At 38.4% G+C, this 1,089,193-nt stretch overlaps 9 protein-coding genes, 1 long non-coding RNA gene, 1 other non-coding gene and 1 pseudogene across 43 annotated transcripts in view; 6 read left to right on the forward strand and 6 right to left on the reverse strand.

Moving 5' to 3' along the window:
* Window positions 1-119,880: 119,880 nt before the first annotated feature.
* Window positions 119,881-186,992, forward strand: DARS1 (aspartyl-tRNA synthetase 1). The gene is made up of 16 exons (XM_059927567.1): window positions 119,881-120,119; window positions 122,124-122,181; window positions 125,966-126,058; window positions 137,666-137,768; window positions 156,489-156,591; window positions 159,511-159,591; window positions 160,604-160,663; window positions 163,471-163,582; window positions 164,445-164,579; window positions 166,831-166,978; window positions 179,660-179,806; window positions 181,138-181,180; window positions 182,559-182,639; window positions 184,037-184,148; window positions 184,336-184,407; window positions 186,316-186,992. Exons 1-16 carry the CDS (start codon window positions 120,054-120,056, stop codon window positions 186,405-186,407), a joined length of 1,506 nt encoding a protein of 501 aa, XP_059783550.1. The 5' UTR covers window positions 119,881-120,053; the 3' UTR covers window positions 186,408-186,992.
* A 22,220-nt stretch (window positions 186,993-209,212) lies between these two features.
* On the reverse strand, window positions 209,213-218,943 carry LOC132368854 (uncharacterized). Its single transcript, XR_009504166.1, has 4 exons — window positions 218,770-218,943; window positions 217,023-217,852; window positions 215,173-215,285; window positions 209,213-209,809 (listed from the first exon to the last, which is right to left on the reverse strand). It is a non-coding gene; the product is annotated as an uncharacterized LOC132368854 (long non-coding RNA).
* Window positions 218,944-219,159: 216 nt separating this feature from the next.
* MCM6 (minichromosome maintenance complex component 6) lies at window positions 219,160-262,187 on the forward strand. The gene is made up of 17 exons (XM_059927568.1): window positions 219,160-219,361; window positions 229,699-229,845; window positions 231,182-231,292; window positions 232,169-232,418; window positions 233,758-233,923; window positions 234,210-234,355; window positions 235,103-235,253; window positions 238,836-238,977; window positions 241,292-241,433; window positions 242,145-242,252; window positions 243,087-243,242; window positions 245,612-245,740; window positions 247,507-247,668; window positions 255,367-255,502; window positions 255,987-256,142; window positions 258,377-258,516; window positions 261,657-262,187. The coding sequence occupies exons 1-17, from the start codon at window positions 219,255-219,257 to the stop codon at window positions 261,771-261,773; spliced, it is 2,466 nt and encodes an 821-aa protein (XP_059783551.1). The 5' UTR covers window positions 219,160-219,254; the 3' UTR covers window positions 261,774-262,187.
* Window positions 262,188-271,572: 9,385 nt separating this feature from the next.
* On the forward strand, window positions 271,573-323,282 carry LCT (lactase). The gene is made up of 17 exons (XM_059927571.1): window positions 271,573-272,212; window positions 281,416-281,495; window positions 284,485-284,568; window positions 286,275-286,377; window positions 287,799-287,877; window positions 290,489-291,215; window positions 301,279-301,924; window positions 304,193-305,743; window positions 306,390-306,658; window positions 309,393-309,683; window positions 311,967-312,165; window positions 313,598-313,800; window positions 315,668-315,777; window positions 318,350-318,484; window positions 320,015-320,238; window positions 321,124-321,348; window positions 321,981-323,282. Exons 1-17 carry the CDS (start codon window positions 271,573-271,575, stop codon window positions 322,199-322,201), a joined length of 5,787 nt encoding a protein of 1,928 aa, XP_059783554.1. The 3' UTR covers window positions 322,202-323,282.
* A 1,174-nt stretch (window positions 323,283-324,456) lies between these two features.
* On the reverse strand, window positions 324,457-358,142 carry UBXN4 (UBX domain protein 4). 2 transcript variants are annotated; one of them, XM_059927570.1, is made up of 13 exons: window positions 357,799-358,142; window positions 350,361-350,463; window positions 347,749-347,777; window positions 346,960-347,078; window positions 346,137-346,311; window positions 341,457-341,550; window positions 338,292-338,346; window positions 337,366-337,530; window positions 336,185-336,312; window positions 331,883-331,982; window positions 330,049-330,180; window positions 328,392-328,594; window positions 324,457-326,707 (listed from the first exon to the last, which is right to left on the reverse strand). In XM_059927570.1, the coding sequence occupies exons 1-13, from the start codon at window positions 357,878-357,880 to the stop codon at window positions 326,569-326,571; spliced, it is 1,524 nt and encodes a 507-aa protein (XP_059783553.1). In that variant the 5' UTR covers window positions 357,881-358,142; the 3' UTR covers window positions 324,457-326,568. The 2 variants fall into 2 exon arrangements, with proteins under 2 accessions (XP_059783553.1, XP_059783552.1); XM_059927569.1 differs by having other exon boundaries at window positions 331,883-331,985; window positions 357,799-358,140.
* Window positions 358,143-375,625: 17,483 nt separating this feature from the next.
* Window positions 375,626-567,211, reverse strand: R3HDM1 (R3H domain containing 1). Of its 16 annotated transcripts, none has more exons than XM_059927575.1 (27): window positions 567,051-567,211; window positions 494,723-494,931; window positions 493,067-493,270; window positions 466,404-466,445; window positions 465,844-465,933; window positions 461,918-462,032; window positions 460,780-460,858; window positions 453,938-453,997; window positions 453,714-453,854; window positions 449,678-449,786; window positions 449,493-449,588; window positions 447,149-447,186; window positions 447,015-447,065; window positions 446,675-446,901; window positions 442,853-443,107; window positions 439,959-440,110; window positions 436,273-436,374; window positions 433,723-434,025; window positions 428,087-428,210; window positions 415,850-416,004; window positions 411,453-411,604; window positions 390,218-390,321; window positions 387,988-388,160; window positions 382,097-382,241; window positions 378,246-378,328; window positions 377,699-377,783; window positions 375,626-376,962 (listed from the first exon to the last, which is right to left on the reverse strand). In XM_059927575.1, the coding sequence occupies exons 3-27, from the start codon at window positions 493,235-493,237 to the stop codon at window positions 376,601-376,603; spliced, it is 3,414 nt and encodes a 1,137-aa protein (XP_059783558.1). In that variant the 5' UTR covers window positions 493,238-493,270; window positions 494,723-494,931; window positions 567,051-567,211; the 3' UTR covers window positions 375,626-376,600. The 16 variants fall into 16 exon arrangements, with proteins under 16 accessions (XP_059783558.1, XP_059783564.1, XP_059783556.1 ...); XM_059927581.1 differs by having other exon boundaries at window positions 443,039-443,107; window positions 493,067-493,277; XM_059927573.1 differs by having other exon boundaries at window positions 493,067-493,277.
* Window positions 567,212-567,494: 283 nt separating this feature from the next.
* On the forward strand, window positions 567,495-822,090 carry ZRANB3 (zinc finger RANBP2-type containing 3). Of its 7 annotated transcripts, none has more exons than XM_059927591.1 (22): window positions 567,495-567,568; window positions 568,084-568,170; window positions 593,065-593,232; window positions 673,307-673,325; window positions 701,443-701,621; window positions 704,249-704,480; window positions 709,384-709,469; window positions 743,102-743,273; window positions 744,625-744,741; window positions 769,163-769,282; window positions 771,929-772,048; window positions 775,254-775,433; window positions 776,265-776,417; window positions 795,956-796,361; window positions 800,012-800,209; window positions 803,838-803,929; window positions 806,663-806,764; window positions 807,962-808,104; window positions 814,725-814,835; window positions 815,897-816,299; window positions 819,193-819,324; window positions 821,387-822,090. In XM_059927591.1, exons 3-22 carry the CDS (start codon window positions 593,072-593,074, stop codon window positions 821,483-821,485), a joined length of 3,225 nt encoding a protein of 1,074 aa, XP_059783574.1. In that variant the 5' UTR covers window positions 567,495-567,568; window positions 568,084-568,170; window positions 593,065-593,071; the 3' UTR covers window positions 821,486-822,090. The 7 variants fall into 7 exon arrangements, with proteins under 7 accessions (XP_059783574.1, XP_059783576.1, XP_059783575.1 ...); XM_059927592.1 differs by lacking the exon at window positions 567,495-567,568 and adding an exon at window positions 567,968-568,009; XM_059927590.1 differs by lacking the exon at window positions 567,495-567,568 and adding an exon at window positions 570,282-570,380 and having other exon boundaries at window positions 567,974-568,170.
* Window positions 586,706-586,808, reverse strand: LOC132369448 (U6 spliceosomal RNA). The gene has a single exon (XR_009504422.1). It is a non-coding gene; the product is annotated as a U6 spliceosomal RNA (small nuclear RNA).
* Window positions 684,270-685,791, forward strand: LOC132368852 (cytochrome c oxidase subunit 7C, mitochondrial-like; annotated as a pseudogene).
* RAB3GAP1 (RAB3 GTPase activating protein catalytic subunit 1) lies at window positions 816,393-974,352 on the reverse strand. 4 transcript variants are annotated; one of them, XR_009504167.1, is made up of 27 exons: window positions 974,326-974,352; window positions 974,168-974,223; window positions 962,514-962,589; window positions 938,171-938,303; window positions 935,387-935,465; window positions 917,614-917,733; window positions 916,545-916,710; window positions 911,949-912,048; window positions 909,309-909,390; window positions 905,462-905,530; window positions 904,097-904,170; window positions 901,497-901,589; window positions 900,913-901,082; window positions 898,935-899,024; window positions 897,227-897,399; window positions 895,924-895,978; window positions 894,729-895,100; window positions 885,212-885,349; window positions 880,893-881,120; window positions 867,265-867,361; window positions 867,064-867,167; window positions 866,816-866,931; window positions 865,200-865,302; window positions 862,662-862,682; window positions 827,110-827,356; window positions 820,750-820,848; window positions 816,393-819,563 (listed from the first exon to the last, which is right to left on the reverse strand). XR_009504167.1 is itself a non-coding variant. In XM_059927599.1 (26 exons), exons 1-25 carry the CDS (start codon window positions 974,341-974,343, stop codon window positions 827,126-827,128), a joined length of 2,964 nt encoding a protein of 987 aa, XP_059783582.1. In that variant the 5' UTR covers window positions 974,344-974,352; the 3' UTR covers window positions 822,998-823,400; window positions 827,095-827,125. The 4 variants fall into 4 exon arrangements, 3 of the variants coding, with proteins under 3 accessions (XP_059783582.1, XP_059783580.1, XP_059783583.1); XM_059927599.1 differs by lacking the exons at window positions 816,393-819,563; window positions 820,750-820,848 and adding an exon at window positions 822,998-823,400 and having other exon boundaries at window positions 827,095-827,356; XM_059927597.1 differs by lacking the exons at window positions 816,393-819,563; window positions 820,750-820,848; window positions 827,110-827,356 and adding an exon at window positions 860,061-861,834.
* Window positions 974,353-996,373: 22,021 nt separating this feature from the next.
* On the forward strand, window positions 996,374-1,042,327 carry MAP3K19 (mitogen-activated protein kinase kinase kinase 19). Its single transcript, XM_059927097.1, is given in 16 exon segments — window positions 996,374-996,503; window positions 999,278-999,466; window positions 1,002,282-1,002,436; window positions 1,004,665-1,004,780; window positions 1,007,360-1,007,475; window positions 1,016,114-1,016,210; window positions 1,029,628-1,029,671; window positions 1,031,123-1,031,291; window positions 1,031,294-1,032,070; window positions 1,032,073-1,032,317; window positions 1,032,662-1,033,031; window positions 1,033,034-1,033,898; window positions 1,033,900-1,033,924; window positions 1,036,265-1,036,414; window positions 1,037,141-1,037,838; window positions 1,042,261-1,042,327. Coding segments are annotated over 16 exon segments (4,173 nt in total). The 5' UTR covers window positions 996,374-996,413.
* A 6,307-nt stretch (window positions 1,042,328-1,048,634) lies between these two features.
* CCNT2 (cyclin T2) overlaps window positions 1,048,635-1,089,193 on the reverse strand; it is a 51,124-nt gene continuing 10,565 nt past the window's right edge. For 2 of the 8 annotated variants that reach the window (XM_059927604.1, XM_059927603.1), the window contains 8 exons: window positions 1,067,228-1,067,356; window positions 1,065,348-1,065,408; window positions 1,063,048-1,063,110; window positions 1,059,777-1,059,822; window positions 1,057,955-1,058,118; window positions 1,052,965-1,053,035; window positions 1,051,303-1,052,461; window positions 1,051,038-1,051,201 (listed from right to left, as the gene is read on the reverse strand). In XM_059927604.1, the coding sequence (XP_059783587.1) occupies window positions 1,051,134-1,051,201; window positions 1,051,303-1,052,461; window positions 1,052,965-1,053,035; window positions 1,057,955-1,058,118; window positions 1,059,777-1,059,822; window positions 1,063,048-1,063,110; window positions 1,065,348-1,065,408; window positions 1,067,228-1,067,356 (1,761 nt within the window). In that variant the 3' untranslated portion in view covers window positions 1,051,038-1,051,133. Of the gene's footprint in view, window positions 1,052,462-1,052,964; window positions 1,053,036-1,057,954; window positions 1,058,119-1,059,457; window positions 1,059,823-1,059,942; window positions 1,060,135-1,063,047; window positions 1,063,111-1,065,347; window positions 1,065,409-1,065,853; window positions 1,065,967-1,067,227; window positions 1,067,357-1,089,193 lie in introns of those variants that run through there. The other 6 variants (XM_059927602.1, XM_059927601.1, XM_059927605.1 and 3 more) reach the window with 5 other exon arrangements.

Consider the following 1,089,193-nt stretch of genomic DNA (forward strand, 5'->3'; position numbering starts at 1 on the left):
TCAGAAATAGGCCTTATAAATTGAGCTACTAAACATCTTCAGAGAGAATGAACCGGGAAAGGAACATGGAAAATCAAAATAAATAAAATCCTAACATTTTAATTGCATATCATTATATTACTGGAAGCCCTCTGCATTGGTTGGATTTTTTGAGAAGCAGATGCTGAGACAGAGTTAGGAGTGCTAGAGGTTTATTGGAGGGTAGAGCCCATGAAAGAGCAAAGAGTAAGGAAGGGGATTTGAAAGAGAAAGCTCTTAAGACTGTGATTTTGGGGAGAAAGCAGGATTGAGAGAGCCTCAGACCACCGTGCAGATCCAACAAAGTCTTGGCCAACCCAACGGGGAGCTCCAGAGGAAGGGGTGCCTTTTACAGAAGTCCTGCATGAGGCAGAAATGGCCAGGTGCTGGTGCTCCAACGGTGCTCATCATTGGCTGGCAGCTGCCTGGGAGGCCTCTGCTAGAAAGCTGGGGTGGGGTCCTGAAGGCGCCCACAGCTGGAGACTGTCAGCTTAGGGGAATCAAGGCAGGTTTTCTCCTGAAGGGAGTTCTGAGTAGCACCTTCATGACTATTGCAGCCTTCAAAGGGTAAACTAGGAAGCTGCTTTTGTAGAGATTTTTTTAAATTCCATACAAACAATTTCTCTCCTTTTAAAACATAGGAATGTGTCTCAGCAAGCGCTTTAATAGCCAAAATCTAGGTCTTTAAGGAAATGCATTTTTAACACGTGATATAACTTTAACTTGTCAAATATTTATATAGTGGAAAGAAGACTTAAATTTTAAATTTTTGTTAAAGTGCGATATGCCACTATAGGGAAAAGCAGGTTTGGGGGAAAAACGGGGAGGGGGGAGGGGGGTGTACTTTTGAATGCAACATTAGGATTTGGAATCAAACATTTGGAGTTATAACTTTCATTCATTCATTCATTCCAGGTTCTGTGCTAGGTGCTGCACACAGCAAAACATACATAGTCCCTACTCATATGGAACCTAGAGTAAGAGCATTAAAGTTAAACAACTAACCACGGCAACAAATGCATATTTATGAATTGGGCTTAGTGCTCTGCAAGAAACCAAGGAACCTGACCTAAAATGACTTAGTCCTAGGCAGGGAAGAAACCCCAAAGAAGTGTTGACCGTGCTGGCATCTGAAGGATGAATTTGTGTTTGGACAGAGTAAGGGGTACAGGAAATGACAGCATGGAGGACATGCGCAAAGGCCCTGGGCAGGAAGAAGTCAGCAAATCTAAGACCATGTGGCCAGATCTCCAAGGCCAGGGGGAGAAGTCATACCAGGTGAGGCTTGGGACTCAAGGCAGGGTTAGATCTAGCCAAATCTCATAAGGCACACCACTTTGATCTCTGCCTAGGAGCAATGGAAAGTATTTTAAAGCAGGACTGGGTAACATGATCAGGTTTATGTTTTGAAATGATAACTCTGACTGTAGTGTGGGGAAAAAAAAAAATTAGAATGGGCCTGAGTAGATCTGGGAAGACAACTTAATCAGAAAGTATGTGGTCCAGGTGAGAGATGAGGGTCCCAGTCACTGGTCACCATTTCTTCAAACTCCACAATGTGCCTTTCAAATTGGGCACACTGGGGAGAACACCGTGGAAGAGGAGACACTACCCTGTCCATCATTAAAATGAAAAGGGGGTCTCAAAACAGACACATAAAATGACTTATTTCTTCCAGGTTTATTCACCGAAGTTTTAGCTTTCCACTGTCACTTCAAACCCAATATACCCAAAACAAAAAGGTGTCCTCTAGAAACTAGATCTGCATCTAATCCATTTTCTCCCACTTGCCACACCACCAGTGTCTCCTGTCTTTTACTTGTGAAACCCGGATGCTACCGGAGGCACTTCCCTCTCCTTTGTCCATATGTCCAGTCTGTTGCCCAGTGACCTGGGCAGGAGAGAATTATACCCAGATCTCCTGGCTCCTTCCACCATGTCCTTTGTCCCCCATCCAAGGACAGGGCCACACAGGGGTTCTCTGTCCAGAAGAACTTTGGTTTATCGCAACAAAGACAACTGAACTTTGTTTTTCTCATCATATTTCACAAGTGTGGTCACTAAGTTTAAACCTCTTCTCTTTCATGAAATTTTCCTATACTACTCTGGTTGCCTTCTCCCCACATTCTTAAATCCAACAGTCCACACTATGCAATTTGCTTCTGAAACACTGTCTTGTTCTTTGACTGACTGCAATTTCCTGATCAGCAAAATGAGAGATTTAGACAAGACGTATAATAAAAACCAATTTTCAACAAAATCTTATGTGGACACCCAGCCTGTGAAACATAAAATTATAAATGTTCCGATTAAACAAACGGTAATAGACCAGGAAAAGCTTCCCTATGCCCCCCACTTTCCAGCCACCTCTGAGGTCCCTTATTTGACGGGTATAAGAAGCTTAATTTGAAAAGCTTTTTTTTTTTTTTTTAAATTAGAGGCTTTGAATGCCTCTAAGGTCTCTTCCAGCCCTAAAATTCTATGGTCTGTTATTTCATAAATGTCATTTGGTCTTATCCTTTCCTCTTGATTCTCACTGCAACATTGTTCAGACCTCTTTCACCTCCTGCCTGGAATATTGCAAATTGGTTGAATGGCTTCCTCCCCAAAATACTCATGTTCACCTGGAACTTCGGAATCTGAGCTTATTTGGAAACAGGGTCTTTGTAGATGTAACCAGTTAAGAGGAGGTTATATTGGAATAGGGTAGGTCATAAAGCCCATGTGACTGCTGTCTTTCTAAGAAGGGAAGAGATATAGAGAAAGAAGGGGCACACAGGGAGAGGGCCATGGGACAACAGAGGCAAGATCGGAGCAACGCTGCCCCAAGCCAAGGAATTCCAAGGATTGCTGGTAACCACCAGAATCTAGAAGAGGCAAGGAGGGATCCTCTCCTAGAGATCTGGCCCTGCTGACACCTTGGTTTCAGCCTTCCAACATCCATAACTGTGAAAGAATGAATTTCTGTTGTTTTAAGGCCCCCAGTTTGTGGTAATTTGTTACAGTAATGCTAGGAAACAAATACATCCAGTCTCTCTCCAGCTACAATCCCCTTTACGTATTTCTTCCAGATAAAGTTTCCCTAATCTCTGCTCTCATCAGATTCCTCTCCTACTTATTTCCTTTGAGGAAGTCTCTCATCAGATTCCTCTCCTACTTACTTCCTTTGAGGAAGTATTAGATTTATTGAGCAACTACTATGTGAAAGTCACCATGATAATACTGAGTGTATGGAGGTGAACAACACCAACATGGCCCCTGCCACCATGGAGCTTCAATTATAGCAGGGAACAGAGCTGCCATCTAATGTATAGTCATAAATTGTGATGCACTATACATGAAAAGATTAGGTTGTTATGAAATACAGTTGGAGAGCTGGGGAAGAGGGGGTTAAGCTGATGCCTGCAGGATGACTAGGCACCAACCTGACAAAGAATGAAGGAAAGAACTTTCCTAGTAGAGACAACACATGATCGAGAGGCCCGGAGTGGGAAAGGGCTTGGGGTGTTTAAGGAACTGAAATGGAAAGATGGCTACTGTGGCTAAAGACTGGTGAGCGAGGAGAAAGTGACACAGGATGAGGTCAGGGAAGAAAGCAGAAACCTAATCATAGTGGATCAAGTTCAGGACTTAGGACTGTATCTTAATAAAAATGAGACGGCACTGAGAGGTTTCAAACAGGAACATGACATAAAGCATTTAAGTTCTTAAAGCTGTCTCTGGCTGCAGTCAGGAGAGGGGTATACGGGGTCAAAACCAAAATGAGGTGATTAGTTAGGAGGTAATGCAGTAGCCATACATGAATTTGGGTTGTAGATGAATTTGAAATATATTTTTTAGGTTCAACCAGTAGGACTTACTGATAATTTGTATTTGAAGAAGAAGGATGGAGGATCAACAGATTTCTGGCTTGAGAAATTAGGTGGATAAAGATACCATTTACTGAGATGGGGAAGACTAGGTGGATGAGTTAGGGGTACAGTCGAAGCTGCTATACAGAATGGTCTCAAAGCACAGTGGCCCACAGAATATGGAACCATTTCTCTCTCACGTAATAACCCATAGGTAGAGAGTCCAAGGCTGGTAGGACAGCTTTGCCATCCTAAATGCAAGGTTCCTATCTTTGGATCTAACTTAGCTGTTCTGGCTTCAGCCCTCACTATAGCATCCCAGCCAGTATAATTCGGGGACCACCAGCTGGAAGTGGCACACGTTACTTCTGTTGACCTCTCATTGGTCAAAGCTAGCTACACGACCCCACCTAACTGAAATGGAGACGATGAAATGCAGTCTTTGGCTGGACAGCTATATGCCAAGCAAAAATTGGAAAGTTCTTTTACAAAAGGAAGAAGAGTATAAAGGTTGTTGATGGATAACCGGCAGTCTTAGCCACACAGAAGGGTGATTAATATTAAGTAGGAATCATAAATGTGTAAGTGGAAGCTTCCTGTAGGACACCTAAGTGGAGATGTCAGGTAGGTAGATGGGTATGCGGTTCTGAGAAGTTCAAAAGGTAGCATGAGGCCAGAGATATATATTTGAGAGTTATTTCCATGCAGATGGTACTTAAAGTTATGAATCTAGATTAAATCAAGTACAGTACCTAGAGAAAAGGGCCAAGGACTGAACCCTGGGGGCCTCTAACACTTAGAGGTTGGGTAAAGGAGGATAGGCTTGTGAAGGAGACTGGGAAGACCAGTGAGGTAGGAGGAAGACCAAAAAAATGTGTGGTCTTATGGGAGCTAAGAGCAAAGAGCATTTCCAGAAGAATGGTGCACTGTGTAACATGCCAATGAGAGGCTTAGTAGAATGAAGATATAGACACTAATAATGTATCTCTGTTGCCTTTTCTACTTTCTGTTTTCCTTCAGAGTAGTTAGAATCTGTTTTTAGCCTATCTATTCAAACATATTTCTACTTCCCATTCTAAAATCATGTCCATATTCTCAGAGTCCCCAAACATATCAGCTGGTTCCCACTTTAACCATACTCTTCCTTCAACCTGAACTGATATTTCTCCCCATTCTCTAGTTACCCAAGTTATCCTCATTCTTCAAGGTTCCCCATTCATGAAGCCATCTTTGACTCTCAGAGCCCACACTAGGTGAACATTAAACTGTTTTCTCATTACATTTTATGTGCTATTTTTTTGATTCTTAAGGATGGAGACCACATTACATTTATTCCATATCCCAAACAAGCTAATAGGGTTAGTGGAGTATGGGTACCCAGTATTTATTGACTAAGGCACAAATATAATACTTTCTGGAATAATTGGGAACACAGTCTTAGCATTTTAGATGTAGAAGGACCTTTGGAATTATATGATTCAAAGCTACAACTTACACATGAAAAATCTAAAGTCAAAGAAACATGAAAATGTTTTCTCTGTATTTAAAACAGAATCCAAGTTCATAGTCACCATCCTCATCGATGAGCATCATTGAACCACTGTGCCTCACTAATTGCAATTTTCACCAACTATCCCCTTGCTTCAGTTCCTTCTATAGCTCCCCATAAAGCATCTATTAGACACCTGGTAAGTGTCAGGCTCTGTGATTATGAGCAAGATGAAGTCTTGCCTTTGGGGACTCTGTAGATATAGAAGCTGGAGACTGCATCAATTTCTCCCTTCCTGATTTCCAGCCATGCGCAGTTTCCCAAGGAACATTGAAGCATATGCACAGGCATAAAAGAAAGCCCCATCTTGACTGATTCTGTTGATGAAAACAACAAGCTCCCCTGCAGGAGCTGACTTTTACCTCCTCATTGCAACCCTTCCATTCATATGCTGTAAGTTATACCAAATTTAGTGTAAACTATTGATAAATTGAGTAAATAAACACATTTAACATTTGGAGGCATTTAGTTCTTTTCTAATTCAAGTAGCCCTGTATGAATCTTACTATGATGTGTCAATCACCCATATGATGACTTATAAATGTTTGTGGTGGAACAGAGAGATTCTTAACCGGCGTTTAACCACCTTGGTGTTTGTTTTCAGTACTGTGGGAGGGCCATTGGAGGGTAGGTGTAGCTCAGAGGTGAGAGAAAACTTATTAACCACTGGAAAGGTGCCAAGGAAGGGCCAAGGAATCCTTCCAGGGAAATCTTTATGAACACGTTAAGAAGCTACTCAAAAACTATGTAGTGCCATTTTACACTAACCCAGCTGTGCAGTTCACAGAAAATAGACAAGAGGATAACAGAGTGGTAGGTCTGAAGTCCAGCATCGCCCTTACACCTGGGCTACTGGAACCCCCTTCCCTGTAGAGGGCCTCACTGGCGAGGAGCCCGTGAGGGGAACAAAAGGAAATGTCCATCAGAACCTGTGCCTCAGGTGCTCTCAGGATCCAGGTGTTGGTAAGTCCATGGCCTAATAGTCTTAGGTCTACTGCCAGGGTCGTGAGGGCCTATTCTCTGGGTCACCCTCCTAGGGGCAGAACATATCACCAATATGCACATTCTTGTCCCAAGGGACAGCTTTTTGTGGGGAAGGGGATGGAACTTGGATATGCCAGCTGGGTGTCCCCCGCTCCAAGCAAGAAGAAGCCCTTGAGGTGTAGGATGGAGCTAGAAGTGGAAAGAAAAGGGTGGCTCAAAGCCTCCATTTGCATTTTGCTCAGACCCCTAAAGGTCAGGGGTAGGCCAGCTCAAACTCTTGTAAAAGGAGCTGCATTATAAAAACTCCTCTTGCTCCACACCATAAGACTCTCTGCAACTAATTCCCTGTGGTGATGGTCCAACAGGTGACAACAATGGCAGAGAGTCTGCTGAGAAAAGGCTTCCTGAGATTCACCTGCTTTGGTACCTCATCACTGGTGAGGGTGGAAAGGAGACTATCTGGCATGGAAACATCTGGGATGTGGGTTTTTGTTCAGGGCTCAAAGTCACACATTGATCTTCACATCCACTCAGCCCTGCCCAACGAGCACAAATCCAACAAACTGGAATGGATCTTCATGTGGTAGAATGTTATTTGTATGTTTAAGTGTTTTCTTTAAAAGTTTTAAAATTCAAAGTTTAGAATTTGAATTAGATGTTTAAACCCTTACTTTCAAAATGAATAAAAACTTAGGCCAAGGTGCTTATCCTGCTATACTTGGAGGTAGCACAAGATCGTTAGCCCTTAAAAGCAGCCTTTTAATTGTTCCAGAAAAAATATATATACTTAACACATATATTATATATTTGTTATTACTATTATCTGAAAATTGCTACTTTTTTTTCTTTGTTCTTCCCCCAGCCTTCTCCTTCATTTCTTTTCCTCTACTGACTCCATACAAGTGGCTAGAGTACACATGCTAATGAGTTGCCTCGGCACTTCAGGATCCTAATCCCAAATCATAAAGACCCTAAGAAGGACCTCGGCTGCCATCCATAAATTTTTATTTAAAAGCAAGATAAAAGTGGAATTAATTCAGCACAGAGCCAGCGCAGCAAGGGAGAAAAAAAATTGTGTTGTTTCAAAATACTTATGTGTGTCCCTACCCTTCCTGAGCTCATAACTTGTGCACATGCTTAATAGGTCACGTCATAGTTAATGCTTCTTCCTTCTAGGAACGGCTTCATAAACCCCCCTTCAATCCAGTCATCGCAGATGATTGGGGAATCGAAACACAGAGGCAACTCCCTACTTTCTCTAATTGGAATGACTAATTCAGCCATAACAGCAGTTCCATCCAGATGCTCAGATTGGTTCAGAGTATGGAAGTCTGTAGTGAGGGGATTTACTCAAGATGCTGAACAAAGAAAGCCATCATTATCTGTGGTCAGGAAAAAGTATTCTAATTAGTGTTAATATCCTCCTGCTGAGCTCCTGTCATCCACATTTTGATCCCTGTCCTTGGGCTTTCCAGGATCTGATGTCCTGGCTACATGCAAGCAAGGGTCAGGGCGCTGATATAGGCAGATGGGAAGCAGAGGCTGGGTGTGCTGTCCAGAGCAAAAGAGTTACCTTAAAAATTCACTTGCATTGATTTTCTGGGATGAGATCTTTATAAAAATTTGCTCAGCAAGTGTCAGTCTAATGCACTCAGTTTACAAACTCATAATAACAGCTAGTAGTTCAATAAAAGCATGAGAAGAATTTGTGGAACACTGTCTTCAAACATTTGAATTACCCTTAAGGCTCATCTGCAAATCAGTCTGAAACAACTGGATATCCATTAAGGTCTGAGATTTCTCAGCAATAAATTTAGACTCTAGGGGAGATTAGGCACAAGTCAGTGCTTAATAAATCCCTTCTGAAGATGGCAGTGACAGGAAGAGGTGCAGGTGGGCCTTCCTCCGGATTCCTTTCTTTTCACTCACCCCCTGAAGTCAGTGCCCTGATGGGCTGATTTGAAAGCCAAATAAATGGCCCAGAAACAGACTAAGGAAAAGAATCTTGATGTGCTTAGCCCCATGTGGAAAAGAGGAATGTAAAGAAAGAGCCTAGCAAACCCAAACCATTAATTTCCAAGGGAGACTTTTAAATAGTGAGAGATTTAACTGACCCAGTTGAAACCCTCCATACAAGGTTTTCTGAGCACTGGGCACTCCGCCAGCCACATATCTTATGTCACATATGACATGCGTGGCTCACGGTCAGAGACAGAATTGAAGAGAAGCCAGGACGGCAGTTATCCACCACCAGTAATCCGAGAAGTGAAAAGGAAGTTTCTCCGCCCCTCTACCCCCTTCCCAACCCCCCGCCCCGGCCCTGCTTCTTTTCCCTCCTCCTAAAGTAAAAATGACTATAATCTGTGACAATGCCAAAAGTGTGTGAAATGTCTAATGACGGGGTTCAGCCCATGCTACCCCAAAATACAGCACATTGGCATATTAAATATTTTAAGTAGAAGGACTTTGGGTGTGTGTGTGTGTGTATGTGTCAAACATTCCAAGTTTAATATAAATATTTTAAAATATTTGCTCAGTGCATACATTCAAACATATCCAGAAAACTCATACAGTAAAAATGATTTATTATCCCTCAGTGAGCTTTCCAGTCTGAGTCATGAACCTCATAAGAGGGACACCTTACCTAAGTGAAAGGACTTTTGAAATCAGCAGAAGCAGGAAGGTCACTCTGATCTCCACCTCCCATTCTCCCCGGAACAGGTCATAAAACCGTCGTGTCAGAGGTGCCCTCCGGTACCCAGAAGAAAGGAGCAACCCTGTCTCCAAAGCCAAATGGACATGAAGAAGAATCTGAACAATCAGGCCTTGCTAAGTTTCCCCCAATTTACTGTATTTACATCATACTGTTTGACCTATCATGTTCCTCCACAACTGTCCATTCTTCATCAAATCTAACATAAAAATACTCAGGTTTAATTATTGCTTCGGGTCTTCATTTCTTTATGAAGGCTCCTGTGTCATGTAAAACCTACATTAAATAAACCTGTACGCTTTTCTCCTGTTAATCTGTCTTGGTCAGTATAATTTTCAGACCCACCCAGGGATCCTAAAAAGATCAAGGAAAATTTTCCTCCCTTGCACTACACTAGAAAGTAATCCATTCACTGACTCCTATTTTTTTTCAACCCTAGAGGTGGAAGATGACAGATTTAAAAGCTTTCTGTGAAAATCGAGATTCACCTCGTAATTCCAACTGCTGGAGTCCCTGACCATAAAGGCAAAAGGAAACCTACCAGATGTTTGGCTATTTTACACTAAGATTCCAACCCAAGTCCAAATCTGCTCATTTATTGTGGTATACTTTTTTTATAATGAAGTTCCACAATAAAATATCAATTATACATTTTGATCCTTACAAAACATAAACGTTAGCTCACTAACAATAGTTGGTGAGAAATAAGAGGAAGACTTCACTTCGTGTACATCACATTATAACCGGGTTTTTTTGGTCTTATTATTGATTCAGAAGTGAATAAATATAATTCTGATTTTAAAGTGCAAATCTTGTCTCTGTTATCTTCCATGTAATTTTTCTGTCCATTGAGATCTAAAGTAGAAGACAAATATAAGTAAATAAAGGAAACGTTTAAGGTAAATACCAAGAGACCAAGACAAATAGCTGAGGTAAGAGCAGGGGAAGGAAGAGAAAGGAAATCTCAGAAACAGAGCTTTGTTTTTGTTGCTGTTGTTGCTGATGATGCCACAGATGGTGGTTTTGTTGCTGCTGCTCCTTTTTTTTTTTTAATTCTTTTCATTTTTTAATTGCTAAGGATGTAATTGTTAGCACCATGAGGGTGGTCTCCACTGTCAGACTCTGATCATCTCCAAAGAACCAGTCTTTAGAATAAGAAAAACTACCACTATATTCTCTTTTTAATATCATTCTGTAGTGGATGAAAAATTCTTTTTCCTACTGTCCTCCTAGGTTCTCTGGCTGGGGCCCTGAAAATTGGACTGACAAGACATATTAACAAGAGAAAAGCATACAAATTTATTTAATGTAAATTTTACTGGACACGGGAGGCTTTGTAAGGAAATGAAGACCCAAAGACACAGTTCAACTTGAGCATTTTTTATACTAGGTTTGATGAAGAATGGAAAGTAGTGGGAAAATGGGATAGGATGAAAGGGTGTGAGGTAAGTGTAGTAAACTGGGGGAAACTTAGCAAGGCCTGTTTGTTCAGCTTCCTCTGGGTGTACTCTTGTCTTCAGGGTTAAGGATGCTCCTTTCCTCTGGGTGTAGGGAGCGCACCTCTCACATGAGGGTTTGATGCCCTGCTTCAGGTGAAAAGGGGGAAGTCAGAGAGTTCTTCCTGCACCTGCTGTTTCTCAAATTCCTTCAGCTTAAAATATTCAATATGCCAAGGTGCCATATTTTGAGGTCATATGTTCTGAACACTGTCAATCCCAGTAAATCTCAGCCATATTATATTTCTTTTTTTTTTTTATTGTGGTAAGAACACTTAACATGAGATCTACCCTCAACAAAATTTTCAAGTGTACAATACAGTATCACTAACTATAGGCACAGTATTGTATGGCAGATCTCTAGAACTTATTCATCTTGCTTAACTGAAACTCTATACCCTTTGAATAGCAACTCCCCATTGGTGGTGTTTTTTAATGGAGAAAATCCAAGCAAACCAAAGGCTTTCCTCATCTAAATGCAGATAATTAAAAATAACTGGGGAAGGGCCTCCCTGGTGGTACAGTGGTTAAGAATCCACCTGCCAATGCAGGGGACACGGGTTCGAGCCCTGGGCCAGGAAGATCCCACATTCTGCGGAGCAACTAAGCCCGTGAGCCACAACTACTGAGCCTGCGCTCTAGAACCCACAAGCCACAACTACTGAGCCTGCGCACCACAACTACTGAAGCCCGCATGCCTACAGCCCATGCTCCATAACAAGAGAAGCGACTGCAATGAGAAGCCTGCACACCGCAGCAAAGAGTAGCCCCCGCTCGCCGCAACTAGAGAAAAGCCCGTGTGCAGCAACGAAGACCCAAAACAGCCAAAAATAAATAAATAAATTTATTTTTTTAAAAAATTACTGGGGAAGGGAAATAGGGGTCTAAGAACTGAGGTAGAAGAAAGGAAATATAACAATATCTCCACAAATGGAAGTTTCTTTATTTTCATCTGCCAGGCTTCAATTAGTGCTAATTTACAAAGAATTAAGGATAAAAGGGTTCAGCATACACTACCCCAAAACATGGCACCTTGGTTTATTGAATATTTTAAGCTGAAGAAATTTGAGAAAACAGCAGAAGCAGAAAGGTCACTCTGACCTTTTCCCCTCCTGTTTCTCCCCTGAAACAAGTCATAGAAACCCTCCTGTAAGAGGTGCCCTCCTATACCCAGAAGAAAGGAGCATCCTTATCTCCAAAGACAAAGGGATGCCACAAAGCGATGCCAAGAAGAATCTGAACAAACAGGCCTTGCTAAGTTTCCCTGAATTTACTGCATTTACTTCATACTCTTTGACCTTTCACATTTCTACATGACTGTCCACTCTTCATCAAACCTAGCAAAAAAAATACTCAGGTTTAACCATGTCTTCAGATCTTCATTTCCTTATGAAGGCTCCCGTGTCATGTAAAATTTATATTAAATAAATTTATATGCTTTTCTCTTTTTAATCTGTCTTTGTCAGCTTAATTTTCAGACCCAGCCAGGAACCTTAAGAGTGTCAAGGAGGGACTTCCCTGGTGGTCCAGTGGTTAAGACTCCAAGCTCCCAATGCAGGGGGCCCAGGTTCCATCCCCGGTCCGGGAACTAGATCCCACATGCATGCCGCAACTAAGAGTTCGCATGCCACAACTAAGGAGCCAGTGAGCCGCAACTAAGGATCCCACACGTCGCAACTAAGAAGCCAGCGAGCCGCAAATAAGAAGCCAGCAAGCCGCAACTAAGGAGCCCGCAAGCTGCAACTAAGGAGCCCGCCTGCCGCAACTAAGACCCGACGCAACCAAATAAATAAATAAGTAAATATTTTAAAAAAACAAAAAAAGTGTCAAGGAAAACTTTTTTTCTCCCCTACAAGGAAAACACACAAAGAGCAAAGGACATCTCAGCCAATACATGTGATATCCACTTCCCAAGCTCTTTTCTCTCCTCACCTCACTATGAGTGATATTAATGAAATCCATTTATTCTTTTATTCAACAAATATTTACTGAGAGCCACTGTGTGCCTCATCTTTCATTCAATATATATTTACTGAGAGCCCATTCTGTGCCAAGAACTGTTCTAGGTCATAGGAATTCAACCGTCAGTAAGATAGGCAAGATCTCTTATCCTCATGGTGCTCACATGATAGTAAAGAAATAAATCAATAAGAGAACAAGATAATTTCTCTTTGTGGTAAGTGTTAGAAAGAAAGTAAAACAATAGTATAAAAGAGGGTGACTGAGCAAGCTATTTAAGATAGGGTAACATCTAATCAATAATCCACCCATCTCTCAAAAATGCACATTGGGTGCTTAATCAATTAGCTTTTACAGCATAACAAACCACCCAAACTTAGTGACTTAAAACAACCACCATTTTTTAAATTCACACTTCTTTGGGTGATCATTTGGGTTGGGCCCAGCTAGACAATTCTTCTGGTCTCAGCTAGACTCACTCATGCATCCGTGACCAGCTACTGGCCATGTAGGCAGCTGTACATGGGGGGATGGCTGGTTGTCAGTTGGAGTGATAAGAGTGACCAAGCCCTGTCTCTCTAACTCTCTAGTAAGCCATCCTAAGCTTGTTCAGGTGGAGGTCCTGTGGGGTCCAAGAAGGAGAGAAGTGTGGAAGGCCTCTTGAAGTCCAGGCCCAGAACTGACACCATATAGCTTCCGCCACATTTTATGGCCAAAGCAAAGTCTCAAAGCCAGAAACTACAGAATCATATTGCAAAAGGCAAGGTTAGAGGGAAGGGAAGAATTATTGGGTTGTTTTTTTGTTTTTTTTTTTTTGGCAATCTAATACAGGTGCTTGGAGTAAGCCAGGCAACTGAGAATGTAGTGGTAAACAGCACGGGCATGACCCCTGTCTTCTTGGAGCCTACAGTCTATCCATCTATGACCTGTGCTACAGGGAAAAATGCCTGCCCACAGCTCTAAGAGAACAGACACAGAATGGTTGTTAACCTGTGGGACCTGAATGTTGGTTTCATTAATTGGCACTTGGCACCTGAGACAGGGGATTCTGCCTGCTCGCCATGGGACCTATTAACACGTCTTATTGTGAAGAGAACTAATTACTAAAATTGGATTCTAACCAAGCCATTCTCAGTCACTTCTCTACAGAGTGCCAATCCTATTGAGCAAAGGACAGACACAGCTCTGTTGAAATCTTATTTTCTTTTAAGACAAAGTCATTTGCTCAGTTGTTCATTGTATCAGACTCCCTATTGCATCTGGTACCCCTGGACAAGAATTATTTGTCCAGAAGGTGACCTTCACTGCCGTGGCTTTCTCCTAGAAAACGGCTTCCAATAAACATGTGGTGAGCTTGAGGGCCAGGAGGACCAGCCAAGTCCTGTTGGTTGTCCACCTTCCAGATGTCAAAGCCCAGAGACAGAAGGTGATTGTCTCCAAATGGCCTCATCCTTTGGCACTGCAGGGGGTCAGCCATGTGGTAGACACGACAGGGTCTGTGCTGCCAAGGCCATGCAGAGCTCGCCATGGGCCGAAATGGAAGAGAAGACTTGTCAAATTCTGGCAGAAAGGCTAAGCAAAGCTCTTCGTGTGCTTTGTCTAATTTTTCTTGCTGGAGAATGGGGCTGCAACCACTTTATTCTTATTCCCAAACTTTTTCAGAATACGTGCCCTGATGTATCTGTTCACATTTGTTGGTCAACGAACTTTTATGACGCACCATATTAGGGTTACAAAAATAAATAAGACCCAGTCCCTGTTCTCAAGGCGCTTGTTGGCTTAGAGAAGTGTACAAGGAAGCTTCTTAATGTCTGAGACTGCTACTATAAGATGGTTGTATTTAGTGTCACACAGGGCAGACTCGTACAAAACATGGGTGTTGCTAATTGATGTTAACACTTGCTGTAACTTAAAAGGAAAGACCTCCTTTGAACTGCAGGTTTTAATGTTGCCATGGCTATCTTGTTGTGTCAAAATTCTTCAGCCAGTGGGTTAAACGTTTTGGAAGAAACCGGCTATACAGAGATTACCCCTCCAGAACTGGAGGAGGGGAACGTTTCGTGCAAAGCAATGGAATTCTCATGGCTGAGTGAGATTTTATCCATCCCCTAAGAGATGGGGGAAACGAAGACTGGCCAGCCTCTGTCGGCTCTGACACCTTGACCTCCACCCCACTGGGGATACATACCATGGTCCCCACTTTCATGTCCTTGTTTGGGCTATGTCCTTCACTTCCTTTCTGCATATGCAGATTCCAGCTCTACTGTTAAACTCAGCAGAGAAGACCCCCTCTTCCATGAAGTCTTACCTGATCAACGTGCCTGGTCGTCATAGCTCTCCAAAAGTTCCATAGTGTTTATCTAAAACCCTTGGTGGCATTTTCAATTTGTTTTCCCCACAGTGCCTAGCACATTGCCCCTGAGGCATAATAGATTCTCAATAAATATTTGCTGGAAATGAAAGGGAGGGAAGAGGAGGGGGAGTGAAAAGGGGAAGTATCAGCGGGATAGAGAGAAACCGAGAGAGAATGGACTGACTACACAAAGATTCCTAGGAAAGAGCCAGCACCACCCCAAAAGGAAAGCAGAAGAAGCAGACTCCCTGACTATTTAGGGAACTACCAAATCCCATCTCTGGTGGCACTGCCTTCCTGAGTGAGCAGATTTGAGATCTGGTCATCCAAGGAGGAACTTCATTCTTTCCCTTTTGTTCTGAAATGTGTGATGACCCAGGGACCAGAGATGCCACTGACACAAAACAATCCAGCTCAAACAGCTGAAAACTGAACATGACCACTACCAGCCCCACAAGTCCCCCAGTCTAATTCCAGACAGTCCCCTGGCTTGCGGATTTCAAAGTAATAGGGACTCGGGTCCTCAACTGCAGCATGATTTCCTCTGGGTCACAAAACATGATGATTTCAGAAGGTCACCCCTAGAGCTGAAGCCAGGAAGAGGAGGGAGGGGACACTACAGTATAGAAGCTGAGACTCTCCCACAGAGTCCCATTTTATCCCCAATCAGCTTTTTTGCTCTTCTGTTGAGCAGTAACACACCACAAAATTGCTGCTAGGCTCAAGGAAGGGAGAAGCGGCAAGATCACCCAAGACACAAGAGAATTGTCATCCAGCAGGCCCCAGGTCTTGCTGCCCTGTTAGTCACTAAATCAAGGCTTCTACTTCCTACTGTCTTAAGGTCAAGTCCGTAAGCTCCTGACAACACTTCTCAAGTGCCAAAAGCATGTCTATACTCGGTCTCGATACGATCTGCAAAAATCACAACCTGTTTAGTAGAGAGAACTGGTAGCAATATTTCCATCATACAGATGGGGAACTGAGAGGCTGAGAGGTTAAATGACTGATCCAAGGTTACAAGCAAGTAAGTGGGACCAGAACCAGGACCCAGTACCTGCAGGACACTCATCCCTTTCTCCCAAACACCCTCTTCTTCTTCCTTGAGCTCCCACAGTACCCTGTGATTACCTCCACAGCAGATTTCCAGTTTTCAGTCGGTCTCTCAGCCAGACTCTGCCTTACCCATGTTTCATCCCCAGCTCACAGAAAATATTCAGTGACTATTTGCTGAGCTAAACTGTACTAAAGCCCGAGACTTCTGACTCGAAACTCATAGCTCTAGAATCTATTCCTCCCTAAAAGTGTAATTCACTGGCTGCAAAAAGAATTATGTATTCATTGAAGACTGCTTGGAAAATAATGACAAATATTTAAAAAATAGACTAGTTTCATGATCTAGAGGTAATTACAAGTTACATTTTTATTTCCTCCAACTTTTCTTCCCATGAACATACGTATTCTATAGATTGAGTTTATAAACAATTTAACACTGGATTGTGAAACTTTTTCCTCATTATATTTTGGGGGAAATCTTTATTTCCAATGGTTCTTGACATTTTTATTCCAATATTCAAATACATTCTAATATTATAATATTCAAACATATAAGTATATGAATTTATTTAGTTTTACTTACTGCTTTTTATTTGTTTCTGACTTTTAAATTATTATTAACAAACCTAAGATAAATGTAGTTGTGAATAAATCTGTTTAAATTTTTGACTATTTCTTTAGGACAAAGTTCTAAAAGTGAAACTATTTTTAAAGTCTTTTATTGATTATTGTTAAATTGCTTTTCAGAAAGAGTATAGCCTGAGGTTCTTTTGTGACATCAGACAATTAGAAATATAATGCTGAAAGTTTAGGCATTCTCGCCCAAAAATCAAGTCACTTTATGGATAGGGAAACCAAGGCCCATGCATGCTTTGTCCAAAGTCATACTGATGATAGCTTAACAGCTTTGAGAAGAAATCAGCAGAAAGGTTAAGGGAAATTGACATTCTTAATGACTGGTACAGTCACAAAATATGAAGGAAATTGGTTTAAATCTTGCCCAGCTGGCCAGGGGGCAAAGAGCTCATTCAACAAAGCTCTCCATTGCTAGCTGTACATTTCACTATTATAACTGATTCTTCCTCTGCCTCTGACTGACTCTCAAGGGAGTCCCTTATAGTTTTAATACCCCCACTCTGACTCCTGGCCAATTGTTAGTCAGCAAACATTTCAAGTCAAGAAGACTTAATTGAGCACCTACTATGTGCCAAACATTGTAATAGGTACTGAGGACACAGTGACGAGTAAGAGAAACAGAGTCCCTGCCCCCAAGGAGCTTACATGCAGAAAACAGACCATAACACATAAATAAATGATGAAAGTTTAACTACCAATACATGCCATGAATAAAATCAAAAAGATATACGAGTGTGTGAAGGAGAGAGCTGCTGTATCCAGAGTGGTCAAGGATCACTTTTCTGAGAAAGTGATACTTGAGTTAAGACCCAGATGATGACAAGGAACAGCCAATGAAAGATCTGGAAGAAAGCAGTCTGATCCAATAGCTCCAAGCCAGGAGCAAACAGCCTAACAAATGGACAGAAAGAAAACCAACACAGACAGAACAGAGGGAGAGGTAGGCAGTGGCTATCTCACGTAGGGACTTGAAAGCCACAATAGGAGGGACCTTGGATTTTATTCTGCGATGGAAAGCCGTCAGAGCGCTTTAAGCCCGGAGCTGTGTGCTGGGCTTTCTGCTTTCTGGCCACTGAGATGACCTGTAGAGAGTGCAGATACCTAAGACAGGAGGTCTGAGGACCAAGCCCGAGGGACCCACCCCGCCATGAGAGGTCTTATTGGAGAGAAAGGAGTAAAGGAGACTGCCGTGTGTGTCATTTAGGTAGGAGGAGAACCAAGACAGTGTGGTCTTCCAGAAGCTCGGAGAAGAAAGTGTTGGAAGGAGAGTGTGACCAGCGGCATCCAATGCAGCTGAGAGGCTGGACAAGGTGAGGACATTGACCACTGGCTTTGGCAAAATGCTGGATCATTAACAACTCTGTAAAGAGTGAGTTCCGTGAAGTGGTTGATGTGAAAACCTGAATGGTGCGGACTCAGGAGAGAAAGCGGGGTGGGGAAGTGGAGATAACAAGTAAAGAGCTGACTCTTTCAAGGAGTTCTGCAGGGAAGAACAGCAGAGAAATGGGGCCATCACTAGCATGGAGTGTGAGTCAAGGGAGGTTTTGTAGCAGTGCTGCCGAATAGAATTTTCCGAGATGATGGGACTGTTCTGTATCTGCCATCGGGCAGTTGAGAATTGATGGAACTGAGGAAGTGAATGTTAAATTTTATTTAATTTTAGTTAATTTAAATTTAAATGGCTACATGTAACTCTTGGCTACTGTCTGGGGTAATGCAGTTTGTAGTTGTTCCTTTGAGAAGTGATATTAAGACACATGCGTATGCTGATAGGAATCATTACATAGATTAATCAGTTGGGTACCTGGGTAACTCTGGATTCTGGGTCGCCTTTCTACCACCACCTCCCCCATGTCCTTAAATCTATTGGTGTTTGACTCATAGTTTGTCTTTTACAGTAAGAAAAAAAAAAAAAAAAATCCAGGACTTCCCTGGTGGTCCAGTGGGTAAGACTCCACGCTCCCAGTGCAGGGGGCCCAGGTTCCATCCCTGGTCGGGGAACTAGATCCTGCATGTCGCAACTAAGAGTTCGCATGCCACAAGTAAGAGTCCGCATGTTGCAACGAAGATCCGGTGTAGCCAAAATAAATTAAAAAATAAAATAAATATTTTTTTTTAAAAAAGGAAAGAAAAAAATCCACCTCTCATGGTCAATTCTGTGAACCATTATAGTTCTATGTGAGTTACTTTAACCTCTATGTCCCTTAGTCCCTCCATCTAGGACTGAGGTTTAAAATGAAAATAGCTCAGTTCCCATTTTCTAAGGAAAAGGGAAATGAAGTCAATGCTGGGTCTAGTTAGAATGGCAGCATGATAAGCGATTAAGAACAGAGGCTTTGGATATGGCGAGCCGTAGAGGTCCAGCTCTCGGCTCTATGACATATTAGCTGTGAAACTTTAAGTGAATTACATTAACTTCTCAGGGCCTCAGTTCCTACATCTGGAAAATGGGATAATAAGAGTCTAGGGTGAGGATCAAATGAGATCATTTGGGCACAGTGCCTGCCTGGCATATAGTAGGTATTCAATAAATGTTAACTATTATCATTAACAGCAGGCGTGAGAGAGACCAGCCTTGGAAGCACCATTATGCCCCGTATGGTAGTGGTTTGAGGAACGTAATGTCTCTGTGGATTCGTTTCTTATCTAAAAAGTAGATACAAGGTTTATATGACACCAGGATAGCTTCATTTCCTAAACCAGGGATCCAGGATTAGGAAAGAGCTTCTCTAACTTACAACAGGTGGCTCCTTCCTGGAAGTGGGTGCAAGGACAGGAGGGTTTGGAGGACTTCTCCAATAAGCATCACCCACTGCGTGACTTGTTATTTTTCCCAGACCCTTATCTACCAGTGCTGCCCACTTAAACCAAGAGACTCACTGATAGTTCCGAGCTCAGCTGCCAGGCCAGCAGCCATCTGTTTAAAACTTCAGATGAATGCCCCCCACACCCACCTACTTTCTCCACACAGCACTACAAGATGCCTCCCCTGGCTCCTGATAACGGCTTTGAAGAACATCTTGCCTGTTAACAAACAGCTTTTGATTATGCCTGGGTTTGATCTTTATTTTGTCCTTATTCATCAGACCTCTTTAAATGGATTCTTTCACACTCTTCAGATTAGCCTAAAGGAAACCCCATGAAACAATGAGTCCAATTCTCCCTGGTGCAGCGAGTGGGCTGTCAAAAGACCACATAGGGCCCTGCAGGGCTGTGAGAGGAAAGAGGGGTTGGTGATGTAGCCGGCGCCAGTGAAGAGTGAATTAGGCTAGCTTCAAAAGCGGTTAGATAGGATGGGAGAGCAGAAACACAGCACACAGCCCTCTGGCCCAGGACAATCTTCACTCACTTTCAAAGAAAACTTGTTTCCTTTACACACAGGCAGCTTCTTCCTCAGAAAGCCCCGGATCATCACTAGTGTCCAGAACACCAGAGCTGACCTCCCACTGGCAGAACAGGAAAATAGCCAGTGTGATTTGGAGGGGTGGAGGATATACCGCCCCAGCAAAGCTGGTGTGTTTCTAAAAGCATTCCATTGAAACACTTTTTTCTTTTGGAGAATTGGCATTCCCTGACCTAGAAGGACTGTGGCCACCTTTCCCACCTTAGTAGCTGGTGCACAGCCCTGACTGGCTCATTAGAATCCCATCCATCTAGACATTGATTGGTCCAGTGAAGAACACATGATTCATGCAGGACCGATCAGAGTTCTGGAGAAACAGAGAGAGAGAGAGAAAGGGAAACTCTCCATTTCTTTCTCCTTCAAAGGTCAAGTAGCCAGGGTCTAATCTTTGCTGACACACAGAGGGAGTTGGGACTGAAGAAGGACACAGCACTAAGGACATAACTTCAGCCCCTGAATGAAGCTGTGCCTGAATGCCTGAAGTATTATTTACCCCTTTAAACTTCATAGCTATTTCAGCCAATCAATCATCTTTTTTGTTTATGCTAGTTGGAATTCCTGTTCTGCCACTTGCAACTGACAGGACAAAAAGCTAAGATCATTACATCCAAGTCTTGCTAAGAATTTGTAGACAGAGATAGATAAACATGATAAGCAGTGTTTTAGGAATATGTGTTTGACAATGGTTTTTAAGATAAATTGGTGTGTAGGCACCATGTTGGGAGCCTGTTGCCGTAATATAGGCATCAGGATTTTTAATTTCAAGCAGTGGAAGTCACTCCAAGTGGTTAAAAGAAAGGGAGTTTATGTAAAGGGTATGGAAGACCCAGGCTCTACAACTTCGTCAAGCCGTTTCTATTATGTAGATGACCTCAACTACAAAGATGTTTTCTTATTCTTGAAAGTATCCAAATCACTATAATTTCAATGAGAATAAAAAATATTTGAACAAAAAACCTTCTACAGACATGTTCATGACGTAAAAGCCATACTGAATAACTAATTAGTTATACCAAATAAGCTACAAGAGGACTTCCCTGGCGGTCCAGTGGTTAGGACTCAGCATTTCCACTGCAGGGGGCATGGGTTTGATTCCTGGTCAGGGAACTAAGATCCCACATGCATGCAGTGAGGAGGGAAAAATTTTTAAAAAGCTACAAGAACCACGTTACTTTACTTATGTACCATAAACATCATAAACATCAGGCAAAGCGAATTGTTAGAAAGACCAGAGAATCACCCATGAAGTTCAACTTCTAGAAATAATGCCCAACTCACTGCAGAAATGGTCTAAGGTGATAATCACAACTGCTACCACTAAGCACCGGGCATTTGTTTGCACTGCCATTTTTGTGCCACTTCTGAGTAACTTTGGAGCCTAGAACTCAAATTAGACCAATCTCTACTGCTTCCAGCCCCACTGTGACTTCTGAACCAAGAGCTCATATGGCCGTGGCTTCTGCCACTGCTGCTGGCATGGGATCCTTCCCTCACTAGGCCCCAATATGGGTGATTGGTAGACTTTTATGGGTTAAGTTGTATCCTTTCAATTTCCTATTTTTACCCCCCAGGGAACTGTATTTGGAAATAGAATCTTTAAAGAGATAATTTAGGTTAAATGAGGTCATAATGGTGGCGCCTACTCCAATAGGACTGGTGTCCTTCTAAGAAGAAGGAGAGACACCGGGGAGGTTCACACACAGAGAAACGACCATGCGAGGACAGAGGTGAGAAGGCAGCTGTCGGCAAGCCAAGGAGAGAGGCCTCAGGAGAAACCAGAACTGACAACACCTTGATTTTGGACCCCCAAAATCAGCCTCCAGAACTGTGAAAAAATTAATGTCTATTGTTTAGGGTACTTCATCTGTAGTATTTTTCTAGGCAGCCCTAGCAATTAAATACAGTGGATTTATTCTTATGTCTTTCCCTAGCTGCTAGGGAGGATGGGAAGTGGAAGGTGGTAGCACTAAGGATAAACACAAGAGACTTCACACATGAAGATAAAAGAGGATTTGGTGACTAATAAGAAGTGGGGATGAAGGTAGAGAATGAGTCAAAGAGGTCTCTCAGATTTAGAACTCAGTGGCTAGATAATTGATGATGACCTGGTAGAGACAGAGAAGTTGCACGAAAAATTAACTTGGGAGGAATTCAATTCCACACACATTGAAAAGGTGGAGGTAGCTAGTGGAAACTGTAAGTGGGAATCTGAGGCAGGGCATACAGCTGCCCTCTAACTCTACTGTGTGCAGGCAAAAGTTGAAGCTCTAATAAGGATAGACTGAGGGAGAGACAGCAGGAGATCTGGGATCTTGAGGAAAGCTCAGCCAGGGGTGGTGAGAGGGAATATATCAGCTAGATCTGTTAGGGTGATCTAAGTTATGCTCCAGTAACAAACAACCCTAAAATCTTAATGGCAATAAAGGTATATTTCTTGCCCTGATTCACATCCATTGGGTTGGCCGGTGGCTTCAGTCACCATAATCCCTCAGGGACCCAGGCTGACAGAGGTTCCATCTGGACATGTGCTTCAGTGATCACCAACCACATGAGGGAGAAGTGAGTATGGCAAATCAGGCATAGAATCTTGAAGCTTCCACACAGAAGCCACGTCCATTCTCTTTTTATTCGCCAAAATGAAACACATGTCCGCACTCGACCTCAGGAGGATGAGAGAGTATAATCCAATCCTGTACCCAAAAGGGACAGAAATGAAATTATTTGGTGAACAGCATTAATGACAACCACAGAGGACAAGAGGATGAACAGGAACCAGTAGAAGAGACAGCGACAAAGCATTTAGAGATGGATTGTGAAACAGGGCAATGTAGAATCAAAGAGGCCCATGCAGAATACAAACAGGACCACACACTGCTTTGACTGCTGGAAGAGTAGTCATGGATGTGTGTGTGTGTATGTGTCTTCTGCTATTTTGTTTGTTTTGGGCCCTTTCTGTGTGGGGGGATTTCCCCTTAATGTATAATTTTAGAGAAAAGGAGAGCCTGAGACCAGATTTCCCCTCAGGAATCAAGGCACAGGCAAAGTGGCCTGGCAGGCTCATGACCTTTAAATCTTCACTAAGAAGAGGTGGTAGTGGAATCCACAAGAGTCCAGCAGCCCCAGGGGTGATGTCGGGGCCTGACCATTACTGCTGAAACATCAGCTTCTCAGCACTCATGGATGCTTTGTTTGTTGCTCACTCCCAAATCTGCACTTTTGGTCCCCTGTTGGTTCTGTAAGCCCTGCTGTACCCCCAATTAATTAAGATAGCTAGAATTGGTCTCAGATTCTTGGATCTGAGAGCATCTTCATCCAAGTCCACACCAGGATGAGGCCTGTAGGTACAGTGGGAATTTAGGCAGTTTTTCTTCTTCTTAGCCAGAGCCCTGATGATGGTTTCATAGTTATTAGGACATAAGAAAATAGAATATAAAGATTGTAAAAATCATTGTTTCTAAAACAGCAAGATAGGACTTCCCTGGTGGCGCAGTGGTTAAGAATTCGCCTGCCAATGCAGGGGACACGGGTCCGATCCCTGGTCCAGGAAGATCCCACATGCCACGGAGCAACTAAGCCCATGCACCACAACTACTGAGCCTGTGCTCTAGAGCCCGCAAGCCACAACTACTGAGCCCATGTGCCACAAATACTGAAGCCCGTGCGCCTAGAAACCGTGCACCGCAACGAAGAGAGTAGCCCCCGCTCGCCGCAACTACAGAAAGCCCGTGTGCAGCAACGAAGACCCAACGCAGCCAAAAATTTTTAAAAATAAAAAATAAAAAAACCCCAGCAAGATATACAACAATGGGAGTGGTGGTGGAGGGAAAGTGACTTGGAATCACCCGGGAAAGAATTCTGCCTACCTACCCTTACATTCCCTTGGGTTGGGAGTGGAAATATATGTAGTATTATTTCTTTGACCAGCCAATATCTGAGTCCCCTTCCTCTGCTTGGGAAATTCCCCATCATGTGTGTTGGTGGAAAGTAGGGCCTGCATTCCACCACAAAGCTGAATATGCCAGGTGCTCATTATCTGGTCCCCTGGTAACCGTGGCACATGAACTAGGCTCAGTCCATGGGGTGCTCCTACCTAGGATGTTGAATCTGAAACAAGCGGCAGAGAGCCAGAAACAGTACAGCGGGTTGGGTGTTCAGTGTCCTGGAGCAGTGACAGAGGCAGTGGCAGCTGCATAGTTAGGCATGAGTTGGGAATGCTGACTCCCTAGACTACGTCAGTTCCTGCCCAATTTCCAACCGGGTTCTTCGGTCTTCCCAGGGATCAGGGGAGGTCCGTGATACGCATTCAGGAAGTATCTTTTCTGCTTAAGCTAATGTGATAGTTAATTTTATGTCAACTTGGCTGGGCCACAGCACCCAGATATTTGGTCAAATATTGTTCTGGATGTTTCTGTTAGGGTGTTTTTGGATGAGATTTACATTGAAATCAGTAGACCCTGAGTAAAGAAGATTGCTCTTCCCAGTGTGGGTGGGCCTTATCTAATCAGTTGAAGGCCTGGCTAGCATAGAGACCGCTCCCACCACCCACATGCCGGCAACATGAAGGAGTTCTGCCAGCAAACAGCCACCGGACTTGGGCCTCAGCCTTGGCTTTTCTTTGGGTCTCCATCCTGCTAGCACCACCCTGCAGATTTTGGACTTGCCACCCTCTATAAGGGCATGAACCAATTCCTTAAAATAAATCTCTTTCTACATATATACCGGCCCTATTGGTTCTGGTTCTCTGGAGAATCCTAACTGATACAGCTAACCAGAGTGACTTCTATTATTTGCAGTCAGGAATCCTGATCTGCGTATTTTGAAAAATATGCATCCTTAGGGAATTCTAGTATATTATCTGCTTTAAGAATTACTTTTTAAATTTAATTCTCTACCCACTTTACTCCTTATGTATTCCTCTACAGAACATTCTGGAGGAATCCAGGGGCAGTGGATCCACTCACAGAACTTAACCGACTTGGGAAATAAGTAAGTCCTCCAACCTCTGTGTTATGGTTGGTAACAATACTTTCTGTTTTTATCATGACTTTTTAAAATTGTGGTATAAAACATAAAATTTACCATCTCAACCATTTTTTTTAAAATTTATTTGTTTATTTATTTTTGGCTGTGTTGGGTCTTCTTCGTTGCTGTGCGCGGGCTTTTCTCTAGTTGCGGTGAGCGGGGGCTACTCTTCGTTGCGCTGCGCGGGCTTCTCATTGTCGTGGCTTCTCTTGTTGCAGAGCACGGGCTCTAAGCACGCAGGCTTCAGTAGTTGTGGCACGTGGGCTCAGTAGTTGTGGCTCGCGGGCTCTAGAGCTCAGGCTCAGTAGTTGTGGCGCACGGGCTTAGTTGCTCTGTGGCATGTGGGATCTTCCCGGGTCAGGGCTCGAACCCGTGTCCCCTGCACTGGCAGGCAATTCTTAAACACTGTGCCACCAGGGAAGCCCCTCAACCATTTTTAAGTGTACAGTTCAATAGTGTTAAGTATATTCACATTGTGAAACAGATCTCCAGAACTTTTTCATCTCGTAAATCTGAAACTCTATACCCACTGAACAATAACGCCCTTTTTTCTCCCTCTCCCCAGACCCTAGAAACCACCATTCTACTTTCTGTTTCTATGAATTTGACTATTTCAGCTACCTCATATATAAGTGGAATCATATAATATTTATCTTTTTGTGGTTTATTTCACTTAGCATAATGTCCTCAAGGTTCACCCATATTGTAGCACGGGAGTGCCTTCCTTTTAAAGGCCTAATAATATTCCATTGTATATGTATACACCACATTTTGTTTATCTATTCATCCACTGATGGGCATTTGGGTTACTTCCACCTCTTGGCTATTGTGAATAGTGCTGCTATGAACATGAGTGTGCAAATACCTCTTCAAGACTCTTCTTTGCATCCTTGTGAAGAAATACCCGGAAATGGTACTACTGGATCATACGGTAGTTCTATTTTTAATTTTTTGAGAAACCTCTATCCTGTCTTTTATAGCAGTCGTACAATTTTACCTACTATGCTTTAAACTCCTCAAAGTGCTTTTATATTTACAGTTTTGTTCTGACAATCCTATGAAGTCCATAGAATATAGATTATTATCTCCATCTTGTAGATGAGGTAGTTGAGGCATACAGAGGTTCAGTGGCTTGCATAATATAACAGCTATTTCATAACAAATTGGCTTCCTAGCCCAATGCACTTGTGACTGACCAGGGACACTCAATCAGAGGTAGGGGGTAGGAATGGCCTATGTGCTAAATCTAAGGAAAGATTTTTTTCAGATTTAACCCCTGACCCTTTCCTAAATAAATGGGGAAAAAAAATCCTTTTAATGAGAGCTGTTACTGATGGGCATGGATTGTGTATATGAGTGGTACAGAAGTGGGGAAAAAAACGCAGAACCACTGTTGCAGATAACACTGTCTCTCTGGGACTCTGCCTTGTTTATGCATGTGTTTATTCGGCTTTCACCCAAATCCTCCTCTAAAGAAAGAGTACCTGCCTGAGGACTGAAATAGACCTAATACTTCTCAACACGGGTATTTGGAAATGTGGGAATGACTGGTTTGGTTTTCGCAATGGTTGCCCCTTCTTCCCTGACACTTAGTGAGCAGGGCAGGGAACACTGCAAGTCCTGCAGCACAGGGTGGTCCCCACATAAACAAAACGGTCCATTCCAGAATGCCAGTGGTGCCCACTTTGAGAAACACAGACTCAGGACAAGGTCAGCTGTGATGTCAGGGGGAGGTTTAGGGGCTTTTGCTTCAATGGTTCTTCAAGCCATTGTACAATCTAAGTGGCAACAGCGTGCCTGCTACACAAACACAGCCTCAAGCCAGGTCCCCCTGCCACCCCTATTCTTAACAGCTCTCTGCCCCTACACCCTCCTGTAAAGAAATTCTAGAGATGCTACTGAGCATGCTCAGAACTCAATCCCCAGAAGTTCTGGAATGTCATTTTGACCGCCAAGTGGTGATTTCCCTTTAAACAGCAACAAAAAGACGATTTTTAAAGGAGCAGTTAGAAACAAAACCCACTTAACTTAAACCCACTTGCCGTTCCAATGGAAACGTGAGATTCCCAGTTTCAGTTTAGTCATCTTTTAGACTAAACGAAAGGAATCCCATCTCCTGCCTGCCTTCTCCTTGGTAAAGACGCTTTTATAAAGAGAAGGCCTCTCCCTGGTTGATGGGCATTTTGCAAATAACAAAATCTTTGAAAAGGTAACACAGCCCTTTTCTGAAATGTGCGTTCCCAGGCTTGGAGCTGGTATTTGTCCCACGCTTCCTGTGGCGTTCACTCTGCATCCACTGTGTACAGAGCCTCTAACCTGCATGGTGCTGGCTCTGGGCATCCCGGAGCTTCTCAGCTTGAACAGATCTAACTCCAAGAGGAAAGAAAGGAAAGAGGGGCAAGGTGCTTTCATGCTCATTAGCATTTCCAATTTCCTCTTTCACTGCTCCTCCTCCTCCCTCAAATCCTGCGTGGCACAATGAACTAATTCTTTGTGATTCATCAGGGCCTGTAGATAACAGCGTATACTTTCCTGCTTTCATATTCCCTTGTCTGTCACACAAAGCAACCTATATTGCTGTCTACAAGGAAAGCTGGCATAAATCTGAAAAATTTAAATATTCATGTAGAGAGTGTTTGCAGAGCTCAATTTCAAGTTACTTTTTTGTCTCCTGTTTTCATAAAAGGGGGGGCGGGCAGGGGGGTAGGAGTGGCAGAATCTGACTACTTCAGCCTAACTCTTTCAGAATCGCAGTCAGAAAAGATTGTGAGTTGTTTGGAAATGAGTGCTTAGCCCGTTCCTATCACACTCTGGAAGCTATGAACATTTTCATTGCACGTACACTGGTGATCAATTTCTAAGCACATCTTTGTTTTTCCTAAATAGCCGCATTATTTGTCTGATGTTGTAAATAGCATCTGTACTGTATGTAATTTCCATACTCACTTGGCACCATCAACTGCCTTTGATGACACTCAGGACTGTTTCTTTTTTGTCTCCTTCTTCCCTCCAGCTGCAAGACCCAGATGTCAGGTTCAGGAATGCATTTTCTCTGGCAGAGATATCTGGCTTCTCTCGGCAGTCCCTAAGCTAGCTAAGTTGGTAGCTATTGTGGAACTGCCGGCCAAAGAGGACAAGATCGTACTAAAGAAGGGATTCAGATGTTTTTGTGAAAAAGAAAAAGAGTTCGAAACTGGGAGGGAAAAACACATTTCTTCTGCCTCTAATTATAAGCCAGGCAAGTGGCAGACCGTGCCTGAGCAAATTGCCGTTCCCCCCATTTATCTGCTGCTCATCCATTTTCCCCTCTTGACAGTTTTTTATCTCCCCAGCCTGCATCTGAAATCAGCAGCTGGGTACGATGAAGGGTTTGCCTAAGTTAATCAAACCTGGGGTAGTGACAGGGTCAGGCCCTATGTAAAATATGTGGATTAGAAAAAAAGAAAAAAAATAGAAAGTAAGGAAAGAAGGAAAGGAGGGAGGAAGGAAGTCAGCCTAAAGGAATTGGTAACTGAAGCAAAGGCAAAGGACAGAAGACCACCCAGAACTGCTGTGCCCAAGGAGGCCATTTGTAGCAGCCCTCACGTCACCTGGGTATTGGGATGCCACAATTAGCTTTTCTTTTTTAAGCAGCCTTTGTAAAAAATGAATGGAGCTCAAGCTACTACCTGCCCTCTATCCCAGCCTGGCTTCTGCTGAGTCTCATTTCAAAGACTTCTTGAATGAGGCAGAAACTCAAAGAACCACAGCCCAAAGCACCACATACCGGTGGAGGTGCCAGGAGGTGAAGAGAAACTTAAGCCATAAGGGAGACCTGTGGTGTCTAATTATTTTTTTCTTTTCTGAGCTGCTGCTCTAGGCCAAGCAGTTGAGTGCAGGGCAGACTTTGGAAGCTTCCCACGGCCGAGTCAGTCTGCCGGATGCCCACCAGCTGCCCCTTGTTTGCTGCCTTGAACACTCCCAACAGTTCAAAGAAGTTTGCTGAAACTCCGTCAGTGAGAGTCTCTCTCTCAGGCCAAAATTCAGGTTATCCAGTACTTTTAGAAGTATAAAGCAGTGTTGCATCTTAATGGAATTTAGTTTCCATGAATTCACTCATCTACAGTATGTGCCACGCCATAGCTCTGCCATTTCACTGTGTGGCCCCCATGTGGATCTGGATTATGTCTCTGTTTAAGGGCGGTCCACTCAACTGCAGGCTGACTCTTCTGCTGCCCTCCACAGGCTAGGTTCCTGAGACATCCCAGCTCCTGGAGCTCAAGGCCATCTAAGTGCAGATGTGAGTCTTTCTCCATCCTCCATCCTTGAATCTGGAGATTAGAGTCAATGCTCAGGAATGTCAGCCAATCAGAGTAAACCAACACCAGCAGTTTGCCCTGAGAGTTCACACCCAACCACGGCTCTTCCTGCACCTCACCCTCACTGATGGAACTCGAGGGTTATTTTGATTCAGTGTGAACCCAAATGGCAAGCCATTTATAAGGGTTTTGAAGGCAGGTCATATACTCCAGAGCACAAAATATTGCAGCACATCCACATTAACTCTGCAGGGGAAAGTGGACACGGTGAATTTGTTGAAAGAAGGTACATTCCTGTCACAGGGCATAAATAAGAGCATGGGGACTTCCCTGGTGGTCCAGTGGTAAGGAATCCACCTTCCAATGCAGGGGACGCGGCTTTGATCCCTGGTTGGGAAGCTAAAACCCCACATGCTGTGGGGCAACTAAGCCCACATGCCACAACGCCTGAGCCCAGGCGTCTCAACTAGAGAGCCTGCGGGCCGCAAACTACAGAACCCATGCACTCTGGAGCCCACGCACCACAACTAGAGAGAGGAAACCCACACGCCACAACTAAAGAGAAGCCCGCGCGCTGCAACAAAGAGCCCTCGAGGAGATCCTGCACGCCACAACGAAAATCCCGAGTGCCGCAACTAAGACCCAACACAGCCAATAAATAAATAAATAAATAAGAGCGTGAACTCTACACTAAAGTCTTTTCTTAAAAATCTCAAAACTTGAAAATGATTGGATTTTTAAGGGCATTTTCACAGAAAGTATGACTCTACCCCAACTGGTGTTAATGCTGTCCCTCTGGATCACTGCCCTCAGGTCAGATGAAGCACTACTGTCAAGGCCACACAAAGGCAGGGCAGGATGACGATGTCCTTTCTGGCCAGTGTGCTTCCCTAGCTCCCTCATCATCCGCCTTCTCCCTACCGTCTGGTCCTCGACTAGACTCCCCTGCTCACTGCTTCAGCCAGACTGGCCTCCCAGCTGCCCTGCTACTGGCTTATGCTGAGTTAGCTTCAGAGACATCTTGAATCCTTCTCTCTGTTCTGTGAACACAAGCTCTTCAGTAACCCAGAGGCTTCAGGTGTCTTCCCAACTGGAAAATGCACACAGCCTCTCACGTAAACTGCACCTTGTGCCCCTAGGTACCCACATACTCCAGAAGACTTTTCCAACCCGATCCTTCTTATTCGCGTGCTGTCTCCCTTCCCCATCAGTACCAGTTTTGTCTCCATCGTGCATTTTGACACAATCTCATGCTTCCACGCTGGTATTGAAGAGAGTGAAGGTTCTTACAGGGCAGTGCCTCTTGCTGTTGTATTTCTCCCAGCTGGTTCCAGGGTAACACAGCTGGCGCCAGAGCCGTACCTGACATCTGTGGAACAGGTAGCCTAGCAGCCTCCAATGAGGCTGTCCTGCCTCAGCACATACATCAGTGCTGGGTGGTGAGTTGAGTCTACCCAGCTTGGGATGTCTGGTTCACAGTACCTGAGGGGCTTCTTTAACTTAAGATTTAAGAAGCAACAAAATGAATGATGTGAGAAGGAAGAGGATGAATGACCTACACATGGGCTGTTTAACAACTTACTGTCCTAGATAAATTTTTCATATGTGTAATAAGGTAGAGAAAATTCCATTTATGGTCCTCTTGTCAGGAAGACTATGTGGGTGCTTGGGAGAAATATTTTATTTGCTCCTTTGAGTTGGGGGCGGAACCCCTAAGGGCCTTCTCTGGCAGCAATAGATGTTCCCTAAACTGCCATTCGAAGAGGGTCTTTGCTTTGCAGACTGAGTAAGTAGACAAGTTGGGGACTGAACTGAGCTGTCTGGTGGAGAAGGTAGAAGAGGTGGAGAAGGAGAAAGGGATTTGGACAAACTTGTCTGGTAACCACATTTGCAGTTGTTTACTACGTAGTGTGCAATAGAAATTGCTTCTTCTGTTTTCCCTATAGAATCTTCCATAGGGTCCTTTTAAAAATCGTAAGATACAAATATGACTAAATTTTTTGGTGTGGAAATGGTTAAGGCACCAGGTCTGCCTACCAGAAGCTATAGTGACAAGCCTATATAGATGAAGGGGACCCTGTACACCCCAATCATGGGTGTGCCACAAAAGGGATCCAGTTTGTCTGCTTCTGGCTTTTTATGCTAATCTTCCTGATGACTATGGGGCTCTTGGGGTCTCTCTGTGTGTTTTGATTTCTAGTGATTATAATGCAAGAACTTTCTCCTTCTACGAGCAAATTTTCTCTGCTATAACTACTGTTGCTGTTGCAGCTGGCTGCTTTTTACACTCTCAGCACATTTGTATGTCCTACATAATGCCATAGTTGGCTGAGTTTGGGGGGACTGCCTTGCCTACTCTGGGCTGAGCTTTGTGTCCAGTTTTGCCCACTTGCTCCTGAAGGTGGCTATCAGATTTGCTGGTTCTCCTAGTGGCTCCTCACCCTTAAGCACATGGTCCCAGGGTCATGACCTCACAGATCACACCTTGCTGCCCATCTAACTACATGCCCACATGTCATCCACTCATTCACTTTAAAATGTTTACTGAGCACCTTCTTTGTGCCTGGCACTGTTTTAGTTCCTGCTTCCACAAGGCTTACAATCTAATGGGATAAAAAGACCATCAACGAATATACAGATAGCTAACGTGTGCTGGACAGTCTCTCTTTTCTACTCCAGCTCCAGTCTCCACCCTTTTCCACCTTGCTCTGTGCCCCAGGAGGCTGACCTCTATCTCTTGCTTCACTTGGGCTTCCTTGACCACTGACTTCCAGATGGGTTTGGCCAATGTGGGGCACCAGCAGGAGATAGGAGGTCAGAACAAAAAGCAAGGCATTTCTCCCCTGGCCCTTCCTCTCTCAGGTAGTCATTTGGCAGTGGCTATGTTCCTCTACCTAAGGCCACAGCTCCATGGAAGGCCTCTCCACCATGGCAACAGCTCTCTCTGGGTTCCAGTATCAGCTTCCTTCCTTGTCCTATCAGGGCCACCAAGCTTTCCTTAAAATAGCTTCCCACTTTGCCAAACCCTGATGCTTAACCATCTCTGGTTGGTTCTCTTAACTCTGCCCACATCCTTGAAAATAGTTCTTTCATTAAATTACCCCAACGAATGTGTCATCTATTTCCTACCAGGATCCTGTTCCATACAAATGTCAAATGATAAGAGCTATTAAAAAAAAAATATATATATATATATATATATAAAGCAGGGTAAGGGATAGAGAGTGAGAGAAAATGAGGGGAGGAGAGCTAATTAGTATAAAGTAGACAGTAGTCAGGGGAGGCATCTCTAAAAAAACATTTGAGCAGATGCACAAAGGAAGTAGGGATTTCAGGGGAAGAGCAGTCTTGGCAGAAGGAACAGCAAATGCAAACGCTTGAGGAGGAGGTTTTCTTAAGAGTGTTTAAAGAGCTATAAGAGGTCCAGGGTGCCTGGAGTAGAGTGAGGACAGGGACAGGGACAGAAAATGAGATCAGAGAGGTGACATCGGCCAGATTAGATAGGGTATTTGTTATTGACTAAACGTTCGTGTCCCCCCCAAAGGCATGTTTTGAAATCCTAACTCCTAATGTGATGGTATTAGGAAGTGAAGCCTTTAGAAGGTGATTAGGTCATGAGGGTGGAACCCTCATGAATGCGATTAGTACCCTTATGAAAGATTCCGAAGGGCTCCCTCACCCATTCCCCTATGTGAGAAGTCGGCAGTCTGCAACCTGGAAGAGAGTCCTCACCAGGACTCAACCATACTGTCACCCTGATCTCGAACTTGCAGCCTCAAGAGCTGTGAGAAATAAATTTCTGTTCTTCATAAGCCACCTAATCTATGGTACTTTGTTACAGCAGCCTGAATGGACTAAGACAGCCATGGTAATGAATTCAGAGTTTATTCTGAAAGAAATGGGAAGCCATTGGAGGGTTTGAGCAGAGTGTTAAAAAACAAAGTTCAACTGAGTAAATTTGAAGATCTAAATTGTCTTTATTAGGCAATTCATTAATCAGGCAGTAACCCATTAGCAACTAGAAGGGTGCTCTGAGAGGTTGTACAAAATGGAAGGTTTTTAAAGAAAAAAAGGTGGGGCAAGGGGGCTGTGAGCAAAAGAAAAGGAAGGACTGTTTTTAGGTCAGGACATCTTCTTTTGTGGGGCAAGGAACCTGCAAGGGTTTTAACATGCACCTGCCTCTTATTCCTCTGAGGGATGGAGAGGACCTGCTTGACAGATTACCTCATTGCTGCTGATCAGAAAATTCCAGACTGGTTGATTAAGATTACATTTCTGGGGAAGTAGAAACTGAAATTAAGTCAGGTAATAAGTCTAGGTTTGGTATCATCAGCTTTAGCACCAGTGATGCCATTCTGGGGCCTGTGGTTTTCTCTTTAACAAGAAAGATAACAAGATCTGACTTCATTTTAAAAAGCAAATCTCTGATTGCTACGTGGAGAATACACTGCAGAGGGGTAAAAGCGAAAGCAGGGAAGACCATTAATGGGCAATTCCAATTGTTTAGGCAAGAAATGACAGCAGCTTGGACTGAAATAGGAAGGCAGTGAGATGTCAGAAGCTTGTTTTTGTAAATGTTAATTTGAGATGCTTATTCCGTAACCAAGTGGAGATGACAAGTAGGCAACGGATTTTCCACACTGTAGTCTGGAGGAGTGGTCAAGACTTACAGATTATGGAGTCATAGATGGAGGAGAAGGAGTTATCGATTAGGGAGTTATCAGCCTATACATGGCATTTAAAGTCATGCACCTGGATGAGGTCATCTTGTGAGTGAGTGTCAATGCAGATAAAGAGGTCCAAGGGCTGAGCACAGGGCCTACCATCAGAGAGTTCAGAGGATCCAGCAAAAGTGACTGAATGAGGTAGGAAGGGATTCAGAGAGTGTCCCCAGTGGCTAAGTAAAGAAAGTGTTTCAAAAAAGAGGGAGTAATCAACCATGTTGACATCAGATAGGTCTGAGAGTTGATCTCTGGATTCAGCAACATGGAGCTCATTGGTGACGCTGAAGGGAGCTGTTTGGTAGGGTGGTATAGATAAAGCCTTGTTTAAATTGGTTTAAGAGAGAGAATGGGAGGAAAGGAAGTGGATTCAAGGATGAAATATAACTCTTTTGAACATTTTCCTATAAAAAGAAGCTGAAAACTGAGGAGGTAGCTGGAAGGGAACATAGGGTCAAGGAAAGCTTTCTTTTGTTTTGATTTTCAGGCTAATGGGAAAGTTCCAGGAGAAAGGAAAAACAACAAAAAACAAAAAACTAATAATGTGGGAAAGAGAAAGAGGCCAAATCATGCAGAAGAGAGGGGTTGGCCTTCCTTAGATAGGAGCAGAGTCAGTTCATTCCGGATCACAAGAGGGAAGACAGGGAAAATGAATGCAGATAGAGATGGGTGGGGAGTTCAGGTGGTGGAGGCTTATGGAAGTTCTCTTCGGATCACATCTATTTTCTTAGTAAGAAATAAGAAGCAAGGTCATCAGCTGAGAGTAAGGAAGGGGGAGGTGTTGATGGTTTAGGAGAGAGAAAGTGTAGAATGGACATCTAAGAGAATAGTGAGTTGACTGGAAATTTATCACCAGGCAACACTAAGTATCCCTTGAGCTTTGTGGTCACACTGACCAGTGAACTTTAACTGACCATACATCTTTATGACCAACCCTCACATATGGCTCTGTGTTCCATCTTTTGTATAACCTGACACTTGGAAAGCACCCTTCTCTCTGCTTTCATCTCTTGGCTTACTGAGAGGCCATTTTCCCAGCACCATGACTTTGGAAAGGATGACTGTCCCCCTGAAAACAACAGAGCCTTCTCTATTCTTCCTATTTCTCTCATTCAGACTGTCTTATCTGGAAGAGATAATGCTGCGACTGTGCTTTCACTCCCCTAGGCATTGTGTTAGGTGCTTCAGGAATACAAAGCCTAATAAGGATCCTGCCTGTACTCAATGAATGTATAACTGGGTTGGGGAGCAGAGATTTGTACACAAGCACCTATGTACAATAGCTAAGCCCACTTGATCATGAGCACTTCCAGGCCTGGAGCTGTGAATAACTGAGTAGGGGTGTGTGATTCAGATCAGATGCTAGAGGGGATCAGAAATACCAGAGATCAGGAAGGGCTTGGAAATGTATGGGGAAGCTCTACGGAGGCAATTGGACTTAAGTACAGTCATTAGGCATGCAAATCGTCTTGTGGGCTTTCCAGTGTGTGCACTGGAATACTTAATGAGCTCAATTTCCCCTGTGCTGAAACTCTGCTCTATGCCTTTAACTGACATACCCTGTCAAAATATGTGGAAATTAAGTACCTTGAGTCCAAACCTCCCATGGAGAATCTAAAGGGAAGAAAGAAGTACTCACAAATTGGCTGCCACTACCTCACTCCCTCCCAGGCAGCTGGATGTAGGATCCTTTTCCCATACTTCTCAGCTCATTCCCTTTTCAAGATGATTTTACCGTCAATGTTTGTTTTAACCAGCGTTTACCCATATTTGGGGGTGGGAGAGGCATCAATGGAGAGATAGAGTCCCACCCTCCCAGGACGGCCTCCTTCCAGTTCCTAAGAGTCTGGGATGTGTCCATCATCTGTTTAAAAAAAACATAATTCAACTGAGTAATTTTAAATATCTAACTGGCTTTATTTAATGATTCATGAATCAGGCAGCATCCCATCTAGCAGATAGAAAGGAGCTCTGGGGAGCTGTACAAAATGGAAGGCTTTTATAGGCAGAAGAGTTTGGAAAAAAGGAAATTTCTGGCAAAGAGTGGATTATTTCAGGCAAGGTCACCTTCCTTTGGGGGAAGACAGGGGTCTAGCCGGCAGCAGGTCTACCAGGGCTGACCAGGTAATTCCAGATTGATTGATTAAAGGCCACATTCCTGGAAGAAGCTGAAACTACAGTTAGGTTAGGTGTTAAGTCTTGGTGGGGCTTAGCACAGGTGACTCCATTTTGGGCCTCTTGTTTCTTTTTTAACACATCCCTATTCTGGATGGCTACGGTTGGGGCAGGAATTAGCTCATTTTGCTTATTTAAACTAATAAGCTGGAAGAGTGCTGTTTGTCTCAGAGCGACCATGTGGTTTGAGTGACAGATCTGTGCCTTTGCCTGATGCTGAGACTCCATGAGAAACAGCATGTATTCTTGCTGAACTCTGATGGAAAGATAAGAGCCACAAACCATTTAATTTTAGATTGTACCTGTCATTCACTATACCTTCTCAGTGCTTCTCAGTGATAAGAAATTCACCTAACATTTGTCATTCCAAAGACCCTAAAACAAAGTTAGTTCATTTTGTAACCTTAAAGAGGTGGCAGGAACTGCATTATAGTGAGTAATAAAAATATTGGTGCAGAGTACCCTGGGGTAAGCATTAGAGATTAGTGAGAATATGTTTAGGAATATCATGAAAATTAAAATGACTAGCTAATAAAAGAAAAGTGCATAAAATTGATGTGGTTTGGGCTTAAAGGGCAAACGAGAAATACCTGAAATCAGCAACTTCAAAGACAAAGAGCAAAAGAAAAGACAAAAATAAATTTAGCTTAAACACATTTAGACCATAGAGGGACTTATTTCCTGACTAATGTCAAAAGCTGATTGTCCTCTGCCACAAGTGGGACAAATAACACCCCCTTCATCCAGTACCCCGCTTTCTTTTTGTTGCCTTTATAGTGTTTATATGTTCAAAATATATAAAGAACTCATACAAATCAGTAAGAAAAACAGACAACCCAATAAGAATAATGGGCAAAAACACCTGAAGAAGAACCCCATGAAAGAGGATCTCTAAACAGCCAATAAACATATGAAAAAGCACTGAATCAGTCTTTGAGCATGAGGAAAATTCAAATAAAAATTGTAACGGGAAACCCCAATACACCTACCAAGATGACTGAAGTTAAGACTAACAGTACCAGGTGTTGGAAAGAATGTCAAACAAGTGGAAGTCTTATACCCTGTTGCATTTCATCCAATGTGATATCTCTGATTTTCCACTTCATTTATGGAGGAACTACAAATGGTTTAAAACATATATTTTTTTCTTTTTTTTAATTTGATTCAACTGTAGTGGGTGAAACAAAAACACCCCCTACACAAAAAATAGATTTTCTATTGCATGACACTGTCCTGGCAAAAACCAGTCAGCCCACCACATCCAGCACCCTGCTTTCTAACTGGTGTTCTCAGGCCGACGTCTATTCATGGCTAGAGCTGGTTACAAGTTTTTAGTAAAGAACAAAAAAGAATTTTGCTTCTGGCAACCCAGGGAGCAACTTTCTCATTGGAGAAGCATATGTCAGAGCAGGTGGAAGAGGTTACTTGTCTTAGAAAAGGAGAGATTTGTGCGGTTGAGAGGGCAGTGGACACCCCAGCCTTGAGGCTCAAGGCTTGGCCAGGAGTGCTACTTGCTTAGACAGAGCTGGGAGGCAGAACTGGGAGCAGATGGGGTCTTTGGATGAGCTGGGAGTTCAGCCAGTGAGAACTCTGCAGGAGACTCTGATTGGTCTGGGAGTAGAACAAAAACAGGACTGAACAGAGAAAATCATTACTAAACGAGAGAGAAGGCCTAACTGCTCCAGAGTGTGTGTCATCCGTACACTCACCTGGCAACTCAGTTCTGTGCTGTTATTTAACATTATTTAGAGTCAATGTTGCCCAACTAGACCGTCATATTCTTGAAGGCGAGTTTTTTATTTTGAGCATTTCATCTCTATGGCAATTTATGCAATAAATACTATTACTGGCTCTATCTCGCATAGGAAGAAACTGAGGCAGCTAGAGATGGGTAAGCAACTAATCCAGGATGACGCAGTCAGGGAGTGGCTTCTTACATTTTTGTTGACTACAACAGTGAATCAATGAAGAGCAATGTATACATTTTCAAAAATATCCTTTTCAACTTCCTTAAGCAAGTTTAAGATGCCATTTGTAATTCATAATTAAAGTACTGGAAGCAAACTGTTTGAAGGGAGCAATCAAAGTGAGTGCACTGAGATAGCAAAACAGTCAAAGGGTGATCTTTAACTAGTTTACTTGACTGTAAAATACAAAACAGTGAAGACTGTTATCTAAAGCAAGAGATAAAAGACAATGCAAAGATAACAAATCTCAGCAGTTACAGATTTCTCTCTCTGGAAATCACAGCTGTTTTTTGTATCTGCCAACCAACTGGAACTCATCAGATGACATTTTTTTAAAGTAAATTTATTTATTTTATTTATTTATTTTTGGCTGCGTTGGGTCTTCACTGCTGTGCGCGGGCTTTCTCTAGTTGTAGAGAGCGGGGCTACTCTTCGTTGTGGTGCATGTGCTTCTCACTGCGGTGGCTTCTCTTGTTGTGGAGCACAAGCTCTAGGCACGTGCACGCTTCAGTAGTTGTGGCACGTGGGTTCAGTAGTTGTGGCTCGCGGGCTCTAGAGTGCAGGATCATTAGTTGTGGCGCATGGGCTCAGATGCTCCACGGCATGTGGAATCCTCCCAGACCAGGGATCGAACCCGTGTTGATCCCTGCATTGGCAGGCGGAGTCTCAACCACTGCACCACCAGGGAAGTCCCCAGATGACTTGTTGAAAGCCCACAAGGTCCTGGCAGGGCACATAAGAGCTTGCAGAAGACATGGGCTGTCTCTCTCAGGGCCTTACATTTAAAAAGCTATTCAGGGACTTCCCTGGTGGCGCAGTGGATAAGAATCCGCCTGCCAATGCAGGGGACATGGGTTCTATCCCTGGTCCGGGAAGATCCCACATGCCGTGGAGCAACTAAGCCCGTGCGCCACAACTACTGAGCCTGCACTCTACAGCCCACGTGCCACAACTACTGAGCCCGCGTGCCTAGAGCCCGTGCTCCACAACAAAAGAAGCCACCGCAAGGAGAAGCCCGAGCACCGCAACAAAGAGCAGCCCCCGCTCAGCACAACTAGAGAAAGCCCACGCACAGCAACGAAGACCCAATGCAGCCAAAAATAAAATAAATAAATAAAAATTTTTTAAAAAGCTATTCAGGGGGAATCAGAGAATTCAAGGGGAAACTGACCAGGTGATGGTCAAAGGACAAGCTTCAGAGCATGTTTTCACACACCCTAACATTTCTGCCAAGGAGCGCAGCCCCTGGCTACTCTGTACAACAAGGAGGATACAAAGACACCAGAAAGTCTGTATGTACTAAAAGGCTACTATTGATTTTAATATTTATAATTAAGGGTACATTCATGTTGACAGTCATCATTCAGTCAGTCAACAAGCATTTGGGAGGACCTACTTTGTACTGGGCTCAATGCTAGTGACAGGTTTGCCAGCATAGAGAGTGGTCTCTAGAGTCTGTGCAACCCAAGGGACCTCATTCCTCTATAGAAACCAACAAACTCAAGTTGCATGTTGACTCAAGTCAGCATCAGAGGGCCAGCTGGCTAGCAAGTCATCAGACCAGCTCTTATCCAACCAACAAGTTGCCTCCTTACTCACTTTGCTGTCACCAAGGCTACAGAGGTAGTCCTGGAACTGTTTGCCAAGTGTCCCCACTCCCAGCCCTCTGTCCCTTTGGTGACATTTCCCTCATCTCCACCACCTTAACAGCTTGTGTCCCTCACAACATTTCTACCCACTGCTCTCCCTAGTGAGAGAGATCATCCTGATCAAGGCTGCCTCAGAAGTTTCGTTTTTACTAGGTTTCATATGTCTGCTGCGTCACTGGGGAGTGGATGCAGCCATCTTATTCTCAGAATGAAGCCCTGCAAATAGTTGCTACGAAGTGTGCTAGCTGAGATGAAAGGAAAAATTGGGTTAGTATTTACCGAAACTGGGCAGGCTGAAGTGGAAATCCCCAAAGAGAAAGATGCAAAACACTCTGTTTCTAGTAGTGATAGAGAGATTTGTGGAAGAAAGCAGGAGTGGGGGTGGGAATACGGTGCAAAGTTGCTTATATGGATGGCAAGAGAAAATAAACTGGGGGCAATGTCTCTCTGGGTAAAAGATAAAAAATTTTCAAAAATGCAGAATAGTAGAGACAAGAATCTAATAGTGCAGATTAAACAAGAGTTAACATTATGCCTTTTTGCTTCAACTCCTTTGCTTTAAGAAATAAGATGTTATAGTCTAATTGAAGCCCCCTTTGTAATCCTCTGATCTCATTTTACCCCCTCCACAAACTGCAGATAATTTTCAAGAATGAGAGCTACTGAGGCATCATATTGGGGTCATTTTTTCTAGCCTATCGTTGGTTTTTGCTTCATATGAAATATAATAAAGCTTTGTTCAACAACTACCAGTTTGTTTAAAATGTGTGAAAAGTAAGGCAAATTCTATTCCTTACATACCCCACTGTTCTCAAATGAACCAGACCTGGTTCATGGGACATTTCTTAGAGAAGGTCACTCCTTACAGGTTACAGCCTTAAAGAAATAGAGATCAGCATGTCTTCTCCTAAATATCCCCTATTAGGCCCTGGAAAAGGATCTGTCCCTCTGAGCCCCATTTCCAAAATTCACCTCTTTCAACATACATTTTTTACACGTGGCCTGTATCACTTCTGCTAGCTAGCTAGCTGGCACCTCCTTCGAAGAACATTTCTCCATGCGTGACATATGAACCAACAGGGATTTGTCTAAGCACTTTACGTACATAAACTCATTTAATCTTCACAACAAGCCACGGAGGTAGATATAGTTATTGTCTCCATTTTACAGATGAGAAAACACATCTGCAGCAGGTACAGGACTTTGTGTACTTCGGCAAAGGAATGATGTGGCAGTCATGAGCTCTTGTGTGCAGAGTAAACTGTAGCCCTTGTCAAATTTGATGTTGTTGTGCTATGTAATTACTGGGGCTTTAATAGCCTAAGGCTTAAATCCATCCAGTCACTATGTCAATGCCTACTGGTATTGTAGCTACTCAGTTAAGTTTCTTCAAATACAGAGTTTTCATTGTTTCCTAGAGAACTCACTAGAAGACAGATGTCTCATTGGACCCAGATCACCCATTTTGCACACAAAAATATGTTAGCCATCCATCTTCTTGGGCCTAAGGAAAGGCTGGGACTTAGAGAGGGCAAATCAGAGGCACTTGGCAGCAGCAGCAGGACACAAGCCATAAACAGATGCAGGGGTAGTAGAAAGATGGTGCCCCTTTAGCCACAATGCCTCTCTGCCCTCTCTTCCTTTCATTCTACTTCTGACCATCCTGCTGGCCTAGCCAAAACACAATCATTCTTCAAGGTCCAGCTTAGTCCTATATCTCCAGGGAAGCCCTCCTGGACAAGGGCAGCCCACACTGGTTCCTCATTACATTGACCCTTACCATTGTATAATTGGTTCACGTTCTTCTCTGTCTCTCTCTCTCCTTCTCTCTTTGGCCAATAAACTTCCAAAAGACAGGAATATTTTATACTTATGTATACCTAATAACAATTATTATAAAACTCTTTGGGGTGCCAGTTGTTTCCTGGCTTAAGAATATGGAGGGAAACATATGGAGGAGACCGGATGGAGAAAGAGAGGTTATTATCATGGCAACCCTACCATGATAGGAGGCAGATGGTGTTGCTTGGGGACTGTATGACTACAAGCAATCTTCCAGCCATAGAAGGGGCAATACTCCTTCCTTCTATTCCAAGCACAAAATAATGGGGACATCTAAGAGATCTTCACATGCCTTCATACCCTGGTTTACAGGAAGTTCAGCAAGACCCATTATTAGATTGTATCTGATAAGAGGAATTTAACAAAGGTAGTAGACTGAGAGGATTAAGAACATGGACTCTGGAGCCAGATTGCCTGGAATCAAAGCCCAGCTCTGCCACTTACTAGCTGAGATACCTTCAGTGAGCTATTTAATCTCTCCATGCCTCTGTTTCTTAAGCTGGAAAATCAGGGTGATAATAATATCATGTGTCCCTAAGGTTGCTATGAGCTTTAAATATACTTCTATTCATAAAGCACTTAGAACAGTGCCTCATACAAAGTGGCACCATACAAGTGTTTGCTACTATTTTTCATGTCCCTACCCTCTCTTCTAATGTTTTTTTTTTTTTTTTCCTAAAAAAATAGGGCTTTCATTCAGACTGTTTAGTTTTTCATACCATGGTTTGGGTCCAACAGGCTTCCTTAATGTATATGAATCATTTTTGCAAAAATGGTCAGCAGAAATGCCTTTCAGCCTGGCATAATGGAAGGAGTCTGGCAGACCTGAGTTCATATGACTGTGCTACTCCCTAGCATTTCTGAGTGTCAATTTTCCTATCTGTAAAAGGGAACTAATAATACTTTCTTCATATCATTGTTATAAAAATTAGAAATAATGCTGGATAGTAATCAATTGACACACAGTAGGCACTCAATGATAGCAATTTTTATCGTCATTGTCATTATCATGAATTGTGTTTCTCTCATGTTTCATAGAGTACTAAGCAAACTGCTAGAACTTATTTTTAAAAGACAGTTATTACTTATATTCTTGAGGTTTTAAAATTTTCTACAAAAGAACTCACAGCTTCTCTTATGAAAGCTAACAGGGGCTCTATAAACATGTTATCATGTAATTCTAACGCTTCCTACCAATTAACAATGATATGATAGAGAAATCTAAAAATAATTTTTAAACCACTTTACTGAGGTATTATTGACACATTAAAAGCTGTACGTATTTAATGTATACAACTTGATGAGTTTAGGGATAAGTATACACCCATGGAACCATCACAATAATGTACGTCATAAACATATACATCACTTCCCACAGTTTCCTCCTGCCCCCTCTAAAAACAATTTTTGCATCCTGTTTATATTTTAAACAAATCTCTAGGTTTCATTATAATATATGCATTGGAACATGACTGTAAAACCATTTTCAAAAAAGAAAGTCTTGATTTCAGTACTATCCTTCAAATGGTTAGGCAGTGGCAGGTATCACTATTTTAAATGAGAAACCAAGTACCAAAGGAATATAGTGGGAGCTTGTTCAGGATGTACATTGCCTACAGAAAACATTGTGGTGAAAAAGCAATTACTCAAAAGCCTTTTGAAGTTACAAGGGATTTGTTCCCTGGAAATCATTTTCAGAGTTTAAAAGAAAATTTTTTTTCCTAATGAATAGCCTTACCTTTATTTGGAAGACTCAGTAGAATCATGGCATGTTAGAGCTGTAAGGAATCATTCTAAAGATAATTTTAGGACAGTTGTCCCACTCTAGATTAGCCACTCAGGCCCAGAGAGGTGATAAAAGTAGCTCAGGATCAGTCTTTTATTATCTTTCCTACAACTGGCCAACCCTGGGCCAGAATTCTTACATTTGCACTAAACTCAAGAGCTACCGCATCTCTTCTCTGACTGCAAATTTAGATAAATGTGGGAACTGACATACACGCACCCAAGGGGAGAGAATTTATACCTCTGTGGGTACATGAGATTAGCGAGAAAAAAGGTAAAAGGGCAGCATGATTGAGAAATATTCCTTTAACGTAATTTTGTTTTATCAATGACTCGGACTATCCATCATTTTTTAGACATTATTATCTAAAAATTGTCTAGCCAAAAACTCATTTTTTGGTGAAGCCTAAGAGGCTTTGACTAATCAAACATACAAACTCACCAGAAGGCATACACTGAGACCTCACATCAGGTCAGGCAGATTACAGGAAGAACCCCTGAGAAGAGTTGTATTAGTCAATCTGATATATATGGTTATAACGCACGTTTATGGAAAGCCCCGTTATTCACAGGGACTCAAATAGAGCAAATCCTTCACAGATGCTGGGGTACAAATCCTGTTCTCAAGTGGACTTACACTGTCCCTCTCGAAGCTACTGAGCGTTCTGCCTCCCAGAGGGAGCCAGCAAGTAACCAATGTGGGCGCCTTGAAAGTGGCTTTGAACAGGTGCTTCCACAGTCTCTTTTCAATTCCATTTTCTTGGACTTTGTAAAGGGCTATCAGACACCAGGATTAGAGACACGATGCAAATACAAAACCAGATTTATTCTCCCATTGTTCTGATGTGACCTTCTTCACTGAATACTCCATCTTGTGTATGGAAGCTACCCTCCTCCACAGATTATGTAAAAGTTATTTGGGGAAGGGTGTTGTCGTCAAGGCTGAAGTTGCTTTATAGGTTGGAGAGAGTGACTCACTAAAATTCTTGTTATAGTCCTGCTCAGTAGCCTCCTCAGTCTCCTGGGAATAGGGAAGGGAAATGGAAACGATCATCTCAAGGTACCCCAGTTTCCTTGGTGCATTTTCCTCATCATTATTTTCTAGTTATGTTAACTGCAGGGGTTTTTTTTTTGAATTTTATTATTTTTTTTATATACAGCAGGTTCTTATTAGTTATCTATTTTATACATATTAGTGTATATATGTCAATCCCAATCTCCCAATTCATCCCACAAACAAACACCACCACCCCTCCCCAACTGTGGGTTACTTTGAAATCTTCATCTCCTACTTTTTTGTCTCCTATTAATTAGCTCTATTGTTATTTCACTGTTCATTAGCACCTCCACAAGAGAAGACAGGAAAGGAAATGAAACTCCCTGTAATTAGACAATACCAAGAAGATATTTGATTTGGTCAATACTGGAGGAAAAAGAACCACAGAACAAAGTGACTTTAGAAATCATCCCTTTGTAGTGGTTAAGATGGCTTAAGATGGACTTTGGCTGCAAGGAAGAGAAAACCTGACTTTGCTGAAGAGTTAAATTTGACTTTAAGAACTAAAGACATGTGATTTACTTCATATGCACTAAGTCCCCTACATACGAACCTTCAAGTTCCAAACTTTCAAAAATTCAAACGTGGAGCCTACTAATGAAGACCTGATGGAATTGGAGGTCCCGAGAAAGGACAAAGAGAGACAAGAGGAAGAAGTAATTGAAGAACTGAAGAGATTCATGATGCAGGAAATGGCAAGGGGATTTCTTTATTTGAGGAGGCACTGTTAGTTTTTGAGGCACAGGACCCGAATGTAGAACAGTAGCAGATTGTATTAGTTGGGTACCTAGGCTAACTTTGTTGGACTTACGAACAAATTGGACTTACAAACGGGCTCTCAGAACGGAACTCGTTTGTATGTAGGAGACTTACTGTAATAAGAAGTCCATCGGTGAACAGTTCCAAGGTTGATGCAACAGGCCAAGGGCCAGCCTCTTCCCATCTCCAGGCCCCGCCATCCTCAGAGGGTTGGCTTTTCATCCTCATGCTTGTTTACACATGGAGGCAAAACAGTTGTCACAATTCCAGGCATCTCTTTCCCCCACAACTGCTTTCAAGGCAGGAAGCAGAAGGCAGGGAACAGGCTTTCTCCCCATGTCTCTGCCACTTCCTCTAGGAAAAGAACCCTTCTCAGAAATGCTCCAGGGCTTCCCCAGTGGCACAGTGGTTAAGAATCCTCCTGCCGATGCAGGGGACATGGGTTCGATCCCTGGTCCAGGAAGATCCCACATGCCGCGGAGCAACTAAGCCCGTGCACCACAACTACTGAGCCCGTGTCCACAACTACTGAAGCTCTTGTGCCTAGAGCCCGTGCTCCACAACAAGAGAAGCCACTGCAATGAGAAACACACACACCGCAACAAAGAGTAGCCCCCGCTCGCCCAACTAGAGAAAGCCCACGCGCAGCAATGAAGACCCAACGCAACCAAAAATTAATTAATTAATAAATTAAGAAAAAAAAAAGGAAACAGGTCACATGAGCCAGGCCTAGCTGCAAGGGAGGCTAAGCGAAGTCATATTTCATCTTCCAGTCTCCATTCCATACTGAGAAGTAGGCAAGGAAAGGGGGGTTTGAAATGATTACAGGGTTAGCCAATCAATAGTATCTGCCATAGGAGAAAACCATCTGATTTGTCAAATAAGAAAATTGAGATCAAGAGAATTTAAGAAACTTACATTTAACAGTTTTTGAGCATCTAGTGGATGCTGGATCCAAAGCATTTTTTTGCCAAAGCAAAAAGCTGGGTCAGCCTGACCCGCAGTTCTATGCATGTGTATTAGGTCACACCACAGAGGAGAGGACAGTGCACACTGGTGAGAGAAGCAAGCAAGTTTTCTGCATTAGGTAGATGAAATTACTTTTTTAAAAATGGTGAGGTGTTACTTGATTCTTCTTGAAGAGTATAGACACAAACACCTCTAGGGAATCCCCTGGCAGCCCAGTGGTTAGGACTCCACACTTTCACTGCTGAGGGCCTGGGATCTATCCCTGGTTGGGGAACTAAGATCCCACAAGCCATGGATGGCATGGCAAAAAATAAATAAATAAAAGATATATTGGGGGAAATTTTGAAACTACTGGCTAGTAGTAATACATTGGGATCTATGATCCCTGTGTATTAATGACCATTGTCAACACTGATGCACCTTTAAGATTTGGGGGAATTAAATGTGAATTTCTTCTGTAACAGGTATCCACAAAAAATTGAGACTCTACCATTCAAAAGACTAAAAAATAAAAATATGAAAACACTCCACTGTTTTGGAAACATTTTTATCAACCCTGATTTCATGAATGAAGAAGCTAAAGCTAAACAAATTTCAATGACTCGTGTTAAGTTTCAAGGAGACTCAATGACACAGTGCAGATCAGTGATCAATGTAATTTTTGTATGATCTCAAGCAGTAGAGCTTAAGTCATACATTTAAATAAAAATACATATTTTATTTTTCTGGAGCATGTCAGCTCTGTCTAACTTCCCAGACAACTCAGGCAAAGGCGGGGACATTCACCTGAATCATCTTTGGAATTCATCACAAAGTTGAGACTATTTCCTGAATGACCTGGATAACTATAGCTATTGTCCTATTCACTATGGAACTACAAATAGCTTTACATGGAGACTTCTCATGACAACTGTAAATTGTCTAATTTGTAGCTTACATATGGAAATGAGAGTTTCAAAATCATACTCTGGTAAGAATATTAACAACCCCAAATTACCAACACAAGCTTTGGCCTAAATAAATGGTCACAATAACCCTACACATCAAGGGCACTGACACAGGTCCCATGAGCTAGAAGTGTCCTTAGATCCTCCAAGGGAAGAGGGGGGATGGTGTCACAAGGCTGAGGATCTGGGAGCCAAAAAAGACCAAGTCCAGGCCAGAGCAGGAGCAAATGGGTGGGTCTCTACCTCTGCTCAGACTACAGGCAGTTCCCAAGAGATGCTGTGTGACTACAAGCAACTACAGTAGCAAAAGCACTGGCCTTCTACTCCATGGAAATTTTCTCCCACCTTGGGCAGGGCTTGGAGGGAAGGGGGATTTCACTCTCTTCACCCTATTCCCCAACTAAGACATTGTCTGGTCTAACCAAGCCCAGTTTTTGGAGAAAGACAGAGACCTCTCTGTTATATCCAGGGGAAATCCACATTAGATTTAGCATGGAGGTCCATTTTTTTACTAATTATGTCACTGTGTAATTCTATGCATATGAAGAAGCCCCAGAAAAATATGAATTTATAATCATGGTCTTGTTCTATTGCATACAAATGTTTTTTGTTCCCTAATTCAAACTATTTACTGTAGAGAGATAGTCCATGTTAGGGACAGGAGGGGCTCTAGAGATGATCTGCTTAGACTCCATCCTTCAACAGAACAAAAACAGATGCCCTAACGGTGCTAAGAAACAGCCATGCCAGAACTATAATTCAGAGCTCCTAACTCTTTGATTTTCTTATGTAAGAGATAAAATGCCACCTTCTCTTCTGTGGCTCTGTTCCAGATCACCCATCGTGGGAGACATGTCCTTTCCTAGAATCCAGAATGTATCTTACTGTGAAAAAACAGTTTTATAAATAGCAGTTGGTAAAGGTGAAATCATACTACTACTTCAGATATGTTGTGGTATTTTGTGGGCTTACTAGTCAACCTAATTATTACTATTTCCATGGGGAAAAAATGTATTTAAGGTTCTAAATAACCAACTTGCACATGCTATTTTGGAATAAAGATAGTTCGTAAATAGCCTAAGGCTAAAAGCCCTGTAGTATATAGTTCTTGGAAATTCTTGCGTGTCGCAGACACCCCGTGACTCTGAGGTGGCAGCAATGATTGGTAGGGAGTTCCCCAGGCATCTTCATTGGGGTCTCTTCTACTTGTGCCCTTCCAAGTGTCAGAATGGCTGCACCTCCTGCAGCAGCTGCGGCACGTCTCCATACCCATCACGGAGGTTCCCTGAGGTACACAGTGCTGGTGCGGCGGACATGGAGATGCACCACCCAGATCCCCATCGAGGAGGGACTTGCCACCCAGCTGCAAGGAGCGTGGCTGGTAGATGGTCTCCTGCTGTCAGCTTCTCCAAGGCCAGCTTCAGCTAGAGAGCCACTCTGCCCGAGACTGTGCCTTCCTGGCATAGTCTGAGTCTAGTGACTGAGCGAGGCAGCAGGATAAAGGCCAGACATGCAGATGGGCAATACTGTCTCCAGAGCCCCCACAGTGGGCTGGCCAAGGTTCTGTTGGGCCTGCACTGCAGTTCAACATTTTCTTCTGTCCAGTGCTCTTACCCACCCCCTGCCCCTTCTTTTGATGGGTGTTTGTTCGTTTTATAAAATACTTTTTTAGAATAGTTTTTAATGTACGGAAAAATTGATAAGATAGTAGAGAGTTCCTATATTCCCCACACCCAGTTTTCTCTATCACTAACATCTTATATTAGTATGATATAGTTGTCACAATTAATGGACCAATACTGATACATTACTATTAACAAAAGTCCATAGTTTTAGATTTCCTTAGTTTGTACCTAATATCCTTTTTCTGTTCCAGGATTACATCCAGGATACCATTTTAATCCTAATAAATAACTTGCATCCCAAATTCTATTTTATATGTTTCCAGAAAATCTAATCTGTGATAGTTGGTTGCCTAGTCAACAGTCATTCTCCCTTTTTCTTTCCAATATCATTCCAATTTCTTACAGGCAACAGTGGGCCCAGCCTCAGGACATGAATCACAATGGTTCTAATCCAGTAGGGTATTCCCAATCTAATTTGCTGGTGATTGACCCAGGGGTGGCCATGTGACCCAATCATGACCAATGAAACACAAGGAGACTTCTGCCAGGGGCTTTCTGGGAAGATTTTCCACCCTGATAGAAATTATCATAAAAGTTCAAAGAGAAGGGTTTGTTGTTTTGTTTTGTTTTATTTACTCCACTTCTCTCCCTATCTACTGAAGGTTCTGTCCTGTGAGGCAACAAGGCAATGCAGAGGGCAAAGGCTCCTGGATCTTTCTTGACATCATGAAGCTGCAGAACCAACACTGGAACTGGAATTCTTGTTACATAAATAATACACGTCCTTACATTTAAGACACTGCTGGTTGAGTTTTCTGTTCCTTGCAGCTGAAAGCATTTCTAACATGCACTCACTCAGGGTGGCCCAAGAAAAGGCCTTATTATAAGGATTCACATGGCTAACAAGGAGATAGAATCTCATAAAACTTTAATAACAGGTCCAGGCCTCACAGAGCCTGAATTAAACAGTAGTTCTGATAGGAATCCTCCCTTGCAATTTTAAAGGTCTTTATGCCAGCACTTGACTCTATGTATCTTTTCTCTTCCTCATATCTTCTGCTTCCTCACAAATACAGCTCACTTAGGGCATCTTAAGTCTCTCTTAATTTAATGATCTTTCGGCTTCAACTCCCACTCGAAATTCTCAATATATCTCTGTTGAAAATCTTCATGGAGAGAATATAATTGACCCAGCACATCTTTTTCTGCCAGGTCATACTACAGATCATGGGCCAGTCTACAGACTGTCTTTGGCATGTCCGATCAACTATGCTTGGAGGAGCAAGGTCACATGGTATAAAATCAAGCCATAGAGAGCTGCCCCTTCAAGAGGACTGTGCATGGGACAGTGGGTTGGTCAGGCACAGTGACACATGGGGTCTGGCAGAGCAGCAGCTGGGAGCAGAAAGGTAGAGATATCAATGCCCTGCACTCTTATCCCTCATCTCTGTCCCTCCCCACCAAATTAGTCCAGTTCTAAGACTTTTTGTTTGTAAATTACTGGAAACCTTCCTATCTTACACAAATAAAAGACAAGATGTCTCCAAATAAACTTTGGTTACTACTACTAGGAAAGCCAGCAAGCAAGCAAGAGGGAGAAGGGAGGGAGGGAGGGAGGGAAGTCAGAAAGAAAAAAGAAAGAACAGAGCAAGGGGCTATTGTCTTTGACAGGCACACACAAGTGTCGATGACAAAGACTTGGCACATTAGCAAGAGAGGGAGACAGAAAGCAAAGCCATGGACGAATGAGGTCCAAGTCAGCTTCCAGCTCAGCCCAGAACCAATGGGAAACAGAGACGGTTTCATGGAAGAGAGAAGTTTTAATGGGTGACATAAACTAGACTAATCCAACAGGCTCCTGCGGTACAATTCTGCCCCATGGAAAGCATTCCATGGATTCAGTCATACCATGGGTCATACCATTCTTCCCACAAGAGTGTCATCTCCTTTCCCTGGCATCAGCATTGTGATACATTTTTACTGCACATCTCATCAGAGAGGCCCAAATTAATTCCATTTACAGAAAGGCAAAAGTACCCAATTTACCCCTGAGAATAAGACATACAACAGGAAACACCAGCCCAATGTATCTAAAAGCAGAGAGTGAACTATGAAAATGGGATTTTACTCCATGACTACCAGAGGTTTCTTGCAAGCATTTGCTTTGCAGAAACCTTGGCTTTCATTCTTCTCTTGATTTTTTTAAGCTGGTCTTTGAACACGACTCAGTAGGTAGTTGGCCCTTTTGATGTTTGGCACTGGCATAAAAAGGATGAGTTATTTAATTTTCTGCAAAGGCGACCAAGCCTGTTCCGTATGTAAAGAGGCAAGCCATTCAGGCATATGTGATTGCAGGAGTGAAAGCTTTTCTTCTTTGAAGGTTCAAAGTTAACATGTCAACTGAATTCCAAGGAATTGTGCACCAGACCCTGAAATGTAGAAACTAAGTCAGGCAATTTGAAGTACAGCGTTAAAGCAATAATCAGGAACATTAAGAGGAACTGAAGGACTGCTCGTGGTAGAAAAATGTTTTTTCTTTTTTGTCCTCAATTATCTAGGTTGGCTGTCTTCTTACCAAAGAGAATACTGGCAATCCAAAGGAAAATCCAAAAGGAACTGGAGTTTGCTATACCCACAAAAGCAAGACAAATTAGAACTCTGGCTTATTTATAGGATAGAACACAGACTAGTGGGAAGGGTTCCTTTAGCCTGAATGGCCCAGATTGTTCACTTGCATGCAATTGAGTTGATGTGTTGTGATACACAAATTTTTATTTGTGTATAAACAAGGCTTGAGGGGAAGCGAACAACACTCAACAAACTTTTTTTTTTTTAAGGATCTTTTTGAGGTGGACCATTTTTTAAGTCTTTATTGAATGTGTTACAATATTGCTTCTGTTTTATGTTTTGGTTTTTTGGCCGCAAGGTATGTGGGATCTTAGCTCCCCGACCAAGGATCGAACCCGCACCCCCTGCATTAGATGGCGAAGTCCTAACCACTGGACCGCCAGGGAAGCCCCTCAACAAACTTATTGAATGCCTATATGAGCTAGGTTGTGTGGTAAGTGCCGGGAATACAGAAACGAAAAAGACAAACATCCACCAAAAAACTTATTCCATGAAAGAAGTGTAAAAAGGATAAAGTGGAAATAAAATAGATGTCCATAGACTTTATGGGTTTGGAGGATGGTTAGGCACCTTGAGTTTTATGAGCTTTCCAAAGCCTCCAGACTACTTGAATCCAATCCAATCACCTCAACATGAAACTGAAGACCTTCTACAATTTGGTCTCAAATACTTTTCTATTCTTCTCCCCTACCAAACGTCTTCAGCCCCCATCATGCACTTTGGGGTCAACACAACTGTTTTCAAATGCACTGTAACTCTATAGTTTCAGTCAAGCCATTCTCTCAACCTGGAATATTCTCCCTGCCTGCATTCCTCATGTCTCCCTTTCTCCCTGCCACCGTTCCTTCTGCCTTACCACTCCTGCCAGACTGCTGAAGCCCACTGTTTTTAGCCTAATTAAATGCTAAAGCCGCCATGAAGAATATCACTGATTCCTCTTGATCCGATTTCCATGCACCCTTCTGGGCTCCTATTACACTTTGTTTATGCCTCTAGATTGGTGGATACTGTTTATACCTAGCATTACTGTCATAAACATAGCTACATCCCTCACTAGATTGTTGTTTTTCTGCAGGGAGTCATGGTCTTATTCATTTCTATAATCCTGCTAGACTACAGAAATAAGTCTCAAACACCACGTCTGAGTACTTAACACCAACTAAGTACTCAAACATGTTCTTTAATGTACTGAACTGAGTTGAAGAAGGACAAACAAGATGCATGAATGGTTTCTTCTTAAATAAGCAGAGCCAGTTTGTAAAGTCCAAATGGCCTATGAAAATTCATGTACGCCTTTTTTTAGTATCTTTTGTTATTTCCCATATCAGCAGGTTGCTTTTTCCATGGGTTTCCCCCTGAGACTTCTGCATTTCTTGATATTTCTCATTTTTAAAACTTATTTTTGTTCTTAACCAGTCTTCCTTTGTGTCTCTATCTGTACCAGGAAGTCAGGCCACTTCAGGAAAGCATGGACCACTACACACTGACAGAACTTCCTTATCATCAGAGCATGCCCCTGCCCCAGACATGTCAGGGAAATGTACATTCTGAAGGAATATTCACAAGATCGTCAGCTGGACGGGGTTTCTTTATTCCAGAGCATGTCCGTCAGGTACACGAGGCAAGGCATGCGGACAGACAAACCTCAAATAAGGAGCTTCCCATTTGCAACCAAAACTGATTAGATCTGTGCGCTAATTTTAGTTAATTCTTCCACAGACTAAAAGAGGAAAACAAGGTCTAGAGAGAGGACTGTTTTATGTCAAGAACTATAAGAGTTCAGGATAGACAGAGGAGAAGGGACAACAGGGAAGGTGTCCCTTAAATGAATCAAGTTGCTTCTGGCTTCATGGACTTTTGAGGTTCCAAGGAGAAGGTGGTCAACATTACTATTGGCAGCTCAGAGACAGGGTCACTCATTCAATCAACCGTTCAATAAATATTTGCTGAGTGTCTACTAGGTGGCAGGACTGTTTATAGAACTGAGGAGAGCAGACATGGTCTCTGCTCGCAATGAGCTTTCAGTCTAGTGAGGAGGCCGGATCTTAAATAAGCAATTGCACAATTAATTGTGAGAAGTAGTACTATAGGAAGTGTAGGGTGCTATGAGAATGTATAATGGGGGTGTGTAATCTAGTCTGTGAGGTCAAGGAACGTGGCTCTGTGGAAATGACACTGAAGGGCTCAGGAAGACAAGTGGATATTTGCCAGGTAAAAAAGTAAAGAGAATGTGTTTCAAGCAGAGAGAATGTGAACATAGATGCAATCAGGCCTGGAAGTCAAAATAGGAAGGGTAGACTTGAGGGATGAGAAAAATGGGGTGTGGACTTATATATTGGTAGAACCCTTCTCTGACTGCACCCACTAACCAGCCTCCCTATGGTGTGTTCTTATAGCACCCTGTCTCTGTCCTCCAGAGTTCATAATTGTGTGTAAGATTTGTGTGTGAGAGTGTGTTTGTGTGTGTGTGTAAGATCAATGAGGGTGAGAATCATTTTAAGCTTTATTCACTATTGTAAGCTTGGTGCCACCACAGAACCTAGAACATCGTATGCACTCAATAAGTGTTTCTGGAGTGAATGAATGACCAAGTGAATAAATGATTGGTATAGTAGTAAAAACACCTCAGAGTGTTGAGTTCCAATTCTGGTTCCAGCATTAACTCTCTATCGATCTTGGATATTTCATTTAACCTCTTTAGAATCCTTTTTTTTTTCCTATGAGCAAAATTAAAATGTTGAATGAGATCACCTACAAACTCTTTTCCAATTCAAAATTCAAAAGTGCCCTGTTCCCACAGGTTTTATTTTTTTGTTCCTTTTCTTGTTTTCATATTTTCCACTAAATAGTGTTATGTTTTTCCCCGTACTTATTATCTGCCTGTTCACAGGCAAAGCCCAGCATTCCAGGTGCTGCCACATAAAGTTAGAATTTGAAAGTTTATCAGACCCTGGTCAATGGAAGCAAATTCTGAAGAGCTGGCCTTTCCTCTACCCCAAATTATTTGGGTTAACAAAAGACTAACATCAAAGCTGATTACTAAGAGGTTCCCAGCCAAGTAGGCCTTTGATTTTCTTTTCCTACTTACACACTAAGATAACGTTAGTTAAAAAACAAAATTCAAAAGCTCTTTTCACTTATATTTTTGGCTCTTCCAGTAAAACAGACTATCTAAAACTAATTAACCATCAGAGGGGTACCATTACCCCTACTATATCCTATGCTGAAACACACACTCACACACACATACATAGGCAGGATAGATTCCCAGCAAGGCATTTTTTCCCTAGAATTAACACGATTCAATTTCAGGGGTTTATTAACATGTGGTTTTTAAAATGCTTGTCTTAAAAATAAATGTGTATAAGATAGCATATTTATTTCTATATCTGAAAAATATCCCAATTAATAACCTAAAGTATCCCTAGTGGCAACAGTTGAAATAGCTTATGCTTTCACTCTACTGATTATAACAGAAGGAGAGAATATGTTAAGTGCCTAGTTATTTACACTAATCGTGGTCATAATAATATCAAAAAGTTGAATTATGATATTTTAAATACCTAATCAACTCTACCATTCTTTGGGTATATAAAGCTCTTTTCAGCAGAGAACAAGATTATTTTTTAAATTGGTTTGTAATCCTCTGAAACACTGTTCCTATTTCTCTTGAGTGTTTCCACCCATGAAACTCAAGACATAAATCTACTGCAATTTTCACAAAGAACATCTAACATATAACCGTGCATCAGAAGGAGGAGAGCCTATTCGGGAGAATATGTCTCTTTCCTCTCAGGAAAGAGAGGGGTATATCAGATCTAGTCTTCAAGCCTGCCTCTTAATTATTCTGCCTCAAGTATTTGTTCCTTATGCAAGTAAAGACTGCCTTATTTAACTCAGGATGATCATATTATGAACGCAGAAAGTAATGGCTATTCTGGTTACTTGAAAAGACCAAAGACAAGCCTTGGGTGCATAATCTAATAATAGAATAAAAAATATAGTAAAGGGGAGTGCTCAGGTGGAACTTTTATCAATTTTGTGAGAAGTGGTAACATGCCGAAGCTTAATAACAATGTGCTGAAAAGGACAACATCTTAGGAAAATAAAGTGGCATCCATCCTAGTAGAATTCATCTGTTTAGTCCACAGGAAGATTTGTGAGAGCTTAAGCAATTTTCTTCTTGCCAAGAAAACTGGCTTTGCTGTCCAGCTGTTTTCCCACAGAAAAGGACTTTTATTTTTTATCAAGATAATTTATATATATTGATATTTCATATATTACAAATTTCAAAATTATTTATTTCTCTTTTGAATCTTAATTACAGAAATACACTTCTAAAATAGTTTGAGATATAATTCACATACCATACAATTCACCCATTTAAAGTGTGCAGTTCAATGGCTTTTAGCATACTGAGTCATGCATCAATCACCGCTGTCAATTTCAGAACACATTCATTACCCCCAAAAGAAACCCCCCATCCCTTAGCCATCACCTCACAATCTTCCCATTCCCTCAAGCTCTAGGCAACCACCAGTATACTTTCTGTCTCTATAGATTTGCCTATTCTGGACATTTCATATAAATGGAATCATACAATCTGTGGTCTTTTGTGACTGGCTTCTCACACTTAGTATATATTTTTAAGGATCATCCACATTGCAGCAAGTATCAGTACTTTATTTTTTTATATATATAAATTTATTTATTTATTTTATTTTTGGCTGCGTTGGGTCTTTGTTGCTGCATGCGGGCTTTCTCTAGTTGTGGCGAGCGGGGGCTACTCTTCGTTGCAGTGCGCTTCTCATTGCGGTGGCTTCTCTTGTTGTGGAGCACGGGCTCTAGGCGCGCGGGCTTCAGTGGTTGTGGCACACGGGCTCAGTAGTTCTGGTTCACAGGCTCTAGAGTGCAGGCTCGGTAGTTGTGGCGCACGGGCTTAGTTGCTCTGCGGCATGTGGGATCTTCCCAGACCAGGGCTCAAACCTGTGTCCCCTGAATTGGCAAGCAGATTCTCAACCACTGTGCCACCAGGGAAGCCCAGTAATTTATTTTTATTGGAGAATAATGTTCCATTGTATGGATATACCACATTTTATTTATCCACTCATCAGTTGATGGGCATTTGAGTTCTTTTCACTTTTGGAATATAATGACTAACGCTGCTATAAACATTCATATACAAGTTTTTATGAGGACATATGTTTCATTTCTCTTGGGTTTGTCTATAGCCAGAAGTGGAATTACTAGATCATATGGTAACTCTAGGTTTAGCCATTTGAGAAACCGCCAGACTGTTCACCAAAGAAGTTGCATCATTTTATATTCCCACTAGAAGTGTATGAGAGTTCCAATTTCTCTACATCTTTGTCAATACTTTTTATTATCTTTTTTAATACAGCCATCCTAGTGGGTATGAAGTGGTATCTCATGATGGTTTTGATTTGCATTTCCCTAATGACTAATTATGTCAAACATCTTTTCATGTGTTTATTGACCATTTGTATATCTTCTTTAGAGAACTATCTATTCAGATCCTTTGCCCATTTTTTTTTTTTTTTTTTTTTGGTTGCACTGGGTCTTCGTTGCTGCGCGCGGACTTTCTCTAGTTGCATTGAGCAGGGGGGCTACTCTTCGTTGCAGTGCGTGGGCTTTTCATTGTGGTGGCTTCTCTTGTTGCGGAGCATGGGTACTAGGTATGCAGGCTTCAGTAGTTGTGGCAGGCGAGCTCAGTAGTTGTGGCGCACGGACTTAGCTGCTCCATGGCATGTGGGATCCTCCCGGACCAGGGCTCGAACCCATGTCCCCTGCACTGGCAGGCGGATTCCCAACCACTGCCCCACCAGGGAGGTCCCCCTTTGCCCATTTTTAAATTGCGTTATTTGTCTTTCTGAGTTGTAATAGATATATAATTTTAAAGGAAACTCAATATGTAAAAACACAAATTAACAACTCAATACACATATCTTGATCACCTGCTATGTGCAGCTTAGGGCAATGTCACATGTGCAGAAAGCAAGGAAAAGATGCATCAAGAAGCTTACAATTATTAAGTCGGGGGAGTGAGAAAAATCCACTAGTAAAGGAAAATCATATCAAGTTAGAAAATCAGAAAGGGCTTCATGGAAAAGTTGGTGGTTATAATGGAACTTCTAAAGTGAGAATTTTGAAAGACAGAGAAATGGGGAGGGCATTTCAGGCAGAGGGAACAGCACAAGAAGGGGCATGGGGTACTGGTGTTCAAGTCATGATAGGAGAACAGCAATCAGTTGTTTGGCTAGAGAATAGAATGAGGAAAAGGCTAGATGATGAGGCTGGGAGAGGTTAGACAGGACCACATCTTAGAGGCTTAAATACCAGGTTGAGGGGTCTGTGTTCAAATCCTTAAATCAGTGGTTCTCAACTGAGAGCAATTTTGATCCCTAGGGAATATTGACAATATGCGGAGACTTTTTTTTTTAATTTATTTATTTTAATTAATTTATTTTGGGCTGTGTTGGGTCTTCGTTGCTGCGCATGGGCTTTCTCTAGTTGCAGCGAGTGGAGGCTACTCTTCTTGTTGCAGTGGCTTCTCTTGTTGCGGAGCATGGGGCTCTAGGCACACGGGCTTCAGTAGTTGTGGCATGTGGGTTCAGTAGTTGTGGCTTGCGGGCTCTAGAGGGCAGGCTCAGTAGCTGTGGTTCACGGGCTTAGTTGCTCCGCGGCATGTGGGATCTTCCTGGACCAGGGCTTGAACCCGTGTCCCCTGCATTGGCAGGCAAATTCTTAACCACCGTGCCACCAGGGAAGCCCCAGGGAGACATTTTTGATTGTCCCAACTAGTGGCACTATTATTAGTGGGTAGAGGCCAGGAATGGTGGTAAACATCCTCCAATGCACTCCAGCCCCCTCCAACAAATAATTACTGGCCATAAATGTCAATAGTGCTGAGGAAAGCCCTATGATTACCTCAACTTACCACTTTGAGAGAGTTTTCATGTTGCAGCACACAGAGAATGATCCCAGCAGAGACCAGTGACTCCCCCACCCCATCAAGTTGAGAAGATGGAGCTGAAACTATGGGGGGATCAAGATAGCCAGAGTTCCTAATACAGAAGAGTGGAGAACTACACAGAGAGAGAACTCTAGAGATAGGCAGAGGGTTCCCCTTGAGAATTCAGCTAAGTACTGCTAAGCACATGCATATGAGGAAGACCCATATGTTCAAGCCAGGGGAAAGAGCCACCTGAAAGGATTAAAGGGAACAATGCCTAGTGTTCACATAGGGTAGAGAATAGTGCCTGTTATCACCACCAAAATGCAAGACCTCATGATTCACACTACTCCCACCCAACAAGGTAAAATTCACAATGTGTGGCATCCAGTCAAAAATTACCACCCATTTAAAGAAGCAGGAAAATACAACCCATGATGAGGAGGAAAAAAAACCAATCAGTTGAAACACAGATCTTAAAATTATCAGACAATGATATTAAAACAAACATTATAACTGTATTCCATATTGCAGAAAGTTAGGTAGAGTCATGGAAGATATACATAAAAAATAAATAAAACGTCTAGAAATGAAAATTGCAATGTCAGAAATGAAAATTGCAATGTCTGAAATGAAAATATACTGGATGGGATTAAGAGCTGAGGAATGGCAGAAGAAAAGAGTAGTCAACTTGAAGACATAGTGATAGAAGCTATAGAAAATGAAATGCAGAGAGAAAAAAATTTAAAAAGAAAGAAAGGAATGAAGGAAAGGGAACCAGTGAGCTGTAGGACAATTTCAAGGGGCATAATATACATGTAATTGGAGTCCCTCAAATGGTTTAGATATAGAAAAAATTTTTGAATAATTTACAGACAAAATTTTTCCAAATTTGATGAAAAACTATAAAATCACAGATCCAAGACTCTCAACAAACCCCAAGCATAAGAAACAAAGAAAACTATACCAAGACACATGATAATCAATTGCTCAAAACCAGTGATGAAGGAACAAATCATTTTAAAAATCAGAGAAAAAAACCACATTACACACAGAGGAACAAAGATAAGGGTGGCAGCAGATTCTTCATTAGAAGCAATGCAAATGAGAAGACAGTGAAGCAACATCTTTAATGAACTGGGAAGAAAAAAACAAAAACAAAAACCTGTCAACCTAGCATTCTATACCCAGGGAAAATATCTTTCTAAACAAAGGCAAACTTTTTAAAAAGTTAAACCTAAAAAAACTGAAAGAATTAATTACCAGTTACCCATGAAGTGGTATAGCATTATTTGAAAGTGGACTTAGATAAGTTTTAAAGAAATATTGCAAACCCTAGGGCAACCACTTAAAAAGTTATTTAAGGAAGTATAATTGATATGCTTAGAGAGGAGAAGAAATGGAATCACATTAAATGCTCAATTAAAGCAGAGAAGGCAGAAAAAGAGAAAGATAAATGGGATGGAAAAAGATATACCATGCTAATGCTAATCAAAAGAAAGTTGTAGTAACTATATTAATTTCAGACAATGCAGAATTCAGAACAAGGAAAATTTTCAGGACTAAAGAGGGGCATGACATAATGATAAATCAGTCAATTCTCCAAGAAGATATAACAATCCTTAACATGGATACCCCTAACAACAGAGCATTGTAACACATGAGGCAAAAACTGGTAGAATTGCAAGGAGAAATAGACAAATGTTTTAGTTGGAGACTTCAACACCCATCTTTCAGTAATGGACACATCCAGCAGGTAGAAAATCAGTGAGAATATAGTTGAAATAAATAGTACCATCGATCAACTGGATCTAATTAACATTTATAGAATATTTCATCTAACAGTTACCAAATACATATTCTTCTCAAGTTCACATGGAATATTCACCAAGATAGACCATATTCTGGGCCATAAAACACACCTAAATAAATTTTAAAAAGTAGAAATCATGTAAAGTGTGTTCTCAGACCACAGTGGAATTAAATTAGAACTCAGTAACAGAGAGAGATAGCTGGAAAATCTGAAAATATTTGGAAATTAAACAAGACACTTCTAAAAAGACTAATCATACCAAGTGTTTGTGATGTGTACAACTAGAACTCTTATACACTGCTAATGGGAAGGTAAAATAGTACAAGCACCTTGGGAAATAGTTTCAGTTTCTTAAAAAGTTAGACATAGACCTGCCACATGACCTACCCATTCCACTCCTAAATATTTACCCAATAAAAATGAAAGCATATATTTATATAAAGACTTATACATGAATATTTATAGCAGCTTTATTTGTAATTGTCAAAAACTGGAAACAATTCAAATATCCTTCAACAGGTGTATGCATAAATGACTGTGGTATATCCATACAATAGAATGCTCCTCAGCAATAAAGAAGAATGAACTATTGATGAATGGTACAATCTGGGTAAATCTCAAAATAATTCCTGAGTAAAAGAAGCTAGACAAAACAAGACTGCATATTGTACGGTAACTTGATGTAAAATACTAGAAAAATGCAAACTAATCTATAGCGACAGAAAGCAAATCAGTAGTTATCAGGTGATGTTGGGTAGGAGGGTGCAGGCAGAAACTTTTGGGAGTAATAAATATGGAATATGTTCATTATCTTGACTGTGGCAGTGGTTACATGGGTGTATACCTAAGTCAAAATTTATTAAATTTTACATTTAAATATGTGCAGTTTATTATATGTCAATTATACCTCAAGAAAGCTGTTTTTAAAATGTATATAATGCAAAGGTTCGGGAAAAACTGAATTCATATAATGTAATTATTTCTTTTGCCCTGAACCAGATTAAGGCATTTTCTAATCTAAGTGTCTTTTTTTTGGCTGCACTGCGCAGCACGTAGGATCTTAGATCTCCCATCAGGGATCGAACCCGCAGCCCCTGCATTGGAAGCATGGAGTTTTCTAAGTGTCTTTTACTGGTTAGTTCACCTGGCTATCACAAATCACTGAAATCTAAGAGCATAAATGATAAACCAACTTCATTGCAGCCCATCTCATTCTGTTTTGTTCCATGAATTATTCTTTCAGCAAGCAAATATGTGCTTGGCTGTGAGGGTAGCAAGGTGAGAGTATGTGGAAAGAAGAGTCTCAAAATAAATGATGATAGGTCAGGAACATTATCTTCTTACACAAAAGACAGCACACTATATTTCTACAAGAAGGTATTTTATATCTACACTTTTCCTGAGTATCTTCTTGCAAATGTCAACTGCTAGATACAGAAATCACATTATTTATGAGTGTTTCATACAGCATGTGTGGCTTAAACATACTATTTGATGAGAACAAGGATGTTCCTATCAAACCTTAATTTTGCTCTAAAAATCTGTTTATTTTGCAGCTGCTTAAAACAAGTGAGGCCTTCTAGGGCTCTAAAAAAAGCAAATGAGCAAATATTACCCATTCTCTAAGACACTATCTGAATATCATGAGGTTCACTTTGTGTAACTATGTTTTAGATTCTGGACATGTGGACCTTTACTTGCTTTCATGGCAGACCTAAGTTCCTTTGCAGGTTTTCCCTGGATATCTGTTGATGACCTCTTTCATTATGGGATTCTCGACCAAAGGGCAGTTTACCAAGCATTTAACTTGCTTCAGCCTGTCCCCTGTACATAACATTGACTTAATCATATTTAAGTCTACACTACTACATTGAGAAGGAAGAGAGGAAGATTAATATATTTTTATAAATACTTAGTAAATAAGGTGATGATATTAAATAAAGCTATGCTTATAAAAGTTTCTGTTCTTACAGGTAACATGAACAGCATCTCTCCAAAGAACCAGCTTCTTCGTTTCTCTCTTCCATGAGTTGGCTTTTCTTTCTTGGCACCTCTGAAATGAGTGTCCACTGAGAGGTACAATTACAGCCTTGTAGATTCTGTCTATGACAGTGAACATTCTTCACTCTGAACTTGGATTTAACGTGTTGTCGGAACCTCTCACATGGACCGTATCAGAGTGTACTCAGCATCATTAGTTCTAATTTTTCGTGCATAGATCCTTTCTCCCCAACAAAAATTATGAGTTAACTGAAGAGACTGTATCTGCCTCTTTGAGTCTCGAGATTGAACGTATCTAACACTTAGTATTGTTACTTTAAAAAAATCTTCTTCAGAGGTTACATATAAAAGGGACAATAGAATTTGAGCAGCAGATTATATCATCTTACACCAACATGTATGGAGCACTGCCCTTGATGCCTAGTACTGTGTTAGATCTGTGGGAAATACAAGGATATGTCAGGTCATCACAGAAGTTGAATGAGGTTAGATTCAAGAGGGCTTCCCGGTGCAAGGCCAAGGGGCTTGGACAGGATAAGGAACCATTAAAGGTCTTTAAGCAGGAGTAAGACAAAATGAAAGACTGTTTTCAGGAAGAATGACCTGATAGAATGATATAGGATGAATAAATTCAGGACAAACTAGAGGCAAAAAGACTAATTTGCCTCTAGTTAAGGCAAATAGTAGGTAAGGATTGAAGTTGTTCAGCTGTGGGGTTAAGATGGACCGGAATGGAAGCAGTTCAGGGAGAAAGGACAACCATGGGCAGAAGGCTTGATAATGGAAACACAACATCCATTAGTTGAGTCTTAAGTATTTTTTCTCTGTTATTTTTATTTTTTACTTATATATCTCTCTTCTTCCAAAATAGAATTTCAGGGAGTTTACAAAACTTCATGCAGGATGACATAAAATTTAAAATAAGTTGGTCACAAAATTGGAACAAAGGAATGATTATAGTTAGAAAAAAAGATAAAGCTAAGGGTAAATTTGTTATACAAAATGCATGCTGTGAGGAGGACACAGTTTGATACTTGAATCATTGCACAAATAAAGGTAAAAAATAAAGATAGAAAAAAACACAATTTCTCAGGATAAGCCCAATAGATTCTGATACCAAGAACAGAGAAAAATTTCTCTTCGAGGTCTGTAGACAGAAGATACTATTCTTGCTCTTTGGTGAGCAATAACTGTCCTCAACAATATTCTTAGAGTAAAACCATCTAGTAATATAAGCACTGGTATAACACCATTGGAAAAAAGTCAAAATTAGTGAAAATAATGGCAGTGAGAAGCTCCAAAGCAACAGGATGTGTTTTTGGCTATTCTGTCTTAATTTGGGGGTGGATTTTTTTAAATCTCTAAATGTCATGTTCCCCAAAATATGACCTATATACCATCAATATAAACTGGGGTACTTCATAAAAATGTAGACTCCTGGACCTCCCCTAAGATGTAATGAATCACAATCTTCTGGGAAGGGGCCTCAGGAATTTAATTTTTTAAAAAACTTCCCAAGTAATTCTTTTTTTTTTTTTTTTTGATAGGTAAGAAGTGGATTTATTTAGAGAGACGCACATTCCATAGACAGAATGTGGTCTGTCTCAAAAGACAAGAACAGCCTTAGAAGAAACACACTCTACAGAGCTTCCCAAGTAATTCTGATGCACACTGATGTTTGAGAACCTCTGACTAGAGCCAAGGTTTTCAATCTATGGGTAGACACGTTACAGGGTATGAATTCAGCAAGCCATGATAAATGTTTTTTAAAATGAAATACAAAGTAGAACAGACCAGAATATATCAGAGTGCCCCAAGTTGTAAGTATATGGAATTAGAGTAAGTATTCTTCAGGGTAAATTTTTGAATATACACATATTATTATATGAAATAAATATAACTTAATGTAATAAATAAGATATATGTATATAAATATATGTTACATATATATAGCACAGTGACTATACATCTATGGCATCATGATATATATAATTGTCTTAGGGTCACTATGTGTTTTTTCATAAAAATACTAGTTAGAGGAATTCTTCAGACAACATTCCCTCTGGATTGTTTTCTCCACTCAGTTTTCATTAAGCTCTGAGCAGCAGTGAGTCTGAACTCATACCCGAGAGAAGGACCCTGTAGCCAGGTAGGTGTCATGTGTCCTAAACTGTTAGCCCAGCTGGGCAGAAGTGAGTTACATCCGTGAGGAGTTGAGAAGTTAGACAAGAACTAGAAACTAAATAGAAGGCCAGAGACCTCAAGCATCTCCCTGAAGGCCAGACCAAGAGTCTCCTCAAGATATAATTGGGGTCCATCTAAAACAGAGGTAGAACGAGCAGGTCTGGGCTCCTCTCTGCAGCTGAACAGTTCTTCTCGTATCTGACCTCCTTCTCTTTCTCTTCCTAAGTACAACCTCCCCTCCTACTCAGGAGAGATCTCATCTCTGTGAATCCAGGGCCTTAAAGTTGAGGCATCGATTCCCTGCCATATTTCAAGGCCAAGCTGAAGTTCCACCTTCTCGATGAAAACGTCCCAAACCACAGTCAGGGTTCCTTTCTCTGAATTTCTACACTCATTTATTCATTATCACAATTTGTCTTTTGTGAATTCATGCATTCACTCAAAACAAATGTTTATTAACGACCTATTATGTGTCGGGTTCTGTGAGGGTAGAAAATTTGCATGGCTTTGAACTCTCCACAGCCTTCAGGACAATGACTTGCATATAGTAAGTACTCAACATACATTGTTGACTAAAATGCATTTTTGCTTCCTACTTACTTTTTTCTTTTTCTTTTTCTTTCTAATAGTAAGAATAGATGCACAGAAAGAACATGAAAATTTGTAGCAAATTGAGCGGCAGGTATGCTCACTTTTTCATACCTTTACAATACAAGGCTGCTCTTGTGTGTGCAGATATGACCTTCTTAAATCATATTTAACCAAATTAAAAACATTTATCAGGAATGTATCTGAATACATTCTAAGCATCATTTATCCTAAAAAAGCAAGTCAACTGAATTCATAATGAAATCTTTCATTTGTTTCAATTTGATCTACCTGAGATGCTTAAATGAATACATAATATACTCACTTCTCCCTAGGAATATCCTAAACCAAAAACTAAGAATGTCTTGCTCCACAGAAAGAGAAAAACAAATATCGTATATTAACACATATATGTGGAATCTAGAAAAATGGTACAGATGAACCTGTTTGCAAGGCACAGACGTAGAGAACAAACATACGGACACCAAGTGGGGAAAGCAGGGGGTGGGGGGTGGAGGGTGGGATGAACTGGGAGATTGGGATTGACATATATACACTAACATGTATAAAATAGATAACTAATAAGAACCTGCTGTATAGCACAGGGAACTCCACTTCACTGTACAGTAGAAACTAACACAACATTGTAAAACAACTATACTCCAATTTAAAAAAATAAATAAATAAAAATTAAAAAAAAAAAAGTGGAGCTGGAAGAACTGGATAATCTCACGGAAAAAAAAAAAGAATGACTTGCTCCTTTCTTTGTTAAACAAGCTTTAGGAGTGAAAGTATTGCCTTTATGCATTTTTAAGCAATCAAAATATCTTCATGGGATGAAAAAAATTTTTACATAATTTCTATGGTTGAATAATTTGAAACAGCTAGGAAACTGGATCCATTAAACCCACTTACAATAAAGCTTTTAAAATACACAATAATATATGATAATTGTAATTTTTGAAAATGTAGCTTTTATTATTTATTAAAAAATCTAACAAATCACCTGTAACCCTGTCACCTATGAATTAGTACTTGGAAAATATCCTGCTAGGTCTGTTTTAAGAAGTCTTTAGCTTATCAGTTATCTAAGAGAAATCTTTGAATTTACTAGCCTTAAGGATGGGACTTTGTCACCCAGCCTTAGATACAGTAGTAGAATCGAATAGAAGAAAACAATGTGGAACAGGCAGTCTTTCCAAAGAAAATTCACCATACATCTTTCTTAATGAACCTATTAAAATGGGGGAGAGAAACTGTTAACAAAAGGTAACTTTATCACCGACGCAAGATATGCTATTATTGCCTTAATAACCAAATTACTCTCTGATATTACTTTCACTCGAGAATGTTATATGCTTAATAAGAAGTGCCAGGATGGGATGTGCTCAGCATTTTCACACTCATTTACTACAGTACCTCAGAGCATTATAGAATGTTCACTTGAAATGTAATTTTCCAGCTAAGTTACAGCTTTGCAAAGAGTTAGGGAAACTCAAACTCTAGATTTTGTCCTAGAGATCTTGAAGTTTTATGTTATTATGACTATCTCACATGCCAAGGTAAAGCCAACAGTGTTAACTTACACCCAAGAGAATAGTGAAACTACAATCACTGACTGACAACTGACTTAACAACAAAAAATCTCCACAGACTTAAACGGCTGCTTTAAAGGAGACATAACTAATGTCAGTACTGGAGAGATGAAAGCAACTCGATCCCTGCGTATTCATGTCAGTATGTCAATGCATATCTATCTGACTATGATGACAATATAAAAATGGAAGAAGGTCAGGATATCTAAGCATGGCATTAAAGTCTAGACCAAATTTGATCGAAGATCAAAGATATTGTAACTACCAGTCTTAACCGCATTCTGTTAAGTTTAATTACAGTTGAACTCATAATTTATTTCTAAGATCTCCAAGACATCCTGGCTAGTACTCTGGAATTTTTTACGTAACCATACAGGGATTGAGATATTTTAAGGTTCTAAGCCTATAACAGTGTATTTGTAGATAATTATATGCTGTGGGATGTATAATATGATTCCCTGTTCTTTTGATAACACAGGCACCCGTTGAATGAGAGCCTGAGTGAAAGCAGTAATTCAAAGTTTCCTTCCTTTGTGATTTTTTGGTCTAAATCTCACCATTACTTTTTCATTGTTTGGACCTTATTGTATTAAAAGGCAGGGCAAGCCTGATAAGAGCAAAGGAAAGGCTTAACACAGTTTGGAGAAGGCAGCATGGATTTCCTCCAGAACAGGGACCCACCCTAGGGGCCTGGAACCATGGGAATTTCCTACTGAAGGATGTAGCAGTCTGTAGCTTAATTTTCACCCTAAGATTAATGGGACCTGGGATATGGAACATTCTCCAGCTCTGGGTAAAATCAAATACCACAAGTTAGAAGTTCAGGTGGCATTTCTCTTTTTTATGGATACCAGTATATTGTCAAAGAGACTCACAGACTACATGAAGGGAGAAAAAAAAATGTTTTTCCTGCAATTCCTATGAACTGTGAAGAATTGAAATTATATGCTTGAGGACAGCAGCAGCACAAAGCCTCAGAAGAAGAAAAAAAAAAAACTTTTAAGCTACTTCTGAAAACTGATGAATGTCACATATTATGCTCACAGGATATCCTATCCAAAAGGATTTGCTTCTTTCAACTGTCCTGCAACTCACAGCTGTGACTGTCACATTCTTGAGGTGAAGCTATGCTCCATGTCCGCTTAAGCTTGATCTGCCTATGAAAGCTGCCAACCACAAATATGCAGGCACTAGGGCATTCTGTCCTCCCATCACTACCACAAACACTTGGGATAGTGCTTGATTTATTAAAGTGATAAGTGATTCTACTACAGCAGTGGTTCTCAATCGGGGCTGGTTTTACCTCCTCGGGGACGTTAGGCGATGTCTGGAAACATTTTTAAGGGTCACAACCTGGGGGGTTGGGGGGGGTGTTGCTATTGGCAACCAGTGAGTAGAGACCAGAGATGCTGCTAAACATCCTACAAGGCACAGAACAGCCCTTCCACACCAAAGAATTATCGTGCCCAAAACGTCAATGGTACCTAAGTCGAGATACTCTGAACTAGAGTTTTCTTTTTCTCACAACTGCTCCATGGAGATGGACATGGATGTGGGTACATAAGGATGGTAGAGGAATGTATTTGCTCCCTTATTTCTCCATCCCTCAAAACCCTCTTTTCTACCCTTGTGTAACTGGTCACCATTCAGCTTTCACCAAAATCTACGGCTTCTAACTGAAAGACACCAAGGGTCACTTTTAGCACAAAACAAATGTTTCTCTCTTCCAGGAGCCAAATGGTCTGTGCTAACTTTTCAAGTGTCTTCAACTCTTTTGATGAATTGAGGTTCTTCTCTAGCTGGTGAAGAAAAACAACATGGATAATGGTCTCTGCAGCTGTTGGGAGGTTTGTGTGTTGTGTTTTTTGTTTGTTTGGTTTTTTTTGTCTAGATTAGCTGCCCCAGCTACATTAATTCATGCACTTGACCAAGCAAAATGCCTCATTCCTAAAATAGGGTAGTCAAAGAAACCAGATCAACCTGGAAGGAAACACGAAACTGTGGGAAAGAAGATAAGGCTGACCACCCAATCACCTCATTTTCAGAAGAATCAAAGTCTTGCACTGCCAAGGCCACCTGCTAAAGTCCAGAAAAAGAAACACTGGAAGAAGAAAGAAATGCTGATGAGGATGCAATGATATAGGCCAAACTAGAAATAGAGGTTGGGGGGGCCAAGGGAGAGCACATTCTTTTCCCATAACTATTGATACTTCATAACCATGCTCCCAAATAGAGGCATTTGCATGCTTTCTGTTAAAAGCATTAAAGGATAACCCATGTCATCCCTTGGTTACAGAGCTCATAGCCCTATTCTAATGAAAAGGAAGATAACTCTACTTCCAGGAATGTTTGAGTCTGGAAGCAGAGTGGTCTAAATGACCAGTAAGCCCCTATCTGTTATCTATCACCCTTGATGTAGAACACATTTTCATTCTATGTGCCTGTGTTGCAGAGAATATAGTGTGAGGGGAAAAGCCAAGCCTTTACCAAAAACCATATACTCTTTTTGGAGGAATGGACTTGAACTTATATTTAGGCCGAGTGACATAAAGGTGGGTCCTGTGCTCCAATAGGTTTTCCAGTGCCTATCACAAAGCCCACCATTAGCCATCCATACTCCTTGCTAATTACACTCCAGCTACCTAAGGAAGTGTGGTTTTTCACACTTCGGGATTCTGTTTCCTGGCCTCTTTCCTTTTATCACGCTCTTCCTCACCATCATCCCCACTTTTGTCTTCCTTTCTTTAAGATTAGGCTCAGGTCCCATTTTTAGGGAACTTCCCTATAACCCTACTCTCACCCTTTTTCTGTGCTTCTATAATAACCAGTTAATATCAGCATCATTCTATATAGGCCATTTTCCCGTCTATTCACATTTCCAGTGGATATCAAATGTTTAGTGCGCAAATTATTCACTTGAGGAATTTGCTAAAAATACAGATTCCCTTGCTCTACGCAGAGATTTTTGAATCAGTAAGTGTGGGGTAGGCCCAGGAGACTGCATCTGTAAATAAAAACCTTCCCTAGTGATCCTGATGCTGGTGTCTACCAACAACACTGGAGAACTCAGCCATGTCTGCACTCCAAGCCCCTTGACAATGAAGCTAGAAGCCATCTTTAATTCTTCTTCATATCCCCAGCACCAATCCAGGGCCAATCCATGGCACAGGGAAAATCCATGTTTCAAAAAGTTGTTGAGAGACTTCCCTGGTGGTCCAGTGGTAAAGAATTGCCTTACAATGCTGGGGACGCGGGTTCAATCCCTGGTCAGGCAACTAAGATCCCACATACCGCGGGGCAACTAAGCCCACACACCACAACTACTGAGCTCATGCACCTCAACTAGAGAGACTGTGTGCCACAAACTACAGAGCCCATGCACCCTGGAACGCACGGGCCACAACTACAGAGCCCACGCACCCTGGAGCCTGCAAGCCACAACTAGAGAGAAGCCTGCGCACCTCAAGGAAGAGCCCGCGCACCACAAGGAAAGATCCCACGTGCTTCAACTAAGACCCAATGCAGCCAAAAATAAATTAAATAAATAAATAAATCCTTAAAAAAAAAAAAAACAAGTTGTTGAATAGATAAGTCCTGAAACATCTCTGGTTAAGAAAAACAAACATCAAATAAATTCTTTATATGGAGTAGTTGTGAGTGTGAGGCCAGGAAAAGAAATCAGATGAAAGGAGTAATGGAAAATCCCTGAAGTCAAATTTCCAGTTGCTCCATATTTTGCCAAGAAACATTACTGCAAGTCTCTTCTTCACTTTTAGCATCAATTCCCATTACTGAGCTTCCCTCTGCCCACAATGCCTGGTGTTATACCAGTCAGCTACCTGTGGACTTTTATATCATCTTTATACTGCATCCCACACCCTTCTAGTACTGCAGTCAGGAAGAATGTGTGCTTTATGTTAAATGCCCTCCTGTACTTTCTGATCATCCAATCTTAATCGGTAGTGCCCAACCTGAGATAGAAAGTTTTAAATCTCAATTCGAAAGAAGACAAGGAAAGGGTCTCATAATATCATACCACTTTTAGACAAAGACAAAGAATAGTCTATATTCGAATAACTAGTAAAATCAGGACAGAAATACAGATCTGGTTTGTAAAGCAAAGTTTTGTGTGTGCTCTATTTGGTATAGATGTTAGTCATACTAGGAAAGAAAAAAAAAGAAGTGTGTGTGTACATACGTGGGTGTGCAGTTAAAAATGTTTGCCAAGAATTTTCTAGTTTCATATTAGAGCAAAATGGATTTCATTCTTTGTCCTGGTGTCTCCCATCTTGGTTCAATGGGAGTCGAAAATATTCTTCACCCAACCCTCAGGGTCAGAGTTCTCTGTTACTGGAATGCTATTTTGTTTTCAGGCTGTTTTATGTTAATGGCTTGATTGCCAATATGGTGGTGTAGCAAGGATTTTCATTTTAGGAAATCTTAGTACCATATGTCAATAAATACTAAGAAAAATATTCCTTTATGTCTCCTATACACACATGCACACACACACACACACACACACACACACTACCAACTCTGGTATACTCCCCCCCATAACAAATCCCTTTCCAAACATTCCATCTAAAAAGCTTGCCATTTAAATACATCTAAATAAACTTTTTATTTTGGAATAATCTAAGATTTATAGAAAAGTTTCAAAGAAATTCCAGAGAATTCTCATATACCCTTCATCAATTTTTCCTAACGTTAACATCTTTCATAACCTTGGTCCATTTGTCTAAACCAGGGGATGACAAACTGTAGCAGCCTGCCAACCAAATCCAGCCTGCTGCCTGTTTTTGTAGGGCCTGCAAGCAAAGAAGAGTTTTTATATTTTTAAACGGTTGAAAAAATCAAAAGAAGAATAACATTCCGTGACACATGAAATTCAAAATTTAGTGTCCATAAATAAAACGTTATTGGAACACAGCCACGCCCATTCTTGTACATATTGTTTATAGACCTTTACCACTATTATGGCAGAGTTGAGTGGTTGCAACAGGAGACCAGAGAACCCTCAAAGCTCAAAGTTTTACTTTCTGATCTTTTACAGAAAAGTTTGCTGACTCCTGGTCAAATCTAAGAAATTAACATTGTTACATTACTATTAAATAAACCACAGACTTTTAATCACTAGTTCTTCCATTAATGTTTCACAATGCAATCCAGGATACCACACTGCATTTAGCAAACACTTTTTAATAATGAGCGTCTATTTACCCACCAGGTGCATGATCCTACTTTGGAAAATATTCCGGCCTAACAAATGGATTTCAGCTGGCCACTGTTTGTTTTTTTTTGTTTGTTTGGGATTGTCTACATGCTTTACACAATAGGCAGACAATTTAATGCAACATCTGGGCTAGGAAAGCTGTGAACTCCAAGGTGGAGGAAGAGCTATATTTGTTCACGCGGTCCATGTGCTGGGCCAAGGCAGGGTACCGACTCCGGCCCCTCAAAAAGCAGGCTCCCAGTGTTCCCCCTCGTATGGTGTGAGGCCTTCTCCCACGCAATCCCTGCCCCAGCTCCCTGTCCTTTGTTTCCTCTGCCACAAGCCTGGCCTGTGAACAGCGCGTCTCTCCCTTTCACCCGGCTGCCGCTGCCGGGTCTTTCAATGGGCTCCGCAGGCACCGGCGGGCGGCGTCCAGTTGCCGGGCAACCGCCAGAACGGCAGCACACGTTGCCGCCAGGGCCGAGACACATCCGCACTAGCCCGTCTGCGCCGCGAGCCTGTGGCCTGATTTCTCCTCCATTGTGGTAGCGAACACAAAAGACTACAACTCCAGTACAGTCACGGGGCCTGCATTAAATTACGCGCCAGGCCATTCTTTGGACCACAGCCTTTGTGGGCTGGGATGCGCCCCCTCCCGATGCCAGAACTCCAGGCCTGTCACTCGCAGGCTGAAGCGCTTCGCGAGCGTGGGCGAGTTTTCGCCCTCCCTCCCCTCGCCATATCCGCCCACCGACCGCCTTTGTTCCTTTCAGCTGGCGGCCAGGCTCTCGTTTGCCTTTTGGCTGGCATGACATCACTCCAGCGGCGGTCTTGGGCATTCCTCACCACTCGCTTCCTTCTCTCAAGTTAAGCGTCGCATATAAAAATCCCAGGCCTATTTGGTCCTCTTTTCTTATCTCTTTCTCAACCATCTCCCCCCGCCCCCACCCCTCTCTCTCAAGTTTTTGAGGCTGCTGTTGCCATGGCACTCAATTTAAGAGATGAAGGGAGCTTTTCTCTGCTGTCTGCCAAACTCTCCAAACTTCAGAGGCTGAGGTCAGTGCTGAGTCCTTGGGATTTGCCAACGCTCCCCTGTGCTACAGTCTGAAGAGAGTTACGTTTAGTTCACCACCTCTATTCCCCGATCCAAAATTCGGTGGTGAATGGGGAAGAGAAATTTTAAGTCACGCTTAGGAGCAATTGCATGTAAAAGCTGGAAGGGGTCTCCTCCAAAGGAAGAACATTCCAAGATATGAATTTATTTTTCTTCAACAGTATAAGATGGACAAAGTGCATCCCATTAGCTATTTAATACCAACTCTTACTTGCTGAGGGAGAAGTGCATGAAGGTAACGCTAACCTTTCCGGCTTTTTTTTATACTACTGTGTGAAATGCCTGTTGTTCAGCTAGGGTTCCCAAGTGTGGGTCCCTCCCACAGCACCTTCCCAGGCCAGGAGTGGACGCAGGCACTTGTCCTAAATCTCAGCACACTGGTTAATGACAGTGTGGGGATCCAGATGTACCTTGCACCTGCACCCTCCTGCCATCTTTGTGTTTCTCTCATTATTCCCACTCCCTTCCCCATAATATTTTGCTAAGACCCAGGCACAATGAAATAAGGTAAGTCATGAGAGGGATTCAACCTATACAGTTACAACTTACTTTTAATACAGAATTCATATTATGGGGGTGGAAGGGAGAGAGCAAAAGCCTGTATGTCTTTAATTTATTTTAACTTTTTCAGTTGGATCATGTCAAACTTAAGCTACCATAATTTAATCAAGCAGGGATGATGTGCAACTATTTGTCAACTGATGTGGCACAAGCACTGACCCATCAGAACAGACGCCCTAGCAATGAGCATGGACCCCGGCCAGTAGCCTGCATGGGTATGAAGCCACTGAATGCTACTGCTGACACCCACGAGGATCACAAATCCATGCCAAGCAACTGAGTGGGGGGTGAGGGGAGTTCCAAAAGGCAAAGCATTGTCTTTCCCTCCAGTTATTTATTATTTGGTTTGAAAAAAATGAAACTAGCATACATGAAATGATACCAATTGATAGAAGACAATAAAATTAACTATTCATAGCTTGGAATTTTTCTTAGTAATAATAATAGCTAAATTTTTACAACAGCCCTATGAAGTTATTGGTACTATTATTCTCCCCATTTTACATACATGGAAATATAAAGAATTATGAGGTACTTCTTTCTCCAGAAAAAGAAGAGGGAGACACTTATTAATTGCCTGCAGTGTTTCAGGTATGGTTCCAGGCAATATAGTCATTCATACAGATGACCACACTTTAGAAACCTGGATTTAGCAGCTATGTGCAGGACAAATAGGAGGAAGAAAATGAGGCAATCAAGGTCACTGGGTAGGAGAAGTTTGGAAGAATCTAAGTCAAAGACTGTAAGAAGGAAACCAGGGTGATGGAGTAAAGTCGCTTCAATCACCTAGCAAATTCAGGAGAACAAATATAGATAGGGTAAGCATGTTTTGAAGAAAAAAAGAATAGGGATGTCAGGGGTATGGAGGAGCTCTGGGAGGAGGGGCCTCAGGCCCAAGCCTCAACCACAGGCTAGAGGTGGCAGTTGTGTAACAGGGCCTTCAAGACAAGTAGATGAAGAAAAGAAAGAAGTGATGTAAGAGGCGCTTGGGAAAGAATCTTAGCCACTGATTTATGTGGGGGATATGAGATGAAGGAGTAAAAAGTGATGGAGGTTTCAAATTTGCTGAAGTTTGTTATAATCAACAGCTCTTGAGTGGGTTCCAAGAGTTAACTCAGCAACTCACAGTGCTGAACTCACCTCAGAGCAGTTTATTGACAGAAAATCTGAGCGAATAAAGAAATATTAAATTGCTTTACATTGTGCAAAGCAGTCCTGGGCACAGAGTAGAAGCTAATTGAATATTTATTGATTGACTGCTTAAATAAATTGAGGAACCAGGGTATGTGCAAATCCTAAACTTTTCTTCAAATCAGTGTGCCCTTGGGACTATTTTCTTCAAATCAGTGTGCCTAGGGCCTTGGGCCCTAGAGTTTCTGCCCTTGGGACTATCTGAAGACACCAAGGCAGGGAGGTGCAAAGGAAAGGACCAGGAGACTTGGGCTCTGCCTCTAGCTTGGATGTAACACCTTAGAAAGGTCATTTAGTTCCTCTGTACTTGGTGTCCTTGCCTGTTCAACACTGAGGCTGGACTAAATAATCTAAGGTATAAACATCCAAATTTTACAAATGTATATCCACCCAAAGCATCTGAAGAAAAACAAACGAAGCATTTGGCACTGAGCAGATCTTGACCGTTTTCTCCAAAGGTAACAGAAATGCATCTCACCAAATAGTAAAGGAGATAATCATGGTATTTCTAGGCTCTTTTCCTATAAGAATCCTGGCAATTTTCACAAGTTTGGAGGGACTTTCCCATTAATTTTGATTCCCATGATTTCACACCCATGGAAATTTCCTCAGAGAAGCAGTTTCTTTGGCAGTCCCATGCTCACGATCATCTTAGTATCAATGGGAATTCTGAGATGTCAGCAGGGGAATAGGCCTCTTCTGGGCAGTGGGAAAAAGGAGCTGTCTCCTTTTATTACCAAAAATAAATACAGAAGACACAAAAGATTTTTACTACACTTGTCACATACGGTGGAGTAAGTTGAAGACGGAACTAAAATCTCCTCCATAAAATAAAAGGCTTTGTGTGTGTTTCAAAGGCATTTTATGTTGCATAACATGGAATTAGCCCCAGCTCCAGCCCTTTGAGGTTTGCATATTTACATAAATATATTGTCTAAAACGAAGAATTTTGAATTCTTTCTTATATTTAACCCCGCCCCCCGCCCCAGGAAATTAGAACACACTGGGGAAAAAAAAAGCTGAAAGGAAACATTGTTTGGGGAGAACTTATCTGTAAACAATGAAGTGCCTTCAACAGTAAACAGTTCCAACAAATTGTACCAGTGGTCAAGCTCACTATGTTTAGTATTTGCTGTACTTTTACAATCTAGACTTAGCTTTGATTCATGCCTCTTTAGCCCCATGCTCTTCGCAGTGTGGTCCACGGATCAGCAGCAACAGCATCACCTACGAGCTTGACAGAAATGCAGAATCTCAAGTGCCACCCAGACCGACTGCACCAGAATCTGCGTTTTATCAATAACCCAGGTGATTCTTATGACCAGTGGAGAAGCACTGCTCTAGTCTACAGCACCCATCCAGTAGAAGTGATGTTTAAAAGTGGTTTGCTTATTTTGAAAGGGCAGTTTTCTGGGAAAAAAAGTGGTAGAAATTATTGGCTACATCTGTCAATAATGGCACTAGACCCTCGCTAGTGTCAGAGAACAATAAAATACAGCATGCTATCGGTAGTATAAGAAAATGACGAGAGACCTACTATCGGTGAGGCTTGCGTTTGAGGCAGTTTTAGGACTCCTCTACCCACATTCTCTTGACACAGCCTTCCTGTGACCAAATACACACTTTTGAAAGATGACTAAGGTTAAGAGTGCAATCTGACCACAGAAAGGAGAAAAGCTCACTGACCCATGCTGGCCTCTGACCTTGACCTCATTAGCTAACCAAATGAGCTAACCAGGCATGGACATCAGAGAGCATTATGTGTTGATTAAGACAAAGCATAAGAAGAACCAGCAAAAGGTCAGTTACACAGATGTCTCTACCTTGATCACCCATACTTATTAATACTATATACACATATTTTTCCATCTTCTGGTATTTTTCCCACTGTACTGCAGATCAGGGACTTGAAGACAACAAAAGGTTCTTCTCTTTCATAGCTCTCTAGTCTTTTCCTTCAAAGCACTTAAGACAAATTTATAAATTTATTTTTGTGTTTATTCTTTTATGATAGTTTCCACCACTAAACTCCCCAAGGGCAGAGACCTTCCCTCTCTGGTTCACCCAACACTTAGCAAGATCCCTGGCACCTAGTAGAAGTTCAAGAAACATTTGTTGAGTGACTAAGTGAATGAATAGTAAATATGGATCATATCTCTAAAACCAAATCTACCTAAGCTACCCTGTAACATTCAATAAACAGTGAATATTCTATTATGCTAGGGGTTGGATATACAAATTTGCTCTGCCTTTTAGGACCTTATATTCTAGTAGAAAAAAATAGATTTATAATAACATTAATGGCTAGTCAGTGTTCTAAATTTTAGTCAGTGTTCTAAAAAATGTTATACTACTAATGTTATACTAAATGTTATACTACTAATTTATTGATTCCAACAATTCTAGAAGGTAGATATTATGACTGTCTCCATTCTGTATACGTGTAAACTGAGGCTCAGAGTGGTTAAGTAACTTGCGCAAGGTCACACATCTAGTACAGGGTAGACCTGTATGTGAACACCGGTGGTCTATCTCCAGAAGCCATACTCTTAATTAAGTACTTGGGTAACCACCTTCTAATAAGCCATGAGAAGTGATCAGAGAGGTATGCACAGGATCTAAGGAAGAAGAGGAGGGACAACTAGTTCTAAACCCAGCCTGTGCTCTTCAAACTAATAACCAAAAGCAAGCACTTGCTGCTGATGAAGAATTTCCTGGGAAGGTCTATGTGGCAGATGCAGCCCAGTGCTCTCCAGGGGTTGGAGTCAGCCTGAAGTCAGTCTCACCTTCCCTCAGCTTGCTCTTTTCAGCCTTGGTAGCCACAGAGATCCCAATCCAATAAAAACACATATTAACCTATACTGTGAGCTTGGTACAGGAACTGAGCAGAGGCTTCAACGGTTTAATGGATTCAGAGGAAGCCTGAACAGGATATCAATGACAACCAGATTCAGAATTTAGGACACAACAGGATAATCACTTCCCCAGGCACAATGCATGTAACTGTTTTCCCTCTTGGTCATCTCTCCATCTTTATTCTCCCTTTCTCCCCCCTCCAGAGAGGGACCTATCTCCTCCAGTCTTGACATGCATTAGGGTCTTTCAAGTGGAATCACTTCCTCTAATTCCTGATAGGTTATGAGTGTGACCTCAGGTTCCGCTTCGTGTGTTTCAAGCTGAGATACCATCAGAACTCACATTTCCCTTCCAGGGCTCCACAAATTGCTCTGGTGTGTGGATTACATAAAAATATAACTCTCAGTTCCTCGAAGTAGTTTAACAGAATTTGGAATTTAGGGGAATTTATGCACTCTGGAGCAATCTTTAAATAACGTGATTACACCAGTTAAGTTCTAAAAGGGAAGATGCCCTTTACTTCAAGTCTTCTCTGAGGTAGCTATCTATAATTAGCTCCTTGGTCACTGAACTGATAAAGCAGGTATCTTTTTTAAGGGATAAGTCATAAGAAATAAAATAAACCTTCTACTACATTAAAAGTTACTCGCTACAGTCTTTACACACTTTGCCTCTTTCTACCTTCCGCCTCTGTTTTTGGATAACTGCACCTCTCAATATGTTTTTGTTTGTTTGTTTCTCTTTTCTAATTTCTTTTATACTTAGAAGGTACCTCAGTGTTTTATTCAAAGGAAAATCTCTTCTGACAGCGATTCCACTTACTCTTTGGTGTTTGGTTGTGCTTCCCTCTTCTGCTCTTTTTTACTGGCACCTCCCAAATTCTTTTCTTTCTCTACTTCTCTCTGTCTGCATGTTTTCCCACCACCACAGTTTATCTTCTTTCTCCCCCTTACATGCCTGGATGGTACAAGATCGACAGGACAAGCTGAGGGTGTTTTTCTACGTATTGTTACATCTATCCATATTCTTTCCTCTCTGTGGATATGTTATCACAGAACTTTGTCATTCCTTGGAAAACACAGCCAACGGCTTGCAACTCAGCACGAACCATCTCCATAATCCCCATTGTTTTCAAAAATATAGCCATATCCATTTACAGCCATATCAAATGGAACTGATGGCCAGCGTGAAGGCCAGAGAGTGGTGAGTGTGCTCTCCTCACTGTTCGGCACCCCTCCCTGCAGTGGCCTGGATGAAGGGGGCCTAGCAAATGAGGGCACACTGAGTGGGAATGGCTGCAGGGTGGCGCAGCAGTGGTAAATGTTCGTATTAGAAACTTCTCTTTCTCTCATTTGCTCTGCATGGCCTGTCAGCAGAACCTGACAGCTTTAAACCCGGCGTGAATAAGTAACCACTTATCTGTGATTTTCCAGCCTTGTCTACTTTCTGTGTACCTGAAACATTTTTCCTCTCCCTGATTTCAAACAAGCAGTATTTTCAAGGCACAAAGATTGAATATGTAAACCCAATGAAATTTGGTAGAAATATTAGTGTAGTCATACAGTGTTTCACTTTTTTTTTTTTTTTTAAATTTATTTTTATTTACTTATTTTTGGCTGCGTTGGGTCTTTGTTGCTGTGCGCGGGCTTTCCCTACTTGCGGCGAGCAGGGGCTACTCTTCGTTGCGGTGCGTGGGCTTCTCATTGCGGTGGCTTCTCTTGTTGCAGAGCACGGGCTCCAGTAGTTGTGGCACGTGAGCTCTAGAGCGCAGGCGCAGTAGCTGTGGCGCACGGGCTTAGCTGCTCCGCGGCATGTGGGATCTTCCCGGACCAGGGCTCGAACCCATGTCGCCTGCATTGGCAGGCGGATTCTTAACCACTGCGCCACCAGGGAAGCCCGTGTTTCACTATTAACCTTCTGAGGCATGACATGGTTCGAATATTTTTAATACTTGGATAGGTATTCAATTTAACTTCCTAATTTTAACATTCTTAAAATAATTTCTTCCTAAATCTAGCTTTTAGCTAATGCTTGCTAATAAGAGTAATCCTAAACTGCCTGGAGTTTTCATTACCTTCCTAACCAACAGCGCTATCACCGTGGTTTAACTCTTCAGCCCACCAAAGGCATAAACAAGAATATCCAGCAATTCTACTTTCATTGTGAAACACCAATTTCATTTACATCCAAAGAAAGTATGGATGAAATAAGTCCAGTTGAGTGGCTGGCCGGAGGTGGTGTAGTTCTGACTAATACATTAAGTTTTCTGCTAGTAATATTTCTAAATCTATTACCTTATTAATATAAAATATAATTGATAATCTCCTATGTGTGCTGTAACAATAGAATTCAAGTTGGAAGCATGTTTCTATCGTAGGTCTTCTGCACTGTCACTGTCTCTTTCAACAAAATGCCCACATCCGACGTGTGATGTTGAAATGCTAAGTGATTTGTAATTCCTAATAATAACTTTCATTTTGTTAATTCCTTTCTGCCCTTTAGCATCCTTCAAAGCTTTAATGATCCATATAATTAAATTATAACTCAGAATAAGAACTTTCTAGAAATATAATATATAATACTAGAAATACAGGTTTTCTTTAAAATCAGAGCAATGTAATTGGAAGACAAAAGGTTAGATTTGATTGAAATCAGGGGAGCCTGGGCCTGAAACAAGAAGTGCTTCTGATAAAGAAGTGAGTTGAAGATGTGTGAGAGGACAGAGAACCACACCCCAGGGGCCAAGGTCAAGATTAATTCACTTTCTAACCAAGACAGATGAGAATCATTGCACAGGAGCCCACGGAGATGAGGGCCATGCATCAAACCCTGATACCTATGGATCTCAAATGCTACAAATGGCCACTGAAAACTCATCAATTTCGTTTCAGAGGGGGCGGTCTTAATGAACAGGGAGCGGGGCTCACACAATCTCATAGTTCAGACTTGGGGGACTTTCTGTCCAAAGAGTAAATGGTGTCAGACAGACCTACAAGGGACCTACAAGGGAAAAGACCTACAAGGGAAAAGAAAAAATAAAACTGGGTTTCATCATCATAATATGTGTGGCTATTCTGTCATCTGGAAAGAAATAACAGCACAACTGCACAACTAACGCATTTGGATGAGGTTCTGCTGTCCTGGGAGGAAAGGGAATGTCTGACTGAAAAGCGTGGCGAGTTTCAATCTGGATTCACCACTTTCATATTTTAGAAAAGGTAAAAAAGGTGAACGTACGAAGTGAATGTGAGCGGGCGTGTGTGTGTGTGCATGTGCATGCACCCAACCTCACAGTTGAATATGTTGTGAGGCTTCTTATTTGCTAGACAAAGCAAATCAGCCATGCTGTTCCAGGTGGTCAGAGGACAAAGAGCTCACCCCCCCCACCCCCCTACAGGCGAGGAGAAAATGTCTCCTAGCCATTACAGTGCAGGAGGCACTTGAGAGGATGATTAGCCTGGTCAGGTCCATTCTAGCATAGCATTTTAGTAGAGCACAGCTGTTAGAATTTCTGGACTAGTGCCTCAATGTCTTCTCCCCAGACACTTAATTTAAGAACCCTACCAGAGATCAGGATCTCTAGATATTTAGTGCTATCCACAGATCAAAGTATTTGGCCACGTAACAGCTCTAGCTCCATCTAGCAGTTTCCACAACAACTCAGCTCTGACCCATTATCTGCAATGCCAAGAACTCATCTGATCTTGGAATTGTGAAGAAGTAGTCAAAGTTCAGATTAGACAGAGACTGCCCTTTGGGTTTCTCTTTCTACCCCTTAGAGACTTTTACTGTATCTTTCTTATATCCCGTTAATCACACTCTTTTGAAATTATAACAGTTCATAGCTCTACGGCACTTTCAAAATATGAGGGAGGAGGTTTTCCTGGACAACTTTGCCAAATGTGGAGAGTCCACACAGAGGGGTAAGTAGCAATTTACAAAGTACCAGCTCGCTTTGGGTTGCTTCATGGTCCCTTTGACCAGCTGCATTTAAGCCATGTGAGGCTCCCTCTCTTAGACTCGAAGCCCAGTCTGAATCATTCTGTTCTGTTCTGATAATGGCAGTGCTGCCCACATAATTGGTCTTCCAAGATGACATATATTGGACTATCTAAAAATTACTGAAAGCCAGTTCACTGAAATTCCAGTCCTGTCTGGAACCCAACCAGGGTTGGAAGCCTCCGGCATCCCAACCTTGTTAGGGCCTTTGCCATACCTCCTAGATTTTCTCCCCTCCCCTCAGGAGGCAGACATTCAAAAAGAAGTGCTGGGAAACAGCCGAGACAGAGGTATGCATGTGCCTGAAGGAGCTTGGAAAAGAAGAAAAATTTCTCTGTGAAGCAGGATGCCGGTAAAGAGCTTGCACTGTGTTTGGAATGCCAACTGAACAGGGTCCTCGGGAGAGAGATTTTTAAAATAACGTTCGTATTTATGCAACCACCATGTGATACTTAAAGTTAGTAGGGAAATGCCAAATGAAAGGCAAATATGCCATACATTCCATATACTCCAATTAAATATTCCCACTGTAACTTGTTTGTCCTATATTTTATACACAGGAATTTAGGACAATATAACCCCTTCCGTTAAAAACAAGCAGTTTTCCCTTCTGGCCACCACACCGTGTAATACAATTGTAACCCTGGCGTGTGGGATGGGCCCCATGCAGCCTGCAGCCTCCCCTTCCTCACGGCTCTGGGAGCTTCCTCCGCACACCGTGCGTGCTCTAAGAGTTTGCTTCGACTTTGCCTGTTTATAGCACTGCGGGAGGAAGAAACAAAGCAATTGTGAAGCTTGTTAAGAGGCAGTTCATAGGATATTAAAGGTGACCTTGCCACTTCCAGTTCTATTTATTCCACTTCCTTCCAAACCGGGCAAATCCTTCCTTTCAGGGCAAGAGCACTGCTCTGTGGATGCAGTCTGTGGGAACTGAAAAAAGTTCAAGCCCTCAGAGGTTATTCATTACCCAAGTCTGGAAATATAGTATTTCCCATTGCTCACATGTTAGGTCTGTAAATCACTGTTACTTGGCAGAGGGAGAGGACCTCTGTTTGGTGAAAGGTAGTTTTTGTTGTTGTTTACTGATAAAAATAATTCAGTGAGGCTTAATTTTGCCACACTAGGAAGTTAAAAAAAAAGAGTAATGGTCCCCCCCAAAACTATAAATACATACATATACACATGCATGGATTCATACATACCTATACGGTAGAATCCATACTACATGGATTCTCCATATTTATAAGAATTTTTTGGGACTTCCCTGGTGGCGCAGTGGTTAAGACTCTGTGCTCCCACTGCAGGGGGCCAGGGTTTGATCCCTGGTCAGGGAGCTAGATCCCACACGCATGCCGCAACTAAGAGTTTGCATGCCACAACTAAGAAGCCGGTGAGCCACAACTAAGGAGCCCGCCTGCTGCAACTAAGGAGCCCACCTGCCGCAACTAAGACCTGGTGCAACCAAATAAATAAAATAATTTTTTTAAATAGATCTTTTTTATAAAAGAATTTCTTTTGTGACCTTGGCTGTAGCATAACCTGCTATCACCCAAATACTAATCACCCAAGTACCTAACCCTTGACACAAAGGGAACCACAGTTCACAGTTTGGTGTCAGCTGACTGCAGTGGTGTTTTGGGTTGTAGTTTGTTGCATTCTTCAGGAAGTAAAGGCATTTCCTGAAGGCCCACAAAAGCCAGCAGGTGTATTGGTAAGTATTAATACAATATAACATGTAGGTATGGGTTGTACCAGGAGGGGACAGAAAATGCCTTAGCAAGACTTAATTTTGACTATTTTGAACAGTAGTTCAGCTGCTCAGCTTATTAACTTCCTCACTGACAGTGTCAAGGCATTTTCACCATCAACATGAATGGCATTTATGCTATCTATTGAGTCTGGGAATGTATAAATAAATGTGCATCACTATAACTCAAATTCCTTTTTCTCCCACTGAAAATATTTTATTTTTGTTTTGTCCCTCAATTATCTGGATAATCCTCATCGCTTCATTTTGTTGCAAATGTGCTGTCTTTAAGACCTGCTGATTAAAACAGATGTTATTGGGGATGGTAAAGGAACTGATAACTGATCAGAAGTGCTTACTTTCCTTTGCAAAGGTCTTCATCGATTCCCCTTCCTCCACTAAATGGGGGGCAGGGGGGGTATGTGTGAGGATGGGTGGGAGATTGCAGTTTGCTTCATCATCCTTGACTCCCCTCTCAGACCTCTCCTTTCAGTCCTGGTCTTTACTATTCTCATCGATGTGGCTCAGATGGAAGACATCAGCCCCCTGCCACACAAAAGGGAGGCACCAAAGAGCATCTTTTGCACTTGCCAAGTTCATCCCATGCCTGTGGAGATCATTAGAATCAGCTCCAAGTGCACTTCTGCATTCACTCACTCACTCAGTCATTCATTCAACAACCATACCCACCATGCTTTATAACTATGGGGGATATAAATCTGAAGAAGATTGGCCGCTGTCCTTAAGCTGTTCGAAATCTAATGGGGAAAATAAAATTTATATTCAGATCATTCTAATACAGGACAGAGGGTAAGAAGGGCCGCCTATAGCAAGATAACCAAATTGCCATGAGGGTACAGAGAAGGGAATAAATCCTCCGTCTGAGTGATGTAGGAGAACATCATTGTAACATCACGTAAGGCGGCTTACAAAACTGAGTCTTCAACATGTGAGACCTCAGAGATTAAGGAAAGGTCCTCAGACAGCGTGAAAGGCATGAGTAATGGCAGGGAGGCAAGAAAGTATACAGGGTAAGTTTGGGGCACAAAAAGCAAGTGGCCCTGTTTGGCAGGTGTACAGAGTATCGGAAGACGAGGAAATGAAGGGAAAGGGATTGACCTTGGGGAGACCAACTTACACTCAGGAAGATTTTTTCCATACCATGGTTTCTAGGTTTCCAGGTGAGTGGACCACCACTATTTCCTTCCTAATATAGTGCAATATCGTTTATATATATTACCCTGTTTAGGGGCATTTATTTCTTTACTGGTTCTTTCCAATAGTAAACAAAGCACTGAGGAATACTGTGGTACATGAGTATTCACACATATCTGTACTGTTTCCTTAGAATATATTCCTAGAAGTACTGATGAGCTGTAGCACATGGACTGTCCTCCAGCTATGATGAACCAAGAAGTACTTCACAGGCAGAAGGAAGAAGCCTGTTATTGCCATCCTCCCCAACACTTGGGAGCCATTTAAAATCTTTATCGATTTGATAAGCCAAAAACAGTTATTGTATTACTGTTCAAATTTTCATCTTTTTAATCACTAATGAGGCTAAATATTTTTACCAAATATTAGTGGCCACATAGCCAACATATAAAATCCTTTAAATTGGATTTTATTAGTAAGAAGTGAACTAAAAAGAATGCATCAGATTCATTTTCATTTTGCTTCCTAAAATGAGATTGTAAAACTTATTGATCTCGAAACTACACTGCCTGGAAAATAAGGGAGGGCGCCCTGATTTTCACATTGATTGCATCTACCCTCATCTTCTGTCTTCATCTGACTGTGAACAGCTGGCCTTTGAAAATTGGCCATGAAATAATGCATTGCACCACGGCCCCAGTTGTACGCCTTATCTTAGGCTCTTTGAACCTTGACCTCCTTTGCTTCCAGCTCTTTGAAGCCTCATTCAAATTTATTCTCCTCTAAAGGCATGTATCATATTTTGCTTCAAATAGGTACTTATCTTTCCCTTCTACTAGGTTATAAGCTTCCTTGAGAGCAAGTTACTTTGTCATATTCAGGTTCTCCCACAATGCCTAAAATCTGCCTCCACTATTTTCAAATGGAAATAAATGTAACAGCTTAAAAAGTATTTCCTTTTCTTGAAAACAATTTTCTTTTGTCGTCATTGGGATCTCTTATTCTTGGAAAAACTCCTCCACACACACAAAAAATCTCAAAAAAGATATAACCAAATTAAATAGCACAATGAATTAAACAATGCCTTTAATACGTAAGTAACACCTGAGGAGGGTATTTTCTCCTTTCTAGAAACTTTCCCCTTTGTGGGTCAGCTGTAACTGAATCACTGAATTATTTTATATTCCAGTGGATGTAAGCACATAAATATTTTTAAGGTACTTATCTTTTGATTCACAAATAAATTTGGATTATTTTACATATTTAAGGAATATTGAATTAGTTTCTAAACAATGTATGTTTTATTTTTCCACTGAAAAGATTCCCCTCTGTTGAGCACAGGGTTTCTGAAAGGGAATCTTAATAGCATACTTAGCAAAGGAATAGTTGCCAGCTGACCAGCTATTGATTTAATGTTCCATCATTTCCATGGTTCAATCACGCCTACCATGGTGAATCAGATGGAGCATCCTCAATGAACCAGTAAATGAGCAATTTCCCCCACCAAAGGGGTATGTTTCCTGGGTGGCAAAGGCATACATAACTTATCACAAACAATGTGAGGCTCCACTGCAGCACTGATTTACCTTGGATCATCCAGCCTTCTGTTTTCGGTAATGGTTTATTCTTCTAATTGGCACTCGCCACACACCAGTTTTTTGTTTAAATGTTTGGGTATGTGATCTATCTCTGCTTGAGGTCAGGGACCATTTCTCTGACACTTTATCATTTTCTATGGTATATACAGGGTGGTCAATAAATATATGTCAAAAGAGAATCACATGTGAACACAGAATGGAGACAGAGTTTGCTACATGCCTGTGGTTCTCAACCCTGGATTTCCATCACGGTAACCTCAGGATCTTTTTCAAAAACACCCAGGCCCCATGCCAGAGCTGTGGATTCATTTGGTCTGAGGTAGGCTCTGATCATCCTACCCAGACCCTATGTTTTAAAGTTTTCACAGGTAATTGTAATGGACAGCTAGGGCTGAGAATCACTGCTATAAGCCATTGTGATACAAGAAGGCAGGCAGGCAGATCGGCAAGAGGTCTAATCCGTAGGACCATTTTGTTTTCTCTCAGAGCAGTGCTTCTCAAAGCCTGGTCTCAGGATGGCAGCATCAGCATCATCCTGCAACCTGTTAGAAATGCAAATTCTCAGTTCCTCCCCAGACCTAGAGAATCAGAAACTCTGTGAGTGAGGTCCAGCCCTCCAGGTGAATCTGATGCCTGTTTGGGAACCACCACAATAGAGAAATATGTTGAACTAAAAATGACAATGTTGTGAATGTCTTAGGGAAATTGACTTCAAGAATATTCAACTCAAAGCTTCAGGTTATGCTTTATGAAACAACTCTCTGGTCGATAGTTCATCTTAGTATTATTTTCGACACATGTGAAAAACACTCTGTAAGACCTGACAGTGGAAATGACTGCAGATGACATTCCTTACAGAGAAACACTTGGCCTGAAGGAGGGAAGCAACCACATCTCAACCAGCTCCTGTCCCACTGCTCTATGCTTTGTGGTGGCCCTCAATGCTTGGGCAAGAGATCTGTTACTCAACTTCAGTTTCCACTCATTGTAAAATCAAAGGCAGAAGGAAATTCAAACCACGGGCCCAACTTTCTAACCAGGTTTGCAGAGCTCCTCAAGAAGCCAGGGTCAGAAGTAGGTGTTCATTTGCTCCCAGACTTGGGATGCGAATGTAGAATGAGAACGTCCTCAACCTGTCTTCCGAAATGTGCTTCCCCATGTGCTTCCTCAAGGGCTCCACAATGGATCTGACTCAGCCTCGGAGGGGGAGCGGCCCGAGGGGTAGTGGCAGTTGGTGATGGCTAAGGGAAGTGACAAAGGGAAACTTGGGGGTGAGTGGCAACAGCAGAAGTGGTGACTGGCAGCACATGATGTGGTGAGGGGTGATGCCTTGACTGTCACACCCCACCGTGGCAGGCACCATCTTTGCCACACCTTTATCTGGGATCCATTAAAGGGATAGGCAGATTTGGTTTACTGGTTTCAAAATGATTACAGGCCTGACATAAAATAAGATTGGTAATTTGGACCTGTGAGCAGATTTCTCCAAGTACAATCCTTGTGCTGCCCACACTGAAATCACTGGGAGGCACTTGCTGAAGTTGTAGCTTCCTGGACCCCACCCCGAACCTACTGAGTCAGCATTTCTGAGGGTAGGAGGTCCAGAAACCTTCACATTAAACAAGTCTCTCAGGTGGCTCTGATACAGGAGGTCCTCAAGAGCTGACTTTCACAAAGCTGCCCGAACATAATTTTGTTGACTTGAAATTTGAAGTTACTTAACATTCAATGATGACTCTATGCAAGGAACTACAGAAGATACAGAAATGTCTTAAGGTACAGTCCCTTACAAAGAGGAATTAACCACAAGAGTAGTAGTGGTAATAGTGGTAGCAGTAGCAGTGGCAGTAGTAGTGATAGATAAACAAATACACATTAAATTGTAACAGGGTAGAATGAGGTAGGGAAAGTGCCAAGGAAGGCCTGTGAGCATTCAAATTAGAAAGATTAAAACTCAGAGTTCAGGAAAGGCTTTCGGAAGGAGGTGGCATTTCAGATTTGAATAACTTTTTTTCCTAAAATAGGAATACATGTCTAACGGTAGGTTGTGTTAACTTGTAGACATCTGAGATCATTCTCGGGAAAATGGGGAGGATTTCAACAGGAAGGGGAAAGATAGGGATTCCAGGAAAGGGAACAGCATAAGCAGTGCTGTGCATTGACCAATATTTTTGCCTTCTCTGAATTTGCTCCTAATAAGAATCCTCAAGGGCCTTAGAGTTAAGAAGCTGTGTTCCCTTTCAGGCTAGCTGATGCTAATTTACATTTATTGTGTCCAGTGATTTTTTTGGTAATTTTTTCTGGTTCCATAATGTGTATAAAATTGGGGTATCAAATAATTAGACAAATAATGATAAAGCATAATGCTGATTTAAGGGAAGAGTATAGCTGTCTGCAGTTCACTTTAAAATGCATCAAAAAAATAAGGTAGGATGATAGAGGGATGGATAGATGAAGAGATACATGATAAACAAGCTTAATAAAATGGTAACGGTAGAATCTAGGTAACGGGTATACGGGTATTCCCTGTAAAAATTCTTCCAACTTGGCTGTGTGTTTGAAATTTTTCATAACAAAACTTGGGGCGGAGGGGTTGGGGTGGGGATGTTCTGCTTCCACAGGTCGTGTGACCTTGAGCAAGTTTCTACTTCACTGTCTTGGCTTCACTTTGCTCAGCTATCAAGGGGGTCAAACTACTTAATCTCCAAGTTCTCTTCTGGTTCCCAAATTCTCTCATTCCCTCTGCCTTTCTGGCAGGGAATAGAAGAGTTACTACCACAGAGGGGCAGTCATCTAACCTACCATAACTCGGCTCAACTGATAAAGGTAGTTAATCTTCCTCCTAGCATGGCAGGGCTGACCTAACTCAGACCCAGACAGAGTTACACCGCCGTCTGTGGTTCTAGAGCAGGTGCCGAGAGAGTCGGACCTTGAAATGTGTTTTGAAACCGACCACCTGTTACTGTGATTGTGTGGCTGTTTTCCTGGCTTATGGGATTTTACTTCAGCTGTTGTTCTCAGGCGAGAGTTTATTTCCTCTAGGAATCACCTCGTTCACTGGCCCTAAACTTAGCATTTGTGCGCAGGCATCTTCCGGAGGCTGATTCAACTCTGCAACACTGAGTATTCTGGCAAAAGTCCTGAAGTCACTCGCAGACTTGAGTAACAGATTTCTCAGCTGGAGATGGGGGGTGGGGGGGGCGCGGAGGTGTTGAAAGAATTCTCTTTCAAGTCTTTTGTCACAGATAATCATATTTTTGAATTTTGCTTCGGGGAGAAGGATTGAAAGGATCAGATTTATAGTAGCTCCTGACTTTATTTTTCCCTGCTAACAGACGACATTGTGCTGAGTCAGCACTTCCCTGGCCTTCACTGCTTCGCCGAAAATTCTTATGCCTATAAAATTTTACTGCAAGTTAAAAACTTGTCAGATGAAGATTCGATTGTTCTCTGACAGACTGAAAGGAATGATACAGTTTTGGAACTAGAATGGACTTTAGTGATTAACTAGTCCAACCCTTCATTTTAGAACTGAGGCAGGTGAAGCTCCATGACATTATTATAAAGAGACTTGCTCAAGGTCATAAACCTTGTTAAGGACTGAGCTAGAAATCTACTTATATTACAGAGTGTAGTCTATAAAGGAAAAATAACAATAACAACAAAAAAGCTTAAAAAGCCGTGCTTATAAATATTAAGTTATTTTCTTTAAAAAAAAAAAAAAAGGTCATGGTGTTCTAGTTTCCTATCGCTGCCTAACAAACCACCACAAAACTGAGTGGCTTCAAAGAACAATGTACTATTATCTGTCATGGTTCCGTGAGACAGAACAACGCTTGGCTCCTCTAGGCAGTTCCCACTTGGGGTGTTCGGTGCTGTTGCCATCAGATGGTGGCCGGGGCCGGATACCTAAGAAGCCTTCTTTACTCACACGTCTGGTACCTGAACTGAGATGGCAGGGAAAGCTGGGGCTGGTCAAACATCTCTTTCTCTCCATGAGGATAGGCTGGGCTTCTCACAACCTGGTGGTTCCAGGGAGTCAGATCTCTTACATGGCAGCTGGCTTCCCCCCCTGAACAAATATTTCAGGTGGACATTGTGAGGCTTCTTATGAACCAACTTCTGCTACATGTTATTGGCTACATAGGACCAGCCTAGATACATGGGAGGTGGATTATAAAAGGGCATGAATACCAGGAGGCAGGGCTCACTGGGGACCATCTTTGGCGACTACCTACCACACATGATATCACCACTACTCTTCAGAGATAAATGTTTTAATATTTTGCAAACAAAGAGTGAGAAGTCATTCTAAAACCTATGGCTTATGCTAGGGTAACTCTAGGGACCACATAGGATAGGTAGAAGAACACAGAGTTTGGAGTTAGAAAAGCCTGAATTCAACGCCAAGCACTACCATTTACTAACTGAGACCTCAAGCAAGTTATTTAATTGCTTAGAGACTTGAGTTTCAACATGTACATAATTAGAATAACATTTACTTCAAAGTATTATCTTTAAAAACTAGATAAATAATGGGTGTTAAAAGCTCTTTACACATAATAGTTGCTCAATACATTTTAGTTCCTCTTACCCTCAGCCATGTTTGGAATCCAGAAATCTAGCCAGGTATTCATTGAACGTATGTTTGTTTGTCTGACTGACCAGGTTCTGTGCCACAAGGTGGTGATTCAAATGTTAATAAGACATGTTCCCTTCCTTCAAGGAGCTCATGCTTTGATGAGGGAGAAGAAAGTATAAACATGCACACAACCTAGTGAGAGGGGTACTACAATGAAGGCAGACTACATGCTAGTTTGGGAGCACAAAGGAGGGAACAGTCCACACCAAAGAGGAGTCCTCAGGGAAGTCTTCACAGAGAAGAGAATAATGAGCAGTATCTTTTTTTTTTTTTCTTAACTTTAGATTTATTTAGGGCCATTTGCACATGTTCACAGAAAAGTTAGTTTACCCTAACAAATGACAAGACAGCTCCCCCTCAGTGAGTCCCTGGCCTAAACATCCCACTCACCACCCCCACATGCAGGGGGTGGAAAGAGAAAATCAGTAGAGCAGAGTAGCATGTGCAAAGGCACAGAAGCACAAGACATGATGAAGAGTGAAAGCAGTTGGGTTACACTGAAGCAAGGAACAGTGGGAAATGAAGTAGAAGTATAGATAAGGGGGCCACCTTGGAAGCCATCATGGTGGCCTAAGCAAGAGATGATGAAGGCCCGAGGTAGAGCTGCAGTGGAGATGAAGAGGAGGAGAGGGATTACAGAGATGTAAGGCTGAAATGAAAAGACTGCTTGACTATCCACAGGGAGGAAGAAAGGAATCCAGAGGCAATGCTTAGATTTTTGGCTGGGACATAGACTGTGTCCAGGAGGAAGAATGGGTGACGTGGTAATGAATTTGGTTTTGGACACTCCAAGTTTGAGGAGTCTGCAGGATATTCAGAACAGAATTATTCCACATGTAGTTGAATTTAGGAGTCTGGAGTTTGTGGAGTTGGTTGGGCAGGAGAGAAAGATTTGGGAGTTACCTGACAATTTGGAGAAGTTCATCTTTTCTAGGCTAGCCAGGTAAGTAAATGATGTCTGAGGTTGAAAAAGACAGCTTAAACAGCTGTAGCTTTGGGCTTGAAAATTTTTGTTCTTTTTCTAAAATTTTCTTCTTAATTAGAAGATATAAGTAAAGGAAAGGAAGCAGAGCAGTTGGTAAAGGACTGCAGGAGTACACCAAATAGGTCATATATCTTACAACACCCTCAGCAGAAAAGAATTATTTTTTAATTCCTGCATCTCAAACTAAAAAACCCCACCAAACCTTAATTGATGGTCCATTTAGCTAATTCCATAATAATCACAACTAAATCATATACCAAAAACAGCCCATTGTCATTGGATTTGATTCTCCCTAGCTTATAAGGGTAGCAAATAGAGTTAGGGTCTAATAAAAGTGACATAATTATTGAGACTTTGGTTTAACTATTTTCACTAAAGACTAACCATTTGTAATTACTCTTCTCAAGACTCTATAACAGCAGCACATTAGAAATGAGGGGCTATGTATTCTAACTCCCATTCCTCTATTCTCTAGCATAATTGGTTATCAAACTATTCGGAGTTTCAGATTCTCCTAGGAAGTTTCTTTCTTTTTTTAAATCGGGATTTCAGAGACTCAGCCCCAGTGATTCTCATTCAGTAGGTCTGGGGTAGAGCCCAGGTATCTGCAATTTTAACAAGTTCCCCAGATGATTCTGATGAAACCATAGGCAAACGGAATCATTTCTTAGGGCTCAGTTTCCTCATCTATAAAATCTATAAAATGGCAATGACACCTGCCTTGTCTACTTCTCAGGGCTTTACTGAAGTCCAGAAATATGGTGATATATGTGAAAGGGCTTTGAACATTGCAGGTTCTCTATACAGGTAAGATGTTGGTATTTTCTGGGGCGGTGCATCAGAATCACCTGGAGGCCTTGTTAAGCCAGATTGCTGGATTTAACAATTTAATTGTAAGTGCTGAATCAGGGTTTCTGATTCAGTATGTCTGGGGTGGGGCCTTAGAATCTGTCCTTCTATCAAGTTCCCAGGGGGATGCTGATGCTGCTGGTCCGGGGACCAGGTTTGAGAACCAGTGATCTGGAACTCAAAAACATAGCTGTTGAGTTGGTTTGGAGGTTTCCTCCTCTTACCTTAGAATTGTCTGGGCATAGGTGCTTACTGTTCATGATCCCCAAAACTTTATTCATTAATAAATATTTAGGGGAATTCCCTGGCAGTCCAGTGGTTAGGACTCGACACTTTCACTGCCAGGGCCCGGGTTCAATCCCTGGTCGGGAAGGTAAGATCCCGCAAGCCACGTGGCACAGCCAAAAAATACGATTTAAAAAAAATAAATTAAAATAAAATAAGTAAATATTTACTGAACACCTTTGATGTGCCAGGCGTTGTTCTGGGCACTGAAAATACAACCCTCAACAAAACAGACCCAAACATGAATTAATAAAATGATTCCAGATAACAATAAGTGCCAATAAAAATATACAACAGGGTAATGGGATAGAGAGTGGCTGGGTTGAGGGTGGTTCTTCATACAGAGTAGCTGGGGAAGCTTCCTCTAAGGAAGTAACATTTAAGCTGACACGGCAATGAAATAAAGGAGCTAACCACATACTAAGAGGGGGCAAGAGCAATCCAGGCAGAGGGAACAGTGAGTGCCAAAGCTCAGAGGCCAGAACTAGTGAATGATCAGTAATGTGGGAGGAGACTGGAGAAGCAGGCGGGCTAGAGATTGTAGGATCCTGCAGGCCTTGGTGGCATGAATTATGAGTCAGGTCTGTAGTGTGATACAGACCAGCCCTTCCCAAATTTTAATTTGCATGCAAATCACTGAAGATCCCCTTAAATGCAGACTCTGACTCAGTAGTCATAGGGTAGGGCCTAAGAGTCTGCATTTCTACCAAGCTAGCTGCTGCTGCTACTGCTGCTGGAATCCAGACCACACTTTGCATAGCAAGAGCACAGAAGAAAATGTTAGGAAGTAAATAGGTTCTGTCATCCTTCATTGAGGGAGAAGTGGTATTTTCCCTGGGAGTATGGATGAAAGTTAAAGGGAATGGTAGAAGATGGGGAACTGAGGAAAAAATCATGATGTTGGGGAATTCCAGACACTAAAAATTATTCAGAAGTATCTACTGTGTACAGATATCTGTACTGTGTACAGATAAAAAGTTTAAAAGACTGTCACCAAAATAAAGAATCTAGATAAAATACGAATTCTCTTGGTAGTTTATTTAGAAGCAGCTAGAATAGATTTCCAGGATGAGTTTGCCCAAGTTGAGTGCTGCTCCTCCATCCTAGGCCCCCAATAGCCCTGCTATCCCCCGCTTGCAAAAGCAGTGATGGTTTCCACTACCTCTGCAACGTTCTGCGGCTCCCCGTGACTACTGCCCACAGCCAGAGCTCACAGCTGCCTGCCACATTCTCTCCAACCCTGTTAACCAATGTTGCCAGCCTTTCTCCCTCCATCCACTTGGAAAGGACCCAGGACTTGGCTGGGGTGAGAGGGGAAGCAGAGGACCAAGGACAGCAGGGAGAAGAGGGTACTGAAGATGCCTGTTGCCTCTACAGGACTGCCTGCTGTGTAGCCTTGGAAATAACAGTCAGAATCTGCTTCCCCTCTTCCCCACCACTCCCGCTCTCCCGCAGGGGCGGGAACTGAGTAGTTTTATGTTATAAACCATATGGCTTTTTCTTTTAAGGAATAATCTTCCTCGAATGCATACAGAAGTACAGCACAGTGAAAAAAAAAAAAAATCTTAAATAAAATCGGATGCCTCTTTGCGTAAACTTCTATACCATACGATAGATCTCTTGTTATCATAAGCACGTGTTTCCCCCAAATTTCCTGTTTTTTAGATGATTTGTGAATTGAAAATTTTGTCCATGGAAGGAAAGCCACATTATTGAAGCTGTAAACAATAGAATGACTATGGCTTTAATCCTTTGAATAAGGCTTTGTTTCCCATTGACCGAAAACTTCCTAAAGGAAGGAAAGCTAGGAACATTCAGGAAGGATTTGTATTTTATTCTACAACAGCTTTGTGAAAGGGGAAAATCATGTGGAAACCTTAGATTCCCTTTCCTGGTTGATGGGCATCAGAACACACAGCCGTACTGGGCTCCGGTTGCAGACGGTAGCTCCCTGCCCACCAAAGACTTCCTGACCCCAGTGCCAGCTTTGTTTTGTTGTTGTCACACTGACACCAACAGACATTCATCCTGTGCCAGAGTTTCATACATTCCCCGGACACACTAGGAACAGGTGCACCCACCATTTATCTCAACTTATTTACACAGATCAAAAAATTTTTCCCTAACATAGTCTATTGCATACTCCATAATTCATGGATTATCTGTTAATTAAAGAGATGTAATAATAACAATTGCAAAATTAGTCATCATCCATTGAACTCTTAAATTACTTTAAATCCCCTCCCCCAGGACTGTATTTTCATTTACTTTATACACCAACAATCATTTTCTTTAAAAACTAAATTAGAATCAGGGAACTATACTCAATATCTTGTAATAACCTATAATAGAAAAGAATCTGAAAGAGAATATATATATACATATACATATATATATATAACTGAATCACTTTGCTGTACACCTGAAACTAACACAACATTGTAAGTCAACTCCAATAAATTTTTTTTTGAAAATTAGGACATATTACAAGAAACAAGCAAACATTAAACTTAATAGTAAAATGTTGACACTTTCTGTATTAAAAAAAAAAGTGTTATCAATTAGCAGAATCATCCTTACAGTTTAGGGGAGAGGGTCTGCAGATAAGGGAAGCTGGCCTTAAATCCCAAAATGCTGATGTGGCCATGTCTGCTTTGTGTGGATTCTGTGCTGGAGGCATAAATTACAGAGCCCAGTGCACGGGCTGTCAGGCCCCATTGCAGAAGCCAAAAGGGCCTCTCAGACACCTGCCCCTTCTGAGATTCTGAGTGATATCGGGGATTTATTAATCCCCACTGAATGAAGAATACCACACACCCCCCTTGTGGGCATCAGCCCTTAGGGCTTTGCGTCAGGTGTCTGGGGATGTAATTTAGATATTCGTCATCCTGAGAATTACGTTTCAGGGAGCAAATCCTCATTATAGGTCTGCTCCATAAGTGACTTCCCAGAGACAGAAGGTGCAGCTGAGGTTAGCCTTTGGTCTTTGTCAGCTGTAATTAGAGAAGGCAACACCTCTTCATCCACATGGTCCTCCTGTCTTTACGGCATTACCTGTGGCAGCGGGAATAGCCAGCCTCCCACTCTGTTAGGGACACACTGGGGAAAAGAGACTGGCTGAAAGATGGGATCCATTTCTAGTGCTTTCCAGAGCTGTGCCTGCTTTGTCTTAAGTCAGGGAAGTCCTCCAAGTTACTTTCAGTAGAAGAAAAGATTTAAAAGGCTGTTTCTATATTAGAGTTTTTTAGTCTTTTGTCTAAGCACGGACCCTTCTGAGAGTCTGTTGATAATTATGAATCATTTCCCCCCCAAAAGTGCACATAAGTGTAGACACACAAAACATTGCATACTATTTCAAGGGGGTCACGGACTCTTGGAGACCAGGAAACCTTAGATTAAGAACATGTGATCGAGACTGAGATACTTTTTAAACTTATAGAAGTTAGTTTCATAACCATATATTTCATAACCACTTTTCTAAAATAAATTGTGGCAGTTGTCTTTTTCCTGAGTGAACACTGTATAGCAGAGCATGAAACACCAGCTCCAACCTTTGCAGCTTATACTCCATTCTAAGGCCGCATGGTAGTTCATGGTTATCTACATGTCCGTACATACGGTGTATGGAAATAATAGGTACCCTGATGGTTGCTTGGTATACATGATGCCAAGAACTTTGCCTATAGGACTTATTTATTCCTCATAACAACCACACAAGGTAAATATCACTAATCCATTCTACAGCTAAGGACACTGATGCTCAGAGAAGAAAGCAACTTTCCCAAAGCCACACAGCAGTAAGCAGCAGAGATGAGGCTCTGGCTCCAGAAACTGTTTGTCTCCAAAGGCCTTCCTCTGAATATGGCACGAGATCACAGACCTACCCAATTTTATAATTAGCTTTTTTATTTCCCTCAGAGTTCTTGAGGCAGTTATCAGGCAGACAGGGAGGAGAAGGACTTTAAGGCTATTTGAAGCAAAACCACACCCCTTCCTCGCAGTGCCATCTCTAGAACGGCTGCCTAGGAGGAACCTGAAGGCGGTCGTCCAGTTGGAAAGTGGCACTGGGAGCTCATCCTAAGGCTGCAGTCACATAAGAAACTCAGAAGCTTCTTCCCACTTTAAGGCTGGCTGGCACGGCTTTGGCTGCCCCTGGCCTCTGTTATAAGAAGAAGTAGCTGTTCCCTCCTTCACTCTGAAGGGTGCTGAAGGACTCTGTGCTGCACTCCCATGTGGCTCTCCCCATCCGAGTGTAAAGAGCTCCGCCCCACGCCGGCACCGCCTAGGTCCTCCCCGCCAGCTCTGCTTCTCTGCCATCTCCCCAGGGTCGCTGCCTGCCTGTCACTCTGCTGCCCTCTCTGGTGGCCACATGGGGACAAGGAACCTGTGAAAACTGAGCAAATAGGCTATCCTACCCTGAATTGTGAATGTAGAAATAGTCAAGCATTTAGACTTTTCTAACATTACGCTTTTCCAAGTGTAAGTGGCAGCATGGGGCACAGCCCAGAGTCTAGTATAAGTGAGTGAGGGATTCAAAGCCTGAAAGGATTTTCTTAATTAAAGTACAAGGATCAAGTAACATAAGTGAAAGAAACTCCACTCACCTAAGTCACTTTAGGGATAACCTGATGAGCTTGAGGCACCATTTGTGGGAGGCAGTATATCAGTGGCTAAGTATGTGGCTCTGGAATCTGATGCTTGGGTTCTGCTGGTGATTCCATCACTTGCTGTTGGACTTTGTACAACTTACTTCACCTCTCTGTGTCTTGCTTTTCCCATCTGTAAAATGGAGACAGTAATAGCACCCAGATCAAAAAGTTTTCTGGAGGTCAAATATATTAATAAATATATTATACTTAAGACAGTTCCTGGCACATGATAAGTATTCAAAAAGTGTTATGACTATTATGATTATCATTTGGCCATTTTCATAATCAATGAGGATGAACTATTTTGTCCATAGAGCCAAAAGGAGATTGTGAAGACCCAGAAAGTAAGTTATACTTCTTGCAGAGGTCTGGAGGTGGTGAGGTAAGCAAATGAACTTGGTGCAAGGCCTCAAAACAAGGTGATTAGAGCCCCAGTGGTCCAGTTAGGTACTGCTGCATTACAAACCACCAAAAATACAGTGGTTTAAAAAAGCAACAATTTATTATTTCTCATGTTTCTATGGGCTCATCAGGCAGTTCTAGTTCAGAGCGTTGGCTAGGGTCCTGAGATGGCTGGAATGTCCAAAATGGCCTCATTCACATCCCAACTGGGAACTCAGCAAGGGTTGTTGGTAAATGTCTTTGGTTTTCCTCCAGGAAGCCTCTTCTCATGGTTTCTTGGGCTTCCTCACAGCATGGCAGCTGGTTCTAAGAAAGAACATTCCAAGACATGAAGGCAGAACCTGCAGATTTCTTAAGGCCCAGCCTTGGAGGTTGCGCAGCATCATTTCTGCTGTATCCTATTGGTCGGAATAAATCACTGGCCAGTCTAGATTCACAGGGAGTGAGAATAACCTCTACTTCTTCATAAGGGAGTAAGTAGCACAGTCACACTGCAAAAGAACATATGGGATGAGAGATACTGTCGCTGCCATCTTCAGAAACATGATCTACCACAGCTCAGGGAATAGGAACTAGATTTCCTTAACAACGTTTGGATTGAGTGACTCAATTAGGAAGACCAGTCTGAGTTTGGATCAGAGCTACCCATTGAAAGGAGAAGTAAATGGAATTAAGTGTTTTAATTTAGCGTAACTTGTTTATAAGCTACTTAAAGTTCCTTTGGGTCTAAAGTCATATTCAGAAACATTAATGAGAATAGATAAAGGACATTAGACTAGAGAACATAATTATCAGTGAAGAACATTTTTAAAAGAAAAAATATTTTCCTTAAAGAAGAGGTAGATGATAAAACCACATGCTCCCTGAATAGTGACAACAGTGAACTTATAGTGAAAAACTGTATTATGTTAAAGTGAACAAAGCAGAAAACAACAAAAGGGCACCTGAATAATGAACAGGAACAAAGAGCAAGAGGCCCATGAGAATTCTGTAATTGCCATTACTGAGAATTTGATTGTTTCCCCACCTCCTACCTCATGTACAGTTCTTTTAAAAGTGCAATATACTTTATAATTGTTTTGTATTTTACATTTCACTTTATTGCAGGGAGGGAGTTTAAGGCCTTTATAGAATTTCTGGATATTGCTACAGTCAAACATGGAATTACAAAATAAGATTGGAGATAATCTAGCCAAATGAATTATTATTTACCCTGAACTCTCCAGTTCCCCACAATTGTACAGAGTCTGGTCTTTGAGATAATGTGATAATGGATAATGTGGAAAAGGCAACAGCAGAAAGATTTTGGTAGATTTTTCAATGTTGGGGAGAAGAGAAAGCAATAAGGAATGGCACCAAGATTTGGGGCCCAGACGATAAATGAATGGCTATGTTTCCTAGAGTGATTAAGAAGGAAAACAGAAGGGAAAGTGAATTGTGTACTGCAGGGGAAGATTACAAAAATAAGTTTGTGACTGAAAGAATATTTTAAGGCAAAGTAGCAGCTAGCCAGCATTTTCAGAACATACTGATATCCCTGGCTTACTTCTATTTGGGAAAGGGCTCCCACTCATTCTCTTTATATGGGACTATAACTTTTTATTATTCATTTTACTGTTTGTCATTTATTGAGTTGTGTCTACCCAGTGTATTTACAGCTCACGTAAAATACAGAAGACAATCAAATATACAGAAACAAGATGGGGAAATGCAACTCACCCAGTGAAAATATCATTAGTATCTAGTGGCAGCTGCACACCGTAAAACAATTGGAATCATCTCAGAAGACAAATGAAAAACAAGGGAAATGTGTATCTAGATGCCTCAATGGAAAACTTTTTTTTTTTTAATAGAAGCTAGTTTTAAATGGGCCATCAGGGAAAGAGGATAAGTTGTCTAAGTGAGAAACTAGACAATCCATCAAGAACAGAATGCAAAGAAGAGAAAAAGGTAAAGTTCTCATGGGAACAGGATATAAAATTGATGACAGTGGGCCTTCATAGAGGATGAAGAGCAACATAACAATGTGTGCTATGTATTATTTGCATAAACTCCAAAGAACTTGGCACCATCTATGTTTTTCACATCATAATCATAAACCAGTAAGTAAGAAAAAAAGGGTTCAAGCAGCCAAACTAGGGGTGGGAGTATTCAACTTTACTCAAGGGAGTCCTCAGGTCCTCACTCTACAAATAATTCCAATAAGCTTGGCTACTATCTTTTTCCAAACCCAACCATTTAAAATGAGATTCAGATTCAACATCTACATGTTTTCCACTATAATAATAGTTCATACTTCTTGAGCATTAACTATGTACCAGGCACTGTTCTAAATTCTATCTGGATGGACTTATTTATCACTATAGCAACCTCAGAGATAAGGACTAGGATTATGCCCATTTTACAGATGAGGCGATTAAAACACAGACAGGTTTTTTAAAGTACCCAAAATCACACAACTAGTAAGTGGTAGAGTTGGGATATGCACCCAGGCTAGTCAGGTTCCTACATCCTGAACAACTAGGCCAGCCCCTCTCAAAGCTGAGTGCACATCAGAATCATCCAAAAGGCTTTTAAAACACAGAGTGCTGACCTCCACCCTCAAAGTTTCTGATGTTAGAAGGTCTGAGATAGGGCTGGAGACTTTACATGTCTAACAAGTTCCCAGGTATATTAGTTAGCTTGGGCTGCCAAAACAAAGTACCACAAACTAGGTGGCTTAAAAAACAAAACTTTCGAAGACGGCGGACTAAGAGGACATGGAATTTGTGTCTCTGCACAACTAGGGCACCTACCAGGCACCGGTGGGGGACCACGGACACCTAAGAGGACGGGAGGAACCCCCGGCGACCGGCTTGCTGGATCTTGGTTCCCAGGCAAGAGGTTGGGCCTGAGCTCCTGTGGTGGGAGCTCTGAGTCCCAACCACTGGACTAGCAGAGAACCTCAGACCCCAGGGAATATTAATCGGACTGAGGCCTCCCAGAGGTCCTAATCTCAGCACCAAGACCTGGCTCTATCCAACTGCCTGCAAACTCCAGTGCTGGACACCTCAGGCCAAACAACCAGTAAGACAGGAATACAGCCCCATCCATAAAAAAAAACAAACAAACAATGAAACGACAAAAAAATAAGTTACAGAGGAAGGAGCAAGGTAAAAACCTTCAAGACCAAATAAATGAAGATGAAATAGGCAAACTACCTGAAAAAGAATTCAGAGTAATGATAGTAAAGATGATCCAAAATCTCAGAAACAGAATGGAGAAAATACAAGAAACATTTAACAAGGATCTAAAAGAACTAAAGAGCAAACAAACAGTGATGAACAACACAATAACTGAAATTAAAAATACTCTAGAAGGAATCAATAGCAAAATAACTGAGGTAGAAGAAAGGATAAGTGAGCTGGAAGATAAAATGGTGGAAATAACTGCCAGGGAGCAGAATGAAGAAAAAAGAATGAAAAGAATTGAGGACAGTCTCAGTGACCTCTGGGACAACATTAAACGCACCAACATTCAAATTATAGGGGTCCCAGAAGAAGAAGAGAACAAGAAAGGGCCTGAGAAAATATGTGAAGAGATTATAGTCAAAAACTCCCCTAACATGGGAACAGAAATAGTCAATCAAGTCCAGGAAGCACAGAGAGTCCCATACAGGATAAACCCAAAGAGAAACATGCTGAGACACATATTAATCAAACTATCAAAAATTAAATACAAAGAAAATATATTAAAAGCAGCAAGGGAAAAGCAACAAATAACATAAAGGGAATCCCCATAAGGTTAACAGCTGATCTTTCAGCAGAAACTCTGCAAGCCAGAAGGGAGTGGCAGGACATATTTAAAGTGATAAAAGGGAAAAACCTACAACCAAGATTACTCTACCCAGCAAGGATCTCATTCAGATTTGACAGAGAAATTAAAACCTTTACAGACAAGCAAAAGTTCAGAGAATTCAGTACCACCAAACCAGCTTTACAACAAACGCTAAAGGAACTTCTCTAGGCAGGAAACACAAGAGAAGGAAAAGACCTACAAAAACACACCCAAAACATTTAAGAAAATGGGAATAGGAACACACATATCAATAATTACCTTAATGTAAATGGATTAAATGCTCCCACCAAAAGACAGAGACTGGCTGAATGGATACAAAAACAAGACCCGTATATATGCTGTCTACAAGAGACCCACTTCAGACCTAGGGACACATACACACTGAAAGTGAGGGGATGGAAAAAGATATTCCATGCAAATGGAAATCAAAAGAAAGCTAGAGTAGCAATTCTCATATCAGACAAAATAGACTTCAAAACAAAGACTATTACAAGAGACAAAGAAGAACACTACATAATGATCAAGGGATCAATCCAAGAAGAAGATATAACAACTGTAAATATTTATGCACCCAACATAGGAGCACCACAATGCATAAGGCAAATGCTAACAGCCATAAAAGGGGAAATCGACAGCAACACAATAATAGTAGGGAACTTTAACACCCCACTTTCACCAATGGACAGATCATCCAAAATGAAAATAAATAAGGAAACACAAGCTTTAAATGATACATTAAACAAGATGGACTTAATTGATATTTATAGGACATTCCATCCAAAAACAACAGAATACACTTTCTTCTCAAGTGCTCAAGGAACATTCTCCAGGATAGACCATATCTTGGGTCACAAATCAAGGCTTGGTAAATTTAAGAAAATTGAAATCGTGTTAAGTATCTTTTCCAAAAACAACGCTATGAAACTAGATATCAATTACAGGAAAAAAAAACTGTAAAAAATACAAACACATGGAGGCTAAATAATACGTTACTAAATAACCAAGAGATCACTGAAGAAATCAAAGAGGAAATCAAAAAATACCTAAAAACAAATGACAATGAAAACATGATGACACAAAACCAATAGGATGCAGCAAAAGCAGTTCTAAGAGGGAAGTTTATAGCAATACAATCCTACCTCAAGAAACAAGAAACATCTCAAATAAACAATCTAACCTTATACCTAAAGCAATTAAAGAAAGAAGAACAAAAATATACAAAGTCAGTAAAAGGAAAGAAATCATAAAAAGCAGATCAGAATTAAATGAAAAAGAAATGAAGGAAACAATAGCAAAGATCAATAAAACTAAAAGCTGGTTCTTTGAGAAGATAAACAAAATTGATAAACCATTAGCCAGACTCATCAAGAGAAAAAGGGAGAAGACTCAAATCAATAGAATTAGAAATGAAAAAGAAGTAACAACTGACACTGCAGAAATACTAAGGATCATGAGAGATTACTACAGGCAAATATATGCCAATAAAATGGACAACCTGGAAGAAATGGACAAATTCTTAGAAAAGCACAACCTTCCAAGACTGAATCATGAAGAAATAGAAAATATGAACAGACCAATCACAAGCACTGAAATTGAAACTGTGATTAAAAATATTCCAACAAACGAAAGCCGAGGACCAGATGGCTTCACAGGTGAATTCTAACAAACATTTAGAGAAGAGCTAACACCTATCCTTCTCAAACTCTTCCAAAATATAGCAGGGGGTGGAACACTCCCAAACTCATTCTACAAGGCCACCATCACCCTGATACCAAAACCAGACAAAGATGTCACAAAGAAAGAAAACTACAGGCCAATATCACTGATGAACATAGAGGCAAGAATCCTCAACAAAATACTAGCAAACAGAATCCAACAGCACATTAAAAGGATCATACACCATGATCAAGTGGGGTTTACCCCAGGAATGCAAGGATTCTTCAATATACGCAAATCAATCAATGTGATACACCATATTAACAAATTGAAGGATAAAAACCATATGATCACCTCAATAGATGCAGAAAACGCTTTTGACAAAATTCAACACCCATTTATGATAAAAGCTCTCCAGAAAGTAGGCATAGAGGGAACCTACCTCAACATAATAAAGGCCATATAAGACAAACCCACAGGCAACATTGTTCTCAATGGTGAAAAACTGAAACCATTTCCTCTCAGATCAGGAACAAGACAAGGATGTCCACTCTCACCACTATTATTCAACATAGTTTTGGAAGTCCTAGCCACGGCAATCAGAGAAGAAAAATAAATAAAAGGAATACAAATTGGAAAAGAAGAAGTAAAACCTCATGTGAGGGAAATACTATTATCCTCATTTTCTCGAGAAAACTGAGAATTAGAGATGTTAAATGACTTTCCTCAAATCACACAGCTGGTGTAGTGGACACTATTGGCTGTACTATTACTACTATGATCTGTTTCTACTCACAACACTTCTGACACCAAATGTATGGGTTTGCCATACCAAGCAACTTCCTGCAGACACCAGTTGGGTGTCCTGCAATTCAATTCAATTCTGACACTATCTGGAGTTAGCACAAGTTAAGGGCTCAGTTCCACAAGGCTGCTCCCCACTTCAGATACCAGTTGTAAGTAGTGGGTTCCCAGGTTACCCACACTTCTGTCTCATGGCTACAAATCAGTGGTTCCTATGACCCTCTCCTCAGTTTTTGTTTTTGTTTTTTAAATTACCCTTCACATTTTATATATTTTTAAATTTATTATTATTTTTTTTTTGGCTGCATTGGTCTTCGTTGCTGCATGCAGGCTTTTTTTTTACCTCTAGTTGCGGCAAGCAGGGGCTACTCTTCGTTGCGGTGCGTGGGCTTCTCACTGCGGTGGCTTCTCTTGTTGCGGAGCATGGGCTCTAGGCATGTGGGCTTCAGCAGTTGTGGCACACTGGCTCAGTAGTTGTGGCTCACGGGCTCTAGAGCACAGGCTCAGTAGTTGTGGTGCACAGGCTTAGCTGCTCCGCAGCATGTGGAATCTTCCCGGACCAGGGATTGAACCCGTGTCCCCTGCATTGGCAGGCGGATTCCTAACCACTGTGTCACCAGGGAAGCTCCCCCCTCCTCAGTTCTGATAATTTGCTATAATGGCTCACAGAGCTCAGGGAAGCATTTTACTTACTATTACTGTTTTATTACAAAGGATATTATAAAGGATCCAATTGAACAGAACCGGATGAAGCAGTACATAGGGCAAGGTCCAGAAGGATCCTGAGAACAGGCGCTTCTGTCCCCATGGAGTTGGGTTGCACCACCCTCCTGGCACATGGATGTGTTCACCAAGCCTGAAGCTATCCAGACCCCTTCATTTAGGGTTTTTATGGAGGTTCCATTAGTAGGCATGATTGATTAAATCACCGGCCGTTGGTGATTAACTCAATCCCCAGACCCTCTCCCCTCACCAGAGGTCGGGATGGGGGTGAAAGTGAGGCTGGAAGTTCCAACCCTCTAATCACCTGGTTGGTTCCCCTGGCAACCAGCCCCCATCCTGGAACTACCTAGGGGCTTTCAGCCACCTATCACCTCATTAACATACACTCAGGTGTGGTTGAAAGGGGCTTGCTATGAATAACAAAAGACACTCCTATCACCTCTATCACTCAGGAAATTCCAAGGATATTAGTAGTTCTGTGCCAGGAACCAAAGATGAAGATCAAATATATATTTCTTACTCTGTCACAATATGACAACTGTCTACTCAGCATGCATTCTCCCCTTCCTCCTTTCTAACAGAATCTGATTTTGTTTAGTATCTATCTCTCTCCCATCTATCCATGTGCTTCCACGGAGGCAACACTCCCAATCCATCCCAGTAACTGGTTCAGGCATGTAATCTAATTTTGGTCAATTAGATGTGAAGGAAAGTTTCATGCAGGGATTTTGAGGAAAGGTTTCTGTGTTTAAGAGAGAACAAAATCCGATGCTGTCATGACTGGATGTGATGCCTGAATTAGCTGCAGCCATCCTGCCACCAGGCTAAGGATGAGACCTGCAGAACTGAGAAAAAGAAAGAACTGCTCAGTCCTTGATGACATTGCTGAATGGCTGGGTCAACCAAACCTGAGCTCTCCCTTCCTCTAAACTCTGTACTATGTGAGCAATATGTTCCTTACCGTTGGAAACAGCCTGAGTCAGGTTTCTCTTCCTTGCAGCTAAAGGCATCCTATCTGATTCACGTGGGAAAGAAGGGTGCTAAGATTTGAATTACACGTAGTCATGAGAGAAGTAATAGCAGAAAGCAGGACAGCAAGGCTAGAGCCAGAATAAATTTGCAATACAAGAACTCAAAAAGCTTGGCAATTCACAAAAGGACAAATATTGCATGATTCCACTCATATGAAATACCTAAAATATTAATAGTTAAAATCATGAAAACAGAGACTAGCATGATGGTTTCCAGGGAATTGGGGAGGGGGAAATGGTGAGTTGTTTTTTGATGAGCACAGAGTTTCAGTTTTACAAGATGAAAAAGTTCTATAGATCCATTATGCAACAATGTGAGGTAGGGGCAAGATGGCGGAAGAGTAAGACGCGGAGATCACCTTCCTTCCCACAGGTACAGTAGAAATACATCTACACGTGGAACTGCTCCTACAGAACACCCACTGAACGCTGGCAGAAGACGTCAGACCTCCCAAAAGGCAAGAAAATCCCCACGTACTTGGCTGTGTGGATGAAAGGCTCTTGGTGCTCCAGCCAGGCATCAGGGCTGTGCCTCTGAGGTGGGAGAGCCAACTTCAGGACACTGGTCCACAAGAGACCTCCCAGCTCCACGTAATACCAAACGGCGAAAATCTCTCAGAGATCTCCATCTCAACATCAAGACCCAGCTTCACTCAACAACCAGCAAGCTGCAGTGCTGGACGCCCTATGCCAAACAACTAGCAAGACAGGAACACAGCCCCATCCATTAGCAGAGAGGCTGCCTAAAATCATAATAAGGCCACAGACACCCCAAAACACACCACCAGACGTGGACGTGCCCACCAGAAAGACAAGATCCAACCTCATCCACCAGAACACAGGCACTAGTCCCCTCCACCAGGAAGCCTACACAACCCACTGAACCAACCTTAGCCACTGGGGACAGATACCAAAAACAACGGGAACTACGAACCTGCAGCCTGTGAAAAGGAGACCCCAAACACAGTAAGATAAGCAAAATGAGAAGACAAAAAAACACACAGCAGGTGAAGGAGCAGGGTCAAAACACACCAGACCTAACAAATGAAGAGGAAATAGACAGTCTACCTGAAAAAGAATTCAGAATAATGATAGTAAAGATGATCCAAAATCTTGGAAACAGAATAGACAAATTGCAAGAAACATTTAACAAGGATGTAGAAGAACTAAAGAGGAACCAAGCAACGATGAAAAACACAATAAATGAAATTAAAAATACTCTAGACGGGATCAATAGCAGAATAACTGAGGCAGAAGAAAGGATAAGTGACCTGGAAGATAAAATAGTGGAAATAACTACTGCAGAGCAGAATAAAGAAAAAAGAATGAAAAGAACTGAGGACAGTCTCAGAGACCTCTGGGACAACATTAAACGCACCAACATTCGAATTATAGGGGTCCCAGAAGAAGAAGAGAAAAAGGAAGGGACTGAGAAAATATTTGAAGAGATTATAGTTGAAAACTTCCCTAATATGGGAAAGGAAATAGTTAATCAAGTCCAGGAAGCACAGAGAGTCCCATACAGGATAAATCCAAGGAGAAACACGCCAAGACACATATTAATCAAACTATCAAAAATTAAATGTAAAGAAAACATATTAAAAGCAGCAAGGGAAAAAAAACAAATAACACACAAGGGAATCCCCATAAGGTTAACAGCTGATCTTTCAGCAGAAACTCTGCAAGCCAGAAGGGAGTGGCAGGACATATTTAAAGTGATAAAAAGGAAAAACCTACAACCAAGATTACTCTACCCAGCAAGGATCTCATTCAGATTTGATGGAGAAATTAAAACCTTTACAGACAAGCAAAAGCTGAGAGAGTTCAGCACCACCAAACCAGCTTTACAACAAATGCTAAAGGAACTTCTCTAGGCAAGAAACACAAGAGAAGGAAAACACCTACAATAACAAACCCAAAACATTTAAGAAAATGGGAATAGGAACATACATATCAATAATTACCTTAAATGTAAATGGATTAAATGCTCCCACCAAAAGACAGAGACTGGCTGAATGGATACAAAAACAAGACCCATATATATGCTGTCTACAAGAGACCCACTTCAGACCTAGAGACACATACAGACTGAAAGTGAGGGGATGGAAAAAGATATTCCATGCAAATGGAAATCAAAAGAAAGCTGGAGTAGCAATTCTCATATCAGACAAAATAGACTTTAAAATAAAGATTATTACAAGAGACAAAGAAGGACACTATATAATGATCAAGGGATCGATCCAAGAGGAAGGTATAACAATTGTAAATATTTATGCACCCAACACAGGAGCACCTCAATACATAAGGCAAATACTAACAGCCATAAAAGGGGAAATCGACAGTAACACAATCATAGTAGGGGACTTTAACACCCCACTTTCACCAATGGACAGATCATCCAAAATGAAAATAAATAAGGAAACACAAGCTTTAAATGATACATTAAACAAGATGGACTTAATGGATATTTATAGGACGTTCCACCCAAAAACAACAGAATACACATTTTTCTCAAGTGCTCAAGGAACATTCTCCAGGATAGATCATATCTTGGGTCACAAATCAAGCCTTGGTAAATTTAAGAAAATTGAAATCATATCAAGTATCTTTTCCGACCACAACGCTATGAGACTAGATATCAATTACAGGAAAAGATCTGTAAAAAATACAAACACATGGAGGCTACACAATACACTACTTAATAATGAAGTGATCACTGAAGAAATCAAAGGGGAAATCAAGAAATACCTAGCAACAAATGACAATGGAGACACGACGACCCAAAACCTATGGGATGCAGCAAAAGCAGTGCTAAGAGGGAAGTTTATAGCAATACAAGCCTACATCAAGAAACAGGAAACATCTCGAATAAACAACCTAACCTTGCACCTAAAGCAATTAGAGAAAGAAGAGCAAAAAAAAACCCCAAAGCTAGCAGAAGGAAAGAAATCATAAAGATCAGATCAGAAATAAATGAAAAAGAAATGAAGGAAACAATAGCAAACATCAATGAAACTAAAAGCTGGTTCTTCGAGAAGATAAAATTGATAAACCATTAGCCAGACTCATCAAGAGAAAAAGGGAGAAGACTCAAATCAATAGAATTAGAAATGAAAAAGGAGAAGTAACCACTGACACTGCAGAAATACAAACGATCATGAGAGATTACTACAAGCAACTCTATGCCAATAAAATGGACAACTTGGAAGAAATGGACAGATTCTTAGAAATGCACAACCTACCGAGACTGAACCAGGAAGAAATAGAAAATATGAACAGACCAATCACAAGCACTGAAATTGAAACTGTGATTAAAAATCTTCCAACAAACAAAAGCCCAGGACCAGACGGCTTCACTGGCGAATTCTATCAAACATTTAGAGAAGAGCTAACACCTATCCTTCTCAAACTCTTCCAAAATATTGCAGAGGGAGGAACACTCCCCAACTCATTCTACGAGGCCACCATCACCCTGATACCAAAACCAGACAAAGATGTCACAAAGAAAGAAAACTACAGGCCATTATCACTGATGAACATAGAGGCAAAAATCCTCAACAAAATACTAGCAAACGGAATCCAACAGCACATTAAAAGGATTATACACCATGATCAAGTGGGGTTTATTCCAGGAATGCAAGGATTCTTCAATATACGCAAATCAATCAACGTGATACATCATATTAACAAATTGAAGGAGAAAAACCATATGATCATCTCAATAGATGCAGAGAAAGCTTTCGACAAAATTCAACACCCATTTATGATAAAAGCCCTGCAGAAAGGAGGCACAGAGGGAACTTTCCTCAACATAATAAAGGCCATATATGACAAACCCACAGCCAACATTGTCCTCAATGGTGAAAAACTGAAACCATTTCCACTAAGATCAGGAACAAGACAAGGTTGCCCACTCTCACCACTATTATTTAACATAGTTTTGGCAGTGTTAGCCACAGCAATCAGAGAAGAAAAAGAAATAAAAGGAATCCAAATCAGAAAAGAAGAAGTAAAGCTGTCACTGTTTGCAGATGACATGATACTATACACAGAGAATCCTAAAACTGCCACCAGTAAACTACTAGAGCTAATCAATGAATTTGGTAAAGTAGCAGGATACAAAATTAATGCACAGAAATCTCTTGCATTCCTATATACTAATGATGAAAAAGCTGAAAGTGAAATTAAGAAAACACTCCTGTTTACCATTGCAACAAATAGAATAAAATATCTAGGAATAAACCTACCTAAGGATACAAAAGACCTGTATGCAGAAAATTATAGGACACTGATGAAAGAAATTAAAGATGATACAAATAGATGGAGAGATATACCATGTTCTTGGATTGGAAGAATCAACATTGTGAAAATGACTTTACTACCCAAAGCAATCTACAGATTCAATGCAATCCCTATCAAACTACCACAGGCATTTTTCACAGAACTAGAACAAAAAATTTCACAATTTGTATGGAGACACAAAAGACCCCAAATAGCCAAAGCAATCTACAGTTTCAATGCAATCCCTATCAAACTACCACAGGCATTTTTCACAGAACTAGAACAAAAAATTTCACAATTTGTATGGAGACACAAAAGACCCCAAATAGCCAAAGCAATCTTGAGAATGAAAAATGGAGCTGGAGGAATCAGGCTCCCTGACTTCAGACTATACTACAAAGCTACAGTAATCAAGACAGTTTGGTACTGGCATAAAAACAGAAATATAGATCAATGGAACAGGATAGAAAGCCCAGAGATAAACCCACGCACATATGGTCACCTTATCTTTGATAAAGGAGGCAAGCATATACAGTGGAGAAAAGACAGCCTCTTCAATAAGTGGTGCTAGGAAAATTGGACAGGTACCTGTAAAAGTATGAAATTAGAACACTCCCTGACACCATACACAAAAATAAACTCAAAATGGATTAAAGACCTAAGTGTAAAGCCAGACACTATCAAACTCTTAGAGGAAAACATAGGCAGAACACTCTATGACATAAATCACAGCAAGATCCTTTTTGACCCAGCCCCTAGAGAAATGGAAATAAAAACACAAATAAACAAATGGGACCTAATGAAACTTAAAAGCTTTTGCACAGCAAAGGAAACCATAAACAAGACCAAAAGACAACCCTCAGAATGGGAGAAAATATTTGCAAATGAAGCAACTGACAAAGGATTAATCTCCAAGATTTACAAGCAGCTCATGCAGCTCAATAACAAAAAAACAAACAACCCAATCCAAAAATGGGCAGAAGACCTAAATAGACATTTCTCCAAAGAAGATATACAGATGGCCAACAGACACATGAAAGAATGCTCAACATCCTTAATCATTAGAGAAATGAAAATCAAAACTACAATGAGGTATCATCTCACACCGGTCAGAATGGCCATCATCAAAAAATCTACAAACAATAAATGCTGGAGAGGGTGTGGAGAAAAGGGAACACTCTTGCACTGTTGGTAGGAATGTAAATTGATACAGCCACTATGGAGAACAGTATGGAGGTTCCTTAAAAAACTTAAAATAGAACTACCATACGACCCAGCAATCCCACTACTGGGCATATACCCTGAGAAAACCATAATTCAAAAAGAGTCATGTACCACAATGTTCATTGCAGCACTATTTACAATAGCCAGGACATGGAAGCAACCTAAGTGTCCATCGACAGATGAATGGATAAAGAAGATGTGGCACATATATACAATGGAATATTACTCAGCCATAAAAAGAAATGAAATGGAGGTATTTGTAATGAAGTGGATGGAGTTAGAGTCTGTCATACAGAGTGAAGTAAGTCAGAAAGAGAAAAACAAATACAGTATGCTAACACATATATATGGAATCTAAGGGGAAAAAAAAAAAAAGGTCATGAAGAACCTAGTGGCAAGATGGGAATAAAGACACAGAATGGATTTGAGGATATGGGGAGGGGGAGGGGTGAGATGTGACAGGGTGAGAGAGTGTCATGGACATATATACACTACCAAATGTAAAACAGATAGCTAGTGGGAAGCAGCCGCATAGCACAGGGAGATCAGCTCGGTGCTTTGTGACCACCTAGAGGGGTGGGATAGGGAGGGTGGGAGGGAGGGAGATGCAAGAGGGAAGAGATATGGGAACATATGTATATGTATAACTGATTCACTTTGTTTTAAAGCAGAAACTAATACACCATTGTAAAGCAATTATATTTCAATAAAGTTGTTAAAAAAACAATGTGAATACAGTTAACACTACTGAACAGTACACTTTCAAAAGGTTAAGAGGGTAAATTTTACATTATGTGGTTTTTTAATCACAATTTTTAAAAACCACTTAGCAAACTGGAGTCACTTAGGCCACACTTCAGAGGTCCTGAAGACATTACTCTGTTGTATAGAACATTGGCATTGTTCCTCTTACCTTAAATCCCACTGGCTGTTCCCCTGCTTAGAATGCTCTTTCCCCAGATATGTTCATGGCCACATCTCTCATTGCCTTGAAGGCAAGATTTGAATCTTCAAATGTCACTTTCTCAATGAAGCCTACCCTGACCACCATATTTAATATTGCAACCCACCCCATCCTCCCACCCCTCAGCACTCCCATTTCCCTTACCTTCTCTACTTTTTCTTTCTTTTTTTTTAATTTATTTTTTATTTATTTATTTTTGGCTGTGTTAGGTCTTCGTTACTGCGCACAGGCTTTCTCTAGTTGTGGTGAGCTGGGGCTGCTCTTCGTTGCAGTGCGCAGGCTTCTCATTGTGGTGGCTTCTCTTGTTGCAGAGCATGGGCTCTAGGCGCGTGGGCTTCAGTAGTTGTGGCACATGGGCTCAGTAGTTGTGGCTCGCGGGCTCTAGAGCACAGGCTCAGTAGTTGTGGCGCACGGGCTTAGTTGCTCCACAGCATGTGGTATCTTCCCGGGTCAGGGCTCATGTCCCCTGCATTGGCAGGCAGATTCTTAACCACTGTGCCACCAGGGAAACCCCTCTTTCTTTCTTATTATCACTTTCTAACATGTTATAGAACTTACTTTTTATAATTATTTTTTATTGTCTGCTTCTCCCCTCTTAAAGGTAAGATCTACAAGACCTGGGATCTTTATATTACTTTGTTCCCTGATGGATCCCAAATGCCTAGACTAATGCCTAGCACATAGCTGGCACTCAATAACTATCTGTTGAGAGAACGAATGAACATTATCATCGGCTAAAAGTCTTATATGCATTGAGTTTATAAAATAAAATGTGAAAAATGACTTCTGTGCTAAGATGGCAGATCCAGTTTTGTTCCTGCCCCTAGTCCTACAGAAACTAGAATCAAAAGGATGGGGGGGCTTCCCTGGTGGTGCAGTGGTTGAGAATCCGCCTGCCAATGCAGGGGACATGGGTTCAAGCCCTGGCCTGCGAAGATCCCACATGCCGCGTAGCGGCTATACCCGTGAGCCACAATTACTGAGCCTGCGCATCTGGAGCCTGTGCTCCGCAGCGAGAGAGGCCGTGATAGTGAGAGGCCTGCGCACAGCGATGAAGAGTGGCCCCCGCTTGCCGCAACTATAGAAAGCCCTCGCACAGAAACGAAGGCCCAACACAGCCAAAACTAAATAAATTAATTAATTAATTTAAAAAAAAAAAAAAAAAAAAAGGATGGGAAAACAGAAGGGGAAACCATGCCCCCAAAATTCAGGAAGCTGGAGAGCAGACAGAGCAGTGGTAACCAACTTTGTAGATGTGAAAAGCTGAATCCTAAGGTAGTAGTCAGGATAGCTGAGAATCAACCTAATTTATATCAAAGAAACCTCAGAAGACTCAGGACAAGCAGCACGAAGTACCTCTGCAAATGGAGATGGGGAGGAGAAGTTACAATAAGGAAAACTACATGAGAAGTATGATTCCTATATCCCTCCCTACTCCACTCTTTTGGCAACAGTTCTCTTCCACTCTGACATGATGTATTCTCTAGAGAGGGTGAAAGAGTAGGTCCTTGGACTTTAGGAACTGGGTGCTGCACCAAAACTAGGAGGATTCAGTGACCACATGCATGTTGAATGCTGAATATTCCCAAAACACCGGCAGACCTTTACTCTTCAGGCAGGAGATTAGAAGAGTTTTATCCTGAACAATCTGACCAGCGAGGGGGAAAGATCTAAAAATACTGACACCTAGGGTCTCCGATCAAATGGTCCAACCAGATCATTACACAGTAAAACCTGAAATTGGGAAACCCCAGTCAAATGCTCAGAGCTTCTAATTAGCTTTTTAGTCCCCCCTTTTAACATGAGCTGACAATCAAAGATTCACCCATAAACAAATGAGTGAATGAATGGATGGATGTTAAAACATCACAATATACAGGACATACAAATTAAAATAAATAAGGATTCACCAGACAGCTAACGTGGGTCTCTAACATGGAAGATAGAGACGAAAAACAAAAAGCAATTTGTAAGAAATGGGCTATGCAGAGAGAATACTTTAAAACTTACCTCCCAAAATCACCTTATTAATATGCTCAGAAAGATGAGATATTGCATTCATGTAAAAAGATCAGGATTCTATTCTTTTAAAACAATTTCAGAGAACAAAATGGTACTTTGGGAAATTATATACATGGAGGCAGAAATGAGAAAATCTCAACTGAAAGATTAGAAGATGATAAAGCTGAAGAAAGCTCCCCAAAAGCAGTTCAAAAAGGCAAGGAGATGGAAAATGGAGAGAAATGATAAGAAAATAAGATGACCAGCTCAAAAAGGTCAATATTTGAATAATAAGAAGTCAAGAAAGAGAGCAGAGAGGAAATGAAAGGGAGAGAATCATCAAAGAAAATATTCAAGAAAATGCCCCAAAACTAAGTGACTTTTCAGATTGAAAAGCCCACTGAGTGTCCAGCACAATGTCGAATTTAGACCCACAGGATGGTATACATTGTGAAATTCCAGAGAATTAGGAACAAAGCAAAGGACCAGTGGTAATTTACATAGCAGATATCCTGCAAACTTCTTTTTCCCAGGGGAAAAAGAATCACATACAAAGGATTACGAATCACAGTGGTGCTTGAAACCTTTTAACAGCAACACCTAGAATGGGTCCACGGGTCCCATAGTCATTTTCCTGGTCCCTAAGTGCATAGTTCGGAATGGACACATTTGGTAGTTGGCAGAAGCCCACACTGGTTCCTGACAACACAGGAACACACAAGACAAGCAAGGCCAAGTTCAAACCCTGACTGATTTGCTCAGTAAAGGTATGACGACCACTTTTAGATTTAAACAGTTTGCTACTTACTTACAGTTAAAAGAATAGCCAAAGGTGCCACCCCAACTTGATCCTTGTCCTACACACCAAAAAAGGACAACACTGAAACAAAAGGGACCAGATGATTGCAACGTGACTCATGGGACACCCTGTTGCTGAGGAGGCTGGACTTCAGCTATGAAGTTTTACATTGTGTAGCTCCACTGGTGAGAGGCGGGTGGCTGAAACTCCCACATTTGATCAGACAGCCTCCCAGAGGAGACAGGGAAGCCAGTGGGAGACGGCTTCTCATCCCCTTCTGTTATAGGAGGATCACAAGGTGTTTTTCCAAGACAGATTAGCTGCACTTCAAGTCAGCCCTTGCCTATGTGGCTTATTTGGATACCTGCAAGGAGGTCAGGTGACAAGGCAGAACTGTTCCCTTACACCTCCTTGGCCTGTGGGTTAAGTAAGGCTATCATATTGCAGAAAGCTAATAGGAAAACTCTTCAGTCTGCTTCCCCTGTCCCCAGCTAGGACAGTAAATCATAAAGGGTATCACATCCCCAGGGGGAATGGCGGTCTCTGAGTGCAACCCTTGAAGACCTGATAGCTGACAGTCCCCATCATATTCCTGTTTTCACCAGTCTGGCTCTGGCAAAAAGCAGACCAATCCAGGAGGTTGACAGTTGACTACTGCAAATTCAACCAAGTCGTAGCTTTAGTTGCAGTTGTATCTTCACTAGAGCAGAGTCACAAGACCTCAAGCACATGGTGTGTGGCCACTAATCTGGCAAATTTTTCTCTCCCATCACTGTCAGGAAAGAGAGCCAGAAGCAAGAGTATTGCCCCAGGGCTATGTCCTAAATAAGAATAATCTATCAAGGTAAGGGGACCAAAGTAAGGAAGAAGTTCACGTAGAGGCTTCACGGGCAATGGAAAGATGGAAAGTTAAGATTCCTACCCTAGCTAAGGGACACTATATGGGATTTTTACTCAGATTTCTGACCATCAGTTCATATATTAGGACTATACCTAATTGAGGGAATAAAAGCTTTAAAAAAAATCCAAGACGGAACAGCTTCATAGACCTCCTTCTATGTTGGAATCTCATGAGTATGATAGAATGTTTCCTTGATCACAAAGATTCAGCGCTGCTCCCTGAGGAATGAGTAAATTATCCTGCCCTGTTGAACTCAAGAATGGCCATGTGACTTGCGTGGCCAATGAAATAGGAGTAGAATGTGAAATATGTCACCTTCAGGCAGCCACTTTAAGAAACAGGTTCTCTTTTACCTGCCTCTGTGATCACGGAAGCATGTGTCAAGACGGAGCATCTATCAACCTAGACCCCTAAGTGACTACAGGAGCACAGCCCCTTTGCTAACCTACTACAGCCATAACATGAGCAATAAATAGGTTTTGTTTTAAGTTGCTGAGATTTGGGCATCAGTCTGTTAGTAACTAACACAGCATGTCCAAGCAATCCTGACCAGATAAGAGGAGGCTCTCCCTTAGAGTCCGCTTATCTGCCCAAAGCCCAGATCTTCTTGGCCTTTGCAGTGGACATTTGTAGTTGCCTTTCCAGGATCCATTTCCCTGTCCCATAGCTTCTGACAGTGGTTTCCACATGATTCCAGTAAAGCTAACTCTTTCCCAAGCTCCAGGGGAAATTCTACCTAGGCTAAACCAAACAGAACATTCCATTTCCCTGACCATAAGGATTGGGTCAGTAGTGGACATGTGCCCTTAATTGACCCACTCAAAGTGGCTCTTAGGGCTCTTTCTGGGAATGCACATACTTACCAATATTACAACGATTTTCACATTTCTTTATCATTAGTTACACACTGTCTTACTAAGTGGACTATGTATTATTATTGAGAACCAGGATCCTAATTTATCTTTTTATTGCCAGAACCTGGCATAATGGTTGGCACAAAGTAGATGCTTATAAATAATCATTGATCAATTAAAAGGGGAATAAAATTTACTCCTTTTCTTTAAACTTCACTCCTCAAATTTCAGGGTCACCTATCTGTCTGCATAGCCACATTCAACTATTTGCATCTCTGTCCTTTCCTCCATCCTGATTTAAGAATAAATGATATGCCCAATGTTGGTCTTTCAAGAAACTACAGGTAAAAATTTCCTTCTCATTTGCCTGGGATATGTGTGGCATTTGTATGGCTACTCGGGGCAGATCTCTTCTGGCTCCCTTCTGCTGAGCAGTGTCAGCACCAAAATCCCCACACTGACTGAAGTGACTATCTGCCTCTCTGTGACTGTACCATACCAGCCACGTGCTACTGCAGAAGTCTCAGTTCCATTACCAGTTCATGGGTTCTTCCTAAATGGGTCCTTACAATGCCCAGAAATAATACCAAATACCAAACAACCTCCAGGACAATTCTAACCTTTCCCGTTCTCCTCAAATCACCAATCTCCCTTTTCTCCCTCCCCTCGAACCCCTAACCCCAACATTCATAACTTAGCCTCCTCCAGGGAAAACAGAAGTCATCACATGGGAGTTCTCTCATTTTCCTAAAAACAAGTATCTACAATAGCCTAGCCTCCTCACCTCCAGTTGTGATAGAGCAAGTGTCCCTCCTCCCCTTGTCCCACCTCCTATGTTTTGAATCCTATCTCTCCCTTATAAAAAAAAACTTACACCATCTCTCAATCCTTCTCTCTCACATATTCATCTACTTTTTCATGAATCCTTCCCATTAGTTTTTTTTTTTTAAGCTTTTTTTGATGTGGACCATTTTTAAAGTCTTTATTGAATTTGTTACGATATTGCTTCTGTTTTATGTTTTGTGGGGTTTTTTTGGCCCCGAGGCATGTGGGATCCTAGCTCCCTGACCAGGGATCAAACCCGCACCCCCTGCATTGGAAGGCAAGGTCTTAACCACTAGACCTCCATCCAGGGCAGTGTCCCCATTAGTTTTTAAATGCACTCAAGTCTTCTCTTTCAAAAAGCTTCACTTGACTTATTCCCCATTAGCTACCACCTATATTTTTCCTTCCCCTCTCATCCAATCTTCTCATTATCTCCTGAAGACAGGAAAGCAGTGAGGTATAGTGGTTAAGAACATGGATCCTGGTACCACACTACTTGATCTGAAACACATCGTTTAATGGCTCTGCGACCATGGGCAAGTTACTTCACCTCTCTCTGCCTCAATTTCCCCATATGCAAAAAGATTATAATATCATCTCTCTGGTGTAAGCATTAAATGAGTTAGTATTGATATATGTGAAACACCGACAACAGTGCTTGGCACACAGTAAGCACTATATAAAGGTTTGCTATAATCCTTTTACTTTTATTTCTTCACTTTCACTCACTTTTCAGCCCATTCTGACCCCATCACTTCACCATGAAGTGTTTACTAAGAACACCAATGACCTCTATGTTGCTAAATCCAACAACTATTTTTCAGTCATCATCTTACTTGAGGTCTAGGCAGCAGTTGACAATGTTAACAGTCTCTTCTTAGAACATTCTCTTTCCTAGTCCAGGGCTTCAACTACCACCTACCCGCCAGTGTCTTGCCCATCTTTATCTGGAACCCAGACCTCTCTTCTATGCTCCAGATCCCACAAAGCCAGAGGTTACCTGGACATTCTCCCCTTGAAGGTCTCAAGGGCATCTCATATGCACTACATCCAAAACTGAGCCATGGTCTTTCTCTCCCTAACTCCCTCTGGCTTAAATATTCTTTAGGCCCCTCTTCATTTGGCTGACCCCTACTCCTACTTTAGAGTTTAGATGAAGTATCACTTCTTCAGAGAAGCCTGAGGTGAATGCCCTAAAAGAAACTTTCATAGCACTTGGTACCTCTACTTCATACCTGCAATTAGATGATAAGCTACACGAGTGCAGAGACCATGCCTGTCTTCTCACTATTGTATCCCAGGACCTGAATGCAGTAGCCTCCAGAGCCCTTTCATTTGCACTAGGGTCTATCTGCACTCCTGAACAAGTATAAACTGTGCCACTTTGTGCCAGGCTAAGACTACTAGTATAGTTAAAACGTGACAAAGTGCAAAGAAGTATAGCAGAGGAAATAGTATTTAACCAAGCCCCCAAATTACTTTCAGTTGCAGTAAGAGGCTCATGGATGGCAATTTTTTTTTAAAGCCTAACTTGGGGAGATTCATCCATTGGCCAACCAACATTTTGCATCGCCTCTAACAGTGCAACAGGTCCAGGCAATCAGAGCAATTATGTGTGGGTTTCTGCCATTGTGTTTACACCTCACTATCACTTGGGTACCAGTACCCAAACCTACCTTAGCAAGCCAACTGCCTATAACTCAGCACTCCTGTGTCCCGGTACATAGCAACTTTTTGCAACGAGGTCTGCCATGAGTCCAGGCAGCTACACTGTCACTGGAGAGTCTTGAAGGCGGAGAAGTTCAAGGGAGGAAAAGTCGAGTTCTGAGCATGGGTTTATGTTTTAGTGAACAGGCCGCTCTTAAAGCGGGGAAGAGTAAATTATAGGGTTGAAAGACAACACAGTAGACTTCGCAGGTGTGACAGGGCTGAAAAGTGAAGGCGTGCAAGGGCGCGCCTACTGGTACCCTGGGACCCGTTCCCTCAGAGTCAATCCCGCGAGACTATAATTCCCGGGGATTCCCTCTAACTCCAGGCAAACACCCGTAGGGGCGGGGAAAAAAGAGGAGACGTCGGCGCGCAGCCGTCCGCTTTACAGCACTCCGGGATCTCGAGAGAACTGCGGTTCTCGCGATCTTTCCGGAGCCGATCCTCCACGCGGAGTCCGAGTGCGTGTGCTGTAACAGGAAGGCAGGAAGGGTTCCGACTCTACGGGAGGGAGAATCCCCTTTGGCCTGCCCTACGGAAGCCTGCGAGGGAGGGCGGCGTTCGCTGCGTAGTCCAGTTGCCCAGATGCCCAGCGCCAGCGCCTGCCGCAAGAGTCAGGAGAAGCCGCGGGAGATCATGGACGCGGCGGAAGTGGGTTTCCTCCTTCCCTGGGCCTGGGAGGACAGACCCCTGGGCCGGACCGCGCTGAGGGAGGGAGTATGGTGAGCGGGGCCCTAGCCTCTGGATCCCTGTCGGCACTTTGCGTGCAGGCCGCGAGCCTGGGATCCGGGCGCCCAGAGCCCTCACCGGGCCTCCAGGGTCCTTGTCCGAGCAGCGTGGCCAGACCCACTCCGGATCGCATTTCTCACTGGGGCGTCTGGGAGACCTGGCCTACAGGAAGCGTGTCCCGGGACCGGGGGGTCGGGGGGCGCCGTGAAGTACCAACTGTCCCGGAAGTAGGAGCGGCGGGGTGACACTTAACCTCCCTGGGTTAGGCACGTCCTTCACGTAATCCATCTCTTCCCCGGAAATTTTTAATGTCCACTAGTAATCGATTTTTGCTCAGCCCTCGTGTTCCTAATGTTTTTCAAGTAATGACAGTACTTCGTAAAACGATCTGCCAGCATGTTTAATGACCATTTTCCATGTGACAGCTTTAAAGAACACTTGTCATTTTTATTTTCTTTCTTCCCCTAAGTAACCCAAGTGAGGTAGGTAGGGAAGTTTGCAGAGAATGCGTTTGAAGTCTTTGAGATGATGTGACCCAAAATCATCTATGTAATTCATAATACCCTGTGGTCCTTCAGTGCTTTTCGGAAATGAAAGTTTGAAACCATTCTACAAGTTATGTGTGCTCTTAGTGAAATTGGGATCCTTACCTGGCTCCTAATTTTTCTTTTGAGGAAATATGAATTTGTGATAAACGGTGTAAGGTCATTTTAAGAACATTAGATGGAATAAGGGGTGCTGAAATATGAACAGTACTAATAAGCGACCCCCTTTTTTGTGTTCACGTGCTGTAACCTATTTATGCTGCCCTCCTGCTACATTGTGTGACTGTATCTTTCTGTTAGGACTGGAGTTATCTTCGTCTTTAAGGTGTATTTTTTTTAATTCGCAAAAAAAAAGAAAAAACTGTTCATTAAACACCTTAACATGTTGTCTGGTTTGTTTTGGTGTAAACACAAAATCTAATATCCTCCAAATCTAAAGGAGAGGATTCCAACGAATAGCTGTAGTGACAGAAACTAATTGTTTCATCCACATCCTAAGTTACCTTGTAAATTTTAAGGAAACCATTTTTGTGTATTCTTGATCTGATTAGTTATATAAACCACCTTTGCAGATAGTGTAGGTCTATGTATAAGGTAGACATTGTGGCAGAGTTATGTCACTTTATAGCTAGAAGGATCTTAAGAGATCGTTTTCTAGATAAAGTGAGATTAAAATAAAAGGCCACTTACCAATTTAATAAGTATAGTTTGTTAATAATAGTCTGGACTCTAGGTCTCCTTTTTCCTGTTCCTGACTTAAAATCTGTAACAAGAATTTTGGTGTCATACTGTCAGTGTTGAACCACTTACAACCTGATATCATGAAGATGGTTTTTAGAAACAGGAAGCTGGTGAATTTTTTTGATGATGTTTTACAAAAGGAAAGTTGTAGTTAGCTTATATCCAGCATCTCTGATTTCTAAAAACTGGACATCTGGTACTCAGAAAGCTTACCCCTAAATGTTGGTTCTCTTTGAACATCTCTTCCTGTAATAGGAAGTTAATAAAACTGTGGTACCTCATCCGTCTCCCTTCACAGAGGAAATTTATAACTCTGCTTTGAAGTAGTTTAATCTCCTTTTTGAAGAAAGTAGTTAAGATGTGTTGTACATGTGTGTAAATTTTATTTGAGAGTACTATTTTGTATGGTATATCGATCCAGGAGTGGTGATCTCCAAAACAAATTAACCAGAAGCTGGGTCTGTGGAGTGCATATGTAAATGATATGACAGATTTCCACACTTTAAAACTACTACTCTGAATTGATAAAATGGTCCTGAAAGTTTAAATGAATTCATCTTTTTCTGTTATTTGTATTTCTGTGTTTACGATGCTATTAGTGTTTAAATAAAAAGTCATAATGTAAAAATTTTTTTTGTAGGATTATGCAAAAGAAAGATATGGAGTATCTTCAATGATACAATCACAAGAAAAACCAGGTTAGTAGTTATGTGATAAAAAAAAGTTTTCTTTTCTTTCTAATTCCAGGAAAGTTCTTTTTGAAGTTTTAAGTAAGGTTGACGTAACTGAAGGCATAGTTCTGAAAAGCTTAAATGGCAAGCATATGCCATAACCCTGCACAGACATTGTCAATTTAGGGTCCCTAATCTCGATAAGGAAGAAAATACGTTAAATTAGTATATTTTAAATGGTAAATTATATTACAAAGATATTCCTAGGTGGTCATGTAAAAGATTTGACTCTGGCCTAGGAGATAAAAGATAGTTAATAGTAGCTGCCTTCATCATATGCAACCTTTTTTGCATGCTTTGTGAAGCTACCTCCTTTACTTTCCTCCTTGACTTTATTATATTTCTTTGAAATTGACTTGTTAATTGTTTCTCTCAGACCTGTAGGTTTTCTATTTGTAAACATTTGTCTTCCTTTTGTTTCTATTTTATATATGCAATTTCAACAAAGTTATCCTACTCAACTATTTAACAATCATTTTTCTTTTGTTAGACACCCCAAATTATGTCTTTCAAACTTTGGTACAACTGCAGACCTTTAAGCTCTGGCCCATTGGAAGCACTAAGTACTTCTAATTTAGATGCCTGCCTGTGAATTTTATGCTTTGAAAATAATATACCTCAGGTCAAATTTAATTGTTATTTTTGGATTTAATTTATTGCATGATCACAAAATCACTTTTCCTTCCCAACTTTGTTGGAAAAGTGTGCAGTGAAAGGGCAAAGTACGTTGCTAAGAATAAACCATTTCGAAAGATAAAGATAGTGAAGTAAAGTAATTGAGTATAAAATGGGATACAAGCAATATAGTATAGGAGAGGACTACCCCTGCCAGAACAAGCAGGAGGGGTCATATGAGACTCTTTTTTGGCTTAACTGTCTTCCTGAACTGGACTTCCTTGATCTCTAACGCAAAAAAATCTTATTGGAATTTGTCTCTTACATAAGCCCCAGTCAACCTTTGCCATGATTACTATTCCTATTTAGCTAGCAAATCCAGACTACTTAGTGTCTTCCAGTTACAAGCTCTCCCCACCGAAAGGAGGATAAACTACCTATGTAATCTGATTACATTAAATAACAGTAAAATTCTACCCATTGTTTTACCTCTGTTAAAATCATAATACATTGTTCAACATAAAGTTTTCTTTCCTGTCTGCTTCCATTTCTCCAAATTCTTTCATTCTAATACCAGTGACTTAACCGTGGAGGAGGTAGTAGTTTTTCAAACTGAAACCCTACTGCCACTGATCTTTGCCTCGGCCAGTCATACTGGTGGGAGTGTGACATGCGCCTCAGGTATGTGTGGATATGTTAAAGGTTGAGAACCGCTATGCTAATTAATTGGAATGCCACATGAAAGAAGGGCCATTACTCTTTCTTTTCCAAAGTACTATTCAAATTACCATAATCGTGACGCTTATTTATAAGTCTATTATTTTAGACTTATGTTACTCTGTTTTGTTTGGTTTTGAGTTTTGATTGCCTAGTAAGTCGTTTGCTTTTTCAATCTTGGCATTTTCAGATCTGTCTTTTAAAATTGCTTTGTCTGTCTTTTCTCTTTCACATTTTGTTTTGTCTGAGTTTACACAGCAGACTTGGAAGTTGGCTTAACTCATAAGGTCCATGGACAGAGTTTTGCAGAAATCCTCTTGTGATGCCTAATGCTTCAAAATTTCTCCTTCATTCTCTTTGCTTTTGGTGATGAGATCTATGGTATTCTCCTGTAAATCAGGTTCTCTCTAAGCTATATCTTTACTTCAAGAGACAAATTATAAATACATTTAGACAAAGTAGGTAAAATATATTTATAATTTGATTTCATTATAATATCCCCTGCAAAGGTATTTTTAGTGTTATAGTAACTAGGATTTACTACATGTGATACTGACAAATTTGGTTACAATTAGGCAACATACCCTTGAGAATAGAGATCTTTTATCATTCATGATGTTGTAGTATCATTTCTATTAAAATATTTTAAATTAATACTTAGATCTTTTTCTTTAATATTCAAATTGTTGCGTATTTAGAACAATAATAGAATCATTTCTGGATCATTTCTGGATCATGATTGCCTTGTATCACTATCCTCACATCATAGTTTTTTCACAGTTTTCCTGTTTGGGGGATGCTAGATAGATGTAGTACTTTGTTATTAGCATTGGGGGGCATAATTGTTGGGGTTCACCGATAGCCAGAAGGGGAATTTATTGGTTCACATACCTGTAGGAAACAAAGTGTGAGATGGCATAAGGAATGATAGGATTTAGAGGTTTGAGCATTATCTATGGGGCTTTCTGTCTCTACTTCTTGGCTTTGCATCCATTAGGCTGTTGACCTCATTCTCTCATCCTGCAAATTCAGGTAGTAGGAAAGATGGTGGCTGCAGCCCTGGGCCTACACCATTTCAGCTCAGCGACCCCAGGGAAGACAGATTCATTCCCATTATCTGTATATTAAGTACCAGAGAAAGACTTTGATTAGCTCAGTTTGAGTAACATGCCCTTCTCTGGATGAGTCAGTGTGTCCTGGGGAACGGGGTACTATGACTGTCCAGGCCTGGCAGAGAATTCCCCCATGTGGCTAGCTGACTTACACACTATGGCAGGCAAGCAAAAATACCATGTCCACTTAGGCACAGGCAGTTCAGCACAGGCTGTATTTGGCTTTATAAGTCATTGAAATGTTCAGGAGATTTGCATTTTGAAATTATCTCTTTGACTCCAATGTAGACTGAATTAGGGGGTCAGGGGATTGCCAGTTAGAAGGCTTTTGCTATAGTTCAGGCAAGATATAACAGTACTTTGCTTTGGAATGGTGGCAGTGAAGATGAAAGAGAATTGGATAGATTTTAGAGATATATTTAAGATATACAATTCATAAAACTTGAGGCAGACTACATATGGAAGGTGAGAGAAGGTGTTAACCCTCATACAATGTGGGTAGGAATGTAAATTGGTGCAGCCACTATGGAAAATAGTATGGAGGTTCCTCAGAAAATTAAGAATTGAACTACCATATGATCCAGCAGTTCCACTTCTGGGTATTCATCTGAAGAATATGAAAACACTGATTTGAAAATACATGTGCACCCTTATGTTCACTGCAGCATTATTTACAATAACCAAAATATGAAAACAACCTAGGTGCCTGTCAACAGATTAATAGATACAGAAGATGATGTGGTCTATATATGTAATGGAATACTACTCAGCCATAAAAAAAAAAGATGAAATCTTGCCATTTGCAACAACATGGATGGACCTTAAGGGTATAATGCTAAGTGAAATAAGTCAGACAGAGAAAGACAAATACTGTATGATTTCACTCATATTTGGAATGTAAAAGTAAATAAGTAAATAAATAAATGAACAAACCAAACCAAACAACAAACACATTGATAAAGAGAGCAGAGTAGTGGTTACCAGAGGGGAAGGAGCATGGGGGGAGGGTGAAATGGGTAACAGGGTCAACTGTATTGTAATGGATGGAAAGTAAACTTTTGGTGGTGAGCATGCTGTAGTGTGTATAGATGTTGAAGTACAATGTTATAAACATGAAACTTACGTGATGTTATAAACCAATGTTATAAACCAACTAAAAAGAAAAGAAAAAGAAAAAAGTGTTGCTAGATATTGAGGCTCATTTAAGATAATACCAAGTACTATGCTAGCTATCAAATCAAAATAATTTTGATCTTGATCTCTTTGTAAATTCTGAATTACAAGATTGTTTCATTTATTTGCTGCAGATCGAGTTTTGGTTCGAATTAGTGACTTGACAGTACAAAAAGCCGATGAAGTTGTTTGGGTGCGTGCAAGGGTTCATACAAGCAGAGCTAAAGGTAAGATTGATTAAATGATTACAGCTTTTTTGGTAATCATTGAATTTTTTGTTTTGCAAATTTCTCACAGATCAAAGTAAATCTTTAAAAACAAAACAAAAACACCTGTTTTCCCTCTTAAATCACTATAAAGTATTAGTCCATGGTTAGTTAATTTTAGGTTCTTATAAGACATTCTTAAAAACAATTTAGCCTTAAAACTCAGATGAAATCTAAGACTCTAAGGTAGTTTTCTAGCACCTCTCAAAAGTTTAATTTTTTGAAGTAAAGAGTGTTTTTGAGAAGTTTTTCATTTGTTAATATTCTTACATTTGTAATATTTAGATAGGGAGAGAGGTAGAAGAAAGATAAGGCTAAGACTGGGTTGTCTAGTACTCACTGGCTACATTTATCTATTTAAATTAAAATTAAAATTCTGTAACTCAGTCACCAGCTGTATTTTGAGTGCTAGTGGCTCCCATATTGGACAGACAGGACAAATACAAAATATTTTTATCATTGTAGAAAGTTCTCTTGGACAGTACTAAGAATTTAGCATTAACAACAAAGAAGAAATATTAGGGGAGTTTAGACAAACCTCAGTTCCTTATGGAAAATTGTCCTAGCCTAGTGTTCCAAATTGTCTGAAAGTATTAGTGACACTTACATTGGTTTATAACTTTATACTTTTCACACAGTTTTTCACACTTGATCATCCCCACAAATTTGTGAAGTAGGCAGAATAGGCACTGTTTTTCCACTTTATAAATGAGGAGACTAAGGCTCAGAATGATAAAGCTCCTTGCCCAAATTCTCATTGTAATTGGTGGAATATGAAAAGAATTCAGAAGCTTTTTAGGACACCTTCTGTCTCCCTAACAGAGTTAATTACTTCTGTACTATTTAATACATTCTGTGGTACAGCATTTACTTTGTGTTTTAAAATATTTATTATAGAATTAATACAGGCCCATTATTTTTTAAATTCCAACATTTTATACATATATATCTTAATCTTTCAGGATCACTACTGTTAAGAGTTTATTGGGAATTCCCTGGCAGTCCAGTGGTTAGGACTCTGCACTTTCCTTTTTCTTCTTTCTTTTCTTTCTTTCCTTTTTCTTTCTTTCTTTCTTTCTTTTTTCTTTCTCTTTCTTTCTTTCTTTCTTTCCTTCCTTCCTTCCTTTTTTTCTTTTCTTTCTTTCTTTCTTTTTTCATGCATGCACACATGCTGTGCCAGTTCTTAATTGCAGCACATGGGATCTTTGTTGCCGTGTGGGATCTTTTAGTTGGGGCATGTGGGATCTAGTTCCCTGACCAGGGATTGAACCTGGGCCCCCTGCATTGGGAGCACAGTCTTAACCACTGGACCACTGGGGGAGTCCCAGGACTCTGCACTTTCACTGCCAAGGGCCCTGGTCAGGGAACTAAGATCCCACAAGCCACATGGCGTGGCAAAAAAAAAAAAAAGAGTTTCTCTCTTCTTCCAGTATCCTCCCCCAAATAGATGAGTACTGTTGGACTTTGAGAAGAATGCTAGTAGAATTTTAACTTTTTAAAAACTGTTGATTTGCCTTCCTGAAAGGTTGGACCATTTATTCAACCAATAGATAATCACATTGTACTGTAATCCTTCATTTACTTGTCTTTCTCCCATTGGATTAGGAACCTTTGTTCTCTCCAAACTGGCACCTTGTTTCCTAAACATAGTTATTTAGCAAATTAAAAGATAGAATGCATGCTACATGTAAGCCTGAACCAAAAATACTTCCCTTCACACTCATCCAAAAAATGGAACAGTTTGAACATGAGTAAGGACAACTGAAGTGAGTTGAAACACATCAGGTATGTTTAAATCCATAAGTTTATAATAATGCTAAGGCAAACAAACAGAAAACCTAGTTGGTCATCAATGGAACAAGCTCATTATTTTCAAATCTGGTAAATACTAAAGTGGCAGTATCATTTCTGTATGACTTGTATATCACTGGCTAACCAAATGGTAGATACAGGGAAGTATCTCTTTAGAGAAGTGTCCAGCTAATAAAATGAAGAATATTGGAACATCATCATTTTGCCCCCAGTGAATTATCTAGACATTGATCATCAGTGATTGCTAACGACATAAAAGAGAGACAACCATAAATATTTTATGTCTATTTATGAAAGAACACAACACCACCCAATGAAGTAGTCTTGCCCAAAAAATTGTTCCTGAATCTCATTAAGCCTTTAGCAATAACCAGCAACTTACAGGACAAAGGGACATGTTAAATGACAATGGAGGTGCAGTCAGCACAATCTAGTAGTAAACTACTGGGCAAAAATGACCTGGTCTCTTCAATAAATAAATTGAAAGGGAAGGGGGTACCTATGGATTAAAACAGATTTAAAATGTCTCTCAACCAGTCACTTATTTGGATCCTAATTTAAATCTACAGTAAAAAAAAAAAAAAAAAAAGACACTGAGACTTGAATATTTGAACATTGACTGGATATTTGGTGTTAAAAAATTGTGGTTTTTTTTCAGTTGAAATAATAGTACTGTTGTAACATTATTTTTAAAAAGATCTTCTGTCTTAGGGATCCTTACTGAATTATGTATGGATGAAATAATAGAGGGTTTGCAGGGGTTTGCTTCAAAATAGTACAGGAATTGAGGGATAAGTGGATTGGGGCAGAAGTTGAGGAGTGAGTGGATTGGAGCAAAGCTGAAACAAGAATGGCCATGAATTGATAACTGTTGAGGTACGTGAGGATTGTAGGTAGGTGTTGATATCATTTACAAATAACGATCATTTTGTCCTTTTCTTTCAAATGTTTATCTTATTTCTTGTTTCTCTGCAATAATCAGTAGATTCTCCAGTATTGCAGGGATTCTCACAATGAAGAATTTTTTAAACAGTGGAGATATAAATTCCTGCTGAGTTATTTCATGACTTTAGGTGTTCTGCATAAAATGTCATTACAAAACAATGCCAAAGTTTAAAAAGTAGGTCAAAAGAAGTTTTCTTCTAGTCCAAGTTTTCTGTTACCAGGAGTAGGTATTAAATTTTATCAGACCTTTTCCAGAAATTATTTCCCTCAAAATATCATGCTGAACATATTTATACAGAGATTGATTATACTATTCTCTTTGCTTTTGTGTTTGTTTGAAATTTTCCACATAATAAAAAATTTAAAATACAGTTGATCTTCATTATTCACGGATTGTATATTTGCAAATTCACCTACTTGCTAACATATATTTGTAACCCCAAAATCAATACTTGCAGTGATTTCACTGTCATTCACAGACATGCCAGACATTTCGCATGAGCAGAGTGGTAAGAACTTTGAGTCTCCCAGTGCGCACATTTTCAGCTGAGGTTAAAAACAGTGAAACTCTGCCTTGTATCAGCTCTCGTAAACAAGTGTCCTTTTCACAGTCGTTTTAATGTCACGTTCTTCACAGCCTTGTGCTTTTTGTTGGTGATTTGACTTTAAAATGGCCCCCAAGCATAGTGCTGAAGTGTTTTCTAGTGTTCCTAAATGCAAGAGAGTCATAAGATGCATTATGGAGAAAATACTAGTTGTTAGCTAAGCTTTGTCCAAGCATGAGTTATAGTGCTGTTGGCCATGAGTTCTATGTTAATGAATCAACTATATATACTTTAAATAAGGTGTCTTTAAACAGAAATACACACAGAACAAATTTGTGTATTGACGGACTGATGAAAATATTGTAACCAGACATTCACAGAAACCTCACCCTATATTTCCCCTAGGAGCAATGGCTCAATATTTGCTAATGTATTGTTCTGGTGACTTTATAAAACATAACTACCACAAATAGCAAGAATCAGCTGTATGTAATTCTAGTGATTTACAATAATGGATTTCTTAACGTTGAACCATTTTTGGATTCTTGGAATAAACTGAATTTGGTAAAGGTGTGGGTAGTATTCTTTTAGCTAAGTTTCAATAATATGTTTTTTTAGAATTTTGCATTAATCTGGTTTTCATAATTTTTACTTGGAAAATCCTACTTTGTTTTTAAGTTTGTATATATGTGTATGTGTGTTTAAGTTGTAAGTTACCCAAGTAATACAAAGTATTTTCACATGAATTTTTCAAAGAGTACAGAAATTATATTCCTTTTTCTTCTCTACTGCCTATCTTTTGCCCCAGCCTTTTCTATTAATTCTTTTTTTTTTAATTTATTTATTAATTTTATTTTTGGCTGTGTTGGGTGACTTCGTTTCTGTGTGAGGGCTTTCTCTAGTTGCGGCAAGCGGGGGCCACTCTTCATCGCGATGCGCGGGCCTCTCACTATCGCGGCCTCTCGTTGCAGAGCACAGGCTGCAGACGCGCAGGCTCAGTAGTTGTGGCTCACGGGCCCAGTTGCTCCGCCGCACGTGGGATCTTCCCAGACCAGGGCTCGAACCCGTGTCCCCTGCATTGGCAGGCAGATTCTCAACCACTGCGCCACCAGAGAAGCCCTATTAATTCTTAATAATTTGTTCATTGTCTTTCCAAAAATCTTTCTTTTTAATGCACATATGTGCACACACACACATAAATACATACAGGTTTTTTGTTTTGTGTGTGTTTTGTCTTATTTTATGTAGATGATACCATATTTTTACATGTTATTCTGCAACTTTTTTTATTTTCAATTAACAGTGCTTCTTGGAGATACTTCTATGATATTAGTTATAGATCAACATAAGGCAGTATTCCTCTAGGATAGATATCTAGAAGTGAAATTGCTGGGTTGAAGGGTGGGCATACGCATACTAAAATTTTCCAATATCAGATTACCCTCCAAAAAAGCTATACTCAGTGATACTCCCACAAGTATGTGACAGTACCACTTTCTCCACATTCTTGCCAGTAATGATTGTCAATGTTTTTTATTTCTGCCAAAGAAGATTATCTGAAAAAATGAATAAAATCTTTGAATTTGCAGAACCCTGATTGCTGCTACTCCCTTCTTCCTTACATGGAAAAAATTATACCAATAAATATGACTTATTTGGAATCATTCATGTGTTCTAACTCCAGAAGTAGTATCATATTAAAATTGGACTTGGACAGACAACCTATGCTGGCAATTTCCAGTAAAGCAAAGTTCTGAAAAAACCATGAATAAGGAAATGAAACTGTCAAAATCATAGTGTCAAAAGTATGACAACTAGAATCCTGTTAAGCAAAAAAACCAAAACCTAGTCTGTTTATATAACAAATATCTGTATATTTCTCCTCAAATTAAGGGCAGTGTTTTACACATTTTTAAAGATTAAAAATCAGATTTCTTACAATAGGTTTATGCTTCACACCCCTGAAATCAAGAGTTTTATATAGGAGCAAGGAGAAATTTTTAACTCTTAATGATACACTTAACATTAGTTTCTTTCGATTGTGAAAGCTTATGAGCATATTGAAAAAGTGATTGAAATATCTATGGTTCCTTTCAAATTTTATACATACTACATGGAAGTCATTGACACAAGATAATTCTATTTCAATATTATTCTTCCTAAAAACTTAACATATACTTCCAAAATAGCTACTTTATTTAGGTAGTCAGATAGTTTAGGATTTTTAATACCAAAGGTCAGAACATCAACTTATAGCCGTACAAGAATATTTCAGGGAAAATAACAAATGGAAACTACTTTAAAACATTTAGATCTTTGCTATTTATTCCGTAACTGATTAACATAAGCGATGAAGGAAAATGTTAATCTTGGTTATTAGGAAGTGAAGGTACATTATCTAAATAATAAATTCAGGAGCTTGACAAGCTAAAAGACAGTAGGAAGAGATGAAAACATAAGATTGCCTCACATCTTTCATAACTAGTTCTCCCACCAAGGCTTACTTCCTTACTGAGCCATCACCAAAATGGAGATGAGAGTAAACTTTTTTGTCCTGGCAACCTACCATGTTTGTTCTTCAGCTTAGAAATAAAGATTGCACCTGGTGCTGTAAAGGAAGGTTTCCAACTTTACATTTTTCTAAAACAGACCTCTTGCGTAAATTTAAGAAATAAACTGCCTCTTCTAAAAACTTGACTCAAAATGCAACACAAATTTTTAACTGTTAAGGATTTAAATTTAAAATACCTAAAAGCAGTGAATTCATTCAGCTGTTTTGAACATTGAGTTTCATTTCTTTTCTATAAACTCTCTCCTGATTGGGGAGTTCCATGAAGAAAGATGAATAATATGTAGCAGTTGATTAATGTGTCTTATAAAGTTCCTTTACTAACTTAAGCAGTGAGAACTCTTTGCTAAACTGAGAAATTACATAATTGCTTCTTAGAATAAAAAATAATATATGACTATAGTAAAAATTAACTTCCTGTAGTATAGAAAGATATAAAATGAAAAATATAGCTACAGTATGATCCAGCAGTCCCACTCCTGGGCATATATCCAGAAAAGACGAAAACTAATTCATAAAGATACATGCACCCCAATGTTCATAGCAGCACTGTTTACAGTAGCCAAGACATGGAAGCAACGTAAGTGTCCATCAACAGATGAATGGATAAAGAAGATGTGCCATACATATATATATATCAATACATACACACAATGCACACAATGAAATAGTACTCAGCCATAAAAAAGAATAAAGTAGTGCCACTTGGCAGCAACATGGATGGGCCTAGAGGTTATCATACTAAGTGAAGTCAGACAGAGAAAGACAAATATATCACTTATATGTGGAATCTAAAAAATAATACAAATGAATTTATTTACATAACAGAAACAGACTCACAGACATAGAAAACAAACTTAACAGTTACCAAAGGGGAAATGAGAGGAGGGATAAATTAGGAGCATGGGATTAACAAATATACACTATTATATATAAAATAGATAAACAACAAGAATTTATAGCACAGGAAACAATAGTCAATATCTTGTACATAACCTATAATGGAAAATAATCTGAAAATATATACGTATAACTGAATCAGTTTGCTGTACACCTGAAATTAATACAGTGTTGTAAATCAACTATGCTTCAATTTAAAAAAAAAGAGGACAAATAGAAGTCTCACAAATCTAGCTCCTCTGTCAGATCACAATCTGTTTCCCCCCAAAATAGCCACTGTTGTTTCTTGTGTATTCTTTCAGGAAAAAAGTGCATTTACAAATATGAGCATATCCTTTGTTTTTTAAATTTACATAAAAGGGATCTCTCTCACACACACACACACACACACACACACACACACACACACACACACACACATTGCCCCTTGTTATCACTCACCAATGTCTGTAAGAAAATGCCTTGCAAGACATTGAACCAAGCAGATCATGCATTGCAGTGTATCACCGACCAGAGACAAAGAAAGAACAATTTTGTTTACTAACACCTTTCAAGAACTTGATGTCAAAAATACTTGATAGAGGTAGTCTGAGTGGACAGCTCTGTTTACCAGGGAACCAGTACTGATTTTTTAAGTCTTTTAAAAATCTTTCTGAGTGTACCATTGAGGTTCTAGTATTTACTTATTTATTTATTTTTGGCTGCGTTGGATCTTCGTTGCTGCACACAGGCTTTTTCTAGTTGTGGTGAGCGGGGGCTACTCACTGCGGTGGCTTCTCTTGCTGCAGAGCACCGGCTCTAGGTGCATGGGCTCTAGAGCACAGGCTCAGTAGTTGTGGCATACGGGCTTAGTTGCTCCACGGCGTTTTCCCGGACCAGGGCTCAAACCCGTGTCCCCTGCATTGGCAGGCGGATTCTTAATCACTATGCCACCAGGGAAATCTCAAGGTTCTAGTATTTAGAAGTGCTTTGAACACGGAAAACTTGGGACCATAGCATTAGAGTCACATGTAGATCTGTTGCAGTAGTGAAGACTACATAAATAGGGAGTGATAATAGAACCTCAGTTCTTTTATTTAAATAGTGCTTTTATGAACATCTTTGTCACTAAGACTTTCCATACTTAATTTCCTTAACATATATTCTAAGAAATGTATTTCTTGAATCAGAGAACATTTTAGGCCCATTTTTAATGCCCACTGCCAAATTGATCTCTGAAAGCATTGTACAAGTTTACCTTTTTATCAACAAGTTATGAAGGAACGGTTTTCACTTAATTCTCCCAAGCATTGTATGATATTGTATATTTTTAAATTTTTACTAGTATGAGTGGTATAATGTGTCATCATCATTGTTTGCTTCAACTTGCATTATTTTCATTTCCAGTAATATTTTTCTCCTTATGTTTACTTACTAGGTTTTTTTCTTTTTCTTTCAGAGTATTTGTTCTAGTCCATTACCCATTTATCTATTGGGATCTCAGTGTTCTTTACTCATACATCTTTAAGATCTTTATGTATTAAAGATATTAACTCATATAGGTTATGTGTCATTCAGCAATTATTTTTCCCAGAGTGGTTTTTTTGCTATATAGACGTTCTATAATTTTGAAACTTAGAAAGTCCTCCCCTTTTCTATTGTACAGTTTGATATTCAGTTCCAGTTTTTACTCAGTTTTTTAGTTTATCTCCTGAATTCCATCTAGAATTAGAATCTCTTTGCTCTAATAAGGTGTGTTCTCACTTCTTTCTTATGCTGCATTAATGTGGCTGTTTCTGTACATTTTTACTTACTGTAGGTTTATAATATAATATGCTGATGGTATTGGTCTCACCTCTCCACCCTTTTCCTCCCATCTATTGGCTTTTTTAAAAAATAAGGTTTAATTTTTAGAATTACATACAATAAACACATTAAACATTAAAAGAGAACAGTGAACATTCTTTACTTTACCCATAACCATTGATTTCATGATTTCTTTTCCCTAGCAGGCATGTCAGATCTTAGGAGTGCATTTGCTTCTATGTTTAGCCTCTTGAACTTCCCAGGTTCTACTTACTGCTTGTGTTGAATCTGGAACATGGTCACGATTTTCTTTCAACCCTTACGTTTCTTTTGTACCTACCTCTTTGATTGTATTGTTCTCTTAAAAAATATTTTTTTCTGATTAGGAAAGTAGTACATGGTTATTGTAGAATGTTCAGAAAATATGAAGAACAGAATAATTCCCTGTGATTTCCCCATCCATTAGTAGCCACATTTTGGTGTTTTTCTTCCTATACCATCAACTTCACATTTTGATGGTTTTTTCTTACACAAAGTTATGATTGTACTCTTTGTATGGCTTTATCACTATTTTCACATAATAGTCTATCATGAGTGTCTAACAAATATTTACTTTGTGTTCCCAGCACCCACCATAGCTTTTGGACATAGTAATCCAGCTGTGAAACAGAAATGGTCATCAGTCTTCACATAAATAGGTGGCAGTGGCAGTGGCAGTGGTGCTATTAGTAATAGTAATAACGATTAATATTAATTAATAACATTAATTCATAGTTAACATTAATTGGGTATCTGTCACAAGTCTAAACTTATTACTTATATAATCTTCAAGATTATAAATGAAAACTCAAGAAAACTCCATGAGTAATATACTGTTATTTTCTCCCATTTTGCAGATGAAGAACTGAGACATAATTAGTTTAATATTTTCCAATAGGCCCCTTCATAGGAGATGATAGGATATGATCCTATGTCATTTGATTAAAAAGATTTTACTCTTTACCAAACACTTACACTAAATGTCACCCCTTAGTGCTGACCTAAAGGTATTTTCCTGTGCTCACCCTTTATAAGTACTATAGAGCCCTCCATTCTCTCTCAAAGTCTTTGTGTAGCACTGGCGTTCATCACAAGATTGCTTTGTAGTGCAGCCAGGTCAGTGCTTCCTCTGTCTGCACTATTAGAGCAGCTAAAGTACTTAACTAAATCATGAACATTACCTTCCATTTCATGCTAACATTCTGTTCTAAGTGGGCTAATATCTGGCTTTGGTTTCAGTAGTTCTTGGTAGTTCAAATAATGTCATTTGATTCATTTGCAGATTTCTCTATCCATACAGCATCTTAAAATCCCTTTGAACTTGTTCAGTTCATGTAACTTTCTTTTTTAAGATTTTACTTAGCGACTGGATCATACTCCAAAGGAAAGGGAAAATAAAATCTATTTAGTGGTAAAAATATGTCAATCATATATGACTTGGAAGTCCATAGATTGTGTCTATCTTGGCACTCTGTTTGCAACCTTTTTTTTAACCTCACAATTGCTGTCAGATTTGTATTTCAAAACTGTATGTTGAAAGTATTAACTATAAGTTTGCTTGCGTTTTTGCTTTTTTTTGGTGGAACCAGGGGAGGCAAAGCTAATTCTCAGTGTAAAAATAATTCTCAGTTTAAACAACAAAACCTTTTGACGTTTTGAAAGACAATCTGATGAAAAAAGTGGTCTGGAAAAGATTTAACTTGTTTTATGAGGAAGTAGTTTCCTAAAACTTGATCAGAGACTTTTAAAAAGGATCTAGTTTGGAGAAAAGACCTGTCACAAAGATGGTGAGTGACTGGATCTGTTATGAATATTATTTTTCAAAAGGTTAAGAATGATGAATGACAGTTGCTTATGAAAGGAGGAGGAGTCAAGAGGCCCAGTATTATGTAGAAATAAAACTGGTTATAGGGCATAAAGAGAATGATCTTTTATAGAAAAAGTAAACTACTTGGAGTAGGGCTTCCCTGGTGGTGCAGTAGTTAAGAATCCGCCTGCCAGTGCAGGGGACACGGGTTTGAGCCCTGGTCTGGGAAGATCCCACATGCTGCAGAGCAACTAAGCCTGTGTGCCACAACTACTGAGCCTGCGCTCTAGAGCCCACGAGCCACAACTACTGAGCCCACGTGCCACAACTACCGAAGCCCACGTGCTACAACTACCGAAGCCCACGTGCCACAACTACCGAAGCCCACGTGCCTAGAGCCCATGCTGCGCAACAAGAGAAGCCACCACAATGAGAAGCCCACACACCACAATGAAGAGTAGCCCCTGCTTGCTGCAACTAGAGAAAGCCCGTGCGCAGCAACGAAGACCCAACACAGCCAAAAACAAAAATTTTTTTTTAATTAAAAAAAAAAACTCCTTGGAGTAAAAAAAAAAGTGGAACTATTATAAAGGATGAAGAATTAGGAAGACAATAAAGGAAAAATGAGAAAAATAGAACAGGAAATAAGCTAACCTGTTATTCTAAATGCTCTTTGAAATGTACTTTGGTAGGAAATAAAATGAACCACCCCCGTAGAATGTTTATGTTCTTGTGACTAAGCACTTTATTAGTACTTTTATGGTTGCATCATTGAGGCTCTTATGATGGTTAACATAGTACCTTTGCCTGTAGAATATACTAGCTATTGAATGAATGTTGAAAGTGATCTGAAGTTACTTGAAATTTGTTTAATAAGTCCATACAATGACAAAATAATTTTCTTGGTTGATAATATTTTTTGAAATTGGTGCTTTGCCTACGTCCTCATAACAAGCATTTTAAAAGCGTAGGAGAAACTTGGGTTTCTTTAAAGCTTGTCAACTGGGTATGGGAATTTTGGCTGTCAAAGCCAGATACCTATGTGTATGTTCCTGTTGGGGATAGTAAATTTGGGCCCAATTATAAAGTAGAGAAGCATTTTTCTTCTTTGTAAAACCTGAAGTAGCATGTCCTTAATACACTTACGTACTTTCTGTCTTCTTCAGGGAAGCAGTGCTTCTTAGTCCTACGTCAGCAGCAGTTTAATGTCCAGGCTCTTGCAGCCGTGGGAGACCACGCAAGCAAGCAGATGGTAAAATTTGCTGCCAAGTAAGTAAGCAATTATATCCTGTTGTCAGAATAAACAGTGGTGGGAACCGGGGCTCCCAGGGCTTTGGACCATTTTCATGCATTAACATCAACGCTTCCTTTGTTTAAAAATGTAGTTATTTAAATTGTCAGTTCAGTGTTGCTGAATACATTAAACTTATAAAAGAGAAAATATGGAGCACAGACTTGAAATTCATTTGGAACTGCTGAAGCAGCACTCTCTACAGACAAGTCACATTTACTTTCAAGTAGAGTTACAAAAAGCCTGGCAGCGTCAACACTGCAAAGCAACTTTATTTTGTTGTGTTTGTTGAGCTTCATTTCCTCCCTCCCTCCCCTAGTTTGAGATTTGCATATTAAGCAACAAGTTTTCTAACTAAATAATAGAAGTGTTTAAAATAAAAGAATGTGATTTTGCAAATGATTCTGTCCTGAAGAAGTAAAACAAATGCTCTAACATGTTACAGCTTTTAACTTTGACACCAAAAAGGTTTAAAAAAAAAAAAAAAGTCAAGTTTGCTTTTTTTCCCCCATAAAAGTTCTGGCTCAGGGTTTCTATAGAAGCTCATTGTTTTGTTCAATTTACAAGGGGCAGGATACAGAGATAGTGTAGTGGTTGGGCCTGCTGGAGCTGTAAGGTAATAAGAGTTGGTGATGTGGCTAGTTTTGTTTGCATGTTTTTCTCAATTTAATTGAAATTTTATTTCCATGATAATGGTCAAAGAAGACTCAGAAAAATGGACAATTTTAAGTAGTAGAGTACTTCATAGGCATAAATATTTTTTAAAAGAAATTCAGTTGAGTAAATGTTACATGTTTTCTATTGATTTTTTTTTAACATCTTTATTGGAGTACAATTGCTTTAGAATGGTGTGTTAGTTTCTGCTGTATCACAAAGTGAATCAGCTATATGTATACATATATCCCTATATCTCCTCCCTCTTGCATCTCCCTCCCACCCTCCCTATTTTCTATTGATTTTTATCTCTGTTCTTTAAATATATATATGCTTTCAAAGATGAGTTAATATAGATAGAATTATCAATTTTAGAACTAGAAGGAGACTAAAAACTGATCTAATTTAATATCTTAATTTATGTTTGGGCCTTCCCTGACTCCTTCAGCACAGTGGTTTACATATAATGGATGCTTAGCAACTGGTTTTGGTTAACAGATTTATTTATCCAATTTAGTTTTATTGTATCGTAGCAATACCTGCCCTCTTGTTTAAAGACTCCAGTGCCATTAATTACATCAATTTACTGATGTGCTCAGAGGTCTCAGTACCACTAGCCCTACCTCTCCCTATCTCCCAGTCCTGCTGCCCAGAGACTGTCACTCTCATCTCTTCTACCTGTATCATTTGGTGATTAGGTTTGCTGTTTTAATACCTAGTCCTTAAGGGTATATGCTTGTGGGGTGCATTTGTCACCTAGCCTTTTCAGGTCAATCTGTATCCTATGAAGTGGGACATAGTAAATGTGGTCCCTAGAAATAAACTTTGTCTACACAGAGAGCCCCTGAAAACCACAGACATATATGCTAAATTATATTTAATATACTGGAGAATACTGGGGAAAAGTCAACTTCGAGTCAACAAACTTTATGGCTTCTGTCTTTTATATATTAAATTGGTTCTGAAAACTAATATATTAAGCTGATAGTTTCATATAGAATATATTTGTTTGTTAAACTGCATTATAACCTCAGTATTACATTCTTAAAGGATTATAGTCTGAAAGTCTTTTGGAAATCCCATTTACCCTTAATCACTAAGAGGCATTCTACTATCAAGAGAACAGTCAATTCATTTGATATCTCTAGAGGTAGACACGTTAAAGTAGTCCACAAATAGTCATTTCTTATTTTGGATCTTCTCAGAAACTCCTGGGACTTGACTGACAGCAGTTGACCATATCAGATGTCAACCAAAGCTTACCAGCTGGAAAAGATACTTGCACACAGAACTTAGTTCACTAATGCCCTTATAATATATGTTAAAGAAAGGCTTTCATCTAAAAGGGATAGTGTATGGGTGATCTTTTTTTTTAGAATAAGGGAAGAATTTAGATAATTTAACCTGGATTTCATAATCCTGAAGTGGATGGAACTCAATCAAGATCTAGATCTGATTTTAATCTTTTTGTTTTGTTTTTGGCTGCGCCACTTGGCTTGCGGGATCTTAGCTCCCCAACGAGGGATTGAACCCAGGCCCCGGCAGTGAAAGAGCCGAGTCCTAACCACTGGACGGCCAGGGGATACCTGAGATCTGATTTTAATCTTAATTCAGGTTTAACAATTAAGTTGTGACTTTGATTTCTTTTTTAAAGCAAAGAACATGTAGCTCTTTTTAGTCCATTTAAAAAACTGGACTTTATATAATTAGTAATGTGTGGGAAAGGTGGTTTCATAATAGAGCTGTTGCATATTATAAAGCCTTTGGCTGGTTATATACAGGCGAATGGACCCAATTTTATACAATAGGTTTAACATGTGGAACTTAAGTTACAATTATTTAACTTTTGGCACTACTCATATGTTAAGGTATCTATCCTGAGTAATAAACAATAAATGTGTTAATAGTTTTTGCTACCTTGTGAAAAAGGAAAATTCTCATGACTCCCTATGGTGAAAAATGATGAGTTTTTAATTTTTGTGGCTGGTTGATAAGATAATTTTCTTGGGAACATGATTTATTGCTCCTGGTATGTCAGTCAACTTGTCTTTATGTGATTTTGCTATACTTCTAAGGTAGTTCAGAAATCCTGATCTTCCTTGGTAACAAGTCTAAAGCACATGTCCTTTCTGATAGAAAGGCAGTAGTATGATCTTATATTCAAAGTACCAATTTTTAAAGAAGAAAATCAAGAACAGAAAAATTTTACTTTGAAAATTACCTGCTCTATTTATAAATATAATAAATCAAGTGAAATTGTAATATAAATTCTTTAGAACTTTCAGAACTTTTAGGAAAAAGATGTGTTGGTTATTTTCTTCATCCTTCAAAATCCTTTTCTTAAAAAGTCCATACTTGCCAGAAGTTTCTTTTTAAGTGCTATTTTTATCTAAAATCTTTAATGGCTTCCTATTTCCAACCATGTTCAATATTAATTCTACCTGCTGGTTCCCCCTGTTATTTCCCACTATTTCTCAATATACATGCTTCAGATTGGGCAGTCTCTCCATGTCTACAATGACCTCTTTTCTAATTTTACTTGTTATTTTAAAGGCTTTAGTTTTATTCATTAAATCCTCATTCTTTGTCACTTAGCTTATTAAGCCCATGTTCTTCATGATCCTCACTGATTGGTTTCTCTTTTCATTTCTCTGGGGTCCACAAATGTGTTCTTGGGAGATTGGAAGTTTTCTATATTTTTTTAAATTTTAGTGTACATTTTGGTGATTATCTTAAAGTTACATAAGGATACTATGCCATATCATTTTATAGGCTAACTTACAGCAGAGAACTGCTGTATAAATTGTGTTCATGCCAACTGAAGCCGATGATATCCATGTTCTGTACAAATGAAGATTTCACTGTAGTTTGAATAGTGACATGCTGACAAGTTGGGTTACTAGGTGGTACTTGGTAGTTAAGAAGTACTATGAACTTTAAAAGCCTGTGCCACTCAAGCATATTTATTGAATCCTGTTTTCATCTGTATAGGGGCAGCATATAACTAATAGTACAATAGTTTCCATACAAGGAAAAATGTTTCTATTTCCAGTTCTAGTATTTATCAGATTAGATACCCATTTGATTCAAATTTCAGTTAACAATACTACATTATTAACTTTCACTGGAATAAGATAGTTTTATAAAATTATCAACTGATATTTTATTTAAATTGTAATTCTTGGTTGCTCTTTGCAGAACTTTGGTTAATTATGAGGCCTAATTATCCTGAGTCAACTTCAAAGTTAATGTTTTATGGAATTATGAACAAGCATTCTTCATATTACTAGTATTAAAATAAAAATACAGAAAATTAAATCTAGAACTGGATATGAGGCTACAGCTTTATACAGTAAACCAAATGTCAGCAATTTAGTTTTAACAAACCTTAAATTAATATTGTTAATTTGAATTTTGTTGTTTTTAATATTTGTTTCAATTTTCTTTAAAAATTCGCTTTGAGGAGAGTTCCCTGGCTATCCATTGGTTAGGACTCCACACTTTCACTGCCATGGGCCCGGGTTCAATCCCTGGTCTGGGAACTAAGATCCCGCAAGCTGAGCAGCATGGCCCAGAAAAAAAAAAAGACTGTAAAAATTCGCTTTGATTTCAAGTTAAGGGCTATAACCATAAGGCATTTATTTCTACTAGTTTTATACTTGTAGGTATTTAAGTAACATGATAAAACTAATTTAAGTGTTTACTGAGGGTCCCTGATACTGCCAAGAGAGGCCACTGATCTATGCCATATTTAGTTGTGCTTAATTCTTACCAAGCTTATTTTGAACTTAAAATTCTTGGGGTTTCGGTGAAGAAAACTGAGTTCACAAAATAAGTCATCGTAGAACTACTAGGATGATTTAAAACTTTAATTTCTACAAAGTGCCAATGGGCAATGGAGTGTAATAGTGGGCCAGAGAGCCCAGAGACTTGGCTCCTCACTAACTAGGCACATGACTTCATAAATTGTTTACTGTATGTTAGTCTTACTTCATTCTTTACAGCTAAGACCCTTCTTTGACCATTTTTATTTCTACTTGCCTGGGAAATATTAAAGTCTGAGATTGGGTGTGGCACTAATTCACTGTAATTGAAAGAAGTTACTTGACATATAAACCAAACTTGTGCCTGTCTTGGAATTGGGATACAGATTTTTATTGTGAAAAGGTGGTTTATTATTTCAAAAAATATTTACACAATTGATGTTTTTTGGGTGCTGTTTTTTTTTTTTTTTTAATTTTATTTATTTATTTATTTATTTATTTATTTACTGCTGTGTTGGGTCTTCGTTTCTGTGCGAGGGCTTTCTCTAGTTGCGGCAAGTGGGGGCCGCTCTTCGTCGCGGTGCACGGGCCTCTCACTGTCGCGGCCTCTCTTGTTGCGGAGCACGGGCTCCAGACGCGCAGGCTCAGCAATTGTGGCTCACGGGCCCAGTCGCTCCGCGGCATGTGGGATCTTCCCAGACCAGGGCTCGAACCTGTGTCCCCTGCATTAGCAGGTAGATTCTCAACCACTGCGCCACCAGGGAAGCCCTTGGGTGCTGTTTTGATTTAACTGGCAAATATATGGTTTCTCATGTTTGGGCATTTTGAGTTCTTTGCCTCAATGAATTGTTAGTTTATATCATCAAAGCATTTTATGTTGGTACATTACTTGAAAAACTAGTATGTAGCAACTTTATAGCTTGTCCTCTTTTCAACTAATCTTTTATTTTACCTTGCCCAGGATTTTAAAATTATTAATTTGAATATGAGTAGCTATGTAGATCTGTGGAGCACATTTCTCATTGAGTACAGTAAGATTCAACAAATTATTTCTGACAACCAGAAAGCTAAAAAATTTGTTGCCAGTTTTGCTGAAAACCTTTAATACTCAAGTTTCTGTAAGTGTTTAAATTTTAATAGTTTTTGTTGCTATTAGAATATGTAAATATGAGAAAGAAAAGCTTAGAATATGTCTTTTTCACCGTTATTCATTTTTGAGGGGGAGAGGAGAAGGGGGTAAATAAGAATCAAATGGAAATCATTTTGAAATATATGAGCTATTGACTGCCTAAAATTATAATTTTATAATTATAAAATAAATTCTTATTTTATAAGAATTTATAATTTATAATTTTGGTCATCACCTAGCTTTCACCAACTCTCAAGTTTATCTGTACTATTAACAATAACAGTCAGCATATATCAATATAGTATAGGATTTCTTACATATTTTAGACATTTATTGTGACAATCTAGTATAAAAAAGCACTTTGAGGGGCTTAAAACTGTGGTGCCTGAAACAATGTAAAATAAAAGGTAAAAACCACTATTCATACAAAGCTGATGCTGCTAACCTTCCATCATTATCTTGTGTATATTGAGTAGATGATATAAATTATGATGGGGTACTCTTCAGTGACCCCTGTAGAAGGTGCCTTATATTTTTTAAATGAAAGGCCATGGAAAAAAGCTCCCACACACACACCTACACTTGGACTTTTATTGCATGTGAAATATTATTTTAATATTTAAGAAACTTAATCTACAATTAAAATTTAGTATGATGATTGCCCTTACTTTATCTTGCCAAGCTTTCCAGTATCTACCATGAATTTTTATATTTATGGGGTGCACCCCAGTAAAGGTTCAGTGCAGTGGTCACCAGTAGCTTCCCTATCTCATGTACAGGGGAAATAACAGATTTGACTGTAACAGTAGCAGCAGTAATAGCTAACTATTACTGTATACTAAGTATGGAGCTGCAGAGTGCCGTACTTGCATGTTCCCCCTTGGTCCTCATAGCAGTACTGTGAGGTGTGGATACCATTTTGTCTTTTTTTTTTTTTTTTTTTCTTGTCTATTCATTTTTTACAGATAAGAACATTGATACTTAAAATACTAAGGTCTCTGACTCTAGGCTCATGCTTCTGTGTCATCCTGCCTCTCTAAGATTACATAAGGATATTCGTTCAAAGCCCTCCACATTATATGTAGCTCACTTAGAATACAACCTTAATGTCATTGAAATACGTTGGTTACTGGGAAAGGGAAACCCTGTTGCTTTTTGCCTCAAAAGTATCTTTTCTAGAGTGTGCAGTTTATTCTGGTATATATCCTCAAGGAGTAGATAGATATTTTTTTTCTTGAGGGTGATAATGACTTTTAAATACTGTCCCCAAGTTATTGAGAACGAAAACTGGTGAAAAATAATAATTTTGGTTTTAAAAAGTATAGCTGATTATAAAGTAATAAAAAAAGACTTTTGTGTTGTCATAAATTGATGCTAAAAATGGTTCCAAAGAAGGAATGAAATGTTTTTCTAACCATCAGTAATGCTAATGAGCTTGTCTCCTCTAGCATAAAGCAGTGTTTGCCTTCCTAAGGAATCACCCTGTTGTTAAAAAGCATGCAATAAAAACAGTGGGGTTGGGGGAAGGTAGTTAGAAAGTAGAGAGTTTCATGTTTGCAAAGACAGTTATTTTTCTTGAATAATTTTAATATAAAAATATTTGATAGCTATAATTATAAATATGAAACCTAAAACTCACTAGGCAAATTTACATCTTCTTTTGCTTAATCTGTTGCCTTTTCCTTATCATCATCAGCACTGCCACACAGGTCATCTTATACATATTCTTATCACTCTTGCTGTGAGAAGTAAAACACAAATTCACTCACCAAAGCAGCTGTGTGGTGTATGCAAGTGATGTGGAAATAAGACCACACTCAGAATTTAAAATAAGAATTTGTCCTTTACCAAGATTCTGGACTCAGGAAGGAAATGAAAGAGTTTGGCTGGGTAACTGATGCTGTTCCTTAACATATCATGCTCTTTGTAACACACTTGTACAAACTAAACTTCTGTCTGCTAGAATTGCTCTATTGTCAGCAAAGGAGGAGATCTTAGACATTGAGGTATGGGTGTCCTTTTGGGTTAACTTTTTGTAGAGTGGTGCTAATATTCAGTCATTTCTGTTACTGTAATAAATGCATTCCTAAAAAAATACTGTGCTATGCAAAAGTATGAAATAAAAACCTGAAGGTTTATGCAGAAAATAGGTAAATAGCACAACAGTCAAAAACTTCAGGGACTTACCTGGCGGTCCAGTGGTTAAGACTCTGCGCTCCCAATTCAGGTGACGTGGGTTTGATCCCTGGTCGGGGAACTAAGATCCCGCGTGCCACACGGTGCAGCCAAAAACAAAAACAACCTTCATCAGTGACATAGTTTTATAAAAAGAACCTAATTTTATTAAAAACATAGAATAGTTTTATACATATTGAATGGTTGAGAAATACATGAATACAATAAATCTTTCACTTTATCTTTACAAAGACATACTGTTTCTGAGTGGAAGTGGGTATCAGAAGAGTTGCAGCTTGGAAATTATTATCAGGTGGTACAAGGAAAGCTGTCTGAAATTGGAAGGGAAGTTGGACCACCAGATGGGGATGGGTGTGGCTTGTAACGCAGGTCCATGTCTGAGGTGTGTGTGTTTTATATATTCCTGGGTGGCTAAGTTCACTTGAGTACAGTTGTCTGCATTGACCTAGTGTTTCTCACAGGTGAAATCTGGTATAGGCAAACACAGAATTCTCATTATGCTCAGATTGATACCTGATATGTCAATTGTGTTGGAATTAATTCACATTTTCAAAACAAGTGTTAAAGCAAAACTCTACTCTTAAAAGAGATAATGATGCTTGCGCAGTGAGTGGGTCCAAATGTAAGAGTCTTATCTGTTTGCTGACTGCTTATGTGTGGAGGTGAGGAAAAGAAAGAAGTGGAAAATGACTTCAGAGTTTCTAGTTTGAGAAACTCTGTGGAAAAGACACCATCAATCTGGAGTAAATTCCCAGGACGGGCTGGGACTAAGCACAACTCACTCTCTGGAGCTGGATGGGCTCACCTTCCATTAGAGCACTTGGCCAGGGAAAGTGTGGATACTGAACAGGGGTGGGGTTCTGTTAGCAATGAAGAAGGGGAGAGGGATTTGGATAGACAGCTGTAGTATCTCCTAAACTTGCTTACTATGTTGAGTAAATTGGAGAGAAGTTCCAACCTTTTGAGTTCATGAAAAGCCCAAAGATTGAAATAGGTTGTTTTACTGAAACCATTTTATTTTTCTGGCTGATAGGATTCTGCTCCTCCTATTCCAAGTCATCCTCTCATTCTAAATGTTTTCAAGTGACTATATGGAACAAGATGGCCTTAAAATTCCTTACTTTTCCTCCCCTATCTTCACCATTGCTTCACTTTAACAGCTCACTCCTGTGGCCACAGCTTGGATTTTGCCCCTTAGAATTTCGTTTTAAACTCCAGTAGCCATTCTCTCTAACCATAATTTCCACCTTTCTACCTCTAATGCCTCCTAATCTTCTGTTGGACCTCATCAATACTTGTAGTTTTTTTATCAATCTCCCCATTTTCTCCTAGTTTTTTCTGTCCCCTTTTGACCTCACACAACGCCAGTTCCATTCCTACAACTACTCTCACTGCATCCTTATCCACTGTTCTCTGTCTCTGTTTCTTTTGCCCTGCAGATGCCCTACTAACTCCCTGCCCCATATACTCTTGATCCCATAATCTAACACCAAGCTTAAAGAGTGTATTGTGTATTTGTGGCAGAACAGTTGATTTTTATTCCTCAGCTGGGCCCAGTAGAATATATTCCACTTTTGTAATGAAAATAGAGGTTTATAGGCCGCCTCTTTTCATTGTTTCACTGAACTCTTCAGGATCTCATTCCTCTTTATCCCGTAGTTTCTGAGTATAATTATAATAAGAAAATAAAAATTTGGAAAATTCTGTGAGTTTCATTGCTTAATATATTATCAGCCTTCTATTATGATTAAAAACAGCATATGAACAGCAACATATAAATGCTAGTGGCTTCTATTACTTATTAAATAAAGCAAAAATTCTTACTTATAGATGTTTTTAGCTTACTTTAGAAATTTGAGGATCAGTGAAACATGAGATAATTCAAATGAATATTTAGTAACACATTCACTTTGGGAGGCTAGCAGTTTAGTTAGTAAGCCAACTAACCATTCTGCTAGAATCTTTGGTTTGGAAAACAGCATAGCTAGAAATACGTTCGTGAGGAAAAGGCCATTTCTAATCCTCATTTAATTTTCATTCTGTCTTAGATCTTTTTTTATATTAAATGCTTGTAATTATCTTTAGTGCTAGGGGAGTGCCCAAGGACTGTTTATTTATTCTCAAGGTATTTCCGTCTTGAAGGGCAACCCAAAGAGACTGGACATTTAAAACATGTGAACTCCTACACAAAAAAGTGGGAGAAATAATGGTATTTATATGTTAATTCCATGAGGCCCTACATTTAACTCTATTCCCTCTGGCCATATACCAGGTGGAAAAAAGCAAGGACTCCACTATTAAAAATATCAAATCAGATAGTTCCAGCTGGGGTTTCCTAATCATTTAAGAGGCAAACTATGAGGTCACTTTTAATATCTTAAATAGATAACTATCTTAGCATTTACTTTAGATATTAAATCTGAGGTATTTATCTTTCCCTTACTGACTACATTGTACCCCTAGCAGTTTCTAGCTTTTTAGTATTTTCCTTAAGAGTGACACTAAAGCTTAATATGGGGTCAATTTTCCCCAAATTATCTTTCCTAGGAATATCCAATTCATCAAAATACTAATCCGAAAAGTTGACTCACTAATTGGATTTAAGTGCCACAGGACTCTTCAACACATTATTTTAATCAATTTGTTGGAAAGATCAATTTTCTCATGGTTAAATGCATACAGAAATGAAACAACTAAATGAGTTACATGGGAAGGTTCGCACATCTCATTCCCTAGAGATCTTTAAGAACGGATTCTTAATTGTGTATCTGAAATGGTTTGAGGTCTTTAAATGAAATTTGTCTGGAAGCAGGAAGATGGGATACCTATCCAGGCCAGTGTTTCTGGATCCCCATCTTATGTTGACATTAATGTTCTAATGTTTAGTAGCTGGTGTTTGAGCTGAGGCAAGAAGTCATCCCTTTTTTCCTTTTAAAATTATTGTTTATTTAGTGCCATTTAAAAATAATGAGCAGAGTAGTTTGTGTTAGTTATAGTTGAGCCTTGAAAAGACAAGTTTTTTTAAAGGTGGCCCTGTAGGCCTTTTTGTATTGACTGTTATTAAGGACTGTAGTGAATGTAAACTGTATTCACTATAGTGAATGTAAACGCAGGTTTTTAAGTTTAAAATTAAAGCGTTGTAAAAGGCTACAGTTCATTTGAAGAGCAGGTGTTAAAAACTGAATTTTGCTATTCATGCTTATGTAACACCTCCCACCCCTAGCATAGTGATGTTCGGATTCTGAATAAAAGGCTTATTCAGGCTTTAATATTTGTATATGTATGTTTTTTTTTCTTCATATTAGTCATTGTGGTTAGGTTATTTATTGGTAGCTTGTGAGTCACAAGTATGTTTCTCATTCTCTAATGAGTCACCTAGCTACATACAAGTTTATTTTCTTTCCTTTCTAGATCTTTCACCTGAAAATAACTATTTTACTTACTTGGTAGGTTAAATTTTCAGTTTGCACGTTAATTTTTAGAACTGTAAACATCAAAATAATACTCAGAAGAAGGTTCATTGATTTAGAAAACTTTTATTAGCACCTGCTCCAGTCTAGACACTCTGCTAGGCTCGGGTATTCAGTGACTTTGTATATCACATAAGGAACTTAATTTGGGGACAGGACAAAAAATAAACAACTGCATGCAGAGGCATGTTACAGGTCCTATGATGAAGTATATGTATATATCATCCACAATTGAGGCCCAGAGGGTGGTGGGCACTTGGGTACCCCTTGAGCATCATGTGGATAAGTTGGTGAACATAGGCGAGGTTATTATAGTGTTCTGGATTGCAGCTCTTTGAACAACTGTACCTAGATAGTTTATACCTCTTTGTTGGAATGAGGTACTTATCTATTGGATCAGAAACAGAACTCCTATATTGGCCCTGTCCAGTTCAACATTTGTATTGAAAACTTTGATTAATATGTGCTTTAAAAGTAGGTCTAAAATCTGGTGTCAAAAGTTCCTAGTTTAAAAAAAAAAAAAAAGTTCCTAGTTTATGGGATTAATTCTTCTAAGTTAAATATAACTTTAAGTAATAACTTTATTCTCTTTTATACAAAGATTCTTATGTATATATGTTGAGGCTGGCAACAACAGAACATCAAGATACATCAGCGTTACCAGAGAAAGCAGTATGATTCTTGGGCATTTTGAAAACTATTTGTGAAGGGCCTGTTGTTTTCAGTTTCTTTAACATAAGCTATAAAGGAATCTGGCAGCTCATGAGCTTCTAAAAATGAGAATGCATTATTTCAAAGTGTGCTGATGTTGCATTCTGGAGTATTTAAAATTTGGTGCTAATTTGTGAGTCTGTAACAGAACTGTCGAGTGCAGTAATCAGTACATGATCTTACTAGCTGTGTGATCTTGGCCTAATTACTTGACCTTTCAGAGTCTCAGTTTTTCAACTATAAATTGTTAGTAGCACCTACCTTGTAGGCCTTTGTGAGGTTTAAGTGAGATGATATATGCATAAAGCACTTCACACAGGAACTGGAACATAAAAGGAAATTGCCAGAGTGACATGGGAGTAATAATACTTTAGGTATTTGTATATATTAGGATCAATTTCATTTGAGCTGTAAAAATAAAACTGCTTCTTCAACCTTAAATACTGAGAACATGAACAAAACTAATGTAGAAGAATGACACAAAATTTATGATGCATTCCATATTTTTTGCAAATGAGAAAAAATGTGGAGGAGTGTAGTAAACAGTGATTATAGGGAGATGGGGTTGGGTATATGATGGGGAACTTAAAATTTTAAATTTACACGTTATTTAACATTGGAATTGTTAACAATAAAGTATACTCTTTTACAATAAAAAAATAAGTTTTTGAAATAATGTTTAGAAAACACTGTTTAAAAAATAACTTAAAAATATAAGAGCAAACCTTGCCATTTTCCGTCCGTCACTGGTGAGGGGTAGTGTGAATTGGGGGTGATTATTCTTTGTTCTCCAAGAGGACTTGTCAGAGTCAGAACCTCACACTGGGACCCAGTGACAAAAAAATAGATGAAGTACTTCTTTCCCAGATCTATTTCTCCACCATTTATATGCAAGATGGTGACCTCTTTGACTAGAGTCCCATACTGTTAAATTCCTTTTCACCTATAGCTACCCACACCAACAGCCTTTTCTCAGTCATTGTGATTCTTATGCCCTATCCCAGTGTTCTCCAAAGTGTGATTTGCTCAAGATTACCCACTGAAGGAAAGAAAATAATCAAACTTCTATTTCTTTCCTTTCCTTCCTTTCTTTTTGATCTAAAAGTGTAAGAAAAAATTTGAGTTTTTCTAATAGTTAATTTATAGATAAACACTGGGCCTATCACTTGGATTGCATCTCAGAAGGTCACATGTCACCTATAGCATGTGAGGCCTCTGAAGGAAGACTGCAGGATTCCAGTAACACAAAGGAGCTAACATTGGTACCCCAACCCTCTGGTTCACTTTCAGCATATTGTAGCCAATTGAAGTTTACTGTGCCTGGCTAACTGGTTTGGGGGGATTATATTTATTTATATTTATTAAAATAACAGACTGACCCTCAGAAAATGGACAAAGGATTTCTATCAAGAGACTATAGAATGAAGATAAAACTTAAAACATACACGCAACAAGAAAACGTTAACACTGACACTTACAGTGTGGGATCTTTGTATCAGCCATGTTATGAAGTGGTGGTGGTGGTGGTGGTGGTGGTGTTTCAACGATAATCCAATTAGATCTGACAAGATTTCAGTACTCCCCTAGCTAGATAGAAATTATCAGGAAAACTGTGTGAAGTATGGATTTGCTATTGCTAATCATGGATCATTATTGCTCATTATGAATCTCTCCCCAAGTTTATATTTGCCTAAAGGTAATATTTACGTTTAGTATTACATGTATATAATTTTAAAATAAATAAAATATATACATATTGAGGTGCATACTCCCCATTTTGGTAAAGTAAATCAAATTATCAAAAATGTTTGTAGATAGCTGCTCAGCCCTATAGTTGATATATTAACTGTCTATAGCTATCATTATTAAGCCTATATATGAGGTTAATGTCTATCTATTAACCCTATAGTTTATATATTTAAATATTCTCTCCTTTTTGAAACATGTTACTTTCTTGGACCTCTAATGCCATTCATTTAGTTTTTTGGGTTTGTTTTTTTTTTCTCTTCTTCTCTCCCACCTAGAGTTCTGTCATGATCTTCAGCATTTCTGAAGGATAGTAAACAATAGGTATAAGTGAGATTTGCCCCCCAAAAACTGATTTGTGTGACAAAACCAAGAAGTAATTCCAGATAAGTTGTTTTAAGATTGTTTTAGGAAGTGCTGATTTTGAAATGTGTTTATAACCCCTTCGTCCTTACCTTGAGTAGTCAATTTGAAGAGGCCAGTATTGGATAAATTCTGCTGTATTTTTAGGAACAGATAAATTCTGCTGTATTTGATAAGAAATCAACCCTAATGTTTCATAGTCAAATTTTGTGTATCTGTTTTTTTTAAATCTCTTTACAGTGCATAATACCCGCTGTAGGTTTGCAGTGTGTATGTGATGATATACGACATTAAAGAATAAGGCAGTACTCAGTAGTGCATTATTTTAGACTATGAAGTCTTCAAGTACTGAAACTATTTTGACAACTTTAAAAGAATCTTTGAAGCCTGTTTTTTTACATTCTTCCTTTTTCTTAATGACACAAGGCCACTATTGTGAACGTCTATTACTGTGCTAGATTATAATGGGTTGTTTGCCACTGTCATGTTTTTGTTTGTTTTGCTTTGTTTTTTAATATATATCCTTCAGCAGTCAACTGTTAACTTAATATAACAGTTGTGCCTACTTCTAATAGTTCCAACAAACTATTTTTTAGTTTGTTGCTTCTTATGTAATATAGACATGAAAACTTACAATCAAGATTGATAGAACTACAGGTAACAGAAGTATCCCTGTGGTTATTAGGGAGGCCCTAAATAGTAAACCGTATGGCACTCGTGTTGGAAAGATGGTATTTTATTCCTTCAGATAACTGAGTACTGTTTGTTTTTTTCCCCAAGTTGCGTGTTTTATAATTGCTTCAGTAATTCATACATTATATCATTTCTTTAAAAATTGAAAAAGCCCACAAACTTGATAGCCCACTCAAAATATTTTTATAATATACTTTATATAAAGAATGGTGATTTTTACAATTTTTTTTCCCTAAAGGCAGTTTACGTTCAAAGTAAACAAATGAAATTGAACGGTTGACAGTTCCTAATAGATGACATAAAATCTTTTGTGCTTATTAAGGCATTTTTAATATCAAGGCTCTACTAATTTTATTTGTAGAGTGATTCCTTATATGCAGGGGGTAAAAGGGTGGTTGGAGAATGAAAGAGGTGTAAAAAAACGCTGTGACAGTGTGTTTTGGGAGGTGTTGGTAGTAATAAAAATAGCTGACTCAGCTCTTGAAAAGATATGTTTAATTTATTACTTCATGCATTTCTCCTACTATAAAGTAGTTCCCAGGAAGCTCCCAGGAGCTTCCACCATGGATTTTTTTTTTTTCCTGCCATATCGTCTGTAAAAACTGAAGGCTTTTAGTTGCCTGTTAGACATAACAAGACATAGTGACATATTAGTTTCAAAATGTAAAGCAGACTTTAATAGGATCTTTTTATGGCAGCAGTCAAGCTGTAGTCTATACACAATATAGTATTAAGCCATCTTAACACACAGTGTCAGTTAAAATCATGTTAGACTTTTTCTACAAAGTGGAATTTTATCCTTCTATTGGCAGTTAGCTTATTCAAGTATTCCATTACCTCTTGTATTGAGTCTAATTATACACACACACATATACACATAAAGCCCGCATAATCTTTTACTAGTTTTAACTAACAAGTTCTAGTCTGACCCTTTTTCATAAATTTGACTCTTTTTAATTTTGTTTTAATTTTTTTTTTTCGAATTCATTCACATCAACAACAGGGATAGATAGATATAGATGAGGATATAGAGAGAGAGATATTAGAACTAAATTATTTTACCAAGATCTAAGTCTGCTATTCTATTAATAGTATATAGCTGCTAGAAATAATACGGAGAAATACTGAGATTGGAAGGGCAAAAAAATTAATTATAGGAATCTTCTATATCTAGTTAATCCTACCTTCTTTCTGATTTATCCAGTAGAGCAATTTGTGATAGCAGAAGTTTAGCTTTGGCCCTAGCTTAGAAATATGTCAGGTTTTCAGAAGTTCTTTTGTGAGTTGTTTAGTACGGGAAACAATGTTTAAACTAGTGGTAGTTTTTTAGTCTAGCTGATCAAGTATTTTGGCACATAATATTGAATTAATGAACTAAAGGTAGTCTTAGCTTCAGGTTTCAGGTTCTGGATAAAAGGCGTCATCTGGTTACTTTTGAGAGAGGAAGAAAAGAAAATTTTTTCTTTGATTGGACTGTTAGCTAGCCTTGGGCAGTGTATTTGACCACATTCCAGCTTTTTGGAAGAACACTTGCTTAGTGCTCAATCCTTAAGAGTAGATGTGTTTAACGTGAAGTTGGCTTGAAGAAAACTTCCTGATAATGGAAGGCCTCTTAATAGGGAGTCCAAGGGGGTGAGGTAAGAGAACCAAGTGGGTCAGGGACATAGCCAGACTGTCTCAGGGTGGGGCTCTAGTAGGGGCAGGTCAGGTTACTCCATGAAGCAATACACTGATCAGTAAGGAAGAGAAAACCTTCCTCATAGAAACATGTGAGATAAGCAACAGAATTCTCACAAGGTCTGAATTATATACTCAGGTATCAAGCTTACCCATGCAAACAGATGAAGCAATGGTAGGTGGCAGTCATATTGAAGAAAGATTCAACGACCCCAGATTCCCAGTATTAGAAGGCCCTTTTATCAATAAACTGAAGCCTCTTGATCCCCTCATGTCTCAGAGGAGTCTTATTTTAGTTCACCAACCACCTCTTTTACCATAATAAATTTTGAGTTTCTTCAGTACACAAGATATTTAGCTAGATATTAGGTGATAGGTCTAGTGCAGAAGATTTATGAGAGTGCAAGAGATATGTGTACTGTTGATTTTTATTTTTTAAGGTAGTTGGTAACAGACATAGAACTCCAGGCAGTGTAGCCAAGTGAAAATTTTTCTGTCTTAATTCACCATTTTTCACCTATTATCTTCATTATGATCCTTTAACAACCCAAATGTTTGTTGAAATGGATTGTAGTGTTCTCCTGTGTAAAGTAAGTATTGTTAGATTTCTGGAATCTTGTCAAATCGCACCACAACTACTAAGGACCCAGTTCCTTATCAGAATGAATAGACTTTTTCTTAGGAAAGTTATATCTTGTTGCTTTGCTTTGTTTAGATTCTGGTCATCCATCTTGCAGGATTTTAAGTAGGGACTTGAGCCATGAGACCATAACACAAAAGTTAACTGGGGCTTATGACAGCAGATAAACAGGGCGTCCAGGACAGATTTTCCTAATCCATTTTTGCCCTTTCTGTTATGCCAGCTGCCACAGGAAATCCACTCTCTCCCAGTTGTCACTTCGGCATTTTTCTTCCTTCCTTGTCTTTTCAACTCACTTCTACAGCTCCAGTTACCACCTGAGAGTTTTTTTTTTTTAATAAATTTATTTATTTGTTTGTTTGTTTATTTATGGCTGCATTGGGTCTTCGTTGCAGTGCGCAGGCTTCTCATTGCAGTGGCTTCTCTTGTTGCAGAGCCCAGGCTCTAGGTGCATGAGCTTCATTAGTCATGGCACACAGGCTCAGTATTTGTGGCACACGGGCTTAGTTGCTCCGTGGCATGTGGGATCTTCCCTGACCAGGGCTCGAACCCGTGTCCCCTGCATTGGCAGGCGGATTCTTAACCACTGTGCCACCAGGGAAGTCCCTGCGAGTTTTAATTAATAGTTTTACATGGGGTTAGGCCAACTGAGCTGCCATCATACCGACATCACTCTCCAAGATCTGAAAGTTAAATCTTATCCTTTTCCACAAATGTACTATGACACAAGTAATGAATTATCTCAGAATTTGAGTGTCTGATGTTCAAAATTCAAGTTTGTTGTAGAAAAACTGGTCAGGAGATGCATTTATTTTATTCTTAGTATATATTAAGCTTCATATAGATATTCTTAAATAGAATTACACAATCCAATAGGCTATCTGTCACAAATCCAATGACAGTGTGTACTCAGAAACTATAGGCAATGAGGATTTAATTGCAGCACCCTAATGTCCTCTTATTACCTTGAAATCTTTTCAGTTGACCTTCTTCTATTATTTAATTCCATTACATACCAGTAATTGCATTTACTGAAGCCAGTGTTTCTCCTTATAGGAAATGCTGATCTTAGTAAATTTCAACTATAGGCAGGGAAATGTTCTTTAATAAATAATTGAGGACTTCCCTGGTGGTCCAGCAGTTAAGACTCCAAGCTCCCAATGCAGGGGGCCTGGGTTCGCTCCCCGGTCAGGGAACTAGATCCCGCATGCATGCCGCAACTAAGAGTCTGCATGCCGCAACTAAGAGTCTACATGCCGCAACTAAGACCCCACACATGGCAACGAAGATCCTGCGTGCTGCAACTAAGACCTGGCGCAGCCAAATAAAATAAATAAATATTAAAATAAAAATAAAATAAAAAAATAATTGAAAGACCTTTTTCACAGTTCAGTGTTGGTCCTGTTACCTCTGATGTCTAGAGTATTTTATACATGGTAACTAAATTATGGAATCTGGAAAATCATCTCAGGAAATCTCACAAGGTGTGCTACGTAGTAGCTTATTGTAAATAGGTTAAAGAGACTGGCTTTATCTCAAGTGGCTTACTATGTTAAAGAAGAGTTTAATATATTCAGCTTTACTGTTGCAACACCAAATGAATTCTGACACCTCTGATGAGATGATTAAAGTTGGACATTTTTTTCTTTCCACAGCATTAACAAAGAGAGCATCATAGATGTGGAAGGTGTTGTGAGAAAAGTGAATCAGAAAATTGGAAGCTGTACGCAGCAAGATGTAGAGTTACATGTTCAAAAGGTAATTTTTTTCAAAATATAAAATTGTATACAGAAATAGATGAACTAGTTCTTATCACTAGTCACATCAAGTCTATATGTTCTTTTTTTTTTAAATTAATTTTTGGCTGCATTGGGTCTTCGTTGCTGTGCGCAGGCTTTCTCTAGTTGTGGTGAGCGGGGGCTATTCTTCGTTGCGGTACACGGGCTTCTCATTGCGGGGGCTTCTCTTGTTGTGGAGCATGGGCTCTAGTCTAGGCGTGCAGGCTTCAGTAGTTTTGGCACGCGGGCTCAGTGGTTGTGGCTTGCGGGCTCTAGAGCGCAGGCTCAGTAGTTGTGGCACACGGGCTTAGTTGCTCCGCGGCCTGTGGGATCTTCCCGGACCAGGACTTGAACCCGTGTCCCCTGCATTGGCAGGAGGATTCTTAATCACTGCACCACCAGGGAAATCCCTATATGTTCTTAATAATTAGAGTTGATATAAAATATTGAGATTTATAAATTGATTACTGACTCAATTAGCTTTTGTTAGATAACAAACCACCTCAATACTTAGTGACTTAAAACAATAAAAACATTTATTTGCTCATGATTCTGTGCAGTTTGGGAATGAGGGTCAGCCTATCTGGGATGGCTCATCTGTGCCACATGACATTGCCTGGGGTCACTGATATTTCTGGGACATCTCCCCGTGGCCTCTCCTCATCCAGCAGGCTTGCCCAGGCTTGTTGACATGGTACATCTACCATAGTCACATACGGAAAAGTATAAAACACATCTGAAAAGCTTTATTCACTATTATGAACCTATTTTGCTGTGAACTTTCTTTTAATGATGTACTTCTGAAGGTTGGTTAGTTATACTAACTCTTAATCATTATATTCCCTTATAATCATTGTATTTCTAATATTTTACAGTATAAAGAAGTCAAGAGACAATACTATATTGGACTTACATTCCAGCAATAACTTTTTCATACAAGATTTATCCCACATAATTTTCTTAGACATAAAAACTAAAAATGCTCACCATCATTGACTTTTAAAATCTTATAAGTGAACTCACATGTATTTAATACTATTGAAATAATCCTGCAATTTTGAACCTGCAGTCTCAGATCCAGGTCTAGTTTATATCTACAATATTCATCATTGAATTTCTCTTACGCAGTAGTCCTTTCCCATCCTTACCCCTGTGTGTGTGTGTGTGTGTGTGTGTGTAGGCACGCACGTGAGTGCGCACACATATATGGGATAGAACAGACAGACAGATGCAGAAAGACAGATTCATCCATACACAGTAATTTGGGAGTAAGGTTGTATTTAATTGAAATTGACTGTCATGGAACTCTTCAAGACTTAGAAAATCTTGTATTTTTTACTGACCTAACTTGCCAAATTACTTTGTTCTCTTTGTGTAAGTCTTATTTCAAACTAACCCTACCAGGAAGTCTGCAACCTAGTAAAGGCAAACTGACCTAAAGGTGTGCTGACCAAAAAAAAAAGACCCTATCTTCGAATAACATGTTTTTCAACACTTGAATAAATAAGATTTTAGTGAGTAGAGCAAGTAAATGTATTTTTTAAATATTCTAATTATCTAGTATTTGGTTCAACCTTAATAAATGTTAAATATAAAGCCTAAAGAGCTTACCCACAAATTTTGCCTGAATGAAAATAAAGTATCTCACAAAGCATAAAATATTGTATACTAAATAGAATTTTATAATAAGCAGTGACTCTTTTTTATCATTTATTTATTCAGCCAGTAGTTACTGAGTGTATACTTTGTGCCAAGCACTATGTGAAGTTCTGGGGATGAAAGCGTTCACGACCTAATGAAGGAGATGATGAATTTCTAGTAGTTAGAAAAATGAAAGAGGTAGCTGTCCAGTTCTCCAGCTTTGCATTGGAGATCAAGTTTCTGTTAACTCCTCAAAGGGAAGCGTGACAACTTGGGTATAGGGGGGTGGTGACAAATAATTCTATTTTAATGCTATGAAGAGGACTGGAGTATCATTCTGATACTTTTTCTTGAAGTGTCTGAGCTGAATGCTAAATGTGATTTACCAACTGGAAGAATAATTTCCTTTCTGGAATTAACTAAATAAGGTCTGTTTCCCTCTTGCGCTTTAGCAGGTTTTCCAGGCATAGTTGGGAATAGCTAATAGGGTAACATGTTTTTTTAAGAGTGGCTAAAAAAACCCAAGCTCATTCTTTATGACCTAACTGCTTTTTAGCACTAAAATGTGCAGTTAGTGTGAGTGAATATTGAGAGATTTTAACACCATAAAGGAACACCTTCTACAGCAGCTCCCAACCAGGAGAGCAGCAGGAAATGAGCTATAACATACTTGATGAAAGAAAGCAGTGAGGGATATTTAGAAAACGAATGAGGAAAGGAAAGAGAGGTACAGCAGAATTGAGCTGACTTTGGTCCTAGTGGTAGAAATGGCCAGATGCTGTTAACAATTATAATAACTTATTTGTTAATGGCTCCTCAGACGTGCAAAGTGTTTTCTTATTCATTATTCCATTTGATTCTTACCGCAGACCTTATTTTACAGAAGACTGTTGAAGCGCTAGATAAAGTGATTTGCCTAACAACAGCTTTTATGTGACAAAGAGAGGCCTTAAGCCAGACCCCTCGACTCCAGTTATTACTTATTTAAGACATTGGTATGCACCTTAGAGTTTACAAAATATTTGTACCTATGTTATCTCATTTGACTTCCAGCAACCCAGGGATGTACACAAGAAATATTATTATCCCCATTTTATAGATGAGAAAACATGTACCATCTTTGATTTTAGCAAGTAGTTTCAGTTAAAGATGTATGCAAACATTGTTTCTCATGTTAAGTCAACTGTAGATTTTTTTTAAACAAAAGATAACAGGTTTTGTGTGTTTCTTGATATTTTTGGTAATCTCTCACTTTCAGATTTATGTGATCAGTTCAGCTGAACCCCGCCTGCCCCTGCAGCTGGACGATGCCGTTCGTCCTGAGGTGGAAGGAGAAGAGGTGAAAATTACACTTTTGAAATAATGTGTTTCCTCTGTATGTTTAGTTTGCAAAACGTTGAAAACTTGATGTGCTACTTTTGTAGGAAGGGTACCTATGAATTGATTTGAGCTTCATTTTTATTTAAACGTACTCTTACATTAACAATTCTCAAACTTTTTGGTCTCAGGATTCCTTTACATTCTTAAAAATAATTGACCCCACAAGCTTTTGTTTTTGTAGGTATACCTATCAATATTTACAGTATTAGAAGTTAAAACAAAATGTTTAATATTTATGACATTATTAAAAATAATATAATTAGATTATGTGTCTGTGTATTCCTATATAAATAATAAAAACAGTAACATTTTATGAAAAGTATTTTCAAAAACAAAAAATAATTTAGTGTCAAGAGTGACATTGTGTCACATGTCTACATTGTTGGTAATATCTGGTTCAATACACCACAATTAGATTTTCATATCTGCCTCTACATTCATTCTGTTGTGATAGCACACATCATGAAGCCTTTGGAAAATTTCTCAGTATAGTCAGGAAAAAATGAGAGTGAAAAGGTATTATTATGAAAAATAGGTTTGACTTAACAGACTCCCTAAAAGTGTATCGGGTACCTTCACTGGTGCCCTGAACATACTTTGAGAACCACTGTTCTATGCCAGCTTTTATCTGTTCCTTCACTCTTCAACCAGCAGGTAAAATCCAGGGATCAGTGAAGGTGCCGGTTGTTAATTATTCTGATATCCCAGTAATGAGTCAAGGGGTTTTGGGGCAGGAGGTGGAAAAAAAGCATTAACCTCACTTCATTCTCATTTCTCTTCTTTCCAGCTCTTTCTTTTAACAATAACTTCTCTCTGGCTCCACTTTTGTATCTTGGATCTTTGATTTGGGGGTATAACATGAACACACATGAACACACCTATTCTTACTTAAAAATTAACATGGCTTCTGCAAGTGTTGTTTGTGTCCTTAAAAAAATTAGTAAAATCTGTTTTTTCATCTTTTTTTTTAGGAAGGAAGAGCTACTGTTAACCAAGATACAAGATTAGACAACAGAGTCATTGATCTTAGGGTATGCCTCATTTGTTTATTTAGTGACATGCCTGTGCTAAATCAAGGTGGGCAAGGATACCATACCTGACTCAGGTTTATAGAAAAAGTCGTCATTTGCCTGTATGCAATATGATAATGCAAGAAGTAATTTACCTTTCTGACTGACCCTTCCCCTAAAAAGAATTGTAGGCAACAAGGACAGTTGAGTAATAGTTCACAATATACTGACTTGCTTCATGTTAAAATGACAAAGGAACATGAAGCTAATAAATGGTCTTGCTTCCAGGTAGTACCTGTTTCAAACAAGGTAGTCAGCAAGTGGAAACATAACCATTAATATCACTACAAAATTGTGAAAGAAGTTATGTGTACATTTTAGAACGACCAGGTGGAGATTAGTAGTTAATTCCTCAACCCTTTGAATTTGATCTGAGCACAGAGTTAATAATAATAACAAAGAAGTAGTTGTCCCTGGTGGTTTATATAGTAATCTCATAGGTCTTCTGTTTCCCTTTCTGGTTTGGTTGCAAGTGAAAGAGTTCAGTGGTTTCATCATTGTAGTAAAACCAATGTCATCTCGCTTTCTTTTATTTTTTTTTTTTAAACATCTTTATTGGAGTATAATTGCTTTACAATGGTGTGTTAGTTTCTGCTTTAAAACAAAGTGAATCAGTTATACATATACATATGTTCCCATATCTCTTCCTCTTGCGTCTCCCTCCCTCCCACCCTCCCTATCCCACCCCTCTAGGTGGTCACAAAGCACCGAGCTGATCTCCCTGTGCTATGCGGCTGCTTCCCACTAGCTATCTATTTTACATTTGGTAGTGTATATATGTCCATGCCACTCTCTCACCCTGTCACATCTTACCCCTCCCCCTCCCCATATCCTCAAGTCCATTCTCTAGTAGGTCTGTGTCTTTATTCCCATCTTGCCACTAGGTTCTTCATGACCTTTTTTTTTTTTTTCCCTTAGATTCCATATATATGTGTTAGCATACTGTATTTGTTTTTCTCTTTCTGACTTACTTCACTCTGTATGACAGACTCTAGGTCCATCCACCTCACTACAAATACCTCCATTTCATTTCTTTTTATGGCCGAGTAATATTCCATTGTATATATGTGCCACATCTTCTTTATCCATTCATCCGATGATGGACACTTAGGTTGCTTCCATGTCCTGGCTATTGTAAATAGAGCTGCAATGAACATTTTGGTACATGGCTCTTTTTGAATTATGGTTTTCTCAGGGTATATGCCCAGTAGTGGGATTACTGGGTCGTATGGTAGTTCGATTTTTAGTTTTTTAAGGAACCTCCATACTGTTCTCCATAGTGGCTGTATCAATTTACATTCCCACCAACAGTGCAAGAGTGTTCCCTTTTCTCCACACCCTCTCCAGCATTTATTGTTTCTAGATTTTTTGATGATGGCCATTCTGACTGGTGTGAGATGATACCTCATTGTAGTTTTGATTTTCATTTCTCTAATGATTAAGGATGTTGAGCATTCTTTCATGTGTCTGTTGGCCATCTGTATATCTTCTTTGGAGAAATGTCTATTTAGGTCTTCTGCCTATTTTTGGATTGGGTTGTTTGTTTTTTTGTTATTGAGCTGCATGAGCTGCTTGTAAATCTTGGAGATTAATCCTTTGTCAGTTGCTTCATTTGCAAATATTTTCTCCCATTCTGAGGATTGTCTTTTCGTCTTGTTTATGGTTTCCTTTGCTGTGCAAAAGCTTTTAAGTTTCATTAGGTCCCAGTTGTTTATTTGTGTTTTTATTTCCATTTCTCTAGGAACTGGGTCAAAAAGGATCTTGCTGTGATTTATGTCATAGAGTGTTCTGCCTATGTTTTCCTCTATCATCTCTCTTTCTTAATGTTTGACCATATCATCCTCCTTTACTTAAATAATCTACCTAAAACTTAAATGCTTTGTCACGTTGAGTTCTTTCCCACCTTTTTGCCCTTATTGTACACTCATGTTTCCCCTGATTATTTGCTTTTTGTCTGCTTTTACCTTTTCCATTTTAATTTATAGTATATAGAAAAGGCTAGCAATAATCAAGTCCTTTTGGTACTGCCTAGAAACCTCAGGTTTTTCATAATTTTGGCCACAGTACTTAGACATCCTACTGTATTTGCTGTTTGCTCACACAAGTTATTGGTTGTGCCTCTAGAATTTGGCCTGAAGAGTATTTTTCTTTGACCCACATTTTTTTTTTAATTTAAATTCATTGCCATCATTGAAAAACAGAGGGTTTTCGCATTAAATCTAGATGGCTTTTCTTAAAAAGTTGGAGGTGAACCCATCAATACTGAGCCCATGTAGCAAAATTAGCTAGTACTCTATATTGAGCATTCTGTTCTCTACCGTGCCCTGCACCACCCAGGAAGTACCATTCATTCATTCCATTTGTTATTTGTCTGGCCCTTGTAAGCATTCACCTTTTTAACCCCTACTTTGACTTTACATTTTGGGAAGCATTCTATATATAAGTAACTTGAAAGCTTTTACACACCTTAGATTATGTCTAAACTACTATCTAATTTAACCCCAAACCAGTTTTTTTAATAGACTCTCAGTTTAGCAAAGTCAAGAGTTGGAGAGGTTGGAAATAAAGGGCAAAATTTGCATTCTCCTTCTATAATATGAAAAATTCCAAGATATATCCTTATATTGATTGTCATGTAACCTAACTTTTCTCTCATATAATGAATTGTTTTCTCTATGAACTTTCCAGGCAGGTGGCCTGATTAGAAAATACTCCATCTCAGTTAATGTGTCAAATTGATTTAATTAGGTTTTATTATTGTCTTATAGACATCAACTAGTCAGGCAGTCTTCCGTTTCCAGTCTGGCATCTGCCATCTTTTCCGAGAAACTTTAATTAACAAGGGTTTTGTGGAGATCCAAACTCCTAAAATCATCTCAGGTATGCTTTAAGATATTTCTCTTAGTTTTTTAAAATAAATTGCTTTCCCCCAAGTTGATTCATATTAGGTTTTCGTTTTGGTTTTGGTTTTTTAATTTGAGAATCCCAAGTGTCCCTTGAGGTTTATTGCCATGAGACTATTTTGAAGACTATGCTATATAGCATCACACATCACTAACACCAATAATACCAAATCCCCTTATTTCAGGAGTCATTATGTGATAATGATTATAAAATGAGGCAATAACACATGAAGCAGTATTTTTATTAATGTAAGGTACACCAGAAACTACTTTCCTTATGTAGGTTTCTTTCTAATTGGTATTGCAGTCATTTTTAGTATAAACTACATTGTAAAATTACTAAATACTACAGATGGGAAAATCTCATTAATTCTCATTCTTACATGAGAAACTTATATTAATCATTCTTAACCATTTAACCTTTTTAGAGTTACTTAAATAACAAGAAAAAGTATGTTATAATTTAATTATAAATTAAAAATTGAACATTGCATTATTGATAATTAGAAAATTATTAAAAATCTCATATCTTTTTTCCTTTAAAAAAATTTTTTTACAACTCCAAAGTAGCTGTAATAGATTTGAAATTGATGCAGAAAGAGAGCATATATATCCAAAGAAGTAAAATGGAGATATAGCCAAAGAAGTAAGTCTGTCCTAAATATAAACTTTTTAGAATCAGGTATAAGACATATATAGATTATGGTTTCTCTGCAATTCTTGATTTTCCAGTTTTTTTTGTTTTGTTTTAGTGAAATACTTGAATCAGAAGTATAAACGTTTTACTGGAAGTTTGCATTGATAAGCTTACAGTTAATTATAACGTGTTTGCATTTCAGCTGCCAGTGAAGGAGGAGCCAATGTATTTACTGTGTCATATTTTAAAAATAATGCATACCTGGCTCAGTCTCCACAGCTGTACAAGCAAATGTGTATTTGTGCTGATTTTGAGAAGGTTTTCTGTATTGGACCAGGTAAGGTTTTTGGCAGTTACGGTTTTCTGAAAATTCATTAATTGTACCATAGTAATGGTTTTAGAAACACATTTTACATAAAAACATTTTGAAAGCTTAAATCCTTTTATATGCTGACTACATAAACACCAGACTTTGAGGTAAAAATGACAAGGTACTTAGGTAGACATTGTAAATAATATATTTTGTTGTCCTTGATAGCTCCTTTACTACTGTTGTAAGTTTACAAATGTGCCACTGTTTACTTCACTACCAATTTTATTGCAAAGCTGTTCTGTTTTACTATTACTGTTTATACTGTTCTTAGTATTGATAATATGCTAAAGCCCATTAGAAATTACTACAAATGTCTGATATTTAATAGATTATATTAACATGTTTTTTAAGATATAGTTGTTACAAGTCAAACATGGACACATAATCATGTGGCAAATTCTTTTTTTTAATTAATTTATTAATTTATTTATTTATTAGCTGCATTGGGTCTTTGTTGCTACGCGCGGCTTTCTCTAGTTGCGGCAAACGGGGGCTACTCTTCATTGCAGTGCGTGGGCTTCTCATTGCGGTGGCTTCTTTTGTTGTAGAGCACAGGCTGTAGGTGCATGGGCTTCAGTAGTTGTGGCTTACGGGCTCTAGAGCGCAGGCTCCGTAGTTGTGGCGCACGGGCTTAGTCGCTCTGCGGCATGTGGGATCTTCCCAGACTAGGGCTTGAACCCGTGTCCCCTGTATTGGCAGGCGGATTCTTAACCACTGCGCCACCAGGGAAGTCCGGCAAACTCTTTCATGAAGCTAATTATAAGCAAAAACTAGCTTTACTTCATTCTTTAAAACTTACCAAATTACTTTATATATGTAAGTTTTTTGATAGCTTAATAAAAATTAAATACCTGCTAATAGAGAAACTGAGAAGATCATTAAGTTTCTTAATTTTCTGAATTCATTAAACAATTATATGTTGAACACCTGCTGCATATACAGCCTTGCTCTAGGTTCCATGTACATAAAAGAAGAATCAACCAGCACTTCTCAAATGTTAATGTGCACATGAATCACCTGGGGACCTTGTTAAAATGCAGATTCTGACCAGTAGGTCTGGGGTGAGGCTTGAGATTCTGCAGTTCTCACAAGCTTCCAGGTACTGCTGATGCTGCTGATTTGCAGACAGACCATGCTTTGAGTGACAAGGGAATAAACATTGTCCCTGCTTCCAAGACAGAATAAGACATGCATACATATAGCAGTCACAGGGAGTAATCAAGTGATTTTCACAGCAAAAAATCAGATTGTGCTGTACAATCAGCAGATTGGCGTTAATTATATAGTGTAAATAGTGTAAAAAAAGGGAGAAGATGGAATTTGCTAGAGTCACCATAAAAGAGAATTCAGCAAGAGGGAAGAGATATGGGAACATATGTATATGTATAACTGATTCACTTTGATATAAAGCAGAAACTAACACACCATTGTAAAGCAATTATACTTCAATAAAGATGTTTTAAAAAAAAAGAGAATTCATACTGAAGTAGGTTCTAAGGACAAGAGTGGGAGATAGACAATGGAGATGACATTCTAGTCAGAGGAAGCAGGATGAGTAAAGTGCATGGGAGAAAATAAAAATAAGACTAGTTAATATTAAGAAATGGGAAATACAGGGTAGGACTAAATTATGAAAGCATAAAGGTTTTAGATATTTTGTCATTTTATGTCTCGTTACAGTAGTCATTTGGGAACCATTGTAAGTTACTGAGCAAGGATGTGTTATAGGAATATCAGTCTTGCAGTGATATGAAAAATGGAGCAGAGCTAGAGTCAGGAAGACTGGAAAGGAGGAAGGTCCAGTGAGGATAATAAGAACTGGACTGAGGTAATGGCTGGAGTGTGTATAATGTTACTTCATTTGCACAGATTTCATTTAGCTTGAGTCCAGTTTTAATAAAATTGAGAACTCACTATATTGAATCTATTTTAATTATTGAGAAGGCACTTCAGGATCTTGCATTCCCTTGGGATTTTCACGAGCCTCATTTATTAATTTACATTTGTTACAGCTTTTACGTGACTGTAGGAATTTGTAATGATCTTGCCATCCATGAGAATGCTGAAACAGATGTCTTATCATAGATTTTTCCAACCCTATAATGATAATGAAAATAGTGCCATTGGAGTACTAGTAAATAGGATTTGATATTTGAATCCCAATTTCTCCAAAATTTAAAACATGTACTATGCATTTCTTTTATTAATGTTACAGTATTCAGAGCTGAAGACTCTAATACCCACAGACATCTAACTGAATTTGTTGGTTTGGATATTGAAATGGCTTTTAATTACCATTACCATGAAGTTGTGGAAGAAATTGCTGACACTTTAGTACAAATATTCAAAGGACTTCAAGAAAGGTAAAAAATATATATTTTATAGCCTTAGATGGATATAATTTTCAAATCAGTTTAAGTTCTTCAAAGTAAAGCAATTCTGAAATATGTAAACTAAGTTTTTATTGGGAAGAGGTAAAAAAAGACTTGCCAGTTAGTTGATCAGTTAATTAGTGGAAAAATCCACACTCGAAATAGTAACTTCTGAATCCTAGTCAGTTGGGACTACAGCTAGTTAACCTAATCTTCGTGGAGGAGTTTACCAGATCGTGAATTCCCTAACTATATTTGTTTTTTCCTCTATATTGACATCCTGAATTTCTCAGAAATAGAGCATACGTTACTTCTATAGCATTTTATTATTTGGGAGGTAGTATGGGGTTCAGAGCTTGGATTCAGCTAGATCCAGGCTGTGGGATCAAATCCCAACTCTGCTATTATCTGTGTGGGCGTTGTGCAAGTTAACTCTGTGCCTCAGTTTCCTCTGCTGTTTGAAGTGACGATAATATTACTACTTAACTCAGAGGTCAAGAGTCCCTTTAGTCTTTTAGTTTCTAATCTTTACTGAATCTGTGTAAATTAAGCCTGTGTCAGGAATGTTAATTCTTAGATCAATTTATAATTACAATGAGTGCTCAGTAGAGATTAGAAACTAGTATACTGAAGGGACTTTCAGCTTATTTGGGCCTGGTGAATTGACACATTTATAGAAAATTATTAGGCATGTTCTGGGTGTTCAGAAAATTGAATTGTGTAAAATGTTCACTTCAGGTACACCCTCTAAACTGGCAGATAGTTTCTCACTCAAAAGGACATTCAAAGTTGTTTACTTGTGATAATGTTTACAATAGAGAAAATAAGAAAAGATGGAAAGCAAGTTAACTAGGATCAAGAGAGTCTTTTCTTTTTTTTTTCTTTTTGCCATACTTGTGACAGTACTGCAAGTATTAAGTTGGATATAACAGATTTATCTAGCACTTTGATAGCTGACAAAGGACTATTTGAAATTTCTATTTGAAGACCACTGATTTAACTGTTAGTTGATGTATTTGGATATGCTTCATTAATACTTAAAGAGTTCAAAAATATTTTGAAACTTTTTACGCCATTGCAAGTCTAATAATGAATAATTTCAAGAACATAGAAATTAATCATTGATCTTATAAAAATACTGTAGCATAGCACCAGTATTTTCCAATTTTAATTGTAGACAGCCTTTTTTTTCCCCTAATGACATTTATTGTTTTCTTTCTGATTTTATTAATACAAGCAATACATATTTATTGCAGACAGCTAGGAAGAAAAGCATAAAGTAAAGATTAACAGTCACCCATAATCCCACCCCCCAGAGATAACCATCATTAACATTTTGATGCATTTTTTAAAATTGAGGTGTAATTGACCTACATCACTATGTTAGTTCCAGTGCACAACACAGTGATTCCATATTTCTGTACATTACAAAATGATCGCCATGATATGTCTAGTTACCATCTGTCACCATACAAAGCTTTTACAATATAATTGACTATATTCCTCATGCTGTAGATTTTATCCCCATGACTTTTTTTTTTAGAACTGGAAATTTATTCTTCTTAATCCCCCTTACCTATTTCAGTCATCCCCCAAACCCCCTTCTTCCACTGTGGTCTGCTAGTTCTCTGTGGCGTCTGTTTCTGTTTTGTTATGTTTCTTAATTTCTTTTGTTTTTTAGATTCCCCATATAAGTGAAATCATATGGTATTTGTCTTTCTCTGTCTGACTTACTTCGCTTAGCATAATACCCTCTAGATTCATCCATGTTGTCGCAGATGACAAGGTTTCATTCCTTTTATGGCTAAGTAATATTCCACTGTGTATATATACACTACATCTTCTTTATTCATCTGTCAATGGACACTTAGGTTGCTTCCATATCTTGTCTATTGTAATCATAATGCTGGAGTAAACATAGGGGTGTATATATATTTTTGAATTGGTGTTTTTATTTCGTCAGAAAAATATCCAGAAGTGGAACTGCTGGATCGTATCTATTTCTAATTTTTTGAGGAACCTCTGTACTGTTCTCTATAGTGGCTGTATCAATTTACATTCTTACCAACAGTACACAAGGGTTCCCTTTCCTCCACATTCTCACCAAAACTTATTATTTGTTGTCTTTTTGATAATAGTCATTCTGACAGGTGTGAAGTGATAATATCTCATTGCGGTTTTAATTTGTATTTCCCTGATGTTTAGCAACATTGAGCATCTTTCCATGTGTCTGTTGCCCATCTGTGTGTCTTCTTTGGAAAAATGTCTACTCAGATGCTCTGCCCATGTTTAAATTGGGTTTTTTGGTTTTTTGATGTTGAGTTGTATGAGTAATTTGTATATTTTGGATATCAACCCCTTATCAGATATATAATTTGCAAATATCTTCTCCCATTCAGTAGGCAGCATTTCCATTTTGTTAATAGTTTCCTTCACTGTGCAAAAGCTTTTTAGCTTAATGTAGTCCCATTTGTTTATTTTTGCTTTTGTTTCCCTTGCCTGAGGAGACAGATCCAAAAAAATATTGCTAAGGCCAATGTCATTGAACATACTGCCTATGTTTTCTTCTAGGACTTTTATGGCTTCAGGTCTTACATTTAGGTCTTCAGTGCATTTTGAGTTTATTTTTGTATATGGTGTGAGAAAGTCCAGTTTGATTCTTTGACAAGTAGCTATCCAGTTTTCCCACCACCATCTATTGAAGATGCTGTCTTTTCCCCATTGTATATGCTTGCCTCCTTTGTTGTACATTAATTGACCATATAAGTGTGGGTTAATTTCTGAGCTCTCTGTTGTCTTCCATTGATCTGTGTGTCTGTACCAGTACCATACTGTTTTGATGATGGTAGCTTTGTAGTATAGTTTGAGTCAGGAAGCATGATACCTCCAGCTTTGTTCTTCTTTCAAGGTTGTTTTGGCTGTTCAGGTCTTTTCTGTTTCCATGCAACTTTTAGAATTATTTGTTCTAGTTCTGTGGAAAAAATGCCACTTTTATTTTGCTAGGGATTGCATTGAATCTGTAGATTGCCTAGAGTAGTATGGTCATTTTAACCATATTAATTCCTCCAATCCATGAACATGGTATATCTTTCCATTTGTTTGTATCATCTTCACTTTCTCTCATCAGTGTCTTATGGTGTTCTGACTACAGGTCTTTTACCTCCTTGGTTAGATTTATTCCTAGATATTTTAATCTTTGTAATGCAATTGTAAATGGGATTGTTTTCTTAATTCCTCTTTCTGATAGTTAAATATTATTGTATAGAAACACAACAGATTTCTGTATATTAATTTTGTACCCTGCAACTTTACTGAATTCATTGGTGAGTTCTAATAGTTTTCTGGAGGCATCTTTAGGATTTTATATGTATAGTATCATGTCATCTGAACCGGTGACAGTTTTAATTCTGTCTTTCCAATTTGGATTCCTTTTATATCTTTTTCTTGTCTGATTGCTGTGGCTAGGACTTGCAATTCTGTGTTGAATTAAAGTGGCAAGAGTGGGCACCTTTATCTTGTTCCTGATCTTGGAGAAAATACTTTTAGCTTTTCACCATTAAATATAACATTAGCTTTGGGCTTGTCATTATGGCCTTATGTTGAGGTATGTTCCCTCTGTATGCACTTTGTTGAGAGTTTTTATCATAAATGGATATTGAATTTTGTCAGAAGGTTTTCTGTATCTATTGAGATGATAATATGATTTTTATTACTCAATTTGTTGATGTGGTGTATCACATTGATTGATTTGTGGATGTTGAACCATCTTTGCATTCCTGGGATAAACCACTTGATCGTGATGTATGATCCTTTTCATGTATTGTTTCATGTGTTGTTTCATGTATTGTTGGCTTCAGTTTGCTAGTTTTTAAGGATTTTTGCATCTATGTTTATCAAGGACATGGGCATATGATTTTCTTTTTTTGTCTGGTTTTGGTGTCAGTGTGATGCTGGCCTTATACAATGAGTTCGGAAGTGTTTCTTCCTCTGGAATTTTTTTTGAATAGGTTGAGAAATATATGTGTTAATTCTTCTTTAAATGTTTGATAGAATTCACCTGTGAAGCCATCTGGTCTTGGACTTTTGTTTGTTGGGAGTTTTTTTTTATTACTGATTCAATATCATCATAGTTAGTTGGTCCATTCATGTTTTCTGTTTCTTCCTGATTCAGTCTTGGGAGATTTTATATCTCTAGGAGTTTGTCCATTTCTTCTAGGTTGATCATTTTATTGGCATATAGCTATTCATAGTAATCTCTTAACGATCCTTTGTATTTCTGTGGTGTCGATTGTAACTTCTTTTTCATTTCTGATGATATTGATTTGGGTTCTCTGTTTTTCTGGATGAGTCTGGCTAAAGTTTTATCAATTTTATCTTTTCAAAGAACCATCTCTTAATTTCATTGATCTTTCCTTTTTTTTTTTTTTAAGTCTCTAATTCATTTATTTTTCACTCTGATCATTATTACTTTTTTCCATATAGTAACCTTGGGTTTTGCTTGTTTCTAATTTCTTCATGTGTAAGTTTAGCTTGTTTGAGATTTTTCTTATTTCCTGAGGTAGGCTTGCATCGCTATAAACTTCCCTCTTAGAACTACTTTGGCTGCATTCTGTAGATTTTGGATTGATGTGTTTTCATTTTCATTTGTCTCCAGGTATTTTTTTATTTCCTCTTTCGTATCTTCGTTAACCCATTGGTTGTTGAGAACCATATTGTTTAGCCTCTATGTATTAGTGGTTTTTGCAGGGTTTTTTCTTGAAGTTGATTTCTAGTCTCATTGCATGTGGTCGGGAAAAATGCTTGATAGGAATTTAATCTTCTTAAATTTACTGAGACTTGTTTTGTGGCCCACCATGTGATCTATCCTGGAGAATGTTCCATGTGTACTTGAAAATAATGTGCATTCTGCTACTTTTGGATGGAATGTTCTATATATATATACATCTATTATTAAGTCCATTTGGTCTAATGTGTCATTTAAGGCCAGTGTTTCCTTACTGATTTTCTGTCTGGGTGATCTGTCTAGTGATGCAAGTGGGGTATTAAAGTCCCCTACTGTTTTGTGTTATTGTCAATTTCTCCCTTATGTTTGTTAATACTTGCTTTATGTATTTAGGTGCTCCTATGTTGGATGCATATATATTTATAATTGTTAGATCTTCTTGTTGGATTGATCCCTTTATCATTATGTAATGTCCTTCTCATTTCCATTTGCATAGAATACTTTTTTCCATCCCCTCACTTTCAATCTGAGTGTGTCTTTAGATGTGAAGTGAGTCTTGGAAGCAGCATATTTGTGGGTCTTGTTTTTTTATCCATTCAGCCACTCTGTGTCTTTTGACTGGAGCATTTAGTCCATTTACATTCAAAGTAATTATTGATAGGTATGTTCTTACTGCCATTTTGTGACTTCCTTTCGGGTTGTTTTTGTATTTCTATTTTGTTCTTTCTTCTCTTTGCTTTCTTCTTCCCTGTGATTTGATGACTATCTTTAGTGTTAATATGAATTCCTTTCTCTTTTGTGTGTGTGTGTATCTGTTATAGATTTTTGGCTTATGGTTACCATGAGGTTTATATACAGCAACCTATGTACATACATTATTATTTTAAGTTGATGATCTCTCAAGTTCAAATGCATTTCAACAGCCCTGCGTTTTTACTCTCCTCCCCCACATTTAATGTTTTTGACATCATATTTTATATCTTTTTATTTTGTGTATTTCTTAACTACTTATTATGGATATAGATGATTTTACTACTTTTGTCTTTTAACCTTTCTGCTAGCCTTATAAGTGGTTGAGCTACTACCTTTACCATATATTTGCCTTTACCAATGAGATTTTTTCTTTGTAATTTTCCTCTTTCTAGTTGTGGCCTTTTGATTGTTTGTTTTTGGCCGCTCTGCGCAGCTTGCGGGACCTTACTTCCCTGACCAGGGATTGAACCCAGGCCCCCACAGTGGAAGTGTGGAGTCTTAACCACTGGACTGCCAGAAAATTCCCTAGTTATGGCCTTTCTTTCCCCACTTAGAGAAGTCCCTTTAACATTTCTTACAAAGCCAGTTTAGTGGTGCTGAACTCTTAGCTTTTGCTTGTCTGTAAAACACTTTATCATTCCTTTAAATTTGAATGATAGCCTCCCTTGCCAGATAGAGTATTCTTGATTGTAGGTTTATTAACTTCAATTACTTTAAATATATGGTTCCATTCCCTTCTGGCCTACAAAGTTTCTGCTGAAAAGTCAGCTGACAGTTTTATAGGAGTTCCTTTGTATGTATCTAGTTACTTTTCCCTTGCTGCTTTTAATATTCTCTATCTTTAATTTTTGCCTAATTACACTGTGACTTGGTGTAGACCTCTTTTGGGTTGATCTTATTTGGGACTCTATGTACTTCATGGACCTGTATATCTGTTTCCTTTCCAAGGTTAGGGAAGTTTTCTGCTATTGTGTCTTCAAATGCATTCTCTGCCACTTTTTTCTCCTTCTGGGACCCCTATAATGTGAATGTTAGTGTGCTTGATTTTGTCCCAGAGGTCACTTAAACTGTCCTTATTTTTTTTAATTCTTCTTTCTTTTTTTCTGTTCAACTTGAGTGGTTTAGACTACTTTGTCTTCCAGTTCACTAATTTGTTCCTCTGTATCATCTAATCTACTGTTGATTCCTTCTAGTGTATTTATTTGTTACTATATTCTTCATCTCTGTTTGGTTCTTCTTTATATTTAATAACTCTGTTAAACTTCTCATTGTGTTTATCCATTCTTCTCTCAAGTGAATTGAGCATCTTTATGACCATTACCTTGATTTTTTTTTTTTTTTTTTTTTGTCACACTGCATGGCTTATGAGATCTTAACTCCCCAACCAGGGATTGAACCTAGGCCCCCATAGTCAAAGCACCAAGTCCTAACCATTGGACCACCACCAGGGAATTCCCTACCTTGAACTCTTTATTGGGTAAATTGCTTATTTCCACTTCACTTAGCTCTTCTTCTGGGGTTTTATCTTTTTCCTTTGTTTTGAAAATATTCCATTGTCACCTTATTTTGCCTGATTCTCTGTTTTTATTTCTATGTATTAGGTAGGTCGATTATGTTTCCTGATCTTGGAGAAGTGGCCCTATGTAGGAGACATCGTATAGGGCCCAGCAGCACACTCACCTCTGTTCACCAGAGTGATATGCTCTAGGGGGTGCCTGCTTTATGAGCTGTGTAGGCCCTTCTGTTATGGCAGGGCTGACTTCTGTGGGCATGCTGGTAGGCTTGGTTGGCCCCCAGCCCAGTTGGTTGCCAAGCGCTGCCTAGTGCAGAGCCTGCTGGTTACTGGTGGGCAGGACAGGCCCCAGGACTGGTGCTGGCCCACTATTTGGCAGGGCCCAATCCTGGGCCCTCTTGTGGGCAGGGCCAGATCCTAGGGTGGCTGGGGGCTTGGGAGGAAAGGGGTCTACAGCTACTACTGGCCTGCTGGTAGATAGGGCTTTATCCTTGTGTGGTTGGCTGCTTGGCCTGGGGCTTCCCAGGACTAGTGCTGACTGGCTGGTGGGCCGGGCCTGGTCCCTGCGCTAATAGGCTAGAGGGAGGATTCCAAAATGGCGCTTGCCAGCACCAGTGTCCTCACGATAGAATGAGCTCCCAAAAAAGTCTGCTGTTAACACCTGTGTCCCCAGGGTGAGTCCCAGTTGCCTTCTGCTTGTTTAGGAGGCTCTCCAAGATCAGCAAGTGGGTCTGACCCTGTCTCCTTTCAGGTTACCACTTCTGCCCCAGGTCTCAGAGCATGTGAGATTTTACATGCACCCTTTAAGTGGATTTTCTGTTTCCTATGGGGCTTCAGTTCTCCCAAATGCAAGCCGCACTGGCCTTCAAAGCCAGACATTCTAGCAGGCTTGTCTTCCTGGTGCAGGATCCCCAGCCTGGGGAACCCAATATACGACTCAGACCTCTCACTCCTTGGGGGGAATTTCTGCAGTTGTGATTATCCTCCCATTTGTTGGTTGCCTACGTTGGGAGTATGGTTGTTGACTATGCCACATCTCTGCCCTTCCTACCTGTCTCTTTGTGGTTCCTTCTTTATATCATTGGTTGTAGAAGATCTCTTCTGCTAGTCTTCTGGTTGTTCTCATCGATAGTTGCTCTGTAAATAGTTATTTTGGTGTGCCCATGGGTGGAGGTGAATTCAAGGTCTTCCTACTCTACGATCTTGGCCACTCCTCCCAGCCTTTTCTTTTAACCTTTGTTCTCTGAAACATTTCAATGGAGTTTATTTTAAGCAACTTTCATTCAGATAGTCAACAGAATGACAGATGTTTCCCTATAAAACAAAATATCTTTTGAAACTATAATGAAGGAATAGAGCTTTTCTCGTTTTCTTTTTACATTTATAATTCAAGGAGGTTTGTGAAACTCATTTATTTTAGGTATTGACATCTTCACTACTGAATATTGGAATATGAAATTTCCACTTTGGTTTTTGTAACAACAGACCAAGCATGAATTGGGCCCTTGGGATTAAAATCAAATCTCTACTTAGAAATTAGAGATTCAGACACCATTATCACTGGGCTTTATCAGTAGACTTAACATGGCAACTTGGAAATAAAAGCCTTCTTTCTATCTTCTGTATAGCATTTAGGAATTTTAAGTTTCTATGTCAGTTGTAAACTGGGTTATCTGGCTTTTGTCCTATCCCTCCCCTGTTTATCTTTAGTACTTATCTCTCACAGAAGAATATACAAATGTATTTTAACACATTATTGACTCAGGGATTTTTGCAGAAACGAACGCCTGTGGCCAGCGATTTGTTATGTAAGTGAATATTGAAACACCCACGTTTGAGTAAATATCAAATTTTTTTGCACTTAATGTATTTTTTTAAATAAATTTATTTGTTTATTTTTGGCTGAGTTGGGTCTTTGTTGCTGCGCGTGGGTTTCCTCTAGTTGCAGCAAGTGGGGGCTACTCTTCGTTGTGGTGCACGGGCTTCTCACTGCGGTGGCTTCTCTTGTTGCGGAGCATGGGCTCTAGGCGTGCAGGCTTCAGTAGCTGTGGCTCGCAGGCTCAGAGTGCAGGCTCAGTAGTTGTGGCGCACAGGCTTAGTTGCTCCACAGCATGTGGGATCTTCCCGGACCAGGGCTCAAACCCGTGTCCCCTGCATTGGCAGGCGGATTCTTAACCACTCTGCCACCAGGGAAGCCCTGCACTTAATGTATTTATTTGAAACTTTGTACATGTCTTCCTAAAGCATTCTAGTATTTCATTAGAGTGTGATAGGCGTATAGCAGTGAACTCTGTGCAGGGGAACAGAACATCTATTACAAATATACTGTGTTTCACTGCACTTTCCCCTAGAAGAGCAGACTCTACACTTTCTGGCGGCATTTTTTTTTTTTAGTCCTGTGGGTATTATTTCCTCTAGAATATGTGCTTTTACCTGATAGTCAACAAGGTGGATCTTTGTGGGGAGCTCTTTTAGAAATGCCACAAGAAAGACCAGGTGCAGGACTACCACTACATTCACCAGAATGGTCACTTACCCATTCTCTAGCTACTGCTAACAAAAATTGCTTGTAAGTCATTTTATTCTGTGCATTAATGCTACAATTAATTTTAAATGCATTGAGTAAACCACAATTACTCAAATAGAAACCCACTTTCTTATACCATTTTTGAGTTTTTCAGAGGCTATTGAAGTTTGCCAGATACTGACCGGATTGATCAACTCCTTTAATATATTTATTATACTCTAATATTCAGGTGGGCTTAGTTATCTGATGGCCAGTCCTCCTGTCTTCCTTTCCTGTAGATGCTGTGGAGGCATCATGAATAGTTGTCACCGTGTGGACTAGCCTCTTGTCTTTCCATAAGAAGAATCACTTCTCCCGTCCATAAGAATGTCATTTCTCCCCCTGTAGATTTTTAGATTTCTCCTTTAATTGGTTTGGTAGACCACGATTCTCTCTTATAATCCCACAAACTCTGGTTTTATTTTTCAACAATATTTTAGATGGGCCACACTGTTTTAATAATTGTCTTGGTAAATATGATGCCACGAACCAAGGTGATTGTAGGACCGATAATAGTTTCTTGCACTTTCTTTCCTTCACCCATGTAAATCGCAAGGTTGCATATATATCCAGTTTCACTTTTGCTAACCATCCTGACCAAAGTTCCATATTTTGTAAGTTTTCCATGATTATAGGTTTTGAATCTGAGTCATTCTATCCATTTTATCATTGCCTCCTCAAGTGATAGCTCTTGTTTGGGTATATAGATCAATTGAAATTTTGGTAGAAAATAATCCAAAAAAGTTTTAACTTTTGAAATTCTGTCTGCAGGAAGTAGAGTTTCCGAGTTATCGTTAAAGTGAAGAAATATCATTATTTGTTCGAACCTTCTTCTTGTCATAATCTTTGGAAAGATAGGTGTTTCAAGTAAGGGATCAGTCGACCAATATTCTTTCCAGTGTGACTTTCTTATTTGTCCCATCAAAATTATTAATCCAAGAAACTTCATCATGTCACTATTGGTTACATCTGTCCATTTTAAAGCCTTATACTTTTTATAGGATTTTTCATTCTGTGTACGATACAAGTTTGTTTGAGAAGCAACCAGCTTCAAAAAGTTGTTACCAAAAGTTAATTCTGTTATTTCACTAACACTTTGTGGGTTGTTACATTAAGAGTTACATCTAACACATCTGTAAAACCTTCTAATTTTCGTGCAATGTTGTCTTCAATCCACTCTTCTGTAGAAGCAAAGGAGCATTCTCTAGCACCTTGAGTTTCATTTTCACTTTCCTTATCAGAATCAGTCACTAAGGTTTTTTGTCTTTTTGTTGGTCTGATATTCACATCATCTAAATCAGAACTACATTCTGAAGAACTGTCGTCTTCTGAGACACTAGTATATATGTCGCTCGGACAATCAGAAAAAGTATCTGCATAAAATTCACTGAAAAATTCTTCTTCACTCAAAATTTCACGATGCATCATTTTTTAAAATTTTATGGTAATAAACTTGCATTTATAATATACACAAGGTTGGAACAAAAACCTAATGGAGCAAAATGTGAATGATAATGACAATCGTAAGCTGTCCTTGATCAATTTTAAGCTCTAACAACTTCGCATGGTGATGTTAATTGTATCACTCTCTAAAAACGTATTGATACGTCTCTGGTCAATGACATTCGGGTAACAAAAGACGTATTAATACATATCCAGTCAATAATCTGTTAAAATATTGATATTCATATTTTTGTATTACCATTGATTAACATGAAAATGGGTTAATATCCAAAGCAAAGCAATTTAAAAATTAATTATTGGGGTCATCTTAACCCTACTTATATCAAGATTTGAATGAATCAATGGCTAAAGTTTATTACTTCCATTAAAACTTTAAGACTAATCAGGAAGTAGTAGTGTTTTTATTTCTACTGTTTTCATAGAATGTAAACATACATTTTTCAATTCTGTTAATCATGGAAAATTCTAAATCTCTTACAAAAGTAGATAGACTAGCCTAATGAAACCCCATATACTCATCACCCAATTTCAACCATTGTCAACCCATGGCCAATTTTGTTTTACCCATTTCCCCCCTGCCCTCTTATTTTGAAGCAAACCTCAGCTATCATTTCATCCATAAATACTTTAGTAAAATATACCTTTTTAATCTTACCATCTTCCACAGCAGCAGTTTAGTGCAGTAAACATTTGTCTTGTGCCTCTTGTTTAGAAGGTAGACAATAAACATACTATAGTGATTATTAAAATGAGAAAGAAATAGGCACTCTCCTAAACAAACTTACGGTATAATGGGAATGGGGGAAGATAAGTGTTCATTAATTTGGTCTTCCTTGATGATAACAAGTGTTATTAAAGTATTAAAAAGTCAGATTTTTTTTAATGCCCATAAAATGGGTATTTTATGTTTCTAACAATGTGAGCTGATATGAATTATAAAGAAAGTTTTTTATCCTTTAATGCCACTGTGATGACAAATGAGATTGAGAAATGGTGTTAAATATTTTTTTAAGTATTTAAATTTCCTTATTTAACTTAATTTCTTGATAACAGTTTTTTTCTGGTGCATACACTGTTTCAAAGAATGATTTTATGTGACATAAACAGATATTCAATACCTACCAGATATTTTTTCTTAGCTGCTGTTTCTACTACTGAAGAGCCTAAAAGTCCCTGAGGCAATTTCTATACTGAGGCTGATTTTACATGAAAGAGCTTTGCTCTAAAAGCATTTCCTTTTGAGTTATCTCTGAATTCACAATTGTTATCAGTGGAACCATGGAACTAATAGTATATAGGCTCTTGGGTCCATGTCAACTGGCCGCTTGAGTACAGGCTCCCCGGACAGCTAGGAGATCTGTGGCAATGAGCAGGTTCAGCTGGAAAGGGCATGTTTCTACCCCAGAACCTGTTCAAGTTGCCCTTTCCTCATCACTGCACATATAATAACTCCAATGAAATGTTAAAAATGTTGCTGCTTTGTTTAAGAAAAAAATGTGTATGGAGTGTGTGGAAGAAAAAAAGCTGTATGTTCCTTATTTCACCAGTATTGGTTAAAAATTTTTTTTATATTTATGTATTGCCACAGTGACCTCATGTGGGGAAAACATTTATTCATACATTTTTATTAACTCTTAATCATTGTACAAATAGGTTTCAAACTGAAATTCAGACGGTGAATAAACAGTTCCCATGTGAGCCATTCAAATTTTTGGAGCCAACTTTAAGACTAGAGTATTGTGAAGCATTAGCTATGCTTAGGGAAGCCGGAATTGAAATGGGAGATGAAGAAGATCTAAGGTTTGTTTCTCTTTGTGATTTTTAAAACTTTAGTAATTAGATTTAAGATACAAAAGAATAAATGTATTGATGAATGATGTTTTTTTCACCCAGTTGATAAACTTCAATTTTATTAATTTTGGTATATAGTATGATGTTTGTTTTGTTCAATGTGTGATCTGAAATAAAATGTTACGTTTAATGTGGTTTGCCTAAGCTTCAGTATTTTTGTTTATAAACACCATTTTTGTGCATTTTCCCCCCGGCTTCATATTTGTAATGCTTTAAAGAAAATATAGGGCCTTTTGCCTGTGATTTTATCATCTAATATGTGAACTCTCTTTCTAAATCAGTGGTGTTAGAGGGGATAGACAACAGCCTAAATCTGTCCCCATACAGGATTAGGGTATGAAACTTTTAAAGATCTCTAAAAGTTATACAAGTCACTGATCTTTGATATAACTGTATTATATTATCTAAATTCAGGTCAAACAATTTATAATTTTGAAATTAATTATACAGTTTAATAAAGATTGGAGATTTCTGTCTACTTATGTTTTATTCAAGGGTTCTTAAGTTAAAATATTTAAGCCAACACAATAATTCATATCAATATAGTAAGGAAGAGAGGGTTATTATTTTTTTTTAGGGTTTTTTTAAAAACATATTTCACCCAAAACCCTTCATTTACTTTTATTTGTTTAACAAATATATGTGTGTGTGTGTACACATATGTATATATATTGTTTTAATCATCCTGTACATTGCTAGATGACATTTTAAGGAAAACCATAAATTCTATAATTACTTGAAGTTGGATAATATTTTTGTAAGTATTTTGGAAATTTTTCTTAAATAGGATAGAACTTAAAGTAGCAAAGTCCTGGCTATAGAAATGTAATTGGTTTCTATATACACTGTTACATTTTACTTGGAAATACTGATTTATGTTTTATAAATCTTTGATAAAGAGTAAAAAAGGAGAGACCGTTTTGAAGTAGAACCATTTAATGGCAAGAGAAGCCTATGTTGGTATAGTAAACTTTCATTATCTGTAATTGCAGGACACTACTTCATCCATGCTATTTATGAATCAGTGAATTGCTAAATTCTATTTATACTTTTATTTAAATATTATTGAGCAGCACCTACTAACTGTACCAGGTGCACTCATAAGTGGTTTCCAGTAGTAGTAGTTGCCTTTTTAAAAAGGAGCAGAATAGACAACTATGTATTTTGGCTAAATTTTTTATCCTTTGAGAACTTCAAATAGAAGAGGTTCCTTATTAACTTAAAACTCTTTTAAGTTGCTGTTTGATCTTCAAACATCTGATTTCCTGTTTCTTTTTCAGTACACCAAATGAAAAACTGTTGGGTCGTTTGGTAAAGGAAAAGGTAAGGACTCTTGTACATGCTGGATTTCTTTTTATAAATTTGAAACATACCCTGGAACTAGAGAACAGTTGCAAGGGGGGCTAATCTTCCTAGAATGGTAATACTCCAGAATAAATAAAAACCAAGGGGGATAATATATTTTTTTTAATTCTTAGAAAAATAAAAAGTATTCAGACAGGCTTTGCCCAAATGGTATGATTAGCTCAGTATTTGATTTTTGTATGAGTTGTACTGAGGTACCTCTAAAAGTGATGTCTAGGTCTGATTGTCAGATTAGTTAGAGAGGACCTGAAGATGATTTTAAATTATTTAGAAATGGTCTTCCCTGACTACCCTTGCTAATTCATGGGACTAGAGGGTGAATGAATTTCCTTTATGCCTCTTACATGAAAGCTACTTTCCTATCTCATTTTCTAAAATTCCAAAGAAGAGAAAAGCTAAACTTAGTGTGATCTTTAAAGAAATTAAGAAAATTGTGTAATTGAATAAAAACAGTCCTTGAGCTCCTCCTGCTGGTTGCACTCAAATCTGTTCAACTGACTGGGGAACTAGCCTGTTTGTGAAACTGCATAGTACTGAGTTTATACCTTTAAAATGATGTTTCAGTGGGGCCATTTCTAATTTGTCAGCTCTGTTGACATTCTCTCTATGCTCCAGTTTTAGGAAAAATGTTTAACATCAAAAGAGTTGAAACGTGAATGGTTTAACTAAATGTAGGTCACATATTCTTTCTAACAAAAGTGTCATAATTTCATGTTAATGTTATTTCAATTGTAGTTTTCATCTGAGAAAAACTACCAAATTAGTATCTAAAATATTAGATATCTAAGTGAAAAATTAAATTATTGGGGGGAATAATCAAGGTTTTTTTAGATGAATATAGTAAAAGACGTTATTTTCCCAAAATAATTTATAGATTTAATGTAGTTTTTGTAAAACCCAATGAGATTTGGGATAATTTAACAAAAATAGTTATAAAATGCATCTGAAAAACTAAATGAGCTAGAATTGCAATGCAAAAAAATGAAAATCAAAGAAGTTTATCACAGCATAATTTTCAATGGAGGAGAAATTGGAAAGAGATTACATGTCCAAAAAAAGAAAACGAAAAATGCATATTTGAACTATGATCGAATAGTCAACAGCTCCTAAAAATTAAGTATATTGGAAGAATTTATAACATCATGGCAAAATACTGTAGGATACAGGTGTTACTTGAAAGAAGCAGAATAGTTATTGTATATAGAGTGTAATTACAGTAATTTTGAAGAACAAAACTTATGTATAGAAAAAGACAGTTAATTGAAATGGTAGCCTTCTTTTTACTTTCATTAAACTTCTTAAAAATCTGTTTTAATCATATTTATTCTTTTTATAGTATGATACAGATTTTTATATTCTTGATAAATATCCATTGGCTGTAAGACCTTTCTATACCATGCCTGACCCAAGAAATCCTGTAAGTAATTTGATTTTAAATAACCTGTTTGGGGGAAGAGGGAAAACTTTATTGTCACTGTGTCAAGTTATACAATGGGAATAATGGTTTTCATTAGTAACTTGCAGTTTTGATGGACACGTTTTTATATGTATTGCTACTAGTTTCTGTCAGGTCAAAATGATACTGTGAAATTTGAATATTCTAGCAAATTAGTCCCCAGAACTTGTATTAAAAATAATTTTCATGTGTTTTTTAAAAAACTTTATTATTATTATTATTTTTGTGGGGGGCTGTGTTGGGTCTTCTTTTCTGTGTGCGGGCTTTTCTCTAGTTGCAGCGAGCGGGGGCTACTCTTTGTTGCAGTGCGTGGGCTTCTCAATGTGGTGGCTTCTCTTGTTGCGGAACACGGGCTCTAGGCACGCGGGCTTCAGTAGTTGTGGCACAGGTGCTCAGTAGTTGTGGCACACAGGCTTAGTTGCTCCGCAGCATGTGGGATCTTCCCAGACCAGGGCTCGAACCCATGTCCCCTGCATTGGCAGGCGGATTCTTAACCACTGCGCCACCAGGGAAGTTCCTCGTGTCATTTTTAAAGATATATGAGGAAATAACACTATATAAACAACAAATAGTATTAATAGATTTGAAGACTTTACCAAATCATTTTATTATTGACCTTGAACTAAGAATTCACATTCTATCCTGGTAGTTAATCTAAATAATGTCTTGTGGCTTTTCATTGTTTTTCCTCTGCACTGGTTCCCCAACTTCAGTGGGCATCAGAATCACTTGGAGGGCTTTTAAACCACAGATTGGTGGGCCCCATCACCAGACTTTCTGATTAGTTGGTCTGGGGTGGGGCTTGATAATTGGTATTTCTGATAAGGTAATACTGAAGCTACCAGTCCAGCAATCACACTTTGAGAACCATTGGTTTATTGAAAGACAAGGAAAGTAAGTTAAAACCTGATAAGGAATAGTTTGAGCTATGGTAAATTGATGTTCAATTTACTTTCCTTAAAATAATGGCGTTTTAAAAGTTAAAAAGACTAACACTTGTTGATAATTTGAAGTTCCAAAGGTGATCTCAAAATCATATCACACTTAAAAAATTCAGATGATAAAGTGAAATAGGAATCAGCACTACTTCTTAAAAGAAGATATAATGTTCTGATTTGTTGTTGGAAGGTGTGGGAGAAGGGGAGCATAAAATCTGATAGAGGCAAGGAAGAACTTATTTTTCATCCCTCACTAGTTTAATCCTGTTTTAGAGAAACAAATGTTTATTGGAGCAGGTTCCATCATTAATTGTAGGAAAAAATGGACTTGCTCTTCATGCAACAAAGGGTGTTTTTCCACATATGTGTGATAGGGTGATAGCCACTTGAGTGGTATTTTTTTGTTTGTTTTTCCTGCAGAAACAGTCCAACTCTTACGATATGTTCATGAGAGGAGAAGAAATACTGTCAGGAGCTCAAAGAATACATGATCCTCAGCTGCTAACAGAGAGAGCCTTACATCATGGAATTGGTAAACAACTTAAATATATTGAGGAGGGCCATGTATATTCTGAAAACAATAAATTTTAAAACCCTTTAAAGACTTTTCAGAAACAGTCATTTGTTTTAATCTTCATTGTACAGTAATTGCTTTTGCAATTTTTTTAAGCTAAATAAGATGATAAATTATGTGGGGGTTTTTTATGTTTGTTTTGTAGATTTGGAGAAAATTAAGGCATACATTGATTCCTTCCGCTTTGGAGCCCCTCCTCATGCTGGTGGAGGCATTGGTAATATTTCTTTATATTATGACAGTATTTCCAACCCAGATTTCATTTGTCAAAGTGTTCATTCAGTTCTAACAAAATTTCTTCAGCATTAGACTCCAAAAAGTAAATTCTGTATATTGTTATTGCTTACAAATAAGTTCATAAGTGCTAAGTGTAATACAAATATGTATTATAAGAATTTTTTAAGTGAGTTACGACTAAATGAAAATTTGATTTTGAGTATCCTCTTTTCTTTCTGTATCCGTGAGTTCATTCAGATTAGCCCAGATTAAAGCTCTCCCTCCGGTTAGTTCAGATTGCTGCTAAATGTTTTTGTTGAAATGTAACATTTCATTGGCTTTTAGAACCACTTCTAGAGTATATGTAAGATGCTGCTCTGTGATTGAAAATGAGTAAATATTTAACTTACTCAACTTTTGGATGTCGGTATCAAAAACTCTTAAGTTTTCTGTTGTTTGTTTTGGAGTTTTTGGTAAACAGGTAATATACTTACAAAAATTTCAAATTCAAAGCATATAGAAGAGTGTACATTCACCTCCCTACAGAAAACTATTGTTTCTAGTTTCTTCTTTGCCTTTGCAAAGATAATCTTTGCATATGCAAAGCTACATGCACTTTTTAAAATACATTTTTTTATACTATATAAACCATTCAATAGCTTGCATTTTTCACTTACTATATTTTGTAAGTTGTTCCTTATCAATACTTAAGGAGCTTTTTCATTCATTTTTAATCACTACATAGAATCCATTGAAAGGGTGCATGGTAATCTTGTTAACCAGCTTCCTATTGATAGACATGTAGGGTATTACCAGCCTTTTGTTATAACAAACAATGCTACATTGAATATATACATAGTTTAAATTTCAATGGGAAATTTATGACTATTTTCTCTTAGAATATTGAATGATGTGCATTTTGCATGATATTTTACAAACTTTTGTAACTGACAATGTAAATTTTCATCGTGCTTGTGAAGAAAGACACTTGAATGGTTATCAAAATACCTATTTTTGTTAATTAATATTTGAGTGGAAGATGGGATATGGTGATTTTTTTTTTTTTGATTAGTGTTAGGTTACTATAATACAAGGTTCAAATTTACGTCTGCAGATGTTTTTTAGTAAGGAATAGAAATAAAAATATTAATTCTTTTATTTATATTACTTTTAGATGTTAAATGTATTAAACTTAAAAGTTGTTGATATATAAAAGTATTCTTTGACCTTGCCTTCTTTGTGGGATGTATTAGCCTGCTACAATTCAGTGAACGAGATATATCATATTGCACACAAAAAGTTTCATTTGCTAGTTTTGCTGTGTTTCTTAGGTGATACTTGTTCTTAATTCTTGTCAGTAATATAGTATTTAAGTCACATGTCAAAATCAGACTCTTCTACATTCAAAACATTTAGTACAATAATGTATTATAGAGTCTTTTATGCTAGGAACCACCATGTTTCATGTGTATTGAATTATAATAAATTTCTGGTAACTTCCGTTAAATCAGATTTCCGTGAACAAGTTTATGACTTTCATCTTACACTGATGGCCTGGACTACATAAGTAAAATCTAGTCTCATTTGAAAACATAATAATAGGCTTATAAAATATTTTTTGTTTGTTTATATCATAAATTTTGGGTATTTACATAATTTTTGTAGTTCACATTTCACAGAATCCATACAGCTTAAGAATATCTAATTTAGTCCTTCCCACATACAGCATCGTCTGTTTTCTGAATCAGACCCAAAATATTCCATTTTAAACTCAAAATAATAGAAGTCATTTTTTTCCTAACAAGGAAAAGCATTTTGTTGATCAGTGATATTATTTTGGTAGTTTTCAGTAGGTAAGACCCTGGGAGATTTTCAGAAAAAGAATTAATGATTATTTTGTTTTCTCCAGGGTTGGAACGAGTGACTATGCTCTTTTTGGGCTTGCACAATGTTCGTCAGACCTCAATGTTTCCCCGTGATCCCAAACGACTTACTCCTTAAGGAAACTGTTGCTTTTTATTCTTTCCAGTACCTGCTATTAATCAGGCTGTACCTTAGGTACTTAAAATATGCAATAAAATAAATGTCTTATCCAAAGTGCCACAATTACTTTTGGACTAATTCAGTATAGGTTACTTTAAAAGAGAAGATTTTTATAACTTTGGACATGCTTCAGTAGGAAATGGTTGAACATTTTAATGAAAAATTCATATTGTTATGTTAAACGTTCATATATTGCATTACTACAATAAATGTTAACAGCAATTTTAAACAGATAATATTGTGTAAATTTTCTTTTCTATATTGCAGTGGCTACAATATTAATGTCTTACATTTTCAATATTTGGTCTTATTTTTTTAAATTCTGACGTTGAGGTAAGAACAATTTTAGGGGAGTATCTGAGATTTTAATGAATGTATAATTGGCATATCATGGAAAATTAGGCAGAAAATATCAATTCTTAAAAATTGTGCTCAGAAATCATGTAAAGCAGGTGAGAATACTGGTTAGAAAATATACAATATAATATTATATTAAATTGTTAAATAATCTAAACCTGAATTTCAATAAAATTTTAAAGCTAATTATAGTTGTTTCTGTGTAACTTCATGGCAATGTGATTTTATAACTGGTTCTTGGCATTTATAATTTGGGAGAAGAAAAAAAATAGACATCCAGTTTATGTAAATGCTTGAAAGCAAATGAAAACTGATATATGCATAACATGTATTAATCAAGAGGTAAATTCAGATGGGTGTAAGGATACAGTTCTTAAAGCTGAAAGCTTGAGTTGCTTTAATAGTTTATTTCACATAGATTAAAAAATATTGCAGAATTTTCTGTTTTTGTTTTTAACTGGTACTGGCATTTAGTGAATATCACTAAAATGCACTCCCACTTCCCTCCCAAAATGAAATTTCTGTTTAAGAATTAGTTAGAAACACTTTTCCTCTAGATTTTTAAATATGTTGATGCTAATGTTAATTTTATGGTGAACCACACATAATGGTGAGGAACAAAATAATGTAATGCAGATATTTCCTACAGGAAAAGGAAAAATAATACAGAAAAAAGTAAGGGGGTCAGAAAGGTAGAACATTACCCTTGGATCATATATATCTGCCCATTATTTTTTAAAGTTAATTTATTTCACCATCTAGATTATGAGCTCTTTGAGAGTAGAGACTCAATTTTTATATCTTTCTTTCATAACCTACCAAAGTATCTTGAGTTTGGTAGGCACCCCAGAAGTGTTAAATACATTTAAGCTACACCAAGAATAAAATGAACTATACCTGTTTTTTCTGTATTGCATAATCCCCAAGCCCCAAAATAGTATAATAATAACAGCCCTAGATCTATTCTTCTCAAGTTCATAGAATTATAGCTTCTTTCAAAATAAATGGTTTATAACATCTTAGAATGATGTAATCTTTGTATGTAATTTTTTTTATAAAGTATTTCAAACATGTCAACCAGATTAGAGCATGATAAAAAGGACACCCCTATACTTGCCACCAGGCTTTATCAAATCTTAACATTGTCATATTTGCTTCAGATATTTTATTTTCTTTTTTAGAGGAAAAGTAGTGGATACAGTTAAGTTTTCCCATTTACCCACCCTGATCCTGTTCCTTCCTACCTAGTGATAACTACTATATCAATTCAGTGGGTTTTTTAAAATTCTTTTCCATGTTTTTATATTTTAACTAAGTACTTGTTTCTATAAACATTGTCTAGTATTATTTTGCAGATTTATTTGATATGTGTATTCTGGGATTTTGATGGAGTTATCTTGAATTTATAAATAATTTGAAAAGACTTGGAATTTTCATCTATTCAGTCTACCAATGAGTGAACATGGTATATCCCTTCCTTTTTTGGTATTTTTTCTTTAATTGTGATGTTCTTTAATATCTTTCAAAATTACTTTTTAATTGGGAATTCCCTGGCGGTCCAGTGGTTAGGACTCCATGCTCTCACTGCCCAGGGCCCGGATTCAATCCCTGGTCAGGGAACTAAAATCCCACAAGCTGCACGGCACAGCCAAAAATAAATTACTTAATTAAATTAAATAAATTACTTTTTAATTTTTCGTTTATGCTAGGAAACCTTACCATTTTTTTTCTATTGGAAATGGGACCTTTTTTTTCTCTTTCATTTTTAAATTGTTAGGCATAAGAACACTATCGGTTATCAGTTTTTATTTGTTGCTTTTTTTATGCAGCAACATTCCTGAACTCTTATTAGTTCTATAGTTTCTATTGAGTGTCTTGTATGTTCAAAGGAGACAACCAGATGCAAGGAAGGATAGCATAGTAGTACAAAGTATGGATTCTGTGGCTGTACTACTTGGATTAGGGTTAGGGTTAAGATCCTGATTTTGCTGTTTACTAGCTATGTAACCTTGGGTAACTTGCTTATCCTCAACTTTCCTTATTTTCATAATCCTATCTCATGGGACTACTGTGGGAATTAAAAAGCATGAAACTCTTAGAACAACACCTGGCGCATAGAATAGTGTCTGGCAAATAAAGAGAGTTTTAACCCTTCCTGTCTAATTCTTGTGTCGTATTTACTTATTGTATTAGTTAAGCCCTTCAGTAGAATGTTGAATAAAAGCAGTGCTGTGGGTGTGCTTTTCTTGTTTCTGAATTAATTTTTTTTTTTTAAGTTGAAGCTGGGATCCATGTTCTTTTATTTATTTATTTTTTTCTTTGGCTGTGTTGGGTCTTCGTTGCTGCACGTGGGCTTTCTCTAGTTGCAGCGAGCAGGGGCTACTCTTCATTGCAGTGCATGGTGCCCTTTATCAGGTTAATGAGTTTCTGTTAAGAATGAGTCTTGAATTTGTCAAATACTTTTTCTGTATTTGCTGCAACTTTTTTTCCTTTAGTTTTGAATATGACAGATGATAGTAATACAAATTCCTGATATTTTTCTGGAATAAATACTACTTGATTATGATGTCTTATTTTGTGTATGTACTACTGAATTCGACTTGCTAATATATACAACAAAATTCATTCATCTTAAGTGTGTAGTTTGATGTATTTTGGTAATTTTATATAGTCAGGTAACCTCCACCTTAATCAAACTACAGAATATTTCCATTGCCCTAGAAAGCTCCACAGTGCATCTTTATAGTTGCCACCTCTGGCAACAAAGATCTTTTCTAGAGTTTCATATAAATGGAACAATATATAGTCTTGTGTTTGACTTCATTCTTTAAGCATGATGTTTTTGAGATTCATCCATGTTGTTGCATATATTAATAGTGTACTTCTCTTTATTGATCAGTAGTATTCCATAGGATGGATATGCCATAATTTGCTTATCTGTTTACCAGTTGATATACATATAAGTAGCATCCAGTTTTTAATCTGTAGTGAATAATGGTGCTATGAACATTTGCTTGCAAGTCTTTGTGCAGGCCTGTTTTCATTTCTATTAAGTACATACCTAGGAGTGAAATTTCTGCGAACTATAAGAAGGTATATTTAGCTTTATAAGATACTGCCATACGTTTTCCAAAGTAGCTGTAGCATCTTGCATTTCTGCCAGCAGTGAATGAGAGTTTAAGTCCACCAGCCTTGTTTCTCTTTTTCAGGATTATTTTAACTATTCTAAGTCCTGTGCCTTTCCATTTAAATTTTTAAAGGAAGTCTTTTTTTTTTTTTTAAACTTTGGGTTTATTTAATTTATTTATGGCTGTGTTGGGTCTTCGTTTCTGTGCAAGGGCTTTCTCTAGTTGTGGCAAGTGGGGGCCACTCTTCATCGCGGTGCACGGGCCTCTCATCATCGCGGCCTCTCTTGTTGCGGAGCACAGGCTCCAGACGCGCAGGCTCAGTAATTGTGGCTCACGGGCCTAGTTGCTCCGCGGCATGTGGGATCTTCCCAGACCAGGGCACGAACCCGTGTCCCCTGCATTGGCAGGCAGATTCTCAACCACTGCGCCACCAAGGAAGCCCTAAATTTTTATATCATCAATTTCTTCAGAAAAGCCTGCTGAGGTTTTGATTTGGATGGCACTGACTCTATAGATCAGTTTGGGGAAAATTGCCATCTTAACAGTATTGACTCTTCCAATCCATGAATATAAAACATCCTATTTTTTTTTTTAGGTCTTCTTTAATTTCCTTTTGTAATATTTTTTTTTTAGTTTCCAGTGTACTAGTTCTGTGTACTAGTTCATCATACCTCTTTGTAAATCTAACCATGTGCTTTTAGAAAGAATGTGTATTCTGTCCTTGTTGAGTGTAGTGATAGAGTGTTTATAAAAAGTATTACTGGGTTTTTTGTCTAGTTCTTTCAATTGCTGAAATCAGACATGATTTTGGAATTGTCTTATTTCTCCCTGTAACTCTGTAAATGTTTGATTCATGTATTTTGAAGCTTTGTTATTAGGAATATACACTTATATGATTGTTGTGTCTTCCTGATTAAGTGGCCCTTTTATCTAATGAAATGCCACTTTATAACTCCAGTAATGCTCTCTCCTGAAATCTGTGTTATCTGATATTAATATAGCCATTCTCATCTTCCTGTGGTTATTGTTTACATGGTACATCTTTTTCCATAATTTACCTTCAGCCCACCTCTGTCTTTAATGAGTTTCTTATAGACAGCATATAGTTGGATCTTGTTTATCCATTCTAACAATCTACATTTTAATTGGAGAGTTTATCCCAAAAGTTTTAATGTAGTTATTTATATGGTTAGATTTGTATCTACCATTTTTTGTTTCCTCCTTGCCTCTTCTGTTTTTTTTAATCTATTTTTCCTTTCCTGTCTTTTTTTTAATGACTATTTCAGTAGTTTTTAGAATTTCACTTTAGTTTTCCTGTTGGCATTTTAAGTAAACATTTCTTTTTTTTTTTTTTTAGTGACTGCTCTAATAATTATAATATACATTCTTAACATTTACAGTCCACTTAATAGTTGCTAATTTTATATTTAAAGATTTTATATCTATGTTTATATCTGTGTTCTTTTTCATGTTCTCTTTCAGTTTGGATATCTATGGCGTATCAGTCTCTGATTTTTGAAATTGTTTAAGAGAGAGTTGTTTTTGTTTTGTTTTGTTTTTTGGCCAGGCCACACGGCTTGCGGGATCTTAGTTCCCCCAACCAGGAATCGAACCCAGGCCCCCTGCAGTGGAAGCACGGAGCCCTAACCACTTGACTGCCAGGGAATTCCCAAGAGAGAGTTTTATATTTAATGGGATAATGTTCATAGTATTCTCAAGGTTTTTAAAAAAATTAATCTCATCTTTTTGTGCCTTTTCTAACTTTTTAAAATTATTATTAGACATTTATCTATTTTTAAAATCTCTTCAGCTGACATTTTGAACTTTTGATTCTATTGATCCTCTCTATTTTTTGTATTTTAGTTCATTAATTTCTGCTCTTGTATCATTTTTCTTCTTTCTGCTTTAAGTTTTTTTTTTTCACACCATTAAATCCTCTTGTTGCCTGCAAACAGTTTGCTGTCAGTACCGTATAGTTGTTTTTCCTTTGTAGATAATCTGGCCTCTTTCCTTGGTAGCATCTAAATTGCCTCTTTATCTTTGATATTCTACTAATTCCTTATGATCTGTTTGACAGTTATTCATCTTGTTCAGTATTCAGTGTGCCTTTTGTCTAGGACCCATATCTGTTTTCAATTATGGAAAATTCTCAGCAAGTCTCTCTTCAAATACTGCTTCTTTACCATTTTCTCCATTTTTTTTTTTTTTTTTTGAAACTCTAAATAGCTAAATTTGGGCCTCTAACCATTCTATTGTCTCATATTTTTCATCTTTGTCTCTAATCTGTGTATGGATGAATTCCTTGGTCCTGTCTTCTGATGTATTTAATTATTCTTCAAATATGCCTTGTCTAAAATTAACCTCATTTGTTGTATTTTTTTATTTCAGTGACTATATTTTTCACGTCTAAAGTTTCTAATTAGTTTTTATCTCATTTATGTCTATTTTTGTTCATACATTCTTTGGTGACAATTATGCCACCATTTGTGTCTTTCAGTTTTTTATTACATTGTACTACAAAATATTTTTGCCTATGTCTAATTTTGTTTTTGTCTCTTCTTGACATGTGTTCACATAGAAGGGGTTATCACATGTAAACTCATTGGACCATCTTGAGGAAGATGACTATAATATGAAAGAAGAAAATAATGCTTAAACAATGAGTAGATGCTATCTCCTAGCACAGTAGTTTTTGTACTAAGTTGTTACCAGTTGATATTTGCAGTGGCTGAGTATAGCAGGTTCCACAGGAAGTTCTGTCTAGCTGTTGCATGGAGCACAAAGGGTTCTGCTAGAGTAGAGTCAACTTTGTAATGAGGCTTTGTCATAGACCCATCTCTTGTATTGCATGACTTCCTGCATTTCAGATTTTTTTCTTTTTCTCTTTAACTTATTTATAGTAACAGTACTTTCTGAAGTCAAACTTTGTTAACTCAAGCTGAAACATGTTTAAGACTTTTAAAAAATATTTTTCCTTTAAGTGACTGTTATATACAGTACGTTACTGTATAGATGGATCAGATAGGAATATATTTTTCAGCACAGAAGCTCCTGTAAGCTCTGGAAGGTTTGGGGTTTTTTGTTTGTTTTCATTTTTTACCAGCTTTATTGAGATATAATTGATATATCTGGAAGTATTTAGACCATTACAGTTGTCTTGCCCAAGGGTCAGCCTTCTTTTATAATTAAAATTTTAATTTTAAACTTTTTAATTAATAATTGACTTATAATACTAGATTCAGATGTACAGTATACTGACTTGATATTTTTATACATTACAAAATGATCACCAAGATAAGTCTAGTTACCGTCTGTCACCATAAAAAGTTATTATAATATTATTGACTATACCCCAATGCTGTACATTTCATCCCCATGACTTACTTTACAACTGGAAGTTTGTACCTCTTAATCTCCCTCACCTGTTTCACTCATCTCCCCACCCTCTCCCCTCTGGCAACCACCAGTTTGTTCTATCTGAGTCTGTTTCTGTTTGTTCATTTGTTTTGCTTTTTAGATTCCACATATAAGTGAAATCATATGGTATTTGTCTTTCTCTCTTTCACTTATTTCACTTAGCGTAATATCTTCTAGGCACTCATCACAAAGGGCAAGATTTTATTCCTTTTTCTGGCTGAGTAATATTCCATTTTGTATATATACCAAATCCTCTTTATCCATTCATCTATTGATGGATGCAGGTTGCTTCCGTATCTTCCTTATAAATAATGCTGCAGTGAACAAAGAGGTGCATATATCTCTTCAAATTGGTGTTTTTATTTTCTTTGGAAAAATACTCAAGAGTAGAATTGCTGGATCATGTGGTAGTTCTATTTTTAATTTTTTGAGGAACCTCCATACTTTCCATAGTGGCTATAGTAGTTTACATTCCTACCAACAGTACACAAGGGTGCCCTTTCCTCCACATCCTCGCCAACACTTGTTATTTGTTGTCTTTTTAATAGTAGTCATCTGACAGGGATGAGGTGATATCTCATTGTGGTTTTGATTTGTATTTCCCTGATGATTAGCGATGTTGAGCATCTTTCCATGTGTCTGTTGGCCATCTGTATATCTTTCTTAGAAAAATGTCCATTCAGATCCTCTGCCTATTTTTTAATTGAGTTTGTTTTTTTGATATTGAGTTGTATGAGTTCTTTGTATATTTTGGACATTAACCCCTTATCAGATAAATTGTTTGCAAATATCTTCTCCCATTCAGTAGATGGCATTTCCATTTTGTTAATAGTTTCCTATTCTGTGCAACGCTTTTTAGTTTGATGTAGTCCCATTTGTTTTTCTTTCCCTTGCCTGAGGAGACATATCAAAAAAATATTGCTAAGGTCAATGTAAAAGAGCAGACTGCCTCTGTTTTCTTCTAGGAGTTATGAATTCAGGTCTTGCATTTAAGTCTTTAATCCATTTTGAGTTTATTTTTGCATATGGTGTGAGAAAGCTTGAAATCTCATCAAGCATCTTTTCCGACCACAATGCTATGAGATTAGAAATCAGTTACAGGAAAAAAAACTAAAAAACACAAATACATGGAGGCTAAGCAGTGCACTGCTAAATAACCAAGAGATCACTGAAGAAATCAAAGAGGAAATAAAAAAATACATAGAAACAAGTGACAATGAAATTATGATCACCCAAAATCTATGGTACACAGCAAAAGCAGTTCTAAGAGGGAAGTTTATAGCAATTCACTCTCACCTCAAGAAACAAGAAAAATCTCAAATAAACAATCTAACCTTACACCTAAAGCAACTAGAGAAAGAAGAATAAAGAAAACCCAAAGTTAGTAGAAGGAAAGAAATCATAAAGATCAGAGCAGAAATAAATGAAAAAGAAATGAAAGAAACAATAGCAAAGATCAATAAAACTAAAAGTTGGTTCTTTGAGAACATAAACAAAATTGATAAACCTTTAGCCAGACTCATCAAGAAAAAAAGGGAAAGAACTCAAATCAATACAATTAGAAATGAAAGAGGGGAAATTACAACTGACACCACAGAATTACAGAGGATGATAAGAGACTACTACAAGCAACTATATGCCAATAAAATGGACACCTGGAAGAAATGAACAAATTCTTGGAAAGGTACAACCTTCCAAGACTGAAGCAGGAAGGAAATAGAAAATGTAAACAAATCAATCACAAGTAATGAAATTGAAACTGTAATTAAAAACCTTCCAACAAACAAAAGTCCAGGACCAGATGGCTTCACAGGTGAATTCTATCAAACATTTAGCGAAGAGCAAACACCTATCCTTCTCAAACTCGTCCAAAAAATTGCAGAGGAAGGAACACTCCCAAACTCGCTCTACAAGACCACCATCACCCTGATACCAAAACCTGGCAAAGATATCACACAAAAAAGAAAATTACAGCCCAATATCACTGATGAACATAGATGCAAAAATCCTCAATAAAATACTAGCAAACAGTACCCAACAGCACATTAAAAGGATCACACACCATGATCAAGTGGGATTTACCCCAGGGATGCAAGGATTCTTCAATATATGCAAATCAATCAATGTGATACACCATATTAACAAGATGAAGAATAAACCACATGATCACCTCAATAGAGGCAGAAAAGGCTTTTGACAAAATTCAACACCCATTTATGGTTTAAAAAGTCTCCAGACAGTGGGCATAGAGGGAAACTACCTCAACATAATAAAGGCCATATACGACAGACCCACAGCAAATATCATTCTCAGTAGTGAAAAACTGAAAGCATTTCCTCTAAGATCAGGAACAAGACAAGGATGTCCACTCTCACCACTATTATTCAACATAGTTTTGGAAGTCCTAGCCACGGCAATCAGAGAAGAAAAAGAAATAAAAGGAATACAAATTGGAAAAGAAGAAGTAAAACTGTCACTGTTTGCAGATGACATGATACTATACATAGAAAATCCTAAAGATGCCACCAGAAAACTACTGGAGCTAATCAATGAATTTGGTAAATTTGCAGGATACAAAATTAATGCACAGAAATCTCTTGTATTTCTATACACTAACAACGAAAGATCAGAAAGAGAAATTAAGGAAACAATCCCAATTACCATTCCAACAAAATGAATAAAATACCTAGGAATAAACCTACCTAAGGAGGCAAAAGACCTGTACTCAGAAAACTATAAGATACTGATGAAAGAAATCAAAGATGACACAAACAGATGGAGAGATATACCATATTTTTGGATTGGAAGAATCAATATTGTGAAAATGACTATACTACCCAAAGCAATCTACAAATTCAATGCAATCCCTATCAAACTACCAATGGCATTTTTCACAGAATTAGAACAAAAAATTTCACAATTTGTATGGAAACACAAAAGACCCCGAATAGCCAAAGCAATCTTGCGAAAGAAAAATGGAGCTGGAGGAATCAGGCTCCCTGACTTCAGATTATACTACAAAGCTACAGTAATCAAGACGGTATGGTACTGGCACAAAGACAGAAATATAGATCAATGGTACAGGATAGAAAGCCCAGAGATAAACCCATTCACCTATGGTCACCTAATCTATGACAAAGGAGGCAAGAATATACAATGGAGAAAAGACAGCTTCTTCGCTAAATGGTACTGGAAAAACTGGACAGCTACATGTAAAAGAATGAAATTAGAACACTCCCTAACCTCATACACAGAAATAAACTCAAAATGGATGAAAGACCTAAATGTAAGACCAGACACTATAAAACTCTTAGAGGAAAACATAGGAAGAACACTCTTTGGAATAAATCACAGCAAGTTCTTTTTTGATCCACCTCCTAGAGTAATGAAAATAAAAACAAAAATAAACAAATGGGACCTAATTAAACTTAAAAGCTTCTGCACAGCAAAGGAAACCATGAACAAGAGGAAAAGACAACCCTCAGAATGAAAGAAAATATTTGCAAATGAAGCAACTGACAAAGGATTAATCTCCAAAATATACAAATATCTCATGTAGCTCGATATCAAAAAGCCAACCACCCAATCAAAAAATGGGCAGAAGACCTAAGTAGACATTTTTCCAAAGAAGACATACAGATGGCCAAGAGGCACATGAAAAGATGCTCAACATCACTAATTATTAGCAAATGCAAATCAAAACTACAATGAGGTATCACCTCACACTGGTCAGAGTGACCATCAACAAAAAATCTACAAACAATAAATGGTGGAGATGGTGTGGAGAAAAGGGAATCCTCTTGCACTGTTGGTGGGATTGATACAGCCACTATGGAGAACAGTATGGAGGTTCCTTAAAAAACTAAAAATAGAACTACCATATGACCCAGCAATCTCACTACTGGGCAAAGACCCTGAGAAAACCATGATTCAAAAAGACACATGTATCCCAATTTTCGTTGCAGCACTATTTGCCATAGCCAGGTAATGGAAACAACCTAAATGTCCATCAACAGATGAATGGATAAAGAAGGTGTGGTACATATATACAATGGAATATTACTCAGCCGTAAAAAGGAACGAAATTGGGTCATTTGTAGAGATGTGGATGGACCTAGAGACTGTCATACAGAGTGAAGTAAGTCAGAAAGAGAAAAACAAATATCGTATATTAACACATATATGTGGAATGTAGAAAAATGGTAGAGATGAACCTATTTGCAAAGCAGAAATAGAGACAGACATAGAGAACAAACATATGGACACCAAGGGGGGAAAGGGGGGTGGGATGAATTGGGAGATTGGGATTGACATATATACACTACTATGTATAAAATAGATAACTAATGAGAATCTGCTGTATAGCACAGGGAACTCTACTCAGTGCTCTGTGGTGACCTAAATAGGAAGGAAATCCAAAAAAGAAGGGATATATGTATACATATAGCTGATTCACTACATTGTACAGCAGAAACTAATACAACATTGTAAAGCAACTATACCCCAATAAAAAATAATAATAATAATAAACATTGATCTGTCAGGAATTCCCTGGTGGTCCAGTGGTTAGGACTCTACTCTTCCACTGCAGGGGTCACGGGTTCAATCCCTGGTCAGGGAACTAAGATCCAGCATGCTGTGTGGTTTGGCCAATAAATAAATAGATAGATAGATAGATGTTTCGGCCAATAAATAAATAAATAAATAGGTAGATACATAAATAAATAAATATCTAAATAAATATCTAAATAAATACATAAATATTGATCTAGCCAATTGACTATACTGCAGGGTATTCAACCCAAAGAAAACTATATTTTCTTACTATCAAGACCACATGGATTTGCACTTAATTTTTCTCTAAAATTCCTGTTACTCTTCATTCCTGCTGTTTCTTCAACTGGATTTTTTAAACAATTTGGTGTAGCAATGTGGAGTCAAAAAATGGCCGGACAATCATTCTGAGTCTCAGATCTCCTCATCTGAACAGTGGAGTTAATGCCTACCTTGCAGAATTGTGAGGATTAAATGAGACACATAGGTAAAAGGTCTTCTACAGGTCCAAGATATAAACTGTATTCACTAAACAGGTATTGTTGTTAATGCTAAGGGCAGGCACCTGGTCTTAAGCTTTTTGTAGCCCCATATTCAGAGCTTGGTTCTTTGGGACACTAGTCCACCATCTTCTCCGTCTGCTGGCTTTCCAAATAAAATCGCTATTCCTTGCTAGAACAACTTGTCTCTCGATTTATTGGCCTGTCATGCAGTGAGCAGTGCAAGCTTGGACTCAGCTCCCAGGTCAGCCAGGAGGCTTGCTGCTCGTAGCCAGCCAGCCCTGGTTGGGGAACTTTGGGGGTAAGGTGCTAGCAGCTGCCAGGACCACTTGTCCTGAGGATCTTTCCTTCAAAATCCCCCAAAGTGACACCAGTTGCCCCAGTGTTTAGCAGTTGGAGCAAGGAATAGACCAACAGGCTCATTACAGTATGGTCTGCCTATCCAATTGAAGTAGCCTTACATCCTTTCCAACCCAGAGACCAAGTCCTCCTTAAAACCAGGAGAGAACAAGGGCCTGAACTTCAGCTGACTGCAAGAGGGACACATAATGTTACTTACCATGCACTCATCTGTCACGTTAGCTGGGCTCACAGGAAACGTCCTGACCAGGCTCGCCTGTGAATGGCTGCAGGAAGGAAGAAATTAGCACATCCCCTCCAGGACTTTACCACCTCCCCTTTTAGTATAAAAGAAGCCTGAATTCTAACTCAGGGGAGATGGTTCTCTGGGACACTAGTCCACCATCTTCTTAGTCTGCTGAGAAGACTTTCCAAATAAAGTCACTATTCCTTGCCCTACCCCTGCCCCCCAAAATGACATGTGCCTGATATTAGTTATAAATTGGCTGGTTAATTTCGACAGTTCAGGGAAGAAGATGTTAATAATTAACCCAGGATAAAGAGGAGTTTTACACAGGAGTTTTACTTTTATATTCACCTCTGACAGTGTATTTTGTTCATTTAAATGTGAAAATGTATATATATATATATTTAGTTAAAACACCAAAGTGTGACCCAAAGGCCTTCTTTAAAAATAAGCCATCTATGACAGGGAGCAAGAAAATGGGGACCTTACTCCTATAACCACAAGGAAGTGATTTCTTCCAAAAACCTGGGGAAGCTTCAAGGTAGATGCCTCTCCAAGGGTTTTCAGAGAAGAGGCCAGCTTGGTTGGTATCTTGATTTCAGCCTTATGAGACCCTAAGCAGAGCATCCATCCATTCTGTAGATTTATGATCTACAGAATGGTGAGCTAACAAGTGGATGCTGTTTTAAGTCCCTGAATTTGTCATAATTTGTTATGTAATAGAAGAAAACTAATACACTAGCTGACTTGGATTCAGATCTTAGCTTTGTCCTTTCTTCAACTTGTGATTGTGGACAAGTTACTTTATCTCTTTGTTTTCCCATCTGTAAATGGAGATAATAATGCACAGCCCAGAAAGTTGGTGGGAGGACTGGATTAGCTGCACTCGTGCTGGCACCTAGAAGCTGACATCTGCTGCTCGTGAGGAAAAATCAGAATAGCCGAAAGAGTCCCCCAAACTGGCCACCAGGTGGTGCCACCAAACAGGAGCAGCTGAGTTTTCATTCTGAACCCCAAGCTGGACTAGGAAAGGGAAGCAGTGGAGGGGACAATGGGAGTGAGGCTGGCTCTTTATACCTATGACTGTTTACAACTCAGGTGTACAGAATCAAGAGAATTACAAAGGTAAACTGCAGAGAGAAGCTATGCAATATGTGCAGTTGTAAAATGTAATGAATTACTTAAAACCTATGTCATTCCAAATGTATTTGAGGTAGTTTACACAATAAAACCATATATCAAAATAATAATAAGTGAGAAAACTGGTGAAAAGAAAAGAAAGGAAAACCGGGGATATACAAACTGTGTGGTATTAAGATCTTTTACCCATGCTAAGGATGGTTTTTGACCTTCCCAGTAATCACTGAAAACAAGGACACAAGGACAGTATACAATTCACAGAGAAATTTGCTCAGAAAAAGCAGAGACCTGGGAGAGAGTCCTCATGTGGATCCTTACAAACCAGGCACCACATCATATTGGGAAAGATTTCTTGGAAAATACACCACAGACATTTATAGTTCCTTCTTGATGTTTTTTTGTGTGTGTGTCTTTTGCATATTTTAAATTCAAATTTTAGTATTTTTCTTCATGATTTTTATGGGTTTCTTATGCGATAAGAATAGCATTTTGTCATACTTGCTGTCTATCATATTGCAACAAAAACACTGAAGAGTTAATATCACAAATGTATTTATTTAATTTTGTTTATATTTTGACAGTTTTAAATTTTTATGTAGTCTAATATATAGATATATATTTTCTTATATATATATGTGTGTAAGGAATATGTATACATATGTACATATATATTATACAATCTCCTATTACTTTATAGCTAGAATGCATTTTTCCATCTAGAGACCAGTTACATTGCCTTTATTTTCTTCCAGTTTGTAATGGCTTAATTTTTAAAATTTCTGTTGCCTAAAGACTACTGAATTTCAAAACGCATCTGAGGTTCAGGCCAGCGTTCATAAGAACTGGAATGGGTAGTATTCCTTAAGCAAATAAAAGGAAACCTTTTCTAAGAAAAAAAATTTTAATAAAAAATAAATTTAAAAAAATTAAAACAAGCCATCTAGCTAAGAGTGGTAGCCACCAGTTTGCGAAGTCTTGCCATTTTTTTTATATACTCTCTCTTCAAATCATTGTTTGTACCTTGCTTAATTAAAATGAGCCAGACTCTTAATTGCTGCCTGGAAAGTTGGACTAGTGGCTGCCGCTGTTTTTCATGGATTAAGATGTCATTATGTCCCTAGAGCAAGTAAATGCTCTGTCTACTTTCAATGTAGTCTTTAGGGAACTCTTTTTCCAGATAACTTTTTAAAACCTTATCTCTTAAAAATGTTCAACTTCCCTGGCAATCAAATTGAAACACCAGTGAGATATCAAACTGGCAGTGATGATAAGACACGCTTATTGTTTGCACCAGGATGGAGAATTGGGAACTTTGAGGCATTGTTGGTGGAGTGTAAACTGGCCCTCAGCCTCCCTTTCCGGAAGGCAGTTCAGCCGTATGTATCAAAATGTGAATGTGCACTGCCTTTGACCCTGTAAACCTTCACTCTTAGAATTTATCCTAAGAGTACAGGTACTCAAAAAAGATGTTATAAGAATATTTACTGCAGCATTGTTTATACCAGTGGGAAGAAAATTGTTATCAACCTAAATTTCCATTAATAGGTCATTAAATAATGTTTTATCCATATTATAGAATGTTAATCAGTCATTGAAAAGCACAATACAGGCAGTCCTTGCTTTGCATAGTTGTGCAGGACCCTAAAAATGACCATACAAACGCAAACTGTGCAAAGCAATGTCAAAAATCAAAGGGGGAGAATATGATTGTTCTGTGACCTTAAAAATTTGTCAAGTGTTAAAAATTCTTTTAGTGTTAGTTACAAGTGTATACGGAAATTAAAAAATAGTAAAATTAATATTTACTTAATTGTACATTATAATTTAAAATATTAGAAACATTAAGAATTAAAATTTTAGTCCTTTGTAAAAAAAATTTATTAAGAGTAATTTGGACAGTGTTTCCCTTCTTCTTGTTTAGTATGGAGTGGCCATCTCTCCTATGTTTTGGTGAATTGTCATACTACTTCTTAAATTCAGATAAGCTTCTGACACTTTACCCTTTGTACTTTCAATGTCATGAAATATCTCCAAGAGTTGATTTACTGTGAAGTTTTTTGCTGTTGTCACTTCATCTGAAATATCTTCATCCTCGCCATCATAGCCACTTTCTTTGTTTATGTCAAGAAGTTCTTCTAGCTGCATATCCGGAGTTTCTCAAATGGTGGCAGTGTCAACACTCCCATGTTCTTATTTCCTCTATAAAGCCATTTATGTTTGATTCAAATTTTACTCTGTTTCTTTGCTACACTTTTATTTTTGTTGGACAATTCCCACTTTCAATTATCTATTTTTGTGAAATATTGCATGGGTTCATCAGTAGGAGACAACATAACTACCGTGCTTTGCTCTCTGTATGAACGGAATAACATGTGCAGTGATCAGTCACTGACAAACTTTGAAAGAAGTGACATGATTGGTCACAGATCATGACAAACATCTGTTATTTATGGAGTGATATGTGGACTAAAGAGCTAGTAATCATGTTTGTATTTTAAGGTAACTGAAATTTGAACCATGTTGTTAGGGGACTGGTGTGACTTAACAAGACAGCTGAAACTGAAAATCGTACTTATCAGAACCATGCAAAGCTAGGACTACATATATATGTGTATTCATTGTCATTGAAAACTCTTCTTGTGAGCTGGACATTATTTGCCCCTTCTCCTCTCTGCTGTGTGCCCAGGGAAGCCAACTTCTATGGACTACATCAACCAGGTAACCTTCTCAATGTCTTCTAATTGGGTTTGGTCATTGGAAGGCACCAACAGGAGATTAGGTGGAGGGAGAAGAGAAAGATCAGGATATTTATTTTCCTTCTCTGCTGGGCCACATTTTGGCCTTGGCTGTTCTCCTCTCCTGAAGGCTACAGCTTCCATGGAGCAGAAGGTCACAGCTTCCTCCCTTCAACCACAGCTTCTTCTCAGGTCCTACTGCTGCTCCCTCTCTTTGCCCCTTCAGGCCTAAAGGGGGTAATAGCTTCCTACGGTTGCTGGCTCTTGGGTGCTTCACTATCCCTTCCTGGTTTCCTTTAAAGCTTCCCAAACTTTTGGTTATGGCCTCTTCACAAAACTCTCTTCAAGCATACTCCTGCTGAGTGTGCCATGTTTCCCACCAGGACCCTAACCTAGACACCACGTCACACTGTTTATGGAAAACTGTATGTACATATCCAAATATATATATGCACTCCGAGAGAGGTCTGAAAGGATATAAACATAACATTGTTTTTAGCCCTTTGCCTTTTTCCTATCTGCGTTTAAAAATAAGTGGATTACATGTATTAATGGATTATTTGAGCTTCAAAATAGTTATTCATTTCTCTAATTTAGTCAAATCTTTATACAAGTTTCCAAATTAACCACTCTACTTTTTTAACATACTCAGCCAGACATATCTTTGTATGAGTGTTCTTTAAAGCTGTTCTAACAAAGAAGAGCTGATCATGCAGCAATTCATATTAAGAAATTGCCGAACAGAGACAAGTTTTAGGAATTAAATGAGATTAGTTGTTGGTTTTCTTAAATACCATAACTCAGAACATGCTTTATGCCCTTACAGACTCCTGCACCTGGGCTGTGACTGGATCTAATTTGGGATAGTTAACATGTTCCAATTTGCAGGAAAACCGTAGACATGCACACATAGCTTTATTGCTGCTCTGACTGGTTATTAGCCACAGCCTCCATATATCCAACTTAATATTTCCTTCAGAACCAGACGTAATTGAATTTTCCACCTGTGAGAAGCATTAAAGTGCTAATTCCAAAGTTCTTTTGTTTTCTTATTACTGTCACTCGAATATTTATTTATTTATTTATTTTTTATTTTTTTATTTATGGCTGTGTTGGGTCTTCGTTTCTGTGCGAGGGCTTTCTCTAGTTGTGGCAAGCGGGGGCCACTCTTCATCACGGTGTGCGGGCCTCTCACTATCGCAGCCTCTCTTGTTGCGGAGCACAGGCTCCAGTCGCGCAGGATCAGTAGTTGTGGCTCACGGGCTTAGTTGCTCTGCGGCATGTGGGATCTTCCCAGACCAGGGCTCGAACCCGTGTCCCCTGCATTGGCAGGCAGATTCTCAACCACTGCGCCACCAGGGAAGCCCCCACTCGAATATTTAAAAAGGCAAAGCAGGGGCTTCCCTGGTGGCGCAGTGGTTGAGAGTCTGCCTGCTAATGCAGGGAACATGGGTTCGAGCCCTGGTCTGGGAAGATCCCACATGCCGCGGAGCGGCTACGCCCGTGAGCCACAATTACTGAGCCTGCGCGTCTGGAGCCTGTGCTCCGCAGCAAGAGGGGCCGCGATAGTGAGAGGCCCGCGCACCGCGATGAAGAGTGGCCCCCGGTTGCCGCAACTGGAGAGAGCCCTCGCGCAGAAACGAGGACCCAACGCAGCCAAAAATTAATTAATTAATTAATTAATTAATTAAAAAGGCAAAGCAGACATGCTGGGGTTAAACATATACACAAAATGGATTTTGAAAATGCTTGTGTGACTTTATCATTCGAAATGCTGAAGGTTCTGTGTGTTTGGGTCTTTTTTTAATTTTTATTTCAGGTGATGAGAAAGTAAAACATTTCTTGAATGTTTTTAAAGAAACCTATCATAGGGACTTCCCTGGTGGTCCAGTGGTTAAGAATCTGCCTGCCAGTGCAGGGGACAGAGGTTCGATCCCTGATCCGGGAAGATCCCACATGCCATGCAGCAACTAAGCCCGTGAGCCACAACTACTGAGCCCACGTGCCACAACTACTGAAGCCCACGCGCCTAGAGCCCACGCTCCACAACAAGAGAAGCCACCACAATGAGAAGCCCGTGCACCGCAACGGAGAGTAGCCTCTGCTCACCACAACTAGAGAAAAGTCCACGCGCAGCAATGAAGACCCAGTGCAGCAAAAAAAAAAAAAAAAAAAAAAGAGAAAGAAAGAAACCTACCATAGAAGAGCATCCTAAAAGATGATCTGTTCCCTGGAATTCCTTCCCTTTGCCCTGACAGTTTACACAGCAGTACTTGCAGAATGCACCGTGCTGGTTTTATGATTGTGGATTAAAGAGATATTTCCTCCATAACATTTTTATGTTTGCCCCACTTTTTATAAGACATTCAAAAAGTGTAATAATAACAATAATATCCTAATTTATTTTTACTTTCTAAGTCTAGTATACATGGAACTAATAACTGTTGAACAGAATACTTCACACTTCGCTCTGACCTATCTATATGGAATGCTATCAGGTTTGAGTGGTGCCTAGAACAGGAGAGGGCTCTTAAGCAGGTCCAGGCTGTGGTTCAAGTAGAACCTGCGGTTGTAAGAGTATCAGTGGTGAGAAAAGGTACCATGTGGAGTTTATAGGAGGCCTGAATAGGAGAATCACAACATAGACCCGTTAGCTTTTGAAGCAAGGCTATGCCACCTTCAGCAGAGAACTATACACCATTCAGTAAAGAGCCCCTGGCTTGCTACAGGGCCCTGGTGGAGATAGAGCATGTGACTCTAGGACATCAAGTGATCATGCAGCCAGACCTTCCCATTATGTGTTCTATCAGATCCACCAAATTATAAGGGTCAAGGCAATCCATCATAAGATAGTGGTTGGTATGTCTGAGACTGGGCATGAATAGAAAAGGGCCCAAGTAAGCCAGATAGGCAGGACTCCCAGAGTCCCTTGTCATCACCACTGTTGCTTCAGTGCTTCTCCTTGCTGAAACTTATGGCCGTGTATGGGGGACAAGGAGACTTCCTTAAGACCCGCTGGCAGAGGAGGAAAGGGGCCATGTTTGGCTCATGGCTGGGCTGACTCGGCAAGTAGCTGCTGCTGCTGCACTACTACCACTCAAGGTGGCCTTGAAAGGCTTGAAACCCGCCCAATACACTGCCTCTGGCTGTCTATTTTGTATGGAAAGAGAAGTGGTCCAATGTAAGACCATATATAACCTTTGTGGGCATCAGCGAATGGCTAGGCTGATTAGTCAGAGGCCAGGAAAAAGATTGGAAATTTGACAATAAGGAGGCTTATAGAAAAAGCATATGGATAGATCTATGGGCATAGGCACAAAATGTAAAGATCTTAGTAACACATGTTAATGCCCACCAGAGAATATCCACCACACAAGAGGCACTAGTAGACAGAATGTCTTGGCCAGTTGATTTCAGCCAGCCTCTGTTGTCAGCCATTGCAAGCCTGGCACAATAGCCTCGTGAAAGAGTAGCCAGGTGGCAGAGAGAGGCTTTGAGCCCAGCATTAATTTCCACTCACCAAGGCTGATCTAATTACTCCCACTGCTAAATGTCCTTTAGGCCAGCACAGAAATCAATGGTGTGCTACAGCATGGCACCATATCTTGAGGAAACCAACCTTTTACTTTTAGCAAGTTGAATACATTTGGACCTTTCCACCCTGGAAAGAACAGCAATTCACCTTAAGTTGACTCAATGCATACATCAGGTTATGGGTTTTCCTTTCCTGCCCACATGGCATCTAGTAGCAGCCCAGGAGCTTACCAAGTTTGATCCACCAACATGGAATCCCACACTAAAACTCAGACTAAGAGTCCCACTTTATAACAAAGCATTAGGCACTACACCATGGGATCTACTGACTGAGGAGTCTGGCTTCTGGTTAAAAATCTATGGGTGATTTTTCAGACCCAGTTACAAAAGCTTTACCTGACAGAGAAAGCTGCCCTCCCCGCACCAGAGTTGGTGCATGGTGAATGCATTGCCGTCTCTGAAGCGAGATGCAGTCAAGGACGCGGACCCCTTTGGCTGGTCATACTCCACATATTTACATCCCTAGCCCAGGCACCTTCATTCCTAAGTCTCTTTATCTGAGGCCTTGGGCAGAAGTCTTCTTTAGGCGGCTTTGCTGAGACCTCCTAATAGAAGATGGGTTGGGGAGGAAGTGGCAGGCTGGGGGGAAGGAGGGTGGACCTTGAAGATGCCTTTTCCCATTCCAACTCAGTACCCAGGACTTTTTCCCTCCGAGCCCTTCCCTCTGACCCCACCCTCCACCTCAGGATCCTAAAACTATCATAGCCTTTTGTTCAAGCCTCCCTCAACAATGAGATGACCCCCACATCTGCACGGATCCACCACTCATCATTCCATGGGGGAAAAGGAACAGAGGAGTTTGCTTTCTCTGGGTTTAGCCTCTTGCTTACACCATTGCAATAAGCACTTAAAAGTTTAGCTCTTTCATTTTTGGCTTATTTCATTAATCAGCTACTCAGACACTTGACAGTTTAGCTCTTTCCCAACTCAGCTGAGCTCCTGACACTGATCTATTACATACTGCATGCCCCCAGAAGCGTCAAGTCTTACAGAAGGATAGAGGGACCTTTTGAATGCTCGACCAAGGTGCCAGTGTGGAGATATTGTACAAGGAAGGGGTACCACTTCCAGCACATGTTATACACCTTAAATCAACAACCACTGCAAGATGCACGGTGCCCATTAGGTAGAATACAAGGGTCCGGGATACAAGAGGTGTAAGCAGTGGCCCTGCTCACCATCTCTTCCAGTGGTCCACCTGGGAAATTCATGCTCTCTTCCCCACAGAATGAGACTGTGTGGATCTAGAGGTCCTGGATTCCAGAGAGTTAGCACTTCCACCAGGAGACACAATAGAGCCCCATAAACTAGAAACTGTAACTGCTGTTTTGCCATTTCAGGTTCCTCATGCCAGAAAGCAGGAGACAAGGAAGAGACACAATAGTGGCAGGATTATTTGATCTGATTGGCAGGAAGAAGAAGGGCAGCTGGGACAGAAGAAAATGTTTGACATCAGATAATCCAGTAGGGCTTCTCCTCATACATATGCTAACCAGTTTTAGCCATGACCTGAGAAAGGTATGGTGACCAAAAGCTTAGGCCCCTCAAGTACAAAGTTCTCTGTCACCGCACCAGGTAAGCCACCTACAGCAAAGGCGCTGGCTGAGAGAGAGGGGAATCAAGAATGAGTGGTAGAGGAGGAGTCATAATGAGTATCAGTTGTAGCCTCAAGATCAGCTTCAGCTGCAAGGGCTGTCTTTCATCCTACTAACCTTCCTCTTGTAAGTTTCTCCAGGAAAAGAGCCAACCAGGATCCTGGAGATGCTGTTCCCAGATGCAGAGTTACTTACCATACGAAGCAAGTGGATCTGAGAGGTGCGAGCGTGGGCTGTAGGGGATGCTGTGATGTGCCACCCAGACACCCTCTTCAGGACCTCATTCACCACCAGCCACAGGAGTGCTGGCTGTTGAAAACTCACAGCCATATCCCTTTCTAGGAATTGCCCTTGACCGAAGGAAGGTGCTCCACCTAAAGTTACACTTTGTCCCCAAGGGCAGCCTGCATCCAATGACTGCTTGATGCTGGGGTCAAAGGCCCAGTCCCCTGCCTCGATATGGGACAACTCTGAGGGGCCATCTGACCTCCAGGGCTATCTGTGGGATCAGCTGAGGTCTCTGTTGCAACTGCATCGTAGTTCAATTTCTCCCTCTACCCGGTTGTGCTTTCCCTAACTCCACTAGGTATTGATCCCAAGAGCACTCCCCCATAAATCTCCTGCACAGAAATCTCTGTCTCAGAATCCATTTCTGAGGACTAAGACAACGAGGAAGATGTAGTCTCAGAGTTTCACCCTCTGTGTGAAATGCAACAGGAGAGCATACCCTTGTATAAGCCACAATGGAACAATCAAAGAAATCCAGATTTAGTGCAATCCATTGAACTGTATTTATTGAAAGCTGGTGAGGTGCCCCAGGAAATCGTTAGAATACATGTAAAAACTAAATGTGGTCTCATTTTTTCTTTTTAAATTGGCAAGGAGGGAAAAAATGGCAATAGTACTACCACTATGCTGGAGAGAGTGTATCATTTTTCTGGAGGACAGCTTGAAAACACATATCAAGAGTATTAAAATGCTTTCCCCTTTGACTCATTAATTCCTCAAAAACATTATCTAAAGATTTAAATTAAATTTGTAAAAATATACTACATGGGTGGACTTTATAGTAATCTAGATAGCCATTAAAATAATACTGAAATATATTGGGTTGGCCAAAAAGTGCCTTCGGTTTTTAAGTAAAAATAAAAGACACATTTTTCATTTTCACCAAGAACTTTATTGAACAGCGTATTCACCCTTTTGTTCCACTACCTTCTGCCATTTTTCAGGCAACTTCATAATTCCATCTTCCCAAAACTTTTTATCTTTTTGAGCAAAGAACTGTTCCAGGTGCCTTTTACAGTCTTCTACAGAATTGAAATTTTTTCCATTAATAGAGTTTTGTAAAGACCTAAATAAATGGAAATCTGAAGGTGCAATGTCTGGTGAATACGGTGGATGAATCAGAATTTCCCAGCTAAGCTGTAACAGTTTTTGCCTGGTCATCAAAGAAACGTGCGGTCTTGCATTATCCTGATGGAAGATTATGCGTCTTCTGTTAACTAATTCTGGATGTTTTTAGTCGAGTGCTGCTTTCAGTTGGTCTAACTGGGAGCAGAACTTGTTGGAATTAATCGTTTGGTTTTCCAGAAGGAGCTCATAATAGAGGACTCCCTTCCAATCCCATCATATACACAACATCACCTTCTTTGGATGAAGACCGGCCTTTGGTGTGGTTGGTGGTGGTTCATTTCACTTGCCCCACGATCTCTTCCGTTCCACATTGTTGTACAGTATCCACTTTTCATAGCCTGTCACAATTTATTTTAAAAACGGAACATTTTCATTACATTTAAGTAGAGAATCGCATGCAGAAATACAGTCAAGAAGGTTTTTTTCGCTTAACTTGAATGGAACCCAAACATCAAAGCGATTCACATAACCAAGCTGGTGCAAATGATTTTCAACACTTGATTTGCATATTCTGAGTATGTCAGCTATCTTCCGAGTGGTATAACATTGATTGTTCTCAATTAATGTCTCGATTTGAGTGCTATCAACTTCAACCGGTCTACCCGACCGTGGCACATCGTCCAGCGAGAAATCTCCAGCAAGAAACTTCGCAAACCACTTTTGACATGTTCGATCAGTCACAACACCTTCTCCATATACTGTACAAACCTTTTTTTTGTGTTTCAGTTGCGTATTTACCTTTCTTGAAATAATAAAGCATAATATGCCAAAAATGTTGCTTTTTTTCTTCCATCTTCAATATTAAAATGGCTACACAAAAATTCACCAATTGTGAGGACTTCTCTGGTAGTGCAGTGGTTAAGAATCCGCCTGCCAATGCAGGGGACACGGGTTTGAGCCCTGGTCCAGGAAGATCCCACATGCCGCGGAGCAACTAAGCCCATGCACCACAACTACTGAGCCTGTGCTCTAGAGCCCGTGCTCCGCAACAAGAGAAGCCACCACAATGAGAAGCCCGCGTACTGAAATGAAGAGTAGCCCCCGCTCGCTGCAACTAGAGAAAGCCCGTGCGTAGCAACGAAGACCCAGCGTAGCCAAAAAAAAAAAAAAATTCACCAATTCTGATAAGTCTTTTTTTAAATGCACGCTGATATGACAGCTGTCACATACAATCTAACAAAATTGTTTCGAATGACGTTAAAGACACCTAAGTGCTACTAGAGCCATCTCACGGAAAAAAATGAACGAAACTTTTGGCCCACCCAATATTTATCAAAATATTAACCAATAATATTTCTGTGTGATACAATTTGGGGTGGTTTTTATTATCTTTTCATTTATCTGTATCCCTCTGCCTTTATGTATCTGTATCCTTCTGAATATGTATTACTTGCAATTGTTAAAATTATAATTTACTATAAAATAAGGAATGAAAGATTTTTTTTGCCTCCCCATAGGTTATCTCAATTTACAGAAAATATCCTAATTAGAATCCTCCATTTCAACTTTCTACTTTCATATCACTTTATATTTTATGTATTTTGGTATACTTGCGTTTTTCTGCAATTTGTAGTTGTATTCATATCCTGCTTCCATCATTAGGTAAGTTTCTAAGAGTCCTATCTACAGAAATGTCTGCCCATTGAAGGATACCCCAACACACTGATGACTGAAGGACAGGATTCATACACTGAGCTGTAGCACAGAAAGAACCAGTAGCAGCACGAAGCACTACAGCCCTTTGTTCCTGTTAATTAATAATATAACAACAACAAAACCCACACATGCCACACACTCTCAGATATTCTAGTTGAAGCCATGCTAGGAATCACACTAGCTGTCCTTATTGCCTCCCACATAACTGTGCAATGCAATGCTTTCTAAACATCGCTATCAGTCATACAGTCCTCTATAACCGCTGAAAGGAGCACGGGCTCTTTTTGGTTTTGTGTTTCTTTTTTGTTTTGTTTCATTTAATTATTCACAATAACCTGGTGGACTTGCATTCAGATCAGAAAAATGTTTCATTTGGTTGCATCTGAGCTGCTTTTAAGTGCCTCTTTTTCTGAGCTGCCTGTCAACCCACCAGTCTTATAGGCCCAGGATGAGTCTCTGGGGCTGATAAAAGATGGATGATTAGCCCCTGATGCCGGCACAGCCTGCCACAACTGCACGTGAAAAGTGCGAATCTCTTTTTGTCTTGAAGAATGGGTTGTAAAATTTCCTTTTTTCAATTTCAAGCCAAGAAGATGGGTTTTATCTCTTTATAAAACACTGGGTAATTATTGGGCTAACTGTAACAGAAACAGTTTACCTGTTTGAGGCTCAATAGCAAGAAGGAATGAATTCTATTCAAGTCTTCAGTGTGCTCCACTTCAGCCTGGCCCCCTAGAATGTAAGCTACACAACAGACAGGCACTGCAGTATCAGTAGTACCTTAGTATTGATGCATAGTAGGTACTCATTAAATATTTGTTGCATGATTGAATAAATGAATGAATGGAGCAAAGTTCTGGATTGCTGAGACTTTGGGGTACCAGGTAGCTTCTATTACCCAAATAATCATTTCTCACTGACAGACCGCAACCCGTAATTCTAAGCTCAGAATTTAACCATTTGGCTTAAGGTTCTTATTTCACTTAAAATGAAAATGCCCTGTGCATTGGTAAGAGAATAAATTGGTACAACCTTATTGAAAACCAATTTCGCAGTTTAGGCAAATCGAAAATATTCATTCACTTTCACCTAGGACCAGCCCTTCCAGAAATTTATCCTCCAGAAATACACACATACAAAGAGGTTTATTGCACTGTTGTTTCTAATGGTGGGCAAGGGGAAGAAGGGAGGGGGAAAAACCCTATCCTAACCTACATACCCATATGTAGGGGATTGGTTAGGGGAAAGCAATTTAACCACTGATTCTCCTCTCCCATTGATCAAAGATTCTCTGTGACCTTGCCTCCCTCTCTCCTCCAGGGTGCTTCTAAGACACATGAGCCAGTTCCTCTGTGGTGACAATAGGGAAACCTGAGAGACACAGAGGGCAGCAGATACCATCAAGTGGCTCAGAGCCCTCATGGAACTGGAACAAGAGACAGGTGAGGACCTGAAGGGGTACATAAGAGCATCTGATATAGTGGCTGTATGTTTTTTTACAGGAATGCTTGTCTTTTAGAGATTCATACTGGACTATTTACAAAAGAAATTATACAACGTCAGAAATTTCCCAAATTACTTAGTGTCAGGAGAAGATGGTGGGGTTATAGATCCAATAAGATTGAACTAGGTGATGGATACATAGGGGTGCATAATTCTATTCTACTTTTTAATATATTTGAAATTTTCTATAATAAAAATTTCTCTTAAGAAAATGTGCCCTTTGGTTTCTTAGAGATGTTAACTCTTCCCAAGTTCCCAGTTTTAATCAGTAAATAAAAATGTTTGATATCAAGCTAAAAGATAACAGCCTGAAAAGAAAACCAACCTAATCACGCAGAAAACTACATGTGCCAACTGGGAGATGGAATGTTTCCAGAGTTCAGAGAAAGGAGAGAGAACTGTAGGCTGGGAGGCCAGAAAGTCTCACGGCGGAGATGGGACAGTAAGGAGACAGGTCTAATCATAATGGACACATATCCCATGTTGCCAAGGGGTCTCTGGGTCCCTGCAAATGGGAATGCCAGCCACATCAGCCCTACTTGGGTCCTCATAGCACAGTCCTTAGGGAAATGCATTCCTGGAACACTGGCATTTGCTCTTGGATCTCCTCAATAACTCTGAAGTTAAGACATGCCTTGGGCCAAAGTTTCTCCCAGGCACATGTCATACCATTCTTGGTCTTTCCTCCCAAGTGGCAGTGATGTTTACGAAGCCCTTCATAACATCCATCTTCCACCCATCTCCAGCTGGTAGTCCTAATACGGTGAGTTGCAGAGCACACTCACTTCGGCAGATGGCGATGTGCAGTTCTGCGGTGTGGTGGGCTAACCAACCTTTACTGGTACAGAGTACACAGTACAGTGGGCTACAGTGGTTCTCTTTGGCTGAGCACTCATAAGAGCACTCAAAGGAAGGATACACACACCACTCACGCACACACACACCCACACACACAAGCACACACATATGTTATACCGTAGTGTATTTATGTCATCCTGTATATATATATATATATATATTTTTTTTTTTTTTGGTCTGGCCACACCACGTGGCACGCAGGATCTTAGTTCCCCAACTAGGGATCGAACCCGTGCCCCCTGCAGTGCAAGCACGGAATCTTAACCACTGGACCACCAGGGAATTCCCCTACAAATATATTTTCATGGAAAATATTTCAGAGATAAATAGCGTTATAATGAATCAGTACTGAGGAGGGCTAAATAGAATATGAGTATGATATCTAATATGTGCCAGGCATATTTGCACATATTATGAAGCACTTTATACATGTTATCTCTTTTAATCCTTACAATGACAGCCCTATTAGCAGGTTCTATTATTACCCCTCAGCTAAAAACTCATTATACATATTAACTTATTTACTCTTTATAACGATAGTGCTGTTAACAGGTTCTATTATTGTCCCACAGATAAAAAACCTATTGCACAGAGAGGTTAAGTAACTTACCCAAGATCACTTAAGTAGTGGAGCCAGGACTCAAATCCAGAGCCCATGTGCTTAACTGTGGAAGCTATGCCAATTACTCGGCGTACAAAACGTCCTTCCAGGTACAACTGGATTCTGGTGCAAGGTTCTGAGTGAGTACTCCTTTATTGTACACACTTTTGTAGAGCAAAAGACTTCCCCGTATTTGCCTTTTGGGGAGGACAAGTAGGATTAGCTAAGGCCAATTTTCTCGGAGAAGGGCTATATGCAGGAAAACTGCTAGCCCATCTAGTAACTGTGTAATCTGGAACAAAGCTCTCTACCAGGGCCATTGGCTGGGCTGGTTGAGTTTGACTGGGTTTCTGCAGCCTTGCTACCATAGGTGGTAACCCTGGCCGTACAAGCGCAAGAGGGTGTAACAGGAGGCCTCTGTGGAGTGAGATAACCCCTTCCATCGCAAATGTTGGGGGCCACGTAGTCTCCCCTCTTCTCCTCACTTGCCAGAGGGAGAGAGTAACTGCTGACTGGCTCTCTCTCCCTGCACGTTTGCTCCAACAGCCAACTGTTTCAAAAGCACCAAAGCTTGTGTCAAGGGCCTCTCAACCCAGACAGAGCAGAGCACATCCCTTACAATCCACTCTGTCTTTGTAGCCCAACTTAGTAAGGAGTGGTCGCCACTCACTCTGCTTCCTCTGCTCTCTTCACTCCCCTGCAATCTAACTTCCACCCCTCCACATCACTGAAACTCCTTCCGCCATGTTTAGTCTCTGTCCTTGACCACTCTGCAGCCTTCACCACTGACAATGACTAGTTCCAGAGTCTTCTCTTTTGGCTTTTCAGATTCTCCTCCTATTTCTTTGGCTGTTCTTTCCCAGTCTCTCCCATGGCATTTTCCTCTTCAACCTCCTTTTTTTTTTTTTTTTTGGCCATGGCCTGCGGTATGTGGGATCCTAGTTCCCTGACCACGGATTGAACCCAGGCCACCTGCATTGGAAGTGCGAAGTCTTAACCACTGGACCACCAGGGAAGTCCTAGGATGCCCCTCAGCCTCCTTTTAAATGCTGATATTCCCCAGGGTCTCATGCTTGGACCTACCTTCTTCTCTTTCTTCAGATGCTCTCTGGGTGATCACATCTATTCCTAAGGCTTCCCTACCATCTCTTCTGAGGATTCCTCACTCTGTTTCTGCTGTCCAAATCTTTCCTAAACTTGAGAAGAAAAAAAAAGTTAATTTCAACAAACCTTTGCTTATACAATTTTTTAAAATAAACTGCTTTCATTTTATAATGTTCTTTAGATACATGTTGGCCAAAACCTCAGAGCTCAAGATTTAGGTCATTCAATGTCCAGAAATATCCACCCCATAACACTTAGCGAAGCCTGTCCTCATTGTAAATGAATCAGCTAAATCACACTTACTGTTCTGTTAGAAAAAATCCAACTTCGTTTTTCAATTCAAACAAAAATGTTAATATTGTTTCAAGAAATAGTCTTAAAAACCACTGGGAGAGAAAATCCGGAAGACATTTTGTAAAATTAATGATTAAAAGCAGTCAAATTGATATTAAAATAATACCACTATAATTAAATTACCCATTTTCATAATAGCTATAAAAACAAGAATAAATTTATATGCCGTTCCTCTTTTCTTGAAGTATAATCATGTAATGTAAGTATAGTCAAAATGATGTTATAATAAATTGAGAAATATAATGAAAGTTTTAAATATTTTTGCAGTAACTCTGTGTGTGTGTGTAATTATGGCATTCACCTTTGGAAAAAATTAAATAAGTATTATATAAAAACAGGTAAAAACTGCCATCATTACCACTGCCCTCTCCACTACTTTTGCTACACATCATGACCAAACTTCTCATATGTAAATAATTAAAGTGGAAGGCAAATGACTAAAAAGGCATTTAATCATGTACTGCTAAAAATGAATTGATCAGCAGCTAACATCTAATTCTCTTGTTTTGTTAATAAGAGGTAATATATATTACATATTTTATAAGAAGAGGATTGACTTTATTTGGAAGAAAATATTTCATAATCTGATGTGATAAATATATTATTGAATATTGTACACCACCTAAACCATGTAAAAATTTAATCTGCTGGTTTTATTCAAAATATATTGAAGTGTTGGTAATCCAGGAAAATATTACAATTAGCTTTAAAAGAATCAGCATCATCAACCTGTACTGCTACAGCCCAGCCAAAGATATGTCTCAGGAAAAAGAGCCCTTATCTTTTAGAGATGCCTTCTGACATATCTACAGATGAAATGATATGATATCTAGGATGTGCTTCAAAATCATAAGGGAGTGAAGAGAACTGTACTTTACCTCTATGGTCTTCCTCCCAAACCCCCTAACTACAGTCTAAACATGAGAAAAAATATCAGACAAATCCCAACTGAGCAATATTTTGCAAAATACCTGAGCTGTATACCTGAAAACTATCAATGTCATCAAAACCAATAAAATTCTGAGAAACCGCAGACCAGAGGAGACTAAAGAGATAGGACAACTCAATGTAACATGGTATCCTGGGTGGGATCCTGGAAGAGAAAAGGGACATTAGGGGAAAACTACTGAAATCGAAATAAAGTATGGAGTTTAGTTAATAATACTGTACTGAAGTTCCTTCTTTAATTGTGACAAATGTACTGTGGTAACGTAAGATGTTAACAATAGGGAAAAATGGGCATAGAGTATATGACAACTCTATCCTACCTTTTGCAAGACATTTTAAAAGACGATTCTAAAATAAAAAGTTTAAGATAATCATTATGGAGAGGGAAAAGCAGATGGGGTGTGTGGTTGGGACAGGACTGGCCACATTTTAGTGCTTATCGGGGTTACATAATGAAAGTTCATTATACTATTCTGTCTACATTTACGTGTTTGAAATTCTCTATTATAAGGTTAAAAAATACATACATTGTGTTGGGGGTTCCTCAAAGCCATCCTCAGGTTCAATGATTTGCTAGGAGGACTCCAGGACTCAGCATATAATCATACTCATGGTTATGATTTATTACAGTGAAAGGATAGAAAGTAAAATCAGCAAAGGGAAAAGGCACAGGAGGCAAAATCCAGAGGAGACCAAGCACAAGCTTCCTAGAGTCCTTCCCCTCTGGAGTCATACAGAATGCACTTAATTCCTGCCCAGCATTAAACTGTAATAACACACACGTGTCTACCAGGGAAGCTCATTAGAGAAGCCTGTGTTGTCACTGGGGGCTGGTCACATAAGCACTGTCTACTGAGCACATGTCAAGATTCCAGACTCTCAGAAGATATTCAGTATCAACCACGTTGTTTGTAAAAACATTTCAGGCACAGTGAGCCATCCTTACCATTTAGGGAAAGTGTAATATCAGTGTAGGGAACTGTTTACCAGTCAAGTTCCCAAATGCCAGCCAAAGGCCAACCTTGCAAGCAGGCTTTTCTAAGGATAGCAGTCTCAGGCTTACACACACACAGAGGCATACTACTCTCTGGGATACAGCTCAGATATGTTTCATACCTCACATCCTCCTCTTCTATGGAAGGTACCTCCACTACCCTCACTAGGAGACCTCATCTCCTATTCTGGTCCAGAGGTGCATGTCTGAAGGGGGAAGGGAGGGCCTGTGAGGTGTAGACAGCCGAGAAGAGCAAGTTCCAAGTTTCTCAGTGGGCACAGCCGTAAATTAGCCTGGAACTCTGCACTCCTGTTCTTTGCTTTCTTCCTTCTGTACACGGTGCTTTAGTTCTGGGAAATCTACCTTGAGGATAGAAGAGAAAGAGAAGGGGGAAAAAGAAAAATGGGAAAGAAAAGAAGGAGGCCTTTTGAGAGAATGAGACAGAATCTGGTCAGCAAACTGCTCCTAGATAGCTCCTGGATCCATTCTTGTGCCAGTGCAGAAGGGCTGTGAATATCATCAAACAGGTGAGTTTGAGGTTCCTAAAGTATATACAAGTGGTGATGTCCTGTAGGCAGGCAGATCTGGAGCTGGTGAAGGACTGAGGGGTACAGGCCTGCAAGGGTTCCCATCCCCTTCAAATGAGGCAATACACACACTAATACACTACAGCACACAAGCAATGAGTTTTTGGTTAAACCTTGTAAATATTTTGTGAATAGTGTCTTTCTCTATGTGTGTGTGTTAAAAGAATTACTGTAGCTTCTGTCATCCTGTTCGGCATTTAAAAAAAAAATTTTTTTTTTTAATGTGCTTGGAAGCCTCAAAAAATGGAACTGATCCAGGCTTCTTGTAATTTCTTGGAGCCCCAGGAAACAGACCTGGTTGGTGATACAGATTCAGAAGTCATCAGCACCAAGGCCTTGGTGAATTGAAAACAAGTGAGTGAAGGGGATCGCCCAAGAGAGCTCCTTTATGGGAAAAGAGGGCTCTGGGACCAGAACATTTAAGGGACTCCCTAAAGAGGCGCCTACAAAGGAGGCTAACCAGGAATGACCAAAGAGATAGGAGAAAAATCAAGTGAAACGAAGCCGGGAAAATATGGCCAAAGAGAGGGGAAGTCAAGAGGACGCAAGCCAAGAGTGCGTTTGAGAGAGGAAGTAATCAACAGCGTCAAATATTCGCTGATTTTTCCCGGTCAGCACCAACCATAATAATTCTGCCAACTCCCCTCTCTCCCTTCCCCCTAGTACTGTTACTACGTCACTTTTGACTCTTACAGGGTTTCAGCCGGTGGTTTACAGTTTATGTCCTCCAATTACATGGTTCAAGCAGGAGGTCGGAATCTTACTCACTTTCCTCTTCCATAAGGCATTACGCCTCTTGCTCAATTAATATAAGTGAAACGATTTGAAGAATATTAGAAAAACCACCCCCGGGCAAAGATCTTATCTTTTAACTCGCTCCAGCAGCAAAATTCCCCCGGACACGACCAACTGCGCAGGCGCAGAGGCCGATTACCCGGCTTTCTCGGGTCTTTGCATTTGGCGCGAAATCTCCGCTCCGTGGGCGGGGCTGAGGGAGAGGCCGCGCTCATTAGACAGGTTTGGCGCGAAATCCCCGAGCTCCTGCGCCACGATTGGCTCCGGCCTTCCGGCGAAGGGGCGGGGCAGAGGAGGTGCGCGCCGAGCGGCAGCGTCCGGGGAGAAGCAACGCTCTGCTTGCTTCCAGCGTGGCGCCGGCGGCCACTCAGCATTAGGCAGCGATGGACCTCGCGGCGGCAGCGGAGCCGGGCGCCGGCAGCCAGCACCTGGAAGTCCGCGACGAGGTGGCCGAGAAGTGCCAGAAACTGTTCCTGGACTTCTTGGAGGAGTGAGTCAGAGGGCGCCCCTTACCCGCGGAACTTCCCCTCCCGCCCCTCGCGGCTTCCGGAGCCCGGGGGCGCCGTGGGCCCCGCGCGTGTTCGGGAACTGAGGGGTCGCGCGCCTCGGAGAGCGGGCCGCGGGGAGGAGGCTGGGCCGGGCTGGGCTGGTTTCCGGGGGTGAAATCCATCTGGAGCCCTTCCGCAAACTCCTGCCGTGCGCAGTGCCCTGGGCCGAGCGCTTTAGGCCCGCCGTTCAGTTCTCACAGCCTGGAAGGCTGGTGGTCGCGTAGCCCCCGGTTCCCTGTTCGGACCCTGAGGCTGGGTGGGGATGAGTAACTCGTCCAGTTAGGCCGCGCGTCTGCGGGGTCGCGGGGGAGGCCGAACTGGCGTATGAGTCCTGGCGGGGGTCTGACTGGGGTCCACCGAGGGCCTGGCAGCCCTGGAGCCCGTGGAGTTGAAAGGGCCGGAGTGAACCCCGTGGTTGACAGATGCTCGGGCGAGGGGCCGACCTGCTTATGGCGCTGAACGCACTCCCTCCGTCTCTTCCTATCCTTCCAACCCTCCAAACCCCACTTTTCTTTTTTTCTGTTGCCTTTTTTAGGCTGCAGCCATCTCAAACCCCCTCTCCCTGGCTTTCAGCCACTGCCACCAGTTACTTTTCTTAGATCGTGCAGATATAGCTCTGCTTTCCCTGAGTATGGACTCTACCGCCTCCAGGAAGAAGTGGAAGCACTGCGGAATGTCTTAGGAAATTCTTTTTTTTTTTTTAAGAGCTCAGTTTTTAAATTTGATCATTTCTTGCATTTGAAGTTCTCCTCGATGACATCTTGGCCTGAGACTCTTTGCCATAGTCCTAAAAAAAAAAAAAAATCTTATGCGGTTTTACTAATATTTAGAAACTCCACTAAGTTGTTAGCACTAGTTATAATGAAGCTTTAAAAAATTAGCACATGTCTTACGAAAATGCTTCCCATCCTTAAAATTCCTTTTAGCTATTCTCAGGGGCCTTAATGACTTCCACGTCTTTAAGGCTCATAACATGGCAGGAAATTTTTTTTTTCTATTGTGGTAAAACCTTTACCATTTTAACCTTTTTTTTTTCTTGGTCGTGCCCTGTGGCACGCGGGATCTTAGTTCCCCAACCAGGGATCGAACCCATGCCCCCTGTATTGGGAAGAGAGTCTCAACCACAGGACCACCAGGGAAGTCCCCATTTTAACTTTTTAAACGCAGAGTTCACTGGCGTTAAGTACATTTACCTTGTTATACAGCCATCACCAACATCCATCTCCAGACCACTTTTTTTCTTCCCAAACTGAAACTCTGCACCCACTAAACAATGATAAACCATTCCCCCGACCCTCCTGCCCCTGACAACCACCATTCTATTTTCTGTCTATGAACTTGACTACTGTAGGTACCTCAGACTTGGAGTCATATAATATTTGTCCTTTTGTGACCAGCTTACTTCACTTAGCATAGTGTCTTTGAGGTTTTCCATGCTGTAGCATGTGCCGGAATTTCCTTTTTAAGGGTGAATAGTATTTCATTGTATGTCTATACCACATTTCGTTTGTCTCTTCATCCATCCGTGGATATGTAGGTTGTTTTCACGCTTTTACTACTGTGAATAATTCTGCTGTCTTACGAAATTCTGATAGAGTTAAAACCATAGTTTACTTTATATTTCCCTACTTTTGGCAATGTTACTCTCTGCCTGACAGCTCTTCATCCTTCAAAGCCTAGCTAAAGATTCATACCTCATTTGTTAAACCTTATAAACCTTTCAGGCAGCACCAATCCTTTCTTCCCGTATGTTCCCAACCTGCCATTTTCTGTCATGTCTGTTAATATATCTACCTGTCAGCCATTTCATCTGAATGTAAATCCCATCCTTAATCCCACCTAGCCACCACACCACATTACACAGGTCCTCAATTATGTTTGATTTTAACAAATAATGTAATTGCCTTTGCTTCCTTGCAGTTTGCCATGCAGCTAACTCCTGGGCACAATGATGAACAAGGCAAATAATCCCTGTATTTGTTGGGAAAAAATGTTAACTCCCTCTCAAAATATCAACTTTGATTTGCCATTGCTTATGGAATAAGATCCAAATTCTTCACAGCTGCTCTTTCCAGTTTGATCTTCCACAGCCATTCTGTCATTATCCACACTCCTCCCATACCTTCCTGACTTTGCCACATACTTTCGAACATCTGTAGCCAATCTATCCACCACTCATTTTTTTTCTTTCAAATTTTAAAACTCTTTCAATGCCGAATTCCAGTACTACCTTTTATATGCATGAAGCCTTTCTAGATGTTCCTGTTAGGCAAAATTAGTTTATATTCCCCTGTCACATTTCTTTTACCTCCTTTTTTTTCTTTTTCATTTTATTGTGGAAAGAACACAACATGAAATCTACCTTCTTAACAAAATTTTAACAGTACCGTGTTATTGTTATACAGTAGATCTGTTAGAGCTTATTCATCTTGCTTGACTGAAACTTTATGCCTGTAGTACCTCCACATTCTCCTCTTCCTCCAACCACCATTCCACTCTTTGATTCTATGAATTTGACTTTTGGGGGGTTTTTTTTGGCCGCTCCCAGTGGCTTGTGAGATCTTAGTTCCCTGACCAGGGATCGAACCCCGGGCCCATGGCAGTGAAAGCGTGGAGTCCTAACCACTGGACCACCAGGGAATTCCTGAATTTGACTATTTTAGATACCTCATATAAGTAGAATCATGCAATATTTGTCTTTCTGTAATTGGCTTATTTCACTTAGCACCATGTCCTCAAGATTCATCCATATTGAGACATTGCAGAATATCCTGTTTTAAGGTTGAATAATATTCTGTTGTATGTGTATACTACATTTTGTTCGTTCATTTGTCATGGACATTTAGATGTCTTGTCCCTCTCTTTAGTAGAAATGTCTCCTATGAGAGTGTCAACCCTAGCAGAGGAACAATGCTGTCATTTCCAGCCTGTGGTACCTCTGGCATAGTGCTTTGCAGATAGATATTGTTCGTTAGGTATTTAACAGTTAGAACATGCTGTATTTGAAGGAGAAATTGATTTTTTCTCAAAACTAATCTGCATGGTTATGTTAGAAGAACAAAAATCAAATATTGTTCATATGATACACTTTTGGAAAAAACACACCAGCTTTACTTTGTGTGTGTGTATGTTTCCATTTTCCTGAGGTCTTAGGCGCTGAAGCACCTCATTTCTGTGTATTTATTTGTATTCTGGTTCTTAAATCAACAGCTAATCTGTCAGTTTTCCCTTTAGAAATTAAATCTTTGGATTTTAACCTGAATTTCTTTCTTTTTTTTTTTTATATCATTAATAGAGTTGGGTTTTTTGAGTTTTTTTTTTTTTTACTTATCACTTTTTTTAATATACAGCAGGTTCTTATTAGTTATCTATTTTACACATATTAGTGTATATATGTCAATCCCAATCTCCCAATTCATCCCACCACCACCACCACCAACAACAACCCCCTGCTTTCCCCCCTTGGTGTCCATACGTTTGTTCTCTACATCTGTGTCTCTATTTCTGCCTTGCAAATGGTTCATCTGTACCATTTTTCTAGATTCCACATATATATGTTAATATACAATATTTGTTTTTCTCTTTCTGACTTACTTCACTCTGTATGACAGTCTCTAGGTCCATCCACATCTCTACAAATGACCCAGTTTCATTCCTTTTTATGGCTGAGTAATATTGCATTGTATATATGTACCACATCTTCTTTATCTGTTCGTCTGTCGATGGGCATTTAGTTTGCTTCCATGACCTGGCTGTCACAAACAGTGCTGCAGTGAACATTGCGATGCATGTGTCCTTTTGAATTATGGTTTTCTCTGGGTATATGCCCAGTGGTGGGATTGTTGGGTCATATAGTAATTCTATTTTTAGTTTTTTAAGGAACCTCCATACTGTTCTCCATAGTGGCTGTATCAGTTTACATTCCCACCAACAGTGCAAGAGGGTTCCTTTATGTCCACACCCTCTCCAGTATTTGTTATTTGTAGATTTTCTGATGATGCCCATTCTGACCAGTGTGAGGTGAAACCTCGTTATAATTTTGATTTGCATTTCTCTAATAATTAGTGATGTTGAGCATCTTTTCATGTGCCTCTTGGCCATCTGTATGTCTTCTTTGGAGAAATGTCTATTTAGGTCTTCTGCCCATTTCTTGATTGGCTTGTTTGTTTTTTTAATATTGAGCTGCATGAGCTGTTTATATATTTTGGAGATTAATCCTTTGTTGATTCATTTGCAAATATTTTCTCCCATTTTGAGGGTTGTCTTGTTTATGGTTTCCTTTGCTGTGCAGAAGCTTTTAAGTTTCATTAGGTCCCATTTGTTTATTTTTGTTTTTATTTCCATTACTTCAGGAGGTGGGTCAAAAAGGATCTTGCTGTGATGTATGTCATAGAGTGTTCTGCCTATGTTTTCCTGTAAGAGTTTTATAGTGTCTGGCCTTACATTTAAGTCTTTAATCCATTTTGAGTTTATTTTTGTGTATGGTGTTAGGGAATGTTCTAATTTAATTCTTTTACGTGTAGCTGTCCAGTTTTCCCAGCACCATTTATTGAAGAGATTGTCTTTTCTCCACTGTATATCCTTGCCTCCTTTGTCATAGATTAGTTGACCATAGGTGTGTGGGTTTATCTTTGTCATAGATTAGTTGACCATAGGTGCGTGGGTTTATCTCTGGGCTTTCTATCCTGTTCCATTGATCTATATTTCTGTTTTTATGCCAGTACCATGTTGCCTTTATTACTGTAGCTTTGTAGTATAGTCTGAAGTCAGGGAGTATGGTTCCTTCAGCGCTGGTTTTTTTTTTATTTATTTTTTTTTATTTATTTATTTTTGGCTGTGTTGGGTCTTAGTTTCTGTGCGAGGGCTTCCTCTAGCTGCGGCAAGTGGGGGCCACTCTTCATCGCGGTGCGCGGGCCTCACTATCGTGGCCTTTCGTTACGGGGCACAGGCTCCAGACGCGCAGGCTCAGTAGTTGTGGCTCACGGGCCTAGTTGCTCTGCGGCATGTGGGATCTTCCCAGACCAGGGCTCGAACCCGTGTCCCCTGCATTAGCAGGCATATTCTCAACCACTGCGCCACCAGGGAAGCCCCTCCAGCTCTGTTTTTCCCCTCAAGATTGCTTTGGCTATTCGGGGTCTTTTGTGTCTCCATACAAATTTTAAGATTTTTTGTTTTAGTTCTGGAAAAAATGCCATTGGTAATTTGATAGGGATTGCATTGAATCTATAGGTTGCTTTGGGTGGTATAGTCATTTTCACAATGTTGATTCTTCCAATCCAAGAACATGGTATATCTCTCCATCTGTTGGTATAATCTTTAATTTCTTTCATCAGTGTCTTATAGTTTTCTGCATACAGGTCTTTTGTCTCCCTAGGTAGGTTTATTCCTAGGTATTTTATTCTTTTTGTTGCAGTGGTAAATGGGAGTGTTTCCTTAATTTCTCTTTCAGATTTTTCATCATTACTGTGTAGGAATGCAAGCGATTTCTGTGCATTAATTTTGTATCCTGCAAGTTTACCAAATTCATTGATTAGCTCTAGTAGTTTTCTGCTGGCATCTTTAGGATTATATATGTATAGTATCATGTCATCTGCAAATGGTGACAGTTTTACTTCTTCTTTTCCAATTTGGATTCCTTTTATTTTTCTTCTGTAATTGCCATGGCTAGGACTTCCAATACTGTTGAATAAGAGTGGCAAGAGTGGACATCCTTGTCTTGTTCCTGATCTTAGAGGAAATGGTTTCAGTTTTTCACCATTGAGAATGATGTTTGCTGTGGGTTTGTCATATATGGCCTTTATTATGTTGAGGTAGTTTCCCTCTATGCCCAGTTTCTGGAGATTTTTTATCATAAGTGGGTGTTGAATTTTTGTCAAAAGCTTTTTATGCATCTTTTGAGGTTATCATATGGTTTTTATCCTTCAGTTTGTTAATATGGTGTATCACATTGGTTGATTTGCATATATTGAAGAATCCTTGCATCCCTGGGATAAATCCTACTTGATCATGGTGTATAATCCTTTTAATGTGTTGTTGGATTCTGTTTGCTAGTATTTTGCTGACGATTTTTGCATCTATATTCATCAGTGATATTGGTCTGTAATTTTCTTCTTTTGTAGTATCTTTGTCTCGTTTTGATATCAGGGTGATGTCCTCATAGAAAGAGTTTGGGAGTGTTCCTTCCTCTGCAATTTTTTGGAAGAGTTTGAGAAGGGTGGGTGTTAGCTCTTCTCTAAATCTTTGATAGAATTCACCTGTGAAGCTATCTGGTCCTGGACTTCTGTTTGTTGGAAGATTTTTAAGTACAGTTTCAATTTCATTACTTGTGATTGGTCTGTTCATATTTTCTGCCTCTTCCCGGTTCAGTCTTGGAAGGTTATACCTTTCTAAGAATTTGTCCATTTCTTCCAGGTTGTCCATTTTACTGGCATAGAGTTGTTTCTAGTAGTCTCTTATGATGCTTTGTATTTCTGCAGTGTCCATTGTAACATCTCCTTTTTTTTTTTTTTAAGGAATTTCTTTATTTTTATTATTTATTTATTTATTTATGGCTGTGTTGGGTCTTCGTTACTGTGCGAGGGCTTTCTCCAGTTGCGGCAAGCGGGGGCCACTCCTCATCGTGGTGCGCCAGCCTCTCATTATCGCGGCCTCTCTTGTTGCGGAGCACAGGCTCCAGACGCGCAGGCTCAGTAGCCGTGGCTCACGGGCCTAGTTGCTCCGCAGCATGCGGGATCCTCCCAGACCAGGGCTCAAACCCGTGTCCCCTGCATTGGCAAGCAGACTCTCAACCACTGCGCCACCAGGGAAGCCCACGTCTCCTTTTTCATTTCTAATTTTATTGATTTGAGTCCTCTCCCTCTTTTTCTTGATGAGTCTGGCTAAAGGTTTATCGGTTTTGTTTATCTTCTCAAAGAACCAGCTTTTAGTTTTATTGATCTTTGCTATTGTTTTCTTTGTTTTTATTTCATTTATTTTTGCTCTGAGCCTTATGATTTCTTTCCTTCTACTAACTTTGGGTTTTGTTTGTTCTTCTTTCTCTAGTTCCTTTAGGTGTAAGGTTAGATTGTTTATTTGAGATTTTTCTTGTTTCTTGAGGTAGGATTGTATTGCTATAAACTTCCCTCTTAGAACTGCTTTTGCTGCATCCCATAGGTTTTGGATTGTCATGTTTTCATTGTCATTTGTCTCTAGATATTTTTTGATTTCCTCTTTGATTTTTTCAGTGATCTCTTGGTTATTTAGTAACGTATTGTTTAGCCTCCATGTGTTTGTGTTTTTTACGGTTTTTTCCCTGTAATTGATTTCTAATCTCATAGCATTGTGGTTGGAAGAGATGCTTGATATGATTTCAGTTTTCTTAAATTTACCAAGATTTGTTTTGTGACCCAAGATGTGATCTATCCTGGAGAATGTTCCGTGTGCACTTGAGAAGAAAGTGTAATCTGCTGTTTTTGGATGGAATGTCCTATAAATATCAATTAAATCTATCTGGTCTACTGTGTCATTTAAAGCTTGTGTTTCCTTATTAATTTTCTGTCTGGATGATCTGTCTATTGGTGTAAGTGAGGCGTTATAAAGTCCCCCACTATTATTGTGTTACTATCGATATCCTCTTTTATAGCTGTTAGCATTTGCCTTGTGTATTGAGATGTTCCTATTTTGGGTGCTTATAAGTTTATAATTGTTATATCTTCTTCTTGGATTGATCCCTTGATCATTATGTAGTGTCCTTGTCTCTTGTAATATTCTTTATTTTAAAGTCTATTTTATCTGATAGAAGTATTGCTACTCCAGCTTTCTTTTGATGTCCATTTGCATGGAATAACTTTTTCCATCCCCTCACTTTCAGTCTGTATGTATGCCTAGGTCTTAAATGGGTTTCTTATAGACAGCATATATATGGGTCTTGTTTTTGTATCCATCCAGCAAGCCTGTGTCTTTTGGTTGGAGCATTTAATTCAATCACATTCAAGGTAATTATCGATATGTATTTTCCTATTACCATTTTCTTAATTGTTTTGGGTTTGTTTTTGTAGGTTCTTTTCTTCTCTTGTGTTTCCCACTTAGCGAAGTTCCTTTAGCATTTGTTGTAGACGTGGTTTGGTGGTGCTGAATTCTCTTCGCTTTTGTTTGTAAAGCTTTTGATTTCGCCTTCTAATCTGAATGAGATCCTTGCTGGGTAGAGTAATCTTGGTTGTAGGTTCTTGCCTTTCATCACTTTAAATATATCGTGCCACTCCCTTCTGGCTTGTAGAGTTTCTGCTGCGAAATCAGCTGTTAACCTTATGGGAGTTCCCTTGTGTGTTATTTGTCGTTTTTCCCTTGTTGCCCTTAATAATTTTTCTTTGTCTTTAATTTTTGTCAATTTGATTACTGTGTGTCTTGGCATGTTTCTTTTGGGTTTATCCTGTATGGGACTCTCTGCGCTTCCTGGACTTGGGTGACTATTTCCTTTCCCATGTTAGGGAAGTTTTTGACTATAATCTCTTCAAATATTTTCTCTGGTCCTTTCTCTCTCTCTCTCTTCTCCTTCTGGGACCCCTATAATGCAAATGTTGGTGCGTTTAATGTTGTCCCAGAGGTCTCTTAGGCTGTCTTCATTTCTTTTCTTTTTTTTTCTTTATTCTGTTCTGTGGCAGTGAATTCCACCATTCTGTTTTCCAGGTCACTTATCCATTCTTCTGTCTCAGTTATTCTGCTGATTCCTTCTAGTGTATTTTTCATTTCAATTATTGTATTATTCATCTTTGTTTGTTTTTTACTTCTTCTAGGTCTTTGTTAAACATTTCTTACATTTTCTCGATCTTTGCCTCTATTCTTTTTCTGAGGTCCTGGATCATCTTCGCTATCATTATTCTGAATTCTTTTTCTGGAAGGTTACCTATCTCCACTTCATTTAATTGTTTATCTGGGGTCTTATCTTGTTCCTTCACCTGGTACATAGTCCTCTGCCTTTTTATTTTGTCTGTCTCTCTGTGAATGTGGTTTTCGTTCCACAGGCTGCAGGATTGTAGCTCTTCTTGCTTCTGCTGTCTGTCCTCTGGTGGATGAGGCTATCTAAGAGGCTTGTGCAAGCTTCCTGATGGGAGGGACTGGTGGTGGGTAGAGCTGGGTGTTGCTCTGGTGGGCAGAGCTCAGTAAAACTTTAATCCACTTGTCTGCTGATGGGTGGAGCTGAGTTCCCTCCCTGTTGGTTGTTTGGCCTGAGGCGACCCAGCATTGGAGCCTACAGGCTCTTTGGTGGGCAACACCAGGAGGGCTCACGCCAAGGAATACTTCCCAGAACTTCTGCTGCCAGTGTCCTTGTCCCCACGGTGTGCCACAGCCACCCCCCGCCTCTGCAGGAGACCCTCCAACACTAGCAGGTAGGTCTGGTTCAGTCTCCCCCGGGGTCACTGCTCCTTCCCCTGGGTCCCGATGCACACACTACTTTGTGTGTGCCCTCCAAGAGTGGAGTCTCTGTTTCCCCGAGTCCTGTGGAAGTCCTGCAATCAAATCCCCGTAGCCTTTAAAGTCTGATTCTCTGGAAATTCCTCCTCCCATTGCCAGACCCCCAGGTTGGGAAGCCTGACGTGGGGCTCAGAACCTTCACTCCAGTGGGTGGATTTCCATGGTAAAATTGTTCTCCAGTTTGTGAGTCACCCACCCAGCGGTTATGGGATTTGATTTTATTGTGATTGCACCCCTCCTACCGTCTCATTGCAGCTTCTCCTTTGTGTTTGGATGTGGGGTATATTTTTTGGTGAGTTCCAGCGTCTTCCTGTCGATGGTTGTTCAGCAGTTGTGATTCCGGTGCTCTCGCAAGAGGGAGTGAGCACACATCCTTCTACGCCGCCATCTTGAAACAATCTCCTAACCTGGATTTCTTGATTTAATATTTTCTAATCAACAAATACTAACTATTCTTTTATTGTTGGTATGTACAGTTCAGATTGGAAAGTGTTAAATCAAGAAATTCAGATTTAAATCTTAAGACGTGGTTTTCCTATGTTCCCAGCTTTGTACAAAACATTTTAAAGGCATTCTCTCATTTAATCTTCACAGTTATCTTAGGAGATAAGATGATGTTCTAATCTTTTTTATTATTATTATTTTCAAACAGAAGAGGGACAGGTTTAGAATAGGTAAGTAACTTGCCCCAAGTTTTACAACTACTAAAATGGACCTGTCTGACCCTAAAGCTGATGGTCTTTAACCAATATGCTGAATTATCAGGCATTCACATTCTTCTTTTTGCCGCCTAATGCTTCGGTTTAATCTGACTTGCATGTATCTACAGGTTCCAGAACAGCGATGGAGAAATTAAGTACTTGCAGTTAGCTGAGGAGTTAATTCGTCCCGAGAGAAACACATTGGTTGTGAGTTTTTTGGACCTGGAGCAATTTAACCAGCAACTTTCCACCACCATTCAAGAGGAGTTCTATAGGTTTGGTGTATTAATCTTTACTTTAAATAGACATGGACCCCGGGAAGCCAGCTCTTCTTAGAACGGAAGTGTTCATTTGTGAGGCAAAAAGGCAGCTGTCACAGAGGCCCTTTGATATAGCCAGTGGTCATTTTATTGCTGCTCTGAACTAATTTAGGCCTTTGTGGAGTTGACTATTTTTCTCATGCGAATGTTGAAAACTTTTGTTTTCTATGTAGTTTTTCCAGGTGTTAAGAGGATTGCTTACTTTGTGTCAGGCTTCAGTGCTATTGCTATGTCATTCATTTAATCCACTCCCCCTCCCCATATCATATAAAATCCCTTGAAACATTTTAAAAGCTGAATGGTATTTTTTTGGCAGAAATTAGACATTAGGCTTTTATTTTGCTTTCAATTGCTATATAAAGCCAGAAATATCTTTCTACACAAAACTTAGTTTAAATAAAATCAGGTTAAAATAAATACTGTGGACTGTTATGAAAGAGAAATGAAGACCCAGGAGTAAGCAGTCACAGTCTTGTTCTTTTACCTGGTATACTGGGAGATGGAGGATTTGTCTCGGTGTTTCTAGTCATATATGGCTATCAAGCTATCAAGAATGGTTGGAGGGATAAGCAGCAGAGTTTATTGTGATAGTATGTAGCAGGAAAAGTTGTACTGACAAGTGAGAGGGAGGTAGAAAGTCAGGGCTGTTGGTGGAAACACCTATGCCTGTACCTCATGCACAGACCGTGCCACAGTTCTGTGTCCTGAAAGTAGCTGATTTTTCAGAGGACTTCCAGATCCTACCACTTAAACCAAGCTGCCTCAGCTATTTAAAACTTAAGAGAACGTGCACACTTCCATCTAACCAGTCAAGTGAAACGTTTCTGCCAACTTGCTCTCAAATCAGTACACAAATTCCTTCCCTGCCCTTATCTACTTCCTATCAATCAAGAATTAAACCTGGAAGAAAATAGTAGGCCTTGACACCAAATGGGAGGCTGCCTTGCTAGGTAGTATACTGCCCAGGTGGTTCAGGCAGAGTCATCTTGGACAGAGGAGTGACCTGCCGTGTGCATGCTAAATGATTATTTAAAAATAATAGGTATTCAGGAACAGCATTTTATCTTTGGTGTTTCTGTTGTCTTAGATGTATTTATGGTGGAATAGGAGAGGATTGAAGATGCTCTAAACCTAGACCAGATGATAGAAGTGTCCTGCAAAGTTAAATTCTAAAGCTTGGTTGTAACCAGATGAAATTCCTTAGTTTCAGCTTTTGGGAAGCATAAGGGGAAGGAGCCCTTGGTAAGCCTCTTGAAGTTGTCAGTTGATTTACTTTTTGTTTGTTTTTCAGAGTTTACCCTTACCTATGTCGGGCCTTGAAAACCTTTGTCAAAGACCGTAAAGAGATCCCTCTTGCCAAGGATTTTTATGTTGCATTCCAAGATCTTCCTACCAGACACAAGTAAGAAACCCTTCTTGGAAAAAAAAAAATTCCCCAAATAGTATAGGCATCACTTAATTGGCAGAAAGCTCAGAAGGTTGTAGTCTTAGGTCTATAAAGAGTTATATCCAGTTATCCAGAAGATTTAGTTTTGGAAAATATGTATTTCCAGGAAAACGGGATGGGAAGTGTGTTAAGTGAAGCAATTTCTGGGGATTATAGTATTTTAGGACACCTTTTAAGGGATGTTGAGGTGAAAAATTAGTTCAGTGAGAAAATATGAAAACTGAGAACAGTCACAAAAATTAATGAATTGTCAAGAGATTAAATAGCATAGCTTTTAAACTGTTTTCCTCTTTAGCAGTTATTTAAAGAATAAATTTGTTGGAGGAAATTGAAGTGATATTTTGAAAACTTAAACTACTAAAATTACTTATAAAATTACAAGTTATTTAATATAAAATGGGTTTGTGAAATACAGTGTTTTCTAAACCTTCAAGTTCAGAAAAAAATTTGTCCCGATAATTTTTCCCAAGGATAACTTTACTGTGAAAATGCTTATTTAGAAATGTAGGTAAGAAAAAAATATATTTGCATATAAAACAAAAATGGGATCATTCTGTTTTATAATTGTAGTTGCATTTCTTTCATGTCCTTTACTTAGTTTTTCTTATTTATTCATTTATGTATTTTGTTGTGGATGCATGTACATTATACTTCAGGAATGGGCATGTTGATTAAATTATTCTTGTAGGAGAGTCCAAAGAATACCTTGTCTCTTATTTTGTTGTTGTTGTTATTTTAAGCATAAATTATCATTGAATATCCTCTCATTAAAAGTGAAAATTTTTAGTTTGAAAATGAATACTTACTAATGCAATATCTGTCTTTAAACAGAATTCGAGAACTCAACTCATCCAGAATTGGTTTGCTCACTCGCATCAGTGGGCAGGTGGTACGGACTCACCCAGTTCATCCAGAGCTTGTGAGCGGAACTTTCCTGTGCTTGGACTGTCAGACAGTGATCAAGGATGTAGAACAGCAATTCAGATACACCCAGCCAAACATCTGCCGGAATCCAGTTTGTGCCAACAGAAGGAGATTCCTGCTGGATACAAATAAATCGAGATTCGTTGATTTTCAAAAGGTGCTTATTAATTTCTCTTTAGGTCAGATTCAGCCTATGCTAATAATTCACTTCTAGGCACTTGTAATTATTATTATAAGCTTACTTAGGCAATGTTAAACTCAGTTTTTATGTAAGTCAAGGTTCGTCAAGTGTGACTACAGATTTAAGCTAAAAATTTGTAATGCAAATTTCAATTATCAGTATATAAATGTGTTCTAACCTTTAATAACTTGGATTGGAAGCTCCTTCAGGCAAATAAAATGTATTTGTCAAAGAATAAACAGTAACCATTATTATTATTACTGTTATTATTATTATTATTATTAACAAGCTAGAGTTAGGAAGATTTTTGAAGAAGTAGAGACTTGTTGGTGTAAGACTTGGAGTTGGTGGTTAGGAGGGAGGAAGGCATAAATAAAAGAACAGATGAAAATGAACATGCTTGTCAATAGCAGTGAGGATTATCATGATTAAAGTAGAGTAACCAAATTGGAGATCATCTGAGAGATGATTTGGTATGAGGCATGGAAGTACTTGGAGCCTTAAATCTCAGATTGAGAAGCTTGGACCTATCTTGATAAGCAAGGGGAATACGTTTTCAGATGATGTGAATTTTTCTTTGTTAAAGGAAGATTGATGAGACAACTGTGCGTGGTATTTAACAAGAGACTAATAGGTAGTTGTAGTTAACTGGGCAAGAGTTGCATGGTAGCAGTAAGAATGAAGGGGCTAAAGCTCTTCAGGGCTTAGTAACTCTGGTATATGCAAAGAGAAAAGTTGCAGCAGCTCAAGCACTGGAGAATGAGTACCGGACTAAAATAAATAATTTATATTAGATTCAGTTTTTAGTCCTTACTTAGTTTTCTTGTTTTATTCTGATACTTGGTTTATAGGAAACATGTGTTCTTAGCAACAACTTTGGGTAAAAGATGCTTTATATTTGATAAAGAACATGATATAACAACCAAATACAAAATATGAATTCAGGTTGGGTCTTGGTTTGGGGGAAAAAAAAACAGCTGTAATAAAGGACATTCTTGACAACTGGGGAAATTTGAAGACGGACTAGATAAAGAAGTCATTATGGAATTAAATATTTAAATCTCTTGGTGTGATTGATGGTATTGTGGTTACATAGGAGATTGTCTTTATTCTTAGGAGGTGAGTGCTAAAATATTTGGGGGTGAAGTATCTTGATTTTTGTAACTTCTTTCAAATAATACAGTAAAAATATGTGTGTCTTAAGTAATGTTAACAGTTGTGTTGAGGTGGAGGGTATAAGAGATGTGAAATTTTTCATAAAATTTCCCTGACAATTTAGAGGAAGATGGAACACATTTATTTGTCTTTGTTATAGGTTCGTATTCAAGAGACTCAAGCTGAGCTTCCTCGAGGGAGTATCCCCCGCAGTTTAGAAGTGATCTTGAGGGCTGAAGCTGTGGAGTCAGCTCAAGCTGGTGACAAGTGTGACTTTACAGGGACGCTGATTGTTGTGCCTGACGTGTCTAAGCTTAGCATACCAGGTCGGTAATCTGTGGCTCAAATTTAACAAATTCTCAGTTACCTGAACTGCAGAGTATCTAGCTTCTTGCATCTTCCTTGTCTTATTTTTGGCTACCAATCAGAGGGTGAGCGAGGAACTATGATGAGAATAAAAACAAATTGGTTTGCTATAAAAGCTACTGTTCTGAAAAATTTCAAAGCCTAAATGAAATTTTTGCATTTATAGGTTTCATTTATCTGAGCAGTTTTGATTCTCAGCACCTTCAGTATTTGAGCTGTGAAACAATCTATCATTCAATGTTTCAGGAGCACGTGCAGAAACTAATTACCGTGTCAGTGGTGTTGATGGATATGAGACAGAAGGCATTCGAGGGCTCCGGGCACTTGGTGTTAGGGATCTTTCGTACAGGCTGGTCTTTCTTGCCTGCTGTGTTGCACCAACCAACCCGAGGGTGAGTCTACTTAGTAGAATGGCAAAGCTTAAGAAAGGCATCCCCTGAGGCTGCCGCAAACTCAGTGTTAAAGATGGGGTTGGGTTGAGATTTGTTCTTTAGTTTTAAAACCAGATTTTTTCACATCTGTCTTCCCGATCTTAAGGAAAAGTCTTATTTTTGTACATAAGAGCTCAATGCTTTAAAAGCATTGGTACTATTATTATTCACGGTGGTTTTTCTGTTTTTAATTGTTAAAGTTCCTCTGTCACGCTCCTCGAGATAGTACAAGTAGAAAAATTTAGTAATCTGGGAAGTACAGTATATTGCTCTTTCTGAGAGTGATTGACCCCTGGTATTCTAGTTGTTCAGAGCTTGATTTTGTTCCAGGTGGGGAAAGCAGTGAGGAACAGTTTGGAAAATGAGTGGTGAACATAATATTCTGTTTCTTCATTTTCATCTTCATATCAGTGATTAACATTTTATTATGGCTCATCTCATGAGCATCTAGATTCATTTAGATAGCAATACAAAACAATGGTGGTAGCTTTTTTTGTTATTTTTAAATCACTGAACAAATGACAGGCTCTTCAGTGTCTTAACTTAGGCCGTACTGGTTAGGAGATTTTTTTTAAAAACCTTTACAGTCAGCAGATTCTGAAGTTGACCTCCCAGGCTATATTTCGTTTGTGGTGATGTTTCTTCTCTTTCACATTATTTTGACTATTTCTATACTACTATTTTTTTCCTTTCTTCTCCACCCCTCAGTTCGGAGGAAAAGAGCTCCGAGATGAGGAACAGACAGCTGAGAGCATTAAGAACCAAATGACTGTGAAGGAATGGGAGAAAGTGTTTGAAATGAGTCAAGATAAAAATCTATACCACAATCTTTGTACAAGCCTGTTCCCTACTATACATGGTAAGAGTTCTATCCATTTGTGGCATAAACTTGAAATCAAAATAATGATTATAAAACAGCAACATGTGACTTCTTAAAACACACAAATCAGATTATGAAAGTTTTTTAGTGGGTTTAGAAGGGGTTTTAAAAAGTCATTTGTAAAAGGACAGATATTATACAATTCCACTTAAAATGAGGTACTTAGAACAGGTAAATTCACAGAGACAAAGTAGAAAGAGGTTACCTGGTGGGGAGGGAAATAGGGAATTGTTGTTTAATGGATAGAGTTTCTGTTTGGGATGATGAAAAGTTCTAGAAATGGATAGGGGTGATGGTTATAAAAGATGGTGAATGTACTTAATTCCACTGAACCACTTAAAAGTTGTGTATATTTTACCACAATTTTTTTTTTTTTCTGAAGGTTACTATTTTATTTACACAGATAGTTAAGGACTGGAAGAGAATAATGTTTGTTTTTTTTTAATTGAAGTATAGTTGATTTACAATGTTGTGTTAGTTTCAGGTATACAGCACAGTGATTCAGTTATATACATATATATATTCTTGTTCAGATTCTTTTCCTTTATAGGTTATTACAAAATATTGAGTATAGTTTCCTGTGCCATCCACTAGGTCATTGTTGGTTATCTATTTTATATATAGTACTGTGTATATATTAATCCCAACTTCCTAATTTATCCTCCCCACCTTCCCCCTTTGGTAACCATAAATTTGTTAGAGAATAATGTTAACTTAAACATCATTGGAAATAGATTATTCTTGACATGACTCTTACTAGGAAATGAACCTAGCAGAATTCTTAAATTATATTAAATTTACAAAAAAGTTCGGACTGCCCACAGCAAATTCTATACATGAAAACATTTTTATAAGTGTCTAACAACTGTAATCTACTTTTAACAAGTATCACTACCACAGGCAGGTAGTCAAATAAGTGCTCACTTACATTTTCTTTGGCTTGTTGATGCCCCTCTCCCATATTTCTTAAACTTGCCAAATGCAGTTTTTCCAAGTTCTTTATTTTCTGAGTTGGTGATTCCTCCCATTCTGTCCTTAGTTCTTCTGCCAAACGAGTGAGTTGCTGATTTCTCCTGTTTTATATCTTCTCTTATTTGTAAAGCAATATCTCTTTCTTGTTCTCGAACCTGTAGCAATCTTAGTTTTCGTCTTCTTTCAAAATCTTCCTTTAAAATGAAGGCTTCCTCATTAGGACTCAATTTCAGCTTGCCGGCGGCATTCATCACCTTTCTTTTCGTTTTCATGTAGTACTTTAAATATGAAGGTTCCAGGAAACGGGACCCCGGACTCAGGAACCGCGGCTCAGACAGAGAAGGTCTGGGCAGCCGCCACACAGCAGCCTCCCAACAGCCGTTTGTGCGCCTGCAGGGCGGCCATCACCGAGCCCCCGTCACTCTACCACAATGTTTTTTAAAAAGAAAAAAAAAAGGTCATTTAGTCTTCTTTTTTTCTGGCTTTAGGGTAGAACTGCACTTAAGTATATTCTAATATGCCAGATTAATATCCTGATCTTGTTTTTCTTTTTAGTTTTCATGGTGGAGAGAGATTTCTTGATGTTTTTTGGTTATATGTACTATGCCTATACCTTGTGGTTTCTTTCATATTTTCTTAGCTCTTGGTTACTAGCTGCTCACTGTCATTAAATCCCCTTGTGTGTTGAGGATTTGACTAAATTTTCAGATCTCATGCTTTACCCTTGTTTTTTCCATCCTTATCTTCCATTTTCAGTTGGAGTTATGGCAAGAATTCATAAGATTATGAGTATTTCTCTTAGGTATATACATATATTTTTAAGCTCTTGGGATTTTTACAAGTATTTATTTATTTATTTATTTATTTATTTGCCTGTATCGGGTCTTCGTTGCGGCACGTGGGATCTTTCATTGTGGTGTGTGGGCTCTTCATTGCAGTGCACGGGCTTCTCTCTAGTTGTGGCACACGGGCTCTAGAGCATGTGGGCTCAGTAGTTGTGGTATGCAGGCTCTCTAGTTGTGGTACATGGGCTTAGTTGCACCGCGGCACGTGGGATCTTAGTTTCCTGACCAGGGATTGAACCTGCGTGCCCTGCATTGGATGGCAGACTCTTAAGCACTGGACTACCAGGGAAGTCCCTAGGTATATACTTTTAATCATTGAAAGTTAACCTTTTTTTCTACTTAAAATATTTGGTCAATGAAATTGAACTGAAATTCTTTATGTTAATAATCCTTTGTGGATTTTAGAGTGTCCTCCCTTATAATGAGTAGGTGTCAAATTTTATGTTGCTCCATTCCCCCATAAATTAATCTGTTGCTACATAACAAATTATCCCAAAACTTCATGGCTTGAAGCAACAAACATTATCTCATACAGAATATAGGTCAGAAATTTGAGAGAGACTTAGCTAGGTGGTTCTGGCTCAGTCTCTAATGAGTTTGTAGCCAAGACGTCATCTGGGGCTGCAATCATCTGAAGGCTTGACTTGGGCTGGAGAATCCACTGACAAGGGAGCTCACTCACTGCTTATGTTAGTGCTAGTTGTCAGCTGGAAGCCTCAGTTCCTTGCCACATGAGTCTCTTCCATTGGGCTGGTTCAGTGTCCTCACAACACAGCAGCTGGCTTCCCCCAGAGCCTGCAATCCAAGAGAGCAGAGCAAGGAGGAAGCAAAGTGCTTCTCAGGACCTAGTGTCAGAAGTTACACACCTTCACTTCTACCATAGGCTATTTGTGGGAAGCAAGTTGCTAAGCCCAGCCACACTTAAGGAGAGGAGAATTAAGCCCCATCTAGAAAAGAGGATTATCAAATAATTAGTGGACCATTTTAAAACTACCACACCTCCAACACATTTGTTTCATATAGGTTATGAGTCAGAGAAATTTTGTTTATGGAATGGATTTTTAATTTTTTGCTTTTAAGGAGTGTTTTGTATAAATGTACCTAGCACTTTGTTGATGGAATTCACAGAAAGTCATAATAATTAAAACGGAAAAATGTTTCTTCCCGTATCACATTTCTAAAAATCTGGTGTTGTCTTTTTTTTAAATTGTGCATTTCCTTCTTATATTGCATTTATAAACAGTTCTTAGAAGCAGCTGTAAATCACATTCAGCATCTTATCTAATCCATATCAGTTCAATTAGCTTGTATTTATATTCAGCACGGGTCACTGTACCTGATACAAAAGAAGTAAGTCATGGACCATTTCCTCAAACTCTTGGTAGAGCTGTAAGACTTGCCTTTAGAAAGAACTAGTAAATGTGGTAGGCTGTCGTGGACATAGTTTATTTATGGGGAGAGATATTTGAGGACTGTGACATAGGGAAAGGCTTTGTTTAGGAAGTAGGACTTACGGACAAGGAGAGGCTCTTAGAATGGTGAGCACTGGCATCTGTGATAAGGTGAAGACATTAGGACAGTGACTGGGTGACTTTACGTTCACAGGACAAGAACCAGGTATTTTTACTCTAGTCTTAGCTTTGCTTCAGCTGTCTCTGCTCTTTTGGTTGGTAAATATGCCTTTGTAGTTTCCTGTGAAATTGTTTAACCTCATGTTGAAAAATACCTTGGGTTTTCATTTCAGGCAATGACGAAGTAAAACGGGGTATCTTGCTGATGCTCTTTGGTGGTGTTCCAAAGACAACAGGGGAAGGAACCTCTCTTCGAGGGGACATAAATGTTTGCATTGTTGGTGACCCAAGTACAGCTAAGAGCCAGTTTCTCAAGTAAGTGTTTGCCTGAGATAGTACAGCAGAGAAAACAATATGTGTAGTTCCAGGCTTTCTGTGCTACCAAGAATGCAGTCAGTGTGCCCTTATCAGAGCAGGAGTATAAATTATGACTGTTGAATATATAACTCTCTTAGGTTAAGTACAGCTTAATTTGTTAAGTAGAATGTAACAACATTTTACAATTTTTTGGATTAGGGAAAAATTGTAATTCCAATCCCACATAGAATTCTTTTAATCTTTGTGTAAAAGTCTTTGAATATATGAATATATATTTTCATGGTTATAAGTCACAGCATGCATATTTTTAATTTTAATTTACCCTAAATATTTTTCCATGTTTCTTTATTTTCACGATTGTTGTTTTTTGTTGGTATAACTTACAAAATCATTCCCCTAGCCTGATATTAGACAATTTAACAGTAATTTATTTTAATGGTCAAATACAGTGAACATCATAATGTGTATAAGTTTTTATTTTATTATTTTCCTTTGGGTAAATTCCTAGGCATAGGATTGCTGAGATTAAGAATACAAACATCCTTAAGGTTCTTAAATAGGACACTCTTTCCAAAAACAGTGTGATAAAGATGAGACATTTTATGCTAAACTTATCAGTATGAGTACTACTTTAGCAATTTTTGCTTATTTTTAAAAGCTATAATAAAATACTTGCTTACTTTCAAACTTTTAAGAAACTTAGAGGTCAAGATAATAGCAACCAGTTTTTGAGCACTTGCTGTGTTCTTGGTGCTGTGTGTGTGTGTGTTATGTCTTATCCTACCAGCATCCAGACAGGCATGTAATATTATTCTCTTTTTTTAGGGAGGCAATCAAAACTTCTCTGAGCCTCAGTAATTTCCCTAACTTCATAGAGCTGACAAGTGACTCTTAAGCCATGAATATTAGAACTCAGCATTTTGACTGCAAAGCATGTGCTCTTCGTATTATATCAAGCTGCCTTTCCTTTATTTGGGAAATTTTTAACATGGCAATGTTCTAGAACCTGAAACATTTTTAGCTGAAGTTTTGTAACTAAATACTATTTCCTTCAAGTATATCAGGGACTGAGTTCTAGATTTGAAGGTAACAGTCCTGTGTTAAGAGAATTCTCTTTTTTTTCTCCTCATTTCCTCTGCCCCTGCCTCCCATCTCTCCCACCACCACCACAGAAAGATGTACTGCATTGTTGCCTCTGAGCGGTATTATACACGATTATGTTTGCTTTTTAACAATATTAAGTCTTTTGATCCATGAACATGGGATATCTTTCCATTTATTTAGGTCTTCTTTAATTTCTTTCAATAATGTTTTGTAGTTTTCAGGGTATAAGCTTGCTCTTCTTTTATTAAATTTATTCCTAAGCATTTTATTCTTTTTGATGCTATTGTAAATGGAACAGTTTTTGTAGTTTCATTTTTGGGTTGTTTATTACAAGTGTGTAGAAATACAATTATTGATCTTTTATCTTGCAGCATTGCAAGAACTGACTTATTAGTTCTAACTGTTTTAGTGGATTCCATAGGATTTTCTGTTGACAAGATCATGTTAACTGCAAATGGTGATAGTTGTTGTTTCTTTCAAATCTGGGTGACTTTTTCTTGCCTAGTTGCCCTGGCTGAACCTTTCAGTATAATGTTGAATAGAAGTGGCAAGAGCAGACCCCTAAGTCTTGTTCCTGCTCTTAGGGGGAAATCATTCAGCCTTTTACCTTAAGTATGATGTTAGCTGTGGGTTTTCATAGATGCCCTTTACCAGATTGAGGGGAAGTCTCTTCTAGTTAGTTGAGTTTTTATCATGATGGGTGTTAGATTTTTTGACATGCTTTTTCTGCATCTGTTAGGTGGTTCTTATCATTTTTTAATATGGCACGTTATTGATTCTTAGATGTTAAACCAACCTTGCCTTTTTGGAATAAATCTCCCATCTAGTTTTGTTTTGTTTTCATTTTTTTGTTGTAGTTGTTGTTGTTTGTTTGCTTTGTTTTGTTTTTGTTTGTTTTCATTTTAAGTGCAAGGCCTTCTAATAGATCATTTTTGCTGAACTCTTTATTATCGATTGTTTTTGCCATGTATGGACTTCACCTTCCTTTAACAGGAATGGATTTGACCTATTTAAAAGACCAAAGGAGAAAAGGCTTTCTGTTTGGTCTATGGCATGTGTCTTTATGAATTGCTTTTTTTTCTTAATGCCTCTTTCAAATGTTCTTTTAGAAATTTAAATTCTTACCTGACATAAGCCATAACCAGCTGATAATCCTGAAAAGGATGCTTTGTAGTCATATGTTAATGAATATGATAACCTTGAACAGGCACGTGGAGGAATTCAGTCCCAGAGCTGTCTACACCAGTGGCAAAGCATCCAGTGCTGCTGGCTTAACAGCAGCTGTTGTGAGAGATGAAGAATCTCATGAGTTTGTCATTGAGGCTGGAGCTTTGATGCTGGCTGATAATGTAAGAACATTTTACCCTCTTGGGTATAAAGAAATCAGAATATCCCCTACCCTATCAGTAAAGGCCTATAAGTTCCCATTAAGGAGATGTCCTCTTTTTAATAAGTACTTTTAGTAAATAATTCATGGTTTTATTAATTTAGAAATTGGGATTGTCATCATTAATCAGCACTTTCTGAACTTCTCTAGAGCGTATTACGTGCCCTGAGCTTGTGTTTGCTGTGACTAGTACTTCTGAGCAGTTTTCCTTTCTAGACTGTGACACATCTATGAGTATATCTATTGCATTTCGCATGTATTTGTCACAGATCAATTAGCTCTGTGAATGCGTGTAAATTGTAGCTATATATACTTATAAACATTATGTTCCAACTCCATCCTTCACTTTACTTTCCCAGTCTAAAGTCAACACTGAGGTAACCCAGAATATTTTGACCCTGAGATTTACACTAGGTTTTTATGTTGAATAAAAATGCAGTAAGTAACTGCATGTTTTTAGTTTCACTCTTGGTTTAAAATGAGTCAAAAGAGTATGGTCCCCTCGAGCTCTGGGAATTATTGTACTATCTTTAGTAGAGGGAGTTAGGATTGCTTACTTACCTATCTTAGTTGTTTAAAAGAACTGAAAGGTCTCTGTGGTAGCAAACTTTGAGTTTCCTTGCCGTTTGACATCTGAAAGGCAGTTTCTTATGCTAGGTTTGTTTGGTTACAGGGTGTATGTTGTATTGATGAATTTGATAAGATGGAGGTGCGGGATCAAGTTGCTATTCACGAAGCTATGGAACAGCAGACCATCTCCATCACTAAAGCAGGAGTGAAGGTATGTGTGTCCACATAATGTAGCTCTAGATGATCACTTGGATAAAATGCATTACTTCAACATGAAATGCAGTTTACTGAAACGGAAAACACAGCCTTGAGGATTATTAATCAAGTTGATGGATTATTTAAATGAAAATAATAAGTACAATGTTGTAACTAGCATTAGAGAGAAATCAAACTTTAAAAATAAAAGTAATACATTCAAATAGTTAAGAAAAATGTAAGCAATACATTAAAACATAAGTTAAAAAGAGAAATCTTCCCCTCCAACTCCTAGCACCAATAGATACTCAGAAGTATCTGCTGAGTTTATGTCCCTTTTAGGAATATTTTATCATAAATAAGCATAATACACATACAGTTTTGTTCCTTGTTCATTTAACTTCATAATTTTATTTTGGTAATCTTTCTATACCAGTATATATTAGATCCACTTGTCTTTTTATTACTCCATGATTTTCAATTGTACATACCCCCGTTTGGCTCATTAGACTCTTATAAGGAAGAGTGACATTCAGGTCATTTCCAGCCTTTAGTATTAAAAACAATATTGTAAACATCCTTGTACACATCTTCCTGTACCTAGCTGCAAGGTAAATTCTTAGTAAGAAATTGCTGGCTTAAAGGGTGTGCACATCATACCATCAACATCATATGGGAGTACCTGTTGCTATATATTATCAGACTTTAATTTTGATGATTCACTGGGTGAAAGATGATATCTTACTCTTTTGGTTTGCATTTAGTTAATTATGAATGAGGTTGAGCATTTTGTCATATGCCATTACAGTTGTCTTTTTAAACCTGTCACAATTTTTCCCTTTGTGGTCAGGCTACTCTAAACGCCAGGACATCCATTTTGGCAGCAGCAAACCCAATCGGTGGACACTATGACAGATCAAAATCATTGAAACAGAATATAAACTTGTCAGCTCCTATCATGTCCCGATTTGATCTCTTCTTTATACTTGTGGATGAATGTAATGAGGTAACTACATGAGCTATCGCTCTGAGCTTCCTTTATTATTTCCAGTTTGGGTAATTGAGTGAGACAAGCCTGGAGGATGTACTCCTGAAGAACTGGTGCATGTGTTGGCACTGACCTTTCATTTCTGTCAGAGTGGCACAGGATTGGACAGAGGTTTATTAAGCAACTGAAAATCACTTGAATTGCTGGTTCTGCTTAATTGTTTTGAGGAATATCAAGTTTTTTGGTTTTGTTGCTGTTTTTGTTTTGTTTTTGGTTTTTTTGTGTGTTTTTTTTAAAGATTTATTACTTACTTATTTACTTATTTATTTATGGCTGCACTGGGTCTTAGTTGCAGCGTGCGGGATCTTTTGTTGTGTTGCGCAGGCTTCTCTCTAGTTGTGGCATGCAGGTTTTCTCTTCCCTAGTTTTGGTGCACAGGCTCCAGGGCACGTGGGCTCTGTAGTTTGTGGCACTCAGGATCTCTAATTGAGGTGCACAAGCTCAGTAGTTGTGGCGTGCGAGCTCAATAGTTGTGGTGCGCGGGCTTAGTTGCTCCATGGCATGTGGGATCTTAGTTCCCTAACCAGGGATCGAACCTGTGTCTCCTGCATTGGAAGGCAGATTCTTAACCACTGGACCACCAGGGAAGTCCCCTTGTTACTGTTTTTTAATTCTCAAATAAAAAGTATTTCAGTTAATTCCCAACCATACTCTTTAAGATTTTTATTAGATTTTTGTTTTTGTTTTTGTTCTTTCATTAAGGTTGAAAAGAACTGGGGTACCAAACAAATTTCTTTTTTTTTTTTCTTTCAAATTGAGTCATTTGTCTTCCTCTGTCTTCCTATCAAATTATTGCATGTGTCACATTTTTTTTTCCTAATTATGTAAGAGTGTTAAGATTGAATATAAAATTGCAGATTTAGGGACTTCCTTGGTGGCGCAGTTGTTAAGAATCTGCCTGCTAACTCAGGGAACACAAGTTCGAGCCCTGGTCCGGGAAGATCCCACATCCCGCGGAGCAACTAAGCCCGTGCGCCGTAACTACTGAGCCTGTGCTCTAGAGCCCGTGAGCCACAACTAGTGAGCCCGTGTGCCACAACTTCTGAGGCCCGCACACCTAGAGCCCATGCTCCACAACAAGAGAAGCCACCACAATGAGAAGCCCGTGCACCACAATGAAGAGTAGCCCCCTCTCGCTGCAACTAGAGAAAGCCTGCGCGCAGCAAAAAAGACCCAATGCAGCCATAAATAAAAAAGTAAATAAAAGAAAAAAATTTTTTTAAACTGCAGATTTACTTACATTCTAACATGTTAGTATTAGAGTTATTTATACTTAGACTTAAATATTTAACAACATTGCACATCTCAGATGTGCACAGAAGTACAAAATGACCTTCTGTAGAAGGTCATGTTGTACTGTACTTTTAACTGCTGAGCATGGAGGTCCTACGTTACATTAGGTACAATGCATACCTCTTGCTTACAGCAAAATTTTAAATTTATCTAGATAAAATTTGCCTTCCGTTAATGTGAATGTTTAAAGGGTTTTCGTTTTTTATGTTTGGGTTTTGTTCTTTTCCTTCACAAATCTATATAAATGTTTAACCCAGTCCCCTCCCCCCCCATTGTTGGGCATTGTCTGATTTTCATATATTTCTGTCTATACATAATTTACTAAATTAGTTTTTTAGCTTTTTAATTAGAAATAATTTCAAACTTACAGAAAAGTTGCAGGAAACACAATAGTGCATATAATACTCATATACCCTTTATTCAGTTCACATATTAACTTTTTGCCCCGTTTGCTTTACCATTTGCTCTGTATCTCTATTTTTCTGTACTATTTGAGAGTAAATTGCATATTTTTAGTATGATTTTATTTTTTTCAATGTTAATGGTTCTATGATGATCATCATTCGTATGTTCATAAGCGGCAATGTAATGTAGTGGCTAGGAGGATGGACTCTGAAACTAGACTCTTCAAATCCTTGCTCTATTACTAACTGTGTGGACAAGTTACTTAATCTTTCCAGGCCTCAATTTATTCATCTGTAAAATGGGGGTAATATTATCTACCTAATAAATTTTTTTGTGAGGGTTGCATGAATTAATGCTTCTAGACACACTTAGGGCCCTAGAAATCTTATTTCTGCCATATTAAAGTCAGTAAATTCCTTCAGGAATAGTCTTAGAATAGGGCAAAGGTATATATTTAAACTTTTGATTTTGGATGTGGTACTAAATTTTCGTCAGAAACTTGAACCCATTAATACATCTTAGAGTGGCATATTAGAGCTTGTTAGCTATAAAAAATTTCTTAATGCCTGGGATAGTCTGGAGTGGATATTACTATAACTGATTAAAATGATTTTCTTATTTTGAATTAGGTTACAGATTATGCTATTGCCAGGCGAATAGTAGACTTGCATTCAAGAATTGAAGATTCAATTGATCGTGTGTATTCCGTTGATGATATCAGGAGGTATCTTCTTTTTGCAAGACAGTTTAAACCCAAGGTAACCTGCCCTTTTGTACTGTAATTGGGCATAATGAGTATATGAAAGTGGCATTTAAACAAAAGCGTTGTATGGAAATTAACTGAACCTGACTTGTTTGGGTGTTTCTTTAAGGTCGTTTGGTTGGTTGGTTGGTTGGTTTGATTTCGGTTTGGGGTTTTTGGTTTCTTTTTGGTTTTTTTGAGAACAGTTTGTTTCCTCAGAGAGACTTGAGAAAAGGGAATTTTTTAAAAGTCTGAAAAATTCCATTTCTTTTACTTTTTAGGTACTAATAAAAAGATTTTTATGGGTGAACAGTTTTGAATAACCAAGTAAAGTAGGATACCCTTTTATTTCAACCATTATTCCTAAGAATCTTAAAACTGCATGTGCTTAAATCAGTAGTCTACTGAATGCTCTCGAATCTGTCTCTGAGGAAAGCTTGGATTCCTCTAGGTTATTGTAATGAACATGAGTAACTCTTTAACAGTACAAGATCCAGGGTGCTCACTTGGACGTTTATTTTTAAGATAAACCTCCAAAATGCATATTTTTTTTGACATTTTCCTAAAGTAGAGTACAAAAAAAAAATTTGTTTGATTCTGGTTGAGGTTTTTACACTCTTTCTGGCTTGACTTTTGGGAGTTATGCTTAGATTTTAATTATCTATCACCTTCACTTGATTATCCATAATATTGGGATTGACTCACTGTCCCAAGGGAAGGGTAAAGCGCTTTTGTTTGCAGAGGCATTTGTTCTCCATGACTGCGCTGGTCCCTCTTGACCTTGGCATGCTTAATATGCTTAGTTCCTTGTTCCGAAAAACAGTATTCTTTAGTATGCCTCATTTTGTTGTTATTATTTAACTAATAATAAGGTTGTTATTATTTAACTAATAATAAGGTATATATACAGTAGGGGATATGTTCCAAGACCCCCAGTGGATGCCAGAAACCACAGATAGTACCAAGCCCTATATGTACGATGTTTTTTCCTATACGTACATACCTGTGATAAAGTTCAGTTTATAAGTTAGGCACAATAAGAGAATATCTGAATTGCCAGCATTACTACTATTGCACTTTGAGGCCATTATTAAGTAAAATAAGGGTTACTTGAACACAAGCACTATGTTACCCTAACAATTGATCTGATAACCAAAATGGCTACTAAGTGACTAATAAGCAGGTAACATATACAGTGTGGATACACTGGATAAAGGGATGATTCTCATCCCAGGTGGGACATTGGACAGCATAAAATTTCATCACACTTCTCAGAATGGTGCACAATTTAAAACTTATGAAATTGTTTATCTCTGAGATTTCCTATTTAATATTTTCAGACTTCAGGTGACCGCAGGTAACTGAAACCACAGAACGTGAAGCCACTGATAGGGGGCAGTATTATATATATTGACTTCTCTTTTTCCCAAAGACTGCGTAAGTTAATTAACTGAGCCTCAAGAATAGCCTGAGTAGTAATTTGTTTAATGAGCTTTGGCATCTTGGGTATAAAAGTATACATTGTTTAGAAATGGTCATTTGCTTAAATACTAACTCTACTGTCTTCCTATTCATAAAATTAGTACATGGAATTCATAGTCCTCCTTTGTATTAGTTTCTTTTGAAAGGCATTTCAGTATTAATTTCTTGTCATTGGTTTCAAAGTTTGGATCTTCTCAGTTCCCCCAGAGTATCTTCACCTGGGAGGCTCTTAAACTTAATGTTTAAAGCCACTCCCATTAAGTAGAGAAATGCTCTGACTTCACTGATATTCTGAAACAGATTTCTAAAGAGTCAGAGGACTTCATTGTGGAACAGTATAAACGCCTCCGCCAGAGGGATGGTTCTGGAGTAACCAAGTCTTCATGGAGGATTACAGTGCGACAGCTTGAGAGCATGATCCGTCTCTCTGAAGCAATGGCTCGGATGCACTGCTGTGATGAGGTATCAAAGTCACTCTAACATAATGGGAAAGAGAAATTGATTTGTTGGCTTACAAGCTGTTTTTATGTTTGGTATAGGACATACTAGCATTCGCTGCAGATTTATTTTTATATAACTGTTGAGTGCTAATAGGATACATGACCCCTGACCCTGGGGTTTTTCCCTTGAAGAATGTTGCTGTCAACCATTTATTGAATGTACTAGTTAGATTAATGATAATGAGATAATCATGACATAGATTATAGAGTACATACATATAGAAGTGAGTTCAAGATTAATGCCATTCATTCAAGGAAAATTTGTTTAAACCCTACAATGTGCTAGGCCTGTGGGCAGGGGATACAGATATGATAATGTAGCCTCCAGTCCTAAGAAGGGAATTCTCCTCCTTTGTATAACATGTGGATATTAAATTGTTCTTTGAGCCTTGGGTTCTACAGGTACATGTCAGTGGGTATTTAGGGAGTAAATGGGGAGCAGAATGGAAGGACGCCCTCATCTCTGCTTCAGGCAAATAAGCCCTGCTTTTATCTAGCTTTATATTTTAGACGGTGTAAGATTTTGTTTGAGGAAGGAGTTTGGCTATTTTTCTTAATAGTATGATTGAGGTATAATTCACATAGAGGAAAATGTACAGCTTTGACTTTTTACATACACCCTTGTGGCCACTCAGCTCATAACATAGAAGGTTTACATCATCCTAGAAAGTTCCCTTGCACCCTTCCTTCCCCAGAAGTAACCACTGTTCTTACTTCATTCACCATTTCTATCCCATAGGTTTCATTTTTTGGCTTTTTTCCTTTTGTCTAATTTTTCAAATTCTCTGATGTGGTGCTTTACTGTTTACAAAATACTTTCACACTGTCTTACTTGTTATTCTTTGATTCTCCTGACATTTAATGGACATCTTTGTAAGTTAGGAGATGAATAAAAGAGCCCCTGTCTTCCATTGCTGATAGTTTGGTGGGAGCAAAACATATGTTTAATTAAGCATGTGAAATATGAGAGAGGATATTATGATAGAGTGTCATCAGCAAAGAGTACAGAGATCAATGAATTCTTTCATAACAAAGGTGGAGGGTTTGGGGAGATGCCAACATTTAAACTGAATCACTGAAGGGTGTATAGAATTTTGGTAGGCATTTTTAGAGTGAAGGTGGAAAGTTTAGCAAGAGTGTAGGGTATTGGGAGGAATGTAGTGGAATCTGTAGAGAAAGAATAGGCCATGATGGAGGGGAATTCTTAAAAACCATGCTAACATTTGTACCTTTTTTTTTTCTTCATTGTAATGTTTCTTAAAATGAGTTTCACAGAACTGACGTGTCTTGGAGAATTTCTAACAGATTTTTCTTTCCTTTTTTTGGTTTTTCAGTAGGTAGCAAATTCACATGATATGAAATAAATATACATATATATGCATATATATATACACAGATACAGTTCCTGAATAAAATCGAGTGTTTTTGCATATGTTTAAGAGCCATTTCTACTTCCTTTTATGATCATATTCTTTGTTCATTTTTTACTTATTGTTTTATTAGAAAGGCCTCCCCCACTCTAAGATTATAAAAGAATTTTCTCAGGATTTCCTCAGGCATTTAGATGGTTTCATTGTTTTTATTTAAATCATTCAAACATTTGGTATTTATCCTGCTGTAAGATGTGAGGTGTAAATCAGTTGATTCTTTTTCAGCTAGTTTCCTAGTTGTTCCAACACCACTTACTGAACAATCCATCTTTTCCATACTGGTTTGGTACACTTTTATTATATATTAAATTCTTGTGCTTGTTAGGATCTTTTTCTGAATTCTGTTCCTGTGCTGTCTCAGCCTCCTCTTGCATTAGTACCACAATATTTTAAATGTTCTCTTTTGTTCCACTGCATTGTTCTCTTTTGGCTATTGTGAACTTAATAGCCAGCTGGCTTTATTTTGTTTTGGTTTTTATTGATTATTGATATTCACTGTTTGAGGAAAGCATCCTAGGAACTTGTTTGGAAAACCCAGGAATTTTTGAACAAAGCACTAACCATTCTGTCTCTAGACTGCTGTTCTAATCTACAGATTCTGAACTTGAGCTACAACATTTCCAGCCTCCAGCCACCTCTGCTCACTTCAGACTGGCCCACATAATCCTGATTGGCAAGAACCAATTCCTTAATACCTATCCTATTGCTCCTGAATTCAGTGGTTTTTGTATACTGACAGACTCCTTGTTTTGTCTGAAGTCAAGGGCAGATTCTGTTGATATTCAAGGACCTCTCTGTTCAGCCCTGAAATGGGTTTTTCCTCCAATTGCATGGCTTGTCCCTATACTTGTGCTACTAAATGTATAAAGGTATATAATTATACCACCCCCTAGATTTTCCCTGATTGTTGAATATATTGTGAAATGTGAAATACATTCACCCTTAAAGCTATCTGTCCATTTATCTTTATTTCAAAAATCTGAACATAGAGCCAGCATATACTTGAGCTCAGTATTTGAGGTGAAATTAAATATGAATAAAATAAAAATAGTACACCCCCAAAAAAATTATTGATATTGAGAGTATGTTAAATTTATATGTTAATATGGAGAATTGACTTCTTTATGATGATTTTTCCTGTCTAAGAAAACATAATAGTGGTTAGAATCTAGATTATGCCACTATAAAAATCTCAGCTGTTTAAAACAGAAACAATTATATTTTTTTGCTCGTGCTTCATGTTCATTTATGTTAGCCAGAGGCTCTCCGCTTCACATCGCTCAGAAATTCAGGCTGATGTAAAGGCTTTCTTGACATACACTTCTATGATCACAGAAGATAGAGAAAAGACAAGGTGAATCATATGCCATTTCTTAACCTTCTGTCTAGAAATGACGTGACACTGCTGGTCACATTTCATTGGTCAGAGGAATTAACATGGCCATACCTAGAGGTTAAAGCAGTGCCTTCCTTTCAGGTGTCTAGAATGAGAAAAGCAAACATTCGTTAACAGTTCTGAGTACCAGAGACCTCATTATCTTTCCACTTATGTCTTTTGTTTCACTCAATAGGTTTTAAAGTTCGTATGATTTTTGCATGTTTCTTGTTGAATTTGTTTCTTGATATTTTGTTATTTTTGTGGGTATTGAAGGTAGACTTTTTTTCATTTTATATTTTAACTGGTTGTTGCTTGTATATATGAACTATTGATTTCTGTATGCTAGTTTTGTACCATACTGATATCTTTTGTTTGTAGTAGTGTTTCAGTTGAGTCTGTTGATTTTCCAGATTTTTGTTCTTATTTGCAAATGATAAATGGTGTATGTTTTTCTTTTTATTCTTATTGAAAAGTAAACTTAATCTTTTCCCATATTCTCCACTAATTTACTTTTGCTGTTGCAATACAATGTCTAATAATTATGACATTGGACATTTTTTTCTTGTTCCTAATTGGCTCTGTGGCTGAGATACGATGTGTTTTTATCAATAGGAACTATACATTTATTATTATGTCTTGAATATTTTTATCAAGAAGGTTTTTTTTTTTTTTTTTTTGGCCAGTTGTCTTTTTAGTGTGTATAGAGTTAGTCATGATTTTTTTTTTCTCCTGGATCTATTAAAATGAAAAATAATTTAATAGACTTTCTAATGTCAAGCCTTCCTGTAATAAATCCCACTTTTTTAATGCATTTGGCTTCTGTTTGCTGTTATTTAGAATTTTTAAAGCAGTACTCATAAAAAACATTGATTTCCGTTTGTTTTTGCAGTCTTGTTTTATTATCGTGGTTATTTCATTTAAATTTTTGAAAGTTTTCCCCTTTTTTCTCTATTCTAGAATGGTTTTCTATTGCATTAAAATTATCTGCTGTTTTACTGATATGAATTCTCAAGTAAAACTCTCCGGGTCTAGTGTATACAATTTGGATGCATGGTTCTTAATTTCTGCCATGGAAGTCAGTCTTGTTTAGATTTTCTATCTCTTCTTGGGTCAGTTTTGGTAAGCTACATTTTCCTAGAAAAGTATCCACTACCAAGAGTTGTTTCAGAGTTTAATAATATCCAGTTAGAATGTGTTTTTTTTGGTTGCTTGTTTTAATTTTACTGCATTGTGATTAGAAAATGATGTCTATGTTTTTCATTTAGTTTTTTGGTTTTTTGGAATTTGGTTTTTTGGATGCTTTGTAGCCCAGAGCCCATTTCCATAAGTGTTCCATGAGCACTTCAATGGAAGGCCTAGTCTCTGTTTACAGTGTATATAATTTTATATATATCTGTGAAGGGGGAGGTTACCTTATTATGTTACATAGGTTTTCTATTTTTTTGTGGGGTTTTTTGGTCTACTGTATCTTCTCTAGATTGAAAGTTAAAAGTCTCCTATGGGGACTTCACTGGTGGTGCAGTGGTTGAGAATCTGCCTGCCAATGCGCAGGGGACACGGGTTCGAGCCCTGGTCTGGGAAGATCCCACATGCTGCGGAACAACTAAGCCCGTGAGCTACAGCTACTGAGCCTGCGCTCTGGAGCCCGCGAGCCACAACTACTGAAGCCCGCGTGCCTAGAGACTGTGCTCCGCAACAAGAGAAGCCACCACAAGGAGAAGCCCGGGCACCGCAATGAAGAGTAGCCCCCACTCGCTGCAACTAGAGCCTGCGCACAGCAACAAAGACCCAATGCAGCCAAAAATTAATTAATTAATTAATTAATTAATTAAAAGAAAAGTCTCCTATGAATAGTTTTTATTTCTCTACCAACATAGTTATTGTCTCTTTGTATTTATCCTTTTTTCTCCTGTAATTTCTATTTTACTGATATTGTTGTTCTCTTAACTGATACATATATTTTCATTGAGATTTGTACCTTCTAACTTTGTCTCATTTATGCTTTTTGGCCTGAACTCCACCTTGCTTTCTTTCTTTGGTATCCCTTTGCCTAGCTTTTTACTATTTTTCGGCATTTCTGAGTAAGTTTAAGTGTGTCTTATATACATATACAGCATAGAGTCGGATTTTGTTTTGTGATGCAAACAAAATTTTTTTTAGTATGTAAGTTAAACCCATTTACATTTATTGGTATGAGAGATAGGTTTATTTGGGTTTTTGTTTTTGTTTTTGTTTCTTTTTATAGTTGACATGATTTTTCATTTTGTGGTCACTTTGCTTTTGCTTGTGTGTGTAGTTCTGAGACTCAGAAAGTTATTTTATTTTAGTGGTTACTTTTATTATTATAACTTTATATTGTACCCTTAGTTCTCTGTTGGTTCTTTACTATGAAGTGATAAAATTAGCATGTTTCATCTTCTTTCTTCTTCCCTTCCCTCCCAACCACCTGATTTTAGTAAATAATATTTTACTGTTTACCTTTGCACAGTCAGATATGCTTATCCATGGCTTGATTTATCATCTGTTACAGATGAGAGGCAATCAGCAAAATTTTTTTTTTTAATTGGGATATAGTTGTTTTACAGTGTTGTGTTAGTTTCTACTGTACAGCAAAGTGGAGTTCCCTGTGCTATACAGCAGGTTCTCATTAGTTATCTATTTTATACCTATTAGTTAGTGTATATATTTGTCAATCCCAATCTCCCAATTCATCCCACCCCCCCTTTCCCTCCTTGGTGTCCATACGTTTGTTCTCTATGTCTTTCTGCCTTGCAAAAAGATTGATCTGTGCCATTTTTCTAGATTCCACATATATGTGTTGATATATGATATTTGTTTTTCTCTTTCTGACTTACTTCATTTTGTATGACAGTCTCTAGGTCCATCCACGCCTCTACAAATGACCCAATTTCGGTCCTTTTTATGGCTGAGTAATAGTCCATTGTATATATGTACTGCATCTTCTTTAACCATTCATCTGTCGATAGGCGTTTAGGTTGCTTCCATGACCTGGCTATTGTAAATAGTGCTGCCATGAATATTAGGGTGCATATGTCTTTTTGAATTAATGGTTTTCTCTGGGTATATGCCCAGTAGTGGAATTGGTGGGTCATATGGTAATTCTATTTTTAGCTTTTTAAGGAACCTCCATACTGTTCTCCACAGTGGCTGTATCAATTTACATTCCCACCAACAGTGCAAGAGGGTTCCCTTTTCTCCATGTCCTATCCAGCATTAATTGTTTGTAGATTTTTTGATGATGGCCATTCTGACTGGTGTGAAGTGATACCTCATTGTAGCTTTGATTTGCATTTCTCTAGTAGTTAGTGATGTTGAGCATCTTTTCATATGCGTCTTGGCCATCTGTATGTCTTTGGAGAAATGTTTATTTACATCTTCCTCTCATTTTTTGGGCTGTCGGCAAATTTACTCCCCTCGGGTCTCCCTGTACCCCTCTATCTTCAGGACATATACCATTTACATTTTGCTCTGTCACTCTTAATTCCCACGTTTGTTTAAGTCTTAGTTTTGTAGCTAAATATGTGCAAGGCATGATCATTGGAGATAAATTTGTTATGATTTCTAACTTATCACTTTGCTGATTGAAATTTGGCCTTTTTTCAAGGGTTTGATGAAAAAGATGAGTTCATGGGAATAATATTCCCTGAGTGTTATGTTCAACAGGGTTATTTGTAGTCTTTACCTGAATGACATCCAACCTCTGGCTCATATTTTCTTTTCTTATAAATTTTTCTACTGTATCCTGACATCACTTGTTCTTTGGGAAAATCTGAGGCCAGCCCTTGATTATTAATTTTTCCTCCATAAGTAGTTTGATATTTTTCTCTTTCCAAAGTATTCTTTCTTATTTTTATAGACCAGTAAGCTTACTAGGATATGTCTTGATATTGACTGTTCTCAAATGGCTTAAAGTTTCATTGCAGGTGGTAATGTATTTAAAGAAAAAAAAAAAAAAAGCCTGCTCTGCTAGGTTTATCTGTTGTTAGGGGCTCAGCTCATTAGGAAGGGAGTAGATTTAGAGAGACTGTTGGTTATTTATACAAGGACTTAAAGCAATCTCCCCCCGCCCCCAAATAGACTTGTAATTTTTCTTCTAAGTAAGCTTTTTTTTGAGGCAAAACAAACGTACAGAGAGTGCACAAATCACAAGTGTACAGTTCGGTTAACTTTCAGTGAACATATCTATGTAATCTATACCCAGATCAGGAAGCTCTCTAAGAGCTACCCTTTCAGTTTGTTTACAGTCACTGCTACCATTCTCTGAGGATAACCTTTTTTTTTTTTCTTTATGGTTATATAGTAGTCTAACCATACTTTTCCTGATGGTTAGTTAGGTTGTTTTCAACCTTTTTTCCCCTCCCAGTTGTGGTTAAATACACATAACTATCAGTGAATGTATCACAGTGATTGGCTCATTCTTCTATTAATGGACATTTGGATAGTTTCCAATTTGGGTTCTTATGGGATGTGCAGGTCTTTTAGTTCATCTGGTGTATTTATATGTACATTTCTGTTTGGTGTTTACCTAGGAGTGGAATCATTGGGTCATAGATTGTAGGTGTGTGCAGTTTAGTAAAGCCTGAAAATCAGTTTTCCATAATGGTTGTAACAATTTATATTCCCAACAGCAGTGAATGAAAGTTGTCTACATTCTCAATATTGTCGGTCCTTTTAACCATTCTGGTGAATTTATGGTGTTCTCTCATATTTTATGTTGTGTAGAGGGAGAGTGTGAGAAAACCAAAATACCACTGTAATTTCATATGGAGAAAGTCTGTTTGGTATGTCAAAAAGACTGGCTTACTGATTTACTTAATCTTGATTGGCTTAGGTCCAGCCTAAACATGTGAAGGAAGCTTTCAGGTTACTGAATAAATCAATCATCCGTGTAGAAACACCTGATGTCAATCTAGATCAAGACGAAGATGCCCAGATGGAGGTAGATGAGGGCCCAGATGGCATCCATGGTGAGGTGTCTGTTCATGACTGTTCTAGAGTTAGGGACCAAAATGTTCTCTGAGATGTCATGGTAAAAGTGCACTTACTGATGGTTGTGAAGTCTATGTAGCAAAAGGGGAAAAAATGGATATTGAATTTTATTAACTGTTTCTAAGTTAAAATATAATTAAATAGTTGATATAAAATATATATGCTTGAAAGACAGAGAAAAAACACCAAAATGGAGATAGTGGACTTAATATTGCAAATGCACTTTCAGATCATGAAATCCTTTTATCTCCCAATCTTCCCATCCCTTCCAAATGGGTTTTTGTCTTCACTGGTAGCATTTATAAAGTTTCTAATTTATTTGTACAATTACTAAATACTGAGTATAACTATATGGTTGTTTTAAAATTAGTATTAAAGTATAAGTAGTATATTTATAAACATTTAATAGGGGAGTATTGGAGGCACAAAAAACAAGATTCAAACAGTTAATATTTCACTTAGGTCGTGCTGATAGCCCTGCTCCTGTGAATGGAATTAACGGCCACAGTGAAGACATGAACCAAGATTCTGTTCCGAAAGCCTCCTTAAGGCTGGGCTTCTCCGAATACTGCCGAATCTCTAACCTTATTGTGCTTCACCTCAGAAAGATGGAAGAAGGTGAGGCCATACTTAGTGCTGCTCACATGCTGAGTCATTTACATAAGCTGTATTCACATAAACAACTTTTTTTTTTTTTGTCTAACAAATCTTTTTTTTTTTTTAACATCTTTATTGGAGTATAATTGCTTTACAATGGTGTGTTAGTTTCTGCTTTATAACAAAATGAATCAGCTAACAACTTCTGATTCCTAAAGATTGTGTTATTTTGTCAGAAGAGATGAGAAACTGTTAGACAAGCTCACTTTGGCAAACAAAATCTACTAGGGAATGTCAGCATATCTACCAGCCTAGACATTTCCCCACAAGTTCATTGTCAAAGGTTTATGACTCATTCTTATTAATGTCCTTGGCCTATTTTAATATTTGTGAAGCCGAATTTGGGATCTGATAATATATAAAGATGCACTTAACAAATGTTTTTACAGATGCAAAGTCACTTTTCCTTACAGTGGGTTTGTTTAAAATGGATGGACTCCTAGGGTATTTATATTTCATAGACAAGTAATTGAACTCAAAAGACTATTAGCACAAGTACATTCCAGACTAGAAATGAAGTAAAATCCTCTTTTCTCTGTAGGTAAAGTGTGATATCTGAACATTAGTACCCTTCCTGTTCTTAACTGCTTTACCATGCTATCCAAGTTTTCTCAACCTATAATTAGCCACAAGGCAGAGGAAAAGTGATTAAATCAAGGGGTTGAACTTAAACTTCAATTTGGTGATTAACCATCAGAAAATTCTTATTTGACTGTCAGTATGCTGGCTTCCGGACATATTCTCATCACAGTGTCCTAACTGCGATGGAGGAAGAGAACACCAGAGATTTTCTTAGCTTACTAAAAGATTTAAGCCCTTTAGTTTCTGCCCTCATTCCCCTGGGAACTGTGGACCAGTGGGAAGGAGGAAAGAAGGCAGTAAAGAGGCCACTAGGACAGACAGGTTTTAGTTCCAGTCCCTTCTCACATAAAAAGATTTGGGAGCAAACATTCCTGTGTTCACATTGTACTTCATTATTCTTTCTCTCTCTCATGCAACTAAGTTTTAAACATGGCCAGCCATCAGTGGAGCAAAGATATGATTAGCACCCACACAGTGCATTCCACAGATAAATTCTAGGTCTTCCTCCTTTCCCTAGAAAAAGAAAAAAGACACTATTCACCCAGCCCGGTAAGTTATTAATTCGCAGTCTTCAGATAGACAGCTGTTTTCTAGCAAAACTTTTTTCTTTTTTTAATTCATTTATTTATTTAGGCTGCTCTGGGTCTTTGTTGCCACACACAGGCTTCTCTGGTTGCCGCATGTGGGCTCTAGGGCATGTGGGTTCGTTGCGGTATGTGGGATCTTTGTTCCCCAACCAGGGATCGAACCCAGGCCCCCTGCATTGGGAGTGCAGAGTCTTAACCACTGGACCACCAGGGAAGTCCCCTAGCAAAACTTTAAACTGTAAACCAAGGAGGTTACTTACTCAAAAGCATTTGGACAAACCACTGAAATTTGAGTACAACCATAATAAAACTTTTCAGAGGCATCATCAGTAAAGCTAAAATTTTCCTATTTTGATTTTGTATTTTATTAGCAATTTCTAAAATCAAGACAAATGAAGTTTTCTTTTATTATGCTTTATATCTGTGATAGTTTAAAATATTGCCAGGTTCCAACTTTTCTTGTGAATTTAGAGTTCTGGGCTCTAAAGGGCAGGTAGTTCAGTCGATAAAGGTAGACCTTGCTGGAATAAATTGGTAATTTTTTATTTTTGAGTGAACGTCTATGGATTTCACTCCTTGGTTGACCTCAATTCCCTAAAGTGTTCCCCTTTCCAAAGAGGAATAGTTGTATTTAAGCAGTTTTGCTTGCTGTGACTTCATTCCTAATTTATGCTTTCAACTGCTGTTGAAAGATTGTCATAGGTGGTGAAGCATGAGAAGGTGAAGGAAACACCTTCATACTTTGAAATCGTTGTAGCTTTAAGAAACTTGTTTCTTATAATCTCTATTTTTTTAGGTTTTTCTTTTCAGGATAAAGTAAGGCATACTTTAATTCAAGTAATGTAACACGTTATTTCAGGCTTATGCTGGAAGATTGCAAATCTTATTTCAGCAGATATGTTTTCTGACAGATTGAAGGTTATCTATTCTATACATTATCTTGTGCATGCAGACTCCAAGAATTGGCAATACAGTTTGCTACAAGGATAATTTAATCCTTTTTAAATATATTTTTTGTTGTTGCAGAAGAGGATGAGTCGGCATTAAAGAGGAGTGAGCTTGTTAATTGGTACTTGAAGGAAATCGAATCAGAAATAGATTCTGAAGAGGAGCTGATAAATAAAAAGAGAATCATAGAGAAAGTCATTTATCGACTCACCCACTATGTACGTATAGAATTAAGCTTGCTGAGGTATTACGGAGGGAGTTCATGCCTCATATCTGTGTAGGTTCATTGGATGTTCATTTATTTTGAATCATTAGGATCTAGTCAGAATTAGGAGTTGTATAAAACAAGAGAGAATTATTAACAATTAATTGACTTATTTCTTCTGCTAAAATAAGCAGAACTTAAAGCTGGTAAAGTGAATTTAGGGTCTTATTATTTGTGTGTTTTTAACCTTTGTTTTCCACTCTCTTTACCATAAACCTTCGAGCGTCCTGCCCACTGTCACCTATTTTCTGCATTTTATCCTTCCTCATGTTCTTATCTCCCCCATTACCCAGCTTAAAATCTATCCCATGATCACTTTTTTCTTATACTTTCAACTTCATTCTCTTTTTATATTACTTGCTTGGCAAAACTCCAGATTTGGTTCAGTCTAATTCGTTTTCTATACCTATATCTAAGCAGTTAAAAGTATCTGGAGAAAAGCATACAACCATGTGCCAACTCTTATTTTAAATTCATGACCACAAATCTCAAATGGACAATTCTTGACTTCTGTCTTATCGACGTCACAGTAGCACTGACCTCACAGTAGCACTGACCTCACAGTAGCACTGCCTGATGCTATTACTTTTCCCTAGGCAGTTCATTCTCCCACTCTCTTAAAGGACCATTATGCATACCTTCTCACTACTCCAATCAGTTGATTATTTTCAGTATTCAACTTGTCAGCAGCATCTGTCAAAGTTGATCACTCCTTCTAGAAATACTTTGTTCACTTGGCTTCTGGGTCACCATGTTCTCCTGGGTCTTCTCCTTCTCACTGGTTATTTCCTCTTATTCTCTTTTCCTGAGTCTTTCTCTTGTCACTTTTTAAATGAAGTATTATGCTTAGTCCTCAGACCTCTTTTCTGTTTATATTCCTTGCCTCAGTGATCTCATTTGGTTCTATGAATTGAAAACCATTTGTGATGACTCCCATATTTATATCTCCAGCTCTCACCTGTCCTCTAAATTGCTAATGTATGTAGCTAGCTGCCTACTTGCAAATTAATAGGCATCTCACACTTAATATGTTCAAAACAGTTTTTCCTTGCAGTGTTTCACTTACTCAATTGCTTTAAGCCAGGCACCTTAGAATTATCCTTGATTCCTTGATTTCTCTTTCCCCTCACAACTTCTCCTTTTATAAGCAAATCCTGTGTGCCCTGCCTTCAGTATCAGTATTCTCTGTTTTCTTCTCACCACTGTCACATCTACCCAAGCCACCATGCCTGGACCTCCATGGGTGCCTCCTAACTGTCCTCCCTTGCAGTGGCTCTCTGCCCAGCAGCCAGACAGATCTTTTAACAAATCAAATTGTTTTAGTGCCCTTCCTTCTAGTCCTTCCCTCACATTTAGAATAAAATCCAGTCTCCATACCACGGCCTGCAGAACCCTGCACAAGCAAGCCCCTGCCCACCTCATTCACCTCATTTCATAGCCTCTTCCCCTTGCCCATTCTGCTCAGTGACACTGGCCTTGTCACTGTTCCTTAGACACACCAAGCATGAAGGCCTTTGTACAAGCCCTTTGTTTCTTTGCCCATATTCCGTCCTCCATTCTGATGTCTGCTCAGATGTTACCTTCTCAGAGAAGTTCTTCTTGCCTGGCCAGTCAAAATAGCCTCCTCCTTGCTGTCACCCCCTTACCCTGCTTTGTTTCTTCATAGTGCTTATCATTGCCTGGCAGTATAGTCTTTATTTGGGTGTTTATTTTGTCTCTCTTATTAACATGCAAGCACCATGAGGACAGGGACTTTGTTTCTTTAGCCACTGTGTCCCCAGAATCTACAGTGGTGCCTAAGTCATAGAGGGCTCAAATACTTGTTAAATGATTGAATTTTTCTGTTCAAATGGCAGAGATTGCAGTTGACTTCACAGTGCTCATTATATAAATATTATAGTTGTCACATATCAGGGTTTGTCATCTGAAAAACTATTTCCCTATAGAACTAGATGAGTCTATGGTTACAGGTGTGGGGGTGTGGGAAGAACTATTCCATTCAAAATTTAATGAAAAATATGTACAAAAATAAAGCTGAACTGGGCTGGCGTTGTGCTCAGAGTTATCTATCTAGTTAGTGGTGGGCAATGTGTTTGCATCAGGCCAGCCCTTCCCTCCCTTGTGGCCCTGAGATCAGTGTAAGATAAAATGGTCCACACAAGAAATCCACATTCGGACACATTGTGAAATTAACTGATCTAAATTGGACTTACCTTTTTAAGTTTGACTCACCGCCTGAGCCAACTCAATACAGAAGACTAAGGAACTTATACTGTGCTAATCAAATGTGCTTCCTATGAAGGTGTGTTAGTACATAGAGTGAGTGCTTGAAAGTGTCCAGTCCCTCTTAGTGGAATTAGTTCTTATACTGTGGGACTTTTCCACCTTCTTAGGATCAAATCACTGTTTCCTGAGTTCCTCTGTATGGGCCTTCGGTAGGAGTCCTTCTCACTTGTGGACATGTTAGACTGACTTATAGTTACATCATGGCTTCAAATCTGTCATCAAGTTTATTAAGCAACATGGCATGTTCTGCTTTTTTTCAATTAGTTAATAGGTCAGAGTGAAAATTTTTTCATGTTAATTATCTTTAGATTCTACTTCTAACTGAATTATGAATGGATGGTATATAAAAGAGTTCAGTGGCCAATAATTAAAAATTAACATAATATTAAGCAAAATTAAACACTTTTATCAGAGTGATAAACAGAATCATAAACATACTTATCAGAGGATTTTATATAATTGCATGATTGTAAAATTCATATGTTCTTTTTTGAAGTTATATTTATAAGTAGTTGATGTAATATGCTAGGGAACCTGATTAAAATCACAATGTCAATCTTACTGATATATTTCTTAATTTTTCAAAAGAAGTTTATGGTATGAAAAAGTCTATATCCTAATGGGAAGGTGACTTAGCAGAAACTTGATATTGACTTTAAGATATAGTCCTTTTTCTGAGAGAGTTTCTGGGGGGAAATGAAAGAAAATGTTAGTCACAAACATTCAGAAGAAGGGTCAAGTCCTGTGTATCTTAGCATTCTTAATAATACTGCTGGAGAACTGAGGACAAACATTTGTGTTTCATAGGATCATGTTCTAATTGAGCTCACCCAAGCTGGATTGAAAGGCTCCACAGAAGGAAGTGAGAGCTATGAAGAAGATCCCTACTTAGTAGTTAACCCTAACTACTTGCTTGAAGATTGAGCTATTGAAAGTAACCAGAGAAACTGTGGCCCTCCACCTCTGGCGTGGAGTCTGGGTGGAGCTCTACTAGCCAGAGAAGTGCTTCTGGGAGTGATGATTCAGGAAGATTTACTCTGAGGAAGAAGAATCAAGTTGATTGTCTTATATGTCACATTCCTTTTATACCAACACAGGTTTTATCCCTTTGTTTAGTGTGCTTCTTGCCTAAAAAAAGTTGGATTGCAATAGTGTGTCATTTCTATAACTAAGACCTTTGTTTTCATGTGTAGGAAAAGGTCTGTTGTTTTTATGTTATGTGGTGTCTTACTGGAGAAATAACTTTTTTCAATTGCCAACTACTTTTTTTCACCAAAATAACTTTTTCTGCACTTGTCTATTGGATTTATTTCTATTATAAATTATTGCTTCCATTTATTCATGAATATGAGTCTTTCCCTTTTTGCTTGATTCCTGGGGAAAGGGGTGGAAATACGGCATTATGGTAAACATTTAGGTGTAGGTTCCTGTGAGGAGAGTCCTTATAAGAATTTGTTAGTGTGAAAGCTAAGAGGCCTTGGAGATGACTTTCCAAGGTTAATTCCAGTTCTCTTTGGTTTTTTTTAAAGAGTTTATGAAAATAAAAAGTTTATTATACTTTTTTCATTACTCTTTAATAACTTTTTAAACTTATATATCCTAAGAGTAAGGTCTCAGAATTATTTTCTAACTGCTTTTTTAAGGGAAATACATCATTTTGTTTTGTTTTGTTTTTTTAAGATTTCTTTTGATGTGGACAATTTTTAAAGTCTTTATTGAATTTGTTACAGTATTACTTCTGTTTTTTCCTTTGGTTTTTTGGCCACGAGGCATGTGGGGTCCTAGCTCCCCAACCAGGGATCAAACCCACACCCCCCGCATTGGAAGGCGAAGTCTTAACCACTGGGCCGCCAGGGAAGTCCCCAATATGTCATTTTCTATATTACAGACCACCCTTAAATTTTATGGCATTTTTCCAGGAAAAGACTTATTGCTGTTTATGACATTAATAGTCCCTGAGGCTTAGCTTTGATCAGTATGTTCATCATGTAGCAGTTCCTTTTGCTGCAGCTTTTGTCAACAGATGGCATTCTGGGGCCTGTAGGGCCAGTTGGGGAATGTTTATATGTGGTATTTGAGTTCACTAATAGAAACCTCTCTCCACTGGTTTGCGTACAGTAGGGTAAGGGAGACTGGAAATGGATAGAGAAGTTGCACAGTTAGCAGATGCAGGGTATAAGCTCCTGTGAAAACTATGTTCCTAATTAATGGAGGTAGGAGAGCTTGTTGGGACAAGGAAACTTCAGTGTACAGGATCTCAGACTACCTGTTGAGACAGGAGAGTCTAGGATAAGGCATGGACTAAGGCAGGACGTTCAGTAACAGGTGATAGGAAGAACAATGAGTAAAAACTCAGAAGACAGCAAGAAAGAGTTCCTTCCGTGCACTGATTCCCAACTTGATAAAGAAAATGGGGTGAGGACATTCTGAAAAGAGAAACAGCCTGACAGAAATTTGAACTTCAATTTGATCAAATACTGAACCAAAGCAAAGTGTGAAGCCCAGGGAAGATGAGTTCCTTTATGGTGAATCTGTCTTCTCCTCCCCAATTGTGTCATTAGTGAAAGTAGGAGCTCTAAAGCAAAGTGAGGCCATTAATACAACTAAAATCAGTTTTTACCCATCTGAATAAGTGTGTTTACATTTTCACACACCCCCTTTCTCTACATGTTACTTGTCAGGGAAATGAAGTGGCTAATGGATGATGGAGCATGTACAAGATCTTTATGAAGAAAATTAGACGAGTATTTAGTAAGCAGATGTAACTTCTTTCTGAATAGGACATCTTGAATACTGTAAGTTGTCAACTGATCCATAAATTTAATGTATTTTCAACCAAATGCCAACAGATGTCCATCAATAAGGAAATGACTACATAAATTGTGATATAGCAATGCTCTGAGTTATGCAAACTAAAATGAGGGAAATGAAGATGTTTGAAATGGAAATATCTCTAGGACACATGGATAAGAAAATGCAAATAAAGCAGTGGAGCACCTAAATATATAAAGCAAGTATTAACAGACAGACAGCAAATATTAACAGGATAGACAGCAAAACAATAATAGCAGGGGACTTTAGTACCCCACTTTGATCAAAAGGATAGATCATCCATTCAGATTATCAATAAGGAAGCATTGACCTTAAATAACATGTTTAGACCAGATGGATGTAACAGACATGCAGAACATTCCATCCAAAAGCAACAGAATACAGATTCTTTTCAAGCACACATGGAAGATTCTTCAGGATAGATCATATGTTAGGACACAAAACAAGTCTTAAGAAGACTGAAATCAATATCAGGCATCTTTTCTGACCATAATGGTATAAAACTAGAAATCAACTACAAGAAGCCTGAAAATTTCACAAATATGTGGAAATTAAGCAACCTACTGAACAACCAGTGGGTCAAAGAAGAAATCAAAAGAGAAATTTAAAAATAATGAGAAATGAAAATGGAAACAACATACCAAAACTTACAGGATACAGCAAAAACAGTCTAAGAGGGAAGTATATAGGGATAAAAGCCTACATCAAGAAACAAAGATTGCAACCTAACTTGATATCTCAGGGGGGAAAAAAAATGAAGCCCAAAGTTAGTAGAAGAAAGGAAAGAGCAATGAAACTAAGAGCTGGGTTTTTTCTTTTTAAGATAAAATTGATAAAACTTTAGCTAGACTCACAAAAGAAGCCCTCAAAATCAGAAAGGAAAGAGGAGGTGTTACAAGTTGTACCATGGAAATACAAAGAATCAGATGTTACTGTGAATGATTGTTGGCCAACAAATGGGATAGCCTAGAAGTGGACTGCTAGAAACACACCTACCAAGATTGAATCATGATGAAATGTGAAATCTGAGTAGTCTGGTTAGTAGTGAGGAGATTGAATCAATAATCAAAAACCTCCCAACAAACAAAAGTCCAGGACCATATGGCTTCACTGATGACTTCTACCAAACATTTAAAGAAGAATTAATACCAGTCCTTCTCAAACACTTCCAAAAAATCAAAGAGGAGGTACCACTTCCAAACTCATTTTATGAAACCAGCATTACCCTGATAGCAAAGCCAGACAAGGACACCTAAAGAAAAGAAAATTATAGGCCAATATCCCTGATGTACAAAATAGATGCAAAAATCCTTAACAAAACTTTAGCAAAGTTAATTCAACAGTATGTTAAAACGATCATACAACATGATCAAGTGGGATTATTCCAGGATGCAAGGAAGATTCAACATCCGAAAATCAATTAATGTATTACACCAGGTTAACAAAAAAGGATGAAAATCATGGTCATCTCCGTAGATGGGGAAAAAAGCATGTGGTAAAATTCAACATCCATTTATGATTTTTAAAAACTGTCAACAAATTGAATATAGAGGGAAAGTACCTCAACACAATAAAGGCCATAGAGACTACCCTGGTGGTCCCCTGGTTAAGGCTCTGTGCTCTCAATGCAGGGGGCCCGGGTTTGATCCCTGGTCGGGGAACTAGATCCCAAATGCTGCAACTAAAAAATGATCCTGCATGCCGCAACTAAGGATCCTGCACACGGCAACAAAGATCCCATGTGCCACAACTAAGACCCGGCACGGCCAAATATTAAAAATAAAAATAAAGACCATAAATGGCAAGCCCACAGCTAATCATACTCTTGGGAATGAGACAAGGGTGCCCACTCTCACCTCTTACTCAATATAGTATTGGAATCCTAGCCAGAGCTAGGAAAGAAAGGCATCCAAATTAAGGAGAAGTAAAATTGTCACTATTTGCAGATGACATGATGTTGCATATAGAAAACCCTAAAGACTCCAGCAAAAAACTGTTAGAATTGATCAACGAAATCAGCAAAATTGCAGCATACTAAATCAATATGCAAAAATCTTCATTTCTATACACTAATAAAAACTACCAGAAAAGGAAATTAAGGAAATAATCCCATTTACAGTTGCATAGTAAGAAAAAAAATACCTAGGGATAAATTTAACCAAGGAGGTAAAAGACCTGTACACTGAAAACTATAAGAGTGGTGAAAGAAATTGAAGAAGACACAGATAAATGGAAAGATATTCCATGCTTACAGATTGGAAGAATTAATATTGTTAAAATGCCCATACTATGCAGAGGAATCTACACATTCAATGCAATCTCTATCAAAATTCCCACGGCATTTTCCACAGAAATAGAACAGACAATCCTAAGATTTGTATGGAGCCACAAAAGACCCTGAATAGCCAAAGCAGTGTTGAGAAAGAATAAAGCTAGAGGTATCATGCTTCCTGATTTCAAGCTGTATTACAAAGGTATAGTAATTAAAACATTATGGTATTGGCATAAAAACATACATATAGATCAGTAGGACAGAATAGAGAACCTAGAAATAAACCCATGTATATATAGTCAATTAATTTACAACAAAGGAGCCAAAAATATACAATAGGGAAAGACAGTCTCTTAAATAAATGGTGTTGGGAAAACTAGATCACTACCTTACACCATACGCAAAAGTTAATATGGATTAAAGAGTTGAAGATTAAACCTGAAATCATAAACTTCCTAGAAGAAAACACAGGTGCTGGCTTCCTTGACATCAATCTTGGCAATGATTTTTTGGATTTGACACTAAAGCAAAGGCAGCAAAAGCAAAAATAAATAGGACTACATCAAACTAAAAAGCTTCTGCACAGCAAAGAAAACCATCAGTCAAATGAAAAAGAATGGGAGAAGATATTTGCAAATAATGTATCTGATAAGGGCTTAATATCCAAAATATGTAAAGAACTTATACAAGATAACAATCTAAAATGGGCAGATGATCTGAATAAGCATTTTTCCAAAGAAGATATTCAGATTGCCAACATATACATGAAAAGGTGCTCAACATAACTAATCATCAGGGAAATGAAAGTCAAAACCACAATGAGCTATATCACATTACACCCATGAGAAAGGCTATTAAGAAAAAGACAAAAAATAACAAGTGTTGGCAAGGATGTGGAGAAAAGAGAACGCTTGTGTAATATTAGTGAGAACCTCTATGGAAAACATATAGAGGTTTCCCAAAAAACTAAAAATAAAACTACCATATAATCCAGCAATTCCACTTCTAGGTATTTATCTGAAGAAAATGAAAAAACTAACTCAAAAAGATATATGCACCCTCATGTTCATTGCCACATTATTTACAATAGCCAAGACATGGAAGCAACCTAAGTGTTCACTGATGGAAGAATGGATAAAGAAAGTGTATATATATGTACAATCAAATATTATTCAGCCCTAAAAAGAAGGAAATCTTGTCATTTGTGACAACATGGATGAAACTGGAGGGCATTATGCTAAATGAAATAAGAGAAAGACAAATAGTGTATAATCTATGTGGAATCTAAAACAAATATTTTTAGAGTAATTTTTAAAATTTTTAATTTATTCGTTTTGTTTTTTTGGCTACGTCGGGTCTTAGTTGCAGCATGCGGGATCTTTTCATTGTGGCACATGGGCTTCTCTAGTTGTAGTGCACAGGCTTCTCTCTAGTTGTGGTGTGCGGGTTTTCTCTGTCTAATTGTGGCACGAAGGCTCCAGGGTGCATGGGCTGTGTAGTTTGTGGCATGCAGGCTCTCTTGTTGAGGTGCGTGAGCTCAGTAGTTGTGGCATGTGGACTTAGTTCCCCTGCAGCATGTGAGATCTTAGTTCCCCGACCAGGGATCGAACCCGCATCCCCTTCATTGGAAGGTGTATTCTTTACCACTGGACTACCAGGGAAGTCCCTAAAAAAATATTTTTAATAAAATAAAAAATGAACTCATAGGTACAAAGGATAGATTGGTGGTTGCCAGAGGTGGAGGTGGTAGGTGGGTGAAATGGGTGAAGGTGGTCAAAAGGTACAAACTTCCAGTTACAAAATAAATGTTATGGGGATGTAATGTACACCATGGTGACTATAGTTAATAACACTCTATTTGAAAGTTGGTAAGAGAGTAGATCTTAAACGTTCTCACCACACACAAGAAAAAAATTTGTATCTATGTGTGGTGATGGATATGTTAACTAGATTTATTGTGGTGATCTTTGTGCAATGTATACAATCATGTTGTACATCTGGAACAAATATAATGTTATATGTCAATTGTATCAATTTTTAAAAATTAATTTTAAAAAGGAAAAATATGTGCTTTTCTTACAACTTTGTAGAAGAGGCTTTTTAAAACTATGTATAAGCAGAGATGCCATAAGGAAAAAAAATTAATAAATTTGACTACACCAAAATTTAAAAATTTAAAAATTAAAAACCAAAGCTACAGATTGGGAAAATGCTTTCTCAACCTATATACGAGAGAAAGGATTAATGTCCAGGATAAATAAGCTGCAGATGAGAAGAATATACTATATATATGTTTCAATAGCTATATATTTTCTCAGTTTATAATGGGAGAAAGATTATTTCCCAAAATGGATACAGAGCTGATACAAATCAATTTTAAAAATCATTCAAAATTATAAACACTAATAATTTGATAATATTATAATAGCATTGGTGGGTTTGTCTGGAATTTGATGTTGTAATGCACTACTAGTAGGAGTGTAAATCAGGACACTCCTTTTAGGGAAAAATTTGTCAGTGCCATTAGAAGTTAAAATATAACTGACTACCCTATTACCCAGCAATTGTACTCTTCAATATTTTCCCTGAAGAAATAACCTATATATGTATAGAAAAAGGCATATACAATGACATTCATTGTGACATTGTGACACTGAAAATGGAAAATAACCTAAAACCCAATCAACAAAATAATGATTATGCAAGGTCACACAATGCAGCTCTCAAAAAGAATAAGATATATCAATATTTGCACAATGTGAAGATATCCAGGTTGTGCTATATGGTAAAAATACCAGTTGTAGATCAATACTCACATTATAGTACCTCTTATTTTGTAAACTTGTTAGGTAAAAGTATATTCTTTATGTACATACACATGTAATAAATGGTGAATACTTTTTAGGAAGTAGCTGGGATTAGGTATAAGGCAAATGGAACTATTATCTAAATTTGGGGGATATTTATGAGAATGCATTTATTTAATATTTCTATAATTTATATATATATATACTTTTAGAGAGATAACAATGATTATAAACACAAGAATCTGAAAAATGATACATTTATATGAAGCTGTCAGGGCCACCTTGAAAATTCCACTAAGCGAAATAAAACTGTTTCTATTAAAATAAATATATATATACAACATTTCTAAGACAATTCTAGGAAAAAGAATGATAGGAGAGGCCATGTCCTATCATAAAGTGAAAAGTACTACACAGGTATAAAAATTAAAATACTGTGGTACTGGCACAGGAATAGATAGACAAGGAGTAGAAAGTCTAGAAACATATGTCTAGATAGATATTTCATTTCTGATAGTTGTCATTTCAAATAGTGGGGAGAGAATGGCCTATTCAGTAACCCATTAGAAATTGATAAACCCTACCACACAGCACAAACAAAGTTAAAATTCAAGATGGGCTAAAGATCTAAAGATTAGAAACAAGAATATTAAATAATACATTTGACACGAGCTTTCAAAAATATGGTACCAAGTAATGTATTTTGAAGGACACTATAAAACAAATTTTAAAACTAACACTAGGGGGAAATGTTTTTTCTATCACATTTTAATACATGATATCCAAACTCTATTAAGAGTTCTTATATCAATAATAAGTTAAATAATAAAAATGTACAAAGGATATAAACATAAATCTCAGAAGAAAAACAAGTAGCCAATTAACATGAAAAGCTACCCCTCTAAACAGAAACAAGTGTCCAAAATATGAAGTTTTATAACAGGTGTGAGCAAACCAGAGAGATTTAGACACACTTCTAACTGTAGGTAGGATTTAAATTTGAAGAAGCCTGTTTTGGAAGACTTTGGATTACAATAAAAATTCCAAATGGGCATGCCATTGAGTCAGCAACTTAATTTCTAAGAATCTATCTTAAAGAAAAGAAATGTGGACAAAGATGTATAACTAAAGATACAGATATTAATTTGCAACATATTAAAATTAAGAACCAACCAGTGTTCAATATGCAAGAGGTTAAACTGTGGTACAACCTTACTGTGGAATGCTATGCATCTGTTAAAAAGAAGTGGGTCTACATATTCTGGTATAAACAGAGCTCCAAGCACTATTAAGTGAAGGAAAAAAAAAACTGAGGAACGCTACATAAGACATAATTCCATATAGGTTAAATTATATTATATATTTTAAATGTTATACACATGTATGTTTGCATTGTATATATGTAATAATAGCTATCATTGAGTTGCATTTTTCTAAATATGCTAATGAATGACCTCATTTAATTCTCACAACCTATCTATCACCATTATACAGATGAGGAAACTGAGGCACAGAGAAATTTAGTAACTTTCGCCAGATGAGATTTAAACACTGGCATTCCGACTCCTGAACAGCCATTAATATGTACAGAGAAAGGAAACTGGAAGGAAGCACAGTGTTGAAAGTGATTACCCTACAAAGGGAAAGGAAGAGGAGAATTAGTAAGTTTTCATACATATTTCTGTATTGTTTGAATCTTTTACAAAATGTGTTCATCATTTACTTACATATTTTTATTTTTAAATTTTATTTATTTATTTTTAAGATTTATTTATTTATTTTTGGCTGCGTGGGGTCTTAGTTGCAGCACTTGGGATCTTCACTGAGGCATGCGGGATCTTCCGTTGTGGCACGTGGTGTCTTCATTGCGGCTCCCAGGCTTCTCTCTAGTTGTGGCATGCAGGTTTTTTCTCTTCTCTAGTTGTGGTGTGCAGGCTCCACGGCACGTGGGCTCTGTAGTTTGTGGCACACGGGCTCTAGACGAGGCACAAGAGCTCAGTAGTTGTGGCAGGCGGGCTTAGTTGCTCCGTGGCATGTGGGATCATAGTTCCCTGACCAGGGATCGAACCCGTGTCCCCTGCCTTGTAAAATGGATTCTTTACCACTGGACCACCAGGAAGTCCCTCCTTTTTTTTTTTTTTTTTATTGGCTGCGTTGGGTCTTTGTTGCTGTGCGCAGGCTTTATCTACTTGCAGTGAGTGGGGGGTACTGTTAATTGCGGTGTGCGGGCTTCTCATTGCGGTGGCTTCTCTTTTGCGGAGCAAGGGCTCCAGGCGCGGACTCCAGTAGTTGTGTCACGCAGGCTCAGTAGTTGTGGCTCGCGGGCTCTAGAGCGCAGGCTCAGTAGTTGTGGCGCACAGGCTCAGTTGCTCCGCTGCGTGTGGGATCTTCCCGGACCAGGGCTCGCACCCATGTCCCCTGCATTGGCAGGCGGATTCTTAACAACTGCACCACCAGGGAAGTCCCCCTACATGTTTTTAAAGGAGAAAAAAAGTTTGGCGAGGAACTCACTTTTGTTCTGCTATGTAAATAAGTTTTAAAATAATTTGTAAGTAAGAAAAAATGTGGAGAACTTTTTTTCTTCAGACACTTCCCAGGTTCCTTGGCATAAATTGTGTGAGAAGTTTAAGGTTTTTGTGTTGTCTCTTACGGTTTTAAAATTTTTTGATATTACATAGGTGAATCACATACTGATTTTATTATCATAGATAACCCAGTTACATATTAAGTGTTTACAGTCACTTAGTATTTTACAACCTCAACTGCAGTTATAAAGTAAGTATTCCACATACTTCCTAACAGTTCCTTGAAGATGGAGCTAGTCTGGCATTTAGTCCTTATTGTCCTCCTAAGTTTTTCTTGTTGGGGGTTAGACTGGAAATCTGATAGAAACTTCATTTCAGCTGCTGGTCCTCTAACCACCGACTTGCTACACAACCTGAGGGGTCCACTGGGAAACCAGGATTCTCCCTTTGTAACAGGAGACAAAGAAATTTATGTTTGTCACCAGCCACTGCCCTCTTTCCTGCCAGAGTACTTTAGCAGTGTTCGTGCCGTTATGATCACTCATTACAAAGTATTTCTGCCGTGGGCACAACTACTCCCAGAAGGAAGCTCCGAGAACCCAGACAAGGAAACAGTGCAGTGCTACCGGCAACTCCTTGAGGCCCTCAAGACTGCTCAGCTTCAGCCCCTGGTGGTCCTGCACCACCAGACCCTCCCTGCCAGCACCGTCCAGAGAACTGAGGCCTTTGCTGATCTCTTTGCTGACTATGCCTCCTTCATCTTCCACTCCTTTGGGGACCTAGTTGAGATCTGGTTCACTTTTAGTGACTTGGAGGAAGTGATAATGGAGCTTCCGCACCAGGAATCAAGATCTTCACGTCTCCAGATCCTCACTGATGCCCACAGAAAAGCCTATGAGATTTACCATGAAAAACATGCTTCTCAAGGTGAGTACACATGACCCAGGTGGCTGACCCACCGGCAGCCTTCATTACCCACCTTCCTCCACTCTCCTTAAAGCAGGACTCAGCATTTCTTTCCACTTACCTCCAATAGTCCCCTTGGGACTTCCCTGGCAGTCCAGTGGTTAAGACTCCGAGCTTCCACTGCAGGGGGTATGGGTTCGATCATCCCTGGTCGGGGAAGTAAGATTCCGCATGCCACAAAGCACAGCCAAAAAAAAAAAAAGTCCCCTCATATCTATTTATTAGTGAGAAATTAATACCGTACTGAAGATTTCCTGGTGGAGGTAGGTAGGGGTGGTTTACATTGTACGGTGCCCAGCATTCCCTTTGAAAAATATCTTTTAAGCCCCCTTGCCCAATCTTGAGTCTGCACTTTCACCGATTATCTTTCTGTCCTTCTTTCTCCAGTCCTGCCTCCCTGACTCTTCCTAAGATTTCAAGATTGCCCATCCTCTCATCCACCCCGTTTTCTTTTATTTATTTATTTATTTTTATTTTATATATATATATGTGTGTGTGTGTGTGTGTGTGTGTGTGTGTTTCGGTCATGCCCCTCAGCTTGGGGGGCCTCAGTTCCCCGACCAGGAATCAAACCCATGCCCCCTGCAGTGGAAGCCCAGAGTCCTAACCACTGGGCCTCCAGGGAATTCCTGAGCCTCCCCTTTTTCTTATGCAAAGCAAGTTACATGTTCTAGTTGAAGCCTACATTCCAGCAGGGGAGACAAATACAAAGATAAAATAATAATATGCTGACAGATAGTGAGAAGAGCATGCTTACAATTGTCCGTATTCCTGCTTCATGGCTAGTTTAAGGTTCCAATTCAGTAGGCCTGGACAGAATCAAGACATTGATTTTAATAAATTCCCTAGGTGAATCTAGGCTAGGTACACCAAAAAATTGGTACACCAATTTTGAGAACCAATTTTGGGTTATATATGCTTTCTGGTTTTTATTGTATACTGTATGTATATTTTTATACATAGTATATAATACATCTGCATACTTGTATACTCTACCTTTGAAACTTAACATATTTAATGAATATATTCTCATTTTATTAAAAACTCTTTGAAAGCATGATTTTCAGTGGTGTTACAGGTTCCCATTATATTAATGGATCGTAGAGTTTAAAATATTCTTTCATTTTTGTATATAAGTTTATTTAATTTTCACTATTAAAAATTATGTTGCATTGAACATTCATATAAATAAATGCTTGCCTTCAGATAAATTCTTTCTGATAGATTCTTAAAACTGAAATGACTGGGTCAAAAGATGTGCATTCTTTAAGACTTTAAAGGATGTTGCTAAATTATTTTCCAGAGAAGTTGTAACTTTAACTAACAGTTATAAAATTGTTCTTCTGACCCCACTCAGCCTGTTTTCAATTACGTTAATTATTTTTATCATTGGTATAGACAGAAATAGTCAATAACCGATCTATTGTAAGAGTAGAAGAGACTTTTATTCAAGCCAAGCTGAGGACTCTATCCTCAGAGACAGCCTCTCAGATAGCTCTGAGGAACTCCGCCAGGGAAGCATGGTTTTCAGCAGTTTTATATTTTGTCAGAACAAAGAACATCAACCATGACTGGGGTATATTCCTTCAAAGTTTTGAAAAAAGACAGATTAGCATGTACACAGCGAGTCTGTATGGCTTGGCACCTGGGAAGGGAGCCTTATTATCAAAGGAGTACTAGCATTGATGTCCCAGGAAAAGAGGCATTTATGTCTATCTTTGAAACAGACATTCTTTACTTCTGAACAATGCATCCTCTTCTTTAATGGTTAAAGCAGATGTACAATGTATGTTTAATAGGCTACAAAACAGGATGTTCTAGTTAGCATAAAGTTTATGTTAAATCATGTATAAGTCAGAATGACTTCCCAGTATGTGAAAATTTTCTTCCGTCATTGGTAATTTGACAGCTGAAAACTACTATCTTCTTATATTCTTTATTTGCATGTATGTGCTCATAGAGAGATTAAACATTTTCTCCACGTTTAAAATAAAAGCAGGACAAGGGCAGAAAGAGTGTGAGTGTGGATGGAGCTATTTTATATATGATTGTCAAAAAAGCTGTCCTCAGACCACCTTTTGAGCCAGCTGGAATGAGGGAGGGAGCGAGCAACCATGGGATCTGGAGGATTACTGGCCATGGGGTGAGTGCAAAGCCCCTGGCGAGGGAACAGCAAGAAGCCCAGCTATCCATTTCATGAACTGTAGAGGGAGGGAGAAGAAGGAGATGCCAGATTTGAAACTGGATTCTTTGGAAAGCCTATCATGGGGTGAGTGAGAAAATAAATAAATAAATGTTTGTTGGCTGTGATTCTACTGAAGAAGCTTTGAGTAAAATGAACTTTGAAAGAAGGCAAGGCTGAACTGGATCATCTGAAATTAAGGAAAATCTGTCTCGTTTTTAGAAAATTCTAAATAATAGAGTAATTTAAATTATAAAACTAGACACGTTTATTAAAATGCTTTATATATTTCATTTTTAATCTCCGTCAGGTTACTAAAGACTATTTCTTTCTTAAATTCATATTTTCCTTCTTTTCTTCTTCTGCTCATTCCTCCCAGCCTTCATTTCATGTTTCATCAACATCACTACATTATCTGCCCCTGATAAAATGCAGGACACAAAATAAATTCTCTTCTCAGTCTCTTTACTATTCCAAAAGGTGGTTTTCCTTCTTCCTTTCTCTCTCTCATTCTCCCCTCCCTTTTTAGTCCAATTAAATAGCTTTTTTGTTCTTTGTAAAATATATTTTTAATATACACAAAAAAAGTTATATAACATATGTTGGTTCAAAGCAAAATAACTTTTCGAAGGTGGGGATATTGAATAATATCCCCCAAATTGAAGAGGAACTTTGAGACCAAAAAGTGAAGCAGGCAACTCCATAAAATGCAATTATGGAGTTTATTGTGGGTAACTTACATATGGGTAGGATCGGGTGAACAGCGATCTGGAAGCATTTGCAGCTGCATTCCTCACTGCCAAAAGGGGCACAAGGGAATTTAAAGGGGCCAAAGCTAAAAATGCAATCTGACTATTAAGGGAGAAGCACATCTGCACCAGTGGGACTGGGAGTTTTTCCGTCCCCTCGGGGGTCTCATGACCATTATTCCTTGTGGACCATTAACCATCTGTGTCAGCTAAAGAGCATTCTTCCAGTTCTTATATCAGATGAAGACAAGGGTAAAAGTTGATAGGAAACTTATCTGGCTTGGGTGCATTACTTGTGAGTAGGCTAAAGCTCAGTCACACAGGAAGGGGAGGGGGTAGGACTGTGGGCCTAAGATGGAGCTGACAAAATAGAGTCAGTGTGGTTCAGCCACACAACAACTAATACCCATGGAGTGACCACTCAGTCCAACAATTAAAATATAACAGAATACTGTGGTGATTTTGTAACACAGAAATATTGAATCACTATGTTGTGCACATGGAACTAACACAGTATTGTAGATCAATTATGCTTCAATTTTTTAAAGAGCAAGAAAACAGCAAAAAATTATATATAATATATAATACATATATATAATATATATATATTATACCACTTCACATCAACTAGGATGGCTGTAGTAAAATGGACAGACAGGGACTTCCCTGGTGGCGCAGTTGTTCAGAATCCACCTGCCAATGCAGGGGACACGAGTTCGAGCCCTGGCCCGGGAAGATTCCACATGCTGGAGAGCAACTAAGCCTGTGTGCCACAACTACTGAGCCTGTGCTCTAGAGCTCAAGAGCCACAAGTACTGAGCCTACGTGCCACAACTACTGAAACCCACGTGCCTAGAGCCTGTGCTCCGCAACAAGAGAAGCCACCACAATGAGAAGCCCACGCACCACAACGAAGAGTAGCCCCCACTTGCTACAACTAGAGAAAGCCCGTGCGCAGCAACAAAGACCCAACGCAGCCAAAAATAAATAAGTAAATAAATTTATTTTTTTAAAAAAGACACAATAACAAGTGTTGGCAATGATGCTGAGAAATTGGAACACTCATACTTTGCTGGTGGGAATGAATTATGGTGCAGCCACTTTGGAAATCAGTTTGGCAGTTCCTCAAGTTAAATTTTAGAGTTACCATATGACTCAACAATTCTTCTCCTAGTTATATATCCAAGAGAAATTAAAGCAAATGTCCAGACAAAAACGCATCACAAATATTCATAGCAGTATTATTCATAATAACCAAAAGTGGAAACAACCCTAATGTCCATCAATTGACTAATAAACAAAAAGTGGCATATCAGTACAATGGAGTATTACTCAGCCCTTGAAAGGAATGATGTACTGATTCGTGCTACAACATGATAATCCTTGAAGACAGTATGCTAAGTGAAAGCAGCCAGTCTCAAAAGACCACATATTATATGATTTCATTTATATTAAATATCCAGAGTAGACAAATCTATAGACACTAAAGTAGAGCAGCTATATCTGGGGCTAGAAGAGAGAATGGGAAGTGACTGCTAATGGTTATGTAATTTCTTCTTGGGTTACTAAAATGTTCTGGAATTAGTGGAGATGGTTGCACAGCTTTGTAAATGTAATAAAGACCACTGAATTTTATACTTTAAAGTGATGAATTTTATGGTATATGAATTATATCTCAATTTTTTAATGTTAAAAAATTAATTGGAAGGTTGAAGATTTATAAAACAAAACAAAACAAACCATACCACAATTTATGTCTACTTGTATATTCTTCCCTATCTCATCTCCCATTCTCCCCCACCCCATCCCAGGTTACCACTGTGCTAAATATTCCATCCATCTTTTATTAGTCTATGACTTTCCCCTCTTCCCCATTTGGTGTCCATAATGGAGGTACAAGGTCAAACATTTTAAATAAAAATATTTAATTACAGAAAAAGTGGGATTTTACTAAATATATTATAGCCCCCCAAAATTCACCATGTTTAAAAAATATGTTCAAAAATTAAATTCCCATTTACTGCTGATTAGAAAATAAACAATGTGAAATGCAGTTCTGATTTTTTCCTGAGACTTTTTTTATCAGGGTATTATTTACATACAGTGAAGTGCATAGATCTTAATTTTACAGTTTGATTAGTTTTGACAAACACATACGTCCATGTAACCCATACCTTTATCAAGATATAAGACATGAACCAACACCTCCAAAAATCCCATTCCTGATCAATTTTATCCCTTCCTAATCAATCCCTACCCAAGGAACAACCACTGATCTGACTTCTATCAGCATAGTTATGAATGGAATCATACAGTGTGTACTTTTTTGTTTCTGTCTTTTTTCATTCAGCATGTTTGTGAGATTCATTCATTTTGTTGCTGTATTAGTAATTTGCTCCTTGTTTCTTCTAAGTGGTGTTCTATCATGGATGTATCACAATTGATGGGCATTTGGGCAATTTCCAGTTTTTATCTCCTATAAATAAGTTGCTATCAACCTTCTTGTACAAGTTTTTGCATGGACATATGTTTTCATTTCTCTTGGATAAATACCTAGGAGTGGAATTGCTGGATTACAGGGGAGAGATGTATTTGACTTTCTAAGAAACTGCCAGTTTCCCAAAGCAATTGTTCCATTTTATACTCCCACTAGCCGTGTGTGAGAATTTCAGTGGCCTCACATCCTCACCGTTTGGCATTTTCATCCTTTCTATTTTAACCATTCTGATGGTATCTCATTGAGATTCCATTACTTTTTTAAAAATATAGTTTCTATCCCAACTGCATGCGTGCTTAAACAATACAGTATTCAATTTTGCTTGGTTTGGTTTTGAGCATCATGAAAGAATATTATACTTTTTGTAGTCCTTAGGACTTCTTTTTTCTCAAACAAAACTGTTTCAAAAGCTTATTCATATTGTTGAATATAGCTATAGTATCTTCTTTTCACTGCTATCTGATATTCCATTGTGGGACTAAGCCACATTTTATTAATTAATTCTCCTGCTTATGTGCATCAGCCACCAGAATGGCTACTATTTTTAAAAAGCAGAAGATCCCAAGTGTTGGTGAGGATAGAGAGAAATTATAACCCTGTGCATTGCTGGGCAGGATGTAAATGGTGTAGCCACTATGGAAAAGTGTGTGGCACTTCCTCAAGAAATTAAACATAAAATTACCATATGATCTAGCACTTGTGGGTATATACCCAAAAGAATTGAAAGCAGGGACTTGAACAGATATTTGCACACCCATTTTCATAGCAACATTATTCACAATAGCCAAAAGATGGAAATAATCCAAATGCCCAGACAAGGATGAATGGATAAAGAAAATATGCTAGATACATACAATTGAGTATTATTCAGCGTTAAAAAGAAATGAAATTCTGACACATGCTACAACATGGATGAACCTTGAAGACATTATGCTGAGTGAAATAAGCCAGACACAAAAGGACAAATATCGTATGATTCCACCTATATGAGGGACCTAGAATGATCAAATTCACAGAGACAGAAAGTAGAATAATGATTACCAGAGGCTGGGAGGTGGGGGAAATGGGGAGATACTGATCATGAACGCAGAGTTTCAGCTTGAGATGATGGAGAAGTTTGGGAGGTAGTTGGTGGTGACAGTTGCACAACAATGTGGATGTACTTAAAGCCACTTAAAAAATTTTTTAATGGTAAATTTTATGTTACGTATTTTTACCACAATTCTGAAAAGTTCTTTTCTAATCTTTCTATATGTGTTATTATAAACCTCCTATTGATGTTTTCAATGTGCTACCATGGGAAGGATACAAAAGAAGATTCTTAGCAGAGAGTCAGAGGGAGGGCAGGAGAGTGAACATCCCTCTCACATAAGAGTAGAGTTGCACACAGCACCCTCCTCTTGTACAACACTGGGACACAATCTACAGCAACACTTGTAGTCCCCACCCACCTCTTGAAGCACTGATACTGGCAGTCCAATACTGGCCGTATTACTTTTATTGAAGCATTTGGGGCAAAAGGGAAAGGAGCAAACGGAAAGGGACTTTTTTTTTTTTTTTTTTAATAGTTTTTTTTTGTTTTTGTTTTTTTTAATTTATTTATTTATGGTTGTGTTGGGTCTTCGTTTCTGTGCGAGGGCTTTCTCTAGTTGTGGCAAGCGGGGGCCACTCTTCATTGCGGTGCGCGGGCCTCTCACTGTCGCGGCCTCTCTTGTTGCGGAGCACAGGCTCCAGACGCGCAGGCTCAGTAGTCGTGGCTCACGGGCCCAGCCGCTCCGCGGCATGTGGAATCCTCCCAGACCAGGGCTCGAACCCGTGTCCCCTGCATTGGCAGGCAGACTCTCAACCACTGCGCCACCAGGGAAGCCCAAGGGACTATTTTTTAATGGACAACGGCAATGGTTTTTGGAGGAACGACTTCCCTTTGTGGGGGAAACAGAATTGAGCTTATCCTTAGTGAAATCTAGTAATGCCTGTGAGGGACATGAACTTACACAGTGCCATGCAGTGATTTTCTACATGGCCTTGAAACAGTTAATTCTCAACCCACAGCAAATACTGATTTTGAGTTCTGTAGACAAGAATACTGACTTTTAACCATATCCAGCAAAAATTACAAGATAAATTATCCTAAGCCAGAGCAATTACCCCCCATTTCATTCCCAAGAAAACATGAAACTGCAAGCTTAGAATGAGAATCTAGTTTTGAGTAATCTGCATTTTACATTATTTTAAGAAGTAGTTTGTGCTTGCACTGGAAACAGGTTGGGAACCATATCGGAAAGTTTATTTTGTATGATATGAGAATTTCTGGGACTTCAGGTACATTTGTTCACTCATGCTAAAAACAGCTTGTAAAGTCAAATAGAAGTGATTTGTGGGTCAATTGTGCTTAGGGATTAACTGTACTCTTGTGTCATGTCCTTGATCCAGAGATAATACTAAATTGTACATTTTAAAGTGTTGAGCACAGTCTGAGAACACGTGTTCTATGTGAGCTGATGTGATGATAGACTGAAGCATGGAAATCTGTGGAAGATGAAATGGCTCCATCGGGCACAATCACTGAATAACTGGAAAATATCGTTATCTTATCAGAATGAGGACTAAATGTCTCTGAGTGATATTCCCTGCTCAGGGGATTTCAAAGTTCCATTATGTTTATCAAAATAAGCACTTTGGTAGTTGGCAGCGGTTGTTAATGGTGGTTTCATTGACTGGGGAGATCTTTCTCCTGTATAGAATTTGGATGCAGGAGAGAAGTCAGGCATATAGTCTTATAGTTTAAGTCTCAAACTCTGGTTTCATTCAATTTTTGTTCACTGTTTCCAAAGCACAGGTCTGAGCACTTGCCTATGCACCCAGTCCTAAGCTTGCTGTTTGGAGGGCCTAGAGAAATGTTTAAGTTTGCTCCTCAAGGAGCACACAATCCAGCAGGAGATAAAGACTTATGCACATCAAAGAGTTAGATGACACTGCTAACAACTGAGGAATCCCAAGTCCACAGCAACGTGTCTCGAGTTGTGGTCTGAGCATCACTGCCTCAGAAACACCCAGGAAGCTTGTTAAAAGGCACTCGCTCCTGGGCCCACCCCAGTTGGCTGACGAGAAGGACAGGTGATTCTGATGCACATAAGCTTAAGCACCACTGTTAGGTGAGCAAATGTCAAAGCAAGTGGGTACAAGCTGCACAGGTTTATATTTCCTTCATGTGCAGTAAGTGTCGAATGGACATTTGCACAACAAAAAAGGACAGGTAACAGCAGTCCCCTGAGAACGACCTGTCTTTCAAAAGTCTCTCCCCACTTGGAACCCTTAGCTGTTTGGGATCAATGGTTCCCAAGCTTAGTGTGTATCAAAATCACCTGTAGAGCTTGTAAAGCACGCAGAGGCCAAGGCTTATTAGGAATGTAGGACGCAGTTCTCGCCTTTCCGCCTTTTACATTGCTCAGAGTTGGGGGAAGGAACTGCTTTTATTCTTACAAAAGACTTTACAAGGGTCCTGCACTTCACCATCCTGTGAAACACTCTTTAAAGGGACATTTTTTAAAAAGCTACCTTGTTTTCTAAAATCTTTCAGCTAGGGTAAAATCATGTGAGTGATTTCTTAAGAAATCCTTTTTAAAGTCAGTGAACATGGAATAGAAAGGTCGATAGGAAATGAGTTCGCCAGGGGCTTCTGGGGTCACAGGCTCCTTCCTCTCTCACCTTCAGCCCTTCCTCTGGTTGGTTTCAGGCGGAAAGCTCTCTGTGGTCCTGCGAGCTGAGGCGGTCTCCGAGCTCCTGCTAGAGCCATCTACGTCTGCACTTGCCAAGGTAATGACAGCCCAAAGAAATAGCATCTGTAACTTCTCAGGAAAGTTGCTATTTTAATTTTAAAAAACCAAGAGAAATTTTTGTCTGTTGGCTTGACATTCTTTTTTTAAAATCTATTTTATTGAAGTATAGTTGATTTACAATGTTGTGTTAATTTCTGCAGTACAGCAAAGTTATTCAGTTATATATATATATTCTTTTTCATATTCTTTTCCATTATGGTTTATCACAGGATATTGAATATAGCTCCCTGTGCTATACAGTAGGACCTTGTTGTTTATCCATCCTCTGTATAATAGTTTGCTTGACATTCTTACAAATGCCTCTTATGAGTGTTATGCATTCTCTAGATTCATAATTACTTTAAAACAAAATCTTTATTTGTTGTAGCCCCAGCTCTCACTTGGTCAAGTGTCAGCTTTTGCCTGCACAAAGAAGTCAAATGCCTCTGCTCTTGCTCTGACTTTTTATTAAAAGAGCTTCTTAGAAGAGAGGTCAGTTTTTTTAGCAAAACAGATACTAGGGTAAAGGTTTTTTGGGGTTTTTTTAAAATAATGTGCTCCTAGAGTGCCCATCCTGGTTTTTACCTCCTCTAAATACAACTTTTTTTTTTTTTTTTTTTTTTTTTTTAAATTAATTTATTTATTATTTTTGGCTGTGCTGGGTCTTCGTTTCTGTGCGAGGGCTTTCTCTAGTTGCGGCGAGCGGGGGCCACTCTTCATCGCGGTGCGCGGGCCTCTCACTATCGTGGCCTCTCTTGTTGCGGAGCACAGGCTCCAGACGCGCAGGCTCAGTAGTTGTGGCTCACGGGCCTAGTTGCTCCGTGGCATGTGGGATCTTCCCAGACCAGGGCTCGAACCCGTGTCCCCTGCATTGGCAGGCAGATTCTCAACCACTGTGCCACCAGGGAAGCCCCTAAATACAACTTTTAAATATAATTTTAATAGGAAAAGTTAAAACATCTGAGAATTTAACAGCTTTGGCCCTTGTAATGTTGGCTGCTGGGCGGTTATGGAATGCCCTCAGAGAAAACAACTGATTTCTGTAGTTGTGCAGCACTGGTGTCTGTGCTATGATGGAGGCCCCATATGCCAAGGTCCAATTTCAGATTTACCAGCTCAGGGATTTAAAAACCAGACATGATAAGGTTCTGAAATGACCAGGTCCAAGACTGATTGTATGGCCAGATAACCATAAATTCTTTTACAAGGGGCGATAATTGCTATCAGTTATGAGCTCAGGAGACCAAAGTGCTGATTGGAAAGTGTTTGTCAAGCAGCAGTCTTTGAACTGGTCTCTCTGCCCCCACTCCTGCCACGTGTCTGGGCCACCTTCCGAAAGCACAATTTTGTTCATTCCCTACTGAGAAGCTACACTCCCCTGAACTGGTGAAATTCCTCAGGGCCTTCCAGAATATGGCTCACTCAGGCCCTCTTGCTCTCTCTCTGGCCTCACCTTTTTGTCCCAGCGTGTATGCTATGCTTCCTGGCGGCTCTCCTGCATTCCCTACCTCAAGTCCTATCCTCCTGGCCTTCCTCAAATCTCTTCCAACAAAATTCTATCTATTTTTAACATCTGTGTGAATGTGCCCTCCATCAGGAGGCCTCTGTTAATAATACTCCCTCACTCAACCTGCTGTTGTCTCTCCCCGCTTGGAACTCTTAGCCATTTGTTTAGATCAGCGGCTCCCAAGCTTTGGTGTGTACCAGAATCACCTGGAGAGCTAGTAAAGAACACAGAGGCCAAGGCTTAATGTGGAGGGATGCCCTGGGCCTTCATAGGCTTCCCAAGTTCCCAGGTGAGTCTAATCCCCACCAAGATTTGAGGAGCACTGATGTGGATTTTTCATATAGCACTTAGAACTTTCTGCCTGTTCTTCATGTAGTCAGTGCATCTATTACCACTCTGTATCAAGTTGTAAGCTTCTGTGGATCTTACTCTTCTTTAAACCCAGCACAGTGACTTTCAAGAGTATGAACTCAATGATCATGTGCTGTATGGAATTGACAAACAAAGCAAGCGCTGATAGGGCAGAGGGGAAGGTTCGAGTGGAGCTCACCAGCGGGGAGCAGGCCTGTGGAATGTTGAGTAAACACCGATGATAACTTGACTGGGAAAGCCATAGGGAGCCAGAGGAGAGTCAGTTATCAAATGTCACAGTGCACTGGGTGGTCAGCAGATGCCATTAGTGACGGTCTTTGTCCCAAGAGAAGAGAAGGGGAGAAGACAGGCAATGATCTGGTCATGGCCAGGATAGAAATGGCTCGCTGAAGAGGGTAGGGAGGGAATCACCGTGGTATCTGCATGTGTTTAGACTCTGAATCTGTAGTTCTTAAAGTATATGCAGGCCAGAGACAGGGCAGAGGGGTATGTCCTTAATTGGAGCACAGACAGGGGTGTCCATGGACCATGAGAGTTCTGTTCTCCAATAATAATGTGGACCAGGCTAGGGCCAACTGGGGTGGACTTTAAACTGTGGCCTGAACGTAGCCAGTGACTATAGCCTACAATTAAAACAAAACCCCAAACCCCAGTAGGGTCTGCTGAAGTTACTAAGGGGCCTGTGGGTGGGTGAGGGCCCCACTGCCTCCGTCCTGCAAAGTGGAAGGCCGTGAGGAGGTGCTGCTCAGGGCAGCTCTGGCCTCTGACTCCCTTCCTTCGTGCTCATCCACTTGGTGGAAACCCACCCCTTCTGGCATATGGTGCTTCTTTCATTCACTCATTCAATTGTGTGCATTTATTGAGAGCTTCCTGTGTGCCAGGCACTTTGCTGAGGGCACACGTGATGTATTCCCCACAACACGTAGGCACACCCCACACACATTCTCACTTTGTCCCCAGCTTTTCCTTATCCTGCTTCTCCCTTGGAAAATCCCATTTTGGAGTATTCCTTTTAGTAATAAGGGGAGAAACAAAAAAAGAATACTTCTGAGCAGTTCTTTGTCTTGAAATTCCTTGTGCTCTGATGATCCTATTTACTTATTTCCAGGATGCAGTTGACTTCCTCTCTCTTGATTTATCTTATGAATGCCAAAGTGAGGCAGATTTCCGGCAGAAGCTGAGTAAATTGCAGGTAATTTGAGCTATTTTCCATATTGATGATGAATGGCAAAGTTTCCTGAGAGCATATTAGACATTTAATGCTTCAGCTGATGTGTAAACTGAACTTCCTCCAAGAGTCCATATACTTGCAGGGAATTCCCCAGTGGTCCAGTGGTTGGGACTCTGTGCTTTCATCACTGCCAAGGGCCCGAGTTCAATCCCTGGTCAGGGAACTAAGATCCCACAAGCTTCTCGGTGTGGCCAAAAATAAGTGAACAAATAAAAGAGTCCACATACTTGCAGAGTTGCATCTGGGGAGATTCCTATAGAGAACATCTGGAGGTTAGATAGTCTTCCCTGGAAAGGATAATGAGGGTTGGCTTGTTAAGGTAAATATTTACATGGATCCTCTGCTCTCTTGTGTAGAAAGCTACTGAGAATCCAAATTCCAGTGTTCATTCTGAGATTAAAACAGACATTTCATGGATGTGGTCATGTAAATATTTACCCTGACAAGCCAGCCCTCACTATCCCTCCACTCTCCTCAGAGCACCTGCACCCCCTCTCCGAGCCTCAGCTGCTGCTCCCCACTGGCACGCAGGTGTCTTAGGGCCTGAGGACCCACAGCACATCCACAGGTTCTGAATTCTGCAGGAGGTACATGTAGGGGTCCCACGTTCCCTTCTCAGAAGAGACTTTGCTCACCAGAGGCTTCCCCACTCAGCAGAGGGCTCCTCCAGCTCTCCAGTCCTGTGATACCACAGGCTGCCTCACTGCATATGGATCTTTCAGGAAGGGGAAAACCCTCAGTTCCCTTAGGAGTTTGGCTTTACTGCATTGACCTGGCCCAGGGAAAGAACAAGGCTACGTGGGTCACAGCTCCAATTGGTTCTGAGCGACTTACTTGGTTTCTCAGAGATTAAGGCTTGAGGCTCATTGTTACTGGCTGCTCTGAGAAATTAAAGAACCCGCCTGGCTTCTTTTTAAGTAGTTGCTATTGGTATTTCTCAGTGGCTGTTAACTACTCAGAGGAGGAAAACTTAGTGTGGGAAAAATGACCAAACCCAACCTCCCTCAAAAAAGGTAACCTAAAGTGAGGTCAAACGACATGTCAGCCTAAAGATGTTTCTTTTGACACTGAAATGGCTAGAAATGGGAGAAAAATTACACCTGCTCCAATTTTAATGAAGATAGCTTCATTTAAATTTCTTTATGGAATATGTCAGATATATCCAAAGGTAGAAAGAAAAGTAAAATGAAGCCATCCCCAGCTTCAAAATCTCTCAACTCGTGGCTGATCTTGTTTCATCTATACCCTACCTTCCCCCTCTCAAACCAGATTGTTTTGAAGCAAGCCCTAGACATCCATAAACATCGTGACGGTGGCACCTGATTGAGCTTCTTGTAGCAGCACAGGCCCCTGACATGAGCAGACTGCCTTGTTCCTGGTCCTAACACAGTGACTGGTTCTAGGAGGTACCTTGTAGCCTGAGGTGATGGCAGAAATTAACCTGTCTCTTTGGTGGGGGTCAGTGTAGAGAATGGTCTATGTTATTGAAAAGTGTAGATTTTTCTCCCTCAAGTCTAGAGTCGGCTCTCTTTATTAACTGAGATGGCTAGTGGTCATTTCCAAAACCAAATTGAGTGTCGTGACTTCTCATCTTTAAAATCTGTCCCTGTTAACAAAAAACTTACTCTAGGCAGCTTCAGTTCACTTGCTGGCCTATATCATTTCAGACTATTGAGCCAAAAGTGAAAGTTTTCATCTTCAATCTGAAACTCCAGGACTGCCTCTCCACCAAGAAGAACCCATCTGATCTGTTCTTCAGCCTTCTCACAGGTGAGTGGACCATCACTGGAGAGGTTTGGAGTGATATTTGGTGCACTGGCTTGTGGGGTAGCTATTTTAAAAGTCTGGGGTTCCAATGGGAGGAGCGACCAGAGGAGGGGTGGTCTCAGAGCCCACCCCAGATGGGTTTAGTGTCCCTTGTCTTTTTGTTGTTGGTCTTGATCCCTTAGCTCCCACTGACCCAAGAAAGAAGAGAGGTTCTGTACGAGGATGGTAAGGATGCCTTGGTCTCTTGGAAATAAAGACCATCAGGCCTCAGATGTCAGGTGTAAGCATGGCAACTGCCCTGTGCCCATCTGTCCACTTCCATTACCCCTCCCTCTAACGTCTCTCATCTCTGCCCCCCTTGGCAAGGCTGCCTCAGCCACCTTACTTTTGTTCATTTCCCCATTACCTAATCAAAATCTTCAGATATAGGACCCACAGCTCATGGAGCATCTCCTTGGTGTCTCTTAGTTCAAATTCTTGAGAGTGAATCTGATGGGTAGGCCATGCATCAGAAGATTGCTCCTGGGACTTCCCTGGTGGTCAAGTGGTTAAGTCTCTGTGCTACCACTGCAGGGGGCACGGGTTCCATCCCTGGCTGGGGAACTAAGATCCCACATGCCACATGGTGCGACTAAAAAAAGAAGAAGAAGAAGAAGATTGCTCCTGGTCCAATCCGGCCAAGGGAAAGTAGGAGGTCCACTAAGGCCTCAGGGGCTGAGGACCACTAGACACTCTGCAGGAAGGGCCAAGGGGCACGCTCCTGCATGCCTGGATATCCAGTTCAGTCTCCGTGTAAGGTCAGAATATGGGAGAAGTTGGTAGTGCCCTTTCTACCACCTGTAACCAGTGCTGAGCTGGCTTCACAGACCTCTTGAACTGCATCCATGGATACCACCTAATAACTCTTGCCCTAACTCATCTTTGATGGTATAATGATTTCCGTTCCTAAATCCCATCACTTTCTAAATGGTTAAAATGGTCAATTTTATGTTTATGTATAGTTTCTTACAAAAAAAAAAATTCTGCCCCCTTCTGATATTTGAGTTTTGAGTCAGTTGTTCTCCGTGTTTGGTCTCCAGACAAGCAGCATTAGCATCACTTGGGAACTTGTTAGACATTCACATTCTAGAGCCCACCTCAGATCAGAAACTGTGATCAGAAACAGATCAGAAACTTTGGAGTGGGCCCAGCAATCTGTGTTGAACAAGCTCTGCAGGTGATGCTGATGCACATGGAAGTTTGAGAACTACTGTGCTATCACTTTTGACTTCTATAAATCTTTAGCCTGTGGAATTTTCCAGAGGGGCTTGGAGCCATTGCTTGGGGCCTGGGTGTGGTGTATAAATGAGGAAAACTGTTGATAGTAGTCATGCATATTGTTGGTTGGGCTTCAGGTGGAGTGAATTAAACGTCTTCTCTTACAGCCTTAAGTGAAGAACAGATGCTCACCATTGGGTTTGATCTTAGTACATTCCTGAGCTGTTCATCAAGTTCCAAGAAAAGGTAATGTTAGATTTCCCGTTGGACTATCAATAACTGATATTTTCAGAATACTCTGTTGTTCTTTCACATGTGTAAACTCAGGGGACTGTTGTCATCTGCCTCTTGGACCAGTGAGTCCTTCGTGGCCATTCTAGAGACAAGAGATGAAGGCTCAGAGGGGAAAGCAGGGAGCAGTGTCTCTGGCCACCACACGGTTCTCCTCTAGTTCACCCAGGTGCACACAACTAGCAGAGCTGGTGTTTAAACCCCTGCCTTCTAGTTTAGATCTTGTTGGAGGCATTGTGAGGTTGTGGACGAGCAGGCTGGGTTAATGATAGATCTGCCCATCCCTGAAGTTATGTGATCTGAATAAGTAAGGTGAGTTCTCTGCACCAATTCCTCACACAAAATGTGAAACATCTTACCCGTGAGGAGATGGCATAGATAGGAAAGCCAGCTGTGCAGTGGGACAGAAGCCTAACTCAGCAGTTTCTCAGGACAAAAGTTATAAATTATTGTGGGGTTGCAAATAATTTCTTAGCACATGACTAAAGTACCAAAATTTGTAAGTGACATACTGAAAAAAAAATTAGAGTAGATTTGAGGTTATCTCCGTAATTATATCATTCTCATGAACTTATATTCCAATGCGCTTCTCGAGAAAAGTTTGATGTGGAAGCCAGTGCAGGGAGTTTCCCAGAACCCTCAGCTCTCCATGGGGGTATGTTACACACCTGAACATCATGTACCATGCGTCAAGGAAGGACCAAGGCCCGGAGGCAATCATTGGCTTCCCAGACCTTCAGCTAGAGCTCACCTCAGACATTTCTAGCACAGCTCTGTCCAAGATCATAAACTTCAGTTGCCACCACCTCTTTGTACTTTTTCTCTCCCAACATTTGGCTGTCCTCAGCTGTGTCTCCTTCCATTGTTCAATCCTCTCAACTCACTTCAAATCAGCAGTTCAGATCACCAGACCCTAAGCAGCTGCGCATGTCAGGCTTTGTGCTGGGAGTATGAACAGTATGATGAGCAAGTAGATCAGAACTGCTCTCTGTTCACACTTGGAGTCAGCTGAGGAGTGCTGGGCTATCTTTTCAGAAAAATAAAACTCAAGAGGTCATAATAAACATGGTACCCTGGGGACCTCCCTGGCGGACCCGTGGTTAGGACTCTGTGCTTCCACTGCAGGGGGCATGGGTTCCATCTCGGCTTGGGGAACTAAGATCCCACATGTCATGCATGACATGGCCAAAGAAAAAGAAAGGGGGCACCCTGAGATCACAATGATTGCAAAAGCACAAGATGACATGAGACACCGGCTCCAGGATTCTCTAACACCTTGATCTCTCAGTATCTTGCCTGCAGGGAAGATCCAACATTGGCTAACGTTAAACCAAGAGTGGGGGCGGGGGGTTCTCACTCAGGTGGATGTTGATGGAGAACCTGCAGGGGCAGGTGGAAGGGAGTTCTGAGAGGATGGACATCATTTTCTCGTCGGAGTGTTTTAGACCTCAGAAGTGAGACAGAGAGGCCCGCCAGTGATTCTAGCACAGAGTATGGCAGGAGATATAGCACTGCTTCCCGGAGGAGGGAAAAAGAGCATTACCTGGGATGCTCTGAGGAGGCTTAGAGTGGGGGGTGAGGGGTGGCTGAAGGAGGGGCACCTGGAGGGCTGGGCATAGAGACTTTCTGTGCTAAATCTCTTCCCAAGTTAGGCAAACCCAGGACTCCCAGCTCCAAGGCCTGTATGGCAAGTTCTGTGTTATCCAGGGGCAGTTTGTTTCTTCAAGACCTCTTCTCACCCAAGCCAGAAGGATGGTCATAGTCAGAAGGGTTGGGTCAGAACAGCTGAGTGGGCACCCCTCCATGTCCCTGGTGTGCTCCAGAGTCATTCATCTGTTCTGGGTAATCCACAACTATAGGCTATCATTTCCCCTCACCACTTTTCTACCAAATGCAGATGAGTTGATGCTTCACGAAATAGGAGGAGCTTAAGTTTGGAATGTCCAGGCTCCACTCCACGGGAGGAGGTCTTTCTGCAGTGTCCCCGTCACTTCTAACGGTTCTGTGCTCTGGGCCAACCTTGTATAAGTGTCAGCCCCTCGATGGCCCAAGGACAGGGAGGTGCTCTTGTACTCCACTCCCTCTCCTCATGTGTGTTCTCTTCTCCAGGTCAAACACACCCACCTCCACCAACCCTTCCTCAAGGTTGCCCTCTGTTGTTGTAACTGCTGCATGTTATCACGCACTGCTTTCCAGCCTGCAGGACAGGACTCAGATAGAGAAAACAATAAAGAAAGAAGGGACGGAGGGAAGGAGGAAGGAAGGAAGGAAGGAGAGAGAAGGAAAACAGATTAGAAGTAAATAGAATATATCAGACTTCATTGCATATGAGAATCGCATTTTTATGTTATGCTTTATTTCAGCTATGTTTATTTCTGATGTTTATTTCAGATACATTAATTTCTGAAATAAAATATAACATGCACATAAATGTCTACACATCTACACACATACATAGTGTTATGTGGTTAAAAGCACAGACTCTGTGCTGTACCTTACATTTGTGCATTTGTAACTTACAGAGTCATTACTTACTATGTCCCTTCATGTCACTTCACTCCTGCAGCAGGTCTTGTTCTCTGACTGACAACCTGACCCTCCAGACTGCCCTGCAGCTGGACCCGGAGACAGCAGTAGACTCCTCGCTGCCCCACTCGGCCTATCAGAGAGTCTGGGAAATGTTTGCCAACCAGTCCAGGGCAGAAAGGGATGCTTTCCTGCAGGATGTTTTTCCTGAGGGTTTCCTCTGGGGCGTCTCCACAGGGGCTTTTAATGTGGAAGGAGGCTGGGCCGAGGACGGAAGAGGGGCGAGCATCTGGGACAGAGTTGGACACCAGAACACCGCCAAGGGCCAAGCAACGCCAGAGGTGGCCAGTGACAGTTACCACAAGGTGGACACTGACGTTGCCCTGCTTCGTGGCCTCCGGGCCCAGGTCTACAAGTTCTCCATCTCCTGGTCCCGCATCTTCCCCACTGGACAGGGGCAGAGCCCCAACCTCCGGGGCGTCGCCTACTACAACATGCTGATCGACAGGCTGCTGGACTCACACATCGAGCCCATGGCCACGCTGTCCCACTGGGACCTGCCTCAGGCCCTGCAGGATCGCGGCGGGTGGCAGAATGAGAGCATGGTGGATGCCTTCCTGGACTATGCGGCCTTCTGTTTCTCCACATTTGGGGACCGTGTGAAGCTGTGGGTGACCTTCCACGAGCCGTGGGTGATGAGCTACGCGGGCTATGGCACCGGCCAGCACGCACCGGGCATCTCCAGCCCAGGGGTGGCCTCTTTTAAGGTACTTCCCATCCTTGCAATCTCTACTTGTTGGAAGAGAAAGGACATTGGGTTGGAAAAATGTTATTTTACCTTCCCATCAGCAAGTCTTCCCTTTTTTTTTCCTTTAAAGGAAATCAGAGGGAGGGAAGGAACCATAAATTGTTAATCACCTTATTTGTCCAAACACTATTCTGGCACTTTAAAAATTGTTGCCACCTCCTCAGAACGACTCTGATGGATGAGGGAATCGGGGCTTAGGAGGAGAAGCAATTGGTGGTGATGACATTGCTAGTGGGTTAGCAGTGTGAAGCCAACATTTGAGCCCAAGTCCCTTGACTGCAGAGCAAGTTTTCCATGTCAGCCAGGACTCTTAATTGCAAGTGACAGAAAACCCAACCCAAACTGACTTAAACAAGGAGGGAGTTTCTGAGTTCTGGAAACTGAAAAGTCTTCATTTTAGCTGATCAGAGTGGAGCTTGATTAGACCACAGATGATGTTACCAGGACTCGATTTTTCTTCTTCTCTTGCTCCCCTCACTGGCTTTATTCTTGGGCTGCCTGGTAGCCAGATGGCCGCAATCCTTCTCTCATATTTCAAGATCAGCAGAAAACAGAAAAGACAGCTTGCCTCTGTTCTGGCGTTCCCAGGAAAGTTCTCCCCATGCTCATGGTCTCTGCACGGGTCGCGTGCCCATCCCTGAACCAGTCACTGGGTCTAGGCTAGGGGACTGTGTGGCACTGATTGGTTTTGACCCAGGTCCCAGCTCTACCCCTCAACACACTGGTTGAGAGACAGGGAGGTGGGGAGGGGAGAGGGTGGTCTTTCCAGAGGGCAATCAGGATATCATTTCAACAAGAAGGGGATGTATATCCTGGAGACAAAATTTAAAATGGCTTAACATGGGTCCCATCCATCATTTCCCTTTTTCTTCAAAATCTCCCAGGAAACCTACCAGCTTCCCTGGCTGCATTCTTCAGGACAGACAATTAGTCTAGCTTTCCCCCAGCACCTTCTGGGTTCTGTTCTCTTCTGAAAGAGGAGCATTCACTGGGCCCCAAGCTAGATGTTAAGTGCCATCAAGACACTTAACTGCCCATTAGAAAATTAGAGAACAATTCAAAATACCCACAATGAGAGTGAGCTGGAATACTGTGAGTAAATGACTCAATGAAATGCCAAAATATAGCACTTAAGTCAAGGCTTCCATTCTGCTTTTGTTCAGCAAGTGACCGTACCCACGGAGAGAGAGAACACTTCTGAAAGGGGAAAGCTTGAACCTTTCTGTTTGTCTCTTTGTTGTAAAACTCATACCAGCCTTTTCACCTTAGGCTTCTTATCCCTACAGCCGTGGCTCCTGAGACTTTTCTACAGAGACTTTTATAAGAAAGTCCACCTCACCTTTTTTTTTTTTTTGTGGCTGCGTTGGGTCTTCATTGCTGTGCGCGGGCTTTCTCTACTTGCAGCGAGCGGGGGCTACTCCTCGTTGCAGTGCGTGGGCTTCTCATTGCGGTGGCTTCTCTTGTTGCAGAGCACAGGCTCTAGGCGCACGGGCTTCAGTAGTTGTGGCACGCAGGCTCAGTAGTTGTGGCTCGCGGGCTGTAGAGCGCAGGCTCAGTAGTTGTGGCGCACGGGCTTAGTTGCTCTGCGGCATGTGGGATCTTTCCGGGCCAGGGCACTAACCCGTGTCCCTTGCACTGGCAGGCGGATTCTTAACTACTGCGCCACCAGGGAAGCCCCACCTCACTTTTCTCTTTCAATTCTTCCTTTTATTTACAAAACATTATGACACCATTAAGGAAAGATTTCCAAGAAAAGATCTTTCTCATAGTTCTACCAGTATTTCCTTCCAGTCATGGCTTCCTTACATTCATAGTGTAGTCACAGTGTGCACTCAGCTTAGTGCCCTTGTTTTGTTGTTTTTATTGAAGTATAGTTGATTTACAATGTTGTGTCAATCTCTGCTGTACAGCAAAGTGACTCAGTTATACACATATAGACATTTTTTTTTAGGTATTTAGTCTTTATTCTGAAGCTGATAGACAAGTTTTTTTTTAATTTTTAAATTTTATTTATTTTTTTATACAGCAGGTTCTTATTAGTCATCCATTTTATACACATCAGTGTATACATGTCAATCCCAATCTCCCAATTCATCACACCACCACCACCACCACCCCGTGGCTTTCCCCCCTTGGTGTCCATACGTTTGTTCTCTACATCTGTGTCTCAACTTCTGCCCTGCAAACCGGTTCATCTGTACCATTTTTCTAGGTTCCACGTATATGCGTTAATATACGATATTTGTTTTTCCCATTCTGACTTACTTCAGTCTGTGTGACTGTCTCTAGATCCATCCACGTCTCAACAAATGACCCAATTTCGTTCCTTTTTATGGCTGAGTAATATTCCATTGTATATGTGTACTACATCTTGTTTATCCATTTGTCTGTCAATGGGCATTTAGGTTGCTTCCATGACCTGGCTATTGTAAATAGTGCTGCAATGAACATTGGGGTGCATGTGTCTTTTTGAATTATGGTTTTCTCTGGGTATATGCCCAGTAGTGGGATTGCTGGATCATATGGTAATTCTATTTTTAGTTTTTTAAGGAACCTCCATACTGTTCTCCATAGTGGCTGTAACAATTTACATTCCCACCAACAGTGCTAGAGGGTTCCCTTTTCTCCACACCCTCTCCAGCATTTGTTGTTTGTAGATTTTCTGATGATGCCCATTCTAACTGGTGTGAAATGATACCTCATTGTAATTTTGATTTGCATTTCTCTAATAATTAGTGATATTGAGCAGCTTTTCATGTGCTTCTTGGCCATCTGTATGTCTTCTTTGGAGAAATGTCTATTTAGGTCTTCTACCCATTTTTGGATTGGGTTGTTTGTTTTCTTAATATTGAGCTGCATGAGCTGTTTATATATTTTGGAGATTAATCTTTTGTCCATTGATTCATTTGCAAATATTTTCTCCCATTCTGAGGGTTATCTTTTCGTCTTGTTTATGGTCTCCTTTGCTGTGCAAAAGCTTTGAAGTTTCATTAGGTCCCATTTGTTTATTTTAATTTTTATTTCCATTACTCTAGGAGGTGAATCAAAAAAGATCTTGCTGTGATTTATGTCAAAGAGTGTTCTTCCTATGTTTTCCTCTAAGAGTTTTATAGTGTCTGGTCTTACATTTAGGTCTCTAATCCATTTTGAGTTTATTTTTGTGTATGGTGTTAGGGAGGGTTCTAATTTCATTCTTTTACATGTAGCTGTCCAGTTTTCGCAGCACCATTTATTGAAGAGACTGTCTTTTCTCCATTGTATATCCTTGCCTCCTTTGTCATAGATTAGTTGACCATAGGTGCGTGGGTTTATCTCTGGGCTTTCTATCTTGTTCCATTGATCTATGTTTCTGTTTTCCTGCCAGTACCATATTGCCTTGATTACTGTAGCTTTGTAGTATAGTCAGGGAGTCTGATTCCTCCAGCTCTGTTTTTTTCCCTCAAGACTGCTTTGGCTATTCGGGGTCTTTTGTGTCTCCATACAAATTTTAAGATTTTTTGTTCTAGTTCCGTAAAAAATGCCATTGGTAATTTGATAGGGATTGCACTGAATCTGTAGATTGCTTTGGGTAGTATAGTCATTTTCACAATATTGATTCTTCCAATCCAAAACATGGTATATCTCTCCATCTGTTGGTATCATCTTTAATTTCTTTCATCAGTGTATTATAGTTTTCTGCATACAGGTCTTTTGTCTCTCTAGGTAGGTTTATTCCTGGGTATTTTATTCTTTTTGTTGCAGTGGCAAATGGGAGTGTTTCCATAATTTCTCTTTCAGATTTTTCATCATTAGTGTATAGGAATGCAAGAGATTTCTGTGCATTAATTTTGTATCCTGAAACTTCACCAAATTCATTGATTAGCTCTAGTAGTCTTCTGGTGGCATCTTTAGGGTTCTCTATGTATAGTATCATGTCATCTGCAAACAGTGACAGTTTTACTTCTTCTTTTCCAATTTGTATGCCTTTAATTTCTTTTTCTTCTCTGATTGCTGTGGCTAGGACTTCCAAAACTATGTTGAATCATAGTGGTGAGAGTGGACATCCTTGTCTCGTTCCTGATCTTGGAGGAAATGCTTTCAGTTTTTCACCATTGAGAATGCTGTTTGCTGTGGGTTTGTCGTATATGGCCTTTATTATGTTGAGGCAGGTTCCCTCTATGCCCACTGTCTGGAGAGTTTTTATCAGAAATGGGTGTTGAATTTCATCAAAAGCTTTTTCTGCATCTATGGAGATGATCATATGGTTTTTATTCTTCAGTTTGGTAGTATGGTGTACCACATTGATTGGTTTGCATATATTGAAGAATCCTTGCATTCCTAGGATAAACCCCACTTGATCATGGTGTATGATCCTTTTAATGTGTTGTTGGATTCTGTTTGCTAGTATTTTGTTGAGGATTTTTGCCTGTATATTCATCAGTGATATTAGTCTGTAATTTTCTTTTTTTGTAGTGTCTTTGTCTGTTTTTGGTATCAGGGTGATGGTGGCCTTATAGAATGAGTTTGGGAGTGTTCCTTCCTCCCCAATTTTTTGGAAGAGTTTAAGAAGGATGGGTGTTAGCTCTTCTCTAAATGTTTGATAGAATTCACCTGTGAAGCCATCTGGTCCTGGACTTTTGTTTGTTGGAAGATTTTTAATCACAGTTTCAATTTCATTACTTGTGATTGCTCTGTTCATATTTTCTATTTCTTCCTGGTTCAGTCTTGGAAGGTTATACCTTTCTAAGAATTTGTCCATTTCTTCCAGGTTGTCCATTTTGTTGGCACAGAGTTCCTTGTAGTAGTCTCTTAGGATGCTTTGTATTTCTGTGGTGTCTGTTGTAACTTCTCCTTTTTCATTTCTAATTTTATTGATTTGAGTCCTCTCCCTCTTTTTCTTGATGAGTCTGGCTAATGGTTTATCAATTTTGTTTATATTCTCAAAGAGCCAGCTTTTAGTTTTATTGATCTTTGCTATTGTTTTCTTTGTTTCTATTTCATTTATTTCTGCTCTGATCTTTATGATTTCTTTCCTTCTGCTAACTTTGGGTTTTGTTTGTTCTTTTTTCTCTAGTTCCTTTAGATGTAAGGTTAGATTGTTTATTTGAGATTTTTCTTGTTTCTTGGGGTAGGCTTGTATAGCTATAAACTTCCCTCTTAGAACTGCTTTTGCTGCATCCCATAGGTTTTGGATCGTCATGTTTTCATTGTCATTTGTCTCTAGGTATTTTTTGCTTTCCTCTTTGATTTCTTTAGTGATCTCTTAGTTATTTAGTAACGTATTGTTTAGCCTCCATGTGTTTGTGGTTTTTATGTTTTTTTCCCTGTAATTCATTTCTAATCTCATAGTGTTGTGGTCAGAAAAGATGCTTGATATGATTTCAATTTTCTTAAATTTACTGAGGCTTGATGTGTGACCCAAGATGTGATCTATTCTGGAGAATATTCCATGTGCACTTGAGAAGAAAGTGTAATCTGCTGTTTTTGGATGGAATGTCCTATAAATATCAGTTAAATCTATCTGGTCTATTGTGTCATTTAAAGCTTCTGTTTCCTTATTTATTTTCATTTTGGATGATCTGTCCATTGGTGTAAGTGAGGTGTTGAAGTCCCCCACTATTATCGTGTTACTGTCGATTTCCTCTTTTATAGCTGTTAGCAGTTGCCTTGTGTATTGAGGTGCTCCTATGTTGGGTGCATATATATTTATAATTGTTATAACTTCTTCTTGGATTGGTCCCTTGATCATTATGTAGTGTCCTTCCTTGCCTCTTGTATTCTTTATTTTAAAGTCTATTTTATCTGATATGAGTATAGCTACTCCAGCTTTCTTTTGATTTCCATTTGCATGGAATATCTTTTTCCATCCCCTCACTTTCAGTCTGTATGTGTCCCTAGGTCTGAAGTGGGTCTCTTGTAGACAGCATATAGATGGGTCTTGTTTTTGTATCCATTCAGCAAGCCTGTGTCTTTTTGGTTGGAGCATTTAATCCATTCACGTTTAAGGTAATTATCAATATGTATGTTCCTATGACCATTTTCTTAATTATTTTGGGTTTGTTTTTGTCGATCCTTTTCTTCTCTTGTGTTTCCCACTTAGAGAAGTTCCTTTAGCATTTGTTGTAGAGCTGGTTTGGTGGTGCTGAATTCTCTTAGCTTTTGCTTGTCTGTAAAGCTTTTGATTTCTTCATCGAATCTGAATGAGATCCTTGCCGGGTAGAGTAATCTTGGTTGTAGGTTCTTCCCTTTCATCACTTTAAGTATATCATGCCACTCCCTTCTGGCTTGTAGAGTTTCTGCTGAGAAATCAGCTGTTAACCTTATGGGAGTTCCCTTGTATGTTATTTGTCGTTTTTCCCTTGCTGCTTTCAATAGTTTTTCTTTGTCTTTAATTTTTGCCAATTTGATTACTATGTGTCTTGGTGTGTTTCTCCTTGGGTTTATCCTGTATGGGACTCTCTGTGCTTCCTGGACTTGGGTGGCTATTTCCTTTCCCATGTTAGGGAAGTTTTCGACTATAATCTCTTCAAATATTTTCTCGGGTCCTTTCTCTCTCTCTTCTCCTTCTGGGACCTCTGTAATGTGAATGTTGTTGCGTTTAATGTTGTCCCAGATGTCTCTTAGGCTGTCTTCATTTCTTTTCATTCTTTTTGCTTTAGTCTGTTCCGCAGCAGTGAATTCCACCATTCTGTCTTCGGTCACTTATCCGTTCTTCTGCCTCAGTTATTCTGCTATTGATTCCTTCTAGTGTAGTTTTCATTTCAGTTATCGTATTGTTCATCTCTGTTTGTTTGTTCTTTAATTCTTCTAGGTCTTTATTAAACATTTCTTGCATCTTCTCGATCTTTGCCTCCATTCTTTTTCCGAGGTTCTGGATCATCTTCACTATCATTATTCTGAATTCTTTTTCTGGAAGGTTGCCTATCTCCACTTCATTTAGCTGCTGTTTTTCTGGGGTTTTATCTTGTTCCTTCATCTGGTACATAGCCCTCTGCCTTTTCATCTTGTCTATCTTTCTGTGAATGTGGTTCTTGTTCCCCAGGCTGCAGGATTGTAGTTCTTCTTGTTTCTGCTGTCTGCCCTCTGGTGGATGAGTCTGTCTAAGAGGGTTGTGCACGTTTCCTGATGGGAGAGACTGGTGGTGGGTAGAGCTGACTGTTGCTCTGGTGGGCAGAGCTTAGTAAAACTTTATTCCGATTGAATGCTGATGGGTGGGGCTGGGTTCCCTCCCTGTTGGTGTTTGGCCTGAGGCAACCCAACACTGGAGCCTACCTGGGCTCTTTGGTGGGGCTAATGGCAGACTCTGGGAAGGCTTACGCCAAGGAGTACTTCCCAGAACTTCTGCTGCCAGTGTCCTTTTCCTCATGGTGAGCCACAGTCACCCCCCACCTCTGCAGGAGACCCTCCAACACTAGCAGGCAGGTCTGGTTCAGTCTCCCTTGGGGTCAGTGCTCCTTCCCCTGGGTCCCGATGCACACACTACTTTGTGTGTGCCCTCCAAGAGTGGAGTCTCTGTTTCCCCCAGTCCTGTCGAAGTCCTGCAATCAAATCCCACTAGGCTTCAAAGTCTGATTCTCTAGGAATTCCTCCTCCTGTTGCCGGACGCCCAGGTTGGGAAGCCTGACGTGGGGCTCAGAACCTTCATTCCAGTGGGTGGACTTCTGCGGTATAAGTGTTCTCCAGTCTGTGAGTCACTCACCCAGCAGTTATGGGATTTGATTTTACTGTGATTGCGCCCTTCCTACCGTCTCATTGTGGCTTCTCCTTTGTCTTTGGATGTGGGGTATCTTTTTTGGTGAGTTCCAGTGTCTTCCTGTCAATGACTGTCCAGCAGCTAGTTGTGATTCTGGTGTTCTCGCAAGAGGGAGTGAGAGCACGTCCTTCTACTCCGCCATCTTGGTTCAGGCTCCCTGGACATTCTTTTTTAAGTATTCTTTTTCATTATGATTTATCCCAAGAGATTGGATATAGTTCCCTGTGCTATACAGTAGGACCTTGTTGTTTATCCATTCTAAATGTAATAATTTGCATCTACCAACCCCAAACTCCCTGTCCATCCCTCTCCCTCCCCACTTCCCGCTTGGCAACCACAAGTCTGATCTCTATGTCTGTGGGTCTGTTTCTGTTTTGTAGATAGGTTCATTTGTGCCATATTTTAGATTCCACATATAATATCATATGGTATTTGTCTTTCTCTTTCTGACTTATTTCACTTAGTATGATCATCTCTAGTTGCATCCATGCTGCTGCAAATGGCATTATTTTGTTATTTTTTATGGCTGAGTAGTATTCCATGGTATATAGGTACCACATCTTCTTTATCCATTCATCTGTTGATGGGCATTTAGGTTGCTTCCATGTCTTGGCTATTGTGAATTGTGCTGCTGTGAACATAGGGGTGCATGTGTTTTTTTATTTTTTAGAGTAGTTTCAGGTTCACAGCAAAACTGAGTGGAAGACACAGAGATTTCCCATTTACTCCCTGCCCCCACACATGCATAGCCTCCCCTGTTATCGACATCCCCCACATGCGTGGCAGATTTGTTACAATCAAGGACATATACAATGACCTATACACTGACACATTATCACGCTAGTGCCCATTTTTTACTTGAAATGTCATTAAACCTTTTCCATGTCATTACATGATCACAGTGATTGTTTCTGATGGTTGCCTAGTATTCCACTGAGCACCCTGCCCCGACACCAGCAAGCTTAGAAGGGAAGCCTTCCTGCCTTTTGGAAAGGAGCACAGTTTGCTGTTGGAGATTAGGACCCACCCAGTTAAGAATTAACATTTGGGACGTTAGAAGCAGTCAGGATCTTTTCTTCCTAGAGCATGTTTTGGGTGTAAAATTCTTCAAACATAGGTGTCATCATCTTCACATGATAAAAAGGAAAAGAAAAAGGCGCTAAGCGGTAGCAAACCTCCTCCTGCACTCCAAGTTTCTGCTCTGTGCTCTGTGTACACAGTTGCATTGAATCCTCCTGGATGAATCCATAATTACCCACTTCCTGCAGACAAGGAAGCTGAAGTCAAGAGAGAAGATGGTCTGAGTTTACTGAGCGTGTTAGTGATAGAGTCAATATTTAAATGTAGGCTTTTTATACTCCAGATACCCCACCTTTGCCGTTTCTCCTGGTGCTCCACCAAGGAAATATGTTGACATTTGTAAGACCGTGAGTTAAGTCTACAGCAGATCCTGGTTGTGGTTTCTCTTCCTAGATTTCATTAAGTAGAAAGGAGAACAGGAAGGCTAGAAATAATTTTCCCCTCTTTTGTATGTTAACTAAAATGATCGCCCCTGCCAATTAGTTGTGGACTAGTCAATAAGCACTTACTGGGACTTCCCTGGTGGTACAGTGGTTAAGAGTCCGCCTGCCAATGCAGGGGACACGGGTTCGAGCCCTGGTCCAGGAAGATCCCACATGCCACGGAGCAATTAAGCCCGCGTGCCACAACTACTGAAGCCTGCACGCCTAGAGCCCGTGCTTTGCAACAAGAGAAGCCACCACAATGAGAAGCCCGCGTACTGCAACGAAGAGTAGCCCCTGCTAGACGCAACTAGAGAAAATCCACATGCAGCAATGAAGACCCAATGCAACCAAAAATTTTAAAAATTAAAAAAAAAAAAAAGCACTTACTGAGGACAGAGGCAGAGGAACTGTGGGTGATGATCCAGGCCTGAGGTCAGACTGCCTGTGCTCTCCCCTTCTCTGGATCCTGTGTTCCTTACCTCTATCACAGTAATAGTATTTGTACTTGCCACATAAGTGAGGATCACACAAGAGAAGTCATTGACACCTGTTATTGTTAATGTGGTTGTGGTGCTGTCGCTATCGACCTGGTGATGGTGGTAATGGTGGTATTGACGTGTTGACACAGTTGTGGATGTTGTTGACATTGTTGCTGTTGACTTTATTAACTTGCTACCATTACTGACTTTGGTGTCGACTTGCTGACGTTGTTGTTGACTTGTTATTGGCTTGTGGGTGCTGTTGTTGTCACTAAGACCTGTATTTCCTTCTTTCTTCCTCACAAGGTGGCTCATGTGGTCCTCAAGGCTCATGCCAGGGCTTGGCACCACTACAACAGCCAACATCGCCCACAGCAGCAGGGGCGGGTGGGCATTGTGCTGAACTCAGACTGGGCAGAGCCCCTGTCCCCAGAGAGGCCTGAGGACCAGAGAGCCTCTGAACGCTTCCTGCACTTCATGCTGGGCTGGTTTGCACACCCCATCTTTGTGGATGGAGACTACCCGGCTGCCCTGAGAGCCCAGATCCAACAGATGAACAAACAGTGCCCCACTCCTGTGGCCCAGCTCCCTAAGTTCACCGAGGCAGAGAAGCAGCTCCTGAAGGGCTCCGCTGACTTTCTGGGTCTGTCCCATTACACTTCCCGCCTCATCAGCAAGGCCCAAGGAGATACCTGCATCCCCAGCTATGATACCATTGGAGGCTTCTCCCAACACGTGGACCCTGCATGGCCCCAGACCGAATCCCCTTGGATTCGTGTGGTACCCTGGGGTATAAGGAGGCTGTTGCAGTTTGTATCCTTGGAATACACAAGAGGCAAAGTTCCAATCTACCTGGCTGGGAATGGCATGCCCATAGGGGAAAGTGAAGATCTCATCAATGATTCCTTGAGAATTGACTACTTCAATCAATATATCAATGAGGTGCTCAAGGGTAAGAACGTGGATATGCTGGTGATTGGAACGTGGGTGGTATTTCAGCAAGTCTTCAGAGTTTTGTTTTAAGGGACAAAGACATTCTCCCAAGGAAATGAAGCCAAAAAGTAGTATTTGTAGTAATAGTGTGAGTGGTTCATATCAGCCTCCTAACTCTCTCCCTCAAAGGCCTCAAGCCTTTACTTTCATATTCCTAGTCCCTACAGTGCTCCCTTCTACCCTCTGCCTGTCTGAGTCCTATCCATCCATCAAGCCTCATCATCTTTTAACGCATTTAGGTAACAAATATTTATTGAGTGCCCATTACATGTCAGACATTGTGCAAGACAGTAGGGGTACAATACTGAACCAACGCCATCTTTTCCCAGAGGCGACTCAGAGTCTACAGAGGGGCGCAGACAGAAAAGTGCAATATATGGTGATGATGGCATTACAGGGTGGCATGAGGACACTCAGGGTGGAACTCCAGCCCATTAAATCTTCCCTCATCGCTCCAGCCTTGCCTGATCTTCATTTCCTTTAATGGGGTATAAAATCTACATTCCACATCATTCACTTTGGTCCACTTAACCTATATCTACAGTCTCATTTTTACCTTATATGTCTTTTTATTTCAAGTAAAAAGGAGCGGCAAATAGGTTTCATCTTGTACGTCAGTCCTAATCAACTGATAGTGGCTAGTTGTCTGCCTAGAGGGCTGTGTTGAGAAGATTTTGAGGCCTTGTCTAGAATTAAAGAGAAAGAGTTAAAAAGTGATCCCTGCCCTGGGCACTGCAGTAAGGAATGGAGACCTACATCCCACTGTTGGTGAGGTCAGACACCCTCACTTCACCTGTACTCTCCTCAGTATCAAGGAATCCCTTTAAGACATTATCTCAAGTGATCCTTGAAACAGCCTTGTTCAGTAAATAGGGGCAGATATTATCTTCATGGGACAACTGTGAAAACCGATGCTCTGAGAGATTAAATGATATGCCCAGACATCCAGTGTGTGGAGCCATAGGCCGTTCTGTTTCTGGCTCAGCTCTTCCTTCTTCCCACTAACCGATGAGGCTTTTATTAATCTTTATGTTCCCAGAGCCTAGCACAGCCTGGGATAAAGTAGGTGCTTACTAAATTATTGAGTGAATGAGCAATGTTACCTACCTCTTACACAATCATCCACAGCTATTGCTCTGATTCCTGGTTGACTCACTAGAACATTTTTAATTCTTTCACAGTTATGGAGGCCAGAAGTCCAAAATCAAGACGTCACTAGGAACACTTTCCATCCAAAGGCTCCAAGGGAGAATCCTTCCTTGCCTCTTCCAGCTTCTGGTGGCTCTAGGCCTTCCTTGGCTGTGGCTGCATGACTCCAATCTCTGCCTTCATCTTCACATGGCCTTCTCCCCTACGTCACTTATGATGATGCTTGTCATTGAATTTAGGACCCACCTTGATTAATCCAGGATGGTCTCATTTTGAGATCCTTAACTTAGTGAATTATATTTGCAAAACCCCTTTTGCCAAATAAGGTTACATCAGTAGTACCAGGAGTCAGCACTTGGATATACCTTTTTGGGGACCACCATTCAAGCCACTGAATCAGAGAATACATTTTTTTAGGCTTTATTTCTCCTTTTAAAAACTGAATGCGTGATTATTTCATGTCAATATTACTAAACATAAAGAAGAAAAAACAAAAGCACATTTTTAAAAGATTAAATGATTTATGTATTCTGTATTAAACCAAGGAGTCCTGACACTAGCAGATGGGGCACTTTTTCTTTATTATTCATTTTAAGGTAGGGACACACCTTTGGATTGAGACTTATGGCCATAGATGTGGCCTGATGTTTTGTGTGGGTCTTATGGATTTTCCTTTTACTTGTTATGAGGAGGAAAAAGGGTTAAAATTTTGGGGGTAACCCAGGTCACCTCCCGAACTTTCACGTTGAAAGGAAAACCTTTAAAAAGTAACATCAGCCCTTTGCAACTCTGTCATCATTTCAGACCCCAACCGATCCTTGCTTAACAAACACCCTTACTTCTTGCCAGCTCCAATCCTAATTCTCGACAAACAATTTATGTAACCTTGCAGTTTTTGTCTTTATAAGCCTCCCCCATTTTATAGCGGAACACAATTCAAGTGCTTCTTGACTCTGTGTCTCCCGGGCTGCAGTGCTAACAAACCCCAAATAGACACCTCTATTTTAAAAATAATAAAAATAAAAAGCAACATCAGTAACAGACTTTAAAACAATCCCAATTTTGGTTTTCTCCACAGCTGTCAAGGAGGACTCAGTGGACGTTCAATCTTACATTGCTCGTTCCCTCATCGACGGCTTCGAAGGCCCCTCTGGGTACAGGCAGAGGTTTGGGCTGTACCATGTCAACTTCAACGACAGCAGCAGGCCAAGGACTCCCAGGAAATCTGCCTACTTTTTCACCAGCATGATTGAAAAGAACGGTTTCCTCACCAAGGTAGTAAAAAGACTGCCACCAGCCAGTAAAGCAAACGTCCCCCGGAAAATCAGAGCCTTCACATTTCCATCCGAGGTGCCCTCCAAGGCTAAAGTAGTCTGGGAAAAGTTCTCCAACCAACCCAAGTTTGAAAGAGATTTGTTCTACCACGGCACATTCCGGGATGACTTCCTGTGGGGCGTGTCCTCGTCAGCCTATCAGATTGAAGGAGCTTGGGATGCTGATGGCAAAGGCCCCAGCATCTGGGATAATTTTACCCACACACCAGGGAGCAACGTGAAAGACAGTGCCACTGGAGACATAGCCTGTGACAGCTATAACCATCTGGATGCTGATCTGAATATGCTTCGAGCTTTGAAGGTGAAGGCCTATCGCTTCTCCATCTCCTGGTCTCGGATTTTCCCGACTGGAAGAAACACTTCTGTCAACACACGTGGTGTTGATTATTACAACAGGCTGATTGATGGCTTGGTGGCAAGCAGCATCTCTCCCATGGTGACACTGTTCCACTGGGACCTGCCCCAGGCCCTCCAGGATATTGGAGGCTGGGAGAATCCTTCCTTGATTGAGTTGTTTAACAGCTATGCAGACTTTTGTTTCCAGACCTTTGGTGACAGAGTCAAGTTCTGGATGACTTTTAACGACCCCACATACCAGGCATGGTTGGGGTATGGCTCAGGGGAATTTCCCCCAAACGTGAACGACCCAGGCTGGGGACCTTACAGGATTGGCCATGCAATCATCAAAGCTCATGCCAGAGTCTATCACACTTACGATGAGAAGTACAGGCAAGAGCAGAAGGGGGTCATCTCTTTGAGCCTTGGTGCACACTGGGCAGAGCCCCAGTCGCCTGGGGTCCCCAGGGATGTGGAGGCAGCTGACCGAATGCTGCAGTTCTCACTGGGCTGGTTCGCCCACCCCATCTTCCGAAACGGAGACTATCCCGATGCCATGAAGTGGAAAGTGGGGAACAGGAGTGAACTGCAGCACTTAGCCACCTCCCGCCTGCCCAGCTTCACTGAGGAAGAGAAGAGGTACATCTCAGCTACAGCCGACGTGTTCTGCCTCAACACCTACTCCTCCAGAATCGTGCGGCATGCAACACCGAGGTTAAACCCACCCTCCTATGAAGATGACCGGGAGCTGACCGAGAGGGAGGACTCTTCCTGGCCCTCCACAGCAACGAACAGAGCTGCGTCCTGGGGGATGCGAAGACTGCTCAACTGGATCAAGGAGGAGTATGGGGGCATCCCCATTTACGTCACTGAAAACGGAGCAGGGCTGAAAGATCCAAAAGTGGAAGATACCAATAGGATATTTTACCACAAAACCTATATCAATGAAGCTTTGAAAGGTACGTGAGTGTTCATGTCCCCCTTACAAAATCTCCCAACATCCACATGTCATGTGCCTGAAATGGTTTGGCAGAGTGGATTACACACCATCAACAGGTCTCTCTGTTATACCCTAATTCCATAATTCTTTCCCGGTCTGGGGTTACATATCCCTTTGGGAATCTGAAAAAAGCAATGGTCTTCTCCCCAAATGTACACACAGGGTCCCACAGGAGTATTGTCATGGGTCCATTCATTCATTATTGAGCAACTACTATGTGACAAGTTCTATTCTAAGTGCTGGGGACACAGCAGTGAACAAAATAAACAACTTTCTGCTGACATGGAGCTTATATTCTGGTGGGTTCCATGCACCCTAGAGCAATCAACTCTTCTCTAATTCACATTTCTGTATTTAACTTCTAAAGTAGGCTGAGACTCTTGAATTTCAGACATGTCCCTTTACCCCAACAAAAGAATTTGATTTTGCAAAGGTCAGTCATTAATACTTGCTATGGGGGCATCAGTGTTGACAAAAAGAAAGAGACAAGATGATCTATCAGGGCACACATTACTTGTGTGCACAAGTTAGTGGTTTAGGACTGCCTGCAGTGAGGAGTCCTCCTGGTGTAAAGCTCTCCTCTGCTGTCTGTGGAACGTTCCCAGCTTACAGGCTCGATGGTGTGGACCTTCGAGGATATGCTGCATGGTCCCTGATGGACAGCTTTGAGTGGCTAAATGGCTATACGGTCAAGTTCGGACTGTACCGTGTTGATTTCAGTAACGTGAACAGGCCTCGCACAGCAAGAGCCTCTGCCAGGTACTACACGGAGGTCATCATCAGTAACGGCATGCCACTGCCCAAGGAAGACGAGTTTCTATATGGACAGTTTCCCAAGGGCTTCAGCTGGAGTGTGGCTACCGCTTCATATCAGGTGAGGAGTTCAGGGCAATTCACCATCTACAGCAAACCTACTATGTGCCAGCCTCTGGGGTCAGGGCTGGAGAGGGCAGGTGGGAGCAGTGGATTTTTATAGACCTGTGGGAGGGAAGTACGGGTACCTTGTGGGGGAGTCTGGGAGGCCCTTTTCCCAGACAGCTTGGCTTCTTCACATCCCCAAATTCAGGCGGGCCATCACAGTTACAAGGGCTGTGCTGAGATGGGTGTTAGCAGGCCAGATGGAGCAGGTGGAGCCTGGAAGAAATACTTAGGCAAAGAACTGCAAATATGAAGATTCTCAGCTGGACGCCTTTATTTCTCACCTAGTTTCTTCCCAGCAGACAGTTTGATCAAAATGGCTATCACATGGGCCTGGGCGTTTTCTGATGTCCTAATAACATCATACCTCTACCTTATTCATGCTAAATGGAGCTCACTAATACAGAAAATATGAGGATTTACTTTTCCTCAGAAAAAAAAGAAAGATAAAAAACAAAGAGTGACTTGCCCGGGCATTTAGGGGTGTGACCCTGCTTTACATCTTCTGCCTCCATTTATTTTCTTTGATACAGGAGTAGGGGTTTGTATTCTCAGTGTGGAACCTGGGTGGGGTGAGTGGTCTGAGCTGACTTGACTCTGGGTTGCTCAGCCCTTGGATTTTTTCTAGGTGACCATAGCTGCTGAAAATGTTTCTGAGGAAGGTGAGGGTAGCTACCCCCAGACTACCAGACTACCAAGGTATAATGAAGTCTCAGACCAAATTCTGCCATATCCAGACATATGTTAACTAAGCACACAAACACAGAAACTATTCATGTATCCTATTCCATGGCCTGGAGAAAACCTCAGCTCTTGGTCCTCTTCGGTGCTCTGGTCAACACTGTACATGAAAGGTTCACTTGAGGAAATGCCAAGATTTCAGAGACAGGATCCTGTTGCTCCAGGGAGACAGAATCTTCTGTAGCAGGGTTTCTCCAGCTGGGTCTGATTGACATTTGGGGCTGGATAGTTCTTTGTTGTGGGCCTGTCCTGTGCACATGTAGGATGTTTAGCAGCAAACCTGGCCTTTACCCACCAGATGCCAGTAGACTCCTCCCCCAGCTGTAACAACTAAAAATGTCTCCAGACATTGCTAAGTGTCTCCTCAGAGACAAAATATTCCCTGGGTGAGAACCACTGCCCCACAGGTTTATAGCTGGACTTATTTATTCTAGGGCTAGGGTTAGGGACTTATTCTAGGGCACAGGTTGCAGGCCTGAATCAGTTATTACTATGATAGTTGACAAATGGTGATTTTCTGAGTTCATCATTGCTTTTAAATTTATTAGGTGGCATTCAAAAGAAAGGTCAAGCTTTGTCTTTTCTCCTACTTATTTACATTTTACTTATATGTAAATATATGTTGATATACATCATCAGTATGGCCTCGTGAAGTCCTGTTTTTTTCCTGGTGGGTTATACTTTTGCTGCTATTATGTATGCAGATGCGTAAATCGTCCATTTTTTGCCTGGTGGGTTGTCCTTTAGCTGGATCCTGTGTCCTTTTGACATGGCCCATCACTCTTTGAGCACTCTCTTAATTCTTTCTGGTGCAGCAAGATGTTCCAGGCTCATCTTGTATCTTTTCTGCCCCAGCCCTGTAATCAGCCATTTCTCTAATGAGGCCTGGTTCCTTTTATGGGATAAGGGCATTTAGAAACCAAGATCTGGGTGCTAGGTGTGCTCACTGCTACTGGGGTGTCATTACTTCTAGGCCCTCTCAGTGGACAGAGCTAGGAAATGCATGTGTGTGTACACACACACATATGTGCATATATATCTAGTTCTACATCCACCAAAATCTTTAAGTATGTTAAAAAACACACTGATACCTCCAATTGCAATCCAACTCTACAGGGTTAATGCTGGCCTTCCCACTTTTCATATTTGTATCTCTTTTCTCCAATGATGAGAAATCTAGTTCCTAATATCTTCAACATAGTCACTAATTTTCTTAGTCCCCCTGCATTAACTAGTCTCCCATCCACCAAGCCATCTCCTCTACCCAGATGGACCACACAGGGTGCATTCCCGCTGACTTAGGGCCTGCCACTCTCAGAGGGGCTGTGCAGGCCAAGCCTGGACATGTATTCTTGCTGAGAATGCCAGCACTACCTTAGCTGCAGCCAATCACAGAGTATCACACTATATATGCTGAAGTGTTTTAAAGTAAATTATAGAAATTACACCTTTCAGACTACCTAAGCCCATAGGTAGGCGTTTGCCCAGTGGCTTGTGGTCAGTTTATAGGTTAGGTGGGAGGAGGAAAAGGAGGCACAGAAACAGTGATACACATCCTGATTAGAAACTCTGCCTCTACATCTGGCATCACTGGGATTTGTTTGGCTGTGATTGGGGTTGAGGCATGTGGAATTGTTCATTCAAACTTTTAGTGAGCACCCACCATACTCCAGACGCTGCTGCATTGACTGCTGGGCCACCAAGATGAAAGATGCAGTGCCTAGACCTCAGTCTTGTAGGAAGAAAGCCAGTTAGCAAGCGCATAGTTGTGCAGTGCAGCATGACAGCGCCGTGACGTTCAGAAAGTATGTACAGGAAGCTGTAGGAGTTCAGAAATCGGGGGGTGGCAGAGAAGGTGATGCCAACTTATGTCCTGACTCAGGACTCACCCACTGACTGGGAAGGGCTTGACTACATGACTTGCTTAGACCATGTCTTGTCATCTTGAGATTGAAGGTGCGTGGAGAGCGGATGGCAAAGGGCTCAGTATTTGGGACACGTTTTCTCACACACCACTGAGGGTTGGGAATGATGACACTGGAGACGTGGCCTGTGACAGTTATCACAAGATTGCCGAGGATGTGGTCGCCCTGCAGAACCTGGGTGTGACCCACTATCGCTTTTCCATCTCTTGGACTCGCATCCTCCCTGACGGAACTACCAAATACATCAATGAAGCGGGCCTGAACTACTACATGCGGCTCATCGAGACGCTGCAGGCTGCCAGCATCCAGCCCCAGGTGAGATGGGGCCCTGACTGGGCCTTGGCCAAGTCCCCTGGGAGCCAGCTGGGCTGGAGAGCACATTTCTTGTGTGAAAAAAATGCTGTTTTCAAATTTAATTTTTGAATGATCAGTAAAGATTTTCCTTCTGCCCCTGACCTCTAGCCATCTGTTTCCCTCCTTACAGGTGACCAAGTTTGCTGGGTTCTCATGTCCTTTTGTGTATGTGACCAGTAGGCATGTGTATATGTGTATGTATATGCCTTTTCCCCTCTTTTTTCCTAATGGTATGATACATACAGTTTGATACTTGCTTTTTTTTAAATTTTTTTATTTATTTGGTTGTGCCAGGTCTTAGTTGTGGCAGGCAGGCTCCTTAGTTGTGGCAGTGGGCTTCTTAGTTGCAGCTCACAGTCTCTTTAGTTGTGGCCGGTGGGCTCCTTAGTTGTGGCACGCATGTGGGATCTAGTTCCCTGACCAGGGATCGAACCCTGGCCCCCTGCATTGGGAGCGCGAAGTCTTAACCGCTGCACCACCAGGGAAGTCCCAGTACTTGCTTTTGTTTAACAATAGTTCTTACAATACAGATATTTCCATATCCGTACATAGTTTCCTCATTTGTTGTTTTTTTGTTTTTTGTTTTAGTTATGTGGTAATTGTACCTTACTTCTCTAATCACTTCCCTATTAATGGACACTCTTCCCTGTGATGTTTCCCCTCTTTTGCCATTATAACCAACACTACAATGAGTAACCATAGATACATAATTACACTAGGGTGGAAGTTTATCTGTAGGATATGGTTCTAGGAGCAGAACTGCTAAGGCAAAAGTGCACATGTTTTTAAGCCATGAGTTGTTATGAATAATAATACAGAAGCTCATTTGTGGGCTTCTTTGCTGTCACCAAATCTTTTACATTTTACTTGGGAGCCTAAGAATACTCCTTTTCCCCTGGGCCATTTACGATAAAGGGCTGGAGGGCACTAGTTCTATGATACTGTGTGTTTCCTCTGCTGTATTGACTGGAGATTATGAACTGCAGCCAGAGCATATTCTCCGCACTAAAACACCCCCACTCCCCGCCCCCAAAGCAGAGATTTTTACAAATAGAAGTGCTACCTGGACTTCTCACACTGCTAACACTGCAGAAACAAATCATCCATGCAGCGTTTATTACAGTGCGTGTGAGCACTAGCTGTGATGGAGAGGGGAGGACCAGTGGCTGCCCTGCACGAGCCCAAGATCTGGGGGGAAACGAGCTCCATTACACATAACAATTCAGAACATCAGAAAGAACACAACTCAGGGCTAAATGATTTTGTAGTTCTTATTTTTTTAAATAGATTTAAAATTATTTATTTATTTATTTATTTTTGGCCATGCCACGTGTCATGCAGGATCTTAGTTTCCTGACCAGGGATCGAACCCAGCGTCTTGGCAGCAAGAACATGGAGTCCTAACCACTGGACCTCCAGGGAATTCCCTGTAGTTCTTAAGGGCATTGAGACACCGCAGAAAAGAAAAGTGCTGTGGCCAGAAAAAGCTTCAAGGAGGTGTGGGTCTTGAAGAAAGAGGACAGTCTGGGTGGGTGGGTGGGCAGGGGAAGGGCATTTCAGGCAAAGGGAGAGACTGGGTCTGAGCTGAAGATGGTTGGCAGCCCAGTGGAGACTGCGGACAGTGGAGACCCCTGGCGTGGCCAAGATGGGGTGTGTCAGGAGCATCAAGGGAAGACCTGGAGAGAGGAAAGGCTACCACATGGACATGGCCATAGGGGCCCCTCTCCAGCAAAGGGTTCCCAGGTCCTTAGAAAGAACCTCCAGACATATTAGATGTCCACGGGGATGCCCCTTTACAAGCAAAATGCCTCAAAGAGCCTCAGACTCTCAGTGCAATCTATCCCAGAGGTTCTGAAGCTCTAGCATTTCTGATCCTTGACTACAACCATAGCTAACATTTGCTGAAGAGCTGGCAGGATGTCAGCCACTTTTCATGTCCTCTGCCATGTGATTTAGGCCTCACAATGATTCCGGGACATGGAGGTCTCAGTGCCTGAGCCCGGGGTCATGCAGCTGGTAGGTGGCAGAGCTGAGACTCAAACCCAGGCTTCTCTGATCCAGATGTTTGAATTTCTCATGCTTCAGCACTGCTGTGCTACCCTTCCTGCCAGAGAACCTTTGAGGCTTATTTGTCTCATCATTCATCCTCAGCTTTAGCAGTAGACATTTACGCTGATGCACACAGCATCACTGGCTTCCCATGAAAAGCAGGTTGATGGAAATGCTGATCTTGCTTTTTCACAGGTGACCATTTACCACTGGGACTTGCCGCAGGCACTCCAGGATGTCGGAGGCTGGGAGAATGAGACGGTTGTACAGCGGTTTAAGGAGTATGCAGATGTGCTCTTCCAGAGGCTGGGGGACAAGGTGAAGTTTTGGATCACACTGAACGAGCCCTATGTCATTGCTAACCTGGGCTATGGCTATGGGACAGCAGCTCCAGGTAAAGGTCCCAGACCCCCCTTCTCAGCTCTTTGGAGTGTGGCATTCTCAGCACCACAAAGACATGAAATCCAGGTGGCCCTGGAGGAGGAGGCTACGAAAGCCCGAAGGCAGTGCTTCAGAATCCCCGCCTTCTGCTCAGGGCTGCCTGGCAGGCAGCAGAGCTTCCCTCTTCTGACACCACTTTTGCTGAACATGAACTTCACGTCTCAATACCTCCAAATGGCTTCATTGCTCTCTCTGTACGTCTGATCTGCCTCAGATAGGAAGCTGCCTGAGATCAAGGGTGTGGACTAATCGATATAGGAAAGGACAATACATCAGACTGTACAGATCCACAGTGTTTTTTGCAACTCCCAAAATGCAAAAGTTTCCAATATATGATTTGGCTGACCTGGGCTTAACCTGACTTGAACCAATGTGAGGTGACATCCCACTTAGAGTGAATATTCAAAAGTTCTGCACAAGTAGTGCTCGTTTCGGCAGCACATATACTAAAATTGGAAAAGTTCAGGAGCAGACGTATTAATGCCCTTAATCATGGAGAGCTGTCCTGGGCCCCGCTGGGGTCATATGTAACTATGTTATATGCAGCTTATTACTTTTCCAAGACACAGAAACCTTTTAATTCCAAAATACATCAAACCCTGGGTTTTTTGTTTTTTTTTAATTGAAGTATATAGTTGATTTACAGTGCTGTGTTCCTAAGAGTTTTTAATAAGGAATTGTGGACCTGTCCTTGTCCCTTGAGAACCCTCCAATTTTCCTTTTCTTGAGTTCTGAGCCTTAGAGAGTAAATTTGTGTTCATTTATGTGATTCCTTGGGATTACACGTAAAAGCTGGAAAGAGCCACGGGGAGATCTGCTTCGACCCATTACCAGATGTATCTCCCATTGGTCCTTGGTTGACGCTTTGGTTTATCGTTCCTTCAGCATATAAGGCAGCCTCTCTCATAGCATTTGCTCTCAAGGAATCTCTGTGTCAGCTGCTTCCATCAGCTATACTCTCCAACTCTTACTTTCACTGTGGGTCCCCACAGAGTGCCAGGATGTCACCTCCTGAGGCACACACTCTTCTGGGTACTTTGCCTGTGACACATGAGCCACTCTTTGGGCGAGGGGTACAGAAACCAACACCTATCAAGTGCCTTCTCTTTGCCAGACACAGTACTTCTGGGTGCTCTGCACACACAGTTTCATTTCCTTCTCCTAAGAACTATTGCTCATTTTGCAGAGGAAGGAACCGAAAGACTGAATCACTCACCCAAAGTTACCTGGCCAGCTTTAAGAAGTGGAGCCAGGATTTGAATTCCATTCTTCCTCAAGCCAAAATCTTCAGCCTTTCTCCCAAACACGAAGAGGCCATCTATAGGCAGAAAGTGATATTCTTGGCCACATTTATTCTTCACTGACATCTATGTGTATATTTCCAGGAATCTCCTCCAGGCCTGGCACTGGTCCCTACATTGTTGGCCACAACCTAATAAAGGCTCATGCTGAGGCCTGGCATCTGTACAACGATGTGTACCGCGCCCGTCAAGGTGGCATGATTTCCATCACCATCAGCAGTGACTGGGCTGAGCCTAGAGACCCCTCCAACCAGGCGGAGGTGGAGGCCGCCAGGAGATACGTTCAGGTCTGTTCTTCCTCTGGGCATTGTTCTTACTCTTGCTCTTTTCCCCTTCTGTCATGATCTAATGGAAACAGAATTAGATTGCGAAACAAAGATTTAGGATCTAGGCCCTGCGTTGCTATTACCTTATTTTGTGCCCTTGGGAAAATCATCTAAATTTTTTGTACTGTAGTCTTCTCATCTTTGAAATGGAGGTGACCTAACTACCTCATAGGTTTGCTGTGATGAAAGTTCTTTGGGGTTGAGTTTTCTTTCAAGTCTTAAAAAAGTCATTTATACATATAGCTCTTACTGGATGCAACACTGGCTTGAAGCTAAATAACAAAGAAATTCTGCCTCTTCCATCTGTGGTTTGACTATAGGAGCTACTAGAACTGGGCTGCAATGTCACATTTCGCCTCTAGGTGTCACCATCTGATTTTACCTACTCTGCCTAAGAATTACCTTAAGTTGGGGGCTTTAGATTATGTGAAACTCATTAGCGCCCCTAATTTTCCATGAGCTTCACATAAGGACATGCATCTTTTGGTCATGGAATTTTGCTCCTGGGAAGTGGAGGCACAAGTAAGCAGGTCCCAACAACATGGCCCACCCTTATTTCAGCCTGGGCCCCTGAAAGACGAGAGAGAGAGAGAATGGTGCTCTTCATGCCATAGCTTTTCCCTGGCTCCGGCTACTGTCTCTGAAGAGGTCTGAAGGCACCCTCTCCCATGTTTCAGCATCAGGAAAGAAAAGCAAGCTTCTCTCTCTCTCCAGATTGCTCCCTGCTTTTAAAGGCTCTGAGGAGGAGTCCGCAGACTGTGGCATTTCTGAAAGGACACCAACGGCCTTGGTTTGCCAAATTCTTCACAAACAAACTTGACAAAGGTGGTCAAATTAAAAAGTGCAAACAAGAACTTAATGTCCCATTTGTTAGCCAGCTGGGGGAAAGCCTTGGAACAAAATTCATTCATTCCCTCATTCAGACTCACAGAACTAACTGGTGAATTAGAGCAATAATTTGTTTTCTGAAATCAAGACAAACCTCAGGAAATGTTAGGCTGTAGTCTCATTATCACAGCTCGCCCGTGAACTGTGATCCTGCAGTTCAGGACTATGATACGCACGTCCCCTAATAAAATCAGCTTCCACGGAAACAATTTCTCACCTCAGAGTGAACTGAAGCTTCTTTTACCAGAGCGAGTGTGTTCCAAGCCTCATCTCTGACCGGGAATGGAAGGCTGTCCTCACCCCCCGTTTCAGGGAGTAGCCAGCAGGTGAGGGGAGCATGTCAAGATAGAAGAAGCCTCTCAGGACCCACAGTGTCATAGCACTTGGTTGCCATGTACACCCCCTAAGGGTAAGGATGGCCTGGACCTCATTCAAGAAAACAGACTGAAAAGTTCCTCACTTTGCGAGTCCAAAGCCCATGAAGAATCATCCTTAGCCTGGGCAACCAGCCTTGCACCTGGTTCCTCCCAGAAGGTTCTGGTGGGTCCTTAGGCATGAGGTCAGGGAAGGACCTGCTCTGTGGTGAGAGAGGGAATCAGGGCCTGGAGGCTTGGGGTCTCTCCTCCTCTTCTGCAGGACCCTCCTTAGGGCAGCCAGCCGCATCTGTCAAGTCCAGGGCCCATGCTCAAATCGGTTCACATCCCTCAAGCTACAGTGGGTGAGAACATCGCTCTGCCCACAGTGAGCTCCCAGTGGGGTGACAAGACCTGTGGGCATTTGAGCTGCAATATGGGAACAGCCGCAGAAGAGAGGCACGCTTCAGACTGGGTCGGGGAGAAAGGGCCCTGGGGTCAGCGACACCTGAGCAGGGAGCTGCGGTCTCCTGTGGGCCCGCCTGCTAATGCCGACACTGACTGTCTCCCCCTAACCCCACCCGCAGTTCATGGGAGGCTGGTTCGCACATCCGATTTTCAAGAATGGGGATTACCCCGAGGTGATGAAGACACGGGTTCGTGACAGGAGCTTGGCAGCAGGCCTCAACAAGTCTCGGTAGGTCCTGGCGCCACGCTCTCAGCCATGAGAGCTGGGAGGAAGTCTGCTCTGTGGTGCCCAACTGAGGCTCCGGGGGGGACGGCACAGGGATGAGAGCATGGCTGTTGGGGTCAGAGAGGCGTGTCTTAGGCGTGTCTATCTGCGCTTCCTTGCTTGCCGGGAAGATTACACATGAGTGTGTTAGGTGAAGCGCTTAGCCCAGGACCTGACATGGCTGTGACAGGCAGTTGAGACAAAAGGCAGTTGCCCTTATTATTCTTCTTCAGAATAGCCAGGTAATCCGTCGCCAGGGCACCTACTTCTTAGCGACCCACCACCTCACTCCAAGGACAAATTCCCCAGCTCATCCTATCCTAAGCACATCACCTTAGGAGTGAATGTGAGTAGCAATGGGTGACTCTTAGCAGAGTGCTTTTTGTCCTTTGGCCAGTGGGTGGCAGTGGTTTGCACCGAGGCAGTCCTACTTCCGTCAAGGAAGTAACAGCAACATCAGCAACAGCTAACACGTATCCATCTTCTGTCGGCACTTTCACTCCTATTTGAAGATGAGTAAGCTGAAGCACAAAGATTATGGCAAGATCGCCCAGCTGTTCAGTGATGGAGCTGGGATTTGAAAGCAGGCTGTCTGACTGCAGGGCCCATGCTCAGTTTAAGAGTCGTCCAGCTGGGGATTAGAGGTGTGGTGTGGGGAAGGGGACACAGTGCCCTGGCCTTCTGGAAACACACCCACAAGCTCCAAGGTAGCTCATGTGACCATAAGAAGAGGGGGAGAGGGTAAAAGAATTCAAAAGTCAGGCATTCCTAACACAGCCTTTGAGTCTTATGCAGCCCACCTGTGAGGATGAAATAATCCATCCCGGCCCTTACAACGCATGCCTGTGCTGGCGTGGTTAGGGCAAGTCCTGCTGAGCCAAAAGGTCTGATCTGTCAACCCTGGTCTCCAACAAATAAGCGAGTGCTCCAGTCCATTAACACAACCTTGCTGAGCACCTACTGTGTACCCAGGCCAGGGCCAGGCCCGGCAGGGTCCACACACAGAGGGGGTTCCAAATATGGTTCCTCAAGTGCTGACACACTGGCTGGGAAGATCAATCCAAGGAATTCTATTCCCCAATTTCTTCATGCAAGGAAAACTCAGATGAGATCAGGGCAGGCTGGGTAGACCCAGGAGACTTCACGGACAAGACAGGACATCAGCTGAGCCTGGGCCTTAACAAGGAACAGCGTTTGGGAGAGCAGAGGCCCTTCCATCCAATGGGGAGGGCTGTGAGCACCGGCCTAGAGGTCGGAATGAGTGGGACACCTGCAGCTGGAATTCGGGAGACTTGGCCCAGGAGCGGTGGGAGGGCCGAGACCACATGGTGGCGGGCCTGGAGGCCAAGCACAGGGGCTCAGCCTTGATGCCACGGGACTTGAGGAGCCCCTGCTGGCTCCTGAGCGGGGAAGTAAAAGCGTGGGCGCGGGGGCTTAGTTTTGCCCCAGTATTTCAGAAACCCCAGGGAGGGAAGGTTCTTCCTCAGGTTAATGGTAGCAGAAAGGTCAAGGTGAGGCGTCAGGCACCTAAGCAGGGCATTCTCTAGGCAACCCTAAACCTGCAGCAGGTAGTCAGGATTTGGCTGAGACGAACCTCTAAGTGTTGCACACAAGTGCATGTTGATCGAATAGTATAGAAAAGTCTCACTAAGAATACATGGAAAGAATGTCTACATGTGTATAACTGAGTCACTTTGCTGTACGGCAGAAATTGGCACTACACTGTACATCAACTATACTTCAATTAAAAAAAAAAGAATACAAGGAAAATGTTCCATCAGATGTTTAAAAAGAAAAGTGCAGGCTTCCCTGGTGGTGCAGTTGTGAAGAATCCACCTGCCAATGCAGGGGACACGAGTTCGAGCCCTGGTCCGGGAAGATCCCACATGCTGCGGAGCAACTAAGCCTGTGTGCCACAACTACCAAAGCCCGCGCTCTAGAGCCCGTGAGCCACAACTACTGAGCCCACGAGCCACAACTACTGAGCCCGTGAACCACAACTACTGAAGCCCGCGTGCCCAGAGCCCGTGCTCCGCAACAAGAGAAGCCACTGCAATGAGAAGCCCACACACCACAACGAAGAGTAGCCCCCGCTGACCGCAACCAGAGAAAGCCCGCTTGCATTAACGAAGACCCAACGCAGTCAAAAATAAACTAATTAATAACGTTTTAAAAAGTGCAGTGAAATTATGTGAGCAGAAAAGTCCAAATCTCAAAAGTTCAATCAATTCAATTTGTAAAAGTATTTCCCCCACTAATGAGGATAAACTTTGGAGAAAAGTAGCACGCCTAAATAAACCACAGTAAAAACTTCCAACAGGAAGAGAGAGGGTCTTGCAATGACAGAGGGAGGCGAGGTCTGTGGTCTGGTAGAAGGAGGCTCAGGCGCTTTCAGCAGCAGCTGGGAGGGTCTCCCCTCGCTCCCGGCCAGCTGCCCATAGTCACCTCCAGGTACCTGAGTTTAGAGCCCTCCACCAACACCCCACAGCACATTCTCTTCCCAAACCCCACGTCCTTAACGGCCCTTTCCGTCCAGGCTCCCTGAGTTCACAGAGAGTGAGAAGAGGAGGATCAACGGCACCTATGACTTTTTTGGGTTCAATCACTACACCACTGTCCTGGCCTACGATTTCAACTATGCCTCTTGGATCTCTTCCTTCGATGCAGACAGGTAAGGAAGGGTGCCTGGAACAATCTTTGGAAAAGACAGCAAAGTGCCCCTCTTCTCTCACTTAGAGGCCTGTACAGCCTCTGAAACTGCCTCCTGATGCTGTGTATTCTGGGGTTTTTGCAAGATGAGCCCCATCTCCTGAGATACCTAAAAGAACCTCTATCAGTCGGATAGTAATTCAGGCTAGGGTTTCCAAGATGCTTTCCATTTAAAGCAGACAGGCTTAGAGTTTTTAAAAACATTAAAAAAAAATTTTTTTTCTTTCTGTTTTCTTTTTTCATCAGATTTGTTTCACTTACCAGATGTTATTTCAGTCAAAATAACAAGCTTCTTTTTTCCTTTTGAGGGTAAAGGTTAAACTATTATTTCTGTATTACAAATAATATATGTTCACAGTAGAAACACTGGAAAGCAAGAATAGGAAATTCTTGAGTGTCATTTCAGAAGTATATGTGTGTGTGTATGGGTGTACTACCTCTCTCTATATATATTTATATTATATAGTTTATATAGTATATAGTTATACAGAAACGTTTATTACAAGAAAACCAGGATTATTATGTGTGCACACTGTTTTGTCCCTTTTCTGACAAGCATCTTTCCTCATCAGTAGCTGTGACTCTGTCCGGGTTCTTTCTTTGGAAACAGGCACTGACATCCCCACTGCATCCTGCAACCACCAGAGTCAGGCTTGCTGAGCAGGGCTGAGAGGCCTCCCTGCTGGTCCCCATTCACGCACCCACTCAACTCTTGCTGCCTCATGGGTCCTGGGACTGTCTCCCCAGGCACCTGTGCTCAAGCTTATGAAATGCCCCACCTGCAGTTCAGGTGAACAATAAATCCAGCTCCTGATAAAACTCAACAGTTTTTTTTCCTGAAGGATTTGGACGTTAAGAAATATCTAAATGGCTGTTCCTCATAATGAAATGCATGAGCTTCTGTGCACCCCCCCCCGCCCCCGCAGAGCTCCCTCTGGCACAACCTGACGCCCTCTCCTTGCCCAATGCTGGAGAGAGAGGAAGGGTCTTGGGCACTTGAGGCAGGTCCCAGCATATCTACCCCATCATCACACGAATGGGGGCCCAAATACTGGTGCCTGTGGCCTGCGGGTGGCGTCAACCAGACGTAGGTGACTCAAGGGAGCCTCTTCTCTGAAGACATAGCACTCGCATCCCATGGGAGATTACGGTATGGGAAACTCAGAGCCCTTTCACATCTAGTGTGAGGTGTGGCCTGTTAACAGAGCCGTGGAGGGTTAGATCCATGAGTAAGACCATTCCTCTGTACAGGCAGAAAGCAGAACAGAGAGCTTAGGTGGCCTGTCCAAAGTTACACCAGCACTGACTGATGCCACTACAACTAGTGAAAAGAGAATCTGAGGCCATTTGACTCTTCTAGGTGTAGCTAAGACTCTCAAGTCTAGACAAAAATCTAGGTTTTTTTCTAGTGTAAGTCCTGTTTTACGTTTTGTGCAGAGGGCCTCTTGGGATTTACAAATCGAGACCTAATCCTTAGCGTTTGAACTCGTAGGGGAGTTGCCTCCATCACAGATCGCTCTTGGCCAGACTCTGGCTCCTTCTGGCTGAAGATGACACCTTTCGGCTTCAGGAGGATCCTGAACTGGTTAAAGGAGGAGTACAACAACCCCCCGATCTACGTAACAGAAAATGGAGTGTCCCAGCGGGAAGAATCAGACCTCAACGACACTGCTAGGATCTACTACCTCCGCAGTTACATCAACGAGGCGCTCAAAGGTATGCCAGGCCCCCGCCCTTCTTCCACGTGCACCTTTCACTGCTGGAAACATATGCTAACGTCTGCAGTCAGGGCAGTACTGCATCCACAAGCCCCAGATGAGAAAGACGAGGCTTCTAGCTCCCTTTGGGTTTAAGCCTTTGGGGCTGCACACTAAGATTCTTCCTTCCTAGATTTAAGCTCAGCAAGCAAACCCCGCTGCCTGATACGGCTAGACCCGAGTTCTTGGCCTGTCGTTCGCTCTGCTTGATCCTCTGGTGTCAATGTCCCTGAACAGCAGTGCCCTCCTGAGGACAGTCTGGGCAGGGGCCAGGTGGAATGGGCTGGAGGGGTTGTCTGTATGATCTTTCGTTTCCCAAGCAAAAGTCTGAGGCCCTTAGCTCAGCAGAACAACTTGGGATGGGACTATGACACGGAAACGGTAAGTAATGCTGAGTAAAAGAAAATGAGCGATGCAGCAGCAAAAAGAAACGATCAGAAAATCTTATTCCAGATAAAATCTTTTCCAAGGGCCACTTTTCTATAGGGAAGAGCATTAACACTCTAAGGCCCTGTCCAAGACCAATAACCCACCATGTGAAGACAAGGAGGATTATAGATGACCCAGCAGGATTAATTTAGTCTACCCATGTTCCTGACTCCCATTCAGGGCTAAGCCTTTCTAGAAAATGCAGATGGCTCTGCAGTAGCGCCCACGGAGGACCAGCTAACGATTCCTGCACGCAAAGGGTGGGCAGCTCTCTTAAAGAGCTGAAAAAAGCTCACCTTGACCTGCACACAGGGAGTGCAGGAGAGCGGCGGGCAGGCACGGCCTCGGTAGGCCTGGTGGAAAGGTATCTTGGAAGACCAGGGAAGCTCAGGCCGGGGCCTCTGTCTTTGGGCAGCTGTGCAGGATAAGGTGGACCTTCGAGGATACACAGTTTGGACCCTGATGGACAACTTTGAGTGGGCCACAGGCTTCGCAGAGAAGTTCGGTGTGCATTTCGTGAACTATACTGACACTTCTCTGCCAAGGATCCCCAAAGCGTCGGCCAAGTTCTACGCCTCCATAGTCCGGTGCAACGGCTTCCCTGACCCCGCTGCAGGGCCACACCCTTGTCTGCAGCAAGGTGAGACGTGACTCTGGGAGGGACAAAAGCCAGAGGGTGAGGGGCAAGGGGGCCTGTTTCTATTTTCTTCTAGTTTACTACCCTCCTCTCTGCCTCTCCATCCCCTTCATTCATTCAACCAACATTTCTGTACTTTGAATGCTCCGGACATTCTTAGGATGGAACAAAGGAATTAGGGTTAAAGTTACATTGAGAAACTAGGCCCTGGTCTGGGAACAGCAGGTCTAGATTCTTGTCCCAGCCCTACCACTAACTTGCCGTGCAACCTTAGGCAAGAAACTAGGCGAACGCTGGGCCGATGCAAGGATCAAACACAGTGCCTGGCACAATGTTAAGGTGGCCAATGTTTGCTGAATGACTGAAAAAGTATAAATTACTATACAAATTAAGAGATAATTATCCAGTAGAGATTATACTCTAATCACTGAGAGGGATGCTTAAAAACTAAAACTACGTGACTTCCTTCAGAGGCTCATAACTCAGTGAAAAGGATTCGTACAGTCACCTCCGCAACGCGCTCACCCTGCAGCTTCTCTATTGCAAGGATCTGGCTCGGGCTTAATCTAGGTTAACATACATCTGATAACTCTGTCTGTACCGGTGCACACACTACCTTTGCTGTCTTCTCCTAGATGCTGAGCCCACCACCAGCCCCATGAGAGAAGAGGACGTTCAGTTCCTGGGGCTCAGGCTGGGTACAGCAGAGGCCCAGACAGCACTGTATGTACTCTTTGCTCTAATGCTGCTTGGAGTCTGTGGTGTGGCGTTTCTGTCCTACAAGTACTGTAAGCGCTCCAAGCAAAAGCAAACACAACCAGGCGAACAGGAATTGAGCCATAGTTCTTCATTCTGACCTACAAGTTACCACCTCCTCCAGTTCTGCAAAATAGTCCTAGTTTCTTTGAAGCCTTTGCCACCTCCAGGACCACTGAGGATCTTATACTTTACCCATAACAGAGTTTGTAAAAGTCTCTGCACTATTAGATACTAGTTAAACTTGAAGGATTTCAAGTCCCTGATTAAAATGGAAATATCTCCACCTTGCCCCAGGATCAGGAATTCACTTGGGCATTAGATGACCCTGCGAGTGGCTCTTGTGGAAATAAGTAGATACTGAACGCGTCTACTGGTTCTGTGAGCCACTGAACTGGGCTGTTTGTTTTAATTTTCAGAGATTTTAAAGGTGAAAACATTAGTAAGAACCACAGCAATCCTTTTCATAAAAAATCAACTGCAATGTCATCTCCTGCCCTCTCTCTTCAAGCTCCCTCCGACTCTTACCTTGTGTTTCTCAGAAACTAAAAAAGGTGTTATTAACTAACTGTGTCCTATCTATCTTCTATGGGTGCTTCTCCTTGAGAAGGCAGGTTCCACAGAAGTTATGACTGTCCCCTTGTATAGCTTCACCACAGTAATCCTCTGCTGTTAGCTTCTTCTGGAGGCTAGAGGGCCATATCTCAGTGTCTCTGGCAGGCACATTTTGGAGACAGGGCAGAGGAGACACACCTGCTGCATTTGTGTGCTCATTCACAAAACATATGCTGAGTAGCCCCTCGGATGTGCTGCTAATCAGACAGTCAGTCACAGTATGGAACACTCAAACTTGTTTAGTCTATATATTCTTTCTAGATATCTGGGAGAATGTTTTTTAAAAAATAGAGCAGTTTTCAACTGGTTTTAAAAGCCCAATCACACTCGAAATTTTGCTTCTTGTAAGCGTTCCTTACCTGAATTGTATCTATAGAAAATTCCTATCAAAATGTTCCACTGCCGTGGGCCCCAACCTGACAGTCAGAATTGCGGGGCACAAGCATTTTTCTCCTACCAATAGACAGAAAAAGTTTATCAGATGAGGTGAAGATGGTTCTAAAAGTGATATCAGAGACATTCGTATAAGCTGTCAATTATACCTAAAGTCAATATAACTTTTTTTTGGGGGGGGGCGGGACATGAAAAAGAATAATATAAAGTTTCACATGAAACAAACTTGAGAAAAGAGCCAGGATAAATATCTGGGGGGAAAAAGAATATAAAATATATTATAAAGCTAGTTATAAAAAGTAGTTTTGAAACAGAGAGAATAGAAAGAGCAACAAAGGAAAAGAGAGCCGAGACGGACCAGCCACGTGTGGGAACAGGGTGCGTGACAGAGGCGGCCTGCCAAATCGGGGGCAGGGGACAGGTGGATGATGGACCACTCCCTTAATGGAGGCGGCTCACAGGTTAGCTCTTGAGGATGTTAGCCACAGGCGTGGGGAAGGGAGCCGCATCCCTTACTCGGATACAAGATGTAAATGTAAAAAAATGAAACCACGAGAATGCTAGAATAGATGGGGGAATTTTTTTTTAAATTACTTTCTGAAATGGGAAAAGTTATTTTATAATCAAGATTTAAGACCCAGAGGCCATAAAGAAAAACGCTGATACAGGACCACATAAAAACTGTGCCAAGAAATTACCATCAACATACTCACCAAAAGATGAACAGGGAGAAGATATTTATAGCATATGCTAGACAAAGGGCTAACTTGCTTAATATACGTGAAATTGTTATAAATCAATAAGAAAAAGATGATAAACACAAAATGAAAGAAAACACAGGCAGTTCTCAGAAAATAAATCAAAATAACCAATAATATTAAAAGATGCTCACCTTCATTCATAATCAACACAATGCATATAAAATGCATACAATTTTTCATTTATCATGTTGACAAAGATGAAAAAGTATAATACAGTGCTGCCAAGGATGTGGGGAAATCAATATCCTCCTACCTGTTAGCTGCTGTAAATTCACAGAGCCTTTACAGGAGGCAATTCCCCAGCATTTTTTATAATCCAAACTGCAAACACCCTTTGACTCAGTGACGTTCAAGTATATTTCCACAGCTAAGAAGACACCTTCCCAAAGATGTTCACTGTAGCAATGTTTGTAACAGAAAAACAGACACAAGCACAAAAACTGTAATAACCAATGAACGCAACCAGAGAATGGGTAAGTTTATCAAGTGAAATGCTTTGCAGCCGTTAATAAGAATGAGGTAGCTATGTGTTGAATGGGGAAAGATCTTCAAGACTGTGTACGTAAAAAAGCAAGATGCAGAGTAGTATATATATAATATGATCCCATTTATTTAAAAAATAAAGATTACATATTTGCTTATGTATGCATAAAATTTTTCTGAAAACTACAAAAGAAACTGTTAATAGAGGTATAACTTCTGGGGACTAGAACTGGGGATAGGATACAAAGAGGAGGATGTCATTTTATAGCGTTCCATATGGTTTTGAATTTACCACGTACACTTTTTAAAATATAAAATTGAGGAAGGATCCTCTTACTCAAAGACTGTGAATCATTCTTTTATGTACGTTTCTCTAAGAATCTCTATTTGATTTTTTTTCAAGGCAAACTTGGTTTTTTATTCACATACTGCTATGGTTTTAAAGATGACAAACCTTTACTTAAATGGGATGCTTGCTGGAGATGTTTCTTTTTCAAGCTCACTTTTTAAATTATGGAAGTAATTTCATTACAGAAAATTGAGAAAACATATAAGGATGCAAAAAAGAACTAAAATTATATATAACCACTCTTACCACCATTAACGTTTGGTGCGTTTTCTTTTTTCTTTACATTATGTTAATACATAGTACTACCTCTATATAAAATGTGTTTATAAAGCTGAGATCATACTGTACTTACAGCTCTGTATCCTGCTTTTTTCCCCCGAACGCGTAACAGGTACTCAATAAATATGTTAAACTGAATTGTTGAATTAGTATTGTGCCATTTCTCCTCAGCAAAAGTTAATTCTGCAGAAGGCATTTAGTTGGTTTCTAATTCTGGAGTAAAATAAATAAAACTTAACACGTTTATACCTAAATTTTGCCTGCATTTATGGTCATTCCTTCGAAAAACTTATTAGATCAAAGAGCATGAAATATTTAAGGTTTCTGACAATGTTTTTCAGAAAGATTATCCCAGTTTTCATTCCTACCAACAACGTACCTGGTCTCACTGTTTCCTTGCCAACACTATTACCATTTTTTAAAGTCACTGTTACTTCATAGGTGAAAAACGAAGTTTGCTCTGGGAAAATTTCTTCCTCCCATTACAAAATAAAGTCAGAGTCCTTCTATTCCAATCTAAACACAAAAGGTTAGAAGAGGAACAGTCAAACTTACTCCCTTTTTCAAACATTCTTAGTGTCTCCACCACCATAAACATACAGTAGCATGTTAGTCAGATTAAGAACCTAAAATTCTTAAGAATAACCAAATGAGCAAAAGGCAGATCTTAATTCCCTACTTCTTGTCCTACAATACAGGCACTTCAGTTCTTTGAAGAGTGATTATCATTACTGAGAGCAAAACTTCAGTATAAAGGTGACAGAGAACTAGTTGTAGACCAGCAGTTGTTTTGTCCGATGGGAACAAAGACCATAACATTATGCAAACAAAGCGATGCCTCCCTGACTTAGGAGAGACAGTAACATAGCATCGGTGTGTGTCAGAAAATTTCTTCCTGCAGTGATATTTAAGATAAGGTGGTCACCTCCTTTCCTGGGATAGTTCCAGGGCAGTACAGGGGGGTGGGGGGGGGTATCAGAGACACATGACCTCCACAGAGCCCTGTGCAACAAAAAAATGCTAGGATAACAAAACTTAAAGCAAAGATAAGATCATTCTGATTTTTGGAAAAGATTTTTTTATTCAGTGTTTAAGTAAGATTAAAAACTACAAGATTTTGCTTGCAGCTGATGAGCAAGAAGAGAAAAGTTAAACCCAAATTATCATCTGATTGGCTAGTTAAAACGCTCTGACTCAAAATCAAATTATTCAGTGACATACCAGTTACTCTGTGTGGGCTGAGGAGTTTTGGAGCAAAACAGCCCTAAACAAAACATATCATCTGAGAGCACAGGGCTAATGGGCATATGAAACACTAAACAAGAAAGCTGATAAAGGGAGGCTGTCGCAGACCTTTTGTTATTTTAGGCTTCTAGCAGCTGGTTACCATATACAAGGACCTAGCAGCCAGTTATTTTATCTCTTGACTTGTCTGAGGTTAAACAACTTTAACCCACTAAGCAGGAATAAAGAGACACTTTGTAGATGAGTTGGAAAACATAAAGCAGTCCCACTTCTCCAGTAGAATTTTAGTTGAATTAAATCATAAGAGAAACAATGATTACTGCACATATTGTACTTGTCACACTACATCTGTTGAGTAGAATTTCCATTCCAAGTGTTGTTTTCATCTTCACCATCGTCTTGAGTCCTCAATCTGTATATCTTGCCCTCCTTTTTAAAGTCTTCCCCCCGTTTCTCCAGCACTCTTTTTCTGACTGGTTCCCTGATATAACAAAAGAGGGAGGAAAGAAGATGATGATATAAAATGAAAACAGCAGCAATACAAAGCCATTTCCTTTAAACTGCCATTAGTATAGTTTAAGGAAAGTCCATGGAGATCATTATATCTACTAACGCAGTACTAGACTTTACACATTTTTGGCGGTGTAACTTCATCTGTTCTCTAAGCCAAACTAGTCACATCATGTTGTCCATGTATTTCTTGGTGACTCACTAAGTTTTAGAAGACTGGGACCACTTGCCAACTAAATCTTTCCTTTATTATTTATGCAAGCTGATGTATCTACTAAAATATTTATTTATAACTTACACAACACCCTAGAGGCTATCCCAAACTCCATTCATAGCTTAATATACAGAAATAGTCAGTTAGCAATTTTCAACTCTTTCAGAATCTTTAAGAGTGATTTATTTCTGCATGGACAATTTAGAACAAACAGTTCTTCATCTGAAAATGGAAAGGAAACAGGTGAAATTTACGCTAATACATTCTCCAACACTAGAGGGGAAGGGAGAGAGAAAAACAAAAGCCAGTGGTGGAACACGAAGCTTCACCTGCTCAGATATACATTCATCCCTTCCTTTGCCCCAACCCAAGACCTTTTTCCTTACCTGAAATAAATTTTTGAAACCCACACAGCAAGCTCTTCTATATGACAGTAATTCAGGATGAAATGCTTCTATTCATTGCTCAGTAAGAGCTCTGAAATTCAGACCTGACAAGACCTAGTTTGAATGCTGTTCTAAAACTAGAGAACAATTTCTGTCCCCACTTGAGTAATGTACTTGTCTTCCTGCTTAATAGTTAAGAAAGAAATAAAGATAACAGCTGCATCAGCCCAGTCACAATATTAACACAAATTGTCATCTAGAGAGTCAACAGGACACAAGATTAGGGATCCCCTTTCAGCAGACAAATGCAAGGATTTTCATTACTTACCACATATGATTGGTGTGAGGATTTGCTATTAATGACCCAATAAAGTATTGAACAGTACTAGGTATATATTGTAATAAATTGTGCTATTAATTATTAGAAGGGGGTATAATCTCGAATTCTAAGAAAATACTTCCTGTAAACCTCTTTCAAATATGTAGAATTTTAACAGAGGTATGAGCTAAGATCATTAGTGTTGTCTATCAGTATTACCATTCAAACCCTGGCCATCTCCAACAAAAGTAAGGCCTCTTGGTTAAGGAACTAGTCCAAAATAACTCTCTGAAGAGTTATTTCATTTTCAAGTGAACATCCAGTTTGGTCCTTCTCTGACTGACCCAGAGGAGGCAGTTAAATTATCTACAGCACAATGATCCCTCTAAAGTAATCATGCAAGATGACTGTGAGAAATTAATTATCTTGTCAGACAAAACATGGGTAACAAGAAAAGATATTACTGTTTAGACCTGAAAAAAATATGCCTTTTGTTATGGGATAAAGAGAATTCAATAAATGAAATAATAAAATCAGTAGCAGTGAAGTTGCTTTCCATGGAATAGGTTTTAGAAAGATGGCTGAGAAAACGCAGGTATTGAGCTTCCCAGAACGTGTTGGGTTTTCCCCCTTACACAGAGAAAAGGCAAAGTATCCATAACAAAATTTTTCATTTTGAATAAGGCATTGGGCATTACGAACATATTTTGCAAATGGGGAAAATACAAACAAATACCTTTTTTCTGAGTTGCTGGACGATGCAAGGTTTGAGGATTCCAGTGACGCTGCTCTCACCGAGGTCTGTGCAGGAGGAGGGTGACTAAATAAGAAGTTGCTGATCAATCTCCAGATGGCAAGGAATGGGTAAAGTACTGTCCCCAAGAATGTCCAAAAGTCGCCACTGGAAGAATGTACCATGGATGTAGTTGGTCTTCCTGCCTAAAAATTAAGAAAGAAACCTAGATAAAGACTACATCAGCCCAACCACATCACACTCAAGGTTCTAGATAAACTTTTTTACCTGGAAAAGTCCTGTGGATTTTAGTTTACTGCAAGAAGGTAAAACTGCCATCTTTTGCTGTTTTTCAAGTGTATAAACTTCTAGGAACTCCTGGAGCTCTTTTTCTTTAAAGGAGTAATCACAACACAGAAACTAGAAAGTAGTTTCTCAGTGACATGAACCAATTATTTTGAAGAGAACTAAACTTTTGTAATGAAATTAACAATTTTGATTTTAAAAGTCTTTCTTAATGATTTTTAAAAAGGGAAAGGTTTCAGATCTCAATGAATACAATTAATCCTGATTACTGGAGGACTGTTTTAGGTGTGGGGCTATAGTTCAGATCTGGGTAAACTACAGTAGTCCCCCCGCTTACCTGCAGGGGATACTTTCCAAGACCCCCAGTGGATGCCTGAAACCATGGATAGTACCAAACCCTACATATACTATGTTTTTCCCTATACATGCATACCTGTGATAAAGTTTAATTTATAAATTAGGCACACTAAGGGACTAGCAAAATTGCCAGCATCATCAGTCTTGAGCTTTGGAGCCATTATTAAGTAAAATTAGGGTTCCTTCAACACAAGCACTGCAATATTTCGACAGCCTATCCCGATAACCAAGAGGGCCAGAAAGCGACTAATGAGCAGGTAACGTATAGAGCATGGATACACTGGACAAAGGGATGATTCATGTTCCAGATGGGACAACACACCATTTCATCACACTACTCACAACGGCCCGCAATTTAAAACTTATAAATTGTTTATTTCTGGAATTTTCCATGTAATGTTTTGAAAGTGCAGTTGGCCACGAGTAACTGAAAGCATGGAAGGAGAAACTGTGGGTTAGGGGGCACTACCATATACTAACCAAGATATGGAAGACCCAAGCTCTCATCCCAGCTCTGGCACTTAAGGTGGCACCTTGGCAAAATTATTTAAGATTCTGAGCCTTTTTTTTAATCAGAGATTAAAATATTGTTACGATCAGATGGGATTAATATGTTTAAAAATGAATGTTATTTTTAGATTAAAATGTTTTTTAAAAAATTGGTAAACAGTACTCATATACTCATACATAAATAAATGACACCAAGTCAGTAGATTAGGCAGATATTCTACATTTCTTTTCCTCTCCTACTGGTCGTTTTTTGTACATGAAAATAGGTGAGGGGAAAAAGTTGAAAATTTATATTGTGTCTCACTAGCAATACAAATATAAAGCCCAGGATAATAGAACAATAAATTGATCTAACATTTTTTGATAATTTGGATTTTAATTACCCACCGTACACTTTTCACCTTCCCTTCCTCTAATCGTAAGAAGAGATCAAGAGCAGAACAAACAGGACTATAGAAAGAGAAAGAATACATATGCGTATACATACTGGCAACAGGACCACTGAAGCACTTGGGGCAAGTTCCAAATCCAGTAATTTCTTTTTATAATCTTCTTTGGTAAATTCCCTCCTGGGAAACATTGTTGCTAATGAAAAATTACCGTAAGTGTTGCCAACAGTCTGTAACATAACAATAAGTTTTAAAACCTTACAGTGGAGCCTTTTTAAAGTAAGATATTACAAACTCATATGCATCCAAAATGACTGCTTTAATTTTAAAAGTTCACTTAAATGTAAAATCAAAAAACATTTATAAAAACTTTGTGCTTCAAAAATTAGCTGAAGGCTATCAAATCCAAATAGTACTTAAAAGCTTTTAAAGCTCAAAAAATGACCATTAAATAGCAAGAATATGTTTCCTAAGACTATATAAATACACTGAATAAAAATGAACAATTATATATCTTAAGTATGACTGCAGTTTGCAATTAGAGTTTTCGCTGTCCTTTGGCAAACTTACATTAATATCTCACAAATACCCATTTGGATTGTAGGTATTTTGTATTAAAAATCTGGAATAGACCAGAATTTCCCTCATATTATACATATGATAGGAGTTTTTGCCTCCTCCTTGTCTCAGAGAGTAAATGGTCCATAATCAACCCATACTACACACATAATCCCAGGTCCAGGAATTTACAGTGGGCAAGCATCACAGTCACTTTCACAATGTTAAATCACCTATACTTATATAATCTTCCAAAGGAAGAGTCTAATTTCTGTTTTTTGTAATTTTTTATTCTAGGTCATACTACCTCTCACTGTTCTCACTCAACATAAGGTCACAAAATTAGGTCACTGTACTGAGATGAAGTTCTAATAGGACTGATGCAATTAAAGATCTTCCTTTTTAACTCATGTGATTCACTCTTCACTTACCTGTGGCAGAAGCACCCCATTTGGGGAGGCCCCAGGTGGGGCTCCAAGGCAAAAGAAGGATGAAAGAGGCTATCTGGAGTTGATTCTACTATAAAGCTTGGGGAAAAGGGTTATTAAAATAACTTTTTATACTGTCTAGCCAAGCTCACCAGTGGAAGAAGGCATATAACTTTTTAGGCATCCTTTTCTTGGGACCTATAAGTGAGATGGCAGACTAAATGCAGAAGAGGTCTAGCAGAAAAGTCTGAATCCTAATTTTAATCTTGAAGTGATACATAAAACAAATACCGGTACGTATAACAAGCCTAGATCCTAAAGGACATCTGATGCCTCATTTTGAAAAAGTAATCAATCAGAGTACAAAAACTAACTAAAAGTACTAAAAGTACTCATATCTTCTCTTCTAAGATGTCAATTTCACAACCATTCAGATCTTGAATAAGGCCATGTTCTGGAAGTAAATTCCTGAAGAAGATACTTGTTGCCAAATAAAGATTATTGATCTTTAGGTTTGACCAACTGGCAGATGGTGGGAAAACTGCCAGCCCCAAAGCATTCTAAGCAACTTGCAGAAAATTCAGAGAGAGGACTAAGAAAAACTGCATCTTTTACAGAGGACAACTCCTTCAGATTAGACTTTTGGAAAATCACTTGCTTTTCATTCCTCCAACTGAATGTACTAATAAGCACTGAGAAAAGTTTCCAGAGTCTATTTTACAATAGCAGCAAATTCGTCTTTTTACAGAACAAGCAGATGTGCTGTTCCCATATGGCACTCATACATGACGGAAGCTCCACAACATCCCACAGGCATCTTGTGCCTCCCTCCTGGGGATAAGTCATGACTTATGCATACTCTTCAAATCCTGCCTGGAAAACTTCCCCTCCTACATTCTAATAACCCATTCACCTACCTTCATTACAACTCAAGACATAAATTTACCTGTGCAGCAAACTGCCTTGCTTCTTCTAGAGGAGCATCAGAAGGGAACTGATTTGTAAAGGAAGAACCATCAGGAAGACGGAATTGAATTCTCGCAACACTGCTATGAGAAAATGAAAATTTAAGTCAGCATCTTTACTTATACACCTTCTCAAACGATATCATTAAAACTAAGAGAAAATGGAAGTGGAAATGTGTAATGAAAACAGGTTTTTATGGAGAGTTGGGAAGGGAGGATTGGAGGAAGGTGGTCAAAAGGTATAAAATTCCAATTTAAGGTAAGTAAGTAACTAGGAATGTAACGTACAACAAGACGACTATAGCTAACACTGCTGTTATGGTATATAGGAAAGCTGTTGAGAGTAAATCCTAAGAATTCTCATCGTAAGGACAGAGGTTTTTAAATTGTATCTCCATTTAGCCCATGAACAACAGGGGTCTGAGCTGCACGGGTCCATGTAGAGGTGGATTTTTTGCAATAAACACATACTACAGCACTGCACTATCCACGGCTGATTGAATCCATGGATGCAGAACCGTGGACATGGAGGGCCAACTTTAAAGTCATACACGGAATTTTGACTACACGGGGGTGGCACGCCAACTGCAACCCCACACTGTCCAAGGGCCAACTGTGTATGAGAAGATGGATGTTAGCTGAACGCACCGTGGTAATCGTTTCAAAATATATGTAAATCAAACCATCAGGCTGTATTCCTTAAACTTACAGAGAAATGTATGTCCAATATTTCTCCAATTAGAGAAAATAAAAAGAAAATTGGTTCTTTTCACAGTCAAACCTCATTTATTACTTTTAACAACAGCCTTTTTGAGATAAAATTCACCCTTTAAAATGTACAATTCAGTGGCTTTTAATACAGTCAGAGCTGTGCAACCATCACTGCTATCCAATTCCAGAACATCCCATCACCCCAAAAAGAAACCAAGCCCTTTAGCAGTCAGTCCCTGCTCCGCCCTCTCCCTTTCCCTGGCAACCACTCATCTACTTTCTGTCTTTGTGGATTTGTCTGTTTCTGGCACTTCCTATAACGGAATCATAAGATGTGTGACTTCTTGGTAAATGGCTTTTTTCATGTAGCATTATGTTTTCCAGGTTCATCCAAGTTGTAGCAAGTGTCAGTACTTCCTTCCTTTTTATTGCTGAAAAATATTCCATCGTATGCTATATACTATATTTTGTTTATCCCCTCTTCAGTTGATGGACATTTTGGTTCTTAGCACATTTTGGCTATTATGAAGAACGCTGCTATGAATATTCATGTACAGGTTTCTGTGTGGACATTGTTTTCAACTCTCTTGGATATATACTTAAGAGTAGAATTGCTTAGCATTTTGAGGAACTGCCAAGTTGTTTTTCCAAAGCGGTTGTACCATTTTATAATCCCATCAGCAATGTAGGAAGGTTCCAAATTCTCCACATCCTTGCCAAGACTTGGCGATTACTTACGTTACTTTTTTTTTTTCGGCCATGAGGCATTCAGGGTCTTAGTTCCCTGACCAGGGATGGAACCTGTGCCCCCTACATTGGGAGCGTGGAGTCCCAATCACTGAACCGCCGGGGAAGTCCTGGTGGTCACTTTAAATTCAGGCTTCCTAGAAGGTGTGGTTTTGATTTGATTTTCCTAATGACTAATAATGTGGAGCATCTTTTCATGTGCTTATTAATCATTTGTATATCTTCTCCGAAAAAATATCTATTCAAATTCTTTCCCCATATTTAAATTGGGTTGTTTGCTTCTTTGTTGTTGACTTCTTTTTATATTCCAGTTACAAGTCCGTTATCAGATATATGGTTTGCAAATATTTTCTCCAATTTTTTTTTTTTTTTGGCCGCACTGTGTGGCATGCAGGATCTTAGTTCCCTGACCAGGGATCAAACCCGTGCCCCCTGCAGTGGAAGTGCGGAGTCTTAACCACTGGACCGCCAGGGAAGTCCCTCCAATTTTGTGGGTTGTCTTTTCACTATCCTGATGATATCCTTTGAAGCATAAAAGTTTTTAATTTCGATGAAGTCCAGCTTATCTGTTGCTTTCTTTTGTCACTTGTGCTTTTGGTGTCCTGTCTAAGAATCCATTGCCTATTCCAAGATCACAAGATTTCCTCATTTCTTTTCCTCCCAAGAGTTTATACTTTTAGCTTTCACACTTAGGTAGATGATCCATATGGTGTGAGATAATGGTCCAAATTTATTATTTTGCACATGGATATCCACTTGTCCAAGCAGCGTTTGTTGAAGAGACCATTTTCTCCCCATTGAATGGTCTTAGTAAACTTTTCAAAAATCAGTTGATCATAAACGCATAGGTTTATTTCTAGAGACTCAATTCCTATCACAGGCATACCTCAGAGATATTGTGGGTTTGGTTCCACACCACAGTTATCACAATAAAGCGAGTCACATGAAATTTTTCGTTTCCCAGTGCATATAAGTTATATTTATACTATACTCCAGTCTAATAAATGTGCAGTAGCATATGTCTAGAAAAACCATGTACATGCCTTAATTAAAAAATATTTTTTGCTAAAAATGCTAACTATCAACTGACGACAAAGAGTTGCCACAAAACTTCAATTTGTAAAAAACTGCAATAAAGTATTATCGCAATAAACGAGGTATGCCTATACATCAACCCATATGTCCATCCTTATGCCAATACCACACTGTCTTGGTTACCGTAGTTTCATAGTTAAGTTTTAAAACCAGAAAGTATGAGTCCTCCAACTTTGTTCTGTTTCCAGATTGTTTGTTTTGACTATTCTGGGTCCCTTGCATTTCCATATAAATTTTAGAATCAGATTCCTGCATAAATTTTGGCAAAAAAAACAGCTGGAATTTTGAGAGGGATTGTGTTGCATGTGTAAACCAGCTTGGGGATTACTGCCATCTAAACAATATAGTCTTCTGATCTATGAAAACAAAATATCTTTCCACATATTTAATTAGGTCTTTAATTATTTCGACAATGTTTTCTAGTTTTCAGTGTACAAGTTTTACACTTCTGTTAAATATATTCTTAAGTATTTTATTACTTTCGGAAAATAGTTTCTATTTATTTTATTTATTTGTTTTTGGCTGCGTTGGGTCTTCATTGCTGTGCGCGGGCTTTCTCTAGTTGCAGTGAGCGGGGGCTACTCTTCACTGCAGTTCACGTGCTTCTCATTGCGGTGGCTTCTCTTGTTGCAGAGCATGGGCTCTAGGCGCACAGGCTTCAGTAGTTGTGGCATGCAGGCTCAGTAGGTGTGGCTCGCAGGCTCTAGAGCACAGGCTCAGTAGTTGTGGCGCACGGGCTTAGCTGCTCCGCAGCATGTGGGATCTTCCCAGGCCAGGGCTTGAACCCATGTCCCCTGCATTGGCAGGCGGATTCTTAACCACTGCACCACCAGGGAAGTCCCACCTGTTAATCTTCTAATATAGAAAATACAGAAAAGTACAAAGAACAAAACAAATATTAACCGTAATCCTACTAGCAGTATGTACTGGAAATCTAAATTTTTGTCTTTGCACCACATTTTTGTTTTGGGAACTGCCTTATCCCTCCAATTCATTCATTCATTCGGGTATGATTATCAGTAATATTTCCTTATCTCCTTCAGCACAGGGGTGGGCATGTCTACTACCCCAACCAGCTGGCCTACACAAGTGGACATAGTGATTGGTATTAAGATGGCCACATGACCCAAACGGGGCCAATCAGAATTCTCAGTGAATGAGAAAAAGGATTAGTCTTTCCTCTCTAGGATCAGAAGCTCACGATCCTGAAAGGTGCCAGGAAGCCCTAGGATCTCCTGACACTATCTAAAGAGTTTCTCTGAGAATAAAGCTAAGACAGAAACCAAGAGATTAAAAGGAGAGAGAAAAAGTCCTAATAATATCCTTTAGATCCCTGGATCTGGTGATGCCTAACCAATTCCATCACTGTAACTCCCAGCTGCAGAGCCAACGGATTCCCTCTTTTGCTTAATCCTGTTTGACTTGATATTCTAACAAGTAAAGTATTCCAGTACACATGAGATAATCACTATAATCATTTTGATGTATGTGCTTTCTGTCTTTTGAAAAGGATTTCTTCAGCCTTCTTTTAAACATCATGTATTTAGTACCGTTATGTGGTACATTGACATTCAATGACAAATACCACTGGCAGCTGCCAAACTGATCAATATGTTCTTGTAGAACTATTTACTAATCCACAGAACACATCAGTGTTAAAAAGCAGCCCACAACTGCTTTTCTCCTCAGCTGCCATGTATACACATACATTTTAGCAGGAAATAAAGTACCTTCTTTCTTTTATGGAAGAGTCTCTCTTGATTTCCATTTCTGCCTGTTTGGCCAGCAGGGCAGCAGCTTTAGCAGCTTCTACTTCTTCCTTTGTCTTTGCAAAACGAGCGGCTCTCTCTGCACGGTCCTTTAAAACAGTTGTTAGATACTAATTATATTTCACTGCCATAAAGATCTAGTTACACATTTCCAAACATAAGGAACATAAATATGCATGAAATTCCTTAAGGCCATACATGAACTTCATCACTCTGATTCTGGTATTTTTTAGTTTTATCAACTTTCAGGGACCAGAGTTATTAGTAAACAAACAAGGACTTGATTTTGGTCACTATTCTCTCTCTAAAGCCTGGAACAAGGTCTGGCACATAACAGATAATCAATAAATATTTACTAAATGAATAAATGAACAAACAATATTAAGAAGGGTGTAATATGTATTACAACTGCTTAATTCTAAAAGCAATTGTTGGGACTTCCCTGGTGGCGCAGTGGTTAAGAATCCGCCTGCCAATTCAGGGGACATGGGTTCGATCCCTGGTCCGGGAAGATCCCACATGCCACGGAGCAACTGAGACTGTGTGCACAACTACTGAAGCCTGTGCACCTAGAGCCTGTGCTGCACAACAAGAGAAGCCGCTGCAACGAGAAGCACGCACGTCGCAACAAAGAGTAGCTCCCGCTCTCCGCAACTAGAGAAAGCCCGTGCACAGCAACAAAGACCCAATGCAGCCAAAAATAAATTAATTAATTAATTTAAAAAAAATAAAAAATAAAAAATAAAAGCAATTGTTGCAAAACCATCCTAAAGCTTGATGTGTCTAAATCCTTTGAATGTCCTAAAAAAGAATGCTTATGACTAGCAGAGCCTGTGACGTTGCAAATTCTTAGCTTCTTTCCTAGGGAATCTTTGAAAACTACCTTTTGACTACTGATAAAATTCGTAATACAACACTGAGAAAAATTACTTCCAAAAAATCATCTCAATTTTAATCTTAACTGTATTTTAATTCAATACACAATTTCTAGGAAAAGAAAACTGAGAATTGGTATGCTCTGAGTCCCTAAAATCTACTATTTTCGTGGGCCCTGTCTGGTAGTAAACCAAAACCATTGTGCATGAAAAAACAATTTCATTAATGTTCTAGAGTCAAGCATTAAAAATAAACTTAATACTCACCAGTGCAATCTGCTGTTTTATACGCTCTCGAGCTGCCCTATCTTCTGCCTTTTCTCTGTTTCTTTCCTCTAACATTCTTTTTGTTAATTCTTCTTCTTGCTTTCTTTTATAATCCAACATTTCTTTTCCAGTTTTCCTCCTCTCAATTTCCTTCTTAATCTCTCTCTGAATTAAAGAAGAAGTAAGTTTTATGAGCCAAAAACAAAGTTTAATAATCTTCCCTTAATATTATTTTGTATGCAGGGAAAGCCGGTTGTAGGGTACAGCTAAAGGAAAAGAACAACTTCACAAAATCTAGGGGTCTAGTAGAATGTATTAACAGCATGGGTTAATGGTCAAATGTCTATCAATTTATAAGTCTTTGCCAGTGGTTCTGTTAAGATTATGATGCGGTCAGTGTCATTTGAAAAAAAGACATTACCGGTCTTTGGTTTCTGAGGTGCCCTCTAAGGACAACATGGTAGTCATTTATTTAGCTTGAAGACCTGATAACCTTCGTATATTAGAACCCCAAAGAAATGATGCAGTTCAGGTGCACAAGGTGAGAAAAACGAATGGTGCACTAGAATGCAGCAACACCAAAGGAAAAATTCAGCAAAATATCTACTCATTTCTTTTTCACAAAAAGGAACTAAAACTTTGAACTGCATCAAACCAATTTTAGTTCAAGTCCCTTTATTCTTAGCGTAAAGGAGTCATTGCAGAGGAAGAAAAGATGGTCCAACCTATTCCTAGCAATTTATAAAAAGAACAGAAAAAACTGTACACTATGACCTTACTACAGAAGACAGATAATTCCCCTCACCGTGCTGCAACACTGAACTATATAACCAGGAAGCCCTTCCAGGTTTGCCAAACTGAATAGGGAATCAAATGCTCCCTCACTTAAGGGAAGAGGAAAACAATGCCAGGCACATGAACTTTACCTGTTCTTCCTCTTTCCTTTTCTCTTCTCTCCTTTCTTCAAGTTTTTTGGTTAGTCTGTATTTTAAAAGTTTAAAAAATACATTAACTGAGATACTTCATATTAATATAAATTACATTTAGAAGATTTCTTTAGCTAAAACCTGGGGAAATGTGGAAACAGACAAAAAAGCTCCTGAAGGCAAAGCCACAACTTACCTACCTGGTCCCTGCCCCTAGGGAAATCCATGAGGAGTCAGTGGGACCATCAGAAGCCTCACTCCAGCTCTAAGTGCCTTACCTCCTACTTAAGATTAGTTCCCATTCCTCCCAATTTATCAGATCTTGATTTTTTTTTTTTTTTGGCTGCGCCATGTGGCTTGTGGGATCTTAGGTCCCCGACCAGGGACTGAACCTGGGGCCTTGGCAGTGAGAGCTCGGAGTCCCAACCACTGGACTGCCAGGGAATTCCCTGAATATTTATTTGAAAATATGCATCTTCAAATACATATGTATAAATCAATGACTTACAAATGCTTTACTTCTTACAAAGACGTAAACAGGAATATGGCACAAAACTGTTAAAAAATAAAAGCAAAAAGCTGAAGGCTAACATTTATAAAAACCAGTAATTCCAAAATTGATTCTCAACTGTGAGAAACTCAGCAATTAAAAACTAATGATTCTGAAAGCAGACAGGGGTAATGGTTGCACAACCTTGTGAATATATAAAAACCCACTGAATTGCATACACTTTGAATTTTATGGTATGTGAATTATATCCCAATTTTTAAAAACTAATGGCACTTTCTCTCAGAGGGATTTGGGTTACACAGGTATATGCATTTGTTAAAACTCAGTTGAACAACTTGTGCCAGAAGTCAAGGGATGCTCAAAGAATGATGGTTTAGAACCCGAAAGAGATGATGAAGTTTAGGTGCACACGGTGAGAAAAATGAATGATGCACTAGAACGCAGCAACACCAGAGGAAAAATTTAGCAAAATGTCTACAGATTTCTTTTTCACAAAAAGGATGTCAAAAGTACATAAGGCCCAGGATGAAGAGGTTCCGCTAACCAAATCTGAAGCAATCTGTGCATCAAAAAAAATTGTAAGAGAAATTAATTGTAACACATTAGGGTTAAAAAAAAGGACCCATGAAATATCTTACTGCTGACGGAAGTTATGAATTGGTATAACCACTCTGGAAAACTGTTCAGCCAGTATCTATGACCCAGAAATTCAGACTCCTGAAAATACACCCAAAAAATATGTTCACCAAGACATGTAATAAAAGAATGTTCATAGCAATTCTATTCTTAACTGACCCAAACTGAAAATAATTCAAATATCCATCAACAGTAGAATGGATAAATAAATTGTGGTATAGTCAATACACAGTCAATATAGCTATACAGTAACAAGCAACAATTTGAAGTGCTTACACGATTTTAATTATATGATCATATGACCCGGATGTTTGAAATGCTGTCTAAGCAGCTAATAGTTACTTCCCAATGAAAACTGTTTCATTATTAAGAGCTTGTCAACATTTTATCTAATCTCAACATTAGTATCGCTTTTTAAAAGCTTAACAAATTTTGTGTATATATATCTTCTAAGAGTGCTTTATAGTTTTTTTCAATTTAAGAAATCTCAAACAGCTGTAGACCCATTCTGTCCTGACAGGCTAACTATAAAAGTAATAATGCTCAATGAAGAAAACTTGGCAACCCCAGAACAAAGCAAAGAAAAAAATCTCGAATTCCAATTTCATAGATACTAGTATAAACACTTTGGTGCATGCCTTAAAATATCTTTTTTGGACTCATTATACTATATAACACATATACACCAATATGTGTACATATAATTATTTTTTAATTAAAAATGGCATATTATATTCTATTTGCAGAACCGTCAGGCAGACACAAGCAGACACCCCTTTACATAAGAATGGAAACTATTGGGGGGAATTCCCTGGCTGTCCAGTGGTTAGGACTCTGAGGTCTCATTGCCAAGGGCCCAGGTTCGATCCCTGGTTGGGGAACTAAGATCCCACAAGCCATGCGGTGCGGCCAAAAAAAAAAAAAGAATGGAAACTATTAAGAAATAACAGAAACTCCCCTTTCCCACAGGAATTAAATAGCACTTGATCTCACCCCACAATAAAGGGCTACCTGCCATGTTTCTTCACACTCCCCCCAAGTCTCGAAATCTTCTCCTGATTTTTCATTTTCACTTCACCCCAGGATCCCAGGGTGATGCAAGTAAGGGTGCACAGTGGTGGGCTTGTTGTTAGTAAAGCAGGAAGAAACAGAAGAGGATGAGCCCCTGGAACTCTGGTTTCCTGCTGCTCTTCTTCCAGACACACACCATTTCTCATTGCTGTGAGAGATCTACCCTGCTTTGCACCTCCAGATTCTGGCCCTGCCCCAACTCCCATAAAGAACAATCAGAATCTAGGTTTTGCTAAAATGAAGCACATTTTTACTGAATCATGAACTAACAAAAATACCCAATGTCAGCAATCATTTTGAACTCTGGTACTCCATGACATCTATGTGAACAAGAAAATATCAAGTCTAAGTAATTTTTCTTAACTTCCATATAACACTGAATGATTTTTAAGTCAAGATTTTAAAATATTCCTGCTTATCCATTCACCATTAACTCAGTTATCTTTTAAGAATCATAGTATAAGACTATGATTTGATAATCACTACAACATTAAAAATACTAAACCAGAAGCCACAAGAAGTCAGAAATTTGATTATGAGACCAACTAATAACACATGACACTTAATAGACACCCACTTATGCAGAACCCAGGCTCAGTACATAGTCATAAAATTAGCTGAAGTTCTTGCCCATCTGGAACTTATCCTATGACACAGAGAGATAAAAGCAGAAGTAATAGATGGAAACACATATACCAAAATACTAGTGAAAAAGGGATTCTTAAAATTATCAGACCTAAAGCTGACCAATGACTTCAGAGATACAGAAGTTTTTACTTCCAGAATGTAGTTTTTATGGATACAAATAAGTTGGTCAGGTAATAAAAAACTTCAACCTAGAATTCTGAAATTTCATTTGTGTAATTTTAGCTCTTATTCAAATCAATGAAATAACTGAAAACCACTGTTTTTCTAACAAAATATTATTTCTAAAAACAAGACCAAACCTTTCCACTCTGACGGTGAGCTCCTCTGTAGGTCTCTGATTTGAACATCCACCAGGCTCTTGAGACACAGTGGCCTGGCCTGAAATTTCTCCTCCTTAATTATTTAAAAAAAAAAAAAAAAAAAAGAAAGAAAAGAAATAAGAAGAATATTGCATTCAATGCGAATTTTTAAAAAGGTATATATCTTTTCGGTTACAACGTCTGTTAACAATCTTGTTTCTTAAACAATACATTTTTTCCCTAAGAATGGAGTAGGAGATAAAAAATGAGCTATTACTAGTGATAATTCTTACGTTTGGATCTGGATACAAAAGTATATAAATGGGAAATAAGGCAGCTACCCAGCTGAAAGCCACTGAGATAAAACATGAAATATTAATCTGGCAGTGAGAGATATAACAAAAGTAGACTAAGCATGCCTGGCCAGGGGTAGGCTCTACTCTAAAGAAGCATGGTCCAATATTTTTGGTATCCCATAGGGTAGCCACTAGTCAGGGACAAGTGGCTACTGAGCACTGGTAATAAGGCCAGTGCAGGTGACAGACTAAACTTTTAATTGTATTTAATTTTAATTAAAATTGCCACGTGTGGCTGCGGTTATGGTATTCAATAGTGAAGCTCTAGGGACTTCCCTGGCCGTCCAGTGGTTAGGACTCTGCGCTTCCACTGCAGGCGGCACAGGTTTGATACCTGGTCGACGAACTAAGATCCCGCCTGCTGTGCATCACAGTCAAAGAAAAAAAAAAGGGCGGGGGGAATTCTAGAGGCCAAGTTTGATACTGGGTATCACTCTAGACTTATGATGACCCAAGGGATCTGCTTCTGCACACCACAATGATTCCTTAGAAAAGCTTTTTATATCTACACTAGTATTCTTTTAAGGATCTCCTGAAGGCCAGAATTTTGTCCTGGCCTGCTGTAGAGGATAGCTATGGTCTGGTACTCCCTTTCAGAACCTCTGCTATTTCCTTCCTTACCACTCACCATCAACTTAATTCTTCTTTACATTTTCGATGAAGAAGAGCCTTGGAAGAGCATGGACTGCGGAGCAACAGAGTCTGGGTTGAATCCTGTTCTGTCACTTTAGTAAGCTACTTACTCTCAGTGTACCTCTTCCGTAAAATGGGGATAGTAACCTCATAGAAATGTCATGAGAAGTATGTGTTAATAGAAGTAAAACGCTGAGACTTTTACTAGGACTAGCACATAGTAAGTGCTTCAGTTATTACAGCAGTAGTAGAAATATTAGAATTATTAAGCAGAACCAAAGGTACACATCTCTTCTTACTTCTGCATTCAGTGCATCACCTATGTAACTTGAAATCAGCCATAGTAGGAATATTTACACTTCGGAAATTAGCAAACACTACAAATAAGGGCTTTTTTTCTCCCCCCAAAAAACAACCTTTTGTTAAATATTTACCAGCATACCACTGAATGAAACCCTTGGATAAGAAGTGGTAACCTCTAGCAGCCAGTGTGTGTTCAGTAGGAAATTAATCACTTTTCTTTAGTAAATAAAATGAATGCCAAGGACATTTGTATCTTGATATCAGAAAAAAAATTTAAGAAAACTTCTGAAGATAATTTGTGGACAAGCTGAAAAAAAGTGCTGTGTGTAACTTAGGTGGATCTATGACTCATAAACAAAGAAAAATGGATGGCAATAAGCTAAAACAACTGATAAAAATCCAAACACAGGGACTTCCCTGGTGGCACAATAGTTAGGAATCTGCCTGCCAATGCAGGGGACACAGGTTCGATACCTGGGCCAAGAAGATCCCACATGCTACGGAGCAACTAAGCCCATGCGCCACAACTACTAAGCCTGTGCTCTAGAGCCCGCAAGCCACACCTACTGAAAGCCCGCGTGCCTAGAGCCTGTGCTCTGCAACAAGAGAGGCCACCGCAATGCAATGAGAAGCCCACGCACCACAATGAAGAGTGGCCCCCGCTCACCGCAACTAGAGAAAGTCTGCGCGCAGCCACGAAGACCCAACACAGCCAGCAATAAATAAATAAATAAATAAATAAATAAACAAACAAACAAACCAAATCCAAACACAGTAACAATTTACTAGAGGACGTTCTGTCTTTAGGTTTAAGAAGACAGCTGGAGGGCTTTCCTGGTGGTGCAGTGGTTAAGAATCTGCCTGCCAATGCAGGGGATACAGGTTCGAGCCCTGCTCTGGGAAGATCCCACATGCCACAGAGCAACTAAGCCCATGCGCCACAACTACTGAGCCTGCGCTCTAGAGTCCGCGAGCCACAACTACTGAGTCTGCGTGCCACAACTACTGAAGCCCAGTGCCTAGAGCTCATGCTCCACAACAAGAGAAGCCAGTGCAATGAGAAGCCTGCGCACCGCAACGAAGAGTAGCCCCCGCTCACCGCAACTAGAGAAAGCCCGCGCGCAGCAACGAAGACCCAACTCAGCCAAAAATAAATAAATAAATAGATTAAAAAAAAAAAAAAAAAGACAACTGGATTATCAGGCTTAACATATCTCCTGATAAAAGTACACAGCAACAGCTGTAAAGTAGTCTTGCCAGAAAAGAATAAAGAATAAACCTGACTCTGACAAGTAAAACAAGCCTATAGTTTTACTACCAATTTAGAGGAATATTTACAAATTATCATAAGGATGCACCAAACCCAAACTATGGGGAACTACAGAAAAAAAACACTGGTGACAGTGGGAATCTATGAAAACCATCAACCAATAATGGTATTCTGGGGACTTCCCTGGTGACTCAGTGGTTAAGAATCCGCCTGCCAATGCAGGGGACGCGGGTTCAAGCCCTGGTCCGGGAAGATCCCACATGCCGTGGAGCAACTAAGCCCGTGTGACACAACTACTGAGCCTGCGCTCTAGAACCTGGAAGCCACACCTACTGAGCCCGCGCACCACAACTACTGAAGCCCTAGAGCCCGTGCTCTGCAACAAGAGAAGCCACCGCAATGAGAAGCCCGCGCACCGCAATGAAGAGTAGCCCCCGCTTGCCGCAACTAGAGAAAGCACGCGCGCAGCAATGAAGATCCAACGCAGCCAAAATTAACAAGATAAATTAATTTTAAAAAAATGATATATTGGACTCCAACTCAAACAAACTGAAAAACTTAGTGTAAGGTAAATATTGCCTAGATAATTAATGATAAAAAGGAATTACTGTTAAACTTTCTAGGTTTCATAAGGGATAATGGTATTGTGGTTATTTTTTTAAAGTGCTTAACTTTTAGATACCAACATTTTTTGTTTTGTTTTGTTTTTGCTGTGCTGTGTGGCTTACGGGAATTTTAGTTCCCTGACCAGGGACTGAACCCGTGCCCTAGGCAGTGACAGTGCGGACTCCTAACCACTGGACCACCAGGAAATTCCTGGTACCAACATTTTTAAAGATGAAATGATATAATGCCTAAGTGTGTTATAAATAATAAGTGGCAAGGAGACGAGGAAAGGGGGCATAGATGAAACAATATCGGCCATGAATCAAACATAGTTGGGGGACTTGTCTGGCGGTCCAGTGGTTAAGACTCCGCACTTCCACTGTAGGGGGCGCGGTCTGATCCCTGGTCAGGGAACTAAGATCCTGCAAGGCACGGGATGCAGCCCCCCCAAAAAAAAAAAAAGTTGGAAGATAGGCAATGGGTTCATGGGATGGAATTTCTTATACTATTTTCTCTACTTCTGTATATGTTTGAAATTTTCCATAATGAAGCTAAAAAAAAAAAAAGCTACAAAGAACTAAGATTAGAGTTGCTACTCACCTCAGATAAGACAGAGTCTAACAGTTTGAGTCTAACCAAACTAATTGCCTACTAAAACAAAAACATCAACAAACACTCTTCGTGGGAATATAACAGAATCCAGAGTGTTATGTATAACTCTGTAAGCAGCACTAAAGCACTCAAGCTAATGGGAAATTACAGAGCATCAAATTTCAGTTCAATATAAGGAAGAACTTTTCTAAAAACTAGGGCTTTGACAATAGAATAGGCTTCCTAGCAAGGTAATGAGCTTCCTGTCATTAAATGTATTCAAATAGAGGCTTGATGATTATCTATCCAGGATGCTGGAGCAGGATCACCTTTTAGGATACTAATATTCTAACTTCTTAACTTATCTAACCCTACATTGCCTAATACAAAGCTATATTACACAAAACAACTCTGACTGTGCATGATCCCTAATATACAGTATAAAATTTCTCCTCTGCCTTTTCTATCAACCCCTCTGCAGTAACACCTCCTATTGCTACAAACTCTATTTTACAATTAACTTTTAATTCTAATTTTAAAAGTGCAAATACAATTCTCTTAAAAGTGTATAGTATTTTATGTTATAAAAACAATTTCAAACACATAAGTTCACTTGGTCCTTTCGATATCCTCTGGCTGAGAAGAGATTTACAAAACTCATGAGTATCATAATGACAGTCCCTGAACCATAGCACAGTAGCAGAAATTACTACTATCAGCTGTTCTGGACTGTTGCCTATTTGGGTTTGAAGGACAGAGTCACTGACTTTATCCCCTCTGCCACTAAATGACAAACATATTAAATTTTAAGTTAAATGAACGTGAAGGGGGAAAATACAGTATTCTTATTTTTAAGGATATTAATCCACAGCCTTTATAGTGGAGTGTTTAGTGTACCCAAAAGGGTACATTAAAAATTACCTGTTGCAGAATCTGACTTTGTATCAGAAGTGGGTGGTGTCTCACAGAGCTCTACATTTCTGGACTGACAGTTTTCAGAAGTGTTGTTATGATCAAATGAGGTGGATGGAGTAGAGACTGAACTTTCTGACTGGCAACTATTTGCCACTGATATTTCACCTTTTAACGAGTGCATCTAGGGAGAAAAAACATTGGAATTTAATTACAGATAAGAATCTAAGTTTACCATGGTATATGAGAACAAAATATGAGCAAGTCAATTTGTACTCCATAGAAGGGAGAAGTACTAAACTTTCCAAGTAAATCCATCTAAAATGTATAATCCTATATACGACAATAATCACATTACGGAATTTCAACTGCAAGGTGACAAGAGCATAAAAAGATATTTAAAGCACACTGTTGATTTTTCTTACAATTAGAATTCAAGGAAAAAAGTTACAAGCTATATTAGCCATTTGTCCAAAGTGGATGCAAGTGAGAAATTGAGTAAGGTCCTTAAAACAAGTCAAGCAATATACCGTTAGGGACCTTAATGTGACAGCAACTCCCTTTTGCAACAAAATAATAGTGACTGCATTATGTGGCTGGCTGAGGGAGAAAAAGGGAAGGGAGAATAAGAAGTCACTCATGTATTAGGTATAGGCACCTCGAACTTCATCATGTTATTTTCAAAACCAGTCCAGAAAGACAGTATTTACTACCTTTTAATAGCATGGTTAGTTCCTGAATATTCAGAGTGACTCCAAAAATATTCCAACGTCAAGTTCCTGACATACCATTTTCCCATGTTTATACAAAGAACAATTCTGTTCCTTCTCACCTGCCGGACTTTGTGGATTCTGGTAACAAGTTCATCTGCAGGAACACTTCCTGCTATTACTTCCAAGGGAATTCCACTGTCTCCAATAAAGAAACTTGATGGAACACACACTACAGGATCTGTACAGTTTAATTAAGTCTAACAATTCGTGGGAAACAAGGGAATAATTTTATGAAACACTATTGATAACAAAGCAAAAGAAATCATCTTTGTGAATTTCACAATATAATCGGCTAACATGTTCACAAAATAATTTCAACTACCCTATCACTATGCCTGTAGTGCATGTGATATGTAAATTATGATTTATCTATATCACATATATAAGTGGAAAACATCCACTACATTCCCCTCTATCATAACTTTTACATCTATCTTACCTCTTGCTAGTTACTTCTAACATTCCAACCAAACTGCATCATATTGCTTTCCAGCTATTCACAATTTATAAAAACTCCCCAAGGGGACTTCCCTGGCGGGCCACCGGTTAAGACTCTGCACTCCCACTGCAGGAAGCAGGGGTTCGATCCCTGGTCGTGGAACTAAGATCCTGCATGCTGCACGGTACAGCGAAAAAAAAAAAAAAAAACCAACAAACTCCCCATGATTCCATTTGCTACAAGGTACTTACTGTCTCAAAGGACACTTAGTAATATAAAGTTTCCATAAACAAGAATGCATGAGTTCCTAAATAAAAATGAATAATTTCTAATTGTCATGAATCAACCAAAAGAAAGGTAAATCCTCAAGCAAAATATATATAAAACCAATTCTTCATGGAAAGGATACAGATCTGTGAAAATTGTAGGCAGGCTTCACTGTAAAACAAAATCAAACAGAAAATCACTAGATGAATACAAGTATTTCCCAAATATTGAGTTGTTTTTATAAAAATTTACTGTAGCAATTACAAGTATTTTTCTGAAACTATTAGTTCCTTTCATAGCCATCAACTGAAAGGGGAAAAACGTAATCCTTATCTCACAGACCTTTTTTGGTTTGTTTTATAATTTTCAGATTAAAGAGCACTTGTTATGGCAACCCACAAACTGGTGGCTGGATCTGGCACCTAAAAATCAACTTAGCATCTGCCCCATGTGGCTTCCTCAGCAGCAAGTATTTCTGAATACAGTATCTTAACTTGTAATAAGAAGATATTAATACCTGTGACTTACTTGTGCAAGTGATAATACAATACTTTATAATAACAAAGGATTCAAAACAACCTAAATATCCACCAATAAAAACTGATGAACCATGCAATTACAAAAAGGAAAAAGGTATAAAAAAGTATGTCAAACTACTACCATTTTTGTAAAAAAGGGGAGGAGAACAAATATATTTTCTTGATTTGGTTGCCTCCAGAGAAGAGAACTGGGTGGTCAGGGACAGGGATGGGAGAGAGACTTTACACTATAATATGAATAAAAGACATTGATCAATGTAGATGAGTAATTCCAAGAATCAAATTAATGCTTCCAAGAACCAGAAATCTGCTTCATTTTCTCTGAATATAAGGCATGATTATCATAAAAACATCTGAAAATACAAAAGTATAAAGAATAAAATTACCAAGAATCCTACCTTTTCAGAAATTACCACTGTAAACTTTTGATGCATTTCCTACCAATCTATTTTCAATGCAGGACATAACATAAACTAACACGTTCCTAGAACATTAGGTAGCTTTGTTATTATTATATAATAAATAAAATTTACTTTTCATAATTTAAAAGACACACTAGATTCTATTAGTAGACTGTCCATAATGAAACAAACATCAACCATCACTATACACAGGTAACCCTGCAGCTGCTAATAGAAATTTGTTTTTAAAAATACTGGATATATCAGTCTGTATATAAATCTCAACAATTCTGAAATTCTCATTTCTTCCACATTCCCAATAAACCTCTACATTCCTTCTGCCATTACTGACTCTAAAAGGTGCTTCTGGAAGATAATGAACAATATCAATGACACAGCAGACTCTTTTTAAAAAACTATTACAGCTCAATAAATATATAGTTCAGTAACTGCTGCTGTTGTGAGGCAGACTACACTATGATTTGCTTTGTGATGTTTTGTTAATAAAGAAAATTTTTAAATAAAAAGTTTACAAACTTATAGGTAAATTTCTGAATATTTTAATCTTGACAGTAATTTTCATTTTGACATTACCAATATCAAAAGGACAGAACTACCACTTTAAAACTGCTAGTGAATTAATGTTTACAGGCATTTATCATTGATGGCTGCTGCTAACACCATAAAGAGAGACAACAGAGCATTATGTACCCTCTAATGGAAGAATGGAAGACTTACAACCATCTACGAAGTAGTCTTAAGGGGGAAAAAACCTAACCTGAATCCAACTGTCAATTTACAGAAAATAGAGGACAGAGTAATAAACTAAATGACACTAACAGAGCTGCAATGAACAAAACCCGTACTGTAGGAAACTACATAACGAATGACCTGGTTTCCCAAAAAAATAAACTGCAAAGAAAAAGACAGAGAGACATAGAGGCGAAGCCTACAGAGTAAAAGAGACTTGAGAGAGATCAATGCATCACAATGTGTGGACCTTGATGGATCCTGAACCAAACTGTAATAAATTAAATTAATAATAAAACCATGACTGATGAGAGAACTGAAAATTTGAACACTGAGTAGATATTTCAAGTTAAGAAATTAGATTCATTTTTGACGTATTACAGTTATGTTAAAAAAAGTAAGAATCCTTATCGTTCAGAGACATACCAAAATATTTATAGATGAAGTGACATGATGACTGAGATTTATTTCAAAATTATATGGGATGAGTTGAAGTGGGTGAGGGAATAGATGAACAAGACTGACCATGAGCTGATAACTGTCGAAGTAGCTGACAGTACAAGGGGGTTCATTACACTACTCAAGCACTTTTGTGTGTGTCTGAAATTCTCTATCCCCCCACAAAAAAAAAAAATTAACGGGGGGAAGAGGGATGTATTAATAAAACAGACTTGTGGTTATCAGGTCCTACGATGGACCTATAAATGTCCTTATTCTTATTGAACAAAATGGTTCCATTTTCAAAAATAGGATCCAAAAGAGTGGTCAACCTTTCAGAGATATTTAATATATGGTTTACAGTCACCTCCAAGTTTTTAGAATCTGAGGATCACAGTTCCTTTGCATTACTGGTGCATGTCACATAGCTGCTTGGCAGATCAAGAATTCATAAGTTTTTCAGTATGATATAATGATGAACTTGAAAAATGGCAATCAGAATTTAAGTCCCTAAAATGTCTTAGACAAAAATGAACATTCTTATAGTCTAAGAGTATCACCATAAATCACAACCAAAGACAATGGTTAAAAAAAATTTTAATTACAAGATTAAAACATAAGCAAACCTTTTGGTATCGATTTTAATAGCAACAAAACTGTTTGAAGACGCTTCTGTCACTTTCTCATCTTCCCAACTTGCAGCCATCTGTGTAGACTGCTCATCATCACCTGTAAAACATTTCAAGCATTCTTAAAACATAAGGCCAGTATCTGCTGATTCTTTTCCCTGGAAATCTGGAACTTCAAATAAAATGTAATCTCACAAATAATACTTTCTATGAAATTTGAAAACTGAATTTTCCATAAATGAAAAGTGTGACTTATATGCATTGTTAACATTAATAAAAAGTAATGAAAAACAAAATACTGCTATTTAGATTATACAAAGTGTTTTCTAAATGAAGACATCCGAATTATGATGCAAATATTATCACAATAATTAGAAGTCATGGGCAGAAATGTGACTACTTTGGCTTTTCTACATATGATTTTATAAAATAAACATACAATACTTTTCCTTTATGCAGCATCTTTCTGTTGAGTTCAATGCCCTCCACACACACCCCACTTATTTTCCAGAATTCCTCCAAGGTAGACAGAAGCAGGTGCAATCCTGTCTGCAGTTCTGGACCTGTCTTTTGTTATAGGCATACTAATTATAAAAGTTACACTGATCCAAAACTAATCTATGGTGACAGAGTTCAGCACGGTGGCTACTTTGGTAGAGCTACTATTGATTGGGAAGGAGGATGAAGGAGGCTCTGGGGTCTTGGAAATGTTTATATCTTTTTTTTTTTTTAATTTTTATTTTATATTAGAGCATAGTTGATTAACAATGTTGTGTTAGTTTCAGGTCTACAGCAAAGTGACTCAGTTATACATATACCTGGATCTATTCTTTTTCAAATTCTTTTCCCATTTAGGTTACTACAGAATATTGAGCAGAGTTCCCTGCACTATTCCATAGGTCCTTGTTGGTTATCCATTTTAAATACAGTAGTGTGTACATGTCAATCCCAAACTCCCAATCTATCCCTACCCCCCAGGTTCCCCCCTGGTAACCATAAATTCATTCTCTGTGAATCTGTTTCTATTTTGTAAATAAGTTCATTTGCATCATTTTTTTTTTCAGATTCCACATGTAAGTAATATCATATGATAGGAAATGTTTATATCTTATCTGAATGATAGTTACACAAGTGTATTCATCTATAAAAATTCATCTAGTTGTTCACTGAATATATTTAATATACTGTATGCCATACCTCAGGGACAAAATGTTTTAAAAGTTATACCTATCAAGAGATTATTTCCATTTTAGACTTGTAATATCTAGATTTTGGCATAACCACTTACTGGTGGGCAAAGGGAAACTTACCTGAGTTAAGTCACTGAAAAATATTTCTGAGGTTAGCAGAGCTAAGTGCTTTTTCAAAGGTGAGCAACCTTTGCCAATTTATGCTTAAAAAGGCTTCAGGTCACATTTCTTGCTTTACAAAAATGAGATCTTTCTATACCTACTCTTTTGTAAGCCGCTTTCTTCCCATGTGTGTTCCCGCCTTCCCCAATTTAATCCACCCTTAGCCTTCCCCATTTCAGTTATCTGTTAATGGGTAACACCATCCTTTCAGTTCTCAGGCCAAAAAGTTTAGTTATTCTTGCCTTCAACTGACGCTATCTCCAAAATATATCCAGGGACTTCCCCGGCAGTCCAGAGGTTAAGACTCCGCGCTTCCACTGCAGCGGGTGCGGATTCGATCCCTGGTAGGGGAACTAATATCCCACATGCTGTGTGGCATGGCCAAAAAATTAAAATAATAATAATAATAATTTTATATATATATATATATATATATATATATATATATATATATATATTTTAAAGCACCTTTCTTTAAAAAGTCAGATCAGGGACTTCCCTGGCGGTCCAGTGGTTAGGACTCCACACTCTCACTGCCGAGGGCCAGGGTTCAATTTCAATCCCTGGTGGGGGAGCTAAGATCCCATAAACTGTGCGGCGCAGCCAAAAATAAAATAAAATAAAACAAAAAGTCAGATTACATCAACGCTCTGATCAAAATTCTACAATAGCTCCCTATTTCCCTCAGAGTAAAAGCAAAAGTCCTTACATATGACCTCAGGCCTTCAGTTACCTCTCTGACCTCATTTCCTTTTACTTTTTTGCTGTCCCTTTCCTTCCTATCCCTTTCCTTTCTATTCCTCAAATATTAAAGATATTCTTGCTATAGGTCTGTGTACTAGTTGTTTCCTCTGCCTGGAATATTCTTCCCCCAGATACCTACACGGTTAACTCTCAACTCCCTGAAGTCCTTGCTCAAATATTATCTTCTCAATACAAACTTTCCCTAATCACTACTTTAAAATTAAACACTTCAGGGAGTTCCCTGGTGGTCCAGTGGTTAGGACTTGGTGCTTTCACTGAGGGGACCCAGGCTCAATCCCTGGTCGGGGAACTAAGATCCCACAAGCCGCGCAGCATGGCAAAAAAGTAAAATAAAATTACACACTTCAAATATTCCCAAAGCTCCCTCATTTCCTGATTTTTTTTTTCTGTAATACTTATCACTTTCTAATAGACTATGCGTTTTACTTATTATGTTTACTGTTTATTGTCTGTCTCCCTCCACTAGAATGCATGTTTTGTGAGAGCAAGGATTGTTTTCCTTTTTATTTACTGATATAACTCAAATGCCTACAACAGAACCTGGCCTACAGTAAAATACCTGGAATATAGCAGGCTCTCAATAAGTATTTTGTGGAATGAATAGCTAAATTTCTGGTATAGTATCTTGGCATGCCTACAAAAACTTGACTAATGCTGCACAGTTGAAAACATTTTTTGTGAAATGAGATCCAGGAATATTCAGTAATAAGGGGATTGAGAAATCTGGCCACGGAAAAGTAGACAGGGACTAGAATGCATCCACAGACCAAGACCAAAAGAACGCCCATTAGCAGACCCCTAGATGTTGAAGCAGCAAATGGGAAAACTATCATTTGCAGTGAGATCATTCTGAGCACATCTTCAGACACTATGCGGTGAGGAGAGATGTAAAATTCCAAGTAAATGACAGGATTATCAACCTAGAAAATAGCTATATAGGAACATTTTTACTAAACTTAGAGAAGGCTGTGCGGTGATAGGGATTTTTTTCATTCATTCTTTCTTTCATACATTCACTATTTTATTCCACATTTACGTTGTGCTAGGCACTGAGCTACAAACTAAATATAAAACAAATGAGATACTATATGCCCTCAGTGGAGCTTAAAATCAAAAGATACAAAAAAAAGTACTTGTTTGGTAACTCTAAGTAGCTATAGTGTTTACCGTGCTGAAGAAAAAAAAAAAGACCTCTTTAGATTGGTCAGGGAAGCCCTCTCTGAGGTGATATTTAAGGTAAGACCTAAAGGATGAAAGAGCTGAGCCATGCCACAAGCCAGAAGAGTTCACTACACAGAAGGAACTTCCGTGTAGGGAAAGGGCTGTGTGATTACGGTTGTTGTGAACAACAGGGAGCAGGAGACAAGATGAGACTGAAGAGTTAAGGGTCCAGAGATGACGCCCACACTTCGGTTTATCCAACTGGATGTAAGGTGGTGCCATTTACTTAGAAGTAGAACACTGGGGGGAAAAAAAACAGGTTCAAGCAGTAATACTTTTAGGCTTGAGAATCCTGTGAGGCATCCAAGTGGGGATGTCAAGTTGGTACCTGGAAGGATAGATCTGCCACTTCTTAGGCCGATGTCCCTCACTCCCTCACCTATGCTGTATGACGTGGACAGGGTCTCAAATGTTCCATCCCCACTAGCAATGTCTGTCCATGAGTCAGGCTAGTGCAGCAGCAGCTGCTTGACCAACAGAGATGGAAGACTGAATGGAATTACATTAACTCAGCAAGAGTTATCTTAACACTGCTGGGTGGGATTATTAATCGCCAACTTCAGTATCTTTAGTTTCTTATTTTTAATCAAATTATGAACTGTGCTGTGGACTTAGGTGGGCCAAAGATTTTAGGAGAAAACATTACATCCTTGGTGGTATGAGCAGTATCCAAAAGTAAAGCCACTTAAAAGAATAGTACAAACTCTGAAGCAAAGAGCTGCAGACGCTACAATCAGTAACTCCAACCTAGAAAAACTCAACTGGTCAAAACCTAGAGGGTTTCTTAGTCTATTTTAACCAAAAAAAGAGGTATGAAATAGTGTCTGTCAGTCACAGAGATTTTAGCCAACTAACAACACTAGTCAGTGAACCCACACCTCTACTTCAGAATCCTTGTCAGATTATTCTGTCTTCCCAAGAATAGAATCAAAATCTTCTTCAGTTTTATATCTTTCAATTTACACAGCTATAATACTTTGAAAATCCTTGTTAACTCGTTGACTTAACTAGTAGTAATCTCTCTAGTCTCTTAACATCAATCCTACATATTCTTTAATTCATCCATGAAAATTTCAGTAAAATATAAACAATCTACCTAAAATGCTTCCCACTTGAGTGGTTATATGAAGCAATGATTACCCTTAAGACCACTCCTTCCAACTACAGAGACTCCCTCCAACTATTATATCTTTTTAAAATTTCAGTGAGTTGGTATATTACTATCGAGGTCTCAGACGTAAGAAAATCATGAGTTCTGGCTGTATTCTTCAAAGTCAAGAACAGAGGTCTAAGCAACCTATAAGTGTTGCAGTTTCATGACTCCACTGTCTACATACTTCTGGAGTGACACTAATCCTACCTAATCTTGGAGATTAACTTCCTAAAACTCTAGAAAAACCAACAGTATTTTCAATGAGTCAAGGGACTGACTCCTTTGGCAGATTGCTAACAGTCCTCCTGCAAACATTCAACAGTCACTGATATTCTAAAAGCATACGACAAGGCTTCCCTGGTGGCGCAGTGGTTAAGCCAATGCAGGGGACACGGGTTCAAGCCCTGGTCGGGGAAGATCCCACATGCCACGGAGCAACTAAGCCTGTGTGCCACAACTACTAAGCCTGCGCTCTAGAGCCCAAGAGCCACAACTAGTGAGCCTGCGCTCTAGAGCCCAAGAGCCACAACTACTGAGCCCATGTGCCACAACTACTGAAGCTCCTGTGCCTAGAGCCCGTGCTCCACAACAAGAGAAGCCACCACAATGAGAAGCCCGTGCACTGCAACGAAGAGTAGCCCCGGCTCACCACAACTAGAGAAAGCCTGCACACAGCAACGAAGACCCAACGCAGCCAAAGATAAATAAATAAATGTATAAAAGAAAAAAAAATAAAAGCGTAAGATACATGCTCATCAGTAAAGTTAATTGAAGAATGTATGTATTATATATACACACAAAGCCCCAAAGATCTATAACTTTATTTTTCTATTGTAATAATTAGCACTACTGTTTCCAAATGGGTTTCCAAATATTTAATGAAATCTAGCATTTCTTCTAAATTAACTGGTTAGCCCAGGAGTGCCTTCTAGGAACCTTTGGACACCATCAAATGTGTTTTCTGTTTAAAAATATGACTACCATAATCCTAGATTTCCTGATTTCTACACCAATTTCAATAACTACCTAAATTCTACAACTGTTCAGTTTTTTTGAGAAACAAAAAAGACACTCTTTTTTTTTGAAGCTGCTAAAAAAAAAAATCTGTCAAGACAAGATATAAATCCTTTTTGTGACAATGGTGTATGTCATTTTACCACTGTGGACGTAAGTTTCCTCATCTATAAAATGGGCATAATAAGCCCTGTTCTACCAACTGCCAGGATCAATTGAGATTATATATGAAAAACACAACTTAAAATATCATTAAAACTATTACTGTACTCTTAATAAGCATACTAAGTATCATTATCATTCCTTTCCCTTTTTTTTTTAATAAAACAGGACTACTTTTTTTAAATAAATGTATTTATTTTATTTATTTATTTTTGGCTGCGTTGCATCTTCATTGCTGCGCGCGGGCTTTCTCCAGTTACAACGAGCAGGGACTACTCTTCTTTGCAGTACAAGGGCTTCTCATTGCGGTGGCTTCTCTTGTTGCAGAGCATAGGCTCTAGGCGTGTGGGCTTCAGTAGTTGTGGCACATGGGCTCAGTAGTTGTGGTTTGCGGGCTCTAGAGTGCAGGCTCAGTAGTTGTGGCACACGGACTTAGCTGCTCCGCGGCATGTGACATCTTCCCAGACCAGGGATCGAGCCCGTGTCCACTGCACCGGCAGGCAGATTCCTAACGACTGCGCCACCAGGGAAGTCCTCCTTTCCCTTTTAATCCACTTATTTCCTTACAGGTTTACCGCAGTTATTTATTTATGTGAAATATAACTCTAAAAAAGCGTTAAGAGAATGTAAACTACTCCAGCTCTTCTAATTAACAGCACTGGGCTAACATTTTAGCATAATTTAAAACAATTCAAAATTCCAAATTTAATGTTAAATGAAACTCATATTCCAGCAACTTGCTCTTCACCGCAGTGCATAAAGTTATAGGGCTATTACCTAGCCTTCCAAGTCATGAGTTAATGATGAATAAGCCGTTACTAAACACAAATAGTTGAAATAATACACCTCAAATTAACGGTAGTCACAAACACTGATTTGGTTCATGTAATGAGGACCAGCAAAACCTCACAGAGGCAAAGCCTTACGGTAAATCTAGAAGATTTCAGTAATAAAATACGGAGCAAAATAACCCAGAGCAACACGGCGTAAATGAGTTAGTACACCTTCTGAAACTGTAGCTATGAGACCAGGAAAACAACAAAAAGAACCAAGGCTGGTGTGTCTACTTCTTCTAAACAAATGGTTAAAAAAAAAAAAAATCAACTTGCAAGAAAGCAATTATTCCACATTAGATTCACCACTCCCATATCACTATAAAAAAAAAAAATCAAACCTATATAGACCTCAAAAGTTTGCGTTTCAGGAACATACGAAAGCCAGTAACCCTGAACATCAGGTGCTTTCTCTTTGTTGATTACCGATGACACAGCTTTCTTCCTGACAGTCCACAACTAATTACAAGTAAAACCGCCTGCCTAATGGCCCGTCTCTCTTCCCACCTACACACTAACTACACGGGCGTTAAAGCCTCCCGAAGTGGATCCTCGGGGACAGAGCGCCCTACCCGGGGGGCCCGGGAGGCGGCGGTGGCGTCAGTGTACGCGCGGGGTCAGGCTCGGCGGGGCGCTGCGGGCTGAGCGGCGAGGGCCTGCTCCACCCGTCCCCTCGCCCCGCGCAGGGAGGTGACCGCGGGGCTTGGCGCGCTTTGGGGGCGAGGCCGGGGCCGTGCCTCCCGCCGGGGGCCGGGAGAAGCGGGCGGTGGGGGCCAGGCCCGGTGCGCTCCAAACGGACGGGGGAGGAGCTGAGACGCCAGGGAGACGGGCAGCCCGGGCCTCTTGGCGCCCGGAGGAAAGGCTAGGGGCCCCTGGGGTTAGAAGTAGGCCGGAGGGGGTGCCCCGGCCACGTCTCGGGCCCTCGCCTCCTTCACCTGACACGAACACCACGAAGACCGCGCCGCTCCTCTTGGCCGACGCGATGGCGGCTGGAATGGCGCCCTGGAACCACAGCATCGCTGCCCTCGGGCACAGGCACTCGCTCGCTGTGTTGTCGCCTCGGTCCCGGAGCTGGCCCCGCCCTCTCCGTCGTTGGGCCCCGCGGCCCGCCTCCGGCTCCGCACCGGTGCGCAAGCCCGTCAGCGGCCCCCAGGACGCGCGCAAGCGCGCAGGCCGAGGCGCGCCCCGCGACACATGACGCCACGCGTCGCCGTCAGCACCGCGCTCCCGTGCCTTGTCTCGTTGGCAAGTCGGTGCGTGTAGACGCCCGCGAGACCGCAGGCCCTGCAGTCCCGGAAGTGGAAGGAGGCAGCGGAAAGGATGACTAATCGCTAAGTGGTGTCGGCGGCGCCTTCCTGAGGCATGACGGGAATTGTAGTCTTCTTAGGCTTGGTTCCTTTAATGTGGGAAATGTCACTGTGGTTTCCCGGGCACGGCTAAGGGGGCAGCAGTGAGAACCACTTCACAATCTATAAAGAGGAGGAGAAGTGGCGCTAGTCACCGGGAGATGCCACTCTCGGCATTACTGAGACCTTAAATGTGGAGGAAATCATCCCCGCCCCGGGTGGAACCCTGCGTAGTGGGACCATGTAATTGTGTATTATGATTAGTGGCCATTGTGCGATAGGGTGGATGTCTCTCGGTACAGAACTAAACGGGCTTTGTAGGGATTTACTGCAAGGCTTTGATTTCTATTGGACTTAATTTATCAGCTCAACCTTGAAGAAAAGAACCACAGCAGTCACCTTCTGTAATACTGTACAGCCCATGTACCTGAGGGGAGGTATTGGTTGAACGCAGACCTTGAGTAATTTCCTTGTAGTTGGTTAGAGATCATTCCAAACCTCAAAGCGCTTAGCTACGCTGTTGCCACAGCTGTTTTCGAAAGTAAGTCAAAAGCAGAGAATAGATAATGATGTATTTTCCAGCTACTTTTCAAGGTAATACAAAAGAGAAGAATAGATAATTTTGTTTACGATATCAAAGTACTGTGATCAAGATAGGGCACTTTGTGGTTGGTTGCCATTAAAATGAAAACTGATTCATACTTAATACTTTCTTGAAATTACATGGTCTCTATTAACTATTGGCTAAAGGCTTGTATGGTTTATTTAAAGTTGCATACGCTATTATATTAGACATCCTACATCATTTAAATTTCTCTTCCAGCAGTACAGTCATTTAACAATCCTTGCAGGATTAAGAAGGAGCTACATCTGAAAATATACCTTTCCTACAAATATTTAACCTAAAAATAGCTAACATTCTTTCCGATTTTTTTTTTTTTTTTTTTTTTTTTTTGGCTGCGTTGGGTCTTCGTTTCTCCGCACGGGCTTTCTCTAGTTGCGGTGAGCGGGGGCTACTCTTCGTTGCGCTGCGCGGGCTTCTCACTGTAGTGGTTTCTCTCGTTGCGGAGCACGGGCCCTAGGCGCACCGGGCTTCAGTAGTTGCAGCACATGGGTTCAGTAGTTGCAGCACTCAGGCTCCAGGTGCACAGGCTTCAGTAGTTGCGGCACGCAGGCTCAGTAGTTGTGGCTCGCGGGCTCTAGAGCGCAGGCTCAGTAGTTGTGGCGCATGGGCTTAGTTGCTCCAAGGCCTGTGGGATCTTCCCGGACCAGGGATCGAACCCGTGTTCCCTGCATTGGCAGGCGGATTCTTAACCACTGCGCCACCAGAGAAGTCCCTCTTTCTGATTTTTATTTACATTTTTCCAACCAGGCCTCTCATACAGTGTTATTATAAACCGAAATATAATGCTGATTACAGACAGTTGCTGCATACATAGGACACCATGCCTCAGGAGGAATTAGAGTTCATCTTCAACGTCCACTTTAAATGGATTCCTTGTGATTCCATCAACATATATATCCTTTTGGTAGAGCGATGTCTTTATTTCTAATGTTAGAATTAATATTAGAAGAATCATTCATAGCCTTTCACTCTTTCATCAACTATTTATTTCTCATCTGCTATGAACTAGGCATTGTACCTGGCATTGATAAGAAGGTGAGGCAGTCAGACAAAGGCCCTGCCTTTGTGACTGCACAGTCTAAAGAGGAAGACAAGTGATGATGAATGCCACAAGAGGGGAAATTCTGAGTGCTTCAGAAATGTGATTATGTGACCCGACGTGGATAGCAGGGTTAGAAAAGACCTTTCTGAGGAGATGGCATGTGAGGGGAAATCTAGCTAGGTGAAGGAGAAGACTATTCCAGATAGAGGAAACAGCAGTGTGAAGGCTCCGAAGCAAATGAGAATAGTACCCTTGAAGAACTGAAAAATGTCCAGTGTGACTAGAACATACAAAGAGTTGTATGGTGTAAATGAGGCTGGAAAGATAGCAAGCTTAGCTCATCCAGGGCCTTGGAAGTCATGTTAAGGATTGCAGACATTTTTCTAAGAATTGTAGAAAACCATTGAAGAATTTTAAACTGAGGAGTTACACATAAGATGTGTGTTTTTAATATGCAGCTATGCTGCAGTTTTAGTGGATTGCATTGGAAGTGGAAAGGGTGAAAGTGAAGAAACTGGTTAAGAACCCAGAAGTGGGTGCTTTCAAGAATTTTGGAAGCAGACCCAATAGGTTTTGTTGATCAATTAGCTATGGAATTTGAGGGAGGAGGAGTCAAGAAGAGATCTTGGGTTTCTGTTTTGAGAAATTGTATAGAAGATGGTAGTGTGATGGGGACCACTGAAGGAAGAGCAGGTAGGTGGGGACGTGGGCTTGAAGATGTGAGTTCAATATTATTAGCCATGTGTTTGGAGTGCTGGAGAGACAGCAAGAGGAGATGTTAAGTAGGCAGATAGATGTCAGGTTGGGAGCTCAGAAAACAGTTCTTACCTAGAGATAGGAATGTGAGATTTCTCTACATACAGGGGATAATTGAAGCTCTGGAGGATGTTCTCACTTACAGTGTGTGCAAAATGAGGTAAGATAAGAGTTATGACGGAGGCCTGAAGACCTCCGACATCTATAGCGTTGTGTAGGAAAGTACAAACCAGTAACAGAGACTTAGAAAAGGTATGGGGGTATGTTGAGGGGGGAGGGGGAGAATGGGAGCTTGTGATACCAGAGAAGCCAAGGGTAGAGAGATTTTTGAGAAGGGAGTGGGAAGCCGCTGTGTTGAATGCTGCTCTTGGGTCAAGTTAAATAAGATTTTTGAATGTCCATTGTTTTTAGCAATATGAAGGTGATTATCAACTTAGCAAGAGTGGTTTTGATGGGTTCTTCTGTGTGGAAGCCAGATGGCAATGGGTTGAAGAGTGAAGGGAGATAGGGAGGGGGTGTCAGTAATTGTGAAGAGAAGGAGGAAGAAAGGACATTAGCGGGACAGGGATTTAGACTGAGAAAAACAGCTTCTTTAAAGATTGGAGGGCTTCCCTGGTGGCGCAGTGGTTGAGAATCTGCCTGCCAACGCAGGGGACATGGGCTCGAGCCCTGGTCTGGGAAGACCCCACATGCCGTGGAGCAACTGGGCCCGTGAGCCACAACTACTGAGGCTGCGCGTCTGGAGCCTGTGCTCCGCAACAAGAGAGGCCGTGATAGTGAGAGGCCCGCGCACCGCGATGAAGAGTGGCCACCCCTCGCCACAACTAGAGAAAGCCCTTGCACAGAAACGAAGACCCAACACAGATAAAAATAAATAAATAAATTTATTTAAAAAAAAAAAAGATTGGAGAAACTTGTACCCTATCAAGTATTGACGGAAAGGAGCTAGTCTTGGAGAGATTGAATACACAGGAAACAGGGAGCCCCCTAGGAAGATGGGAGGGAATATGAGATATATGGCAAATTCTGCTAATAGCCCACCCAACAATCATGCTTCTACCATGCCCCCCCATTTTTCTTTGCTGGCAGAGTTTCCCCACTAAGAGGGAAACTGCTAGATACCTGTTTTATTCAACCTTCCCTTAGAGCCAGTAGGACCTCGTGGGAAGTGGGGATTGCGGTGGAGGCAGTTCTAGGAGAAGTTTTCCTTAAAAAAGAGACACATGGAAGAAAGCACAACCCTTCTCCGTGTGCATATTCTGCCTGGTACTGCTATGGCCAGAGGAACGACATTGCCAGCTCTCTGAGAATGGCAGAATGGAATATGGAAAGCGCCTGTGTCTGTGATGACTCAAGTCCTGTCTTGTGGGAGAACAACTGTCCTCATAGGTTAGGCTATTCTGTAAGTTGGATATTGCTTCTTGTAATCACCACCATTCTGAACAAACTGGGATGGGATCCAGAGCACAGGCAGACAGAAGAGATACCCCTTCCATATTAACAGGAAGAAGAGCGGAAAAATAACTGTGGACATAAAGAAGGTTATAAGTTTCAGGACAGTAAGTTGAGGAAGTTTTCATCTGAATGCTGGACCCTATGAAGGAGAGGTCATTTGCTGAGAGTGATGGGGGAGGTAAGGAAATTGGCACCTTGAAGTTCGGAGCAAGGTCTGAAATAATACTGAGGAGTGTTGAAAGGCAAGGGCTGTGGGAAACAGTGTGCCAGGCAGTGCTGAGGGCCCAGTGAGATTGGTGGCCCCGATTTTTCCCAGTTGTGTGATTTTCTTCAGTGATCACTCAGTTCTTGGGGTACAGGCGCTGAGGATGTGGAGACTTGAATTTACAATAGGGCCTAGACAGCACAAGAAAGGACAAAGGAACAAGGGAATTGAGGAGATTAGCAAGAGTGAGCGATGTGATGGACCAGGGAATCTAAGCTGAGTGGGGAGGAAAGTGAATGCAGAAAGGAGACCATGGATACCAAAAATAAATAAGTCAGGTTGGGGGCAGGCAATGGCCTGGAGGGCAAGGGGTAGGCAAGAGACTGGTCAGCAATATGGGATTTTATTTTGTTTTATTTTAATTTTATTTATTTAATTATGTTTTGGCCACGCCGCGCGACTTGCGGGATCTTAGATCCCCGACCAGCGCTCCCAGCAGTGGAAGCGCGGAGTCCTAACCACTGGACCGCCAGGGAAGTCCCCAGCAATATGGGATTTTAAAATGGTCAATCTTCTGGGTGCGGGGGAAAAACAAACCTAGTCAGGAATTATAGAAATTCCTGATTTCTTTGCCATTCTTGAGTTTAGAAGTCCAATATTGTCGAATTCAATGAGAAGTATCCCTTACTGAATCAACAGTAAGGGATACTTCTCATTGAATCTTTCTTCGTCACATAGAGTGAAAACAGAGTCTCCTCCCTTTACTCTGTGTGCAACCAGCCACAGCAATCTGTCAGTTCCTTTGTGTTACCTGAAATCCTTTCCATTTCAGTGCAGTGGATGCTATGTTGCCCCGCCCGGAGCCCCACTTCACAGCCACGGTGCTCGCTCCCCCAGCTGCTGGGATGTCGGCTGCTGAAGGCCCTAAACTGCGTCCTTCTCTGAGAGTTGTGCTCAGCTGAGGGCACAAAGGCCTGGGACGCTTGCCTCATTAGGCTTCTGGCGAGCCTCCAGTCTCCAGCCGTCCCCCTGGGATCACCCTAAGCCTCTGTTACCTCTGCATTTTACCAGTGTTGTTACGGATGTAATTTACTCCCTGATAAACTCCCCGCGAGCAGATCTTCTCTCAGTCACGGAACCCAAATGAGGCAAAACCCCAGTCGCCTGAAAGACTCATACAGCTTTCCTCACTGCTCTTCTGCTTTCTTTCCAGTGCATCCCACACAAGGATGTCATAGCCAACTTCCCTGCCCCCCCCCCAAATTATTTTCAGCATTTTTGTTCAGCTTAAAACTCCTTACTGGCTCTGTAGTACCTCTAAAAATAAAGTACAAATTCTGTAGCTCAACATTCAAAATCCTCTACAACTTGGCTCCAACACTGCTTTTCCAACATTTGTTCTTCTACTTCCCCACCTGACCTCTCTGGGCCAACCGGACTATTCTATCCACTGTCTATCCAGGCCATGTTCCTTGCCATCTCTGCTTTTGTTCATTGGTTCCTCTTGCATGGAATTCTCTCCTTTCTCTCAGTCAACACATATTTGAGTGCCCACATGGGACAGGCTGTAGGCCAGGTGCTTGGAAGAGAAATACTGGTTGACTGAAAGATACTATTTTTGCCCTTAAAAAGCTTACAGTCTAGCCACTGGGAGAAACCGATACGTAAATAGGTGACCATAATACGTCGGTTTGGGTGAAATGAGAGAACCATGTATAGGGTATTATAGAGAGGAAGGGAGGGACAGGGATGGCCTTTTGGAGGAAGTGGCATCAGACCTGTTTTTCAAATGGACCTGAGTCACTGATGAAAATTATAGCTCAATTTTACAGTCAGACCTGTTGAGCAGAAGCTTGTTTATTGGTGTGCAGCTGGCAACCTATGAAATGAGTTATGTCCCGTTCTTTCCCCGTTCTTTTCCAAGCCCACCACTCCACCTCGCTCTAGAGATAAAAGACTTCCCATGAGCTGGGTTCCAAGGATTTATGGGCTTCTTCGGTACAGAAACATGGGCCTCACTGCCATGAGCTCTTCTCTGAGGGACGGTAGACACCGGGCCTGTTCCCAGGTCCAGAGGCAGTGAAGACGAAGACCAGGTTTCGGTTGGTGTGTCTCTGACCATTGGGAGAACCCCAGCCCAACAGCCTAACCCACCTGCTTGGCTCCAGTGTGAGTTCTCAAAGTCCAGCTTCTTGTCATCACAGACAGACAGGTGGTTCACAGTTGTTCTGGGCTGAGATGGGGAAACCTCCCCGTTGGCTGACCATGAATTCTCTGGCTTTCTACTTCTCCAATCTGTCATTTCTCCTCTGTGACCCATTGCTATGTGCTGCTTCAGGTTTGCCGACGGAGTTCCTGTGGCCCTTTACCCAGCACGGGGGCAAACCACGGTGGCCGCTGTGTCACCAAGCTGCTCAGTGCCAGCTTCCATCTAAGAGACTGGAAGACAGCTGGTCAGGGAAAGTGGCACATCTGGAGTGCAGTTTCTCATGGCCATTCTATCCTGTGAATATTTTATTTTATATATATTTAAATTCCTGGGTTTATGTTTTCTTTCCTCCGAAAGATGAGAAGCAGCAGCTCTACTTAGTTTTCTTCTTTCCCCCACAATGCCTTGTGTCCTTTGCAGATTGAATGAGTTTTTAGTGTCATGAGGTTAAAGATTCCCCACTACAAAGGTTTTATTTCAATTTGCACAGATAAAAACCCATCACAAACTGAATTCTTAACTCTGGCCACTCAAATATATTCCAATATTCATAAGAAGGTGGAAGGTTCAGTGCCAGCCCTTTACCATTGCTTGAAAAAGAAAGCAAACTGTATTTCTTACTGAAGCTTGACGTGTAAATCCCACACTATGCTTTAAAAAAAAAAAAAGACATTTTTTTGTTCCATAGAAACTTGCACCTGTTTACCACCAGAGGAGGCTGTATGACTTACATATTGCAAAGCTACTTATATAAAAAATATGTAAAGGAAAAAAATAGTCTCTGTTCTTGCTTTTTCATGAGTGAAAAAGGGAAAGTGTAAAAAAAGTAAGTTGCTTATGGAAAGCATACTCACTCACCTATAGACCAAGAAGAAGATAATTTAGTTACTGTACTAGGCTTATGGATGCACATAAAATTTAAAAAGGAAAGAAGAGGGACTTCCCTGGTGGCCCAGTGGTTAAGAATCCGCCTTCCAATGCAGGGGACGCGGGTTTGATCCCTGGTCGGGGAACTAAGATCCCACGTGCCGCGGGGCAACTCAGCCCTCAACTAGAGAGCCCGTGTGCTGCACACTACAGAACCCCACAACTAGAGAGAAGCCTGCGTGCCACAACGAAGAGCCCGTGTGCCGCAGTGAACGATCCTGTGATCCCACGTGCTGCAACTAAGACCCGACGCAGCCAAAACTTAAAAAATAAATAAATAAATATAAAAAAAAGGGAAGAAGAAATATTTGAATATGTTGTAAGCTTCACTCACAACAATCAAATTTTCATAAGTAAAGACAGGGTGGCACTCCTCTCTGGCTTCTCCTATAGATCCAGGTGAATAAGACAAATAAAAAATGGCAGTCAAGGGACTTCCCAGGTGGTCCAGCACTTAAGACTCTGCGCTTCCACTGCGGGGGGGAGTGGGTTCGATCCCTGGTCGGGGAACTAAGATCCCACACGCCACATGGTGCGGCCAAAAAAAAAAAAAAAATGGCCATCAACACAGACATAGAGAGTAGACTTGTGGTTTCTAAGGGGGAGGGGGGGGAGGGGGGGGAGGGGGGGACTGGGAGTTTGGGATCAGCAGATGCAAACTATTATATAGAGAAAGGATAAACAACAAGGTCCTACTGTATAGCACAGGGAGCCATCCTGTGGTAAACCATAATGGAAAAGAATACGAAAAAGAATGTATATATATATATATATATATATATATATATATATATGTATAACTGAATCATTTTGCTGCACAGCAGAAATTCACACACTGTAAATCAACTATACTTCAATAAAATAATTTTTTTTTAAAATGGCAGTCATTACATTGGCAAGGCTTAAGGCGGTAACTTAAGCAGTTAGGCCCATGAACCCTGGAGTCAGCTGCCTGTTTCAGGTATACAGTCAACACTCACTAGCTGTGTGACCCTGGGCAAATTTCCTGACCTCTCTGATACTTCAGTTGCCTCATGGTAAACTGAGATAATCATAGAATTTACCTTTCAGGGCTACTGTGATGATTAAATAGGAACCCTTGTAAGTGTTTAGCAAGTGCTTGGCCCATGATAATTAACTGCTTTACAAATGTTAGCTATTATTTCTCCCTGCCTGCCAAAACTGTACTTGAGAAAAATATACATGTGCCTTTCAGGATTCAAAGCTTTTGCCTCAGCCAGATAATTTCTTCATTTAATCACGGGACAGATATTTACTGAGAAAGGCACTGGTGAGAGCTGGGGATGTATTAGTAAACAAAAGCCATAGATGTTTTTCCCGCCCTGAAGATTACATACTGATGGATAGAAAAATATTAAGGAACTAATTGGCCAATTACTCCTATAATTACCATTGCGATTAATGCTTTGAAGAGAAAGTACAGGATATTATTAGAGTTATTACTGGCGGAAATGACTTAGTCTGGAGGACTGAATTAAGGAGCTCTGGAGGAAGAGCAGGCTATCTGAAGAAATATTTGAGGTGGGATGTGAGGTGTGAGTACAAATGAACAGAAACTGGAGGGTAGGGGGGGAAGAATAAATGTTCCAGGCAGAGGGTAAATTACATGTGGGAAAAAAACAATCCTCAAATTTCAGTGGCTAAACGCAAGAAAGGTTTATTTCTCATTCACTTCACGGGCGAATGTCAGTTAGAGGCGTAAGGGGGTGGTTGTGCGAGGGGTTTTGCTCCATCCACTCGTTAAGAACTCTTGAACCCTCCCGTTAGTGGCTCTTCCTTTTCCTGGCATCCCGGAGGTCTCCCTGACATCCTATACGTGCAGCCAACAAGCAAATTTCAATGTCTACAGATCACCTGGAGATCAGGTTAAAAACACAGATTCTGATTCAAGCTGGTGTGGGGGTGGATATGAGATTCTGCATTTGTATCTGATTCTGATTCAAGTTGGTCTGGGGGTGGATATGAGATTCTGCATTTGTATCAAGCTGTCTGGTGATACTGATCCCTGCCTGGTTTCTAGCCCCCCACTCTGATTAGCAAGAGCAGGGAGAATCTCTTAGAAGGTCTAGTTAGGGGCCAAGCACAGAGGGGCATGCATCATTTCTACTTAAATTTCACTGGCCAAAACTCAGACACATGGCACATCTAGGTGCAGGGGCTGGAAAACCTAGTCTGACAACGTGCCAAGGAAGAGAGACATCCACCTCCTACCACAGTTTGCTGAAACACTAACCAACCTCTGCCACAGATGGGGAGAATCCCAGTGTCTGGCAGAAGATCACCACTTTACAGAACCCAGAGACAAGAGGGCATGGCATGTTCGAGGAACTTAGGGAAGTCCAGTGTGACTAGAACCTAGGAAGGGAGAAGGCAAGTGCCAAGTAAGCCTGGAGACGTAGGTAGGCAAGGGTCAGAGCATGCAAGACCCGGGAAGTGATAAAGATTTTGGACAGTGAAAAGTCATGTGGCTATCGAACATCTGAAATGTGGCTAGTGCAACCGAGGAACTGAATTGCTATTTTATTTAATTTTGATTAATACATTTAATAAATTTACTAGCTACATGTGGCTTGTAGCTACCATTTTGGATAGCACAGCTTCAGGAACTGGAATAAAATGTTTACATGGGAAGATAACCAACAGCACTTCACTTGACAGTATAGGATCAAAACCAAGTAAGTCACATAGTACAGTATACACTATGTTATACTGCAGGATAGAAGAGACTGCAGATGAAGACAGTTTATCCTAATGATATTGAGAGTCCCTGCATCCAGCCATACCCGAAGCATCTATCCCTCATCTTTTCAATTACAGTGAGCCAATAAATTCCCTTGGTTACTTGAACCCCTTTGAGTTGGGTTTTTATAACTTTAAGCACTATAAACAGTATAGTGTCTACATGTAAGTGTTCAAGAGCATCAGATGTTATTTTTATCTCAGTAGACTTGAGTAACCAGGTAAAATCCCAGATGGAGTCCTGACAGGTACAAGATAATAGTGCAAACAGCAGAATCCACTCCAGCCAGTTTAAACAGAAAAGTAATTAATTCAAGGTTACCTGCTCACAGACCCTCAGGAAGATGAGACTGAGCAGTTTTGAAATCTCCTGGGATTGCACACAGAAACAATCCAACTACGGATACAACGAGGAATTCTGTGTAGAGCCTGCTTCCTCCCCTGTTCTCTTCCTGATCAGATTCTCCCGGATGTGAGTGTGCCTGGTGGAGCCCCAGATCGCACGTCCGGATCACAGCTTTTCTGAGCAAAAGTGAACTTGAGAATTGAGTCATCCCAGCTGCTCTTTTGGGGTAGAAAGAATTGTAATGTGGGATTTGCCCAAATATAGGAAGGGTATTTAAAAGGTCTAAATTTGACAGATGACCACAAAGGATGATGATGTCTTGGTGAAAGTGGAATGCAGGATGATGTAGACAACAATTGAAGAGGAATAGCTCAAGGATATATTGTATTGATGTGACATTGCAGGGGCCCAAATATGAGTGTTTTGTTGGCTTTTGTCCTTGAGTTATTTGAATAGGCTTTTTCCTTTTTTTCATGTGGGGTTAATAAAGCTAGTGATATGCCACAGATGTATGTATGATTCCCAACTACTTGTGAGTTTTCTCATAACCAAGATTAATAATAACCTCTTTCTCCCAGGAGATCAATGCAAGTCCCAGCTCTAGCCATGTGGTTTGAGTTATTTATCTGAAAATAGGAATGCCTTAGTGCTTTGCTACTTAAAGTGTGGTCAGAGTACCAGCAGCATCTTCGACTTTTGCAATCTCAAGCCCCGCCCCAGACCTACTGAATCAACATCTGCACTTTGACCAGATTTCCCAGGGCACTCATATGCACATTTTATTCCACTTCCTCTTGTGACCAACCAGCCCATCTCTGAAGACCAGCCCCTACCTCGCCCCAGCCCCAGCCATTAAGGAACGAAGCTAAGTGCCAAGATAGCCAGAGCAGGGCATGTGAATCATGCTTCTGTTCCAGTTCCCTCCCATCTCCTGACAGCGCTTAGGGGGAGAGGTCCAGACCAGAATAATAACCAGGATTCTCCTGATCCTCTCTCTCAAACAGTCAACAAATATTTGTTGAACAATTAATGGGTGCTTGGGAATACAGCCACAAGCAAGGTATGAGATCTTTGATCTCATGGAATTCGTATTCTAGTGGTAGAGACAAAATAAACAAACAAAAGATCTGATAGTGATGATAAGCAGAAAACTGAGATAAAGTGATTGTGTTTGGGTGGCTACATTAGACTGGGTGGCTCATAAAGGCTTTTCTGCTGAAGTGACATTTATATGAAAGATAAAGGTGCTGGTCAGGAGCAGAGCATTCCAAAAAAGAGGGAAAGAACAAGTACAAATGTCCTGGGGTGACATCAGATCAGAGATGCAGGCAGGGCTATATTGAGTTTTGTAAACCAAGATATTTTAATAATAGGAAGTCACTGAGGGATTTGGGGCATAGGAAATGACATAAGTTGATTATCTTTTAGATCATTCTGGCTCTGTGAAGATATAGGAACAAGAGTGGAAGCTGCGAGACCAGTTAGGAAGGCCATTTCAGTTCAACACAGGATGATGACAGCTTGGACCAGGGTGGTGGTAATGAAGATGAAGAGAATCCTCAGTATCCTGAGGGAAACTTCAGGATTTGGTTTGGAGGCAAAGTCAGTGGGGATTTTTTTTAACTTTTTTTTTTGTCTGCACTGTGTGGCTTGCGGGATCTTAGTTCCCCGACGATGGATGGAAGCCGTGCCCCGTGCAGTGGAAGCGTGAAACCTTAACCACTGGACGGCCAGGGAAGTCCCTCAATGGGGATTTTTATTGGGTATTTGTGCTTGTGGTAAATTGTTTCCAAAGATGACTGCAACCATTATCTTCCATCCTACATGCCTTTTTGTTGCTTCTCTCATCAAGAGGTAGGGTTTATTTCCTCCGCTGTGAGTTGACCCTATGACTTTATTTGGTTGTGTCAGGTCTTAGTTGCGGCTCGCTGGCTCCTTAGTTGTGGCATGCAAACTCTTAGTTGCGGCATGCACGTGGGATCTAGTTCTCTGACCAGGGATCGAACCCAGGCCCCCTGCGTTGGGAGCACAGAGTCTTAACCACTGCACCACCAGGGAAGTCCCAACCCTATGACTTTTTAAAACGACATCTGGGACTCCAAGACTGTTACCCCAAAACTGGGTTTGCCTCTTGGTGGGTGTCCAGCCAAAAGACACAACCAAGCCAAAGACTGGGAGAAGGAAGGATTTATTATTGCAGCAAGTAAAGAGAACACCAGGGATCTTTCCCAAAACAGTGTCTCCCCAAACAGCAAAATTGGGTACGTTTTAAGCTAAGGGTACATACATATTCATGAAAGGGCTTGTGCAGAGAAGAATTCAGCACACACAGAACTGGGGCAAAGGTTGACTGAGTCCACGCTTTAGTTGACTGAAGTCATGAAGGTCAGGAAAGGTCAACATCATCATTCCATCCTCCACCTGGGTGGGAGCCTTACCTCCTGCAGAACTCAAAGATATGTTTCGGATTGCTATGTACATCCCTTGAAGAGGAAATAGGACTCTGTTTTATCACTGAACTGTTCTTTCTTTTTCTCTTTTTTTTTTAAAGATTTAATTTTATTTTTGGCTACGTTGGGTCTTTCTTGCTGTGAGCAGACGCGAGTGGGCTTTCTCTAGTTGTGGCGAGGGGGGGCTACTCTTCGTTGCGGTGCACAGGCTTCTGCTTGCTGTGGCTTCTCTTGTTGCGCAGCACGGGCTCTAGGCGTGTGGGCTTCAGTAGTTGTGGCTTGCGGGCTCAGTAGCTGTGGCTCGCGGGCTGTAGAGTGCAGGCTCAGTAGTTGTGGTGCACGGGCTTAGTTGCTCCGTGGCATGTGGGATCTTCCTGGACCAGGGATCGAACCTGTGTCCCCTGCACTGGTAGGTGGATTCTCATCCACTGCACCACCAGGGAAGTCCCTGAACTATTGTTTCTTGACTGCTTTTCCTTTGTTTATGCATCATCTCTTAGGTTCCAGTTGATCTAGTGGTTGAGGGCTGGACAGGGGGGTTGAAATTCTGCAAGACAGCTCAGTAAAGTGCTCAGGCTTACCTTTACCATTGAAATAGAACTGGGAGTCTTTACTGATTTATTATCTTTGCTATTGTTACTTCTCTTGCCTGATAACAGTTTGTTCTTTTGTTCCCTTAAGATCGTTATCACTGAGACCTGTTCAAGGGCAAGCATTGTGGCCAGGCTTACATCAAAAATGGCTTAGGCCAAAATGGCTTCTCTTATGTCAAGAAAGCCATGCTGGTTGTCTTTCTCCAGGGACCCCGTACCCTGTCTGCTTACAAGACCAGGTTTTAAGAGCCCTTTAATTATTCCGTCATAGAAAAAGAAAGAAATCCTGCTGTCTGCAACAACATGAATGAACCTTAAGGGCGTTATGCTAAGTGTGGTAGGTCAGAGAAAGACAAATACTGTCTGATCTCACTTACATGTAGAGATGTAGAATCTGAAAAAAACCCCTGAATTTACAGAAACGGAGAATAGATTGGTGGTTGCCAGGAGTGGGGTTGGGAGGAATGGGGGAAAGGAGGTCACAGGGTGCAAACTTCCAGCTGTAAGATGAGTAAGTTCTGGGGATTCAATGTACAGCATGGTGACTTATTTATCAAGTCCAGGCCACGACGCTGGAGAAAGCTACGTGGACAGAGATGCCTTGGGGGATGAGATACGTCGAGAAGAGAGCGTCCACCTGGGGAACTGAGGCATGGAGCCCAGACATGTGAGTCCAGTTTGGAACTTCCAGCCTTGCTCAGCTGACAGCAGGTGGAGAAGAGTCAAGCTGTCCTCGCTGAGCCTGACCCATAGGACTGGTGCTTTAAACCACTAAATTTGGGTGATTTGTTAAGCAGCAAGAGAGAACTGAAACAGTGCTGTGTTTTGTTTTGTTTATTTTTTTGGGGGGGGGTGGGTAATGTAGCTGATGATTTATCTATTTCAATGCTTCCCCCTGCAAAGAATCAACATCTTCAGTTTTCTGATTAGAAGGTCCTACAGTCTTTTCCTTACACTCCTCCAATACTTTTATGCTGGTGAAATCAAACCAAAATGAATCCAAGTGTAGACACTAAAGGGGAAAATGACTTACACATATGCAAAATGCAGCCCGAGCACATGTGGTCATGGGGGTAGATTAAAAAGGGCTGCTGGGCTTCCCTGATGGCACAGTGGTTGGGAGTCTGCCTGCCAATGCAGGGGACACGGGTTCGTGCCCCGGTCCGGGAGGATCCCACATGCCGTGGAGCAGCTAGGCCCGTGAGCCACAACTACTGAGCCTGCGCGTCTGGAGCCTGTGCTCCGCAACAAGAGAGGCCGCGATAGTGATAGGCCCGCGCACCGCGATGAAGAGTGGCCCCCGCTTGCCGCAACTGGAGAAAGCCCTCGTGCAGAAACGAAGACCCAACACAGACATAAATAAATAAAATTAAATTAAATTAAAAAAAAAATAATAAATAAGATTAAAAAAAAAAAACCACTGCTGTAAGTCCTTGACGTGTGTACTGTATTGTCACAAATCTCTATCTAAAAAAAAAAAAAAAAAAGGGGCTGCTGTATCTGCCTGTTTCTCTACAGGCTGAATGCGTGCACCTAAGTCTCTGGTTCTCTTTTAGCATCAGCTCAGCTCATAAAGGCTGTGAGAATTCCAAGCAACACAGGGCCAGCTTTGAACCCTGCCACCTTCACGCTAGCGCAACACTGGTCACTAGTAGAAGATAGAATCTGTGCTCATTGCCTTTAAAGACAATACATACCACATGTCATTATCTGCTGGGCAGGCAGGAGGCTGGGAATGCGGGGATCTGGCCACCTTCACACAGGCCCTGTGGCTGGCCACTGCTGGTCTTACACTCGCATTTTTTCTGCTGCTGATGACGTGGAGAACCCAACTCTCTGCTTCCCGAGGTAGCTGTGGATGTGCTGGCTTGACTCTTCCCAAGCCACTCTGGCACTGTGGGCTCTACTGAGACCTGTAGGTTTCCACACTATTCACAGGTCACAGGTCCCTCCCTGGTGGAATAAAAAAAAAAAATAACCAATTTCTTAACTTGGGGGAGGGTTCAGATCCCTACTTTGTTGTCAGCTCAGATGACAAGCTAATTCTTTTTAATTACTGTTGGCAAACACACTTTGTACTCCAGATTCACAAAAACATACCCAATATATCCATGTTCTTTGTGGACCAAAGGCTTAAAAACCCGTAAGCCAGGACTTCCCCCGGTTCGAGCCCTGGGCCGGGAGGATCCCACATGCCGCAGAGCAACTGAGCCCGTGCGCCACAACTACAGAGCCCACACTCTAGAGCCCGCGAGCCACAACTGCTGTGCCCACGTGCTGCACCTACTGAAGCCTGTGCACCTAGAGCCTGTGCTCCACAAGAGAAGCCACCGCAATGAGAAGCCCGAGCACCACAACAAAGAGTAGCCCCCGTTCGCCGCAACTAGAGAAAGCCCGCGTGCAGCAACGAAGACCCAGCACGGCCAAAAAAACCAAAAAAAACCCCGTAAGTCATATTTTCAGTTTTCTAATACATAAGGTAGCAGAAATGCCCACAAAATTATTAAATACCCTCTATCATCCCCCAAGGGGCTGCTGGAGCTGCTAATATTGGCACAGGTAAGAAGAACTCATCTTACTGGTAGAAGTACTACCTGCCCCTAAATATGGTCAGTGCTCTGGGAAAACCCACAGCCAGGACTGTGGGACATCTGAAGCTGCCTTTAGGAAGGTTGAGAGTATGGGCCAAATCACACCTTTAAATGCCTCCTGTGTGTGCTTCCTCCTCCCATCGTTTTTCTATAGGTGAGATCAGAGTTTAGAAGATCAAAACAGGAGAATATAGTGTAGGGAATGCGTGCATATTTTTGTAACGTGTGTGGTGGTGGGGCGATTTCGACAGTATTCCCATGTGACTGTCAGGGGACAGGGGTGGAGGGCAAGGGCTGACTGCACAGTAGCGTTGCTCTGCTTTCCTCTGGACAGTCTTCAACTCCTCCAGGGTAAACCAAGGGTCTAGAGCAAAACTTTAGGTTTAATGTACAGCATGATGACTCGTCATTAATACTGTGTTGTATATTTGAACGTTGCTAAGAGAATAGATCTTAAAAAAGTCCAAAAAAAAACCTTACGTAGGTTTACCAGGCTTACTACTGCAAAAGTTAAAGAGAATATTCAGAGAATTGAAATAGACCATAGGATTGTAGTTTTCTTTCCACCCCCATGATGAAATGTGATTAAATAATAATTCTTGCTGCAATGTTGACCCTAATTACATGTCCTCTCCATCTCTGACTCTCTACAGTCAAAAATTAAATTCACCAGTCCTCAAAAGTGAGCAATTTTCACAGTCCTCACTCTGCTTTCTCTGTATATGGCTCCTTAATCTGACATGGTTTAAAGGCAGCTCCCACTTCTCCCAGGAGCACAATATTCATGATTGGAATGCGCCAGCTTGCGGGGAGGTCCAGGATTCCTTGGGACAAAGTAGGGCTTTGCAAATGCTCTAGAAGGAGTGAACATCTGCACCAGAGCCTGGTTAACACCTACTGCTCTTGAGTTGCAAAGTAAACCCCTAGTCTGGGCTGGAAGCCAGTCAGGCTCCAGGCAAGTTGCTGATGGCAGATCACCCCGCCTCCGACCCCTACTTTGGGTTTCTCAGTGGTTCGACTTTGCTGGGCTAACAAATGGTGAAAGCTTTCTATAAAGTATTTGAGCTAAACAGGACAACTGGGTGCTCAAAATACCAGCTAAAAACACAAATTCTTTACCTAACCGAACATAATGTTCTATTTTCATTGTAGATGAAATGTTCTATTTCATTTGTTCCTATCTTCATGTTCTATTTTCTGACTATAAGTTTGTTCATACTCAAAATTGTCTACAATTGACTGGAATTAACTTATGAGAGAACGAAATGACATGAGTCATACCCACAAGAAACACTCCCACAGAGAAAGTGATGCTTTGTAGAATATTTGTAAAACGAGGCGGTTTAAGTCTGAAATCTTCCTTAAGTCTGAAATTGAAATCTTCAAGACAGGTTAAGTCTTCAACACTGACTCTCACTGAAAAACATGATTTTAATTTACAAAAGACAAAGTGGGTATACATTTGTAAACATTTATTCTCTTGAACTGAAAAAGGCTTGCATCAGCACACATTGTACAGCCTTGCGAATTGAAAAAAAGGTTCCTTGTTCATAAGTGCAATGAATCTTTGACGTCCAGTGATCCGCTGCCAACAATGAAAACACATTCTAAACCACTTGAAGAAGTTTCCAGCACTCATCAAATGCATTTCCTCAGGTGACAAAAAAATCCACAAGGAAGGGAATGAAAATAAGTGGCATTTAATTATTGGAGGGAGATGTAGAAAAAAAGTGGACGTATTTTCCTGCCTAGAATGATTCCTATTCCCCTTTGAACCTAAGTGGTTTGATTAAGAGGCATTAAGAACATAATTTACTTTACCCTTAATATTCATACGACCTAAGTGAATAAGGAAAGGACCCTACGAGGGAGTTCTGTATTTTCTGGAAATTGTGTCTGTGTTCAGAGATACAGGGGAAGAGTAATTTTCTATTTGTGGGGTCTCCTTAGTCACCCTCCAGCCCCCCAAAGACAGTGCATGGTTGTGACTTGGTTATTACACTCCTGCATTCTTTTTCCCCCAAATTCTATGTTGGGTCACACTGTGCTGGCTGCAAAAAAAGAAATACAGGTTGCAACTGTTTGTAATCATTTTGAAGAATAATTTGCTGTACAATAGAGCTTTGGATCTGATACAAGAATTCAGAAATAGAAAACAAAATAACTATAAAAGTTAGGAGGCAGTTGAACAGCACTTCCTCAGAAAAAGCTGCTAACTCTGTATCATTCCGATGTGGATTCCTACAGTCATTTGGGGTGAAATGTGTATCTTCCCCCCTTTGCTGGATCACCGGCCTGTCTTCAGAAGTTGTTAACGCCACGACCACACATCCTAGGAGTCTCTATCATGTTAACAGAAGCTCCAAATACCAAGCCAGTTAAAGATGGGCGAGGACGGGGGAATCACAAAGGCCGTGGGTCCAAGGGGGCTGTTACTGAGAACTTGCCCTTTCCAAAATGTGAAAGTCATAGTGCTTCTTGCTCGTTCTCAGCTTAAACTTGTTAACCGAGTTAATCTGTTTCTTCAGAGCATTCTGCGCGGCGGAGATGGAGGGGAATGTGGCTAAGACAGTGTACGTGGAGGCCAAGTCACTGGGTTTAGAGCGTTCGGGGTTGACAGTGCCGTCCCCGCTGCCACAGCAGAGGGGGTGACGACGCGGCTGGGGCTGGGACTGGGGGTCCCGGAGCCACCGGATCTTGGCGCCAATTTTAAAAAGTTCCCCAAAAAGCTTCTCGGCTTCCACGCGAGTTATTCCATCTGGTAGTTCAGTAATTTCCAAGACCTTCCCAACAACTAGAATGGAAAAGGTGTACAATTAATAACCCCTGTTACCCACAGGTGGGCAAAAAGTATCACAGACCCAATTATGACACAGGAAAATGAACACAGTTTTCTGAAACCATTCAAATCCACAGAGTTATACTTGTTACGGCCGTCTTCTAAACACTTCCTACCTACTCCTCAGGCGGCCACACTGGCAGCCTCACGTGCAAAACGCAGCCTGTGCAGCGGCGTCTCCAAACTAGGTGTGTGATCCTGGGCACACAGTTTCCTGAACTTTGAATTCCCATTGTAAAACTGCACAGGATCTTGAAAAGAGCACCTGCCCTAACGCCCCCAAGGCTGTTGAAAAGCGAGTTAAGGTACCGACTTGAAAACACCCTGCCATAGAAAGGCAATGTATTTGTTCGTTCAGCCTATCGCCTAAAGGGTGTAAGGACTATTTCCTTTCTCAAAGAATACAGAGGCAACGCGTTTCATTCTACCTGCTCCTCCCTCACATCTCTTTTGAATCCCTTTGGTTCCTTCACCCCTCCTAAACCCACCTGTACCTCAGTACTCTCAAATTCTGAAATGAGACAGAATCAAAAGAACACGTTCAAGAACCCTACATTATAGATGGCATAATTTTCTAAGGCTTTGTTCAGGACTCTAGAAGAGGAAAACCCGTTTCTGTGGGGTGGCAGTTTTACAGACTGTCAGGCCAGCAGTATGTAGAACCACATCCGGATGCCGCTTGGGGACACACCTGCTTCTCCTGCACCAAGGTCGGTGGATGCAGCTTTTTTAGCTTGTTTCCTTCCTCGGTTTCCATGCCTGTTGCCAGACTGACCCTGAAAATCCACAAACATGAATAATAAGGTTAACGATGCTGCAAAATGTGACTGCAATTGTTCGACCGCTTAACGCATAACCATACTCGGTCTGGGTTTTCTACTTCAGCAGAAAAAAACCCAGTTCCAGGCCCTCTGAATTCTGCCTCGGCGGCAGTGGCACTTCGGCCTGTCACTATCACCAGTCACAGTCTTTTGTAAGTGAGAGCGCCCAATGGCCTCCACCGCCCCCCGATATCTGGACTGCGCTCAGGGACCCCCGCTCCGCCAAGCAGCCCACCACCTTCTCCCTCACTCTGCTCTCGGACAGGCCAGGGCAACACCGAGACATCCACTGGCCCAGGCACACAGTTCTCCTTAGTGCGGTGCCAACTCGGGGGCCAGGGCACTCCACACGCCCAGCAACAGAAGCATCATGCTCTGCCAACAAAGCCCAGGAGGTCAGACAGCTGGATCTCACACCTGTTGGGCTGGAATGTGTCCGTGCAGAACAGCAGGAGGGTTGTACTGCAGGGGCTGGCCAAGTAACGGGTATCTGGCATCTCCTGAAAGTTGATAAAAAACGATTTTTACGTTTTCCTCGGGTATGAAGTACTTCTCAGTTTTCTCAACTGTCTCAGGATGAGACGGGGAAACATGTTTAGTAGAATACAATAGTGTAGGTATTGACATATTTTTGTAAAAGAATTAAAAGCCTCCATCTAGCCTTTAAAGAGCTGGGGTAAACTTCTGAAAGGACTAAGGACTAAAAACAATGGTTATGAAGGAGGTTAAGTGGTAGGAGCTGGGTAGACAGGTTAGCATGGAGAGAACAGCTCTGTAAACCTTAACATTCTATGCGAAATCCACCAAAGTAACTATAATAACTCATTACGCCCACTTGAGATGCTAAAATCCACACTTTTCTCTGATGATTAAAAATTAACAGAAGTTACATTTCAGGGGATGGAAAAAACCTTGGGAAAACATGAAGCTCTCTATCTCTCCAAATTCATTATTAATTACTATAAACATATGCATTTATACATATACATATCCTCATACAAACATTTTTCTAGGCTTAATCAATGGGTATATTTACATTCTAGGTCTTGGGTCTGTTCTTAAGCTCTCTTTAAATGAAAGTCTTTAACAATATTTATAATGTAACCTTGCTTAGAAAGACTGGCATAGTTCCTCAGTGTTACTCATGAGCAAGCAACCCCCTCCTAAATCAACAAGTGCGGGATAGTCAGGATGGAGATACTCCAATTATTTTCTTTCACGCATGAGTGCCTAAAAGTCATCCCATGGAAAGGGCTTCATAAATGCTGACTGCAAAAGCCTTGTCCTGGAGAATAATGTTCTCATTTGTTATATCCTCATTTTATTTTAACCGTAAGTCCCCAAATGTAGCACATTCAGTGTCTGGAGAAGGGTTATGGGTAGCTGCTAGGACAGCATCTTCAGGAAATCATACAGTGCTTCTCCTGACAGTTTCCTAACAGAGAGAAGCAAGGCGTGAACCTCCTGCCACTCTGTGGGGCTCTTTTCTGATGAACGCTTTTGGGGTGCTTGGGCAGCTCCCTGGCAGAATACACCCACGACATACTTGCCCTATCCCAAACAATAGCTGAAGGGAAGATATGACATGGAGGTTTAGCACTGAGATTAGAGATGCAATTTTAAGCATGAAGATGTATGAAAAACAGTTGCAAAGAAGTCAGAGTTAAGTTCAGGCCTAGGGAGCAGCATTCTTTGCACATACAGAGATGAGACTGTAGTCAGCAACAGCCAGAGACCCCTCCTGGTAGGCTACATTGCCACATACTGTTTCAATCCACACACTGTTTCAGTTTATTTTTTTATAACGTGCTTTATTTTTCTAGTTTATTAAAGTTATTGGCTTTGTAAAAAATGTGGAAATAGAGAATTATAAAGGAGAAGTTAGAGACCACCCTGGTAATTCCATTACTTCTAACATTTTGGTGTGTATCTTTTCAGTCTTGGTTTTATGTATGTGTGCTTACACATGTATATATGTGTGCATTTTATAATTCTTTTAAAAACCTGAGATATAATTAACGTAAAATAAAATACACATCTTTAGTGTTGGGTTTGATGAAATCTAACAATTGTAAAAGTTCATGTAACCATGACCCAAAGAGATGAGTATTTCCATCTCCTTGGAAGTTCCCTCAAGCTCCTTTTCAGTCAATTGCATATCTCATTCACACCACAATCTGAGTGCTAACATTGTAGCTTAGTGGCCTACAGTTGGATTTCATAAAATTAGAATCGTGTCTTCTTTTTGTGTCGGGTTTGCTTTTCGCTTAACACGGCTTGGAGATGCCTCCATGTTGCTGCATGCCAGTGGTTTGCTCTGTTCATTTTTATTGCTGAGTTGTCAGGAATACTACAATTTTTTTATCCAACCTCCTGATGGTGGACATTTGGGTCATTGTCCAGCTTGGGCTGTTGTAAGAAAATAAGGTTGTTATAAATGTACTTGTACAAGTCTACACAGACATGTTTTCATGTCTCTTGGGCAAATACCTAGGAGTGGAACTGCTGCACTGTAGGGTAAGTGATTAACTTTGTACGGAACTGCCGAATCCTTTTCCAAAGTGGTTATATCATTTGACACTCCCACACCATGTGTGGAAATTTTGGCTGCTCTGTATCTTCACCAACATTTGGTTTTGTTAGTCTCTTTGATTATAGCCATTCTAGTGGGGGTGAGTGGTATTTCACTGAGATTTTAATGTTCCTTTCCCTAATGAATGATGTTGAGCACCTTTTCAAGGGCTTATTAGACATCTGTTTATCTTCTTTTTTGAAATGTCCATGGAAGTTGTTCTTTTTTTTTTTTTAAACATCTTTATCGGAGTACAATTGCTTTACATTGTTGTGTTAGTTTTTGCTGTATAACAAAGTGAATCAGCTATACATATGCATATATCCCCATCTCTCCTCCCTCTTGCGTCTCCCTCCCTCCCACCCTCCCTATCCCACCTCTCTAAGTGGTCACAAAGCATGGAGCTGATCTCTCTGTGCTATGCGGCTGCTTCCCACTAGCTATCTATTTTACACTTGGTAGTGTATATATGTCAATGCCACTCTCTCACTTCATCCCAGCTTACCCTTCCCCCTCCCTGTGTCCTCAAGTCCATTCTCTATGTCTGTGTCTTTATTCATGTCCTGCCCCTAGGTTCTTTCAGAACCATTTTTTTTAGATTCCATATATATGTGTTAGCGTATGGTATTTGTTTTTCTCTTTCTGACTTACTTCACTCTGTATGACAGACTCTAGGTCCATCCACCTCACTACAAATAACTCAATTTCATTTCTTTTCATGGCCGAGTAATATTCCATTGTATATATGTGCCACATCTTCCTTATCCATTCATCTGTCAATGGACACTTAGGTTGCTTCCATGTCCTGGCCATTGTAAATTAACTTGTTCTTTAAAAATCACTCACTGTACTATGACTACTTCCCCTCTTAATGATTCTTTAAGACATTATTTTTAGATTACTGTACAGGATTACTTATATGGAGATATATATATATCCATAATCTAATTAATCCTTACTAATAGACATTTAGATTGTTTTTGAACTTTTCTGGCATAGAATAAACTCTTCTGTGCATAAACCATTGTGTACATTATCCTTAGGATAAATTCCAGGAAATAAAATTAATGCTTTCCATGTGATTTTATAATCATCTGCTTGAGTTTCTGTTCCTCCAACTAGACTGAGGGTTGATGACGATGAGGCCTTGGCCTTATTCATCTTTGTACATCTGGGGCACAGTAAGTCCTCAACATTTGTTGAATAAATTTTTGAATAAACTCTTGATATATTAGTCTAATATAGAAATTAGAAATACAAAACAGATATCACATTGCCTATTACTACTACAGAGGAATGGAGCTGAAGAATAAGTCAGTCATTTTAATTCATCATGTAATTATTACAAGTAATTAATAAATTAGTAATTAATTAATTAATTTGTTGGGGTGGGGGGCCACGCTGTGTGGCATGCCGGATCTTATTTCCCTGACCAGGGATTGAACCCGTGCCCCATGCAGTGGAAGCATGGAGTCTTAACCACTGGACTGCCAGGGAAGTCCCAGTAATTAATTATTAATTGTGATGAAACCTTAAGGTTAGGAGAGTGAATGGTAATAAATAAAAATGCCTGAGTGAGGTAAAAATGCAGTCCTGTGGAATAATGAAAGGTAGTGGTACCAAGTAAATCACAAAGTGACTGGGAATGGATGTCCTAAAATTCTCTGTGGCTGTGACTAGCTTTGTGCACACTTACCTTGCCCAGGGACAAAGGGTCTAGAAAACTGGGGTATGATGGAAAGTGGCGGTCCAGAGGGACGGATAGTTTTCAGGGCGGACAGCTGAGCTGGTGCTGGCGACTGAGCTGGTGAAATAATGGGACTACTGAGTTGAGGACTGTGCTGCAATTATATCAAGAAAACAGGTCAGCATTTTAGGCTTTTTGCAAATTTCCTTTTGGACAGAAATTTTTACTCTTTCAGATTACAGATATGTACTTGTTACACCACTGCAATAGGTACTTTGTTATTAAAAAAATTATAATAGTATAGAAATTTATAATTTCCGATTCCTAAGGATAAACACTGGTAAACTGTTTCCATGCACATGCATCCATACATCTGTTTTACAAAAATGGAAACAGACTATACATCCAATTTTTGAATCTTGCTTTTGGACCTTTACAATAATATTGTAGATACTTTTCCATCAGAGAACATACACATCTACTTCATTCTTTTTTTCATATTAACTGTTTATTTTAAACTTCATCCTTAAAACAGTTGCAAAAATAGTGCAAAAAATTTTCAGATTTCCCAATGTTAATATTTTATTATATTTGCTTTCTCTCTCTATATATAGTTACTTTTTTTCTGAACTATTAGAGAATGAGTTGCTCACAATACCACTCTATTCCAAAATAACTAGTGTCTATTTCCTAAAAACAAGGACTTTTTCTTATATAAATAACCACAGTGAATTATCAAAATCAGATGACTAACGACATATCACATAATTTATATAATTTATTCAGATTCTGCCAACTGTCCCACTAAGGTACTTTATAGCAGAAAAAAAAAAGAAAGAAAAACTTCCTCCTTCTAGTACAGAATCCACTGTAAAATCAACCGCTGCATTTAGTTGTCTTATCTCTTTAACCTTCTTCACCTAGAATAGTCTGTCTTTCTTCTCTCTCATGATTTTGACATTTTGAAGATCAGTTTCTGAAGGTCACTCTGAAGACCAGTTATTTTGTAGAATGGCTCTCAACTTGGGTTTGCCTACTGTTTCCTCATCAAAAAGCTTATGATATACATTCGGGGAAGGGAATTCCAGAGAAGTGATGTTGTGTCCTTCTCAATGCATCCTGTGAGAAGGTACATGCCATCCATTTGTCACCACAGTACTGGTGATGTTTCTTTTGACTGCTTGGTTAAGATGGTGTCTGCCAGGTTTCTCCGTTGTCAAGTTACTATTTTTTCCTTTCTAGTTATAAATGTCTTGTGGGAAGATCATAATATCTGTGAACAGAGTCAATTTTACTTCTTCATTTCCAATTGGGACACATTTTATTTCTTTTTCTTACCTAATTGCATTGCCTAGAACCTCCAGTACAATCTTGGTTGGTGAAGATACTTCGTATGATATTTACCTTTTAAAATCTGTTAAGGCTTGGGGACTACCCTGGTGGCACAGTGGTTAAGAATCTGCCTGCCAATGTGGGGGACACGGGTTCCAGCCCTGGTCCAGGAAGATCCCACATGCCGCAAAGCAACTAAGCCCGTGCGCCACAACTACGGAGCCTGTGCTCTAGAGCCCACAAGCCATACTACTGAGCCCGTGTGCCACAACTACTGAAGCCTGCATGCCTAGAGCCCATGCTCTGCAACAAGAGACGCCATAGCAATGAGAAGCCTGCATACTGCAATGAAGAGTAGCCACCGCTCACTGAAACTAGAGAAAGCCCACACACAGCAACAAAGACCCAATGCAGCCATAAATGAATAAATAAATTAATTAAAATAAATAAATAAAATCTGTTAAGGCTTTACATGTGGCCTAACAATAACATCTATCCAAGAGGATGTGCAGTGTGCACCTAAGGGGAATGTGTATGCTGTTGTTGTCAAGTAGTCTGTGTATGTTTACTAGATCTAGTTGGTTCATTGTGTTTAAGCTAATTTTTTTACTTATCTTGTCTGGTTGTTCCATCCATTATTGAGAGTAGGGTATTACGTCTCCAACTATTAATGTAGAACTGTCTATTTCTCCCTTCAATTGTGTCAGTTTTTGCTTCATATATTTTGATGGTCTGTAATTAGGTGTGTAAGAGTTTAGAATTGTTATATCTTCTTGCTGTATTGAACCTTTTATTAATATATAACGTTCTTTGTATCTTGTAAAGTTTTTGGATCTGATATTAGCATAACCACCTCTGCTCTCTTGGTTATGATTTGCATGAAGTATCTTTTTTCATCCTTTCACTTTCAATCTATTTGTTTCTTTGGATCTAAAGTGAGTCTCTTGTAGACAGCATATAGTTAGATCATGTGTTTTTATCCATTCAGCCAATCTGTCTTTTGATTGAAGATTTTAATCCATCTCCATTTAAAGCGATTACCAATCAAAGGGGATTTAATTTTATCATTTTGCTATTTGTTTTCTGTATGTCTTATAGCTTTTCTGTCCCTCATTTCCTGCACTACTGTCTTCTTTTGTGTTTGCTTGATTTTTTTGGTACTGAAATGTTTAAATTCCTTTCTCATTTCCTTTTGTATACATTCCATAGCTTTTTTCCTTCATGGTTACCTTGGGGATTACACCTAACATCCAAAAGTTAAATATAATGCTCAAATTTGAATTTATACTAGCTTAACTTCAATAACATACAAAAACTGTGCTCCTCTGTCTCTACCCCCTTTGGTTGTCACAAAATTACATCTTTATACTCTATGTGCCCCAAAAAAACTTATAATTCATTTTTTTTTTTGGCCGCACCACATGGCACGCAGGATCTTAGTTCTCTGACCAGGGATCGAACCTGTGTCCCTTGAAGTGGAGGCACAGAGTCTTAACCACTGAACTGCCAGCGAAGTCCCAAACTTATAATTCTTTTAAGTGCATTAGTCTCTTAAATTATGTAGAAAACAAAATGGGGAGTTAGAAATCAAAGTTATAATAACACTGTCTTTGAGATAATAATTGTTTAAAAAATATTAATCTCTTAATTCATGTAGAAAGCAAAAAGTGGAATTATAAACCACTGGAACAATATTACCAGCTTTTATAATTGCCCATGTACTTAATTGAGAGCTTTTTTCCCCATATGGCTTCATGTTATTGTTTAGCATATTTTCATTTCACTCTGTGGGACTCCTTTGACAACTTCTGGCAGGGCAGATCTCAAATTTTGTTATCTAGGAATTCTTAATTTCTCCCTCACTTTTCAAGGACAGTGTTTTTTTTTTTTTTTTAATTATTTATTTATTTTTGGCTGCATTGGGTCTTCATTGCTGCACATGAGCTTTCCCTAATGCCGGTGAGTGGGGGCTACTCTTTGTTGCGGTGCGCAGGGTGCGTGGGCTTCAGTAGTTGTGGCTCGCGGGCTTCAGTAGTTGTGGCTCGCGGGCTCAGTAGTTGTGGCTCGCGGGCTCAGTAGTTGTGGCGCACGGGCTTAGTTGCTCTGCGGCATGTGGGATCTTCCTGGACCAGGGATTGAACCCATGTCCTCTGCACTGGCAGGCGGATTCTTAACCACTGCGCCACCAGGGAAGGCCTTGAAGGACAGTTTTGCTAGATATAGTATTCTTGGTTGACGGTTTTTCTTCTTGTAGCACTCTGAAGATATCAGCCTGTTGCCTCCAGTCTCCAAAGTTTCTGATGAGAGATCTGCTGATAATCTTTTTGAAGATCCCTTATATGTGATGAGTTGTTTATTTCTTGCTGCTTTTAATATTCTGTCTGTCTTTGTCTTTCTAAAAATCGATTACAGTGTGTCTCAGCGTGCATCTCTGAGTTCACCTTACTTGGAGTTTGTTGAGCTGCTTGATGTTTATATTCATGTCTTTTATCAAATTTGAGAAGTTTTCAGCCATTATTTCTTCAAATATTGTCTCTGCCCCCTTCTCTCTTCTCCTTCTGAGACACCCACAGTGTTTATGTTGGTCCACTTGATGGTGTTCCATAGGTTCCTTATGCTCTGTTCACTTTTCTTCATTCTTTTTTGTCTGTTCCTCAGACTCGAATCATTTACATTGTCCTATCTTCAAGTTCTCTGATTCCTTCTTTTGCCTGCTCAAATTTACCAATGAATTCCTTTAGTGTATTTTTTCATTTTAGTCGTTGTATTTTCAGCTCTAGAATTTTTCCTAAATGGCACAGAAATTTATTTAATAAGTTACCCACTACTGAATATCAAGACTATTTTCAGATTTTCAGTGCTATGACAGAGAAGAAAGAAATATCCTTGCAAACATATTCTTGTATGTTTGTTCCACAATTTTTACTAGACAAAGTTCTAGAAGTGAATTTGTGAATCAGAGGCCTTCCACATTTTGAAAAATGTCACTAAACTGCACTCCAAAAAGAGCTGCATCAATCAATTTACCAAGAGTCACAAGACAGTTTACAACTGGATATATTTGCCAACACTGCAAATTAATAGTCTTCCTAAATATCCCAATTATACAGATAAAAAACTATTTTTATATTTTTATCTGTTTAATGGCCATTAGCCATTTATAGTTTGTGAGCTAGCCTATAAGTGACCTTTGCCTTTTTTATTTTGATATGATTTTGTCATGTACATTGACAAATTTTTTTAGTTTGTCTTTAAAAAAAAATTAAAAACCTTTCAATGTTGTAAACAAACTTTGAAGTATATAAAAACTTTCAAGTATATAAAAGTATATACTATCATGGATAGATGAGTATAACAAATTTCCATATACTCATCATCCAGCTTTGATTCTGATATCCCCTGCTTTTTCTCTCACTAGACAATTTAAAGGAAATCTCAGATTATCACAGCATTTCACTTGTAAATATTTCAGTATATAAATACTTCTATCTAACAGATAAGAACTATTACAAAAAACCCACCTTTATCATACTAACAAAATTAACATATTTAACTGTCCACTTTTTGCACCAAAATGTCTTTTGGCTGTTCAGTATCCAAGGAAGATCCCCATATATTGCATCTGATTGTTATAACTCTTGAGTCTCTTTTAATCTACAACAGATTCATCCTTCATTTAAAAATGCCATTTATTTGTTAAAGAAATAGGCCAATTTATCCAATAAAATATTCCACTGTACATATAAATTGCTTTATATTTTCTTCCTTTATTTTCTGTAAATTAATAGCTAGACTTAGAGAGGCTTGATTAGATTCAGGTTCAATTTTTTTTTTTTTTTTCCTGCACTGCACGGCTTATGGGATCTTAGTTCCCCGATCAGGGATCAAACCTGTGCCCCCAGCAATGGAGGCTCAGAGTCCTAACCACTAGACCTGCCAGGGAATTTCCAGGTTCAATATTTTTGACAAGAGTATATCATAGGTGATGCTTCTAAACCACATTAGGAAGCAAATAATGTTTGGTTGGCCCAATTTAATTGATGCTACAATTGAACAGTTGCTTCAAGTGCTGTCTGCCTAATCTACCCATTTTAAAGTTCCCCATATATCTCTTCCTAATGTTTCTGGCATTTGCTGACGATGTTTCCCTGTTCATTACTTTAACAGGATTCCAAAATAGTGATTTTTAAATTCTATCATTGCTTTTAAATTTATTAATTGTTAATTGTATTTCTTCTATGATGAAGAGCATTCCCTCATCAACTTTCTGGCTACAGTAGAATACAGTTCATATGGGAAAGGTAGGATAACAGCTTAATTCATTTTCTTTACCAAATTTCAGATCTAGTTTATCTTCTGAATTTTTAAATAAAAAAAAATTAAATTATGCAAATGCTGGGAAACATATTTAAATATTGAAAAAAATTGTCTGGATATAGAGAATGTTCAAACTTCTTTACTAATTTGTTTGAGAAGATTTCAAACTCGGCATCAAGCCTAATAGGTTGGTCAATCTTATGTAACTAAATATTGAAAGTTTTAAAATTATAATAAAAGAAGCATCTTACCTGAACAATATTGTCTATACTGCTAAATTCCACACACTTCTGTCCTCTCTGGTGATCACAGTAATATTTGCTTTGTTTCCACAGTGGGGGTGAATGGGCACGAGATTGTGGATTGTTTGGTACACTGAGCTGCATCATCACCATTCCGCCACCAGCTGGTGGAGGTGGCACAGCTGAAAATCAGAATCAGGACACTGCAATTAGCAAACTTTAGCAAATAGCTGGTATCTTTAAACACCAAGATAATGGCAATAATTTTACATCTCTGAACAAAATTTTACTGCTATTTATGCAAGCCAGATTTAAACTCTAATGCTTATACTACAAGTGCTGTGTTTAAAAAGACATTGAAATTGACTCTGTAGACCTAAACATCTCACTTATCCTAAACATAGTAAGTCAGGAAAGTCCAATTATCTACAACAAGACCTAGTATAGGGTAGGACAATTGCGATATGATCTATAAAAGTGCTTAATTTTTAAAATAAATTCATTTTCAAACGAGCATTATTCTAAATACATAAAGGAACACTCTGGGAAAAATTAGTATCCTACAGAAATTTTGACATACAGAGAAAAGTCGTCTTTTGAGTGAATCAGTTTCATGCGGTGGGAAAAAGTTTGGGATATAGGAATCAGAAAGCACAATTTCAGTGCCCTGAAATGTCCTATAACTCTGGGGAAATTATGTTTCCTTTTATTGTATTTTCTCGTCTGAAAAAGGCTAGGAAGACCTCCTTGGCTGACTTTAAAGAGTTATAATAATCATATGCATGTACAAACACTGCTAGCTCTACAGTACATGTGGACTACAGTAGCTACCTTCTTATCTGATTTATTCCTGCCATGGCACTGGTACTGCAGCACTACTAGTATTAGGAATGTAACTCTGCCACTCGCCACTTCAGTGTAAGGTAAGGTGCCCTGTGCCCCACCCCCAGGGCCACTGTTTGCATTGCAGTAATCGTAATGGTAGTTTCCAATTCCCCAGAAATAGCACCACCCTGACCTGGCTAGGCACACCACAGAAGGGCTGACTGCTTAGGAACATCTCAGGTTCTCCTTGGCCACAGCAGCCCATGCTGATGCAGCCACTGTTACTCATGTATTTGATAATCATTTATTGTTTCTCTGCTTCTTTGAGATTACATATGTCAACAGATCATTACAATAAAATATGATAAAGGATTGTTTAAGACACTATGGAAGCAGAGAAAATGAAGAAACAAACTCTGTTTTAAGGACTGAGGAAGCCTTTGCAGAAGAGGTGATTTCTGAGTCAAACTTCAAGGATAAGCAGGATTTTGGCAAACTGGATGGCGGAGAGGCATTCCAGGCGGAGGGAAGAACAGGTACAAAAGTATCCTTGGCATGAAAGAGCATGGTATATTCTACAAACAGAGTTCTGTATGACTTGAGCATATATGTATAAATAGAAGGCTTAATTGCTAGGGAGTGTAGATGGAGAATCTATGCAAATTTTTAATTCAGAGGAATGACACGAAGAGACATCTGTTTCAGGACAGTGATTCTTGAATTGTGTATATATGTGTGCATGTGTTGTGGGGGAGGAAAGCTGGGCGTGGGGGCAACATGAAATAAGCAAAACACATGAGAAATTACTGTGAAGAAGACATGAAAAGAACTGACCAAAAGTAGAGGCAGTGAGGAAGGAAAGAAGGTACCAGCTTTGAGGAAATGGTGAAGGCTGAGTGGGAAAGGGGAGAACGGAAGAGAGTTATAATTTTGCCATTTGTATTGGTCTCTAGACAGGTGAGGAAAGGGAGGCAGGAAGAGGGAGAAATACTAAATCTAGTGCCTCTGACACATCCCTGAGTAGGAATGTCCAGCAGGCAGTTGGCTATGTGGTCTTGTCTTGGCAGAAATAAAATTTGGGAGACACTGGCAAAAAAAACCCGAGGAAGTGGTTGGCCTTCCGAGGAAGAAGCTGAAGAGTAATGAGAGGAAGTATCCCAGAGAACATCAGTACTTATGAGGCAGGCAGGAAGGAGAGCCTGAGGAGGAGAATCGGAGAGCAGCGGCAGTGGTAGCAGGGGAGAAGGAGGAAGTGGATGGAACCTGTTAGCTCTGATTGCTCATGGCGCCCTGCATACTCTGGGTACATCTCAGCATCTAACAAGTTGAAAACCTTTTTCTAGAAATGTCCAAGGAACTGATTTCTCAAATGGACAGACCATTGCCTTCTTTTTTTCCAATTGTCTATTCATACCTGCACACTGGTGGCCTTGAAGCTGCTGGGAATTGCATGGTGAAGTAGTTCGAGGCAACTGTACTTGCTCTGATCCTGGAGGTTGCAAGTAACTTACTGAGGAGCTATGGGGGAAAAAAATCAAGCAAACACAAAAACACAGCACAATGAGATGGAGATGACTGTAAAGATTCTTTGAATGAACAGTCCTATAAATTTATTTAAATAAAATTATTTTTCAAGTAGGTCAGCTTAGTAAAAGTCAAAACTAACTCTTTTCTAAACTGAGAGTTATAAATAATTACTTTTTGGATAAAAATCACTTTGTTTTTGACAATAACACAGACTTTTAAAAATAACTCCTGATTTCATTGCTCTTATTCTTTTACAACGTACTCTAAATAGGATTTTTGTACTGTTCAAATAATTATTTTAAAAAGAAGAAAAATAACTCACTAATTTTACAAGATAAAAAGGTACTTTATTTGGAGCTCACTAAGCTATATTTTAGAAGAGAGAATATGCAGTTAGACAATGATGAGACTCAGAAAAAAATACTTTATTCCCTAAAAAATGTGCTAAGGACATAAGGTACTATTTAAGGAATAAACAACAGACCATGATTCTGACATATTCTACCGGAAATACTGACAAAAATAGAAGGCTGTTATTGTAAAACCATTAAGCTATTACTGTATTTTTCAATGGTTAGTCTTTGAGAATCAAACTAATATGGGATTTGTCATAATATGTCTTTAAAGTTTTCTCCATTTAGCAATTTCTTTCAAGAAAATAGTGAAAATCATACAGCAATACTGTGAATTCTTTCTGAGAATTCTCAAGGAATCAGGAATCTTAATTTATTATAAAACCCTGTTACCACCCTTTTTTATCATTTAAATTAACTTTCTTTACATGGTATTTTATTTCTTAATCTAGCTTTAACAACTTTTTGCATTTACATCTCACATAACTGCATCAAAAATACTACATTAGATCCAAGTACTGAATTACAGAAAATATAGGGAGACATGTTAAACAACACCATGATGACACAATCAGTCAAATCCAGACTCTGGGACACTCTACAAGACAAATGTGTGAAAACATAAGCAGTATTTGTGAGGTAGCTGGTAATACAAAGACCAATTGGTTATTAGATATAATTAAGAAATTAACTGTTAAATTTTTTAGAATGTGAAATAGTACTATTAAGTTAAGTAGGTTTAAAAAAACCTTTTAGGGATACCTATACTGAAATACTCGTGAATGAAATAATATGATACCTGGGTTTATTTCAAAATAATATGGGAGGAGGATGAAACAGAAGTTTAAATGAAAACAGATTATTCATTAGTTGATAAATGTAGAAGCTAAGTGATAGGTACATGGGGGTTCAGTACACTTCTGTTTACAATTACGTGTATTTAAAAATGTCTGTAGGGACTTCCCTGGTGGTCCAGTGGTAGAGAATCCGCCTTCCAATGTAGGGGACGTAGGTTTGATCCCTGGTCCGGGAGCTAAGATCCCACATGCTGTGGGGCAACTTAAGCCCGCGCGCCTCAATGAGAGAGCCCAAGTGCTGTAAACTACAGAACCCATGTGTTCTGGAGCCCTTGTGCCACAACTACAGAGCCTATGTGCCCTGGAGTCTGCATGCCACAACTAGAGAGAGAAAACCCGCATACCACAACTGGAAAGAAGCCCACATGCCACAGCTAGAGAGAAGTCCACACGCTGCAAAAATGAGCCTGCGCACTGCAACCAAAAAAAAAAAAAAAAAAAAAAAAGAAAGAAAAAAAAAAGATCCTGCACACCACAACAAAGACCAGAGGCAGCCAAAAAAAAAAATAGGGTGTTCCCTGGTAGCGCAGTGGTGAAGAATCTGCCTGCCAATGCAGGGGACATGGGTTCGATCCCTGGTCTGGGAGGATCCCACATGCCTCAGAGCAACTAAGCCCAAGCGCCACAACTACTGAGCCTACACTCTGGAGCCCGTGAGCCACAACTACTGAGCCTGAGTGCCACAACTACTGAAGTCCGCGTGCCTAGACCCCGTGCTCCACAACAAGAGAAGCCACTGCAATGAGAAGCCTGCGCACCGCGACGAAGAGTAGCCTTCTCTCGCTGCAACTAGAGAAAACCCGCACACAGCAACAAAGACCCAATGCAGCCAAAAATAAATTTATTAAAAACAAACAAACAAAAACATTAAAAAAATGTACCAAGGACCTTAAAAACAGTCACATCTTTTGATCTATTAATCCCGCTCTAAAGACCCTATAAAAATAAAGAATTCAAGTTGCTCACCAGGGTAAATAAATTATTGTATATTCATAAAATCAAACATTAAAAATTATATTTACAAAGAAATTTTTAATGATGTGAAAAACCCTACACCACATGAACAAAAAATATCCAATAGGATCACAACTATGTTGAAACTACATACGAAGACTTCCCTGGTGGCGCAGTGGTTAAGAATCCGCCTGCCAATGCAGGGGACGTGGGTTTGAGCCCTGGTCCGGGAAGATCCCTCATGCCATGCAGCAACTGAGCCTGCGTGCCACAACTACTGAAGCCCATGTGCCTAGAGCCCGTGCTCTGCAACAACAGAAGCTACCGCAATGAGAAGCCCGTGCACTGCAACAAAGAGTAGACCCGCTCGCCGCAACTAGAGAAAGCCTGCACGCAGCAACAAACACCCAACACAGCCAAAAATAAATAAATACATAAATAAACTTATTTTAAAAAACCAAAAAAACTACATACGAAAAGAAGAAAGATTGATAGAATAATATGAACATGACAGTAGCAGTCAACTTAGGGTTGTGGGTATATTGCTGATTCTTGATACTTCATACTTTTTGCATTTTCCAAAAATGCACGTGTGCATTTAATAATTATAATCACTAAACATACTCTATGAAAACTGCCTGAAAAGTTCAACTTTTAAATGCTGTATCAGGGATTTAATATCAACTAATAATCTGAATCTCCTTCAGAAGTCTTCAGAAGTCACAGTATGCCCTGTGAAGACAATTACACTGATCTTCTGAAATATAAATCACCTTCAATTCATTTGAGGGGTAGACTTCAGTCAGGTTTGCTGTCTCCGGAAGAAAATATTAGCTTTCTGCCTTATAAGCTTTTTGTAATTCAAGGTGACTTCTACCTTATGTATTTTTGTGATGAGGATATCTAGCTAGGACAATATAAACAAACCCTCAACCAATTAGAATTTGACCAAACTATATGCTCAATTAATGAAAATAAATGTCAAATAAAACTTTTATTGTACAATATTTGGAGTTTTCCCTTACATGCAAATGGCCAATTTTTCTAGGCTTTCTGGTTAAATGTTTATATTCCTAGAAGTATTCATTTATAGCTCACCTATTTCCAATGTGAAAGATTAAAAAAAAACTGAGTGTACTAAAAAACAGAGAAAAGAAAACACTTAAAAGCAAAACAGAAATGGTGTAGGGACATTTGGGATAAGACTGTTGTGTTCACTGAGAACCAAATCTACTTTGTGTTTCCTGGCAGCTAAGACAAATCGGTGAACCCAGAGGATTATAAGACTCTGCCAGGATGATAAAGGAAGCAAACATTTAAGCCTCTGGCAGATGCTGGGTTACAGGCACATCATAATTGTATTCTATGATGAATTTAAAGCATGTAGTTAATTATAGAGGAATTTAGTCCTTTGATAGAAGACATGAAACGCAGTTCATAATTTTACCAGGAAACTGAGAAGCTGAGGGGGAAATCTTGCCTAAAGAGAGGATTACTTCCTGTTAGAAAATAGGTAGGATGTAGAATTACTTGCAGTAAGGGCTAACATTTTCCTTAAAACGAACTTTGTATTTTTCAAGCACTTGAATGAGACCCAAGGGTCTGCGCTGCACATTTCACATAAAAGATGCCTTTGGCTTGAGAAATATAAGGGTAGCTATTATCAAACACAATCAACCACAAAGATATCTGTGGTGCTCCTGGGAGAATGACTGAGTTTGAGAAGGGCCATATTCTAACCACCCCACTAGTGTAAACGGTTATCATCAAGCAGCTCTGTTAGTGCAGAGCTAACGGATATATCACGTCAGTAGCTCACTGAAGTGGTAGAAAACATTCACCAAACAGTAATTTTAGCTTTAGCACAGCTGATCCTAAGGTGCTCTTCTCAGCAATAACTTAGCTGCTTATTAAGTCTGTGAGACCATAAAATTGTCACTGGCACTGAGGACAATGCTTGTACGCCTGTGTGATACAGCTGAAGAACAGGTATCCCATTCCTCAAACAGCTTCATAAAATCTTTCAAATTTAATTTCAAAAGACAGGATGCCAGAATAGTATAACTTCTTATTTTTTGAATCAAATTTCACCAATTAGAGACTGACTTCTGGCACAACAGCATGAGTTTACCGATCTGCTCTCCCCACTGAAAGTGGTGAAAGCTATAAAAAAGCAACCACTGAAACCCTATGGAAATGATCCTAAGGATGAAGAGCAAACTAGAAACATCTATTCAAGAACATGTATGAAAACTCAGTAAGAAAAGTGAGTTTGGTATTTGAACCAATACTACTCCTTCCTGCCCCTCCCAGTTTAGTGAGGTACAGACTCTACTCCAGACAGCTGTAGCCAAGAACACAGAGCTCCCTCTCCCCACAGCACCAGAGGGAGGGTTTCTTCCTAGGAGGAGTGGCATGTCAGCTTTCTCATCCTGCCCTTAGGTACCTGTTGCTGAAGCTAAATCTGGGGTGAATGAGGGTGAGAGGTGGGAACTCCTTTCTGCCCAACCTCCACTTGTACAACAGAGGATCTACTGTGGGTGTGATATGCAGAGAATACTGGGGCCCTGGCCTGATCACCCTTGCCCCAGCTCCTGAAGTGGTGATTTTTCACACTAGGAGAGGTAAGCCAGTGATCCTAGGCTGTGGTCTCCCCACCCTCTACCAAGTGCTCAGCTCATAGGATAGGGTGTCACTTTTAGAGAAGCTAATCACTGTCCAAATCCCCAGCTTCTGAGCCCTGGCTCAGAGATTTTTCCGGGGAGAAAAGAGGCTATAAAACAGCACCTAATGTATTCTCCAAAGAACTGTCTTTTTTTTTTTTAAATAAATTTTATTTATTTATTTATTTATTTATTTATTTATTATTTTTGGCTGCGTTGGGTCTTCACTGCTGTGCGGGGGCTTTCTCTACTTGCGGTGAGCGGGGGCTACTCTTCGTTGTGGTGCGTGGGCTTCTCATTGAGGTGGCTTCTCTTGTTGTGGAGCACAGGCTCTAGGCACGCGGGTTTCAGTAGTTGTGGCTTGTGGGCTCTAGAGTGCAGGCTCAGTAGTTGTGGCGCACGGGCTTAGCTGCTCCGCAGCATGTGGGATCTTCCCGGACCAGGGCTAGAACCCGTGTCCCCTGCATTGGCAGGCGGATTCTTAACCACTGCGCCACCAGGGAAGCCCTCCAGCTTTTATTAATTACAAATAATACTGCAGTAAACACCTTTAGCATTATCTTTGCACCTTTGTGCTGGTATTTCAACCAGATAGATTTCCAGAAATAGAACTGCTGGATTAAAGGCAGATTCTTAACCACTGCACCACCACGGAAGCCCCAAAAGAACTGTCTTTAATTGCAACAGAGTGGGACGAAGTTCAAGCCTACAGGTGCTTTCAGGAACAGTAATGATTGTGGTAAAGACAACTGGGAGGAGATTCAAGATTCAGGCTAAACTGTAGGCTTGCTAGTTTGCAAGAGGGAAACAGGTAAAAAGACAGCAGGAATGAGCCTTCCTTATGTCAGAATAAAAATCAAATATTGACTACAGAAACTTTTTCTTCAAAGGAGACAGATTTTGATTGAATTACTTTGTAGAGCAATTTATGAGTCAGTGCATTATTGAAAACAACAGAGTAATCAGCTAGCAGTTAGTGGATGTTGTCAAGGAAAAAGAGAAACAGAGTCCAACCGAAACCACTGTGATTCCAGGATGACTATGAGAATACCCAAAAATAGGTTTCCCTGCTTGAGGAAAAAAATCAGAGGCTGAACATTTGCTGGTGGTGGGAGGTTTAAACAGACTTCATTAAAATAATCAGTCAGTCACTAAACAAATTAACAAGTGAACAACAATAACCAGACCTGCTACAATACATTATCTAAGATGTCTAATTAAAAAAAAAAATTACAAGGCATGAAAATAAACAGCAAAGTGTAACCCATACTTTGGATACAAGCAGGGAGCAGAAACTGCCTGTGAGAAAGAACAGATTTTTCACATTTATCAGAAAGGCCATAAAGTAGCCATTATAGACATGTTCACAAAACCAAAGGAAACCATGCATAAGGAAGTAAAGAAGCAATGGTGACAAGGTTGCATTAACAAATAGAGAATACTGGGACTTCCCTGGTGGTTAGGAATCCGCCTGCCAATGCAGGGTACACGGGTTTGAGCCCTGGTCCAGGAAGACAGATTAAAAGAGATTATATAAGTTAAAGAACAGAGAGAAAAAGGAACACAGAAAAAGGAGCTTCAGAGAAATGTGGGGTGTTGTTAAACAAACCAACACACGTATAATGGGATTATCAGAGAGGAGAGAAAGCAGCAGAAAAGACATTCCAAGAAATAATGGCTGAAAACATCCCAAATTTATTGAAAAACAATAATCTACTCATCCAGAAACCGCAACAAACTCTAAGCAGAATAAATGCAGAGATCCAAAGAGATACCATCATAAAAATGCTGAAAGTCAAAGACACACAGCAAGAGAAAAATGACTAGTTACTTATAATGTAACCCCAGTAAGATTAACAGCTAACTTCCCAGCAGACAAGATGAAGGTCAGAAGGCAGTGGGAAAACATATTCAAAATGGTCAAGGGAAAAACCTGTTAACAAAGATTCCTATATCCAGCAAAGCTATTTTTCAAAATGAAGGCAAAACTAAGACCTTCCTTAGTAAATAAAAACTGTGAATTTGTTGACGGCAGACACACTTTACAATAGGCACTAATTAGAACAAACACAAAAAGATAAAGAGTACAGTATTATGGACTGAATGCTTGCATCCCTCCCAAATTCATATGTTGAAACCCTAACCTCAATGTAATGGTATTTGAAGATGGGATCATGAAGAGGTAACTAGGTTAGATGATGTCATGTGGGTGGAGCCCTGGTCCAATGAGATTAGTGCTCTTCTAAGAAAAGACATCAGAGAACTTGCTCTCCCTCTGCTTGCACAGGCTGAAGAAAGGCCAAATGAGCCCACAATGAGAAGGTGGCCATCTGCAAACCAAGGGGAGAGCCCTCACCAGATACCAACCCTGCTGGTACCTTGATCTTGGATTTCCAGTCTCCAGAACAGTGAGAAAATAAATTTCTGTTGTTTATGCCACCCAGTCTATGACATTTGGTTATGGCAGCCTGAGGAGACTAATACAACCAAGAACGGTAATTATGTAATTGGAAAGACTGTAGAAATGCATATTTTCCCTCTTTTCTTCTGATTTTAGAGGCAAGTGTATAAAATAATATGTATATAATGTAATGTTGGGCCTATAACATATAGAAATGTAACATATTTGCCAATAATAGCACGAAGGATGCGGGTGGGAACAAAGCTGTATGGGCTAAGGAAATGCCTACTGATGGTAAGGTAATAGTTATAACAATGTATTGTGTTTGTAATATTAATATAATATGCATAACAAGAATACCAGAAAAAGGGGGGAAAGAGAATAGAGCTACGTAGGAGTAACTTTTCTTTATATCACTAGAATTAAGCTAGTGTAAATCAGAAGCTGACTTGGATAAGTTAAGATATATATGGTAAATCCTAGAAAAACACTAACAAAAAACCCTCTAGAAAAGTAAAAAAGAAAGAAAGAAATTAAAATGCTACATTAGGAAATATTCATTTAATGCAAGAGAAAGCAGGAAAAGGAAGAATAAAAAAACAAACACAGGAGATAGAAAACAAAAAGCAAAATGGCAGACATAAGCCAAGTACATTAATAATAACATTAAATGTGAATGGATTAAATGATTCCATCAAAAGACAGAGATTGTCAGGATAAAAACTGATCCAACTATATGCTGTCTACAGGAGACACAAAGGCTGAAAATAACAGGATGGTAAAAGATATATCACACAAACAGTAACCACAAGAAAGCTGGTATGTCTATATTAATATCCGACAAAACAGATTTTAAAACAAAAACTGTATGAGATAAAGAAAGCATTTCATAATGAAAAAGGGTCAGGGAAATATAATAGTTGTAAACATATGAGCTCCTAGTAAAGGAGCACCAAAATACACGAAACACACACTGAAAAGAATGTAAGGAGAAATATACAATTCAATGATAGTAGTTGGAGATTTCAACACTCCACTTTCTTTTTTTTGGCCGCACCGTGTGGCTTGTGGGATCTTAGTTCCCAGACCAGGGATTGAACCCAGGCCCACGGCAGTGAAAGCAGGGAGTCCTAACCACTGGACTGCCAGCGAATTCCCAACACTCCACTTTCAATAATGAATAGAACAACAATACAGCAGATCAACAAGGAACAGAAAACCTGGACAACACTATAAACTAATTAGACCTAAGAGACATCTACAGAACACTCCATCCAACAATAACAGAATATACAATCTTTTCAAGTGTACATGGAATATTCTCCCGGATAGACCATATGCTGGGCCATAAAATGAAACTCAGTAAATTTAAAAGGATAGAAATAATACAAAGTATGTTCTCCAACCACAATGGAATTAGAAATAAACAGCAGGAAAAAACTTGGGACACACACAAGTAGGTAGAAATTAAACACCACAATACTATGTTACCAATAGGTCAAAGAAGAAATCAAAATAGAAACCAGAAAATACTTTGGGATGAACGAAAATGAAGATACAACATGCCAAATCTTATGGAATGCCACTAAAGCAGTGCTTAGAGGGAAACTTATAGCTGTAAATGCCAGTATTAAAAAAGAAGAAAGATCTCAGATCAATAACCTACACTTCCATCTTAAGACATTGGGTGGAGGGCTGGGGGACAGATCACCAAGCCAAAAGCAAGCCAAAGGAAGTAAATAGGAAAGATTACAATGGGAATAAACAAAATAGAGAACAGAAAAACAAGAGGAAAATCAATAAAAACCAAAAGCTGGTTCACTGAAAAGATCAACAAAATTGACAACTTTTTGTTAACTTGACCAAGAAAAAAAGAGAGAAAACTCAAATTACCAGAATCAGAAATGAAGAGGGGAGATTACTAGACTACAGAAATAAAAAGGATAATAAAATAGTATGAAAAATTGTATACCAAGAAAATAGATCAAATTCCCAGAAATATACCAACTGCCGAAACAAACTCAAGTAGAAACAGATAATCAGAATGGATCTATAACAAATGAAGAGATTGAAGAAGTAATCATAAAACAACTTACACACACACACACGCCCCTGCATAGAAGGTTTCATCACTGAATTCTATTGAACATTTAAAGAACTAACAGTAATTCTTCGTAAACTCTTCCAAAACAGAAAAGAACACTTCCCAACTCATTCTATATTACCCTAATACTAAAACCAGACAAAGACACCACAAGACAACAACAGACCAGTATCTCTTATGAATATAAATGCTAAAATCTGACCAAGTGTGATTTATCCCAGGAATGCCAGGGTCATTTAATATCTGAAAACCAATTAATGTAATACATTATCTTTTTTCAACATGATACAGAGTACCTATGAAAAACCCACAACTAACATCTTTATTAAGGTGGAAGACTGAATGCTGTCTGGTCATGAAGAAGACAAGGATGTCAGCTCTCACTACTTGTATGGAACAGTGTACTAAGGGTTCTAGCCAGGGCAATGAGGCAAGAAAATGAAATAAAAGGTACCTAAATTGAAAAGGAAGAAATAAAACAATTTCTTCACAGAAGACAAGATCATGTATATGGAAAATCCCAAGAAATGTATTTAAAAAGTATTATAACTAGTAAATGAGTTCAACAAAGTTGTAGGATACAGGATCAATACACAAAAAATAATCTGCATTTCTATACACTTCCAATGAACAATCAAAATGAAATTAAAGTAATTCCATTCATAGTATCATCATAAAGAAGAAAACACTTAGGAATAAGTTTAATAAAACAAGTAAAAAGTTAACTCTAAAATCTATAGAAACATTGTTGAAAGAAATTAAAGATCTAAATAATTGAAAAACATCCCATGTTCATGGAATGGAAGAATTAACGTAGTCAAGATGCCAATTCTCCAAATTAATCTACAGATTCGACACAATCTCCATCAGAATCCCAGTTGACTTCTTTGCAGAAATGGATAAAATGATTACAAAATTCATATGGAACTGCAATGGACCCAGAATAGCCAAAACAATCTTGATAAGAGAACCAAACTGGAGGACTCACACATCCTGATTTCAAAACTTCATCAATACAGTGTGGCACTGGCAAAGGATAAACAGATTAGTAGAAGAGCACTGACAGTCCAGAAATAAACCCAGACATCTATGATCATCTGATTTTCAATAAGGGTGCCAAGACCATTCAATGGGGAAAGAACAGTCTTTTCAACAAATAGCACTGGAAAAACTAAATAGTTACATGCAAAACAATGAAGTTGGATGCTTGTCTCATACCATATAAAAAATTAACTAAAAATGGATCAAAGATTTAAATGTCAGACCTAAAACTATAACATTCTTAGAAGATATAGACATAAATCTTTGTGATCACAGACGTGGTAACAAATTCCTTGATATGATACCAAAAGCATGAGCAACAAAAGAAAAAATGATAAAATGGACTTCATCAAAGTGAAAAACTTTTGTACTTGAAAGGACTGCATCAAGAAAGTGAAAAGACAACCCACAGAAAGAGAGAAAATATTTACACATTATATATCTGTTAAGGGACCTGTACCAGAATATATGAAGAACTCTTACAATTCAACAATAAAAAGACACACAACCCAATTAAATTGAGCAAAGGATCTGAATATACATTTCTCCAAGGAAAATATACAAATGGCTTAATAAGCACATGAAAAGATATTCAGTATTATTAGTCATCAGGAAAATCAAAATCAAAATCACAAGATATTACTTCACACCTACTAGAACGGTTATAATTAAAAAGTCAGATAATTAACAAGTATTAAAGGATGTGGAGAGGACTTCCCTGGTGGCGCAGTGGTTAAGAATCCACCTGCCAATGCAGGGGACACGGGTTTGATCCCTGGCCCGGGAAGATCCCACATTCCGCGGAGCAACTAAGCCCACGCACCACAACTACTGAGCCTGCGCTTTAGAACCTGAGCGCCACAACTACTGAGCCTGCACACCACAACTACTGGAGCCCGCACACCACAACTACCAAAGCCGGCACACCTAGAGCCCGTGCTCTGCAACAAGAGAAGCCACTGCAATGAGAAGCACGTGCACCGCGACGAAGAGTAGCCCTCGCTTGACGCAACTAGAGAAAGCCCGCGTGCAGCAACAAAGACCCAACGCAGCCAAAAATAAACAAAATAAATAATTTATAAAAAAAAAAGAAGCATGTGGAGAAATTAGATCACTCATGCATTGCTTATGGAAATGTAAAACGTTGCAGTTGCTTTGGAAAACAGTGTGGCAGTTCCTCAAATGATTAAACATAGTTACCACATGACCCAGTGATTCCACTCCTAGGTATATACCTAACAGAAATGAAAACAGATGTCTACACAAAAATGTACAAACTAACAATTACAGCAGTACTATTCATAGTAGTCAAAGGTGGAAACAACCCAAATGTCCATCAACCAACAAATGGATAAACACAATGTGATATATCCCTACCACAGAGTATTATTCAGCTATAAAAAGGAATAACCTACTGGTAATATGATACAACATGGATGAACCTTAAAAACATTATGCTGAGTGAAAGCAGCCAGTCACAAAAGACTACACATAATTCCATTGATATGAAATGTCCGTAACAGGGAACACTACAGAGACAGAAAGTAGATTAGTGGCTAGGAGATGATGGTGGTGGTGGAGGGGTTGAAGGGTGATAGCTAAAGAGTACGGAGTTTCCTTTTTTTTCCCCTTCATCAGTATATTCACATTAAAATTTTAAAAACTGTGATGAAGTACACATAGCATACAATTTGCCAACTTAATTGTTTTAAGCATATAGCTCACTGCCATTAAACACATTCACATCGTTTGACAATCATTACCACCATCCATCTCCAGAACTCTTCATCTTGCATAACTGAAAGTGTACCCATTAAATGGCAACTCCCCATTCCTCCTTTCCTCAGCCCCTGGCAACCACCATTCTACTTTCTGATTCTATTCATTTGATGACTCTAGGTAACTCAAATAAGTAGAATTACACAGTATTGGTCCTTTTCTGACTGGCTTACTTCACACAACATAATGTCTTCAAGATTCATCCATGTTGTAGCATGTGACAGAATTTCCTTCCTTTTAAAGACTGAATAACATTCCACTGTATGTGTACACCACATTTAATTTATCCATTTATCTGCTGATGGACACTTGGTTTGCTTCTACTTCAGGGTTTTTGTTTGTTTTTCTGGAGAGAAAAATGTTCTAAAATTGACTGTGGTGATGGTCGCTGCACATCTGTGAATATATGAAAAACTATTAAGCAGTACACTTAAGTGGGTGAATTGTATGGTATATGAATTTTATCTCAATAATGCTGTTTACAAAGAAGATAAATAAGGAAATAGTAGAATGGATAAAAATGGTGCATATATAAAAGGTACACACAAAGAAGTCATATTATATGAAGTCACCCACAAAAAGGTTGACGATTTAGGAAAAGTAATAGTATTCAAAACCCTACATAAAAATGTCATTGCTATCATTCACCTCTTCTCTTTATGGTTTTGCAAATATTATGACTGTTATTTAAAATTATTTTTTTGATGGGAGAATAGGACCCAGTGTATTCTTCTTAAGCAATAATTAGTTCACTTGAAAAGCAAGTCTCACACGTGCTACAGTTTTTAGTGACTGCTAAAGATGATGTCATTGAAAATTTATGAATATTTGGCAAGGTGTGCTTTGGTTTTCTGCCTTTTTAAACCATCTGACATCTTACTGCCAGTGATAGTCAAACAAACTTCCTGAACTTAATAACATTACTTAGTAGACATGTGCTGTGTTCCCTGAAGATGCTGTAAGTAATCGATATAATCCATTTGGGGACTATAGTAGTCTGGGTATCACACATTTAATTCTTTAATAATGAATTAAAGAGACTGAAGCAGGTAACAAAAAACAAGCACTCTGAATCTCATTAGTCCCAATGACTGATTCACCATCTGTGACAACCTGAGCAAGTTTCACTAGAATTTAAACCAAATTTAATCAGCCTAGCAGAAAAAAAAAAAATTAAAAATGAAAGTAAACTATTCAAAGGTTTACTCCATATTTCTCTTGGATCATTTCTGTTGGATTTTCCTATGAATAACAACATGTTTTACAACTTGTTTTTGGAACAATTTTAATTTTGGGGGTGGATTATATTTGTGGTAAACCTTTTAGAGGTAGAATTACAGAATAAAAAAGTACAGCAGTTTCATGTTTTGTTAAATATCATCAGACTGATTTATAGAATCAGTTTTCATATGCCTAGCACCCAGCAATGTTTGTCTCTCTGCTTAGTGTTAACTGTTTTGTCCTCCTTTTTTGGTTAAGGTTGCCTTAATTCTCATTTCTTAAGATTGTTGGGGAGAGTGAATGTTTTCTCATGTGATAATTTATTATTAGTTCTTGTCAAGTGGGTAAACTACTTATTTCCATGAATTATTTGTAGAGTTCATTCTAGAACTCTACAAATAATTATCATTAATATTATCATTCTAGAACATACAGAAGTGATAAAAATGTTTACAAGCTTTTATCAGACATCTGTCACATTTCCCCACATCTTGATGCTTTCTTTTTGAAATCTGTCTTAATGTAACTGTGCTGAATCTTTATATCAAAACAAACTTTAAAACATTCATCTACTCTTTGATAATGCATTTCATATCTTGAATCCTAAATCAGTGAGAAAAATAAAGCAATCAGAAAAGTATATTTGAGGCTTCCCTGGTGGCGCAGTGGTTGAGAATCTGCCTGCCAATGCAGGGGACACGGGTTCGAGCCCTGGTCTGGGAAGATCCCACATGCTGCGGAGCAACTAGGCCCGTGAGCCACAACTACTGAGCCTGCGCGTCTGGAGCCTGTGCGTCTGGAGCCTGTGCTCCGCAACAAGAGAGGCTGTGACAGTGAGAGGCCCGCGCACCGTGATGAAGAGTGGCCCCCGCTCGCCGCAACTAGAGAAAGCCCTCGCACAGAAACGAAGACCCAACACAGCCAAAAATAAATAAATAAATAAAGTGTAAAATTAAAAAAAAAAAAGTATATTCATAAACGCTTCACCACACCTATCTACATACTAATATCTGAGCCCATGCACTCTGCTTTTCCTCCATTTACCATACGCGAATCCTCTGAATCTTATTTATGGGTAACCGACTTCCATTTGAGTGTTTACTCTCATCCTCCCTGAGGACCTTACAACTCTACCCCCTCTCTCCTATAGCAACACACCTCTTTCTGCTGTCTTTCATTTCAGCATACAAACACTTCTTTTTTCAATTAAGAGCAGGACACACTCTCTCTTAACCTCACTTTCCCCTCCCATATACTATTGAAAGTCAATGCTCCCCTTTAGGGATGCAATTCTCAAAAGTTGTCTCTATTTAGTGTCTCCAGTTCCTCTCCTCCCATTCTCTTGCCCCTTACCTCTTAAAGTCTTCCCCCATAGTTAACGATTTTATTACCTATTTAGGGGTTTGAAATATATATACAACAAGAGTACCCAGAAATATTTTATACATTTTAAAGAATTGTAAGATGAAGAACTATGTAACCTCCATCTGGATTAAGAAAAGAACATCATTAAGTTTCCACACCTTTCCTCACCATGTACCTCTAACTGTTGTATAGCAGTGCTCCACCCGTAGGTTTAACTTTTTAAACAAATTGTTTCTGAAGGTTTTTTTTTTTTTTTAATTACTGAGGTTTGAGAATTCTTCATATCCTCTCTACATAAGTACTTTTTCAGATATTTGATTTCCCAGTCAGTATATTGTTTGACTTTTCATTTTTATTCTGTTGTGTAGCCAGTTTCCATCTGGTATAATTTTCTTACTCTCTGAAAGACTTCCTTTAACATTTCTTGCAGTGCAGGTAAGCTAGTGATTAATTGTTTCAGTTTTTGCATGTTTGAAATAGTCTTTATTTCATATTTGTTTCTGAAAAATATTTCTACTGGTATAGAATTCTGTTTTTTCTTTCATAACTCCAAATAGAGATGTTGTGCCACTGTCTTCTGGCTTGTATTGTTTCTAACAAGAAGTCTATCGAATTCTTATCTTTGTTCCTCTATATGTAACGTGTCTTTTTTTCTCTGGCTACTTTTACAATTTTCCCTTTATAACGTTTTGAAAAGTTTCCTCCATATTTCTTTTGCCTGAGTTTGTTGAACTTTTTGGATCTGCAGGTCTATAATTTTCATAAATTTTGAAACATTTCAGCCATTATTGTTCAAATATTTTTTTGTCCACCGTTTTCCTCTCTTTGGAGGATGCCAATTGCACATGCATTAGGCCCCCTGAAAAGCACTGATGCTCTGTTCAGTATTTCCTAGTCCTTTTTCCTCTGTCTGAATTTTATACTGGCATTGTTTCAGTCAGTTTCAATTGACTGATTTTTCCTCATTATTGGCCTTATTAGTTTCTCACTTCCTTGCATACTTGATAATTTTTGATTGGATGCCAGGCATTATGAATTTAACCTTGTTGACTGTTGGAGATCCTTGGTTTTTTTTTTGTTTTTTTTTTGGCTGTGTTGGGTCCTCATTGCTGCGTGCAGGCTTTCTCTAGTTGCGGTGAGCGGGGACTACTCTTTGTTGCAGTGCACGGGCTTCTCACTGCGGTGGCTTCTCTTGTTGCAGAGCACAAGCTCTAGGTGCACAGGCTTCAGTAGTCGTGGTGTGCGGGCTCAGTAGTTGTGGCTCACGGGCTCTAGAGCACAGGCTCAGTAGTTGTGGCGCACGGGCTTAGTTGTTCTGTGGCATGTGGGCTCTTCCGGGACCAGGGATTGGACCTGTGTTCCCTGCATTGGCAGGAGGGTTCTTAACCACTGCGCCAGCAGGGAAGCCCCTCCCCTTGTATTTTTTAATAATATTTCTGAGCTTTGTTCTGAGCCACAGTTATCTGGAGACAATTTAATCCTTTTGGGTCCTGCTTGTTTAAGGCAGGACCAGAGCAGCTTTTAATCTAAGGCTAATTGTCCTCCACTACTGAGACAGTATTCTTTTAAGTCCTCTACTCAATGCCTCATGTGTTATGAGGTTTTGACATACTGGCTGGTAGGAATTTAAACTGTTCCTGTCCTTGTGTGAGCTCCAGGGATTGTTCTGCCTGTTCCTTTTGAGTGGTTCTTTTCCTGGCCTTGGGGAGTTTTTGCACATAAATGCACCAGTCAGCAATCAACTAAGACTCAAAAGGGTCCCACTTAGATCTCCAGAGCAACCTCTTTGTAACCCTCTTCTCTTCAGTATTCTGCCCTGCAAACTCTAAGCCACCTTGGCTTCCTTGGACCCCTAATTCCATCTCCTTAACTTAGACAGAGGGTCTTGCTTGGGTTCCTCCTCCCTGAGATGTGGCTAGGAAACTCTCCCCAGGTAGGAAGCTGGGGCAATCGTAAGACTCACTTGTTTGTTTTCCCTCTCTCAGGGTTTACTGTCCCTCACTGCCTAATGAAAACTGTTGTTTCATGTATTTGTCTCTAGTTTTAAAGTTAAGGTAGGAAGATAAATTTGGTTTCTATTACTCTATCATGGCTGGAAATGGAAATCAAGAGGATGTAGGTTTTTAAGATCCTTTCATCAACATGTCTGATATTGTCCCCAACACTGATAAGTAAAACACAGGAGTTGTTTTACACAGCAGTGTAAAACACACTCTGAAGGAACAGAAATTATTCACAAAATAAAATAAATAGAATATGCCAGAGGGGCACTTCCAACACAAACCTTTTCTGCTTCCTAAACTTGGAGTATCTCAGGGGATCGCTTGTTATCTAGGTTACCTATGGCCTGAAGAAATAACAAATAAAATGGCAAGCCATTCAAATTCCTGGGCTGTGAAGAAAGTCAGGATGGATTTTGAGAAACAATTTGGAAAAGCTTAAAATTTACTTGAGGAAGAAAGCTGTAAAAATGAATGATTCAAAAGTGGGTGGGAAGATTAAGAGATGTACTCCTTTTTCCTTATGTTAAAAAAAAACTAACTGAATTTCTCCTTACATAAGTTCTTTCCCTTCTGTCTTTCAAAAAAGTACTACCTATTTTTGAATAAATACTCTTCTTGACCTTTTATCTGTAAGACTTCATGAACTGCAAAACTTGTAATTTCCTTCTTAGAATTCTTTATTTGTTATTTTGGCCACATTGTGGGGCTGGCTTATTTATTTATTCATTACAAATTATTTATTTATTTATTTTTGGCTGCGTTGGGTCTTCGCTGCTGCGCGTGGACTTTCTCTAGTTGTGGTGAGCGGGTGCTACACTTTTTTGCGGTGCATGGGCTTCTCATTGCGGTGGCTTCTCTTGTTGCGGAACACGGGCTCTAGGCACGCGGGCTTCAGTAGTTGTGGCGCACGGGCTCAGATGCTCCGCAGCATGTGGGATCTTCCCCGACCAGGGCTTGAACCCGTGTCCCCTGCCTTGGCAGGTGGATTCTTAACCACTGCGCCACCAGGGAAGTCCCTGGTTTAACTTTTAAACCAGAGCTTATGAACAATGTAATTAAAAATATAGAAATATAATGTTTAGAATATATGATTCCTAACAAAGTTCACATATTATGTGTACACTGAAAAATGACTTGAATGAAGACACCAAAATTTAACAGTGATTATCTCTGAGTGGTGAGGTTGTAGCTGATTTGCTTTTTCACCCTTTTTTACATTTTGGAATTTTTTATATTTTCAAATTTTCTACAATGACTATGTATTGTATGTATAATCAGGAAGACCCAAACAAGTTAAATAGAGAAAACACTCTTTTAACAGACAGAATGTAGATGTAGGAGAATTACTTTTCCCAATAGAAACTCACTGAGAGAGACTGAAAAATGAAAAGATTTTTGCATGAAATATCACCTCTCCTCCTTATTCTTTAAAGGTATCTACTTAAAAATTATTAGTCGAAAATAGGCACTTCCCTGGTGGTGCAGTGGTTAAGAATCCGCCTGCCAATGCAGGGGACACGGGTTCGAGCCCTCATCTGGGAAGATCTCACATGCCGTGGAGCAACTAAGCCCGTGTGCCACAACTACTGAGCCCGCATGCCACAACTACTGAAGCCCGTGCGCCTAGAGCCCGTGCTCTGCAACAAGAGAAGCCACCGCAATGAGAAGCTTGCGCACCTCCACAAAGAGTAGCCCCTGCTCACTGCAACTGGAGAAAGCCCACGCGCAGCAAGAAAGACCCAATGCAGCCAAAAAAATAATAATAATAATTTTATATTAAAAAAATTACTAGTATCACTCATTTTTGGTGAGTTAAGAAATGTAATAGCTATAAGCATCCTCTTCCCTTCCTATTTAACATTATTTTTGTCCATATAACTTAATTTACTAATTAATTTTGCTGATAAATAAAAGCTGTTATATCCAATGAAGAGAAAATAAACATTCTGAAAAGGCAATGTTTTAGCACCAGAAGTAACTTTATTACATTTTATTTCTCTAGGCTAAGTGTTAACAACTCCCCTTTTAATAACAACAGAAGTATAATTTCACTAAAAGATGTGGTTCAGATTGAGACTTTGTCATTGACAATTATTTCAAAGGATGGCTGAGGCAAACAAAAAACCAAAATGCAAAACTAGAAGTTTAGGAGAAATTAAATGAATCCAAGACAGTTCCAGAAGTAGGACAAAGGGGACACTAGAGGAATACGAGTTTACAAAATGAGGAAAAACCAACTACGCAGATGGAAAAGGGAAAAAGACTTAAAAGTAGGTTTTCTTTTTCATTATTTCATAAAGATTCTGTGAAGCCTTTTTTTTGGAGTTCTGAAAAATAAAGGTTACAGTCTCTTCAAGTTCCCCTCTCTGTATGCTAGCCCTTTGAGATTGCACATCAAAGACAAAAGTATATTCTCCTTTTGAGTTTCAAGATAAAAATGGGAAAATAAATGGTAATACAGGAGGAAAAAAAACCCCAAATGGGAGCATTTTGAAAGTATTATCCAAGTAGCCTGCCCATTTTTGCAGACTGTAGGAATGAAATTAGTTTTTTCTCCACATAATAGACTGACAGAAATACCATGATTTGTTGTAAAACTAGTTTCTCTGACCGGTACATGGCTTGCTGAAAGTGACAAGACACATGATTTATATCAGGCTATGCTAAATCCTCATAGTACACATAACAACACAATCCAATCCAAACACAAAACTGCCTCAGTGATAACTGATTGGTTGAGCTGAAAGTAAAGGTAATTCAAATTCCACTTTTCTGCATAAGGAGCCGCCACAAGAAAATGGATTGCTAAGCAACTCAAGCTAAGGAAGACATTTTTCAGAACAAAGGCTCACTTAGTGTTCTTATAGAAATCTTATAATCTGGTAATGTTTTAGTAAAATCATGAGTGTTTGGATCAGGACCCTATAGCTTAGAGTTTAAGATATACTTTCCTCCTTTGAACAAACTGAGATTTATTATACTTATTGGTATGGAGTAATCGACACAGTTTTACCTTAGGACACTGGGTCTTGGATGAAATTTTACAATGACAGATATTATGACTTTCTTGCAAATGTGTAAAATATTACTGGGTTATGGCGACCTGTGCATAGCTGAAGTGTACAGATGAAAAAAAGGGCTAGTTAGCATAGGTCAGTGAGTCTCAACTCTCATTGCCAGAAGAATCACCTGGAAGGCTTTAAAAAATAATGGGAAATTTTAACACAGTATAAATTTCTATTTTCAGGACTTCCCTAGCAGTCCAGTGGTTAAGACTCCGTGCTTCCCTTGCAGGGGACGCAGGTTCAATCCCTGGTCAGGGAACTAAGATCCTGCGTGCTGCGCAGTGAGGCCAAAAAATTTTTTTTTTAAATTTTCACTGTGCAGCAGCTCTACCACAAAAGAGCTGTGGCTCATCATTGTATAAAACTCCAAAGTTGCCTGTGAGATTTCAACCAACTTGTTTATAAAGCCTGGGCCTTTTCAATTTGTGGCATCCACAGAGAGGAGGAAATATGTGAGTTCCTCACGTGTGTATGTATGTGTGTTTATGACAACAAATAAAATGAGAGTCAAGTCCCCATTTTCCCAAGCAGATTCAATGAAGCAAGTACTGCAATCCCTTCTTCACCCCTAAATACCATCTGTAACCATAACCGGGTGACAACCTCTTATCAGCAATTCTACCCTCAGACCCCTTATTAAAAAGAGCACCAAGGCTACTCTGGCAACCTTACAGAAATGTCATGAGAATAAATGAAAGGCTGTAATCCACTCTGAACAGCAGACTAAAAGTACCCAACTCAAAGGAAGACTATTTTTTTTTTTTTAACACATTAGGCTTATCAGAGAAGTTTCTGTTCTTTCAAGTTAAGTAGCTAATGGAATACTTCACGACTTGCTTTAATATAGACCTACTGTCATTTGCTTCTCATATGCCTCTCTCCTCTTACTGATGAAAAAGGAGCTCCCCAGAGCCTGAAAGATTCCAGCAAGATATTTTGCTCTTGAAGTTATATACAGGAAATACATTCTCCCCAGACTCTTACAAAAACCTTAAATATTAACATGTAAACGCTCTTAACTCTAAGATCTATGGCCAACTATTGATTCCACTTGGGTGAGTAAAAGGAGACTGGCCTACTACTTTCAGGCACATGAGAGAAAACTTGATTCTCCATTGGTTTACATATGGAATGCCTTGCTTATACTGATTTTGTTAAAAGATATGCTAGATAAATAGATTGTATCGTAGTTTTTCTATTCTAGATTAGAGAATGATCTCAGGTAATGCCCCTTAGACTACTTTAAAATTAGCAACAGACCACAATCCTGATAAACAATGAAGAGTTATAAGATTAGGCTTTTTATTTATACTCACCTTAAATTATTTTGTTGGCCAGGTGGAATGATGCTATAGTAAACTGGCATTCCTGCTGTAGGCATAGATCCTTGATTAGACTGATTAGGGAACATAACAGGCTGTTGATAAGTCTGATGGGCAATTCCTTGAGAACCTTGAGGCAGTGAAACCTAAAATTTGAAAGGCAATTTAAAGGCAAAAACATTCTTTAAAACCTTGCAAATGTTAATGTCTCGAGACTCCATAAACTTTCAAGTGTGAGCAGTTAGGAATAAGCTAAAACTGCCAATAGGCTGTCCTCATAAGTTAGTTACAGCATTACCACTTTATTTCAATGTTCTTTTTAGCTGGTTATTGTTTTTGGCTAGCATTTATCAATAGTACAGCAGGCTAGGAGTTATGACTCATATCCCAAAGTAGAAGTTATTTTATTATTTTTATTTTAAATATTTATTTATATATTTATTTAATTTTTGGCTGCGTTGGGTCTTTGTTGCTGCACACGGGCTTTCTCTAGTTGCAGCGAGCCAGGGCTACTCTTCGTTGTGGTGTGCGGGCTTCAGTAGTTGTGGCAGGCAGGTTCAGTAGTTGTGGCTCGCGGGCTCTAGAACACAGGCTCAGCAGTTGTGGTGCACGGGCTTAGCTGCTCCACGGCATGTGGGATCTTCCCGGACCAGGGATCGAACCCATGTCCCCTGCATTGGCAGGCGGATTCTGAACCACTGCGCCACCAGGGAAGTCCCAGAAGTTATTTTAAAAAAGAAACAGTTTCCAAATGAGGATGACCCTTTCACATGGAAAGAGTAATGCAATTTACCTCAGGTAGAGCTAAGTAAAACTCAGATAGGGTACTAGTGAGATACACTGGATCAGAAAGTGTGAGCTCTGAAGCTTAAGATATTTAGATGTGATACCGACTCCGTCAACTTTACTATATATGTGACACCGGGCAAATGACTTAACTCAGATTCTGAGGCCCCAGAGTTCATTATCTGCAAAAACGGGATGCCACCTCCACCTCAGGAGGGGTATTATCTCCAATATAATCTCCATTTACAGGATCTAGCACAGCAGGCATCTGATCACCAGTGGATCTTTCAATTCTCTGTTTTCCACATTCATCTACACAGAAACCACATGAACATAATCGGGACTTCCCTGGTGGCGCAGTGGTTAAGAATCCGCCTGCCAATGCAGGGGACACGGGTTCGATCCCTGGTCTGGGAAGATCCCACATGCTGTGGAGCAACTAAGCCCGCGAGCCACAACTACTGAGCCCTCACGCCACAACTACTGAAGCCCACACGCCTCGAGCCCGTGCTCCGCAACAATAGAAGACACCACAATGAGAAGCCCGTGCACCACAACAAAGAGTAGCCCCTGCTCACCACAACTAGAGAAAGCCTGCACGCAGCAATGAAGACCCAACGTGGCCAAAAATAAATAAATAAAAACAAAACAAAACACATGAACATAATGGATTCATTTCTCTAGTTTCTACAGTTTCTAAAATAGAAACCACAACGTCATAATGGTTTTGTAATTTACAAGTGCACCACATCAGTTGCATTACAATGATTTTGGTAAATAAAGCCTGTGTAAAAGCTTCTGATGATGATGTCAGCAACAGTAGTAGCAATGACAGTAACAGCAGTAACAGTGATGACATGCAAAGTTAACATTACCGAGTACTTACTACCATGTTCAGGTTCTGTCCCAAGAACTTTATGTATATTATTACATCAAGTCTTCCTAACAACCCTAAGAAGTTACTTTTATCATCCTTGTTTTATAGAAGGGGTTAAAAATTGAGGTTAATAACTTGCCCAAGGTTGTATAGCTAGTGAGGAGAAAAGTCGGGGTTTGAACACATGCCCACTGGCTCCAGGGCCTTAGTTCTTTAACCACTTCATGATTCTCTATACCTGGGCTCTATGATTTATAAGCTGATGATTAACTTCTAAGTCTTGCCTATATAACATGTTTCTAAAATGTAACTAGTCCTTTCAAAATACACAGTAATCTCTTAAACTACTTTCAATTTGGCTCAGCTGCAAAGATAAAGTTGTTGGTTTGATTTATCCAGTTTTTTATGACAAAATATATTTCAGTCTTTTTGTCTACTGAGGCAGTGTAACATCCTAATATTATGTCTGATTGTATCTAAGTTAGTGTATATGCAAGGCAGACCTAGGAAAAATGACAACTCAATCTAGATGATTTAAGCTACAGAATAAATTTGTAACTAGTGGTAAAGAAAAAAACTGAAGTACCAAAAGAGAGGAAACTGTACTTGAGAATGTACAGCCGCAGAATATACTCTACTGAGTAGACGACTTTTCAGGCTTATTATTTATTTGTTAATTTAAAATTTTATTTTTATTTTTATTTTTTCAGCCGTGATGCATGACTTGTGGGATCTTAGTTCTCCCACCAGGGGTCGATCCCAGGCCCTCGGCAGTGAAAGCGACGAGTCCTAACCACTGGACTGCCAGGGAATTCCCTCGGGCTTATTTTTTAGATGACAGTTTATTACCACCTAGCTTATCTAGCCAAATGTAGTAGGAAGCATGAGGCAGCCTGTCATTCATTGCTTATCAGAGCAATACTTCTCACAATCATTCACTCAGTGGAAGGATTACATGAAATACCATGAGAAAATAATTTATAACTTGTAAAAAAGTATGCTATAGAAATGATAATAACTGTCTTAGCTCTGAAACATTTTCAGTACCTAGCTCCATTTTTAAAAACTACACTAACAAGGATGTAATTTATTTTAAACTTATATTTCTTTTTTTTAATAGTTAATCCACCAGTTAATTTTCCAGTGTTAAACTAATCTTTCTTTTATTTGTTTGTTTGTTTATTTATTTATTTAGTCTGCACCCGGTCTTAGTTTCGGCACGCAGGATCTTTAGTTGCGGCATGCAGACTCTTAGTTGCAGCATGCATGCGGGATCTAGTTCCCCGACCACGGATTGAACCTGGGCCCCCTGCACTGGGTGCACAGAGTCTTACTCACTGGACCACCAGGGAAGTCCCTGAACTTATATTTCAAGGGAGATCTTATTTACACAGTGCCTGGGCATCTAATAGATGCTCAACAGACTAGATTAGGTAGCGTGACCAGGGTCCTTGAGAAGGGAGAGTTCCTGGCTCGGTAGTGATCCTGTCTAATGTCTAGCTACAGAGGAAGTAGGGGATGGGCAGTCTCATGGGCCTCGGCTTAAGCAGGGTGGACCGGAGTAAAAAGCGTGGAGGATTTGAGAGAAAAGAAAAGATATAAAATCTAGTTTCATGATGTATCTTCTTTTTTCCTTAGTTGCTTTCTATTATCAAGGGGCTTCAAAAGTAGACATATTCCTAGTGCTCAAAAGTCCTCAACAATTCCACATTTTACATTTTAATTACAATTTTCATTTTCTGGAATTACAAGAATATGCTACCTCCTTTGCTCACATCCTTCCCCATCCTCAGGATGCCTTAACTAATTTATGCCCATAATTTTCTTTTAAGAGCTAATTAAAGGTTTATACCTTTCTAGAAGACTTCTGTATTAAGTCCCTAACCTATTCATGGCCATATTTCATAATTCCTTCAGTTAGTGGTCTGTATATTATCACCAATTTGTTGACCTGTGTTTAGATGTACATTTATCTTCCCAACTAGATTATTTTTACCTTGTTGAGATGAATGACAATGGCCTTTGGATTTCTTAACATTCGAGTCAGCTATGGGAAACCATGAGGCTAATAAAACAAACTCACTTGCAGGTTATTCCAGAAAGGTAAAGGAAGGTAAAATACATTTCTGGAAATGTGCCATAGATGGGCTAAAGAAATCTGACTTATTCATGAAACAGTAGGTATTTCTACTTTAGAACTATAAATTAAAATCCATGACATTTTCAATACATGACATACTATTCCTTTTTTGGATTTAGTGAGGGGGAAAAAGCTCAGTTCCAGCATGGGAAATTGCACATCCTTCTCTATTCTATAAACACTGACTTATAATCTGTACTCTATTTCATATACCTACCTCCACCTTTACTTTTCCCTCCCATTCCATTCTCCTCAAGAGATTTTCTAAGGAGCTGAAGAATAGAATAAGACACTTGCTCATATATTGATACTTACGTATTGAACAGCTGGAAACACAGACAATGCCTGAAAAATTTACTTCTCAAAATAAATAGGGTTCAGATATTTTTTTTCTAAAAGTTAATGAAGTGAATGAATAATGCAATAAGTGAGGACAGAACAAAGCTGCAATGACTAATAAAACTCTTAAGACTATAAAGTTATGTATTACAGACGCATTTTCCCCATATTAAAAGGAGAAGAATGTAGCTACACATTTTAGTTATTCAAAATCCCCTCTACCCAATGCGGGTAAGAGCGACCACGTACCTGATATGATGGCACTGAAGGATAGGGGATGACCACTCCTTGAATCTGATTTCCAATGCTGTTGGGCTGACCACCAACTAGGCTCTGACTCTGGGGCTGCTGAACTCCAACTATCCCCTGGTAGTTTTGCTGCTGGTTGGGCATAACTTGATAACCTGTAATGGCACAGTGAGTTAAATCCTGCTTTGAATTTAATTTATTTCACTAGCAGTATGTTTTTGTATTTTAAGCAAGTACTTTGTGTTCTAAGATGACAGAGTTTTGTTTAAACAGCAAGTCTCAAAAAATCTTCTGTTATCAGAGCTAACATTTAAAAGGTTTACTATGTAGGTAACCCAAGTCAGCTACACTCCCCACCCTCCCAAAATAACACTCAAATAAAATTTGGGTACAAAGATTTCCTTTGCAGTTGAGGAAATTTATAGGGCCACAGACTTGGTTTATATTCACAATTACTAGTTAGTGTGTAGTACAGTCTGTTATTAAAAATAGTTTCTGTGGACCAGGACTGGCTACATAATTTGTGGGACCCAGTGCAAAAGCAAAATGCAGGGCCTCTTGTTAAAAAATGGAGAGTTCTGAGTTGGTAGTGATAGAACTAGTCCTTCTGGAGACTGAAAACAATGGAAGGGGGAAACCACTTTTATAGAATAGTTGTATGTTTGAAAAACCACACTAAGATACGAATCCTTATATTAGGAATGTGTCAAGGGCACAAGGAAAAATTGAGTTACCTAGCAATTTTTAAGGTTATTTCCTTATTATATTATTAAGGTCACTTAACAGAGAAACCGATCATTAGAGGGGTTAAGCAATCTGCCCAAAGTTCACAAATCAAAAACCTAAGGGACAGTTCTTCCTAAACTGAAGGCACTGTTGGTAATTTAACTAGTAAGTTAAGAGTATAAACATATTTTTATTAAGTGAATTTATCAGTTATTTAATAAGAATCCACAATGATAAGCTTTGAGTAGTGAATATGAATTGTACAATATGTGTCTTCTGATCCTAAGAGGATTCCTTTAAGTAAACCATTTAGCTCAAGACTTATGTACATTACTAAAAACGACCACAAATCCTTTTTTTGTTTTTTTTAAAAAAGAAACCAGATAAAAATAAATAACTGACCTTCTAATCAGGGTATCTAAAAAGCTTCTACAAAGATAAACCAAACTATGGCACTGCCTATACAAACTTCCACAACTAAAGGTCAGCGAAATGATTTCTCTGATAGCACCATAAATCTATTTTGCTATCTTATAAATATCAGTTTTCATTTCCATCCTTATTAATCCCTAAAGCAACAGGAATGGCAAAGATCCCATCTCAGGTATTGATTGTAGACAAGGGTATCACTGCAGTTGCCTAGAAGCCTCAATGATTCCACTCAATGGCTAAATAATTGAATAAATTCTAGCGTCAACCTTTTCTAAAGATATGAATACAAAACACATCCAGTAACTAAGCAACATATTAACAACAAAGTAAAAATCAAGTACAAATCCAGTTATAGTGAATACTTTAATAGTGAAGGGTTTTATAAAATGATGCTATTTCTATGGCAACAGTGTTTTATTGCCATGTTTCAAATAACTTCTCGCCAATCTAGCTTTCCCCAAAAATGTATATTACGGTCCTTATATGTAATAAAGTGATTGTTAATATGCTGTTTCTGAAACATTTCTCCCTGTGTAATTCCTATAGTCCTCAAATCTGGTGGTAAAGAAGCTTCTTTCTTGCTCCTTAGCCTAATAATTAACAACCAACCCTATTTTCAGTTTACCAAATAACAAGTATTTCAAATTCATACTCTAAAGTCCAAGTATCATCGAAACATACACTGACACATTTCCACACCTAGGAAAAGAAAGGGCAGGAATGGAAATGGGATGTGAAGACCCTTTTTTGTGTTGGAAACACCATCTCTGAACACCCGCACACCCACACATACATCTATTGCAGGGTCAGAATTGGGGCTCAGCTCTTTATAGACTGGGAAAGTAACTTCTTACAATGGACTTGTCAGAATTACAGTCCACTAAAATTAAAAAGAAAAATGTGACCACCTAGCAGAATTCACTGTAACATAATGTGACTTAAATACCTTGACTTAAATAGTCACATCCCCCTAAGAAACTCAAGTGTTTTTCATACTATTTTTGTATTTTATTCATTGCCAGTATTTGGAGGTTCACCTTGTTTGCCTCCTGCCTGCAACTCCCTCTTATGAAAAGAAATCTGACACAGAAAGCTTCAATAAATAGCTATAGATTTCATGACACAGTGGTCTAATGTAGCATCACCTGGACACTACATCATGGAATTTGCACCGATAAATTTCCAATGGTATTTTAGATTCTTTAATGCAACCTTAACTCCACTAATATCCATTCCTACTAATGTATATGTATATCTCCACACAAACATCACATTTTGAAAATGTGCAATATAATATAAAATCTAAAACATCTGATTCTAGCACCTCATTTGTTATAGACGGTTATGTAAAGATGCTGTGAGCTCAAGATGTGCCTGGAGGGTGATAAAAGGTGAGTGAAACACGGTCCCTATCTTTGAAATTAGGCATTCTTAGCCATGACACCATAACAGAATAGCAGAATAAATAGGGCATTATGAAATTAAGAGGGAGAAGTTAATCCTGGCTGATAGTCACAGAGGAAGTAACAATATGAGCCTGGACTTAAAGAAAAGGTCTGGAAAAAGTAAAAAATGAGTAACACATTTGAGGAACAGGGAAGAAAAGTGGAAGATGAAGGTAGAATATTGGTGGAGAACCAGAGATTTTACAAGTAGAAGAGCAGTGAGAACTACTAAGAGGTTCCAGATTTTAAAGATTGTGAAAGTAGAAAAAATAACTAATATTAGTACTTCATTCAGAAGTAGCACAAATAAACTGGGAACATGTTTTTAAATAACAGTGGAGCTAATAAAAATAAGAATGTCAAACACTTTAAAGGAAAATATCTTCCTAAGAAGCTCTCTTATTAATCTTCTCATAATTTTGTTCATTGCCTTATTCCATATTTCTTAAAACTCGACAGGTAATATAAAATTGCTCTTGTTAACTGTTCTCTCATGGCTTGTGTACACGTTTAAAAAACCCCAAAAATAGAAAAGGTGTGCTTTTTAAGGGCAGGGTTAGAAGCTTTTAACACCCTACCCACCCCGTTAAAGGAAAAAAACCCCCAAAATACCCATATCGGATATCAAGCAAATAAGCCAAAAAAGTGGGCACTTAATATTTATACTTACTAAATAAACAGCGAGGAAGAACATATTCTTAACAGAATGGAATCAAAATACTACATGCTTCTACACAAAACCAGGCTGACTGAGAATGGATGGCCCGTTTCTCACTGTCCACGTTTAGTGAATGGCTTTTGATGGCAAAAGCAGTAGTTTTAAGATAACATGTTTATATAATAAGGTTAAACATATTTGCCTTTTCATTAAGATGAAACTTAATCCCATGAATACAAATCACCTCAGTCTAGAATCATGGATCACTCATTATGCCTCTCCTTAAAAAATGCATAGCAGCTGAATCACAGATTTCATGTAATTAACCTCAAAGTGTTTACTCGATAGGGAAGAACAGAACTGTTTTAGTTTCTATCTAATATGTAAAGCTTGAAATGAAGGCTTAATTTGAACATTGCTGGGGAAAAAGGGACATTAAAAACACCTTTGAAAAAGCTTTATTTGATTATAAAATAGGTTTTCATGGAAGAAAATTTGGAAAATACAAAAATGGGAAAAAGTCAGGGTGGAAAAAACCATTTTTGCATAACAGTCACTTGTAGATAATCACTATTTACATGTTGTGTATATGGTTAGCCTTATTTTCCTTATGGTTTCCTTATTTTCCTTATGTTGCATAGATAGCAACATACATACCCACTTACATTGTTTATAGAAATGGACCATATGACACATTCTGTTTCAAAACCTTTCTCCATGCAATGTTTCCATAGCTAATCAATAGGGATTTTACAAAGCTATGGGAAGGAAGCATTTAAGTAAATTTTCTTAGAACATATTTAGACCTCAAGTTAACAATCAAAGGATGAGAAAAAAACTCAGCTGATCTGAACTCTCTACTGCCTTTTAGGAAGAAGGCATGTGTCAAGAAGATTACAAGACAAAAAGACTAAGTATTTTAGGACAAATTATGTCAGCTTCTGGTTTCCATTCTGCAACCCAGCCCAAACACAAATTTAGCCCAAATCCCTAAGCATTTTCATTTAGAATACTACATAATTATCATTTCTTTGATAGCACGACAAGGCAATAATAGTAGCTAACATTTACATGACATTCACTAGGTTTTGGGTACTGTTCTAAGCACTTTCATATGCTAACTCTTTTAGTGCTCCCAATCTTATGAAGTCTTACTATCTCCATTTTTCAGATGAAAAAAACCAAAAGCACAGAGAGGTTCACATTTTGTCCAAGGTTACCAGCTGTTAAGTGTTGTAGCTGGGATTTGCACATAGTAGTCTGATTCTAAACCTTACTTTTCTCAAGGACAAATGCTGAAGTAGAAAGAGTACTACAGTAATACTGCTCAAATAAGCAGAACACTTAAACACCTGACCCTCCTTCCATTTTCTGAGAATTTTGGTTAATGAAGACTTTTACTGTAGTTTAACAGAAGCAAAGTTAAACACAGTCTAAGTCTTAACAGAAATTTAATTATAGGAAAACAAAGAATTATTGTAAATAGTCAATCAACCAGGAAAGTTTTTTTTTTCATTTGAAGATTATTTGTGAGTATTAAGTGTTGTTACCCAAAACAGAATCAGAGTGAAAGGTTGTTGAGCAGTTAGTCCAGACTGTAGCTATACAAACTTCCGGGCTGAAAACAAGACCAGGTGTCACAGAGTTTCCACTACTCCCAAGATGCATGGTTTGTAACCTCTTCATTTCAAGGTTACATCTCTTTGTCTCATTATAATAAGATTTCACATGTATATAAAACAACTGGGAAGGGGAAGAAGAGGCTCAAATGGTGACATATTTCAGGTTCCATGTTCCCTGGTCTGGGTCTCTCACTCAGCCTGAGCATTTCCATGTCAATCTCCAATGTTCCTCTTTGGGTTTTAGCTTTGCTATTTTGCCTCAAAGGCTGCCTTTACTCAAAACGTATACTCTCCTGCCATATTCCAGATGAGTATACAGAAGATTTCTCCAGCAGAATTTTCATAAATGTGGCTCTCCTCTCCATAAAGTTGAATTGCTTTGCCAAGAAGTGAGCTTTTACCAATGGGGCAATGCCAGCTTTAACCTGGACACTGTGTATATAAAGGGGCATGTCCTGTAACAGGGGTGAACCCTTCAAGTTCTTGTGAAGCAATGGCTCTTTTCTACATACTGAATAAGCTTTACATTCATTTTTACATTCCAGGCAGGAAAACCCACCAGGTTTGAGGTTTGAACCACAGTGAACAGGAAGCTGTCAGGGGCTGAGGAATCTTTCTAACTTAAAAAAAAAAAAAAAAAAAAGCATCATTTAACATTTGATACATTGTATGGCTGGTATCCCAGGAAGGAAATTCTACTGGCATTAGGACAGGTACCTGAACTGTTTTTCAATAAGTCATGATGTTTGATCATTCATTCCAATACTTAAAACAAACAAGAGTCCAGTAACTAGTTACAAAGTACATAATTTTAGAGTATACTCTCTAAAGAACATGATATTAAACGCTGCAAAAAGATTATTGGAATTTTTTTGAATGACATAAGACCATGGGATCTATGTTGGTTATTAAAGTTACTATAATCACAAGCAAAACTAGAAATATTCACTTGGAAAGCACTAAAAAAGATAAGAAATGCACAAGATCATTCTACTAATCCAACTAAAGATAAGCCCCTTACTATTGTTTATGCAAGACAAAATCATTAATAGTTTATTAGCAACATAAAGGACCATGTAATTACAGACATGCCTCACTTTATGCACACTTGCTTAATAAAATTTACATCTTAAAGAACTGTTCAAGTTGCTTTAAACCTGTGTTTAAACATTCAGGCTGCAGAGCATCAACTGTTAACAGTGGCACTTATTAGAGAAGTGGCACTGTGCTTCAGGTTCATTATCTAAGTATTCAGACCAAAGGAAGGGAGGGACATAGCTCTGATAGTTTCAAAAGTATAGTTTGAAGACTGCCAAGTATGAGAAAAAAATCCAATGATCTGGAAAAGAGGGAGAAGGTTGAAGATTAGGAAGGCTAAAGTAGATTTCTAGAGAATGAAAAGTACCACTCTGTTTTGAAAAATGCTACAAAAAGAGTATTTCCAGTATTCTGACACCCAATACACCCCCAACTTGGCTACTATCTAAATTATATTCTTTCCTCAATAAAGTGTGTTTCAGTACATCATAATTAAAAAAAAAAAATCCTTCCTGTGATATATCTGGATTTATTAACCTGGGTGTAAGAGGAAAACAGAATATCTTTTACAGAAATTTGTGAGTATTGTGGGAGAGCATCTATTTTGTAAAGCAAGCAATGCCTATATTAAGTGATACCAAACAACAGAATAAACACCCAGATCTCAATGTAAGGTATTATTTAACACCGACATTCTCCTTTGTTAAAGGACTGCACTGTTGCAATATTATCTCGTTTCTTCCAGCACTTTCAGAGGAAACCACAATCAATTCTGCAAGCTGAGAGAACTAGGACAATATAAATTGATGGCTCAGGCTCTTCCCCGGAGGGCTCCAAAGAATATTCTATTTTTAACTCTCTTTCACTTCAACAGAGAAGAGAGCAAGAAGGAAACACAGTGCTCAGCAGAAAAGGACTGCACCGGCTTTAACAGGCTAGTTTTATTTTATACAGGTGATCTGAAACAGCATTTGTGTTAAAGGAAAGCATTCTTAATAATACGGATTAGACATAATCAGAAAGATAATAAAAGAAACTGAAGAAGTGCTTAGTCAGAACAGCCATTTAATAAATCTAAGGTTATTTCATTTAACAGTACTATTAAATTTTTTCAGGACTGAATTTGTACAGCAGAAGCACTGTCAGGGCAGATTTTTTCTTTTTTGGATGAGCCATTTTGCCAACTTTAAATTTAACTGTAACTAGGTATCTACAAGACAGTTTGTGAGAACTGTTTCCAAATCACCAAAATCTCAAGTTTGTAATCTGGTTTGTCTTATGTTTGCGGCACTATTCTAGTGAGCAGGCAAGTTCAACTAAGGATAGTCTGTTAGGTGAATTTGGAAGAACACACAGCTGCCAGCACATCTTTGCTATTCTTCTCCTCTATCACCCTCTGCTCTCCTACTTCTGTGCCTGAAATAAACATAAATACAAACATAAAAAACAAATCTAATAAAAACGGCCACACAGAGGTTATAGCTCACAGCTATTTAAAGGACAGTCCTGTGGAAGAGGGCATACGACTCAAGGAAATCTATGGGTACTTACCAGATACATTTGGCTCCAGTGGCGGCAGGTTAATGGAGAAGGGAAAAGGGAAGTAGGTGGATTTGTAGGTAACATACAATGTTTAAGTCTGCGCTGGTCAGGCAATGCTAAGAAATGTTTACAGAATCAATGAAAAAACAAGGATAGTCAGGGCTACCACCCGGCAACATAAATACAAAATTCCTATTACTCAAGTCAGAAGTTGTCAGTAAAGAAATTGACTGTGTAGATAGAGTCCCTATTTGACATAAGTAAAATCTCTTATCAATATCACCCCTCTTCCACTTATCCAATAGGGCCCTTTCTTCCTTCCTTGCCTTTTACACCCTGGTTACTTTTAAATTTGTGCCCTGCAATGCTGCCAGTATTCTGTGCACCTTACAGACTGTTTAACCTGAAATGTTCCTCCTGTGGTTGTGGTTCATCAGGACCCTACTGTAGTCTGCTGGTTAAAGGTATAAATGCATTGATAACCTTTGAATTTAACAGAGGTTGCAAAACTAAAATGATATTTAGTTCTATGGAGTCATTTTGCTTCCCACATGCATACAATATCACAGTTTGGAAAAAAATTAAATTATATCCCTTCAAATAGCTTCAAATGCGTTTACATGTCTTAGGTCCATTTAATGGCATGCATAATAATATTCCTAAAAAGTTATTTAGCAACAGGGAAAGAGATGTATTTGACTTTTGCTAATGAGTCTGGCATGCTTAAGACATTAAACTTTTAAGAAAAGCTCCAATCAAAATTAATCTGCCATTCAAATCTGCTTTGGAAAAGAAATTAAAGCAATAGCTTTCATGAATTTTTAAAAGGTAAATTATATTAAGCCAAGGTTGTCATTTAAATTCAAATCCCTATTTCTGAGTCTGATGCATGATTAAAAGGCATTACAATTAATGGAAAATATAAGCAAATGTTAATACTTTAATACAGCATTAAAAAGAAAAAAAAAAAAAAAAAAAAAAAAAAAGGGCAGTGGAAACCTGAGTAAAAAGAAGCCAGGAAGCAGCTGAAAAAGAGACCGGTTCACTGTGAGAAATGTAAACCTCTCAGACAGTGCTACGGCCCCGAATCCAACAGCTCAGGAACAAGGCCAATTATTGCAAAATATTCAACATATATGGTGAAGCTGCAAACTTTTCAAAAGAGTCATAAGAATGAAAGCAGCTGCATAGAAAACAGCCAGGCCTCATAAACCTAAAATCTTTGCTACAATTACTACCTGCAGGAAGAGTTTCTTTATAGTATACCACGCTTCTTATATGTAGTATACTTCATAGTATTCAAGCTGTAAATTTTATGATAAAGGGTTAAGATAACAAATCCATATTACTGCAGCTGGCAAGTAACCAGATCTTTTGAAATCTTTGCTGGTATGGCTCCAGTTTTGACAGTAGGTCATTAAGCTACTGCAAACCAATTCTCCAATGTTCCACCTTTCTAAACTAGAAATGACTCACATAAGACAGACACACAGAATCATGGAATTTTAGAGTACACAGAGGCTTCAACAGATGATACAGTAAAACTCCCTTACTTTGCAAGTGAGTAAATGGAAACCCGGAGGCTTTAAGTGATACACCTAATACCACTTAAATACAAGTAAGGGTTGTCAGGATTTGACTCCTATTTTGTTTTCTTTCATGTTATATAATACATTGTCCAAAAGGCCTTAAGTAGCCAGAATTTCTTCTGCTTCTGTTGACAGGGGCTGACTCAACCTTGTTTTAATGACCTAGTAGTTTCACATTCATAACAAAGGATTTGTACATTCATTCCCCAGCAGTAATGTTAGTACTGATTTCAATTCAGTCCCCATAATAGGTGGGTTTATTGTCAAGGAGATCAATAACTACTGCAGTTCTCTGGTACACACTTGCATGGAAGACCGAAGGCATTTTATCCTTGAGGTATTTCCCCAACCTCCTTCCTGCCCCCAAAAGGGAAAATAACAGAAAATCTTGTATTTCTACTGCCCATACCCAACCTGATCTAAGAATATTTGATTCAATTGGGTTTGTTAATTTAGGGCGAAATTTCTTTAGATTCATATGCAAACATTTAAAAATTATTTTTTTGTATGTAACTCAGTGAAAAAAAATTGTTCCAAGTCTATCAATGCTTTCATCATTTGGCTGAATTATTAGTTTCACCCTTTTATGTAACAAAACAATATGCTTCTTGACTAAATGTTATTTGACAAGAAAAAGAAAAGTAAGGGATGTAACAAATTATTTCTAATTTTAATCAGATGGGGATGGTAGAATGTAGAGAAATATTACAAGGAAAAAAAATAAAAAATGAAATCCAAAAAGTATGATGTTTGCATATAAAAATGTAAATTACCGTGAAAGAAATTGCTATAAATCTGTACAGAAAATCAGAACAAAAAGTTCCTGTGTCCACTTCCCAGTGCATTTTACTTTTCTGTTAGGAGACACACAAACATAAATGCACATTTTTTTGATGAAGTTTGACATAAAAAATAACCATTGGCTAACAATAAAAAAGTCTTTAGATTATATAATCATCCAACTCCTACTAATTCTACAAAAAGGTTCAGTATAATTACCAACACAGTACGTGGCACTGGCACAACTGAACTTTTCTTTAAAGGGAAATTTTCTCTTCTACTTATTAGCATAACAGCATTTCTTTCGCTTTCATATAAGGGTGCTTTGAGGATTTATTTCTCTTCTCTTCTTCAAACTGAATGACATGAAACCAACTCTAGTTATAAAGTGTTATATTATCACTGACTCTTAAGAGTCAAACACAACGTCAAAAGTCATTCAGACACACGCACTTTTCTGTGCCTGTACTGTCTAGATGCAATCTGACTTATTGTTGCCTTCCTTCTCACCATAACCAGCATTAGGAAAAACCCCACAACTGAAACATCACTGACGATAAACACATGCCATCTGTCGTGTAGATATTTTGGCCCTGAATTAGGAGGCGTGGCATTTACAGTTGTCCATTTTTGGCAGAGAGGAATATATTTGGCAGAGGCATTTGCATGAGCACACTGGTCCTACCTGTGATTAAAAGTTTTAATTTTGTAGGCAGTTTGACAATGGAGAGGAATAAAAATTTTGCCATGAAAAAGAACAGAACTAAGAAGCTCACACAAATACAGAACAAAGTTTCTTTGCCTGCCTCATTAATAGGGCATACTAATGAACTAATAAGTTAATTAGTCACACGCAAGGTATTTGAATGGGGAAAGTTAAGACAAATTTTTTTTTTATTATCATAACATTAGCTGTAATCTGTATTGTAATTTTGGAAGAAAAAAATCATGACAATTATGATATGAAAAGTCAGTCACGGAGGCCCAGGAAAACTTAGGAAATAATTTCTATTAGAATAAAACAACTATGTATTTAAAGTTAGTGAGCAGTGTCATCACCAATGTGTCCAGGTATAAAGGACAGCTTCTGATGCCTTTCAAAATTAGAGAATATACTAGTTTAGGTTATTTGAAGTGGAATGTATTATTAAAATTCAGGAACAGAGGACAAGTTCTAAGTTGGCCAAAATGACCATTGTATATACTCAACATCCTTTGGAAGAACATTCGTCACACATACAATACAAGGCCAGTAACATGAAAAAGGGAAAAACCTACACATGAAGTACAAGACAACTCCTGAGAGCAAGACTGAGGACGTGGAGGTTCCCCTGCTGGGGAGATAAGTAAGAGTAACATCTGGTAAAGGAAGCTGATGAGTCACAACGATGAGTGCAGACTGCACAAGTGAGGAGAGGCAAGAACACTTCTCATCAGACCGCCCAGTGCAGATGTCTTTCTCCTGAAACTGTGGAACCCCTCAAGAGTTCCACACATTATCAAGAGCAAGAAACTGCGTAAGTAGAGGTGGAGGGTTATGTGGCCTCAGCTAATCATGCTGACATAGTCTGAGCACATTCAAACGGCGACAAGCAGCTAAAAAGGCTTCAAAGAAACCAATAAAAATTCTCCTTGAACACCTAGAGTTATAAAAGGCTGAAAAGAATACCTTATTAAACATCTGGGGCAGAAGTACACATGTAGGTGGGAAGCATAGAGAGAAATGAGTTCAGTCAAATTAGTAAGGTAGCTTTTATACTGAGATCACAGTTGTTTCCATTGAATGCTTAAAGAAAATTTAAAAGGGGCAAAAGAAAAACTATCTTTTCAGTTTTAATATGTTTGATATGCTTAGGATTAGACTGTATTTGGTTTAAAAATACCTTTCACTATACAACCACAAAACCAAAACACTAAAAAGATGTGTAAGAACTTCATTCCTTTTAAGGCACTCCTGCGGAGACTAAGACATCAAAATATCTTCACTAGGCTAGAGTTCTCAACCCAAGTTAGGTCATTTTGGTCCTTGTTTTTGGTTAGCTGTTCAGCAGACATCTTAACTTGCCTTGTCTGCCTTTTGCTGTTTACCACAGGTGCATTATCAGGCTGTAGAGGAGGCTTCGGCTACAATGGCAGGGAGGACCTGGAAGCTGCTCACCTGGTACAATCTTCTCCTTAAGGCTCCCAACTCTATAGTACAGAAACCTGACACTGTGGCATTCCCTGGAGGGGGCTAAGATCCGCCCACTCTTTTCATCTCACTGGTTTGCATATTCATAGGTATGCACCTATCTGAAACCTTTGACAGACTGAGTGTGGCAGTATCTTAAGAGTAAGACTGAAATAAAGCAGGATGAAAAAGCAGCAATACCAAAAGCTGAGAATTCCTAACCTCACATACTCACCTGCCTGCTGTGCAGGCTGTGGCAGTGGTTGGTTCAGATGTGAACTGTAATGGACAGAAGGGATGGGGCGATACTGAGGTTGACTGGAGTGGTAGTGGCCTGGAGCACAGTAACAGGCTGGCATCTAGGATAAGCATTAAGGAAAAAAGAAAAAATCAATTTTACTTGCAGCAGAATTATTTTTTTTCCTGCCAGGAACATTGGAGTGTAATGAGTAATAATTCTCCCAAATAGTAATCATCTGAAAACTGATTTTCTTAGCTTTAAATTTACCTGAAAAAAATTTTTTTTAATTTCAAACATACAGTATACATAACAAAACACACCTACCAATTTGCCCACTGATCAGATTTAGTATATTTAAATTTTTGGGCCACATTTGTTTCAGATTTTTCTCTCTTTTACCAAGTACTACTGAAATAGCTTAAGGCTCACTCCAACATTCCTTTGCTCTATATTCCATAGAAAAACCATTATCCTGAAGTTGGTATATATCATTCCCATAAATGTTTTTAAGCTTCTAGTGTGTGTGTAATCTGTTATCCATACATACAATTGTTGAGAATTTTAAAAATGTACATTTATGGTACTCTATATAACTTCATGCAACTTATTTTGCAATTAACATTGTTTTTGAGACTCATTTGTTGAAGCACAAATCGCTAGCTCATTCAATTTAACTGCTGAACAGCAATCACCACATAAATAAGCCAGTTTATCCATTCCTACACTAATGCACACTTGCACTGGTTCCATTCTTTAATTCTCCTCATATTTCTAATGCAAATTAAAATGCCAATACAAATTTTATTTGTCAATTATACTTAATAAAGCTGGAAAAAATGCCAATAAGACTATCTTGATTTAGTTTTCCCTCCAGAGCTATCTGTATCAGCTGTGAATTTCTCTAAAAGTAATCTGATCTGGTTTGGGGTGAAGAATAAACAATTAATCCAGTGATATGGAAGTATGTGTTAAGTTAACTTTATTAGGTTCACGGGTTCTCTTAGGTTCTGCTTATCTGACTGGGTTACTTCTAAAAGCCCAGAGATCTGTGGAAATCTTAAAGAGTGCCCATTTCATCTGGAAACCAGCCAAGCACAGAATTCCTGGATCAGTTATAAGCCAAGAGTCGCCTAAATTTTCTGTAATACTCTTCTGTTTTTGAAACATTAGACACAATATACATGTGATCCCTTAATTTTTCCTGGAGGTATCAACAAGCGATATATCCTGATTTCGGATCTAATCCATTATTATACTTTTCAGTATGTGTGATGTGTATAAATAATACATTCTTCCTTTCCTCCTAATTAAAAAAAACAAAAAAGATACTACTAAGGCAAAAATTATAACACCAAATTTTTCTTTATAATGTATATACATGCAATATATATGACAACAATAGCACAAACAATGGAGAGAGGGTAAATGGAATTATACTTTTAACATGACTAGTATATTTTTCTTGGAGTTTTGTATGAACTCAAAGTAGATTTTGATAAGCTAAAGATACCTATCATAGTCCCTAAGGAAACCACATAAGCACAAGATTCAAAGGGCTGTAGACAAAAAGGCAATAGAAGAAATAAAACAGAACCCTGAAATAATTCAAATAATATAAAGGAAGGAAAGCAAGAAGACAGGAATAAAATATAGATACGACAAATGGAAAACAAATAGCAACGTGGCATACCTACATCTAACCATGTCAGTTGATATATAAAAGATAAAAGGACTAAACACTTCAATCAGACTGCATAAATCAGCAAATACCAACTATATACTGTATGTGAACAACATACTTTAAAGGCTGCAAATAAGAGGATGGAAAAAGACATATCATTTAAGTGCTAATCAAAAGAAGGCTGAAGCCACTAATATTAAAGTCAGATAAAATAGGTTTCAAGGACTTCAAGATAGAAGTTGGAGGACTCAAACTTTCTGATTTTAGACCTTACTAGAAAGGTACAGTAATAAAACAGTGTAGTACTGGCTAAAGATAGAAATAGTGTAAAAATGAGTTGAGAAATAAACTCTTACATTTATGGTCAACTGATATTCGACAAGGGTACCAAGATTATTCAGTGGGAAAAGAAAAGTATCTTCAACAAAGGATGCTGAAATAAGTAGATATACACATGCAAAAGAATGAAGTTGGACCCTTACCTCATACTATATATAAAAATTAACTCAAAAGAGATAAATGCCCTAAATATAGGAGCTAAAACCATAAAACTCTTAGCAGAAAACAGGGATACATTTTTATGACCTTGGGTTTGGAAATGGATTCTTACATATGACACCAAAAGCATGAGCAACAAAATGAAAAGATGGATAAAGTGAACGTCACCAAATAAAAACTTTTGTACATTAAAGACATTATCAAAAAAGTGAAAAGATAACCTACAGAATGGGTGAACATATTTGTAAAACACACATCTGATAAGGGTCTAGAATCCAGAATATACAAGGAATTCTTACAGCTCAACAACTAAATGACAATCTGATTTAAAGACAGGCAAAGGACTTAACACATTTCTCCCAAGAAGATCGACAATGGCCAACAAGCACATGAAAAGATGATCAACATCACTAATAATTATGGACATGCAAGTCAAAACCATGAGATAGCCACTTCATGCCCACAGGATGGCAATAATAATAATAATAATAATAATGGTAAATAACAAATGTTGGCAAGGATGTGGAGAAACTGGAACCTTTATACACTGCAGGTAGGAATATAAAATGGTTCAGACACCATAGAAAACAACCTGGCAGTTCCTCAAAAAGTTAAACATAGAATTATCATATCATCCAGTAATTTTTTCCTAGGTATATACCCAAAGAAATGAAAACAGATACTCAAACAAATCCATGCACCTACAATGCTCATAGAGCACTATTTACAATAGGCAAAAGGTGGAAACATCCCAAATCCAATAATGGTTGAAGATGGACAAATTGTGGTATATATATAAAATGGCATATTATTCAGCCATAAAAAGGAATGAAGTACTCATACATGCTACAACATGGATTAACCCTGAAACGTTATGTTAAGTTAAAGAAGCCAGACACAGAATATAACATATTGCATGACTCTATTAATATCAAGTATCCAGAATGGTAAATCCATAGAGAATAAAGACTGATGGTTGCCAGGGGCTGGGGGGTGAGGGGAATGGTTATGAACTTTTCTTTTGGGGTGATAAAAATATTTTGGAACTAGACATAGGTGATGGTTGCAAAGCATTGTGAATGTACTAAATGCCACTGAATTGTTCACTTTAAACTGGTTAATTTTACGTTATGTGAACTTGATCTAAAAAAACAAAAAAACAAAACCACAAAACACTGAAATGATAGAGTACAAATTCTCTTCAAGTACAGACAAATCATTCCACGAGAGACTACATGCTGGGACATGAAATAAGACTCAACAGGTTCCAAAACACTGAAATCTTAGAGTAGATTACCTGACCACATGCGACTAAAATAGAAATCAATAACTGTAAGCCCCAAACGTTTGGAAATTAACATGCTTCTAATGTAAATCATGGGTCAAAAAAGTCATACAGGGACTTCCTTGGTGGCGCAGTGGTTAAGAATCCACCTGCCAGTGCTGGGGACACGGGTTTGAGCCCTGGTCCAAGAAGATCCCACATGCCGCAGAGCAACTAAGCCCGTGCGCCACAACTACTGAGCCTGCACTCTACAGCCCACGAGCCACAACAACTGAAGCCCGTGCACCTAGAGCCCATGCTCCGCAACAAGAGAAGCCACCGCAATGAGAAGCCCGCACACCACAACAAAGAGCAGCCCCCGCTCGCCGCAACTAAAGAAAGCCCGTGTGCAGCAACGAAGACCCAATGCAGCCAAAAATAAATAAATACATAAATAAATTTATAAAAATACAAAACAGAAAAAAACCTTATATTAGTAATAGTTCAAATAGAAAATGAATAAACAAAACTAATGAAACCCTAAGTTGTTTTTCTTTTAACATCATCAAGAGAATTGATAAACCTCTAGTTAAACTAATAAAGGAAAAAGAAAAAAGAAGACTGAAATTACTAATATCTTTAGATCCTGAAGATACTAAAAGTATAATAAGGGGATATTACATATGAGCAACTTTATGCCAAAAAGTTTGACAACATAAATGGAATTGATACAAACTACCAAATCTGATCCAAAATGAAAAGGAAATTGTAACAGCCCTATATCTATTTAATACTAAAAAATAAGAAGTCATAATTTAAAAACCTTCCCTGCAAAAGAAATCCAGGTCCGGATGGATTCATTAGTGCAATTCTAGCAAATATTCAAGAAGAGATAACACCAATCCTCCATAAACTCCTTTAGAAAATAAAGGAGGAAACACTATCCAACTCATTTTGAGGTCAGTACCACCCTGGGTACTACAACCTGAAAAAGACATTACAAACAAACTACAGACCGATATCCTTCATGAACATGCATGCAAAAATCCGTAAGAAAATACTGGCAAATTGAATGCAGTGATATATAAAAAAGAAAACTATATCATGATATATATATCACTATATATCGTGAGGTATATTCCAGAAACAAAAGGTTAGTTTAACATTCAAAAGTCAAAGTAATTTACTGTATTACTAGACTAAAGGGGAAAAAACCCCACATGATCACCTCAATAGATGCCAAAAATTTTTTTTTACAAGATTAATGTCCATTCACGGTAAAGACTCTTAGCAAACTAGGAATATTAGATAATTATACAAAAACCCCACATATAGTATCACAGTTAATGATGAAAGACTGAACGCCTACCCTTATGGCTGGAAACAAGGAAAGCATATGTACTTTCAAAACTTATATTTAAGTTAATACATGGATTCTAGAGATTTTTACTTCCCTCTGTTGTGTTGAAAGTATTCAACATTAGGGCTCCTAGCTAATGTAATAAGGCAAGAAAAAGAAACAAAAGGTATATAGATTGGAAAGGATAATATATGTAGAATAATCAAATTTAGAAAGTCCACAGGGTAAAAGATCAGTATATAAAAAACAATTATATTTCTACATACTAGCGATGAACAAATAGAAAATAAAATTTAAAAATAATCTCCTTTAGAATATCACCTTAAAACATTCAATATTTAGGGATATATTAAAAAAACACGTGTAACACTTGTGTGATGAAAACTACAAAATACTGTTGACAAAAAATTAAGGAAGATCTAAATAAATGGAGAGAGATAACATGTTCGTGCAATGGACGATTCAACGGTGTTAAGATGTTAATTCTCCCCAGAGTGATCTACCTCTTCTTAAAATGTATCATTTTATTTTTACAGTGCATTTACTTTACTGTGTTTCTCTTAAGCTAATCAGAACAAAAGAAACCTCTCAGAGTCAGAAGGAAACTCAAAGATCACATAGTGTAACCCTCCAACTGAAGTGTCTACAGGTCATGTGGTTGTCTAGCATGCACTTGAAAATCTCCAAAAGGGAAGGTGACTACAAGCTTTGCTTACACGTTCTCACAAATTCTATCCATGCGAAATTAAAAATGAGCTCTCTAAAGTTAAAACTGATCTTAAATGAGAGGCTTCCACAGGAGAGAAAAGATGAAAAAAGCAACGTACCTGTGGAGAGGGCTGTTGAATATATCCTTGCTGCTGGAGCACAGGCTGGCTGACAGGATGACCAGAGGCAGAATAGGCAGCAGTAGCGACTGGCTGTCCAGGTGGTAGGGGAGGAGGAGGAGGAGGAGGAGGAGGAGGAGGAGGTGGTGGTGGTGGAGGGGCTGCTGTCATGATATAACCAGACTGCTGTGGGGACTGAAGAACAACAGTGGACTGGAACATGGTGGCGTGAGGGTCAGAGCCATCTGCAGATGGCTGGCGGGCAAGACTCATGTGGCTAAACTGAGACCCAAGGTTGTCCTGCTGAAAAAGGGAGAAGTCAGAAATCAGTAAGCTTTCCATACATAGACCAAACTTATCAAAGAAAAATACTTCATATATTTTAAGAAGAGTTGCAGTAGTATATCTTACGGAAATCATGTATCTACCACAGACATGACTTAATAGAAGAACAGCTTCAAGAAAATTAGAACTCTAAGGCAGCAAGGTAGGACTATTACAATGCTATCATTGCAAATTACTCGCAAAATATATCTAACGGAAATGTATAGCATGCAGAAAAGAGTAGGGTATAACATTACACAATCAAAAAATGAAAAGACACTAAATGAGGACTAAAGGCACACTTTTATATTATACAATTAACATTTTCTGAAAGGACTTCGAAGACCAGGAGTCTAGCAACGCATGGTACTAATTACTCTTTACTTTAAATCGTTGCCCTTCTTCCCAGAAGGCAAGATTCAGGTTCTATGCATTTCTGTATCTCCTCCCATACCTAACAATCAAATATACTAGCAGAAATGAAATAAAATATATAAAATCTACCCTCCCTGATGTACACTCTAATCTCTCAACAATAATTTAGTCATAAACTCTTCCATAGTGTTTATCCTTAAGTCAGATGTTAGACAAATATAATCCAAATGACAGTGTCCTACTGCTTTTGCTACTTAAGAGAGCCGGCAATGGTGCCCAGCCAAGAAAGGGTTACGATTTATATGCCATCTGACAAATGTTTCTCTGACTCAGTAGCATAAGGATCAGTTCTGACTAGTCTACATAATATCACTGATATGACGATAATGGGGTTAAAAAGGCATTCCCTTGCTCCCAAGGAGCCACAGATCGGCGACAATATGTACCATATTCTGTTAAGAGGAAAAATTTGAAAAAAAGTTACTTAAAATATTGTGGTAATTGAGTTGTCAGATCAAAGTTGTTGACATGTCTGCAATTTCTATAATCTGCTGGTTTTTGCAAAGTAAATTAAGGCTATGGAGATGATAAAGGGACTGAAAAAAAAGGGAACCTGACTTAGTGACTGAAAATCTATGGCTTTACTCTTCCCAAGTGGTTGTTCTGACAGAGTCTAGCACTATTCATATAATTCAATGAATAGTTTCAGAAGAGGAAAATATACTTAAAAATACCTACTAGCTATAATTACAATGTAATATGGCCAAATATTTAAAAAAGAGATACCATAACTATATACCACCATCAGAGTCATCTTGGTAAAAAAAGTCATTTTCTTAATCCAATGATTTGCCATTTTTCCAAAACATTTTTGAGGCTTTTATGGTATTTCCAAAAATGTTGTCAACCTTCTCAATGCTGGCAAAATTTCATTTTTTCAGACTGAAAGTGATTTTTGAAAATCATTCAGAGCCAAGGCTGGTAAATAAGGTTGCCTCAAGCTCAAAACAAAAACACCCCCAACAAAACAAAACATTTCTAAAAAGTGGCAAGTGATTTTAAGATATAGCTTATAATTTAACCTGGATGCGATTTCAAAATGTGATGGCCATATAGTCTGAAAAATAAGAGCATCACTGGGAAAAGTATATCGGTGGTTAGGCAGATTCATTTAAAGGGAAGGAAATTAACACTTATTGAATATCTATTTCATGTTAGGCACTATGCAGGAGGTACTTTATATGGTGGCCTCATATGCTCAGTAACTAGAGAAGGGCACACAGAGAAAACATGGCAACGGTGTATCTGAGTTCTTACTGAGACGTATAACTTGGGGCATACTTTGGATTAAGTGAAGTACCATTACTTTATAGTCACAGATTAAATATCTAGAGATCTTCTTTGGAAATATACTAAGGAGGATGTCTTACGTAATTGGAAGCTCCAATTCACCCTAATGACTGATACTAAGTCTACTGGACCTGGGGCACTGGGGAAAGAACAGAAAGCCTAAACCCAGATGAAAGCTGCCACCCCAGGACCGCACAGACCTGCACTGGCCTCAATGAGAAAAATAGCTAAAACATCTTAGGACTTGAAAATTATTTCATTATGAAAAGGGAGGAAAAGATTAGGCTTTATTTATACAATCACTGTGATAAGCCAATATAACAAATATTTTATGGAAGAGCATAAATTATTTCTAATACAGGTTAGAAATGCTTTTTCAAAATGTATGTAACCCTGACTTTAGAAAATCACAAAAGAACATATCACATTAATCACATTCACAAGGATTCATCACACATCCACCCACAGAAACAACGCAGGAGGTGAATAGAGATATAGTACCACGGAGTATTGCTGGGTGGGTGAGACTGGCAGGAACGGGGATGGGTAAGGGGCTGTAGAGTACTGAACAGGCTGTGAAGAGGGCTGCAGAGGACGAATAGGCTAAGGAATAACAGGTTGGCAAACAATGTTAATGTCAGAATAAAATGTCAGAAGAATTGCATAAAATGGAAAGTTACACTTTTTTTGGCAATAACTTAAAACTACAAAGTCACCTAAAATACATTATAGGAAACAACAAAAACAATACTAGGCGAAGAAACTCTACATAGAAAAATTCTGAGAACATACATTTAAATTTAAAACATAATTAGAAAGATAATTTTTTTCATAAAAGTATTTATTAGATTCACTGCAACAGGTAATTTAGACATTTCAAATCCTATTATCTAACAAGACCCCTGGGTTAAGTCAGTAAAATCAAAACCATTTATCCTTACTTCCTGGTTTGATGACGGGGCTGCTCTACTTAGCTATATAACACTAAGTAATAGAAGAAAAACTTCACTCACTCTTATTATCAGACAGCATATCTTACATAATACCTATGCCAAGTATCCTCTCTATTTGATAAGGCATGATTAGATAACTCTTTTGGGACCAAACTGCCTAAATTTTAGCAATTTTTAAACAAAAATGTACTGTGAGTACCATTAATAGCCTAAAGAAAACACACACATACATATAAGCACATGCACACACACACAAACAGATCTCTTTTACATAAGGAAGGTAGACACAGTTTTCTTCTAACTAAAAATTTTTATTGAGAGAATATTAGGAGCTGAGAAACTACACTTGGTCTTTGAACAACTCAGGGATTAGGGGCACTGACCTTCTGCATGGTCAAAAATCTGTGTATAACTTATGGTCGGCCCTGTACCTGCAGATTCTACTCCACGGATTCAACCAACCACAGATCATGTATACTGTAGTTATGTATTTAGTGAAAAAAATCTATGTATAAGTGGACCCTCGCAGTTCAAACCCATGTGGTTTGACGATCCACTGTAATTATTTGAAATTCTTTTTACTAATGAAATACTCCTGCATTTCAGAGAAAAAAAATTTTAAGTTTTGTGTTTCCCAAGGGCACTCATAACACAGGTGTTTAAAAACATGAAAGAGGTTTCAATCCTTTCTAAATTTTAGGGAATACAGCTGGCCAGCTATAGACTAATAATGGCATTTAGTTTCCCAGTCTTACATTTATACAGTTTATTATAAAGGACAATATATATATTGGTTTAATGACTATCATAATCTACCCTACAGGTGGCAATCAGGTTAAGGGAAATTAAGTGACCTGTATACAACCATTTAAGCAAGCAGTGGAGGAACCCAAGTCATTTTATCTAATGAAAACTCTTAGTTTTGGTTAAAATATACATACATGAATCTCCCTGGACAATATCTCCAAAGAGTATACTTTAGAAATGCAAAATTAACTAAATAAGATTACTCAGGGAATAATCTAGATAAGGAGAAATTCTTATGACTAAGACGTATAATGATGAGTTTGCTCTTCTACCACAAAATCAACACAACACAGTTTCTGGAAAAAATGAAAGGCTTAGATTAGTTTAGAATTCCACAAAAAATTCTAGAGCTAACATACTAAAAAAAGTATAAGCTGAAAATCTACAGAGTGGCCACTGGTTCCTCACTAACTTCTTGACTAGAAATTAGCAAGCTTCCTAATGGATGACAGCACGTATCACACTAAATGAGGTGTTGTGGCTTTAAAACTACCAAGTACAAGCTATTTAATGTGTTATTAAGTCAGACAACCATTAAGACACAACTTTCTTCCAGAAAACATGACCTACTAGGTCAGTGTCAGATGAAACAAAAGCCTTAGTCTGCTGGGGAGTAAAAGAAAGAAGAGTACTGTGACCACCAAGGGTAGGAATTAATGTCTGCCAGAGTGTCAAGTGGTAATGAGAAAAATGTGGGCTAGAAGACTGGCTGATCAAAGTGAAAATCTTACACTACGTAGAAAAGAAAAAGCGTTAGCACTTCCTTTTTCCTACTTAAATTGCAACTGGCTGTAAAACAACATCCACTTAAAGTGACTGGTTTCAAGAACGCAGCCCATTTGAAGGCTTTGGAAATCAGCACTACTGTGTTTGGTTATTTGAAATTTCATGGATGGATTATCTCAGTGTGCAAGAGATCGTTACTGAGTATCATTTGTTCATCAATTCTCTAATCTTGTATTTGACGAAGAATTACCAGAAACACCTGAAGCAATGCCTGGAAAAACAGCCATGGAGTTTGAGGCATACCCCAATATTTCAAGTTATAGTCTATAAAGACATCATTTCTAAACTAAGCTGCCTACATCTTCACTTAGGACTGTCTTTTAAAACTAAATCAGGCAAAGCTATTTCTAAGAGATAATAATCTGAAACATATAACCACAGATAAACCCATAGGATTTTTTGAAGGTGCCAGATTAACATTATTTCCATTGAATTAAATCAAATGAAAATCAGCCCTATAAAGCTCCCGGTGAAATTCACAGCACTGCAAAGATGACCACACAATAGCAAATGAAAGGGAAACACTTCAAGACCAAGTTGAATGAAACCAAGGCAGAGAAGGCCAGGGAGGGAGTTTTATGTAGTTTAATATGTACCTGAGTGTATGTAATCAAACGGGGTTGGGAAGTAGGTATGGGAGTCTTTGGAAATAGTTTTAGACAGTTTCCTCTACATATATGAATTCATTTGTATGGTCTTGGAAGTGCATCAAACACCTTGAAGTCCTACTGCAGAGAAATTGCCTTGCCCAGTATTACGAGTCTTAATTGCCAGAGCAATAATTATTTTCATTAGTTTAAAAATATTTGATAACTTTATCAAACTGCTCATACATTTTTCAACCCTGCAATACAAATATAACTTGTGAATAAAACTAATGAAATTTCTCCAGTTCAAGTTTATCACTATACTTCTTTCACAAAACATTACTCTGCATGTTCTCACCAGTGGAATATTTAGATCATCTTCCAGGGAAAAAGAGGTGCAAATAACTGTACAAACTGCCTTTGATATGCTACACAACCTTTAAAAGATAGAATGAAAGTAAGAGTTTACACTAGTATAATCAAGTTCAGCAAGAATGAGTAACACATCTACAGGGGAAAAGCCTGAATGTGAAAATGTACGTGTAAACTCTAAACATTTATACAAATTCAAGATATTATTAAGAGTACTTCTGAGAATTCTAAATCAATGTTTCTGTCTTTATCTTTCATAGAGTAGGTGGGGTGGAGAGTACCTTGTAGCGAGGCGAGTCAACTCAGTTTCTTCTAAGTGCTTGATCTGTTGAATCTTAGAACAACTCACTTTGCTCACTGGGGTAATGAACTATCTTAGCTTTGCTTTTTATTCCTCTGGTCCCTTGCTTGCTGTTGTAAAATGCAAGGTATAAAATACTCACCATACAGGCTCATGAGATAAAAATTTCCCTTCCTTCCAATATATATTCTGTTTTCATTAGCAGAAAAGCCCTTGAAGTTAACCTCTCTTCCTACGAGCGGTGAGTAGGACATCACTGGTGGAGAATACTAAAGTTCTAAGAGACACTTACTTGGGCTCTCTCGATTATAATTAGTGACTTTAGTCCTACATATGCAAAGGCAGGTGAACTTAGCATTGTGTAATCGTGGACATGTGCACCTGTGAGAAGATGTGATGGGCTGCTTGCTGTTGAGGTGGCAGTGCTGGCAGAGGTGGCTGTGGAGGTCCAGGCACTTGGGCTCTAACTGGCTGTTGAGTCACAGGAGGGCTACACACAACTGGACTCCCATCTGGGTTTAGGAAGGGCTGACCTGAAAATTTTAAAAGGGAAGAACAAAAAATCATTTACGATGGAGACCGAATATAGGTCGCTCTATAGACAACTTACAGCACATGTCTGCAGTCCTGATTCACAATTCCAAAAGCGTCAAGCTTCTGGAAACCAAAAGCTTTTCTTACCTTGGAAAGCAAAGCCTGACCTTACACGAGCCCTATAATAGTCTTTATATTTCCCACTTAGGGTAAATATTCAAAATTTTTGCTGCAGTGTTTTACTATGGGGGTGCCACGCCAGAATCCACTTGAGTTGTTTCATACCACACAGTATTTTCCAAGAAACTCAATTCTGAAACACATCTTGCTCAAAGGATTGAGTTATAGGATTGTGTAACATTTCAGTTTCAAGGGGAAAAAAAAAAAATACTTGACTTTGGGATATTGGAAATTTATTAATTAGCCTGTTAGATGGTAAGAAATATCTAATTTACAGGTCACATTGTATATATTTAACTAGTAAGATTAAAAGCTGATGAAAATTAAAATGGTTGATAACTTCAGATTTCAAATTGTGGAGTTGATGGCAGTGTCCTTAGTTTATAACTTCTAACTTGCTAAAAGTAGAAAATAATTTAAAAATTCTAAATAATTTTCTAAAAAAATTTCCTTTCACTTCCAATGAGCTTTACTCATAGGTAAGAAATAAAACGAGAGAGAACTTTAGTACTGATTTTGAGGCTTACTCTTATTGGTTACCAATTACGGGAGGAATACTTTAAGTAACTCTCTACACATACATTCTAAACAACTTTTTCTTATTATACAAAGTAATATTCTTACTGTGGGAAAATAACCAACAAATACAGATCAAAAAGTAAATAAATTCCCCATAATCTTATCATCAACAATTTGGATACCTTCTTCCAGACTTTTTTTTTCAATGTACACATAAACAGATTCAAAGAGTAGTATTTTTCCTTACTATACACTGAATGATTTAAAAAAACACACTGGATTATTAAAAAAGAAAGAAAGAAAAATGAAAGGACTATGTGAAATAAAGAGATCATTGACTACATACCCTTTTAGGATGGGAAGAATACCTATGTGTCTTAAACTGTCTTCAAAACATCCTCTCTTTTTTTAAAATAAACTTGTGACATATAATAAAATAATATTTGGGAAAGCAGAATACACTGTTCCATTGCTATCAAGTGGGAAAAGTTCTCCAAAGTCAAATTATTTTCATCAGTTAATTTCCTGATAATTTATGTGATGGTTATAGACAACTAAAAGCAAGCCATGCTGGGTATTTGTTGATTGTTATAAATAATTTTGGGAAAAAAAATGGTAGAGAAGACTTGAGTGAAAGCATGTTTAAAAGTAACTTAAGGATTGTCTGAAAAAAGCTGGATGTGTTGTAATGCTGTTCTCAAAAACAAAGAGATCACTTTTGGGCTAATTTAAAATTAAGTATACAATTTAATTTCAGGTTGCTTAGTTTCTCATCATCTCCTACTCAAATGAAGCTTCCACGTTACCAAAACCATGTTAACGAACATTCTGAATGAAAAATAATAGAAAATAGTAAAATATTAAATCATCTTATATTCTGCCCCAGGAAAACAGGAAGTTTAGTAATATAATAGACTTGAAGGATCAGAAGATAACTGTTATAAAGCAAAAACTGAGTTTCTGAAGAGTCAGTTATTTACACTAATTCCATTCTTACAACAGAAACAAAAGTTTGAATACTTTATCTTAAAAAAGAGATGCAAATGAAATCTGAAGGTAACAAGTTCCGAGCCATGGTTTTTTCTACAACAAACAAAAGGCAAGTTTCACAACACTCAGAGACTCTGACACTCTCGCCTGTATCTACCTTGCCCAACTACTACCATGCTGATGTGACCACATCAGCTGAATCTGAGAGTCTTTAAGGAAGGTTATTGAATGACTTAAGGTTATTTTCATTATCTTACCATATGACTGGGCTATGTTATTTTGATTAGAAACCAAAACTTGTCATTTAAAAAAAAATTTTATTTTCTCAATATAAGTCATTTTTGCCAATATACATAATGAAATGTATTATGACTGCAGTTTCTTAATCTCTCTGAAGTTCAGTTTCCTTATCTGTAAATGTAGATTTCACCTACCTAACAGGGTCGCTATAAATAATGTATTTAAAGCACATAACACAGTACATGACACATGATAAACACTCAATAAATACAAAGTACTATCTAATTGCAAAGAATGTGTTGTCAATATTAATTCATAACGACTATCTATTTTCTTTCACTACTAATAAGATGTTCTTTAGCTTTTCCTAAGTAGAAAACAGTTACAGTATTCAGAAGAGCAATTACTCATGGGTTCTTTCCACCACATTACATAAGAAGTCAGAGCTGCTGCTAACGTCCTCCTTCTTCATGAAATGCATACTATTTTCCCCACGATAAAACTGTTCTATCAAATAAAGTTCTTTCAAAGGTGGTTGTCCCATTTCTAGGAAATGAATTGTTTCTTAATTATTTGGCCTAAAAGATGATGTCATGGATGTGACAAGGAGAAAAATACTTTCTGATATAAATGTCTTTTAACATTCTCTAGCATAAAGTGTTTTTTATTAAAGTTCTAGGGAAAATGCTAATCACACATGAAAAATAAAAAGCTGACAATGCATATACAGATAATACACTTAACACATATTCTTTAGTTTTCAGATAACTCCTGATATCTCAACTGAAATAAACCTTTTTCTGGATACCAACCTGTTTGTGGGTTGATCAGAATACTGCCAGGTGGTATGCCTGTCGCTTCCAAGGGAAGCAAAAAGAAGCTAGTGCTAGGAGATGCGACTTGCCCACTTAGGCCACCATCAAAGGAAAGAGAACTATGAGTGCTGACAGTTGGATAGACGACAGGTGCGCCATGAGAAGACTGGCTGAGAGCTGTACCTGGAAGAGGCTGCTGGATGTGAGAGAGAGAGCCCGTAGATGACCCTACACTACCAGAAGACTCAGAACCTAGGGGAGGAGTAATGAAAAAGAGGGAATTTTTTAAACCTCATATAAAAACGCAGGTTTTAAATATGTAACAATAAAATTCACATTGCATAACATGCAGTTACCACATAAAAGCATGAACTATTTTTGACTTACTGTACAATTTTGCTTCCCCTCCCCACCAAGAACAAGTCTAATACAGCAAAACTGATCACATACGTTGTCAGAGAAGTCATAGCCAAAGCATGCAACTAAAGCAAGTCTATAATACTGGGTTGGCCAAAAGATTCGTTCGGTTTTTTCCGTAAGATGGCTCTAGTAGCACTTAGTTGTCTTTAACTTCATTCGAAACAAGTTTGTTAGACTGTATGTGACAGCTGCAGTTAAAAAAAAGACTCACCAAAATTGGTGAATTTTTGTATAGCCATTTTAATATTGAAGATGGAAGGAAATAACAACATTTTCGGCATATTATGCTTTATTATTTCAAGAAAGGTAAAAACGCAACTGAAACGCAAAAAGAGATCTGTGCCGTGTATGGAGAAGGTGCTGAGACTGATCAAACATGTCAAAAGTGGTTTGCGAAGTTTCGTGCTGGATATTTCCTGCTGGACGATGCTCCACAGTCGAGTAGACTAGTTGAAGTTGACAGCGATCAAACTGAGACGTTAACTGAGAACAATCAACGTTATACTACACGGGAGATAGGTGACATACACAAAATATCCAAATCAAGCACTGAAAATCATTTGCACCAGCTTGGTTATGTGAATCGCTTTGATGTTTGGGTTCCACGTTAAGTTAAGCGAAAAAAACCTTCTCAACTGTATTTCTACATGAAATTCTCTACTGAAACGTAATGAAATCGTTCCGTTTTTAAAACACATTGTGACGGGCGATGAAAAGTGGATACTGTAAGGTAATGTGGAATGGAAGAGATCACGGGGCAAGCGAAATGAACCACCAATCACACCAAAGGCCGCTCTTCATCCAAAGAAGGTGATGTTGTGTAAATGGTGCGATTGGAAGGGGGTCCTCTATTATGAGCTCCTTCCGGAAAACCAAACGATTCACTCCAAGAAGTATTGCTCCCAGTTAGACCAACTGAAAGCAGCACTCGACGAAAAGCGTCTGGAATTAGTCAACAGAAAACACATAATCTTCCATCAAGGTAACGCAAGATGGCATGTTTCTTTGATGACCAGGCAAAAACTGTTACAACTTGGCTGGGAAGTTCTGATTCATCTGCCGTATTCACCAGACATTGCACCTTTGGATTTCCACTTATTTCGGTCTTTACAAAATTCTCCTAATGGAAAAAAATTTCAATTCTCTGGAAGACTGTAAAAGGCACCTGGAACAGTTCTTTGCTCAGAAAGATAAAAAGTTTTGGGAAGATGGAATTATGAAGTTGCCTGAAAAATGACAGAAGGCAATGGAACAAAACGGTGAATATGTTGTTCAATAGCGTTCTTGGTGAAAATGAAAAATGTGTCTTTTATTTTTACTTAAAAACCGAAGGCACTATTTGGCCAACCCAATAACACCAGCCACAGACAGCCACAAAAAAACGCATTACCCACATTCCCCAAAGGACAAAATTATGTACATTTTTACCTTTTAGATTAACACCTAGGAATATACAGATTATAATTTTTCCCCCAGGACAAAGAACTTAGCACAGCCAAATGCCCAAAACCTCTTATATCAGAAACCCCTTATCTATAAGAACACAGAAAGATTAAGAGTAGTGTAGGAAATAACAAAAATGATAATTCTCTATCAAGAGAAACAACTGTCAGGTTTCACTGCAGACTTTCATTTTCAGCTCATAATCATAGCATCTTCCTGTAACGTAAAGTCAACTTTCAATTTTTTATCAGAGCAAGGGACAAAGGTAGAATAAAAATATTCCAAGTACTTATATTAGCATCAGCTTAAAATTTATTTCTCACTGTACTTAATAAGCTAATTTGATAATTTATTTTTAACTGCTTTCACGCCTCCAATCTACTTAATTTTCTATTATACAGAGACTGAAGAAGTCACTGACTTTCAGTATAATGGCTTAAGGTAGACAATGAGACAATGAAATAAAGGAAAAGATTTTGATGATGTAAATAGTTAATTAGGTTTTGAATAACAGAATTGACTCTGGGACGGAGAATTAATTTTAATGAATGACGTAAACAGATATGATACACTATAGAGATTGCCTCAGAAGGATAACTTCTATTTTAAGTTGTGCCAAAAATGACTATCTCCAAGAACTATATGAAAAAAAATTTTTTCCTAATAAAAGAATTAAATATTTATTTTCATCTCTGAAGATAATATGGATTATAAATAGTACATGTTCTAAAAATGTTTTAGGGACTTCCCTGGTGGTCTAGTGGTTGAGAATATGTCTTGCAATGCAGGGTCACTGGTTTGATCCCTAGTCAGGGAACTAAGATCCCACATGTCGCTGGACAACTGGGCCCGTGTGCTGCAACTACTGAGCCTGCGCACTCTGGAGCCTGTGCTCCGCAACGAACGATCCCACGTGCCATAACTAAGACTCGATGCAGCAAAGAAATATAAATACAAAAAAAAAAAAAAAAAAAGTTTTTTAATTTGGCTGTGTGTCTAAATGACTTTCTCACGACACGAGTAGTTTTTTTTTTCCTGTTATGATGACACGATGACTAAGTGACTGTTTATCAAATAAATGCATATTTGGTACATATGCATATTTCTTATATTCATAAAATTTACCTATCTTTAGCAAGAGTCTATCATATACACTAAGACATTTTAAATATCCACATTATAAGTTAAAAAGATGACAAGTGCAATTCACAAACCTTAAGAATTTAAAGTACTGAATTATAGTCAGAGATGAGAAAAATTTACTCTGTCACCTTCAAATTTACACCTCTTCCTTCAATTGTTATCTGTGTAAAACCATATATCTAGGCTTTACCTAAAAGGATAAAGAGAGAGAGCCATTTCTGCTGATTTTCATGCTTATTTTGGGATACAAATAAAGATCCGTGAGGATCCTAAAAGAGATGTGAACTTTAGTATCAAAGCCAGTGAAAGTGAAAAGAGAAAAATGCTAGGAGCCTAAAAGTTATGTAATCTAAAAGCAAAGAAGCTAGTAGAATGAGAACGCTATTGAAATTTCTACTTATCCATAATAATTACATTGTATTATATTTCTTTAGTTTTTAAATTCCTCGAAAACTTCTCAGCAATTTTACACTTTTTTTGGAATGGCAAATGAACTTTATCATGAAATGTACTCAATAATATGATAGTATTAGCTGAATTTCAGCTAATGATAGTATTAGCTGAAAATGCAATCAATGTTGACTAATCCTAGGTAAGGAAAGGTGCCTTCTGTAAATCTCTCTCACACAGAGAATAAATCCTAATGTCAATAAACATGTTACCTCTTAAGTACTTTGGAGGTGCTCAATGTACTGCTGGTAGGAATCCTATATTTTAGGATAATTACAGAAGCCACATGATGAATAAAGAGAGCTAAGACAACATTAGGGAAACTAATGTTTTGACTGCACAGTTCTAGACAGATATGTATACCTGTTTTTGAAAGCCTGCCTATGCTTTTGCTGCTTCCAGAACTATCACCTCTTGTCAGAACTGAAATTCCACTGAAGCTGCTGGCTTTGGTTACAGCAGGCTTGAAGTTTCGGAGAGAGCTGTCTGAATCTGTGCTGCTCCAGGGTCGTGGTTCAGAGTACTTCAACTCGTTCTCAGTGCTGCTTTGATGGCTATTTGTTGATCTCCCTGAAGAATCTTTATTAACTCTGTAATTTAGAAATAAAACTTTGAAAAGCTAATAGAGACAAAAAGGAAAATTATTAAAAAAATGCTTTAAATATTCAATACTGTGTACTGCACGAAAACATGTTTCCAATACCTAAATATCTGGCGCCTCTGCTGGGTGCTACTAGCATCCTCGTCTTGGATTCTGTTGGCATTTTCATAAAACATTTTTATTTTTATTAGCATCAGTGAGACACTTAGCAAAACAAATGTTAAAAAGCCCCTCACCTTTTGTCAATAATATAATTCTCTTGGGAACACAGGGACTAGAAAGAAAGAACAGATATAAAAAGTTGAGCATTTGTCAGATAATGCCATCTGGAAACTAATGATGACAACAAAAATCATGTAATAATTTTAAAAAAGTAGTTACCCTCACCCCTCAAATCAAACATGGTGATAAGTTACAAAAATAAATGACAATAAAAAATTATTTTGGCTTGGCGATACTATGCTTATTTTTAACAGATATACATTTTTGAAGCCATTCATTTTTGTTGTACAAAGTAACTTGAAATTCAAATATCTAACAAGTGAACCGATTTTCACTATTACATATTCGAAGTATACACCTGTCTGTAGATTCCACCTCCTTCACTCAACAAATATTTTGATCACCTGTGCTTTGGCAGTAGCTGTAGCAGTGAACAAGCAGCTACGCCTCAATGTAGCTTACAGCCAAAATCCTCCAGTGCTATTAACCTAACTCAGGCAACCATCTGTTTTGCATCTTGTATTATTACAACAGTCTTCTAGTTTTCCAGCTACCAGTTTTGCTCTTTTCATCCAATTTAAACAGCAGAAGCCATAGCTATCTCTCTAAAATATCAATCTGATCACGCCTGTTCCCTCCTTAATAGCCCCCTTCGTTCTAGCACAGGGGTCTGCAAACTATACAGTCAGCTACCTGCTTTTGTAAATACAGATTCATTGGAACACAGCCATGTCCATTCATTCGTGTATTGTCTATGGATGCTTTCATATTAAAATGGCAGATTTGAGTTGTTGCAATAAAGACTATATAGCTTGAAAAGCCTAAAATACTCATTATCTGTCCCATTATAGAAAAAGTTTGCTGACCCCTGCTCTAGCTAAAAGCCCCAACCTCCTTAACTAGCTTTCAGGAGCAAGTCACCTGCTTCCTGCTTATTTCTCCAATTGAAACGTCCCTCAATTCTTGTCACCTAGGCTACAATCCAGGTACTCTGAATCTCTCAATTCCTCATGTGTCAAAGTTCTCCTTTATCTCTGGCTCCCTGCAGATGTTGACCCTGGACACGGAATACTTCACTCCTTCAGTTCTTCTCTTGGAAGCTAACTCTCCCTCTCACTCCTCAATTCTGGTTTGTGGTGCTTCTCTGCTGTGTTCCCTATTTTACCTTCACGTTTCTATACAAATCACACACCATATTGTCATTATCTGAATACTCATCATGGGTAAAGACCTCATCCATCTTACAAACTAGAGAGAGAAATAGATCTAGGTTAGGCTCTGAGTTCAGAAGACATGGGCTGAAATCCCAACTCTGTCATTTTCTAGCTGGATGATCCTTGTCTATTTTACTTAGTTTCCTGGAGCCTCAGTTTACTTACCTATAAAATAAAAACAGTGACAGTATCTACCATATATAGGGTTGTTTGGGAGATAAATTATTGTAAATGTCCATGGATATGTTCTCCAGTGCCCAGCACAGCACCTACTATACATGATCAATAAGATCTGTTGAATATTATAAACTTTTAACTGACAGTCTAGATTTTAATGTCATTTACTTTTTTTTTTTTTTTTACACAGAGCTAACGTCTATCTCTGGCGGTATTAACACAAATTACATATATTCTTATACCCTTGACTAGTACCCAGTACTGCACAGAGCAGGTGCTTAACAGATATTGGTAAAACCAAACTGATTCTCCCTTGAATATATGCATAAAATAATCAGCCACTTAAAAGATCTCTTCCAGGACTTCCCTGGTGGTCCAATGGTTAAGACTCTAAGCTCCCAAAGCAGGGGGTGTGGGTTGGATCCTGGGTCAGGGAACTAAGATCCCACACGCCACATGGAGCAGCCAAAAAACAACAACAACAACAACAAAGATCTCTTCCATATAATCACTTATAAAGTGGAAAACAAGTATTAATCTGAAAAATCAATTAGCTGTATTTTAAAAGAAGAAACAAGTTATTTATCAAGAAAAGTCCACTAACAAGTAGGATTTAGAGTACATGATTTTGTAGACAGTGACCAATGTTCTAAAAATCTCAACTCTGTGAGAAGTCTGGAAGAAAAAAATATTACATAAACTATATACTCAGTCTAATATACTACTCCTTAGTCGATCTGCTTTCAACTTTTGAAAAGTTTATACAACTGGTGCAAAGCAGTATTTTATAAACTACTAAATCATTAACATGAACAAGACAGACTGCAATATTTCTAAAGGGGTCACTTTATATGTAACAAACGCAGTTAGAAGTATATGTGATCAATAGATTGAGGGAGGAGTGAACCCCTATAATGCAATTAGCATATATTTACACATGAAGACCTAAATATAAGTTAGAACATACATCTTGGGAAAATATTCGGTCTCTAGCTCTCTGGTACTCTTCTTCTCTTTCTTCTATAGATTTGCTTCTTCTGTCATCTTTCAAACGTATTCTCATCTGAAGAAAAGAGAACAATTAATCTTGGGAAAATGGTCTGCTGGTATAAGTCCAGCACCCATAAAAATGCTCTAATCATGCCAGGTTACCTGGTTATCATCTTTGTCAAAGCTAGAGTTATCTCTCTTGAGGATATATCGTTTCTGAAAGTCTTCACCTTTATCATCCTTAATATGTTCATTAAATTTCTGATCAGGTCTAAAAAAAAAAAAAAGCAAAAACCAAGGGAACAAAAAAGATAATACAAAATATTTACAGAAAAGTTAAATGTAACATTTTTTGGAAGGTGATAAATATAAGTTACCACTCACTAGTACCATTAATAGATACTTTGTTATCTCAATTACTCCTCTAAACAATCTTATGAGAAAATATTAACTACCCCATGTCATGACTGAAAGGCTGTATGAAATACATTGTGGGCTCTGGAATTTGACTGCTAAGGTTCAAATACTCAGCTTTAACACTTAGTTGCTTTAGGACTTACACAAGTTAATTATTAACCTTTATTTCCCCTAGTTTCCTCATTTGTAAATAGGAATTACAGTGTACCTACTTCATAAGGCTGTTGTGAAGATGAAATGAATTAATAGATGACCAGAACTTAAAACAGTAAACACTCAGTAGAAGTTTGTTATTATATAAATATTACTGAGAAAACTGAGGTTCAAATGGCTAAAGCAAGGGTCCAAGGTCAAAGGGCAAGTACATGACTGAGCCATACTTGGAGCCCTGGTATGTAAGACTCAAAGCCTGTATATCGTCTTTGCACTGCCTCCTCTAAATCTAAGAAATAATTCTGGACAAAGAAAAAAGTATAGCACAGTATTTTATGTTACACTTCTATAGTACCTGGTTTGGTGTTAATCAAATATTTTGTGGCTGAATTTAATAAAGCTTAAGAGACTACTTCAAAATGCAACCAAGTTACCAAGAATTCATAATTACAGCAGGGTACATCTTTGTTTTTTATTAATAGAAATAGGTTAAAAAGAGAAGTTCTTTTTTGAAGGTTAATGTTACGACCTAAAGTAATGATTATGAACTCTTAACAACATATTTTATGGCTGATTGGCCGGTCTTTCCTCTATGGAAATGTTGCAAGTTCTGCTGAGATCCAGAAGACAGACATAAGGTTGTTGCCCTTGGAAAATTACAATTATATAAAACTTCACTTTCTGAAATGTATTCTCAGCTTCAACAAATTAATCCATTCAACACTCTTGAGACGTAATACTATAAAACTGAAATATGTGATATATAAAAAATATATTTAGAGGAAATAAAGGCTAATTGAACCCCTAAGCAATTTTTTTACATATACTTTAAATATATATTATGTAGTCACATATTATGAATGCCCTAAATAAATTTCTAAACCAAATAAACCTGAGTAATGACATTTTCAGCAAACTTGACCAGATATTTCATTATATGTAGTAATCAAGTAACACTTCTGAATATGTGTTTTACCCTAGTGAATTTTTAATAAAGTACTGTATCTACCTCCTGTCAAATGATGAAAAAGATTTTTTTTAAAATAAATTTATTTATTTTGTTTATTTATTTTTGGCTGCATTGGGTCTTCGTTGCTGCGTGTGGGCTTTCTCTGGTTGCGGCAAATGGGGCCTACTCTTAGTTGTGGTGCGGTGGCTTCTCTTGTTGCGGAGCACGGGCTCTAGGCGCACGGGCTTCAGTAGTTGCGGCTCGCGGGCTCTAGAGCGCAGGTTCACTAGTTGTGGCGCACGGACTTAGTTGCTCCGCAGTATGTGGGATCTTCCCGGACCAGGCCTCGAACCCGTGTCCCCTGCATTGGCAGGTGGATTCTTAACCACCGCGTCACCAGGGAAGCCCGATGCAAAAGATTTTAAAATGAGAATTATCTAAGTAAGCTGAAGAGATCTCTATTCTAAAATATACTTAGATAAGTGAAACAGAGCACATCTCCACATAAAGCGATACAGAGAACTAAAGAGAAAAATAAAAAGAGTAAGAAGATTTCATGACCAAACTGATAAGAAAAAGATTGCTTTCTTTAGGAATTTGAAGGATTATCTATTTAGTTCTGACAATGGCAGTATGTTGTTATTTATTTGTCCATGATTGCCCCATTTACTTATATCAACTATTTCTGTAGCTGTTCAAAATCACATTTTCTTATTCAAGGAATTTGTACTTGGGTGAAAAAAGAGATGGTTATACCAATATGAACTATAAGATTTAACCAAGAGCCTGGCAACTTTTCTAAGAGCAGCTGGATCCCCACACCAAACAGCATTAGCAGGCATTTCAGCTAACCTTAAGACTGTCTTACCTCTGTCTTTTATAGATGCCTGAATTTACTGCCCTGCAATCGCCAACTTCCCGCTCCAATGAGACACCCCAGTGGACACCGGGTTGTTGACTTCCACAACACCACTGGTTCAAGGCTGGAGCGGGTAATCTGCCTATGAGGAAAAGGCAAGTTTGTTTTTATTCATTGTGGAGCAGATCTCTAAGGTTTTCTGATTTACATCCTTCTTCATATTCCAGAAGAAATAAAATAAGAATACAGTGTAACTTCAATGATCTGAAATGTCTAGTAATAATTACGCTATTGATCCATTCTTCTTTAAGTACATCATAAACATCTGCGTTTAGCTAAACTTCTCAATATCTGGATAAAGAGAACCTTGACATCACTTGCAGCATTCAAATAACTGAGGTTACACTGTACTGAAAACCTTAGAGAGTCACCAGTCGAAATGTTAGTCAAAATGCCTGCTAATGTACACATGCTTGGGCATCCAGCAGCTCTGAGTAATGTTGAAAGGTACTGGTTAAATGAAGTAGAGTTCTGTTCACCTTAAGTCCAGCTCATATCTTATGGTTACTATCCCACTTAAGCCATGATATAAGTAACTAGGAAAAAGCTAAAAGATGAGGATATTTTCAAAAGACTGAAAGACAGACATAGGAAAATTAAATCAGATTCCCATTTGCAGGTAAAATTTAATCCCCCCGAAAATATGGGATCCTTTTCAAAGACATACGTCTTCATTAACTTAATTTTAGTTGTAGTAACAATCATTTAAAAATACTAGCTTCCACCAATATGTCTATTTAGTTGACAAAATACTATTTGAAATGGAAGAAAACCAACTTAGTCAAGCAAACAATATGACAGCTACAAAGGTAAAGGCCATTATAACAAAAAGGAAATAAATGAATTTACTTATTCATTTATTTATAAACCATGCAAACTGAAGGGTTCATAATAGACAGAACCCTGAGAAGTCTAGCTTCAAGGAAGGAAGAAAAACAATGAACTGAAAAGCTTTATGGCATCTGAAGCTGTCTGCTGCTCATTATCACAGATCCACTGCCACCACACATGAAATTAATATAGAAAATTCTTTTGATAGGAAACCACCGCAAAGTATGATGTTAGCTGAACTCAACTGCATTAGCTTCACAGATAGGCAAAAGAGGTACTGTGAACATATTATAATTTTAGGTGCCTCTGCATTGGGCCTTTTGCTCCCAAGTATCAGCACTGATTATCTATTTCACCATACTATACAGGTATCACTTCTTAAAGCAAATGATTCCTCTTAACTCCTTAAAATTTCTTCCTCAGTCAATTACACATAGCCCAGAAGGGTATAAAACATTATGGATGATACTGGATTAACCAATAAGTCTCACCATCCTGAGATTTGTGGAAGAAAAGGAGCAAAAACAAAGGTGGAAAAGACAGTAAACTGATAGAAAATTAATTAAATATAAGGGTGTTAAAGTTTGCTCTCTTTTTTTTTTCTTTTAAATTTGCCTGAGGTTGGCCACAGGTATCTAAATTATATTAATTTAAAAATCGATAAGAGAATGGTTATTAAACATTACTGATATTATGACCTTTGAGGGTTTTTTTAAACCCATCCTCATTCATCTGTCTTATTTCAGTCCAGACTGGTGCATTTTACATCTTGTGAGTTAAATCTACTTTTTGGTCCTGTCACATAAGGTTGTCATGAAGCTGAATTAGGCTGCTAAAACATGTGGAAAACCTGAGATAAAAGGTGCTGCAGAAAGATAAAGTAGTATCACACACATAGATAATATATAACTACATTTCTTGATACTTACATTCTTGTATTGCTAGTTTTGTTTACTATGACAGACTTCCCACTCTGATCAACATTGTGGTCTAATCCAAAGTAAGCAGCGACTCTGTGTAATAGCATCCTATGGTAAGATGTCATTGGGGGGAATTTTTTACGTGGAGACCTAAAAGTAGAAGAAAAACTAACTTAGTAAATCTTGAAGAACTGTGATGACAATTTATTTTCTTGTTAAAGGTTAGGACTTACTCATTATTACCAATGAAATCTAAAATTTCTTGTTCCAATTTCAACAGCATCATTCTGTCCCTGAAACAAAATATGAAAACTCTTATATGTAAAATTTAACACTGACCTAATCATATCATAAATGTTGAATTTACAGGGCTACTTTTTTTTTTGGGGGGGGGGGGTAAAACCTGTATATTGACGAACATCACAAGCTTGATGCTAGAATGTTTACATGCTTTCCAAAAAAAAGTAATATTTTAAAAGAAAGATGACTTTAAAATTTTATGGAAAATTTCACACATACACAAATGTAGAGAGAATATCATCCAATTTCAACAATTTTCATCATGTGGCCATTCTTAAAACAGATATATCTTGATCTGCTAAATATTATTATATTAGATTCTGTTCTGCAAATGTATGGATTATAACAGCATATTAGTCCTTCCTTACTCAATAAAGCTAAGAGGTAGCAGGAAAACAGACATCTTTAGTTAGGCTCATGACTTTGTTATCATCCTGAACTCCACAGAAACAGTACTCTAAAGAACATGCAATGCCAGTTAACAACAGGAATACTCCTATGGGAATCCAATGCTAGTCTATAAATGGAACTAGAGCAGAGAAGTATGAACTATATTACTAACTCTAATTCAGAAGGAGAGGACTTTTCAAATCATTCTGAAAATCACTATTATATATTTTTAAGACTGGGAATTGTTCCCACAAAAAATCAAAATGAACCAAAGACCTCCAACATGTAAAATAAATAAGGACGCTAGGGAACACCTGCATGTGCTCCTTTAGACCACTAGGGTCCTATTTAGCACACTTACAAAATAAGTTACTGGTACCACTCCCCAAAGGACCCCCTTGCTCACACACCAAGAACATGGCTCAAGAAGAGTATTCCTGTGCTCACTGTAAATGTCATGCGCATGTGGGAAAAACAAAACAAAACAGAAACAAACAAAAAAAACCCTCAAAGAATCTTAAAGCTAGAAGTAGCTTTATAGATCATTCAGTTCTGTTCCTAAAATTTTATAGATCAAGAAAACTAGGCCAAGAGGTTAATGTTTCCCTCCCAAATAAACACTATATAGTAGATCCCTCTCAAATTTTAAAAGGAAACAGTGTCCCCTGCTTAAGTTGCCCGAAAGTCTATACATCAGCTCTGAGTTTGATCTTCTCTCTATATTGTGGAAGAAGTCTTATACAACTGAGTAATATTAACCATACATATTTTTATATCCGTTGAAAAAAATCAAGAGAATAACATGCCTATGTGGTGATTTCAAACCCAAAGCTGAAAACAGGATTACATTTTAACTCAAATTCTAGCAACATTCAATTTTGCCCCTAAACCTGTTTCTCCTTTAGTATTCTGCATTATCAGCAAGTGGCACTACCTTTCACTTGGCATATTGTACCAGAAGCATTTTTGGCCCATTACTGTGCTTTTTAAAATCCTCCTATGCAGTTAATTACTATTGCAAAATTTATCTATCTTCAATCTATTTTTCTTCTATTTCTACTGCCACTACCCTGGATCCAAGCAATCAAGATCTCTGACTTGACTACTGTAATAGTAGTGTATTATCTCTGTATCTTCCCCCTTGTTCCCTCCTAATCTGTTATACCTGGAGCATCCATAACAATCTTTTAGAAACACACATGTGAGCGAGCACATGTCATGGCCTTGGTTAAATATTTATCACAGGTTTCTCACTGCTCATAGGTTATAATTGAACACCTGTAATGTGGCCTACAAGGTGGGCATGATCTGGTCTTGACCTACCTCTTTAGCTTCTTTTCCTGCCCCTTACTCACAAAACTCTTATCATTTTGGCTTATCCCTGTAATTGCCAAGCTGGTTCCTTGAACAGGCTGTTTCCTTTGCCTAGGACAGCTTCTTATATTCTTTCTTAGAACCTGTTTCTTTCATACCTTTGATAGCGTTTATCACAATTACCATTATATAGTTATTTGGACTATAGAGAGGAGCTCAACAAACGTATTTGCGTGGAATAAATTAATCAGATTATTTCATCCATGTCTTTTAATATTTTTTTCCTTAAAATTTTGGGGGAGGATGGGAAATTTTTACTTCATAACGTTTTCCCCAAAAAAGGACTTATTTACTTAACTATAAGACCCTCTTTTCTTCTAATTTTTTTGGGGTCAGTTTGTCTTGAGATGATATAATTTTCAGTAACTTTCCAATTGTATTTTATATACTGGTTGCAGGGGAAGAAAAGGAATCTGAGGCAGGCAACTTATTCAGCATTCATGAAACAGTGCATTTAAATTCGTTTCCTCTGTTTGAGCACAACAGCAGGCCTAAGATATGTGAAATGTTCTTCAGTGAATGAACTGGCATTGAAAACAAATTTCCGTTGTCTCCATGAAAGTAAACAAAATCTAACGATTTTACTAGCTATTGATACAAATTCAGGTTTTTATTTTTTTTTCCTTTCGCATGTAGATCTATGGATTGCAGAGGATTTTCTATTATTACCTGGGCCACTTATTTAAATAAGTTTCCGTGCTTAGTTTACGAAATTTTCAGTTAGTAAAAAGTAGATGGAACTTGTTAGGAAAATAGTTTTCCTAAGTTCTCAAGATTTAAACTTCCTGCCTGTATCATACAGCTATGTATGTATATGATACATGTATGTATGTATATGATACTATGTATGTATATGTATATGATATATCTATAGCTTGGTCCAAGTTTCCAAATTTTCAAATCTGTAATCAAGGTTATTAGATATTTTGGTAATGGCCGTAAGTTAAAAATTAATAATTCTTTATAGAAGCATTACATACATCAAACTAACAGATCCACAAATTCCTTTTCTTAAGGCATAAGGTTTATTAGCGCATGAACCTAAAAGTAGGCACACATTGAACTTATCATATAACCTTTAAAAATAGACCAATAAATGCTGTCTATTTATTAAAGAAATAATAAAAACAAAGATCTCAATCAAATTGACCAATAAACTACTACCTAAAGTGAAAATGAAGGGGCAAGAATCTTTTAGTTACCAGTGTTCTAGTCAATATACCAGAACTGACTTCAGAGAAAGTGTGTGCAGCTGGTATACAAGTGGCAAATAAAAAAGAAGGAAACAACAATGCTTCCATCTGACCACCCCCGTCCCAATGTTCCACATGACCTGGGTCAAATATCTGCAACAGGCAAGAAATAAGATGATTTAAACATTACCTCCAGTAAAAGTAATTTTAGAAAATATTTCAAACACAGAACAATTGTATGATATTCCCCAGAACAATACAGTTTACTTTTACAATATCCATTCTCAGGATTTATCCATGGGGCTGCTCCCCTCCATTAGCGATGTAATATAGTTGCCTATATTGTCCATGTTTCTTTAGTACACTGTGGAATTTACACAAAATGGGTATAAAATCAATACAAAAACAGGTATAAAAACCATGTGAGTGAGTGTAATCTCTATCTTGGACAACTTCAGGTTCCCGGGTTCTAATCTAGTAATGACTAGTTATTATAGTTTCCGATAATATTTCTTGAAACAGGAATTCCAGATAAACTGTTATTTAACACCTGAGGTTAAGTTTATTCATTGGGATGAGAACAAGATAAAAGATTAATGATCTGAAGAAAAAATTTGAAATAAAACGTTAGCTAAATTTTAGTATCACTAAAAGTAAATCTGCTTAACATTTAGAAGAAATCTCCGAGCAACATTCAATCTTGAAAGCGCTAATGGAAATTTATCAGACTTATTACTAATTTTGTGCCACGTATATCTGGCAATTAATTGTGTGTTTCATTGAGAGAACACTGAGCCATCAATTAGGCAAATTTTGTTTCTCACAAAATTTAACATTACCTACAACTTTCTAATCCACACTGACATTAGTAATAACTTATTCATTAGCCATTACAATGAATGATTCACCTATATATTTATTCAAATAAAAATGCATACACAGAAGGATTAAAGTTGTAATACATGCTACACAACATGGATGAACCTTGAAAATATTATGCTAAGTGAATGAAGCCAATCACAAAAGACCACATACATATGATTTCATTCACATGAGATACCCAAAACAAGGAAATCTGTAGAGACAAACTAGATTAGGGTTCAGGGCATAGAGAGGTGATAGTAAAAGGGTTCAGGGTTTCCTTCTGGGGTGATGAAAAAGTTCTAAAATTGATTGTAGTGATGGTTGTACGTATTCTGTGAATATACTAAAAACCATTAAATTGTACACTTTAAAAACACATATGCAGATAACTTTAAAACTTTTTCATTTGTAGAGGAAAACAAGAGAATTGCACAAAAGAAAAATATTTTGGAATGTATAAATATAGATTTCTATATTTGTCCTTATTGATGTCTCTCCTACAGGTTCAGAAGAAAGAAAAATTCTGCCTGTTTAAGATCCCATCTTGTTTTACACAAACTAGCTATGTATTTTCTACGTTACTCCTATTCCTTAATCTATTGAGTTCTAGTTTCCACCATCCTACCGCAAATGAAATGGCTTGTTAAAACAGCCAACAACTTCCTAGTTCCTCAATCTAATGGATTGTTTCGTTTTACCTTTCATGATACTGTTGCCGATTGGCTGACTTCTAAGACAAGCGTTCTCATGATTCTTTTGCAATCTTTAACACCCATGGTCTCTTCCTTCACATTCACCCTTAACATGTTGTCTTTCCACAGAATTTCGTCCTTGTCATTTATTGCATCTCCCTGGGCAAACTCATACAAAGCCAGAGTCACCTCTACTGAAGACTGACGGCTGCTGGTAAGAGCAGCCAGCCTCATCTACCTGAAAACCAGAGCCTTTTAACTGCCGACACACTTCATCTCACTGTGGCTTTCCATCAGGCACCTCAAACTATACTCATTTATAACAGAACATGCCTTACTCCATTCAGGCTTGCCCTTATTTACTTCCCCTGTTAATGGGACTAGCTGTCAGTCCAGCCAGAAATCTAGCAGCTGTTCTGTTCTGCTCCAACATGCCACTACTCTTCCATATCCAAATAATTACCAAGTCCTGCCACGGTATTTCTTTGATGTCTTTCGAATGTGTCCTTTCCTCTCTATTCTTCTCTGTGTTCGCCAACCCATAGTCCTTGCTTGTGAACTTGGCCCCTCACTGACAAAGTAATCTTTCTAAAACACAAATCTCATTATAGCATCACCCTTTTGAAAATTCTGTCATGACTCCTCCACGAAGCATGCCATACTCAGTATTTCTCAAATGATGAACTACTGGCATCTCAAGTAAGACTATTTTTCGTCGATCACTGCATCCCTAGCTTACCAGTAGCACTCCTTACTCACTCACCACCCCAGTGTGTTGGTACTATCCTAGGTTGAGGACAACTGCATAATCTGCCTTCATTCCTCAACAACGCCCTCTGCCTCATTTCCTAGAATCACTTGCCACATGCCTCCCTGCTAGAGCCAGAGTGTACAATCTCGTCTTTGCTTGGATATGCCACCTCTCTCTCGTACGACCGTGCCCTGGCGATGCTCTTGTCTCCCTTGTGCTGCTCATTTTCCAGTTTAAAGCACTCTGAATTCAAGACTCAGCTCAGGCATTATCTTTTCAGTGAAGCCTTACCATATCCTTTCAGAGGTTGGGATCCCCTCCCTGTGTTTTTAAAGCACCCTGAAAAACTTCTTTTACAACATCTATTCTATTTTAATTACATATCGTGGGTTTTTTTCCTAGCACACAGACAGTGAATATTTTAGGGTCAGAGATTATATTTTGTTCATCTTTATACCTACAATGTTTAGCACAATGCTTAGCACATGATATATACCCAACAAATGCCTGTCCAATGGACTAATGAATTCATCTTTCAGTTGGGACCACTGAGGAATAAGTTTGCAGAGTTGACTGACTTCTTCCTCACCTCACACTTACACACCTTCAGCCCATACTACAAGGAGACCACTTTTCATTTTGGTGGGTCTCCTTTTGGGGTTTATGTAAAACGTAAAATAGGAAATCAAGATGGTACTGAAACAATAAATCCTGAATGAAATTAAAGGTGTATCTTGAAGCAGGACATGAGATAAGGCTCAGTGATACTAAAGAGAGTTGTTTGTTTTCTTTCATGTGCACCTACACAATGAACTGAAGATTTCACAAATTTTTACCACTCTGGGAAGCTAACATTTGGAGGAGGGGTTCTTAACCTTCAAGTCTTCTACCCCATGAACATGTTGGTCAGGTATGTTGTGGATAAACCTGTCTGTGGGGAGGCTGCCTCACTGGGGTCAATGACCTGCCAAAAAGCTAAATCTATTTATCTAGTACCTTGGCAAAACAAAAGATTTTGCCAACAAAAGATTTCACAATTAGTTAAAGTTGTGACTCAAATAAGCACCTTAAAAATCTTTGGGTTGGAGGTTTATAAACTAAGCAAGAAGAAACAAAAATTCTGCATTCAATTAAGTCCAAAAACTTGTCATAAGTGAATAGACTAAGTTACCTGGTTGAGTGCTTTATCATGAGGTATATTTCTCTCTCTCCTATTTCATGATTAATGATAACTCTTCATCTCAATTAAGAGTCAAAATAGCTTGGTGATTCTGTATTTCCCCAAATTCCTACAGAGTATGAATTATCTTTATATCATGGTGATATACATAATGCAAAAAGATATTTATACATGTGCATATAGAGGCCAACAACATCTTAGCCCTAAGAAACTAAAATGTTTCTGGTGTACTTTAAATATTTTAATCTTATTCTAACTCAGTAATGAAAACATATATAACAAAATTATGGTACTCTAGAAGCAATGTAAACCTTATAAATTTAATTTTTACCTGGGATTGTTTTTTAATGTATTTACTAAAAATTCATGTAGATCTATGCCAGTTGAATCAGTGTATTCTTGACTGGAATCTAAAAAACAACAACACAAAAACCCAGTATAAAGTTGTTTGAAACAAATCCCTTTCCCTTTACACATGATGTATATTAAAATAAAATGAGATGCCCCACATTGAAAAAAAACTGACAAAGTAGGAAAATGGAATTTATGATGAATTCAGATGACCACAATTTTGCTACTCCCATATAACGAGCATGACATGGATTTACATAACTGTATGTCTATGTACATTCTTAAAAAAATTTATCTCTCAAATGTGCCAGTTTAATTTGTTCTGAATTCTTAAAGATCCTTTTATATACTCACCACAATCCTCATATTCAAAAATGTCTCAAGCAAAAAATCAGAATGATTTAGACAATTAACTACATTTGAAGCAAATTGAGTCTGCTTAGTTCAGTTACAAATATAAGTGCAGGCAATAATTTGCAGATAGGCAGGAACTGTAGCTCTGAAAGAATATTCAATTAGATTTGATCGGGTCTATCACAAAAAGCTCGCTTTCAAAATGTTTCTTTACAAACATTCATGTTTATTTCTTCGCCTTAAATGTAATATCCCCATGCTGTTTATAAAACTGGTCAACATAACTGGGTCTATAAATTAAAAAAGCATTTTTATAGACTTGTAATGATATATGATGAAGTCCCTTAAAATTTATTATAAAAGATAAACATTCTGGGTTTCCAAGAATATTCTTACTGGATACTGAACATTTTTGGCATCAGCTCTCTGTATCATAAGGAATTAAAAAAAAAATTTTTTAGTGGAATCAGTATTCAAGTTATAGTGATTCCATTATTTCAATACAAGAGACAGACCAATAAGTGATCATGACAGTTACCTTCCTTGGTGACGTCTGCATGTGTTGCAGTTTTTGGGCTAAAGCATCTTACTGATGTTCAGAACTGTCTTATGCCATTTTGCCCAGAACACTATCATCCCTTTGGTCTGTTCGAGATCATTTTTAATAGAAATACACTATGTAAAATTATTCAAGGGGTAAAGGATGGAATTATTGACAGTAAAACTCAAATTTCGTCTAAAAAACACAGAAATAAATTGCAAACCTCTTGATAACATTTTTCTGGGCAACTTATCACTGGCTTTTTCTTTTTCTGCTTCATCTTTTGAGGGCTTCTCCTCTTTTTCAAATGATTGTGTTAACTGGATCTGAATTTTCTCCTGTTGGAAGGTAAAAGCAGTTATTAAGTGAAAATATAAAGTGATTCAGTTAATACTTCACATTTGTATTTTTTTGAGTAATACAAACTTGTATGGAGAAAAAGATTTTTATTTTATCCAATTAGATTCTTCAAACTAGAATGCAACTTAAAATATTTTTACCGTTTTAATCAACTCTTGATAAAAAATGTTAAAATTAAGGCTTTGAGTTGAATTTATCAATTGAAACATATCCTGAAAATTATCTTAGAGAAAATAAAAGTTTTTTTAAGAATAGTTTAAATGAATCTACTTGTAAAACCCTTGGAGGATCAGAACAAAGTTCTTTTTAACCTATTTTGTTTTGCAATGGAGATGCCACGGTCAAGCAAAAGTATGATAATTATCATCAATCATGACAATAGGAACATATGAGAGTCAGGTCAACACTTATCAAAAAATACTTTGAGTGTCCATTATAAATTCATATTTCTTCATTTTCTTTTCATATAAAACTGTAAATAAAAACTTTCCAAAACCAAATCCCCGACTTCGGTTATTTCCTATTTGAGCCTAGTATCACTGTTCCTCCGTCAATCACCACAAAGTTGTTTCAGAAAGATTTCAAACAAAAATTGTTTTCCTTAGTGATATATAATATTTACTTGTAAAGTAACCATATTCTCTAAGACTGAAAAGGAGAACTATGTCTACATTTTATTTTTGAAACAATGTCATTATATGCAATTTCAGAGCCCAAAGGAATTACTGGAAATTAATTCATACAGCTCAAATAGATAAAAATCACATAGCTCTGTTTATTCAGGCAAACTTATAAAGAAAGGCAGACTAAATTCCAGACCATTTCTACTAAAGATAAAGTTACAGCCTATTTGCAGGCTAAATTACTGTATACAGTTGTTCTTTAGAGATGAAAAATATTAATCAATTACTTCGCTTTTCTAGGTGAGGGTTGGTGGTGACGGTAGGCGCAATAAGTCAATATCGAAGAAGATATAAATTTCAGGATTCTTAAACTTGCAGCCACCAGGATTTCTATTACACATTTTCTCCCCACATAATTTTTTTCAAAATAGTATTTGGCAGAAGAATTTCAGATCAAATATATACATATTTTTTCCTATGGGGTTGCTGACTGCTTTTTTCATCTTTTTTCAACTCTGCTTCCCATTCCATCCCAGTTCAAAGTTGTGCTCAGGATATAGGACAAAAGCTATGCACTGGCAATTTCCACTAAAATGATGAACACTTGCTTTAAGTCCTCCTTTGTCTTGTTTACCAAACCTCATACGTTAATCAACGTCATATGTTCATCAACCAGTCATTTTTCTCATTATGACTCATTTTCTAATCCACTTTCCTCATTCTTTTTTAACTGTAAAACAGATATTTAAAAATGAATCTCAGAACTATGTTTCAGAAGTAGAATATTTAGAAGTTCTCCTGACTTACAGCTTCTATTCCTGTTACTCAAGGATAATCTATAAAATCCTGGTTGGAAGAAAAGATTTCACATTTAGAACGTCACTAAAAGGCACTTATAATGACTATCAGATTTCATTTCTAAATTCTCTTTCTAAAGTCACATATTTTAATTACAGATATTAAACTATTTTATCAAGATGAACTGTATTTAAAAATCCAGTATGCATAATGTACTGAGGCTTGTCTTCAGATGGTACTGAGCCCTTGTTTTCAGTAGCAAATAAACAAGACATATTTTAAATGCCTAAGTCCTTATACAGGAACTCTCCTGACTACAAATAACTCAAATGAGAGCAGTATCTCCATAGGTAGCTGTAATTCCTTTACTCTTCACTCTGTAATTGACATCATTTATTGAGGTCACTTCCCTCTCAATAGCTCTCATCAGACACAAATGACATCTCTCTTTTAATTGCCTCTCAACCTTTCGAACAATGAGTTTTATTCCAGATTAATTCCTCAAAAATCACATTCTGAAGCAAGCATTATTAGTTGGAAAGTATCTCTGCCGTCAAGGATTAGATACCAGTACATTTTACAAGAAATAACTTATTTTCCAATTCCCATTCAGGTGCAATTTAGTTAACTCAAGACTGGGAAAAAGACTTTCTATTAAAAAGAATATCTTTTGTTCAGAGAGGGTAATAATAGGTTATTATCCTAAAAGAAAAAGTTAAGTGTATCCAAGAGAAATTGAGAAAGACTATATTACGTGGAATAACTGAACTCTGGCATAACCACCTTATTCATTATCCAAATGCTGTAATTCAGCTGTTTTGAACAATATATACATTAAAATACAACATATACTCCTTATATTAATTTTTTCTCATAAATTTTCACTAGACAAATTTATGAAGTACTATAAGAACCCTCCCCCCCCCCCCTTCTGCCTCCCACAATAATTTTTCAGATAGGTGAAATGTACCAAATAAAACCAAAGATCATGTTTGTTACAGTTGTTCTCAAAAAAGGCACCTTTTCTGGCCGAACAGTCTTATGAATGCCTGACCCTTCTCATTTCCTCTATCTCCTTGGACTAATTATTCCATGAGGCTAAGATGGTGTAACATTTTGGTCAACAAAACGAATAAAGTAATTTTCAAGAAACATTACATTGCCAACTGCTCCACCCTGAACAGGTGCATTCTTTACTCTGAATGTACAAAAGAAGTTTTAAAAATCAAAAGTAAATTTTGAACCCTATGTTGCTTGACACTTGAACAAACTTCAAAGGAAACTGATATTAAGTGTTTTTCATTGACAATAAATAATCTATCAAAAAACCGTCCTTTTCTTATAATTCAAAGACAGAGTTGTAGTGCTTTTAAAAACAGAACTCATTCTAAATATGTGACAACTATCTTCAGTATCTACAGTAGGCTTTTGACGTCATCATCTTCTAAATCAAGGCAAAGCATAACAGTCTTTGCTTGAATTGACAAACGTACAATTAGCATAAAAAAAAAAAAAGACATACAACCTGTCATGGCTTTTTTTCTCTTTTCCTTTATTCAGTCATGTGTCTTAACCACAAAATTGCCTCAATTCTTTGGAAACTAATTGTTGGAATACAGAGGGATTTTAGGTTATTCAAACTCTTAAAAAGTAGAACAAGCCACAAACAGCCCAAGTTATCACATTGATAAACACTGGTAGAGGGTCCAAAAATAATTATATGTAAATGTCCAAATGTAACATAAGACAAAGATCAATCCATAACTGAAATTAACAGAAAAGTAAAGTCATAGCATTAAAAAGAATATAAAAAGCAAAAAACCAAACTATTTGCTTGAGCCTTGTTAGTTCTATACTTTGCAAACATAGACAGAAGAGGAATTAGAAATATTAGACAACTATTAGAGCCACGCTAATATGAAAACTGACTTCACCACGCATTCATGTTAAGTAAAACGATATGTAAGCAGAAGTCTTAGGTAGTCTCCTCTTCACACTCGAGGTGTTTGACAAATTTCTAAAAGCCAAAATCAAATTTGGGCAAATTCAAGGGCAAATTTCATCACAGTCACATTAACTGGAAGTACTACTTTAATATAACTTTTCCATACAACTTATAATTCCCTTAAAGCCATATTCTCAGTTAATTATATGATCTCTAAGTTTTTCCAGCGAGAAATCATTGCACTAAGCCTTGGACTTAGTAGTTTCACTTAGCAAAAACATATATAACACACGTACATGCACATACAAATTTTATTTAACATTATGAAAAATTTTCTCCAGGAAGCAGGTTTTTCCATATCTTTAAATAATTAATTATTTTTTTCTTTTCTTTTTTTTTGCTTATTGTTTTTGTTTTTTTTACCTGGTTCTCCTGTGATATCTCTGCTGTAGGGGGTGGTGGAGATTCTTCACACACTGCAAGGCTCCGAACTAGCTTTAACTTTGAGCTTGACTAAAGAAAAGTATTTAAAATTAACACTACATTCCATAAATCTAGGGCATATCCAAAAGCCCCCTAGAGTTTCTTAAGTTTCTTTATAATAGTTTCTGCCATGTACAGATGTAGGTGAAATGTGCAAGTTAAATATATCATTAAATACCATTAAAACCTTTTGTTACGAGGGAAAACAATAACTGCAGTTTTGAAAATAATAGCAATAGCAAGAATGGGAATAACTCCAATCTCAAAACCCAAAGAATGATGAGAAAGCCATTTTCTCTACAGATGAAGAACCATTAAAGATATAAAAGCAGTGCACAAAAGCGACTAGGCAAGACAAAAACCCCAAATAAAACAAAATAAGCTTTCTGCCCCAAAGAAAATATGACAAAACTAAACTGAATGCAGTGCTCTATGAAAACAAAGATTCATCAAGCATGAAGGAAGGCCCTTGGCATGCCAGCACAAAATATTTACTATACCTTAGACCTTTTTCCTGTCTGTCCAAATGACTGCAGTGGCCGCTGAATACACAAGAAAGATTTGTATTAAATTTCATACTGAAACAGAAAGATTGCTTCTTAGTTCATAATCCTAAATCACAGAGAAACTAACTACACAAAGAATGGAAAACGAGGAAACCAAAGTTGGTTTCAAGTAAAGAAGTATTGATTCCTCCCAAAAGCACACTTGCAGAAGATTCTCTAAAATCCTTCTGTGGGTTGGCATGTTCTTTAAGTGAGCAAATAGCCACAATTTCTGTGTTAATTGAGCTAAATTGAATTTATAAGGTAACTTCTTAGACAGTAGCAAAATAAAATATACTTCTTTGGTATTCTATAACATATTTAGGGGGAAAAAAAAAACCCCACAAAAGTCCTGAGGAATTTTAAGTAGCTGTGCTCATCAAAGTTCCAAACTTATTAAGGAGACTTATTAAGGAGAATGTTTCAAATACCCATCGAGTCAGAGTACAACCACCTCTCTTCTGAGCCTTTTCAGCGCTGTACTTCATAGTACACCCCCAGTTTACTAGCGCAGAATCCTACTTGCCTAATCTAGGGTAAGGCAATGAAGCAGAAATGAAGAAAAGTGGGCAAGGTTCTAATATGTATGTTCAGCTTGACCACCAGATCATCAATCACGTGAATGGGGAACCCACTGGGGTGAGTAGCTCTACTCTGTGATACCAGGCTTTGGCTTGGGAAAGCAGCTGAAGTCCCTGTGAACCAAAGCCAGATAGGTTTTCTTTCCTTCCACTTCCTTCTAATCTACCTGTATAACACCAACCCCAAACAGTACAAGGTCCAGGTATCTATCATTTATACTCAACACCAGGGAGCCAGTTTGGTATCAAACATAAAACAAAGTCCTTAATACCTAGAATAGTACGCTTCACATATGAAAAAAAGCCACCATTTCATTCTAACATCCGAAAAAGCCTTCCCTGTAGACCAACAGAAATGAGAATCTACGGTACCAGGGTGTTCTGTCTCCCATTTTGAGGCCAAAGTTCTTGAGATAAGAAGCACTATATTCTTGGTATTTTTGACCCTGGATTATCCAACATTAAAAATCAGCAGTAACAACAACAAAATGAAACTAGAAAAAAAAAAGAAAAATGATCCTCTGTTTCTTACAGAGAAGAAAATGGTACAGATGCACGCACAAATGCACACAGCATTACTGCCTAAGAGAGCTTTTACATGTTGGTCCTGTCTTCTCTATTTACTCACTTTTTAAATTTATTCAAGAGGATTTCTGTTACTCACAACTAAAAATAGAATTAAAAGAAGTTATGTTACATAGAGTAAGGGTTTACAAGAAAAAAAAAATCAGAGAAAAATCAATAGATGAATACGAGCAAAATGCACATGACTAAATGAGTTCTAAGGCAGCAGAAAACAATTTACAATTTACTCCAGTCCTCTGCTTTAATCCCTTATAATTCTACGTATCAAGGGCACAGCACCTTCTCTTAAAAGTTTTTTTAAAAATAAGAGAGACGATTAACTGGCAAGTAAAAGCTGCATTCACATGTAGGACTGGATTTAAATTTCTGGCTTTGCTTCTTACAAATAGGTGACCCTGGTCAAGCTACGTTTACTGGTATAAAAGTTAATATTGTTTGTATGAATACAAACAATATTAATTAATATTGTTTGTATTAATTAATATTAATTAATATTGTTTGTATTAATTCTCAAGGTTCTTGAAAAGGTTCAGTGAAAGGGTAGATTTAAAAAAAAAAGTGGGGGGTTTTGGGGAGGCTGTATATTATCCCTACAGTAATGGTTTAGAATTTTCAATGACTTATACATGCATTAACCACCTCAGTTTTAATTCATAAGAAGACTTTGATGAAGATTAAAAAAAGAAAAATCAAAAAGGGGTAAAATTATCTCAGTGTGACTTAATATGTTCTAAGTTCCTGCTGTAAGCCAGACTCTGTGCCAGGCACTAGGCCTATACAGATGAATAAGACACAATTGTTGGTCTCAAGAGCCTTATAGTCCAGGATCAGAGTTACTAAATAGTCAAACAGAACCCAGGATCTTTCGAATCTTAGCCCTGTGTACTTTATATCAAATACCTATAAAAAATCTTGTTGTGAGTCAAATACTACTTGTGAGAGAGAGAATTCTAAAGATGGCCTCCTAACAGTCCCCTCCTCTGGTAATTTAATCGAACTCCAATCTAAAGAATGTTGTGGGCTTGGAAGGAGAAGATGGCGGAAGAGTAGCCGCGGAGATCACCTTCCTCCCCACAGATACATCAGAAATACACCTACATGTAGAACTGCTCCTATAGAACACCCACTGAACGCTGGCAGACCTCAGACCTCCCAAAAGGCAAGAAACTCCCCACGTACCTGGGTAGGGCAAAAGAAAAAAGAAAAAACAGAGACAAAAGAATAGGGACGGGACGTGCACCACTGGGAGGGAGCTGTGAAGGAGGAAAGGTTTCCACACACTAGGAAACCCCTTCACGGGCGGAGACTGTGGGTGGCGGAGGGGGGAGCTTCGGAGCCACGGAGGAGAGCGCAGCCACAGGGGTGCGGAGGGCAAAGTGGAGAGATTCCCGCACTGAGGCTTGGTGCCGAGCAGCACTCACCAGCCCGAGAGGCTTGTCTGCTCCCCCGTCAGGGCGGGCGGGGCTGGGAGCTGAGGCTCGGGCTTTGGTCGGATTGCAGGGACAGGACTGGGGTTGGCGGCGTGAACACAGCCTGAAGGGGGCTAGTGCGCCACAGCTAGCTGGGAGGGCGTCTGGGAAAAGGTCTGGAGCTGCCGAAGAGACAAGAGACTTTTTCTTGCCTCTTTGTTTCCCGGTGCACGAGGAGAGGGGATTAAGAGCGCTGCTTAAAGGAGCTCCAGAGACGGGTGCGAGCCATGGCTATCAGCGTGGACCCCAAAGACGAGCATGAGACGCTAAGGCTGCTGCTGCAGCCACCAAGAAGCCTGTGTGCGAGCACAGGTCGCTATCCACCCCTCCGCTCCTGGGAGCCTGTGCAGCCCGCCACTGCCAGGGTCCCGTGATCCAGGGACATCTTCCCCGGGAGAACGCACAGCGCGCATCAGGCTGGTGCAATGTCATGCTGGCCTCTGCCACCACAGGCTCGCCCCGCATCCGTACCCCTCCCTCCCCCCAGGCCTGAGTGAGCCAGAGCCCCTGAATCAGCTGCTCCTTTAACCCCGTCCTGTCTGAGCAAAGAACAGACACTCTCAGGTGACCTACACGCAGAGCTGGGGCCAAATCCAAAGCTGAACACCAGGAGCTGTGCGAACAAAGAAGAGAAAGGGAAATCTCTCCCAGCAGCCTCAGAAGCAGCGGATTAAAGCTCCACAATCAACCTGATGTACCCTGCATCTCTGGAATACCTGAATAGACAATGAATCATCCCAAATTGAGGAGGTGGACTGTGGGAGCAAGATATATTATTTTTTCTCCTTTATCTCTTTTTCTGAGTATGTATGTGTATGCTTCTGTGTGAGATTTTGTCTGTATAGCTTTGCTTTCACCATTTGTCCTAGGATTCTGTCCGTCCATTCTTTTTACTTTAAAAAAATTTTTGCATAATAATTATTTTTTATTTTAATAAATTTTTTATTTTATCTTACTTTATTTTATTTTATCCTCTTTCTTTCTTTCTTTTTTTCCTCCCTTTTATTCTGAGCCGTGTGGATGAAAGGCTCTTGGTGCTCCAGCCAGGAGTCAGTGCTGTGCCTCTGAGGTGGACGAGCCAACTTCAGGACACTGGTCCACAAGAGACCTCCCAGCTCCACGTAATATCAAACGGCGAAAATCTCCCAGAGATCTCCATCTCAACACCAAGACCCAGCTTCACTCAACGACCAGCAAGCTACAGTGTTGGACACCCTATGCCAAACAACTAGCAGGACAGGAACACAGCACCATCCATTAGCAGAGAGGTTGCCTAAAATCATAATAAGGCCACAGACACCCCAAAACACAACACCAGATGTGGACCCGCCCACCAGAAAGACAAGATCCAGCCTCATACACCAGACCATAGGCACTAGTCCCCTCCACCAGGAAGCCTACACAACCCACTGAACCAACCTTAGCCACTGGGGACAGACACCAAAAGCAACGGGAACTACGAACCTGCAGCCTGCGAAAAGGAGACACCAAACACAGTAAGATAAGCAAAATGGGAAGACAGAAAAACACACAGCAGATGAAGGAGCAAGGTAAAAACCCACCAGACCAAACAAATGAAGAGGAAATAGGCAGTCTACCTGAAAAAGAATTCAGAGTAATGATAGTAAAGATGATCCAACATCTTGGAAATAGAATACAGAAAATGCAAGAAACATTTAACAAGGACCTAGAAGAACTAAAGAGGAAACAAGCAATGATGAACAACACAATAAATGAAATTAAAAATACTCTAGAAGGGATCAATAGCAGAATAACTGAGGCAGAAGAATGGATAAGTGACCTGGAAGATAAAATAGTGGAAATAACTACTGCAGAGCAGAATAAAGAAAAAAGAATGAAAAGAACTGAGGACAGTCTCAGAGACCTCTGGGATAACATTAAACACACCAACATTCAAATTATAGGGGTCCCAGAAAAAGAGGAGAAAAAGAAAGGGACTGAGAAAATATTTGAAGAGATTATAGTTGAAAACTTCTGTAATATGGGAAAGGAAATAGTTAATCAAGTCCAGGAAGCACAGAGAGTCCCATACAGGATAAATCCAAGGAGAAACACGCCAAGACACATATTAATCAAACTATCAAAAATTAAATACAAAGAAAACATATTAAAAGCAGCAAGGGAAAAACAACAAATAACACACAAGGGAATCCCCATAAGGTTAACAGCTGATCTTTCAGCAGAAACTCTGCAAGCCAGAAGGGAATGGCAGGACATATTTAAAGTGATGAAGGAGAAAAACCTACAACCAAGATTACTCTACCCAGCAAGGATCTCATTCAGATTTGATGGAGAAATTAAAACCTTTACAGACAAGCAAAAGCTGAGAGAGTTCAGCACCACCAAATCAGCTTTACAACAAATGCTAAAGGAACTTCTCTAGGCAAGAAACACAAGAGAAGGAAAACACCTACAATAACAAACCCAAAACAATTAAGAAAATGGGAATAGGAACATACATATCAATAATTACCTTAAATGTAAATGGATTAAATGCTCCATCCAAAAGACATAGACTGGCTGAATGGATACAAAAACAAGACCCGTATATATGCTGTCTACAAGAGACCCACTTCAGACCTCAGGACACATACAGACTGAAAGTGAGGGGATGGAAAAAGATATTCCATGCAAATGGAAATCAAAAGAAAGCTGGAGTAGCAATTCTCATATCAGACAAAATAGACTTTAAAATAAAGATTATTACAAGGAAGGACACTACATAATGATCAAGGGATCAATCCAAGAAGAAGATATAACAATTGTAAATATCTATGCACCCAACATAGGAGCACATCAATACATAAGGCAAATACTAACAGCCATAAAAGGGGAAATCGACAGTAAAACAATTATAGTAGGGGAATTTAACACCCCACTTTCACCAATGGACAGATCATCCAAAATGAAAATAAATAAGGAAACACAAGCTTTAAATGATACATTAAACAAGATGGACTTAATTGATATTTATAGGACATTCCATCCAAAAACAACAGAATACACATTTCTCTCAAGTGCTCATGGAACATTCTCCAGGATAGATCATATCTTGGGTCACAAATCAAGCCTCGGTAAATTTAAGAAAATTGAAATCGTATCAAGTATCTTTTCCGACCACAACGCTATGAGACTAGATATCAATTACAGGAAAAGATCTGTAAAAAGTACAAACACATGGGCGCTAAACAATACACTCCTTAATAACCAAGAGGTCACTGAAGAAATCAAAGAGGAAATCAAAAAATATCTAGAAACAAATGACAATGAAAACACGACAACCCAAAACCTATGGGATGCAGCAAAAGCAGTTCTAAGAGGGAAGTTTATAGCAATACAATCCTACCTTAAGAAACAGGAAACATCTCAAATAAACAACCTAAACTTGCACCTACAGCAATTAGAGAAAGAAGAACAAAAAAACCCCAAAGTTAGCATAAGGAAAGAAATCACAAAGATGAGATCAGAAATAAATGAAAAAGAAATGAAGGAAACAATAGCAAAGATCAATAAAACTAAAAGCTGTTTCTTTGAGAAGATAAACAAAATTGATAAACCATTAGCCAGACTCATCAAGAAAAAAAGGGAGAAGACTCAAATCAATAGAATTAGGAATGAAAAAGGACAAGTAACCACTGACACTGCAGAAATACAAAGGATCATGAAAGATTACTACAATCAACTCTATGCCAATAAAATGGACAACCTGGAAGAAATGGACACATGCTTAGAAATGCACAACCTGCCGAGACTGAACCAGGAAGAAATAGAAAATATGAAGAGACCAATCACAAGCACTGAAATTGAAACTGTGATTAAAAATCTTCCAACAAACAAAAGCCCAGGACCAGATGGCTTCACAGGCGAATTCTATCAAACATTTAGAGAAGAGCTAACACCTATCCTTCTCAAACTCTTCCAAAATATAGCAGAGGGAGGAACACTCCCAAACTCATTCTATGAGGCCACCATCACCCTGATACCAAAACCAGACAAAGATGTCACAAAGAAAGAAAACTACAGGCCAATATCACTGATGAACATAGATGCAAAAATCCTCAACAAAATATTAGCAAACAGAATCCAACAGCACATTAAAAGGACCATACACCATGATCAAGTGGGGTTTATCCCAGGAATGCACGGATTCTTCAATATACGCAAATCAATCAACGTGATACACCATATTAACAAATTGAAGGAGAAAAACCATATGATCATCTCAATAGATTCAGAGAAAGCTTTCGACAAAATTCAACACCCATTTATGATAAAAACCTTGCAGAAAGTAGGCATAGAGGGAACTTTCCTTAACATAATAAAGGCCATATATGACAAACCCACAGCCAACATCGTCCTCAGTGGTGAAAAACTGAAACCATCTCCGCTAAGATCAGGAACAAGACAAGGTTGCCCAGTCTCACCACTATTATTCAACATAGTTTTGGAAGTTTTAGCCACAGCAATCAGAGAAGAAAAAGAAATAAAAGGAATCCAAATCGGAAAAGAAGAAGTAAAGCTGTCACTGTTTGCAGATGACATGATACTATACACAGAGAATCCTAAAGATGCTACCAGAAAACTGCTAGAGCTAATCAATGAATTTGGTAAAGTAGCAGGATACAAAATTAATGCACAGAAATCTCTTGCATTCCTATACACTAATGATGAAAAATCTGAAAGTGAAATTAAGAAAACACTCCCATTTACCATTACAACAAAAAGAATAAAATATCTAGGAATAAACCTACCTAAGGAGACAAAAGACCTGTATGCAGAAAATTATAAGCCACTGCTGAAAGAAATTAAAGATGATACAAATAGATGGGAGAGATATACCATGTTCTTGGATTGGAAGAATCAACACTGTGAAAATGACTCTACCCAAATGCAATGACCCAAAGCGATCTACAGATTCAGTGCAATCCCTATCAAACTACCACTGGCATTTTTCACAGAACTAGAACAAAAAATTTCACAATTTGTATGGAAACACAAAAGACCCCGAATAGCTAAAGCAATCTTGAGAACGAAAAATGGAGCTGGAGGAATCAGGCTCCCTGACTTCAGACTATACTACAAAGCTACACTAATCAAGACAGTATGGTACTGGCACAAAAACTGAAATATAGATCAATGGAACAGGATAGAAAGCCCAGAAATAAACCCACGCACCTATGGTCACCTTATCTTTGATAAAGGAGGCAAGAATATACAGAGGAGAAAAGACACCCTCTTCAATAAGTGGTGCTGAGAAAACTGGACAGGTACATGTAAAAGTATGAAATTAGAACACTCCCTAACACCATACACAAAAATAAACTCAAAATGGATTAAAGACCTAAATGTTAAGCCAGACACTATCAAACTCTTAGAGGAAAACATAGGCAGAACACTCTATGACATCAATCACAGCAAGATCCTTTTTGACCCAGCTCCTAGAGAAATGGAAATAAAAACAAAAATAAACAAATGGGACCTAATGAAACTTAAAAGCTTTTGCACAGCAAAGGAAACCATAAACAAGACCAAAAGACAACCCTCAGAATGGGAGAAAGTATTTGCAAATGAAGCAACTGACAAAGGATTAATCTCCAAGATTTACAAGCAGCTCATGCAGCTCAATAACAAAAAAACAAACAACCCAATCCAAAAATGGGCAGAAGACCTAAATAGACATTTCTCCAAAGAAGATATACAGATTGGCAACAAACACATGAAAGAATGCTCAACATCATTAATCATTAGAGAAATGCAAATCAAAACTACAATGAGAGGGGCTTCCCTGGTGGCGCAGTGGTTGAGAATCTGCCTGCCAATGCAGGGGACACGTGTTCGAGCCTGGGTCTGGGAGGATCCCACATGCCGCGGAGCAACTGGGCCCGTGAGCCACAATTACTGAGCCTGCGCGTCTGGAGCCTGTGCTCCGCAACAAGAGAGGCCGCGATAGTGAGAGGCCCGCGTACTGCAATGAAGAGTGGCCCCCGCTTGCCACAACTAGAGAAAGCCGTCGCACAGAAACGAAGACCCAACACAGCCATAAAAATAAATAAAAATAAATAAATTAAAAAAAAAAAACTACAATGAGATATCATCTCACACCAGTCAGAATGGCCATCACCAAAAAATCTAGAAACAATAAATGCTGGAGAGGGTGTGGAGAAAAGGGAACACTCTTGCACTGTTGGTGGGAATGTAAATTGATACAGCCACTATGGAGAACAGTATGGAGGTCCCTTAAAAAACTAAAAATAGAACTACCATACGACCCGGCAATCCCACTACTGGGCATATACCCTGAGAAAACCATAATTCAAAAAGAGTCATGGACCAAAATGTTCTTTGCATCTCTATTTACAACAGCCAGGACATGGAAGCAACTTAAGTGTCCATGAACTGATGAATGGATAAAGATGTGGCACATATATACAATGGAATATTACTCAGCCATAAAAAGAAATGAAATTGAGTTTGTTGTATTGAGGTGGATGGATCTAGGGTATGTCATACAGAGTGAAGTAAGTCAGAAAGAGAAAAACAAATACAGTATGCTAACACATATATATGGAATCTAAGAAAAAAAAAAAAAGGTCATGAAGAACCTAGGGGTAAGATGAGAATAAAGACACAGACCTACTAGAGAATGGACTTGAGGATATGGGGAGGGGGAAGGGTAAGCTGGGACAAAGTGAGAGAGTGTCATGGACATATATATACTACCAAACGTAAAATAGATAGCTAGTGGGAAGCAGCAGCATAGCACAGGGAGATCAGGTCGGTGGTTTGTGACCGCCTAGAGGGGTGGGAGGGAGGGAGATGCAAGAGGGAAGAGATATGGGAACATATGTATATGTATAACTGATTTACTTTGTTATAAAGCAGAAACTAACACACCATTGTAAAGCAATTATACTCCAATAAAGATGTTAAAAAATTTTTTTAATAAACAAATAAATTAAAAAAAAAAAAAGAATGTTGTGAAGGGATTCTGAAGATGTAATTCAAGTCCCAAATCAGTTGATCTTAACATACAGATAATTCAGCTGGGTCTGACCCCATCAAGTGAGCCCTTATAAAAGCTGAGAGCATTCTTCTGTTGGGAGTGGGGCGGCAGATCAGATTCAAAGGCTGAGAAGGACCTGACACTGCACAGCTGGCTTTGAAGATGGAGGGGAAAGATGAAGAGGCCTACAGGCAGCCTCCAGGGGCTCAGAGAGGCCCTTGGCCGACAGTCAGCCAGGAAACATGGACCTCAGATCTCCAGCTGCAAAATACTGAGGTGCTGCTGTTGTCGGAATGAGCGTGAAGACAAATTCTTCCCCAGAGTCTTCAGATAAGGGCCCAGCCTGGCCAACCCCTTGGATTTCAGCCTTGAGAAACCCTAAACAGAACTCAGCTGAGCTCAACCTAACTTCTAATCTACATAACTGTAAGCTGATAACTGGGCATTGTTTTAAGCCTCTAAGTTTGTGGTAATATGTGATGCAGCAACAGAAAACGAATACACTGCTACATAAGTAAACTATAAACTGCCAAAGTGGCATTATTCAACAAAAATCACTTATTATTTCATTTCAAATAGCAAAGAACCAAAATTACATAATTAATACCAGAAAATCTACCATATACACATGCACACACAACAACAAAGCAGAGAAAACAAGTTTGGCATTAAATAAGAATAAATTATTTTTAAAATGAATTTAATTATTTAAAGCATGCCTTTCACTTTTCTAGCCCCATTTTTTTTTTCTTTAATTTTTGACCCTGGATTAAGCAGGTTACATATATTTAGATTAAGCAGGTTATATATATTTAGATTTTAGCCTAGTCCAAGCCAAGTCTCCTTCTCAATTTTTTTTATTGTGGAAAAATACACAGGAAATGTACCATCTTAACCATTCTTAAGTGTGCAGTTCAGTAGCATTAAATACATTCATAATGTTGTGTCACCATCAGCACAATCCATATCCGGAACTCTTTTCATCACATAAAACTGAAACTCTGTACCCATTAAACATAACTCCCCATCTCCTCTCATTCCAAGCTCTGGCAACTACCATGCTACTGTCTGTCTCTCTGTTTTTGACTACTCTAGGTATCTCATGTAAGTGGAATTATATAGTATTTGTCTTTTAGAGACTGGCTTATTTCACTTAGCATAATGACCTCAAGGTCACTGTAGCATATTATATAATTTGCTTGTAGCAAATTATCCATGTTGTAGCATATTATATAATTTCCTCCCTTTTTAAGGCTGAATGTCATTCCATTGTGTGCATATTCCGCATTTTGCTTATCCAATCATGTCAAGATGAATGCATTTGGCTTGACTCCATGTTTTAACTATTGTGATTAATGCTGCTATGAACATGGGTGTACAAATATCTCTTCAAGATCCTGCTTTCAATTATTTTGGTATATATCTAGAAGTGTAATTGCTGGATCACATAGTAATTCTATTTTTAACTTTCTGAGGAATTCCATACTGTTTTTCATAGTGTCTGTATCATTTTAAATTCCCACCAACAGTGTACAAGAGTTCCAATTGCTCCACATCCTTGTCAATACTTGTGTTCTGCTTTTTGATAGTAGCCATCCTAATGGTGTGAGGTAGTATCTCACTGTTGTTTTGATTTGCTTTTCCATCGTGATTAGTGATGTTAAGTATCTTTTCATGTACTTATTGGCAATTCGTACATCTTCTTTGGAAAAGTGTCTATTCAAGTCCTTTGCCCGTTTCTGAATCGAGCTGTTTGTTCTGTTGTGTTTTAGGAGTTTTCTATGTATTCTAGTTATTAATCTCTTATCAGATATATGGTTTGCAAATATTTTCTCCTAATCTATGGGTTGCTTTTTGACTCTGTTGATAGTCTTTTCCTATACAAAATTTAAAAATTCTCATTAAGTCCAATTTTCCTATTTTTTCTTTTGTTACCTGTGCCTTTGGTGTCATATCCAAAAAAATCACTGCCAAACCCAATGTTGTAAAGCTTTTGTCCTATGTTTTCTCCTCCCTCCTTTTTTACAGATTGTGATTTTTATTCAATTTGGTATTCCAATTAGAGTAAGAGCAATGAGAATTATGCTTTATAAATACTAAATTATTACTACATTATCATGATATGGCTTTACACTGATTGTATACAGAGAAAAAAATAACACTGGAGTTAAGGCAATAACCACATGTGCAAACCAAATACATTACCCTGACATAGTCTTTAGTAAAAAGCTTTTTTGCTTAGGTGATGGTTTATATTGTTGTATGTGGGTCAGTCACTATTTTGAAGGATAAGCTTTGAATTGCTTCATTAAAAAAAAATCCCTCCTCCTGGTCCACAATGGTCAGAAGAAGCCTGTGGTAATCTCCACTCGTGTCACTTGGAATTACTGCGCCCAAGGTCTTCTGATATATCTGATTGAACATCTGTTTTATTTGTACATGATCAATCTCACTTTGAGGGACCACAATCCTGAGCAGGGTGAAGTCATCTGTGTCAGCACCTTCCACAGAATAGCACAGCCTCTCAGCAGAGAGTTGGGTGGCTCCGGGCACACTGCAAGATGGTCTTCAGGGACTTCCCTGGCAGTCCAGTGGTTAAGACTCTGCGCTTCCAATGCGTGGGTTCGAACCCTGGGTGGGGAACTAGGATCCCGCATGCCGTGCGGCGCTTTTTGACATTTCTGGAAAACTCACATCTAATATACTGCTTAATAAATCTCAATTAGCCATCCTGGAATAAGCCTCCAAGGTAGCTTTCAGTTATGGAAAGCTTCTTGTGGCATGAATGAAGATAAAGCAAGATTCGTGTGTCCCCAGTCTCCCCTCGCCAGGCTGATAAAGAAACTGAGTATCTTCCTGAGCCAACTGGTGGTTTATTTGTGTGTGTGTGTGTGCGTGCGCACGCGTGCCCCCACTTTACTTCACCCTTTCAAACCCATCCATCTTGAGATCAACCTGGCTGTCTTATCTGGCTCTCATCAGCCAAGTCTCACAAATTAAAAAGCAAGTCCTAGGTCCAAACAGGGTTGCCCCTTAGAGTGTCCTCACTTCAGCAAATGTTGTAACTTCTACAAGACTCAATAAAGTTTGAGTTCACTGTAAAATGCACTGAAACACAGATGCTGCTTTTAGGGTAGCTGGGCCCAAACAAGGCTGGGAAAGATCACGACTGAGGCAGCATGGTGCTCTAGAAAAAGTACACAAAGGAAGAAGGCTAGAGTTGAGTCCTGGTTGTACCACTGGATCTCCAGGTGACATCGGCAATTCATTAGGGTAGGTCTCCGGAAAACAGAATGTTTGCTCAGATCAACTTTGAGTTGTGGCTCTCTGCATTCTACGAATCTAACATGAAATGGTTGGCCATAACCTTGAGCTCTTCTTGCCAATTCCAGATCTTTTTTGCAAGAAATGTTATCAGAGGGCAACTTTCCTCTGGGTATTCTTCCTCAGGTTCATGAAGGATGGTGGTGGTAATGATACCTTCCACAGATGTCCAGAGTTTTCAAATGGAAACCCACCTACCCTGAGCCCAATGATAAACAGTCTTGCCTCAGACCTCAGCATTGACTCTTTTCTTGGAAATACCACATTCTCTCTCTGGAAAAAGTGAACTGTTCCAGTAACTTTCTTCCCGCTGTCTGTGAGGACAAGATCAGCATGTCACTGCTCTGGGATGTATGTTTCTGTTGTATCCATCACAGGGGGCCTGTGATCCTGGAAGATGCCAAGGGGCACTAATCATTTGATTAGAGTAGCTTCCACAGATTAACAGCTGTTTTCAGTGTTGTTCAAAGTTCTGCCCACAGACCTGTCAACGGGCAACACCTGGGAGCTTGCTGAGATGCAGAATCTTGGCAGTCTCACCCCACACCTTCTTCAATCTCTTTTGTGGTGTTGACTTTAAATGGGTCTGTCATCTCTGGCTCTGTGGCCCCTTCCCTCTTGGGTGTGCAGTTTATAGTAGGCATCCCTGGGCAATGGGGTGTCTTGGAGGTGGGGCTGGGACTGAGAAAGCTCCCTTGGCTGGCCCCTTTGGTGTCCTAACTAAGAAATCATCGCCAAAACCAAAGTCATGAAGCTTTCCCTCAATGTTTTCTTCTAAGAGTTTTAGAGTTTTATAGCTCTTAGGTCTTTGATCCATTTTGTGTTAATTTTTGTTTATGGTCTTAGGTAACAGTCCAACTTCATTCTTTTGCACATGGATATCTAGTTTTCCCAGCACCATTTTTGAAAAGACTGTCCTTTCTCCATGGACTTGGCACCCTTGTCAAAAATCATTTGATCATATATGCAAGGACTTATTCCTGGGCTCTCTATTCTATTCCACTGGCTTATGTGTCTGTCTTTATGCCAGCACCACATTGTTTTGATTACTGTAGCTTTGCAGTAAGTTTTGAAGTCATGAAGTGTGACTCTTCCAGGTTTGTTCTTTCTCAAGACTGTTTTGACTATTCCAGGTCCTTTGAGGTTCCATATGAATTTCAGGATGGGGTTTTCTAGTTCTGCAAAAATGACATTTGGGTTTTGATAGGATAATCACATTGAATTTGTAGATGACTTTGGGTAGTATTGACATTTTAACAATATTAAGTTTGCCAATCCATGAACATAAATGTGTTTTAATTTAGTTATGTCATCTGTAATTTCTTTCAGCAATGCTTTGTAGTTTTCATAGTACAAGACTTTCTCCTCCTTGATTAAGTTTATTTCTAAGTATTTTATTTTTTAATGCTATTGTAGATGAAATTGCTTTTGTAATTTCCTTTTCAGATTGTTCATTTTTAGCGTATAGAAATGCAACTGATTTTTGTGTGCTGACTTTGTGTGCTGCTACTTTACTTGAATTCATTTATTAGTTCTAACAGGTTTTTTTTTGGTTTTATTTTTGAACATGTGTGGAATCTTTAGGGTTTGTTTGTTTTTTCTTAACTTTTTATTTTACATTGGAGTGTAGTTGATTAACAATGTCATGTTAGTTTGAGGTGTTAGGGTTTTATACATATAAGATCATGTCATTTTCAGAGATAATTTTACTTCTTCCTTTCCAATTTGGATGGCTTTTATTTCTTTTTCTTGTATAATTGCTCTTGTTAGAATTTCCAATACCATGTTAAATAGAAATGGTAAAAGCGGGCATCCTTACCTTGTTCTTAATCTTAGAGGAAAAGCTTTCAGTGTTTCACCATTGAGCATGAAGCTCAATGTGGGTTTTTCATATATGGATTTTACTGTGTTAACGTAGTTTCCTTCTATGCCTAGTTTTATGAGTGTAAAAACAAAAAATTTTAATAGGTTGCTGCGTTCAATTATGATGATCAGGTTACCTCTCCCTCCACCCCCTGCCTTCATTCAGTTAATATGGTATACTGCACTGGTTGATTTTCATATGCTGAACCATCCTGGGAACCCACTTGGTCATGGTGTGTAATTCTTTTAATATGCTGCTGAATTCAGTTGGCTAGTATTTTGTTGAAGATTTTTGCATCAATGTTTATAAGTGATAGTGGTCTGTAGTTTTTTCTTGCAGTGTCTTTGTCTGGCTCTGGTATCAGGGTAATGCTGGACACACAGAAAAGTAAGTTACAAAGTATTCCCTGCTCTATAATTTTTTGGTAAAAATTTGGGAACTATTGGTGTTAGTTCTTCTTCAAATACTTGGTAGAATTCCTCAGATCTAGGGCTCTTCTCTGTTCTTCTTCAAATACTTGGTAGAATTCCTCAGATCTAGGGCTCTTCTCTGTCAGATTTTGATTTTTTGATTCAATATCCTTATTAGTTATATGTCAATTCAGATTTTCTGTTCTTTGTGATTTAGTCTTGGTAGGTTTCGTGTTTCTAGGAATTTGTCTGTTTCATTAGATTATCCAATATGTTGGTGTGCAATTGTTCATAGTACCCTCTTTTAATCCTTTTTATTTTATAGAATAGATAGTAATGTCCATACTTTCATTTTTTATTTTAGTAATTTGAGGGTTTTTTTCTGGGTTCTTTTTTTTTTCTTCTGGGTTCATCTAGCTAAAGGCTTGTCAATTTTGTTGACCCTTTTGAAGAACCAACTTTTGGTTTCATTAATTTATCTCTATAGTTTTCACTTTTAACAGAATTTCATTCATCGTCACAGTAAAAATTTAGCAGCTCCTTTAGCAGACTTTTACTACTTCAGAAAGATCCTAATTAAATTAGAATTTAGAAGGCTCAGGGCTAAAGACCTCAATTTATAATTTACATTGTTTGATACTACAGTATAGGACAGGAATTAGGTCAATAAATGGGTTCAGAATATGAAACATCCCTAATTTCAGTTTGAAACTGATATTAATACACTGTCAGAGCTACTAGCTCCTTGCTTAGAGAAAAACTGAGGTTCAATAATAAATGGTTAAGGTGTAACATTACAATAAACACAGACTGCTTTTTAACATACTGCCCTGTAGATCAAGTTTGACGGCAAAGAAAAACAAACATAACTGATGATTTCAGTACTTTGGTCTTTTGTTTACAATAAAAGAACTTTAGACAAATTTAAAATTTATTTCAGAATATGCATCTGGAAGGATCCTCAAAACATTACCCATGTCTTAACTGCTATCCCAAACCAGAGACCTTTACAATTAATAACAAAAGAAGCAAAAATCTAAATCCATGTAGTCAACTTAATATTAAGGAATAATCTATAGGTTTTGTTTTCTAACGTTTCTTTGCTTATCATAATGGCTCTCTCTTTTTTTTTTTGGCTGCACCATGCAGCATGCCGGATCTTAGTTCCCCAACCAGGGATCAAACTCATGCCACCTGCAGTGGAAGCGTGGAGTCCTAACCACTGGACTGCTAGGGAATTCCCCATGTCTCTTTTGGTCTAATATTTTCAGTAATCTTCCTTGCTATCTTTGTATTGCTAGGACGAGTTTAGATCTATTTAAAGTTTATTATGAAAGAAAGTAAAGGAAAGAAAAACAAAAGCACTGAAATCATGAACTATGAGATTTACGTATTGCTAAGAAAAGAATAATCTTTATGAGTTGTACTGTGTGTTTTCATAAAACTAACTACCAATTAATATCACTCAATTAAGAGTAAATCTAACTTATTTCAAAGAGGATCATTTTTTATTTGTAATTATTATGAACAAAATTAATGGTAATAGTTGACACCTTTCAACTAGGGCTCTTAATATAATATGAAGACCTTACTCATTCTCACTACTTTTCAAGATAATGGTAATTATTTTTTTAAATAATTTTTTTGATGTGGACCATTTTTAAAGTCTTTATTGAATTTGTTATAATACTGCTTGTTTTATTTTTTTAAATATCTCTGAACTTTTTAATTGAGTTTTTAAAAAATTAATTAATTAATTAATTTATGGCTGTGTTGGGTCTTCGTTTCTGTGCGAGGGCTTTCTCTAGTTGTGGCAAGTGGGGGCCACTCCTCATCGTGGTGCACGGGCCTCTCACTATCGTGGCCTCTCTTGTTGCGGAGCACAGGCTCCAGACGCGCAGGCTCAGTAATTGTGGCTCACGGGCCTAGTTGCTCCGCGGCATGTGGGATCCTCCCAGACCAGGGCTCGAACCCGTGTTCCCTGCACTGGCAAGCAGACTCTCAACCACTGCCCCACCAGGGAAGCCCCATGCTTCTGTTTTATGTTTTGGTTTTTTGGCCGCGAGGCATGTGGGATCTTAGCTCCTCAACCAGGGATCAAACCCGCACCCCTTGCGTTGGAAGGCGAAGTGATAACCGCTGGACCGCCAGGGAAGTCCCTAATGGTAATTATTGAGAGAAGATAATGAATTGAAGTGTAAATGTCAGCTAAAGGTCAAGAATAGTAAGAACAAAAGAGGCCAGGCTGATATTTTCCACTGGAATAACAGAAAACAACAAAGTTTTCTGAGTTCACAGAGTGGACTTTTAAAAAACATCAATAAACTGACAAACCACCCCCAATCACTAATTTGTTTATACCATTTAATGCTCTGGGCAAAAAGGCACAGGATTAAAAACCCAAAGGCTGTGGAATCTAAAACTGATACAAATGAACTTATTTACAAAACAGAAACAGACTCACAGACTTAGAAAACAAACTTATGGTTACCAAAGGGAAAAGGTGTGTGGGGGGGAGGGATAAATTAGGAGGTTGGGATTAACATATACACACTACTATATATAAAAGAGATACACAACAAGGACCTACTGCATAGCACAGGGAACTCTACTCAATACTCTGCAATAGCCTATATGGGAAAAGAATATGAAAAAGAATAGATATCCGTATAGGTATAACTAAATCACTTTGCTGTACATCTGAAACTAAACACAACATTATAAATCAACTATACCCCAATAAAAAAAAAAATCCAAAGGCACAGGATTAAACATCTAAGGTAAAGTCCCTGGAGAAAGTCAAGGACTCTGGTTTATAGTTACCCTGTATATTAAATGAAGATAAAGGATCTTACCATCCACCATCCTAACGATGATATACGTGAAAGTTACTGGAGGAAGTAAAAATATTATGTAAAAGCATTCTACATCTGCAACATGTGGGGAACATCTTCTTTATACATGTCATAACAAAGCACTGTGAAAAGCAAATGTGCTAGCTATCATGTGTATATATGACCCAGGTTCAATAGAAAGAGCACCAAATCCTAGAAATAATTAGAAAAGTAAAATGTACTATGGGAAGTCAATTTTAAGTTTTAAAAGTTGAACTCATTAAATACTTTTAAAAGACAAAAGTACAGTATACAGATAGGGAACTTAATACAAAGAAAAAGTACTGTATTGAAAATTTTGGGAGCTTATGTCAAGAAATAAATTTTACTTTTTTTTAATTACTAAAGAAAAGAAAATTTTATGTTGCATGACAATAAAGGGATCAATATGAGGAACCATATAGTTGTGCTATTGCTAATAAATAATTAGTAATATTATGATGATGATTATAAATATCATATTACTAACAGCATCTACCATCTGCTGGGCTCTTACTATGTAGCTGGTGTATTACATACAGCCTTTTATCTCTGAGGAAAAAATAGTTAAGATTTGTATGATTTTACATGGACATAATCTTACTGAACCCTTTAAACAGAAACTTCTTTACATGTTTCCTCAATTAAGGAATTTGATGCCCATTAACCTCACTGTTGGAGAAGTGTGGTCTCCCCCCTGAGCTTTTCTGTTAACCTTATTAGACTGTCATTGCTTTCCTGTCCCTGACTTGCCCTATCCTCCCCTTTTTAAAGCAATACATTGGAACTAATTTGGGGAATACAAGATGTAAAAGTCTCATCTTAATTATCACAGGGCTTGCTATAGAAGCTGAGAATATACTAAACACCTACTTCAACTGATTCTGTGTATAGAAAATTGACTCATATATATCAGAAGCTGTTCATGCACTCTGGCACATGAGGCCTACTTGTTAACAAAAATCAGTTCTATTATTTCCTCCCTAACAAGGGTTACCAACACAATTTGGACTCGCCATCCTACTGTTCAGTAGTTTGTGGGAAGAGGGATCAATGTTTGAACTGCTCCGAAATATGTTTTGGATTGTATTTATAGGTACATGTATACAGATGAACATCCCTAGACAAAGCATTTGTCAGGTACAAAGATACAATTGGAAAACCATGGGAAAGTTGAGTTTGAACCTTAGAGCATAAGATTCCTAATTTTACGTTTCAAATAAATGGCAGAAATAAACACAAGTAATTTACCCTAAATTTAATGTGAAAAATCTATTTCTGAGAAAAATCAAACCACAAAGACCATATGATTAAGTTATACAAAGGAAACCAAAGCAAACACTTCCCCCCCCATTTATCCCATGTTAAAGATTAGTGGTAGTCTAAAAAATTAAGATTTTTCTGGATTTAGAAACCTGACACCTCACTACCCCAAACCTTCCAAATATTTAATAATCATACAAAGTCCAACATATCACTCAAGATTTGCAACAGGAATAGTGTGTGTGTGGCAACAGAAAAATTACTAAGCAAAAACCCTTTGTACAATTATTTGGGACCATATCAACAATTCAGAACAACTCCAAAGCAATTATGTGGGAAAGTGAACTTCTTGACATTAATGCACACATACTGCTTGAATTAGTTCTAAAGCATTCTTAAGAAATTCTTAAGAAAGTAATCCTAAAACTTCTCTAAAAGATTATAGTCTCAAATAAAACTGAATAAAAAACACAATTAACATTTCTGAAGAATAGAGAGTCACAGAAGCGAAATTATTTATAGAAGAAATGGTCAAGGAGTTCTATGAGATAATATCTGCTTGGAACCATTCAAGGTGATGCCTAATGTCTGCTGGCCTCTCTCCAGCTTGATGAAATTATTATTATTATTGTTATTATTATTATTTTGGTTTATGCAACTTTATTGAAGAAAACTAAATCAATTACTAGCAGAGCTATTAGTTTATCACTTATCCATTGACAACTTGCATCATTTACTCAGTGTTATATTAAACAGTGTATTGGGGAGGGAGATGCAAGAGGGAAGAGATATGGGAACATATGTATATGTATAAGTGATTCACTTTGTTATAAAGCAGAAACTAACACACCATTGTAAAGCAATTATACTCCAATAAAGATGTTAAAAAAAAAACCAAAACAAAACAGTGTATTGGAAGATAGATTAACTAATAGCTCCAAGCCTCCTAACAATGTAAATGAAAATTACAAAATGTGTGAGACCCTATTTTGGAATACAAAGAGTGTTTGACTTCCAATTTCCGTTCTCTGTAGAACAAGAACAGGTCATTCCTTTATTGACATGCAGAAAAACACATCACATTTTCCATTCTGCTGATGCTATAAATTCAAAACCAATTCTCCAGCCACATCAGTTATGAGCATAAAGTATATCATGTAACCTCAAATCTCTAACAGTGGAAGGTTTAAACAAGAATGGATGCTGCTAGAATAATGCTGCTTCCTCTGATGTGACAACTCAGCTTCCAACTTCCTCCCCCTCAGATGATTCTTCAGCACATTAGAGCAGTGAGGAATGGTTTTAGTCTCATAACAAAGTTAGAGTGAAGACACTGGCCACGTAATACACATGCTCCATTTTTTTAAAAAAAACTTCTGAATCTTGGGTAACTGTTCTCTTGTAACGACTTTTCAGTTTCTAAAAGCAGTTACTGTCCAAAGCTGGAAGAACTTAAGTCTTCTCAGATGAGCATGTGAATGAATGGAGGGAGGTAAACAAAAAATAAAATGAAAAAAGATGAGGTCTGATAGGGGAGCAGCCAGATAAGAAAATCAAAAAAGGAACCGTAATTTAAAGCTTATTCCAGTTGTAATGAAGGTTATTCTGACTTTAAGGTATCATCACATGGCATACTTCTGAGTCCATTCCCGAGATAGCCTGCTGTACTTATCTCTGTTTGTTTTACAGATCCATGCAACCTCTGGCACTAGGGGGTCATCTGGGTTTGGATCACATAGCAGTGAACAAATGGAAAAAAGAACATTTTATGTAAATGTTATCCTTAACAAATAGTAGAAAATCATAAGATTTCTTTACAGTTTTATACTATGACATCCCTTCATTTAAAAATGAGTTTTTCTAAATAAAATACTGAGGGGATGGTCAGGAAATTAAGACTTGGAAATGGATGAAATGGATGCTTCCTTAGGAAAACATTTCCATTTCCCTAAGTCACTTTAAATATTACTATGCTGAAGGAAGACAACAGACATAAATTATGTTCACGGTAGCTGACTTTCAGAACAACAGAGAGGAAAGCAGAGAATATACTGATTAATTCAAAATTCTTAATAGGGAACCTACATTAATTGGCACATACATCTAAAATTTGAGTAAAAATAATAGTTGCTATTTAAAATTAAACCTTCAGTCAGTATCTTAGAGGTACCAAAAGAAGATGAAATGCCTAGTAGTATTTTTTAAAAAAGGCATTTCATAATAGGTTACTCCATATTAAGTTAAGAGGTAACTCTATATTAACCGGATTATTTTTTAAACAAGACACTCTATTCCCTGTTGATTCTTAAAACAGCTGACTTAATTTTACATTATGTGAAAACAGAATAACAATTTTTTTTCTAGTTTTACATACTTCATTCCTAATTTCCATTACTTAAATCTCCTCTCTGTATATTATTCCAACTGTTAGCCCCTTGCCAGACACCTTGCACAGAGGCATCTTGGACTTCAAAACCTCCAAGCAGAATAAATATACCCACATATAGTAAATTCTTAACAAACATTTGAGTAAACAATGAATATAGCATTCAGTGGATTAACATAAAACAAATTCTCATATTCTCCTCGTTCCTCCTCCCAGTCGTTATAATCACCAAACTATACGGAACGTGATGTCAGAGACCAGGCCCATTTTTCCTTGCTACACTATTTCCTCGCCATGCAATAGGTTTTCAGTAAGTGTTTGGGGAATGCATGAAATTCTCCTGTAGTATGAACAACTGGGCCATGATTCAAGAATGGTCGTCAAAACGTTTTTGTGCTTACTGCCAAGGGCAACACAACAGACATGGTAGTAGGAAATGCAACACAGGCATACCTCATTTTACTGCACTTGGCAGATACTGTGTTTTTACAAACTGAAGATCTGTGGCAACCGTGCAAGTCTATCGGCACCATTTTTCCGACAGCGTTTGCTCACTTTGTCACGTTTTGGTAATTTTCACAATATTCCAGACTCTGTCATTATTATTTTATTTGTCATGGTGACCTGTGATCAGTGATCTTTGATGTTACTACTGTAATTGTTTTGGGGTGCGTCAAACCACATCCATGTAAGACGGCAAGCTTAACCAATAAAATGTGTGTGTGTTCTGACTGCTCCGCCAACCGGCCAGCCGTTGCCGTCTCTCTCCCTCTCCTCGGGCCTCCCTGTTCCTTCCCTGAGATACAATAACATTGAAATCAGGCCAGTTAATAATCCTATACTGGCATTTAAGTGATCAAGTGAAAGGCAGAGTCGCACGTCTCTCAGTTTAATTCAAAAGCTAGAAATGATTAAGTTTAGTGAGGAAGGCATATCGAAAGCTGAGACAGACTGAAAGCTAGGGCTGCTGTGCCAAGCAATCAGCCAAGTTGTGAGCACAAGAGAAAACTTCTTGGAGGAAAGTGCTACTCCAGTGAACACACCAACGACAGGAAAGTGAAACCGCCTTACTGCTGACATGGAGAGAGTTGTAGTGGTCTGGATAGAAAATCCAAGCAGCCACAACATTCCCTTAAGCCAAAGCCTAATGCAGAGCAAAGCTCTGACTCTCGGCAATTCTGTGAAGGTTGAGAGAGGTGAGGAAGCTGTGGAAGATTAAAGCCAACAGAGGTTGGTTCATGAGACTGAAGAAAAGAAGCCATCTCCGTAACATAAAAGTGCAAGGTGAAACAGCAAGTGTGATGTAGAAGCTGCAGCAAGTTATCCAGAAGATCTAACAGCCTTCTACTGGAAAAAGATGTCATCTAGGACTTCCATAGCTAGAGAGGAGAAATCAATGCCTGGCTTCAAAGTTTCAAAGGACAGGCTGATTCTCTTGTTAGGGGCTAATGCAGCTGGTGACTTTAAGTTGAAGCCAGTGCTCATTTACCATCCTGAAAATCCTAGGGCCCTTCAGAATTATACTAAACCTACTCTGCCTGTGCTCTATCAATGGAACAACAAAGCCTAGATGATAGCACATCTATTTCCAACATGGTTAACTGAATATTTTAAGCCCACTGTTGAGACCTACTGCACAGAAAAAAAGATTCCTTTCAAAATATTGATACTACCACTCACTGACAATGCACCTGGTCACCCAAGAGCTCTGATGGAGATGTACAACAAGATTCATGTTGTTTTAATGCCTGCTAACACAACATCCATTCTGCAGCCCATGGATCAATGAGTAATTTCAACTTTCAAGTCTTATTACTTAAGAAACACATTTTGTAAGGCTATAGCTGCCACAGATGGTGATTCTTCTGACAGATCTGGGCAAAGTAAACTGAAAGCCTCTGGAAAGATTCACCATTCTAGGTGCCATTCAGAACACTTGTGATTCATGAGAAGAGGTCAAAATATTAACAGTAATAGCAGTTTGGAAGAATTTGATTCCAACCCTCCTGGATGACTCTGAGGGGTTCCAGACTTCAGTGGAAGAAGTAACCGCAGATGTGGTGGAAATAGCAAAGGAACTAGAATTAGAAGTGGGGCCTGAAGACGTGACTGAACTGCTGCAATCTTATGATAAAACTTTTAACAGACGAGGCGTTGCTTCCTGTGGGTGAGCAAAGAAAGTGGTTTCTTGAGATGGCATCTACTCCTGGTGAAGATGCTGTGAAAATTATTGAAATGACAACAAAGGATTTAGAACATTAGATAAACTTGGATGATGAAGCAGCAGCCGGGTCTGAGAGGATTTGATTCCAATTTTGTAAGAAGTTCTACTGTGGGTAAAATGTTACCAAACATCATTGCATGCTACAGAGAAATGGTTCGTGAAAGGAAGTGTAAATTGATGCAGCAAACTTCATTGTCTTAAGAAATGTCCACAGTGACCCCAACCTTTAGCAACCACCACCCTGATTAGTCAGCAGCCATCAGCATCAAGGCAAGATGCTCCACCAGCAAAAAGATTATGCTTTGCTGAAGGCTCAGATGATGGTTAGCATTTTTTTAGCAATAAAGTATTTTTAATTAAGGTCTGAACCTTAATTAAAAATTCACTACGAATTAATACATAATGCTACTGCACCCTTAACAGACTACAGTAGAGCATAAACATAACTTTTATATATGCTAGGAAACCAAAAAATTCGTGTGACTTGCTTTATCGCGATATTTGCTTTACTGCAGTGGTCTGGAAACGAACCTGCAGTAAGTTCAACGTATGCTATAATCCAAATTAATCGCTTGTTGATAAATGTGACCTGGAAGAGTGAACATTAGGTGTAGAAAAGAAACTAGAAGGAAATCTTTTACTATTTCAATCTCACAAATGCAATAGAATTGAAGCATTTTCTCTGATCCAATCAGGATACTGGCATTCTGCCATCACTGAGCGTACTGACTGCAGGCATGACATTTTTTTGCAAGTGCTATTACTAAAAATGACTAGAAAAATTATGTTATTCCTCCAAATTTCTTAGATAATTACCACCTTACTATACTGAATCAGTGGGGCCTAAATGCTTTTTTACTGCTGTATGAGTTGCTATCATTTTCTAACACATTTCTGGCATATAATGAAGAATAAAGTTTTTGACTGAATGAAGGAATGAAATAACCTTTAAAAGAACCTTCTTAAATTATTCTGCAAAAATAAGGTATAAGTTTTGGCATGTAGCCCTCAAGGTCTTTAGGATGTAGAAAGAATGACAGAATATTTTCTCCAAAAATAGAATTCTTTATTCATAGGGCTAAACTAAAACAGAAATGTTTGGCTTCCCTGGTGGCGCAGTGGTTGAGAGTCTGCCTGCCAATGCGGGGCACACAGGTTCGAGCCCTGGGCTGGGAGGATCCCACATATCATGGAGCAACTAAGCCCGTGCGCCACAACTACTGAACCTGCACTCTAGAACCTACGAGCCACAACTACTGAAGCCCGCACGCCTGGAGCCCGTGCTCCGCAGCAGGAGAAGCCACCACAATGAGAAGCCTGTGCACCAAAGAGAGGAGTGGTCCCCACTCACCGCAACTAGAGAAAAGCCTGCAGGCAGCAACGAGGACCCAACGCAGCCAAAAATAAATAAATAAACAAATTTATTAAAAAAAAAAAAAAGAAACAGAAATGTGAGAGATAGCATTTTAAGACAACATTTTATGGCAGATTAAAGGTCTTTCCTACTGAGAGGCAGGGTCTTATGCCTTCCCCCTTGAATCCGGGCAGGCTTTATTGACATGTGTCATCAAAAGACAACAGTGGAAGTGACATTCTGGGACTTCTGAGCCTAGGTCAAAAGAAAGCTTGCAGCTTTGCTTGGCTATTGGAACATTCTTTCTGGAACTCTGAGTTGCCCATAATGAGTCTGACTACCTGGGCCTACTGTGCTGGAGGGACCACAGGTAGGTGCTCCCAGTTCCAGCTGAACCCACATTCCAGTCATTCCCACCAAGGGGTCAGATATGTGAGTGAAACAGTTGTGGACCTTCCAGGCCAGCCCACCTGCCATTTAAATATCAGCGAGGGATCTCTTTTGACGCCTTGTATGAGAGAAGATTCACTCAGCCAAGCCCTTGTTCCAAACCCTGACTCACAAATCATGAGATATCAAAAAATAAAATGTTGTTTTAAAATTGTGAGCTCTTTGTTTTGTGATCATCTGTTGTATAGCAATAGATAACAGGAACACTTAGAAGTGAACACTGTGAGTACTGCTTGAAACAATTTTTATCTATCTTGAATCTGTGGACCAACTCATCAATTTCTATCCATGCCTAGAATTAAAAGCCTTCTGAGTGGTTAGTTCTAAGTCTAAAAGCCTTCTGAGTGGTTAGTTCTAAGTCATCATACATGTGTAGCATCAAAAGCCTCAAGTGACCTTTTTTTCCCCACCAACCTCTTTTCTCAGTCATAGTTGATCAATTGCTTCCCCTAGGGTTGTTTTTGCCAATAGAACTCCTGCAGTTTCAATCTCTCTAATTCTAATCTCCTCTAATCTTAGGTTATTTTCGACTCTCACAACACGGATAGGTGCAGAATGGAACGAAAAAGTATAAAGCCACTAAAAAAACATATTGGCCACATACAAATAAAAAGAAATATATTACATGATACAAGCATATCAAAGAGCTAGACTCAACAAGCTAATCCAGATGACTCCAAAAAACAGCTGGTAGGCATGTCGCAAAGGGTCAACTTACCCTTTTACAATTCTGAAAGTGAGTTTTATATGAAAAGTATAATTATATATAGAATATTTAATATTTGTAGACAGAGGAAAAAATCCTGTTTACCTGCAAATCAATATTGTTGTCAATGCAACGTTCATTCTTCTCTGCCAAAATCTTCCCATAGTTTTCGGATTTGATAAGATTTTCAACTCCAGTTGCATCTTTCACTTCTGCCTCCAAATCCTTCATTGTTTCAGTTTCATTTTTTACAGTAACAGTATCAGACATCCTCATTAGCAAAGGTTATTTTAGAATTCTACAGGGAACCTGAAGTCTTAGCAAGCAAGAAAAAAAAATTTAATTCAGTTTGAAACATTTCTTACATTCAGTTAGTGCACAACATTGACTAAGTGCCTTCTGTGTTCCAGGAATAATGTCAAATATACACGGATAGAAGCAAAATTCCTGCTTCTAAGGAACTGTAAAATACAGTTTAGTGGCAGACATACTCAAATAAAAAAAAATCATAAAACAATGAGATAAGGGCTATAATAAGGGGATGAGGTGATTTTGATGTGCACACCATTTGTGAAAATTCACAAGAAACATTAAGGAATAAGCCCTATTGAGATGTAAGGTAATGGTTGGAGAATTATAAATGTATATTTAGATGACATCAGAAATCTTTTTCTCTGAAGGGATATTATGAGTATTACCCTGTGAAAAAAAATTTTCCTGTCATAGCTTTCACCTAGATTTCTAAAATTTCTAATTTGTTACATTAACCTGCAATTCCAAAAGGAAATAACTTAAAAAACAGACAGTAACATTCTATATAAAACACAGTTGTGACTCTTCACTAATAACTGTTCAGTGTTATGAATCAAGCATTGAAAACTCTCCTGACTCATGTGACTCAGGGTCAAACAACACATATGGGCTCTATAGATCAAATATATAAGATGCCAATATATTTCATATCTTTAGTGAGTTTAAGACAACAATGGGGACTTTACACTGAATACCAAATAGGAATGTTATCAGATAAAGCTGTCATTTTAGGACATGTGAGAAATGTGAACCTGAACAGCAGAACTTGATGTAAACCACTTGTTTTTTTCTAGCCTTATTGAGATATAATTCATATATAACAATGTGTAAGCCTAAGGAGTACAATGTGATGATTTGATACACTTATATACTGTGAAATGGTTAACACAATCCATCACCCCACATAATTAAATTTTTGTGTGTGTGGTGAGGACAAAGACAACTTATTTCAAAATGAATCAAAAAAATGTAGATGAATTGATGGAGAGGTAGAGGGATGGATATAGATGGACAGATGCAGGTTAAAGCAAGTATGATAAAATGTTAATGATAGAATGCAGGTGTGGTTAAATGGCTGTTCACTGTAAAATTCTTTCAACTTCTCCGTATTTCTAAAAATTTCATAATAAAATCTAGAGGGGGGTGAAAAAAACCAGTAGAACTTGTCTTTCCTATATAGAAAATTCAAGAGTTCTTTTCCTGAAAGAATGTTTTGCAACTAAGTATCTAAACAGATTTCAGGAATCCATAAATACATCTGAAAAGCTTAAAAAAAAACAAAAAGTCTTCCTTAATTATATCCACACCAAAGTTAAGTGGTTCATTCTCAAAACAGTAAGGTTACTAAGGCGGGAGGGGGTACTTAAAGTACTCTGGCTCCTTGCTTTTTGTATATAAGATTTTGAAAGAAAAAGTGAGATGTTTTTCTCAAGTGACAAGACAGGTTACCTGATGTGTCCTATGGATTTGGGATTGTGGTGTCCCACAAAAATAAAATAAAATAATCCAACGTTCTTTCTCACAGTTGTCAGCCAGGATGTCACTTGTCTTGACCAATTTGGAATCTGGCAGGAGGAGTCCCATGTCCTTGTCACCACTGTAGATTCCTGGACTGAAATGAACTGTCTTGGATCAAATATATCATACCTTTCAGTGGCCTAAAATTAAAACAAAAGAAAACATTATAACAAAATAGCCAAGGGAAATGAAACACTACACAGTAAATTGGAAATTTAAAATATTACTGTTGGTGACTTTATTATTTTCTTGTCCTAAACAAGAGCCAGAACACTTAATTACAACCAATTCTGACATGCATTGGTTTTGTGAGCCTGGGTAAACCATGAGGCCACCTAGAGAGTTCTGCAGTAAAAGCAGAAGGAAGAAGAAAGCAAGGGAATGTATTCAGAACCAAGTATGTGGTCTGTGTTGTAAGGGAGATATAATTTTCATTTTAAAAGGTTTTGCCAAGATCAGAACCAGTTCTTGCCTCCAAGAACTATGATTTTTAGAGTTTTCTTCCAGAGCTACAACTCTGTGGACTTAAGACAGTAATTCTGAAAAATAATCATATTCCAGGTTTTTAAAAGTACAAAAGAACAAAAGCTTTGATAAGCCATTAAACATTTTCAAAGAAACGCACATTGTCTATAAAGGGTGGCATGACTATTTATAAAGACATCTGAAAGACTAATGCCAAAATTCTCAGTGTCATTTGTTTTGAAAGTTAGTTTCATTTAAATTTTTTTTGGTGCAAGTGACTACATCACAGCAAAAAAACACTCTAAAAATCCTATATAGCTCTTCCATCTTCCTTTGACAATTTTGTTGTCAATAAACAGAACAGCACAATTTTAAGGTGAAACAACTAAGCATAATGACGTCTAAACACCAAGAGATACAATACTAATACTGCCGAGCATGCATCATAGAAGAATTCACATCTTATACTAACTCTTCAAAAAACAATTTTGAAACGGAATTATTTAGAACCCTGATACAGATACACATTAGTTTTCACATCTCAATGTCACTCTGTTTGACTACAGGATAACAGAAAAGGAGGTATCATAAACAAATGTCAAAACTGTTTTTAACTGACATTGTCATCTCAATATGACCAAGGTTTCTGGGCCACTAAATCAAATGGCTAGGTTTAAAAAAAAAAAGAAATCCACCCAAAACAAACCAAAAAATACTTAAATATAATTTTTCTCATTAAAAAATTTTTCTCTCATAAAATGGTAGACACAAGATGGCAGCACTCACTAAGCAGACAAATTCTTTGTGTTCCTGCAGACTTTGGGATTTAATCATGACTCCTTTAACATCGAAATTCTAAAGAAGCATGGTTGTAATCCATTTAAGAAATGAATAAGGCGTCACTAAGGTAACAGGTGCAAGGTGTAATGAGGAAGAGGCACAATGTGAAACGGTGAACGCAAGGATGAGAAGATCCTCTGAGGACCTGGGCAACCTTAGGGACCACCGAGTCCAATCATATAATTTACCATGCAAGTTATGAGCGCCCAGGAGTGTAATAAAATGACTTGTCCAAAGTCATACAACCCGTCTGTACGACCAATACTTGCTAATAAGCCACACCACTTGACAAGAGATTAATGAATGCTGCTGAACCAAATGGCCAGTTATTGCCTGGGAAGGAGACAACTAGTATAATACAAAGATCAAATGCATTAGCCTTAGACCTGAGTTTAAACCCCAGCGCTGCCAGTTACGACCTTGGTAAACTGCTTAATCTCTCTGAGTCACAATTTTCTAAACTATAAAGTGGGGAAAAGATACTTAGCTGATAAACTGTTAGAAGAACTGAATGGTTTAAATGTAAAGCACTCGCCACAGCCTCTCTTACACAGTGGGCGCTCCAAAAATGCTAGCTTCCTTCCTTGGCCAGAACCGCCCTAGGGCAACAACTGGCTGAGGCTTAGTCGGCTGTGTCCTGGCTACACCCTGCGGGGACTGACAGCAGGCCCACCACCGGGTGCGCAGGGGCTTTGCACACCTCAGGCCTCCTTGTGCACATACCCTACAAAGCTCAGCAGAGGAGAAGGACGAGCGTTTGTGTGGACGTGTGTAAGTTACGGGAGGCAGTGCAACAGCCTCAAGGGGCTCTCACTAGCGCCTTCTCATTTAACATCCAAAATTCACATAAGCTTTGCATTCTTCTCATGAATATCAATGTCTTTGTCTTAAATACAAATGTTTTCCTCTCTAAATCTTCAAGCAAAAGAGGTATTCCAACTTTCTGGTATTCGCTAAAACAAAATCCCTTTTATCTTGGCACAAAGCCTACACTTCTGGGGTTACCTAAGGCTGTGTGGACATGTAGGCGTCGATTACATAAAGGCACAGACACATCATACTACATCTCTGCCACAACACTTAGGAGTGAATTAAATGCACCATCCTAATATAATAAATAGTTAGACAGTAAGTCAAAGTGATTAAGGAACTTAAATGAATCTGGTAGGTTTCTACAATAGAAAGACAACTTAAGAGAAAAAGAAAAGTTGGCATTTATTAAGTGCATACATCTGAGTACCTACTGTTACTGATATTTAAAAACTGAGTTTCTCAGACTCTGTTTCAACCGAAAAGAGATGGATATATGTGCTCAAAATTCATACTCAACTTTGAAAAAACATTCTTCCATTCGGTAACATGTTACTTATTAGGGACATACCAGAGATTTGATTACATACAATTTCTGTGCTACCAGGTAGCCAACAAAAGAGAAATGCCACATGTATGTATGCAGACATAATAAAATCTTCAGAACCTTATGCACAAAAAGGTTGGCACCCCCTCAGCACCATAAGCAAAAGGGAATTAAAGGGAAAACTAAAGATTATAACCTAAAAAAAGTAAAACTATAGAAGTACAGGAAATATAGGAAATATTTTATAATTACTGGGTGAAAGAGTCCTTCCCAAACATGATGTAAAAATCTAGAAGCTATCAAAGAAAAATCTTAACAAAACTTACAATGACGTTTTAATATATTTCTGTACAACAAAAATATAACAGAGATTAAAAGGCAAATGATGTAATAAAATATATTTCCAACACAAAAGTGCCAAAATCTCTAAAGTAAACAAGGTCTTAAAATCAAAGAGAAAAGGAGAGAGAAATGGGAACTGCAATTTACAAAAGAAATACAAATAACTACCACCCAAACTACTCATAAATAGCTCACCATGTGCAGGTACTGTTCTAATACCTTTCATAACTAATTCATTTAAAGCTCACAATAATTCTAGAAAGTAGGTTCTATTAATATCCCTGTTTTACAGATTAGGAAACTAAAGCATGGAGAAATTGATTTGTCCCAAGTTCAAATAAGTCACATAGCTGGTAAGAGTGGGATATGAAGCAGGATATGAACCGGGGCAGATAGGTGCTTCACTGCAAGCTCTTACTCACAGTGCTGTATCATCATTCAGCTGTACCAAGAAGAGGAGCAATTTGGGCTTATAGAGCATCTTTATTTCAGAACTACTTAGAACGTGTGGTAACTCGGTAACGTGTTCAAGACAGAAAGTAGTAAACTTATCCTTTTCACATAGATAGGAGCTATGTACTACTGACTTCTTTTTTTTTTTTTTTTTAATTAATTAATTTATTTATTTATTTTTGGCTGTGTTGGGTCTTCGTTTCTGTGCAAGGGCTTTCTCTAGCTGCTGCGAGCGGGGGCCACTCTTCATCGCAGTGCGCGGGCCTCTCACTGTCACGGCCTCTCTTGTTGCGGAGCACAGGCTCCAGACGCGCAAGCTCAGTAGTTGTGGCACATGGGCTTAGCTGCTCCGCGGTATGTGGGATCTTCCCAGACCAGGGCTCGAACCCGTGTCCCCTGCATTGGCAGGCAGATTCTCAACCACTTCGCCACCAGGGAAGCCCTACTACTGACTTCTTATCCATCGTCAGTCAGGCTAATCACTACTGAGTTATCAGAACTGTCAGGTAATCATCCACTTTGTCTTATTCTCTCTATCTCTTGATCTTAAGTATTAAAACTATGTAAACTTGGCTGGCAATAACGATTCAATTTGTGGCGAAGGAACAACATGAAGCCTAGGAGCTTACAAATGATAAATATGCATAGTTAAGTGCCTTCCTCCAGGTAACAAAGCAGGGCAGAATTAGGATCAACATTTGGAAAGTATATGCAGTCCATGAATGAATAGTTTCTCCACTGAAAATGTCAGATACAATTTTCGGCAATAAAAATGAAACACTGATACTGCTAATTCAAAGGACCACCTTATTCTGCCTATGGCCTAATATTTGGTTCTACAGCACAAAAGAATTGAAGAGTTAAGCAATCAAAAATAATATTCTAATATTATTAGAATAAATATTCTAATTTCACACAATGAAAACCAGTTTATTCTAGATAAAACATAAAAAAAATTATTTAAGGGAATTCCCTGGCGGTCCAGTGTTTAGGACTCCGCACTTCCAGTGCCAGGGGCCTGGGTTTGATCCCTGGTAAGGGAACTAAGATCCCACAAGCTGCATGGCACACACACACAAAAAAAAAGTTAAAGTTTTTGGGGGGAGGAAAGAAATGTGGCCCAACAGGTTAAAAAAAAAAAAAAAAGAGTTCTCTTCACATGAATATTGGGGTGGGGGGAAGAGTCACATCATTGAAGTTACCTGAATAGAATTTGGCAAAGCACACAGCATTGTTCTTCCCTTATTCAATGTCATTTCATTAGAGGGACACAATGCTGTATTTCTTCCCTTAGAGAAAAAATGTAATCAGGCGGGTGCATTTATAAAATAAACCAAACGCACAAAACCAACACACAGCTTCTCCTAAGGTTATAAATTGACACAACCAATTGGCTAATGGCCTCTAGGGAGGAAGGCAAAAAACCCCCCCACTGTTTATGCTCTACTTGGAAATAGTGGAAATTCACATTCTCAGAGTCAATCACTTGTCAGTTACTTGAACAAAACATTTCAAAATGCTAAATGTCTATGTGATTTATAAACAGTTGCTGTCATCCAATAAAAGTTTACTGAGTAACCTCAGAAAGTGGTACAGCTGCAATAAGTATTAGCTATACTATTTAAAATGACCATAAGAGAAAAGAACTACCGTGACCTGAAAGAGTTTGTTAAACCCAAATGAGGTGGTTAATAATGACACTTATCAACAAATACATAAAATAATTTTAAGAGGATATTTAAAAAGAGAAGAAAAGGTTTGCTAAGTTAAAGACTGGGAGGGAATAATTTATTAGTGGAGTCCTACCGTATTATGAGACAAATTACTTTTATGGAAAAAGTTATATGGCGATGTAAGGTGTTACACAAATTCATTGCATTCTGAGTAGAAAAATGGAGAAGGAAAAAGAAGCCCATTTAACGAAAATAGAGCATACGAACTGAGGTTGAGGACAAAAAATGTGACGATAGCTAGAGTTGGCAGGGCATGGTGAATGGGAACTCTCAAACACTGTGAGTTCACATTAGTAAACAATTTGTGATAACAAATGAAGTTTAAATTCCTCCTATTCTATGCCCAACATATCCACTTCTGGATCTACACAGTGAAGAGACTCATACACGTACATGAGGACACGTACAAAAATATTCACTGAATTGCTTTATTTTAAAGGATGGGAAAGACCAAATGTCTACCAATAGGGAAACTGATTAAAATAAAAAGCTTAACAACTATGGTATACTCATATTGCACGATACGCTAAAACAATTTAAATGAATGAACTAAAGCTGTATCAATACAAGTCCCCAAAAGAATGTTAGACTGTTTAGTGAAAAAGCAGAATGATCTCTATAATACAGTTCAACTTAGGTAAAAATTTTAAAACCACACAATCATGGATGGGAAGGATACACACCTATTTTATGTTAGTAATTCTCTCTGGAGAAAAGAATGGGTTTCTGGTGAGATAGTAAAGGGGTTTTAATCATGTCTTTATTATTTTATTTCTTAAAGAAAAAAATCTGTAGCAAACACAACAAAAGGTTAACATTTGCTAATTCTGAATAGTAGGTTCTGAATGTTTGTTATAATTAAGTACTGAATTTTTTTTTTTTTTGGTCTTGACATTTTTTTCATTAAAAATGCTCCAACAACAGGAGAATAACATCAAAGGGTGGATGTATTTGAAGTTGAGAAGTTTAGTATTGATCTCATAAGGGACAGAAAGCCTGAATAATAGAGGAGCATATTTTAAGAGAGGCCATGGAGAATTACTTTAGCTACAATATAGATGGACTCTGTTCCAGCAGATAAAACGTTATGAGAATTGTGATGGAAACTGACCACAGAGGTTAGACAAAGAATTAAGAGGTGAAGGCTGAAAAGGGAAAAGGAGATTTCATTCATTCATTCTGATCGTTTGGTTGGTTGCTCTAAGTGCTGAGGATGTAACAGTGAACCAGGAAGGCAGGATCCCCAGTACTCACGGTGCTTACATTCTACTGCAGAAACAAAATAAACAAGACAATTACTGATTGTGGTATGTGTGTTAAAACCAATAATATTAACAACAAACTCTTAAATAGCTACTTATTATTGATGAGGCACTATTCCCAATGCTTTAACTGTATTATTGATATTTCATTTAATCCTTAAAACTACCCTTCAGGTAGGTGCTCTTATTATCTTCATTTTACAAATGAGGAAGCTGAGGCAGAGAAAAATCAAGCAGCTTGCCCAAGGTTGCATGACTATTAAGTGGAGGGTTAGGATTTGAATTCAGGTAGTCTGGCTCCAGAGCCCCTGCTATTAGCCACTACCTATATATACTGCCTCTAGAAATGAAGAGGTTGATATAACAGAAAGTAATTAACTGGGGGAAGCCAACTAGATACAGGGGTGGTCAGGGGAAAGGTCAGGGATGTGACAGAATAGTTATGACAGGATACAATAAAGGTGTAGGTGTGCTTGCTACCCACTAACAGGAAACATAGGAGGGGAAAAAGAGGATTTGGTGCAGAACAATAATTTCAGTTTTGTATACAGTAAATTTAAGGTACCTTCAGGACATCCAGGTGGAGAAATCTAACCGGGAGTTGGATGGTCAGGTGCTAAGGACAGAAGGCAGGGCTGATGCTATTTACTGGGTAGAATAATCGCTGTATAGATGGAAGCTTTGAATTATCAACCTAGATGAAGGTGCTGAGAAACCACTGAGTAAGAAAATTAGTGGCCTTGGGATAGAATCCCTGGGGAACACCAAACCTTTAGGAGATGAGCAGGAAGGCGGAGGAACAAAAGGAGTCTACTGGATTTGGTAACCAGGTTAGCAGGAGATGCAAAGTTAGGGGAAGGCTGTCAGGATAGAAAGCGTGTAGCAAAGAGAAGAGGCCACTAGAGAAAGGATGGAGAGAGGCTGGAGGCTTAAAAGGCAGAAAGGGTGAGAATGAGAAGGAAAATCTGAAGTGGAAAGAAATGAAGAATTGGGGTCACAAGCACAAATGAAGAGAGAAGCCTTGCAAGTATTCACTGTCCTCAGAAACTGAAGGGAATCTGACAGCAAACTGAGGGAATTCATATCTAATATAAACACTTTCTCTATTTTACCTAGAACATTAATTTGCTAAAAGTGAGGAAGTTGGGACAGCCGTGGAGTTTTGGAGGAATGATGGGTGAGGATAAATATTGGAGTGAGTCCGTAGCGGGGGGCTCATTACCGCTGACTCCAATATCCAGAACTGTTTACGCACAGTCCTTCCGGGGGGAAGTCTGTAGATGACAAGACTGGAGGTTTCTGAGATTCTTTAACTGAAGTCAGTGCAATGGAAGTAACTGAAACGAGACAGCTCAGGTCCTACTTGGCTACTGGACAGGCTAATGTCCTTTCACAGCCATTTCCAGATCTGACGTTATATCACCGTATATACAGTGCTTAAGAAGCCAAATCAAAACGTAAAAAGTTGGATGTTAGGAATGCTAGAGCCCTAAAAGAAGTCTTTCTATATTTTTATGTAGTGGGGTTCTAGTTTGAGCTGAAGCAGAAGCTAAAGGAAGTGTTTCCATTAGAGAACCAAAGCAGGGGAGAAGGGGGAGACAAACAGCTCGTGGTGCGCAAGCGATCGAGGCAAGTACATTAGATTCTAGTGAATACGGCACCCTGAGGACTAATTATATTAGGGAGCACTAGGAGACACAACTTTTGGCAGGGACATGAGCAAATTTATGGCAAGCACTAGGAAAAGTGGCAGTGAGCCATGGGCCAGAGAAGGACAAAACTGAAAGAGCATGGAAGGGCTGTTCAGGAGCTAACGAGATACCTTGGAGAATTCTGGGACAACTTGGTGAGATTCGGGAGGTGTTTAGATATTGGCAGATGAAGGTAAGAGACAATGCGATAAAGTCTGGGCCATTAATGTAACTCTGTACCTGAAGGCTTTATAAGTTACCTCCTAATAGAGTGCTAGTGAGGGGGAAATGTATTTTGCCTTAACTCTAAACCTATCATGGACCATATCGGGAGCTCCCTACCTATATGTTAAATGCAGGACTGAAATAAATAAATCAGGCTGTGATAAGATCTCTTGGCACATAATAAGATTCCCTTTAAAGACCATGTGGAAGAAAAAAGACTGGTCTTACCATCTGATCGTGCTTTGGGAAATAAAAAACATTCAAAGGTTTAGATTTCTGGAAACTGAGCACAGATAATGAGGATGTGAGAGGAGAAATTAAGATAATGGGCATGTATGAAGAGAGAATATAGATTTTTGTTCCATATTGAGTTTGAATTGATTATAATTCATTCTTTACATAGTATATTATCTACTTAGAGATGCTTTTAAGCTATGGAACCAGCTAAAGGGAGCTATTTAAAGGGAGACACATCTGTTTGGGGTTTTTTTAAGTTTTTTATTTTTAAATTTATTTATTTATTTTATTTTTGGCTGTGTTGGGTCCTCATTGCCACGCGCAGGCTCTCTCTAGCTATGGCGGGGGCTACTCCTTGTTGCGGTGCGCAGGGCCCCCAGTGTCGTGGCTTCTCTTGTTGCGGAGCATGGGCTCCAGTAGTTGTGGCTTAGCCGCTCCTCGGCATGCAGGATCCTCCCGGGCCAGGGATCGAACCCGCGTTCCCTGCATTGGCAGGCAGACTCCCAACCACTGCGCCACCAGGGAAGCCCAAAACATCTGTTTGTTCAGCCTTGACTTCAGAGTTATCTCTTATAATAACGAGAACCAGAGAAGTAAATTATTTCCTTAATAAAGAACACCAAAGACACTATCAACAGTTAGAAAATAAAATATTGTGTAGTAAAGCATTTGGCTGGCCTTTGTCCCCGGTTCCTGGGAGGTAGTTTCTAAATTCTTGGAATTTTGGGTAATTCCCTGGCGGTCCAGTGGTTAGGACTCAGTGCTTTCACTGCCTTGGCCTGGGTTCAACCCCTGGTCAGGGAACTAAGATCTCAAAAGCCATGCAGCAACAGCCAAAAAATAAATAAATTTAAATTCTTGGAATTTTTGGAGTGATGGGAATACTGATGGTGGGTCCTGATATTTTATGCTAATGAGGTAACTTATGGTGGGGCCCCTACATAATTTATGCTAATGAGATGACTCAGGATGGGGATTGGCCACACCTGAGAGACTAACCATGTGATTAGAAAGTTGGGGCTCTGAGCCAATGTGATATCAGCATGACCTCTGGGAAGGGAAGTGGGGTGAGAGATTGAGTTCAACTGACTGGCCAATGATTCAATCAACCATGCCTAAGTAATGAAACACTAATAAAAACTCTGAATGCTGAAGCTTGGATGAGCTTCCCCAAACTGCAATATTCTGTCACATATCTCTGTACTGGGAGGGTAACACATCCTACCTCCATGGAGAGAGGAAAAGGGAAGTTTTGCATTTGGGATCCTCCCAGACTTTGCCCTATGTATCTCTCCTTTTGGCTGGTTCTGATTTGTATTCTTTACAATAAAACTGTAATTGTTAAGTACAGCGCTTTCCTGAGTTCTATAAGTCATTCTAGTGAATTTTTCAAACCTGAGGGGGTAACGGGAACCTTCAAATTTGTAGCCAGTTGGTCAGAAGTGAGGGTAGACATATGGAGGACCGTGCCCTTAACCTGTGAAGCTTGGCCTAACCCTGGGTTACTTAGTGTCACAAGCCATTGCAGTTATCAACCTTTTGCATAGTCTAGTCTCATTCATTACATTCTTGCTAATGTATTTTGTGCTAGGTTATGATAATTTTGTGCTACACATATGATAATGTCTGTAGTTTACAGTTCATGAATGAAAGTGAATATCATGAGCATAATCCTAGTTTATTCAGCCACTCCTAATGCCATCAATGAGAAGGCATATCTTTATACAGACTGTGGCAAGTCCTAGGCCATTCTATCAGAAGCGTTCTGTCTTTATGGTATTTTAGCTAGACTCTGATGTGGTGTTCTCTTTACTCCTTCAGAACTCTATTTCACTTGATCTTTTTTTCCCTCTGTACTACAAATATAACTAAATGAATTTATCTCTACGTACTTTTTATCCATGACTAGCATTTCATTCTTATCACAGGATCACAATGGAAATTCTTTGCGGGCCTTAAAAGTATTAAGCTCTGTCATCAAAAAGTCTTAGCAAAATTCATGCTGGGCTCCTGGCACATTTATCTAATCCACCCGAAGGTTCTTTGATGGCTTAATGTATTTCATCAACATGTGAAACTTCATTTTCTCTAGCATTTGAATCACTAGGTCTAACATGACCCATTTCCTCCTTATGACAAAAATGTTTCCTTTACAGGATTTTAATTTAGGTTACAATTGGCAGACATTCTGTTTTATAACTACTAATGTGCCACTCTTCATTTCTTGAACTGCCAACTACATTCTTTCTAACAAAGGATCACAACCCTCTTTCAAGAAAGCACCTAGGGATTTTGTTCAGGTGAAAAAGGCTCAAAAATGTTTTATTTCTTTTCAGTCAAAGAGCATTTCATAGTCAGTAAAAATAGCTTAAAAACAGCTTGAGGTAGAACAGGTGTTGGCTTTCAGTGGCCATCATCTACCTTCATACTCTATAAAAGGATGTGTACAACAAAGTGCAAACACTATTATAGCCTGAAGATGCTGCTGCTAGGCGTGCGTGAACACCGCTGAGAAACTCCCGGTCTCTAGAAGTTCACACTATCCACTATACTTGTACAGTGAGCAGATATAACTTCTCTTTAAGGTACCTAAGGTTCTGTCCAATTTAATCGGTTCAACTTCCTATGGCTGTGCACAAAATGAATAGATCCAGTCTAATACGTTTCACATTGAATTTTTTAATGGCTTGCTTTCATTATTCCTTAAGCTATGTCCACTTCATCATACTGTTTTAGCAGTTATTAATATTTAATAAGTTTCTTTTGCTTACTTTACAATTGTGTCACTGGAATTCAACGGGGGCATTCAGTCTACAATTTTTGTTGTCATTTATTTTCTACCTGTTAAAAGAAGTTGTGGTTTAGCTAGCACTTTCAAAGTACTGAGATAATAAAACATTCTGCTATCTCTCTCTGGTGATCCAAATTATAGCCTGACATCAGATGTGCTTGGTAATCAGCACTGCATATGTTCAAACTCCTTGAAAAAAACGAAACAAGACAAATGGCGTGTGATTTTTGTGGAAGTGCCTGTTGTTGAAAAAGGAAATCATATACCCTTCTAAGTATTTGAAAATAAAGGAAAAGAGAGAAGATGTCAAATCAGCATAGTAGATTAAATAATGATTTATAGATACCATAAAGCAGTAATTCTTAATTATTTTTAGACCATAAAAGGATCCCGCTTGAAAAACTTATTAAACCCAAGGATCCTTTCTGCAGAGATGCAGCGCTCAGGGACGTGTATGTTCACAGATATTTGGTTTGGTTTTAGGGGTTTTTGGTTGTCTAGAAGCACATACATAAAGCCTAGTTAGCAACTGTTGTTTTATATTTTATATATGCATGTTACATACAACATTTTTATGTGTGTGTCATATATGAAATATAAAACAAGGGTTGTTAATTAAGATTCACGTATAGGCTCTGGAGAAACACATACACATATCCACACATGCACATGTATACACACACACACACGTACATACACATATATATATTTTACACAAACTTGTAATTTTCAAGTGAGAAGGTGGGGCTGGATTGAGAGATATTAACTGGTCTTCAAGTTTTTCTCTAGTTACTAAAGTACACCTGTGGAACTCTAGGGCTTAGAGGAACTTAACTGAGAAAAACCATTATATTAACTCTATTAAAGATATCTTATATCAATCAGAATGGGGGTTGCCAGCTATGGAGGTGTGACAAGAAGATTTGCAGAGACAATGTTTTTTTTTTTTTTTTTGGCTCTATTTCACTCCTACCCCATGTCCCACACGACCAGGAGTCTGATTATATAGCATAGACGAGAACAATGACAATCAGTAGAGGCACCAAAAGGATGTAGAGAAGTGCTACATAATTTCACAGGAGGGAGGGTTATACATGAAAATGACATTTAACTCAGCTCTGAAAAGATTTTCATCTTATACATCTTTCTTTGTTTCTTAAACATATATAACTTGTTAATTGCAAATTTAATTGTGTTCCCTGATAGCTCTATGTGAGTTATACAAAACCACAGTGCCATTAAGACATACTATGCCTTCACCAACTTGCTGTCTTAATCTATTTTACAAAACAAAATAAAAACAATATGATGACAGTTGCTAGGTTTGTGATTATGTAAATAGGTAAATGCTAAGTGAATTTCTGTTCCTCAAACTATTTTAAATACGGAGATACAAGGCACAAAATCTTAAGAAAAACATTTTTTAAATGTTAAAAACCTTTAAAAAATACACATGGGACTTCTCTAGTATTTTTGCTATTTCCTGTGAATCTACAATTATTTCAAAATAAAAAGTTAAAAATCCCAACATATATCCCCTGTAACACATCTGGAAAATACAGAATGGTATATTAAAAAAAAAAGCCATATAGGTATAAAAAAATACAAGTTTACCTATAACCTGGAACACAATTATGAAGTAGGTATTGTCTTAAGAATCTTGAAAGTGAAAATTCTAAAACTGCTTTCTAAAAAAACAGGAAAATTAGTAGAAAAATCATTTAAGAGAAAAAGAATTCCCTTTAACAGTCTAAAATGTGTCTTTGGAAGGCAAAATATTTTAAATGACAATTTCAATATGTGATCATTACAATCCACTTATAAAGCCAGGAACATAAAATTTTAAAAATTAAAGACATTGAGGAAAGGGTAAAATCTGTTTATTTAAAAATATATTTAATTATTACCCAATAGTTTCTTTTAGTAAGTGCAGAGTTTAACATAAATTAAAATGCAACCAGTAACTGCTATTAAATAACCAAAAAACATTTAAAGTCAAGTGCAAATTTGGTTCCAATGAAAACTGAAAACCTGTACGACAATGAAAATTTGGAGAGTGCATGTGTGTGAGTGAAGCTTGGACAGGAACGAGGAAGACCTAGGGGTAGGGTGGAAAAGGGAGCAAAATGCCAACAGGGAGAGAGAAATGGAGGCAGAAAGACTAACAGAACAGCAGCAAGAAGACTGGAGACACAAACAGGGACAGAGAGGCAGGGAGAAGGCAAGGCACGAAGGAGTAAAATGAGGGTGAGACAGGAGAAGGAAGGGGTGGGGGACAGACAGAAAGACGGAGGAAGGGGCACAGTGGAGGGCACACTAGAGACAAAGGGAGAAAAATGGACAAGATTAACAGAGAGGGAGAAGGAGAGATAGAGACAGAGAGAGGGAAAGGGAGAGGCAGATGCAGAGACAGCTGGGCAGTGAGAGGGAGACACCCACAGAGAGAGGGAGATACCAGGGAGAGGGACAGAGTCAGGTGAGCAGAAAAGGAAAGAAAGACAGACAGACGGAGACTGATTCAGTCAGAGCGCGAGAGGGACTCTGAGACTCCAGGCAGCAATGACAGAAAGGGAGACAGACTGAGACAAAGTGGGAAAGACCAACAGGCCAGTGGAGGGAGACAGAGGGAGAGAAGAGACAGACAGCAAGGGAGACAAACACTCAAACACACACACACACACCACACACACTGTGGGGGGGGTGGTGGGCAGAGAGAGAGAGAGAGACATAAAAAGAAACCTAAAAAACAGAATAAATGAAAAAGGGGAAAGATATTTAAAAAAGAGAAAAGTGGAATGCAACAAAGGATGGATAAAAGCAGTTGTAGGTAAGAATTGAGAGTATGTGCTGTTAATTTTCTTTTTTTTCTTTCGTAGTTCAACACAAAATTTAAAACCTGAAGCTTAAAAAAGAAAATGATGATGAAATTCTCCTGGTATTAGGTTGAAATAATGTATCTAATAAAATTCAACATAAAATTTAAAACCTGAAGCTTAAAAAAGAAATGATGATGAAATTCTCCTGGTATTAGGTTGAAATAATGTATCTAATAAAAAACCCTAAATTTAATAATAGCTATTAATATTTTCATGATTCTAATTACTTACACAGTTGGGAATCAGAAAGAAACAAAAGAAAGAGGAGTAATGATATTCAGCATTGAATAAAGGCCATTTAGTGAGTTTTCTCTTATCTCCTCTAAAAAAAGATGAGTTATTTCTCAAGATCAAAATAATTGTTACATATTGGAGAGGGGTTTGAAAACATCACAGCAATTCCAAATACTGTTAACATTTCAGCTAAATCCAGGTAAAAAGCAAGCAAAACTCTCAAAAATCTCCCAAACAAGTCGATTATACACTAATGGACATATTTTAGTTATTCAATATCACCTGTATGGCACGATTCTGGTTTTGAAGAATCATAAAATGTCAAGATAAATGTCAAAGTTTTTAGATAGTATGGTTAGAAACCAGATAGTTCTCAAAAATTAGTTTGGTTTTAGCACTTGCTCTCTTTTGCAATGTGATATCTGATTATGCTAATCACAGCAAGGACAAATCTAGGTTTTGCTGTTATAAGCACCTTAAAAACTATTCTACCTCTTCTCTCAAAAAGGAGTACAAAAATTAACATAGATTTTGAAAATTAAGGTTCTTAGTTTTTTAATTTCCAAAAGAAGAGTCTCATCTACACTGTACTTGTTCCACAATGAAAATTTTAAGATGAAAAAACCACACAGCATGTCTGTTTTGAGATGAACCTGAAAGAGAAGTCATTTTCCCGACTGACAAATTGTTCTTCTATACAGAAATACCAATGAGCACTAGGGTAAACCATTCTATCAACAAGGTATGAAGAGTATCACAAATCTGGGGGGTAGGGGAGAAGAAACTTGTACTACAGCTGAGAAGTAAATGAATCCTACTCCTCATTCTATCAATCTAAACAAACATATCTTTGCAAAAATAAACAAAAAACACTTAAAAACATGCTCTCACTTTGGACACAGTAAGGATTTTTACCACACATCTCCCTAGCAGAAATTAGGGTACTAAGTGAGCATGAATAACTCTTCATACATTTGATTACCTTTCGTACACATTATTAAATGAATTAAGAGTCACATACCTTCATCGTATTGGTATTTGCTTCATCATACAGCGTGAATGAAGATGTACTTTCCATAGTATCTGTAAACTGATGCTCTGCATTGCTCCTCTACAGAGCTCACCGCACACACAGCCGGCTGATTAGTTAGGCATTGGGAGAGTGCTGCAGGAGTAGACTAAAGCACTTGCCGAGGACTCAGAGACAATAGAAAGTCAACAGCTGTATGTTATGATGTCAGTAACACTCTAGCCAGTCACCAACCAGAATATCTGAAATGCATCGGAAGCTATATTGAGCTCTTCATTAGCAATTCAGAAGCAATGATGCAAAAGCCCATGAAACTGTGCAATGTGCTAAGACTACCAGGATTTTTGAGATTTCTCGCTATTAAATTTTTGTTGCACGCTGATGAGAAAAGTTGAGATAATTATGTTTTTCCCTAATTCCCTAAAGAACAAAATGTATGGAATCTAGGCAGGGTTAATATATCAGATTTTTAATAATGCCCTCTGACACTTTTAATGCCACTAACAGAAAGCCTTAAAAAAATAAAACTCAAAGACAATCTGCTTGCAAAGGCTGACATCCCATGATAGTTTTCCATCTTCAAACTGACTAAACTGTCACAAAGAAAGAAAATGCATTAACAGCACAATTCCTTATTTCTTAATTTGTTTCTGCTAAAATTAAAACGAACTGGCTTATTCTGGCAAGAGCATTACTTCTTCATACCAACAGATGGAGACAGCAATACAACTGTGATCAGAAGACAATTCTGCCTTGTGTCAGATGCTTGTTGTCTGTATTAGCTCAAGTGGCAGACTTAAAAGAAAAGGAATTAACTGAAACTCAACGTTCAATAACTGTGAGAAGAAAAACAAAATGAAATGGGAAAAATAACTAATTGTGTCTATTGGGTAAAATACTGAATAGACAGTATTTTACCCAATAAAATACTGGGTAAAGCACATGCCTCTGTTTCCCATTTTTGTAAAACAAAGATCATGCTTTCCATAAACATACGGGAATGCTCCAAGGATCCTAAATCAGACAAGACATACATTACCTATACTATCTGAAGAAAAAATGTATACCATTAACCAGAAATAATACTTTTCTCTGCCACTAAAAGGTTAAGTCTTGCAGAGTTTATATAATTCTTAACATATCGGCAGTGCTCTGTATGTTAGCTTAGCAAATGGCAAAAGAAAAGACTAACTTTATAACTAGAAAATGTTATTGCTTTTTCAAAAATAGGCTATATTTTAGACCTATATACATAGATTTAAGTTTATAATATATATAAACCCACAAAACCTTCCCTGACTATTCAAACAACAAAGGTGGTAAGACAGTGATTCTTGTCTGAGAGATTTCACATTAATTTAAAGTTTCCCAAAATACCTATTTCCCCAGTGTATGATCTTTTACCATGTCTTGTACTTTTTGGCACTCATCTACTTGTAAGAGGTTAAAAATCAAGTACCAGCCCGAGTACCCAAAAACAAATAACCAAGTCCCCGACTTTTCCATAAATGGCTACTGCTTCCATCAAAGGGTACAAGTGATATTTTCTCAGATAAAATATTTGTTACTTATGAGAAATATAAATTCAAGGCAGCTTTCCTTAAAAACCATAACAAAAGCTCTTGTTACGAAACAGAAAAACAAACTGAAATGAATAATGAAGGAACCCACTTTCACTGTAGCAAAATTAAAATGAATATTTCTACTAGTCAAAAAGGTCAGGATACATCCACTGGTATACATGGATGATAATATTTCAGATGATTCTATTTATCTTTGAGCTTTGGAAATTGTTAGGCCATATCAATTCAATTAACTCTAAATTAGTCAAAAATCATAATTAAGAATACTTTAAAATGTAGTTTCATCACTGTCAGGTAGAGGCCTCCCTCTGATTCTGAAAGGAAAGGACTTAGCTGTCAATAATGAATTCCATCTATAGTGAACCCTGAATTTAGGAACAACCTACAACTTGCCTATAAGACACAAAATCTTCAACATTCTCTTTGGATACTACATCATTAATTACGTAAATTAGCTGTCTGTACCCTGTAAATGTTCAACATAAACAGTAGTGACACAGATTTAGAAAGGTTTCTTACAATATCTTGGGACTGCGCTTAAAACTTGCTACCAAGGTCAGGTAATAGAGGAAACTCTCAAAGAATAAACCCTCAATAAGAACAATATGAATTAGTAAGATTTAATTTTTTGCTTGCACCTCAAATTTCATTCTGTACTTCTCAGAATGCTCAACAACTTCCTCTGCAAAAACATAAGCACACTGACTCTATTAACACAGTATTTAAGTGTAGTTACAAGGTAAAAACATAACTCCCAACTGAATTATAGGAACTGGGGCAACTATGGGACTAGTAACAGAAATTCAATTGTCTAAATCTAATTACTGACACTGCTGATAAACTTTCTTAATTTTTTGGTGCCTGAGCTCTTAGGAGGTGACTTTTTTTTTTTTTTTAAACTGTATTTATTTATTTATTTATGGCTGTCTTGGGTCTTCTTTTCTGTGCGAGGGCTTTCTCTAGTTGCGGCAAGCGGGGGCCACTCTTCATCGCGGTGCGCGGGCCCCTCACTATTGTGGCCTCTCTTGTTGCGGAGCACAGGCTCCAGACGCGCAGGCTCAGTAATTGTGGTTCACAGGCCCAGCTGCTCTGCGGCATGTGGGATCTTCCCAGATCAGGGATCGAACCTGTGTCCCCTGCATTGGCAGGCAGATTCTCAACCACTGCGCCACCAGGGAATCCCAGAGGTGACTTTTTAAGTGATCAACCTTTAAGGGTGAAAACAACATTTGAATTTAATTTTCTCACATATTTCCTAAGACATTCTAAATAAAAACAGTAAATGACTACCGTAACCAAGGGCCATCTTACGGGAGCTAAATTTTTAGAAATTTAACATTTTCTTAGAAGTAGAAAATCAGTATTTTGCAACCACTAATGTAATAATTGATTCCAGCAAGGATCATGAATAAATGACAAAAACCTACCAGATGAAAGATTGCTATTGAACAAGATACTCTTTGGTTACCGTTAACTTTTAATTTCAAAGAGAAAAAGTTGTGTTTACAACCAGCAGACTCTACCTTAAAGACGTGAGCAAGTTTAACATCACCAGTAATAAGACAGGCTAACATTACATGCCTCCTGATGTAATATAATAGGGGACAAAAAAAATCTCCTATGCAGTACTCCTCTGAAAATATTTAAACTGAATCTACCGTGAGGAAACAATCAAATAAATTTAGACTGTGGACCACTCTACAAGACAGCTAGCTTGAACTCTTCAGATATCAATATAATAAAAGAAAAAAAAATAGGCAAAATTATAAAAGACTAGAGAGACATGATAACAAAGTATTACATTTGAGTGGATTCAGGATTTTTCAAAAAGTTATAAAGGATATTTACTAATAACTGGGGTAATACAAATATGGTTGGTATTTTAGATAATATTTTATCAATGTTAAATTATGGTGGTGTGATAAAAATATGAGAGAGAGGGACTTCCCTGGTGGTGCAGCGGTTAAGAATCCGCCTGTCAATGCAGAGAACAGAGGCTCGAGCCCTGGTCCGGGAAGATCCCACGTGCCGCGGAGCAACTAAGCCCGTGCGCCACAACTACTGAGCCTGCGCTCTAGAGCCCGTGTGCCACAACTACTGAAGCCCGCGCGCCTAGAGCCCATGCTCTGCAACAAGAGAAGCCACCGCAATAGGAAGTTCCCACTCCCTGCAACTAGGGTAAGCCCATGCACAGCCACAAAGACCCAATGCAGCCAAGAAAAAAAAAATGAGACAGAGAGTGCGCGTGCACACAAATGCAGTGAAATGTTTTGAGCTGGTAAAGCCAGAAGGCTATTTGGACATTCATTACACCATCTTTAAACTTTTCTGTACAACCTTTTAAAGCAGACCTCCTTCTTTTCTCTAGCATTTTTATTCATTAGGATAGCAGTCTTAGTGTAAAGTAGCTAATCAGATGCTATAACAAGTTTCTATCACAGGTTACTTGAAAGTGGCCCAACATTAACCTGGCCTAACCTGTTGGCTTATGTGCTCTTAATGGATATGATTAATAGCAAAAGTGGATATTATAAACACAAAGGGATTATGTCCCTCATGGAATGGATTCCTTTCATTTTGTTAAGCATGAAGTTCATTCCTAGACTGCTTTTTCCACATGTCCTGTCATAATGAGTTTCCAGCTGTCTTATTACTTATATTTAGAAGCCATGTAGCATTTTTAACACACGCTGCACCTGATATTTTCTCCCAAGTAAAAGTACTTCATGACTTTGTTTCCTGCCTATTAATACATGTGCAGTTACATTAAAAAATATATAACAGGGCTTCCCTGGTGGCGCAGTGGTTGAGAATCTGCCTGCCAATGCAGGGGACACGGGTTCGAGCCCTGGTCTGGGAAGATCCCACATGCCACGGAGCAACTGGGCCTGTGAGCCACAATTACTGAGCCTGCGCGTCTGGAGCCTGTGCTCCGCAACAAGAGAGGCCGCGATGGTGAGAGGCCCGTGCACCGCAATGAAGAGTGGTCCCCACTTGCCACAACTAGAGAAAGCCCTCGCACAGAAACGAAGACCCATATATATAACATATATTGAGTGCTTCAGTACTGATCACCTAAGATGAATGTTAATACACTTTTATTTGCTACCAATATCATAAAATGTGGCATATATAGTATGCCAAATAGTAGTCTGCAAATATTAGTTATTCCTCATGACAATAATCTTAAAAGAAACAATACCCCCTACCCCAAGTTTTAAAGTTGAAAAGACAGAGGCACAAATGGATTAACTGATTTTTCCTGTGTACTGTTAGACCCAAGATGTGAGGCTGGATTTAAATTCTACAGCCTTGACTCTTAGTTAGTGCACTATTTCCTCTCTATGCAGAAATTAAGGCTAAATAAATATTGGCTCAATTATGAAAGACCTTTAAAATCAAACATCAGAGTTTAAAATAATACTTCCAATTCACTGAGATAATTCAACATCAAAGCTTAGAATCAACATAATTCTTGCAAACCTAAGTTGAGGATAATGAGGCAGAGAAATTAAGAATGTAAACTGGGAGGTTCTTATAATAATCTAGATATAAGATGACTATGGTTGGGGTAAAATGAAAACAGTGGAGAGACACTTCAAAGCAAAACCTGGTTAGTCATGAATGACTCATGAAAGAGAAGGTTAAGTCAAGGATAATCCAAACACTTTAAAAACTGGATAACTGAAAGAACTAATTAAGAAGTAGGGCATTTAGCATGGGAAACTGGTATAGGGGCAGAAAAACCACTAGTTTCTCATCTACTCTTGGCCACCACCCACCAAAAGCAAGTAAACAAACAAGCAAGTAAGCAAATAAACAAGCCCAATTATCCTCTTCAACTCAACACGTGAAGAGAAGATTCTACAGTGGTAAGGAAGAATTGAGATATTCCCCAATTAGAAGAACTGAATCAACATTTCACAACCAGTGGGATATCCAAAGTGCCAGCCTCATAGACCTCTGCAGATAATTACAGAAATAAGGCATCAAGACAGTTAAGGGTAAAGTGAAATATTCCATGCGCAGGAAACAGAATTGGAGTCATGATTATAAGGCAGGATTTGTGAGATTTTCCCTGCTATAGATCTAACGGCAAGCAGGACAAACTGCCCTCAAGGATCTTACAAACCTACTTTCTTGAGTATCTGGATTCCACCCCCTACTGCCAATATCCTAATACAGGCAATCATTATTTCCTGCTTGGATTTCCCCAAGAGGCTTCTTACTGGTCTCTAACCTTTAAAATGGTCTTGCCCCCTTCTAATTTATTCTTTATACCACAGATGGTCTAGAGAAAGATACAAACATTATTACAACAGTGTGGGTAAATGCTAGGACAGAATGCTATGGAAGCACCTAAGGGGGCACTGAAGGCTTGTTCTGGAGGGTCAGGGAATGTTCTGTGGAGGAAGTAACATTTAAGCTATCATTTGAAGGAATTTGCCAGGCAAAGAAGTATTAAGAGAAAAGAAGGATTTGGGGGAGACGGAACATTATGAGCAAGGGCCAAAAAGCATAGGATTGAGTGAATTTGGTGAACTGAAAGTAGCTCAGCAAGGCAAGAGTTTTAAGTGCAAGGAAGAGTAAAGTAAGAAGTAAGAGTTTTTAAAACGAGGCTGAAAGATGTTAAGTAGGAGCAGAAGAGGCAATGCCTCGAGAGCGGAGTTTAACAGCTGGAACTTTTCCTGAGGCTGATTAGGGAGACAATGAAGACTATCAGATTAGTGGCATGAACAGATGTTTCACTTAGAGTGACAGCTAATGCCAAATAAATGAATGAGCCCTCTAAGAAGAGTATATAGAGAGAATAAGCAAGGAGTTGATGAATAAAAATAAACCCTATTTAGACCAACTTTCAATAATATTGCAACAAAAATATCCATAACCAACGCAGGTATCTTGTGGATCTATTCAGCCTTAGTTCAAACAGTGAGAGTTCTGATAGCAAAGGTGTTATCAAAATCTGTTTTCTGAGTTTGGGTATCAAGAGTTCAGGCAGCAAGAGATACTTGGACCTCAAGGTCTTACTTATTTTTTAAATTTGGAAATAATTTTAGACTTGCCAAGTTGTAAAAATAGTAGAGAGCATCTGTATATACTTTCATTCAATTTCCCCTAATGATAACATGTTACATAATTAGAGTATAATTACTGAAATCAGAAAATTAACACTGATAGAACACTATTAATTAGTAACTAATCTACAGATCTTATTCAAATTCCTTAAGCCAAGGAATTCTCCAGTTTCCCACTAAGGTCTTCTTTCCTGATCTAGGATCTAATTCAGGATCTCATATTACACTGTCTGCTTACTCTCCTCCAATCTGTGACAGTTCCTCGGTCTTTTGTGACCTGTATGCTTTTGAAGAGCACTGGTCAGTTATTTTGCAGAACGACTGTCAATTTAGGTTTACCATATGTTTTCTCATGATCAGACTAGATTGACCTCATTATGCATTTTTGGCAAGAACACCACAGAAGTGAAACTGTGCCCTTCTCAGTGCGTCATAATCACGGTATACATGATGTTGATATATCTTACAAGTGGTGATTTTTACTTTGATTACTTGGTTAATGTGGTATCTGCCACGGTTTTCCTACAGTTACTGTTTGCCCCCTTGTAACTAATAAGTATCTTGTGGGGAGGTATTTTGTGACTTTGAAAATATCTTGTTTCTCATCATAATTTCTATCACTAATTAGCATCCATTGATAGTTCTTGCATGCAATAATTATTACAGTGCTGTCTGCCTACCGGTGATTTTAATTTCCCTGGAATTCCATTGTAAGAAAATGCTGTCCCTTCTATTTATTTACTTCTATGTATGAATGTCTGGATATGTATTTTATTCTGTGGGTTAAAATCCAATATTCCCATTTTTAAAATGACTTTCTGGTACATGATGTTCCAGGCTCATCTTGTATTTTCCATACTCCAGCCTCAGACTCAACCATTTCTCCAAGGATCCATGGTTCCTTTTTCTGGAGAACGCTATTTAGAGAAGATCTGGGCACTAATGTGTTCACTGTGACTAGGGTCTCACTGCTCTTTGTCCTTCTCAGGATAGAACTAAGACATGTACATATGTACACTAACACACACATTCACATGTCTATGTTTATTTCTGAATTCTGCATCTGCATATATGTTAAAAATCATGGGTTCATATGGATACCTCCAACTCCAAAGAAAACAGGATTCATTATTGCTTATTGCCTTATCTATAACTTCCTTATCCAACAGAGAAAAAATGTACTTTCATTATCTACCATATATTCACTTATCTGTTCAAACTCAGTATGCACAAAGACAGTTTCAGAATTCCAAAACAATACCTCTGTGAGAAACACATTTACCACGTAACGTCCAATATTTGTTCTTTTAATCTTTAGCCCTAGAGTATATAATCAAAATCCTGTTTTCCAAAGTTACTTAGTTCCTTTCTTCCCCACTCAAGTCAGTGTGATTTTGTCATTCATTTGTAATGCAGTTAGGTTCACCTGTTAGTGTTTGTATTCCATTTTAGAATCACCACCCACCAAACATGCATCCAGGTTGACTTTTACTTATTTTTGGAGGGTATGTGAAAAATTATGAGTTCTAAGAGTCAGAGTTACACAAAAAAGTGTTGCTCCTCTTTGCTCCCCAGTGTCTTGTCCCCATTATTGCTAATCTTTCTACCCCATTTTGACCCCCTTCCCTGTAGGAAACCAATTTTATTAGTTTCTGGTTTATCATTCCCGGATTTCTTTTGCAGGAATAAGCAGATATCTGTATATACATCTCCCTTCTTACATGAAGAATGGCATACTACAGATACTCTCACACATTACTCTTCACTTAATTACACCTTAACAGTTCAGAGACTTTCCTCATTCCTTCTTACAACTGCATAGTTCTTTAATGTGTGGCTGTACCGTAATTTATGCCATCATTCTCCTGTATGAGCAGTTAGATTATTTTCAGTATTTTGCAATTACAAACACTCCTAAAATGAATAAACTTGTGCACATGCAAGGGTGTCTTTAAAGAAGATTCCCAGAAGTGGGACTGCTGGGTCAAAAGTGCTATGTAGATTTATTAAGTATTGCCAATCGCCCTCCAGAAGAAGGGCTGTTGCCGGTTTGTATTTCTACCACCAGTGTATAAGAAGGGTGCTTACTTCCCAACACTCTTTTTTTTTCAAATTTTATTTTTTTTTACCGCAGGTTCTTATTAGTCATCAATTTTATACACATCAGTGTATACATGTCAATCCCAATCTCCCAATTCATCACACCACCCCCCGCCCAACTTTCCCCCCTTGGTGCCCATACGTTTGTTCTCTACATCTGTGTCTCTATTTCTGCCTTGCAAATTGGTTCATCTGTACCATTTTTCTAGATTCCACATATATGCGTCAATATATGATGTTTTTCTTTTTCTGACTTACTTCACTCTCTATGACAGTCTTTAGGTCCATCCATGTCTCTACAAGTGACCCAATTTCGTTCCTTTTTATGGCTGAGTAATATTCCATGGTATATATGTACCACATCTTCTTTATCCATTCGTCTGTCGATGGGCATTTAAGTTGCTTCCATGACCTGGCTACTGTAAATAGTGCTGCGATGAACACTGGGGTGCGTGTGTCTTTTTGAGTTATGGTTTTCTCTGGGTATATGCCCAGTATTGGGATTGCTGGGTCATACGGCAATTCTATTTTTAGTTTTTTAAGGAACCTACATACTGTTCTCCATAATGGCTGTATCAATTTACATTCCCACCAACAGTACAAGAGGGTTCCCTTTTCTCCACACCCCTTCCAGCATTTGTTGTTTGTAGATTTTCTGATGATGCCCATTCTAACCGGTATGAGGTGATACCTCATTGCAGTTTTGATTTGCATTTCTCTAAAATGCAAATCAACATTAGTGATTTTTTTTTTTTTAAACATCTTTATTGAAGTATAATTGCCTTACAATAGTGTGTTAGCTTCTGCTTTATAACAAAGTGAATCAGTTATACATATACAATATGTTCCCATTTCTCTTCCCTCTTGCGACATTAGTGATTTTGAGCAGCTTTTCATGTGCCTCTTGGCTATCTGTATGTCTTCTTTGGAGAAATGTCTATTTAGGTCTTCTGCCCATTTTTGGATTGGGGTGTTTGTTTTTTTATTATTGGCTGCATGAGCTGTTTATATATTTTGGAGCTTAATCCTTTGTCCGTTGATTCATTTACAAATATTTTCTCCCATTCTGAGGGCTGTCTTTTCATCTTGTTTATAGTTTCCTTTGTTGTGCAAAAGCTTTTAAGTTTCATTAGGTCCCATTTGTTTATTTTTGTTTTTATTTCCATTACTCTAGGAGGTGGATCAAAAAAGATCTTGCTGTGATTTATGTCAAAGAGTGTTCTTCCTATGTTTTCCTCTAAGAGTTTTACACTGTCTGGTCTAACATTTAGGTCTTTAATCCATTTTGAGTTTATTTTTGTGTATAATGCTAGGGAGGGTTCTAGTTTCATTCTTTTACATGTAGCTGTCCAGTTTTCCCAGCACCACATATTGAAGAGACTGTCTTTTCTCCATTGTATATCCTTGCCTCCTTTGTCATAGGTTAGTTGACCATAGGTGTGTGGGTTTACCTCTAGGCTTTCTATCCTGTTCCATTGATTTATATTTCCGTTTTTGTGCCAGTACCATATTGTCTTGATTACTGTAGCTTTGTAGTATAGTCTGAAGTCAGGGAGTCTGATTCCTCCAGCTCCATTTTTTTCCCCTCAAGATTGCTTTGGCTCTTCCCAATACTCTTGCAAGAGAATGTGCTATCATTCTTTTTAGTTTTTCCCAGATGGATAGATAAGAAATGTTATCTCAATGCTGTTTTAATTTGTAGTTCTCTAATTTTGAGTGAGATTAAACTTTTTTTCTGTGTTTAAGGGTTGCATCAATATTTACATTGTTCATGAGTTCCTATCAGGTCTTTGGTCCTTTGTCTCAATTTTTTTTTTATCCCTTAATTATTATTTAAAAAAAAAATTTTTTTTTAAAATTAATTTATTTTATTTATTTATTTTTGGCTGCGTTGGGTCTTCGTTGCTGTGCGCAGGCTTTCTCTAGTTGTGGTGAGCGGGGGCTACTCTTTTGTTGCGGTGCGCGGGCTTCTCATTGTGGTGGCTTCTCTTGTTGCGGAGCACGGGGTCTAGGCACCACGGGCTTCAGTAGCTGTGGCACGTGGGCTCAGTAGTTGTGGCTCGTGGGCTCTAGAGCGCAGGCTCAGTAGTTGTGACGCACGGGCTTAGCTGCTCCGCGGCATGTGGGATCTTCCTGGCCCAGGGTTCGAACCTGTGTCCCCTGCATTGGCAGGCAGATTCTTAACCACTGCGCCACCAGGGAAGCCCTTATCCCTTAATTATTGAGAATTCTTATATAGTAGGAATATTAGCCTTTTTGTCTATGGTATATGGTGAAAATATTTCTCCTAGTTTTTCAGGTCTTTTGACTTTTTTCATGATGGTTGTGCCATACAAAATTTTCTTATTTTTATGTGGTTAAATTTACCAATCTTTTATTGCTTCTGGATTTTGAGTCAATGAGAAAGTCTTTCCCTAAACCAATGTTAAAGAAGAAAAGCCAAGTTTTCTTTTAGTACTTGTATGGTTGGTCTGTCTGTCTCTCTTTTTTTTGGCCACCCCTCGGGGCTTGCAGGATCTTAGTTCCCTGACCAGAGATTGAACCGGGGCCCTCGGCAATGAAAGTGCGGAGTCCTAACCACTGGACCGCCCCCAGGGAATTCCCCTGTCTCTCTCTTTAACATTTAGATTCTTAATCTATTTGGAGCTGCTGCTGCTGCTTCTTTTTTGTGTGTGGTAACAGCTTCATTGATATATAATTCAAATACCACACAATTCACCCATTTAAAGTATCTAATTCAATGTTTTTAGTATATTTATAGGGATGTATAACCATGACAACCAACTTTAGAACATTTTCATCACCTCAAAAAGAAATACTGGGGCTTCCCTGGTGGCGCAGTGGTTGAGAATCTGCCTGCCAATGCAGGGGACACGGGTTCGAGCCCTGGTCTGGGAGGATCCCACATGCCGCGGAGCGGCTGGGCCCGTGAGCCACAATTGCTGAGCCTGCGCGTCTGGAGCCTGTGCTCCGCAACAAGAGAGGCCGCGATAGTGATCGGCCCACGCACCGCGATGAAGAGTGGCCCCCGCTTGCCGCAACTAGAGAAAGCCCTCACACAGAAACGAAGACCCAACACAGCCATGAATAAATAAATAAATAAAAAAAAAAAATTTAAAAAAAAAAAAAAAAAAAAAAAAAAGAAATACTGTACCTTTTAGTAGTCTTTCCCCTTTCGCCAGACTCCCTCAGCCCCTAGCAACCACTAATCTACTTTATGCTGCTGCAATTTGCTTGCTATGGATATTTCACATAAAGAAAGTAATACAATACGGGGCCTTTTGTGACTGCCATCTTTCACTTATGCTTTCAAGTTTCATCCATTTGTAGTACTGGTACTTTTCATTGCCATGTAATATTCCATTGTATGGATAGACCACATTTTGTTTAATCATTTATCAGTTGAACATTTGAGTTGTTTCCATTTTTGGCTATTGTAAGTAATGCTATGAACATCTGTGGACACTTTTGTTGAGTTTGTTCTTGTGCAAGATGTGGATCTAATTTTATCTGTTTGCAAATGGCTACCCAGATATCCTGGCACCACTTATTAAAAAGTTCATCTCTACCTCAGTGATTTGAAATGTCACTTTTATTGTTTCCATGTGTACCTCGGTTTGTTTCTGGGCTTTCTATTCCACTGCTCTATTTGTTTATTCATGTGACAGTAGCACACTGTTTTTAACTGTAGAAGTTTTATAGAGCATGTTTTAATGTATGGTAGGGGTAGTCCCTTCTGGCAGTTTTTCTTTTTAAATTTTTTTTTTTTTTAAACTTTGGGTTTATTTATTTATTTATTTTTATGGCTGTGTTGGGTCTTCGCTTCTGTGTGAGGGCTTTCTCTAGTTGCGGCAAGCGGGGGCCACTCTTCATCGCGGTGTGCGGGCCTCTCACTATCGTGGCCTCTCTTGTTGCGGAGCACAGGCTCCAGACGCGCAGGCTCAGTAATTGTGGCTCACGGGCCCAGTTGCTCCGCGGCATATGGGATCTTCCCAGACCAGGGCTCGAACCCATATCCTCTGCACCGGCAGGCAGATTCTCAACCACTGCGCCACCAGGGAAGCCCAGTTTTTCTTTTTATAGTCTCTTTCTGGCTACTCTTGGATGGTTTTTTCCCAATATAATTTAGTATCAGTATTGTCTAATTTCATTTTTTTTTTTTTAAAGTACTTTCACTGCAACTGAGTTAAATTTAGAAAATAAGGAGAACGGACATCTTTATAATTTTGAGTCATCCTATATAAGTCTAACTTTGTGGCTTTCAAAAATGTTAAAAATTTCTTCATATAGGTTTTGCACATTTCTTTTTAAGTGTATTCCTAAGTATTTAATCTTTGTCGCTATTGTAAGTGGAGTTTTCACTACCATTATTTCACTACCAAATGCTAACTGTTATATATGAGGCTATTGATTTTTCTAAGTTAATTTTACATCCTGCTACCTTACTGAAATCATTTTACTGTTTGAATTAGTTTTATCAGTGATCCTCTACGGGTTTTCTAGCTATACTAGCACATAACCTGCAAAGAGACAGTTTTACTTCTTTACCCATTATCATACCTCTAATTGAATTGGTTAATACCTACATAACAATGCTGAATATTAGTGGAGATAGTGGGCATTTACCTTATTTTTGTATATTGTGGAAATACCTCCAGTATTTCCCAATATATAAGATTTCTGGCTTTAGGATTAAGATATAGATTTTTTAAATTATTTTAAAAAAGTATCCTACAATTCCTATTTTCTTGAGTGTGTATGTATGTGTGTTTTACTTTTATCATGAATGAATTTTTTGAAGACTTTCTCAGCCAGTATCTATGGACATAAATGATTTTTTCTTCCCAAATCTATTAATATGAAGTATAATTATTAATGACTAACACTATTATTTTACTTAATATTTTGTATTGGTATTCATAAGGGATATTGGTTTGTGGTTTTATTTTTTTATTTGTACCGTTCTTATCAGGTTTGAGTATCAATATTATATTTGCTTCATAAAAGGAACTAGGAAGGTTTCTATCACTTTCAACACTCTGGGACAATTTACAAAGCAGTGGAACTATCTGGTCTTTGAAGGTTTGGTAAAATTCCTCTGTGAAACCATCCGGACCCGATGCTTTTTAGTGGGGTAATTTCTTAATAACATTCTTTATTTCTTCTATGGAAATTGGTTCATTCAAGTTTTCAAACTCAATCTTGGTAATCTGCATTTCCCTAAGAAATTATTCATCTAGGTTTTCAAATTAATTGCTGTGAGGCCTACGAAGTAATATCTTGTGATTTTTTATTATTTATTTATTTGGCTGCACTGCACGGCTTGCGGGATCTTAGTTCCCCGACCCAGGCCCCGGCAGTGAAAGCGCCGAGCCCTAACCACTGGACCGCCAGGGAATTCCCTATCTTGTGACTTTTAAAATAAAAAAATTGTTCTCAATAACTATTTTCAACCTTGTTATCTTACTTTCTGCATATTTATGCTTTATTCCTTTACATTATCAAAGTAGTGATTTGTCTATTTTGATAATTTTTTTAAAAAAATCATAGTATATATTAATTAGGTCTACTGTTTTTTTATTCTCTAACTCATTAATTTCTACTTTTAAAAAAAAATTATTTATTTATTTACTTTTGGCTGCATTGGGTTTTTGTTGCTGTGCACTGGCTTCCTCTAGTTGTGGTGAGCGGGGGTTACTCTTCATTGTGGTGTGCAGGCTTCTCATTGCACTGGCTTCCTTGTTGCAGAGCACAAGCTCTAGGTACGTGGGCTTCAGTAGTTGTGGCACGTGGGCTCAGCAGTGTGACTCGTGGGCTCTAGAGTGCAGGCTCAGTAGTTGTAGCACATGGACTTAGTTGCTCTGTGGCATGTGGGATCTTCCTGGACCAGGGGTCGAACCCGTGTCCCCTGCATTGGCAGGCGGATTCTTAACCACTGCGCCACCAGGGAAGTTGTGTTGAGCCGGAAATTTACCTCACTTCTTTTCATTTTTAAAGATAAATTTGTTTATTGCTATGAATTTTCTTTTGCACACTATTTTACTGTGATGTTTTACAGATTCCTATTTTAACGGTGCCCTCTTTTGTCAATATTGCAAAGTCCAGATATTTTAGCCAATTGTTTTATATTCTGAGGGGAGAAGTTGGTTATGAATCCTACAATTTTGTGGTTCTCTGTCTTGCTGGATTATGAATTTCCTCCCTTTGCTTTATTCTCCCTTCACTACCCACCTGCTGAAGGGTGCTTCTCCCTTCTTTGTGTGCCTTTTTGTCTCTCCTAGAAGCTACGCATTTTGAAGGCTGCCCTTTTAAACTGCATGCATTTTTAAGTCCCTTCCCTATAGTTCCTATTCCAATCTAGATCCTTTTTTTTCCTTTTAGAATTTTCAGGGTAAACTTAGTCTTTCTGGCTGAGTGTTTAAATCAAGCTTAGCTTCCCTCTGTGTTTTGCCCCCTCCTTTTTTTCAATTGAAGTATAGCTGATTTACAATATTATATTAGTTTTAGGTATACAACATATTGATTCAATATTTTAATAGATTATACTCCATTTAAAGTTATTACAAAATAATGGCTATATTTCCCTATGCTGTACAATGCATCCTTGTTGCTTATTTATTTTATACATAGCAGTCTGTATCTTAATCCCCTGCCCCGTAATACCCCTCCCCCTTCCTTCTCCTCACTGGTTACCACTAGTTTGTTCTCTACATCTGTGAGTCTGTTTCTGTTTTGTTATATACATTTGGTTTGTTTTATCTTTTAGATTCCACATATAACTGATAACAGACTATTTTTCTTTGTCTGACTTATTTCACTAAGCATAATACTCTCTAGGTCCATCTATGTTGTTGCAAACAGAAGAATTTCAGTCTCTTTTATGGCTGAGCTTTTTTTTTTTTTTTTTTTTTTTTTGCCTTTGCTTGCCACGAGTTTTGTGGCAGGCAGGAATGGAGTAAGAGTGTGAGAAATCACATGCTGAATTTGGTAAAAATTTTTTTTACTTAAAGCTATTTTGAAGTCTGAAATTCTCTCAAATTATGCTGTCTTTAAATTTTTCTTTTTATTGTTCTATATTTTGAAGGAAAATTGGGAAGCAGTAGCTAGATGACCATCATTGCCTTCAGTTATCTGGAAGTCCTTGACATTTGTATTTGGTAACAGCTTTAGTGAGATATAATTCATATATCACATAATTTGGCCATTTAAAGTGTACAATTCAATAATATTTAGTATATTCACAGAGTTAACTATTATCACAATCAATTTTTAAACATAAAAATCATCCCATAAAGAAAACCTGTACTGTTTAGCTATTATCTCCTAATCCCTCCACCACTCCCCCACCCAGCCCTAGACAATCACTCATCTACTCCTGTTTTATAGATTTCCCTATTCTGCAAAGTTCATATAAATTGTTTTCTCTATCAGTTGATGGAGGACATTTGGGTTGTTTCTATGTTTTGGCTATCATGCATATGCTATGAACATTCATTACGAGTTTTTGTGTGGACGTATGTTTTCGTTTTTATTGGCTATATACCTAGGAGTCGAATTGTTGGGTCAAATGGCAACTCTGTATTTTCCCAAGTGGTTGTACAATTTAAATGCCCACCAGCAGTGTAGGAGGGGTCTAATTTCTCTATATCCTTGCCAATGTTTATTATCTTTTCAATTACAACCATTCTAGTAGGTATGAAGTAGTATCTCGCTGTGGTTTTGATTTGCATTTCCACTGATGGCTAATGATGTTGAGTATCTTTCCATGTACTTCTTGGCCATATGCATATCTTCTTTGGAGAAATTTCTATTCAGATCATTTGCCCATTTTAAAATTAGGTTATGTGTCTTTATTACTGAGTTGTAAGAGTTCTTTATGTATTTTCCACATATAAATCCCTTACCAAATAACTACTGCAAATATTTTCTCCATTTCTATGTCTTCCTATGTCTTTTCACTTTCTTAATGGTGTCCTTTGAAATACAAAACCTTTTAATTTGATGAAGTCTAATTTATCTCTCTGATATATTTGAAAACAATTTCCAAAAAAAATTGTATACTACTCGCTAACTAAAAAATACATACTAACTCGAGGAATTCTGGTAGCATGAACATGTTTTAAAGAACAATGTATAGTCATCTCTGGGCTCAAGAGAAGTGAGTCAAAGAATGCGAATAAAGTATACATTGACTTTTTTTGAGAGGTAGAAAGGAATTTTTGATAAAGTCATTGCCTAAATGAGTCTTCTCGAAGGAAATTAGGCCACAAAGGACACACATGTCAAAAACAGTTTTGAAAATGAGACAACAAAGCGGAATCAAAAACCAGAGGACTTACAATAATGAAGATGCACATCTGATACCACGTAAGAGCAAGAAAGCCTCTGGCAATACTGGCAACAAGCTTTATAATACAACACTGTCTGAGAATTACTTAATTTCTTTCTTCTCATGCTCATTTCTACAACTTTGGGAGAACCAGATAGCTGTAAAGGGAAACTGATTCTTATCCTTGCAGTAGGTGTGGGATACATAATGTAATCAACAACTCGCCCACCTCCGGCCCCAAAGTTTTCTGTCCATTTGGGTATGTGAACCAATTTTCCCAGGGCTGATCACCCCCTTCTTCACTGATAATTAAACTATACAAAATAGATCTTGAAAGGCTAAAGGTAACCAATTATGATGCAGTCACCTAATCATTAACGACAAACAAAAGATAATTCTTTTGCCAAGGCAGTATGTGCAGACATCATCACATATGCAAAATAACACTAGAAAATGCTTTATGATCCTACATGACACTCAACACTCAGATCACTTAACTCATTAACAAAGACAGAGAATTAATCCAGAATCAACTGGTGGAAGACAAGCTTAAGTGGCAGAGAATAAGGATAATAAGGATAATTTAGTTGCTTATACCTTAAAATGACTCATTGCAAATACCCTATTAAATAAAAGAGCTGTTGATAATCAATAGATAGATTCAAATTCATCAGCTGAGGAACAGATTCTTCTAATTCTTCAACAAAAACAACAAAAGGACCAAAAGCTAACACTTATGAAGAGTTTAGTATGTGACCGGTGGATTCTAAGTATTCCCTATGAGACAAGTAGTATTAAGTATCCAGTATCCTTATTTTATTTTAGAGTTGACAAAACGGAGACACAGGTAGGTTACGGTAACTTGCCCACGGTTACACAACTAGTGAGTGGTAGAGAAGAATCTGAAGTAAGTAGTCTGGCTCTAGAGTTCATGAGCTTAATCACTTTGATATCTCTGTCTAACCACTGTTTCTCTCTGATTGTGTAATTTTTAAAATGTCTTCTATATTCTGAATTGGTTTAACTGACAAACGTTACCACCTATTCTTACTTGCTTCTTCCTGTGGTACAGAGTAGAGCAAGTCTGGTCCATATACTCAAGAATATTAAGCCAAGAGAAATCTGAAAAACAGCATCCATGGTAAAATCTGCAGGACTTGGTGAATGATTAGATTGGGGGGTAGAGAAAATAAATACGATGCTCAAGTTTCTGGCTTGAGCAACTGGGTGTACAGAGGTGAGCTTTGTTAAGATCAGGAACCTGGGGGGAAGGCAGAGGAGTGGGAACACATTCTTTGCACATTTTTTGACTTTGAGGGCAGAGATATCCGAGGACTGAATGGTTAGACCTCAAATCTACTTGAGCTGGTTCCCTATATGGAAACTGTTGTTCCCTTAGCAGCTAAGTGGTAACTCCTTATCCCCTTCCTAACAGGTCACTAATATTCACTTTCAATAGGGTTCCTTTTAATGAAAAAGGTAAATTTAAAAAGCATTGTTAAACTTACATCAACACCAAACTCCATTTCAAAGAGGAAAAAAAGAAAAAGACAGGAAAACTTCACCCAGAAATAAACCCTGAAATGAGACCAGCAGATGATTCTTGGGCGTGGCTTAGCCTTTCAACAAGACGCTGTTATGAACACTATGCCAACTTAGACATTTAATTAAAAATAAAAACAGCTAACTTTACTTTTTTAAAGGGAAGATATAATAGCTGCATCTTTTTTTTTAATTTATTAATTTTATTTACATTTATTTTTGGCTGCGTTGGGTCTTCGTTGTTGCACGCGGGCTTTCTCTAATTGTGGCGAGCAGGGGTTACTCTTTGTTGTGGTGCGTGGGCTTCTCATTGCGGTGGCTTCTCTTGTTGCCGAGAACGGGCTCTAGACACACAGTCTTCAGTAGTTGTGGCTTGCGGGCTCTAGAGCGCAGGCTCAGTAGTTGTGGCGCACGGGCTTAGTTGCTCCGCGGCATGTGGGACCTTCCTGGACCAGGGCTTGAACCCGTGTCCCCGGCATTGGCAGAAGGATTCTTAACCACTGCGCCACCAGGGAAGCCCAATAGCTGTATCTTGATGTACTCTGGGATACTCCACTCTGCCAGCGTGTATCAGATGTGGCAGCACTTCAGGCAAACAGGGAGCCCCTGGCCCTCTCCTCTGCAGTGGTAAAAAGACTACACTTTGGGAGTGAAAAGTAAAGCTTATGTGTATATGCTTGCACACACACACAAACACACACACCCAATATAATTACCCATCCTTGGGAATAAATCTGTAAATATGACTCCAGAGTTGAACAGTATCCAAAGAACATGGATATATAAACTCAAGCAGTGATTACTGATTAACTATATTGAGCCCTAACTGGACCAAGTCTGAAAGAGAGGCACAGATTAGGCTACAGCATGGACTATCAGCCTACGGCATACAGATTGCTAGCGTACTGCTGAGTTATAGCAAGGGACTCATATATCCATCTACATACAAAGCACTACTACTGACCTTTTTTGAACTTAAAAAGAAATTCTTTCACACTTGAAAAAGTTGAGAACCTGACTTTGGAGACAAGCAGAAGAGCCCATAGTGCCAATCTCAACAATGGAGAAAGCATTTCAGCCAGTCCTACATTTGACTGCTTCCTTTCCTATGACAGGTATATTCCTAGCAGACCATCTAACCAATCAACTCACTTTAATCTGAACCCCTGCTTGTCAAACAGCCTTCTGATTACAATCTGGCTAGTCCATGCAGATTAATCTGAAGAGAATGCAGTGGTAATGCTGACAAGAGCAGAACTCAACTCGCACAGTAAATTAATAACTGACATTCATATTTATTCAGTGTCTATAAACTTCATTAACATATTTGACCTGAGTGTTTGCTTTACTTTATGTGATTCTACAAAAACAAATCTTTTGAGTTTTCAAAGCTGAGGCCCCAATCACTAGAGCTGTGTAAATCCATCAACGTAAATGTGCTCTGAGGTCTTGTGGCAGTACCACTCTTACCCCTAACTCATCCCCTTTCTAATAGTGGGAACATGTAAAATAACAAAGAGTTTTACACATATCCTAGATCAGTATTCCAAAGGAACTGTCAAGTTTACAAAGAAAGAAAATCTTGTGTTCTATGTACTTAAATAACAAATGTCTAGCTCAGGGAGAGTAGAAGTTGTTCAGGAGAGCATTTCGGATAAAATAAGATGCAAGAGTGATATCTGAATCTCAAATTAGTTAAGAAAGTTTTCTGCTCATTGTACCATTATCTACAATAGCCAAGATATGGAACCAACCTAAGTGTACATCGATGGATGAACAGATAAAGAAGTTGTGGCATACATATACAATGGAGTATTATTTAGCCATAAAAAAGAATGCAGGGGCTTCCTTGGTGGAGCAGTGGTTGAGAATCTGCCTGCCAATGCAGGGGACATGGGTTCGAGCCCTGGTCTGGGAAGATCCCACATGCCGCGGAGCAACTGGGCCCGTGAGCCACAACTACTGAGCCTGCGCGTCTGGAGCCTGTGCTCCGCAACAAGAGAGGCCGTGACAGTGAGAGGCCCGCGCACTGCGATGAAGAGTGGCCCCTGCTCGCCGCAACTGGAGAAAGCCCTCGCACAGAAACGAAGACCCAACACAGCCAAAAATAAATAAATAAATAATAATTAAAAAAAAAAAAAAAAAGAATGCAGTCTTGCCATTTGCGACAACACGGATGGAACTTAAAGGGCATTTAAGCTATGTGAAATAAGTCAGAGAGAGAAAGACAAACACAGTAATCCCCTCTTATCCATGGGTGATACATTCCAAGACCTCCAATGGATGCCTCAAACAGTAGAAAACCCTATATATACTATGTTTTTTCCTATACTTACATATCTTTGATAAAGTTTAATTTATAAATAGATACAGTAAGAGATTAACAACCATAACTAATAATAGAACAATTAAAACAATACACTGTAATAAAATTTATGTGAATGTAGTTTTTCTCCTTAATTAACTTCAACTCTGCTGGAAAGTGGCAGCAGCTTTTTCACAGCAGGCAGCCTCTCCAGTAACTTTTACATTTTTCAGTCCACTTAATAATGATTAAATGTACAACATAATGATTAAGTAAAGACTTGATCATTATGTTGTACACCTGAAACTAATATAATACTGTATGTCAATTATACCTCAATAATAAAAGGAAAGTTTTCAATTTTACTATACATATATCTGCATTTAAGTCTCAAACATCTTTTTAATGCACAAGGCAGTAATTTAGCTTATTGTTATTGTTGAGACTGTAAATAATCTTCAGTTATCTCTGTGTAGTAATAATTATCATTAAGGATATTTCTTATTTTGCAAATAAAGAAAAAGATGAACATAACCTGTGAAAAACAGCCACAGAAATAAATAGGTATTTCACAGAAAAGGAATTAAAGATTTTTAATTGAAGAAAAGCAATTTAAAAAAAAAAGCATTTTCCACTAGCAATGACAGACGAGAACTCTGCCTCTGCCAAGTGAATGGAGGGCCCAGAATAAATGACATTCTCATACACTGTTTGTGGGAGTGAAAAATGGTCCAAACTCTTTGGAGGTCAATTTAGCAGTATATATCATCAAAAGTCTCATACTGAACACACCTTTGATCCAGGAAGACCACTTAGAGGATTTTATCCTAAAGAAAGCATTACAATGTACATGATAGCGCTGTATGAAAGAATGAAAAACTGTGAACACTACAGGACTGGCTGACTAAATGGAAATAGACTCAATAAGCTGCAGAAACTCATTTGGTGGCAGCCGAGATGATGACATTTTAGGTGAAAGAAAAAACAAACCAGTTCATGAAACAGTATGTACAATATGATCTGATTTTTTGTTTAAAAAAAAGGAATGACTTATTTAGTGATAACTATTTGCCAGGGAATATGGAAAATACATTTTTAAAGGTCTGGAAGAATATATACCAAATGTTAGTGGTTTTCTCTGGGTGACAGTAACTTACTGGTGGTTAGTTTTCATAGTTTTGTTTATATTTTCTTATTTGTCTTCCATGGATGTATATTATGTATTTATTTATAAAATATCAACAAAAATCTATATGCTAGGATCTATACTTAGGGAAATGTGACTCTTTCAGATCTACCTTATAGCTCTCTCTTATTTCTAAGTACAAGACTTTGCACATAGGAAGTAAGCAACTGTACATAACTAACTTACTGCCTAGGTAGAAATACAAAATACACAGGATAACACATAATACAGAGCCAAACTGTAAGCATTAAAAATTATTTTAAACCTAGTATTGTGTGGCTAGCTTATTTTTAGTGATTGGTCTTTTTTCTCTATACCAGGGTTTTAAAAGTATTCCACTGGGCTTTGGGTACTTTCCTCACTCAGCCTCAGTTTATTTCAAAAACAGTAATGACTAACATTTATCGAGTGCTGAAAAGGTACCTGTTATGATTTTATATCCAATACCTTGCCAAAAACTTAAGATGGTTAATGAAGAGCCATAGAGTATATACTTTATAAAATCACTCCCACCAAAAGGAAGACAGATGCTAACCATCAAAATAGCTAATAGGGATACTTGACTGAGGATCAAATTTGAGTCTGAGTGTTACAGCAACAAGGGCAAAAGGGAAACAAGATAGTCACGCAGTTCTCATTCTCAGAAAATGAGGAAATGTACCAAATCCTTCAGAACAGAGAGAATTTCTCTTTCTTTAAATTAAAAGGTAATTCTTATATTTGCTTTTGCAGTGCATAAACAAAAATTAGATTATAGGGCCCTTGCACAAGGATGACACACACATTCATGAAATATTCCCATCCTAAGGATTTTAGAATCTCCAAATACCATCTCATAGACTACTTGCTGATGTAAGAGATAAACGAAGGAATCAGGGTGCTATCAGCCAAACAAAATGGAACACTTTAATACAAGACATTTCTGCCAATCATTGCCAAAAGTGAATGATCAACAAGATAATCATACAATTTTTTGTCCAAACTGGGCAGAGTGAAAGGGGGTATGTTATTTTGCTGGGCAACAGGTGTAAACTGGTACATGTGGTCACCTTAGTTTTCAACCTAACAGCAAATGGTAAAGGTAGCACGTAAAAGAAGGCATAGTTCATTTATTTCCACCAGAAATTAAGTGAAATGAACAGTGAACACCAACTGAAGTTGAAACAGGATGTTTACCTTTCCTACAGTTGAGTTTGTCCCCGGCAAACAAGGTTAGGTTATTAAGGATACTTGGCTTTAAAAAGAAACCTGCTTGGGACTTGCCTGGTGGCGCAGCGGTTAAGAATCCGCCTGCCAACGCAGGGGACACGGGTTCAAGTCCTGGTCCGGGAGGATCCCACATGCCGCGGAGCAACTAAGCCCATGCACAACTACTTAGCCTGCGCTCTAGAGCCCACGAGCCACAACTACTGAGGCTGCGTGTTGTAACTACTGAAGCCTGCGAGCCTAGAACCCATGCTCCGCAACAAGAGAAGCCACCGCAGTGAGAAGCCCGCACACCACAACGAAGAGTAGCCCCCGCTCACCACAGCTAGAGAAAGCCCGCGCGCAGCAACGAAGACCCAATGCAGCCAAAAATAAAATAAATATATAAATAAATTTATTAAAAAAAAAAAAAAAAAAGAAAGAAACCTACTAAAATACAGGAGTAAGGTAGGGATAAAGAGGTGAATGCACCTAGCCAACCTAAAATTAGTTCAACTGTTCAGGTTTTCATAAACCCGAAAGTGTAAATAAGACTGAAATGAAAAGTTTTATAAAACTAAGAAGATAAAATTTTTCAAAAGGAACTTCCCTGGTAGCACAGTGGTTAGGAATCCACCTGCCAATGCAGGGGACACGGGTTCAATCCCTGGTCTGGGAAGATCCCACATGCCACGGAGCAACTAAGCCCGTGCACCACAACTACTGAAGCCTGCGTGTCTAGAGTGTGTGCTCTGCAACAAGAGAAGCCACCACAATGAGAAGCTCGCGCACTGCAACACAGAGTAGCCACCGCTCGCTGCAACTAGAGAGAAAGCCTGCACACAGCAATGAAGACCTAATGCAGCCAAAAATAAACAAAATTAAAATTAAAAATTTGTTAAAAGAAATTTCAGAAGTCTAGGTATTGATAAGTGATCTTCCATTTTTCAACAAATGATGTTAAGGACTGGTAAATGTGATATCAATCCCCAGGAAAATTACTACAAAAAAAGCAACTAAAAAATACATGATCACTAATTACTACGAACTAGCACAGACAGAGTAAATCATGTAATACTAAACCTTGTATTTTTTTTGATAGGGTTACTATATGGTTAATATACTACAGACTATATAATTTATGATTTCAGAAAAGTTACTGACCAAATATTCTATGGAAGCTTTGAGGATCATGCTCAAACACATACTGGAAAATGCTGGCTAGAAAGATCAAATGCAAAGCTAACATTCACTTTTTGGAGCAAGTGCTTAAAATGCACAAACCTTGAAAATCTGCTATCTCAGCCTCATCCAAAGCCTGGATGCCCATATGCCTTATTCTACAAACAGCCATTAGTCATCCTCTGTGAAGATACTGAAAGAAAACTAATAAAAGATGGATTTCATTATAACCCCTTGAGTATCACCATATGATGTCCAATGGCCTGTTTCTCTTTAAAAATAAATATCCATGATTCCTTTAATCATCCCCTCTGCGATATGGTTTCTAGATTTTCCTGGTAACCAGTCCTCTGGACTAACTTTGTCAATTTTTCCTTTAAAACTCTGTTGCCTTTAATTGAATAGACGTGGTTGGACTGGTTCCCAGTAGAACAGAAAGGTAACCTGACCTAAACAAAAAGCCATGTCTACAATTGGATTAACTTCTTAATTGTCATTTTACTGTTATAAAATGGTAAAGTTGAACAATTAAGATGACAGTCTTTTTCTCATGAACTGACTCAATTATTTAACCATTTGTGCAACTGATTTTTCTAAACTTAAATGCAGTTTATCATATTCTAGTTTACATAACTTATTTTGAGCCTAATTTTTTTTATTGTTTAATATATTATTCTGTTTTCTTCTAAGTTAACAGACCAGGGAAGACCTAAAAACTATCCTAGGATAATAAAAAGCTGCCATAAAGTATAAATTTATCCAGAGGTAGAAGGGGAACCAACAGATAAAATGGAATCAGGACTCTGGCTCACTAAAAAGAGAATAGTTTCTCACACATGGAGTTGTCCAACAGTGGAATAGGCCATTTCATAGAGTGTGCAGTATAGAGACTCCTGACATCAGAAGCATTCTTCAGGAATCTGCTGGGGTTAGGGAGTCAGATGAGATTACATGTGTATTAGTCAAGTGTGTTGTGATAATTAACACCTACAACTCACTGGGTTAATACAAAGACTTTTGTCTCTCACTACATGTTTAATACCAGTCAGGTGACTGTCTAGTACAGTTAGTAACCTAGGGCCCACGGCTTGTTTTCATATGTCCTTTGAGCTACAAATGGCTTTTTCATTTTAAAGATTTGTGAAAACAATATAAAACAACAACAACAAAAGAATGTGTGACAGAAATGGTATGTGGTCTGCAAAGCCTAAAATATACCATCTGCCTTTCATACAGTGACTCAGATTCGGCTACTTCCATCTTGTGGCTCTTTGCTTCTTTCTCAAAGTGGCTCTGCCATCTCAACACCTAGCCTCCACTATGGTCTCTTCTGCTCACTCCAGAATGAGTCATGTGGCACCACCTAACTGCAACGGGGCTGGGAAGTGTGCTGTTCCAGATGCCCAAGGAAGCAGAAGAATACCGGCATGGGAAAGCACTGTAAGTCTCCATCACTGCTTGTATATTTTATTCTCACTCAGAGATTCTATGATTCTATATGTTTCAACTATAATTTTCATTTTTAGTATAAATCTTAATGAAGTGGTTTTAAAATTGATTTAGAAAGAATGTATCAAAATATCACAGCTGGTGGTAGAGTAAAAATGCTTTATGTTTGAGTTAGAACTAAGACAAAGGAACCTAAATATCATCTGCAGCATGTCTAGATTAAATTCCTTAGTTTGCATAGCCTTTGAATTTTAGTATGCCCACAATGTTACTAATGAATCATAAAAACCTGAAATTTTAAACATTACATGATTGGAACAGAAGAACTGATAGGTCTTGCAGAAAAATATGTATGTGTACTGACTTTGTAAATGAAAATAAAATAAGTTCTATGTCATTACTGCAGGGAAAACTTCGTAATTTGGTCATTTCAAAATCTCATCACTTCTCACTGAATTGATTTAGTAAGTATGGAACAGCTGCAAGCTGAATTATACATGATGATAGTGAAATATTTTATAGATTGTTTAGCCATATCTACTGGGCATTCTAAAAGACATAAATTAGAGCATCTCTTTTTCCTTTAATCTATCAAGTGAATGTTTCATTACTTTTAAGAAGACTTCATTTACACAAACATACCAAGCATTAAAAAATTAGTTCATAGTTCAAAATTGGTTTAAAAAACACACATAAGTCAACATACCTACTCTATTCCAATCTGTCAGGCACAAGAGGAAACTACATAAATATAGTAAAAAATACTTAAAAACGACAGGAAAAAAACGGAAATTAATTGTGCCAGAATATGCTGTTATACTAGGAAGGCAGAAAAACAATTTTAAGAGTGTGCACCTCACAAGCAAATCACAAAAAATAGGACTGCCCTTACATAAGATATTAATAATCAACTGTCAATATGCAAAATGAGGAAGGAGGTATGAGAAATTAAATAAGAGGATGCACAAAAATATTTAACTCAACTAAACAAAGTTCACCAATATAACTGAGAAAGCTAAAAACTTGAAATTGATTTCACCTGCACATTTCAAAAGGCTAAAGGGCTCTGTCAGGGCACACTTCAAACATTCATTGGGATAGATCTTTCAAGCTACTAGTAATAAGAGACAATGAACTACGAAACAACTGTCTAAAATATTAAATTACAGAATTGATGGAAAAAAATTACAAAAATCAATGAAATCAGAATACAAAATGAATCCAGTGATTTTTCCAACATCTCAAAACATTTTAGGGGACAAAATACTAAACTGGTATTAAAGAATGAAAATAAGGATGACAAGTAACATATTTTGTGAAATCATGAACACCAGTGATAAAGGTATCTTGGTTTTAAGGTTTCATTAAACAAATGATTTTACGACGAAAGTAGATTAAAAAGTAGTAACCTCTAAGTTTTGTGTAATTGTATTTTAACTTTCAAAGAAGTCTTTATGAATTTTCCTTAAAGAAAAATTCTGCTAAACATTTCTATTAGGAAGGCCACAGGTATTATTGGCAAATAACCTGAAACTGTTTAAAAGTATTTTTAAAAACATGATTATCACTTTAAAGATTTAAAAATACATTTATCCACTTTAAAAATGGAAAATACTGACCAAATCACCACGAACTACGTTCAGGGACCTTGGTTTGATAAAACTAAAAATTTCTCCATCTCCCTTGGCAACCAATTCCAAGAACTAACAATACTTAGTACTGAAATTTCTTCCCTAAATCTCCCCAAGCTACTTTTTAACCCCATTTTCTGTACTCAGTGAACAATAATATATACATTATCAATAAATAGCCCAAGTATTACAGTTCCAAAGACCTCCAATAAAAAATTTTAATTGCTGGACTACTGGCCCCTCATTTCTTTAGCTTCCATTCCAAGGTGGTGAAAGGATGGGGACAAGAAAGGTGATAATGACTAACACTTGAGTGTGGCACAGCAGGCGCTATGGTCTAAATGTTTGGTCCCCCTAAAATCCTTATGTTGAAATCTTAATCCGATGTGATGGTGCTAGGAGGTAGGGCCTTTGGAAGGTGCTTAGGCCATAAGCCCATAATTCATGGAGCACTCATGAATGGAATTGGGGCTCTTATAAAAGAAACCCCACAGAGTTCCCAAGGCCTTCTACACTGCAAGAAGTCTGAAATCTATAACCCAGAACCCTTCACCAGAACCCAATCATACTGGCTCCCTGATCTTAGACTTCCAATCCAAACCTGTGAGCAATACATTCCTGCTGTTGACAAGCCACCCAGTCTGTGGTATTCTGTTATAGTAGCCCAAACTAAGACAGTGAGTGCCAAACACATGTACGTGAATTAAGCCATTTAATCCACAAAATAACCCATTGAGATAGGTATCAATATATATTTACCCCATTTAACAGATGGGGGAAATAAAGGCAAGGAGGGTTTTGTAAAATGCCTAATGCCTTAAAGCGATCAAATAGAGGGGGCAGGATACTATTCAAGGTATTCCAAGTCTAGTGAGCTGTGCTGTCTAACAAGGTAGTTACTAGCTCACGTAGCTGTTTAAATTTAATTAATATTAAATAAACTTACAAATTCATTTCTTCAGTTGCACTGCCACATCTCAAGTGCTCAGTAGCCACATGCCACTAGTGGCTACCATGTTGGACAGTGAGGATATGGAACATTTCCATCATTGTACAAAGTTCTATTGGACAGTACTGATCTGTCTGCAGTCTTAGCCACCACATAATATACCTTTCTTGTATGTGAAAAGTGAGGTGCGCTTATAGAATTGTCATTACACTTGAACGAATTAAACTATAATTCAATATTTCTAGTGTTTTGTTATTCTTCCCCACCCCAACTCATTATCATTTAATGACATCTACCACGCTGAATCTCTTAAAATGTGTACTTCTCCAGCACTGTAGACTCCAGGCCTCAATTTGAAGAAATATAGGGCTAATGTATTCTAAGATCTTATGTCAAAATTTATTTTGGGGCTTCCCTGGTGGTGCAGTGGTTGAGAATCTGCCTGCTAATGCAGGGGACACAGGTTCGAGCCCTGGTCTGGGAAGATCCCACATGCCGCAGAGCAGCTAGGCCCGTGAGCCACAATTACTGAGCCCGCGCGTCTGGAGCCTGTGCCCCGCAACAAGAGAGGCCGCGATAGTGAGAGGCCCGTGCACCGCGATGAAGAGTGGCCCCCGCTTGCCACAACTAGAGAAAGCCCTCGCACAGAAATGAAGACCCAACACAGCCATAAATAAATAAATAAATAAATAAATAAATAAATAAATAAATAAAAAAAATTTAAAAAAAATTTATTTTGGACTGTAACATTCCTTCATTTATGGGTCCATTATTTTGTTCAATGCATGATGACTATATATATACTGTCCTCTGTTATTTCTGTCTAGTGAATGCCCTGTTCCTCTATTTCTTCTATTTCACCACTCACCAGTGCCCTTACCCTGCACTTGACTCAACATCCACTTCCAGCCCCAGGGGTGAGAACATGACCTAGGCATACACTATACACCATAAACTATACTGGACACATTTCAGGGTTGAACTTGTGACTTAAGTTGGGTCATTTAGAATGTGCCATAAGATCTTGTCACCAGCTCATTCCTACAGGGATCAAGAGCTCTAAGGACCAAGTAAGCCAGGATTTATAGGCAACCAATTTTTCCTGGTAACATGGATGAAGTTGTCTACAGAGTGCCTGCAGAGAGGACATAAGAGGCAGAAAATACCATTTGAGGCCTGGACATAGCATTCATATGAGTTAGGAATTTCCCCTTTTGTTGAGTCAGTACGCTTTGGATTTCTGTTGCTTATAATTAAAGGAACAAGAGAAAACTAATAAGAGATAAGAGTTCAAAGACCCTTGGTATTGTGTGGGAAGGACAATAAGACACTAAAGATATACTTACGTTAAAGATGAATGGTTAAAAAGGGTAATCACTAAAAGAAATAAAAAAGAGTGCATAACTTCCACATTAGTAAAGCAAAAGCAAAAAACCCAAAAAACAAAAAAACAGAAGCAAACCAACAATAATAAAATACTATCTCAAGATAACTATATTGCTAATTACCACTAATTAAGCCCGTGTACCACAACTACTGAGCCTGTGCTCTAGAGCCTGTGAGCCACAACTACTGAGCCCATGTGCTGCAACTATTGAAGCTCGCATGCCTAGAGCCCATGCTCTGCAACAAGAGAAGCCACGGCAATGAGAAGCCTGCACACCACAATGAAGAGTGGTTCCTGCTCGCTGCAACTAGAGAAAGCCCGCGAGCAGCAACAAAGACCCAATGCAGCCAAAAAATAAATAAAAATTTTAAAAAAACTGAACTTGTCCCAGATTTATAGACTAAAATAATTATAAAATAGCCAACTAACATAGGTATCTGAATTTTAGTATCAGCATTTCTTAGATGCTTGACACTTTTAACCTGAATATGACTGAGTTGTAAAAAATCAAGTTATAAGTTTATAAGCCTTCTTAAACATCTATTAAGGCAGAATTCTAATTGAGAATTAAAAAATCTTGTAATTATACTATACTCTTAGATTGATTTATTAAGAATTGACTGGGGACCTCCCTGGTGTTGCAGTGGTTAAGAATCCACCTTCCCAAGTGAAACTCTGCTTGGCTAAAGGGTACAAACTTCCAGTTATAAGATGAATAAGTTCTGGGGATCTAATGTATGGCAGGGCAATTATAATTAATAATACTGTATTTTATACTTGAAAGTTGCTGAGAGTAGATTTTATATGTTCTCACCACAGAAAAGAAATGGTAATTACGTGACATGATAGAGGTGTTAGCTAGTACTATGGTGGTAATCATTTTGCAATATATAAGTGTATCAAATCAATGGGTGTTAAACTTACGATGTTATATGTCAGTTATATATATAAATTATATAATGTTTCAATGTTATATGCCAATAAAGCTGGGGAGAAAGGAAAAAAAAAAAAAAAAAAAGAATCCGCCTTCCAATGTGGGGGATGCGGGTTTGATCCCTAGTCAGGAACTAGATCGCACATGCATGCTGCAACTAAGAGTTCACATGCCACAACTAAGGAGCACACGTGCCACAACTAAGGAGCTGGCCTGCCGCAACTAAGACCTGGCACAACCTAAAATAAATAACAAAATAAAATAAATTAAAAAATAAAGTTATTAAAAAAAAAGAATTGACTGAACACTAGTTAATCTGAAAACCACATATACTGAGTATTCTTGCATGTCTAACGTAGACCTCTGGAAACAGCTTGCAAGTATATAGTATTTAATTTTATTTTGATAAATAGCTTCGATTGTTGCTAAAAAAAAAAAAAACACTAATGCTCCTCATTATATTATTACTTTATGAAGGACCCAATATTTAGGCTTCCAGTTACATGTACAGCACATTTTACCACATTTTGTGTGTCATTAAATAATAATAGTCTGATTTTTAAAAAGTATTACTTAAAACTGAAGCCCAAGAAAGCTAAGATAAAAACAAAACACATCTACAAAACAACAAAAAAACCAAACAACCCCATTCAAAAATGGGAAAAGGAGGGGACTTCCCTGGTGGTGAAGTGGTTAAGAATCCGCCTGCCAATGCAGGGGACACGGGTTCGAGCCCTGGTTCGGGAAGATCCCACATGCCGTGGAGCAACTAAGCCCATGCACCACAACGACTGAGCCTGTGCTTTAGAGCCTGCAAGCCACAACTACTGAGCCCGCGTGCTGCAACTACTGAAGTCCGTGCGCCTAGAGCCTGTGTTCCGCAACAAGAGAAGCCACCGCAATGAGAAGCCCGTGCACCGCAACGAAGAGTAGCCCCCGCTGGACGCAGCCAGAGAAAACCCGCGCGCAGCAACAAAGACCCAACGCAGCTAAAAATAAATAAACAAATAAATAAATTTAAAAAAAAAAAAGGGAAAAGGAACAGAAATGTCTCCAAATTAAATATACAAATGGCCAAACAAGCACATGAAAAGATGCTCAACCTCAATAATCACTAGGGAAAACGCAAATAAAAACAACAAAGAGATAACACCTCACGCCTATTAGGATACCTACTATTAAGAGAGCAGAAAATAACAAAGAGTAGGTGAGAATGTGGATAAACTGGAACTCCTGTGCATTGCTGGTGGAAATGTAAAATGGTGCAGGCACTGTGGAAAACAGTATGGTAATTCCACAAAAACTTAAAAACTGAATTACAGACATACCTCAGAGACACTGCAGTTTCAGTTCCAGACCATCATAATAAAGTGAATATTGCAGTAAAGTGAGTCAAACAGACATTTTGGTTTCCCAGTGCACAAATCATATTTACATGATATTATAGTCTAGTAAGTGTGTAGTAGCACGCCTGAAAAACAATGTATATACCTTAGTTAAAAAATACTTTATCGGGACTTCCCTGGTGGCACAGTGGTTAAGAATCCGCCTGCCAAAGCAGGGGACACGGGCTTGATCCCTGGTCCGGGAAGATCCCACATGCTGCAGAGCAACTAAGCCCATGCGCCACAACTACTGAGCCTGAGTGCCACAACTACTGAGCCTGCATGCCACAACTACTGAAGCCCGCACACTTAGAGCCCATGCTCCACAATAAAAGAAGACACCGCAATGAGAAGCCCGAGCACTGCAACGAAGAGCAGGCCCCGCTCGCTGCAACTAGAGAAAGCCCACATGCAGTGACCAAGACTCAATGCAGCCAAAAAGTAATTAAATAAAAAATAAAAATAAAAAATACTTTATCACTAAAACATGCTCTCATCTGAGCCTTTAGCGAGTTGTAGTAGTAACATCAAAGATCATCATAACAAATATAATAATGAAAAAGTTTGAAATATTGCGAGAATTACCAAAATAAGACAGAGACAAAGTGAGTAAATGTTGGAAAAATGGTGCTGGTAGACTTGCTTGACAAAGGGTTGCCACAAACCTTCAATTTGTAAAAAATGCTGTATGTGAAGTGCAATAAAAAGAAGTATGTCTGTAGTATATGATCTAGTAATTCCACTTCTGGGTTATATACCCAAAAGAACTGAAAGTGAGGTCTGAAAGAGATATTTGTATACCCATGTTCACAGCAGTATTATTCACAATAGCCAAAAGTGGGAAACAACCCAAATGTCCATCGACAGATGAACAGATAAACAAAATGTGTTATATACAGAAGACAGATTATTATTCAGCCTTAAAAAAGAAGGAAGGAAATTCTGACACATGCTAAAACAGGATGAACCTTGAGGACATTATGCTAAGTACAACAAGCTAGCCACAAAGAGACAAATACTGTATGATTCCACCTGAGGTACCTAGAGTAATCAAATTCATAGAGACAGAAATAGAATGCTTGCTGTCAAAAGCTGGGGAAGAGAGGAATGGGGAGTTGTTATTTAATAGGTATAGAGTGCTGGTTTTGCCAGAGTTCTGGAGATTGGTTGCACAATGTGAATATACTTAACATCAGAACTGTACACAAAAATGGTTAAGATGGTAAATTTTATGTTATGTGTATTTCACTACAATAAAAAACAAAAACTTTTCACCCACCAACAGTATCAAGATGTTTTTTGCCCTTTGTTTAGGACTGCAGACACACAAACTCATAAAAGTAAATGAGAACACATATCAACTATATATTAGTACCACATTCCAATAAGATTGTACTGGTATACAGATAATTGGAGTCAAAATATACATAAATTTCACACACATATATAGCTCATACATGTGAAATAAGGAATTACTGGATTTAAACTTGTTGAAAGGTTGGGATTAATATATCAGATACAGGAATCCTTACTACAGCAGAGAGCTTCAGCCTTTCTTCCTGCCACCACACACCTGAGAGCCCGAGAGATATAACATACTCCTTTCTGAAATCTTCTCAAATGGGAAGAAAGAAAACTTATCATTTGAAAGACACTCCCTCCTCGTATCTCCTTGAGGGAAAGCAATCTTTTCCCTTCCCATTTAAAATTTCTCTAATTCTAGAAGTACAAAGAAAAATGCACAAATGACAAGTTTGAGAACAAATAATGGAAGGAGCAGGAAATGGGATCACAAACACAGGTCATTAAGCTTCTTAAGGGCAAGTCAGAATTCTATCCTAGTCCTTACTGCGTCTCCCAGAAATCCTATCATAGTCCCTGGTACACAGTTAGGGATCAACACATTCTAAAGAGAGCTGGAGTAGGTATGAAGAAAAGGGACACCTCTTCAGTTGAGACTGGTAGAAGAAAAAAGAGGAAAAGTATATATTTTTTTTGAGTGTTTTTTGTTTTTGTTTTTTTTAAATTTTTACTAATTTTTGGCCATGGTATTCTATTTATTTATTTATTTATTTATGGCTGTGTTGGGTCTTCGTTTCTGTGGGAGGGCTTTCTCTAGTTGCGGCAAGTGGGGTCCACTCTTCATCGCGGTGCGCGGGCCTCTCAGTGTCGTGGCCTCTCTTGTTGCGGAGCACAGGCTCCAGTCGCGCAGGCTCAGTAGTTGTGGCTCACGGGCCTAGTTGCTCCGCGGCATATGGGCTCTTCCCAGACCAGGGCTGGAACCCATGTCCCCTGCATTGGCAGGCAGATTCTCAACCACTGCGCCACCAGGGAAGCCCGAGGAAAAGTATTGAGAGAGACTTTTAAAGTACCCACGGTTAATTCGGTGACCCCCCCAGACTATAATAAATAGCCTCAGTATCTTCACTAAGAGAGGAGAGAAATTTATGTACGAAAAAAAGGGTAGGAGGTGGCAGGGGGCTTAAAGAGAGAGAAGAAAAGACAATTCGTAAATCCAAGTTTGGAAATACAGGAGAGATAGTTATAAAAGGATTACAATCACCAAGTCAAAGCAGAAAGTGATTAACACTTTTTAAAAAGGTTAAACCTGCTTAGTTCTCTGTCTTCTTTCAACAGCCCCCACCTATCAGAAAAAGCCTAAAAAGGAGACCATGTGGATGACCCGGAAACGAAGGTCAGGACACTGGCTTCAGTGAAGTAAGACAGCAGGGAGAGTTTACCGTGAAACAAAATGGGGGAGCAGGCGGCCAGCCCTCCGAAAAGGTTCTTTAGTGAGGTTATTTTAATGTGGCTTGATAGAACAAAAGCATACTGCAAAACCTTTTCTTCGGGTTAGTATTCTTTAGTCTCGGCAATTACATTACCAGTTCCTTCTATGGCAGAATTCAAAACAGGACCATGTTAATCAGCATAGTTTTGAAAATCAATTCTCTTAACTGGGCAGAAGCACAAGTTCCTCAAGCAGCCCTGAAGACACGCCTCAGCCTAGAGGGAAAAAACTGAGACTATCAGGAAGGATGAGGACAGTTCAGTGCTCATGCTCAAATCAACTAATGCCAGTGTTGAGACTGGCATATGGTATTCACTGGGATACGGACATTAGGGGTGCATCATCAGCTCATTCAATAAAGTTATCTCCCAGCTATCAGACTGTAATCACTTTGTATTGGAGACATAAAGGAGAGAAATTTTATGCAAGCCAAAGTTTTGACAGAATTTTAACTTGAAGTGGAATATCTCTGAATTTTTGAAAAGGAAGTTTATTTTTCTAAATCTGTTTCTAAATAATTTTTCTTGAGCTGTAAGTTTGATCTCTACTATTATCTCAAATCAATACAGGATATCTAATTATATTCAAATCTACAAACGTTTATTAAGTTCAATTGTGTACAAGGTATTATAATCAAGCTGACAAAGTTTTCGACTCAGGTAATTTTAAAATGGAGCAGTGTCTCTGACTGGGTGTAGGGGAAAGGCAGGTGGCATCAGAGGTTAGGGTTGTGCACATGATGAACTACACATAATCAAGGTACAGAGTAATAACTGATATGAAAATGACACACACACATAAATATAGTGCCACAGGAAAACACATGGCAGAGTACACTTCTGGGGTGTTTTTTTTTTAAACCAAACTTATCAAGTGGATTTGTAATGACTTATTAGATTGAGCTCCTCCAGGGCAAGAGTACATATCACTGATTTTTGTATTCTCAAAGCCAGGGCTTGGCACATGGCAAGTATTCACTACATGTTTTTTTTCAAGGAATGGCTGATTAAACAAATGAGTGAACAATAGAGTGGAATCAAATCAGAGAGTCTTAAATGCTTATTATTTTCTTCCATAGGAAATTAAGTGAAAATAATTTATGCCGTGTCACATTTAAGGGACAATTAATTCCTAGGAAATAAAAAAAGAGTAATATAATAACAAAAATGAAAATAGAAAATTAATATAAAAGCCTAAAAATGTTAAAAGCACACATAATCCAGTGACTTACCATTATGAAAAAAACTACACTATTAGATTCTCATAACCCTTTAAAAGTAAAGCATTTTTACCACTTAGGATCATGAATTCGGCTTTAAGATAAACAGTTGAACTGCTTATGTGTATTTCTTCATATTTTAAACACAGTTTTTATTTGTATATCTGAATTAAGAAATCAAACAATGAGATGAGAATAGGAAAATACTCTTCTCATTTTACCCTCAACTCTACATTTATAACTTCTAGGGATCCTTTGACATTCAAAAAAAGGGGGGGATATTCTTAAGCTGAATGTGCTTTATTCTCTAAATATATATATTTAAAAATAAAGGTCAAGAAAGTAATGACAAGGACCTACTGTACAACACAGGGAACTATACTCAATATTTTATAATAACCTATAAGGGAAAAGAATCTGAAAAGGAATATATATGTAATGTATATGTATAACTGAATCACTGTGCTGTATACACGAAACTAACACGATATTGTAAATCAACTGAACTCCAATTAAAAAAAGAAGTAACGAAACAGTATAACTTTGGATCATCACATACAAGGAGGACCCAATATCTTTGAATCTTTCAGGACTCCAAATGTTGCCTATGATTCATATTACTTGAAAACTCATAATATTTTCTAAATTAAGCCATACTCTAATTCTATAATGATATATGATGATACAGGATATATACAGTAATGATATATCTTTCTCTCCCTCTCTCTTCTAGGTCTGGTATTATTACTTCATTATAAGTAGAGAGATTTGAAAATACTTAGAAAAATAAAGAGGTGACAGATTGACTATCGAAGACAATTTAAAAATAAATTTCCTGACAACCACAATGGAAGTAGGAAAGGAAAAAGGTCTACAGCATAAAGAGGAAGACGTGACATAGAAACACAGAGTCCCAGTAACAATACGGCAATGAAATCTGTATCAACACTATTTTGCTCAAAAGAATCTCCAGTAGTTCCCCTTGACTCAAAGGACACAAGTCAATCCTTCAGTTTGGTATTTAAAATCCTCTACTAGGGCTTCCCTGGTGGCGCAGTGGTTGAGAATCTGCCTGCCAATGCAGGGGACACGGGTTCGATCCCTGGTCTAGGAAGATCCCACATGCCACGGAGCAACTGGGCCCATGAGCCACAATTACTGAGCCTGCGCGTCTGGAGCCTGTGCTCCGCAACAAGAGAGGCCGCGATAGTGAGAGGCCCGCGCACCGCGATGAAGAGTGGCCCCCGCTTGCCACAACCAGAGAAAGCCCTTGCACAGAAACGAAGATCCAACACAGCTAAAAATAAATAAATTAATTAATTAAAATATAAATAAATAAAAAATGGGAGTAGTCATTGTATGCATTTCATAGTTATTGTGAAGTGCATGTGAGTTACTGCAAAAAAAAACCAAAAAAATCCTCTACTAAAAGCTCAAATTTAACTTTCCACTGTGATTTCCCCTCATCCATTCTAGACCACAGCCAAGCTAGGCAATTCACCTTTCATCACCTGTACTCACTGGTGCTCCTCTCTTTATCTAGAATGCTCTTCCACCCATTTTTGCCTGGTCAATCACATCTATTCTCCAAGCTCTAGCTCAAACTCCAACTTACTGTTTGCTCTACATTTTCATGATCTACTTTCTTCCTCACAACTTTCCCTAACCAATCCAGTCCAGCCATTCCTTACTCTTTGGAACTTCTCAAGCATTTATTATACCATGTCCTTAATCTGGCATGTAATTATCTGCTCCATTCGCTCAGCTAAATATGTACAAATGAAAAGTCACTAGCTCTTGAATTTTGGAGAGAAGAGTACCTGCTCTATAAATATGGACAAGTCTTAATAACAACTCAATGTAATCTTCTTCCCGTGCATAATTCGCAATGATTTCCTCAAGTTAAATTAATGGGTCATTTCATTTCTCTACTCAGTGACTGTATGCTTAGAAGACAAATTATAATGGCAGACTTGCCAGAGTATCAATTAGAAAACCAGCACATCTTCAAAATATACACTTTGAATACAGCTGACTGTACATCAATTGTACCTCAATAAAGCTTTTTTAAAAAGTTCCTCCCCCCATCCAAAGAGTTTCTGGATGAGCTACTATGGTGTGGGTCCTTAGATTTAAGGCAGTGTTGCTTGGTATCATAGCTAATAAGAGTTAGCTCAAGTTTCTGGCTAATGGAGACATCATGAGGCAACAGCTATGCTGGGATACACATAAACTCCTACCTTTTAAGCCATTTCTTAACTTATTTCTTAACTATGTTGCATTGGTGCTAAAAGGTAATCAATCATATAAGCAAGTATGAATGGCTCAGCACAAGACCCTCCACAATTAATGCATATTACTTTATACTGAGCCAAATGTGTTCACTCATCTTGAAGACAAAAACTGTACAATTAACAAAAATATATATCTTAAAACCCAGATGGGCATCTCTGACACCTATTATATAGATATCTTACAAGTGCTTGGCTTACAAACGACCCTATGTGCAAATATTACCAAATCTCACTGACCCCCAAATAAATAAAACCCAACCGTACTACATTCTATCTTCCTTCTAACATAGCCTCAAAGTCTGAAAGTACTTCTTCTGCCTCCCTCCATCCCCATTAATTCTTGCTCCTAGTTCTCAGGTATGAAGAACACCTTCATGAATTCTTCTCTTACTCTCACCTAACTCAAAGGAAAATACTATTGAGAAGCTCAGCTTTGTTCACTACCTCTTACTAGAGCTCTGTCCTGAGATCATCCTACTTCCAGTAAATTATTTCACTTCACTTACTGTCTCATACCCTCCGGCCCCTACAAGCCAGTCCAATGTGCATGTTGATACTCCTCCCCTATCATCACTTTAAGGAGATGGGTGGTGCTAGGCTATCAGGTTACATTATTTCTCTCCAATTTTAACTTGGAACTCACTGTCCCACTAAAACAATGATAATGGGTTTTGGGTCATAGAGCAACACCAGCATTCTGCTGGAATGATACATTACAACTGTGCTTGACCCTGAAATTGCTAGAAACATAGTTTCAGGCCCCTTTCTTCTGGAGCTTCTAATTTAGTAGATAGCAAGTGTGTATTCAAATAAGTACTCTAGGTTAATTGTCAGTAGATTGGCCATATAATTTATCGTCCAAATCAGGGCATACTTCAGAGTGAAAGATGGCACTTTTATAATTAAGCCAGGACAACAGGCATAAACTGGGACTGTCCCAGGCAAACTAGTAACTGCCTTATTTATCAGTTAAGTTTGGAAAACACTGATGAATCACTCCAATTCTCCAATATGTCTTAGAGTTAATCCTTTAATGTGTTTGTATACATACTGGTATTTTATATGGAATACAGTGCCTATATACTGATTAACTGTAGAGTGCATAAGAGCTACACAAACAACATTTAGATATCAAAGCTCACATAAAATCAAGTGGCCAATAAGAAGCACAGGAGAAGACTCTCAGCAACTTAAATCATTAGAGAAATGCAGATCCAAACCACAAGGAGATATTACTTCACATCCACTAGGTTGGCTATAATCAAAAAGACAGACAATAACAAGAACTGACAAGCATGTGGAAAGACAGAAATCCTCTTATATTCCTGCTGGGGATGCAAAATGGTGCAGCTACTCTGGAAAACAGTTGATGAGCTCCTCAAATGGTTAAACAGAGTTACCATATGACCCAGCAATTCCACTGGTAGGTATACACCCAAGGGAAATGAAAACATATGTTTACACAAACATTTGTACAAGAATGTTTATAGCAGTGTCATTTATAATTGCCGAGAAGTAGAGACAACTCAGATGTCCCGCAACTGATGAACTGATTAAAAAAAATGTGATATCTTCATATAGTGGCATATTATTCAGCCACAAAAAGGAATGAAGTACTGATTCATCCTACAACATGGATGAACCTTAAAAACCTGATGCTTAAGTGAAAGACAGTCACAAAAAATGACATACTGTGTGATTTCATGTATACGAAATTTCCAGAAGAGGCAAACCTATAGAGACTGAAAGTAGATTAATGGTTGTCTAGGGCTGCAGGAAGGGGAAAAGAACGTGGAGAATGATTGTTAATGGATATGGGGCTTCTTTTTGAAATGATGATAAAACTAGATTATGGTGATGTTGCATAACTTTGTGAATATACTAAAACCTAATGAACTGTAAACTTAAGTGGATTTTATGGTATGTGAATTATATTTCAATAAAGCTATATTAAAATATCAGCATAAAAAAGTCAACATTGGCCAATAAATTTCAACATGAATTATATGTCAGGTTTTATACTCACTCTTTAAAAAGCCCACACCGGGGGACTTCCCTAGTGGCGCAGTGGTTAAGAATCCACCTGCCAATGCAGGGGACAAGAGGGAAGGTCTTTTAAGTACGTAAGTAAATAGTTTTAAGCGACTGGCAGTTCTAGGAGTAACATTACAAAGTCTAGAAGAACAAAGTATGGAGTCTGATAGTGATTTGTCTGACAAGCTATCTATTTTGAAATATTCCCCAATAAACGTGCCCTTATTACATTCTGGGACTAAAAAAATAGGCACATTAAGTGACCTGATTAATTCATTCATCCTTGATATAGTATAAAGCTGGACTTGGAGTATAAAGTCTTAGCTGGGCCATTAACTGGTTATGTTAACTTTGCTTAAATAATTTAATATTTCGGGGCTTCCCTGGTGGCGCAGTGGTTGAGAATCTGCCTGCCAATGCAGGGGACACGGGTTCAAGCCCTGGTCTGGGAACATCCCACGTGCCGCGGAGCGGCTGGGCCCGTGCGCCACAACTACTCAGCCTGCGCGTCTGGAGCCTGTGCTCCACAAGAAGAGAGGCCACGTTAGTGAGAGGCCCGCGCACCGCGATGAAAAGTGGCCCCCGCTTGCCGCAACTAGAGAAAGCCCTCGCACAGAAACGAAGACCCAACGCAGCCATAAATAAATAAATAAAAATAAATAAATAAAAGATAAAGGGGCCATGTTTATCAGTTAAAATGTGTTTGGCTGCTGGAAAGAGTGTGCTTGACTACAGTGGTTTAAACACATAAAAAAATAAATAAATAAATAATTTAGTATCTCTGAAGTATAGGATGCCAAGTGAAAAGCTGTGAGAGAAATGAGGGCAAGACAAAAATGCTTGTATTCAAATTTACGATAGGCTATATAAAAGCAATTCAATTAATGGTTATCTGACCACCAACTTTCACTTGGTTCTCTACTGTGCATTTAGAAGGCGTAAATCTCATGTAATCCTTGGAACCTCATATATTTAATTAAAAAGGCCACCCACTGAGACTCGTTTCTACTTTATCATAGTTCCATTAATCCTGTCTTATCTTTAAGCAAATTTGTCCAAAGACTAGGGGAAGAAGAGGAGGACAAGTAGGATGAGGAGAAAACGGAAATGGAAGCTGCAGCCATTTATAATACGGAAATTCTGACTCAAGTGGATCCCAGATAACTCATGAGCTTCTTGAAGGCAGAGGTATGTCTTTAAGAACAGAAGCAATTTAATTACTAGCCATTTCTGTGATCCTAGTGTAACTTTCACAAACAAGAACACCAATTATCCCTTACTAGCATTTCTGTAAGCATTTTCACAAATGCCACATAAACCAAGAAAAAAATGACATTAAGAAAAGATAAACAAGCCCTTTCTAAAATTAAAGTATAGGCGTTAGATGCAAATAAAGTAGATATAAGCTTCACTTAACATTTAAGTCAATCCTCTTAACACTGTCACCTGTTTTATCGTTGGGTTTTCCATTTTAGTAGTAAGGTAAATGCAACCGAAAAGTTGTGTAGCTGTATGCAGTTTCCAGAAAAGCCATGAAGTAATTTTCGTATGCCACAAATACAGCTTGAATACTATACTAAAAACCACTTTATTCTTTTTTTACTTGAATTAAATTTCAAAATCACCATTCATTAAAAAGAAAATCTACACTCACAGAAAGCTGTGGTATGTGTACACTGGATATTGTAACAGTATAAAATCCTTTGTGTAATGCGGTATGGCAATGGGAAAATGTCATTCTTAATTTATCATATGGATTTAACAAAACTTAAAGAGCTACAAAAAACACTCCATATCATGAATATAAAATTTTAAACTTGGGGACTTCCCTGGTGGCACAGTGATTAAGAATCCACCTGCCAATGCAGGGGACACGGGTTCGAGCCCTGGTCCAGGAAGATCCCACGTGCCGCGGAGCAACTAAGCCCGTGCGCCACAACTACTGAGCCTGTGCTCTAGAGCCTGTGAGCCACAACTACTGAGCCTGCGTGCCACAACTACTGAAGCTCACGTGCCTAGAGCCCGTGCTCCACAACAAAGAGAAGCCACCACAATAAGAAGCCTGCACACTGCAGTGAAGAGTAGCCCCCAGTTGCCGCAACTAGAGAAAAGCCCACTTGCAGCAACGAAGAACCAATGCAGCCAAAAATAAATAAATAAATACATACATACAAAAATTTCTTTTTAAACTTTAAACTGCCATTCCAAAATTACAACAAATAGAAGTAATAATCTTTATTAAAAAAGCAAGTGGGGATTTCCCTGGTGGTCCAGTGGTAAAGAATCCGCCTTCCAATGCAGGGGACGCGGGTTCAATCCCTGGCGGGGGAACTAAGATCCCACATGTTACGGGGCAACTAAGCCCACGTGCCACAACTACTGAGCTCGCATGCCTCAACTAGAGAGCCCGTGTGCCACAAACTACAGAGTCCACACGCTCTGGAGCCCGCGCCACAACTAGAGAGAGAAAACCCGCACGCCACAACCAGAGAGAAGCCTGCGGGCCATAACGAAAGATCCCACATGCCACAATGAAGACCCAATGCAGCCAAATTAAAAAAAAAAAAAAAAAAAGCAAGCAAAACGCATTCATAACTGAAAAAGTCATGCCTCTCTGGATCAAGGATGATTCACATACAATATCAGACTAACATATTCTTTAAAAACTTCTATCTCTAAAATTCAACGACTTTATATGCTGAAGTACTAACTTCTAAGGAAAGACGCTCTTAATTACACCTAATTATCTAAAGTCAATCAGTGGACTAGAAAAAACAGGTTAATTTTAAAGTTTCAACAAAAATATAAAAAAATTTTAAAAGAGAGGATGATTTTAAATAATCTTCCTACCTGCTCTTTATATTACTGAGGACAGCAAGAAATCATATAAAGTATGACAATATTCTCAGCTAAGTTATGACTTAATTTTGTATTAACAAAAATTCAAGAGTTAGGAAAAGAATGGAATAAAGAAGAAATGAAACGGGACTTCCCTGGTGGTCCAGTAGTTAAGAATCCGCCTTCCAATGCAGGGGCCTCGGGTTTGATCCCTGGTCGGGGAACTAAGATCCCACATACCATGGGGACAACTAAGCCCGCATGCTGCAACTACTGAGCCCGTGTGCTCTGGAGCCCGCTTGCCACAACTAGGGAGAAGTCCGTGTGCTGCAACGAAAGATCCTGCATGCTGCAACTAAGACCTCATGCAGCCAAATAAATAAATAAATAAAGAAGAAATGAACCAATGTATTTCTGTGCAGTATATTGCATGTTAGTATGTATTTCTTTTTATTTATTTATTTATTTATTTATGGCTGCCTTGGGTCTTCGTTGCCGCACGCGGGCTTTCTCTAGTTGCGGTGAGTGGGGGCTACTCTTCGTTGCAGTGAGCGGGCTTCTCATTGCACTGGCTTCTCTTGTTGCAGAGCACGGGCTTTCGGCACGTGGGTTTCAGTAATTGCAGCACACGGGGCTCCAGAGCGCAGGCTCAGTAGTTGTGGCGCACAGGCTTAGTTGCTCCGCGGCATGTGGGATCTTCCTGGACCAGGGCTTGAACCCATGTCCCTGCATCGGCAGGCGGATTTTTAACCACTACGCTACCAGGGAAGTCCCAGCATGTATTTCTAATTTGAAGGTTTAAAACTTATTCTCAAATACTCTTGTGAGTTGCTTCATTTACGACTAAAAACCAGAAACAGCACACAGGTGGCCATCAACAGAACAGACACACCAACTATATATTTATTCAATAAAATACTGTTCTAGTATAAAAGAAACTATTCATACAAGCAACAACTTGAATAAATCTGAAAAACATGCTGAGTGAAAGAAGCCTTACACAAAAGAATACATATTGTATAATTCCATTTATGTAAGTCCTAGTACAGGAAAATATAACATATGGTGGAAAAGAATCAGAACTTTTGGTTCTTGTTTCGTGGGGTGATGATACTGTCCTATATCTTGATAGACACGGATGCATATCATTTGTAAAAAACTCACTGAATGGTATGTTTGTGATTTGTGCATTTTTCTGTATGCATATCTACCTATAAAAATGTAACCAAATACTGAATTCTAGTTACTTATATGCAAGCCAAAGTGTTCAGGACTGAAGTATTCTGATCCTTGCAATGTATTTTGAAATGCATCAAAAAATAAGATAGATTGATAGAGGATAAAGCTAATAGAACAAAATGTTAATAATTATAGAATTGAGTCATCCAAAAATTTGTGTATGCTTGGAAAATTTCATCAGCATATCTCTGAAAAGCAACCTAGATGCCACAAGACACTAGTGCTATGTCTAAGTGCAAGGGAAAAATGATTTTGAATTTAGCATTCCATACTACCTATCAGGTATGACAGCAGAATAGAGACCTCAGGCATATAAGGTCTCCAAAGCTTTACTTCCTAAGCAATCTTTCTTAGGAAGATACTTCAGGCTACTATCAAGCAAAATCAGTGTAAAAATCAAGAGAGAGGAAGGATCCACAGGATCCAGCGAACAGTTGATTCAACCTAGGAGGGCAGTGAAGGCAAGTCCCAGGATGAGAGCAGGATACAGAATCCAAGAGAAAATCTCTGAGGGAAAGAGGCCTCCATGAAACAGACATTGAATAACTTTGAGAATATGTTGATGGTACATTATTATTTGTCAATCAGAAAAAAAAGAAAGAAAATTAGAAACCCCAGGAAAACTGAGAAAAACCCAAAAAACAGGAAATCCATGCTTCTAATGTGTAACAAAACAAATTGACATGGATTTTGATGAACTGATGGAAGCTTAAAAAAGAATCCATTTGGGCTTCCCTGGTGGCACAGTGGTTGGGAATCTGCCTGCCAATGCAGGGGACACAGGTTCGAGCCCTGGTCTGGGAAGATCCTACACACCACAGAGCAACTAGGCCCGTGAGCCACAAATGCTGAGCCTGCGCTCTAGAGCCCGTGAGCCACAGCTACTGAGGCCTGCGCACCTAGAGCCTGTGCTCCGCAACAAGAGAAGCCACTGCAATGAGAAGCCCGTGCACCGCAGCGGAGAGAGGCCCCTGCTTGCTGCAGCTAGAGAAAGCCTGCGGGCAACAACGAAGACCCAGTGCAGCCAAAAACGAATAAATTAAATAAATTAATTTTAAAAAAACTATTAAAAAAAAGAATCCATTTGACTTTTGATGCTAAGAACATTCTAGTTCTCTTCAAGTGACTCATCAATTCTGATAACAACAGTAGATAAGAGAATAATGATCAATTACAGATCCACTGTACTGTTTGATTTTTTCGTGTATGCATTGTTTTGATTTTTTTTTAAAGTTTAAAAAATATATAAACTTTCCAAAAAGTTAAGTTTAGAAATGTACCAAGTTCTACAATAGCTCAGCTTCTCAGTTTTCTATTGCAGCAAAAAAAAAAAAAAACAAACCCCACAACAAAACAAAAGTTTACAATCTGTTGAGTGTACTGAATAAACATGAAATGTTTTTGATTTTGAAAGACACAGAAGTTGGCAATATTACCTGAGTAAAAACACTCAAATCTGAGCATCATTTTTTTCAAATCGACTTGACTGTTATCAAAATGATCTAAAAATAGGTTTTAAAACTGTCCACCAAGACTTTCATTTCCTATGGTCATACCACCTTGAATAAAACAAAATCTAAAATCACAAAGATACCATTATGGTCTAGTTGCCTGGTTCTCTGACAAGATCTAACGTGCTTTGAAGACTAGCTGTAGCTCCTCTGCCCACAACAATATGGAATATAACCCAGCAAATCTAAGAAGGGTGCTAAACAGCCGGGGGCGGGGGGTATAAAGGGGCGAAGCACCTACTGAGGACATCTGCAGGATTAGTCCTCCAATTTCTCTCATTTTAGACAACAGGGCCAAGCAGGAGGGTCTTGGGTCTGGGAAACTGAAGTCTCCCATCCCTACCAACACTTCTGTTCTCTGGGGGTGTGAAGGGAGGGGGAGAGGGACAGGTGACTGATATTGATGCACCTTTATGATAACATTTCAACTATGTCTGGGACCAGCTGGATCTCCTCTTCTCTGACTATGCCGTCCTTCCCTACACTCCCCCGCCAATATATATACATATTTATCTCTACCATATAGACATATAGAAGAGACAAGTCCCTTAAGAATGCAGTCCTGTCACTAGAATAGTTCAAGTAAAGGCTACATGATTATCTGCTTGATTTTCCTGTCATGTAAGGTCCCCACAAGAGCTTGCTCAAAAAGGCATGAGTCGGGTATGTACCCATCTCCCCATTCTAATACACCCTGAAAGAAAAAAGGAAAGGAAAAGCAGCTAACTTTATGAAAAGTTGCGCAGGTAACTGTCACTGGACTGATCCTTGAGAACCACTGAAGTTGGACCAGATGACCTCTCACATTCCAAAACAACAATTTACCTACTGGTCTATGTAAATGCAGGTAATTGTAAGAAAAAATACCGCATCTCTTGGTTTAGCACTGAAAAGACAAGAAACCTTTGATAAGTGGAGATTAAAGATTTGGGTTTAGACTTTGCAAATGTCCCTTAAAATTCAGTACGTTTGGGGTTAAGAGGATCTACAGTGGAAACGATTCACTTAGCTAGTAAATATGCATAGTTGAGAGCCCCAGAGCCACACTCCAGAGTGTTCTTAGTGTACTTGTTCCTTTAAATCCTGTCTTTGGGAGAACACTGCTGAACTTCAGTAAACAAGTGTAATTTCCATCTCCATCCAAGTATGCCCCCATGCCATGGCCTTTGTACTTTCTGTTCCTCCTACCCAGAATGTTGTTCTTCCCTCATATGACTCGTTCCCTCATTTCAGTCTGGTGTTTGTTCCAATGTCAAGAGGTCTTCCTGACCACCCTGTCCAAATTGGACCCTACACCTCATTCTGTTTCTCAACCTGCTTCGTAAAAAAACTGCAATAATGTCTATCTGAAATTTGGTTCAATATTTATAGAATCACTGAGGATTTGGAATCATTTATATTTTAATTTAATTTTATTAATTTTAACTGGGAAAATACATGCTAAAGAACCATTCTCTAATTTAAGGCAGAATTTTTGCATTTTCCTTCATTCTTCCAAAAGTTAATAGCAGGACTGCAGTAAGGCAACAAATGGTCTTAAAGGGGACATCAACTTACTCTCCCATTTCTGAGAAATTCCTTTACCCTTTTTGTTGGCTCTTCTCTTCTCTACTTGTTTGCTGTCGTAATATGTAGTTAAAAGGACTGACAGTAGAAAATTGTCTGAATAAAGTTCAGCTTTTAAGTAAATACTATACAATGAACCAAATTTACATGAAGGTTACCACGCTGTGGTATGTACACTTTCAGTGGAAAAAAATTAGCTAATCCTGTAGAATAGAGGTGGACAAATATAAATGAAAAAAGACAAGCCTCAGTTCTTTGGTGGTTTTTATATACCCAAAACTTTACAGGCATGATCTTGTTTCCTCCTTATAAAAACCCTAAAAGGAATGTCATTATCCTCATTTTACAGAAGAAGAAAGACTGAGAGGCTAAATAAGTTGCTCAAAAATCACATCAGCTGTTAAGTGACAGACTTGTTACTTTCACCAAATTTCTGAGTTTCCAAACATATTTCTTTCCACTGAACAAGCTATCTCCAAGTATGGACCAATGACCACTGCAGATCATCAAGACGCTTTCAAAGGGTGATGAGGTCCTCCTCTTTTCCCCTACGTATCTGTATGAGGCCAAATTGTCTTATGTTTTTACCAAAACCACATATCATATTAGAGTGAATGCAAAAACATATATGAGAACCCATCTATCTTCTTATAAACCAGACATTATGGAGAGCTGCAAAAATGTAAGACAATGCCATTCTTCTCGTTATGTTATTTTGAAAATATATTTTTCATAAAATATGATACAGTTATCCCTCAATATCCATGGGGGTTGGTTCTAGGATCCCCCTTGGATACCAAAATCCATGAATGCTCAAGTCCCTCATATAAAATGGCACAGTACTTGCATATAACCTTCATATATCCTCCGGTAAACTTTAAAATCATCTCTAGATTATTTATAATACCTAATGCAATGTAAATACTATGTAAATTGTTGTTAACATAATATAAATGCTATATAAATAGTCTCCCAAACACGGCGAGCTGTTTTGTTTTTGGAACTTCCTGGAAAAAAATTTTTTTTTTAAACTATTTTTCGACTCACTGTTGGTTGAATCCATGTATGCGGAACCAACAGATATGGAAGTTCAACTGTATTCAGGTTAACAAGCAATAAGTTTATTACTTTTCAAAAAATGAATCACTAAATATTAAAGAAATCCTCTCAATATTGTTAAAATGGCAATACTCCCCAAATTGCCAAATTGACCTACCTATTTGACACAACCCTATCAAAATCCAAGCTACTTTCTTGGCAGAAACTGGCAAGCTGATCTTAAACTACATATAGAAATAAAAAGGATCCAGAATAGCCAAGCAATCTTGGAAGAGAATAACAAAGTTAGAGGACTCACATGTCCCAATTTCAAAACTTTTTTACAAAGTTACATAATCAAGCATTGTGGGACTACTGGCATAATGACAGACATATAAATCAATGGAATATGTGTCCACCTAGAGGGGTGGGATAGGGACGGTGGGAGGGAGATGCAAGAGGGAGGAGATATGGGGATGTATGTATATGTATAGCTGATTCACTTTGTTACACAGCAGAAACTAACACACCACTGTAAAGCAATTATACTCCAATAAAGATGTTAAAAATAAATAAATAAATAAATGGAATAGAATTGAAAACTGAGAACTAATCTTCTACATTTATGGTCAACAAAGGTGCTAAAACAATTCAATGGAGAAAGAATAACAAATGGTGCGGAGATAAAATTAAAAAAAAAGGATACCTGCATGTAAAAGAATGAATTTGTACCCCTACCTCACACCATACATAAAAATTCATTCAAAATGGTTCAAGATCAACCGTATCACAGAAAGTGTATCTTCCCCAAGTTGGTGGCCTACAACTTTTACTTCTGACCTCCTCACAATCTTCCCACATTGCTTTAAAACATTTAATACTTTTGTATTAAAAGGTTCATGGTTGCATTATAACCATAGTGTAACTTAACAAGCACTAATATCACTTTCTTCGCCCAAATTATACCTCATTTGCTGTCTTTACAAGGGAACAAAATCTTTTATTTTGTCTTACAGATGATCAATTTGCTTAAAATGCAATTATCTAGTTGAATAATGAATGTACAGCTTCTGTTGACAAAATCCTTTTCTAGCAACTGGAAAATGAACAATACAGATGACTGATATCAGATTCTTTCTAGTTCATATGAAGCAAGCTTGTAAAGTGAAAGGCAGCAAACCCTAATAAAATAAGAATGATCTGGCATTTAGGGGAAACAAGGCATATAAAATGAAAATGGAAACTGCGTGTTGGGTATGCTTGACGTAGAAGTATTTCTATTGCATGCAAATGTACATGAACAATAAGAAATGTATGACTGGTATTTTGCAGAGAATATTTGTTTAAAAACAGATGCTTTGGGACTTCCCTGGTGGCGCAGTGGTTAAGAATCTGCCTGCCAATGCAGCGGACATAGGTTCGAGCCCTGGTCCAGGAAGATCCCACATGCCGCAGAGCAACTAAGCCCGTGCGCCATGACTACTGAAGCCCACGCGCCTAGAGCCTGTGCTCTGCAACAACAGAAGCTACCGCAATGAGAAGCCTGCACACCACAACGAAGAGTAGCCCCCGCGACACAACTAGAAAAAGCCCACACGCAGCAAGGAAGACCCAACACAGCCAAAAATAAATAAATTAATTAATTAATTAAACAAAACAAAACAAAAAAAAAACAGATGCTTTTTTCCCAATACTATACAGGAACATATATATAACTAAAGGGTATTTTTTTTCTGTAATTGACTTAATAATTTTAAAATAATTATAGGTTCACATGAAATGTAAAAAACAGTACAGCAAGCTCTCATGTACTCTTCATCCAGTTTCCCCCAATGATAACATTATACAGTTGGCCTTCCATATCCACAGGTTTCATATCTGTGGATCCAACCAACAGACTGAAAATACTCAAGAGAAAAATTTCAGAAAGTTCCAAAAAGCAAAACTTGAACTTGCCGTGCACTGGCAACTATTTATGTAGCATTTGCATTGTAGTTATCAATACAACGACTTACATAGCATTTGGTATTATAAGTAATCTAGATATGGTTTAAAGTATATGGGAAAATGTGCGTAGGTTATATGCAAATACTATGCCATTTTATACAGGGGACTTGAGCACCTGTGAATTTTGGTATCCAAGGGGAGTTCTGGAACCAATTCCCAGTGGATAACAAGGGATGACTGTGTGAGTATAGTTCAATATCAAAACCAGGTATTGACAGTGATATAATCCACAATTTTATTCAGATTTTACCAATTTTACATGCACTCCTTCGTGTGTGTGTTTCTATGTAATTTTATCACATGTACATAGATTTACATAACCACCACCACAATCAAGATACAGAGCTGTTCAATCATCTCAAAGATCCCTCATGTTAACCCTTTACAGTCACAACCACCCTTATCCTCCCACCCCATCCCCAATGCTTGGCAACCACGGATCTGCATTCTAATTTTGACATTTTGAGAATGTTATACAAATGGAACCATGTGGTTGTCCCACATCAAGATTGTTTTTTTCACTTGGCATAATTCCTTCAAGATCCATGCAAGCTGCTATATACTATGGTTTGTTCCTTTATATTGCTGCATAGTATTCCACGGTATGGATATAGCATATGTTGTTTAACCATCAGTCATTGAGGGGTATTTGGGTTGTTTCCAGTAAAAAGATACTTATTTTTAAACACAGAACTTCTGTAATAAGCTGCTTCCCCAAGAGGACTTTTAACATGAAGGCCTTATGCTCATTTAAGCCATTGCTTTGCATAGACGTACAGATTTTTTTCCCCACACAACATGAAAACTTAAAGAAAAAAAAACCTTTAAATCCCATAGCTGCCCTCCCCAGTGAGGGCCAAGACAACAAAGTGAATCTGCAGTTAGTTAAACTTCTAACTCAGACTGTAAGGTGATATTTTATACCAGTATGGAACTTCTTTCATGTAGAAGGCAGATTAGTGAAGTTAATTGCACAAGTAGACCACAAAAGTAAATTATATCTGTCACTGATCAAGCTAAAGTTGGGAGAAGTCAAATTATTTTACTTTAAACTCTTAAGACAAGACAATATCAAATTATTGACTTTTAAGAACAAAGGTCAAGAGTTAAAAATGAATGTAGTTTATGTTCCCTACTTAATTTCTTTTGGAGAGAAAGTAGCTTTAGGGAGTTGTAGATGAAAACTTTAGTCAAGCAGGCTACAAGAACAATCATTTAAACATGTTACGTGGTCTAGTATTTATGAAATAAGAAGGCTCAAAAACGTCACAGTTTGCTTGAAGTAAGCTTACAGGTAGAAATTAAGAAAAAAGTCGCAAATCTACAACTCAGATGACAAAGAGAATAACAAAAATCATAAAGTGTAGGCTTTCAAAACTCATAGGAAAAAATTTCAAGTTAATAGGTATGTGTGGAAACTAAAAAGGTAAGAAGAGGCAAAATAATAAAGGATAAAATCTGGGAATAAAAAACCAAATTGCAGGAAAATAAGGTAGAGAACTAGTTTTGAGCCAGGATTAAATAACTCATCTCTTATTTCAACCATCAGCCAATAACTATTAAATTAAATCCTAGAAAAATACACATACTTATCAGGTATAAGCAAATCTGTTATTATATAACATATCCTTATTTGGAAAGCAAAGTTAACTTAATAAAATTGTTTGATTATATGATTTGACTCTTTGCCCATATCTGTATTACTAGTAAGCATTATCAGAATTCACAGGGATTAAGTGGGAAAATTATTTTACTCCTTTAGAAAAAGACTACTATTATACCGAGAAAAAACTGACACGCTCCCTTCTCTTTATGATGACCGTCTTAGTTTATTCATCTTAAGTTATAAGTAGTAAGTTATCATCACTGTATGTAGATATGACTGAAAAGATAGTGTACTGATTCTGTGGTTTGGAGCAGCAAGTGCTATCTGAAAAGTTCACTACCATTTGGAACCACACCTCTTTGACATACAGACTGCCCAACATATTTACAACAGATCATGAAAGTGTTAATAGTGAGATTTTTCTAATGCAAATAGCAGCAATATAATGTAAACCTATCAGTCTTAAGGATTTATTATTGTAACATTTTCAAGAATGGAAAAAATAAAACTGTTATCAACTCTCAGTGCTTCTTTATTTCTAAGAAATTAAAACTTAACATTAGGGACTTCCCTGGTGGCACAGTGGTTAAGAATCCGCCTGCCAATGCAGGGGACACGGGTTCGATTCCGGGTCTGGGAAGATCCCACATGCTGCGGAGCAACTAAGCCCGTGCGCCACAACTACTGAGCCTGCGCTCTAAAGCCCGCAAGCCACAACTACTGAAGCTTACGTGCTACAACTACTGAAGCCCACGTGCCTAGAGCCCGTACTCTGCAACAAGAGAAGCCACCGCAATGAGAAGCCTGCGCACCACAACGAAGAGTAGCCCCCGCTCGCTGCAACTAGAGAAAGCCCGTGCGCGGCAACAGAGACCCAATGCAGCCAAAAATAAAATAAATAAAAATAAATATATTTATTAAAAAAACCCACAAAACTTAACATTAACTCAAACGGGTATAATTATGTATTCTATAGTGCCAGTACAAGAACATCTCCTTCATTACTCGGCAATTCTTGTCTTCTGCATATTTGAAAAAGTGTATTTCAATTTACAAAATTTTCTACGCTGCTGCCATTTAATGTCCCTCGAAGGAGCATCCAACTGTACTGGGTTCAGTAACTTCGGAGGTCCACCATAACATTATATACTTCAGCTCGCTATTCAGCATAAGGTGTAGCTGCCTTGAACCCTGACCTGGAATTACTGTCAAAAGGCTTCATAATAAAACTGTTTTCAGGCTAACTTTAAATTTGTCTCACTGTACAAACTCCAAGGACACTATCACGTGTGAAGACCCAGTACGTTTTCAAAAGTGCCTGGGAGGAGAAAGGAACAGTGTGTCTGGCATGTTGTACCACAGAAAAGAAACACTTAGGAACTGATAAATAATGAGAATTAGAAACAGCAACAAAACAGTAGTCAGCCTATGGCCAGAACGAATTCAAACAACTTGCTTAATCTTAACACTGTAAAGAGTTCAACAGTTGCTTGCCCCTGGTAGCACAATGAATGTGGATAGCAACTATATAAACTTGATCTTGAAACATCAGCTAAATAAAATTTAAAAGATATTATAATGATTTATCACTAAAATAATTTACCACATACTTTTATTCCAGATAATCCATTTGAAATAGTCAACAAACACCTGCATTTTACTGCAAAATAAAAAAATCTCCTATAGGGACTTCCCTGGTGGCGCAGTGGTTAAGAATCTGCCTGCCAATGCAGGGGACACAGGTTTGAGCCCTGGTCCGGGAAGATCCCACATGAAACGGAGCAACTCAGCCCGTGCGCCACAACTACTGAGCCTGCACCCTAGAGCCCACGAGCCACAACTACTGAGCCTGCATTCTAGAGCCCGCAAGCCACAACTACTGAGCCTGCACTCTAGAGCCCACAAGCCACAACTACTGAAGCCTGTGCGCCTAGAGTCCGTGCTACGCAACAAGAGAAGCCACCACAATGAGAAGCCCGTGCACAGCAATGAAGAGTAGCCCTGGCTCGATGCAACTAGAGGAAGCATGTGCGCAGCAACAAAGACCCAACGCAGCCAAATAATAATAATAATAATAATAATAAAAATAAATAAAACAACAAAGACTAGATGTTTCCAAAACATTATTTAAAAAAAATCTCCTGTAAAATAAATGACTCTTTTGTACCTGATGACCAATTTCCCACAAACCTTTCCCTTTGAAAATGGCTAATTACAAACTGCACTTAAAGTCACAACATAAACGAAAATCCCCACAGTACTCCTCACTAACAGAACATGTTCTGAGGCTCCAACGATACCGTGTGCATTTGAGAAACAAACTCATTCTCTTAATGTGTGAAAATAACAATAGTTAATATTTAACATATTGATACATACTATGTGTTAGGCACAATGTGAGAGGCTTTACATACTTCATCTCTAATCCTCACAACTCCGTGAGTTAAGCATAACCACCCCCATTTTACAGATGAGGAAACTGAACTGAGGCTCATAGAGGGGTCCTGCAGCTAATAAGAGAATACAGAAGCCTCCTACATTTTCATCAGCCCTTTCTGTACATAAGGCACATGAGATCTGAAAGCATTATAGTAATTTATCAATTACCCAACAAGTTTTAGAAAATGCTATGCTGAGTAATGTATGCTATGGGTACTTTTTGTGGGGAGCTGAGGGGACTTACCCTTCAGGGTTATACTCAGGGTTTCATTTTTTAATTCTAACACACCACCCAAATTTCTTTCAGGTCCTGAATCTGTGGATCTATGTCAATTCTCTAGGTATATTAGTTATGGAATATGGAAGATCATTAAGCCATTATAGTCTTCTCAGACCCTGAAGAAATGGTCCAATACTTAGTCAAAACTCAGATATTTCTTCAGAACCCAAGTTTATTCTGGTAACAAGTAAGCCTCAGGACTGGGCCCGGGGTTTTACCTCTGATTACAGAAATGTCTAAAACAAATTATAGAATCCATTATTTAAGAACATATTCATCCCCCCCACAAAGAAGCAAGGACTGAAAAGATGAGCACTCAATCAACACATGAGGAAGAAGCATTCCCTCTCAAATATGGCCAAATATGCCAAATTTTGTTAGCATTCCCTCTCAAATACGGCCAAATATGTCAAATTTTGTTAAGCTAGGGTGTGTCCAATTAACCTAGTCACACTGGTATCCTACTATGTTAAATATTACACAGATTTTACTGTTTCAAATATTACAAGTAGGTGGGCTGCCAGAATGACTTTAACCATCTTTTCATTATTCAAAAGTTCTTGTAATCATAGACATTTAGGCTAAAAGCAGAGGGTTTCTTCAGAATTACAATTAGGCAAACCATAACCTCAGAGAGATATATACATACATGCATATACATATATACAAATATACACATATATATATACGAACACTTTTTTTTTTCAGGAAAATCATATTAGAAAAATCATCTGCTATTTACTAGGCTCTCTTTGTCTTTTACTTAGTTGACTTGCTACCCCAATTACACGCGGGACCTGATGGCCTCAACAGTTTGTTTCTGCATAAGAGCAAGCTCAAAGAACAGAAGCACTCTCCTCTGCACCTAGCAACAAAAAAAGAGAGCGACGAAAAACTTCAAACACACAGGAATCTGGGGGGCAGAGCCTAAGGCTCACCCATAATGTGTGTAAATCTGATCCCCGAGGTCCGTGGCACTGACAGTCATTCAACTTTCTAATATTCCCATTGTGCTTTTTCTGGTACCACACGCAAAACGCACCACCTAACATTTCACCAACCGGTCGGAATGCCTTACTTCCTTTCTAAAAATTCTCGGGGTGCAAGGCCGGGGGTGGCGGCCGTGGCGTGGGCCGGGGAGCCTGGGGCACCGGCGCCAGCCACACGGGAGAGCAGAGCCACGCACGGCACCCGCGCCGGGCAGGCCTGCTGTGGCTGGTTCCCGAGTCCCTAGGGCTGCAAAAAAAAAGCAAGCAGCAGCAGCCACGGCAGGGACTTGGGAACCTTTCCCCTGCCTCCTCCGCTAGGCCTCGAGGGGTTTGCTTTTCACATGGCCCCCGGGTGGGGGCGGTGGGCACAAGGTACTGGATGCAGATGCAGCCACAGCCGCAGCGGCGGGCCAGGCGAGCCGGGGCTCCCTCAGAACCCGACCTCCCGGCGAGGCTGGCAGCAGCAGCACCTCGGCGGGGCCCTGGCTGGGGCGCCGACCGCTCGGCGGGGAAGGCCACCTTCGCACACACCACATCTCCCCTGCCTGCCTCCTTCTCCGTTAGCGCTACCGGTTGGCGGGCGGGGGAGGGGAGCGAAGCGCGTTATTCCCGGGGAGCTGGAGGGGGGAGGGGAGGGCATCTCTTACCCGCGTTACTGAGGAGGAGGAGGAGGAGGAGGCGGCTGGAGCGCGGCGCGGCGGGGCGACGGCGGGGCTGGGTGGGTGCAAGTAAGAGTCTTACGAAAGGGAATTAACCCCATCACCAGCCCGGACACCGGCTCCAGCGGCAGCCGCGGCTGGCAAAATCCCGCCCCTTCCCACCACGCACTAGCCCCGCCTCTTCGTTCTCTTTGAGGGGCAGTAGACAAATCATAGGTTGTACATCCTCGGAGTGACATGAGGATCACCCAATCACGCCTGAACAAACTGCCTTCTCTCCACCCCTTCATCTCCTCCCGGGCCGCGGGAGAGCCGAGCCAAGTCTTTCTCCACCCACAAGGGAAAAAGAGCCAATCGGCTGTAAGTATCCGCCCTTGAAGGACGCAAAGGACAACCAATGATAAACCTCAGAGGACAGCCATTTTGCCCACTTGTAAAAGAGCCACCTTTTCCCACGAGTCGGAGCCCGAGGTGGGGGAGTTCTGGAAGTTTTTACTGACCTGAAGGTATTGGAAAGACAACCAGATTTTCTCAAGGAGTATTTATATTGCTTTATAGGAGTAAAGGAAAAATTTCGTCCTCCATGTGGTGGGAAGTGGGGAATGCTGCTTCAGGACTTGGCTCCTCCCCTCAGCGGTAACAGGCTCTAAGCCGAACACCTGGTTCTCCAGCCTCACCGAGGAAAGGCGGGGTGATTGCTCTCTTCGGCTTGCAGCCGACTACAGTTCCCAACGTGCTTTGCCACCGCCCATTTCATCTCCTCCGTTTGTTTCCCGCGAGGCCTGACGGGAATTGTAGTTCCTGGGAGGTACCCACGCCGCCTCATTGGCCAATGAGAAAGGACAAACTTTTGAATGATCTGGAGTTTGGGGCGGGGAACTAGTCGCAGGGCTGTGGTGAAGCCTTTTCACCAACCTAGCAGAAGAGAGAAGGATTAGAAGCGAAAGGTAGTCGAGGAAGAGTTTTCTAAGAACGCCGTAGGAGTTTTAGATTCCTGATATTTACACTCTCTTACTTTCAGTTTGTCCCTTTGAAGTGACTTCCGCTTTGCGGCGGACACAGGCCAAACCTGTGGCGGGAATTGGAGATTCTGCAGCGAATACACCAGGTGTGGCCGTCTGGGAGTGGCGTGGCGGGCAAGTTGGTAGTTTCTTAACGTGAGAGATAGGAAGCTGAATGGAATTTAATTGCCTTTTAGTTAAGAGTGGGTGAAATGGGATGGGGGGAGGGTAGCTCCCAAGTCCAGAATGCCATGCTCCACCGCACTCTTCACTCCCCGAGTCTCGCTTGTTTTGTCTTTTGAGTTGCTCAGGATTAGATTGCACCCATATATTTGTAGAGGGTGCCTCTAAAACCTTCACGTCTTCAGTTTGACTGAAAGGAACCGGCTTAAAAATTCTGAGCTAACTCCTCGCACTCTTACAAACCAACTTCTAAAGTCTGGTTCGAAGGAGAAACGCTACAGAAGGGCTCATGATTGATGAGAATGGTCCCATTCTTTTTTTTTTTTTTATGTAAAGCATACATTAAACAAGTGTCGATAGGGTGCCAACTATAGTACACGGAGGAATACAGATCATTAGAAAGACGTTGGAGCCAAAAGCCTAACAAGCTTAGCACGTTAGGCCCGGGTTTATGCCCCCTGTCGGGGGACAAAGTTGAATGTGTTTTTACTGTTGGACGTTCCCTTTGAGGTTGTTTGGGAAACTCATTGAACAAAAGAGATGCAGAAGGTGTTATCAGGAAAGGCCTTCCCTCCCCAAGCCTGATGGCTCTCATTTTAAACTCTTTTTCCTATCATTTTGACTGAGACTTTCTCAGATAAATTCTAACTCAATTTTCCCGGCGGTTTCACTAAGACTTTCTTTTAGAAATCATCTTGTAAATATTTATTGAGCACTTATACTGTATTAGGCACTATGCCAGACTTTGCAGGGAGAGCCGTGCCAAAAAGACAGGCTTCTTGTCCAAAAGTAGTGAGGAAAACAGGCCAAACAAAATGAATCGTAGTGTTACTTGTTCTTCTAATCTCTCTCTAAGTCAAATCTTCGTTAGTCATGTTTTGTAGTTACTTTTTCCATTCTACCTGTGGACTGAAATAAGCATATTTTCTTTATTTTTTTAAAATTGAAGCACTAATAAGTCTGTGTTCGATACTCATGAGTCGTGTTTATGCATCAACTAGATGGTAAATTTTATGTTGTAATCCTTCTAGATATAGGAATGTAATCATACCTTTCAGCCACAGTGTTCTGGTTCCACCAAAGAAAGTGTTGACTCTTGCTTTTTAATGCAGCTGGGAATTTCATATAATTAAGCAGAAGAGTCTTTTATAGATGCTTATTTTTTTTTGTCGTGAGGGCTTCTAGTGTAAATCAAGTCAATAAATAGTAATGGCCATCATTTTATTGAGTGTTTCCTCTGAGCCAGGAATGGTGTTAAGTGCTTTTAGCACATGTTCCCTTCAGCAATCTGCAAATATTATTCTGTGATGTTTTATACGTGAAGAAGTTGGAGTTCAGTGAAGTTCAGTAAGACTTAAAAAAAATTTTTTTTATTGCGGTACAGTTGATTTAAAATGTTGTGTTCGTTTCTACTGTATAGCACAGTGAATCAGTTATACATATACATATATCCACTCTTTTAGTTTCTTTCCCCATATAGGTCATTACAGAGTATTTAGTAGAGTTCCCTGTGCTATACAGTAGGTCCTTATTAGTTTTCTATTTTATATATAGTGGTGTGTATGTCAATCCTAATCTCCCAGTTTATCCCTCCCCACCCTGAATAAGACTTTAAGGCCTTGATTAGTAAATTTTGGAGCTGAAATTCATATCCAGATCTGTCTCATTCCTGAGCTCTTAACCACTGCTGATTCCTGCCTCTCAAATATTTATTGATCCCCCAATATGTGCCAAGCATATAGTGAGAAATGTGAAATTCCATCCTAGGATTCTGGAACCGGTGGTGGCAGTCACTTCCTCTTTTGAGCTATCCTTTGGCATCACATAATACATACTCACTGTATTTAAAAACACAGGAAAATATAAAAAAAAAAGTAATCTGTATTCCTATTACCCAGAGATATGACTATTAAACCTTGCTGAATATCCTTACAGGTCTCTAATAGGTACAGACATGCATATGAATAGTATAATACTACTTTGCTCTTTAAAAAAAAAAAAAATTATTTATTTATTTGGCTGTGCTGGGTCTTAGTTGCAGCATTCAGGATCTTCATTGCCTTGTGAGGGATCTTCATTGCATCCTGCAGGATCTAATTCCCTGACCAAGGATCGAACCCGTGTCCTCTGCATTGTGAGTGTGGAATCTTAACCGCTGGACAACCAGGGAAGTCCCCTACATTGCTCTTTTTTTTTTAATAATTTATTTTATTTATTTATTTATTTTTGGCTGCGTTGGGTCTTCGTTGCAGTGCGCGGGCTCCTCGTTGCGGTGGCTTCTCTTGTTGCAGAGCACAGGCTCTAGGCGCACGGGCTTCAGTAATTGTGGCTCGTGGGCTCAGTAGTTGTGGCACACGGGCTCTAGAGCACAGGCTCAGTAGTTGTGGTGCATGGGCTTAGTTGCTCCGCAGCATGTGGCATCCTCCCAGACCAGGGCTCGAACCCGTGTCCCCTGCATTGGCAGGCAGGTTCTCAACCACTGCGCCACCAGGGAAGCCCCCACCATATTTTATTTATCCATTCATCTGCCAGTGAACATTTAGGTTGCTTCCACTTCTTGGCTATTGTTAATAATGCTGCACTGAATGGGTGCGAACATCTCTTCAAGATCTGTTTTTAGTTCTTTTGGATATAGGTGTTCTTTCGGATATATACGTATGTATACTTCTGGGTATATATATATATATATGCACACACATGTATTATTTACTTATTTTTGGCTGTGTTGGGTCTCCTTTGCTGTGCGTGGGCTTTCTCTAGTTGCGGCGAGCGGGGGCTACTGTTCGTTGTGGTGTGCGGGCTTCTCATTGTGGTGGCTTCTCTTGTTGCGGAGCATGGGCTCTAGGCACGCGGGCTTCAGTAGTTGTGGCACAAGGGCTCAGTAGTTGTAGCTCACAGGCTCTTGAGCGCAGGCTCAGTAGTTGTGGCACACAGGCTTAGTTGCTCCGTGGCATGTGGGATCTTCCCGGACCAGGGATAGGACCCGTGTCTCCTGCATTGGCAGGTGGATTCTTAACCACTGTGCCACCAGGGAAGTCCCAATATATACATGTATATACATGTACACATACATGTATATGTATACTTCTGGGTATGTATATACATGTATGTATACCAAGAAGTAGGATTGCTGGGTCAATTATTAACTTTTAAAAGCAATGCTGTCATGAACACCATTTTTGTATGCTTGCCTGATTATCCCGTAAATCTAACTTTTTAGAAATAGTATTATTTAGTGTTATTTATTAATACAGTACTCTATAATTCCTAAATTGCTCTACAGAAAGGTTTTGCCTATTTTCTTTCCTAACAGTGTGTGAGAGCACCTGTTTCCCATCTTTTGTTCTATCCAGTCTGATTGTAAAAAGTGATCCCTCATTTATTTAATTCTGTCTAGTTGAATTCTGTTGATGTTGAGCATCTTTTATGTGTATATTGTCCATTGTTGTCTACTCTTTTGAGTAGACTGTTGTTATCTATCATAGTCTCTTAGTAATTTTAAAGAAATTACTTAAGTTTTTAACTCCTTGTCATGTATTTTGCCTTTACTCTCATTTTGAAATTTGTATTTTTAACTTTTTAATGTTGTTTTTCTATACATAGTATAAATTATTTTAGTGTCGAAATTTATGTCTTTTCCCTTATGGTTTCTAGGTTATTTGTGACGCTTAGAAAAAGCTTGATGATGATCGGAAGTAGATAATAAAACATAATATGTATATATAATTTTTATTTGTTTTTACATTTGGTTTCACAATTTATATATACTTGGTTTTGTTTGGATTCTGTTCTCTTTCATTGTTCTGTCTTTTCTTTGACTTGTACCATACCCATTTTCTTAATTTCTATAACTTTATAATATGTTTTGATATCTGGCATGTACGGCATGCTCCCACTTTTTTAGACATTTTCTTGTCCTTCTCACATTTTCTTGTATTTTGGTGTCATTTTGTCAAATTAAAAACAAACATCTGCACTTCTATTTTTTAAATTTTTTGGCTGCTTCTCTTAGCTTGCCGGATCTTCGTTCCCCAACCAGGGATTAAACCCGTGCCCCCTTCAGTGGATGTGCCGGAGTCTTAACCACTGCACCACCAGGGAAGTCCCAATATCTGCACTTTTATATTTTAACAAAATACAAATTTAACTTTATATAGGTATGAAATACTACTTAAAGGCAATACAGAATTTTTTATAGTACGGTCAGTGTTCGATGAGGCATTCTGTGCTTTGTTAAAACATGTTTTTATTACAGAGTTGGATGTAAATGGTGACAGTTTAAGAGCATATCTAATTTTTTAAATTATATAATCACTTTTTTTTTGCAGAGGCTAACATTTTGTAAGTGGCTTTCTGTAGGACCTGATGACTTCTGAATTCTTATCTCTATTTATAACTACTTATTCCACTGTACCTCATAGCCTTTTCAGAGTACTTCAAATTCATCATATTCCCTAAATCTATTCCTCTTCTCTTCTCCTTTACTCTCTGTCTCAGTTTTTTATTTGGTCAAGAAATATTAACCATCTACTATGAGAGGTATTAGGTAATGGTCAAGAGGCTGGGCTCCAGGCTGCCTAGGCTTGATTGTGCCTTCTGCCTTGTACTCCTTGAGTGATCTTGGGCAGATTACTTTATCAAGTGTCTTTGTTTCCTTATCTGTAAAATTGAGATAAAAGAAGTCACAGGCCATTGTGAGGCTTAAATGACTTAATATATGTAAAACACTTGAAATAGTGCCTGGTACTTAGTAAGTGTAGGTTGGGTTTTGTTAATATTGTTTCTGTTGACCTGGCTGATGCTAGAGTACTGAAGTAAAACAGCGATAAACAGGACGATAAACAGGACGTTTGTGGTCCTTGATTTTACGAAGGCATTCTAATAGGAGGGAGTAAACAGATGAAAATAATTGTCAATCACAGTTAAGTGCTTAAAGGAAACGAATTGGTATTGAGGAAAATGTAGGAGAGTCCAATTGGGAACTACTGCAGTATTCCAGTTGAGCACTGATGGCTTGGGGTTGGTGATGGCACTGGAACTGGAAAGAAATGAATGGATTTGAGATATATTTTGGGAATAATTAATAATAAGTGGATATAATTTGGTGGTTAAGAAGCAGAAATCAAGAATGAACTGAGGTTGCTGGTTTGAGTAACTTGCAGGGTTGCACTGTTGCTGAGAGATTTGGTCAGGGAACACACAATTTGATAGAGAAATCAAGACTTTGGTTTTGGACATTTAGGCCAGAAGTGTCTATGTGTACGGTCAGGCCGCTTAAGATGGCTGTTCTCTTGCTCTCTGTACGTCTCCTGCTCCATCCCTGCATGCTTCCCCTACACCCAACTCACCTGACTGACATTCCTGTAAGTATTTCCCCCAGGCCCCAGCTAGTGATTGTTCTTATCAAAGGGGCAGTGAGAGGCGTGCCCCACTACTGGTTTCCCTGGTAACTAATGCCCCCACCTGCGTCAATTCGCCTATAACTGGTAATCTCCCCTAACCCCTGGGAGCGAATGCTGCCACCTTGTCCTGCCCGCGCGCCTTGCACCGCGCGCACGGTTGGGTATTGCTCCAGGACCCTGCTTCAGACGTGTAAACTCCCCCATCCAGTAAACCACTGATGTCTCTGTTGCTGACTCCAGGCTCTTTCTTCGGTCTTAAAGCTGGGCAAGTGCGGGCCTTGGAGGCCTGCCGGGTGCAGCCCAACACTTTGAGATTTTCAAAATGTCAGGTAGGTAATTAGATGTAGGATGTAGCTCTGAAGCTAAAGAGATTATAAATTGTATTACCCGGACTATTTGTGGTAGCCTTTGAAAAGGTTGTCCCTGTCCCCACATCCATTCTTCCAAATTTGACAAGGTAATCTTTGTAAAGTAGCAACTTGGTTAAACTCTAGAAAAGGCTCCCAATTTCTTACAGACTAAAGTCCAAACTCTTTTTAGCATGGCTAAAGAGAGAACCTCTCTTTGGTTCTCTCATATGAGAACCTCCCTGACCTGACCTGTTTTTACTTCTTTACCACTTATCACAAAGCATCTTATTTTTTAGCCATACTAAACTGCTTAGTATTTTCTGAAACTGTGGTATTGGAAATATGGCTTCTTCCTCCCTAGAATATCCTTATGTTGATTCTCCACCGGCAAACTCCATTCTTCCTTCAAGTTTCAATTTAAGAGTTACATCAAATATTTAAATAAGGTGTACTATGTTCCAAGCATTTTTTCTCCTAACTGAAGCCTTCTTTGATTGCTTGCTACCTTACAGGATTCAACACTCCCACTTATGTGTGGTATTCTTATGCATACTTCTTTCATAAGCGCTTATTGCATTGTGTTGCGATTATTTGTTTATAACTCTTATTTTCATCTTAGATTTAGCTGGAAGGTAGGCTACAATGACACAAATTCATCTTTATTTACCTGGTACCCTCTGCGATTCCTAGTAGATGCCTAGTACGTAATAGACACTCAATAATTACTTGTTGAATGAGTGATTTTAAGAGGCAGTGTTGCATAATAGCAAAAATTCAGACTTTTACGTTACTAACTGGTGATAACTTATTTAATATCTCTGAACCTCAATTTTCTTGTCCTTAATGTGAGGATAATGTTACTTATCTTTTTGAGTTGTTTTGGGAATTACAGGAGATTTCCTAAAATTTCCCAGTGTACTGCCTCACAGAAAGAGGTCAGTCAATAAGTGGGAGTTATTTTATCATTATTCTAAAAACAGTTGCCTGTAGAATGAAAGGCTCTAGGGTCCTTGCTTTTTTTCTTATTTATTTTTTCCCTTTTATTTATTTTTTAATTGGGGTATAGTTGTTTTACGATGTTGTGTTTCTACTGTACAGCGAAGTGGAGTTCCCTGTGCTATACAGCAGATTCTTTTTTTTTTTTAATTTAATTTTATTTATTTTATATACAGCAGGTTCTTATTAGTTGTCTATTTTATACATATTAGTGTATATATGTCAATCCCAATCTCCCAATTCATCCCACCACTACCACCCCCGCCCCACCAGTTTGCCCCCTTGTTGTCCATACGTTTGTTCTCTACATCTGTGTCTCCGTTTCTCCCTGCAAGCCAGTTCATCTGTACCATTTTTCTAGGTTCCACATATATGCGTTAATATACGATATTTGTTTTTCTCTTTCTGACTTACTTCACTCTGTATGACAGTCTCTAGATCCATCCACGTCTCTACAAATGGCCCAATTTCATTCCTTTTTGTGGCTGAGTAATATTCCATTGTATATATGTACCACATCTTCTTTATCCATTCGTCTGTCGATGGGCATTGAGGTTGCTTCCATGACCTGGCTATTGTAAATAGTGCTGCAGTGAACATTGGGGTGCATGTGTCTTTTTGAATTATGGTTTTCTCTGGGTATATGCCCAGTATTGGGATTGCTGGGTCACATGATAATTCTATTTTTAGTTTTTTAAGGAACCTCCATATTGTTCTCCATAGTGGCTGTATCCATTTACATTCCCACCAACAGTGCAAGAGGGTTCCCATTTCTCCACACCCTCGCCAGCATGTATTGTTGGTAGATTTTCTGATAATGCCCATTCTACCTGGTGTGAGGTGATACCTCATTGTAGTTTTGATTTGCATTTCTCTAATAATTAGTGATGTTGAGCAGCTTTTCATGTGCTTCTTGGCCATCTGTATGTTTTTGGAGAAATGTCTATTTAGGTCTTCTGCCCATTTTAGGATTGGGTTGTTTGTTTTTTAATATTGAGCTGCATGAGCTGTTTATATATTTTGGAGATTAATCCTTTGTCCGTTGATTCGTTTGCAAATATTTTCTCCCATTCTGAGGGTTGTCTTTTCGTCTTGTTTGTAGTTTCCTTTGCTTTGCAAAAGCTTTTAAGTTTCATTAGGTCCCATTTGTTTACTTTTGTTTTTATTTCCATTACTCTAGGAAGTGGGTCAAAAAAGGTCTTGCTGTGATTTATGTCAAAGAGTGTTCTTCCTATGTTTTCCTCTAAGAGTTTTATAGTGTCCAGTCTTACATTTAGGTCTCTAATCCATTTTGAGTTTATTTTTGTGTATGGTGTTAGGGAGTGTTCTAATTTCATTCTTTTACATGTAGCTGTCCAGTTTTCCCAGCACCACTTATTGAAGAGACTATCTTTTCTCCATCGTATATCCTTGCCTACTTTGTCATAGATTAGATGACCATAGGTGCATGGGTTTATCTCTGGGCTTTCTATCCTGTTCCATTGATCTATATTTCTGTTTTTGTGCCAGTACCATATTGTCTTGCTTCCTGTAGCTTTGTAGAATAGTCTGAAGTCAGGGAACCTGATTCCACCAGGTACGTTTTTCTTTCTCAAGATTGCTTTGGCTATTCGGGGTCTTTTGTGTTTCCATACAAATTGTGAAATTTTTTGTTCTAGTTCTCTGAAAAATGCCATTGGTAGTTTGATAGGGATTGCACTGAATCTGTAGATTGCTTTGGGTAGTATAGTCATTTTCACAATGTTGATTCTTCCAATCCAAGAACATGGTATATCTCTCCATCTATTTGTATCATCTTTAATTTCTTTCATCAGTGTCTTATCATTTTCTGCGTACAGGTCTTTGTCTCCTTAGGTAGGTTCATTCCTAGGTGTTTTATTCTTTTTGTTGCAATGGTAAATGGGAGTGTTTTCTTAATTTCACTTTCAGATTTTTTCGTCATTAGTGTATAGAAATGCAAGAGATTTCTGTGCATTAATTTTGTATCCTGCTACTTTACCAAATTCATTGATTAGCTCTAGTAGTTTTCTGGTAGCATCTTTAGGATTCTCTATGTATAGTATCATGTCATCTGCAAACAGTGACAGCTTTACTTCTTCTTTTCCGATTTGGATTCCTTTTATTTCTTTTTCTTCTCCGATTGCTGTGGCTAAAACTTCCAAAACTATGTTGAATAATAGTGGTGAAAGTGGGCAACCTTGTCGTGTTCCTGATCTTAGTGGAAATGGTTTCAGTGTTTCACCATTGAGGACGATGTTGGCTGTGGGTTTGTCATATATGGCCTTTATTATGTTGAGGAAAGTTCCCTCTATGCCCACTTTCTGGAGAGTTTTTATCATAAATGGGTGTTGAATTTTGTCAAAAGCTTTTTCTGCATCTGTTGAGATGATCATATGGTTTTTCTCCTTCAATTTGTTAATATGGTGTATCACATTGATTGATTTGCGTATATTGAAGAATCCGTGCATTCCTGGGATAAACCCCACTTGATCATGGTGTATGGTCCTTTTTATGTGCTGTTGGATTCTGTTTGCTAATATTTTGTTGAGAATTTTTGCATCTATGTTCATCAGTGATATTGGCCTGTAGTTTTCTTTCTTTGTGACGTCTTTGTCTGGTTTTGGTATCAGGGTGATGGTGGCCTTGTAGAATGAGTTTGGTAGTGTTCCTCCCTCTGCTATACTTTGGAAGAGTTTGAGAAGGATAGGTGTTAGCTCTTCTCTAAATGTTTGATAGAATTCGCCTGTGAAGCCGTCTGGTCCTGGGCTTTTGTTTGTTGGAAGATTTTTAATCACAGTTTCAATTTCAGTGCTTGTGATTGGTCTGTTGATATTTTCTATTTCTTCCCAGTTCAGTCTCGGCAGGTTGTGCATTTCTAAGCATGTGTCCATTTCTTCCAGGTTGTCCATTTTATTGGCATAGAGTTGCTTGTAGTAATCTCTCATGATCTTTTGTGTTTCTGCAGTGTCAGTTGTTACTTCTCCTTTTTCATTTCTAATTCTATTGATTTATGTCTTCTCCCTTTTTTTCTTGATGAGTCTGGCTAATGGTTTATCAATTTTGTTTATCTTCTCAAAGAACCATCTTTTAGTTTTATTGATCTTTGCTATAGTTTTCTTTGTTTCTATGTCATTTATTTCTGCTCTGATCTTTATGATTTCTCTCCTTCTGCTAACTTTGGGGTTTTTTTGTTCTTCTTTCTTTAATTACTTTAGGTGTAAGGTTAGGTTGTTTGAGATGTTTCTTGTTTCTTAAGGTAGGATTGTATAGCTATAGACTTCCCTCTTAGAACTGCTTTTGCTGCATCCTATAGGTTTTGGGTCGTCCTGTTTTCATTATCATTTGTCTCTAGGTATTTTTTAATTTCCTCTTTGATTTCTTCAGTGATCTCTTGGTTATTAAGTAGTGTATTGTTTAGCCTCCATGTGTTTGTATTTTATACAGATTTTTTCCTGTAATTGATATCTAGTCTTACAGTGTTATGCTTGGAAAAGATACTTCATACGATTTCAATTTTCTTAAATTTACCGAGGCTTGATTTGTGGCCCAAGATATGATCTATCCTGGAGAATGTTCCATGAGCACTTGAGAAGAAAGTGTATTCTGTTGTTTTTGGATGGAATGTCCTATAAATATCAATTAAGTCCATCTTGTTTAATATATCATTTAAAGCGTGTGTTTCCTTATTTATTTTCATTTTGGATGATCTGTCCATTGGTGAAAGTGAGGTGTTAAAAGTCCCCTACTATGATTTTGTTACTGTCAGTTTCCCCTTTTATGGCTGTTAGTATTTGCCTTATGTATTGAGGTGCTCCTGTGTTGCGTGCATAAATATTTACAATGGTTATATCTTCTTCTTGGATTGATCCCTTTATCATGATGTAGTGTCCTTTTTCCTCTCTTGTAATAGTGTTTGTTTTAAAGTCTATTTTGTCTGATATGAGAATTGCTACTCCAGCTTTCTTTTGATTTCCATTTGCATGGAATATCTTTTTCCACCCCCTCACTTTCAGGCTGTATGTGTCCCTAGGTCTGAGGTGGTCTCTTGTAGACAGCATATATACGGGTCTTGTTTTTGTATCCATTCAGCCAGTCTCTGTCTTTTGGATGGAGCATTTAATCTATTTACATTTAAGGTAATTATTGATATGTATGTTCCTATTACCATTTTCTTAATTGTTTTGGGTTTGTTATTGGAGGTCTTTTCCTTCTCTTGTGTTTCCTGCCTAGAGAAGTTCCTTTAGCATTTGTTGTAAAGCTGGTTTGGTGGTGCTGAATTCTCTTAGCTTTTGGTTGTCTGTAAAGGTTTTAATTTCTCCATCAAATCTGAATGAGATCCTTGCTGGGTAGAGTAATCTTTCTTGGTTGTAGGTTCTTCTCCTTCATCACTTTAAATATGTCCTGCCACTCCCTTCTGGCTTGCAGAATTTCTGCCGAAAGATCAGCTGTTATCCTTCTGGGGATTCCCTTGTGTGTCATTTGTTGTTTTTCCCTTGCTGCTTTTAATATGTTTTCTTTGTATTTAATTTTTGATAGTTTGATTAATATGTTTCTTGGCGTGTTTCTCCTTGGATTTATCCTGTATGGGACTCTCTGTGCTTCCTGGACTTGATTAACTATTTCCTTTCCCATATTACAGAAGTTTTCAACTATAATCTCTTCAAATATTTTCTCAGTCCCTTTCTTTTTCTCTTCTTCTGGGACCCCTATAATTCAAATGTTGTTGTGTTTAATGTTTCCCAGAGGTCTCTGAGACTGTCCTCAATTGTTTTCATTCTTTTTTCTTTATTCTGCTCTGCAGTAGTTATTTCCACTATTTTATCTTCCAGGTCACTTATCCGTTCTTCTGCCTCAGTTAGTCTGCTATTGATCCCTTCTAGAGAATTTTTAATTTCATTTATTGTGTTGTTCATCACTGTTTGTTTGCTCTTTAGTTCTTCTAGGTCCTTGTTAAACGTTTCTTTTATTTTCTCCATTCTATCTCCAAGATTTTGTATCATCCTTATTATCATTATTCTGAATTCTTTTTCAGGTAGACTGCCTAATTCCTCTTCATTTGTTAGGTCTGGTGGGTTTTTTCCTTGCTCCTTCATCTGCTGTGTGTTTCTCTGTCTTCTCATTTTGCTTAACTTACTGTGTTTGTGGTTTCCTTTTCATAGGCTGCAGGTTCGTAGTTCCCGTTCTTTTTGGTGTCTGTCCCCAGTGGCTAAGGTTGGTTCAGTGGGTTGTGTAGGCTTCCTGGTGGAGGGGACTAGTGCCTGTGTTCTGGTGGATGAGGCTGGACCTTGTCTTTCTGGTGGGCAGGTCCACGTCTGGTGTGTTTTGGGGTTTCTGTGGCCTCATTATGATTTTAGGCAGCCTCTCTGCTAATGGATGGGGTTGTGTTCCTGTGTTGCTAGTTGTTTGGCATAGGGTGTCCAGCACTGGAGCTTGCTGGTCGTTGAGTGGAGCTGGGTCTTGGCGTTGAGATAGAGATCTCTGGGAGATTTTCACCTTTTGATATTATGTGGAGCTGGGAGGTCTCTTGTGGACCAGTGTCCTGAAGTTGGGTCTCCCACCTCAGAGGCACAGCCCTGATGCCTGGCTGGAGCACCACGACCCTGTCCTCCACACGGCTCAGAATAAAAGGGAAAAAAGAAAGAAAGAAAGAAAAAGATAAAATAAAATGAAATAAAATAAAGTAAAATAAAATAAAGTTGTTAAAATTAAAAAGAAAAAATAATTATTTAAAAAAAACTTTTAAGTAATAAACAAATTAAAAAAAGAAAGAAAGAAAGAAGAGAACAACCAAACCAAAAAACAAATCCACCAATGATAACAAATGCTAAAAACTACACTTAAAAACAAACTAACCAAAAAAAAAAAACGGACAGACAGAACCCTAGGACAAATGGTAAAAGCAAAGCTATACAGACAAAATCACACAGAGAATCATACACATACACATAAATAAAAAGAGAAAAAGGGAAAAAAATATATATATCGTAGCTCCCAAAGTCCACCTCCTCAATTTGGGATGATTCGTTGTCTCTTCAGGTATTCCACAGATGCAGGTACATCAAGTTGACTGTGGAGATTTAATCCGCTGCTCCTGAGGCTGCTGGGAGAGATTTCCCTTCTCTTCTTTGTTCGCACAGCTCCTGGGGTTCAGCTTTGGATTTGGACCCGCCTCTACGTGTAGGTCGCCTGAGGGCGTCTGTTCTTCTCTCAGACAGTACAGGGTTAAAGGAGCAGCTGATTCTGGGGCTCTGGCTCAGTCAGGCCGGGGGGAGGGAGGGGTACGGATGCAGGGCGAGCCTGCAGCGGCAGAGGCCAATGTGACGTTGCAACAGCTTGAGGCGTGCCATGTGTTCTCCCGGGGAAGTTGTCCCTGGATAATGGGATCCTGGCAGTGGTGGGCTGCACAGGCTCCTGGGAGGGGCGGTGTGGAGAGTGACCTGTGCTCGCACACAGGCTTCTTGGTGGCGGCAGCAGAAGCCTTAACGTCTCACGCCCGTCTCTGGGGTCCGCGCTGATAGCCGCTGCTCGTGCCCGTCTCTGGAGCTCCTTTAAGCAGCGCTCTTAATCCCCTCTCCTTGCGCACCAGGAAACAAAGAGGCAAGAAAAAGTCTCTTTCCTCTTCGACAGTTTCAGACCTTTTCCCGGACTCCCTCCCGGCTAGCCGTGGCGCGCTAGCCCCCTTCAAGCTGTGTTCATGCAGCCAACCCCAGTCTTCTCCCTGGGATCCGACCTCCGAAGCCCGAGCCTCAGCTCCCAGCCGCCATCCGCCCCAGCGGGTGAGCAGACAAACCTCTTGGGTTGGTGAGTGCTGGTCAGCACTGATCCTCTGTGCGGGAATCTCTCCGCTTTGCCCTCCGCACCCCTGTTGCTGTGCTCTCCTCCGTGGCTCTGAAGCTTCCCCCCTCTGCCACCTGCAGTCTCTGCCTGCGAACGGCTTTCCTAGTGTGTGGAAACCTTTCTCCTTCACAGCTCCCTCCCATTGGTGCATGTCCCATCCCTATTCTTTTGTCTCTGTTTTTTCTTTTTTCTTTTGCCCTACCCAGGTACGTGGGGAGTTTCTTGCCTTTTGGGAGGTCTGAGGTCTTCTGTCAGCATTCTGTAGCTGTTCTGCAGGAGTTGTTCCACACGTAGATGTATTTCTGATGTATTTGTGGGGAGGAAGGTGATCTCCAAGTCTTACTCTTCTGCCATCTTGAAGCTCCCTCTGCTGGAAGACGTTTAATCACATTTTCAATTTCATTACTTTTGATTGGTCTGTTCATATTTTCTACTTCTTCTTGGTTCAGTCTTGGAAGGTTATACCTTTCTAAGAGTTTGTCCATTTCTTCTAGGTTGTCCATTTTATTGGCATGGAGTTGCTTGTAGTAGTCTCATATGATGCTTTGTATTTCTGCTGTCTCTGTTGTAACTTCTCCTTTTTCATTTCTAATCTTATTGATTTGAGTCCTCTCCCTCTTTTTCTTGATGAGTCTGGCTAAAGGTTTATCAATTTTGTTTATCTTCTCAAAGAACCAGCTTTTAGTTTTGTTGATCTTTGCTATTGTTTTTTTTTTGTTTCTATTTCATTTATTTCTGCTCTGATCTTTGACTTCTTTCCTTCTAGTAACTTTGGGTTTTGTTCTTTTTTCTCTAGTTCCTTTAGGTGTAAGTTTAGATTATTTGTTTGAGATTTTTCTTGTTTCTTGAGGTAGCCTTTTATTGCTATAAACTTCCCTCTTAGAACTGCTTTTGCTGCATCCCATAGTTTTTGGATCATCGTGTTTTCATTGTAATTTGTCTCTAGGTATTTTTTGATTTCCTCTTTCATTTCTTCAGTGATCTCTTGGTTATTTAGTAACGTATTGTTTAGCCTCCATGTGTTTGTGTTTTTTACGTGTTTTTCCGTCTTATTGATTTCTAATCTCATAGCATTGTAGTCGGAAAAGATGCTTGACATAATTTCAATTTTCTTAAATTTACCAAGGCTTTATTTGTGACCCAAGATGTGATCTATCCTGGAGAATGTTCCGTGTTCGCTTGAGATATGTATGTTCCTATTTCCATTTTCTTAATTGTTATGGGTTTGTTTTTGTAGGTCCTTTTCTTCTCTTGTGTTTCCCACTTAGAGAAGTTCTTTTAGCATTTTTCGTAGAGCTGGTTTGGTGGTGCTGAATTCTCTTAGCTTTTGATTGACTGTAAAGCTTTTGATTTCCCCATCGAATCTGAATGAGATCCTTGCTGGGTAGAGTAATCTTGGTTGTAGGTTCTTCCCTTTCATCACTTTAAATGTATCGTGCCAGTCCCTTCTGGCTTTTTGAGTTTCTGCTGAGTAATCAGTTGTTACCTTATGGGAGTTCCCTTGTATGTTGTCATTTTTGCCTTGTTGCTTTCAATAATTTTTCTTTGTCTTTAATTTTTGTCGATTTGATTAGTATGTGTCTTGGCATGTTTCTCCTTGGGTTTATCCTGTCTGGGGCTCTCTGCATTTCCTGGACCTGGGTGGCTATTTCCTTTCCCATGTTAGGGAAGTTTTCGACTATAATCCCTTAAAATATTTTCTCTGGTCCTTTGTCTTTCTCTTCTTCTGGGACTCCTATAATGCAAATATTGTTGCGTTTAATGTTGTCCCAGAGGTCTCTTAGGCTGTCTTCATTTCTTTTCTTTCTTTTTCCATTATTCTGTTACGTAACAGTGAATTCCACCATTCTGTCTTCCAGGTCACTTATCCGTTCTTCTGCCTCAGCTATTCTGCTATTGATTCCTTTTAGTGTAGTTTTCATTTCAGTTATTGTATTGTTCATTTCTTTTTGTTTGTTCTTTAGTTCTTCTAGGTGTTTGTTCTTTAATTCTTCTAGGTCTTTGTAAAATATGTCTTGTATCTTATCGATCTTTGCCTCCATTGTTTTTCCGAGGTCCTGGATCATCTTCACTATCATTATTCTGATTTATTTTTCTGGAAGGTTGCCTATGTCCACTTCATTTAGTTGTTTTTCTATGGTTTTATCTTGTTCCTTCATCTGGTGCAAAGTCCTCTGCCTTTTTATTTTGTCTTATCTTTCTGTGAATGTGGTTTTCCTTCCACAGGCTGCAGAATTGTAGTTCTTCTTGCTTCTGTTGTCTGCCCTCTCCAGCAGGTTCTTACTAGTTATCTATTTTATACATATTAGTGTATATATGTCAATCCCAGTCTCCCAATTCATCCCACCCCCCCACCCGCCTGTCCTTGCTTTTAAAATAATTAGATATTAGATATGGCAGGGTTTTTTAAAGCCACATTAGTGATTTCTAAAACACTGTATAATTTTATAATTTACTGAAACTGATCTTTTATCATTTTAGAATATTCAATTTTACTAACAAAACGTGATTTTAATTTATCAAATTTGGTTTGTAGCTTACTGACTGACATTCCATAAATATAGCTATATCAGATAAAACATGTAAGCCGAGTGTATACTGTTATGTAAGCATGAAGTATGTTAAGATAGGAAATAGGTACATTTACAAGTCCTGATCAAATCTGAATAGTTTCTAAGACTGAGTATATGATGTTGTGTGTAATCACTGAAGATATTTGAGTAGGTAAGAGACACCTTCATTGACTACCTTTTTTTTTTTTAATTCTTTTTTTTTTTTAATTAACTAATTAATTAATTTATTTATTTTTGGCTGTGTTGGGTCTTCATTTCTGTGCGAGGGCTTTCTCTAGTTGTGGCAAGTGGGTGGCCACTCTTCATCGCGGTGCGTGGGCCTCTCACTGTCGCGGCCTCTCTTGTTGCGGAGCACAGGCTCCAGACACGCAGGCTCAGTAGTTTGTGGCTCACGGGCCTGGTTGCTCCGTGGCATGTGGGATCTTTCCAGACCAGGGCTCGAACCCACGTCCCCTGCATTGGCAGGCAGATTCTCAACCACTGTGCCACCAGGGAAGCCCGATTGACTACCTTTTTAAACTCATAATCAAACTGTTGTTGTTGTTAGTCTGTGTGTAACTGAGCAGGACCCTATGGGGCCTTCCTGGGACAGACTGCTCCCCCATATCCTCTGCTTTAGCTCCTCTATGAAGTATCTAGATAATAGTGTCTGATACATGTTTCCTGAGTGGTTTTACAGGTGCTAAAACCCCCAGCAAATGGAAGAAATTAAATACTTAATGACCATGAGCACATAGCCCCAGGCCTATAGGTGCCTAAGGATTGATAATGTTAACCCCTGTGACACCGCCCTGTTACTTCACCTCAACCAATCAGAGAACTGTACATGAGCTGATCACATGCTCTGGGATGCCCCACCCTCAGTGTGCCTTTAAAAATGCTTTGCTGAAACCCATGGGGATTTCAGGTGTTTTGAGCACTAGTTGCCCTGGACTACTTGCTTGATGTCCTACAGTAAATGCCATGCTTTCCTTCACCACAACCTGGTGCCAGTAGATTGGCTTTACTGCATGTCAGCATGTGGACCCAAGGTTGGTTCGGTAACTTGTGGTTTCTGGATCCATGTACTTCAGAGCAGAGGTGTCCAGTAGACCTCCGTATTCACCATTTGTGGGAACTAGCAATTTATTCAAGCTAAATTTGTATTTCCAATAAGGAACTTGGAATTACTTATGTTAATGCTTGGTTACGTCTGTACTTACTTAACTTGGGAAAGGTATTTACTGGGGTTACTAGCTTCTAGTCCTCCTCCCTCACCTTTGAACACCTGCTTCCTATTATCAGTGGATGGGAGAAGAGAAGGAGTGAGTAATCAAATCTTTTGTCATAGGTCACCCAAGATTTAAGATATTTTATTTTTACAACATTTACTTGTGTCCATGTAGCTAAGTTGCCATAGTAATTAGGATCATTTCCACTAACAATTTTTGTTTGACTAGGATGAATTTATAAATTATCTAGATTAACTGAACTTGTTTTTAAGTTGAACAGAAGATTTGCTTGTTACTATGTATTAGGAAGAATTTTCCATAGTAGGCCTCGTTTCTAGCTTAGAACTTTCTATGGTATTCTAATACCCTAATATCCTAATGTGGGGCCTTCATCCATATATAATAAACTACCCCCTCTAATCTTAATCACTTTGCAAACTGTGTCCCCATTTTCCCTGCTATAACTTGAACTTGGCTTACTGTCTTTCTGTCTACCTACATTCTGACTTCTACGTTCGAATGTGCAGCCCAGCTGATGCAACATGTTACTTTCTTAGTTCCTCGACTGCCATATCTCCTGTGAACTTTATTTCCACACTGGTTCAGCCATGTACTCCAGTGGTCCCACCTTATACTTTTCATCTCTAGGAACTATTCTACCTCTAGACTGTCTAATCATGGTCCCCTGTCCTTTGAAGTTTTAATATTATGAATAATATTGGGTGTATAGTGCCAGGTACTGCTCTAGGTGCATGGAATACACTAGGAAACAAAACAGACAGAAATGTCTGCTCTTAGGAAACTTATGCCTTAGTGGGGAGAGACAGACAAGAAACAAAACCCATAATAAGTATGTAATTATATAGTGTTTTACAAGTTGATGAATGCTATCAGGAAAAAAAAAGTAGAGCAGGGAAGATATAAAAGGGAGTTCAATTCTCTTCTGTTTTAAAATTTTTTAACTTCTATTCTGGAAAAACTTAAGACTTATTAGAAGGTCACAAGTATTGTGCAAAGGACTCCCATATGCCATTGACTCAGAATCAAATACTGTTAATATTTTGCCACATTTACTTTAAAATTCTCTCTCAAAAATATGTAACAGTTTATGAATTTGTGTGTCATCCTTGTGCAAGGGCCATGCTAATGTCCTCTGTATTGTTCTAACGTTAGTGTATGTGCTGCCCAAGCAAGCATGAGAGTTGTAGTTTTAAATAAGGTGGTCAAGTTAAGTGTTCATTGAGAAATTGACATTTCAGGAAAGACTAGAAGGAAGAAAGGGAAGTAGCTATGCAGATATGGGGGCAATGGGGGAGCAGGGAGAGTGGTTTAGGTAGATGGACCAGCTAGTATGGAGTCCTAAGCAGGAACATGGAGGGACATCAGTTTGACAGAAAGGAAAAAGTGAGGTAGAGAGGTAATAGGAATAGGGTAATAGGTAATAGGCAGATTGTAGAAGGGCTTATAAACCATTAATGGAGCTTTTTTCCAGTATAATCAGGAGCCACTGAGGACTTCTGAGAAGTGATATGATCAGACTTACTTTTTTAATTAGGAGGTAGAGGTGGAGGTGATAGGGAATGGTGGGATTCTGGGTATATTTTGAAGGTAGAGCCAACAGGAGATGCTGATGGATTAGATGTGCAGCATGAGACAAAGAGTGAAGTCAAGGAGTTGGTGTGAGCCACTGGAAGGACGGGAGGGGGAAGACCCTGGATGGAATATGGTTTGAGAGAAAGACCTGGAGTTCATTTTGGTCATATTAAGTTTGAGAGGCCCATTAGACTGCTAGGTAGGTATGTCTGTTTAAATATACGAACAAATCTGAAGTTCAGGAGAGGTGTGATCTCCATATATAAATGTGGGAGTCATTGGTATAGAGGTAGTATTTAAAAGCCATGAAACTAATGAGATCTCTAAAGGATAGAGCAGAGGATACTAAAACCTGAGCCCTGGTACACTCTAAGAGGACAGGGAGATGAGGAAGATCCAGCGGAAGTTTAGACTGAGGAGGAATGATGTAGGATAAAATCCATGAGGATGCGGTGTTCTAGAATCTAAGTGAAAAAAAAAGTGATTTAATGAGGAGGGAATGATTTCCTGGTAGGTCCAGTAAGATGAAGACTGAGAATTCCTTCCTGCTGTCTTCCTTTTACTTCCAATTCAGGGCATTTGTAGTTGTGGCTTGTGGGCTGTAGAGTGCAGGCTCGGTAGTTGTGGCACACGGGCTTAGTTGCTCCACAGCATGTGGGATCTTCCCGGGCCAGGGCTCAAACCGGTGTCCCTTGCACTGACAGGCAGATTCTTAACCACTGCGCCACCAGGGAAGCCCTGTATCAGTATTTTATTCCATTTTATTGTCAAATAATACTCCATGGTATAGATATACTACATCTTCTTTATCAATTCATCAGTTGATAGACATTTGTGTTGTTTTCATTTTTTTAAACTATTACGAATAATGCTGCTATGAAAATTTGTATGCAAGTTTTTGTGTGGATGTATATTTTCATTTTTCTTGGGTGAAAGAAAAATTCATTTACCTAGGGGTAGAATTTGCAGGTCTTATGATAATTATGTTTAACATTTGATGAACTACCATATTGATTTTCACAACAGTTACACTTTTATACATTTCCACAAGCAGTGTTTGAGGGTTCTAATTCCTCCACACTTTTACCAAAACTTGTTGTTATCTGTCTTTTTAATTTTAGCCCTCCTAATGGGTATAAAGTGGTATCTCATTGTGGTTCTGATTTGCAATTTCCTTATTACTAATGATGTTGAACATTTTTCTGTGTGCTTATTGGCCATTTATACATCTTCTTTAGAGAAATGTCTATTCAGATCATTTTTGCATTTTTAAATTGAGTTTTGTTTTTATTATTGAGTTGTAATTGTTCTTTGTATATTCTTGATACAAGTCTCCTGTCAGATATACTTTGCAAATATTTTCTCCATTTCTGTGGATTGCCCTCCCTTTCTTGATGGTATTATTTGCAGCACTAAAGTTTTTAATTTTGGTGAAGTCCAATTTATCTATTTTTTCTTTTGATGCTTTTATTTTTGGCATTGTTTCTAAGAAACCATTGGTCACTAACATTTACTTTTATGCTTTCTTTTAATAGTTTTTAAAAAAATTTTAGCCCTTACGTTTTAGTCCTTGATCATTTTGAGTTATTTTGTGTATGGTGTGAGTTAAAGGTCTGATTTCACTCTTTTATATGTGGATATCTAGTTCTCCCAGCACTATTTCTTGAAAAAAGTTTTTCATTTCCTATTGAATTGTTTTGACACCCTCCTCAAAAATCAACTGACTGTTAAGTGTTTATTTATGGACTCTCAATTCTATTCCATTGATCTATCTGTCTATCATTATGCTAATACTACACTGTTTTCATTATGTGGCTTCATAGCAAGTTTTACAACCAGGAAGTATAAGTCCTCCGACTATACTTTTTCAAGATTGTTTTGGCTATTCTGGGACCCTTGCATTTCTACATGAATTTTAAGCTTTAAAAGTTGAACTTGCCTTTGCATTCCTAAAATAAGCCCATTTTAGTCTTGATATTTTACTCTTTTAATTTACTGATGTATTAGGTTTGCTAATTGTTTTTTGGGGTTTTTTTTAAAGTTAATTAATTAATTAATTTTTATTTTTGGCTGCATTGGGTCTTTGTTGCTGTGCATGGGCTTTCTCTAGTTGCGGCAAGCAGGGACTACTCTTCGTTGCAGTGCGTGGACTTCTCATTGCGGTGGCTTGTTTTGTTGCGGAGCACTGGGCTCTAGGTGCGTGGGCTTCAGTAGTTGTGGCACATGGGCTCAGTAGTTGTGCCTCGCGGGCTCTAGAGCAGAGGCTCAGTAGTTGTGGCTCATGGGCTTAGTTGCTCCGCGGCATGTGGGATCTTCCCGGACCAGGGCTCAAACCCGTGTCTCCCGCATTGGCAGGCGGATTCTTAACCACTGTGCCACCAGGGAAGCCCTGTAATTGTTTTTTAACTGATGAACATGAGAAAATGTCTTGTTTATATTTTTTCTTGCAATGTGCTTGTCTTACGAAGTTTAGTCTAGCTTCGTAGAATGAGCTTGAAAATAATATTTCTGTCATTACACCAAATGACTCAAGTTTGTTTATTGTGTTCTTTAATTTTCCATAACTTATAGATTTTTAATCTGCTTGTATAATCAATTGCTGAGAGAGATGCATTAAAATGGCTCACTATAGTTATAGATTTGGCTGTTCTTTGTTTCTGTCAAATTTTTCTTTTATAACTTCTTTTTAAAATTTATATTGACCTCTATCATTTTTAAAATTTTATTTATTTTTATTTTTTTATTTTTGGCTGTGTTGGGTCTTCATTGCGGTGCGTGGACTTCTCATTGTGCTGGCTTCTCTTGTTGCGCAGCACAGGCTCTAGGCATGTGGGCTTCAGTAGTTGTGGCTTGCGGGCTCTAGGGCGCAGGCTCAGTAGTTGTGACACACGGGCTTAGTTGCTTCGCAGCATGTGGGATCTTCCTGGACCAGGGCTCGAACCCGTGTCCCCTGCATTGGCAGGCGGATTCTTAACCACTGCGCCACCAGAGAAGTCCATATCTGGATGTTTTGACTTGTATATTTATATACTTTGAGGCTGTGTTTATTCTAGTAAATTAAATCTTTTATCATTATAAAGGGCCCTTCTTTGTCTTAGTAATTTTTTTTAGCCTTCAGCATATGCTATCTTACGTTAATAAAGCTATACCAGGTTTATTTAGGTATGCATGATATGTCTTTTTCCATTCTTTTACATCAGATGTTTATGAGTCCTTCTATTTAAGATGTGTCTTTCTAAAGCAGCATACAGATACTAATCTTAAAATCCAGTATGATAATCTTTTTCTTTTTTTTTTTTAGAAATTCACGTTCGTTTATTTATTTATTTATTTATTTATGGCTGTGTTGAGTCTTCGTTTCTGTGCGAGGGCTTTCTCTAGTTGCGGCAAGTGGGGACCACTCTTCATCACGGTGCGCGGGCCTCTCACCATCGCGGCCTCTCTTGTTGCGGAGCACAGGCTCTAGACGCGCAGGCTCAGTAATTGTGGCTCACGGGCCCAGTTGCTCCGTGGCATGTGGGATCTTCCCAGACCAGGGCTCGAACCCGTGTCCCCTGCATTGGCAGGCAGATTCTCAACCACTGCGCCACCAGGGAAGCCCAGCAGTCCTGCTTGCTGTACCTCTGAGACATTTCCTAAATCCAGTTCCACTGCTAAAGATGATTTTTGCTATGTCTGTTGCAGCATGATAATAGGTTTCTTGCTTTCATACTTTCCCCCTTTTGAACCATTCTCTATTCTCTCTCTCTTTTAAAAAATTTTTTGGCCACACTACACAGCTTGCGGGATCTTAGTTCCCCGACCAAGGTTCGAACCTGTGCCCCCTGCATTGGAAGCACAGAGTCCTAATCACTGGACTGCCAGGGAGTTCCCCCCATTCTCTATTCTTTACTCAGAGTTTTATTATTGCTATTGAGAAGGTGCTAGGGATGCTGACTCATAGGTGCTTATGAGGACCTTATCCAACAAGTGTGAGTCATAAATCATCTCTTAAATCCAGTTGCCATTGAGGCGGTGGGGGCTTTGTGGACTGGCAAAGTCCTATAGGAACATTTTCCCATGCCTTTCTATTGATAGCTTTGTCCTCCTCTTGTAGTTTTTGGAATGTAAGTCAGATTGTGTCACTCCCCTTCTTAAAACTCTCCAGTAACTGCTATCCAGTACAACTTTCTGTGAAGGATGAAATGTTCTATGTTCTATGTGTGCACCGTTCAGTATGAGAGCCACTAGCCATATGTGCCTATTGAGCACTTGTAACATGGTTGATGGAGGAACTGAGGAACTGAATTTTTAATTTAGTTAAATTTAAATAGCTACATCTGCCTAATAGTGTATTTGACAGCACCTCTCCTTTGGCTTCCCTTCATTCTTAAAGTGGAATCCAAAGTCCTTATCAAGGACTTCGATGATCTGACTCTTGGTTATCTCAGTAACTTCATCTTATATCATTCTCTTCATTGGTCTAACCACATTGGCCTCTTCTCTGTTTCTAGAAAACACTAAGCCTTTTCTCAACTCAGGGTCTTTTCACTTATGCTGTTTGCCTGGAGTGCTCTTCTATCAACTTTGAACCTGACTGGTTCTTTCACATCCTTTAGACTGTAGACCAAGACCAAGTATCACCTAAGAGTGGCCTTACCTGGTCATCCTGCCTAAAGTGGCCATTACCCTCTTAAGTTTCTTCATAATACTTGTACTATACTGTAATTAATCTTGTTTACTTATTTGTTTATTTTCAGTCTCCCCCTCAAGAATGTAAGTTCTGTGGGGGTGTAATCCTTGGTTCTCTAGATCGTGGCGTGTAGTACTTATTTGTTATTAATAAATACTTGTTGAATTATTGAGATTCTTAAACATTGTACACAGGTTTATTACTTTTTTAGGGGAGAGGGAGGCTAAAGTTTTATAAGTCTGCAAATAATTGAGAATTAAAGCAAATTTGTTTTAAAAATGAAATGAGATTATATATAAACAGATGAATGATTCAATCTAAATATGAAGTGTTATTATTAGAGAAGCTTTATAGTTCAGTGATTTAATAGGACTTTTTTCCTTGCAGCGTTCTAAGAATTTACTGATATATGAAATTTTTATGTGGTGGAAAATTAAAATTATAACTGTGAAAAGCCACTGGTGAGGAAAGTGCTAATCAGGCAGAGTTTATTTCTTTTTGAATTTTATTTTATATTTCTTTTTGAATTTTATTATTTTTTTTTAATACCGCATGTCCTTATTAGTTATCTGTTTTATACATATTAGTGTATATATGTCAATCAGGCAGAGTTTATACTGTTGATTCAAGTGATTAAAGAATTCATTTTAATATTTAAAAATCAATCTCATTCAATAATATTACGCTAATTTAATTATTATAAATTCAGAGTTGATATCTTTGTGTTTAAAAAAATTTTTTTTAATGCAATTTAACCTCATTCTTAGAAAATCTAGTATAGTATGAAAATGAACACCTCTGAAAGGATTGATTATAAAAGAATTCATCTTTCTGTAAAATTCATCTCCATTTAAAAAATTATTTAGTTTGTAAAAATCTAGTTGATTTATAACTTTTTAATAATACATTTATTGCTTAAAACGGGTATGGCTATGTCATGGCTCAATTAGAAATACAAATGAAATAGAGTATGCTGGTTCTTAGTGCATTAAGTATTGCTTTTGGACTCAGTGCTTTGAATTTTCTTAATAGCTTATTCTGGGAACATGATTTAACCAATTTGTATCTAGTATGTCAAGGCTATTGATAAGTGCTTTCATATTATTATTTACGTTTAATTCTCTAATACACTTAGTAATATCTATTTCCCCCACCCCTCCCTCTTGTGATTTTTTTGTTTTTAGAATCATCATGCCCAGAGGTCATGACATAAAAAAGTCTCTTACACCTCAGATTTCTTGTTTGACAAGTGAATCTTATAAACAACTGGATTTTTTGCCTGACAAACTAAGAGCAAAGCTGCTTCCCTTCCAGAAAGATGGCATCACTTTTGCCTTGAGAAGAGACGGCAGGTAAAGTACTTTTTTCAAGACATGCTAAAATGCTAAATCCCTGGCAAGTGTATAAAAAAACAAAGCTTTGTGAAAAAAATTCTTTTTGTGTATACATAGTCTTCCCGTTAATTTTTTTTTTTACTAGATCATGAAATAATAATTTCAGGATATATTTTATTTTGCCTTCATTCTTGAATGATACTTTAGTTAACGATACAGCTCTACTTTAATAGCCATTTTTTTCTTAGCACCTCGAAGACTGTATTCTACTGTCTTCTGGCTTCCATAGATGCCATTAAAAAGTGTGCTCTCAAGTCTCAAAATATTACCCTGCAGGTGACTTATTGATTACAAAGAGAAAAATTACACAAAATGGTCAAGGTTGGTATCTCTGATAATGGTACACATACCGGCATAATGTGGTACACAGGAGGTCTATAACTTTCTTTTTTTTAAATTTATTTATTTTATTTATTTATTTTTGGCTGTGTTGGGTCTTTGTTGCTGCACGCGGGCTTTCTCTAGTTGCCGCCAGCGGTGCGCGTGCCTCTCATTGTGGTGGCTTTTCTTGTTACGGAGCATGGGCTCTAGGCATGTGGGCTTAAGTAGTTATGGCATGCAGGCTCAGTAGTTGTGGCTCGAGGGCTCTAAAGCACAGGCTCAGTAGTTGTGGCGCATGGGCCTAGCTGCTACACGGCAAGTGGGATCCTCCCGGACCAGGGATCGAACCCTTGTCCCCTGCATTGGCAGGTGGACTCTCAACCACTGTGCCACCAGGGAAGCCCCAGTGTATAACATTCTTATGTGGTGTTCTTCCTGGAAATACTTGACCTGAAAGTCCTGAGGAAACAGTCAAACCAGTTCAGCATGTGGGACATTTTTTCAGGACAGCTGACCTGATGTCTTCACATGATTAAATGTCATGGAGAACCAAGGGAAGTGGTGGGAATGTTCTAAGTTGAGAAGCAACCTAAGAGCTAGAAAAACTGAAAGTAATGCATAAACCTTGATTAGATCCTGAATAAGTAAAAAGAAAAGCTTTAAAGGACACTTTTGGGTTAACTGGGAAAACTTCACCTGGACTCTATTAGAGTGCTGTTATTGAATTAATGTTGATTACCTTAGATGTGGTAATGGTGTTATAGTTGAATATAAGAATGTTCTTGTTCCTGGGAAATGCATGATAAAGAATTGGGGGATGAAGAATCCTGCTATCTACAGCCTATTTTCTACATTTTCCCAAAAGGGAAAGGCATGTGTATGTTTAGAGAAACTTCGAGGCGGTCGGCCAAAACATTAACAGTGTGAACACTTGAGTGGTATAAATGTGTTCATTGTATTATTCTTTTTGGCTTTTATGTGAGTTTGAAAATTTTCAAAAAAAAAAAAAAGAATCAGTCTAATTTTCATATCTTTGTAAATCATCTTTTATCTGTATCTGATTTTAAGATTTTCTCTTTGTCTTTGGAGTTCTGCTGTTTTGCTATAATTTATTCTGTATGGTTTTCTTTTTATCCTGCTTGAGATTATTGTATGTTTTTAATCTGAGATTTGTGCCATGTTGATTCCGGGAAATTCTCACTCTTCAAATATTGATTCTTACCCATTCTCTTTATTATCTTCTTTTGCTACTCCAATTAGACTTATACTTGACCATTTCACTTTATCCTATGCTTCCATTAATGTCTCATATTTTCTGTGTCTATCTGGGCTACATTATGGCTGTTTTGTTGTTGTTGTTGTTTTAAATGGGGTTGACCAAAAAGTTTGTTCGGGTTTTTCTGCAAGATGTTACAGAAAAACCCAAACGAACTTTTTGGCCAACCCAATAAATATTTATTTATTTTATTTATTTATTTGGCTGTGCTGGGTCTTAGTTGTGGCACATGGGACCTTTGTTGCCACGTGTGGGATCTTTTAGTTGTGGCATGTGGGATCTTTAGTTGAGACCTGTGGGATCTAGTTCCCTGACCAGGGATCGAACCTGGGTACCCTGCATTGGGAGCTCGGAGTCTTAGCCATTGGACCACCAGGGAAATCGCTATGGCTGTTCTTAAGATTTCTCTTATAGTTTATGATTCAGCTTTTCTAATCTGTTAACTCACGTATTCAGCTTTAAAGAACTTTTTTTAGTGATGAATAACATATATGGAGAAGTGAGTGCAGATCATAAGCATATAACTTGAAGAATTTTCACCATATAGCCATCATCACAATCAAGAAATAGAACATTACCTGCATCCCAGAAACCTTCCTTTTGCCTTCTCCCAATCACTACTGCCTCCCTCCTTTCCAAAGGTAACCACTATCCTGGCTTCTCACACCACAGATTACTTTTACATGTTCAACTATGTTAATTGTAATCATCCATATGTACTCATTTTAAAATTTATTTATTTAATTTATTTATTTTTGGCTGCGTTGGGTGTTCGTTGTGGCGAGCGGGGGCTACTCTTTGTTGCGGTGCGCAGGCTTCTCATTGCGGTGGCTTCTCTTGTTGTGGAGCTCAGGCTCGAGGCATGCGGGCTCAGTAGTTGTGGCGCACGGGCTTAGTTGCTCCGTGGCATGTGGGACCTTCCCAGACCAGGCTTGAACCCATGTCCCCTGCATTGGCAGACAGATTCTTAACCACTGTGCCACCAGGGAAGCCCCGTATGTACTCTTTTGTGTCTGACTTTTCTCATTCAACATCATTGCGAGATCCTTCCATAGTGTCGCATGTAGTAGTAATTGGTTCATTCTCATTGCTATATAAAATTCCATTGTGTAAATCTACCATAATTTATTTATTCATTCTACTGTTGATGAGCACTTGGGTTGTTTCTAGTTTGGGGCTCTTAAAAATAGCAATGCTATGAACATTCTTAGACAATTCTTTTGGTAAAAATAAATACACATTTCTGTTGTGCATATACCAAGAAGAGGAATCGGTGGTCATAAATATGCATATATTCCAGTAAGTAGATGCTGCCTCTGTTAGTTTGTCAGGGATGTCATAATGAAGTACCATAACTGGGTGGGTTGAACAACTGAAATTTATTGTCTAACGGTTCTTGAGGCTAGAATTCCAAAATCAAGGTGTTGGCGGAGTTGATTCCTTCTCAGGACTGTGAGGGAAGGATCTGTTCCAGGTCTCTCTCCTTGGCTTTTAGATGCGTATCTTCTTCCAGTGTCTTTTCACATCATCTTCCCTCTATTTGTGTCAAAAATTTCCCTTCATATAAGGACATCAGTCATATTAGATTCAGGCCCACCCTAATGACTTAATTACTGATTACATCGGCAATGACCCTATTTCCAAATGAGGTCACTTTCTGAGGGACTGGAGCTAAGACTTCAACATATGAATTTTGGGGGACACAGTTCAACCCATAACTTGGCCAAACATTTTTCAAAGTGATTTAACCAATTTATACTTGTGTCAACAGTGGATAAGAGTTCCATTTGTACCACAGCCTCACCAGTACCTCATATTGCTTATCTTTAGTGTCATTTTAGGTATTCTTATAGGAATATAGTGATATCCATTGAATTTTCATGTACATTTTTCTGATGACAAATGAAGCTTAACACCTTTTCGTATGCTTATTAGCCGTTTGGATATCCTCTTATGTTAAGTGCTTGTTCATGTCTTATCCATTTTTCTCCTGGGTTATCTGCTTGCCTTTTTCTTATCATTTTGTAGAGACTTATCAGATTTATATTCTGGATGAGTCTTTTGTATCTGTGTTGCAAATGATTTTTCTCAGGCTATGGCTTGCCTTTTCACTCTCTTAATTATGCCTTTTGATAAGCAGACATTCTCAAATTTAATGTTCTATTGAATATTCTTTATTGGTATTGTCTTTTGTGGCTGATACTTTTTGCATCCTATTTAAGAAATCTTTGTCTGTTACAAGGCTGTGAAGATAATTTCCTGTGTTTTCTTCTAAAAACTTTTTTGTGTCTTTTTTACATTTAGATCTACAATCTATTTGGGTTTTTTGTTTGCTTGTTTGTTTGGCCTTGTGGCTTGCGGGATCTTAGTTCCTTGACAAGGATTGAACCCGAGCCCCTGACAGTGAAAGCGCGGATTCCTAACCACCAGTCCGCCAGGGAATTCCCTACAATCAACTTGGAATTGATTTTTGTATATGTTATAAGGTAGAAGTGATGGTGGATTGATTGGTTATATTTATTTATTTATTTATTTACTTTTGTATATGGAATATAATTGAACCATCACAATTTATTTATTTATTTATTTTTTGGCTGCGTTGGGTCTTCGTTGCTGTGTGAGGGCTTTCTCTACTTGTGGTGAGCGGGGGCTACTCTTCATTGCGGTGCGCAGGCTTCTCATTGTGGTGGCTTCTCTTGTTGTGGAGCACGGGCTCTAGGCATGTGGACTTCAGTAGTTGTGGCTCGCAGGCTCTAGAGCACAGGCTCAGTAGTTGTGGCACACAGGCTTAGTTGCTCCGTGGCATGTGGGATCTTCCCAGACCAGGGCTCGAACCCATGTCCCCTGCATTGGCAGGTGGATTCTTAAACACTGCACCACCAGGGAAGTCCTATTCTTCCATTTCTTTAATTGCCCTCCATTTACTTCATCTCAATTATTCTTTCCCTTATTTCTTTTTCAGTAAATTTTTTGTAATTTTCAATATATAGTTCTTTCACATATATCATTACATTTATTCCTAGGTATTTAATATTTTTGGTGCTGCTATAAATGGTCTTCTCCCTGCCCCCTGCTGATTTTAAGGTTTTCTCTTTGTTCAGCTATCCAAAATTTTACTATGATGTGCCTGAGTGTGGTTTTCTTTGCATTTATACTTCTTAATCTGTGGGCTGATATCATTCATTAGTTGTGGATAATTCTCAGTTGTTTTCTCTTCAACTGTTATTTTTGCTCATTCTTAATACTCCTTGCCTCCAGTTATACCTCTGTTAGACCTTTTCTCAGTGTCCCATATATCTCTTATCTTCTTTTTTTGTATTTTCTTATTTTAAATTTCTCTGCTTCAGTTGGATATTTTTGTTTATCCATATTCTTGTTAACTAATACTCTCTTTTGCTGTAAATTAATCTATTGAATTCTCTTAAGGAAGAGACCATCACTCAAAATATCTGAAACCAAAACCCACACAGTATGTCTGACACAGGGAATTCCCTGGCGGTCCCTTGGTTAAGGACTCTGCGCTTTCACTGCTAAGGGCTGGGGTTCAGTCTCTGGTTGGGGAACTAAGATCCTGGAAGCCCTGTGGCGTGGACTAAAAAAAAAAAAAGTCTGAAACAAAAAGTTGAATTTATTACTTGCTAAGCACGGGAGAACTGTGCTCCTTAGACATGGCTCTCCAAACAAAGCAAAGAGTTAGTATTGTATCTGGTTTGGGGGGAAGTCTGTAGACTGTAAAAAGCAGGAGTGTTTAATGACTTGCTGAATTTCAGACTATAGTTTAGAGATTAGCTGGCTAATGTCAAAGAACAGTCAGTCCATTCCTTTCTTGAAATTGGAGAATAGGAACATTTTATTTTCTGTTCTCAATGTCAGATAGTGTATTTTTAAGCCCAAGAATATCCAGTTTCTATCTGCCTTGTTATGTTGTTGGTATCTTGTTTCTTGCCATGTTTTAATTCCATCTCTTATTTCTGTAAATATCTAGAATATACTTATTTTACATATCTGAAGTGTTTTGGAGGCTAATTTTACCTTTTGTTGTTATTGTTGTTCATGATAGCTTATTTCCCAATGTATTTGCTAATTTAAAAAATTTTTGTTTTAATAATTAGGTAATCTTAATCTCTGGGAATTTTGAGAAACCTAAATAGTGGGTAAGATTCTTTTAGGAAGGACTTACAAAGTTAAGTCTTTGGTTTAAGGTTTTCCAGGTCACATAGGCAGTATCAAATTCATTTTTAGGTAGGCTTATGATTATGAATTTTGATCATTAATTTTCTCCTGATGCCAAACCTTAAGTTTCCTTATTGGCTTTTAAAAAATTTTAGGTATAATTAAATTCAGTAAAATGCACAGATTTTAGCTGTACAGTTCAGTGAATTCTGATATATGTATACTTCTGTGTTTTCAAACATGTCAGATATAGAGTACTTCCATCACCCAGAATAGGCCTCTCTTTAGTCAACTCCTTCCCCTGAATTAGGCAACCACTGATCTGATGTCTGTCACCAGAATGTATTTTTTGTATTAGTTACCTGATACTTTCTTAATTTTTTTAAAAAAATTTATTTTATTTACTTATTTATTCATTTTTGGCTGCATTGGATCTTCATTGCTGCTTGCGGACTTTCTCTAGTTGTGGCGAGTGGGGGCAACTCTTCCTTGTGGTGCACGGGTTTTCTCATTGCGGTGGCTTCTCTTGTTGAGCACGGGCTCTAGGCACATGGGCTTCAGTAGTTGTAGCACGTGGGCTCAGTAGTTGTGGCTGGCAGACTCTAGAATGCAGGCTCAGTAGTTGTGGCACACAAGCTTAGTTACTCCGCGACATGTGGGATCTTCCCGGACCAGGGCTCGAACCTGTGTCCCCTGCATTGGCAGGCAGATTCTTAACCACTGCACCACCAGGGAAGTCCCTCTCAATATTTTTTAACTTTTTACTTTGAAATAATTTTAACTTATAGAGAAGTTATTAAGAAAAGTATAGAAATAGCTTTCATATACCTTGTATCTAGTTTAATTTTAAACATTTTGCCACTTTTCCTTTACCTTTTTTTTAACTTTTTATTTTATATTGAAGTATAGTTGATTAACAATGTTGTGATAGTTTCAGGTGTACAGCAGAGTGATTCAATTATACATATACTTGTATCTATTCCTTTTCAAATTCTTTTCCCATTTAGGTTGTTACATAATATTGAGCAGAGTTCCCTGTGCTATACAGTAGATCCTTGTTGGTTATCCATTTTAAATATAGCAGTGTGTACATGTCAGTCCCAAACTCCCTAACCCTTCCCCCCAACCCAACCATAAGTTCGTTCTTAAGTTTGTGACTCTGTTTCTGTTTTGTAAATAAATTCATTTGTATCATTTCTTTTTAGGTTCCGCATGTTAGTAATATCACACTGTACTTCTCTTTCTCTGTCTGACTTACTTCACTCAGTATCACAATCGCTAGATCCATCCATGTTGCTGCAAATGGCATTAATGGCTGAGTAGTATTCCATTGTGTATATGTACCACATCTTCTTTATCCATTCCTCTGTCGATGGATATTTAGGTTGCTTCCATGTCTTGGCTATTGTAAACACTGCTGCAATGAACATTGGGGTTCCTTTTTTATTCACTCTCCCTCTCCCTCTGTCTCTTTCTTTGTCTCTCTCTACACATACACACACATGTTAGTGTTTTTTTTTTCTGAATCACTTGAGGGTAGGTTACATGTATCATGCTCCTTTAACCTACAATATTTCAATATAATGTGTATTTTTTAAGAACAAAGGTATTCTCTAATGTAGCCACAGTACATAATCGAATTCAGGAAATTTAACTTCTATGCAATTCTTTAATCTACATATCTGTTGTCAATTGTACCAATAATATCCTTATAGCATTTTTTTTCTTTTAGCGCAAAGATCCAGTCCCAGATCAGCTTTTGCATTTAGTGATAGCTCTTTCTTTCCTTTATTGTAGGACAGTTCCACAGCCTTTCATGACATTAGTATTTTTTTTTTAAAGAATATAGGCCTGTTTATTTTATAGAATGTGTCTCAATTTCTTTAATGTTTTCTCATGACAGGATTTAGATTAGTCCTTTCTGGATTGGTACATAAGTGAGATCAAGGTCCTGTCCTTGTCAGGATATTGCTTTTGAAGGCACACTGTATCTGTCAGCCCCTCACTGGTGGTATTAATTTGGATTGCTAGTCAAAGTGTTGTAGTTTCTCTACCATATATATAGTTACTATTTTTCCCTTGCTCAATTGTTTCCTATTTAACAAACAACTAACATGAGATGTTAAGATCATGCAAATATGCTTCTACTTATTCGATATTTTTCCTCTTGGATTTGCATCCATAAATGATTCTTGCTTAAAATAATTTTTGCCATGTAGTTGTTAAAATGTTGATTTATTGACTGGCATTCTACTCTAAGGAAGAGCCCTCCTCTGCCCAACAATCTCTTTCTCTCTCTCTCTCTGCCCATCCATCTGTCTGTCCCTCCTCAGTATGGGCTCATGGAATCCTATATATTGAATGAGTTATAATCCCTTACTGTACCATAGCTTACGTTTGTCTTTTTTGGAACTTGGTATGAATGGAAATCATATAATTTATGTGTGTCTGACTTCTCTTGTTCAACATGTTTTTGAGATTCGTATGCATTTTTTTGATCTCTGATTGTAGGACAGTTATTTTATTCATTCACTTGGTGACAGACATTTGGGTTGGTTCTAATTTAGGAGTCTTATGAATAAAGATGGTATTAACATTCTTGAACAAGTGCTTTTGTGGACATGCTTTCTCCTGCTAGATTTTAGTGTAGGTATCTGTTTAACTTTGTAAGAAAACTGCCCAACTTTTTTTCCACCCCATCAGCAATATATGAGAGTTCTCGGTGCTTGAAGTCTCAGCCTGTATCGTTTTAGCCATTCAAAATTAATGGATCTTCATGTGGTAGCTCATTGTATTTTAATTTGTGTTTTCCTAATGACTAATGATGTTGGCATCTTTCCCTGTCCTTATTGGCTGTCTAGCTATATGAGATAGTTATATCTTATATTAATGTTTTACCCATGTTTTAGTTGTTGTCTTCTTTTTTTTTTTTTTTTGGCCTCACTGCATGGCTTGTGGGATCTTAGTTCCCCGACCAGAGATTGAACCTGGGCTGTGGCAGTGAAAGCACTGAGTCCTAACCATTGGACTGCCAGGGAATTCCCAGTTGTTGTCTTTTTACCTCTGATTTGAAGGAGTTTTTCTTATACTCTGCGTAAAACACCTATGCCACATACATGTGGCAGTCTATAACTTGCCTTTTACTTTTCTTCACATTATCCTTTGATCAACAGAATTTTAGAATTTTGATAAAATCTAGTTAATCCAGTTGTTCTTATATGGTAGTGCTTTTTATGTTGCCACCAATAAGTCCTTTTTACCCCACAATCACAAATATGGTTTCTTATGTTTTATACTGGAAGTTTTATATATAGTTTTAGCATTTGTGTTTTGATATATGATTTATCTCAAATTAATTTTTGTATATGGGGTGAGATGAGAGTTCTAGTTTCAGTTTTCTTTCACACTGATATCCAGTTATTCCAGTACCATTTGTAGAAAAGTGTATATTCTTTTCTGTAAGTTACCTTGGTGCCCTTGTGGCAAAGCAATTGACCATACATGTATAAATCTACTTCCTGTTGGTTTCCTTTTGCTTATATCTCTCTTTCTATTGTCACCCCTTTTCCACTTTCATTTATGTTGTAGCTTTCTTAGGCTCATGTTTTATTTAGGAGCCTCACTTCCACTGTTCATTTTGTGTAGGTCTGAGACCCTATTCCTATTGCTCTGCTTGGCTGTTAAATCTTAAGGTTCCCTGTTGATGGTGTCTGTAGACACCTTCATTGTGACCCATGGCTTTATTACTCACCTGTTATTCTGGGTTTGACTTTCTCTTTTGTTTCTGGTCATTGTAAATTTATTTTTACTTTTCTTCAGGCCAGCTTTGCATTTTAAAATATAGTATTTTATCTAATTTCCATATCTCTAGGTGTTTGCAAAGGAAAGAGCTTTTAGAATAACTAAACCACCCTATTACTGGCAGCATGAATTTTACTGTTAAATCTTCATTTGGGATTATACTCTGTATCATTCATTGTAAAGTAACCTTATTATAAAATTACTTATTTCTTTCCTTTTGTACTCTAAATTTAATCTTGTGTAACTAATATTCCAACAACTATTTCTTTCTCACCATAATTTTTTTTTAGCATACTTTTAACCATTTTTCTATTTTCAACATTTTTGAGACACTTCCTTTAGATGCTTTTTTAAATTTCAAAGTCAGATTTCACTTTGTGATTCAGTTTGTCTTTTAAGTATTATTAAGCTTACTTTCATTCGTTGACATTAGAGCTATGTTTGGTCTTAATTCCATCATCATAGTAATTGTTACTGTTTCTGTTCCTAAAAATATGTTACTATATAATCACTTTGTGAACCACCAAATATATTACTATGTGATCCAAGTTTTCTTCTGTTTAGTGTGTGCTTTTAGTAATTTGAAAGGTATAGACTTTGAATCCATTGGTAATCTTTATAACTATAGCTTTGTATAATATACTTGTAGATCCATTTTATTAGGCAGTGTTTTCTTATTCCCAGTTATGTGTAGTGATAGTTGGTATGTTGCCTTTTTCTCTCTTTCTATCCTTCTTTCTCAGCACATCATATTAATTGGTTAAATTATTTTTCTGATGTTACCTTTGTATTTTTAAAAATACTTATAATTTATTCTACAATATACTTAGATTATTTTCTTTACCAACTTTATTTTTTTTAATTTGGCCACGCCACGTGGCATAATTCCCTGACCAGGGATTGAACCTGGTCCCCAACAGTGAAAGTGAGGAGTCCTAACGACTGGACCTCCAGGGAATTCCCCTTTGCCATCTTTAAATGATCTTTGCCTTTTTCCCCTCTTACCTCTTGTTAGGTTTGTAATTTCGGTGTTGTTGTCTGTAACTGTTACATTCTCTTCTGTATGCAGATTATTTAAACCAGTAAGTAATTTCATTGCTTCCCTTCAGTCCATTTTGTTTCTGTACAGTGTTCTTTGGTTGAAGTTATCTCCTCAAAGTTTTTCAGGACTAATGGGAAACAAATTCCCCAGTTTCTTGCATTTTAAAAACGTCTTTACACAGAGTTTATACTAAATGACAAAGTGGCTGGGTAAGAAATTCCTCAAAAACGTCTTTACACAGAGTTTATACTAAATGACAAAGTGGCTGGGTAAGAAATTCCTCAGTCTCACTTTCTTTTCTAGCTGATGTTGTAAGCATTGCTCCGCTGTTTACTGTAGACAAGCTAAGGGCCGCCTGGGTTTTTTTTTTTCTTCTTAGAGATGACTGATTTTTTTTGGTTTCACTACACGTTTTGGCAATCCAGTACTGGAATATGTCTTGGTGTTGATGCATCTATATCTCTTTCTGGATGTGCTATATTATTTTAATATCTAGTTTACATTTTTCTGTCATTTCTGGGAATTTTTCTTGAATTATATGGAGAACAGTTTTTCAGTTCTTTTATTTTGGTTTTCTTCTTTGAAGCCATCAAGTATGCTTATGTTTTTTGATTCATTTTGGCGTATCATCTCTGTCCTTTGTATTTTCTGTCATTTTCTTTCATAATTTATTTTTTCTCTAAAACACTTTTGGTCTGTTCATTCCCTTTGAAAATTTTCTTTCAGTCATGTCCTATGTGTACTTTCCTGTTTTTTTAGCTGTGCCTATTCTCTCTTCTGCTTCCATTTGGTCTTCATTTCAGTGGTGTTTATTTTTCTTTCACTTCTCACACACGTCAGTTCACATTTAATTTCTTTGTTCTTTGACATAACTTCGTTAAGTTTCTGTACCTCTACTTTATATATCTTGTGCTATAGAGGTAAAGTTTAAATTTGTGGCACACTCTTTAACTATGATTTTCATCTGCTTCATAGGTACTTTTTTCCTTTTTTCCTTTTGATTTCCATTTTGTTTCCTTCTTATATTCATAGCATCGATTTTTTAAAGAAATTTCTGCTCATTATTCAATGAGGAACATTTTTCCTGAGCCTGCTATTTGCAAAAGATCACCTCAGAGAGGGCTAGAGTAATGTTCTAGACTAAAACCTTCTTTAAATTCTCTTTATGACACTATTTTTAAAAAATTATTGTTATTTTTATTTATTTTTATTGAAATATGGTTGATTTACAATATTGTGTTAGTTTCAAGTATACAGCATAATGATCCAGTATATTTGCAGATTATATTCCATTATAAGTTATTATAAGATAAAAGGTACAATTTCCTGTGCTATATAGCATATCCTTGCTGCTTATCTAATTAATATATAGTAGTTTGTTAATCTCATACCCCTAATTTGTCCCTCCCTCCTCTCTCCCCTTTGGTAACCACACATTTATTTTCTGTATCTGTGAGTCTGTTTTGTATATACATTCATTTGTATTATTTTTTAGATTCCACATATAAGTGATATCCTATAGCATTTGTCTTTCTCTGTCTGGCTTATTTCACTGAGTATAATATTCTCTAGGTCCATCCACATTGCTGCAAATGGCAATATTTCGTTCTTTTTTATGGCTGAGTAATATTCTGTTGTATGAGAGAGAGGGACTGTGTGTGTGTGTGTGTGTGTGTGTGTGTGTGTGTATCACATCTTCTTAATCCAGTAGTCTGCTGATGGGCACTTGAGTTGCTTCCGTGTCTTGGCTATTGTAAATAGTGCTGCTATGATCATTGGGGTGCATGTATCTTTTCGAATTAAGTGTTTTTGTTTTTTTCTAGGTATATTCCCAGTAGTGGAATAGCTGGATCATATGGTAGCTCTATTTAAGGGGTAGTTAAGGTAGTTTTTTTAAGGCGCCTCCATACTGTTTTCCACAGTGACATAGTTACATTCCCACCAACAGTGTACAAGACTTCCCTTTTCTTCACATACTCTCCAACATTTGTTATTTGTAGACTTTTTGATGATAGCCATTCTGATAGGTGTTAGGTGAAACCTCATTGTGATTTTGATTTGCGTTTCTCTAATATTTAGTGGTGTTGAGCATCTTTTCATGTGCCTATAAGCCATCTGCATGTCTTCTTTGGAAAACTGTCTGTTCAAGTCTTCTGCCCATTTTTGATTGGATTGTTTGGTTTTTTGATATTGAGTTATATGAGCTGTTTGTATATTTTGGATATTAACCCCTTGTCAGATGCATCATTTGCAAATATTTTCTCCCATTTTGTAGGTTGTCTTTTTGTTTTGTTGATGTTTTCCTTTGCTTCGCAAAAGCTTTTAAGTTTAATTGGGTCCCATTTTCTTATTTTTGCTTTTATTTACTTTAGGAGACTGAGCCAAGAAAATATTTCTACTATTTATGTCAAAGAGTGTTTTGCCTATGTTCTCTTCTAGGTGTTTTATGGTTTCATGTTTATGAGAGTATTTTTATATGTAATTTATTTCTTTTGATTATATGACCTGAACAAAAGAAATCCACATAGCAGGGTAACTAATGGTATAAAGACTCTCAGTCCTCTCTTAGCCTCTCTGTGCTACCCCCATTTGGGGTTTCATCATTGAGCTCTGGCCTCCTCTGATTTCTGCTTGCAGCCAGACTGGACCCAGGGATATGCTGGCTGCTGGTCAGTCTGTCTATCCTGTTGTGTTGACTTACAGAAGGGATTCTTGACTTGGCAACACAAGCGTCCCCCTCACTTTGGAACTGCGTCGTACTGTTTTGTTTTGTTTCCTGAGGTGTGAAGCCAGAAGTGTTTTTGCTAAATATACTCCTTCATTTGTTGTTGTTGTTGTTTTATTTTTTGGCCACGCGCCATGTGGGATCTTAGTTCCCCGACCAGGGATCGAACCCGCAACCCCTGCAGTGGAAGTGCAGAGTCTTAACCACTGGATGGCCAGGGAAGTCCCTGTTGTTGTTTTAGTATTTAATATTTTTGGTAACCCATCCTTGTTTTGTCTAATTTTCAAAGATGATAAATAACCATGAGTTAAATTTTTGAATCTGTGCTCCACCAAGCTCAGTGTTAGATACATTGCATAAGTAATTATTAAGTGATTTTTTTACATATGTATTTTTGTCTGGTTATGTGTATACATGGCTGAAAATAGTTGACAAACTTATTAATATGTGTAGTTTTTAGTATATGGTTGAACAAGAAGAAGGTTTGCTGTAAATGTCATTTACTTATTCACATCTGGTAAAATATAAGACGACTGTCACTGAATGAATTATTAGGCTTAGCCTGTACACTGTCATTGGCACCTTCATCATTAGTTAATGCTCTTTGTATAGATGGTGTTCTGAAATAAACTGAATTTCATTTCTTCTGGAAATCCTGGCAGAACCATTTGTTTTAATTATTTGTCTACATGGGAGAAGAGAAGACTTCGTGGTATTTAAGGCTTTTACCAAAAGTATGAGATGATGTTATAGTCATTTGTATTCTTTAAAGGTATCACTTGACAATGTAATCTGTTTCATTGTTTTCTTTTCTTTCCCAAAATTGAAAAGTTTTTTGTTATAATACCCATTTAGATATACTGCTTTTGTAGTGTTATAATCCCTACTTGTTTGGCTGAATATAGATAGAATTTTTTGCATTAGTGAACAAAAATATTGAAACACCTGGTCGTTTTGCTACAAGAAGTTTCTTTGTTAAATTATTTTAATATTACGGTGTATATCACCACGCTTATCATCTCAACTTAATAAGATAACTAGGTGAAGGTATGAATGAACCTTGAAGTTGGGTATAAGAAAGCTGAAAAAATAAGTAGCAAAAATTTACTTATTAATTTCATACAATCTGAGTCATCTAATTCATGAGAAATGAAATCTTGACATTCTAAATAGCATTAATTTGAGTTGTAGAGCAAAGTCATTGTTTTGCCCCCTTCCCAAGCAGTGAGGGCCCTATAACAGTATCTAGAGAGAGATTTGGCAATGTCAAAAAGCTTTATTGATGCATACATCAATAGGTATAAATTTTGCATAAGCAAAAAGAAACAAAACAAAAATAAACAAGCGGGACTGCATCAAAGTAAAAAGCTTTTGTACAGCAAAGGAAACAACCAACAAAATGAAAAGGCAGCCTACCAAGTGGGAGAAAATATTCGCAAATCATATATCAGATATGGGGTAGTATCCAAAATATATTAGGAACTCATACAACTCAAAAAACAAATAATCCAATTAAACAATGATCAAAGGACCTGAATAGACATTTTTCCAAAGAAGACATACGGATAGCGAACAGATACCTGGAAAGATGCTCAGCATCACCAGTCATCAGGGAAATGCAAATATAAAATCACAATAAGACATCACTTCATACCTGTTAGGAAGGCTTTTATCAAAAAGACAAGAAATAACAAGTGTTGGTGAGAATGTGGAAAAAAGGGAATCCTAGTGCACTGTTGATGCAAATGTAAATAGGTATAGCCATTGTGGAAAACAGTATGGAATTTCCTTAGAAAATTAAAAATAGAACTACCATGTGATCCAGCAATCCCACTTCTGGGTATACATCTGAAAGAAATGAAATCGCTATCTGGAAGAGATATCTGTACCCCCATGTTCATTTCAATATTATTCACAGTAGCCACAGTAGCCATGTGGAAACAACCTAAGTGTCCATTAATGGATGAATGGATAAAGTTGTAACAACATGGATGAATCTTGATGGCATTATGCCAAATGACATTAATTCAGACAGAGAAGGAAAGACAGATACTGTACGAACTCACTTATATGTGGGATCTAAAAACACTGAACTCATAGAAAGTAAATTAGTGGTTTCCAGGGGCCAAAGAGTGGGGGGAAATGGGGAGTTGTTGGTCAAAGGGTACAAACTTTCAGTTGTAAGATGAATAATTTCTGGATCTAATGTATAACATGGTGACTATAGTTAGCAGTACTGTACTGTATGTTTGAAAGTTGCTTAAGAGAGTAAATCTTAAATGTTCTCAGCACACACAAAAAAATGGTAACTATGTATGGTGATAGATGTGTTAACTAACCTTATTGTGGTAATCATGTCAAAATATATATGTATATCAAATCATAAAACTGTACACCTTACACTTACAGGTTATATGTCAATTACCTCTCAATAAAGCTAGAAAAAATAGATATAATTTTTATAGATGATCTTAACTGCTACTTTCATTTTAGATAAACCTACTTAATCAGGCTTTTTATCTACCTGCTTTCAGGCTTTTTTATCCTTTGAGGAATAAAGTTAAGTGTGCTTATAGATCAACATGTATGCTAATTTCTGTTGAAGATACAGTTTCACTTTCTTATCATTTGTGTGTTCACATTTTTAATTAACATTAACATTTTTAATTTCCTTGAAGAACTTTTCCTTTGCAGTCACAACTTGACTAACTGGTGCGAGAGGACTAGCATTCATCCTGTCTCGGCTTTTGACATGCCTTCCTCACTAAGTTTAATCATTTCTAGCTTTTGACTTAAAGTGAGGGACATGTGACTCTTTCTTTCACTTGAATACTTAAGAGGCTATTGTAAGGTTATTAATTGGCCTAATTCCATATTATTATGTCTCAGGCTATAGTGAGACCTGAGGAGAGAGATGGGGAGTGGTCGGTTGGTGGGACAGTCAGAACACACTCAACATTTATTAAGTTTACTGTCTTGTATGGACGTGGTTCATGGCACCCCAAAACAATTACAATAGTAACGTCAAAGATCACTGATCAGTGATCACCGTAACAAATAAAATGATAATGAGGAGTATATTTATTAAAATTTCCCCACTTATCATAAAATGTCTTTCTTTGCACTGTTGGTTTTTTTGAATTGTTTCTAGACAAGGTCCACACATTGCATTTGGTTGGCTCTTTAACTTTTAGATCAGCAAATCTATAGGAATATTATAGTATTTTCACTTGTAAACTTGCCTTATTAACCTTTTAAATTTTTCCTTGGTTGAGCTGTAGTTTATTTTTAAAATAAGGGAACATTCTATGATGAATTTAAATATCCATCAGCACTTTGTATTTTTTCATGAATCCTCAAAACAGCCTAATGGAATAAAGTAATATTTTAATGGCTGCCTTTCCAGAAATTATCTGTGTAGTCCCTACTATGGTATTGTGCACTTAATAACACTGGTGTGGAGCTAAAGCAGCATGTTCTTTGGCCATAGCTGGCCTCATGGTCTTCCTGTTTCACCCATTCTACCATTATGATCACAGGCATATTCTTAAAAGTCTTTGAAGTTGGGAATGATAACATGATGCCCAGTTCAAAAGAGATACTCAAATATTTGATTGAATTATTATGAATTACTTATTTAAATATTCATGAGTAGATGAATTATCTCTGGAAACCTCAGGGTTTCATAATGACTGCAGACACAAAAGTAGATGCAGGGCAGGAAGAGCATACTCTAGAAGTGAAGACAAAGTAACTGAGACCCCAAAATTAAGTGAACACTTCTTGTGTAAGTATAGACTCAAAGGTTAGACCTGATTAGACTGTTGTACATAGAGGAATAGCAGATTTTTATCAGTAACAAATCTTTTTTACTGAAAAATTAGACTTTTGGGAATAGTGACAAAATGGGAAGAATGTTACATTGATCACTCGTTACTGTTTTGGGCTGCAGTTAAAACTGGTCACTGGGAGAGTGAATGGTTGATTTCAATCATCCCAAAAGGGAGAAACCACCAATGAAGTGCAAAGTAAAACAGCCCTTTGGTCTGCAGAAGAAAAATGCCACCGTTTTTATCTGAGAATGGCCATCAGAGGCAGATGGCCGATTTTCTTCTGTAAGTCCTGGTGCGTGAGTGGAGGGTGTGGGTGGTGTGTATTTGGACCAGTACTGTCTTGAGTTGCATCTCAGTTCTGGGTCTATGATACCTTGCTGGTGTGTGTGTGTGTGTGTGTGTGTGTGTGTGTGTGTGTCTCTCTATATTGGGTTGGCCAAAAAGTTCGTTCGGGTTTGTCCAGAAGATGGCTCTAGTAGTGCTTAGTTGTCTTTAACTTTATTCAAAACAATGTTGTTAGATTGTATTGTGACAGCTGTCATACCAGCGTGCACTTAAAAAAAACTTATCAAAATTGGTGAATTTTTGTGTAGCATTTTAATATTGAAGATGGAAGAAAAAAAGCAACATTTTTGACATATTGTGCTTTGTTATTTCAAGAAAGGTAAAAACGCAACTGAAACACAAAAAAAGATTTGTGCAGTCTATGGAGAAAGTGCTGTGACTGATCAAACGTGTCAAAAGTGGTTTGCGAAGTTTCGTGCTGGAGATTTCTTGCTGGACAATGCTCCATGGTCGGGTAGACCAGTTGAAGTTGACAGCGATCAAATCAAGACGTTAACTGAGAACAATCAACGTTATACCACAAGGGAGATAGCTGCTGACATACTCAAAATATCCAACTCAAGCGTTGAAAATCATTTGCACCACCTTGGTTATGTGAATTGCTTTGATGTTTGGGTTCCACATAAGTTAAGTGAAAAAAACCTTCTTGACTGTATTTCCACATGCAATTCTCTACTTAAACATAACAAAAACGTTCCGTTTTTAAAACAAATTGTGACGGGCAAGGAAAAGTGAACACTGTACAATGTTGTGGAATGGAAGAGATCATGGGGGAAGTGAAATGAACCACCACCAGCCACACCAAAGGCTGGTCTTCATCCAAAGAAGGTGATGTTGTGTATATGGTGGGATTGGAAGGGCATCCTCTATTATGAGCTCCTTCCGGAAAAACAAATGATTAGTTGCAACAAATACTGCTCTCAATTAGACCAACTGAAAGCAGCACTCGACAAAAAGCATCCGGAGTTAGTCAACAGAAAACACATAATCTTCCATCAGGATAACACAAGACTGCATGTTTCTCTGATGACCAGGCAAAACTCTCACAGCTTGGCTGGGAAGTTCTGATTCATCTGCCATATTCACCAGACATTGCGCCTTTGGATTTCCATTTATTTTGGTCTTTACAAAATTATCTTAATGGAAAAAATTTCAGTTCTCTGGAAGACTGTAAAATGCACCTGGAACAGTTCTTTGCTCAAAAAGATAAAAAGTTTTGGGAAGATGGAATTATGAAGTTGCCTGAAAAATGGCAGAAGGTTGTGGAACAAAAGGGTAAATACGTTGTTCAATAAAGTTCTTGGTGATAATGAAAAATGTGTCATTTATTTTTACTTAAAAACCAAAGGAACTCTTTGGGCAACCCAATATATATATCCCCTCCCCCATCTTTTTTTTTTTTAAGATTTCTGTCTTAGAACAAATAATGTCTGACGCTTAGATGGTTAACCTTCAGTTTATCATGGTAACTGAACTGTATAGAAACCAAACCATAGGTATTATTGAAAATATTTCAGTATCCATTCATTTGTAAGAGGAAATTCAGGGTTAGAGTTAGGTTGAGTCAAACATATGGCAGAATCCAAAGGATTCATATTGTTTACTCAAACTGGAATGAAACTAATTGTTCTCTGTTTGTTCCTGTAAGTACATTTGTCTATAGGCAAGGTAAGGTTCCTTTTTAAAAGGGCGTGGTTTTGTATTGGGAGCTCTGGAGCTGAGAAAGTGAGGTCTACTGCTCTGGGCCACACTGCCACCTGGGGGCTAATAGGAAACTCTGTTACGATGTTATAGTCAGTGCCGGAAATCTTTGAAATTGACCTTGGTTCTATTAAGACAAATACCGAAACACCATTATCTGTAGGCACGAAAATAATGCTGTTGGCTTACCTAGTAATGTGGTATGATACAATATTATAAAAGCATATTTAAAAATTTAATGTGATACTTCCATATTACTTTTTTTTACTGTCTTGTACTTTTCCCCTATATTTTAGGATATTACCAACTATCTTGAGACAAAGTTAATGTACATTTCCTGGATCCTTTTATATGTATACTGCTACTTAGTACTTATAAAGAGTATTTTATGTGTACTGGTAATAGTTTCCAATTTATACCATAAAATTGATTACTCAATGAATGTCCTTTTCCTAGCCCAAATATTTTGAACATATGTAAGCATTTTTATAATGTTGATATGTATGCAGTTATTTAATTTAAATGTTTTTCTGAAAGGTGATTTTCTTTTATTAAGTATAATGCTATTGGATTATTTGACACTTTAAAATGTATAACTGAAGAACAAAAATTATATGGTTCCACTTATATGAGGTGCCTACGACAGTCAAATTTCATAGAGACAGAAAGCAGGACAGTGACTGTCAGGGGCTGGGGAGAGGAGGGAGAGAATTGGAAGTTAGCGTCTGATGGGCACAGAATTTCAGTTTGGGATGATGAAAAAGTTCAGGAAATGGATAGTGGTTGGTGATGGTTACACAACAGTGTGACTGTACTTTTTTTTTTTTTAATTTTTTTGGCTGCGTTGCGTCTTCGTTGCTGTGCACGGGCTTTCTCTAGTTGCAGCGAGCAGGAGCTACTCTTCCTTGCGGTGCGTGGGCTGCTCATTGCGGTGTCTTCTCTTGTTGCAGAGCTCAGGCTCTAGGCACGCAGGCTTCAGTAATTGTAGCACCCAGGCTCAGTACTTGTGGCACGTGGGCCCTAGAGTGCAGGCTCAGTAGTTGTGACTTGTGGGCTTCAGTAGTTGCGGTGCGCAGGCTCAGTAGTTGTGGCGCACGGGCTTAGTTGCTCCGCGGCCTGTGGGATCTTCCCGGACCAGGGCTCGAACCTGTGTCCCCTGCATTGGCAGGCAGATTCTTAAGCACTGCGCCACCAGGGAAGTCCCTGTAACTGTACTTAATGCCACTGAATTGTACGCTTAAAAATGGTTAACATGGTAAATTTTATGTTTTATACACTTTACCACAATCGAAAATGTATTACTGTACTAGTAGTGTTGAATGGTACCCTTTCTTAGGGCATAGGAAGGAGTAGGTACATGAATTTAATTTTGAAAAGCACATGTTAGGTGCTAGAAGCTTTACATATAGAAAGCTAGAATCCTATGAGGTATATACTTATTAATACCTTTCTTTTACCCATTAAGAAGCTAAAGCTCAAAGATGTTTGTTTGTAACAAATTTACAAACAGCCTACTGTTTGCTCAACTCAGGATAATTTGTCTGAAGTGCAAAACTTCTAAGCTAATAAAAGATGTAGCTGAGGCTTGGATCTATTTCTGCCTCATTCTAAGGCAGGTACTCTTCCTATTCTATTACCTTGCCTTCCATGAGAATATTGCGGCTTCATGTCACAATGAAATACTGACATGGCATTCTGTTATACTATAGATTCTGACATGTTACGGTTCAAGACTGGAAAGAAAAAAATCACATAGCAGCAGTGGGAGCACCCTGAGATAACCCCAAGCTGTGTGTAACATCTGTGGGCTTTAAAGAGTTCATGTCTAATTTGAGTAGACTGTGTATGGTGGAAATGACTCATGTACCATGAGGTCATCTATTACAGTATTTTTTATTTTGAATTAGTTTCCCATCAGATATAAAGTCAGTGCTTCTCTTTAGAATACCAAGCGTCTCTAAGGGAAGAGATTCACTCTTGTATCTATTTGCTATTTTAAATTGCATCCATCATTTCTATCTGCTTTTCTTGCTTTCCTTTGGGAGACTCCTTCCTTCCAACGAAAGAAAATGAAAGTTTTCTCATCATGATAAATAATTTAATAAAAAATGTCTCAATATAAGTTAGATTTTCAAACTCTAGTCATAGAATCAGTGTTTTCCAAAATACTATAAACAAAAGACTTTTAGAATAAACAACAGATAATGATCTGGGCAGTCCCTTTATATTTGTAGTAATCTGATTTCGCATATGTACCTTTCCAATTACCCTTCAGAAATGGAATATTTGATATACCATAAAACTAAATCAATCCTACTTCTGTTGAACCCTAGTACTTTTAACTATCCTTAGCAGCCATGGAAGTAATCCCCCAGTAAGAATGTAATTGCTAAATCACTGCCTAATTACTTGATTTTCTTTATTTACAAAATGAATAATATTTGGTAAAATACCTAGATTTTAAAATGACGTTATGTTATCTGATTACAGAGAAACAGTTTACATATTTTCTTAACATGTTCCGCAAAACCCTTACAGTACTGAAACACTCTGGAATGCTTCTTTGGAAGCCAAGGAGCTTGTTGCTGACATAGTAATAATTTGGTTGTTTGCACATTTTATAAAATATTAAAATGTAAGTTACCATATTCCTTAAATAACTCATGGTGAGATGTTGTCTCTGAAGTGTTGGCTTGTGAGTAGGAGGGAAATTATATGTTACAGTGTTATATAAAACTGACTCATATGGGTGGGTAAAAAATCCTGAGAATACCAGGACACCCACACTTGCAAAAGCCAATATGTGCCATTTCTCTTTACACCCTGTTCCAGCAGGCTGCTTAAGTGAGCTGTATTCATTAAAGAAATTGCAATACTTTCTTTCATTGCCTTGGTGAAAACTTCCTGTTAAAAAAAGTGAAATAACATTTTTTATCCTTTAGGATAAAAAGTTTGATTCGCTATTTGAAGTAATTCACTTCTCCATGCTTGTGTTTTGTTTGTTTGTTTGTTTGTTTGTTTTAATTAGTTAAAATCAAGAGAATAAAACACACCTGCTTTTGGAATATTTTAGAATATTTATTAAATCCTAAATAAACACAATTAAATATTTTTTAGCAAGTAGTATTCCGGGTCTTGATAAACAGCTAACTCACGCTGTTTTACTGATAGTGACAAAAAGAGAAGAATGTTACATTGGTCAGTAGTTAACTGTTACTTGCAGCAGTTAAAACTGGTCACTGGGAGAGTGAATGGTTGATTTGTAGTAACATTAAATATTCTTATATATATATTTGTTGTATTATCCAAAGTGTTGTTTTGGTAGGTTTTCACAAATTATATTTTGTTTGTATGGAGTTTTTTTGTTGTTTGATTTTTAAAGACTGCTTTCTAGGTTCTTTCACTACATGCTAAGACTTATTGTTTTTTTGGAATTCTCTTTCCTCTTTTAACCAAGATTCTTTGTCCAAACTCAGAATCGCAACCAATACTTTAAAAAAAAAAAAGTTTTTATTTAGTTGACAAGAATGCTAACTTCATTTGAAAATAGCAAAAGGGCAGCTCTTGCTGTGAAACAAGCCCCTAAAGAAACACTTTATGTTATTTAATTGTTTTAAGATCTCTGCAATGGTGGTGGTGTTATCCCAGCTTTTTTAAAGAGAAAGCTGTAGCTTTGAGAGATAAAGTAACTTGCCCATCTAATGACATAGTTGGGATTTGAACCTAGACGAAACCTCTGTTCTCAGTTTTTATTGTGTTATAACCATAATATATCTACATTTGTACATAAATCTTTTTTTGAGAGGTGTTTTGCTGCTGCTTACAGATGTAGCATATATGTAATTTCTATTGCATTGCATGCCTGTCTCAGACTTTGTTTTAAAAAAAATCTAACAAGGAAATGGTCTCCTTTATCTTCTCAAAAAGAGATTGTATTCAAACTGATGTCTATTATGATTATTATGGTTACATTTTTTAAATGAATTTAAAATTATTAATCATATTCTTAATCTGATAATGATTAAAATAATTCTCCTTATGACCAGATAGTTTTTTATCTTAGAATGTTCATACCTCATCATGTAGCTAAAATAGTGATCAAATAACCAATATTATTTTTATGAGCTGCTGGCTTTAGTAAAGAGGAAGCACGAAAGTATTTTAAGTAACTTTAATTTCTGTGATATATCTATATATAGATATAGATATATTAGGTATGTATATATGTTTATCTTTGTGTGTTTGTGTGTGTCAGATAAAATTTTAATTAGAGTATGTTGCACATGTAGAAAACTATTGATTTGCCATTCTTTCAGAGTCTTTTTTTAGTCAATGAAAAGTTAATTTGATCAGCAGGGACCTATAGAGGTTTAATTTTAAATTATAATCAATTGTACTTGTATTTGTGGTGATCATTACTTGGATTCATGTAGAATCTTTGTTTTTTATCACTTACACTTTAATTTCTATTATCTCATTTTAGATGTTACTCCTACTGTATGCAGGTACATACATCGAGGTGGATAATTCTTTTTTTTTTTTTAATTATTATTTATTTATTTATTCATTCTTGGCTGTGTTGGGTCTTCATTTCTGTGCGAGGGCTTTCTCCAGTTGTGGCAAGCGGGGCCCCTCTTCATCGCGGTGCGCGGGCCTCTCACTGTCGTGGCCTCTCTTGTTGCGGAGCACAGGCTCCAGACGCGCAGGCTCAGTAGCTGTGGCTCACGGGCCTAGTTGCTCTGTGGCATGTGGGATCCTCCCAGACCAGGGCTCGAACCCACATCCCCTGCATCGGCAGGCAGGTTCTCAACCACTGCGCCACCAGGGAAGCCCGAGGTGGATAATTCTTGATGATTTTCTCAATGTTGAGTATTCCCAGATAGGAGTAGAATTCAAGATGTTTATGACAGCTGATCTTAGTTCTCACCACCAAATCACTGTGTGCAAATATGTTTCTCAGATCTGTGAGAAATTTTTATTTTGTCATTTTATCTTGATGATAAAAAATAAGTTGCATAGGTAAAAAACTAATTTCCAGAATGAATTCCCAATTGGAATGACTTAGAATGACTTAGAATTAGAATTAGACTTTCTCAAACAGGGTCCAACTACCCAGTTTGTTTTGGGAGGTCATTTCAAATAAATATCCATTGAATGGCTCTGCATTGGGCACAGAGAGAGGCCCGTGAAATGCAGAAATGAATAATACAGTGTCCTATCTTCAAGAGATACACTGCCTAGGGCTTCTCTGGTGGCACAGTGGTTAAGAATCCGCCTGCCAGTGCAGGGGTCACGGGTTCGAGCTCTGGTCCAGGAAGATCCCACATGCCTCGGAGCAACTAAGCCCATGTGCCACAACTACTGAGCCTGCGCTCTAGAGCCCATGAGCCACAACTACTGAGCCCGCGTGCCTGGAACCTGTGCTCCGCAACAAGAGAAGCCACCACAATGAGAAGCCCATGCACCGCAATGAAGAGTATTCCCCGCTCAACGCAACTAGAGAAAGCCCACATGCAGCAACGAAGATCCAACGCAGCCAAAAATAAATAAATAAAATAAATTAATTAAAAAAAAAAAGAAATACACTGCCTAGGGGTCTTCCTTGGTGGTCCAGTGGTTAAGACTCCATGCTTCAACTGTAGGGGCATGGGTTCGATCCCTGGTCAGGGAACTAAGATCCCACATCCCACATGCCGCATGGTGTGGCCAAAAAGAAAAAAGAAATACACTGCCTAATAGCAGAAGATACATAAAGAAATTCTCTTACAGTGTGATAGATGTCACAGTAGAAGGATGTTCAAAGTATAGAGGGGATATTGAATGAAGATGGAAGCATGGAACAAAGGTGGTCTGAGAATGTTTCTCAAGGAACTAAGCTAGGTTTTGGGAAGGAAAAATACACATTTACTAACAGAGTGGAATACAGATAGGGAGTTGTCATTGGATGTTTCAGCAAAGCGAACAGTGTTTAGGGAAATACCATATGGAAGAAGAATCCACTGTTGTTCCAGAAGATTATTTTAAACATATTTTTTCTTGCTTTGCAAGTGCAACAGTGCAGTAACAGAGCGTTTATCAAATAGTACTTGCACTGATCTAAGTTTCCAGCCACCTGTGATCATTGCTAAGTATAAATGGTGGCACTAATGAAAAATAAAGCAACTAGACAACAGGTAATAAGAGGGAAATGGAAGGATAAGATGCCTGGATTATCTGCCAACTTTTTATACATAACTATACTATAGTTCTCTGAAAATTTAACTTTTTTTTTTAAGATTTAATTTTACTTTTATTTTTTTGGCTGCATTGGGTCTTTGTTGCTGTGCATGGGCTTTCTCTAGTTGTGGCGAGCAGGGACTACTCTTCATTGCAGTGTGTGGGCTTCTCATTGCGGTGGCTTCTCTTGTTGCAGAGTACGAGCTCTAGGTGTGCGGGCTTCAGTAGTTGCAGCATGCGGGCTCGGTAGTTGTGGCACACGGGCTTAGTTGCTCCGTGGCATGTGGGATCTTCCCTGACCAGGGATCGAACCCATGTCCCCTGCATTGGCAGGTGGATTCTTATCCACTGCACCACCAGGGAAGTCCCTATATGTTGTTTAAAATATAAAGCCTGTGCAGAATTTATTTATTCAACACATGTATATTGAGCTGGTGTCCCCGCTTTAAAAATGATTATCCCCACTTTACAATCCAGAAAACTAAGGTACAGAGGTGAAGTAATTTTCTTACACTTAGTAGTGTAAAAGGAGGAGCCAGCATACATTTTGTTTCCAGAGAACTTGTTTAAAGAAATTGTAAAATGGTCAGTGGGTCTGGAGTAGTGGGGGTGAGAGAGGCACGAAATGAGGCTGGAAGCTTGGCTGTGAATATAGAGAGGCAAAGTAAGGACCATAGAGACATTCTTGTTTGTTTTTTAGGTGGGTAATTCTCAGCATGTATAAATGCTAATAAAAATAATCCAGCAAAGACAGACAATTAGAAGGCACAGATGACAGAAAGGATAATCAATACTGAAGTTTCTGAGAATGTAAGACAGGGCAGGACCCCTCACAAGAGGGAAAGAAATGAGCATGGTACAGATACAGGTGAATTAAAGTTGGTGTTAGGAAGTTAGAGGTGGTTAATATATCACATGAGTCAGCCTTTTGGGATGCTTTACTTGTGCACATTATCTTTAACTGATCTCTGTGATACACCTGAAAGAACAACCACATTCAGTTTAGAAGTGCTCATCTGGGAGTCTAATTACGGAAGAGAACGGGACAGGAGGCTTGGTATTTGGGAGTCTTAAGGGGGGAAGCTGTGACTGCATAGCACAAGGGGGAAAATGAGGTAATACTCTGCTCAGTTGTTTATGTGGAGAATGAAAACCACTTAGCACAGTCTCAAGCTGAGTCCAGGAGAAAGTGTAACAAGAAATACAAACTAAACCATAGGAAGAGGAATTGGACCGAGAGAGACATACCATCTCCAGTTCATCTACTTTAAAGGAGATGAAAACCTCCTATCTACAATAATAGTGATAGCATTACATTGAAAGAATCTAAACTTTTTCTAAGAGCTTTTATATTCTATATACAGTAACTTTTCAGATCACTGAATCATAGAATTCTAAAACTGAGGGATCCTTGTATACTATTATTGTCCATTTAATGGAACAGATAACTGAGACCCATCCATAGAGGTTAAGTGATTGAGCTAAGATCTGAAACACAGCTTTTAGTGGCAAGGTCCAAACTTGAACCACAGGTTTCTAACTCACAGTTTACTGTTCTTTCCACCATACCATGTGGCCTCCCATTTCAACACATTATTTAAACTATTTTTGCAAGGCCCTTATGTGCATTTGAAGATCCTCGCCTCCAAACATTTTCCCTCATATAATAATTTATTCATCCATTCTTCATGTGTTTCGTTTTTCTTCTTTATTATCCTAGTAACTCTCCTCTGAGTTGTCAGCAGTAAATCGCTATTTCTCTTCGACTATCTCATTTAGATTGTCAGCTACTTGGTCTGCAAAATATCTGTTAGATGAAACCATCAACTTTTTTTTGCTACTCAGTATTCATGATGTGGTTAGATAAATACTCTCAGATTGAATATGCTATTTCCTTATTAACTTATATTTTAATTACCTTATTTTAAAATTATATCAGGGCATCCTTTTTTCTTTTCTTTTTTTTAATTTTTCAATTTTATTTAATTTACTTTTTTATACAGTAGGTTCTTATTAGTCATCAATTTTATGCACATCAGTGTATACATGTCAATCCCAATCACCCAATTCATCACACCACCACCACCACCCCCCCGCGGCTTTCCCCCCTTGGTGTCCATACGTTTGTTCTCTACATCTGTGTCTCACCTTATGCCCTGCAAACCGGTTCATCTGTACCATTTTTCTAGGTTCCACATATATGCGTTAATATACAATATTTGTTTTTCTCTTTCTGACTTACTTCACTGTGTATGACAGTCTCTAGATCCATCCACGTCTCTACAAATGACTCAGTTTCGTTCTTTTTTATGGCTGAGTAATATTCCATTGTATATATATGTACCACATCTTCTTTATCCATTCGTCTGTTGATGGGCATTTAGGTTGCTTCCGTGACCTGGCTATTGTAAATAGTGCTGCAATGAACATTGGGGTGCATGTGTCTTTTTGAATTTTGGTTTTCTCTGGGTATATGCCCAGTATTGGGATTGCTGGATCATGTGGTAATTCTTTTTTTAGTTTTTTAAGGAACCTCCATACTGTTCTCCATAGTGGCTTTATCAATTTATATTCCCACCAACAGTGCAAGAGGGTTCCCTTTTCTCCACACCCTCTCCAGCATTAGTTGTTTGTAGATTTTCTGATGATGCCCATTCTAACAGGAGTGAGGTGATACCTCATTGTAGTTTTGATTTGCATTTCTCTAATAATTAGTGATGTTGAGCATCTTTTCATGTGCTTCTTGGCCATCTGTATGTCTTCTTTGGAGAAACGTTTATGTAGGTCTTCTGCCCATTTTTGGATTGGGCTGTTTGTTTCTTTAATATTGAGCTGCATGAGCTGTTTATATATTTTGGAGATTAATCCTATGTCCATTGATTCATTTGCAAATATTTTCTCCCATTCTGAGGGTTGTCTTTTCGTCTTGTTTATGGTTTCCTTTGCTTTGCAAAAGCTTTGAAGTTTCATTAGGTCCCATTTATTTATTTTTGTTTTTATTTCCATTTCTCTAGGAGGTGGATCAAAAAAGATTTTGCTGTGATTTATGTCAAAGAGTGTTCTTCCTATGTTTTCCTCTAAGAGTTTTATAGTGTCCGGTCTTACATTTAGGTCTCTAATCCATTTTGAGTTTTATTTTTGGGTTTGGTGTTAGGGAGTGTTCTAATTTCATTCTTTTACATGTAGCTGTCCAGTATTCCCAGCACCACTTATTGAAGAATGTCTTTTCTCCATTGTCTGTCATAGATTAGTTGACCATAGGTGCGTGGGTTTATCTCTGGGCTTTCTATCTTGTTCCATTGATCTGTGTTTCTGTTTGTGTGGCAGTACCATATTGTCTTGATTATTGTAGCTTTGTGGTGTAGTCTGAAGACAGTCAGTGGGTCTGATTCCTCCAGCTCCGTTTTTTTCCCTCAAGACTGCTTTGGCTATTTGGGGTCTTTTGTGTCTCCATACAAATTTTAAGAATTTTTGTTCTAGTTCCATAAAAAATGCCATTGGTAATTTGATAGGGATTGCACTGAATCTGTAGATTGCTTTGGGTAGTATAGTCATTTTCACAATATTGATTCTTCCAATCCAAGAACATGGTATATCTCTCCATCTGTTGGTATCATCTTTAATTTCTTTCATCAGTGTCTTATAGTTTTCTGCATACAGGTGTTTTGTCTCCCTAGGTAGGTTTATTCCTAGGTATTTTATTCTTTTTGTTGCAGTGGTAAATGGGATTGTTTCCTTAATTTCTCTTTCAGATTTTTCATCATTAGTGCATAGGAATGCAAGAGATTTCTGTGGATTAATTTTGTATCCTGCAACTTTACCAAATTCATTGATTAGCTCTAGTAGTTTTCTGGTGGCATTTTTAGGATTCTCTGTGTACAGTATCATGTCATCTGCAAACAGTGACAGTTTTACTTCTTCTTTTCCAATTTGTATGCCTTTCATTTCTTTTTCTTCTCTGATTACCGTGGCTACGACTTCCAAATCTATGTTGAATAATAGTGGTGAGAGTGGACATCCTTGTCTTGTTCCTGATCTTACAGGAAATGCTTTCAGTTTTTCACCATTGAGAATGATGTTTCCTGTGGATTTGTCGTATATGACCTTTATTATGTTGAGGTAGGTTCCCTCTATGGTCACATTCTGAAGAGTTTTTATAATAAATGGGTGTTAAATTTTGTCAAAAGCTTTTTCTGCATCTATGGAGATGATCATATGGTTTTTCTTCTTCAATTTGTTAATATGGTGTATCACATTGATTGATTTGCGTATATTGAAGAATCCTTGCATCCCTGGGATAAACCCCACTTGATCATGGTGTATGATCCTTTTAATGTGTTGTTGTATTCTGTTTGTTAGTATTTTGTTGAGGATTTTTGCATCTATATTCGTTAGTGATATTGGTCTGTAATTTTCTTTTTTTGTAGTATCTTTTTGTGGTTTTGGTATCAGGGTGATGGTGGCCTCAGAGAATGAGTTTGGGAGTGTTCCTTCCTCTGCAATTTTTTGGAAGAGTTTGAGAAGGATAGGTGTTAGCTCTTCTCTAAATGTTTGATAGAATTCACCTGTGAAGCCATCTGGTCCTGGGCTTTTGTTTGTTGGAAGATTTTTAATCACAGTTTCAATTTCATTACTTGTGATTGGTCTGTTCATATTTTCTATTTCTTCCTGGTTCAGTCTCAGAAGGTTATACCTTTCTAAGAATTTGTCCATTTTTTCCAGGTTGTCCGTCTTATTGGCATAGAGTTGCTTGTCGTAGTCTCTTAGGATGCTTTGTATTTCTGCGGTGTCTGTTGTAACTTCTCCTTTTTCATTTCTAATTTTATTGATTTGAGTCCTCTCCCTCTTTTTCTTGATGAGTCTGGCTAATGGTTTATCAATTTTGTTTATCTTCTCAGAGAACCAGCTTTTAATTTTATTGATCTTTGCTATTGTTTTCTTTGTTTCTATTTCATTTGTTTCTGATCTGATCGTTATTATTTCTTTCTTTCTGCTAACTTTGGGTTTTGTTTGTTCTTCTTTCTCTAGTTCCTTTAGGTGTAAGTTTAGATTGTTTATTTGAGATTTTTCTTGTTTCTTGAGGTAGACTTGTATAGCTATAAACTTCCCTCTTAGAACTGCTTTTGCTGTATCCCATAGGTTTTGGATCGTCGTGTTTTCATTGTCATTTGTCTCTAGGTATTTTTTGCTTTCCTCTTTGATTTCTTCAGTGATCTCTTGGTTATTTAGTAACGTATTGTTTAGCCTCCATGTGTTTGTGTTGTTTACATTTTTTTTCCCCTGTAATTCATTTCTAATCTCATAGCGTTGTGGTCAGAAAATATGCTTGATATGATTTCAATTTTCTTAAATTTACTGTGGCTTGAATTGTGACCCAAGATGTGATCTATCCTGGAGAATGTTCCGTGCGCACTTGAGAAGAAAGTGTAATCTGCTGTTTTGGATGGAATGTCCTATAAATATCAATGAAATCTATCTGGTCTATTGTGTCATTTAAAGCTTCTGTTTCCTTATTTATTTTCATTTTGGATGATCTGTCCATTGGTGTAAGTGACGTGTTAAAGTCCCCCACTATTATTGTGTTAACTGTCAATTTCCTCTTTTATAGCTATTAGCAGTTGCCTTATGTATTGAGGTGCTCCTGTTTTGAGGGCATATATATTTATAATTGTTATATCTTCTTCTTGGATTGGTCCCTTGATCATTATCCTTCCTTGTCTCTTGTAACATTCTTTATTTTAAGTCTATTTTATCTGATATGAGTATTGCTACTCCAGCTTTCTTTTGATTTCCATTTGCATGGAATATCTTTTTCCATCCCCTCACTTTCAGTCTGTATGTGTCCCTAGGTCTGAAGTGGGTCTCTTGTAGACAGCATATATATGGGTCTTGTGTTTGTATCCATTCAGCAAGCCTGTGTCTTTTGGTTGGAGCATTTAATCCAATCACGTTTAAGGTAATTATCGATATGTATGTTCCTGTTACCATTTTCTTAATTGTTTTGTGTTTGTTTTTGTAGGTCCTTTTCTTCTCTCGTGTTTCCCACTTAGAGAAGTTCCTTTAGCATTTGTTGTAGACCTGGTTTGGTGGTGCTGAATTCTCTTAGCTTTTGCTTGTCTGTAAAGCTTTTGATTTCTTCATCGAATCTGAATGAGATCCTTGCCGGGTAGAGTAATCTTGGTTGTAGGTTCTTCCCTTTCATCACTTTAAGTATATCATGGCACTCCCTTCTGGCTTGTAGAGTTTCTGCTGAGAAATCAGCTGTTAACCTTATGGGAGTTCCCTTGTATGTTATTTGTCGTTTTTCCCTTGCTGCTTTCAATAGTTTTTCTTTGTCTTTAATTTTTGCCAATTTGATTACCATGTGTCTTGGTGTGTTTCTCCTTGGGTTTATCCTGTATGGGACTCTCTGTGCTTCCTGGACTTGGGTGGCTATTTCCTTTCCCATGTTAGGGAAGTTTTCGACTATAATCTCTTCAAATATTTTCTCTGGTCCTTTCTCTCTTCTCCTTCTGGGACCCCTGTAATGCGAATGTTGTTGCGTTTAACGTTGTCCCAGATGTCTCTTAGGCTGTCTTCATTTCTTTTCATTCTTTTTTCTTTATTCTGTTCCACAGCAGTGAATTCCACCATTCTGTCTTCCAGGTCACTTATCCGTTCTTCTACCTCAGTTATTCTGCTATTGATTCCTTCTAGTGTAGTTTTCATTTCAGTTATTGTATTGTTCATCTCTGTTTGTTTGTTCTTTAATTCTTCTAGGTCTTTGTTAAACATTTCTTGCATCTTGTCGATCTTTGCCTCCATTCTTTTTCCAAGGTCCTGGATCATCTTCACTATCATCATTCTGAATTCTTTTTCTGGAAGGTTGCCTATCTCCACTTCATTTAGTTGTTTTTCTGGGGTTTTATCTTGTTCCTTCATCTGGTAAATAGCTCTCTGCCTTTTCATCTTGTCTACCTTTCTGTGAATGTGGTTTTTGTTCCACAGGCTGCAAGATTGTAGTTCTTCTTGCTTCTGCTGTCTGCCCTCTGGTGGATGAGGCTATCTAAGAGGCTTGTCCAGGATATCCTTTTAAATTTTTAATTTTACCTTTTATTTTTCTTCATTTAGGTATCTTTTCATTAAAACTTTTAAAGTTTAAAAATTTAGGTCAAGTGACAGTTCATTATCATTCTCAGACTGGCTATCCCAGGAGGACTTTGGTGAACAAATGCAGAAATGACATTTCATATTTTTCTGAAGTCTGTTTTTTTCTTTTGGTGGATTGAATCAATTTGCAGAACATGAAACTGAATATGTATGTGAAGTTGAAAATAAATGTTTAATGACTCAGACTTGTACTCCTGGATATAGATTTCATTAAGTTCTCATAGGAACAGATGGGTAGGATGATGACAGAATTAGGTAACTGCCAGTTAAGGGGGAAATGTTTATATGAACTTTAAAAAGCAACAACAGCTAAGGATTTCTGAATCTAAGATATTTTGCATGGGTGTCCTTTGATAAGTCTGGTTAGGATTCTTTTCCTCAACAATAGAATGAAGAGGCTTATCCATGTATGCAGGTGTCACTACATCATACCTACTATGCACCTCGAACTGGGGGACACCATTCCACTCCTAACCTTTGTTTATCCTCTTCTCCTTCTGCTCTCCTGTGGACTGAAATAACTTCTCCCACCCCATTTTTAATTCCTCTTGATGCTAGTTTTTACTCAGGCTGAGGCTGTTTCTGAGCTCATCCTGCCTGCCCGAACTGCAAAAGCTTCTAATTAAATGGTATTGGAGTAGTTTGTACAGTTTTCTTTTGAAGGAGAGCCAGTGTCCCAACACATCTAAATAGTCTCCCATTTAGCAACTCTCATCAGCTTTTAAAATATTAAATGGTAGAAAGATCCTTATACTGCAGGAGTTAGATGACTGACATATCCAGGCTGTAAAATCAGCATACGTACTAGTTAACTGTCTTACTGTAGGTGCTTCTGAACCACCCCTCAAGTTTTTATGAAATCAGCTTGCAGGGGCCAGGCAAGTGACACATCCCAGTGTGGCAGGTTGATTGCAAAGTAGCACATGCATCATTTCTCAGGGGGACAGCTGCTACTCGGGTTCAGCCAGTTGTCATGTCAGAGGACCCATTCAGTGTTGCCAGATTTCCCAGTTTTTCAAAGGTGTTTTGTGTGTGTGAAATATTCTGCTTTTTACATATTAGCAACTAATGTGAATTTCCAAAAGGCACTCTGGGGCTGAAGCAAATCCTCTTGTAAGCCTGACTGCCAGTTTGCAACCTCTCTTCTAAGGAGCACAGTGTGACATGGATCTTGGACCTCCACATTGCCCCCAGTGCCACCACTGCCATTTTACCCTGGCTCTGAAGACACTGGAGGGCTCTAGGGCTGTATAGGAGGAAGAAGAACAAAAGTAGGTGAGAACTTACTTGGTTAAGTTGTATTACCATAGATGTCATGCTTTTTGAAGAGGAAAAGTGTTAAGCAAACGCCCATTTTCCTCTGAGAAACACTTTTTTGGGTAAGATTAGGTCAAAATGATAACAGCTTAATTTGGTTTCAAAAACTGACCTTACTTCTTTGTTGAAATTGACTGTAGCACATCTTTGAGATTTTCTTTGAGATAAAAATAATTCAGCCCTTTTTTCTTGTCTCTTTTGCTTCCTAAAATTTTGAGAATTGTGGATATTGGCATCTTCCACAGATGCAGTAAACTTTAATGTGTAGAAGCTCATGATTTTATAAATGAATGGATTTGAAACTTTTCCTTCCAAGGTAAAAGTACTTATTTTCTCTGAATTAAACCTAGTTCCCAAACTTATGACTCTAAAGTCAGTATTGGTGGCCATTTCCTATGTCAATCAAGAGAAACTTTCTGGTACATTTTTGTGGGAAAACAGAAGGAAAAGTAGGGATAATTGGCATTTGTAAGCAAGAGCTAATGCAGTTTCTGGAAAGATAAGAACATTACAAATGACCCAATGAAAATTTCTAGTTACCTATGTCATTGTTTCATAAAATTGGTTTAAATGTTTAATGTAGATCTTTTCAAATATGTATATGTGTGTGTAACAAGTAGATCCCCCAAGCCCAACTCCGCTACTGGATTTTTTTTTTAAAGCAAATCACAGGCTTTTAAATGCTATGTGTGGTTGTATGTGTGTGCTCGTCTTAGTTATATGGAATCATAGTCATAGGTTATTTGTATAACCGGATGCACCCTTTGGGAACATGTTTTTTTTTTTTTTTTTATTGATTGATTGATTGATTGCTATGTTGGGTCTTCGTTTCTGTGCTAGGGCTTTCTCTAGTTGTGGCAAGTGGGGGCCACTCTTCATCGCAGTGCGCGGGCCTCTCACTATCGTGGCTTCTCTTGTTGAGGAGCGCAGGCTCAGTAATTGTGGCTCACGGGCCCAGTTGCTCTGCGGCATGTGGGATCTTCCCAGACCAGGGCTCGAACCCGTGTCCCCTGCATTAGCAGGCAGATTCTCAACCACTGCGCCGCCACGGAAGCCCTGGGAACATGTTTTTAAAGTTACCCTTGGGGTCTCATTTACAGGCAGGTAGGAGCTTTGTAGTATTTGTGGTCAATGGAAGTAATGAAAACGCCTTTGCGAGATTTGTTGGGGAGAATGTCTATTGGTGCCTTTCTGTTTTTACCCAGGAGTTGAAGTGTTTATTAGTGGCGGTTTATTCACATGTATGTGTAAGTGTATCTATCTGAAGATTGAATAAATAAGGTAATTTTATGTTTTTATTCTACTTTAAATTACATTCGCCTTCTAATTTGAATTCACATCTAATTGAGTGTTTTCCAGGCTAAGAATGTTTATTGGATTCTTACTTTGCCTGGAGACTCTGCTAAATTATTTACAGGTTTTAAGTTATTTAATCCTTCTAACAATCTTTTTGAGACATAAACTATTGTCCAGGTTTTGCTAATGAATAAATTGGGCTCAATGAATTCGATGTTTTTCAGCCAGAAAATGGCAGCACCCCTATTTGAATAGTTTGACATCAGTACATCTTTTTAATCATACCCCAATGCCAAAGAGCCTGTTCAGAGTTGTATTGTCAGTATAAATACAGTATTTTCAGTTTATAAGCTCACAGCTTTAGACCCATACTTAAAGTACTGTACTCTAATATCATAATTTACTATAATATAAATACTGATTATACTTACCTATAACAAAAAACCCGCTATATGAACTTGTCACCAAATCTAATTTACAGGCATTTTGCTTACCACTTAATTGGTTGCAAAGGTCAAACCTGCCATTGTTATACATAGTGTAATATGTGAGTCACTTATACATCAACCATCTAGGAGTGATGATGGTAATCATTACAGGGTTTTCACACTCATCCTTAATGAGAATATCAGCCTCAGTGATCATTTTCAAGTATACTCTGTCACTATCTAATACAACTTTCTGTGATGAAGGAAATGTTCTATATCTATGGCTGTCCAATATAGTACCTGCTAGCTACTATGGCTTAAGATCTTAAAATGTGGCTAGTGTAACAGAAGGGCTGAATTTTAAGATTTTATTTAATTTTAATTAACTCAGATTTAATTTGGCTAGTGGCTACCATAATGAACAGCATAGCTCTAAGAGATTATAGTTTGTATTTGATATGATTTATATGTGTTATAAAATGTGTTTAAGACAAAAATAGAGTGCTTAAAGGAATTTGGTCTTGAAAAACCTTATTGGAGCAAGGAGCATAATTTATTAAATTCAGCACCTAATACCTTTGAAGAAAATGAGAAATTTCCCTTACTCAGATACTAGAGACCTTTGGAATTAAATTTTCTTCCATTTATTTTACGTAAAAAATCACTAAGCAGGGGGACTTCCTCGGTGGCGCAGTGGTTGGGACTCCGTGCTCCCAGTGCAGGGGGCCCGGGTTCAATCCCTGGTTGGGGATCTAGATCCCACATGCATGCCGCAACTAAGGAGCCCACCTGCCACAAATAAGACCCAGCGCAGCCAAATAAATAAATAAATATTTAAAAAAATCATTAAGCAGGAAGTTAGAAATATTATTTAACTGATAATAATGCTTCTGGATGGGTGGAAAATTTTAAGTTCACAAGTTGTTAGCCATTCAGTCAATTTACTATTTAAGCAATAGACAGGAAAATAAAATTATCATTGAAGTAGGGACTTCTTTTTTTTTTTTTTTAATTTTTGGCTGTGTTGGGTCTTCGTTTCTGTACAAGGGCTTTCTCTAGTTGCGGCAAGCGGGGGCCACTCTTCATCGCGGTGCGCGGGCCTCTCACTATCGCGGCCTCTCTTGTTGCCGAGCACAGGCTCCAGACGCTCAGGCTCAGTAGTTGTGGCTCACGGGCCTAGTTGCTCCGCGGCATGTGGGATCTTCCCAGACCAGGGCTTGAACCCGTGTCCCCTGCATTGGCAGGCAGATTCTCAACCACTGCGCCACCAGGGAAGCCCAGTAGGGACTTCCTATGGCTACATTTATAAAACATTTTGAAATAGCAAATCTTAGACAGGTCAGGAAGAGAATTTTTAAATTCTCAAATATCTAGACTCTCCCACCCCTCACTGATCACTTTCCCGCCCTCTGAATATTCTGATGTGTTCCCTTACTGTTTCAAGTGACTTTGTATAATGAGAAATGTTACTGATATTGGTGGTGTGCCTATTAGGGTGATGAAGACAAAGGGGAAGTAAGTCTTGATAGCCAGAGTTTTAAACTTTAATATTTGGGATGAATCAACCAAAGATTTGTTGTTTGAAATTCTTTCTATTTTTAACTTAATTTTTTTTCATGGGCACTGTCAGATTAGTGTAAATAAGTGAGGCTGCAGCTTCTTTTTTCTAAGTTGTTTTCCAGAGTTGGTACTCCAGAAGATTATGTTGTCATTGCAAATAGATCCTGCTAACGGCGACTATGTTGTAAAAAGTTTAAAAAAAAAAAAAAATTAATTAATTAATTTTTGGCTGCATTGGGTCTTCGTTGCTGCGCATCGGCTTTCTCTAGTTACGGCGAGTGGGGGCTACTCTTCATTGTGATGCGCTGGCTTCTCTTGTTGTGGAGCACGGGCTCCAGGCGCACGGGCTTCAGTAGTTGCTGCATGCAGGCTCAGTAGTTGTGGCTCACAGGCTCTAGAGCGCAGGCTCAGTAGTTGTGGCACACGGGCTTAGTTGCTCCACGGCGTGTGGGATCTTCCCAGACCAGGGCTCGAACCCGTGTCCCCTGCATTGGCAGGCGTATTCTTAACCACTGCGCCACCAGGGAAGTCCAAAAAAAAGGTTTTTTTTCATTAGGAGAATTTCCAGATATGTTATGCTTCTGAAACTGGATGAAAATTTTTTCTTTATTCAGTTCTTATTTTTAAGGTCTTTATTTTTTTCAGATTTTGAAAGACAAGTAGAAATGTAAAATAATGTATGTGTTTTAAAAAAATCAAAGAGATAAACATAACTCCTTGGTGAAGCAAAGGATCCTGCTTTCTTCTCTCAGGGTCTCTCTTCAACAGAATAGTAATAAGACATTTTTAATAGGAATTTATAGTAATATTCATTCTTCTCTGGGCATGCTTCTTTCTTTTTCTTTGATTTGAGCTTCAAACTTTGCTCTGGACAGATTGAGGCACTAACACAGTTAGTTAGAATAAGCTGAAAATGTTTTAAAATGAGGTGAAGAGATAAGTTTTATTAGCGTATTGATAGTATTGCAGCCCAAAATATCTTGTGTATATGTTTTAATTGAGAGACGAATGAGGCAGAAAGAGTTAACAAAGTAGAATGATGATGTTTCTTCTGTAACTACCAGTTCCATCATTACTGTGCTGTGGTCCTCTGAAATGTGAGAATCTGGGAATCTGTCTGTCATGTATATAAGAAATAGTCGTGATAACTTTCATTTGGTTTTGTTGTTGTTGTTGTTACTCAAGGGGAGATTATAAAGAGTAACATGGTCGGGGGCGGGGGGAAAGAGGATTCAATAAATCTAGATTAGAATTCCCCAACCACAGTGTCTGTTAGACTAGCTATTAAGAGATGTGGATTCTAGTTTCAGTTCTAATGTTAATTAGGTTGTATTGACCTTGAGTAGGTGACTTAACCTCTCTTGATCAGTGTTTTATTTTTCCCTTCAAATATGTATTAGGGTTCTCCAGAGAAACAGAACTAGTAGGATGATATATAGATACCCCATTAGTTCCCCCCTACCCCCCGTTTCTCTTTTTCTCTCGAGATTATTATGAGGGATTGGCTCCTGTGATTATGGAGACTGAGAAGTCCAAAGATCTGCAGTTGGCAAGCTGGATCGCTGGGAGAGCCAGTGGCCTAGTGCTAGTCCAGGTCTGGAGGCCTAAGAGCCAGAAGAATCGAAGGTGTAAGTTCTAGTCCAAAAGTCATAGGTTTGAGGCCCAAGAAGAACCAATGTTTCAGTTCAAGCACAAAGGCAGGAAAAAAAACATTGTCTCAGTTTGAAGGCAGTCAAGGCAGTAGGAGTTCCCTCTTACTTGCAGGAGGGTCAGCCTTTTTGTTTTATTCAGGCCTTCAACTGATTGGATAGAACCCACCCCGATTAGGGAGGGCAATATGCTTTACTTAGTCTACTGATTCAAACTGCTAATTTTATCCCGAAACATCCTTACAGACATACCCAGGATAATACTCAACCGAATGTCTGGGCACCCCATGGCCCAGTCAAGCTGACATATAAAGCTAACCATCCTACTATTCCTTTTTTCTCCCATTTTAAGATGAAACATTTTATTACATTCAAAATAATATATGTAATGTATTGTTTCTAATAAAGCAAAATAATAAAATTAGCGTTGTCAGCCTACAACTCAACTTAAAAAAATAGAATATTAGTGATAGTATTATGTTTAGTACAGAGTGGTTTTATTTTGCTTTGCTTTCATATGAAGGGATTAGAATCAATCTCTATTTCCTCATTATAAAATTTTTTGATTCCAAATAATTTTTATTGTTCTTTACATCACTTTCTTTTGTCCTCAATAGAGTCCAGTGTCCCTGAAATACCAATCTAATAAGTGATTGAGCAATTAACATGGTAGATAGTAAAAATGGTGATTTTTCTCTGAACTCTAGACTTATTAACATCTTTCTATTTGCATGTCTAATAGACATGTCAAAACACAATATATCTAAAACAGATCTATGTTACAGATTCAATGCAGTCCCTGTCAAGATTCCAGCTGCCTCTTTGTATAAAATTGACAAGCTGATCCTAAAATTCATATTGAAATGTAAGGGGACCCAGCCAGAATAGGAAGAACAATTTTGAAAGGAAAGGATTCACATTTCCCTATTTCAAAACCACTAAAAATAAAATCAGAAACAAAAGATACCACAGAAATACAAAGGATCATAAGAGACTACAATAAACAATTAAATGCCAACAAATTTGACAATCTAGGAGAAATGGATAAATTCCTAGAAACATACAACCTACCGAGATTAAATCATGAGGAAATAGAAAATCGGAACAGACCAGTCACTAGTAAGGAGATTGAATCCCAACAAACAAAAGTCCAGAACCAGATGGCCTCACTAATGAATTCTACCAAACATTCAAAGAAGAATGAATACCAGTTCTTCTCAAATTCTTCCAAAAAACAGAAGAGGAGGGAACACTTCCAAACTCATTCTATGAGGCCAGCATTACCCTGGCCATTACCCATACCAAAACCAGACAAAGACACTGCAAGAAAAGAAAATTACAGGTCAGTATCTCTGATGAACATAGATATAAAAATCTCAACAATATTAGAAAGCCAAATTCAACAATACATACACCATGATCAAACAGGATTTATTCCAGGGATGCAGCAATGGTTCAACATCTGCAAATCAATCAATGTGATACACCACAGTAATAGAATGAAGGATAAAAACCATAGTCATTTCAGTAAATGCAGAAAAAGCATTTGACAAAATTCAACAGCCATTTATTATAAAAACTCTCAACAAAGAGAGTATAGAGGGAACGTACCTCAGTATAATAAAGGCTATATATGACAAGCCCACAGCTAACCTCATACTCAACAGTGAAAAGCTGAAATCTTTTCCTCTAACATCAGGAACAAGACAAGGAAGGCCACTTTTATTTAACATATTATTGGAAATCCTAGCCAGAGCCATTAGAAAAGAAAAAGAAATAAAAGGCACCGAAATTAGAAAGGAAGAAGTAAAACTGTCACTATTTGCAGAAGGCATGATATTATGTATAGAAAACCCTAAAAACAATACCAAAAAACTGTTAGAACTAATCAACAAATTTGTAAAATTTCAGGGTACAAAATCAATGTACAAGAATCTGTTGCATTTCTATACACTAATAATGAACTATCAGGAAAGAGAAATTAAGAAAATAATTTTATTTACATTTGCATCAGAAAGAATACAATACCTTGAGATAAATTTAGCCATGGAAGTAAAAGACCTGTACACTGAAAACTATAAGATATTGATGAAAGAAATTGAAGAAGATACAAATAAATGGAAAGACATCCCATGCTAATGGACTGGAAGAATTAATACTGTTAAAATGTCCATACTACCCAAACCAATCTACTGATTCAGCGCAGTTTCTATCAAAATTCTCATGGCATTTTTCATAGAAATAGAACAAACATTTCTAAAATTTCATTGGAGCCACAAAAGACCCCGAATAGCCAAAGCAATCTTGAGAAAGAAGAACAAAGCTGGAGGCATCATGCTCCCTGATTTCAAACTGGATTTCAAAGCTATAGTAATCAAAGCAGTATGGTACTGGCATAAAAAGAGACACATAGATCAATGGCATGTAATAGAGCCCAGAAATAAACACACAAATATATATGGTCAATTAATTTATGACAAAAAAATCAAGAATATACAATGGGAAAGAAGAGTCTCTTTAATAAATGGCGTTGGGAAAATCTGGCCCACTGTCTTACACCATACACAAAAATTAACTCAAAATGGATTAAAGACTTGAATGTAAGACCTGAAACCATAGCACTCCTAGAAGAAAACATTAGGTGATAAGGTCCTCGACATTGGTCTTGGTGATGATTTTTTGTATCTGACAGCAAAAGCACAGGCAACAAAACCAAAAATAAACAAATTGGACTATATCAAACTAAAAAGTTTCTGCACAGCAAAGGAAATCATCAACAAAATGAAAAGGCAACATACCAAATGGGAGAAAATATTTGCAAATTGTATATCTGATAAGAGGTTAATATCCAAAATATATAAGGAACTCATACAACTCAATAACAAAAAAACAAACAATCTGATTTAAAAGTGGGAAGAAGATCTGAATAGACATTTTTCCAAAGAGGACATACAGATGGCCAACAGGTACGTAGAAAGATGCTTAACATCACTAATCATCAGGGAAATGCAAATCAAAACCACAATGAGATATCATCTTACACGTATTAGAGTGGCTTCTTTCAAAAAGACAAGAAATCACAAGTGTTGGTGAGGATGTAGAAAAAAGGGAACCCTTGTACACTGTTGGTGGGAATGAAAATTGGTGCAGCCATTATGGAAAACAGTATGGAGCTTCCTCAAATTATTAAAAATAGAATTACCATATCATCCAGCAGTTTCACTTCTGGGTATTCATCTGAAGAAAATGAAAACACTAACTCAAAAACATATATATTCTCCTGTGTTCATTGCAGCATTATTTGCAATAGCCAAGACATAGAGACAACCTAAGTGTTCATTAATGGGTGAATGGATAATGAAAATGTCATATATAAATCTTTATATTTATACACACACACAATGGAATATTATTCAACCATAAAAATGAAGGAAATTTTGCCACTTGTGACAACATGGATGCACCTTGAGGGCACTATGCTAAGTGAAATAAGTCAGATTTGGAAAGACACATACTATATGATCTCACATATGCGGATCTAAACAAAAGCAAACAGAAACAGAAAAGCAAAACCAAAACAGTAACAGCAACCAAAAAACTCAGGTTCATAAATACAGAGAATAGATTGGTGGTTGACAGAGGCAGGGGATTAGGGAGGATGGGAAAAATGGGTGAAGGGGTCAAAAGGTGTAAACTTCCAGTGATAAAATAAGTAAGTCATGGGGATGTAATGTCCAACATGGTGACTATACTTAATAATACTGTATTGTGTATTTGAAAGTTGCTCAGAGATTAGATCTTGAAATTTCTCATCACAAGAAACAAAAATTTTGTAACTATGTATGATGACAGATGTTAACTAAACTTATTGTGGTGATCCTTTTGTGATATACATTTACAAATATCAAATTATTATGTTGTACACTTGAAACTAATGTAATGTTGTATGTCAATTATATCTCAGTAAAAAAACCCAAAAAACTACTACAAGGCTGCAGTAACAAAGACTATGTGATCTGGCATAAGGAGAGAGATATAGATCAATAGAATACAGTTGAGAGTCCAGAAACAAATGCATACATCTATGGCCAGATGATTTTTGACAAGAGTGCTGAGACTATTCAGTGGAAAAAAGAATAGTCTTTTCAACAAAAAATCCTGCAGCAACTGTTAATCTACATGCAAAAGAATGAAGTTGGATCCCTACTTTACACTGTTACAAAACTTAATTTCTCAAAATGGATAAAAGATTTAAACATAAGAGTTAAAACTATAAACCTTTTAAAAGAGGTGTAAATCTTTGTGACTGGGAAGTAGGAAGTTTCTTAGATATGACGACTAAAATATGCAACCAAATAAAAAATAGACTGGATTTAATCAAAATTTAAAACTTTTGTTCTTAAAAAGATACTTACAACAAAATGTAAAGATAACCTACAGAATGGGAGAAAATATTTATAAATCATGTGTCTGATAAAGGACTTATGTCAGGAATGTATTTTAAAAAACTCTCCCTTTTTTTTTGGCTGTGCTGCGCAGCATGTGGGATCTTAGTTCCCTAACCAGGGATCGAACCAGTGCCCCCTGTATTGGAAGTGCAGAGTCGTAACCACTGGACACCAGGGAAGTCCCTAAAAAACTCTTACAACTCAACAATGAAAAGGTAAATTGCCCAATTTTAAAATGGGTGAAAGATTGGAATATAAATTTCTCTAACAAAGATATACATATTGGCTATAAGCTCATGATAATATGCTCAGCATTGCAAGTCCCACCCACTAAGATGTCTATAATAAAAAAAAGAGACAGTAATAAGTGCTGACAAGGATGTGGATGAATTAAAACCCTTGTGCATTGCTCGTTGGAATGTAAAATGGTGCATCCATTTTGCAAAAACTGTTTGGCAGTTCATCAAAATGCTATACATAGAGTTACCATATGATCTAGCTTTTACATTTCTAGGGAGGTGCCCAAGAGAATTCAAAATATGTATACAAATACTTGGGTACAAATGTTCGTAGCAGCATTATTTAAGAGATCCAAAAAGTAGAAACAAGCCAAATGTCCATCAGCTGATAAATTCATAAAAATAGTAATGTATCCATACAATGGAGTATTACTCATCTTCAGAATGATACACTCTACAGCATGGATGAACCTTGAAAACATGCTGATTTAAAGAAGCCAAACCAAAGGCCACATATTATGATTGCACTTATAGAAAATGTCCTGGAATGAGATAGTGGTGATAGTTGCACAACCTTGTGAATATGCTAAAACCCACTGAATTGTACAGTTTAAGCGAGGAAATTTTATGGTATATGAATTACATCTCAATTTAAAAATATTGAATTTACTGATCTCCTTCTCAAACCTGCCCCTTCTGGTCCCCATTTCAAAAGTTAAGGACAATTTGAAGGGTGTTCTGATGCTAGAGGTGGGGATTATTGAATCAGAAGGAGACCCAGCTGCAGTCAATAGAGTGATAGTTTGAGGTTCTCTAGGAATAGACTGTATACCTCACTCCTATACTTTCCACCCATCCAAAAAACTTTGACCAGGCATCGAATAATGCAGTGGTTTAACTTCAGGTGAATCAGTGAGTGTGGCTTTCTTGGAAAAATCGCCAAAGCTTTAGATAGCTGGCATCCCCCGGGATGAATGAGAACTTCCTTACCCACAAGATTAACTATTGACACAATCTGCCCCAGAGTACCTCCTATCTCTCCTCTGAAAATAGACTGTCATAAATAGTGCTTTAACAGAATGGCTACGACAAGACTGTTAGCTGTTCATCCCGAATTCATTTCTTCTTCTTGGGTATACGGTTAGACTACACTTCACCTTCCTTATAGGTGAAAGTAAGGCCATGTGACTGAAGTCTAGGCAATGAAATATCAGCAGAAGACACTTCCCAGCTGTATTCCTTTACTGTCCACTTCTGCCAGCTAGATGGAAAGCCTAGGTAATGGCAGATCCTCCAGGAGCCTGGGTCCCTGAGTTACCACACGGAGGACAGCCGCTTGCCAACCAGGAACACCTCTCTCCTACTCCTGTCTGGTTAGGAAATAAGTTCCCTTTTTGGTTTAATTCTTACACACTGTGGAGTCTATTTGCTACTATAGCCAGACCTACCCTAACTAACACATGGGCTGACTGCAATTCTAACAAAAAATAATGACAAAACAAAGAAAAACCACCAAAGTAAGTATTGTGACAGAGGCATGTTGGTGCTGGAAATTTTTATATTCCTATGCATATTGTTGAGCTTTGTTCTAGGACACAGCTGATTTACTTGGAAATGATTTGATTCTTTTAGGTCTGTTTTTAAAGTTTTGTCAGGTAGGAAGGACCAAAGCAGTGCTTTATTCTAGGGCAAATTTTGCCTTACTCTGAAGCAAAATCCTTCTGGATACCAATATCTTTGTGAATTATGAGCAGAAAGTATTCCTGGTTTGGACATTGTTCTGCCCCCAAATCTCGAATGATTCCCTGGACTCAGGTAGTGTGCTTCCAGGCATGCCTTGATCGGTACTTGGCTAAAGAGAGTATCTTCTGTAGATGGCTTGAGTTCTCTCTGGGCAGCTCTTTCCTCTTTGGTACTCTGCCTTGTGAAGCTTAATCTTCTTTGTCTCCCTAGACTCCCAGCACCTTCGCAACTCAGGGACACTGTGGCGACTACCAAGCTCTGACAGCGTCCCTATTGGAAGCTCTCTCCAGCAGTAAGCTTTGGCACTTGTAGGGCTTAAATTCTTTGATTTCTTTCAGGGATCACTGCTCTTTGTTGCCTCGTGTCCTATGTCTTAAAAACCATTGTTTAATTTATTTTGCGTGTTTTTAGGTTTGATTTAGGTAGGAGGATAAATCTAGTCTCTGTTATTCCATCTTGACTAGATCTCTTTCTGTACTTTTTTTTTTAATTTGGCCGTGCCGCATGTGGGATCTTTGTTCCCCGACCAGGGATTGAACCCGCGTTCCCTGCATTGGAAGAGCAGAATCTTAACCACTGGACCGCCAAGGAAGTCCCTATACTTTTTTCTTTTTATTTATTTATTATTATTATTATTTTAATTTATTTTTGGCTGCGTTGGGTCTTCATTGCTGCACACGGGCTTTCTCTAGTTGTGGTGAGCGGGGGCTAATCTTTGTTGCAGTGCACGGGCTTCTCATTGCGGTGGCTTCTCTTGTTGCAGAGCACGGGCTTTAGCCACACGGGATTCAGTAGTTGTGGCACGTGGGCTTCAGTAGTTGTGGCTTGCAGACTCTAGAGCACAGGTTCACTAGTTGTGGCGCACGGGCTTAGTTGCTCTGCAGCACGTGGGATCTTCCCGAACCAGGGCTCGAACCTGTGTCCCCTGCATTGGCAGGTGGATTATTAACCACTGCACCACCAGGGAAGCCCAGTCCCTATACTTTTAAGAATAACATAAAAACAGTATGAGAAGCCTCTGAAGATTTATTGTTTCAGTTTATATGGTGGCTCTTCCCCTTACTAGCTATTATTTGTTGAGCAAGTTACTTAAGCTCTTTGTGCCTCAACTTCCGAATCGATAAAAGGAAAATAAAATTGTTTACATCATAAGGCTTTTGGGTAGGAAGAAATTTTTCTCTACCCTTCTAGTTTCTTCTGGCTGGTCTAAGAATTAAACTGACATGAGACAGATTAACAGGAGAAAATCAAACAAAAGTTTAATTACATATATACATGGGAGAGACCCAGGAAAACTGAGTAACTTGTGAAAATGGCTGAAACCCTCACCTTAAACACCATCTTCAGCTAAAGAGAAAAGAGAATATTGGGGTAGTGGTTTGGGACTTCAGAGGGGAGGAAGGCATTTCATGTGGAGAAGAAAAAGCAAATGTTTGATAAACAAATGTTTGCTGGGCTGAGCAGAGACAATGGGACACAGAGTGGACTCCCAACTCTAGACCCTGCCAGAGTTTCTCCCACCATATCTAGCACATGTTCTTTGCAGATATCTCTGCAGATATGGGCCTTTTATCTAAATTCTATAGGCAACTAAGGGGGAGGTTAAATGAAAGTCTTCCTGAGTCTTATGTTGCTTAAAAATAATTAGCCTGAATTAACCCTCATGCCAAAGAGACACATTTTTGGGGTGGCAAATTTTGCTCCCCTACATTGTGTTTGTGAGAATTAAAAGAGTTAGTACATGTGAAATGCTTCAGAAAGTGACTTGTATATAAGCTCTGAATAAATGAGTTATTATTGTTATCATCATAGAAAATTTCTAATGCCGAAAAACTCCAACTTTGCAGTGAGAGGGATCTTTGTTTCAGTATCAGCTCTCCCACTTACTGTGGCCTTATTTAGCCTCTATTGATTTCATTCTGCTCATTACAAAAGTGAATAATAATAACATCTACTCATTAAATATTTGTGTGGATGAAATAAAATGATAATTGTGAAGCACTTGGCACAGTGCCTGGCACAGAGTAAGTGTTCTGATTGTTATTCCGATTATCTATTGCTACATAATAAATTGCCACAAAGCATAGTGGCTTAAAACAGCAGTTAGTGTTTTATCATCTCTCATGATTCAAAGGTTTGGCTGGGCCCAGCTAGGTAGTTCTCACTCAGGGTCTCTCAGGCAGTTGCAGTCAGACAGTGGCAGGGCTGCAGTCTTCTTGAAGGCTTTCATAGTCACATGTCAGGCAGTTGATTCAGGCTCTTGGCTGAGATCTCTCCACTTCCTCACGGCATGGTAGCTGAATTGCAAGAACAAGCATCCCGAGAGGATGAGGTGGAAGCTCTATCACCTTTTGTGACAGCCTCAGAAGTCACCTAGTGTTCCCTTGTCTACAGTCATAGACCAACCTAATTTCGAGAGGAGAGTGAACATCACCTTGCAAGAAGAACATGTGTGGGGGCTTCCCTGGTGGCGCAGTGGTTGAGAATCTGCCTGCCAATGCAGGGGACACGGGTTCGAGCCCTGGTCTGGGAAGATCCCACATGCCGTGGAGCAGCTGGGCCCGTGAGCCACAACTACTGAGCCTGCGCATCTGGAGCCTGTGCTCCGCAACAAGAGAGGCCGCGATAGTGAGAGGCCCGTGCACCGCAATGAAGGGTGGCCCCCGCTCGCCGCAACTAGAGAAAGCCCTCGCACAGAAACGAAGACCCAACACAGCTAAAAATAAATAAATAAATATTTTTTAAAAAGGATTGAAAATCTAAAAAAAAAAAAAAGAAGAACATGTGTGTAACGGGAAGTACTGATGCAGTCATTTTTAGGCAGTACAGTCCGCCACAGTTAGCTATTTTTCGTGTGCATGTTTACATATATGCAAACATTTTACATAAAGTGTTGGTGCTCCTCACCCCCAGCACACACACTTTATGAAGTTTTCCATCTAGGCTCTTTTTTTGTAAGCTCTCTTGTCCACATCCAAAGTACCTCATGGCCAGCAGGTTGTATTAGCATTCTTCTAGCTTCCAGTTGAGACTTACAACTCATTAGTCCTTCATCAGTGCACCAACTCCATCTTTTGAAGCTAATGCCATAATCCCTTCTCATTGCTATCATTTATGAACCCTTTGATCACTCCTCTGTGTTTATGCAGGATATGTACATGAGGGTGAGGGGTACGTCTTGGGAACCATCTTAGAATTCTGCCTGCCGCAAGCCCCTTGAGGAATTTTTTACTTTAGTTATTGTACTTTTCCATTCCAGATTTTCCGTTTGGTTATTGTTTATAATTTTTATTAAGATTTCTTACTTGAACAATAGCCATCATATTTTCCTTTAATTCTTTGAACATATTTATAATAGCTTCACTTACTTTGTCTGCTAAATTTGGGCCTGCTCAATTTTTATTAACTAGTTCTTTCCCCCTGTTTATTTGGATGCCTAGTAATTTTTGGTTGAAAACTGTACCTTTTAGATAATATAGCTGATTTGGATTCTGTTTTATATTTGTTCCCCATAGTGTACCGCCCAATGTTTCTGCTCAATGATTTTATTTTTTTATTTTATTTTATTTTTTTAAATGGCATAGTATTTGTATATAATCTGTGCACATCCTCCCTATACTTTATTTATTATTTATTTTTTTTTTTTAGGGAATAGTTTTATTTATTTATTTATTTTTATTTTTTTTGGTTGCTTTGAGTCTTCGTTTCTGTGCGAGGGCTTTCTCTAGGTGCGGCAAGTGGGGGCCACTCTTAATCGCGGTGCGCGGGCCTCTCGCTATCGCAACCTCTCTTGTTGCGGAGCACAGGCTCCAGACGCGCAGACTCAGTAATTGTGGCTCACGGGCCTAGTTGCTCCACGGCATGTGGGATCTTCCCAGACCAGGGCTTGAACCCGTGTCCCCTGCATTGGCAGGCAGATTCTCAACCACTGCGCCACCAGGGAAGTCCTATTTTTATTTTTTTAACCTAGATTCCTAGGTGTTGTCTCTATGTGTGTATAGTCTAGTCATCAGCCAATGATTTGGGTGGAGATTATGCTTAAACACCTTGAACCTTAAGGCTTGCACGTTCTGCCTATCAGTTGGTATATGGGTTGAGGTACTCATTCTAAACTGCAGTCAGTTCTCAAGCCTTCTTTAGTTTTCACTTTCCACCAGGCTCTCTCACGTCTCTCCTGTGCATGTGTCTGTAGTTTCCTCATCAGCCAGGGACTGAGTGGAGAGCTCACCTCAGTCCTTTTATGACTCTCTCATTTCTAGGATTCCCCATTAAATTTTTGGTTTGTCTGCTGCTTGTCCCAGCTGGGACCACAACCTTGGATGAGTAGAGCAGATTTTCTCTGTCCATTTCCATCTAAGTCTACTACTCTTTTTTTTTTTCCATCTGTATGTTTTATTAATAGGGTAATATACTTTCAAGGCAGAATACCAGTATGTTCTTACTTAAGTATTAACAAGGCTGGCATGTAATGCTAATTCCGATATTTTTGTTTTTTGGTTTTTTTTTTAAAGATCATCTAAATTTTTTTGGTTTGTTTGTTTTTTTAAAGGTAAACCGGCCAGGGGTCCCTCGTTTCTTTTTTTTTTTTTTTAATTATTAGCGCCTTTAATTATTATTTATTTATTTATTTATTTTTTGGGCTGTGTTAGGTCTTCGTTTCTTTGCGAGGGCTTCCTCTAGCTGCGGCAACTGGAGGCCACTCTTCATCGCGGTGCGCGGGCCTCTCACTATCGCGGCCTCTCTTGTTGCGGAGCACAGGCTCCAGACGCGCAGGCTCAGCAGTTGTGGCTCACGGGCCCAGTTGCTCCACGGCATGTGGGATCTTCCCAGACCAGGGCTCGAACCCGTGTCCCCTGCATTAGCAGGCAGATTCTCAACCACTGCGCCACCAGGGAAGCCCCCGATATATTTGCTATACAATGAACACTTAAAATGCTTTTCTGATATGTTATTTTATATCCCCCTCCGTTGCTTTTCAAAGTTTAATCACTAGGTAAGTCCACCACTTTTAAAGGGCATGGGGTTTTTTGTCCTCCACCTCTATGAGTTCAACCCCTCTGGTTTTCACTGCCAGCCTCTCACGGTAAAACTGCTGTCCTTAGAGTAGTCAGACTCATAGAGACAGAACATAAAATTGTGGTTGCCAGAGACGGGGAATGAAGAGTTTTTGTTTAATGGGTATAGAGTGTCAGTTTTGCAAATTGAAGAGTTCTAGAGATTGGTTGCACAGCGATAAGAATATACTTAACATTGTACACTTAAACTGGCACACTTAGGTTGATAAATTTGATGCTATATATATTTTACCAAGTTAAAAATTTAAAACAAAGAAACTACTGTTCTTGCCAACAGAATTTGGGAGAGTGGAGGGTAGTGCAGATGGGACCAGCCTCAGGCAAATAGGCCACAGTCTTCTGCTGTTCTTACCTGAAGCTTTAGTATGATTTTAAGCATAAATGTTCTCAATTTGTTTTCTGCATCAAACTGCAGCCCTGAAATGGTTGTTTTTTTAAATTCTTTCCAGTTTAATTATTGATTTTTGTGGAGAGGAATCACTGACCTTTTCACATCACCATAATTGGATATTACTTCCTTGGCTGCTCCTTCTTCGTGTCTCCTGAGGGTTCTTACTCATTATTCCTTCTTCTGAATGATAGTGTCCTAGAACATAGTTCTTGGACTCTTTCTCTCTCTCTTTTTTAATGCCTTCCCTAGGAGATTTCATCAAGTCTCCACATTTTAAATATTAACCTATATGCTGGTGGCTCCCAAATTTGTAACTCCCGACCAGACTTCTTCCCTACTCTCCTGACCTGTGTATCTACCTGTCTGTATGACATCCTACTTAGGTGTTTAATAGGCATCCCAAACTTAATAAGGCTGAAACCAAACTCCTGATATGTGTTGCCAGAAACTGGCTTCTCTCTCAGTCTACCCTATGTCAGTTATTGATGTCTTTATTCTTCTCTCTCCTCAGGCCAATAACTTTAGGTCGATTCTTGACTCCTTTCTTTCATACTGTAGGTCCACCTCGTCAGAATATCCTGTCAATTTTACCTTCACAATAGTCACAGAATGTGATCCTCTTCTCATCATCCTTACTGCTACCACCACTTTCAGGCCACCATCATCTCTACCTGAGATTATTAAGTAGGCTTCCAACTGTTTTTTTCTAATGGTCTTTTCCTCCTATAATATGTTCTCAATAGAGCATCAGAATGATCCTGTTTAACATTAGTGGGATCCTCTCACTTCTGTTCTCAGATTCTCCTAGTGAAGCGTTTATCATCGCACTCAGAGTAAAAAACCAAAGTCCTTACCAAGACTCACTACATCCTACAGAATCTTCCTCCTCCTTACCTTTCTAACCTCATAACCTCCTAACCTCCCTCCCTCAGCTCACTTGGCTTCCCTAGAGCTGCAGACATGCATCTGTCTCAGATCCTTCTTATTCATTTCCCCTGTGCCTGGAATGGCCTTTCCTTACCACACTTGTCCTCATGCCCTAGCTTCCTTACTTGCTTTAGGTCTTTATCCAGAATTCACTTTTGCGCAAGGCCTTCCTTGGCCACCCTGTCCAAATTTCCATGCCTTCTTCCACATTATTTCTTATTCTACTTTCTTGCTTTCTTTTTTAACCTTAGCACTTATCACTATTTAATGTACTATACACTTAATTAATTTTGTTTACTGTCTGTTTCCCTCAGTAAAATTTTAGCCCCATGAGGGCAGACTTTTTTTTTTTTTATTACTACCATCCTAGAACCTAAAACAGTGCCTAGCACATAAGCTTGCAATATATAGAATGTTTATAGTGAAAGGTGAAGAAAGGCATGCATTTCCAGAGTAACAAGTCTCCCTGCGTACCAAGGAGAATGAAGGAAACACATTCTTGGGAAATTTCAAAATATCAGGGTTATAAAAACGATCCCAAAAAGCTTATAGAGAAAAGAAACGGAAGTCTACAAATTAGCACATATGGATGCTAGAAGGCAAGACAGTGGGACAATTTTATCAAAGTTTTGAAGAAAAATGAATTTTAACCTAGAATTCTATACCCAAGCAAACTATCTAAAATGTGAGATCAAAATAAAGTCATTTTCACACGTGCAAACGTGTGAAGATAAATGAAGAGATAAATGACGTTTATCTCTGAAATAGCTGAGGATTTTGTTTATCAAAACAAGGATGAAAACCAAGAGAGGATACAACAACCAGTGAAACTGACCCCAAAATCCAATGATTACAATCTCCAGATGACATTTGTTCAGCAGTCAAGAAAAACAATTAGGTTATATTAAAGTAGGAATTCAGTTGTGTCCAAGAAGACTGGGGGGAAAAAATGATAAATTAGAATCAATAAGAGGCAGGATAATATTGGGACTGTGGTAAAATAGTATGTTTCTTATCTCAATAAAGACAAGAAAGATGGTCGGAAAGTTCAGAAAAAAACAAAAATAACTAGATAAGAAAGTTAGTGTCCAGATAGTAGGTAGACTCAAAGTAATATGATTCTGAGAAATTAATAGAAGAAAAGAGATTTCTTCTGACCTTGAGGTAGCATGGAAGAGAAGGAAATGTACTGGACATACTGCTTGTTTCTGCTCTAAGCAGTGTTCATATAAACCCTGATATGGGACATGTTGTGTATTGTTTTTCATTTTTTAAAGAAAGAATTGGCTTTATAGCCAAAGCATGAAAGTCATAGTTACAGTCATAGAATAGAACCTAAATTTTATCAACCTAAGAAATGTTAAAAAAAAAAAAAATTAGATGTGACACAAGTTGGGAAGGACAGGCTCGACTGTTACTTCTAAAACCTTCATTTTATACAGTAGTTCTCAAATTTTGTTGCATATTAAAATCACCACAGAAGCTTTCAAAATCTTGATTCCCAAGCTGCATCAAACTGCATCATACCAATTAAACCCAAATCACTAGGCATCAGTTTGTTTGTTTGTTGTCTTAAGTTTGCCAGGTGATTCCAGAGTGTAATCAAATTTGAGAACCAGTGGTCTAAAGTTCATGGAACTAGAACTAGAAGCCACAGTTTATTTTCTGAAGTTACAAATGTGATAAGGAGTAGAATCCTTCTTATAACTATTATCATTGGACAAAGAAGGAGAAGGTGAGGTTGGAGGGTGGTGGAAGTGAGCCAGATTTTCCTTAGTGGAAAGCCAAATCTTTGGTGATGAATCAGGGTTCTGCATTCTGTTTCCAAGTTAGTCTGTTAGTCATTTTATTTCACTTGCAAAGAGGAAATGTCCCTTTAGTCACGTTCCTAATTTTTTAAGGATCTGTACTGTCTTTTTATAAATAGTTTGAATTAATTAGAGCTAGATCAGTGAGGTCATTATGAATACATTATTATCTGGATGTTAAAATCAACTTCCTATGGCAAACATAGAGTACATTTTTTTATATGAATAGATACAGTTTTCTATAAAAGACATTTTAACAAATGCCATTTCCTCTGACAAACATTTTAGACAGAAGGTTACGTGTAAATAGTGTTAATAGTCCTTACAAACAAAACTTTCAGTATGTCAGTGAAGTCATTTGTCTTTCTTAGCAAACAACTTGGGCAGAAACTCAACTTTTTGAGTGCAAGGTATAAAATAATTATTTTTTTTGTAAATTTAATAGTAATAGGAATGTAAATATATTCCAACCTTTTCTTCTCTAATGGCCTCAGCCTTTATCAACCTTGACAATGCATTGGAATCCCTTGGGGAGCTTTCAAAAGTCAGTATCCTGTTTTTTAAAGTTCTTCATTAAGAATTATTAACTAGAGCCTGGTACTCAGACCTCAGAGATACTTTTCTAGTCAAGCTAGAGTTAAAGAGTATGAATTTATGATTTTCTGTTTCCACAGAAGTTAACAGATAATATCTGGAGTTGATGAATAATGAGATTGCAAGATAAGTATATTAGTACTTAAAATTATCAGGGTTGCCTTTTGGGAATGGTATTGGAACTGGGGGGTGAGGAGGGATGAAAGTGGGGACAGTTGCTCTTCATCATAAGTTCTTCTGTACTGTGTGCTTTTTAAACATAAAAACTATGCTCATGAGCACTTTGATTAAATAAATTAATGGTTGTAAAAGTATTGTTGCCGTACATCTTTTTCCTTTTCTTTTCTTTTTTTTCTTTTTTGGCTGCGTTGGGTCTTCGTTGCTGCCTGTGGGCTTTTCTCTAGTTGCAGCGAGCGGGGGCTACTCTTCGTTGCGTTGTGTGGGCTTCTCATTGCGGTGGCTTCTCTTGTTGTGGAGCATGGGCTCTAGGGGCGTGGGTTTCAGTAGTTGCAGCACACGGGCCCTAGAGCGCACAGGCTTCAGTAGTTGTGGCTCGCGGGCTCTAGAGCACAGGCTCAGTAGTTGTGGTGCACGGGCTTAGTTGCTCCGCGGCATGTGGGCTCTTCCCAGACCAGGGATGGAACCTGAGTCCCCTGCATTGGCAGGTGGATTCTTAACCACTGCGCCACCAGGGAAGTCCTCCCTTACATTTTGAAATAATAAAATGTTCTTTATGAGACTCACAATTTATAAAATAGACATATTAGGATGTTTTTGTTTTGTATTAAAAAAATAATTCTAAAGTTTAAAAAAAGATCCTTATAAGAAGTTTCTTACTGATGTTTTTAAAGTAAACATTTTACTAAAGTATATCATACATATAGAAAGTGCCCTCATCTTAAGTTTTCACGAGGAGAACACTCCTGTGTAACCAGCATCCAGGTCAAGGATTCTATGTTGCCTGACTCCAGGAAGCCCAGGGTGTGCTGTCTCCAGTCACGGGCCCCTCCTCCTCCAACCACAGTCTTAACTTTGAACACCATTCTATATAGTTTTTGTTTCGTTTTGTTTCTGGACATTATATAAGTAGATTCCTACATTATATACTCATTTACCTTTGGCTTCCTTATGAACATTATGTTTGTGGAGTTTATTAAATGGCAAAACAGGATTGGTGATAGTAAAACTCTGGGTATGTATAAATTAACCTATGTCTCTTCAGGTTTCCCAGTAGCCTGGGGGATAATAATCAGAAGGTAAAGAATAACAGGCTTTGATTCTGTTACCTGAGCTGTAAAGCAAACCCCATCCCCTGAAATACTCACTTCTGGCCCTATGTTTAAGATGTACCATTGCACTTAGTTAGCTCCTAAAGTACCTCTCCATTTGCCCACAAGCCAGTATTTTAGGACATGCCATCCAATTCTGGATTTGCTCTCTAATTCTACTTCTATTCTAATTTACCTCTTCTCTTTGTTACTCATAACCTTCTTATTTCATTTTTGGGGGCAGCTATTGGACTTTGTTCCCCTTGCCAGAGGACTCATATCCGTTTGTCAATGTTTGGGGCACTAACAGATGCTTCCTTATGGTCAACCATGACTGAGGTTGCCTTGTGTCAATTTTCCACCCAAAAATGTCTTTACTTGCCAGATTCATCTAGAGTTTTTTTTTGATGGGGGGACGTGGGTTGCTGCAGGGATTGAGGGATCTTAGTTCTCCGACCAGGGATCGAACCCGGCCCCCCTCCAGTGGAAGCGCAGAGTCCTAAACACTGGACCACCAGGGAATTCCCCATCCAGAGTTTTTAACTGGAGTCAGAATTTTAAACTTCCACCACAGGGTGAGCCTATCTTGGGTGCTTTCTGAAAGGAGAAAGTCAGGGTGTCCCATCTTTGATCAACAGCTCATTTAACTCTGATTTCTATCTTAGGGGATTCATTCCTCTTTATCCACATAGAATACCCTGTGATCTGCCTCAGTTTACCTAGACCTGCCAGAATTCCAGCCCAGGGTATACGGGTTGGGCCACCAACCCTGGCACTTGATAAGATCTCCCCAACTGTAAAATATGCAAAATCTCCTGTTTCATCCAAGAATTTCTCCTTGAAACAGGGGTGAAATTAGCACGTCAATCTAGTGTAGACTTATTTTCCAGAGGCACAAACTCCTAATGCCAAATAACTATGGGCTGTTTGGAATCAGAGAGTGTCTCCCCCGGTACACTGGAAACAGTGACGTAGAACATTCTTGCCAGTCTCTAGAATAGGAAATTGCCCTATTATTGAAGGTATAGTCCTTCAATTCCAACTTTCCACTTTTCTATTTGCTCCTTTCTGGCTTGGGTAAGGCGTTTCTGGTAAGACTTTCCTACTTTTCAGACGTTCCTCTTTGGGCTAACTGGAGCCTGGAAGAGGGGAAGGGATGGAGGGATAAGTTGGTTTAAAGGTTAAGATCTACTCAGTGCCCAGTGCTACCACCTGTGAAAATGGCTGGCATCCATAAATGTTACCAGTCCAGCTTGTCAGCTACCTTTACCCCTTAAAACTACGAAGTGTACCAAACTGTAGGTCTACGTTAGTATTGTCAGAAAAATCTTTCTGACACAGTCTCCTTTTACTGTAGTTTTTAGACTTAGGTTTTAAGTTGATGGCTTATCTGGACTTAAAATTTTAGAAGAAAAAAAGCAGTATCAATTTTACAACTTGTCGAGAGCACTAAAGATCTCCATTTTCATATAATGTCTCATATATTTGAGTGAATGTTGTTTATTTTTATTAGTTATCTATTTTATACATATTAGTCTATATATGTCAATCCCAGTCTCCCAATTCATCCCACCACCGCCCCCGCCACTTTCCCCCCTTGGTGTCCATACATTGCACCCATCTAGGTCATCACAGAGCACTGAGCTGAGCTCCCTGTGCTATAGCAGGTTCCTCTAGCTATATATTTTATACATGGTAGTGTATTTATGTCAAGCCTAATCTCTCAATTCATCCCACCCTGTGTCCACATGTCCATTCTCTACGTCTGCCTTTCTATTCCTGCCCTGCAAATAGGTGCATCTGTACCATTTTTCTAGACTCCACATATATGCATTAATATACGATATTTGTTTTTCTCTTTCTGACTTACTTCACTCTGTATGACAGACTGTAGGTCCATCCACATCTCTACAAATGACCCAATTTCATTTCTTTTTATGGCTGAGTAATATTCCATTATATATATATGTACCACATCTTCTTTATCCGTTCATCTATCGATAGACATTTATGTTGTTTCCATGTCCTGGCCATTGTAAATAGTGCTGCAGTGAACATTGGGGACTTTTTTTAGCTTTATAAATAATCTCAATAATTTGAATCACACTGACATCTTTATCTCTAGTACAGTATTGGTTTATCTATTGCAATACTTTTAAAAGATAGGTTAATTGAAGTATAATTTACATATAATAAAATTCACCCTTAATTTTAAAGTGTACAGTTACATGTGTTAAGACAAATTTATGCAATTGTGTAATCACCACCAAAATTAAGATGGAGAAGACTTCCATCACTGTAGGAAGTTCCCTTGCACTGCTTTGTCATCAATCCCCTCCCTCAACCTCTAAGTCCTGGCAACAACTGACCTGATTTCTGTCCCTATAGTTTTGTGTTTTCTAGATTTCCATATAAATGGAATCATCCAGTATGTAGCATTTTATGTCTGGCTTCTTTCACTAACATAATACTTTTGAGATTGATTCATTTGTTGAATGTTTCTTTCCTGTTTTGTTTTTATTTTATTTTTTTTGGTGAGTAATGTTCCATTGATTGGGTATATACCAAAATTTGTTTACCCATTTACCTGTTGATGGACATTTTGGATTGTTTACAGTTTTTCATGATTATGGCTAAAGCTACCCTAAACATTCACATGCTGGTGTTTGAGTGGGGTATGTTTTTATTTTTTGTATAAATACTTAGGAGTGGGATTGCTGGGACATATGGTAAATATGGGTTTGACTTTATAAGAGACTAATGCACTGTTTTTAAAGTGGATGTATATTTTCCATTGCCAGCAGCAAATACATGACAGTTCCAGTCACTCTGCATCCTTGCCAACATTTGGCATTATACATCTTTTTAATTTTAGCCGTTTTAGTAGGTGTGTAATGATATCTTATTGTGGTTTTAGTTTGCAGTTTTCAGATGACTAATGATGTTGAGCACATTTTTGTGTGCTTACTGGCCATCTGTATATATTTGTTGATGAAGTGTCTTTTCAAATCGTTTGCCCATTTAAAAATTGGATTATCTTCTTCTTATTGAATTGTAAGTGTTACTTATATATTCTGGATACAAGTCTTTTGTTAGCTATTACATATTCTCCTAGCCTGTGGCTTGTCTTAGCTTTGTCTTTTTTTTTTTTTTTTTTTAAGATTTTTAGAAATTTCATATAATGTCTGAAACATTTATATTAACATATTTCCATACATATTTCCATACAAATACAAATATAAGATTTTTAGAAATTTCATGTAAATGTTTCAGACATTAGCTTTGTCTTTTGAAGAACAGATATTAATTTTGATGAAGTCCAATCTATCAATTTTTCAGTACTTTGTGCTTTTTTTTGTCTAATCTAAGAAAAAGCCCAATCCAAGGTTACAAAAATATTTTTTCCTATGTTTTCTTCCACAAATTTAATACTTTTAGCTCTTACATATAGTTCTATAATTCATTTCAACTTCATTTTTTATATAGTGTGAGATATAGGTTGAGGGTTTGGTTTTGCTTTTGCATACGCATGTACAATTACTCTAGCACCATTTGTTGAAAAGACAAATGTTCTTTCCCCACGATACCTTTGTTGAAAATCAATTCACTGTGTATGTGTGGGTTTATTTCTCGACTCCGTTGTGTTCTGTTGATTCATATATATATTCATATATATCGCTATGCAAATACCACATTGTTTTGATCATTATAGCTCTATAGTAAGTCGTGAAATTAGTTTATTCTTATAATGGGAAAAATAGTATTGAGCTGAAAATTTTCTATCTGTAGCTTCTTCCCCCTGGTTCTGTGTATGCCTTCTAGAATAAGATCACTTCCTATTTTATATGACAGCCCCTCATTTATTTGAATAAATGTTCACACATTTTAATTTGGACTATAAGCTCTAGACCTTTCCATCTTGGGACATCTTTGTCTTTTTATATTCAGAGCTTATCACTTTTTGGAGCTCAATAAATATTTGTTGCACTGAATTAAATTGAGCTCTGGAATAATTGTTCATTAGTGTCCTTAAAGCAGGTTACTTGAATTCAACATAGTGAAAAAGCATAGTTCTGGTGATATTCATGTCATTAAGGAACCATGGTTCTTTTGATCAAGAAATGAATCTTTCTGGATAATTGCATTGTAACTTGTTTGTTTTTACCCACTGGAAAGATCTTGATTTAATTTTGAGTTCTATCAAAGTTTTCTGTGTGCATAGTTTAAAGAATCAGTAGCTCTATAAGGCTCCTTATAAAAATAGCCATATCCTGGTATCCCCCAGCCTTCCTCTCCACAGTTTGCAATTCCCCAGTGCTGTCAGTTTCAATTCTTTCAGTCTTTGGTTGTTTACACCATATCTGTAAATAATGTGCTTATGTTGCAACTTTTTTCTTTTTCCCCAACAAGTACAATTTACCAGGAAGTTTTAATATGTTTGCACTTAACTTCAAATTATACAGAGCAACAGAGCTACAAGGAAAAAAATAGACAAATTCACTATCATAATAGGAGATTTAACATACTGCTCTCATTCACTGACAGACGATACCTCTTTCAGAACCGGTAGACCCCCCCCCCAAAAAAAAATTAGTAAGGATATAAAAAACTTAAATAACGTGAGCAGCAAATTTGATTCAACAAGCAGATTTATAGTCACTATAGTCCAAAACTTTAAATTACAAATTATTTTCAAGCACACCTGGAACATTTTTAAAACTGACCACATTGTGCTATAAGGCAAATTTTTTTTTTATTAATTAATTTTTATTTATTTATTTTTGGCTGTGTTGGGTCTTCGTTTCTGTGCTAGGGCTTTCTCTGGTTGTGGCAAGCGGGGGCCACTCTTCATCGCAGCACGCAGGCCTCTCACCATCGCGGCCTCTCTTGTTGCGGAGCACAGGATCCAGACGCGCAGGCTCAGTAATTGTGGCTCACGGGCCTAGTTACTCCGCAGCATGTGGGATCTTCCCAAACCAGGGCTCGAACCCGTGTCCCCTGCATTGGCAGGCAGATTCTCAACCACTGCACCACCAGGAAAGCCCCAGGAAATTTTAATAAATTTCAAAGTATTAAAATTATACAAAGTGTGTTTCTTGACTTGTAGTTAAGCTACAAATCAGTAACAAAAAAGTAACTAGAAGTTATGAAAAACACTACTTCTAAGTAACCCCCCAAAAAACAAATCACAATTGGAGTTAGAAAATAATTTGAACTGAATGATAATAAAAATATTACATACCAAAACTTGGATGTGACTAAAGCTGTGCTTTCAGGAAAATGTATATGTAGTCTTTTTTTTTTCCTCAAGGTAACAGTAGTGTTGTTTTTTTTTTTTAATTGCACACATGTCTATAAACCTAATAAATAGGTTTTCTCTATTTTTTTTTTATACAGTAGGTTCTTATTAGTCATCAATTTTATACACATCAGTGTATACATGTCAATCCCAATCTCCCAATTCATCACACCACCACCCCACCCCCCCACGGCTTTACCCCCTTGGTGTCCATATGTTTGTTCTCCACTCTTGCAATGTGCTGGTTGCTATACTTTCAGTATGATATTCTGTAGCTTTACAGCCCTAGATGAAAAGTGATACTGAAGTTACCATTTAACGGTATCTGCCCTCCCACAAAAAAAAACGAGAGAGAGAGAGAAGACATTTATACTTAGGGTCAATGTTTTCCCATGTAGCAGAAGTAGCTATTTTTTCATATCTTGCACATAAATACTCTTGGTATCTTTTGAGAGCTGCACCATTAAGCATCACGGCCTTTTGCCCTCCACATTTTATATGCTTATTCTTAATTTCATCTCTTGGTTTCTGATTCTTGTTTTCTGCTGTTAAGGGCATCAAATTCTGTGCTATATATTTCATTGCATCCTTTTACCTGTATTCTTCTTCTTTTTTAAAAATTAATTAATTCTTATTTATTTATTTATTTATTTATTTATTTATTTATTTTTGGCTGCATTGGGTCTTCGTTGCTGCAAGCGGGCTTTCTCTAGTTGCGGTGAGCGGGGGCTACTCTTCGCTGCGGTGCGTGGGCTTCTTATTGCGGTGGCTTCTCTTTTTGCAGAGCATGGGCTCTAGGCGTGTGGGCTTCAGTAGTTGTGGCACGTGGGCCCAATAGTTGTGGCTCCTGGGCTCTAGAGTGCAGGCTTGGTAGTTGTGGCACATGGGCTTAGTTGCTCCATGTCATGTGGGATCCTCCCGGACCAGGGCTCGAACCCTTGTCCCCTGCGTTGGCAGGCAGATGCTTAACCACTACGCCACCAGGGAAACCCCTTCTCTTCTTTTTAAAAAGAAAATAATCTCTTAAGTTGTCATGTCTTTTACTGATCATTTCTTCTTTGATTTTTTTTTTTCTTTTACCTAAAATGACTGACTTTCTTGGACCTGACCTACCAATTACAGTATTTCCTCTAAAGTGGTGAAAACAAGCTAAGGTATTGGGTGTACTTACTGAGTCTTCTGCTTGTTACAATTGCATTGGTTGGTTGTTTCATTTCCAGAGGAAACCTCTTTGACTTGAGAAGGGCCTATGCCTAGTTTTGAAGATGATTCTGGAAAAGATAAGGGTTTAAAAATTTTTTATTTATTACTTTAATGGTAATATGGTAATACATGGACATGGAACAACACTAAAAAGGCACAAAATAATATACAGTGTAAAGTTTTTCCTCTCTCTTTTACCTGCTCTCTGAGCCTCCCAAGCCCCCATTTCTTCTTCTCAGAAGTAATCACTGGAATCATTTTTTTCTACACCCTCTAGAGAGCTATAAATATTTATGCATATATGCATATAGGTCAGAAATGTAGTGTTTTTACTCTTGCCGCTTCTACTCAACATAGTACTGGAAGTCCTAGCCAGAGCAGTTAGACAGAAAAAAAAAAAAAAAAAAAAAAAGGAAGGCAGGAAGGGGCACCCAAATCCAAAAGGAAGAAGTAAAATGCTCTGACACGTAGGTGACATGAAATGTAGATGACATGATCTTATGTATAAAAAACTCTAGAGACTACACCGTAAAATTGTTAAAACAAGGAAACAAAGTTGGTAAAGTTGTAGGATACAAAATCAGTGTACAAAATGCCATTGTGTTTCTATACACTGCCAACAAACTTTCAGAAAGATAAAATCCCATTTACAATAGCATCAAAAAGTATAAAATATTTAGGAATAAATTTAAACAAGGAGGTGAAAGATCTATACACTGAAAACTATAAAATATTGTTGAAAGAAACTAAAGAAGACACAAATAAGTGGAAATATATCCTGTGTTCATGGATTGGAAAAATTGTTAAAATGCCCATACTACTGAAAGCAATCTACTGATTAAATGAAATCTGTATCAATATTCCAATGGCATTTTTCACAGGAATAGAAAAAACAATCCTAAAATTCATATGGAACCACAAAAGAACTTGAATAGCCAAAATAATCTTAAGAAGAACAAAGCTGGAGGAATCACACTTACTGATTTCATATTACAGTTGACCCTTGAACAATGCAGGGGTTAGGGCACATGGTCGAAAATGCTTGTAACTCATAGTTTGCCCTCCACATCCACTGTTCCTCCACATCTGCGGATTCAGCCAACCTGGAATTGTGTAGTACTGGAGTATTTACTATTGAAAAAAACCCATGTGTAAGTGGACCTGTGCATTTCGAACCCGTGTTGTTTAAGGGTCAGTTATGTATTACAAAGGTATAATAATTAAAGTACGATGCTGGCATAAAAACATACATATAGACCAATGGAACAGAATAGAGAGTCCAGAAATAAAGCCATGCATATGCATTCAACTAATCAGCTAATCTTCAACAGAGGTGCCAGGAATATACAGTGGGGAAAAGATAGTCTCTTCAGTAAGTGATGTTGGGAAAACTGTATGTCCACATGCAAAAGAATGAAATTGGATCCTTAACTTACACCATATACAAAAATCAACTGAAAATGAATTAAAGACTTAATCATAAGAGAGATCTGAAACTAACACTCCTAGAAGAAAACATAGGGGATAAGCTGCTGGACATTGGTCAAGGCAATGATTTTTTTTGGATTTAACAACAAAAGCAAAAATAAATAAGTGGAACTACATCAAACGAAAAAGTTTTGCACAGCAAAGGAAACCATCATCAAAATGAAAAGGCAAACTATGAAATGGAAGAAAATATTTGCAAACCATATATCCACTAAGGGGTTAATATCCAAAATATATAAGGAACACAAACAACTCAATAGCAAAAAAGAAATAACATGATCAAACAATGGGCAAAGGACTTTAACAGACATTTTTCCAAAGAAGACATACACGTAGCCAGGTATATGAAAAGGTGCTCAACTTCACTAATCTTCAGGGAAATACAAATAAAAATCACAATGAGATAACATCTCACACCTTTTAGGACTGCTATTATCAAAATGTCAAAAGATAACAAGTGTTGGTAAGGATGTGGAGAAAAGGGGACACTTGTGCGCTATTAGTGGCAGTGTAAATTGATACACCCATTATGGGAAATAGTATGGAGGTTTCTCAAAAAATTAAAAGTAGAACTACCATATGATCCAGCTATCCACTTCTGGGTATATATCCAAAGGAAATGAAATCACTATCTGGAAGAGATATTTGCACTCCCATCTTTATTGCTGCATTATTCACACTAACCAAGATAAGATAGCCATCCATTGATGGATGAATGGGTAAAGAAAATATTATTTCTGTATATAATGGAATATAATTCAGCTTTAAAAAGGCAATTAGTCTTGCCACTTATGACAACATAGACAGACATGAAGGACATTATGCTAAGTAAAATAAGCTAGACACAAAAAGACAAATACTGCATGTTTCATATGTGGAATCTAAAAAATGCAAAAGTCAAACTCATAGTAAAAGAGAATAGAATGGTGGTTACCAAGGGCTAGGGAGTGGGGGGAGAGGGGAGATATTGGTCAAAGGGTACAAACTTTCAGTTAAAAGATGAATAGGTTCTGGATACCTAATATACACCATGGTGACTGTAGTTAATATATACTTGAAATTTGCTAAGAGAGTAGATCTCAAGTGTTCTCACCACATACACACAAAAAATGGCAACTGTGGGAAGTGATGGATATGTTAATTAACTTGATTGTGATAATGTTATACGTATATCAAAATATCATATTATATATCTTAAATGTGTAATTTTTACTTATAAACCATACCTCAAAAAGCTGGAAAAAAGAAAAGTAATGTGGTTTTTTTTTTTTTAATATATTGACAATTTTCTTTCTTTTTTTCTTTTTTTTTTGCAATAATAACTTATTTCACAGTGACCCCCATTAGAGCAAATCCCCTGACACTGTGCATCTCTTGGACTATCCCCTGCCCTCCCTGCCCTTCAGTGTTCATGCTGCTCATCCTTAGATGGAGAGGTTCTCCATTATTGAGTGTAACTGGATTCCAGTCTTCAGTACAGCTGGGCTCCCAGGGCAATTATTGTGTTTCCATTTACTAATTCAAAGGCAATATTCTGTAGTCGATTTTTGTTTGGTTTGGAAACAACTGATTCAGCAGTCTCACAGATAATTGTAGTCCTAAATGTCCCTCCAATAAGTTTAGAAAAACAACTAATCACCAGTCCCTAGAGTAGAACTTTTGCTCGTTATCACCACACCGCACACAAAAGACTATAATACTTAAGGGGAAGGGGAAGGTGGAGAAAACCCTCTGCATTTGGTCTTGCTTAAGTCCATTCAGTCAGTGGAGGAATTCCTACATCCTTGGTCTCTAACCTTACACTCCACTGGGTGAGATCTCTTGCCAAATCCTTTAATACGTGTTGGTTTACTATACTTGAGAAGGTGAATTTCTCTTTCTCTTGTTGATTTATATATCGAACATTTTGGTTTCAAGGAGTTGTTGCTTTCTGGTAAAGTTCAAGAAATTGAAATTGTGGCATCTGTGGTCAAGACATATTCTTTATGGTACCTTTCCTACCCTTCTAGATTATATTGTATATATGCTTTCCATTCACTTCACCTTTGCTTTGAGCCTGGTCTGTCTCTTGCCCCAGAGCTGAACTCAGCAGAGAATCGATCTACGCACATGATCACCACTACTTCTCTGAGGATTCAGCCGACAATTTTCTTTCTTTTTTAAAAAAACTTTTATTGAAGTATAGTTGATTTACAATGTTGTGTTAGTTTCAGGTGTACAGCAAGGGGAATCAGCTATACATAAACATATATCCACTCTTTTTTAGATCCTTTTCCCATATAGGCCATTACAGAGTATTGAATAGAGTTCCCTGTGCTGTACACTAGGTTTTTATTAGTTATCTATTGTATATATAGCAGTGTGTATATATCAATCCCAGTCTTCCAATTTATCCCTCCCCCCTTTACCTGCTGATAACCGTAAGTTTATTTTCTACATCTGTAACTCTGTTTCTGACAACATTTATGTTTAACCCAGCACAGGGCTTTCTCTAGTTGTGGCAAGCAGGGTCTACTCTTCATCGCACTGCACGGGCCTCTCACTATCACAGCCTCTCTTGTTGCGGAGCACAGGCTCCAGACGCGCAGGCTCAGTAATTGTGGCTCACGGGCCCAGCTGCTCCGCGGCATGTGGGATCTTCCCAGATCAGGGCTCGAACCTGTGTCCCCTCATTGGCAGGCAGATTCTCAACCACTGCACCACCAGGGAAGCCCTAGTTATCTGTTTTATACATAGCAGTGTATGTATGTCAATCCCAATCTCCCAATTCATCTCACCCACCCATCCCCCTTTGGTATCCATACATTTGTTCTCTACATCTGTGTCTCTATTTTTGCTTTGCAAATAAGTTCATCTGTATCATTTATCTAGATTCCATATAAAAGCGATATTATACGATATTTGTTTTTCTCTTTCTGACTTACTTCACTCCGTATGATAGTCTCTAGGTCCATCCACATCTCTGCAAATGGCGCAATTTCATTGCTTTTTATGGCTGAGTAATGTTCCATTTTATATATGTAACACATCTTTATCCATTCCTCTGTTGGTGGACATTTAGGTTGCTTCCATGTCCTGGCTATTGTAAGTAGTGCTGCAATGAACATTGGGGTGCATGTATCTTTTTGAATTATGGTTTTCTCTGGGTATATGCCCAGGAGTAGGATTGCTGGGTCATATGGTAGTTCTATTTTTAGCTTTTTAAGGAACCTCCATACTGTTCTCCATAGTGGCTGTGTCCATTTATATTCCCACCAACAATGTAAGAGGGTTCCCTTTTCTTCACACCCTCTCCAGCATTTATTGTTTATAGATTTTTTGATGATGGCCATTCTCTCTGGTACGAGGTGATACCTCATTGTAGTTTTGATTTGCATTTCTCTAGTAATTAGTGATGTTGAGCGTCGTTTCATGTGTTTGTTGGCCATCTGTATGTATTCTTTGGAGAAATGTCTATTTAGGTCTTCCGCCCATTTTTTGGATTGGATTGTTTGTTAGTAATATGGTATTTTTAAACAACAACCTCAGACAGCATTAGATCTTTACGGGTGCATTCAACAGATGACATATGAAGTATGCCATCAACTAAAATTCACAAATTTTAAAAACACGTACCATGTTATGGGAAAGAAGACCACAGACTTAGGGTTTAGAGTAGGAAGGAATGAGAGTGAAGACATATAAACTGTAGTTGTTTGACTATCACACCTCAATTCCTAGATTGGCTTTTTATAGTCTTTCAATTTATGTTCTTAAAAGCATACAAGGTTAGCAGATTTTTTTTAGGCACTTTAAGTCACAAGATGATGTCAAAATGTTATAAAAATGTTATTTTGCTTAATATTCTGTGATGTTCACTTATAATTGAGTTGTTTGAGTGTTACTTATAAAGAATGCTGATAATATGCTTTTGAAAGAGAAAGATCTCAGTATTTGGTCAGAGGGAGTGAAGTGGAAGATTCTCTTCAGTTTGCGACAACTTTTCTCTAATCGGTTATCTCTGTAACATTGTAGCCGTTTCTATATACGGGGTCTGATTTCTTTTCTTTTTCTTCTTTTTTCTATTTATTTTTTTTGGCTGCTTTTGGTCTTCATTGCTATGCACCGGCTTTCACTAGTTGCAGCGAGTGGGGGCTACTATTTGTTGCGGTGCACGGGCTTCTCATTGCAGTGGCTTCTCTTGTTGCATAGCACAGGCTTTAGGCATGTGGGCTTCAGTAGTTGTAGCACATGGGCTCAGTAGTTGTGGCACACGGGCTCTAGGGCACATGGGCTTCAGTAGTTGTGGCGTGCGGGCTCAGTAGTTGTGGCTCGGGGGCTCTAGAGCGCAGGCTTAGTAGTTGTGGCGCACGGGCTTAGGTGCTCCACGGCATGTGGGATCTTCCTGGACCAGGACTTGAACCCATGTCCCCTGCATTGGCAGGCGGATTCTTAACCACTGCGCCACCAGGGAAGTCCCTGATTTCCTTTTTCTACTATTATTTTGTATTTCCTCAATTCTGAATTTATAACAATTCTGTTTTTATACTCAAGCATAGTACTTTGAATTTATTCCTTATAAAATTTATGTCTATTGGTATGTGCTCTGTGTGTTCACTCTTCTGATAAATCCACATTTTGTTTCTTCATGCAGTCTTGATAGAAGGGTTTTATGTATCAAGCTAAATTCATAACCCATTGGCGCTGTACCAGAAACTTCCTTCAGGTCACCATGGATGTATTCTAAGATAGATATTCGCAAACTTTTTCTATAAAGGGCCAGATAATAAATACTTTAGACCTTGCATGTCATATAGTCTCTGTCACTAGTACTCATTTTTGTTTTTGTTGCACAAGAGCAGCCATTGACAATATTAGATGAATGAGCAGGACTGTGTTCCACTAAAATTTTATTTTCAAAAAAAAAACTGATAGGCCAGATTTGACATATGGACGGTAATATGCAAACTCTTGTTTTAAGGTAGTGAGAATTCTCTTTAATTGTTAAGTGCTGAGTTTTCCTTTAGAGTATAATCCAAAGAACAGTACTATAAGAATATTCTGGATTATCTGAATAACTAGCTTAAAATCAGGCATTTATATATTTGGTACTCTGTTTTGCATTTAGGGTTGTATGAGGCATTTCTCCTCCCACACACACCCACACCAAATACTGCTTATTATGGAATGCTGAATGAATAAAGGTTTTTACAACAGTTGGAATAGAGAAAAGAGAATAATTGAGATATCACCTGGCACAGAGGGGTACGTGCATGCAGAACATCATACTCATGATGGAACTGATTGATTTTTTTAGCTTCTGAACTTTAACATATCAGTAACTATGATAGTCCATATGAAATGAAGAATTTTTCTCCTCTTAATTATAGCCATAGTTATATACCTGTTTGATACAGATTTTCATAACACCTCAGAGCTGACTTGATCTTTATGTGATTGAGGTGTCTACAGTGTTTCCAAATCACTTCTTAAACTTGGCCTTGGAATTTCTGGCAGAGCCTGATGTTACTTTCCCCAAAACCCTTATTCCCTTTTTCCCTCACTGACACAACCCAACCCTGGGGTGGGTGGGGTCTAAATGACCAGCTAAAACCCCTCTTTTCTAAGCTCCATTTCAACTAAGAGTGGTTATGTGACACAGTGTAGCCAATGAGACATTAGTAAAAGTTGCTGAATAGGGATTCTGGGAAAACCTGTTAAAATAGGGTCAACCCAGTTGGCACGTACCCTTTTGTCCTCTTCCTTTCTTCCTGCATCAGACAATGATGCCAAATCTGGAACTGTCACAGCTGTCTTTTGACCTGCCGGGAAGAAAGAACAAGAAAATTGTAGAGGTGTGGCTCTGACATCTTGGTTGCTGCTCCAGCATGGACTACTAACTCCAAGTTTCCTGTTCAGTGGCAGGAGGGACGGAGTGAGGGGGAAAATAGGCCTATCTATTTTGGTCATTACTATTTGGGTTTATATTTTGTGCAGCTGTAAATTCTCTCTCATTAGAAAAGTAAATACAGGATATGGATACAGTTTATATATTAAGTAGATAGAAAACTATTTCTTTTCACCGTAAAACCCCAAAGCATCAATTTAGTTTCTGCAAAATGATACCGTCTATCATATTAAATTAATATTGCTAAATAGAATTATTTTTGTTTTGTGGTTTATTCTTCATTTTATAAAAGTGTTCTCATTTTTAAAATACTTTCTAAATTCTGTAAGTATAAGGAATTTGTACCTAGTTTTGAGTTTGTTCTTATTTGACGTAAAAAATTTTTAATTAACAATAAGTTTTTTGGAGAATATTTTCTTTTGAAATGAGTTTGATGATTACTCAGATATGAAGACCTGCTTGAGGCATTCATTTTGAACCCAGCCAATATATTTTTTTAAACATGACTTGAATTTAATTTAGTTTAATTTATTTATTCATGTATTTATGTATGGTTGTGTTGGGTCTTCAGTGCTGCACTCAGGCTTACTGTAGTTGTTGCGAGCGGGGGCTACTCTTCATTGCAGTGCATGGGCTTCTCATTTTGCTGGCTTCTCTTGTTGCAGAGCACGGGCTCTAGGCACGTTTGCTTCAGTAGTTGCGGCATGCGGGCCCTAGAGCGTGAAGGCTTCAGTAGTTGTGGTGTGTGCACTCAGTAGTTGTGGCACGTGGATTCTAGAGTGCAGGCTTAGTAGTTGTGGCGCACAGGCGTACTTGCTCTGCTGCATGTGGGATCTTCCCAAACCAGGGATTGAACCTGTGTCTCCTGCTTTAGCAGGTGGATTCTTAACCACTGCGCCACCAGAGAAGTCTGACACCAGCCAATGTTTTAAACCTTTTATTTCTTCAGCTGTGCTGCACGGCACGCAGGATCTTATTTCCCCAACCAGGGATCAAACCCGGGTCTCCTGCAGTGGAAGCCCAGAGTCTTAACCACTGGACCGCCAGGGAAGTCCCTCTCAATGTAACCTTTATTGCACATTTGGATAGAAGTGACTAATCCCCTCTTTTTGCCTTACAGTCTTTACCCCGAAAGGGTGCATAACATTAGTAACACTTAGTACACTTATGGCTTATATGTTTGTGTCTTGCTCAGACTAAGGGCCTAGCACTATGCCTGGTGCTCAAGGGAATACTTGGTGAATGACCAAATGAATATTGTGTGCTTGGTGGTTATTGAAACTGAAAATAATTTTTGATATATACTTGCCTTAATTCACCCTCACATCTCCACAAGATAGAGACTATGATAGAAGTGCTCAGGTTTTATTAATGTATAATTCAATAAATCCAAAAACCAGGCTAAAAGGAATTTGTAAACAAAAGGTTATTGTCCTACCATATTCTGAGAGAGCTCTCAGTTTGTAATAAAACTATTTAACTTATTCCTCCATCTACCTAGCAACGTTTAAGTATCAGTGGTGCACATGTCTTTATTAAGGAATTCTAATACTGTAAATCATTTTTACTACTTATAAAGTCTCTTTAGACTAGATCACGCAGAGCTGACTTACTTCTTAGTTGCTTTTTTATATGACTATGGTTTTGTTTTTAACTCCAAAATATTGTAATGAATGTTATTGTCTAATTAAGCCCTAAAAATTCTCCACTAATTACTGCAGGAATAATCAGCTGTTTTGACCTGCAGTTTTATAAACAAGAATAAGTAATTGCGTCGAAGCTAATATGTGGTGTAATGGCCCAGTGGGAATTATTATACATCCTGAAAACAATAATAATTCTCTCAAAACAGCTGAGATACACCTTTTTAAAAAACAGTTTAGGAGGATACAGAGACTATTTCCTGTTTTGCTCTTTACTTGTAAAAGTTATAGGGTAATTTTGTGCTAATGAAGTCAGACTAACGAAGCATAATATTTTCAAAATATTATCATGCATTAGGGACTAGTTTAATTTTTAAAAGCTCATGAACAGGAAAAGCAATTCTTTTTAAAACTTCATTGGTTTTTGGGTATACAGAAGGATTTGTTTATAATACCCCACATCTCTTATGTACCTTGAAATTATTACCAGGCTTTTATATCCTTCCTGTATGTGACCAGTGTTTCATAATAGGTAAAGAACTAACACAAAAGAAAACACTAAATGTTATTTTAACTTGTTTTTCAAATATGCAGCAGATGTGGGTTGCTTCACGTAAAGTCTTTCTCCTTTTCCTTCCCTGTCAACAGACTCTAGAATTCTTTGGGTATAACTTCCATGTGCCTCTGAACATTGGTGGGTAAGGATATGTTGTCTAGAGCTACTTAGGATGACACAGTAGAAAGATGACATGAGTTACCTACTGAATTAATCACCTGGAACCATCCCACCCTGGATTTCTTGCTATATATTATATGATATATTAATTCTCTTTAGCAATTAAGCCATTTTGAGTTGTTTCTTTTCTTGAACTGCATCCTTATGGAAACAGTGTTTATAAAACCAGTTTTTAAAGTCAATCAAATTTCCTTCCATTAATAACGGCTAAATTGGAAGCTGCTGTCCTCTGTGTCTTCCCTTTATTCATTGCCAGTATTTACTTACTGACAGTGAAGATAGTTATTTGGATTTTTTTTTAATACGTTTATTTATTTTATTTATTTATTTTTGGCTGTGTTGTGTCTTTGTTGCTGCTCATGGGCCCTCTCAAGCTGTGGTGAGCGGGGGCCACTCCTCGCCATGGTGCATGGGCTTCTCATCATGGTGACCTCCCCTGTTGCGGAGCACGGGCTCCAGGCGTGCAGGCTTCAGCAGTTGTAGCACGCAGGCTCAGCAGCTGTGGCTCATGGGCTCCAGAGCGCAGGCTCAGCAGCCGTGGTGCATGGGCCCAGCTGCTCCGCGGCATGTGGGATCCTCCCGGACCAGGGCTTGAACCCGCGACCCCTGCATTGGCAGGTGGGCCCTCAACCACTGCGCCACCAGGGAAGCCCTATTTGGATTTTATTGAACAGAACTTTTTCTTTTTTTAAAAATTTATTTAGTTCCGCCAGGTCTTAGTTGCAGCAGGCAGGCTCCTTAGTTGTGGATTGCGAGCTCCTTAGTTGAGGCTTGCGAGCTCCTTAGTTGCAGCTTGCCCTTTCCTTAGTTGTAGCATGCGAACTCTTAGTTGCAACATGCATGTGTGATCTAGTTCCCTGGGATCAAACCCGGGCCCCCTGCGTTGGGAGCTCAGAGTCTTAACTCACTGAGCCACCAGGGAAGTCCCTGTTGAATAGAACTTATCACCATCATAACAGTAAAGTTTTTATGGTATTCCCTTTACAAAGTACCGTCTTACCTCATTTTATCACAGCTCAGCTTACTTGGCCTAGTCATTTCATAAAACAGATGAGACTAAGAAGCTGGATATAGAGGTCTAGGATATATTTAATTATATGCTTGCAAATAAGAGCAGTGCTCTAAGCTTTTACAGAAATGCAGCAGACCGATTTGATATGCAACCAAAATAAATACTGTTGTTTTGTAGTTTTTATTTTTAACAGAAATTTCCGACTCAAGGGTAAGAATCACAGACTCAAATCAGTTGTTTAAATAAACCCTCCAGAGGTTTGATTGTTGTTGTTTTTTTAATCTGGGGCTTAATTAGCTTTAGTTTCAAATATAAACATGCATTGTATGTCATAAGAACTTCAGGATATTCCGGGAAAAGAGTCCAAAAAGAGGTTTTAAATGTGGATCTATCTGGAGTATATTGTAAAAGCCTTAGGTTCAGATTTAGGAGTTGTATATGTGTGATACTTAAAACTATGAGAATGGATGATAGCTTTAGGGATTTAGGTAGAGCACAAGGAGAAAATGACTAAAGATTGAACACTAAAAAGGGTGAGTGGAAGAGGAGGCACCAGGGAATGGGGCAGAAGATGAAAGCTAGGAAGAGAGTCAGGAGTGGCTGGGAGGCTGAGGAGAGCTTTTCCAGGAAGTGGTTGTTCTATCCCAGACACTATGAAGAGGTCAGGCTAGATGAGAGCTGAAGCTGAAGGTGTCCTGACCACATATCCTTGCCATTTGCCAAAGCAAGGAATGTTTTTCTAATTTTCAACCTCAGTTTTTTCCTTTTCTTTATCATGTTCATATTAGTATCATGTTACAATATTATATTGTGCACTGTTGGGATTTTACACAAAATCAGTAAAGGTGTAAATCTTATGTTATTATCTGTGACATATAAATATACATGGATATTTATATACACCTGCATACACACCCACACATATATTAACTTGTACTTACAAAGACTGTTTCCAGAAGGCTACCCAAGAAATTGATTACTTTATTGCCTTCAGAGCAGCCGACATCTGGGACACCCTTGAGGAATAGGGATTGAAGAAAGATTTTCTACTTTTGTACCTCTTAAATCATGTGCATATAATGTATCTCCAATTCCAAAAGTAAATAATATTAAAGCTAAACAAATAAAACAAAGGCCATTTTATCACGTTGAACTTTGATAGTTACAGGGAAAAGTATTTTAAGACACTGCTGTGGCTGGAAGAAATGTTATGACTTGGTCCTCTGAACTCATGGTCCCTGTAGCTTGGTCTGTAGGGGAGAGTGGGTGGATTTATTAAAGTAACGTTAAGTTAGCATTGGTCAAATATACTATAGTAAAGAGTGGTATGGTAGTATATTATCAACTATATATATATATATATATATATATATATATATATATAAAATTGTTGATTCCTGCTAATGGACAGTTAGCAAAATCCAATAGCCAAAAGGTCAGTATTCTCCCTGGGGTAATAGCCCACTTCTGAGGCCAAAGGATGCATGGTAATTGATTAAGCAGATCCTGTTTTCTCATACTGAGTCCTGAATTCTGTACTTATGATTCAAAACAGAATTAGAGCATTAAATTATCAGTGTAATCAAAATATTCTCTTGGAGAGTTTTTTTGTTTTCTTTTTACAGACATGATTTATTCAAAAGAGATATGGGTGTTAATTATAGAAAAGGTGGTGTTTTAATATAAAGAAATTGGAGAAAAGCACCAGGTTAAACATAAATTATTCAATTCTATGAGTCTTAGATTAGAAATTTAGCTGGTATGTAAAGTGATTGTCAGGAAAGTATAATGCTGTTCAGTTTTCTCTTTTCTATCTGTATAAGAATTTGGGTTAAAAATAGCAAACACTGAGCATGTGCATCATAGATACAGCTGCTGCAAACACCAGAGGTATGGATGCCTTGATACTGTAAGTGGATGATTAATGTAAGGGGCCTTAAGGTTTTGGAAACAGCTCAGTGAAATGAAAAGTTGCTTTTTGATGTCTGCAGCCAAGCTGGATAAATTATGATTTAAGCAATTAACAATGAGTTTGGAACAAAGAATAATTTATTTTTTGTAAAAATGGAAAACTGAACTTCTTGTAAAATTCAGATAAAATTGCATAGCTGTTGGCATACCAAACCAGGTTTGGCAAATACAATGAATATTCTTTAATGAAAGTAGTTTTCTGTTTAGCTGTAGGTTAAAGTCCCTATAATTTGAATTGTATTTGCCATTTCCCAATGGGAGAAAAAGCTGTTTTTATTTCCTTGGATATAAAGTAATTATGGGCAGTTCTTCATTTACAAAGTAGACTTTAGTTTCATTCAAATGTGGTGTAAAACTTTTATGAAGTGAGAAATTGGATTAGCTGTATTTTCCCTTATTATATTATGGTCTCCATCAGTCATCTTTCTTGTTTTCCTTCTCGCTGTTGACTCCATGCCCACTGTTCAGGTTTCCAACATGTTATATAGCTACTGCCCTATTTTTAATTTTTCTTTTCTTTTTGCTACCAAAATTCCTTTCTGATTACTCTGTATCTGTTGCCTCCCTTTTTTACTATCCACAGTCCTCTTAACAAGTGAGGATTGCAAGTGAGCTTACAAGTGAGCTCCTGGTAACTTAGTATGGTGGCCTTTTAGCCCTCATCCTTTGCAACATCTTCGTGGCGTTAAGACACTGTTAACCCATTTACCCTGTTGTGGATGTGTTTCCCCTGGACCTCTTAGTCCCTAATCCTTGTTCTCCACCTCCTTGAATACTTTTAGTTCCTTCCCTTTGCTTTTGAAGTAAGAATGTTTCCCAAGGATCTAGCCATGAAAAAAATTCCCTCCTTTTTACAGTTTACACAGGAGAATCTCATTCGTTTCTGCTTCTGTTGTCATCTTCATGCATAGCTACTTTCTCATTTTTATTTATTGTCTTGACTTGGTTCCCAAGTTCCTGATCCACAGATGTTGCACTCGTAGAGTCAATAAGATATTTATGGGGTTATGTATACTATTCTGTCTTTAAAAAATCTTCTCTGTACCCTAGTTTTCCTGCTGGCTACTACCATATTTCTTTGCTCCCTTTACAGGATAATTTCGTAAGACAATAATCTCTACTCACTCTCTCCCCTTCCTCTCTTCCCATTCTCTCTTGAACCCATTCAGGTAGGGCTTTTGTTCCCTACTGTTCTATCAAAGTTGCTCTTGTCAGAGCTATGCATCAAATGATCAGTTCTTAGACCTCATTTCACTAGACTTCTCAGCAGCATTTGTTATAGTTGTTCATTCTCTCCTTCTCAAAACAATTTCTTAACTTGGCTTCTAGGTCACTACATTCTTCTTGTATCTTTTTACTTTACTGGACACGCCTCAGTTTCCCTTGCTGGATCCTTCTCCCTTTCCTGACCTCTCATTGTTGGAGTGCTCCAGGGCTCAGTCAGTAGCTCTCTTCTCTTCTTCCTAGGTGGTCTCATTTAGTTTCTTGGCTTTAAATATCATCTGTTTGGTATTCTGCTTTAGAATAATTTTAGTATCCCCTCTCCTTTGTTACCTCCCTTCAATTTTGCACATTCAGATTTTCAGAATGTGTCCCTTCTTCTTCTAGAGTCCTTATTTAGAATACACATCATCCATTAAATTCATACATATTGCTCACCAGATTTCCTTTTCATCTTCTCCTATCTTGAATCTGTGTTAAGGTGTTTTTATTGTTTGGCTATTTTTCTTAAGTATGTTTCCTCAGATGGTTTGCTTCAGTGATATAATCTTGGAGATTATCTTGGTTAGCCTCAAATATTTTTTTGTCATCCCTTTTAATTAATGGGTATCTCAGCTGGATATAAGATCCATGAGTTCTGCTTTCCTTTCAAGTAGTCTAGGTTAGCTTCCATTGTTTTTTAGTCTCTGGTGTTGATGATAAAATTCCAATACACTTGTTTTTTCCCTTAATGATAATTGTTCTTTCTGTCTGAATTCTTACAAGGTTTTTTTCTTTATTCATAAGATTAATGAATTTTATAAGGATGTGAGTAGATATTTGTCTTTTCTCTTCAATTCACCCTGAAACATGGTTACCCTTTTCAATTATCCACCAGAGGTGTTTCTTTAGCCCAGATAAATTTTCTTTTATTATTTACTTAATTGTTGTCTCTCCTTCATATGGTGTGTCTTTTCTCCTTTTGAACACCTATTTTTCACATTAGTTTTCTGGATCTATCCTTCAAATGCTTTTTTGTTTTTTGTTTTTTTTCTTTTCCTTCACTACTTCCATTTATTTAACTTTCTGCTCTGTGCTTTGAGATAATCTTTGCACTTCATCTTTGAGTCTGCTCAGGTGTCAGTAATGATCACATTTTTTTCAAAATTCATCTACTCATTTTAGTCTGGAAATCATGGAAGAGAGTGTGTGTGTATGAGTGTGTGTGTGTGTTGCATTAGAATTTACTTAAGTGCTGAAACAATTTTTGTGTAGGTTTTTATCTTTTCTAGCACTTCTCTTTCACTAGATATGTGTTCTGATGATTCACTTGTATTCTGCTTTTTCAAATGTTGGGGCCTCTCACATGATCTGTTATTTTTCTATGATAGCTCATTGGAAATCAGGTCTGGTTGCTGAACTGCCCTTAATAGCAGGAATGCCAGAGGTTGGGATAGATACAGTGCCTAAAGTTGAAGGACAGCCCCACTAGAGATTACAACTGGGGTCTTCAGATACTTGAAAGCCAAGCCAGTCCAGCAATCCACAGCCCTTAGTTGTTGCCTTGGGCTCTGATGCTGCTTTTCAGTCAGTTAGCCACCCACAGGGCAATTTAGTTGCATACCAGTTCTTCACTAGAGTCATAAACCTTATCTAGCAGCCTGCAGGTCACAGCCTCTGCTTCTCTTTAGAAAGTTAAGGAACTTGGAGTTGGGCATAGAGGAAAACAAGCCACAGTCAAGTTGTCGTATTACAGAATACCCTGGATCCTTTCTCATTCCAATGCCCTTACATTCTAATGACTCTCAGGTTTATTATATCTCCAGTTCCCTACCATTCCCCCAACTCACATATCCAGTGGCCCACTCAGCAGTTCAACTCGGATATCTAATGGATATCACAAAGGTTACACGTCCAAACCGAATTTTGGATTATCATCTCCAAACCTACTCCTCTCCCAGCCTTTCCTGTCTCAGTGAGTGCATTACCCTCATTTTTCAGTTAATTACTTAAGACAGTATCTTAAGATTCATTCTTCCCTCTCCCTCATTTTATATCCACATCCCAATCGATCAGCAAATCCTGTTGGCTGTACTTTCAAAATGTACCTAAACTGACCACTTCTCACCTCCTTCATCTCTACCATGCATCCATCTATCCTTTTTCCTTTCCTGGTCTACTTCAGGTGCCTCCTGACTGCTTTCTGTGCTCTGCTCTTGCCCTCTACAGTTTATTCTCTAGAAGGCAGAGTAAACTTTTTAAAAGGTAAAACGTTGCTTACCTCCAAAGGATTCTAAGAAAATCTAGACTTCGTGCCATTGCTTATAAGGCTCACCGTGGTCAGGACCCCAGGTGCTTCCAACCTTATTTTCTACCATTTTCCATGACTCAGTCCACTTTAATCACGTTAGCGTCCTTCCTCTTGCTTAACTACATCATAACCATCTTATCTCAGGACTCTGGCACTTGCTCATCACTTTGTTGAGAGTACCCTTCCTCCAGATTTTCTCATGATGCCCTTCCTCGTTAAATTTGTGATTTGTTCAGATCTGTTGGAATTGCCTTATCATAAAGATTATTCCTGACCACCCTATAAAATAGCTCCTCCCTTATTTCCCTATTCCACTTACCCTGTTTTAGTTTTTTCAACAGCATGTATCACCAGTTGAATCATTTATTTGTTCATTGTCAGAAATTCTTCCAGTCACCATCTATGAGGGAAAGAGTTTTAAATTCACTGCTATATCCCTAGCACATAGGACAGAGCCAGATACATAGTAGGCACTCAATATGTAATATATACTTCAAGTGACATCTTTGCCAAATTTGAGTTGGATTTTACAGTGAAAAAGTAGGTATATGTATGAATCTTCCTGGAAATAAGTCATATTTTTCAAAGTATTGCTTTTTAAAAAAATTTTTTATTTATTTATTTATTTATTTATTTATTTATGGTTGTGTTGGGTCTTCGTTTCTGTGCGAGGGCTTTCTCTAGTTGCGGTGAGCGGGGGCCACTCTTCATCGCGGTGCGCGGGCCTCTCACTATCGCGGCCTCTCTTGTTGCGGAGCACAGGCTCCAGACGTGCAGGCTCAGTAATTGTGGCTCACGGGCCCAGTTGCTCCGCGGCATGTGGGATCTTCCCAGACCAGGGCTCGAACCCGTGTCCCCTCATTGGCAGGCAGATTCCCAACCACTGCGCCACCAGGGAAGCCCCAAAGTGTTGCTTTTTAGTTTTCTACTTTTTTAGGCTTGTTTGCAAAAAATGTAATAAACTTTTTACTCTTGCATATGTTTTAAATTTCAGTTAAAGTATTTGTATTTTATTTTTCCATAAAAGTACTTAATATGTAACCTGACATCTTTTTACATTTTAAGAACAAAATTCCATTTTACTTGTAACTTATTCTTTAATGATATATTTATTAATTTATTAATTTATTAATTTGTGTCTTATGTTAAAAGAAACCATGTAGTATTGTATAATGTCAAGGCCATTGGGAATAAAGGAAGGAAAAAATACAAATAGGGACTTTTTTCCTCTCTGATTTTTATAATATTCCAGTATTATTTTTTACATTGCCTGGAAATCCCCTCAGTTAAGAGATTGGTTTTTCCCCTTACAATATACTCACTGTCTCTAAGGGACCCCTCATGATCTTGACCATATCTGCTATTCTTTCTTTTTGCTCTTTAGTTTTGTCTTCTACTTAGGACCTCAGTTTATGCCCCCATCCTCAATTTTCAGTGGATAGAATTTACTTCTATAGGTTAACAAGAAAGAACAGAGAAGAGAGAACTCAGTACAATAATAGTAGAAACCAAAATTCAGCTTGAAAATAGGCTTAGCATGTATAATATAGCGTATATACTTTTACGTATAACATGCTAATGCACTTTAATACAGCATTCTTCTAATCTCTAGGGAAGACCAATTTTAAGGTTTATTGGTACGGAGGAAGTCATTGGTACAGTCACTTGCCATTTTGCTCACATTTTGAAGGGTCATTGTAGCCGTCACCATGGGTGGGATGTAGGAAACAGCACACCTGAAACTCTAACACTACCACATTCATATGCTGTTGGCAGCTGGAGAGTCTTATAAATCAGCAATGGCCCATATTCTCATGCACACTTATAAACACCTCTCTCTGGCTTAGTACTTTAACATTTGTAAACTATTTTGTGGCAAGCTACTCGATCAGAACTTTTTAAATGGCTGACTTTGGTAATTAAGAGATTAATTTGGTTTTATTTTTATTTTTTCCAGGTGTATGGTGGCTGATGAAGTAAGTGTTTTCATGATTTTTATGTCTTTTATAAAATTCCCCAACCAGTTTTTATTGTCTGTTATTTACCCTGTGCTCTCTGTCTTTCATATGACTATATATCTGTATATGGAGAGGACAGGGGGAGAGCAAGGGAGGGTGGGGCATGTGGGCAGCAGAGAGAATAAGAATGAGAAAGAGAGAGTGTGCGTGTGCGCGTGCCCGTGCGCAAGGCATGCATTTGGAACATGTTAGTGTTAACATTAGTGATCCAAAATTCTATATTTTTGGCCTCAGAAGCATGAATGCAGCCCCAAATGAAACTGAACTCTTTTCTACTTGTCATAATGCTGCTTGCTTAGAAGCTGAACTTTTAAGATTTTGCTCTAACGGTTATTGTTAATTGTTTTGTATGAGTGTGAAGCATAATGTTAAAATGGTATTTTATTATTACTAAACAATTTGATACCTTTAAGGGGCATGTACTCGTATACATTCATATTCAGGTTTTTTCACTGAAATGGAAGTTCTTGCTACATAAACTACAATACTCTTTACATACATTCTCAGAATGATGTAGATCAATAAAGTTCTAATTTTTAATATCGTTTTGGAAAATGTGTTGCTGTTTTCATGATGTCTTTAAGGATAACAGCAAAACGTATACATTTAAAAATATAATAGAGATGAGGAAAATGGATACTGAATTTTTTAAAAATATAAGTGAAACCATAAAAGATTCTCCCAATAAACTGTCTTTTAGTTTTAGTTACATGTAGACTCACCAATGGCTTATCTCCACTATCTCTTCTTCAGGAAAAAAAATGAATAAGGGTATAATATGCACATGAATGCCAAGCAGAAAGTTCATATAGGGTTTCTTGGTTCATGCTGATTTATAATTACTGAAGTTTTTAGTTTGAACTCTTCATTCTATAGGCATTTGTTTAGACTAGATGTTATAGTTAGAAACAGTCATTGCCTGTGAAAAACTTCAACAGTGTAATTAAAGAGACAGGACATAGACATTTGGAAAATAGTAGAAATTTCTCTTTTGGAACAGGATGCATTCTAAAAGAATCTTCATAAATTTATAGATTTGAGAGTCCAAAATGACTAAAAGAAGCTTATGTTTTTAATCCCTGAATATGTTTTCACCAAATAGGAATATAAATTCATCCTTCAACCTCCAAACTAGGCATAACCATTTTATATAATATGTATAAAATGTGTGTGTGATATATGTATGGATGTGTGTATCAATAATTTTTTTTAAACAGACCAGTTTTATGTCCACGGTAAATATACCATAATGTGTAACATTATCTTGATAATCTCCCCAAGCAATTCATGGGGAACATCTTAGTGGCTGTGACATTGCATTGCTACCTTGTTCTTCAATTTGATGTTGTAGAGATTTGAATAGGCCTTAAATGTGCAGAATCATTCATGGATTGAACTTGATCAGCACCTTAACTCTTCTTAACTTTTATATTCTCCAACAAACTCCTGTCTTCTCCTCAGTTGACATTAGACTAAGGATTATGCATGATGAGTTCATGATGAACCTTTTAGCCAACAAGTTTTTCTTTATACCAATCACTTTTCATCTCCTATTATTTACAGTTACACTTGTTACATGTTGAGTGATCTGTGCTTGTCTTTCAAAACCATTCTTATTTTTTTATTTAATAAATTTAAAAGAACCATTTAATATTTTCTCAGTACTTAAAAGAAGATTCCACTTTTGTGTCCCTCATATCTCCTTTTTTTCACCAGCATTTTAAAGACTCTCATTCTTTTACAACTATTTGACTTTCCAAGGTTTATTATTTCGAATCCTATCAATAAGGTTAATTAAGGAAAAATCCTCAATTTTACACATAAGTACGAAAAACAGGCCACAGAAATAACGTAGTGATGTACAATTCTAAGATGACAGCTCAAAACCACTAATATCCTCTGTTTTTGGTTGAGTTGAAATGCCATTTCTGTGGACTCTTACTGAGTTAGTGTGGATGAAAGTAAATTAAAAGTCTTGAAGTAGAAGGAAACTTGTATATATGTAAATTACATGAACTCTGGTTTGACCTTCATTTTATTTTCTAATACTGTTCTCCTTCTCTTGCTCTTATCACAAAATGGTAGTGAAGTCAGAGGAGGAAATGCAGTTTATAATTTGGAGGTCAACCAAGTTTTGATTTTTAAATTAAAAAATATATTTTGAGGGCTTCCCTGGTGGCACAGTGGTTAAGAATCCACCTGCCAATGCAGGGGACACAGGTTCAAGCCCTGGTCCGGGAAGATCCCACATGCCACGGAGCAACAAAGCCCGTGCGCCACAACTACTGAGCCTGTGCTCTAGAGACCATGAGCCACAACTACTGAGCCCATGTGCCACAACTGCTGAAGCCCGCGTGCCTAGAGCCTGTGCTCTGCAACAAGAGAAGCCACCCAGTGAGAAGCCCACGCGCCACAATGAAGAGTAGCCCCTGCTTGTTGCAACTAGAGAAAGCCCATGCACAGCAATGAAGACCCAACTCAGCCAAAAATAAAAAATAAATAAATAAATTTATTTTAAAAAATATATATTTTTTGATATGATGAATATTTGACCCATCAAATAGCTAAAAGCTTTAGGAGAGCAATATTACATCTCTGTTATTGAACCTACTTTTTTTTTTTTAAGATGCTTGAATACCCACTTAAGAGTATTGTGTAATTTAGTTGTCTGCTGTGATCTTTCCTCCGTAGCTTTAGAAGCAAATGACTTCCTTCACTGGAATAACTCCCCTCTCTTCTAGTATTTTTCCACTATTTTCTTTTTCTAATGTATTCAATTTTTGTGGAATTATGTAATCTATCTACTGTATATAAGATAGTCATTAACCTAAAATTGGAATGATGACTTAAGTTCTGTTTAATTGTCTAATTGTGTGATCATTATTTCAATTATAAAACTATATTTCAGATAACCAACAAAGCTGCAACTTTTAATAAAATTAACTTTGCAAACTTAGTTTAAACTGTTTTAAATCCTTTTCCCCCTTCTTGGTTTAATGTAGTCAACTGTTGTTTCAAGAACCGTGTAGTAAATATACAGAAAGTCTTGTGAATTTGTATTCCTTTAATAATGGAATTCAGGCCACAGTCTGTAGTCAGGCTGTTGAACTATTATCTTTACTGTTTTTTAATACTTTTTAAACCACTGTGTCCTTGTTCTGTTGAAAATTATTGGAAATTTTTATTCATAAAAAGATTTTAAATGTGAAAAATAATTTCATATTAACACACACCAGGTAATTTAATTTGATATACATGAGGAAAATATTAAACCTATACACTTACTACCTTATTTGTCAAGTATCTAAAGGCTATTATTCTTTGTAGAAACCTAGCGTTTAGAAAATTTTTGTCATGTTCATTTTTACTTAAGAAGATGGGATTAACATCCTAGATTTATATGAATAGCCTAATGATTGTGTCCCTATAGACAAAATGCTGTCAGTACCTGGATTCTGTCTTGTCCATTGAATCTATTATCAAAGTCAGAAGATTCTTATGTGACATTTTTTGTTAGTACTCTACTTAAGTCCCGCGCCCCTGCCCCCCCTCCAGCTGTTCCCAAAGTTTCCTTCCTGTTACTTGAGAAAACATTTGGAGTCAGGGGGATGGTATACCAAATAAAGTATTGCTTTCCTTCCTTTTTCAAAAGAAAAGGAAACCATTTGTCAAGCCTAAGCTACTTGGCTTGGCTTACTTTGTGGCTATTTTGGGATTAATAGATATATATTTGGAACAGAGACCATAGAGTTATCATTATGTATGCTTTTCTTTTAGTCAAGGTGCTTCTCTGGAAGAGAAGTTTGGAGGGGAGAGACTGTGGAACCTGTTGAGTGCTTGCAGAACTTTTTCTGTAGGCTGAAGTTTGAAAAACCTTGTCATTTTCTCTGCAGGCAGAATTCTGTAGGTGTCTGGAAACACTGAAGAGCCCCCTCGGGAAGATTATTTCTATCAGAAGACCTTAAAATTGATATTGTGATGTAGTCTCTGCCAACATTAACTTTATAGGTTTGAGGACAAAGAAATTAAACTAGACATGAAGAATTTTAGTTTTCCTTTTATATAAGCCTACCCTGGTTTGACAAAGTGAGCTGAGGTGATAATTTTTATTCCATTTGCTTCTACAAATCCTTGTTTCCCTTTACCAGACCCAAGTTGAATTGAATACTTTCCCCTCTGAGCTTTCACTCTTTCTGATTCATAACCGCTCTTTGTTGGTGGTCCATTTCTGTTGAATGAATGGACTGATTAAAGAGTTAATACTTAATTAACACGTATGTGCCGGGTTCTGTTCTAGTGATTTACATGTATTAATTTATTTCATCCCAGGACAACCCAACAGTGTATTATGATTATTATTACCACCATCATTTTCCAGATGAGAAAGCTGAGGCACAGATATGTTAAGTAAATACAGCTAGAACATGCTAGGAGCTGATATCTAACCTGAAATAATCCAGCACCCAAGTCCATTATTGCTATTCTATACAAAGTCTCCAGGTACTAGACTTTCTGTGTTTTGAAACAGGATTCTTAAGTACAGAAGAATCTGCAAGACATAGTGCTCAAATGCATGAAGCTGAATGATATAGGTGATGGCATTTGTGCTGCTGAGATGGCCTCTCTTCCTCTAAATCAGTATCATTTCCCTGCTTCCTTCCTTTCCTCACTTTTAAGGCCAGCTTTACTATTTTTTGAATGTCCTTTTTTAAAAATAAGTTTTTAATTTTAGAACAGGTTTTGTTTTATAGAATTATTGTGAACATAGTACAGAGAGTTCTCATATGCCTCAAAGCCAGTTCCCCGTTACTGGTTACTTAGATTAGTAATGTCTCAATTAATGAACCAATATTCATATACTAGTATTGTTAACTAAAAACCATGCTTCATTTAGATTTCCTCAGATTTTCACTGATGTCCTTTTTCTTTTCCAGGATTCCATCCAGTATACACATTACATTTAGTAGTCATGTCTTAAATAGACATGACAGATAGCCAATCTCTTGGTTGTGACAGTTTCTCAGACTTTCCTTGTTTTTGAAGACCTTTACAGTTTTGAGAATTAATGGTTCAGTATTTTGTAAAATGTCCCTTAATTGGGATATGTTGTCTGATGTTTTTCTCATGATCAGACTGGGGTACTGTGTTTTGGGCAAGAAGACCACAGATGTAAAGTGCCATTGTCATCATGTCATACCAAGGGTACATAATATCAATATGACTTATCACTGTTAATGTTAACCTTGATCACCTGGTTTGATGTAATGTTTGTCAGGTTTTTCCCCTGTAAAGTTACTGGATTGTTTTTTTTTTTGGTCCCTTCCCATACTGTATTTTTTGAAGGAAAGTAACTATATGCAGCCCATACTTAAGAAATGGGGATTTATGCTCTACTTCCTTAAAGGCAGAATAAATAAATACATAAATTATTCAGAATTCATTTGTTCACTCACTTACTTTATCATGTATTCATATCAGTAGGACTCATGGATATTCACTTTATTTTGTTGCTAAAATGGTTCCGCCTTTGGCCATTGGGAGCTCTTTGAATTCACTCCTGTGTCCCTTTGACATGCCCCCTTCATTGTAGGCTGTTCTGTTTGGGGTTTTGTGTTTTGTTTTCTTTGGTTTTTCAGCATTTTCTTACTTTCTGGCACTACAAGATGCTCCAGGCTCATCCTGTGTATTTCCTACCCCAGTACTTGAATCACGCATTTCTCCAGGATACCCTGGTTCTTTCTATTGGAGAAAGATATTAGAACCAGATCTAGGTGCTAGGTGTACTCCTTTTTACTGGGGTGTCATTTCTTCTAGATCCTCTCAGCTGACCAAGCAAGGAGATAAATGCATGTGTACTTACATATGTGTGTGTATGTACATATTTATGAATATTTATCTATGTAGCCATCTGTATCTGTATTTAAGCTAAACATGAGTTCCTGTTGATGTCTCCAGCTCTAATCCATCACCACATGGATCATTCTAACTTCTCCCCTCGCTTAACTATATCTTGCCACTCCATCAGTGAGTATCCTGATAGTTCCCACCATCTGCCATCCGTTTAATTAATTATGCACTTCTAGTATACATGCGTGGTGGTTTCAGTGTTATTAACCTGTACCCCGACAGGAAGGAAAATTATCAACTAGAGTGCAGTGCTTAGGTACAGTTCCTTTTACCTTTATTTTTACAGATTCCATTCATTTTCAGAATTACTTTAAGTCAGACCTTATTCCTTCACTCTGTTCAGTGAGGTTGTTTCATATACCTATAATACATTTAAATTATTGTATCACACTTCACATTCCATCATGGGATCCTCTGACCTCCTAAATTATTTTTTAATTATTTGTATACATCAAAATGTACTTTTTGTAATGTAAATTTCTGTGGATTTTCACAAATGCTTAATGTCTTGTAATCACCATTACAGTATCATGTAGAATAGTTTTACTGCCCAAACAATCCCCTGTGCTTCACTTATTTAATTCCCTTCAGACCAAACCCCCCAATAACCAAAGATGTGTTTAATGACTCTATCATTTTGCCTTTTCCAGAATGTCATATGATTGGCAGCATACAGTTTGTAGCTTTTTCAGACTGGCTTTTTTCACCTAGCCTATGCATTTAAGTTTCAGCCACGTCTTTTTGTGGCTTGATAGCTCTTCTTTTAATCACTGAATAAAATTCCATTATATGGATGTACCACAGTTTGTTTTTCCATTCACCAAGATGAAGGGACATATTTGTTGCTTCCAGTTTTGATGATTGTGTAGGTTTTTGTGTGGGTATACTCAGTTGAGTAATTATCTAGGAGTGCAGTTGCTGGATTGTATGGTATGTTAGTTTCCCAGGGCTGCCATGAAAAGTACCACAAACTTGGTGTCTTAAAACAGAAATCTATCCTCTCTCAGTTCTAGAGGCTAGAAGTCTGAAATCAAAACAGTACTTGTCTGTCTTTGTATGACTTATTTCACTTAGTATAATGCCTGTAAGGTCCATCCGTGTTGTCACAAATGGCTGAATAATATTCTGTGTGAGTGTGTGTTTTCATATATATATATATATATATATATATATATATATATATATATATATATCTCACAAATTCTTTATCCATTCATCCATAGATGGACACAGGTTGCTTCCATGTCTTTCCTATTGTAAATAATGCTGCAGTAAACGTGGGAGTGCATGTATCTTTTTTAGTTAGTGTTTTCATTTCCTTTGGATAAATACCCAGAAGTGGAATTGCTGGATCATGTGGTAGTTCTATCTCTAATTTTTTGAGAAACCTCCAGCCACAGTGGCTGTACCAATTTTTTTTCCCACCAACAGTGCAAGAGGGTTCCTTTTTCTCCACATCCTCATCAACACTTGTTATTTCTTATTTTGATAATACTTATTCTAATAGGTATAAGGTGGTATCTCATTGTGGTTTTGATTTGCATTTCTCTGATGATTAGTGATGTTGAGCATCTTTTCATGTACCTGTTGGTCATCTGTATGTCTTCTTTGGACAAATGTCTATTTGGTCTTTTGCCCTTTTTTTAATTGGGTTTTTGTTTTTGTTTGTGGGGCTTTTTTTTGCTGTTGAGTTGTAGGAGTTCCTTATATATTTTGGATATTAACTTCTCATTAGATATGTGGTTTGCAAATATTTTCTTCCATTCTAGAGGTTGTTTTCTCATTTTGTTGATGATTTCATTTGCTGTGTAGAGCTTTTTATTAGTTTGAGGTAATCCCACTTGTTTATTTTTGCTTTTTTTGCCTTTGGTTTTGGTGTCAAATTCCAAATCATAGCCAAGACTGATGTCAAGGAGTTTACCCCCTATGTTTTCTTCTAGGAGTTTTATGGTTTCAGCTCTTACATTCAAGTCTTTAATCCATTTTAGGTTAACTTTTGTGTGTAGTGTAAAATAGTGATCAAAGCTCATTCTTTCTTTTGCATGTGACCATCCAGTTTTCCCAACACTATTTATTGAAGGGCCTGTCCTTTCCCCTCTGTGTATTCTTGGCTCCTTTGTTATAAATTAATTGACCATATAGTCATGAGTTTATTTTTGGCTCTGTTCTGTTCCATTGATCAATGTCTGTTTTTATGTAAATTACATACTGTTTTGATTACTATCACTCTGTAATATAGTTCAGAATCAGGGAGAGTGATGCCACCGCTTTGTTCTTTTTTCTCATGATTGCTTCGGTTATTGGGGTCTTTTCTGGTTTCATACAAATTTTATGATTGTTCTATTTTTGTGAAAAATGCCATTTTAATTTTGATAGGGATTGCATAGAATCTTAGATTGCTTTGGGTAGTATGGACAGTTTAACAATATTAATTCTTCCACTCCCTGAGCATGAAATATCTTTCCTCTTTTTGATGTCTTCTATTTTTTCATCAGTGTCTTAATAATTTTCAGTGTACAGGTCTTTCACATCCTTGATTAAATTTATTCCAAGGTATTTTATTCTTTTTGATGAAGTTACAGGGTTTTTCCCCTTTATTTCTCTTTCTGATAGTTTGTTGTTAGTGACTAGAAATGCTAGAAATGCAACAGATTTTTATATATTGATTTTGTATTCTGCAACTTTACTGGGTATGTTGATTAACCCTCACAGTTTTTGGTGAGTTTTTTGGGTTTTCTATATATAATATCATATCTACAATCTATATACCTTTTGTATCCTTTTCTTGTCTTTGTACTAGCTAGGTCTTCTAAAACAGTGTTGAATAGGAATGGTGAGACAAGACGTCCTTGTCTTGTTCTCAGTCTTAGGAGGAAGGTGTCCAGTTTCTCACCATGAAGTATGATGTTAGCTGTAGGTATTTTGTAGATAACTCTTTATCAAATTGAGGAAATTCTCCTGGTTCCCGGTTTTCTGAGAGCTTTTGTCATGATTGGGATTTGGTTTTTGTCAGCTGCTTTTTCTGCATCAGTTGATAAAGTCATATGATTTTTTTATTCTTTAGTCTATTGTTGTAATGGATTACATTTATTCACATTCAAGTGTTGATGAACCAGTCTTGCATACCTAGGATAAATTCTACTTGGCCATGGTATATAATTCTTTTTTATACATTCCTAGATTTGGTTTGCTAATATTTTGTTGAGGATTTTCACATCTATGTTCCTGAGAGGTATTGATCTGTAGGTTTTTTGGGTTTTTTAAATAATATCTTTGTTTTTGGTGTTAGGGTAAAGCTGGCCTTGTAGAATGAGTTAGGAAGTCTTCGCTTTGTTTTACAAAGGCCAAAGCTGAATCAAATGAAAATAGCTACCCTTTACAGCTGCTAGAGTTGTATTCCTCAAATTCTCCATTTCCCCCTGTTGCCTATAAAGTAAAGCGCTTTACAGTGTAGCCGCTACCTGTGTCTTCTATTCTCTTCTCCCCTTCTCTGGCATCAATTCTAGTGACACTTCCATCTCCCTACCTATTATAATATCTACCACTTATTATAAATGTTATATTAGACAGGTTAATCTCTCTGAGCCTCCATTTCTTTATATAAATTTGCGAATAATAATACTTTTCTCATGAGATTACTTACATAAGGAACAGGAGAAATATATCTCAGATATTCCTTTCCCCTATTCTATTCCCAAACACCATGACTTTTTAAGCTTTGCTATCTCTATACATGCTGTTCTTTTTCTGATTAATTCCTTTCCTTTTGTGTTCCCATCTTTCCCCAAGTTCACCTAGCAAAAGTATCATTCAAAACCCTCTTCAAATATCACTTCCTCTGTGTCACCATCTGTATCACCTCTGTATCACCAGCCTTTGAGCCTCTTGGTTCCTATGTGCTCTCACTTCTACTTTAGTTTGAATCATGTTCTAGTGTACTTAACTGGTTCTTTCCCAAAGATTGGAACTCCTAGGACTCAAGCCATATCTACCTAGCAGTGTCTAGGGAATAGTAGATTTCAAGTTAATGCCTTCTGAATGAATGAATAAGAGAATGAATCTTTTGTCTCATTAATTGTTGTTGATTTGAGACCTTTGGGCTCATCTCCGATAAGCATCTCTTTATCTGAACAAAAGGGACATCTTGTCTATAGTCACGAGTACTTTAAATTATGTCCACTACCACCCACCTCCAGTTATTCTTGTGACATGGAGGTAATGGAGAAAAGATTCCTCTAAGTGGGTTTTGGAGGTTGGGGTCTTTTTTTTTTTTTTTTTTAATAAATTTATTTACTTATTTATTTTTATTTTTGGCTGCATTGAGTCCCCGCTGCTGCACACGGGCTTCCTCCAGCTGCAGAGAGCGGGGGCTCCTTGTTGTGGCACGCAGGCTTCTCATTAGGGTGGCCTCTCCCGTTGCAGAGCGTGGGCCCCAGGCCCACGGGCCTCAGCAGTTGCAGCGCACGGGCCCAGCTGCCCCGCAGCACGTGGGATCCTCCCAGACCAGGGCCCGAACCCGCGTCCCCCGCACCGGCAGGCAGACCCTCAACCACTGCGCCACCAGGGAAGCCCGAGGTTGGGGTCTTTTTAAAAAAACTATTAAAATGTCTAGCATAGGGTTTCCCTGGCAGTTTAGTGGTTAAGACTCTATGCTTCCAATGCCGGGGTCACCTGTTCGATCCCTGGTCGGGGAACTTATCCCACATGCCGTGCAGTATGGCCAAAAAGAAGAAGAAAAAGAAAATCAACTAAAAAAAAAAAATGTCTAGCATAGAGTTGTCTTGCTTTCCTTCAGGTCATCCTCAGTTTGAAATGTTTTTATCTTGAACACTTGAAACGTATAAAACTAATGCAACTGATTTCATTTTCAATTTTAAAGAAGAAGTTTACCCTGATTTCTTTGTGGGGGGTGATGTAATTTTGTTCAGGGCTCCTGCTGTTTTGCACAGCTGGGCTATTGCAATATTCTCTCCATAGTCTTGGACAAGATTCAAAATGAAATGCAGAGGTGACAGCAATGGTGAGTTAAACCGTACCCAGATAGAGTCAGACACAAAGCATCTTCCTGGAATATAATGTTTATAACTCACATAAGCGTGGAAAGGCACAAAGCACTAATGCCATTGTGCCACCCTAAGGCACTGTTATTATACAGTAATACTCCCAAGTACATTGTAAGGAGGATGTTGCACACATTCCTGCCTCACCAATTTTTATTAACTGAAATGTTCTTAATGGGATAGAAATTATTTAAAATCTGGAGGGGAGGTTAAAATTAATTATCACCCCATAATCTGCTTTTTTTTTTTTTTTTTTAAAGTAATGGACTTAAGTTTCCACAGAACTTGAACAGCTCTAAGGGGCCACATCTGCACTGAGAATTGGACAACATTTCTGCTTCAGATTTTTCATAGATAGCAGCTAGGGATTGTTATCAATCCAAGTCTCATTTCTTTACATTAGAACATTTTAGACCATTTTTTCCTTTAGCCATTGATTAAACTACCTTTTACTCCTGTATATTATTGAGGGTCTTCTATTTGAAAAGTTATTATGACTGTAGATTAAGAAACATGTCCACTATCTGAGAAGCTTTCAATCAGGAAATGAAGGTTGTGGGGTGTGTGTCTCTGTGTGATATATGTAAAATGTAGAATACTAGAAATATTGGAAATGAAGTTTACAATATAACTTCCATGGTACTTTTGTGGAAGGTAACATTAATTCCAGCTTGATTAAGTCAGAATGCTTTGTAAAGGAGGTAGATTTAAGGTGAGTCTTACAGAAGAGCGAAGTATAAAACCAGCACTGAAAAAAGGAAAATTGACGAATTTATTGACTTTCCAGTGTTTGTGAGCTGTATTTTCACAGAACTGAGGTTGAGACTTGAGGGTATGAGGCTATGAAGTTTCTGCTTTAATTACTTCAGCTACAGCTGCCTCACTTTTTCTGCTTGATAAATGTTGAGTTTCTATGTAGTGTTTTATTTGAAAATGGCTTACATTGCTTTTTAAAAGTTTAAAAACTGCTTTTCTCGATTCTTTAGTGTCTTCTTTTTCTATATTACAGTGATGTGAAGTATGTATCTTTCTTAACCTTTATCTAACTTTATTCATAAGTGATCCAAAAGTTTTCAATAGAATGATTCAATCTTTGGCATTTTCTGCAAGTTTTAATAACATTTTCTTTCTCTCAAGCTATAAAGTTAATTCAGAAAGTTAAACTAGACACAGGGGAACAAGGTCGTGAGGAAAGGAAGGCTTGGTGTGCTGCCTCCATTTCTTCCACCTTCAGTCTTTGTGCCTTTCACAATTTCCAACAGAGCTGTGTTGGGACAGCCTGTCTGGAGGTTCACAGCCCCTGTGGTGCGTAGGAGCCACTATGAGGAGGGTCCAGGGAAGTATTTACTATTCTAGTGGAAAACAAGTAGCAGTTACTACTTATGATCGCTTTGTACTTTGGATCTGGATTTGCTGCACCTTTCTTTGTAGGAAGACACCAACTGCTTAAAAAATAATCCATGAAACACATATGAAAAGGAGTATTTTAAGAGGTGCACTCTCTTTGAAAAAAGATCTGACTCTTGAACTTGATAAATGGAATATTTATAAATGGAATATTTCCTGCCATATCAATAAACAAAGGATGTCACAGTCACCAATGATTGCAACCCTCCAATGTGAGCTGGTGAGCCCTGAGGAAACTCGGGGCTGAAAAGAATACCTGCCATCTAGCAGCCATCAGACTGCAGCCACTCCCTGTGGTGAGCCCTGAGGAAACTCAGGATGTGAAAGTACAGGTCCCAGATAGCTAAGGTGCATATCAAAGGAATGATTTCTGTGAGCCCAGACTCTTGCATCTTCCCATACATAGAAAAGCGCTGAATTCCTTAACTTGAGATATCTGGTTTTCTTTATTTAAGGATAGTCTTTTTACGTCCCAATTACTTGCTCTTTGTTGCAAAACTCCTATATATCCTGGCTCCTCCCCCCACCTCTTCAGGAGCAGTTTCTCAGAGTTACGTGAAACGCTGTCTCCCGGGCTGCAGTCTTCATTTTGCCCCAAGTAAAACTTAACTCGCAACTCTCATGTTATGCATATATTTTTCTTAATTCAACAAATTCAACATACTAGATATGTTTGTAAATAAACTTAAGGCATTAACAAAAGAAAGAAAATTAAACTACTATATGTATATACACATTTGTATACATACATATATATATTATTTTTAAATTTTTTATTTATTTATTTTTTTGGCCATGCCACGTGGCCTGCAGGATCTTAGTTCCCCGACCAGGGATCGAACCCGGGCCATGGCAGTGAAAACGCCGAGTCCTAACCACTGGACCACCAGGGAATTCCCTACAATATATTTTTTAACAATGGTAATATTTTCCTGTTGTTTTATAGTAAATGACATATTTCCAGAGAGTAAAAGTTTATAGAACGGTGAGGCATTCAATTTTTTTTGCCATGACATTTGAAAGCATAGTTTAACGTTTTTTTAGTTACTCAAGGTTATCAACTACTGAGGCAAGTTAGGCCCTTTACTTAAATCTCTTAGACTGTTTTAAATTATGTGTCTGCTTCTTTTTTGGCTGTGCCGTGCGCCATGCGGGATCTTAGTTCCCTGAGCTGGGATCGAACTTGCACCCCCTGCAGTGACAGCACAGAGTCTTAACCTCTGGCCTGTGTCTGCTTCTTAGTCTTCATTTTTGCTACTCCAAGGCCTTTTGATTCCCTGTCTTAAGAGAGTTTACACATAAAATGAAATGACTCTTTATATATTTTTATTAATATTAGTACTGAGGCTATTAATGATAAATAACATTAGAAAAAATAAATGAAGTCATATTATCAGTTATTCCTTCACTTTTCAGTACACTTTTATTTAAAATCCCTATTTTAGGTTATTTCATAATATATCAATTTTTCAATTGAGTTTCTTTTAAAATTTTACCATTAATTCCTAACATTCATTACTTTCTTATTCCAACATTTTTATAGTATTTTAAATTTTCTTTACCTTATTAGTCTATGACAGAGTGTTCAAACGAATCTAATGAACTGTTTTCTCTACTTTTAACATCAGTAGCGTTTCCATACAGTCAAGTCAAGCCTGGGTTAGATCTTAACATATGCAACTTCTCCGTATAAATTAACTTTTATTATTTATTGTTTGTTGTTATACTTATTAATACTTTGCAAGTGACATTTATTTTGATTCTAAAGCCAATTTGAATTTGTGTCATAAGATGATTTTCTTAGATAACATTTTCATTAAAATTTCTGAAGTTCAGATATATACATTTTCTCTAGTCAACTGGTTCCATAAAACCAGAGTCAATTTTTTATTTTGACGTGGATAATATTTAATAAATGAGGACTGTGACTAGCATATGATTCCATTATTATAATTTTGACATATCTCATTTCTTTTTATGGAGTAAAATTGAATTCCTTAAGTAATAATTGACGGGCTGTGCACTTTTGAGCATATTCTGTACGTAGATTCATTTAAGAAATTTGGAGCCATTATTAGTTCTAGTAGAAGACAAAGGAAGAGAAAGAACAGAGAAGTTATTCTACAATATATTTAGTTATATTGGGAAAACAAGGCACATCCCTATCCAATAAAAATGTCAGAAACCAAATATATTTCACTTTGCTATGTAATACTTCCCTGGGGTTCATGTGACATTGCATTGTAGGAGAAATTATCTGTAACTCTGTCTAACACAGAAACAATCTATACAAATTCCACTCTAGAGGGAAAAACTTTATAGTTTGGACCCAGGAAATTTTATCTTGATGTGGGTTGGTTGATTTTTAGCCCCCAAAATCATCTCTTTAAATATTCTCTAAACATTCAAAAATTAATTTTTAGGTATTTAATGTTTACAAACATTCCTGGTTTTCTCTTTCTTATTTCTTAATAGTCCTAGTGTTTCTTTATTGTCTAAGCCAATTTAAACAGCAATTTTTATTTTTGGTAGCATTCCATGTCTTTTTCTTAGAATGACAAATTGATTTTGCAGCCTTATTTGATTCACATTCTTGTTTCCTTTTCAGCAAATAATGCCTAATCTCAGGCTTTGATGATCATCCTTTACTTTTTAACCTTTGACATCTATCTACCCAACTCAGTAGGGCTCTATTTTTAGTCAATAGTGACATTTTGGCAAGTGGTAGAAGATGTGGTTAGCATTTTGTTTTCTTCTTGCTTGTTTTCTTTTCATTTTACGTAACCATTTATTATTCTTACTTTTCTTTAAAAAAAAAAACTTATCTTACGAAGGCTTCCTTTTTACTTCCTTTGTATTATATGACCCATTTTAAATGGGTCTCAGCTCTGAATTTGAGTAGTGAATCTCTGACATTGCTTAATTTACATTTTCAAAAATTACTGGATTGAAATTTCAGTTTCTTTCTAATGGTTCTAAAGTGATTGCTATGTGTCAACACAAGAATTGACAGATTAATACAAGTACTTGTTCAACTGAAAGCATTCTAATAACCTCGTAAAATTTTTTTCTCTGAATCTTTTGGTTGATTTGCATTTGATTTCTTATTTTGAAAGCAAAAGTAATTTTCTTCTTGTCAGAAATAAGTGGTGACCTTATTTATTTACTTCACTTCCACCATGATTATATAACTGAAGAAAATATTATTTTAACATACTGTCTGAATTTCAACATGAGGTTCTTTATTCTTTATTCTGATGTTGTCTTCAAATTAATTATAGTGTTGCCACATAAAAAAGGATATAAAGCACCATGCTGTAATTATTTACACTATCCAAGTAAAGAATTCGTTTTCTCTTTTATAAAATCTCTAGCCGAGTTGATCTCTGATCATTATTGGCAATAATCAATTTGCCAAGTGCAAATGTTCACTGTCTTTCTTTTGTTTCCTAGTCCTTGTTTTCATATACTTTTGAAAGACTCCTTTATTTACATTTGTGATCAGCATATTCATAGCGTTATTATACAACATGGATATTTTGTATTTTTCATACATTTTTCTTTCCTAAATGCACTCTTTTTGATTTCTCTGTTCGTTACAACTAGAAATTTTAGTGATGTAAGTTAATTATTCCTCCAGTTGTTAAACAGTTTTGTTTATAATGGCTTAAATATAGTGCTTTGCTTACCTGAAATAACAGATAATCAGATTAATACACAAATTAGATTCCTTTCCAGAGCCTTTATTAAACTTCTGAAATTAATCTTTTTCTATTAAATTGTTAGTTTATCTAAATAGATTATGAAGTTAGAAGCCAAATTCTGGTTTTGTTATTCTAAAAGCAATTATACTCCAATAAAGATATATATATTTTTAAGTTATTCTATATACTATATAGCAAAATAGAAAGCGCTGTGTTTATACTGCCTTAGAATTGGAGTTGAAAATCAGTTAAGGAGCAAGGTTCTCCAGCAATTAATAAGAGGTTCAAGAATAAAATCCTGAAAGTGTTGTTTGGTTTTTCTCTTTTTTTTTCTCCTGAGCAGAAAATGGCCAAAAATTAGGCAAAAGCACTCTGAGATATTTTTCTCCAAGGTTTAATCTTTAGAGTAGTTATTCTCAAAATACAGCCTGAGAGCCATCCCCATGAGAATTGCTTTAGGGGGTCCTTATTTTATTTTATTATTATTATTATTTTAAATTAATTAATTTATTTATGGCTGTGTTGGGTCTTCATTTCTGTGCGAGGGCTTTCTCTAGTTGTGGCAAGTGGGGGCCACTCTTCATCGCGGTGCGCGGGCCTCTCACTATTGCAGCCTCTCTTGTTGTGGAGCACAGGCTCCGGACGCGCAGGCTCAGTAATTGTGGCTTACGGGCCCAGTTGCTCCGTGGCATGTGGGATCTTCCCAGACCAGGGCTCGAACCCGTGTCCCCTGCATTGGCAGGCAGATTCTCAACCACTGCGCCACCAGGGAAGCCCCCAGGGGTCCTTATTTTAAAAGTCCAGTTCTTTCAAGTCAGGATTTGGGGACTTGGTGCCTTACAGTCTGAATTTTTAACTAATATCCAAATATATTCATAAGTATAATAGATTTTAAGAACCTAGAACATTACCAAAAGATTGGATCATGTTTTCTTTTTTCCCTTTTTTCTTTCTTTTTATTCCCCTAAGCATCTATAATTGTGCTCTTTGTGTTATGTTGGGCTCTCATTTTCAAGAAATTGCACTAATCCTATAATACATATGGAGAAAATGTAAAGAATCTTATTAAAGTTCGCTCATGTGATTTTAATATTACAAAACAGATTTTGTAAGATATGAAAAATATATGGAAAATCTACTTCTGAACTATCGAGCATTATCAATCTGTATTGTTCTATCATGAACTTTTAAAAAAAATATATTTATTTACTTTTGGCTGCGTTGGGTCTTTGTTGCTGCGTGCAGGCTTTCTCTAGTTGCAGCGAGCGGGGGCTGCTCTTCGTTGTGGTGCGCGGGCTTCTCATTGCAGTGGCTTCTCGTTGCGGAGCATGGCCTCTAGGTGCGTGGGTTTCAGTAGTTGTGGCACACGGGCTCTAGGGCGTAGGCTCAGTAGTTGTGACGCACGGGCTTAGTTGCTCTGTGGCATGTGGGATCCTCCCGGACCAGGCTTGAACCCGTGTCCCCTGCATTGGCAGGCAGATTCTTAACCACTGCGCCAGCAGGGAAGCCCCATGATCTTTTATTAATTCAACTTGTACCTTAGGAGTAGTACTGTTTGAATGATAATACATATACATCTGAACATGTTACATCATAGTTACCTCATTTTTACTATCTTGTGACCATTTTAAGATTAAATATGAATGTAGAGGAGGAAAAATAATTTTCCCTCTACCCTTCTCAATTCTTGGTTGAGAATCCCTGTAATAAAATACAGATTAGCAAGAGAAAAACGAACAGGAGTTAATTAACATGTATACAGGGGAGATACCTAGGAAACATGAGTAAAATTCCTTAAATGACCCAAGCCACTACCTTAAATACCATGTTCAGTTAAACACAAAGGAAATAAGGCAGGGGCCAGGGGTGGAGGAGGGGTTTTATAGGAAGTTTCCAGGAAAAGCATGGTTAACAAGTGTAAGATTTGTTATGTGGATTTAAGTCAGTGCCTTCTTCATTGGTTAGAGTTTCTTGTAATTTAAGAGTCATCCCTCTATTCCAGGTATGGGAGAGGGAGATGCCCTTAAAATAGAGATTTCTTTTATAAATTTTCCTTTCAAAAGGGTAACTTCTACTTCATCTTCAAAGCTTTTCCTATGTGTGCTATTTCTCAAAAATATAGCACAGAGTAATCCTTATGCCAAAGAGGCATATTTAGGGGTGGCATATTCTGCTACCCTTCAATGAACATCACAGAGGATTTTGAATATGGTATGAACAGATTGCTGCCCACATTACAGGTATAACTCAAAATTCTTCTAAAATATTATAGTCTGTGTTCATTGTTTTTCTTTCTGTGTTTTGCAGTTCAAAACATTGCGATTGTTCTTTCTTTTATTGAGTGAAATTGTTTTTCCCCAGGAAACATAAATTATTCCTTATACATTTTCCCACTTATTCCCTTGAAATGAGTAATATAACACATAGCCTCCACACTGTTACAGATTGAAAATCCAAACATATTAGGAAAAGTGACTTACTCTGAGTCTTGACCTTATCATCAGCAAAAATAGGATAAGACATCCTGCAGCCCTAGGCTTCTACATTTTTTGCTTCTTCATTTTTCCTCAAGTGTGGGTTTGACCAATATTTCTTTTGGAAAAGTTCTTCTTTCATTCTACACTTAAATATGTGCGTTTAATTCATATTGCTCCCTCTCCTCATTCCTCTCCCTCCTCCCCCCCCACCAAATGCCAGAGTACTTTAGTAGACTGACTTTGTTATAAGGTCACAGTTGATGACCAGATTTTGGCATAAACACTTAAATTTAATGCTCAGAAATTTGCTACTTCTCGAATAGCCTCTTGCATGTTTTTAAAAGAACTTTTCTCTCTGTCCTTTACTGCCCCCCTCCAAGTAATATTTTTTCAGATGGGATATGTACACTGCACGGAAGACTTAATACGAGCTCAAAGTCAGCATTTTCCTTCCGGTCCTACCCCTGCAGGCCCTCCCTCCAATGGTAACACTATCAGTAGTTCCTTCCATCCTCCCTCCTTCCCTTCTTCCTTTCTTCCTGCCCCACCCTTCTCTCTTTCTCCCCTCTTCCTTTCTCTCTCTCAATACTAACTGGATCATATTTACCATACTGTTTTTCTTTTCCATATACTATTTTGCAGCCTATGACTTACCAGTCTTTCCATATCAGCATATAGATCTATTTCATTTTTTTAAATGATTAGATAATATCTCATTGTATGGAGATACCATAATTTCTCTAACTGGTCTCTTCTTTAATGATTCAGCATACTCTGCAAGTATATCCCTGAATAAAGTCAAAGTATTGGACTTGCTGGATGGTAAAATCACTATTTATATCTACAATAGTGTAGAAGTGCAAATTTCTCCAAACTTTCTCCAACACTGTTATCAAATCTTTAGTTTTTATTCATCTTATTCTGTAGGTGAAAAAATGGGTTCTCAAAGTTCTGATTTCTTCATCCCTAAGTATGAGTGACCTTTGGCATCTTTTGATGGTTGTTGAACATACTTTACATATGTGAGTGGGTTGTTCAGTTCTTTTCTCCATTTTTCTATTGGATTGTTTGTCTTTTTTTTTTTTTTCCTTTTTGGTAGAAACTTTTCATAAATTGAGGAACTTGGCCTTTTGTTATTTGTATTACAATTCTGGTTGTTTTTTGGTTTCCACATAGTTCTCTTTGTATTTTCCTTTATGCTTTTTGTATTTGATATAATGAATTTAAATGTCTACTCTGGTTTTATTTTTATTTCTACACATCTTTTTTCTATCACTTTTATATGTTACTTCTTAGTGTGTGTGTGTGTGTGTATATATATATATATATATATATATATATATATATATATATATATATATAATTTTTTTTTTTTGGTGGTGGGGGAATGCCATGCGGCATGTGGGATCCTAGTTCCTCGACCAGGCATCAAACCCACGCTCCCTGCATTGGAAGGATGTAGTCTTAACCACTGGACCACCAGGGAAGTCCCAGTATATATATATTTGATCTTTCTGGAAATTGTCTTCTAGTGAGGGGTGAGGCAAAGACCTACTTTTATTATTTTTCCAAGTGGTTAGTGTAGAGGAGTAAAAAGTTTTCCCTGACCCTCTTAGGGTCCCTGGCTGGGTGTGAAAATTAAACTGACAAAGACAGATAAACAGGAGTAAAGCATACAAATTATATTGATTTTTTTCATGTACATGAGAGCCATCACAAGAGAATGAAGACTCAAAGAAGTGACCAGAGCAGGAAGTTTTTATACCTTTTAGACAATCAAACAATAAATTTGTGAAGAATTGACAAGGCAGAGGGGTTTGGGCTAGGAGTAGTAAATGGTGAAAATGTAACTAGGAAGATAAGAGTTAGTTTAACAAGGTTTGTTTGTAGATTCCTCTGGTGCCTTCCTGGACTGATAAGAGTCTGTCTCCAGGAAAAGGAGAATTTATTTCCTGCCTTTAGGTGGAAAGGAGGGAGTTGTTTTCTGCATTTACTACTTCTTAATTGCCTTCAGCTCAAAATAATTTTTATGTCAGAGAGGCATATTTTGGGGCAACATATTCTGGTTTCCTTTATTAATTAATTTTCCTAACATCATTAGTTGAATAAACCATTTTTTTCCCCAAAATGCCACCTTTATCACATGCTCAATTCCCATATATGTCTTGCTTCTACATTCTCCTCTGTTTCATTGCTCTGTTTTGAATATTCCTTCGAAGGACCAGACTTTTTTCATAATAATTTGGAAGTAGCCACTTACCAAATTCTTTAGGTGATACTTAGGTATTACTACCAATAGTAGTAATCATTCTTCTATTAATTCTTTTGGTTTCTATGTACGTGGTCACATTATTTGCAACTAATACACTTTTTGCCCATCTGTTCTAATGTTTATATTTGTCATTTCTTTCTCCTGTTTCTGATATTAGTGGGAATGTTTTTTCTCCATTAAACATGGTACAGCCTTTTTGGTTGAGATACGTACTTTATTCTAATGTGAAGAGATTTTCCTTTTAGTAATAGTTAATAATAAAGAGTTTTATCAAGAATTAAAGTCAAATTTTTTAGTTGCCTTTTCAGCATCTAAGGATTATCATATGACATTTTCCCTTTGATCTGTTAACATTGTGAATTATAGTGACAGACTTTCTTACACTGAAAAGTTTTTTTCTTCCTGTACTTGAACTCCTCTTGGTCATGTTATTTATTCTATTAAAGGTCTACTGAATTCTATATTCTTAGTCTCCTTAAAGTGTTTTCTCAATAATCACATGTGAAATTGATCTTTGATTATCTTTTGTGCTGCTTTTAATGTTTTAGTACCCATGTTTTGCTGACTTTTTAAAAATAATTTAAAGAGAATTTAGAAGTTTTTCTCCTTTTAGTACTGTCTGGAATAGTTTGGAAGCATTTCTTCTTGGCCACTCCTTTTAAAATATAGGACAGCCCTCTTTTCCTTCCTCTCAGCACAACTGATAATAGGTTGTAGAGCAGTAACTTTTTTTTTTCCAGTTTTTAATTTGAAAGTTTTTTCATCTTTACAGAAGAGTTGCGGGAATATGAATAGTACAAAGAACATCCCTATACCCTTCACTCGGATTTATCTGTTGATAATACTTTACCCCATTTGTAAAGCTGTGACTTTTAATAAAACTTTCCTAGAGACTTGGTTAGAATAAAACTACAACGTTAAGGGTGTAGCAGTTAACTGCTAATACTAGAAATAGTATTCTTAAAGCACATTTGCTCAGATCCAGCCTCTCTGTCCATTGCAGAGGCTTCTCACTGCTTCACTTTTTGCTATCCCTCTCGTGGGCCTCATGAGCCGTGCTTTGGAGTACAGGCCTACTCGAGTTCACTCAAGTGGTTCAGCCTCAACTCAGTGTCTTTGTCTTTAGAGAGAGAAGATTTTTGCCCTGTCCTGCTGCCCTCTAAGGCCCACTTCCTTTCCAGCCTTACATGATCCTAGTGTATTTCCTTCGGGGGAAATCTTGCTTCAATCCACGAGGAAGAGCCAGACCATCAGGGAAGTGTGACAGCAAAGCGTAGCCTCTTCATTCTTGAGTAAAGAGAAGATCGGGCCTGTATGTCCATATTCCTGTGGTCTATTTCCTGCTCCTGTCCCCTGTGAGACAAGAGCACATGAATGAACACACACACACACACACACACACACACACTCCCTCTCTCTCCCCTTTAAGAATAAACAATAATTTTCAGATATACCATCTAAACCTCTATATAGGAAAGAAAATTAAGAACATTTAAATACTTCTGCTAAAACATACACTTCCTTAACAATAATAAATAATAGAACATAGGATTTCAGTCTAACATTTTTCTATGTGGGTTTCTTTACTTAATTTAGTTCCTCATTAAGATTTAAAACCTACATACCTTAAAAGTCCTCCAAAGGGGTATCTTCTAGAACAAATAGGCCACCTATTCTAAAGACAATCCACAAGCTGCTTATAACTGTAAAATTGGCGAAATTTTCTAGTTTCAAAAAATTTTCAATCAGCAGGCATCTTTTGTATACAATTGCTGTATAAAAGCCATCACCATACAAAAAATTGAAACTGAAATTCAGGGTGTCAGTTAGGATCATTGTTATTTAGTTGCTCTTAATAATTTTATGGAAAAAGACATTTAGAAAACCAAAAATTGTTCTCCTCAGTAAAATAGTGATTCATTATTTTGAAAATATTGAAAAAATGTTCTCTTGAAGTTAATGTATTCTTTTTAATTCTTCCTATGTAGTTACCTAAACAGTTGTATTATTACTGAGTCAAGGCTTTTGTTCCAAATAGGTGATTTAGGCTTAATCATTATGAAACACTGGATGGTTCCACTTTAACAAATTCTGTGGTAGTTAGAGCTCAGAGCTTTGAACCACCTATACGTACATAATTAAAAAGTTTATTTCTAGGGTAAAAGTAGTTTCAGCCAATTATTTTCCTATTGATAAATTTTATCTAGAACTCAGCTATTCTATGCTATGTATAATTTCTTTTCTTAATGGGAACATGAGATTACACTAATATACTTTTATTTTTTAATTTGGAATCATGTTTTGTTTGAGTTTGTCCTATCAAACTTTATCTTCTACTGATGGTGCCCAAAAAAGGAACAATCAACAGCAAATATTTAAAAAATAAATACCTAAGAACATTAGCAACTGATTATCTTTCTAATTTGTAGAAATCACCATTAGTCATTTAACTACATGATCTTTTAACAAAAAGGTGATGAATAGAAGATTTGGGGTTGTTACCATGAAAAATAACTAGATAAAAACTGATTGGAATTTCATTTTTTAGGTGAATTCTCCAACCAGGGTAGGGTATTATCTTCAGATAATTCAGATACCTGAATCAGATATGCAGATTCAGAAATTCATTGTTTTCAGTGATTCCAAGTTAATCAGATTCTGAGATTTTTCATTCAAGCTAACAAAACTCAAGGAAAACTTTTCATTTAGCTCATAATGCCTGCTTATTGATGTATACTGAGGAATGGCTTTCCTTGGCTGTTGTCACCCTAAAGAGGCAGAATGGACTCTTTCACCCAAAATTTGGTTCAGATGTCCAGAATGATGATGCCACAGAGATGTCAATAGGATGTGAAAAAGTTTATTTACTCACATACTGCTTTCCAGGGAGAGCAGACTAGGCTCCTAAGCAGGTATGAAAATGGCTTGAGAAAACAAGGAAAGGAGACTGGCTTGGTTTTTTTTACTGGGTTTAGTGCTGCTGTGAACATCGCCATGCATGTATAGTTTTGAATTAGAGTTTTCTCCAGTTATATGCCATGGAGTGAGATTGCTGCGTCACATGGTAACTCTATTTTTAGTTTTTAAAGGAGCCTCCATACTGTTTTCCATAGTGGCTGCACTAATTTATATTCCCACCAGCAGTGTAGGAGGGTTCTTTTTTCTCCACACCCTCTCTAGCATTTACTATTTGTAGACTTTTTGATGATGGCCTTTCTGACTAGTGTGAGGCGATATCTCATTGTAATTTTGATTTGCGTTTTTCCAATAATTAGTGATGTTGAGCATCTTTTCATGTGTCTGTTGGCCATCTGTTTGTCTTCTTTGGAGAAATGTCTAATTAGATCTTCCACCCATTTTTTGATTTGGTTGTTTGTTTTTTTGATATTGAGCTGTATGAGCTGTTTGTATATTTTGGAAATTAATCCCTTGTTGGTCACATCATTTGCAAATATTTTCTCCCATTCTGTGGGTTGTCTTTTCGTTTCGTTTATGGTTTCCTTTGCTGTGCAAAAACTTTTAAGTTTAATCAGGTCACATTTATTTATTTTTGCTTTTGTTTCCATTACTCTAGGAGACAGATCCAAAAAATACTGCTGCAGTTTATGTCAAAGAGTGTCCTGCCTGTGTTTCCCTCTGATAAGAGTTTTATAGTGTCTGGAAAGACCGACATCCTTGATCTCAGTAGCAGACAACATTAGGAAATTTTGGAAACTGGTTCATCAGTGGGTGCCTGGCAGGGCAACACAGAACACTGTTAGTCACACTTAAGTGAAGTGCACCAAAGTCCAGGTAGGCAGGTGATTGGCACTAAGTAAATTTAGCAACAAGCAAAAGGTAAGGACCTGGTGATAGAATCTGAGTCCCAGAGAAAGAACCCTATTTCCCAGGATACTAGGGAAGCAGAACAGACCCCTGTTTCTAGAGAAATTGAAATTAAGAAAATGAGTGACGAAACCATGGAAGGAAGCAAAACCAGGGACTCACAACTAGGGCGCAGGTTCGTGGTATGGTCCACACACACAGAATAAGGCCGTGGCTCAGTTCCTGGAACTGTGCTCATGGTCAGAGTTGTTGCAGGAAAGAAGCAGCACTAATGATCTCAAGCCAGGTGATGATCTGTAATTCTTACATTTCTACTGCCTTGGAACTAACTTGGTCCCAGAATTTTGTTTAAGTGGTTTCAGCTCTGAGGATTGACAGGTTTTGAGGACAAGGAAACATATCAGTCATTATACTCTATATTGGTGCATAATTACTCTTTGGTTCAGATTTACAAAACTAACTTATGTGAAAGCTCGTTCTTTTCTCTTAGGGCTAAGATTTACCACTAGGTGAATCTTAAATTTGACTCTGTAGGCCTAAAGGTTGGGTTGTATGCTACTTCTTGGAAAGAGGTATAGAATATTAAGGTGTTAAATTATTTAATTTTATGATAAAATATGTAGGGTGCTTTGTGTATGTGTGTGTGTGCATGTGTGTGTCAGTTCCTAAGTTACCTTAACCCGTTACCAAGCCCTGCCTAACTTATCCTCAATTTTATTCTTAAAATACTAGGTAGAAAAAATGTTTTATCTTCACCTGCATCTTGTTTCAACGCTGAAAGCTTTTAGACTTTGTTTTGACTCTGTACTTGAATGTTATGCCTCAAAACTTTGAAATGGTAACTAAAAATATAATTGCTCTTGGACTAAAAACTTTTCAGTTACCTTCCTCCCTTTTGTGAAAAATCATAAACAACTTTCCTGTGCCTTGGTCTTGCCTGTCCCAGAGAATTTAAAGTCCTTGATTTTTATTTAGTCATCCATTCACTCATACCTTCAAATAATGTCTGAGCACTTACTATATGCCAGGTCAGAAACAGAATCACTTCCTGCATTCCATTTACCATGTTTCCATAATGGAAGCTTGCTAAAAGTCCACAACTTTATTTTTTCTCTTTTCTTCTTTCATTTCACTCAGCATTTAAAACTTATTTTAAATTGTTTTATGTTTCTGTCTTTTTTCTCCTTGAATAGTCTGGTAAGCAGGGTCTATGTCTTTTAGTCTTTCTCATGGTTCATAATAGTAACTACTTTTTTTGAAAGTCAGGATTACTGAGGTATAATTCACCCTTTTAGGTAAATTCACTTTTTTTTTAAATTGAAGTATGGTTGATTTACAATGTTGTGTTAGTTTCATGCACACAGCAAAGTGATTCAGTTGTACATATACCTATGTATATGTATATATCCATTCTTTTTCAGATTCTTTTCCATTATAGGTTATTATAAAATATTGAATATAGTTCCCTGTGCTATACAATAGGTCCTTGTTGTTTATCTGTTTTATATATAGTAGTGTGTATCTGCTACTCCCAAACTCCTAATTTATCCCTCCCTCCTAAATTCACCTTTCTTAGTGTACAATTCCATGAGTTCTGCCCAATGCAGGCATGTAACTGCCACCACAAGATACAGAACGGTTCAGTCAGTCCCCAAATCTTCTCGCATGCTGCTGTCCTCCTCCCACCCCACAGCCCCTGGTGTGCTTTCTGTACCTGTTGTTTCGTCTTTTCCAGAATGACGTAAAAATGGAATCATGTAGTACCTAGTTTTGGGGTCTGACTTCTTTCACTTAGCAAAATGCATTTGAGATTTTTTTTTTATTAGAGTATAGTTGCTTTACAATATTGTGTTAGTTTATACTGTACAGCCAAGTGAATCAGCTATACGTATACATATATCCCCTCTTTTTTGGATTTCCTTCTCATTTAGGTCACCACAGAGCATTGAGTAGAGTTCCCTGGGTTATACAGTAGGTTCTCATTAGTTATCTATTGTATTTTATTTTTTAAAAGGAACAAACACTATTTATTTATTTATTTAATTATTTTATTTTATTTTATTTATTTTTGGCTGTGTTGGGTCTTCATTGCTGCACGCAGGCTTTCTCTAGCTGCAGCAAGCAGGGGTTACTCTTTGTGGTGGAGCATGGGCTTCTCATTGCAGTGACTTCTCTTTGTTGCAGAGCACGGGCTCTAGGCGTGCTGGCTTCAGTAGTTGTGGCACGTGGGCTCAGTAGTTGTGGCTTACGAGCTCTAGAGCGCAGGCTCAGTAGTGGCACACGGGCTTAGTTGCACCATGGCATGTGGGATCTTTCCGGACCAAGTATCGAACCCGTGTCCCCTGCATTGGCAGGCAGATTCTTAACCACTGTGCCACCAGGGAAGTTCTCTATTTTATACATAGTATCAGTAGTGCATGTATGTTAATCCCAATCTCCCAATTCATCCCACCCCCCCCCCCCCGCCTTCCCCCTTGGTATCCATACGTTTGTTCTCTACGTCTGTGTCTCTATTTCTGCTTTGTAAATAAGATTGTCTATATCAGTTTTATTCCTTTTTTATTGCTAAATGGTATTGCACTGTATAGATTTACCACAATTTTTATTCATGCACCAGTTGAAGCACGTCTGGGTTGTCTCCAGTTTCTGGCTATTATGAACAAAACCACTATAGACATTCATTTAGTAACCAGTTTTTAAATGGGGACAGCTTAGAGATCGGGCAGTGTGATATAACTGTGAAAACAATCGAGACAGCAGTGATGTGGGCTTTCATACTACTTTTTCATCCAAGTTAACTGTGAACTTCAACAAATAATTTAACCTCTCTGTACTTACTTCTGTTGTAAAATGTGCATGATTTAGGACTTATTCTAACTTTAAAGTTACATGATATTGTGCTGTATAGGTAAAGTATTTACTCTTGTGTTCTCCAAGAGGAGAATTATACATGGTCACATACATCTTTGTAAAATTAAGTTGTATGAAATCAGTATAACTAATTTTTTTGATATTTGATATTGAAGTATAGTTGACTTACAATGTTGTGTTAATTTCTGCTATATAGCAAAGTGATTCAGTTACATATATATATATTCTTTTTATATTTTCTTCCATTACAGTTTATTATAGGATATTGACTATAGTTCACTGTGCTATACAGTAGAACCTTGTTGTTTGAAACCAGTGTAACTAATATTTTAAATTAGTGGTCCTTTTGTCTCTAAGTTCAATCACAAATGACTTGAAAATAATATAATTTTCTTAATAAATTTTAAATGTCATGATAATCTTGAGCTCTTTATTAACTATGTAATCCAGATGATTTTACATTGGAAAATTATTTTGATAATACTTTTAAATAAAATATTTGATGAACATTTTCTTTCAAAATATTTTATCATTTATTTATTTTTAATTTAGATGGGTCTAGGAAAGACAATTCAGGCAATTGGCATCGCTTACTTCTATAAGGAGGAATGGCCTCTTTTAATAGTGGTCCCTTCATCTCTGAGGTACCCTTGGACAGAAGAAATAGAGAAATGGATCCCAGAGCTGGGTCCAGAAGAAATCAATGTTATCCAGAATAAAACTGATGTTGGGTAAGAACGACTTTTTAATCTTTAAGAAAAGAAAAGCACTCCTGTGTGTATTTAGCATATAGCCATGTTTGGACTGAGATTGTCACAGTATTTAGAATGAAGAGAGTAATATGGCGAATTTTATTTTACACTTTAAAATATGAATTATTTATCTAAAACCCAACTGTGTATTTGATGTCATAAGCTCCTTTATGGTATATTTTTAAAGTAAATGTAACGTATACATGCTTTTAAAATATATGAATATACCTATGGTGTATATACCTTAAATTTACTTTAAGCAGACTATTTTAGGGTTGAAAAACAAATTTTACAACTTTTCAAGGATTAACTTGAAGATTTTCAGCTTTTATTATCAGCAACTATGGCTGGCTTTGCTTTCTAAGTTGTTAGTATGCAAGTTTTATGTATAACTGAAAATTAATGTTAGGCAATTTTACTTTTTTATTATTTTAATTTATAATTTTAATATTTTCTGTATTGAAAATATTTGTTTTGTGATTATTTGAAGTCCTTACTCTAAAAATCGATCATAGTATAGCTACTATATTTTTCTCCTTTTGTTTTCTAGCCATTGGGAAAAACCAATCAATTTGAATAAACCAATCAATTTGAATATTAATAATTTATTACACTGAGTTTCTGGGTGAATCATGCAAATTATCATGTTCTCAGAAGTTCAAAATTACCAATTTCTCATCCACAAATAAAAAACGATGTATCTACTAGAAATAAATGTTAATACTTAGATTTTTTTGCGCGTGTGTGGTAGTATTCTACTATATTGTATTCTCTAAGATTGTTAACATAAAGAGTGTTTGTAGAAATAAAGGTGGCCTTTGTGAATGTGGAAGGAGGACCCAGATAAAATAGATGGAAGCCTTTTTCTCTTTCAACCTTGGAACTCTAATTCAATGAAATATGTCTTCCTGGGCCGAAGAAAATTTAGACACTATTTGCATGGTCAAAATAAAATGTATGCAATAATTATAAATTTTCTCTCTTACAATAAAACTGCATAAAATTTAAGACAAGAATTTAGAGAATGTAGAATTTATTAAGGCCTTTATAGTCATTTTCTGTAGGCTGTCCCTTTTTAAAAGTTAAATTTAAGTATTTTAAAAATATTTCTCCTCTATCATTTTTAATAGCATTTAGGTCTTCTAATTTTTATTGTTATTTTGGAAATATACTCCTGCGATTAAAGAGTGGCTATTATTTTTATTTGAATAATAGTTGGGATATGTTTGATAGTACTACAACCCCACAGTGTAACTTTTCTGCAGGACGTTAGCTAAGGGCAGGAAAACTTACCCAATGTCTTCCAGGTGCTTAAAGAAAACAGCTTTAGGTATATAGCAACATGTGGCAACATGTATTTACTGCAAATACATGTACCTCCTTTTGTCATGCCAGTTATGCCTAGTGGACTGTCCACTAGTCAAGACGTGGCAGGGTAGCAGCTACAGTGACCTTTGAAGCCCTTGTCTTCTGTATATTGCTCTTAGTATATCTAAGTTAGTGATATTAACCCTAAACTTTTCTTCTGCAGCTTTTTCTGGTATTTGAGTACAGTAGTAAATTCTTAAGACTCTATATTAAGTAGATTTATCCAGGAATTAAATGCAGTTGTCCTTAAGAAAAAAAAATGCATGTTAGTACTGGCTCTTCAGGAGATCTGACTTTTCTGTTAGAGAGTAGAGAACTGCAGAAGACTGACACTGTCATGTGTTTTCCACTGGTGATATAGAAAACACAAAAGTGATATGTTTTATTGTTAATGCATTTATTTGTCTAATTATTTCATTCTACAAACTCATTGGGAGCGTAGCACTGTACATACAAAGATGAAGAAGACACATTTCCTGTCCTCAGCCCATCTAATGATATAATAAGGGAAATAAATATATAAATGAATAATTTCATTACAGTTTGATAAAGAATATTATAGATACGTGAATTATAGAGATAGTCCAAAAGATCAGAGATAACTTTAGCCCAATGTGTCTCTGTGTGAGGTGGTACCCTCCTCCTCTTTTCCCCACACTCTGTCACCCCAGGGCCAGGGCCTCACTTGTTATCAAAGTGATAAGGACTCTATTGGCTTTTAATGGGAGGGTTCAAGAATGTGAAATGCCCTGAAGTGTTCTGGACAGACCTGTAATACTAAGTATCATCTTTTTTTTTCTAAGTATCATCTTGCTCGAAATCACAATAGCAACTCAGCTGAAAAACACTGCTATCTTGTTTGTGGGAAGGCTTCATTGAATAGTTAACTAATCTTTGAGTATCTACTTTTTTTTATGCATGATTCTAGATGCATGGAAGCAAATATTCTCAGAAAGTAATGTACTTATCCTAGTAAAATGTGGCTACCTGGATGTCAAAATATTCCAAAGACCATTTAACCAAAAATTTGGTTTTGTTAACCAAATTTTAAATTTGGATTCTGATTTGTCATATTTGAAGATGGTAAAATCTTAAGAGATACTGGGTTTCAGCGGTAGTACCATCTCTTCTGATGTTTCCTCTTATTTCTCCCCTGTATTTCTTCCCAAAGAAATGTATTTTTTTATGATAAATTGGTTACTAAAATATTTTTAAAGTACATGGATTTTCTTTTCTAGGAGAATATCGACCAGCAAAGTGACAGTTCTGGGTTATGGTCTTTTAACCACAGATGCGGAGACTTTGATAGATGCACTGGATAATCAGAACTTCAAAGTAGTTATTGTAGATGAATCACACTACATGAAGTCCAGAAATGCAACTCGCAGCAGGATTTTATTGCCAGTAGTACAGAAAGCCAAACGAGCCATTCTTCTTACAGGAACTCCAGCACTGGGAAGACCTGAAGAGGTATTAAAATCCTTATACTTTGGGCTTTCAAAAAAGAATTGAATCAATCACTGTTTTTTACAGTTCTTAATTTTAACTTAGATGCCTCAAATGCCATAAGAGCACATTGGGAAATTCTAGATATCTATTTATAGTTAAATATATCTTTTACCATGACTGTTTTTATCTGTTTACATGTGAACCATAGCTGTGCTTGTAGGTATATATAAAAAATAGTTTTTACCTTTATTATAAGATTTTCATATTTAGTACACATTTGTAATATTCTTCACACTTGTGTTCTTATGGTTCTTCTATGGTCTCAATTTTCATTTATCTAGTCTATTTTACATTATAAGCTCCTTATGACTGGTGTTGAATCTACTTTGTATCTTTTATACTGTGTTACATAATTTCTCTCTGTTCCTCTTTTGCTTAAAAATCCACATTTCGGAAGGTAGACGAAAATAGAACTTATATGAAGACCAGATAGGGTATCCACTTTGAATGGAGGGATAAGGCATTTGTTTGATTCCCTATTTAGCTTTCACAACTCTAAGAGGCAGATCGGGTATGGAAGGCTGAGAGGAAGAAATGAAGGGTGAAACATTCTAAGGGTCAGTGTAGCCTAGGGAAGCACTGTCTATTAAGGTACATTTAGTCATAGAAAAAAAATATGAGCCTATTGTCTGGTAGGGTTGTTGTAAGAAATAAAGAAAATATTGCTTCGAAAGTACCTTGTCCTGTGCCATAGTAAGCACTCAACTAAGGGTGTCCATTGTTATTTTTGATTCTTAAGCCAACCCTGAGAAACAGCTATTGCATCGCATCTCTACTAGTATTACCAAGGCTCTGCTTTTGTTCTCCACCCTGGGAGTCTTCTGAAATACACATAACAGTACATAGACTGTGATGGTAAAATTCTCAATTTTACCTTTTATATTTTTGCTCTGGATACTCACTGGAAGTGGGAGAGTGGACCCCAAGTAATTTACTTACGTTCCAAAATTATGTCACTGAATAATGGGGTTTATTATGTCTTAATAAAAAATACATAAAATGTATCATTTAAGAAGGAGAATATAAAAAAGATATATATATTTTAAATGATAGTAGTAAGATGAATACTCACTTACTGATTACCTACCATAAGAAAGAGAGCACTGACAATACAGTAGTGGCCCTTGTGCCCCATGTGATTACATGCCAGTACCTTCACTCCTCACCCAGGATAGCCACTGTTCAAAGCAAGGGTAATTCCTGGTTTTGTGGATCATGATGGTTATACAAATTGGGGATGTTTGGGACTCTTTAAGAAAAAACTATAAAATTACAAGTTCTAAATTAGGAGTTCTGAAACTGGTATGAGTCCCCCAACTTTGTTTTTCTTTTTCAAGATGATTTTGGATATTCTGGGTCCCTTGAATTTCCGTATGATTTTTTTTTGTAGAACTTGGCATTTTTTGCAGAGAATCCAGCTTAGATTTTCATAGGTATTGTGTTGAACCTGCAGATCACTTTGGAGTGTATTGCCATGTTAACATAACAGTATTAAGTCTTCAAATCCATCAACATGAGATATCTTTCAATTTATTTAGGATTTAATTGTTTTCCAACAGTGCTTTGTAGTTTTAACAGGATAAGTCCTATGCTTCTTTTGTTAAATATTTTATTCTTTTTGATACTGTTGTCAATAGAATTGTTTTCTTAATTTCATTTGTAGAATGTTCATTGCAAGTGTAGAAATACAATTGATTTTTATGTATTGATCATGTATCCTGAAACCTTGCTGAACTCATTTATTTCTAATAGTTTTTAGTGGACTCCTTAGGATTTTCTGTAGACAGGGTCATACATACGTTGCTTAATTGCGCTGGCTAGAACTTCCAGTACAATTTTGAATGGAAATGGCAAGTATGGGCATCTTTATTTTGTTCCTAATCTTAGGAGGAAAGCCCTCAGTCTTTCACCTTTAAGTATTACCTGTGGTTTTTTGTAAATTTCCTTTATCAGTTAAGTTCCTTTCTACCTCTTGTTTATTGAGTGTTTAATCATGAAAGGATATTGAGTTTGTCAAATGCTTTTTCTGCATTTATTGAGGTACTCATATTTTTTTTTGTCCTTTATTCTTTTGATAGGGTGTATTATAATCATTGATTTTCAGATGTTAAACCAACCCTGCATTCTAAGATAAATCTCACTTGGTCATGATATATAATCCTTTCATATGTTGCTAGATTCAGTCTGATAATATTTTGTTGATGATTATTGTGTATATTCATAAGAGATATTGATTTGTAGTTTTTTAAAATTATATCTTGGTCCAGTTTTGTTATTAAGGTAATACTGGCCTCAAAGAATGAGATGGAAAGTGTTCCTTCATCTTCTATTTTTTAGAAGAGTTTGCAAAACATTGGTATTCTTTTTTAAATATTTGGTGAATTCGATGGTGAAGCTATATGGGCCTGAACTTTTCTTTGTGAGTCGATTTAGGTTAACAGCTCATTCTCTTCATTGAATAATGTCCATTCAGATTGTTTCTTTTTGAGTCAGTTTTGGTACTTTGTGTCTTTTTAGGAATTTGTTCATTTCATCTAAGTTATCTAATATATTGGCATACTGTTGTTCTTAGAATTCCCTTATAATTTTTTGTATTTCTGTGAGGTTGATAGTGATGTCCCCTCTTTCATTAGTAATTTGAGCTATCTCTCTTTTTTTCTCAGTCGTTGGAGCTAAAGCTTTGTCAATTTTGTTGATCTCTCCAAGAACCAACTTTTGGTCTCATTGATTTATTTCTCTGTTGTTTTCCATTCTCTATTTTGTTCATTTCCATTCTAATCTTTGTTATATTATTCCTTCTGTTTGTTTTGGGTATAGTTTGCTCTTCTTTCCAGTGTCTTAAGGTTAAAAATTAGATTATTAATTTGAGAGCATTCTTCTTTTTTAATACAGACATATACAGATATAAATTTTCCTCTAAGCACTGCTTTCATCGCATCTCATTTTTGGTATGTTATCTCCTCAGATTCATTTATTGCAAAGTCTTATCTAATTTCTAAATAATTTCCCTTGTGATTTCTTTTTTGAACAATTTGTTATTTAGGAGTATGTTGTCATATAAAAAGGATGTAAAGCAACAAAGCCACTTTGGAAAACACTTTGACAGTTCCTTAATAAATTAAAAATCAAATTACTATAGTACCTAGCAATTCCATTCCTAGGTATATACCCAAGAGAATTGAATATACAGCTGTTCATAGTAGCATTATTCATGATATCCCAAAAGTGGAAAAAAGCCATTGTCCATAACTGCTGAATGGATAAACAAAATGCAGCCATAAAAGGAGTAAAGTACTAATATACTCTACAACATGGGTGAACCTTGAAGACATTATGCTAAGTGAAAGCCAGACACAAAGGCTACATATTTTTTGGTTCTATTTCTATGAAATCTCCAAAATAGGCAAATTCTTGGAGATGGAAATATATTAGTGGTTGCCAAGACTGGAAGGGAGGGGGAATGGGAAATGGCTAGTAATGGGTATAGATTTTATTTTTGGAGTGATAAAAATGTTCCAGAATTGGATAGTGGTGATCGAGGTACTTATTTTTTTTAAATATTTACTTGTTTGTTTGTTTATTTATATCTGCGTTGGGTCTTCATTGCTGTGCACAGGCTTTCTCTAGTTGTGGCGAGTGGGGGCTACTCTTCGTTGCAGTGCACGGACTTCTCATTGTGGTAGCTTCTCTTGTTGCGGAGCACGGGCTCTAGGCACGTATGCTTCAGTAGTTGTGGCACGCGGGCTCAGTAGTTGTGACTCGCAGGCTCTAGAGTGCAGACTCAGTAGCTGTGGTGCACGGACCTAGTTGCTCCGCGGCATGTAGGATCCTCCCGGACCACAGCTTGAACCCGTGTCCCCTGTATTGGCAGGCAGACTCCTAACCACTGCGCCAGCAGGGAAGTCTCTGGGGCACATATTGAACATACTAAAAGCCACTGAATTTACACTTTAAAAGTGTGAACAGTAAAAGTGGTGTATGAATTTATATCTCAATAAAGCTGTTGTTTTTAAAAAACATATTAACAGTGAGACACTACTATGTGCATTCTATTAAAGTTATAAAAATGAAAAGATTTTATGATACTATTGATGGGAGTATAAATTGGGACCATCTTTTTACAGTGCAGCATAGTAACATCTATCATTTTAAAAAACATATACCTTAAACCCACCTGTTTCATTTCTAAAAATGTACCCTATAAACCCATCTAATATACATGCAGATGGGGGATGGGAGGATGGATGGATGGATGGATAGAGAGATGATTGATAGATGTAGATGTAGATACATATAGCTACACCTACATATATTTACATATTTGCACTCATACACACAGACACCAAGTTATTAATTTTTATAACTGCATAAAAGCTAGAAACAGCCTATATGTCCATTATCAGGAGACCTTTAAAATATTTTCCAGTACGTCTACATAATAAAGAGTTGCTATGCAGCCTTTAAGCAGTGTTTATTATTATTATTATTGTTATACATTGCTTATATAATTTTTAAAACTAAGTAAAATTAGGTATATATGTACTTTAATGATGTCTAAGACATGTTTGGGGGACAGAATTTGAGTTGTGTATGTTATATGATCCTCTTCATGTGAATAGAAGAGAATATACAAATACGCATATATAGGCATACAAAATATAGAAATGTATATTGAAGAAAAGGATAGGAGTTATTCCTGAAAATAGGATAGCATGGATGGGTGGATGGAGGGGAGGGAGGAGGCTTGATGAAAAAGAGATAGATTTTCTTTTCTACTTTTTACTATTTCATTAACTGGATTTATCGTAGTAACTAATTTACATGAAAATATTACAACATATTGAGAACACTTGTATTGTTACAGCTTTTTATGCAGATTGAAGCTCTCTTTCCACAAAAATTTGGAACATGGACTGACTATGCCAAAAGATACTGTAATGCACATGTCAGGTAAGACAAACTATTTTCTGTAAGTTTTAATCCTCACATATTTACCATGAACATTAAGCTCTGTTAGTTATTCTTTGTTCCAGTGTTTTTCAAGCTTGTGGTAGTTATGGAATAATTTGAAGTAAAATCTTGGGTGGATGACCCATATATAAAATAAGTAAAAGGAGTAGATAATGGCAGTTTGTCTTTCTTTATTTTTTACCTTTCAAGTATTTCATTTTTAAAATTATTTATTTTTATTGACTAGATGGATGTGCCCATTGCACAAAAATGAAAAGTAAGTGCCCATTCCACTTGTGTCTCCCAGTTAAACATTCTCTTCTGGAGAAGGAGTATCCTTCTGGAGATACTTTATGCATGAAAAAGCACATGTGGTTATGTGTGTATAATGTTATTTCATTTTATTTCTACATATATAGTATTGTAATGTATACACTGTTCTGCAGTTTGCTGTCTTCACCTACTATGTATTGGAGATCCTTGCATATCAGTTACTAGAAGAGCTTTGACCTTCTTTTTAAATGCTGCATGTATTCTGTTCAGATGCCCTATAATTGATTTATGCAGTGTACTATTAATAGACATTTCTTTGTGGTATATAGCTGTTGCATACAGTGCAGCAGTGAATATCCTTGCACGTGTTGAGAGGTAGTATATTATAGTGTCAAAGAGCATGTAAAACTAGAGCTAGACCACCTGTGTTTTATTTTCATATTCAGTGCCTACCAGATGTTTCATTTTAGGAAAATAAGTTTACCTCTCTATCCCTTAATTTCTTCAGCTCTAAAAACAGAATAATTATTCCTTCCTCAGAGTTATTATGAGACTTAAATTAGCTTATACTTATAAAGGCTTGAACAGTGACTGGCACATAGTGAGCTCTCAGTAATTTTTAGGTATTTTAATAGTTCATGTTATATACATGGGAATAAATCTGTAAGATAAATTTATTAGAAATGGAATTGCTGGTAGAAAGGGCATTTGCATTTTTATATTTTTTAGACATTTGCAAATTATGCTCCACAAAACTTATACCGATTTATATTCCTGTCAGCAGTAACATTGTCTCTTTCCCCACACCTTGCCAACATATTCAAATAGAAATTATTTTGTCTTGCCAGTGTGATTTGATAGTAGTTTTAATGCACATTAGTCTTCTTGCACATTACTAAATGCAGCTGAACATTTTTTTCATACATGTAAGAGTCATTTGTACTTTTATCTGTCAGTTATCTGTGTTCTTTGCCCTTCATTCTACTAAGCTTATTGGGTTTTTTTCTTGTTGATGTACTGGAAATCTTTATATATTGTGAGCATCAGGTCTTTATCTGTGATATGAGTCCCTCATCTTTTTTCTCAGTATGTGTGTGTGTGTGTATTTGATTTTTTTCTTTCTACAGTTCCCTCAAATATCCCTATGTGGTTGTGATGTTCTGATGCCTTGTAAAGGGCTCTAAAGCACAGAGATACAAAGAATCCTTCCAAATTGTTTGTGTGAAGGCAGTTTAACACTGATACCAAAAATCAGACAAGATAGCACACACACAAAAAGAACCAAGGATCTTTTTCTACTTAAGACTATAAATGCAGAAATAGTCAATATTAGTATAAACCAGATACTCATTAAAGGGCCTAATATATTAACCATATGCAAATGGAATCTATATCAGGAATGCAGCCATAGTTTAATATTAGGAAATCTATTAATATATTTAGCCATGTTAATAATGAAAAGGAAAAGCTTCATTTCATTTTCCCCATTTATGCTGAGATAGAATTTAATAAAGTTCAGCATACATCTTTTTTTTTAAAATAAATTTATTTATTTATTTATTTTTGGCTGTGTTGGGTCTTCATTGCTTCATGTGGGCTTTCTCTAGTTGCAGCAAGCAGGGGCTACTCTTTGTTGCGGTGCGCGGGCTTCTCATTGTGGTGCCTTCTCTTGTTGCAGAGCACAGGCTCTAGGTACACGGGCTTCAGTAGTTGCGGTGGGTGGGCTCAGTAGTTGCGGTGGGTGGGCTCAGTAGTTATGGCTCGCGGGCTCTAGAGCGTAGGCTCAGTAGTTGTGGCGCATGGGTTTAGTTGCTCTGTGGCATATGGGATCTTCCTGGACCAGAGCTCAGAACCCGCGTCCCTGCATTGGCAGGTGGATTCTTAACCACTGCGCCACCAGGGAAGTCCCCAGCATTCATCTTTGATTACAGTTTTTAATAATTTTAAGTTATTCATGTGTGATATTTATATACATATCAACACATCTAATATATACGTTAATGTATCTGTGTATGTGTTTTAATCCCAAAGCCACCATCACATGAAACACTAAAACCAAGGCAAGGGTGTTAATTGTCACGCACTTTACCTTTATTCTGCGGGCATTAGTTCAACTAGTTCAACTACTCAAAAGAAAAATAAGAGGTAAAAATTGGAAAGAAAAAGGCAAAATTATTATTATGTGCAGCCGATATTATTTATTTAGAAGACCCAAGACAATGAGCTCAAAAATGTTCAAAACCAAAGAGATTTCATTAAGGTGTCCTAGCACAAAGTTATCATTAAAAAGTCAGTTGTCTTCCTCTACACAAATAATAATAAATAGTTTTAGGATATAATACCAAATAGGTACAATGCTAGATATTGTTGGGGAGCCCTTAGTTATAATTCTTGCAGATTATAAATGTCAAAAGTTTGCCTACATGAAACATATATTATTATATTAATATATTTACATTTTGGGGACTAGCAAAACCTAACTGGTCAGAATACATTTTTTTTTTTTTTTTCTGTTTAGGACTTGTCACATGACATTAGAAGTGTTAGAAGTGTATACCTGTCCTTTTCTTGCTTATTAATGTAGACACTGTTTCAAAGAAAAGTTTATCTTTATGAAATGCTTTATGATTAGAGAGATTGTGTTCTATTTCCTGTTTACGAGAGAAAGCCATTTCAAGATTATTATCATGCTTCTCAAGGCATTTTCTTTCAGATTCCATTTCAAAAGTTTTATGTTATTCCTTTACTTCTTTACCTTGAAAGCCCTGTGGTTCCATAGACTCTGATTCAGATCAAGGCACTTCCTGGCATTTTAAGTTAGTCTGTGGAATGTTAAATTTTTTTCCATAATGTTTGGATTCTATGAAGTTGTCATTTTCACACTATAATTTTGCAGAAGCCAAATTATGGTTAGTTATTCAGTTCTAGACCCTTATTTTATACTTGAAATGTCATGACTATATTAAAAATAAAATTAAATGAAGTTTGAGCAAAAATGTAACTTTACCTTTGTAAAGTTTATTAAATACATAAGTGATGGTAAACAGAAGTATACTTACGTGAATGTGATTTTGAGATGAGAAGTCTAGGTGTAGGTAACCACCTACCTGGTTTGCTTTGAGAGGAACAAGAGAAAGTATTACTCAATCAGAGCATCTCATATCCAAGATTCCTTACATCATTCACTCTACTAGGTTATATTTAGAAGAAGCTATAAATACAAATATGACTTGGAGAAGACAGCACACTCAGTTTCAACCATTAGCACGTTAGAGCTAGAAAGACTTTACAGTCACGCAGTCCCCCTCTGTCATTTTATAGGAACCTGGCAAGGTTAAATGGCTTGTCCTGTATGTGACTTCCTGTTACATTTTTTTCACTTTTCCTGGCAATAAGAAAGACTTAGGCAATGGCAACTTTAAAAAATGTTCTTTTACAGAGAAAAACAGGACACATGGTTAGTCCAACAATGCATCCCATTATTAGCAGCCACCTCCCTGATGTCATGCTTCTAAAGGTTAAGAACATCTTTATAGTAATTTATCAGATTTTCTGAACTTTCTTTACAGCTGATATTTTGTGCCCATTCTACCTCTTAGGAGAAATAGTAGTCTAAATTTTTATTAGAGGGAAAATCCTGGGTGAAAGTACATATAAAGGTGTTTATAGTCATTCTCCAAAAGTGTTAATTAGTAGGTCATGTCACTTCAAGAAATGTCTTTTATGGAAGTGCACTGTACCTTGTCGTTAGCACTGTTGCATTTAATGTTCTCATCCATGGCTAAATAGAGGTCAGGTCTACTCCATTTGCAAATGGCTCAAATCTGAGAGAAATAGTTAATATACTGGATGGCAGAGATGAGTTTGAAAACTAACTAGATAAAAATTAATAGGATAAATTCTGCACTTATGCTTAGAAAGTCTGCTTTGTGTGGAAGGGATTTGAGAAATCCTCACCTTTTATCAGTAGTTCAGTTCAAAAAGACTTCTGGTTTTAAATAATGGTAGGCTAAATTAAAGTCAAGTGTCTGTCATAACTGATAAAAATAAAGTAATATTAGGGCACACTAATCAAAGTAGCATCTAGAGTAAGAGATGGTTCTACTCTGCTCATTGATTAGACTGTCAGGAGTATGGTTTAATTTTGAATTAATCCATTCATTCAAAAAATATTTATAGGGTACCTGTTATATGCCATGCCATGTGCTAGGCATCAGGTATACATTAGAGAACAAGACTCAAGTGGTCCTAGCCTTCATTGAATTTTCTAGTCAAACACTAACCAGATAATTATAGTTGTGATGAGTGTCATAAAAGGGAAGCAAAGGATGTTATGGCAGAGTTTAATAGAGTGAACTAAAAGTGAGTCAGAGAGGACAGAAGAGGCATCCTGTGAGTAAGTGATATTTATTTGCATTCCAGGAAGAATTTTCTGTGGTAAGGCTCAGAGCAAGAGAGACTGCTATGCCTTTGAGGAACTAGAAGAAGTTCAGTTCAGCTTGAATATTCTTGAGTGAATTGAAGAGAGGGTCTCAAGACAAGATGGAGTTAGGCAGGGGTCATATTATACAGGGTCTTGTTCTTCATCATAATATCAGTAGGAAGACACTGGAGGGTGTTTTGTGTTGTTATTTTAGTTATCACTATTGTGGGGGTTTTTTTATTACACTAAAATATACTTGAGAAAGTTTATCATTTTAACCATTTTTAAGTTTATAGTTCAGTGATATTAAGTACATTCACATTGTTGTGCAGCCATCACCACCATCCATCTCTAGAACTTTAATGGGCACTGAAACTCTGTGCCCATTAAATAATAATTTCCCATCCCCCCACTGCATGCATGAAATGACACGCATGATTATATTCACAAGTTTTATTTGTTATTTTTTAAGACAACATTTTCACATGGTTCAAAGTTCTAAAGCGATAGAAACGTATATACTTTGAAAAAATCTTCCTTTCATCCCAGTTTCCCTCCCTTTAGGCAACTGTGTGTAGTTTTTAATCTTTCCGCGTAAATTGTGTGCCTTTTCAAGCAAATTCCTACTTTTTTACTAGTTGTTATAAACATACACGTTGTTTTGTACTTTACTTATTTGTCCTTTCTTTGTATACCTAAATACCTTCAGCCTTTTTATGGCTTTATGATATTATTTACAATATCCATAGTTTCTGGGCTGGCAAGAAGTTGAGGGAGTTTGCATACTTTTATTTTCTCTAGGAAACTGGAAGAGTTTCAGAGAACTGGAAAAGTTGAGGGTTAAAAGTTTGATGAACGTTGACATGGTGTGAGATTCTGATGAATATTGACATGGTGTGAGGTTTTGATGAATAGGGGAATGAGATAATGAGATTTGTGTGGTAGAATTGGTGCAGCACTGACTAACCAATTGAGATCAGCAATTCTAGATTTGTACAATTCTAGGTTTGTACACAGTCTTCTCTAAGGTATATTTCCCAGCAGCGTGGGTAGAGGCTTGGAAAAGGCTTACAGTTGGATCGATCCAAGATTTTTTTTTTTTCACTAGCTTGCAATGCATGGACCGTGGGACAAGGGAAATTATACTATACTGATAAAAACAAAGGTAATGTATGGACTCGGAAATCAAAGTAAGGTGAGGAAGTATGTGAAGACAGGAAGGATATTGTAGATATGGTAAAAGTTGACTGAAAGGTCCTGATGAGATAGTAAAGCTACAGTGGGTGTGAGTGAACAAGAGGGCTAGGAGGATGGAGGTACTAAAGAGTGGAAGGTCTGAATTTACCAGGTAGAGCTCTTTTTCAGGATCGCTTATTGCTGTGGGAGTAGAATGATTGGAGTGGATTTTAGAATGTCACTGGAGACAAGGAGTACAAGGATCTGAAAGGGAACTAAAAGTCGCATTTTAAGAAGCATGTTAACAAATGAAAACATATCTGGGAAAGGGTTACCGGAATAATGGGGGGATTTCATATTCAGCTCTACAAATGCCTAATATTATTGATTGCCTGCTATATTTAAGACATTATTTCAGAGCTGCCGGCAATACAAAGATGAGTAAGATGTAGTGCTTGATCTTAGGAAGCCTATAGGAATTTGAAAAAGAGAAGACCTAGAAGGAACAAGTCTTTAAATATTTAAAGATCTGTCATGTTTTAAAGGAATTAGACTTTTATCTTTGTGGTCTCAGAGAGTAACATTATTATCAAGGAATGAAACTTAATGGGGAGGTAGATTTTGGCTTAATATGAGAAATTGTAAAATATTCATATGTATATATGACAAGAAGACAATAAAATATATAACACCATACAATAAAAATGGAATGGAAAAATACCATAATCCAACTATACTAACAAGTAAATTGTTTTCATTTTTTTCTTTATTTCTACACTTGTCCATATATCTAATAATTTTTACATAGTTTTAAAGTTTAACATAGCCTACATGTGATGCTATCATCTACTGTTTTCACTTAGTATCATCTTGTCTCATGCTTTAACATTGTCTTTATAAGTTATTTTATTTATTTATTTATTTTTGGAGCTATACAGGGACAAAGTTTTTATATACTGTTAAAATGAAATTTGTATTAATCTTTACATCAATTATAACTCAATAAAAAATTTTTTTAAAAAACTTGAAAAACACTATAAACCTAGTGACAAATAAACCTGGCAGACACCTATTGAACGCTCCACACAACAAGAGTAGAATACACATTCTTCTCAAGTGCACATGTAAGGTTTTCCAGGATACACCATATGTTAGGCCATAAAACAAGTCTCAATAAATTTACAAGGATTAAAATCACAACAAGTGTGTTCTCCAGCCACAGTGGAATAAAATCAGAAACCAATTACAGAAAGAAATTTGGGGAATTCACAAATATATAGAAATTCAACATGTTCTTAAGTAATAAATGAGTCAAAGAAGAAATCACAGGGGAAATTAGAAAATACTTTGACATGAATGAAAATGAAAAGATAACATATCAAAACTTATGTGATTCAGCTATGAACACTGGGTGCATTTATCTTTTAAAATTAGAGTTTTTGTCTTTTCCCGATAAATGCCCAGGAGTGGGATTGCTGGATCATATGGTAACTCTATTTTTAGTTTTTTAAGCAATCTCAATACTGTTTTACATAGTGGCAGCACCAATTTACATTCCCACCAACAGTTTAGGAGGGTTCCCTTTTCTCCCCACCCTTTACCCTCCAGCATTTATTATTTGTAGACTTTTTGATGGACTAGGAATATTCTCTTTCCCCAGAGAGTAAATAATTCATGAAGGGTTGTTTCATGGAGCCATATTAGTTTTTTTAGGTAACAAAGTGAAAGATGAGAACATTTTAATGCAAAATACAAAATTTGAAACCCTCAAGTTAGGTTTTTATTGGTTTGTTTCTTTTTTTAATATTTTTTTATTTTTTTTGAATTTTATTTAATTTATTTTTTTTATACAGCAGGTTCTTATTAGTCATCCATTTTATACACATCAGTGTATACATGTCAATCCCAATCTCCCTATTTTATTTTTTTTTAAATCTCTGTTTTTTTAAATATTACTAATGTAAAGATAGTTTATTGCTTTTGTGAAAAGGATTCATACTTATTTTATCAAATCAAACAAAGAGAAAAGAATTTTAATATAAGTACAAATTAACTGAGCTCTCACTGTCCAGAAGTAACCAGGACTAATTTATTATAGTAACTTTCCCTCTAGATAGCTTCTCTGCTTAGATAAATAAGGATAGGTAGATTGGTAGAAAGAGAGAGAGAGGCAGTTTTATATAAATTGGGCCATATTATGCATACTCTTCTGTAATATGCTTTTTCATTGAACACAATTTTTAAGATGTCTTTCTATATCAATAACTAAAATACATCTTTTTTACTGGCTACATGGTATGACATTTTATATATAAGATGCTATGCTATGTATTTTAGATGTATTATCTTTAATTCTTTAAACAATCCTACAAGATTGATGATAATATGTCCATTTTATAGATGAGTAAACTGAGACTTGAAAAGATTAAGTAACTTGTCCAAATCACAAAACTAAAAAGTGAAAGAGTAGTAATTTAAACACCCCATGTCATCACTTTTCTGTTATTCCTTTTTCAATATTTGAATTATTTGGTAATTCAGTATCTGTGTTTATATGATTGGCTAAATAAATAGAATAAATAAACTAAATAAATTAATATTGTTCTCTAATAAATCAAGTAGCTGACTCTTCCTTTCTTGGTCAACTTTTTATCTTTAATTATTCCCTTTTATTCCATCTTTTGGTTTTCTATATAGCTATCACTATTTTTTTTCTTTTTTTACTCAAAGACTTCAACAGATCTGTCAACTTCCAAAAGGTCATAGAAGCTCATAAAATTATCTTCTTCTTTTTTTCTTATTTCCTGGAGGCCTCCCTCCCACAGCCTCCTGTTCTGCTCCAATCTGGACTGGTTTTTCTTTAGGCATGGTGCAAAGCTGTCTTTCTGAATTTTCTTTTGCCATTCCATTCCTGGATTCGATGACTTTTGTTTCTTAGTTTATTTTCTGGTCTTCTTTTTAATATTTTATCATGGAAAAAATTCAATATATGTAAAAGTAGACAGAACAAAATAATGAGCCCCCCACGTACTCTTCATGAGCATCAACATTTGTCAACTTATGGCCAATCTTGTTTTAGCTATAATCTCATTTACCTCCACCATGCTGTATTATTTTGAAGCAAAGCCTAGACATCACATTTTATCCATAAAATGTTTCAGTAAATATATCTAGAGAGTAAGAACTCTTTTTTTAAAAAAAATTATTATACCATTATCATGCATAAAAAGATTAAAATTAATAATGATCCCTTAATAACATTAAAAACTCAGTGTTTCAATTCCCAGTTATCTTGTGAATATCATAATTTTACAGTTTTTTAACTTTTTTCCCCATTGTTTGAGTCAGTACTAAAATAAGGCTCACACATTACAAATGATAGATCTCTCTCTTAATCTAAGTCTCTCTTAGTCTCCAAGTTTCTCCTCTATTTCCTTGTTTATTTGGTTAATTTTAATTTGTTGAAGAAACTAAATTGTTACTGTAATCTGGATTTTGCTGCTTGCATCTCCATGGTGTTGTTTAACATGTTCCTCTGTCCTCTATATTTGATATAGAGATTTCAATTTTTTTAGCAATTCTACTTTTCTAAGGATGTTGTGTTCTTCCATTAGAAGGCCCGTGATATCTAAGGACTCTCTTTTTGTCATGTTAGTAGCTGTCAACATTCAGTACATGATTTATTAAATCATTAGACATTGCAAAATGGTAATATTCTAATACTCTTTCTTCATTTATTACCTGACATGCCTCTATAAGGGAACCAACCGTGCCTCATCCACTATTTGGACACTCAGTGGTTCTGTTTGTTTACAAAAGGCAGGATAAATGCTTAGTTTTTCCTTTTTATTTATGAGTTTTCAAAATAAAAAGTTGTCTTGCTAGCATTCTCTAATGGTGTCCAGTGAGGGCTTTTATTTTTGAAATTAGTAAATTTAAGTCCTTTAACTTTGTTCTTTTCCAAGTTTGTTTTGGCTGTTCTGTGTCCCTTTCATTTTCATCGAAATTTTAGGATTAACGTGTTGATTTCTGCAAAGATGTCGTCTGGAATTTTGATAGAGATTGCATAGGATCTGTAGATCATTTTGGGGAGTTTTGCCACTTTAATAATATTAAAGCCTTCCAACCTGTGAACTTAGATTTGTTTCCATTTATTTAATTTTTAAATTGATTTCTATGGTGTTATGTACTTTTCAGTGTATGATTCATAACATTTATTTTATTTTGTTTTTTTCATACACTAGCAGGTTGAAGAAATTCCCTTCTAATCCTAGTCTCTTGAGTGCTTGAGAGGTTTTATTTTTAACTCATATTTTTTCAATCCATTTTATTTATTATCTTTATTGATGGTCAGATTGTCCCACCTTTGACAAAAGGGACTGTCTTCAGTATGGTACTTTTGACAGAACCCTACTAGTCTTGAATTGCTTCCTTGCCATCTGATATGACCAGATGTTACAGGGTCACATTGTACATTTTTTTTCCTTTGTTCCTCTTAGCATATTTCCTGGTTTTTTCTGAACACATAACCCTGAATTGTTTCCTAAGAAACGTGCATAGAAAGTACATTTTTTGAATCTTTATATGTTTACTTATAGATAATCTCTTGATTTTTACATTGGTTGGGTATAGATTTTTGTTTTAGAAATCATTTTTCCTCAGGAATTTGAAGCATTTCTCCATTGTCTCTAATAACCATGGTTGCCATTAAGAATCATAGTGCCATTCTGACTTTTGATCCTTTCCGTGTTTCATATATTTGTCTTTCCCCCTATTCTGGAAGCTTGTAAGATTATCCTTTACCCTGTTACTGTTTAATTTCATAAATATGTGCCTAGGTTTGTGTCCTTTTTTTCAAATAATGGACACTAATTGGTCCCTTTAATTTCAAAACTTGAGTGCTTATGTCTGGGAATTACTCATTTTAACTTTTTCTTTCCCTTTCCTTCAATGTTTCTTTCTGGAACTCCTATTATTTATGTAATATTTGTCCTTTAACTTTCTTATTTTTATTATTTGTTTTACTTTTTGAGAGATTTCCTCCTTTATCACATGGTTCTTCTGTTGAATTTTTGTTTTAGCTAAAGAAAATAGCTAAACTATTATGAATTGTTAACCATCCTTTCTTACTCTTTCTACCCTTATTCCCTGTAGTCTCGTAACCTCCTCTTTTTGGATGCTTGTTGTTGCTGGGTGGGTTTTCGGTATTACTTTGTTTTATTTTTTATTTTAAAGTTTTCTTCTGTTTGCTGCATTTTATGTTTACTCTGAATTTTTTTTTTTGGTATTGTTTTGGTCTTCATTGTTCATATTGGAGGCTTTCCTCAATATCTTAATGGCCATTCATATTTAAAACTGAAAATGTTAAAAAGCTCATTAGAAGAGCTTTTTGACTAGAAAAGGATGAGCTTTTCATTGGGGAAATCCCCAAATGTCATTATGTGGAGGTCATCTTTCTGACCTTTTAAATTTTTAAAAGAAAAAAAAGAATTGTCCATTCTTCTGCTGTGAGTGTTATGGAGGTTTAAACCTGGCTACCATGTTTTTGGCATGAACCAGGGAAGGAGAATAATGTTCTCAATGCTTAGTATGTAGACTTTATCTCAATCTCTCTGGTTTCCATATGGCACCTTTCCCCCATCTTCTACTGTTCTTGGTTTCCCTAGGTTAAACTTTGGTTCGATTTCTCTTGTAGAATAAAACTATAATCTCATGGTGGGGGTTAGTAACAGGGTGGCATGGGATGGGGAGAGAATCAGGGCATGTCACCATGCCTTGTAGTCTTTCAACCAATGTCCCCATTTTTAGCTATCGTGTCACACTTATCCCCACCTTCTAAGGTACCTGATCTTTTTAATTCCTGAGACATTCTGGGATTTTGTGGGCACCCCTCTTTAGGTCCTTGGTATTCAGCTTTCTCTGTTTCATTAGCTTCTTCACTTTATTTTCTGCTTCTGGAAGTATGTTCACATTGTTTGCTGTTGTTTCCTTTTCATTCTGTTTGTCCTGGTGGGTTAATGTATCTTTATGTCTTTGTACTCATTTTGATTGAGTATAACTATTTGTGTTCAGTTCACCATGTTTTAACCAGGACATCTCCTCTACTTACTTTCCCTTTTCCAAAAATTGCTTGAAATCCTCATCTTCTGTTTCTCTCTCTCTTATTCTCTTTGTTCTTACTATGTAATACCTTTTATTTTTTATTTTTTTAAATTTATTTATTTATTAATTAATTTATTTTTGGCTGCATTGGGTCTTCATTGCTGCGCACAAGCTTTCTCTAGTTGCAGCGAGCAGGGGATGCTCTTCATTGCGGTGCACGGGCTTCTCATTGCGGTGGCTTCTCTTGTTACAGAGCACGGGATCTAGGCACGCAGGCTCAGTAGTTGTGGCACGCAGGCTCAGTAGTTGTGGCTCGCGGGCTTAGTTGCTCCGCGGCATGTGGGATCTTCCCGGACCAGGGCTCGAACCTGTGTCTCCTGCATTGGCAGGCAGATTCTTAACCACTGCGCCACCAGGAAAGCCCCTGTAATACCTTTTAAGTTCCTTTCCTTTCATGTTAGAAGGATTTTCATAGAACCAAGTAATAAATATGATTAATTTGCCACATTTAACCACATGTACCTTTCCAAACTCTGGTTGTTGCTTCAGCTTTTGCTTGCTAAAGAATTGCTCTTCTCAAGAACTGTGGGGTGTATTCATTAGTCAGTTCATCCATTTATTCATTAATTCATAAGCTACTTATTATATGTTAGGCACAATGCTAGGTGCTAGGAATGCAAAGATGAATAAGACATGGTCCTTGCCATTAAGGAGCTTACACTCTGGGTATTCATGATTCTAATCTCAGATTTTCATGGTGTTTCTAAGGTACATTAAAATTTTGAGTTATTTTGTGACATAATATATTTTCATAGATCCAGGGAGATTTTTAACTTGCTCCCAAATTTATCTAAGTAGCCAGAAAAATAGTTCTTGGATTCATATGTTTGTTTATCTCTGTAATTCTAGAAGTACTTTATTTAGGTGAGTAGTTTGCCTCAGTTTATTCACCTGTTTTTGGTCCTGACCACAATTACTTTGATGATTCAAATACACCTTTTTTTTTTAAATGGGTGCAAAGTAGTATCTCATTGTGATTTTAAAAAAATATTTATTTACTGGGGCTTCCCTGGTGGTGCAGTGTTAAGAATATGCCTGCCAATGCAAAGGATACGGGTTCGAGCCCCGGTCCGGGAAGATCCCGTGTGCCGTGGAGCAACTAAGCCCGTGCACCACAACTACTAAGCCTGTGCTCTAGAGCCTGTGTGCCACAACTACTGAGCCCGCATGCCACAGCTACTGAAGCCTGCGCACCTAGAGGCTGTGCTCCACAACAAGAGAAGCCACCACAATGAGAAGCCCACGCACCGCAACGAAGAGTAGCCCCTGCTCGCCACAAATAAAAGAAAGCCTGAGCACAGCAACAAGGACCCAACGCAGCCAAAAATAAAATTAATTAATTAATTAGTTAATTAATTTAAAAAATTTATTTATGTATTTTGGCTGCGCCAGGTCTTAGTTGTGGCATGTGGGATCTTTTTTAGTTGAGGCATGTAGGCTTCTTAGTTGCGGCGCACGGGCTTCATAGTTGCGGCATGCGGGCTTCTTAGTTGTGGCATGCAAACTCTTAGTTGCGGCATGCATGCATAATCTAGTTCCCCGACTAGGGATCGAACCCGAGCCCCCTGCATTGGGAGTGTGGAGTCTTATCCACTGGACCACCGAGGAAGTCCCTCAAATACATCTTAAGATTTGGTTTGCTTAAAAAACATGAAACATTACTTCCATCTATGTGAATTTCTTCTACACATTTGAACTCCTTTTCACTGAATTGATTCCTAGTGCTTCAGAATCTGCTCTTTTACAGAGCTCAAAGAGCTTTACTAACAGGAGATGAACACACTCTTGAGAAGCCATCTGTCCCATGCACATGGCTCAGCTGCATCTGAATTCCTATACTCTCTTAAACCAATACAGCAGCCTCTTCTTTTTTCCTGCAGTTTCAAGTTTAGAGCACTCGATTGTCCAGTTATACTGGTAAACATGTAAGGTCTTCTGAGCAGCATATTTTATCTCAGAACACTGGACTTTCCAAAATTCTTGATCTCTACAGTTAGTTCCCTAAATGTTAAACATTTCCAACACCAACTGTCTGACTGCATTGAAGAAATAAGTTCTTCATGTTCCTTCCAGCATTTTCTATATCTTTCATTCCATCAACTGACTATGGTTAGGGTGAAAAAAAATCACAATTTGATGATTCCTCTTTTCCGCAGCTTGATTACGTTGTAATGTACAGTCTGCTCTTTTCATGGTGATACCTTTCTTGAGTTTCAGAGCATCCCAATATTTCAGGATTTGGGGAACAAGTTTATGTTCTCTTTATCTAGACTGTTGCTCTTTATCAGTTCTATTTGTAAGCTCTCTTAGTGTTTTTACTCTGAGTAATTCCAATTTTTCAGTCTATCTTCCTATAATAGAAGTTCCCTACTTCATTTTCTCCCTCTGGCATATTTACATTAAATTATTCCCATTTCTAAACGTTTTCTAGTCTGTAGTATTCTTCTTGGGTGATAGAACCAGAACTACACACTGGATTACATATATGGTTTATCATTATTTAATATGAGAATGGAATATTCTAAATTTCTCCAATTTCTATCATTTGTCAAATTGTTTAGTTGTTAAACACTCATATGTTGTAGTGGGAAAACAAAATGCTACAGCCACCTTTGGAAAAGAAGTTTGGCTGTTTCTTAAAAAGTTAGATATATATAAACTCTAAAACATTAAGGAAAAAATGAACGATTTAAATAAGTGAATTGGAATACTGTGTTGATGGACTGCAAGACTCAATGTTTTTGAAATGACCGCTTTTCTCAAATTGTTGTATAGATTCAATGCAATAATAATCAAATCACCAGTAGAATTTTTACTATACCACGCATTCTGCCTCCAGCCAGGGCTATGATGCCAGCCCAACTGCCTCTCCTTCATCTCCTTTTGTTTCTCTTATTTTGTTTTCTCCCTTTGTGCCTCTGTCACTCCCTTTTACAACCTTAGTCCTTCCCTTAATTAACTAACAGTTGGAATTCTCCTGTACTATGTCTGCTGAGCCCATTTTACAAGAATAGAGCATTGTTTTCTAGATACTGAATGAGAGGAATTGACTGAGAGGAATCCAGCTTGCCTCAGAATGTCCTTAGTCTGGTGACATAGGTCTTGATTTGCTTTTATGGTCCAGTTTATTCAGAATTAAGGTGTCATGAGGGCAAGCTCTGGGAAGAAGGGATTTTCTCATTAACGTCTCATGAGTTATTTCTTGGGAGATACAGAGTGTTTTGTTTGTGCAGCACCTTCTTGGATCCTGCGGGGAAAAAAAGAGATATGGTGAACTGAAGATTGTATGTTAAATCTTACTTTCTGCTTGTCCTGAGGTATATAGCTTACTGCCAGATTCTGTTGAATTTGTTTCTTTCTGCTGTTTTTTTCTAGGCCTTTGTTAATTCTTTTCAGGATGAGTCATCCAAGTCAAGGTTGATATTGTGAGGTTGGCTTGACACCTTCAGGGCCAGATTCCAGGGTCAGGTAGGGAAGCATGGATTCTCAAGGGCTCAAACTAAGCTCTGGGCCTCTAGACTCTTTGAGGTTAATTTTCTCCCCGGGTCCTCCTTAGTCTTGCCAGAAATTCCAGTTTTGTCCTAAGTGTTCAGGAACAGCCAGATGGAAGAGATGCACAGGACGAGGTATGGTGAAAGGGTGTGGAGCTACCATGCCCTCTCTAGGTGCTCCACTCTCCCCAAAGTCTCCATGTGTTCACCAACCTGGAAGCCTGGTAGTCAATTGATTTTTGACGAGGATGCAAGGCAGTCCTATGGAGAAAGTTGTCTTTCAACAAACGTTTCTGGAACAATTAGGTATACAAATGCATAAAAAAAAAGAAAGGAGGAAAAGCAGCAGCAGCAGCTCAGTCCATTTCTCACACCTTATGTAATAAAATTTAACTAAAAATGGGTTTTAGAGGATTCTGGGAAGTGGTGCAGTAGGAAACATCAGGAATCTGTCTCCCCACCTAGACAATAATTGCACTGGCAGAGTCTGTCTGATGTCAGTATTTTGAAAGTCTGGAGTATATTGAAGACTTGCAACTTCCAGGGGAAGACTTAGATAATAAACTGTGGTTAATTTCAGTCAGTTCCAACTCTTGTCACAGTAACAGCTACCCATCGCCCACCTCCAGCCTCGTGGCAGACAGCTATATACGTGTTCCTGGAGCAACTTGCACACAGCTTGTGGGAGCCAGGCTGGGCAAATAGGCCCCTGTTCTCCAAATATCAAAGATCTGTACTCTGACCACTGATTGCTGCTTCTGATCACGGAAGTGCAGGTGAAGTGGGAGCATCCATTGTTGTTTCACCTTTCCCTATTGTTGCAAGCCCTTTCCCCTCCAGATTATGTCACTTCCAGGTAATTTAAGAGGCTAGTGCCATTTACCTCCTCCTTTTGCTTTTCTGTTTTTCCTCTTTTGGGGGCCAGACATTAGGACATTCAAAAATAACTATAGGGCTTCCCTGGTGGCGCAGTGGTTGAGAATCTGCCTGCCAATGCAGGGGACACGGGTTCGAGCCCTGGTCTGGGAAGATCCCACATGCCGCGGAGCAACTGGGCCTGTGAGCCACAATTACTGAGCCTGCGCGTCTGGAGCCTGTGCTCCGCAACAAGAGAGGCTGCGATAGTGAGAGGCCTGCGCACTGCGATGAAGAGTGGCCCCCGCTTGCCACAACTAGAGAAAGCCCTCGCACAGAAACGAAGACCCAACACAGCCATAAATAAATAAATTAATTAAAAAAAAAAAAGAGTCTCTTATTTAAAAAAAAAAACAAAAAACTGTATACATGGGTTACATTTGAAAGGGACCAAATATGCTCAGGAAAAGGCACAGACTCAGAAAAGAACTGAAAAGACCTTAAGTTTATACCTCAGGCGGATCCTTAGCACAGAGACAGTCTACAAAAATTAAAAAAAAAAAACAAAAACAGAAAAACAAAACCACAATAAACAAAAACAATAACCAAAAAAAAAAACCAGTAGAACATGGGGAAGGGGAGAATCTGGTTTATAGAGTTACCATATTATTAGATTCAAATGTCCAGTTTTCAACAAAAATATGACAAGGCATACAAAGAAAGAGGAAAGTATGGCCCATTCATAGGAAAAAAATAAAGTAGAAACTGCCCCGGAAAAGACCTGATGGCAGATCTCCTAGACAAAGACTTAAACAGCTGTCTCAGAGATTCTCAAAGGAACTAAAGGAAGATGTGGAGAAAGTCCAGAAAATGATGAATGAACAAAATGGAAATATTAATAAAGAGACAGAAAACCTTAAAAAGAAATTCTGGATCTGAAAAGTAAAATAACTGAAAGGAAAATTTTCCTAGAGGGATTCAAAGGCACATTTGAGCAAGCAGAATTAAGAATCAGAGAACTTGAAGAAAGGACAATGGAAATTTTCAAGTCTGAGGAATAGAAAGAAAAAAGAATGAAGAAAAGTGAACAGAACCTAAGGGATCTGTGTGAACCATGGAACAGAGCAGCAGATGGATTGTGGAGTCCCAAGAGAAGAGAGAAGAAAGGGGCTGAGAATATTTGAAGAAATAAGGACTAAAAACTTCCCAAATTGGATGAAAGATATGATTATAAACATCCAAGAAGCACAACAAACTCCAGAGTAAGATAAATTGAAGGTGGCCCATATCCAGATACATTATAATCCAGCTTTCTAAAGACAAAGACAAAGAGAATCTTGATAGCAAGAGCAAAGCAACTTGCCACATAGAAGCGATCCTTAAAATGATTATCAGCTGATGTCTTATCAGAAACTTTGGAGGCCAGAAGGCAGTGAGCTAATATTACCATATGATTCAGCAATTTCAATTCTGGGTATATACCCAAAAGAATTAAAAGCAAGGTCTTGAAGAGATATTTGTACCCTTGTTCATAGCAGTGTAACTCACAATAAGTTAAACATGGAAGCAAACCAAGTGTCCATCAACGGACGAATAGATTAGCAAAATGTGGTTTATACATCCAATGGAATTTTCAGTCTTAAAAAAGAAGGAAATTCCGACATATGCCACAACATGAATGAACCCTGGACATTATGTTAAGTGCAATAAACCAGTCTCCAACAGACAAATACTATATGATTCCACTTATGTGAAGTACTTAGAGTAGTCAAAATCATAGAGACAGAAAGTAGAATGGTGGTTGCCCTGGGTTGCAGGTCAGAGAGAATGAGGAGTTACTATTTAATGGGCATAGAGTTTTGGTTTTACAAGATGAAAAGAGTTGTGGAGATGACCTGTGGTGATGGTTATATAGCATTATGTATTTATTTAATACCATTGAACTGTATACTTAGTAATGGTCAAGATGGTAAATTTTATGTTATGTATATTTACCATAATTTAAAAATTGAAAAAATAAATTAAAAATGGATTGTAAACTAAAATATAAAACCTAAAACTATAAAACTCAAAGAAAATAAAGGAAAAAAACAATGTGATCTTGGGTTAGGCAAACATTTTTTTTTATATAGGACACAAAAAACATGAACTGTGAAAAATAAAAGTGATGAATTTTACTTCAAAAAAATTGAAAAGGTCTCTTCCAAAGATACTGGTAAGCGAATGAATGGACAAGCCACAGATGAGTAGAAAATATTTGTGGGAATTCCCTGGTGGTCCAGTGGTTAGGACTCTGCGCTTCCACTGCAGGGGGCATGGGTTCAGTCCCTGGTTGGGGAACTAAGATCTCACATGCCCCTCAGCGTGGCAAAAAAAAAAAAGGTACACACACACACACACATACATATTTGTAAAGCACATATTTGATAAAGGAATATATATATTCATATATGTCTATAAAATATAAATTTTTAAATATACATAAGGAATTTATAAAAGAATATATCAAATAATATATCAAATCTCTCAAAACTCAACTATAAAAGAAAGAGAAAAAAATTTTTAATGGTTGAAAGAGAGGCCTCACCAAAAAGATAAGGTGAGGTCAAATAAGCACTTGAAAAGATGCTCAACATCATTAGTCATTAGAGAAGTGCTAGTTAAAACCACAATAAATACCAGTACACATGCATTAGCACAGGTAAAATTTTTACAGACTGACAATACCAAATGATGGTAGTGTATGATGCTGAACAACTGAAATTCACATACATTGCTGATGGGAATGCAAAATGGCATAGGAACTTTGGGAAAAAGTATGCCAATTTCTTATAAAGTTAAACATACACTTAACATACAGCCCAGTGATCCCATTTTGGATATTTAGTCAAGATAAATGAAAACATATGTTCATGCAAAAATATGTATGCAAATGTTTACAGCAGTTTTATTTATAGTCACTTAAAACTTGAAACAATCCAGATGTCCTTCAACTGGTAAATGTACAAACAAATGATAAAATATCCATGCAGTGGAATATATTACTCACAATAAAATGGAATGAACTACTAATACACTCAATAACATAGGTGAATTTCACATGCAGTATGCAAAGTGAAAGAAATCAGATTTAAAAGGCTGCATAATGTATGATTCTATTTATATACCATTCTGAAACTTGCAAAACTGTAGGAGCAGAAAACAGATCAGTGTTTCCCAGGAGCTGGGAGTAGAAGAAAGGGATCGCTACAGAAGTACACAAGGGAACTTAACTTTAAAAAAAAAGTCAGATGGTAATTTCCAAAGTCCAAAGTTAACTCTGTGCGCTTGTATGTGTGCGCATGTGTGTGTTCATGAACACAGATAAGCATGCATGTTCTTTGCCATAAATTTCCAACTTCATCATCATAAGCTAATATCAAGTGCCTATTTAGAAATGCCTCTTTTTAATTATACATGGTCAAAAAGACAGATACAAAAAAGTTTGTTTATTGTTTAGAAAAGGAGAAACGAGTTTTTACTTACTTTGTAAATCTGAATGAGAAAATGGCTATATTAATTCCAAAAAAGTTTTAAAGGTTCGTGTTTCGTAACTTCTTCAGAGACATTTGAAATTTTGTTGTTGTTGTTGTTAATTTTAGGTTGTTAGGAATTACATTTCCTTTATGTTTAAATGTTTAATTATACCCTAAGGCATACTGCTGCTACTTGGTCTTTAAAAAATATTTTTTTCTTATTCATTTATACCTTTCCTCTTTCATGTACACACCTTACTTCTTTGCCATTGTACTTACAGACTTGTTCTATAATTTTCTTTCCTTCCCATAGAACTAATGAACCTTAAACTTCAGAATCACTCACTTACATAGGCCCATTTCAAGGCTCTGGGAAGGACTTTGGCAATTTTCACAATTTTGTGTCCTGTCAAATTTATAGATGTAGGCTACTTTAATCTCAGTAGGTTGAAAGATCTTTTTTCAGTCCATCATTTATATATATATGTATTTTTATATATATGTATGTATATATACACACACACGTATATATATATTTGTGTGGTGGTGTTGGGTGTCAGCGAGCATTTTTTGGATCAGGCTAAGAGGAAACTGTATTGGGGGTACATTTAGTTTGAGTTTATGTGGTTCTCCGTAATTTCCATTTTTAGGTATTTTTAGGTGATAGCTAGCCACCCCAATGTAGGAATGGCTTCCAGGAATATGCACAGTTACGCACAGTGCAAGGATGGCAGTTGTACTGCAGTGTGAGCTTGTCCTCTGGCAATCACGCTGAAAGGATATAAGTAATGGAAGACAAGCAAGGTTGAAAGGTACAGAGCCAGAGGATTTATCTGTAAATAATTCCAATTATTACAGCTCATATATAGCAGAAACTTGATGGAAGTTTTTTCAAATTTGACAATTCCAAAAAATTTTACACAACATGGTAGTGATAAGTTATGAACCTGAAAGAAACTTTTAAAAATTATTAATAGAAAATAAAATTTGGTCATCCATGCTTGAGTAAATTCTGAATTATCCTATTTCTTTAAAGAAAATATTACAGAGGCAATCAAAGGGTAAGCAGTGGAAAATGTAGAAAAAGCATTATAAATGTGTGTCCAGTTAATAAAAATGTGTTCTTTTCCTGGATTTGGAAACAAGTGTAGGTATTTATAAACTTTTTTTTTAATATAAATTTATTTACTTTTATTTTTGGCTGCATTGGGTCTTTGTTGCTGTGCACAGGCTTTCTCTGGTTGCGGCGAGTGGGAGCTACCCTTTTTTTTTTTTTTTTTTTTAATCGCAGCTGCCCTCCCATTGTTAGCAGCTGTAGATCACTAAACCATAGGATTTTTTTTTTTTTTTTTTTTTTTATGACTGTGTTGGGTCTTTGTCTCTGTGCGAGGGCTTTCCCCAGCTGTGGCAAGCGGGGGCCACCCCCCATCGCGGCGCGTGGGCCTCTCACCATCGCGGCCTCTCCCGCTGCGGAGCACAGGCTCCAGACGCGCAGGCTCAGCAATTGTGGCTCACGGGCCCAGCCGCTCCGCGGCATGCGGGATCTTCCCAGACCAGAGCTCGAACCCGTGTCCCCTGCATCGGCAGGCGGACTCCCAACCACTGCGCCACCAGGGAAGCCCCGGGAGCTACTCTTCGTTGTGGTGTGCAGGCTTCTCATTGCAGTGGCTTCTCTTGTCGTGGAGCACAGGCTCTAGGCGCACAGGCTTCAGTAGTTGTGGCACATGGGCTCAGTAGTTGTGGCTCGTGGGCTCAGTAGTTGTGGCTCGTGGGCTCCAGAGTGTAGGCCCAGTAGTTGTGGCGCACGGGCTTAGCTGCTTTGCGGCATGTGGGATCTTCCCGGACCAGGGCTCGAACCCGTGTCCCCTGCATTGGCAGGCGGATTCTTAACCACTGCACCACCAGGGAAGCCCCTATAAACTTTTTTTTTTTTTTATAAGTTTAAGCTAACATTTATTTATTTATTTATTTTTGGCTGTGTTGGGTCTTCGTTTCTGTGAGAGGGCTTTCTCCAGTTGCGGCAAGCGGGGGTCACTCCTCATCGCAATGCGCGGGCCCCCCACCGTCGCGGCCCCTCCCGCCGCGGAGCACAGGCCCCAGACGCGCAGGCTCAGCAACTGTGGCTCACGGGCCCAGCCGCTCCGCGGCACGCGGGATCCTCCCAGACCAGGGCCCGAACCCACGTCCCCTGCATTAGCAGGCAGACTCCCAACCACTGCGCCACCAGGGAAGCCCCCCTATAAACTTTTTAAATTGTGAAATTTGTTGTGATTTTTTTCTGAATTGAATTTTTTAAATTACAAAAGCGTTATTTGCTTATTATAAACAGATAGACAAAGTACAGGCATACTTCATTTTATTGTGCTTCACTTTATTGTGCTTCTCAGATACTGTATTTTTTCATAAATCGAAGGTTCTGGCAACCCTGCATCTAAGCAAGTGTATCAGCACCATTTTTCCAGTGGTATTTGCTCACTTCATGTCTCTGTGTCACACTTGGGTAATTCTCATAATATTTCAAATGTTTTCATTATTATTATAGCTGTTATGGTATCTGTGATCAGTGATCTTTGATGTTATTATTGCGAAAATATTATGACTCACTGAAGCTGAGACGATGATGGTTAGTATTTTTTAGCAATAAAATATTTTTATTAGGGTATGTACTTTTCTCTTAGACATAATGCTGTTGCACACTTAAGAGACTACAGTATAGTGTAAACATAACTTTTATATACACTGGGAAACCAAAAAATTTGTGTAACTCGCTTTATTGTGATATTCACTTTATTGTGGTGGTCTGGAACTGAACCCACAGTATCTCTGAAGTATGCCTCTAAAAACAAAATGGGGGTTAAAAAAAAAGTTTTTACGTCAACCCTTTTAATCCCCACCACCATTACCCCCAAGATTAGCAATGTTATATTTTGCTGCATATTCTTCCAGAGCTGTTTCCATTATTATACAGACATACACATGTACACACACATATACATATACATAATCTTTCGTATCAAACATATTACTCTACAACTTCTGTTTCTCATTTATTGTATACCTTTGACATTTTTCTTACTCCATACATATAATCTAACTGCTTCTTAATGAATAGTTGCTTAATAGTCCATGTTTGGCATGACCTACATTTTATTCAACCATTCCCCCAAAATAGTGGACTTTCACATTTTACGCATTTTAGAAACTAAAGATCAGGAAAGAAATGGCTAAGACCTAAAGTCAGGAATGTTTCCTAGTCCCAGAATCTCCTGCTTTTGTACACCATACTCCCCAACACACACACACACACACACACACACAAATTTGTTCTTTTTACTTCATTAAAAAAAAAGCCTCATAGGCCTCTGAAAATTCCTTGGCCTTAGGCACTTAAAAGCTCCCCAGCCCAAGATCTCAAGCAGTCTGACATCAGCGCAGTCACCCTTAGCTCAGAAGATCTGTTGCCCTAGTGGGCTTTGGGGAGGGAATCCTGGAAATGTACAGGGTAGAGACTGAAATATGCAACACCCCCTTTTTTAAATTAATAAACTTTATTTTTTAAGAGCAGTTGTAGGTTCTCAGCAAAATTGACTTGAAAGTACAGGGAGTTCCCGTATACCCCCTGTCCTCACAAATGCACAACCTCCCACACTACTGAAATTCTGCAACACAATGCACATTTGTACTATCATTGAAGTCCATTGACACATCATTATCACCCTATGTCCACAGTTTACATTAGGGGTCACTCTTGGTATTACACATTCTGTGGGTTTTGACAAAGGTGCAGTGGCATGTATCCACCTTTGTTAGAATAGTTTCACTGCCCTAAAGATTCTCTGTGTTCCACCTAATCATCTCTCCCTCCCCTGTAAGCCCTAGCAACCATTTATCTTTTTAGTGTCTCCATAGTGCCTTTTCAAGAATGTTATTTGGTTGGAATCTTACAGTGTTGCCTTTTCATATTAACTTCTTTCACTTAGTTATATGCATTTAAGTTTCCTCCACATTTTTTCATGACTTGATAGTTCTACCATTTTGCATTCCCGCCAGCAATGAATGAGATTTCCTATTGCTCCACATCCTTGTCAGCATTTGGTGTCGTCAGTGTTTTGGATTTTAACCATTCTAATAGATGTGTAGTGGTATCTCATTGTTTTAATTTGCAATTCCCTAATGACTTATGATGTAAATCATTTCATATGCTTACTTGAAATCTGTATATCTTTCTTGGTGAGATGTCTGTTCAGATCTTTTGCCATTTTTTAAAAAAAATTAATTAATTAATTTATTTATTTTTGGCTGCGTTGGGTCTTCGTTGCTGTACGCGGGCTTTCTCTAGTTGCGGGAAGGGGGGACTACTCTTCGTTGTGGTTTGCGGGCTTCTCGTTGTGGAGCATGGGCTCTAGGTGCGCGTACTTCGGTAGTGGCAGCACGTGGGCTCAGTAGTTGCGGTGCACAGGCTGCACAGCACAGGCTCAGTAGCTGTGGCGCACGGGCTTAGTTGCTCCGTGGCATGTGGGATCTTCCCGGACCAGGGTTTGAACCCGTGTCCCCTGCATTGGCAGGCGGATTCTCAACCACTGCGCCACCAGGGAAGTCCTGCCATTTTAAAATTGAGTTACTTGTTTTCTTATTCTTGGGTTTTAAGAGTTCTTTGCATATTTTGGATAATAGTCCTTCATTAGTGTGTCTTTTGCAAATATTTTTCTCATTCTGGGGTTTATCTTTCCATTCTCTTCACATTGTCTTTCAAAGAGCAGAAGTTTTAATTTTAATGAAGTCCATCCAGCTTATCAATTATTTCTTTTATACATCATGCCTTTGGTATTGTATCTAAAAAGTCATCACCATACCATGGTCTAGCAACACTCTACTGCTTCATGAGTAGTGCAAGTGTCTTATATTAACAAAATAATCCTCATTCTTCCCTCTGGTACCTTGTATCATTGCTGTCACTCATTTCAGTTATACATAAGCATATATAGAGAGAGATAATGGAATACACCATTGCTATTATTATTTTGAGCAAACTGTGATCTGTTAGACCAATTAAAAATAAGAAAAATAAAAGTTTTTATTTTACTTTCACTCATTCATTCTCCAATTCTTTTGCCTTCTTTATGTAGATCTGATATTCTGACCTATATCATTTTTCTCTTTCTGAAGATCTTCATTTATTTATTCATTTTCTCTTCACAGAGACTTTTATTTTCCTCACTTGGTTCTTTTTTTTTTTTTTTTAACATCTTTATTGGAGTATAATTGCTTTACAATGGTGTGTTAGTTTCTGCTATATAACAAAGTAAATCAGCTATACATATACATATATCCCCATTTGTCCTCCCTCTTGTGTCTCCCTCCCACCCTCCCTATCCCACCCCTCCAGGTGGTCACAAAGCACCGAGCTGATCTCCGTGTGCCATGTGGCTGCTTCCCACTAGCTATCTATTTTACATTTGGTAGTGTATATATGTCCATGCCACCGTCTCACGTCATCCCAGTGAAGATCTTCATTTAATATTTCTTGCAAAGCAGGTCTTATGAACAAATCCCCTCGATTTTTGTTTGTCTGAGAAAGTCTTTGTTTCACCTTGAATTTTGATGGATAATTTTGCAGGGTACAGAATGCTAGGGTGGTGGGGTTTTCTCTGAACACTTTAAATATTTTACTCTACTCTCTTCTTGCTTTCGTTTCAGAGGAGAAGTTATATATAATTCCTATTTTTGCCCCCATATATGTAAGGTGTTTTATTTTATTTCCTGACTTCTTTCAATGTTTTTTCCCTTATTTTTGATTTTCTGAAGTTTGAATGTGGTATGCCTGGGTATGGTTTTTTGGGTGTTTATCCTGCTTGATATTTTCTAAGCTTTCTGGATCTGTGGTTTGGTATCTGACATTAACTAGGGGAAATTTTCAGTCATTATTATTTCACTCATAACTTTCAGGATTATGAGTCTGGGGCTGACAATTGAGAGAGTATGAGATAATAGGAAGAGAAACTGATAACTAATTTCCCATATTTAGTGATGTTTTATGACTATCATCTAATCTCATAAAACTGATAAAGCATGAGAGACTCCTGGTTTAGGATCGTATTTCCAAGCTGAATTTTTAAGAACACTTAAAAACCATAAGAGGGACTTCCCTGGTGGTCCAGTGGGTAAGACTCCATGCTCCCAATGCAGGGGGCCTGGGTTCGATCCCTGGTCAGGGAACTAGATCCCACATGCATACCGCAACTAAGAGTTTGCATGCAGCAACTAAGAGTCTGCATGCCACAACTAAGAACTCTGCATGCTGCAACTAAGAAGTCTGCATGCTGCAACTAAGAAGTCCACATGCTGCTACTAAAAAAGATCCTGGGGACTTCCCTGGTGGTCCAGTGGCAAAGAGTCCACCTTACAATGCAGGGGACACAGGTTTGATCCCTGGTCAGGGAACTACGATCCCACATGCCATGTAGCAAGTATGCCCACATGCCGCAACTGGAGCCCACGTGCTGCAAACTACAGAGCCCATGTGCTCTGGAACCTGTGCACCACAACTACAGAGGCCATGTGCCCTGGAGCCTGCCTGCCACAGCTAGAGAAGAGAAAACCCGCACACCACAACCAGAGAGAAGCCCACGCACTGCAACAAAGAGCCTGTATGCCACAGCTAAGACCTGACACAGACAAAAATAAATAAAATAAATAAATAAATAAATAATCTTAAAAAAAAAAAAAAGATCCTGCATACTGCAATGAAGACCTAGTGCAGCCAAAATAAATAAATAAATAAACAAACAAATAAATAAATCTTAAAAATAAAGTAAGAGTTTATGGTATTGGAAGAGGGAAACATCATTGCTCATATTTTTCTTGAAAGTTTTTAAGGAAGGGAATAATATAATTTGCATTTTAGAAACTCAACTTAGTGTTGTGTGGGAGCAATTAGAAGGTAGGAGATGGAGTAATTCATAACTACCAACGTGCCTTGGTGTACACCTATCCAGGTAAAGAGAATTTGACTGTATGAGGAGTTCCGTTTAATACCTTTTTTTAGCTTATGAGCTGTTTCTTCACATTTTATTTGTGGTAAGAGTCACTATTCTGCCATCTTTGTAGCTATGTTGTACTGCATGTCATGTTACATTTACCTTCATAATACTTACAGTTTTCTAATTAAAGGCATTTAAGATCTTGTGCATTCATCTTCCTCAAATGTTATGGGGGTTTTGTTTGTTCGTTTACTTTATTTGGTCTTTATTGCTCCTTATGGGCTTTTATTTATTTACTTTGTGTTAAAGATTGACATGCACAAATATTAAATAACTTTTTTTCTCAGAACTTAGTCTTACATATATAGTACATAATAGGTGTAAATGACCATGATAAGAGCAGGGAAGTAGTAGTATTGTAGAGCAGTGTTTCTCAACCCTATTGACCTAATGCCCACGTCTTGTAATAAATATTGTGTAATGCTCCCCTAATACTGAAACAAAAATACATAGATATAATTATCTATGTCTACTGGTAATTTTTTAAAAAACTAATACAACCCAGCATAACACAGGGGAAAAATTAAAATTATGCAAACTAAAATAAAATAATATGTACTTTTGAATGTAAATAGATAGGAGCTTTTCCATTTGTAATTTTCTTGTTTCTAGTTGTGGTCTTTTCCACCTAGAGAAGTTCCTTTGGCATTTGTTGCAAAGCTGGTCTGGTGGTGCTAAATTCTCTTAGCTTTTGCTTGTCTATAAATCTTTTGATTTTGTATTTTCTTGATTTGTGCTTCTATTCTTTTTCTGAGATGCTGTATCATCTGTACTATCATTACTCTGAATTCTTTTTCAGGTAGATTGACTCTCTCCACTTCACTTAGTTGTTCTTCTGGGGTTTTGTCTTGTTCCTTCATCTGGGACATATTCCTCTGCTGTCTCATTTTGTCTAACTTTTTGTGATTGTGGTTTCTGTTCCACAGGCTGCAGGGTTATAGTTCTTCTTGCTTCTGCTGTCTGCCCCCTCATGGATGAGGCTGTCTAAGAGGCTTTGCAAGCTTCCTGCGGGGAGGGACTGGTACCTGCCCACTGGTGGGTGGAGCTGGTTCTTGTCCCTCTGGTGGGCAGAGCCATGTCAGGGAGTATGTTTATTGGGAAGCTGTGTGCTTAGAAGACTTTAAGCAGCCTGTCTGCTGATGGGTGGGGCTGTGTTCCCACCCTGTTGGTTGTTTGGCCTGAGGCGTCCCGGCACTGGAGCCTGCAGACTGTTGGCTGGGGCCAGGTCTTGGTGAGAAAATGGTGGCCTCCAGGAGGGTTCACACCAATGAGTACTTCTCAGAACTGCCACCACCCGTGTCCTTGTCCCCGCAGTGAGCCACAGCTGCTCCCCACCTTCGCAGGAGACCTTCCAATACTAGCAAATAAGTCTGGCCCAGTCTCTTCTGAGGTCACTGATTTTTTCCCCTGGGTCCTGGTGCACACGAGACCCTGTGTGTGCTCTCCAAGACTGAAGTTTCTGTCTCCCCTAGTCCTGTGGAATTCCTGCAGTCAAACCCCACTGACCTTCAAAGCCAGATTCTCTGGCTGGGGAGCCTGATGTGGGGCTCAGAACTTTCACTCCTGTGGGAGAATTTCTGTGGTATAATTATGTTCCAGCTTGTGGGTTGCCCATCTGGCATGTATGGGATTTGATTTTATCACAGTTGTGCCCCTCCTACGTCTCGTTGTGGCTTCTTCTTTGTCTTTGGATGTGGGGTATCTTTTTGGGTAGGTTCCAACGTTTTTTGGTCAATGGTGTTCAGCAGTTAGTTGTGATTTTGGTGTTTCTTTAAGAGGAGGTGAGCTCACATCCTTCTACTCCACCATCTTGTCTGTATAATCATTAGATAGGAATGACTACACTGGAAGTCAGTTTTAAAAAGAGTGAAATAAGTATATTTATATACTGGATTTTATTGAATCTAAGACAACCTTGATTATAATATGCAGTATTATTTTACATACCACTAAGGGAAGAACTGCTACAATTAAACTAATAGATCTTTGGGAATTTCAGATATATAAAAGGGGGGAATCTGAATCATAAAATTGATGAAAGTTGATGTCTGTATGGAATCATTATAAACACTTGCTCTACAAATACAAGCTAATATAGCTGTGTGTGTTTGCAAGGCAGCTACTTCAGTGTCACTGTTGCCAGTGACATGATTTTCCAAAGTGGCAAGCAACTTTGGGTTAATTTTCTAATAAAGCAAAGTACAATATTCTTTTGCGTTAACAACATTTATGGTTCCTAGAAAATCCATTTTATATTAACACTGTACCAAAAATACTTTGTCCTTATAACCCTGATTCTTGATTCTTACTGCCTTCTCTTAAACATAAAACAGCAGCTACATGGCTTTAACCCTGCTCTTGTCTTTACATTTTTGTTCTGTTTCTGGACTACAGAGGCATTTACCTTGTCTTTATCCCCAAATGTGGATTTTTGTTTTCTCTTTATATTTTACCTATCCTGAGTTTGAAGCAAAGAGGATAAATCAAAGCCTGAACTTACTGACCCTGTTTGCTTGGAAGTCTTTTTATTTGAAGTTTGAAAACTATTGCATGTGTCACTTTGATTTTTTAAAACTTCATTAAGAATATAGTTCTAAAATAAAAACCAGCAGCTAAATGCTATAGGCAGCCATCTATACAAAAGTAAGTTTGAGTGGCTACAATAAAAGTAGATGGTGAATAGCTCCTATTAGGGAAAGACTGGTCACCTTTCTTTATTCACAGTGTGCATCATTCTTCCCAACATCAAGTAACAACATGCTATAAGGTCCCACTTCTAATGTTATTTAACACAACAAGTTAAATAACATTAGGACTTAACATCTGAAATAAATGGTAACTTAAGCAAACAAAATTGTTAATAGAAACAAATGAAAAGACAGCCCACAGAATAGGAGAAATTGTTTGTAAATCATACATTTTATAAGGGACTTGTATCTAGATATATTAAGAATTCATACAACTCAGTATGACAACTGAATTCAAAAATGGGTGAAGTATTTGAATAGACATTTCTCCAACAAAGACATACAAATGGCCAATGAGCACATGAAAAAAAAATGCTTGACATCATTAGTCATCAGAGAAATAGAAATCGAAACCTCAGTGAGATACCACTTCATACCCACTAGCATGGCTAACCTCAGTGAGATACCGCTTCATACCCACTAGCATGGCTAAACTCAAAAAGTCACATAACAAGTGTTGATGAAGATATGGAGAAATTGGAATCCTTGAACACTGCTGGTTGGAATGTAAACTGATCTAGCTACTCTGGAAAACAGTCTAGCACTTCCTCAAATGATTAAACATAGAATTACCGTGCAAGCCAGCCATTCAACTCCTAGGTATATACCCAAGAGAAATGAAAGTATATGTCCCCAAAAAAACTTGTACATGAATTTTGATAGCAGCATTGTTTATAAAAGCCCGAAGTTGGAAACAACCCAAATGTCTATCAACAGATAAATGAATAAACAAAATGTGGTATATCGCTACAATGGAATATTATTTGCTACAACATGGATGAATCTTGAAAATATTATGCTAAGTAATAGAAGCTAGTCACAAAAGACTATACAGTGCTGTATGATTTCATATATATGGAAATTCAGAATGGGAAAATCTTTAGAGACAGAAAATAGATTAGTGGTTGCTTAGGGCTGGGTAGACAGGACAGAGGTTAAGGGAGCGATAGCTAAAGGATACGAGAGTCTTTTTTTTCTTTTTTTTTCTTAATAAATTTATTTGTTTTATTTATTTATTTTTGGCTGCGTTGGGTCTTCGTTGCTACGTGCAGGCTTTCTCAAGTTGCGGCAAGCAGGGGCTACTCTTCATTGTGGTGCGCAGGCTTCTCATTGCAGTGGCTTCTCGTTGTGGAGCACGGGCTCTAGGCACACGGGCTTCAGTAGTTGTGGCTCGCGGGCTCTAGAGCACAGGCTCAGTAGTTGTGGCTCACAGGCTCTAGAGCGCAGGCTCAGTAGTTGTGGCACATGGGCTTAGTTGCTCCGTGGCATGTGGGATCTTCCCTGACCAGGGCTCGAACCTGTGTCCCCTGCATTGGCAGGCGGATTCTTAACCACTGTGCCACTGGGGAAGCCCAAGGTTCCTTCTTGAGATGATGAAAATGTTCTAAAATTTACTGTGATGGTGGTAGTTGCACATATCTGTGGATATACTAGAAACCGTTATTGAATTGTACACTTTAAGTGGGTGAATTGTATGGAATTATGAATTATATCTTCGTAAAGCTGTTTTTAAGAAAGAATAGGATATTCCAAAAAGTATGTATAATTTACATCAAATTTAAGGAGAAGAGACTAGGTGTTTACAGGTGGCATCTCTAGCCCTCCCTCCCCTTCTCATTTGCCTTTTGCACCCCAAACTTGAGTCTGGGGCTCAGAAGCATGTGGTGTTGCCAACACTCTTTAAAGTCAATACCACCTCAAGGGGTCTGACTCCAGCTAAAAGAGAAGGAGTGAGGATTAGGGAGGGTGGTTGAAAGGATTTCTCTAAACCATCATTTACACCAAGTATAGGGCTTGCAATCAACCAGTGGCAAAGCACCCAGGAGGCAACTGGCTACAAAAGCTTCTCTCAATAGAGTGCCTTCTCCTGGAGGGGTGAAGAAACCTCATTGTTACAGGCCTGGTACTGGTAGTGTGTGGCATCTGAAATTAGATTGCTCCGACTTCAAAGCAGACCTGTGCATGTGGTGCTCAACTATTTTGTGCTCTGCAGGAGGCAGGTGAGGCCTATGTGGTTAGCCTGTGTGACAGCACCTGTGTGCTCTCTGTACCAAAGTGGAATAATTGTGCCAGAAGACCTCCACTTAGCATGTTGTACACTTGCCCAATGTGTTGCAAAGGTGGAGAATGTGCTTAAGAATTCATTTTAATGGCAGCAAAAAAAGACCCAACATCTTTTCCTCATTTTCTGTAGTCCTAAACATTAGATTTTTTTCCTGTTCAGTTTTTTTCTCCAGTTTTATTAAGATATAATTGACAAAAATTAGATTTTTTTTCCTTTTTTTTTTTCTACCGTGAGGTCAAAATGTACTTAAGTATCTTGATTGTGAATGGAAAAATAGGTGACAGAATCAGTTATTGGCAAGTATTTTTCCATTTTCATTAGTGTATAAAGTTTTAATATAAATATGGAGACATAAAGCATTAAAGGAAGTCAAAATATTTCAATAAACAAGTTTCAGTAATTCAATTTATAACAATTATAACTAAACCTATTAAATTTTTTACAATGCCAGCCTTTAGTTTTTTTTTTTGTTTTTTTTTTAGCCTTTAGTTTTTTAAAGCAAATACATTTCTTATTGATGACAACTAAGTGGTGTCTGTCATTTTATCATACAGTAATTCCATCCATTCACTATACTTTTCTAATCAATTCTACATGCAAATACATGATTTTAATGTTTTTGGTACTATTCCTGTATGTTTGCTATCAAAATACATTAAACTAAAAAAATAATCAATGTCAGCCAAGTTCCAGGTTTCTCAAAATGACACTGTTTGCATTATATACCACCAAATAGCACTAAAATGAATAGTTATTTAATTTTTAATATTAGTAATTATAATACAACCTAACAGGAATTTTTCCTTTGTTAATTATTCTCTAGTAGCTATTTTTAGTAGTATTGGCCCCTGGAAGATGATTGGGAATTTTGTGGATTTGTGTGGGGTTGTCACAGTGATTCAGGGATGCTATTAGGCCAGCTGTCCTGAAGCCTAAGTTCAATAGGTCCACTAGATTTAATACCTACCTCAGTGCTTGGTGCTTCCAACTCTTGATCTTCTCAGAGATCTAGAGGATAAGTTCCCTACTGCAAACATTTTAAATTGTAGCTTACTTTCTTTTGTCAGGTCAGCTACCGCTTGTCTGTCTGACTTACAAACGTTTGTTGGAATCACTTATCCTCTGATGTTTTCTCTCCCATCTCTCTTTCATAGTGCATTTGTACCTTTTTTTTTTTCCTTTGCTGTCAGTCCAGTGGTTCAAAGGAAGAAGAGATCACCGAGTGATCTATCTGCTCTCCTTAACAGTTCAATGGGAGATAATATTGCCTCCTAGAATTTGTGGAAATCATTTTAGCTGGTTTTGGTTGTTACGTATACTGGCTGGTGTACTTGCAGTTAGTGCTTATTTAGGGCTAGATCTGCTAAACACACTGCCACGTGTGAGGTCATCCAAAATGCCAGTGGTATTCAGAGTTATCAGTTCATCCCACCCTTTTATTAACTCAGTATAAACACTATGTTTAAACACTAACATTTACTACAGCTGAGAGTAATGTGTAATCTTATTCATTACTATTTCTAAAGCTGAGCTTTTTGAAACTAATTTGCATTCAAAAATAAAAGTAAAGGGACTTCCCTGGCAGTCCAGTGGTTAAGACTTCACCTTCCAATGCAGAGGGAGTGGGTTCGATCCCTGGTCAGGGAGCTAAGATCCCACATGCCTCGCGGCCAAAAACACCAAAATGTAAAAGCAGAAGCAATATTGTAACAAATTCAATAAAGACTTTAAAAATGGTCCACATCAAAAAAAAAAAAATCTTAAAAGAAAAAAAGAAATAAACAGCGTCATGGCTCCTTATCATTAAAAGGAAGAACACACTGGGTAAATTGTTTTCTTACTCTAAAGTTCAGCTTTGCTACATGTGTTTTCTTTATATTAACAGATATTTTGGTAAAAGACTTCAGTGGGATTGCAGAGGGGCATCAAATCTTAATGAACTTCATCAGCTATTAAGTGACATAATGATTAGAAGATTAAAGGCTGAAGTTTTAACCCAGCTGCCCCCTAAAATCAGACAGCGTATTCCATTTGATCTTCCATCAGCAGCAGCCAAGGTGAGAACCCGTGTTTGATTGAGAGTCTTATTTGAAATCATTTTAAATTATACTGTGAAGGATAGCACATATTTCATATTTCACAGAAGGAAAAGTCCACTTTCTTAAAATAGGTTTAATTAATAGAGCCATATGAATTGGCTTTGTATCATTTCAAGAAGAGAGCAGGAAGAATTTAAATTTAGTCATCAAATAATGTGAAAAGATTTAGTATCTTAGTCATCAAAAAATATATTTCTGCTAAATAGAGAAAAAAAGCACTTCAATTGCAACATAGACTTAGTATTAAGAATTCTAAGCGAGACGCAAGAAGGAAGAGGTATGGGGACATATGTATATGTATAACTGATTCACTTTGTTATAAAGCAGAAACTAACACACCATTGTAAAGCAATTATACTCCAATAAAGATGTTAAAAAAAAAAAAAAGAATTCTAAGTATATGTAGGGTGTGAAGCCCAATAATTAGCAAGGGAAGTTCTTTTTCTTGCTGTAGGATTTTTTTTTTTTTTTTTTAAGTATGAGTAGCTGTCTTCTAGGATAATTTGGATCCAGCCCCCTGTTCTTGAAATCCTAAAACTCTGTGATCATGTTGTAAGATGTAAAGTTCAACATATTAGAAACCAGAATTGGTAATACAAGATTAGGTAATCCTTGTCTACATTTACTTTTGGGGAGTACAGTGCTTTTATAGTCTCTGAAATTTCTTCAAATCTGGATATAACTTTGTCAACAAAGACTGTTTATTGCCTTGTTTTGTCTTGAAAGCTGAGACTAAGAATTTTGTAAACATTGAGCAATATATTATTGGTAAAATAAAAACGATCTGATTTTCTCTATCCATTATTTTAACAAAAGAAAAATAAGTGTTAATATATGACTATGTTACATTTTATTTAACTAATATTCCCCAAGTCTTTATGCTTATTTAAATAAATTCAATGCTTTTAGTAAAAAATGCTTTGCTACCATATATATTTTTGCTACTGTGAGTTCTTTAAGTTTTTGTTTTTACACAAAAATTTTATTTAAAATTTTTCTTAAATTTTTATTTTTACTTTACTACATGCTCCTCTGTAAGAGAAGGCTGCAGTTGTTTGATATATGATGTTAGCAAAGGGCTTGGTTTCCTCCCACACCTTGTCATTGCTTTCTGTCATTAGCGTAAACATGTGTCTGACCTACCTCCACACTGATTGATGTTTTTTAAATCAACATACTGGCACCTTTGGGAATTTTTCTTCATATATATATATTTCTATATAAAAAAATAAGTAGGACATGATTCATTATTGAATTAATTGCTATGTTCTTTATGCTGTATTTCTAAACATTATTTTCTCCTACATAGGAATTGAATTCCAGCTTTGAAGAGTGGGAAAAATTAATGAGAGCTCCAAATTCAGATGCCACCAAGACTGTCATGGGGTTGATTACTCGCATGTTTAAGCAAACTGCTATTGCCAAGGTACTCATTGCTGGGCCATCATGTGTTTGTCTTGATACAAATTCTTTAATGTATTTAATTTTTTTTAATTAAGCAGATTATTTGCATACTGCAACGTGTCTTTGCCATTTAATTTTTAATCTCTATTACGGAAAAATTCAGACATATTCAAAGTAAACAGTAGTATAATGAACACTATTATACCTGTTCATATATCGATCCTTTTCTATATATGGGTATACTTTGATGAGGGAGTATAATATATATTACACTTTCTCATTTAAAGGACTTATATATATTCATCTTTGTTGCCAGCTTTTTCCATGGTGTTCCTACATAATTGCTACAAATCATCTTTTTTTATGTAAGTCAATCATTTTTAATTGGTATTATGTTTTTAGATCCCTGCAGATAGATATGTTCACATTCTGTTTGTCCAAAAGTGCAAATTAGAGGGTGTTAGAGTTTTTAAATCTCAGTATGACTCTCAAGTAGACGCATCACACATTGTCAGCTGTTTTTACCGACATGGTTGAACTTATACATACTAATGAGTGTCATCTTTCTCCAATTCTGAGATCTTTTATAACATAATTTTTTTAAATTTATTTTTTATTTATTTTTGGCTGCGTTGGGTCTTCGTTGCTGCGTGCGGGCTTTCTCTAGTTGTGGTGAGCAGGGGCTACTCTTCATTGTGGTGCACGGGCTTCTCATTGCGGTGGCTTCTCTTGTTGCGGAGCATGGCTCTACGCATGGGACTTCAGTAGTTGTGGTTTGCAGACTCTAGAGCACCGGCTCAGTAGTTGTGGCGCACGGGCTTAGTTGCTCCGCGGCATGTGGGATCTTCCTGGACCAGGGCTCAAACTCGTGTCCCCTGCATTAGCAGGTGGATTCTTAACCACTGCACCACCAGGGAAGTCCCTATAACATAATTTTTTTTTCTCTATAACATAATTTTTTAAAGAGAGGTTTATTGAGGTATAATTCATATACAGTGAAATTTCTCTTTTTAAAACATATTGTTTGATGAGGCTTGACAAATACATATAGTCAGTTACCACTGCAATCAAGGTAGAGAATATTTTCATTACCCCAAAAGGTTCCTCATGCACCTTTGTAGTCATTTCCGTCACACCTCCCTCTAGACTTTGGTGGTCACAGATCTGCTTTCTATCACTATAGTTTTGAATTTTCCAGAATGTCACGAAAATGGAATCCTATAGTATGTAGCCTTTTGTCTGGCTTATTTCACTTAGCATAAAGCTTTTGAATATTGATCCATTAGTTTTTTCATTTATATTGCTGACTGATATTCCAATGTATGGATACATAAATATTTATATATCTATATTAATATAACAATCTTTTTAAATTCCTTTACCACATAATGGCCATTTGGCATAGTCTCAGTTTGGGCTATTGTGAATAAGCCTGTTTTAATCATTCATGTACAAGTCTTTGTATGGATATATTTTCACTTCCCTTGAGTAAATAGCTGGAACTGGGATTGCTGGGTCATGTGGAAAGCATAGATTTAACTTCATAAAAAGCTGTGAAATTGTTTTTCCAAGTGCTATATCATTTTGCATCCCTACTGGCAATGTATCAGAGTTCCAGTTGTCCTATATCTTTGTCAGTACTTAGTATTGTCAGTCTGTTTATTTTTAGTTATTTTTCTCGGTATGTAGTAGTATCTCATGATTATTTTAACTTGCCTTTTCTTAATGACTAATGATATTGAGCATATTTTCATGTGCCTTGTAGCCATTCATTTCTTTTTTTTTGAAAAGTGTTCATATCAAGCCCATATTTATATGGGGTTATAAGAGCCCTTGATATATTTTGGAAACAAATTCTCTAACATATATGTCATTTCCAAATAATTCTTCCAAGTCTGTAGATCCCATTTCTGTTTTATTTTTTTATATATATATAAATTTATTTATTTTATTTTATTTATTTTTGGCTGTGCTGGGTCTTTGTTGCTGCGCACGGGCTTTCTCTAGTTGCAGACAGTGGGGGGCTACTCTTTGTTGCGGTGCTCGGGCTTCTCATTGAGGTGGCTTGTTCAGGGTGGAGGTTCAGTTTGTTTTCTGATTTTTGGGTTTTTTTGTTTGTTTGCATATGGATTTTCAATTGTTCCAGCACTCTTTGTTGGAAAGACAGTTTTTCCCTCATTGAGTTGTCGTGGCACCTTCATAAAAAATCACTTAGTTATATATGTATAGGTCTGTTCCTGAACTTTCTATTCTGTTTCATTGATCTATACATCTGACCTTACAGAATACTACATTGGCTTGATTACTCTACCTTTATAATAAGTCTTGAAATCACACGGTGTTCACCCCCTACTTTATTCTTATTCAAAATTGTTTTGTCCCTTATAAGTCCTTTGCTTTTCCTTATGAGTTTTTAGAATTAGCTTAAGTATGTACAATTTTGATTGGAATTGTTTTGAATCTATGGATTAATTTGTAAGAATTGACTTCTTTTTTTAAATTGAGATACAGTTGACATACAACGTTATATTAGTTTCAGGTGTACAACATAATGATTTCATGCTTGTATATATTGCAAAATGATCACCACAATAAGTTCAGTTAACATCCATCACCACGTATACTCACAAAAATTTTTTTCTTGTGATGAGAACCCTTAAGATCCACTCGTTTAGCAGCTTTCAAACATGCAACGCAGTGTCATTAACTACTGTCGCCATGCTGTATATTATGTCCCATGACCCATTTATTTTATAACTGGAAGTTTGTACCTTTTAACCTCCTTTACCCATTTCACTCACTGCCCCCAACCCCTTGCCTCTGTCAACCACCAATCTGTTCTCTGTATCTGTGAGCTTGGTGGAGTGGGGGTTGGAATTGTTTGTTTGTTTGTTTGTTTTTTAAGATTTCACATATAAGTGAGATCATAAGGTATTTGAGTTTCTCTGTCTGATTTATTTTGCTTATTAGCATAATACCCTCAACAATACATGTTGTTGCAAATGGCAAGATTTCTTTCTTTATTATGACTCAATTATATTCCATTGTGTGTATATATATACATACCACATTTTTTTTTGGCTGCGTTGGGTCTTCGTTGCTGCGCGCGGCTTTCTCTAGTTGCGGTGAATGGGGGCTATGCTTCATTGCAGTGCGCGGGCTTCTCATTGCAGTGGCTTCTCTTGTTGCAGAGCACGGGTCTAGGCACATGGGCTTCAGTAGTTATGGCTGGCGGGCTCTAGAGTGCAGGCTCAGTAGATGTGGCACACGGGCTTAGTTGCTCCGCGGCATGTAGGATCTTCCCGGACCCGAGATTGAACCCGTGTCCCCTGCATTGGCAGGTAGATTCTTAACCACTGCGCCACCAGGGAAGTCCCCTACATACCACATTTTCTTTATCCATTTATACATCAGTGGACACTTACGTTGTCTTGGCTATTGTAAATAATGCTGCAATGAACATGGGGGTGCATATATCTTTTTGAGTTAGTGTTCTCATTTTCTTGGATAAATACCTGAAAGTGGAATTGCTGGATCATATGGTAGTTCCATCTAAATTTTTGAGGAACCTCCACACAATTTTCCATATCAACTGCACCAATTTTCATTTCCACCAATAGTGCACGAGGGATCCCTTTCTATACATTCTCGTCAGCACTTGTTACTTCCTCTCTTTTTGATAATAGCTGTTCTAACAGGTGTGAGGCGGTATTGAGTATTGACTTCTTAATATTATTCAATCTCCTGATCCATGAAAAGAGTATCTCTCTCTTTTGATTTAGGACTTTAATTTCTCCCAGCAACGTTTTCTAGTTTTCTTGAATACATTTTGTTAGATTTATTTCTAGGTATTTCATGTCTTTTTATGCTCTTGTAAATAGTACTTTTAAATTTAAATTTCTACTTTTTCATTGCTAAATACAGGATTTTTATTGATTTTTGTATATTGATCTTTTATTTTGTAACCTTGCTGCACTCACTTATTAGTTCTTATGGCTTTTTGGTAAATTCTTTGGGATTTTTTACATAGACATCATTTTGTCTGCATGTAAAGGTACTTTTATTTCTTCCCTGTAATCTGTATGCCTTTTATTTATTTTTGTTGCCTATCACATTGAAGGAACAAAAGTACAATTTTGAACAGAAGTGGTAGGGTTGAATAGACTTCCCTGCTGCCCGTCTTAGAAAGAAAGCATTCAGTCTTTCACCATTGATTATGATGTTATCTTTAAGATTTTTATTGATGCCCTTTCCTACGTTGAGAAAATTTCCTTCTTTTCCTAGTTTGTTGAGAGGAGAGATGAGACATATAAAGTGTTTTCCTTTGGCAGAGCAGCAGTAAGAACGTAGCTACCATAAAAGTGGATAAGAAGAAAACAGCTAAAATGTAACAGAATTATAAAAGCTGAGCATAGGCTGCCATGACAGTCCAAAACAATAGGAGTTCCTGACACAGGGAGTCCATACTCACTCACAAGCTTTATTTCCATTGGCCTCTACCACATGCTGACTAGGAGGTGAGAGAGCACCCCTACTGGTAGCGTACAAGCACAATACCCTGCCTATTTCCTGGACCCTTTTCTCAACTCACACTAATCAAAAGACTTAAGCCACTGTGAGAGAGGTAAAGTCCCCCTCCCCGAGCCTCCAAAATCCAGTTCAGGATCAACTGCTTTTGGGGGCTGAATAGAAACAAAAGCCATCTATACCTGGGAGTTGGGCAGGAAACCCTATTGAAATCAGAACCTTTATTAAGACAGAAATCTCTTACTACTGGAGGAGAGGCAGGAACCTCTGTCCTGCCCAGGACCACCCACATTTATATGACATAGTTTGGTTGTCTTAGGAGAGAGGGACAGAAACACCAGGAAAGCCACACCTCCAAGACTCAGCTGGAGCAAAGGGCCTACCTTATACTGATGTGCTACCTGTAGATCCAAGAAATCTTCCGTCCATTATCATGAACTGAACAATGAGAAACCATCAAGATTAATCGAGTACTGGGGGAGAGAGACATCCCTCTATAGTGCAGGCATGTAGGGACTGCTGAAAGCTTAGAGTGCAGTTGGGACACTTAGAAGAATTCTTGGCACACACTTTCACAAGGTAGAAGCATCCCACTGTTGGGGGCATTTCAAATTTGTGGTGCACTGAAGGTAAAGCAAGAGAACCTAAATAGAACTCAATATTGACTAGATTGTCGCAGTCCCTCACATACTATCACCTTGATAGAAAAAGAAGCATGCCCTTTTTTGGGTGTAAATATAATTTATCTCAGTCTGTCCTGTTCTTCCACACATAATTTCTAGTATTTAATAGAAATTATGAAATAAACAAAAAAGCAATTTTAAAAAACGTCATCCATTGTCAAAGATAATGTAATCTATAAAGCCAGATGGAGAAATAACTCAGATTGTAGAACTATTAGACAAGGACTTTAAGAAAGCTATGAATAATATGTTAAAGGAGCTAGTAGAAAAGGTAAACAACATAAATGAAAAAGATGGAAAATTTCAGAAGAAATATAGAAACTGTAAAGACAGTAAAATGAAAATGCTAGAAATAAAAACATAGTATCTGAGAAAAAAATAATTCTTTCAATCAGCTTAGAAGCCAATAGTTGCGATAAAAAGTAATCATAAAAAATGTAAATCATAAAAAAATGTAAATTTTTTTTTTTTAATCCAAATTTCTTGCAGGGTATCTAGCCCCCATTTCTTTCTTTTTTTTAATACATCTATTTATTTATTTATTTATTTTTGGCTGCATTGGGTCTTTGTTGCTGCATGCAGGCTTTCTCCAGTTGCAGTGAGCGGGGGTTACTCTTTGTTGCGGTGCGCAGACTTCTCATTGCGGTAGCTTCTCTTGTTGCGGAGTACGGGCTCTAGGCGTGCGGGCTTCAGTAGCTGTGGCATGAGGGCTCAGTAGTTGTGGCTTGCAGGCTCTAGAGCACAGGCTCAGTAGTTGTGGCACCTGGGCTTAGTTGCTCCTTGGCGTGTGGGATCTTCCTGGGCCAGGATATTTATCGTAGAGAAATGAAAACTTGGGTTTACACAAACATCTTTACAAGAGTTTATTTATAATAACCCCAAACTTGGAAACAACCCAAATGTCCTTCAAACAAATTGTAGTACATCCATATAATGGAATACTCCATTAAAAGGAATGAACTATTGGGGCTTCCCTGGTGGCACAGTGGTTAGGAATCCGCCTGCTAATGCAGGGGACACGGGTTCAAGCCCTGGTTCAGGAAGATCCCACATGCTGTAGAACAGCTGGGCCTGTGTGCCACAACTACTGAGCCTGTGCTCTAGAGCCCGCGCACCTAGAGCCGGTGCTCCAAGATGAGAGAGGCCACCACAATGAGAGGCCTGCGCACGGCAATGAAGAGTAGCCCCTGCTCACCACAACTAAAAAGAAAGCCCACTCACAGCAACGAAGACCCAACGCAGCCAAAAATAAATTAATTTAAAAAAAAAAAAAGAAGAAATGTATTTCCAATAATATTTTTTAAAAAAAGGAATGAACTATTGATAAATGCAAAAGCATTATACTTAGTGAAAGAAGCCAATATCAAAAGTTTACATACATCATGGCACCATTTTTATAACATTTTCAAAATGGTAGGATTATAGTGATAGAAAATATCATTATTCCAGTGTAATTTTCTGGTGTTGATATTGTACTATAATTATATAAGAAGTGATCATTAGGGGAAGCTAGGTTAAGGGTACATGGGAACTCTGTATTATTTTTGCAGCCTCTCATGTGTCTAAACTTATTTCAAAATAAAAAGTTTTAAGATGTATATATAGTGGACACAATAAAGTAATCTAATGACAGAAGAAATTCAAGTTAATCCAAAAGAAGGAAAGGAAGATAAAGGAACAAAGAACAACTACGTGAAATAGAAAGCAACTTACAAAATGGTAGATTTAAATCCAGTTTTGTCAATAATTGTAGTAAGTGTAAATGCTCTAAACCCAGCAATTAAAAGACAGGAATTGTCAGATTGCATAAATTATATGATATCTATAAGAAGTTCTCTTTAAGTACAAAGGCTAAAGGTTAAAAATAAATGGATGAAAACAATAATCAAAAGAAAGATGAAGTAAATATATTAATATGAAATGATGTAGGCTTCAGAACAAAGAATATTACCAGGATTAGAGAGGAAACTTACATAAAGATAAAGGAGTCAATTCTTTCTGATTCATAATACTCAGAAATATGTGCATATCTATTAACTAAAACTTTTTTAGAAAACAGAAGAGGAATAAATATCTCTCAAATAATTTTATGAAGCTGGAATTACTCTGATACCAAAACCACACAGACACATCAGAATAGAGCTACAGACCAACATCCTTTATGAATATAAAAATCCTTAACAAAATATTAGCAAATTAAATCCACCAGTATGTTAAAAAGTATTTATACCAGCAATGCAAGGTTTGTATAACATTGGATTAATTAATCACGGTATTTCACCACATTAACAAAGTCAAAATGGAAAACCATTCGATTATCCCAATGAAAACATTTGATAGAATTCCACATCCATTCATGATAAAACATCTCAGCAGACTAGGAGTAGAAAGGGACTTCCTCATCCCAGTAAAAGGCATTTTTGAAAAACTTACAACTAACATCATAGTTAATGCTCAAAGACTGAATGCTATTCCCTAAGATCAGGAACAAAATAAGAAAGTCTGCTCTCACCACTGTAGTTCATCACTGTTTGCTTCAATATTGTTTTCATAACTGTGCAATAGCCTAGAAAAAGGAATACGAGGTATGCAGATTGAAAAGGACAACATGATTGTCTACATAGGAAATCAAAGAACACTTCAAGCTACTAGAACTAATGATTGAATTTATCAAGGTCACAGGATTCATGTTCAAGATACAAAAATCATTTGTAGTTCCATATACTAGCAATGAAAAATTGGAAATTGAAATTTGTAAAATACGATTTACAATAGCATCAATAACCATGAGCTAATTTTGGAATAAATTCAGCAAAAAATATATTCAGTGAAAACTATGAAACATTGTTTAGAGAATGTAAAGCAAACTTAAATGACAAGATAGATTATGTTCATGAATCAGAAGATTTGATATTGTTAAGATGCCTCTTCTTTGTAAATTAATTTATATACTCAATACAATGTTAATCAAAATCCCTGTAGTCGTTTTTATTGAAATTGACAAACTGAATGTAAAATTTATGAAGCAACACAAAGGACTTACTGTAGCCAAAATAATTCTGAATGAAGTTGGGAGACTCACACCACATAATATAAATACTTACTATAAAGTTACAGTGATAAAACTTAGTGATATTGGCATAAGAATAGACATTTAATGAACCAGAAAAGAGAGATCAGAAATAGCCATTCATATTGATTGTCAACTGATCTTAGGAAAGGGGACAAGATAACCCAATAGGGAAATGATAGTCTTTTCAACAAATGGTACTAGGACAATTAGATATCCATAAGAAAAAAAAAAAAAGAGCCTTGATCGTTATTTCACACCATACATAAAAATTAACTTAAAGTGAATCATAGACTTAAATATAAAAGATAATTTATAAAACTTTTAGTAGCATACATATTTTAAAATATCCCATCCTTTGGGTAGGAACATTTTTTTAGATAGGATACAAAAAGCACATACTTTAAAGGAAAAACAAATGGGACTCAAAACTTTAAAATTTATGGTGTTTAAAATTATTGTGTATGAAAGACACTGCTGTGAAAATGCTAATGCAAAATATAGATTGGAAGAAAATATTTGCAATACATTCCCCCTGTTCTATTTTCCCATATCATAATTTTTGGTTTTATCAGTGTTCATTGTTTACAGTATAATGACTGTTAAACATTTCACAGTTGAGCTATAATTACATTTCTTTGACAACTATTGTTTTTCTTAGAGTTAATAACTATCTTGTTTTTTGTTTGCTTGCTCACTTAGCTTTTTTTGTACTTGGTACTGAGTATAGAATGCTGCTTAAAGGAAAAGAATATATATGAGAACCTTTTAGATAATTTCCTGCATGTGTAAGAAACCCTAGTTGGAAGTCAGAAGTGTTGGTAGTCAATAGGAAGTTGCACCTAATTCCTAGGATCCTTGAAGAAAAAGAAAGGAGATGAAAAGTCAGTTGTCCCAGATTGGAATATATTCCCAAAGATTATTGGTAGCAGAAGGCTACCCCGACTTCCTACATTATAGATGTAGGTAACTTTGAGGGGAGGTATCTGGTTATTACATTTAATATTGTTTCCATGTGAAAATGTGTTTCAGAGTTCTCCCAAACCTATTTGTAAATGAACTTCTGAAATACCACAGATTATAAATTGGTTACTATGTTGTGTGCATACTAACAGTTGAAGCTTCCTTTCTTTGGCTAAATGTTTTCCTAATTCAACAGATATTTATTGAGTGCTTACTATGTGGCAAGGATTATGCTTGGTGCTAGAGAGGCATGGTGAACAAGACATAGTGTGGATTACCTCTACACTATGGAACTATGTAGGAGGAACTATGTAGTTCCTACCTCTCAAGGAACTTGGAGTCTGTTGGGGAAGACAGTAAAAGTAAATGTTCAACTACAATAGAGCATATTTAGGGCTTAAAAACAGAATATTGTGGAAGGACATGGGAGAAGATACTTGGCCAAGTCTTGGGGATTCAGGAAAAATGTTACAAGGAATGAACAAGTTAAGATTTAGCAAACCAAAGTGGAGGGGAGTGAAATGGGAATGGGATGGAGCTGATGGAATGTATTTCAGCACATGAATAATATGTGCAAACTCACAAAGATTAACCAGGAATGATATATTTAGGGAACCAAAAGTAAGTCATCATGGCAAAAGCCTAGTATGTCAGAGAGGAATTCTGACAGAGACTAGGTTGGAGACCACAGAGAGCAGTACCACATCATGAAGGTCACAGTTCACAGTGTGTAATTTATCCTAAGGGTTCTGAGCAATCAGATATTGTGGAGTAGAGTAAAATGATCAGATTTGCGCTTTAGAAAAAGAACTGTAGCTACAGGCATGCCTCATTTTGTTGAGCCTCACTTTATTGAGCCTCACTTTATTGCACTTTGCAGATCGCATATTTTTTACAAACTGAGGGTTTGTGGCAGCCCTGCATCCAGCAAGTCTTACTGGCATTATTTTTCCAGCAGCATTCGCTAACTCGTGTCCCTGGGTCACATTTTGGCAATTCTTGCAATATTTCAAACTTTGTCATCATTATTATATTTGTTATGGTGATCTGTGATCAGTCATCTTTGATGTTGATATTATAATTGTTTTGGGGTGCCTTGAACAGTGCCCATAGAAGACGGTGAAGTTAACCAATAAATGTGTGTGTTCTGACTGCTCACCAACCAGCCATTCTCCCATCTCTCTCCTTCTCCTTGGGCCTCACTATTTGCTGAGACACAGCAATATTGAAATTAGGTCAGTTAATAACCATACAATGGCCTCTAAGTGTTCAAGTGAAAGGAAGAGTTGCATGTCTGTCACTTTAAATTAAAAGATAAGAATGATTAAGCTTAGTGAAGAAGGCATGTTGAAAACTGAGATAGGCTGAAAGCTAGGCCTCTTGCACCAAACAGTTAGCCAGGTTGTGACTGAAAAGGAAAAGTTCTTGAAGGAACTTAAAAGTGTTACCCCAGGGACTTCCCTGGTGGTCCAGTGGTTAAGACTCCTCGCTCCTAATGCAGGTGGCCTGGATTCCATCCCTGGTCAGGAAACTACGTCCTGCATGCCACAACTAAATATCCTGCATGCTGCAATGAAGATCCTGCGTGCCGCAACTAAGACCCGGTGTAGCCAAATAAATAAATAAATGCACATATATATATTAATAGACATTAATTATTATATATTATATATTATTATGTGTGTATATACATACATAAATATATATTAACTATATATATATAAATATATATATATATATAAAAAAATATATATATATATATATATATAACTCCAGTGAACACACAAATGATAAGAAAGGAAAACTGTCTTACCAGTGATATGGAGAAAGTTTTAGTGGTCTGGATAGGAAATCAAACCAGCCACAACATTCCCTCAAGCCAAAGCCTAATCTAGAGCAAGGCCCTAACTCTCATCAATTCTTTGAAGGCTGAGAGAGGTGAGGAAGCTACAGAAGAATACAGTAAGTCCCCTACATACAAACCTTAAAGTTGCAAACTTTCAAAGATGCGATCATGTGTTCGTGTGTCCAATCATGTAAGTTAGTTCACAGTCTGGCATACATTATCACGTGCATGCATCCTCTACAGGTGGTTGTGCTTTTCTGTACTTTACTGTACAGTCCTCTATAGAGTACAGCAGTACAGTATCTTTATTTCCAGCCCAGGATGTCCGGAAGCAAGTGTACAAGCAGCAGTATATAGCCAGTTGTGTTAGTTGGGTACCTAGGCTAACTTTGCTGGACTTACAGACATGCTCTCAGAATGGAACTTGTTCATATGTAGGGGACTTATGTAGTTTGAAGGTAGCAGAGGTTGGTTCATGAGGTTTAAGGAAAGAAGTCATCTCTGTAACACAAAAGTACAAGGTGAAGCAGTAAGTGCTGATGTAGAAGCTGTAGCAAGTTACCCAGAAGCTCTAGCTAAGATAATTAATGAAGGTGGCTACCTTAAACAACAGATTTTCAATGTAGATGAAACAGCCTTCTACTGGAAAAAGATGCCATCTAGGACTTCTGTAGCTAGAGAGGAGAAGTCAGTGTCTGGGTTCAGAGCTTCAAAAGACAGGCTGATTCTCCTGATAGGAGCTAGTGCAGTTGGTGACTCTAAGTTGAAGCAAGTGCTCATTTACCATTCTGAAAATCCTAGGGCCCTTAAGAATTTTGCTAAATCTACTTTGCCTGTGCTTTATAGATGGAACGAGAAAACCTGGTTGACAGCACATCTGTTTACAACATGGTTTACTGAATTTTTTAAGCCCACTGTTGAGAACTGTGCTCAGAAAAGATTTCTTTCAAAATACTACTGCTCATTGACAATGTACCTGGTCTGATGGAGACGTAAATTGAGATTCATGTTGTTTTCATGCCTGCTAACACAATATCTATTCTGTAGCCCCATGGATCATGGAACAATTTCAAATTTCAACACTTATTCTTTAAGAAATATATTTCATAAGACTGTAGCTGCCATAAATAGTGAATCCTAATTTAGATCTGGGCAAAGTAAATTGAAAACCTTCTGGAAAGGATTCACCATTCTAGATGCCATTAAGAACATTTGTGATTCATGGGAAGAGGTCAAAATATCAACATTAGCAGGAGTTCGAAGGAAGTTGGAGTCCAACCCTCCTGGATGACTTTGAGGGGTTCAAGACTTCAGTGGAGAAAGTAACTGCAGATGCGGTGGAAAATAGCAAGAGAACTAGAATTAAAAGTGGAGCCTCAAGATGTGACTGAATTGCTGCAATCTCATGGTAAAACTTTAGTGGAAAAGGGTTGCTTCCATGGATGAGCAAAGAAAGTGGTTTCTTGAGATGGAATCTATTCCTGGTGAAGTTTGTTGAAATGACAAAGGATTTAGAATATGACATAAATTTAGTTGATAAAGCAACGGCAGAGTTTGAGAGGATTGATTCCAGTTTTGAAAGAACTTCTACTGTGGTAGAATGCTATCAAACAGCATTGCACGCTACAAGGAAATTGTTTGTGAAAGGAAGAGTTGATTAATGAAGCAAACTTCAGTGTTATTTTTTTTTTTTATAGCTACTTTATTATTTATTTATTTATTTATTTATTTATTTTTGGCTGTGCTTGGATCTTCGGTTCGTGCGAGGGCTTTCTCCAGTTGCGGCAAGCGGGGGCCACTCCCCATCGCGGTGCGGGGACCGCTCTTCATTGCGGTGCGTGGGCCTTTTCACTATCGCGGCCCCTCCCGTTGCGGGGCACAGGCTCCAGACGCGCAGGCTCAGTAGTTGTGGCTCACGGGTCCAGCTGCTCCGTGGCATGTGGGATCTTCCCAGACCAGGGCTCGAACCCGTGTCCCCTGCATTAGCAGGCAGATTCTCAACCACTGCGCCACCAGGGAAGCCCCAGTGTTATTTTAACGTACTGCTACAGCCACCCCAACCTTCAGCAACCATCACCCTGATCAGTCAGCAGCCATCAACATCTAGGCGAGATGCTCCACCAGCAAAAAGATTATGACACGCTGAAGGCCCCGATGGTTAGCATCTTTTAGCAATAAAGTATTTTTAAATTAAGGTATGTACATCATTCTTTTAGACATAATGCTATTGCACACTTCATAGACTGCAGCATAGTTTAAACATAACTTTCGAACACACTGGGAAACCAAAAAATTCATGTGGCTCACTTTCTTGTAATATTTGCTTTATTTCTGTGGTCTGGAACTGAATCTGCAGTATCTCCAAGGTATGCCTGTGTGTGGAGAATGCATTGGGAGGAATAAGCCTGTAGGCAGGTAATCCAGTTGGGATGCCGCACTGGTCATCCAGGTGATCTGAACCAAGGGTAGTGGCTGTACCACATCTTAACTGGAAAGAAAGAATAATTCAAAATATATTAAGACATTGGTGTTCGACTGAATATGGAGGAGAGGGTAAAAGTAGAATCTAGATTTTTTTGCTTGGCCAACTGGGTTGATGTTTCTGCCATTCACGGAGACCGGGGAAAACAGGAGATACCTTTTGTGCGTAGTTCCCCATTCAGTATGATCTGTGCCAAATTCAGCAAGGCTTGAGCTATGCGGTAATAGAAGATTTGTTTTGTACTCTGCAGCATCATATCGGAAATGCTTTTCTTTTTATTGAATCACTTGAACAATTAAGTCGAGAAATTTAAGGATAATTAGAACTACCTAATGATAGTTTATATAAATTTGAAAATCTTGATGAGAGTAAGAAGGAAGATTTAAAGAAAATAATGAGTTTTCAAGTAAATGCATTTGTGTGAGTATACTTATAGGATGTGCTATTTTATTTTATTTTATTATTTTATTTATTTATTTGGCTGCGCCACGAGACTTGTGGGATCTTAGTTGCCTGAGCAGGGATCAAACCCGGGCCCTCAGCAGTGAAAGCAGGGAGTCCTAACCACTGGACTGCCAGGAAATTCCCCAGGATATGCAATTTTATAGGCATATACTTAATTACTACCTAAAGTAAAACAAACTCTTCATGATTTGTGATATTTAATTTTTTAAAGGCTATAACTTCATAATAAATAACATGTAAAGTGTAAAATCTTGTTCTTGTCAGATCTTCTGAGGAAGCAAGTACTTCCCACATCCATCTATATCACTGTTTTTTGTTTTTGTTTTTGTTTTTAATTTTTATTTATTTATTTATTTATGGCTGCATTGAGTCTTCGTTTCTGTGCGAGGGCTTTCTCTAGTTGCGGCAAGTGGGGGCCACTCTTCATCGCGGTGCGCGGGCCTCTCACTATCGCGGCCTCTCTTGTTGCGGAGCACAGGCTCCAGATGCGCAGGCTCAGTAGTTGTGGCTCACGGGCCTAGTTGCTCCGCGGCATGTGGGATCTTCCCAGACCAGGGCTCGAACCCGTGTCCCCTGCACTGGCAGGCAGATTCTCAACCACTGCGCCACCAGGGAAGCCCTATATCACTGTTTTAACACTGTCCATTCATTGTGGTTAGGACGCAGTGGGCTAGAAAGGACCTCTGTGGGTCATCCAGCCTCTTACTTTGCTCCAGGCAGAGTTATGCATAAAGTCTTCCAGACAAATGGATCTCCATCTATCCTAGTTTTATAGATCTCCAGGATAGGTTTCTTTGTCTGCTCTCATATTTTCTCTTTTTCTTATATCCTGCGATGTCTTAGGCAGATGGGAATACAGTACCAGTGTTTCAAATTAGGTCATGTCAGCAAATTAGGTCATATTCATATGATAATTTTTCATATATACAGTGTGATACTATATAATGGTGTTGATATGTCATCCATGTGCTGTATAAACATTTATGCTGTTCTGCCTTTTGAGATTAAGTACTTGTACTTCTTTGGGGGATAGAGGCTGTATAAGTTTTAAGTATGTTTGTTTTTACATTATTGAGATCTCTTTTTCAGATATTTCTTAATAAGAAATTTAATAATGATAATGATAAGCAGTAAATGGTAATGATAAACACTAAACAAAGGAAAAGACCACATAATAATAAATGTTACTAGTACAAAGTCAGTTACTGAAGGATCTCAGATAATTATAATTACTTTTCTTCCTCTATAACATTACTTTTATTTCTCTGTAATATTTGTTGAGAATATAATCGATGAAAATGAACAGATTCTTTTTTTTTAATTGAAGTATAGTTGATTGACAATGTTTTAGTTTCTGCTGTACAGCACAATGATTCAGTTATATATGTATACATTCTTTTTTATATTCTTTTCCATTATGGTTTGTCACAGAATATTGAATATAGTTTCCTGTGCTACACAGTAGGAACTTGTTGTTTATCCATTCTATATATAATAGTTTACATCTGCTAGTCCGAAACTCCCAATCCATCCTTCTCCCATCCCCTCCCTTCCCCTTGGCAACCACAAGTCTTGAACAGATTCTTTAGATTTAGGATCAGCCTAATACTCTCCTAGAAAAAAACGGATGTAAGTTGTATGTGAGCTCTTGGTTATTTTCTGGTACTTTGTAACGATGTCTCATTTTTAGAGAAAACCATTTTAAGAGAAATGCCAGTTATTTTTCTATGAAAATGATTAAGTCAACCCATAATTTTAAATTTCCTGTCACTGTGGGGATGGCAGCATTTCTTAGTGCCTTAAAAACTTTGCACAGGCAAATTGCTTTAAACACAAAGCGCATTTTCTGTTTGCTGTGTTGCCTCAGCCGCTTAAACAGGTAGAATCCTACTTATAATACGCAGTGAGGTATAATGAGGTCACTGCAATGTTCCCTGCCGCACAGGGACTGGGATATCGTGAGACTAGGGTGCCTCTTCCTGAGCCAGTTCTTTTGTTTAGGAAAGGGTGTCTGGCTCTGGAGCGGGCACTGTAGGCCCCTGTTTATTAGTAAGGAGATGGTCAGTAATAATAAAGGGCAAATAAAACAATGATATTATCATTTTAGAGCAGGAAGGAGATGGTATGTTAGCTACGTGGCTATGTGGAATGGAGGAAGGCTTTAGTAAGGATGCGGAAATATCCAGTTGAGAAGGAAGAGTGGTTTAGGTTTTTGAGATGGCAGGAATGGTTAAGTTTGGATCACAGGTGGAGGGATTTGCCTTAGAGAAGAGAAGAAATACCTCTCTTGTACAAAAGGAAAGGAAGTGACGATGAGTAAAAGTAAGGAAAGGTAACAGAATTCTCAAATGATGAGTTCTATTTTCTCTGGGCAGTGGGAAGTTTGAGAGCTAAGAGGCATAGGTTCTGATTTTGAAGGAAGTGGCAAAGGTTGAAATTGGTTTTGCAGTTTACTGGAGGAATATAGTAATAATAAGAGCTAACACTTTTACAGTGTTACCAAGCATACTTTATGTACTAACTCATTTAATTCTTACCACTCTAAGGGTAGTAAGTACTTTTTATCCCCTTTTATACGTTGGGGAAACAAGGCACAGAGTTTAAATGACTTGCTCAGTGACTCTTAGATTGTAAATGACAGAGGCAGGATTTGAACATAGACAGTTTGGCTACAGAGTACGTGCACTTACCCATCATTCCGCTAGAATAGCAGAATATTTAATATTTGTTGGTGACCATGGGTTTATGGTGACTCCTGTTTCCCTATTAGTGATTTTTTAGCATCCCTGTACAGGCATGGAGAAAGAAGATACAGAATTTAGAAGTCTATACATTCTGTATGTTATAATTTTAAACACCCAAAGAAGATTTATTCATGCTTAACTTTAGTTGTACAAAGTTGATAACCTTATTGACATGATCAATGGATGGAGTTTAGAAAGAAATTGAGAATGTTTTTCAAAATTGATTCAGTTTTTAAAGAATTAGATTAGCTCTTTTGATCGATGACTTTTATCAAATTCACATGAAATCAACCTTTATGAAGAAAGTTAAGTTCCTAATACTATTGCCTTTACTTTCTAACTTTGTCTAAATTTGGTTAACCCAATGTAGTAGCTTATTCATGGGAATGTTGTCTCTCATCCATCCTTGCCAGATAGATAGATAGCTTAGATAGAATGATTAGATAGAACAATTGCTTTATTATATCTTGTTCCAAAAAGTTTTATGGAAAGGTTTAGGATCTCAGGTTCTTTTGTAAAATTGTGTTGGTTGAGGTATTAAATTGGGGTTACTCTCTTCTTACATACAGTATTGTAGCTCTTCTGTTTCTCAGTGTAAAATGGGCTGCTTGCAAAACTTGGCCAGTGTCAAAAGATTAGATGTATTAGAAGTGTTAGATTTCTATTTACAGATGGATTCATAAGCATGCCTAGAGATAAGAAAATCACTCTTCTAATAGTTCACCCAAACTATCTTTGGAAGTTTTCTATGGGGAAATTTTGGCATGGGGCTCTGTAAAAATGTCCAGAACACTGATAGAGTATGGAATGACCATTTTCCCCTGAAGGCTGTCTTCTACCAGATTTGAAAATATTTTTTCAGGTTGATGGAATGGTTTCTAAATTAAGAACCATTGGCAGGGGGAAAGGGATAGCAGAAGACAAATTGCTAGCCTTTCTTTGTGATGGTCTGCAGGGCAAGTAGGGAGGTTCTCTTTTACTTGTTACTTTCCTTTCCTCATTTAAGATCATTTTAAAGGATAAAAGGTAAGTTTTCACAAATAAATTAGTAAGAAACACTATAAGGTAAAATAGATAAGTGAATAAAAACAAGAGAGGTGGGACTTCCCTGGTGGCGCAGTGGTTAGGAATCCACCTGCCAATGCAGGGGACACAGGTTCGATCCCTGGTCTGGGAAGATCCCACATGCTGCAGAGCAACTAAGCCTGTGTGCCATAACTACTGAGCCTGTGCTCTACAGCCCACTAGCCACAACTACTGAGCCCGCGTGCCACAATTACTGAAGCCCATGTACCTAGAGCCCGTGCTCCACAACAAGAGAAGCCACCACAATGAGAAGCACACGCACCGCAACGAAGAGTAGCCCCCGCTCGCCGCAGCTAGAGAAAAGCCCGCGGGCAGCAACGAAGACCCAACGCAGCCAAAAATAAATAAATAAATTTATTTAAAAAAAAAATAGTCCAGTCCATAGAGACAGAAAATAGATTAGTGTTTGCCTAGAGCTAGGGGTGATCCAGGGACCTGCAGTGGGGGTGGGGTGATTGCTAAGAGATGAAAGATTTTGTTCAGGGTAATGAAAACATTCTGAAATTGTGGTGAAGGATGTACAACTAAAGGCTATTCACTGCTTTCATCAACAGCCTCCATAGTAGCCTCGGAGTGACCGCTGCAATTCCTGGTATCAAGTGCAGGCCATAATGTCCAAAGCAAGGAAGAGCTTTCCATAATGTCCCTTTTGTCAGTTAGGATTTTTTTGAAGCCTCCAGCAAACTTCCCATGTTTCTTATTAGTCAGAATCACTTGCAGGGGGAATGAAAGTGCTAGGCTGGCTTAGACCTGTCACAATTCACCTCTTGTTGACTAATAAGGGCTTAAAGAGTTGTCCTTAAAGTATGTGCCCACCAGATATCTAAACAGAACTGCCGTTTAGTCTGGGGCCTGAGGACTTCAAAACTTAAGGAGAAGCTTCTTTTCTGATCCTTGTTAAAACAGTAAGGAAGACTTGGAGTCAACTCTATTGCAGTTGAGGAGAGGGATCACTCATTGCTGAACACAACAGGGAGAGGTGGGGATTTATAGCCACAAGCAGGATGAAGAGGTTGGTGGATGGAAAATTACTAAGAGGAGACATCAAGGGTAGGGGGATTCTTGCTAAACTGGTTGCTCCTGCCAGCAACATATGCTTGTCTGGAAGATTAAACTATGCATGTCTAAGTACGCAGGCTGGTACAGTGAAACTATGAATGGCTCATTAAATCAGTTATAGTTTCTTTGGTCACTCACTCCTCTCCTACTTGGATAACCGGTGATTCTAGAGCTCCTTGCAGCGGGGTATTATGCACTTGTCAGATTGAAACCAAGGCCAAAATAGGTTTCTTGGCTAAAAGAAGGAGAAGGAATTAGCTATCAAAAGTGGGGATGAGGAACTTGATCAGATACCAAGAGTCGATCAGGTGTCAAGGGTGGGAGCATTCTTGATAAACTGACTTAACAGGATTCTTGCGAAGACTGGGCCTGGCAAGGGCAAGGCAGACTTAGAAGGCCAAAGTTGAGGCCTAGTCAAAAACAGGGCTCAGAGAAGCGTAACTGAAGTTCGGTCAAGGAGAAAATCTTTGTCATAGCTCCAGTTTGGTGTTGTTTTTGTCCTTCACTCTTTCTCCCTCTTATTTTATGATTAAAGGCTGACAACTTAAAGTACCTTTCATCAGGTCTTTAATGCAATGTAGGTTTTTCTTTAACTACTTTTACTTCAAAATATGATGTACACCTATTCACTGGAAAAAAAATTTAGAAATAAATTGTACAACATATTCTCTTTATTTCTGCATTTCTTTAAATGAGATGTAGTGTGTAGTCTTCATTAATTATTTAAATTAGAACTTTGACTCACAGACACAGTACTAACAGACCAATTTCAGTAAAATAAGATGGAATTGTGAACATGGCAACTTCTACAAAACCTGAACCAGTATAATCAAAATGCTGACCATTAACAGAACCTGCCATTCCTATATAATATGCACTTAAGATACTTTAAAAGCAAATTTCTGCTCAGATAACTTAAAATATGACAATGCAGTGACTGTTTTATTTAGAATAGAATCAGAACAGGGGAAATGCATGTACAGTTAATTTTAAAATGCAAACCTGTGCAGTCCCCAACCTAAGAACCTAAGAGAATTCCTAAGTTCCTTTGTTACGTAGATGTTTTGGCTCTCCAGACACATTCTCTCCTAGGAAGCAATGTCACAATGATGGTTAAGTTAACAGGTTAGTCCCGAGAGACTGTTTAGGCCATTGAACTTTATATTAATAGTAACCATAAGCCTTTCTGAACCTGTGATAGGAAGGAATAGGGAGTGGGGGCTTGAGCTTTGGCATGAGCAGTTTCTGGTTGTACTGAGGAGGGGTTGATGTTAGTGGAGGAGACTGGCAGAAACAGCTTGCTTGTGAAGGGGTGGGGAATGCATCTGAGACTAGGGGTACAGTGATTATATAGTTTGTAGGTCTGCAGTGGCTGGTAAATGAATGTACCTTAAAAATACTCCAACTTGATACGTACTTTCTGAAAGGCTTATCACAGTAAATATAGCTCTTTAGGCAAACATGCAGTTTATTAAAGTGGTTCAGTTACCATGGCAACATATCTGGAATTTATAGCTCCTTATTTTGAGAGGGCTTCATTTCCACTTTCTGAGGCACTGAAGTCCAAGGCTAAAGTTCTTAACAACCTCCAGTCTCATTGTGTGAATCTTTATTGTTTAGAAAACTTAGACATACAAAATTTAGCTTGCAGAATCAATCCTGTGACTTCATAGTCATATGCATGAATTTTAAATCGGTATTTTTCAATTTTAAAATACCCTCGTTTTAAAATTTTTATAATTATTATCAAAGCTACATATGATCATAATTTAACGAGAAGAAATAGACATTTCAAAAAGTAATGGTCCCCTAAACTTATTCCCCAGAGGCAACCACTTTCTTTTCTTTTAGCTGATTTTTTGGGGATTTACTTCAAATCCCTCAGCAATGTGTTTATCTTGCTTCTTGGTGTGTATTACTGCTTGCTTTGTAATTTTAGCTGTCATCTATTGGCTTCCCAATATGGAAGATAAAATTTTAGCTCTTTCACCCTTCAACCCCACCCTCACACCCAGACCTTTCCCCTATTCCCATTCTTCTAACAAAGTGATAGGTAGGGAGGTAGATAGATTGATAGATTGATAGATCAATCTATCAATAGAAAGAGATGAAGAGATACAGTTTTACTAATTTTATAGAAATGTATACTAATTTTGGCTTGATCACTATTCACCATGTATATTATTAGAACCATGTTTATAATATTTACAGATGAACCATGTAATATACTATCGATATACTATGGATATTTTCTTTTTTCTTTCACAACTCATTTTCACTAATTCATCCTCAAACTTTACCTTAGTCGTTCAGTCTTCTCTCAGTACCTTTAAACATTAGAATTGCATTAATTTTTTTTTTTTAATATTTATTTATTTATTATTTATGGCTGTGTTGGGTCTTCGTTTCTGTGCGAGGGCTTTCTCTAGTCGCGGCAAGCGGGGGCCACTCTTCATCGCGGTGCGCGGGCCTCTCACTGTCGCGGCCTCTCTTGTTGCGGAGCACAGGCTCCAGACGCGCAGGCTCAGTAGTTGTGGCTCACGGGCTTAGTTGCTCCGCGGCATGTGGGATCCTCCCAGACCAGGGCTCGAACCCGTGTCCCCTGCATTGGCAGGCAGATTCTCAACCACTGCGCCACCAGGGAAGCCCCAGAATTGCATTAATTTTATCTTCTTAAAAAAATTTTCCCTGCAGCATTTGATCAGCTGCAGTCTGGACCATTGCTCTTTGGATCTGTTGCAGAGCTCCTCTCATCCAGGAGTTTTTCTTTATTTCTCCTGTGTGCTGAATTACCTCTTTTTTTATATATATATTACTTTATTTGTTTACTCCGTTGTTTGGCTGGACGACATTCTCTAGTAGCCTCCCAAGAAAGCGTATATTGGAGGTAAATTGTTTGAAACCCCTGCGTTTTTGAAAATGCCTTTGTTCTACTTTTATATCTGATTTTTAATTTGGCTGGACATAAATTGTTAGTTAGAAATCACTTTCTCTCAAAATTTTCAGTATTGATGTTGAGATACCCAATGCAATTCAAATTTTTTATTTTGTTTTGTTCGTGAAATCTATTCTTCCCCTCTCTGGAAGCTTATAGAATTGTTTGTTTGTTCCCAGTGTTCTAAAATTTCATGATGATGGGCCTCGCTCTGGGTCCATTTTCATCCATTGTGAAGGATCTTCAGTGGGCATTTTACAGTTTCCATTTTGGAAACTTACAGCTTTAAGTTCTATAAAATATTCTTAATTCTTTTTATTATTTCCTTTTTTTCTGTATTATTTTCTAGAACTTTTATTTTTCATATATTGCCCTCATGGCCTGGTCCTATAATTTTCATATATTTTATATTTTCTCTATTATTTTCCATCTACTTCCTGGAAGATTTTCTTAGCTTAGTAACCAGTGCATTTTTAATTTCTGCTACTGTATTTTTACTCTTCAAGAGTACTCCCCCCACCCAACCCCCCCAACTCTTCCCTTTTTTGTAGCATCCTGTTCTTGTTTTATAAATGTGATCTCTTCTAGTTTTTTCCCACTCTCTGCATAGTTTATCTGTTCATATAGGTTGCTTTCCATAAATGTCTGGTGATCCTTGGTTGTTTGCTTATATTTACAAGTAAGACATTAAATGCTGACTAGAAGCTCTTCGTGGATATGTCTTGTAAACTATGGCCTTCAATAAAAAGTGATCTGATTGGGATGTCTTGTTGAGGAACCCCAATATCAGTATCTTTAGTCTTTTGTCTTTGGTCAGATATTCTAGAAAAGGAACATTTTATATGATTCTGCTCCCCTGCCTAGAGGACATAAGCCTGTTTGTCTGTTTTGGAACCCTTGGGGATAAGAAGGGGGAGGGGGAGGGATAGAGCTCAGCCTTTATTATGTAACTTTCATTTAATTCCCATGATTTTTGCAGGATGACCTACCATCAATGTAGGATTCCTCCATCTAGATACCCTCTATTTTGCCCTTTCCAGAAAATAAATGTATAGTTTTCTGCCAGGATGGATTGGGAAGTCATCTATTATGTGGACTATGTAGAGAAAGGATATGGTTCAGTGTTGCACATATTCAGCTACTTAAACATTCTTTCAAACAATCCTCCTGTTTTAGCCACACCCCCATCCTCACTTCCAGAGGTGACATTTCCTGTTCACTTTCAGATCACTCCATTTTAAATCAGGTACTTCTCAACACTCCATACTGGCAGCTTAGGAACTGTCAGGTTGGCTAATCAGTTACCAGGCATCTGTCTACTTTTTAGCTTCCAAAGTTTTGTTGCTATTGATCTGTCTCCAATTTTCTTTTTCTCTATACATTTTTCTATCATTTAAATATAGCACTGAGAAGGAGTGGAGGTTAAATATATTCAGCCTGCTATCTTTTCCCAAAATGTCTAACTAGTTTTTCACAGTTAAGAGACACTGTATTCATGTTTTAAATTTAATTCATGCTATCCACTTTAAATTTAACTCCTATTTAATTCATCTCATATTGATTTCTTACTCTTAATTGGTAACCTGGCCTCAAGTTAACTAAGAAAACCCTATTCAGTATGAACTTGTTTGACTTTCTCCCTTCTACTTCACAATTTTTTTGTATCCCTCCCTGTTCTCTCAGACCTCCCTCTTGTGCTCTTAATCGCATTACTCCAGCCTCTTCTGAGACCTTCTCCATCCTAGAGGCAAGCTAAATCCCCTCATTTTCCATTTCTCTTAGCCTTTCTGCACTTTCAACAGCCTATTTGTAAATCTACCTAAGTTTCTTCGTTTAAAAAAATGAATAGCCCAACTTTTCATAATCTTTAAACTTCAGCCCAGCTTTCTTACTCTTTTTCAGTCTTTCCCACACACAAAAAAATGTCATTTGACTTTTTATCTTCCATTTTCTCCTTCACTCTATTCCACTTAGTCCTCTATATGAGCCTTTTTTAAAAAAAATATTTATTTATTTATTTTGATTGCACTAGGTTTTCACTGCAACATGCGGGCTCTTCCTTGCAGCATGCGGGATCTTTAGTTGCAGCATGCAGGCTCTTAGTTGCAGCATGCAGACTTCTTAGTTGCAGTATGCATGTGGGATCTAGTTCCCTGACAGGGATTGAACCCAGGCCCCCTGCATTGGGAGGGCAGACCCCTACCCACTGGAACACCAGGAAAGTCCCTATATGAGCTTTTTTTGAAAATTACTTTCTAAACAAAACCACCAACCCCTTCCTGGCCACAACCAACTTGACTACCTACTTTCCTTTAGAGACTCTTTCCCTGTCTTGTTTTTTAAAATCTAATTCTTATCTTGCTCTTGTTTTACTTCCCAGTTTTTTTCCCTCTCTTGTTCCTCTTCTTCCGTGTGCTCCTTTACTTGTGGGCTTCTACTTTAGGCTACCTAGAGAACAAAACAATTAAAAGTTCATAGAAACTTACTGATTTTCCAAGTTTTTCTTGCTTTATTAAAGAAAGTGACATGATTTTTTAATAAACATTTTTATGACATTAATAAGGTTTAACTTTTAATATTTAGGCAGGTGCTGTAAAGGATTATATCAAGATGATGCTTCAGAATGATTCACTTAAATTTCTGGTTTTTGCACATCATTTAAGCATGCTCCAAGCTTGCACAGAAGCCGTCATAGAAAACAAGGTATGTTACCATTTATCTATAAAATACTTCTTAGAATGCAGTTTTTAATATACTAAACATCAATTTTAGTTTTATAACTGAGCTTTTTTGCCTTCTTTAGATGATGGGATGGTATAATATCTACAAATTATTATTATGTATTTTTATTGCAGATTATACTAATATTATATTTCTGTTGTATTGATAATATACTATTAAGTTTTCCCTTTTATACCAGTCATAATTTTCCACTGATCAAATTATCTGGATTGATTAAAATATGCTGCCTTGATAGACTATAATGTGAATTCTGGTTTTGTTACTGGACCATTTGAGATTGGTATAGGCAGTTAAAATTTTTTGTTTACCAACATGGTGGCCTTAGAATGTGGGTGATTTTGAAGGGAAAAAAAGAATGATTTCAGCCAATTTTAGTGCCCAGCCGCAGTCATACCTTTTAAACTTCCAGGCAGCCTAATCTATAGAATATGATTATTAAGATTTAGTGTAGGTGGGTTTGAAACATATGCCCACGTAAGCGCCACCAAACCTGCTGGCCTCACTGCATTCTCTTCTGTCCACCTTGTTTTCCAACAGCCCTATCGGCCACAGCATCTGCCATTTTTTCTTTGAGAGTGTAAACCTGGTTACATCCAGTGTAAACCTGTCATATGTGCTAAGGGCTTCCAGAGATGCTCTGAATCGGCCAGAGAAAGTTCCTGACAAATTATATGAGCTTAATATACATGTAGCAGCAGAACCACTTGCCTGTGCAGGTAGATATTTTAAAGGGAGGAATAAAGCCATATTTTTTTAAAACTTTGTATACATATTCAGGCATTTGCTAATATGTTCATTAACATTACCAAAGGTAATTCTAGTGTTTTCTTCATAGAAAGATTTATGATAATATGATATAGTAAAGTGCTGTATATTAAAAGATGCTTTATCATTATCACATAGTATCTGTGAAACACCCTCTGAGGAAGAGTTAATTAGCCTTAGAAATAAATTTTAAATGGTTGAACAGTAATGTTAGATTTTTTATTCTGATTCATTACACCTTAAAACTACCGGAATCTTTTCCAAGTGTGTCTCTTCCCACTCCCACTTTACTGGTATGTTTAGAATCCCATTTAGTGTCACTAAGAGTTAAAAACGTAGGTAAAACTCTCCCTAGCCTGATAATGTGTTTTCTTTAGAAAGACCCTCAGAAGATTCTGTAATCTCCCTTGATGGATATTAAGTGGATCACTGGTCAGTTTATATCTGTTTTGTGAAGACGTAGAAAGTTGATAAGGGGCATTCTATTTAATGATTAACTTGATGATTCCCTTATAAAACTGAGTATTTGTATGTCTCAACTATTTAAGGCAACGTTTTCCATAAAAGTGCATATAAAAATGAGGCAATTTGAAATTCAGGGCTTATATTTGTTTTTACAAAGTTGAGTAATAAGTTCTTTTTAGCTATTATAACACACACTGATTGCTCCTTTTTCTCAACTCACATCGTTCTTAAAAGATAGCACTGTTCAGTTTAGCATTTAATGTTTCCTCACTTTGTAAAAATGTATTTGGGTGTCTTGGTTCCCTACCTCAGTGGAGATGATCATGTCACCTATTTCTTTTAAGTTTAATAATGCAAGAAAAGAGAACTCAAATGGTACATTAAAAAAAATGTTTTCCCAGTTAATGTTGCGACATTTCAGGAGTACTCTTCATGAATCCCTAATACCTGGGCAGAATCTTCTTTTTCTTTTCTCACATGTCTGACTTTATTTTTACTTTGGAATTAGTGATCCTGTTACTTTAGAATTAGTCTGATCCATGATTTAAAGTTTGCTTATCAATGTACATAGAATGTTACTGATAACAACATTAGCTTAATCCAGTAATGATTATAGAGCTCCTATTATATCTGTGGCATCACACTTGGCGTTGATGGTATGAAGATGAACTAGACATAGATCCCACTCTCAAGTAGCTTAAAAGATTCAAAAATACAAAATTGTTATAAGAAGCTATTAAGAAATCTGGTTAAGATTCTTCTTGTATTGGCCTTTCTCACCTTCTGAGATGGCCCACACTCTGTCTGTGGAGTGTGTGTTTCTCTCTGAATAAATCCGCTTCTTGCCCATCACTTTGTCTCTCACTGAATTCTTTCTGTGATGAGACATCAAGAACCTGAGCTTCATTAGGTCCTGACACCAGCTAGACCAACTCCTGCTCATCGTCAACACCACTGGGGACGCCTTCTGTGCCGTTTCTTGGCAACAACTTTTTGGGTACTATCATCTGGTTGGGAGACTGCCTTGGAAGGGATAACATTTAAAATCGATCCAGGACTTCTACTCCTGAATACATACTTCAGATAAACTGACACAGGAACACAAAGAGACAGAGATATCTGTGAAGGTATTCCCTGCAGCACAGTTGGCAATACCCCAGAACGGGAAACAACTGTCTATCAAACAACAAATAAAGTACTATGATATGTGTAAAAAAAAAAAAAAAAATTCTTCTTGTTAAACATTTACTAACCTGTCGTCTTCACCAGTTTCTGTTTCATTATGTGAACATAAAAATAAGCTGTAAAATATGTATAATAAGATGGATGCATAGGAGCTTGTCCTAATTTTGCCATTTCCCTTGTTGTTGATGGTAGACTCGTTACATTAGGATTGATGGAAGTGTTCCATCTTCAGAAAGAATACATCTGGTTAATCAGTTTCAAAAGGATCCTGAGACTCGTGTGGCTATCCTAAGCATTCAGGCTGCTGGTCAGGTAAGAAGTTTCAGGTCTAAATTTGATAATGAATTGTTGAGATGATAAAAATGTCGAGATGATTAACCATAACTGTAACTTTATATCTGGTGTGATAAATATTCATTCTACTTTGGAGAGTGCTAGAAAGTGTAACAGAAGGAGCCCTCAACACCTCTGACTAAGCTTCCTAAATTTTCAAGGAGAGAATTTCCTAAAAGAATATAGTTAATGTGATTATAATACTTTTGCATGATCTTTTCCTTCCTTTGAATTTGCTTAGACTTTTCTCATCCCTTTCTTTATAGCACTTATCTGACTTGGTTGTTTTCATCAGAGTCTGTGAGGCAAGGTGGCCTGAGGGAAAAGAACTCTTCTGTCTTTCTGAACTTTTAATGGAGTGCCTTTGGTTTGTCCTTTAGAGTTAGGTTTGGCTGCAAGTAAATGAAAACCCAAATTAAGAATGACTTATATCACAAAGTTTTATCTCTGATATAGGCAGTCTAAGGCTAGCATGGTAGTTTCTTAGCACTTAGGCCCCTTCTGGTTTTCTGCTTTACCACTCCTAGCAGATATCTCTTTTTTTTTTTTTTGAATTTCATTTTATTTTATTTATTTTTTTTATACAGCAGGTTCTTATTAGTTATCTATTTTATACATATTAGTGTATACATGTCAATCCCAATCTCCCAGTTCATCACACCACCACCCCCCGACTGCTTTCCCCCCTTGGTGTCCATACATTTGTTCTCTACACCTGTGTCTGTATTTCTGCCTTGCAAACCAGTTCATCTGTACCAGTTTTCTAGACTTCACATATATGTGTTAATATACGATATTTGTTTTCCTCTTTCTGACTTACTTAACTCTGTATGACAGTCTCTAGGTCCATCCATGTCTCTACAAATGACTCAATTTCGTTCCTTTTTATGGCTGAGTAATATTCCATTGTATATATGTACCACACCTTCTTTATCCATTCGTCTGTCGATGGGCATTTAGGTTGCTTCCATCTAAGAGGGCTGCTAGAGCTTCTCCATCATATCTGCGATCTAGGCAGTTGACTGGAGGAAGGCGTGCTATATCTCACTGGCCTGCAATTAGTCCCAGGGCCACAACTAACTTCAAGGGTATTTGGAGAAAGTAACCGTTATTCCAGTTAGTCATATTAAACATCAGGTGTCACATTACAAAGGAATAAGAAAAGAATAGATATTAGTCTCTGCCACCCTATGTAAGAGGGGATCCTTCTGGATGTCTTTCCTACTAACATTCTAAAATATTTTGATGTAAATGTCTAAGCCAGGATATTTAACATAGGGAAAAGTAATTGAGCATATTGCTGTTAAATATCCAACCTGCTATATGGCATATCTGGCAGCTTCTGTGGATTCTGGAATCTGGACCAGGGCCAAAGTTCTCCTTTTACCGAGCTAATTGATGTATATAAAATTGTATATATAGAGAGAATCCATGAGGATGAAGAAGTTCTAGAACTAACTCACTAGGAGTTCTAGCCAAAAGGAACATTGTCTCAACACTTTCCTCATGTTGGATTAAATTTCCAGTAATCTAGTTTTATATCTGTTAGAATATTTCAGCCATAGAGAATATCATCAAAAAGAGCTTAAAAGTAGAAATGGAATACTGATAGCTCAGGAGAAGATAAGTAGGAGGAAGCTGGGCAGGAGAGTCTTGGAGTGACCTGATAAAAGGCTTTCTGAAATTAAGATTTTGCAAGGCACTCACATTTTATTCAAGGCTGTATTCCTGAAGACCTTGTATAGTTCAAAACTCATATACTTGAATACTAATACCTTCATAGCAATAAAGGAAAGTATTGTAGAAACGGCTTTGTTTTGGAGGTTTGTGACTCTTCCATTGTAATTTAGTAGCATCTTTTTTTTTTTTTTTTTGGCCATGCAGCGCCACAGGTGGGATCTTAGTTCCCCGACCAGGGATTGAACCCGTGCCCCTGCAGTGGAAGCGCAGAATTTTAATCACTGACTGCCAGGGAAGTCCAATTTAGTAGCATCTTTGTGTGACGTTGATCCTGCCAACGTCAACATGGATTCTTGTATGGTCATATGATTCTTTTTACACACTTAAAGGTGTCCATCTTTAAATATCAGTACTACTTAATTTTTCTTCATTATCTCTCAATATGTGTGGCATTTTATATCCTAAATAGCAGCACAGTTTAGCATGGTGTTTATTTGACTCTCTCCATGTTTTTATTACTTCTAAGTTCTGTTCCAAAGTAGTTGATCTTCAGCTTGAGAACTGGTGCCACCATTTAATGAATGCTAGTATGATGGTATGTGATATACAAATATTTCAAGTTAAAATAACATATCAAAATAACAGCACAGCAGTCAAAAAAGTCACTTACAGAAGTTCCAGTACTCGTGAACAACAGCATAGATTGGATTAGATGACACTTCCAAAGTATAGTAGGTATTTCTGCTGACCACCTAATATCACTTACTACTATGTGGCAATAGCATAATTATGGTCCACATTTCGCTCGGCCTATCCACTTTAACGTCATGCATTTTTTGCCACATTTTTAGTTTGAGGAGATTTGCATTATTTCATATATTAATTGTAAAACAAGACTTAGTTAATATTTTTAATGTTAACACTATATCAAACTGATACAAAATGCAATTGCACAAAAATGCAATTGTGTTTTATACATCAAGATACAAGTCAGTAAATGTCAGAGTCTTTGGGATGCAACATGACAAATTCCATAGAAAGAAAAGAGTGTGACTGTAGACATGATTTTCTTGCTTTATAGAACAGCAGTATGAATTAAATGAATAGAGGATGTCATTGCTGTGACAGTTGCTATGGATACCATGTGTTAGAAATTATATTCTCATTTATAATGTATTTTATTAGATTTTCCAGTGGTCATGTGAATCCAGTCTTCATCAGAGGATAAAGTGATTTTGTTTATATATGTGTCCATTAAACTGACTTTTGAAATATTGAAGTACCTTTTAAATGTGTTTGTAGTTCATCTTGCAATAAGCAGTCTTCATTTGCCTTTGATGAATTAAACTTTCTTAATTTGGCTTAAAATGAAACACTCATTTGTTTTTAAGTCCTTCAGTGTTCTCTTGTCCATTGAACATATGCAGAAGACTTTATTATATATGGCTGTATGCTAAATTCTCAGTTTATTTGCATCTCAGTTTCTTCACTTTATTTTGCTTAGGGTTTGACATTTACTGCTGCAACTCATGTTGTATTTGCTGAGTTGTATTGGGACCCTGGACACATAAAACAAGCAGAAGACCGTGCTCACCGGATTGGACAGTGCAGTTCTGTGAATATTCACTACCTTATTGCAAATGGGACTCTAGACACCCTTATGTGGGGAATGTTGAACCGCAAGGTAAAGCTTGAATTTAAACCAGGTTACCACTTACTCATTATTACCCATAGCCTGCATGAGTTAAGAGGCTGAGTTTTAGTGCTTTCAGGCAAAGGATATCAAAGTACACTAGGATATTGATGTTGATAGGGACCAAGTCCAGAAAAGGCTTCAATTGGTAGTACTCTACCTGCTATCCTCGGTAATGAGAGAGAGACATGAACTTATGTGTGTTCCTATTGTCTTCCAAGCCCTTCTTCTACCATTTTAGCAGCTAGGGGAGGATGAGCTAGTAAGGAACTAAAATGCTTTCAAACCCCTTAGCTTTTTGTAAGCTAAGAATAAACCCTTTTTCAACAGGATTCTTGAGTTCCGGGCTAAATTTTGGACGGAGGACAGCCTGTACCCAGATTCTAGAAAAAGTATTAGGGATGTTGCTTGCTCTGTCCACTCAGCTGTCTCTTCTCCCCAACCTTGAGGGATGTTTATAGAAAGGACTTGACTAAGGTCTAGAGGATGGCTTTCAAGCACTGAGTATAGATATTCAAAATGGCCAATCATATGTATGTTCAATTTCAAAGTTTATAAATATTAGAATAAAAGTTTTTATGAGAAAAGCAAATAGTATAGCTTCTCTAGTTAACCTTTTCCTCATTAAGCACAGGAGTCATTGACTTGGCGATTTGGTTGTAATTTTAAATAATTGTATTACTAAAGCCCTTGATATGTTGAAACAGTAAGATTTTCTCTGTTGGATTGCTTGTGATTTAAATGCAAAATCAAGTTACTACTTAGTAAATGTCAGCTGTGAGGTGACCTGTTGTAAAATTCGTATATTTTATCATCTTACAGGCTCAAGTTACAGGGAGCACACTGAATGGTAGGAAGGAAAAACTTCAGGCTGAGGAGGATGATAAGGAAAAATGGGATTTCCTGCAGTTTGCTGAAGCTTGGACTCCAAATGAAAAGTCTGAAGAGTTCAGGAATGAAATGTTGTTCTCTCATGTAAGATTATATGACATTCTTTTCAATTCTTTTTAATATATAACTTTATCATATATTGTTTTAAATAGCAATTTTCAATTGTTCATGCTATTGAAAGGAGCCTCCACATAAAGGTGGAAAAACTCTAAGAACTAAAAGATGACTTTGATATAAAGAGGCTGCAACAGTGGCTTGTATCTTCCAACAGTTATATATTAGTGCTTACTGTTCATGTCCTTAGAAAAACAAGCTAAGTAGAATCCAACCTTAAGAAGAAAATATGGGAGACTGTCTCTGTGACACTGAGGGTAGGGAAAGATGTATTAAATTTGCCACAAAAAATAGCATACACAAGTCACATACTCAGTAAAGATATTTGCATTGCAGTGTCCAAAGTATATAAAGAATTTATACAATTCAATTAGTAAAACAGACAAGCCAACAGAAAAATAAGCAAACAATGTGAGCATCAGAGGAGACCAGAATAGAAAAAAAACATGAAAAGAAACTAGCTTCACCAAAATAAGACAAATTTAGAAAGGTACCCTTCTCTCTTTACAATTAGTATGTAATCTATGGTGTGATACTTTGAGATCACATGACTATCCTGTTCCCCAAACCTTTCACACAGTGGTTTTAGCATTCATTGATCTTTGCCTGAACCAGTTTTGAAATAGTGTTTTTTCCAGTTCCATCATTGCTTCTTTATTTATTAGCTGTTCTGTGAAGAAAAGCTTCTCATTTAAAAAAAATATCATTATGAACTTGGGGATTCTATTATTATTATTTAGTGTGTTATAATCTTTGCCTTTTTTTTTTTTTTAAGATCTGGTTAGTGGAAGCTCCTTTATTTTTATTTTTTAATTAATTAATTAATTTATTTATTTATTTATTTTTGTCTGTGTTGGGTCTTCGTTTCTGTGCGAGAGCTTTCTCTAGTTGTGGCAAGCGGGGGCCACTCTTCATCGCGGTGCGCGGGCCTCTCACCATCGTGGCCTCTCTTGTTGCGGAGCACAGGCTCCAGACGCGCAGGCTCAGCAGCTGTGGCTCACGGGCCCAGTTGCTCCACGGCATGTGGGATCTTCCCAGACCAGGGCTCGAACCCGTGTCCCCTGCGTTGGCAGGCAGACTCTCAACCACTGCACCACCAGGGAAGCCCGAAGCTCCTTTATTTTATTTTATGTTTTGGTTTGGTTTTTTTATTGTTGTTTTTGGGGTTTTTCTATTGAAGTATAGCTGATTTACAATATTGTGTTAGTTTCAGGTCTAAAGCAAAGTGATTCAGTTATATATATATATATATTCAGATTATTTTCCATTATAGGATCTTACAAGATACTGAATACAGTTCCCTGTGTTATACAGTAGGATCTTGTTGTTTATCTATTTTATGTATAGTAGTTTGTGTCTGTTAACCCCATACTCCTAATTTATCCCTCCCCTCCCTCCCTTTCCCCTTTGGTAATCATAAGTTTGTTTTCTATCTGTGAGTCTGTTTCTGTTTTACAAATAAGTTCAATTGTATTATATTTTAAGTTCTACATATAAGTGATAATCATATGATACTTGTCTCTCTCTGTCTGACTTCACTTAGTATGATAATCTCTAGGTTTATCCATGTTGCTGCAAATGGCATTATTTCATTCTTTTTTATGGCTGAGTAGTATTCCACTCTGTGTGTGTGTGTGTGTGTGTGTGTGTGTGTGTGTGTGTGTGTGTGTGTATGCCACAGTTTCTTTAATCCATTCATCTGTCAGTGGATATTTAGGTTGCTTCCATGTCTTGGCTATTGTAAGTAGTGCTGCGATGAACATGGGGGTGCATGTTTCTTTTTGAATTAGAGTTTTCTCCAGATATATGCCCAGGAATGGGATTGCTGGAACATATGGCAACTCTATTTTTAGTTTTTTGAGGAACCTTCATACTGTTTTCCATAGTGGCTGCACCAATTTACACTCCTTCCAACAGTATAGTAGGGTACCCTTTTCTCCACACCCACTCCAGCATTATTTGTATGTGTGTATATATATGTATTTTTTGTGTGACATATATATATACCATATATAAGTGATATCATATGATATTTGTCTTTCTCTATCTTTACTTCACTTACTATGATAATCTCTAGGTCCATCCATGTTGCTAAAAATGGCATTATTTCATTTTTTCATTTTTAATATGGCTGAGTGGTATTCCATTGTATATATATATACCACATCTTCTTAAACATGGGCATTTGGATTGCTTCCGTGTTTTGGCTCTTATAAATAGTGCTTCTATGAACATTGGAGTACATTATCTTTTCCAATTAGAGTTTTTGTCTTTTCCAAATATATGCCTGGGAGTGGGATTGCAGGATTTCTTATTTGTAGACTTTTTAATAATGGTCATTCTGACTGGTAGAGGTGGTACCTCATTCCTACAACCGAACAATTCCATTGCTAGGGATATATTCTCCTGCATGTATATAAGGATACATGTATAAGGATGTATACCAAGTCATTTTTTAGAATGCAAAAAATTGGAAACAACCAAAATGCCTATCAGTAGGAGAATGGCTACCTAAATTGTCATAAGATACTACTTAGAAGTTAACATGAATGAATTAGGTTTATATGCATTAACATGATCAGATTTTGAAAACATAATGTTAATTTTTTAAATGCAGAGCATACACACAAATATTATGTATTTATGAATACATATATATGTAATAAGATATATAAACAAAGATTGGAAGAATACATAATAAATTTATTGCCCCTGGAAGAGGAGGAGACTGGGTCTGGGGAAGACTAAAAATGTGGTAGCACCTTTATCAGAAATATTTTATTTCTTTTATTTTAAAAAAGTATCAGAAGTAAATATTACAATATTAGTACTTATAAATTTTGAATGGTGGGTATATGGATATTTGTTATATTCTCTGTACAGTAACAAATTCTTTTTGGAGGCCATGTATAAACTGAATAAGAAATAATAGAGAAGCTTATAGTCATTCAATCTGTCTGCTTTTTTCCTAGCCCTTCTGGAGAAATATAGTGTGAGAGTTATGGGGAGTTTAATTTTAATTTTTGAAAGAATTGATCAGATATTATAGGAATGAAATTGAAGTCTGTACACATTTTCTCATAATGCAAAATTAAAATTTTAATGTCAGGTTTAGTTCCATAAAAACATAATGTTTTTTATGTGGAATCTTATTAAGTTTTTTATGTATCCTATTTGGAGGGCTAGTACATTTTTCTTTTCTAGAATACTAGAATACCATTCTGTCAAATTTGCTAAAAAAAATAGAAGAATTATTTCTAAGACATTTTTCTTTTATTTTAAAAACTTTTCTTTTAGTAGTGTTTATTATATTATATTTTGGTCTATAAAAATCAATAGATATCCTAGGTATTTAAAAAATATATAACTAAAACCATGATTTGTAGCTGTTCTTTCTCTAAAATTCCCTGTTGAACTATGTCTGAGTTCGTTTCTAAGATCAATATTAAGAACTTGAAACACATCTTCCCACATTTATACATGTTTATTGTTTTTAAGTGTCTCTGAAGAAAAATGTGTATCTGTGTACAAAGTTTAAAAAGAAATCACCTAGTCACCCTTACCAAATCTTGCTTTCCTGAATTAGGTGTTTATCTTTCATAGTTCAGTGTTACCTTGCACAGATTTCTCAATGCATGTCTTTTACACAGATGGTTTTATATAAACTGGAATCTTGTAATGTGGAGACCATTTGTTCAGTTTGCTTTGTTTTGCTTTGTATTTGTTTTTGTTTCTTTGTTTGTTGGCCAGGATGTGAAGTGTGTTTTAAAGGGCCTTAGGTGAGGTTGCTGCCCATCGCTTTGTCTTTATACCCTCCAGCTTCATGCATCTTAAGAAATGTTCAATTTGTTGAGAGGTCCTAAGGAAATTTAACCAACATGTTTTTCTTCTGAATGTTGCCAGAATTTCAGCATTTCCTATGGGAATTTTTCTATCTATAATGATGTCTTTCAGATCCTTTTTTAAATCCTTTTTAAAAAATTGCCTACATTTAGCATTTTTAGGATACTTCTAATTTTGCCGATTAAACTTTGCCAAATTAACTAATTTTGCCCATTGTCATCAAAAACTTGTTTAACTAAAATGTTGATAACAGTTCTAATTGGATGGTTTTTAACAGCTTATGAATATTTCTGTAGTGTCAGCATTTTAAGGAATGTTCATTTTATCTCTGTCCCAGCATCTGGCTGCTGCAGCTGGAGGTTAGAGCTGGGGCAAAGAAGAGGGACCTTCCAAGGCCAGAGGAACAGACTGTGTGTTAGTCAGTGCATGGCTCAGCCCAGGCCATCAGCTCTAGAGAAAGAGAGACCAGGAGGCTCAAACAGGAGGAGACCGGGGCGCGGAGAGTGAGCTTGCAGGGCAGAGAGAGGATGAACTGAGGCAGAAAGGGTCAGGAGACTCAGGTCCCTGGGTCCCTAGTTCCCCATAGTCTTCTTAACCCTCCCTGTTCATCACATTCAAAATGCTGTGGACTCTATAAATGATTTTTTAGAAGGCCAATAAATGTGGTAAATTTGGCAAGTTGGTCTTCAGCGAATTGGGTTTCAGGTGGATTGACTTTCAGCATATGGGCTTTTGGCAAATTGGTTTTCTGTGAATTAACCTAGAACTAATATTAGTATGATTATGGGTCCTGGGGACAGAGAGACCTCTGGTTAGGAAGAAGAGGAGGAGAATGAGAGAATATTTTCCTGAAAAAAATTTTTATATTAGTTTTGCTCTTTCCTGCCTTCTTTTTCCCCTGGTGTTCATTCAGAACGGCATTATTTTTGTCTCCCTCCTCTCTTAATCAGAATTCTTTTTCTGTCACATAACTCGGCTAATTTATTGGGATTTTAAAAATGTATGGAACTGGGGCTAGTACTCTACCAGTATATATGGATATAAGTGTACTGGCTGTTAAATATTAAGTATTTTGGTAACGGTAAATAGCCACTTCTTCAATCCCTTCACTGTACTCCCTCACCCCACCGCTAGGGCCTCCTGGACCTCCTTGTGATCTTGCACAGCATGGGCCTCTAGGAGTCTGGTTAATACCCCTGCTGTAGCTGTTGTTAAGTATTTAAATAACACCCTGCATGGAATTAGTCCACACAAATGTATGAGTCACAATTCTTTACCCATCCTAGATATATTTACATTTTTAAAGCAGTTATTTATTAACCCAAATGAAGCTCAAATTGAAGTCCAACTCAAATGAAAAGAAATAATTCCACCACCACAAGGAAAACCTAGGTGGCTATCCCTTCAGTAACCAGTCCCGCCTGGGAGTCCATCACCAGGGTGACTGTCTCAGATGAGATCCACTTTCTCGAGCTTCTTCCTTTATTCTGCGTTTGAATGTGCATGGCTTCTAAGTACTCTGGGTTTTGCAGTGTTTTGATTTTCCTACATTGGCTTCCATGGAGTGATAAAGTCGGGCATCTCCAGATGGAAGGAGAGAAAGGTATGAGCTATATTAGTCTATATTGTCATTTCCAAGTAATTAAAGGCTGTTTCTGAATAAAATAGAATGAGTGGAGTATTCAAATAGGAAGCCTGCCTCTCTAATTTTCATTATTTTCCTGCCATCATCTCAGGGGTATCCCTTCTTTTAGCCATAGCTGTGGGAAATTGGGCCCTTCCATTAACCTCTTTAGGACCTTTTCCGGTCCTCTTTTGGCCCATAATGAATAAGAGCCAGCAGCAGCATTTATGCAGCCATTTAAGTCCCTAGATCACTAGATGGCTTCTGAGGTCCCTTTCATTTATTTTATATATATATAAAATAATGTACCTGAAGAGAAACTTGGTGTGTAAGAGATTCATAGAGAAGCAAAAGAAAGGACTCTAACTTAATATGGGTAACAAGTCCAGCTCCTGCGTAGGATAAATCTTCTTCCTGCTTGGTTTCTCTTCTCCAGATCTCGCTGAGCCAGAGCTGCTTCCATTTCGTTACTTCAGACAGTAGTTCTCTTTCCATTTGGGAACAGATCTCTAGATAGTTCCCAAATTTAGCCACACTGTGGTCTCTGCTTTCCCTCAGCAGTTGTTTTCATTTTGTAGGCTTTTAGTGCAGTTATCTCCCGATTTTCCTTTCTTCTCACTAGCCTCTCCCTGGTTGTCTAATCTTCCTTTCCTTGTGGTAGTACTTACATCTTTGACCTGGCTCACACCCTGCCTATTCTCTGTCATAATCATCCTTAAGTCCCCTGGTCTGCTGTCCTCAAGGCCACCTAGAACATTCTTCACCCAAAGCAAATTTACATTTGAAACACCCGTATTTGCATTAAAAATATACAGGATGATTACTGGTCTGCTGAAAAAAAATTCTATGTAGTTGAAAATGAGAACTTTTTTTTTTTAATTTATTTGTTTTATTGACTTATTTGGCTGCATTGGGTCTTTGTTGCTGTGCGCGGGCTTTCTCTAGTTGTGGCGAGCGGGGGCTACTCTTCATTGCAGTGCACGGGCTTCTCATTGTGGTGGCTTCTCTTGTTGCAGAGCACAGGCTCTAGGGACGCGGGCTCAGTAGTTGTGGCTCGAGGTCTCTAGAGCGCAGGCTCAGTAGTTGTGGCGCACGGGCCCAGTTGCTCCGCGGCATGTGGCATCTTCCCAGAGCAGGGCTTGAACCCATGTCCGCTGCACTGGCAGGTGGATTCTTAACCACTGCGCCACCAGGGAAGTCCCTGAAAATGAGAACTCTTAAGCACACTGTGAAATTTAAAAATATGCCCCAAAAATTCAAAAAGAAACTTTACATTTTTTATTAAATGCCAACATTGTACAAAATGTTTGTTTCTTTGTGGGCTAAGAAGCGCAAATAAGAAATTGTCTCATACATATAAAAAATAACCTTGTTTCCCACATATTGTCTACTTTAAAAAACGGTGACAGCAAAAAGAAAGTGGACCACAGGAGCTCTATATTCATGAAGTATAAATCATTCTTATCCAAAATCTCTTGTTTCTCAGTATGCTAAAGCACTACTTTCTTGAAGGTAACACATCTTAAATTAGAATATTTATTTAATATGTATTTTAGAATTCAAACCATTATGTAAACATGATGTAATTTGTTTGCATAATTGCCTAATAATAAGGACAAGAGGGTAGCCTCATTGTTATGGATAGAGACATAAATATCTCTGTTACAGCTTACATCATATAGTGCTATTATTAGGCATTTTTCTTGTTTACCTTTATGACTTCAGTTCACTCAGTGAAAATAATTAACATGTACTGAGTATTCCCCATAGCCACTGTGCCAAGCCCTTAACACTCATGACCTTATTTAACCTTCACAGGTACACCATAAGGCAGATACTGTTACCATGCCCCACTGAAGCTCAGAAAGATTAAATTGCCTGCCCAAGTTCATACAGCCAGTAAGTAGCAGAGTTGGGATTTGAACTCAGGCCTTTCTGCTGCAAAGTCTACCTTCATAACCTTGCCAAACTATACTAGATGCATTAGAGTTAGCCCATTGTGGATCAACAGTTATTTGTGGAATGAAAAGAACATTGAAACACTCCAGTTTGGTTAGCTAGTGTTTATGGGATGTTTGCTACTGTTACGGACCAGGGTTCTTGGCCTCCTTAATCAATAGAAATTGATCAGAGGCCAGACAAGAAATTCAGGCAAGGCTTTACTGGGGTCCCTGCTGCAGCAGGGGGGAGCGAGAACAAGCAACAGCTTCCCTTGCTTGCTTGCTCACTCAGGGGGAGTGAGCTGGTCCCTTATATGGGGTGAGGGTAGGGGTGTGTCCAGGGGTCAGGCCGGAGGGGGCGCTTAGGTGGTCTGCCCACCCCTTTGGTGGTGCTGTGTGCGGGGGGCATGCGCAGTACCCTGCTTTTGTTCCTGACCCCCTGCTTTTGCTCATGGCTCTTCAGAAGTGGCAGTTGGGATTTTTGGTCTTTCTGCATCTTAGTGTCCATAATTTGCCCCAACTGCCATGCACACCGTTATTTTTAGTTTCTTATAGTTTCTTTGTATTTTGTTGCTGGAGGAAACGTTTGTTCAGGTGCAAGCATTGTAGCAAAGGGTCCCAGGTCCCAGGCTGCAGCCTGTCTTACTACGTACAGGGTATTCAAAGATTATTCATTATATAAACATTTATTAAGATTATTATGTATAACTGTTTCACGTTGCTGTACAGCAGAAACTAACACAACATTGTAGGGACTTCCCTGGTGGTCCAGTGGGTAAGACTCCGAGCTCCCAGTGCTGGGGGCCCGGGTTCGATCCCTGGTCGGGGAACTAGTTCCCACGTGCATGCCTCGACTAAAGATCCCACATGCCGCAACAAAGATCCCGTGTGCCACAACTGAGACCCGGCACAGCCAAGAGAAAGAAAGAATCATCTTTCCAAAAAAAAAAAAAGAAAGAAAGGAAAGAAACTAACACAACATTGTAAGTCAACTATACTCCAGTAAAAATTAATTTTAAAAAAGATTATATGAAATGCAAATCAAAACCACAAGGAGATACCACTTCACACCCACTAGAATGACTAAAATTAAAAAGACAGACAACATGTATTGGCACAGATGCAGAGAAATTAGAACATTTATACACTGCTGGCAGGAATGGAAAATGGTGCAGCCATTTTGAAAAACAGCCTGACAGTTTCTTAAAATGTAAAAACACAGATTTAATGTATGACCCAGCAATTCTGTACTCCTAAGGGAGTTGAAAACATATATCCACATAAAACCTTGTACATAAATGTCATAGCAGCATGACTCATAACAGACAAAAAATTGAGAACAGTCCAAATGTCCATCAGTTGATGAACGGATAAACAAAATATGGTGTATATATATATATCCATACAATGGAATATTATTCAGCCATAAAAAGGAGTGAAGTTCTGATGCATGCTACAACATAGATGAATCCTGAAAACGTTATGCTAAGTGAAAGAAGACAGACACAAAAGGCCACATATTGTTTGGTTCCATTTATATTTAGTGGCCAGAATAGGCAAGTACATAGAGATATAAAGTAGATTAGTGGTTGCCAGGGGCTTGAGGGAGGGAGGGATAGGAAGAGGCTGCTTACTTGGTATGGGGTTTCTTTTTGAGGGTGATGGAAGTGTTTTACAATTAAACAGTGGTGATGGTTACATAATTATACTAAAAGGCACTGAATTGGACACTTTAAAAGAGTGAATTTTATAGTATATAACTAGATTACATCTCACTAAAGCTGTTATTTTCTTTTTTTCTGTTTTTCTTTTTCCTTCTTTTTTGGCTGTACCACACTGCAAGCAGGATCTTAGTTCCCTGACCAGGGATCAGACCCGTGCCCCTTGCAGTGGAAGCGCCAAGTCTTAACCACTGGACCGCCAGGGAAGTCCCTAAAGCTGTTATTTTAAAAAGACTATATGCTAGGTGCAAAGATAAGGAAAACAGCTAACTTTCTTTTGGAGCTTACTGTTTTAACTGGGAGAGATGATCGTAAGCGAATCATTTTAATGCAATATAATAAATGTGAAAATAGAGATATATAACCAGGCTCTGGAAGCGTAGGGTAGAATAAATAAATATTGGGGGCATGTGGGAAAGTTTCCCTTGAGAAACATCAGAGCTGGATTATGAAGAATGAGTTCAAAAGAAGTGGGTCCTGGTTCAGGCAGAGGGACCACCAAAAGGATGCCCCAAAGCCCAGTGGTAGGAACAGACGTCCTGGGAGTGGGAATTCCATGCAAACGTGTGAGTGCAGGGGACACTGAGAAGTGAGTCAAAGGAGGGGAAGCCTGAAACTTTGGCACCAGTCTGATGGAGTGGAGCCCACACATGCCGTGCCAAGAAGTTGCACTTTCTCCTAGGGAAGTAGTGTAGTGTCATCAGAGGCTTTTAAGCAGGTAAACAGCATGGTCAGATTTCTGTTCTCTAAAGGTGCTCCTCGTGGCAGTGTGGGAAATGAATGGGACAGAGGTTCTTGGAGGCAGCGGGATCTGGGGAATGGATTTCTTCTGCCCTCCCTCCCATCCAGTTTGAACCTGTGGTAAAGGGATTTTCTGTCTCCACTCCTCAGGGGTTTCTCCCCAGCCCCACAGGAGGAGTTATTAATCTAATTTTTTTCAGCCTGAGAACTTGGGCCACAGTTCAGGGCTCGTGCTTCACAGAGGCATGCTTCTCCTGTACTGTGTCTCCACTGGAAGCAGGCCCTGTGGTCTTCTCTGCTCGATTTGGGGTGAGAAGTAGGAAGTCCCATTATGGCCTTGGGTTCTGGTTGGTTTCTTTAATATACCTTTTATCAGATTTTACTTGGGTGCTTTTAGGCACTTACAGGTTTATTAATAAAGCCAGTTTCTTTTTATTCATAAGGCTATTACTATATAAAAGTCTCCTTTGTCAGGGATTCCCAAACGGGGAATGGGGCACTAAACTCCACCCTGAACTCCTAACAGTGGTAGTGGTAATAGAGAAAGAAAAATTCCAGACATTTCAGAGGTAGAATCATCATAGTGAGGCCTGGGAGGAACCTGTCTAACAGCAGCAGGTACAGGAGGAGTAGAAGGGATTGAAGCAGGCATTTAAGGGAGATGCCATAACCAGAGGCATGCAAGGACAAAGGGCAGGACAAACGGAAGCCATAGGAAGTGACCCAGTTTAGTCTAAAACTGGAGAATCCATAGCAGAGGACTTCATGTTAATTTGGTAAACAGTGAAGAGCGAAGAGATTGTGATGGTAGAAGGTGAGCAGGCTTACGGACAGAGTGAAGACCCCGCTCAGGCCCTCTAGAGTTTGAGGAGCCTCTGAACCACTCAGCTGATGTCTGTGAGGCATTTGGAGGTCAGGCCTAGAGCTTAGGAGAGAGATTATGGCACATCGGCCCTGATGAACTTACCCCTGCCCATCACGTTCTAGTGATCCGTGCACTGTGTTATATGTAATATTTTGCTGTGAATTCTAATTGCCCTTATTGAGATGGCTGTTCCCAAAGACATTTGCCTGCACTGCTTTTTTTTTTTTTTTTTTTTTTTGAATTTATTTATTTTTGGCTGCGTTGGGTCTTCGTTGCGGTACGCAGGCTTCTCATTGCAGTGGCTTCTCTTGTTGCGGAGCACAGGCTCTAGGCGCACGGGCTTCAGTAGTTGTGGCATGCGGGCTCAGTAGTTGTGGCTCATGGGCTCTAGAGTGCAGGCTCAGTGGTTGTGGCGCACGGGCTTAGTTGCTCCGCGGCATGTGGGATCTTCCCGGACCAGGGCTCGAACTCGTGTCCCCTGCCTTGGCAGGTGGATTCCTAACCACTGCACCACCAGGGAAGCCCAGCCTGCACTGCTTTTGATGTCATCTTTAAAAATAAGTAATAACATTTTCTTTTTTACCACTTTGGTTTTTTAACCAGAGTGTTGTTTTATTTTGTTTGCTTTGTTTTCTCTATGCCCACAGAGAAAAACTTGTTGTGCCTAAGAGTGGATCACTCCCAAAATTTTATTTAATTAGTACATGGAGATGGACATTGTGTGAAATCTGAAAAAGTCATTTCTTTTTTAGGAGAATTTAAATTCATTTTTCAGTTAGATGATTGAAACCCTACTTTTGTCAGTGTATATCCCCTGGCTTGTTTAAATGTTAGTGAAGCCTTTTTAGTTCCAGTTCCAGTCATCAGTCGCCTGCCGTTCAAGAGACCAGCAAGATGTCCCAATCACCCATTTGTAAACGGTGGTTTTGTTAATTCTTTGGGGAACAGGAGAGGAAAGACATGAGGCAGTACTGGTTTCTCCCAGAGCTGCCCTTTGATCAAAGTCTATTAAACCCGACACCAGTGCTCTTGTTGGTGGTGTGTGCTGCACTGGAATGGCACCAGGCTTTGAAGTGTTTTATTGTTTTTTATGAGTTTTACCAGATTTCCTTTTCCTCTGCTTCAGTTCTAATAACAGACTTTTAATCCTGTCATCATGGCCAGGGGATTTTTCTCTAAAGAGCAGTTGTTTACCATGGTGCAAAACAGAGCAAATATGTTAGGTCCCTGAACCTTTCAAATAAACACACGCATTTTGCCACCTTAAGCATTTTGCAGTTTTTATTCCCAGCACTTCTCACCAAAAGCAATATTTCTTCTTTTGCTTTTCAAAAACAATATTGAACAAAAGACAGGAACACAGTAACTGAGTGTCAGCTGTATAACTGAGGGCAGGAATATGTTCTTCCATTTTCTACATTTCTTATTACACAGGCATGTTGACTTTACTGTATTTTCCCCAAAGCCTTGTGATAAAAATCACTATAAGCTTAGATTGCTCCTCCTATTTTGAAACACCTACTTTTAAGTTCCTTATTTATCACACATTAAAAGGGTCACTTAATATAGTTTCTTTACAAAGACAAACAGTCATGATGAGTTAAGACATTTGTCAGTAATTTGTTACTATAATATCTCTTCTGAATGCAAGAATATGCTTATTAAAGACAAAAGACTTTTTAGCTTAATCTTGCTATTAAGTAATGAAGTTTTCCTAGGCCATAAAAATATTTTTGTCTTTCTATGTTCCTGTTATCTTTACCACTGAGAAATGCTGATAACATTAATAAAGTCGGCAGTTTTTCAGGAGATCTGCCAGAAGAGTATGGGTCCTGAGTATTTAACTATCAGTATGGCTGCTGTAATTTGGGGATTCTGCTCTGTTTTGGTGAGACTGATAAAGTTTGTCCCTCTAAGGAGTCATGTTTTTGATAAATGTAATATTTTTAGAAAACATGCTTATGTAGGGAACATTTTGTTTACAATTATTTCTTACCACCTTTTACTCAGATGCTTTAATCAGTGGATCCACATTCACTTTATGAAAAATTAATTTAATAGAAAAAGGACAAAAGAAAAGTAATTATAGAATCATCTTACTAAAATACAGGAATATTGCATTCATGTTTAGTATCTGTGTCACAAATCTTGTTAAAGGTCGCTTCTTTCTTTTATTAACCAGACATGTCCCAAATACCTGCTGGAATCTCCATGAGTTGCTGGTGGGGATAGGTCCTTGTCTCAGAACATCAAGGATGGTGTGTTTTGTTTTAAACTGACCTACGTGACATTACCCCTTTGAGTCCTGCCAGCACAGTAACGTCTCCTATAACTCCCTTGCCATTACGATCCATGCGCTTTCTTCTCACCTCACTAGTGGTTTCCCTTTTTTTGACTGTGTGAGGCTTCCGTGTCATTTCTTCTCTTAAGAGAAGCTGTTCAGCATCCAGTTACAGTGACAGATAAATGAGCTAAGTGATGTTTCATGCCTGCACAGAAGTTACTCTGGGTATTATTCAGTTTTTAAAAAGTATTGAGAGATGCTAGAGAGAGTCTCATTATGTATTTAAGAGACTTTGTGTATTTGTTTTCCCTTAAAAGAGTTTGTTCACCGCCCATGTGTACATTCGCAAGTGAACCCTCAATCTCTCTTTACTACAGAAAATTAAGGAAAGAAATGGAGCTACTCAAACCACACATGCATCTTCTAATCCAGTGGCTCTTAACTTTTACCGGGTCCTGAATCCCTTTGAGAATATAGAGAGAGTAAAGAACTGCTCTCCAAAAATGCACATACAATACAGACAACATTTTATGGACAATTTCAGGGGTTTCTCAGGCTCACTGAAGGCCATTTTTTTTTTTCTTACGGTGAGTCATTTATTGTAAGATAATTTACAAATATCTTGCTATCTTTAGTAATTTAAACAATGGACCAACAATTTCTTCTGACAAGGACAGCAGTAAGCTAAAAACAAAATCAGCTGGCTGAATCTTCTTTGCCTCTTGTCTGAGGATGAAACTCGATTTTCATTAGTCCAGAGCTGCGGCACTGGAGATGATTTCAGTCAGCTCCTTGGTGATGACAGCTTGGCGGGTGCGAGCCGGATGGACAATTTCAGGGGTTTCTCAGGCTCACTGAAGGCCTCTTGTGAGAGGCCCATGGCTCCCAAGTTAAGAACTCCTATTCAGTAAACCTTTTAACCCTTCTCTGTTCCCACCTAATGCATGTAATTATCGTCAGGATGTGTCCCAGAGATTTTCTCACCTATTTCTCTGTCAGTCATAGCCATTGAATGTCAGAGAAACCTCACTAACCAACTTCCTGCCTGACTGCTCAGAGGTTTCAATCTAAAAACATACAACTGATAATATAGACCAGGTTTCTAATTGATTATCTCAAAGGAAGTCTTTATTATTTCTGTTAAGCCCTATGCTTCTGCCAGCCCTGTGGCCAGGGCACTAACTCGTAAGGTCCACTACCTGTAACCACATTCATCATTGTCCGGTTTAGCCATCACGACATTAAAGTCTACTAATTAATCTTGTCCTCTCCTTTTTCTAAAATTATATCTCAAGTGTATCCTTTGGTTCCCAAAATTATATAAAATGATTCCCTTTCCACCCACGGCTCCTTTTCTGTATTTCATATTCTCCAGTCTCACTTTATTTTTACCCAAGCAGCCATGATTTCAAAATTGCCCCCATACTGACTACTCCCAGGCACTGTAAGTTAACCCTTGTTGTGGTGGAGGTATACATCAATTTCTGATTGCTGTCACTCACTGCTAACCTTTACTCTCAACCTGCCTCTGATACGTAATGGGAATTTCTCAAATGCTAATTTCTAAAATTAGTCACTGCTTACATAGTAAATGAAGTTATTTTTAAAATAGCTTAATTAAATAGCTTGATTAAAGAGGTCAACTGTAAAAGCTGATATTTTAAGGCCCTGAGAATTTTTTTTTTTTTTAAGATTTCTTAGGTTTTGGGGAGGGTTGTTTTTTTATAAACAAATCTGAAATAATCTTTTTAATTTTTATTTTTTGGTGGCGGGGAGATGGAGAGATTAAAACGTTTCGGACAGCTGGAAACAAATCCTTTAAAATGTAGAATGGGACAAAAGATGCTGATGTTATTTAAACATTATTCAGCATAGGTGACAGTGGCCTGCTTTATATATTTTATTTATTTTACTTTTTGTAGTCTTTGTTTCTGACATTTTATTCATTTATTTAGCTGTTTTACTTGTTCCTCTTTAGAAGCATATCTAGGAGAAGGGCCAGTTGAGGGAGTGGGGTAAGGCAGTAAATTGAAAATAAACATATTAACTGGAAGACTCCTTTATCAATGGTGAAATCCTTAGCACCCTTCTCCTGATCAGCCCCCAGGTCACTGGCAGCCAGCATTGTATCCTTCGGGCAGGAGATTGAAGGACTCCTTTCTGGAGAAATTGACTGGACCAAAAAAAGACTACGGAGCCTGAAAGGGATCCCCTGACAAACAGTCACTGATGACCTTTAGTGCGGTCCCCCACTTGGAATTTCCAATGGCATTTTAGTGTCTTATTCTTAAATGTGAATTGACAGTGAAGGCCACCAGGTTTGGAGGAAATCCTCTCATGGGCGATGCAGAGACAAAAATAAGCATGCAAGACAAGAAAGGATACAAAAGAAGCAGAGACAGTGTAATGAGCTGAAGTAAACAAACAAAAAGCCTTTCACTGATATTCACAGAGAAGTAAAAGAAAGTACTGCACCCAAGAAACAAGAACAAGGAAAGGGAAAAATCAGAGAATGAGGAAAAGCTCTTAGAAACTGAACCTGTAATATCAGAAAATAATAATCTGACAAGGATGGAAAGGAAGATAATGAGGAAATCACAGAAAAAGTAGAACAAATAGAAATGGAAAAGTGTGCAAAAAAGTGAAGAAGAGCAAATGATCAGTTCAGAAGATTTTGCCTAATAGGAATTCCAGAAAGAAAAGACAGAGACAACAGAGGAAGAAAAAATAATATAAGAAAATCTCCCAGATCTGAAGGACCTGGGTTTTTCTGATTGAAATGCTCCCTGAGTGCCTAGGATAATGAATGGAAACCAAAACACAGGCACACTAAAGCCACTACTCCTGGCTTTTCTACCCTTCTTACTGTTCCTACTGTTCCCTTCCTCGGTATCTCTTCCTCCTCATTCCACCCTTAATGTCCCTCTGCTCGCGTCCATGACTTTTACCTTTTCTTACTTCCTCCTCCCTTTGTTCATGACATCCAGGCCTCTGACTGTAACCACCTCTGTATGTCAGTGGTTCCCACATGTGCAAATCCAGGTGTCTCTTTCCCTTGAACTCTGGACCTGCTTCCTGGAACTCGCCACCCTGGCACACACCAGTCCTCACACATGTCTAAAAGTGAACTTTTATTTCCTTACCTCTTCTCTTTTTGCCTTCTAATGAGCCCATTTATCTTCCTATATTCCCTATTACAGTAACTGAAAATGTCATCCCTACAATGGAATCCGAGTATCACTGTGGTCCCCTCCATCTTCCTCACCCCTTGCGTTCAATCAGTATGTCCTACTCGATCTACTTGGTGATAAGCCCCATGTGTCCTAAGTTCCTAGGCAACCCTCCTATTCTTTCATTCTTATGTATGAGGTCATTGGAAATTTGAGGAGGAAATCTGTGGCATGAAAAATGTGAACAAAAATAAACTAATACAAAAATTGGTCATAGAGATAACTTTTTAAAAACTAATTCGTAGCTTTAGATTTGAGATGATATTGCAAATATAAATAAAATCAGAATACTATAAAAAGAAAAGGAACTTCTAGATATTAGAGGGAATTCCCTGGTGGTCCAGTGGTTAGGACTCAGCGCTTTCACTGCCGGGGCCCGGGGTTCAATCCCTGGTCGGGGAACTAAGAATCCCTCAAGCCGTGCACTGCAGCCAAAACAAACAAAAAATGAAACAAAAAAAGAACACAGATGTTAAAAATATGACTGCCAAACCAAAATAATTTTATGGAAGGGTTGAAAGATAAAATAGAGCTAAACACTAAGAGTTTAGAGGGTAAAAAGACAAAAAGAAGGAAAATATGAGAACAAAAGATGACATAAATATCTAGGTTCAACATTCTGCTAACAGGAATTCCAGAAAAAGAGAAAAGAGAAAATGAGGAGGAAGAAACTATCAAAGAAGAATAGAAATTTCTAAGAACTAAAGATGATCAATACTATATAAAATTAATAAGGTATTCTGGGTGCTGGGCAGAAAGCATATAGATATATATGACACAGGTAGAGATATATAGACATCGATCATTGTGAAATTTTAGAATACCAGGGATAAAAAGGTCCCAGAAGCCTCTAAAATGAAGAAAGAGTTTGCAGCCTACAAAGGAACATTGTCAGTATCATCAGATGTTGGAAGAAATAGAGCAATGTCTTTAAAGATTTTGAAGAATTGTATGCCCAACAAAACTACTAAGAGTTAGGGCAAAATCAGGTCATTTCCAGACATGTACAGGGACTCAGAAAGTTAACCTGTCTTGTAAAATCATTATGGTTTAACTAGAAATAGCTGGTAGAATTTGTTCACATTTGCTGAACATTTGCCAATATTTTCAAAATTCTTTAAGCTCTCTTTGCAGTCCTATTATATGGATTAGAGCATTCTCTTTAGATACAGAACTCTCTTTGTATCCTTGTTACTTTTTTAACACCAAACTCCATTTGTCTGATAATCTCTCTGCTTTCCTCCACCCTTTTCTTAGAATTTCCCTTGTGCATTGTTTTAAGAATCTTGTCTTATTGATTTCATTCTTTATATTTTAATCTAAGTTCTGTAACTTCCACAACTTATTAGATAACTTTTTAATAGTATATGAGAATATATAAATAACAGTCATACAAAATCAAAGTTGTACATTATTGGGGGGGGACTTTTTTTCCTATAGTATATGTTTTAATTTTACCAATATGGGAACAACATAAATATTCCTTCTTCTTTTCTTACCTTTTTAACCTTTTTTGAAATTAAAAAATTTGTGATTATATATAATCGTAAAATTTGCCATCTTAACCATTTTTAGTGTATAATTCAGTGACATTAATTACATTCACAATGTTGTGCAACCATCACCACTATTTTCAAAACTTTTTTATTACCCCAAACGGAGACTCTGTAAGCATTTAGCAATAACTCCCTGTTTCCCTTTCTCACAGCTCCCAGTAACCACTAATCCTTCTGTCTCCATTAATTGGCTAAATCTTTCTTATGCAGCACTACTAAGAAACAAAGATAAGATTTATTATGTAAGCTATCTCTTTGCAATATTTGGATGTCATTATCTATAGTGTCTGTCTCCGTAATGTATTGTGGCATAACAAATTACCCCAAAACTTAGTGCCTTAAAAGGACAATAGTTATGTATTATTTCTCATGGTTTCTGTGGATACGGAATTCAACCAGGGTACAATGGAGGTGACGTATCTGCTCCATGAGGACTGGGACCTTTGCTGGAAGATCCCAAGACTGGGAGCTGGAAACATCTGAAAGCCTCTTCACTCCCATGTCTGATAATGGATGCTGGTTGTCACCTAGGGACCTACGTAGGGCTGTCAGATTGAATACCCATACCTGGTTTCTCCATGTGGCCTGGGTTTCCCCACAACGTGCGGGCTATGTTTCAAAGGCTAGTGTCCCTCCCAAAAGATATAGAGAAGAAGAGAGAGACAGAGTGCCAGCAGCCACGTTAGCTTCTAGAACCTAGCCTCAGAAGTCACACAGTGATCCTTTCACTGCATTCTGCTGGTTGAGACTGAGACAAAGGTCCACCCAGGTTCAAGGGAGAGGGACGCAGACCCCACCTCTAAATGTAGGTGTGTCAGTGTCACAAGTACACGAAATGGGATAAGAATCGGTGTGACCATTTTTGGAAATGCAGTCTAGCACAGTGTGTGTCCACCATGGTACCCAATTCAGGCCTGGCAGGACTGCTCTAAAATTAACTCCTTTAATTTACCTTAACTGCTGGCTAATCATTTGTGGAGATGGGTATCCTTCTTTCTCTAGGAGATTGAGATTTACACATTGAAAAGAAGATGAAAAACATGAGACAGTGAAGTTGCTGTTCTTAGAAGAGAGAGATATATTTCTCAAAAAGATAATTATTAAACTGTGTCTATTAAAGAAGCTGTTCTAATTGATATCTTTAATGCTATTTGAAAAATACTCCCTGGTCAGGAAAGTATTTTAATGTGAAAAACATATTGTTTATGAACATTGTTCATGTGTATAGTTTGGTCATGAAAACATTTTTCTAAGTCTTGATTGACTTGAAATGTTTAGACACACAGTTGCCTCCTTTCCCTCACATACATCTAGAGCAGATAGTTTATAAAGTATATTTTTATTATATAACTCACATAACCAAGTTACCTAACTTCTCTAAAGCTTTAGTGCCTTCATCTGAAATATGGGAAGAATAAGAGTACCTGCCTCACAGAGCTGGCATGAGGATTAAATGAGTTGATATATGTAAAGTGCTTGGCACATTGTAAGTGCTTAAAAAAGTTAGACACAGAAAGTATATGGAGGTGTTGGTGGTATTCTACATGTATGGATATATGAAGAGTCATTGCATGATTGAATTCATTTCCAACAAGGTGTTCAAAAGATAAAGGAATATGGCTAATGAAAAGAGTTTGTTAACCTGTTTCATTCAGGAAGAACATACTCAATAGCCTCTTAATTTAATACCTTTATTTTTCCTAGTTTGAAAAAGAAAAACAGCGTGATATTCGATCATTCTTTTTACCAAACCCTAAGAAGAGACAGTTGGTGACCTCCTGTGATGAATCAAGGGCATTCCAGGAGAAAAATACCATAGCACCAGCAGACCCTGGAAAAACAGCTACAAGAGATTATGAAAGTGATCTTGAACCTGAAGCTAAAAAAATGAAATCGGTCACCACCGATGACCGCTGCAGTCCCCTGGAGGAGAAACCATCCCAGCCCGGGCAGACCAAAGCTCCGCTCGTGGACAGGGTCTGTGAGGCCAAGGCCCAGGCCACCACCCCACCCCTTCCTGGTGAGGGCTGGCAGTGTGCTCTCTGCACCTATATTAATAACTCAGTGCTACCTTACTGTGAAATGTGTGAGAATCCTCAGGACAGTGCTGGTGAGTACACAGAGGGCAACCATGGCGGGGGCTGGCAGTGGTGTCCTCAGATAACCTGTGCTTTCAGAGACAACTGCTATCCTCAGAGATCTGTGTGACTGGGTACCAACTTTAGCTTTTAAGCTGGAGGAACAACTTCACATAGTGAAGACTGTGAATTTATCCCCTTGTGGAATGTGAAAATCTCCCAGTTCTGTCAAGAATGTATATCCCCCAGCGTCTGTGACATGGCATTAATTTGGCACAAATGGACATTTCTGATTAATGCCAACAGGATGTGAATTCAGTGGGCAGGAATAGAAGCTCTGTTGCTATGGCAGCAAATATGCCTTATAGTCATAGACCTGCTGTTTTCTTTCCTTTGTAGATAGTACTTGTTTTTAAAGAAATTACAGATTATTATTTTTAATAGCAAAATGAATCCAGTGTAGCTTCTTTGCCTAGTAAAATATTCATTGTGCCATGTTTCTTCCATGACAAATCATAAAAATTCCTCTATAGATCTTCTTTTAAAAACCGATTTCATGTCTATTTTATGAATTTATTCTTTTCTAAAACATGCTATTTAAAACTAGAAATCATAAACATACCTCAGAGTATATTTTTCTAGCATGATATGCCATTTTCTGATGTTTTATTTTTGAAATGATTATTAACAACTGTGGTTGTCTTAAGAAAAGATCATTAGTATTCCTTTTGTTTCCAATTTTATGGCAACTGAAAATGCCAAGTTGACCGTTATGGAAACTGGAAAAAATCATAAATAAAATAAAATTTTATCAACTGTAATAATTACACACATCTACTTTTCCATCTTATGTGAATTCTTCAGAGTATTGACATTAACGAAGACTCAGCAAAGAGAGAAGCTCTGATGCTCCAGTTCCTTCCTGCTTGCCTTGCTCTCCTCTGCCTTAGTTTTGACGTGAAAGAAAATGTAATCAGTAGCTGAGTCTTTCCTCCTTCAATTCTGGGTGTTCCTACCAAAACTGACAAGTCTGCCATCTGGGTGGTTATATTTGTAATGTGGACACCTGTTGTCTATGAACTAAATTGGAGCCACAAGCTTATTCCATATAATATCTCCCACAATTTGCATTATCTCATTCAATTTCCAACTGCTACAGGCAATAAAAATAAAATATCTCGTGACTACAAAATAATATCAGTTCACATGAAGTCTATAAATTGAGTGACTGAGCAATAAAAATCATAGTTTAATAGGGTTTTTATTTTTATTTTTTTAATTTTTGGCTGAGTTGGGTCTTTGTTGCTGAACGCGCGGGCGTTCTCTAGTTGCAGCGAGCGGGGGCTACTCTTCCTTGTGGTGCGTGGGCTTCTCATTGCGGTGGCTTCTCTTGTTGCGGAGCACAGGCTCTAGGCATGCGGACTTCAGTAGTTGAGGCTCACGGGCTCTAGAGCGCAGGCTCAGTAGTTGTGGCACATGGGCTTAGTTGCTCCGCGGCATGTGGGATCTTCCCGGACCAGGGCTCAAACCTGTATCCCCTGCATTGGCAGGCGGACTCTTAACCACTGCGCCACCAGGGAAGCCCTAATAGGGTTTTATAGTTCTGATTTTTCTCTGATACCAAGAGCAGCAATGAAGATTTCTAGAACCAAGATTTAATAAGCAAACTGTCAAGCAGTCTAAGAAAAACAAAACACCTTTTGTGAATATGAAACAGTCTGATTAAGAGCAATACATATTCTTTTTTTTTTAATAAATTTATTTATTTATTTATTTATTTATTTATGGCTGTGTTGAGTCTTCGTTGCTGTACGCAGGCTTTCTCTAGTTGTGGTGAGCAGGGGCTACTCTTCGTTATGGTGTGTGGGCTTCTCATTGCGGTGGCTTCTCTTGTTGCAGAGCATGGGCTCTAGGTGTGTGGGCTTCAGTAGTTGTGGCACACAGGCTCAGTAGTTGTGGCTCACGGGCTAAGAGCACAGGCTCAGTAATTGTGGCACACAGGCTTAGTTCCTCCGCAGCATGTGGGATCTTTCCGGACCAGGGCTCAAACCTGTGTCCCCTGCATCGGCAGGCGGATTCTTAACCACTGTGCCACCAGGGAAGTCCCCAAGAGCAATACATACTCTAAGTAACGGTGATATTACTGTGTATGATAGTTATAATTATTAGATTAATACTACTACAGTTTGACATAATGATTTCCAACCTTGATGTGGATGCATTCCAAAAGCATTAAAAAGCAGAATTAATTCTAATCCATCTAAATTTTAGTTTAGTTTATTATTTTAAACTTTTTATTTTATATTGGAGTATAATTGGTTAACAATGTTGTGTCAGTTTCAGGTGTACAACAGAGTGACTCAGTTATAGTATACATGTATCCATTCTTTTTCAAATTCTTTTCCCAATTGGGTTGTTACATAATATTGAGCAGAGTTCCCTGTGCTGTACAGTAGGTCCTTGTTGGTTATCCATTTTAAACATAGCAGTATGTAGATGTCTATCCCAAACTCCCTAACTATCCTTTCCCCCCCCCATAATTCATCCAAATTTTAAAATCAATACCTGCCATATAACAGTTTGAGGAAACAGTGGAATTCAAAAAATTAAAGGAGCAATGTTAGGATATAGGACTGGAAAGTCCTATAAAGGTTGCTGACGCAGTCTCTAGTATGTTAGATAAAATTTGGTGTAATATACACTGGACACTAGTATTGTGCTTTGTTCTTAACAGCTAGTGCTTATGCTCAGCATCTTATAGCTCATACGCCCAGATTGGATGTATCTTGAATTCCAGATTGGATGTATCTAGTGGCCTGTGTAACATCTCCACCTGGATGTCCAAATGGGTGCCTCAAGCTTAACTTGTCCAAAATGGAATTCTCGATTCACCACCCCCAGATGTAACACTAAATCTTCTCTCCCCCCATCTTCCCCACATCGTGTTAAAAACCTAGAGGCAGCATCTTTGATTCTTCCCTCTCCTCCCACTTCGTGAAGTTCTGCTAGTATAACCTCTACAATATATCTTGATTGCAGCCACTTCATCTTCACTGCTACCATCCCACTGGAAGCCACCATCATCTCTCGCTCAGGACCTCAGAAGCCTCCCTGAGGCTGGTCCTTCTCTACACAGCAGAGTGATCCTTTAAAAACTCAGATCATTACATTCCTTTGCTTAAAACCCTTTAATGGCTTCCAGTTACACTAAGAATCTAATCTAAGAATACAGGCCCCCTGGGGCCAGGCTTCCTAGATTCCTGGGCAGCTCTCAGCTCAAATGGGCCTGCTGACTTTTCTCCTCCTACCCCATCCTCTTACTCACTTACTCTCTTTATCTGAAAAGATCCTATTTGTTTACCTGTTTATTTCTGCCCCTTGGAATGGAATCCCAGGAAGCAGGGAAATTTCTGTCTTGTCTTGTCTTCTACTCTGCCTCTCCAGCACCTAGAGTAGTACTTGGTATTTAGTGACTCCCGATGCATGTTTTGAAAGAAAGAACAAACATTGTTGACTTTGTGTCTTTTTGTAAAACCTAGTTGTGACTTTTTTTTAACTCTACTTTCTATATTGGGCTTAGAGTACATAATGACTTTACCTAAATGTAAGTGTAAATTATTTGTTTGATTTTAATAAACAAATTAATTTGTTTATTTGTTGTACAAATTTTTTCTACAAATAGATAGCCTCCACCACACTCAGTATAAAAACAGAAACGAGAAAGATGATTCTCAGAAAGACACCTCCGAAAAAATATGGACTAGTTCTGACGGGGAAAAACAAGTCCTTGCACATTCAGCACCTGAACCGTTAGCTGAGAGCCAGGAAGAAGTTTCAAAAACTGAGAGTGAGGACGGACTCACACCCCAGCCAGGTGATGGTAAGTCTTGCTTCCATTTCCAGGATCCAAATAATAACCGTATACGTAGACGCATCATTACTGTTAGTAGACTTGCGATTACTACCGTGTTCCAGGTTCCTTGTATTCCCTTTTGTATTAAAAATACCAACTACTTGTAACTACATACATAAACACCAGATGGCTGGAAGAGCAGAGCTGCTGACATTCAGATGTTACACAGAGAGCTAAACCCATATGTGGCCACATGTACTACCTCAGGCCTGTTGCCCGGCCTCCACCGAGCCTGGCCCATTCTCCCGGTGAGAGGGTGGTTTTAATGTTTGGGGGTTCCTTTGGACCATGTGGATTGTTGTAAGATTGACAGATTATTAACAGCCACTTAGGAGATCATTAACCCTTCACACATGAATTTCTTTTAAATGGCTACAATTAATTGGCGTATTTTATATTTAGGGTTTTGAGGGTTTGTTTGTTTTTAATAATTTCAAGACTGTGTGAATCATGACTGTGTTTGGAACCAGCCATGTACTGTCTCAAATTTATTTACTTTTTTGTTGTTTCCATTCATCATTTATAGCTGTGATGGTTGGCAAATACCAGCCTATATGTCATACATCACTCTTTATGGGCCAACTGGCCAAAGATTGTGAGTACTTTTGGGTTATTTTCTTTGTTACTCAGTTGCTGACCATAGTAACCCACAGATTGATGTTCTCATTATAACAACCCCAAAATGGTTGGGATGAACTGTCAGTTTTTCTTTTAAGGTAGTTGCTGTTAAACATAGATAATTTAGAGCTGGATTCATAGCTCTGAAATGAAACGTCCGTTTAAGTATTTCTGAGCTCAGGGCATCCTCCTTTCCTCTTTACTCAGCTTTCCTTTCCTCTAATTCCTCAAGGTCTTCCCAAAACTAGCTTACAGTGGATCCTGTTTAGATCTGTTAATTTTAATGGCCTTTAAGTAGACAATGTAGACTCAGACTCTTTGTCTCCAGTTTCCTTGTTCTCGCTGTGACAGTCCCTCCAGAAGCTGTTGCTCTAGGATAGCGTGCTGCTCAGTTAACTAAACATCAGACCCAGAATCAGCAACTGGCAGTTGTCAGCAGCTGGGCCATGAGTCTCTCCATCTATAGCAGGGAAATACTACTGGCTTATTAGTTACAAATTGGTCCCTTGATGAAGACGTATGTTAGCTTTACTTACACAAACTTTTCAAAAATCACTAGACTTCTATTTATTTATTTATCAGAGTATAGTTGTTTTACAATACTGTGTTAGTTTCTGCTGTACAGCAAAGTGAATCAGCCACACGTATACATATATCCCCTCTTCCTTGGATTTCCTTCCCATTCAGGTCACCACAGAGCATTGGGTACAGTTCCCTGTGATACCCAGTCTGTTTTCATTAGTTATCTATTTTATACATAGTAGTGTATGTATGTCAATCCCAATCTCCCAATCCACCCTACCCACCTTTTCCCCCTTGGTATCCAAAAATCACTAAACTTTTAAAAATTCTATTCTGCTAGTGAAACTTGCATTGACTTCATCCAGTAGACAATGCCAGCATTATTTCCCCCATACCTATTCCCTCTTCTCTTTTTTTTTACTTCTCAAATCACTGGGCTGAGACCGCCACAAAAGCGATATGCTTCACGTCTACTCACTAACATGAATTTCCTTGAAAAAACAGAAGGAAGACAGAGAAGGCACATTATAGTAAAATGCTTCTTCTACCCACATATGCTCTTTTAGAACCAGAGTGGTATATACCACGCTGGAACGGTAGTTTCGTTCTAACTGGAATTCTAGGGGTCTGGAAGGATGGCTGTATCTTCAAAAGATGCATTATCTGTAGTTTCAAACCATTGAATTATACTTCATGAAAACAATGAAAAGAAAAATATGTTTCCTAATGTAGCTACTAGCCACCAAGAAGTTGGAGTTGTTCTCGTAATGCTTTTTATCAAAGAATGACTTCTGATCTTTAAGCATTAATGCATTAACCGTAGTTCTTCAAATCTGGAGACACAATGATTATGAGATGAACTTACTTTATGTACATTAAAAAACAAAAAAACTCTGTCAATTAAGCTATGACACAATAAACTAATGATAGCCCAGACCAGATCATAAAACCCTCTGTTACTTTGACATCACTTTCATTTGTTCTGAGGGATCTGGCAGTTTCTCCTGCCTTTGCTTGCCTTGCTTGGCATGTAATAGGCAACCCTTTTGCACATTTCAGTATTCAAATATAAAATATCTTTCTCTGTTTGCAGTGATCTCCTTTTCTTAGGTCCCATGAAGCACTTGGTTATTCCTTGGCAAGAATAAGAAATTTCTCAATGAGAAATTCTGGTTATTTCTCTGGTGATGCATATTTGCTTCTTTAATAACAAATTTATGCTCTTCTGCTCTGTGTCCATGTTTTTGGTATACATGATAACTTTTCATTTCAATCCCAAACCATAGTGAAACATTTTAAAGACATTTTAAAGGTAATTAAACTCAATACTCAGTAACAACAATGCTTGTATCTCAAGTGTAGTGTTGAAGTGACAGCGATATTGTAGTTATGACTAAGCTTATGCTCAGGCAGTGACAACTACCTCACAACTGCCACCTGGCCAACCATGGTTGTAAAATGCCACGATTATTGACTGTAAGACATGCCAATTTCAGAGATGTTAAAGTGTGGAAAAAATGTACATTTTGAATTTATGAAATATGGGAATAATCCACAATCCCGGTTTGTAAAGTGACTGATGCCTTGATTAGAAAAATTAAAATAGATGACATTGCTAAATAGAATCTCAAACAAATCATAGACTTCTAGATCTGGAAAAATACCTTAAAAGGTCACTGAGGAACTACAGCAGAGGTTAAGAGCACAGGCTCTGGAGCCAGATTACTGGTCTCTGTTGCTAGTGGCCTTGGGCAGATTACTGTGCCTCAGTTTCCTCCTCTGTAAAATGCACTACTTAATTTCTGAGAGGTGTTAATATACGTACTTGGAACAGTACCTGGCACATTTTAAGTGCTTGATGAGTGCTAACTGTAATTATTATTTAGATCTGCTTGAATAACCCTATTTCTCTTGCAGAATATATTGGTCAGTAGGACTGAGTAAGGAAAAATAAAGAGGGATTATCAGAAATGAGGCTTCTCCACTCCTCTCCTTTTGTGAATGTGAGGCACCAGGCCATAGGCCATCAGTCATTTAAGTGGCCCTCGACATAGCTGTATTGCTGCTGATAATCAAAATGGTGCTCATTCAGTCTTAACTTAAACCCTCTGTAGCAACAGGAATAGATTCTAGAAGCCTTCAAGATCGATAAGGACTCTTGGGGGGCAGGAAGGTCTCCCTTATGCCTGACTCTTACCTTTTTAGCGAATGCTGAATTTCTTTTTTTCTTGTTGGATCATTAGCAACAGTTCAAAGCAACTGGTTACCATATAAGCCAATATGCTGTTAGATGGCCTACCATGTTTTATTTCACACCCAGACACATGTACTTTGTCAAATATGTTGATATATTTGTTATAGCCATTTTATCACCCTAACCCACAGAAGATAAGAATAAGCTGCTTTGGACAGAGGGCAGATTCGCCTTCAGGTTCTTTTTTATCTTGTTTATTAGAACAGTTGAAGAGTTCGGACACTTTGGCAGTGTGTGATACCTTAATGTTTTGTGCGAGTAAGAACACTGACCGGATTCACGTCTATACTAAGGTAAGCATCATGTGGATTCTGGAAACATACGAAAAGCTTCCTTTTTTCATGTGTCAGTGGAGATAATTAATTTTATTAGCAATGAGATAGGCATCGAGTTCTTTTCCTCCTTAAAGCTAATTTTCAAATTCCTCTTAAATCTAAAGGCAATTAGAGGTAAACAGCATAGCATTTAAGAGTGTAGACTTCAGGGCCAGGGTGCCTCAGTTCAAATCTGTCACTGTGGAATCTTGGACACAGTACTTAACTGCGCTGTGCCTCAGTTTCCTCAACTGTAAAATACGGAGGAGTTGTTGCCAGGACAAAATAAGCTAATTCCCGGAAGGCACTTAGCGCAGTGCCTGACCGTCACGCGCTCTCACTCGGAGTTGGCTCCTGCACTGATCCTGCAGCAACAGCAGCAGTAGCGTCTTTACAGAAGCCTAAGCCTGCCCATCCGTGTTGAGTAAACCCTAGGAAGCTTTAATAATATGATTGCTCCGATGCCCGCCATAGCCCAGGTTAGCAGCGCTCAAACTTTTCAGGACCTCTTTGCACTCCTAAAGTTTGTTGAGGACCCAAAGAGCTTTTGTTTATGTGGGTTATATCTATTGATATTTACTGTTTGAAATTAAAATGGAAACACTTTAAAATATTCATTTAAGAGTAGCGATAATAAGTCCATTACATATTTATAGAAGAAGCATATTTTTATGAAAACTAATTATATCTGCCAAAACAAAAACAGTGTTTAGTGAGGAAAGTAGCATTGTTTTACAGTTTTAGCAATTTCCTCTAAAGTCTGCCTGTGCATGGAAGACTTCACTGTACATTCATAAGAGAATGAGAGTGAAAAAGGCCAATGATGTTGTACTATTATTATAAAACTCTTGTGACTGTCTGGATCTTCTGAAAGGGTCTTGCAGACCATGTGAGACTCTTCGGTCGAGATTAACTAGTGTGAGTGTTTGAGAGAAAAAATTGCTAAGATTATGAACGCTTTTGTTTGGTCTACAGTTTCAAACATCTAATCTTCATAAGTATCATAAAATAGTATTTGTGCGTTTTTAAACTCATGGGTCGCCCTATTGAAAGAATGCCTTTTTGTTCTTTTTTTGTTTTGTTTTGTTTTTTGGCCGTACCACACGTCATGAGGAATCTTAGTTCCCCGACCAGGGCTAGAACCCTCACCCGTCCTGTCCTCCACAGTGGAAATGTGGACCCCTAACCACTGGACCACCAGGGAATTCTCAGAATGCCTTTTTAAAGATAACTTAGGTTGGAGCTGCCCAAACTCAGTTATGGGTTTTCTGCTAACCCAAATATCAGATACAGATAGATGGTGTACCACGTAATAATCTTCAGTTCTAACTGAATATTAGAAGATACTGCTAGAAGATTAGAGATGGCTAGGATCGTGAATACCAGAAGCCCCAGGCAGCCTCCACTGTGGGACCACCACCAAGAGCGATACTGAGAATGAAGACAGGACACGTTCCCCTTAAAGGCTTGGACCTTGGTCCACCACGTGGAACCTCTAGACTCGGGGAGCACCGAGGACCCCTCTGCTCACCTAGAGGCAGGTCTAAGTGCCTTGTGCCCCTCATATGGGGAGTTCCAGGCTGTGCTTCTCAGACCATCGTGTCTACATGGTTTGAGAATAACAGAGAACGGATACCCCAGGGGCTGGAAAGTCCAGAAGCCGGAAGGCGGACCCCAGGCAGAGCGCATACAGGAATTCAGAAGCCCTTAAACTTTTTACTCTCAGTGAAGCCTCTGCATCCTGGATCATCTGATCAGGGTGTTTCCCCCCTTGGGTGGAGACCGGAGAAAAACTGCAAACTCCTGGTAGAGAGTGGGGTGTGCCCACCGCCAGGCAAATACCGTGGCCTCCCTGACCCACATTCTGGCTCGAATGCCCCGCCTGTGCACTAGTCTCAAGTGCATTTTTACGACTCTTCTAAATACTTACATGTCCCCTTGCCATGAAATGTTGTTCAATCAATTTTCTAAACCTGAGACACTAAGCAGATGAAATGTCAACAGGGATTTTCATAGCTACAGGAGAGTTTGGATGAAAGCTTTCCTTTTTACCTTAGGAGATCTGAAATAAAATCTAGAAACAGAAATTTGGATAAAAACCCTAGATCAGTGCCTAAAAGAGCACGCTTTAAAAGGAAGAGCAGTAACAGATGTTTAGCATCTTATGTTAACAGTGTACCTCCAGAGAACTGTTCATTTCAGCCAGAATCCCATGTCTAATGCAGAGTTTAGAGTAACGATTACATATCTAAACTTTAATCACTATGTAAGTACTTTTTGTATGTTTTTTTTTCCCAAAGTGATTGTGGGAACTGTAACGTTACCTTTTGGCTGAGAGAATTCTACAGAATATGGGTTCAACTATTGTTTATACAGTAGATTTCCACATACAGAGATTCTTCTTTCCCTTTGTAAAAGAAATACTTCATGTTTAAGCCTCGTATTTGACTGACCACACCCCTCTGCATGGGATCATTTACCCTTAAGATTGAATGCAGTGGGGACACTCAGAGGGCGTGAGAGCCTGGCCCTCCTTCTCCACTCAGTGTTCTTTCACTGAGTGTGGGTGGAATCTTGTCTAGAATGAGCCGCCTCAGTTTATCTTTTAGGAGACTGGGCATGCGATGCCATAATAGAATTCTTTACTTTTAAAATAATTATTAGTGCCTACAGACAAAGTGGATTAATAATGCCTTCCTAATCTATAACCAGGATGGAAACCAGATGAACTGTAATTTCATCCCTTTGGATATAAAATTAGACCTTTGGGAAGATTTACCAGCAAGCTTTCAGCTGAAACAAAATCGCTCCCTGGTAAGAATAGTCCTGCGCGTTTGTTCTACATGAAAATTTGTTGAGTAATTTTTTGTTGTTGTTGTTGTTGAGTAATTTTAATGACCTTTTTTGAGTTTAATAAGAGCAGAGCACTTTGTGGCCCATTGCAGAGTCAGATCACTGGTTGCGTTTTAATCAGTCCAGGCATTGCCTATGAATTACCCCGGTGCTAAGAATAAACATGAAATCTGTTTCCTTGGCAAATGATCACACCTAGGGTTGCTGTTTCTGTGTATAGAATCATCCTCACATCATTTAATTTCTCATTCACAGGATTAGCAACTGTGATGTTTGCGTCTGACAGAATCGCCTTTTATTTTTGTAGGTTAAGTTCTAACACTGACAAGCTCTGAGAGCAGGGATAATACCACGTGGGGTGACGCGATTCGTTGCTGCAAGCGTCTGTGTGCAGCCGCAGGCCACACACCCGCTGGGGAGGCCTCAGTTCTCATCTGTGGCCGATTTATCGTCACTGCTCAGACGGGTCAGCAGCGCAGGGGCTGAGCCAGCATGCAGCGTACCACTTTTTACAAGAAAATAGTGATTATGTTTTTGCCCTTTGAGCGGAAATGAAACATTGCCCTTGGTTGGCTGCACCTGTCTCAAAGGAAAAGGTAGCCGTGAGCTATTTTCTTTGATATCATCTAATCTTGATTCTCAGATTGCCAGAAAATAGCCAATTACCTATAACTGACCAATAAGTAAGAGTAATGGTAAGCCTAATAAAATGTGCCAGACTTATTATTGATGGCTTCTTTGCTGTGAGAATTTAGGCAGTCAGGTACAAGTGATGCTCAGATGTTGCACTGTGAGTGTCACCACACAAGACCCACTGTCCCCAGGACCAGTTTTGCCTCGGCCACTGGTGGGGTGTGTCCTTCCGACAGCCAGACCACTTTTGGTCTCTATGTGCGTTAAGGACATAGGCTGAGTGTCCTGAAGGGTGCCTTTAGAGAGTCTATGGCTTAAACGAGACCTATGCAGAACTGGCCATAGATAGTTCACAATAAAGATAGGAAAACTGCCTCAAATTGAAGAAAGCCTTAAACTGTGAAACTCAAAGCCTATTTTGGGGATATAATAAAACATCTGTTTCAGATGTTATAAGTAGCCTCACTTTCAAAGGAAGATGCCTGGCGAGCTGTACACTCTTTTCATTATCTCATTTTCTGCCAGATTTTGAGGTTTGTTCGAGAATGGAGTAGTCTAACTGCTATGAAGCAAAGGATAATCAGGAAAAGTGGGCAGCTGTTCTGCAGCCCAATTCTTGCTCTGGAAGAGATCACAAAGCAGCAAACCAAACAAAACAGTACCAAAAGGTATGAGTTGTCTTTCTTTATTTTGTAGTTTATTACTTGTCATAGTTATTTCTACAGGAGGGTCTAAGGCATTTTATTAACCACTAATGAAATCCTGATGAGTTAAGAGAAAATTATACATAAAATGACAGCTTAAGATATTTTGTGAATTTGATCATATCTGCTGGAAAAGATCAAGTGGTCTGGTTCTTGCTCACTATGGGTCCTACTCATCAAGGGAGAGGCCAGAGTCCCAGGTTGGTCTGAGCTGTGACCTGTCCAGCCTGGGCTACTGGTTAACAAGAGGAAAACATTTCCCTGATATAAGAGTGGAGCCTGCCTCTGGGCCCCATCTGCCCTTCATTCTTGGAGTGTGAATCTTGGGTGCCATGCAGCATGGGAGCTGGTTCTGTTTGATGTACTACCACGCAAGTAGCAGAAGGTAACAATTATCATGCCCATGGTTGGACACAAAGTAATAGGGAAGGTTAAATGTCTCACATTTGTAACTGTTTTGCCTTTATCATTATAGGTCCCTTTCTAATCTCTGTACACTACCTTTCCTTTCTTGGCATCATAATCATCTTTGCCTCACTCAGACATCCCCTTGTGTGATCTAAAATCCCCATTCTCTGTAGACTCTTTTTCAGCATGAAGCAAAGATTCACAGGAAAAGCAGTCAGCCCTCCTACACCCCAACTCTTGCTTTGGAAGAGATCACAAAGCACCAAACCAAACAGCAGCATTGGCAGAAAAAGCCCGTCCCTTTAGCTCTTGCTGTCTCCATATACCTGTAATCTCTCTTCATCCTCACATTCTATCATTTTATGATCTCTAGCTTTTTCCATGCACACAGGTGAAAAAAATCCATCAATGCTATGTGAAGGGGTGCAGCTGGTTAAATACATTATATTGCAATACTGTGAAAATCTCTTCAGCTGTTTCAAAATAGGGCTGTGGTATATTCATACGTGAGAACAAGGAACGATGTTTGTGATAAATTGTTAAGGGTAAAAATAAGTATAAAAAAGAATGGAGACACAAACATATAATTGCTATCATTGACATAGTAAGTGTCGGGGAGGATACCTTAGAAACACGTATCAGAGGTTTCTCTAGGACATTGTTCTCAAACGGGGCAATTTCTTCTCTGGGTAGCAATCTTGTGAGACATTTTTAGACTGTCATGATTAGGGGATACAACTGGGAACATCTAGTGGGTAGAGGCTGGGATATTGCTAAAAATTCTGCAGTGAACAGGACCAGTTACTGATTTCAAAATGTCACTAGTGCACCGTTGAGAAGTTTTACTCTACACCATACGATTAGAGGATTTGTGGAGATGGTAGGGACTTTATACCTTTTGCTGGGATTACAAACTCATGCGAGTAAACACAAAGCAAGGAACTGTAAATGAATGAATGAGATCAGGTGTAAAAGTAGAAAAGGATGGGGTAGGGAGCAGAACTATAGCAAATTAGAAAGTACATAACCCATCTAACATCACTCAAATTCAGATTAAAAAATAAAACACTGTAAGAGTCAAATAAAGCCTTTTGACTAGTTGGATATATCCATGAGCTGCCAGTTTTGGACTATCGCCTCAACTCTTTATACTGGTTGAATTTTCCCATGAGTGTGTATTACTTTATGTAAAAAATACATTAAAAATATATGTGTGTATTTATACATACACACACAAACCTACACATACATATACACCCACACTTAACAAAAAACACGATGCCTATTTTATTTTTCTCAGTACTTCTTCCAGTCCTCTCCTTTTTTCATTTTTATAACCACAGTCTTAGTTGAAGTATTGGTCTTCTATTTACATGATCATAATTCCCTTCCTAACTGAATTTACAGCATGTCCCATTGTTTCTTCTCCAGCAGACATGGAAGCACCACCTAAGAAAGATGGCTGGTCAGGTGTAAAAGCAAAAGTCATAAAATCAATACAAAACCAAGTCAGACACACAGTGTTATTTATAAAAATATATGTAGGTGATATATTAATGGTAAAACTATGTTAACAAGCAGTGGAGTAAATAATCAGATTTGTATTTTTAAGAGCTCACTCTGGCAGCAGTTGGAAGATTAGATTGAAAGGGCAAGACTCGAAGGGAGACAAGTGGCATTAGCTTCCTATGGCTGCCGTGACAAAGTACCACAAACTTAGCAGCTCAAAACAACAGAAATTTATTATCTCACAGTTTTTAAGTCAGAAGTCTGAGTTGGCTCTACTTGTTTCTCTGCTCTGGATTTTATAAGGCTGAAAAAAAGATGGCTGGGCTCTTACTGATAGTCTGGGAAGAATCCATTTCCACACGCATTCAGGTTGTTAACAGAATTCAGTTCATTGTGGTTGTAGGACTTCGGTTTCCTTGCTGACTGTAGACTGGGAGCCACTCTCAGCTTCTAGAGGCTTCTTTTTAGTTCTAGCACATGGGCCCCTACATCTCAGGATCAGAAGTGGTGTGCCAAATCCTTCTCATGCTTTGAATTGCTCCCTCTCTTAAGGTCAGCTGATTAGTAACCTTAATTACATCTGCAGCATCCCTTTACAACATTACCTAGATAAGTGTTCAATTGAATACCAGGAGACAGGACTCCTAGGGAGCTATCTTTAAAATTCTGCTTACCACAGAAGTTAAGAGACTATTACAGTAGACCTGGAAAAAAAAAGATGAGGGCTTTTATTGAGGCATTAGAAATGGGAATGGAGGAAAGAGAGTAAAGAGAGGTGTTATAGAGGTAGATCTAGAGACCTTGGTCACTGATGAAAGAGAGGTGGAGAGAGGGGGCTCCAGGGACATGGATTTAGCAGAGCCATGAAAATGAAACATGTGCACCTGCAGAGGGGGATGCTTTGAGGAAGCATGCTGACTCTGGCTGTAGAACCCCAGTGAGTCTCAGTAAACTGGAGTAACTGTGTCTCTCTGAAAGCAGGTATGAAACACGGGGCTGCACAACAGCATTGACTGGAAGTCTATATGAGGAGCAGTTAGACATTGGATGCCTTGCCTTCCCACTGTCCTCTATAGAGAAACTGAACCAGAGAGGCACCAGTCTTGGAAACACCAGCCTCAGTGGAGATAAAGGGAGAGGCGTTATACTGGAAACTACACTCCCCAGGTCCCTTTCTTGGCTCAGCTGCCATACCAACAGCCACATTTTACTTTCTAGGCATGAGATTAGAGGATTCATCTCTGAAAAGATGGAATGGCTTCAGGATAAAGACACATGCATACTAATTTTCAGGAATTCTCCCAAAAGCAATGGCTAGATCTCCCAACATGATTATCCTCCAGTGGCATCCACTCATTTGCAGGCTGCGTCCAAGCTCAGAGTTTGTAGTCAGCTTTTGAGCAGCATCTCACTCTTAAATATAAATAGAAGCCAAGATCACCAGCCGTTGTTTAGGTTCCTAAGTGGGTTTCCACTTGTCAAAGGGCAGGTCTGATTCACTTGGAAACCTGTGGATTTAGAATGCCAAATTTATCCTCTAGCCACAGCTGATCTCTAAAGCAGGTCAGCAGCCTAGAGCCCAGCACTGTTCTTTCTTTTTTTTTTTTTTTTGGTTGTACTGGGTCTTAGTTGCAGCAGACGGACTCCTTAGTTGCAGCATGTGGGCTTCTTAGTTGTGGCATGCATGTGGGATCTAGTTCCCTGACCAGGGATCGAACCCGGGCCCCCTGCATTGGGAGCGCAGTCTTAACCACTGCACCACCAGGGAAATCCGGAGCCCAGCACTCTTCTCATTGGTTCAGGCCACCTTCCAACTCACTCCTCTTTTATTGCAAAACTTGCCATCTCCTCCAACCACCCCCATCCAGGAATTACTTGAGTAGACAACATTCTTCCTTCCCTATTTGTCAAAATTTGGATTTACCATAATCCTTTTGAAAGTTGGTATGCTTACATGAACTTCTTAGCAAAACTCAATGGAAAATTAAATATTGGTAACGCAGCTACGTTTGAAAAGTTGCTAGCAACCCACTTTGGGGTTGATTGATCCATTTCTTGTGGTTTCCAAAAATTTGTACTAAACCTCTCATAGGAAGTAACCTCTGGTTATTTTTAGTTCTTAAATCTCTGAATAGATTTCTCAGCATCTTTTTTTTAAAATTTATTTATTTATTTATTTGTGGCTGCGTTGGGTCTTCGTTGCTGCACACGGGCTTTCTCTAGTTGTGGTGAGCGGGGGCTACTCTTCATTGCGGTGCGCGGGCTTCTCACTGCGGTGGCTTCTCTTGTTGCAGAGCACGGGCTCTAGGCACGCGGGCTTCAGTAGTTGTGGCTCATGGGCTCTAGAGCGCAGGCTCAGTAGTTGTGGCGCACAGGCTTAGTTGCTCCACAGCATGTGGGATCTTCCCGGACCAGGGCTCGAACCCATGTCCCCTGCATTGGCAGGCAGACTCCCAACCACTGCACCAACAGGGAAGTCCCAGATTTCTCAGCATCTTTTAAAGTTACTAAATTAAGTTTCTAAGCTTTTAAACATTGAATAATACCTGAGGCAAGGCTTAATATCCCATTGCCCATCAAAGCTAGAAGCTTTTGAGTTCTTTTAGAATATGCTGGAATACTTTAGCAAAGTGCTTTTGTCCAGGGAATGAAATGGTTGAAGATAGGAGGGGGGAGGGAATTTAGGAGCTAAAAGGGCAAGTTAAAAAATACTTAAAGAATTCACTGTGATTCTTTTTTTTGCTTTAAGAAAGACACACAAGTAGAAATGCCAACATGTGAAAAGATAGTCATCCTTCCTCTTAACAGGAGAAATGCAAATGTAAAGCTATAACAAGATACCTATCACCATTAGCAAAGATGTTTTTAACTGATATGCCCTGTGCTAGTGAAAGTGTGAGGAAACAGGGGCTCTCCATTGCTGGTGGATGTATAAATTTGTACAAAACCAGAGGAGAACAATTTGTCAGAATCTTTCCAAATTTAAAGTACCCAAGATCTTTGACCCAGCAATTCTACTTCTGGGAATTTATTCTACAGATACTTCTTGTGTAGAAAAAACAGGGATATTTGGGATGGGGATATTTATTACAGCATTGTTTGTGATAGCAGAGACTGGAACAATCTAAATGGACATTAATCAGAGACTGGTAAGATACATCATATGGTTTGTCGAAATGATGAAATAACATGCAACCATTTAAAAAAATAGGGCAATTCTATGTGTGCTAATATGGAAAGATCTCCAAGATGTATGTTTAGGTAAAAAGAGCAGGGTGAAGATTAGTGTGTATATTATGCTACCATTTGTTTTTAAAAATAAAAAGTATAATGGGGAGTGACTGCTAATGACTATGGGTTTCTTTTTGGGGTGATAAAAATGTTCTGGAATTAGATAGTGGTGAAGGTTGTACAGCCTTATGAATATACTAAAATGCACTGAATTGTAAACTTGAAAATGGTAAATTTTATGGCATGTGAATTGTATGTCCATAAAAATACAAAGAAATAAAAGTTATACACCTATACACATAAAAAATGAACTATTTCTAAAAGGATGTATTGAAAACTGGCAACAGAGGTAGTTTGGGGAAGGGGGGAGAAAAGGATGGGAATGGAAGGGAAACATTGTTCACCATATAAAGCAGTGCATGCCTTTAAAATTGTGAAATATGTGCATGTATCACCTCATCAAAAAATTAATAAACTACTTTATAAAAAGGAAATCTATTAATTACTAAATCTACTTCAACAACATAAAAGCAAATTTCTAAAATTTTACCTGTAACTGCACAATTCCGTTGTGATTTAACTTTAATTTTTTTGTCAAGCTACCAAATGAAGAAGTATTTGAGAATATGAAAAAATGCATGTTTAAAGTAATTTTTAAAGAAAATTGCAATAGGTGTAAACTACTAGAGAAACTAGGCCATGCTAATTAGAAGGAATTAATTGGTAACTGCGTTTCACCTACTTAAATTCCCCCGTCACCTTTAATTGGAGTAACTTTCCTCTTTCCTGCCAGTCCCTAAACCATTATGTGGTATTGATCGTGTTGTGTAATAAGGTTCTGAATCCCACATCAGGAATGGCTTTATTTCAGTGGAAGATTCCAGAAACTCTATATGAGCTGATACTAATGGAAACAACCTTAAGATTTACAGACAATGTGATTGAACCTAGTTAACTAAAAAGAGAATCACTTTATCCGAATACACTGATACACTATAATAACTGATTAAGGTGATGTGAGGAGCCTTGAAGAGAAGACCAATAGGGAGGTAAAAATGCAGTTAGAGATTTTCTGCACAGCTTGGCAAGCAGTTTACTTATGGCTGTCAGTGGTGCATGTATTTGATCATTTCTTACTCCTACACCCACGCCTTTTTTCCCCTAAGTGAAAATTTGTCCAAAGGATATTGAATGACTCTTGAATTTCTTAGGAAAATAAATCTTGAGAAGACTAATTTGGAACAAAGAGATGTGTTTCCTACATGTGGAGACCAATGTAGAGGGAGAAAATTCCATTCCCTAATTTAAGTATTAGCACAATGAATAGACTCATATTTTGCTTTTTCTCCTATTGCCTTCACACGGAGAAATGTGAACATGAAATGGAGAAACTCTTATAGGAGAGAGGAAATCTACTTCACATGTATTTGTTTTAGATACATAACCAAAGAAGATGTTGCTGTAGCCTCAATGGACAAGGTGAAGAATGATGGGGGCCATGTCCGTCTGATCACAAAGGGGTCCAGGCCAGGAGGCCCTTCTACAAAGTAAGGGGTTTTTTTTACTTGTCAGGCATAGTAGTACTAAGACTATTCCTTTAACTTTATGCTTTCATTTTTGTAATAATACTTTACCTTTGTGTGGCCACTTTACAGGTTACAAAAAGCTTTTACAATGTAATAGCTCTTCTATCCTCCTAGCAACCCTGTGAGGCTCCTGATGCCCTCATCTTAGAAATTAGAGGTAAAGAAGGATCCTGAGACCAGGTGGGTCAAGTGACCTGCCCTAGGCCACTAGATGTTAGGAGAGCTGAGGTCAAATCTGGGCTCTGCCCCCCAATCTTGAGTTCTTACTATCATAGTTTTTCTTTTAACACTCTAACAAACAGCCATGGAAAATGAGCAAAGCAGCTATTGTAATTCCCATGTAGGACTTTTCAACAAAATTGAGTAATGTACCTTTTCCTTTTATTCTAACAAATGGAGTTTATGTCCTACCATGTTTCATCTCTAATTTTCATTCTATCGACTCAGAGTTTACCCATAGGTGCGTATTTAGCAAGTCTCCTGTTCTAATTCCTATCAGCACTGTTAGCTCCCTGGCTCTGTCACTTAATGGATATGAATGATCTTTTTCCTGAAGGCCAGCAGAGGCCGGAAGAGAGTGTTCCCAGAAGACTTCGTAACGGCCTCTCGGTCCTAAGGAGGTGTGTGACCTGACACATCTAGAGAGCAGGGTAGCCACTAACTTTAGCTGAGGTTTTCCATCACCCTGTCCTTTCCCAGCCTAAAGAAGCATTTTCTCACTTCTCATTTTCCTTCTCGAGAGCCTGAGTGTGTAACTTGAAGACATCTGAGTTCCCAAGAGAGGCAGCATATTTGTTTGCAAATTTATTTTTTTGAACACAACATTCTTTCTTTTACTTGCCGTGGATTAGAGAGTGCCGGCTATAGCTATTTCATTTCCACACTGAATCACAAAATCTGTGGGCCCCATGTTTACTGTTTATATCAGTATAGAAACTTTGAAGACCTTTAAATGAGGTAAAAATTACATAGAATAGAGTAAGCCTTCATCAGTTACCTAATCAATATTTTTCTCATTCTAGAGAATTTTTTGAAGATGGAGCTTGTGTCCCATTTCTAAATCCCGGCACAGCCCAAGCTGATCTCACTGTGAAACCTTCTACATCCAAAGGCTATTTGCAAGCTGTGGATAATGAAGGAAATCCACTTTGCCTTCGCTGTCAGCAACCCACTTGCCAAAGTAAGCAAGAGCATAAAGCAAATGCTTGGGATTCACGGTTTTGCTCTCTGAAATGTCAGGAGGAGTTTTGGATTCGATCTAATAACAGTTACCTGCGAGCCAAAGTATTTGAAATTGAACATGGCGTGTGTCAGCTATGTAATGTGAATGCACAAGAACTCTTTTTACATCTGAGAGATGCCCCTAAAAGTCAGAGGAAGAATCTTCTGGATATTACCTGGACCTCAAAGCTCCCATTAGAACAGGTAAATTATAATCATGTGACTGAAAGAAGGCAGCATTGCACTGAGTGATGAATACTGACTCACTTTCTTTTTTTTAAACTTTTTAATATGGGAATTTTCAAATACATATACAAAAGTAGAGGGAATGATGAACCCACATACCCATCACCCGACTTTAACAGTTATCAGCATTTTGCTTTCATCTTCATCTGTCCCTCACCTCAGTTCTTTCTCTCTCCTGGAATTATTTTAAACCAAATTCCAGACAGCATTTCATTTCACCCTTAAATACTTTCATTATGTATGTCTCACAGGTAAAGACTTTCTTTCTCCCTCTCCCCCTTTTTCTTTCTCTCTTTTATTTTTTATTTATTTATTCTTTTAATTGAAGTATAGTTGATTTACAATGTGTTAATTACTACTGTACAGCGAAATGACTCAGTTATACATATATATACATTCTTTTTTTAATATTCTTTTCCATTATGGTTTATCATAGGTCTGTCTCTCTTTTAAATATCCCAATATCCATTATCACACCCAACACAATTATAATTCCGCAATTATAAGAAGTCTGTGTTTGGTTTCCCATATTGTCTCAGAAATGTCTTTTTACAATTGCTTTCTTCAAATTAGGATCAAAATATGACCCACACATTGCATTTGGTCATTACGCCTTTTACGTTCCATTTAATCTCTAAGATCACCCCTTCCCTTTTTTACACCATAAATTGTTACATTTGCCTTTAGGATTTCCCACATTCTGGATTTGTTTGTTTCCCTGTATCCTCATGATGTTGTCTGACATGTTTCTCTATCCCCCTGATTTCCTGAATAATGGTTATAAGATCTAGAGGTTTAATTAGATTCTGACTAGATTATTTTGGGAAGAGACCTTAACAGATGGTACATTGCATTGAGAGGCACTTATGGTATGGTTGTTCCGCTTTTCATGGTGTTAATATTGAATGACAAGGGGTAAACAGATAACCCCCAAAATGTAGTCATTACAATGAGAAGAAAACTTCTTATGTTTATCCCATTGTAAAATGTAATTCATGACAAAAATAATATTCTTAGCACACTATTCTCAGTATTTACTTTGACTCCCAAAACTCAGTTGGATTTCCAGTGTTGTGATCTAATAAGTACTAAATTTCAAACTAGAGCAAAATGTGTAATTTTGTAGTAAGCTTAGTTTTGAAAAAAATCACTCTCCGTCTGCTAAAATATTGGATAAGTTCCAGCCAGGTAGTAAAATCTTATATTTTTATTTACCTAGTATTGCTGAATCATGACAGAATTAATAAGCATTTCTGCAAAGATTAATTAGCATGACTTTGTTAGGGAAATACACTCTTCCCCTAATGTTATCCAGAGTTCCTGAAAGATCCTTTGGTCTAACTGGTGAGGGTCATGTCACACCCATCCCAGAGATGTCAGCCAGACTCCAGTTACTGGCTGCTGCCTCCATGTGGAGGCTTCCGGAAGACACACAATGGAATGACTCAAGAACATCTTGAAAGCAGTCTGTCCAAGAATGCAGAAGTAACACAGTATACATCTAAAAGAGAAGCGTTCAGAGAATAAGGAGCACCACAGGGCCCAGATGGAATGACCAGTGGGAGAGGGAGTGATTCTTTCTGGAGGTGAGTTTAGGATGTTGAAGACTGGCCCCAAGTGATTCCAAATTACTGGGAAGAATAAAGAAGCACCTTCTGGATTACAGAATCTGTCAGAATGGAGACTGCTTGGCACAGAAGAATCGGTTACAAAAGACAGAACCAAAATGGATTTTTTTTCCTAAGAATATGCCATTTGCTTGATGCACAAGACTGCCATATGAAGTCTCCTCTGACAATGTCAACCTCAAAAATAAAAATCATTATATATCTTCTAACAGAAGTTGGGAAGTTCAGTATAGAAGAGAAAGTCAGTCCATCTGTAACAGAGTTATGGTGGACAAAGGTTACTGCTCCAATTTGCTGCTTCCTGGGGCTGCTCTTGGGCCAGACACTGCTGTTAAGGTCCCTGAGCCATCCATGGGCCTGACAACTTTCCTAAAGCACTTTAGAGCTACGTCACAGATTCCCATGGCCAGCAGCCTTGAAGTTGATTATAGCATCTTCCTTGTTCAAGACCAAGGAACAAGGAAGATATTATAATATCGTCTTCACACTCGTCTTTGTGATATTTAAACAACTCTATGCTGCTATGTTGTGAGCTGGTTTTACTACCTCAGATAAAATGCTAAAATACATCCTGTTTGAATGTATAGGTTATCATTCGTTAAATATGAAGTATGCATATACGGACTGGCCTAAATAGTGGCTGCTTTAAATGAACATCTTTGTTTATTCCAAATATGCAAGCTACAGAGATTTGTTCTAGAAATTTGATTCCAGTCCGTGTAACTTAGGAGGTTCCCAGGTAATAGCATAAAAGTTCTGGGTGATCACTATTAATATTAAACTGTCATTGGTATAGTAACAAATGCATTTAGGTCAACAATTAAAAGACTGTCTGAGTCAGTAATATTCAGAAGTTTTTCATTTCTAATCTGTTCTTATTTTTTTCTCAGTTTTGTTTTAGTGACTATATAAACTAGCTCAAAGGTGCAGAAGCAATTGATTTTTCCCAATCTGTCAGAAGGCTTGGTATTTTATACTTACTTGTAATTTTTTCAAAATGGGTTAGGTAAGGGGGGGAAAAAAAACCTTTTTCAGAAACATATTTTTTATTGCTTTCAAATTGCTAACCTAGAGGGTTTTTCCTACTCACAATAAAAGCTATAAAAAACCATCCTAATGTATTTTTCCCTGTGATTCTGCTGTGTGAACATGATTGCACATTGCAGACCCAACAGTTCCCACAGTGTATGTTGAAAATTGCTGATCCTGTGTTCTTATTGCAGCTTAATGAAATGATAAGAAACCCAGGGGAAGGGCACTTCTGGCAGGTGGACCACATCAAGCCAGTGTCTGGCGGAGGAGGACAGTGCTCCCTGGGCAACCTGCAGACCCTCTGCACAGTCTGTCACAGAGAGGTCAGTGCAGACACGTTTGACTCCACCTTGAGATATCAAGTTGAAAATCGTGCATACAGGTGTGGAAGGTTACGTGCGTGAATCTATATCCCTGGTCTGGGATCCGAGATGTATTTTATTCTTTTCATCACTTAACACTTGCGTTTTCTCTTGGGGCCTGTGCAAGTTCTCAGTCACAGATGAAAAAGAAACTGCTTCCCTTTCTATTCATTCTAGGACCAGGAAATTTTCACCACCACCTAGAAGAAAATGAATACAACTTACATATTGCATAGTCTTGAAAAGATCCAGATCCTCAAACTAGAAGTTTAGTAAATGGGGACAGTGACATATGTTTGCATCTGCAGCTAAATATGTCCTGAAATATCTGAGAACATTAATAAATTATCTCTAGGACCAACTCAGTTCAACATGCAAACATTACACTGCTGACCTAAATGTGAAACCTGTTAACCTTGGAACATCTTGGAGCAATTACCTATTGCTTAAGAGGAGAGGAAAAGAATGACATAATATTGTCTGTCAACTAGGATGAATTTTTAACAGGCAGTTCAGCAAAAGGTCATAGGATCTGCCTCTTGAGATATAATCTTAGAAAGAAGCATACATTCAATATGCAACTTTGTATCCAACTTTTTTTTTTAAATTATGGCAACATTTAAGCATTTTCCCATTCCCATGATAAGCATTCAGTGTTTATCATCTGAAATGGCTGCATATTGTCCTACTGAATACGTTTATGCTGTGGTTTATTCAGCCATTCCCATACTGATGAACACTGAAGTTGTTTACATTTTTTGGTTCATATACGCAATGCTGCCAACCGCATTTTTTTGTATACAATTTTTTACATTTTGAGGTTGTTCCTTAAGATAGATTCTCAGATGTAAAAATCACTGAGTCAAGTGTTTAGATATTTTTGAGACTGTAGGAGATAAATTTTCTTCAAGCTGTTTTCCAAAGGACTACGCTCATATACGCTCCTTCCACCCCGGCAGTGAACGGGAGTGCCCGTTTAACTGCACTTGTTATTGCCGATGTGGTGAGAGAAGAATTATTGTGTTTACAAAAGACCCTGATGTTTGTAAAACTGCTAATCAATTGTATTTACACCCTTTTTTTTTCTTTCATTTTTTGGCTGTGCCATGAGCTATATGGGATCTTAGTTCCCTGACCAGGGAGCGAACCCATGCACCCTGTGTTGGAAGCGTGGAGTCTTAACCACTGGACCACCAGGGAAGTCCTACACTTTTGAGAACTGTTCAGATCCTTTGCCAGTGTTCATATCATATGAGCACTTTCTTAGCCTCCTTTTAATATTTCAGATTCCTCAATTTGTTCACAAACATAATATTTACATAAACGGGATCATCTCATAAGCAGGGCTTTTTATTTATTTTTAGTTTTTTTTTTTTCTCTCCTTACCTCTTCCACCTGGATCACTTCACACGTACATGGACTTCAGCTGGGAAAAAAAGTCATCTGTGATTTCTCAGCTGTGCAAATTATTAGCACATTCAAGACCTATAAGAAAATGAAGATATAGCAAAGGAGAATGCTGCACCTTCTGTAATCACTTTTTCAGAGTCTTATGAAAAACTTCATTTGTGGGAGCAGCAGAAGAATCCAGTTCTGTTCTATCTCGTTTTGTTTTTTTGCGTTGGCTTGGCTATTGGGTTGGGAAAGGCTTCAGAGCCCAGAGAACAGGAGTGGGCCCTGCACACACTGCATTCTGGGAAATTGCCATGTGGGTGAGGGGAATCACTGCCTCCCCTAGTCCCCAAATGAGGTATTTACCATCTCATTGGGTAGCAAGACGGCCCCTAAAGCTGTGCGTTTTCTCCTCAGCATCTGGTCCTAAGTGAACCTACGACCTCAGAGCTACTGGAGTCCTCTGCTTGTGGCTTAGTAACCCCCTAATGGCAAAGCACTGGTAAATGAGTGTGGTGATAATGTAGATTTTTTTAACACTAACAGAATACAAAGAGTTTTTGAGTTTCTATATCCAGTACTTTTTTTCTAACACGTGTACACATGCATTTTTTTTTTTTTAAACTTTTAGAGAACTGCAAGACAAGCCAAAGAAAGAAGTCAGGTGAGAAGACAATCTCTAGCATCAAAGCATGGATCAGACATCACACGATATTTAGTAAAGAAATGAAGTATAAACATTTTTGAATAGAAGATGTATGGTTTGTATGCGGAAAATTCAACATAAATTATTTTTCATGTTAGTGTAATTTTTTTTTTTATAAATTTTATCTTATTTTTTTGACTGCGTTGGGTCTTTGTTAATGCAAGCACGCTTTCTCTAGTTGTGGCGAGTGGGGGCTGCTCTTTGTTGCGGTGCGCAGGCTTCTCATTGCGGTGGCTTCTCTTGTTACGGAGCACAGGCTCTAGGCACGCGGGCTTCCGTAGTTGTGGCTCACAGGCTCAGTAGTTGTGGCTCACAGGCTCTAGAGCACAGGCTCAGTAGTTGTGGCACACGGGTTTAGTTGCTCCGCGGCATGTGGGATCTTCCCAGACCGGGGCTCAAACCCGTGTCCCCTGCGTTGGCAGGCAGATTCTTAACCACTGCGCCACCAGGGAAGCCCTAGTGTAATATTTTAGGAATGAAAATTTTCAGAACAAAAATCAAGACTTCAACTTCCCTTTTCACGTTTAAAGCTTTTTGTGTTCAATAGCTTTTGAAAGTTCTTAACAGAAAATGAGATACAATACTAAATATTTCTATGATCTTCTTGATTTCGTGCAGACTCTCAATTATGTTTCGGTAAGGTTTTGTTAAGCTTTCAATTCCTTTGACTGTACCTTAATCACAGTATTATGCATAGATTGTTTTTGAAAAATATACTCTCAATTACTTGAAAAATGCTGCTGGATTAGTATTGGTCCTGGGCTGCTGTGTGTCTAAATGGAACATTGTAAAACCATAAGGGAAATTTGGAGGCAAATCATCATTATTTAGGACTTCTGGGCCAATTGTGACCTGCCTGCTTAGTATGCAAGAGAGACTCTTGTTCACTAAATGCCACCAAAATGGGATTGGGGTACACATTTTGAATGTTGTCTTCTTTGTTTTATTTCTTAGCCAATTGTCTATTGAAAAGATGCTTTTGAAAATAAGCTAATTGGACCCATGGTGTTTGTGGACAATTCAGGGGTTCTGGTTAAAGTAATTGTTAAAAATGTTTAAAAACTGAAAACATAAAATGCCACTTAAACTTCATTTTTTAATTAGTTTGTTTTAATGCATAAATCTAGGCATACTGTCAAAGCACCCTTTGTCTCCTGGTTACCATTTTTTGTTCTTAAAATCCTGTTTTATTAAAAGTGTATTCCTGGAACCTCTTTTAAAAGGAATGATGATGATAAAACACTTTATACTGAAACATGATCAGATGGAGATAGATATATGTTTAAAAAGTGCAAGGGTAAAAATAAAAGTGATGGTAAAAGAAAACCAAGGCATAATCCTGCAGTACATCAGAATCATGAGAGCAGAGTCAGAACTCCACAAAATACAGGGCCAAGGAAGAACTACATTCACAAAAGGCCTGTTTGTAAATACTGTTTGGATGTAAACCACATTAGTTTGAGCACTCTTTAGTTTTAATTAGTAGCTAGTATTTTACAACAGAGGACTTATTTTTATAAATATTATACAATCATGAACCTTACGGAGTTTTTATTAAGTTTACAGTATTTCATTGTATGAGATCAAATAGTATCGTTCATTTTATAAATTAGTTGGTCTTTCTTTGGCCTCCTTTCTGCTTTGCTGGTCAGGCTTTTTGCAGTTTTCTGCCTCATTGCCAGGGTAACCTAGGATTCCTCACAGCTGAGAGCTGAGAAGCCAGCACACTGCTTTTCCTCCAGCATGAGGTGTCTGCAAGTGAGGCTTCGGTCTAAGTAGGTCAGATTTGAGTGGAGCTTGCTCTTTAGATCAAACTAAAGTGGTAATTCTAGGGAGAAAATTCTTAGATGTAGGAACTGTATGATGGTTTGAGATGGAATGACCCATGAAGATGGTTTCTCTCTTTGCCAGATTTCAAAATTCCAATCAGTTAAAAATCCTGTAAGAGCATCAAAAAAATTAAAGTAGTTAGGAATGTATTTAACCAAGAAGGTGAAAGATTTGTACACTGAAACTACAAGTCTTTGGAGAAACAACTGAGGAAGAAGACACAAACAAATGGAAAAAATTCCATATTCATGGATCAGACAAATAAATATTGTTAAAATATCCATACCACCCGAAGTAATCTACAGATTCAGTGCAATCCCTATCAAAATTCCAATGGCATTTTCAAGTAGGAAAAAAATCGTAAAATTTGTATGGAACCATAAATGACCCCAAATAGCCAAATCAATCTTCAGAAAGAACAAATGTGGAGGTATCATTCTTCTGCCCATTTTTTTGATTGGTTTGTTTGTTTTTTAGATATTGAGCTGCATAAGCTGTTTGTATATTTTGGAGATTAATCCCTTGTTGGTTGTTTCATTTGCAAATATTTTCTCCCATTCTGAGGGTTGTCTTGTCTTTTTATTTATGGTTTCCTTTGCTTTGCAAAAGATTTTAAGTTTAATTAGGTCCTATTTGTTTATTTTTATTTTTATTACTCTAGGAAGTGGATCAAAAAAGATATTGCTGCGATTTATGTAAAAAAAGTGGTCTGCCTATGTTTTCCTCTAAGAGTTTTATAGTGTCCGGCCTTACGTGTAGGTCTTTGATCCATTTTGAGTTAATTTTTGTGTGTGGTGTTAGAGAATGTTCTAATTTCATTCTTTTACATGTTGCTGTCCAGTTTTACCAGCACCACTTATTGAAAAGACTGTCTTTTCTCCATTGTATATTCTTGTCTTGTTTGTCATGGATTAATTGACCATAGGTTCATAGGTTTATTTTTTTTTAATTTTATTGAATTATAGTTGATTTACAATTTTGTGTTAGTTTCAGATGTACAGCAAAGGGATTCAGTTATACATATATGTATATTCATTCTTTTTCAGATTCTTTGCTTATACAGGTTGCTCACAGAATGTTGAGTAGAATTCCCTGTGCCGTACACTAGGTCCTTGTTGGTTATCTATCTTATGTAGAGTAAGTAGTGTGTGTATGTCAATCCCAAGCTCCTGATTTATCCCTCCCCACCACATTTCCCCTTTGGTAACCATAAATTTGTTTTCAATATCTGTAAGTCTGTTTTGTAAATAAGTTCATTTGTATCATTTTTTAAATTAGATTCCACATATGAGTGATATCATATGATATTTGTCTTTGTCTGACTTACTTTAGTATGATAATCTCTAGGTCCATCCATGTTGTTGCAAATGGCATTATTTTGTTCCTTTTTGTGGCTGAGTAATATTCCACTGTATATATGTACCACAACTTCTTTATCCATTTCTCTGTCAGTGGACATTTAGTTTGTTTCCATGTCTTGGCTATTGTAAATAGTGCTGCAATAAACATTGGGGTGCATGTATCTTTTCTAATTATGGTTTTCTCCAGATATATGCCAGTAGTGGGATTGCTGGGTCATATGGTAATTCTATTTTTAGTTTCTTAAGGAACCTCCATACTGTTCTCCATAGTGGCTGCACCAATTTACATTCCCACCAACAGTGCAAGAGGGTTTCCTTTTCTCCACATACTCTCCAGCATTTATTGTTTGTAGACCTTTTGATGATGGCCATTCTGACTGGTGTGAGGTGATACCTCATTGTAGTTTTGATTTGCATTTCTCTAATGATTAGTGATGTTGAGCATCCTTTCATGTATTTGTTGGCAATCTGTATATCTTCTTTGGAGAAATGTGTATTTAGGTCTTCTGCCCATTTTTGGATTGGGTTGTTTTTTTCTTGGTTTTTGTTTTCAATATTGAGCTATTTGAGCTGTTTGTGTATTTTGGAGATTAATCCCTTTGTAGTTTGCTTTGTTTGCAAATATTTTCTCCCATTCTGTGGGTTGTCTTTTTGTTTTGTTTATGGTTTCCTTTGCTGTGCAAAAGCTTTTAAGTTTAATTAAGTCCCATTTGTTTATTTTAGTTTTAATTTCTGTTACTCTAGGAGGTGGGTCAAAAAAGATCTTGTTGTGGTTTATGTCAAAGAGTGTTTTTCCTATGTTTTCCTCTAAAAGTTTTATAGCGTCTGGTCTTACATTTAAGTCTTTAATCCATTTGGAGTTTATTTTTGTGTATGGTGTTTGTTAGGGAGTGTCCTAACTTCATTCTTTTACATGTAGCTGCCCAGTTTTCCCAGCACCACTTATTGAAGAGACTGTCTTTTCTCCATTGTATAGTCTTACCTCCTTTGTCACAGACTCATTGACCATAGGTGTCTGGGTTTATTTCTGAGCTTCCTATCCAGTTCCACTGAATTTTGTCAAAAGCTTTTTCTGCATCTATTGAGATGATCATATGGTTTTTATTGTTCAGTTTGTTAATGTGGTGTATCACACTGATTGATTTGTGGATACTGAAAATAAATAAAATAAATAAATTTTTTAAAAATCTATTAAGACTTGATTTATAGCCTAGTATATATATGATCTATCCTGGAGAATGTCCCATGTGCACCTGAGAAGTATGCATATTCTGTTATTTTTGGGTAAAATGTTCTGTATATTTATGTTAGATCTAGTTGGTTTATTGTATTGTTTTCTTTCTCCTGACAAAGAAAACAAGTCTTTGTCTTTTTTTTTTTTGGCTGCATTGGGTCTTTGTTGCTGCATGCGGGCTTTCTCTAGTTGCGGCAAGCAGGGGCTACTCTTCATTGTCGTGCACAGGCTTCTCACTGCAGTGGCTTCTCTTATCGTGAAGCACAGGCTCTAGCTGCATGGGCTTCAGTAGTTGCAGCATGCGGGCTCAGTAGTTGCAGCATGCAGGCCCTAGAGCGCACGGGCTTCAGTAGTTGAGGCATGTGGGCTCAGTAGTTGTGGCACACAAGCTCTAGGGCGCGTGGGCTTCAGTAGTTGAGGCATATGGGCTCAGTAGTTGCAGCGCACAGGCTCTAGGGCACACAGGCTTCAGTAGTTGTGGTGCATGGGCTCGGTAGTTGTGGTGCATGGGCTCTAGAGTGCAGGCTCGGTAGTTGTGGCATGCAGGCTTAGTTGTTCTGCAGCATGTGGGATCTTCCCAGACCAGGGATCGAACCCGTGTCCCCTGCATTGGCAGGCAGATTCTTAACCACTGCACCACGAGAGAAGTCCATCATAAGTCCTCTATTTTTGTACTTATCTTCTACCTATCTTTTCTATCCATTCTGGAGAATGAGGTATTGAATTTTCCAACTATTATTTTTAAACTGTCTGTTTCTTCTGTCATTTTTTTGCTTTATGTATTTTGATGTCCTGTTATTAGATACATTAATGATGTTTATAATTGTTTTACTTTCTTGTTCTATTGAATCTTTTATTAATATATAATATCCTTCATTGTCTTTTGTAACCTTTTTTGATTTAAATAATTCTATTTTGTCTGATATTATTATAGCTGCCCCTGCTGTCTTTGGTTTCTGTTTGCACAGAATATCCTTTTCTGTCCTTTCACTTTTCTTTTTTTTTGGTCCTTTCACTTTTAACCTGTTTCTGTCTTTGGATCTAAAGTACAGTATCTAGTTGGATTATTTTGTTTGTTTCTGACACTATCTTTTGATTGAAGAGTTTGATCCACTTACATTTAAAGTTATTACTGAGAGTGATGTCAGCATTCTCTCCCCTTTGATTTATAATTAACCAGACATCTATAACTAACCAAAAAAGAGTACCTCTGCACATCATACCAGGAAACCCAAGAGATCATCCATCTGTGAACCCAAAAGTGGGTGGACTGTACCATGCAGGAAGCTGTGGAGCAAGAGGAGTTGCAGTGTAGCCAGCAGCAGCACAGAAGGCAGCAGCAGGTCCAGGGGTGGGTGGCACAGCCTCTTTGGCAGAGGGAGTGAAGAATGGAAGCAGTGAATGGTATCTGTCCTGTTGCACACCTGCAGCTAGAGGGATCTGCTGCTCTCTGAGGAGAGACCTCAGTGACTGGGAGGAGAAAAAGGAAAAGGAGGTAGTTAGTAGACAAAGAGAACTGAAAAAAAGTGTCTATTGCTATCTGCCCCAGGATTCTGGCAAGAGAACCACCCACAATCCTCTACAACCCTCCCACTTGAGGATCCCCCTACTGGGCTGTGGGCACACCCAAAGCTGCAAGTGCAAAGTACACACCTCCTGCCACTCTTCCACCACCCCCTTTTTTTTACCACCAGCATTTGTGTGTGTGTGTGTGTGTGTGTGTGTGTGTGTGTGTGCTTCCAGCCTTAGTTGCAGGTAGCTATTAGTTTTCTAGACTTCTATATCCAGTTCCTTTTCCCAGGTTTGGGAAGTTCTCAGCTCTTATTTCCTTAAATAAACTGTCACCCTCTTCCCCTTCTCTTATCCTTCTGGAATATCCTTATTCTTTTGCTGGCTTTTCTAATGGAGTCTGATAGCTCTTGTAGGATTTTTTCACATTTAAAAAAGTGATTTCTCCCTCCTGATTCATTTCTAGTTTTCTATTTTCCAGCTCACTGATTCTCTCTTCCATCTGATCTGCTCTATTTCTAATGCATTCTTCTTCTCACTTACCAAGTTCTTTAATTCCAGAATTTCTGCTTAGTTCTTCTTTTAAAATTTTTGATTTATTTGGTAAATTACTCCTTCTGTTTATTAATTTTATTCTTGAGATCATCATATTGCCTTTACCAACCTCATACTGGTCAGAATGGCCATCATCAAAAAGTTTACAGGAGGAGGAACCAAGATGGCAGAGTAGAAGGACATGCTCTCACTCCCTCTTGTGAGAACACCAGAATCACAACTACCTGCTGAACAATCATCGACAGGAAGACACTGGAACTCACCAAAAAAGATACCCCACATCCAAAGACAAAGGAGAAGCCGCAATGAGATGGTAGGAGGGGCGCAATCAGAGTAAAATCAAATCCCATAACTGGTGGGTGGGTGACTCACAGACTGGTGAACACTTATACCACAGAAGTCCACCCACTGGAGTGAAGGTTCTGAGCCCCACGTCAGGCTTCCAAACCTGGGGGTCCGGCAACAGGAGGAGGAATTCATAGAGAATCAGACTTTGAAGCCTAGTGGGTATTGATTGCAGGACTTCGACAGGATTGGGGGAAACAGAGACCCCACTCTTGGAGGGCGCACACAAAATAGTGTGTGCATCGGGACCCAGGGGAAGGAGCAGTGAGCCTGGGGGAGACTGAACCAGACCTACCTGCTAGTGTTGGAAGGTCTCCTGCAGAGGCAGGGGGTGGCTCTGTTTCACCGTGGGGACAAGGACACTGGCAGCAGAAGTTCTGGGAAGTACTCCTTGGCGTGAGCCCTCCCAGAGTCTGTCATTAGCCCCACCAAAGAGCCCAGGTAGGTTCCAGTGTTGGGTTGCCTCAGGCAAAACAACCAACAGGGAGGGAACCCAGGCCCACGAATCAACAGTCAAGTGGATTAAACTTTTACTGAGCTCTGACCACCACAGCAACAGTCAGCTCTACCCACCACCAGAGCCACCCATCAAGCCTCTTAGATAGCCTCAACCACCAGAGGGCAGACAGCAGAAGCAAGAAAAACTACAATCCTGCAGCCTGTGGAAGAAAAACCACATTCACAGAAAGATAGACAAGATGAAAAGGCAGAGGGCTAGATACCAGATGAAGGAACAAGATAAAACCCCAGAAAAACAACTAAATGAAGTGGGGATAGGCAACCTTCCAGAAAAAGAATTCAGAATAATGATAGTGAAGATGATCCAGGACCTCGGAATAAGAATGGAGGCAAAGATCGAGAAGATGCAAGAAATGTTTAACAAAGACCTAGAAGAATTAAAGAACAAACAAACAGAGATGAACAATACAATAACTGAAATGAAAACTACACTAGAAGGAATCAATAGCAGAATAACTGAGGCAGAAGAACGGATAAGTGACCTAGAAGACACAATGGTGGAATTCACTGCTGCGGAACGGAACAGACTAAAGAAAAAAGAATGAAAAGAAATGAAGACAGCCTAAGAGACCTCTGGGACAACATTAAACGCAACAACATTCACATTATAGGGGTCCCAGAGGGGAAGAGAGAGAGAAAGGACCAGAGAAAATATTTGAAGAGATTATAATCGAAAACTTCCCTAACATGGGAAAGGAAATAGCCACCCAAGTCCAGGAAGCGCAGAGAGTCCCATACAGGATAGACCCAAGGAGAAACACGCTAAGACACAGTAATCAAATTGGCAAAAATTAAAGACAAAGAAAAATTATTGAAAGCAGCAAGGGAAAAACGACAAATAACATACAAGGGAACTCCCATAAGGTTAACAGCTGATTTCTCAGCAGAAACTCTACAAGCCAGAAGGGAGTGGCATGATATACTTAAAGTGATGAAAGGGAAGAACCTACAACCAAGAGTACTCTACCCGGCAAGGATCTCATTCAGATTTGACAGAGAGATCAAAAGCTTTAGAGACAAGCAAAAGCTAAGAGAATTCACCACCACCAAACCAGCTCTACAACAAATGCTAAAGGAACTTCTCTAAGTGGGAAACACGAGAGAAGAAAAGGACCTACAAAAACAAACCCAAAACAATTAAGAAAATCGTCATAGAAACATACATATCGATAATTACCTTAAACGTGAATGGATTAAATGCTCCAACCAAGAGACACAGGCTTGCTGAATGGATACAAAAACAAGACCCATCTATATGCTGTCTACAAGAGACCCACTTCAGACCTAGGGACACATACAGACTGAAAGTGAGGGGATGGAAAAAAATATTCCATGAAAATGGAAATCAAAAGAAAGCTGGAGTAGCTATACTCATATCAGATAAAATAGACTTTAAAATAAAGAATGTTACAAGAGACAAGGAAGGACACTACATAATCATCAAGGGATCAATCCAAGAAGAAGATATAACAATTATAAATATATATGCACCGAACATAGGAGCACCTCAATAAATAAGGCAACTGCTAACAGCTATAAAAGAGGAAATCAACAGTAACATAATAATACTGGGGGACTTTAACACCTCACTTACACCAATGGACAGATCATCCAAAATGAAAACAAATAAGGAAACAAAAGTTTTAAATGACACAATAGACCAGATAGATTTAATTGCTATATATAGGACATTCCATCCAAAAACAGCAGATTACACTTTCTTCTCAAGTGCGCATGGAACATTCTCCAGGATAGATCACATCTTAGGTCACAAATCAAGCCTCAGCAAGTTTAAGAAAATTGAAATCATATCAAGCATCTTTTCTCACCACAACGCTATGAGATTAGAAATGAATTACAGGGAAAAAAACATAAAAAACACAAACACATGGAGGCTAAACAATACGTTACTAAATAACCAAGAGATCACTGAAGAAATCAAAGAGGAAATCAAAAAATACCTAGAGACAAATGACAATGAAAACACTATGATCCAAAACTTATGGAATGCAGCAAAAGCAGTTCTAAGAGGGAAGTTTATAGCTATACAAGCCTACCTCAAGAAACAAGAAAAATCTCAAGCAAACAATCTAACCTTACACCTAAAGGAACTAGAGAAAGAAGAACAAACAAAACCCAAAGTTAGCAGAAGGAAAGAAATCATAAAGATCAGAGTGGAGATAAATGAAATAGAAACAAAGAAAACAACAGCAAAGAGCAATAAAACTAAAAGCTGGTTCTTTGAGAAGATAAACAAAATTGATAAGCCATTAGCCAGACTCATCAAGGAAAATAGGGAGAGGCCTCAAATCAATAAAAGTAGAAATGAAAAAGGAGAAGTTACAACAGACACCGCAAAACTACAAAGCCTCCTAAGACACTACTACAAGCAACTCTATGCCAATAATATGGACAACCTGGAAGAAATGGACAAATTCTTAGAAAGGTATACCCTTCCAAGACTGAACCAGGAAGAAACAGAAAATATGAACAGACCAATCACAAGTAATGAAATTGAAACTGTGATTAAAAATCTTCCAACAAACAAAAGTCCAGGACCAGATGGCTTCACAGGTGAATTCTACCAAACATTTAGAGAAGAGCTAACACCCATCCTTCTCAAACTCTTCCAAAAAATTGCAGAGGAAGGAACACTCCGAACCTCATTCTGTGAGGCCACCATCACCCTGATACCAAAACCAGACAAAGATACTACAAAAAAAGAAAATTACAGACCAATATCACTGATGAATATAGATGCAAAAATCCTCAACAAAATACTAGCAAACAGAATCCAACAACACATTAAAAGGATCATACACCACGATCAAGTGGGATTTATCCCAGGGATGCAAGGATTCTTCAGTATACGCAAATCAATCAATGTGATACACCATATTAACAAATTGAAGAATAAAAACCATATGATCATCTCAACAGATGCAGAAAAAGCTTTTGACAAAATTCAACACCCATTTATGATAAAAACTCTCCAGAAAATGGGCATAGAGGGAACCTACCTCAACATAATAAAGGCCATATACGACAAACCCACAGCAAACATCATTCTCAACAGTGAAAAACTGAAAGCATTTCCTCTAAGATCAGGAATGAGACAAGGATGTCCACTCTCACCACTATTATTCAACATAGTTTTGGAAGTCCTAGCCACGGCAATCAGAGAAGAAAAAGAAATAAAAGGAATACCAATTGGAAAAGAAGAAGTAAAACTGTCACTGTTTGCAGATGACATGATACTATACATAGAGAATCCTAAAACTGCCACCAGAAAACTGCTAGAGCTAATCAATGAATTTGGTAAAGTTGCAGGATACAAAATTAATGCACAGAAATCTCTTGCATTCCTATACACTAATGATGAAAAATCTGAAAGAGAAATTATGGAAACACTCCCATTTACCATTGCAACAAAAAGAATAAAATACCTAGGGATAAACCTACCTAGGGAGACAAAAGACCTGAATGCAGAAAACTATAAGACACTGATGAAAGAAATTAAAGATGATACCAACAGATGGAGAGATATACCATGTTCTTGGATTGGAAGAATCAATATTGTGAAAATGACTATAGTACCCAAAGCAATCTACACATTCAATGCAATCCCTATCAAATTACCAATGGCCTTTTTTACAGAACTAGAACAAATCATCTTAAAATTTGTATGGAGACACAAAAGACCCCGAATAGCCAAAGCAGTCTTGACGGAAGAAAACGGAGCTGGAGGAATCAGACTCCCTGACTTCAGACTATACTATAAAGCTACAGTACTCAAGACAATATGGTACTGGCAAAAAAACAGAAACATAGATCAATGAAACAAGGTAGAAAGCCCAGAGATAAACCCACGCACCTATGGTCAACTAATCTATGACAAAGGAGGCAAAGATATACAGTGGAGAAAAGACAGTCTCTTCAATAAGTGGTGCTGGGAAAACTGGACAGCTACATGTAAAAGAATGAAATTAGAACACTCCCTAACACCATACACAAAAATAAACTCAAAATGGATTAGAGACCTAAATGTAAGACTGGACACTATAAAACTCTTAGAGGAAAACATAGGAAGAACACCCTTTGACATAAATCACAGCAAGATCTTTTTTGATCCACCTCCTAGAGTAATGGAAATAAAAACAAAAATAAACAAATGGGACCTAATGAAACTTCAAAGCTTTTGCACAGCAAAGGAAACCATAAACAAGACCAAAAGACAACCCTCAGAATCGGAGAAAATATTTGCAAACGAATCAACGGACAAAGGATTAATCTCCAAAATATATAAACAGCTCATGCTGCTCAATATTAAAGAAACAAACAACCCAATCCAAAAGTGGGCAGAAGACCTAAATAGACATTTCTCCAAAGAAGACATACAGATGGCCAAGAAGCACCTGAAAAGCTGCTCAACATCACTAATTATTAGAGAAATGCAAATCGAAACTACAGTGAGGTATATCACCTCACACCAGTTAGAATGGGCATCATCAGAAAATCTACAAACAACAAATGCTGGAGAGGGTGTGGAGAAAAGGGCACCCTCTTGCACTGTTGGTGGGAATGTAAATTGATACAGCCACTACAGAGAACAGTGTGGAGGTTCCTTAAAAAACTAAAAATAGAATTACCATATGACCCAGCAATCCCACTACTGGGCATATACCCAGAGAAAACCATAATTCAAAAAGACACATGCACCCCAGTGTTCATTGCAGCACTATTTACAATAGCCAGGTCACGGAAGCAACCTAAATGCCCATCAACAGACGAATGGATAAAGAAGTTGTGGTACATATATACAATGGAATATTACTCAGCCTAAAAAGGAACGAAATTGAGTCATTTGTTGAGACATGGATGGATCTAGAGACTGTCATACAGAGTGAAGTAAGTCAGAAAGAGAAAAACAAATATCGTATATTAACACATGTATGTGGAACCTAGCAAAATGGTACAGATGAACCGGTTTGCAGGGCAGAAGTTGAGACACAGATGTAGAGAACAAACGTATGGACACCAAGGGGGGAAAACTGCGGTGGGGTGGGGATGGTGGTGTGCTGAATTGGGTGATTAGGATTGACATGTATACAGTGATGTGTATAAAATTGATGACTGATTAAAAAAAAAAAGTTTACAAATAATAAATGTGGAGCGGGTGGGGAGAAAAGGGACCCTCCTATACTGTTAGTGGTAATGTAAATTGGTACAACCACTTTAAAAAACCATATGAAGTTTCCTGAAAAAACTAAAAATAGAGCTACTATAAGATCCAGTAATTCCACTCCTGGGCATATATCTGGAGAAGACAAAAACTGTAATTTGAAAACATACATATACCGCAGTGTTCACAGCAACACTATTTCCGATGTCCAAGACATGGAAGCAACCTAAATGTCCATCAACAGATGAATGGAGAAAGAAGACTCGGTGTGTGTATATGTGCATGTGTGTGTGTGTGTGTGTGTGTGTGTGTTTGTATTCAATGGAATATTACTCAGCCATAAAAAATAATAATGCCATCTGCAGCAACATGGATGGACATAGAGATTATCATGTTAAGTGAAGTCAGACAAAGACAAACATCATATGATATCACTTATTTGTGGAATCTTAAAATAATGGTATAAATGAACTTATTTATAAAACAGAAATAGACTCACAAACATAGAAAACAAACTTATGGTTACCAAAGGGTATAGTGGGGAGTGGGGGGAGGTAAATTAGGAGATTGGGATTAACAAATACACACTACTATATATAAAATGGATAAACAACAAGGACCTACTGTATAGCACAGGGAACTATACTCAATATCTTATAATAACCTATAATGGAAAAGAATCTGGAAAATAATATATGTATTTATATATATATATATATATAAAACTTATTAATATATGTACATGTATAACTGAGTCACTCTGCTGTACATTTGAAACTAACACAACATTGGAAATTAACTATTTTTGTTTATAAACATCTTTATTGGAGTATAATTGCTTTACAATGTTGTGTTACTTTCTGCTTTATAACAGAGTGAATCAGTTATACATATACATATGTTCCCATATCTCTTCCGTCTTGCATCTCCCTCCCTCCCATCCTCCCTTTCCCACCCCTCTAGGTGGTCACAAAGCACCGAGCTGATCTCCCTGTGCTATGCGGCTGCTTCCCTCTAGCTATCTATTTTACATTTGGTAGTGTATACATGTCCATGCCACTCTGTCACCCTGTCACATCTTACCCCTCCCCCTCCCCATATCCTCAAGTCCATTCTCTAGTAGGTCTGTGTCTTTATTCCCGTCTTGCCACTTGGTTCTTCATGACCTTTTTTTTTTCCCTTAGATTCCATACATATGTGTTAGCATACTGTATTTGTTTTTCTGTTTCTGACTTACTTCACTCTGTATGACAGACTCTAACTCCATCCACCTCACTACAAATACCTCCATTTCATTTCTTTTTATGGCTGAGTAATATTCCATTGTATATATGTGCCACATCTTCTTTATCCATTCATCCGATGATGGACACTTAGGTTGCTTCCATGTCCTGGCTATTGTAAATAGAGCTGCAATGAACATTTTGTTACATGACTCTTTTTGAATTATGGTTTTCTCAGGGTATATGCCCAGTAGTGGGATTGCTAACTATATTTCAATAAAATAATAATTTAAAAAGAAGATATATTACTGTAAATATATAGGCTCCCAACTCCCAAGCACCAAAATATATTACACAAATAATAACAGATATAAAGGGAGAAATAGACAACAATACAGTAATTGTAGGGGGCTTCAATACCTCTCTATCACCAATGGATAGATCATCTAGACAGAAAATCAACAAGGAAATAGTTGAATTGAACCACACTTTAGAACAAATGGACTTAACAGATATACAGAACATTCTGTCCAACAGCACCAGAATACACATTCTTCTCAAGTGCACATGGAACATCCTCTAGGATAAATCATATGATAGGCCACAAAAAAAAAAAACCATCTTCACAAATTTAAGAAGATTGAAATCATCCAGCTATCTTTTCTGACCACAATAGTATAAAACTAGAAATGAGAAAAGTGAGAATATCTACAAATATGTGGAAACTAAAAACACACTTCTAGATAACCCTTGGGTCAAAAAAGAAATGAAATTGGAAATGAAAAATTATTTTAATACAAATGAAAATGGAAATATAACATACGAATTATTGTAGGATGTAGCAAAAGCAGTTCTCAGAGGCAAGCCTGCAGCAAAAATTCATACAATAAGAGATTAGCAATATCTCAGATAAACAACCTGAACTTACACCTCAAGGGACTAGAAAAAGAACAAGTTAAGCCCAAAATTAGCAGAAGGAGGAAAATAATAAAAGTCAGAAAAGATATAAATGAGATAGACACCAGAAAAAAAAAAATAGAAAGGAGCAACAAAAGTAAGATCGGTTCTTTGAAAAGATAAATAAAACTGACCAACCTTTAGTTGGACTAATTGATGATGAAATAGAGAAGACTAAAATAAAATTAGACACAAAACAGGAGACATTACAACTGATACTGCAGAAATACATAGAATCATAAGAGAATACTATGAACAATTATATGCTAACAAATTACATAACCTAGAAGAAATATATATATTTCTAGAACATATAACCTACCAAGACTGAATCAGGAAGAAAGAGAAAATCTGAACATACCAATAATGAGTAAAGAGATTGAATCAGTAATCAAAAGTTCCCCAACACAGAAAATTCCAGAACCAAACAGCTTCACTAGAGAATCTTAACAAACATTTAGAGAAGAATTAACACCAATCCTCCTCAAATTCTTCTAAATTATTGAGAAGGAAACACTTCCAAACTCATCCTACAAAGCCAACATTATGATACCAAAACCGGATAAGGATACCACAAGAAAAGAAAACTATAGACGAATATCCCTGATGTATATTGATGCATAAATTCTCAAAAAAAAAATTAGCAAACCAAATTCAAGAACACTTTAAAAGGATTATGCACCATGACCAAGTGGTATTTATCCCTGGGATGCAAGGATGATTCAACATATGCAAATCAATAAGTACATCACATCAATAAAACGAAAGATGAAAATCAAGTAATCAACTCACTAGAAACAGAAAAGGTATTTGACAAAATACAATGCCTTTCATGATAAAAACCCTTAACAGATTAGGTGCAAAAGGAACATACTTCAACATCATAAGGGCCATATATCACAAACCCACAGCCAACATTGTACTCAGTGGAGAAAAACTGAAAGTGTTTCCTCTAAAATCAAGAACAAGACAAGGATGCCACTCTCAACACTCCTATTCAAAATAGTACTGGAAATCCTAGCTAGAGCAAATAGGCAAAGAAATAAAACGTATCTGAATCAGAAAGGAAGAAGTAAAATTTTCACTATTTGATGATTATATGACCTTATATATAGAAAAATCCCAAAGAGTCAGTCATAAAACTGTTGAAATTAATCAATAATTTTAGTAAAGTGGTTGAATCAACATACAGAAAGCAACTGTATTCCTTTACACTAATGATGAAGCATCTGAAAAAGAAATAAAACTATCCCATTCACAATAGCATCAAAAATAATAAAACATTTTAGAATAAATTTAACCAAGGAAGTGAAAGATCTGTTCAATGAAAACCACAAGACTTTGCTAAAAGAATTTAAAGAAGACACAAATAAATGGAAAGACATCCCTTGTTCATGGATTGGAAAAATTAATATTGTTAAAATGGCCACAGTACTCAAAGCCATCTATACATTCAGTGTAACCCCCACCAAAATACCAAAGCCATTCTTCACCAAAATAGAAGAAACAATCCTAAAATGTGTATGGAACCACAAAAGACCCCAAATAGCCAAAGCAATCCTGAGAAAAAAAGAACAGAGTCAGAGGTATCACAGTTCCAGATTTCAAATTATACTACAAAGCCATAGTAATGAAAACAGTATGGTACTGGCACAAAGACAGACACACTAACCAGTGAAACAAAATAGAGAGCCCCCAAATCAAATCCTGCTATATACTGTCAACCATTATTCAACATGGGAACCAAGAATACCCAATGGATAAAGGATAGTCTCTTCAAATAATCTTGCTGGGAAAAGTGGAGAAATACATGCAGAACAATGAAATTGGACCCCTGTCTCACACTATTCACAAAAATTAACTCAAAACGGATCAAAGACTTAAACATAAGACCTGATAACATAAAACTCCTAGAAGAAAACATAGGGAAGAAGCTCATCAATAATGTAACTACATCAAATGCAAAAGCTTCTGCATAGCAAAAGAAACAGTTAACAAAATGAAAAAACCTACAGAATGGGAGGAAAAATTTGCAAACCATATATCCGATAAGTGGTTAATATCCAAAATATATAAAGAACTCAATAACAACAACAACAAAAATCCAATTTTTTAAATGGGCGAAGAACTAACTAGACATTTTTCCAAAGAGGATATCAAAATGACCAACAGACACATGAAAAGATGCTCAACCTTACTAATCGTCAGAGAAATGAAAATCAATACCACAATGAGATATCACCTCACACCTGTTAGAATGGCTATTATCAAGAAGAGACAGCAGGTGCTGGTGAGGATGTGGTGAAAAGGGAATATATATACACTGTTGGTGAGAATGTAACTTGTTCCAACCATTATGGAAAACAATATGGAGGTTCTTCAAATATTATAAGAATAGAGCTGGAGGTACGCTCCCTGACTTCAGACTATACTACAAAACTACAGTAATCAAACAGTATGGTACTGGCACAAAAACAGACACATAGATCAGTTGAACAGAATAGAGAGCACAGAAAAAAACCCACACACTTAAATTCAATTAATCTACAACAAAGGAGGCAAGAATATACAATGGAGAAAAGACAGTTTCTTCAATACATGGTGCTGGGGAAACCGGGCAGCTATATGTAAAAGAATGAAATTAGAACATTTTCTAATACCATATACAAAAATAAACTCAAAATGGATTAAAGACCTAAATGTAAGACTGGAGACCATAAAACTCCTAAAAGAAAACATGGGAAGAACACTCTTTGACATAAAGTGTAGCAATATTTTTTTAGATCTACCTCCTAAGGCAAAGGAAACAAAAACAAATAACTAAAACGTAATTAAACTTAAAAGCTTTTGCACAGCAAAAACGAAAAGACAACCTACTGAATGGGAGAAAATATTTGCAAATGATATGACTGATAAGGGGTTAATATCCAAAATATATATACAGCTCATACAATTCAGTATCAAAAAAAAAAAGAAAGAAAGAAAAAAGAAACAAACTAAAAATGGACAGAAGACCTGAATAGACATTTCTCCAAAGAAGACATACAGGTGGCCAACAAGCACATGAAAAGGTGCTCAACAGCATTAATTGTCAGAGAAATCCAAATCAAAACCACATGAGATATCACCTCACACCTGTTAGGATGACTATTATCAAAAAGAGAAGAGAAAACAAATGCTGGTGAGGATGTGGAGAAAAGGGAACCCTCAAATACTGTTGGTGGAAATGTAAATTGGTGCAGCCACTGTAAAAACAGTATGAAGATTCCTCAGAAAACTAAAAATGGTACTACCATATGATCCAGCAATTCCACTCCTCGTTTATATCTGAAGAAAATGAAACAATCAATTCAAAAGATATATGCAACCCAAAGTTTCTAGCAGCATTATTTTCGATAGCCAAGATATGGAAGCAACCTAAGTGTCCACCAACACATGAATGGATAAAGATGTGGAATGAATACATACATACACACACACACACACACAATGGAATACTACTCAGCCATAAAAAAGAATGAAATTTTGCCACTTGCAACAACATGGATGGACTTGGAGGGTATCTTGCTTAGTGAAATAAGTCAGAGAAAGATAAATGCTGTATGGTATCACTTACATGTGGAATCTAAAAAATAAACTAGTGAATATAACAAAGAAGAAACAGACTCACAGATCTAGAGAACAAACTTGTGGTTACCAGTGGGGAGAGGGAAGCGAGGAAGGTTAGGGGATTAAGAGGTACAAACTACTATGCATAAAATAAATTAGCTACAAGGATATATTGCACAGCACAGGGAATATATTATAATAACTATAAATGTTATATAACCTTTAAAAATTGTGAGTCACTGTGTTGTACACCAGAAACTTATAAAATATTCTAAATCAACTATACCTCAATTTGTAAAAAAGGAAAAAAATTAAAAATAGAAGTATGATCCAGCAATTACACTTTTGGGTATATACCCAAAGGAAATGAAAACAGGATTTCCAGGAGATACTTGAACTCCCATGTTTATTGCAGCATTATTCACAATAACCAAGATATGGAACCCAAATGCCCATCAACGGATAAATGGACAAAAAACAGTGGTACGTATATACAATAGAATATCATTCAGCCATGAGAAAGGAGGATATCCTCCCATTTGTGACAACATGGATAAACCTTAAGTACATTATGCTAAGCAAGATAAGTCAGACAGAAAGTACTGAATGATATCATTTATATGTGAAATCTAAAGAAGTTAAACGTGTAAAAAAACAGAGTGAGGGCTTCCCTGGTGGTGCAGTGGTTGAGAATCCGCCTGCCAATGCAGGGGACACGGGTTCGAGCCCTGGTCCGGGAAGATCCCACATGCCGTGGAGCAGCTGGGCCCGTGTGCCACAACTGCTGAGTCTGCGCTCTGGAGCCTGCGAGCCGCAACTACTGAGCCCACGTGCCACACCTACTGAGGCCCACGTGCCTAGAGCCCGTGCTCGGCAACAAGAGAAGCCACTGCAATGGGAGGCCCGTGCACCGCGATGAAGAGTAGCCCCCACTCACTGCAACTAGAGAAAGCCCATGCGCAGCAACGAAGACCCAACACAGCCAAAAATAAAATAAAATTAAATAAATAAATAAATAATTAAAAAAAAAAAAAAGAGTGAAATGGTCGTTACCAGGAGATGGGAATAGGGATGAGTGATGGTGTTTAAGGGTACAAACTTGTAAACAAGTAGTAAAGAAGCCATAGTGATCTAATGCACAGTATAATGAAATGAATAGACAATAATTTTGTACTATAATTATGTAATGTGAGAAATAACAGCCTCATCAGCAATCATACTACAATATATAAATGTTTCAAAGTAACATGCTGTATAACTTAAACGTACACAATGTTGTACTGTCAAATTTATTCAATAAAAAATAAAAGTAAAAATAAAGTATCATTTGCTATTTGTTTTCTATATACCTTATACGTTTTTGTCCCTCAGTACTTGCATTATTGTCTTCTTTTGTGCTTAGTGGATTTTTTTGTAGTGCGACATTTTAATTTCTTTGTGGTTACCATAGGGATTACATTTAACATCCTAAGGTTCTAACACCATCTTAACTTCAATAACATGCAAAACTGTTTCCATACAGCTCCATTCCCCAACCCCTTTCAGTTACTGATGTCACAAAATTACATCTTTATGCACTGTGTTCAAAAACATAGGCTAATTTTCTATGCATTAGTCTTCTAAATCATGTAGGGAAAAAAAGTGGTATTGCAAACTAGTTACAATTTACTAGCTTTTATAATTTCCCATGTATTTATCTTTACTATAAATATTTATTTCTTCATATGGATTTGAGTTAATGCCTAGTGTCCTTTCATTTCAACCTGAAGGACTCCCTGTAGCATTTCCTGCAGGGCAGGTCTACTGGTAATGAATTCCTTCAGCTTTTGTTTATCTGAGGGTGTCTTAATTTCTCTCTCATTTTTGAAGGACAGTTTTGGAAGATGAAGTATTCTTGGTTGACAAGGTTTTTGTATTATTTTTCTTCTTCTTCTTGCAGCATTTTAAATATATCAACCCACTGTATACTGGCCTCTCAGGTTTCTGATGAGAAATCTCCACATGATCTTATTTAAGATCTCTTATATGTGATGAGTCACTTCTCTCTTAATGCTTTCAAGACTCTCTGTCTTTCTTTGTCTTTGACAGTTTGATTAGAATGTGTCTCAATGTGCACCTTTTTGTGCACATTCTACTTGGTGTTCATTGAGCTTCTTGGATATTAATATTCATGTATTTCATCACATGTGAGAAGGTTTTGGCCATTACTTCTTCAGATAATCTCCCTGCCCCTTTGTCTCTCTGTTCTCCTGTGAGACTCCCACGAGGCATATGTCTGTCTTCTTTACAGTATCTCACAGGTTCTGCAGGCTCTATTCACTTTTCTTCAGTTTTTTTTCTTTCTGTTACTCAACTCAATAATTTCAATCATCTTTTCTATAAGTTTCTTTCTTTTTCTTGCTCAAATCTGCTTTTGACTCCGTCTAGTGAATTTTTCATTTCAGTTATTGTACTTTTTGGTTCCAGAATTTTTTTTTAGTTCCTTTTTATGTCTTCTATCTCTTTACTGATATTTACAAATTATTCATACATTGTTTTCTTGACTTTGTTTTCATCTTCCGATAGCTCTTTGAGCATCTTTAAGACAGTTGTTCTAAAGTATTTTTCTAATAAGTCCACCATCTGGTCTTTCTCAGGGATGATTTCTGTTGATTTAATTTTTCCTTTGAATTGGCCATACTTTCCTTTTTTGTGTGTGTGCGCCTTGTGTGATATTTTGTTGAAAATCAGACATTTGAATTATACTGGTAACCCTGGAAATCAGATTCTCTGCCTGCTCCAGGGTTTACTGATGTTGTTGTTGTTTGGTGCCTTTGTGCCAAGGATTAGCCTGAGGTATAAAGTCAGGGTCTTCTCCTGTCTTTTCTGAGCCTGCACCTTTCCCTGGGTATACACAGTGACTTTCTATGGATATTCAATTGGTTTTGAATGTCCTAGTCCTTAAATGTCTAGTGCCCAAAAGGGGAGAAAGGGAATAATGAATGAGGGAAGAGACAAGCTCTGGGTCTTTAAATCCCCTGTAAGTCTCTTCAGATGGTGGGACTGGAACAGTGGCTGCCCACCGCAGTGTCTGTATCTCTGCAATCAGAAGCAGCAGTCAGAACACAGATCCCTGATATTTGGAGGACAAGGTCCTTGCTGTTCACCCTGGCTCCCATAAGCTGTGCACAGGCTACTACAAGTACACGTGCATGGCTGCCTGCAGTGGGGGGATGGTAGTCGTCGACAGGGAGCCACTGATGTGCTAAGAGGTGAAACTAACCAAAATTAACCACAATTTACTGTCCAGGGCTTCCCCTGGAAGTTGCAACTTTTGAATAGACTGCAGAGCTCTAAAAGAGTCACATCAGGCAGATTCTGCCAGTATAGTTGTCTAGGTAGGGAGATGGACTCCTGGCACTTCCTACTCTACCATCTTCCCTGATGTCACTCCACATATGTAACTTAAAATTTCCCAGTAACCACTTAATAAAGCAAAAAGAAACAGATAAGTACTTTAACAATATATTTAACCTAGTGTATCAAAAATATGATTAGTCAGTATGTAATCAACATAAAAAATTTTATACCATCTTCAAAAGTGTGTATTATTTCATACTTAGAGAACATCAATTCAGATGGTAAATTTTCAACAGTTTGAAATGTTGTACTACCAAAACAAAAATGTGTTTAACAGAAAAATATTTTATATTGCTTCAGTTTCTCAATTTAAATTTAAATTAATTAAATTTAACACAACTTAAAACTCAGCTCCTCAGTTGGAGTAGCCGTCTTTCAAGTGCTCAGCAGCCATAGGTGGCAATGGCCACTATATTGAACAACCCAGCTCTAGACTCTCACCTTATAAAAAAAGGAGATTTGTGAAGTTAAGTTTGGTTTGGCTTTACTTTCTGTTCTTTACTGAAGGGCTTTCAGTTCCTTCTTTTTTCAAAATGCCCACTGGATTAGGATGGATCCTTCCCTTGTAAGGCAAGCATGAAATCTGTAGACACCTGGGAAGCCACTGTTGAAGCAGAAGCCTCCACAGGGAAACCCTGTAGCCATCCTAGAGGCTGCCATGCAGCAGGTGAGTGAGTTGTAGCTTCCAGGCATAAGGTTCCAGAAGGGACTGGAGTCCACACAAGTCATTGGTACTTGTCTTCCATTCTAGAAGCAGCAAGGCTTTCACACTCAATCTAGCAAGGAGCCTGTCACTTCTGAATAACAGTGCTGGTAGCAGCTCAGCTTCATTTTACAACCCTGAAGATGTTTTGCTCTGTTTGGGGGGATCATGCTGTGAACATCCATGTGGAATCCCTGCTGCTTCCAGGAAAGTTGTTTATAATACTGCCGAATGGGCGAGACAAAGAGAACTTCCGCATTTTTTTTCTTTTTAAGATAACTAACCCAATATGGTAAACCTCAGCAAATGCAGGTTAAAACCATAATAAGATAACATTTCACATGCATCAAATTGGTAAAAAAAAAATTATCTTTGTTGGGACTTCCCTAGTGGTGCAGTGGTTAAGAACCCGCCTGCCAGTGCAGGGGACACAGGTTTGAGCCCTCGTCTGGGAAGATCCCACATGCCACGGAGCAACTAAACCCATGCGCCACAGCTACTGAGCCTGTGCCCTAGAGCCCACGAGCCACAACTACTGAGCCTGCGTGCCATAAATACTGAAGCCCTTGTGCCTAGAGCCCATGCACCTCAACAAGAGAAGCCACTGCAATGAGAAGCCCACGCACTGCAACGAAGAGTAGCCCCCACTCGCCACAACTAGAGAAAAGCCCACGTGCAACAACAAAGACCCAAAGCAGCCAAAAAATAAATTAATTTTTAAAAATTTATCTTTGTCAATATCAAGAGCTAGCAAGAATATGGAGTAAAAAAAAAAATCTCATCCAGAACTAGTGGGAGTATAAATTAGTTCAACCACTTTGGAAAACAGTGTGAATCATCCAATAAAGTTGATGGTGCAGATCCCTCACCAGGTACATACACTAGAGAAACCGCGTGTGGATGAGGAGTGCCCCCAGAATGCTCACAGAGCACTGTTCATAATAGCGAAATGTCTGGACCACCCGAATGTTCTTACAGAAGACTGGGTAAACTGGATATATTCCACAACAAAACACTATACAGCTGTGAAAATTAATGAACTTAGGTGATGTACCTCAACATATGAGTGGTATCACAAATAGAAACTACAATCCAAGCAAGTCAGGAAGACTACACACACTTTGATTTCATTTATATGAAGGTCAAAAACACACAAAACTTGATAACGTGTCGGGGAACACTAAGAATGCGTTTAAGAACACATTCCTGTGTGGTGAACATATAAAGAAAAGCAAGGCGTGGCTAACAGAAAACTCACAGAGAGTGATTACATTTGGGGGCTGGAGGAAGGGGCATGTGATCAAGGAGAGGACAGACTCAAATAAGTATGTGGTTACGAATAGCAAGTTGTCTCTCTGCTCAATGATCTATTCCAAGATAATTACTGAGAGAGACTCTGAATTCACCAATGAGGTGGCAGTATTACATTTTCAGGTTCTGCCTGGAAGACATTCCTGTAGGTGAGTCTTATTGCTGTGTCATGTGGCTGAATAACCTACTGACCATCTCTCATTATTTCAGGGAAATATTTGTTACAAGAGTTTTTTTGGGTAAAGATAGATGACCTTTCTAAATGTCTCATGTAAATGAGACATGTCCATATGTACCACATCCTGTTTATCCATTCCTCTGTCGCTGGACATTTAGGTTGCTTCCATGTCCTGGCTATTGTAAATAGTGCTGCAATGAACATCGGGGTGCATGCACCCTTTCAAATTATGGTTTTCTCTGGATATATGCCTAGGAGTGGGATTGCTGGGTCATATGGTAATTCTGCTTTTAGGTTTTTTTTTTTAATTTATTTTAATTTATAAAAAGACCCAAAGGCTGTGTTGGGTCTTCCTTGCGCGCGGGCCTTCTTTAGTTGCGGTGAGCAGGGGCTACTCTTCATTGCGGTGCGCGGGCTTCTCAGAGCAGTGGCTTCTCCTGTTGCAGAGCACAGGCTCTAGGTGGGCAGGCTTCAGTAGTTGTGGCTTGCAGGCTCTAGAGCGCAGGCTCAGTAGTTGTGGTGCACGGGCTTAGCTGCTCCACAACATGTGGGATCTTCCCGGGCCAGGGATCGAACCCATGTCCCCTGCATTGGCAGGCGGATTCTTAACCGTTGAGCCACCAGGGAAGTCCTGCTTTTAGTTTTTTAAGGAACCTCCAGACTGTTTTCCATAGTAGCTGTACCAATTTACATTCCCACCAGCAGTGCAGGAGGGTTCCCTTTTCTCCACACCCTCTCCAGCATTTACTGAATATTACTCAGCCACAAAAAGGAACGAAATAGTGCCATTTGCAGAGACGTGGATGGACCTAGAGAATGTCATACAGAGTGAAGTAAGTCAGAAAGAGAGAAAAATAAATATATCGCTTATATATGGAATCTAGAAAGATGGTAGAGTTGAACTTATTTGCAAAGCAGAAATAGAGTCACAGCTGTAGAGAATAAATGTATGATTACCAAGGGGGGTTGGGATGAATTGGGAGATTGGGATTGACATATATACACTGCTATGTATAAAACAGATAACTAATGAGAACCTACTGTGTAGCACAGGGAAACCTACTTAATGCTCTGTGGTGACCTAAATGGGAAGTAAATCTAAAAAAGAGTGGATATATGTATATGTATGACTGATTCACTTTGCTGTACAGCAAGAAACACAACATTGTAAAGCAACTATACTCCAATAAAAATTAATTTTAAAAAATGAGACATGTCTATGTAAATGAACTAAGAGGCTTAAAAAATTACTGTTCAGAACCAAAACCTTTTTTTTATTGTATGATATGTATAAAAAGGTGCATATAAGACATCGCCATACAAGAATATAGAGTGGAGAAAAGACAGCCTCTTCAATAAGTGGTGCTGGGAAAACTGGACAGGTACATGTAAAAGTATGAAATTAGAACACTCCCTAACACCATACACAAAAATAAACTCAAAATGGATTAAAGACCTAAATGTAAGGCCAGACACTATAAAACTCTTAGAGGAAAACATAGGCAGAACACTCTATGACATAAATCACAGCAAGATCCTTTTTGACCCACCTTCCAGAGAAATGGAAATAAAAACAAAAATAAACAAATGGGACCTATGAAACTTAAAAGCTTTTGCACAGCAAAGGAAACCATAAACAAGACCAAAAGACAACCCTCAGAATCGGAGAAAATATTTGCAAATGAAGCAACTGACAAAGGATTAATCTCCAAAATTTACAAGCAGCTCATGCAGCTCAATATCAAAAAAACAAACAACCCGATCCAAAAATGGGCAGAAGACCTAAATAGACATTTCTCCAAAGAAGATATACAGATTGCCAACAGACACATGAAAGCATGCTCAACATCATTAATCATTAGAGAAATGCAAATCAAAACTACAATGAGATACCATCTCACACTGGTCAGAATGGCCATCATCAAAAAATCTACAAACAATAAATGCTGGAGAGGGTGTGGAGAAAAGGGAACCCTCTTGCACTGTTGGTGGGAATGTAAATTGATACAGCCACTATGGAGAACAGTATGGAGGTCCCTTAAAAAACTAAAAATAGAACTACCATATGACCTGGCAATCCCACTACTGGGCATATACCCTGAGAAAACCATAATTCAAAAAGAGTCATGTACCAAAATGTTCATTGCAGCTCTATTTACATTAGCCAGGACATGGAAGCAACCTAAGTGTCCATCAGCAGATGAATGGATAAAGAAGATGTGGCACATATACACAATGGAATATTACTCAGCCATAAAAAGGAACGAAATTGGGTCATTTGTAGAGACGTGGCTGGATCTAGAGACTGTCATACAGAGTGAAGTAAGTCAGAAAGAGAAAAACAAATACCGTATGCTAACACATATATATAGAATGTAAGAAAAAAAAAAGGGTCATGAAAAACCTAGGGGCAAGACGGGAGTAAAGACACAGACCTACTAGAGAATGGACTTGAGGATATGGGGAGGGGGAGGGGTAAGATGTGACAGGGTGAGAGAGTGGCATGGACATATATACACTACCAAATGTAAAATAGATAGCTAGTGGGAAGCAGCCGCATAGCACAGGGAGATCAGCTCGGTGCTTTGTGACCACCTAGAGGGGTGGGATAGGGAGGGTGGGAGGGAGGGAGATGCAAGAGGGAAGAGATATGGGAATGTATGTACATGTATAACTGATTCACTCTGTTATAAAGCAGAAACTAACACACCATTGTAAAGCAATTATACTCCAATAAAGATGTTAAATTCCAAAAAAAAAAAAAATAGACACCGCCATATGGCCTTTAGCCATAGGTCTCATCCTGTGTGACAGAAGAGGAGACACAGAGGGGAGGGTGAGGTCAGGTGGCAAAATGGCAGACAGCCCTGACTCCTGGAGTGGAGAGGCTAAAGGCAGGTGTCCGAATTTCCTAATCCTCCCTACTAATCCCTTTTGAAGTTCCACCCCGTCGTAAGATCCAGAATTGTCCCCATCCACATTTAAGCCAGAGTAGATATCTAAGCCTCCAAAAATTGGCATCAAACTGCCTCATGGACCAGACAAGTTTGGATCTGACAGCCAGACCCCCAGAACTGGCCGGCAAGTTGGGCAGGCTTGCTCGTCATTTCATTTACCTCTCAATCACGCAGTCCTACATCTTAACGTGACTGAAACTTTCAGTTCCCACTGAGTATACTATTTTTTAAAATAGTAAAGTGAACTGCAGTAAACTCACCACCTAGCTTAAAAATAGGCTATCCCCAGTACGTTTAACGCCTGTACACTCTTCCCGTTACCTCCTTCCCTTCCCCACAAACAGAACCACTGTCCCCAGCCGCAGTTTCTGGCTCAGCAGGTCTGGGTGGCTGGAGAACGTGCATCTCTAACAAGTTCCCAGGAGATACTGATGCTGCTGGTCTGGGGACCACACCTCGAGAACCACTCCCTACAGCACACACCCAGGAACAGATTACTGGGCTGTAGGGCATGTACTTGTTCAGATTTTATTAGGGAATGCAAAACTATCTTCCAAAGTTGTACCAACTTACACTCTTGCCAGCAATGGGTAAGAGTGTCTGTTGCTGTAAATCCTTGTCAACACCTGAATATCATCTAACTTTAAAATTTGTGCCCATCTGGTATGTGTGAAATGGTATCTCACTGTGACAAATCTCTTTTTCCAGTCTGTAGTTTGTCTCTCATTCTTTATGGTGTTTGTTGAACAGAAGTTCCCTTATTAATATTAATGCAGCCAAATTTATCAGTCTTTTCCTTTATGGGTCATATTCTTTGTGTCTTATTTAAGAAGACCCCCCTACTCTAAAAATTTAAAGCTACTTTCCCACATAGTATTCTAAACATTTTATGTGTTTTCCTTTTACATAACAGTCTTTAATCTGCCAGGAATTGATTTTTGAGTATGGAGTAATATATGGGTCCAATTTCATTTATTTTTCCCTCTTGAGATACAAGGATGACCTCTTGTCCAAGCACTATTTATTGAATATCCCATCATTTCCCCACTGATCTGCCTTACTGTCTCTATCAGAACTTAAGTTTCCTTATATGTCTGGGTCTACTTCTGGGTTTCTGTCTGTTCTGTTGAATTACTTTGAGTCAATAGCATACTCTTTTAATTATTTTAACATTATGACGTCTTATTATCTCATAAAGCAAGACCTCCTAATTTAGTTTCTCCTTTAAAAAGCTTGCATATCTTTTGCCAAATTTATCACTAGGTAAATAATGTTTTCTGCTATTGTAAATTGTATCTTTTTTAAAAATTAAAATCTGCATAGTATACATTTTAAAAGACATTTAATATTTATCCAGAATTTCAGTTGCTATGGGTATGGTTTTTCAGAGTATCTAGGATGCCATTTTCTTTATCTTTCCTTAAACTTTAATTGCACTGATTTTGTCATACATAATAAAAATATCACTAGATCACTGCAGCATCTAATAAGGAGGATTCAAATTTGAAAATATATTTCCTAAATCAGCTCCGTGACTGTTCTGACAAGTTCTTTCCTGAGAATCGACCACACATAGCTTTTGTCATTTCTCTCCATCAGAACGTGGTGGGGAGGAAACGTTAAGGTGGGCAGAAGGGGGATGGGGGATTCATAATTTCTATCTAACACAGATAACTTGGCCTAGAAAACCAAAATGGCAAAATATTGACAATGGGTGAATCTGGGTAAAGGATTTACAGGATTTCTTTGTACTATTCTTGCAACTTTCTAAGTTTCCAAAAAAAAAAAAAAGTTAAATAGAAACCTCCAGGAATAACTAAAATCATAAAGCCGACCATGCTGGAGTTACAGCCACACCATCTTCTAAAGGATTCTTTCTGGTTCATGACCCTCCTAAGGGGGCAGTGAGCATGTGATATCCATGAACATTTCTCACCACAGCTAAAGGGACAACCCAAGGCTGGCCCACAAATTATGCCTAACAGGCTGGATGAAAAGGTGAAGTGGGCTGATGGGATGCTTCTCTATGGAACTGGAAAAGTGAAAGACTGAGCTAGTTACCAACAGAAGGTGGTATTGAAAAATGGTGATGTAGAGGGTGGAGAAACTGCCATGGACCCTGAGCAAGCGGAAAGTCCAGAGGAATCAAACTGGACAAGAGGAGGAAGCCAGCTGGTACAGGAACAGAAAGACTTACTCAGAGCCAAGTCACATTCACGGTCATACACTAGGGTGAGAAGCCAGGAATTCCTGCTGCAAAGATTCTCTAGAGCTGACCCAAATCCAAAACCCCAGACTCTAGACTCCATGTGGTCAGGCCTATGATGGCTCAGTTTCATTTCATGGTCCTCAATGCTCCCCATGAATCCTTACTTCTGGTCTTTATTGCTTACAACCAAAAGAACCCAACTGCATCCCTCTAACCAATACTTTTCCCCATGAAATTGAAAAATACGTGACCTTTAATGATTTTGTAAATATAAGCCTGAAGTCATTTATGAAGTTCTGCCACTAATGCTGTATTATATTCATTGTATTTAACTACATCCTAACCAACCAAAAATTTGAAAACCACTCTTTAATTTAAAGCCAGCCTGGGGGCTTCCCTGGTGGTGCAGTGGTTAAGAATCCACCTGCCAATGCAGGGGACATGGGTTCGAGCCCTGGTCCGGGAAGATCCCACATGCCACGGAGCAACTAAGCCTGTGCGCCCCAACTACTGAGCCTGTGCTCTAGAGCCCGCGTGCCACAGCTACTGAAGCCCATGCGCCTAGAGCCCGTGCTCCGCAACAAGAGAAGCCACCGCAATGAGAAGCCCACGCACCGCAACAAAGAGTAGCCCCGGCTCACCGCAATTAGAGAAAGCCCGCGTGCAGCAACGAAGACCAACACAGCCAAAACTAAATAGATAAATAAATAAAATAAATTTAAAGCCAGCCTGTCTTAGCTCAAGTTGCTATAACAAAATACCTAAACTGGGTGGCTTATCAACAAGAGCAATCTATTTCTCACGGTTCTGGAGGCTGGAAATCTGAGATCATGGTGCCACCATGGCCAAGTTCTAGTGAAGGCCCTCTTTTGGGACACCATCTGCTGACTTTTCAACTGTGTCCTTTTTGGCAGGAAGAGGGAGAGAGCTCTCTGGGGTCTCTTTTATAAGAACACTAATCCCATTTGTTAGGGTTCCACCCTCATGACCTAATCACCTTCCAAAGGACCCCACCTCCTAATACCATCACACTGGGGATTAGGATTTCAACATATGAATTCCAGGGGGACACAAACATCCAGTCACCCTTTTACTAAATCTCTTCCCTCTCTAGCTTTCTTTCTTTACAGAGCCAGTTTTTCTCATGGAACCTATGTGAACACAGAGGGAGAGGCAGATGCTGGGTGGTCAGCTAGAGTCACCCACTAGCCTTCTTCTTTCCAGGAATGATTCAAATCTGTGTGTCAGCCTAGTGACCACACGTCATGGCTACCTCATGCTGCACCCGAGACACGCATGTGGACTGAACCTTTGACCTTCCCGTGCATCTGGCCAGGCCCTTCAGCTCTCACAGACTAGCTGCTTCCACCCTGCACAGCTCCTCCCATCACTAACCCTGAGAGTATGTATGATGGTCACAGACAAACCTAGAACTGTCCTCTCCACAGAGGTGGGAGGAGGGCTAGGAGAACACCTGCACCCATGGGCCCAAGTATACTTCTTCAGGCCAGGAACATCTTGTGTGCAGTAAACCCTTGGAGAGGATGTGTAGTTTCAGCTAGGTGTTGCTCATTTTTCATAGGACTGTGAGAATTAAGCTAATGTGCTGTGTTTCCACCTGGAAGCGGCTCTCTGCCACATCCCACAGGTTGCACAGGCCTTTCTCCCACCACAGGGTCCGAGAATGTAGTCTCTGGGGTCTTTGAGCTCTCTGATCCTTTTAAAGGTGTTTTTTCATTTCAGTGATGATCTGAGCAACGACTACCAGCTATTCTGGCTCCTCTGAAGATTGGGGTGCCTATGTCCCCAGCTGAGATTACTATCACAGTGCAGCTAAGTGAGCCAAAGGCAAATGCCAGGGTCTGCAAGAAGCTGGTCCTTTAGGAGGCACCGTACATTATTCATGTTTGAGAAACTCTGGAGTAGCTTATTTAACTGTGGGAGATGATCTGCCCTAAGATCATGTACAATGTAGCCATTTGCAAAGGTTTCAGATGACTCCTCAGTGGTGAGGGTCCCCTGTCCCCTGACTCTCCCACAGGACTTGCTGGGTGAACTGTTCCCATTACAGCCCAGGGAGGTCCATCTCGACTCTTCCCAGCCTAGAGGTGGGTCAACTTTCCCCACAGGTGGTTGTGCACCACATTCCAGAAGTGGTTTTCAACCAGGACACAGTTGGGGAATCCCATAAACACAGGAAGGAAACATGTCTGGCTCTCCAGCCAGATTGGCAAGACCTGAAACGTCCAGGCTCTTTGGACAATTTTTTTTTTTTTTTTTTTTTTTGGCTGTGTTGGGTCTTCATTGCTACACATGGGCTCTTCTCTAGTTGCGGCGAGCAGGGGCTACTCTTTGTTGCAGTGCGCAGGCTTCTCATTGCAGTGGCTTCTCTTGTTGCGGAGCACGGGCTCTAGGCGCGCAGGCTTCAGTAGTTGTGGCACACGGGCTCAGTAGTTGTGGCTCGCGGGCTCTAGAGCGCAGGCTCAGTAGTCGTGGCGCACGGGCTTAGTTGCTCCGTGGCATGTGGGATCTTCCTGGACCAGGGCTGGAACCTGTGTCCCCTGCATTGGCAGGCGGATTCTTAACCACTGCGCCCCCAGGGCAGCCCCCAGATTTGCTTTTATAGACGTTCTTTGGCTTAGCCGAGCCCATTCTGTTGGGACTTCACTGGCCCCATCACACCCATTTCAGGGAAGCCTCCCGATGGCCAGCCAGGAAGGAGCCTTTCAAACTTACGCAAGGCACTTGCGCCTCCCCGGTTTGACAGGCACCTCCACACGGGATGAGCCTGTCGCTTGTGTGCTTAAGAAGAGGGGTTCACTGCTTGTGGTCACTCCCCCCCGACCACTCTTTTGAATATCCTGAAACAATAGGGATGAAGAATATCAATTAAGATTATTCCTAGGCTCCTGAATCCGCTGCTGAACACGTAAAACCCTGGGCAGAGAGGAGCCTCCGCCACTTGGCCGGGGCAGGATGAGGCAGGCAGGATGTCCAGCCAGCTCCTGAGGCCCAGGGGTCAGCCCCGGCCAAAGAGGAGACGAGCGGGCCCTCTCCCCACGCCACCCCCCCGCCATGACGTTACGCCTTCAGCCCCAGAATAGCAGAGGACGTTTGGGAAATTCACACTCTAAAAATATTTCCTTTTTTCATGTAGGCAAGATAACACAGGAGTGACAGTGGGTTACTAAGAATGCCGTTCCCTCATTATGTAACACGGACAAAAATAAAGAGTGTTCTGGGCCAAAAACAGGGCTGAGAAAAAGGAATGTGAATAAATAGCACTGACAAGTCATTATTTACTCAAACTGTCAAATGGCTGAAGAACTTAAGGAAAGTTCTGATCCACATGACACGTCACTGATTAGTCATGTGACTACGGAGGGAGCCCAGGTCAGTGTCCTGACAAGCGTTTGTAGCGGAGGCCGCGCAAGGAAAGGTAAGTCGCGCAGTGCACACTCCCTCCCCCGTCATCAGCCAGCGGTAAGACTGCGGCTCCCTCGCGAGACTGCAGCCCATCCTGTGTCAGGTGACAGACAGGGTGCAGGTCGCACTGGAGCGCCCAGCCGGGTACCCTCGCTGGAGGCTGTCGTGCCGGCAGGTGGCTGGTTACGAGCCGCTGCCCCTCAGGGGTCAGAGCAGGGCGTCCAGACTCACCCCGGCTTTCACTGCCCACCGCCCGGGCTTCTCCAGGTCCTGCCAGCGTCGCTTGCTGAATCTCTCACCCCCTCACCACTGTCGTGGTCAAGGCCACCGCTATCTCGTGCGGGCATCACCATGGCGACCACTCTAGTTCCTGACGGGTGAGTCTCATCTCGCACCTCTGTTCCTCCACTGAAAACCTTCCAGAGCTTCTCTGTTCTCACTCAACAAGCTCCAGACTCCCCAGAGGGGCAGGTGAGGTGCTGAACCGGCCGCCGCTTCCCTCTCTGCTCCGGCCACACCGGCATCGGGGCTGGGGGCCTCTGCAGATAAGCCTGCAGCCTGGAACGAGCCAGGACTCTTCCCAGGTTCCTGCCCCAGCCCTGCGCCTCGATAAAGTCTACTCAGCCTGTAACTGTAACTTCCTCCACGGAGCCGGGAGCCAAGAAGGGGGAAAGGAATCAAAAGAAAACCACTCGTTTGATGAGAGGGTAGGAGATTTCGAAGTCCCTCTCTTGTTGCGCCATCTCTATGAACACCGGCTGCTGGACGTGTCCTCACGCGAAAACCAGAGCTTGTAGCCAACAGCTAAGCGGTCTTTCGTCCACAGCTGGGCCACTTAGTACAGCTAAGTGCCTGGAGCGTGCTGGGCACTTTTCAGATATTATCTTGTTTAGTTTTTGTAACACCCCATCTTGCAGAGGAAGAGGTTCGGCGTCTTGGGGCTGATAAAAGCTGGGATTTGATCTCCCCTGGGCCAGGCCTGTGCTTCTGCCATCAGGCCCAGGGCCTACCAGCAACTAGAGGGGCACGCATCCATCTGGATGGCTTTTGAACGATGCTTTTAGGGGTTGAACTGTGACCCCAGCGCCCGTCCAAAAAAGTAAGATATGTTGAAGTCCTAACCCCAGGACTTCAGACCGTGACCTTGTTTGGAAATAAGGTCACTGCAGACATAACTAGTTCAGATGAGGTCATACTGGAGCACGATGGCTGGTGTCAAAAAAACCAGACTCACAGTGGGGTGGAGGGACACTGCCATGTGATGACAGAGGCAGAGACAGAAGCGCTGCAGCTGGGAGCCAAGGAACAAGGACGCCAGCAACCACCGGCAGCTAGAAACGGGCCAGGCAGGCTCCTTCCCTACACGCTTCAGGGGGAGCACCGTCCTGCCAACACCTTGATTGCCACCTTGGAGCCTCCAGAACTGTGAGACAATAAATTTCTGCCATTTTTATGCCACCCAGGTTGTGACACTTTGTTACCGCAGCCTTAGGAAACTAATACAGTGGCGAATTCTCTTTTTCTCTCCTGGGAAATACTTTTTATCACAGGCCTGCTCAGTACTACAGACGGTCAACTCACCAGCTTTGAACCCAACTAACAGCATCTGCAGCACCAGCCGGCCCAGCCTGCACGGGGCTCCCTCACAGGCCATTCGTCTACCTTATTCTGGGACAAAGATGGAGACAAACCTGCAAACTTAAACAGAAAATAAACATTCTATCATGGTTTTGCATGAAAAAAAAATCGAGCTTTTTTTTTTCCAACCTGATAGGGCAGATATGTACCTTCCTTTGAGAGGCTCACTCAGCCGGAAAGCCGCAGAGGGAAACGTGCCTCTGAGTCGACATTAAGATCTCCGCCAGGAACTGCCGAGGTTGGCCTCGGGGAGGGGACGAGAGGGGCACGTCCCCAGAGACCCAATCCGAGACTGAGCTACATTCCTGTCCTCTCCAGGTAGGGGCCAAGTAGGGGCCTTCGGTCCGGCTGCCTTCCTTGGCAGGTAAGCTCAGCCCAGGGTGATCCCTGCAGTAGGCGAGCCTTCATTGGGGAATTTATCCACGACCACCAGTCAGACATCACAAGCTCCCAGGGGAAAAACTGCTGGCAAAGAAGTTGTGTTAATATGAACTAGCTTTATTTTGTATTTCAAGAATTAGTCCAGCCCACTTTCACAGGCTGATGCCAAGCTCCATTTCTCAGAGCTAGAGAAATGCTGGCAGCAGCCTTTGGCTTTCAGGAGCTAATATCCTGCGACACTCTGGTTTTATGGTGCCCAGTGACAAAGAAATCGAGTTGAGAAGATTCAAACACAACAGTTTTGCCACTGAGATGCATTCATTCATTCACTGTTTGCTGAATGCCAAGTCCTATCCATTACCCTGCATGCCCAAAAGAAAGGCGCAGGCAGCAAGAGCAGGTTACAGATGGCTTGAAACAGACTAAACTGGCTTTGTGCTCTCGCCCTCTTCCTCATCCCACCCTCCTGCCCCTACCCCGTCCTCCAGTTCCTGGCAAGGAAGAGTACACAGCAACCAAAACCCCATCTGGTTTAGGGAGGAAGTGTTAAGTGCACCCACCGGTTGGAGGGGACACGAATCTTCCCCTCCCGGTGGTCACCTCTGTTCTTTCCCAGTAAGAACTGTATTACCTCTCTGATTGCATTTGTTACTCTGCAAGCACAGGTACACACCAGTCAGTGCTTAGGCCGCATCTTACTCAGTGTCTCAATGGCATTTGACCCAGCTGATCAACTCCCTCCTTCAATTTTTTTTTTTTTCTTGGCTTCTAGAACATCACTTCTGGTTTTCCTTCTACATCAGTGGTTACTCCTTCTCCGTGTCCTCTGGCCGTCCTCCTCCTCCTGTTATCTGGTTCAATCCCCAGACCATCTCTCTGCATTGTGTTCACTTCTGAGTGGTCTCATCCTGTCCTATGGCTTAAGTACTGTCTGTATCTAAATTTCCCAATTTATAGCACAAGCGCTAACCTTTTCCTTTAACTCCAAACTTACACAATCACTTCTAACTGTATTAGTTATCTATTGCTGTATAACAAATGGCCCCCAAATTCAGAAGCTTAAAATAACAAACATTCTCACGGTTTCTGAGGGTCGGCAAACCACGAGCAGCTTAGCCTGGCAGTTCTGGTGCAAGGTCCCTCAGGAGGCTGCAGTCTTCTGAGACTGGGGAGAATCCACTTCCAAGCTCACATGGCTTCTGGCAGGAGCCCCCCCTTCCTCAGGATGTGGGCCTCTCCCTATGGTTGGTTGTGACCTGGCAGTCGACTTCCCCCAGAGTGAGTGATCCGAGAGAGAAAGCCACTCTGAGACTAATGTCTTTCCTAACCTAATCTTGGGAGAGACATACCAACACTTTTTCCGTGTTCTGTTCATCACAAAGCCCAGCTCTGGTACAATTTTTGGGGGGTGGAAACTACACGAGGGTGTGAATACCAGGAGGGAGGAGGTGGGGAGCCACTGCGGCCATCTCAGACGCTGGCTACCCCAGGTGGATCTAATTGTTAGCTCAAAGTTAGCATATCCTAACTCCAAATCTCTATTCACATCCTCCCCGCAAACCTGCTCTTCCCTCAGCCTTCCCCGTCTCAGTATGTGACAGCATCACTCACTCACTCACTCAGGCCCCAAACTTCCAACTCACCCTTGACTCTTTCTCATACCCTCAGTAATTCCATCAGCATATCCTGTGCATTCTGCTTTCAAAACGTGTACCAAATCTCGTCACCTTTTACCCCCTCCGCTGCTACCACTCCAGTGCAAACCATCAACACTGCTACTATTTTCACTACTTGCACCCCTGCTTCTGCAGTGTATTCTCCACACAGCAGCCAGAGTGAAGAGTTTCCAAATGTCAGATCATGACACCATGCCCCACCCCCCTTCAAAATTCTCCACTGGCTTTCCCTTTCAATCAAGAAAACAAATCCCAACTCCTAATGTTGAGTGTGATCTGGTCTTTGCACGTTTGCCCAACTTTCTTTTCTTCACCCTTTTCCCTCCCCTACTCTACTCCCTGGCCACTCTGGCCTTTTCTCGGTGCCTCTGACATACCACGTTTACGCATATCTCTGCCTTTTTCTATCCCGTCTGGGGTCATCTCCCAGGCGCCCACAAGGCCGGCTCCCTCACTTCATTCAGGTCTCTGCTCAATGTCACTGCCTCACAGGCCTTCCTTTATCACCTTTCCATAAACCACCACTCTCCCCCTACTCAGGTAATTTGATCATACTTATCCCTTGATGTAAATGCCATGAGGGCCTTTTATCTGTCCTGTTCACTGCTGTATCCCCATCGCCTAGGACAGTACCTGGCACATAGCTGGCATTCAATAAACGTCTGCTGAACTAATGAATGGAATATAAAAATAAATGCTTAGAGAGTTTTAAAAATCCCATCCTGAAGAAAAATTTGGATTACTATGGTGGTATAGGGACACATAAAGTGGGAGGGCCCATGTGAGGACACTTCCTGTTGGTTCCACAAGCACCTGTCAGGCTCTCTGCAACATGTTACAAAGCACAAAGGAGGGGGAAAAAAACCACTGAGGATATAATTGCTACTTTCCAATTTAGTACCAGATCTAGGACGTGTAAATACTTTCTTAGCCTCTCCAATCCATTTAGTGTGGTCTAAAACCCACCACGTCACTCCCTTGCTTCAAACTCACCAGTGCCCCGAAGACACAGCCCAAACTTCTTGCCGTGGTTTACCCACAACTTCCTCATCTCACCTCAGTGACCTCACCATCGTCACATCTTGCCTCTTTCTACTCTGGGTACCTCACCCAGCCAAACTGAAATGCTGGCTATTCTCCAAAGATACATTTTCCTTTGCTCCTGAGTTTTTTGCACGTTCTGTGTTCTCTAGCCATAACAATCTTCCTACGCCCTCCTGTTATCAGTTCGTTTTTGCAGCATAACAAACCACCCCAACTCTCTCTTCCTTCTGCAGGCTTCTTTGCATGTCTCACGGTTCCCAGGAGGAAGAGAAGGCAAGCCTCAACGTGCAAATACTTTTCAAGTCTCTGCCTGTGTCACGCTTGCTAACACCCCCATTGACCTAAGAAAGACACGGCTAAGTCCAGATTGAAGGGCTGGAAAAATAAACTCCACTTCATGGGAGCAGTGGCACAATCACAATAAATTAGGGCAAGTGTACAGGGATGGGGAAATAACTGTAGTTCTTCTTCGCAAGCAATTTTCCATACTTCCCACCTCAGCTCCTACTTACCTCCTGCTCTCAATCTAGAAATCGTCTCCTCTAGAAAGATTTCCCTGATCCCTAAAGCCTGACTGAAAAACCTCTCCCATAACCCCTCATATTCACTATTTTTAAAAACATAAATTTATTTATTTTTGGCTGCGTTGGGTCTTCATTGCTGCCCGCGGGCTTTCTCTAGCTGCAGCGAGCGGGGGCTACTTTGTTGTGGTGCGCAGGCTTCTCATTGCGGTGGCTTCTCTTTGCTGCAGAGCACAGGCTCTAGGCACGCGGGCTCAGTAGTTGTGGCACGAGGGCTCAGTAGATGTGGTGCACAGGCTTAGTTGCTCCGCAGCATGTGGGATCTTCCCGGACCAGGGCTCGAACCCGTGTCCCCTGCGTTGGCAGGTGGCTTCTTAACCACTGCGCCACCAGGGAAGTCCTATATTCACTATTACTGCATGTATTAGTCTCCACTACCAACGAATGAATGAATGAATTACTAAATAAACACTGGACCTCCAGTTCATACCGTCGAGTTGACTGCACTCTCCATTTTATAGCCATGTCACCTCAGTCTTCCCTACCTGATGGGAAGGTCACTGAAAGGAGGGAGTCTGTTCAGTTTCTGTTTCACCTTCATTGCCTAGTACAGTACCTGAGACGAAGTAGGTACTTAAAAATATCTTAAAATCAACAAACACGTAACTATAATAAAAGTAAAATGGGATAATGTCATTAAAAAAGGCACAAAGTGTTCTTGAGATCCCTGCAAGACTCAGCAGGCTGCAAATATTTAGGAAAATCTGAGACAGCATACAACTAACTGAAATAAGAACAAAATGCCCACTGGAGGGGAGAAAAGAAGAGAAAATTAGCCAGAGAAAGCAACACCTTCCCTTTTATTAGATTCACAACGCCTTTTTAAAGTCCAACCTCTCTTTGAAAAATGTTTTTTTGTTATTAACTTCCTCATTAGAAAGCAGACAAACGCTGTCCTTGAAAGGTACGTTTCTCCTTGGTTCTGCGCTCAGTCCTCGGGCCACACTGCGTGGTTTGCCAGCAGCGGTCAAACCCGGCATCTCAGAGAAGAGCGCCGTGAAGGCCAGGAGGTAATCAGCAAGAGCCTCCTACACTTCATACATACATACATATATATATATATGCATATATATACATATATGTACACACACATTTACATTTTTTTAATGAAAATAATATAACAGGGTTTACAGAGCTCTATTAATTCTTTAAAGTTACATAGGCAAGGTCTATGCTTCAGTATAATCATTTTTCCCTTTGGATTAAAGTGGGAGTTTTAGGCCTAAAAATAGATTTAAGATTACTGAACAGAGGCCATATAGCAACACAGACTTGATAAATCTTGATCGTCACATAACTAGAAATATGTTGTTGTTATCCTTATGCTGGGTGCTACACATTCCCCATCGATTATTTTCATTTTAACTATAATACAAAAGCAAAATAGTTCACTGAAGTAATCTTCTATTCATTACATTAGCACATATGCCAAATTATACTAACTGCACGATAATCTCTATGTTCAGAGGCTATATTTTTAGCGTGTGCTCCTCTCTGCTTCATTAAATACTGCAAGCAACCACAAAAAAAGGAGTGCATGTTGTACAGCAAGAGAGAGAACAACGATCTGCCGGGTGATATCTTCCAGAGCAACCAAAGACAAAACAAGCCAGAGAAACAAACCTTACGAGAGATATAAAACTAATTTGCAGGGACATTTAATATATAGTTTTTTAATCGGAAGGAATACACTTAAGTCACAGTTACATGGAAAGACACATAGACTATGTGAAATTCCAGGCTTTCTCCTAGAATATTCAAAATGCTCATCAAAAGTCAATTAGTACAGTAAAGATGGCCACCAGGTGATTGAATGAACAGAATGTTATTTAGTATTTTAAAAATAGATTCTGGGAGTAGAAGCTACCACCAAAATATCCAGAAATCTGAGTTAACTGGTACTCTACTTTGCATACTTGATACTAATAAATATAATAAGTGTTTACAGAGACTATGAATGCAGGGCAATAGCCTAAGCGATAGTCACGGAAAAGAAGACATGAACACAATCCTGCCGGAGGGAGTACACAGAACTCCTGCTGTTGTTTTGGTCTCCCCCCATCCCCCAAACAACAAGGGCCGTCTCTTTGGGGAAGAAATCTTTCAATAGCTGAAGCCCATTCCTCTGCCCCCACAAGACCCCAGAGAGCCCCGTGGAGAGTCTCTCAGATGCTGGTATGATTGATTCTTGATCACCAAACTGGACAGGTCCTCTTCATGGCCTCTCAGGTTCTGACTGGCACAACCTCCTTCCCACAGAAGAGGTGAGCACTGTCTGTGAAGCCACAAATGAGGGAACTCTAGAAGGGTTAGAAGAAGGAGGTATCTGACGAAAAGGCACCTGCAAGTCTGAAATCCTCTTTGGTGAGGACACTGTACATGCGCTGAGGCAGAGCCCGGGAGTAGGGAGCAGGGCGGGGCACGGTCGTGCGCAAAATGAGCTCCCGGCCCGCAGCGGGAGGGAAGTCTGCCGCCAGGTTCTGCCTCCTCTCTTCTGGGGGGACCATCCTCTTCAGATCCTCCTCCGGCGGAGCCATGGCTGCAGCCTTGAAGAGAATCACATGCTAGTTCAAGAGCAGGCCGAACGCTAAACTCAGATCATTTTGAAGGACAGATGAATAAGCATGATAAATACATAAAAATGTTCTACATTACTCAGTAATGCAGTCAGTTATGTTATGATTGCTCAAAAATCACAACACAGAAAATGCAAGAAGCCTGAAACACTGCATGAGCAGCCAGAGATTACAAATAAACTGGTGACACAGACAGAAGATAATGACTGCCAGGCAATCTGCTTTGGAAAGTGAGGGCCACATTCAGGCATCGGATGAAGAGGGACAGTGGAGCTGCTCTGGTTTCTATACACTTCTTCTAGCAATGACCCAAGTCCAAGTCTGATGTCCTCAGTCCAGTAAGGAACTGCTGCTCTCCAGAGTTTTTATCGATTCTTTCAATTCTTTTTAAGGTTCATTTGTCAAATTAAAACTGAGGACACTGGTTTTGTTTGCTGGGTGGGTGACTAATGTAATGCGGAAGTGACAGAGGTCCTTGAAATGTAGCAGTGGCCACAAAAGAGAAGTTCTCAATATTAAAGGCATCTATTTTTTCATTAAAATTGCATAAAATACATATTCAACTAGAGCTTTCATTTTAACTCTGATCACTATGTTTCTTTCACAATACCATCAATTTGGAAAAAAATAATTGTTTTGGCAATGGAAATATGAAATCATGTTATGCTAAACACCAGCAAGAAAGGTATGCCAAACCCAGACTGTTAAAGAGGTGGTTGGTTAGTCTTAATGACCTTATGAAGTTAGAGGGATGGGAAGGAACAAGGAACTATGAGGGACAAAGGCTATTTTGTTACCTCATCAGAAGATTCAGTCAGCTTGAGAAAGGGTGAGAAAAGAAAACAGTGATGAAAGGGAAACAAGCAAGATGGTTTAAAAAGAGCTAGACAAGAGATTTCAAGATTATTTCAGAGACAGCATGCACTACATTAAGGAACATGATCCTATCAAAAGAATATCAAGACAAAAATACACCACATACGACACACCCAGCCGTCCAACTGAGCAGACAAATCTCACTACTCATGCATCTGATGGTTCAAGAGGCAACGTACAGAGTGTCACTTAATGGGGAAATGATTCAGCAAAAATCTAGCTCTTTTACCGAAGATTAAGATACTAAAAAAAAGTACTCATGTCTTGAAAAACAGATAACCCAATGAATTTAAGACTAGATGTCTGACTTATTCAATTTAGAAAGACTAAGGCAAAATCCAATCAGTGGTCTGTTTGCTGAATTCCATTTAAATATGGATATACCACTGACACATACAATCATGATGAAAGTTTATTAAAATGTATGATTTTAAGGAAAAGTTCTAAATATGTAAAATTACTGTAGGCTATAAAATATTTTCAGTGAAATTTTATAACTTTAAAAAAGTTAAAATCTTGATTTAATAGTAGAATTGATATAAAGTATCAGTTAATTATGAAAAATTACATGAATAAATTTGAATGGTTTCTATTAATTAGCCAGATATTTAAGAGGTGAGTTTAAAAATGTACCAACCAGGTGCTTGTTATATGGATTACAGTCTGCCAATTCCCTAAAAACATTCACTTCAAGGTCTGAAAGTTTAAAATATTTTAAAATTATATAATGTGGGATGAATGTACAATTTCAGTATCCATTAAAGAGGATTAGCTATACAATGAGCCCAGGGAAAAGATGATACACCCTTATATTTACTAATCTAGAAAGATAATTACATTAAGTGGAAAATAAGAACAAAGTAAACTATGTAATATAATCCTACTTTGTAAAATTTACATATATTTGTATACACTAGATGTTAAATGTTGACAGTGATCACCAGTGGGTAGTGAGATTAATGTGATTCATTTTTCAGTGTCATTAATTTTTCATTATAATTATCTGTATTATCCAAATTTTTACATTAAGACTTTACTTACAGTCTCAGGGAAAAAGGTTATTTCCATATTGGGGAAAATAATTTTGCTTACGTATTTAGAACAATGATAGTGTTCTACTCTCAGCATTAAAAATATTTTATAAATACTTCAGATTTTAAATCCTCTTAACACACAGGTTTTAAAAAATGAGGAAAGAATTTTTGCAGTATGAGGAAAATTCATATTGGTGTTAACAAGGAAATGTGCTTATAAGCGCTGGCTAGTAAACTGGCAAATATATCATAGGATGTGAAAACAGACTTGGTTCTGGTTTCATGCCAGAGAGAAAAACAAAATAAATCAAAGTAAGCATCTATTGTTTTCTAGAACTTTAATTTATAAGGAAATACTTGGTTTTTAACTTGAAATCCTTAAATTTAGGGGGCCACCCCATAAATAATCTCAGGTTTTAGTTCTTGCTAAAATTCCTATCAGTATATTTGGCTATGATTTTGAATATATTCAAATTCAATATATTCAAATTCAAATTCATATATTCGATGCACTCCAGACCGACTCAAAGGAGATTATGAAGTTTTTATTCCATGTGTAAACCCATGAAAATTCTTTTTCTCATTTGACTGTGAGAATTATACCTTCAAAACTGGGCCATTCTAGTGTCACCACAGTGCTACATAAGGGGCACCCTGTATTTAGTACACTTCAAAATACTTTTATCAGAATCTTTAATGTTAATGAGTCCTGATGTGAGAATCACCTACGGAATACCAGCGCCTCTTAACCAGTAAACAAGATCAGTACAGAGAGAATCAACCCAGAGTATAACTAATACCATCCTCATAAAAATCCAAATCTTAACATTTTTAGAATGTCAGAGGTACTATACGATTTTTAAAACTTTTATCAGTAGAGGTAATGACAAAGGAAAGTTTTGAAACTGAGCTTTCTTTCTGTGCTGAAGACTGTTTTCCATAGTCCTAAAAATCTGAATCTTGCTCTTCCTTCTTAGGAACCCTCTGAAGTTAGATCTCTTCACCATTATAAGAACAGTTAGATTTACTAACTCCAAGCTAAGTTGTGAATCCATTGCAGTACATGGAGTTTAAAACTGGTAAAACTAAACTCTAATTTGAAAGTAGTAAACATTTTTTCCACAGCACAGCACTGGCCATTGCTAAACAAGTCCCTATCAGGTTCGTTAACAAGGAACTTCAGGCCATTTTAACTTCTGAAATTTAGGTACTAAAATAAACTTATCATTTTATTTAAACATGTAAGAAAGCAGATGGATTTCAAAGACTAAAAAGTTACTGTTGAGAGTCATTATTTCTTCAGTGTTCGAATCCAATGCTGTTATTAACAGCTGTAGAATCGGCCATGTGTGGGAATCATAACAGTACCTTACTGAGCAGAGGCCTGGAGAGATCATGACACAGTCAATAAGGAATCTCACATACCCTCTGAGCGTTCACAAACAGCTTGTGAATGATCCTGCCAGCGTGTCCTCTTCCTGCACCGACAACTAACACCTCAGGTTGCTCCAAAAGGCAACTCACAAACCTGGAAGAGAGAGGTAATGAAAGGATAGAAAACGAGCTGCTCAGTTCACACTGGGTCAATCCTCCCTGATTCATTTCGGGGACAAACCATCAAAATGATACTGGCGAACCCTACACCAAGGCTGGAGTGGAAATTTTTTAACAGGACAGATCGACATTTGGAACTAAAATCGACTCAAATGACAACCTTACTGCCTTTCAACTGTTTTTGTAAATTTTTTTAAAAGCCCATCTCTGTCAAAGTGTAAGAAAAAATATTCAGTCTATTTCTTTCAGACTACAGAAGATGCTACACTAAATTAAAGATTTTTCTTAATGTTTTTAACAACAAAAACCACGTTTAATTTATACAGCAAAGCAACGGTCCTTATTTCTCATTTTTGTTCTTTTAAGGTGTATGAGTGTGAGTGTGTGTGTGTATGTGTGCATGCGCTTAAAATATATGTTTTGCTGGGCAAAGTCTCAATTGTAAACTGTGCCGTTATGTGCTGGAAACACTCTACTTCCAAGTATATCACAGACACGTATGGTGGAGCTAAGAGAGTCGAAGGCACAGAGCCACCAACTCTGCACCACCTGCTCACTAACTCATACTGCTATTCTAGAAACAATTCCTGTGATTAGAGCATATTCTTCTCATTTAAGAGGAAGGAATTTTCAAGGGCAAAGAAGGCTGGGCGAAAATTTCAACAAAAGATATGATATTCAAACAAGAACTTGTTAAAAGCTATAGCAAATGCCTTGTCATATAATATTAATTATTTAGCATCAATAATGCCATTTCTCATGGAAAGACTGATGAAAATTTTAGTTATAACAAATTCAAGCTGCTCAAGTAGCTAATTTGGAAACACTTTATCACCTATTGAAACAACATCGTCCTTTCAAGTACCACAGGCAAAAAAGGACAGGGACCCACACTGACAGGCTCCCTTCGAAATGGTCCAAATCTTGGAAGGAGGAAAAGACTGACCCAATCATTTGCCTCATCATGGAGAGGCCATCTGGTCACTCTTTCAAAACATATTCACAAAGCACAGAGGATACGCACATTTGCTATCACAAATCTTGTTTAGAAGATTTAGTAACTCTTTAGTAAATCTTGTGTAAAAACTAGGAATATTCAGCAGAAATAGTTTCAGAACACCTCTGCCTGTAGTTAAGGGACAGTGAGAGTGGAAAGCAAAGCTCTGGGGCCCTGCAAGTAACAAAGAGTGAACAGCCAGTTCCTCCACAGGCAACTACGCCAAGAGCAAACAAGGACACTCCTAGAAAGAGAGACCTGGAAGCCTTCGTTCTAAAAGTGGGAGGAATGGAAACACGTGGCAAATACTCAGAGATACAGGAGAGGTCAAATCCTATGATAAACAAATATTTCTCTGTCTCTAGCCAATGCTTGTTACAAAAAATAGAGGAACACTACAAAAGAATCTCAGTATTTTACAAAAATTTTCTGAAGAGAGTGGTGGCTTTTCCTATTGCAGATAAAAATGAGTTAATCAGATAGCAATTACCTTTCAAGATCTTCCTTTTCCTCCTCTTGTTCACATTTCTCAGTTCCAAACTTGGCTTTCAGTGAGCGGGCTCTAGCAATTATAGCTTCTACATTCGTAATTTGATGGATGATTTCCTAACAGTGCAAAAGGGGAGAGACATACATTGGAAGACAGCAAAAAAAAAAAAAAAAGCAAAGCCTTTTAAAAATGTATCTTTAAAATAATTATTGCCAACTGGGGAGAACACTTGGAAAGATCAGACTTACTTCCAATTTCTTGTCTTCTGGATTGGGGAAGTGCAAAACTTTACTGGAATGAGATATTATTTGCTTTATAATCTTCTTAACTGAAGAAATGTTTTCCAGACTTTCTATTTTTAAAAAGATCAAAGCCATCATTAGATAAGTTAGGCAAAATCTACTTTTATTTTGGAAATGAACTAATGACTAATCAAATAAGACATTTACCTTCTTCCTTTACCTTGAGTATGGCTGCATGAATTACACAAGGTAACAGGTGCCTAGCAAGGTCTGCAGGTTTCTGTACTGCCAGATAGTGCAGCACCTGAAGGAGACACGAAGTTAGATAAGTGATCAATGCAGTTGTCAAAGAATAAAGCAGCCATTTATTGGGTTGGCCAAAAGGTTTGTTCACTTTTTTCCGTGAGATGGCTCTAGCAGCACTTACTTGCCTTTAACTTCATTCGAAACAATTTTGTTAGACTGTATGTGACAGCTGTCATATCAGTATGCATTTAAAAAAAGACTTAGCAAAATTGGTGAATTTTTGTGTAGCCATTTTAATATTGAAGATGGAAGAAAAAAAGCAACATTTTCGGCATATTATGCTTTATTATTTCAAGAAAGGTAAAAACGCAACTGAAATGCAAAAAAAAGATTTGTGCCGTGTATGGAGAAGGTGCTGTGACTGATCAAACAGGTCAAAAGTGGTTTGAGAAGTTTCGTGCTGGAGATTTCTTGCTGGATGATGCTCCACGGTCAGGAAGACCAGTTGAAGTTGATAGGGATCAAACTGAGACATTGAGAACAATCAACGTTATACCACGCAGGAGATAGATGACATACTCAAAACATCCAAATCGAGCATTGAAAATTTGCACCAGCTTGGTTATATGATGTTTGGGTTCCACGTAAGTTAAGCGAACAAAACCTTGACCATATTTCTGCATGCAATTCTCTACTTAAACGTAATGAAACTGTTCCGGGGTTTTTTTGTTTATTTATTTTGTTTATTTTATTTTTTATTTATTATTTGTTTTTATTTATTTATGGCTGCATTGGGTCTTCGTTGCTGCACACGGGCTTTCTCTAGTTGCGGCAAGCGGGAGCTACTCTTTGTTGCAGTGCACGGGCTCTAGGTGTGTGGGCTTCAGTAGTTGTGGCACATCGGCTCAGTAGTTGTGGCTTGTGGGCTCAAGCGCAGGCTCAGTAGTTGTGGCGCAAGGGCTTGGTTGCTCCGTGGCATGTGGGATCTTCCCAGACCAGGGCTCAAACCCGTGTCCCCTGCATTGGCAGGCGGATTCTTAACCACTGCACCACCAGGGAAGTCCCAAATGTTCCATTTTTAAAACAGACTGTAATAGGCAATGAAACAATACAACAATGTGGAATGGAAGAGATCGTGGGGCAAGTGAAATGAACCACCACCAACCACAATAAAGGCTGGTCTTCATGCAAAGAAGGTGATGTTGTGTATATGGTGGGACTGGAAGGGAGTCCTCTATTATGAGCTCCTTCCAGAAAACCAAATGATTAATTCCAACAAGTACTGCTCCCAATCAGACCAACTGAAAGCAGCACTCAATGAAAAGCATCCAGAATTAGTCAACAGTAAATGCATAATCTTCCATGAGGATAATGCAAGACCACATGTTTCTTTGATGACGAGGCAAAAACAGTTACAGCTTGGCTGGGAAGTTCTGATTCATCCGTTGTATTCACCAGACATTGCACCTTCGGATTTCCATTTATTTCGGTCTTTACAAAATTCTCTTAATGGAAAAAATTTCAATTCCCTGGAAGACTGTAAAAGGCACCTGGAACAGTTCTTTGCTCAAAAAGATAAACCGAAGGCACTTTTTGGCCAACCCGATAAAAGAGTACCACTGAACTGACATCTGTAACAAGGGCAGAGATGAGCTCTCTTCTCTTAGTACCTACCGCTGCTCATTCAGGTAAGTAGCTACTACTCCCAAAGGTAAGAATAATGTTACTGAAAACATCTAAGAACTTCAGTCCTTAATAATGGTGAATACTCTCATAATTTTTTTTCCTACTTCCATATGTAATACATGCAAATTAGGAAAATACAAAGAAAATTAAAACCACCTGCAAGTTATACCACCTAGAATAATAATTGTTAGTGGTGGAGCATTTTCATTCCAGGATTTTTTAAGATTTTGAATATACATAATATATTAAGTGAACTAATATTAAGTATGTAAAATACTGTTTTGTAACCTGCATTCCTCAGTTAAGATTTCTAAACATCGCTAGTGACCTTCCTCTAAATTTTTTGGTTTTATTATTTTTTCCAAAATGGAAATTGTTTTATTATTTTTCTAATTAAAAAAACACACAGAAAAGTATATGTAACACTTGGACCCTACCTTTAAGCTCCTTATTCAACAGCAGTAAAGACAAAAGAAATATAATCTCAAAATGTGAGCCTGGCTGATAAATGCTCACAGATCTCAAAAGTACATAAGTAAATGCAAAGAAGTATAATGCAAAAGTTCTCTAGAAATCCTACTTCCTAAGGAACAACACAGTTTTGTGTTTTTCTTCTCAGACTTACTTCTATAAACACAAAGATACAGATGCATATGCAATTTCTTAACAAAAACTCATACACAATTTCGTAACTTGCTTTGCTCATTTAATGATTGATGATTTAAAATTATTTGCCTTGGAGGGTTTTGCATTTTGAAACGTTTTTAAAATTAAAAAACTTTTAAAAAATACACATACCAGAGTATTTTATAAATACAGAAAACACAAACACTCGTTTATACACCAACGAGCTTAAGAAACAGATCACCAGTACTTTCCAAGTCCCCCTTGTGCCCTCCCTGATCAAGACTCCCTCCCTCACGCACTCCAACCCTCAAGAAACTACTAATCATTCTTTCGTTTTTCTTCATAGCTGTCTCACATATGTACATAGCCCTAAACAATGTGTTGCTTAGTTTTGTCTGGTTTTAATTCTTCGTATAAATGGATTGTTTCTGGTTATGTTCCTCAGTGACATGTTTTTCATTCAGCATTGTTTCTGAGATGCATAGATGTTAATACTGATACATGCTATAGTCTATTCATTTTCACTGGTGTATTAAAATGCCCCCCCCCATTTTTTGGCTATTAAAATAATGTTCCTGTCACATTATTTCATATGTTTGTGGTGCACATGTAGAGGAATTTCTTCAGGCTATCTATCTAAAAATAGACAATGCCAAATTATTATTTTTCAAATACTGAAGTCATATTCCAAATTATTTTACCAAGTATTTGAACAGATTTACATTCTTATATAGAGTAACGAGTTCCCACTGTTGAACTAACACTATTCCAAATGCTGTTTTCCTTAACTTACAGAAAAACAAATTTCCAAGAATACAAAATATTTGTACACCCTTTGCCTACATTGATTTGCTAACCTTTTACCTCATCTCTTTTATTACATGTATCTCTCCTCCTGTGTAGGTGCATACAATATATACACACATACATTTTTTTCTGAATAATCTGAGATCAAGTTCCATATACGATGTCCCTTTATCTCCAAATATCTGTATTTCCTAAAATTAAGAACGTAATTAAACTAAATTAACACTGATTAAATACTTTTAATCTAAGCTAGTATCCTTAGTACAACTTTGTCAATTGACTGAATAATGTCTTTTATAACCTTTTCCCACCACCACACGGGAGCCAGTTAAGGGTCATGCATTGGCTTTAGTCATCACACCTCTTTAATCTCAATGCATCTGGAAGTTTCCCAGTCTGTCTTTTGTAACACTGACGTTTTGAGTATAGTCATCCTCCCTTTTTTGGTGAACTAAATTCCATACTTTATTCCTGTTCCCTTAGTTTTAAGAAACTGAGCTATAATTTACATACCATAAAATTCACCGCTTTAAAATGTACATTTCAGTGGTTTTTAGCATATTTGCAAGGTTATGCAACAATCACCACTATCTAAGTCCAGAACATTTTCATTACCCCAAAAAGAAACCCAGTGGCCAAAAGCAGTCACTACCCCCAATCCCCCAGCAACTACTAAACTAACTTTCCTTCACCGTGGACTTGCCTATTCTGGATAATCCATGTAAATGGAACCATGTAATATGTGGCCTTCTGTTTCTGGCTTCTTTCACTTAGCGTAATGCTTTCAAGGTTCATCCGTGTTACAACATATATCAGAATTCCATTCATTTTTATGGCTGAGTAATATTCCACTGTATGCATATACAACATTTTGCTTATCTATTCATCAGTTAATAGACATTTGGATTAGTTTCACTTTGGGGCTATTATGAATAATGAGGCTCTCAATATTTGTATACAAAGTTTCCCTAGTTTTTATCTAATGTCCCTTTCCTATTCCAGGATCCCATCCAGGATATCACATTATATTTAGTAGTAATGTTTCTAGGCTCCCCTTGGATGTGACAGTTTCTCAGACTTTCTTGTTTTTACTGGCCTTAGACAGCTTTGAGGAATTCTAGTCTGGTATTTTGTAAAAAGTCCCTCAATTATGACTTATTTGCCATTTTTCTGATAACTGCGGTTATATGTTTTGGGGAGGAAGACCAAAGAGGCAGAGTGCCATTTTCATCGTATCATATCAAGCTGTGACTTCCTATCCCTGTCGTCACCCTTGCTCAGCTGGCTACGGTGGCGTCTGTCAGGTGTCTGCACTGTACAGCTACTCGTTTCCCCTCCGCTGCACACTGTGCTACAGAGGGAAGTCACGGTGCACAGCCCACACTTGTGGAGTGCAGAGGTGTGCTCCACTTCCTTGATGGCAGAGTAAGAGTTCTTCTGCACGGGAGATTGGTCTCTCCTCTCCAATTTATTCCATGATTTCTTTATAGCGCTCGAGACTCAAGGATATTTATATTTTGATTATAATCCAATACTATTTTATTATTGCTCAAACTGTTCCAGTGTTGGCCATTGGGTAATCTTTCAGTTGGTTCCTATGTTCCTTTAATCTTCTCCCACAGTTGTAATTTTTTTTTTTAGCTCTTTTTAAAACAGAGTGTTTCTCATTTGGGGTTTCTCTAATGTTTCCTCATTATTAGATGCAGATTATGCACTCTTGGACCAAACAGTACATAAGTGATGTTGGACCCTTCAGATTATCACATCTCAATGCAGACAATCTGCCCCTTATTGGTGATATTCATTTTGATCATTCAGTCAAGGTATCGTCCCATTTCTCCAGTGCATACTTATTATTTATTCCCTTGCAATTCAGAAGTATAATCTGTAAAGAGCCACTTTAAAACCATGCAAGTATGACACTCTTCACCCAAATTTCCACCTAGACTTAATATCCATTGATGATTCTTACCTGAACCAGTTACTATAAATATGGTTGTAAAATGAAGTTTCCAACTCCAACGTATCCTCTATATTTATCATTCATCTTTGTGCTGAAATGCCCTCCCTTCTCTCCCATTTCTTTATTTATCTACATATTATCAATGTGGACCCATGGGTTATGATTTCTATCCAATGGTTTATAATTCATTACTGTCCTTATCTGGCACTCAAATCGTCCAGATTTGGCCAGTAAGAGCCCCTTCAACCTAGCTACTTACGAAATGCCCCCATCTTTTTAAAAAACACTTCCTTATTTTCTGGCAGCACATGATCTTCCATACATCTTACACCTTCCCTGCCCCAATCCTAAAATCAGCCATTTCTCTGAAGAAAGCATGGCTCCTTTTCATAAGGAATGTTCTAGAAATCAAAATATATGTGCTCACTGCTACCAGGATGTCACTGCTTCTAGATCCCTACAGAATCGAGCTAGGAAATGTATGCTTATATATATACGTATGTACATACCCACATACCTATCCGTATTTTAGAAACCTATGCGTCCACACCAATACCTCCAATTCCAATCACTGCCACTGGGTCTTCTTTGCCTTCCTCAATTCCATGTTTGCATCTCACTTCCACAATGAGAATTCTGGCTCCCAACAATACCAAATTACTCATTTGCTCAAACAATAATCCATCTACAAGTTTCAGAACTGCTTACCCATATCACTATAAAAAACAAACCTAGAAAGTACGAGTTTAAGATTTGTTTCCTGTGGTCTCCCGCCACCCACCACACCTGAGGGTGTACAGTCAAACATATCTTTTGTCCATAAATTACCCGAATTAGATTTTTCCTCCCACTCCATCCCCCTTTTCAGTGTAGATGTTATTCGTTTGAAATACAGCTAGTTTACCTCAGCTTGCTTTCAGTCTCAGGTTATTTCCCCTCTTTCTATTCTTCTTAAGTTTTGAATGTAGACCATTACATTTTTCCAGAGTCAAATATATACAGAAAGCACACTCTTTTCTAAGTGTCACCCCCCCTTCCCATATTCCTTACACTCTATCTTTCCCTCCCCCTCCCAACCATTCTGGGCAACTAATTTCAGTGTTTTCTGGTTTATCCTTACTGAGTTTCTTTTTGTAAACATAAATAGATATATGTTTTCTTAATTGCCCCCCCCCGTTTTTTTAAACACAAAATGAAGCTATACTCTTTTATACTTTTATACTCTTTTATAACTTTTCTTTACTATACTCCTTTATACTCTTATACTTTACTTTTATACACTTCTATACTTCTCTCTTAAAAACATATCCTAGAAACTGGTTTCTATCAGTTAATAAAGGTTTTTCTCATTTTTTTTTTCTTTTAAACCGCTACATAGTACTCAGTTATGTAGATGAACCACAGTTTATTCCACAAAGCTCCTAAGTTTGGGCATGTAGATAGTTTCCAGTATTTTGTAATTACAAGTAATGCAGCAATGAATAACTTAATGCATCTGTATTTTTCTTCTGTTGAAAATATCAGGGTAAATTCCTAGAAATGGGATTGCTTATAGGTGAAAGGGTAAATGCATATGTAAATTTTGTTAAATACTGCCAAATTCCCCTCCACAGGGGCTTGTACCATCTAGCCTCTTACCAGTACTGTATGAGAGGGCCTGGTGCCTCATGGCCTCACTGAGTATTTATCAACTTTTTGAATTTTTGCCAATCTGATTGTGAGAAATGGTTATCTCAGTACAGTTTTAATTTGCATTTCTCTTATTATGAATGAAGTTGAACATCTTTTGATAGGTTTACGGGTAATTATCCTTTTCATGGTGAGTTCTCTACTCATATCTCCTGACCATTTTTCTATAGTATTTTGGCCCTTTATCTGCAATACATATTCTCCCAGTTTACAAATATTTCTCTCAGTTTATCATTTGTCTTTTGAATTTACTTTTCTTTTTGTCATGCAAGAGTTGTGTTTTTTTTTAAACAAATTCTATCAATCATATTTTTAACTGCATCTGGGTTTTGACTCCTTTCTCTATATTCAGGTTATGGAGGAATTCACCCATGTTTTCTTCTAATGCTCCTACAGCTTCGTCTTCAGTCCATTCTTGTCTATGGTATATGAGAGAGATCTAATTTATCTTTTTCCAAAAGGTTATTCTGTTACCTCAAGACCATTTATTAAAAAGGCCATCTATACCCCAGTGACTGAGATGCCATCTTCATCATATACTAGGATTTCCACATGTAGTTACGGACTTTCCATTCTGTTTCACTGAGCTGTCTATTTATGCGCCAGTATCACATTATCTAAATAGTGAGGCTTTGTACTGTGCTTTAAAATCTGGTTGGGTTAGTTGCCGCCCTTTCCCTCCCTTCCCCCATAGCTCTTTCTTTTCAACCTGTTCTTAGCTATTCCTGCATGTGCTTTTTAAACAACAATTCACCCACTTAAAGTGTACAATTCAATGGTTTTAGGTATATTTACCGAGTTGTACAACCAAAAACCACAATCAATTTTATAACATTTCCATCACCCCAAAAAGAAATCCATTAACGTCTACTCTCCAAACCCCTGAGTCCTAACTTGCATTTTTATTTCTCCATATGAACTTTAGTACCAACTTGTCTGGCTCCATAATAAAGCCTTTTAGTGTTTTTATTGGGATTGCACTAAATTTATAAATTGATTTAGGTAGAACTGACCTTAATGATATTGAGACTTCCTAAACAGGAACAAGGGGTATCTTTCTATTTGTTCAACTGTGTTTTTCAGGAGCGTTTTGTTTTCTTTATTCAGATTTCAAAGATTTCTTGTTAAAGTTTATTCCCAAGTATTTTAATGGCTTTTTTTCTTCTTATAGTGAAAAGATAATGACATTTACATCTTCAGAATGGCTATTATTTGTGTACATGAGTGCTACTAGTTGTATATTAACTTTATATCCTGCTACCTTGCTGAATTCTTTCGCTTGAATTAGTTTTAACAATGATTCTTTAGATTTTTTTTCCAGTATACTGCCACATAATCTGCAAAGTTTTTTTCTTTTTAGCTCCTATGCCTCTGCTTTATAATGATACAATTTTCTACTTAGACTTGTTAATCCAGTCAATTATACTGTATAGAGTTCCAAATAATCATCCTTGCATTCAATCAACATGTGTTATTTTCTTAAAGTGGTAATAGAGTCTGTTCACTTAGCATTTTTTTTTATTTGTAATTATTTTATTTGTCTTTTTTTTCTCCCCTCATTCCCTCACCTCCCCCACCCCTATAATTCTAAGCTTTGTGAGGTCAAGGAACTTCTACATTGTTTACCATTAGATGCCCAGTGCCTCCCCCAGTACTTCATACGTGACAGATACCATAAATTATTTGTTGAATAATTACATAAGTTGGTCTTGAATACTGAAAATCTAATTTCATCACTTCAACGCTTAAGAATTCTTCAGTGACTCCTCCAGACAGGAGATAAAATAAATCCAGAATCCTTGTTTTAGCTTTAAACAAATAAACAAAAAAGTAAGTCATCTGGTTACTCCAGGTTATTTTCCTAACTAGTAGTTCACTGCTTCCTCTGCCCTCTCCCTGCAAGGAGGGGACATTTCAATCATCATAAACGACTTGCAGTTATTCACAAGTGTCATATTCGTTCACCTCTTTCCTCATAACTAGCAATAGTAAGTGCAGGAATCACACTCAGGTAGCATTTTTGCTTTCAATTTGTTATTACTGGTCTGTAACTTTTTTTTTATATGCTGTCTCCATCAGGTTTAGGTACATTGTTATAGTTACTTCATAAAAAGACTGGAAATTTTCCTTCAATTACTATGCATTGAAACAATTTGTGCAGCATTGGAACTACATGGTCTCAGCATTTAGCTGTATTCCCCTGTGAAACCATCTAGGCCTGGTGCTTTTTTACAGGGCTATTCCTTGGTAACTGTCTCTATTTCTTCTTTGGAAACTGCTCTGTTTATATATACTTCCTGTCTTTACTGGGGTCAGTTTTAGTACACTGCATTTTCCTAAGAATTCATCCACTTCATCTCAGTTTTCAAATTTTCAGTATGTTTAAAAAGTACTTCCTCTGAATCAATAGTTATTTGCCCTTTCCATCATTTCTTATTTTACATATGCATGCTCTCCCCTTTCTTTTGTGATTAAGGTAGCTAACGGCTTATCTACTTTGATTTTTTTTTAAATCAGATTAATTTGATTTGTTTTTCTGTTCTCTACCTCACTGTTATCTGCTTTTTATCTTTATGACTGCCTTTCCTTAATCTTCTTCTGGTTTTACTCTGTTGTTCTTTTCCGTTTTTGAGTTAGGAATTTATTAATCCAATAATTTTCATTCTTTTGCTTTTTTTAGTAATTTTTAAAATAAATTTATTATTTGTTTATTTATTTTTGGCTACATTGGGTCTTCGTTGCTGCGCGTGGGCTTTCTCTAGTTGCGGTGTACAGGCTTCTCATTGCAGTGGCTTCTCTTGTTGCGGAGCACAGGCTCTAGGTGCGTGGGCTTCAGTAGTTGTGGCTCGTGGGCTCTAGAGCGCAGGCTCAGTAGTTGTGGCACATGGGCATGCTCCGCAGCATGTGGGATCTTCCTGGACCAGAGATTGAACCCTTGTCCCCTGCATTGGCAGGCGGCTTCTTAACCACTGCGCCACCTCTTTCACTTTTTCTTGATGTAGGTATTTAGGGCTATGGATTTTCCTTTGATGTCTTCTTAAATATATCCTATAGGCTCTGATATGCAGTATTTTCATCATCATTATTTTTCAGGAATTCTATAGTTCCTCTTTGTATTTCCCCTTTCACCTAAGTGCTGTTTAAATTTCCAGCTGGAAGGCCTAGGGTTTTTAATTTTTAATTACTACTTTTATTGCAGAGATCAGAGTATTGGTCTTATTGCCACTATGAAACCCACTGATGTTTTCTTTGTGCCCTAATACACTATCAGTTTTTTGGTTTTTTTTTTTTTTTAATATAAATTTTTTTTTTGGCTGCATTGGGTCTTCGTTGCTGCGCGCGGGCTTTCTCTAGTTGCGGTGAGCTGGGGCTACTCTTTGTTATGGTGCATAGGCTTCTCACTGAGGTGGCTTCTCTTGTTGCGGAGCATGGGCTCTAGGTGCGCGGGCTTCAGTAGTTGTGGCACGCGGGCTCAGTAGTTGTGGCTCGTGGGCTCTAGAGCTCAGGCTCAGTAGTTGTGGCGCACGGGCTTAGTTGCTCTGTGGCATGTGGTATCTTCCCGGACCAGGGCTTGAACCCATGTCCGCTGCATTGGCAGGTGGATTCTTAACCACTGCGCCACCAGGGAAGTCCCTACTATCAGTTTTTGTGAATATTCCATGTGTGCTTGAAAAGAAAGTACAGTTTCTATTATCAAGGTATAGTGTTTGAGATACATCTAAAAGATCAACCTTATTATCTTGTTTAGATATTTTCTTAGTTTTGTTTACCTGTCTTGTATTAAGAGTGTGTTAAAAAGTCCTGTTATTAGTGTGTTTTGATCTATTTCTTTTTGCATCTCCCATGGTTTCTGTTTTATACAAATGGTTACCGTGTTATCTAGTACATAAACATTAACAACTGTATATCCTCATTGTGAAATATCACTTTTAGACTATAAAGCATCCTTGTGTATCTCATTTAATGCTTTTCTGCTTTAATTCTATTTTGTTTGGCATCAGGATTAAAATTCCTGCTTTCTTAATGTTTTCATTTACCTGGTAAATCTCTGTCCATTGTTTACTTTGTAGCCTTTCTGAATCACAAAATACCTTGTTTACAGCAGAGAGTTGGGTTTTATATGACTATCTTATACTGTAATTACTCTGCATGTGATATGATTTTTATTATGTGTGTTACTCTATTTGGTGTGTGTTCTTTGCTTTTGAATAATTTTTCCATTGTACTTAGGAAGGTTTATATTTTTATTCTAGTAGATATTCTTGCATTAATAACCTTTTATGCTGCCCTTAATTCCCTTATATCTTTAACTATTTTATGAACTGGTCTGATAATTTTAAATGGTATCCTTTGCTTACCACTTATATCTATGTAACAGTCAATGACTTCATTCTACTTTCCTCCTTCTCTCTCTTTTTCCATCCCAACTTTTTTAGCTGCATTCTCTCTACTTTGCCCTAATATATATACAGTTTTTACATATTCTTCTTCTACCCACGTCCCCATCTAGTTTTAGTCTTAGCTCTAACATTAAGTAAATGAAATTCTCACCCATAAGCCCTTTGCCAAAGTTTCCCTAGTCATCTCGTGGTTGGGTAAGTTCATCCTCCTGTACTATACTGTTCAATAAGGCAGCCACTAGCCAAATGCAGCCATTTAGAAATCCAGTTCCTGTGTTATATGAGCCACATTTCAAGTGCTCATTAAAGCCACATATGGCCAGGGGCTACCATTTTGGACAGCATAGCTATAACCATTCTGAACACTGCAGGGAGTTCTACTGGACAGGGGCAGCTGTAGTGGACTCCTCAGGAAGGGCACATGTATACAGTTATATGGGCAAAAACTCAGAGAAAACATTTTTTATAGCCTTGACTGCCTGGACATCTTGGTGGAATGTAAAATCTTTAGTGTGTATTTTTTGCTTATATTTCTTGAAAACTCTGCTCCACACTGCTCTGCTGTTGAGAAATCTGACAACTCTCTCATTCTCTTTCCCTTGTAAATTATTTTCATGTTTTTGCCTGCAGGGTCTGAGTTTTTTGTTTTTGTTTTTTAAATATTTAAGGTCTAGTATTACAGTGATATAATTTGGAGTTCACTACTCCTAGTCAATTTTACCCTGCACCCAGTGAGCCCTTTCAATGTGTAAATTTGGGTTTTCTTTCATTACCAGAAAGTTTTCTTAAATTGCAGTTTTAAGTATTAGTTCTGTTCTAGTGCTTTGATTTTTCTGCTTCAAGGACTCTGATAAAATGAGTATTATTCCTACTTTTCCTGTCTTTCATTTTTACTGTTTTCTCCCCAGTCCCTTTACTCCTTTATCTCATTTTCTTTCTCTTGGCTATTTTGCTGCTTTTCCTCAGTGCCTTTTATTAAATTTAAGTATGAACCTATTCTTCTGTGGGTGCCATGTAATTTAGTCTTTGGTTTTGATATGGTTGTCTTTTTCTTCTACTTCTATCCTGAGTTAAATCAACAGTAGTTTCATTTCTTTGTGGGGTTTGGATTCATTTGTGCTTTTGTTTTTAGTATTTTTAATTAAACATGATTTTTCATATCCCCCATGCTTGTTTGAGAATATTTGATTCAGTTTGGACTGGTAATGTTACAATTTTCTTCTGCTTTGTGGTCAGTTTTCTGGGAAATGTTTTTATTAGCTGAAATGATCCAATTTGTGCTTTCCATTTTTTACAGTAGTTTTATATAGATGTGGTCTGCTCTTTACTATTATTGGTCATGTCACAGTTCGAAAGTGCCCTCTTCTGCATAATTTCTTTAATGGATGGCGGGAGATGAGGGAGGTTGATATGTCTTATTTCTCTTTCATTCCTACAGAATCCTTAATTTTCCCCTTGTTTCCTTCTTTCCCATCAATGCTTTATCTCTAAGGGGTATATCATTCCTACTTACCTACCTGGTTCTTCCTAAGGCAGAGTCTCTCTGAGTGTCCACTTCTGGTCCTGCTTACTGTCAAGCCACTTCCCTGTAGCCAGTGCTGTTAACTCTCAAGTCCTACCTGTGTTGAGTATTTTGGCACTTAGTGTTAGGAGCAATCTTTCTGGAGTGACTATGCTGCATTCAAGCCTTCTGTATCCCTCAGCATTTCTTCTTAAGACTCCCTGTCCATACTCTCTACACCCACAGGTTTACAACAGTGGGAACTCCACTGGAATCTGGCTTATTTCTCTACTTACTTAGTTAATTCAAAGATCATGGTAATCTCTAACTGTAGTAATGCTGACAGCATGGATTTCTGTACTCTACTTAATTTCATGGGGTTTTTTGGGAGTTGGGTGGGTGGAAGGGTATGTGGGACAACTTGATATCAGGTGGCTGCCAATATTCTCCAGAACTCCAAATTTTATTTTTAATAATTGCAAAGTAGTTACTAAATGATTATATCATAATTTATTAAACAAAGCCTTATTTTTGGAAATGTTGGTTGTATCTACTTTTTCACTACGAAACTTTCTGAACATCATTCTTGAACACTGATCTTTATGTATTTCTCAGTATTCCTTTAATACATTTTTTTGGCAGTAGAACTGCTAGGTGAAAAGACATGATCATTCTTAAGGCTTTTGACATATGCTGTGAGATGGTCCAATGGTAAACATTCTATGTAAAATATGCATGTCTTATTCTTTGGACTACCTGTAAACAGTTCTAAAACCTTAAATGTGAATATTCAATATGTAAAAGGTTCATTACATTTCAATGCTTTGCTTCTCAAGTATGTCCAAAGCTTTCATATCTACCATAGTTTTTAAAATACTAGAAACAACAATTAGCAGTATACCCAAATGTCAGTTACCTTTTCTGCTTCCCGTGTATCATCAAAGAGTCTCCTTTGCCTTCTAGCGGGAACTGGCTTAGCTGTTTCCCAGGCTTCTACCCACATATTGCTTGGAATCTTCATTCGGGCGCTCAGTTCTCCTTTCAGAACCATGTTGCCCTTTTCATCAATCACTTCCTCTTCAATATAATCCCGGGGTGAGTACCACCTCACAAAATCTTCCAGAAAACAACCTGGATTAGCTGCCTAAACAGACAAAAATTCAGCAGGATCAAATAAAAATCAACAGTTACTGATAAACCTGTTTTCAAAAATCATACTTTCAAAAAAAGGATAGAGACTAATCTCTATAAAAAGACTGATCTTGGGCTTCCCTGGTGGCGCAGTGGTTGAGAGTCCGCCTGCCAATGCAGGGGACACGGGTTCGAGCCCTGGTCTGGGAAGATGCCACATGCGGCGGAGCAACTAAGCCCATGAGCCGCAACTACTGAGCCTGCGCTCTAGAGCCTGTGAGTCACAGTGACTGAAGCCCAAGTGCCCTAGAGCCCGTGCTCTGCAACAAGAGAGGCCATGGCAGTGAGAGGCCTGCACACTGCAAAGGAGAGTGGCCCCCACTCGCTGCAACTGGAGAGAGCCTGCGCACAGCAACGAAGACCCAATGCAGCCAAAAATAAATAAATAAATAAATTTATTAAAAAAAAAAAAGACTAATCTTTACAAAATCTAGTATGTGACTTGAGTTACAGTGTCACCTTTAAATCAGGTCAAATGTTAAGGCACCAGAAGTACTTTATTTTTGCTGTCCCCATTTTATAGAAAAAGAAAACATTTTCACTTGATGAATTTGGAAATAAAAATTTGACGTAAAGTGAAAATAAATCTCAGACTATAAGTTATATAAGTTAATTTAAAAATTATAGCGTAATAACTACTCAATACTTAGAAAAGTATCAATAAGCTCAAGTCAAGTAAATTAAATAATACACAACATGATCAGAATAATAACCCAATGATGGAAAAGTTCTGCTCTTTTTTTCCTCGATAAGTCAATACTGATACTGCAATAAATATCAGCTAACCTCAAAAATGTTCTATTCAGCCATCAAATTCTCATGCTTTATATAACAAGTTACCATTACATAAACTGCTTTTGTGCCATTAAGGAATTGGAATTAAAATCTGCTTTTGTGCCATTAAGGAATTGGAATTAAAATCATTGTTCTTCAGGCTTCTGAAACCAAACTAATTAAAGTTTTATTTAGTGGATAATTCTATAGAATTAACAATGATGCATGTCAAAATCCTTTACGTACTTCTACATTCAAGCCTGAAAAAAAAGGGAGAGGCTTTACAGTGTTAGTGGTAAGGCATGGAGGTCTTTTTGCAAGTGCCCAGTAATATATTAGTAGAGTATTAAGGATGGGCATATATATATCATCCCCTTAATATTCAAAGGATATGTGTACACACATTAAACACATACCTTTTTGGTTATAATTCTCTACCACAACATATTCATCCTGCTATGAGTATTATATTTACTTGCCTGAAACAGTAAGTGATGTAAGCATTACTAAAAAGTGTTAAGCATATGGTCATTTTCTTTCTTTTTAAATTAAATTAACCTCACACCAAAATGAAAACCAACATGATGAGAATGGTTAGTCTTAAATTTGAAGAGCAAAACTGCCAACTTCTCCTTATTGAGCTTACTGGCTGCCAGTATAATCATCCCCACCAATTTAGGAAATCCCCAAAGGGGTGAGAAATCAGAGGAGGGCTCTTAACTGACAGCCAACAGCATAAACCTCTAAGGGCTATGGCATCACAGCAACAAGAAACTGCTGTGAACTGCAGTGGGTCAAGATCACTGCACGATTCAGGATTCATGAACTAAGGCTGGATATGAACCAGGCAACGCCACACCCACATGAAAACATCTCAGGGAACTAGAGAGACAGGCCTTGAGTGAAGAGAACAAACCTGAAAAAGAAAACAACACTGAACTCTTGTACTACAGGATGTGTTAAAGAAAGACATTTCACACCAGAATTCTTCCTTCTGGTTGTCCTTACTATACCAGACAGAACATAGCGCTACTAGGAGAGGCTCAAGACTCACTTCAGCTATGGCTTATCTTCTTTCTACTCTCACAGGTATATACTCCAAGGGCATGCTCGAGAACAGGCCCTGTCCTTCTGGAATTGTGCAGTGTAGGTGCCTCAAGTACCTATCAGCATTTATGCAAAGCTCTGGGGACTCTCCCATGGCCTCTAATACCAAGTCATCCCTATACAGAAAGGGAAAGGCAACCGTACCTATTTTAGAGTGACTACGTATTTCCTTAAATATATTATCTGATTCCCACATAGTGGCAGATGTGTAAGTTGGTTATTTGACATATAATCTATTTTCTGGTTAAAACAATGTTATTGAAGAGATTTTTACATTACCCAGGTTAGTCCAAAAGAGTCTAACGAACCACAGTTTTGCTGAAGCACCGTGTTAAAGGAATTACATAGCACCTTACCATGAGGGGCAAAGGTTTCTATGGGAAAAAGCTTTTACAGCTCCAATTTGGAGTTTCCTCCTGTACATGCTTCTACAAGGACACTGTAGCAGAACAGGGACAGATGAATATGAAGGCAGCTGAAGGTCAGGTAACAAAATAGCTGCTATGGAGGCTAGTACTTCCCACTGTGCACACACACCCTAAGCCAATTCCCTTCTCTAACTTTCTGATTTAACACATACCCTGAGAGCCAACTGGCTTCCCTTTATCCACTGTACCAACTATCTGTTTTAAAACACATCTCTTTTTCTTGCCTCACAGCAGAATAGAACTCAAAGATTTTCTGTATCTTTCTAATCTCTACTGAAAACATGCAGCTCTTGAGAGGTTTACTGAAGATTTCTTCTTTTAGGAAAGATGGGGGAAACAAGCAGGGAATAAAAAGACTCCCTTTTATTGTCACTCTCTGCTAGCAGGGAAGATGAAAGTAGCATAGGTTTTCACAGGGTGTTTATGTTGAACTATCAAACTCAGGCTGGCCTACCTAGCACAAAAGCAGGACTGAGTAGGAGCTGTGGAATGAAGAAATGGAGGCCATCACAGGTAGCAGTAGGTTAAGGAAGAAAGTCTGGGCATGGGAGACAGTTCACAGTATCAATAATAGGAAAAGGAAGCCCTGTGGCCCACTGAGCTACCCTTTTTTTTTTTTTTTTTTTTTTTTTAACGTACATGGATTTGCCTCTGCTTTCAAAAATAAATAATCCAAAAAGACTTTCTTCATCCCTTGGTTTTTAAATTAATAAGCTAAGTGTCACCATTCTCTGAATCCTTTGTGTTCTAGATACAGGCCTGTATCTAAGCCTAAAATATTCTTCTCCAGGTAGCAAATGCCTATTCATCCTAAACTGTGACTCTTATGAAAAATTTTCCATGACCTCCACTCAGTACAGTCAGTCACCTTTTTGACCTTGCTCTCCTAAGAGAACTCATCACATAGTAATTATTTACATATCTCCTCCCACAACCTCAATAGACTGTAACTGAGGATAAACATTGTACTTCTTAATTACCTAATCACAGTGCTTGTCACAAAGTAGGCAATCAAAGGTTTGCTGAATGAATCAGCCTATGTTAAATCCTAAGGATTTCTAAAAACCTTGCATTAAATTGACTGAACACACCTAAAGGAAGAAAACATCCCAATCCACATATAGCAACGATTCAGTTCTCAACTTCCAACCATTATTCAAAGATTATTCTTTTCAGACTTCCCTGGTGGTGCAGTGGTTAAGAATCCGCCTGCCAATGCAGGGGACACGGGTTTGAGCCCTGGTCTGGGAAGATCCCACATGCCGCAGAGCAACTAAGCCCGTGCACCACAACTACTGAGCCTGCACTCTAGAGCCCGTGCACTACAACTACTGAAGCCCACGCACCTAGAACCCGTGCTCCGCAACAAGAGAAGCCACCGCAATGAGAAGCCCATGCACCGCATCAAAGAGTAGCCCCCGCTCGCCGCAACCAGAGAAAGCCCACGCATAGCAACGAAGACCCAACGCAGCCAAAAATAAATAAAATAAAAGAAATTTATTTTAAAAAAATAGAATCATTTAAAAAAAAAAGATTGTTCTTTTCTTTTTTAAACTCAAGAAGCAAGTTTGGCTATGACCTTTAGGAGATGGAGGTAGGGTGTTGTAACTACGAATAAAATCTAAACATTTAATAAAAAAAAAAAAGACATGCAGGCCTTCACACCACTTTACAGAGTGAATTTCACAGCTTCATCCCAGAATAGCTCAAAATAGACTCTGATAACGTGACCCACCTTAAAAGACTCCATATCTGAGAGCAGACAGGCGCTCTGCATGCGTGCTCGGAGGTGAGCCCCTTCTGCCGATGTACCCAATTTAGCTAGAACCTCCGACTGCTCTTCTAGCAGATCTTCTGTCATAGGTGCTGGTTCCTGCGAAGCACAAAAGGACAAAGCTCGTGAATAGCTTTTTTTAGAGAAAGCAGAACTATAAAAATAGACCAAAGACAACAATTATTTCAGCTATAGCAGTCACAAGATATGTATTTAAAAGAATTCAGAGAAATTTGCCAGTTTTTTGGAACCTACGTGAAAAAGTAACAAGAAGAATAAATATGACTGTCAGCGCACCGCCCCCCACCACCTGCCCGCCAGCCAACAGATAAGATTATCATGTTTCCTTGACCACAGCTAAGAGAGGAACTGGATGCACTGAACATTTTCCTGCCTATTAATGATAAAGAAATGAAGTCCTAAGATATTTTTATGAATGCCACTACTAGTTGCAACAAGGTTTTTATTATACCTAGTGAGAGAAGAAAATTGAAAAGAATTGAACCCCAAATAACTACATTTTATGTTGGAGGAGTAGCTTTGAGTTTATGTTCCAAACACATTCAAACTACCAATTCCCATAAGAAGTTGTTTTTTACTTTGGGGAATCAGAGACATTATATATTTTAATGGTAACCTCAAATAAAACAGCAGCTAAGGCAAACCTAAAGGAAAATACAACTGTAGAATCATTAAGAGAGAGACAGAAAACATTTCAAAACTGTTCAGAGGGGCTTAGGAAAGTTCTCTGAGAATTGATTCCATTAGATTTTATATTTGAAATATGATGAACTCAACAACCAGAGACTAACCAAACAAATCTTGCCTGCTTTGTTGTTAAAGCCAGAAAAACATGAACTCCTTTATTCCTAAATAGGATAAGACCTAGCAGAAGTAAGTGTCTTGTCAATAAATAGATTCCTTCTAGATTTCAGGAGCTTACTATAAAGCAAGTTTTCTTAGCCTCAGTACTACTGACAGTTTAGACTGGATAATTCTGTCGTGGTGCCTGTTCTATGCATTGCAGGATGTTTAGCAGCATATCTCTGGCCTCTGCGTGCTGTAGTGGTACCACTACTGCCTGTAGTACCACTCCACCTCATGGCAATCAAAAATGTTTCCAGACCTTGCCAAATACCCCTGGGAGGCAAAACACACTCCCCAGTTGAGAACCATTTCCACAGAGATAAATTTTTGCAGATATCTGTCAGAAATAAAGTAGAAGCATGGCAAAGGTATGGCATTCAAAACACAGCAACAAACAAAAGAAAGTAACTTTTTTCTTATATCATTCTCATTTTTGAAACAAACTTACAAGGGCACTTACAAACAGTGCTGGAGAGAATATAAATCTTCCCAGACAACAATCTGAAATCAATACATGGCAAGCATTTATGATGATGCCCTCTGACCCAAGAATTCCACTTCTAGAAATATCACTGTAGTATTATTTATAACAGTGTGAAAATTGGAAAGAATCTGAATGTACAATAACAGAGAAATGGTTTGATATAGGAAAATATGGGAAGGAACTACTTTAACAGTGATTATCTCTGGATTATGGAATTACGAGCTTTTGTTTTGCTTTCTCTACAATGAAAATGCATCACTTTCAAAGTCTCACACTGATACTTGGGGTTGAATAATAATTGTTAAGACAGTATGACAGACTGGTTAAGAGTTTGGGCTCTAGAAAAAACATGCCTGTGTTTGAATCCCAGCTGTATAACCTTGGGCAATTACTCCAGCTTTATGTGACTCACTGTTGTGAAGAACAGATCCTGGCATAAGCTCAAAAAACACTTGCAATTAGAGACAAAATACTTAGGTTGTATTTTAAGTTTTTTACTCTACTTTCCCTATGATATCAAAATTCCTCAGATTCAAAAATAACATGAATCTCCAATGAAGCAGTATACTCAGAAGCAGAGGCCCTCATTATTTCCATTAAAAAGGAACTCCTGTTCATTGTCCTTTAGCCTCCTGAGGGAAGGGAGGAGATACTGAAAGGATACTGACCACCCCTCCCACCTGGGAACTCTGGCCAACTGTAAGTGAACAACATGATCAAGAGGAATACAAGCAGCAAAGAGCATGAGGGCCACACATTCTTACATGTACCATTTCTGAACATGCCCAAAGCTTTCTCATACACATGATCTCATCACTGATCACTGAGAAGTGATCAGGGCATTTTACATGTGGTGAAACTGAATGCAGAGATAGCATCTTGCCCAACATCACCGAAGTGGCAAACTCTCAAGTGGCAAAATGAAGGGAGAATCTAGGACATCCATCTAACGCTGGCTTTGAGAACTATTAGTTTGGATCTAATCCACTAACCTAAGAACTCCTGCTTTAACAGATTCTCTACAAATTTCTCTTCTAGCCCTGGCTCTAAAATGCTGAGTAAAATTCTTAACCCTTTCCTAGCCATAAATTTTAGGTTGACCTAAGTCTACATGAAAGGAATAAGGGAGTGTATTTAAGTTCTTAGAAGTGGGACCTATATAAAGTCTTATTATTTACTTTTTTTTTTTTTTTTGGTGAAGTGGCAATGGATTAACAGCACATTTTAAGCTAATTTCTAAAGTTTGAAATTTTAATGGTTTCAACTGGGATCATTTTGAATTCCAAACATTTTCTATAAGTACATATACAATGGTTATAATTCAAATAAGATTAACTTTAAAGTAAAAAAGTAAAACAGATTAAAAATTTGCCCCGATTTACCTAAAGGTAAGACAAAAGTTAATTTCTGAATACATAAGATGCATGTTGAGAGAAAAATAAGTTTAAATTATTCCAGATTTGGATTACAAATTTGAATGTGGAAACTAAAGCATCTAAAATAAATGAGGAAGACATAGCATTTTGAAGAAAAATAAAGCTTGAGCTTCCAGAACAACTTCCTGTGACGCTTCATTAACCCAATCAAACCAACATATATGCAACAAGTTCATTAAAAATAGGGAGTACTGTTAATTAAAAGTTGGAAAAAGCACATAAAAAATTAAACTTCACTGAACACTTACATGCCAAATATCTTTAAATATGATACGTAATTTAACCCTGAACAACCCAGAGTAATACAAACTATTATTGGCTTTTAAAGTGTTTAATATTTGTTTATTAAATAAATAAATAAATAGGTAGGGTTTTCAAACTGAAGATACATTAGAACAAGACAGAAATACTTTCATTTTTTTCTTGTCAATCACTGATCATATGACAAATTTTTAAAGTTTTTTTTGAAGTATAATCAACATACAATAATTTAAAGGGTACATTTGTTAAGTACATACCCATGAAGCAGTCACTACAATCAAGATTAAAAGCTTCCTTATGCCCATTTTTGGAAAGTCTATCAAAAAGTGGATAAATGAACTGTGCTATATCCATGCTGAGGAACACTACTAAGCAATAAAAATGAATGAACTACTGATACACACAACAACATATATGAATCTCAAAATAATTATGCTAAAACAATTCACACACACACACACACACAAGAACCATACTGTAATTACATAAAATTTATATAAAATTCTAGAAAATGCAAACTTTTTTTTAAGAGAGAAATACAAGGCTCAGAAATGAAACATAGCCTCTACTAGCAATACTAGTTAAAAATAAGGGTGGTGCCAGGCTACAAATCTAGCTCTGCTAGATTCCTACATCCCAGTCTATGCCACAAGACCTCAATACCAACTGCATGCACTCCAACAAAATTTGAAAAAATATACACTTGATTTCTAGCATTAGAATAGTCTGTCCTAGTACTAACAGTTAGTGATGAAGTATCTAAAATATAATTACTTTTAAAATAATATAAAGAAGCAAAAAGATAAGGCCTGTCAAACAAACAAACAAAACTAATGTCATAAATGACAGCCACCTGGCAAAGAAACAATATAAACATGGAAAAAAAAAGTTAACAGAATCCATGTTTAAAATTATCAAGCAATCATCCCAACATCCCACTGCACAATTATTACAACTGATCAACCCATCTCAAAATATGAAAACTGGTTAAAAAACCTTTTAAGTCAATCCTTGCAGCCTGAGAAGCGATACTAGCCTCTTAGGTCTTATATAAGAAAAAGTCCTCAAAAGAATAATAGCCTAGAGTCTGTCATACAGAGTGAAGTAAGCCAGAAATACCGTATATTAACGCATATATGTGGAATCTAGAAAAACAGTACAGATGAACCTATTCGTAGGGTAGGAATAGAGACGTAGATGTAGAAAACAGACATGTGGACATGGCGGGGGGGCGGGGGGGAAGGGGAGGGTGGGACAAAATTGGGAGATTAAGTTTGACATAAATACACCACCATGTGTAAAATAGATAGCTAGTGGGAACCTGGTGTATAGCACAGGGAGCTCAGCTTGGTGCTCTGTGATGGCCTAGACGGGTGGGATGGGTGGGGGGGTGGGAGGGAGGTTCAAGAGGTAGGGGATATAGGTATACATATAGCTGATTCACTTCATTGTACAGCAGAAACTAACACAACATTGTAAAGCAATTTTACTCCAATTTAAAAAAAAAAAAAAAAAAAGAATAGCCAAAATTTGAGTACTTATTTTGGACTAGACATGGTATCATTCACTTATCATATTTAAAACTCACTATTTCATTTAAAACTCACAATTATCTTATGATTACCTCAATATGCAGGACAAACATTTGATAAAATACAATACCTGATCATGATAAAAACTCTCAGAAACTAGGGATAGGAGAAAATTTCCTTCATATGGTAAATGATACCTACACCAGATACACTCAAAGATTATCACATGCTTTCCTTCTGAGACTGGGAACAAGAGGAGGATGTCCACTGTTCAACACTATACCTGAGATCCTAGCCAGTACAATAAGAAATGAAAAAGAATTAAAAAGTGTACAGGCCAGAAAATCATAATTCAAATTGTCTATTAACAGATAACATGACTGTGTGTATAGAAAACTCCAAATATACTAGAAACAATAAGTGAATGTAATAAGATTGTTAGATTCAAGGTCAATATACAATAATAAACTATTTCTACATATCAGGGAGAATGTTTTTAAATGAAATTTTAAAATACCATTTACAATATTTGAAAAATTACAAACAGTATACTTTGACATAAATCTAATAAAAGATATGCAAAACCTCTACATTAAAAACTAAAAAACACTGATGAGGGAAAGTAAAAGGAACATTCAATAAAATGCAAGACATTTCATGGTCACAAGACTCAATATTGTTAAGATATCAATTCTCTCCAATGCAATGCAATGCTAATTCTAAATCTAATTTGATACAATATGAATTAAAATCCCAGCAGGATTATTTTATGTGTGGAAACTGACAAACAGTTTCTCAAATTTACATAAAAAGGAAAAGAAGAGTCAAGATAATCTTGAAGAACAAAGTTAGAAGATTTAAACTACAAGATAGAAAGATTTTTATAAAACTATAGTAATAAGGACAGTACATTACTGGCACAAGGATAAACAAAGAGACTAACAGAATAAATAGTCCAGAAAGAGACCAACACACATACAATCACTTGATTTACAACAAAGATGTCACTGCCACTCCGTGGGAAAAGGCAGGTGTTCTGAATAATGGTGTTGGAACACAACTGTACACCCTTACAGAAAAAAGAGAATCTTAATCTCTTCCACACACCAAACACAGTCAATCTGAGGTGGATCACAAACATAAATGTGATAGGTAAAACCATAAAGCTTCCAGAAGGAAACACAAGAGAATATCTCCAGGACCCTGGGGTAGTTAATTTCTTAACAGGAGACAAAAGCAGTATCCACATAAGAAAAATATTGGTAGATCAGACCTTATTAAAATTTAAAATGCCTATTCAACAAAAGGCATCATTAAGAAAGTGAATAGGCAAGCCACCAACTAGTAGAAACTATTTGTTATAGGTAGACAGACAGACAGACAGATACAGATATATACACCTCAGAACTCATATCCAGAATATATGAAGAATTCCTACAAAGCAATAGGGAAAAAGATGACTAACTTTGAAAAAATAGGTAAAGGTCTTGAACAGGCACTTGACCAAGAAAATATCCAAATGGGCAATAAATATATGAAAATGTGTTGTCATTATTCATCAGGGAAATGTAAAAACATGAGATACTACTACATACCCCTCAGAAAGGCAAAAATTAAAATGATTGAAATTATCAAGTGTGCAGAGAAGAGTTAACATAGCAGGCCTTAGACTATTATCCTCAGAAAGGCCTGTTTGCAAAGTTGGCCCTCGGCTGGCTTCTGGGAACCTGGATTCCGGCAGAGTCCCACCATACTCAGAACTGATAAAAATGGTTCACTATGCATAAACTCTTTGTGCAAACAATATGGTTTATGCTGAATACCTGCTTTCCTTCTGGGAGTCTGGAATTTTGGCACATGTTAGGCAGAGGGTGCTTTGTGACCAGGCCCCAGTAAAAAAAACCCTGAGCACTGAGCCTCTGACAAGTTTCCCTAGTAGATAGATAACATTTCACATGTGGTCACGATCAGTTGAGGAGTTAAGCGCATCTTGTGTGACTGTACTGCGAGGAGACTCTTGGAAGCTTGTGCTTGATATCCTCTGAACTTTGTCCCATGTGCCATTTCCTTTCACTGATTTTGCTTTGTGTCCCTTTGCTCTATTAAGTTACAGCTATGAGCATGACTATATACTGAGTCCTGTGAGTCCTCCAAGCAAATCATCAAACCTGGGAGTAGTGTTGGGACCCCTGACACACCAAATGTAAGAGATTATGTGGAATAAACCACAATTATTATGCACTGTTGGAGGGAATGTAAATTAGTTCAACCACTTTGGAAGACTGTTTAGCAATATCTACTAAAGCTCAAACATATTGCTACCACATGGCCCAACAATTCTACTCTTAAGAATATATCCAAAAGAAAATGAGTATGTTCACCAAAAGACACATAAGAATTTTCATTTGTTTATAATAGCTCAAACTGTAAACAACTCAAATTGCATCAACAGGTGAATGGATAAGCAATATAAGAATCGAGTGGCATATTCATATAACAGAATACTATAAAGTAATAAAATGTGCACAAATACTGATTCATATAATGACACAGATGAATCTCACAGATGGTTGTTAAATAAAAAAGCACAACACAAGAGTACATAATTCAATTCATACACAAAAGAGCAAGCAAAGTATGATTACATTTATGATATTCAAAAATTGACAAAACTAACCTATGCTGATATAAGTTAGAAAAAAGAGTCACCTGGAGGGGAGTACTCAATACATCTGCCTATTTAAATTTTAAAAAATTAAATTAAAAATTCAGTTCCTTAGTTGCACTAGCCACATTTCAAGCACTCAATAGCTACATATAGATAATGGCTATAGTACTAGAGAACACAGATAGAAAATATATGTGTCCATCTTCACAGAAAGTTCTACTGATTATTGCTGTTCTAGGATGATGAGAATTTTCTATATCTTGATATGGGTGATGGTTACATGAGTTTTTATTTATTTTTTTATTTTTATTTTATTTTTTATTTTTCTGAGTTAATTTTTTTATTGGGATATAATTGACATATAACATTCTATTAGTTTTACATAGGTTTTTAAATATGAAAAAACTCACCAAGCTGTACACTTAAGATTTGTGCACTTTATTTAGTTATAATTTATTAACTCAATAGATAAGTAAACAAATGTTTTTAAAATAACTAGGAGAAAACATACACAATGTATATAACAGAGGATTTATATTTAATATATGAAGGACTCATATAAATCAATAAGAATAGGACAGCAAACCTAAAAGAAAAATGGAATGCAATTCACAGGAAAGGATGGCATAAACATATTAGAAGATACTTAGGTTCATCAAAAATCAGGGAACTACAATCTAGAACACTGAGATACCACTTTTGCCCGTCATATTGGCAAAAATTTTTTTGACTGGTAATGTCAACTAAAAAAAAAATTAAATAAAATATGAATACAAGTAACGTGAGTGCAAGAACCTTACTATATAGTTTGCTACTAAAATCCTAAGGTCTAGGACAGTGGTTGGCATATATTAGACACTCAATACATATTTATGGAGGAAGAAAGTATGAAAGGAAAGTTGGGGAGAGAATGTAATTCCCTTACTCCTATATTCATCAATGACAGGGTATAAAATAGGTGCAGCCCTTTTTTTTTTTTTTTTTTTAATTTTATTTATTTATTTTTGGCTCTGTTGGGTCTTTGTTTCTGTGCGAGGGCTTTCTCTAGTTGCGGCGAGCGGGGGCCACTCTTCATCGCGGTGCGCGGGCCTCTCACTGTCTTGGCCTCTCTTGTTGCGGAGCACAAGCTCCAGACGCGCAGGCTCAGTAGTTGTGGCTCACGGGCCTAGTTACTCCGCAGCATGTGGGATCTTCCCAGACCAGGGCTCGAACCCATGTCCCCTGCATTGGCACGCAGATTCTCAACCACTGCGCCACCAGGGAAGCCCGGTGCAGCCCTTTTGAAGAGGAATTTTATAGCTTATATATCTGTTTTTCTAGAAATTCCATTTCTCATTTCTTCCTTAGAGAAACACTTATATGTGAACAGATAATATATGAAAAACTACAAGAATCTGCTACATTACTGTAGCACTGTAATAGCAATAAGCTGCAAATAACATATATTGTGCATTAAGAGGGGAATGGTTCAATAAGCTTATCGCTCTTCCATGCCGTGGAATATTACACAGCAATTAAAGAGATGAAGTAGATCTACATGTAATGACATGAAGAGATCTTCAAGACACATTAGGTTAAAAAACTACACACCAATGCACACATTTTTAAAAATCCACAAAACTATGTATCATATGCATACACATACATACATCAAAGCATAGAAACAGGTGTAAGAAATTATAACCCAAACCAATAATAGTGGTTACTTCTACAGATGAGAATTGGAATTAGTGGGTGGTGGCTTTTACTTTTTCTAGATTGAGTTTTTCACAATAAAATGTATTCACTTATTACCTATGCAAAAAAGCCCAACAAAAACTATTGCTCTTCCTTAGGTTTTGAGTTGTTGCTATTCTACTTCCTAATGGTATAAAATGGATTCAAACTGCATATTAGAACAGATAAAAACTAATTATATAATTAAAGAATTTTTACTTTTGTTCTTCCAATATTTTTGGATTTTGTTTTTTTAAACACCTGAGTCCCCACCACTAAGTTTAACATGAACTAATAGATCACCTTATACATGATGAGCTACTATCTACTGAAACTTCAAAACATTTCTCAGTTGTACAAATAGTAGACCTAAAAGCCCCAATAGTCAAATTTATAGATCTTTGAACATAGAACTGTTTAAAGAATTGCCTCTACCCAAAGCAGTCATCTCTTACTAGGATAAAGTTATATAAACAACAAAAAATAAAACTTAAAGAACCAGTCCATGTCCTACCTGGGTCACTGGAATATAGAGAGGTTCTCCATTATGTAGCAGTGTAAGTTTCCCATGCTGATGGAGTCGTCCTTCTGGCTTTAAACTTGCCATCTCCTTAGGTCCTCCTTTCTTGCCACTCTCTTGTCCATTTCCCTTAAGTTCTTCAGTATCACTTAGGCATTCAAAAAATTCTTCCTCGCTGTCACTCCAAGAATCCCATGATTTTCCCACCTCTCCCTTTTCCTTATCCATATCTTTTAGATTGTCTGGCCCCAGCTGGTCTCCAGATTTTCCACCATCCCCTGAATACGTATTAGTTACATTATCTGAAGGACTTGTCTTTCTCCCCTCATCACGTGCCTTCTTTCTTTCGATACAACAATTTAACATCTGAAAAAACATTCATATTTGAATTGTTAGGCAGTTAGTCAGACATGAGCAGGTCCCCGCCCCATTCTGGACAGGGTCATCCTTCTCTCCCCCACCTGGACACCGGTGATCAGAACACGCCCAGAGATCCTCCCTTTTGTGGTCAAGGACCGCTAAGTTTCCAGCCTTATTACCACCAAGCTAGATAAAACCCACCAGCATAGGTTGGCCCAGGAGCACCAAGACCTAAAAGGTGATTCAAAGTAACCCAGGGCTCATTTTGCGGTATTTGTAATAAATGAGCACTACGGTTTTCCCCCCACGCCCATGGGTTTCACTTGGGTGCTTATGCGTTAAGTGCCTGCGCACGAGGAGAAAAGTTACGTAACCTAAAGCTGTCAATCAACTTGTCAGTCAAATGACACATGAAGGGACTTTCCGCCTGAAAAGCCAACCCTATCCCCACTGCAGGATGGCTTCTGGTTTCCAGAAAGCGCGCTCTCATCCTTTCTCAGGAGTGTACTTCCGCTTTGCTTAATAAAACTTCCGCTGCTTAAAACTGCTCTATGTCTCTCGACTGAAGTTTTTCCCTGGGGAGGACAAGGACTGAGGAAATTGCCGTTCCGCCGGTGACAGTTACAGTAAAATAAAAATCTATCCACTACTTGAATATTTTATTTTCATTCTCCACCCTTTCCCTGGACCTTGTTGTGAATGACAATGACTTAAGTAACCTACAGCACGACAATGAGAATAGCCTATAATCCATTATCACATTTAATATCAGAATAAGCTCCGATTGAACCAAGACCACATTTATATACTGTCACTGGGAAATCTTTACCTGTAGTTTCTGATGCAGTAAACAACATCTTAGATCTGGGGGTCCACTTGCTAATCTATCAAATAAAGTAGTAGGAAAAACAGCTTAGTAAAACTGCTTCAGATATTCATATTTTTATACTACCATATATTTTAGCCACATTGATAAGAAATCAGAACTAGGTTTCTATAGATAAGGCAACTGAGATGGACCAAATAAAATTAAAAGATCAAAATTTATTTTATCCCCCTAGTCCATAATTCACCAACAGTAACAGCAAACTAGTGATAGCTCTCAAGCTAACAGAAACTTGAAAAAAATTTTAAAACCTAGAAATTCACCCTAGGAAGTAGCTAGCATGTAGTATTTCATGCCTTACAAAAGAGATTATATTATATATTCATTTCTCAATCATTATGGTGGATTCTCAATATAAAATCCATTGATCTCCACCTCTCTTTTGCTAAAGGGAGCCTGGACTGCCCCTAGGCTAAATCACTAGGTTCCCAGTAATCGGTCATGAGAGAATCCAGCTAAGCAGAGGCTGGCAAATGACCAAAGAGTAAACATTTTTGGATCAAATACCACTTTATATTACTTATATCATGACTCTCCTCCCTTAGTTTGAGTAGCACAGGTAAATGGGCAGTAACCTATGCAGTACCAACATATATGCTAACTAAACTCTTTAAATGAAATGTCAATATAAATTATACCAAAAAATTATAGGTAATGTCTAATACCTGAACTTATGAACTTTAAAGATGTTTTTTTCCAACTATAAAAATGTATGTTCATGACAGAAGATTTAGAACACAAATGTATACACAAATGTATAAAGAGCAAAATAAAAACATAATTCACACCTGGGAAAACTACTGTTAACATCTGGTTGGATTTCTTTCCAATTATTTTTCTATACGTATTTCTATATATATTCTATATATTTTTCAATATTCTCTATCAGCATAATTGAAAGCATAGTTGAAAGCACTCTGTATACATAACACTATATTCTACTTTACTACAAATATTGTGATCACTTTCTATATTATTAGAGATTCTTGGAAAAAAAACTTTCCATTATAGAGACATATCATGATTTATTTAACCATTCCTTAATGTTTGATATTTAGGTTGTTTAACTTTTTTTTTCCTATTATAAATTTGCTGCAGTGAATACCTCTGAAAAGAAATCATGTCCTAAGTTTCTTACCACTTTCTTAGGGCAGATTTCCTAGAAGAGGAGAATTAATGGGTCAAAAGTCAAATTTTGCGAACAAACAAAAATCCTATCTCTAAAGCTGGAAACTGAAATTATTACCCTGGAATCAGAAAGTTGTTCTCCCATCTGAAACGCATTTCAAGAACAAACTCCTGCCAGAGATGTGCCACTCCTTTCAGTCCTCCATGGTAGAAATTGATCATACAAAGACACAAAGCCAATTTGTATGTTAAACTATCAGATGGTGCAGATTTGAACTGATTGTAGAGATTCTAAATTTAACAAAACAGAAACAAAGCAAAACTTGTTAACAGCATATTTACATGTATAATCAAAAACTGTGTAGGTAGAGATTTTAATACTGAAATTAATCTATCCTACCAAACCGGCTTTTATCAAATGTCTAATACAGTATTGCCTAAATTGTTCTTAGGCAGCTCCATGTTTTCAAGATGTCTATAAGTATCAAAAAGTGAAGCTATAGTTTAGTGAGCCTAAAGTTATAGCTTTCAATTTCTTCTGTGGAATCTTTAAGATATATTCCAAATTTCATGTGTTGTTATAAAAATCTTTTAATTACAAATGAGTACACACTTGTCAAAATCAAAAACATAAAATCAGAACTGTATAAACTGAAAATGTAAAGCCTGCTTTTCCTCCTCAGTTCACGAAATCACTTCCCCAAAATAACTGTTAACAATTTGATATATCTGCACACCTGTCATTTAAACTCTCATTTCTCAATTTATCAAAGACTTGAAAGAGGAAAACATGAAAATTTTACTTCATTTTACATGTTACTTCATTAAAGAATTTTCCACTCTCTGTCCAGTTTTGAAATACAAAGTAGAATCTGCTGCAAAACGTAAATTTGATGATTTATGAAAAGTGTAAAATGAAGGCAATCCTATAACCATGCACGATATATTTGTTATTTTTTTCACTGTTTCCAGAAAAGTTCTACCCAAAATATGTATCTATGCCAATATTCTATAGTAGGGCATTGTCTGAATGAAGGCCATGATATCATCTTCACTCAAGTTTTACTAAGGTGATTTTTAAAATAAAAAGATCCTTATTTCATAACAGAGAAAGCTTTATAGTGAGTGCTAGAAAATTTTCACGTTTTCCTCATCCAAGTCTTTGATAAATTGAGAAAAGAAAGCTTAAATGACAGGTGTAGAGCTATAAAACTGTTTACAGTAGTCATTGTTGTGAACTAGATTTCATGACTGTTGCTAGAAATATAGCAAAACCCCTAGAAATTCAATGCATTTAAAATATTTTAGGGCTCCCCTGGTGGTGCAGTGGTTAAGAATCCGCCTGCCAATACAGGGGACACAGGTTCAAGCCCTGGTCCGGGAAGATCCCATGTGCTGCAGAGCAACTAAGCCCGTGAGCCACAGCTACTGAGCCCACGTGCCACAACTACTAAAGCCCACACACCTAGAGCCCGTGGCTCTGCAACAAGACAAGCCATCCCAATGAGAAGCCCACACACTGCAACGAAAAGCAGTCCCCGCTCGCCACAACTAGAGAAAGGCCACACACAGCAACGAAGACCCAATGCAGCCAAAAATAAATAAATAAAACAAATAAATTTTTAAAAATTTTTTAATAAATAAAAAAATAAAAAATAAAATATTAATTAAATATGTAAGTAATTAACTTACATATTACATATTTACATATTACATATATTCTTACATATTACATATTTACGTATTACATATTCTTACATATTACATAATTCTTACATATTCTTACATATATATACATTAATATGTAAGTTAATTAATTAACTTACATATTCTTCACTCTCTAATGGAGGATTACTGTTGTCTGTTGAAGAAGTCCCATCTAACGGTTTCTCAGAAGCAGCATCAGGGAATAAGAACTTAGGATGGAGGAAGAAAGAAAATAATAATCACATCTTCAACGAAATTTCTCATTTTGACTTTTATAACTCATATAAACACTGACTTTTTAATGGTTTTGTTTTTAAAATGATGAGAATGCTCTTACTGTACTGCCCAGTTAGTTCTACAATATCCAAACATTTTCTATTTTTCTTCAAAAATACATTGTTTCAGTGACTAGTCAATTTTAAAATCAGATTTTTCTTGAATGTAACCACCTGGTTCTGTGAATTGTTTAGTTTACAAAAGGCAAAACCAGAATCTCTTCACTATGATTTCAGGCTCATCCAATGTCATTAAATTTTTTTTTTAATGTTATTATTAAAAAGACAAAACTATAAAAGAAAATTTTAAAACACCCAAACATTCATGAGGCTCTGTAGAGAAGAATCATCCATGGGTTTTTATATATGAAATGCTAAAAGTATGATATTAAAGACCCGTAATTTTATCTTACGAGATACCCATAGAAAGTGGGAAGCAGACTAAACCTGTAATGACCAGTATATCTTTTCCACATGATTTCTGTTAACATGTGTGAGGGAGTGTGTGTGTGTCTGTGTGTGTGTGTCTGTGTGTGTCTGTGTGTGAGAGAGGGTGTGGAGAAGTGGTAAAAAGCTATATAACTGGAATAAAATCTCTAAGGATACATTCTCAAGAAGGGGCCTTCTCTACAGAAATTTACTTTCAATCCTTTTATCACTATTCTTCCCAAGTGTTTTGTGGTACTGCTGACTTGTAATTCCTTTTACTACGCATACTTTGCCACGTATTACAGAACATGCTGAACAGACGTTTTTAAATGAGAGGAACTACCAAGTGCCAACCTCCACTACTAAGCACATTTACAAACAGTATCCTATTCTCCTACCACTATGTGAACTACGTATCAGTGCCCACATCTTACAAATATACAAACTAAAAATGTGGCTAAAAGTCTTGCTCAGGTAAACAGCAGGGATAAGATTAACATCAAGTTTTCAAGTCCTATATTCTTTTCATTGCACTACTCTTGAAGGTTTTTCCCAAGAAAGTCTTAGTGCACAAATTGCCAGAAGTACGATTACAACTACAATTATAGTAAGAGTAGCTATCATTTAGCAAAGGCCTATTTTATGCCAGTGTAACAGAAGGTCCTTTAGTACTCACAACAATCTCACAGGTTTTTATTAGACTCATTTCAGATGAAGAAACTGAAGTTAAATGGCTTGTTCAAAGTCATACCATAAGTCAGGATTAAACCCTGTGTATGGCTCCTAGGCCAGGCCTGTTCCACCACCCTATACCTTGGAGACACCCTAGCCCCTTCTAGTACTCGCTATAAAGTTTTCTCTGGACTGTTGTGAAAGAAAGTTTTCGAGAATACCATTCTGATCATGTCAACCTTCTGCTTAAAATGGCATTAAACTGTTAAGATGAAGTCCAGTGCTTCAACATGGCAGGTTACCTGCTACTCTCCTCATCCCTGGCCACCCTCTGGGAAGTACCCTGCCATATACCAAACTGTCCAACATGCTCTCTCAGGCTTCTGCTATTTCTCTGCTTCTAAACCTTCTTCCCTTTAACACTTAGCGCAAATGTCCCTCTTTACGAAGCTTTCCCGGATCCCCACACTGCTCAGACAGAGACAGATGCACCCTCTGCTGTGTTCTCACAGCCCCTTTGCCAGAATTCTCACATGTAACATGGTACTGTAACTACTATTTACTTTCCTTCTTCCCACTACACTAGTGGGGACTCAATGTGGAGACGATGTTTTACTCATTTTATATTCCCAATCCAGTGCCTGCCACATAGATGGGATTGAATAGATAATGAATAAATGAGTGTGCATAAAGACATATAAAAACATTACATTTAGTTTACCAAGAGAATAGTATTGAGGACATCATTATTCAGCGGTGATTCTTCTACACCTCTCTGTTTTCGTATTTTCTTCTTTGCAGTGTGTACCATATTTGAAACTGATAATTTATGAATTGGAACCGGTGCAGGCTCTGTCAACTTTGACAAAGCATGAGTTATATCAGCAACTTCTATAAAAAGAACAGAAATGAATACATAGTATATCACCAACCCTGGCAGGTTAAAGTGATGAATAAACTGATGACTGTACAGAATATTTTAGTCACTCTTTTCATTAGTGACTTTTTACTAATACACATGTTCAGCTTTATATGGATGCATGATTGACAAAGGTGTAGCATAATTTCTGCCCAGGGAACTTCAAAAATAAACCCCTAAAACCCTGCTTTTCGAAATATCTTACATTTTTGGTGGAAAGAACTTATTAATCACACAATGTTTTAAGCTCAGGGTATAGCCTGGAGAAAACGGTAGCTGCCTAGTTCATCAAAACTTGCTTCCCCAACGTAACTCAAATTAGAAAAATAGCTGAAAAGTTGCTGGAACATTTGAAAATAACTTTTAAAAAAGGAGAAAGGTGTCACCTCTTCCTTCTTCCTCAAATGTGGATCGTCCGAGAATCTCATCAGTTGACTCCTTTCGACGGCAAATTTTAAAAAACTCAGTGACAAAATCACCTACATAGAAAAAAATGTTACTCATTTTTAAAACATTAACTGAAAGAAATCAGTCCTATAAATAAAAGTACATGTCTGTTCACAAAAGCTATTAGCTAAGATATGATAGAAAAAGAACCATTCAGTTTTTCTACCCTATCCAAAAAGTAAACCTACTTCAAAGGTAGCCTTGCTTTCTCTCCATAGCCCAGGATATTAAAACAGTTTTTCCTTAGAATTACTTCTAGAATGAAAGGAAAAAATAATTGAACCTAATATATTAAGCAGTTACTATTTGCCTGAATAAGCCAAATAGTATCTATTCTCATTAAGTTGTACAAGTAACAAGAATATTACTATATATATGTAGTGGTCTTCTTTCCCTAGCTGCCACCCTACTAGAATTCTGAATCCATTAGAAAAATAAAAATAATAATAAATTCTAAAGATATGTTTCTACAGGATTAAAAATCATGTAGGATGAAGTTATTTCAGCTTCAACTGCATGTTAATGATATGCTTTGTGTCATTATAAGAAAGGGGGAAAAGGTTTGATATATTCTAAAGAGCTTCTATGAGATATGTTTGCACAAAGAAATTAAAGCTTAACAAGAACCATCAGTACTAAAATTATTAGACAATACAATATACTAATTACATCCAAGTTTCAGAATTCACCAACTAGTTCTGAATAAACCTGGAACATTTTCTGGAGTTCTTCAGACAAGTAGGAAAATCCTATAATCTAGTCATATAAACTATACGACTATAGCTTATTGTAGTATATGACTACATAATCCTATAATCTAGTCATACAAACACAAAGTTAAAGAGACAGGGTGAGATTATGGGACAGAAACTTAAAATGAGAATACTTTTAATTCTAAGGTCCTCTGTAATTATCACAAAAGTCAGCGGCTGAGGAATAATAAGGAACTAGGAAAAAATTTAGTGACTAAATTTAATAATTTAGTAAATCAATGATTAAACAAGAGAAACCATTTATTGAATACTCATTATAGACAGGCACTGTGTTAAATGTGATACACAAACACACACGTACATGATCTTATTTGATCCTCTCACTAACACTCTGAAGTATGTACTATTGTTACCTCTGTCTTACTGACACTGGAAGAGATTGTGCAACTTGCTCAAACTGGTGGATATAGGATTTCAAACAAGGTCTATCCAACTCAAACTCTTTTTTTTTTTTTTTTTTTTTTAAATTTTTTTTTTTATTTATTTATTTATTATTTATGACTGTGTTGAGTCTTCGTTTCTGTGCGAGGGCTTTCTCTAGTTGCGGCAAGTGGGGACCACTCCTCATCGCGGTGCGCGGGCCTCTCACCATCGCGGCCTCTCTTGTTGCGGAGCACAGGCTCACAGGCTCCAGACGCGCAGGCTCAGTAATTGTGGCTCACGGGCCCAGTTGCTCCGTGGCATGTGGGATCTTCCCAGACCAGGGCTCGAACCCGTGTCCCCTGCATTGGCAGGCAGATTCTCAACCACTGCGCCACCAGGGAAGCCCCAACTCAAACTCTTGATATAAACCCTCTACTATCTCCCTATACCCCAAGACAAATTCACTGATGGCAAGAATTTTACCTTATCTTTGTATTCACTATTATATAGTTAGCACAGATGGCAGTGCTAATAAGCATTTAATGAACAGCACATAATAAATGATAAAGAGCCCAAGAAAAAAATGCTTTAGAGAAATGCCCTAATATTGTCATTAATAACTCCTCAGTTGAACAGTAATTTATCAGGTTAAATGAAATAAAGGTGGCATGGATGAACACAGAAATGAAGAAAATAATTTTCATGTGTACTAAATATAAGAGAGAAAAAGACTGGAAAGAGGAGGTGGGTTCAGAAGATTTAATGAAAGAGATATTATCTACAAAAATGGGAAGGGAAAGATAATTCTAGACATGGGATATAATAATAGGATCTGAATACCAATGGATAGCTTTTAAAGTATTTCTATTTATGTTATTCCACTGACTTCTTCAGATATCCCTATGATGTGTACAAGATTATTAACACCTCTTTTCCTCTATCAGAAAAAAGATTTGCAGGTACAATACAGAGCCCTATAGAAGGGCTCTAAGAAGACTGTCAAATTCAGTGTGGACTGCAGAAGACAAAAAGGGGTTCCACTCACTACAATGGAAGATGCACAGTATGCCACAGGAAGGAAAAAAGGAGTGACATAAAAGCATCAGGAGGATAAAACTCAGGTCATGGGAAAATACAGAGAATTTTGAGGTACAGACTGGTTAAAACCAAATGACAAGAAAGCATGTCTGCTAGTACTATTCAAGAGTAACCAGAAGGACTCACTGCTGTTGACAAAGGTTTATTGTTAATGGAGTTAACCGAGGAGGTCACAATGTAAAAAAATAAATATAAAAAATACTTTTCAGATAGGTGAAATAAAGTATAAAGAATACATTCAGTGTTCCTGATCTGGAGGATAGACAGATTCGTGTTATTTCAGGAAAGGAACATAAACATCTTACCTAGCAAACACTGAGGATTATCAGCTTTTCGAACTCTAACAGACCAATGGGGAGCCTGAACAGGATCCAAATCACTAAAATGCAAAACAATAAACACAAGATCCTATTTATGGCAATCTGCAAGACTCATACATTTACCAAAATGCAGTCTAATGAAAACATTATATAGAAGGACAAGCAATCCATTTTGCCTCCCTTAAACTTACTGTTATTCATATGCAGACCATTTAGATAAGTTTAAAAAAAATAAAACCTTAAGACTTCAAAGTTCTTAGACAAAAAAAGCACAAAAGGAAAAACCAAAATCAAAACAAACTAATCAAAAAACATAAAAATGATCCTGACAGGCAACATACAATGATAATCTAATGAGAATTACATTTTAGGAATAAAGAAAACGGAATGAGAAACAAGCAAGAATCCATAATAATTTTAATCTGCTTTTTGTTACACTATTTATTAATAAAAAAAGAAGCTATAAAAATTTCCACAAGATCAAAAGTGCCCCATTTTCTCAGTTAAACAGATTATGGTGCATTCACTTAATGGAATACTATGCAGCAATTTAAAAACTGACAACACAGATCTACATTTATTAAATGAATAAATATATTAAATGAATGAAGCAAATTAATATATAAAAATATACCTTAAAAAGATATACCCCTAAAATGCTAACTGGTTATTTTTTAAGTAATGAAATTGCAGGTAGTCTTTACTTTCTTCTTTTAATTTATTCATCTAAATCATCTGATTTTAAAAGTTCATGTTACTTTTACCATCAGAAAATACAACACATTTATTTTAATTATTAAAAAAAAAGTCTTCTATTTCTCACTGTTCTGCATCAAGCATGAGAATGTACTAAAATTATGTTCCTCCTCTCCATGTTCTTCTAGGATCGTGCTCACTGTAATTTTCAATTTTTTCCTGTGCAATTTTCTATTGCACAGGAGTATATGACATGGATGTTCTGTTATTTGACATTTAATGATCAAATATTATTCCCACATATTTTGATAACCATCATCTCTTCAAAGCCCTTTATCAAATGCTTCTTACCAGCTAAGAAAAGTTCAACAGAATTATGCACTGAATCCCAAACTGCTTAAAAACATCTTTGCTAAAACCAAGCAAGATTCAGATTGCTCATCTTCCCAGAACTAAGGACCCTATCTCCAAAGCCCACAGCTTAAAACACATCTATAATACATATCAGTCAGTCTAAAAAGTAGTCTTTAAAAATAGAAAAACAACAACCAACTGTATCAGAAACTGATACAAAGAAAAATTGCTAACCACCTGGCAGTTAATTTATTCTACTGAAGTTTGTGAACCTCAATGTACTACTCTTAACATACTTACGAATAAACATCATTATCCACAATGATACCTTCAGTCAGGTGAGGCCATGTAGTTGCTAAGTGGAGTTCACTAAAATAAACAAAACGTAAAATATATCCATAAGCTTTAATACTGTATATATACATCCTGACTCAACAATTCTACTTCTAGAATTGTATCTTCAGTAAATAACCAGAGATGTACACATAAATATGTTAAAAGTGGTCATTATTTATAATACAATAAAACTGTAAACACCTGGTTTAGCAAATGGTAGCACATTTATTTAAAGTTAATGTCTGCAAGAAAAAACTATGCTATACATAATAGCCAAAAAGTATAAGTAAACCAAATGTCTATCAGCTGATGAATGGATATATAAAATGTGGTAGTATTACATACAATGGCATATTATACAGTCACAAAAAGCAATGATGTACTGATTCATGCTAAATGTGGATGAACCTCTAAAACATGCTAAGTGAAAGAAGCCAGACACAAAAGGTCATATATGGTATAACCCAATCTATATGAAATGTCCAGAATAGTCAAATCCATAGAGGCAAAAAGCAGATTAATATTTGTCTAGAGCTAGAGGGCCTAGGGAGCCTAGGAGGGGATAACAGTTAAGAGGTGAGGGGTTTCTTTTGGGGGTAATGAAAGTGTTCCAGAATTAGATACTGATGATGGCTGCACAGCTCTGTAAACACTAAAAACACTGAATTGTATACTTTAAAATTGTGAATTTTATGGTACATAAATTATATCTCAATTTTGAAAACACCATGATGCAGATCAGGGATTGGCATACTTTTTCTACAAAGGACCAGAGAGTAAGTATTTGGGGCTTTTTATGGGCCATGTAGTTTCTGTTATATTCTTGTTTTTTTTCTTTTTTTCTTTTAAAACCTTTAAAAATGTAAAAACCATTTTTAGCTCATTACCTACACAAAAACAGACTACTGGCCAGATTTGGTCCACCAGTCAGTTTGCTGACCTCTTATTATAGATGAATATTAAATTTCAGAAAGTTTTCATGTGAAATTATAAAATCAAAAACAAGCCACAAAAAATGTACAAGATGACATATATTTATAAAATGTACAAAAATACTGTGCAGAAAAGAGTTATCATAGCAGGCCTGATACTTAGAAAGGCCTACTTGCAAGGTTGGCCCCTGGCTTGACATCTGGAAACTTGAATTTCAGGAGGATTCCTACCATTCCCTGGTAAGAATGGCTCACTCTGCCTAAATTACCTGTGCAAACAATACGGTTTATGCAAACATCTGGTTTCCTTCTGGTACATGCTAGGCAGAGGGTGCCTACGTGACCAATCTCTGATTAAAAACCCCAAGTGCTGAGCCTCTAATGAGCTTCCCTGGTAGACAGCCTTTCATACATGTTGTCACAGTTCATTGCTGGGAGGATTAAGCGTGTCCTGTGTGACTACACTGGGAGAGGAAGCTTGTCCTTGGTTTGCTCTGGACCTCACCCTATGTGCCTTTTCCCTTTGCCATTTTTTTGCGTTGTATCCTTTTGCTGCAATAAATCATAGGCATGAGCACAACTATGGCTGCATCCTGTGAGTCGTCCTAGCAAATCAACCTAAGGGTGGTGTTGGAGGCCCTTCTTGCATATATATACATAAACATGTATATATATATACCTACTTCATGCATATGAAAAATACTGGAAGCACATAAAGCAAGCTGTTGTCAGTGATCACCTATGAGTAGGGGGGTTATGAATTTACTGATTTTTTTTTTTTTCCTGTCTAGATTCTGAACCCACTTCTTATGTTTGGAGAGTACAGAAGCCAAAAGGGCCAATTATTTCACTTCTCTAATATTTGGTGATGCTCGACTAACTAGCAACTCCTGTCTGAGACACTGAATCTACAAGTACAGTTAGGAATTCACTGTGAGAGCAGGGCCAGCACTACACAACAATGCAGTGTAACCTTGGTTATGAACCAGACAACTAGGCACCCTTGGCTCAAGCCTATTTTCTGACCCCAGTTCTACAATGGTCCCAATTAAACTTTTGAGTTACCAAATACTTTTCCAATAAACTGATTTTTTGCTTGAATTAGAGTTGACTACCATTTGCAACTAAACAATCTGACTACTAAACAAATGATTTTTGCCCTTTTTTTAACGTTATCTAAATTTTTTCCACTGAACGTGAATTTATTATTTTAAATAAAACTAATTTTTAATGTAAAAAAAATGACCAAAAACAGTATGTGATATCAGAGGACATGAATGGTTAGAGGTTTAAAACTATATACTCCCGAATATTTTTAGGTATGAACCGCAGATTCAATTCCTAAGCTTTTATGACTATGGCCTCTCCTCTCCCTCTAACTATAGAACAATTTCTTTGACAAGGAGAGAAGACACTGAAAAAAGCCTCTTCATTTCCTCTTCCACTACCAAAGATGCCTTTTCAAAAGCACAGTGCCTACAACATTTGCTAATCACTGTTTGATTTAAATGGTCTGCCAATGTGCACCATCTTACCCTCAACTTATTTCTGTATTCTTCTTCAATCACTTGTTCCTTTGCTGACTGACTCCACGTGATGATATAAATTTGGAAGAAATATTTAATCATTAAACCTTCAGATTTCTACCAGGTTAATTTATTTCTCTCCCCCTAAAATTTTCCCTAAGTGAAATTCAAATAAATGAACCAGCTGGAGGGCCACAAATATATCTGTAATCCACCCTACACCCTTTCTCCCTTGCTCACTACATTCTAGCCATGATAGCCACCTTCTATTTTCTTCAGTAAACTCGCCAAGCTCTTTCCTGCATCAAGGCACTTTGCACAGGCTCTTCCTTCCACCTGGAATGGTCATTCTCTCACTCTTTGCCTGGCTAAATCCTCCCCTAATTGAGACTCAGAATAAATTTCACTTCCTTTGAGAAGACTTTACTGATGGCATATCAATCTAAACTAGTTCCTCACTTTACTGTCATTACATCCTGTACTTTTCCTTCAAATTATCGCACAATTTGTAATTGTATGTTTATTTAGGTGATTAGTTCGTCTATTTCCTTTAAGTAGACTGTAAATGCCAAGAAGGCAGAAACTGTTTTATTTACTTCAGTATCTTCCTTACTTAGTATAGTGCCTGGCACATATAATAAATATCAATTTTAAAAGACTCACTTTATTGTCTCCCTTAAGTGATTTTTAAGTTAAAAGTAATATTATTTCTGCCTTTATGTGAGAGTATTAAAGATATATGTATACATGGGAATATATTTTTTTAAATAACCAAATAGTTTAACAAATGAGACAGTTTCTATATCTGCACTGTTTATATTTTCCAAATATTTTGCTATCAGTGATTAAATTTTTCAACCCCTGCATTTTCTTGTGAAACAGCTTTTTTTTTTAAGTTCAGTAGTTCTTCTAGAAAAGCAACTGGGTAACCTATAAGGTCACCCTTGTGTCTCTTACTTATGTCTTAATTTGTGTATTTTGAAAAAGTGGCCAGGAAAAATGAAAACAACTGTTAATTCTGGGTCATGGACATATGAAAGTTTGTTACATAAAATATTGTCTGTGCTTTTCAATATTTAAAATATTTCCCCCAAAGTATACCAAGAATCACTTCTATAAGGAATAATCAATAAATTACATTATGTACATTTTATGTATTACTTTAAACCCTCTTTTACTTCTTAAGTTACACAGAAAAAAAAAAAAGATGGACAGATTGTTACATGTAGGTCTCTATTTCCAGTACTACATTCATTCCAGGAGGCTGCAGTATTATAAAACACAGTAAAATCAACATCAATATAATTTAAAAAGTAAAGTCCCATAATTCAAATGATATAATGAAATTCGCACCTAATAGGATCTTCACAGGCACCAAATGGTAACTTGCCAAATTCCAGGCCTCCCACTTCTCCTCCTACAAGGGCATCTATATCTAAACAAGAAAAAAAAAATTTCCATCATTTAGCCAAAAATGGAGAAATAAGAATTTAAATCTAGGTAGGTCAGCCCTTTGAGAAATTAAAGTTTTAAAAGTGTCTACATTAAGATATATATAGCAAGTTAGAGAACAGTCAGATATTAAAGACTTCCCCCAAGAATGTTATAGTAAAAGGACACATTTAATTCCTATTTGTAAAGTGCTGTATTCAAGCTATGCACTCTAAATTTTACTCTTCTGAAATAGTCCTTAAATATTACTCAAGAGAATATTATTCCTGTAAATTTCTTTTCATTTTCTCAGAATGTGATTAATAGCATCTAAAAGAAAGATTATCTGAGTATTAAAAAATTTAATCATCAACCTACATTCATCAGTTTTGCTGTCAATAATTTCTGAATAGCCCAAGTTAGTCATCATTAATAAAACCTTATATCAGCTGACAGTACAGAGAAATATCTGAAGTTCAGAAAAGAATTTCCATTCCATTATGAATGGTACCTGAGATAAGAGAAAAATTTAGAGGGTATATCACCCCTTAGCTCCATCCCTCTTGAAGAAGTAATAAACACTTCTAAAAGACTTCAAAAAGATTTCTCTTTGAAATAATAGATGGTTGTTTTTAATTATTCACACTACACTAAGAATTTCTAAAATTAAAGTCTACTGTTGAGTTATGAACACTCCCAGATTTGCTAAAATTATGTTTGACAATTATCTACACCTAACTAAATTATTAAAATTAGTTATTAAATATGGCTCAATTACTTGATTCAGTAAATTTTCTAAAGTCAATCCATTCCATTTTTCCAACTAAAGAATGCTTACAATAAAGATCACAATGACTAGCTTTACTATAAGATGTGAATTAAGAGCTTCAAAATTTATAATAAGCACTTTTTTTTTTTTTTTTTTTGGCCACGCCGCACTGCACGCAGGATCTTAGTTCCCTGACCAGGGATCGAACCCATGCCCCCACTGCAGTGCAAGCACGGAGTCTTAACCACTCGACCGCCAGGGAAGTCCTAAGCACATTTTTTAAACCAGTAAGCTAAAAATTATTAATAGACTATAACTGTACAAAACTTTTAGTCAAATTAAAAGTTGAAAAGCTACACTGTAGAATGAAAGGATGCTGGGACTTGGAGTTTGACCAGGATTTAAATGTGAACTTTATCACCTGGTGACCATGTGCCCTTGGGCCAGTTACTTTTGTTCTCTAAGAAAGATAATAATACTTGTCTCATAGGTAAATGGGAATTACCTGAAACAGTATATAAAATGCCAGGCACAGTGTCTGGCCCATATTACATGTTCAGTCCCTTCCCTTTAAAAGAGAAAATATTAAAAATTTATATGGCTTTCAATCCACTGAGAAAGAAGGTTAATATTTTGATGCCCATTTTAAAAAACTAGCAATAGAACATTAACAAAGGCGTACTGTTGTCTGGAAACTAAAATTACCAAAACAAACATTTGAGTCTTCTAATATAAATCTCAGCTTAGCTTTTATTTCCCTCTGTTGTAGTTTAGATGGAGTTCTTTTACTGCACATTAGTTTCAAATTATTCAGTGGTATATAAAATAAAACAGTAGTAGTATATATAACCACCAAAAGCTAAATGTACTACATTAATTTTAGTATCATCCCAAGATAATCAATTTACTATTTTCAATCTCATAAACAAACCAACCATTTTGGAACAAAAATAAACAGTAAAGAATATTATTTTATTATAATTTATTTCTCTTTGAGGAAGGTGGAATGGAAAATGTTTTCAGGCTAGTAAAATCCTTGTAATTATTTTATAAGTTTATATTAAATTTCTTATTAGATAGACTTGGATATAATTGCACTTTTTGTGAGAGAAACATCCAGGAACCTAAACCTCACTTAATTAAGCTAAATGTCCACCAGGCTGAGCTTTTCTACAACTTAGATAATGTCTGTTCATATCTGTGTCCTGGCAGAGCCGGCCTATTATAGGCTAATAATTAATGACTGCTAATGAATCAGTATATCAATGGTTAAGTAGGTAAAATAATTTTAATCACATTTTTATAAAAATGCAGGTTAAAATAGTCTACAGCTCTTCCCAGCATAAGTGTATATGTATATACACATCTTTTTATCTTTTCTGCTTTCCTTATTTAGCCCTCTTCTTCAAACTCTACTCTCTATAAGGTTCTGTGCGTGTCTGTTCTTAGCCTATGAGGGTGGCTTCTCTTATTATATTCTGAAAGCAGACATTTTACTCATTACATACTAATTTGCAGCACACGATGTTCCACAGCAAGGGAATGCTTTATAAATAATATTAGCTTTCAAAAACAGATTGTCAGGTATAGAATAATTCTGTCTCTAGAACAACCTACACAGCTTTTTTTAAGAGAAAAAAATGATAAAGGCAATGAAATCAGCAATATTACATTTAAAATGAGTTACAAATATTTCAAACACTTGAAACACATTGTTAAATAGTTTTAATTTCTGAACATATTTTCTCTCCATTTATATTCAGTAAGTTAAATATAGTTCTAAATTATCTCACCTGGAGGCTGCTGAGGCCAAAAATACTGCTGCCAATCCTGAAGTACATAGGTAAACCGTATAGCAATACTAACTGGAGGCAATGGAGTTAAAGTACATCCCTAGGAAATAAATGCAAAGACAATACCATGTAAATGTTAGTATCCTTGTAAATACCAGAACCAAATTTCAAACTATTGGAATGGATAAATTATTACCTTCATGAAATGTGGATTTTCAGATTACAGTGTTAGATACGGCACGCACATTCTAGCCATGAAAAATGTATGATATTCTAGCCATTAAAAAGGAAAGCAAAGTCACTAAGTTATTACAGCCAAAGGTGCAGAATTTAGGAAAACATTTTCATGGGAGAAATTCTCACAGCTTAAAAGCTCAAGAGATGAATTAATGCCAGAGAGCAAATTACATTAAAATAAAGCTGTTTAAACTACTACCAGGAAAAGAGATATTAAATTTTATTATATAAAGTGCTCTTTCAAAATATCTTATACAATTTTAATTATACAAACATAATTTCTTACTATTCTCTTCAGCCATGTTGAATGTGGAAAAAAATGTGACTCATTTTTTAAATAAGGTAAAACTATTATATAAAGTGTAACACTAGGTTTGAGAAGATGATGTCTTTTCTTTCTTTTAAATGAAAATAAATTCAAATTAAAGCCAGTCTTGAATATTTAACCAGAATTTTAGACTGTGACAAACGGCCACTCATGTAGTTTCTATTAATGAATCAGAAAATTTAGATCTATCTTTACATTCATTAAAAATCATAAAAATTAATAATATCATCCAAACATCTCACAATCTCAGCTTCCCTTAATAATGGTTAACCTGTATTAATGTGCCATAGGACCTAAATATGCATAGGAATGACCTAGTAAGCTTGTGAAAATGTAGATTCAGTAGTATTCTGCATATCTACCCAGTTTCCAGGTGTTGCTGATACTGCTGGTCAGGAGGAATAAAGAGACATTTAGCTCAGCAGCAGCATCTATAAATGTCATCAGTAACTTTAACTGAACACAAACTCAATCTCAAGTCACAAAATAAGGTAGCTGCCAAAAAAAAAAAAAAGCTAATTCAGTTTTGGGCTGCTGTGTCCTAGACAAGCAAGGTAAGATTCTGGCTGGTCAGGAATAATTATTTTTTACTCAGGTCTAGATAGCAAACGAGCGTTCACCTGTAATTGGGTGTAAATGATCTAGAAACCACAACAAGGTCACTTTGACATATAACCTCCGCTCCAGTCACATAGCAATGTAGACAAATATAGAAAGAGATGACCAAAAAGAAATACCTAGGACCAAACATGACATAAATATCTTTGTGGGCCCTAGAAAAGGTACAGAAAATCCAAAGTGTTAAATGGGGCTCAAGGCATATGCTTGCTGAGTTCCACATGCAGACGAAGGCAGGGAGAGCCAGGATTACAGACTGCATTAAATGGAACCAAAAGTACTCACCCAGAATGAGGGTACTGTAAGACTCTCTACTTAAGGCAGACCCTGAGGCAAGGCACTCCTGCTTCGTGCAGTGGCTTTGTTGGAAGGTATGGGGCTAGGGAAAGTTGTGTGAGTGGGGGACAAACCCACTCTCATGACCCAAGCAAGCAATCCAATGAGTCCAAGACTCAATGTGCAATACCCCAATATCAACACGGAGCAAAAGGCTCCAAACATCATTTTAAGACCAGCGTCTGAAATATTCTGCAGGTAAGGAGCAACCGCAAAATTATAAAACCGCTAGAGAGGATGGGAGAGAAAGTTAAAAACTGTAAATAAAGCCTTCATTCAAAATGAGCCTGCAAACAAAATTTCCCCAGAACATGAAGAAATGTAGTTCTAAAAAAGACAAAATATCCAAAACAACAATCAGAATATAAAACTATGAAATATAAGGAACATCTGATAGAATGAAGAATGTCTAAACTGAAAAAGGAAAGACCAGGGTATGAGAGAGTTTTCAAATATTTAGAGGATTATGTGGCAAAAGAGGATGTGATTCCAAGGACAACCACCCTCTGCTGCCACCCTGCCAATGAAGCCTTTTCTAATAATTAGATCCATGTGAAAATGAAATAAACTGCCAGTGGAGGGTGAGTGCCTTGGAACACTTCCAGTAGATTTAAAGAGTAATATTTATAAAGATAGCTTTTTTTTTTTATTTTATTTTATTTATTTATTTATTTATGGCTGTGTTGGGTCTTCGTTTCTGTGCGAGGGCTTTCTCTAGTTGTGGCAAGTGGGGGCCACTCTTCATCGCGGTGCGCGGGCCTCTCACTATCGTGGCCTCTCTTGTTGCGGAGCACAGGCTCCAGTTGCGCAGGCTCAGTAGTTGTGGCTCACGGGCCTAGTTGCTCCGCGGCACGTGGGATCTTCCCAGACCAGGGCTCGAACCCGTGTCCCCTGCATTGGCAGGCAGATTCTCAACCACTGCGCCACCAGGGAAGCCCCTAAAGATAGCTTTATAAAGAAAGTATAAGAGAGCCACATATTGGGTAGCTTTAACTATGTAAAACCACTGAAGTACCCAAACCAAGTCTCAATTATCTTAAGTTCAACTCTATCAAATCAACTTTGAGAAATGTTTCATATTTAGACAAGTGAGGTTTGTGAAAGTTCTGACAGATGATGTGATAAACTGATTAGGAACACTTTTGTTTTTAAAGTACAATTAGTAAACAGTCATAATGAAAGTCAGGCTCCACAGATCAAGATGGTCCCCAGTTTCACTAAAGAGAAGTTGAGTAACGTAGAAGAGTGACATACAAGATCCATGAAAATAACGTTCACTAATGTTTTTTAAGAAGAGGAATAAAGCATTAATATTTGCATCTGACTAGGATTTGATCTAAAATAATTAAATATAATTGAAGACTTCTGGTAAGAACAAAGTAAAACTAACGGGGTAGAAATAACGCACACTTGCCTTTTTCAAAAATTCCTCAAAGCAACACGTGTAGAATTAAGCAGTACTTAAAGCATTTCAAAGTCCAGAAAGGTTTTGAAAAAAAGTTACATACAGACATGGAACTTTCTAAAAGATATGCTTCTATGCTTTTTTTAATAGAGATAATCACAAGAAACAGCTAACAACAGTTATTTTGAGGAAAGGGACTAAGGGTATAAAGAAGTTTTTACTTAAATTTCTTAACCCAGGATATGCAGACTTTTTTTTAAATGTCAAACGGATTTATCCGGGTGGTGATAATCCTACCACCCTGCTATGTATGGCCTCAAAACTGAAAACATATTTTTTATGAAATTAAATTCTAATCCTAAATATCTTTCTACAAACAATGTATGTTAAAAAAGACGTTTCAGCGTTTTTTCTTACATTTTTTTCCTTTTCAAAATTTGCAAACCTTCAGAAAGGTTGCAAAGCTAGCGTAATGAATACCGGTATGACTTTCACCAAGTTCACCAATTAACATTTTGATACACGCACATACTATCATATATTTACATAAACAATTTTTTTGGCTGAACCTCTGAAAGTTAGTTGTAAGCATCATGGCAATTCACCCCTAAATACTTCACCATGTAATTCCTATGAACAAGGATTATCACACTCAAGAAGTTTAATATTGATACTATTTTCTAACATACAGTCCGTATTAAAATTGCCCCAACTGTCCCATTTGTGTCCTCTATGGCTATTTTGTTTTGATCAAGGATCATGCATGTTATATCACTTCAGTCTCCTTTAGGCTAAACAGCTCCCAGCCTTTGTTTTGCCTATCATGATACTGACATTTTTAAAGAGTCTGGGCTTTTATTTTGTAAAATATGGCTCATTTTGGAAATATGTGATTGTTTCCTCATGTTTTGAGTTATGTTAAACATTTTTAGCAGGAATGCAACACAGATGATATATCCTATTCAATGTACCATACCTGGAGATCAGTTTGTTAATCAAGTTTGATCACTTTTAGTGAAATGGGTGCCAACTTAATCACTTAAGGGGACTATTTCTCTAAGTGGAGAATCCCTTCCACCACTTACTTACCTGGCTTTGCTCTCTTTTCTAGAGGTATTCACAAATAGCTCCTCAATCTAGACCCTAATTCTTCCCCCAGAGTAGCACAGGCAAATCCTCCATATCTCTGTGATAGTGTTTTTAAAGAACACCAAAGATATACTGAGCACATCCAATTCAGCCCTGCTGCTCTCAGTCATAGAATATAAGCCTGATTAATCTTAAACATCAAATTAAATAGACCCTTGGGGAAAAAAAAAGCAATTCAGAACCCAAAGAGTTCACATCTCAGTTACTCAGTCAGAGCCCTGAACAAGCAACTATGCTGAAGCCCACTCATGTGGTGAGGTTGGCAACATTACTATTAGAGGAAAAGGAGTATAAAGAGTTAATGCAGGAGATAAATGTTAACAAACTGAACAAACAAAATCAGTTAGAGCAATAGTACACTAAAAATCTAACTGGACACTTTGTTTAAACATACACAGTAATTTATGTGGTCAATTACATCTTTCTTCTAAGTAATTACATTTCAACATTAGAAATATTTCTATGTAATCATAAATTACCAATTACTGCTTTTATAAGACTGAAAATATCAATGCCAACTCACAATCTTTGATTTGAAGATATCCAGCAGACCTGATAAATGAGTGTACTGATTTGGCACTTTTCGAAGATGAACCATTTCAAAATCAGTTCGGACACCAGGACCCTGACATTCTCCCACATACATTCTTCGCCATTTGTGATGAATTTGCACGAAGAGTGGCACCTGGCTATAGGGCATAATTAAAAAGGAATAGACTGTAAGTTCACTAAATACTGAATAACTCCTAAATCTCAAGTTTTTCCACTATTACGTTATTTTAATCTCAACTATTTAAAAGCACTAAACAAGGAATACTCCCCAGACTCACATTTAAAACAAAGACACTCTTAGTTCCTTTTCTCCTTACACTAATAAACTGAAGAAATTATCATTTAGTGGCACTTTGTAGTCAGAAAACTATTTTAAAATGGCTGAAAGTCATAAAAAAGCAGAATAAAAATTTTCTTGAATAAAAGTGATCCTATCATATGAGGCTTTCCAAGGTCATAATAAAACTTGATTCACAGGCATTAAGCAATATAAATTAAACCCACACTAGTGGTGAATTATTTTTTACTTTATCATTTGAGGACATAGTTATCCTCCTTATTCAAAGATTGCCATAACCGCAAATTAGCCTACTCACTAAAATCTATTTGTAATCTCAAAATCAATACTCGTAGCACTTTCAAAGCATTTGAAGACGTGTGCAGAGAAACAAAAAATTTGAGTTACCTGAATGCATGTTCCTAGCTGAGGCTGAACAAGGGGATGCTCTGTCATCAAGTTTTAAAATTAGATTTTGCACCAAAATTTAAATAAATGAAACATTTGGAAGCAAAATACAAAAACAGTACAATTTATTCTCCATTTTAAATAGTCATGTAATATTTCAGTAAGTTTCCCTTTAGAAATGCTTTCCCTAAAGGTTTTGTTGAGTTTGTCCTTACATACCTTATTCCAATATAATAATGTACAAGTACTAATCTTAATCATACTCAAAAACCTAACAGTAATCATTTTCCCTCATAAATTATAATTTAGAATAGTTCTTAAACTCATGTCAAGGTTTTTCGAAATGTCCACCTACCAGCCAGTGTTTCCCAAAGCAACAGACACAGAACTCAGAAGAAGATTGCACTTAGATTCACTGAGAACAGCATCATTATTTGCAGCAGGGGCGATCACCACAAACTCTCGGAGTCCATACCTTAAAAAAAAAAAAGAATCACTGCCATTAAACAAGGGAAAATGTCAGAATACTAAAATTTATTATTTGAGAAACATGAAAAAATTTCCCTGAAGGAAACTTAGGCTTGAACTACAGGTCCTTCTTTCTTTCTCAAATGGCAATTGAATCTATAACAACCTGGATTTCCTTCATTTGGTGAAAAATTTCCATCATTCATCTACTGTTTTCTCTCTATTCTTTACAAATTAGGAGCAGTTTACTGAAATCACAAAGAAAAAACATTAAATAACAGGTTTGTCTTAAAAGTTAGCTTTCAAAAATAAAAGATGAAAGCCAGCACTGACATCTTGCGTTAATTAACTGATAACATTAAGTCCACTAATGTGGAAAGATAAAATTTTAATAGATTCCCTAAATGTCAGGAAAAGAATTATCAGCCATGATGTACTTGTGCTGAGAACATGGTTTACTCTAGTATCCTAATTAAGGAATTTTTATGTTCTTTTACTCAATAACATATTAGGAATCACAAAATTATCAGAAAATGGCTTACTCTTGCTATGGTATCCTACAGTAATGAAAACTTCTCATTTAGTTGACAAGTCCTTTAAAAACCACAAATTTGTAGCCAAAATTTACAAAAATGTTAAGGTCAAACTGGTGATCTTGCCTCCTGAAAATTCCTACCCTATTCACTCCCCAATGTATTTTTATTTAATAATATTTTTAAAATAAATTTATAAAAGGCATTACTCATTTGCCTAATTTATTTTAACTCTATGTAAACAGTTATGAATGCTTATTTTTACGAACATTCTCAAGAAAACCCCCAAAACAGCAATAAAAAAAAAGATTTAAAACATTTTAAAGTCCAACCCATAATCTGTTTACTGTTTAGATGACAAAAATTTATTTCATCTTCTCACCTCACCTCCACCCTCCTACCCCTGAAATCAAAATTAGTTATGTAGAAGCAGCATCAAATACTGGAAAGAACCCAGAGCTGTGACTTTTAAGCTCTAAAGGTCTTTAAATACAGTTTTCTTCTTTCTTTTCTTAATGTCCTTGGAAGAAAGGAAACAAAACAATATTTTGCCTTGGTATCCCCAGGCACTAGAGTGAAACCACTGCCAACAGTTTCTTGGTCATTCTTCCAGAACTATTCCATCCATCCATTTACTCATCCTATCCTCAAAAAAGATTACATTATATATACTTTTTGTACCTTCTTTTCAAAGGTTCATCTCCCCTACTGATCAGTACTTTGTTTCCATTACCTGGAATGTTTCCCCTACACTCAATTGCCATCACAGAATAGCAATGGATTCTTTTGAAGATTTATCTCAAATACCACCCCATTACCCCTGTTAAATATGCTCTCTTCTTTGATTTCGAATGTATTTTTTCTATTATCATTATCTTTAAGAGATCAATATATACAAGTGGTTGACAGGTACATGAAAAGATGCTCAACATCACTAATCATCAGGGAAATGTAAATCAAAACCACAATGACAAATCGCCTTACACCTTTTAGAGCGGCTATCATCAAAAAGAAAAGAAAAACGAGGGCTTCCCTGGTGGCGCAGTGGTTAAGAATCCACCTGCCAATGCAGAGGACATGGGTTCGAGCCCTGGTCCGGGAAGATCCCACATGCCGCGGAGCAACTAAGCCCGTGCGCCACAACTACTGAGCCTGCGCTCTAGGGCCCACGAGCCATGATTACTGAGCCCGCGTGCCACAACTATTGAAGCCCACACACCTAGAGCCCATGCTCTGCAACAAGAGAAACCACTGCAATGAGAAGCCTGCGCACCACAACGAAGAGTAGCCCTCACTCGCCGCAACTAGAGAAAGCCCGCAAGGAGCAACGAAGACCCAGTGCAGCCAAAAATAAATAAATAAAATTTAAAAAAAAGAAAAACAAGTACTGGCAAGCATATAGAAAAAAAGGAACCCTGGTGGGAATGTAAATTGGTGCAGCCAGCAGGAAAAACAGTATGGAGGTGCCTCCAAAAAATTTTTAAATAGAGCTACCATATGATCCAGCAATTCTATTTCTGGGTGTTTATCCAAAGAAAACAAAAACTAATTCAAAAAGATATATGCACCCCCATGTTCAATGCAGCATTATTTACAATAGCCAAGATATGGAAACAACTTAAGTATCCATTGATGGATGAATGGATAAAGAAAATGTGGTATACATATACAATGGAATATTATTCTGTCATAGAAAAGGATGAAATCTTACCATTTGCAACAACATGGATGGACTTGAGGACATTATACTAATTGAAACAAGTCAGACAGAGAAAGACAAAGTAACATATGATCTCACTTACATATGGAATCAAAAAAAAAAAAAACCAGAAAACAAACAAAAAAACCCAAAGAAACACCTAGGTCATAGATACAGACAACAGATTGGTGGCTACCAGAGGTGGCGTGTGGGAGGTGTTCGAAATGGATGAAAGGATCAAAAGGTACAAATTTCCAGTTATAAAGTAAGTCATGGTGATGTAATGTACAGCATGGTGACTATAGTTAATAATACTGTACTGCATATTTGCAAGTTGCTAAGAGAATAAATCTTAAAAGTTCTCATCACAAGAAAAAAAAATTTGTAACTGTGTATGCTAACAGGTAATAACAGGACTTACTATGGTGATCATTTCACAATATATACAAATATCAAATCATTATGTTGTACACCTGAAACTAATATAACATTATATATCAATTATACCTTACAAAAAAAAAAAGGTTGTTCTTATGCACACTGGCTTTGTCAAGAAACCTGATTACACTTGCTAATAAGCCTCCTAGTGGCAATAACGAGGAATTAATTTTTTTAAAAAGATCAATATAAATCATTGATTTACTTTCCCTACTAGAACTACTTGAGCCTGAGACCATACCTTCATCAAGTAAACAAACATTAGGTGGGAGCTTTAAAAAATGAGCAAAATCAACAACAACAAAACATTAAAAAATAGACAAAGGATTTCAATAGACATTATTCTGAAGAAGATATACAAACTGCAAATAAGCACATGAAAAGATGTAGCCAACATTACTAATTATTAGGGAAATGTAAATCAAAACCACAAGATACTACTTCACATCTATTAGAATGGTTAATATTAAAAAAGCAAAACAAAACAGAAAACAAGTATTGACACGGATATGGAAAAATCAGAATGCTTGAGCATGACTGGCGGAAACGCTAAATGGTACAGCTGCTATGGAAAAGAACACAGTGGTTCTTCAAAAATTTAAAACGCAGGATGACCAGCAATTCCACATCTGGGCCAATACCCAAAAGAATTAAAAGCATGGACTCAAAACAGATATTTGAACACCCATGTTCACAGCAGCATTATCCACAATAGTCAAAAGGTGGAAACAAACCAACTGTCAATTAACAGATGAATGGATAAACAAAATGTGGGACATACATACAATGAAATATTATTCAGCCTTAAAAAGGAAAGACATTCTACATACTACATACTACATCACAGATGAAATTTGAAGACATTATGTTAAGTGAAATAAGCCAGTCACAAAAGGATAAATATTTTATGATTCTACTTATATGAGGTACATAGAGTGGTCAAACTCATAGAGGCAGAAAGTAGAATGGTACTTAGCAGGGGCTAGGGTAGGAAGGAATGGGGATTTATTGTTTAATGAATACAGAGTTTCAATATGGGAAAATGAAAAAGTTCCGAAGATGGACAGTGGTGACGGCTGCATAAAAATTTGAAAGTACTTAATGCCACTGAACGGTACACTTAAAAATGGTTAAAGGGGCTTCCCTGGTGGCACAGTGGTTGAGAATCTGCCTGCCAATGCAGGGGACACGGGTTCAAGCCCTTGTCTGGGAAGATTCCACATGCCGCGGAGCAACTAGGCCCGTGAGCCACAACTACTGAGCCTGCACGTCTGGAGCCTGTGCCCCGCAATAAGAGAGGCCGCAACAGTGAAAGGCCCGTGCACCGCGATGAAAAGTGGCCCCCATTTACCACAACTAGAGAAAGCCCTCACATAGAAACGAAGACCCAACACAGCCAAAAAAAATAAAGTAAATAAATAAATAAATGTCAGGAGCTCTTTAAAAAATAAATAAAAATAAATAAATAAATATAACAACAACAACAAAAAGTAGGCTTTGAAAAAACAAATGGTTAAAATGGTAAATTTTGTTGTGTGTCACCACAATAAAAAATTAAGCATAATAAATAAGCGAAACTAATATATATTTCCAATAATAAGAAATATAAATGGCTAATAATTCTATTAAAAGATTTTCAACCTTAACAGTGACTAGGTAAATGAAACAAGATATCACAACCTATTAAATCTGCAAAAAATATAAAACACTGATAAGATCCAGTGTTGGCAAGAGTTTGGGATATGCCACAGGTGGTGGTATAAACTCTTAAAACATTTCCAGAGGGCAAAAAGGCAAAATATATCAATATTTAAAATTCACAAAATTTGAACTAATTATATCTCTCTATATCTATGCTACAAAAACATTCATACAAATGCACAAAGATATATGTACTATGAACTTCATTATAATAGTTTAATTGTGAAAAACTAGAAACAACTTTAAGCTCCTTCAACAGAGAAATGGGTAAATAATTACAGTACCTCCCTATACTAGGAAAAATTTAATAGTCATTAAAAAAAATAAGGTAAATCTGAACTTAATGATATAAAGGCTATATGAAATGCTGAGAAAAAAGAAATATATATCACAATAATACGTATAGTAAAATCCATATAAAAAAATCCCCCAATGCGCAAAAATACATATACATATAACTCACATATTCATAAAAAGTATATGATGGACATAACCCACATTTCCCATGGTTTTGTTCTTGGTTATCCAAAATTAAGAAAGCATGAGATGTTTTAGCCCACATTTTTGCATATGTGGAAAAGGGAAGGATGTGGAGGAGAGAGTGGGAAAAGTGAAAGGGGAATGTGATGTAAGATAATGAGTTTCATTAATAAATCTTTATATATCCTACAACTTCTAGTTTAGCAATTTAAATTTATTTGGAGCTCAAATGCATCAACATAAAAAATAAAAATCCCACTATGGCAATACTTAATCATAGAGTTGTTTTATCTAACAAATTACATATGTATACTAAATACTAAGTTTAAATATAAATGAGCCTTAGCATCACATCCTCCAATTGAGAAAGGTAGGACAATCTACCACTCACTTTTCTCTTTTGTTTTAAGATGCCTTTTTCTTTCTTGCTTGCTACAATTTTAAAATCCTTACATGTATTACTTTAGAAAGAAATATATTCAGAGCCTCTTCAAACAGTATAAAGAATATATGCATAAAATAATGGATCACCAAAAATGGTGGTGATAAACAATGAAAAAACCATTTCTTAGACTTATTTAAATCCCTAGCATCTACAAAAATAACTGAGAAAATGGAAGTGTTCAATAAACTGCTTTTTTTTCAATGTTTTCCCCCAATGATCCTTCGATATTGCATTCTGTATCTTTAATTTATAATCTACTATAACCAAGCAGGACCCTATGGGCCCTTCCTGGAACAGGACTCCCACCCATGTCCTCTGCCTACCTTCTGTCTGTAGAAAAACTTTAGTCAAAGAATAAATTTAATCAGAGAAGTGAGAAAATGAAGAAAGGAAAACAGTCAAGCAAGACAAAATAATAATAGTTTAGCCATCAACAAAGTCAAGGACCTTTAATTCCTCACGGGAGGAGGAATTAAATATTCTGAGCCATATTCTTTGAGCTGTTTTGCAGATACTGAAACACCCACCAGGTGGGAGAAGTTAACTGTCTGCTGCCCGCCCAGACCAGTTGGAAGCAGAAGGTTGATGATGCTGACTCCCAATTACCTCACCACCAACCAATCAGAAGAATGCCCACGAGCTGATCACATGCCCCACAAACCACCCCCTCCCTCACCCTGTCTTTCCTTGAAAGCCTTCGGGTCTTTTAAGCACTGGCTGCCCTGGACTCCTTGCTTGGCTCCCTGCAATAAATGCTGCACTTTCCTTCACCACAACCCAGTGCCAGTAGACTGGCTTGCCTGCACACAGGCAAACGGACCCAAGTCTGGTTCAGTAACACTGCTAGGTTAATTTTGGTAAAATCTAGCAATTTTATACAATATAGCTCCATTTCTTCCCCTCTTTCTTTGTGCAATATTGTCATATATATTATGGATACACGTTACAAACCCAACAATACAGTGCTATAATTATTGCTTAGGCAAACTTATGTTTTAAAAAAAGAAGAGAATATATCTTTTGTATTTATTAGGGAATTTCCAATGCTCTTCATTTCTTCCCGTGGATCTGAGTTACTGTTTTCTTTAATACTGCCAGTAAGGCGGGTCAGCCTACAATGAATTCTCTCAGGCTTTGTTTATATGACAATGTTGTTATTTCACCTTTATTTTTGAAAATAGTTTTGGTGGCTATAGAATTCCTGGTTGATAGTTTTCTTCTGTTTCAGCACTCTGAATATGTCACTGTACTGCCCTCTGACTCCCACTGCTTTTAATGAGAAGCCAGCGAGCAGTATTGTCCTCTTGTACATGATGAGTCATTTTTCCCTTGCTGTTCTAGATTCTCTTTGTCTTTGGGTTTCAGCAAGTTGACTAGAATGTATCTAGGTGTGGTTCTCTTCTGTGTTTATCCTACTTGGAGTTCATTGAGATTCCAGGGTCCCTAAGGAATTTTTTTTTTCTCCATCAAACCTGGGAAGTTTTCAGCCATTATTTCTGAAATAATATTTTCTGCCCTTATCTTTCTTTTCATCTGGGATTCCCATTACAGTATGCTTTGGAACAATGATACTGACCCACGCATCTCTAAAGTTCTGTTCATTTTTCTCTAATTTTTTCTTTTATTCTTTGGATTGGATAATTTCTATTAATCTTTCAAATCCACCAACTCTTTATTCTGCTATCTCAGATCTGCTTTTGAGCATATCTGGTCAAAGTTTACTTCAGCTATCCTTTTCAACTCTAGGAATTTCCATTTGGTTCTCTATTATAATTTCTATTTACTGAGGTTTCCTATTTGACTCATTGTTAGTCTATTTTTAATTCTTTCGATACAGTTCCTTTAATTCTTTGAACACACTTATAACTGCTTTGAAGTTATTGCTGAATCCAACCTCTGGACCCAATAAGAGTCCATTTCTACTGACTGTTTTTTTCTACTTACACATGTCACACTTCCCTGTGTGACCTTGCAAATCTATTAATTTGTGGTTGAAAATTACATTTAGGTAACATACTGTAGTAAAATCAGGTCCCTTTTAACTTTCTGCTGGTTGTTAGTTTCTTTTTTGTTTGTTTGTATTTAGTAAATTGCAGACTACAACTGTGCAATCTGTATTCCCCAAAGTGTTCTGTTACTTACGTCTCTATTCAGTAATTTTCTTCTTATTTTTTAGCCTGGCTCCCTAGGGGCTACTCCTTGTCTGTATAGCTTCGTGGTGAATCAGTAATTGGGGCACAGATTGTGCTCAAATGGCTGAATCCATAAGGCTTCCCTTCTGCTGACTGATCTGGGTGTCGGGGTTGGGGAATGCATACAAAGTTGCAACCAGTTCTCAAGTTAGGGCTCTCTTGGGTCTCCCATGCACTCATGTAGTTTCCCTATCATACAGGCATGTGTACAGAGTGTATCCAGCTCTACTATGGCTTTCATACAGGATCTCCCTGTTAAATTTCTGAATAATCCACCACTGGCTTTGGACTAGGTGTGGAACCTTGACCTAGCAAAGGTACAGGGTTTCCCCATCCATTCTCAATTGAGTCTGCTACTTTTAGTAGGCAAAGCCACCGGCTTTTGCCCTCCACCCAGAATCAAACCTGCGCATCTGGCAATAGAGCTGATGGTTTTCACTGCCAACCTAGACTGGAAAGCTACAGTTCTCATCAACACAGACTGGGGAGAAGAGGGGGAGGTGACAGAAACAGCAATGGGCAAAAGGACCAGAGGTTCCCTCTATTCTTACCTAAGCTCTAGCAGTTGTTCAAGAATAAATGCTCCTAAATTTATTTGCCTCTAGTGCCTGGAAATGGTTGTTTTGATTATTTTTTTTTCCAGTTTCATACTTTTTTTTTCACACTTTTTTTTCCAGAGAGGAATTGAAAATTCTTCATGTCACAGTTACCGGAAGTCCTCTAAACGTTTGCTTTTGAAAGAATAAGAACATTTTACAGGTCCTTAGGGCTAAATACCATTCTTTCAAAACTATCAGGTTCTTTTACACGTATCTCTTTCTAGGACTAGAAAAAAAATACATTAAAATCACAAATATGAATCTTTTTTAAAAAAGCTATCATAGGGGCTTCCCTGGTGGCACAGTGGTTGAGAATCTGCCTGCCAATGCAGGGGACACGGGTTCGAGCCCTGGTCTGGGAGGATCCCACATGCCGCGGAGCAACTAGGCCCGTGAGCCACAACTACTGAGCCTGCACGTCTGGAGCCTGTGCTCCACAATAGGAGAGGCCGCGATGGTGAGAGGCCCGCACACCACGATGAAGAGTGGCCCCCACTTGCCTCAACTGGAGAAAGCCCTCGCACAGAAACGAAGACCCAACACAGCCAAAATAAATAAATAAATAAATAAATTTTTAAAAAGTGAAATTCTTAAAAAAAAAAAAAAGGGAGAAATGTTTAAAAAAAAAAAAAAAAAAGCTATCGTAATTATTCAACTACACAGCTGCCAAGATTTCTTATGGACTGTTGCTTACGCTGTTGCTGTTTCTTTGTGGTGACCAATAAAGTGTGATTGAAGGTGAAAGCCCAAAGACCAGGCTAGACAAAGGCAAAATCAGAGACAAAATCTGTCCTCAGTTAAACCCAGCTGTACTTTCAGTGTATTTTTCTAATCTCAGTAAAGTCTCCCCAGGCATATAACATTTATGCTCTCACTTTTTGTATTATTTTCATATTGCTGCTGTAACAAATTACCACCAACTTGGCAGCTTAAAACAACACAAATTTATTATCTTTCAGTTCTATAAGTTAGAAGTCTGACGCAAGTCTCACCAGGCTAAATCAAGGTGTCAGCAAGGCTATGTTCCTTCTGGAGACTCTAAGGGAGAATCCATTCCTTGCCTTTCCCAGTTCCTAGGGGCTACCCTCATTCCTTGGCTCATGACCTTCTTCCATCTTCAAATCCAGGAACAGCAGGCCAAGTTATTCTCACATCACAACACTCTGACACTGACTATCTTCTGCCTCTTTTCTACTTTTAAGAACTCTTGTGATTATACTCGGCCCACCCAGATAACCCAGGAAAAATCTCCCTATCTTAAAGTCAGCTGATTAGCAACCCTAATTCCATCTGCTCTCTTGATTCCTTCTTGCCACATAACCTATACTCACATGTTCTAGGATGTGGACATCTTTAGGAGGTACAGAGGTTCATTATCCTGGCCACCACACCCTCTGCTCAAAAAATATCTCATAAATTTACCTTTGGACATAAATGTCTGCTAAGGCTAATGTCTGTGTCATTTCTAGGGCTAATTTTTTTTAATAAATAACAAATAATGAAGGGAATAAATCTCTAATGATGATTTCAGGATCAGCCATTAGAAGGTATTTAAAGGATAGGTATATAAGGAGGCAGAGAGAATCAGCCAACAGATCACATCATTAAGATCAGTTACCCTGCCTAGACTATAAAACTTAATCATGAAACTGTAAACAAGCCCCTGTGTCCCTGTTTTTTGAAGTAAGAGGCTTTTGCTTTAGTCTCCCAGACCTCCCCTGAATCTCAAAAGGCTGGCTCAAGAGTTAATTATTAGGAAATGTAAGCATGTAGAAACAAAGCAAAGATGCTGGGCCAGAAAACTGGTAACAATTTAGACTATAAATCAGCCACATAGCAGAGTCACTGAACTCCCAGTTCCCTGAAAGATATAAAGGTCTGACACACATTCCTAAGTTGTTTTTACAGAAACCAGACCCCCACCAGATGAAAACTGCCAACCCCAAGCACAAAGACCCCTAACTGGTTGGAGCCAGAAGAATGATGATGTGCGAAACTTCACCTTGATGCCAACCAGTCCAAGAACTGAGCACAAGCTGATCATGGACCATGCAGTGCCTTTGAAAACCCTTCCCTGAAAGCCATCGTGGAGTTGGGTCTTTTGAGCATGAGCTGCCCATTCTCCTTGCTTGGTACATTGCAATAAACGCTGCACTTTACTTCACCACAATACGGTTTTAGTAGATTGGCTGTGCTGTGCAGACCCAAGAACAGGTTCAGTAGCAATCATGTCCACATATCTTTTTGAGACCAGTTTTATAAAATACCCTTTAAAAAGTTAAACAGGCTTAAAGCTAATCTGGCAGGTGCTTGATATAAAAACCGAAACTAGGAGATATCAAAATAGGTGTAGATTGATAAACTTAAACCATCAAAATTCGGCATTTGACATAAATGTTCTATTTTCTAAAGATTAATAGAATCTTTAATAGATTAATCGAATTTTGATTAAGCATATGTTAAGTTTTTCTCATTCTGACAGGGTCAATCTTTACTAACTGTATTATGTATGGTATAAATATTTTGCATAATACCTCAAATTTTCAGTGTCTGCTTTATTAACTTTAGTTCAATTTAAAAAATGAAATATCTATAGGTGAAAACTTCTGTGTATCTTATTCTTCAGTTGCTAAGAACCATGGTGATTAATTTGTATCCTTGAAAATTTTAAGAATTTTTATTTTTAACAATTACAATTTTAAAATTCTATAAAAAAAACATAAGTATGAGAACATTATGAAATCTTCTTAAGATGCCCAGTTCGCATTAGGGTCCAAATACACAGACACCATCTCATATTTTGCCATTCTCCACACTCAGCTGCCATGCTCCAGGCTTACCAAACTACTGGCAGTTTTCAAGTTCATTTAGGTATCATCACGTCTACTGATGCTCTTCTTCTGCCTTGAATATCTTTTCATCTAACTTCACCTGGCTTATTCTCACTTGGCTTGCAGGACTCAGGTGAAGCATCACCTCTTCTGGAAACATTTTCCTGACTTGATCTGTCTAGAAAGGCAGTATCTCCTATGAGTTTGCATCAAGCCCTGAGGGCACTTATCAACAGTGTTGCCGTTTGTTCCCTTGTCTCTAACCCTCTTCTAATCCCAAAGCTCACTGAGGCAGGGACCACATTTTATCTTTGATATCCCAGTACCTGGCTCATAGTAAATGTTTAAAAAGAATGTTTGCTGAATAAAAGAAAACACACATACTTTTAACATGTCGAATTTTCAAATAGTTCTCAAAAGTTTGGTTGTTGGCCTTCTAACCTTTAAGAAAAATCAAATTAAAAAAATGGAAGTGATACAGCAGATTGACATGACACAGGTCCCCCTTCCCCCCAAACACACCAAAATACCTAATAAGACATGATAATGTTTTTGAAATACACAGCTGAACTTGAAAGAATAGAAAGGAGATTCCTGAGTCACAGAAACAAAGAGGGAACTGAATGGCAGAAGTAAGCATGCAAGGTGACTCTGAAGAAAAACAGGGGATTATCAACTCTGGATATAGGCCCTCACAGCTAGGGACTAGGGATCGGGATTTTACAGGATAAGCCTTTCAGATGCTAAAAGCCTATCAGCATGACTCACAAAGCTGTCTGCAAAACTGAAGGTGCTTTGATAGACTAGACAGACTGAAAGTGATGGAAGAAAAGGCTGTTTATGTCTGAGAATACAACATATTTAGCTTAGCACAGATAATGTGAATTATATCACTGAGACTGATAAGGTATAACCAGCCCAGGGGAAGTGGTCTTTGGCATGTATCCAGGCTAGGTTATGTCCAAAATGCCCGAGCCTCATAATAAATATAAATAAGGCTAGGTCTGGAAACTATGCTTCCAAAAGTATTATATGACTCAGATATTAGCACCCCTTGCTTATGAGGGACTGAGAGTAAGAAGCTGCATATTTTTCTGATGATGTTACCAATCTCCCTACAAGGTACCCTAAACACATCAGTTCCTTCTGTATCCTTTATACTTAATCAAGCATTGTCTGTGCATGGACTTTCCATCAATCCAAATCAGTACACAGGTTGTAACGTTTTGAATGGCCCCTCAGGGATATGGGTGTACATGAGGCAAGGAACTGGAACTACGACTTCTGCTTAAAGCCTGGATCTTAGAAGAGACTGCCACTTCAATAAAACAACTCCAGGCCCAGATGGTTTCAATGGCAAATTCTACCAAATATTAAAGAAGATAACATCAATTTTACACAGTCTCTTCCAGAAAACAGATGTGAACAAAATACTTCCCAATTTATGAGGCCAGCATTTCTCTGACATCAAAACCAAAATATAGGAAAACTACAGACCAATATTTCTCATTAACACAGACACTAAAGTCCTCAACAAAATATCAGCATATCAAATTCAGCAATACATATAAGCACAAATACAAATTACACCACGAAGTAGAAGTAGAGTTCATCTTGCGGATGCAAAGGTAATTAGCTATCTACCAAAATCATCCAATGTAATCACCATATTAAAAATCTAAAGAAGAAACAAATGGGGACTTCCCTGGTGGCACAGTGGTTAAGAATCTGCCTGCCAATGCAGCAGACACGGGTTCGAGCCCTGGTCTGGGAAGATCCCACATGCCGCAGAGCAACTAAGCCCGTGCACCACAACTACTGAGCCTGCGCTCTAGAGCCCACTAGCCACAACTACTGAAGCCTGTGGGCCTAGAGCCCATGCTCTGCAACAAGAGAAGCCACCACAATGAGAAGCCCATGCACTGCAATGAAGAGTAGCCCCCGCTCACCACAGCTAGAGAAAGCCCATGCGCAGCAACAAAGACCCAACACAGCCCAAAAATAATAAAAAAATAAAGAAAGAAGAAACAAATGATCATATCAATTCAAGCAGAAAATGCATTTGACAAAATTCAACATCCATTCATATAAAACCTCTCAGCAAACTAGGAATAGAACATTCTCAACCTAATAAAGAGCATCTATGAAAAAGCTACACCTAACATCATATTTACTAGTAAAAGACTAAATGCTTTCCCTCTGAGATTAGGAGCAAGACAAAGATGTCCACTCTCATCATTCCTATTCAGTATTTTACTGGAGCCTTAGCCAGTTTAAAAAGGCAAGGAATAAAACAGACCCAGAGATTGGAAAGGAAGAAATAAAACTACCCCTATTCACAGACAACATGACTGTTTACAAAGAAAATCCAAAAGACATCACAAAACTCCTCCGAGAACTAATAACTGAATTTAGTAAGGTCATGGGATATAAGGTCAATGCACAAAAATTAGTCATATTCCCACATACTAGTAACAAAGAGCTGGATATGAAAAATGTTTAAATAATACCATTACAATAGCTCCTTTTAAAAAAGCAGTAATTAGATATAAATCTAAGAAAACATATACAGGATCTGCCTGCTGAAATCAAAGAAGACCTAAATAATTGGAGAGACCAACCATGATCATAAAATGGAAGACTCAGCATAGTAAACATACCAATTCTCCACCAAACTGATCTACAGACTCAAAGCAATTCCAATCAAAATTCCAACAGGACTTTTTGTAGACATAGATAAACCAATTCTAAAATTTAAATAGAAAAGCAAAGGGGCTAGAATAGCCAAAACAACTTTGAAAATTGAAAAAAAAAAAAAAAATTGAAGGAATCACACTACCTAATTTAAAGACTTATTACAAAACTATAGCAACCAAGACACAAACCCACACAAACATGGCCAAACGATCTTTGACAAAGGTGCAAAAGTAAGTCAATGATGAAAGGAAACTCTTCAACAAATGAGGTTGGCACAACTAAACATCCACATGCAAAAAAAAGAATCTTACCCAAAAATTAACTTGAAATGGATAATAGCTCTAAATATAAAATGTAAAACTTTTAGAATAAAGCACAGAATTGACCATGTGATCAAAGTTATTATCACCAGTGACTAAGTCACGATGATAACATGACCTTCTGATATGATATGATAAAAAGGCATTTCACCTCTATGGTATTCTCTCCAAAACCCACAATCCAAGTGTAACCACAGAAAAAATTTTCTTACTTTAAAAAGTTTTTAAAAAGACACAAACCCAAATTGAAGGAGATTCTACAAAATACCTGACTAGTACCCCTCAAAAGCTCAAAGTGATGAAAAATGAGGAAAGACAGAAATTTTCACAGAACGGAGACTAAAGAAACTAAGGAGATATAACTACATGCAATGCGGTATCCCAGATTAGATCTTGGAACAGAAAATGGAAGTAGTGAAAAAACTAGTTAAATAAAGTTTAACTAATAATAATGTACCACTGTTGGTTTCTCAGTTTTGACACACATACCATGGTAACATAAACTGTTAACAGTAGGGAAAACTGGGTGAAGGGTATCCCAGGACAGTCTGTACTATCTTTATAACTTTTCATAAATCTAAAATAAGCCAAAGTTTTTTTAAAGTTTATATATTTTTATCAAATAGAAGAAAGGCTTTGTGACCTCGTGCAAGCATTCTCAGACATGGCACTAAAGCATGATCCATAAAGTAAAAAACTAATAAACTGAACTTCATCAAATTTAAAAATTTTATTCTGGAAAAGACACTAGTAAGAGAATGAAAAGATAAACTACTGTCCAGAGAAAATATTTGTATTCAGAATATATAAAGAACTCTCAAAACACAGCAGTAAGAAAACAACCCAATTAAAAAGTGGACAAAAGACTTGAATAGACACTTCACCATAGAGTATATATGATGGCAAATAAACACAGGAAAGATATTCAAAATTCAAATTAAAACTAGGATGAGATATCACAACATACCTATTAGAATGGCTAAAACTAAAAAAACTGACACCAAGTACTACTGTGGATATAGAGCAACTGAAACTCTCATATATTGTTGGTGGGAATGCAAAATGGTACAGTCACTCTGGAACTCAGTTTGGCTGTTTCTTATAAAGTTAAATATACACTCACCATATGACTACTACTACTACTTAATCCCACCCAAGATATCTACCCAAGTAAACTGAAAATATATTTTCATATAAAAGATCTACACAAAAATATTTACAGCAGCTCTGTTCATAAATGTCCAATCTTAGAAACAATCCTACTACCCCTCAACAGGTGAATGATTAAACTGTGGTATATCCTTAAAACAGAATACTACTCAGCAATAAAAAGGAAAAAACTACTGACAAAAAATTACTTCAAAGGATCTCAAAAGCATTATGCTGAGGGAAAGAAGCCAGTCTCACATAGTTACTATTTGAGTCCATCTCTACGACACTCCTGAAACGACAAAACTATAGTGACTGAGAACATATCAGTGACTGGCAGCATCATAACAGAGAAGAGGAGTTTGGGGGAGGTTACAGAACTGCTCTATATTCTGACTGTGGGAGCAATTTAAAAAAAACCTATACATGTGTTAAAGTTCAGTGAACTGTTCATCAAAACAAAAAAGTCAATTTACCGTATGCTAATTTTAAAAGTAAAATTTTTAAAAAGTAAATGGGAACATTAAAAAAAAAAACTACTGGGAGCTCCCTGGTGGCACTGTGGTTAAGAATCCGCCTACCAATGCAGCAGACACGGGTTCAAGCCCTGGTCTAGGAAGATCCCACATGCTGCAGAGCAACTAAGCCCGTGCGCCACAACTACCGAGCCTGCGCTCTAGAGCCCGCAAGCCACAACTACTGAGCCCACGCGCCTAGAGCCCGTGCTCCGCAACAAGAGAGGCCAGCACAATTAGAAGCCTGTGCACTGCAATAAAGAGCAGCCCCCACTCGCCGCAACTAGAGAAAGGCCGCGCGCAACAAAGACCCAACGCAGCCAAAAATAAATAAATAAAATAAATAAATTTATTTTTTAAAAAACTACTAACAATTGACTTTCGTTAATAAAGAAATCACTAACAAGTGATTTATTAATTTCATACATAGAAAGGTTTCATGTATTTATTCAATGAATATTTAACTATGGACTATGTGTCAAATATACTTTTTTGAAATACATATTAAAAAGCTGAACAGAAATTATATAACAGCAGTGAGATTTTGATATATGTACTATGTGTCATTATCTTGTGAAATCCTCACAATTACTCTCAAAGGTACATGTTATTTATTATTCTTACTTTACCAATGCAGAAACCAAATCAGAGAAATTAAATAACTTGCCCAAAGTTGCTGAGATAATAAGTACTTGAGCTAGAAATTAAACATTAGTTTGTCTAATTCAGTGTCTGGCCAAACAGTAGATGGTCAATTAATGCTGAATGAATGAATGCACATAAATGTATGCTCTATGATACAAGCTGCCTTCTGGCATATTTTGTCATGTTAAATGTATGTATTCACATTTTAAAAGATAAAAGAATCTAGATGGGTTAAATTAAATGGGTAATTTATTCATTAAATTCCTTTTGTAGTTAAGTTCACAGTTTTTAAAAGATCACATTAAAATAACAAGACTATTTATGAAACCTTAACCAGTTTATTGCACTTGCAAACAGTTTTCTTCTTTTTAGTGCTACATAATCTACTTGATATAGTAATCACAATGGAACGAAGAAGAAACAAACACAGATATTATCATTTTCCCCTTCCTTAGAAATTCTTTAATAAAAAAAATCAAAAGACTAACTCACACCAACAGAATAAATTAAAACCAGTATATAAATTTCCTTCAACTAGGTCTCCTTCCTTGACCATATACTCATACTTGGGCCATTTTGATGGTAGTATGTTTTAATACCAACCTCTCCAAAATAAAGAGATGCTGAGAATAATTGAAAAAAATTAAAAGACCTTTAGAAAGATTAAAAGACGTAAGAGAGTTTTGATGTTATCACATAACTATTTGAGATCAGCATTTTATGTCAATTCAATTTTCAGCAATATGTATTACGTTTCCTATGATATTTAAGCGTTCTATGCTAGTCATCAGAATTACAGTTAGGTACAACCTAGATTACGACACATACTGTTCAGAAAGGATTTAAGAGCAGGACTATGACTGCTATCCTCAGAAAGGCCTACTTGTAAGGCTGCCCGCTGGCTGGAACCTGGGAACCTGGATTTGTGGAGGGGTCTCACCAGTTTCCCTAAATGATAAGAATTACTGTGCCTAAACTGTTCGTACAAACAAAGTGGTTTATGCTGAACACCTGCTTTCCTTTTAGGAGTCTGAAATTTTGTTATGTAACAGTCAGAGGGTGCCTGCGTAACCAGCCCCTAAATAAAAACCTGAGAGCTGAGGCTTTAACAAGCTTCTCTGGTAGAAAATGTTTCATGTGTTGTCACAACTTGTTGCAAAAGGAACTGAATATGTCCTCTGTGACTCCATTAGGAAAGGACTCTTAAACACTTGCACTTCCTCCAAACTTCGCCTAAGGCACCTTTTCCCTTTGCTGATTTTGCTTTGCATGCTGTCACTGTAAGAAATCCTAGCAATAAGAGCAACTACATGCTGAGCCCAGTGTGAACTCCTAGCAAATCATCAAACCTGGAGTCAGTCATGGGGCCTTCCCGACATACATACTAAAAATTACCTGAGTAAAATGTATACTTACCATCTTACGAGGCAATGTGCTCTGGGAGGAAAGTCATTATTCATACACAGCAAATCTTGCATAGATTGTGGAATAACATCTACAGAAATATTTGATAATTAAAAAGTGAGTATGTTCATTCTAAGGCAGAATTTTATCATATGATTTAAACAAATCATTCTATGACATGTCTTGCTAGTCCATGTAGTTTTGTGACTGCTTAATGTTTATATCTAAGGCTAACTGTAAGTTTTGGAGGAAGACCAGTGTCTCTCTTGCTCTCTCCCTTTTCTTTAAAAAAAAAAAAAAAAAGAAGCCAGTCCATAAAAAAATATATATTGATATATATCATTCCCATGTTTATATTTTCCATTCTTCTAAATCATGATTCAAACAATTTCTCATTCCTTACTAGAAAACCTTGTTTTATTTGTTCTTCTTGGCCTGCCCTTGTCTTTACTTTTCTTCAAAATTACACTTAGAAGTCTGTCAACTCTATACCACCTCCCATGGCTAGCCTTTGCTCACCCCTGGCCGTCTTAAATATTCTTGTAAAACCACTACGCAGCTTCTCCTTTATAACCCATATATCTGTAAGTACTTGCATTACTATCCATAATAAGATACTAACATCAATGATCATTACTTACACTCGTAAATGCATAATAAATTCAAAGCATAAAGAATAATGTTTATAAAAATATTTCCTGGAACCTCCCTGGAGGTCCAGTGGTTAGGACTCCGCACTTCCACTGTGGGGGGGCGTAGGTTCGATCCCTGGTCAGGGAAGATCCCGCATGCCACACTGTGCAGCCAAAAAAAAAAAAAAAACAATTTCCTTTTGCTGTATAGCTAAACTTGCTGAGCAAATTTGTATTTTGTTAATTTGAAAAAAGAATAAATAGAACACTAATGACTTGATGCTCTAATTAAAGCAATAAGCAACTCCAATAAATAAAAGACCAGTGTTCAGATCTTCTGACCTCTGATAATAGTTTTAAACATGTATCTCCAAATTAACTGAGTTGATGGTTTGCTTGTAACTTCTACCATTAGTTACAGCTTCAATCACAACCAAATTAAAACTGCCCAATACATACACACACACAGCAATAATGCCTTAACTACCTTAAATCCATTCACCTTCTCTCATCATACCACAGTCTCCTTCATCTATTCATCTCAGAAACACTGATTCTAAGCCTCCTTACTTGCACCAGCTTTTCCTTGATATATGATCTTTCTTCAAATTAACAGCACTTAAGATTTCTCTACCTTGAACAGGTTCCTTCATTAATCAGCAGAATGTTGTACCCGGAAATCTCTGGGCTATAATCAGACTTTCCACCAGTTGCATATATTTCCCTCTTCCCCTTATTCCTAAAGTATATCTATTCATATTCTGGTTTAATTATTTTATTTTGCTGTATAACTATCTTAAACATGTATATACACGGTCAAATTATCTGTCCTAGTTTATGAATCTAAATGCAGATGCTATCTAACTGTTTTGTTTGTGAAAATAATATATACAACAGAAAAGGTAATATAATTTTATTCCTATACAAGAAAACGCACAAATATTTCAGGCCTACACTTAGAAATGATAATCTGTTTTGACCAGAAAAACTTTAACACACATTCTGCATATTTATTTTATGAGTGAATGAAGAAGAGTATTTGACCAACAGATTCAAAATTCATATTTTAATACCTTGCTCACTCACTGTTTTACGCTAGCATATTACAAAACAAAGACTTTGGATGATGTGACCTATTAACAACTGTAAGCACTATTTACTGAGTACCTAACACAGGCCAGGTACTGAGAAAGGTACTTCTTAGAAGAAAAAAAAAAATAGGCAATACAAAATTTAATAAAATTGAAATATTAATGCAGAATTAGAAGTTACAGCATTTCAAGTCAGCAATACATTATGAGATTATTATATTCAAATCAACTCTCTTAAAATGGATCTTTCTCTTAAAATGATTGATAATATAAAATCAAGTTGCCTTTGCAAGTTTGTAAATTACGCCCAGCAAATAAAATATATGCCTTTTTGGGGAAGAAACAAACTCTTAAAATCCTTTATTAAGCTGCAAATGATGTTTGCTAACTTGAATACTAATTGCAATGCTTATACAAGAGCCTGGTAACATTAGTAATCATGAGATAGGTACTTATGTACAGTATCTTATTAAATCCTCCCATTAACCCTCCAGGTAGTATTACTCCATTTTACAAATGAGATCAGTCAAATTTAGAAAGGTCAAGTAACTAGTAAGTAGAAAAACCAGAATTTTAATCTACTTGATCTGACTCCGAAGTCTGGGGTATATCCAAAACATGACGCTGACTAATCAATAAATAACTTTTTTTTAATTCTTCAAAGCCCAGCTTAGTTACTTAATTCTCTATAACATCTTCTCTGATCTCTCTGGACTAAAAGTGATCTTTCCTATTCTGAACTCCAGTAAGACTTTGTGCTTTGGGATGGCACTTACCACTTTTTACCTCTTATTATTGTTACTTACTTACAGACCTTATCTCCCCTACTGGAATGTAAATTTTTTTCAGTTGGGCTTGGCAGAATACCGAGCACATCTCAGGCACTCAATAAATATGTGATTTAATTAATTTTAAAATAAATGCAAAGATCATACTCTATTTCAGATGTGGTGAAACGACTCTGCATACGTAAAACATCTCCAGAGGATACTACTTAATTAAGAGAATTAAATTCATAATTCAAAATTATAATCACTCTTACAAGAGTTTAAAAATATGTAGTACAAACTTACCTTCTAATACTTCATCCTTTCCTTCTTTATCAGGGGATTCTTGTACAAGATAATGATGAGTGATTGAGAACTTGAAATCAGCAAAGGAAATCTCATCTGATTTCTCTTCCCATGTGCCAGAAGTAAATATACCCTGTATTTAACAAAAACAAAAAAAAAAAGGAAAAACATCTACCTTATGGTATTCAATAGTTACCTTTAGGTTTATTAACCACAGATCTTTTTTCCCTTTTTCTGCCCATTAATCTAAAAGTTCGATCCTAAATTTATCCTCCCCATAATAAAAGGAAAAGGAAAAATATGTAAGTGAATAAACAAAGAGGAAATTATTTTATAAACTATTTATCACAGTGTTCCTTTAGAAGAAAATTCCCCTAGAATATTAACTATCAAGTGACTTACAAAATTGTAATTTTCAAGTAATTTTTTTAAGACGAGTCTCTATATAAAATCATGAATATACAGTAAATCCCATGCCTCTTCACACACCAAAAAAACCCCAGCACCTTCTCTACCAACAGCAGAATCTCTGAGTAGCTTTTAACTGAAAATAGTTAAATTTCATAAATTTTAAAAATTAGAAAAAAATACATGACAATAAAATATATTTTTATTATAAAAATCTCAAATCTAATAACATCACTATGTGGTACACAGAATTACTGGATATCATAAATTGCTTCCGAAAAAAAAAAAGCAAATTTGTAAAATAAATTTAGGTCACATGGCATCTGTAGTACTTATTTGCTTAACAGGTTCTGCAAGCTTCTTTATCAAGCTTTGGCATTCAAATATTTTCATTTAAACAGCAACTTCCTCATTGGAAAATATTTTAATTAAAAGTTCCAAACAGCCCTCTTACTTACACAACATAACCATAAAAAAGGATTTTTGCCACAGGTCCTCTAGTCTCCCATAGCTATTCTTTCCACTGGAGAGAGATTACAGATAGTCATTACAGTGTAGCACCACCACTACAAGGTAGAAATACCAACTCAGCAACTTCCAAATACAGATAGCCACAAACCAGATAGGAAAAATGTAAGGAATGATTCTCTGCGTTACTGAATTTTTTAAAAGTGTTTTTCAGACTGTACCTAAGTTTTATATGTGTTCCTGGCAAGGTATTTATAATTCTGAATCTTTTTATTAGGAGAATAATCACCATGTATGATACATATCAAAAACTATGATTTTTATACATTGGGTTTCTTTAAGGTGAGGTTAACCTGTGTTAAATTAAGATATATATATGGCCTGTACCAAAAGTCTCAAACTGCAATAAGTAATAAATGATATACATAAGAGCTTGGTTTGCTAGGAAGAATGCCCACAATAAAGCAGTGAAAGCTAAAACTAAAGCGGGGGGGAGAAGTCCAGAAAATGAGAGATAAGTCCCCCTTTCAAGCTTGCAGAAAAGCTGAAATTTTTTTTTTGCCATATTTTTAATTGAAATATAGTCAATTTACAATGTTGTGCTAGTTTCTGATGTACAGCAAAGTGATTCAGTTATATAATACATATTCTTTTTCATATTCTTTTCCATTATGGTTTATTACAGAATATTGAATATCGTTCCTGTGCTATACAACAGGACCTTGCTGTTTATCCATTCTGTATATAATAGTTTACATCTGCTAGTCGCAAACTCCCAGTCCAACCCTCCCACACCTCCCCTCCCCCTTGGCAACCACAAGTCTGTTCTCTATATGTCTATGAGTATGTTTCTGTTTCATAGGTAAGTTCATTTGTGTCATATTTTAGATTCCACATATAAGTGATACCATATGGTATCTGTCTTTTTCTTTCTGACTTACTTCACTTAGTATGATAATCTCTAGGTCCATCCATGTTGCTGCAAATGGCATTATGAAATATTCCCTTAAAATGATACAAAGAAACATTATCTGACCCTAATCCTGCATTCTAGGTACTACTGTCAACCTTACTGAACAGCTATCTCAAGGTGGATTTGGTTGTATTCAAAAGAGAGGGCATCCAGGTTCTGTATCCAAAACAACTTTTTAAGATAATTTAGCTTAACTGAAAAACAACACTCCAACCTCCCTCCTTCAATTCCATTATGATACAGTCACTTGACACCAAATTCCAGTATGGTGTATATTTACTATTAGAACCAGAAAGGATAACTCTAGTTCAGAATTAATCTAGTAATTTATCAAAAATAACTTCTGATGGCCCTAATTAGACAATAAAAAGAATTAAGCACACAGACTAGAAAGAAAGAAAGCTGTATGCATTCACAGATGGCATGATTATGTACATAATATATCCAAAGGAATCTACAAAGTACTAAAACTAACTTGAGTTTATGAAGCTGTGGAATTCAAGGTCAGTATACAAAAATCATGTGCATTTTTATATACACATACCAAGCAAACGCTTGGGAAATTAATTTTTTAAAAAATACCACTCTTGTAACATCAAAAAAAAATCAAATATCTAGTGAAAAGACTTAATGAAAGATGAGCAAGAACTCTACCTAAAAATACCTCAAAGCATTACTAAAAGATATTAAAGACCTAAACAGAGATATTTCATGTACATGGATTGGAAAACACAACACCATTAAGATGTCGATTCTCCCAAATTGATGTATAACTTCAACACAATCCTAATCAAAATCCCAGCAGGCATTTTGTAAAAACTGCCAAGCTGATTCTAAAACTAACATGAAAATCCAAAGACCCTAGAAGAGCTAAAATAATTTTTGATTAAAAGTATACTACCTGATTTTAAGATTTACTTTGCTACAGAAATTAAGACAGTTTTTAAAATAAATTGTGACAGGCAATGAAAAGTGGATACTGTACAACAATGTGGAACAGTAGAGATCGCGGGGAAAGTGAAATGAACCACCACCAACCACACCAAAGGCCGGTCTTCATTCAAAGAAGGTGATGTTGTGTATACGGTGGGATTGGAAGGGAGTCCTTTATTATGACCTCCTTCTAGAAAACCAAGCGATTAATTCCAACAAGTATTGCTCCCCGTTAGACCAACTGCAAGCAGCACTCAACAAAGAGCGTCCAGAATGAGTCAAGAGAAAATGCATAATCTTCCATCAGGATGACGCAAGACCGCATGTTTCTCTGATGACCAGGCGAAAACTGTTACAGCTTGGCTGGGAAGTTCTGATTCATCCGCTGTATTCACCAGACATTGCACCTTTGGATTTCCATTTATTTCGGTCTTTATAAAATTCTCTTAATGGAAAAAATTTCAATTCCCTGGAAGATTGTAAAAGGCACCTGGAAGGGTTCTTTGCTTAAAAAGGTAAAAAGTTTCGGGAAGATGGAATTATGAAGTTGCCTGAAAAATGGCAGAAGGTAGTGGAACAAAAGGGTGAATACATTGTTCAATTAAGTTCTTGGTGAAAATGAAGAATGTGTCTTTTATTTTTACTTAAAACCTGAAGGCACTTCTTGGACTGGTAGAAACACAAAACCCCCAGACTTGGCCCCACCCCTTACTGTTTTATCTCCCACGGTTACCTTCCACCTACCCTGTGTTACGATCCTAACAACTTGTATTTCCTCAGAGGTGTGCTTTATCTTTGACATCCAGGCACAGACTATTTATCCTGCTCTTCTCTACTTTCTCTTAGCATATCTTTCACATATTCATTCTTCAAAACTCATCCTAAATGTTATTTCCCGTAGAAACTCTGCTTTATCTCCATGAAAGGTAATGATTCTCAGTGTCTTGTTCAAATCATTAGAATGGTTTCTTATTCAAGTCACTTACTTATATATCTATTTCTCCATTAGACTGTAAAGAGCAAAGACTACAGTCTATTCTTTGCAGCCCAGAATTTAACAGTGCCTACATGCTTAATAAGTATCTTAGGAATTACCTTTATCAGTATTCACAAAGAAACTCGTATTTTCCAAATATACTGGAAATATTTCAGTAAGTACACAGAATATATAGACTGAGGTCTAGTCTAACAACCTGAAATACCACACAACCCAGTCCTAAAGGTATTCTGACTTGAACTGACATATGTACATCACAGTCCTCATGCTGAGCTCCTCCTGAAGTTAATTTCCAAATGGTATAAATCAAACACAGGTGGATAAACTCACTGTCTTCCTGGATTAAGATTTTCTGTAACACCTAAACATAAGCCATCTTTAAGATTTATTGGTTACCAGAATCAAATTTCACATCATAAACAACCTACCATTAAAAATATAATCTTCCATTTTAAAACTAAAACTGTTTAAAACACTGTTTAACAAATTATTAAAATTTTTTTTCTTCTACTGACAAAAGCAACACATTATTGAAAAGGAAAAAAATATAGTGAAGCATAAAACCTAGTGGCTTTTTCCATTTCTTTTTTTGAGGAGCATAGAGCTGTGGTTCTCACCCTAATTAAACTTTATAATCAACTACAAGGCTTTAAAAAACATACTGATAACTAGGCTCCACAATAGACTAATTAAATCAGAATCTCTGAGGTTGTGTCTAAACCCTAGAGTTTTTCAAAAGCTCCCCAAGTGATTCCAATGTGCAACCAGGGTAAACAAAACCTTGGTATAAAGCTAAAAATGAAAGTTTTCATGCACTGATGGAGGAAATCCTTTTGAACGTTTGCAGTACTGAAATACAAATATTAAAAAGCCATCTAGGGCTTCCCTGGTGGTGCAGTGGTTGAGAATCTGCCTGCCAATGCAGGGGACATGGGTTCAAGCCCTGGTCCGGGAAGATCCCACATGCCACGGAGCAACTGGGCCCGTGAGCCACAATTACTGAGCCTGCGTGTCTGGAGCCTGTGCTCCACAATAAGAGAGGCCGCAATAGTGAGAGGCCCGCGCACTGCGATGAAGAGTGGACCCCGCTTGCCACAACTAGAGGAAGCCCTCGCACAGAAACGAAGATCCAACACAGCCATAACTAACTAAATAAATAAATTAATTAATTAAATTTTTTTAAAAAAAGCAATGTTTAAAAAAAAAAAAAAAGCCATCTATGTTGGGACAACTAAATATCCGCATGCAAAAAAAAGAACTTGGAACCTTTATGCTTACACTAGGCATGAAAATTAACTCAAAATGGATCACAGACCTAAATGGAAGAGCAAGAACTATAGACACCATCAAGAAAGTGAAAAGACAACCCACAATACATGCTGCAACATGGCAAATGGGAAAAAATGTGTGAATTATGTATCTCATAAGGGACTTGTATCCAGAATATATAAAAAACATTTACAAATGAATAATAAAAAGACAATCCAATTTAAAAATGGGCAGGGACTTTCCTGGTGGTCAGCGCTTAAAAGACTCCAAGCTTCCACTGCAGGGGGCGTGGGTTCGATCCCTGGTCAGGAACTAAGATCCCACATGCTGCCCAGTGCAGCCAAAAAAGTAAAAATAAATAAATAAATCTACTTTAGAAAAAAAATGGGCAAAGAATCTGAATAGACATTTCTCTAAAGAAGATATACAAATGGCCAATAAGAACATGAGAAACGGGCTTCCCTGGTAGCGCAGCAGTTAAGAATCCGCCTGCCAACGCAGGGGACACGGGTTCAAGCCCTGGTCTGGGAAGATCCCACATGCCGCAGAGCAACGAAGTCCAGGCACCACAACTACTGAGCCTGTGCTCTGGAGCCCGCAAGCCACAACTACTGAGCCTACATACTGCAACTACTGAAGCCCATGTGCCTAGAGCTCGTGCTCTGCAACAAGAGAAGCCACTGCAATGAGAAGCCTGCACACCGCAACGAAGAGTAGCCCCCACTCAACACAACTAGAGAAAGCCCGTGCACAGCAACAAAGACCCAATGCAGCCAAAAAATATAAATAAATTAATAAATTAAAATAACATGAGAAAATGTTCAACATGAACAGCCATTAGGAAAATGCAAATCAAAGCCACAATGAGACATCAATTCATATCCACTAGGATGGCTATAATTAAAAAGATAATATCAAGGGAGGAGATCAATTGGTGGAGTAGGAGAATGCTGAGCTCACCTCCCCACAGGAACACATCACAATACAGCTACATGAGGAGGAATTCTTATTGAAAACAAATTGGAGAATGATAGAAAGACTCTTCTTCAACCAAGGCTATGAGGAAAGATCCACACAAAGTCAGATAGAAAGTGAGGAGAAGCAATCAGGACCTGCAGCACTAGGAGGGGACACAGAAGAGGAGACGGATATCACAGGCTCAGAGATCCTCCGTGGGGAGTGAGTGGTCCAAGCCACATATTGAGCACCCCCTACCTGGGGTTCAACACCAGGAAGATGTGTCTCCGTAGCTGGTTTGAACACTAGTGGCACTTATAGGAGGGCTATAAGAAACCAAGATTCTACTCCTGAAGAATGCACACACATGCTTGCTTACTCCCAGGAATAAGGCCTAGGAAGAAGAGTGAAACTTCCTTGGGCTCTGGCTGGTTTCCCAAAACCACACACAAAGCGTGGGCACCCTGGTCCACACCAAGCACCTCTCCAGCACCTCTAGCTATTTATTTATTTATTTTATTTATTTATCTTTGGCTGCACTGGGTCTTCGTTACTGCATGAGGGCTTTCTCTAGTTGTGGCGAGCGGGAGCTACTCTTTGTTACGGTGCACGGGCTTCTCATTGCAGTGGCTTTTCTTGTTGCGGAGCACAGGCTCTAGGCGCGAGCTTCAGTAGTTGTAGCACACAGGCTCAGTAGTTTTGGCTCGCGGGCTCCAGAGCGCTGGCTCAGTAGTTGTGGTGCACAGGCTTAGTTGCTCCGCGGCATGTGGGATCTTCCCAAACCAGGGCTTGAACCCCTGTCCCCTGCATTGGCAGGCGGATTCTTAACTATTGCGCCACCAGGGAAGCCCCAAACATTTTTAAAATGTCTGTACAGATTATTTCCCTGCCCTTCAGGATAAGAACTACACCCACTGAGTGTCTACTAAGCCAAGTAATTAATGTGTAATTATGTGTGTATGTGCATGTTTGTGTGTGTGCATACATAAAATCTCCTAACACTGTCATATAAGTTTCAACCCTATTTTATAGATGAGAAAAGGTTCAAAGATTTAAAAACCTGTCCAAGGCTACAATACCATTAAGTACTAAAGCTAGAATTCGATCCACCACAGCCTGGTTCTTTCCACTAGAAGCTAAGGCAGATAGACATAAACATGCACATATACATATATAAATTCAATAGTACATATGTGAACAAGATAAACAAGGAGAACAATATATGGGTCAGAACTTAAGGAGATGGTGGATAAATACCAAATGAGTCAGAAATGGATTCATTCAGAAAACTGGATCCCCGTTAGTCTACAGGTAAGGTAAGGCTAATAAGAAAGAACAGATAATGATCTGGGGCGGGAAACTGGATGTCAAATTTAGGGAACAAATAGTCCAATTCAGCTGAAGTTTCCTACAGGGAATAGAGAAAAAAAAAGGTAGAGATCTGACAGTGGATGTCTACGAATATCAGTTCTAGGAGTTTCAACTTCACCCTGTGGGCAATGAAGAGCCTTTGAAGGCTTCTGTGTAGGCTTGTAACATGATAACAGTTATTAGTTGAGGAGAATTCCTCTGAACACCGTGGATGGAAAGAAGAAATAGGATAGAGCTAAGGTAGGGAAGAGGATAGGAGAAAATATTTGTAGGTTATATATCATATATTGGGTTGGCCAAAACGTTCGTTCCGGTTTTTCCGTAACATCTTACGGAAAAACCCGAACGAACGTTTTGGCCAACTCAATAAGAGATTAATATCTAGAATGTAATAAAGAACTCTTACAACTTAAAAACTGCATTAAAAAATGAGCAAAGAGGGCTTCCCTGGTGGCGCAGTGGTTGAGAATCTGCCTGCCAATGCAGGGGACACGGGTTCGAGCCCTGGTCTGGGAAGATCCCACATGCTGCGGAGCAACTGGGCCCGTGAGCCACAACTACTGAGCCTGCGCGTCTGGAGCCTGTGCTCCGCAACAAGAGAGGCCGCGATAGTGAAAGGGCCGTGCACCACGATGAAGAGTGGCCCCCGCTTGCCGCAACTAGAGGAAGCCCTCGCACAGAAACGAAGACCCAACACAGCCAAAATAAATAAATAAATAAATAATAATTAAAGGTGCTAATAATTAAAAAAAAAAAAAATGAGCAAAGAGACCTTCAAGATGGCGGAGGAGTAAGACATGGAGATCACCTTCCTCCCCACAAATACATCAGAAATACATCTACATGTGGAACAACTCCTACAGAACACCTACTGAACGCTGGCAGAAGACTGAGACTTCCCAAAAGGCAAGAAACTCCCCACGTACCTGGGTAGGGCAAAAGAAAAAAGAAAAAACAGAGACGAAAGAATAAGGACAGGACCTGCACCTCTGGGAGGGAGCTGTGAAGGAGGAAAAGTTTCCACACACTAGGAAGCCCCTTCACTAGCAGAGACGGGACAGGGGGGTGGGCAGGGGGGAAGCTTCGGAGCCACAGACGAGAGTGTAACAACAGGGGTGCAGAGGGCAAAGCGGAGAGATTCCCACACACAGGATGGGTGCCGACCAGCACTCACCAGCCCGAGAGGCTTGTCTGCTCACCTGCCAGGGCGGGCGAGGGCTGGGAGCTGAGGCTCGGGCTTCAGAGGTCAGACCCCAGGGAGAGGACTGGGGTTGGCTGCGTGAACACAGCCTGAAGGGGGCTAGTGCGCCACAGCTAGCCGGGAGGGAGTCCGGGAGAAACTCTGGACCTGCCTAAGAGACAAGAGGCCATTGTTTCGGGGTGCACGAGGAGAGGGGATTCAGAGCACCACCTAAACGAGCTCCAGAGACGGGCATGAGCCGTGGCTATCAGCGCAGACACTAGAGACGAGCATGAGACGCTAAGGCTGCTGCTGCCGCCACCAAGAAGCCTGTGTGCAAGCACAGGTCACTCTCCACACCACCCCTCCCAGGAGCCTGTGCAGTCCACCACTACCAGGGTCCCGTGATCCACGGACAACTTCCCCGGGAGAACACACAGGGCCTCAGGCTGTTGCAATGTCACACCGGCCTCTGCTGCCTCAGGCTTGCCCTACATCCGTACCCCCCCTCCCCCTGGCCTGAGTGAGCCAGAGCCCCCTAATCAGCTGCTACTTTAAACCCATCCTGTCTGGGCGGGAACAGACGCCCTCAGGAGACCTACATGCAGAGCCGGGGCCAAATCCAAAGCTGAACCCCAGGAGCTGTATGAACGAATTAGAGAAAGGGAAATCTCTCCCAGCAGCCTCAGGAGCAGCGGATTAAATCTCCACAATCAACTTGATGTACCCTGCATCTCTGAAATACCTGAATAGACAATGAATCAACCCAAATTGAGGCAGTGGACTCTGGGGGCAACTATAGACTTGGGGTTTGCTTTCTGCATCTAATTTATTTCTGGTTTTATGTTTATCTTAGTTTAGTATTTAGAGTTTATCATCACTGGTAGATTTGTTTATTGATTTGCTTGCTCTCTCTTCTTAATGTAGATATATATATTTTTTTCCTTTTTCTCTTTTTATGGGTATAGGTGTATGCTTCTTTGTGTGATTTTGCCTGTATAACTTTGCTTTTACCACTTGCCCTACGGTTCTCTCTGTCCGTTTTTGTTTTTGTTTTTTTAGTATAGTTTTTAGCACTTATCATTGTTGGATTTGTGTTTTGGTTTGGGTGCTCTCTTCCTTCTTTCTTTCATTTTCTTTCCTTTTTAAATTACTTTTTAATTTTTTATTTTTAATAATTTTTTTCTTATTTTAATAACTCCATTTACTTTATTTTTTAATTTTTTTCTCCCTTTTCTTCTGAGCCATGTGGCTGACAGGGTCTTGGTGCTCTCGCCGGGTGTCAGGCCTGTGCCTCTGAGGTGGGAGAGACGAGTTCAGGACACTGGTCCACCAGAGACCTCCCGGCTCCAAGTAATAACAAATGGCGAAAGCTCTCCCAGAGATCTCCATCTCAACGCTAAGACCCAGCTCCACTCAACGACCAGCAAGCTACAGTGCTGGAAACCCAATGCTAAACAGCTAGCAAGACAGGAACACAACCACACCCATTAGCAGAGAGGCTGCCTAAAATCATAATAACGTCACAGACACCCCAAAACACACCACCAGATGCTGTCCTGCCCACCAGAAAGACAAGATCCAGACTCATCCACCAGAACACAGGCTCCAGTCCCCTCCACCAGGAAGCCTACACAACCCACTGCAGCAACCTTAGCCACTGGGGGCAGACACCAAAAACAATGGGAACTACTAACCTGCAGCCTGTGAAAAGCAGACCCCAAACACAGTAAGGTAAGCAAATTGAGAAGATAGAGAAACACACAGTGGATGAAGGAGCAAGGTAAAAACCCACCAGCCAACCAAAGGAAGAGGAAATAGGCAGTCTACTTGAAAAACAATTCAGAGTAATGATAGTAAAGATGATCCAAAATCTTGGAAATAGAAGGGAGAAAATATAAGAAACGCTGAACAAGGACCTAAAAGAACTAAAGAGCAAACAAACAATGATGAACAACAGAATAAATGAAATTGAGAAATCTCTAGAAGGAATCAATAGCAGAATAAATGAGGCAAAAGAACGGATAAGGGACCTGGAAGATAAAACAGTGGAAAAAACTACCACAAGGCATATTTAAAAAAAAAGAATGAAAAGAATTGAGGAGAGTCTCAAAGACCTCTGGGACAACATTAAACATACCAACATTCGAACTATAGGGGTCTCAGAAGAAGAAGAAAAAAAGACAAGGACTGAGAAAATATTTGGAGAGATTATAGTTGAAAACTTCCCTAATATGGGAAAAGAAATAGTCAATCAATACCAGGAAGTGCAGAGAGTCCCATACAGGATAAATCCTAGGAAAAACACACCAAGACACATATTAATAAGCAAACTATCAAAAATTAAATACAAAGAAAAAATATTAAAAGCAGCAAAGGAAAAACAACAAATAACACACAAGGGAATCCCCATAAGGTAAACAGCTGATCTTTCAGCAGAAACTCTGCAAGCCAGAAGGAAGTGGTAGGACATATTTAAAGTGATGAAAGAGAAAAACCTACAACCAAGATTACTCTACCCAGCAACCATCTCTTTCAGATTCAAGGGAGAAATTAAAACCTTTAGAGATAAGCAAAGACTAAGAGAATTCAGCACCACCAAACCAGCTTTACAACAAATGCTGAAGGAACTTCTCTAGGCAGGAAACACAAGAGAAGGAAAAGACCTATAATAACAAACCCAAAACATTATGAAAATGGTAATAGGAACATACATATCGATAACTACCTTAAATGTAAATGGATTAAATGCTCCCACCAAAAGACACAGACTGGCTGAATGGATACAAAAAAAGAACCCGTATATATGCTCTCTACAAGAGACTCACTTCAGACCTAGGGACACATACAGACTGAAAGTGAGGGGTGGAAAAAGATATTCCATGCAAATGGAAATCAAAAGAAAGCTAGAGTAGCAATTCTCATATCAGACAAAATAGACTTTAAAATAAAGACTCTCACAAGAGAGAAAGAAGGACACTACATAATGATCAAGGGATCAATACAAGAAGAAGATATAACAATTGTAAATATTTATGCACCTAACATACGAGCACCCCAATACATAAGGCAAACGCTAACAGCCATAAAAGGGGAAATTGACAGTAATACAATCATAGTAGGGGACTTCAACACCCCACTTTCACCAATGGACAGATCATCCAAAATGAAAATAAATAAGGAAACACAAGCTTTAAATGATACATTAAACAAGATGGACTTAATTGATATTTACAGGACATTCCATCCAAAAACAACAGAATACACTTTCTTCTCAAGTGCTAATGGAACATTCTCCAGGACAGATCATATCTTGGGTCACAAATCAAGCCTTGGGTAAATTTAAGAAAATTGAAATCATATCAAGTATCTTTCCTGACCACAACGCTATGAGACTAGATATCAATTACAGGAAAAAAAACTGTAAAAAATACAAACACATGGAGGCTAAACAATACACTATTAAATAACCAAGAGATCACTGAAGAAATCAAAGAGGAAATCAAAAAATACCTAGAAACAAATGACAATGAAAACACGATGACCCAAAACCTATGGGATGCAGCAAAAGCAGTTCTAAGAAAGAAGTTTATAGCAATACAATCCCACCTCAACAACAAGAAACACCTCAAACAACCTAACCTTACACCTAAAGCAATTAGAGAAGGAAGAACAAAAAAACCCTAAAGTTAGCAGAAGGAAGGAAATCATAAAGATCAGATGAGAAATAAATGAAAAAGAAATGAAGGAAACAATAGCAAAGATCAATAAAACTAAAAGCTGGTTCTTTGAGAAGATAAACAAAATTGATAAACCATTAGCCAGACACATCAAGAAAAAAAGGGAGAAGACTCAAATCAACACAATTAGACATGAAAAAGGAGAAGTAACAACTGACACTGCAGAAATACAAAGGATCATGAGAGATTACTACAAGCAACTCTATATCAATAAAATGGACAACCTGGAAGAAATGGACACATGCTTAGAAAAGCACAACCTTCCGAGACTGAACAAGGAAGAAACAGAAAACATAAACAGACCAATCACAAGCACTGAAATTGAGACTGTGATTAAAAATCTTCCAACAAACAAAAGCCCAGGACCAGATGGCTTCACAGGTGAATTCTATCAAACAGTTACAGAAGAGCTAACACCTATCCTTCTCAAACTCTTCCAAAATATAGCAGAGGGAGGAACACTCCCAAACTCATTCTACGAGGCCACCATCACCCTGATACCAAAACCAGACAAAGATGTCACAAAGAAAGAAAACTACAGGCCAATATCACTGATGAACATAGATGCAAAATTCCTCAACAAAATACTAGCAAACAGAATCCAACAGCACATTAAAAGGATCATACACCATGATCAAGTGGGGCTTATCCCAGGAATGCAACGATTCTTCAATATATGCAGATCAATCAGTGTGATAAACCACATTAACAAATTGAAGGACAAAAACCATATGATCCTGTCAATTGATGCAGAAAAAGCTTTTGACAAAATTCAACACCCATTTATGATAAAAATCATCCAGAAAGCAGGCACAGAGGGAACTTACCTCAACATAATAAAGGCCATATATGATGAACCCACAGCCAACATCGTTCTCAATGGTGAAAAACTGAAACCATTTCCACTAAGATCAGGAACAAGACAAGGTTGCCCACTCTCACCACTATTATTCAACATAGTTTTGGAAGTTTTAGCCACAGCAATCAGAGAAGAAAAAGAAATAAAAGGAATACAAATTGGAAAAGAAGAAGTAAAGCTGTCACTGTTTGCAGATGACATGATACTATACGTAGAGAATCCTAAAGATGCTACCAGAAAACTACTAGAGCTAATCAATGAATTTGGTAAAGTAGCAGGATACAAAATTAATGCACAGAAATCTCTTGCATTCCTGTACACTAATGATGAAATATCTGAAAGAGAAATTAAGGAAACATTCCTATTTACCACTGCAACAAAAAGAATAAAATACCTAGGAATAAACCTACCTAAGGAGACAAAAGACCTGTATGCAAAAAAACTATAAGACACTGATGAAGGAAATTAAAGATGATACAAATAGATGGAGAGATATACCATGTTCTTGGATTGGAAGAATCAACACTGTGAAAGTGACTATACTATCCAAAGCAGTCTACAGATTCATTGCAATCCCTATCAAACTAACAATGGCATTTTTCACAGATCTAGAACAAAAAATTACACAATTGGGCTTCCCTGGTGGCGCAGTGGTTGAGAATCTGCCTGCTAATGCAGGGGACACGGGTTCGAGCCCTTGTCTGGGAAGATCCCACATGCCGCGGAGCAACATGTGCCATGAGCCACAACTACTGAGCCTGCACGTCTGCAGCCTGTGCTCCACAACAAGAGAGGCCACGATAGTGAGAGGCCCGCGCACCGTGATGAAGAGTGGCCCCCGCTTGCCGCAACTAGAGAAAGCCCTCGCACAGAAACGAAGACCCAACACAGCCAAAAATAAATAAATTGATTAATTAATTTTTAAAAAAGAACAAAAAACTGTTAAAAAAAAAAAATTACACAATTTGTATGGAAACACAAAAGACCCCAAATAGCCAAAGCAATCTTGAGAAAGAAAAACGGAGCTGGAGGAATCAGGCTCCCTGACTTCAGACTATGCTACAAAGCTACAGTAATCAAGACAGTATGGTACTGGCACAAAAATAGAAATATAGATCAATGGAACAGGATAGAAAGCCCAGAGATAAACCCATGCATATATCGTCACCTTATCTTTGATAAAGGAGGCAAGAATATACAATGGAGAGAAGACAGCCTCTTCAATAAGTGGTGCTGGGAAAACTGGACTGCTACATGTAAAAGAATGAAATTAGAACACTCCCTAACACCATACACAAAAATAAACTCAAAATGGATTAAAGACCTAAATGTAAGGCCAGACACTATGATGTGCCAGACACTATGATGCTGCAAAATGATGCAGCTGCTGTGGAAAACAATATGGTGGTTCTTCAAAAACTTAAAAATAGAACCACCAATGATTTAGCAATCCCATTTTTGGGTATATACCCAAAAGACTTAAAAGCAGGGACTCAAACTGGTATTTGTACAACCATATTCATAGCAGCATTATTTGCAATAGCCAAAGGTAGAAGCAACCCGTGTCTAATGACAAATGAATGAATAGATTAACAAAGTGTAGCATATACATATAATAGAATTTTATTTCAGCCTTAAAAAGGAATGAAATGGACACACACTACAATATGGGTAAACTTTGAAGACATTATGCTAAGAGAAACAAGCCAGACATAAATACTGTATGATTCCTTTCATATGATGTTGTTAGTGTTTAATGAGTATAGTTTCAGTTTAGGATGATGAAAAAGTTCTCGATATGGATGGTGGTAATCACTGCACAACAGTGTGAATGCACTTAATTAATGCCTGAACTGTACACTTAACAATGGTTAAATTAGTAATTTTTTTTACAAGTTTTCTTATGTTCTTTGCTAAAATGAAAAATTTATAATTTTTGTAATGCAAAAGATACATTCAAATTAAAAGAAAAATGACAGGCTAGGCAAAAGATCTGCAACACAGTTATTAACAAAGCCCTTCTATAACTCAGTAGAAAATTGGTGAATGTATATAATGAGCAATCGAAAGGGAAATTCTAATGTTTAATAAACATGAAGGAACACTCATTTTCAACAGTGCTCAGGAAAATATACATAAAAATTAGATAGTTTTACATTGACAAAAATATAATGAAAATTGTGTTGGAGGACTGAGGAAATGGGTGCATTCATGTGCCATGCATGAGGAGAGCAGAAGTACATTCAATCATCTTGGTGTAAAACAAAGCTGTATTTATCAAAAATAAAAAACACATTCCCTTTGACTTAGTAATCCTACTTTTAGAACTGTTATAGAAATATTCATACAAGTCTGCAAATGTATGTACAATAATGCTTACTACCCCAGTGCTACAACTGCAAAAACTGAAAATTAAATATCCTTTCAATAGGAATATAAACAAGACATTATGATACAGTCATACAGTGCACTACAATGCAAGCATTAAAATAATGAGATAGATGTCTGTGTCTTATCTTGGAAAAAAAGCCAACAAAATATAAAGTTTTTTTAAAAAGGCAGTTGTAGCACAAAACAGATCTTTTTTTTTAAAGGTATGACACAGACACACGGAATAGAATATCAAACAGTTAAACACTGTTAGCTCTGAAAAGGAGATGGGCAGAAGGGAAGTGATGAGGAGGAAACTGTCACTTTTGAAATACAAACATTATTTGATTTGGTTATATTATTTTTGCAGTTACAGGGTTTTTTAAATTTTAATAAAAATATTCTGACCTCAAAACTAGAAAATGGAAAGGACAGGAAAGACAATTTCAGGAAACTGACTTCAGAAGACAACTTTCTAGGCCATAAGACAGATATCTTGCCCCCAAATATTTCTCCATACAATCTAAAGCTGTTTATTTACTTTTCTTACATTTTTCTGAAATTCCACTGGTGTCCTTTTAAAAACATTAAAAACTTTAGCATTGTATGGTGGAAAGGAATTCAGGCTAGGAGCCCAAAAGCAGTTTCTGTGAATTACTTTAGTCTTTGATAGGATAAGGAACTCTCCCTGGAAGAGTAACAATTTCAATTTCATTTTTATTTTCCTTTAGCATTTTAGTAGCATACAAAACCAAAATACTTTTTGTAAGATCAAGTGATTATCACCCATTCAAATCTTTTTAAATAAATAAAAAACTACACTCTGCTAACCCAAGTAAGATTAGCATTATATTTTGGAGATGGGGATAGAAACAGGAAACAAAGGAAAGAAGCAGGTAATTTTGGAGCATTCAACATTTAAGGGTAGGGCTGACTTGAGTCAAAACTTGAGGCCAGGATACCAGAGACTGAGTAAAAGACTAGGGAGGTAGAGGTATATTAAGGACAAATTTCACTGACTTAAAAATTATTACTTGTGTGTGGGGTACAAAACTTCATGATCGGACTTCCCTGGTGGTGCAGTGGTTAAGAATCCGCCTGCCAATGCAGGGGACACGGGTTCAATCCCTGGTCCGGGAAGATCCCACATGCTGCGGAGCAACTAAGCCCGTGCATCACAACTACTGAGCCTGCGCTCTAGAGCCTGCGAGCCACAACTACTGAGCCCACGTGCCACAACTACTGAAGCCCACACACCTAGAGCCCATGCTCCACAACAAGAGAAGCCACTGCAATGAGAAGCGCACGCACTGCAACAAGGAGTAGCCCCCGCTCACTGCAACTAGAGACAGCCTGTGCACAGCAACAAAGAACCAACGCAGCCAAAATTTAATTAATTAATTAATTTAAAAAAAAAAAAAACTTCATGATCAAGTAAACCTTTGGATATGTACTCAACCAAAACAAAATACATTAATTTTTTAAATAGTAAATGCATACGAAACAAAATTGAAAATAGTAGCTTTTATTTAATCTTTTTTGAGTCACACGTTCCTTTAAGTATCCGATGAAAGCTCTGGACCATCTGCCAGGAAAATCATGCATATTCACATTAAAAATTAAGCATGTATAAAAAAAATTAAGCATGTACACAATTTAAAGAGACCTAAGACTCTGGGTTAAGAACTCCCATTAAAAATGGTGATGAGGTCCCTCTGTCCACAAAGAACTTCATCCTTTAAACTGGCTTAACTCTAATTCTACTAACATGATAAAACCTAACTTCCACCATAATTTTCTCTTTTTTTCCCTAAATTTTTTATTTTTATTTATTTATTTATTTTTGGCTGTACCACATGGCATGTGGGATCCTCATTCCCTGACCAGGGATCGAACCCATGCCCCCCTGCATTGCAAGCGTGGAATCCTAACCACTGGACTGCCAGGGAAGTCCCAATCATAATTTGCCTAAGCAACTGAGTTCAGAGATCTAATCTGGGATTAACCGCTTGAACACCTACAAGTCACTGGTTGTACACTTCATGGAGGGAGGAACAGAAAGAATACAGTCCTCTATTGGTGTCTGTAGAGAACTGGTTTAAGGATGTCTCTCCCACCGCCCCCTAGGATACCAAAATCATCAGATAGTCAACTCCCTTACATAAAATAGTGTAATATTTGCATAGAAACTATGCACATCCTCTTGTGTACTTTAAATCATCTCTAGATTACTTATAATACATAATACAATGTAGATGCTATATAAATAGTTGTAAATACTATGTAAATAGTTGCCAGTGCCACAAATTTAAGTTTTGCTTTTTGGAACTTTCTGGAATTTTTTTTTTACAATATTTTTGATCCTCGGTTGAATCTGCAGATGTGGAACCCACAGATATGGAGGGTTGACTATACTGATAGCTGAGGAATAGATAAAATGACTATGGAGTAAAGAGGTAAAGTATTTAACAATCTGGAGGTGAGGGAGGGTAGAGAGGTTGTTTTAATCAACAGGAAGCAGAATAACAATTCCTGATCCATAGTAGGAACTCTATAAATGAATGAATGAAAAGTGAATAAAACAATAAATGAACAAAAGGAAGTAGCTGAAGAGACTGACTACATGGCTCCAGTAATAGGGAGAGAATTTTAATATTTTGGGCACTACCCTGAAAACATAATTTAAACATTTCCTCCTCACTATAGAAAAATACAGTCAAAATTCTCATCAGCCATATTTACAACCAAATTTTTAGAAAATGACTCACCCATTAGACTTGCCAATTGCAGGATATATAAAATTCATTAGGAGGAAAAAATCAAATTACTAAATCAGAATTAAAGAAAAAAGGAGAAAAATTACTAAGTCAAAGGAGGAAAAAAGTAAAAAATAAAATCAAAATATAAAGAAAAGAGCTACTTACAAAATTAAATGCAGACATATTAAACTAAATACTAACTTACTTTAAAATACACCAGGGACTTCCCTGGTGGTGCAGTGATTAAGAATCCGCCTGCCAATGCAGGGGACATAGGTTCGAGCCCTGGTCCAGGAAGATCCTACATGCCGCGGAGCAACTACTGAGCCTGCACTCTAGAGCTCTCGAACCACAACTACTGAGCCCACGTGCCACAACTACTGAAGCCCACATGCACAGAGCCCATGCTAAGCCACTGCAAAGAGAAGTGGATTCTTAACCACTGTGCCACCTGGGAAGCCCCAAAAAATCTTTTAAAATATACAAAAGAAAAATAAAAACTATGAAATAATAGAACTAAAAATGTCTGAAGAGACGTCTCATCTATCTCTGATGAAACCTGAACCTTTTCAGCCAAAATACATTACATAGAGTTTTATTTTTTCCCAGCTAGGTGCTAAGTTTTTAACTTCTAGGAGCTCTAAGGAAGCCATTGATACTTTTTACAGCAAATAAGTGTTAAGTAATTCTATTAGTTTATATTCTATTCTACTTAAGCAAATGTCATTTTAAAGCTTCTGGTGAATACTTTTAAGAGAGGCAACACCAGCAGGAGCAAACACTAACTGAGATGGCCCAATGCCACAAAGGGAGTAAGCACTAAAACTAGAATTCTTGAGAGGGAAGGATTGGGAGTGTGGGATTAGCAGATGTAAACTATTATACATAGAAAGGATAAACAACAAGGTCCTACTGTATAGCACAGGGAACTATATTCGATGTCCTGTGATAAATCATAATGGAAAAGAATATGAAAAAAGGAATGTCTGTATAAGTGAGTCACTCTGCTGTACAGCAGAGATTGCCACAACATTGTACATCAACTATACTTCAATAAAAAAAAGATTTTAATTTAGAAATCTATCACCAGAAAACTACTAGAACTCATTAATCAGGGCTTCCTTGGTGGCGCAGTGGTTGAGAATCTGCCTGCCAATGCAGGGGACACGGGTTCGGACCCTGGTCTGGGAGGATCCCACATGCCGTGGAGCAACTAGGCCTGTGAGCCACAACTACTGAGCCTGTGCTCTAGAGCCCGCGAGCCACAACTACTGAGCCTCCGCGTCTGGAGCCTGTGCTCTGCAACAAGAGAGGCCGCAACAGTGAGAGGCCCGCACACTGCGATGAAGAGTGGCCCCCGCTCGCTGCAACTAGAGAAAGCCCTCACACAGAAACGAAGACCCAACACAGCCAAAAATAAATAAATAAATAAATAATTAAAAACTTAAAAAAAAAAAAAGGTTGAAGTGGTAAACCGTTAGTACAAATCGTCCTTGACTTATGATGGTGTTATTATGGCCCAATAAACTCATAATAGGTTGGAAATATCGTTAAGTCAACATAATACACCTAATCTATCATATATTATAGCTTAGCCTAGCCTACCTTAAACATGCTCAGAACACTTAACATTAGCCTAGTTAGACAAAATCATCTAACACAAAGCCTATTTTGTAATGAAATGCTGACTACCTCATGTAATTTTTTGAGTACTTAAAGTGAAAAACAGAATGGTTACACGGGTACAGAACAGTTTTAAGTGTATCAGTGGCTTACCCTCGTGATCGAATGGTTTACTGGGAGCTGCAGCTTGCTGCCCAGCATCACGAGAGAGTACTGTACCACACAGGCTAGCCTGGGAAAAGATCAAAATTCAAAATTCAAAGTACAATTTCCACAGAGTGTGTATCACTTTTGTATCATACCCATCGAAAAATCCTAAGTCAGACCACCGTAAGTTGGAGACCATCTGTATATATTTTACCACAATAAAAAAAAATTAATCAACATACTTAACCATATTCAGAGAATAAAAAAGAAAAACCATCTGACTGTTTCAATAGGTACAGAATAAGATTTGAATAAATTATACCCATGATTTCAAAAAAACCTTTCAGCTAATTAAGAACAGAATTTCCCCTATGTTATAAAGGACACCTATGAAAAACCTACAATTCTGAGTATTGAAGAGCTGGACATTTCCCCCTTAAAATTGGGAAGGAGGCAAGGATGTCTACTCTCAACAATTCTATTCAAAATTTTATTAAAGGTCCCAGTTAGTGCAATTAAAAATAAGAAATGCAAGGTACAAAAATTGAAAAAGAAGTAAAACTGTCCCTATTTGCAAACAACATGACTATGCATGTAGAAGATGCAGAAGAATTAACAAAAAGATTATGAATCTTTACATTTAACCAGGTCTCAAGATACCAAATCAATATACAAAATTTTATTGTATGTCTATGCACTAGCAACAAACAAATGAAAAAGAAAATTTAAAAACAATTCCATTTACAACTGCATCATATAACATATTTAGTAATAAATTTAACAAAAAAATGCAAGACCTCATCAAAAGCTATAAAACATTGCTGCGATAAAGATGACTTAATAAGTGAAGAGATGTCAAGCTTCAAGATTGTCAAAATGTTACTTCTCCTCAAAGTAATCTATAAATTCAACACAATCCCAATCATAGTCCCAGCATAATCATAATCCTTTTTATATAAACTGACAAGCTCATTCTGAAATTCATAATGAAAACAAAGGTCCTAGAATAGACAAAACAATTTGGGAAAACAACAAAAGCTAGAGAATTTACATTAACTAAATTTGGGACTTACTCTAAAGCTATTCAGTGGTTCTCAGTTGGAGGCAATTTTGCACCTCAGGGGACATTTGGCAATGTCTAGATACATTTTTGGTTTTCACCACGGGGAGGATGCTACTGGGATCTAACAGGCAGAGGACAGGGATACTACTAAAATTCTATAATACGCGAGACAGCCCCACAACAACCTGGCCCAAAATTTCAATAGTGCCAAAATTGGGAAACCCTAAACTACAGTAGTCAAGACAATGTGGTATTGACATCAGGATTTTCAAATAGATTAATGAAACAGAATACAGATTCCAGAAGATGAGCTCCCTAGGTCAACTGTCTGACAAAGGCAACAAAGCAATTCAATGGAGAAAAGTGTTTTCAACAAAAGGTTCTAGAACAAGATAGCCATATGTAAAAAACTGAACTGTGATTCCCACCTCACACCATACATATCATTAGTTCATGATGGGTCATATACCTAAATAAAAGCTAAAATGATAAATTCTAGAAGAAAACATATCTTCACAACCTAGCAAAAGTACTATCTGTGAAAAGACTTAAAAGCAGAATATATAAAAGAACTAAAAGATCCCTACAACTCAATAAAAACTCAACCCAATTTAAAATATGGACAAAAAACTTGAACAGACATTTCACAAAAGATGACACACAAATGGCTAACAAGCACACGAAAAAAGTGATCAATACCAATATTCGTCACAGAAATACAAAAGTAAAACCAGAAAGAGAATACAAATTAATTCCACAAACTACATACCCATTAGGAGGACTAAACTTTATAAGACTGAAAACAAACAACTGTTGGTGAAAATATGAAATGACCCAAACTCTCACATATTGCTGGTGGGTAGGTAAAATGTTACAAAAGATCTAGCACTTTCTCATAAAGTTAAGCATACACTTAGCCTATGACCCAGTAATTCTACTAGATATTTACCCAAGAGAAATAAAAACATACCTCTGCAAAAGGCCTCATGTAAGAATGTTCTGCTTTATTCACAATAGCGAAAATGTCTGTCAATAAGTGACACACTGTGGTATATTCATTCATACAACAGACTACTACTCAGCAATAAAAATACTGATACCTGCAACAACCTAGAATAATCTCAAATATTATGTAAAACAAACCAGCATAAAGACTATGTACTGTATGATAGCATGTATATCCAATCGCAGAGCAGGCAAAAGTAAGCTATGGTTTAAAAGAAAAAAGGAAAAGAACAGCAGATGCCTTGGAAGGGCAGGGGGCAGGGGCGTTGCAGGGAGAAGGCATGAGTGAGGAACATGGGAATCAAGTGGAAAGGTTCACTATGGACATTTCTGGGATGACAGAAATGTCCAATATCTTGAGTGAGGAATCTTACATGATATAAACATTTACCAAAATAAGCAGTTTTGTACATTATATATAGTTTATTTAAAAAAAAACTATTTAAAAAAATCTAGTAGGGGTGGTGAGTAGATAGGGGTAATATTGAAATAAGAAATGGAAGAAATGTTGAATCTGAGTGACACACACATGGGGGTTCCCTATACTATTTTTGAAATTTTCCATAATTAAAGGTATTTAAAAAATAATTTCTCTTAATTCTCCCTCAGTGGAGGAAGAGAATTGGTAATCACTGTCCTTGACATAAATTACAATCTCTTACTAAGGTATGCTCTAAATTTTCTTTTTTATGCTGAATATATACAGCATATATATACTCCTTTACACTTTCTTTAATCTTATTCATCATAGTTACAGCTCACCTTGAAATGCGTTCATATTTTCCATATTTGATTTATTTACTACTACCTGTAGGGAGAAAACACTCCTTTTGCCCCTACTACCTGATAGCAATATGCTACCTACTTTGAATACATTACCCAACTTAAATCCCAAAGTTGAATTTAGCGTCTAGAATTTTAATCTTATTTACTTATTAATTACCTCTCTCTCATGAAAATTCATGTGCAGTGGCAAACAAGGATCTTACCCTGTTCACTACTTCTTCAGACATGGCACATAAAGGATACCCAGTGAATATGTAAATCAAAGAATTAAGGAATATAATATCAGAGCTCACAAATACACAGTTTAGCTCTCTTTTTGATAGTACAAATCACTTCCCACTCCAGTTATATCCAGCTTGTTTTGCCTTTAATTTTATTGGCATTTATATCAACTGCTATGTCTTTGTTTCAAGTGGAATAGAATATCTGTGTCTCAGAACTTCGCATTTCCTCTACTCAAAAATACAATCATAAAATATTTAAACACAGTTGATTTAATGTATATATTTCACTATATTAAATGATGTGATTTTTCTGCTCTTATTCATATGGCTAAAGAAAAAAATCATAATACTTTGAGAGTCTCAAATTCTGTTAACATCACAATAAAGCTGAAAAACCCTAGCAAATATTGAGAATTGAGAGTTCCTTACATAGGGGTAAACTGCAGTTAAGAATACATTTTTTAAAAAAACAATGATCAAATTTACTTGAAAAGAATTTACCTAACAAAGAGAGCATCTATATAAGCCTAAAATCAAACTGTTAGTTCCCTTCAGTGAAATACAGGAAATCTAGGTTTGTTCTCAGAGTATGTGCTTCAGTAAACATTTGCAGCATGGTTTATGAGCAAAACTATCAATATCTTAGGTTAGGATTAGTTTCACCTCAATTTTGAGTATTTTTTTTCATTCTTAAATATCCTCAAAACATCCATAAAGTTAAAAAAAGAAGAGAGGAAAGACAAACATTATTAGTGGTATCATAAAATACAAAACCTGAGTAAAATAACTACTAATGACATCAAGTTAGTTGTTGAAACCAAGATTTTTCCTCATTAGTTACGCAAAATACTCTACCCAAGAAGTTGGTAGTTGCAATTTTTCTCTGACCAAAAAAATTTGAAAAACTGTTTTCAAACATTCTAACGGAGAAAGCAAGAGAGAAGTAAACACCAGGAGAAACAAATAAAATCACTCACAAAGAATTACATTATACATACAAATTTTATTATTTAAAAAACAGGTCACAAGTATCTTACAAATGTTGTTCGCCATAGATTCCAATCCAAGTTCTTCCAGATGCCATTTTATGTTCATAGATTATACATAACTTTAAAAGCATTTACTTTAAATGTATCAAATGCAGCAAAAGACTTAAAAATAGAAGTTTCAAAGCAAATACTCATTTAGAGATACCAGCAAATAGATCTGACCTTTTCAAGTGGCTTTCCCAAAGAGTTTCCAATCAGTTTCCAGTCATTCAAGACTTCTTCAATTTTGGAAATAAACCTAGGAAAGAGGAAAAAACTTTCTAAATATGTAACCACATTTTTTCCTATTCTTATATAATTTCTTTAAAAGTTTTTTTTTAATATTTTAACACTTTCAACAAAGAAGGCTCAGTAAGTTTAGTATTGTTAGCCTAATTTATGGATGTGAAATAAAAATGAAAATCATCTTTAGCCCAAGAATTCTTAGATTGAGGGACTTCCATGGTGGCCCAGTGGTTAATAATCCGCCTGCCAATGCAGGGTCACGGGTTCGATCCTAGGTCCGGGAAGATCCCACATGCCACGGAGTAACTAAGCCCATGTGCCACAACTACTGAGCCTGCACCCTACAGCCTGCGAGCCACAACTACTGAGCCAGCGTGCCACGACTACTGAAGCCCGCACACCTAGAGCCCGTGCTCCGCAACAAGAGAAGCCACCGCAATGAGAAGCCTGCGCACTGCAACGAAGAGTAGCCCCCGCTCTCTGCAACTAGAGAAAGCCCGTGTGCAGAAACAAAGACCCAACGCCGCTAAAAATAAATAAATTTTAAAAAATAATAAATTCCCGAGGGGTCTGGGCAAGATGGCGGAAGAGTAAGACGCGGAGATCACCTTCCTTCCCACAGATACAGTAGAAATACATCTACACGTGGAACTGCTCCTACAGAACACCCACTGAACGCTGGCAGAAGACGTCAGACCTCCCAAAAGGCAAGAAAATCCCCACGTACTTGGGTAGGGCAAAAGAAAAAAGAAATAACAGAGACAAAAGAATAGGGACGTGACCTGCACCAGTGGGAGGGAGCTGTGAAGGAGGAAAGGTGTCCACACACTAGGAAGGCCCTTCGCGGGCGGAGACTGCAGGTGGCAGAGGGGGGAAGCTTCGGAGCCACGGAGGAGAGCGCAGCCACAGGGGTGCAGAGGGCAAAGTGGAGAGATTTCCGCACGGAGGATCGGTGTGTCGAGTAGCACTCACCAGCCCGAGAGGCCTGTCTGCTCACCCGCCGGGGCGGGCAGGGCTGGGAGCTGAGGCTCGGGCTTCGGTTGGATCCCAGGGAGAGGAATGGGGTTGGCGGCTGAACACAGCCTGAAGGGATTAGCACACCACAGCTAGCGGGGGGGGGGGGAGTCCGGGAAAAAGTCTGCAGCTGCCGAAGAGGCAAGAGACCTTTCCTTGCCTCTTTGTTTCGCTGCGCGCAACGAGAGGGGATTCAGAGCGCCGCCTAAACGAGCTCCAGAGACGGGCGCGAGCTGCGGCTATCAGCGCGGACCCCAGAGACGGGCATGAGACGCTAAGGCTGCTGCTGCCGCCACCAAAAAGCCTGTGTGCGAGCACAGGTCACTCTCCACACCGCCCCTCCCAGGAGCCGGTGCAGCCCACCGCAGCCAGGCTCCCGTGATCCGGGAAAAACTTCCCTGGAAGAACGCACAGCGCGCCTCAGGCTGCTGCAACGTCACGCCGGCCTCTGCCGCCGCAGGCTCGCCCCGCATCCGTACCCCTCCCTCCCCCCAGCCTGAGTGAGCCACAGCCCCCTAGTCAGCTGCTCCTTTAACCCCGTTCTGTCTGGGCGGGGAACAGACGCCCTCAGGTGATCTACATGCAGAGGCGGGTCCAAATCCAAAGCTGAACCCCAGGACCTGTACGAACAAAGAAGAGAAAGGGAAATCTCTCCCAGCAGCCTCAGAAGCAGCGGATTAAAGCTCCACAAACAACTTGATGTGCCTGCATCTGTTGAATACCTGAATACACAATGAATCATCCCAAATTCAGGAGGTGGACTTTGGGAGCAGGATATATTAAATTTTCCCCTTTTCCTTTTTTTGCGAGTGTATATGTGTATGCTTCTGGGTGAGATTTTGTCTGTATAGCTTTGCTTTCACCATTAGTCCTAGGATTAGGTCTGTCCTTTTTTTTTTTTTTTTTACTTGAAAATTTTTTTTTCCTAATAAATGTTTTCTTAATAATTTTTTCCTTATTTTCTACCTTTAAAAATTAAAAAAGAATTTTTTTCTTACTAAATTTATTCTTAATAATTTTTTTTCTTATTTTTTATTATAATAGCTTTATTTTATTTTATTTTATCCTCTTTCTTTCTATTTTTTCTCCCTTTTATTCTGAGCCGTGTGGATGAAAGGCTCTTGGTGCTCCAGCCAGGCATCAGGGCTGTGCCGCTGAGGTGGGAGAGCCAACTTCAGGACACTGGTCCACAAGAGACCTCCCAGCTCCACGTAATACCAAACGGTGTAAATCTCTCAGAGATCTCCATCTCAACATCAAGACCCAGCTTCACTCAACGACCAGCAAGCTACAGTGCTGGACACCCTATGCCAAACAACTAGCAAGACAGGAACACAGCCCCATCCATTAGCAGAGAGGTTGCCTAAAATCATAATAAGGCCACAGACACCCCAAAACACGCCACCAGGCGTGGACGTGCCCACCAGAAAGACAAGATCCAACCTCACCCACCAGAACACAGGCACTAGTCCCCTCCACCAGGAAGCCTACACAACCCACTGAACCAACCTTAGCCACTGGGGACAGATACCAAAAACAACGGGAACTACGAACCTGCAGCCTGTGAAAAGGAGACCCCAAACACAGTAAGATAAGCAAAATGAGAAGACAAAAAAACACACAGCAGGTGAAGGAACAGGGTCAAAACCCACCAGACCTAACAAATGAAGAGGAAATAGGCAGTCTACCTGAAAAAGAATTCAGAATAATGATAGTAAAGATGATCCAAAATCTTGGAAATAGAACAGACAAAATGCAAGAAACATTTAACAAGGACGTAGAAGAACTAAAGAGGAACCAAGCAATGATGAAAAACACAATACATGAAATTAAAAATACTCTAGACGGGATCAATAGCAGAATAACTGAGGCAGAAGAACGGATAAGTGACCTGGAAGATAAAATAGTGGAAATAACTACTGCAGAGCAGAATAAAGAAAAAAGAATGAAAAGAACTGAGGACAGTCTCAGAGACCTCTGGGACAACATTAAACGCACCAACATTCGAATTATAGCGGTCCCAGAAGAAGAAGAGGAAAAGAAAGGGACTGAGAAAATATTTGAAGAGATTACAGTTGAAAACTTCCCTAATATGGGAAAGGAAATAGTTAATCAAGTCCTGGAAGCACAGAGAGTCCCATACAGGATAAACCCAAGGAGAAACACGCCAAGACACATATTAATCAAAATGTTAAAAATTAAATATAAAGAAAACATATTAAAAGCAGCAAGGGAAAAACAACAAATAACACACAAGGGAATCCCCATAAGGTTAACATCTGATCTTTCAGCAGAAACTCTGCAAGCCAGAAGGGAGTGGCACGATATACTTAAAGTGATGAAGGAGAAAAACCTACAACCAAGGTTACTCTACCCAGCAAGGATCTCATTCAGATTTGATGGAGAACTTAAAACCTTTACAGACAAGCAAAAGCTGAGAGAGTTCAGCACCACCAAACCAGCTTTACAACAAATGCTAAAGGAACTTCTCTAAGTGGGAAACACAAGAGAAGAAAAGGACCTACAAAAACAAACCCAAAACAATTAAGAAAATGGTCATAGGAACATACATATCGATAATTACCTTAAACGTGAATGGATTAAATGCCCCAACCAAAAGACATAGACTGGCTGAATGGATACAAAAACAAGACCCATATATATGCTGTCTACAAGAGACCCACTTTAGACCTAGGGACACATGCAGACTGAAAGTGAGGGGATGGAAAAAGATATTCCATGCAAATGGAAATCAAAAGAAAGCTGGAGTAGCTATACTCATATCAGATAAAATAGACTTTAAAATAAAGAATGTTACAAGAGACAAGGAAGGACACTACATAATCATCAAGGGATCAATCCAAGAAGATATAACAATTATAAATATATATGCACCCAACATAGGAGCACCTCAATACATAAGGCAACTGCTAACAGCTATAAAAGAGGAAATCGACAGTAACACAATAATAGTGGGGGACTTTAACACCTCACTTACACCAATGGACAGATCATCCAAAATGAAAATAAATAAGGAAACAGAAGCTTTAAATGACACAATAGACCAGACAGATTTCATTGATATTTATAGGACATTCCATCCAAAAACAGCAGATTACACTATCTTCTCAAGTGCGCACGGAACATTCTCCAGGATAGATCACATCTTAGGTCACAAATCAAGCCTCAGTAAATTTAAGAAAATTGAAATCATATCAAGCATCTTTTCTGACCACAACGCTATGAGATTAGAAATGAATTACAAGGAAAAAATCGTAAAAAACACAAACACATGGAGGCTAAACAATAGGTTACTAAATAACCAAGAGATCACTGAAGAAATCATAGAGGAAATCAAAAAATACCTAGAGACAAATGACAATGAAAACACGACGACCCAAAACCTATGGGATGCAGCAAAAGCAGTTCTAAGAGGGAAATTTATAGCTATACAAGCCTACCTAAAGAAACAAGAAAAATCTCAAGTAAACAATCTAACCTTACACCTAAAGAAACTAGAGAAAGAAGAACAAACAAAACCCAAAGTTAGCAGAAGGAAAGAAATCATAAAGATCAGAGCAGAAATAAATGAAATAGAAACAAAGAAAACAATAGCAAAGATCAATAAAACTAAAAGCTGGTTCTTTGAGAAGATAAACAAAATTGATAAGCCATTAGCCAGACTCATCAAGAAAAATAGGGAGAGGACTGAAATCAATACAATCAGAAATGAAAAAGGAGAAGTTACAACAGACACCGCAGAAATACAAAGCATCCTAAGAGACTACTACAAGCAACTTTATGCCAATAAAATGGACAACCTGGAAGAAATGGACAAATTCTTAGAAAGGTATAACCTTCCAAGACTGAACCAGGAAGAAGCAGAAAATATGAACAGACCAATCACAAGTAATGAAATTGAAACTGTGATTAAAAATCTTCCAACAAACAAAAGTCCAGGACCAGATGGCTTCACAGGTGAATTCTACCAAACAGTTACAGAAGAGCTAACACCTATCCTTCTCAAACTCTTCCAAAAAATTGCAGAGGAAGGAACACTCCCAAACTCATTCTATGAGGCCACCATCACCCTGATACCAAAACCAGACAAAGACACTACAAAAAAAGAAAATTACAGACCAATATCACTGATGAATATAGATGCAAAAATCCTCAACAAAATCCTAGCAAACAGAATCCAACAACACATTAAAAGGATCATACACCACAATCAAGTGGGATTTATCCCAGGGATGTAAGGATTCTTCAATATACGCAAATCAATCAATGTGATACACCATATTAACAAATTAAAGAATAAAAACCATATGATCATCTCAATAGATGCAGAAAAAGCTTTTGACAAAATTCAACACCCATTTATGATAAAAGCTCTCCAGAAAGTGGGCATAGAGGGAACCTACCTCAACATAATAAAGGCCATATATGACAAACCCACAGCAAACATCATTCTCAATGGTGAAAACCTGAAAGCATTTCCTCTAAGATCAGGAACAAGCCAAGGATGTCCACTCTCACCACTATTATTCAACATAGTTCTGGAAGTCCTAGCCATGGCAATCAGAGAAGAAAAAGAGATAAAAGGAATACAAATTGGAAAAGAAGAAGTAAAACTGTCACTGTTTGCGGATGACATGATACTATACATAGAGAATCCTAAAACTGCCACCAGAAAACTGCTAGAGCTAATTAATGAATATGGTAAAGTTGCAGGATACAAAATTAATGCACAGAAATCTCTTGCATTCCTATACACTAATGATGAAAAATCTGAAAGAGAAATTATGGAAACACTCCCATTTACCATTGCAACAAAAAGAATAAAATACCTAGGAATAAACCTACCTAGGGAGACAAAAACATGTATGCAGAAAACTATAAGACACTGATGAAAGAAATTAAAGATGATACCAACAGATGGAGAGATATACCATGTTCTTGGATTGGAAGAATCAACATTGTGAAAATGACTATACTACCCAAAGCAATCTACAGATTCAATGCAATCCCTATCAAATTACCAATGGCATTTTTTACGGAGTTAGAACAAATCATCTTAAAATCTGTATGGAGACACAAAAGACCCCAAATAGCCAAAGCAGTCTTGAGGGAAAAAAACGGAGCTGGAGGAATCAGACTCCCTGACTTCAGACTATACTACAAAGCTACAGTAATCAAGACAATATGGTACTGGCACAAAAACAGAAACATAGATCAATGGAACAAGATAGAAAGCACAGAGATAAACCCACGCACCTATGGTCAACTAATCTATGACAAAGGAGGCAAGGATATACAATGGAGAAAAGACAGTCCTTCAATAAGTGGTGCTGGGAAAACTGGACAGCTACATGTAAAAGAATGAAATTAGAATACTCCCTAACACCATACACAAAAATAAACTCAAAATGGATTAGAGACCTAAATGTAAGACTGGACACTATAAAACTCTTAGAGGAAAACATAGGAAGAACACCCTTTGACATAAATCACAGCAAGATCGTTTTTGATCCACCTCCTAGAGTAATGGAAATAAAAACAAAAATAAACAAATGGGACCTAATGAAACTTCAAAGCTTTTGCACAGCAAAGGAAACCATAAACAAGACGAAAAGACAACCCTCAGAATGGGAGAAAATATTTGCAAACGAATCAACGGACAAAGGATTCATCTCCAAAATATATAAACAGCTCATGCAGCTCAATATTAAAGAAACAAACAACCCAATCCAAAAATGGGCAGAAGACCTAAATAGACATTTCTCCAAAGAAGACATACAGACGGCCACGAAGCACATGAAAAGCTGCTCAACATCACTAATTATTAGAGAAATGCAAATCAAAACTACAATGAGGTATCACCTCACATCAGTTAGAATGGGCATCATCAGAAAATCTACAAACAACAAATGCTGGAGAGGGTGTGGAGAAAAGGGAACCCTCTTGCACTGTTGGTGGGAATGTAAATTGATACAGCCACTATGGAGAACAATATGGAGGTTCCTTAAAAAACTAAAAATAGAATTACCATATGACCCAGCAATCTCACTACTGGGCATATACCCACAGAAAACCGTAATTCAAAAAGACACATGCACCCGAATGTTCATTGCAGCACTATTTACAATAGCCAGGTCATGGAAGCAACCTAAATGTCCATCAACAGACGAATGTATAAAGAAGTTGTGGTACATATATACAATGGAATGTTACTCAGCCATAAAAAGGAACGAAATTGGGTCATTTGTTGAGACGTGGATGGATCTAGAGACTGTCATACAGAGTGAAGTAAGTCAGAAAGAGAAAAACAAATATCGTATATTAACGCATGTATGTGGAACCTAGAAAAATGGTACAGATGAGCCGGTTTGCAGGGCAGAAGTTGAGACACAGATGTAGAGAATGGACATATGGACACCAAGGGGGGAAAACTGCGGTGGGGTGGGGATGGTGGTGTGCTGAGTTGGGCGACTGGGATTGACATGTATACACTGATGTGTATAAAATGGACAACTAATAAGAACCTGCAGTATAAAAAAACAAACAAACAAAACAACTAATACTAAACTTTCATTGGGTTATTTGTATGGAAATATGTTAATATAAATGTTTCAGACATTACATGAAAAAAAAAAAAAAACAAGCTTTAAGGGACAGCTGGCAAGAAACTGAAAGTAGATTTGTCAGCTTTAAGGAATAATCAACAGATTTTTAAACTATTCACTGTCTGATCTTTAAATCTAATGATCAAGCAGACCTATTAAAGAGAATAAACTCTGACTAGCAACATGCTCAATTTCAGCAAATGAACACTGTTACATCTTAGTAGCAGTGTTCAATACATATTAAAGGACACTTTCAGAAGACTTGTTATTACTCTAAGAAGCTGCCTTCTTACACTGTATATGTATGACGCAATCTAACAGCAACAGTGCTCTCCTAAAACACTTACATAGTATTGCTAGAGTACTAGAGTTAATTCTAGTCAAAATATATTCAAAAGTATCAGGTTTTTCCTGTCAGTGACATTATAAATTATTTATTTACATTCTTGGTGTAAAGGTAGTAATGGGAGTTTTTATGATTCAACTGAACCTTCTAATTACTTTCTCTTTAAAATTAAAAAAAGATATTAATACAATATTTTGAGGGGGTTCAAGTGGCAATTATCAGTTTTTATGAAGAGTGCTCTACAAATAAGTAAACACGTTTGCAAAAAAAGAAATAAAAAATTTAAATGTAGGCACATGTGAGCAAAAATCTGTATGTGAAATACACATTACATTTATAAAGGTAAAAAACTGGAAACTGCCTTAAAGTCCAACTGCAGCAAACAGCTGTAAATTAATGGTACATCCATTCAAAGGACTAGTATGCACCCATTAAAAATCATGTTTTGACGCCCATTTGAGGAAATAAGAAAATGTCCATATGCTAGATGAAAAAATGTAAGCTATAGAAATAAATATTGGGACTTCCCTGGTGGCGCAGTGGTTAAGAATCTGCCTGCCAATGCAGGGTACATGGGTTAGAGCCCTGGTCCGGGAAGATTCCACATGCTGCAGAGCAACTAAGCCCGTGCACCACAACTACTGAGCCTGCACTCTAGAGCCCATGAGCCACAACTACTGAGCCCACGTGCCACAACTACTGAAGCCCGCACGCCTGGAACCCGTTGCCCACAACAAGAGAAGCCACCGCACAGAGAAGCCCGCACACCACGACGAAGAGTAGCCCCTGCTCGCCACAACTAGAGAAAGCCCATGCGTAGCAACGAAGACCCAAAGCAGCCAAAAATAAATAAATAAAAATTAATTAAAAAAAAATTTTAGAAATAAATATTAATACAGTTTAACACAGAAAGTTTACAACACACAGATTACAAGGAATTTTCTCAAAATATTAACAGTAGCTATCTCCTGCTGGTAGGGTTACAGGTGATTTTTCTTTTTTTATTTTATAATGATGTATTATAATAAAAATAATTTAAAATAATACAGCTTTCACGGTAAAAGAAGGAACATCTTAAAATATTCATTGTATGAATCCTATCAGTACTAAAACAAACCAAAATTGGACTCTATCCTGTAAGTATTGATACTTGATTAGAAAAATGTAATAACTTTATCCCTGAAAGCTCTCCAGACCTCACCTGAAGAGTCACTTCCTCTTCTCATTCTGTATTAGGTTTTTTTGTTATATGCTCTTAAAAGACCAGGTTTCTTTCTCTTCTCAGTATTTCAATTGTAATTACAGACGCTTGTACTATTATTTGATTCGTGTCTGTCTATACCATTAGTCTGTACGTTCAGCAAGAGCAGGAACCATATGCTTTCACTGACCACCGCGCATCCCTAATGCCCTGCACTGTGCTTGACACATACGTACTCAATATTTTTTCAGTGGACAAGGGATAAAAAGAGTCATTGGCTTCTCTCAATAAACTGTCCATATGGCTCATAACATACTGACAAGAAATTTCATTCAAACATTAAACTCAAGGTTTAAAAGACTCCAAAGTCTTAACACTTTCCCACAAACTGTAAAACACTAGTTTTACTCTAGAAACAAGAGCTTAAAAGTCAAAAATCAAAGTTCCTACTTTGTGGTAGTTTTCATAACTGTGTTAACAATTACTTCCAAATAAGGAGCTAAAGGATTTAATATTCCACTTCAGGATACTTTAAACATTTTGCTAGTGGAAAGTGATGATTTTTCCATTAAATACTCTTGTTTCCTCTTGTTTCTTGTTTCCTCATCCCACTCTCCAAGATTCAAATTACATTTTCTAACTACCTTTAAGACATTAAGTTATTATTTCAAATTCAACAGGTCTAAAACTGTATTCTTCTCACTTTGCCACTTTCGTATGTATCTTCATTCTCTCAGGCAAGAAACTGCAGTTCCATGTTTGATTTTTTTTCCTACTTTTACATTTCATCAAGCGTATCATCGACTTCTTTGAAATGTCTAACAATCTTCCCTCCTAGCCTTTCTCTCTAGTCTCCAAATCACCAACCTAATCGAAGTAACTTCATTTTACCTCATCTCCTCAAACAACTCCCGTATCACTTTGCCACTTTAAAATCAAGGGTCCCTCACTACTGCTCTTTAATGTTCTGAAGTGTGGTCTCCTGACCAGCAGCATCACCTGGGAGCTTGTTAGAAATGCAAATTTTTGAATCTCGGGCATAAAGAACCATAAACTATGATTCCGACGCACACTGAAGCTTGAGAATCACCGGTCTTAAAGCACCAAATTTAGATTCCTTTACTTAGCTTTGGAAGCTGTCTATAATCTGGTCCTATCTTCCTTAATAATCTTGTTTACTTCCCTTCAACAAACAGCCTTCACTCCAGTAAAGACATTTCATTAAATCCCAAAGGTTTTCACCTGTCTCTGTTCAGGTCAGGGCCTTCTCGTATTTAACCAATTACTCTCCACTTTCCAGGCCCAGCACATTTCCTATCTTTTCTATGAAAACACCTCCAACAATTATAATCCACAACAACAGCATCCTTAAACTAATTTAACTATTTGCTGTTTTGTTTTTTTAACACACGGATCAAGGGTTTTGTTTTGGCTTTGTTCTTCTCTGTTAGTATAGTTCTGAACACACAGTACCTGCTCAATAAAGCCTTGCCACTGTGCTTGTGTCTTAAGAACTTTTTTGGGGGGCGGGGGAAGGGACCACAGGTCAAACAAGTATCCCAGCAAGGATCTTTTCTATGCCGTTTGATGACATGACATTCACATCCAGGTGGATTTCCTCTCCCAACCAGAAAGATTATAAAATGTTCCAACAAGCTAACTACTGACCTCAACACTCAGAAAACCTGAAGGGCCTCTGCGACATCAAACTGATAACACCTGGATCCAAGCTATCACTCCTCCCCAAACTTGGCTTTCAACTAATTCCAGCGATCCTACAGTTTCACTTAGCTGTTTCAACTAGGAGTTTGATGGCGCCGGAAGCCTGGGCACATTACCCACTGAAACGGAACAACTTGAATCGAAGCGTTCCCAAGCCAGACGCGGACTATTTCAAAAGGTTATTCTAAAAGACACGATGGAGCTGGTGGGAGTGTGGCAGACGGACAACCACCAGGACTCTGAAAAAAGGCCTTCTCCTGAAAAGGATGTACACGGAAAGAAAAAGAAAAAAGAAAAAAGCACCTGCGAAGTTTATTGCTCACTATGACAAAATGACGTACACGGAAAGGAACGCAGGAACGGAAGGGGTAGCCTGGGGAACTGTTCCTGCGGGTGGGCAGCAACGCGAGAACCAAAGGGCTAAGGAGCGTGGTCGGAGAGCGGAGAAAACAAAACTCCTCCGGGGTTCGGCTGATGTGGGCGGGCCGGGGCTGGTCAGACGCGAGACGCAGAAGAGGCTTGCGGCCGACCACAGCAGGGAGGAGGCGGAGACCCGGAGACCCACGGGTCTTACTTTCCCCGCACAAGTGGCGTCTGGGTTGGGGGAGTCTATGCTGGGGGAGTGGCGGGGGGAGACGCCGGGGCCCAAAGTGCTGGTAACCAATGATAACGACTCACTCACCTTTCCCATTCCGAGGCAGTGGTGAAGTCCGTGATCTCAAATACCTCAGACTCGGGCTGCGGGAAGTGAAAGGAAAGAAAGAGATTGAGCTCCGGGGCGCTGACGCGGAGGAGCAAACTTAAACAGCGGTAGGGATAGGGAGGGAGCAAACGCCTCACCTCACTGTCGGCCGCCATCTTGAGGAGCGCCGAGGCGGGCGCTAGGGCTGCCGGGAAGAAGAGCAGGAGGGCGGGGGGGGGGGCTGGGGGGTGGGGGTGGGGAAAGGAGAGCCGAGAGCAGGCGGAGGCGGAGGCGAAGGCGGGGCGGGGGCGGGCCCTCCGCGCAGCCCCGCCCCCGGAGTACCGCTAGGAAAAATCTTCTCAGGCTGAAATCATTTGATTTTTCTTTTTTAATGCTTTTTGTTCCTGAGAAGGAAGAATTTACTCTGCCCTCAAGTCCCTGTTCTTTGGCTGATTTAATACAATTCAAAATTTTCCTGTAGAGCAATGAATTCAGGAAGGGAACAGAAGCAAGGAAGTAAGGCAAGGCCCTAGAGTCATGTGATTACGAGTGTATTAAAAAACCTAAAACACATTGCTTGTGTTTCTGTTTTTCTTTCCACCTCTGTTGATTGATTGCAAGGCACTGAGCTAGATGCCATAATATCCACCCTCCCTTACCCCTACCCTTAAGAGAATTTACGGTTTGGGTAAGTCATCAAATAAAATCATTATGCTATTTATCTGGTTTCTGAGAAGAGCAACATGCTGTGCAATGAACACAACACTTTTTAAGTCACTGAGGAACAGAAGGAGTGCCAGCTAGCAGTTAGTAATTATATCTCATACATTCTGAAATATTTACAGAGGAAATCATACCATGTCCAGGATTTGTTTCAAAATAAGGGGAGGGAGGAGTGGATACAGCTAGAAATAAAACAAGATTAGCCATGAGTGGATTATTGTTTAAGCCACTGATGGTTACCTGGGTATTTACACTATTCTCTACTTCTGTTAGGTCTGAAATTTTTCGTAATTATAAGCTTTTTTAAAGTTTTTTAAAGGGCTTCCCTGGTGGCGCAGTGGTTAAGAATCCACCTGCCAATGCAGGCGACACGGGTTTGATCCCTGGTCCGGGAAGATCCCACCTGCCGTGGAGCAACTAAGCCCGTGCGCCACAACTACTGAGCCTGCACTCTAGAGCCCACAAGCCACAACTACTGAGCCCGTGTGCCACAACTACTGAAACCCGCAGTCCTAGAGCCCATGCACTGCAAGAAGAGAAGCCACCCCAATGAGAAGCCCATGCACCTCAAAGAACAGTATCCCCCGCTCACCACAACTAGAGAAAGCCCGTGCACGGCAACGAAGACCCAATGCAGCAAAAAATAAATAAATTTAAAAAATGTTTAAGTCTTTTAAAAATTAAATCTCATTTACTGATTTTCTGCAACTCACAAGAAGGGATTCGTGGGTAGAGGACTCAGAAATACAGCTTTAGCAATTAAAAATTTTAATCTTAAGAGCAAGAGATATCAAAAATTTGGTGATATAGACGGTGCAGATGAGTAAACTTAGGTCAGAAGAATTTGACAATTATTGCCAGTGCCAAGACTTGAATCCCTGTCTCTTAATATTCCTTCTAGTTTCTGTTCACTACACTAGTGGGAGTTGGGGGTTAGTACTGCAGCAATCTTTCCCAAGAGGTCTGAACTTGAACCTTCATTCATTTCTAAGCATTTATTAAATACCTACTATAAGCCAACCATTATGGTAGACAACAGGGAAATGAAGACATATGGCAGATACAATCCCTGATTTCAAGGAACTCAAGATCAAGTAGGGAAACTGGAAATTACTGCACAAACAGAAAGAGGAGATGCTACATGTGTCAGTGTCACTGTTAGCAACGTGGAAGTCATTGGTGACTTTGACAAGAAGAATCTTGGGGGCCAGCTGAAGGATAAGGTGGAGGCAGCCAGGTTGGGGTCAGGGAAGGCTTTTAAGGGCAGAGAATAGCATATCCAGAGGCTTAAAGGTAGGAAAGTCTGATCTGTCTAGTGAACTGAAAGAGGACACTTAGAGCACATTGGTTGCAATGAAGTTGGAGAGGTAGGCATGGGCCAGACCATATAGGGCCTTCTGTATGGCCCTTATGTGAAGCACAATGGACCTCACTAAAATGTTTTAAGCAAGAGAGTATTGTGATCCAATTTACATTTTGCAAAAATCTGTATGCTATAGGAATGGATTGGTGGGTGGGGGGACAAAAGAAGAAATAGGAACAGCTATTAAAGCATCCAAAGAGAGATGGTGTGGAGGCTTTGACTAGGGGGTGTCAGCAGACAAGGTAAACTGATTTGATATGTATTTCGGAGATACAATAGACAGGACTTGATGATGGATTAAATGCAGGGATAAGGGAAAGGTAGGAATCAAAGATATTTTGCAAGATTCTGGCCTAAGCAACTGTGTGAGGATGATGCCATCTTCTGAGATGAAGATGGGAAGGAGCAAGAAAGCTAGAGTTTGGTTTGGGAAGCGTTAAGTTTGACATGCTTGTAAGATATTCAAGGGGAGCTGTAAAGGAGAACATTGGGTATAAGAATAGAACTCAGAGGCAAGATCTGGGGTAAAGATATGCACTTGGGAGTATTTTAAATCACAAGAACAGATGAGAAGACTTAAGAGAATATAGAAAGAAGAAGAGGAGCCTCATAAAAAGCTTGAAGAAATTTTGTATTTAGAGAATGGATAAAGGAAAGTATATAGTGAGAGAGGAAAGGAGTGGGTAGAGAAATAGGAAAACAAGGAAAGAGTGATGGCATAGAACTCGAGAAAGAAGAATATTTCGGGATGGTAAATATTGACTGCTGCTAGGACTTCCCTGGTGGTTCAGTAGTTAAGAGTCTGCACTCCCAATGCAAGGGTCCCAGGTTCGATCCCTGGTCAGGGAACTAGATCCCGCATGCCGCAACTAAGAGCTCGCATGCTGCAACTAAAGACCCAGCGCAGCCAAATAAATAGATAAGTAAATATTTTTTTTAAAAAACTATTGATTGCTGTTGATAAAGCAGGTGAAAGAGGAATATAGGGTCAAGGGTGATTGTTGGTGTTGTTTCTTGGGTTTTGTTTGTCTTTAAGGTAGAGGATAGTGGCTATGTTGTATGCTGATTCGAATAATCTAGGAGCATGTGAGAGAGATTGATGATGGAGGGGAGATGCAAGACTGAAGTTCTTGATAAGGTGAGAGGGAGGAAATCCACAGAGCTGGCAGTCACACCACCCCAGGAGGCAGCATTCACATGGCATGCTGAAGTCTTGCTTCAGGAGGTGCCACCCAAAGAAAGCACCTTGTGGACAGCCCTGGAGTTGTGGAGCAAGGTGGTACCAGGAATTTGGAGCACACGTAGCAGGAGGCAAAGAAGGATAGGTTGTGAGGTTGGCTTTTCTTGAGAAGGAAAAGAAGGGAGGAAAAAGATGGAGACAGACATAGATATTGGGACAGTGGTACATATAAAAGGAAAAGAGCTGTTCACGTAAAACTTTTTAAGGTTCTCTCCAAGTGAAATAAGTTTGTAGGTTTTAAGGTCAAGCAAATCCAGGTTCAGCCACTTACTAACTATATGACTTTGGGCAAATCACATAACTCCTCTAAACCTCAGTTTCTTCATTAGTAAAATCGGATTTGTAATACTTGTTACCGCATAGGACTGTGGCAAAGATTAAGTTCTCTGTACATATGTAGAATGGTTAGCACAACGTCCTGTAGTAGGTGATCAATTATGGTAGTAGCAATTATAATGAATGCTTTATAGAATGAAAGCCGTAAAGTGCTACTCACATGTAAGGCACTACTCTTTTTTCCTGCTTGCTTAACCATGAAGAAGTTTCTGTACATACCAAAATCAGAAACTAAAAAAGCCACAAACACTTTGCTGCATGAGGTTAAATTTCAGAAACTGTATAAAACAGCCTTATCAGGTTGCTAGGTAAAGTTTTCTTCCAAGATATTTTTGGATCCTTGTCTTCTCCCTGGAGAAACTTTTAAAATAAGTTATTTGTTAAAGTGAAGTGTGAAGCCAGGATGCTAATGATGTAAAGTACTCTGGGGAGACACGCTTTTATTAGATTTTCACTGGTTTGCAAAGCAGAAAAGATTTTGTTTCTTCAATATTAAGAGCTATTTTGCTACAAGTCCAAAGGCAAGGGCTTTTCCATGCAAGTGTACTCCCTCTCTGGCATAATTTTCACTTATTTCAATGTGTTACCAATAATGGCCACGGGGAGAATTTTGACGCATAGGCAATTTAAGAGATTAGAAGCCTGGAAAAATCACCCTAGGCTTGGTCCCCAGAGGAATGTAAGGGCATCACAGTTTAATTAGGTCTTAGTGAGAAAGCAGACATTGTGAGAGAAGCAACAGCAGTGGGACTACACCATCCTCACCTGCCTTGATGGCCTCTGTGCAAAGAGAATCAGGAATTTTCTACGATACAGCTGTGAGACCAATTGCAATAGAAGGTACAGCTGGAAGAGGAAGACACAATTTGAGAACAGGAGACTCTTTAGAGAGAAATTCTCTAAATCAAAATTTTCAAAATTATGAAAATTATCAGCATTTATTCATTCATTAATTCAATAATATTTATCAAGTATCCACTGTCATGGCATGTCATGGTCAATTGTGCAGAGTGATTCAAAGAATAATAATCCCTGCCCTCAAGGTGTCCACAGTCTGAGATAAGACATGAAGAACTATAATATGATTTAGAAAGGGATGCATGATGATTATCCAACTTCTTAAAGCTCTTTGTAAAATTAGTAGTGGGAAAATTATCAAGTGACCTTTCTGAACACACACACGCAATATCATATATCCTAAATAAGTAGTCCACTATTTCTTGAACTAGAAAGAGGTACAGTCACCAAGGCAGGAATCTCCAGAGAATTTCAAGAGAAGTGATGAAACCTTCCTTCACTCACCATTCATTCACTCCTTTCTTCATTCAATAAACACCTATTAAAAGCAGCTGTTAGGTGCCTGGTGCTGTTTTAGAAAATGGGAAACGAAAACTTAAAAACAAGGTGCCTGCCTTCAGGAAGTTTCAAATATAAATTAATTGAAGTCCTTCTAGATGATAATAATAAGTCAAGAACAGCTAGTTCTAATTCCTAAATTTGTAACTTAACTTCTCATCTGGTAGATCCAGAAAGGACACTACCTGTTGCCAGGTTGATTTAGTTTGCCCAAGTTAATGTGTTTCTATTTAAAATATTTTAAGATTAATGTATTTTTGAACTCAGAATGTGGAAAACAAAAGAATTAATTAAAAAGAATCATAAGAATTATGTACAAGTTTACTGAATAAGCATATTCTTCTATGGGTGTTGGGTATATATGGACAATTACCATATTTTACACAGGCATATTCTTATTTAATCTCCAATCTTTCCTTGTGAGGGATAAGAACTATTCCAGCCACAGATGATGAATAAATGCAAAATATTAGTATTAAGTCCCACTACTGCATTTACATTAATAATATCTCCAAATGTGTGCTTATCTGCTCTTCAGATCCGGTCCTCAGATCCCTTTCACCGTCCACTTCAGTCTAGTTTATAACGAGACTAGATGGACCAACTTCCATCTCAACTGCTTCTGCAATTTTGCTGCAGTGAATCTTATATCTTCCATTTATCTCTGCTCTTTGCTTTTGCCCCTCTATATACTGCAATATACTTCCAAGTAGGAAATATTTAAATCACTATTTATCTCCAAAGGTAGAGCCTGGGAATTGTTTAATTTGTCTAAGCATTATACAAGTAATAGGAATGTCTTCTCATAGTAAAAGGTTCAAATGATATACATAAAACAAATGGCCTCCTTGACTGTCTTCTCAATTCCCATAACCCCAAGATAAAATCACTAATACCAGTTAAGTGTGAATAATTTCCAAATTTTTCCTATGCTTTTACATAAATATTTGTATATATAAAATATAGAGTTTTACCTTCTTTTGATCAATTTTTTGCACAAATAAGAATATCTAGTACTTAATGCATGCCAAACATTCTCCCAATTACCCTATGAGGTAGATACTGTTATTATCATGCATCCTTACTTTACAGATGAGGAAACTGAAGCAGAAAGAGAACAGGTAACTTGCCCAAGTCACACACTTCCTAAGCGGTAGGGCTGGCTCCTTCTGAATCTCTTCAACCTACCAGTATCATACTACATGCATTATTTGCCAACTCAGTTTTTTTACTTAGCTATATGTTGGAACCCACTTAGAAAGTTGTATAAAGCTCTTTCCACCTTTTTCATACTGCTGCAAAGCATTCCAAAATTCAAAGTATGGATGTACTACTTTTTATTTAATTTTCTCCCATGACTTGACATGTAAAGCTATTAACAACCTTAGATGGGTGACAAGTGCATGGGGGCTCATTATACTACACTGTTTACTTGCATGTTTGAAATTTTCCATGATAAAAGAGCTCCAAAAAAATACAAACCTAGGGTAAAAATTCATTATACCTACATCTTTGTGAACATGTGTGAGAATTACTCTAGGGTGACTGCTTAGAAATGGGAATGCTGGGTTAAAGAGTACGTACATTTTTAAATGTAATAGATAGCACCAGATTGCAATGTCTAAAAAGAGCATTATTAATTTATATACCCACTAATAGTGTAAAAGAATAGTCATTTCCCCACACATTTAATATCACGCATCTTTTAAAATTTTGCCAGCATGCTGAACAAAAAGTGGTTTGATTTGCATTTCCTTGATCCCTGGTGAGGTTAAACAATTTTACATGTGTTTGTTGGCCATTCATATTCTTCCCCTATAAAGAGTGATTTCCCCCATACCACCACCCCCTGCATTCAGCATCACAGAAAACCCCGGTCTCTCTCTATCAAATTTCTCTAGACTATTATGCCCCTTGGACCTCAGTGATCTCCTTTGTCTCTCTTCTCCATCCACCAAGATGCCCAATTTATCTTCCTTCCTTTCCTTCACCAACCCCCCAGCCCTCCACTCCCTCCACCACCTTTGAAGTGGAAAAGAAGAGATTTGGGAGAAAGTGTTCTTAGGAAAAGTGTGTTCCTTAAAAGCAGCAGCCCCCTTCATGGGCTTCCTGAAGAGGCTTCCACCTATTTCTACAACTGTGCTGCAGGGGACAAAGAGGTCGTGCTTAACATGCAGAAGAGGTAGCTCACATCCAAACCACTGCTGCCTCAGCAGCAAAGCTCATTTTAGAACTTTAAAATCCTTTAATCCTTTCCTACTCAACACATTGGGGTTGCCCAGATTTTTAAAATTATTCATTAATGTATTCTTTTTTTTTTTTTAATTTTATTTATTTATCTTTGGCTGCATTGCGTCTTTGTTGCTGCGCACGGGCTTTCTCTAGTTGCGGCGAGCTGGGGCTACTCTTCATTGCGGCGCACGGACTTCTCATTGTGGTGGCTTCTTTTGTTGCAGAGCACGGGCTCTAGGCGCGCAGGCTTTAGTAGTTGTGGCTCGTGGGCTCTAGAGTGCAGGCTCAGTAGTTGTGGCGCACGGGCTTATTTGCTCTGTGGCATGTGGGATCTTCCCGACCCAGGGATCGAACCCGAGTCCCCTGCACTGGCAGGCGGATTCTTAACCACTGCGCCACCAGGGAAGCCCCATTAATGTATTCTTATAGCTAACATCGGATTCAAAACTTTAACTGTTGCCCTTTTCAAGTCCCCCCCACCTTACAGCATCTCATTTGCTACGATTGCTCACTGAGATTCTTTCTCCTCCTCTCTACCTAGCCAGAATGTAATAAAAACAAACAAACAAATAACATAGCTCTACTGAGAACTTGAGTTCTTCCTATAGTAAGCAAAGTGCCACTGCATAAAAGTCTTCAGTTTTTTCGCTCTCCTGGGCATATATTCAGTTCGAGAAATAGTCACCAAGAACTTGCTATGGGTAAAACACATAAACACAACAGGAGAAACAAAGATAACTGAAACACATTCCTTGTCCTCTAGAAACTAGAATCTAATGGAGAGATAAAAATAACTCTAAAACAAGGCTGCCTCTGTCATAATAGAAGTACAAAATGACAGGAGAATAAAGTGGATGGGAGGGGTACATATTGGATCTGAGAGGCAAGAAGAACCTGGGAATACAAAGGCCTTGAGGATATGGCTGAATGAGGGCAGGCTTTTGAACACGGTGACCACCAGAGGGACGCTTGATTCCAGTGTTATTTCTTATTTCTTGGTTGTTTTCATTAATTAATTTATTTATGTATTTATTTTTGGCTGCGTTGGGTCTTCGTTGCTGCGCATGGGCTTTCTCTAGTTGCGGCGAGCGGGGGCTACTCTTCGTTGCGGTGCGCGGGCTTCTCATTGCAGTGGCTTCTCTTGCTGTGGAGCACAGGCCCTAGGCGTGCGGGCTTCAGTAGTTCTGGCTTGCGGGCTCAGTCGTTGTGGCTCGCAGACTCAGTAGTTGTGGCACAGGGGCTTAGTTGCTCCACGGCATGTGGGATCTTCCCGGACCAGGGCTCGAACCCGAGTCCCCTGCATTGGCAGGTGGATTCTTAACCACTGAGCCACCAGGGAAGTCCCTCATTTCTTGGTTTTTCTCATACAATCCAATTGTTTTTCTTACTTTCTGTTTTAGATTCCCAAATTTTTAGAACCAGAGGTGGTTTCTGAAATCATATTACACAACACTTTCAATTTATAAATAGGAAAACAAAGCCCAAGTCACACAGCTAGATAACATTAAAGATGAGAGCTCAGTAGTCCTGACTCCTCTTCTAGGGCTCCTTGCTGCCCCCAGAATCTTTGCTTGTTGTTTTAACTTTTCTGCTCTTCTGTCTCAAAATATCAGTGTTTGATGTCACCTACAGGTGGGAACTCAAAAGGTATGTTTCAAAGATAACTGCATCCAGTAGCTGAATATGTGTGTGTGTGTGTGTGTGTGTGTGTGTGTGTGTGTAACACGAAGGATCATATTGTCAAATCAGACTCATGCAAATCTAAGATCTCAACCAGTATCAAGCATTATGAATAATTTCAGGAATATAATCAATCAACAGGAACAGGCAAAGCAGGGGGAGGTCTGAGAAACTGAGGGGAGCTCCCAGGTCCTTTCTTCCCATGTAAGACATAAGCTCTCTGTAATGAAACATTTCCATTTTACGGGCATATAGCTGAATGGTTTTGTAACATTTTTCAGGAAGCCATGTTCCTTAAATTCATAGATTCACCATAAGCAATCCTAAAGTTGTAGGGATATCGTGCAAAGAGCATTCCATGAACAAGGACGCTCCTCTTAGCAAATAAGCATGTATCTTCCAAGAGGTTCAGTTATTGTCATGTTTACAATACTGGGTCATCTACTTTCTTTCTTTGTCTGAGAGTATGTTGATCTCTCCACTCCCAGTAATAGGAGAGAAATTGATGACAGGCCAGGTGTCTTAACTTCTTCCTGCTTAATACTTAAATATTCAATAAATAGTAAATAGGCCAGAACTCACCTGGCAGTGCAGTGGTTGAGAATCCGCCTGCCAATGCAGGGGACACGGGTTCGAGCCCTGGTCCGGGAAGATCCCACATGTTGCAGAGCAACTAAGCCTGTGTGCTACAACTACTGAGTCTGTGCTCTAGAGCCACAACTACTGAGCCCGCGTGCCACAGCTCCTGAAGCCCGCACGCTTAGAGCCCATGCTCCGCAACAGAGAAGCCACTGCAGTGAGAAGCCCACGCACCACAATGAAGAGTAGCCCCCGCTCGCCACAACTAGAGAAAGACCCTGCACAGCAACGAAGACCCAATGCAGCCAAAAATAAATAAATTTATTTATTTAAAAAAAAAAGTAAATAGGCCCCATACGTGTACATCTTCCCAAACACTACCAGATTCTCCATAGTGGGAAAGAGAAAAAAATGAGCCTGTAGTTTTTCCATATTTAACTATGATCAGAGGTGGCCAGTGGTGAGGAAATAGAAGTATTAGAAGTTTGGTCCTGAGCATCTTTAATCATAGCCTATAACAATGTTATTCCAAATTGGTTTCTTTGTGCCAAAGAAGTAATAGAAACCTCAGGCAAGCAGTCATTTCCCAAGGCCTTTTATTTCACTCTGCCTTAGTTTTTACAAAAATATACTCATAAGAATGTCCTTCAACCAAGAGCACTCTTATAGTTATATTTTTTGCCTTCAAAGCTTCCACTCCCTGGGTTTACTTATGGTAAACCAAGCACCAGCTGCTTTTACATTCACCTCTGACTTCCACTGCTGCACCCTACAGTCTTTTCTCTGTAGAACTATTGATACGATTTTTTAAAAAACCGAATCAGACCTTGTCACTCCCTTGAGGAAAATGCTCTGATGGTTTTATATTTCACTTGGAATAAATCAAACTCCTTACTATGCCTATGAAGTCCTTCAAGATCTGGCCCCTACATACCTCTCCAATCTCAATTCTAATAACTTTACCATCTTCCTTCTTTCTGTAACTTTAACATGTTATATTTATATATACATTAGGACCTTTGTACCAGCTATTCCCACTGCCTAGAATGCTCTGCCACCCACTCTACAATGGGCTGGCTGCTTCTTTTCATTCAGGTAATAGATCAAATGTTTACCTGTAAGGGAGACCTGCCATGAGCATACAATCTAATAAAACACTCTCTTACCCACAACTATCAGTCTCTATCACTTTAATTTTCTTCATGGCATTTATAACCATTTGATGGTATTATACCTTGATTATTTATTCATTTATCCTACTATCTTGTTTATCTGGTATTTCTCCAGTGCTTAGAATAAAGCTTTGCACAAAAAAAGACATTCAAGATACGATGTTGAATGAATGAATGAGTGGGCCCTCCTTTTCTTTCAGGTACACTTTCAGGTAATTTAACCTTACATCCATGTGTAGATGACTCTCAACTATTTGGAAATTATACAACACACTTATAAGAAAGCCAGGTATCAAAGAAGAAATCATCATCATAGAAATTTAAACATATTTTGAAGTGAATGACAATAAAAACACAGCATATCAAAATGTGTGGGATACAGCAAAAGCAGTGTCTAGAGGGAAATGTACAGCCTTTTTTTTTTCTTTTTTTTTGTGAAAGCACCAAGTCCTAACCACTAGACCACTAGGGAGTTCCCAAAATGTACAGCCTTTATGATTACATTAGAAAAGAGTAAAGGGTCCAAACCACGGACCTTCAAAGGTGATCTTATGTCAGCTATATGTAGATGACCCTGAAATTTTTATCTCCTACCCAAAAAGCAGCCCCTGAACTGCAGACTTCTGCATCCAGCTGCCTTACTTATATCAATTTTTGGAAGATTAACAAACATCTCAAACTTAAGTAGGTCTAAAAAATAATTCTTGATTTTTTTGCCCCAAATGTTCCTCTCCCACTATCTGCATCTTGATAAATGAGATCCCATTTTTACATCTGCTTAAGCCCCAAATTTAAGAGTCTTCCTTGATCCCTTCCTATCCCAACAGGAGCTATTTTACCATTTCTAGAAGTGGATCCCTCCTCCAATTCGTTTTCCATACATCAACCAGATTGACCTTCTGAAAAAAAGGAAAGCAGACCATGTCAATTTCCTGTTTAAAACCCATCAATGGGGGCTTCCCTGGTGGCGCAGTGGTTAAGAATCCGCCTGCCAATGCAGGGGACACGGATTCGAGCCCTGGTCCAGGAAGATCCCACATGCCTCAGAGCAACTAAGCCCGGGCGCCACGACTACTGAGCCTGCGCTCTAGAGCCTGTGAGACACAACTACTGAAGCCTGCACACCTAGAGCCCGTGCTCCACAACAAGAGAAGCCACCGCAGTGAGAAGCCCGCACACCACAACAAAGAGTAGCCCCCTGCTTGCTGCAACTAGAGAAAGCCCGCACACAGCAACGAAGACCCAACACAGCCAAAAATAAAAATTAATTAATTAATTAATTTTAAAAAAACCATCAATGGCTTTATATTGCCCTTGGAATAAAATTCAAACTCCTCACTGTGTCCTGCGTGGTCTGGCATTACCCTGCTATGCAATCCTCGTACACTACCACTTTTTGCTTTGATTAATGTGCTTGAGTCACAACCTCCATTTAGTTTTTTGAACAGAGCTTCAAGTTCTTCCCTTTCCCTAGCCTTTTGCACAGGCAACACCCTTTCTGTGGAATGCTCTTCCACAGGCTCTTGTATGACCTGTTCATTCTCATCCGCCAGGTCTCAGCTCCTGTGTATCTTCTGTAAGAAAAATTTCATTAGTTTTCTCACTATTTCATAAATCAAACATCCACATATCAACCAGATGAAATAGAAATAGAATATTTCCAGCATTCATGTGCCCCCTATCAATTATAGACCCTCCTCACTATAGACACAAGTACTATCCTGACTTTTGTGGGGTGATTTCCTTGTTAATCTTTGTGGCTTTATTACCTGTAATAAAATTCTCTCCATAAACAATATATTTTAGTGTTGCCTGCCTTAAATAGAATCATTCTATTTTTCTGCGTGTATTTTACTTCTTTTGTTCAACATCGTGCTTTCGAGATTCATCTACACTGCTATGCATAGTAGTAATTCATTTATTCTATTGCTATGTGGTATTCCTTCAGATGACTATAACACAATTTATTTATCTCTTCAACTACTTATGGGCATTTAGATTGTTTTCAGATTTTGGTGAGTAATACTGCTGTAAATATTCCTGTACCTGTGCCCTGGTATATACTTGTGAGAGATACTAGGAGTGGATTTGCTAGGTTATGGGATAAGAGTGTTATCAACATTACTGGATAATGCTGGTGTTTCAAAGTGGTTTAGCAAATTATATTCCCACCAGCAGTTTACGAGAATCCTCACTGCTCTTTATCCACACCAACACTTGGAATTTTCAGATTTACAACATTTTTGCAATTCCAGTGGGTGTACAGAGTATTCCACTGTGATCTTAATTGGCAGTTCCCTATTGCTGTTGAGGTTAAGCACTTTTTTGTTTGCTTATTGGCCATTTGGATATCCTTTGTGTGTGTGTGAAAGTGGAAAATTGAGTTTTAAAATTATTTTTTATAGGGCTGTCTGTCATTTATTGACATCTCGAAGTTATTTATATATTCTATGCATGACCCCAATATTATCTATATAGGCAGCAAATATCTTCTCCCACTCTGTGACTTGCCTGTTAACTTTGGCAGATTGGTTCTCTGAAAAGCAGACACTGAGTTGGAATTGAAATTGAAAAAGATTTCACTGAGGAGTAACACCTGTGAAGGACGAGTCGGTGTGGGGGGGTAAGGTTGGGCAGGGATTGCCATCAGACAAAAATTCCAACCTGAAGGAGTCTCTGCCAGCCCACGGGGAGCACCGGGACAAAAATATTCCATTATATGAGGCCTCCATTGGGCAGAAACGACGAGCCCCTTGTACCACTGCCGCGTTCAGTTAGTCGCTGGCCAGGGACCTCCCCAAGAGGAGAGTGACCTTGACTATCACTGGTCAGTTTTTGCCTGGGGACCATTTCAAGAAGAGCAGGACCTTGGCTCAGCAGCTAGGCGAACTTGACGAAGCTAATAGCTGGAGGCGGTCGTCAAACCACACCCCTTGCAGCTGGACAGCCAGTCATTTCTCGAAGGGGACTCTGAGTGGCACATCTGTGCCTGTCACACTCATTTAATGGTGTCTCTTTATGAACAGAAGTTCTTAATTTTAATGTAGTCAAAATTTCAGTACTTTACTTTATGGTCACTGTACTTTGTGTCTTGTTTAAGAAATCTTCTCCCCCCACCCCAAAAAAGAAATCTTTCCCTAGTGTGAGCTCAGGAAGATATTCTGCTATAATCTATTCTGGAAGTATTTTTATTTTATTTTATTTTGGCCGCGCCGCGGGACATGTAGGATGTTAGCTCTCCGACCAGGGATCGAGCCCACACTCCCTGCAGTGGAAGTGTGGAGCCTTAACCACTGGACCGCTAGGGAAGTCCCTTTAAAAGCATTTTAGTATTACCTTTCACATATAGGTCTTGAAGTAATGGAATTTATTTCTGCATATAGTATAAGGAGAAGATCTATTTTTCCCAGATGGATACCTCATTGGCTCCACATTATTGAAAAGACCATGTTTTTCCCACTATTTGCGATGCTACTCCGGTTGCGTACCAAGTGTGTATACCATGTATGTATGGGTGTGTTTATGGGATCTCTCTGCTATTCCATTCAAATAGCACCTTATTCCCCTTTATGAGTATCTTCATTATTTAGGGCCCTTTAAATTTTCATGTAAATTTTAAAATCAGCTTGTTAATGCTCCCCAAATAACTTTTATGATTTTGATTGTGACACTAGAAGAATTTATGTTTTTACAACATCAAGCCTCCTAATTATGAACATGGTATGTCTCCAAAATTTAGACACTCCCCTCCCGTGCTTCCTTAGAGCATTTTACACAGCTCTCTGGTGGCCTTATCACCTAATACTGCCCTAGTTTTGCATGCTTGTCTCATCACTTTTCTGAAAAACTGAGTTTCTTGAAAAAACATGATTTGAATGAATGACTACTTCTCAAAACGAGACACAGGAGGAGGATTACTCTTTGGGGAACCAAGTGAAAGATTCATGGATTGCAGACCATCCTGAACCCAAGGGTAACCCTGCAGAAGTGCTAAACATCGGAAACTACAGTACTTGTAACTTTCTCTTGACATAAAAGCTGAGAGAGAGTACTATTCCTCCTGGGAGTAGAAACAAGGGAGGATGTAGGAAGTAAAACAGTAACAAACTGCTTTGTACTCGGATTCGTGTCAATCTGCGTCAGGCTGAATTGGTTGATGAAAGAGCATACAGAAACCGAGCAATCTTTGAGTGGTTTTTACCCTGTCGTGTCCACTCACTGGAGAAGTGTGTGTGAGTGAGTGTGTGAGTACCTGAGTGTGTAAATGTGTGTGTGTGTGTTGCATGTTAGCTTAGTAAAAGTGGTGACTATTTCAACATGGTGGTCAGGCTGTTCAGATTTAATCCCAGGCTCTATCATTTGCTAGCTTAAAATGTCTAAGCCTCATTGTCTTCATCTGTAACATGGGAAAGATGCTGATTATAGTATCTATTCCATACAGTTGTTGTGAGGGTTCAATGACATCATTCATGTAAAGGACGAACCCAGGAAGCATTTAATAAATGTTAGTTGTTATGATAAAATATTTAAACCCTTTTCAGTTGAGTATATATATAGTGTTAAGTACATCTTTAGAAGAGAAACCCCTGTATCCTTCAGCAAGTGGTGGAAAAGAATTTGGCGGCACAGGGAAGCCAGGTGACCTCATGTTTTGGGGTGCCCTGAGTCTACTTCCTCATGAGCATGCTTTTGTAGACCACAATTTAAAGTCTCTTTCAGCTGGATTCATTACCATTTATGACTCAAACAAAAACCCAGTCCATTTACTGAAGCTTTTGCTCGGGAACAGCACAAGTCTAGACAAGAAATATGTTCTCACATAAGAATTTCCATTCACTAGTGCTTTCTCAGGCATGACTCTAAGAATACAACGAGTTTGGGGGTAATCTATGGGATTCTCACTCTGTAACCCATATTCAGATTTGGAAAGGGGCCCTTTTGGCACATTACAGCAATTATAAAGGTACAGCTTTCCTGGAAAAAATCTCAGTGGATAAGGTGATAATGGCAATTGTGCCAACCGTGAAAGTCCATAGGGGTCGAACTCTTTTAAGCATCTAAACAGCAACTTCGAAGAGTGTACACACTTGTTTTCCTTCTTGAATGAAATTGTACTGCTTTCAAGTCTCCAAGCTAAATGCACAGTGGATGGTTGCCCAGGTGACAGGCCGTAAACTAAGCAGTCTCTGCAGCTAACTGAAGGGTTTGTGCACGCAGAACCAGCTTTAAATATCTTTTTTTTTCAAGTACTGTGAGCTGTGAACCACTGGAAAATAATCAAAGAAAAAATCAATATCTATGCTGCTTTTAAATGGATCCCTTGTTGAAATGTGGGTTGACAGCTGTCCCAGAAATCAGTGCCACGATGAATTAGGATGATGTTGACTGCTGTTTGGCTTGGTGTTTCTTCAACAGTGTACCAACTTCCTCTGCAAAACATACCACAGGTAAGCCAAATCTCCACTTTTCATCACATTTTGGATAATACCAAATGTTGCAACTTTTTTTTTCTCCCCAAGGATGTCCCAAAGGAGGAACATCAGGTAAACTGATAGAGGAAACTGTGTCCTAATCTCAAATAATTATATACTTAGAGTTGTTGTAATAAGCTATTTTTGACTTTTCAAATATTGAAACAATCCCATCCAATACTTTATATAAATGCCTCTAAACCAGTAGGCTAAACTGGTAAGGAGAAGAAAAGTATATAAAAATACTTATGTCCATTGAATTATACCCAGCAACAATCTTTTATTTTAGTTTAATCACCTATATATGTGTTAACTTCACATGGCATAAACCTTCTTGTGCCACTCAGAATTGTATGTGTTCTTGGCTATATTTTCTTAACATAAAAGGAGATTCCCATTGCTTTAAGTCTTAATTACATAAGATTCCAAATCATATGTAAAGTATAATAAAAAGAATTTGTTTTACAAGTATTGTAGGTTAATCATACATACAATTAAAGATACAAGAACGGGGCTTCAATAGATGCTAAACCAACAATCCCTGTGGAATGAAATGTTATTGCTTAAAAAAATCGTTGATCAAAACAATCCTAAAAGAAAAATTGAGAAAAGCTTTTTCATGAAAAAACTTAAGATGGAAATGTACCGATTGAAGATCAGAAGAGGAAATGGAGCTCACGAATAAAAAGCAGGGTGGGTCTGTCCACTTTCATTGAAAGAGCTACCTATGTATAGGGATACTGCTGTATGTCAATTCAATCATTTTGTCCTCCTCCAGTCACTGCTGAGTGTATGAGACAGTAGATTACCAAATAAATGACCACATTGACCAGTACTGTAGTGATGTGATTTAATAACTTCTGGGTTGCAGTTGGTTTAAATATTAATTTTATTTTGTATTTTTGAGGTAGATACTACTTTTGAAATGCTCTCACTTAAGAGTTAAGCCACAATTCCATAACATGCATTGTCATTTCATTGTTAGGGGTAATAGCTTGGGAAAAAATACCTTTGGGGTTTTATTTCCATTTTATAGATGAGCTGGTGATATAAATATGTATTTCTAGTCTAGTTGTTATTTGATTATCCAGTTTTCATCTTTATTGAAGGAAAGGTTTTAATTATCCTTTGTTTCTGAAAGCATTTCTTTTAACTGAAATGATACTGCAAATATTGTTTTCAAAAATAAGTATATAAATCCAAGTTGCAAAGCAGTTTGCTGGAATAGACATGTATATTGGTTTTAAATTTTTCTGTGGCCTGATTCTGAGTGTATCGTTTGCTCCTCAGCTTTTTTTAAAGTTCCAAATACCCTGCTTACTCAATGTTAATGATTAGGATAATGATGATTAAGTGACCGCGATCAACCAAATGTCTGCTTCATTTAGAAGAGCTTAAAGGAAAGAGACAGGCACTAGTGGTGGAAATGTAAAATGGTGCAGTCATTCTGGAGAGCAATCCCAGCAGTATTTAGTGAAATTAAATGCACTCAAACCATTCACTCCGTGAAACTTTTGCACAGTGCACAACAAGGGCTGAACAAGGATATTTATCACAGTGTTGTTTGTGGAGTGGGAAGTTGGAGGCAACTTACATGTCCGTCACCAAGGGAAGAGACATTGAATATGGCAGATACATACTATTCAGCCATTAGAAGCAAACGACCAGAGGTACACATAAGTATAAGGTTAAATCTTAAAAACAACATGTCACGTTAAAAAGTAACAAGATCTTTAGTACGATATCATTTGTGCAAATTTAAAACATGCACACACATATAACAGCACAATATGCCTTGTAAAGATACATACATGTCTGAGGATACCTCTTAGGCACATTAGATGGGGTTCCTGTGAGGCAAATCCAAACTAATGGGAGGAGTGGGAGGAGGGAGAGGAGGGAGCAGAGCTGAAGGGAGAGAAACATAAAACGAAACAAGAGAAAAGTCAGACATGGTCCAATACTGCTAATGAGGAGTATGATTAACCCAACCCCCTTTAAGGTCCAAACAAGGAAATGAAAATAGGCCTATTTTACAAATATTCCTTTATGTATTAGTTGCATGAAGTCTTTTGGGTCACTTGCACCTTCATCTTTCCAGCATAAGATCCCCTTTTGCCAATGCCTATGCCTCATTTTCCTCATCTGTAAAATATGGGTAATAATACTACTGTTTTGATGGTGTTGTTTGAAATTAAAAAATAAAATATATGTAAAGCATTTAGAATAGTGTATGGCACATAGTGAGCATTCAATAAATGTTGGATATTATTGCTGTTATTATATTATTGCTATTATTATGTAACATCACTTTGAGCAAAGGTAGAGAAAAATGAGGAATTGCTTCTCTATTTCAGTTTACTATTTATTAGAAATTTGGAGGAAAAACTAATATTTATCCTAGGAACTTTAAATCAAAAGGAATAAATGGTAATGATAAATGTCAATTAGAAATAAAGTGAATTGTTGGGACTTCCCTGGCGGTCCAGTGGTTGAGACTTTGTCTTGCAATTCAGGGGATGCAGGTTTGATCCCTGGTCGGGGAGCTAAGATCCCACACGCCTGAGGCCAAAAAACCAAAACATAAAACAGAAGCAGTATTGTAACCAATTCAATAAAGACTTTAAAAATGGTCCATATCAAAAAAAAAAAAAAAAACTAACTAAAGACAAAAAAAAAAAAAAAAAAAAAGGAAGGACAGTGAATTGCAAGAAGGACTGTGGACTGGATTCTAGTCACTAGGTCAGTGTTTCTAGAAGTTGTCTAATGATAGGAATCACCTGAAAACTGAGCAAAAAAAAACAAAGTACGTCCTAGAGACAGTAAAAAGATCAGTGGTTGCCAGGGATTAGGAAGAAGTGGGGCTTGAATAGGTGAAGCACAAAGGTCAGTGAAACTACTCTATACTATAATGGTGGATACATGTCATTGTACATTTTTGTCCAAACTCCTAGAATGTACAACACCAAGACTGAACCCTAATGTAAATTCTGGACTTTGGATAGTAAGTGTCAATGTAGGTTCATCAGCTGTAACAAATGTACCACTTGGGTGCTGAAAGTTCATGATGGGGACACTGTGGGGAGGTGAGGGTGGAGAAGGGGTCGGGGGGTATATGGGAGCTCACTGTGCTTTCCACTCAATTTTGTTGTGACCCTAAAACTGCTTTAAAAAATAAAGTCTATTTTAAAAGAATCTATTAAAATGTTTTTTTTGTTTTTTTTGTTTTAATTTATTTTTGGCTGCATTGGGTCTTCGTTGCTGTGCACGGGCTTTCTCTAGTTGCAGCGAGCGGGGGCTACTCTTCGTTGCAGTGTGTGGGCTTCTCATTGCAGTGGCTTCTCTTGTTGCGGAGCAGGGGCTCTAGGCGCGTGGGCTTCAGTAGTTGTGGCGCACGGGCTTTAGGAATTGTGGCTCGCGGGCTCTAGAGTGCAGGCTCAGTAGTTGTGGCCCACGGGTTTAATTGCTCTGCGGCATGTGGAATCTTCCTGGACCAGGGATTGAACCCATGTCCCGTGCATTGGCAGGCAGGTTCTTAATGACTGCACCACCAAGGAAGCCCAAAATATTTTAATTAAAAAAAAAAATGAAGTGAGTCCCCAGCTGCATCCCAGACCTACCAAGTCAAAAGGAACCTGGGAATGTATTTATAACAAGGGGACAGCATAATGCTCAAGCTAGTTTAGGGAACTGCACTAAGCTAAGGCCACATTTCTTTGAAATCCAAGGAGACAAGACACTCTACTTATATGCTGTCTCTGTTGCTGGCCTCATCTCTTACCATTCTGTAAAAGCAAATGCCTGTCTCCACCCTCATCAGGTCTTCACCGGTTGCCCAACCATATCCTCTTGGACCCATCTTTCATTTTCTATGGCCAATCAGTCACAAGTCCTGTTAAGCTTTACTTTCAAAATTTTGTTTCTACCTTTCTATTCTCTGTCATAGGAATCTTACTAAAGTACCTAAAAGGCACTACCCAAAACACTCCATGGGCTTCCCAGCCCATTCAGAAGTAAAAGAGTAAATTCCCATTCCCACCTGGGCCATGCTCTCCTCATTGATCCTAGGTATAGATTTTTGTTCATACCCTTCTCCCAAGTCAAAACTACCCTTTTGCCTTCGCTCTGGTTTTCCAACTATTATTAATACCTTTCTTCCCACATTGTGTTCCAGCTCACGTGGCCATTCTATTTCTCTGACATCTTTAAGATTCATTATTTGTTGTTTGACACTTTTTTGTATTTTATCTTAACTATTTTATGCTATGTTCTATTGTGCAGGTCAATGAAAGTTCCTGAAGGACATATAGTATCCTGTTAAATGAATGGATGAATTTATCAAACAGTACTATTTCTGGGGTGAAGTATATGTTCTCTTTAAGAAAGAAGGCTTAAGTAGTCTGGCCCATGAATGCTGAAAGCAGTTGTATATTTATTTATTTATTTATTTTTAAAATATTTATTTATTTATTTTTGGCTGCATTGGGTCTTAGTTGAGGGACGCAGGATCTTTCGTGGCAGCATCTTTCATTGCAGCGCACGGGCTTAGTTGCCCCATGGCATGTGGGATCCTAGTTCCCTGACCAGGGATTGAACCCTCATCCCCTGCATTGGAAGGCGGATTCTTAACCACTGGACCATCAGGGAAGTCCCCAGTTGTATATTTAGAACATTGAAGACCAATTCTAGACATTTTCTTGTTTTTTTTTCTTAGCTTTTCTCCATAAAGTTGTACTATGAAATGGCCTTTTGTTCTTTTGCTTTCAACCAAATGCCACTTCATTGTATATAAATTACCCATTCAATGAAATAGCATGTGCCTATAGACAGTGACTATGGTGTCAGAAGCTGAAGCTGGAACATAGACTCTGACAAAGGATTTTGTGCTGTTTTCAACAGCAAACAGCTCCATGGGGAGGTAGTTTGGTGACTTCGAAATTTTCAATTTAAGAGATATTTCAATGATTTGGAAAACCAAGATGGGCTACATTTTTTTAAAAATTAGGACTTTCCTGGAAAATCTAGAATGGTATCCACCATGCTCTTTGATGACTCACACTGTGCTAGAATTATGGAGGACACAAAAGTTTAAGGCATGAAATGTCCCTGCTATTGAGGAGTTTACAGTATTATTGGGAAGATAGGGCTTTTATAAAGAAAATAATTATAGGGATTTTGATAAACAACACTAAAGAAAATAAAATCCTACAATAATTTTCACCAGTAGAATGTGCCAATGCTTTGTATATAGTATTTCAGATCCTCACCAACCATTTGAAGGACAATTATCATTTCCAGGATGGAGATGAGAAAATGAAGGTCAGAGAAGTTGAGTGACATGCCCAAGGTCACACAGCTGGTAACCTGAGTAGGGGGAATTTGAACCCAGGTTCTGTCAGGCTCCAAAGCCTGTACTCTTTCCATTCTGGTGTTGACCCATCCTTTCTTCTTCTATACCACATCAAACCTGCAAAGTGATGGTAAAATTATTATTGTTCCTGATTTAAAATGTATGCAAAGAACCAAGACTGATGGGATTATAAGGTTTTCCCCTTTTTCAAAATTGTCTTTAAATCTGTTACAATATTTTACCCATAAAAGAAGGAAACAGGTGACACTAAAGATAGAATATGTTACATTTGAACTACCCACTTACTTTGTTGGTTCTCATTTAATTAAATTGTTTCTTTCCTCTTGCAGGCAATTACATGGAACTAGCAAGATGAATAAAAATAAACTGTTTCGGGCTTCCCTGGTGGCGCAGTGGTTGAGAATCCGCCTGCCAATGCAGGGGACACGGGTTCGAGCCCTGGTCTGGGAGGATCCCACATGCCGCGGAGCGACTAGGCCCGTGAGCCACAATCACTGAGCCTGCGCGTCTGGAGCCTGTGCTCTGCCATAAGAGAGGCCGCGATAGTGAGAGGCCCGCGCACCGCGATGAAGAGTGGGCCCCGCTTGCCGCAACTGGAGAAAGCCCTCGCACAGAAACGAAGACCCAACACAGCCAAAAATAAATAAATAAATAAATTAAAAAAAAAAAAAAAAAAAAAAAATAAACTGTTTCATGATTTCCTGGAAGTAGTTTCAAGAGGTGATGTGGAACTCATTTGTGACCATATTACTATTACATCCAAAGACTGGGAATACACCTCTCATTACTGCAGCAGAAGAAAATCTAATAGAGGTAACATGTGGTGTCCTGGGGCCCATGGATAGTCTTATAAACTAAGGATTCCACAAATGAGATGGTTAGGAAAGCATAATCACCTACCTCCATGAAAGAATTTTTGAAGGCACAAAGGAGGGGTGGTGGGGTGGCTACGGGAGGGAGGACTTGGGAGACCCTAGGTAATCTAGACATCACCATCGTTACTCATTCCTTCACTCAGTCAACAGATATTCCTGATATACCCAAGGCAATATACTAGACTTCATGATGGATACAACGGTGAGTGAATCAAACACAGATGTCACCCTTGAGGAGCTTATGGTCTAGTGGGACCACAAAATGGAGCCTGAGTTTTTTCTTCCTTTCCCACTCCCCACCTCCAGCCCCCTCAGTACCTGGAAATTTGCTCCCTGGTCTAAGAGATGCACAAAATCCTGAAAGTAGGGAAAGAGGAGTAAATAAATAATAACAAGACCCAAAAGAGCAGGAGATAGTCCTCTTTGTTCTAGTTATCTATCCAGCTAGAGGGCCTGACACATCTAAGTGCTTAATAAATATTTATTAAATGGATAAACTAATGAATAAATAATCCATTTGGGTCTTGCTGATCATTTAAACCATTGTATATGGGAACTTAAAAGATCCTTTTAAAGTATGCAGGTGAAAAAAAAGAATGCAGGTAAAAGTGGTAGCAATATGAGACTTGGAATTGGGGAGAGGCAGCGAGGAGGAAGCGTCAAGGGGAATAGAAAAGGGCTTAAAATGGAGAAACTGGGTGAAAAAGACAAATTTCACCCAACTGCCTACCTCAGTGCCTCTACAAGTTCTTGGGAGGCTAAATGCAAGTGGACCCTCAACCCTGCTGGGCCACCTTTGCTTCCTCAATTACCTTCTCTCGACTATATTCTTAGCTCTGTTTCTATTTTGACTCCTTTCTATTAACACCTTTTAAACAAATTATAAAATATAGCATATATGCTTTTTTTAAAAAAATATTTATTTATTTATTTATTTATCTGGTTGCACCGGGTTTTAGTTGCGGCAGGCAGGCTCCTTAGTTGTGGCATGCATGTGGGATCTAGTTCCCTGACCAGGGATCGAACCTGGGCCCCCTGCCTTGGGAGCTCGGAGTCTTAACCACTGCGCCACCAGGCAAGTTCCAGCATATATGCTTTTTTTAAAAAAGGATCATGTATGTACAACCTGAAGAAAAATAATGACACGTGCACCCTCGTATCTACTATCCAAGCCAAAAAATTAGGACATTGCAGTGCCTCAAAAGTCCTCTAAATGCTCATCCTGAATTGTGTTCCCCACCCTTTGTAATCATTTTCTTGAATTTCGGGTATACACAAAAATTACATTAATTCCTATTATACATTTAGAGATAGAAGCCACGACAATCATAGTACACTGAATGGCCCAAAGGACCAATCACGTTAGCTTTCCTTCCTCACTGTGAATCTTACCCAGACCCCATTAGCTGAATTCAGATGACCCTCTTCCCCCTGGGGACTGGGCAGAATGGTGACTGGGGAATCTGAAGCCAAGTGAGCCATAAAAGTTTGAGTCTCTCCCTTCCCCAAAGTTCACCAACATACTCATGTGGGTGGCTACAAACTTCAGTCCCCTTTGAAGATAGGGCAACTGAGGTTGAGGTACAGGGCGAGAGAGGAGTTAAGAACGTGGTAAAAGAGAATGGCTCCAGGCCAATAAAAAAGATACATATCCTTTTGGTTTCCAGAAGCATGTTGCTCAACCAAATGAACTCCCAGGGTTTTCGGTTCATAACAAAGCCCTAGATCAGGGGGCAGGGTCATTATTACTGACACCATCTATTGCACCTTTAGGATCCCTCAATGGTTGCACCCGCATTGCTTTCTGACTGAAGCTGGGGTCTGTAGCCTTTGGTTGACTCAGGCTTAACTTTCACAGCAGGACTGTTTTTTAAAGGATTCGACCTTAATCTGAATAATTTGCTGAGCCATTGTCATGATAACATTTTGTAAATTTTCACCTGTTTTTAACATAAAGGCCAAGGGAGTTTTCTGGGGCAGTGGGGCTAATCACAAGAATTTGTCTGGATTTCTCTGCGTCTGTTTCTCTTTCGTAAGGGGTGACTTTCATCAGCATTGTAACCCAATTCTTGCCAGGAAGAAACTGAACACTAGTTAATGCCTCATTTGTGGTTCACCACGAGAATTTGTCTGTCTCAAATCCCCCCAAAAGGGCCAGAGCTCCCTTTTAGTAGCTAAAACCCACTGAAAAAAATTCTGAGACTGGTTATCTGTTTTGTTCATTGTTGGAGTCTCAGCACCAAGGTCAGTTCTTGACACACACTTGTCACTCAATCCATATTTGTTGAATAAATTATCCCTTTACCGTTTTGAATAGAGTTTATTCTCTCCCTAAAAATACTTGTGGAAATACTTGCAACAGTCTAGAATCTATAAGCCTGAATTTGGGGGTTTTATATTCTAAATTACAAATAATATTAATAGGAGGACTTCCATGTTTTATGTGGGTTTAAAATAAAATATTCACAGACCTTTAGTTAAAAAAATGGTATCCCCAAACTACCCATATCATGGAGATTTTTTGTTTCCCAAATTAAAAAAAGGCAATAGCAGTCACCTGCACCCAAATCAATCCTTCATTTTTATGCCTCTCTTATTCTCCTTTCTTATATCATGAATCAGAGCTGTGCCCCACTAAGTAAGTTTTCTACCCAATCCAGAAGACACTATTGGTACTCAAAAAGGCTAAATTAGAATGCTGTGGTGTTGCAGGTTGTTGGATTTCTTCTGGAAAACGGAGTAGATATCACCCTTTGCAATTCCAGAAATCAAACCGTGGTCCATGTGGCTAATTGTGATGTCCAAAGGCAACTCTTGGCCATCAATGGAGTCCAGGTTCCCCAAATGCAACTTCTACAAAGTTCATGGCAAGGTGACCTTGAACAACTTCAACACTTGCTGGTCAGTTGATCTGATGTTTGCTTCTGTCTTTGGGTAGGTGGGTGGGTGAGGGGTGAGAAGGGAACAGACTACGTATGACTCCTCTTAAAGAAAAATAAGTTCTTTTCAAATGCAGTTCCAGAAAGTTTCAGGCAGGAAATATGAGAAAGAAACAGAATTAAATTGGACACTTGGGGTGGAAAACAAAATAATAAAAGAACACAGCAGCAGCCTATTTACACCTTCTTCCAGCTGGAGGCGAGGAGACGTCACGTAGCACCCCTGGGAAATGATGTGCTCCCAAGGATGCCCTTGCAGAACCACTGTCAACTTGCTCACAGGCGTTCCCTTGACATCATTGCCATTTGTACGATTGCTGTTTAGATCCCTTCGGACCATTTGCAGTTATTATCTTTATCTTCAAAAGGGAATCAGAGAGCCTATGCTTTGCATAATATTTAGTTGACTAAATATTGACTAAAGTGACTAATAGTGACTAAAAGTCACTAATAGTGACTAAAGTTAAGAGAATACATTTTTAAATGCTGTCTTTTTAGGGTATTGATCTTCTTATTTAGATTTTCTGGCCATAGAGACTCTTTCCCAAAGTAACTTGCAAAACCACATGCATAATCAAGGACATTAATTACTGGTGAATGGCAACTGCCTACTCTTGTCATTTACCTTCAGAGGTACTGTCAGATTACATGACTTTCCAACTGAAAGAAAATCAATTGCTGCTAGGAAAGTTTCTTCTACTCCCTTATGGTAGAGACACAAAAAGATAAAGAAAAAGTGAAAGATATTCTGGTTACCTAGAGTTCAAGGAAACAGACAACAACATCCAAAGGACTCTAAATTATTTTGTTGTACTAAACGATAGTCTAAAATTGCCATACATCATAAACTGAGGTTTAGAAATATTTTTGGAAGACGCTAAATTTTATTTTAATGGTATTTTCAACAGTTGTTGCTGTCATTCAATGTGTTTTCTTTTTTTTTAATCTGTTAGCTCCATCACCATATATATATATATATATATATATATATATAATTTTAACATCTTTATTAGAGTATAATTGCTTTACAATGGTATGTCAGTTTCTGCTTTATAACAAAGTGAATCAGTTATACATATACATATGTTCCCGTATCTCTTCCCTCTTGCATCTCCCTCCCTCCCACCCTCCCTATTCCACCCCTCTGGGTGGTCACAAAGCACAGAGCTGATCTCCCTGTGCTATGCAGCTGCTTCCCACTAGCTATCTATTTTACGTTTGGTAGTGTATATATGTCCATGCCACTCTCTCACTTTGTCCCAGCTTACCCTTCCCCCTGACCGTATCCTCAATTCCATTCTCTAGTAGGTCTGCATCTTTATTCCCGTCTTGTCCCTAGGTTCTTCTGACCATTTTCTTTTCTTTTTTTTTTTTTTTAGATTCCATATGTATGTGTTAGCATACGGTATTTGTTTTTCTCTTTCTGACTTACTTCACTCTGTATGACAGTCTCTAGGTCCATCCACCTCACTACAAATAACTCAGTTTCGTTCCTTTTTATGGCTGAGTAATATTCCATTGTATATATGTGCCACATCTTGTTTATCCATTCATCTGCTGATGGACACTTAGGTTGCTTCCATGTCCTGGCTATTGTAAATAGAGCTGCAATAAACATTTTGGTACATGACTCTTTTTGAATTATGGTTTTCTCAGGGTATATGCCCAGTAGTGAGACAATGTCTGTTTTCATAACCACATTTTTCACTCCTCAAGATAAGCCTCTAAGTTTTAAAAAACTGGTACCTGTAACTGGATCCAGAGCTTAATCAACAGATGCTCAATTACTGTGCTATTGGAAAACTATTCTCAGCTCAAAACTTTCATGTTAGTTCTAACTAATAATAAACATTGATATAAAAAGTGGTTTCTTTTCAGAGACTAAAAAAATAATAACTGATTAGTTCCCACAGCACCCCTCTGAGGTAATATCATTATCTCCAGTCTGTCTCTGGAGAAACTGGGGTAGAGACAAAGACTGTATTGACATGGCATAAAGTGAAATAGAGATGGAAATTCATGAGTTACTTTGGTCTAGAAAATAAACAATTTGGATAATTTGGCCTTCCAGTAGCTTCTCAGTTCTGAATTATCCAAATTAAATTTTACTTTCATTAAAAAAAAATAACATCTATATATCCACATCCATTTGACTATATAAATACTGTTAAATAAGCTACCTTGTAATTGTAAATCATTCATTCATTCCACAAGTGTTTACTGTGCATGTATCAAACACCCTGCTCAGTGCTTTTCATATTCTATCTATCTCCAATCATCAAAACAACCCTGCAAGGAAAACATTATTATTCCCACTTTTGCAGCTGAAGCCCCTGAAGTTCACTGTATAGGGTTGCCAGATTTTGCAAATAAAAATACAGGACACTCAGAAAAAAACAATACAGGACACTCATTTAAATTTGAATTTCAGATAAATACCAAATAATTTTTTAGTATGATTATGTCCCAGATGAAGAGTATTCATTATTTAACTAGGGGTCCCTTATTTCATCAGGGTGATTTGATCAACTTTTAACAGACTGTCCTTGATATAACCCTGTCAGGGAGGTTAAATAACCAATTTAAGGAGTTCAAATTCAAACACAGATCTGTCTGTCTCTCAAGCCTGTGTTCTTTCAGTTAATCAGCTCCCTCTCAAGATATTGAGGAAGAATGTCTTAAAGTTGAGAATTTGGCCAAACAATGAAAATGCAAAGATTAGTATTAATAGACATGCAGTAAAAACATAACAGAAATAAAGTTTCATGTTTTTAAAGGCATCTGAAGAGTTCCTGGATATAAATCTCCCAAACCAACATGGCTTGACCCCTCTGATGCTGGCTGTGAGAGATGTGGACCTGTTTGAGAGTCTTGATATGTTAACCCTCTGTAGACCTGCGGAGGTTCTGTCTGAGCTCCTCAGGCATCACGTGTGAGTGTAAGTGGTCAGTCAGCACCCAAGGAAGGGTGTCTCTGTCATTGTTACTTACCAAGTCATTTGCAAACCTAGACTTATAGATTGCTATATGTGTGTGTATATATATATATATATATATATAATTCTTTATATATATATAAATATATAGTCAATATATATTAAATGCTTTATATATATAAGATATATATATATATATATATATACATAATGTATATATATATGAAACACACATGCATGGTCACAAAAGGGACTTCGAAGTTGCAAAGTGATGTACAGATGTTAGAGGTTGCTATCTATTATTCTTATGATATTGGCCCTTTGTTTTACTTGTTTAAATACTTACTCTTTTGGTAGTTCCTGGGAATGTCAAATAATTCTTGAGTATGCAGTTCCCTACCCCCCAAATGTTACTAATTATTGCAGAAAGCATTGTCAATTATCAAAAACAATTTATAGTAATGATTTACAGTTATCTGTAAGATTACACGTCAGCCTGCTCTTTTAGGATAGGAGACATAAACAATTTCTTTTAAAAATTAGAGGGTTAATAAACAGTCTTTCATGTCAGAATTGCAGTTTCCTAATTCTGTTTGCTACCTATTTATCTTGTCATCAAATAAGAAAACATGGCCAAAGCTCTTTCTCAGTATTTCACATGAATTTTGTTTTGGGAATGAAAAAGGAAGATGAAACTTCCAGACCAAAAGTATAGTCAAGAATATGATCTATTGTAAAAGGATAAATTAGTATAATAGGATGAAGATGGAAGTCTGAAGCTATGTCAAACTTTAGCGTTAAACAACAGCTGAAGAGATTGTTTAAAATGGAGATTAATGGACATCACCCCAGAGATGGTGTTTAGTAGGCCTGGAGTGAGGTCCAGAATACTGGAGATCAAAGGACACCACATGAAGAAACACTAATCAAGGCAGATGAGCAAAACAAGGTCCTAACAAGATAAATGACTTGCTTAAGGCCACATATCAAGGTAATGGTAGTCCATGGATTCTTGGTCCCATGCTAACTCTTTTGAATCATGACTTTTGATGGAGAAAAGGTCATAAGAATATTGTTGCAGATCATAAAACATTACCTTGTCCCATAGCAATAAAGAGATTCAAATTCAAAGGTGTTAGGTTGGAAACCATGATCAATTCGCTCCTGGTCCCAGAATGTGACTAGTGAAGCAAGTTTAGTCATTGTTTCCCTCACCATAATCTGTTAATAAGAGTTCCCATCATTTACTCTCTGGACCTCTCTGAGCTCATGTCTAATTCTAGGATCCAGTACAGCAGAGAGAGGAGATATGTGCCGATGCAAGGAGCCCTAAGATCAGCCAGTTGGGATTAACAGCAAGGCAAAGAGGAATGAAAAAGTCACGCAGAGAGAGATTTTATGATACGATCACTCCACTCAACCAAAAACCTGTGAAATAAGCATATCAGTTTAATTTCAAAGTGAGATGCTAGGCCATTCTACTATTTTGAATGATAAAAGTGCTAGCTGTTAGCATTAGGAAAGAGAAATATCGAGACTAAGCAATTAACTAAACCATTGGAAAGAAAAAAAACAATCAAGTCAGCTATGTGGCAGTGATAAGACAACAGTTAGGGCTTCCCTGGTGGCACAGTGGTTAAGAATCTGCCTGCCAACGCAGGGGACACAGGTTTGAGCCCTGGTGCGGGAAGATCCCACATGCCCACAGCAGCTAAGCCCGTGCGCCACAACTACTGAGCCTGTGCTCTAGAACCTGCGAGCCACAACTACTGAAGCCTGTGCACCTAGAGTCCATGCTCTGCAACAAGAGAAGCCACTGCAATGAGAAGCCTGCGCACCGCAACTAGAGAAAGCCTGCGCGCAGCAACGAAGACCCAACGCAGCCAAAAATAAAATAAATAAATTATAAAAAAAAAGACAACAGTTAATCAAAATGTTTTTTATCTTTACTTGATTTATGCATTATTAAAGAATTATGAAACTTCTTGTCCAAAGTTGGAAATTTTCTGCCTTAGAATGTTTTTAGAATGGGAGAGGCATAAGATATACAGCATATTCTTCTCATTTAAAAATCTTGAAAATTTGTCACTCTCTCTCATACATTTTGAAGTCATTATTGTTATCCCCAAACTATATAAAATTACTTCTATTTATTTGATGTCAATGGTTTTCTTTTTCAATAGATTGAACTAAATAATCTTTGATGTTGATTCTATTCTTCCTAGAGATTCTAAACTCTGTGATTTTAGTGGAAAATCAGCAATACATTATGTGTCACAAATAGAAAGTTTCAGGAAACAGCAGTTATTGGACATTCTAATGAATTCTATGCCCAAACCAGGTAAATACTTCTATTCCACTTTCAAAATTCTCTAACTATAAAAGCCCTATTAGAAATCTTTCTTTTTCTACATGGATTTGATGGATCTGTTTAAAGAAATCAAACTAAATGTGTATATATGTATAAATGAATCACGTTGCTGTACAGTAGAAATTAACACAACATTGTAAATCAATGATACTTCCATAAATTTTTTTAAAAGAAATCAAGTGAACAACTATTTATTGAGCAGGGACTTTGTACAAGACCCAAAACTAGATACTCTGAGGCAGGCAAAGAAGTCTAAGACATGGTCCAAACTTTTGAAAGTGTTCAGTACAGTCAGGGACACATCATGTAAGTCAGAGGAGAAAGAGCTTGTTGTAAACTTGAAAGGGGAAGAAGGACTTACAGTGGTTCTCAAATGCTGGATAAGATAGGAAGGAAGAGAAAAAGAGAGAAGGTGTGATATAGGCAGGGAGAAAGAGTCTGAGCAGGACAAAAAAACCAGCCACAGAGAAAAGTGTAATAGAAAAAGTGCCACTGAGCCACATGTGACTGTGAAAGCTGCTTGACTTTATTGTTTGATTGGCTTTTTTGGGAAGCTTCTTGGCAGGGGACAAGGTTATCCCCAGAAAGGTTTCATGGAAGAGGTGAGACTCAATCTGGTCCTTAAAAAATGATGAGATTTGATTTTGTGGAGCAGAGGCATCATGCTGTAAGCGAGCATGGCTTATCCCAGGAGCAAATGGGACACTGGAAACAACAGTTCATGTCAGGGAAAAGGAATACAGAAGATTAGACACATAAAGAAACTGGGTCCAGGGACTTCCCTGGTGGTGCAGTGGTTAAGAATCTGCCTGCCAATGCAGGGGACACGGGTTCATAGCCCTGGTCCAGGAAGAGCCCACATGTCACAGAGCAACTAAGCCTGTGAGCCACAACTACTGAGCCTGTGCTCTAGAGCCTGTGAGCCACAACTACTGAAGCCCGCGTGCCTAGAGCCTGTGTTCCGCAACAAGAGAAGCCACTGCAATGAGAAGTCTGTGGGCCACAACAAAGAGTATCCCCCGCTTGCTGCAACTAGAGAAAGCCCACACGCAGCAACGAAGACCCAACGCAGCCAAAAATAAATAAAATAAATAAATTTATTTTTAAAAAAAGAAAGAAAGAAACTGGGTCCATTGAGGACTCATTAAATGTCAGCCTGAAGGACATATTTTTTTTCCCCAATAAAATAGAGTCACTAAAGAATTTTAAGCCAGGTAATGATGAAAGCCATGTTTTAGGAAAATTAACCTGTCATTGTCTTGGATGAATTTGAAGGAAGAGACTCATACCAGGGAAGCTCTCTTAAGAAACTACAGAAGTACCCGTGTGTGGTTATAAGAACCAGGAAAAGAGTCTTTGGGCATGGTGTGTAGTGGGCCTGAGAAGTGCTGGGTATGGTGAGTCTAAGAGATTGTGAAAGAATTCACAGAATTTAGTGCTGTAACATTGATAGAGGAGACACAGAGACGAGGGTTGAGGGAGTTGAGTTAAACATGATTCCAAAGTTTCAGCCCTAGGAAGTGGGGAGATAGAAATACAATCAACAAAATAGGAGAACACTTTGGTTTGGTGAGGATGTTGAAGGTAATGAGTTTTAAAACACTACATTTGATGGAAACTTAGGACGTTCAACGTAGCAATTTTCTGTAGGACAGGGCTTGTGGGAAAGGATGGGTCGATATGTTCTTTTGGGAGTTCTCTACTAGGAGATTGTGAGGACCTGAGAGTAGGTAAGATCACTAAAGTATTGATGATGGTGAGAAAATTTCAGGGGCTGCACAGAGGAGGTGCGCCCACAGTTAGAGAGTGCTGTGTGCATAGAGACTCAGGGGAATGAGGAAGGGAGGAGAATTGGGAGAGAGTTACAAGAAAGAAGGAGTGGGAAACAATGTCAAATTGGAAAAGAGGTTACAAAGCAGATGTGATAAGGAAGTGAGAGTTTCAATGGCAGGATAGAGGCAGAAGACAGGTTGCAAAGAGTACAGAAAGAGGATATGGTGAAGAAATGGAGGATATGAGTATAGATCCCTTGTTCAAATTTGTTTCAGTTATTAGGATAAATGGAAGAACGATTGCAAGAGGAAGTTTTCATGGACGAGCCTGTGCTTATTTGAAGAAGTCAGGCTGGCAGGAGAGGGAAGAATAGGAGAGCAATGTCCCCCAGGAACTAAGTGGAAATTCACTGTTTGGTGTTTAGAACTCTATCAGTTTAATGTGGCTTCAAGTGCTGGACAGGAGGTGTGCTCGAAGCAGCTGAACGCTTTTGTCTTTGGCAACTATAGAGCAAATGTATTTTCCAGCCTATTGTTAATAAAGGGTTTCCCTTAGCAACTTTGGCCCCTTTTTAAAAATAAACAGACAAAACCCCATTCATTCTGTGGACTCTTGTTGCGAAAACTATGGCCCGAAGCTTCATCAGGATCCCAGTCTACTATTTCAAGAAAATCTTAGACAAAATGGAACTGATTTTAGAACCTAGAGCTAGATCTCGCTGTGAAACTGCTGGAGATGCATCTCATCAAAACACATTATTATGTTTCTTTTGGCAGAAAGACATTCTGAATCATTGCTTGACATTCGTCATGATACAAACTCTTCTCCAACTGATATGATGACAGTTACTAAAAACCAAAATATAATCTTGTAAAGCATCAACAGCAGGGAGGTAAGAAACTCTCTTTAAAAAAACAAAGTAACTTATCGTATATTAACGCATGTATGTGGAACCTAGAAAAATGGTACAGATGAGCCGGCTTGCAGGGCAGAAGTTGAGACACAGACATAGAGAACAGACATATGGACACCAAGGGGGGAAAACCGCGGTGGGGTGGGGATGGTGGTGTGCTGAATTGGGCGATTGGGATTGACATGTATACACTGATGTGTATAAAACTGATGACTAATAAGAACCTGCAGTATAAACAAACAAACAAACAAAACAACTAATACTAAACTTTCATTGGGTTATTTGTATGGAAATATGTTAATATAAATGTTTCAGACATTACGTGAAATTTCTAAAAATCTTATATGTTCTGGTATAATGTTATAAGTCATAATTCTAGTTATTACTTTAAAATGTATATCTCAGAAATAACTAAATTTCCTTGTCAATTGCACTATTATGAACTTTCATCAAATCTTTAACTGTGGTCATTTTTAAGTCTTGTCATTTACAGACAGTTCTGGGTGTACTCTGATGCTTTTGCAAATATATGTTCCAATAAAAGGGATTCATCTTCAAGGAATGCATAGAAAAGACTCTGACAAGTACAGGTTTCTGGTAACTGTACTGCTGAACTGAATGAATAAGCATTTTCAGAACTCTAATGGAAAACTGATGAACTCATAAAAGTGCTAACGAAAGATCAAGATGAAAAAAAAAATTAATTACATGGTACTGAGTGAACTGATGAGGATGATTATAATTTTTGTGACTTCCTGTTTGAATTCAAAAAAAAAAAAAAAATCCCACAAGGACTCAGAGGCATAGAATATACAAATCAATTCTCACTGCAAAGTAAAGGAGCTGTTACAGTGGAGGATTACTGGACTGAATGTCAATATTATGACATAGTATGAGTGTGTTTCGTGTTTGGTAATTGCAATCATTGTTGCTTTTGTTGTGGTCATCCATTTACAATGCTTGGTGTCAGTCTATTTATCTCTTGTGAAAATAAAATACAGTGTGTGTGTGTGAAAAACAAAAAAACAAAAAAACAAAAGTAACAGAAAAATGGATAAGCTACTCCATCTACACTTACTGTATTTACATCTACTTCTTTTGTGTTGCTTGAATATTTATAACAATCATATATTACAATTATATATTTAAATGTGATTATAAAGAAACTTAAAGTACAATTAATGACAGTCTTTCATGAGTTTAATCTCAAGGCAGTAATGAGCTAGTCAACTCTGAGTCTCATGCATTGTGTGTGTGTGTGTGTATGGAATACCACAGAATATTATTGCAGTTGAATCCATACTAAATAGTAAAATGTAGCTTGTCTTTATGTGTGTTAATGTGGAAAAGGAGAAAATCATTATTCTGATCATGTCAAATCCATCACAGGTTATGACAAATGAGGTACCTCCTCTTGGCCCTGGTCATCAACCCCAGCAGCCCATGATGAATGACTCCACAAAGTACAGTAACAGTAGTGGTAGCAAACATTGTGCCCATGGAAAATTATGAAATGATTCTCAAGATGTACAGTAAACTGGTAAAGTGGTTGCCTAAAGGAACAGAATTGGAGAAGAACTTTGCACTGTATACTCATGTGTACCTTTTGAATTTTTATAAAAATTAACATAGCCCAAACAGTTTAAAATATTACTACTCTGTGGGAATTCCCTGGCCGTCCAGTAGTTAGGATTCGGTGCTTTCACTGTGGGGTCCTGGGTTCGATCCCCACCAAAAAAAGAGAAATTCCTACCCTACATTTTATTGGTAATAAAGAATATGACCACAAAATTGTTTATTTCTAAAAGGTAATGAGGTATGGACTATAATATGTGTAAACAATACGAAGAGTTTTGGAGATGGTGGAGTAAGATCTTTCAGTCCCTTTCTCCTTCCAGAAATCATCCCAAAATAACAAGAAAACAAAAAACAAAAATTTGAGTAAAAAATTAGTTTGAAATAAGTATAGATTCACAAGAACTTGTAAAAATAGTACAGAGAGGTGCTGTATAACCTTCACAAACTACCACCGATTGGAATTATCATAACTATAGCTGACTGTCAAAACTAGGAAACTGGGGGCTTCCCTGGTGGCGCTAGTGGTTAAGAATCTGCCTGCCAATGCCGGGGACACGGGTTTGAGCCCTGGTCCGGGAAGATCCCACATGCTGCGGAGCAACTGGGCCCGTGAGCCACAATTACTGAGCCTGAGCTCTGCAACAAGAGAGGCCGCGACAGTGAGAGGCCCACGCACCGCGATGAAGAGTGGCCCCCGCTTGCCACAACTAGAGAAAGTCCTCGCACAGAAACGAAGACACAACACAGCCAAGAATAAATAAATTTAAAAACACCCTCCTCTCACCCCTGCTGATCCATCTCCTGTCCCTATAAAAAAAAAAAAAAAAACTAGGAAACTGATATTGATACAATACAAGGAACTAGACTACAGACCTTACTTGGATTTCACTAATCTTTGAATGCATTCCTTTTTCTTCTTATATTTGTGTGTGTCTGTGCGTACAGTTCTATGACATTTTATCCCCTGTATTATCATGATCAAGATACAAAACTGGTCTGTCTCCACAAAGGAACGCCCTCTTACTCCTCTCTTTCTGCCACATCCTCCCTGCTAACTCCTGGCAACCACTGATCTGTTCTCCAACTCTATAATTTTGTAATTTCATGAATGTCATATAAATGAAATTATCATACATAACTTTTAAGATTGCTTTTTCTACTCAGCATAATGCTCTTGACATAGATCCAAGCTGTTGTGTGTACCAATAGTTTCTTTCTATTGCTAAGTAGTATTCTATTACAATTATATTTTGTTTCACAGTTTATTTAGCCATTCACTTGTTGAAAGACATTTGGGTTGTTTCCAGTTTGGGGCTATCACAAATAAAGCTACTATGAACATTCATGTATAAATTTTTGCATGACTTATGTTTTCATTTATCTAGGATACATGCCCAGGAGTCCAATTAGTGGGTCATTTGGTAAATGTATGTTTAGTTTTTTTAAAAACTGCCAAACAATTTTCCAGAGTGGCTCTACCATTTTATATTCCCACCAGCAATAAATGAGATGTCCAGTTTCTCTACACCCTTGCCAGCATTTGGTACTATCAGTATTTTCTATTTTAACCATTTTTAAAAATTTAAACCAAAATAAGTATATGGTGGTATCTCATTGTGGTTTTAATTTGCATTTCCCTAATGACCAATGTTGAACATTTTTTAAAAATTTATTTGCCATCAGCATAAATTGTTCAAATATTTTGTTCATTTTCTGATTGAATTGTTTGTTTTCTTATCGTTGGGTTTAGAGAATTCTTTATATATTCTGAATGATGTGTGACTCACAGATATTTTCTGCTCCAATAAGAAAAACTTGGGTTTTTTTTCACCTTTTTGACAATTCTTTTATCAAACAGAAGTTTTTAATTTTGATGAAAACCAGTGTACCCACTTTTTCCTGTATTGGTCTTGATTTTTACGTCTAAGAAGTCTTTTACTTGATCTGGGTCCTGGTTACATGAGTGTGTTCAGTTTATAAACATTCATTAGTCTATACATTTATGATATGTGCATTTTTCTGAATGTATGCTATACTTAAAAGTAAATTAAAGGGAAGGGGTATGCCTTCAAATATCTGAGAAAAAATACGGTTTTCAACCTAGGATTTTATATCCAGACAAACTATAAGTCAAGTATTAGAGTTGAATAGAGACATTTTCAGACACACAAATGCTCAAACATTTTACATTTCATACACCTTTTAAGGAAGCTAATATATGCTCTGTTAAATTAACGAAATAAGATAAAAATGGAGGGGAAAATTGGATCCATGATTCAGGGGATCTGGAACCTAACACAAGAGAGGAGGGTATCCTTGGTATAAAGCAGAAAGCAAGTCCCAGGGCTTCAGCCACGTATGAATTCTAGAGAACAAAGAGCTCTGATCGTTGGGGGATGGGAGGAGTGAGGGAGAACAGGATAATGGAGATTTCCAGGAAGAAGATGGAACTGATATATTATCTGATATATTTAACCAAGTGGAAAGACCACAGGATGTTTGGAAGATTTAAGATTTAAAAAAATATAAGAAAAGGAATTAAATATTAAATTAAATTGTGAATGAAATAAAAATAGGGGTTTTGGGTTTTGTGCAGGAAAAGTTATTCAGGAAAGTATAAACATACTACACTACTATTGCACTACTACAGTGCAATACATACAGTATAGTACAATACTCAAATAATCATAATGTGAACTTTGCCTATTGATTTAACAAGAAAAAGAGGGTGAATTTACTGGGAAGATAGAGGCAAAGTATAAGATTATTAAATTGTCTGGGGCTTCCCTGGTGGCGCAGTGGTTAAGAGTCCGCCTGCCAATGCAGGGGACACAGGTTCAAGCCCTGGTCTGGGAAGATCCCACATGCCGCAGAGCAGCTGGGCCCGTGAGCCACAATTACTGAGCCTGCGCGTCTGGAGCCTGTGCTCCGCAACAAGAGAGGCCGCGATAGTGAGAGGCCCGCACATCTGCGATGAAGAGTGGCCCCCACTTGCCACAACTAGAGAAAGCCCTCGCACAGAAACGAAGACCCAACACAGCCATAAAAATTAAAAAAAAAAAAAAAAAAAGAATATTAAATTGTCAACTGCAATAATAAGAAGACAGTAGGTAATATATCACTTTAGTGACAGCAGGATAAGTACATTATCTAGAGATACGGAAGAAAATACCAAAAGAAACACTTAAAAGGCTGGAACTGGCTGCCTCTGGGGGAAAGAGTGGGGAAGGCAACTGATGACCTTTTTTGTTATAAGTGGTTTTTTTTTAACCATTATTTGACTTTTAAAAAATGTATAAGTTAGATAAAAATGAAAACTAATTAAAAATTAAAATACAGAAATGGTTAAATCCTGACTCCTCTGGGGCATGGGATGGGATGAGGTAGAATGGAAACATTTACTTTTAATACTATTTGAATATTTTACTGTTGTGCGTTTGTAACTTTTCTAAAGAGGGTAGCCTGCTTCTCACCAAAGTTGCTTTGGTACAGTGGTCGTCAAAGGGGGTGATTTCACCCCTCAGGAGGCAGTTAGCAAGGCTTAGAGACATTTTTGGTCTCACAGGCGGGGCAGAAGTGCCGCTGGCATCCAGTGGGTAGAGGTCAGGGATGCTGGTAAACATCCATCCTACAGTGAGCAGGGCAGGCTTTCCACAGCAAAGGATCACCCAGCCCCAAATGTCGAGAGCAGCGAGGCTTAGAAACCTTGCTGTGTAGCAGGCTTTGTCACAACATTGAAGGTTGTATTGTTTTTTTTTTTTTTTTTTTTTTTTTAATTATTTATTTATTTATTTATGGCTGTGTTGGGTCTTCGTTTCTGTGCGAGGGCTTTGTCTAGTTGCGGCAAGCGGAGGCCACTCTTCATCGCCGTGCGCGGGCCTCTCACTATCGCGGCCTCTCTTGTTGCGTAGCACAGACTCCAAACGCGCAGGCTCAGTAGTTGTGGTGCGCGGGCCTAGTTGCTCCGCGGCATGTGGGATCTTCCCAGACCAGGGCTCGAACCCTTGTCCCCTGCATTGGCAGGCGGATTCTCAACCACTGCGCCACCAGGGAAGCCCCCTGTTTTTTTTTTTTAATTAAACCTTTCTTACAACACTTATTAATTTTATTTATTTATTTATTTTTGGCTGTGTTGGGTCTTCGTTTCTGTGCGAGGGCTTCCTCTAGTTGCGGCAAGCGGGGGCCACTCTTCATCGCAGTGCGCGGGCCTCTCACTGTCGCGGCCTCTCTTATTGCGGAGCACAGGCTCCAGACGCGCAGGCTCAGTAGTTGTGGCTCACGGGCCCAGTTGCTGCACGGCATGTGGGATCTTCCCAGACCAGGGCTCGAACCTGTGTCCCCTGCGTTGGCAGGCAGACTCTCAACCGCTGCACCACCAGGGAAGCCCTGTATTGTATTTGATTACTAATATTACATAGTAATTGGAATAAAATACCTAGAGGCCAATCTTTAAAATGAGTGTCATGCATCAGAAATTGATAAACAAAAACTCATTTACTTTTCATTTTTTTTGTGGTATAGTTAGGAACTTTCTTTCTTAAAAAGACTAAAAATACCTTCATATTAGTATATTTTTTCGTGCAAAACATTTTCTGAACTTTCACTCTATATTTTTCCTCTTATGGTTGAAATAACTTTGAACTCATTTCTGAAGGAGAAAAAGACTCTCACTATTGAATTTGCCTCTTCTTCTTAGTGCTTTCTCTAGTGCTTAAATTGCAAAACCCAAGGTCATTCTTCACTTCTTTCCTTTGAATGAAAGCCTGCTTTTCTTTTGGGTTGTCTGTAATAGGTTTTTACAGTTTACAAATATAAGCAGCTGCCTGGCTTGTAGGATTGCTCCTGAGAGGCTCTTTATACCCTCTCCCACTCTTTTTTTCATCTAAGGAGAATCGTCTTACTAAATTTAATTACGTATGATTTCTATGCCTCTTTTCTGTGTGGTTGGCATTCTGTTGTTTACAGATTAGAATGCTATGCCCTCTATCTAGTCTTTTGTCACCTCCTGCATCACTGTCAATGGTTTATGAACTCCATTTATGTTTGGGATGTGCTATTCTAATATTTTCTCTCCTTCACTCACAACTGAGTGTCATTATTTTAATTTTCCTCCTTGTAGCACCCAAGCACTCCTTAAAGTCATTCAAATTTAGTATTCTAAAAGAAATTAGAAAATTCTGAGCTCTTTCTGCTTTTGTCTTCATTTCCATGATAACCTTCAAAGTAGACATTATTCCCTACATCCTTTTTGTTTGTGATACTTATGGTTTTTCAGTTTATTCTACAGAAGAAATTTTTGTCAGGAGATTGTAGGCATCACACATCTTTCATTTTATCTTTTCCTGTGCAAAACCTATAAATTACGTTTGAGTATTCTTTCTCTTAATTTTGCTCACTGTTATTGATTCCTTTCTCTCTGGTTCTTGTTGAGACTCTGTTTCAAGTTTTTCATGGTAACAATAAAGCAGAGTGGTTAAGACCTCTGTAACCAGACTTCAGAGTCTGGGTGTGAATCCTGGCTCTACCATAGTCTAGCTATGTGACCTTGGGTAAGTTATTTAACTTCTCTGGACCTCACATACAAAAGAGAATAATAGTTCCTACCTCTAGAGTTGTTGTGAGGATTAAATTAGTTAATATGTGAAAGGTGCAACAGTGTCTGGCACTTTATGTGTAAATGCTAGTCATCATTATGGGTTTTGTAGGTAGGTGTGCCCACACTCTGTGTCTTCCACCTTTTCTTAAAGGACCAGCTAATGAATGAACTGAGCAGTTGAGAGGGGTGGGATAGGGAGGGTGGGAGGGAGGCTCAAGAGGGAGGGGATATGGGGATATATGTATACATATAACCTATTCACTTTGCTGTACAACAGAAATTAACACATTATAAAGCAATTATACTCTAATAAAGATTAAAAAATAGAAAAAAATTCAATAAAGACTTTTAAAATGCTCCACATCAAAAAAAAATCTTAAAAATCATGTACTGCTAAGTTATTACAGTTGAACACCTAAAATATTTTCATGGCAGTATAAATGCAGGGTTTTATTTTTATTTTTTTCTGTGATAATTAAAATGAACAAAGCAAAAAGAAAAGATTCCCAAGCTCTCTTGGGAATTAGTGAATGAAATATCAGATGTTGTTTGGTGACAAAGGCTACCTGCTTGTCCAACAGGCATGTGCATTTAGGGCAAAGGCTTTTAATCCAACAGTCTCCTTAAATACGTGGTTCAGCCAGGTCACAGAGGCCAGAGAGCCAGTTGTAACATCCAGGTTGTGACGGGATATTTTAACTACTACTTGCATCTATCACTGTTCTAGACATTAAAAAGGGCAAAATCACCAGCAACAACTTCTAATGAAGGAAACTGTCAACAACCATGAATTCTAATAGAAAACATTTCTTCTTTAGAGAGTTAGGAGTACTTTTTATAAATCAAGCTGTTTCTCAACCATGTTTTTCAGCATAATGATTATTTTCTAGAGGGTAAAAGGAAAGCTTTAGAGGTTGCATACCACGATTAGATCAAAAAGCTGTCATAGTGAAAACTTTAATCAGCTTTGCTGCCTCCTTTCAGTCTAAGGTTATATCTGCAGCTTCCATATGGGGCAGGGATTTCTACCCTCACCATTTACAAATGATGCCCCAGGGAGGCATTATGGAAAAGATCATGTTCCTTTGGGGCTGTTCACTGACTGTGGCCAAAGGATTCTTTCCAGTTACCCACCCAGATGGAATTTGTGGCAGTTTAACAGCCTGGACACGGACATGATAAAGTATAAAATATTGAATTTCTATGTGTCTCAGTGATTTCAGCTTTGATCTTCATTTTTGATTATGCAGTTAATCACGTCCGCGTCTGTCTGAGCGTGGTGCTCTGGAGGCGAATACTTTCCCATTTTTTTAGTCCTAAATACTTTATCCGATTTAAAAGGAATCCACAGTGTGAAACTTTAGCCTAGAAAAAAAATCAACATTCGCTCTGCCAACCAAGTACTACATTGAACAACTGAATTTCTATTTTATGATATTTCAGGAGTTTGACCAAGATGATGTCTGCACTCATTCCATACTGATTAGTGAAAGAGGAGATCCAAGTGGTGATGGACAAGACTGGCAACCCAGGACAGAAGGTATCTGTCTTCTGTCCTTGATATGGTTACAAAAATAACATGGATTATTTGGATTTTCCCCCTAATTTTGGTAGTGCTCAGTGCAGGAACGTTGAAATCACAGACAAGCACAAAGGAAAAGAAAAATCACTCATAATCCTATCCTTTGGTCCATACCTGAATCAGTGAGTCTTGTCAATCTGCCCAGCCAAAATGGGCATCTCTTTTCTGTCTCTCCTCTTCGTTCTACCCCACTCCAGCTCAGCCTACTGTTCTCACCTCCTATCTTTTCTGTCTAATAACATCTTTTCCCTCTTTTCTTTCCTCTCAGAATATTCCATCAGCTCCAGCGATCTGTTCTCTTCCAGGATCAAGCATTTCTCCACTATCTGTCATCCCAGAGCTCCTCCCTTGAGGGGGAGATGGGGGCCTGAACAAAGAACTAAAGCCCCAAGTTGCACTCTTGTATTCTCAGAGGTCATAAGTCTGGAATTTTCCAGAACAATGCCCATTCCAAATATGTCATCCTGTCCTACCCATAAGTGCCCTTGCATTGAACAGATCACAAAGTATTTGCAGATTCTCACTGCAGAAAATAGTCATCACAGAGATCACATTTGTCTGTCATCTATTCGCCTGTAAACTCCTTTTTTTTTAAATAAATTTATTTGTTTATTTTTGGCTGCATTGAGTCTTCATTGCTACGTGCAGGCTTTCTCTAGTTGTGGCGAGCGGGGACTACTCTTCGTTGCAGTGAGCAGGCTTCTCACTGCGGTGGCTTCTCTTATTATGGAGCACAGGCTCTAGGCGCACGGGATTCAGTAGTTGTGGCACGTGGGCTCAGTAGTTGTGGCTTGCGGGCTCTAGAGCGCAGGCTCAGTAGTTGTGGCACGGGCTTAGCTGCTCCGTGGCATGTGGGATCTTCCTGGACCAGGGCTCGAACCCATGTCCCCTGCATTGGCAGGCAGATTCTTAGCCACTGTGCCACCAGGGAAGTCCCCCTACAAACTTCTTAAATGAAATGTTTATTTGAACTGCTCCAACCTCTCTCTGGTAATTTTCCTACTTGCATTTCTAACACTCCAGGGAAGCTGTTCTCTGGATGTCTTTTTTTCTCATCCCTGTCAATCACCCTGAATGCCACAGTGCTGTCCTAGCTGCTGTCTCCTTTGGCCCCTTATGTGATGCTGCCCTCTTCTGGGGAGGCTTCAGTCTTTCTCAGACTCACTCGGTATCTCCTCTCCCGTGGTGGAGGGCGGGGAATAATTTAATAACATTTGAAATGATTAACTCCATGAACCCTGAAAGACCTAATTAAAATAAACAAGTTCTGATCTCCTTCCAAACAGTCTATGTGATCTGCCTTTGACTTTCAAAGGTTTCAAAGCTGAGTTATCAGAAGCCTGACTGTGTTCCCCATCATCTTCCAAGAGGTTAAAATAATGTGTTTATTCTGCTCCATTTGGAGATGACTTGCCATTTGAGGTGCTTATAATTCTTTTAAAATCGATTTGTAAGAGTTTAGGTTTTCATATAGGAACCATAACACTTATGCAGCATCTCGGCTAAGCCCTTGCAGTTTTAAGCTTTCATAACTTGGGTTACACATTTGAAAGAAGCAATTATGTTTCTAAATTTTCTTCTCATAGTTGATAAGAGTCTTCACTAGAACTAGTTACTCTTTTAAGTCACAAAGCCTGAAATAAAACTGTTTGGGGTATTATTGTGCATTGTATACATCTTAAATAGCAATAAATCTCTTTAAATCCCATTTACATGTTTCTATCAATAACATATTCCAGTTTCTTAACGTTAAAGTGCTTGCACATGTTATGAAGACTTTATGCACATACCATGTGACTATTCTGTTGTAGATATGAACATTTTAAATTTTTTATTTATTTATTTATTTTTGGCTGCATTGGGTCTTCGTTGCTGCGTTGTGGGCTTTCCTTAGTTGCGGCGAACGGGGGCTACTCTTCATTGCGGTGCACGGGCTTCTCATTGCGGTGGCTTCTCTTGTCGTGGAGCACGGGCTCTAGGCACGTGGGCTTCAACAGTTGTGGCGCATGGGCTTAGTTGCTCTGCGGCATGTAGGATCTTCCTGGACCAGGACTCGAACCCATGTCCCCTGCATTGGCAGGCAGATTCTTAACCACTGTGCCACCAGGGAAGCTCTAGATATGCACATTTAATCATTTAGTTTATATCTGTTCATTGTATTATTCTTTTAAAAAGGGAGCAGCACTGACTAAAGTATGTATAAACTTTATATAATGCTTGGATAACTCCCCTGGTCTTCTAACAACTAAGTATTCCTGCAGCGTACATTTGCTTTATTATGGGCTTTTACAGATGGTAACTTGTAAAATAAAATCCCCCCGCAAAATCCCTCATCTTTTTCCTTAGTATAAAAATCTTGCATTCCTCAATCAGCTATTTTCCCATAACATATCAGATGCAAACCTCATAGACTGGAAATTGAGCGTGTAAAATTACCCTTTTCATGAGTGAATAAGAATCTATTTTCTGAAATTACTGGGCTTAATTTATTTTTAATAGTGTATCATCAGAATTCTTAAGTGTAGATAACAGAATCTACTCTACTTGAGTGAAAAAGGAAGGAAGTTTTCAAAGATACCAGAAAGTTCATAGACCATTGAAAAACCAAAGGAGAAGAACAGACCCCAGGTTGGATTGTCAGAAAGAATTCTTGTAGCTACATCTCAAAACTGGCTACTGACCCCCAGATCATGCTGCTTCAGCCACAACCAGGAGCTGCTCCCACACTGACCTCAGAACCTCCCTCCTCTGTTGACACCCACATCAGCAAATGATGCCTGTGCCTTATCTTTTCTCATGTAACCCATGTGAATCCATGTCTCAAGTTAGCTTTCTGAATTCTAGTGGCAAAAAAAGGCTGGAAAATGTAGTTTTAAAAAATTCTGTTGAAAATCATGATTTAGGAAACTATCAAAACGTGGAGGGCTTCCCTGGTGGTGCAGTGGTTGAGAATCTGCCTGCCAATGCAGGGGACACGGGTTCTGAGCCCTGGTCTGGGAAGATCCCACATGCCGCGGAGCAGCTGGGCCCGTGAGCCACAACTACTGAGCCTGCGCGTCTGGAGCCTGTGCTCCGCAACAGGAGAGGCCGCAATAGTGAGAGGCCCGCGCACCGCGATGAAGAGTGGCCCCCACTTGCCGCAACTAGAGAAAGCCCTCGCACAGAAATGAAGACCCAACACAGCCATAAATAAATAAATAAATAAATAAATAATTTAAAAACAAAACAAAAAAAGTGGAGAGGTTATCAAAATGTTTTGAACCTCGATTCCCATCAATTTAAACAGAACAAGTGGAAAATACAGAAAAGTAAGACTTCTCTGGAGAAAATAATTTTTCTTCATTGAATGAATTAGGTTAGGCCAATTTTAAATTTTCATTTTAATGATTTAGCACTTACATTAACAAATTAATCATCATTTCCCAACTCTTATGAATGTCATTTGCACCTCTTCTGCAAGGAAATTATGTTTCTGGTTGTGTTTAAATGTTGCCTTTTAGTTTCTCTCTACTGTAACATTTTCTGGTGGGGTTAATTAATTAATTATTAATTTTAAAGATTTTTTTGATGTGGACCATTTTTTTTAAAGTCCTTATTGAATTTGTTACAATATTGCTTCTGTTTTATATTTTTTGGGTTTTTGGCCGCGAGGCACATGAGATCTTATCTTCTCGACCAGGGATCGAACCTGCACCCTCTGCATTGGAAGGTGAAGTCTTACCCACTGGACCACCAAGGAAGTCCCAGGGTTAATTTATTAATACATCTTCTTACTGGAAAGATTCACTCAGATGGGAGCAAGTGTTTTATTTTTACATGTAACAGTACATCCTCTTTCCTGGACCACTGGATATGTTTAGAGGCTCCCGTGACTACTCACTGTATTCAAAAGACAAAAAGAGAACACACGTGTTCCAAGATGATTTCAGAGCCAGAATGTTGTATAATCTTTCCCCCTCCCCTCCGCCATTTAGGACCAAATTTTTTTTTTCCCATTTAGGAGCCATTAACTTTTCACAATGTCTAAAAAGGCAGGTATTTCTAATACTCGCTTATTGTATCTTTCCTTGTTTTTAAAAAAAAGAAGAAATCAACCAATTAACAGATTTTGAACACATTAAATTTGCTTAAAAACATACTGGGTAAAAAAAAAAATAACCTGGGTTTATTAGTCCTCAATGATTGTAAAAGTACAGTCATTCTTAACAAGGTGTTCACATGAATACACTGCCCAATTTTCTAATTTCTACAGCAAAATACTAACTGTACCTAGCCTTTACTAGAACATCCTTTTCACTGACAGTTTAGTTATTAGGAAAGTATGCTGTATGTTTTTCTTACTCCAACTTGTCAGCTAGGTGTTTGCCCTCAAGGATGACTATAAAACTGGTATGAAAGACACCCATCTCCCTGTGCTATGTGGCTGCTTCCCACTAGCTATATATTTTACATTTGGTAGTGTATATATGTTCATGCCACTCTCTCACTTTGTCCCAGCTTACCCTTCCCCCTCCCCATATCCTCAAGTCCATTCTCTAGTAGGTCTGCGTCTTTATTCTCATCTTGCCCCTAGGTTCTTCAGTTTTCTATTTTTGACCAGTTTTTTATTTTTGTTTTGTTTTGTTTTGTTTTTTAGATTCCATATATATGTGTCAGCATACAGTATTTATTTTTCTCTTTCTGACTTACTTCACTCTGTATGACAGACTCTAGGTCCATCCACCTCACTACAAATAACTCAATTTCTTTTCTTTTTATGGCTGAGTAATATTCCATTGTATATATGTGCCACATCTTCTTTATCCATTCGTCTGTTGATGGACACTTAAGTTGCTTCCACGTCCTGGCTATTGTAAATAGAGTTGCAATGAACATTGGGGTACATGACTCTTTTTGAATTATGGTTTTCTCAGGGTATATGCCCAGTAGTGGGATTGCTGGGTTGTATGGTAGTTCTATTTTTAGTTTTTTGAGGAACCTCCATACTGTTCTCCATAGCGGCTGTATCAATTTACATTCCCACCAACAGTGCAAGAGTGTTCCCTTTTCTCCACACCCTCTCCAGCATTTATTGTTTGTAGATTTTTTGTTGATGGCCATTCTGACTGGTGCGAGATAATATCTCATTGTAGTTTTGATTTGCCTTTCACTAATGATTAATGATGTTGAGCATTCTTTCCTATGTTTGTTGGCAATCTGTATATCTTCTTTGGAGAAATATCTGTTTAGGTCTTCTGCCCATTTTTGGATTGGGTTGTTTGTTTTTTTGATATTGAGCTGCATGAGCTGCTTGTAAATTTTGGAGATTAATCCTTTGTCAGTTGCTTCATTTGCAAATATTTTCTCCCATTCTGAGGATTGTCTTTTGGTCTTGTTGATGGTTTCCTTTGCTGTGCAAAAGCTTTTAAGTTTCATTAGGTCCCATTTGTTTATTTTTGTTTTTATTTCCATTTCTCTGGAAGGTGGGTCAAAAAGGATCTTGCTGTGATTTATGTCATAGAGTGTTCTGCCTATGTTTTTCTCTAAGAGTTTGATAGTGTCTGGCCTTACATTTAGCTCTTTAATCCATTTTGAGTTTATTTTTGTGTATGGTGTTAGGGAGTGTTCTAATTTTATTCTTTTACATGTAGCTGTCCAGTTTTCCCAGCACCACTTATTGAAGAGGCTGTCTTTTCTCCATTGTATATTCTTGCCTCCTTTATCAAAGATAAGGTGATCATATGTGCGTGGGTTTATCTCTGGGCTTTCTATCCTGTTCCATTGATCTATATTTCTGTTTTTGTGCTGGTACCATACTGCCTTGATTACTGTAGCTTTATAGTATAGTCTGAAGTCAGGGAGACTGATTCCTCCAGCTCCACTTTTCTTTCTCAAGATTGCTTTGGCTACAGGGTCTTTTGTGTTTCCATACAAATTGTGAAATTGTTTGTTCTAGTTCTGTGAAAAATGCCAGTGGTCGTTTGATAGGGATTGCAATGAATCTGTAGATTGCTTTGGGTAGTAGAGTCATTTTCACAATGTTGATTCTTCCAATCCAAGAACATGGTATATTTCTCCGTCTATTTGTATCATCTTTAATTTCTTTCATCAGTGTCTTATAATTTATTTTCATGTTTTTGATTTTCATTTCATTTTTCATATGTTCATTTCATATAGTCTTTCACTTTGATTACATATTACAAAAGTTTCAGCCCACAATGCAATGGAAAATTTTAAACGGATTCTTCACCAAAGATAGTTTGAGAAGCACTGGGCCTTTGGAGAATGGTCAAAGGCCTTTGGTCAACACCTTTGGAGAAGTAGAAGGATGCACCTCTTACGTCTCCCCTTTGCCCCTCTGATTTCTCTGCTTGAGGAAATGGGAATGGGAAAACTAAAGTGTGAGGGGCAGAGGGCAGGTGAGGTGGGGAGCAACTCAGAGGACAGGGAAGTCTTGTGCTTTCAGCAACACAGCCATTCCACACAGCAGCACCGTTTGGAAGTAGTCCTCCAAACTTTCTAGTGATGTCGGGCTGGGCTAAGAACTGGAGACCCAGAAGACATGGGGAATGATTTTTAAATCAAACCATTTCCTCCCCCTTTTATTCAGATAACCTCAGTGCATCAGGAATGGGTACTAGCACATTCTGTTTCACTTCCAAATGAAATTGAGATGGTAGGCTCCAGGACAAAGATGGTGACCAGGCAGCCTTTACTCCTGAAGAAAGAGGAACATTACCAGGAGCTCTGCAATGTGAACTTGGGCTTTTTGTTGCCAAGACCTTGCTTAAAACCGAACATCTCCAAGTCTGTAGCCAGAGAAGACGTTCCTCACTTTCTGAAGGGGCAGCCGAGAAAATCTGAAGGTGAGTTCATTTAATTACACAGTTATTCCTTTATTCTTTGGTCCATAAATATTTCTTTACTGATCTTTTTCTTCAGCGTTTGAAAATCTTTACAGGGAACTCATATTTGGTTTATCTTTATCTATGGGGGTTTGGGGGGCCTACACTGAAGATGCTTTCCTCCAAGATTTGAGTTAGCTGTTCTATCTAGCCCAAGACTTATTTACCAGATAGCACACTGATGCCAGCGTTTCCCCTTAGGACGTTGCTCTCATTGATATCTGCTTACCACTGTCCTAAACCAATTGGCCTAAACCACCAGGGACAAACCTGTAGTCCAAAATTTTGCATTTATTGGCTTATTGCAATGAGAGATATCGCACAGCAGAGGAAATGTGAAGCATCTCACCAAAAAAAGGGGAAAAAATAGAATTATTATTATGGGATTTGGATGCAAGGGTAGAGCTCAAATGAAATTTAAATGAAGCAGTGGATTTTTTTTAAAAATTTTTAATTTTAAATTTATTGGGTAAAATGTACATCACATTAAATTTACTATTTTAACCATTTTTAAGTGTAATGGTTTAGTGGAATTAAATACATTTACACTGTTGCACAACCATTGCCACTATGCATCCCCAGAACTTTTTCATCTTGCAAAACTGAAGATCTGTACCCATTCAACTTTAACTCTCCTTTCTACTTTCCCCCCGTACCCCTGGTAGCCACTGTTCTACTTTGTGTCTCTATGAATTTGACTATTCTAGGTCCCTCATATAAGTGAAATCATACAACATTTGTCCTTTTCTGTCTGGCTGATTTCATTTAACATGATGTTGAAGCCGAGTTTCGATAGACTGTGTATAAAAGTGTTAACATCAGGTCTGGACTGTGACGTAGACCCAGGGTCTTGTTCCTTGAAGTCCAGAAATCTCGCTCCCAGTTGTCCGCAGCCTCTCTTCGGCCTCCTCTCTTGCCACTCTTCCTCAGCAGATGCTAAACATCAGCATCACCAAACGCCTTCTGTTCCCAGAACAAATATGTGAATATTTGCACATGTTGTTTTTTTCTGCCGGAACATTAAACCATCCTTCAGCTCTCCCCTTAGAAACCCCCTCCTCTGGGAAGTCTTCCTGAATGTCCCCAAGACTGGGGGAGTCGCCAGGCCTTTGGACTCCCATAGGATCCTGACCTTGTCTGCAACATAACACTCATCATGCTGAATTGTCACTGTCTTTTTATGTGCTGGTCTTCACCAGATGACAAAGGCAAAAACCATCACACCTCTGCACACCTCGCTCCAGATCTGGCACATAACTATTTAAAAATGTATATTGAATTAATAACAATGGCAATCACCATTTATTGAGTGCCTATTACTGCAAGGCACATATGTTCACTGATACAGGTAATATTAGCATGCTTGTTTTAGAAATGAGGAAAGTGAGCCTCAGAAGGTTAAGTGCATGCCCAGGTCACATAGCTAATGGGTTACAGAGGCTGGGTTCAAACCTGGACCCCCTGTCTCTGAAGCCAACGTGCTTAAGCACCATGTCATGTGTGTTCAGAGCTCACACCGCCCATTTGAGCCCCACTTTAGTTATGAGGGAAAAAAAGGAGAAACATTTAGTCTTGTGGTGGAGGTGAATTTAGAGAAAAGGGAGGGCAGTTGGTGCAGGTACAAACTGGAGGAAGGATGGATGGAGAGATTGAATTGGACATCATGGAAATATCTTCTCCTGGCCAAACCACAGAAAGTTTTGAAGATGTAATAAAAGTAGCACATTCAAACAAGAACAAACTGGGTTAGGTCAGTATTCTGTAATGGGATCTGCTCCATCGGTGTTACGATCTTGTCTGAAGAAGTCAGCTGGGTTTACCAGGCTGGTGTTTGTTCCCTTTTTAAGAATATTTTTGTTTAAATGCAATCTTAAATTTTAGACAATCAACATATGTCGATTAAGAAAAATTCAGAAAAGACAGGTGAGCAAAAATAAAAAGTAAGAAATAAGAAGTACAAATACTGTTTCAAGACCGTTTCTCCTAGAATGTAATTCCACATTTCTAAATAACATGTTTATAACTACATTGCTTGATTGCTCAATTTACGCATTATCTATTAGTGTTTAACAATTTTATATTACTCTCTACACACACAGGCAACCTTCGAAATCTTTGTGCTTTAAAAAAATTAATATTCAATGTCTCCCTTATTATGACTAGGTAAAATATCATTCACAGCTGAGCCCCAGAGTATGCTATGATTACATTGCTTTTCTTTTGAGACATTCTATTTATCCCAGCTTTAATACTCGCCTCATTTCACCATTTGCTTACTTTCCGTATATCTGTCACTAATTCATCCCCATCCTGTCTGATGGACCTGTGAAACGCACCTCAATACAGCAACTGCACACCAGGTAATCCATTGGTTTCTTTTGTTTTTTAAGACCTTGCTCCTGGAATGCTCTGCCCTCCTGTTTCACTGTGTGTTACTTGGTCTTTGGACCTCCTGACCAGCTGTCTCTTTGGGAGTTCCTCATCATTATCCTGGAAATGCCCTTGGCTACCTTCTGTGTTGGACCCCTGTGTACACGGCTTCCTCTCTCTTGATTAATGCACTCATTTTAGGAAGGTAAATTTTCCCGTAGCTTCCTGAAGAAGGTACATGAATGATTTTTTTTTTTTAAAGAAATTCACGTTCTTTTATTTATTTATTTATTTATTTATTTATTTATTTATTTATGACTGTGTTGAGTCTTCGTTTCTGTGCGAGGGCTTTCTCCAGTTGCGGCAAGTGGGGACCACTCTTCATCGTGGTGCGCGGGCCTCTCACCATCGTGGCCTCTTTTGTTGCGGAGCACAGGCTCCAGACACGCAGGCTCAGCAATTGTGGCTCACGGGCCCAGTTGCTCCGTGGCATGTGGGATCTTCCCAGACCAGGGCTCGAACCCGTGTCCCCTGCATTGGCAGGCAGATTCTCAACCACTGCGCCACCAGGGAAGCCCCATGAATGATATTAACAGTAGTTTTTCATTGTCTCTGTTTCCTCTGAGCTCTCTTCTTTCTTTTTGTTTGTTTTGTTCTGTGTATTTTCATGTTAGAGGCTATTCCCATATATCAGTTGATGCTTGGCGATTATTTGTATTTAAGAGGGGGAGACTAAAAAGTGCCAGGAGCTCGAGGGGGCTTGTGGAGTGGACAGAGACCTGGATGGTTGGATGACGGATTCCCCTAGTGTCAGGGTGCGTAGGTAGGCTTTTCTCTCAGCTAGTTTGCCTGAGAGAAGGAGAATCCAAGCTCCTGCTTGTAGGTTATAAGGCTGGAGCTTCACATGTCAATGTGGAGGCTTTCATTTATCCTCATATTTTCACTCCAGCACCCTGTTTCTGCTCTCAGCTGTACCTAGCTCCTTCGCATCTTTGTTTCAAGCTCTTCAGAGAATAAACTTCCAGCCAGGAATGGAGAAGAGCAACCCCTGACAAGTGGGGCAGGACGCAGGACGGGGAATCTGGAACCAACTCCTTGTACAGAGTTTGAAGCAACCCCTTGTTTCAGACTCATCTGCAACCCCACCTTCAGAGGTACCTGGTATCTTTAATTCCTGCTCCTTTCTGGGGTTCTTATTTCTTGTTGAGTTCTACCCTCTGCAGGCAGTGAGCAGAACAGAGAAAGTTGACAACTAAATTGTTTATTATTCATCCATACAGTTTTAAAAATTTATTTATTTATTTATTTATTTATTTATTTATTTATTTATTTATTTATGGCTGTGTTGGGTCTTCGTTGCTGCGCACGGGCTTCCTCTAGTTGTGGTGAGCAGGGGCTACTCTTCATTGTGGTGCACGGGCTTCTCCTTCCGTGGCTTCTCTAGTTGTGGAGCATGGGTTCTAGGCGCATGGGCTTCAGTAGTTGTGGCTCGTGGGCTCTAGAGCGCAGGCTCAGTAGTTGTGGCGCACGGGCTTAGTTGCTCCGTGGCATGTGGGATCTTCCCGGACCAGGGTTCGAACCCGTGTCCCCTGCATTGGCAGGTGGATTCTCAACCACTGCGCCACCAGGGAAGCCCATCCATACAGTTTTCACCATCCAAAATTTTGTTGATGTCGTGCATGTGCTGTTTTACCCTCTAGGTTTTTGCTGTTCTTTTTCTTTACCTTTTATTTTTTATTTTTATTTTTTTGTTTGGCTGCATGGCTTGCGGGATCTTAGTTCCCAGACCAGGGGTCGAACCTGGGCCCTGGCAGTGAAAGCGCTGAGTCCTAGCCACTGGACCGCCAGGGAATTCCCTTCTTTACCTTTTTAAAAAATTAGTCTACCATCATTTTAGTGAGGTTTGTGGAGAGAGTGGAGAAAAGCTTGTATATTCAACCTTTTAACTGGAATTCTATACACATTTAAAAAGCCTTTCAATATATATTACCACATTACCTACTGGAAAGATCTTACCTCTACATTCTCACCAGAAATGTTTGAGTGCCTTTATATCTCACGTCATTCCTTGTCAATACTGGATATTACTCATCTAAATATTTATAATACCTGAATTTTTTAAACTCAGTGTGTTATACATAAGCACCCAAATATAAATCATATTCAGTTATATTTCTAGTATTAACTTGTAATATCTTTTCAACAGAAAATCTCAACCTCTAGCATACAACCTCAATGAGGGCAAGAATTTTGTCTTTGTTGTTCACAATTATATTGCCATCTTCTGGGACAGTGTTGGCTATTCAGTAGGCACTCAATAAATATTGGTTAAATAAATGGATAAAGAATTGGGGTGGTGCTCTGCCCAGCTGTGGCTAAGGGGAATGCCCGCATCCCCTCCAATTGGAATCCTCTTCTTAGGTGACCAGTTTTCACCTGAGAATGGCTTCTACCTGTGGTACATCTCAGAGAGGTCTCGCTAAGTGAAATTTCCAAATGGCAGCCTGTGGCCAAAAAGGACCTACAGGCATATTTTGTTCGGCCTTCAAAGTATTTTAAAAAGGGATGAGAAGGAGATTTCACATAAGGTCTCCAGCTCTCTGGCTTCTCTTGGCAATTGGAGGATCCAGCAGTGCTGGATTACCCATCTGGAATGGACCACACCAGCTAGAACTGGGGAATGGATGTCCCTGTAGTTGGGGCACAGAATTTCAGTTCACCACTGTCCCTACTTATCCCACTTCATTCATTTATGTGCCTGCTTTGACCCTGAACACATTGGAGCTTTTGGCTTCAGCTTTAACCCATGATGGTGAGTGGGGTTTTAGGGACCATTCTGATGTTTTGGTAAGAAGAAAACAACGTCTAGGTTTTACCCTACCTAGTAAATCTCATCTCGCCCTTCCCCGCACTCCTTCAGAATTTATGATCTATCCCATGTTTGAGTTCAAACAACGGATGGGAGACAATTATACATAAATACTTTCACATTTCTGCAAAAGTCTGGGTTTTCTGAGCAAAAAGCACTAGGAGACTAGGTTGAAAGATGATTGAATGGCAAACATGCCTTGGAAGTTAGAGATAAGCTATTGCTCCAGAAAGACTGAAGCTGGCTTTGCCAAGAGCTGTTTACTTACTTAATAGGGTAAAAATAAAACAAACAAAACCCAGAGACACATTTCCTCCTTCTCCTGGAGACGCTTGCTTACATTTCATAGTGAAGGTCTCTCTTTCTCAGAAGGGAAAGATGGGTTGAACTGCCAGCACTCTATACATAAGCTCTGAGTCTCATAATTTCAGGGTCTCCTCCTACGGTGCAGCCTCACTACCGGTGCAGGTTCTCATTTGTGTCAACCTGTGGGGAATCGGGCTGCAGGGAACTGGCACTAGGATGCCCTGTGGGTGATAAGTGCTCTGCTTTCTGATCCAGAGAGCATGTGTTTCCAGAAGGAATATAAGTAAAAATAAATAAATATCACTATATATACGCAAATGTTATAAATATAAAACAGAGATATATACACATATATAACATAGATATATATGAAAAACAACATTGTATATAAAACAACCACCTTCTTCAGCAATAGTTTTGTGTAATCATTCTGTACCCACCTCCATGTGGATTACACCTGGAAAAACTCTTCATTTTGACAACTTTTCCTCAAACCTCAGCACCAAGATCACTCCATCGCCATCACCTGGCTTAAGGCCGACTGTGTTCACTCTACTACTAAGAATATCTGATAATAATAATAATAATTTTGGGGACTTCCCTGGTGGCGCAGTGGTTGAGAATCTGCCTGCCAATGCAGGGGACACGGGTTCCAGCCCTGGTCCGGGAAGATCCCACATGCCGCGGAGCAACTAAGCCCGTGCGCCACAACTACTGAGCCCGCGAGCCACAACAACTGAAGCCCGTGCACCTAGAGCCCGTGCTCCGCAACAAGAGAAGCCACTGCAATGAGAAGCCTGTGCACCGCGACAAAGAGCAGCCCCTGCTCTCCTCAACTAGAGAAAGCCTGCGTGCGGCAACGAAGACCCAACGCAGCCAGAAATAAATAAATTAATTAATTAATTAAAAAAAAAAACTTATAAAAAAATAATTTTTCTCGTTACAGGGTTTTCCTCTTCTAATATGAAGTATAGTAGCCGGAGAATTGAGGTAAGAGTAGTTTGAGCATTTTTGACTTAAGTATTAAAACCAAAGAATCTTGTTAGAGACAAATTCTATCAAAGAACTCAGAGCCCAAATCCTCAGCATATATCTTGGAAAAACCACAACTCACATGCAGTTTATAGAGGAGCTAATTTCTGGGAAAATTATATCTTGACACGTATACTTCTTTTCTGGGGTGTTTCCCATTGTCCACGTAATGAAGTGAGTAGCTCTTTTGGACATATTTAATTTTTCTTCTTTTAATGTATTGAGAAATGAGGTAATTCTTTTTCCATTGGTAGAAAGATTTTCCTAGTTGTCTCATTTGTAAGTAAAGCGTTTGGAAAGAGCCTTGCAATTCTCTCAACTGACTCTTCTGTATTCTATGAGCCTTTGAGAAAATGCATAGGTACTGCTTAGTGTTGAAAAAAGGACTTTATTGGCCTAAAATATAAATAAATGAAATAATGGCTGCTATTGCAGAGGTGTTTAAGCACTGGGAGAATCTGTATTTTGAGAGATGAAAGAAAGTCATCTAGGTAATGAAACTAGGGGATTACACTGCATCTCACCTGTTTCTAATGCCTGTTTCTAGTGTCAGTTTCCTTTTCCTGTCTTCTTACACACAGGTGGCAACAGAATGAAAATTAAACATAGAGCTCTCAATTACCACTCGTGATCTATGCCTATAAATATTCTGATATAATTAGTTATCGAATCTCTATACCCAGAGGGTGGGGTGGTGGAGGAGGAAGGCCACGGTGAAAGCTGTAAAGTGAGAGCTTATAGCTTAACCAACCAAAAGCTGAATATTATATATTGGGTTACACTGACCTCTAGAGGTTGATAATAACATAAACTTGCTTAATTTGAAAATAGTTGGAGGGCCAAGGAGAATTAAATACCATTTAGGGAGCTAACTCTCAAGCGTATAGTGTGGCACATTTATAAGCCACTCTCAACAGAACAATTCAGCCAACAATGAGAAGCACTTGTGTTCTGCATACAAATTCTGAGTTGGTTTGCAACCTAACGATCACTATTACAGTAAATGTAACAGCAATTTTAAGCTGTTCTAAGTGGGAATTTTTAAAATCTTAGATCAATTCTATGGAAAGTAAATAGAAAAGAGAATAGAAATAAAACAAAGTAAACAGAAAAGAGAACAGAAATTTTAAAAAACTTAAAGGTTTTATTGTTTACAATGTAGGGCCTTTATTTTAAACATATAACCATGAATCTTTACATATGTTAGCATTGCTTTTTAAAAGTATTGTCTTGCCTTGGTTCTTAAAAAACACCAGGAATAAGATTTTAGTTTTTAAAACTGTGATCTCCAGGATAACTTTGTACTTTAAAGGACTTCCTAAAGAGAATCTTAAAATTTCTTCAGATTACTTTATTAATATGATACGCATATGTGTTTCTGCATTCATTCGTTTTCTCTTTCCTTTTAGTTCCCTCAGCCACCATTGTCACCCTTGCCTGTGAGATCTGGTCTCCTTACTACACCCCCAAATCATAAGGATCAAAAGGAGAGAGAAAGAAATATTCCAAGCTTTATATCTTTCATACCTGAGCTCTCAGAGCCTGTTAGTCGATCTGATGAGTTTAGACCATCAAACAAGCAGAAGGAAGCACCGTTCAAGGTTTAGAGGGTCAGACTCTCAGGTCATTTGATAGCTCTATCTGGTCCAGAAACATGTGCTCTTTTTGGAAGGCTCACCATCACAGACAACACCTGGAGACAGAGGAGAGTAGGAAATCCAAGGAAACAGAGGGATGTGTCAACACTGAAATCTCTCACTTTGAAAAAGGACAGTCTTTGGTGTCCTTTGAGAATTTCAAGGAAGGCAATTTTCCTACAGATAGGGAAGTGGATATTGACTGCCTTGGTGCTGAACTGAGAAGAGCAGAAGAGAACACTCCACCTCTTTCATCAGGAAAGAAAGAGGGTTCAGTAGCCAGAAACTATGAACAAGATTCAGAAGCTGGATATATCAAACCAGTCAAGTTCCAAGAAGCCCTGCGTTCAGAAATAACTCTAAGCCTGGATGAAGGGATTAGAAATGATAAAGCTGATTCAGAAACTGCTTCAGCACATAAAGGGGAAGTGATTGAGCCAAATCATATTTCAGAAGACTATACTGTTCTTAAAAGTTTGTCCAATATAGTTCCTCATGACCTCATTGAAAAGCTCCCAGAAGATCACAGAAGCATGGAGACAAACATAAAAATATCAGTAGCAGAGGCAGCCAAACCAGAAACAAATGGGATGGTGCCTCTTATCCACATCACTTTCCCCGGAGATGAAACTCCCAAGGAACCAGCAATAACTAAGCCAAGCCTCCAGAAAAGAAAGGGCATCCTTCATAACAATAGTAGCTTCAACATACTTGCAGACCAAGAAATGACAGGCATAAAATGAAAACCCATAGAAATAAGTTGGATTCAAAGACCAAGGCCAGTAACAGGACACCTCAGAATTTCATGGTTTCCATTGAAAGTTCCATGAAGCCTACCATGCACAAAACCAGCATAAAAACTCAAGTTTTTCCTGCTCTGGGGCTTGTGGACCCCAGACCTCGGCAATCACCCAAGTTTCAAAAGAGAATGCCACAGATAGAAAAGAAGCAATCCGGGACTTCCCTGGTGGCGCAGTGGTTAAGAATCCGCCTGCCAATGCAGGAGACACGGGTTCGAGCCCTGGTCTGGGAAGATCCCACATGCCGCGGAGCAACTAAGCCTGTGTGCCACAACTACTGACCCTACGCTCTAGAGCCCGCGTGCCACAACTATTGCAGCCTGCGTGCCTAGAGCCCGTGCTCCGCAACAAAGAGAAGCCACCGCAATGAGAAGCCCGCACACTGCAACAAAGAGTAGCCCCCGCTCGCCGCAACTAGAGAAAGCCCGCGCACAGCAACGAAGACCCAACGCAGCCAATAAATAAATACATAAATAAATTTATAAAAAAAAAAAAAAGAAAAGAAAAGAAGCAATCCACTTACCGAGCTTTGAAACCTAAAAAGCAGTCATTGCCTTGCATCTGTAAAAATCCAGGAATAAAAAAGTCTTCTGTTCCTCTCTCTGCTCAACCAACAGAGCCAAGACTAAATTACTGAGATCTGAAGTACAGTGACAGGTTCAAAGAAATCAGTTCAACTGCAAATGGACCTGGAATCTACGAAATGTTCAGGACTCCTGTTTATCGTCAGATGCGAGAGGCTGAACAGCATGAAAACAAATATTTCCGAGAGATATGCTCAGCTCCATCGGGCAGATGTGTCACCAATAAATGTCGATCTTCACACAGTGAGAGGACCAGCAAAAGCCGAACCAGACTTTCTCAGAAAAGACCACATATTAAACCCCGAAGTCTTCTCTTGGCATTAAACAAAAGCACAAAAGTTTAATTTCTAAAGAAAAGCGTTGCCAGGCTGTAAGTAGCAACGACACTGAAAATGGTGATGGTATTTCAGAACCAGAATAGCAGATAGAGTCTTCAGGAAATGACTTTCTATCTTCCAAGGATGAAGTTCAGCCCATGATCATGGTTCAGACTCATGAGCAGTCCATCGAACAAAACGAATTCCTTCCTGTCTCAGATTTGTCCATTGTTGAGGAAGTCTCCATGGAAGAGTCTGCTGACGAAGGAGACATTTCTAGCAATCAGATACTTGCCACGAGCCTCAGAGATCTGCGTGAACTCGAAGAGCAACTTCACCAAACCCCATTTGTCCTTTCAGAAAACAGCTGGGCACTGCCCAGTGCGAAGAGTTCCAGCAAGCATGTACTGCAAGAGAAGCAGACTATAGCATCTCTTGGTGAAACTAATGCCAATCAAATTTTAACTAACGATGTAGAGTTTGAGAGTGTTTCAGATAAGTCTAAAACACTTATGAGTTTCTCTTTCAAAGAGAAACAAGAAAGTGCATCTTCTCAAGCATATCAACGTTGGGCACAGTCTTTGGATCATGATAGTTTGGCTAATAAGTCAATTCCATGTCAAACATTTGGAAAAACTTTAAATGATGCAGATTCAATTTCCCAAGAAATTCCAGACCCTGTAAAGAGTGAAGAATCGACAGATGAACTGTTAGGTTGTCTAGCTGCGGAACTACTAGCTCTTGATGAGAAAGGTAACAACTCTTGCCAAGTAATGGCAGATGAAACAGATCCTGAAAGCCGAAATCTTGTCCTCAGTAAGAGAGGAAATACCATGCAAGAATTAGGCGGAGACAACAACTGTCAAGACACAGGTTGGTATAATTAGAATCAGAGATTCATTGGGACGGGAAGGGATCTCAGAGACAATCCGTTTCAAACCCCTTATTTTCAAATGAGGAATCAGTAACCCTAAACAATTAAATAGTTTCATCAAGATCTCATTATTTGGTTGCAAGTTTGGAATCCAGGTCCCCTGACTCTCACGCTAAGACGTTTTCATTATGTTGCCTTACTTCTAGAATTTAGCTAGCCTGACACTGCAATGGAATCACTTTGATTACATTAATATAGCAAAGCTACTTATTGAAATAGGTAGATATTATATTCAGTGATGAAGTTTTCAATCAACAAGTAACAGCAGGGAGATAATTATGGGTAAAGCATTACTCTAAGTGGTGTGTAAGATAGAAAGAAATTAACACAGCCCCCGAAGTAGCTCACCATCTAGTTCCAAAAGACATATGAAAACATGAAAAGCTCATTACTCAAAGATTCCCTGCACCTGAGCATTTGTTCCCAAATGGTTTACTTTAACACAAAAATATTATTGATGCCTCCTGTGATTTTGGTATTGGGATAAGAGCTGAAGATATGGTGGGGCACAAGACTTAGCCATTGCTCTCAAGGAAGCATAAACAACAATCCTGAACACATTTAAAAAAAATTTGTTTGGCACTGGAGTGGGGCGGTGAGAAGACTATCAGCAGGTAGTAAGGTTACGTTTGTTTTAGTTCTCACTGAAGTATATGAGCCTCCTGTTCTACTAAATTTTAAACACAAACAGTAGGTTTAGCTGAAACATTATTTACTGTACACTAACTCAGGTTATATCATGCTCTTTCAGGATCAGGAATCATTATTTTAAATAATTGATCAGAAGAATACACAAGGTAAATAATTATACCATAGCTAAGTTTATTGAGAAGTTACCACATATGAGTGACACACATCATACTGTCTCCTTTCTATACTTCATATCAGCTCCATGAGATCAATGCTAAAGGTAATAACAAGTCCCCATTTTGCAGATGAGGAAACTGAGGTTTAGAAAGTCATGCAGGTAGTGAGTGGTGGGGACAGGAATTCTGATTCCAGCCCCACACTCTTAATCACTAGACAGTGGGAATATTCCTGGTTGTAAAAGGCCATCTTCACCCTCATAGTGAACCTGGTCTTGGCTGGGACGTGGACAGGATTCACAGAGGCTGCCAGGCTTGGGTGGGAGTTGGGGGTACGTGTGTGCATGCCTGTGTGTCTGAGATGGGTCCACCAGCCTGCCATTTCACATTCAAGAAAAGCTAACAAGCTAGTAAATACAATCAGCCCATAACCCTACGCTGCAATCACGGAGTCACGGAGTCTGACCTTTTGTGATCTTTTCATTTCTAAGCAATCCATAAATTTCAGTTTGGATAGAAACATGAGAGGCTGGGGAAGAGGAACCCAAATGGCCCTCTGGAGGCACCCGTGCTCATTCCCGAGGAAGGAGATCCTGTGTAATGTCTTATTCTTAAGGACCGTCACTGTGCCTCTACATCACCATCATCATTTATTTTTAATAACTCATAGAGGAGATCAAGACAAAGTATTTTTGGTCCTGATCAAACAATTGGTAAACATGGTCTAAGCTCTACAAAAAGCTACTTGTTTCCCGACTTCCAGGGGAAGGCTTTTCAAAGTTTACTGTGGATGCACATCTCTTGAGGGTCATGCTGAAATGTAGACACTGATTTGGTATGTCTGAGGCCTGAGATTCTGAAAGTCTAACAAGCTCCCATGGGATATTGATACTGGTCTGTAGGTTCTCCTTTGAGTAGCAAGGGTCTAGAGGACCATGGATCTTTAGTCTATTGCAGCTGGTCTTGACCATTAGACTTGAGTGTATGGCTGTGCATGGGTGAATGTATGTGCGTGTATGCATAAGAGAGAGAGTATCTATCTGCATGTATATTTGTGTGTAAATGTGTATGTGTATGGAACTGTAGGCATATATGCTTACATATGTGTACATTTGAGTATATGCGTACGTTGTGGAAATAGAACAAAGGTTATTTATTCAGAGCTCACTATAGCAAAGGAGTCAACCACCATCACTTGTGTTTGGCCGAGACTCAAAAGCAGGCAAGGAGTAGGAAAGCTTTTTAGTGGAAAAAAGGCTTCAGGTGTGCCCTGATTGGAGGCTGTTGTCCTGGGGAAGCTGTAGGTGGGCTAACTAGAAGGGGCCTCCCACGTGATTGGTTAGGGGTGCATATTTGGCCTTCTCTGGTTGGTCCTAGGTTAGAAGAAAGGAAGACTTTACTCTCCACTCTTTCTCTCCGTCCCAAGGACTCAGAATGTAATGATGACTTTTCTTTTTTGTCTCATTCTTCCAGAGATACAGTAATGGCTTTGGGATATATGACAAAGAGGAGAGATTTTTCAACTCACATGAAAAGAAGACATTTTCTGAAAACAGTTTAAAGTATGAAGAACCTATCCTGTGGACCAAGGGTGAGATCCTTGGGAAGGGAGCCTACGGCCCAGTAAGTGAAACAGGAAACATGTTGAAATAAAAAGTCTCCACTCCTCCACCCCTCTCTCTTCCCTAATCTTCTTGAGTGCCCACCCCACCCTGCATACTCTCTTACTTAGAACTCTTTCAGCTGGAAGTAATAGGAAACCCAGCCTAAAGTGGCTTGAGGAAAAGGATGTCCACAGCTTTATGTAACTGAAGGATTTGGAGTAGGACTGGCTCTGGGCACAGCTGGTTTCAGGGGTCAAACAATGTCACTGGGGATCTGGTCTCTCTGTGTCTCCTTCTGGCTCTGGTTCTCAGGCTCCACGGGGTAGTACAATGGCCATTGTGTTTCAAGCCTCTAATTCTCTGAGGTCCAAGTCCTGGGGGAAAGAAGTCTCTTTGTTCAACCGTTCAAGTTATGTTACCAGAAGTTGGGAGAATCATTGCTGAGTGGCAAAAACAAAAGATGTTCCTTACATTTTGTGAATTGCATAAAAGACCATCTAAAGTCCCAGCACTTTAGATTGTATTTACACAGATTGGTAAAGAGAAGACTGAACCCAAGCCATTATGATATACATTCACTATGCTACTTATCCCCATCTTGGCTCCACTGAAACATTCAATTTGCTTAAGTACTTTGCATTTAGGTAGGGATGTTTCAGCTTAGAGAAAGACAGGTGTTTGGGAGGCATTTTGTGAACAAGTGTCATCATTTACTTTTAATAATAAGGCATTGGTTTGCTTCTAGGTATATTGTGGTCTTACTTGCCAAGGACAGCTAATAGCTGTAAAACAGGTGGCTTTGGATACCTCTGATAAATTAACTACTGAAAAAGAATATAGGAAGCTGCAGGAAGAAGTAGATTTGCTCAAAGCACTGAAACATGTCAACACTGTGGCCTATCTGGGGACATGCTTGGAGGAGAACACTGTAAGCATTTTCATGGAGTTTGAGACACCAGGAACAATCTCTAGTGTTATAAACCGTTTTGGGCCATTGCCTGAGATGGTGTTCTGTAAGTATACAAAACAAATTCTGCAAGGTGTTGCTTATCTCTATGAGAACAGTGGGGTGCATCGAGATATCAAAGGAAATAATATTATGCTTATGCCAACTGGAATAATAAAGCTGATTGACTTTGGCTGTGTCAAGCGTTTGGTCTGGGCTGGCTTAAATGGTACCCACAGTGACATGCCGAAGTCCATGCATGGGACTCTGTATTGGATGGCTCCGGAAGTCATCAATGAGTCTGGCTATGGACGGAAGTCAGACATCTGGAGCATTGGCTGCTCTGTGTTTGAGATGGCCACAGGGAAGCCCCCACTAGCTTCCACGGACAGGATGGCAGCCATGTTTTACATTGGCGCACACCGAGGGCTGATGCCTCCTTTACCAGAACACTTCTCAGAAAACGCAGCAGACTTCGTGCGTGTGTGCCTCACCAGGTAAGAAACTGAAAGCAGCAGGAGGATAAATCCCCAGAGATTCCAAGCAGCTGACGTTTCCCCTGCAATTTATGGCCCATTATAAGCTCTGCTTGGGTTATGAAATCAAGTAGGGAGTGATTTTGTGCTGAAAAGAATCATGATTGGCCATATTGGGTGATTGTGTTCCTTGTTGTACCAGGGTATGGGGGTAATGCTTCAAGTGAGAAGCGCCTCAGTGAAATGTCTTATCAGGTCCAGACAACACTTCCTCAAATCAATGGGTGTGCAAAAATTGCTAAGGATCTACTTATTTACCAATGAGACATCTTCCCAGGGACTAGCCATGGTGAAATGACATCACCTATGCTTTAGCCTCCCTTCCCTCTCGGGGAACCAGTGTTCTCATTCCTTCCTAAAACCAGCTCTCAGGAGAGTATGTGAGAAATTCATTCATATCAAGGGAATGATATGAACTGATTGATTGATGACTGACAGAGTTAATGTATTGTTTCCCCAGAAACACTTGCATTTAAAGTGAGAGGAAGCATTTTGAGCCAAAGGAACAAATCTCTAATTGGAGTGTTTCAAGCATCAAATGGGTAGTGTTTGGGGAAGCAGAAAAGCCCCAGAAGGTTGCCTGTTTTCTCCTGTCCTGAGGCTTCCTGGTACTTATGGAACAAAGTTCTGTGTAAAATGTTAGAACTGTAAGGGAGCTTAGAGATTACTCATTTGTGTGGTTTTCAAACTTTTCTTACCCAGGCACTCTCTGCTCATATGAAATCTTAATTCAAAGAAGAAAACATAAAGGCAGCGAGATAGCTCTGGTTAAAGTGTGTATATGTATATGCATGTATGCGTACAGTGGAGGAGAGCTGAAGAGTAGGGTAGGGGTGCTCAAGCCTACCTACCTGGCCTCTACGATGATGTAGAATAGCCTAAAATCCACCCACCTAGTGAGGCTCAACACTCAGTTGCATGTGCAGAATGAGGAAAGCCTGAAACCCAAACGAAATTTCTTGCCTTTCAAGGAAGTATGCTTTCTCATTGCTAGATGAAAAATTCTAGTGCCCCAGCTTTCAGCAAACATATATGGCAACCTCCAGCTCCCTGAATGGGTTCATTTTACCTTTCTCAGTTAACCTCCAGAACCCACAGGCCTCCCTGCCTGCCGATGGGTGTGTCTCTTTTAGACTCTCTGTCTCCCTCTCCCAGCACGTGTGTGTACCAATCAGCATGTCCTGGTTGATTTCAGGGGATCACGTAGGCCAGGGCAGCAACGCATACTCCAGGGGTGCAGTTCTGGGTATCCCTACATGCAGAGATGCCGTAACTGTTCCAGCATGGATTTTGCAGACAGAGCTCCAGGCACAGAGCTGCCCCCCAGCACCCCGCCCCCCCAAAAAAACGCCTCACAAAAGGGACATAAAGGTATTAGGAATATCATATAGACCAGTACTAGTCTTGGAGATTGGTCTTAGCTCTTAAAAATACTGCAGTTGCTTTGTTCTCAACTGAACAATTATCTATTACTGATCCACAGAAAGTGCTTGCTATTCTCATTTTCTTTCTAGTTCTCATTACACACACACACACACACACACACACACACACACACACACGCACACACGACTTTAAAGAGAAAGGGTGGAATATTTTTTTCTGGCTCTCCTTTTGAACCATTGCTTCATAAACTAAGCAATACACAACTCACACCACTAATCATCAATTAACAGAGTTGTTGTGAAGGGTAAGGGAAATGGTGTATGTAAATTGCTTAGCACAGCTTGGGGTATGTAATTAGGGCTCAACAGTTAATAACCCTTTGGGAGAATACTAATACATCTTACCTAATGAGTGTCGTATTGCAAGCCTGCAATTCTATGCCAGAGACCCTAAGGACTCTAGAATCTTGCCTGTTGTCTATGACAATAACTTCTTGGAGGTGTGGATAGTCATAAATAAAGGGGTAAGGCACTCTTAAAGATTCAGAAGTAGAGATGATCAGGTAAAAACCAGGAACAAGGACTGAACAGAAATCAATCTGGGGAAGCAGTAAGAAGCATGGCTGGGGGTACTCCTATGGGCAGGTCTCAGAAGTTCTGGGAAGTCAGGCCAAGGAGTTTAACTTTGTTGAGATAGGCAGTGACGAGCAGAGGACGGCAAAGGATTTGGGGTAGAGAATGCCATGAAGGAAAAGGTCTTTGGGGAGGCAGGTCAGACAGCAGATTCAGTAGAGGAACCTCGAATGGAGGCCATTCTGGAATCCAGAGTTTGGGTTTTGATGGTGATGGAAGCAGTGGGAGTGTAAAGAAGATTCCAAAATATCAATATTTCAGGGACTTCCCTGGTGGTCCAGTGGGTAAGACTCCACGCTCCCAATGCAGGGGGCCCGGGTTCGATCCCTCATCAGGGAACTAGATCCCACATGCATGCCGCAACTAAGAGTCCACATGCTGCAACTAAGACCTGGCACATATATTTTAAAAAATATATCAGTATTTCAGAGGAAGGTGAATCAGGACTTGGTGATAGAGGATGATAGGATCTCATGGTTTTGAACGTGGATAATGGAAGAAGTAATAGAAAGTTGTGAAAGAGGAACAGGGGAGGAAGTTGAAGGAAACATTTGAAGCTGTGGAATTGTTGCTCAGGAAAGCAGTGAACATTGGAAGTGCAGATTTGAAAATCATAAGGTTGGTAGCTATAATCATGAAAAAATTAGAGGGTTGAGGAAAATGTTTTTGAAAATGCTTATGGGAGAAGATAACAAAATATGCATAGAATTAAGTCCAGTACACAAGTGGAAGAAAGGGAAGGAGGGGAGTTGCCGCAGTGTGGGAGAAGAACGAAGAGGACAGTTTCTCTTAAGACTAAGTAGAGACTGTTTCAGAGAGAAGGGGGTAGTGAATACTTCAAATGCTGCAGAGATGACAAGGAGGATGAGCTCATTAAATGTGGTAAGGAGAAGGTCATGGTTAGTTTTAAAAGAGCAATTTCTACAGAGAAGAGTAGGCCAAATGGTAAGGATTTAGGTTAGCGAATGTTGAAAAAGAAATCTTTGGGTTTGGCCAACTTAGAGAAATTTGGCAGGAATAGAAGAAATAGGATGGCAGCTAGAAATGGTAGTCATTTAAGGATTTTTTGAAGAGAAAAGAGATTTCTGCATATTTTGAAGGCAGGAGAAAGAGCCTCCAGAAGTGGACAGGTTTTTTTACTTTAGAATGATTTTTGGTCACTTGCTTTTTAACGTATTTTATCTTTATTTCCATTTTTACCTGGGATGTTCTTGGTGGTCATCTGCTTCCAAAATGATCAAAATAGCCAGTTTAACGAAAAGAATGCCTTTGGAATAGGTCACTGCAGATAACCAGTGACTGGTTCATTAGTTCACTGACTAGTTCATTGGCAAAAGCTTTCTGATTTCTTGAGGGCCAATAAACCTAAGCCACAATAGTACTAATTAAGTAACTGTCTCCCTTCATGCTCATCCAAGAGTGCCCCAAATGGGATTATTCAAATTAATCACCAAAGCATATTTAAATGTCTACTTCTTAAAGATTTTTCAATCCTGGATACCTCTAAATTTAAAAAATAAATTTCATGCTAACTAAAAGTGCATTAAACTGTACATCTAAAAGCACGAATTTTACTGTGTATAAATTATACCCCAAACAAACTGAGCGAAAGTACAATGGAAAAGGAGGGACTGGTTTTGAATCATAATAGGTACTAATTTTTGAATTATTAGTATGTGACACTGTTTCAAAGTTGTATATGCATTTTTAAAACTTTTCCCAATGGGGACTTCCCTGGTGGTCCAGTGGCTAAGACTCCTGGGGCCCGGGTTCGATCCCTGGTCAGGGAACTAGATCCCACATGCCGCAACTAAAAAAGATCCCTCATGCCGCAACTAAGACCCGGTGCAGCCAAAACATAAATAAATAAATATTTTAAAAAATTCATTATTAAAAAAAAAATTCCCTGTATGAATTGGGATCGACATATACACACTACTATATATAAAATAGATAACTAATAAGGGCCTTCTGTATAGTACAGGGAACTCTTCTCAATACTCTGTAATGACCCACATGGGAAAAGAATTTTAAAAAGAGTGGATATATGAATATGTATAATTGATTCACTTTGCTGTACAGCAGAAACTAACACAACATTGTAAATCAACTATACGCCAATAAAAATTTTAAAAAACACTCTCCCAGTGAGTTAGGTGTTATTGTTATCCCCATTTTACCGATGAGGAACGAGTTGGAGTCCTTCACCTAAGATCACACAGTTAAAATCTGGAGTCTGGACTCAATCCAAATCTGTTTGACTGGCAGAGGTTGTACTTCCATTGTTAAAGTTGGCATTTTGAGTCAACTGAAGCAGGCACGTTACTGGGTGTTGCTTACTCTAATGTGTGTTTTCCCTTCTTATGGACCAGCATGAACGACCTTCTGCTGTCCGGCTCCTGAAGCACTCCTGCTTGAGGAGAAGTCATTGAGCACACATCAGGACTTTCTTCCCAGCTCCACTACAGATTACTCCGTTACTGCTTCATTGCGGAAATGATGGTTAAGGGACCCTTGTTTTCCTACTGGAAAGTCAATCTAACCCAATTTAACCAGATCCCGCAGTGGCACTAACTGAAAAGTTTCAGTTACAGGTTAGCCTTCTCAAGCTTCAGGCACAATTACCCATATATATAAGAAAATTGTCTTAAAAGAGTTAACAACAGAAAACCTATTCCAGTGTTTATGGTTCTGATTATCCAGGAACTACAATCTCTCTTGCTTTATACGATATTTCCTTTTATTTCTGGCCTGTCAATTTTAATGTCATTAAATTGTAGAAACAAGAATAAAATGTATTTTCTTGCTTGATGGGTAAAGACTTAATTCTTACAAAGGAGAGTAGAGGAAGGTGAGAAGGTAAAAGGAGTAGAAAGACACTAGATTCAGTTTACTTAGGCAGCAACCTTAACGCTGCAGACTATAGGGGCCTCAAAGTTAACAGGAAGAGCTAAGGGCCTTGGCCTTTCATTACCACAGGGTCCCCTAACTCCTCAGAAGTCTGCACGTACAAGAAGTTGGGCTCTTCAAGGTGTTTCCATAAACCTCAGGCTGCCTTCTCTGTGATTGGTCGTATGTTTTGAGGTCTTCACGTACTTACAGAGTGAATTAGAAAATTACTGCATTGAGAACCAGCTAAACCTAAGCCAGCTGGTGGCATAAAAGCTCATTGATCTGTTAAGGGCAGAGTGGGTGAGCATATAAACTTTTCCAGGGCACTTTTGCTCACTTCACCTGAAGGAAGGACACCCCTGCTAAGGTCACTCTTCACTTTCATTCCCAGAACATTGGAAAACCTTGCAAAAATGAACAGGGACAAGTTGTCAGAATTATTACAAGGTCTTAAGTTGGTGGACTGAGCATTTTTGGTAAGGTTTCGGTTGCTGTGACTCCATTCATCTACTAAATTTCACTGACACCTGTTGTCTTAAGCTAGGTCTACAATTTTTTTTTTACTAGCTACTATCATTTGAAGATGGCACAACTACAAACTAACTTTAGGTGAATTCCAACACCAGTTGTCTGTCAGACTTTGTCAGAATCAAGCTGCTATTTCAGAAGTTTTTGAAATAAATGTGAAATGCAGTCCAGCTGAGATAAAAGCTTTTACTTTGGCCGACATGTTTAGAAGGGTCTTTGCGGGTGTACCTTCCTTCTCCCTCTCCAGTTTGCAGAGTTCTTCCCTTATATTTGATAAAAATTAAAGGGATATGTCCCTTATTTTACTTACTTGTATATCAACATAACACCATTTTAAGTAGGGTTTAATTTTTTAATCTTAGTAGGGATTTCAGCATTCTTTAAAATCTGAATGATTATATCTGACTTCGGAGCAGTTACCTATTTACATTCAACCCTATTAAACCCTATGAGGCAAAGGCAGGGACTAAGACATGTTTATACTGTGTATACAGATCACAGTAATGGACACATGAAGTTGCTGTCAACAAACCTACCCCTCTTCTACTGATATAGAAAAATACTGAACACTAATTTCACAGAACCTTCAAAACCTGTTTTTAATAGGCAAGCCTTGATGTTAAGAGCTTTCTGTTGTTCTGTCATTCACTGTGTTTATCATTGCCCAGGTTGCTCTCTTTATATCTTCCTTTAGGAGGTAGAGGTCCTAAAAGGACACTGAGAGGGAACAAAGGTGTGGGCTGGGAGGGCTAGCATTCGTTGAGCTCTTAATGGAGAAAGCCACATCATTTAATTCTGCCTGTTGCTGGGGTCGGTAGTGGTCTCATTCTATTAATGAACAATAAGGCTCAGAGCTACTTAACTTTCTCAAGGTCAAGTTGGGATGGCCACCCAGATTTGTCTGACTTTAGAGCCTTCTCCCTGCTGCCTCCCAGATTTGTAGTTTATAAATGAAATCAGTTACAGTTTTTTAAGTTTTACGCAAACAAAACTCCATAGCTGCTGAGAAATTCACCAGTCCAGTGATTTTGATGACTTTAATGGTGTCAAAGCTTTTCCTTTTTCACTCAGCAGCAACACTGCCTTCCCTTCTATGACTATCTTCCCTTCTCACCGTGAACACCACCCCGGTTTTCAATCACATTCAGAAGCGCATTTCATTACATACTGAACGGGTCTCAAGCTCAACCAAAGTAAATTTAACTCCCCAAGTAAAATCCTGAAAGTAATGCCAGCTCTATAGCATCTCCTTAACTTTAACCTACTTTAGCCCACTGGACGTTTCTCAGTGTCTGAATGAGAGTTGCCGTTGTGGAAAAGAGCGAGCTCCGGATTATGGGGTTGGGGAGTGTACAGGATTCCACTTACTTGCTTTACCCACTCTCTCCTGCTTGACGACAGCAGTCCTGGGCCTTTAGTGTACTGAGTAGCTCCAAGATAAAAACTCACTTAATCTGCTCAATGGGCATCAAAAGCCTCCATCACGTACCAGGCCATCTTTATTCCTCACACTTGCTGTACTTGCAAGTATTCAGTTTAAGGCAGCTATATAATAAAGCAACTTGCATTTAAAAAAAGCTTTCGACTTGAAAGTACTGGCTGTAGGCAGTCTGCATTTTCATGGAACAACATTAACAAGAAGAGTTGTTGTGTATGGCACTGAGCTGTGAAAAGCTGAGATAGCAAACAGTCCTGAGGAAAGGCTGTAGCACTTTGTCTCATTGCTGACTTCTCAGACTTGTGAAAAATCATGGCTGAATTTGTCTCTAAAGCACTTGCTCCTATGGATTATGACTTGAAAGACCAAAGAAAACTGATCTTGGGTATATGCCCGGACATTTCTAAGGTCTCAATAAGCCGGTTAATTTCATGGCAATATGATTAAAAACCCTCATTTAGTGAAGCCCTATATTGCTTTGGGAAGGGGTGTTGGGGGGAGGGAACAGGCAGGTCATATACTAGAGCTAAAACAAAAACGTACAATTTTTTCCGTTATATTAAATACAGCAGGGGGTGAAAGAGTGAAGAAACAATGAAGTAGGGTGAATTAGTAAATGGGATTACTAACTTTGGTTAAAGGGAATTACCAACTTTGTGATGTTCCTAAATAAAGCTCATGTAATTTATTACATGAAAAAAAAAAAAAGGACGCCCTTACTGCTGTTATCAACATAAAATGAAGACAAATCTTTTAATGTGATTTCAAAACATTTATTTTATATTTAGGCTTAAAATTCATGTTAGAGGAAGTAACTTGTCTATCTTAGTTCTATTTTATGAAAGCCATTGCAAGGCTTCCATTTTCTTTCTCAAGTGTGAGGTGCAGGAAAATCGGTGAGGGAGGGAAGGGGGTTGGAAAGAGCAGCAATATTAAAGCAGTTTATGATTAAATTTCTCATGGAAAATTCCTCTTGCAGATAATTGCAATTACTCTCTGCTTTTTGTGAAGGTGACGCAAGAGGGTACACAAGAAAATCCCAAAGTATGAATCAGAATGAACAACTTAAATTCTGGAAACGCTCCACATGCGGTGTTTAATACACACTCAAGTCTACTGCACCTGGATTGGGCCTTCACCAATACCCAAAACATGCTTCTATTAGGATTCTTTTCAATGCCATCTATTCCATTTATTCCCTGATCACCCAAGCCTTAAACCTCACAACCCAATGAACAGGTACTATTACTGACGTTTTGTAGATTAGGAAATCAAGGCACAAAGTAATTTACCCAAGGACATCAGCTACTAAGTGATGGGGCTGAGAACGGGGTATGGACAATCTGATCTCAGCGGTCATACTCCTTGATGATATACGAAGTCACTCAAATAAAGAGTAACTTTTATATTAGAGACCTTATTTCCCACATCTCCCAGGGACTGAAAGTTATTTCTGATTCACATTAACAAGACATGTTAGAGCCTTGGATTTATGTAGTCAATAAACAAACTTTATTAATTATTCCTTGTAATAGATACTGAGCTGAAACACAAACTCCTGTTTTAGATTTTCTATCAGCAAACATCCTGTTCAATAATAGTCCTTGGGGGTTTTGAGTACATTCACAAAATGAAATCCCAATTATTGCTGACAACAAATGAGCACGTGAAGTTTTTCAAAGTAAGGAAGCTGCTTGAAAAACACAACTTAAAAAAAAAAAGAATGTACTCATTACTTAACAATAGGCAAATAAAGTTAAACCAACCACTAAACAGGTTTTAAGTGAGGCTTCTTCTCAGAACTTGGAAATAAAGGAAATTAGCCCTCAGAATTTACTTTTGAGATTAATGGATCACAGCGAACAGGTTAAGTCACTTTTACGACACCAGAATTACTCCTAGCCACACAGCCTTCCATGTATCTTGCTTATCTAGCTACCTTAAGAAACTTCCGGCAGAATACATACTAGTAAGTTAACAGGAACAGAGGAGTCACAGAAGCAAAAGATGGCTGTGCCCAAATTAACATTGTGGAGTAACAAATGGATGCACAGTATCAGACCTAAAACCCTCAGAGCATCCCAGATCCACTGGCAAGATCATCTCTACTGTAATGACAGATGTTTCAGAGGCAAACTTCTCTTACAAAACAAGCAAACTTCTGATTATTTGGCTTACATTTGTCCGCTTACAGCAATCAAATTTCAGATATTAATACAGCTGTGAATTCTCAAATTAACACAATAGTACCATAACTTGGGACCCTAGAAGGGTAGGAACAGAATGTGCTACTTTTCCAATGTAAAGACCCCTAAATCAGCCTATCATAAACAAACTGGTACATGAGATTAGCATGTGTCACCAAGTTTCTCTCATGTGTGGGGTTTATTAATCCTTCATCTGGGTAAATGCGGTTAATGAATCCTACTGCATCCCAAGAAAGCACAGACTGCTGAATCAAGAATTCTCCATAACCAAAGCTCTCATTTTTCTTAGCAAAGACATCTTAAAAATCACCTAGCTATTTAAGCACAGTAGTAAGTGAGAAACAATTGCTTTTTGTTTAGATAAAATTTGGGAACGGTGAAATATCTTGACAGTAGAACTGTCTCCCTTTAGAGACATTACCATGTTTTTAAAAATCCTTATTTATTTCCATAGTAAACGCAAAACCTAAAATATCTAATCAACCAAGGGTACTTTGAGAGTACATAATAGTCATGCATATGTAAGCAGTGGTTTATTTCTAAGATTAGTTAAGGAATAAAAATCAGTGACTTAAATTCTCAAATATAACCAAAAAATGTGCTTAAAATGTTTTAAGGCAAGACATTTGGTAACTAACAAACACATTTCAAATTTGGTTATCTGAATAGTCATTTCCTTTAAACCATCTGAAACTCGTCATTTCTTTAGTTCAAAGAGGATAGGCCAGAAAAGTAACGTATCCTACATAATTATAATCTGTTCGCACAAAGTAGTGTAAGCACCCCTTATGACATTCTGCATGAAACCATGTATCATGGTAGAAATTTTCTCTTGACGCTTAAGAACTCTAACAAGATTGAGTCTGCATACACAGAGGAAGATCAAGATGCACTTGTAACTGTTTTCAAGGATAAACCTTGGGGTGACTACACAACTTTTCAGTATTTAAATACCTGCAACAAGAAATGAACCTCAGGGTTAAACAAGAAAAAGGAACTAGGACATTTTGCAAGGTCTCACCACTCAAGGATATTACCATCAGTTTATTTGGTAAAGTAAGCCTCTGAGAATGTTTCTGTGAAAAAACCACTCCTTTGCTTTGGTTCTAAAAATATTGTATTTTAATATAGCTAAGGCAAATATTTAGGGGGCACAGCTCAATATTGAAAAATTAGTTGAAAGAGGTAGAAGTAAAGCCTTTCTATGTAATGTGCTTCTGCATAAAGGTAACATATCTATGATCTTTGATCTAGGGAAAACACAACTTAAAAATGAATCACTCTTTTATAGGACGTTTAAAGATAATGCTTTTTAATAGTTCAAATATTTTTAAAAATCTCATCAAAAATGTATCACCTTAACAGTACTTTGCACATGTGGAATTTCATACCTAAATTTGATACTATTTTGGTTTATTTATGGCTACTTACAAGAAGACTCAGTAATAATGTCCATTCATTGGAGTCTTTTTCTTTGGTTGAGCCTATTGGGACCAGGCTGATGAACTACTTTATGCAAATGAGATGGTTAAATTCATGGCAATATGAATTATAAGGGTTCTCATTTAATGGAAACGAACCTAAAAGAAATTCCATATTTTATCCCCATTGTGGTTTACGGAAGCTAATATCCTGTTCAGAGGTTGAAGAGTTTGAATAGCTCACACAATCCTGTAAAAATTACAACTGGCTGCCCTTTAATAAATAAAGTCATTGTAAAGAATTACATTTACAGAGTGAAAAGTGAATACATAGCATTTCAAATTCAATTTTGGAAGTACTAATAAGTACTGACCCATAACAATATACACTAGCTACCTTTTTAACTGTCCATCATTAGCACCAATAAAGATTCAACAAAATTACCTTTATTCTCACATCTCAAAACAATTCTGCAAATTCTTAGTGAAGTATAGTCACAGACCTTAAATATTCACATTGTTTTCTATGTCATACTGAAAATAAGTTCACTACTTTTCTGCATATTCTTTACAAAATCTTATTAAAATTCCTGGTATTATCAACCCAATTATACAGTAGCACAACCACCCTACGTCGTTTCACATGATAGCTCCTTAGAGGTTTCACATCTAAATTACCAAGAACAAAACCCTTCCCTCCCTCATCTTGCACTCATCTTAATTCTATACTAGTCCTTGGATTATGTACCACTGTAAAAGTATAACTGTATCAAAATTACCATGTTTATGGATACAATAATATGCCATACAGAGTAACAAAGTTACATGTGATGACAAAGATTACTAAAGTTATGCCAGACAAGAACAAAGTCAGGACATGCTAGCTAGGCAAAGTCCCTAGAAAGAGGATCCTAGTATCCTAAGTTCAAATAACATTGACCAAATAATGAACAATTATCTTAAAAAAAAAAATTATAAAGCTACTGGCAGATCAGGTAATTGCTAAATAAGAGTAGAGCACGAGATTAAACTCTCTAATATTTACAACTGCAACATACTTGAGTAAAATTACAATTGTGCACATATCAGTGGCTTTGTAACAAAAATAATTCATATACATAGAGGAAAAATTAAGACAGTTTTCAATTCAACAGAAGTTGAATTCAACCTATCTCAAAGATACTCAACAGCTCAAAGATTTACCACAGAATTGAAGATTAGCTGATAAACCAGAGCCATGTTATCGGCATTTAAGACAAATTTTAAACAAGTTAAAGTCTATCATTTGTTCCGAAGTCAGAAGACTGTGCAAACTTGACTTCAACAGGAATATACTGAGATGTGCAAACAAATGTAAAACCTCCACTAGCTGTTTACCTGGAGGCTTACCTTTTTTTTTTCTCAGTGAGCTTCCTGTTAACAACCATAAGCTATAAATACAGGTACAATGCACAGTCAATGATTTTTTGTTTTATTTATTGTTAGAATATAAAAGAACTGAAGAGCAATAAGTTTAATTTTATTTTTATACGGAAGACTGCATTTACCTGAAAAAGAAATACGGCATCACACACAAACGCGCTTCAGGGGAGAAGTATGTTTCAGAACACGGTGTCCTTCTGAACGCTGAAGGACAAGCGATTCCTGTTTACTGTTCAGATACGTAGTGTTCAAGTTCTCTATTTAAGAAAAAGACTTACTAATTCTTCACTAATGTAAGTTTTTGTGAATTTAGTTTTCAAATCACAGTCATCTACATAACCATTATTAACAGCTCTGTGTTTATAGTACTGCAACAAGCCAACAAACACTTAAATGCACTTCACATCAAGAGTATGTAAACTTTATTTTTTCCTCTTCAAGCCTTCAGAAAATTAGGGGCTATTTCAGCAGCCAATCTGGTCAGAACCTCTGAAGGCAGAATCAGTGCCTCACAGTGTAAATGACCATCTGTGGCACTGCATACCCATCTGGTAGTGAAGTGTCCCCCTTCAGTGGCTTCCAGTAAGGCCTAGAGTTTAAGGTTAACATGAAAAAGTGCCACCTTTGTTTTAGATTAGTGATGGACTCTGACAAGATAAAATAAAGTTATTCTGTATATTGTTATACTTACAAGCAGCTCCAATCCTGAGTATTTATGGTAATATCTAAACATACAAAAATGTATGTACATTTTTCTCCACTTTCTTGTAAACAGTTGTCAGTATACTGTTTTATCCCTTTATCATTGAAACATGCAAATCATACATACGAGTATAAATACACAAAAGAAAACAATTTACACTCATTCAAAAGCCAAGCAACAACAAAAAATAGCTACAGTATTCAAATTATAAATAAACAAATGCTTGAGGCATCTTATATTCCTAGAAGCAGCCAGCCATTCACCCTAATGTTCTTAGCTGCAATTGTAGAAATACTGAGTTTTGCACCTTCCATGCTTTTACAGTATTTATAACACTATCATATGTGGAGATAAAGACTTGTTTACTATAATCTCTTCTTTTCAGAATGAAGAATAAAGCAGCACTTACAAATATTGAAGCAGTGGCAGTAACAGCAGGTGTTACCACTGCTAGATCAGGAGGAAGTTTTCCATTCTAACAATTTTTAAATTAAAAAAGGAAAGGAAAAGTGGACCTAAACAAGTGATCACATGTTCATTCCTTGGGCACTTAGCAGCGAGTCCAGCATGTCGAATGTGTCTTTGTAGTCCATATGCTGGCTGTGTGCACTGAACTCGTGATTGACCTCAGGACCGTTGGTCTCCACTGGCTTCTTGTCCAGTTTCACGAGGGTGCTGAGATGTCCGTAGCCCACCTGGTATGTGACAGGGGGAGGAGGGGGTAAGGGATGGTTAAAAACAGAGTTGTGAGAGGATACATACTGCTTAACAGAGGAGGAAGAACTAGATGAACTACCTGAACTTTTGGAACTTTTGCTCATTTTGGAGTGATGGTTGTGAGAGGCATCACTGATATGCAGCTTCTTCCTTGAAGAGCTGGAACTAGAGGAAATGCCATCACTGCTCAGGCCAACAGGACTCCTCAGCACAGGGGGTGGTACCCCCTCAGCACTGTGCTTGCTGCCACCACTGCCGCTGCCACTGTGCGAGTGGGCGTACTTGTGAGCGCCGGGGTGGTGGCGGCTGGCAGGGTGCTCCTTGTGCTTCTCCTTGTGGTCCCTGCTAACATGCGGGCTTGAATGCTTGCTCTTCCCACTGCCTTCATCAGAAGAGCTGTGTCTTTCTGAGGAAGAAACTTTTATCTTCATTTTCAGTTCTTCTTTACTGACACTTTTATCAGTGGGTGGTATTGGAATCCGTAATTTCAGCGATCCACTCTTTTCCTTCTTATCTGCCATGTATTTGTCAGGCTTTTCAGCATTCGCAATGGGAATTTTCATTTTAATGGGAGAGGTTACAGAACTGCTGCTGGCTGCCTGGGACTGCACGTGTTTGTGTTGCTGTTCTACCTGGGCAGCTATATAATGATCCCTTGCATCCAGATCAAGGGTTTCTAGCTTACGTTTTTCTCTATATTTATCTAAAGACATTTTCTGAGGAATTACTCCAGGAGTAGCAGAAATTGGCCCATGGTGTTTACTGCTTCCTGCTTTATGAGTATAATCTTGCTTAATAGAAGAATGGTCAGCAATTTTGTCAGGTCTGTGATGTAATCCTGAATGCAGTGATACAGAAGGTCCCTGCTGGAAGTTGATGCTGTATTGGCTACCAGACAAAGATGTCTCCTGCTTCTGTGAATACATCTGTTCTGTCCTTGCCGACTCTTGATGCTGAGGCCATTCTTGGTGTGATGACAAACCGTATGAGGTACTTGGCATTCCTGTTGCTAGCACTGACAAATTATCAGACGCATGGCTGTCTTGAACAGAAATATTTCCTGAATTTAGAGGTACTGGTGCAGGGAATGTTGATGTGGATGGTTTCTGAAAACTTGGGTTGGTAGGCACACCAGTAACACTATCTACTAAAATGGAATTCTGGACCAAAGATGAACCAAGAAGTGGTGTTTCTGATACTTGTCCATCTACTTTTGGTTTCTTAGCCGCCTGATTAGCCTATTTAAATAAAACACAGAAGAAGCAATGACAGCAAAGGAATTTAATACAAATTTCTTTGCTTATAAAAATTCTATATTAAATACATGGAAATAAAATCACCTGGGGTTTCACTTTATGTTGCCAGTAAATACATATCTTATTTAGAGGCATAAAAAGGATATAAATAGTTGAAAGCACTGGTTTTAAATTAGATGCAGACTAAATCCCAGCCCAGCATTTGAGAAAGGAATTTAACTCGTCTAAGCTTTAATTTTCCTGTTTGTAAAGTGAGGAGACTATTTCCACGGTAATCACTATGAGAATTAAATAAGGAATTTACAAAGTATTAATAGCAAAGTCTACTGGGCACCATAGTTGAATAAATTATGAGTGTATGTAGCTTACGATACACTGTAATTACTTACAAATACTGGAAATAAGAATATTTAACCACAAAAATTCAAACGGATTAGCTATGTAGTTAACAAATTGATGTTCTAAAAACCCGCCAATTCTCTTACCCTCCAGTTTCGAATCCTCTTCAACCTACTAGGCGTTTTCTCCAATATTTGTAGAAACTCATGTGTTAGCTCTAAAGATAAAATTCAAATTTAAAACTTAGAAGGTGCCTTTAGATCTAGAATTCTCTCAAGTGGGCAATATTAGAAAGAAAGCTGAAGAGTTCATCTACTTCACTATCACCCTCCTAATTCAACCATCAGCACATACAGAAGTAGACACAGCTCTGAACCGGTATTTTCAAAGATGAATCTTAAAAAAACTTGTTTTAATTAAACAAAACAAAACACTCCTCCCACACCCCCTTGATTTTACATGCTTACTTAGAATCTCTGGAAAATTTAGTCACATTTAAAAAATTCCTTCCAAATGGAAAACCTCTATTAGGCAAACATCATAGTAATAATTGTGATGGGCAAGATCCATCAGTAGATTCTTTAAAATCAGTGGGCAAAAGTTTAAGGAAAAAGAGAATATTTGTATAATCCCAACATACTGTCCTCAAGATATTTATTAATTATAAAGAGAAAATTAGTAACTTTGTGACCTTAACCAAGTGATCATGATTATCATTACCAGCAATACGACATATCAACATGATACCCCATGATAAAATGCACAGTAGGATACAACCCACTTCTGTGGTATTCTTGCCAAAAACGCGTAACTTCACTCTAATAATGGGAAAACATCAGACAAACTCCAATTGAGGAACATTTTATAAAGTAACTGACCATTCTTCTTCAAAGTGTCAAGGACATGAAAGAAAAGGAAAGATTGAAAAACTATCACAGATTGGAAGAGATTAAAGGGGCATGCCAACTAAATGGAACATGGGATTCTAGAATAAAAAAAACTGGGGAAATTTGAGTAAAATCTGTAGTTAATAGTATTATACCAATGTTAACTTCTTGGTTTTGATAATCATGTTATTATTATAGAAGATGTTAACGTTAGAGAAACTGGGTGCAGGGTATAATAGTACAGAATCTGTACTATTTCACAATTTCTTTAGATTTAAAACCATTTCAAAGTTAAATGAAAAAAATTCCTTTTCCTATACCCATAACTTCCTAGCAATCAACACTAGTAACATTATCAGTAAATCACCCTGGTCATATTTTTACAATTTTCCTAAAATTTAGGATTACAATGAGATGACCCACTTTTCCAAAATGGTGTGGTTATGATGAATTATAGTTTTTGACTCCAAAATAGTGTCATTAATAAAGTTATTGGCCACTCTCAATACAAATAATAATATTAGTCAAATGAATTACAATGTCATGTAATATTATTATTATTATTATTATTATTATTTTTTTTCCCAATAGAAATGGCTTCAGAACTGCTCCCAGTTTTATTAGGGTGTGTCGAACTGACATTTGGTGGTGATTGTGTGGTTTTTTTTTTAAATTAATTAATTAATTTATTTTTGGCTGTGTTGGGTCTTCTTTCCTGTGCTAGGGCTTTCTCTAGTTGCGGCGAGCGGGGGCCACTCTTCATCGCGGTGCGTGGGCCTCTCACTGTCGCGGCCTCTCTCGTTGCGGAGCACAGGCTCCAGACGCACAGGCTCAGTAATTGTGGCTCACGGGCCCAGCTGCTCCGCGGCATGTGGGATCCTCCCAGAACAGGGCTCGAATCCGTGTCCCCTGCATTGGCAGGCAGACTCTCAACCACTGCGCCACCAGGGAAGCCCACGTAATATTATTAATGCCAATTTAATAGAGACTAGATTCATGCAAAAACTCGGCACCATTATATGCTCACAAGCTGTGACAACTAATTCCTGCTAAAGTCTCAGGAGCTTTTCGATTCAGTCTGGATGAAAACAATCTAATGTCTGTACTACCATTTCTTCATCTGAAAAAAAAAGACCACTTTTCTACTTGGACACAGCAGTAAATCTAGCAGACACATGCCTTTGGGTCCAAAATTAACAATAAATTGTTTTGACTCAATTTCAGAAAAAATTCAAGTTATAAAAAACACATGAGGGTTTGTTATTAATCATTAAAAAAAACGAAACAATAAAAAAAAAAAAAAAAAAACGAAACAACCAAGCCCTGCCCCCCCCCCCCAACCCTGTTACAGGTAGGCCAAATACAAGCCAACGTTGTTCTGGGGACAGTCATTAAATGAATTATTTTAGTAAACACTGATGCTTCAGACACCATGATAAAATTCAGATACTCTTAATATCTTATACTTTGTTACTTTACTTTTACGGGATCACAATGTGATCCCATAAAAATGTGAGAAAAGGCTGCTACATAATACATTGAAATTTTCAATGTGTTAAGTGTCCAAGATTCCTATTCAGTGGTTCTCCAAATGAATAATGTACTTGAGCCTTTTCAGAATAGAAGCAAAGGGATATTTTGGTGCCTCTTGTTGTGTCAAAAAAAGACTTCACCTATTGATACAATTTAAGAGCAGGATAAAAGGCAGATTACTCGCTTTTTGTGAGCTTTATTTTAGCACCATATATACAAACTATTTTTATTAAGTTTATGCCTATTTTATCTTATCTATTGACTGCTAAAATAAGACGGTGGCATAGGTAACCTAATTTCAAGTCACAGATGGAAAAAAAAAAAGCCCCCACTAGTTTTTTATTTTTAATTTTTATTATTATTTAAAAAATTTTTTTACTGGAGTATAGTTGCTTTACAATGTTTTTTTTTTTGCCCACACCTCGCAGCACGCAGAACTTCCCCAACTAGGGATCGAACCCGCATCCCCTGCAATGGAAGCGTGGAGCCCTAACCACTGGACCTCCAGGGAAGCACCACCCCCCACTAGTTTTTAGAAGATGTTATTTCAACTCACTGAAGATTTCCTACCACTCTGAATAACCTTTAAAAAAACCTCTGGCAATGTAAGGAAAAGAGGATAATCATGCGGCAGTAATACAGCATGAGGTATATAATCCAGGAGAAATTTTTCAGGGAGGAAAAAAAAAAACCAACAAAATCAAGAGACCTAACAAAGAGCATATTTTACCACAAGGGTAGGCAAACTATCACCAGTGGGCCAAATATGACCTGCATCCTGTTTTTGTAAATAAAAGTTTTACTGGAACACAGCCACTCATTTTACAGGTTGCGTATGGCTGCTTTCCAGCTGCGGTGGCAGAGTTGTCTAGGTGCATAGATAGTATAGCCCACAAACCCTAAAATAGTTACTATCTGGCCCTTCACAGAAAAGGGAGCAGACCCTTAAAGAAATTTCTGTCTTAAAGAAGCATCTAAGATATTAATGGAAAACCACATTCCAAAGCCATAGGGGTCTCTCACTTTATATAACGGAAGTCATGTAAATCCAGTTTTCAAATTAGCTTCAATTTTGTAAAGGAAATCAGGGAAAGCCCACAAAAAGAAGCAGAAAACCTAACATACCAGTTTAGATTTATGTATATATTAGGTAAGAAATGTTACCTATCTCCTTCCTGAAATCTAGAGTGCCTGGTTAAAATGTCTTAATCCCCAAGAATCCCCTGCCTCTGGCCTGCTTATTTCTCTACCACAAAAACGTCCTATCAGGAGACCTCCAAATTCCAGGTCCATAATGTACAGAACTTACACTCCCAATCTTTCCTTGTCAACTCATACGTATTAATGCAAGACAACGACACACTTTACCATCAGTGGAACAGAGCAAGGAATATTACCACGAAAATACCTTTAGCTCACTGCTTCACATCTTCTACAGTAAGTTAATACCTGACTTTGTGTTTATACATTTTAAACTCAACAAAATTCGTTTACTTTATTTTTTATTTATTTTTTAAAAATTTATTTATTTTATTTATTTTTGGCTGCATCAGGTCTTCGTTGCTGTGCACAGGCAGCTTTCTCTAGTTGTGGCGAGTGGGGGTTACTCTTCGTTGCGGCGCGCGGGCTTCTCATTGCAGTGGCTTCTCTTGTTGCGGAGTAGGGGCTCTAGGAGCATGGGCTTCAGTAGTTGCGGCACACGGGCTCAGTAGTTGTGGCGCACGGGCTTAGCTGCTCAACCGCACGTGGGATCTTCCCGGACCAGGGATTGAACCCGTGTCCCCTGCATTGGCAGGCGGATTCTCAACCACTGCGCCACCAGGGAAGCCCAAAATTAGTGTACTTTAAATTAGGTATTCTTGTATTATCAACCTGTAGTACTATAAATCATATTTCTTTGAAAAGTCCTGAAAGGGCTTTAGATATTGAGTGGTGGTTAATATATGCTCATTTTTTTCCCCTTTAGGCTAATGAATCCTTATTTTCATCCTGTTCATTTGATCATGTAACTATACTTTTCTCTTTTTAAATAAATTTATTTATTTATTTATTTTTGGCTGTGTTGGGTCTTCATTGTTGTGCGTGGGCTTTCTCTAGTTACGGCAAGCGGGGGCTACTCTTTGTTGCGGTGCGCGGACTTCTCATTGCGGTGGCTTCTCTTGTTGCGGAGCATGGGCTCTAGGCACGCGGGCTTCAGTAGTTCAGTAGTTGTGGCTCGTGGGTGCTGGAGCACAGGCTCAGTAGTTGTGGCGCACGGGCTTAGCTGCTCCGCGGCATGTGGGATCTTCCCGGACCAGGGCTCGAACCATTGCATTGGCAGGTGGGTTCTTAACCACTGTGCCACCAGGGAACCATTGCATTGGCAGGTGGGTTCTTAACCACTGTGCCACCAGGGAAGCCCTGATCACGTAACTAACTATACTTTTAAATTGTACTGCTAAATTGTTAAAATGGAATTACGTCTTTAAAGAGTCTTTATCTTTTCAAAATAGATGAAATGATGTCTGGGATTGGCATCAAAATAACTATGGGGGAAGGAGGATGTTGGATTGGCCAGAACTGATAACTTCAATTGAGCATGAGTATATGGGTACTGAGTATTTTTTCAAACCTATACGAAAGTATTTCAAACCTATACAAAAGTAGATAGAAGTTTTAATCCATAATAAAAAGAAAAAATTTTAATGTAACAAAAAGATTTATTTTCTCTACTTACCATCTAGTAATTCCAGAGTAACTGTAGGATCCACATATTCCCACCAATGTTTTCCATCAGTTGACACGGGAATCTCCCAATTGGACCATTTGCAAGCCAAATGAATGCATACACATGCTATCACTGTTGGTTTATACTGAAGACAGAAGGTTGTAAGATGCAGACTGTTGTGGAGCAGGTTTGAAACGAAGAGTCATAGAAATTCAGATATGTAAAACAAAGAAAAACATTTACCAATAAGATTAGAGCAAAAACAAAATTATAAAGGTTTTCTTTTTCAAGTCTAGAGTATAAAACCTTATTTTATTAAATTAAAAGTTAACATTATAACACTTTTTATGACTATGGTCAAAAAATTTGAACACTAAAAAACCTATATAGATTATGAACATTTTCACACTCTTACTTCCTAGAGTACATTAGTATTTTATTAATACTACTAACATATTAATATTTCTAAATTTTTTTTTACATCTAAATTAAAAGTATTTTTACCTCTCTATAAAAGGAGAGGAAGACAGTATATTTCAACTAATTACTACATACAAGTAAAACGCTTTAAACTTTCTTTGGTGGTATTTTTGTTTCTTTTGTAATGTCATGGCAAAAAACTAAAGAAAAAGCAGAAGACTGTAAAACTGACAAGGTGATTTCAATAACACATCATAATCAGGGATTACCACTTGATGTGGCTTAACAAACATTAATTCTTAAGTAACTCAGACAACTTAAAACCTATCTAGGTAAAACTATCTTCTTCTCAGCAAAGCCACAGAGGAAACTTACCTTTTGCTGAACAGCTTGAAGGCCCAATGTTGTTAAATACTACAAAAATACTACCTCTCTCCTTCCATGACATGCCAAAGACTGGGCATGTAGCATGTCACAGCTAGCCTTTTCTAACCAAAGTTTTAAATTTAAGTGATTTTTTTTGGCCTTGTTGTTCAGAATTTCTAGGGATAGAGGTTAAATCCCAACAACATATACCTAAGAAAATATACTGGCTTTTGCCAATCCAAAGTTTTAAACAAAACTTAACGGTGTCACAAGAAATTAAGGACCACATAAAGATGGTATGGTCCACTCCTCCCCAATGACTCATTTTAAAAACAAATTTAAATCATTACTATAATCAATCTAGAACAAAATTAATATATTAGATGTGAAAGACTTTTAAAAACTATTCTTCCAGTTCAGTTTCAGAATTGATGAAAATGTCTACTGATCAAGCACAAACCCATACCATTCTTTATATGAACTGAAGAGGAAGTTTTTTTTTTTAAAGTAAAAATTATACTTATGCAAATCAAGGCACTGATAGGACGTGACTACTACTAATCTACTACTGGCGGGTATTATCTGGAAAAAAAAACCCAAGTTATATAAATTTTATTTATTAAAAAAGCTTTAATGATTATTTTAAAGTTAAGATTGGATCAATGTGAAATTTTTAAAAATTGTCATTTAACTATAATTGTAAACTAGAAATAGCTTTATACTTACCAAGTTGCTCGAATTTCTACGTTAAGTTTAGCTCTTTGTAATCTTTAGCTGCTATTCAGGCTACCAATTTTAGACTTATGCACTCACAAATCGAGAATATGTCATCAAAAAGCACCACTACACTTCACATTGTGCATTTAACCCCTCTGTGCCAAAAGTCCCTTGTACAATACACCGCAAAGCAGACAGGAAGGTACCACCACAGTAGATGGTCCAGTCTCCTGCTGCAACAAGGGTAAGAGACACATTGAGGGGGCCCTGCATTAAAGGAAGCTATAGTGTGCTACAACAGTGCAACAAAGAGGGTCAGGATAACAACCTGTTGGTAGCCATGAAATAGGATGTCTGTGCCAAATCCTTGCTTGCTGTAAGAAAAGAAAAAAAAAACGAAGACAATACTATCAGCTTTAACATGCTACCATCGAAAAGTTCTCAACACAACAAAAACTTCAAAGATTTGTACACAAAAAGTAAATTTTACTTACTACTTACAAATATCACAAGAGCGCCATCATTTTCTATACTACTGAAAATCTTCAACAACATTCACTCAAATGTTTCTTGCTATCCCCCAAAGATCTGAGAAACAAGCCGATTTGCTTTTAGCTAGCCAGTTACAAGGGCTAAACTTGTTACTAAGTTAAGCATCTAGTCAGCTAAAAGTTGCAATAAAGCATTCTCCTGGATTTAAAAAAAAAAAAAAAAAAGAAGAAGAAGAAGAAGAAAAGATTTTGAAGTCTAATACAAAATACAAAGAGTTGCCTGCCAGACTTAATCCTCAGTCATCATATTTAAGTTGGTTTAAGTACTTCCACCAAAAGATAAAAACAAAAACAAACCCCCAACCCCCAAACTCAGAGAGGACAAACTGCTCAGTTTTTCATCATGCTACTAAGCATCAACAGAGAATAAACAACCTAGAAACATCATAAGGATGTAGATATAGAAAACACCACTGTATTATTTTTAAATTATATAATCCAGTTAACCATAACGTTAGAAAAGATACAAGTACTCTAGAGGGAATCAGGATGCTTCAATACTGGTCCTCAATAGAAAAGCAATTTTTAACAACTAGCTTCTTGAAACACTGAAATTGAAAACAGTTCCCCTCTCCCTTCTTCTGCTTCTTATTCTTCCCAACAGGGATGCTTCTGCTATAGTCTCCCCCTCTTCCCCAGTTACATTCATAATCACTGACATACCTTTCCTCTCTGCTCACCTAGGATCAGTTCACCTCAGCTCACCCCCTCTAACAGGTCTCAAATTCCTTTCCCTCTCCTATTTTTATTTGTGGCACCTGTAATTCCCCGCTGCCCCATGTGGATCATCAACATAAAGGTTTACAAAAGGGATTTGGGTTTAGCAGAGTTGTGCTAAGGAAGAGTATCAAAGCATCAGATGTCTTGGAGGCAGTGTGACTTAAGTATGGCATTCTTTCCTGGTGGGGAGGGAAGGAGAAATCACAGAAATGAAAGGTCCCTGTAAAATGACATCAGCCAATCCTGCAGCAAAGTAGCATAATAACTTTCTCATCTCCAGAGGTCAGGGGCAGGGGAGAACTTCAAAGAACTCAAACCTTTTACCCTCACCTCCACCCACGAAAGAATCAAAACATACAGAAAAGTAAGTAAAAGTAAGTTTAAATTGCTATTGCAGTTTTCACCTCAGAATATGTAAATTCAATAACCCATTAAAAGTCATTGAAACAGAGAAGAATGTAGGGAAAATGTTCTTTTGTTAGCTGAAAGTGGTTTTAGGGGCAAAGGAAAAAAATATACCTAACACGAAAGAACATTTTAAAAGTGGAGTAAGATGCAAATTACAGTTACTTGAAATGTTAGTCAGACAAAATGATGTTAAACACATATGAGAGTCGTACTAAAATTTAAGAATTGGTCACATTTTAAACATTAACAACAACAACAACAAAATCAGATTTAAATATTTTGCTTTGGATGATACATCAAATTCATAGTTTTTGTAAATGTTTAAATTTTACTATTCAATTTTGCAAAATAAATGGACTTTAATGTCTCTAGCTTCTTTAGATAGGATTTAAGAGAAGCTGACTCAAATTTCACAATAGTAAGCTGAAAATTCAGTTTCATTTCCTACTAAGAGAGTGTGTGTGTGTGTGTATATGCACATACACCTACATATTTTTTAACCTATATTTAATATCTTCAACATCTTTCTTTTCAACTTAAGGCAAATTATATGGCTCTCCATTATTTAAACAAAACAGCTTACCCTTTCAAGTTTTCAGGAAAACAGAACTTCTCTAAAGCTCTATTTCTTAATCCAACATCTACACTAGTTATCTATACAATTTTATACTACACTGTAATACTGAGAATGAGAAAGTGCTATAAAATATATAACCATGAAGAATAGAAACCAAAATTAAATATGTTCTAGTTTAGTTTATAAATGATAACATTTGCTTTTAGGATTAAAAAAATATAAATGGGATTTTTATTAGTCCATTTCTTAACAATGACAACTGTGGTACCAGACAACAGGTTTGTCTGTTTTAATATGTAGCCATTAGCATAGTAATAAAACCTTAACCTCGGTATAAAGTGAATTCAATTTAGAATGAATAAGAGAACATTTAGGTGAACACTAGAAACAAGGCCTTCAAAAGTCTTACCCATTTTGTTTAGAATAAACCTAAACAAGTCTGGTGGTAAAGGAATGAAACTGCAAAATTTCATTTTCAAAAAGAAGTATCAGAAAAAGGCACACTAAAGGTTCCAAGTGGTTGCTACTAGTGTGTAACACTTCACATGGTAAACAGGAAAGTAGAAGTAGTACTGCATGCATCTGTGTGAAAAATTATTTCTAGAGATACAACGATAGATACATAGGATTCATTAACAAGAGTAGAAAAAATATATACCACATGCTTTATAAGGAGTAAAGAAAACAATACAAAAACTTTGTACTCCTGTTTATAAAAGGTTTAATAAGTATATCACATGCTGTTATATATCATGCTATATAATAATTTCATTATACACAAAAAGGAAACCATTTTTAGTAATGCTAAAGAACTTTGAAAAATGTATTAAATCAATTCTGTTCAAACGAACATGGGCAAAACATTTCCCAAAATGACAAATCCGCTAAGAAAGGCAATTTTTATCTGAAAGATTTGAAGCTGACCTCCAAATTCTTAAACCGTAATCACTTTTCAGGAAGTCAATCAAAGTTTGACATAAATGGGAAATTAGTACTATTTTCTGCACCTATATGTTAAATTTGGCCTACATCTTAAATACTAACTGAATTGGGATGGGCATAGCCCAATGGGGAAGTAGAAAGAGTCCTAATATTTGCAAGCCCGCTAATTTTTTAGAGAAACAAGACTCTCACCTAAACTTAAAGGAAGCTAATTCACCAGGAAGAACCAAATATAGAAGTAGATGAATAGGTAGGTGTAGAACACTGAAAAATAATGCTTCAAAATGACATTTCTGCCATTTTAATAAAACTCAAGAAAAGGCTAGAAGAACAAAATAGCATTCAATTATCAATTCTAGACAATAAAAAGCATTAAAACTTAATTGAAAAGTTTCGCTTACCTCTTACTAACTGGGTACATTTCACCACATCTGTGTGTGGGTGTTCAATGGTGATCTCAAAACCTGAAATGAAAAGCACTTTTTTTCCCAATCACTTACCACTATAATACTTGCCTGAGAAATGCCACTCATCACATAACCATAAACGTATATTTTTCATTATTAAAAAAACTCAAAGACAAGTTTCTCATCACTGACATGTTTATTATACCCCCAATCATAAGAAATAATATCTTCTCAAATATAGTGTTCCAATTATGAAAACTGACAAAGTTATTTAGAGATAAGTAATATTTATTCAAAATTCTCAATTACAATTAGTTTGAGACTATCCTCAAGTTAAAAACAAACTAAAATCATGACAAATACAATTATTAAGCTTGCCCCACGGTTTAAGCAGGGAATTCAACTAGTAACATATTTCTTAAATATATTCCAACTCTTTCAGAAGATGTGAAAAGAACATTTTTCATAAATATAACCTTTGGGCCACAGTGGGAGAAATGACCTTTTAAATATGGTCCTCTTATTTTCTCACTGTGCCTTAAATCAATGGGTTTCAGTTAGCTTATAACTACATTTCATTACTAATAACAATGAAATTGTTAAGGCAAGTGAACGTTATAGGCCTCAAGATTAAATCAGTTTCTAAAACTAAAGACGACATGTTGAAAAGCTATCATGTCCAGTCAACCCCTTAGGTAGGGCAGGGTTTTTCCGTTTCCTTTTTTTTTTTTAAAGTGGAGGTCGTTGTATGGTGCCTTCAGCAGTACTAAAGGAATAACATCCTAATAAACAGATTATCTGGATTTATAAAGTTATTGTGTGGTCTCTTCATATTTCTACTGTTATTAAACCTGCAAAATCCCACTTTAACAAAAGCCATAGTTATATCTTGTAAATTCTAATGCTCCCCTTAAAATAATGCTATTCATTCTCTGCGTTTAAGAATCTTGTCATCAACAATATGAATACGATACATTGATTTTATATGATAAAATAACTTTTAAAATGTTATTTTCCTTCAACTTTCATTATTTGTAAAATTTCATATTTATATAATAAAATGGTAACATGCTAAATAATTGGATTTGGAAGGAATAAAAAGATTCTCACTTTTATTTTTATATATTTATATTATAAAAACTTTCAACAAGTTATATGTGTTTCAAACAACCTACTTTTGTAATAAAAAGAATCTGTCATGATGGAAAGCTATGATTATTAGACTTCTATTCAACATTTGGGAATGGAGTATAAATAAGATAAAAATAACTACCATAATAAATAATGATTATTTATGAAACACTATGTGGCAATTTTTTAAAAAAACAACCTTTCATCTTCAAATTCACAATGCTAAAGCTACATTATTATTCCACCTTGCACATACAGAATGGCGGTACGAAAGGTAAAGGAACACTGACCAAGTTTAGAAAGCAAGTAAAGAGGCCTACATATTTAAGCGCAGATCTCCATAAAGCCTATGTTCTTCCCACTACACCCTCCTAGGTTCTTCCAGAAGTAATATATGACTGTACACAGTCAAAACCTGCTTAGGGCTCAACCTCCTCATGAGTAAAGTAAAAGATTAGAATAAATGATTTTTACAGATACTTAAGTTGCATAAACCTTGCAGACAATATAACTTTCAGACAAGGACGATCAACATTTAAATAACGACTATGTCACATTTAAAATGCTGTGATAGGGACTTCTCTGGTGGCACAGTGGATAAGACTCCGTGCTCCCAATGCAGGGGGCCTGGGTTCGATCCCTGGTTAGGGAACTAGATCCCACACGCATGCTGCAACTAAGAGTTCGCATGCCACAACTAAGGAGCCTGCCTACTTCAACTAAGGAGCCCACCTACCCCAACTAAGACCCAGTGCAACCAAATAAATATTTAAAAAAATAAAATAAAATGATGTGATAAATTCATAAGCTCTAGTACAGCAGGACTGCTATGTATGTTTATACATATTATAGTCATACACAATAGCCCTAAAGGACCATTTTATTCCCCAATGCAAATCCAAAATGAAGCACAGTGTCTCAACTATCTGAAAATATAAGAAATCACATTGAAGGCTATGTTTGCCTTTCAATTAAATGCTAATAAACAAAATTAAATTTTAAAAAATGGCTTCCTTAGAACCAGGCAATACTATTCTGGAACCAAACCTTATTTTCAAATGAAACTTTCTTCAATGATAAAATTATTCCAGAAATCTTTTCCTTTATTTAGAATACTGCATTGAAGAACACACACACAAATAATACCTGACATAAGTACATACCTAGGGTTTGTAGCATTATGGTTTCAAGTAAAACCAGTTCTTGAGTCTGCTGAAGGTAAGCCTGCCAGGTAAAAATAATAATATTAAAATGCTTAATAAACATAACACTACTAGACTATGGGACTGTTAAATCTCATGAGTATTATAGATTCATTACGAACTACTACAAGGTAGTTTGGAAATATGAAGAAAATAAAACTGAGGGTGATAGAGAAAACCTATTTTCTGTGATAATTCTAAATTCAATTACATCTAATACAGGAAACTCTAAATTCAATTACTTCTAATACAGGAAATGTAAACAAAGCAAAACAAAACAAAACAAAAACCAATCTAAAAATAATAATATGAAAGGGGGTAGGTTAATTGAAAAAAGACATCTCCAGTCTGTAAGGTAAAACTTTACCCAGGCATTGGTGCTTCAGGACTCATTAAGGACAGGAAGCGCCAACCCAAGTAAGATTAAATTCAAACTGGCCTTTAAAGAAAAGGATTCATCAACTCACTCTAGGATATTTCATGTGGTAATTCCTTGACTGTCACAGTAGGTCAGTGCGTTATTTTTTAGAATTAAATTCCTCTCTTCAGAAAAGACAAAATAAAACAATCCCTCAAACCCCTAGATCAAAAGAAAAAATTTTAGCTATAAAATACCAAAACAATGTACCATACACCTGTGGGGACAAAAATAGACGGTCTTCTCCCTCAACTTCAATAAATCATTGCCCTAATGTAATTACTCGGGGAATAAAAGGTAGGAAAACTTTCCTGCCAGCTCATTCTTATATCATGACAATTGACTAAGGTGATAAGAAAACTATATTATATATAAATATTCATTTCTGTAAGGACATATTGCTAAACTTAGAGTGAAAGCACCTTTAATTTTATTTATGCCCATTTTGAGATCACTGAGCTGAATTTTAAAACATAGATTTTTCTATTATTTGAACAATACCCTAAGCATTCACAAGAAATAATTCTGAATTTGTAAAGTTAATAGAAACTATAAGAAGTAACTTTAAATAATCATACATTCTCTATTATTGAATGGCTACATTAATATTTTAGTCCCTTAAAGCCAACATGTAGGATAAAACCTGTCATTAATAAAATCAGATATATTTAATTTGGACCTTAAACTTGATCCAAATCAAACTGAATTAATACAGTCTGGTAGACATTCAGTAGTTAACAGTTCCTGATAAAGCAACTCACTTACATAGGAGTGCTAGAAAAAGGATTTCAAAGGCCCAGAATGCTAGCTTCTGTTTTAAGATGTCAGAACATTTAAAAATGGTGTTTTCAAACAAGGTCTATTGAAACATTGGTGATGAACAAGCTGTTTGTAAACCAGTATTACTCTTTAGGAAAACAAAAATAATTTCAAAATGACACTCATGAAAGCATGGTAAAATAAATCTTTATGTATCAGAGAATAGTAGTAGCATCCACGCATTAATAAAGGAACACTTCTATAAAAAGAGTAATTACTGGTCTAGAGATAAATCCAGAGGTTTTTCTATTCCCTCATTTGCCAACAATTTAAGAAAATTATATATCTCTGGTCTTAAATACACCCAAACGATGGCGGTGATATGACATACCCTCTACATATATCACAGGTTTGCTGTGAGGATAAACAAAATGTGAAACACTTAAAAAGTACCTTTGAATCAAAGCTTTACATGATGCAGAATGACAATGAAATTCATGAACATAACATGAAATATGTTTCTGTCAGATCACTTCCTGGTATTACATTCCTAAGTCGTAATAGTAATAAGCAGCATTGGAAGGCAACACTAATTGAATTATATTTTTATTAAGTCTAAATAATGAAAAGGTTTCAAAACCCAAAACATCCAATTTTTACATACATCACACTTAGTATCCAGCAGTGGCTCTAGGGGATGAAGACAAGCATGTGCTACTTTGATAACATGTTCAAGTTTTCGAGCCTGTTCTTCTACTTTTGCAGCCAAAAATAATGCAGTAGGTGATATTATCTGTGGAAAAGATAAAATTTGGTGATTTAAAAACAAATAAATTTTGGAAACACCTTCTACTTTCTAAGGGGGGGGACATGCAAGAAAGGAATGCAATATTAATAGTATGAACTGAAGTTGGGCTATGACGAGATTAAATTTTTAAAAAGTTATTCATTAGATAGAACTAGTTACCTCAGTCTATAAAATCTGTTTTACTTGTTTTGCAAGTAGAATTCTAAAAGGAAAAAGACTTATACTTTAGCTAAAAGAAAGTTTAAATAATATTAACACACATTGTGGAGGTAAAGGAAAAAACTCAAGCAAAATAATGAAGTCAAAGCTTTAAAAAAAAAAAAAAAGAAAGAAAGAAAAAAGAAAAAAAAGAAAAGTGGGTAAAGTATACCCAGATTTTCCCTCTTTTGAGGCAGTCACCACTTACTAGGATTCTTTTAATCAATGCTTCATTTTGTGGCTAAGAGCTATACAATCTTGCTCAAGAGAGAAAAAGAACAAGAATCTACAAGGCAAAATAAGAGGATTCTGAACATGAAACTGCTACTTAATATCTCTATTACTTCAATACAGCAATATTAAAAGTAGCTAAAAAACCAGGAAATATAAACATGTAAGACAAACCAATAGAGTAGAAACCTTTCTAACTGGAGATGAAAAAAGTAACTTTTGTTTTTTTAGCTTTAGTAAGTTATGTTCTTGGGATAGAAATATAAGAACATTGCACTATAGAGATATTGACTAAAAGAACAACAATTCTGAGCAAATATTTATCCAAAAACTTAGTAGTAAACCAAATAATTGCTGACTCAGAAAACTGGCATAATTTAAATTCAAATAACATTCTAGGAATACATACAAAAAATATGTCATGAAAAGATAATTTCTAAACATCAAGATTCAGGTACATTATTTTTCAAGAGATGAATATCTGAGTCTAACTGCATCTGAGGGGTTATCAATCACTATACAGAAACAATGCCAAAAGAAGGAGGGGAGGAGAGAGAGGGGGGCATAAATCAAGCTACATGATTTGGGTAGTTAACATAAGGAGAAAATTTGGTACAGGGGAGGTGGACCCTTTCTTCTGATAGCTTTTAAAACAACTTATAAATGTCATTCTTGAGATATAAAATTTAATCACTGGATTTTGGATCTGAAAGGGGCCTTCTCTAGTCCAACTGCATTTGCAGATGAGTAAACAGAGTAAAAATGACTTCACGAAGTTCTCTTCCTATGTATAAATCTTTAAAACATACCTAAAATTAAGTGAGTTTCGCTACAAACAATCAGATATAATGTTACCTTAAACAGACTGAATAATTCCATCTTGGACTTTCAATTTACTTCAGTCTCTTAAAATTAAAATTACAACAGGAAATGGTTTAAAAAATTGAGAATGCTCAGAAAAGCAACTTATTCTTAGTTTTCATAGATATAGACTAAACTGTTATTCTTTACAACAGATTTAATCAAACAATACCAAAATTAGTCAATATCCTTGAAATACCAGTTATATGGCAGTCATCCAGGGAAGGGGGGTCCCTAAGATGGAGAAAGTGTAAGATAACTGAGAGTGGACAATTATCTTCTATCTGTTCTGTCATTCTGTCTACATACTGAAAATTTCTTACCACTGCTACCTAGTCTGTTTGATTAATTCCTTTTCCATTTAACAGCTTGCCTCAAAAGATCACACCCCCCCCAAGGTAAAATTCCTGAGTCAGAGCAAATTGCTCTTCTTTATTCAATAGGAAACGGTGTATTCCTCTGTCATTGTACTTACACTGTACTCTAACTTGGGGTTTATTAATTTTGTCTGCCCTACCAGTCTAGAAGCAGCTTGAACACAGAGACTAAATTATTCATTCGTGTTCCCATTACCTAGCATTGTGCAGCTGCTGTTCAAAATACTTGCTGAATGAATGACATGTGGATAATCCATATATTAATATAAAGGCACCAATATTAAGTTCAGAGTATTCCAAATGTCACAACAAAAAATCTAAGAGCCAATGCCAAGGTAAGAAATGCAAGAGACACTCAATAAAATGAAGATACTCTTAGTTTCCCACAATCTCTCATTTATTATCTCGTTCATGTCTAAGAGGGAAATGGCTAAGTCAACCTTCAAATGCTAGAACTCTTTGTCAAACAGTGAAGCAATACAGGCTCAAGTGAAAAGTCAAATTAGACTGAACTTAATATTAATATTTAAACTGTCTTCCTAACACCAGAATTTCTCTTACTTGCCTAAAGGGCACTTCTAAAAGTCTCCAACGAGTTTTTCTTGGTAAAATCTCTTAGGACTCCCAGTCACAGCTCCATCCTCTTCAGACTTTTTGTAAACCTCAATATCAAGAAGCACTTTCAAACCACATAGCTCTTCTCCTTAGAAGACAGTCTCAATGGACACAAAATATGCATGCTAGTGAATGATTCTAAAATTCTACAAAAAAGTTTTAAAAAGTAAGTATTCAAGGAGCTAAGCAATGATCTTCAGGATAGGTTCCTGGTTTATTTACCCACACTCCTCACAGAAGTCTTTCTGTTCTCCCTCTAAATAGGGCTCAATTCTCATCCTCCTCCAGTGCAACTAATACCCAACACTCTTCCAAAGTTCCTGGTGAAATCCACTACCTCCATTCACATTTCCTCCTCTACTGCCTGCAAACATCTTACTCCATCAGGGCTGTAAAAACAAAACAAAACAAAACACCTTTTTAGATACTTTGTGAATATCCATGCGAGGCTTTAATTTTAAGGATGACTAAGGAAGGTAATCAAACTAGGTACCACTGTTTTTTGTATGAAAAGCTGACTTTGTTGTGTGGCTCATTAAAACAAAAATAACTCAAAAACCTTTAAGTAACGACAATACTTCTAGTTGGTCGGTGGCTTTTAAAGGTGAGCATACTTTTGAAGGCAACAAACATTCATTAGCAACCTTGGTTCAAAGTAAAAGAATTCACACCAATACTGGAGTAGACATTTGGTTGGTTCAAATGACCAATTACAAACTGAGATTCAGTTCACTGGGGACAGGGACCATGCACTCTTCATCTTTTGTGTTCTGGTACTGAGTTTAATAAACTTTCTCAAGTTACTGTAACTAAAGGGAAGAAAAACTGATCTTTAAATAGTGTCCACAGTTTGTCACTCTAACAGATGTACAACTATTTCAAGGGCATATTACATTCTCAAAACAAAACAAATTTCTACAGAAATATACCATACAAATGATGGAGAGGGGGAGGTAGAGGTGATGAAGCCAGCTGTAGCACAGTAGTCAGACTGCCTCAGTGGAATCCTGGCTCTGTTATCTGACTAGCCTAGGCAAATTACTTATTCTCTTTGTGGCTCAGTTTCCGCATCTGTAAAATGGGAGAAATAGTATCTGCTTATAAAGTTGTGGTAAGAATTAAATGAATCAATATATGTAAAGCACTTAGAATAGTGCCCCATAGTAATATGACTCAAATATTATTATCACTATGCTGCAAAATGAAACAACAGTTGTGTATTTTTAGGGTTGATCTTAAATTTAAAAAGTGATTTAACACGCTCATCAAAATTCCCTTCTTTCTTGCTCACCTTCTTTCTTCCACGGTTAAACTCAATTCTTTAAAGGGTTCATTGTAGTCCTAACTAATAAGCAGATTCAAACACTGAAATGATGACACTTGACTTTACTTCAATGATTACACTTGTACTCCTCTCTTCCCTTCTCTCTCCAGTTGTTTTTACATTCTTCTCTTATTCTATTCCTTTGTATGTTTCCATTCCTACCTCTTGATCTGACTCCCTTCCTTCTCCATCTTTCTCCTCCTGCCCATTCCTGGCCGCTGTCTCCCCTTCTGCTCATGATGCCCTCACTGCTGACATTCTTCACTCTCCATTGCTGGCTTCAACCCTGATAGTTGGAGGCAAGGTCAGTTTGCATTAACAAAAAGGTTGGGTGATTTCTAAGTCACTGAAAATGGCTGCATCAAAATCAGTTTCAAATAAATCATTCTGGTCTTTATTCTTTTAGTAGTTAATTTTCTGCATACACTTTGTGTATACATTTTTATTTAAGAACTAGCCATAGCTATTTTATTACTCTTCAACTTTAGATCTCCTAATCCAAAAAAGCCCTAACAGAAGCAAAGACCTCCAACTCTGCTTTTCTATTTGCTAATACATCATCAACAAGCTTTTCCTAATCTTTTCTTAGGTTTCATCTTTAGGTCCTACAGGCTGGTGAGGCCATTTCTGCCTTGTCCCTTAACTGCCCCAACACTTCCTGTCCCCTAAGAGTAGGAGTAACTATTTTCTGTGCCTTGAAGACGCTTCATTAATAAATATCCAGCTAGTTCTAGGTATCACAGTCTGAATTTGCAACTCACTTGCCTATGGCTATAGCTAAGGAAAAGGGGTAATGGTAAAACTTCAGCAAACACTCACAGAAAGAGGATCCCAGAACAGGAAAAGTAAAAACTTAGATATAAAGAAAAACAGCCCCCCAACAAAGAACAAAACGGAATAGGTCAAAATGTCCGTTTGTTACTAAGAAAGATCACCAAGCTTCAACAAATTAAACCAAAATTCCAGTACAATGTTAAAAAGGGGTTTAAACCCTTAATTTTACTGCACTGAAAAGACTGGCATTTCAGTGTTACAGAAAATGTCATTAACTCACTCCGGCATTTTAGCTGTTTTCCTACCCATATAATTATGTGTGAGTGTAATACTGTCAACGTAAGAAATTTTATGTTGAGAATTTAAAAAAATCTTCAGGTTGGATGTTATTTGGAACATCTAGTTACATTTAAAAAAGAGCTGGCTTAATAAAGACTGAAAAAATACTAGTATTCAGTATTGCTGAAAAATAGTACTGATGAAGAGAATAGGGCTTGATTTCCAGAGTAATTACATTATATTTAAATACATTTTAATATGCTTAACACAATTTGGCATTTTAAAATTTATTTACTGAGGAGTACCTCATCATTATGAATTTGTTACAGTTTACAGCTTAAAATACACTCAGCATTTCAAATGTTGGTGTTCAACTCTCCCTTACATATTCAGCTCCTACCAGCCCATAATAAACAATCATAGTATTGTGAAATAAGAACATTAATGTTGCATATGTACTCTATCATACCACATAAACCTTAAAAAGACCACTTTTCTTCAGATGGCTAAACAAAAACTAATATTATAGAAAAATTAATACTGTGAAGAAGGCCTGATTCCCCAAATTGATCTACACAATCCCTGTCAAATACCAGCTTCTTTTTTGCAGAAACTGACCAGCTGATCCTAAAATTCATATGGAAATGCAAGGGACAGAGAATAATCGAAACAACCTTGAAAAAAGAAGAACAAAGTTGGGAAGACTCATACTTCCTGAATTCAAAACTTACAAGCTACAGTAATCAAGACTATGTGGTACTGCATAAAGACATATAGGTTGTGGAATAAAGAGTTCAGGGGCTTCCCTGGTGGCGCAGTGGTTGAGAATCTGCCTGCCAGTGCAGGGGACACGGGTTCAAGCCCTGGTCTGGGAAGATCCCACATGCCGCGGAGCAACTGGGCCCGTGAGTCACAATTACTGAGCCTGCGCGTCTGGAGCCCGTGCTCCGCAACAAGAGAGGCCGCGACAGTGAGAGGCCCGCGCACCGTGATGAAGAGTGGCCCCCGCTTGCCACAACTAGAGAAAGCCCTCGCATAGAAATGAAGACCCAACACAGCCAAAAAAAAATTTTTTTTAAATAAATAAATAAAATAAGTCAGGAGCTCTTTAAAAAAAAAAAAGAGTTCAGAAGTAAACATTATATTTATGGTCAACTGATTTTTCAACAAGAGTGTCAAGGTAATTCAATAAACAGTCTTTTCACCTAATAGTGCTGGGACAACCATATAATCACATGCAAAAAACTGAAGTCCATCCCTCCCTCTTTAACACCACAAACCAAAAGTAACTGAAAATGGATCACCGGCCAAAATGTAAGAGCTAAAACTATTAAAAAAAAACTCCTAGAAGAATACAGCAATAAATCTTCATGACTTTGGATCAGGCAATGCTTTCTTAGATATACCAAAGCACAAGTGACAAAAGAAAATATTAATAAATTGGATACATGTGCTACAAATGACACCATCAAGAATGTGAAAAAGACAAGCAATGGAATGGAAGAAAATACTCCCAAATTATTTTTCTGATAAGCGATTGTTACCCAGAATATATAAAGACATCCTACAACTTAGATTTTTTTCAATAAATACATACTACAGTGCCTTAGCAACTGCAGTGGGTTGAATCCACAGATGCAGAAACTTGTATACAGAGGGCAGGGCAACTGTAAAGTTCCATGCAGATTTCCTAGTGTGTGGGGGTGGGGTCCCTAAACCCTGCACTGTTCAAGGCTTAAGCATATACAAATGGCCAACACACACATGAAAAGATGCTCCAGACCATTAATCACTATGGAAATGCAAATCAAAACCACGAGATACTACTATACACTCACTAGGATAACCATAATTTTAAAAAAAGACAGTTTAAGTGTGGCAAAAATGTGGAGAAAGTGGAACCATTTAACGTTGTTTGTGGGAAGGTAAAATGGTATGAATACTTTGGAAAACCATTTGGCAGTTTCACAAAATGTCTTCAAAAAAGCTATCCAAGGGACTTCCCTGGTGGTTCAGTGGGTAAGACTCCTCACTCACAATGCAGGGGGCCCGGGTTCAATCCCTAGTCAGGGAACTAGATCCCACACGCATGCTGCAACTGAGTGTCCACATGCAGCAACTAAGAAGTCCACATGCCTCAACTAAAAGATTCCCTCACGCCACAAGGAAGATCCCATGTGCCACAACTAAGAACCGGTGCAGCCAAAATAAATAAATAAAAATAAATAAAATAAATATTAAAAAAAAAAGCTACCTAAGATTACTGAGGTCTAGGTTTAACATACAATCCAGCAATTCCACTCCCAGGTATATACCCAAGAGAAAACAAAACCTTAACTCCACAAAAAACCTTGCACACGAATGTTCACACCAGCATTATTCACAACAGCAAAAAATTTGAAACAACCTAGATGTCCATAAACTGATAAATGGACAAATAAAATGAGATATATCCACACAATGAATGGAATGTTACTCAGCAGTAGAAAGGAATGAAGTGCTAATATGTGCTACACCATGGGTAAATCTTGGAAACATTATGCTAAGTGTAATACCACATATTGCATAATTCCATTTATATGCTATGTCCAGAATAGGCAAATCGACAGAGACAGAATGGTTGTCCAGGATTGGGAGGGTGGAGAAAAATCAGCGAACTGCTAATAGGCATGGGGTTTCTTTTTGGGGTGATGAAAGTACTATACACTTAGATCGTGATAATGGCTGCACAACTCTATAAATATACCCACTGAATTGCACATTCTAAACTGGTGAATTTAAGGTATATTTTCATCGCCCCCAAAAGAAACCCCGTGCCCATTAGTTCACATCACATCTATTTCCTTAAATATGACATATACGGAGTACTTAACATGCCAGCTTTACAACCAGAATCACAACTTATATTTAAATATAAAACATTAAGTTAATGCCCCAAAATTCTGTGGGGTGGTAAGGATGTTTCTATCACTTTCCTCATTCCCTAGAATGTGTATACATGTTTATAGTAGCATGTATAGTGATCTAATTTGATTTTCACTTAAAAAAATTACTGTAAACAATTTTATGTACTAAAAATACCTTTGTTATGCCTTCAAAATCAGTTTATAAATTACATAAAGTCAGTCTTCATACAGAAACCTTTGTGTGCCTTGGCTAATGCAAACACTCTTTGCATATTTGTTAACATAAAAATCTGCTCTATTCTATAGACCAAGCTCAGTTTAGAATTACTGTATCACCAAATTGTATAAAATACTTTCTTAGTTCTGGTACAAATGAGCTAAAGCCATCAAAGAAGCATATGAACTATCAAGACTAGCAGACACAAGTATGTGTGTGTGCATGAAAAAAGGTATGAATTATGTGAATATTTTACAATCATTTAATTTTGAGGGAAAAAAGCTGCTTCATGAAGACTTTATAAAGACTTGTATAAGATATGGTCAATACATTCCATCAGTCAACATATGTAACTAGACATATAGAGCACCATGTTTCAAAAAAAAGCTTTTTTTTTTAAACTTTGAGCTCTTTTCAGAATCAATTTGAAAAAAAATCTAACAAGAGTATCACTTGCTTTCATATGTCTATCAAACTCTCTCTGATGGATCATCCACCTTGCTTACCCAAATCTCCACAGAAAATCAGAGAAACAAGATAGCAAAACCAAGAGCCTATGGATGCTTATAACCAAACCACTTAACAAGGAAATCCCAAAATACAAACGGGAGAGGAGAAAACAGGCTACTGTAACCACAATACCTACAGTATCAGCATCTATGCAATAAGGAAAGGGAAGTAATGGGGCATGTGCTGGACTTGATAACAGAAGAAACTCAAAAGTAGCCAACAGGCATCCACTGGAAACCATGGTGGGCCAATTTGAGAACAGCAGCTAAACCTGGGAAAAATTTTGTCAAGTCCAATTAAGTGGATGAATGCATGAGGACTAGAGTAAGGCTTAAAGGGTTGAAGCTAACTTCTATGAACTTTTGAAACTGATCTCCCAAGCCTCTCTTCCAGGACTCCATATTGAAGAAAAGCTTCTGGGAACAACAAGCAAAATTGGCAGGATAGGTACAAGGCAAAGCAGAGATAAAAATGAGGTAGGGGAACTCAGCCAGGAAACCCCAGAAAGCAACCTGCTACATTTCTGAATATTACACAAAATAACAGTGAAGTTAGAAAAGCTCCTCTGAAACACATCTACTTAAAGCTCAGGAAAACTAATCTCTGAAAAGAGTGAGTATCACAAAAAGTATTTAGGTGTTACAAAGATACTATAAGAAAAATTTAGAAGAGTTGTCCCTAAGCAACAAAAATCACACTAGAAAGAACTGCTTTAAAAAAAATTCAACAGGACTTCCCTGTGGCACAGTGATTAAGAATCCGCCTGCCAATGCAGGGGACACGGGTTCGAGCCCTGGTCCGGGAAGATCCCACATGCCGCTGAGCAACTAAGCCCGTGTGCTACAACTACTGAGCCTGCGCTCTAGAGCCCACGAGCCACAACTACTGATGCCCGCGCACCTAGAGCCCGTGCTCCGCAACAAAGAGAAGCCACCGCAATGAGAAGCCTGCACACCGCAACGAAGAGTAGCCCCCACTCACCACAGCTAGAGAAAGCCTGCGCAGCAACGAAGACCCAACTCAACCAAAATTAAATAAATAAATAAATTTATTAAAAAAAAAATTCAACAAATGGTACTGAGAAAACAATATCCACATGCAAAAATCAGACCCTTACCTTACACCATATATAAAAATTAGCTCACTATGGACCAAAGACTTAAATGTAAGAACTAAAACTATAAAACTCAGAAGAAGATGGGAAATAATTTTGGATTATAATTTTGGATTTGGCAATGATTTCTTGGATATGACACCAAAAGCACAGGCAACAAAAGAACAAATTTGGACTTCATCAAAATTAAAAACTTTTGTGCACTAAAATATATATATATGAAGTTGGCCTACAGAATGGGAGAAAATACTTGCAAATCATGTATATGATAAAGGATCAATATCCAGAGTATATGAAGAACTCATATAACTTAACAACAAAACACCCAACTAAAATATGGACAAAGGACTTGAGTAGACATTTCTCCAAAGAAGATAAATGACCAATAAACACATGAAAAGATGCTCAACACCAGTAGTCATCAGAGAATCTCAAATCAAAACTACAATGAAATATCACTTCACACCTATTAGAATGGTTATTATCAGAAAACCAGAAAACAGTAAGTGTTGGTGGGGCTTCCCTGGTGGCACAGTGGTTAAGAATCCGCCTGCCAATGCAGGGGACACGGGTTCGAGCCCTGGTCCGGGAAGATCCCACATGCTGCGTAGCAACTAAGCCCGTGAGCCACAACTACTGAGCCTGCACTCTAGAGCCCGCACGCTCAGAGCCCGTGCTCTACAACAAGAGAAGCCACCACAATGAAGAGTAGCCACTTGCCGCAACCAGAGAAAAGCCTGTGCGCAGCAACAAAGACCCAATGCAGCCAAAAACACCAAAAAAAAGAGTGTTGGTGAGGATGTGAAATTGGCATCTGTGTGCATTACTAGTTGGAATATGAGATGGTGCTATTGCTATGGAAAACAGTACGGCAGTTCCTAAAAAAATTAAACCCAGAATTACAATGTGATCCAGTAAATCCATTTCTGGGTATACACCCCGAAATACTGAAAGCAAGGAATTGAGCAATTTGTACATTCATGTTTATAGCACCTATCCATCTGTACATTAACCAATTAAAATGGATGAACAACTGTAGTACAAACATACAATGGAATATTACTCAGCTTCAGAGAGAAAGGAAATTCTGACACATGCTACAACAAACATGAATCTTGAAGACATCAGGTAAAGTGAAATAAGCTAGACATGAAAGTTCAAATATTTTAAGATTCCACTTATAGGAGATACAAAAGAATAGTGAAATTCATAGCAAAGTAGAATGGTGGTTGCCGGGGGGCAGGGAGGAAGGGGAAATGTGAAGTTTGATTAATAAATAGACTTTCAGTTTGTGAAGATAAAACGTTCTGGATATGGATGGATGGTGGGGATGGGTGCACACAATGTGAATGTACTTAATACCACTGAACTGTAAACTTAAAAATGGTTTAAATGTTACATTTTATGTTATATTTTACCACAATTAAAAGACACCAAAAAATTTAACAAACCAACACACCTCCAAACTAACAGACATTAAAAAAATGATTCAGGCACCTTCAAGATGGTGGAGGAGTAAGACGCAGAGATCACCTTCCTCCCCACAAACACATCAAAACTACATCTACATACGGAACTACTCCTACAGAACACCTACTGAACGCTGGCAGAAGACCTCAGACCTCTCAAAAGGCAAGAAACTCCCCACGTACCTGGGTAGGGCAAAAGAAAAAAGGAAAAACAGAGACAGAAGAATAGGGACAGGACCTGCACCTCTGGGAGGGAGCTGTGAAGGAGGAAAGGTTTCCACACACTAGGAAGCCCCTTCGCGGGCGGAGACTGTGGGTGGTGGAGGGGGGAAGCTTCAGAGCCATGGAGGAGAGCGCAGCAACAGGGGTGCGGAGGGCAAAACGGAGAGATTCCCGCACAGAGGATCGGTGCCGACCAGCACTCACCAGCCAGAGAGGCTTGTCTGCTCACCCGCCGGGGCGGGCGGGGGCTGGGAGCTGAGGCTCGGGTGTCGGAGGTCAGATCCCAGGGAGAGGACTGGGGTTGGCGGTGTGAGCACAGCCTGAAGGGGGCTAGTGTGCCACAGCTAGCTGGGAGGGAGCCCGGGAAAAAGTCTGGAGCTGCCGAAGAGGCAAGAGACCACTGTTTCCTGGTGCGCGAGGAGAGGGGATTCAGAGCACCGCCTAAATGAGCTGTAGAGACAGGCACGAGCCATGGCTATCAGCACAGACACTAGAGAGGAGCATGAGACACTAAGGCTGCTGCTGCAGCCACCAAGAAGCCTGTGCGCAAGCACAGGTCACTATCCACACCGCCCCTCCTGGAGCCTGTGCAGCCCGCCACTGCCAGGGCCCCATGATCCAGGGACAACTTCCCTGGGAGAACACATGGCGCGCCTCAGGCTGGTGCAACATCATACTGGCCTCTGCCGCCACAGGCTCGCCCTGCATTCCGTACCCCTCCCCGACCCAGGGCCTGAGTGAGCCAGAGCCCCCTAATCAGCCAATCCTTTAACCTTGTCCTGTCTGGGTGGGGAACAAACGCCCTGAGGTGACCTACACGCAGAGGTGGGTCCAAATCCAAAGCTGAACCCCAGGAGCTGTGCGAACAAAGAAGAGAAAGGGAAATTTCTCCAGGCAGCCTCAGGAGCAGCGGATTAAAGCTCCACAATCAACTTGATGTACCTGCATCTGTGGAATACCTAAATAGACAACGAATCATCCCAAAATTGAGGCGGTGGACTTCAGGAGCAACTATAGATTTGGGGTTTGCTTTCTGCATCTCATTTATTTCTGGTTTTATGTTTATCTTAGTTTAGTATTTAGAGCTTATTATGACTGGTAGATTTGCTTATTGACTTGGTTGCTCTCTTCCTTTTTTAATTTTTATATATATATATTTTTTTTCCTTTTTCTCTTTTTGTGTTTATGTGTATGCTTCTTTGTGTGATTTGTCTGTATAGCTTTGCTTTTGCCATTTGTCCTAGGGTTCTGACTGTCCGTTTTTTGTTTTTGTTTTTTAGTATAGCTTTTAGTGCTTGTTATCATTGGAAGATTTGTTTTTTGGTTTGGTTGCTCTCTTCTTTCCCTCTCTCTTTTTAAAATTACTTTTTAAATTTTTAATAATTAATTTCTATTTTAATACCTTTATTTACTTATTTCCTTTCTTTCTTTCTTTCTTTTTTTTTCTCCCTTTTCTTCTGAGCTGTGTGGCTGACAGGGTCTTGGTGCTCTGGCTGGGTGTCAGGCCTGTGCCTCTGAGGTGGGAGAGGCGACTTCAGGACACTGGTCCACCAAACACCTCCCGACCCCACGTAATAACAAACTGCAAAAGCTCTCCCACAGATCTCCATCTCAACGCCAAGACCCAGCTCAACTCAACGACCAGCAAGCTACAGTGCTGGACACCCTATGCCAAACGATTAGCAACACAGGAACACAGCCCCATCCATTAGCAGAGAGGCTGCCTAAAATCATAATAAGGTCACAGACACCCCAAAACACACCACCAGATGCTGTCCTGCCCATCAGAAAGACAAGATCCAACCTCATCCACCAGAACACAGGCACTAGTCTCCTCCACCAGGAAGCCTACACAACCCACTGAACCAACCTTACCCACTGGGAGGAGACACCAAAAACAATGGGAACTACGAACCTGCAGCCTGCGAAATGGAGACCCCAAACACAGTAAGTTAAGCAAAATGAGAAGACAAAGAAATACACAGCAAATGAAAGAGCAAGGTAAAAACCCACCAGACCTAACAAATGAAGAGGAAATAGGCAGTCTACCTGAAAAAGAATTGAGTAATGATAGTAAAGATGATCCAAAATCTTGGAAATAGAATGAAGAAAATACAAGAAACGTTTAACAAGGACCTAGAAGAACTAAAGAGCAAACAAACAGTGATGAACACCACAATAAATGAAGTTAAAAATTCTCTAGAAGGAATCAATAGCAGAGTAACTGAGGCAGAAGAATGGATACATGACCTGGAAGATAAAATAGTGGAAATAACTACCACAAAGCAGAAAAAAGAAAAAAATATGAAAAGAATTGAGGACAATCACAGAGACCTCTGGAACAACATTAAACACAACAACATTCAAATTACAGGAATCCCAGAAGAAGAAGAGAAAAAAAAAAAAGAGACTGAAAAAATATTTGAAGAGATTATAGTTGAAAACTTCCCTAATATGGGAAAGGAAATAGTCAATCAAGTCCAGGAAGCGCAGAGAGTCCCATACAGGATAAACCCAAGGAGAAACACACCAAGACACATATTAATCAAACTATCAAAAATTAAATACAAAGAAAAAATATTAAAAGCAGCAAGGGAAAAACAGCAAATAACATACAAGGGAATCCCCAGAAGGTTAACAGCTGATCTTTCAGCAGAAACTCTGCAAGCCACAAGGGAGTGGCAGGACATATTTAAAGTGATGAAAGGGAAAAACCTACGACCAGATTACTCTACCCAGCAAGGATCTCATTCAGATTGGATGGAGAAACTAAAACCTTTACAGATAAGCAAAAGCTAAGAGAATTCTGCACCACCAAACCAGCTCTCCAACAAATGCTAAAGGAACTTCTCTAAGCAGGAAACACAAGAGAAGGAAAAGACTTACAATAACAAACCCAAAACAAGAGAATGGTAATAGAAACATACATATCGATAACTACCTTAAACGTAAATGGATTAAATGCTACCACCAAAAGACACAGACTGGCTGAATGGATACAAAAACAACACCCGTATATATGCTGTCTACAAGAGACCCACCTCAGACCTAGGAACACATACAAACTGAAAGTGAGGGGATGGAAAAAGATATTCCATGCAAATGGAAATCAAAAGAAAGCTGGAGTAGCAATTCTCAAATCAGACAAAATAGACTTTAAAATAAAGACCATTAAAAGAGACAAAGAAAGACCCTACATAATGATCAAGGGATCAATCCAAGAAAAAGATAAAACAATTGTAAATATTTATGCACCCAACACAGGAGCACCTCAATACATAAGGCAAATGTTAACAGCCAAAAAAGCAGAAATAGACAGTAACACAATCATAGCAGGGGACTTTAACACCCCACTTTCACCAATGGACAAATCATCCAAAATGAAAATAAATAAGGAAACACAAGCTTTAAATGATATGTTAAACAAGATGGACTTAATTGATATTTATAGGACATTCCATCCAAAAACAGCAGATTACACTTTCTTCTCAAGTGCTCATGGAACATTCTCCAGGATAGATCATATCTTGGGTCACAAATCAAGCCTTGGTAAATGTAAGAAAATTGAAATCGTATCAAGTATCTTTTCCAACCACAATGCTATGAGACTAGACATCAATTACAGGAAAAAATCTGTAAAAAATACAAATACATGGAGGCTAAACAATACACTACTTAACCAAGAGATCACAGAAGAAATCAAAAAGGAAACCAAAAAATACCTAGAAACAAATGACAATGAAAACACGATGACCCAAAACCTATGGGATGCAGCAAAAGCAGTTCTAAGAGTGAAGTTTATAGCAATACAATCCTACCACAAGAAACAAGAAAAATCTCAAATAAACAACCTAACCTTACACCTAAAGCTATTAGAGAAAGAAGAACAAAAAACCACTGAAGTTAGCAGAAGGAAAGAAATCATAAAAATCAGATAAGAAAAACGAAAAAGAAATGAAGGAAACGATAGCAAAGATCAGTAAAACTAAAAGCTGGTACTTTGAGAAGATAAAATTAATAAACCATTAGCCAGACTCATCAAGAAAAAAAGGGAGAAGACTCAAACCAACAGAATTAGAAATGAAAAAGAAGTAACAACTGACACTACAAAAATACAAAGGATCATGAGAGATTACTACAAGCAACTGTATGCCAATAAAATGGACAAACTGGAAGAAATGGACATTCTTAGAAAAGCACAACCTTCTGAGACTGAACCAGAAAGAAACAGAAAATATAAACAGACCAATCACAAGCACTGGAATTGAAACTGTGATTAAAAATCTTCCAACAAACAAAAGCCCAGGACCAGATGGTTTCACAGGTGAATTCAAACATTTAGAGAAGAGCTAACACCTATCCTTCTCAAACTCTTCCAAAACATAGCAGAGGAACACTCCCAAACTCATTCTACGAGGCCACCATCACCCTGATACCAAAACCAGACAAAGACGTCACAAAGAAAGAAAACTACAGGCCAATATCACTGATGAACATAGATGCAAAAATCCTCAACAAAATACTAGCAAACTGAATCCAACAGCACATTAAACGGATCATACACCATGATCAAGTGCGGTTTATTGAAGGAATGCAAGGATTTTTCAATATCTTCAATATATGCAAATCAATCAATGTGATACACCATATTAACAAATTGAAGGAGAAAAACCATATGATCATCTCAATAGATGCAGAAAAAGCTTTCGACAAAATTCAACACCCATGTATGATAAAAACTCTCCAGAAAGTAGGCATAGAGGGAACTTATCTCAACATAATAAAGGCCATATATGACAAACCCACAGCCAACATCGTTCTCAATGGTGAAAAACTGAAAGCATTTCCACTAAGATCAGGAACAAGACAAGGTTGCCCACTCTCACCACTATTATTCAACATTGTTTTGGAAGCTTTAGCCACAGCAATCAGAGAAAAAAAGAAATAAAAAGAATCCAAATTGGAAAAGAAGAAGTAAAACTGTCACTGTTTGCAGATGACATGATACTATACATAGAGAATCCTAAAAATGCTACCAGAAAACTACTAGAGCTAATCAATGAATTTGGTAAAGTAGCAGGATACAAAATTAAAGCACAGAAACCTTTTGCATTCCTATACACTAATGATGAAAAATCTGAAAGAGAAATTAAGAAAACACTCCCATTTACCACTGCAACAAAAAAAATAAAATACCTAGGAATAAACCTACTTAATGAGACAAAAGACCTGTATACAGAAAACTATAAGACACTGATGAAAGAAATTAAAGATGATACAAACAGATGAGATATATTGTATTCATGGATTGGAAAAATTAACATTGTTAAAATGACCATGCTACTCAAGGCAATCTACAGAGTCAGTGCAATCCCTATCAAACTACCAATGGCATTTTTCACAGAACTAGAATAAAAAACTGCACAATTTGTATGGAAACACAAAAGACCCCGAATAGCCAAAGCAACCTTGAGAAAGAAAAACGGAGCTGGAGGAGTCAGGCTCCTTGACTTCAGACTATACTACAAAGCTACAGAAATCAAGAAAGTATGGTACTGGCACAAAAACAGAAATATAGATCAATGGAACAGGATAGAAAGCCCAGAGATAAACCCATGCACATATGGTCACCTTATCTTTGATAAAGGAGGCAAGAATATACAATGGAGAAAAGACAGCCTCTTCAGTAAGCGGTGCTGGGAAAACTGGACAGCTACATGTAAAAGAATGAAATTAGGGCTTCCCTGGTGGCGCAGTGGTTGAGAATCTGCCTGCCAATGCAGGGGACACGGGTTTGAGCCCTGGTCTGGGAAGATCCCACATGCCGCGGAGCAACTGGGCCCATGAGCCACAAGTACTGAGCCTGCGCGTCTGGAGCCTGTGCGCCGCAACAAGAGAGACCACGATAGTGAGAAGCCCGCGCACCGCGATTAAGAGTGGCCCCCGCTTGCCGCAACTGGAGAGAGCCCTCGCACAGAAAAGAAGACCCAACACAGCCATAAATTAATTAATTAATTAATTTAAAAAAAAAGTGCAGGAGGAAACCTAGATATGAATGAGTGACCAAGAATCAGAACATGAGTCCATAAAAAGACATGCCCTGGTAACACCTTTCAGATGCATTTTACCTAACACAGTGATTCTCCACTGATAAGCTGCTGCAGAAGAAAATAAATTAGAAAAAAAAAAAAAAAGAACGAAATTAGAACACTCCCTAACACCATACACAAAAATAAACTCAAAAGACCTAAATGTAGGGGCTTCCCTGGTGGCGCAGTGGTTGAGAATCTCCCTGCTAATGCAGGGGACACGGGTTCGAGCCTTGGTCTGGGAGGATCCCACATGCCGCGGGGCAACTAGGCCCGTGAGCCACAGCTACTGAGCCTGTGCGTCTGGAGCCTGCGCTCCGCAACAAGAGAGGCCGCAATAGTGAGAGGCCCGCGCACACCGATGAAGAGTGGCCCCCACTTGCCACAACTAGAGAAAGCCCTAGCACAGAAATGAAGACCCAACATAGCAATCAATCAATCAATCAATCAATCAATCTTTAAAAAAAAAAAAAAAAGACCTAAATGTAAGGCCAGACACTATCAAACTCTTAGAGGAAAACATAGGCAGAACACTCTATGACATAAATCACAGCAAGATCCTTTTTGACCCACCTCCTAGAGAAATGGAAATAAAAACAAAAATAAACAAAGGGGACCTAATGAAACTTAAAATCTTTTGCACAGCAAAGGAACCATAAACAAGATGAAAAGACAACCCTCAGAATGGGAGGAAATATCTGCAAACAAAGCTACTGACAAAATATACAAGAAGCTCATGCAGCTCAGTATCAAAAAAACAAACAACCCAATCCAAAAATGCGCAGAAGACCTAAACAGACATTTCTCCAAAGAAGATATACAGATTGCCAACAGACACATGAAAGAATGCTCAACATCATTAATCATTAGAGAAATGCAAATCAAAACTACCGTGAGGTATCACCTCACACCAGTCAGAATGGCCATCATCAAAAAATCTACAAACAATAAATGCTGGAGAGGGTGTGGAGAATAGGGAACCCTCTTGCACTGTTGGTAGGAATGTACATTGATACAGCCACTATGGAGAACAGTATGGAGGTTCCTTAAAAAACTAAAAATAGAACTACCATACGACCCAGCAATCCCACTACTGGGCATATACCTAGAGAAAACCATAATTCAAAAAGTCACGTACCACAATGTTCATTGCAGCTCTATTTACAATAGCCAGGACATGGAAGCAACCTATGTGTCCATCGACAGATAAGTGGATAAAGAAGATGTACCATACATATACAATGGAATATTACTCAGCCATAGAAAGAAACGAAACTGAGTTATTTGTAGTGAGGTGGATGGACCTAGAGTCTTTCATACAGAGTGAAGTAAGTCAGAAAGAGAAAAACAAATACCGTATGCTAACACATATATATGGAATCCACCCCCCAAAAAAATGGTTCTGAAGAACATACGGGCAGAACAGGAATAAAGACGCAGACGTAGAGAATGGACTTGACACGGGGAGGGGGAAGGGTAAGCTGGGACGAAGTGAGAGAGTGGCATGGACATATATACACTACCAAATGTAAAACAGATAGCTAGTGGGAATCAGGCGCATAGCACAGGGAGATCAGCTAGGTGCTTTGTGTCCACCTAGAGGGGTGGGATAGGGAGGGTGGGAGGGAGACGCAAGAGGGAGGAGATATGTGGATGTATGTGTATGTATAGCTGATTCACTCTGTTATACAGCAGAAACTAACAAAGCACTGTAAAGCAATTATACTCCAATAAAGATGTTAAAAAAAGACAGGAAAAAAAAAAGAAAAAAAAAGATTCATAACACAAAACCTAAGTAAAAAAGATATGAAATCACACATTCAAAGAGCACATCACACGCCTGAGCATATCAACCCAGAACCACCTAGATTTTTAAGGAAAAAAAATCCTTTGATCACTTAGGCGAAAATAAATATAAGAAAATTAGGTCACCACTCAAACTGCCAGCAATGCTTTATATCAGGAAAAAAGAAAAAAGCAATTGTTACATATTTAAGATACTCAAGAAAAGAAAGCACAAGCCAAGAATTTTATATCCAGCAAAACTGACCTTGGATATAAAGGGCACAAAACATTATTAACATCCAAGGATTCAGACAATATTGTTTCCATGATCTTCAAGATAACTTTAAACACTCAAAATGATTACAGAGACTTCAACATACGCACTGGTAGTGAACAATACAAATAAAGTTACTTGCAGAACTAAGCTTGAATGAAGATTAAAAGGGAGAGTTTTGTAATGGCTATTTATGATAATGTAGATACAACTTCTAAAAACCAGGGGTGAGAGGGGAAAGCAATCAAAAACATTTAACTGTCCTCAGTTAATTATACTGGTGGTGGTTGTACTGTAATTTTGAGACATGTTTGTGTAATGTGGGATTAAGTTAACAAGTGATATTGGGATATTTAAATTCTATCATTCCCACATCCTTCAAAACTAAGATTTTTGGTGTGAAATAAAGGTCACAGAGATGTAATACAAAAGAGGTTAAAAAAAAAAAAAGTTAAGTATAAAATGCTATTGTTGCTTGAATCAGAATGAATTCCTAAGATATCTTAAATATATGTATTTAAAATGTATATATATAACAAGTCCACCTATATTTTGTATAGTTCATATATTTAGTGTTAAATGAATAATAAACAATATGTTGACGTGTATAGCGAATACATATTTACTGTACTATGTATTTCCTTGCTCTGTTCACTGAAGATGCCTAAAAACAAGACAAACTTAGCAACAATGAGTATCTCCAGGGTCCAGGTTGATATCTTGAAATACCACTTTCTACTAAAAGAAAAAGCAGGGTTTCTTAAAGAAATGGCCATTTCAGCTGTGGACATAAAATGTACAAGATGAACCTGGAATACTGAGGAAACTATCCCAGACTATATGGGTACAGACAGAGTTACTAGATGGTCCAGCAATTCTACTCCTGGGTATATATTCAAGAGAAACCAAAACATGTATCTACACAAAAACATACATAAATGTTCATAGCAGCAATATAACAGCCAAAAAGTAGAAACAACCCAAATGTCCACTAACTAATAAATGTATATACAAAATGTGGTATAATGGTAGTTTAGCAAGAAAAATAAATGAAGTACTGATACATGCTACAACACAGATGAACCTTGAAAACATTATGTACTAAGTGAAAGAGGCCAGTCATAAAGGACCACACATTGAATGATTCCATTTATAGGGACTGTCCAGAATAGGCTGGTTGGAAGAATGGGAAGAGATGGCTAAAGGATGTGGGATTTCTTCTTGGGGTGATACAGATTTCTAAAATTGATGTACAACTTTGTGAACGTACGCAAAAACCACTGAATTGTACACTTTCAAAGGATGAAATATATGGTATGTGAATTTTATCTCAACAAAGGTGGTAAATATAGGGCAACAATCAAGTATTTATTCTGCCTTTCCTATATGAACTTGTACCACCGGATGTCCAAACAGTGATGAATCACAACATTTCACTATACAAATATTCCAATTAATAAATGAAGAAGAAATGACAGAATTAAAGTATCACAATGAATAAAAGGATCTAGGCATTGAATATCGACAGCGCTAACACCACAAAAAGACAACCAGACATTAGGTGCCTGCTGATTAAAGAATATAACATCACCTGTAGCCCTGCCAAAAGAATCTAACATGAGTCTGATCAAATTTCTGGATCCAACTGGCAATTTGCAGGGAATACAGGAACAAAGGAACATAATAAACTGCACCATGAATATACAGTTAGCAAAACCCAGACAGGTGGAAACTCTACAGGTATAATGTCCTAGGTCCTTCAACAGATAAAATTTAAGTAAAAGAAAGGGATAGAGGGGAAACCTGTACCTTGAGAGATTTAAGAAACCTATCAAATCTTTAATAATGGGAAAGGATAGGAGAGTTTTTCTATCCCTTTGTGGAGGAAAGGAAAGGGCTGACATTGGGATGGAGCACATGAAGGCACTTCTGGGGTAGTAAGCAAAGTTCCCTTGTTTGATTTGAGTGGTAGTTAGTGTGAGCAGGACTTAGTGACTCAATTCCAAAGAACAGAGTATGGAAAGGGAAAAAATAATTCTACCATGTAGTTTAGAAGCCTGGCAGCCATTAGGTAATTAGTCCAAAATTACAAAAATAACTAACAGATTAACACAGATCTGATACTTAGCAAAGCAGAGATTCAAAAACCACACCTGTCTCTAAAGGAAACATATTTTTTTCAGATTATTAATTTGCCTCCTACAAAACAATTATTTTCTGTGCTTTAATGTCTTCATTTATTTGCTCTCCTTTTTCTTCTGCTCCCCAAAACGTGTAGAACTGAAACATAAACAGACTCCAGAACGTTACTGTGCTCCATTGCAGGAGATGGCCCCATATGCTTCCCATTCCTGTATGCTCATTTCTTTGCAATGTGGCTTTTGCAGTTTCCCCCATCAAGGGTTAGACCCCGTTTCTCTTTCCCTTGAGTCTAGACTTGGCCATTATCTGCCTTGGCCAATGGGACAGTAGCAAATGCAAGCAGAGCCCTGGAACTTTGAGGTTGCCATGTGAAAAGTCCCAGCTAGCCCGCTGAGAGATGAGACACCAGGCAGGGCAAAGACACGCTGTTGCAGA

This window comes from Balaenoptera ricei, chromosome 7 (assembly GCF_028023285.1).
Source record: "Balaenoptera ricei isolate mBalRic1 chromosome 7, mBalRic1.hap2, whole genome shotgun sequence".
Lineage (NCBI taxonomy): Eukaryota > Metazoa > Chordata > Mammalia > Artiodactyla > Balaenopteridae > Balaenoptera > Balaenoptera ricei.

What these genes read in the sequence shown, in the direction of transcription:
- DARS1 (XM_059927567.1), top strand. Translation starts at nt 120,054, where the DNA reads ATGCCCAGCGCCAGCGCCTGCCGCAAGAGTCAGGAGAAGCCGCGGGAG. An exon ending in CTGAGGTGGAAGGAGAAGAG is followed by an intron (nt 159,592 to 160,603) that starts GTGAAAATTACA and finishes CTTTTTTTTTAG; the next exon opens with GAAGGAAGAGCTACTGTTAA. An exon ending in GGAGATGAAGAAGATCTAAG is followed by an intron (nt 179,807 to 181,137) that starts GTTTGTTTCTCT and finishes TTTCTTTTTCAG; the next exon opens with TACACCAAATGAAAAACTGT.
- MCM6 (XM_059927568.1), top strand. Translation starts at nt 219,255, where the DNA reads ATGGACCTCGCGGCGGCAGCGGAGCCGGGCGCCGGCAGCCAGCACCTG. An exon ending in GATCTTCCTACCAGACACAA is followed by an intron (nt 231,293 to 232,168) that starts GTAAGAAACCCT and finishes GTCTTTAAACAG; the next exon opens with AATTCGAGAACTCAACTCAT. An exon ending in TTTATCGACTCACCCACTAT is followed by an intron (nt 258,517 to 261,656) that starts GTACGTATAGAA and finishes TGTGTTTCATAG; the next exon opens with GATCATGTTCTAATTGAGCT.
- LCT (XM_059927571.1), top strand. Translation starts at nt 271,573, where the DNA reads ATGGAGCTAGTCTGGCATTTAGTCCTTATTGTCCTCCTAAGTTTTTCT. An exon ending in CTACGTCTGCACTTGCCAAG is followed by an intron (nt 281,496 to 284,484) that starts GTAATGACAGCC and finishes ACTTATTTCCAG; the next exon opens with GATGCAGTTGACTTCCTCTC. An exon ending in TGGCTACCGCTTCATATCAG is followed by an intron (nt 306,659 to 309,392) that starts GTGAGGAGTTCA and finishes TGTCATCTTGAG; the next exon opens with ATTGAAGGTGCGTGGAGAGC.
- UBXN4 (XM_059927569.1), bottom strand. Translation starts at nt 357,880, where the DNA reads ATGCTGTGGTTCCAGGGCGCCATTCCAGCCGCCATCGCGTCGGCCAAG. An exon ending in CTTCGTGGTGTTCGTGTCAG is followed by an intron (nt 350,464 to 357,798) that starts GTGAAGGAGGCG and finishes AATGTTTTACAG; the next exon opens with GTGATGATGAGCAGTCTACA. An exon ending in CTCACCGTCAGAGTGGAAAG is followed by an intron (nt 338,347 to 341,456) that starts GTTTGGTCTTGT and finishes TTTAAAATACAG; the next exon opens with ACTAACCAAAAAACTTGAAG.
- R3HDM1 (XM_059927575.1), bottom strand. Translation starts at nt 493,237, where the DNA reads ATGAGGATGTCTGATACTGTTACTGTAAAAAATGAAACTGAAACAATG. An exon ending in CCCATCACATCTTCTCACAG is followed by an intron (nt 436,375 to 439,958) that starts GTGCACATGTCC and finishes GTTATTCCTTAG; the next exon opens with CCTATTCGTCCTCTGCAGCC. An exon ending in GGCCAACAAAATAATTTAAG is followed by an intron (nt 390,322 to 411,452) that starts GTGAGTATAAAT and finishes TTTCCCCCATAG; the next exon opens with CTCCTCAGTAAGTTACTTGC.
- ZRANB3 (XM_059927591.1), top strand. Translation starts at nt 593,072, where the DNA reads ATGCCCAGAGGTCATGACATAAAAAAGTCTCTTACACCTCAGATTTCT. An exon ending in CACTGGGAAGACCTGAAGAG is followed by an intron (nt 704,481 to 709,383) that starts GTATTAAAATCC and finishes GTATTGTTACAG; the next exon opens with CTTTTTATGCAGATTGAAGC. An exon ending in GCACAGTCTGTCACAGAGAG is followed by an intron (nt 819,325 to 821,386) that starts GTCAGTGCAGAC and finishes TTAAACTTTTAG; the next exon opens with AGAACTGCAAGACAAGCCAA.
- RAB3GAP1 (XM_059927597.1), bottom strand. An exon ending in TCTATATTCCAGTGACCCAG is followed by an intron (nt 885,350 to 894,728) that starts GTAGGACATGGA and finishes TGTGCTTCGCAG; the next exon opens with GAACCAGCACCTATGACAGA. An exon ending in CAGAAGACAAGAAATTGGAA is followed by an intron (nt 866,932 to 867,063) that starts GTAAGTCTGATC and finishes TTGCACTGTTAG; the next exon opens with GAAATCATCCATCAAATTAC.